General features: G+C 37.9%; 48 protein-coding genes, 4 long non-coding RNA genes and 1 other non-coding gene across 98 annotated transcripts in view; 26 read left to right on the top strand and 27 right to left on the bottom strand.

The window, feature by feature from the left end:
• The window catches only part of LOC118273627 (uncharacterized), a 3,396-nt gene extending 191 nt beyond the window's left edge, over positions 1-3,205 (top strand). Inside the window, exons 1-9 of the mRNA XM_050697548.1 lie at positions 1-593; positions 1,254-1,323; positions 1,442-1,554; positions 1,737-1,798; positions 1,912-1,983; positions 2,071-2,171; positions 2,266-2,456; positions 2,543-2,607; positions 2,832-3,205. The exon at positions 1-593 is cut by the window's left edge and continues 191 nt beyond it. Of these exons, the coding sequence (XP_050553505.1) occupies positions 405-593; positions 1,254-1,323; positions 1,442-1,554; positions 1,737-1,798; positions 1,912-1,983; positions 2,071-2,171; positions 2,266-2,456; positions 2,543-2,587 (843 nt within the window). The 5' untranslated portion in view covers positions 1-404 and the 3' untranslated portion in view covers positions 2,588-2,607; positions 2,832-3,205. The remainder of the gene's footprint in view (positions 594-1,253; positions 1,324-1,441; positions 1,555-1,736; positions 1,799-1,911; positions 1,984-2,070; positions 2,172-2,265; positions 2,457-2,542; positions 2,608-2,831) is intronic.
• The window catches only part of LOC118262880 (protein FAM102A), a 57,945-nt gene extending 25,028 nt beyond the window's left edge, over positions 1-32,917 (top strand). For 3 of the 4 annotated variants that reach the window (XM_035574530.2, XM_035574528.2, XM_035574529.2), the window contains 11 exons: positions 27,340-27,470; positions 27,851-28,031; positions 28,135-28,283; positions 28,401-28,502; positions 28,629-28,807; positions 29,027-29,124; positions 29,498-30,157; positions 31,018-31,138; positions 31,306-31,414; positions 31,500-31,617; positions 31,823-32,917. In XM_035574530.2, the coding sequence (XP_035430423.2) occupies positions 27,340-27,470; positions 27,851-28,031; positions 28,135-28,283; positions 28,401-28,502; positions 28,629-28,807; positions 29,027-29,124; positions 29,498-30,157; positions 31,018-31,138; positions 31,306-31,414; positions 31,500-31,617; positions 31,823-31,826 (1,852 nt within the window). In that variant the 3' untranslated portion in view covers positions 31,827-32,917. Of the gene's footprint in view, positions 1-27,339; positions 27,471-27,850; positions 28,032-28,134; positions 28,284-28,400; positions 28,503-28,628; positions 28,808-29,026; positions 29,125-29,497; positions 30,295-31,017; positions 31,139-31,305; positions 31,415-31,499; positions 31,618-31,822 lie in introns of those variants that run through there. The other variant, XM_050697541.1, reaches the window with a different exon arrangement.
• Positions 2,664-5,341, bottom strand: LOC118262949 (putative nuclease HARBI1). The gene is made up of 8 exons (XM_035574659.2): positions 4,746-5,341; positions 4,465-4,655; positions 4,243-4,375; positions 4,006-4,150; positions 3,631-3,778; positions 3,402-3,552; positions 2,801-2,930; positions 2,664-2,719 (listed from the first exon to the last, which is right to left on the bottom strand). Exons 1-7 carry the CDS (start codon positions 5,001-5,003, stop codon positions 2,814-2,816), a joined length of 1,143 nt encoding a protein of 380 aa, XP_035430552.1. The 5' UTR covers positions 5,004-5,341; the 3' UTR covers positions 2,664-2,719; positions 2,801-2,813.
• Positions 32,918-34,229: 1,312 nt separating the features above from the next.
• LOC118263147 (protein crumbs) lies at positions 34,230-70,782 on the bottom strand. The gene is given in 31 exon segments (XM_050697552.1): positions 34,230-36,216; positions 36,325-36,772; positions 36,857-36,956; positions 39,643-39,793; positions 39,860-40,175; positions 40,293-40,660; positions 41,101-41,629; positions 41,828-41,932; positions 42,011-42,414; positions 42,605-42,695; positions 43,067-43,080; positions 43,250-43,978; positions 44,063-44,305; positions 44,383-44,605; positions 44,798-44,977; positions 45,052-45,437; positions 46,268-46,416; positions 46,502-46,624; positions 46,709-46,816; positions 50,187-50,547; positions 51,061-51,170; positions 51,263-51,391; positions 51,729-51,800; positions 51,888-52,202; positions 52,272-52,394; positions 52,609-52,880; positions 53,250-53,346; positions 53,660-53,849; positions 54,489-54,700; positions 59,170-59,343; positions 70,502-70,782. Coding segments are annotated over 30 exon segments (6,744 nt in total). The 5' UTR covers positions 70,551-70,782; the 3' UTR covers positions 34,230-36,216; positions 36,325-36,351.
• LOC118262581 (nitric oxide-associated protein 1) lies at positions 47,384-49,982 on the top strand. The gene is made up of 3 exons (XM_035574082.2): positions 47,384-48,413; positions 48,533-48,650; positions 48,738-49,982. The coding sequence occupies exons 1-3, from the start codon at positions 47,560-47,562 to the stop codon at positions 49,920-49,922; spliced, it is 2,157 nt and encodes a 718-aa protein (XP_035429975.2). The 5' UTR covers positions 47,384-47,559; the 3' UTR covers positions 49,923-49,982.
• Positions 70,783-71,220: 438 nt separating the features above from the next.
• Positions 71,221-74,348, top strand: LOC118262561 (ubiquitin carboxyl-terminal hydrolase MINDY-3 homolog). The gene is made up of 2 exons (XM_035574038.2): positions 71,221-71,417; positions 71,562-74,348. The coding sequence occupies exon 2, from the start codon at positions 71,585-71,587 to the stop codon at positions 72,953-72,955; it is 1,371 nt and encodes a 456-aa protein (XP_035429931.1). The 5' UTR covers positions 71,221-71,417; positions 71,562-71,584; the 3' UTR covers positions 72,956-74,348.
• Positions 74,349-76,548: 2,200 nt separating this feature from the next.
• LOC118262891 (U11/U12 small nuclear ribonucleoprotein 35 kDa protein) lies at positions 76,549-78,313 on the top strand. Its single transcript, XM_035574544.2, has 3 exons — positions 76,549-76,960; positions 77,564-77,694; positions 77,953-78,313. The coding sequence occupies exons 1-3, from the start codon at positions 76,885-76,887 to the stop codon at positions 78,307-78,309; spliced, it is 564 nt and encodes a 187-aa protein (XP_035430437.1). The 5' UTR covers positions 76,549-76,884; the 3' UTR covers positions 78,310-78,313.
• A 178-nt stretch (positions 78,314-78,491) lies between these two features.
• LOC118262890 (factor V activator) lies at positions 78,492-81,765 on the top strand. Its single transcript, XM_035574543.2, has 2 exons — positions 78,492-79,332; positions 79,439-81,765. The coding sequence occupies exons 1-2, from the start codon at positions 78,494-78,496 to the stop codon at positions 79,779-79,781; spliced, it is 1,182 nt and encodes a 393-aa protein (XP_035430436.2). The 5' UTR covers positions 78,492-78,493; the 3' UTR covers positions 79,782-81,765.
• On the bottom strand, positions 81,723-108,403 carry LOC118262578 (uncharacterized). 11 transcript variants are annotated; one of them, XM_050697534.1, is made up of 26 exons: positions 108,006-108,402; positions 104,884-107,690; positions 104,550-104,809; positions 104,285-104,335; positions 103,410-103,526; positions 103,157-103,330; positions 102,981-103,074; positions 102,592-102,666; positions 102,220-102,319; positions 101,998-102,151; positions 101,712-101,845; positions 101,365-101,560; positions 101,026-101,121; positions 100,574-100,743; positions 100,123-100,228; positions 99,675-99,973; positions 99,301-99,588; positions 99,044-99,091; positions 98,461-98,820; positions 96,110-96,181; positions 95,857-96,039; positions 94,695-94,812; positions 94,138-94,218; positions 93,909-94,051; positions 93,320-93,351; positions 81,723-82,328 (listed from the first exon to the last, which is right to left on the bottom strand). In XM_050697534.1, exons 1-25 carry the CDS (start codon positions 108,087-108,089, stop codon positions 93,322-93,324), a joined length of 6,240 nt encoding a protein of 2,079 aa, XP_050553491.1. In that variant the 5' UTR covers positions 108,090-108,402; the 3' UTR covers positions 81,723-82,328; positions 93,320-93,321. The 11 variants fall into 11 exon arrangements, with proteins under 11 accessions (XP_050553491.1, XP_050553488.1, XP_050553487.1 ...); XM_050697531.1 differs by lacking the exon at positions 93,320-93,351 and having other exon boundaries at positions 108,012-108,402; XM_050697530.1 differs by lacking the exon at positions 93,320-93,351.
• LOC118263174 (uncharacterized) lies at positions 82,341-84,474 on the top strand. Its single transcript, XM_035575010.2, has 3 exons — positions 82,341-82,837; positions 83,047-83,243; positions 83,448-84,474. The coding sequence occupies exons 1-3, from the start codon at positions 82,707-82,709 to the stop codon at positions 84,422-84,424; spliced, it is 1,305 nt and encodes a 434-aa protein (XP_035430903.1). The 5' UTR covers positions 82,341-82,706; the 3' UTR covers positions 84,425-84,474.
• LOC118263173 (uncharacterized) lies at positions 84,464-86,441 on the bottom strand. The gene is made up of 2 exons (XM_035575009.2): positions 86,215-86,441; positions 84,464-86,038 (listed from the first exon to the last, which is right to left on the bottom strand). The coding sequence occupies exons 1-2, from the start codon at positions 86,275-86,277 to the stop codon at positions 84,476-84,478; spliced, it is 1,626 nt and encodes a 541-aa protein (XP_035430902.2). The 5' UTR covers positions 86,278-86,441; the 3' UTR covers positions 84,464-84,475.
• On the top strand, positions 86,598-91,393 carry LOC118263175 (uncharacterized). The gene is made up of 3 exons (XR_007705802.1): positions 86,598-87,069; positions 87,376-87,588; positions 89,254-91,393. It is a non-coding gene; the product is annotated as an uncharacterized LOC118263175 (long non-coding RNA).
• Positions 108,404-108,695: 292 nt separating the features above from the next.
• LOC118263110 (apoptosis regulatory protein Siva) lies at positions 108,696-110,028 on the top strand. Its single transcript, XM_035574900.2, has 4 exons — positions 108,696-108,976; positions 109,384-109,541; positions 109,628-109,776; positions 109,871-110,028. The coding sequence occupies exons 1-4, from the start codon at positions 108,868-108,870 to the stop codon at positions 109,908-109,910; spliced, it is 456 nt and encodes a 151-aa protein (XP_035430793.1). The 5' UTR covers positions 108,696-108,867; the 3' UTR covers positions 109,911-110,028.
• A 376-nt stretch (positions 110,029-110,404) lies between these two features.
• LOC118263112 (cytochrome b5) lies at positions 110,405-123,953 on the bottom strand. Its single transcript, XM_035574904.2, has 5 exons — positions 123,785-123,953; positions 123,390-123,565; positions 114,172-114,260; positions 113,942-114,052; positions 110,405-112,244 (listed from the first exon to the last, which is right to left on the bottom strand). Exons 2-5 carry the CDS (start codon positions 123,510-123,512, stop codon positions 112,169-112,171), a joined length of 399 nt encoding a protein of 132 aa, XP_035430797.1. The 5' UTR covers positions 123,513-123,565; positions 123,785-123,953; the 3' UTR covers positions 110,405-112,168.
• A 595-nt stretch (positions 123,954-124,548) lies between these two features.
• On the bottom strand, positions 124,549-125,388 carry LOC118263111 (CDGSH iron-sulfur domain-containing protein 3, mitochondrial). The gene is made up of 3 exons (XM_035574903.2): positions 125,200-125,388; positions 124,905-125,131; positions 124,549-124,821 (listed from the first exon to the last, which is right to left on the bottom strand). Exons 1-3 carry the CDS (start codon positions 125,248-125,250, stop codon positions 124,689-124,691), a joined length of 411 nt encoding a protein of 136 aa, XP_035430796.1. The 5' UTR covers positions 125,251-125,388; the 3' UTR covers positions 124,549-124,688.
• Positions 125,389-130,840: 5,452 nt separating this feature from the next.
• LOC118263109 (cell division cycle 7-related protein kinase) lies at positions 130,841-136,255 on the top strand. Its single transcript, XM_035574899.2, has 9 exons — positions 130,841-131,005; positions 131,214-131,388; positions 131,560-131,785; positions 132,186-132,279; positions 132,954-133,096; positions 133,625-133,742; positions 133,825-134,377; positions 134,455-134,594; positions 134,880-136,255. The coding sequence occupies exons 2-9, from the start codon at positions 131,268-131,270 to the stop codon at positions 135,024-135,026; spliced, it is 1,542 nt and encodes a 513-aa protein (XP_035430792.2). The 5' UTR covers positions 130,841-131,005; positions 131,214-131,267; the 3' UTR covers positions 135,027-136,255.
• Positions 136,256-136,536: 281 nt separating this feature from the next.
• LOC118262830 (protein OPI10 homolog) lies at positions 136,537-140,006 on the bottom strand. Its single transcript, XM_035574449.2, has 4 exons — positions 139,794-140,006; positions 139,471-139,723; positions 139,004-139,113; positions 136,537-138,293 (listed from the first exon to the last, which is right to left on the bottom strand). The coding sequence occupies exons 1-4, from the start codon at positions 139,830-139,832 to the stop codon at positions 138,093-138,095; spliced, it is 603 nt and encodes a 200-aa protein (XP_035430342.1). The 5' UTR covers positions 139,833-140,006; the 3' UTR covers positions 136,537-138,092.
• Positions 140,007-142,078: 2,072 nt separating this feature from the next.
• Positions 142,079-144,932, bottom strand: LOC118262586 (delta-1-pyrroline-5-carboxylate dehydrogenase, mitochondrial). The gene has a single exon (XM_035574092.2). The coding sequence runs from the start codon at positions 144,492-144,494 to the stop codon at positions 142,794-142,796; it is 1,701 nt and encodes a 566-aa protein (XP_035429985.2). The 5' UTR covers positions 144,495-144,932; the 3' UTR covers positions 142,079-142,793.
• A 1,001-nt stretch (positions 144,933-145,933) lies between these two features.
• On the top strand, positions 145,934-151,130 carry LOC118262584 (delta-1-pyrroline-5-carboxylate dehydrogenase, mitochondrial). Of its 2 annotated transcripts, none has more exons than XM_050697542.1 (4): positions 145,934-149,128; positions 149,203-149,457; positions 150,596-150,752; positions 150,913-151,130. In XM_050697542.1, exons 1-4 carry the CDS (start codon positions 147,878-147,880, stop codon positions 151,128-151,130), a joined length of 1,881 nt encoding a protein of 626 aa, XP_050553499.1. In that variant the 5' UTR covers positions 145,934-147,877. The 2 variants fall into 2 exon arrangements, with proteins under 2 accessions (XP_050553499.1, XP_035429982.2); XM_035574089.2 differs by having other exon boundaries at positions 145,937-149,128; positions 150,612-150,752; positions 150,913-151,105.
• On the bottom strand, positions 151,100-179,701 carry LOC118262579 (ras-associated and pleckstrin homology domains-containing protein 1). Of its 2 annotated transcripts, XM_035574079.2 has the most exons (8): positions 179,273-179,701; positions 177,876-177,944; positions 173,756-175,317; positions 155,441-155,632; positions 155,212-155,365; positions 153,473-153,553; positions 152,616-152,804; positions 151,100-152,516 (listed from the first exon to the last, which is right to left on the bottom strand). In XM_035574079.2, exons 2-7 carry the CDS (start codon positions 177,913-177,915, stop codon positions 152,632-152,634), a joined length of 2,202 nt encoding a protein of 733 aa, XP_035429972.2. In that variant the 5' UTR covers positions 177,916-177,944; positions 179,273-179,701; the 3' UTR covers positions 151,100-152,516; positions 152,616-152,631. The 2 variants fall into 2 exon arrangements, with proteins under 2 accessions (XP_035429972.2, XP_035429974.2); XM_035574081.2 differs by lacking the exon at positions 177,876-177,944.
• Positions 179,702-193,525: 13,824 nt separating this feature from the next.
• Positions 193,526-210,403, top strand: LOC118263139 (uncharacterized). Its single transcript, XM_035574951.2, has 3 exons — positions 193,526-193,637; positions 194,418-197,038; positions 210,170-210,403. Exons 1-3 carry the CDS (start codon positions 193,526-193,528, stop codon positions 210,401-210,403), a joined length of 2,967 nt encoding a protein of 988 aa, XP_035430844.2.
• A 1,838-nt stretch (positions 210,404-212,241) lies between these two features.
• LOC126911290 (uncharacterized) lies at positions 212,242-222,654 on the top strand. Its single transcript, XR_007705806.1, has 3 exons — positions 212,242-212,900; positions 213,381-213,509; positions 222,501-222,654. It is a non-coding gene; the product is annotated as an uncharacterized LOC126911290 (long non-coding RNA).
• A 2,427-nt stretch (positions 222,655-225,081) lies between these two features.
• On the bottom strand, positions 225,082-225,404 carry LOC126911289 (uncharacterized). The gene is made up of 2 exons (XR_007705805.1): positions 225,257-225,404; positions 225,082-225,114 (listed from the first exon to the last, which is right to left on the bottom strand). It is a non-coding gene; the product is annotated as an uncharacterized LOC126911289 (long non-coding RNA).
• A 15,061-nt stretch (positions 225,405-240,465) lies between these two features.
• Positions 240,466-262,954, top strand: LOC118262547 (FMRFamide receptor). 4 transcript variants are annotated; one of them, XR_007705803.1, is made up of 3 exons: positions 240,466-240,752; positions 257,110-257,145; positions 257,850-257,997. XR_007705803.1 is itself a non-coding variant. In XM_035574005.2 (3 exons), the coding sequence occupies exon 3, from the start codon at positions 261,475-261,477 to the stop codon at positions 262,702-262,704; it is 1,230 nt and encodes a 409-aa protein (XP_035429898.2). In that variant the 5' UTR covers positions 240,472-240,752; positions 257,110-257,145; positions 261,439-261,474; the 3' UTR covers positions 262,705-262,954. The 4 variants fall into 4 exon arrangements, 3 of the variants coding, with proteins under 3 accessions (XP_035429898.2, XP_050553525.1, XP_035429899.2); XM_035574005.2 differs by lacking the exon at positions 257,850-257,997 and adding an exon at positions 261,439-262,954 and having other exon boundaries at positions 240,472-240,752; XM_050697568.1 differs by lacking the exons at positions 257,110-257,145; positions 257,850-257,997 and adding an exon at positions 261,439-262,954 and having other exon boundaries at positions 240,472-240,752.
• On the bottom strand, positions 257,930-260,963 carry LOC118262549 (chymotrypsin-1). The gene is made up of 4 exons (XM_050697569.1): positions 259,802-260,963; positions 258,741-259,183; positions 258,499-258,673; positions 257,930-258,365 (listed from the first exon to the last, which is right to left on the bottom strand). The coding sequence occupies exons 1-4, from the start codon at positions 259,856-259,858 to the stop codon at positions 257,931-257,933; spliced, it is 1,110 nt and encodes a 369-aa protein (XP_050553526.1). The 5' UTR covers positions 259,859-260,963; the 3' UTR covers position 257,930.
• Positions 262,955-284,286: 21,332 nt separating the features above from the next.
• LOC118263056 (seminal metalloprotease 1-like) lies at positions 284,287-703,271 on the bottom strand. 6 transcript variants are annotated; one of them, XM_050697572.1, is made up of 7 exons: positions 703,103-703,271; positions 702,585-702,806; positions 701,279-701,388; positions 700,690-700,900; positions 699,852-699,988; positions 699,381-699,480; positions 284,287-284,296 (listed from the first exon to the last, which is right to left on the bottom strand). In XM_050697572.1, the coding sequence occupies exons 1-6, from the start codon at positions 703,218-703,220 to the stop codon at positions 699,385-699,387; spliced, it is 894 nt and encodes a 297-aa protein (XP_050553529.1). In that variant the 5' UTR covers positions 703,221-703,271; the 3' UTR covers positions 284,287-284,296; positions 699,381-699,384. The 6 variants fall into 6 exon arrangements, with proteins under 6 accessions (XP_050553529.1, XP_050553528.1, XP_050553530.1 ...); XM_050697571.1 differs by lacking the exon at positions 284,287-284,296 and adding an exon at positions 390,494-390,504; XM_050697573.1 differs by lacking the exon at positions 284,287-284,296 and adding an exon at positions 584,850-584,861.
• Positions 294,571-296,366, top strand: LOC118262478 (RNA-binding protein 45). The gene is made up of 2 exons (XM_035573876.2): positions 294,571-294,713; positions 294,805-296,366. The coding sequence occupies exon 2, from the start codon at positions 294,806-294,808 to the stop codon at positions 296,231-296,233; it is 1,428 nt and encodes a 475-aa protein (XP_035429769.1). The 5' UTR covers positions 294,571-294,713; position 294,805; the 3' UTR covers positions 296,234-296,366.
• Positions 296,490-309,998, bottom strand: LOC118262477 (uncharacterized). The gene is made up of 9 exons (XM_035573875.2): positions 309,524-309,998; positions 308,695-308,779; positions 304,694-304,853; positions 302,875-303,002; positions 300,641-300,817; positions 299,894-299,993; positions 298,927-299,256; positions 298,376-298,538; positions 296,490-297,861 (listed from the first exon to the last, which is right to left on the bottom strand). Exons 1-9 carry the CDS (start codon positions 309,649-309,651, stop codon positions 297,657-297,659), a joined length of 1,476 nt encoding a protein of 491 aa, XP_035429768.2. The 5' UTR covers positions 309,652-309,998; the 3' UTR covers positions 296,490-297,656.
• LOC118262630 (uncharacterized protein C1orf131) lies at positions 310,421-312,349 on the top strand. The gene is made up of 3 exons (XM_035574150.2): positions 310,421-310,799; positions 311,048-311,232; positions 312,249-312,349. The coding sequence occupies exons 1-3, from the start codon at positions 310,538-310,540 to the stop codon at positions 312,315-312,317; spliced, it is 516 nt and encodes a 171-aa protein (XP_035430043.2). The 5' UTR covers positions 310,421-310,537; the 3' UTR covers positions 312,318-312,349.
• On the bottom strand, positions 315,240-370,263 carry LOC118262381 (putative uncharacterized protein DDB_G0282133). 5 transcript variants are annotated; one of them, XM_035573665.2, is made up of 3 exons: positions 369,814-370,263; positions 348,420-348,798; positions 315,240-318,637 (listed from the first exon to the last, which is right to left on the bottom strand). In XM_035573665.2, exons 2-3 carry the CDS (start codon positions 348,537-348,539, stop codon positions 315,416-315,418), a joined length of 3,342 nt encoding a protein of 1,113 aa, XP_035429558.2. In that variant the 5' UTR covers positions 348,540-348,798; positions 369,814-370,263; the 3' UTR covers positions 315,240-315,415. The 5 variants fall into 5 exon arrangements, with proteins under 5 accessions (XP_035429558.2, XP_035429559.2, XP_050553518.1 ...); XM_035573666.2 differs by lacking the exon at positions 369,814-370,263 and adding an exon at positions 354,055-354,173; XM_050697561.1 differs by lacking the exons at positions 348,420-348,798; positions 369,814-370,263 and adding an exon at positions 343,356-343,402.
• On the top strand, positions 331,165-331,237 carry Trnak-cuu (transfer RNA lysine (anticodon CUU)). The gene has a single exon. It is a non-coding gene; the product is annotated as a tRNA-Lys (tRNA).
• Positions 371,054-387,900, top strand: LOC118262535 (UPF0605 protein CG18335). The gene is made up of 8 exons (XM_035573986.2): positions 371,054-371,249; positions 373,444-373,582; positions 374,680-374,776; positions 378,664-378,839; positions 379,075-379,237; positions 379,581-379,719; positions 386,998-387,096; positions 387,679-387,900. The coding sequence occupies exons 1-8, from the start codon at positions 371,203-371,205 to the stop codon at positions 387,746-387,748; spliced, it is 930 nt and encodes a 309-aa protein (XP_035429879.1). The 5' UTR covers positions 371,054-371,202; the 3' UTR covers positions 387,749-387,900.
• LOC118262533 (elongator complex protein 3) lies at positions 379,882-386,746 on the top strand. The gene is made up of 7 exons (XM_035573981.2): positions 379,882-380,534; positions 380,648-380,812; positions 381,115-381,229; positions 381,511-381,761; positions 382,035-382,200; positions 385,825-386,037; positions 386,333-386,746. Exons 1-7 carry the CDS (start codon positions 379,972-379,974, stop codon positions 386,525-386,527), a joined length of 1,668 nt encoding a protein of 555 aa, XP_035429874.1. The 5' UTR covers positions 379,882-379,971; the 3' UTR covers positions 386,528-386,746.
• Positions 388,033-396,785, bottom strand: LOC118262534 (kynurenine aminotransferase). 3 transcript variants are annotated; one of them, XM_035573983.2, is made up of 10 exons: positions 396,638-396,785; positions 396,046-396,201; positions 395,172-395,325; positions 394,699-394,825; positions 393,045-393,154; positions 391,792-392,035; positions 390,189-390,355; positions 389,510-389,696; positions 388,860-389,023; positions 388,033-388,200 (listed from the first exon to the last, which is right to left on the bottom strand). In XM_035573983.2, exons 1-10 carry the CDS (start codon positions 396,649-396,651, stop codon positions 388,135-388,137), a joined length of 1,389 nt encoding a protein of 462 aa, XP_035429876.2. In that variant the 5' UTR covers positions 396,652-396,785; the 3' UTR covers positions 388,033-388,134. The 3 variants fall into 3 exon arrangements, with proteins under 3 accessions (XP_035429876.2, XP_035429878.2, XP_035429877.2); XM_035573985.2 differs by lacking the exon at positions 396,638-396,785 and adding an exon at positions 396,472-396,487; XM_035573984.2 differs by lacking the exon at positions 396,638-396,785 and adding an exon at positions 396,326-396,473.
• LOC118262892 (protein obstructor-E) lies at positions 419,070-469,251 on the bottom strand. The gene is made up of 6 exons (XM_035574545.2): positions 469,083-469,251; positions 451,238-451,297; positions 434,665-434,901; positions 433,144-433,332; positions 424,245-424,465; positions 419,070-419,772 (listed from the first exon to the last, which is right to left on the bottom strand). Exons 2-6 carry the CDS (start codon positions 451,269-451,271, stop codon positions 419,701-419,703), a joined length of 753 nt encoding a protein of 250 aa, XP_035430438.2. The 5' UTR covers positions 451,272-451,297; positions 469,083-469,251; the 3' UTR covers positions 419,070-419,700.
• LOC118262805 (beta-arrestin-1) lies at positions 490,850-593,844 on the top strand. 4 transcript variants are annotated; one of them, XM_035574414.2, is made up of 12 exons: positions 490,850-491,298; positions 527,362-527,388; positions 556,512-556,562; positions 559,807-559,971; positions 568,847-568,967; positions 571,859-572,006; positions 575,495-575,648; positions 583,448-583,509; positions 584,932-584,995; positions 586,814-586,922; positions 590,923-591,061; positions 591,154-593,844. In XM_035574414.2, the coding sequence occupies exons 3-12, from the start codon at positions 556,531-556,533 to the stop codon at positions 591,678-591,680; spliced, it is 1,521 nt and encodes a 506-aa protein (XP_035430307.2). In that variant the 5' UTR covers positions 490,850-491,298; positions 527,362-527,388; positions 556,512-556,530; the 3' UTR covers positions 591,681-593,844. The 4 variants fall into 4 exon arrangements, with proteins under 4 accessions (XP_035430307.2, XP_050553522.1, XP_050553524.1 ...); XM_050697565.1 differs by having other exon boundaries at positions 490,865-491,288; positions 527,360-527,388; XM_050697567.1 differs by lacking the exons at positions 490,850-491,298; positions 527,362-527,388 and adding an exon at positions 555,492-555,510.
• Positions 639,776-653,578, top strand: LOC118263087 (chymotrypsin-2). Its single transcript, XM_035574870.2, has 5 exons — positions 639,776-639,894; positions 644,365-644,596; positions 647,359-647,605; positions 651,952-652,098; positions 653,321-653,578. The coding sequence occupies exons 1-5, from the start codon at positions 639,852-639,854 to the stop codon at positions 653,465-653,467; spliced, it is 816 nt and encodes a 271-aa protein (XP_035430763.2). The 5' UTR covers positions 639,776-639,851; the 3' UTR covers positions 653,468-653,578.
• Positions 677,764-679,633, top strand: LOC118262872 (deoxynucleotidyltransferase terminal-interacting protein 2). The gene is made up of 4 exons (XM_035574514.2): positions 677,764-677,971; positions 678,183-678,547; positions 678,764-678,928; positions 679,364-679,633. Exons 1-4 carry the CDS (start codon positions 677,884-677,886, stop codon positions 679,607-679,609), a joined length of 864 nt encoding a protein of 287 aa, XP_035430407.2. The 5' UTR covers positions 677,764-677,883; the 3' UTR covers positions 679,610-679,633.
• LOC118262873 (estradiol 17-beta-dehydrogenase 8) lies at positions 679,799-682,978 on the bottom strand. The gene is made up of 7 exons (XM_035574515.2): positions 682,810-682,978; positions 682,287-682,424; positions 681,844-682,034; positions 681,449-681,554; positions 681,275-681,359; positions 680,866-680,981; positions 679,799-680,538 (listed from the first exon to the last, which is right to left on the bottom strand). The coding sequence occupies exons 1-7, from the start codon at positions 682,850-682,852 to the stop codon at positions 680,453-680,455; spliced, it is 765 nt and encodes a 254-aa protein (XP_035430408.2). The 5' UTR covers positions 682,853-682,978; the 3' UTR covers positions 679,799-680,452.
• LOC118262866 (homeobox protein aristaless-like 4) lies at positions 683,529-689,719 on the bottom strand. Its single transcript, XM_035574506.2, has 3 exons — positions 689,466-689,719; positions 686,104-686,618; positions 683,529-685,694 (listed from the first exon to the last, which is right to left on the bottom strand). The coding sequence occupies exons 1-3, from the start codon at positions 689,479-689,481 to the stop codon at positions 685,221-685,223; spliced, it is 1,005 nt and encodes a 334-aa protein (XP_035430399.1). The 5' UTR covers positions 689,482-689,719; the 3' UTR covers positions 683,529-685,220.
• LOC118262867 (uncharacterized) lies at positions 684,202-684,831 on the bottom strand. The gene has a single exon (XM_035574507.2). The coding sequence runs from the start codon at positions 684,829-684,831 to the stop codon at positions 684,202-684,204; it is 630 nt and encodes a 209-aa protein (XP_035430400.1).
• Positions 703,272-705,324: 2,053 nt separating the features above from the next.
• LOC118262711 (seminal metalloprotease 1-like) lies at positions 705,325-710,580 on the bottom strand. The gene is made up of 6 exons (XM_035574271.2): positions 710,414-710,580; positions 709,154-709,375; positions 707,376-707,485; positions 706,444-706,654; positions 705,901-706,037; positions 705,325-705,513 (listed from the first exon to the last, which is right to left on the bottom strand). The coding sequence occupies exons 1-6, from the start codon at positions 710,529-710,531 to the stop codon at positions 705,418-705,420; spliced, it is 894 nt and encodes a 297-aa protein (XP_035430164.2). The 5' UTR covers positions 710,532-710,580; the 3' UTR covers positions 705,325-705,417.
• Positions 710,581-711,652: 1,072 nt separating this feature from the next.
• Positions 711,653-717,814, bottom strand: LOC118263019 (high choriolytic enzyme 2). Its single transcript, XM_035574752.2, is given in 7 exon segments — positions 711,653-711,852; positions 711,854-712,084; positions 712,595-712,731; positions 713,944-714,154; positions 715,483-715,592; positions 715,860-716,069; positions 717,653-717,814. Coding segments are annotated over 7 exon segments (1,086 nt in total). The 5' UTR covers positions 717,771-717,814; the 3' UTR covers positions 711,653-711,783.
• Positions 717,815-720,819: 3,005 nt separating this feature from the next.
• LOC118263099 (nuclear hormone receptor FTZ-F1 beta) lies at positions 720,820-768,118 on the bottom strand. 2 transcript variants are annotated; one of them, XM_050697563.1, is made up of 18 exons: positions 767,651-768,118; positions 746,032-746,530; positions 737,457-737,572; positions 736,155-736,290; positions 735,641-735,825; positions 735,006-735,174; positions 734,066-734,201; positions 733,313-733,451; positions 732,699-732,829; positions 731,886-732,097; positions 729,169-729,305; positions 728,611-728,691; positions 727,952-728,179; positions 727,189-727,325; positions 726,573-726,688; positions 725,915-726,069; positions 724,023-725,637; positions 720,820-723,863 (listed from the first exon to the last, which is right to left on the bottom strand). In XM_050697563.1, the coding sequence occupies exons 2-17, from the start codon at positions 746,135-746,137 to the stop codon at positions 725,530-725,532; spliced, it is 2,292 nt and encodes a 763-aa protein (XP_050553520.1). In that variant the 5' UTR covers positions 746,138-746,530; positions 767,651-768,118; the 3' UTR covers positions 720,820-723,863; positions 724,023-725,529. The 2 variants fall into 2 exon arrangements, with proteins under 2 accessions (XP_050553520.1, XP_050553519.1); XM_050697562.1 differs by lacking the exon at positions 767,651-768,118 and adding an exon at positions 746,616-746,830.
• Positions 768,119-768,783: 665 nt separating this feature from the next.
• On the top strand, positions 768,784-778,500 carry LOC118263098 (ras-related protein Rab-9B). The gene is made up of 4 exons (XM_035574887.2): positions 768,784-769,274; positions 773,072-773,272; positions 777,302-777,444; positions 778,132-778,500. Exons 1-4 carry the CDS (start codon positions 769,065-769,067, stop codon positions 778,262-778,264), a joined length of 687 nt encoding a protein of 228 aa, XP_035430780.1. The 5' UTR covers positions 768,784-769,064; the 3' UTR covers positions 778,265-778,500.
• A 5,117-nt stretch (positions 778,501-783,617) lies between these two features.
• On the bottom strand, positions 783,618-796,282 carry LOC118262993 (retinol dehydrogenase 14-like). The gene is made up of 5 exons (XM_050697570.1): positions 795,868-796,282; positions 793,860-794,095; positions 786,596-786,835; positions 786,233-786,305; positions 783,618-785,799 (listed from the first exon to the last, which is right to left on the bottom strand). The coding sequence occupies exons 1-5, from the start codon at positions 796,153-796,155 to the stop codon at positions 785,629-785,631; spliced, it is 1,008 nt and encodes a 335-aa protein (XP_050553527.1). The 5' UTR covers positions 796,156-796,282; the 3' UTR covers positions 783,618-785,628.
• An 831-nt stretch (positions 796,283-797,113) lies between these two features.
• Positions 797,114-921,238, bottom strand: LOC118263020 (serine/arginine repetitive matrix protein 2). Of its 6 annotated transcripts, XM_050697558.1 has the most exons (12): positions 921,096-921,200; positions 906,724-906,864; positions 861,064-861,207; positions 858,864-860,623; positions 809,670-809,767; positions 806,722-806,932; positions 805,301-805,452; positions 804,746-804,954; positions 804,092-804,196; positions 801,678-801,856; positions 801,342-801,465; positions 797,114-800,940 (listed from the first exon to the last, which is right to left on the bottom strand). In XM_050697558.1, the coding sequence occupies exons 2-12, from the start codon at positions 906,767-906,769 to the stop codon at positions 799,724-799,726; spliced, it is 4,245 nt and encodes a 1,414-aa protein (XP_050553515.1). In that variant the 5' UTR covers positions 906,770-906,864; positions 921,096-921,200; the 3' UTR covers positions 797,114-799,723. The 6 variants fall into 6 exon arrangements, with proteins under 6 accessions (XP_050553515.1, XP_035430651.1, XP_035430647.1 ...); XM_035574758.2 differs by lacking the exon at positions 906,724-906,864 and having other exon boundaries at positions 921,096-921,238; XM_035574754.2 differs by lacking the exon at positions 906,724-906,864 and having other exon boundaries at positions 858,864-860,620; positions 920,912-921,224.
• On the top strand, positions 887,181-891,924 carry LOC126911291 (uncharacterized). The gene is made up of 2 exons (XR_007705807.1): positions 887,181-887,228; positions 891,787-891,924. It is a non-coding gene; the product is annotated as an uncharacterized LOC126911291 (long non-coding RNA).
• A 40,262-nt stretch (positions 921,239-961,500) lies between the features above and the next one.
• On the bottom strand, positions 961,501-999,121 carry LOC118262448 (rab GTPase-activating protein 1-like). 8 transcript variants are annotated; one of them, XM_035573798.2, is made up of 26 exons: positions 998,966-999,121; positions 998,694-998,843; positions 997,400-997,612; positions 987,351-987,480; positions 985,362-985,548; positions 984,084-984,283; positions 976,317-976,498; positions 975,872-975,997; positions 975,484-975,582; positions 974,735-974,895; positions 974,162-974,264; positions 973,600-973,762; positions 972,990-973,080; positions 972,376-972,520; positions 971,815-972,003; positions 971,331-971,456; positions 970,885-970,995; positions 970,452-970,582; positions 967,935-968,056; positions 967,738-967,841; positions 967,352-967,462; positions 967,206-967,266; positions 966,798-966,928; positions 966,107-966,200; positions 965,602-965,637; positions 965,013-965,158 (listed from the first exon to the last, which is right to left on the bottom strand). In XM_035573798.2, the coding sequence occupies exons 2-25, from the start codon at positions 998,832-998,834 to the stop codon at positions 965,630-965,632; spliced, it is 3,129 nt and encodes a 1,042-aa protein (XP_035429691.2). In that variant the 5' UTR covers positions 998,835-998,843; positions 998,966-999,121; the 3' UTR covers positions 965,013-965,158; positions 965,602-965,629. The 8 variants fall into 8 exon arrangements, with proteins under 8 accessions (XP_035429690.2, XP_035429689.2, XP_035429688.2 ...); XM_035573797.2 differs by lacking the exon at positions 965,602-965,637 and having other exon boundaries at positions 961,501-965,158; positions 985,362-985,542; XM_035573796.2 differs by lacking the exon at positions 965,602-965,637 and having other exon boundaries at positions 961,501-965,158; positions 966,798-966,925.
• A 463-nt stretch (positions 999,122-999,584) lies between these two features.
• LOC118262449 (uncharacterized) lies at positions 999,585-1,001,099 on the top strand. Its single transcript, XM_035573803.2, has 4 exons — positions 999,585-999,816; positions 999,943-1,000,024; positions 1,000,119-1,000,202; positions 1,000,440-1,001,099. The coding sequence occupies exons 1-4, from the start codon at positions 999,720-999,722 to the stop codon at positions 1,000,708-1,000,710; spliced, it is 534 nt and encodes a 177-aa protein (XP_035429696.2). The 5' UTR covers positions 999,585-999,719; the 3' UTR covers positions 1,000,711-1,001,099.
• A 307-nt stretch (positions 1,001,100-1,001,406) lies between these two features.
• Positions 1,001,407-1,006,039, bottom strand: LOC118262819 (stress-activated map kinase-interacting protein 1). Its single transcript, XM_035574432.2, has 6 exons — positions 1,005,449-1,006,039; positions 1,004,665-1,005,051; positions 1,004,197-1,004,534; positions 1,003,901-1,004,082; positions 1,003,502-1,003,640; positions 1,001,407-1,003,397 (listed from the first exon to the last, which is right to left on the bottom strand). The coding sequence occupies exons 1-6, from the start codon at positions 1,005,784-1,005,786 to the stop codon at positions 1,003,198-1,003,200; spliced, it is 1,584 nt and encodes a 527-aa protein (XP_035430325.2). The 5' UTR covers positions 1,005,787-1,006,039; the 3' UTR covers positions 1,001,407-1,003,197.
• A 402-nt stretch (positions 1,006,040-1,006,441) lies between these two features.
• LOC118262829 (dynein light chain Tctex-type protein 2B-like) lies at positions 1,006,442-1,010,197 on the top strand. The gene is made up of 5 exons (XM_035574448.2): positions 1,006,442-1,006,588; positions 1,007,633-1,007,688; positions 1,007,963-1,008,083; positions 1,008,531-1,008,680; positions 1,009,103-1,010,197. The coding sequence occupies exons 2-5, from the start codon at positions 1,007,670-1,007,672 to the stop codon at positions 1,009,266-1,009,268; spliced, it is 456 nt and encodes a 151-aa protein (XP_035430341.1). The 5' UTR covers positions 1,006,442-1,006,588; positions 1,007,633-1,007,669; the 3' UTR covers positions 1,009,269-1,010,197.
• Positions 1,006,731-1,015,473, bottom strand: LOC118262828 (SET and MYND domain-containing protein 4). The gene is made up of 7 exons (XM_035574447.2): positions 1,015,030-1,015,473; positions 1,013,285-1,013,480; positions 1,012,661-1,013,020; positions 1,011,940-1,012,581; positions 1,011,611-1,011,826; positions 1,011,143-1,011,266; positions 1,006,731-1,007,268 (listed from the first exon to the last, which is right to left on the bottom strand). The coding sequence occupies exons 1-7, from the start codon at positions 1,015,349-1,015,351 to the stop codon at positions 1,007,077-1,007,079; spliced, it is 2,052 nt and encodes a 683-aa protein (XP_035430340.2). The 5' UTR covers positions 1,015,352-1,015,473; the 3' UTR covers positions 1,006,731-1,007,076.
• Positions 1,015,474-1,042,190: the final 26,717 nt, after the last annotated feature.

The following is a 1,042,190-nucleotide window of genomic DNA, read 5'->3' on the forward strand; positions in this document are numbered from 1 at the left end:
ATGGTCGATCATTGATCAGTCAATGGTCTCGTAATGGAATTGTAGTAGAATGACATTGTCGTATTGCCATTATATAAAACCAGTGTGGTAGAAATTATTTTCGAAAAACTACCACTATATTTGAAAATTTATTCATGCCAGATTTTACATATATTTAATTTTACATGTTATTTATTAGTGTTATAAGTAATCTGAAGTAGTAAAAAGTTTGAATATACCAAAAAACATTAAATATACATGTACATAAAAAGACTTAGTATTATTTTCTCTTTGTCAGCTTGGCTGACAAAGTCAAATGTGACATTTCCTATACCTACTTATTACTTACTCTTTGATGTGACATTATTTACAAACATTGTTAAATTTGTTAATAACAAGTAGTAATAACAACAAACTGAATCAAAATGGTGCTGGTTGAACAAATTTCGGCCCTTATGGATTTCTTGGAAAACCACCAAGACCTGGCGCTTGGCCACTGCAGCCGCACCAATGAAGGGCGAAGTCTTATGAGACGTTACTGGATGGAGTGTGCCCAAATTTTAAATGCGGTGTCGGTGGACTGCCCTAATAAAACGCCGGCAGAGTGGCGCTCAGTGAGTACCTAACGGTATAATTAGTGATGCATTATAAAGGTCGATTTACATCAAACGAACATAGAGCTAGAGCTAGAACAAGAGCATTCTTTCGTAATCTTTTAGTGTAAACGAAAGCTAGAGGTATCGATTTACATCAAACGAACATAGAGCTAGAGCTAGAACACTAGAACGCTTTGATGAGACCGCTCAGTGGCGCAAGCACGTCCGAACACGCTAGAACGCTCTAAGCAACTGTTCGCGCCAACGAATACTATACTCCTCTAAAGCCGGGTCCAGACGAGTGTAACGTGTAATGTAATCCACCGTGTAATGTAACACGAATTCTTCAGCGCGAGTGTTACATGTAATGCTCGTACTGCCGTCCACACGTAGAATTCGTTACATTACACGGTGGATTACATTACACGTTACACTCGTCTGGACCCGGCTTAAGGAGGTTCGCGCGCTCTTGCGCCGTTTACATCAAGCGAGCGAGCATTCTTAGAATATTCCATAGAATCTTTGCGAACGCACTAAGAACAACGAAGGAATGCTCTACGCCTGTTTACACTAGAAAAATTAGCTGTAGTGGGGATAGAATGAGCATTCTCTCGTTTGATGTAAATCGACCTTAAGATGATAATTGTACCATTATTATAATTTTTGTTTTTTTTTTAGTTCTACAACGAATACAAAAGCAAGCTTTTAAAAAAAATTAAATCACAGAAATGTGAATTGAGTGCCACAGGTAAGCTATTCTTTATTTAAATTCATTATACCCCAAGCGGTTACCGGGGTTCGCTCTGCTATTGCAATATTCTAGTGTGAAGCATATAATAGTAATCATTTTATAACTTTTATTTAAGGTGGTGGTCCTGCAAAAAAAATTATATTGACCCCGCTCCAAGAGCGTTTATATAATATTTTAGGGCGAGATGTAGGAGAGCCACTTCAAGGTGTCCGACATAACCCACTCAGTGTAAGCATTAACATTCATTTTTTTTGCACATTTGAAAGTTATTCTAACTTGTGTAACTAATATGTGACAGTTGTTTATTATGTTACAATGTTTTTATTTGCTTGCTTGTCTGTATTATTTTTTCACTATCACATATTGTTGACTCACTTGCATATTAACTGCATGTTTTTTTTGTTAATTAGCCAATTATCACAATTCCTTTGGTGGAAGCTAGTCCTAGCAACCATTTGAACAACTCCTGCTCGTAAGTTTTGCTAGCTTGGTACTCTGTGCTTAATTTGCTTAGCTTTTATACTTGAATAAAATAACCTTGTTTCTTTTTTAACTATTATGATAATATTGCATTTATTTTAACAGCCTATTAGAAAATTATGAACACGAGCTTGTGGAAACTGTGGAACTTGTGGAAACAGTACAACAAGAAATAAGGTATGCATACTACAACTTTTTACAGATGAGTTGAAATAATTAGGATAATTGAAAAACTAGTGTGATTGTAATTATTTTATTTTTCAGCTTGGATCAGGAAAAGGAAACTGTTGCTGAGCCTTCCACTAGCAACCAGCCTCCGAAGCGACGCAAACGCCAACAATCAACACGGCGTAACGCAGCAGAAGGTAAAGATCTTGCAATTGTTTGTTATGAGCATTAACTCCCTACTCTAGGGTAAAGTATATAGCTTGATGTAACAAAATATTATTCTTTTTATAGATACAGCAGACCATGCAGCTCTTGAAGCTGCTCAATCGAGGCTGGAGGCTATAGAAGCGAGGAACGCCGAAGCCACTTTAAAAACTGCGGAGGCACTCAACAATTTAGCTGCGGCCATCAACAGACAAAGCTCCACCACTGAAAAAGTGGTGGAACTTTTGGACCGCTTTGTGACGTCTGTGTCAAAAAAGGTTATTACTTACTGTTAATTTATAGGTAATTAAATTGTATGAAATGGTTTCACTCAAAATCTAAACTTTTACTTTTGTTTTCATAGAAACTCCGGAGGTTGTTAGCATCATCCGATTCTGAGTCAGACTAGTTTCCAGAACTATGCAAGAGGTAATTTGGTCAGATTATTAAGACTATTAAGATTGTAAAGATAAATGAAACAAGTGTTTATAAAAATAGTATTACTTAATTTATTTTTAACCTTTGTTTTGTTCCTGGGGATCTGTAACAAAGTTAAATCATTGTAATAATAATTAGAGCATTTTCATACTTCTTTAGAATATTGAGGTGGTGCATTACTTACATGCTAATTTAATTTATGCATCTCTCCACAGTCTGTCAACAAGAGCTTGCTGTAGTGCCCGACCTTCAAGAAGGTCCCGGTTCACCCTTCGATGATCTTGGTCATTTGGTGCTGCATAATTATTTTCCTCCTTAAATTAAAAGACTGATTTGTTAATTATTATGTTATCGGCTTACTCACGTATTGTTTTGACGAGGAACTCGACTAGTTTCAAGCCATGCTAGAGGCTCATATTCATGAGCAGCATTCCGCGACACACGACGCGGCGATTGTCGCGCTGCTACTGACAGCAGCAGCGACAATCGCCGCGTCGTGTAATAATTAATTTAGTATGTCTCACGAAAGTTACAATAAAACGACTGATTTGTTATTTTAATTATATTATTAAAAATGTTTGATTTGTTATATCTTTTTATACTCATTATTTTACATATATTTATTCAAAATCCCTACTAAGTACTGCCGTCTGCATCAGACCCTTGATCCATCCGCCCAACTACTTAAATGTTGATTTTTTAACATAGTAGTACTATTTATATTAACTAATACAATTCCAACTTCATTATACATTTTAGAAAATAATGGAATAGAAATCACATACTTGTTGCAAGCGAAGTACTTCTTCATAAACTTCATCAGAAGGCAATGGTTCTCTTGCTGTGTTTGCAATATTGTGTAATACGCAACATGCATTCACAATCTTGCCCGCAGTTATTGGGCTATAATGTAATGTACGTGCTACAAGCAAACACCTGCAAAAAAAATAATACTTTAACACAACCCCATTTAAATATACAAGTATGTAACCATTGCCTAGAAATGCTCCTTACCTGAAACGTGCTTTTAATACCCCGATGCAACGCTCCACTGTATTGCGTGCAGTCACATGTTTCACATAATAGTGATGTTGTGGTGTCCCTTCTATAGTATTGAGGATTGGGGTCATCATCGTTTTTCTTAGTGGATAGCCACTGTCACCTGAACATTATAATCATTTTTTAACCAACTCCAACATGTGAATATCATAAAAGTTTTTTACTTAATAAGGTCACGCCTTTAATTTAAAATTCACGCCAAATATACTTCACCCGACCCGGGAATCGAACCCAAGACCCCTTGCAGACGCACTTGCAACCACTCGGCCTATGAGACAGTCCGTATGATAAAAGTCTTAGGATATTATTCATCAAAAAATATTATAATACCTAATAAAAATACTTGTTCATTAGTATTTTCTGTAATTTGTTTTAGGTGTAGACTGAGTGGATGACTCTGCCATACAGTGGAATCATGAGCAGAGCCTGGGGTACTTGCATCCACACATAAAATATTTAAATCTGAATCGCAAATCTGTAAATGAATTAAATGTTTTTTTTTACATTTATAATTTAACAGTAAAAAGGGCAGTAAGTAGACATTTATACTTTCAACCTAATACTTACTATCATAACATTAAGGGAATGGAAGCCCTTCCTATTATAATACCGTTCCTCATGTATGTGCGGCCTCAGTATTGCTACATGGGTGCCATCAATACAACCCAGGATACCAGGAAATCCAAATTTTTGATAGAACCTAAAAAGTTTTAAATAATATCTAAATAATTCTGCTTAAGTACAACAAGCAATGCAAACTAAGCAATCAGGATATATTTCTCTTCTCACTTCGCCTTTATAATATTTCTTTCATCAGATTGTGTAGGCCATTTAACATATTTATGATAAATTTTATTGAGTGCCTCTGTTACTTCCTTTATAGATCTCGACACAGTTATTTGAGACACATTATGAAGGGCACTCTGTCCAATCAAATTTTGGTAGGACCCCGATGCGTAAAACGCAAGTGCTATTAGAATCTGCAACAAAACATATAACATGAATCGCCCTTTTGTGTTTAAATAATATAATAAACAATAATAAACCAATGTTAAATTCAGTTTTCTCACCTTCATTTCTGCCGATATGCTATCATTTCGACGCGGTTTAGTCATCAGAGGAGTGAGTTCGTCAATTAACCCCCTCACTGAGTCTTTTCCAAGGCGAAACGTTTTTACAAATTCCGCCTCAGGAACATCAGTGAAGGGGTTCATGTCGATTCTCATCAACCGACGGGCTAAACGGCGTTTTCTGGCTTCCCTGCGTCTTTTTTCACTAGCATCCACTGCGTTGGCTAGTATTAGAATATTTGTTCGCAGTGAATACATTCTTCGATGCACGATTTAAAACAAAGTTTTTAATTTCGATACAGAACAATAGCTAACTAGGCAATGTTTGCACAATGACGTTCCAATGGTAGGTCACTGATAAAAGGAACTGTCAAAATTTTAGCAGATTACCGCATAAGTCAGACTATCATCTGTCATTGTGTACGAGATTACCATTCTGTGCCACTTCTTTCAATGGAGTGTCAGTGGTTGACCATTGGAAAGTCATAATGACGCCATTATATTAGTAGACTACCAAACTTGTCAAAATCGACAATTTTGAAACCAATGATCGATCATTCTGCCACAATTGTAATAGCAGACTCAGGCCCCTGGTGTGCAAGTTATTGTTTGTTATGACTGGCCCGTGTTGTGATGTTCCACACTTTAATTCGCATCACTGCAGCGCACTTTCACTCGGATGATTTCATGATAACGTTATTACCGGCACTTGCTCGTTTTGCATCTATCTCGATACATCTCTCGCCTACGTTGTAAACTCACGTGTTCTATGTGCATTAGTGCTTTAATGCAAGCATTCCAAGTAATCCACCTCCTTTATATCCCAGATATCTTTCCTTGACAACATTATCATGAGTCTTCCTATCTTGGGCATAGGCATCTTCTAGTTTCCTCCAGGCTTTTCCTTATTGTCTTTCGCATCCAATCCTGTGTTCCGTTCCGTGTCGTCTGATCAGTCATCTTTTGGATGAATTAGAAAGTCAAAGTTACTTAATGTTAATTGTTGGAATGTGCAAATAAGTAATGGTCTTTTAATTTATTGCAAATATTAAATCCTTTGACTTGATTATTCATAATGTTTGTTTGTTTGACTTGCTGGTAGGAAGGACTCATTGAGTCTCGCTCACTTGTATTATCCGTGCCAATATTTCATTCATATACCTATTATACGCATGTATTTATGTATGTCTTGTACCTATAACAAACGTCTTACGCATTTTGTTCAGCTACAAAACATGCGGGCGGAATAAAGAAATATATGGGATTATTGAATTTATTCTTTACGGAAATACATTTACTTACTTTGAATACTGATAGCCTGCCATCCACGTAATAATATACCAGGTAAATAAGCCCGCATGCTTCATAGAGTGCGACACACCTCACCGACAAGAGTAAAAAAGAATACTTAATTTATTTGGTTTTTTGGACTTATGCGGTAATAAGCAATTTACGAATATGTATTTAAATGAACCATAAACAAAGAGATTGTGTACATTGGAGTGTCATTAACTAACGTCATGTGTGCAGGTAGCGGCGTGCGCGCACTCATTAGTGCTTATTAATTAATCATTAGCGCAGTTAAGTAACCGGCGACCGCTCGCCGCTCTCGTGAAAAGTGAAACTTTTCCCTCCCTCCACTACCATGCACCTCTACCTACCTTCTGACTGGATTCTATCAAAGAGTTCATCAATACACCTTTAAATAAACCCCTTATTTGTTATACACACTACTTAATTAAATTAAAATCTTATTAACTAGCAATAGAACGCAATCTTTTCCTTTCGTTACCACAGTCCACAAGTAATGCAGTAATGTAAAGTGTTGGTAAACAAACAAGTTTGCCGTAATATACCCTGCAGACTATTGATAACAGCGAGCACCATTCATTAATACAACTTGCTTGCTTATTGGTACGAACTGCGTACTTTATTATACTTATAGTATAGACATCAGATTCCTACCTGTTCGTCCTCTGAGATTAGTAACTATCTTGTTTATGTTGTGTGCTATGAGCTGTGTAATAGCTCGGTATTGTTATTACACTGGTTCCTTGTTTGTTTAGTATTGGTGTTTCTAATCGATCTCCACGAGTGGATCGATACTTCCGCGCCACCACGTATAGCGCGCACACATGCAGATGTGATGATCAGCCCACTGGATATCGCCCGCATTATAGCGGTATAAACCGACCTGTGAGACTACACTCCACCAATTTACATCCAGATCCGTCTAGCCGTTATGACGCGATTGAATAACAAACATCATCATCCAATCTTTCGCATTTATATATTAGAACAGATGAGTAATACTACTATTTTAAGAGAATCGTATGATTTACCGAATTGCAACCGTAACGAAACAATTCCATATTTGACCGCACGAACGCGGAAGAATAATTCAACAAATGTTATATTTTATGTTTAGTTTGTATTAGCTATTATGAAACTTATTTACTGCGAATCATTGGAGTGCATTATCCTGTTCATTTAGGTACTTACTACTTGGGCGTATCGAATGTTGTGGAATGTATTAATCATTGCAACTGAAATGCTAATAGAACACAGTGCGTGTAGTAATTCGGCATGAATATGCAAATGAGTAGAATTTCCCAAGTGCTGGCTGAAAGCTCGCGTTAGATAGTGTCGTCGGCAGTGTCTCGGCTTAGCATTATCTCCGCTCTCACTGGTGCAGCTCTTAGCAAAAAGCTCGCACGTTCCGCATGCCCGAGCCGCGGGCCGTGGGCCGCGTGCCATGCTGGCTCAGCGATTCGATACAATCTCACCTCACCACACGGGCAGGCTGTTTTCACTATCGCAACTGTGAAAAATCAGCTATGAATGCCATTTCTGTACCGACTACCAGGTAAACACATGTTTGTCGAGAAAATGCGTAGCTCACTACAACTATTTTTAGCTTAGTACTAACAGACACGTACATTGACACATGTTTTATCGCATAATTCTATTTATAATTAAACCTACGTTCATTAAAGTAATACAGTGTCGACCTACACATTTAGTCTGTAGAAGCGAAACAATGACAACTCCACAAAATCCTAAACCAACAAGGTAAAGCTGTTACGTCACGCGACGCCAAACATGGCTCCAACTAAAAACAATATAATGAGAAAACATTAATAATAACACGTGTGTGGGTGTGTGAGTGTGTGCCTGCAGGAAAACATCCCCCACACCACGACACGAGCGGCCGAGTTAAACAGGCAATAAAGTGGCCTTTCAGAGCGGAGCGCAAATGTGCTCCGACGTGAACATTGTTTACTTTACTAAAGAAAATTCTTGTAAGTACCTGCTCAACTAGGGCACACACCGAGCTTCGAGCTTTATTGGGTGCGAGCAATGAAATACTACATTACTTGTCTTGGGTTACAGTCAAACTGAAGTCCGGAGATAGGTGTTACATTTATGTACGGAGCACTAAACGCACTCAGTCGTCATGTAGAGCGTAGTCGCCTGTTGCCCACCGCCTCGCGAACTAGTTAAAACTGTTTAACGAACCTGTTTTTAATTAATGTTTTTCTCAACGCTGTATAATATGCACATAGATCGATGTAGGTATAAGAGTACTTATGCCCTCATAACGTTGCAGCAAATTGCCGGTGCTCTAGGCGGATTATGTTACTTGACCGAGCCTGTCATTAAAGACGCGTGTAAATCAGAGTGCAGTATTCGCGTGTGATGGACGGCGCGGCGCCTGGTGGAGCCACATTCCTATGTCAGGTCATTGTTGACCAAGCGTGAACATATCCACGCTCGCCCTAAATATTCACGTCTACGCTTTATAAACGTTCGTTGTACGAGCACATTACACAATTTGAATCTGAAATCTAACACTATTATGATCCTCAATGAAGGATTGTCAGCTTCTCAGATAGTAACGACAAGTAACTGACGCTAGATAAGCACTTAGTAAACTTAATTAACTCAATTCCGTTCAGACCGAGGTCTTATCAACTCCAGAGTTAACAGCGTTATTACAGTAACCCGGTGACCTTATCGAAACAGGTTGTCGTCTACTATTAGCCACAATAATGCAACACTTGCAGAAAGAATACGCACGTATACATACGATATGGTTCCAAGAGGTGATTAATCTTCAGTTTAAATGTTCCGCGATCTTTATTTTCCTTCAGCTGTGTAACAATAAGCAGAACGCGTCTGTTCGTGTGTTTGTTGAAAGTTCCCGGCGCTGCCCGCGCGCATCGCTCGTCAACACCGCGCTTTGAACTCGCAAAAAGCTCAAACACGTGCAGTGTTTAGTTGAACGTTAACACTTTTTATGTGGGATGAATACTTGTTAGTGTAATAGCAAAAACTGGTCTGCAGTAATACTCTAAAATATATACATTTAACAAGGACCGGATACCTTTACACATTTGCTATCAACAGTCGCTATCGCTTCTTGATTGTTTATGCTCGTGGCTTTTGTATCATTATCTTGATAAATTAAACTCATAGCTGCGTCGTAATTACTCATTGTTATGGAAATTGTTCTCTTAATTTGTTGAAATTATCGTCATAATATTTATGACGACTGTATCAAGCATCCGGTGGTATTCCGTTAAATCTTTGCCTCGGAGATATACTGCATTCGTACCTACTACGTGTATGTAGCAGCACAGCGACTTGGTTCCATTAGTCAGTGTGATAGATATGGATGGCGATGCTCGCCACGTGATCGCCAGTTGCATCGTGCACCAGTTCTCATGTCGCAACTGATGCCACCGTTTGGCAACTTCGTCATTGCCATCTTACTCAATTGCCGGCGAAACGTACTTCGGTATACTTTCGTAGAATAACTTCCCGCTTACTATTTACACGAAGCTCTTCTCATCTCTTTGATACTGATATTTACTTCGTTTAAACTTACGTAACATTAAGATTATAAAGAAAACGTTCCCGAAGCTGTGCCAGATTTATTGAACTCAAACAGGAAATTATGATTGAACTATTTTAGTCTCAGTTCCTTGTCTTTGATCAATATTCAAATGTCTTTTTACAATGGAACGTTCTACTTTTCTTAGCTTTTTGTGTGAAAGAAATACGAAATACATTTATTTACCATTGGCAACAAAGTTTGAATGCTCAGCAGTTACCGGGCCGCAGAGTTATTGCCAATAACTCCGGCAACGACCTTACAAAGCTATTACAGAATACGAAAAAATATATCGTCTGACGAGATCACACGATAACACTAATACATTTGCTGTGTAGTGTGCAGTACACAGTGGGAGCCAGGTGGGAAATTAGGAAGCACTTGTTCTGTTCAGCAATGGAATAAACCTTTGAAGTTGAACGAGTTTTATTACGATGTTAGCGATGGATTGTAAAGCTATTTTTTTACTCGGTAACAAATAGATTTGGTCAGTACGTCAGCAGTTACATATTGTAACAGGTTCAAATCTTCATTGCTGTTATAGTCTGAACTCCAGTCAGTGCAGAACAGCATTTTGACTGAGTAAGTTTATGTTTGGGTGAAGTTTACTCAACTATTATGTAGGTACGTGGTTGTGATGTCATTGTGGATGCGGGACGGCGGCGTCGCGTTCGAGTAGCCAAGTATTGCCGAACGGCCGGCAGCCGGCAGCCGGCACCGGTCCGACCGGATCTTTTTGTTGTTCTCTTTTTCTCCCGTACACGACGCCACTTTTATTATAGGGCAATGTCGGTATAACATATTTATGCGTAGTATAACCGCGCGACCAGACAGTCAAATAAAATAAAAAATGCTACATATGGGATATACTCTCTAATCTGTTCGGGTTTGCTTTCAAACATGCAGAATTTAATATTGTATAGATTGTATTCGGTATTTTATTCACATGCAATTTGCTATTTTACCGTACTGCATAATTGGTTGGAAACATTACGGTCTGTGTGTGAATGGATAAATGTGGAAACTAACTTAACGGGCTGTTCATGTATAGGTTTATGTTTCCGCTGCACAGCTTCTGTAATGAATATTGAACAGCCAGCGCCGAATGATTCGACGTTGTAAACCAAATTAAAAGTCACTTGCTATGCATTGCTTGCATATTCACCATTTTACCGTTTGATGTAGAAGTAACAGTTATGCACGAGATACGTTGCCTCGCTGTTAAAGTCTTTTTGTACTGTCGTCGTACTTTTAATTCACAGGCTTTCAAATACAAGATCTACATTTTTCTCTACAATCTTTGCACATATGTTAGTTAACTATTTAATTATTAGTTTCTTTCAATATCTCGGTATCGTCGAAATCTAGATTATCAAAGCACCCACGATACTAATGAACTTCGTGACGTTTCCTTGCCGAATAAATATACAACGTCACGCTAGTGTACAGACTGTGTATAGACAAACACTGCTCTACTACGAGGAGGCGAGGACAATACAGGCGTGACACGTGACGCCATTCATTATAGCAGCGTCACTCCCTATCAGCGTAAACAGTGAATGGGAGCTAGCGAGGTACCACCCTCTGTTGGTTTACTAACTGTCTTCTTGATACGTACTGAATGTATAAAACATCTATGTGTCTGTTTGTCGGTTTCCGATAAAATTGACAACAACTGATTCGATTTTTATGCGTGGATAAAGTGATTTTTAAGGAAGGCTTAGGTGTACAAATCGTTAATAGTCGAGTAGCACGCAAAAAGATACCTATTACAAAAATAAAAAGTCAGACAGTTATAATGCTGATAACAAAAAACCTAATTGTATATTATCAATCAAGCTGACCTCATGACAAATATAAATGTCGATAACTAGTTTTCCTATGAGCACGTATTACTTAATAGCACAACAAATAAACAAGACAAACAGGAAACGTGAAAGGTCGTCGACTCGGGGAGACCTGTGTGACCATTCCGACATGTTGCACCGTACTCGGGGAGGCAGCTCCATGCACTCCGCATAGCACGGGCACTGCCACGATATCAAGATCTGTGAAGCTGGAACCCAGCAGTCACAGGGAATTTGGAGGATTGATTGATAACAGCATAAGCAACAGCGAGTATGTTACCTCCTACCTACCTATTGTTGGTAATGATTGTATTATTAGAAAAAAAAACTCATCTGATTTATAAATAGTGGAGTGTTGTTTTGTATGTATTAATTTGTAATGTATGCATTCGTGTTATTAGAAGGTAGAGTGGAGATCAAAGCGTGTAGTTCAGCTCAGTCGCGAGCCGCACACCGGTCCGCATTCGTTAGCCGGCTATTTCGGACGACATCCGTTGTATCACGCACCTCGCCGGTTTTTCTACCAATGCATCTGATAGCGCTATAAATCTGGACAGAGGATGTGTCACTAATTAATGCGAGCCGTTCGTGACTGATACATTACGTCACGCGTCAGGTTATAGTAAACATACGCCCACTTACATTTACTTTTAGCCTAAATCGTTTGCAATATTTATTTTAAAATGAAATGTTTCTGCAGTTTTCCTGTGGTGTGGTTAGTAACATGAAAATGTAATCAATAGTCGGTTTTCCGGTTAATTCATTTATGAAGCAGTATAATTTTAATAAACTTGACGGATGTCGTTATCGGCGACATAATAATAAACTGATAAATCGAGTATCGACATAAAGGACGCGGACGGGGCGGTGTCCAGTAAAAATAAAAGTTAATTGGCGAACCGATACGAAAAGGAAATATGTAGGCAATGATGACTTTCCTAGTACACTGCACTTAGTATTGTAATTACTGTAAGCCCCATGGGACACGTGTGTGCTACATGCTGAGAACGAATGCGTGAGAAGGGTCTATGCGTACGCGCATAACGCACGGCTGTCGTGCTGTGATGAATGGACACCGGTGTTCTAAGCGCATTAACAGTCTATGCGACCTACTGTCAAAACATAGCGGTTCTACATTTGTAGTAGTAGTAGTCGTCACCAACGCAATGCATCTCTTGTATTAGTTATACAAAATATGCATAGAAACTGTAAATGTTTATGAAATATATCCGCACGTGACGCGGATCACGGCTCGCAGGCTGACGGCGTCTGTTTATATGTCCCAATTATGAGGTACGTGGGCTTTCCATGCAACACACCGCCGCAAGCATCTCGACAAACACACAAACAAAACGTCAATACTAACGTTTGCAAGCCTAATCTCTCCCCGCGGCCTAATCTCGTACTCTACAAGATCGTTTGACTCACCCGCCGCACAAACAACTTTGATCAACGTTCCATTGCACCAATTAACCCTAATTCGTGGCAAACAACGAATTGTTGTAGAAAGAAACGAGAATCCGTGCAAATTGAGATTTATAACTTCCTGTTGTAAGTTCGAGACAAAGGCAAGGCCCGCAATAGTTGATATGCCCAATTTGCATGTAGTGCCGGGGTCGACGGTCTCATCAACTTCATACCGACCGAAGTGGCCTGCCAACCAACCCGCCAGCCTGCCAGCCTGCCACCGTCTGACTGTTGAACCCAAGACGCGCCGCACCGCTCGTTAAAAGATGCTCTGTATTCATATTTGAAGCAGGTGCCGACGTTACATGTAAATGAAGCCAACAACTTAATCAAGGTTCTCTCGCGCTGAATACATAATTCTAAAACCTTGCAAATTCACAAATAGAACAGGCTTTTTGATGCGTTCAGGAACAATATTATGAAATGGAATGAAAGCAAAGTATCTAGTCTACGCTTAATGTGATTCGTTCTAGAAAGTGCCAGTGCTACAGTGTACCCATCAGATGAGTGGACACGTTGATAGCATCGAAGCTATAAAGCGATCAATTGTGCGCACAGCTCGTTCTATCAATTAAATGGCTAGGCTCGTGATCACTGCGCACTCCGCGGCCGTTGGGACGTCTGTCGTCAAGGAATACATTTACAAGCCTCGGATTCATAGACTAATGGAAATTGACCGCCATTCAGTGGAACAAAAGAATAATAATGTCGGGTATTAGTTGCGACCAAATTCAACACAGAAACCTTATTATCATTTAACAAACTTCATTTAATATTAAAAAATTGAAGCCCACAGAAACCGCTGGCAGGTTGATGGCTTGAATAATTAATTAAAATGACTCGTTGATCGCGGTGCGGCGGCTGACAGGGGTAAATATTTTGTGTCAACATGGACTATAATGATCAATTTGGACGAGAAGCGTCCTCTCTAGCCCAAGGCAGGGTAAATGATTGCATTAAAGACGCCGCCCTCCGGCCATTCACCCGTGTCTGGGTTCCGCACGTCCTACGCAAAACAGAACACTGTATAACACAATAATTACACACCACATAGACTGGCTATACATTATTTCATGGTCCTATAACTCTACACCGTTTAAATCATGTTTGTCGAGCTGGACAAAGGAAATACAACAAATATTATACATACGTACAACGTTTATACCATTATATCCGAGTTGACGCTTACAAATGATCGATTGGTGGTGCAGTCCTCGCGGGAACTCCCACGACGTTTATTCCATAGCTGTTGATCGATTTTCCCCTTACTTTTTCCGAAAGGTCCCCGAGCGCCCGTTTTATCCTTCCTACTCTTCCTAGTTAGTCTAGAGCCTACTTGAGTTCACTTAAGCGCAATACACACTGAGCCCGCCGGGCCGCCGACTAAGCCCGGCGACACAACCCGGCGGCCTGTATGAAAAGAATCATGTCGGCAACATGCATCTGCGCGTGTTACCCGCCGACATGTTGGCGGCTTGGTTACGCCTGTGCTCAGTTGTGACGCCGTCAACCTGTAGTGACGTGCTTGTGATTTTTTACGACATGGAGTGGGGACGACGAAAAATGTCTTACGTTAATTAATCTTTATCGCGAGAAGGAGGTATTGTGGAATCCAAAACACCCAAATCATAAAAATCGACCAAAGCGCTAATGTACTCTCATCTCAAGCCGCCAACATGCCGCCGACCAACTTTTCCGACTTGTAATAAGTGAAGTCGCCAACTATACCGCCGACAAAAAGTTGCCGACATATGTCGGCGGCCCGGCGGGCTCAATGTGTATTGCGCTTTAAATTGAGTTGAATAAACCCGGGTTAGATGCTAGATGTACAATCGAGTATCGTCGGTTTATGACATCACAAGTCTAGGCCGCTCTCATAAATTGTTGTCCAATAAATTTTACATAGACTATAAAGCTAGAGAGTGCTCCATAAAACCATTACAATACATACCTATTACGCCCGGTAATAAACCCAGGATTGTGTGTAGTTTCCCTGTGCCAGAATACTGGTCCTATTTCCATTCGTTCCTCATGATCAAGTGGCTTGTTATACACGATTTACTTAGTAATTAGCAGAATATTTCATTCAAGACTAATTAGTTTACATATTCATTGTTGTCTGGAAATGAGCCCACTTTATTATAATGAGTTATTTAATTACTTGGCTTCTGCAGCCCTTTGCTCGTAGTCGGTGGTCCGAGCCCGCTCCTCGCCGCCGCCGCCCATTCAACCGCACGCCGGCGTTCAAAGCAGGACGCAGCACTCATAATAAGCAGTTAATGTCCGCTTTGTATTAATAACACATCCACAATATTGAATGGATACCATTATTACAAGTTATTCAATACGTCTATTGGAAATTTGTAATGAGCGTACATAATGAAATAGCAACCTCAACGCGTACACCAGTGAATTATGTCACACGTTGACATTACTGGCATGTAAGTAGTGCATACGTTGAATAGTGGCGGCCTGGGCTACGTGTGACTAACGTGTGTGTGTTCATTAGATTAAAGTTTGTAATACTCGCGTGAGCCAAGCCTTTAGTTATCAAATAATCATGTAGTACAGACACCAATAACGAGGACCTTTCATTAACGTTAGTCCTCTCTAAGCTGTAATTACACCGGCATAATAGAGATCATGAAGTTTGCTTACAAGCAGTGGAACCCCTATTAAAATGGATCCCTAGGGAACTTTATCCCTAGGCTTAGTTCTGGCCGAGGGAAGCTTAAGCTAGGCCTCTCAGGATAACGTAGGTAGTATTACGTTTCCGAGATACTATCACTGGGAGTGCTGTGTTCGAGATAACGTTGAATAGTATAGAAATGTCTGAATAAAATAAAATATGAATGGATTGAATCCAGACACAATCCTCGGCGCAGCGGCGCGTAAAAACGTTTACAGCGAATGCCATTTCTGTGTGCTCGGCACTAATTGTGTTTACGCTAATCTGGATCGGCGGACTGTTATGGCGGCGGCGTGCGGTACACGCGTTTGTTTCCATCATCACCTAGTACCTTGCAGATAGTGACGCGATCCATCTGCGGCCAGCTGTTCCTCCACACCATTGTCTATTAACTCCTACAAATCATTACATTTTATGTTAATGTGTTCTCCGCACAAACGATGATAAATATTATTAGTGTTTAATGAACCAATGACCTGATTTTGTAAAATGGTTCTTGACGTGAAATTAATTTAAAGTTATACTCCTGTCCGCGTTACCATTTGAGGTCACGTCAGTCAGTCAGCGGGCATACACACAAATATTAGTCTGATTTCAATTTCCGTGGAGGCGACCTCATTATTTGTGGTAGACTAGATTTTTAGTGAGTTCACTAAACTTGGCGAGGAAACTATTCTGATTTCATTAGACCTGATGATAATAGATTTATTATCTAAACATTTAAATTTTATGAGAAAGTACAAATGATAATTGCACCACTTAGCGTAGAAAAATATCGTCGGTACATTTGTAAATCCCCTTGTTCTATATAATTAATATCTACGAATACCAAGCATTTCTGTCGAAAGAGGATTACGTTTGTTTACGCTCGCCGATGTGTTGTTTACTTGAATGAATTCTGTGAATCACTACATGGATGAAGCCACGGTATTGAGAAAAAATCGTTGTTAGCTTATCTGATTTGTAAGAAGCACCTCTTTTTCCTGGTTGAAATGTTACAGGAAAAAGTTGTTGTGATTACCGAGGTGTCATCATCTCATACATTGTGCAATTAAGATTGTTTTGACTTATATGTGTATAAGGAGCAGATATCCTTTAAATAAATAATGTGTAGTAATGATGTATGTTATTGGTGTCACGCGGTATTGTTGTCAACGACCGCTGCCGGTGGAAGGGTCAGGCGCTGACCTTGCGCGCGGCTGGACAATGACGCCGTGGGTGGACTCGCCCATCGGCACCGTATTCTCAATCCACTCGAACAGCCCTTCGAACTTCTGACGTACTTCACTTCCGTGACTTTCCAACGAAACAATCAACTAATAGATTGATTTGTTAGACGATAATTACTTCCTAACTTGAGATTTGTTTTACCTTCACACAGTTCGCATTAAAGGCAAAAATATTTTCATGTGACTTCTAAAGTGCTACGTTCTTACTTGTAGAGTTTGTATTCAATTATGTTATTATCAATAATAAAATAATAAAATGAAAGCCTTGAGCTATAATGATCGTAATATTACAAAGTGGACCTATTCCATTGTAAGGCGGAAGATAGAGAACAGAGATATAATTAGATTAAAGGGCCTGACATTGGCGCTGGACGTTACATTCAGCGTCACGTGCTACTACGAAACTCGGCCAGTAGCTGAACATAGCTTTGAGAGCAGGATGGGCAGATTGTACTTACAAGCTTATCGCGGTTACACAGAAGGCTGCAATTTTGGCACACTGCAATAATGAACTAAGCGGATATGTTGGAGACGGGTACACGCAACAAAAGTAACTGTACAATAACCGCCTTTGTTATATATTCATTATAAAATTTTTATTTATTTAGGTTGACCCTGAAGCGTATTATTAGTACTATCAAATCCCATATGTACGGAATTCAGCAGTAGTTAGTAGCGAGCTGTCAGTGTGTTGCCTGTTACTGCGTGACATGTAGGCAGCGCGTGGGCACGCCTGGGTAATTAATACATTGCCTCACTGATGAAGTGGATGAGCTAAGGACGAAGCTTTTGTACTCGTAGGGTTGTGCCCGCCCGCCTCGCCACTCCATTATTTACACGGCTTCCTCGCGTGTACATGATGTTATGCATCATCAGCAGTAATCCCTCGCACTTACTGCCCACGTAATACCGGCACACGTGGATGTTGTAACAAGTAACTATGGTGACAGTGTTATGTATGAGTTTCAAATAGAAATGCAATAAAATCAAATGCAAATTAAATCACAATAATGGATTTACCAGTATTATATCTGAGTCATCGGCCGTGGCCATAAGATCATCGATACCTACATTAATAATTTATCAGCAAATTTTCCTCATTAAACTATTGCAGTAATTTGGAAATACCACTGATGTGTTATATTTTCCTTCTCCGTCGCAGTATCACGGAATCCCAAAAATTTCATAAATGACAAACATAGCATGGCAGAACATTCCGCACTAACGGATGTCTGACATAAAGCTCACGGAATTACTTCTTAAAAATAGTCACCAGAAACCTAAAAACTACGATGATCAGAAATTAAAATGTACAAACACCACAAACAGAATTAGAACAATACTGAGTCGGTGTATAGCAAGTTCCTGTAACAAACAACAACACAAGATATGTGAGATGAAAGTGACAGGTGGGAACCCTGCCCGGACGTCCCACCGCCTCTCTATTAATAGACAATGACAAAGTCATCGCCAACAGATATTTTAGCCAAGCGTGGGATCCTCTGATTCATTTATAAATGTTTATCATTCGTGCTGCAATCCGAACTGTTGTTTGATAACACCACGGCCGGTGGTTCACACCGCCGCGTCGACCGACTTCGTTTCGAAAAATAATATCCTTTCTTTCTTATGAGTCGTTTTGTCGCCATTCAGTGTTCCTGTTATCACCTTAGTTAATAAATGGGCGACATACACAAATAAAGTCCCGGTACTTTGCTATGTGCTTGAGATGCATCATTCTGGTAATATTTAGTTGGCTGGCAGTACCAAGGTCGAACAAGGCCGCCTGCAAGCGTGCACAGTGCCTTGCCGCGAACGTTGTTGGTGAAAGGAGGACCGTCTTTTCCTCGAATACAGTATATTGTGGTTACGTGTGCAAATATTGCGTGTGTGAGCTTTTATTCTATATTAAGATATTACACGTTAATGACAATTAGTTTCGACTAAACCGTTAAATCATTTTGTGTAACTTGCTCTTGGTTACCGAGGCCGGTGGTGGACCCCTGTTGTAAATAGATTAGTGCAACGGTCGGTGTCGGTTGTCGTGACAAGGCCCAGTAACTTGTATACGTTTTAATCAGCTCGGTTCGGTTACACAGTTACTGCTTCAGGATCAAAGGTGAATGTAGAGTTTGTAAACATCGATATAAATAATTGTAGAAGTTTGTTTACGGTAATACTAGACATTCATGTGGCGATAAATTATCATCTTTGATTTATACGGCTCGTTTGTAAACTGTGCGGATTGTAGAAAATGTTGCCACATGGAATTAATCATTTTAGTGAGTTTGATGTTAACGATTTGCTATAATGGGATTATTAACCAGCATCTATGATTAGATATGTGTGTAGTAGAACAATCGGGAATCACCTCATTGACGTGATCGTTTGGCACAACGCCTCGATTCAGGCTTGAAGTTAATGTGCCGCTGCCGCCTGCCGTGCCGTGTCGGTGATATCACAGGCCAGTCATGTGTTTACCTAGCCGACGTCAGCGTCTGCCACAACTGCTGTTTATACATGTATCATTGTTCTGCTCATCTGTTTCAGCGATAACGAAGTTTATTGTGTTAGCGACTTAGCGTACATTAAGCCGATTCAATGTTAATTGCCTACGCTTTAAAAATTACCATGTTTCCATGTTTCCAATATGCAAAAACTTTGTGTAAATAGGATTATTTTCCAATAATCCCTAATGTAATGGTGACTGTTAATGCTTTTCATGAACTTGTTACATTTCGCTTTGTGAAACAGATTGCGTGTTTAGCGTGTGTTCTGTTTGTACTGTCATCGGACATTCATTGACACGGCGCGGGCCGTGCGGGCGCTGTGACACGTGATCGGAAGAGCAGTGTTGGCGCGCCGCCACATCCTCGCTGAGCTGACATCACTGCAGCACACGTCACACTACCTGTGCACACATGTCGGACATAGCGACGCATACTTACCTATATCCATTCAACAATGCTACACTTGACGGAGACTAGCGGTCACCCAGGCGATGAGCACTAATCGTGTTATAATGTTTGATATGATGTCTGCTTGTCAACGTGCTCCGATAAAGTTTATTGTCAAGATGTCGGTCGTGATTTGTGGCGTTTTTTACCGTTTCCAGCATCTTACAAATAGCTTTATCTAGCAACCACTAGCGACATCACATCCGCAGCGAGCGCAAGTTGGGATTAACTAGCAACGAGCTCGCCTGGAAAGTATTGCTTGAACCCATAAACCGAGCCGTTTCAGAGCCGGCAGTTAATCATGATTTACTTCACTATTACTCCAGTACGAAATACGATATAATTTGGAGCGGTAATAAGGAAACCAGCCTCTGTTGCAACAGACTTAAACAAGACGCCAAGTTTACAATAAACGTTGCGCTCTCTTGAAAAATAACCGAGTCTTTTGATCTGTCTTGTAATATTTTACGTCATATAAACTTAAAGAATATGCAGCTTAAGTTCTCCGAATGGTAGATATAATGTATTCTTCTATGCGATTCAGCAGGATTGCAAGCTCGAGACAAGTTGGCGCCGGAACTAACGGAGCGTTTAAAACGAACTGCGGTCTGAAAGTAGGGAACTAGAGAAATGCAGAATGCAGCGCTTTTCAAATGGAAATCGAAATATAGCGCGGCTTCAGCGAGTATCTTATGCAGTATTTGACTTGGTAAATAGAGCTGTTGTGTATTTCACTGGCTCACAGTGCGTATCCGCATATGTGCGCACCATCCGATGGTTAATAAAGCAACACAGTGCATCCTGTGCCTGCGCAACGTTTCCTCGGCCGGGCTTCGACCCCATTCCTATCCAATGTTCGCTAGTCTAGTTGTTTGTTGATCTTTGCTTAACTGCAGCTATCCTTGTAGTCGCGAACTCATTTGTTTGTTGATACACACAAATAACTTGTTGTTCGGGACTCGGCACCGACCGCTGCTTGTTTTCAATTGAAATTGCTTCGAGAATAGCATATTCTACGAAGGTTTATTTTTCTTCAGTTTAAACTGCTATAGTTAATACAATAGAAGCTGTGTGTATTCCATCTAATTTAATAAATTCGCAAATGCTGAGCATATATTTTAGTAAAAGTGTTTTCACGCCTTCGTGTAGTCACACGATCTAGTTTGCGCCGGGGCGTCGCGCGAAGCTTCAAACATTCCCCGAATTGATTGGCATTCAATTAAGTCGGCTGCGTGTGGGATGTGCGCGTGTCGAGTCTCGAGGGAAATGGAAACCGAAATGCAAACACTAATTAGTTAATTACTTATTATTAACTGATACCTATTTACCGACAGCCTTTGCATGCCGTATTACACTGTGTACTTGTGTTCATAGTTTTATAGGGTATACACCGATACACAGTAGATTGCCAACATAATTTGTATACTGGTCTGCTATTATATCTGATAGAATAGAACCACAAGCACATTTAATTTGAATATGTTTAATAGATTAGTGTTTATAATGTAATTTCTGAAATTTTATTCGTATAATTTTGATTCTGTTTTTTTTTTCTTTCGACAAGTGTTTCGTCTATTATCCGATTGGATCGTAAAGATACGAACAATATAAAGTTGTAGGTACACGAATCGTTGATTATGTCCACCTGCTCACGACCGTGTAAACATGTGCATGTTGCTAACCGCAGATAAAGCCACGGGCCGATACCTTTCAGACGTTGTTTTATTGTCACCTCAAAATTAAAGGAAGTAATGTGCATTCCAAATATAAGTTCTGTTGTCTGAAGATTTTAATAAGAGATAACATTTTGTGACAAGTCATAACAATCGTTTCATAATGCTATCCTCTTTCGCGCCTTCCCACTTTTATTTGAGATTACGTACATACAACTTTGTATCACTTTAGCACTATTGGTCTTTCCCTTACCTATTTGATTTTCTATCCTCGATTCACAAGGGTTCTGTGCATATGTGATGTACATATGTAGAATCTATTCTACCCACATTCATGATAATTATAGAGCCCAGTCGCCCTAAGCTTACAAAGAAGAAAGGATAACATCGGAAAAGCAATATAAAACGTAGTTTATTGCATGTCCTCTACAAAGGGTCGCGCCGAGCGGATTTTATTAGCAACTATACATATACATACCTATATCATTGTTTATATTTGTAACAATAGAACACATCGTGTGTAAAAATGAGTTTAAAATTTGAGAAATGGAGACAACGTCTTTCGATGTTTCATTCATCAAAGGACGTTGTCGTCATGTATTACAAGACCTAACTCGCCAGTGTCGCCATCTGACGTGTACAAAAACGACAACTCTCATATTACTGTCAAGTGGAAGTGTAATGAAGGTTGAAGTTAATGAATACCTTCACTCCTGCTGCCCTAACTGCCCGTGCTTAAACAAGGAATTAGTTATTTGAGACCCTCGTCCTTCAACGAGCATAAGCAGGGATTATGATGATCCTTTTAAAGTGATGTGCGGAGTGGCGTCACTCGCGGTATGTGAAATGGTTTTACCACACTACTGTATTAAATAATAGAATGTATTTGATTCGTTTACCATACTGTTGTGTTGGCGACATGCATCACAGTAGCGTGAGAACTGCACATCAATCAAGGAACACTTGTGAATGCAACACATACTTAATAGATTAATAAAAAAGTCCAAATCCCTACCTCAAAAATAAAGTAAGGTGAACAGCTGATGTACCTATTAAATATAAAAACTGAGCCATGACCTGTTACAACATGACATAGTCATTAGTCAACCATTCTGCTTATTGAATCAACAAACCACAAGTAGGTAACTAGGCCCTCTCCCTCCTATACATATTTGATCATTTGTTTTGTTTCTTTCTACATTCCTCGATCGTTGGATCACTACCCTTACAGTATTGATGTTCTTGCATTTTTTATAAATTAGTATAACTGACACACATTGTACAAATCAAAATGTGTGCGTGTAAGATTGTGCCTCAAAACTTTTAGAATGTATCTAATTGATCGAATTTTACTAGATTGTCTTTAAAAGTGAATTGTCTCCTAAAGTCTCGCTCTACAATTGGTTGTCCGTCAGTCTGTGAAGTAGTGTCGAGTGTCGCGGTGCGCGGTGGGCATCTGCCCGCCACCCGACACCGCGACATCTGCCGACCTTGCTCTCGTTACCCCGCCTCTAATGTGTGATTGTACATCTACCACAGGAGAAAGATATCAGCCGTGTCAAGTGGATATTCGACACACTATACTAGTCAAAATATAATATTTTATTAAATATCTTTGTACACACATTGTAGCTTTAAATTTCCGTCTCGCATCACATCATAAAGCACGGCTGCGCTCGCGCCGTCCGCGGCCCGCCTCGTAAACTGAAGGAATGAGGCCGTCTGTTGCAATTGCAACGTATACTGTACCATCTTCAGTACTCCTATACTCGTACACAGTGCCTTCCAGTTTCCAGTAATTTGTTGTCACGTTACTTGGTTTTAAATAGTTATTCAATTCACTATGATTGAAAGACGTGTTTATCATGGAATTAAAATAGCATAATTTGTCAGAAGGAACGAATGTAATTCATCTAGTCTAGCCAGACCTAGTAATTCATCTAGTCCACGAACTTGGACCCCACTGGAACCACAGAATATGAGCCAACTTTGTCAACGAACTGGTATCAACCGCTAGATGGTACACCCACTCTTTTCTGTAATCTTGTACTGGAAACATTTGAATATCTCGTCGGTCATGTTGCGCGATGTCTTGCTTCCTGAAAGCACTCAATACAGACCATTAACCCGGTAAAGTATTAAGTATTAACGCATGCGTAGTGGAGCGGCCGTCGTCCATCACGCAGCACTCCAGCGCGCACACTCTCACGCATGACGCTATTACAATGTCACCGCGCAATTTACTGTCAGTTTTATTTGCACTAATGCGCATGCGCGCTCGGATAATGTTCGCTTGATGGATTATTACAAAGTTTGATGTTTGCTCTGGCACAATGCGACGCGACTTCAGCTCCTGGACCGTGAAGTTTCACTAATTAACATTGTATTTGTATAATTAAAATCGCTCGCGGAGTTACATTAATTCCTTATTGTGTTTAACAACAACTGTGAACTGTTTGTATGAAAGTGAGATGCACAACAGCAGGGAATGTAGAGAAAGATATCGATCTAGATTTATTTATTTAACGCTGGATTTATACGCGTAGCTTGCAACAGTTAATAAGCTGTGTTTTTGGTCATATAGTACTAATCCTGATTAAATGCTTACTGTCTCCAATCATCTGGATAAAGTAGTACCAGTACAGTGTATCACGGTGCGGCCTCCTCCAACATCTGGAGACCGTAGCGAGTGAAATATGGCATCAACATGCTACACTCGCTATAATAAAAGTCTAACAAACAGACATATTTACGAAATCCATCATACATAATAACATTATTTATTCATTAATTTTCTTGTGAAATACACATTTCTCAACAACGATTGCTTACATGGTCGCATTCACTAAAGCTACAGAGCTTCGGAGTCATCATCGTGAACAATTTGTACCGATACAAATACTGTATGTAGTAATGTTAGCGATGTCGTGCCCACTGCGATCACTGATTGAAAGTACTATTCTGGTAATCAGTTAGACTTTCATGAATATGTGATTCGCGATGCAACGTTCACTTTCTAACAATCTTAAACTTGGTATAATTAAACAACTGCAGAGTGCCGTGGAATTAAACATTGGGTAAACAATACCGCACGGCACTACAACACACTCACAAAACAGCTGCTTTGATGTTTGTAGCGATTCAATTTGTTCCTCGAGCCAGGTTGTTCTGTCGGATCTTGTCACAGATAAATTGATAATTAATGAAGACATTCAAATATTATAGACCTTGGTACAATGATTTTAATTCCTTAATTCATCTATCGGTGTATGTTTTTACCACATAACTAACAAATGAACACAAAAGCCTTTCTGTGTATAATTTCAATACGTAGGTAGTGGTTCATAGTAGGTGCCGGTATTACTCAGGCTTATGTTACAAACGAGGTCGTTGCTCCTCCCTGGAGTTCCATAGAGCAAGCACCAGCTCGGCCGTAAATTATAACATAATATGATGTGTCGTTAATTCTAGTAGGGCACGATACTTGCCGCCGGGTTTAAGCTAAATAAAGGAATTAATTATATTAATGATTAATTACCGGTCAGGTGTGGCCGGCGGCGCACCGGCCGTGACGTTGGCCGCTCGTACAGTGTAAGGGCCAGCGCAGGCGTCTGGCCGTGAAGATATGCATCGCGGTACCTTGCCCCAACAGCATTGAGGAAAGTTATAACTCAAATATTGTAAAAAAATACAATGTACCAAAGTGCACTTGTGGACCCATTAGCGACTGGTGTATACTGTATACCAGTGTAGCGCGGCCCATCATCTAGAATAAAAAACTGTAAACAGTCCTGTACATTGTTTTTGTATCTGATGAAAGTATAATACAAGAGTCTCGTTGCTTCCTCCTCCGTCCTCCTCGTCCATAAACTAATTCTGACTAGAGGTTTCGAGAAGCTATGTAGTTAGTACTGTGGTTATGACTTAGATCACCAGCAATATTTACATGCCTCCACTAAATTCATAACCTTGAAACAAGTACCGAGAATGTTAATTATTCTAACTAAAACATAAACAATGGTGCAATCGCATTAATTGCTATACGTTGGTTAGTAGGAACCGACGGCGCCGGCCAATGTTCCCTCGTGTTCCCTCGCTGTTTAGATAGACGCTCGTTGTCCATTTAGCAGGAACTGTAATCTTGTTTCTCGATTAGAGCAGAAGGAGCACCTTCGACGCGAGCGTTGATTCGGAGAACTGAGTCGTAAACATGTCCAATCTGACAACTGTACGCAACTACACAGCTACAACCTGGTTGCTAAGAGGATAAATAAAGATTGGTCCGAATATAGCAATCTCTCAATAGAATACAAAGATTACGTTATTCAGGTAGACAATAATTAGAAGAACAAAGCGTTTTCGTACGTCCTTTCATAATTTCCCTTTGGCTAAACTCGATAAAATCTCGCTCTATGCACTTGAAGGGCAAAGCTCCCTAAAGGAAAGTTAACGAAATAAAATTCCCATTATCTTAAGCACGGCCTGTATTATCACAAGGGCCATTAGCGGGCGGAAGCGGCCCCCGTCCGGCACGCGAACATTCTCATTACCATTTAAGTACCATCGTGGACTGCTAGATTTGGGACGGCCGCGCCACTATTTGGGACACTGCTGCCATACGTATCTATTGTGGGTCACACAGAACTTGTAACTACATTATATACCTACTGTATTTAATAAATACCGTTACTTCATTAGCTCTTACGCATGTATACGTTATTAGGCCAACTCTGTGTTGGTAATTCGGTTTAAGACATAGCTTTTATTTTGATTCTTGCTTGCACTAATGTGTTCTGATAGGCTTGTCGTATCTTGTGTCGCGCGCACGTCGCGTAGCCTCCAGACTGTGCGGCTCAGTTTTATCGCAAGGTCCCGATATACGCCGGGACACGAGCACGAGTACCGTGATAAATTATACATTGTGACGTTAATATGTCTGAGCAAGTCGCTGCTTCCAATTCTTTCTTAGGCCTTTGCGCTTCGTAAGTGTACATACACTACCTGTATTGGTTTTAGATCGATATTTATTTAGGCTACAGCAACTTGCGTGTTTCATGTCAGTATACACACTATTATTATTCATCATGGACTCCCTAATAACTGAAAAATACGTATGTACATGTAGTGATACTTGATAGTTACTATATTTGTAAGTAGTTGAACTTAAAATAGTGAAATGTTCCGGTTCTATTTGTGATCTGTCATTCCATTTACACGGTACCGTTGCTGTAGCATTACGCTGTTCGTCTTAAGTGCAACCATCTTAGTTTAATGGCTAAATAGGGTAGGTACTTAGCTCACTCTACATTTTGTACATCGGCTTTGCTAGCAAAGTAGCGACGTTACAATTTGCTCGCTAAAATAATTTTAAGAATAATGACAAGGAAAGACCTAGTTTCTGCGATGCGTGTATGTGATGAACGATTAGTGTACTTTTTGGCATTATGAAAGTTGCAGCGATCTCATTCACAATACTGTCGCGTCCGTTATGATTCGGGCCGCTCATTCCTTTCCCGAAACATAATGTAATATGTATCCTCAATTGTCAATGGTTGCCGACGCGACGCGAGATAAGTCAGCGTATCTGCAATAATTTGGACTTAACCTAACGTTTACATTATTTTATCCGTCATTTGGAGTGTGTACTTGTCCGTAGACAGTAGGTCTACAACAGCCCATGCATGCGTTTTGGTCAGACGGTTAACGGGGCGGTGTCTCCGAAAGAGTTGCATTGTAGTGGTGATAAAATTTGAATCATTTTAGAACATGTTGCGTTTTATACTAAATTGTATAATTGATTGTGTTATTGATAGTTGTTGTTTGTGTTGTCCGCAGAGAAGAGGTGCGGAACCACGCGGTGCGGTGGAACGCGCAGTTCTCGTTCGTGTGCAAGATGTGTGCCAACGCCAGCACCGGCGTGCTGGAGCCCGCGCTCATGAGGGTCTCTGTGCGCAAGGAGTGCAAAGGTAAGTCCACAGTCATATATGCCACAAAACGTCCACTCCTGAACATAAGCCTCCTGCAAGATTCACTGAAACTGAAATCTTGCCTAAAGTAACTTTTCCAAAATCTTCTCTTTAGATTCTTTCAGAAACGGATAAGGAGCCTGGGACTGATTCTCTGTTTTATCTTATCTTGTTCTGAAGGCAAATGATACTTAATAATATATTAGCCCGTGATTACTATATCCCAGTACTGAGTACAGCAATAACCCCACAATCTAAAATTCCAACTTGTAAGCCATAAAGGTGAGATCTCGTTTCACTTTAATAATTCCTTGAAGTTTCATTTTAAAGTTGGTGTTTTATATACGCAAATATATTTATAGCGTAATCTCACGTTCCAGGCGGTAGGTCATACCAGAAGCTGGGCTTCTGCGACGTGAACCTGGCCGAGCTGGCGGGCGCGGGCGAGACGACGCGCCGCTGTCTGCTGGAGGGGTACGACCCGCGCCGGCGGCAGGACAACTCGGTGCTGCGCGTGCGCATCAAGATGAACATGATCTCCGGCGACCCACTCTTCAAAGTGTACGTTACATACTAATTAATGTACTATTCTACTCATTGTTGTGGTGATGGCTACGACGCTCTGACTTGCCGTGTACTGAATATGGCGCGGTGTACATTCCAGTCCAGAGCGCAAGCAGGAGGCCACGGACGGCATGGCGGGCGGCGACAGTGGCTCCGAGAGTGTCCCGGGCGGCACGCAACCTGACGACGACTGCGCCTCGTCCACCGCCTCCTCGGGCTTCGGCTCACTCACCAAAAAGAAGAATTACGGTATGTCTACCAAGCCGCGCCGGCGTCGTGTTGACTTGCAAAGTTACTGAACTTGTAAGTTTACTGTTGCATCTGGCTTTGTCTGTACTAACTGGTGTTGCTGCGCGCCTATTTCAGAGGGTAGCATACCCCAACCTCTGTCCCTGTTGCCTTCCTGCGAGCTGCCCACTCCTGACGGGGAAGACTCGCCACTGGCCACCTCCGCGCCCGACCACCCTGGTAAGTGATGTCCATCGAATAAGTGCTGTCGACATGTGTTGGAAGTTATTCGCTGCTATGTGCTGCTTCTAAACACAAGCTACGCCTCCTTGCACAGGTACTGATTGGCAATGTTTTGTATTTCAGGACTGACGATGGCGGCGGCGGTGAGCGGCGCCAGCGGGCCGGCGGCAGGGGGCCCGGCGGCGGGCGGCCCAGCGGCGGGGGGCCCAGCGGCGGCCGCGCCCTGCGCCGCCTGCATGCAGCAGCAGCAACACACGCACTCGCGGAACTCCTCCAACACCTCCGGGGACATGAGCAGCAAGGTGAGTCAGCTACGTGTCAATGTATTATATTTATGTTATGGTTTTTTTACCAGTGGTACATTATTTTTTCCTATAAATATTTACACTCGATTCCAAAAAAAAAACATCAATTATAATAATTACTTTCAAATTTTAACGAAAATCCCGTGTTGATTAGACTAGTAACAGTTCATGAGTCTGGTCTCGCTTGTCATGTAACGACTGGCACTTGTTCTGCAGGCGTCCGGCTACGGCAGCTCGTCAGCTGCGTCGGCGCATTCGCGGCAGAGCTCCGAGGGCGACTCGGCCGGGGACTCGGGCCGGCCGCACCACAACAGGTACATTGTGGCTTGGTGGACCGGTGGCGGACGCGGGGCACTACGTCTAACCACGGTGCAAGTTCATGCTCGTACTGCATCCATTGTATGCCGTGACTACGAGTCTTGTCATTGTCTGTGTAAAGTATGTGGTGTGGGATACTGGGAGTCGTACTCGTCGAAGACACAAGCGCGGGCTCCGGCGCCGCTCGGCACGCGCACTGCTCGCCTCACCCACTGTACAGTGTCCATTGTTACGCTTTATGTTCATTTCATTTACTTAACTTTGTGTTCCGCACGGTAACTAACTTTATTTATTTCTGTTGCACTCTTATTTTTTGCTTTTTATTAATTTATTTTTTATGTTTTCGTTTCCCCCGCCGCCCCCGCACAGCGTCCCCCCCTCGGTCAAGCAGGGCCGCACGCTCGCCCGCCTGGTCGTGCACAGCGCCGACAGCTCGGAGCTGTACCTCACGCCCAACTGCACGCTGACCGGCCCGCCCGACGTCATCCCGCGCCACGCGCTCGCCTCGCCCGCCTCGCCCGCCTCCGACCAGTATTGCACGCCCGACGCCACGCTCGTCAATGGACATGAAAACTCGTTCGCGATGCCCACGTACTTCGACAAGAAAAAGAAAGTGGCCGCCACTATCATCAGCGCCGCCGTCGAGCCGCTCACCAACTTCCAGATCTTCAAGCAGAAGTCGCTCAATACGATCCCCGCGCTGCTGGAGAAGAACAAGAAGAACGAGGAGCTGTTCAACAATTTCCCTTTCCTGACGCCGCTAGCGCACAGGAAGAACTCTCTGGTGTGCAACGCGAACCGACTCTCCGGCTGCATAGAGGACGAGTTCTATTGCATTCCCTCCGACCCCGAGGTAGACGTGGGCTCCTCGGAGTGCATCGACATCCGGTACCGGTTCAAGAGCCTGTCGAACCAGGCTCTGAACGAGGGCAAGGTACTGACGTCGACGCCCAAGAGCGAGGCGGCGGAGCCGTACAAGGCGCGGCGGCCCGAGGCGGGGCTCCGCCACAGCTACACGGACCACGTGAGGTGAGCGCTGCTTGCTGTCCGCAGTCCGCGTCCTGTCCCATAACCTGTGCTCTCTACTAAACGGTTGCGGGTGGTTTCGGCGGTGCTACTTCTTTTTGTTTCCCTCTGTTCTGTCTGTGTCTGTGAATGTGTCTTCTGTGTGATGCGGTCTTCCTCTGTCATAACGTGTGTCTAGTTAAGATAACGCGTGGGCTGAGCCAGTGTGTGTGCAGACGGACGGAGTGCGGCGTCTGCAGCGCGCTGCGGGAGGCGGGGGGCGCGCCGGGGGCGGCGGGGGCGCAGGGGGCGGGGTCGCTGCCGCGCCGGCCCAGCTCGGCACTGTACGTGCACCGTAGCGCCCTCTATGTAGATGTTGTTCGTAACGTGTCGTGTGCCCGGCCTTATGTGACGCTCTGTTCCTACTTCACTGATATGATTATAATTATTTGGGTTTATAATAAATTTGCTTTATATTATTTTGGTAGTATTTAATTAGAGGTTCATTAGAACATGAATTGTTACAGTATTACTGAGACATTGTATGTGGTATACTTATTATTACATTATTACGTGTAGTGTACGACTGGTCGATGTCGATGATTGGCTCACCCTTGTGATCTTATTGCAGATATGTCACACACGCGCGCTGCATGTCTATTTTCCGTCTGTTTCTGTCTATATTTTTATTCTACGCTTGATATGAACATGGCGCTGTACATGCATGTTGTGGGTCGCAATAACATCGAATGCTGCATGGTTTCGTATCGCATACTTATCAGATTCTAATACGCTTTGTAATGTATATTAATCGTACGATAAGCGATGCGCGTATGTCAACTACGTGTCCCTGCGCGTGTAATATAACGTGTGCGCGTGCGCAGGAACCCGTCGTCCGGCTCGCTGACGGCGTCCGCGTCCGACGGCGGCTCGCTGGAGCGGGCGCGCGCCGCGCTCGAACGACGCAAGCGCATCGCCGCGCAGCAGGACTGCGACGACGGACAGGTACCTACTACACTACGTCCCGCATACTTCCTTCTGCACATTATCTAATCTCAAATATTATGTCCAATTATGGAGCTCACAATCCAACCGCCGCCCGCTCGTCCCTCGAGCAAATGTTACACATGCTTCGGTACGAGTCATTCATTATGTTGACTTTGACTTTCCAGCACGTGGCATCGGGGCGCGTGGAGAACACGCGCGTCAACCCCGACTCCCTCATCGACGAGCTCCTCGCCAACACCAACCTCAAGCAGGCCGTGGAGGACTCCGCCGAGAGTGAGTAGCCCGCTAGTATACAACTATACACCATGTACAGTGTAGGAGTGGCAGACTGTGAGTGTGTATGTGTGTGTGGTTGCAGCGTCGGGGCTGCAGTTGTTCATCTCCCGCGACGGCACGGCCGAGCTCGGCAGCCGGCAGCGCCAGCAGCTCGCGCGCCGCGACTACCAACGGGTCGTCCTACATCCGCACGACAACAGGTACACTGCTACTCAACACTTGCTACTTTTCATATTGGCTCATAAATATTAGTATTTGTAATAAAACTTATTTATATTAGTCACAGTCTAGAGTCCAGTTACTAAACGAAAGTCAAACTGAAATCATTTATGTTTATTTCAATAATGTACTACCAATAAGGCAGTTTGAAAGCCCAATGTTTGTAACGCTGTATCATGTGTGCAGGTAGCCTACGGCGCGGAGACGGCGGCCACGGCCGGCGCGGCCCGGTGCAGGCCGGCCCGGTCCGGCGCGGTGCGGGCCGGCGCGGCGCGGCCCGGGCCGGCTCCTGCCGCGTCCGGCGGCCGTTGTTGTGGACAGTATTACATGAGATTCACACCGACCTGCTCCTACTGTGTATTAGCTTTTATATACGTCCCGCCGGGACCTCGAGCAATGCATATACATATATTTATTGTTTTATGTAATATAAATTATGCCATAATTGTTTTACGACTCGTAATTTAATGTTAATTATTATTATTCGGTAGCAGTTCTACAGAGAATGGTTGTGTTCGTGCAGTCCGACATGTTTTGTATGATTTACATTATTTTTATTTCTTTTTAATGTAAGTAGGAATCTTTTGAATTTAATGACGACCTACTCGACGACTGATTGTTCCTATATTCTCGTAGCGCCTGTGCTTCCTCCACTGTCTCCTGTAGACTCGTAGTCTCTTCCAGCCACTGTCTAGCCGACACAGGGGCGAGTGTAACGTGAAGTGCTCACAAGTGGTGCTACGTCGCGCGAGACTGCGATACGCGCGAACTTTTGTTATTAATATATCGATGTAATTATTATTGATTGTAAAATGTCACCCACTCAGTGAACCGTGTAATTGAACAGTACTTCCAAATCCCTCCGTGTATTTCATTGTGATTTTTGTATAAATTATTTAATGTGGTGCCAAACGAAGCAGGGCCCGCTCTAGGGGAGGGAACTAACAGATTATTTGATAATAGTGCGAGGAAGTAAATCTAAGTCATTCCGTTGCGTAGCTTGCACGCGTGGCTTGCCGCGATCCAACCGTCGGCCGCGGTCACTGCGAGGCTGTGATAGTCCAGTGGTACTGCATACATATTATGTCGCTACACGACGATGTGTTGATGTGGTTTGCCCAGCGTCCCAGTGGGCGCGGCCCGCGGCAGTCAGTAGCGACCCGCGAGGGTTGCGCCGCCCGACGCCGCGCGGGGCCCGCGGGTAGCGGCGTGCGTTGTTATTGTATCATATTCTATGAAGCCTGTACAGTATTTGAATAAAGGACGTGTCTAGAGCTACTATTCCTTGTTTTATTTTTATCTTTCTCCAATTACATTATAATGGTATAATGAATCTAGGTTTAGGTGTGAGAGCTCAAATCATAAGGATCACTTCCTGGTTCGGAAACAAAGAATTTTCGTTGGCAAGGCAAACATGTTTACTTCAACGAAAAGTTCAGCGAATATTACAAAACGCATATTTTAATAAACCACAAAAAGTTTTATTTTAATGTTATGCCTTATAAAGGGTTAAATATCTCTTTTGTATTACTTCAATTACTTCAAAAAAGCATGCCAATTTCTGAATGAAAACGCGTCAAATGTAAGAATTTCCTGGAATTGCTGCCTAAAATTTGTTATTTGTGATGTTTGTGAAGTAGTTAGTAAAAAGTACAATAGTGTGTAAAAATAGTTGTATTTTTAATTTCTGAGGAGAGGCAAATAGATATTTAAATTTTAAAGGTTTCGAAGACCTAAAAAGAGCCTAAATACGACGATGACTATTGTTGTCCTTTTTTTAACGTGTAGAAATCGTCAGGGATAATCCTCATGTATCTGATGCACCATCAAAGAGCAAGATTATTACGTAGCCCAGTTACTCAGCCTGTACCAACAGATGCTGACTACAAAATAGATGAAGGTAAGTCAAAAGACCTTCGTTATGTACCTGACGGCCTGCTAAAAGATTATTTGACCAAAACTACAAACTTCTGGACGTATTTGTCGAAAAAGGAAAACGTTGCCGCGTTGTTGATTGTAGTGATTTTTGAGTAAATCATTTTCTCAATTCTTATTGCTTGCCATAATGTACAGGTTGTTGGTATATAGTATAGTCACATTATGGACCCTGTTAAGATAATAAAATACCTAGTAGGAGAGAGGATCTACAAAATTAGTACTGGATTTTAGATTAGTCTAGAATTATAAATCTGATACTCATCTTATATTTCTGGAGCTCCCTGTCGCGCTGCGGACTTTACCTCATCTGGGACACGTCCTATGTCCTCGATTCAAGCAGGAGTAGGACAGGGTCTTAGTACGAGTTTTTTAGTTTCTCAAGATCGAAACTAGAGTTCGGACACTCCCGTTTACTTTGCCCAAGGCGGGAGAAGTCAATGTATCATTTTTTAAATAATTATGTAAAAAATATGTGATGTCAATAATTCAATATATGGGTACCACATCTCGCTGGAAGTAGTGCAGGCAAATAGTCGAGTTTATACAGCTTACTGCGGTTGGTAAGTGCAGCTTAGAATTGGCATTTGTTCGAATTGCGCTAGTGGCTGGTTCACTGGGGACTTAAAATGTAAAAAAATACAATAAAACAAGCATATAATTCAAGTAGTATATTCGTTTAATTGAGTAAGGCCAAAAGGCTAGGGTGCTATACACTAGGGTGCGCTGGCGCGTCGCGGCTGTGGACGGTAACGAGCAGCCTGCGCACGCGCATACTATATACATACGACTACTGTCAGTCACCGCAGTGTGCCGAGGGAATGTATCAGTTCCTTTATATACAACAGAGTGAATACAACTTGATAGTGAATATTAGTGACTACAGTACCAAGACAGCGAGCTCCTGATTAACTTGTTTATAGTAAAACGTACATTGTTATAATAGTAAACCTACGTGTTTCTTACTGTTACGGATAATTTATATATTCACTCTGAAGCTACAAATTACAAAAGTCGTTAGTGTACTTTGATTATTACAAAATGTAGATAAAATGGTAAAACACTTACTAATACTATACAAATACAATAAAATTGAATACTTTCAACGGACGGCCGAAATCTATAAATACTAATTTGGAACACTCGTCTATACTTAGAAGACAATTAACGTAAAACATAAACTGATACAACATAAAACAAAAAGTTATCACATAATACAATATTGAGTCACGTCGACACGTAAATACACAAGTGCTAGCACGCGGAGTGCTACGGAGCCCTACAGCTACGTTACACATGTACTTATCCTAGCAAGACGCGAGTATGCTGGCACTCGCCAGTGGCTACTGGGTACACTAGTGTAAAGAGTTCACAATATACAGACTTGTCGTTAAGGCACTGACGGCTCGCCGCAGCCCGCCGCACTCGGGCCGCGCCCGCTATACTATACTACTACTGTACATTACGATATACTTGATACATTAACCTAATATACATATACTGTGTGTTGCTGTCCGACAAAACAAGAGCTGCCATCCTCGAGGAGTTGCTCAAATAATAAGTAATGAGTGTCGATAGTCGACAGTCGCAGTCGATAGTCGATAGTGCTGATTGCTTGCCTGGGCGCAGCGTGCGGCGCGTCCGAGTGCGGGGCTCGTGTGGCGGACGAGTGACGTCTTCACTACATTGTAATTTAGAATCTTGCACGCTTCGATACCACTTAACATTACACTTACACTAAAATACTGCTAACGTACGCCCGCGGCGGGACGTACACGCGCTCTACTCTACAGACTACAGTTTCGACGTGCGGCACGTAGTTACAGTAACAGGCTGCAGGTACGAGGCCCGTACTCGGCAACACGGCCGTTACTCCACTACGCCGCGTCGCCTCGTCCACTACAATACACATCTCTGTACACGATACGACAAATACAATGTTTACCATCATTATATCTAAATTCATCAAAATTGGTTTCTTATAAAAATTCCAAATTCCTAAGTTGAGGCACTGCGTTACTCAGTAGATAATATTATGTATAGTATTTGACAAATATAATATAATATATATTTCATTACACAGTCCGACATTGCACTATATACCATTATATCAAAATAATCGAGCTCTTACTCTATACTAATATAATAATATTATTCGTAGATTTGTCATTCTTATAAAAAATGTTCACTTGCCGTGGGAAGTAGTGTTCCGCCGGGCACCACAGTCACTGGAGACCAACGTGTAACTGTATCATGTCTATAGCAAAACTTTATTCTTATAATAGAAACCCGTACAAAATGGAGCCAACAATAACTTTGATCTCCAGCGCCTGTACTTATAATTTCATTTACGATATAAAATACTAATATAATTCGTATAGTGTGGTAAAATAAGTACATTCTCACGGGAGGTATCACCGTTTACCTTAAAGCTAAGTATTAAGTTATTCACGCACACACACGCACTATAAAAACGTACAGGTACAAACTGAAACATGTGACACGCACACATACACACTGACACACGCACACATCCAGACACAAGTGATCATAAAACACATACAACTATGATTTGGTTGATATGCGATGAGTTTCATGTCTTCCTAATTTTGTAAAATTTTGTTCGATTCCATTTTATTCCGCATCTGAAATGAATAACATTTATAAATAGAAATTACTTGATTTGAACATTTATGTAAATAAAATAAAAATAACGATACACGATGTGGCCGGGACGATATCGGCTGCAGTACCTGGCGGAGCGCTAGAAGGGCGCGGCGCTAGATGAGGCGCTCCTCGGGCGGCGGCTTGAGGGCGTGCTGCATCATCTCTGCGCGCGGGTTGCAGTACTCCTGGCCCGACGGCGAGTACGTGCCGCGCGTGGCCCGCTTGCGGCGCGCCTGCGCCCCCAGCGCGCCCAGCGCCGCGCCCACCAGCGCCAGCCCCAGCAGCGCGGCGCCCACGCCTATGAGCACGGTGGACGAGGCCGGGCCCCCGCTGGCCGCGGCCGCCAGGGGCTGCGAGCAGTTGTGGCCCTCCCAGCCGTCCGTGCAGTGGCACACGTAGTCCGTGTGGGCCCCGCAGCGCTGCTCGCACCGCCCGCCGTGCAGGCACGGGCCCGTGCTGTTGCCTTCACCGTCGCCATAGCACGGGTCCTTCAGCGAGCACTCGTTGCCGCAGAAGCCGGCGGCGCACAGACACCTGCGGGACAGACGGCGGTCAGTGCCAGGCGGGGGAGTGATGGCAGGTGAGGGAGTGATGGCAGGCGAGGGCGGCGGTACTCACGTGTAGGAGCCGTTGAGGTTGAGACATTCCCCGAGCCCGCAGCTGACGAGGCCGGCGGCGCACTCGTCCACGTCCACCTCGCAGCGCGCGCCGGTCCAACCTGCCGCGCCATAATGCCACCGATTAATGTCAATTCAAAACATCATACCTTTGAACACGAAACGCTAAAATATTCTATACATTATTCTATTGAAGTATTTTATTGGAAATGACTATTCATTAGTTGACTTTATAGGTAAACTAAAGGTACTTTATAAGTACGACTGGCGAGCAAGAGTTGGCGTCTGTCGTGATGAACCTACGGCTACTCGTCACGTCGCGCGGAGGACCAAGGGCTGGCACTCAGGTGATCATTATCACGTTATAATCGGACCGCATCGCACTGATAACGTTATCGGTTAACATTGTACTCGCGTGATGAATTATATTGTGACGCACCGCATCACTACTCCGCGTAAACAATTTTACCGCGTTAAGGTAAAATGACAACCGATGATAAAAACAGTTTGGGCGACGATGTGGAAATACAACATTATACTTGTTGGTCGACTGACAACACTGAATGCGGTGGCAATGAGAGGACCAGGAAACCAGTGCGGCGGGGTCACTTTTTACACACTTGTACACTTTGTACGAAGGGAATGAACAAATTCTGGATGCCACACTGCACTGCATTGTAAACTAACTTCTTCCTATGGATCAACTTATGCTCAGTTTCAGTATGTATTTAGTACAGTTTGTAGTAGTAACTGAACCCTGATACATACGTACCTAGTGTTTGAAAAATGCCGCGTAGGTAACATAATCTAGCAAACTAGCAACATTACATGAACCATGGTAGTAGAAACAGAACACTGGTAAACGGAATAATAATGTTCATAAATAGTTTATTACATTGGCAGTATTGAGAGCTCGTGACGCGAGAGGAAAATTATAAGTAAACGTTACATAAAGCTGGGCTGCACAGTGTAGGGCATGGATTCCCCGGCAACCCAGTGTTCCCGGACGCGAGCGTATTGTATAGTGCCACTACTCCTGCGAGTTGCGTGAGGACACGATGACACACTCTGTTTATCTAGTCGGCGCCACTATCAGGGACGAGAAACAATGCTTATGATATCAGCAATTCCGTGCTGACATCAACAATAATCACAGTTAATGGCAAGTTGACAATGGCATATAATTAATATTTATAAATTTTATAATATATTCCTATAATAATGATTTTAGTTTGGAGCGGTGATTTCGTCACACTCGTGGAATTAGTATTGCAGACGGATATTTGATGCACAGTGTATGAATATGGTCGAGTTGTACGATACCTAGCAGCACAACTACCAGCAGTGTGAGCATGATGCGGCGCACATTGCACAGGTCCACAGGTCCCGTGTCCACTGCGACACAGGTGTACACTAGCACTGGTGGCCGGCCACTGGGTCCCGGCCGCAAGTACCGCGCGGCGCGTGGCCTCGCCCGCGACGTCGAGGAGGACACTGATTCACAAAGTGTGACGACGCCGCGATTTTCCTCCCGCGCTCGATACCGACCAATTAGTACTAAGAGGACACTATTCACTATTGTACTCGCGTTCATTACTGCGCGCTACCGCCGACTGCTTACTGCCTCCTACACACTCACATTGCGTGAGATGCGTCTGGGTCGATACATCACATGTTAATTTTTTTTTAAACGTGTCGTATATGTTTTATTTTGGTTATATGACATTACTTTACATCAATTTTATTTGTAATTCCGAGAACGAAATAACTAAGTAAAACTGAAAACAAAGACATGTGTTCGTACTTAAGTCACACCACGAAATATGATTCATCAACGTTTCTTTATTAGGAATTAGTTCGTATCGTTGGTATATACCTAAATAAGTGTAACATGTAGCACGCAGCGCCGGGAGGCAAGCAATGTGTATATAAAAGTTTGTGAGCCGCAGTCTATGTTATCGCTATCAGTAGATATCGCGGCCGAGGATCGCGAGCGGCTGATAACACACGCGTGTGTGTGTGTGTGTTTGAGTGTGTGCGTTTGAGTGTGTGTGTATGTGGGAACTGTGACAGTGGGACAACAGTGATAGTGACACAGGCGTGCGTCCTATATACAATCACTTGCGCTTACAAATATTTATTTACATTATAATAATAACCTCACGCCTTTTATCTCCGAAAGGGATGGCAGAGGTGCACATTACGCCACGTAATGCCGCTTTACAATAGCGGGTGAGCCTATTGCCATTTACTAGACACAACTCCAGACTCCGTGCTACTAGGGAGAAATTTTCGAAAATCCGAAAAAATAAAGTAATTCTTTGCCCGACCCGGGAATCGAACCCGAGACCCCTTGTTCGGTAATCGAACTTGCGACCACTCGACTAACGAGACAGTTTTATTAACATTACATTATTGAAATCCCTAGACATACAAGGTACATACATTTTATTTCTGACTAATGATGGTTAATAACTACTAGTAGAAAAGTCAATTAGTCCAGTCCATTAGAATATTCATTGTAAGTGGTAAATGTACAATTACATTGTCTCTTACATTTCCGGGACAAATAGAAGTGTAACAACAACAATACGTATGTATGTGGATATCCTTCCACCACATCATGTGGGTAACGGAGCGACACAGACGTCATCTTATTGGAATGAGTCATGCGTCCGACCACAGTGGTGATGTGGTCCGTCGGACTAACTTTCAATCAGTATGGAGATGACACACGCGTGAAGTGATGGAAGGTTAGTATAATGTTTGTAGTTAGTCGGTACGTACCGGTGTGGGTGCAGTCGCAGCTGTAGCCGGGCGTGGCGTCGAGGCAGCGCCCCCCGTGCAGGCAGGCCGCCGCGCCGCCCTCCGCGCACTCGTCGCGCTCCGTCTCGCAGCGCCGCCCGCTGTACCCCGCCGCGCATGCGCACCACGCCGACTGCGGGGGGGAGGACATTAGACTCAGCTCCACTCCACTACACGCAGTACACGGGCGTACACATACCTTGGTGTCGTTGAGGCAGGCGCCGTGCACGCAGGGCGTGACGTCACAGAAGGCGTGCTCGCAGTACACGCCCTCGAAGCCGTCGCTGCACAGGCACGTGAAGTTGTTCCCGGTGGCGGGGTCGGGCGCGCTGTCCACGCAGGCGCGCGCGCCCGCCGCGCACGGCGCGTGCGCACACGTGCGGTCGCGGGGCGTCGCGCACTGAGGCCCGTGCCACGCCGGGGCGCAGGCGCACGAGTACCCGCCCGCCGCGTCCGTGCACGTGCCGCCGTGCAGGCACGGATTCGACGCGCACTCGTCGATGTCATGCTCGCAACTGTACGACCGGGGAATTATGAGAACATATCTCCGCAATTTAGAGAAGGTGTCAAATGTACCGTTATAGTTACAGTTGTAACGATGTGGAACAATAATATGCTGGCGCGGTACTCACAACTCGCCGTCGAAGCCGTCGGGACAGATGCAGGTGTAGGAGGCCACGCCGTCGCGGCACGTGGCGCCGTGCTGGCACTGGTGCGCCGCGCACTCGTCCACGTCGACCTGGCAGAAGTCGCCGGCGTACCCGCGCGGGCAGGCGCAGGCGTAGGACGAGCGCACGTCGGCGCAGCGGCCGCCGTGCTGGCAGTCGCGCTCCAGGCACAGCACGCAGCCCAGGCCGGCGGCGGCGCCCCAGGCGCGGCCCGCCACCAGCGCGTAGTGGGGCTGCGCGGCCAGCAGCGCGGCCGTGGCGCCCACGAACAGCTCCTGCTCCGTGAAGTACGGCAGCAGCAGCCCGCCCACGTGCACGGCGCCCATGCAGCCCTGCACAGGACACGTGCTCACACTCTTACTTTTCAAAAATGTACCATAATGCTATTAAGAGAACTACTACACATTTTAGTAAAATTATTATCTTTGCTTATGAAACTTTCTACAAATATATTTTTTTTTATTTACAACTTGTTAGCTACAGCTTGTTGAGTTACGGTATGGACATATTTCAAAATAAGATGTAGATGTTGTACTGATTTATTGGGTATTATTGCGTACCTAGTAGATTAGGTAGTGATGAACGAATCAGTTGATTGCTGTTTTACAATACAAACGAAAAGAGATAGCAATTGTTTTCATTGACGAAGCGTCTCATCGTGCGTATTTGTAAACTACGTACGTTGTGCAGAATAGAGTCAATGTTTATGCAACTTCTTTATGTTCTCAAACTGAATTAACTGGTCCAGGGTACGAAATTTCTTCAGTATTACCTTGAAGTACTCCCCGGCCAGGTTGTCGGGCGCGGGGTCGTCTCCCTCTGCGTACTCCCAGACGGCGGCGTCCGTGGTGGTGGGCGGCGGCGTGGTGGGCGCGGCGGGCTGCGCCATGCCGCCCAGCTGCAGCGTGCCGGCCGCCAGCAGGCGCTGCAGCGCGCGCGTGGGCAGCGGCGCCGTCAGCGCCGGCTCCTCGTGGCCCGCCGCGTCCAGCACGGCGCCGCGCAGCGTGTCGCCGGCGAAGTAGAAGCGCAGCGTGGTCCAGGCGGGCGCGGCGGGCGCGCGCATGCGGCGCAGCGCGGGCAGGCCGCCCAGGCTCCACTGCACGGCCACCTGCTGGCGGAACACGGCCACGGTGAACCAGTGGCCGCCGTCGGCCGCGTGCAGCAGCGTGCCGCCCGCCTTGCTGCGGTACGTGATGCTCAGCGACTCGGGCGGCCGCGCCACGCGCCCGCGCGGCTCGCGCAGCTGGTACGTCAGCGTCGTGTTCACTCCGTCGAACGTGGCGTTGGACACGCACTCGTACCTGTGCACGTACTGCGTTAAGCCTTTCGTCCGTGGCTCGTTTTCTAGTACGTACGGAGTTTACCGTACAGTGAAAAGAGCGTGCCAGTGTATAGCACAGTTAATCTATCGGTCGAAACCATAACTAAATACGACTGAAAGACTGCTATACAACACTGACGACAATGACGGCAATCACAAGCCAAACTCGGCTACTCACCCGACGTCCAGGTTGCGGCAGTGGGAGTTGAGTGGACAGCCCTGCAGTTGGCAGAACTCCACCTCGGAGCACTGCTTGCCCTTGTAGCCGCGCGGACACTGGCACCTGTGACACACACTCGCTGTATAAACATCCGCCGCAGAAACAATGAGCAGTAACAGCGCGGCGGGGCGCGGTACGTACGTGTAGTCGTTCCAGGTGTTGGTGCAGGTGGCGTTGTGCAGACAGGGCCGCGCCGCGCACAGGTCGTCCGACACCACGCCGCGCAGCACGCCGGGCTCCAGCTGCACCTCGCCGAAGGGCGGCGGCAGCTGCAGCCCCGGCACCTGCAGCGGGAAGAACTCCACGATGCTGACGTTCACTCCGTTCGAGATCTGCACGTCCTGGATCACTCCCTTGAAGTACGCGCTGTCGTCCGGCTCTGGCGGCGCCGGCGCCGGGCTCGTCGTGGCTGGCGCCTCCGTGCCGGCCGCCGTGCTGGCGCCCGCCGCGATAGCGCCCGCAGTGCTGGCGCCCACCGTACTGGCACCCACCGCGCTGGGGGCGCTCGGCGGGAGGGGCGGCGGGGGCCCGCCCAGATACAGCACCTGTACGGGGTCATCATTATATTTACATTTTTTACTTTATACTTGGTGTGTTTGTTACAGAACAAAGAAAATTCTATTGGTTTTCCAGATAAGGTTGCCAAAGCCGCTACCTTCATACAATATGATAAAATAATAAAATGTTTTTACTGTATATAATTATTTTTAATTATTTCTGTCAGGAAACACTGACCTGTGCGTCGATCTGCTTGGCGGCGGAGATGGACTTGCGGAAGTACTCGGTGCCATAAAATGTTGTAATTAATTCTAGATCTTATAAATATCTACAAAAAAGTCCGGGACACACTATACCTATCTATGTCGAGTGAGGCACAACAACCACATTTTTATTTAAAAATCTTGAATTTTTTTTGGACTACATTTAAACGCGTTTATTTTACTCATGCTATTAATTCTTATCAAAATAAATTATTTCATCAATAAGTACAATTTAGCTTTAAATGATTAAAATTGGACGTTTGGTTTTGAAGTTATGGTGAAATTAAAATATTACGATTTCTGCTGCACGGCCCGTTGCGAAGTGGACGTCGCCAAGGCCAGGGGTGCGCGTGCGGTAGAGGGGTGTTTAGATCTATGTGTTACCCGCACGGCTCATATTTAATATTATAAATGCGAAAGTATCTGTTACGCTTACGAGTTCCGCACCACCTGCACACGGCAACAAATGATGTGTTGGACATATTACTTGACGTTTTACATTCAGTGCAAGTAAACACGATATACTGGGTGCAATGGAAATGTATTGCATCATACGTGTGATCACTACGATAAGCATTGTAGATACATATAACGTGTAATGAAATATACGCTGGCGTACCTCGATGAGGTGCAGGTACCCGTTGTCGAGGCGCGTGCCGCCGACGGGGTACTTCTCGGGCGTCTGGTTGAAGCGCAGGTGCAGCAGCAGCTCGCCGGCGGCCAGCGAGGCGCCCACCTGCGTGTCGTCGGCGTGGCCGGGCCGCGCCAGCGAGCCCAGGCAGAAGATGTGGCCCGTGGGCTTGCGCGTGCGGATGAACATGGAGATGTCGAGCGCGGCGCGCACGGCGCGGCGCGCGGGCTCGGCCGCCAGCACGCGCACGGTGGCGCGGCGCGGGCCCGCCTCGTGCCCGAACGTGGCGGCCGTGTAGGCGTGCTGGCAGCGCTCGCCCAGGTGCGGGCGCGCGCACGCGCAGCGGAACGACGACCACGCGTCCTCGCACGCGCCGCCCGCGCGGCACGGGTTGGGCGCGCACTGCGGCACGCGCGCGCACGTGGCCAGCACGCCGTGCAGCTGCGCGCGCGCCGCGCCGTCGTCCGCCCCCGCCTCGCCCGGCTCGGCGTCCTCGGGCAGCAGCCACTGGCCGTTGACCACGACGTCCTGGAAGCAGCCCACGAAGAAGTTGGGCCCGTGCGTCAGCGTGGCGTACGACGAGCCGTACGTGCCCAGCCGCGTCGACGGGAACGACGTCACCGACGAGTTGAAGGCCTCGTTCTGGCTGATGGGGTAGATGGTCTGCTCCTCGTTGGCCGCCAGCACCAGGTGCGTCGTGTTGATCGTCACGAACACCTGCCGACGTTACTCGGATACTGAGCTCGCTCTCCATCGCATGGACACTCGACGTACGGTGCGGTAATTGAGCTTCCACTGTACCTTTTGCCAATTGCTGTCGTTGAGGTTGGAGCCGATGAAGACTCCCTCCCACTTGTTGAGCAGGCTGGAGTGCAGGTTGAGCCTCCCGTTGGACAGCTCCAGGAAGAAGTAGGTGAGGCCGCGGCCCATGGCCAGCAGTCCGTTGCCCAGCGTGGTTTTGAAGCGGAAGGAGATGTCGTAGCCCTCCTCGCGCGTCGTGTTCACCTCCGCGTAGCTGCTCTTCTCCAGCGACATGGTCGTGATCTGCACCGAGAGCGCGCGTGTTACCACTGTTACAGTGTACCAATGCGAGTACGAGGCACTACGCAAGCACCGCATACCTTCTCGCAGGTGGTGCCGGTGTGGCCAGGGTTGCAGGTGCAGTTGAAGCGATGCTCGGTCTCGTCGTGCAGCCAGGGGTGGCAGGTGCCGTTGTTGCGGCAGGGCTGGTCGCGGCACCCCTCCAGCACCACGGAGCAGTTCTGCCCGCCCCAGCCCTTCGAGCACAGGCAGTAGTACGACGCGCGCCCGTCGAAGCATTTACCCTGAACGCACGGCGTGTACCTGATCCGATTAAGTATTAAAAATATAAAGTTAATTTCAGATCAAAGAATCCATAGAAAAATAAAAACCCTACGTTATTGTACAGATTTGTAAAAAATATTACATTCGAAAGTGAATATCGATTTGTATCGTGTTGTCATTCGAAATCAAACGAGGAACACTAATAACAGTGAATGTGTCCTGAGTCCTGACCTCTGGCACTCGTCGATCTCGAGCTCGCAGTGCTCCCCCTCGTACCCGGCGAAGCAGTCGCAGGTGTAGCCGCCGATGCCGTCGATGCACTTGCCGTTGTCGCAGGGCGACGACGCGCACTCGTCGATGTTGACCTCGCAGCGGGAGCCCGTCGTGCCCACCACGCACACGCACTCAAACCTGGGCACGCGCACGACAGACATATCAGACACGAGACACAGAGAGACACGGCACTTGTCGGGGCCAACACTCACCCGTGGGCGGCCTCCAGCGAGAAGGGCTGGTAGAAGACGGGCGGCAGCAACATCTGCGGCTGCGGGCCCACCTGCAGGCGCGGGGAGCCGGGCGCCACGTACAGCGACGCGTTGGAGCGCTGCAGGCACACGCCGCCGTACTTGCACGGCTCGCTCTCGCACTCGTCGATGTCCACCTCGCAGTTCTTGCCGGTGTAGGCGGGGTGGCAGTTGCAGTGGTAGTCGTTGACGTCGTCGAGGCAGGTGCCCCCGTTGCGGCAGGGCTGCGGCGCGCACTCGTCGATGTTGACGGAGCAGTCGTCCCCGGCGTACCCGGTGCCGGCGCACTCGCACGTGTAGCTGTTCAGCCCGTCCACGCAGCTGCCGCCGTGCTGGCACGGGCCCGACTGCGGGCCACGGATACTCGTCAGTACTTCATACAATGGTTGCATTCCCAGATTTGATCGATTTCACCAAATAATTCAATCATCTACATTTCACGATTTTCGTACGTTTGGTTGCCCACATCCAAAATCGATTTTCAATAATTGATCTGTCCAAACCACATCACGATATGGCCAATACACAGTCAAACAGTAAAGTAAAAATATTTATATTGACACAATACGAAATATAAAAATGCAACCATTCCATGAAATACACGATACGGCGGATGACCACGACATACTCAAGGTCGCACATTGATGTTCTACCCGTGACTATGTAACTTCTGATGGACTTATTAATGAATAAAACATCTTTATAAATGTACAAATACTAAGTTAGGTATAAGGCTTTAATAAAGTTGTCGTGACTATAAAGACGCGCTAACTACTCATGCGTGTAAATAGCGGCCGAGGTTGAGCAAGTAATTAGGTAGTCAGTAAGAATAGAACTGTAAAAGGTGTATGTCGCTACGTACGAAGCGAGTACCCTTTTTTGTAGTGTTTATGATTGTATTTTATTGGTATATGAATGATAATTATATTGTTATCAATGGTGAGATAAAAAATACACTAATTTATGGTTGATTACGAATTATATTAAATTCTACAAATTATTGGTTTAAATGGTTAAAACTAGAAGATGATTTGATTTGATTTGATTGGTATGAGTTGACCGCCGAATGCGAACTAACTAACTACACGTAAAATTGACGCATTTATAAAAATGCATACAAGTAAAAATGCTGAGCTGTTCGGTTGCGTTGCTCCGAACAAGAACCGTGTCAGCGTACCTCGCAGTCGTCGATGTCTATCTCACAGTTGGGCCCGGTGAGCCCGTCCTGGCACAGGCACGAGTAGCTGGCCACGCCGTCCACGCACGTGGAGCCCGCGGCGCACGGGTTCTTCTCGCACTCGTTAATGTTTATGGAGCAGTCCTTGCCTGCAAAGTTCGTTTACGATACTATAACTTAGGGAACGAATTATAGAATGCATACGTATACGTATTCAGATATTCCTCTAGTCACCTTCGAAGCCTTCCATGCAGGTACACTCGTAATTATTCTCTAGGTTCTGGCACGAGCCACCGTTCTTGCACGGCGACGACAGGCACTCGTCGATGTCTTGCTCGCAGCTGTCGCCCGTATAGCCTGCACGGCAACACACATACATTTACATATTCATTGGCTCGCATTGAGGACAGATTTACATATTTGTGATGTCCTGCTACTCACCGGGCCTGCAATAGCACTCGTATGATCCGGGCACGTTGACGCATACTCCGTGATTACATATTTTCGGCATTATTGCACATTCGTCTATATCCAGTTCACAAAAACGCCCTGAAAAAGAAGTGGTTATTAAATTTATTATGACCCTAATTACTTCAATATCTTCTTACCTTTAATAAACAAAAACAAGAGCCATGTTTCAAATAACATATTTCATTTAGATATTAACACTACACATAAATGAACTCTACATAGACACACAAGTCTCGAAAGTTGAATTAGTAACAAATTGAAATATATTTCGCACTCATTTTATGTTGTAAAATGAAGTGCATTGATCAACAGCAGTATTGTATCTGAATAATAACTAATCGAATACAATTATTATCACTACAACTCAGTCGTAAAGCTGCTATAGATGTGAAATAAGTATGCTTGCACATTTATGCCATAAAGAAAAAAAAATGAACAGTAATTACTTATTTTCATGATTATTTGTTTATTTTCGACATTTTAATAAATGCAAAATAAACGTGAACCTTTTAAAAAAAAAACTTACATCAATACCGAATGAACGAAACGTTCAATGAAACCGGTCCTAACAATGGCAACACTATACTACGTATGACTTTGACAGCAGACATGACATTTGTGCTGTCACATGTCAGTTGTCAGTCTTGATCGGTTATGTCAAACAAACCTACGATGGACGCTGTTATGTTATTGTTGTTCTTATAGTTTCGTGCTTTTGTGTACTAAAGTGCAAACTTTTTTATTAAATTAAGACGCTAACATTCTTTAAACAATGTATATTTATAAGTATTAATTAATGCGACAGATTATGAAGCCACACGATGCTCTATTCAATGCGATATGTTTTGAGGTTATGTCGGAGGCAAGTTGTTTTACAAAATAAGCATTTAACTCAAGTTCGAACTATAACAAATTTTGAAACAGAACAAAAATCAAACAAAAATAACGATACGAAAGATTATCCCGAGTTGTTGCAGAAATACAAGGATAAAATAATTTTCAACTCGTACTTGGAAAACGACAAACTGAGGTTAGGCTACTTTAAGTATCACAAGAAAGTTGTTAAAGAAGCTAAAGCCACGTTAAAGAAACAATTTCAGGAGAAGAGTTTACCTCCACTCCCGGTGGCATTACAGTACTATGTAGACAAAGACAAGTTACTTTCAGTTGAAAACCCACACAGCCCAGTCTTAGAACCTGACAAAGAGCTGCAGCTACCATTTGGGTCGTCTACGAAAATAGAATATGACGATAAGCCAGAGACTCCATCACAGCCAGTTGCCAATGCTAAGGAAGCAACAGCATCTGTACCACAGACAGAGCAGGAATTTGATAGATCAGACATAAATAAATGGATGACAAACTATGAGTACTTTGATGACACCAAAATATTATCTGAAGATTTGGAAGATGAAAGTAACTGGTCCAAGTACTATGGTACCCCTGATCCTACAGTCAGAGTGAGTAAGGTGGCGTGTGGGGGCTGCGGTGCTCTGCTTCACTGCAGCGACCCTGCCATCCCAGGGTACTTGCCTAGTGAGATCTACAAGGGCCGACAAGAAGACGAACTCAAGACTATGGAGTGCCAGAGATGTCATTTCCTCAAGGAGTACAACATTGCACTGGATGTTCGTGTTCAGCCAGAAGAGTATGAAAAATTATTGCAATCTATCAGGTAAACGGGACATCAATTTCTGAATGTAACTGACCATATTGTCAGTATCATTTTATAATAATTTATCAATAACAGAAGACAACTTAAAGCTTCTGTTAATGTATTCAAATTATTTTCAGAAAAGTAAAATCCCTAGTTCTACTAATGGTTGATTTGCTGGACTTTCCCTGCTCAATATGGCCGGGCATTGTGGACATCATAGGAAAAGACAGACCCATCATACTTGTTGCTAATAAGGTAAGGTAAACATATTACTTTAGTCAGTTGTCTTTCAAGTTACTGTTTTTCTTTGTTAATGCTTAGACCACACTTTATATGCTACAGGTGGACTTGCTGCCGGGTGACAGCATCGGATACTTGAAACGCATTAAAGAATCCCTTATGACACAAATAAAGAACTCGAAGCTACATGACGCAAACATTAAGCATGTCGCTCTGATATCAGCTAAAACAGGTTATGGAGTAGAAGAGCTCATCTCAGCCATGTTCAAATTGTGGCTGTACAAGGGCGATGTGTTCCTGGTTGGCTGCACCAATGTAGGCAAGAGCTCCTTGTTCAATGCCTTGCTGCAGTCTGACTACTGCAAAGTGCATGCTGTGGACATCATCAAACGTGCCACTGTCAGTCGCTGGCCAGGCACAACACTAAATCTACTCAAATTCCCTATCAACAGACCTTCAGGTTGGAAAATATACCAAAGAACACGAAGGTTGCAATCCGAAGCTAAGCTTTACAAAGTTGAGAAAGAAATCAGAAAAGCTCAGTTACATGGCAAAACGCCTACGGAAGCTCCCGCCCTGATTGGACATATAGGACGGTCATTCTCTGAACTCGATGACGTCGACAATATTGATTCAGATAAACAAAGAATGTCAGTTTTGAATGAAAGGAATGAAATATTCGCAAAGAGCAAATGGCTATACGACACGCCGGGAGTGATCCACCCTGATCAAGTTCTGTCTCTCCTTAGCACCGAGGAATTGCTTGTTACCATTCCAAAACAATTGATCAGGCCACAGACCTACTTCATATATGAAGGTTGCACGATATTTATCGGCGGTCTGGCTCGGGTAGACCTCGTCGACAGTGCGGACCCTTGTCGATTCACTATATTTTGTTCTGAGAGTTTACCAATAACTGTAACAAAGACTGAGGATGCTGACGACGTGTACGATAAGTTTGTGGGCACAGAGCTGTTCGCGGCGCCCAGTGGGGGGCAGGCGAGACTTAGCAGGTGGCCGGGGCTGCAGCATGCTGCGGACTTACTGGAGTTTAATGGGGAAGGACCCAAGTGGGTCTGCGGGGACATTGTTTTGTCTTCGGTGGCTTGGGTCGGAGTCACAGCTAAGAAGGGAATGAAGTGTAAAGTGCGCGCGTGGACACCGGAGGGAAGAGGAATCTATAGACGGGAACCTTCCGTTTTGCCATACTCTGTTAATTTAAAGGGCAAACGGTTGCGCGACACGCCGGCGTATTTAGTTGGAAAAGTGTTCTCTGACGAAGAATAGATTAGTATCATTAATGTACTGTTTTATGTAAGTATTAAAGTTTAACAAATAAGTTTACAATGTGTATTATTTTATTAGAAATAACAAAAGTGGCAAGTGTGGCAAGTGTGGCGACGGGATAAAATAAAATATTACGACTCTAGAACATTCACGTCAACGTCTAACGTCACAACACATTACCTTGTACAAAATTAACTTTGATTCATTATAATCGGAAAGTACTGAATTATCGAGAAGATACAAGTAAGCAAAGGTATGACTGACCGTTGTTGCCGGGCGGGCACTGGCAGCGGAACAGGCCGGAGTCCAGCGCCAGGCACGTGCCGTTGTGGCACGGCGACGACGCGCACGCCGAGTCCGGCGCCGCGGGGGCGCAGCGCCACGCGGGCGTGGCCTCCACGCACTCGTGGTGCGGCGCGCACGGCGCGGCGCGGCAGTCGGCCGGCACGTCGCAGGCGGCGCCGGCCCAGCCCGCGCGGCAGTCGCAGGCGCCCGAGTCGCGGCACACGCCGCCGTTGTCGCAGCCGCGCGTGGCGCAGCCCTCGTCGGCGGCGCCGGCCGCGGCCTCCGTGTCGCAGCGCGGCCCGGCCCAGCCCGGCTCACACTCGCACCGGAACCCGTTCGCCTGCCAAGCTCCACGTCAATACTGCTCGGTCTACTACAACACTGAGTGCACTGTGCACCGGTAACACGACCGTGTCCCTCGGACCCGATGTGTGCTCGAATTGAAAATTCTTTAATATAACTTAGTCGCCGCATCTGCGCACGTTGCTCATGATGAATAGTCCCTCTGTGACTCGAAACTAGTAGAGCTTTTCTCCATTAATTTACGTGAGTAGACCGTGATTTTTAGTTAATTTATTATGTCTTACGATAGTTATTGAAAACTCTCGTATTGAATGCCGTCTAGAATTGTACATAACGTGATACTTAATTAGATATATCTAAAATGTTCGAGATCATAGAAACCGTACATACTTAACTAAACACTAAATTACGAAAAAGGATAATATTCATATAATCCAATAGAATAAACAAACACATACAATTAGAACAACCAAAGCATATAGATGGGTTTATGAGAGTCATGCGCACGTTACCAAGTAAGACGACATAAGCGAACACTGCGGGTACTCACGAGGTCCAGACAGGCCTTGGCGTGCAGACAGGGCTGCGCGGCGCAGTGCTCGGCCGCCTTGAGGTCGGACAGCGCCTTGCCGGCGCCCGCGGCCTGCTCGCAGTACGCGCCTGCACAGCACGCACACACACATGCACAGTTGCACATACAGTAAGCCACGACACTATGGATGCAGTACAGTACAGTATGGTTCGGTACGTACCCTTGTATCCGGGCGCGCAGGAGCAGTTGAGATGGTCGGCCGTGACGGAGCAGGTGGCGCCGTTGAGGCACACGCCGGCGTCGCAGGCCGCCTCCAGGGCCGTGCAGTTGGGCGCCGCGCCCGGGGCGCCTGCGTGGGTTGGGGCTTACATTTATTATTTTACTACTACTTTTAATATACTTTTTCATCCCATTATCAGATGCTGTTATGTAATATCGACGTGCCAGCCTACATACATGCAGCGTAGGGATGATGACAATGTTTGTTTTGATATCTATCTTCTGTTTTCTTTTGCGGAATCAAATACTTTCTACGATTCACGTTCACTCAGATTCCACAATAATAATAATTAATCTATACGAGAAAGTAGTCACTATAACGCCAAACACAACTTTCAACGTGTCTAATGTGTTTAATAATCCAACTGACGCGAGTACATTGCATGGTTAGTGTTGGCGACACTCACCGTAGTATCCGATGTCGCAGACACAGGTGACCTGCTTGGCAATGACGCCCGTGATCATGACGTTGGGCACACCTGCGGGACAACAGCAGTGGGTACATGAGCGAGCGTGGCGAGGAGCCGGGCTATACACGGGGGAGGGTGGACAAGGGCTGTACGTACAGTGGGAGTGCGGCGGACACGCGACGTCCCCGCAGGCGGCGGCGGGCGGCGCGGGGTCGGGCGCGCAGTAGGGCGGCACGTACCCGCGCGCGCACACGCAGCGGAAGCCGGCGCCGCCCGCCTCCTCCACGCAGGCGCCGCCCGCGCCGCACGGGCCCGACGCGCACGCCGCGGGCTGCTGGCAGCGCGCGCCCTGGTAGCCGGGCAGGCAGGCGCACACGAACCCGCCGTACGTGTCGTAGCACACGCCGTGCCCGCACACGCGCGCGTCCGCGCACTCGTTCACGTTCACGGCGCAGCGCGCGCCCGTGTAGCCTGCGCACGACCATACAGTTACTCTATGTACACCGGGACGCCACGAGTCTCGCGGGGCGGGGCACGTACCGGTCCCGGTGCAGTCGCAGGTGTAGTTGTTGACGGCGTCCTGGCAGCGGCCCCCGTTGAGGCACGGCTCCACAGTGGTGGCGCACTCGTCGATGTCCGTCTCGCAGTTACGTCCCGTGTAGCCTGCAAGCATTGCAACGACAAATTATATCATCGCTGTAACCAGTCTGTTACACTACACTTGCCCGCTCCACTACACGAATGTAATATGAGCGAAAAAAATCAAGCGTAAGACTGATGACTTTAAGTTGAACAAGGAAAAGACCGCCAACAGGCCAGCGGTTGTAATTGAAACGAATGAGAAAGATGTAGCGTGGTAGAGAGAAGGTATAGTGACCGGGCGGGCAGGCGCAGACGTAGGTGTCGGCGCCGGGCGGCACGCTGCAGCTGGCGTTGTGCGCGCAGGGCCGCGCCACGCACTGCGGGTCCAGCGACTCCTCCAGCTCGCAGTACTGGCCGTGGTACCCGGCGGCGCACGCGCACGAGTACGAGCCGCGCGGCTCCTCCACGCAGCGCCCGCCGTGCTGGCAGGGGCCCGACGCGCACGGGTCGCCCGCGTCCACCTCGCAGTTGTTGCCCGTGTAGCGCGCCGTGCAGTGGCACTCGTACCTGCGGGGACACACTCTTTGTTGGGGAGCTCCGGAGTCGCTATTACACTCACACGTTTGGTGTGTAACTACTTATAACTATAAGTAAACAATTGAACGGCAAAACAATTTATGAAACATTGACCTCTAATATGTATGCATGTACATAATATACAGAAACGTGTGCAAACGTTGAGTCACGGCGGGCGCACCATATGTCGCACTCCCAGCTAGTCACAAAAGACCTGCCATTGAGTACTACCAAAATATATAAGTTAATTAACGAACCAAAATCTCACATCCAATACTTGACTTGAATATCATCATTCATTAGTTTCGTGCAACGAAGAGCGACTTCGTTGCTTTTATACCAAATTACAAATGTACTGACCGGTCGTGTCTCGAGATGCAGGTGCCGTGTCTCATGCAGGGCTCGTTGTAGCAGTGGTCCTTGGGCTGGATGCGGAGCACGTCCTTCCTGTCAATACCTGGAACCCGCCCACATCAGCTCACAACACCATTACACTCAGTAATCTCACCATGAGGAAACAATCGTGAATCGTGAACCAAACTACCTACTCCGATTTATCAAAACTAACTACCTACAAAACTTTATGATTTATAATAATTTTATTCACCACTTCCTGTTTTATTGTTATTTTATTTCTGCGTAAAGCAAAACATTTAATTTAAATAATCGTCCGACTATGATCGCCATTTCCGGAGCTAAAAGATTATAGTTTAATCAGTACCTAATTATGTATTTAATTGCACTAGAGTTATTGTTAGTTAATTACTCACATTCGTCCGTGGTGAGAGGGCAGTGTCCGAACACGACGTTCCTGATCTGCGAGGAGGCGGCGTGGAACTCGAGCTGCGGGCCCTCGAGGATGCAGCCGCTGAACACGTTGCCCACCAGCAGCACGGCGCCGCCCGCCTCCAGCGCGCCCGGCGACAGCAGCTCGGGGTTCCACGTCACGTTCGATATTATCTGCCCACACACACAAAGCAAAAGGATTCAATCTTAGCAAAACGCATCCAACTCCATATTCACTAACCTAACCAGCTAGTCTCTTTTATTATTATTTACTTTGTCATATTATCTACTAATCCATACTTCCTAGTTCCTATTTTGCAGAATGTGTTTTAGTAAAATTGTCTTTCTAAATTTAGCATTAAAGTGATTAGCAAACTTTACTATTTACAAGAATATAATATCGCAATGTAATATGACGTGAATGCCTCAGCATGGAGAAGCAATGTGTGCAAAAGTGGGCGGCAACGAGGTAAGTGACGCAGACGTGTGCCGTGTTCTGGAGGGCCGCGGTCGCCTGTCGCAGCTCGCACGCCTACTTCTAACACATTGTTTGTACTGTGATCGATAAAATCCTTGCAGACTACTACCCACGTACACTGACAATCAATAACCACATTCAAGTATTTAAGTAGTCGGCGATGCGCTCACTTCACGAACAAGTCATTAAGTAAGCAGCCAGCCACTAAAATAAGTGATCAGCTGTATCAATACTCGGAGGCGGAGAGATTTATTGATACAAGTGCATCGCGCGTGGATAATGAAAGTGAACCACATGGCGACGCCCACGGGCGGCTGATGTAGTGTCCTGCGTACCTGTGTGTCTCTGTCCACCTCCAGCAGCAGCGAGGGCGGGTCGGAGTTGTACCGCAGGCCCACCCAGTGCCACCGGTTGTCCAGCGTCTCCTTGGCGAGCCCCACCTCGCGGTGCGGCTGCGAGGGCCGCGCCCACGACACCACCACCTGCTCGAACAGTGCTGTCACGTGCAGCGTGTACCCCTCGAACCGCTGCGAGAACAGCTCGCCGCCTGCAATATAATTACATTCTCTTAATATCGATAGTGTGTAGTACGGTGTGGTCATCTACACTAATATTATAAAGAGGAAAACTTTGTTTGTTTGGTTGTAATGAATAGGCTCAAAAACTACTGGACCGATTTTAAAAAAGCTACATTATCCACGAGTAACATAGGCTATATTTTATTTTGGAAAAAAATAGGGTTCCGTAAGATATTTGGATTTTTCGGACACAAACTGAAAAAAATCAACCAAAGAAGTTACTTATTTTGCGTACGCTGCCTAAACTACAAAAGATAGAACCATAAAATGTTATAATTAATTGTAGATCTTATAAATATCTACAAAAAAGTCCGCGACACACTATACCTATCTATGTCGAGTGAGGCACAACAACCACATTTTTATTTAAAAATCTTGAACTTTTTTTGGACTACATTTAAACGCGTTTATTTTACTCATGCTATTAATCCTTATCAAAATTAATTATTTCATCAATAAGCACATTTTATGTTGATAATATTTGGTCTTTGAATGATTAAAATTGGACGTTTAGTTTTGAAGTTGTAGTGAAATTAAAATATTACGATTTCTGCTGCACCGTTGCGAAGTGGACGTCGCCAAGGCCAGGGGTGCGCGTGCGGGAGAGGGGTGTAAACCGAACATTTTGATGAAATTTGGTACAGAGATAGAATAGACCCTGAAGAACAACATAGACTACTTTTTATTGCAAAAAAATAGGGGAGAATGGGTAAAAATAAGGTATGAATGTTCATATGGAAATTCGTCATTTTTAAAGCTGTAACAGTGAAACTTTGTATTTAGACACTTAATGGGTAACGAAAGAACATAAGCTACTATTTATTGCAAAATATAGGGGAGAGTGGGTAAAAATAGGGGATGAATGATCATATGGAAATTCGTCATTTTTAAAGTTGTAACAGTGAAACTTTGTATTTAGACACTTAATGGGGAACGAAAGAACATAGGCTATTTTTAAGAAATAAAAAGGGTAGATGGCGTTTTAATTTTGTCCACCAACCACGCGGACGAAGTCGCGGGCAAAAGCCATCATGATGATATTTAAGTAAAATAATTGATAACCGCCTCCTTTTTGGAAAGTCGGTAAAAAGGAAGAGATATGACACATCTTTTTTCATCATTAATTTTTCACATACGCTATAATACACAGATATTATAGAATCTGTTAATAAAATACCGATAAATCTGTGTTTGACATGATGTCAAAAAGCATCAGGAAAATGTTATTAAAGTATACTATAAACAGCATCTCTTACAATGCAAGCTTTGAGCGTGGGAATCCGCTGCAGCAGCCGCGGCCCGCGACACAACAAACGGAACGCAGTGAGCAGTAAGGCTGCAGTGACCTTTTAACTTGCTGCTTATTATAGTCAAGGACATTTTTAGAAAAGTTTTACTTATTTATATTGTGATGAAGCAGCTATAAACAAATTTCTACTTTGGTGAATAGCAGTTAAGATAAATAATTCAGCAGATGCGGCCCGCACGTTCTGGATTTCCGTAAGAAATACTTAAAGTAGGTATAATGTAGGGGTGGGGGGAGGACTGCAATTTATGATGTCTTTCTCATTATATCTCGTTTGATACTTTAATAGCTACACCGAGCATTAACTGTGAATGATGTATTGTACTTATGTACCTAATGTGGGACACGACGAGTTCCATGCGTCTGTAGAATTAATGAAATTTATAAAACAAGGAATGTACGAATACTCGGTAACGAGGGCCACAGTTCCGTAACGAATATTATAAGAATGGACACAGCTACACAAATACCGTCAATCTACTCATACTTATATCTATCATCACATTCCCTCTCATTACACAACATAGATACACAGTAGGTAAAATGTACAGTCTGCACATTTTACCGATTCGGTAAGCAGGTAAATAAAGATTGGTTCAGTACAGACAGTAACCATTGTTTGGCTACTGAACCGACCGACAATAAAATTGCACAAGATATAGATTTATTAAAAACCATATAATTTAGTGTTCCAATATATTAAATGTATCTGTACTAATAATAAAATAATAAATAATAATAAAAGTTTATTGACATAAAAGTTTTACATAAATATGAATCCCCTGGTCCATAAACTAGTATTAACTGTATCATAGGGACCAGTGTCTTCGCCAGTTTTCATAGTTATACAGTATTATGTCAAAAAAAGATAAGGCTATGTAACAAAATACTTAGGTCTAAATTTACAATTAAACATTTTGTGGAGTGCGTGATGGTGTGTGTGTGTCTGTCTGTGTCTTAAATTGTGTTTCAGTGAAGTTATGCCTTAAATACTACTTATTTTTTTTTTTTGAAATTAGGTTTTCGATTTCGTCATAATTGTACTGATTTAGCCAGAGAGACTAAATAACTGTGCATACCGTACTCGCACTCTGTTTATTCCACCCTGGTGCAGGAGTCCACTAAGGTAACATTATATCGCCTCTCGCGTTAACGTGTGTACGGAAACGGTGAAGAGAATAAAATTGTCGTTGAAGACAGGACGGACGGCGTTATTATTGGTGTAAAGACTATCTCTAACCTAACCTGCCTGAGATACGCGGATGATACGACCTTGTTCGCAACTAGCGTAAGGCAGTAGACTTACTGTAGGTACAGGAAACATCTGCATAAAATGGAAACCACTAGCCTTCATTTTGGATTAAAGATAAATCGCTCGAAAACCACAACGATTGTTGACCGTGTTAATCTCACTAGAGGTTGCATAAATAGGAAATTGTAAAGTTGGTCAAATCTTACATTGCCTCACAGAAAACCGGCGTGAAACAAAGCTTGCGTTGTATTTAACCGTGTGAGTGAGGGTAGTGAAGGCCCAATTACCTCCCTCTCCTCTATCCTCAAAGCATTATATCCTTTATATCTTTAACCCCCAAATAGCCAGAATCGCATCAGCAACTTTAGTGTTTCGGGTGTCCATGGAAGGCACTGATTGCTTAAGTAGGTATGTGCAGGTAAAAGATGAAGACAGAACCCCGACGAGATTGATTGACCAAATCCCGGTTGTAACAAACTGAAGGATCCATGGCCATGAATACATATTAGGACCATTCAGTCAGAAAGACAGCAGTCCGACAAGAAGGGCGTCGTGTAATAGAACTTGTGTACTCAACATTTCCTGATTGAAGACCGGGACCACTTCGTCAAGAGTGAAACTGACGATGCTAAAACCAGAGTGATCTAGGGCACAAAAATATGTTTCTGAGAAAATTGAGGAAATGCGTTAAGTTCTACTTTGTAAACTGAACAAATTCTATAGTGAGATAATGTGATCCCTCAAGTAATAAAGTACTGGGAGGCACTTAGATCGGTGTGGTCTGAAAGAATTATGTTTTTTCTACCTCCTTGGGTAACAAACTCATTTTTGGTAAAAATGTCACTTAGATCACTCTGGTTTTAGCGTCGTCAACTATGTATAACTAATTATACATGGATCGCGCAGTGTATCAGATGATTGAACCACTGTAACCGTGGAAATTATGACAACGATGTAAATCACGACCGGTCTTATCGAGTAAATATGTGCTGGTGTGACGTAAGTGTATTATAATGGCAGTCGTCGCCGGTCGCCGGCGCACGGCCAGCGCCAAGCGCGCCGGCGTCGATCACAACAAACACATGTTTTATATCCAGCGTAATCAACACTCGGACATGGTGGCACAGCCGACAGCCGTACACCAAACCGTAATACACATTAACCTTGAATATTTAAATATGCAAATGCTACAAACGATTTGATTATCATCAGAAGTCTGTGTAAAGTTATTGCAAGTAAGGCTACTGATTTGGTGGTGATCTTTTGAAGTGTGTGCTGCACTAACAACATTAATATTGGAAACAAGCTCTTGCCGTATACAGACATGGTATGGGCTGACTTGAGTGATAGGATATTTTTTATCCCACTGGAACGCGGACGAAGCGTTTGGTAAAAGCCAGTGTTCGATAATTTGGAATTAGGTTAGACGAAGGATCAACAATTGAGAGAAATGATTTGATTTTTAATTGGAAAAAGTTAAATCCCCATAAAGACTAGTAAGTACGCCGGCAATCTTCGATCCCGAGAAAGAGGGCGCGTGTTCTGCAAAGCAATATAACACGCGCACGACGCATTATTACGCGAATAATCAGCAAAAACTCGTTGATGTAATGACGCTCTGCAGGACCGCTTTGATTGATGCTCGTGCCGTGGCGTGCGTGTGTCGCGCGGCGTGCGCACCACAGAATCATTGCGATGTACCGACAGCGATTTTTTTCTTCATAATTACATACTGCTCTGGGGGACATTGCCTCCCTTGAGTAATGATCGAAATTCAGTATAATATACAAGGCACAGCAATCGTACCTACCGTGGCGCGACAGGTGCATGTGAAAAGGACCTAATGTAGCAAATATCCATATTGCGACGTGACAACTTACCAACGCATGTTCGGAAACTGAGACCGACGAGTTGTTTGAGTGATATAGGCCTGGACAACCGGATGTAGGAGCTGCCGTTGAAGTATGCCTCAGGTCGGTCTGAAGGGCCAAGCGGGCCGGCGGCGTGGACCACTGCCAGTGTCGCAGCGCACGCCGCCAGCACTACCCAGCATGCTACAACAATAAAAATACGTATTAGTTTGAATTTAACATTGACTTCACATTTTCTCTAACCAAAGTACATGAAGAAAGTTCATTAATATTTTTAAGACAATGTTGTTTGTGTGAGCTAGTCTAAACAAATCTCTTTTATTTACAGTTGAACCTTATAGAAGACGACAACAGTGATCCGTCACGAACTACGTGGAGTGCAGTGACGCCATGACGTCAGTCGCAGAAAAGTTATTGATGTGGTATGGCGGTCGGCAGCGTGTGTGCGTTGTGCAAACAGTTCGATACGGGGGAATAAACGCTATATTGCATACAGGCGCACTAGGTACAGGCTCCGTGAAACCGGGTCACTGCAGGCGGCGCAAAGCTCACGAGCGAGCGGGTGCTACTCAGTAGAGTGCTGACACTCAGTGGCTATCTCTTAACAAATTGCAATTCTTGGTTCGAAATCGCCGATCCGTCTTGAGCATCCGTGTGGTGGTTAATGCTCAAACCTTCTCCGTGCAAGAAGATTGACAAACTTTCAGTATCTATGAATGAAATACATTACTAACCCACAACCAACAACAAAATGCCACTGACATAAAACTTGAGAATAGCCTCGAAGCTCGTTGTGTGAAAGGTTCATTTTCCGCTAAAGGCTTGCACGTAATGCAGCGAGAGCGCCCGACAATCTCCCGGGGCTCCGATAGACCGCTGGCCGCAGCTCCAATTTATTACCTATCGTACCTAGATAGCTCTAAACGTAGTTACTGTTACCGCACGCGCACTGGAGCTGGCCCGAAACTCAGTGACCACCAGTAAACGAACTGTGCCGTATTTCGCGATTGCATTGCCCCCAATACGCTACGCTTTAAAGCATTTATAATTTATTTTATAAGATATTTTACTTTGTCGTAACTGTTTAACTCGAGAAGTCTTTATTGTGGTAGATTGTCTTTATTGTAAAACGTATCCTCTTCTTTTAATAGAAATGAGAGTTGCCAGCTTCCATTGGTTTTTCTATTAGATTTTATTTTTTGGTCATAATTGGTACTACCTAGACTCTAGAGAGCATAAAAGCCGTAACGAGAAACCTTATGAATTATTATGAAGTAAAAGTTGTAGATAGTCCAATGTCAGCGCAGACTAGAGTTCTTTGACCGTTATTGTATATAGTCATGAATACATCAATCCAATTAGTGGCACTAGTGCGAGCACAACACGCGCTCTCCATATAATCGAGTTAGAATCGATTCGTCACAAGATCGGCTAATCGTTGGCCCACCAATCATGGGGATTTTAATAACAACCGAGCTACACAGTACACTTTATGGGAAAGTTTCGCGCTGCACAAAGTAGATTGCACACCTTAAGATACTTTCTTATGCTAATGGTCTCGCAGACCATGTAAGATTACCACACTGAGCGTATTCATCAAATTCCTCGTATAAGCATGGGTAATTCTAAGTAAACACGATCTAAGTTCCACATGGTCCTATAAATGTTGCCACTCACTATTTGTTGCTTCCCTTAAAGTAATAGCTACGGTTCAATCTACATCTACAAATTAACCAACAATAACTAAATTATCTGACCGACCCATCATCAAAAGTTTAAGGCACTTCTAGCAGACATAGACCATCAAAATTAAAGTTATTATCATATCAATATTGAAAATCATATACGTTTTAAATACTCGATCGATCGACTTGGCCATCGCATGAAAACGTTGGGGCGTTGGTGTTGGTATGAATGAATGCAATAACCTCGTGGTGGTTTCTTTGCGCAAGACAAGATATTTCAGCTGTTGATCAAGCACGTATTAATCCAGTCCCTGATCACGCACCGAAAGTGTTATAGTGAATTCGCGATCAATCCAATAATGCACATTTACAATTACATTACACAACGTGGCGTGCAAGGCAGCTCGGTCGCACGCGCAACGGATGCATGCTTCTGTTGGTTGGCGCGCACACCACCGCGCTAGCGCAATGCAGGCGCAGGCGGGCAGCTCTTTGGTATTGTATGTAAAAATTTAGTACACAACCTTGTACTAGAATTTATAAACAAAAAAAGGGAATTTTGTTTTAATTTCCAAAGCTTATCAGATTGAGCTAAATCGCTAGGAGTAAATCAACTTGTGACTCCTATAGCCAACATTGTACTCTTACTAACCATTTACCACAGAATGCATGATGCTGAAATGATTCTAAAGTATTGTTCCCGAACACCGCTCATCATGTGTAAGCTATGAGACCCATGCGCTAAAGTTACGTTAGGCTACGTAAGGATCGTATTCCATATTTAAGGACAACTGACCACAACCAAGCTTGCTTTCTTTCACCTTCTCTAATAATATCTTGCGGATTCCAAAAAAGTTTTAAGTTCCTAGTATGCTCCGATGTTTTAATGGTTGTACCTATTATAGATCCTGACTAACAGGAATTGCAGCGGTGGACGAACTGTAAACCACTGTTGAGATAATGTTTTATGTTGTGTTCCAATCAAAGTAAGACGAGAAGAACTTGCATCTTGCATGTAAAATATAAAGAGGTATCCAACTCAGTAAACTACAAAGCGAAATATAAAAGTAAACGTTGGAACTCTCTAATCTCATTGGTAGGCATGACGTATGACTGTAGTAATGCAACTGTATTAACGTTCCTTACAGAGCATAGACAATGCACGAATCTTGATCGGGATCAATCTTGCAAAATTATTATGTTGAGACCTTAATACAACGCATGAAAGTGCAATATTGTGAAGCAACGGACTGTATAAAACACAATAGGTCGTTACACGTGTGATTCCAACGGCCATCTGTAACTACGCAACCATAATTAGATAGAGCTTCGTATTTTTCAAAACGATATATGTACTAATAAATGATTTAAACAATAAAATTACATACTTAATTGATTTTTTTATCAATTGGAGATCGCAGATCTCATATGCTTATTTAGTTTGATATTCATTTCCTCAAATATTAATTAGGAAATACTTCCTGAACCGACTAATTAAATCATTAACTTCTATTAATTGGGAATGTTATCAATAAAAATACTTCTACCGCAGGAAAATATCCATACCTAATGATTGCAATAATTGCAGCAGTAATAATTGAGGAGTGAGTCAGAATGTGGCCAGTATACTCGCACTGGTTAGTTTACTTAGTTTAGAACAATGCTACATTCTTGTCATTTTGCGATAATACCGCAGAGAGAACGATCACAAATTCACAGCACCATAAACAAAGCGGGCACAGCGCACGCGCCGGAGCTCGGTAGATCAATGCGCATAGCGGCGCAGTGACGTCATCGCCACCAGGTATACAACTCATGACTCATAAGTCATAGTCCTTTGCTTTCCAGGAAGTAGTACACGTGAACTCAAGTTAAAAAAGACCAGATGACTCAAAATTGGTGAATCCGCTTTCATTCATACTTTTTAGGTTCGTACCTGCTTGGGCCTACCTGCTGTCAGAACTTATTGAAAGCAATCAATTCATATTTTGCAAACACAAACTTCCTAGGCAACATAATGGATGGATTTTGAATGATGATGTATGTTTATTAACGTTACTTTATAAAATGCAACCAAAAGGCTTAAAAAAAACTTGAAAAGAATAAGAAGCACCTCATAATTTAAGATACCTTTAGTATAGTATAGCCACACACGTATAAGCCAGAGTGGTCAGGAATTGTTTACAATGCACGTGACAAAATGTAGCAAACTGCAGACCATTACACATTCGTAACAGTTTCACAGACATTGTGTCCCAGGTGTAAGTACGAAACAAATAACTTTCTACTGGACATGGTAACTCTGTGTTAAACATTGGTTTTTTTATAACGAATTACAGAAACAATTGACGTAACGGCCTTCAGCCCCAAACTAAAATGGCGGCAAATCGCGCGTCCGTCTAAACCGATATCATGACGCTGTGACTAATACAATGGTGTTGGAAAGCCAGAGAAAATGGGACTTGACAACAATAAAAACTTGCATAATGGGAATATCATAACTGTGAAGATGTGAAACGGTAACTGATTGGCAGAAGTGACGACAGCACACACAAATCATATCGTTACCCGCGCTACGTTGCTCCACGCGATCTCATTGTTGTTTCTCTGGCAGAAATTAAAGAAAGGTTGGGAGAAAACAATATCTAGTGCATTTAGTTGATAAGTGTATTTAAGTAATAGTTACAATTATTCACAATAGCTAATGTCACGCAGATCGGCCCAATTTGATCAGGTATCCCCAGAAACGGAATGGCTCCAAGTAACGGTGTTGGGGCGTGGTGTGCTGCCGCCGGCGTGGTGGTGCCTACGCAGACAGTTTGTCACAGGCCACTGCCCATCTGTTACAACAGCACCGTGCTACAGATTTATCTTACTTTTTTCAGAAAAACAGCTAAGCACGTAGAACGATTTAACCAAGGGTTGCTGTAGGTTCATACGTCTCGATCAACGGAAAATGTGATTAAGATTGAAAAAAGAAAAACATATTTTAATCATCCAATATGTTCCATTCTTCATACCTTCTTGGGATAAAGTGTTGACAAACGCAGACGGACGGACGACGACAACAGCAAAGATTATCTGCATAGTAAGGCGCTTTGCACATGGAGCAACTATTGGAGCAACTGGCAACTGGCAACTAGCTGTTTACATATATTTCAATTGAACCGCGCACACATAGCAACTCGAGTTTCGAGTTCCGGTAATCGTCAACAGTTTTCAGTTGCTGTAATCGATGACTAAGATAGTTCCTAATTTGTCTTTGTTGGCGCCGTCGACGGCGACGACGTAATAAAATGAGAGCAAGTGCTGCTTCTTCGATATCCATTGTCACACTGAACGCTGATCGCTGCGTAGATTTAGCAACTCGGTTATGAAAGTTGCTCACAGATTGCCATAAAATTGCGGCAAACGTAAACGTTATAGCAACTATCAACTTTTTAAAGAAACTTTTAAAATGTTGATAGTTTCCTCAACTTAAGTTGCTCCATGTGCAAAGCGCCTAAATGGTATAACTAGGAGATGAGAACCTGAGATACTGGCACAGGGCATGGGTAGTATTGTTCCACTGAAGAAGATAGACAGATATATGCAGGGTATGCGTGCGAGCAACTGAGCACGCAGTAATACTTATCTTGTTAGATCTGTCCATAAGAGTGCGTCGCGTGACGACACGCTATATGTAACAGGTGAGTGAACGACACGAGCCTGGCAACTCTGGTGCTGTACCGATTTCAATCTCTGTGAGAGGAAAGTTCAGAACAAGTTATTGTTTGTGAACTTTCCTATGAAATACATTAGGCCTTTTATTTATACAGTTTTAATGGTGGTAAAGTGATATCAAGACTGAACTTGATTGTATTTTACTTGACTTTGAGAACTACCTTACTTGGTCGTGGCACTAGTCAATGCTTATTTTCGCGCAAATATCTAAAAAACTCAACAGTGGGTTCGCTACTACTTCCTGCTTCCTATTTACATGTGTATCATGTTTTATACATTTTTGTAGGAGTAGGTATCAGTAATTGAGTAACATAAAAATAAAAGATTTATATTACCTAGTACAAAACAATTATTCTGTAAAGTAACGTGTCGTTGTGTATATTATGAACCTAGAAAACCTTATGGCATGAGTCATCACAACATTGTTATCGCAGCTGATAACACCACTGTTTTACATATTGGAATGTCACAGTCAGTGCTGTCTGAGGCCTTTGTACCAGTTTGTTGTGTTTATGTTTAACGAGATCTCGAGGATAACGAGGCGCTCTGATTGGTTGGTTCATTCGCGCCGGCCAATCAAAGCGCCGATCGTGCTCTCGTTTCATATTCGTTCAACGTAAAACAAACTCGAACTAAGGATATAGGTATGTGGCGGTTAGTTTGCATTTTTTTAACGGGAAAATCATCCAATGACTTCTCTCGCCTTGGGCGAAGCGAAAGGGAGTGTCAGACTCTTACTGACTAAAACCAGCCCGTTCCTACTCCTGCTTTTCGAGCCGGAGCCGGTAAACCCGCTAGGTAGTCCGCAACTCCGGATCAGGAAGTTGGGTGCTCTATGACTTTCAAAGAATCAATAATAAACAGCACCCATCAATATCGACATCCGACTCAATATTGACACTGGCTAGTCAACCTGCGACATGCCATCTACTAAAGGTACTTAAAATACTTATATAATTTATCAATTTAACTGTTGAAACAACATCTTTTAGAAAATATGTACGTACAGCACTATGTGCTAAAAGTAAGTTCGATGAAGAAGGACTTGTACCACGGCCAGTACGGTACGGTATCTTTATTAGCATAATATTTTTGTAAATATGAAACTGTAGGTGTGTTGCCTGGCGGCGGAAACATAATACAAGTAAGGACGAGTAGAGAACATCGCAATATAAATGGCTGCTCTGTGAAAACAATCGTATTCTATGTCATCAAGTTGAAACAGAAACACGCACATGAAAGAAGCTAATTTGTGTGTATTTCCGCTAATTACGAATATATTCTAATCTGGTATTATTATAAAATTAGTATTGCATCAGCACACACTAATTAACTGAAACGTAATAACGTACCGTTAACAACAACACTAGTAATAAGCGTTTAATTGTCAAATTACTTGAATTATGGCAACTGCCAATATAGTGTTCATGTAGCCATGTAGATTTGATACCTAGGCGACCCTATCTTTATGTACCTACATGTATGCAGGTACATGTTGTTACTCCCACAGGGTACAATCAGGATGACGATAGCGTATGAAAATTAACTAATTAAAATCTATTTAATCAGTCAGTAAAGTAATGAAAAAATATTTGACACATAACTAGACGAATATATTAAATGAGTCAAGGTTTAGAAGTGGGAGGTAGCTACGTCACTTTTATCTAGATACGTTTTGTAGTTAAGAATGACTTAGCTAGCCCCCTCTCCTCATTTCTACGTCATTCTAAGTGGTCTCGTGAACCCACAATCATAAAATGCTTAGATTTGAAAGCATTTAACACGCTGACTACTAAATCATTGCAAGTTAGAACCTCTCACGACTCTTGAAACCAAATGGATAAGCCATACTCGTAAGAGTTCGAGGATAAACAGCACTATTACGGCTTCTCGGATTTAGTTATAAAAAATACAAGTTTTTACGTAGTGGGAATACTTTCCACGTGTGACACATGGAGTTAGCTGTTCCTTGTGCTTGCAACCCACTTGACAATGCAGACGTGACATCTGACATCACTTAAGAGCATCTTAACACTAATATATTATGAAAGCAAAATTTAAACTTTTTTAAAAATTTAACGTTGTTTATGTAAGAGGTATTTATGCAGATTGATAGATATCAATAATTCACAATACGGAAGTGAAAGGTAAACTCGCGGGACGACGCGACTTGAGTTCAGCGATTTAGCAAACAAACAATAATACATAAAATACGTTTTTTAACATAAATGTTACTAAGCTCTTATTGAAGTTACAATTTAAAAATAGTTAGTTATTTATTCATTTAGTTATTTAGTTATTAAAAATAAAGCTAAAGAGTTTGTTTGTTTAAACGCGCTAATTTTCGGAACTGCTGGTTCGATATAAATAATTATTTTTGTTTTGGATAGTGCATTTATCGAGGGAGGCTAAAGGCTTTGAAACATCCCATTATAACTAATAGAGGCCGAGCAGTGCGGGTGAAACTGCGCAGAAATAGCTAGTACATATTACGCGGACCCCGGCAGCTCCCCTATGTCCTAATCCTTGTTTACTTACTCCGACATGGCAAAAAAGCTTTGAATTTGATTTCTAAGTATCTGAGCCTTACATCTTTTTAGGTACAGTTACAGTTTGTGTCAGGTGCTTAACATAAAAATAATGGATGAGAAACCAGTGCCTCGGCAACACGAAATCCCACGTTGTACGACGAGAGATGGGTAACTTAGATGATAGCAAAACCAATAAGTAACCTGATGCTTGAGTAGGCAGAATATAGGTACGCCAGTTGCCATTCCTACAGATGTACAGATGTACAAGAAAGTTTACAAATGTTTACCTTCTTGTTATTGTTTGGTAAACATTTGACAAACAAAGGGGATGATTACAAAATACAAAATATGACTATGAATAAATTGGTGAGTGTAACGTTGCGGTTGCAACACAGCGGGTTCAACGCTCGTCGGAGACACCGTATCGAGTACTATTATAACAGGACTCCGGCATCTGCCAGGGTTCGCGTAACGCATACGTAATAATTATGAAATTATTTACGCTGGTATACACAAGTCCAGTGAAGGCTTTATAACATTGTGATATTCACGAGCAAAATATGATGAGATATCATCTACAAATGAGTATAAATTATATAAAAATGATGCGTTCTGTTCTTTATTGACTTGAGTACGGAGTTGAGCAGAGGGTAGCTAAGAAGTATTTTCTTTATATTTAGGTGTAGATGAGCATTAGGAGAGGTTTCCCCGAAATTCTTATGGTAATGAGTGCGAGGTGTATAAAACTGTCCTTCGAAATGACATAATTAACTAGAATAAGACGCAAACATGGCCGGTCCGCGAATATTGATTATTTAGTAATTAAACCCGAGAAACGTCAGCTGTCGGGTGGGAGTCACAGGTTGGGGCGCCACGCACCGGCGGCGACGCAGGCGGCGGCGGCACCTGCGCCCGAGCGCGACACACCTTTATTTAATCGAATATTGAATGTAGTTTGGTACCTCTCCCGGTAACTGGTAATTCATGAATGGGGTTTACTTTTAAGGCAGAATTTAACAGACAGCTCACCTGATAGCAAGCAATCGGAAATCTCGACACTAGGAGAGTTATAAGCGTTGCCGACCTTTTGCAGAGGCTAGGAATGAGGGATTCGTGTTGAAAGTAACACCGGAGCAGCCGGCGAGAGTAACTGCCTGCTTTTAAAAAGTTTCGAGGATGGATAGTTTCAAAAATTCCGTTATTTGTTCTTAAGATATGAAACAATGGTTGCATTGTCCGTCAACGGTATTATGGTACCGTTCCAGACAATATGACTTATGTCGGGCACGAGGTACTTTCGCAACTGTCGCGACTTCATGAATGAGAATACAATTATTTATTACTATAAAAACTAAAACTGTTTAACATCTTTAAAGTTTACAAGAATAGACGTAGTTAACTTGTTGATAATTTAGACGAATTAACAAAATTACCTGTACATACCTAACGGTTGGTTTACGAGATTGTATTAGTTACTTGGATACCCGTAGAGGTATCACCTTTACAAGTGCGGAGTGCGCAAGGGTCTCCTCAAGCAGAGCCTGCTTTAACGAACTTTAAGCAGAAAGCATGGGTAGGTATACAAAATACCCAGATACTGTACTCAATATCGCAAGCTATGTGTTCCCTGAGCAGCCACACCTTATTTGTCTAAAAAGTCGGTGTCAACAAGTCGGAAACAATAGGAAAGTGATACATGCGCACTTTCCACTTGCAAGTGAAGCATCAGCACATTACAGCGGCGTAGAGTACGACGTGAACAATGCGCATGTGAGCTGCTTTCATTGAGTGAGAGGCCGCCAAAACTGGCGCGTTTCTCTCGTCTTAACTGTTTTACTTTGTTGATTGCTAATAAGTAATGACTCACAAGCCATATTAGCTTCGAGACAAAACTCGTTTTTATTTAGGTTCTATCTAACTATATCATAATAATCGTGGATTTTCCACATTTCAAATCTCAATAAGGTAATTTTGTACACCATCACATTGCTAACTACCATTGGATTTTTTTCTTTGGAGTTCTTTGAAGAGTAGGAATTTCAGCCACATTTAGGCAAAAAGTAATTATGGAATATTTCAACAAAAGAGCATGTACATGTCAGCAAAGTTGTGGAGGCTATTTACCCGATATGTTATGTATTCCATACATAACCCTATACTGTATACTGTATCAATCAATAAAAAAATTACAATGTATAATTATAAACCTGTGTTTTCTATCAAAATTACTTCTTGCATGAATTTTGGGACAAATAACGGACGGGACAAATAATTGGACTGTATAAAAAACATGCATTTTATAAATACAAACACTTAAATTATTTTAATGCGAGCTTGTTTTGTGTATTTCCTTACAGTACACATACCCTATTGTACATAATTGTTGATCTCTCAGTATAAAACTGTGACTTTACTGATACAATAGACGTGGCTCTGTCACATAAATACACTCTTGGACTAGATAATAAATCCTCAGTACACAAACAGATGGCACAAGACTAAGTACTTGTTGGGTTAAACACAGGGACACAGGTGTATAGTGTTGTGAATTAACTTATACTACCTACCGTAAGATCGGATTTTCTTGACCCAAACTCTTAGACCAATACATAAGTAATATACCTTTGTTCTGGATTCCTATTCATTAAAAAAATTGCGTCAAACTTATGCCCTAGGGTCAATGAAACCCGATCTTACCGTTACTGTATCTGCATCTGAATAATTTTGAAATCTTTATAGAATATATTTTGAAAAAGATGGTTTGTATATTATTTCACTCAATGTCTATGGCTATGTTCACCAACAAACACAAATCTATCTCCTAATGTGTGGCAGCACCTAAACTTACCCCTTACCTTTACTATTTGGTGTCAGTTAAAGGTTGGAAAAAATTGTTAAAGTGTAACATGTCTCAGCTTAGCATTTCTTTACAAGTTAAGAGAGGTGGGTGACAATGGGCATTGGTCTCAATAATGGGAAGGATACCTACACATTTACATCCCATATTGTGATAAGACACAGATAGATAAACAATGTATTTGAATTAAAAGTCGATTATTGTACCAGCTAGCCAACCCCTTGCTTCCCTTCACTGTGGTGTATTGAAGGTTGTGTGTATCTGTGACTCAAAGAGTTTCACTCAAGTGTCTGCATTACCCAATTTTATTTAATTAATTAGTTAGGTACAGTTAGTCATTTTCTGGGTAATTACGATACAAACCTTATTCAAATATTGTAATTAAGAGATTTTTTATTGTATAATTTATACTAAATTCGATAGCGCATGAAACCACAGGTATAGATGCAGTCGCACTTTAATCTAATTTGGAAACAAATAAAAATCTTAGTTTATAGAAAGAAATAATTTTATAAAATAGCATAAGAAACTAAACGAGGACCAACCTGCTAGTTGGGTAGCGCCGCGTCGCCTCCAAACAAGGTCCACCTTCATTATGTTGAAATAACAAAACACAGTAACTTTTCATCTACATTCAATAAATCAATTTAATAAATTCATAGTGCACTTGTTTAAAACAACTCAATGTTGATTAACTTAAACAAAACGTTAAATGAAACAAAATAAAACTTTTGATGTCACGAAAATAAAAACTTAAAAAGAAACATCACCACCACAGAATAAAACTGAACAGACTGACACACACAGACAAAAACTAAAATCAAAATGAAATGACAATGACAGTATAGCGGGGAAGGGGCCGCGGGGCGCGGGGCGCTGCAACATTGAACATGGCAACGACAACGGTACGTTGTTAATGTGTGCGTGAATGAGTAGCATAGAGCTTCAAAAAACAATGGGTTAATCTATGTACCTATGTACTTTAAAAAACATTTAATAAATTTTATAAAAAATAAATATAATGATGATTATAGACAAAATATAATTATATCTGCGATGTGAATAACGTGACAACAGTTCGATTAAAAAAATCTAAATCTATTTTATTCAAATCAAAAGTATCACAATTTTTGTAACTATGATTCAAGCAGTAAAAATAACTAAGAATATTTTTATATAATTTGAAAAAAATATGGAATAAACTAACTAGAGGTAATTTTTGTCTCCATTATTTCCAATACGATTATTTTGACATAACAAAAAATGTTGCTATTTGCCAAATTCCATAAAAAAATGGCAGCCTTTATGTCGTAAGCTTTTCTTTTCTTTTCTACAAATGAAAAGTTTTTATTAATAATTTATGGATGATTTATAATGCCAGTTGAAGCAATCCAGATGGTTAATCGGATTTCTGAAGCAATTATTTAATTAATATCATTAGTCATGTACTTCGTAATGGCTGTAAGTACTACGTGGTTATGATTCTTTTGTATCGCTTTATAATATTTGCACGAAAAATTTAACATTTTCACTTTTCTTAGCCGCCACTAGAAATGTTGTAATGTATAATACCTACAGATTTTGTGTAAATTGTTTTTATTTTAGGTAGCGTAAACATCGGGCTACATATGCAAATGCTGAACGGATCGAACGATACAAATAGTTCTGATACAGCACCCAATAAAGATACCATGAGTGCCGGGAGTGCAACTTTGGACCGTGAGTTAGCGAGCACGCGCCGCTTGCTGTGGGGCGAGAATGTGAAGGAAGATGTGTTTCGGCGGTGGGCGCAGGGCTTCCAATTTAGTCCAGATGAGCCCAGTGCCTTAGTACAACTAGAAGGAGGTCCATGCGCAGCCATTGCGCCAGTTCAAGGCTTTTTGCTCAAAATACTTTTATCAGAGACACCTGGACACAGTTTTCAGGATTTGACATCGGAAAAGTGCAATTCTCTGCTTGTTAGGGCTGTGTGTACAATATTAAGCCAGTGTCTAGCTCCTAAGTACAATGTTGCTGTATGCCGGAAGAATGAATCAGATGCTGAGACTAGCGGAGGCAATAACCACAGTGTGGAAGAACAATCCAGTTCTGTGTATGATACCTTAGAACAATTCCATCGAAAAATTGAGGTGCATTCATTTCAGACATTATCTGAAGTGGAAGCTTTCTACACAAGGAACATTAGAATATTGAAGGACAAGTATGGTGTACTACTTCTTTTGTATAGTGTTATTCTCAGCAAGGGGGTAGCTGTTGTGGAAGCAGAGCTTGCAGAACTGTCTGACCCACTCATACACTCAACATACGGCTATGGCTCACAGGGACTAATTAACTTAATGCTCACAGGAAGAGCTGTAGCACACGTGTGGGACCATGACCAAGTTGTAGGGGGATTAAGGCTACGTGGTATTGAAAGACAAAATGATATTGGTTTCCTTACTATAATGGAACATATGCAGTATTGCACTGTTGGGTCATTTTACAAAAATCCTAAACATCCCGTGTGGGTGTTGGCCTCTGACACACATTTAACGGTGTTGTTTTCTCTGGAGCGGCGATTAGCTGCACCTGAAACTGTTGGCGAGTCAGCAGAGCGAATTTTTCGCTCATTCGATCCAGAGGGAAACAACTTTATTCCATCAGCAGCTCTCCAGGATGTACTATGTGCTGCTGACCTTGTGAGTGAACCTGAATATGTGGAGCTAATGAGACGGAAGTTAGATTCTGAGAATTTAGGCATTATATTATTAAGTGCATTCATGGATGAGTTCTTCCCTGGATGTGAGCGTGGAGCACCAGATACATTCACCTTGCACCATTACAATGGACTACTGCGCAGTAATCCAGGTGCTAGAGTTATATTCCGCACGGGCCGCGCGGCGCTACTGGAATGCCCTATGCGTGCAGCCAGCACTGATGCCATGTTGACGTGTCTACAGACCAAATGGCCTAGCATTGATGTGGTGTGGGATGATGGACCATCACCATCACTAAACTAGCACAGGACACTCTTCCGTTGATCCCTTGCTCTGAACTCGTACTGTGACACAGTGAGGAACACGTCGAAAGTACCTTTAAATATGTTAAAATAATGTCACTGAAAAATTCCATTACTTTATTGTATTGACTTATGTATAAAAATTGTATTGGATGGATTGCGTCGAGGCTCTGCATGGACGATTCTCGCACTGGTAAAGGCAGCTATTTTGCATAAATGTGGTGTCCTCTAAGCAGGACGAGGATATTGTGTCGACTACATCGCATTATGCAATGTGGTCGGCTTTCTATCCAAACATGAGACTTAGTAATATATATTATCTATACACTGTTGTGAGAATAGCTCCAAGCTACCTGTGTTATTGAGTGATCTGATAAATTAAGCAATAAGCTTTATGCATGAGGATAACATAAAATGTAAAATATGATTTTACAGTGTAACAGTGCTCCATTTTGAGTTGATAAAATTTGGCTATAACTTGGACTGAGTACTGAAATACGAATCTATTTTCATACTAAGTCTAGCTGTGACGTAATTTGCTCTAGGTCGTGATCCAATTAACTCGCATTTTGAGTGATGCCAAAGTGGCCAAGCAGACTCATATATTTCACTGTAGTGCTACTGCTGCTGCTGCTGTAATGCTTCCATTGCGCCAAGTGATACACGAACACTGCGACGGCAAACTTGTGCTTGTGCTGTGTATAAACAACAGTAATCAATGTTTCATGTTGGAATTTGAAGATTTCCAGAAAATTAGTTATTCACAAATGGCTGGTCCAATACCACTAAACTCACTCAGCATAAGTACAAATTTGTTCTGAATAAGCTACATTTAATTTGAAAGTAAGCATGTAGCGGCTTGATATAACATGACATTATTTATATTATTCCAATGTACATAACTTACTTAAAATACACCATACTTAGATATGTACTATGGATGCTAGCATAAGAAGGTTGTATGTATGTAACTGTACAGCCGACAATTGAGTGTATTATGTACTGATGTAACATTGGATGGTACTTCAACCATTGATTATTGACTCATTACAGACAATTTGTATAAATATTGTGACTTACATAGAAGGCACCGAAACATTTTGTAAGCAAAGAGAATAACAAATTAAAACTGTCATAATCATTTATTGTTTTGCTTGTCTAAAATTTCTCTGTGAATGTGAATACCATAATATTGACTACTTACTACTTGCTTTACACTCCAGAGAGTCCTTGTATAATTTTATTTCTTAATTCCTTATGTAGTGACTATTGTAATTTATATTTGGTCGGATTAATGTAAAATAGCTGTACACATTAGTGTCACATTATAAAGAATATATTGAAAGATATTTTCAGTTAGTCATAAATAGTGTAACATGCTTTTCTAATTACAATTTGTTGGTTTTATTTTAATTTTTATTACATATAGTCTGAAGGGTACATAAATTTTAAATCAGCATTTGAACAATAATCTGATGATCCTGTTTCGTGCCCTACCGCGTAATTGTAATATAATTATGTAGAACGAGAGAATCGTGTGAACATCAGAACTGTTACATACATTGAACTATAAAGTGGAATGGCTCTGGCACGTAATTGAAGGCGCTTGGGAAATATATTATATAGGGTAGTAGGTAGCATCGGTTTCTAAGTGTGCAATACAGAAAGCTAAAAGCTAAGCTAAAAATTATGATTGCAACATATACAGCATAACACTCACTATTTACCTATAGACCCATAGAAAAGGGGTTTTTGTATTTGTTTTGTTTTTTTAATAAAACCTTACATTAGGATTTTCTCCTGTGTCGTGGGTGCGTTTACAAACATACTATTTCACGTACACATGACACCCAGACCCAAAACAACAATTTGTGGATCGCACTAAGAGTTGCTCCGTGCCACAGTACTCAGTGCCGGCGTTAGGGGGGCGACATGGGCCGATGGCCCAGGGCGACTAAGTCTGGGGGGCGCCAATAAAATGAAAAACTACTACTAACACTTGATATTGCTTACCTCAAGTGGGCGCCACAATATTTTCGCCCGGGGTGCCAGTGGCCCCTACGCCGGCACTGACAGTACTTATATTCATCTATGCTCCGTGCGGGAATCGATCTACACGTTGCTACACGTTGCAAGTTGCAGTAACGTGGCAAGCCAGTTGCCCAGCCACCGCGCCAACGTACATTCAAAAGGTAAAAGGTAAGGCCATCTGCGTTTTTATTTAAAGAAAAAAACTTGCCGACTACAATCTTAGATAGGTATTGCGTGTATCAAACGTCAACTCTCCGGGCTGAAAAACAAGACATCACGATTTATAAAATAAAAAAGAAAATTTAGGTAGGTAGTAGGTAATTACAGACTAATGATGATAAAGATGGTTGGGCCACTGGGTGGACTTAGTATTGATTTCATTAATACGGATAATTAATTATGTAACACACACATGACATGTCATTACCGCAAATCGCACCAATATTATAAATTATAAAAAGAATAAGTTTGTTTGTTCGTCAAAGACGCTGACGAAATTTTGATATACAGACGGACAGGGTATAACTAGGTCATGGGAGACATTTATTTCCGCGGGACGCGGGTGAAGCTGTTGGTAGAAGCTAATAAGTAACATATCATACTACTACTCAGTTATCGAGCTGTAAATTGTAATAAAAACCGGCCAAGTGCGAGTCGGACTCGCTCATGAAGGGTTCCGTTACAGCAAGTAGATGACATAATATAAAAGTTGTAAAATAACTTGGTTTTACATAGTGTTTGTATGAACGACAAATTTATATTTGCAGTTTTTGAAAATGTTTTATTTCTTAAAAGCTAAAAATGATATCTCGTTCAAACCAATTTTCGTTGTTAGTTTTCATTGAAATCTACATTACTTATATATTTTTTTCAGTTTTTTCACTCTCTTATTTTAAAAGTTAGAGGGGCACTAATTTTTCCACTTTAGAAGCGTCTAACTTTCAAACGATTGATTTTGACGAAAAGTTGTTTTAGGAACCTCTATGTCTTTTTTAACCTACCTATCCATAGACACCAATCACGGATAGGTTCGCTGAAAAAAATGTTTTTTGAATTAGTTCCATGTATGGAGTACCTACCCCCCTTTCATTTTTATTAAAAATTCAAGTAGCTGTTACCGAAATACATCATCCTACAAAGTTTCAACTATATAGGAACAACAGTTTCGGAAATAAATGGCTGTGACATACGGACGGACGGACGGACGGACAGACAGACAGACAGACATGACGAATTTATAAGGGTTCCGTTTTTTGCCATTTGGCTACGGAACCCTAAAAACGACAGCAGTTTGGAATTTCTTACTGGTAACATATGGGTCAATAGTTGTTACTTTTACCTGTAAGAACATCTTTAATTTATATACATACAGACATTGTGGAAAGCAAATAAATGAATATGAACAATGACAGTTGTTCGGCGACGGAGGCCCGATCACGCCCGACCAGTATTATTAATAATAATTTAGTCGGGCCAACGGCTTTGCCCGACCAAATTGGGACGTGTATTACGGGCTTTATCTATGCCAGCGACATCCAGGATGTTATGTCAATGTCAATTCAAAATTTTGTACATAATAATCAAAGAGTATAATAAGTATAGCAAAAAATAATAATAATATAAGTACTAAGTAGTGGTCTGTGTCCTGTGATCTAAGTTGTGTAAAATATTGGTATTTATTTAATCATTAAACCTATTAAAACATTTTTACTTCGATGAAAGCTGTCGTCGGCGGTTTTTCTGAACCGATACGACCTTCAAACCTTCAAGAAAGGAGCGTATTCCTTTTTAAAAGGCCGCTAGCGCTAACCATCAGGTGAACCGTCCGCTCGTTTGCCCCCTATTCCATAAAAAATAACTATTGTATTGACTTAGTGAGTACCTATACTAGACTACACTATGCCGCGGGAACAAAATATGGATTACCAGAAATATGCATTTGAATACGATCCTATAAAAATAGCATCCATCGATGGTGAGTTCTCTTCTGACTATTTTCATAATTGTGTTGTTATCTAGATAGGTAGTTGTGAATTGTTAATGTGTCTTGAGGGGTTTCGGTAAGCGAGTATTCTTGTCTCCATTCCTCTCTTCAAATGAGTTGCTGATGCCCAGCTATGCAATTGAATGGCTGGATTATAATGGTGACTAACTAGTTCATGATTCTAATTGAAGCGTGATGGAGTCGTAAGTTTATACTTATGTATATAGTAGTCAATAGTAATAAACTGAATTGCTGCTAGAATGGTTGGTCTGGTTAGAGCTCCACCAGTGAACAAAATCTAATCACCATTCACTGCTACACATATATAAATTAGCTGCCAGTATGGTTAAAAACACCATTTAGTTAACAGACCTTAAAATAAATTAATACATACTTAATTCTCTAAAGCTTGTGGTTGATGAGGCTTATGGTGTTCACCACAATCCCCAAAATCTTTGGATCAATGTTTTTGACAGAAAATACAACACTAAAATGTCCTAAATTATTGGAATTTGTTATTAAAATTAGCAGTAAGTAATTTAAAAAATAATAAAATAAAATTTGTTGAACTAACTTGCATTCCTTTTGAACTAGGCACAGATACTGAGCCCCATGATCGAGCAATAGTACGGGCTATGCACTCTGAGTACTCTCCTAATAAGCTAGTGAAGGGGAATCCTAGCCATACATTGTTCATCGGCAGACTTAACCCAAGGACTACTGAAGTTAGTGTTACTCTTACTACAGATTTATACATTTGTAGATAATAAATAGTAATATATATATTTTTATTACCCAATATGATGTTTCCCATGTTTGAGACCAATTACATGTGTCATTTTATTATTATGAAAACACAATTATTTGTCTCATTAATGATTTTCTGTTACAAATAGATGTGATGTTTTGTTAATCAATTGAGTAATCTTCATCCATATAAAGATTCCAAGACTAACAGAACTGTATGTTTGATTTTATTTCAGGAAATACTCAAATCTGAGTTTAGTAAATTTGGTAGAATACTAAAGTGTCGTGTTGTGAGAGACATAGTTACTGGCAAGTCAAAGCAATATGCTTTCATTGAGTTTGAGAGTGTAGGGTGTGTAGAGAGGGCTCTCAAGGAGATGCAGAAGGAGTACCTTGATGGTTCAGAAATGATATTAGAACGTGAAGCAGAACGCAGACTACCTGGCTGGCGGCCACGGCGTTTAGGGGGTGGTTTCGGTGGGCGAAAGGAGTCAGGACAACTTAGGTTTGGATGCCAAGACAGACCCTTCAGAAAACCTATCACAATCATACAAAAGGTCAATAAAAAGCCAGACAGGAGGCAGCAACAATGAATGAATTAACATATAAAGTGCACACTGACTCAGTCTGTGGCCATGGCATCTACTTGATTGTAAATTGTGTTAAAAAATTACATGTACCTATTACATGAAAAAATATAAAGGTTAAGATCTAAGTGGTCATGGACATCACCTGCGTCAATCACAAATTCAACAAAATGAGAAGTTACTTTAAATAATGTGTTATGTGTGCTGTAAGGAGCTGAAGGGTTGGTGCAAGTCATTTACTCGGACTGAGGGACTCCTCACCATCCTAGAGGCTGTCCTCCTCATTGTGTTTATTGGGTTTTTTGTGTTTTTGGTTCTACACTTTGTGGCTTGCCAAATTCATTTTGAAGTTTTGAATACTGAATTTGGAGATGTCACAGTGCCCACTGTGACGACGACTGCCAGCCCTATCGTGACCAGCCCTATTGTAACCAGCACTCTGTCGCCAGACGTGGAGTGTACGTGGGAACCCTCTCAGAAAACGACTGCGCACACGCGACACTATGTCACTGACAGCTACACTGCGGATGTTGGCCACTACACCCGGCGCATAAGCACCACTCCATTTGACGAGACGCTGAAGCCGCTACATTACTATGACGATGACGAATTTTTAGAAAATTCTAACGGCGAGTCTGCCAGCGATATATATAAGAACCAGGTAGTAGCCCTGGTCAAATTTAAACCTCCCGGGGATGTAACTTTCGGCTGCATTTTAACAAAGATTACACAATTTTGGACATTGACTGCTGCTAGTTGTATCGCTTCCATCGAGGAAGTGGACTCGCTGGACTCGTTTATTATGATAGAACAGTTCGGCGAGGCGGAGCAGTCGCGGCCGCGCGGCGTGGCGGCCGTGCGCCTGCACCCGCGCTACCAGGGACACTCGCGCGCGCACGACCTGGCCGCGCTGCGCTCGGCGCGCGCACTGCGCGCACGTGCTCCTCTTCTAAGCCTGCCGCGCATGATCGACTACTTCCTCGTGGCTCTGGGGGAGAGGCTCCTCATTCTTGGTTACGGAGGATACAGGTACCTCGCTTGACAAAGTATTTAGCTAGGTCCAGCACAGAAATTATTGAAATGTAATTTAAGTATGTAATTAAACTGTTTCAAATATATTTTTTTTATATTACAGGACAGTGGATAAAACAGAAGTGCGACGATTGCGTCAAGTATCAGTGTTCGTGACGGCGACTGCAGCATGCGGGGGAGAGGGCGCGGCAGGCTGGGCGCAGCGCCACCTGACGCGCGGGGCCGCGGTGGCGGAGCGCGCGGCGTCCAACGCGGCGCCGTTGTGCGCGGGGGCGCTCTGGGCGCGGGGCGCGGCCTGCAACTACTGCGCGGGGGCGCCGCTAGTGCGCGGGGGCGCGCTGCTGGGCATCATGAGCGACAACAGCGACTGCGGCGTCACCTGCGAGCCCCAGCTCTACGTAAACCTCGCCGCACTGCGGGACTGGATCGATAACTTTGTCGACTAATTATTTAAAATAAATTTTTACATTAATTTTAAACGCCTTATTTGTAATTTAACCTTTTATTTGTAAATAAATGTTTAAAATAATATACCAACTAAATTATTAAATAAAGGCAAGTTGTTATCATTTGTTGACCACATAGCTGTTGCAGATTTGTTCCAAGTATTTATTGGTGTACATAATATAAGTGATACAACAAGACATACAGTAGACATATAGCTATCCCCCAAGACGCGGGGCCCTGAACATTTGCTGCCTCCTGCTACATGCACATGGCTAATCGGACACTGTCCACGTGTCGTTTTTACAAACATTAAAGATACAATAAATTTCTATGTTCCAGTTTTTTTATGCTTAATTGTCAGTTTGTAACATTTTATCCGGAATATTCAATTATCGTCGTCGTCAGGAAAGGAATAATTTTTTTACCCCTGTGTCTTGATAACATTGATATGGTAGTGTTATCATAATGTAATGCAAAGCCAGGAAATTATTAAATTAATGTAACTAGTACTAGTACTTAGTACTTACATGAGATGTGGATCTGTGAGTACCTAACGGAAATGTTTCCAGCTTACAAGGCATTCTTTTTATTTTACGGTTTTAACTCGATACTGAAAGAGACCAATGCATTTCCTTTAGTCGTGGCATGGAAACCATCCTAGTCTACTCGTTCTTTTAATTTCTTAACAACTACAAAAATTGAATTTCAGCTCTTGGCACCAATCTCGGCAGTTTCATTGATAAAACAAATATCATACATATCTTATCCCGCAATGATCGACATGTTGTAGAAACATTTTATGTTGCAAATCTCTTATCTCCGTGTTTCGTTTGATCCGTGACTTTTTGGCCACTTTATATATGTCAATAATAATCTTCCTATCATATAAATATATATTGCACCTGTGTCTCCTCTGGTGTTACGGGTGTTCATGGGCGGCGCTGATCGCTCACCATCAGGTGACTCGTTTGCTCGGTAAAAAGGTAGACCATCCGAATGTATTATTCGACGTAAGCGCGATTTAGAGCGAGGGCCCAATTGTCCGTTGCGCTGTGTTGGCCTCGGTGTCACCGCAACGGAACAGCTCATTGTACGCCCCACCAGGGCTGCCACGACGCACGACGTCACAGAGACAAACATGATGACAATGGACAAATGGTCAAACGGGGCCTCACTCTAAACGACATTGAACATTAGCATCTTTGGCTCAAACCCAAGGACGTTGAAATAATAAAACCTTTTTTTCAACGTCCTTGCTCGAACCCCGAATCCCGGATCGGGAAACACTGGCAAACAGCACGGAGCGCGGGCATAGACTAGCTGGCACCTCTGGAATGACACTTGAGTGACTTTTCCGTTCAGTTGGTTCAAGCGATGTTGTGTGTTCACAACGGTTCGTACGCGGCGATATCTGTCTCGAGTCTATAGTGTGTCCCAACAAGGGATTGTTGATCATATCCTTGATTATGGCGATATTCGTCGTGTGCACTCTCGGCACCGCCATCCTCCAGATAATAGGCGCTGCGGAGGGAAAAATGGAAAACGAATTCATAGATGAGCATCCTGAAGATGAAACAGAAGAAAATATCCCCGAGACGAGCGAGGCGCCCCCTACCAAGCAGACAGAAGTATCGCCGCGGCCCCCGAGCGCGCTCTCCATCCCCATCATCTCCCTGCTGGCAGGCCGGCCGCGCCCACGCCGGGGCCCCGCGGACCAGACACCGACACCTTGACGACATAACATAGTAACATATCTCATCCAAACCTCCTCGGTACCTATACGGTAAACCGGAATCAAAGCCTGCTTTTATGTGACGTGCACTTCATAATGTCCACTCGATACTCAACTGTATAAGGCCTTCGGCATACGGCGGTCGCACCGACTCCACACAGTGTTGGACGACATCACAAACATAAAGTAATTGAAATGAAACATTCCATAAGCATAACATAAACATTTTATTAAATATTTTCCATATGTTTTGAATTATTATAATTATAATACAATGTTAAGCAGACGCGTCCCCGCCTGTCCTCATTCCAATATACATATATAAGCCGAGACTATGCTTCTATACAAATGACGCGTATCTTTGTCTTACTAAGGCATTAATTGTTTTATACATGCAGCGCCCCCCCCCCACTACTCGCGCGCTATATCGCAGTGGACACATTGACCCACTCGCTACAGTACACGGTACCGACACCTAAACCTAGCTATGACTAAAAGAAAATAAATCGACAACATAGGGATGGAAATAATAAGAAAAGTGCATCTATACATAATAAATTTATAAAATATTGTGTCAAATCAAAATACCATCAGTTCATAACTCTAACATAATTTAAAATAAAAATATTTTCTTAACAATTGAGTATACAGAGCGAGAATCAGAAACAAGAAGAAAGTACTGGAGAAGGCCGGAGTGTCTGTAGGGCTGTACAGTTTGAGTTTGTGACGAACGAGTCCGGGCGGCGCGCTATATGCCGCTGTGCTCGTACGGGTCGCGCTCGCTCTCCACCATGGGCGCGTCGTACACGCCGCTCTGTAACACGCCGCAATAGGGAATATGCATAAAAAATAAAATGGCCTGATTTTTTTTCCCTAAGCTTTTAAGGTCGTAGTATTACACTCAATTCGTTATTTCCTGATTTAATATGCATTTAATTATTTAAAACATAAATCAAAAAGTGAAAAATTTACGCGCGTAATTCAAATTTGTAAAACGCCTCGTGACGTCATAGGGCACATTATCGTCCTGTCAGTCAGTCACGTGTACCAACTCAACTGTCTGTCAAAGTGTCAACTCATGGTAGAGGTACAGCTTGTGTTTGAGAACTTTGAGAGAAATTGGTTGTATTGCTATACTAGCTTAGTTTTCTAAAATATAAATATCAAGAAATATTAAGCGTCATCAATAGCAATGACGGACAACGGTTTTGTGAAAGCACAGTCGGATAATCTTCCAAAAATAGATGCATTTATGATGACCACATATTTTGCGTCAAACCCAGATTTTACATCTGCTGAGGTTAAAGGAGTAAAAGCTGCAAGGTAATTATTGTCAAACATGGCATTTTTAAGCTAGTAAATCTGTTTTTATGCATACGTGCACTTATTTCATTATTTCCCTAAATATAACCTCAAATGTTGTTTACATTCATTATACTTTATTAAAACACGTATGAATTAGATTATACGATCAATCGCATGTTTTTATGAGAGTAGGTAAGTAAGTAAACCTAGATTATTGTTTATTACAGATCTCAACGAGAATCATACGGCGATTCAGCTGTAGGATATGTACAAATTAAACGAGAGGGGAACTTATGTGTAGTGAAAGCTCGCATCACACCAGAGCACAATGTTCGTCAGAAGTCATACGCAGTACAAGCTGTATGTGATGAAGCTGAAGAAACTGTAATTTCTGTGGAATGTCTGGATTGCGCAGCACACTTAGGTACAATCTCTTTTACTTACTTTGTGTTTGTGGCTGATGATATACTTGTTATCTAAGTAAAACTCTTGACAGTCATAGGTCATGTGTAACCATAAAGATTGTCAAATTATTATGAAGTCAAGAACTTATAGCAGCATTAGGTTAACCATTACTACCAGAGTGATATTATTGTGTAAGAAAAATAATTTTATTCTTTTGTTTTAGGAGGATGTAAACATGCTATTGCATTTTTAGCATGGCTTCACCGACGTAGTGAAGATCCTCCAAGTACAAGCATTGAGTGTTATTGGAAAAAATCCAAGCTTTCTTCAGTTGGTACTAGCTTGAAGTTTATTAAAGCAAAAGATATTTGCAAAGCACCTAAAGTGAATCCCGCATCAAATTCCTCAAGCACTGGCAATTTTTTAACAGTGGTAAAAAATAATTGTGTGAGTGTTGGTGATACAAATAATCATCTGATGAAATTTTATCAATCTCCAAACAATGCAGAGAGACTGTCGATCCACCATTTAATTCTTGCAAGCAAGACTGCAAACCCTGTTGAGTTTCTTGAATATTGCAAACTGGTGATGAGTACAGAAGCATGCGAACAAGCCGAATTGATAACTAAAGATCAAAATGACTGTCCATTATGGCATGAACTAAGATATGGAAGAATCACAGCTTCTAAGGCATATGAGGCTGCACATTGTAAAGTTCTGGATGGTTCCTTAACGGAGAACATATTGGGAGCAACCAAACTGAAGGATACAGAAGCTATGAAAAGGGGGCGATTTTTAGAAAGTCAAGTATTAAAAGAAGTAGAGAAAATTAAACAAATAAAAATAAATAAGTGTGGCTTAAAATTAAATGCGGCTCATCCTATAATGGGGGCTTCTCCAGATGGGGAAAGTACTATGTACAGCATAGAAATTAAATGCCCATCATCAGAAAAAGCGTTGAGCCGTTATATTGACAGCAATAGTGAAGTGGCTCCAAAATATATGGCACAACTACAACTTCAGATGCATTTTGGAAATAAAAGTAAGGGTCTTTTTTGTGTTGCTGATAACAATTTTGAAACCTCTAAGAAAGTTAATATAATAGAGGTGGAATATAAAAAACAACTGTGTGAAACGATAATAGAAAAATGCACACTGTTTTGGCATCAAGCCATTTTCCCAAAAATAGGTAAATTTTAAAAACATGTACTTTTACTTTATCTGAAATAAAACAATTAATGCATTCTTAATTCATTTTTTTATTAAAACATCCTGAATATTTACCAAACCACATGCCAATGTTATTGCATCATCAATGACAGGTATTAAATTATAGTCTACACAAGCATGAGGCAGTAACATATGAAACTCTCTTAATCTATTTATTACACGTTCAACATGAATTCTCAAAGCTGCTATTCGTTTTGACTGCTTTACTTCATCTTTGGTGCTTGGGTTGGATTGTGAAACAGAAGGTGGCCGGACGAGAGTACAGTCTCTGGCTCCCAGTAAATGTGATAAGTCTTTGAACCCTCTGTCAGCCATAACTGCTTTTTTTGGAGGTAAACAGTCTAAGTAGCCACAGTCTTGCACTATCGTGACATCTGTAGCTCTTCCACCATATCCATCGGATATAAAATTAATCAACCCATCTGGTGTACATGAAATTAAATACTTTAATGTATTACATTTTTTGTACTGTGACCAAGTAAGTGATTGGTGGACTGGATCGGAAGGTTTTTCAATCTGGATTTCAAAGCAATCAATAATAGATATAACATTTGAATACCTCGCTCTGAATGATATAGGTAAATTTTTATATACCTCAGTTGGTGTTGGCCACACAATCAAGTCTTTCATTTTTGATGCGATTAAAGGTAAACTTTTATTGAATATTCTACTGATAGTGCTCTGTGAGTAGCCAAAATGTAAAGCAAGTATGCCAAATGATTCATTTAACTTCAATTTCTTAAGAGTTATTAATATGTCTACAGTTGGAAGTGGAATGTTTTCACTTAATAGTTTTATTAAATGATATGACTGTTTAGGTAATCCTAGTAACATTTTGGGTTCTCTATCTATGGCACTTAACATACTACTGCGCATTACATTTTTAAAATGTTTTTCATCATCTGAATCTGCTGATTCATCTTGCACACAATAACTTAAGTCAGATGAGCTACAGGGTTCATAATCATGAGATATCTGTGAAGAAATGGACGAAATAGATGTTGTATCCGACTTAGTAGGAAATAATTTTCTTTTTACCGCAGCTGTTGCAGGTTTTATTGGTGAAGTTCCAATATTTTGTGATGGAAGGGGAACAGGAGATAAAGCTACATTAGTCTTCTTTGTTGTTAAATTAACTTGAACACTTTTACTTCTGAAGTTTGGTCTCTTATTTATTTGCACACACTTGTCACTAAGTAAGTTTTCTGTATTAGTAGAGACTTCAACATGGGATGTACGGGGCTCTATTACAGACACATCCATAACAGAGGTACTAGGCCTCTCTGGATCATTTTCACAGCCTTGAATATAGGAAGTACTTGGTCCGGCATCACAATAACTTGTTTGTGAAGTTTCACGTTCTAAAACATTTTCACTGTTGACTTCAGGTTCGGGGAGAGATTCATTTATTAGTGATAATCTTTTCTTCTTAGAATCATACATTCTCTCCTGTGGTGCTGGAGCATTTCGTTTTTGGCATTGAAATTTATGAGGCATAACTCCTTTATTTAGGAATAATTTAACTTTTTCGCCTTGTTCCTTCATGAGCTTGTATTTAATATAATTTACTGTATCTTCTTTGATCTGAAATAAACACAACACTTGGTGAAGCATCTTAGGATAAGTAGAAATAGCTCAGATGAAGAATCTTCTAACATGTTATGACATTCGTAAATAAGGTTACGAACTTAAATAAAGTTCTGTAACCTATGGATTTCTAGAACACTACAAGATGTTATTTGGCCAAATATAATACTTACATTAAAATGATCTTCACAACAATGTAAACGCGATATTGAAGATACATTATATTCTCTTCGCATAACCTCACACCATTGTTTACGTATGTTTGGATCTCTCGGAACAGCAAAAAAACTTTATCTGGTGTACTTTTTATATTGTTAGGACACATTGGTACCATGCAATATCTATAAAATGGCTTTTTTTCTTCTTCCATGATTATTACGCGTGTTGTTATCTATCAAACTCTCGATGTAAACCAGGGGTGTGAAACTCCTATACAAATGACAGCTACAAAAATGTTCATAGAAACTTGCGCCATCTCGTGGTTAAGGGCAACAATACATTTTAGATTTTGCTTTTTTTTTCTCAATAGATGGCATTATTTCAAATATATTTACAGACTTATTACAAACATTGTAAAAAACAACACTATAATGTATTTGTTTATATAAATAATAAATAAAATATGATTTTAAAGTATCACGTCTAGTCATTTTAAAAACAAATTATTTTAATAGTTATAGTCACGGATATAGTTTATGTGCTGGAGTGTCTATGGTTGGGGATTTGAAGTGCCATTTTGTTTTCAAAACTTTCAAAACAATTTTCTTTGCTTTTCTGGACGTTTCGCTGGTGTTATAATTGTGCTTTTTTATTAATTTTTTTGACGACTTGGCTATCTTCCTACGGATTTTGATATTCTACCACACCTGATACTACTTGGCTTCGAATTTGGAATTTTGATAACTGCTTTCGCGATTTACCTTGGCAAGATATCCGGACTACTGGCTGCTCACGATTTTGGAGTTGTTACTTGATAACCATGCCTAATAAATCACGATTGAAGTGCTACTTTGGGTGCGCTAATGATGGTAAGTATTACAATAATAATTATCGTATATGAAATTAATGTACAACGAAAAGGTTTAGGTACATCCTATATATAGTTAAGTTGTGTAGTAATCGGTCACGCAAAAGCTACCGAATAGATTGTAATGAAACTTTGTAGATATATAGCTTAATACGTGAGAATAAATCATATGCTATAAATTATTATATATCTTCATATAAGTCGCCTACGGTGAACCCGCGGTCAAAAGATTGTATTAATTTATATGTTTTCGATGTTGGAATGAAAAATAGAAATTTAGGTACATAACTTCATTAATTACTTTCAGGCCCGCTGCATCATTTCCTTAACCCGAAAAGTATTAAACTAGAAGATATTGAGAAATTTTCTCGGTGGAAAGCTGTGTTAGATAAAATAACACAAGAAAAAGGGAATGTATACATATATAACCATATATTACTGTGCAATAAGCACTTTTTGGAGGGCTATCAGCTGCCAAGCCGTCGTCTGACTAAGAATGCTGTTCCCACTTTAAATCTAGGTAAGCAAAATTTTATATTTTATGAACATTTTCTTATTATAACTTTCAATCTCCAAAATTTTACATGCACACATAGATTGCGCCTGCCACAAGGCCTATGCATAATAAATGCTTGGCTTTAATAGAAATAGACATTAACACATACTATATGACAAGTAAATAAAATATGAAATACAAAATATCTATTTCAAATTGATTTGTTTATTGAAAACTTTATATACTAACAGTATATTAAAGCTTTAGGACTTAATGCCTTAAGTTAAGGTGTAGCCGTGTGAACAAAATACAAATAGTTGAAGGAAAATATTAATAAGAAAGTTTCAGATTGCAAATTAAATACCTATTAGTATATATACATACATTATAAATTATAATTAAAATATATTTGTAATATAATTTAATATTTATTTTAAATATTATAATAATAAATATTCCTGCATAATTTATACATAGTTGTCTGATTCCTAACTAGTCAGAGCCTGTACAGTATTCAAAAAGCTGATAAACATATGTACTTATACACGTCTAAATACATACACATTATAAATAAATAACATCCCGACACATAACATAATATTGTGCTCGTCCTGGGTAGGCACCCACAAACTCATGTGTCGGCTCATCACCCAATACTCCTCACAACCATGTCAATATAATATTTAAATCTGAAATACAGTATTTTAGTTACTTTAAGTTGAAATATAAAATACGAATTACAAAATAAGTAATCTAGACCACTACGAGCTGAAAAATAGCTTAAAACAAGATTAATTAATCAGTAAAACCAGACATTCCATTCATGAACATCAAATTTTTAAATGTACTGTCAGACTAACAGCGTCTTGTTAGAGAGTGAATAAAATTGCTAAAGAAGAAAGTTTTGGTGAGCAAAAAGTTGTGTCAAATTGTATAAACACATTTATTATATTTAGATAGCGCTCAAGAATTTAAAGCTCTTTTTTTCTATCATTTAGGAGGCTGACCAACTCAAACACCATTTTAGATACAATATATTTTAACTAACTTCAAATAAGAGGAGATTCAGGCTTTGGATTTCGTCCTTTTTTATGTATATATTATACATAAAAAATGTATATATAGTATGTAATGTTTATGTATATGAATATATATATATAATGTTTATGTATACATATATTATACAAAAAAATATCTATATACGATTACTCCGTGATTTCTGGTCCGATTGCCGCCGTTCTTATTTAGTTTGACACGGAATGCATGCCATTTGGTATCATAAAAACTTTATACAGTTCGGTTTTTATAAAATGCTGTGTTACTTGCGCGCTATTTAGATAATGTAATACTCGCTTCGGATTACAAACAATAGCATTTCGTGTGGATGATTTATAGTCCCAAATACGCATTTATATTTCAATTATCTATTTTAATTACAAGTCATTACAATACTGCCCAACCCTGCCTTTTAGGCCTGGCTGAAGAGGTAGGCAGAGATGCATTGCTACAACTACGTTTCGCCAGATTTATTTTAGTCCTACATAATAGGGGGTGAGCCTATTGTTGTACCGGGCACATTACTAGACTCCGTGCTGCTACTGAAATTTTCCTATTAGAAAAATGTAATAATACTAATAACCTATAATATTGCTCCTAAGATATTAAAATGTTTTCTTTTACTATTTTCAGGACGCCAAACTCCACCCATAATTGATGAAAGTATGCCATCTACATCAGGGCTGCAACTTTTAGAAGTACAACAAATTGACCAAAACATGCAACCATCAACATTAATTACTATGGCTATTCAAGTACCAAGAGGTTTGTAAAGTTAAAACAAAAATTATCCAACATACATACATTTTCCGAAGCTGCGGACTACCTAGTGGGTTTACCGGGTCTCCGGCTCGAAAAGCAGGAGTAGAAACGGGGTGGTTTTTAGTCAGTAAGAGTCTGACACTCCCTCTCGCCTCGCCCAAGGCGAGAGAAGTCATTGGATGATTTTCAACCCTCAAAAAAAAAAAACATACATTAATTTATCTGCTCAAGATGGTTTGTTGACGTCGCCAAAAGCGAAAAAAATTATACATGCCATAAGTTTCCAGTTTTATGAATAATATTGAAGAAAAATTGATTCATTTCGTTGTTCATAAAATCATGCAGCACCCCATTCACTTGGTTACTTGCATTCACTCTCTTAGCGAGACAGCACGTTTGTTACGTCTATTAACGTCCCTTCGTGTTTACTGATCTTTCGCACTAACGTGCATCATATTGGAAAATATTAGAACTTATGTGTTTGGTAAACAGGTGTGAGTCTATGTATGTATGTAAAATATGATTTGTGATTTATAAATAACTTATATTTTCCAGGACATCAGCAGCCGAGTGATGCAGAATCTGTCGCATTGCAGACTTCTACAATTTATAAACCTACAATGAGTAAGAAACAATCCATCATCATTTTAAAATATTCTCATTTCATTCTTAGTTTTGTCTTTCATGTCCGGGTCGGCTGTCTAGTCTATCCAGATTGGATCGAAGGCCGAATATCTATTTAATATGTGTTAGGCTTTTTGAGGGTACTGACTTCCCGTAACGATTATCATAACTGTTCTTATGACAACCCGGAACGACGGCCCTAACGTGCTGGCCGAGGCACGAGATAAGCGATAATTACGCACACAACTTCGAAAACATTGTTAAGCAATGTTAATACTGTGTGGTATCTAATGTAACCTCTATAATAATTATCTTTAATATAATTATAAATAAGTTATTCGATCGAGTCCACTATGTAGTTTAAACCAGACGCAACGAAATATACATTTTTCCACTGATCTCATAGATAAAGCATATTAGCTCTCTTCGTCATCTTCTGAGTGACTTTAAGTCGCCGGAATATTGTACTATAGACTCAATATTGTGTATTAATTTCTTCTCAAGGGTTATGTTTTTTGTTATGTTACTTGGCTTATTCTTTATATTGGCCTGAGTATTTTCTCACAACCCTATTGTGAAGCAAATAATTAGGAGTGGCCTATGTCCAGCCGTTGATATACAAATCCCAGTACCTACTGTAGTACTTTAGTGTACTGTGGTGAAAGGCTGTGATGATGAGCATTTTTACCCGACTGCGCCAGAAGGAGGGTGATGTTTTTCGAGTGTATGTATGTATGTATGTATGTATGTATGTATGTATAATTGTTTGGCACGCTCTGCAGCCTAAACGGCTTGATGGATTTTGACTTGAAAGGTGTCGTTAGATTCGTATTTACTGTGAGAGTGACACTGGATATATCAAAATAATAAAAAAACCAAAATGGCGAATTTTTGGCGCCAAATTCGAATATTTCTCACTCTCTAGCCTAAACGGCTTAATGGATTTTGACTTGAGAGGTGTCGTTAGATTCGTATTTACTGTGAGAGTGACACTGGATATATCAAAATAATAAAAAAACAAAATGGCGGATTTTTGGCGCCAAATTCGAATATTTCTCACTCTCTAGCCTGAACTGCTTGATGGATTTTGACTTGAGAGGTGTCGTTTGATTCGTATTTGCTGTGAGAGTGACACTAGATATATCAAAATACAAAAATAATAAAACTAAAAATAATTAAATAAAAAAAGGTAATTTAAAAAACTAAAAAACCCGACTGCGTTTCTTGAAAAAACCCTAAAACAAGAAAGTCATCGTAAAATTTAAGCAGTCGGGACCCATTCTAGAAAGCCAGCCGTATGTGCCCTCACAAAGTCTTCATATTTAGAATGGGTCCCGACTGCTTAAATTTTACGATGACTTTCTTGTTTTAGGGTTTTTTCAAGAAACGCAGTCGGGTTTTTTAGTTTTTTAAATTACCTTTTTTTATTAAATGCCTATTGTAATTGAGATTTGCATACTTTGTTTCAGAACACAACATTCTGCCAGACGAATGCCAAGGGACTGCAGATTTCCTCTTGGTCTTCGACAAGCTGTTTGACTCATTTAATGGCCATTCTTATGAAGGATCGTCTAAAAAATATAAGCAGTGCTTAAAATATAACTCACCCCATTTCCAACTGTGGAATGAAATGTTACCAATTTTAGAATCAATTTTTGAATCAGTAGTTAGAAGAAATGTTTCTGTATTGATTAAGCATGAGTCAAATGATAAATGATATTTATTTTGCAAATAGGTTATAAAATAACACTTTTACACGTCAATCTCTTAAATAACTAGATGAGGCCGGCTTCCTTCGATCAAAAATTGGATTCATAATATAAAAACTTTTAAGTAAATGTGGTTGCATGTGAATGTTGATTATAAAATAAAAAAATTACTTACTAGAAACTTTAATCAGGATCCTTTGGAAAACTTTTTTAGTGGTATTATAAGTAATGGTGTACGTAATATTAATCTCAATTGTAATCAATTTATAAATGTTTATAAAACATTGCTGATTAATAATTTTAATTCTGTTCATTCTGTTAGAGCCAATTGTGAGGATGATTTCGATAAATCATTTCAATCATTTTTTAATTTGATTGCTAATAAACCTGATTTGCCAGATAATAATGATTTTGCATGTGATATTGATGCACTATTAATAGTTATGAATGAAATTAAAATAAATGATTCATTGATTTATAATGAATCAAAAAGTATGTAGCGGGGTACATAATAAAAAAAATTAAAACTAACATTTTCAGGACGTGTAAGACTTGCATGCGTGATTTATGTAGATCAGAAGTTGATATGCAATCTTTCAATTATGAAATACAAAAAAAATCATTATTTCATCCCAGCGATAATTTTCACAATTTAATGGCAGATATTTATCATTTGATTGTAGCATGCTTACGTGATTGCCCAGAATCAAATGTATTATATAAGAAAATAAAGTTTATGATTAATTGTGCATGTGATTATAATATAATAACCTGTATAAAACACAAAGAGTTGTTGATTGAATTTATTAACAATCTTGCAATCAAGTTGATTATACACAGTTGGTGTACTGGGGTAAACAGAATTTTAAAGGGCAAAATAATGACATTCGATAAGAATGACCATGTCAAACAGCAAGCTTATGATTACTTTAAAAAGAAACCAATAAATAATTAAATCAATTACGTTGTTTTATTAAAAAATATTACCAGTATAATATAAAATTACTTGATAATACTACATTGATTGAAATAAATTATCTAACTCTAATTTATAGTTAGAATATAAATTCCAGTCAATGTAGTATTATTCAAGATTAAATAAATAAGTTAAAAAGCAACAAAAAGTAGTAGCCCTCTGGCGTATTTTATTGGTACTAAACGACAGCCACGCCACCTGGTGCTCAAGGTCTAGAAACTTATTTTTGAATCCTAGAGTTGCGTATCTATTCCCGTATAAGTGTATAATCTATGATGTAAACAATACAATGACAGGTGTGCCCTATGACGTCACGCCTCAAGCGCGCGAGAAATAGGAGCGTTTGAACTCGTCAAATTAAACCACTATTTTTAAAATTTTATAAAAAAGTAATTACTACTCTTACAGCTATGGTTTATTTTTTTTTACATCAAAATGAAGTGAAAATTGAATTTAAAAAATAAAAAAATTGTCTGCATATTCCCTATTATAAATTACGCCAGTCGCTAAAACTGTCTCGCATACTAGGAACAGAAACAACAGTTGTATCTCAAAATATTTCAGCACCATGCAGGACGCAGACATCTACGCTACTAGTACGCAATAAGGCGTTACACTACTGGCTTACGGTTAATGGCCGTTGGGCAGGGCTTCCGCTTCCTGGCAGCATGTGTGACAGGGACTTACATTAGTACGATATCATGACTACTTAATACTGTACCGGATACAGTACAGTAAGAGAATAATACAACTTTAACCACAAACAATACAATACATACAAAATAGAAAAATACAACTTGACGAATTCACACAATGTAGGTGCCATGTAGTAGTATGTACAGCGATGATAAGGACCCAATAATCTATTGCCTCGACTGTTTACAATAATGCATGTACCTCGTCTGGATCCACGTCGGGGATAGGGGACGGGGGAGGAGTCTCCGAGTATGATGGGGTGGGGGAGGGGGGGATCATCACTTGGACCGCTTCCGGACGTTCTACTTCTAGCTCCCATAGGTCGGTGTTAGGCTATGTTAAACGATTCCGCTGATAAATATCATACATTATTTGTAATACAACGAGGGTTTGTCGGACATGCATATTCTTCTATTGGACGCTACGCAAATAGTGATGTTATATTCGTTACCAATTAATTGAAAATATTGGCATATCGTGGCGCATACACGGAGCTCGTATATATGTCGAGTGAGCGGTACCTGCGGCAGTGGCGCGGGCACGAAGTAGCTGGGCGGCGGCTGCAGCGGCACGCTGGGGCCCAGCACGGCGGGGGCCGGCGCGGGGCCCGGCCCGGGGCCTGCGCCGCCGGGGTTCAGCACGTCCACGTACGACTTCTTGATGTCTGCACACGACCAAAGGCCCAACCATTATTCTATTGTAAAAACTATACAATAACATATTTCGTATAATATGGTAGAAAGTACTCACGTCTTCCTTTCTGCATTTTGAATATGTTAGAGACGGGCGCGGAGGGCGGAGCGCCGGCGGACGGCGGAGGAGGGGACGTGCTCCTGGAAAACGAGTTACCTCTTTATATGGTGGCTATACGTACAGGGCGTCCAGTAAATAGTACGACATTTTGCGAGGAGTGAAAGCAGGGATTAATGCCTACCTAACGTACTTGATCTACTGAATAGTAGAGTAATTATTTACGAATAATTTATAATACATACAAAAGCATTTTTCACAGAGATATGCCAAAAGATGTGTGTCGAGGTAGGTAGTGATTTGTCAATGTTTCCGAATATTAGTATAACTTTGAAAGCGTACAATTGACTGGACACGCTGTATAATGACGAGCTCACAGTTTCCTCACAAATGCTGCTGTGATACAAACTGGTGGTTGCAACCAGAGTCGCAGGAGCTGACAACGTGTGCTGTTATAGCTGCTGGTGGACTTTAATCTTTGAATTTGATATAGAACATATGATTATACGATTGTACAGCTACGTTCTGCATAAAAGACGTCGAGTATAAAAAGACGGTCGTGGGTACTGACTGCATGGCGGGCGGCAGGTCCCGCGGCGGCGGCGGCGGCGGCGCGCTGTCGGCGCTGTCCCCGTCCAGGTTGCGCCAGCGCTTGGTCTCCGCGTCCCACACGATCTGCCAACACGCACGTCTATGTACTCACATCTATGTACTAGGCATGTTTACATACACACTGTCACCACGAGTTGCGACTCACCGCTTGCCAGTCAATGATGGCGCACTGGAGCCCAGTGCCACATGAACCTGGCTCGACTCCTTTGTCTAACCGCTACATCCGTGTCATATAATAAACAACTCAGCGCGAGGAATAGCTTTATTGAATACATACATATAAATACATACAGTAGATGAGATAGACATACCTGCACAACCTACATGAATGAGAATAGAATACAACACGAGACGAGCAGTGTGGACGAATACATCGAGCGCGCAGTGGACACACTGCTCTACATACGGAACAATAAATATAAGCAATAGGTACCGATATATTATGCAAATAATTATATATATACGATTTAACTATAAATAACGGTTTACTCACCTAAATAATCCGAGAAGCTCCTAGTTTCGAGTCACGAGGGAATCTTCCTCATGAGCAGCGAGCGCGGACGCGGTGACGTCGCGCAGCGTACTGGTGGGTGCATGCGTTGGAGCGTTGCAGTGTTACAAGTGAGCCAGTGTTACAGTCCGCACACGCTGCTCATGAGGATGAGCCCCTCTGTGTCTCAAAACTAATAGAGCTTTTTTTGATATATTTACGTGAGTAAACCGTTATTTTTAGTTTACTTAGTTATTATAAAAATATACATATATACGACTCGATGACTCTCGACTCGACATGATCTCGACCGATGTTGTACGTGTTATAGAAATAAATAAAGGGAATTATAATAAAATACAATACATATTTACGTAGAAACTTCTACAAACAGTGCCGTTTTCATGTCAAAAATATTCAGCTAAAGGCACAATAATTACTATGTTTATACATACCGACAGTAACACAAGTATTTTGTATGATACATATTTCGACATCTACGCCTCAACTTTTATTACTATGTTTTTCTGAATGTGAACAAACTCGAAACGTGGACAAGTATCGATAGGCACGAGTCGGCGCTAGAGCAGGGTGGGCGCGGGGCGCGCGGCACTCACGGTGGGGTTCTTGTCGTCGGGCAGGATCATCTGGTTGGGCGGCCGCAGCGACAGCTTGGTGAGGATGCCGCCCAGCCAGCCGCCCTTGCTGGCCTTGCCGTCCTTGGCGCCCTCCGCCTTGGGCTTGTCCTCCTGCTTCTTGTTGCTCGGAGCCTTCGGAGGCTCCGCGTCGGGCTCCTCGTCCTGCCGGGGCGGGCACGTTAGCGGGGTACTTCGAGGGGAAGCATGTTTATGGAACAGGCGGTGTACTCACGTGCGCATGCGCGGGCGCGGCGAGCGAGTCGGCGCGGCGCGAGCCCGGCATCGAGATCTGCGGCGCCTCGCCCTGCCACACAACGCCACGTTATACACACGGACACACGGACAGTGAAAGTCGGACAATAGGTTACATCGTTGATACCTGTACAAATAGAGTTCTGAAGGCGACGAATGAACATCGTACGTCGTCCCTCGGCCTACGAACGTAGAGCTAGTAGATGTACCACTACCGTCAGACACAAGGTAGCCACGAGTGCACAGTCTTACATAAGCCGAGTACCGCCTCACGCGAGCCAGTCTATGCTCCTGCTGTACCTGGGGGGGGGGGGGGGGCGTGCTGTCAAACATGCCCACCGATCGTGCTCGAGTTGGGGATGGAAAACACAACATGTTCTTACTCAATATTTAATTGCTTGTAAACGTTGACTACAAATTGATTACATACAACACGTATCTTAATGGATTAATAACAATAACACGAGTTAAACTTAACAAAAATATAATATATAAAGCAATATAAAGTAAATAATAAATAAAATATACGTGAGACGGATCAAATAATACGTTTTAGTGAGTAACATAGGCGTTGTTAAAGGAACATCGCAGTTACATAGCATTCTAAGATCAACAAATATCACAGCATAGTGAGATTGCAGGTGTGGACATGGTGGCGGCGGCCTAGAGGTAGGGGACCGGCTCGTCTATATCGTAGGTCTTGGGCCCCGCCACGTAGTACTTGGCGTCCGGGTCGCGCGGCATGGCCTCGGGCGGCGGCTCGCCGGGCCCCATGGGCTCGTCTATGGCGAAGGTGTCGCGGCGCCGCGCCAGGATGGCTTCGAACCGGTCCAGGCTGCGCTCGATGGTCTCCCGCAGCCGGCGCCGGTGCGCCGCCCCCGCCGGGCCCGCGGGCCCCACGGGCCCCGGCAGCGCGGGGCGCGCCGCGGCGCGCGGGCCCGTGGGCTCGTCGATGGGGTACGTGCCGCCGAACACTAGCGGGCGGCTGCCAGCGTGGGGGCGCGGGGGCGCGGCGGGGCGCGGGGGCGCGGCGGGGCGCAGCGCGGTGCGCGGCGCGGGCGGCGCGGCGGGGGCGCGGCGCCGGCGCGGGCCGCGGCCAGGCTGCAGACCCGCGCCACAAAGTTAGTATGGCGGCCGGCCGGCGCCGCTCGGTACTCGGCTTATACTATCGACACGTGCGTCGACACTCCGCGACCTTGTGCTTCACTCGTAGCGATCATACCGACTCTACTTGTCTCTCGTGTTTAGTGATATTATCTCAATCTTAATTGTAATTGATTCAGTACTGAACTTGACAAATTACCAATTATACGTTTACTTGCCACGAGCTATTGTAAAGCATACAATATGTAACCTAAGGTCGCCCTTCATAGAGCTGACAACCAGTTGAACATTATTTTACTAATATATAGGGTGACTGGTAATTAGTGACGGATATTTAAACACGTGATTGTATTTATGATTATATAAATTAACGGCGATAAATTCTTTGGGATAATTGTTTGTAATTATAAGTACAATCACGTGTTCAAATATCCTTCACTAATTACCAGTCACCCTATATAAAGCTAAAGGGTTCCTTTGAACACCCTAATCTCCGGAACTACTGATTCGAATTCAATAATTCCTTTTGTATTGAATAGTCTATATGTATATCGAGGAAGGTTATAATTCTATAAAACATGCTACGATTAATAGGAACCGAGCAACGGTTGAAACTGCACGCGAGTAGCTAATACTTTATAAAATAACAAGCGGACCTGACAGACGTTGTCCTGTCTACACGTATTTATTTTGAAAAATTGTCGGATCCAATGTAAAGCATTCCAAAATGAACAACTACTAATAAATTAAAAATTTATTGAAAAAACATTGTCCAGCGGACAAAATTGTGAATCTAAACCATTCTCAGATCCCCTTGAACACACACAAAAAATTTCATCAAAATCGGTCCAGTCGTTTAAGAGAAGTTCAGTGACATACACACTTACAGAAGAATTATATATATAAAGATTATCTATTTCGAACCAGTAGTTTTTGAGAGTAGCACGTTCAAACAAATAAACTCTTCTAAAATGCTGTGATTGTGACCCAAACTGAATGGGAATTGCAATACCACATCATTTAGCCACCCGGATGAGATGTCGGTGATGGCCCTTTACAGTATTTATTTTATATGTATAGGTATATTTTATATTATATTATTTATTCCTACACAACACGCGCGTTGTCGTTCGAACCATTTCACCAGGTTATTCAATCGGTGAGGGGCGACCTTAGATGAGATCTCAGGTGAATGTCGGAGGTCGAGCGTAAAGTTCGGAGACTCACCTCTCCGTAGGAGTAGGAGTCGGGCTGCCAGTAGGGGTCGGCGTAGGGCCCGGGCTCGGCGTAGGGCCCCGGCTCGGCGGCGTGGCCCCAGTCCTCATACTGCGCGTACTGCGCCGGCTCCTCCACTGCCGGCTGCTGCTGCAGCGGCTCCTGCTGCAGCTCGAGCTGTTGTTGCTGGCCGGGCTGCTGTTGTTGTTGTTGTTGACCGAGCTGTTGTTGTTGCTGGCCGAGCTGTTGTTGCTGCTGGCCGAGCTGTTGCTGTTGGTCGAGGTGTTGTTGCTGCGCGTAGTATTGCGTCGCGTAGTCGGGAGTCTCCTCGGTCGGCACGGAGTACGGCGTCGGCTGCGGGTACTGCGTGCCCTGCCACCACAACGGAAGCGTACAGTATAACGAGACATACGGACAATTGTTTATCTCAACATTATATTATGTATTATTAAAAGAACGATGTCATCTATCATTATATAGTTTCTAACCTTGCATTACTTACGTACAATATGGAGCTCGATTACTTGTTACAATTACTGCGAGAAAGCAATTAAAAGTGTAAGTGTAGTATAGTAGTGCGTGTAGCTACACGTACCTGTGGCCAGGGGCCCGCGGCGGTCTGCGCCTGCGCCGCGCCCGCCCACTGCACACACACACAGCGTTACACACACACCGGGACATCTAATGTTACATCATGCCACGAAGCTCATGCTCGCTACGATCTAATATTTGTAGTGAATCAACAATTTTATTATGTGTCAAACTACAGCTCATTATTAGAAAAAAAAAAATGTAAGGAGCGTGTGCGAGAATATAAAGTGCAACGTAGGAAAATGTCGGAGCGGCCCTCACCGGCAGCGCTATGTCCGCGGCGTCGGCGGCCTGGCGCACGTCGTCCAGCCAGTGGCGCAGGTGGCGCGGGGACGCCTCCGCGCTGTCGCCGTCCTCGGGCGCCGGCTCCAGCAGCGCCGGGTCGTGGTGCTGCAGGCGCTCGGCCAGCGCCGCCAGCGCCCGCAGCAGCGCGCGGCTGTGCGGCGCCGGCGCCCGCTGCAGGCCGCGCGCCGCCGCCGCGCTGTAGGCCAGCGCGCGCTCGTACAGCCCCACGTCCGCCAGCCGCACGCCCAGCACCAGCTTGTACGCCTGCCGCACGGACCACACGTTACCATTTGAGTCGTCAGCACGTCGTGCCCGCCCGCCCCGTCCCGCGGACTGCGGCGAGCGCTCACCTGGAACTCGGCGAGGACGAAGTCGTCCTGGTTCAGCGACATGGCGTACTCGTAGATCTCGGTGGCGAACAGAGCCTTGTTGTGCGCGAACTGGGCCAGCGTGGGCGCGCGCGGCTCGCCCAGCAGCAGCGACAGGCGCGGCGGGGCGCCCGCGGGGCCGCCGGAGCCCGCCAGTGGGGCGCCCGCGGGGCCGCCGGGGCCCGCCAGCGGCGCCAGCGGGTGGCGCGCCAGCTGCTCGCCGGCCGCGAGGTAGCAGAACTGCGCCGAGTACAGCAGCCCGCGCGACGCCAGGCTGTCTCCTACACACGCACCGTCACCAATAAACGTACAGGCGAATCGAGAACTGCGACTCGAGAATCGATCACCAACAGTAAATCTTTTCAAACATGACACATTGTGAAAAGTAATTTTAATATGAAACGAGCAGAATGTTGAACAGGAGACGTACCGAACTGCAGCAGAGTGCGGCGGTCGTGGTCCGGGCGCGCGGACGGGTTGGCCAGCAAGATGGCGGCGTGCGGCCGCCAGTCGCCCCAGCGCGCCTCCGACACGCACTGCAACACAACCACACGCTGCTGGACTTTTGTGTATTATTTTACTTTGTCATATAAGGTTACATACGGTACTTGATGAAACTAAGTTAAGTTTAGGAGAGGTAGGTCGTTACGTCACGCAATCCTATCGTGTCGTAATCGTGACGTCACACGATATTTCAAAGCAATGTATCGTCGAAAGTATTGAATATTGTAAGAAAAGAAAAAATACGTGTGCAATGTTTTAAAATAATGTACCAGACGGACGTTACATAATAATTTAGGATACTATCATATTAGCTAATCTAGTTAGCTATGAATATGCGACAGGTTTAGTTGTGGTGTATGTGTAGTATGTGTAGTTACGGTGGCGGCGGGCACGGGCGCGACGTTGAGCGCGGCGTGCAGCGAGTGCAGCGGGTCGGCGGCGGGCAGCGCGGCCAGCCAGCGCGCCGCCACGAGCCCGCGCGCGCGCCGCCCCAGCACGCCGCCCAGCGCCAGCGCGTGCGCCCACTGCCCGCTGCGCATGGCCCACTCTGTCCACACCAAAATTAATTTAAATTAAATTAATTTTAGTCTTTTTCCAGCCAAATTTCTAGAAATAAATCTGCTATTTGACGTCATAATAGAGTATTTCATACAAAGTTCATAGAAAATATCGTTTTTCACGTTTCGAAAAAAGTATTGAATTTGACTAGTAGGAAACATGAGCATTATTACACACAGATTCAATAATACTAACAAAGATACTAAGGCACGTTGTCGGCCATTTTATGGATGTTTTAGTATGTATGAAAGTGTCCGTGTATCTGACGTACCGAGTGCCTCCTGCCGGTTCCCGTATATGAGCAGCTCCCGCAGCCGGTCCAGCGCGGCGCCCGCGTCCGCCGCGGCCCGGCCTGCAACACGCAGCGCTATACATCCACCGTACACTTATTTTGTGTGGATACTTATTATTATAATTAAACCAACACTTGTCAGTACCAAAATATTATTGTCTACTGATTACAAAGATTTAAGCTTATATAATACTAAAACATAAAGTTGCTACATATAGCACATTTTATACTTGACAGTTAAAAACATTTAGATATCATTAAAATGAGTCACAAATGTAATTTATTATTTGTACACTGCTGGAGGTGTCGGATACTCACTCAAGTCGTCAAGTGAGGGCGCGGGCTGGTCGGGCGCGTAGCTGTCCTCGTCGCGGGGCTCCGGTTGAGGCTCGCAGGGCTCGGGCCGAGGCTCGCGGGGCTCGGCCCCGGAGCCGCGCCTGCTGGCCGCCGCCGAGTCCGGGTACTCGCGGGTGTTATTCATCAGCAGCTCCGCTATGTCCGAGCCTACCACCACCTACGAACAGCGCGCTGTCAGTGCGGCCCCCACTGAGCTCGCGGCCCGCCAGACGGTCAGCAGATACCGCACTCGAAGCCGATTTATTTCAATGAATGTTTTAACAGGCGATTTGAAATGAATGCCAGTGTAGGCCGCCGGCCGCACTCACCCCGTTCTGGCGCAGCATCAGCGCCAGCAGCTCCCACAGCAGCACGTAGCCCGTGACGTCACGCGCACCCTCGTGGGCCGCGCTGCGCGCGCGCAACTTGCAGTACTCGATCACACTCTTCTTGTGCGTTGTGCCTGCGACGGCCAATATATTTGAAAATTCTTGACGGCTCGTTTACACTCGTCTGCCATAGTGTGGGCGTGGGATGAAGGTAAGGAGACCAGTCGGGGGCTGGGTTTAAGGTTGAAGGGACGGAAGAAGGGAGCGAACGAGCAAAATGTGTTACCTTTGACCAGCGGGCCGGGGTAGGCCGCCAGCTCGGCCGCGTCGGGCAGGCGCTGCAGCGCCGCCGCCAGCGACAGCACGCGCACGGGCCCCGGCGCGCCGTCCGCCGGGTACCCCGCCGCCACCACCACCACGTCGCGGGACGCCACGCTGCCCTGCACGCACGTTACACGTTACACATGTACCACCGCCCGCGCCGCGCGCCGCACTACTGCCTACTTACCTTGGTGTGCGCCGTGGAGTACCGGAACGGAGTCATCCTCTCGGAGCGCACGGTCGACTCCTCCAGGTGCAGGTTAAGCGACATGTCCGTGTTCAGGTCCCTGCGATACAATTCTGCTATAGCAATATACGTATCGATGTACATTCTATTACTGACTACTTATTATTACACAATACACAAAAATACAAGTCGCGTAACGAGCTCGTACGATGTCAGACCAACAAGATGTCAGGTGAGGTGCAAAATGTGAGTCGTCGCATCGAATCGATGGCGACATGTGGATGGAAGCAGTGCCTAGCGACAGAGTGAGACTATGTACTAGTGTACTGGCATACTAGAGTACTCAACTGGAGTACTGGAGGACTGGAGTACCTGTCGGAGAGGTCGGTGCGCAGCGAGGCGGCCCGCAGCGAGCCGGCGCCGCCCGCCGCCAGTCGGCCGTAGTACCTACGCGACACGCGACTGAGACACGGTGTTTGCGTGGAGGGGACCCTCCACACTAAAACTATAACTACCTTGCCACATATAGGTGGCGTAATGTATACTAATATTTTTTTAAAGCTAAGTTTAAACCTCGCCAATTTTAAGGAAGCGGCCCACGACCGATGCTCAACGAAATAAAAATGTACACCGCAAGTGCTGAAGCTGCAGCTGGATATGTGTACGTATCGTGCCACTATATAAGAATGCGGAGTGTCGTGGGACCCCGTACATGTAGTCTGTGGGCTGTATGGCAGTCCCAGAGGCGTGCGTGTACTCACGTGTCGTTCCCCTTGAGGCCGGTGGCGCTGGAGCGGCCGGAGTGCACGCTGCCGCGGTCCTCGCGCCGCTCCTCGTACGCCGCGCCGCCCAGCTCTGTGCGGACATCACACCCACCGTTAAATGACACGTACAGTCTACAGCACAATGCTAAACGATTCGGTAATACAATTCGTACCTGTGATCGGGGTGAAGTAGGGCGGCACGGGCGGCGCGTGGCCCGCCATGAGCTGCTTGTACACCTGCATGTAGGCGGCCGGGTTGGTGAGCCGCAGGTGCTCGTAGTACTGGTACTGCTGCCGCTGCACCAGGTACGGGTCCGCGTACCCGCCGCCCATACCGCTGCCGTACTCTGCGGTTTAGTTCACCTCATTAAAACTTGTCTCCGAGTGTGAAGCGCTAGGCGCGGAGTGACAGGAGCTGCAACGCACCGTCATAGAAGGGCTCGGCGGTGCGGCGCGCGCGGGCGCGGCGGCGCGCCTCGTGCGAGTCGTCGTCCGTGGCGGGCGCCTCGCGCGACTCCGGCCGCGACGTCGCCGACAGCTCGCCTGCAACACCATGCTGAGCTACTACCGGCCACGCTCCGCTCCCCACTACTCGATACTACGCTGTTACACCTCGTGTAATATGTCAAACACCTGTCTCACGTAGCTTGTGGCCAGGCTGCTAGTAAATATCCCAGCATCTTGGACGCATCAACATGCAAATGTTTCTTTATTTTTTCGTTAAAAGGACATGTAGGTGGAGACTGGTCTGGTAAGTGCGGTATCAAATCAAAGTTTATTCCGTATCGCTCGAGAGAGCGTACCTAGCGTATTAAAGAGATAAGATTCGGGTAGTGAGGTATGCGCGGAGATACGAACGTAACTGGTATCTGGCCCAGAGATAAACAGTGGCGCTGTATCTGTAGTGGAGCGGACATGTTCACTGTTTGTGTGCCGTGCAGTCTTTAATATTAATGAAGGGATAACAACGACGAGTCAATGTTCAAGCGTAAACGAAAACAAACTATAAGTACATGTTAATAAGCTTCACTCAATATACATAATATGTCACATGTATGTCCAGTTACCTAAAGTTAATTAACACTTATGTCTGTGGTAGTGAGTCGACCATAGAAACGAATCGCTGATATTAGCAAAATGAATCAGTGTAGTCAAGTATTAAAGCGGCCGAGATGTGTTATCGGTTCCATGAAACGTAAGACATGCATAGTGAGCTCGCGGCTGCGCACTGCGTGTGTATCCGACACCCCGGCAGTGTGCACCCTGCACAAGTCACTGTAACACGAGAGCCGTGTTTGTACCTTGTCCCAAACAACTATCTTTAGTTTTTGCATCGCTCGAGAATGTCACAACTGCAAAATAAATATAGTGTAACCGTCAGTCGGTTAGTTGAACATTGCAAGGATGATAAACACATATTTTATAATGATATAGATAAATAAATAACTTAAATATAAATATAAAATACATAGTTATATATATGACAATATTACTTCATACTATTTAAAAATACAGAAAGCGTAACGGACCCTACGTACTAGTGGACAAGTAAGGAGCGTGACTGACCTCTCCTGGCGTCCTCGTCGCGCTGCGCGCGCAGGTTGCCGTGCTTGCGCGAGGGGTCGATGTCGCGGTAGGCGCGCTCGTAGCGGTCGCGGTAGCGGTCGCCGCGCCGCCGCTCGCGCCTTTCGCGATCGTCGTCATATCGTCTGTCTCGTTCTATCGTGTGGTACCGTTTGTTGCGGTCTCGCTCCTCGACGTACCGCCGCTCCTTGTCTTCAGGACGGGGCGGTTTGGAAGAGGTGTACGAGCCCTCGCGATGGCGCCTGCAAACATAAATGAAACAGTTAGTCTGCAGCCGCGGACATGCTGTACCGCACACTAGTAGTTCGCTGCTGACCTTCGATCTCTCTCCCGGTCGCTGTAGTAGTCCGTGTCCTCGGTCTCGTAGCGCGGCGCGCGCGTGCGGCGGTGGCGGCGCGCGTCCGGGCTGTCGCGGTCACGGTCGCGTCGCTCGCGCGGGTAGGCGTCGCGCTCCCGACGCTCCTCCCTGCCAGATCTCCTCTCAGGCTCATACTTCCGGTCGCCGCGAGAGTACCTGCCGTCTTTGTCACGTTCTCGGTCTCGATCCCTCTCTCTCTCTCGATCGCGGTCTCTGTCCCGCTTCGAATCTCTATCTCTGGTCGACTTATGTTTGTCTCTGTCTCTTCTCGGCGAAGATTTGAATGCTCTATCTCTCTCGGAGTCTTCTCCCGAAGTGTTAACTCTATTTAGAGATTGGCGCCTAGAACTTGTGGTGGGGTGGTCTATAGAATCTGATAAATCAGTCTTTCTGTCAGTAGCGATATCTGCGAGTGTAATATCAGCGCCGTCCAACACCTGTTCTCGTGAGTACGTCAGTTCTGTTGAAGAAATTATGCTCAAATCTTGCAGGTTTTCGCCCTCCATCGTGACTTCCCGCTGATTATCATCCGGCGGCGCGCTGAAATCTGGAGAGGCGTCGTTACTGGACTCCCTGGCACCTATTATGTTTCTCGGCGGGTTCCTGGAACTCTGTTCGGTGTAATCAGAACCGTCGACATTTTGTTCTCTGACATCTGGGGGCCCAGCGTCAGTCGGCATAGAGAAGTCGTGGTCCAGACCCGTGACCACGCGCTGTTCGTTCGTGCCAGCATAGTTGGAAGTCGGATATTGCGGGTACTCATCATTGCTTGGTTCGCCTGGCACCATCCTATCCAGCCCAATAGGTCGCCTCTCTGCAGCCCTGGCAGGAGGCGCCTGTGTGTAACTGTCTGGCGTTTGTTGACCGTCAGCCTGGCGGTAAGGACGAGCGCTATTTTCAGTTGGCTGTCCGTCAATATGACGGTCTAAATAATTTTCTCCTGCCTGATTGTATGCATTTACAGACTCGGTCTGTTGACCTGGCACCATTCTAGCCAAGCCAGGTGGCGGTTCATCTCCGGAAATATTCAAATTTTGATTATATTCAGATTCTTGTTGACCTACTACCATCCGCCGTAACCCAGGAGGAGGTGGGCCTCTACTAAAGTCGGTATTTTCTCCATAGTCACTGCTTGACAAATGTGCTGTTTGTAGATATTCGTTTCTATCATTCTGTGGGGCTATCTCCATATTATCGGGTACCGGTTGCGAGACAGGCAATGGTCGAAACGCTGATATTTGGGGCTGGTCTGGTCGTTCTGAATTATCTGGTGTAGTTTCGAGGTTTGCTTCGAACCCCTGTGACACTCTGTTGTGCTGAGACACTTTGCTAACTACTGCAGGAGATGCCAGAGTCGCACTAGGTGCTGGGAATGCCGGTGCACTTGCAGCACTAGTCGACACTTTAGCTATCGTTTTGTGAGAGAATGGACCTGCATTCATTTTGAAGGGATTTTGACTTGAAGTAGGTGGTGGGAAATTTGGTGGAGGTATTGCTGAGGAAGAGGAAGCAGCTGGTAATGCAGCAGAGGAAGATGCACTTGAAGGTGTAGATGTAGATGAAACTGGTGGTGGGGGAGGCATGTTGGTAACCATAACAGGTGGAACCACATTGGATGCAACAGGACTTGGAAAACTAAGTGGAGACACAGCAGGGGGGGGTTGTGTTGTTGAACTAAAATCATGACTGCTTCTAGCGTCATCATGATGGCTCTGGTGTGATGTATCTGTTGATGGTTTTTTATGGTTGTTCAAATTTAGTTCTTGCAGAGACCCTGATAGATCATCGTGACTTTCCCGTCTGCTGTTACTTTGAACATGGTCAGTAGGTGGTTCATCTGTTGGTCTTGACCATTCATTGTTCTGAGGGAAACTTTCATCAAAACCAACTTGAGAATAATTAAAATTAGAGTTGTCTGTATTCAACCCTGGACTACTCTTACTCGAGTTCCTAGACTGATTATCACTCCTATAAGTTCCTTCAGAATGAGTGTGAGGTCCATCACTTGATTCTTGGGACATTTGGGATTCTATGGACCATTGCGGAGTTAAATTGTCTAAATGAAAGCGTTTACCTAAAGCCAGATTAGGCAGACGCTCCCTTACCACCTCCTTATCATTCAAGCTCCGAACTTCCTCAGTATGAGCGGGAGGCATGTTATTTACTGTTTCAGCCTCAGAGTTACTACTTGCTACAGGCTTTGAGGGAAGAGGGAGGGGTTCTTTATTTTCATTGTTGTGAGGTACAGACACAGGCTCCTTTGACTCTTTCTTTTCATCCATAGACCAATTCCAGCTATCAGTTGAAGCAAAACTCTCTTCTATAACATTAGCATTATTGAAGGCTGCCTGTTGAGGAGGCGCAAGTTGCTGGCCTGCATTCTGGTTTGCTTTCTGAGCTTGTTTTGCTGATTCCTCCCATCCCCAGTCCCAGTTGTCCTCCCAACTGTCAGCATTGGGCTTATTTTGTTGAAAGTTGTGTTGTGTGGCTCCTTCAGTGGGGTAATAATTTTGTTGGTAACTTTGGGTTTGAGCATTATTGAAACCCTGACTGGTGTAGTTCTGGTTGAACTGGTTTGGAGCTGGTTGCTGATAAAACTGGTTAGCATTGGTAGGATAGTCTTGTTGTTGGTACACTTGTCCAAACTGCTGACCATACTGGCCTTGTTGTTGGGGTGGCATCTGCCAGAACTGCTGTGGTTGAACATTGCCTGCACCTGTACCTGCTTGATAATTTGGGTACATGTTCTGTTGGTTCCCAAATGCCTGCAATGACATGGTTTTATGTTAATTAAATAAGTTAAAAGTAATCATATTTATATTGCTTACTTTCACATTGGCAAATGCCACAAACAAAATTGGCCAATCATATCAATTAGTGCTTAGCAAATTGACTACCTGACATTGTTTGTTGCATACATTTCAAATTATTTACTATAATAACATGATAAGGAAAGAAAAATTGATAATTTGTCGTAAAGTTGGATGTTTTTATATAAATCATATGACAATACGGACACATCGGCGCAGTTGGTCCACGTCATTGTTTACGTCTGGCGATTTATAACCTCGTCGGCTCACCTGTACCTGGGGTGCGGCGTAGGACTGTCGCTCGGGGCCCGGCGGCGGTGCCGTGCCACCCTGTGGCCGCTTCATCCAAGACATGCCGCGCGCTACCAGCGCTTACATAACATTCGCAAGAGCTCCGCTCACATATGCTACAGCTGTGTCCGACAGCCCCGTCACTATCATGGAAATGAATCAAACTATGCAATTCACTTTCACTATCGCTCCAGATGTTGTACACTTCACTGATGCACAATATTGTGACATGTACATAGACAGAGCTAAACTTGTCGTAGAGGAATGACTGCGTCTTATAAAGGATTTATTTAATAAATATTTTATAAAGGTTTTGTTGACAGCAGCCCATCGATCGAAGGTGCCCTGTTGGCAGTGTAGCCATTCTTTCCAGAATTAAAGTTTGACGTTTCTCAAAAGGTGTTGACAAGTAATATATTAATATCAAGGTTTGTCTGCAACTGTGCCTTAATAGAATATGTCATAATCGAGCAGGATCAAAATGATTAAGAGCTTTTCCACAACAATAAACAGTTGGTTTACACTATACAGTGAATAGATAACTAAAGTAATCAATAGATATATTGTACCACTCGACTCGATACTGGCAGTATATTCGACAACATTGTATTAGAAACTCGGATGATCGGACGTTAGGTCGGACGCCAGCGTTATTATTCTGTGGCCAGACACCATAAAAATAAATTGGTCTGTCACTGTCAATTTAAACTTTTAAAGTGTCAACTTGGTTTTTCTTCGTAAATCGGTTTGTTTTGTATAATACCTATAGTTTAATTTGTGTTTATCTGCTATTTAATTATTTATTACTGTGAATCAGATCCAGATAATTCATATTTAGGATATGGCAAAGCGAACAAATCCATTTGTCGAAGACTTTGTACCACAAAGTAAAGTTCATATAGGCATGAAGCAGTTCAATAATAATCACGATCGACTGAAACAAGTTTATGGTATGTACCCCCCATCTACTTATGTTCTCAATACGATTACGAAAATAAGAAACGAGGCATACTGGCATATAATATGACGAAGTCACTGTGCTTCATGTGAATATGTCGCATTTATTACACGCTATACTGTAGCTCGTCTTTAAAATATTTAAAATACGAATTTTTGGGGGTAGGTATGTTTGTTACTTAATCACGTCAAAACTACTGAAGAGATACGGATGAAATTTGGAACAGGAGTAGATCATGGTCTAGAATAACACCTAGGCTACTGTTATCCCATGGGAACGCAAGCAAAGCTAGTTTAAAAATAAAAGCCATTAATAAGTGTGTTGAAAACAAACTTCTGCTTTACTATATATTTCAATAAAATCCTGTCAGTCTATTTAAGTTAATTGTTCTTTCCTTAGAAAAAACCTTACTACTATTATTCAAGGGTGCCAAAAAATGTTGTCCTCAAGAAGTTACACATTCTGAGCACGCCGCTTTGACTACCACAGATAAACAAGACAAAATGAAACAATTGTTCATTGGCAAAGATGGCACTCTCCTACATTCCGGCAAAATGGTAAACTGACAATAATATATTCTTTATTGGAGGTCATGATGTTAATGTGACTGTTACTGATTGAAAGTACTTATTCATTATTGCAGGTAGACAATAAGTTACAATTAAAACAATGTGCCTGTGGTTGTACTGTGGAATCTCAGTGTGCGTACTGTGAGGTGAGCTTGTGTTGTGGCTGCCAGCATATCTGTGTGCACTGTGAGCGCTCTCATTGCGTACATTGCATCATGATTGGGTATGTATTGGGATCAATGGATCATGCCCCAAATTGTAACATAATTAAAAACATCTATGTGCAATATTAATATTATTATTTTGCACTTTTCCAGATTGGAGGGTGCCGAAATATGTGTGTCTTGTTACAGTTAGCCCGATATCAGTAAGCTGAATGTTATAATTAGATAATTTATTGTAAGCTAAGTATAATTGTAATAAGAAAAGTTTCCCTAATTTATAGAAGACAATAAAACAAGTTAATATTACAGAATGCTTCACTGATGTTTAGTATAACACCCCCATAACTTACAATTTCAATGTTCACTGTTGCACCACTGGTGTGGTTACCCTTACTAACATACCCTGTTAAAAGAAACCTACAGCAGGTGTGTCAATTTTTGATAGAAAGACTGAAAAAATAGGACTAAGGGGGACTGCTTTGGAATATGGTTTTTTTTATATCACGGTTCATGAGACTGATGACACACTGACAGACAGCACAGTCTTAGTAATAGGGTTACCCTTGTTTACCTATTGGGTACAGAAAATTGGCACTAAATACAAATATTTTCCATGCATAATCATGTAATTAACACATTAAATGTCATTAATTATGTATTTTTATTGTAATTAAATAAAACGCAACATTCCAGAGGGTGATTATATTACATAGATATATCACAAAAGGCCATACAATGTAAATAAGCCATGAGCCTCGATCATCCAGTGTAAATAATGCATATTTGTATACATACTTTTTGTTAAACTGCTTCAAAATGTTCAGGAGTTTGTGATATTGCCACCATGTATTCCTTTGTATTTATACAAATTTGTGCTAAACCAGGCCATCCGCAAGATGTGGATCAACTGCTAGTTGTATGTAAATAGATACAAACATTACATTGACACATGAGCAATCAGTAAATTCACTCTTGTATATAGTTATTTGTATCTTACTATGTGGAATTAAACTATAACTTCACAAATGTCATCAACAGTAGTTCACTCGAATACATACATATAAAGCTTAATCAAATAATCTAAGAAAATATTGTACTACTTTATGGGCTTAATATTAAAATATAATATTATTGTAAAATTATGTTCATACTGTGAAACAAGAAACACATAATTGCAATATTCATAAGACACATTATTGGTACTTGAGGTGTGTGCACATTCCATAACAAACTCACCATGGCCTATTATTGTATATTTTATTTTATTACATTTCCTTAGCATAAGAACTCACGAACTTTCAGAAGGCACACACATTGAGAAGTAAATTAAATAAATAGCAGTAATATACCTCATCCCAAATAAAAAAGTAAAAATACACATTCGCTTAATCATCTAGTCTTAACACCTCAATAAAAGTAGTAACTGCGTACTGGCACCATATATAGTTGAAACAAAGTGACCTTAGAGTAGAAAAACGGAATAAGCGCCGCGCCGCTACGAGTCGGTACATCCATCATCCATGCACGGCCGACGGCAGACTGTGGCAGTTTGTCAACTCGCCGACGCACAGCCACCTCCTCCATGTGACACACCTCTCCTACCGACTGCTATACACCGGCCACAACTCTCCGAGCTAAACTATGATGACGGGGCACTGTACCACAATATTCGTTGCTGCTACTCGTACCTACCTACCTAACATACACCACCCATTCTACAAGCACTTACAGCCCTCATTCGTAGTATGACGATGGTTCTCTTCAACTTAACTACAGGAATTTGTTACTGCTTATGTATGATGACAATAATCTGTATGAATTATGTATGTTCTGTTAAATGCCGATATTATCTTATTTTAGATAAACATCTATATTATAACAAGCAGAGCATTTACAGAACAAAACTGTTATCATTACTATTCACTAGTTCACTACATATGGCCTCAAATTCATGAAGAGATACTTAAGTGTGAAATATTACAGTTGAAGTGATATATACACGTACATAATTATGTGCCGCACTCTATTGACATTTTGGAATGAAGGTAGCATTCTTAATTATGCTTGTATGTTTATTTTTTATGTTAAAATTTGTATGTTATAAATTGGAGCACACAGAGCAGGATTCAAAGGAGGCGGGACATATGCCGCATTTAGAACCATTAATATGTCATATCACTTTTGGAGAATTGATAAATCTGATACTCATACATACATGCGGTGAGACATATTCTGATTGGTTTAATATGCCTACATTACATCTTATTTACTTAGGTAGGTATCGATTTAACATGATGATAATAATTACCACCTAATGCCACTAAACATTTCAAGTTATAAAGTTAGCAACCACATCGTCATGAGTGAGAGTTGTCTGACGATACTTGCCCAGTTTACTTAAATATAGCTTAGAGTAACGAGTCGTAGCAGCGTGGCGTGGCGGCGGCGGCACTACGCGAACAGGTAGCGGTACAGGATGGTGGCGGCCACGCCCAGCAGCAACGGAGTCAGCCACGACGTCCACGTGCTGCACACAGAACATACGACCTGTAGTGCCTGGACACTGCAGCCTGTAGTGCCTGGACACTGCAGCCTGTAGTGCCTGGACACTGCAGCCTGTAGTGCCTGGACACTGCAGCCTGTAGTGCCTGGACACTGCAGCCTGTAGTGCCTGGACACTGCAGCCTGTAGTGCCTGGACACTGCAGCCTGTAGCGCCTGGACAATGTGTCCAGGCACAATATACACATGTATAGCCCGTGCCACTAAAGTAACCTGCATCTTCTCATGTCACTAAGTAATTTACATGACAAAATATCAAGCTGTTATTGCTCATGTATATTAATATCCTGAGCTCGCAGATAACGAGAGTGCAAAGTCTGGTGTGCACAGTCCAAGGTGAACATATTATTATTATTAGATTGGCCTACACTTATACCCTGGAACAATTCTAAACAAATGAGAATAAGTGGTGACCTCTCGTCTGGGGTGAAATAGTTGAAATAGCATCAGCTTTATGCATGCGTGATAAACGGAAAATGGAGAAGTAGGGATATTATCTTAGGTCTAAAGTGATTCTCTTGTCAGTACTCGGAACATATTCCCTCTGAGGACGGTTACCGTTACATAACGCTTTATAGCGCGTGTGTCTAAACTACAGTGTCTTCTCGATTATGTTGAGAAAACACGCAATAAAAAAATATATGCACATGGGTCTGTGTAACCAAAAGCTAACAAGTCGGGTCGTAAAACTAAAAAAATACAAGGATAGTGAAATAATGAGGCGTGTGTAATATATGCACTTTATTGTTTACCAATAACTAATAATAATACAGTATAATAGCATTTCAATAATAATAAAAAAGCACCAAGTGACAAGGCCAGCAGCCTCTACATAAAACATTATTTCCTATTCTAACAAATTTTAACAAAATATATGCCGTGCATTTACTACTACAAGCAGATCTCTTACTCTAGCAGGGGCATGAGAGATCACGTTTTACTAACAATTATTATAATAAGCTACATGTTTGTGTTTTGGCTTACATACACTTACATAACAATGATTCATAATATATTATATTAGGTAAACTTTTACAGATCATTAACATCACAAATTGTTATTATAATAAGTACTAGGGATGAGTGGTGTACTGATGTTTACACAGAGCCATATGTAGGCGCGCCGCGCGCCCGAGTACATGTACCAGGAGACTCACAACCGACTACACAGGGCGGAGTGACGCCACGCGACGCCCGCAGGCGCTATTCGAGGTTGGTGATGCCATTACTTTATCATGTCAAACAGTGATCAATGAGATAAAAACTATACGTCTACCCAATCTAGCAATAAGTACGCACCGGATCGATGAACTACACATATAGTTAATGCGTATCGTGTTGTATAGTCGATAGCGATGACAAATGGAATGTATGATGAATTATGTACCATGATGGAATATATTAATATTACTGATTACTGACACCGCCATATTCATGCTTACCTAAAATTAACGTTCTGGTCGTTTTATGTGAAGGTATGAAATATTCTTTAATTATCTTTAGTACCATGTATACTGTACCATGGCTACATCGTGAAGACGGTTAAATGTTGCAAGATATGGCTGTACAGGTTAGTCAGGAAGTCAGAATTAGGCACAGGTGTATGTGTCGGTGTGTTAGCGTATGTGCGTGAATGGTACTGTGGTATTAGGCGACTACGCACTTGCCCTGCTCCTGCGCCTGGTCGTTGGTCCATTGAGGTGCGAAAGCGTTTTTACTCTGCACTCGGTCTGCCTCCACCAGCTCGCCGATCTTGTACTTCTTCATCAAAGATCTGTGAAAATGTTCGCATGTCAGTTATGTAAAATGTTGATCAAATCAGCTTCATTAAAGTCAGTTAAATGTGTGTGGTCAGTAGCCGATGTTACAGCTTGTGAATAACAATAAGTCTACCTGGCATCGGAGCTGTGGCTGACATCCTCGAATGGCTCGGTAGCGTCCTGGCCGCCCTTTTCCAGTAGCACCTCTTCACCACCGGGGTGCTGTGGACAACAAGCTCAAGTCATCAGACACCACGTCCAACACATTAAGTACCTACCGGCTGCCAGCTGGCCAACAAAAGTTATACTTGGCTGTATAGTAAGTACTTAAACTTTAAAGTAGGTAATATAACAACTGCTTATTTTATCTAGTCGCTAATATGTATACTGCCGACAGTGCTGACTGACCAGCTGAACACTAAATTGTGTTTTACTTCTAGTTTGTTACTTTAGTCATATACCATTCATCACTATCATTCGGCAATTCCCTAAAGAAATTATTTAGTCACAACACAAGTTATCAGGTTGACCAAAAACCGGAAAATTCCTATATTTTTTTCTAATCACTACAATGAAATTGATGTGTACAATACTGAGTTGAATGGCCTTAGCTGGTCTTTCTTAAATATGTATATAAGTCGACGTTTAACTCGTTAGAGTTCAATGCCCTGCCCTTTACTATGCACAAAGTACCTACACATCTATAGCGCTAGCGCCTTTTGTTATTCTTTGTATCGACAATATCAGTTTGTGAACTAGTGGCGCCATCTATAATGTAACATGTGAGCTATGTATATTTTATCTGTGCAATAAAAGTTTAGTTTCCCGCGTGTCGTTGAAGCGTTTCATTATAACAGGTTATGGGCCCAGTGAATTTTAAAGTTTTTCTCGCAAATTTTCGTGGAAATACCTTGTGAAAATAGACTTTGCAGATTGAGATAAACTGTGATAATGACGACGAACTATCTTATCAGTGTGCCCAAATTAAAGGGGCGTGAAAATTACAATGAGTGGGCCTTTGCGGCTGAGAATTTCCTAGTGTTGGAGGGAATGTCTGATTGCATCAAGTCGGAGACTGTACCAGCAGAAATAGGAGCAGCAGGTGACGCAAAAACCCGAGCCAAACTGATTCTGACAATAGATCCGTCGCTGTATGTTCACATCAAAAGTGTACAAACGACACATGAACTCTGGAAGAAATTAAAAAACCTATTTGATGACTCAGGATTCTCGAGGAGAATCAGTTTACTGAGGAGTTTGATTTCCATCAGACTAGAAAATAGCAGTTCAATGACTTCGTACGTGACACAAATCATTGAAACAAGCCAAAAATTGAGTGGAACGGGATTTAATATCAATGATGAGTGGGTTGCATCGCTTTTGTTAGCGGGATTAACAGAAAAATATGCCCCGATGATAATGGCGATCGAGCATTGTGGCATACCATTGACTGCAGACGCCATTAAAACCAAGTTGTTAGACATGGAAGAAAGCGGAAATGGCGGCGACAGTGGCGCTACTAGCGGCGCGTTTGCGAGTTTTAAGAAGAACCGGAAAGTTGGTAGCACTGAGACCAAAGACAACGGCCAAACGGCAAAGTCAAAACAAAAAGTTATAACGTGTTATAGGTGTAAACAACCAGGACATTATCGCACCCAGTGTACGTTTTCGAACAAAAATTCATCGAATACAAACAAAAATGAACGTGCAAGCAGTAATGCGTTTAGCGCCGTGTTCCTAAATGGTGAATTTTGTAAAAGCGATTGGTATATTGACTCCGGGGCCAGCGTTCATCTTACAGCAAACGAGGAATGGCTGTCAAATGTGTCGCGAGATCATAAGATCAAAGAAATTGTAGTGGCAAACAAAGATAAAGTACCTGTATTATGTACTGGAAATGTGCAGATTACTACAAAGACGCGTACCTGTGAATACAACATCACAGTAGAAGATGTGTTATGTGTACCAAAGTTGACTACAAATCTGTTGTCTGTTAGTCAACTTATATCAAAAGGGAACAGTGTTTCGTTTAAACATAATGGTTGTCAGATATACAACCAAGCAGGAGTGCTGGTGGCCACAGCGGATCTGTTGAATGGGGTATATAAATTGAACATGCCTGAAAGTTGTTCATCAGCTGCAGTGATGGTGTCCAGTGAAGTTTGGCATAGACGTCTAGGTCATGTCAACAGCCAGTATTTGAACAAAATGCAAGATGCTGTTCAGGGATTGTCACTTGACAGTAAGTCTGATACATCGAAGTCATCATGTATAGCATGCTGTGAGGGCAAACAGAGCCGCTTGCCTTTTCCCAAAGAAGGTAGCAGAAGTACAAAGTTATTACACATTGTGCACACAGATCTTTGTGGGCCAATGGAAACCCAGTCAATAGGTGGCTCTCGATACTTTATGTTATTCATAGACGATTTTAGTCGTTTAGCATATATATATTTTTTGAAAACAAAGGATGAGGCCCTGAAATGCTTTCAACAGTATAAAGCAGAGGTTGAGAATCAACTTAATCACAGCATAAAGATCTTGAGAAGTGACAATGGGACAGAATTCTGCAATAGCAAATTTGATGATTTTTTAATGTCACATGGGATTGTACATCATAAATCAAACCCATACACACCTGAGCAGAACGGTCTCTCAGAGAGATTTAACCGGACTATCATTGAGAAAGCAAAATGCCTACTGTTCGATGCAGGTCTCGAAAAGAAGTTTTGGGCAGAGGCAGCACATACGGCAGTGTATTTACATAACAGGACTGTTACCACATCATTAAACTATAAAACTCCTTATGAAGTATGGACCGGCAGAAAGCCAGATGTAAGTCACTTGCGTATTTTCGGTAGTACAGTTATGGTACATGTGCCGAAACCGAAGAGAGTTAAGTGGGACAAAAAGTCTGAAAAGTGTATACTTGTCGGCTATTCCACTGATGTCAAAGGATACAGGATTTACAACCCGAAGTCCAATGTTATCATTACCAGTCGAGATGTTGTAGTATTGGAGAAGAAAGAGACAGAGGATGTTCTAGAGGCACAAGAAAGCTGTTCAGATGAAGTAACGTTGGTTCCAGTGGGGGAAGAAGAAGTGACTCTCCAGGAAAATTCATTGGAACAATCAGAGAGCTTGAACACAAATGACAGTGGTGAACTGTATGTACCTTGTGAGAGTGAAACATCAGATAACTCTGAGTCTGTTATCACAGACAGCGAAGACTCCATCATACTGAATAATGTCAACATGACAAGTGGTTCTAGGCGTAGGCAGCAGCCAGACAGGTATGGCTTTGCAAGCGCTTATGTAGAAAATGATAACATATTGATGGGTGAGATATCATTGCAAGAAGCCTTGAAAGGTCCTGAGAGAGCACAGTGGTTGGCGGCCGTCCAGGATGAGTTACTGTCGTTCGAGAAAAATAGTGCGTGGGAACTCGTAGATGTTCCAAAAGGTGGTACTATAGTGCAGTGCAAGTGGGTTTTGCGGAAAAAATACGATAGTGAAAACAAAGTGCGGTTCCGTGCACGCCTAGTTGCAAAGGGTTACACTCAAAAATATGGTGTAGATTATACTGAAACATTTTCGCCTGTAGTGAGACATACAACTCTGAGACTTTTGTTTGCATTATCTATTAAGTTAGGTTTAGATGTTACTCATTTAGATGTCAAGACTGCGTTCTTGAATGGTGATTTGGAGGAAACCATTTATATGAAAATGCCTGATTGTTATAATAACAGTAGTTCAGATTGTAAAGTATTAAAGCTTAAAAAGGCCATTTATGGACTTAAGCAGGCTTCTAGAGCTTGGTATATAAAGGTTGATAATTGTTTAGTCAGTAATGGTTACAAAAGGTCAAAAATAGAGCCATGTATGTATATTAAGGATATCAACAAATGTAAAACTATTGTAACAGTTTATGTTGATGACTTCTTTATATTTTCTAATGATAAAATTGAGACTGAGAACTTAAAACAGTGTTTGTCAAACAAGTTTAGTATTAAGGACTTAGGTGAAGTCAAACAATGTCTTGGAATTAATGTAACTTTTAATAAAGAAAAAGGATATGTAACTTTGAGTCAGGAAACTTACATTGATCAACTATTAACTAAATTCCAATTAAGTGATTGTAAGACTGTAGATACTCCTATGGAGGTCAAATTAAATGTAAATAAAGGTCAAGTGGGTATAAATAGTCAAGTACCGTAGTATAATCAGCAATTAATTGGCAGTTTGATGTACCTGTCAGTCTTAACTAGGCCAGACATTAGTTATTCTGTAAGTTTTTTAAGTCAATTCAATAATTGTCACACAAAGGAACATTGGGAATATGCAAAAAGGGTGTTAAAATATCTAAAACACACTAAGTGTTATGGTATAAAATATTGTAAAGAAGGCAATTCAGAAATAACAGGCTATGTAGATGCTGATTGGGCCTCTGATTCTGTAGATAGGAGGTCATATACTGGTATGTGTTTTTTATTGTGTAATGGTGTTATCTCATGGGAATGTAGAAAACAAAAGTGTATAGCACTCTCTAGCACTGAATCAGAATATGTTGGTCTGTCAGAGGCATGTAGGGAAGTATTGTACTTGAGAAACCTACATTATGAGGTACCTAATAAAATGTACACGTTCAGTCTGTTTAATAATAACCAGGGTGCACAGAAGCTCTGTGCAAACCCAATCTTTCACAAGCGTACAAATATCATTTTTGTCGTGATCTTATAAAAGATAAAATTGTGAAAGTTCTGTATTTGCCAACAGCTGATATGCCAGCTGACATTTTAACTAAAAGTTTATGTTCAGCAAAACATTATAAATTTCTTTCAATGCTTGGTATAGTAGTTTGTGTAGAATAGATTTATTTAGAATTGTTTAGTGGATATTGCGATAAGTGGGGGTGTTATTCTTTGTATCGACAATATCAGTTTGTGAACTAGTGGCGCCATCTATAATGTAACATGTGAGCTATGTATATTTTATCTGTGCAATAAAAGTTTAGTTTCCCGCGTGTCGTTGAAGCGTTTCATTATAACAGGCACTGCCAAGAAGATTATTTGTAGATACAAATAACCACACCACACTGCACTGCACTGCCAAGAAGATTATTTGTAGATACAAATAACCAAGTAATCTCCGCATGCATGCAAATCGAGTATAAGTATTTAGTACAATCTTACTCTACACGAGGTGAATTAAGGCACCTTTATGTGTGTAGGTGTAATTTATGCTACGCTACAATGCTACTTAGTTAATAGATTCGTGACCCAAATGAGAACATCATTTGGGTAATTTTAATTGAATGCTTATGTTTCGTTCTAGATTGGTGTGTTTGTAATAAGTGTTATCTGGTACCCTATTATAGTCAGTGGGTACCTATGGTCTTGAGTGACCTGTGAGATGCGCGAGTATCTGAGAATTGGCTGTTGGTGTAAGCTAGCGGGTTTGTACATGTTCACTGCACACACTAGTACTAACCTATCATTAAAACTAGTTCTGGGATCTTGGACTAAAAGGAATCAAAAATCATTCGTGTGAACTTTCCCCATTAACCTTTTGACCGCCAGAGCATAAACGCTTCGCCGTGCCCTCCACGCCGAGACACAAATTCAACGAAATAACCTTGAAAATATTAGGGATTCCAAAATGTTATCGATAAACCAAAGTGAGTAATAATTTTCGTCTGAATTTTTTTTTTGAATAAACTGCTTATAACATAAAAAGAATATTTATTTAACCTAATCTCCCACTGTAATAAACTTAAGACCACATTAATAGCAACTATCAATGAAATATCAACCTTTTGAGACACAAAAATACATATAAAATTGCAGCAAGTTACAGCACTATTATCTATCAGTTACGCACCATTGGCATGTATACATGCCAATGGCGCGGGCAACTATCCATTTTTTTTTAATCTCTCGTTTATGATTAGGGATGTAGTTAGCTGAATAATGTAACTTATCGAGTTCATTTATGTATTAGGTAATCAAATTTGAAAACTGCTAAATAGGTATCTATAATATCTATATAGGTATATAAAAAATCTGTAGATTTTAGTGATATTATTTATACACTTTCATATTCTTAAAATAGTTGCCTTGTATTTGTAAAATGTCACATGAAACTTAAAAATATAAAAAATCAACAATCGTATTTATTTATTATGCTCATTAACAGCCTTGTAATTGAAAAAGGTTACGTGAAACTTAAAAATATATAAAAATCAACAATTGTACCTATAAAACATTATGCTCACTAACAGTCTTGGAATTGTAAAATTTAAAACTAAATTGTATATTATCTATAATTATTATCAATAACAAAAATTTCTGATGTTGATAGTAACTTACAAAAATATTTTATAATTATCTAGAATGCGCAATAGTTCTTCTGTACTATAAACCTCTTCACTCGCCATTTTTCGCAATTATAATGTAGGTACTAGATAAAATATTTTTTGCAACTTCCCCGCATTTAAAAACACGGCACGCGCTTACGACGTCACGAGTTTACCTTTTTTCTCAGAGACTAAGGTTATATATATACTTTTTAATAGTTATTACAAAAAAATAAGCGAGTCATTTAGCTGAAGTTTTAATATTACTTGAATTACACTACATCACTAGTAGGCATGTATACATGCCATTGGCGCGAGAGAACATGCTTTTTTAGCCGATATTTAAGTTGTTTTTATCAATCAAATATTAGAATAACTATATTGCAATTTTGTTCACTGTGTACAATTATGTAATAACTGGGTATTCAGTTCTTAAGATACATCAATAAAACACGTGAAAGTAATGATTTAATGTGTTTATTTTGTTTTTCTCTGTGATCTGTTTCTTGGCATCTATAGATGTCGGTGGCGCACAGGGCACGCTTGCGCATGACATCTATACATGCCATTGGCGTTCAAAAGGTTAAACACAAGTGAAACCATGAGGGAAGCTAGTTTATATTTTACTTTAGTTATGTAAGGAGATAAGAATCGAGTTTATTTCCATATCACTAAAGACGAGCACGATGAGATAACATTTGGAATACGTATCGCTATTTGTCGGTTTAATTCAAAAATAATTCGCGAGGAATATCTTCAGTCCCCATGTTGATAGTAATTGCACCCCTCGGCGGGCGCCGCGCCGCATTCATTGAGTCTGGGAATTTTGATATTCCGATCTACGGAATTACGTCGCGTTGGAATTTCTCATTTAGCTTCTGGAATGGAATTCTGAGATGGGGACTGAATGCTGTGCGAACGTGAGGCCGGTTCAGTTGACCTACATCCAGACCTCAAACCTGTTTCTTGTCAATAATCATGCACAAAGCAGGAATGTTATGTAATATACTGCGAGTGAACAAGGAATTGCCTATTGATCAAATTTAATGTACCTACCTACTCGGAAGCCGAGGGTGGCCGAGATTCTAATTGTACGACGTATTTTTATATAATATGATTGTGTGTGATTATCTTTGTGACAATATTGTAAGTGGACTCGACGAATGAAGTCTCCGTCGCGGACTAAGATAGGCACAAGTAGATAAAACTGTACACAAGCAACGTGCAACGCGTGACGAATGCAGTGACGTGGCTGTTGGTCAGCGCGAGCGTGCACAGCTTCAATACACCAAGCGCGTAGGTACCTAATGTTGGGGAATCTGATCAACAAGTACCTACACAAAAAGTAGAGGTCACTGGTAACGACACGGCGCACGTCGCGGCGAGTGTCGGGCGTAGACGATAAACGATTAGCTGACGACATTTTTGGTCGATAATGTATTTATAATTATCTAATTACATACAATATTTATTGCCGCTGAATATAAATAAAATAAATCAGTTTTTTATTAAGTCTAAATTATAAAGGAATATCGTCAATTCTATTCCAATTATTCTGATAAATTAAGTGCTGATTAATGTTTACTGTGAACTTTAGAACTTTCAATTAATAATCAAATTTTTCTTTTTACATGTAAATAAATAAAGAATAGACTACAAAATATGGTGTTGAAAAAATATTTAAAAACTATCCTTTCAGGTAGGTGTAGGTACCTACTTCACTATAATATTATAAAGCATCTAATTTCAGAGCTACTGGTTCCAATTGAATATTTTTTTTGTGTTGGATTGCCTATTTATCGAGGGATAGCCTATAATAGGCAATTATACAGCAATTGTAGCCAGACTGCGGGTCAAACCAGTATTATATATTTATTATTAGTATTAACACATTGACTGCCAACAAAAATCAGTAGAAGGCAAATCCTCCGCTAGCGCCGGTCACTTCTGCCCCCCATGGCGTTTAATGTGTTAATGTTAGTCATGGACAAGGGTATGTAGTTGTGTACATTGTATGAAACTGTGTTAATAATGAAAGTTGTAGACATATTAAATCTGCTTGTAAAAGGTAATATAGTACCTCACACATTAATTATTGTGGCTGTTACAATGTATGAAGAATTACAATGTATAATGAATATATTTAAAGTCACCAGTTGCGAAATGTTTTGCAGTACAATTAGAAATAGACAAACATTGTGCTGTGTAAGAGGAAACTAAATATAGTTCACAAGTTTGTCAAGCAATGTTCACTTAAATATTCTGCTGATAAACGTTTGGCAATCACATTACTCTATACTATTAGTAGTAGGATCATTATTCATACATTTTGTCTGAGAAATCTGTCAATTGTCATGATTGAAGCATTTAAATGGTTACAACTTTAAGGTCCTGCATTGACATTGTAGAAGTTACATATCAATGTATATTTTGACAGATTTTATATGGAAAATACATTGATCAGTTAGGCTAACAAAAAATTTATTGTATAGTTACAATTCTTATAAATGATATTTAACTCTTTTACACTTCAATCTCTTAAATACCTAGATGAGGCCAGCATTTCCTATCAGACTACTCTGAGAAGAAATGCCAAAACAAACTCAGAGGTCATAGTCTCTTTTTAAGTCCAGACAAAATCAATTAAAGATGTCGGAGAACCCTGCAAGTTGATTCTGTGGTGGTCTTTTGAGGAAAGAACCACAACAGTTTAGGCAGACCTGTTCAGATGCCAGCATGCATGTGTCAGTTTACAATTAGCTCAGCTGATCTATACTGTGTCCATGTACTAACAAAATATTATTATGACATACTGAAGTACATAACATATAAATACCTCACTCACTCCTGGTAGACATGCTAATTCCCTTGCCCATTATTAATTACATTTGAATGTAGGGGAAATAATCAATACAAAAACTATATACCTACCTAATTATAATGATGATAAGATATCACACTTGATATTGGTAAATACAAGTTATTAAATCTACACTGACCTCTGCTAGGAAGCTGGTGACGTCGTACACCTCATTATGAATTATTAACACGGCATCATTCCGCGTGCACCGTGACTTCAGCTCCTCCCGGGTGAATAACTTCGGTTTCGGTTGCTCTTCCATCGTACTTTACTGCCTGCTTCTCTGAACCTTAAACGCGGTTGAGATCGGTCTTTCTGTTGAATAATTCACGATTTAAAACACAATACAAGCAAGTTGGTGTATAGAGTTGGATACATTTTAATTAAGAATGGCATTCAATCAGCCACACAGACACATCAAAATTAAATAGAATTTTTATGCAGGTTAAAAGTTATTAGAAAAAGAATAAAATATATATTGCAAAACAAAAAATATCTTCAAATCAGAACATAATATCTCTCAACAGTACTTACACAAGTCCACAACTGAACTGAAGTCTCTGACTGTTCCTGACGATGTGACGTGCGAGAGTTGCGTGACTACCTATAATTTTGACTTTGACACTGACACTAATCTGACAGTTGATATCCATGAGGTCTGACAGTGACAACCGTACGCGTACATCATAGACTAACGCGAACATATATAGGTCTTTTGTCTATAGATACCTAGTTGGATGGGATGGGATGCTGGCCGTGGCCAGTAAAGAGTAAATGGCATTAACCATTTACTCTTTACACACCAGAGTGTGTGGTGGTAAAAACAATAAAAATGAAAATAAATACACCAGCTACATAATTTTTTTTTTTTTAAACATTGCCCCACACTAGGATTTTCTCCTATGTCGTGGGTGCGTTTACAAACATACAAGTTCACATACACATAAATATAAAACTACTTTAATTGAATTTGTGAACATGCCAGATTTCCTCAAGATGTTTTCCTTCGCCGTTACTCAGTGATGTCTAAATAATCTTAGAAAGTACCTACATTATAAATTGAAAAGACACATTGGTAGGTTGCCAACATGCACCGGGCTGCCTCCGGGCCACCATAACATTTTTTAGCAGACCCTAATAGTGTTTTACAATTGAAATTATGTGTTCACAATGTTGTGTAAAATCAGAAAAGACAGTTCTATGTGCATTTTGGAAACTATACCTATGTAAAATGTTATTAACAAACAGAAATAGTATAAACTACAAATAAATGGAATAGTATAAAATCAATGCAAGTGTCAGTTTGTTCAAAATCTTTGATTTATTACTTAAATTATTGGTTGAAAACAACTATTAGCTAAATAATTAGAATTTGTTAATCTAGCTAAAATCAACAAAGTCGACAATCATACTACTTATTTTGATTAAGCTTCATTGTTTACAGTCTGACTGTAGTGGCTTCCTGGACATCCTTTTGTTTGTGTGCTCCATCACAGAATGGTCGATTTTTTGTTTGTTTGCAGTTGCACAGCCAGTAATCTTTCGTTTTTTCGACAGTGAACCTGACAGGCCTAGAAAGATAATAATATTACAAGCATTGGTCTAACCTCGCTAGATACAAAGTATAAACCTGACTTCACAAAGAGGAACTTACCTCTGAGAGATCTTAAGATATACATCCTTGTGGGTGCCATCACACAATGGTTGAGATTTAGAGCGCCCACATAAGCACCAGTGGTATGTCTTGCCTGCCTCTAGAGCCAGCTTGAATGGTTTTTTATCATACACCACACCATTATCCTTCTGATTTGTAGCAGAATATACAGATCCTAATGGGTTCTTTGGAATTTCCGGCTTAGGACTTTTAGTTGCATAATTAATCTGTAAATATTATCGTCATAAAATATCAATTCTGATTTATTTTGATCTCAAATATAATGACAACTTACTGATCGTAGTGAACTTGCAAAGAATAGTTGATATGGTTTCCTAATAAACATATTGATTTGATTAACGAATTTTTCCCTTCTTCAATGTATTATATTGTACAAGATAATATATTTTTCACATAAACTATCTCTATCTGCTATAAAACGCATTCCATGAGATAATATCAGTCAGACACATTATCTGTCACTGTCACTATCAATACTTGTCAGTTTTGATACAGAGTTTTGCTGAGACGAATGCGTAGTTAGAGCATATACAGATAGGCGATTTTTCGGATAAATACTGGTACATATTTATCCACTTCTTTATTTTTGTGTTTTTATATATAATTAAAATTTTAAGTTGTAAATATTTTAGTCATAGTTCTTATTATTATTTAGTCTTTGATATATTTATTATATTTCAGTTTCATTATTACTTAGTTATGTCCAAAGAGTATGTATTGTAAGGAGAATGAAACCACCTCTACAACTTACTAAATAGTTTTAATATTACTAACACAAATACAATGCTTGATATTACCAATTTCTGGCTACAAAGGATAACAATAAAGAGATACGATTCAAAAGCGATATCATGCACCGGTCGCGGTGCGGTCTGGAGCGGAAGTGGGCGGAAGTGACGCTTGTCTTATCCTGTCAATTGAATTTGACAGTTCGACAAACGTCAAACCGACGACGTTCCCTTACACGGCCTCTCCTGACACACTGGCGTCCTCGACAGGCGTGGTTGCACCAACCTTCTTCACCGTCGAAGACTGGAGTGCTCAGTACCTCTGTCATCGGAAGGATCTGCACGAATAAAAACACATCCCAAGCTATATTAAGTGGCAAGCAAGTGTTGAAAAGAAATATTAAGATTTCCAGTCCTGTTAAAAAGAAATATTAAGATTTCCAGTCCTGTTGAAAAGAAATATTAAGATTTCCAGTCCTGTTGAAAAGAAATATTAAGATTTCCAGTCCTGTTGAGATAATAAATGATCTATTGCAATAATAATTAGTCATATACAAAGCAACATAAGGTCTAGGTCGCAAGCAAGGCTAGACATAACACACAAGGTCAAATTATTCAGCAAGGCATAATACACAAGGTCAAGTTATTCAACAAGACAACACACAAGGTCAAGTTATTCAACAAGGCATAATACACAAAGTCAAATTATTCAACAAGGCAAAATACACAAGGTCGAGTTATTCAACAAGGCATAACACACAAAGTCAAGTTATTTAACAAGACATAATACACAAGGTCAAGTTATTCAACAAGACAACACACAAGGTCAAGTTATTCAACAAGGCATAATACACAAAGTCAAATTATTTAGCAAGGCATAATACACAAGGTCAAGTTATTCAACAAGGCAAAATACACAAGGTCAAGTTATTCAACAAGTAACACACAATGTCAAGTTATTCAACAAGACATAACACACAAAGTCAAGTTATTTAACAAGACATAATACACAAGGTCGAGATATACAACAAGACATAACACATAAGGTCTAGACATCCAACTAGACATAATACACAAGGGCTAGTTATCCAACTAGACATAACACACAAGGGCTAGTTATCCAACTAGACATAATACACAAGGGCTAGTTATCCAACTAGACATAACACACAAGGGCTAGTTATCCAACTAGACATAACACACAAGGGCTAGTTATCCAACTAGACATATCACACAAGGGCTAGTTATCCAACTAGACATAACACATAAGGGCTAGTTATCCAACTAGACATAACACACAAGGGCTAGTTATCCAACTAGACATAATACATAAGGGCTAGTTATCCAACTAGACATAATACACAATGTCTAGACTTCAAGCAAGGTTAAACATGGCACACAAAGTCTAGTTATCCAACTAAACATAACACATAAAGTCTAGTAATTCAACAAAACCAGACACAACACAAGGTCTAGGTTTTAAGCAAGACTAGACATAACACAAGGCATACAAGGCAAGGCATACAAGGCATAACGCAAGGCATTTTGTTATTCAACAAAACTAGCTATTGTTAGCCATTCAGCAAGTACTCACATGCAAAGAAAGCAGCACACTCATCAGGAGTCCATTCGCCATTCCAGGGCACTATGAACTGCACCACAGCAAAGTTACCTTTCCATAAGCCCCAGCGACAAGTTTCAACTCATTTCAGTCATTCTTCAAGATTCTTGTGACCCTATAAGGTCCGTGCATTCCAGGATCTGGTTATGACAATAGCAAGGTCTTCCTTTTGGAAAACATGAGGTGCTCAGCATACTGTGTCACACTCCAATGCCAATCAAAAAGTTGAGTGGAGACGCTTGAGTAGTTTCCTGATTGGTGACATTTTGCAAATGCCACAGCTCTTCAGACCACTTATTCTTCCTGTTATAGGTCTCAACCCTTAACATATTGAAAAGAGTACAAACACCGCTCCACTTGACCATTGGCATGATACATCTCAAGAGTTATGTCGTGAATGGAGCATCCTAAATCATTACCCCATTTTGCTGATTCTAACATGCAACCACAATCAGCATCTATAAGATGCAGAGTACAATACAAGGAGATAGCATTTATAAATGCTTTCTGTAGCTCATAAGAATACTGTGTGTACAGTAGGTAAATAAGACAGCAATTACAAAAAGCATCAACCAGAACAAGAACATGCTTATAGCTATTATTCCAGTAGAGGACCCAGGACATTGGTATGAAGCAACTTAATTTAGGTATGAAAGCAACTTCTGGCTTTTGCCATGAAGTAATGGGTTGTAATGGTGCTTAAAGAATCCACTTACTAGCCATGCAAGCTAAACAATATGCCATATACTTTATCACAAAAGCATTAAGACATGGTTCCTTAACCAAGTGATTTGGGATCAATCCAATAGTTTTATATGCACCAATGTGACAATTTTAATTATGAAAGATTTTAAGTACCGTGACCATAACTACTAGCATCAGTATGTGCCTTCGTATGTATTTAAATCAGTTTCAAAGATAGCGATAATAGGTTAATCTTTAGGAAAAACATTTAAGTGTAGGATTTTGAGCAGGTCTGTATTAAGTAATGTAATTTTACAGCCTCTTTAGAGTGAACAGTCTCGATTTACGCGACCTTCATTTTTACTCCCGACTGGTTTTACAAAAGTAGAAAAATAATTAAGTAACTCACACGGTTTCAGATTTTTATTTGTAGCAGCAGCTTTTAAGTTAGGTTCATTGACCCCACGCATAACGATCGCGCTAATTAGTTCGTCACTTAACCCTTTAACAATTTGTAATCGTAATAATGATCGTCTTACGTACTCAGCATACGTAACAAAACTATCAGAATTGGTACTCATGACCTCGTATAAAATGTTCGCAAAGTCAATCTTTCTCGCATACAATGTTTTAAAATCTCGTTCGAAGTTACTCCAGGACCGATCCGTAGTAGGTAACTCACTCGTCTAACCAAGATTTCGCGTCGCCTTTAAGACAGTGACCGATACGTGACAAACATTCAGCATCATTCCACTTATTAAGAAATAAGAATTTGAGCTCGGTCTACCTCATCAAACCAGGCATCAACGTTGTGTATATTCGGGTCGTTGAGACGTAAAAATCACGTGTTCCGCCATATTTTAAAGAATGAATTGCCTCAACGACTTTTTCTGTCGAATCACAATTTGATGGTGGTACTTCGATATTAGACGACGTACCTAACGAAGATCTATCCTCTAACGCGTTTAGCCTCATAAGAATTGTTTGAAAGGAGTTACGTAGCACTGAATTACTCCGAGTTCGCGGGCTGCGCGCGAGACGGTTACGATGCCGACGCCGTTTTGAGTGTCGACTCCTCGAACACGGATCTCCACGGGATATGTGAGATCCACTGCGTGAACGATCACGTTTGCCCATTGTTACACGCAATTACACAGTAATCCGTCACTAGTTACGCCACGAATCAAGAAGCCAGAAATTGATAATTAAAGACTGCACGTGGATATGCAATAGGTAGGAATCCCACTTCTGATATAACCACTCTAACGTCCATGGATAGCACGGTAACCAAAAAAAGGAGCGTCATACGTCCATGGATACTATAGTATCCAAAGTGACGAGTTCTGTTTAACTCCCTCTAGTTTAAAATACGGTCTTGTTTGGTGAGTTTTGACTGATTATCTATACAGCTGAATAAATTGTTCGACGAAAAAATAAGACATGGCGTTGTAATATGCTTTGACAAACAAAATATAATTTTTTAAAGTTAGTTGACTCGTTTTTGAAGTGTTTTTGTGAGTTCCAACAATTATGTCGTAAATACTATAGTTTTGTTTAATTCATCTTGCAAGTGTTATACATCAAAATAAACTAGAAGATTTGTGCTTTACGATGATGTATAAATATCACAGTTTTAGCTGATAAATCTAGTCTAATTTTAACTTCAAACGATTGTTGTTTCGAAAAAAATGGCCGGTCTGGTGTTGGCCACTTTTAGTTTTGTTTATACATATTTTACATACTTTGCATTACAATAGTATATAAAATATCGAAATACATTTCGTAATAAGCAAAATAATACATTTTTCAAAGAGAAATATACTAAATTCATTGAAGATTCCATAATAATGTCAATGTGTTCCTCAGGTTTTTTGATGTGTAAAATTACGAGTAGTGTTTTCTTTCGATTTAATTACAATACTTAGAGTTAACCGAATATAATCATATATACATCAAAAGAAAGGGTAATGAGTCTAGTTTGTTCTAAAAATATTTTATTGATAAAATATGCAATAGTTGTGCCGTATATTCTAAAAAGGTAGAAAAAATTCTGTTTTTTTTTCTGTGTTTCATGTTTAACCCGTTTTATTGTATTTTAACAACTTCACTGTCCCTATACAATACAAATTACCACTACCCTACGACCATCGGCTATTCTTTTTTGACCTGATACCAAAGATACAAAAATTTGCGAAATTTTATTTTGTTATCATGTAGGTTAGGTTTTTTGCGATACGTTCACGTAATTATAATTATAATATTACTTCACGCTCATAACAAAAGTATGTGCCAAAGTTGTATAAAGAAATGAGTCACCTGTGACTCTTGAACTTATTCCAAAAGTTCTCCGTGAGTCATATGTGACTCATTGGACAGTTAAGTTGTTAAAGATTAACTAAAGATTTAAAAAAATCGTTAAGATTGATCAGTATTCTTCACTCTTTTTTTGGTATTCTTTTCTTTATTCTAGGCATTACGGTTCAGTAGCTATATAGGTTTTTTGTTACGACGAACTTGCGAGTCGCGCGCGGTTCGGATGCCGTGCGCGGCTGGACGTTAGAGAGATAAACGGTCGCGCGGGCCGGACGTTAGAGTGGTTAGGGAGAATGAAACCACCTCTACAACTTACTAAATAGTTTTAATATTACTAACACAAATACAATGCTTGATATTACCAATTTCTGGCTACAAAGGATAACAATAAAGAGATACGATTCAAAAGCGATATCATGCACCGGTCGCGGTGCGGTCTGGAGCGGAAGTGGGCGGAAGTGACGCTTGTCTTATCCTGTCAATTGAATTTGACAGTTCGACAAACGTCAAACCGACGACGTTCCCTTACAGTATTGTATTAAGCACAGTGGAAGTTTGTCACATTAAAATATCAATTACTTACCTATATACATACATAAAAGTTTATTCATCCGAAAACTAAATCATGGCATCACAAACTACTATATACTACTACTAGTCAGAGATTGGCACCTTTCATTCACATTTGCCCAAATGTACCTTCCAACTTGGTGAAAGAAGAATTTTTCTTTTAGGTAAAAAATACTATTTGAGTTTTCGAGAACTTTTTGACATCCCTCGATTCATCACACGCAAATAGACGTGCGAGACAATTTGACATTGACATTATGACTTGACGATGAAAAAAAAGTAGTAATAGTAGCACTATTATAGCCTCACTCACTACTTAAATAGTACAACGGGTTATGTTTCAGATTAATAATTCTTCTTTAATATTTACAGTCACTATCTAAATGGAGGTGTCTATTTAGTTATGTATTAATTACAAAGTAAATAATGTCGAGAATTAGAGGAATAGTTCAAAAAGATGCGTTGCAAGCACCAAAGTATAAACATAACGAAAGTCTCAAAAAGAAAAACGAGGATCAATCCGCAAATTCGAAAGATGAGATAGAAAGTAAGTAGTAGTAACAGTAGTATGTAACCACAAAACCAAAGTAAACTAGTAACAGTACCAGCCATATATTCTGAGGTAGTTAGTAGTGTACATGTCTACCATTTAGGTAAACATCACGTAAATATGCATGTGTGATAAAAATGTCTATGTTCGTGTTTTGGTTATTTTCAGAGCATCAAATAAATGAACTCCTACACAAATTGCCAAGATTGGATAAAATATTTGAGGTTCATCGCAAAATTGGTGAGGGTACATTTAGCTCAGTGTACCTCGGTTCTCTACGGCAGCACGCCTCCCTGTCCAATGAAGAGAAGCGATGGTTTGCTATCAAACACCTGGTACCCACTGCACATCCAGCTAGAATTGAACATGAATTGCGCTGTCTACAGGACATTGGGTTTGTATTGCAACTTGTCACTATGCTTGTGTGCTCACCTGAGTACAGAATACATTCCATAAACCAGAATATATCGTCTCTATCCACCCCTATGGGCAGGTTGTATAAGGACCTACTTTGCTTGTTATTATTTTGGTAGTCATAGTAAAAAGGCCTTCTCAGGTTACTCTTCTTTCCTAACATTACAAAATTGTAGTAAGGAATACTATGTTTAATTCCCTATTCTCATTAATTAGAATAAAATCACGAGTTCTCAAGACCAAAGGATATAGAGATCTCCCTTCATCTGTATCAGTGTCGCCATGTGTTGTAACCTAACATGGCGATGTAGTGGCTAATGAAACTTGAGTTAAATGAAATACCTATCCTGTAATCTACACCTACTCTTTGTTTGTTCCAGAGGCAAAGAGCATGTCATCGGAGTGGAGCTCTGTCTGCGGAATTTGGATACTATAGTTTTCATAATGCCTTATATACCTCATAGAAAATTTTCAGTAAGTCTTTTAAGGGTTAAATTTGACTAGAATTCATGATAGCATTCACTAAATTTATTAAAATGAAATGTAACAACTTCATTTACAGTTGTTTACTATAGTATTCCTCCATAACTGTCATTGTATATTACATCAACAATATACATAAATTTTTTTTTTTTATTATATGACTGAGACAGAACTATGTTAAGTTAGCTTCCGGCTTAGGTAAGGTTAGGTTCTACTCTGGTACACAGTTTGAGTTACCCATCAAACAAAATAGGCTGCAGTAGTTTCTGTTGCATTTATTGTTCGCTTTGTGCATCGCATTATGTACTAGCAATTTAAATACACTACATTTGGAAGTCCTGCTATGTTGCTAGTTTAACTCACTATATTCTCATTTAGTGGGCTTGTTACAGTACTAGATATGTCTTTAATTGATATAAACACTAGTTTGTATCTCTGTAAAATTTTTACTTCAATGTATATTGTCCAAATAAATCATTAGTGTCCAAATAAAAAATTCAAACCCTGTTATAGGACTAATACAATTAGTTCAAAACATAAAATACCAAGCAGTAACTTTGTGTAATGGTGGTTTTCAAAACAAGTTTGTCGCACTTGTTGTGATTAGTTTATAGTTGTTATTTATTTAATTCAACATTTTAATGTTGTCTTTTATTTTCAAACAGGAATATGTGGGGGAAATGGATGCAACAGAGTTACGGCAGTACATGCGAGCGCTGATGGTGGCCTTGCGACATGTGCATTCGTTCGGAGTCATCCACCGCGACGTCAAGCCCAGCAACTTCTTGTATGATCGGGATAACAAGCGGTATGCAATAAATATAACTTTACCTCTATACACCACTCATTTCTTACATTATAATATAATATTCATTGTATGCCTATATTATTATTACTACATAAAATATGGCCTGAAGTTATTTTGCTAAAAGTGATCTCCATTGAACTATAAACGTGAAAACCGTCAGTAGTACGAAACATATAAAACATAACATGTAGCTATTACAGCTGTCATTGAACAGGCCACTATGTACAATCTGCTACTTCGCCTTCTCCTCAGTGAGGCTGGAAGTCTCGACTAACAATGATAACATATCGGCCCCGCTCACAGGTTCCTCCTGCTACTGCCCCATGTGAGGATCAGATATACTGTCTGCTCATAATACGGCACGAGAGAATGGGGTGCAACAGTCTGATTGCCGCTTCATTAAAGTACACTGTTGTTTACTTTTTGTTTTATAAATATTGTATTGCTTATTAATTTTTAATTATCTGAGTCATAATAAAACAATTTTCTGTTATCAATAAGCATATAAATAACAACAATTATTTTCAGATATTTGCTAGTCGATTTCGGGCTCGCTCAGCGCCTTTGTCCTGCACCTGAAGGAACGCCTGTGGTCGGCCCGCCCCCAGCACACTCTAACGGCGTACGGAAACGAGTTCGTGATGAGGTATTTATTAAACGGAGTTGCATGTTGATATTACTTCCGTGCTCTGTGTGAAATATTTCAGTCTCTAACTACGCACTGTCAGGAGGACGGGCCAGCTGCTAAGCGGGTGGCGCTTGACCTGAGCATGGGTGCAACAGCGGCGACGGGGACTGCGACTGTTTCAGCGGCAGGACCTGAGGTCACGTCGGCGGAGCCCAAGCCGGAGGCAGCAGTGCCTAGGCCGGGGGCAGCGGGGTCCAGAGCGGGGATAGTGGGGCCCAGACCGGGGCCAACCGGGTCCAGGCCAGGGGTGTCAGCAGCCAGACCGGGTACAGCAGGCTCCAGGCCGGGGGCGGCGGGTCCCAGGCCGGGGCGCTGCGCGTGTGCAGGAGTGGCGGGCGTGTGCGACCTGTGCTCGGGCCGGGCCGCGCCCCGGGCGCCGCGGGCGGGGACCCAGGGCTTCCGGCCGCCCGAGGTGTTACTGAAGTACCCGCACCAGACCACGGCCGTGGACGTGTGGGCGGCGGGGGTGGTGTTGGCCAGCGCTCTGACGGCGCGGTATCCGTTCTTCCGCGCGGGCGACGACGTTGCCGCCCTGGCCGAGCTGGCCGACCTCGTGGGCACGGAGCCGCTGCAACGCGCCGCCGCGTCTCTGGGTGCGTCGTCTACCTGTAGTGCATGTAGTGCATGTAGGTAGCTAGTCGGGCGGCCGAGTGACGGAGTGTGTGCGCAGGGCGGCGCGTGGTGGTGTCGGTGTCGCGGCGCGGCGTGTGCCTGCGCGCGCTGGCGGCGCGGCTGCGCGGCGTGCCGCTGCGGCGCGCGCCCTGCGTCTGCCGCCGCGAGTACTGCCTCTGTCCAGATCGCATCAGAAAGGTCACTGGCGTTTCTTTACTGACGTACTAGCCGTATGCGACAACTTGAGAACTGTGTAGAATGATCAACAAACTAAAATGTTATACTGATACTAATAATGTCGACAATTAGTATAAATTGACAATTGGTTATATTACATATCAAAAATATTATCATTTAGTAATTATTCCACTGTAACATCTTCGCTCAGGCTCATCTTGTCGTGCACGGGTTATACATATTTCCAATTCAATGTCCAAAATAAAATAGTACGGGTTGTCCCCATTGAAACATGCACTGTCGCAGGCGGAGGAGTGGGACCCGCGGCGCAGCGTGGCGGGGTTCCCGGACAGTGCGTTCTCGCTGGCGGCGCGGCTGCTGGACCCGGACCCGCGCACGCGCATCTCTGCGCACGACGCGCTCGCGCACCCCTTCCTGGCCGACGGCGACTGACGCCCCCGTCTTATTGTTACGATGATGTTATATTTTTCAAGTTTAGTAGGTACCTAACGATCTCCTAGAATCGGCGGGTCCCGACCGGGGACTGTTTAGCTATAGTATTTATTCTTGTTTTTTAAGCATTATGGTTGTGAATTGACTTCATATCGATTAGTATGCTTGCTAAGAGATGTTATATGACGCAATACGAATTACTACTGTAGATCTTGTTAGCCATTTAACTGGAAGTAAAATGTTTGATGCCAATTGCGTGAACAATAAACTTGAAAATAATAAAAGTGGCATACAAAATGGATACAGTGCCTTCCACGAGCGTCCGTGACGCGTAGGTGTCTACGAGTGTCGCGGTCGCGTATGTTCGGCGAATAGATTTTATTGTTGATTAGTTGTAATGGGGATCTCAAAAGTAAACATAAGTTTCATATCGAGTACAAAGTAGTGATAAGAAGTGGCGTGCTATGGGCTATGACGCGACGCGGCGCGGCTACGGGGTTTATACAGATATCTGATAGTACAACGTAATAGTTATTTACAAATTTAGAATAACACTTTTATTTAAGAGTCATGTCATTTATACGCCGTTTTAGCCACGGAACACTAAATAAGTGAAGGTAGGTAGTAGGTATTTACTAAAGGGACTGCTCAATGGTTGACTTAACCTTGTACGAAACTAGAAAGTAACTGTGTAACGTGTTTAAATAAAAACCAAAATCAAAAGGTAAATTAAAAACGAATAAACAAAAGACCTATAACTTTTAAGTCATTACTCACAGATAGGTTAGAAGTCGGTGCCACAAGCCCATCCAAAACGTAACTTTATGGTCACAGGAATAATCTGTGATAAAATTGTAAGCAGCTTAATATATTAACATTTTATTGAATAATTTTGTTTAGAACTTATGACACTGACCTTATAAATGACGACTAATAATAAGTAGGTATTTTTGCTTTTTAGTCCTTATTTTACCTTTTGTTTTTTGAGCTTAAATTAGGGTAACAGAATAGTAATTTTAATGTTCTTTGAAGAAATTGAATATATATGTATTTATCCTAGTAGTGTAGGTATTTGATTTACGTTTGGTGATTCCACAGTATTCTGTGTTCCGTGGCTTTATTTATTGAACATGTTTACCATTACATGTGCCTTTAATGTGTTCAGAAGAATATTCGTTATGTTACCTCATTGTAAACAAACTATAATAAAGGATTACTGAAACAGTCAATATTGTTTCATTCATTTGTGTTTAATTCACTAACACTACTCTTGTACGCCAAATTCATAATTATCGATTTCAAATACAAAATTTAAAAAATAGCATTGCTCCGCGCGTGATCACGAGACGGTTGCCTGTCGCAGAACACTTTTGCATGAGGTCTGCTTAAAACGTTCGTTAATAACTACGTGTATTTTATCTGATTAAAAAATGGTATTGTTCCAAGCAGTGATACCATCAGGAGATTTCAATAAACAATTACAATTATGTATAAATAAATAGACAACCAGTGATTTCAAAATGTTTAATGTAAAATGTTAATCTTTAGCATTTTCAGCAGTCTTTCTCAATTACACAGACAGGATTTTTATTGCTGTTACTTTCAGGAACTTTGAGTCGTGAATGCAACTCATTACAAATGTGTATAAATAAAGAATACAGAAAGGTTACAGTTTCCATGGGAAACAAGCATTTGCAAACCAAACTCTTGTATTGCCAGAAGCATTATGTAGTAGATGGGTTATTTTTATTACAATAAGCTCATAAATGTCCATCATGCCCACAACTGAAGTCATGTAAATTATTGAATGTAATTATGATAACGAAAAATGAAACCTCAATAACGTGGCACTGCAGGTGCACGAGTGTGTAATGCACGAAATGTTCTGTTAACAACCACTAGTAACACCAGACGGATCTAGCCAAATATTATTAAATTATTAAGTATTACTCATGGGAGAAAATAATAATAAATAGGTATATTAAACTTCCTTTATAATTCCATAAATTATATAAATTATTTTAAAAATAATTGCTTGAAAAATGGAACGTCAAATGGGATATTTAAAAAATGGCGGGAAATTGTTAATAGAAAAATTGGTTGATGACTGAATATAAATATTGTATTTGCTGGAAAGTTTCGAATTTCATTTTATCTTGAACTAACAGTTCACTATTCCAATTTGCCACCGACAATAACGAGGTATTTTTCTAAATTGAAGTCGAATTAATGTTTGCTATTATACCCTCATTTTTAGGTTGCACTAACTCGAAACCGCGACAGTTATAAACGCGAATTTTGTGAAACAAACTGAATTTAACACGTTGACTGTCCGTGCATTACATGTAATGCATGATATGATCTGGCTGTGACGTCCGTGCATTATATATAATGCATTAGTCAGTGGCAACTGAACTGCTTTTACTGCACTGGGACGTGTGAGCTAGAACTTTGAATTTTCTAGGGACGTATGAACACAGACTTGAAAAAATAAGACTTAAATGTTCCATCGAAATTTTATACTTTTTTTATCAGTAGAATATTTTAATTCCATTGGACGTACCAACGAGATTATCCAAAATAGACGGGACAGTCAACGTGTTAAGCGACACGTGCTCTTGCCGGCCACGACTGATTTTAAAATCGTGAAGTGTCGCAAAATTGTATCGAAAATAAAACTGCCGCAAGTTGTAGTTCATAGAACAGGATGGTACACAACACACGCTATGTGGCAACCGCCGCAGGCGATTTCTACGGACTTCAAAATGAAGGAAGGACGATATTCGTGGTTTCATTTTTCATTATAACTCATCACACTTTGTGTTATTACTTTTATAGTTAAATGGCTATCTGCAAACAAATGTGAATATTTCAGAATAGATCACATATTCACATGTGGCATTTTGGATAATAAAGTATCATTATTAACGAATCAATATAATATTAATTTTCATTATTATGCTTCACGCATTGTAGCAATATCAAGTAGAATATTGTTGTACAACAATCAACAATAGTATGGCAACATTACATGACATGCCCTGGCAGAACATTACTGAGGTTGTTTCAATTTTTCCAGAAGTTAGGGTTTTGTTGCAGTCTTCTCTCGAAATTCTGGTACCATGTGTGAAGAGTATTTAAGGGGATGTATGACACGCCAGGAGTCGGCGTCATCTGATCCTGTGTCACAGAGAATGAAGCCACGAAGTTCACCAGGTGTTCCAGCATCTTTTGCGCAAATGTAATATAGTTATTCTGTTGTTGCGCCTGTAACAAGTTACTTGAATTAGAACATGTTTTTATTGCATGAAATAAGTTTCTATCCAAAGTCAGCATGTAACTCAATTCAACCATTAATTGTGGAATCTTTTGAAATTAACATCAACAAATTAATAATATGTCAGTCTGTCTAGCAGTGAAGTTAGATACTCTAGGTGCTATTATACAGACACTGCATTTTTATTAGGGAGGGAGGGATTCCCTATTTTATAAAACTTTCATTGAAGATGTAGCTAATGGTTTGAAACCAGTTCCAGAAACTTTTGTGTGAAAATATTACTAACATACATATACATAATGTAATTATGTATATACAAACACAAAATTCTTTATTACATTAATTTATAAATTATCTAAAATGTAAACTAGATTTTAGTTTTAGGTAATGTATTATATGTAACTTCACCTCCTGGCCCTTGTTAATCATTCTGTAATGTTTTGTGGCCTTCCTTGATAAATAGACTATCTAACAAAAAATAATTCTTCAATTGGAACCAGTAGTTATAAAGATTAGCATGTTTAAACTTTAGCTTCAGCATTATATATTACTATAGGAGTTTAGTATAGATTGCTATATTTCTGAATTGTTTATTTTTTATCTCATTTATTTATGCAATAACAATAATAATTTTGAGAACTAGTTATAACCACCGTGTGGATAAACTTTAACCAAAGAAATAAGTAGTGAAGGTACTTACTACAGAGGAAGCAAGTAGTTGCACATTGGATTCAGGTTCTATAGCTATTCCAATCTGTGCATTATGACATATCTGTTGCTGACCAAACGCACTTATAAATTTATTTTCACCTGTGGATGAGAACAAAATACAGAAGAAGTTGCAATTTTAAAACATATTAGTGTATGATGATACCTGATAAGGCATTACTATAATATTGTTGTACTTTCAGCACTATTCACAAATTCACGATACTTTAACCCAAATGGAAAAAAAGAATTCAAACAATTCACACAATTTGCTTCAATGTATCTATATATTATAATATTTTTGTAATTGATAATTATATTAAATATTTTTTTTAAATAATAAAAATCATAATAAGAATATTGAAGGCTTATAGTTGCCATTAAGTACATGAAACTCTGCCTAATCCTTCGGGGATATAGGGCGTGACTATATAAAAGCATAGTATTAAACAACCTTACTTGATAATTCATGTAGCTTTTTCAAGGTTCCTATTTTAAAGATAGCGGAGGGTTTTGTGTTTGAAATATGTCCTAGAAGTTGCCAGTTCGGGGGTGCAGCTGGGTCTGGCCAGCTCCAATACACCATGCCCACGGTACCGGCCGGTAGCGGTGAGACGCCCGTTAGGAAGACCACCGCATGGTTAATATTATCCGCTTCAGTGATTGTGATGAGAAACTGAGTCTCCGACAGTGGCGCAAAGTCTGTCTGCACCTACATTCAAAAAACACTTTTTAAATGGGTTCTGAGATCAAACACCGATGAACGCTGAAGTTCTACTTACGAGGCGTCCTGATACAATTAACCCAAATACATTAGACATGTTTTTTGTTTTTGTATTTATATAATAGTCACGATCACGATTATACTGCAATATGCTTAATAATATTTTACTTAATTCTAGATTTTCTAGATTCTAGAATATTATTCTATCAAATCAATGCTTCACACAAAAGCAACATTTTTAATCTATATTTTCTTATGTCAGTATTGTCATTTGTCAATCCAGTCTAGTGATGTACCAATTAAAGGATAATGCCAAAATTGTATGTAGAAAAAACACAGAATCGATTAAAATAATTTGTGAACATATATAATTATATAACATTCAATAATTGTTTTCGATTACCAAGTAATAAAAAAGTGATATCAGTTTATAATAGTCTTGTCTTGTGTGATTTTTACTGGTAATTCTCGTAAACATTAATGAGACATACTAAATTAATTATAATGATTTTCGGGCTATTCACGTACTATTTAACGAAAAACTATTTGACTGCCGCGTTGGTCGAGTGGTGGCAAGTGCGACTGGCGAACAAGGGGTCTCGGGTTCGACTCCTGGTAGTATTACTGGGCTTTTTCGGATTTTTGGTAGTAGCACGGAGTCTAGAATTGTGTCCAGGATATGGCAATAGGCTCACCCCCTATTACATGGGACTTATAACACAAATGGTGAAAAGTGGGTGTACTTTGTATAGCGACATTACATACCGTAAAGTGCACATCTGCCTACCCCTTTGGGGATAAAAATAAATTCGGCTATGTCGCGATGTGTCGCTATAAATATGAGCCACTAGCGTGGCCTGAAACTAGTCGAGTTCCTCGTTAAACAGTTAATGTACGTGATACGTGAGTAAGCCGGAGAATCATCTTTAACCTGTCAATTGTCCAGATAATGGACGATAAAGCATGTTTACCAATAGTACCTACATGGACCTTTTTAGGGGGTCGGAAATCGTCACTCCCTGGGTTGTCAGCTGTTTCTACTTCGTTCTACGTTCTAAGAGTAGAAACGTAAGTATAGCCGCAGTTTCGCCCATAACAGGGCAGGCATGATCTTATTGGGTGCTTTCTGTGGAGGTCTAATGGCTATCGTGGAGGTTCTGTTCGGGCGACGATCTGCCCTTCAGTAGTTATTATACGTAGGTATTTGTGGACAAAGACTACAACAGCATTGTAACTAGTAGTCTACTAGTCTAGTTACTTGCTAATATAATCGAAATCGATAGGGAATCATTATTTATTTAAGTTTTTAAATTTAGAGTAGCTGCGGACTACCAGCTCCGGATCAGGCATCAGTCCTACTGGGCCCTATCTGTGGATCTAAGAGGCGCGCGCGGAACGCGACACGCCGCACGCTCTGGTCTGGTTCTGGACGGGCGGCGAGCTGCGGCGAGCGGTGGATATCAAACCCACTCGCACGAAGCGCTTCGCTTCAAGCTTCCTTGTGCGAACTCCTAGGGAGTGGAACTCCTTGCCGGAGTCTGTGTTTCCCGATGGGTATAACCTGGGTGATGGGTGTCTTCAAAGCCCGAGTGAATAGGTTGCTTATGGGCAGACGTGCTCTATCGTAGGCCGCATCATCACTTACCATCTGGCGAGATAGCGGCCGAACGTCGGCCCATTTAACATAAAAAATAATAAAAAAAAAAATCCCTGACGCCCGGAGTGTCTCTCGCGACGGCTTGGGCGTGAGGAGGTTCATTCCTTCACGCGCCCTGCCTCCTCTTTAGCTAGCATGACTGCTTCGCAGAAGGAGGAGCCAGCGTCCCAGTTCCCCTCGGGTGTGTGTGAACACGGCGGTGTTCAGCCCATGCAGGCACACCGCCACCGTTTGTTCCACACTATCCCCCGGGCGGTCCTCGTGATGACACCCAGGCGTTTCTTCCCGCCCAATCAGAAACAGGAACTTACCGTAGCTCCCATGTCCGGTAAGCACCTGTGTCAGGTGGATGCCGAGGCGCCTCTCAAGCCACTTCTCAAAGAGTGGGTTTAACCGGATGGCCATGACCCTCTGGAAAGTGAGCATCGCCCGAGCTGGCCGCCGCAAGAGATCTTACACTTACGGTAAATCTCGAAGCTTTGTAAATTATAAATGGGAGAAATAAATACAATCATACTAATCATATAAAATAGGTGTAGGTGTAGCAAGTTAATCAGTCCACTCGACCTTGGTGTAACAGGAGGCTCCAGTCTCTATACTGTGCTCATATTTTAATATCGTTATATCACATTAGTAGTTGCAAAACTATTTCAAATGCCTAATTTATTTTAATTAAAACAACATAATAAATTATTATTCTTTTATTTTAATGAAGGGTCAAACATAGTCGAAAACTCTTAGTTACAAATAAACAGGAACTAGCACCTGAAATGACAAATAAATAACAAAACAAAGGTTTTATATAATACGAAACTTGAAAGAAGTTAAATGCATTCAATTGAATCAGAGAGCAGACAAAGCTGGAAGTGAAACAGATAAAATGTTAACTGTATAGTGATAACAAGTAAAGAGCAAATAATAGATAACACAGTTGCGACGCGATAGCAAGCTAGAAGAGACGCCACTAATAAAATTATTATAAATTAAACATTTATTATCACACAAATGATTGCATCATATCATCCTACCAACCAACTCTACCCTAGTGCTTCTATTTCAAATAACAGGTATAATATATTAGATTTTTTATATTGCAGCATAACATCAAGTACCTACCTTACACAAATTATTACATCTTTTGTTCTTGTTTACATAACTTACTCAGTAAATTGCTACTTTTAATATGCCTAATATTTATTAATAATCTTTAATTGTTTTAAAGAAAATAATACTTTAAAGTTACATCATGAGAATAACATTCTAATATCTAAGTAAGCCTAATTATTCAGCAACCTTACCTAAGTTATCATTATTATTGAATATGTATTTAGTTATTGTTATTGTACTGATATCAATTAGTGTTGTCTAATAATCTTCATTGAGGTTTCTTACTTCTTTACTTTAATCTCTCATGTAAGGATAGTCGATGTCCCGTAGAGGTACAAATGTCTCTTTGATGGACTGGGGTGTTGTCCAGCGCATGACATAGCCAGGCCCACCTGCTTTGTCATTCGTACCAGACATGCGGCCTCCACCAAATGGCTGCTGGCCTACCACTGATCCAGTTGACTTGTCATTGATGTAGAAATTGCCAGCAGTCATCTTGAGCTCATCCAGAGCCTTTTGTAGGAAGGCCTTGTCCATTGAGAACACAGCCCCAGTCAATGCAAACTTGGTAGATGATCCAATGAGCTTCATGGTCTTGTCCACTTCACTATCATCATACACATACATGGTTAATACAGGGCCAAAAATCTCTTCAGTCATAAGCTTGTCATGAGGATCAGTGGTCTCAATAATTGTGGGCTGGACAAAGTACCCTTTGCTGTCATCAAATTCACCTCCAGCAATGATTTTGTTCTTAGAGTTTTTCTTTGCATTTTTTATGTAGCCTGTGATTCTGTTAAAGGCCTTGTCATCAATCACTGCAGCAGCAAAAACTTTGAAATCTGATGGATCACCAATCTTTAACTTCGCTTGCTCCTGCACTAATCCATGCTTTATTGGCTCAGCAAGAGATTTGGGTACATAAATTCTTGAGCATGCCGAGCACTTTTGTCCACAATATTCAAATGCTGAGCGAATCGTAGCAGTAACCACAGTCTGGATATCTGCTGAAGGATGCACAAAGTGATAATTTTTGCCTCCACATTCACCAATCAGCCTAGGGTAATTTTTATAGTGGCTGAGATTTTTTCCAACTTCGTTCCACAGCCAGTTAAATGTAGGAACAGAGCCAGTGAAGTTAATACCTGCTAGATGAGGGGATGCAGTAATTGTGCGGCCAAATGTGGGGCCATCAGCAGGAACAAAGTTAACAACACCATCTGGAAGCCCTGCTTCTCGCATTATGTTAAATATGCGCCAATTTGACAAAAGTGCTGTATCAGATGGCTTCCATACAACACCATTACCCATGAGAGCAGGTGTGTAGGCCAAGTTGCCCCCAATAGCTGTGAAGTTAAAAGGGCTGATTGCTGCAATAAAGCCGTCAATGCCACGGAATCTAAGAGAATTTCTTGTCACTGATGGGTTTTCTGAAATAGGTTGATATTTGGCATTCTCTTTTAAAAAGTATACATTGAATCGGAAGAAATCAATGAGTTCAGCAGCTGAGTCTATCTCTGCTTGTATAACACTCTTAGACTGACCCAGCATAGTAGCAGCATTGAGTTTTTGCCTGTGGGAACCCGCCATCAGTTCTGCAGCATTTTGCCAGATACGAATACGCTCCTGCAGAGGTGTTCGATCCCATCGTGCTTGAGCATCTACCGATACTTTGATAGCTTTTTGTATGGTTTTCTCACTCGCATAATAGAATTTTGCAATTTTTTTGGAGTGGTTATGAGGCATCACCTGGTAACGTGGCTCGCCCTCTTTGATAGTTTCTCCGCCGATGACGATAGGCACCTCCTCAGTGACAGCAGCGGTTTGCTTCAGCTCCTCAGCAAGCGCAGTGCGCTCGCCACTCCCCTCGCGATATTCCAAGACCGGCTCATTTTGCACGCCGAAGTCCTGGAACTTAGGCAACTCCACAATGCTGGACAGTGAGCGCTCTAACGTGCGCCCGCTGCGTACGGTTCTTGTCCATACAGCCCACATCTTCACGAAGATTATTGTGATATATCCAAATGCAAAGTATTGTCAAGAGACCTTGTTACGTAAACCGTATCGTTCGCAAACACGACAAAATGTGTACGACGGTAGCTAACTGACGTCGATAATACTTTCCACAGAAGCTGTGACCTTCACCGTTCCATCACATTTTCAAACATAATGAAATGGCACCGAAATAAGATTTGGTAGATTAACAATTTGTATGTTTGTTTGATATATTTAGTAATCAAACAGATTCGTTCACTTTACTTTGGAATTATCGTACTGACATTTATTTATTAAAATGTTCGTTAATCAATTCTGTATTTGTGTGGATTTTAATCAGTTTTTGTTTTTTTACTACTCGGCTACACGGATTCAGAGCCTAGCAGCTGGCTGGCTGCTTTGGCTGACATTTGACTTGATTGCGAATACTGCAACGCGCATATTATCGACCTAAAGTCGAGTCGTACTGTGGGTTTGGTACTGTATTTGTCGAAATCTAGATGTCCCTTTCTCTCTTGTTATTTTCTTGCTCCAATTTAATGGGTTAGAGTGAGATAAAAGTAATAAGATCCTGTTTTCCTGATGAGAACCAGAGAGAGATAAAAAATGGTGTTTCTATGTTTCACAGATTGTCACAGGGAAAATTATTGTAGTCGACGTTATTATATAGTATTTCGATTTTATTGATTTCGTAATGTAATTTTATTTTAAGGAAAATCGTAGTCCAAGTTTAATAAATGTATTAATATTTTTTTTACTTATTTAAAATCTCGCTTGTAGTTAGTATGGGTGAATGGGTATGATAATTTGTCCATAGAAAGCGATTTCTAGTGCCAAATTATCCGCATTTCGGGGGATAAAAAGTAGCCTATGTTTTATTCCAGACCATAATCTACCCCTGCTCCAAATTTCATACCGACAGCCATTTTGACGTGATTGAGTAACAAACAAAGAAAAGTAGTCTTCTTCATTTGAGATGGACATACAAGAGATACTATCCCCCGTCTCTGGCGTGGTGGGACGAACTAGACAACTTCGAAACGACCAGTACCGTTTATCGGCCACAGAAAACTTTACGAGAGTGGAGTGAAAATGTGGAAGGAGAGACCTTTGCCCAGTAGTGCGACGACCATGTTTGTGTTCATGGTTGATAAAAAAAAAAACATAACTCTGTATATGTATATACTTCTTCTTAGCTGGTATGACTACTTCGCAGAAAGAGGAGACGGCATCCCAGTCCCTGTCGCCCCGCACCATGGTCTGAACCAATGTCAAAAGCCGGTGCTCAGCCCTTGCAGGGTACATCATTATTGTATGCTTCACCGTGTCTACCGTCAGTCTTCGCAGTGATGGCACCCGGACGTTTTCTCCCGTCGAATCAGAAACAGGAAACTACCGAAGCTCCCATATCCGGTAAGCACCTGCGTCAGGCAGCGGGTGAGGACGCCGTGGTGCCTCTCAAGCCACTCCTTAAATCCAAATCGTACGGCGGTAATCCGGCAAAGAGGTTCGCCGCCTTCACGAAGATAGTGCGATATCTACGGATCACCCGGAGAGTCATGACCCTCTGGGACGTGAGCAGCGCCCGAGGCCGCTGCATCAGGTTCGGGGCACACACAAGGGCGCCGTAGACAGCCGTAGATCGCACGATCCCCGCGTATAACTTCCTATCCCACATCCTTAGAGGTGGATTAAAACTAGAGAGCGCACTATTTTTTTTAATAGGCAAGCTTCTCATTATATCTATGCCTAAGTTTTATTGGCGTCCCGTAACTCTGACAGGGCAGACTGGCAGGGGTTCCCAACCTTTTCTCGATCAAGGACCACATTTTTAATAGATTAGGGAGTAATATTACTATTTTTTATCTTCTGGTCCCACATAAAATTTCCTCCAGTTGTGGGCTTCGTTTTCATAAAAAAAAAATAACTGATTATGAGTGAGTTTTATCACCGGTTAAATTAGGAACCAATACTCTAGGCAGTGGCAGGGCAGTGGGGTACGCACGTCTCAGGGCACCCCCCTGTATCCTGACTCCCCAGGCACTTGCCAGTTTGCCTTTATTTTTTCGAGGGAGAAAATCTACCAATTACTTCTTTCGCCTTAGGCGAGGCGAGAGGGAGTGTCAGCCTCTTACTAATTAAAAACCACCCTGTTCCTACTCCTGCTTCTCGAGCTGGATCCACGGTAAAGCCGCTAGGCAGTCCGCAGCTCCGGATCAGGCAATAACCCTCCTGCCAGTTTGCCTTAGGGATAATACGGCTCTGTACGTCCCACTGTTAATAAAAGGTGGCTACTCTGCAGACAAGAAAAGGGCAGTACCTATAATCACCCTACTACTCTATAGCTATTCCGGCGAAAGGCAAGCTTCGCTCTAGCAGCGTCGCGCCCGCCCCGCAGATTGGTCAGCTTTGATTCATTAGATATGTATCTGGATTCTCGACGACACAACCACGAACACTACTCTTTTTTTTATGAAACACGCCGGTAATTACCTGATGGTAAGCAATCGCCGCCGCCCATGGACACTTGAAACACCAGAGGCGTTACAACAAGTGCGTTGCCGGCTTTTTGGGAGTTAGGTATTTAAGGGTTGTTGTTCGGGAATCTGAGATGGGGAAGATTGGGAAGGGGGGAATTGGGCCTCCGGTAACCTCACTCACACAACAAAACACAACGCAAGCGTTGTTTTACGTCGGTTTTCTGTGAGGCCGTGGTATCACTCCGGTCGAGCCGGCCCATTCGTGCCGAAGCATGGCTCTCCCACACTCAGCAGTTATGTAAAAAAAACGCGAATTGCCGCTAGTTTCGAGAACGGGCCTCTTCTGCCCTTCACCAAAGGCAGGAGAAGTTATTGCATGATTTTCTGCTTAAAAAGGTAATCATCATAATATAGGTAGGTATTCACTAATTATATCATCTCATATTTTTAACCGAATTCCCAAAAAGGAGGAGGTTCTTAAGTCGTCTCTCTATTTTATTTATTATTAGGTAACTGATACGCTAGCTACTTCTGCGTGGTTTAACCGCTGCCCGGCTCCTGTTGCTCATAGCGTGATTTTTTAAAGCTACTTAGCCTCTGCTAGCCGCTTCGCCCGCATTCAAAGGGGATAAAAAGTAGCCAAGTGTTATTTCAGACCATAATTTACTGTTACAACTTTATCCCGATCCCTTCAGCCGTTTTGACGTGATTGAGTAACAAACACACACAATTTTTTGCAACTATAATAGTAACACAACGAAAAAGTTTGCAAGTACATGAAAATCCTTCCTAAAAACAGACCAAAGAGCAGACGCCTAGGTAAGAAGCAATCAAAATCTCAAAATGTAACAATGACAGGAAAACAGTCGAGTAGCAATATATTCAAAATTTTAGTATAGGTATATGATATTAACAAGGCGGCGAAGCATGCTCCGGTCGGCGTCCGTGGAGCTGCGAGTGGCATGCCGGCCGCGGGGCATGTCGCGCGCGGCGCGGTCGGCGCGGCCCGCGTCCGCGCTGCAGCCGCAGTGCGCCGTGTACCCGCGCGCCCCGCGCAACGAGCGCGTGCTGGAGCACTGTGTTGGTACCAAGGAGCGCGAATGCCTCGCACACGAACTCACCATGCTCACTCGCAACCCTGACACTATTCCCATTGTTTTAAGCCCAGACACACCGAGTTATGGTGATTGCTGTTCCCAGATGATGCCTTTTGATCATCAACTGGTCGCTGCGTATTTCCACCGTGCTTCGCCGGCTACTATAACGCAAGCTATTGAGCTGGCTACCGCTTGTCAACCTAGTTGGGAGCGCACCTCGGTCGATGAACGTTGCGGTGTGCTCGAGCGCGCTACTGACCTGCTCGCTGGGGTTTTTCGCCAGCGGGTGATCGCGGCCGCCATGATCGGCCAGGGCATGACTGCTATCCAGGCTGAACTTAACGTGTGTCAACTGATTGATTATTTGCGGTTCGGATGCTATTTTATGAGAGAACTAACGAGGAATAAAAGCCTGATCGACGGTGGTGATGATGCGATCAATCATAACCAATATCACGGGCTCGAAGGGTTTTGGGCCGCGATAACGCCTTACAATTCGCTTGCTTACGCTGCACAGCTGGCGATAATGCCGACGATCATAGGGAATTGTGTCGTGTGGAAACCTAGTGACCACTCGGTGCTCGCTTGCTATCGCGTGTTCGAGTGCCTGCAGTGCGCGGGCCTGCCTCCCGGCGTCATCAACTTTGTGCCAGCTGACGAGAAATGTTTCCTGGAAGCCGTGTGCTCTAACACAGATCTCGCGGGTATTTCGTTCGGCGGGACGACTCGCACTCTCGAGCACATTTGGCGCACAGTCGGCGCGCACATTGACAAGTACTTACGTTTCCCTCGGATCGTCGGTACCGGGAGCGGCAAGAACTTCCACGTGGTGCACTCGTCGGCGAACTTGGCGAACGCGGTGGCGTGCACAGCGCGAGCGGCTTTCGAGATGGCGGGGCAGAAATCGTCGTCGTGCTCCCGCGTGTTCGTGGCCCAGTCGGTGCTGGACCGGTTCACACAATGCCTCGCACAAGTGGCGCAGTCCCTCGTGGTCTGCCATCCTCTCGACTACCGATGTTTCATGTCTGCGCTCGCGTCGCAAGACGCTTATGACAAGGTTGTTACATTTTTCTGAGACGAAACTAGCCGTTCTCATTGTACCTTTTTAAATAAACAGCAGGTATGTCAAAGGTGTATGGGTTCCTGGAGAGAGCCTGCCGGGACAGCGCGGTCCGGCTGGTGTGCGGCGGGCGCACGGACCGCGGCGTGGGCTACTTCGTGGAGCCCACGGTGTACGTGGTGCCGGAGCCCACGCACGAGCTCATGTGCGAGGAGCTGCGCGGGCCCGTGCTCGCTGTGTGCGGCTTCCCGGACGATGACCGCGAGGCTCTCGTGTGGGCTGTCGCCCAGACACAATACGCCATTACTGGATCTATATTCGCACGAGTGAGTCCGCTTACATTATCGCTGTCTAGGAATGTACAAACACGTACGAACTTGTACTTACGTTGATGTGATGGAATGATACGGTGTGGTTTATTTTGTGTAATAGCGATGATGACAAGTCATAAAAATAAAAAATCTATTTATTAGTCCGTCAGTTAAATAATTAGGTATGATTTTAAATGAATTTTATTTGTATGTACTCATAATCAAAGCTTTCATCATCAGCTCATTGACTATAATGATGATCAGATGTACATGGTTAAACAACTTTATGAAATTGTCAGAATACCTAAACATAATAGACATATAAAGAACTTAATTATAATTTGAGGATCTCCCCGATTTCCCTGGGATCTCATCATCACAGAGATCAGGTGACAACAGGTTTGTAGGTACCTACAAGCCTGAAAGTATGTATAGCCTAAAATTAAGAGAAATCACGCAAATTTTTAAAAAGCTCGGCGTAATCGATGTGACACATACATAGAAAAATAAACATTGAGAAGCTGCTCCTTTTTGGAAGTCGGATAAAAATATTATACACGTATTTTTTTACTTTGTTGAAAATAATTAAATTAATGGAATTGGAAGTTTAGGAGTGACAGCTACATCATTCCTCGCTCGACCATATCCGGTCACCGGAAATGTGGGTGCTCACTGCCCGACCAGAACCAGACCCGTGAGTACACCGCGTCGCGTTCTGCGCGCATCTTAAAGAACCTTCGGAGCACCACTAGGGCTGATGCCGACCGGCATCTATCGGCTCCGGGTCGAAAAGCAGGCGTAGGAACGGGATGGCTTTTTGGTAAGAGTCTGACACTCCCTCCCGCCTCGCCCAAGGCGGGAGAAGTGGTTGGATCCCTAAGAAAAGCTACATCATTCCTAAGTATAAAGTATAAAATAATCCTAGAAGTGACATCACGTAATATTTTAAATAGATACCGAGACCTAACTATATTGTATCGTCGACAGTTTTTGTTCCCGTAATAAAATAAAAAAATACGTAAAATTTACCAAACAGTAGGTACTGTTCGTTATGGACACCATGAAAATAAAAAAGATGTGCGATGTAGTATTCTCCCGGTTGCCTAAGTATTTGATTAGACAATAGCATGATTTATTGTCATGTAATGTGCAGTCGAGTGGGTGTGCAGGACACGCGCTGGGCGCAGTGGGCGGCGGGCGCGCTGCGCGAGTACTCGGCCGCGCTCTACCTCAACGCGCGCTGCTCCGAGGACACGCCCGGCCAGCAGGCCGTCGGCGGCACGCGCAAGTCCGCCGCCGGCGGGGGCAAGGTACGGTACCGCGCTGTACGCCGCGTGCCGCGCTGTACGCCGCGTACCGCGCTGTACGCCGCGTGCCGCGCTGTACGCCGCGTACCGCGCTGTACGCCGCGTGCCGCGCTGTACGCCGCGTGCGTGCGTGCGGGCGGCGGTGTAGCGCAGTGTGTTGCAGGCGGGGTCCATGTCGTACCTGCTGCAGTTCGCGACGGAGCGCTCCATCCGCGAGGCGCTGCACGCGTGCACGGACGTCACGTACTCGTACATGGACGAGACGCCGCCCGTGGTCGTGCTCAAGTGACGCTAGGACATAGTTTGTGTTGTTCCGTGAAGTCACACGAAGGTAATAAAACTCTGGCCACAATGTTTTCTAAATATTTTATTGCAATTTAGGATCAATAATACATTACGGATAATATATAAAATACAATAAGGCAGCAGGCAGCGCAGTGACACCGGCCGCGACCTTTGTACGCGTCACGAGCTCATCACAATCTCACTAACAGCTAACGATGTCGACGGAGGGCGACTCGGAGGCTCCGCTCTCTAACCCTGCTTCAGCTTTACATCAATAATACATTATTTCTTTTGTACACGTTTGTTTACAAGTCGCCGTCGAAGTACCTCACCGACTCGCACCTCGGTCAACTTACAGAAATAAAATTGCAACATATTGCATTACTACACGTATCAGTTACAACTAATTGATAATAATGTACCACTAACTGTCATAATATGCATAAAGTACGATATAACTAGGCATTGGCAAGTGACACTATAATACCTATATATCTCTAGTCATGTATGAGTACCACTCTCATGGGGCCGCGTTCCGCAGCGCACTCAAACATTCTCTCCCGTCGTCTATCACTTTTCTAAATTCATAAAACAGGGCAGAAATATAGACTACGTCCAACTACAACATGTTTGCGAATAGCATACAGATACACATCTTTAGTTTTAAATAATTAGGAATAGAAAATAAAATGTGAAGAAGGAGAAACAAGTTGGTTTGCGTAAGCAACACAATAATACATTCAGAGTGCGCCGAGCGACATTACGTCACAGTGTGGACACAGTACGGCACGTCGCACCTGCTGGGTGCTTGTGTCATCTACTATTATATTGACACATTTTCTTTTCTAACATCTAAAGCTCAATTCTCTGGTGTGCTAACATGAGAGAATATCAAATCAAGTGCTTTGGAGTGTAGTTGCAAGTCAGCGGGAGGCAGTGCCCCGTCACACAATACACTTATATACCAATTACACGACTTTAGTTCATCGCCTCTCGTTCAATTCTTCCACGCACTACTTTACAAACCATTGACTTCGTCTACTATCGAATTACACTTGTATACTTGTAAATGTTTAAAAACGTCAGTACAATATTTTTACAAAACATAGGAATGCCATCAGGAATGAGTATAACGTGATCACACGCGGCTCGTGTCCGAGCCCGATTTGTCTATTTGTCTATGCTGTTCATAGACAAAGACCAATATATATGTACACCATTGTTTATATGTAAATGCTCCAAAATGGTTAAGGACGCTAAATTGGCGTCGTTTCATTATCAGCTAATCAGTCGCGCTTGGTCAGTAAGCGTTTGTTTGGTTCCGCGATATATCGCTAACTACAGATATGACTCGATGTACCTTAACCTATGCGCGGATATACAGTAGTTGAGCAGATTTGAACAGGAATGACAAGTACCGGCATCCCGCAGCGCTGTAGGCGGGGCGGGGGCGCGGGGGCGCGGGGGCGCGGCGTCTCCGACCTGTGCGCAACAACACAAAATATTATGTTATATACCCTACTATGTGAAGATAAGAGCAAAGCTGTGTGTTTGTGTGTGGCTGCCAGCACGGGCGAGTACCTGGCAGTGGCCGCGACTAGAACAGCAGGTCGGTGTGGTGTGTGCGCGCCTCGCTCCAGGAGCGCGCGAGGTCGGCGCCGCACGGCCGCGCGTCCCCCTCCCCCTCCCGGTCCCCGTCCCCCTCGCCCTCCGCCTCGCTGCGCGCCTCGCTACGCACCTCCGCCATCTCTGCTGCACCCGCCGCGCCCGCTGAGGAACCAATTTCATTTTATAAGTGCTTGTCCACGCTGCCTCGCAGACGCAGTCGCGAAATATCAAACATATGGCACAAAATCCTGCTACTTAATCGGCACCTGTGTTACACAGTACGGAGAGCATTCATATGATCTAAATGAAACTACAAGTAGTACTCGTCTACAGCAGCATAATTCAACGAAATATAAACGAAAACAGAATCAAGTATTAAATTGTGCGCGAACAGCTGTGTTGTAGGTTGTCTAGGAGCGTTACGGACATGTAGCGCGCCAGTTGCAATGCTATTTGTAAACAGTGTTCAAGATAGCTCAAAGAGATTATGCGCTTTTTGCCGTAACTACTGGACTATTTCCCATTTTTTTAATATATTGTCAGCCAAGATGATGGTGGTTTCAATTATGTCATAAGTGGTCTCCCCGGTATATTATGTTAACGTGGACCGCGCCCGCGAAATAGCGTGTACAAGCACTTGTTAATAATTTTCCAATATTATATTATAACAGAACCAACATACATATGTATTTAAGAAATTCATTTATTGATTGATAAGGTCTAAAAAGCGAATATCACACACATTAATTGTCCGGTAGTGTTCTCAGTAAAGTATAAAATATAGTCAAGATGAACAAACAGATAACATCGAGTAATGATACGGTACTGACCTGCGTCGGGCGGGGTGACGCCCAGCGTGAAGGCGGCGCCGCGCGTCTTGTGCGGCCGGTAGCGGGACAGCGCCGCCGACGCTGCGGGCACACACACTACGCTACTACGCTGCTACGGTGCTACGGCGCTACGCTACTACGCTGTTACGGCGCTACGCCGCTACGGCACTAGCTAGCAGCAGCACTCTGGCAGCGAGCTCACGTCAACTCACGTGGCATCCACACAAATACCAACGTGCATTGATATTGATACGTGTAGGTATCGACACATTTCATAGTTTTATATACACAGGTAATGGTGACGTTTAGTGCGGAGCGAGGTGTACGAGTAATAAAATATTGTAGTTGGCACGGAAATGCACTGACTCCTGAATAAATGGTACATCTTCGCCGGCGCAAACTATATCGGCTATAAACATGAAACTCGGACTGTGTATTCACCACTAAGGGGTTAAAATAGATGATGAATGATGATTATGATAATATTATGTATGAAATTCAGTAATTTTTTATTAAGTTAAATATACAAAGTTGGGCTATTTTGGTTCGTTCACGAATTTTGGAAATATTTAATAAGGGAAGAAATATTGGGTTTACAATAAGTAAGCAGTGGACCCGTAAGCCAATTTTGATTAGTAGATATAGGTAGGTACATAGACGTACTGAATTACTGATTAGAGAGTTACAGGAAAGCGATGCCGGTGTCATCGCTGGAACGTCTTCTTGGCAACGAACAACACATGGAAATGAATAAGTCTATGCTATGTTCAGGTAGACGACAAGTGTTGAGCGCGCGTTTTGATAACGCACGCTTACAACTACATGCATTTTGTTCAGCCTAAAGCCTAGTTGTAGCGTGTGACTCGTGTAACGCTCGCCGCGTGAACGTTGGCTCACAGTCCTTGTTGTCACGTTGTCACACGGTGAACACATGCCAGAGAGAAGTACACGTCCAAAGAACGTGTTGATGGGCGTGCCTTCACAAGTACAGTGCAGTCCGGTGCTTTTGGCTTTAAAAAACGACAAAACCTTAAAATACAGTAGCAACAGCAATTCAATACATATGCCAGAAGGTTAAGGATGGGTAACAAAGGGGTTGATTGGTTTGTAAACAATAAGAGAGTAGAGGATTCTATCTATTAAAAGGTATACATACTCGTATATTAAAAGGTGTAGTTTTGAATCGATTGTAAATGACTTTTTGTTTAATTAGTGTTTTCTTCCATAATTACGTGCATTGAACTTCATTTGACTGCAGGAACAGAATATGTTATACAGTGCTTGGCAGTCGTTGGAGCGTCTATAACAACGCTGAGTATGGAGGCTGACGGCCGGGTTGTAGGGGGGGGGAGCAGAAGGTAGCGTGCGTATTGAATAGTGCGGCTAGCGAGGTGTTCTAGGATCAACAATCTGTGTGGCATAAGACGCGGCGCTCCAGCGGCCCGCGCCAGTCACACGAACGTCTCGCGGCGCCGCCTCGCTCTACGCACTACTGCCACTTCTCCCAGCTGACTGGTGGCCGTGGCGACTTCGTATAAAGGAAATAATATTATAACATATTATAGTGGACCATGAACGTTGTGTTCGGACAAGTCTGTGCTACACATATCGTCTTGGGCAAGGAGTCGTTAGTCGAATTGTATTTTGATAAATTTACAACATTACGAGTTTCCTCGCGTGTAGCAGTAGAGCAGCGCCCGGCGAGGGGCAGGGTGCGGAGTAAAGTGTGGGACAGTTACTGATATGTGTGTTGGCGGCGAGCGGCGCGTGCAGCGGCGGCTCCGCCAGCTGCGGCGTGCCCGGCGCCGCCTCCGCCGCGCCCTCCTCGCTGAGCGACGTCTCCGAAGGGTACTCGAACGTGCGCGTCAGGGAGTCGTCAAACTGCAGTTTTAACTGAAAGCATAGGTACGCGACTATGAATATGAATACAAGACAGTAACACAGGAGTCGGAGTGTGTGGAGCCTTACCTTCGAGATGCGGTCTTTGTTCGGTCTTGTGGGCATGGAGGAGCGGCCGTTGATGAGCACGTTGTCGTTGACGAAGCGCACGCTGCAGGGCGAGGGCGGGCTGCCGTCCGCGCCGTCCGGCTCCGTGTCCGACTCGGAGTCGGAGCGCAGCAGCGCGTCGGGCCGCAGCACCACCACGCCCGGCTCGCCCGGCTGTAAGCACAACACGTTGCTCACTGTCTGCCGCCGCGGCGCTGTCACATTCTCCGCAGGAACACGGTCAAATAATAAATAATACGAGGCACATGATTACATGAAACGCCCACTGTAACACAATTACTGTGCCAGTGGGTACCCTGGTGCCGTCGTTATCGAGACCTTCCATACAAAATGAGGATCGCTGTTCCGGTCGCTAAACGTTGGATACAATTTTATTTATTTGATGATAAGCGTTTAAAATATTTGTTCTGAACTAGAAGAATAGCATTTGATTATGTGACCTTATTATGAGTAATACTCTAAATAATATGAAATTTGTATAACCACCGGAAATTACCATTGAAAATTGTTACATTTAACCAAACATATCTATAATTACTGAAAGTACTCGTACGTACTTACATAAAGTAACTGTGTGACAATGAATAAACATCGCGACTCGGAGGTATCCCGCCGTGATTCTCGACGACGAGGACGATCGCGTTCCCTATTTGCGTAGATATAGATGGTGTGCTCTAATCTTTACGTGCAGCTTCAGGTGGCTGCTGTACAATAGTAAGGCTTGAGGCTACACTACTATTTAATAGATTTTTTAATAATTGCCTGGAACCAGTAATTGTACAAGTAATTTATTTCCAACATGTATTACACGTGTGCGCATGCAAAACTTAATCTCTACGTTCGTATCCGATTACCCTCCTGTGTGATTAATTCATTGCGTCTTGTAAAACTACGCGATTTAAAATAATTGTCACACATAAATACTAACTACATTACAAGACGCCCTGTGTATCAATGGCTTCATTATTTTGGAAAAATAGCGTAACTGGACGATTGTACGTTACAGACACAAAATAAGTTCTCGTGTTGCGTGTCCTTGTTTCTAGTATTGCTATAAATTAGACGCGGCTTGCTTAAACTGATGGTATTCAATTAACGATATTACGCGTAGATTCTAGTTTCGTAAAATAAGGGATTGGCAATCGGGTTATATAATAATAAGTTTAGCTGGTCCGCGTGAAGCACTCGCAAGTCGAGCTCGTGAGCGACTCGGTGCGGAATGTAGCCGGCGTCCGGTGACCGTGGCGGGGAGTAACCGCGGGTTCAAGGGAAACGTGGCCGGACCGGTGGCCGGTCCACGGGCCACTGCTCGCCTTCACGAGACTTCACTATTTTAAAATAGGATGCATTACTTAGACGGCGGTAATCTCTGCGACATGATCAATTATCATTAGTTAATAGATGCACAGTCTGTTTCGTTACATTTATTCAAGTATAAATGCTCTCTTTGAGTTTACATTACAGCAGGCCGGGACTCTAAATGTGCAATTAGTCGAGCGTCGTCGAGGCCGGGGTGGCAGGTTAATGCCCAGTTCGCACTACTCTAGTATTGTAGCGAGTATTCAGTAGCTCTCTCTCGCTTCGATTTTGGGACAGAAGCGAGAGAGAGTAGTGCCAGTAGTGCGAACCAGATATAAGCGCAGCGCAATAATTTACTGCCGCCCGGTACATTATTGTGCCTGTATTCGACACAGGGGTTGTTTTTTATTAGTCAGTAAGAGTCAGTCAGTAAAAAGCACCCAATTGATTTTGTAGATTTGGAAATATAATGGAACGATGGCATTTCTTGCCACTAGTTCGAAATAACCAATCCGCCTCCTACCTACCTTTGCTCAGTAGGGGACACTTTTAGGTTGATTAATTAATGATATGAGATTCTCTCTCCAAATTCATTCTTTAAAATAAAACAATTTTCAGGTGGGTGAAATACGGTCGAAGTTGCCCTGGGAATAAAAGTTTGATTGAGGTTGTCGTTTTCTTTTTGTAATGTAACATCTCTTCTCGTGGAGGTATAAGTTAGACGTGCATGATGGTGCACGCGCACGGGGTGTGAGCAATAAAAGTTATAAGCATAACAAATAACAAAGTGGACCTGCCGACACCGCGCCGCCGCCGACAAGGCAAACAATTCATGAACCACGTTTACAAAACACCGCCGCCTGTGTGTTGTGTACCTACACACTGAGTGCCGTGTCGCTGCACTCGACGTGTTCCTTACCAGAACCATCCCTGGTTTGGAAGACTGGGCCTTCATCTCGTATCATGTCACGGAGGTTGCCCAACATCATACGTACAAATGTTAACAAATAACTAAGTAAATATATTTATGTACATGGTTTAGATAATGTGTACCTGCTTGTACCGATTGAATGAAAATATAAGATGATTAACCAAAGGCAAAGTTATAAAAGGTGACAAAGCAAAATGGTTAATTTCGAGGCTCGCAGGTTCGTACAGTCAGACTTAATGCAAGTATTGCCGCTCGCCGCAGCCGGTCCGAAAACTGTGCGTCGGTTCAGTTAGGAGTGTGGTGCCGCACTACGGGCCCCGGGGCCCCGGAGGCAGCCCATGCGATAGCGTATCTTAATCGAGGATAATACAGGTGATTACGAGCAACGCTTTATCGCATTCGCCTAACATATGTTTAATCTTTTTATAAGTAGGTACATCATAATCTTGCTTCAAAATAATTTTACGGAATTGATAAACCATCGTTTTTCCTAATATTTAAACATCAAGTACCTACCTAGGTAGTTCCTCACAAAAGGAGGCCGACACGATGTGACGCGGCGACGCGAGTCAAGCTGAATGCTCGTGTGTACTCGACTACTCGATCCCCGATGTACGAAGTACTTACTAAGTACTAAATTAGTATAAAACGCTGATTATGACATTGGATGTGAAGGTATCAAAGGTAGAAAATCTATTGCAACAGCACCGGAGCACAAGAAGCTAACGTGGATGGGCAAAGAAAGGTGTTGCGGACGCAGCCCGACGTTGGTCCCGTCACAATGGATACCATTATCCACAACGAGTCAAGGAGAAGGATACTTTGATGTTTTTACGTTGTGGCGTTGCGCTGTAGGAAATATTGTAAGCAATTATAGAAATGAATACTACCAGAAACTAGTCGGCAGTATTTTTGACAGATAGTTTAAATATCGAAAACAATGTCGATGGACTGTAAGTTCTTCAGACACTTCACTTTTACCCGACTGGAGGAAAGGTTAGTATTGTTATCTGTACATATCAAGTATCAGCAATATTCCCAACAACACATCTATATGGAAAACCTGGGTGCTCTAGTTTCATGCAAAACATTCAACAAGGCGTACATCACAATGCGTTTGAATTTACAAAAACAATTTTATTTCATTGTTCTTAATTTTTCTCTTCGAGCCGAAGCCCCGGTAACCCATTAATTCATCCGAGTTTCTGTATCGGGCCTCAGCCCTATAAGGCCCCATCAGTGGTGGTCCGATGGATCTATGAGGCGCGCGCGGAACGCGACGCGCCGTACTCACGGGTCTGTTTTGGGCGGGCGGTGAGCTACCTTTGCTCGTTGTCCGCAGACCCGGAAATCATTGCGCGATCCCTGACACCTCGGGAGTGTCTCCCGCGACGACTTGGGCTTGAGGAAGTTCGTTCTCTCACGCTCCCTACCTTCTCCTTAGCTAGCATGACCGCTTCACAGAAGGAGCAGCAGGGCACACCACCACCATATACTCCGGGCGGTTTTCGCAGTCATGACACCGAGGCGTTTCCGCCCCAACCGAAACAGGTACCCTCCTAAACTCTAGGTATGAGGTAATGAGGACGCCGTAGCAGCCCACTACTCTTGGAATAAAAATAAAAATATGTTATTCCTGACCATAATGACCATAACCCCTGTTCCAAATTTCATCCGGATCCCTTCAGCTGTTTAGACGTCATGGGAAAGCTAACAAACATATGTACACACAAATCATATCTTTAAATTGTCATAGAGAATGGCAGTTGCATAGAATATATCATGCTCACGTTCGGTAGCGGCAGTAAAAAGACGCGGCCGTGCCTACCGTCCTCCGACAGTGGCTAATGTTAACTTATCAGTGGCAAACAGATAAGGCCATTTTATTGATGTCTCTGCCAATAAAATATGCAATATTATTACACTTTAGCACTAAAATTAAATTATTACAGAAGTATGTATGTTTGGTGTGAGTCATGCTTTAGTGCATCGTAGTTACGTGGCTGCTGGCCGCCCCCTGGCTACCCCTCATCGATCCGACTCCGTCTGGCGCTCGCTAGCTGGCGGAGTGGCGGGCCGCGAGCCACGGTCGCTGCCTTCAGCCCAAATCCAAATCATATTCAGTCTACCCATTAGTGTATTAAGACTACAGTAAATTAATAAATCGCCACTGATAGCACTCCGGTGGTTGACACGAAAGTAGCGCGATACAGAATAATAAAGTGACGTCACGTCGACAAGCTTCGTGTGCAGTCTGCAGTCGCACTTACAACTTGTATCTTGTGCAGAAATCGCTGCTCGTCGATTATACTGATGTGTGACTCAGAGCAAGGGTCGCATTATACGACTCGCATAGCAGTGGCAGTGGCACGTAGCGCACGTGTTGTATGCAGTCTAGTCGACCGCTGCCCCGTACTAGCTTGCCTGACCACTGAAATATAATTATGCTCGCTAACTATTCTATTTTTGGATGAGGTTGTTAAATTATAGCCGGTGGCGGTCATGGTACGGCAGGTTGTGATGGACATCCCGCGGCGTGCCGGCCATTCTGTTGAAAGTCCAGACTTTGCCATGACAGGCTGTACAAGTTACAACGTTATTTCAACTACTCAGCAACCATTCCAGCTAATATATAGCAATTCATGAAAATAACATGAACTCTTACTTATACAAGTAAGATTTAAAATAACCTGATTACTGATAAAATCCTTACACGTAAGACACCACACCGTGAGGCGAGCTGCGGCTGTGTGGCCAGCATGGCGGGCTTCACGGACGCACAACGCAGGTGCGAGCGTTCCTTGGGTGAGGCGGGAGGGAGTGTCAGACTCTTACTGACTAAAAATCCACCCCGTTCCTACTCCTGCTTTGAGCCGGAGCCCCCGTAAACCGCAGAATGCGTTTCCCGCAGCCCCTCAAGGCGCTAACATGCTATTGTGTATCGAGTTTATAACAGGACATCGTGATGACAGTCCTTGATTGGGTACATCCGTAGACATATTATTATTGAAATGAAAATATTCGCAACTAGTTACTACCCTGGTTAACTTGTCCAACTAATCTTGGTTTAACACAACGAAATAACCTGCGTAGACCGTTCACTTATAAGGGGAAAAAATACAAAAGCTAAATGTCAGTAATATTTAGTACATAGTTAGATAATTGTATCGTATTAGAATAATTCAGTAAGCATTGATAACAATTAGGTGGTTACAACGATTTATACTATGTAATGGTAAGATGACAGTTGTGTTCGCCGTGGCCCGTGACCCGTGACCACGCGGGCTGCGGGCGCGGCGCTTCGCATCGGAAGGGAGGCAGTGCGGCACAATCATGCGCCTAATTACATTTTCCAAATGTTTTTACAATTTATAGATTGACACGGATAACGAAGTTATCGGTGGGAAATCCAATGAAGTACGGATTATTTTAGTAAGTTATTTTGGTTTTTTCTAGTACATTCATAAAATTGAAGTGGGAACTTATAAAACAAAAAAATAACGCAACTGAAAATAACAAATCTTCAATAACACTGATGGCCTGGCTGTACGCAAAGCCAGAGCAAAATGTGTATTGAAATTGAACAACTCGAGAACACTTGGCTCGAGGGCATTGAGTGAAGTTGAAAGTATATTGCGTGGGCAGATGTTGTAGAACGTGGAGTAGCCGCAGAGAGTGACACGGCACGCACGGCACGTAGAGAGCAGCGGCGGCGGCGCTGACACCGCCAACCAGAGCGGAACGTTGATAACCGCTCCGCTGTTTTTGTGCTATTATACCACTTCCGATACCGCACGCCGCACGCCGCGCGACGCCGCTTCACCTGCTGCTGGTGCGCGTCTCTCGGTCACATCGCGCTTGTGTCGTACTACCCTTTTATCATTTAGGAAATATGATGTCTCCAGCTAATATAAAAACGTAGATTACTTATTCCAACGATAATGACGTTTTGTTATGTCAGAAACGTTTTAATTTATTAATTAAGTCCTCTCATTATGGCTCATTAGCAAAAAATAAAAACTGACTTTAAAAACAATAAAAAATTAAATTAAAAATTTAAAAAACCCCCGACACAAAAACTTAATTTCCCTTTAAAAAGTAAAAAAATAATAAAAGAAACCTAATCTTAAAGTACCTACCTGGGGGTCCCCCAACGCGACGTTTTTTTTTTTAGAATTAATAGTACATTCTTAGGTACTTTAAGATTAGGTTTCTTTTATTATTTTTTTACTTTTTAAAGGGAAATTAAGTTTTTGTGTCGGGGGTTTTTTAAATTTTTAATTAAATTTTTTATTTCATACTTTTTATAGGTAGGTTAGGTTAAGTTAGGCTTAGTATATTACACTACCGTACATACTTACTATAATTTCAATTCTTGTTAAGGTAAAGATTACATTCAAGGTCAAGCTCTTGATTTTTTTCTTTGATTTTTTTTTTACTTTTTAATTACTAGTTTTTGTTTCTATAAGTAGGCTAAAGATAACATTGGTGCAGGTTTTATATTTTAATTTTTTTTTTAAATTTTTTTTTTTTAATTTTTAATTAAAGGAGATGGACAAAAATGTTTAGGACCTGTGCCCCAGAATGTACAGAGATGAAGTATATGTCGTTTAATAGGGCATATCTTCAATAATTAAGAATCGTAAGTTACATATAGCTATGCAGTCGTGGAATAAAGTTATAAAGAATTGAAACTCTTGATTTTTTCAATCAGTTTTCATCATGATTTTTACAATGTTGTGTGATAGCTGTCTGAATACTATATTATTATCTAATATTATATTTATTATAATTAGTGGAGCACTCGCATGGGGCTATACGACACCATAAAATAATAATACGAAGCAAACGAATACAGCGAACACAATATAAACAACGAGTACTTCGAGTGCATAAAATGTCATGTCAGTTTTGACGTTTGACGGATTCATTGAGTGTTGTTAGTAATAACTAATTCAAGTAAAACCTTTATGTAAATAAATTATTAAAATATAATATTGTCTGTGTACTTTCAGTTTTGATCTATAAAATCATTAAAATAAGGTTTGTTTGATGGATTACTTATCGTCAAAAATATATTTAAATAAATATATTGTAATTAATATTTTAATTGCTGTATTCGTTTAGTTATATTTCCTTTTAGCATTGATATTATTAAATGGCAACATTAAATATACTTTTTAAAGTGAAATTGAACGGATAAAATCGCTTAAAATTCTTTTATTTTTGTACTTTATTCAGAGACTGCTATGAAATATTATTAGATATCATCAATTCTTTATTTATAGCCGCAGAGAGTTTAATTTTATTAATTGTAATACTTTTAATTATGTACAGCTTGGGGCAAAATTTGTCCATCTCCTTTTTTATTTTTGTTAATACGAAAAAATGATATCTTTCAATATTTTCTTTCAGTGCGGTTTCATTTGAGACCCCATCCCAGTATATTTGCAGACCTCCGGTTAATCTCCCGCTTACGTTACTTTCACCGCCCATAACTTTAAAACGGCTCAACCGATTTTCATCAAACATGTCTAACAACACTCGCACATAAGTCCCCTTTAATACGAAAAAAACTAAATTGAAATCACTGCATCCGTTCGGGAGTTATGATGCCACAGACAGACAGACAGACAGACAGACAGACAGACAGACAGACAGACAGACACGTCAAACTTATAACACCCCTCTTTTTGCGTCGGGGGTTAAAAATACTAAAAATGAACCAACAAAGTAAAAAACTAAAAAGCAACAAATAACATTCTTATTATTCATAGTACCTATTCACTACCCACCCACCGACTGGTTGGAAGTCGGCGCCACAACATTAGCCAAATTTAACCTTCATAAGTATCTTATATTAAGCTGTTCAGAATTTTATTACAGATTATTTGTACAGGTCTATTAGCATTTACTTATATTTCGTTATGGCCATAACGATTGTTGCCGAGACGCAACTGGTGGCGGCTAGCGCTAGTAGCGCTGCCATTGTGCCAGTGTGCGTGCACTGTACCTGCGACTGTACACGGTACGCGACATGTGTACTTGTGACACTCAACCATGGATTGCAATGTTTTGCTCGAGTTTATCATCGATAGCGTCTATCAGATAGCTTTATCAGGTTGCTGACTAACCCACTAACTCTCGCAAGGACGCGTCATCGATTCTTAATACTTCGCATAGTTTGGATTTAATAAATACATAATTTATATTTATAACCAAGTGTAAGTAAGTGATAGGTAATAAATAGATTATACAGGCATTAGTACCATAGTAGTCATTTGTGAAGCTACGTCCGCGTCGGCAGTTTGTGTAGTCGTCTACAGACAGGTATAGGTCACGCTCGGGACTCGGGCTCGCTTGTACATATGTGTAGAAGGGACAACAATTGTAGTGTGCTCGGTTAGTGATCTCTGATCATCATCTCGGGTGTGTGTGGCACGGGCGCACGAGCCACGTGACACATTGCTTGCTCTATTGCCAGCGTGTAGGTGACGCAGGCGTGTAATCGACAATTTAAGAAATTTTAAGTTATTCAAATGCCAAGCAAGGTCATTTAGTTCTGCAGAGACAAATGTCAACAAGCAAGGACACCTCCAACTGGATATCTGTATTGGTGGCAACGTGATACAAACTAGCACGTGGCTCGCGTAGTGCCGTGATATTTATTCAATACTGGTATTTATAACAATCATGAGTGTTCGGGAGTCCCATGAATATAAAAACAAGTAAACAGTTTGAATGTTTTTAGCAAAGCACTAAGCAACTAGTTTCTAGTGTTCAGTAACGGTCGGGGTCGGGACCCACATAAGATAAGAAGGGACCTTTGCTTGAGGGGGTAAAATCCCGAGTTGGCTGTTACTGTCTACTATTCAGGCTGTTACTGACCAAACTATCCCGTTCCCGCCCTGCGTCGTCTAAAATCGTCCAAAGCCCCGGTTGGGCATCGGCCTTACTCATTTGTGGCCGCGGTTGGGTGTGAGCAGGTCGGTCCGCTTATTCTCGTGCTTCGCCTTCGCTTTTGCTAGAATGACTGCTCCACACCATGACCTGAACCAAAGCCAGATGGCGCCGATTACTTCCTGAGAACACGCGCGTGCATAGATAACAGAGAACACACCGCCAATGTATGCTCCACCGAGTCCTCCGGAAGGTCCACTAGGCGCTCCCGGGGGCGGTAACCACCTGCGTCAAGCGAAAGGTAAGGACGCCGCGCCACGACGTCTCTCAAGCCACTCCTCAAAGAGGTGACTTACTGTTGCGTTTTCAGTGAGCCCAGTCCTCGGTCAAGTTGCGACAGTCGTTGCTTCCTGTCCACCACGAGATTATGCACCAGATCCCATGGATATCGTGGATACCCACGATCATCCGTTTAGTCACAACCCTCTGGGACGTCACCAGAGCGCCAGCTGGCCACCGCTTCAGATATGAATGGGACCTGACAGTTACAAGTCGCCCTAATGTTGAACTAAACTTGTTTTGCACTTTTCAGTGTTTATTTAAAGTAATTATATAAATCTCCTGTCGTAAATAAATGTGTGAATAATCCGCAGTACGCACTACTAGCCGAGGTAACGGCGCGCGTGTGACGCGTCCGCGCTGACCTCTGATCTTTCGTCACAGTGCGCCATGCAGCATGCGCCAGCGCCACGTCATGTCATACCTACTCTCCGGTTTCACTTTTATCTAAAATAACAAAACTTTTTGTAATGTCGCGTTATATAAGAAAGGCAACCGCCAATGTCAAATGAAGTTCACTCGCCTAAATCTGCGAAAACTAAAAAATCAACGTAAAAAAGCGTGAAACAACGCTTGTGTTATGTTCCCCTTTTGTGTAATTACCGGAGGTCCAAACCCTCCCCTTCCCAAATCCCCTTTTTGTGGGGGCGGGGGGAAATCATTCAATAACTTTTGAGTTAGATCTTACTGACTAAAAACCACTCCGTTCCTACTCTTACCCTAGAAACGATCTGTTCTATAACCCCATACGAGAATTTGCTGGTACTTATTAATTTGGACATGTTGAGTTTGGCAGTTTGTTGGAAAGTTTTCACGGAATAATGTTACCTCGTAGCGTGTAATATTTATGTGTAACTTGTAACACTAGTTCACAAAAAACATTTCTTTTTATATAATATGTTAAAACTAGCTTTTTAGAAAACCGCTGCGGTTATGGTCGTAGGCGGCCGGAGCCGGAGCCTAAACTATTCTTACACTGCCCTATGATGTCTGGTTACGTCTTACAGCGCACTGTGAAACAGTACGATTTAGGCTTTTTGTCCACGACGCATCATTTGACGAATTCACGCAACCTATAAATGACAAATGTTTGCATCTTACTCAGAAACATAAAAGCTATCCACCAAGCGGCAATGTTAAATCCACCTGTACATAACGATGTACTCGTCAAACGAAGTGTCGTGGACAGCAGGCCCTAAAAGTTCATAATGTGATTTGTAAATCAATTTAACGGCAGTACATACATATTGCTCGTATTATTAGAAATGTGATTATACCGAATTGGTTTGAGTTGTCGATACGATTTTTTTTGAGGGGGACAATCATCCTTTGCCTTCGCCCGCCTTGGGCGCGGCGAGAGGGAGTGTCTGACTCTTACTGACTTATAACCACCCCGTTCCTATAACTACTTTTCGAGCCGGAGCCCCAGAAACCTGCTAGATAGTCGGCGACTCCTAACGGTTTACACGGTTCAGCATCAGACTTACTAGGCTCCAGCTGTGGTGGTCCGATTAGGTACTCACGGGTCTTTTTCTGGTCGGGCGGCGAACCACCCTCGCTCGCCGTCTACAGACACGCACTTACGGTGGCCGGAGTGGAATGTCTCCCGCGATGGCTGGGGCGTTGTCGATACGATGCACAGTAATTTACAAGTATATTCTTTGGATTGATGCTGCGCCGCGAGACGCATCCCAAGGTCGCGAGGCGTATCGTAAAGTCGTTGACAACACGAGGCCATGCACAGGTGGGTTACCGGGCAACTGGCTCGAAGCAGGAGTAGGCACGGTGTGGTTTTTAGTCAGTTAAAGTCCCTCTCGTCTCCCTCCCTTATTAAAAAAATCTTTCTGCGTTATTGTGTACAAATTAAAGTTATTTTTTGAGTCGCACATTTAAAGTGTGTGTGCAGCGTCGCGTTTCGGTGTGAGTCGAGTATAACACGCGCAGGAAAAGAGCGGCGCGTGGCGGTGTGGCGGTGTGGCGGCTCTCACACTCACAGCACTCTGCTCTGAGAATATACTTTTTTGACAGCCTACCTTCATTGTCGGAGAGCTGCTGATTAGTTTTTGTTACAGTTAGAAAGCAACGACACTGTTATATTATGAGACCTGTGTTATGGCATGGCGGTCGTGGCGGTCATACACGGGACGAGTTCGCACGGTACTTTAACTTTACATGCATAACTTAACATAACCGAATAGGGTATTAGACAGGGAGTGAACATTTAAAATTCAGTTATACCTTGTGCGCTGTAACATGGTGCGGCTGACAGATTCAGTAACGTTTCGTATCACTCTTGAAAGTTGCTGCGATTTAAAAATTATGCCTTAGTATTTTAACTGTATCACATTCGTATTATGTTAAATCATTCGGAAGCGTAGTTAATTAAATTAAAACCAACCGGAATGTTCTAGTCTTTAAATAAAATCTAATGAAATGAAAAATAAAGTAAAGTGTTATGCGTATAACGTAAAGCCATAGTCGTGTTTAGTGATGGGATGTACTGCTACGATGGATAGGTAGTCGATGTTTTTTTAGAATAAAAAAGGAAAATCGTGCGTCGTTCAATTATCACTCTTAAAAAACCTTTAATTATGTGGGTGAATCTACTGTAGACGCGGCTCTCTCTGCCCGAACCACAATGACTTTATCTGAGCACAAATATGCAGTAGACATTTCCGGCGCCTTTGATAATGCGTGGTGGTACTTAATCTGAAAGATCGTGGTTGCTTTAGTAACATATACAAACTAATATACACTTATATTTTTCACGGCTCTGTAAAACTAAAACTCTGAAACACCTCAGAGCTCGGTCATAAAATATTTATTTTGACAAGTATAAACACGTAGTTACACTGCACAACTAAATAACACACACATTTAATAAATAAATTGAAGAGAATTAAATGTATGCTGCGAGTATCGATAGCGATAAAAAAAGATTTTTCTAATGTCCATCCCTAAAGAGAGACGTCAACGTCATACTGGCATCTGTCAGCCGCACCATGTTACAGCGCACAAGGTATAGTACGTCAATTAGATAATTAAAAAATATTACACACGTATTATTTTATTTTGTCATATAAGGATAGATAAAGCGGAGTTAAGTTTAGGAGAGGTCGTTACGTCACGTAACCCTATAAAATGTAGTAAATCGTGACGACGTGACGTCACACGATATTTCAAATCAATGTATTGTCGAGAGTATTTAATTTTGACATTACACTATAATTTAGGATACTATGATATTGTATTGTACTGGCGATTGTACATTTTATAATACTACATGTAAATATGTATCAACAAATATAATGTCTTATTTCCTACATAGAATACCATGTGAAGCAAGACTGACTGCTTGGCACGTAGCTCGACATGGAGGTACTAGGTACTAGGTATGTATTGCTGCAGGAAAAGCTAATATTATTATGATGAGTAATGCGGCAGCGGATCACAAACAACGGTCTACTTAATAGAGGTCACGGCGGTGCGTGTGGCAGCGAATGAAAATATTAGCACGCGACTGATTGCCTCGGTCAATGTTTGCTCCACAAATACTTGCGCCACGCACTCTCTGCCTCCAGCCCGACACAACTACACACACGGGGCAATATATATAATATTAAATTTAAAAAAATGCGAAATTCATGGTTCAGAACTTAGTACTTCCTATGATTTGTTTTGATTGTAGCGGTCGCGGTGGTATTTGATGGTGTTACCACGCTTGGATCCAATTAAGCATTGATAATATATAAGATATTGAAACTTTGATGAACTGAATGAAAAAAAAAATGCGGCTACTGGTTTATTGTAATTTTTGTCCTGTAATTGGTCTAAAACTGGCGAAGTGCTATTCGTATTTGTCATATACAAAAGATGCAGTAAAAGTAGTTAGAAGGTCTTGTAAAGGGGACACCTGTCGTAGATTACAAGAAAGTGCATAAACATTAAAACAACAAGTAAGACAAGCTTAGGACCAACGCCAAATACGTGGATAACTTCATAAAAGTGCTCTCTTATTGGAATTGATGTTCATCGGGCCAGCAAATTACTGCAGCTCAAAATAAAGATTTCCATCAGAAAAATAACTGGAATTCGTATCCGCAAAAGAAATAACAAAATTGTCCGTACAATGTAAATAGCCTAATAAGTGAAGCACAAGCCAGGCCGCAGCGTTTGTTCACTACAGCCGGCATGGTGGTGCACAGCGCGGCTGCTGGCCGGCTGCAGGCTGCTGTTACCGGGCCCGGGCCCTACCTATATGCGACACAGCTAATAACGTGTTTATTCTATTTACACATTACACGTTTTATAGGGTTAAGTTTAGAAATACGTCACTATTCATTGAGGTAGACTAGTACCCCAATGACTAGTACCCCAATGATGACGGCTTGCCAATGCGTGACTGTGGTAGCGGTATAGGATTCCATTTTACTTCCTTCCCCTTCCCTAACTCACTCAACAACATGCCAAGGTCAAAAAAGAAAAGAGCAAAACAGCGGCTGCACTCCCTCTCACTTAAAGTGCACCTTAGTAACATACGAGGTCTGCACACAAATCTCGCAGCAGTCCACTTTCATCTTGAGACTGAAAAACCTTCTCTCTTTTTTATCTCAGAGACGCAAATTAAAAGTCCGTCAGACGTATCGTACCTATCATACCCAGGGTTTATCCTGGAGCACAATTTTAAACCGCACGCAGGTGTGTGTTTTTACGCTCGGGACGATATATGCTATCGGCGTCTCCGCGACCTTGAGGATTCCAGATTCTCAACGCTTTGGGCTCTAGTGGACACAGGCATGGATAAAATTATCTATGCATGTGTTTACCGTTCGCACAGTGGGGATCAGGAGACGACCAGGCTCACACAGTACCTCAGTGAGGCGGCAGATGCGGCTCAGCAGAGGTACCCTTCCGCTCAATTGGTGTTACTGGGGGATTTTAATGCCCACCATCAGGAGTGGCTCTTCCCATACCAGTTCACAGACCACGCTGGCCGAGAGATGCGAAAGCTTTCGCTTACGCTAAATCTTACCCAGCTGGTCCAGGGAGCTACGAGGGTGCCGGATGTTGAATCGCACACAGCCAATTGCTTGGACCTTCTGCTGACAACAGATCCAGATCGCTACTCAGTGTCGATATCATCACCGTTAGGTAGTTCCGACCACTGTCTGGTGAAATCAGTATCAGTCTACTCTCCGCCCGATCCCTGCCCTAGAGGCACCAGGCGGGTATGGCGATATAGGTCAGCAGACTGGGACGGCATGCGATCGTTCTTCGCTTGTTATCCTTGGCAGCCTACTTGCTTTTCTTCAAATGATCCATCGTCGTGCGCAGGTGCTGTGACGGATGTGCTGCGGCGGGGGATGGAGTACTATATCCCATTCTCTGACGTAGCAGTGTCTGACCAAGCTCGCCCTTGGTTTGGTCCGGAATGTGTTCGCGCTAACACGCTTATGCAAGCGGCATACCGGGCATGGGCCGACGCTCGTATGCACAAGGCGGGCGACGTGAGTCAAAAGAAGAGGGCTTTCAATAGTGCTGCCAAGTCCTGCAAAAAGGTGATGAGGAGGTCTCGGTTCGACCACATTAGCCACATCGGGAACAAACTAGCCTCATACCCTGCCGGTAGTAAGGCGTTTTGGACCCTGGCTAAGTCGGTTGAATCGAACTTCTGCCGTCCCTCACTACCGCCGCTGATTAAACCCGATGGGTCGCTGGCACATACTGCCGAAGAGAAGGCAAATTTGTTTGCTTCCCTCTTTGCAGAATCTTCGCGTCTAGATCCTGGTGACGCGCGACCCCCAGCCTGTCCTGATGGATGTGGGTCGAGTATGTTGGATATTCGCATCCATCAGAAGGACGTCCGTAGGGTGTTGCGTAACCTAGACGTGAACAAGGCGAGCGGTCCGGATGGGATACCAGCGATTGTTTTGCGGACATGTGCGCCTGAACTGTCTCCGATCCTGACACGCCTGTTTAGGCTATCTCTTGAGGCTGGTAAGGTGCCGAAGGTATGGAAGCTGGCTAACGTACAGCCCGTTCCCAAAAAGGGTAGTCGTGCTGACCCAGCCAACTATAGACCAATTTCAGTAACGTCCATTCTATGTAAGACAATGGAACGTGTACTGAATACTAAACTCCTGGCATACCTAGAAACTAACGACATCTTAAGTGACCGACAATACGGCTTTCGCCGAAACCGGTCAACTGGAGATCTTCTAGCGTATGCCACCTACATCTGGAGTGAGGCCATTGAGAGGCACGGGGAGGCGCTTGCCGTTTCCCTCGACATCTCGAAGGCTTTTGATAGGGTCTGGCATCATAGCCTTGTTGGTAAGCTTCCCTCCTTCGGCCTGCCTGCTGGTCTGTGTGCTTGGATAGCAGACTTCCTGAGCGACCGATCCATCCAAGTGGTCATCAATGGCTCCTCGTCTGATGAAATGGCTATCAATGCCGGAGTTCCTCAGGGGTCAGTGCTCTCGGCTACATTGTTCTTGTTGCACATAAATGATCTGCTTAAGCCCGGTACCTTTGGGTATGCAGACGACAGTACTGTTGCTGAGAGATACACGTCCAGCGCACGAGCTAGTGGGTCACAAATCCAGTCTCTTCGAGAGGCTATGGTGGGGCGCTTGAACTCTTCCTTGGAGGCGGTATCCGCATGGGGCAATGCCAATTTGGTTGAGTTCAATGCTGCTAAGACCCAGGCGTGTCTATTTTCCGCTAAAAGGAGCCAATTCAGCCCTGCTCCTACTTTCCGAGGTGCAGCCGTGCCAATAACCGACCGTCTGGATATTCTTGGTGTTACGCTAACGTCTACCCTCAACTTTGGGCCATTCATTGAAGCAAAAGCCCATCTTGCTGCAAAAAAACTGGGAATCCTCGCAAAGGTCAGACAATACTTCACGCAGGAACAGCTGCTCAAACTTTATCAGGCGCAAGTTCGATCATGCATGGAGTATTGCTCTCATCTTTGGGACGGATCAGCCCGATACCAGCTTGATGCACTCGAGGCAATCGAGAGACGAGCCAAGAGGATCATTGGCAATGACGCACTTGTCGAGTCGAAACTCCAAAGTCTAGAGCACCGACGCCGAGTGGCTAGCCTGTCGGTTTTCTATCGGCTGCATTTCGGGGAGTGTGCGTCGGAATTGCACAATTTAATTCCGCCTAGCCCGTTCCATCATCGGACAACCAGACGTACGGCAACGCGTCATCGTTACATGGTGGATATCCCATCTATACGCACAAAACGTTTTGGGAGTACATTCATTATACGTACAGCTAAGGAATGGAATTCCCTGCCGGAGTCTGTGTTTCCCGAGAGCTACAACCCTGGAATATTTAAATCAAGAGTGAATAGGTTCCTTCTAGGTAAGCGCGCTCCATCGTCGACCGCATCGTCGCTTCCCATCAGGTGAGATAGTGGTCAAGCGTGAACCTATAGTTAATAAAAAAAAAAAAAAAAAAAAAGGACATAGTCTACAAACGTAACATTTCACAGGTTTAATTTTCTTGCCCAGTCCAGAAGCAGAATTGGACAACCCGCCACGGTAGGCGGAAAGATTAGAAAGGTAAAGCTAGTAGCAGCACAGGGGGTCTCCGTGTATTACTGCGGGAGCGATATCCCACCTCCCAATTATTCCGTTCTCTCTATTTCATAGCAATTCCACAAGTGTGACATACCTCTACACTGTTAATGTATTTGAGTACAAAAGAAGTAATACCAAGATTAAGGTGATGCTGGAACCTCAACTCTAGTTTGGCGAAAGTATATTTGTATATCTTATCTTACATCATACTGCGATCCTCAAAAATGAAAGTTGACGATCGACGTCAGCGTTAGAACATTGGAAAGCAATAAAGTTTAGTAATGATTACGACAACCAGCGCTGGTCGCATCGTGGGCATGCGGTGAAAGCTGAGCCGACGCGGGTCAGCGCTCAGCACTCGTGTGCCCAGCTGTGTCAGCGCGCGACCGGCCCCGGGCGGGGCTTCGGAAGTTCACAGGCAAGCAAACGCAGTTCTACGCGTCGATGCGACTCGGGTCACTTTCGAACCGATGCCATCTTGATGAAATCGAGAGTGGCATTCGATTCGGGCATCGAACGAATGCGCGCCGCGGCCGCGGGCGCTGTTTTCACCTGTGAGACGAAACGTGCGCGCTCAAAGCTGACGCTCCCACATAGCATAAGATATTGCGTTATCACTTTCACCGTTTGTAGAAAATCATTTATATTTGCATACCGAACAGTTGCGTCATGGACGAACAGGTTAAGGTAACTGTTGTACAAGTGCGAGGTCACAGCACGAGCGCGCCGCGCGCCGCTCGGCCGTGCAAGTATCTACTGCAGCCCGCGTCACGCGGCGCGCCGCGCGCACCCGGCGGCGGCCACACTGCGAGGTACGAGCACATCTTGTGCGCCACCTTCTAGCGCCCGTCCAACCGACACGATTGTTGTCTAAATATGGACATGTTATTGGCGTACAATCTATCATAGATGGAGTCGACATTAACGTATTGCATGCACTACGAGTATAACACGGGTCTACTATGAACCGAGATAAGGCGGCATAAACATTCGAGCCCACAGCGTACTGCAACATAACGTGTCTGCTATACCAACGACTAGAAATACTTAATAAGTGGCTATTGTCATAAACCAGACAGCATCCGAGTCCTAAGAAAATTTAAGTTTGTTTAACCGTTCGTTATACCCGAGAATCTAATGTATCGGAAATATTAGGGACCGAAACAGCATGTTAACATGTTACGCCTGGTACATTTAGGAATAGAAATAACTAACCTTGATCCGGTTCCGCCTGTTGGCGCGCAGGATGATGCCGTCGTTCTCGATGTAGTCGGGTACTTCCTTGCGGTTGGAGAAGTTGAAGACCACCGAGGTGGAGGCGGGCGGCGGGCCGCGGCCGCGCCGCGCCTGCGCCGGGCTGCCGCGCGCCCACGCCGCGCCGCCGCCCGCCGCCGCCTTCTCGGGGCTCTTCTTGTCCGCCGACCCGCTCCAGGCGCGCTCGATGCCCGCTGCACCAATACGTGACGTAGTCACTTTATTTTCTGGCGCACCTTCGGCCTCCAAGTGTCCGTTTATTAGTTGCGGAGTGATTGTTTCAGGCAGCTTCGGTTTCGTTTCTGGGCTAGGACTGCGTTCAATGAAGGAGGGTGCGGGAGGCGTGGACGAGCGGAAGGACTCGGGGGGTGGTCGTGGAATTGGTTCCACTAGCGCTGCTGGTGGAGGTTCCCGTCTTTCGGTGCGGCCTGGCGGCTGTTCGCTGTCTGCAGGCGGCGGTGGGGAGGGTGACACCAATCTAGTAGTACGCTCGGTGCTCTTTTCGTCAATATCTTCGACTGATTCATCGGTAGCAGAGTCAGTAGCACGAGCTGGCATCGGGCGAATTACCCCTACACGACGTGCACGGCCCACGAGAACTTGATTAGTAGCAGCGAGCGGAGGCAAATGTGAGGCCGCTCGAGGTACTTCGAACGCATAACGGACGGTGGAGCCGGCGCGGGCGATGCCGTCGAGAGCAGCGCGGGATACAGGGCGGGAGCCCGAGGGTGGCAGCGCATTCTCTGTGTCTTCATTATTGGCGACCGGAACAGGCACAGGCGACATGGCTTCTGTCGCGGGCAGTGGACTAGGCGTTCGGGGGCTGAGTGGTGCATCTGATGATTCGCGAGGTTCGGGCGTAGAAGTCCGTGGCCCTTCGAGGCCACGCAGCACCGCAGAGATGCGGACAGCGGGCGGAGCTCGGCGCGTTGGCGCGCTTTCGAATTTCCGTAGGGTCGAGCGAACTACGTCGGGAGGAGGTCGTTCCGTCTCCCGTAACAATGGGGTAGGTCGTCGGGGAGGGCGCGCGGTGCGAGGCTGCGCAGGCGGCCGCGGCGCAAGAGGCGGCGGTGGTGAAGGCGATGGTGCTCGGGGCTCCTCTCGGGAATCTAGGCGACTCAATGCGTCTACAGAGCGCGCTCGTTTTACGGAGTCGCGACGCGTGGAAGGTATCAAGGGCGCTGGTGGTACTGCCATGGACGCCGGACGCGGAGGCCGTAAGTTGTTACGAGGCGCAGGCGCAGGCGGTGGTCGATCATCCAACAAATGCTCGAGGGAGGTAGCGCGTCGCAACACTGAAGGGCGGCGGCGCGGGGCGTCCCGCAGCGCTAAGCTCAGGTAGCGCGATTGAAGACGTTTTACAATGCCAGGTCCGTAGCGAAGTTCCTCGTCTTCCTCGTCGTGCGGCGGCGGCGGGGGCGGCGGCGGCGGCTGCGGCGGCGGCTGCGCTGGCCGGCTGCGGGCGGCCGCGCGCCGCTGCAGGAGCTCGCGCTTCCATTGCGGTAGTGCTCCGTTCGACATGCCTGCGTACACGGAGCCAGGTTAGACAAGTGCGTGTTAATCATATAACTAGCATAATAACTATGTCAAAAGTAGTCGAGTAGAGAAATATAAATCAGATCAGAATCAAAATGTGTGACCTTCGCAAGCGACAGCGCTACCGTGTGACGTCACATCGCTGTTAAGAGCTCATAATTATACGTAAGGTATGTACGTCCTAGATACATTACTATAGAATATCGTTTTTGATAACTTTCTTTTTTTTGTTTTCTTCTGTGTCATGAGTGCGTTTAGTTACAAACACAATTCCACATACACCTGACATCCAGGCCCGAAACAACAATTTGTGGATCACACAACAACTAGCTACTCCGTGCGGGAATCGAAACCGCTACCCGTTGCACGACAGGCCGGTTGCCCAGCTACCGCACCAATCGTGCAGTCAAATAAAGTGTTTAAATATGTGCAACTAAACAGGTTACCGGCCTATACAATAACCTATCTGGTTCACCACTTTTAGACTTTTAGACGGCCTCTCAGGCCGGCAACATATTTTACCTTTAATTAATTTGTATGTCGTATTATATATTTCATAACGTCAATACAAAAAAGTCGACGCTGGGTGGGCAGCGCACGTTCCTTTTAAGCGATGAGACGTCAAAACAAAAGCGCACATGTTTAAAGGTACGCGACCACAGGCCGGGACAGGCTCGCATCGTACGCAACGGATTTTAGTTTGTCTTGTATATAAACTCATACAGCTGCGTCCACTGCTCCCCATCGTACGGACCGCATCATCAGCAATGCCTACATGCGATGCGTACTGATACGTCATACGGAATGCGTACGATGCGGGCCTGTGGACGCTTACCTTAAAATTCACTTGAATTAGAAAAGTAATCAAACTAACATTAAATCCTCGGCAGATTTACATGAAAGAAAAACTGCTATTATTGTTATCGCGCATTGGACGCGTTCAATCGTAGTATTTCAAGTATTGTGAAAATGCAGTACATCACTTACAAGTACCCCATACAATTTTATAGACTCATAACAGAATTAGTATTTTTTTATGGAATAGGTGGCAAACGTAACGTGATGCTAAGCGATCAGCGCCGCCCATGGACACCCGCAACACCAGAGAAGTCACAGGTAAGTTGCCGGCTTTTTAAAAATGAGCAAATAGGAACTTAAATGAATTAAATAACTGTACCAGGAAGAGCAAACTTGGTTCTTGTCTACATATCCTTTGTGATGAATGATACAATGTTTCGACCATTAACTATGGAGAAAAAGAGTGAGCACAAGTTCAAATATTATCTAGTATTTAAAATATCTATGATGCCTTGTCTTGTTGGGAAAGACATTGATATAAAAGTAATCAACTTTGTATTTTAATGCACTGCACAATCTGTGTGCAACCTGCCAGTGACTACACTGGACAACATCCTTAACCTGATCAAGTCAAGTATAGAGAACTTGCAATATTTAAGTCTGCAGGAATGGAATTCTAGGTTAAATAAGATAGGTAGGTCAAAGATTCATAATGTAATAAAAATAGTAATTACCTATAGGTATGTATGAATCACATTAAAGTATAAGTTAGAAATACACCATCCCAGGTAATATTAGTTACAACAAACAAGACAGTAAGTTGTCACCTCTTCACTTGACCCTTGCAACTGGAGCTGCAAGAGCCGTAGCTTTTGCCGATGCTGGGTACAGCCAACGTCATAATGCTAGTTACTTAACTAATCTTCTTGAAACATCTTAGATATGAGGATGGAGGACATAGACTACCATTTCAACACAGGGAAATCTGCAGGTAAAAGCTACCATACACATTAACCTTGCAAGCATGCTAAATGAGGCTGTATAGCTGAGTTGTAGATATGTATACTGATAACTGTTCAGCTTTATTGCATACATGTTAGAGCATGCCTGTCAGCTACACATGCAAGGTCAGTACCATCATGCAAACCCTAACATGTATGGCTGCCATTACAGAGATGTACTTAATATGAACAAAACAGGTATCTGTTGTGATTGGCCAGTGGTGGAGCTGGCTCGTACGACCACTAAACTAACATCACTGTAATCACAATCAAAGCTCACAGGAAATACAAGTTCATTTATTGCCTACCACAGCTACTTATTATCATATTTGTTATTGTATGTTTTACATGTATACAATAGTAGGTATATAGCCATTTAACAATGCTTCCATGTCATTAACTTACTTCAAATTTTCCTTATTAAATGACCATATAACCTATTTATAACAAGTTATATCAATTTATACTATAGTTTCCCTATGAACTGCCCTACAGCTAGAGCAGACTCCATTTTACATTTATTTACACAAATAATATTGTACCTATGTCTTCAGTTACCTGTAAGTGTTTAATATAATAAATAAGCGGTTTGTCGAAGCTCCACAGAATGTGAACTGCCTTTGTGTAGTTATTGGGTCAAATAAGCAATTTAATTGTTATATTGCACAATATGAAGGCACAGCAGTAATGCTCAATCAGGCTGTTGTGTTAGAAAGTTACTGTTTCATGACGACTGTCACACTTACCAAAGTCCTGAGAGGACTCCAGGATGGTTTCCACCATCATCTTGAGGCAGCCGCACCAATTTTAAGCCACTGAATGCAAATGCAAAATAAAATGTTAAGCTTCATGAATAGCTTGATCAAAGACAATAAAACAATGTAGTTAAATAAAGGACAAGGGTTCTTTAGTAGGCTAACTTGTACAGTTAGAGGAGAACAAATTCTGGCACCAAATCATATCTCAATGAATACTTGTACACAGTGACAGACAGTGACACCCCCCTATAGCTGCATTTCCTGACTGATCATAGTTTCATTGACTTTATATCTTTTACAACAAAATCTAATTTGCTGTTCCACTAGTCAGATCACTCACAAAATAATTATTATGCTGTGTTCTTAATACTCCATGTTAGATTATTTATAACTAATACAACTGGCAAGCTCAAAAATATACCTGTCTTTTGTAAAAAATCAAAATGTATGCAGTATCAAGGTGGAGAAATTAATTTAATTTAAAATATACAGTTGTCCCTGTCTCATTCACTTAAAGTAGGGTACACATTTTATGCAGAATACATGGTCTATCAAAAAATTACATCCTTTTGTAATACTTAAGCAAAATTAAAGTTTTCTAGCAATAAGACTGGCACAGGGTGTACTCTTTCATGGATAACACACAGGTCACCATAATTGGAAAAGGGTAAGACTTTGATTTTTGTAATATTTTTCTGATAACTCTTGGAACCTTGCTGAGTACCTGGTGCAATTTGACATCAATTTCAAGGACACCTGTATACTTAATATTTAGATTTGGGTAATGTTAGTGAGTAACATAGATGATGGAGAGGGCAATGCAAGCCATTACATATATAAAGCACTACACAAACTTCTAGTTGACACTAAATGAACAAAATTCATTCATATTGGAATGTCACAGTGTAACTTTGTAGGTAAAGTACAACATGTCAGTAGTTTTTTTCAGTCAGTAATAATGTTAAGTACTGCTTGGCATAACTTGGTAAAACTGGAGCTTGCCACTCCCTGGACCAAGGAGACTATTTCACTCACTTTACTGTTTATACAATAATTATAAACCGAATACATATTGATTGTTTAGTCACAGCCAACTACTGTAAGACTGCAGAAATACGAGCTGCAAGTACTACAGAACACAGCTGTGGCGGCGTGCACTGCTCGTCGGCGGCGTCGATGACCCCGCGATCTAACTAGCGTCTGTCTAACTGTAGTTGCCACTGCTTGGCGGGTGTACTCCGCGCACCAGCCGACGTGTTGCAGCAAACATTAAGCTGGTGTGAGCTTCACACCATTACTAGCATCAAGTATCATACGGGCATCATAAATCCACTACCGGTGTATTGCTTTATTTCATGCTTTGTATACTCAATAAAAGATCTTACCTGTTAAAAATCCATCGACGGCGGCATATCCAATAATATTGTTCTAGGAGTAACTTTATCAACTGTTCAGAGCGGTACCATTATGTGAAATAAATGGATATGCTATGACGATCAACGTTCCATGTATAAGATCACCCACGACGACAAATCGAGAATCACTTGAACAGAATTATCACAAACACATTTTATATGTACTTTGTACTTTAAAATATCACACAAACTCACTTAAACGATCTAGGCAAGTAAAGGAATTCCTTATACAATTTGATAAAAAAATATTGGTCTTTCATCGGACATACTACAATCTACAATGTAAAGTTGATTCACTGAATTGATCACAGAACACACAAACGCGACACATTATTAAATTCCTGATTCCTGAACGGAACTGACCGACTCAGACCCAACCAGTCACCGAGTTTACTGACATCAGTGACATCTGACATGATGACAATTGAGACTGAGACGCCATAGACTATACTGTGTTCATGGTGTGTCTGTGGCCTATCATATAGCGGCCTTAGATTAAATAAATCGATGATATTACAATACAAAACGTTATATATTATCTTAGTAAAATGTCTTTGATATAAATCTGAATAAGAATCTGACGTGATGACAGCTCATTGACTTATGTTATATAGATTTGAAATGATTGTCTGTGGTCAGTATGTATGTTAGGTGACTCGGTTGCCATCAAGAAAAAAAAACATCTGCCATTTTTCGGTTTGACGTTTGACTTAGGGTAACGGGGTAAACAAAACTAGATGGCGCCAGCATAGATGAGTTAACACGTCTGGCAGTCATTATATATTTTATGACCTAAAAACCGTGTTTTAGCTGTGAATATCTATAGATAAACTATAACTATAAACTTTACTTTAGCTTTATGTATTCCAACTAGCGAATCGCAGAACTGAAAGACTAACTGAAAAAATGTGATGATACTTTATGTCGACAGCTTGTTAAAAGGAAATTTGTTTTCTTTAATTTTTCGCCTATTCTACCTGTTCAGTCTTTATATTCGTTACACAATAATTTAATCTACAGGTGACTTGTTATTCGACGTTTCCTCTTGGGAGGTGATAATACAACTAATTTCCTACCAAATCAGCCCAGACTTCCCAAGTGCGGAAGTGGCTAGTAAAACATAAATAAAAAACTACTGTTTTTATTTATGTTTTGTTTTAGTTTTTATCAGTTGCCAATATATCAATAATAATTCATTGATACTAATACTGAATTTATTGATTTTTAGGGTTCCGTAGCCAAATGGGAAATAATGGAACCCTTATAGATTCGTCATGTCTGTCTGTCCGTCCGTCCGTATGTCACATTTATTTCCGAAACCGAAGGGCCTACATAGTAGAAACTTCGTAGGTTGATGTATTCTGGTAACCGCTATTGGAATTTTGATTAGAAAAATTAAAAAAACAATTAAAGGGGCGCTCCATACATGGAACTGATTCAAACTTTTTTTTTCAGCTGACTTATCCGATAGAGACTAACCTTAAACAATATATATGCTGTAGAATTTAACGAAAATTTTCAACAAAAATTGGTTTGAACCATTACTAGTTTTTAACAAATAATATATGTACTATCAAAAAACGCAAATATAACTTGTCGTTCACCACCTATTACATGGTACATACTACATACTTGTGAAAAGTGGGTGTACACAGTGGCATTACGTGTCATAATGTGCACCTCTGCCTACCCCTTCGGGGATTAAAGGCGTGACGATATGTATGTATGTATGTAACTTGTCGTTCGTACAAACACTATGTAAATCTCGACTCGCCCGTGAAGGCTTTCGTAGCAGCAAGTAGATGACATAAAATAACTTGGTTTTACATAGTGTTTGTATGAACGACAAAGTTATATTTGCGGTTTTTGAAAATGTTTTATTTCTTAAAAACTAATAATGATATCTTGTTCAAACTAATTTTCGTTGAAAGTTTTCATTAAAATCTACAGCATATATATATTTTTTTGTATTCTCACTCTCTTATTTTAAAAGTTAGAGGGGCACTCATTTTTCCATTTTGGAAGCGTCTAACTTTCAAACGATTGATTTTAACGAAAAATGGTTTTAGGAACCTCAATGTATTTTTTAATGACCTATACATAGACACCCATCACGGATATGTTAGCTGAAAAAAATCACTCCGGTCGAGCCGGCCCATTCGTGCCGAAAAGCATGGCTCTCCCACACTCTACCTACAAAGTTTCAACTATTTAGGCCCAACAGTTTTGGAAATAAATGGCTGTGACATGCGGACGGACGGACGGACGGACAGACAGACAGACAGAAATGACGAATCTATAAGGGTTCCGTTTTTTGCCATTTGGCTACGGAATCCTAAAAATGTTGAATACCTCAGAAACTATCCACCTTCGGACCTTTCGGAATTTTGCCAGAAATTAGTAGTATTATCACCTCCCTAAGAGAATACGCCGAATTACAAGTCGCGCTGTAGGTATATGATATTATTATCATTTTTGCAGGAATCCTTTATTATAACATACAATTAGTTATATATTGTATGACCAAAACTTTACTTTTGATTGTCCTGGACGCCGTACTGATTATCATTCAACGATGTAATTACCACGAAAAGTATTTGGGTTGATGTCCCATTCCTCCCCTAGAACAATTAATGATTTGAATACTACTTTGTTTCAATTAATTACTTAATATTAGGGATGGTATATAAGTGTAATGAGATGGTATATTATTCAAGAATAATGATGACGAGCAGCTTAGCTGTATAATAACTGGTTATTCATAGTGAAGTTTCAAGAAATCAGGTGAACCATCAGGTGGTCCGTCTGCTCGTTTACCGGCTTATCCCATGATAAAATATAAAACTGTGTTTAAAAAAACCGATTTCATAAACTAAAAAGCAACAATTAACTATGTATTACAACTTTATTATAAGTCATATGTACACTTAATATAATTATAAAATTATAAACCTACAGGTTAAGGTCACCCACCCACTGTTAGAACAGACGTCGTCGGTGCCACTAGTTTTAAACAATTTGATTCATTAAAACCTTCAAAGATACCTTTATATTAAGCTATTTAAAATTATATTATTTATGTTATGTGCTTGTGGCCACGACTTCTATCCAGGATTGCCAGTTTCAGACTGATCATATTCTGGACATTTCTAGGGCCACGAACGGAATTTGAGTTTTGGTGTCCCATCGGAAACTAAATTGTAAAAGTAGGAATTAAGTAGGTAGGTTCTGTACCAAGAACTCACCCTTCTCGCCCCTCAACTCATGCAGCGCGACCTGCGAGCACTTTACCACGTTCGACTTTTGCACCCATAGTAATGTAATTTGTGAAAAAAATATTAGTATTTTTTCATTCTGGGACAGCAAAGTAAAATTACTGGACACGGCATAGCATACTACATTCCGGGACAATCCCGGAAATCCCGGCCATCTGGCAATCCTACTTCTATGCTATCAGTGGGTGGGTGACCTTCTTCTTTTATCAGTACATAATATATGACTTAATAGTTATTTTTATCTTTTGTGTTTAGATTTAGATTTTTGAAGTCGGTTTTTTTAAATGTAGTTTTATATTTTTACTTTTTAGTTTAGGATAAGGCTAGAGTATACATCCCCGGTAACTGACGTAGGTGCAAAGTTCTCATCAGTTCCAATTATTGATATCAAAACACCAGGTAGCTATTGTTAACCAGAGAGAAGTTTCCTTAGCTATCATACTACGTCATCATCAAGAGTAAGCGCCCTGAACCTAATAATTTCTATTTACTCATTGTAAGAATTTGTAATCGCCAATCCACGTTGAGCAAGCGTGTTGATTAATGCTTATTCATCTCGGTGGAAGAAGAGGCATTTTCCCAGCAGAGACACAGTCACAGTTAGATAATGTTCACTAAACATAGTCTAGACCTAAGTGACAACAATGAATGGCAGGTAACACAACTTTTACCGAAATATTGGCAAACCCAAATGATGAGAGGACACGGAGGACTGGAATAGTTGCGGACCACACACACACGGCTAGTGATGGGATTGAAATATCTGATAAATGTAGACTGTTGAAATATCGCATTAAAGTCTCATCACGCTAACGTTTTAATTAGTTTTGCCTTGTTTTACCGCTGCGCTGGTGACAAGTGAAAATAATGTGGGCACAACTGGGAATACGGTCGTTCGATAAAGTTGTGCAGTTGTTTCTGATCTACGCAATTATTTGATATTTATTCGTGTTTTATTGTAGTTAATGCCGCCCCTGAGCGGAGTTGGAAACGACTCGTAAAATTTTACACTCGGGTCGATATCGGAACGGTTAACCGTTTTTGTTGTTTAATGGACGTTTATTGATATTTATGTTAGTTATTCGCTTCGCGTTCGATATTCCCGATAGAAAGTGATATAATTAAAACTCGCTCAATCGTTATTGAGTGCTTCTCCTCTAGATTCGATTAAAGTATTTACAAACACTGAGAACGTTCCAACTTAATTTGCATGTAAGCTGTAAATATTGTGTGATGTACAAAGTTTGCACGGCGACTGTACACTGTCTGGTTCCCGCGCCTCGTGGACTGAGTAATGGCGATACGATGACTTAATGTGTACTTAATGACGGAATGATAAATACCGCCAGTTAGGAACATGTCTATACATTACTTTCGTCTTTCCTTCATTCACTGTCGATGTCGTCTCAGAGCAACGCAGTCATAGGTAGACACTTAGACGGGCTAGTACAGGGGCTAGAGGTGGATATGAAGCAGGTTCAAGTCCGATTTACTCACTTGATACAATTCTTGAGGTAGTTCATGAAATGGTCCGTTCCTAGATTCAATGTAATTTGCAATAAAGGGCAGCTCAATGTCAAGGTGTGTAACTACGATCAAACCTAAAAAACAAAAAATGTAGCACCAATTAGAAGTTGGTGCCAAAAGACATAACAAAATATAAGTGTGTGGTCGCAATCATCTGTAATAAAATTGTAAACAGCAGCATGTTTACAAAGGCCAGAGGAATCGCGTAACAAGGTGAATTGTAAACTTCTCTTTCTGGAAAGTCGGTTATAGTTATGCAAATTTTACACCAAACATTTATAAAAAAATATTATTATTATTTATTTTTGTTCAGCAGTGGACGTCTCTCGGCTGATGATGATGATTTATAAAAATATCTTGACAAGTTTATAGTATCGAGTTAAGTTGCCTAGATCCACGGACAAGCATTGATCTACTCCAGAGGTTTCCAACCTTTTCTTAGTCTGGGACCACTTTTATATCATTCTTGTTAGGTTAAGGACCGCTACTACGTATTACGTCGTGAGATTACTTGAGGTTCGTTCTCATGCGAATGAGTAGTGACTTGGATCAATGAAATCAGTTGCTCCTCTCAGTGGCCTCCTTTAACTAAAGTTTAATTTGAGCTTTCCTTAATCGTGGCGTTTATCGGACAGTGGTGTTGTCTTGTGTATCAATTTTCGTTTCGCGGACCATATTTTGTTTCCTTCGGGCCACTGGCGGTCCACAGACCACCGGTTGGGAACCACTGATCTACCCAAAGGACATCATGGTGTGGCCAATAGATACACAGTCAACCATTCCTTGAAATATTCAAACATTTCATGAAGTGAGCCACGACTTGCGCGCTCATTTACATATTTCATTTTTATGTCATAATTTGTTTTCAGATGTTCAGTCTTATTTATTCATAGACAAGGTTGCTTTTATTTACACGCTCTGTTGTGCATGAAAGAAATACATAGGGAGTGTCTGTTCACTTTGGCCCGTCATTTGTAACCGACAGGAGAGGGACGCGGACAGTTTGTCATGTGTCGTGTCAGCCGAGATTGTAGCGCGGCGCGGCGCGGTGCGGCGCGGCGGTGGCGGTGGCGGTGGCAGGCCACACTGCGACCTTTGTTGTTTGGATCAAACGTTACAGCATGGTGCGGCGGCCGCGGTGTGGCGCCCGCACCCGCCAGCCTGCCGCCGCCGGTTTGACATTTTCTACAAACACGTTCACAGCGTTATCACGACTTTCGTTAGCTTCAGAATGGAGTTAATATAATTATATCCGATGGAGAACTACCGTGCGCCGCTAGTGCGCTGGGGGCTCGAAACAAGCCGATTGACTTGTTTTGGTTTATTTATTTTATTTATTTATTTATATATCGGAAAACAAACGGTCACACGGTTTTCATCTTATAAATAATCATCTTATAAATAAATTAACATAAACAGACCTATGGTTTGCTCAAAGTAACAATATATATTTATAGCATGAACAGCTTAGAATAATAACAACAACGAGAAAAAATTATACAAGTATTGGAGAAGATGTTCATAACACGGTTAAAGTGATTAATTACAATTATCTGTCAAAAGCTTATTTAATGGAATTGAATGTACGACGTACGTACGTTACCATTGTAAAGTTTTTACAGTGGGATGTTTTACATTTGGGGATACAAAATATGTGTTACAAAAATAAGTACAAAATAAGTGTGTGGGTGACGACTGTTGGCAGTTTCTAGGACATTGTTGTCTTCTTCGTTTCCTACATTCTGCTTAGAGTGATTACATAATTGTCTGTAGCTAAATTAAAAATTACATAAGTATATCGATGGTTACCATTCAATTTCACTTTTTATTGTCATATTTTTTACCCTCTTTGTACCCTGTGACCGCAGGCCGCGAGTAGGTGTGTTGTCACACCAGCCTCTCCCAATATATTTATATTATATGTACTTTACAACAGTTAGGTAGGTACCTACACCTCATTGTCCAATAGCACCTGTTCCAGAAAAATAAGATATTTTTTATACTTGACAGAAGTATATCTCGTACGTATCGTACTATCGTAATCCTAACACTTGGCCTGTCAAGTTATACATATAAAACTCTTCCTTTACTGACTGACTGACAGACAACGCACAGTCAAGCCTACTGGACCTAGGAAGCTGAAACTAGGCATGTATGTTCTTCAGGGAGCGCAGGGGAGCACTAAGAGAGCATTTCCCAAAATTCCTACCGTTATGTGCTGAATGTAAATGTTGCACAAGCAACAACATATTGTAACACTACGCAAATATAGCAAGTATATAGTTATACACACGAGTATACATACACGCTCAGATATCAGAAGAAGTTAAAACTTTGATTCTAGTAGAGGCAATCTGGTTTTTTAGGGCATCGAACATTTCTTTCTTATTGTTGTTTTACACGACTGTAGGAAGATATAATTGTTTTGTTTCTAATATTTTTGGATTTTCTTTATACTATATACAATTGTCATGTTCATGTCAGTATGCGTAAGGGGACACCGCGTTAGAGACGATAAGGTATTTTAAAATGAAATGTTCGGGAATTGATCCCTCGGTGACTAGGTCCCACCAGTTGTGTAGCGCGGCACGTTGTCACTGCGTTGTTCTCGCATATTCGATTATAGGTACATGTCGCAGGGGATGTAAACATATCTGTTTTTATAAATTGTTTCTTGTTCGTTCTTCTTCATTCGAATCTAGGGTACACTTTGGAATAAGCACCTCGCTTCACTGACGAACAGACTGACAAACATTTCTGTATTTTTTTATGTTTTTAAAGTGCCTGTGTAGGTTTGTGCTATTTAGTTGAAAGAAATGCTTTTTGACTTTAAACATACGGGGAGCGTGCTGAGGTGCGCCGGCAGAACTCACTCAACGCTAAATTACAGCTCGCCGACCGCGCGGCCGCGGTGTCCCGAAACAAAGAGTTTCAATTGAATAAGGACAAACAAACGGATAGACTACACTACGGGAGTAACAACTCGACAAGTGGTCACAACTGTCGAGCGAGGGGATTTGGGTTCGGTAACCAAGTCAGGTATGAGTAATGTAGAGTTTTTGATTTGCAGGATTTTAACCTAGCGCTGTCCATTTATTTGGGTTGTCGTTCAAATGACAAATGTTCTGGCACATAAAGGGCTCGCCTGTGTCGACTGAGTGTGCGAGTGAAAACATAAAATCCCGTAATCAGCTCGCCGCACTGCCGCTCCGTAATGGATAAACCAAAAAAATAATAAATGTAATTGAATACAAATTGTTGCTGACTTTCTCAGATTTGTTTTCAAATGTATGAATGTGGAAATGAGCGGTAACGCGGCGCGGAGCGGCAGTGACGAGATTACGGTGCGGCTGCGTTGCGACAGCGGTGCGGCTGCGGTGCGGCTGCGGTGCGACCACAGAATAGAGAAGAAGAGATAGAAATAGTATACCGCTTGTGTTGGTATCAGAACCAGCGTAGCAAGCAAGTTGCGACCGCGGTGCAACTGAGCCTGGTGGTCTCGGTGTGGCGTGCCGTCTGACGGAGACCGGTCCGTTGTAAATTTATACGATGCGATGGCAAAGTTTCAGCGAGGCTTCGCTCGACCGGACTCCAAATTTAATAAAACTTAACGGCTACAAGTAAAACTTTAGCGACTTCCTTGATCCCTTCACATCAAATATTAAAGCGTGTCTCAAATGCTGTAAATTATTAGTGAGCGAAATATACAGGAATACGCCAAACGGACATCCTCAACAGTATTGTAAGTAAAAGCAGATAAATAATATAATAAAGTCTTTATATCGCAACTTTTTCCACCATATCTCAAGACGCGGAGTCGGTGAACGTAAGAATTACACGACACCGGACTAATTTATATCCAACGCGTCCCCGCGGGCCGCCGGGGCCGGCGCCATGATTAATGTTCCCGGAGCCGGTCGTATCGCTTTATATCGGAGCTCCATACGGGCAAGTTCACAAGTAGCACGCCGCCACATCGGACACCAGCCGTGACGCCGCGCCGCCTGCCAACTTTCTGCTTCACTAAACTAATACAAATTAAAGTGTGCAATGCTCTATCTTTTTTCTTACGCGACAGAAATCCTCAAGGACTTGTCTCATCGTGGGGGCGACGGGTGCCGTGCCGGACTCTTACCGGCCAAAACCACCGCAGTGTTCCTCCTCTGCCTGTGGCCGTGACCTGAGACCCTCTTACGGATTCACCACAGCCGGCAGGCGTCGACCCTCCGCTGTATTTGCGGCAGGTCCCGCCACGTTAGTTCCCTTCCTCGAGTGACATGGGTGGAACATTATACTAACGTTTACTCCCGCCCATACAGGGAACTACTGACTCCCCTCGTCAGTCGTCGGCAGGCCTCTACTATGCAGGTCGCAGATCAGCTACCGCCGCCCCTCTGCGGCGTGGACGACCGGCGTATCTACAGTGGGAGGGGAGAGAACTGGACGCTTCCCTCTCGTTCACCTCTTCTGCTAACATAATATGTTCGCAGAAGGAAGCAACTCCATCCCACGCACACTGCCGACCATCACTCCCGGCAAGTACTGCAATGTTCACGGTGCGGCATTCTGCATGGCCAGTACACATCTGGAGCGTACGCCGCGCCACCCGTCCTGCACCCAGACCGTCCCACAGCGATGCCACGCCGACGTCTGCCCCCGGAGTGTACGACGCTACATCTCCCGGCAACTTCGGCCACTTTGCGCTCTGCTGCTGGTCCACATCTCCATGAACAGTGCCCTTACTATAAAGGTACACCATGACCCATGGTACAGCGTACATGTGTATGAATTCATTATATTTTTTTATAAAATGTGTGTATTTTCTTCTTTCGGACATTATCGGTCCTAAGGTTGCCTGGCGGTAGAGATCGCTCAAAGTGATAAGGCTGCCCATTGTACTACCCATGCCTATTGTGTAACCTGTATACATGGCCATAAAGAATGAACCTTAACTACGGTTCTACATGGATGTACACACGGATGCTTGTAAAACATTATTGATTCGTAGATTTTTATAGATTTCTGGTAACAAAATGTACAAAAATCAATTTCATTTGTTACATTTGTATTATGGCGTGCCACAGAATAGATCACGTCGACGACGGCGGAAGTCCGGAGGCGAGCGCGCGGCGGCCAGGAGCGGCCAGGAGCGGCCAGGAGCGGCCAGGAGTGGCGCCAGTGGCCAGGGCGACGTGGCATTCACGTTTCCTTACTGAGGATTCGGAAGTAGACTAGTGTAACATGTACCATGTGTAGTTGTATTGTAATATGTATGTTTTTCTTTTTAATATGGTAGTATTTTTTTAAAAAACGTAGTAAAAAGTGTAGAGATGTGGTTCCTTGATAATTTGTCTCCACTCATATATCCACGCTGGAGATCGATATCCATCTTTTGGATATATTTGTCGGTTTGAAATCAATGAGATTAAATCTAAACCTAATTAAAAACCAACGTCAAAAATCAAACTTTTCTTACTACGTAATCCAGCAGTCCGTAATATATAGTAAGTATTCAGTAAGTAAATCGGCCACTCAATACTATCAAAATCGGACAAGCCATTTCAGAGATTAGCCAGAACAAACTGTAAGACAAAAGTTTTAAAAATGTGATTTGGGTGTACATATATCCATATACTTGTCTATAATATCCATATGCATGTAGTAAAAAGCGGTAAGTTCAATACGACAAACAGACACTCCCAATTTTTAGTATAGATGTTACCGTTGCATTCAATGTGTGATGTGTTGATGTGGTTTTCTTAAAACACCACAGAAGGAGAAGATTTTCATTGAAATACGATGAAACATTGTTTGAGCTGCGTGATTGAAGGAATCAGTGGAGAAGTGCACTTTAATTGCAGATAGTTCGGGTCCGCGGCCGCCGGCGAGTCTGATTGTATCAACTCAATCAGTGGCAACGTATGTATGGGAGCAACGTATTGCATTATTAGTGGGTGGTTCCTCCCATGGTCGCGCGCCCGTTCAGGTTGTGTCAACAACGCAGGTACACAACCACCGCGACCGTACTCTATATATATAAAGTTTTTTATATATTTAATGGGTTTACGTTGGGCCGCTATCTCGCCTGATGGTAAGTGATGATGCGGCCTACGATGGAGCACGTCTGCCCATAAGCAACCTATTAACTCGGGCTTTGAAGACATCCAGCTTATACCCATCAGGAAACACAGACTCCGGCAAGGAGTTCCACTCCGTAGCAGTTCACAATCTTAAATAATCTTAAAAAAATACAAAGTTCACTAAATTCAAAACGTTAATGTTTAGCGAATTGTGTAAAGTACGTACACCTACCTACTGGAATAATTGTCTCCGGCTGGTAAATAATTTCAGTTAACTTTGAAGCGTGAGAATGGCTGAACATTAAGTGAGTAATTCCAGAGCGTGCACAAGACAAGGGCGCGCCGCTGGCCGAGGAATGTCATTACTGACGTTAATAGCAGCAGCCGCGGCGAGCACAACTAATGACGCGCGATTAGCCGCCGACGTCGCGGCGCGGCGCGGCGACAGCCAGCCAGCTAGTACTGTAACTCCTGGTTCTGTTTGCACACTTTTCACCGCTTTGTAGGCAAATAAGTTCGTGCGGATATTGAAATAGACATGTGTTGACTTATTTGTCAATAGAGGATTACAAAAAAATCCATTTCATCCCGATTCGCTTAGTGTAGCGTGTTGACGTGGAGGATACACTGGTGGCTGCCACCCGAGGGCGCGCCGAGCCGCTGTACACCTGTGTGGGTAGGCACGACATTATTTATATTTCCAATAAGCCGCGCCCCCGCGCGCGCCCCGCGCCCCGCGCGGACACACGTCGCGCTGACACCTGACATTGCCTACATCTGTCATCTATTGAAAGTTTTCTTACAGAAGGTACATTCAATAGTAATATTACTTAAAGAAAGGGGAGACTATAACTTTGTTATGTGTATACACTCGTGAGTTTAATTTGAAACAGCTTTGAAATTATTCAGTTTATTTTGCTTACATATGTTGTGCAGTTGTCGGTTTACTTATATCCAGAGTGCCTGGTAACTTGACAAACTCGCATAGCTTAATGCATTGCTGAGATATTGCGAATTTGGTGGATTGGTCATTGATACTGATGATACATGTGTCGTAAAAGACTTGTTACAACATGTTACTTTACTGATGTGTACATACTATTATGCAATAACAAAACAAAAAGCTATGGCTAAAAATATTTTCCATTGATAAATCAAAAGGTTTTACTCGAGTTAGATGTTGTTGATTAGATCTAGTGTAACACTCGTCCGTCACGCTGCCATTCCGCAGTAAGTCCGTAGTAAGTGTTAATAAATAAAACATTACTTAAAATGTTTTAACATGTTAGATATATTTTTTGATGTATTTTCCCTTAGAATTAGTTGAAATGTAGTAACAATCATTTGAGGTGTCTGAGGTTTTGCGCATTGAACATGACGCGTTGTATAGCTACTGCTAATGGCTGTCGTTAGAACTTCAACCTCGGTGAGTGTGTTGCCGAGCGACGCGCGACGTCCTGTCCTCCAGGACACACTCATAATGTAGTTAGTATGTAATGTAGCCATGGACTGACAGTTGCGTCTCCGCCATCCGAACTCAGAAATTAATATGTACAATGTAAATATTACAAGCTTCCGAAGCGGCTTTGGTCGGAGTCCCATTTCCGGATTAATGTAGAGACGAACATTGAATAATGTTGTCATGTCCCGGCGTGCGCACGATTTTTGTGACTTTTGTGATGCGACGCATTTTACATTCGACGAATGAACTGGACTTAATAATATTTTGACTGGTCATCATATTTTTTATGTGTTGGCCGCTAAACGAGCATTCGGATCACCTGGTGGTCGTGGTCGAAACATCAGAGGCATTACAAGTTAGGAATTTGAGGATTTGGAGAAGGGGGTAATTAGGCCTCCGGTAACCTCAGTCACACAACGCAAACGTTTCACGTCGGTTTCATGCTCAGCCGTGGTATCACTCCGGTCGAGCCGGCCCGTTCGTCCCGAAGCACTGCTCTCCCACAAAAAATGACTATATATAGTATACTAGCAGCCCTTCCCGGCTTCGCACGGGCATAATAATATAATAAAAGAAAATTCACAATGTTTTACAGTGAGTTTCTAAAGAATAAACATTAATTGTAAAACTAAGATACTAATTTTATTGTTTTTGTGAATATTTCTTAAACTTTTTTAACACTTTAAACGCCACGGGGGTCACCGGTGTTCAAGATCATACTTATTGTTTAGGTCAAAAAATATTATTGTTGCAAAAGTTGTCTCATAGCTCGATAGATGGCGTTGCCGCAATTAAAAGCGAGCTATGGTTTCGTTACCGGTAAGACTATAAGGTAAAATTGATTTGTAAGACCAAAAATATACCAGCTTAGAACAGTACACAGAGGCGGTTTTATTTAATTTCACCCCATCTTGTGTATTAGTAGGTCAGCAGATCACCTAGTAGCTTAGCTAGGAAACATTGGTCCTACGACCCGGATCGTTTGGACAGTTTTTTTGAGTTCAAAACGGCCACCGCGTTGGCCGCTTTTCCGCGTACTTGTAGTGGATCGCTACAGAAAGGTACGCGAGTCCTCCGCACTAGCGGCGACAGCTTCACACAGCATAGGCGGTGAGCTGAGCCAGCTTTGGCGGATTAGTTCAACGAGTGGCCACCAGAGGGCGCCACACAGATCATCACCACTAGAAGACAGCAAGGTGACGCAGGAATTGCCGGCACGTGACGTCACAGGGGACGTACGCATAGTTCCACTGGCAGCCACAGAGGGCGCCACTTGCAGGACCATAGAGTGTTAGTGTGAAGTGCAACTGTGAGTACTCTTTTCATTGTTATATTTCAAAAAAGTTTCAAGCAACTTTGAAGTCTATTCTAAAGAAATTTCGGACTTAGAATATTTATCGGATTGTGATCTATGAAGAAAAGACTTAGTTTATTTTAACGTAATTTTATCTTAGAGTAATTTGTGCATTTTAGACTTAGAATAGTTTTATAAAAAACGAGGGAACGGGGAGTCTATGCCGGATTCCCGTCCCAGTAAATTAAGTTCAAACACTTGTAAAATTTTTAGTAAATTTTTACACTTAGACTAATTTCTTAGTTGGTCACTTAGAAAAATTCATTAAAGTATTGTTTTTGTTAAGTTTAATTAAATTTTATTAGAGTTGTTATTTTGGTCAATAAAATGGAAGGGTTAGTTAATCTTTTAAAGGAACTTCAAAATGTTATTCATCGTGGCTTGACTAATTTGAAAAAGTCGCCTAAAGAAAGATTGTCTGTTGATTATATTCAAACTAGAAGAGAGTTATTAGAACGGGACTGGAATTTGTTTGTTACTAATTACACTAAATTGCATGAACAATATGAAACGCAAGGGATTAAAATGTTATCGGAATTATATGATAATACAGAAGACACATACATCACATACACATGTCTGATTAAGTCTATGCTTGCTAAATATGATGTTCCTAAGGCTACTATTCCTGAACCTGGTACTTCTAGTAACTCAAATAAATCAAGTACAAACTCTTTTGTAAAATTACCAAAAATATCAATTCCAAATTTTAGTGGCAAATACTCTGAGTGGACAACTTTTAGAGACCTATTTGTATCTCTCGTGCATAACAATAGTAGTTTAGACAATGTTCAGAAAATGCACTACTTAAAGAGTCATCTTAGCGGTGAGGCTGAACAGCTTGTGAGACAAACACCGGTTTCCGAAGCAAATTATAGTCAGTGTTGGGCACAATTAGAGAAAAGATACAGCAATAAAAAGTATTTAGTTAACTGCATTTTGAAACGTCTTTTCGGGTTAAAACGTATGCATGTTGAGTCAGCGATTTCTTTAAAAGAGTTGTTAGACACAACAAATGACTGTCTTAACGGTTTGAAAAATCTAAAGGTAGATGTGACAACTTGGGATGTTATTATCATCCACATAGTTACTTTTAAGCTCGACTCAGAAACGCGGAAACAATGGGAATTAAGTCTTAGTAATCACGATTCCAATGAATTGCCTACTTATGATGAATTTGCTACGTTTTTAGAGAACCGATTCCGCGCTCTTGAATTTATAGAACCAAAAAGAAATCTTCAAAATCAGAATAATCATTCGCATGTTGCTAAATCAATGGTAGTGAGTTCAAGTAGCATACGTTGTGAGTATTGTAACGAGTCTCATAAACTGTGCTTTTGTAAAAGATTTGCAAAGGAACCCTTGGAGGAAAGACGTAATTTTGTAGCGCAACACAACATTTGTTTTAATTGTTTAGGAGGCAATCACACGGTAATAAACTGTAAGAAGCCAACAACTTGCAAACTTTGCCATAAGCGTCATCATTCCTTGCTGCACCCAAATCTGGACGGTACTAACAAAAGAGATACTGCATCAAAACCTGCTGTCGTTGAAGCTAGTCCTTCGACTAGTTCTGCTCCAGTAGTCTCTTGCATATCTACCAACACGGTTCCTGTTCCTGGACAAGTTTTACTAGCTACTGCTCTAGTAAAAGCGGAGTCCAAGACGGGTAACTATCAGGTAGTAAGAGCTCTGTTGGACCAAGGTTCACAGGCTTGTTTTGTGACCGAGGACACAGTGCAGTTCTTAAGGCTTAAGAAAATTCCCATACATGGAATGGTGTCAGGATTAGGTCAGAAGTCAACTATAGCGAAATATATGGTGAATATAACTATTCAATCCAGGGTAGATTCAGGTTTTAAATTAAATTTCAACGCTTACGTCATTAGTAAAATTACTTCATATTTACCGGATCAAGCCTTAAATAAAAATACTTTTAACTGGCTCGATATCACCAACTTACAGTTGGCCGACCCACAGTTCAATCAACCTAGTAAAATTGATATTTTACTAAGTGCAGATGTTTATGGTTGCATAATAAAAACAGGCATAATCAAAAGTCCAACTGCTACTTTAATTGCTCAGAACACCACATTAGGATGGATTCTATCTGGTGTAGTACATAGGTCAAACATTAACAATAGTTCAAGTTATACACAACCATGCGTTAGTGTAGCTCACGCTCAGTTCAATTTAGATCAAATTCTTAAACAGTTTTGGGAAATTCAAGATCAGACTAGTACAAAAAAGGTTCTTTCGCCAGAAGAACAACAATGTGAAGACTTTTACAAGGCCACAACTAAAAGAAGAGCAGACGGTAGATATGAAGTCCGGTTACCATTCCGAGTTGAGGATCCGCAGTGCACAGCAGGTGATTCTCGCGCTATAGCTGAAAACAGATTAAAATCATTAGAGAAAAGGTTGGCAAAGAACACTGAGCTAAAGGAAAAGTACACGGATGTAATTGAAGAATACTTACGTTTAGGGCACCTGCGACCTGTGAAACAAGATGACGGTAAAAAAGAAATAGCTGTGTATTTACCCCATCACGCCGTCGTAAGAGAAGACAAAACCACTACTAAGGTTCGAGTTGTGTTCAATGCATCCCAAAAGAACAATAGAGGAGTGTCTTTAAATGATACTTTGATGGTTGGACCAACACTACAAGCGGAGTTGAGGCACACAATTATGAGATGGAGAACTCACTCTATTGGACTGGTAGGAGATATAATTAAGATGTATCGTCAAATTAGAGTGGCTGATGAGGATGCTATGTTTCAAAGGATACTCTGGCGGAGCAGTCCTAACGAGTCGATCAAAGACTATGAACTCGTAACAGTTACTTTTGGAACAGCGTCGGCACCTTACCTGGCAGTCAGAACTCTCCATCAAATTGCTTACGACGAAGGCGACGAATATCCTCTCGTGTCTGAAAAGGTACTAAGTTGCTACTATATGGATGATTTACTGACTGGATGCGATGACGTAACTACCGGCATCCAAATCTACAAGCAAATGAAAGAACTTTTAGCCAAAGGAGGATTCGAACTTCAAAAGTGGAGCACTAACAATAAAGAGTTATTAGATCAAATTAATACAATAGAATATAAAGTAGAGAGCAACGAAGAAAATGAGAGTAAAGCTAAAGATAGAGATCAAAAGGAATTAGAAATGAAATTAGATAATACTATGAAGATCTTGGGACTTACCTGGGATCGTAATGATGACTCCTTCCGGTACACCGTCCATCTTCCGCCGCTTCAGAATACACCTGCAACAAAAAGAACTGTAATCTCTGATATAGCTAGATTATTCGACCCATTGGGTTGGTTAGCGCCCACAATAGTTGTAGCTAAAATCTTTATACAAAAATTATGGCTCGCGGGTCTCGGTTGGGATGAACCACTTACTAAAAATTTAACTGAAGAATGGCGTACTTATCGGGAAGAGCTAACATTACTTACAGAAGTTCATATACCTCGTTGGCTGGGGACAACCATAGAAACCGACGTAGAGCTCCATGGATTTTGTGACGCGTCGAAGGTAGCATATTCCGCTGTAGTATACATGCGACTAACTAAAGACGTAGGAGAGGTCAAGGTGTCATTGTTGGCTGCAAAGACTCGCGTGGCACCAATAAAACAAGTAAGCATTCCTCGCCTAGAGCTGTGTGGGGCAGTTCTCCTGTCACAACTATTGATGGAAACTGCTGAGGTGTTGAATATACCCAAGGATAAGGTTAAAGCGTGGACAGACTCTACTGTGGTGTTAGCCTGGATCAACAGCCACCCCAGTAAATGGAAAACCTTTGTCGCCAATAGGACATCCGAAATCTTAACCACAATGACGGCTTCGCAGTGGTTCCACGTGTCGACTAAAGATAATCCAGCGGATGTTGCCTCGCGAGGGTTGTCACCAGGGTTGTTTACGCAAAATACAATGTGGTTTTCAGGACCACAGTTTCTGAAAGAAAAGGAAATTATTTATATCAGACCAAAAGATTTAGAGATCAATTTAGAACAGTCGATTAAGACTCATGTAGGAGTTATTATATCAGATGATTTTGACTTACTTGAGAGATTTTCTTCTTTGTCAAAGTTATTAAGGGTTGTTGCATATTGTCGTCGGTTCCTAAACAGAGATACCAGAAGCAAACATTACCTGCAAAAGAAAGAGATACATGAAGCATTAGAATGTTGTATAAAGATAGTACAAAAGAAAGAGTTTTCAACAGAGTACAAAAAATTATATGATAAATCAGACTTACCTTTGAAAAATAGCACACTCAAATCCTTATGTCCTTACCTTGATGACAAAGGCATTATGAAAGTTCAAGGACGAATAGATAAGGCTCCATTGGATGAACTAATAAAGCACCCCATAATCTTGCCCAAGAAGTCACATTTTACCCTACTCTTAATTGCGGACGCTCATAGTAAAACTCTACATGGAGGTCCACAATTAATGATTAATTATTTGCGAACCGCTTATTGGATCATTGGTGTAAGAGAACTGGTGAAGCTATACGTTCGCAAGTGCATCATTTGTGCGAAACAAAGAGCAACTATTCGCAATCAAATGATGGGTTCGCTTCCATCTATTCGCTGCTCTCCGGCAAGGCCGTTCCTGCACAGTGGTGTTGATTACGCCGGTCCAATAAATATTAGAACCACTAAAGGTAGGGGACACAAATCGTACAAGGGCTACATATGTTTGTTTGTGTGTATGTCTACACGCGCTCTTCATCTCGAAGTAGTCAGTGACATGACCACACAGGCATTCTTGGCTGCCTTTAGACGATTTGTGTCTCGACGAGGCCACTGTTCAAAGTTGTGGAGCGACAATGGTACCACGTTTGTTGGTGCTTCTAAGGAACTTCAGCAAATTTCAACTTTGCAATCATCCATTGCAGAAAATTTAGAAGCAAATGGCACTGAATGGCACTTCATTCCCCCTCATGCACCCAATTTTGGCGGTCTATGGGAAGCGGGGGTGAAGTCCACAAAATACCATATTAAGCGCGTAATAGGCGAGTCTACTCTCACATATGAAGAGCTCAGTACATTCCTTACTCAGGTCGAGGCTTGCTTGAATTCACGGCCTATTAGTGTTATTCATTTAGACGATCCAGGAGAATCTATGCCTTTAACTCCGGGACATTTTTTAATCGGTGAACCGTTTGTTTCCGTACCGGATTACAATTACGAGAATGTTTCAGTAGGTTCTCTAACAAGGTGGCAATTCGTGCAGCGAATGCTGCAATCCTTTTGGAAGCGATGGTCCAGTGAATATCTTACGAATCTAATGAACAGATATAAATGGTCTTTCATTGTTCCTGAACCAAACGTTGGAGACGTTGTTCTAATTAAGGAGGACGATCTACCTCCAAGTCGTTGGATATTAGGACGTGTAGTCGAAAAGCATCCAGGGGATGATAAAGTCACTCGTGTTGTCACATTAAAAACCAAAACAAGCATTATTAAGAGGCCAACTAACAAACTGTGTATTTTGCCAGTAGCAGATAAATAGTATTTTAATAACTACATGCTTTGTATCATCTCAACTTGTTATGCATGATGAACATTTTTGTTTAGTTGTAAGTTTATTTTAAATAGTTTGTGTTAAAGATTTTACTTACTTTGTTTACAAGTTTTGTTTAAGTTTACTATTAAGTTTTCAAAGTTTATTTAATGTTAAGAAAAACAGTTGTAATTTTACCCGTTAATGAATTGTCTTTTTGTTAAACCTGTGCAAAATTTCTTCTATGCAAAAACCTATTTTTATATTAGTTACTTTTATTATTAGTTTAAGGACAAATGTTAAGAAGGACATTCCGCCACTAAATGTCCTTGGTGGGCGGTATGTTCAAGATCATACTTATTGTTTAGGTCAAAAAATATTATTGTTGCAAAAGTTGTCTCATAGCTCGATAGATGGCGTTGCCGCAATTAAAAGCGAGCTATGGTTTCGTTACCTGTAATACTATAAGGTAAAATTGATTTGTAAGACCAAAAATATACCAGCTTAGAACAGTACACAGAGGCGGTTTTATTTATCCTCACCCCATCTTGTGTATTAGTAGGTCAGCAGATCACCTAGTAGCTTAGCTAGGAAACAACCGGTGACTGACGTTAGCGGAGGAATTGCCTTCAACAGTTTTCTATTGGCAGTCAAAGACATAAGTAAGTAACTATTTCACACGTGGGTACAAACTAATGAATACAAGTTTAAATAAGTAATAATCTGGACCTATTGGTTCACATCTGACCTATTGGTTCAGGTGAGCTTTCCAAAAATCCCTAGATGTCTGTACTTGGCCATATAATGGGTGTTTTATGTGGCTTTAAATATTATGGAATAGACGCGAGCCACAAATGTTATGGTTCCCAATGGAGACGACAGTAATGCGATGCCCGGCTACTGAGCCGCTAGTGAGCCGCTAGTGAGCCGCTAGTGAGCCGCTAGTGAGCCGCTAGTGAGCCGCTAGTGAGCCGCTAGTGAGCCGCTAGTGAGCCGCTAGTGAGCCGCTAGTAACACGTAGAGGCGGTCGTAAAAGGTGCTGTGTGCCTACCGCTGTGTGTACACAGACTGCAGCTAAGTACTTGGTTCAAAGTAAATGTTCAATCATTGTTATTTTACACGTTTTAGATAACTCTCATTAATGTGATAAAAGTAAGATTCTTCGACAGTTTAATTAAATTACTTGGAGAAATAAGAAAAGAATGTGTGGGCGGTGTGGCGGGTGACGGGCGACGGGCGATGGGGAGCGGGCGCGCGCTCGCTGATTGATGGCGCCGCGCCGCGCCGCGCCCGCTCCGCTCGCGGGCCGCCGCTCGCCGCTCGCCGCTCGCCGCTCGCCGCTCGTTACTCCCACTTAATGCTGGAAAGTTTACGATTGCCGCGGTAGGGGCGCGTGTTGCCCGCGCCGACCGGCCACGCTTGTTTGTTACTCCTCGTCGGACTTGTCTGTGAGTTTATGCAAATGTCCGGAGTTTGTTGCTCAATATTCTAGTAACAAGCCGACAGGTCAATATTAGCATTTTGAATGTTACTTTAATAATGTTCAAACTAACAACACAGTGGTTGTTGCGACCCTGACATCTGTAGCGTAATGCTGCGGCGTACGACAAGTTTACTGGTCGGATGTCCCGCGGTGGCCGTCAGCCCCGCCCGGCGAGCCTCGAGTGGGCTCTTTGCTAACTGCGCTCCTGGAGCACAACATTTTACATTAGCGTACACGTACTACGTACTTACTACAGGTAGCTCTTCCAAGGACACTTTTACGCCTAGGAAGGTTGAATCTAAAAAATAAACGGTTTTGGTATGTACGACGCAGGCAGGGATCACTCAGCACTGAGCCCTCTGGAGCAGGAGGAGGGACGTGACGGACGCGCTCCGATTGTTCTGGCGGTGCAGTGCAGACATAACGATGTCGACTAAATGGTCGCCGAGAGTGCCTTGTTGTGTTCAGCGCGCGGCCGGGCCACTGCTCAATATTCCGGCCGTGGCTTGGATTCAATCGTTCCGCGTCCGGCGGCAGCACGCAGCCTGCCTCGTCTACTCGGCTACTAAACGAACCAAGCGTGAATATGAAATAATCACTACTCGATGGCGAGGACCGAGCCAAGTGTGGGACACTTTACGTGTGGCCAGCGGGAGAGCCACGCTTCGACTGGGATGGGCCGGCTCGATCGGAGTGATACGCAGTCACAGCTTCACAGAAAGCCGGCGTGAAACAACGCTTGCGTTGTTTTGTTGTGTGAGTGAGGGCAGTGGAGGCCCATTCCTACCCTCTACAATCTCTCTAATCCTCAAACTCCTATACCCAAAAGGCGGCAACGCACTTGTAACTCCTTTGGTGTTTTGGGTGTCCATGGGCGGCGCTGATCGCTTATTGCCTAATTAAATGACCAATCTGTTCTTTTACCTTTTTTATTAAATTACCGTAGACGTAGTTATTGAAGTTTTTTTTTTGAGCAATATTAAGTCAGCAGTTAAGTTAAACTGCAAATAATATAATTATGAAATTATTACTATCTTAACATATGAATGATATTGTCCTAATTCGTGTTACCTTGATGCTGAAGAAAACATTATTTCAAAAACAATGTTTCCTAATATTTTGTAAGTAGATTAAGTACTTTTGCGGTGCCTAGAATGAAAGGGCCTGTAGTTGGGACATATTATTGTAATAAAATTATTTATAAACTAAAAAATATATACAATGTGATAGGGGTGAGACTTCTAACCCGTTAAGGCTGAGTACTACATCTAATCGTATAGACAAAAAAAATATGGGGGGTTGAAACCCCTCCCCCTAAAAATTATGGCTATTTTAATATTTTTTGTACTTTATGTGATATCAAAGGTTGTATGCGTCGTAGCAAAAAAAAAAAAACGACAAACGGTAGCTAATAACCTTGGCTAACTAAATCATTACTCTTTTCATATGTTTGATAATGTTTTGGTAAGAAAAAAAAAATATTATTGAATTATTTTTATCGAAAAAATCGCTATTTTTCAATATTTTCATTGGGGTTTCAACCCCCCATATTATTTTTTTTGTTGATAAAATTAGATGTAGTACTCAGCCTTAACGGGTTAGAAGTCCCACCCCTATCACACTGTGCACTATAGATGCATTATAGTGAATTAATTTAATTTGTCGGCCTATTCTATGCAAAAAGAAAATGCTGTATGTACAATACATGAATGAACCGGCTAAACAAGTATTTTTCCTTTTTATAAAAGGAAACGACCGTGTTACCATACCCCAGGTCACCAGCCGACAGTGGAAGTAGTTGGACAAACACAGATTCAAGGAACACACAATTATATTTCGTAGATTTACTTTGCCGAATGTGCTCCTGTAGCAGTACCAATTAACACAACAAAGACAATGTACCAAACGAGGGACACGATCGCCACAACAACATGTATGCATACACGTATGCACGGTCACTGACGTGCATGTACAATTGTACACGCCTGCTACGTAACTCTGTTTCTACGTTGTAGCCCGTAGCTCGTAGCTCGTAGCGTCGTAGCAAATGGTGCATTGCTACGGGAGTGCTACGGCAGGCTCGCTTGCTACATAAATGTGCGAGCTATCGTTGCGAGCTACGGTTTCATTTGCGCGCTACGGTGATTGTCCGCTTCGGTGTAGCATCGGCCAAGTATAGGCATTGGTTAAATTTTTCGTGGTGAGGGTAAGTTTACACATTGTGTACCTATATTTACCGACTTAGAAAACCGAAAAGGATATTTGCTTGTTTTTGTTTATTTAGCGATTCCTCCGCCAATTGTGTGTGTGTGTGCCCCAACAATAACAAAGATATATCTCGCTCACATTTGGTCGCGTTGTGGTGGCTCAATGGCTGAGCAACTGTTGTTACAGCGAGATGTGCCCCGAGCGACCTGTACCGCCCGTACCGCCTGTGTTCCCTGTGGTAGCCGTACCAGCTTTCTCCTAGAACACACACAACGTCACGCCTTTTATCCCCGAAGGGGTAGGCAGAGGAGCACATTAAGACACGTAGTACCACTATACAATGTACACCCACTTTTCACCATTTGTGTTACAAGTCCTAAGTAATAGGGGGTGAGCCTTTCTTCTAGAATCAATCAATTTATACAAAAGTAACGTAGCAAATAGTATGTCGCTGGCTTCTACGGTATTTATTGGTTTAACGTATAGTTGTAGAAACATATACATAGTTTCTGCATAGATGGTGAATATATTTGTTCGCATACAACGGCCAAAGTGCCGACATAAGCGACGCGTGCGTGGAAACACTGGCGACGGAGCACTCGGCGTTCCATTGTCTCTGCCTACCCCCATGGGAGACACGAGTGAGGTTATGTATGTATGTCACATGAAATTAAGAGATTTCGACAAAATAACTTCTTCAGGCATTTGACTATTTTTATTAGGGTTCCGTAGCCAAATGGCAAAAAAAACGGAACCCTTATAGATTCGTCATGTCTGTCTGTCTGTCCGTTCGTCCGTATGTCACAGCCATTTATTTCCGAAATTGTTGGGCCTATATGTATAGTTGAAACTTTGTAGGCTGATAACTTTTATATTATGTCATCTACTTGTTACTACGGAACCCGTCATAGGTGAGTCCGACTCGCACTTGGCCGGTTTTATGTAGATATTCTGATAAATACCTGGCAAGCTGTAGCCGGGAGACGCGTGCGGGCCAGGCACTGGCTGTGTAGCGCTGTGTAGCGGGGCGCGCGCTGTGTAGCGGGGCGCGCGCTGTGTAGCGGGGCGCGCGCTGCTGCGGCTGGCGGGCGGGCGGCGCCGCGCCGTGATTTACTGCCCGCGGAGCTCCACTCGAGGCTCGCTCAGCTTGCTGTAATTGTGCGACTGAGCGCGCTGATTTAAATAACTCTCTCCCTAAAATGGTTCAACATTTATTTTTCAGAGTTAATATTTATCATTTATTATATTAACAGCTACAGCGCGCTCACTACATTCCGTATAGGATTACAGCCCCGCGCGTCACAAGGATCGAGTGTCCCACGCACACACACGCACACACACGCACACACTCGCACACACACACGCACAATAAACGCAAAGTACACGAACAAAGTGTTCGTTCGGTGTCATGTCGCCACTTGGCATCTGACATTTCGCCTCCAGAGCTGGATCCTTCCTAATATAAACGTCAGGTTCAAGTCTCCGGTTATAATGTCACGGAACCGGAGATGGCCGGGGTACGTATTGGGTATATATCGTGTGCATATATAGGACGCGGTGTCGCCTGCGAGTACCTACACTAGACTTTAAGGCGGAGCTGAGGAAGCTGCACAGTATCGGCCAGAGTGGCCGCTGCTGATGTGGAGTGGAAGCGAGCCGTGCTAGTGGCACACAATGATATTTACAGGGTCGGGGACAGGAGGCGCGGAGGGGGGGGCTTTCCGCCACCGTAATATAATATGCGGACGTGGCGCGACTTACAACCGACTCAGATAAAAACACAAGTGATGCCCGCAACCGCCTCACTGTCTTGTAATGATTACAGTTTGCAATAGCCGCCATGGACCGGGTACATTCCACCGTGTCCGCCTGCTGCCGCCACACCGCCGGTCTGTTACTGATGGCCCTCAGCTCGGCGACTGTAACGTAATGTTATAACATGTTCACACAGCATCACTACACAGTAGCGTAGTTACACACTCACACATGCCAGGTACTTGCACACACTCTCACATCAGGCTTTGCTCCTGTATCGAACCCTAACTATAATATTAGATTACATAATAATCTATTTTAATAGATATTACACAAATTGCTGTTCCCGCAACGCACTGCGCAGCAGCCGGCATGTAGCGTACGTAGTGCGTACGTCACGTCGTACGTTATACTAATATAGATTTTATCAATCTGATGTGGCGGGGTGTGTCTGTACCATGATGTAACACATCTGTAGCACGCTAGTGGTGCTCTAGTGAGACATTTTTAGAACACATTATTTATGCATATTGCTTGCAATCGGATTGTAATCAATCACGCGAGTACGAGATGTGATTGATGTCGGAGGGCCGTCGAGGTGGTAGATGTGCGATGGCTGCTCGCCTCGAAGTAACTGAAGTAATGAAGTAAACTAACGCGCGACACAAAGGCAGCCGCGGTGTACATAGCACCGCTAGCACCGCCGCCGCCGGCCGAGCCCAACGGAATAATTAAATTATATTGAGTGGCCTTTGTTTTGAGACGCTAAGATTACCTTCGTCCGTGATTCCGCGGTGATTTGTACGAAATCATAATCATGAATCGTTCTGGAGGCTGTTGCTGGGAGTAAGGATCGAACGGAACCTGTGTTTAAGTAACGTGTAGGAATTGAATTTAGTGTCCGGTGGTGTACCGTCGCCGGAGTCACCGCGCTGCTGGTACTGCCTCGCTCAAGGTGGCTAGTAATGGCACGCGCGGGATGTGCCTGGGGAGGGCTTCCAAATTGGCAATTTGACGCGGCTCGAGGCGCGCGGCGCGAGGTGTCGCGCGCGGATCATCGCTCTTGTTTCATTAGCGCACGTGGAACGACATTTAAGGCCTTTGTGGTGAATTCTTTTGATCTATAAATCGATCACATTCTTATTTATGCAGTAATTTCCTCGCCCTGGATATGCGGGCGTGTGGGTGACTGTGTGTGTGAATATGAACATTATTGTATGTAAGATGAGCATTTTATAACCGACTTCCCAAAACGGAGGAGGATATTTCTATGTATGTGATTAATTTTTGTTTGGTATACTTTGATTGTCGTACCGTTATCAACTGGTCAGCATCTGACGATGAGTCTCCAAACAAATCGAAGGTAACTGACAATTTTATAAATCTGTTCTTCCATATGTGTCTGACGATCATCATTTCATGTCGATGGACTGATGATGGAAGGTTACAATTCCTCAACAATACGACTAGAAACTTAAAAAAAAATCTTACAAAATTATATTCACACAATGAATTGTCTTGACGAAAAGTTTGTCTTTCAATGATAACCAGGTTCTGATGATGGAAGGTGGTCATAAGAACAAGGAAGCACCATAGCTCACTTCTCTTTTCAATGGAATTATTAAACGTAAACATCGTAGTCCAGTAGTAGTAGTAGTAGTAGAGAGACACCAAGGAGCTTGGGAGTGGCTAGTACAGCTAGACAGGTAGGCAGCTAGCTAGTACTAAACATAATAAATAAACGTAAGAAAAAAATTAACAAGCTTTGAAAACGTGCAAAATTTTTCTTTTTCTTGCATTTATTGATGAATTGTGACAGTCCTGTTTTTTTATGTTTTAGTTTTTTGACTGCACGGTTGGCGCGGTGGCTGGGCAATTGGCTGCCGTGCAACGTGTCGCGGGTTCGATTCCCGCACGGAACAACTCTTTGTGTGATCCACAGATTGTTGTTCCGGGTCTGGGTGTGATGTGTATGTAAACTTGTATGTTTGTAAACGCACCCACGACACAGGAGAAAATCCTAATGTGGGGCAACGTTAAAAAAAAAATTGGCAAACGAGCAAACCAGTCACCTGATGGTAAGCGATCCCCGTCGCCCATGGACACCCGCAACACCAGAGGAGTAACAGATGCGTTGCCGGCCTTTTAAAAAGGAGTATGCTCTTTTTTGAAGGTTTGAAGGTCGTATCGGTTCGGAAATACCGCCGACCACAGCTTATTCTACAAATTTACTGTGCGAGGCAGAAAGTTTCGCGAGTAGCGCACAGTTGTGGCCTGCCAACCATCTATATGATGGGGATGGAAATGCTGTCGTGTGGGTCGATGGCGAAAAGAAGCGGCAGGTATAAGATCAAACAATTCCTCAGAGCACTCCCCGTGGTATAGGCGATAGAAAATGCACAACGAAGCTACATCTCTACGCATTGACCGCGACTCCAACAACCTTGTTATTAATGTGTACAAACGCTGCCGACTCCACCGCCAGCTCCACACCGTAACGAGCTCCGGAGCTCGGTATTCAATGTCCTAGTTAGACATCGGTGCCACAACTCCGAACCGAACTTATTTATTTCTTTACACATCATTCTGTGCGCATTAAGTTACATTTTGTTATGCGCTCATGGCCCCAACTTGTAACCGACCAGTGGGTGGGTAGTGCTTATGAATAATAAGTTATTATTTGCTTTTGTCTGTTTTAGTTCTGTTCGACTAAGTTGATTTTTCACATTTTAGTTTAGTGCGAGGCTGTCCGAGACGTGCCCGTTATGCAACTTGTGATCCACAGAGACTCACACCAATATAAATTAATCAAACCCAACTCAAGGGAGCTACTGTCAACCGTCGAGGAGTTCCCTAAGCTATCGCACTACTTCATCATCAGATCCTTAATAACAACAACACCCAATTTAGTTGTAAAGTCCTCATCACATCACACATTAACCTTTCAACCTTAACCTATCACTCCTCACACGGAGCAGGTTTGAGCATTAATCACCACACTTCAATGCGGGCGGCGATTTCAAATTACTAATTATAAGTTCAGGTTTCCTCACGATATTATCCTTCACTATTTGTCAGCGGGGTCTAAGAAATCTTAGAAAGGTAGTACATGTAACTCGGAATAAGTCGCATTATCCGTTGGCAGGTTTTGTTTAGTTCTATTTATATTAGTTGTCCGCGGGCTCGTGGTCCGCCTGGTCCTACATATTACTTTACAAAACGTCTAATTAACATAGTGCCTATGTTACTCGCTGCAGTTAACCACAAACATAAAGTATATTATGTAGTATACGGCCGTATTAAGATACCTCCGCCTTATTTTAAACTGTTACTGTACTAAGAGCTATCTATAATTGTCACTAAAGTTAAGAAGTCGGTGACACAATGCCATAACAATTATAAGAATTGTATTGTAATATAAAAAATATCATATTATTATACCCACAAGGTATAAAATGCTACGAAGTTTTAAAAAATCCTTTTAACTTCCTAGTTCATGGAGCTCCTGTACGTTTCCACAATAATCCAACCAATTACGGTCCTACATACCGCCGTAAGATAAATGGCATCGTCATCAGAAATACACAGCGACCAGAAGTGTGCGTACAGCGATCTCATCTATGAAGCAGGCGGTAATTGAATGCCTCATGGAACCAGTTGGCTGTGGCTTCTACATTATGACCAAGGCCAGCGCCTTGTGTACACTCGGCGAGAGCTCCCTTACGAGGATAAACCGTTTTTCCTATTGGAAACTTGAACATAGTGCTGAGAGGGCCCATTATCATGTCAGTAGTTTCGTAATTTTCGTGTTGGGCAAAGATGTAAACAAGTGAAACTGCCACTCCGGCCGCCGACACGGTGACACCCGCTGACATGGAGCCCGACGTCAGCAGTCAAAGGCAATGAGTCGCTGACAAACGTACTATTGACGTACTTCATTACCCAACGTTGTGTGTGTGGTGCTACGTGCCATTATGTTACTGCACTCCCATTATGCACCTCTGCCTACCCTTCAGGCATATAAGGTGCGCCGGCACTGTCCTACGAGTGTGCACGGCTACATACTTATCTATCCATACTTAAAACTGAAGAGTTTTTTTTTAACCGACTTCCCAAAAAGGAGGCGGTTGTGTTGTTTTTTTTTCTATGTATGTACATCGATAACGCCGAGGTTTATGGACCGATTTGCGTGATTCTTTTTGTCTTTGACGCGGAAATTCTCGGAAATTCATGCAAATCGATGTTGATCATCTACGAACTATCGTAAAAAATGACGACATGTACTCATTTTAATGCTAAAAAAATAAAAACTACTGAGCCAATCTGAATCAAATTTGAAATGGGACTTGGCTTGCCAAGTAACGTGAATTATTCGTAAGTTTTACAAGTAAAACTACGTGTCTAGTACTCGTGGCACCGACTTCTAAACTAGCGGTGGGTACACACAGGTACTACAATGATACATATTTTTTGCATTTTAGTTTGAGGTTTTTTGTTTAGGGTTTTAAATTTTTTGCAATGACGTATTTGTAAAGAGTGTTCAAATCAAAAAAGTGCATTTTTCACTTTGATAGTTCAAAGAGAAAAGTGCACTTTTTGGCTTACCTACTGGGCTTATGTCGCTCATTTTCGTATTTTCGTATATTGTCAGCCAAGATGATAACAATTTATGTTTCCCTATACGGTTTGTAAGAATCAGAGACGACATTGAGCCTGGGCTGGCAACAAGGCGCTCCCGATATTTTATTTTCCTTATTTTAATTTGTTGTTGCTTCGCGTCGGTCGTGACCTCGGGACTGCTCGCGGTACCGCGATGCTATACACACATGTATCGGACTGTTTACTAAACTACAGCTACCTGAGGATCCGTTGCCAGGTATACTTGTAGCACGCGAGTAAGGACGGGTACATTATTCCTCAACAAGGTAAATTTGCGTTTGATCAAAATCCGGGTGTATCCATTTTGTGAGGAAATCGGTTGAAAAAATCCTTTTGTAATACATCGTCCCCGAATAGCGTGTAGGGGACGCTTACGGATAAGTAAGTGTGGTGACGGAGCCGCGAGGGGAGGGTGGCTGGAGGCCTAGGGGGGGGGGGGGGCTTGGCGACACGATTAGCCGCCACAATTGAATAAGGCAGGAATGGGCGCTCAGCCTAAGAATTCGACCCAATGCGAATGCTTGTCGTTCTCAAAGGAGCGGAAATAAGTAAATTAGACGACATTGTCGCTTCGTGTCTCCGACAGCTGCGTGCTCGCTGCCGTGCACTCCGTGCCCGCCGCCAGTAGGCGGGCTCTCGCGTTACGTATTGTCCTATATCGACATCAACTAAAACTTTAAGTGTGGGAGAGCCATGCTTCGGCACGAATGGGCCGGCTCGACTGGAGTGATACCACGGCCTCACCGAAAACCGACGTGAAACAACGCTTGTGTTTTGTGAGTGAGGTTACCGGTCTTCCCAATTCCCGTTTCCCCAACAACCCTTAAATTCCTAACCCCCAAAAGGCTGGCAACGCACTTATAACGCCTCTGGTGTTTCAAGTGTCCATGGGCGGCGGCGATTGCTTACTATCAGGTGATACGTCAGCTCGTGTACACGGCGTGTTCTATAAAAAAAAAACTGGCCCGTTGCTGACTGACTGACTGACAATGTACAGCCGAAACTACTGATAGGAGAGAGCTGAAATTTGACATGTGTGATTGTTGGGGGTGTAGGGTACCATTAAGAGAGGGATTTTGACTAAAAATGGGAGAAAAGCGAAGAAACCACTACTGCACCGATCTATATCTGTTAAAATCCCGGGACTCTCTTTCTCTTACGTCATTGAACTTTTTGAGTGAAATTCCATTCTAGGATAGTTTGAGAGTCAGGAAAGGACGTGTCATAGTTACGGTGGAGCTCGCCTACCCATAAGCAACCTATTCACTCGAGACTTGAACAGATGCAGGTTGTACTCTCAAGAAACAGTTCGCTGGCTAACTTACTATCAGATTCGAACTTACTAGAACTTACCCCACTTTTACTACTGCTTCGAGCCGAAGCCTCAGTAGGTTGTGCGCAGCTCCGGGATGGGCATCAGCCCTACTGGGCCCCATTCGTGGTGTTCTGATGGCTCTTTGAAGCGCGCGTTGGACGCACGGTTCTGGTTCTGTTCGAAAGATCGTTTCTTTTCGCACTCCGCCTTATTCTTAGCTCCTCTTTAGCCAGTCCCCTTCTGCACCAGGACCTGGTTTAGGTCCTGGTTGACCATACTATGGATGGTTTACCATAGCCAGAAGCGAGAGGTCACTGTCACTGATCACATGCCTAAGGATGCGGCGGTGCTTAGCCCATATAGAGCACACTGCAACCGAATGCTCCACCGTGTCCTACGGGTGCTCTTCGCAGTGAAGGCCGGTCGCGTCGTGGACATGGACCTTGTAGAACGTACCATGTAACCAGCTCGCGGCGCCACTGCGGACATCAATCATAATTACGGAGGCAAAAGCGTCGCTCTCGAAGTCTCGGCCACGCTCGACCGCACTCCTCCTTGCTCACTAACGGACATTCCATCCATTACTGTCGCCTTTTAGCAAGTCATTTGGTGCTCAACTACACGGCGCTATCTTACGAAGCTTGGCTACTTCCACTCTGAGCCTTTTCTTCTTGTGAATTAATACATAAATAATCGATTATTATTTATTTACATTATAATAAAACTGTACAAGTGGTAATTCTCTATATTTAAAATAAAAAAAAATGTGTTATTTAGGTACACACCAAACCCAAAAATGTGAGTAGAAAAATGTTGTCTGTCTGTTTGTTCACGTATCACGTAAAAACTACCGATCCAATTACGATGGTACTTGTATAAATACTTTGATATTCTGGGTAAAAGTATATACACTAAAAACAAACTGAATAGTGCGGCTCGACGCAAATATAAGTTTGTCGAACGTTAGCTTACCCGCAGCGGAGTTTACGCTGTAACTGTAGGGCCGATGGTCTAAATTAGCTTGAACCGCTCGCAGTACACGTCATTGGCGTCGTCTTCAAGGTTGGTAAAACCTTGAAGATGAATTTGTATGAATTTAATTAAAGTACTTATATGGTATGATTAGTTTCCATCATACATAGTTTTATGTAGGTGAGTGTTGTTGCATAGGTAACGTAGGTATTAATTCAACTTTCGTAAGAGAGGAGCTTGTGGAACACAAAATAGGTTTTTAGCCCAGAATTCCCGCGGGATCGAGATTTGCGCGGGAAAACGTTAGTACGCGTATGAAGTCGCTACTCGCGAATTCTTCTTCTTCAGAATAATGTTCTTAATAACACGAATTGTTTAAATTTTAGTGTTGACATTAAATGTATTTTTATTTTTTTGATTGTGTTTGTTTTTGTTAACATTAGCTCCCAAACTAGGATAATCGTGTATCAATAGTATTCTCTCACCTAGTGTAATTGCTCCGGATTTGTATATTTAAGATACATAGTCTGTGTGTCATGCTATGTAGTCCCGAGAATTTGTGTAATTTAATTGTATGTTACGTTTGCATAGTCGCTAGTCGGTCGCTCCAAGTCCGGCCGGTGTGATTGCTGAGCATGTCTATGGTAATCTGTGACCGCGGCGCGAGTGCTGTGTTTGTTACATCTATTACTTTACTGTTTCATTCGTGTTTAATGCGCTGTTGTTTGCTGTCCTTTATAAAATAAAAATAATCGCAAATTGTAATATAAAAATGTTTCGGAATCGAGTTACGATTTTCCTGCCTAATTCTGGAATCGGATAATGACAATAATTTGTATTAGGTACGTTAGGTATTATATTCTGTTTTCATTTTAAAATGATAGAACAGGGTTTTTTATAGAATTACATACACAAGTATATATGATATATGTAAGTAAATGCAAACGTTCATAACATTATCGTTCTATACACAGTGATAATGTAATATCGAATGAAAAGGTCCGAAATTACGTAAAAATCTAAATCTCCCAGTTCCAGTGCCCAGTCCGTGAACAATTAATGACATTTTGCTACAGTTAGTAAAACCTAGTTCCGACTAGAGAAAACGCTTTCTATCTAAATACTGGTTTTACTGTAACTTCCAGGGTAGGTGGTATGTACGCGTAGAACAAAGGGAAGGTAGGTGCGGGCGCCCACCGCTGGGTGGCCGCTGGGTGGCCGCTGGGCGCCCGCTGGGTGGCCGCCGGTTGCCCGCCGGTTGCCCGCCGGGTGCCCGGTTGGCCCGGTGTCGGATATCACAGCGGTTGGCAAGTTTGATGTTACTGAAATGCGTACAGCAGAAAATTAAAAGTTTTAATGATGTTTTGTATTTCCAAGCAATAACTTTAAATAATGAATGTTTGGCAATGGCCGCGCCCGCGGAATGGTGACGACACCTAACTGACGAGCCGATATAAAAGGTACATTAAACCTTTCATATCGGCTCGTTCACGACTTCGGTCTTATTGGCGGCAAGCGGCGCGGCGTGGACTAGCGGTGCATGTACACAGCAAAATTTAAAAATAAATTGTTTTTATGTTGGTGTCTATATTGAAATGAATAGTTTCAAGTAGACTTGGTATAGAATAAGTTGCCGGCAGGCTGCGTTACGCCTGGATACTACTTATTTATTTACCACAAATGCAAACATTGGGCATTACCACGGTGTATCTATAGAGTACACAGAGAAGCCGGAACAAATCAATTCCAACCAGTACAGTATTGTGATGGAGAATTAATTTAGTCAACATATTGGAACACGTCCAATTACACAGTGAACCAATTAACTGCGGCGCGCTGTCAAACAAATACATAATGCGCGCATACACGCGCCGCGTACGTACGCGTACACACGATGAGTATCGAGCCATTATGTGGCGCGCGTGTGATCGAGCGAGCTCCATTTAACGTGATTAACGCACAACTTAGGCTGATTACAAAGCTCAACGGTAATTAAATAAAACCACACAGTGGTTACTACACAGGCGCCTAATGTCGCGACAATACTGTATTGATGAGCGCTGTGGCGGCGGTACTTGGCTTGGAACCCGGCGAGGAAATTGCTCATCATGTGTTCGGTTGGTGAGGATCCAACACCTCGAACACGGGTCAACAGTGGCCTAGTGTTCTTGTTCCATTTCCCCAGTCCTCTCCATTACCGCACTATACAGACTGCGAGCCGCTCCGCAGCAGTTCGATACATTACATTACATTCTACTAAATGTTTACTTAAAGTTTTCTTCTGAGGATCATTAAGGAACACAGTTCCTTAGGTACTTGTATCCGGAAGTATCTCTCGCGTCGACCGCACTACGCTGCACATATTCGTAGCGGTTCGAAAGCATTTTCTGCGGCATCTGGCGTTTCCTGGGGGTAGGTATAGCTAAGAAATATGTTTTTATAATAATAGACATTTCAAATTTCCCTAGAGCAGCGCCGACGTCTAAGAACCGGCGCTCACTGTCGGAATGGCACGCCGCGCCATTCTGCTGAAAGCCCAGCCACTGTGACGTGGCCGCGAACTGACGACGTGGAATGAAACGGCACGCCGGCATCGGGTATAGAAATATAATAACATTAACTCTAAATTCATTGGCATTAGATTCAAAATAACTTGATTAGTTTTCTCAGAGTAGTCAGATAGATTCAAAATAACGTGTAAAAGTGTTATTTTATGATTAGTTTTGCCATTGCCATGCAACTCCCTCAATGGCGCGACGTTTGTGTGCTAAAGTTAATACTGAGCGCCTTCCACTTGACGCGCACCTTCGACAATTGTTCTTACACGAGATTTTGCAAGCTGGATAATCGTTGTACAAACGTTACCTTTTTCTGGCATCTAGTTACACTTGCCAGAAGCAACGTTGGACACTCGAAAGTAGGTATGATAAGAGATATAGCCGCGAGTGTGATTGGTGAAAGTAAGGATGTTCTAAAACAGTGGAATAAATAATTTGAGAATTTATTTGAAAGGGATGATTGGAGAGATGTTTCGATGATAATGAATGTGTTAGTGTGGGAGTAATAAATATGGATGAAATTATGAGTGCCATTCAGTGTTTGAAGGTAGGTAAAGCAGCGGGATATGATAGGATAACTACTGAAATGCTAATAGGAGGCGGAGGTGTAATTGCAAGCCTGCTGTACCTACTTTTTAATAAGTGTTGGCGATCCGGTTGTGTGCCTGGAGACTGGGCCAAGGCCGTAATTGTGCCACTTTATAAAGGAAAGGGATCACAGCAGGAGTGCAAAAATTATCGCGGTATAAGCCTCCTAAGCGTTAGTAGGAAAGTTGTATGCCAAATTATTGATCGAAAGAGTGATCTGTGTGTCTGAGAAGAAAATTTTAGATGTGCAAGCTGGATTTCGAAAGGGAATAGGATGTACGGATCAAGTCTTGTTCGCTAAGGTGCATTGCAGAGAAAGCGCTATCGAAACACCGAAAGTTACTTTATGCCTTTATTGACGTCGAAAAGGCTTACCATAGAGTGGTGAGGGATGATTTGTGGTCGTCTATGGCCATGTATGGGGTGGATAGTGACCTGAATCGGGCACTTAAATCCTTATGTAAGGACTCGAGTGCCTGTGTCGGGATGGACGATGTAGTGACAAGGATTGAAAAGGGAATGTTACGATGGTTTGGACATGTAGAAAGAATGGATGAAAGCGAATATGAATGGGACCGTCGGTAGACGCCCTAGACGGACATATAGCGACCAGATTGGCGATATATTAAAGAAGGGCAAAATTAAAAGTACCTTTAATTAACCGACGAGCATGTATGAAAATACTGATGACTACTGATGAAACGAAAGAGGTAAGTGAGTGTAAGTGTCGTAGCAATTGGCGGTCCATTGTCTCTGTCTACCCCCATGGGAGACGGGCGTGAAATTATGTATGTATGTACGTATGTTAACTCTCTACAAAATTAACTAAAGACCAGTATTTATAAATTATCTTCTCGGTTTTAATTGGACATTCAAGAAGCCAAGTTTTCAATTATAATTTTGGATGAATACCAGGATAATAATCTAATGAGAGCAGACCATCTAATGAAAATGTTGATGCGGGGGCACGGGAGGCTTCCTGTCGCCCCCGTGCTTACGAATAGTCGTCTTTCTTCTTGTTTTAATTTCGATCGCGAGTTCGCAAACACACAGCTTGTTATAAACTTGAATTAGTTGGCGACCGCGGCGGAGTGGTGCACTTCGTGCGTGCGACGCACGTGTCGCTCGTGTCGCTCGTGTCATTGATCGACCAACGAGGCAGTCACTGAACTGCTACATTCGTCTGCAACATTAATCATTATCAATATTTTTTCAAATGAGTGAAATGACGTCTGTCACGATTTGTCGCTTCATTTCTGTAAATATTTATAGTTACAAGTTCTTGTCAAATAAGTATCGTGAACTCCATCCTCCTCGGAACTTCTGTTGGTCAGTTTTTAGTGGATACGAGTATTTGATTAGTGATAATGCGAAGTTTAGGGTAGTCTCCGTAACCCACACCAACTCCAAACAGGATGTGGATGACTTTGAGGTTATGTAAAAAATAATGCCTTTTAATAAGCACTTAATAAAATAAAACACGATTCGTTATATGATTGTCATCACCCACACACTATAACGTTAGCAACGCTATTCCCGCACAAAACCAAAGAAAGAAGGTTTCAGTATTTGCTATTTTCTTAGAAATTACATCGATACATCGCAATCAGGGTTCGTAACAGGTATATTGCCTACTATGTGTCGTATATGTTTGAAATGTTATATGCTGGAATAGTGGCCGGGTCCACTGATTGACATGTAATTCAGTTATACGACTTACTTTGTGAGAGTATAAAAACAAAATGCATATTTATCATAACGTACATGGATGTCTTTTTTACGTTTTATTATAATAATTATTGCTTACTAGCTGTTGCCCGCGGTTCCGCCTGCGTGTTGGTCGCTTTTCGTATAACCATATACTTAGACTGGCCATAAATACTGTTACCACATGTTTTACACTAAAAAAAAAAATACATAATTTGAATTTCGAATCTGTCATTTTTATACGATTGTTAATTGTGATTTCTCATTTTGGCGCCAATACATTGTAAAATATTTTGCGATATAAAAATGGAGTGGGGAGATAAAGAGAACCGAATCGCTGTGATTGCATTACACACAGTAGGTATGGAGCCAAATGTAATTTTTAAAACTCTCCACACACTTGGTATTAGTAAAATGTTTGTGTACCGGGCTATTAAAAGGTACAATGAGACTTCCTCTGTTTGTGACAGAAAAAGATGTGGCCGTCCACGTAGTGTTCGTACGAAAAAGGTGGTCAAAGCAGTAAGGGAAACAATTTGAAGAAATCCTGTCCGAAAACAAAAGATTTTATCTCGGGAAATGAAGATAGCACCTAGAACCATGTCGCTATATATGATGACTTAGGGCTTGCAGCCTATAAGAGAGGCACTGGTCATTTCTTAATTGGTAATTTAAAGAAGAATAGGGTGGTAAAATCGAAACAACTGTTGAAGCGGTACGCAAAGGGAGGTCACAGAAAAATTTTGTTTACGGATGAGATTTATTTTGATGAGATTTTAACAAACAAATGACCGTATTTATGCTCAAAGCTCTAAGGAAGCTTCCCAATTAATCGCCAGAGTGCAACGTGGACATTATCCGACTTCAGTGATGGTTTGGTGGGGTGTTAGCTATGAAGGAGTGACTGAGCCATATTTTTGGAGACCACTTCGAATAAGCTTTTTATATTTTTAATTGTTGTATATTTATATGTATATTACTCTCGAAAAACATAACCCTCCTTCTGGCGCAGTCGGGTAAAAATAGTACCAAATACTTGGTATCGCATAGTTCTTGACTTCAAATCATACAAACGTGTCACGACACTACAGGGATCACTCGCTAATATTACGAAACATTTCTTCTGTACATCTGATCGCCTAGTACCCGTCTACCTAATTTTGCGCGGCGGCGGCGCGTGTGTAGGTATTGGAAAAATTCATAACGTACATGAGGTAACATGAGTTTAAAAAAATTTAAAAAACCCCCGACAAAAAACTTAATTTCCCTTTAAAAAGTAAAAAATAATAAAAGAAACTTAATCTTAAAGTACCTAAGAATGTACTAATAATTCTAAAAAAAAATACGTCGCGTTGGTGGACCGCTCCTAATTATTTCTTACTTAGGTGTGCAGTCCGTATTCATGCGGTCCCCCAACGAGACGTATTTCTTTTTAGAATTATTAGTACATTCTTAGGTACTTTAAGTTTCTTTTATTATTTTTTACTTTTTAAAGGGAAATTAAGTTTTTTGTCGGGGGTTTTTTAAATTTTTAATTTAATTTTTATTTTATACTTTTTATAGGTAGGTTAGGTTAAGTTAGGCTTAGTATATTACATATACTTACTATAATTTCGGTCAAGCTTGTTCGCTTTAATTTTTTTTTTTTTACTTATTAATTACTAGTTTTTATTTCTATAAGTAGGATTACATTGGTGCTAGATTTTTTGTTTATAATAAAACGTTAAATTACAAAATTTTATCGCTTAACGTTTTGGTAGGTAGTAGAAAATTAAACTTAATCGCCACTGTAACGTTAGTGGTTACAGTGGGTAGATAGAAAATAAAAATAAAAAATATTTTAGTTAGAATTTTTATATTCAGGTAGGTAGGTAGGTAGATGTCGGTTGAGCCGGGAGTGAGTCCGAATATCGAGCGTAACGAATTCTAGTTCGCCGGTAGAAACACCACTATCCTGTCAGTAGCCGGTAGAGAGGGTAGGTCGCTCGCAGCTCCGCAGTAGTCCAGCCGTCGGTGATGCAGGGTAGGCCCGCTGACGTTGGCGTGAAGGTCACGGAGGTCACGAGGTCCAGCAGACTCGGATAGTAGCGAAGTAGAAGTGGAAGATGGAAGGTAGTCGGTCGAATGGTAGATGTAGGTAGATGATGAACCGTAGATTGTAGGTAGGTGCTGAGAACCGGTAGGTAGATGCTAGAAGGTAGCTGCTGGAAACCGGAGCTTGTAGGTAGGTGTTAAAAGGTAGCTGCTGGAAGGTAGCTGATGGAAGGTAGGTGTTGAAAGGTAGCTGCTGGAAGGTAGCTGATGGAAACCGGAGATTGTAGGTAGGTGATGGAACCCTGGAATTCGGTAATTGTCCGTCTTAGAAGGTGTCCGAATCCTTGCCTTGACTGCAACATCCCGATCCCACTAACACGGTCTACCAAAGGGAAGCAGCGTTCTAGCATTAAGCAGCTATCGAGATGAGGCAGTCCAGGCAGCGTGGTACAATAGCAAAAGAAGTTACTTTGATGATTTGCAGAATTAATTAAAGTTAACAAAAATTAAAAGTATTAAAATAATTAAAACATGTAGGTAGATTACTACGGGTAGAATTAAAATTATTAGAACAAAGAGAATGTATGACCTAAGTCAACCGTCAATTTAGATTAACGGGATATTTAGATATTTAGATGACAATATAGCATTTAGGTACTATATTAGCCCTTTAAACACATAACAACACAAAACATTACTAAATTACTTTTAAACATAAACTACTGGTATAAAACATTATGATACACTATTACGGACAAAGAACAATGGAAAATAGCAAATCATGCAGCGATTAGGTAGCTAATAAGCAGTAAGGATTTGTTTTGCAACACTCACCCGATCTGGGGTTAACACTGAATTTAATAGTAATAAGCACTTGGTAGAAATTGAGGTACGGATAATTGTTTGATTTTATAAATTAAATTAATTAAAATAATTGTAATTCGCGACACTGTTGCGGTAGGTGACTTTCTTCTGTCGCGGTTGCGTGGTAGTTCGGGATGATTCTAGTCGGTTGCCTAATATAGCTTCTCGCCGGCGCCAGGGAATACTAAGTACTAGCGCGGCGAGTCGCAGTCTAGGTGGAGGGGATCGTGCCGAACCGGCTACCGTGGCGCGGTAAGTAGCTATCGCAGCGCGCGGCGCGCGGGTATTCAGGTATTTTTTGTAATGATTAGTTTTTTTCTCTCTGTTTAGGTAGGGTAGGTGTGATATTTATTATTTCTTTGTTCACGAAATATTCAAAATAACGTGCAACGTTACAGTACCCCCCTTTTTAGCGTAGGATTTTCCCTAGAGAAAATCCGCTGCGTTCGCTCTTGCTAACAACTGACCTGAGTTACTCTTTCATTCATCTTCATTCATAATCCAATCATCCCTCACTTTTCATTATTCCTAACATTAACTAGCCGACATCACATTTGACATCTGTGCGTCAGCGTCCTTTCGACCTGAGTATTCTGCTTGTAGTGCACAGAACACTCACTCAGTTCAGTTATGGCTGATAGAAGAAGAAGATTAAGCTGAATTAGAGCGATTACTAGCTACACATGACTACTAATTGATAGATTGAAGATTAGAAAGGATAAATAAATAAGTTATGTTTGTGATTAAGGCTTATTTATAGAGTAATCAACCGCTCTTGCAAAGGCTTATTTAAGGAGTTGCACCGCTCCGTAGAATACCAAAGGTGTAGGGCCTTTAGCATACATAACCGTAGGGATCTATGGGGTAGAACCATGATCAAGTTTTATTTATGACCATCGGTGTAGGGCCGATAGTCATAGTATATTTAATATGATAGTATACAATGAATGGGGTAGGCCATCATCATATAATCTATTGGGGTAGACCAATAGATGTAGAATAGAAAAGGAATAGCCATGTGTAGTAGTAGTGAGTGGGTATAGAATTTAGTGTATATGTAGGTAGTTTTAGTTAACTTTAAAATTTAATTTAAAAATGTGTATATTTAGCTATAATCCACGTAGTTTTAGTTATAAACATTTTAGTATTTAGTAGCTATTTTTAATAGTTTAAAAAGATTTCAATAGTTTAAAAGTATTTAGTTGATAGTTTAAAATATTTAGTTTACTTTAGTCAATAGTTTAAAATATTTAGTCTGTTTTTTATTTACATAGCTGTAGTTACTTCTAATAAAATGATGATAAAAATTTAATTTAGTTATAAGAAGGTAAAGTAGAAGATAGTCTGTTTCCGAAGTTCGATAACCGAACTACCAGCAGTACCACCACGAACAGTAACTTTATAGTCGTCTTCAGCATTTTGTAGCGATAAAAATTTAATAGGGTAAGACATGATAAAAATTTTTATAAAAAACCGCAGCGAAATGTGTGTTGCAAAACGAAAAAGAAAATCTAAAAGGCACAATATAAATAGGTAACACAATTTAAAACACAAAAAATTAGCAAAATCAGCAGAAAATCAGTCTACCAATATGTGAAATAAAAAATTATTACAATAAAAAAATTTGAAGGTAGGTGTAGAAAAATTCACAATTGGTATCCTGTGATTGAGAAATAATCTTAACACTACTGTTAGAAAGCCAACACCACAAAAACCACAAAATGAATAGCTTACCAAAACTCTATACGGCTCGATATTCTACCTATTTGGGCGCCATTGTAACGCTTTAACGTTAGGTTTGGTAGTAGAAAATAAACTTAAATCGCCACTGTAACGTTAGTGGTTACAGTGGGTAGATAGAAATATAAAATGAAAAATAATTTTAGTTAGAATTTTTATATTCAGGTAGGTAGGTAGTTGTCGGTTGAGCCGGGAGTGAGTCCGAATATCGAGCGTAACGAATTCTAGTTCGCCGGTAGAAACACCACTATCCTGTCAGTAGCCGGTAGAGAGGGTAGGTCGCTCGCAGCTCCGCAGTAGTCCAGCCGTCGGTGATGCAGGGTAGGCCCGCTGTCCTCGACGTGAAGGTCGCGAAGGTCACGAGGTCCAGCAGACTCGGATAGTAGCGAAGTAGAAGTGGAAGATGGAAGGTAGTCGGTCGAATGGTAGATGTAGGTAGATGATGAACCGTAGATTGTAGGTAGGTGCTGAGAACCGGTAGGTAGATACTGGAAGGTAGCTGCTGGAAGGTAGCTGCTGGAAGGTAGCTGATGGAAGGTAGCTGATGGAACCCTGGAATTCGGTAATTGTCCGTCTTAGAAGGTGTCCGAATCCATGCCTTGACTGCAACATCCCGATCCCACTAACACGGTCTACTAAAGGGAAGCAGCGTTCTAGCATTAAGCAGCTATCGAGATGAGGCAGTCCAGGCAGCGTGGTACAATAGCAAAAGAAGTTACTTTGATGATTTGCAGAATTAATTAAATTGAAGTTAACAAAAATTAAAAGTATTAAAATAATTAAAACATGTAGGTAGATTACTACGGGTAGAATTAAAATTATTAGAACAAAGAGAATGTATGACCTAAGTCAACCGTCAATTTAGATTAACGGGATATTTAGATATTTAGATGACAATATAGCAATTAGGTACTATATTAGCCCTTCAAACACATAACACAACACAAAACATTACTAAATTACTTTTAAACATAAACTACTGGTATAAAACATTATGAGACACATTTATGAACAAAGAACAATGGAAAATAGCAAATCATGCAGCGATTAGGTAGCTAATAAGCAGTAAGGATTTGTTTTGCAACACTCACCCGATCTGGGGTTAACACTGAATTTAATAGTAATAAGCACTTGGTAGAAATTGAGGTACGGATAATTGTTTGATTTTATAAATTAAATTAATTAAAATAATTGTAATTCGCGACACTGTTGCGGTAGGTGACTTTCTTCTGTCGCGGTTGCGTGGTAGTTCGGGATGATTCTAGTCGGTTGCCTAATATAGCTTCTCGCCGGCGCCAGGGAATACTAAGTACTAGCGCGGCGAGTCGCAGTCTAGGTGGAGGGGATCGTGCCGAACCGGCTACCGTGGCGCGGTAGGTAGCTATCGCAGCGCGCGGCGCGCGGGTATTCAGGTAGGTAGTTTTTTTCTTTTTTGTAATGATTAGTATTTTTTCTCTTTTTGTTACAGGCTGTTTAGGTAGGGTAGGTGTGAGTAAATTTACTCTTATTTCTTTGTTCACCGAGACAATGCAAACTGACTCGCATTTGTCTTTCAAAATAACGTGCAACGCATTATTCCAGAATAGCTAAAACGACAAATTAGACCGTTCTCTCCTAGGCACGACACGACCATATGTCGGTAAAAAAGGTTTTTTGGTTTCTGTGAGTCTTCTTAAGTTGTTTCCTAAGTATCAGTTTTATCGAAAAATATTGTAATGTACAGACATTCGATTTTTACTGTCTTATTATCTGAATTCATTGTTTGAGACTGATTAAATTTAAATTTAGTTTATGGGAATATAGCCAAAGTCAAAGCATTTTATTGATGGACTCACCGGTAAACGAGCAGACGTATCACCTGATGGTAAGCAATCGCCGCCGCCCATGGACACTTGACTACGGTACTCAGGTCATGTAATTGTTATTTAACCCAGTCCTTAGCGATTGTTACTAAGGAACAGTTTATGTAATCATTAAATGTCTCTGAGTACGGCAGTAACTGCATTAGTCGAGTGTAGGTGGCAGTAAAGACGTCGCTTTAAAAATGTACACGAATGGAAATAATATTGGCGTAAGCCATGATTTATTTGGTTTCAGGACGACACCGACAAAGTCACAAAGTAGGCACTTGTACACTGCGGACAGATTTATGCGAAGTCGGTATCGACGCGCCTCCACTTCTGGTTCTTCCTCTTGGGGGCGCCGGCGCCGGCCGCGCCGGGCGACGTGCGCGCGCGCTGCTTGCCGTCGCGCAGCACGCGCTGCTGGCCGCTGCGCAGCACGCGGTTCATGCGCTCGTGCATCATGGCCTTTGTTTCTTTCTTTAGCGTATCTTCTTTTATAATACTGAGCATAGTGTCTACCATACTGGCTTTTAGGACCAGACTTTGTAAATTCGTGAGGTACTGCAGAACGAGAATAAAAAAATATAAAAAATCCCGACTGGGAATAAAAAACCGACTTCAAAAACTAAAACTAAACAACTTAGAAGTCAGTGCCATAGGATCTATTGTAAATTATTCAATAAAACGTTAATATATTATGCATATGTGTTAGCGCCTGATGAATTTATGTCCGCATCATGAGCTCCAGCGAAATCCATGATTTTATGTTATTGCGGGTGAAGTGTTTTTTCTGATTTTTAATATTATATAGAATCCGACTTCTCACAGCGATTACGAGCATTCGACACCCTTTTTTAGACATTTTTAGTTTTCTACATAGTTTATACACATTTTTGTAAATAGAACGTACCGTGATTAAATTTAGTATTGTTATACGTAATTCAGTGCGTTTTATTGAGCATCAAGCTCCAGTATCTCGATAATAGACAATATGTATATAGATTATTCCTGTGACCGTTATGTTACATTTTGTTATAGGCTTGTGGCACCGACTTCTAACCTTTTTCTTTTTTAAGGGGGGAAAATCATCCAACGACGAGCTCGCCGCCCGATCAGAACTAGACCCTACGAGCGTACGTCGCGTGTCGTGCGCGCTCCGAACATACCGACACCCGAACCGGATCTGTGCACAACCTGTACAGTTACTGAGGCTTCGGCTCAAAGCAGGAGTAACAAAACAAAGGCGGGAGAACAAATTAGATGATTTTCTCATTTAAAAAAAATACGTACAATGCTCCAATTATAACTGGTGACGTACAGCTCGTCGGTTAGCTGGTACACTTTAGTCATTTTCATGAAGGTGCTGCGCATGTAGTGCATCATGGCGCCCATCTGGAAGATCTCCGCGCGCCCGTACTCGCGCCGGTAGCTCTGGATGGCGTCGACCTTCTGGCACGCGTCCAGCACCAGCTCGCGAGTCATGGAGATCATCTTCGCCCTTAGTTTTGATACAGTATATGAAATCGTAGCGTACTGAGCATAGCTTACATTCCATAATACTGAAAATAAAAAATAAATAAAATATAATTATTTTATTTTGGACATTGGGCCCACATCATTCATTCACGACTCCACGCCACTAGCTACATTGATATTACAATAAAATATAAAACACGAACACAAGACACAAACACATTGTATTGCGTAGTTCCCGTATTGGCCGATTCCGATACCGATTCTTTTTTGTTTTATAGAACACGCCGGTTATCAAGCAGACGTATCACCTGATAAACATCAAAGGCGTTACAAGTGCGTTGCCGGCCTTTTGGGGTATAGGATTTTTTTTTTATAAAATGATCCCAAAAACCCAAAAACGAACCCACACTAGGATTTTCTCCTGTTGTATGTAATTTAAGGGTTGTTGGGGAATCGGGGATTGGGAAGACTGGGAGGGGAGAATTGGGCCTCACTCACACAACGAAACACAACACAAGCGTTTCACGTTGGTTTTCGGTGGGGCCGTGGTAGCACTCCACAGCGAAAACAATGATTAAACGTAGAAGTGACCAAATATAATAGCATGGGAAGTGACACTAAGTGTTTCCTTCCTCCTTCAATTTTTGTACTACTTTACTTGTGTTCTTCTTCTCAATTAAACACCAAAATTGTATTTGACAGTTGAAAAAGATTATGACATTACTTACCGACATTACAGAATATGAAAGTAAGCCAAAGCCGCGGAAGTATCGGCATCTCGCGTGTCGCCTGCAACAGTTTATCAAATAATGAACATTCGCCGGCCGGTGTAATTACATTCCCACCACACTCCATTGACCGCTAATGAGCAACAGACGTTGTAAAATAAAAAATATAAAAAATGTAATTTAAAAAACTAAAAAACTCGACTGCGTTTCTTTATAATATTAAAATGAAAAAACCCTAAAACAAGAAAGTAATCGTAAAATTTAAGCAGTCGGGACCCATTCTAAATATAAAGACTTTGTGAGGGCACATTCGGCTTGCTTTCTAGAATGGGTCCCGACTGCTTGAATTTTACGATTACTTTCTTGTTTTAGGTTTTTTCATTTTAATATTATAAAGAAACGCAGTCGGGTTTTTTAGTTTTTTAAATTACATTTTTTTATTTATTTATTTTTAGTTTTATTATTTTTTCATTTTAATATATCTAGTGTCACTCAGACAGTAAATACGAATCAAACGACCCCTATAAAGGGGAAATCCATCGAGTCGTTCAGGCTAGAGAGTGAGCAATATTCGAATTTGGCGCCAAAAATCCGCCATTTTGTTTTTTTATTATTTTTATATATCCAGTGTCACTCTCACAGTAAATACGAATCTAACGACACCTCTCAAGTCAAAATCCGTCAAGCCGTTTAGGCTAGAGAGTGAGAAATATTCGAATTTGGCGCCAAAAATCCGCCATTTTGTTTTTTTTAAATTTTGATATATCCAGTGTCACTCTCACAGTAAATACGAATCTTACGACACCTCTCAAGTCAAAATCCATCAAGCCGTTTAGGCTGCAGAGCGTGCCAAACAATTATACATACATACATACATACATACATACATACATACATATATACATACATACACTCGAAAAACATAACCCTCCTTCTGGCGCAGTCGGGTAATAAATAAAATATAGTCACTGCCAATGGGACACGGTTTAACTCAACAACTCAACCTTTGTTCCTCAAACGAAGTAGTTATACTTAGAGCCACGTTACCTCGTAACACAGATGAAAGGGAGCAAAATGTTTACAAATTATATGTATACACAATAAAATAATACTTAAAGATCTCGCATTTTAAATAACAGCAATTGTTATAACAGTATCCAATAAAACAGGAATAGAGTTTTATACAAGTTCATAGTGTTATTCTGTTCCTATAAATACATATTTGGATTTTGTACAGAGCTTGGCACTCATTTAGGTCTCCATTCTTTTTGCAGCGAAACCCACAGCCGAGCTTATGTTCTGTATTGAAGTTGGCTTTCCATTGTTACATTAATGTTTTGGTGGGATAAAATGATGAGATAAGAATATTAATCTAATCTGCACATATAATAAAATAAAATGTGAATATTAGATTATAACACATGTGAGTAGCCGCAGGCAGCGTCGCAATTGTGTACTCGTCATTAATTGCTACTTATAGTCATAATAATAAAAACCAATAAACCGAGTTTCGCCGCGGCTCGGCCGGCTGCCCGCCGCGCCCGCCGCGCCCGCCGGAACATTAATTATAGCAGCTTGTTAATCCCGCTCCGGTAGACACATATTAATTACAAAATTGTCAACAACAAACAAAAAGTGCAATTAATTAAAACATTTCGTCCACTTTGTTTTCATTACCCGCGAGCCGCGAGGAGAGCCTCCGCCCTCCGCCCTCCGCCGCCGGCCGGCGAGGAGGGCCTCAGCCGCTGCTTGCTTGTTCAATCTTCAATAGCTTTGTAAGCCTCCTCTTATCAAACATTACGATTTGTTTTCAACTTTTGCAAGTTGTTTGATGCGGACTGAATCCCTGGTGTGTGGGCCGCTGCTGCCGCCGCCAGTCACGTAATGTCACAGGTACATACACTTCAATAACAAAACTAATTAATAAAATGTAAATAACTTCAAAGCTTTAAACAGAGAGGAATGGAAGGAGGGCAGGGAGGCCTTTGCCCTGCAGCTGGACGATCATGGCTGAACTCTAATTCTAAATAGCATAATACTTAGGTAAAATGATAAAATATAATCTATACTTATAGTAAATCTGTACCGGGGTCAATTCTGTACACGAAATAGGTATATTTAAATATTAACTATCAGCGGGTGACTAGTGATGGATACTGATGCCAAAAATGGAATCAGTAAAGTTTTTGTCTGTCTGTCTGACTGTATGTTCTTTATAAAAACTACTCGACGGATTTCAACGAAACTTGGTACAATTATTCTTCATACTCTATTACTGGGTTAGTTAAAGTATACTTTTCATCACGCTACAATTAATGGGAGCAGAGCAGTGAAGGGAAATGTTGAGAAAAAGGGAAAAGTATTCCATTTTTAAGCTTCCGTCGCGTGTGTAGACTTTATGGTTAAAGCTACACAGAAATCATGTATCACGGAAATGTTCTCGTTCAATTATTCCATGACAGCATATTATATCTATCTTTGATGGTTGACTCACAATAACGCTTGTTGCTCCCGATAGCCTAGCAGTTCCGAGCTTTTTGATTTTGTTTGTCTACTCTTACGTTTTCAACATTCTCACTCATTTCTTATTAAAAAAAGTTAACGTGATTGTCAATGCAATAAAAAGAGAATCTAATAAATGGGCAAAGAAACACCAAAGCTATACATGAAATACGGCAACAAGCCATGGCGCGTGATTATGTTGTACCGGACGGAGTCGCGGCCAGCTTCTATACTTCTCTGCCAGAGAGTCACTGTCCCACGCGGGGGGACTCGCGGCCAAAAGCTATAATAAAAATCAATGGCTGTTCGTTAGTCTCGCTAAAAGTCGAGAACGACTGGATCCATTTGACAAATTTAGCTCTTTAATTATTTGTGAGAGTCCAGGGAAGGTTTAAAAGGTGAGACAAATACATTTGAGGAGGTACGAAGTTTGCTGGGAGGGCTAGTATTTAATGTAGGTAACAGAGACAAATGTATAAATTCCAAAAACGAATACAAGTAAATAAATATTCAAATGATATATGGATAGTCATTTAAATAATGTTATGTTGGCGCGCGGTTCACGACGCACCGGTCCTTGCTCGCCTTACGCAGAAAGCGGAGACGTTATCCTAGATACTGCTTCAGTACACACACACACACACACACACACACACAACGTCACGCCTTTTATCCCCGAAGGGGTAGGCAGAGGTGCACATTACGGCACGTAATGCCGCTATACAATGTACACCCACTTTTCACCATTTGTGTTATAAGTCCCATGTAATAGGGGGTGAGCATATTGCCATATCTTGGACACAATTCCAGACTCGGTGCTACTACCGAGAAATTTTCGAATATCCGAAAAAAGCCCAGCAATACTTTGCCGACCCGGGAATCGAACCCGAGACCCCTTGTTCGGCAGTCGCACTTGCGACCACTCGACCAACGAGGCAGTCAGTGCTTCAGTACTATGGAATAAAACATTTTCAGAGAAGAATTTAGTATTTTTAATAGTATTTTCATCTAACATTAAGTGACTGTACTGAAAAAAACTGTACTGCGCTGGTAGTGGCAAATTTCACCACCACCACTTTGCACATTATTTCGTAAATTCGGCGCAAAAAATATTTGTCAACGAAACTTTGTTTCGACCTCTGTCTTTGAATTTATCATTTTGATATTATTGAAGCACTATTCAAGATAACGTAAGCAGAATACAGACGAACAAATAAAGATTTGTAGCAACAAGAGTCAAAGACTGGCCCAGGATGTACTTTTTCGTAAATAACACAAAAGCCTCTGTAATTTAAAAACTATCATTTGAAAGAGAATGGTCTGTACTTTGTTTCGTAGTGTGGCAACATTTAGCTGGCTCGCTGGGGAACGCAGATGAAACCCCACAAACATGTACAACAGCTTGTAATAAATTAATATACAGCGGGGACTCCTCGAGGGTCTGCAGCAATGGCTGCGTGTCTCAGCTTGCATTGTTTCATCATCATCATCATCATCAGCCGAGAGACGTACACTGCTGAACAAAGGCCTCTCCCTTAGTCCTCCACGTAGAACGACAAGCCGCCACAGAATTGTTTGTATTCATGAAATTACTTCCAAGTGTAGACTGGTCGAAGTGGTTCGCCTTTTCAGATATACTTTTAAAATTAGCTAATATTATATTAACACAATATTTTAATGACTGGCTCTGAGTAGTAACGTTGGTATTTATAAATATCTGCTGAATTGAAAGCACCTTCCCCCAATGTGGTACAGTCCTTACATAGCACGTGGTAACAATTGAGGATGGGGCAGTGGGGCACGCTGCTTGAGGACTAATTGTTATTGTTAATAATAAATATTGTTGTTTTAGTACCTTTAGCTACATACTTATTCCCAAGACTTATTTTTATTTAAATAAACCATTATTTTTAATTATTATAATAACACATATTGCATAAATACATATGTTCATAACATAGGTATGTATGTATCAATTGTAAGTAGTTTATGAATTATTATAATTTAGAATGAGCTTTGACTTTCTAATATATAATTATTAATTTACTTATTTTCATTAATTACACATCTAAATGCTGGGATAATTTTAATAATGGTCACCCTGGTACGAAAGAGAGGTCCGACAACTATGAGCGAGATTTAAATATGTATGTAGGTTGGTTTCAAGAAGGTTTCCGAAGAACATTTACATTTCGTTTTTAAATAATTTGAAAAAATATTGTTGAGCATCTATCGACTTGATATTGCTTAGGCTGCTTTATACCATGTACCATGAATATAGGGATTTATCGTGGTTAAATTAGTTTTTAGTGTGCTTTTATTTAAAATAAATAATAAAAAATTATAAACGATTTTATTACTATAAAAGTGATGTAGGTTACGTAGTGAAAGACAACGTTATTTATCTATACATATAATAAATCTGTAGAGAGGTCAATTCTGTACATGAAATATCTCCAAAATAACTATCAGCGGGCGACAGTGATCGACACTAACGCCAAAAATGCGATCAGATTTTTTTGTGAAAACTAACGGTTCGATTTCGATGAAACTTGGTATAATTATACATAATTATCCTGGCAATAAAATATCTATCTTTTTATCCTGGAAAAATACGTGGAAAAAGCTCAATAGAGGGATCTTATGTTGTAATTATTATGGGCCTAGTCGTATTTGGGTCCAATAGATATTTATAAGATGTCATTGTCAGAGTTACTCAAAATGGAGAAATAAAACAACCACGCGAAGACCGACATCCGCGCGGACGGAGTCGCGGGCGGAAGCTAGTTTTAAATAAACAAAATGAAACCAAACTGACAACGCCAATACAAAGTCCGTAGGTTAGACTATGGCTTGAAGGAGTCCTAGAGTTTACATTTCTGCAGTTTCTTATTATTTGTATCACCCATTCTTCAATATATCATCGGAAAAAGGAAATCTATCAAATATTGAATAATAATGTATACCTATACTAAACGGTATGTACGTATACTACACAAACAAATATTTCCCAAGTTCTGTGTAAATGAGAACGAATGTAACTAAAGTTATGTTATATATCTATACTATAATATTATAAAGCTGAAGAGTTTGTTTGATTGTTTGTTTGTTTGAACGCGCTAATCTCCGGAACTACTGGTCCGATTTGAATAATTCTTTTTGTGTTGGATAGTCCATTTATCGAGGAAGGCTATAGGCTATAAAACATCACGCTATAACTATTAAGAGCGAAGAAATAAAGGAAAATGTGGACAAAACGGGGGAAATTATTAATTCTTGAGGGCTTCCGTTGCGTGCGCTGCGAAAATGGTTCAAGATACGAAAATTATATGTATGAAAGAATTATTCCTCTTAAAATGATCTAAAAAAAGTCCGCGACAGTATATGTCTATCTTTTAGGATTAACTTACTAGAATCGTTTTATGGTAATCAAATTGGGTCGAAATTAATGCATTATTTGTTAAGAGTCGTATTAACTAAAAAATATTAATCTTTATCTAAATAAATGTGTTGTTGATTAAGAGTATTTAATTTGTGAATTAAATTGTCTTTGACATCACTTAATTACAATGAACATTTTATAAGATATTACAATTTTAAAATAACACCGATATAAAATTCACTCGCGCCACATGATGTGCGAAACACGACAGGAGGAGAGGCATTGTTTGCGATCGACGCGGAGCCTGGTGTAACTATACTCAAAAAAATTATAGACTTACTAACATTTTTTTAATAATTAACCATCGAAAGCGTTTGTTTACAGCGTAGAATGGCAAGTAGAAAAAAAAATGGCGTAGAAAAGCGGTTTACCAGACAGTCTAACAAAGTACAACCAGATTCTATGTATAGTGCAATAATATCGGCTGAAACTTTTGACAAACAAAAAAATCCAATTCTTCAATTCATTGTCATAAAAATATGATAGGGTATAAAAATATGGTCCTTAAGGATTTCATAACCTTGCGTCACCATGTATGAATGAAAGAAAACATTTGTTCTAGAAAGTACTCTTTTTTTTGAGGGGGAAAATATCCGTTGGCTACTCCTGCCTTGGGTGAAGCGAGAAGGTGTGTAAAAATCGCCCCGATTTAATTTGAGTGTATTTAAACGCCGTGACGCCTCTCAAGCCACTCTTCAAAGAGGGGACTTACCACTGCTATAACGCGTATGTAACGAGCCCATCTAAAAAGTACCCTAGGAATTTTATTTCTGAAACACAAACCGGGGTGGCGGTTACCCAACCTATAGGCGCAGGTTTCCGGAAAACAGTGGAAACACATATAGTATAGAAATGAGTGTGGATTGTTCCTTATAATCATAATCCAGTGCTATCACGAATTTTCAATGCACAAATTAAGCTATAATTTATGAAGCTGAGAAAGTTGTTTGCAAAAATAAATATAATGCCTAAAATAACTATTCTACGCGGACGAAGTCGCGGGCACAGCTAGTATAGTATATGTTTAACAAAATCTAAGTAAAGATCATGTATTGTTATATGTGGAAATCAATGTTTATGAAAATAGTCTGAATTAATTAAAAAAGAAGTTGTGCGCACTACTAGACCAGTGGGTGTGTATGTCGCAGCGATATGATAAAAACAGGGATTTGGCCAAATCTCTAGAGATTTGATCAAACCACGGAGGATGACAAAATAACAACACGATTTTATCATTTCCCTAAACAAAACTAGTGACTTGACAAATTCCTAAATTGATTCAGTGAAATGATAATGCTAGTGAAGTGTCAGAACCGAATCGCTGCAAAAACCGGCTGCACGTAGTCTTGTCTGCCCCTAGAGTGTAATTTAAAATCGCGTAGGTGCGCGTAGGGCGAGGCGGCCCGCGGGCTGAGGAGCAGGCGGGTACGAGCGAGCCGCCGTAGCTGAGGTTGGCCGGCCAACAAGACGAAGCTTCGGAGGTAAGCGAGAGCCGTCTGCGACGAATAGCGCGCATGAGACCGCTGGACCCCCGCAGCACCGGAGCCGTGGCAGAAACCATGCCTGCTGCATGTTGCATGCTTGCTTGAAAAAACCTTTAAAATACCACAGAAAAGTTAATTTATTCATTTCCCTGAACCAAGTTTAGGATTTGTTCATTTCACTAGATTTCTTTAGAGGGATTTGTCAAATCACCAGATTTGTTTAGGGAAATGATAAAATCATGTTGTTATTTAGACATCCTCCGTGGCTTGATCAAATCCCTTAGAGATTTGACCAAATCCCTGTTTTTATCATATCCCTGCGACATGTACACTGTACAGATAAGAGACCGCGATCTCTCCCCCACCAGCGCTGGACTGCGTGGCCGTGGATGACCGCGCGGTACACACGCTGCGCTCCGTCTGTTGGAATCTCAAGACAGACACAAAGGTCTAGTAACTCATAAGGCTCTTAGGTGAAAATGATCGATTCTCAAGTTACAATTGATGTCCCTTTCTATATAATAATTTGCTATTTACATTTTTAAGTGAACCAAGAAATAGGTTGTTTGCAGGTGATACATCTTTAATTTTCAAAATAGTTTGAACAAATCTCACATCTCACTTGAGTGTGGGCGGCCTGAAGGCTCGCCATCTGTCATGCAACCCTCTGTCGCCGGCGTGTCGGGGCGGGGCGCGCGGTGCGGGGCGCGGGGCGCGCGGTGCGGGCCGCGGGGCGCGGGGCGCGGGGCGGGGGCGCATCGCTACAATAATAACGCCGTCACAGGCCGCCGACTAATTACTTTAATTATTCTGGCCGTAACTACTTGGCCGAGCGGCCGCTTCAACGCAGATAATATCGTTATATCCTTAAGGTAAATAGTGTCGCCGACCCTGGTCGAGCTCACTCAATCACTTTCTCAAAATAAACAGTAAGTCTTGTATCGGCCGGCGGAGTGGTAGCCGTGGCCCAGTGCCGAGCCACAGTCCGGATCTGTGGATGGTGTCCAATCAAACACATAATAAATTATGCAGACATAATTAATCAATATATGTTTAACGTCGTACTCTCGTAACTGTTTAACGAGTAGCTCGACTAGTTTCAAGCCACGCTGGGATCATACATTGATGAGCAGCATTCCGCGAATGTCATGCAGCTGACTCCTCGAGCTTGTTGCAAGATGCAGTGATCTGCAAATGGTTCGACAAAAAGGGGATGTCTCCGATTGCAAATCTTTGTTTCCGATTTCATTGCTTTCCATTGCCGGTAAAACCTTGCCCACATCATGAACATGCGCCTCGGTAAACTTGCTGAAGAATACCTGCCTGCCGGGCAGAGGTTGGTACTATTGATGCCATATCCGTCGTAGGCAAAGCCAGGAGAAAAGTTTAGAACATCAGCGGGAGAGCCGCAGCTACCCGGTTAGGTGCTACGTGGTTACGCGGCTACGCGATTAGGTGCAACGGGGCTACGCGGCCCATGCAGAGAGCTACGCGGTTAGATGCTACGTCGCTACGCGGCCCCGCAGTTACGCGGTTAGGTGCTACGAGGCCCCGCAGCTACGCGGTTATGTGCTACGCGGCCCCGCAACTACGCGGTTAGGTGCTACGTGGCTACGCGGTTAGGCGCTACGTGGCTACGCGGTTACGCGGCCCCGCAGCAACGCGGTTAGGTGCTACGTGGCTACGCGGCACCGCAGCTACGCGGTTAGTTGCTACGTGGCTACGCGGCACCGGTGCTACGCGGTTAGGTGCTACGTGGCTACGCGGCACCGCAGTTACGCGGTTTGGTGCTACGTGGCTACGCGGCTACGCGGCCCCGCAGCTACGCGGTTAGTTGCTACGTGGCTACGCGGCATCGGTGCTACGCGGTTAGGCGCTACGTGGCTACGCGGTTACGCGGCCCCGCAGCAACGCGGTTAGGTGCTACGTGGCTACGCAGCACGGTGTTACAAAAAGGGGGTATATATATCAAGTGCACGGTTTCTAGATAACATAACAAACGATACGGGAAGGGTTTTCTAAACTCATGTTTTCATGGAACGTAGTTATGAATTTTTCCAATAACATAAAATTCCAGAATCCAAACATCAAAACTAGGTAGATACTGGTACTAGGCGATCAGATTTACATAAGAAATGTTTCGTAATATTAGCGAGTGACCCCTGTAGTGTTGTGATACGTTTGTATGATTTAAAATCAAGAACCATGCGACACCAAGTATTTGGTACCAATTTTTTTTATACGTATTTTGAGCTGAAACTTTGTGTAGAGATTCTATTCAACCTGTATTCTTCAGTGTTTCTTGATGTATATGGGAATTTTGTTTCTTACTCTGCTCTGTTTAGTGTCTCTTTAAACGATATTGACAAGTTTAATTGTATGGAAAGTACCATAGAAGATAATACTCCCGCGTTGTTTATCGCTCACTAGCTGTTGCTCGCCACTTCGTCTATGTGGAATGAATTTTGGGAGAATGTGAGTTTTAATTAGTTTTTTCCAAAGTATATTTTACGACTTGTAACGAATGTCACTACTTAAGTTATTATGAAATAATAAAAAAAGGAAAAAAACACGTAACGGATAGCAACGAAATAATTATCCTCATCCTTGTGGTTTGTGATTTGTGCAGCTCGCACTCGCCACTCGCCACTCGCCACCCGCCACCCGCCACTCGCCGCTGAACTATTTAAAGTTAGTTTAAAAGTTTATAATAAAATGTCGAGGAGTGCATCGCCACCGCAATAACTTTTTAATTGGAAAATGCCATTACACAGATAAGGGCCGCGCTCGCCACGCTCGGCCGGCGCCGCATTGTACACACGCGCGCTGATTGCCTGCTTGCTGAGCAGCGCGGGGAACATATTGTGCCGCTCCATTGTTTCCGCCATATCTAAAGGGCGGCAAACAATTAAACGGATCATCTGGAGGTGAGCAACCGGCGCCGCCGTGGACACGCACAACACCACCACTCGCTCCTCTAGCGATCATATTGCCGACGAATGCTGCGAGCGAAGTCATGATCACACTATGATGACAAATCAGGTGCAAAGTCTTGTCTAGTGGATAGGTTATAAGGTATGCTTTGGGTGTACTACATGAAATGTTAGCAAATTGATCGAAACGGAGTTTCTTTGAGAAGTATTTTTTTTGTGCCAAATTTAGGAAATAACGTGCAAAGTGGTATACAATTTTAGAATCTATATTAAATGCGCCAACTTTGGTCGGTATCACAAGCTCTAAACAAAGTTATATTAAAACCTGAGTAGATACCTACTAGTATGTACAATGTAGATGTAGGTAGTAGAGGCAAGTTATACTTTGTTATGGGCTGGTGGCACCGACTTGTAAACTATCGGTGGGTACACTCAGGCAGTACAATGAATAATACTTATTTTTTGGTTTTTACTTTTTTGGAAGTCGGTTTTTTTAAACGTAGTTTTATTTGTATTTTTTATGCTTTTTATTTCAATATGTTTATCTAAAGGTATAACGGAAAGGAATGTAAATTAGCCACATCTACATATTTCAACCTCAATTTTTTGTCTGTCTGTTTGTTCACGTATCACGTAAAAACTACCGGTCCGATTACGATGGTACTTGTATAATTATAATATGTATATGAATTTATATATGAATTTAATTAAAGTAGTTATATGGTAAGATTAGTTTTCATCATACATAGTTTTATGTAGGTGAGTGTTTTTATTTACTTACATTTAATTTGTTTAATCAAATTTGGCATAGGTAACGTAGGTATTAATTCAACTTTCGTAAAAGAGAACGTTGTGGAGTGCATAATAGGATTTTAGCCCAAAATTCCCGGGAAGTCGTTACTACGCGCCGCGGCTCGCGAGCAGCTGGTGAACAAACAAATGTATGCTCGTCCTCAGCGCGCGGGCATTTTGTTATACTTAACCATTATTGCGGTTAGAGAAGTTATGCTTTAAACAATTTGCGCCCGTGGTTAGTTGGGTTCCCAACGAGATATTGTGTCTGTTACTGATTCCATAAATATTGACGGCTTTTTCGTGGGGAGGTAATCACGGCGGGCACCGGTAGTTGCGCGGCCCTGCCACGAGGGCGCCACGATGCATATATTAACTGCACTACATTCTGTAGGGTCGTGCAATACTTCTCCACAGAGCTGCGTGTTTTGGAACAAAATAATTTACATAATATGTACATGTGCTCATATAATAAGGAATGTTTTGAAACAAAATAAGCCTCAGTTAGCTATATGTACTTATGTATAGCTAACAGAACAAGACTATTTCTGTCGCTACCAATTCTTTATAAAATGACAGAGATAGCACGATATTTAAGTACAACTTAAAATTGAGTAGCATTTCAGTATTCGGGCATTAGTCAATCATTTCTTAAAAACAGGATTCAATACTAATTGTATATAGCGAAAGTTGCGAAATGTATATACATATATACATCCTCGCAAACTACATACATACGTACACGTATGTACATCATACATATTGTAACAAAACATTATACATACTCGTACGTACATACGTATGTATGTATGTACGTACGAGTATGTATGATGTTTTGTTACTCTTTTACGGAAAAACTACTAGACAGATTTGGATGAAGCATGTTACAGAGATAGATTAGAACACATGAGGTAAATATTATCTCTGGAACACAGGCGAAGTCTCTCGCTGGCAGAAACTAGTAATGAAATAACAAGGTGACGGTTACATCTGGCCCGGCTGGCACGCGCTCACAGCCCGCAGCCGCTCGTCTCAAATCACATGGAGATAAGGAAATATAGGAGAACACTTCGGAAGCATCCGTTGGAAATATATATCGCGCCGTGTGGGTGTCGATGTGGGGAGGGAGCGGGAGCACGCGCTCGATATTCGCTCACTTAAATAAGGATTGAAAAAGTGCGGCCATATGTCTGGCGATACGCCGCAAGATGAAGCCGTCTCATTCAAGCCGATACTAGCCGGGCCCGCGCTCGGGGCCCGCGCTCCCGCTGACTCTTGGAGCCATGTGCACAGCCGTGCCTCTATCAAGCAGGGCACGAGCTCGGCATGCAGTGCCTGACCGATCAGTAATGCGATGGTCAACCCTTGTATAGTGGAGTCGGGCAACAATGATACGAAATATTGAGTCCGTTGTTAATAGTGCGGCTGCAGTACTTGCGGCCGCTCCAGATGGGAGCGAGCGGCCGCCGACTGATGGCCGCCATCAATAAACCCATTACAGCCGCTCCAATTTACACCGGGGGCAGGGGGCGCGGGGCGGGGGGGGGGGAGGGGGCGTCTGTATATTTGTATACCTGAGATGACCACACAAAGAATTTGCGCTGAGCTGTGGCGAATTAACATCAGTTATATACTGCGACGTCGCCTGTAGCTGCCGCGGCGTCGCGGGCCGCTGAGCGCTGTTGCTTAACTTTTGCTATCATTGTTATAGTCTAAACATTACAAATGCACTTCTTTAGGAGAAATAAACGAAATGAACTCCCAGTTTCTGAAAGGCTTGTCAAATTACAACTAATACATTTCCTATGTAGGACGGGTACCCTCTCGTCAATCGAGAGGGTGCCCATGCTCAGCAGTCCTCACTCGAGCAACGAGGCAGCAGTGCTCGGTCGTTAATAATATTTAAGTACTATTCATGAAGAAGCATGGCTATCCCACAGTTAAGCACCCATTGTCACATTGTTAAAAATAAGTCAAAAATAATCCGCGCCGCAGTCAGTTGTTGACAATGAAGGTGTATTATGTTACTGTAATTGCCCGAACTATGGCAAATCTAACAATGTGCCGAGATGTCTCGGTAAATGTACAAATGGGACGATTGGTTGGTGGAATTGGCCATTCCAATTCAGTAAATGCTATCCAACATGGCATACACATCCAGCTAGCAGCACCATGTCGGGTTGCCTTATGTTGCGATAGCGAACCGAGGCGTGAATAAGTAACCCGACGTATTTGCAAGTAAACCCTAAAGTCTACCAAGTGGATGGCGGATGGAGGCACAAGTTGGAATGGCGAACTCATTGACCAACTCAGTAGTTCGCGGTTTTACAATAACATAAACTTGCTCATTTGAATAATTCTAGTATTACTAGTTAGAGATGAAACGGATATCCGGAAATTATCTGGTACCCGACATATCCGACATCTACCACTCGGCCGGGGAGGCATCCGACCGAAATGTAAAACTATCTGATGGAACAATATTGATGAGCAATGGTTGGTTCGTCAACTAACTGCTAGTGCCCCGTGACACACGTACACAATACTGAATGTACCTGATGGAAAATGAAATTATATGCACTCAGGGCACATTAAGGTGGATCCACTCATTTGTCTGCATTGAGTTGCGAGGTAGGGAGCGGTCTCCCTCCTCTTTATAAGTACCTAAGGCCAGCTTTAGAAAATACACACACACACACACACACACACACACACACACACACACACACACACACTGGTGCACAGCGCAAGACTTTGCCTCAGTAAACAAATGACTGAACAGGTTCACAGTGCAACACTTCGTGGGGTTATCCTGGATGAACAGCTCACACGGAGAAACCACATAGATAGTGTTTGTAATAAGATTAATAGGTTTGTTTTTGCTTTAAGAAAAGTTAAGGAAATTACATCCACGCATACATTTCTCCTTGTTTACCACGCTTATGTCTGTTCAATCATTCGATACGGAATTATTGTTTGGGGAAACTCCATGTAATTTCAAGAGTTTTAATTAATAGCCCAAAAAAGTGTAGCCGTGCAATATTTAACTTGAACTGGTCTGAATCTGGGAGACCTATATTTAATTCTAATAAGCTGTTGACGGTAACTTGTATTTATATCTATGAGATTGCAATATTTTTACCGACTTCACAAAAAGGAGGAGGTACTATGTTCGGCTGTTTGTATGTTTTTTTTTTTTTTGTATGTTTGTTCATCGAATACTCCGTCAATTGTCGACGGATTTTCAAAATTCTTTTTTGTTCGAAAGTAGATAGTTCTGAGGTGGTCCCATTGTCACCAAGTTAGGATCTGATGATGGGATCTTAGAGAAATCGAGGGAACTCCTCAAATATTATAGGGAACTATATAGTGATTTTGGTATCTTCATCTAGAATTGAAGCATTTACAGTCAAAAAGTATACTTTGAAGAGGTGGAACTGATGAAGAAGACCAGAAATGGCCAATGGAACTTCATACTCACATAGAAATCTCAATAAAGTTAATTAAGTGACTGTGACAATACAAATAAATAAAGTAGTTATTGAGATAGAGAATTTTAACCGACTTTTTTAGTTGCGATACTGACTGAACTAAAAAGTGTGAAATAAAATACTTTTTACAAAAAAATAAGATCTAATCTCTCACTCTTTGAAGCCAAAGACGACAGAAATAAAAGAAAAGTAACATGGAGGCATCCCGAGATGCCTGCACCTAAACTGGAACTATTCAGGCGTAGTTGTGTCTATATGGCTCCCCTCATATACAACACGTTACCTAAGTCTATAACTGAACTCTCCTATAAAAAATTCTGTACTGTTCTGAAGAAATAAATGAAAATTATAATTCCATGATGATTTTTTAGTGGAAAATATGTGTAAGTAAGTCCTTTGGGTACAAAATAAAAATATGTAATTATGGTTTAATCTTTATTGTAACCGCATGCATATTGATGTTCTACTTTATTGTGTTCATTGTCAAATCTCCATTGTGTGGGGCGGGCGCCAACTCAAGGTTTAATAATATTGTAACTTCTGCAACTGCTTTCAAATGTGCATGCCGCTGATGGTTAATGTGCTGACCTTACTACCGACATATATTTAACACCTGTATTATGTACACGTTTACAAATAAAGTTTTAATTATTTATTTATTTAAAAACTTAGTTCTTGTGTGTGGGCCACGAGTGCGATCCATTCGCACCGACTGGGGGAAACATCCAGCTCACAGGTTATATTATGCTTCAGTCCAGTTCTTTATTTATTCCATTTAATCTATTGATTGGTTATATATTACATAAATACATATTACTTTACGATTCGTTAACTTTTGATTGTTTTATTTCCTTTAGTAACTGACACTGTAAACTAATTATTATAATTGATACTCTTACTGATAGCGTATTGTATTGTTCATTCCCGACTTTAATGGACTCTGGGATTGTTTGGGCATTCTCCTTTGTTACAAATATATGGTCTGCGACTCGAGGAAACACATAAACTTCTAGTTTTTATCCCGGAACTCCCACAGGGACGGGAACGGTGCGTTGAAATCCCGTTATTTGTTGCCCACAGCTTTATTACCGAATACTGAACGATTGTGGTCAGTAGCGGTTTATATGAACATAAGTGATTGTAACATTCGAACATACGCCTGCATGTTTGTCACGCGGTTAATTAGCAAGAAGTTGAATGTAGTTTTATTTGTGATACGAGCACGTCGCGGAGTGGGCGGAGTGAGACTCCTGCGTCCCCTGAGCCGCCTTCAGCTGCTTCTACAGCTTGCCGTGCTGGAGGGCGCGGGGCGCGGGGCGGGGGCGCGGGGCGCGGGGCGCGGGCGCGGGGCGCGACTCGCGGGCGCTCTCGCGGTCAGCATCACTGTGGCTCGCACCGCCGCGGCGCTCCCACCGCTCTCCCGCCGGCGTCGGGACGTCGAGTCGCCGCCGCGACCCGCCGGCTGCTACACAATGCTCGCACGATGCGCGCTACCCAAGTGAAGTGCCTGTTGTAGTGTGGTGTTCTCTCTGGGATCTGTTCAGTGACTAAATCTCGACTTCAAAAGAAAGTTTTGAAGTTGCGCGGGAAAAGTTTCACCTGGCAGCACTAGCGCCAAGACCGGGTCGGCAGGCAGCCGGCGCTGCACACTGCACAGGTAGCGTAGTAGAATACACTAGTAGTATACACTAGTAGTATACAGCAGTAGTATACAGTAGTAGTATACAGTAGTAGTATACGGTAGTAGTAGTCGCCAGCTCCGTCCGCAGTCGAACCTCGTCGTCTGCTTATTGGAGTCACTGCAGGAGTAGGGTCTTCCCAAGTCTTCTGGTCCAGCTTTGTCATTTCATCACGATCCCAATGTCGTTTTATTGCTTCAAATTCGGAGTTCGGAGTGATACCACGGCCGACCAGTAAACCGGCGTGAAACAACAATTTACCAATTCTCATCAAAATGTCTCTCCATTTTTTTCTCAATAGGTATCCCTAAACATTACACAACAATTATTTTTAACGATCAAAAAAGGAGGTTCAGTTTGACATGTTCGAATCTTTGTCCGCAATGATCCGCAATTGGCTGAATCGATTTTGATGTGGTTTTACGGAAAGTGTTCGTTACACTTAGGAGCAGGTTTAAGAATATAAACGGAATATTGTGTTATTATTAACTGACTGAAAAAAATAAAGAAGCTTGAAGTCGGTTCACCGTGATCCATAGTTAGTTTAAGTTAGTTCGCATCACAATGGGACTCAGTACCACCTCAGTTGGTGCAATCTGTTGCTGACGCTGCTCCTGGTGGTGGTAGTATAGAAGCCACAGCTCCACCGACGCAGCGTCAGAGTGTAGTGCTGCAGGACAGCACACAGCATATTTTGTAATGTTTTAATTTGGAACATGGACGCTCACGTCTAGGGCTATTTTGTAAGTTACCTACTAACAATTTTAATATTAAAAAAGTAGTAAAAAAGTAGTATCTATCAAAAATATCGTAATGAAACGTAATACATATTTTTGCAAATGGTGAATCATAATAACTGCGCGCGGCTGGCAGTGTGCTACCTCAACAACTAGAAGTACACCAGTGCGGCAAGTCATTTATGAACAAAACGTCTACACATTCTGTACACTTTAACAAATGCGGGGACGATTCAATGTTGGTGCAGTTTAGCTTCTTTGACTTTTTACACTCACTTGTTATCGTGGCCATATTCCGATTCCACAGAAATATAACTTTCTTTATGCTTCTTAAAAAATTATGTGGTCTTGGAAGATGATTTGTTACATATTAATCATGTATGTAGGGGTCGCCACCGGTCACAACCACAAAATGCAGCCACTGGCATGTGTTCTGCAGTATTTCACACATTTAGTAATAACTTGCCTTGTTCTGAGCTGAGTGTATACACGTACACATAGCTACCAGTTGTTGGCTCACATTAAGCCCTTCGTTTGTCAGGGACACCAGACTGTAATTGTACAGAACCATGATCGACCGTCTTCCATCATCGGAACACCGACATCCAGGCGGAGCGGTATTCTCATTATCTCTATGACTCCGATATCGCAAGTCTCGAAAAGTAAAACAAATACGAAGATGTGCCTTTTAATTTAGTTATTTTATGCACTTCAATAATAAAACTGTTTTTTAAATCATCAGCCAATATTCGTGAAACGAAGGATCCTAAGAATTACTCGTGCGACCATTGAGTGACTGTCGGCAGGCCTCGAGGCGCTCCTGTCTGACCTCCCACTGGGTGCAGAGCCGTACCTAAGGCGAACCAGGGAAGTGCCGGGCGTTAGGTTATAGAGCAGTGCCGCGAAGCCGAGAGAAAAAAAAATAGGCGCTCACATAGGGGGCGGGGAGTCCGGGGGTAACCCATCACTACATATGACTAATAATAATAGTTACGTTTTGTTTCTTAGTTGTACCTTTAATTTGTGTTTGGTTTTTGAAGTCGGTTTATACTTTTTAGTCTAGTACAAATCTATAGATCCGTGATACTGCTTATAGCCCATACGGTGCAAGGTCGTCATCTATTGTACCCATGAGCCAAGCGCCGACACCTGGTGGCTTCTGTTAACCGTCGAGGAGTCCAAGTCAAAGCGTTCATTGCAAGTAAGGGAACAGACGCTGATAGTGCTTGTCTCCTCAACTACCGCACTGCTTCATCATCAGACCCCGAACCACAGCCGCACTCCTTCGAACTGTAAAGTTGTCATCAATAATTCATAAAATTAATTAAAGTCCAAACACAGAATCATTGCTGCAACCCTCGAGTCCCCTCGAATGACCCTCGGCGCCATCATAAGCTCGACTACAGATCTTTATCAAACTGAAGTGGTTTAATATGTTTAACAGGAGCGCGCACTAGTGTGTCTTTCAAAATAGAAACAACTTGCTTTTCAACAAAAAAGGAATCATTTATTTATTTATCACAATGCCAGAGCAATCGCAAAAAACAACTATTATTCATTGTACCGCCTGAGTGTACCCACCGATGCTTTGTTTACAAGTCCTAAGTAAAATTATATTACAGCCTGACGTACGTACTAGGGTAGTTCTTCGAAATTCGATTCTTCGACTGATTCATATGGCCAAAATTTAATTCCACTTTAAGATCTGTAACACGTGTTCATATGAAAATAGGTATACCAAATAACGTATATTCGAATGAGAGTCGTTTTAAAAAATAGTTTTCGAGATATCGACGTTCGAATATTTTCTGCCCAGATGAATCAGAAATTGTTACAGATGAATCTGTTGAACAATTGAAAATTGTATGTAAATGAGCTCTGTATTTATTTTAATTTCAGGTTCTTTTAATTTCTTTTTAGCATACCATTTTCGAGTACTTTCGCACAAAGAAGTCACGAGCATTCATCATCACGCTTGCTCAAGGCGGATTAGCAATTTCAGACTCATATTAATTACATTCCTCAAAAAAAAGTTTTTAAATTATAGCTATAACCTTTATAGCTAAGTTAATTTAAAAATAAGACTAGTAAAAAAATTTACAGTAGAATTAATAATTTACTTTATGATTCATATGCGGTTTTGACCATACGAATCAGGCACAGATGTATCAGGATTTTGCTTACAATCATGCATAACTCATCGTATATACAGACTTCATTCTTGTCATTTTTCTACACGAATGTATAACCAAAAAGCTTCACACGAAACATAGATTGAAGTTTTAAAACTGTAAAGTAAATTTTATAAAATAGGCATTGTAATCAGGATGCCATGTAAACCAAACACAGATGAATCAGATATTTACCTTCGTAACACCTGGATCTAAGCCAACCAGCCGCACGTCCGCCTCCTAGCTTGTCCGTTGCACGCCTGGTTTCCCTTCGCACAGGAAGCCAGACTCTCATTATTAATACCCGACCAAGTATGGTCATTCGCAGCTTACGCCATATTAATCAGTATTATACGCCGGACACTTCTTATTTATTTATTTATAATCATACTAACATCGTTATAACGAATGCATATTTTTTTTTGAAGAGGACAACTCATCTCCTTTCTATGTAATTATAATTTATATTGAAGTATCAAAGGGAAAATGCGAAATCGACTACTTTGTTCCGGAAAATGGCAAACGGACACGCCATATGAATCAGAAGAACAAGCTTTAAAAAAAAAAAATTTGTACCTAGACTGCAATTATTTAAAAAATATTATTTGTCCTAGTAACTGATATAGCTAAACTATACTAAAAAAAATATTACATGCGTTTTTGTTAGTTGGTTTCAAAAATATTCCCATAGACATCGAAAATGTTGTCTCTGAAGAACTACCCACTACATACATGGAGCTGTTTATCATATGTACGGGTGTGTAGTCAGTGTCGTGTACCACGCCACTGTGAACTATCCGATATTGAAGTCGGTTTTTTAATGTAGTTGATGTTTATTTTTTGGTTTTTACTCTAATAGGCAAATAGAGAAGAGATAACGCAAATATTTAAATGAAATTTGACCGCAACTATATAAACCTAAACCTAAACTTATAACATTTGTCTTCTACAATTATATCTAGTTCCCTGATAGCCTTAAACAATCGTATTCTCGATCCATTTGTAAGTTAATTTTAAATCCATCATCAACTCACCACCATGATATGATGGTTATCAGACGCAAATGGTTGGATAGCTTTATGAAATTGTCGACACATAAACATAAAAGTGCTCATAATTAAAGGGTTCTCCTCGATTTCCCTGGGATCTCATCATCAGATGTTCACCAGGTGGCAACAGTACCAACGACAAGAGGAGAAATGTTTACGACGTATCGGGAAAATGTCAATATTTAAGTAAGTTCATAAAATAAAAACTACGGACAAAATCTGAAACAATTTTTATGGAAACACATTTCAGCTTCGTGACTAGTGGCTTTGTAGGTTATACATCAGCGTCACACAAGTTAACGCGAGGAATCTGTCACGAGGGCTCGGCGGCTCCTGGAGCATAGACGATGGAGATAACGAAGTTATCAGCAACAGTGTTGGTGCACTCGAGTTGACTTCACATTTGTGAGCAAGCACTGGGCGACCAGCTGTAATAGACTCGATCAAACAACTTCTGAACAATGAAATAACTGACTTAGAAACGTGTCAGACAATAAAAATTAAATAATTGTAAAGTGCCGTTACACGCGTTGCATCATTTGAATAGCGCTCGCCCACTGCTCACCCTCGGAAGCGTCGTTCGTTTCCCTGTGAATGTGGACAGCACAAGACTTGGGATAGTTGATACAACACCACTCGATACAATCCAGGTGTTTGCGGTACAAGAGCTGCAATGCAAGTGGTTGCTGTGTCCATGCGAAGCCGAAAGTTGTTCACTTGGGGCTGCGTCGGCATGTGTGTGTGTGTGTGTAGTATACACGACGTGTGCGTCGTTGTATGTGTTTGTATATGTTGAGCGAAATTGTACGTATTGTGGCTGGCTGAGTAACTGTGTAGCTACAGACTAATGATGTTGCCTCCGTACAATACACAAGGCAAGAACAACAACAACAAACACTTGTTAGTTTAGATGTAATTGTGTGAGACAAGAGTCGCGGCATGTTTACAGAACCATCTGACTGACAGCAGCTGCTCCACTGTACCCCAGTGGGAGCCTCGTGCACCACGCGCTGCGGCGAGGGTAGTGTCTCCGGCAGCCAGTGGCCAGCTAGTGGCCAGCGCGTGACGTCACTGCCGCTGTGCTCACACGCCGATGACGATGACACGTTTCTTATCATAGTAACATATGGTGACAGCTGCGCAGGCGCGTAAATATAGCGCGGGACACGCTCCACTCTCTAAATATACCGCGTCACTGTGTCACTGAGTGCCGCCGGCCACGTGACGCGCGCGGCCCTCGCCGGCACTCTGTGTGACCTACCGGAGGACCATGGAGCCCTCACTTTTGTTTCGCCCAGCATTGGAAGAAGTGACCCGCGACACCTCTTTACTTAGACCAGTACCAATGGTTGACCCAAACACCCTTTACTAACTTTATTCGTAAAATAAAGTTAAATGAATCCCTTCGGAGTTGGGAGAATATATTAGCATGACATTACGGAGCCCATCCCGTTAGCATAACGCGAGAGTTGAACGATCAGCGCATCGCTCACTGGTTGAAACGAGAACGGTCGGAGCATGCACGGGCGTGTGTCGCGGCGCTGCTAATGTCCGGCCGCCGCCCGCCGGGAGTGGAGGGAGACACTCGACATAAATCACTGCATTTGTTGAAGGAGGATTGGCGATCACGGGTTTATTTACTTGTCAGAAACTAGCTGTTGTAATGACTTCTGGAACCATTTGGGATTTTGACTTATTGCCTTCTTTAAGGTCTGGAGCAAACATCGGAATCGATTCAGGATGTGCTCAAGTTTTCTGTATCGTGAGATCGAAACAGACATACCCGTATTCTACCAGCGGCTTCGCCCGTGGTCCCTTGGGATAAAATACCCCTCTGTAATCTACCCCTGTTCCAAATTCCATCCCGACCCCTTCAGCCATTTTCACTTGATCGAGTAATAAACATACAAACAAACAATCTCACAAACATTCGCATTTATAATGTTAGTAGGACTAACTCGTGTGTCGAGTGGTCACAAGGGCTGAGCAAGGGGCTTCGGGTTCGAGCCACGGGACGGACAAAGTATTATTAAAGATTTTTTGGGTTTTCGAATTCAGTAGTAGTAGCAGTTTGGAATCGTACCCGGTATATGGCAATATGCGCACCTCCAGCCCTCAGCTTATACCCTAACAGAACGCTGACTTCCGCGGACGTCGCAGCAGCCAATAACAACAATCAACTTGTGTAACAAGTTCTGTATCATGTAACGTATTGTCGTATGTCGTAAGCATGGGCCGCCCATTGAATTAATTTCGTCACAAGTAGTGGTTGCCGACAGACTCGTGCCACAACCAGTGTGTATGTGAACTTGTATGTTTGTAAACGCACCCACGACACAGGAGAAAATCCTAGTGTGGGGCAACGTTTAAAAAAAAAAAACTATCCATGTGAGGACCATAGACAACAACACTTTTCTGGGTATTCAAATGGTGCGCAACACAAACTTCCCTCTCTCTATAAGTTTTATAATATGATTCGGACCCCCCCCCTTATATGCGCCCCTGCTTACTTCTAATACATAAGACAAAAGAAAAAGAATCCATGCAACCAGCAGCGGCCCGTAGTAGCCCGCAGTAGCCAGCAGTAGCCAGCAGTAGCCAGCAGTAGCCAGCAGTAGCCAGCAGTAGCCAGCAGTAGCCAGCAGTAGCCAGCAGTAGCCAGCAGTAGCCCGCAGTAGCCAGCAGTAGCCAGCAGTAGCCAGCAGTAGCCAGCAGTAGCCAGCAGTAGCCAGCAGTAGCCCGCAGTAGCCAGCAGTAGCCAGCAGTAGGGAGCAGTAGCCAGCAGTAGCCAGCAGTAGCCAGCAGCCCGCAGTAGCCAGCAGTAGCAGTAGCCAGCAGTAGCCAGCAGTAGCCAGCAGTAGCCCGCAGTAGCCAGCAGTAGCCAGCAGTAGCCCGCAGTAGCCAGCAGTAGCCAGCAGTAGCCCGCAGTAGCCAGCAGTAGCCAGCAGTAGCCAGCAGTAGCCAGCAGTAGCCAGCAGTAGCCAGCAGTAGCCAGCAGTAGCCCGCAGTAGCCAGCAGTAGCCAGCAGTAGCCAGCAGTAGCCAGCAGTAGCCAGCAGTAGCCAGCAGTAGCCAGCAGTAGCCAGCAGTAGCCAGCAGTAGCCAGCAGTAGCCAGCAGTAGCCAGCAGTAGCCAGCAGTAGCCAGCAGTAGCCAGCAGTAGCCAGCAGCATTCGGTAGTCGTGTTATATTGCGCGGATGCTTGGCCCATAACCAGAGTTATTTGTATTCGTGTCCGTTTGCCAAAGTGTATCACGTGTGTCGTCACGCAGTCACAGAGTCACACAGTCACACAGTCACACAGTCACACAGTCACACAGTCACGCAGGCACTCTGTCACCGTGTGTGTCGCGGTGGGGTCGCGGCTGAGACCACGGGACCACCACTCGATGTGACGATCAACGACTGGCAGTAGTGACACTGCCACTTACTTGGATTGGTCACTAATGGCCATATGGCCAATAAGTGCGAATCACTGTCAAATCTATAAAATACCATATCAGTCAGCTAGACGTTCCGATGTACGGCCGGACGGCGGGCGGCGGGCGGCGGGCGCGGCCGCAATCTAAGTTTACGACTGCACGGACGCGGCGGCACGACCCGCGGCCCGAGTGCTGACAAGTAGTTCGCACTCGTTGACTCTATTACATGACAATGGCTAGCGTCCGCGGCCGTGCGCGTCACACGGCGACCAATAAACCTCTTATAGCACATTGTTACCTCTCTGCAGATGGCACGCAATGGCCGACCGCGCCGTATTGGACACAAGGTAACATTGTGGCTGGTAGCGGCACGTACAGGGTCTGACTACTGCGATGAATGTCACTTAATTATTAACTTCATATTTTCCGGCACGACATCAGTAACCGTAATATAAAATTACGAACTTCTGTTGCCCCAAGTGTACTACTCGAGCTCTACCGATGGACGTGTTTAACGCGACCAAACTTTGCCGACACTCATCGTGGTTCGATTCTATGCAAGCTGTGCGGCAGCGCGACACACTCGCTCGAGTTTTGTCGCATAAATGTTATTGCTCGACTTGGCGGATGTGCACATTACACTGCCGAGGTTCGGGATTGTGGACCGGGGCGACGCTCACGATGGACCAGAATCTGTACTAAAGATTGTGATGTCCTGGTTATCAGTAAATAGCTCGATAGCTGACATTGAAAATATTTGGTGAGACAAATAGACATCAATGTACTGGTCTTCCACAACAAGTCCAATATATTTGGCTATTCAATACATATCTCCGTGGAACACACACATCAACGGTTTGACTGCTAGTAAGGAGTAAGGAACTGAATGAATATTTTTAAATCTCCGCACACACACACATACACAAAACTATGAATGACATCACTATTGATAATGTTATTGTATTGTCTGTCAGTGTACACGTGAACGCAAAGTGTACCATGTTCGTGGAGAGAACATTGGAGCTGCACGGCGCGGGGCTCGGGGACACGTAGACACCATTAGCGCGACATTAGTTGGTGTTGGGGACTTGGTGGCTTTGTATGGTGCCACATTATAGTCTCGCTGGTGTACAGATGGCGGCGCGGCATCTCAAGGCGCCGGCGCCGGGCACATCGCAAGCTGACTACTTTATTGATTGGACCTCACCACAACACATGTGCTCATCCCTTAAGCTACATAATCCCGCGAGCGCGCGCCCGCCGCCCAGCGCGCCGCGACACATTGCTACTTCACTTTCTTTATCCTGAGCAAACCATGCTCTTTGTTATCATATGATATCGTACTCTCCCATGTCTCGGCTGCTTTTACAACACACGTTGTGGCAGATAAATATACCCGGAACCAGAAAATATACTTTACGGATCATAGAGTCAAGAATTGTTCTGCGAACGACGACTAGTCGCCCGCACGATGTGTGGAGCGGGCGGGGCGCCAGGCCCTGCCGGACTCATTAAAAGCTTGCTTTCACATTATACACGAAACGACTATTAGTGTTACTAAGGTGCCGACTGGGTAACTGCTGCGACCCTGCCTTAATTACGACTCAATTTGGGCTAATAAATAACTGAGAGACAAGAATTAATCCGGCGAGTGTCCCGCAGGGCACGCGCGTCTCACGCGCGTCCCACGCTGCGCCGCCGCCGCTGCCCCGTCCTGTCTCCCTAATGTATTATTTATCATTACCATGTAAAGTTGTCATTGCCTAGTCCCGCGTGCCTCCACTCGCCCAACTCGCTGCTCGGTTCCTATAGATTGCAGCGTGAGGTACATAAGATAGCTTTCCTTTCTTTTGAGGCCGCCTTGAGTGACGCGAGACAGATGTCAGACTCTCGCTGACTGAAAACCATCCTGTTCCTACTCCCGCCCGTCGAGCCGGAGCCCCGCTGACCCGACAAGTCTACCGCGGAAGTGAACTAGACTCTCACTACATAAAGATAATTTTCAAATTCGAATAACTAGTTTCACATTCCAGTCGTTTAGCGTTCAAACAAACTCTTCAGTTTTAGGTATATTGTTTGGTTTAAACGTTGCCCCTCACTAGCAATTTCTCCTGTGTCGTGGGTGCGTTTACAAACATACAAGTTCACATAAACATGACACCCAGACCCGAAACAATCATTTGTAGATGACACAAAGAGTTGCGCCGTGGTGGAACCCGCTACCCATTGCACGGCAGCTGGTTGCCCAGTCACCGCGCCAACCATACAGTGGCTATTTAGCTCGCACGCTGCTCGGCTCCTATTGATCGCAGTGTTATGTTTCGGTTATAGCCTAGATAAATAGATTGCCATCCAAAACTAGAGAATTATTCAATTTGAACCAGTAGTTCTGGAGATTGGCGCGTTCGAAGAAACAAACTCTTCATATGATTATTATTATTATACTAGCTTCCGCCCGCGACTCCGTCCGCGCGGATGTCGGTCTTCGCGTGGAAGTTTTATTTCTTCATTTTGATTAACTCTGACAATGACATCTTATAAATATCTATTGGACCCAAATACGGCGAGGCCCATAATAATTAAGGAGATCCCTCTATTGAGCTACTGCTGTTGAGCTCGCGTTCTGTAGAATAAAACTGAAAAACAAAGATTTTTTCTACGTATTTTTCCAGGTTTATCCAAGTATCCTATTTTATGGATAGTAAGGATAATAAGGTATAATTATACCAAGTTTCATCGAAATTGAACCGTTACTTTTCACGTGATGCCTGAACGTACAGATAGACAGACAAAAAAAAATTAATCACATATTTGGGTTTGGTATCGATCGAGTAACACCGCCTACTATTTATTCTTTCAATATTTTCAATGTACAGAATTGACCCTTCTACAGATTTATTATAATATGAATGAATGAATGAGAGTGTTATAAACGTAAGAATAGACAAATATAATCAGAAAGCTCCGAACTGCTAAGCTATCGGGAGTTATGCGTGTTATTGTGAGTCAACCATAAGAGATAGACATTTGCTGTCGTGGAATATTTTTTAAACAATTTTAAGGAAAACATTTCCGTCATACATTATTTCTGTGTAGCTTTAACCATTAAGGCTGCACACGCGACGGAAGCTTAAATAATGGAGTAAGTTCTCCTGTTTTTCCAACATTTCCCTTCACTGCTCTGCTCCTATTGATCGTAGCGTGATGAAAAGTATACTATAACCTGCCCAGGAGTATGAAGAACAATTGTACCAAGTTTCGTTGAAATCTGTCGAGTGGTTTTTATTTCTATAAAGAACATACAGACAGACAGACAGACAAAAATTTTTCTGATTGCATTTTTGGAGTCAGTATCGATCACTAATCACCCGCTGATAGTTATTTTGGAAATATATTTCATGTACAGAATTGACCTCTCTACAGATTTATTATAAGTATAGATAGATATAGATAAGTATATTATAATAAAATATTATGTAATGTAGTATAAGTATCATTGTGTATTAGTATAGAGCACGTGCTGCTGTTGTTTACAAGTGGACACTGGACAGCGGCGGGCTGCGGATGTCTTTCTTTTTAGTTTGGGCCATTTCGCAAGTTGCAGGTATGGAGCAATCACTGTGACGGTGACTAATGAAACAAGTACTACTCGTGTATCTACCTATATAAATAACAATATTTTTATGCTAGACGGCCTGCCTTAATGAACTAATTTTACCAATCGAGCTGTTTCTCTTATCTCCGCAATGGAGTCAGCTGTAAGTAATCGGAGCAGGCTCAGTAAAACCGTTTGAAGATCGGCCATTCTTTGCTTTTGGAAATGTGTCTAAAAGAGCGCGAGTGAAGTCGAGGGCAAAGGATGTATTAGTTTTAGAACACGGTTTGTATATAACAAAGCTAGTTTCTTATTTTCATCCGATTGACAGAGCCTACATGACAGGTTGGTGTTCGTGTGCGGTGGATAGTTTTACTTGGGACGGAGGTAGCTATACTTATGAATGTGGTTCAAACGTGGCGACGCGACGCACATAATGCGAGCCGATGTTGACGCGGTTCCATTACAACACAACAGTAATCAAGTTGTAATCGCAGCCCAAATCTGGAGGAAGAGCCCATTGTTCTGGCGGCGCGAGGCGCGAGGCGCGAGGCGGCGCGAGGCGGCGGCCGCGACACGGCGGCGGCTATTTATATCGGAAGCTGCTGCGTGCTGCGTCTGTTTGTACACGACATCTATTCATAGGCGGCGAAAGCAAAAGCGAAAATAATTACTTCCATGCCAATGTCGTCGCCACGAACAATGTCCACACACACCCACACACACACACACACACACACACGCGCGCGTGCTGTGTGACTGTGTGATGTTAGCTCCGAGCTCGGGAACTCTTCTGCCAACAACACGTTTCTACCTTCCCATTTATTTGGCGGCAACTGAACGAAACATTGTATATCGCGGGGCTCGCCAGATGGCGCTCGCTGCGCAACCAAGACGTTGCAGAGTGTAGCTCCGAAACCTGGTCAGCACCAGATTCACTATTTTTGTAAAGGCTATCTTTAATAGTTCGGTTGGGTTCTAGTGTCTTCGAATCAGGGTCACCAGGTACTCCAGATCTTCGATTATCCTAGTTTTTAAAGGTTTCACCTTTATGTGGCTTTAAACCGTAACACCGTACCAGAGTTCAACTCTCCGAGTGTATGGGAAGTACAGTAAGTTACCCAAATAAGGCCTATGCCCCAATAAAGCCTATTTTGAAAATTTCCCTCTTCCCGATTTCAAATGGTCGCCAAAGTTTGTAGAAGTGTGCATGCACATTACTTAACTAATTTGAGCACAGCAAGCAACCCGTGCCGCGATTATGTTGGAACCTACAGTCGAAAACAATCACGACGTGGAGCGCACTTTAGTTTTTATAAAATTCGAGTAGAGTAAACTGTTAGTATTTTTATATTTATCAGTATACGACGTGCCGTGTTGTATGACAAATAATACCGAGAAACACCGACTTCCGAAATTAAAGTTATTTTTATCTTTTTTATATAAAATTCGAGTAGAGTAAACTGTTAGTATTTTTATATTTATCAGTATACGACGTGCCGTGTTGTATGACAATTATATATTTAGCCATCTCCTCACATAAATGAAATAGCTATAATATCGGTGTATTTCATATAATCGTTGTTTTGTTTACCTATGTGCCATGCCCTAATAAAGCCTACAAAAAAAACGTGTAGGCCTTATTACGGCATAGTTGTTTTTCAGTAATTTCATAGAAAACGGATCACCAGCTTCTGTCAAAAAGAAAGCCAATGGATTTTGCAAAAGATGGAAAACGCTGTTAAAATGGTAGAAAGGGGTAAACGGGGTGAATAGATACAGAAAAGGGGTGAATGGATATCGGCGAAAGCTAGGTCGGTCGCTAAATTGGCTACAGAACAAGAAGTTATTCTCATTCGTTTGACTGATGCTGGGGTGCCGATGACTTCAAATATGTTACTTGGGTATTACATGATGAGAAATTCGTTTAGCCTGAAGTATAATGACCAAAATTAATTAATAAGATCTCATTACATTTATTATAAGCATTGACAAAGTTTTATTATAATTAAGAAGTTGAATACTTACTAGTTTTTATTGAGGCCTTATTAAGACATAGGGTTCCCAATAAGGCCAAAGTGACACTTTAGTTATTTGTGTTTACAAAATTGTAATTTTTGTTTCTAAAGCCATTTTGATTCCATTATTACAAAGTTTAATAAATAAATATAAGATTTTGAAATTATCAGCCCATTGTCATTTTAAACCTACGAGCCAGGCGGTAATAAAAATAAGGTAGGCCTTATTTGGTTAGCTTACCTTACTAGTAGTACTCGGATGATCACGAGCGGAACTTTGCTTCGCTTAACTTCGGAACTAAATGGCCGACACACTTGAAATTTTGGAGTTGAAGTATCTATGTGATTATAGCTTACTCGATGACAGAAAGTTCTGCGTTCTGGTCTTATCCACGAGTGCTCAAATAGGGGCCTGAACATGGAACTGCGGAACTAGTAGAGGACGGCGCGGCAGCGCCAGCAGCACTCGAGTGCAGGCCGTGCCCCGGACTGTATGTCGGTAGACGCACCGAAGTCAGTGTTTGTTTCAATGAATCGTTAATTGATCTCCTTTGAAACGTCACACCCGACGGCTGGGAGAACGTTCGTGTGTAGAGCGAGCACGTCCGTGTTTTTAATATTTACTTGCAACAGAGGCAGGTTATGGTGTAGAGTAGCAGTCCCGGGCACGCGGGCGAAGCCGCTAGCAGAAGCTAGTATTGAAATAAAACTGTATATAATGATGTACTTGTATATGTAGATATCGATGGAGGTACATGTGTTGGTTCGTCGCTGATTAAACGTGGGCCCACAAGTTAAAGGGCCGGGACACAGGAAGTAACTGGGCAAGTGGGCAATAAGTGCGTCCGCGCTGTTAACCGCCGAGGGTTTATTATTTACGAGCGCACATCGATATTATTACGGTGTTAACGGCTTGTTATTTACGAGCCAGGCGGCGGTCGCCGTGTCGCGACTCGCGTGTCGCGTGTCGCATGTCGCTCAGTGAACAAACAGCCGAGCAGACCCGTTGCGTATCCGTAACGTGGGTGAAGCATAATGTTTGCTATTGATTGATGCCTTTATAGATACAGTTCAACCGTCGGCGGGAAACTATCGCCCAGCTAGGTACATGCCGCGGGTGCAGGCGCTGCACTCCGCCATGGCGGCGCATACATTCCGGCAAGTACGCAGTACTTTGTTCTCGTGTGGCGCGCTCGCTTTCATTAGCTAAGTAGTAGCGACAAAAACTGGCGCTGAGCACAAGGCGAGGTCGGGTCGAGACGAGCCTGAACAAAGGGGGGGGGGGGGCGTAGAGCACGATGTGGGTAGTTGCTGACTTTACTTGTGGCGCACACCGACACTGCGACGTACACTTGTGAACATTTATTTGGTCATTTAGTCGTAGTGTGAGCGATACCAGTAGCTTACAATTGTTTTGCGGATTCGCAGTTTTTAAGGTAGAAAGCTAAATATTAGCAAAATATTATATACAAATATATCTAAAAAAAACTGTGTTAAAAAACCGCCTTCAAAAATACAAAAAACAAAAAGTAAAAACTAAAGAGCAAAAAGTAACTATTATTAGAAGTGATAGGTTACAGGTTCCGCAGCCGCCAACAACGGCTCGCGGCTCGGGAACTGACTTACAATAGTTTATCCCTGACACCCTACGGACGGCCACTCTACGGATAAACCGCGTGCCATTGCTTATTTCACAACTAAATAAATATGACTTAGATACTGAAACGATTCTGACGACATTTGTTATAGCCAACCTTGGAAAAGAATTAAAAACCCAAATTCTGCCAGAAGTCATTATTGTCCGCGGTCGAAGCCGCAGTAACTGCAGCCGGCAGTACACCGGACCGAGCCGACGCCGCGAGTCCGCGCGTACTCGCCGGCGCCCGTCAATTGCCACTCATTGCCAAATCTATTCAACCGGCGCGCGGCCACACACCAATCAAAGCTGGCGTGTTGTACACTCGGGGTGGCTCACTCACTCACTCACTCACTCACTCACTCACTCACTCACGGGATCGTGGTCTCACGAGCACAGCTGCGGCTAGCGGCGCGGCGACGTTCAGGAAGTCATCCATCTCGGTCAGCGGAAGCGGTCAACTAACAGCGCCGCTATCTATCAACCGCGCGCTAATGGCACAGTTCGTTTCCACTTTATGGACCCTCACTGTAGACGCCTCACTAGAACCTCCTCGGTGTGCACCGCGACCCGGCTCCTCGCTGAGTACCACGTGGCACGGCATAACGGCACCTGGCTGGCGGGAGTGGCGGGGACACCGACGTAAAGTAAACAATGATCTGCTACTTGTACGCGTTATATTTCCTTACCCGTCCTTATAATGCTTATTTTAAAGGGGAAATCTTCCAATGACTTCGCCCACCATAGGTGAAGTAAGAGGGAGTGTCAGATTCTGATGGACTAAAAACCACCCCGTTCCTACTCCTGATTTTTGAGCCGGAGCCCCGGTAACCTGCTAGGCAATTCGCAGCTCCGGATCCTTATAACGCCTGCCTGATTGATTTCGATGACCGTGGCCAGTCTGTCTGGTAGACCAACCATAGCACGGTGCAGTAGGTGTGGCGCACACGGGTATGCATCGCAAACACTGGCGCACTCTCTGTTCCCTGTCACTCACATTTTATCGAGTGAAGCAGGAATGCTTCCACCTCCAATAGTTGTACACGAGCACTACTAGTCTTTCATTGCCGGGCCAAGCAACAATCTGGTGGGTGTCCACTATTCGCGACCCATCTGTACCCACGTACAACACCGCACTGTTTCTGTTCTACTCGTAATTATTGAGGAGTTGTACTTTCCGTCACTGAGCTATTACTCAACGCATTCAATAGATTTAATCTAATTAATTACTGGTAAATTGTATATGTTGTGGTGGCCGGAACGCTAAGGTTGTGACGCACGAGGGTGCTGGTTCGAAACCTGGCAGGTACCAATGTGACGTTTACCGTTTTATAGCTATATAGTACTTTCTAAGATTATCGAAGGCTGGCGCTCTCTGCCGCCACGCGTACCGCGCCGTACCGCGCCGTACCGCGCCGTACCGCGCCGTACCGTGCCGTACCGTGCCGTACCGTGCCGTGCCGTACCGTGCCGTACCGTGCCGTACCGTGCCGTACCGCGCCGTACAGCAGTTAGTACGGCTCTGCCAGAACCAGACTCGAGCGCACGGTGCGACGCGCTTACACACACAGATCTGGATTCAACGAGGGTTCCATCATGTATAATATAGCGTTAAGACAATAGTTTGTAAACAATGTGACATCCGTCGGTCGAGTGGAGGGACCACTAGCTGGGCCACTATAGTCAACGTCTGCCTTTCCTTGTTTCAGAGAGCGATGCCAGCGCGCCGCCACTACTCCACTCCAGTAAGTGCGCAGCCCCGGGCCCGGGGGACATACCAACAGATTGTCCAACGTCCACTCGACGTATCTTCATTTAGCATGTTATTATCATATGGCTATGGCATAATGAAGTTTTCATACAGGGTGACTGGTAATTACTAAGGATATTTGAAAACATTAGGTCTTATGAATATCAAATTAGGCTTTTCAAATTATGCCATGTAAAAAATATATCAAGCGAAATTAGCGTTTGTTATTATGTCTAAGGGCCTATGCACACCACGTTTCCAAAACGCGCGTCGCCGGCGCATTTTTCTCCTGCAGAGCAGTTTGTGGTCGTTTGTATCGATACAAACGCGCGTCTTTATCGCTAAACACGCGCGTTTGCATCGCGCCTGTATCGCTACAAAGTACAAACGCGCGTCGATGGCGCGTTTAAAAAACGTGGTGTGCATAGGCCCTAACATTACACACCCACTCTGTACACACGTACACAATGACAAGTTGCGGCAGTTGGTATGTGTGTGTGTGAGAGAGAGAGCGGGACAGAGGAAAAAATAGAGAGACAGAATGATAGAGAAAAAGAGAGAGAGAGTTTGTATGTGATTTGCGAGAAGAGGGAGTTTTTGTGTGTAACACTCTTCGCGACTGACGACACCTACTTCGTCGAAGAGTGGGATATGACAATAACGCTACATTCAAATCATAAACTTATTGTAACTTAACAGGCAACCCAGGTTACGAAACTGAGCGAGGGAGCAGGCCGCGGACGGCGTCAGTGACTCAGGATACAGTCAAAAGTTAAATATTTATCTCAAAATATGGTTTATTACACGAACAGAAGTGAGCGTGCCCAGCACAAACGGCGCAGTGGCGCGACTCGCGCTGCTGTCGATCTTGCGCATGCGCAGCGTCGAATCTGTGTCGTGGATGGTGGCGTTGACCAGGTCCGCATAATTGTAGAGCGCGGTGAAGACGCTAGTGGCGCCCTCCGCCGGGTCCGCGCGGCCCGTGGCGCACTCGAGCGGCCCCATGGACGTGACGCCCACCTGCGCGCCGCGGTACAGCACGGGCCCGCCCGAGTCGCCCGAGCACACGCCGCGCGCGCCGTCGCCCGAGCGCGCCGCGCCCACGCCGCACACGCAGTGGAACCACGCGCCGCGCTCGCACAGCACCAGCCGCAGCCGCACCTCGAACAGCTCCTCGCCCAGCAGCGACTTCTCCGTGCGCCCGTAGCCCAGCACCTGCCTCGTTCAACTCTTTACACTCACCTAGGTACTACAACATTCTACTGCTACGCGACTGCAGCACCAGAGTGACTGCGTCACAGCTGCACTGCACGCGCTATATCATTAACAAGTGCACACTAGATGTCACCTGCACTTCCTCGTTCTTCAGATCCATCGGGTTATAGAGACGCATGGCGTGTATGGGGTCGAGCTTGGGGTTAGTGGCCAGCGTCATGTCGTTGCGCGTGCGCACCAGGCCGACGTCGTGGTGCAGCAGCGTCACGTCGACGCCGCGGCCCTCGTCCTCCTGCACCACCTTGTAGCTGCGGACACACGCTAGGACAGAGCGGGCCGGGCGCCGCGCCCCGCGGTAGGTACGGGCGTACCTACCCGGGGTGCCGGTACAGGTAGTGCACGGGCGCCAGCCCGCCCTCCTTGGCCGCGGGCCGCCGCGCGTTGTACTTCACGTAGGCGATGTGCGGCGACACGCAGTGCGCGGCGGTCAACGCCCAGCGCGGCGCCACCACGGCCGCCGAGCAGCGCGCCGTCCAGTAGCGGTCCAGCAGCACGCACGCCGCCGGGTACGTGCTCAGCGACGTCGCCTCGCCGCCGAACACGCGCCGCGAGTGGCCCGCCGGCGCCGCACCCCCGTCGGCCCAGTGCTGCTCCGCCAGCATGGAGCGGTAGAACCCGTACCGCGAGCTGCGCGCGCCCGCCGCGCCCGCCGCGCCCGCCAGCAGCGCACACGCTAACACCACCGCCGCCCGCATGCTCACCCTGCGCCCGACATTCCGTGCTCTGTCACCGCGACACCGCCTGACGTCTGTCACGCTCTATGGTACAACCACCCAATGAGATCGGAATCATAGCGCACAGCGATAGTTCTCAGTTCGAGATTCAAGGCGCGTCCGACGTCACTTATATTCTCGATCGTAAAATGAAAATGAATCTCCAGCATATATGTACCTTAAAGCTACGAGTACGTGCCCATGCTTACCAAGGCTCGGCATCCACAAGCACCAGCGTGTGTAGAGGGCGCTTGTGTTGGCTCGTGTGAGCTCGCGGACGCTTGCACAGTCTCCCATCTAGTGTCGGTTGGTAGTGTTGTCCTACAGAGGCACTGCCACAGTCGCCAGCGGTCACTTCCAAGATGCCAAGCGAGATTTGTTGACGCTCGAGTCTTGTGTATGCTTGTCAAACTTTGTCAAGCATGGATCCGTACCTTAATTGGTACACTTTGTTGTCCGTCCGTCCGTCTGTCGAAATTATTTTTCTCGGGAATGCGTGGAGGTATTAAGCTGACGTATATTACAAAAATACGCAGACTCCGGTTTAAATATTGTGCCAAATAAAACTGAAAATATCTAAATTCTAATAAGATACAGACATTACTGCGATTCGTATATTCCGATAAGAATTACAATAATTCGAAGAGAAATTTCATGACCTACCTCGAGCATTCCATGAAAATGTGAGTTCGTCGTCGGGCCGCGACAGCCGCTGAACATTAATGGGGAACGATGGCAGCACGCACTGACTACGTCGTGGTTTGTAAGGCCAGGCGTTACACACGTACTCTGTGCCTGCCCTCGCACGCGGCACACACACTGCTCGGCGCACGGACCGACACACGACCTATCAGTGGGTCGATAACATATTATCAGGGCCTTTGATTATTGATTGACTTGTAATTCGACGCATTCCTCTCGGGAGGTGATATTACAAGTCATTTCCTACAAATTGGCCTTGAGGTCTCTGGTCCGAAAGTGGCTAGTTTCTGAGATAATCAACATTTTTGGTTTGGTCAAAAAGTCCCGAGCTTACCTACTACAAAAACATAAATAAATAAAAACTACTGGTTTGTTACCAATTGTGACCAATACATCAATAACCATTAGTTAATACGAATACTGTAAGAAATATCATTCGATTTAAAATAGCAAGTAAATTATTATAAATTTTTTTTGAGACACTAATTTGGTCAACTGCGTACAAACTATTAGAAAATGTTCCTTGGCTTATTAGCTATCCAAGCATGTAAAATTATTTGTAAAATTCCCCAACATTAATTAATGACTTGATGATAAGTAAAGTGTAGGTACTGAGAAAAGGGTAATTTCCAAATTTTCCTTTATTTACAAAATTTGGTTGAAAGTGACCTCCCCTGCGACGAATACACACCCTCGCTTCCTTACCTCCGTGACGGTCACTGTGCGTGCACGGACTAAATGTGCGACTTACTTCTACAGCTACTTGAAGATGACTGAATATAGTGGCCGTCTAGTTTCTACCTTATTCAAGCTCTTAGTTCTTGGTTTTTGAAGTCGGCTTTTTCAAATAAATGGTTCCATTGATGTGTGTTGTTCCTGTAAAATACGGCCATATATAGGTACAAAAATTTACTTCTGTTCGTTAGTCTCGCTAAAACAGCTGGACCGAATTGGCTAATTTTGATTTTGAATTATTTGTGGAAGTCCAGGGAAGATTTAAAAAGTGTGAAAAGAATTTTTTGAGGCTGTACGAAGTTTGCTGGGTCAGCTAGTAATGAATATTTCGGTCAGTGGTAGCCTTAGGGGCGGATTTATACCATCCTGTTAGAAAAGGCATTAACTAAAGAACTTTTTAAAATAAAACTAAGTTTAAAATGGCTTTTAGTATTTTTTATAATTTAGGAGATGAAATATTTCACACGTGTAAATAAAAAAATAACTTTGGAAGCTTGTAAGGACCATTTTTGTTTGGTACCATTTATATCAAACAAAGATGTATTTAGATTTTATCCACTTTTAGAATACAACAAAGTTTATTTTGGACCTCTACTGCTTCTACACCCGCAGACATAGAAGGTATTTTGAGTTTTGGTTGCAATATTTCGGGTATATTCTTCCTTAAACAAATATATGTAACCAACCATGACGTTTGGGGCGATGGGTTTATGGGTATTGGCTAGCTGATGTCCTCCGAATACCTGACAAAATTGTCTCGGTACATGCGCCAAACACCTGCTTATTGCTCCTGTATATTACCTATTGTAAGAACATATCCTCACTCGTAGATAGCACATTGACGTGAGTCTGTTTGTCGGCAGGGCGAGCGCGCGGCCTGAACGCAGGATGCGGGCGACATGAGCCGCAACGGGTCGGCCGAGGGCTGCGACTCCGACGTGGGCGTGGAGCCCGGCGACCAGCTGTTCCGCTTCGTGGTGCATGGCGTGCTGCTCAACGGCATCGGCGCCGCCGGCCTGCTGGGCAACGCGCTGTCCGTGCTCGTGCTGTCGCGCCCGCAGATGCGGTCCTCCGTCAACTGCCTGCTGGTGGGGCTGGCGGCCTGCGACACCGTGCTCATCCTCACCTCCGTGCTGCTGTTCGGGCTCACCGCCGTGTTCCCGTACACGGGCCACATGCGCTACTACTACTACCACGTGTGCCCGCACATCACGCCCTACGCGTACCCCATCGCCAACGCCGCGCAGACCATGTCGGTGTACCTCACGCTGATCGTGACCATCGAGCGGTGGGTGGCGGTGTGTCACCCGTTCCGAGCCAAAGCGCTGTGCACATCGTCGCGCGCGCGCTGGTACGTCTTGGGTACGGCCGCTTTCGCACTCGCCTACAACGCTCCCAAGTTCTTCGAAGCAGAGGTAATCCAGCGCTCCGTGGACGGCGAGCTGGTGTACTGCGTCACGGCAGACCTGGAGTTCCGCACGGAGTCCTACATCGTGGTCTACATCCACTCCCTGTACATGATCGTGATGTACATCGTGCCGTTCTCGGCGCTGGCGGCGCTCAACGCCTGCATCGTGCGGCAGGTGCGGCGCGCGCAGGCTGAGCGCGCGCGACTCTCGCGGGTGCAGCGCCGCGAGCTGGGCCTGGCGACCATGCTGCTGGTGGTCGTACTAGTGTTTTTCCTCTGTAACCTTCTGCCGCTCGTCACCAACTCGTTCGAGGTGTTTATGGGCGACCAGTTCGACAAGCTGGACCCGCTCGTCAAGACCAGTAACCTGCTGGTCACCATCAACAGCAGCGTCAACTTCGTCATCTACGTCATATTCGGCGAGAAGTTCAAGCGCGTGTTCCTCAAGATGTTCTGCGCGGGCGGGCTGCGGCGGCGGGCCGGCACGCGCGACTCGCCCGAGCACACGCGCGACGACTCGTTCGCGTCGTGCGGCGAGCGCGTGTCGCTGCGGCTGGCGCGCAACGGCACGCTGCGGCGCTCGGAGCGCAGCTCGCGGGGCGCGGGCCGCGCGCGCCGGGCGCCCTCGCCGGCGCCCACCGTGTACTACCCGGCGCCCGTCACGGAGCTGTCCAGCGCCTCGGACGCGCGCTGGAGCGGCTCCGGCCGCGCGCACTTCTAACACCGCCGCCCGGCGCCTGTCCTAGTGGCTAGTGGTCTCACGGTGTTATGCGTGTTTCTAAAGAAATTGTACATTCGTGTAAATATACCAGACACCCTAGTTGTACAATGTGAATGATAATTAAGGTTTGTAAATATTTAGTGACTATTGTTATCGAATACTTAGTACGAGGTAGGGATGCGACTGTCCTAGGTCCGCTGGGGGCAGCTCCTGCACCCGCCACTGTGTAAATAAAAGGTCATTTGATGTCGTTATGTGTTTCATATTTCTTACCCGACTACAAAACAAGGAGGTTACAGTTTGACCCGTAGAACATGTAAGTATGTATACTTGTGTGCAATGATCTCGCGTTCAGCTGAACTGATTTTGATGCGGTTTTCAGCATAGTCTTTTTTAGGTTAGGAGAAGGATTTAGGGATATTACATGACTTAAAAATATGGGGGGAGGGAGGTGGTAAAGGAATTTCAAAGTGGTATTTTATTTTTAAAGTTATTCTCTCCTAAGTACATAGTTAACATGTTCACTGCCATGCCGGGAACGGCGACCGGTGCGAGGTCTATCCAAATACGAAAATGTATAGTTATCGTCAGTTTCGAGGTCAATGTGATAAAGTAAACACATGTTTGGTTCAACGCCGGTATTGTTTTATTGTTTCATACCGTGACCGTTGACGTCGACTCGTTGCAATGGGGCCACGGGGCGCTGTGTCGCTGTGTCGCTGTGTCGCTGTGTCGCTGTGTCGCTGTGTCGCCCACCGCGGCGGGGCGCGCTCCATGTTCTCCTGGCACTGTAAGGCCAAGGAGGATGCTGTCCAGTTATCAGACCCAATGGCAGCACCAGCACGTGAACTCGTGAGAGAATCGATCAAATGCTATAAGGAAGTCGCTTTGGAACGTGGTCATTATGACGAGACCAGCTCGATGGTACCATCATATAGGGATGACACTTTGCTTAGTTTCTTTATGCCACAACAATTACAAATGCATGTAATTCATATTTCTAGATTACATGGGTTTTTTACAGATCGACAAAATAAAAACGTAACGCCCCTCCCCCCATACCCATACCTAAGTAATATTTGTGCAAAAGTTTTGTAAAGTTCATCTATACATGAACTGTATTTATTTGTGTAAGTATAATAAAACTGTACAAGTGTTCATTCTGTACATTGAAAATATTAAAAAATAAATAGTAATGAATAGTAGACTGCGTCGTTGGTCGAGTGGTCGCAAATGCGACTGCCGGCCAAGGGGTCTCGGGTTCGATTCCCAAGTCGGGTTCCGAAGTTCCACGTAGCACAGAGTCTGGAATTGTGTCCAGTATATGGCAATAGGCTCACCCCTTTTTACATGGGACCTGTAACACAAATGGTGAAAAGTGGGTGTTCATTGTATAGCGGCATTACGTGACGTAATGTGCACCTCTGCCTACCCCTTCGGGGATAAAAAGGCGTGGCGTTGTTATTGTAAATAGTAAGGGGTGTTACTAGGCAGTAGTTATGTAACGAATGTCATATTTAAGACATTCACGAACGCGAATGTGAATGCGAATATTGACCTAAGAATTTAGACCAAGTTTTGTACGGCTTCATTTGGACAGTTCACTTGACGCGCGCTTGTAATTGTTCGCGCCGACTTGTAGCCAGGGCAAGGTAAACACCAATACAGCAGCCACACACACACACAACCATCATCAACAATACTTGGAATTTGAACCAGTTCGAGTATACTAGCGGCGACGGAGTCTGTGCGGCCTGCTGACTGCTGACTGCCCGCTCTGTTCCTGGTGGGGACCTGAGGAAACCGCTGATATCTGTTCCGACCTCCGAGACTGGTAAAGTATGACAGAAGGTGGCAGATCCTGAGCCGCTAATTTTACAATCATCAAAATATTGCAAAACTACAATATATCTACTATGAAACAATGTTTACACACTAAGTCCTCACTTATTACACCTACATCTTTTCAATTTGAATGTACACTCTATGATGTATAACCACACTTTTGGCAATTTTCTCTGAAAACAATCGTCTATCGGCGAAACAAATGACAAAGTATGTGAATATACCTAAAACTGCACGTATGTGCACTGCACGGGACAGTGATATGATATACGTTTGTGATAAGTATTTGAAATAAATTATTTTGACTTTGAATTTAAAAACTGTAGGACTTAGATTTTTTTGTATTTTTCTGAGAACAGTTGGAACCTTGTCGATCACCTGGTGCCATTTGGACGTCGACTTACGGGACACCCTGTATAATTACGTAATTATGTTAAGACTGCAACAGTTTGGTTATTTTAATTCTATAAGTTCACTGGTTTCTGTGATAAATACAATTTTACTCGGTGTGCTGTTGTACAAATAATTTAAATAGGTAATGGCCTATCCTTACATGAATGTTTTGTAAATTATCACCAGCTCATTAAACTGACAGTTATTGGCTTCAGATATTTTACAATAAAAATAACAGGGAATAAATGGCACACACTTCAATGTGAGGTTTGGATAAAACACCAACTGGGAACCAGTCGATACGAGCTCTCAGATTACACAGGTGCCGAGAATGTGACCACTTCCAGCGATGGATTACGTTTATACATATTTCAATTAAAGTGATTCGTATACATGTCGTGTTTCATTACTGACCTGTGTGCACACTGCACACTGCATGATGTAGACGAGGATTGTAAAACCCCGCCATTGTCACATTGCGGCTAGTCGGTTAGAAACCGGCTGTTTTGTAATGTACCCAGCTGTTGGACAACTAGCCGCATTGAATACGGATGCGGCGAAATTCACAGATGTACATACTTTTCGAAGCTATGCGTTATTTTAAATATTTTTTAAGACTTGGCTCGAGCGGCCGTTTGGTTTCCTCTCCTTCCGCCTGGTGCAGGTGATGACAGGCCATGGCTGTTTTCGCTCATACATGCACCGCATCGGGCGGGAGGAGAGCCCGTCGTGCAATCACTGTGGCGCGATAGCGAAAGAGGAATCGGCAGGAGAAGGCGACTATACAACTGTCTCCTCCCTCCCGGGGGTGAGTAGCGGGTGCTAGGCGCGGGGGCACCTACACTTGCTTTGCACTATTCAGGTTTAGGTTAGGTCAGGTTAGGTCAGGTTAGGTCAGGTTAGGTCAGGTTAGGTCAGGTTAGGTCAGGTTAGGTCAGGTTAGGTCAGGTTAGGTCAGGTTAGGTCAGGTTAGGTCAGGTTAGGTCAGGTTAGGTCAGGTTAGGTCAGGTTAGGTCAGGTTAGGTCAGGTTAGGTCAGGTTAGGTCAGGTTAGGTCAGGTTAGGTCAGGTTAGGTCAGGTTAGGTCAGGTTAGGTCAGGTTAGGTCAGGTTAGGTCAGGTTAGGTCAGGTTAGGTCAGGTTAGGTCAGGTTAGGTCAGGTTAGGTCAGGTTAGGTCAGGTTAGGTCAGGTTAGGTCAGGTTAGGTCAGGTTAGGTCAGGTTAGGTCAGGTTAGGTCAGGTTAGGTCAGGTTAGGTCAGGTTAGGTCAGGTTAGGTCAGGTTAGGTCAGGTTAGGTCAGGTTTGGTCAGGTTAGGTCAGGTTAGGTCAGGTTAGGTCAGGTTAGGTCAGGTTAGGTCAGGTTAGGTCAGGTTAGGTCAGGTTAGGTCAGGTTAGGTCAGGTTAGGTCAGGTTAGGTCAGGTTAGGTCAGGTTAGGTCAGGTTAGGTCAGGTTAGGTCAGGTTAGGTCAGGTTAGGTCAGGTTAGGTCAGGTTAGGTCAGGTTAGGTCAGGTTAGGTCAGGTTAGGTCAGGTTAGGTCAGGTTAGGTCAGGTTAGGTCAGGTTAGGTCAGGTTAGGTCAGGTTAGGTCAGGTTAGGTCAGGTTAGGTCAGGTTAGGTTAGGTTAGGTTAGGTTAGGTTAGGTTAGGTTAGGTTAGGTTAGGTTAGGTTGTGCCCCAAAGGGCTATCGCTCAGCGGGTGGCGCGGGCCTACCGCACAGTGGGCTTCGCGGCGGCATGCGCACTGGCGGGCACACCTCCGTGGGAGCTGGAGGCGTGGGTGCTCGCCAGAGTTTATGATTGGACAGCAGAGCGGAGGGCGCGGGGAGAGCACCCGGCTCATGAGGTGAGGGAGGCCGTGCGACAGGAGGCCAAGGAGGCAATCGTCGTCCACTGGGCGGACGACCTTACCGCTGCTGCCTTTGGCAGACGAACGCTGGACGCCATCGGGCCAGTCCTCCAGGCTTGGCTCGAGAGGCCGTTTGGTTTCCTCTCCTTCCGCCTGGTGCAGGTGATGACAGGCCATGGCTGCTTTGGCTCATACCTGCACCGCATCGGGCGGGAGGAGAGCCCGTCGTGCCACCACTGTGGCGCAACAGCGGACACGGTGCGGCATACTCTGGAGGAGTGCCCATCGTGGTCCGAGCCGCGGCAGAATTTGGTTGCGGCGGTCGGAGCAGACCTCTCGCTCCCTTCCATTGTTCGCGCTATGCTGGGGAGTGAGGAGGCATGGGCGGCGGTCGCCTCTTTCTGCGAGTGCGTAATATCGCAGAAGGAGGTGGCGGAGCGTGAGCGAGAGGAAGACGCTCTTGCTCCAGCGCTCCGACGAAGAAGAGTCGGCAGGAGAAGACGATAATACGACCGTCTTCTCCCTCCCGGGGGTGAGTAGCGGGTGCTAGGCGCGGGGGCGCCTACATCTGCTTTGCACTACTCACCTCTCGCGGGACGGGAGCGGTTGGCACACGACCGTTCCCGATGCCCCTTTCCCATGCTGGGGAGGGGCTTGTAATGGCCTGCCACCACAGGTGGGCTCCGCCGAGGGGGTTCTGGTAGTAAAGGTTCAGCCGGTCTCCCAGACCCCCTAACTGGCGATGCGGGTGTGCTCCTGGGTTTTTTAGTGGGTATGCCGGCTTCTACCGGAGAGTCCCACATATCCCTCCCGTCCCCCGACGGGAGGACGATACATAAAGTATTTTTCCCAGGGTCAAAAAAAAAAAAAAAAAAAAAAAAAAAAAAAAGGTTAGGTTAGGTTAGGTTAGGTTAGGTTAGGTTAGGTTAGGTTAGGTTAGGTTTTTTTTTTTTTTTTTTTTTTTTTTTTATACAGCAGGAGGGGAAATCCTCATGGAGACTCACACCTCCCCACGAGTAGAGAGGTGTGAGTACTGCCGGACTCTTACCGGCTAAAACCCCTCCTGCTGTGCCGAGTGTCTCCTCTGACGTGATCAGAGATCTATATATCCTGCGTTTGTAATTCAGTGCCATTCGAATGTTTAACTGTCAATGTTATATGTAGGTTAATAAATATATATATAAACTGTTTATAAATAGATAATTATGTAGTCGTACCAACGCTACTGTCATATATTATCACTTAAATATATATACTAAGCGTCGTCCCGCATATCAGCTCTTTACCGGGGTACTGCCATTTGTGATGTGTTCTGTGTTCTTCTAAACGCCCTGCCATGAGTATCATGGCATGGGTCGTTTCGGCGTGTTCAGCGGTCTTCTAGATTTTGCTGGTTTGAACTCCTATCACTGCGCTGCGCCCGGCGAAGAGCTTCGTTTCTTCCGTCCCTGGCACTATTTCTTGCATTGGCGAACCTCACCACCATCGTTAAGAAGTTGATGAAGTCCGTCCTACACTTCTTGTCTCTGATCAGGTTGGGTAGTTCATCCCGCAGCACCTTCTGATCCATTTTTATTTCCAGCGCGTTTCGTGCCCGCTCATGTTGTGGACACTCTAGTAGCAGGTGAGGGAGGGATTCTTGGACGTCATCGTCGCAAACGCACGATGGGCTCTCCTTGCACTTAAAGCGCGCTAGATATTCTGAGAACCCACCGTGACCCGTCAACGCCTGCGTCAGCTCCTTGGACATGGTGAGCCCTCTTATAGTTTTATACGCGTCCACAGCGTCGGGGAAGAACAGTTTTGTGGTCGATGCCGTGGTACCGGTCCTGTACCTGTGATTCCATTCGCCGAGAGACTCCAGTCGAATCATTTTTTTGGCGAATGACATCGGGCACCGATCATAGTCCGGCTTTCTCTTCGACCTCAGTGCAGCCTCCTTTGCGAGCACATCCGCTCTTTCATTGCCCTCCAGTCCAGCATGGGCCTTTATCCAAAATAGAGAGACGCACTTACCCCGGTCCGCGCAGCGGCGCAAGGCGTCCCTCGTCGCCACGGCCAGGGGGTGGAGGGCACCGTGATTCGCAACTGTTTGCAGCGCCGCCATGGAGTCGCTGTAGATGGCATGAGCAGTATTCTTCCCCTTGAGGACCTCCTCCACCGCCTCTTTTAAGGCTAGGAGTTCGGCCTGGTAGACGGTGCAATATGACGGTAGGGTCAATTTCCGGGCTTTGGTCTCTCTGTCCTGGTTCCATACTGAGTATGCCGCTCCGACCTTTCCCTCGATTTTGCTACCGTCGGTGAAAATGCGCACAGCGTAGTCGCTGTGGCTTTGGTACTGTTCTTCGTCTACCAGGCGTCCCAACTCCAGCTCATATTGCTCACTGGGGTGAGGGCTCTCAATTGCCGGCGCCATGCGTTCCATCTCCCGGTCCCCAAGTACAGACAGGTGTACCCCCCTCTTGGCCTTGTATAAGGTCGAGGCCTCTCTGATACGAATGTCCAGGGGTAGCACACCAGCCAGGACCAGGGCAGAGTTCAGGGAGACCGTTCGGTACGCCCGACAGAGCTTTTGTGCAAAGCTTCGTTGAACCGTATTAAACTGCTTCTGGACTCCCCGCTTGTCGGCCGCGGGGGCCCATGCTGCTGCTGCATAGAGGAGTATAGGCTCCACCGCTGCAGTATATATGCTCCTGATGACGTCGGGATGGAGACCCCAGCTGACCTTAGCTGCTCTGGCCAGCTGCTTGTACACGCCGACAGCTTTGACACATACGTTTTTAACGTGGGTGTTAAAAGTCAATTTGCTGTCGATTGTGAGACCAAGCAGCTTGATTTCTTGAGACATTTTAATGTCGGTGCCGCCCATCTTCAAGCGTGGTGTGTCGTACTTCAGCTTGCGCGTCACGGTCATTGCCGTGGTTTTGTGCGGTGCAAATCTGAGTTTATTTCTGACACCCCACGCCCGAACATGCTCGAGGGCGTCGTTGGCTTGCCGCTCGATTTGGGTGGCTGTGTCTCCATCGAATATAATTACGACGTCATCAGCAAACGCCTGGCACCTATACTCCCGCTGCTCCATGCTTTTTAGCAGAGGATCCAGAAGCAGATTCCACAGAATGGGTCCGCCGATGGAACCCTGCACGCAGCCTTTTTCGGTCTTCCGTCTATGCTCCACGCCCAAGTACCTCACCGCCACACTCCTCTCGCTCAGGTAACTGTCCATAACTCTCCTCAAGTTCACCGGACACTTTTCTTCAGCCAGTCTTAGCCTTATGGCAGGCCACCATGCGCTATCGAAGGCTCCCTCTATGTCCAGAGACACGATCACGATCAGCTTCTTCTCATCCAGCTTTGATCGGATGTGCTGGATCAAGTCGTAGAGGGAGTCCTCGGTGCTCCTTTGTGGCATGAAACCGTACTGGCGAGTACTCATCCTGGGCAGTATGTGAAACTTGAGTCGGGCCACCAACATCTTCTCGTACACCTTCCCCAGCACTGGCAAAAGCCCAATCGGCCTGTACGACTTTGGGGCGGTGTATGAATCCTTCCCTGGTTTTCGTAGGATTACCACCGTGGCCTCCTTCCATGCGCGAGGAAAGTAGTGGCAGGCAAGACACCTGTTTAGCAGCCCCAGAAACAAGGCGGAGTTATTACTGACGGCCTGCGCACAGATGTCCGCTGTCAGGCCGTCGGGGCCAGGGGCCTTCTTGGGGTTAAAAGATCTAAGCGCCCGCGTTAATTCATCGGGTTGAAATGGCGGGTCACTAGGTTCCTGATCTCCGCCATTGACCGCTTCCGCCATCCGACGCCCGAGCTTCTGCTCCTCGCTGTCCTCCGACCCCCGGTCCCGCGGGTAGAAAGTCTCAGCCAACAGCTCGGCTGATCCCACGGCGTCCAAAATCCTCCCCTCCTTTTCCAGGGGCAGGTCCTCCTCCCTTCTGGTTGTCCTACCCATGACCCTGTATATTCCCTCCCACAGGCCTTCGGTGGTTTGCTTCTCACAGAAGTGCTTCCAGCTCTCGACCTGAGCTTTTGCCACTTCCTGCTCATATGTTTTCTTCTGTTTCAGGTACTCCTCGACGACTGCGGTTCTACGGACGGGTGCTGCACAACGGATCCTCCTCTTTTTGGTGGCGACGTCTTTCTTCAGTTTGGCTAGCTCCTCGGACCACCACGGCATTGTGAGTTTTTGCTTTGTGCGCTTTTTTGGTATGCTATTGTTTGCTGATTCTACTATTGCTTGTGTGTATGTGCTTATAACTTGTTCTAATTTACTGGTGCAATTTATTATTTCAATTTCTTCTAATTTTAACCTATTTGTTAGGAATTGGGACAGTTTCTCATGAAACTGCCTCCAATTGGCTTTTTTGGTATTGAAGATTCTAGTTGTTCTTTTAATGTTTTGCCCTTTCTGCTTCTCTATTCTGAGTTTGAACTCAATGCCGTTGTGATCCGACCCCGTCAGATCTTCGAGAACCCGCCAGTCGTCTACCACCGCTAACATATCCGCCGCGCAAGCAGTGACATCGACGCAACTAGTGTAGCGCCGGTGCCCCCTCACCACGTCAAAAGTCGGAGTTTCCCCTCGATTGAGGATTTGTAGTCCCAGCTGATCGAAAGCTCCAAGCACCTCCTCTCCTCTGTCGTCTGTCCTACTGCTTCCCCACCAGATGTTCCAGGCGTTTACATCGCCCGCCACGATGAGCCCTCCGGGACCCAGCTCGTTTTCTATGCCACGGAGGCGCTCCAGGTATGGCCCTAGGGGAGTTTCGGGTTCAAAATAGAGAGAGACCAGCGTTATCTTCCAGGCGTGGGTTTGGATTCCCACCACGACGATGTTCTGTGTGGTGAGTTGCGGGTACTGCGTGACATTTATATCTGCGTCGAAGACGGCTATTGCCGCTTTTACAGTCCCTCCTCCTGCATCAGCGCTCTGGAAGATCCTTACGCCTTGGTATCCTCGCATTCTCCTCTCTCGACCGACATAGGGCTCCTGAAGCAGAGCCACGGCACACCCGCGTTTGCTAGCCTCTATGAGGAGCTCACCTGTGGCCAGCTTGCTTCGCTGCAGGTTTGCCTGCAGCACTTTATATCCATTGGGAGCAGCAGAGATCACCTTAGCAATACGCCACCGAGGCCCGTGCCAATGCATCCCACTTTAGGCGGACTGGGCATTCTCCACTGAAGACGCTATGGTCCGTCTTTGTGTGTTTTGCCAAGTGGCAGTTACGGCATGTGACTGTTTTGCCCTCTGCATGGGCAGGGCAGTCCGCTTTCATGTGTGGTCCGCCACAGTGGTTGCACAAATCTACCGATTCCATGCAGTTTTTGCGTCCATGGCCGTAGGACAGACATCTGCTACATTGGACTAGCGGAGACTGGTCCGTCACTCTAACGTGCTGCAGGTCAATATAAAGCCTGCCGGCCGCCGTCAGCCGTTCCCACATCTTTGGTGAGACCTGAAGGATGACGTGGTTCTCGAGTGGGTTTCGCGCCCTCCTTCGGTATTTGATGACCACGGCCGATTCCTCGGGCGATAAACCCTCCAGCAGTCGCGCATTTTGGGTCTTTAGAGCAGCCTTTATATCCTCGTCTGTATTATAGGCCAGAAGGTCACGGACAATTACGAGCGGATTTCGGTGTCGTGCGCTTTCCACTCGCAACTGTCCGTCGGCTCTGAGTTGCGCTGCAGTCCTCTCCAGCTCTTCCTTGCTGCTGCAACTCAGGACTACCCGCTGGTCCTTGACTTTTCGGACCCGGTCTAATTTAAAGCCGCTCTTTTTCGCGTCCAGCGCCTGGCGGATTCGGCCCACTACGTCACCACTGGTATGCGATGTGTCACCGGAGGACACGATCACCGAGTGTTTTATATTCGCGATCCTTCTTTTGGGCTTCGACAGGACCTCTGCATACGAAGGCACTTCTGCTCTCAAGTCGGAGACCCGTCTTCCGATCTCCTGGGTTGTGGATTTGAGCTCCTGCATCTCTGCGAGAAGCTCCTGCCTACCGAGTCCCTCGACGACAGGCGCCGTAGCTGTGCTCCGTTGGTCAATTAATATTTCCCTCAGTTCTCCCATTTGTACGGTGGCTGCTTTTAGCAGCTCACCGTGCTCCGCCATTTTAGTGAGGAGGTCGTCTTCCGTGCCGATCATTTTGGGAGCAGCAGTTTCTAAGTTCACAATCCCTCCGCCCTCAGAGAGACTTTGGTGTTCTGACTCCTTCACTATCTGGTAGAGGCGCTCGATGGCCGATGCCACCTGGGTCCTGATCTCCGTTTTTAGGTTTCTTGCAAGGCCCAGTTGACGTTTGGCTTGTTTTAGCCAGTGTCGCGCCTCCACCGTGCGGTTCTCGAAGATTCGAGTAGGCGTAGGGGACTTCGGCGAGGGTGCGAGCTCAGGAGACTCGTAGTCTCGAGCTTCCGAGCTCTGTAGCATGCCTGTCGGAACCACACTGCGCTGTATTTTCGCAGGTGTAGTGGTGGTCTCGTAGACCAGCTTTCGGGTGGCGTGTTTGGAAGTCGCCAACGTTGCAGGACTGTGAAACATGTTGGAGAAATAGGGATTCTAATTTCAAAGAAATAGGAGCACCCGGTTTATAATAAATTGAACTGTATCCCTGTAAAAGGGGGATACAGGTGTCAATATTTTTTCCCTGTAAAGAGGGGACTGTCTACTTATACTAAGAATAGATAATAAGGATAACTCCCTGTAAAGGGGGTAAACGTCAATAAATAAATAAATAAAAAGTTCAATTCCCAGATCCAGATCTGGTGTCAGGAAGTATGCAGGTCTAAGTCTGTCGAAAATATTCAGTATTGCGTCGAGACAATAAACTTTCACGCACTCACTTTTACTAAACAAATCAAATATCACTTAAAATTAATAATCACTAATAATAACCAAATAAAACATGAAAACAATCCAGGTCTGGTGTCAGGACGCCTGCAGGACTCTAAGGTTGTCAAAATGTTAAAATGTTTAGTATTGCATCGAGACAGGCCAGGCCAGGCCAGGCCAGGCCAGGCCAGGCCAGGCCAGGCCAGGCCAGGCCAGGCCAGGCCAGGCCAGGCCAGGCCAGGCCAGGCCAGGCCAGGCCAGGCCAGGCCAGGCCAGGCCAGGCCAGGCCAGGCCAGGCCAGGCCAGGCCAGGCCAGGCCAGGCCAGGCCAGGCCAGGCCAGGCCAGGCCAGGCCAGGCCAGGCCAGGCCAGGCCAGGCCAGGCCAGGCCAGGCCAGGCCAGGCCAGGCCAGGCCAGGCCAGGCCAGGCCAGGCCAGGCCAGGCCAGGCCAGGCCAGGCCAGGCCAGGCCAGGCCAGGCCAGGCCAGGCCAGGCCAGGCCAGGCCAGGCCAGGCCAGGCCAGGCCAGGCCAGGCCAGGCCAGGCCAGGCCAGGCCAGGCCAGGCCAGGCCAGGCCAGGCCAGGCCAGGCCAGGCCAGGCCAGGCCAGGCCAGGCCAGGCCAGGCCAGGCCAGGCCAGGCCAGGCCAGGCCAGGCCAGGCCAGGCCAGGCCAGGCCAGGCCAGGCCAGGCCAGGCCAGGCCAGGCCAGGCCAGGCCAGGCCAGGCCAGGCCAGGCCAGGCCAGGCCAGGCCAGGCCAGGCCAGGCCAGGCCAGGCCAGGCCAGGCCAGGCCAGGCCAGGCCAGGCCAGGCCAGGCCAGGCCAGGCCAGGCCAGGCCAGGCCAGGCCAGGCCAGGCCAGGCCAGGCCAGGCCAGGCCAGGCCAGGCCAGGCCAGGCCAGGCCAGGCCAGGCCAGGCCAGGCCAGGCCAGGCCAGGCCAGGCCAGGCCAGGCCAGGCCAGGCCAGGCCAGGCCAGGCCAGGCCAGGCCAGGCCAGGCCAGGCCAGGCCAGGCCAGGCCAGGCCAGGCCAGGCCAGGCCAGGCCAGGCCAGGCCAGGCCAGGCCAGGCCAGGCCAGGCCAGGCCAGGCCAGGCCAGGCCAGGCCAGGCCAGGCCAGGCCAGGCCAGGCCAGGCCAGGCCAGGCCAGGCCAGGCCAGGCCAGGCCAGGCCAGGCCAGGCCAGGCCAGGCCAGGCCAGGCCAGGCCAGGCCAGGCCAGGCCAGGCCAGGCCAGGCCAGGCCAGGCCAGGCCAGGCCAGGCCAGGCCAGGCCAGGCCAGGCCAGGCCAGGCCAGGCCAGGCCAGGCCAGGCCAGGCCAGGCCAGGCCAGGCCAGGCCAGGCCAGGCCAGGCCAGGCCAGGCCAGGCCAGGCCAGGCCAGGCCAGGCCAGGCCAGGCCAGGCCAGGCCAGGCCAGGCCAGGCCAGGCCAGGCCAGGCCAGGCCAGGCCAGGCCAGGCCAGGCCAGGCCAGGCCAGGCCAGGCCAGGCCAGGCCAGGCCAGGCCAGGCCAGGCCAGGCCAGGCCAGGCCAGGCCAGGCCAGGCCAGGCCAGGCCAGGCCAGGCCAGGCCAGGCCAGGCCAGGCCAGGCCAGGCCAGGCCAGGCCAGGCCAGGCCAGGCCAGGCCAGGCCAGGCCAGGCCAGGCCAGGCCAGGCCAGGCCAGGCCAGGCCAGGCCAGGCCAGGCCAGGCCAGGCCAGGCCAGGCCAGGCCAGGCCAGGCCAGGCCAGGCCAGGCCAGGCCAGGCCAGGCCAGGCCAGGCCAGGCCAGGCCAGGCCAGGCCAGGCCAGGCCAGGCCAGGCCAGGCCAGGCCAGGCCAGGCCAGGCCAGGCCAGGCCAGGCCAGGCCAGGCCAGGCCAGGCCAGGCCAGGCCAGGCCAGGCCAGGCCAGGCCAGGCCAGGCCAGGCCAGGCCAGGCCAGGCCAGGCCAGGCCAGGCCAGGCCAGGCCAGGCCAGGCCAGGCCAGGCCAGGCCAGGCCAGGCCAGGCCAGGCCAGGCCAGGCCAGGCCAGGCCAGGCCAGGCCAGGCCAGGCCAGGCCAGGCCAGGCCAGGCCAGGCCAGGCCAGGCCAGGCCAGGCCAGGCCAGGCCAGGCCAGGCCAGGCCAGGCCAGGCCAGGCCAGGCCAGGCCAGGCCAGGCCAGGCCAGGCCAGGCCAGGCCAGGCCAGGCCAGGCCAGGCCAGGCCAGGCCAGGCCAGGCCAGGCCAGGCCAGGCCAGGCCAGGCCAGGCCAGGCCAGGCCAGGCCAGGCCAGGCCAGGCCAGGCCAGGCCAGGCCAGGCCAGGCCAGGCCAGGCCAGGCCAGGCCAGGCCAGGCCAGGCCAGGCCAGGCCAGGCCAGGCCAGGCCAGGCCAGGCCAGGCCAGGCCAGGCCAGGCCAGGCCAGGCCAGGCCAGGCCAGGCCAGGCCAGGCCAGGCCAGGCCAGGCCAGGCCAGGCCAGGCCAGGCCAGGCCAGGCCAGGCCAGGCCAGGCCAGGCCAGGCCAGGCCAGGCCAGGCCAGGCCAGGCCAGGCCAGGCCAGGCCAGGCCAGGCCAGGCCAGGCCAGGCCAGGCCAGGCCAGGCCAGGCCAGGCCAGGCCAGGCCAGGCCAGGCCAGGCCAGGCCAGGCCAGGCCAGGCCAGGCCAGGCCAGGCCAGGCCAGGCCAGGCCAGGCCAGGCCAGGCCAGGCCAGGCCAGGCCAGGCCAGGCCAGGCCAGGCCAGGCCAGGCCAGGCCAGGCCAGGCCAGGCCAGGCCAGGCCAGGCCAGGCCAGGCCAGGCCAGGCCAGGCCAGGCCAGGCCAGGCCAGGCCAGGCCAGGCCAGGCCAGGCCAGGCCAGGCCAGGCCAGGCCAGGCCAGGCCAGGCCAGGCCAGGCCAGGCCAGGCCAGGCCAGGCCAGGCCAGGCCAGGCCAGGCCAGGCCAGGCCAGGCCAGGCCAGGCCAGGCCAGGCCAGGCCAGGCCAGGCCAGGCCAGGCCAGGCCAGGCCAGGCCAGGCCAGGCCAGGCCAGGCCAGGCCAGGCCAGGCCAGGCCAGGCCAGGCCAGGCCAGGCCAGGCCAGGCCAGGCCAGGCCAGGCCAGGCCAGGCCAGGCCAGGCCAGGCCAGGCCAGGCCAGGCCAGGCCAGGCCAGGCCAGGCCAGGCCAGGCCAGGCCAGGCCAGGCCAGGCCAGGCCAGGCCAGGCCAGGCCAGGCCAGGCCAGGCCAGGCCAGGCCAGGCCAGGCCAGGCCAGGCCAGGCCAGGCCAGGCCAGGCCAGGCCAGGCCAGGCCAGGCCAGGCCAGGCCAGGCCAGGCCAGGCCAGGCCAGGCCAGGCCAGGCCAGGCCAGGCCAGGCCAGGCCAGGCCAGGCCAGGCCAGGCCAGGCCAGGCCAGGCCAGGCCAGGCCAGGCCAGGCCAGGCCAGGCCAGGCCAGGCCAGGCCAGGCCAGGCCAGGCCAGGCCAGGCCAGGCCAGGCCAGGCCAGGCCAGGCCAGGCCAGGCCAGGCCAGGCCAGGCCAGGCCAGGCCAGGCCAGGCCAGGCCAGGCCAGGCCAGGCCAGGCCAGGCCAGGCCAGGCCAGGCCAGGCCAGGCCAGGCCAGGCCAGGCCAGGCCAGGCCAGGCCAGGCCAGGCCAGGCCAGGCCAGGCCAGGCCAGGCCAGGCCAGGCCAGGCCAGGCCAGGCCAGGCCAGGCCAGGCCAGGCCAGGCCAGGCCAGGCCAGGCCAGGCCAGGCCAGGCCAGGCCAGGCCAGGCCAGGCCAGGCCAGGCCAGGCCAGGCCAGGCCAGGCCAGGCCAGGCCAGGCCAGGCCAGGCCAGGCCAGGCCAGGCCAGGCCAGGCCAGGCCAGGCCAGGCCAGGCCAGGCCAGGCCAGGCCAGGCCAGGCCAGGCCAGGCCAGGCCAGGCCAGGCCAGGCCAGGCCAGGCCAGGCCAGGCCAGGCCAGGCCAGGCCAGGCCAGGCCAGGCCAGGCCAGGCCAGGCCAGGCCAGGCCAGGCCAGGCCAGGCCAGGCCAGGCCAGGCCAGGCCAGGCCAGGCCAGGCCAGGCCAGGCCAGGCCAGGCCAGGCCAGGCCAGGCCAGGCCAGGCCAGGCCAGGCCAGGCCAGGCCAGGCCAGGCCAGGCCAGGCCAGGCCAGGCCAGGCCAGGCCAGGCCAGGCCAGGCCAGGCCAGGCCAGGCCAGGCCAGGCCAGGCCAGGCCAGGCCAGGCCAGGCCAGGCCAGGCCAGGCCAGGCATTATGATTCACAAAATACAAATACAATGCACTTGACGACAATGATTCATGGTGATCCCAAGAACCACTAAATAACCACAATTAACGCCTTCGGATTAGACAAGTTTTAAAAATACATAATTTTTGAATGTTTTTAGATATCAACTGCATAATATTACCATAAATTCTTACATTGGCAATATTATGAAATTTTATATCGAAAGTAAATTAAATAAAAAAGTGTATAAACTATATATTTAACATTTTATTGACAAATTATAACATATCGAATTAATAAAATTGATTTTGATGTCGATGTAAGTATTAGGTAGTGCATTTACGATATGGTATTATGACACAATGTCTGCGATGCGTCTAGTTTTTTTTTATTGTCTGTCTGTTTTATTCAGTCTGCATTTAAATGATGGAATTAAAATTCTAACTTTATAGAAGGGCATTGACGTGTGAAGAACATTGCGAAGCGTGGTCGCTGCACTTCCCAAATAACAAACGCACATCGGAAGCACGTCCCCAAATTGCATTTGAATGGTGAAGTAATGAATAAAAACATTATTGTTCCCGTGTGGCTAAATCACGCGCGGGTTCACTCACACCTCTTCCTTCCTGGGGCACCTCCATACAAGGTGGAAGACGTTATACATGCAACTATATTTGGTTAGCTACGTGACAGACCATCGGCACAGACATAATTAATTCGGAACATCGCCAAATTCGTCAACATCCGTCCAGGACGCGAATCCGTGCTGAATTATTAAAGGTATAGAGTCTATTTTTCCGAGGTGAGAATCAACTAATTGTCTAAGCGTAACAGTCTTTTGCAAGGCCTCCACCTACGTGGTGTCTGCCCACATCCAATTGCCCTGGACACGGAGTACGGACACAAATTGGCCCCAATTTCTGGTCGTAACCACGACTCAATAGAATTGTTCTAGTAAATATTATCTTCAATTATTTTGTACACAATATGTGATAACAACAATTGTGCGGTGCATCGGTTAATTTACGAAAGAACCAAATAAGTAAAAGTAATAAAAGTATCCATAGAATGGAAGAAAGTGGAGTTGGCTCACCATGTTGCCTCACCATGATAATGCTTATCAATATACCCTGAAAGTGTGTCATACAGTCCAGAATGTGTGTTATCTGGACTCAGTAGCAGGTTGAAAAAAAACCTGATACAAAAAACGTCGTACAATGTTAACTTATCTAGGTATGCGACAGTGGGCTCCGGCGCGCCTACACTTGAGTCAGATTTGTAGAAATTGAAATAGCTAAATAGGCGACGTCAATAATATGTACTAATAGATTAGGCAAACATTACATACCTATGATAACTTTACATTTCATGAAAGAGTAACATTTAAATAGAATTTCTTATCTGCACATAATGTTAACACATTTTACACAGATTTCACATTGATCAAAACAACCAGTATTTTGTCTTTTATGTTAACAAGCGCGGTTGTTGACAGTGAAGCGTCGGGTTGAATGACAGTTCTTAGTACCGTGTGTAATGGTTTAATTACCACTGGACTAATATCTAACAACTAGGTAAAAGTGAAGTCACCTTTAACCTTCAACTAATAACCGTGTGCCGGAACGCGGATCCAAGCGAGACACAATCTGTTTTATATTGTTATCTTTCCTCTTTTCTTCTTTTAAAGAAGAAATTTTTGTGTTATATACGGCATACGAGAAGTTAAGAGGTACAACAAGTACAACATTACAAATTCCACGTGGTGTCCAACAACCTCATTTTGCTACAAGCACACCAGTTACAAGAGATACAAACCATTGCCGGTACAAACTCCCAACACAAACATATTTGGTTAACAAATGATCAAGATTCGTTCCACCTTCATCTATAGGCCGTGACTAAACACTAATTACAGCAGGAGCGTTACTGTCGGCAAGTAGCAGGTGCAGCACTACAAGTCGATAACATGGCCTAGATTCAACGATAACTGATAGCATACGGGCCTAGCCAACTACCTAGTTACATTGTGAAGGCCAGTGAATTAGAAGGGAAAGCCAATTAATGGCTGCGGTGCAAACACGTACAATATTAATAGAAATTATTATACGTGTAGAGCAACAAATAAAGCATTGAATCGGAATGAAAAAGCATCGCATGATTCATTTGAACAGAAGTATAAAAGGCTGCTTGGTGTTCTGACAGCTCGAAGAATAACTGCTGGCACACAAGTTTTTAATCCTTCGACATAAAAGGCACGTGCTTTGTAAACATGTTAACATCGTTTAGTAAATTAGCTATATATTTAAAAGAAAAAGTGCCAACGAATGAATAAAAACCTTAATCCATGATGGAAGTGAAGGAAAAAACCGCATCGCACGTTTCCTATGAATAATGTTCAAGTGTTTACGTCATTGTGAGAACATTGTGTAATAAGTAATTCCAACAGTCATACCTACTTACTTCTTGAAATAGGTAAATAAATGGAAACGTTTATAGTTTAGTCAAATGCGAATAACCCAGAAATGGTTGGCTACAAACGTGTTTCTAGTGGAACAATAAATGGGTTATATATCTTATTTCATAGAAAGCGACTGTTTTGCAAGTGCAACAGGCCCTGGCTTGGGAACGCTGCTGTATCTTGGGAGAATTCTAGGCTCGTAGCGCATATAAGCAAGTACTTGCGTCTAGTACCTAGTAGAGTCAGGTCAATAACGGGATCCAACGCAGCGAGCGCATCGTAAGCAGTTCTAATGCATCTGCGCCCGCGCCGCTGCGCTTTCACAACCAGAGACAAGTTCCTTAACCTTAGAAACTTTATCAGCTAATAGGGCCACAAACAACGCAGTTGTATTGAAAATTTATCGTACAGTAGCGGTGTTGTACTTTCATAATGCACCGGTTATCGGCTCTTTCTACTTTATCGGGTGACCCGGCCAACAATTGTTTTACTATACTATGCCAGACGCACTAAATGCCATTAAATATTCTAAGAAGGTTGACTCGTTAATGTTGTTTTAATATATTGCCGTTAATAGATGATGTTTAGTAATGTAGACAGCAAGAGTGTAAAGAGATAGGTTCCAGGATCTCAAGATGAATTGCGAATTGATTTGACGGATGACATCAATTAGCAACTATTCGCTTTTTCAAGCCTCTCACATAGTAGGTATGTGGTTTACAATTTAATTTGCATTTCAACGCGTGTCATACTTAGGTAATTTTGCGAGCCCAACAAATGACTTCATAGAATAAAATATCGGAGATTTCCTTAAACTAAATACAAGTTACGACTTGTGCAGAGAATCGGTGCCGACGACCGTGCTCACACAACTATATCCGTGAAGTTCAGTCGATTTGTTCTCAGTAGCGGCACCTGACGCAAGAACATTGGAAAACGGAAAATTAGTTGTGAACCCAAATGCGGTGCGTTGAACTGCACGCAATTGTCTGCCCTAGCCAATGAAATGACTCAGATATTGTAGAGAAGCACCCACCCACGTGTACTGTTCAAATCGTATGTGGGATACATGATACAACATATTAATAAATAGGACCCTGCATTCATAATGCATTATGTTGTAACCATAAAATTACAGAGCCAATCATGCCTAGATAGTTATTTAGTCCACTGAATCGTGCACACGATGCAAATAATGAGTTTAAATACAAATGAATTGATAATTCATGGCATTTTATATTCAGTAAAATAAAGATTCGTGAGTGCATTGAACCAAAAACGTGGTTCATTACTTAACACATAGCTGGGATCGTGAGCGATTCTGCTTTTTGCATGCAAAATATTTTTTGTTCAATTTTTACCTAATACCAATAGAATATGATGACGTTTTTGCTAAGCATTTCATTACTAACAACGATTATAATGATCTCGAAAAATCAATATTTTTAGCAGGCAAAAAATACACGACCGCATTGGCAGGAATTAAATTCATCTTCTTATAATCTAGACATGTTCGAGCTCAAACATGTCAAACATCATCAGACTATAGCTTTGGATGATGATGTCAGACAAACAAATCTTGAAGACGTCAATTGATCACCAGGCATTGTACCACCGGCCTAAATTCAACACTTTGACAACTGATTTATGCTCCAACTCAGGTGTCAAGAATGGAGACAATACAAAAAACTGTAGCAATTACATACATAGAAACAACAATGCATGCTAATGTCTAGGACATTAATCATCCAGTTCTAAGCTTTAAATAATGCCAAGTGACAATGTTAGAAAATAGATGGACATCCAACTGGATCTAATACAATTGCCTAGGTACGGACGTGCCTGGAATCTCGCAATAATAATACAACAACAGCAGCGAATAAAAAGCAGAAAAAAAGACTGCTGACAATATTTGTACAGAGCATCATTAGTTATTAGTTGCCATGTGTCATTGGAAACCACGGCCGATTATCCAGTCATCACACCTCAAATTTAATGTTGCCCACTTATAAGAGCTTCTGTTCAATAAGTTTTTTGTAGCACGGTGTATAATTTCTTGGCGCAATGTAAGCACGACTGGTAGCAGGCACCTCAATGAGGCCATAACTATTGGCATAAGTGGGCAAACAAAGTAACAAGCAGTGTTTACTTTTGTTACTGCTCACAGACGGTGGAATAGCGAGGGATTTAGAATGTCGTCAGGAACCGAGCCTTCATTTGAGTACCGCTAAACTAAACACGGTGCACATTCATGCACTCACTGTTTCTGTGTCTGTGTATGTATGTGGCTCGTTAGTGAAATTGTCGTCGGTTACAAAACGTGCTGTTACAGAAGTTGGCTGTATGCACGCTTCAGTGCTTTTCCTAAGCGGCTTCATTTCTCCAACCTACTTTCAAATTGTAAGTACTTGTTAGGTGTCAGAAACCTCCTAATGAACAGTTACTCAGTTGACGCCGTTGAACAATCCAAAACTATTATGAAAACCTAGTATAATTATTATAACATTTAATATGTCTGTTGCTATGCCAAACGTCATCACAAAAATCATTAGATCACTAAACGACTATAGTCGATTATTTATTGAGTAAAATCCTAATATGAGCAATTATCTTGCATAAATTAAGAATACATTGACAGAAGAAATCAAAACATGCATCAATCAACATTTTATTGAATCATCGTCTAAAAACTTGCATCTAATTCCGTGATAGGGTTAGGCACCGCCGAGCAAGTCTATAAAAATATTGGCCCAAAAAAACTCGACTAAATCCTCGTATTGATGACGTGAATGATGAATGTTGAACAATGTGTATGTGTCGTCTTAGTAGATAGTTAGATACCTAAAGCAGCACCACAGCTGATGTCTGACAGCGGGGTGGGCACTCAACATGTCTAGACTTGTCCGAGTGTACAAAAAGGATATTTTTAATATTGTCGTCAATACATGAAATCAGAGAACATCTATTCAACGAGAAGTGCAAACAGATGATATCATTTGGCACGAAATCAATAAAAGAGATGCACGATCGCAGATCGCACTGACGACAAGTTATTTATTGATACAGAGGAAATAAAATTTGTATTTGGGAAAATAAAAAACCATTTAACAAATGTCCATTTAGTCCTTCCTATACGTGATTCCAACGCAAAATATTGGACAGTTTGGCAACTTTGTCGCCATAATATTGTCCTTAACATGTAAAGGTAAAAATAAAAGGCAAGTTGACTCAGCTGATCGGTACAATGAACTTCTGAGAACAACTAATACGATTGGAATACTGAAAGTCCAACTATGGCGTACGACCACGAATTCTGAATCACAGTCAGCTGATACGCATTTGTAGCAAGAAAAATATGTGGAGTATTTTTGTGTCCAAATATAAATTTATAACCAAATCAAAACAACGATTGTAGTAAAATCGCGACAGATTGCGAAATTTATGCAACAAAACAAATATTAAATAATAGCAAATTGTGATGATATCATCGATTCAGCTGATCGTAAGTTGAAGGCTGGTCAATACTAATTTATTGATATAGGTGCACAGAATGTTGCGCATGTCATGCACCTTGCTTGTCTAAAATGTCAATCTCCTATTAAAGCGGACATAAAAATAAAGTCCGCAGTCACAATATTAGAAAAAGATCGAATTATTATGCCGACTTACCTACACGACAATGCAATAAAAATGACATTTCATTAGTCTGAATTCGTCCATAAATCATTACTAAACATTAAAGATAAGCTAAAAGCATAGCAATATCCAAACACGAAATGATGAATCAAGATTTATATAGGTGTACATCTCAATGCAGGCGACAAAGATTTACGATAAAATAAATATGGATCTGTAATGTTACTTGATGTGGCCGAAAGTGTTAATTCGTTGGTTAAAAATTTGCAAATATGCATTCGCCCACCCAAAAGTGACGGGCTCGTGTAAAGTTTACACAGGTGCAAGAATGATCTTCATCACGTCATGTGCAATTATTTGCTATCAACTTTTTTGGATCTGGCGCTTGATTAAAGCTGTGCGAAAACTTTTAGTGGAATTTGATTATCTCGATTAGATTTTAACATTTCTTAGACGGCACCTCCTTTTGAAGAAAGGACATATTTTCTGAATGACAGTAAGCCTTTTATACCTATTGGTACATGTAACAATGAAGTGTTTAGCATACTGCTGGCCAGGGAATTTGAATAATCCGTATAAAATTTTCTTGTGTGATTCATCACTCTGTTTAGGAACCTAAAACTTTGGTGGAAGACGACAGGGACTAATTAGAGAGGTTAACATTTTTTAAATAAGTTACACGAACTTGCTGGAGTCACTCAGGATAATCAAGATAAGAGTGCAATGATTAATTAGTATAATTAGGCAAATAGCAAGAAAGTCGATAATGCTAAAAATATAATCCAACTTTAAGAGCTGATACGCAATTTCATGCACATAGCAATGGCTTTAAGATAAGGAGTCGTTATCAAAAGTCAAGCAATTTGTTGCCGATGTTAGTGGGACAATATAAGTTTTATTAGGAGGTGCATACATGTGCGATTTCCGCCGTGCGATATTATTTTAAGCTTATATTATTTCCTGGGTAAATACAAAAACGTGTAAAAGTCGAAGACCTTTCGTTTCTTTTTTCAACTTGGCACTTGAATGTAATTTTTCAAAAGACATTTTTCGGTTAGTTACCTTTCTTTACAAACAATAAGGTACACTTGTAGAATTTTCTTCATTCTTAAATTTCCGTTTTTAACACACTTACGTTCGGTAATAACTTCTGTACTTTGTCTATCTATGGGAAAACTTTGAACAACAGCTCACGACATTTCAAAGAGACCGTCGTACACAGGGCACATGTGTGTGCATTTAAAGTAGTTTACGAAGTATTTATCACAAGTACAGGTTGCAGAAGCTATCGCTGTATGCATTTATTACAGTTCAGAACCTGATAAAAAATTCGCGATAATTTCGGGAATATTATCACACTTTTAATGCGTAAACATACTTACTAGAGGTCACGCATAATATTTTGTTTCTGTGTTATCATTTGTGCAATGAGTGCAAATTGATTAAATAGTAATTAAAAAGTTAATAATATTGCATTCACCTTGAAATACGTAAACATTAAAATATAATCAGCAAATACTTTATCTCCTCTTAGAAACTGCAGGAAAGCGACTCATAAAGTCTGAGAAAGCTTGGCTGAGAAACGGTGGACAAAAACGAACCTTACAGCAAAGTAACTAGACTCTAAATTAGAAAACAAACCGACCATGAAGTGAGTAGAAACTAAATGTTCTTTGAGAACAAAGACAAAGGGCAAGTCCATAGAAAATACGTCAAATGAAATTTTAAAACTTCAAATCAAGCAACTCATAGCTGCTGGCGACGAAAATTAACTACCTATAATTGACTCAAGGGACCTCTGACCCAAGATTCCTGTGATCAGTATAATGTACCCTTAATTACCATTGTTAATGGCGGGATATAGTCGCTACATCCGCCTGGCTAAAAAGCAAAAACAAACTTTAATGACGTTTTAGAAACCAGTGTTCACCTGCGCTGTGACAAATGGTTTTAGATTAAAAATAAAACAAATGACTTAATTAGTTACATATGTTAAAGACCAAATATGTAAATAACCTGCAAAAATTCAACATCTATATTGCCAAAATAGAAACGCATTCCACGCATTGTAACTCATCATTAAACTGTTCTGCCGTACAAGGCAAGCAATTTCAATCAAATCAAAACTAAGCTATCCAATGATACACTATCATGAGATTATACACGAAGCGTGACGAGCCTGGCGCTGATTAAAAGCGATCAAATGACCCAAACGAAGCCTTCGACACGGTTGAGACCTCACGCTATTCGCAACAGTAGGCAAAAATAAACGTGCCGACATAATCCGTTCTGGATGAGAAGTCATCGGGAACTAGCCTCATTTGTAGATAAGGGCATCGTCCTTTATCATAGGTCTTGGTGCTTCATGCCTCAGCGATGCCAAGGAAAAAATCTGTGCGAAATCATTCATGCGAATGTTGTGGATGAACTTTAGGGGCATTATTACCGAGGTTTTCATGCTAATTATGAATACATTAGAATTTATAAATATTACACTTCCAACGTGTAACCTCATACACGAAAGGGTCAAAATACTTATTATCATTAACGAGTCGGACACAAAAATTTCAAGTGCTCCAAGAAATGACTCCAAAAAATTTTCTCAGTTGTTAATCTCGGCTAAGGTGGGCATGAAAATATTGCGTAATGGTCGTGGCCGAGTGATTTTAATGCCCTAACTAATGCATGTTAATGAACTATCATACGCCTGAGTGTGAACGCCCTGCAACTCTCGTTGCTCTGGCACGCGATAGGTTTAGGGCTGCTAACTTTAGCTTTTTTATAAATTAAAAGACCCCATATCGTTCATAAGTGCGACAAAGAGGCGTCTATCCAATCAATTATACCAAGTGGATACAAAACAATATCTATAAATATCACAACCGACACGATTATTTGAAGTGCGCCGGAAAAGCTAATGTATTATTGCAAGCTTTCCGCCCATATATTTAAAATTATTATAATATCCCAGTAACAAGACGTGCATGATCTAAGTAAAATATTAAATATGCGTGGGCATTTAAGCTAGACACATAAATCTATGTAAATTTTGAGTTTAAAGACCGCTAAAGTGCACGAAGTGAGTCATCAATGACTAGTACAGCACATCTCTGTCCCCTCAAAAGGCTGTAGCATTATGGCTAAGTACCACACCTTTTTGGGACCTTCCGAACAAATAGGAAACCATTGGAGATAGTGCCCTAAATGGGAAATGAAAAGACATGGTTTCGAACGAAGAATAACAAACACGATGTCTTATCTGATTCTGAAGTCATTTTTGAGTCACACTAGAAAGAATTTTGCATTTGCTAAAGGAGTGCAATGTTTTGAGACACACCTCATTGGCAGCCTTGGTCGCCATCAAGGCTGTGTAGACAATTACGCAATCTCTCACAACATAACGATGATTTGATCTCTTAGCAACCTAATCAATAGGTAACAAAAGGTTTATTGTACGGCAATATGAAAACCCCCTAGTAACTAGTTTTTTTTAGAATGGGATGGTCGAATAGACCCAGACAAAATTATTACTTTAATGTCGCTGGTGTTTTTTCGTAAAGGTAGACAACCCTTTGTAGGGACCCCTGAGGCAGCCCTAAGTAGGACCAGTCTTCACACGTAAACTTCACGCTCCACGTACCAAACCCTAGACTCATTTATTCCATAATCATATCATATAGCACATTGAATGTTGGAAAAGCAAAAAGTTTTAATTAGGAAGATATGAAAACGACGTTACAAGAACAGAAGTAACTGCCTTTGCTTTTTTGCTCTGGACATGGCATTAATAAACTCGACTTAATTAACTTTACTTTTGAGCAGAGTACATTTATTTTTAACTAAAGGGTTATAAAAAACTAAACTTAAACTGAATGTAATGTGTAGAAAAAAGTTAATAGTTTTTATACAAAAGTAGATCAATTTTCGGTAGCCATTAATCAACGAAGTTAGAAACTCAACTCAAGAACAACAACTCAGCATTATAAAACCACAATAATAGAACAATATGTAATCTAATACAATTAACCCACGTGCATTGAGTCTTTATGTTCCGTACGCAACTAGCACGTGCAGGATGCGCATGAGTGACCAAACTCGTCCTTAGGAAGGACGAACCAAAGGAATTCCACACTCGTATCGATATTACACGATGATAAACACGTGTCAAGCAGGGGGTAACAACGCGTGCTCCCCATTAGAGAGAGAGGCCTATACTTCATTCTACACATGAAAATGATTGCTCTAAATTACACGCTAATTAAAGACTCGTAATTTACGTTTGTCTAGGTAAGTCAAACAATGACTTGTAAACTTTCTCTCGTTCATACATTTACAATAGCGTCCAGGCAGCCAACCGCGAACCATGAATTATAAATAAACCACCATTGTTCATGGCATGATTTAGTCGCATTTTTAATTTTGCTAGGAAACAAAAAGAGTTTTAATTACGTGAGAAGTAACGAAGGGCCGTTAACCCTGCTAGCTAATTAGTACACAGGAAAGCTGATAATTAGCCGGTGGAGTAGCGAGGTATTAGATAAATAATAAAGTTTATCTTAGAAGCGATGTTCCTTCTAAGGCTTACGTGGAAATTGCTTTATAACTAAGTAAAATAAACAATTATTAGACGCAGTATAACAATTTGCTTCAACGCCAGGATGTTAGGTAAGATCTCAATTTTGGTAGTTTTAGAGAAAACGGATATGGCCTAATAGATCCAAAGTGATTACAGTCTAGACTAAAACCTGTGTAACTAAGGTATAGTGGTATCTCTTTCGTTTATTACCGCATTTATTAGGTGCGAGTTAGACAGCGAAGATTTTATCGCTTCCATAGGTATTCTAACAGGCTTAATTGAATTGCAAAAAGTTTGCCTTATTATCAGCACTGAGCTAAACTCATTTGGCGGACTTCGCAAGTCTTTGAAATTTTACTCTCACAACATGAGAAGAATGAGTTGCTCCAGTTATGCGTAAAATCAGTTCAGAAAATTATATAATGGCACCGTTAGGCCCAGTTTCAATTACTTCTGGTCGGAAGAAAATAACAAAATAAAACGTATGTGTCAGAACAGACAACCTATCATTACGGTTAGATATGAAATTTTGACCGAATCATTGTCATTACAGTCTATTAGGCGGTAGCCAACAAAAAGACAATAAGTTTAAGGTATTGACTTTTGATTGGTACAGCACTTAATAGCTATTTTTTGTTGATCTGAACATTTATTATTAGTACACTTAAGGCTTGAGAAGCAAAAATAAGTGTTGCGAAAGAAAACTTCAGACGATGCTACCTACTTTTTGTTACTTACCGAAAACAAGAAGACAATAGGTACTTAAGTCATTATTGTAACCGAATAGCTCGGCGTTAAATACTTGAAGATGCATAGACAAGCATCTTGTGGGTACAATGGCGTACATTCCAAACGTACTTAATTAGCTAAGGTAATTACGATCCTCAGCGTCCCTGATCCAACTAATACGGAAGAAAATTACCTAACGACTATCATAAATTGTCATGGAAGCACTCGTAATCTACTCACTAAATTGCAGGTTAGAATCTTCGTTGCGTAATAAGGGAACCTTTTTCCACGAAGCAAATGAAAATGTAATTTTGTAGAATTATCTTAGAGTAGCACTTTGCCTAGATAGAATTTAAATGAAATCTGCAAGTCAACGGCAAAAAATTGCACATTTTATGGCATTTTGTCGTGGTTTCCTATTACGTTTTCAAATTACAGCTCTCTTTGATCCGACAAGTGCTTCTGTCAGACATAAACACACTGTAAAAACTTGATAACTTGCGGTAAAGCATCAATATTTTAACCAACAGTGAGAATTGTTTAGTCCAATTTGGCGTATCGTGTAACCGCAAACATTTCATAACTTTATTATCTCATAATTTGCTACGAAATGTGTTCCTTGTAAAAAGGTAACATTGGAATAAATTGTGGACAATATGATGTCACTTAGTAATTATTTATAACATTAGGACTTGTGCTTGATGTAGACGGGCTGCCATGCGGTCGTAACCTTATATGTCTGTCGGTGTAGTGTTCCAGCCACCCACACCTTTACCGTATTCCGTAAGCCATATGCTTCTCGAAGTCGTGATCTAGGTCCCTATTAAAATAGAGCCAGGAAGAGAAGAAGCCAAACAGTTGGTATTTTTGTATAAATTGGGTTATTTTATAATTTGGCCGACGTTTTTGGTGGTTTTAGCCACTAACTTCTATAATTTCGAAATTATCAATATTCGACAAATAACAAACGGGATAAATAGAACGGGATTTACTAGTAAAATCCAAAACTTCAAACTTTCGATCGTCTCGTAGTCTGAAAATGAAAATAACCTATCACTGAAACCATGCTTTGCATGTCGTAATACTCGCGAAAACGTAACCTTGACAAACCTGTGAGGTTTGTTCACATCACCGATCCCTGAAGCGTGACCAAATTGAGCTACGATCAGTTTTTTGCCTAGACCAAAAGTAATAGGCATTGTTATTACTGGCTAGATATAAGAAGACAGCCATAGTTAATCAAAATTATTACGTTATTCAGTGCGCTACTACTGGGAACTGTATTTCGATTTAACATTAACAAATAGAAATATCCATTGCTTGTTTTTTGAATACCGTCAATAACCCTTTTTGTATGGTGAGTACCGAAAATTTGCCGTCAAATTACTATGTCGCACTATCACACGCACCGCTGATGAGTAATCCTAGTGGCAAAATTGATGAAAAAAATCTTGTAGCCTCCAAGCCAAGCCAAGTTGAGAAGCCAAATAACTAGGAGAAATTGAGTAAGAATACTTTGGAGCTTTTTGTAATGGGAAGGCGGCGTTCTCTCATCTGATGGTAAGCAACGATGCGACCTACGACGCATGGAGATAGACATAGTAGAGAAAATATATTTTCTGCAAAATGTATATTAAAAATTGTTCATGAGACGTAATTTCCACCTGGTGTGTTTAATGCACTAATAGACTCGACAAGTTACGTCAATTATTTATTATTTTAATTTATGTAAATCACTATACCTACATCTTTTGATATTTCCAAGCTATGTAAAAAATATAGAATTAATTTGACAATAAGTACCTAACACCGCATAAGTAGGTATTTTAATAAGGTCACTGACCTGCTCAGTGCAGTTTTTACATCATTGTCAACATTTTCCTAGTAAATCCGCTTTTCTTATTTATTTGTTTTAAAAACTAATAAATAATTGTATGTCATCTTTCTTAGATTAGTAAGATAAGAACACTATTTACATAAATGTATATTTATTATGAAGTATTTTTGGTAACTATGTATGTAAAAAAAGGAAGTTTAGCAGCTACCCAGTTAAAAATAAATTAAAATTAGTAATCTGTGAAATTTATTTTAAAAAGCTAGGTAAATAAAGGCTTGTAAGAACGAAAATAAATGTCTCAATTATTGAAATTTTGTGCTCAACTAATTCACATAATATTGTTGATTGCAAATAGATAAAAGCAAAAATTTTTTTTAACATCATTTCAGTTCCTACTTCAATACCATTTTATTAGAAAAAAATTGAACAAATAATTGTTGTTATGTTTAATAATAAAAAAATTGCATAGATAGTGTATAAAGTATGCAAATGTATATGTGCATATACATATGTATAGAATATGCAGGTATAACTATTTATATTGCATTTGGAACACCTATGTCTTTTTTTTAAGGGATAGGGGGCAAACGAGCATACATATCACCTGATATAAGCGATCACCGCCGCACACGGACATTGACACACAATGAGCAACTTAATTTTATTTTACTCTTGTTGCAATGAATATTAGGGAATATGTAGCGTAAAGCGTTGCGGCTGTGCTTTACCTAACTTATGCACAAATGTACAATTGACCTTCCTCAATTTTATTATTGTCTCTTATCATTACTTATAGTCTCTCATCATCATCTCTTATCAGTATAACTTATGCACAAATGTACAAAACACCAAAATTTTAATATTGTCACGTCATTAATTATTGGGTATTTTACAGGAAATCAAATTACCTATTTTGTTTCATATTAGTACTACCAATTTTTCAATGACTGCAAAGCTATGAAGCTTTCTATCATAATTAAAATCAAATTATGCTACAATTTTTAAGTATAGCGGAGCGAATAGGTTAACGATGTTACAGCACATAGATAAAATGTCTATTCTTTTAAAGTTAAAATTGACATAAATGCAATAGCCAATGGATGTTTGCAAAATCACAGATGGTGCTTATGTCTTAACTAGAAATTTTCATGACTCAGCAAAAAATTTATACTTGTAAAAATTTATACCTGTGTGTGTTGCAGGGAATAAAGTATCAGTGTTATTTTAATTAATAATACCATGTTACATACCTACTTTTATGTCATAATTAAAACAGATAGTTATTTAAACATTTCTATGTCAGTAAAAGTAATATTTAAGTATCACATGACCTGAATTAGCTTCTAAACATCAACAACCAATTTGTAATAATCTAAAATGATGGAAATATTTGTGACAAAAATATGGTTTTATAATTATCCTTATTTCTAAAATTATAGATAAATAATATTTTTACCCACATTAACAAAATCACAGTCTATGCAGGAAAAAAATATCATAATTGTTGCAAACATTTTAGGCCTACAATTATGGAAAATAACTCATTCTAATTAGTTAGTTGAAAATTGTATTTACAAATATAATATACAAACTAATAAGTAGCTATGTGAAGATTTCAAATATCTAATAACAAATTGTATTGATAACAAATAGTTAATAATAATTTCCCAATCATAGTAAATCAATAAAGTGTAGCATTCAAGATAACAAAATTAAAGTTCTTCATATTTACTCAACATCTTATCTTGTTGTCCTAAATCATTACCGCTTCTTGTGTAACTAATTTTAAATATGGAATCCAATAACAAACTATTGTAACCTTAACCTTAGACATGTTCCAAATATGAAATTGTGCTCGCTTGATTTAATAATCTAATTGTTACCCAATATACTACTGGTCTATGGCCTATAAATCTATTATTTACCTTGGAATGCCGTCTGCCAGTTGTTCCCAGCTCGACAAGGCGTAAATCTGTCTCCATTTGTGTGTTCTGCTGGGAATCTGATGCATTGCTTCTTGCTCAAGGGGCTGCACTGCTGCAGCAGCCTTGTCTCATAGTGCTTGCTGAACATTTTTCACGTTAATAGTCCGAGTCCGTCACACAATAACTGAACAATCCTTGAATAGTCTTATAACACAAAACTTGAGGGTATATGGAAGAATGAAGACTAGAATATTAAATAAGACAGAAGTGTTCTCAATCGAACATCGTCTATCGATGATATGTCCTGACTACAATGTTTACTTCAATGTCCGGAGTCAAAACAAACAACATCGGACGCAGGAGCGCTCTCACTGACTGCTCTGAACCATTTGACTACATTCGACATGCTCCAAAGCACAACTGAACACATCGTCCACGGTATTGAAAGATAACGCACATAACGAGATAGTCCCACAAAATGTTGTGTGATGATGTTGTATACTACAGACAAGCACAATTTAAGGATTTTGGTTGATATTTAACGTTGTAAATTGTAACAATTCCTTTAAAAAATGATAAAATATTTCTTTCGCGGAATGTCACACAGCATAAATAAAAAAAATGTTGCAAGACTAAAAAAAAAATAATCTTTGAATGCAACGGTTCTTTGAAATGTCTTTGAATTGCTACATTCCAATAAAAACAATGGCGCTAGTGTGTTAATATTTATTTATAGATTCTATTACATATTTCTATTATTCTATTTATTTCGTTTGTAAAATTCAAAACTATTTTTCCAGTAAAATAATATTTTGATTTTTTAAATCAAATTAAATAATTTAATATGTCTCACGAAAGTTATAAGAAATACGTGAAGCATAATACAATAGGTATTTTTACATGAATGTTGTAATCCCAAATTAGATCAAAATTAAGTTTAACCAGGTAAACTAAGTCATCGGTAAAATGTTTAAGGGTCAATTTCACCAAAGTCGAATAACGTTGTTATTTACTTTCGGGTAGCCATATTTTTCCAACGACTACTAGTCGTTAATGAGTCGTGTAGTTTGAAACTTTCATTGAAAGAATGAGAAGAAAAAAAATAATATTTAATTTGTATGTATAATATACGTTCCTTTAGTCAAATCCTTTATAAAATCATTCCAAAGTAGTCTTTTAACTAGTCTTGAGTTAGCTTAACCGCTGTGTAACATGGGGAAATGTAAAATAAGGTAATCGAAGAGTAAATGGAGCTAATAATTTACTCTTATTATACGACTTATTTATTTTAGTTTACGTACTTTTAAATACTTTTATTACAATATTGTGGTTATTTTATTGTATTTTATTATTTTTAGACGCATAATTTATCGTGTCGCGTGTGATTAATTCTATAATTCATAACACCATCATTTTAACGCGTCTTTGTCCACTGCTTGTTGCTGACCCATCCATGTGTATACCAAATATATTTCGTATTTAAGTTACTCTTGATTAAAAAAAAATGTCTACGACAAATATCACACCAAAATACCAGATGATTGTTCAATCGTCAGGAAGGGGGTATTACTAATTTTTGACCCTAACAAACTGGAGAAGCTAAATGAAACCGTTTAGAAATGTCGCTGGTCATTTATATAGATTTTTCTATAAAATTAAATGTTTATGGCTTTAAATTGACAATACTAACAAACTTGACACTTGACACTCACATGACATGGGCATACTGTCAAGTGTCGCTATTGCGTCGTTGTCAATATTATATTTTGGAATTGAAAGTTCCGAGACGAAAGGTAAACTATTTATTGACGACTTGATGAGCTAATGGTATTTTACCATTAATTTCCAATTAAAGTTGAATTAATCTTTTGATTTGTTTCCAAGTATGAGTACCAGCAAACCAAGGCGAAATGAGGACGGCGGATCGGAAGATTCACCTCCATACTCCAGGTTGTTTATTGTTTGCGAACGCCGCTTAACTGAGGAAGATTTCAGGGAAGCTTTCTCAAAATTTGGGTCAATCGAGGACATACGGATACCACGCAATCATGCAACAGGGCAGTCGAAAGGAGTTGTGTACATAAAGTTTTCTAAAACTAGTGAAGCGGCGCATGCTTTGGAAGCGATGGATAAAAAATCGATTAAAGGCTACGGTCGCACGTTAAAGGTGATGGTAGCTTCTAGTCGGTCCGATATCCACACGGAAGATAACAATGAGAACAAATATAAAAGGCTGTTCATAACGGTACCTCAGATAACCACTGAAAAGGAGATAGAGGAGACATTCAGTCAGTACGGTAATGTAGTGTCTGTCGTCATTCAAAGAGATCGTGTAACTGGTAATCCTAAAGGTTTTGCTTATGTCTCATATAGCAAATTCTCTGAAGCAGCCACTGCTTTTGAAGAGTGTGACAGGAAATACCGTGCTATATTTGCTATGCCTAAAGAGAACTATGTGAGACGTTCTGAATCTATGTTTGATTCAAATATCAATGAGTTAATCAACATCCCTTCGTGCAGTAATGCTACTCTTGTGTCCATGATGAACACTCCTGCTAAGGGTTACACCAGAGTAACCTTCATGTGTTGTCCAAATTTAACTAGAATTAATGTTGAAAACTTATTTGACCTTATTCCCGGTCTTATAGATTTGCAATATTTTATTGATGTAAATCGTCGCTGCGGCACAGGTCTTGCTTCTTATTCTAATCCGGTCTCTGCTGCGTATGCAGTTGACAAGTTGAATGAATTTGAGTATCCACCTGGTTTGAAAATATTTGTGAAGCCTGAGATATCTAGGTTTGATATGCATAATCAAAATTTCAATAAATTGTCAGATGCTGCATTTAATTTGAAGAAAGCTATTAGTTCTGCTCAGTCCCCTAATCCTGACTTAGCTCAGTTAACTGAAGCTATTGGTGAAGCTTCCAGGCTGCTTAAGCTGGCCACGACAGGAGCTACAGATGATGTTGCCTATGACACGAATGACTTGAGCTACTGTAGTGTGAAGTTGCCTCCTCCGCAGCCACTGGCTGACATTGACAGTGTTGTTGCTAAGAGATGTTTCTTGGTGTGCCAGCCTCAACCTCCTCCTTTGACAGTTTTACGTGACATATTCTGTAGGTTCGGGAACCTTATTAATGTTTATACATTACCCAATAAGACTGTTGGCTATGCTCGGTATGCCTGTTCAAAATCTGCCGATACTGCAATGCAGGTGTTACACGGAGCAGAAGTTTGTGGTGTCCGAATAAAAGTTTTAGAAGCAGACGATGAAAGAGCTCCAAGAAAGAGGAGAATGATAGAACAATGAACAAAATGACAGACAGACAGTGGACAATGCCTCTCACAATAAAGGACAACTTACTTTACTACTGACTAGCATAATAATTATATGACAATGTAGCTTTGACATAATAAACGAAGTGTGAATTCAAAAACAAGAATTAATTTCAATCTGGAGCAGAGATTATGAAATAATCTTTGCCGGAGGTCCTTCCTATGAATATGTTTCACCTTATAGGTATCAATTAAATATTAAAAGTCCATACTTTTATAAAACTACAATAGTGACTTGATTTCTTTATTAATAAAAGCATCTAAATATGACAACTTAACCCAATTTATTGCACACACAGCCTTGTGACTTATAAAATAATTGACAATTATCATTATGTAAGGTCACTTTACTATACAATCTGACAATATTAACTAATTTTGTACTGGAAACATAAGATTATACATTTTGACAATCGTTCCCATCTTGACCATGTATGCTAAAGTAAAGATCTAATTACACCATGACATAATAATATTAGAACACGACTATAGTAAGTATTTAAAAAGGTAGGTATCATAGTATACATACATAATTATTGCAACATGTTTTTATGTCCCTGCAATGGTTATTTCTGTTGGAGAAGAGACCTTTCTTGCATACCTGGTTCCCTATGTGTATTTTTCCTTATAACTCTTAAAAGACTTACAAGACACTAAAATTAGTGGCAAAAATTGATTATTACTATTTGTAAATTGCTATTCTCTTAGTTAATTACTTCATACAGAATAATTTTGTAATATAAAGACTTATGGCATGGTATACGTTGTCGATATTGCTTTGTTTTGCTTACACCTAAATAGCATCAAAAAGATTTTTTTTTATTCTAAGAACCACAAAGACTGCGAGACATTTACACATATTCAGTTACCCTATTACTTCATTGTCTTTATTCAGTTAGGTGAGCAGAGGGCTTAGTACGAGTATGTTTTAACGAGAGCGCGTTCAGCACTCTGATTGGTTGGTTTATTCGAGCCGGCCAATCAGAGCGATTTCGTTCAACGTAAAGCAAACTCGTACTAAGGCTACTGACCTGACTTACGGTCTTTTGCACGAACCACTTCTAAACTACCTCTCAACTAAGAGTTACTTAGCTTGAGGAAGCTCTTAAACTAACCTCTTACTTTTACCTTTAGCTGTTACTAATAGGATCATTAAATGTCACTTGGCTTAGAAGTTCCTTCAAATTTAAGGGACTTTGGGTGAAAATAGGCATTAATGTCCTATGCAACACCTAATTAGCGCAGAAGACATCCATAGAAGTCCTTCATCACCATCAAGATGTACCAGTGGACTACATCCATTTAAATTTGTATTAGAACATTGCTTATTAGTTATTATCTTTCACAATCATCACGTTAAACACTAAAAAGACCTAGACAGGCACTGCATCATAATTTCAAGACTCCATTATTGCTTGTTGCAGTAAGGGCAGTAATTGTTCTTTGTAAAGAGGATGCCTATCGCCATGTGTCATTTTTATTATTTTCTCAGCAGATTTCAACTGGGCTAAGGCTTTCTCTATTTCCATTTTGAACAGTAATATCTTTCCGTACTTCAGGTGTAGCAAGCCAAGCAGTGGGTTTCTGTCGCCGTAATAGAATCTGTAAAAAAAACAAATAATTTATTTCTGCTTTTGGTATATACGGTATTAAGGATGCTTTTCTCGCAGAGATGTGCTATGTAGTTATGCTACGAAGATGTAATAGCTAAGCTGTGAAACTATGTAACCGTTTCCACTGATACTAAGCTTTATAGCTGTGCGAGGAAGATGCGCAGCTCGACGATGCGATGTATCAATAGTAGGGAAGCCATCCATAGCTAGCCCCCATATCTTTCCATATAAAAACATAGCTTAGCTGAGTACTATGTGTACCAATGAACACGATGGGATGGGAAGAAACGAACGCATCCACAGTAACATAGCATAGCACTTCTCTGGTGAAAACGTATTTTAAATAGAAATCCTATATTTTACAGGTCTTACAGCCACTGATTAACAGGGGCAGTGATGGTAATAAAAAATGAAATCAATTGTGCGCAATTCTGCCGAACCCTTTGATAACTCATGTGTGGCGTTATGTTTTATAATGAGGATTATATTTAAAATCTACTTACTTAAAACAAGGAATGAGTTTCTCAGCGTACACACAAGCTTTCTCCCACAGCTGCACCTGTATGAGTGCGTCGAAGGCATGGTCCAGGGTCTGAGCGTGCATCACGTTGAGTGGGTGTAGCACACCCTCCTGTCTGTCCAGGCAGTACTGACATACATCCACATCTGGAGAGTGGAGCTTAGGAATTTATTGATATTGAACAATAAAATTGAGGATATATTATGAATGCAGAATTATGATGCGCTAAACGTACAGTATGGCTGCATTAGCTGATCAAACAACAGAAAGATTTAAAAAAATTGATAACTTTTAAATTGATGTCATTAAAAATGTTTCCAATGTGATTAACTATACTTGTATGATATTCCACAGAGATTAGCTCGTTCTTCTCCATAGGAATCTACACTTTGGAACAAGCAAATAGCTTTACTAGAGGACTGACCGACAGACAGATATTGTTAATATTATTATTATATTTACTTTGACGTTCAAAAGTGCTTTTCTGGTCTATTTGAAATAAATAATTTTGACTTTTGATTATAAAAAGGATACAAGCAACGGACGCCCTCTCCATATTCTGTAAATGCACATGTGTGAACTCCATGGTCTTCACGAAGACATCGACATGTTTCTCAGTATACTTCGTTCCGCATTCCTTACAGTGCAGCGTATCTTTTTCATCTACACCATTTTCTTCTATTTTATCCAAATCTGTGGAATTTTCTTCTATCTTCTCCGGTCTACTATTTGACGGTTCATTGACCTCGGTCTTTTCCGGTCTTCTGGCGAGTAGACAGTCTTCTTTCCAAGGTATTGAGACCGGTTCATTGCATTGTTTGTTCAGACAAATGGCGCCATGCACGTGTTTTATTTGATTTTCATCTGCAAACAATTTATTCTTGAGTAAATAATGGGAAGATAGTAAAAATAATGTAGCATGCTTCGCAATGCAGAAGAGAAGAGAAGAAAAGAAGGAACAGTATTCAAAAATAAATAAGTTCTATGAGGACAAAATCATAAATAATGGTGGGTTTTGTTAACACAAATCGATGATTTGTGAGAATATTTTGTATTGTTTTCGCATAAGCAACGAAGCTAAGACTACCAAACAGCATGGAAGACTGCTGTATGCTAATATCGATGGAAGTCACCAGGGTTGCGATTCAGTTACAAAGTATTATTAGCCCACTATAAAAAATGAGGAGGTATCTTCGATCCGTGTGAGAATTTACACAATTGACAGACTACAAACATCGTGATTAATGTATCTAGCATCCGACAGTAGTTTCGACTATCAAAAAGTGACAACATTGATCGTTGAAAGACCAAATTCTTCCGTTAAAAGACCATACCAAGTTTGGAACACAAGAAGTATCGTTTTTGGTATTCCTTTCTGCGGTATATCGGTAATATTATACAGTAAAACCTATTTGGCTACCCTGGCAACTTCCACCAAAGAAGTAGGGGGAACAGAGAGCATGCTAGAGTATAAATTAGTAGGCACATCTAAAGCATTTACCAATGCACCTGTCACACTGGCACAAGAAGTAGTAGTTTTGCAGCAGCTCCGTCTGTCTGTCGTATGGCGTCTTCATCAGGTCTATGTATGATATTCGCATCTGAAAAGCAACCAAATTAAGATATTTTACTATACATCTTTAAAATACAATCTTCTTCCTGACCATGGTTTACTAACAGACGGTGCAATGTTTTAATTTTCCATTTCCCTACTTTTTTAATGGGACAAGCCCGCCACAACCTCCCATACCGCTGCAACTCCTGTAAGCCAGGATCTACAGTAGATACAACCATGAAAACACCGGAACACTGAAGTCCGGCGCGTCTTCACCTACTACTAAGTCTTAAAACAACAGTAGCGTTGTGGTTCGCCGTGTGAGTGAGGTTACCGGAGGACTAATTTCTCCCCTCCACAAGATCCCAATCCTTACTCAATAGCAACGCATTTGTAACTCCTCGTCGCATATTGCTTTGAAAATGACACTTTTGGAATAGGCTGGTTAACAAGCACCTAAGTAATCACCACCGCTCATGGACACCCGCAACTCCGGAGGAATTATAAGTGGGCTGGTAGTCTTCTGGAAGATGGGGAATAGGGTATCCAATAACTTAAGTGAAGTTACTGGGGGAAACAGTGCTTGATAGCACTGTCTCACTTACGTCTCTGCTTATTACACGTTCATTATTTTGTATTGGAGCTTGGTATAGACCGAGCAAATTGAGTAAAAAAATCTATAAAAATTCTTACCTGATTCCAATCCAAGCAAGGCATGTCCTTGATAGCCCTGATGTTGATAGTCTTGCCGTCGAAGATAGCCACCGCGTTCGGATCGCAGCTGTGGTCCAGTATAGAGGAGGCCAAGTAAATGCCCGTACCGATGGAGTTCATGTCGATGTCCAAAATCATAAAGCTGTTTATTACCATCTGGAACATTTTAGGAAATATATTTTTAAAGTTTGTCTTTGATGCTTCAAAATGTTTTCGGTGGTAAAGGTAAGCGTTCACACGCTCGCATCGTACGCATCGCATGTAGGCATTGCTGATGATGCGTACGTAGTGGACGCAGTTGTACAGCCTTGGCCAAAAGTATTGAGCACCTAACAAATTTCGCTCGATCACGGTAAGTATGGCAGAAAACTAAATCTACTGTTGAAGTATTTGTTTGTCGGCTATCTACAAAGATTTAAAAACAATGGTTTATGCCGTAGCGTGTAATAAAATGAGATTTTTGCAATGTTTGTATTTATTTATCAGTTCGCTACCATCGCTCGTTTTGACAACATCCCGTGATCTAGGTGCGTTTTTGGTATTTTATCTCAAAGTTATAAGTATTATCGTTGTAATATGCCAAAACGAAACGAACTTTCTTCAGAAAATCGAGTGGAGGTACAGCTTCTGCATGAGCAAGGGAAATCACAAGTAGAGATTTCCAAAACTGTGAAATGTTCGCGCCGATCCTTGCAATTTGTTATTCAGCGATTCTATGCTATCCGATCACATCAAAATATACCAAAAACAGGGCGCAAACGCATCACCACAGACCGTCAGGATCATCAGTTACCGAGAGAGTCGTTAAAAAATAGGAAAAAATGATCTTCAGAGCTCGCTGCTGAGTTGTCAGAACAAAATAAGGAATCAATTTCTGCTCGAACTACTTGTAAAAGACTTTAGGAAGCTGATCCAAAAGGTTGTGACGCTAGGAAGAAACCATGGCTCCCGACAAAAACAAAAAAACTCGGTATAAATGGGCCTTACAACATCGAACTTTCACCAATTCAGAGTGGTCAAATTTTGTGTGGTCAGACGAATCTAACTTAGAGGTAAGTAACTATATTTAATGCCCTAATAAAATAATATAAAATGGTTTAAAATCCAAACGCATAGATGAAGTTCTTTTGTTTTCTGGAACTCAATATTTGTCTCTTTATAGCAGATTTTTGGTACCCCCGTTGTGACCTCCGTACGTCGCCGGGTGGGCGAAGATTTTAATCCAGAGTGTGTGGTACCAACCGTAAAACATGGTGGCGGTAGCATAATGGTCTGGGGTTGCATGACCGATTCTGGAGTTGGCGAATTGTTCGTGTGAGAGGGCCGAATGGACTCTTCTAAGTACATAATTTTACTAGAAACTGCGTTCCTGCCTTCATTCACGAAACTTTTCGGCGACAGGAACATGGATATTGGTAAATTCCAGCAGGATAACGCACCTTGCCATAAATCTGCCCGCACTATGGCATGATTCCGGGAAAATAACGTAGAGCTTCTTGACTGGCCTGCCTAGGCGCCAGATCTAAACCCCATAGAATATTTATGGGTTTTAGTAAAGCGCAGAGGTAGGCGCCACCCTATTATCAACAGAGAAGATTTAAAATGCCACCTATGCCTAGAATAGAACGCGATTACTGCTAAAGACTGTAAAAATCTTGTTAGCTCTATACCAAAAAAAATTCTGCCGTAATTAAGGCAAAGGGTGGACTTACAAAGTATTCAATTTCAATTAATAAATAGTAAAATAAACATATAAAAAACATTTTGTTTTGTTTCTATTTGATATTTCGCATAAAACTTAAAGATTTCATGGGTGCTCAATACTTTTGGCCAAGGCTGTATGAGTTTCTATACAAGACAAGCTAAAATCCGTAGCGTGCGATGCGTACCTTAAAGGGGATCGCACATGTGATTGACGAGTGTATAATCTCGGTTCTGATTACTCTGTATTGAAAATTGTGGAATTACATTTCATTAGTACTCATCTACCTAGCATTTTGAGAAATAAGTCGCGATATCTATACAACATATTTTCCAATATTTATTTAGGTTTCACGCAGTCCTATTTCTTACTAAACTTACAAATTACTTTGAAATTCCCACTCCAAGCAGAGTTCATCATCATCATCATCATCAGCCGAGAGACGTCCAAGCAGAGTTCACATTTCTGCAAAATTATCTAGAATACAAAATAAATGCCAGTTGCCACTCACCCTCCCATATAATCCCATAAGTTCCACAGTGTTTGGCAGTGATATGTCTTTTAGGAACTCGTACAACACCACGCAGAGCGTCGTGAAGTGATCCATCCTCTTCGTGTCCGCTTTCAAGTCTGAATAATCTGTAATCGGGGTAAAAACGTACGTTTTAAACTTCATGAACGATCACGATGGAAGTCTTCTGTACATCATTTACTAAGATACCGATGTCAATAACCGACCTTTAACCTCTCATATGCCGTATATAAGACAACAATAGAAAACACATTGTGTCTCGTGTGGATCCACGTTCCAAACATACGAAGGGTTAATCCAAAATCTTTAGATTAAGATTGATTTTTGACATTACTTCTAAAGACATTTTGTCATAAATGAAAATAGATCCAACGATGCTGCATTAATTCGGTTATTGAAATTGGCAGTTAGGAGATGGATACAGGTAATCATGAAGGTTAGCGGAGCAGGCCATTAGAGGACTTGGTGCGCCCTATATGTGATGATCGTGGTCACCGGGGTAGTTTTGGTGAGGTAAGAATCTCACACTCCTTAGATTTATTCTCCCTAAAACAGCGCCTAGCTGTTTAATGCCCTTCGAAGTTTAATCCCGACATCAAAAAAAAAAAAAGAAATATAACAAGGTCAATCAAATCAAGTAAACTTGTAAAAAGGATTTGGAGCTTTAATACTCATTAATAAGGTTTAATAAGACTTAATTTTGGCAGTGGTTTCGATGTGAAGAGCTGAAGATAGCTCAGTTGCGTTATTAAAATCGGAAAGGCCAATGACCACTATGACTAGTGGCCGAAAATTGGCTAATGATGAGGATCTTAGCAGTTGATTTAACAACACCTTTATATCTCTCCATAGATGCTCCAAACAAACGGAAATATAGAAACTCTACAAACCAAAATAGATCCACAACCGCATGGAAACAATCAAGACCGTAATAGCACAAATATATCATAATAAATACTATCTGTATGTTTGTTTGTTATTCCGACTAATGACGCAGAACCAGGTGAACGCAATAACACCTATGTATATCCGTCTTGGCGCAGGCTACAGAAACTAAATCATTTATAATTTATACCTACATCAAAACGATGAATTGTTTTACATCTAGGCGCGTGATTTAAGCCGTCATTGAAGTCTGAATAATCTGTAATCGAAGCTTGAAATAGGGAAATCGTAGGCACTTAAAAAGTTCACTGCATGTACTGTAACTGCTACCGATAAATAATCTGTAGCGGAAACGCAGAAACCACAAGAAAGTAGTTTTTTAATAGTTGAAGTATGTACTACTTAGTATTTAAACGTTTTGGCTAATTGCTTTCTAATTAGCGAGGATATTTTCAGCTGCTAATAGCGTTCAAAAATGTGAGAAGAACTAATGTGTGTAGGAAAACTCGATGTTGGTAGGCCAACTATTCTTCTATTTCGATATTTTCAGCATGTAATAAGAAATCACGCACAAACAAATAGGACATAATACAACAACATTTTTTTTTATGTTAAACGATTTTAATATGCTTATATTGCACGGTCATCGAGATTAATACTTTAAACGCCACGGGGGTCACCGGTGACCGACGTTAGCGGAGGATTTGCCTGCAACAGTTTTCTATTGGCAGTCAAAGACTTAAGAGTGTGTACTAAATATCAAATCAAGCGGACGTCAAGAAGGGAGTTAAATTCTAATATTTAAATTTGACCCAAACAAACTCACAGGTCAAGCTAAACTGTTTTTTTTTAACTACAATAAGTAGCATAATTTGCAAAACCACCATTTAAAAATCTTTAATAAGAAACTCACGTGACATCAGATCCTTCCACATCCTGAAGGAGGTGCCGGAGTAGAAGGACCGGAATGAGTGGCCATCACCCCGGTACAGCCGGTTGATGATCTTCGCCAGCATGCGGGCGCCGTCCGGCAGGACCTTCGGAGCCACGCGCTTGAAGTTCGCACATTCCCACTGAAAATCAAATTGGGACTTGGATTATTTATGTTATTTTCAGTTTGATTTTTCGTCTGCCTCTTTGTTCGGGTGGTCGCAAGTGCCGGACAAGAAGGGGTCTCAGGTCCGATCCCCGGGTCGGGCAAAGTATTGCTGGGTTTTTTCCGTTTTCCGTTTTTCAGTAGTAGCACGGAGTCTAGAATTGTGCCCAGTATATGACAATAGGCTCACTCCCTAATACATGGGACTTATAACACAAATGGTGAAAAGTGGGTGGGTGATTCTTCAAAAAAAGTCACAAAAAGTTAACGGCGTCATTATCCTCACCCAAAAGTTAACAATTCTGGCGATTGAAACACAAAATTTGGTTTCAATAAATTAAGCTGTGACACTGCTCTCAACTAATCAAATATAAATAAGGATGACAATAAGCTACCATGATGCTTAATAACGCGGGAGAATAATGATTTGTTAAATAAAAGTTAAAGTTTTTTGAAGAATCACCCGGGTGTACATTGTATAGCGGCATTACGTGCCGTAATGTGCATCTCTGCCTACCCCTTCGGGGATAAAGGCGTGACGTGAAGTTAAAAATACTATCCATTTTTCACCTTTCCTAATAACATTGTCCAGTAGTATTTGCAGTTTTATTTTACAGAACTACGTGATTTGTAAGTTTGAACAAGGATATCTAGACACACGGCAGTGTGTCCGCCAAGTTCGAGCAAAAAAACCGACACACCGGCCGTGGGTTATATTACACGAACCATTTCGGGCCAAGTTCGACCCACCTATAACTCAAAATCTATTTTATCTACGCATATGAAATTTCTAGTATCTGTGAGATCTACTTCCTTATCTAAAATACAAAATTTCATTAATGTACCTAGTAGGTCTTGAGATATTGACGTCAGAAAATCGCTATTTTTACTATACACTCACTGACTGACTGACTCACTCACTCATCAAAAACCTAGACCACTTCCAATGGTCGTATTGACTTGAAATTTGGCATGGAGGTAGGTCTTTAGGTCAAGGTAAAGGAAAAAATCTGAAAATGGCCAAGTGTGAGTCGGTTTTGGTGGTGGTTGGTTCAAGGTGTAGTACCCCTAAGGAACTAAAACAAAAAATTTATCTATATCTTCCAATGGTCGTACCGACCTAAAATTCGTTACGAAGGTTTGTATTTAGTCAAAGTAAAGTAAAATAAGAAAAAAGAAAATAAACCTTACAAAAATAAATGAAATCCCACCCAAAACATAAATGTGAAAGGCTGCCAAGTTCGATAATATTGGAATGCTTCGCCTATAAAAGAAGTGAGATCTAAATAAGTACCAAGTTCCATACACAGACCTCAGTTAAAAATGATATAACTTGGCAAGTTTTAATAGAAAATTATATACTTGACTCATTGCGTTTAGTAGGTTTATAAAAAAGTGTGTGAAAACTTGCCAACTTGTTATATCATTTTTAACTGAGGTCTGTGTATGGAACTTGGTACTTATTTAGATCTCACTTCTTTTATAGGCGAAGCATTCCAATATTATCGAACTTGGCAGCCTTTCACATTTATGTTTTGGGTGGGATACATAATCCACAGCTACAAACTCATAAAAATAGCATGTACAGAAACTAATTTTAATTCAAACCCATTAAGATTGATGTGCATAAAACACGTCAACAACACAGAGGAAATGAATCACTATACATTCAACGCACTCTTTTATTTATTTATACTTGTGAATTACGATCCATTTGTTTTGTAGAAACAATATTAGTTTGGCTTAGAATAAATCTTTCGCGGGTTTAAAAGCTTCAACTTGTATTTATAATTACGAGTGGATATGTGAGTAGTAGGATTTTTGGTGATTACATTTACCTATTTTTTTATTGTATCGTCGACGCTTCAGCAGTTTCTAGATGGATCGACTTGGATCATTTTCTTTATGGAATAGAGGGCAAACCAGCAGACTGGTCACCTGATGGTAAGCGATCAGCACTGCCCATGGACACCCGCAATACCAGAGAAGTCACAGGTACGTTGCCGGTCTTTTAAAAGGAACACGCTCTTTTCTGGATTACAGATTACAGTCCCAAAATACGATGTGCCTTTTTATTGAATCAATTAAATACGCCTACACTGCTGAGTTTAAGCGTGTAAACAATACAAACAATAGCGGATTTATTCGTCACTTTGTCAGGGACATAATCCAAATTTAGTACAACAGGCACGAATTGAGTCACCATACATTTTTTATCTTTTTAAATGCTCGTATTCCGCTAATATATTGCACAAGTAAGCGTGTAACGACTTGAGAATATAAATAGAGGTTTTAAGAGTAGGAATAAAAAGAGAATGTAATGTCTCGGTAGCGGTAGGATGGCAGGCAGCCATGAAATGTCTGGATCGTATCACAGGCGAGATTGAACGGGACCTTTGACTCGGGAACATTGGCCGTAAAATCGTATTGAGATTTCAATTTATATTTATAGGTAAGACTCGTGTAATTACGATTCGTGGGTGGATTAGATAGATGTGTGTGGGAGAGCCATGCTTCGGAACGAATGGGCCGGCTCGACCGGAGTGATACCACGGCCTCACAGAAAACCGACGTGAAGCAACGCTTGCGTTGTGTTTCGTTGTGTGAGTGAGGTTACCAGAAGCCTAACTACCCCCTTCCCTTTAAGAAAGTCTGTGACCGTAACTTTGAGCATTCGATCATAAATTACTTCAGTTTACAGAATAGTATCTACAATGAAAAGAAGTTTCAAGTAATAGATTCGGTGTGTGCCCGTTTCCATGGCAACGACTCCTCTTAATTCCTGCATAACCGCAATTAGCGGCCCGCTGACTCCTGTCCCACTTGGCAATACCAACACGGTACGTGACTTGGGCCAAATATACCAGAAACAAGATTAATTTCTAACAGATTATTTCAGTAACATCTGCGAATACCTATACTAATCATACATTAAAAAAACAAGTGTTACACAACGCCCTATTACGTCAATCGTCATTTTGACCGTTTGACGTGCGTCGGCCGGTTATTCCGGATATCTCCGGGCTGTTTGTATCATGTCGACATTTATCGGACATTTAGGTGGAGAAAATAAAATACGAAACATTACGCAGGGTTGAGGAGAAGATGAAGAATCTGGATTACGTGTGAACCATGTCATAATGTTTGTTAATGTGCGGTGTAACGAGCCGCGTTAAATAAATATTTATTCAACGGATTTTCGTTTTATAAATAAATACGTTTCCCGTTCGATGATAAAGTTGCAACATTTGGCTGTCACGGTCGGATCTCTTTTCGTATCATTTATTTTAAAACTTAATTTCTTTTCACGCCCACGATTTATGCGTTTTCCCGCGCTATCGTTACGGAATATATCAAAGTCTGGCAGTAGCAGTTATAGAACGAACTGTTGACACATTTTAACAGCTATTCATTAAATTTTGATAGGCCATAACTTTTCACATTATTAATTAACTATACGTTTTTATTAAATTGTATTTATTAGGGTTTAATACCCGAAAGTGCGTTTGCAGCTAGACTCCTGGGTTAGGCATAGTATTATAGTATGATTGATTTTAAAAATTATGTATCAATAAATAATAGTAGAATTGGGAATGCCAAAAGTAGGTGTTTATAGTGCAACATAGGTATGCACTATAAACACCTACCGACTCAGAAAATAAAAGACAACATTTTATTTTTTAAAGTAAATATTGCTGTTATGAATGCCTATGGCATTAAGCCCACCCTTGTACAACAAATATGTTACAAAGAATGAAAGCATTATTAAAAAACCACCTTCAAAACAGCGAGTAAGTGAAAGTCACACACACACATACCTTGTGATCACCCCACGCATCTCTCTGGCACGATCGGCCGCAGTAGTAGACAAACTGGCATCCTGAACATTTCAGCACTTTGCCCCTGAAATGCAACGACACGGTCACCATGTCACAATGCAATACAACTGATGCATGTTTAAAAATACTAGTTTGCCATCTGTGTGCAGTGATTTGTGTTTTCAATGTCAATTAAATCAATGTACTAAAAATATAATGATAAATATAGTATTCTTTTTTGTGTGAGAAGAGGTCTTTGCCCAGTTAGGACAGGCTGAGAAAAAATTGTTAAGACTAAAATGTGACATAATAATTATATTAAATCTTAAAGTGAAAAAGTAGGCAGAGTATTCACTTGGAGCTCAAGACACTATTTTGGAAATATCAATAGTAGCTTAAACAAATTATAAATGTACACTATCTAACTATCTAAAGGAGTAAAATTAATAAGTAAAATATATTTGGTGTCATAACTTATTACTTATTTATACATTATTTTTAAGGAATAATGTATTTACAGGTCTTCAACTCGAGAATTATGTGAGATATAAGAATAAATAAGGATAGTATTTGTAAACAAATAAATACAAATTCCAGTTACATAAACATAAAAGTTTAGAAAACATTAATCATACCTATATGAGTTTAAAAACAAGAACAAGATGGCATAAAATAAACAAAAAGTTTTGTACAACTTATTTATATTTTAGTCCATTACAAAAAGAAAATAATTTAGTATTCAGTAAGATTTTAAGTCACAAGTGTGTACCTAGTTACTGTAAATAATATTACAGATTTTTTAAGTTGGAGTTAAGTGAACTTTACTTACTTTTCCAGGCAATTATCGCACCGGCTTCCTTGCTCTTTAGACGATAAAACAAAAGCAAAAGGTTGCTCTGTCAGGATCAAATCCCCAGCCTTAATAGAGGAATCCGTGTTTCTATACTTATTTCTCATATTTTTATTTAATGTTATTCAAGTTACACCTAAGAACTAAACCGTACGTATCCGAATGAGAATGTATTAGGAATGTCAACGTTCTGTGTTCGACGAGTTACGAGGCGAGGTGTTCTTGCGTATGCCGAAAATATGATTTGGCCCCGCTACCTGCCGGTCCAAATTTAACACTACTCAATACCGGTTACATTATTTTTAGTGAAGACGCGACCACAGCCGGCATATTAAAACGAAAAACAAACAAAAAGTGGGACTATTATTAGATCAGCATTTCGTCATGAAAAGTAAAATGAGGAAGGGAAAACAAGCAATCTAGCGAAGTGCAGACAGAAGCAGAATAAAAACATAACCGTTCCACGAGCCTTTGTTTACCTTTTTTTGACAACAGGATAGAAACATTTCTGTTGCTTTGTGTCAAAAAGAGAAAGATGTAAACTTGAAACAAAATTTGTTTCGTGTAACAGAGTGATTTATGAGACATTTAGCACATTTTGACACTTCCTGTCAGCTTGTCATCCAGTTTACTGAAATTCTAGTATAACTAAATGACATAATCAAATGAGACACGGTCATGGTTTTTGATATTTTTTTGTAAAAGCTACAGCTGTATCACATTTTCCTATAATTATAAAGTGAAATACAGTGTCAATTTTCTACTTTATCTTGGGTAAACAACGAAAACTTAATTATTATTCATGAAGGTCGTGCTAAAATACTAGGACTTAAAAATTAAAAAAAGGATTGAATTGTCAAAATAACACTGACAGTTGACAGTAATAATAAATACCACACGAGAACTCGAGAGGACGATCGAAAAATAAAAACAAGGCAACGTGTTGTATTTCTGTGGTTATAAAATAGTTATTTACGATATAATAAAAGAAAAATGTCGCTAATAATGACTAAAGCTGCGCTAGCAATGAAAAATCCTGAGGTTAACTTTAAATTTGTAAAGTTTGAAGCTCACAAGCCTAAAAAGAAGACTGCTGCTGATAATAGTGATAACAGTGAAATAAAACCTGGAAGTCAGCAGACTAGCAAAGATTTAGATCTTAAGAAGATTCGCCATGAAGTTGTCAAGTTTGGAATGTCGGGTTTTGACCCTACGAAGAAAGAAGAAGCGAGGATAGCGCTCGCAGTTAGTTTAGGTTAGTTCCTATTTAATATACGAGTTTGTTCTACTAGAAATATATTTTTTTAAAGGTATCTTTTCATAAGTATGCTTTCTCTGTTCTTTAATTATGTCTCTATTTATACATTACTCAAATCTAAGGCAACCCACTGACCGGAACTAGTATTCCTGCACTGAGCTAGAATTTTTGGAGGCCTATGTTGAGTTCAGCAGAGGTCTTGTAGGTGATTATAATTAACTATATTTTGTGTATATTTATTTCAGGTGCAAAACCTCCTAAAAAGGAATATGTAAACTATAAAGAGCTTATGGAAAAGAGAAAACAAGAGAAGAAAAAAGAATTAGAAGACAAACAGCAGATGAGGTCTAAGAGTATATTACAGACTGGAGGCAAGAAGAAAAAGAAGACCAACAATGATGTCGGACACTTACTTAGCAGTTATGGAAAGGTAAAACCTAATTTCTTTTTAATGACTTACTTAAATTACTTAAATTCATATTGTCCCTTAGCTAACAACACTGCTCAAGTTGAAAATTGCTGATTTTTACATTGTAATGCCTTTGGATGAAGCTGCATATTGCATGTCGAACCTTTGGCCTCATGATATAGATTTCAGCTAATCAGAAGCCGTAATTAAAATAATTATTACAGAAGTATTCCATTGTGATCAGTCTTGAGCTTTACACTTTACCTCGCAGCAATTGCTTATTTTAATAACTTAACCCATGGTTCACACAACCTTTCTTCCATCAAATATTTAAAACACAATGCAAGCATTGTTTCAGGTCAGTTTTCTGTGAGGCTGTGGTATCACTCTGGTCAGGTCAGCCCATTCATGTTGAAACATAGCTCTCCCACACTTAAAGACTCGTCTTTATGACAAAATCTCGAAAATCCTCAGTTAGATATATTATATACTCCTTTGCAGAGTCCAAGTGATGAAATAAATAGCAGTCTCATGATGATGATATTATTTGGAGCTTTATTCACTGTTGTGACTGGCTACTGGTCTATGTCTATCCTCTATGACTGTTTCATGTGAAGTTAATAACATTTTTGTTTTAATTTTAGTTGTAATAAATAATAGTTTACTTAGAAGTATTAGATTTTTAAAAAACACTAGGATTTTCTCCTGTGTCATGGGTGTGTTTACAAACATACAAGTTCACATACACATCACACCCAGACCTAAAACAACAATTTGTGGATCACATAAAGAGTTGCTCTGTGTGGGAATCGAACCCGTTACATGTTGCGTGGTAGCTTGCTGCTTAGCCAATGCAGTAACTGTGCAGTCAATAGTGATTAAAAGTATTGTAGCATTTAAATATAATTAATATTTATTGGCTATGATTACTATGAGTATGTATTCCTAGATTATTATTAACTTGATTGTAGTGTTTTTGTTTCTAGATAGATATAAGTATTGTTGATAAAACATTTATAATTTTGTTATTATTTCAGGTAAAGAAGAATGATTTAAAGAAAGATGATAAAGGACCGAAAAAGAAGAAGAAAAGTAAAATTATTTGAATAATAAATAATAAATTATTAGAAATACAAAACGATTTTTATTGTCAAATTGATAGAAAGAGAAATTGTTAACCCATAAAAAAGAATAAATATTTTTTAAGATTACTCCTGCTGTTCCTATCATAGCAATGCGTTGTAAACTTATGTTATAACACTTTCATAAGGCGCGTACTGATGGCCTGATTATGAAATGTTGAAATTATACTTAATAAAGAATCTATGAAAATATTAAACAAATACATATAAAGAATAACAAAAAAATATAAAATAAACACACTCATGACAAGAGGTGAGTTAATTACTATTATAATTAGTTTAACTTCATTAACTAGTTCAGAGATGGCGAACCATTGGCACGCGTGCCATTGATGGCACGCAGCACAATATTTCGGGCACGTCTTTGATCTGAAAATCTGTTTATGCATGTCATTATTTTCAGATATGTTACACATTAAAGATTCAGTTACACAAATAAGTCCTATTCAGGAGAAATTCTGCTTAACGAACTTTCAAAAATATTAATCATTGTTTTTATGGCACATATAGCACCTCAAACAACATTTCTTTGGAAAAATGGCACGTTTACCTATATGAAAAGGTTCGCCGTCTCTGAACTAGTTAGTTTTGTATGCTTTCAAAAGCAAAACATAGCATGATCTCTTCATGTATAGCAGCATATCCTACAACCCTATGTTTTCCAAATACTTTGACTTTGACGTTAGAAATAGGTAATTACTACCATAAAATAACGAGTTTTATCTTTATATAGGTAATACCTAGCTGGGTATTTATATACACGATTTCACGATAACTTATTTTACTAAGAAGCACGTGCGATAATATAAGTAGATTTAAATTGGAAACTAAAAATGTAATTGGCTTTATCTCGCCATCGATATCAAAATTAAACTTGTCGTTGTCGCCAGTAAAATAAAAAAATAATATTTTAGGTGAGCATAAAGACCTCAATGGAAACAAAAACAATTGATAGGTACATAAAAATATTTATTTATGCTAAATAAATGGTTTTAATGTTTAATGCCATCAAGAATAAGAGTGTGTACCAAAAATCAGATTGATCTGCCGTCAGGAAGGGATAGGAATACTAATTAGGTATCTACTAAAGTCCTAAAGACCCAAATAAACAAACAAACAAACAGGTGAAACTAAATAAAACTGTTTAATATGAAGATACCTATATAATTAATTTGTTTACCAATGCATTTTTGCGGCCAAAGGTATTAACTTAATGTAGGGTAGGTAATTAATAGATTACAAGTTTAATAAGCATCTCATTAGCAACAAACTTTTTCAAAAGAAATGATTAAGTATCCTTAAATTACAACCTTAATGACACTAATTTAATACTCCAGTGGGGGTAGAAAGCGTTTACTATAAAACAGGTATCATTTATCAAAATATCAACAGTAAACCGTCATCTGACCGTCGAGATACGTCATATCTTCAAGACATTTATCACAATGGAACTACACATGCATTTGTCAGTTGCATTCCGTGCTTTAGATCGTAAATGGGGCACGCCAGTGGACTTGGACACTTCAGAAGATTTAACCACATCTTTACCTGCTGTGGTAGACTTACCAACGACCACATTTTCTTCAGAAGAATTTTTACGGGCAAGAAGAATACAGAAGTCATATTTGAGAGAAGAGGAGCAGAGATTGGAGAGTGCAGACGATACGTTTGCGGATATATCTAGTGCAAGAATACCATCAGTGTCTAATGAATCCTGTGTAGAAGAATTCAGTGGATGTTCAGAAGAATCCAGTGGTTGTCCAGAAGAATCCAGTGGTTGCTCATATTTATCTAGTGGTTGTACAGAAGAATCCAGTTATTATCCAGAAGAATCCACTACTTACACAGAAGAAAGCAGTAGTTCTTTAGTATCAGAATTTGATACTGAACTTATAAGGAGTGTTGAAGTACATTTCCAGAAGTGCGAAGCAGATTGCACTGCCATTCTGGAATCTGGATTGGAAAGAGATACATGGTGGAATGTGTTTCGTTTGTTTAAGGATAGAGCTAAGTTTTTCTTTGATAAGTGTAAGAAAAATAGTGAACGTTTTAGTCGAGGATAGTATTGTGAAGATACATTAAGTGTGTAAAAGTGATAGAAGTTATGGTTTTATAATGTAGTGTAGGTGTGTTACCTATATAAATATTTAATTTATTATCGTGCTACCATAGTGAGGGTATCTACATAATGTGTAAGAATCTAATTTAGAGTTATTTATTTTTAATGTAATTTTATGTAAAACTGTAATTTTTAGTTGAGTGTTTTTACAAGCGTGACTGCCGAACTAGGTAACTATCACGATATCTCTCAGGTAGGTAGCTCAGGTAGGTAGGTAATCAATCAATCAATCAATTCCAATAATAGTGGTAATAGCTTTATAACTGGTACATTCAATGCCTTATCCTTTGAGGAATAAAAGCATGATATTAAAGGTTAGTTACTAATTAATATAATTATTTTAAATGAAATTTTAGTGTAAAATATCTGTCTTTTCTTTTTCTATCATACTGTCTCCCTATAGAAGCTAAGCTGCTAAATAATATACTTCTAACTTGTTGTCTCCCGTCTAGTTGAATACTCCCTTGTATCGATACTTTGAATATCTGTCTCCCTGATTTACGGTTTACCTTTATTTCTTTGGGACAACATAACATTCCTATTTTGTTCTTTGAAGGCACATTTTGCGATTATTTCTTACTGTAATTGATATCTGTATCTTTAATATGAGTTTGCTTTACGTTAAAGTAATCGAAACGAGAGTGCGTTTGGCGCTCTGACTGGTTTGTTCGGGATTTGAACCCGATACCAATTAGCTCGTCAGTCACACTTGCGACCACTCCACTATTGAGATATTATATTTTTTGTGTCACAATAAAACAACAAAATAAATGTTAAATATTTTATAATTGAAAAATAACTAGGTATTATAATAACCATAATATTTACAATAACATAAATACATTAGTACATCGTATTACGCCGGCAAGTTCATTTTTTTACAATAAATAGTTTTAAGCATTTCATTAAAAATAAAATACAACGTATCTAACTAACAATTAATTTACACATAGGGCTCGAAATATTTTATAGCAGTCGTCATAGGTTTTTCGTTGATTTTGTTCGTTGTTAAAGTATTCTTTACGCGCATCTTTATATCCCTAGGCTTCAACACATTCTTGTGGTTGGCGCACGGAGGCCTCACACACACGTATTGCTTGCTGGGCGTGAATATAGACTTAGAACTAAGACCAGACGTCTCTAGGAAGAAGTCGAAGGTTCCCTTGGTTTTGGGCGCATTCAGCTCTGGGTTGTTGTTCAACACCATCCTGGGCTCCAGCTTGACAGTGTTGTAGGAGCCGCTGTTGCTCCCGGACGAATTACTAGACTCAATATCTGAGTTCCTTACAGATTCAGTCTCTAAATTCTCTATATTTGAAAGGAGATCAGGCTTATTAGACAACTTGGCGTTTTTAGACAAACCCTTATTCAAGGCATTCTCGTTACTATCAAGAAAATTATCAGCTGTTTCATTGTCTTCCTTATTATTAGTATTATGCTGTTTATCTTTATCAGGTACATTGGTAAGATGCTCGGTCACAACATCGGACATGGAACCGTCGCTGCTACCGGAGCTGATGCGGTATTCCTCTGCAACGATGCTGCCGAGTTCATCGTCTATTTTAAATTCCTCAAAGTTCTGTGACAAATCGAATTTGTCAATGTCATCGAAGTATTCAGCTTTGTGCATTTCTGCGTTATTGCATTGATTCTTCTCGGGTCCATGGTTGAACTGATTGTCCAGTTCTGTCAGATTAATCTGCTTGTTACCTCCCTTGCCACCTTTGTTAATCTCAGATAGTATAGAAGACACTGTGTTACCCATTTGTATGGAAGCACGAGGGTCCAGTTTTGGTTGCAGAGGATGCATAGCAAAGTTAGTCAAGTAACTGTCAGCAGTTTGCTGGAAGGAGCGGCTCTGTTCATCATTCGACTTATCATCTTCATCCGGAATGATGATCTCAGTGACGTGAGGAAGTTTGGGAATGTCTTTGTCACTGATCTTGTTCTGGATCCTGGGCAGAGACACCACCTTGGCCACGCTGTTTCTCGGGCTGATGGCGTGCACGGGGTACTGCTCGTTGTGGATCTCGACCGTTGGCTGTGTGAGTAGCAACTCCCTCTTGCCATTGCTGACTACTGGAACATTTATCTCTGAAATGGAGCAGTAGTCAGGCTCTATATTGTTGACAGTTGCTACTTGTCCCACTTTTCTCGTCTTAACATCTGCAACCCGTTGGTTAGCCGCAACGGCTTCAGAGTCTAACTGCTCTGTCATTTGTTTGACAGTGTTTTCGGCTTTCCATTTAGCCGAAAGGTTCTTTGGCTTAGGTGGCAGGGCGGGAGGAGTTCTTGGCACCTTACGCTTGTTGAATATTTTCATAGACCCGAGCTCGTTATCAAGTTTTCTTTCAACAACATTATTTACATTGCGATTTTCTATGTTAGCAGCGATGTTTTTCACTATAGAACCTCTTATTTTTGGAACTGCAGGCTTCTCAATGGCTTGTACGGTGCGCGGTATTGGCGCTGGTTTAGCATCAGTGCCTTTGGTTATAATCGGTTCGTATTCATTGCTGTACAAGCTTTGTATCTCATAATGGAAGCCCTGAGCTGTGTTCGGTACCTCATAACTGTGTTCAGATGCTGTTTCCAAGCTGAATTTAACAATTTTATTAGCTCTCTTGTCTGGTCGAGGTAGCGTGTTACTGGTGTTATTTGGTCTTACTTTCTCATCGTAAGAGATGCTGTTCAGGGTGGAGAATTGTACACGCTTTGTTGATGCTTTAGGACTGGGCGCTTCACTAGATTTAGAATTGTCATTGCTGCTGTCATCCAATGAATTCTGAAGCAAGATTTGGTTGACACACTCCAGCACCGGATTGTTTTTATAAATCTCATTGGTAGGATTTTCATCAGCATCACTAGTACTTGCGTACCAGTTTTCGTTGCCATCAGTATTAGTCACTTGCTTTGATTCCACATTATTATTCTTGTCATCAAATCTTGTGCTGAATATTTCATTGTTGTTCATTATATTATTGCACAATATTTCATTTTTAGCTGATACTACTTCAGTATGAATGCCATTGTTGTAACCAACACCCAGCATATCTTCTGAGGACTTTGATTTATTCATTATTGGCCTCTGATCCATGCAGTCTCCTTCTTGTTCGGGATCACTAACATTACAATACCATGGTTTCTCATTGCCTTCTTCGCTGAGAACGTTATTAAGGAAGAGTTGTCTGTTTGCCTTTATTTCATCTGATCCTTGTCTCTTGATTCCGTGTAATCTTTCTACTTTTGTAGAATAGGTTTTCTCGGATTCGCTGCCTGTATTTTCTATTTCCTTTTTGGCAGCTTCACCGATAAGCTGGTCAATTTTCATTGAAGCTCTTCTGATATCATTAGCGATTTGATTCGCTGTGATCTCGTCATCATGGTTTACTTGGTAGCTCATGCCGATGCATTCCTCAGCACTGCTGCTGTTTGCTTGGTTGTTGTTGTTGTTGTAACCTTTCTGCATGTTGTCACCATATTTGTTATTGTTCTTTCTTCCTGAGTATTTTCTTGATCTTCTGAAGACGTCTCGTCGTACGAAAGCTTGTTTGTTTTTGATGAAGGTACCCTTACTGCCGACGCTGGCATTATTGCCTTCTTCACTGGAACTTGTGTTGCCGTAAACTATCTCACTCTTCGGCAACTGGTACTGGAAGCTCTTACTTAACCTAGTATTTTTTTGGAATACCGGTGGAGAATTTCTTTCACGATAACTACAGCTCCTGACGAACGTGTTCTGGAACCTGGAGTCAGTGCTTTCTAAGCTCTGGAATTCAGGATCTGTTTCGATGTTGGTCTGTTCGCTGGTGAACCCGAGCAGTTGCTGGCAATTGCTGCAGTACGACTTGCGAGCCTTCAGTTTTGCAATCTCTTCTTGTTGTGATTTGATGATTTTTTCTTTTTGGTGGAGTGCGACGTGAATCTGTTTCTGTTCTCTGGTTAGGCGGGATTCCAGCAGGACTAACGATCGTAGTACCAATGCCAGCTGGTCTTGTCGGAGCCGTCTCTCCTGCGCCGCCTTCTTGTCGCGCGCGGCGAGGGCGTGGCCAGCCTCCACCAGCTGGTGCCTCTGCTTCAGGACGGACTCGGACTGCTGCTGCAGCGCGTTGCGCACCGCGTCCAGCTCCCGCCTCAACTCCATCGCCTCTGAGCTGCTATCCATCTGGAAAGAGAAACAAGAAATCGTCAATAAACAGTTGTCGGTAACTGTTATTGCAGTAATAGCAATAACAACGACATTTAACTTTATAAAAGGTTCGTACAGTCTATTAAGAGATCGATTCGATAACGGTGAAATGTCAAGTACGATTGATACACGATTCCTTATACGTCGGGAAGAAATTAATGTCATCTAATGACGGTGCGTCTTTGATCGTAGTAAAAACACTAGTAATGATGGTTATCTTGCAGTGAAGCGATGCAACCGCCGGTCAAAGTCCACCGCGCAATACTACAAGTTAACGAGGTCACTGGCCAAGAAACCGTCTTCTGTATGAACTTAATCAAAAGCGGAATATTTTAAAATAATTTAATTAACACAGTATTTGTTGGAGTGCATAACATTTTCATCTTTGTTACGTGACAATAAGGTTTTAATTGCACAGCGGTTATTCAGTATGTTTGATAACAAGAAAATCAGAGCGTATCTGCGCTTATCGCAGGCGCGGGCACAGATAAGACGTTCAAACGCGGGAGAATTGTGTTTTTTCATAGCGTTATCATAACTGTAATCTGTTACGACTTCCTTATTTTTATAGAGATTGACAATATGTGCTGAATTAGGCCAGAAGTCATGACTCACGATAAATCTGGGTTGAACATTATCTCATTAATAAATTAGAGGAATACTTGAATTTACTCGTTGATTCGTGAAAAAATAATAGATAGGTTAACCTACGTATATCGTCAATTTTTAAAGTATTTCTACCAATGAATATAATTAGTGGAAGTCATTAGTACACAGCAATAGCATAATTTCTGGTGGACAAGCAATAGTCTGCATAATTATAGACTCGGTTACCTAAGTAGCAGCGAATAAAACAACATTAGCATACAACACTATAATTATCGCACAATTAATAATCCTGAACAAAAAGTAAACTGAGTAGGTAATTTTAATCCTTACATGCATGTTTCAGGACTGTTTTTAATGCAGTTTCTAGTTATCCAAACACCAAAGAAAGTATTGTCCATTAACCATTCGTGTGGCGAACGCGGATCCACATAAGACACAATGTCTTTTCTATGCGAGTCTTAAATCACAACGTTCAAAGTATAAATAACTTATATCTATCAAGTATATATCACTTATTAATAGGTATTCAATTTACTATTTCCCACTTTATCACTGGACTAACATTCTCGTATGAAAATCGCGAGTAAACTAGGCAATCCCCGACCTGCGTGTGAGTTGACAGTAAGTAAACAGTTACCTAATAATATTGAATTTCACCTATAAATCAAAGGTCGATTATTTCCAATACATTGGACTTTGATCGCGGTCTTGTTGTTATTATTTGTCTAATAAACAATTAATTTGTTGCACTATAATCTTGTGTCAGCGGAAAATCTTCCTTATGTGAATAAACTTTAGGTCTAAGCATTATATTCAGTTGTGTTTACATGTGACTTGCAGTAAATGGCGCCTTATTAATTGTAATAAACTAGCTTCCGCTTTTGATTTTGTCTGGCTGGAATTAAGAAGATTATCCCTCGCTGTTTTTCTTTTGCAATATCGGGATAAAGTTAAAGCTTTGAAATGGTGAAACAAATGTTCAAATAGGTCGATTGCCTTCACTATTTTACATTGGAGTACACTAAGGTTACGTTTAAATAAATGGTCGTGGTTTAATTTTAAAAGTTAAGTAAGTAAAGGTAAATATTAACTTCCTATCATAAATAGATTTACAATCGTAATTTGAATAAATAACAAATGTTCCCAATTCACACAAAACAGTGAATGAAATTGTCACTAAACTAACAAATGCGAAAGTTTTCATTAATGAAAACGTATTTTGTCGTAAAACTAAGTATATAACACAAACTATATAACAAATACAGTCAAGGTTAGAAGTTAATTACATAATAACACCTACTCGTTGGTAATTAATTTAAATTAATTCTCTGAAACTAACACTGAAGTTTGTTTGATGAGCTATTTATATGCGCTTGCTCTAATTATTGTAGGAATAAATGGCGAGAATAACTGTCCGGAAGAAAATCATTCCATAAAGTCTATAGGGAATAAGGACCCTCAGTAAAAAGGAATAAGATGCGAGGGGGGGAAATGTAGTAAGCGTAACATCACGACCTGTTCTCTTAAAAGATAAGTATGGAGTATGTATGTAGGTACAAGTTATAGTTACAGACACCAAAGTTTCAGGTCGCTATAAAATTATGTTTACTATATAAGGCGGTAAACGAGCAGACAGAGGCACCTGATGGTGGATGGGCTGTTTATGTATGTGATTAACTCTAACCTAAGTAATTTTATACGGAGGCATGGATGAACTGATACTGATGTTCATCCGTGATCATGAGGTGTAGTGCCGAAATATCGGAAATCATAGACTTAAATAACATATGGTAATCCCGTCACAAGATTCTAATGAAAGTGTTGGTGACCATGTACAGTTTAAAAACTTGTATCATAATCGCAATTATGTGTATGAAACAATAACAAATGTGATGAATCAGTGGGAAATATAGCAAGAATGAAATATAATCCCTATATGCCTAAGGTCGTTTTGTAGGTCTTCTTACTATGTAGAAGTTTGCTGAATAAGAGATTTGTATTACCGATAATTTTTGCTGCATTGCGTCCGATGTTCAGAGCCAAAGTCAAACAAACAGTTGCTATTAAATATCTTTCTATCACTTCAAATCTTGATCCGGAGTTGTGGACTACTTAGCGGGTTTACCGGGGCTCCAGCTAAAAAGCAGGAGTAGGAACGGCAGTCAGTAAGAGTTAGATACTCGCCTCACCGAAGGCGAGAAAAGACACTGGATGATTTCCCTCTCTTAAAAAAATCACTTCAAATCTTCAAAAACTTTCAACATACACTTCTATTCACCCTTTAAGTAGATAATAAACGTGAGTTAAGTAATTCGATACCACAAACAAGTAATACCAATGTAACTAAACACTGCATCCGCTAACATAACCACAATTGTATCCACCGCGTGTCAGAGGGAAGTCGCTCGTTACTCGTATGCGCCGGCGCAGGCCACTACTGCCACTCTAACTAATGGGTTATTGCCACGGGAAATTCTGAAGATATCAGCGCATAACGGTATCTTAATAGCTTTATACATTTTATTATATTTAATTCACGGTAGACATTGCTGAAAGTTACGGCGCGAAAAGATGAAGATTGGAGAAACAGAAGGATTTTTTCCTGAGAAATACAACCCGGGTCTTTTCAAGGACAGAGTAAATAGGTACTTTCTTAATCTGTGCTCCATCTTCGGCCACATCGTCGCTTCGCCGTTCTGGCAGAAAACGGATTGGTGGCCAAACGTAGACTTATCAATGCAAAAAAAAGATTTTACTGTCCATTTTTTTGAAGTTTTTTGTACATTGCATAGCGGCATTACGATCCATAATGTGCACCTCCGCCTACCCCTTCGGGGTTAAAAGGCGTATCGTTCTTAGAGGTTGTTAAATTCGGTATTTCTGTTTGCTCCTCCGAGGATTTTAAAGTCTTTCGTTATTTTATTTAGTTAAGAAAAAGGCCGGAAGAGAAAACACAATTAAACATCAATTCACATTATCTCTTTATCAGCAAACTATCAATGATTCACGACCAACATGAAATATAACTGGTTTGATCTTCAAATATATGTATAGAGGACAAATACTCGGTATTGTCTATTATGGTGTAAGGTCGAATTGTCGGTTTTATCACCTCATTGTTATGTTAAATGGTGCATACGGGTCTTAATTAGACAAAGGTTGGAAGCGGTGATTCAGACTGAGTAAAGTAAGCTTTAGTTCTACTGTTTGTTAATGAAAATGTTGCTGTGGTTTTTCCAATGTAAGTATTTTTCTTAACTGTTCATTGAAGGATTCTCTTTCATTTTAAGTAGGTATCTGCTGTGTTTTTTAGTGTTTTCCTTAAGCCAAAGAGATCGGTGAAATCGTAACAACAATTTAGTTATGACAACGTATAATTTAACTGTAGTATTACACAACTTTTCCCTAACTAAATTATTTCTTCATTACAATCAGTAATTAGTAAGTAAATACTTAAACTAATGATTCTGGTTTTCGCCTCTTAACAATACCACAACCGAATTACAACATATTTTTTTTTATTAAAGGTTGCCCTTCTCTTGGATTGTCTCAGTATTGTTGAAATCGAACCGCGGCATGTTGCTCCTGCGAGCATTGGCGTGATGACTGCACAACTGCTCATCGGCAATACAGTGCAGTCAGTTAATCATCATTAATCAAAAACGAAAATTAATTTATGCATAAATAAAATAATTAAACGACAACGAAAACACATCAATTATCTCTTATCAAATCGCATACAGATTGCACAACAATGTAGATAAATAATAAAACAAGAGACGTACGGTATTAGCATCAAGGAGTCCGTTGTGGCGTCGGATCTTTGCATATAGACACAAAAATACTTGGGAACACATACGAGTAATTATTATATAGTTATTTACTCAATATGGTCTATTATCGAAGTGTTTGCTAACCTGGCAATGTTTGGATACAGTTGACACACGTGCCAATGATAACAGCAGTGCCTACCCCGACACCTCCTTGTTGACTGAGTATCGATAAGACTGTTCTATTCGATATAAACACTCGTCTTCTTTATCGAGTAGCTGGTAAGCAAATAATGTATGTCTGAAGTGAACTGATACTAGTGCTGTTACGTGGTAAATGATTAGATTTTTCGATAGATAAAATTTAATTGTCTTACTGTTAGAGAGTGTTGTACCGATCTGAGACATATGGGTCTTCTCTTCTGTCATGTTAGCGATATCTTAGGTATAATGATACAAACAACAAGAGCCTATCAATGGTCACTGCTGACCAAAGCCTCTTCTCACACGGAGAAGGTTTGAACATTAATCACCAAGCTTGCTCAATGCGGGTTGGTGATTTCAAACTTATAATAAGAAATTATAAGCCCAGGTTTCCTCACGATGTTGTCCTTCACCGTTTGTCAGTGGTGTCTGAATAATCTTAGAAAGTACGTATAACTCGGAAAAAGTTACATTGGTACTTGCCGTTGGTAGGTTTCGAAGATCATCCATCATACCTCCGGGCCACCAAGACAATATAATGTTTTTAAGGTATAATGGTTATCTATGCAAATATTGATAAGAGGATTGAATAGTTATGCAAATTATTTACTGATAGAAGTACTTTTTGATAAAGATTCCCTTTCCCCACTTATAAATATCACGTCATTTGTTTTTATACTTCAGTGTCGCTTTTGTTTCAAACACCAATGTACATGCGTATTGCCTGTAGGTAGATACGCGATTTTTCTTTACCATATTTTGCATTTTGTTTTACGTTTTGATCAAATTACACCGTTCATAATCTGATGTAAACATGTAAGAAAAATTGTAATCCCCATATATCTACATGAATTTCGAAAATTGTAACAAATATTTCTCTTAAATGACCTAAATTCTTCACATAACTTCGACCATATGTGCTCCCATTTTCCAAGGTATATTGAGACAAATTTCACGGCATACCATATAGAATCTAACGTGCTTGCTACTGTATTATACAACCATAGTGAATGATTGCTAATTACTAATTTATTATGTACTAACAATCGCCTTGAATGTCGGAGGAAGTAAGGGCCATTGACTCCTGATAAATACGGCTACATTCGCAGTTAGATGGAACTTGGAACTAAGCGTCTCGTACTGCGTTTTATAATTTGTTAAGTGTTAGTCGGAATTATGTTTGTTGGTACGTCTGGTTGAGCTGTGAGCTTAAACTGATGTGTCAATTTCGATGGATAGGTATCTTACTTTTGAGGATTAACAAAATTTAATTCGTTATTTACATATTGTCGTGTTTAGCTGAGAAACGTTTCTAGTTTCTACACTTACGTCTTAGTTTTTTAAGTTCCTATATTTTATAGCTACAGTAACTTTCTTCAGTGTTACAATGGGAAGTGCGTGTTCGATTCCCGTACACGATTTCCCCAATGTAACAATATATATAACATATAAACAATAAGACATTTATTAGACCCGGAACAAAGAATTCCCATAAATGATTTACGGTTTAAAGAGAAGCGATAAGAAATATTTCTCTTTTATTTAATAAATTAAACTACGTAAGTAATTGGTAGTTTGAGACAGTTTATGTAACAAAAAAATAACGAGAAATTGATTATTTCCTTGCATACATAACATTGGTCGATTACATATTTCCTTTACCTAATAATGTGGAAGCAAATGTAATAAGCAGAACTATTATAGATAAATATCTCACGAGAACTATCTAGCCAATCAAATGTAGGACATACTTAATCACCAATCAAGCCTATGTATAATAAAAAAACTGTTCAACGCTTCAATAGATTTCTAACTTTAGTGCAAGACAATACGGTTGGAAATCAATAAAAAATTAGACAGATTAGGGCATCTCGATGTTCGTCTGAACCTAGAAATCTGCCAATAACCAATAGAAGTTAGTGGGTGAATGTGAAGAAAACTGTATGACTAGAACTACTTACTCCATAAAAGACAAAACAAAGAAAGAAGAAGTATCTTAAAAGAAGAGGAACACCAGGAGAGCAGCATAGGACAGTAATGGACTAAGTAAATAATAATATCTAAGTCACTGGCATAATACCAACCTCAAACAAAAAAAAATTATAAGTCACAATGAGTCTGTTTAAATCGTAAACCTAACTGTCAAATTTACAACCGCCAATCAAGAAGCATTCGAAATACAAATTACATGCGCCCACGCATTGTATTGTAACGTAAAACTATGGGAAATCGAAAGTGAGTGAGGTGCCATTGTCTTTTGATAAGTTCAAAATTTACTAGCTACGGGTAAAAACGGGTTCTGCTAGTAGTAGCTACTTAGTTGGTACAACTTACCTACTAAAGTATGGTAATTTTCTTGTGAGTAGGTAAACTGGTATGGGAATTAGGGTTTTTTGAGGTCTTTGGAGAAAATCTTGGTTAATTTTGTAGGTGTTAGCGTGATAGATGATCGTGAGGTAGTGGTCTCAATTCCAGACGATTTGGGTGTAGGAAAAATTAGGAATGGAAAATTTCAATGAGAGTTGAAATCATTTAAGACGACTTTAAATGAATAGCCCTATTAATTAATCGGTACATGGCACAGATAGCTTGCAACATTCTATTTTATACCTTTGTTTATAGACTATAGACCTAAATCCAGGTGAAACTGTCGATAAACCTAGAACTGAGTAAAAGTCTAGATTTTTTTTATGAATTACATTAAGAAATACAGTTCCGCGTTCACTCGTGGCTTTGTGGTACAAGACAGTAGGTTTGTATCATATCGAATAACGGACTTAGGGCTTATATGACACACAATAAATATCTCATAAACCTTTACAACCTAAATACAACCTTAAAATACCAGTATAGGATTGATTTTAAAGTAATCAGTTTAATATTACAAACTTTTTTTAGGTGCATTTGAAAATTTGTCTTCTCACCTCAAAGCCAAGGTTGGTATTTCATTAACGGCAAAGACGGTCATTAAGATTTTACGTGTTTTCACACGATACAAGTTTGAGTGACCGAGTTTTTAAGTAAAAAGGGTTAAAATATCAGTTAAACTGTGCTTTGTGTTCGTTTGAGTCACGTAGGTTACCGTTGTAAGGGTTAAATGTTAACTACTACTGTGTACTGTGACAACACGAACAATTACGTGGTTCTGTAGTAATGTGATGTGGAGAAATGAATCACGAATGCACGAATGGCTTAATTGTTACCTCATTCTTTCAGACACACTTAAGATAGGTTATTTTATCTATACTTCTATGCTTAATTTGTAGTTCTGTACCTAATGTATAAAGCTGAAGAGATTGTGTCTTTGTTTTAACGCGCTAGTCTCCGAAACTACTGGTTCGATTTGAATAATTCTTTCTGTGTTGGATAGTGCATTTATTAAGGAACGTTAAAAGCTATAAACCATTACGTTGCGATTAAAAAGAGCAGAGCAGAGTAGGTGGAACCGCGCGGACATAGATAGTAGTGTATATTCTATACTTACATATATAAGAAGTTTTGATATTACCGAATTTAAATGCTTATACTATTCTAATTCAATACTTGTAGAATTTCGCAAATGATAAAAGTTCGATAATTACTCTTGTGAGTAGTCAGTCATACTGCCGTGAAATCGAATAATGTATCCGCCTTCCTCATTATGCTATGTACACCTATAGGTTTTACATAGGTATAGTATCTTACTACCTAGGTCTCAAGGATATCTGCGGTTCGGTGTCCCTTTACAAGTCATTCTATATTTCATTTAAGTAAATGGAAAATTAGTAAATCGTTTTCTTTTAATTAAAGATAAGAATTACTTCTGTTAAGTACGAAATAATTTAAATATTTCACCATCTTGTGCAAGATTGCTGACACGCTGACATCACGCGTGCCTTGTTAAAATCTTACTTCATTTGTTTGCAAAAATCTTATGAAATAATTAGTAGTAAGTAACTTTTAACAGAAATGGTGAAACGTGGGTGTACATTGTATAGCGGCATTACGTGTCGTAATGTGTACCTCTGTCTACCCCTTCGGGGATAAAACACGCGACGTTTCGGACGGATTAGGACAGCAGAGTATTATTGGAAAGAAGCACATCGATACTGCTACTCATTCCAAATCAATCTTTAGCAGCATTTGTCCTTCCAATTAACGAATCATACATACGTTTACTGCGTTGCACAATACGAACACGGATTTACAAATTTAACAGCATTTTTGATAAGGGAAAGAGATAAAAGAGAAATTAAATAACTTTTCGAATGTTAAATGTTAATGACGACAATTAACTGGGAAGCAGATTACGACAGAAACCTAATGAGAGTCCGGATCTTAACCAGCTAAGTGGGACCTGACATTTAGCCAGCGGCAGCGGCCCAGTGAATGTTACTCCGAAGACGCATAAAACTTAGCACTTTCTACAGTAAAACCTTTAAGATCTAAATGAAGACACTGCTCGTTGGTTGTAGGTATCTGCATACATAGGTAAATATTATATATCATATTGTATAGTCATCAGTTTTTAAACTGACTAGCCGCCGCACTCAGAGTCATTTAATAATTACTTAACCTAGTCCTTAGCAATTGTTTTTCGAACAAAATCGTTTCGAAGGAATAGTTTGAGTAATCCTTAAATGTCTCTGAGTACAACAAATAGTCACTAACACTATCCTTAGAACTTTAGACGGGATATTTACCATGTTTGTTTAGTTTCCAGATGAACTTTCATCTGTGATTATCGCAACAACAGTGCCGATATATCGGATATTTACCCATCTTAAGTTCTAATCATACATGTATCTTATTAAATACATAAAATCTATTTTCTTCCTTGCAGAGACAGTCTGCTAATTCGTATTTATTTATGTTAAGCTCGCGAACCGGTTCGCGCCAATTTCTAAATGTCTAGTCAGCGTCGCTGTCAAAAGTTCATTCACCGTCTCACATTAACTTTGACACATTCGGCGACGCAAAAATACCCGTTGACAATCCAATTAAAAAAGATGCAGAATTATCTATGATGTGATGAAATTAAACGTCAAAATCAATTTTAACAGGTAAATTATTAATATTGATGGTTCCAGCTAATCTAGATGCAATTAAAAATAATTTTATTAGATTACATCCGCGTTTTTTTTTATTGGCGTCAATATTGTCAATTTTAATTAGTGTGGGGGCCATTCTCTTTTGTTTTGTTATGCCTACTTTAATATTTATTGTGGTTTCTATTCACATTGTTAGCAACTGTTGGGAATTTCGGTGGAATTTACACACATGTGTTCTTTTGTTGTGAATTTCTTTCGCTACTTAAGTTAATTGGGTCATCTTAGTGATTATGTTTGATGGTACAATTACTGTACTTAGGGCAAAGTTTTTGTTGAACTGATTACACTTTGCTGAATCGTAGGTAAATTAGATTATAGCGAAAGTGTGTTTAGTGGCAATTTCCAATGCAAAACAAATACTTAAAGAAATAAATAGTATTAGAAACCTACTCTTTAAAACATACCCAGCTACCAGTTTCCATATTTTAATCCCAATCTGTCATACAATAAAAAATAATTAAAATCAATGAAAGCTCGGTCCATAAATAAGCAACACGCATCGAAAAGGGCCAGGTAGTACTGAAACAGTTGCCAAGGTGAACCAGTTGGTAGAACAATACGACTAACAATAAAATGGCTGACAACTCCTGATATGAAGTGTTATGACGTCACTCTGTTCTTTGTGTACCATTTCTTTAGTTGTAAAGGAGCCCAGCGTGCTTTGAGGTGGACGGTATGAATTCATACTTTGTATCGCAAAGCGTTGATGATTTTTTATACCAATTTTTTTGGCATGGCGGTCGAAAGTCTTGTGTTTGGTACACAGTGGATGATAATGGAAAATTGTACTTAATAATATCGTTGAGACATAAAAGGTATTAGTTACAGGCATAACCAAAATTCGAGAAACTAACAAACACCTTATAGTAGATCTATGTGCCGTTGTGACGGAATCGAAATGAAGAAATTCTTCAAAAAGAAAATTGTTTTAATGGCAATAATAGCCCACACTACACAAGTACCTACTCACTTTCCTTTTCCCGCGTAACTAATAAAGTTAATCTCTAACGGTTTTGACTGGTCATAGCTCGGAATGAGCTTAATTGGCTCAAGCGAACTGCGCGCATCAATAAAGGGCTATTGTGTAAACCGACGCAGGGCCGACGTTTGTGGGTCGCATAGAAAGCAGAGGACAGACGGACAGACAATCATGTGTTCAGATAACATTCAACGGGAAATGTTACGACTTTCCAATTGAGAAAAATTTAAGAAGTCACGATTTTTATTAAAGGTCTCGTGTTCAGAGTAATATAATCATGCTCGTTTGTTTGTTTGTTTGGGGAAGTACAATCACTTAACCAACATTTGCAATTGAACAACCCTTTTCTGTAAGAACCTAACTTACTAATTAATAAAATTTTGAACGACTGAATCAGCGATCAAAATCTCATTGAAATGTCACTACAGTAATAAATGACCCCTTGCTGCAAAAATTCTACCACCTCCTAAAAATGTAAAACTACAGACTATTCAACAATAAAAGGTAATTTATCTAATGAAAGTCTTCCACTAATCGTTGTTGTTATAATTACAGATTATAAAACATTAAAAACAAAAGCGTTAAGCGTCGTGACATCTGACCATCGCATTGTTTTCACTGACCGACTAAATTAATAGTTACAAAACTTTCACTATGCCTAACTCTGAGACTGTCTTCGTTCCCGCCAATTTTTTTCGGCGCCATCTTATTCTTATGTCATAACGGTCGCCATTTTGACAATAATTAATTGCTAACGTTTTATTTTTTTGTTATGTGTTTTTAAAGCAGTTTACTTTTATTACGACTTAAAGTTAAGTAATAGACATTTATTTGTCATTGTTTCTGTTTGTTTTTAAAACACAAATATTTTTTTAGTTTTTGTTTTGACTAATGTCTTCCGCATTTTTGTAAAATTATGTAGGTAAATGGGCATCATACACAGAATAATAATAATTGCTGATGAGATCACAGAAATAAATTACGAATAGCACCTATTGATAGATTTTAGTTCCTATTTAGATATTTTTTATAAGACTTACATTCTATTTTTAATGAAGTCCACGACCAATCATATTGGCACTAGGAAGTATTAACATCATCAGCATCCAAAGGCTGACGACATCATAGTCCGGACGAGGGTCCTAAGCACCTTATCTCCTCTGTGTAAGAGCTATTTTCGTGCAGCTCTCACCCGGGGTGCGGCTGACCATACGTCGTTGAGTCATCACCGTTGAAACCTGGTCAGGGTCACTGCCGAACTGTCAACACGTCATCATTCGTGCACTTGATTTATTGAAGGTTACCGATTCGATATCTCGCAGGAAGTTTACTAGTTTTTGATAAGGAAAATATGCCTTTTTAGGATAGTAGGAAGTTTAACTCGGCCTAGGTAGACAGAAACGTTTATTTTTTATCAATGAGTGTGGATCTCAATAACTCTATGAAGGATATGGGTATTTTTATGGCTTGTTTGTCTGAATTCAATTTCAATGTCTCATTGTCTATTTTACTGTTTTGAGAAAAACAAATAGGTTAGAAGCACGTGTGCTTACTACGGAACCATTTATATTCAAGTCCAGCTCACATATAAGCAGGTTTATAAAGTTAAATCTCGATCGTAGTATATTTTTATACCTACCTATACATTATTATTATTGGAAATAAAGAAAGCTCCGAACAACCTTGAACATAGCTTTCGCAACTCCCACTGGAAGACCGGTTCAAATAAGGAACTTAAAAATCGGCAGCGCGTGCGCCGACCGTACTGGCAACATTCCATTACTAAAGCAATCATAAAGTAAATAAAACTATTCCGGAAAGTGATTCGTTATTTCGACCGTCTCAACACAAGCCCGGCTAGCTCAGTCGGTAGAGCATGAGACTCTTAATCTCAGGGTCGTGGGTTCGAGCCCCACGTTGGGCGATTCTTTTTGCGATATTCTTCGTTTTTTCTTGAACACGTGACAATGTTTATACAAACCGCAGAAGTGTGGACTTGAAATAAGATATGTCAGACACATTGTACGGTATCTTTCGCACGTACTGTCGATCTTTAGTTTCTATCTTGCAAATGGCGATAAGATAGCAATAAAAACACATTTTATTTAAATAAATAAACGTAGTTTATTGACGTAGTAAGGCTATAATTAGACAATTTCGTCGCCAAAAGCTAGCATTGGCCTAGTTTTGTGGTACAAGAACTTTCTTTCACGAAAGAGCATTATCATAAAATGTATAGCAATTTTTATTAATGAATCACGAATCAAATAGTGATGGAAAGTGCTCGATAATCGGCTAATGACATCGACCTGGTTCCGCCTTCTATTAATAAGATTACAATATCAAATGACAGATACAATTTATCGAATTTGCGCAGCGAGTTTTTCGGTAATTCGTTGAATTATGTACTTTCTTTTTGGCTTGTTGAAAATAATTCATGTAAAAATACATATAGATAAGTTTTTTTTTATAAAGTTGCTTTGCTCTATGATTTTCTTCTGTGTCGTAGGTACGTTTACAAACATACCAATTCACATGCATATGACATCCAGACGCGAAACAACAATTTGTGGATCGAACCAGCTACACGTTGTACGGCAGCCAGTTGCCCAGCCACCGGACCAACCGCCAACCGTGCAGTCAAGATTACTTCGCTTATCTAAGGTAAGGTATTGAAGCAAAAAGGTCAATAGGTAATCGAAATTTCCGATAAATAAAACTTGCTATTATAGTCTTCAATGGTAAGCAGGTACAACAAAAGTTATAAAATATCAATTTCATAACGATGTAATAACTGATACAGTTGACATTTCGTATTATAAGTAGGTACCACAGCGGGGAGCAAACCGATGCACTACTTACAATAATGAAAGAATTGTAAAGTGTAGTGTAGACACCAGCACATTAGCTATCCCATCATGTCGAATTTCTCCAATAGATTCTCGACTATATTGCAAAATAACTAAAGTTGACAATTCAAAAAAAAAATTTGACAATTTGACAGTTCTAATTCGGCCATTTTGAATTTTACGTAACAATCCGTGATCCAGAGATCTTTTGTTCATAGATAATGCTGCCATTTTTCATTATTTAAGTCAAGCCTTTTCTTGTTTATTAGATAATGGAATAGACAAAACAGATGATGAATGGTGCTAAATATCTTCAATTGTCTTTTGAGGCGCCATTTTGGCGTATTGCTCCCAATCGGTGAATTATTTAGTTTGGATATTGGTAGTTATTCCTCCAACAAGAACAAAACGTCTATCTTTTTAAAAAGCATATTTAGATAGACTTTTTGTTCGTGCTAAGTAGGTACATGTTTATCAGAATCTCAAATGGTTAATTAAAATTTTCACTTGAAAGTAGATATTTAAACACTCAGACATGTTTTATTTTTTAGTAATTGTTAGAACGGACATTTACGAGGGTTTATTTTATACATATAATAAGACGTTTTTACCATTTTTTAAAGTAAATAATTACAGGGAGCATGCAACATACGTATAATTAGCGTGATTAAATGCTGCATGCAATTTATAATAAGTTATTTCAGTCTATGAATCACAGGCTTTACGAAAACATCTGGAAAATGTTCAACCATCAAGTATCAGATTGGAAAAAAGTCTCATCAAAATCTAATCTAACAACCTGGACCAGTGATTACCGCCATCTTGTTTGTGAGCGCGGGAAACGTTATTAGAAAATGGCGGCTTCAAGTTCTTGCGATGGCGATGTATAGACCTTCAACATCGCTGCAGTATTCCGTTTGGCGCCGTTGGAGCATCGGAATGTTAATTAATTCTACCAGAGCTGCACCGATATAAAAAATAAAAGGTCTCGGCACGCGCAACGAACACACGTCAAAGGGTTGCGTTTTTTACAACCAAAGACAGTTGCAACTAGTATTACAGATTAAGTTGAATAATCGTTGCATTTTTTGTTGCAGCCGTTTCTAGCTAGCAACTGGGTGTTCGCGACCGTGACCGATTAGCCGTTGAGGTGGCGGGAAATGCTGTTTATAATGTTTGTCGAAGTTACTGGTCGCTCAACCCTAAAATCGAATTAAATAGAACTTTTTAAAGATCTTTATTTCTTAGAATTTGGTCTCCGAAAGACTACTGGCATTATGAAGTTGATTACACGCTGAGTTAATCAGGTTTTTACTGAATATCTCTCAACTATTTACCAGAGACCAAAGAAGTAAAATGTGACTGCAACTTCAACATAGGTACTCGAATCTAAGAAATGCTCAAGCGTTATAAACTTTGAATTTAAGACATGAACTGCCTGTTGTATGTACCTACTATATTTAAACAATAGTTAAATAATAACCTCAAAAGTCATAATAAGTCACAAATAAAATTAATGAATATTCTGAAGATGTCATTTGTGAAGATTTGCATACTTACATTGTTAAAGTTAAGTTAGTTTTACATCATTTATTTAATGAATGTCATTTGAAACAGTGGCTGGAACCACCTAATGTCATTATCAGACAACATTTACAATTCATGTATTTTAAAAAACATAAGCAATAACGTGCCTGTTGCTAATTGATTAGGAAGAAGTTCAAAATATTGTTCTAACTTTGATATTGTTATTAAATTTTATCTGAGAAGCCAGCTCGTTTGCAGGTATGGCACTGGTAGAATTTCAGACTGCCTAGCGGGTTACTGGAGCTGCGGCCCGAAAAGCAGGAATTGGAACGGGGTGGTTTTAGTCAGTATGAGTTTGACACTCGCTCTTGCTTCACCCAAGACGGGAGAAGTCAGTCATCTTAAAAAAATTAAATAACCTCATAAACAACGAAGCAAGTACCTTTCGATTTTCTTTCTTTTATATGTTTTTTTAAAAACGCAAACAAAATAAATGCCATATCATCATCGTCTGAGGCATCAAAATACTATAAGTAACTTTAAGGAGAAAGAGAAAGTGTTTCTCTCCCATTATAGACTTATAGTCAATTCATTAAATACCCCATCGATATTACAAATACAGCCATCAAACCATTGACAATGACACCTCATTTACCAAATACGGTCACGGTCAAGTGGTTCGTTTAGTTAAATATGTAAATCGATTGACCGATGGTCGGAATCTGATACTCTTTGATACCATGTCGTTTTCGCTTTCAAAATTCATATTTAGACATTGTATTTTACACCTATTTGTTATTTTGCCTAGAATTACTTTAGAAGGCTTTTATTTTGGTAAAATATGTTATTAAAGAGAAATTGTGAAGTCTATGTTACTTTCTTATTTCAATGTTTTTGGAAACGCCTCTTTCGGTCGCATTGCAGAGATATTTAATGATTAGGTACATAAACTATTCCTTAGTTAACGATTTTGTTCCGAAAACAATTGCTAAGGACTGGGTTACTTAATCATAAAATTATTCTGAGTACGGCGGTTTAATAGGATTATAGGATGTTGATGTTTGTTCTTTGATTAGTTGCAGGTTTAAAAAAATCGTGCATTTCACCCATTTGCCTTTATAACCTGATTACCATTTTATCTTTGCTTTCCCCTAAGCAATTAATTTAGACCCTAATAAGGTAGCGTGATAGTTGCCATGTGACGGATCTCACAACAAGACTTACGACACGGGTGCATGCATGTTGTGTAGGTATTATGCGCTACAGTACAGTAGGTACTGTGAACTTCTATTGATTATTTTTATAATAAGATTTGGTTGGGGGTTGGGGGCAAACGAGAATATGAATCACCTGATCATCACCGTATGAGTTGGACACCCGTAACACCAGAGAAGTTTGCGACTTTTCTGTGTACGAATATAGTTGGTCGTTTCGTAATTACTGATCAAATACAAATTAAATTTAGCCTTTCAAAATACCAGGTTATAAAGCGAAATGAACTAAAAACATTAATAGAATTGTAAAAATTGGATCGCTAGTATCAGCATAGTTTTTTAACTTGTGTCGTCATGGTTTTGACCTAAGTGAATGGGTAGGAATATACTAAATCACATCAGTTACCTTTGTTACTAGTCGATAAAGGGTGAATAAGGTTTAATTTAGCATTTGAAAATCTTTGTTATTGCACCGTGGATTGTAATTATTATGTTATGGCTACCGTGAGGTCCATGAGTCATAGTGCCTTTGTACGGTGCATTATTATTGCTTATACTTGCTTTCCTTTCTATAAAATACTTATGTGTAGCTATAACAACAAGTAGTATTTCAGTTCTTTGAGACTTTACACGACGTGTGTGACATGTTTAAAGGTTGCAGTATAAGTTTATATGAAGATTTATTAATTTATATTGGCCATAAACATTCCATAATTAGCTTAATCAACAGTGTCTCCCCACCAATTATATAATATGTTTTATTTTAATCCACAGGACAACACCGCAAAACCACCACTTTATCTCAAGTAACACAAAACAAAACAGCAAGTTAACTTACAAGTGTAAAGATAACCAAGATTTATCCAGTCCGGTTAAGTTAATCTTTAACCACAAACCATTTAACTTAGATTGCAGTACAAAACAGGAACTTAAAGTTGATACATATCGTTCTTACACCATAGAGAAGGCGTGCAATATTTACGGTGTTGAACACGGTACGTTTACGCAAACGGACAGACAGATATACGTTGCAGGAAATTGTAAAGACAACACGCGAACGAAATGATAATTAAGTGAATTGATTTTAATGGAAATGGAAACTTTGAATGGTTGGTAGTGGACAATGAATTTGTTGATGTTAAAGAAGAAATGAGAGAAATGCTTGTTGCTTGATATAATTTAGAAGATGATGTGAGATGAATAGGTTAACGATGAAGTGACAATGATGACTTTATGAGTATCAAAGAAAATCTTGTGAGCCAAAGTCAAAAATCATTGATTCCAATTAAACCATAGATATTTTTGAAACGTCAACAAATAAAGAAATAAATAATAGTTTGTTAGTCTGTCCGTCAGTGAAGCTAGATGATTTTCCCAAAAAGTGTACTGAATGGTGAATGTCTTGTAAAAAATAAAGATCCACTAAATATTTAGATTTTATTACGAAGACTTTGTCCAATTAAGAACGTTAATAAATAGGTCTCTAGTAAAACAATATGTGAACCCGTTTCCTACGATAACACATTGGACGACTGCTCCACATTAATAGGTCTGTCTATCAATCAAACACGTCACTTCTCTAGCAGACAGTGTAGATGCAGACAAAGAAATTCCAATAATTAGTAAACATCTAAACAATAACATAGGACCTATGACAGTCAATGACGCACAGACTAAGTTTACTCATATCACAACGTCTATAAATCAAATGTTATCATTGGTCTTACCAATACGAAGTCATAGTTATGTCGATCTTATCTTGTATTGTCACATTTGTGATGAAGCAACAATGGAAAATGTGTTGCCTAGTTAAAGGAAATCTTAATTTTAATGATAGTTGTGACACGTGTGTTATTTGTGAATTCTGTCAATTAATTGGAAGGAACTGTGGACTTATTTTGTAATGATTCGCCTCATATTGGTTGAAATTGAGAGCAGACCAAAAGACAGATTGATAAAGCAATGCATTTTAAAATTTTGGAGTCTAGCTGTAGTCCCAGAAATTACGTGTTTGTCACCTTTATTCTATTTATTATTTAACAACATTATTCAAGTCTTTCATTCATAGTCACATCTTTGATATATGCCCATTAATTTAAGCAGTCATCTAATTTTGATTTCACTGTTGATTTAAGCATGAATTTAATTAAACTGCCACCGGTTTGATTAATTACTAATTTCAATATTAGATCACCTAAGTTGACAGATCGTGGTGATTTATGAGGAAAAGGTGCAAAAAAATACATGAGTTTTGTAAATTATTTAACACATTATGCAACGTGATGAAAGAGATGTTGATTTTATTCATAATTAAAATACTTGATTAGTAATTAACAACCTAAATGTTAATCACGATCACGAAGACGACAGTTGTGATGAATTTATTACAAACGTGAATGAGGAAGAAACGCTTGACGTCCAATGAATAGATAAGGTGACATTTGGAAATATTCGTAGCTCTTACATTACAGAATTTAAATTAAATTCAGGCACTGATAAAGCAGCAAGGCTAAACAAAGAAGTCAATTTCCTTGAACTCTCTAATTACGAAGCAGCAGTGATATTTGATAAAAGTATTTTTAAAAGTGATAGTTCAAATATTATGAAAGGTTATCGAACACCACGAAAACGTACAGCTAATGTAATGGGCATAATATTAATTAAAAATACGTAACATTTGCATGAATCCATAACAAACATGACAAAATATACGTAAGCAATTAACGAAATCTAGTCTAGAGATAGTTCTGAGAGAAATTTTCGAAATTTGGATCAATAAATCTTTAGAAGCCGGTGCAATATTGATGATTTTATAACGAAAGAAGACTTTTATGGTTTCGATAATAATGATCTGATTATGTCACGAACTTGAGATGCTAATATCGAAGAAATTATGAAAGCAGATGAAGTTATTTAAACTAGTTATGAAATATTCATGGAAACAAATGCTTCGGTTTTAGGACCTGTTACGTGTCAACAGTTATCTATAAAGGATCTTAAAACCAGTAGAGAGATTACTACACGTGTTTTGAAGTGGTTCCACCCATGTTTGGCTCCTGGGATCGCTGTGAGTGTTTTTGAAAAGAAAAAAACTAGTATTTTTTGAGAAGCAGAAAAAATATTCCTTTTAAAGCATGAAAGTAATACTGCCGCAGTCATAATCAAAATCAAATAAGGATTTGTATGTAGCCGTCTGAACGTCTACCGTCTGTAATTCTATAGACGAGAGATCCACTGCTCTGTCTAATATCGTAAACATGAAATATTGGTCACGACATTGAACCAACGAAATCGCTACCAACACAACAATGATTTAGAAAAACGCTCACAATATTGCCCTACATATTTATATGGAGAAAATTCTATAGATAGGTACATTATTGTTCCGATTCTCCGCGACTATAAAAGCCAGACTTTCTCGAAATTAAGTATGTTAACAAGAAGATGGAAGGTGGGACATGTATCTTGTCACCAAGGCCGCTCGGTTATGGGTGAATCTTCAGAGTTAATTATGAAGCTATCCACATTGATAAAGTATTGTGAGAGTGATAATTATTTATGTTTTATTGCCGGATCAGTACCGCTGGCCTTCATTTTCAATAGGTCTGAGTATCTGAGCCCGTTTTCTCTCGAGGCTGTGCGGACATTGTATATATTAATCCTACTATTCCCATTTTATTATTACCCAAGGTCTGTTGGGTAAAAAGTAGGATAGAAGTTGGTTAGTGTGTTCGTTTGGAATGTCTCCGATAGTCGCAGTCTTACGTTTATCTGTTCCTGTATGTGTGTCCCAATTTTGTGAATCTTTCTCTGTTTGCATTTTCGATACTGCATCTTTCTTACATTGAGTTTTAATTTTAAAAACTATGACTAGTACTAAAGCTAGTTAGACTGTCGCGTGTAACAAAGCTAATTAAAATTGCATCGCAGTTAAAATATTAATCTTGTTACTTCTGTCCTTGGCGTCGTTAGCATAAAAAAGAGCAGTACCTGAGTCTTCTACTGTATTAATGTTGAATTATTCACCCATTTTGAATGTTCTTTTTTTTAGTTTTTACTATTATTCTAATTCAAGGTCTTATTCACCAGACTATTCGCATTAGGTCGATATAGTTTTCATTTAAAACGTAAAAAGCTTATGCGACATGTAAGTAGAACTGCCCACTTGCTCACTTGCATGGCTTCACTGAGAGGATCCGTTTATATCTATCGATCTATTATTTTATGTACTTTGTCCATCTTTTATACTTTCTTCGCTCTTTAATGCGTTTTGTTTAATTCAATTTATTTGAGTGTGTATTTCAACTTTTGCACACCTATTTGTACATTTTTTATCAGTAGACCAAGTCAGCGTTGGATTAAAAAGTTTACGCTTTTTCAAGCTAACAATTAGGTACCTATGTTTAATTTAACTGCTGCAAAAACTTCTTACATACGTTTAGTCTTGTGCTGTTAAACACTGACCGAAAAATTTAAATTTGTAATTGCCGCCGCCGCCGCCATTTGTAATTCTAATTTATATGGCAATCGTTTTGTTGTACCATGCATGTTCTCGCCGTGGGACACAGAGTACTGAGTAACTGGAGCACGAACTGCGAAATGGGTTTTAACAATCGCCAATTAAAACCACACACGTTTAAAGTGTTCGTAGGTTTACGACACCCTTGTACTACAAACTATAATTTTGAGATAAAATTTACTACCATTTCATGATTATTTGGTTTAGTTCTCGCAAGTGCGAGTGAGTAGGTATAATGTAGCTAGTATAGGTTAAGTATTGAACTTGTCGCTTTCTAATTCGCATTAAAACTTTAAGTTTGTTATGTTCTTCGAAGTATTATTGACTGTGTTTGGAAAGCAGTTCTCAGTGTCTAGGGCTCTTAAAATGAAACAGTTCGTGTTGCTAAATGAAATACTAACACACAATCTCGAGGAGTCGCAGTTTTCGCCCACACACGATAAATGCGTACGAGAAACGCACTGCATTTGCAACCATCTTAAGTACATATATGCAAGTTTCTCGCGCGGAAAATTAGATGGGCATAGAAACGATACAATTTATTTTATTAGGTCACATAGCGATCTGTGCGTACGTATGCAAATCTCCGTGAAATTGCATTGAATTAAGAACGTATGTTCAACTGGTATTATCGAGAAATGCGCTGTCATTTCTTGTGGATTCGTCCTACATTTTGTGTAGGATGTGTTGATGGTTTGGACTCCATTAATGTGTTTAATCTGTGTTCTGTATGCGAGGTTATTAAGGAACATCCTGTAGATATGTGTGCCTGTGTGTAGTATTGGGTGTATTCAGTATTGTAAGACTAGTATGTCGGTACCTACTTTGCTGATTATGTCTACTAGCATTCTTAATTTATCCGGTGCTGCGGACTACTTAGCGGGTTACCGGGGCTCCGGTTCGAAAAGCAGGAGTAGGAATGGGGTGGTTTTTAGTCAGTAAGAGTCTGACACTCGTGAGTGTCATTGGATGACTTTCTCAACTTAAAAAAAAACCTCCTTAATTTGATGGTAGTATTGTTCTTCAGATAACATTTTTAAATACTTCTTAAGAGAATCCATTCAATTTTCACAAAGAGTCCATCATTCAAACCACGTTTAATCTGAAGTCATCTATTTCTTAACCTAACCATAGTGAATTACACAGTGCAGTGGGTTGTGAAACGCCAGAGTAATGTTGAAAGATCTGCCCACCGCCTCTAGAGGCAGCTGCGTGAAGATGCCTGATATTATCTCAGATGCACTGATTTAAGTGAAGCGTGTGTTGCACTGATTCATTCAAGAGATATTGAAAATGAAATTTGTTGTTTTGTGGTATATTATTCTTTACTAAGCTGTTGGTTGTTTTGTTTTGTAGCTTAAGTTAATACTTGTTTTTTAAATGCAATTCATGTTCCTTAAATTAATACAGTATTATATTAATCCTAGCAACTTAACATCAAGTCTGTTATTTTTCGAAGAAGACGATGTTATATAAATAGAACCACTTTTTCGAAAAAAAAAATAAATAAATTTGGTATTTGGTTTTATTTATTTGAGGGGAATGTCATTCAATGGTTTCTGCCGCCTCAGGTAAGGCGAGACTGAGTCTCAGACTCTTATTGACTAAAAACCATCCCGTCCCTACTCCTGTTTTGAGCGTCATGCTCGATAACCGCAGCTCCAGATTATTCCGCAGCTACGGTTACAGTTGGTTTAGCTACCCCTGTTATTCTTAGTGAAACTAAAAAAACCCAAAGATTCTTGCGTGCCCGACGCAGCACGTGCTGCCTGGCCTGCCCTGTAGGCTCGTGTGTATCTGTCACGTTTACAACCATCGCACTACCTTCACGTACAAGATAATCGTAGAAACAATAACATTCACCTACACAAACAATAACAAATATTTCGCAAACATCGCGAAATGGTTTTAGAAGCAAAACAAACAACAATCATCAACAACATTATGTCAGCGGAATTGATCGTAGATTGTAAACAATAGATACCGAATTAGGTAGCTATTACTACCTATACAAGGTAGATATGATACGGCATTAATTTTTGTTATTAGTAAATATACCTAGGTCTAGGTAGTTTGGTAGATATACCTATTTCTGGATAGATATGGAGCCGTGGAAGACTTAACGGGTTATCAGGACTCCGGCTCGAAGAGCAGGAGTAGGAACGGGGTGGTTTTTTAGTCAGTAAGATTCTGACACTGCCTCTTTCTCTCTTTTGGGTGAGCCCAAGGCTATATTCGATGATTTCCCTAATAATAAAGGTTTAGTAAGTAGCTAATCACATTGTTTGCACTCAGCAAAAAAATGTATTGATCAAGATTATTAAAATTATAATAAAAATATTTATTTAAATCGTAATAAAAAGGAAACGAAATTTGAAACCGTGCTATTTGCGAACTTCTGTTTTTTTTGCTATTGTTAGCTCAATCAACAATTTATTTAATTAATTAAAAACAATAGATACGTAATACATAGTAAGTATCGATGTATCGACCTACGTTTAACAACGAAGTAAATCGAATTTAAACCGTTGAACTTAAAACAATAGTTCAATTAAATGAAAAAGAAACCTACCATTACCTACATGTTTTGTCTAGACCCACATAACATGCACACAAATACAAAAAGTAAAACAAGCAACATTACCAAATACAATAGTTGAATACTATCCAAATACATTTCCTGAACATTTGCATGTACCGGAAAGACCCACATTTGTATATGAATGTCTTACAATAGGGGCAGAGTGTAACGTAACACTGTAACGTAATGTACCGTGCAGTGTAACGTGTGATTCTGTAGATAAGAAGACAAGAAGATGGGTTTTATTGCTTTTGAACAAAGTAATTTGTGTCGAAGGGTTACTTTTTGTATTGTAAAGAAAAGATGTTATGCAAATTAAATTGTGTTTTGGTCTACATCTGGTGGACTAGTCGTAAAAGTTTAATGTAAGGCATTTTTTGTACAGTTGAGATATGTTTCATACTACCCCAACGACTCTCAAATTCCTAACCCCCAAAAGGTGGTAACGCTATTGTAATTGTAACGCCACAGGTGTTTTAGGTGTCCATAGGCGACGGCGATTACTTACCTACAATCAGGTAATCTATCAGCTCGTTTACCACTAAAACTATTCTGGCTGTGAGTTTATGCTGGTTTATTAATATGACAGACCCAACAATCGAATTTCTAACGGATTTCAAATATAAGTTGAAGTCTCTATTTATATAAAAATCCGCGCTCGAGACGCCATAAATAAAATCCAGACACAGCATGTCAAACAAGATAATCCGCCATTTGTACGAGTTCTACAATGTACAACATTCGTGTAAAAGTTAGAAATCATAGATGTGGCTCTATTTTTTTCCTTACTGCAACACTGACAACTGCGTATAATACCTGTTTTCTTTTTTTAAATTTCTAAAAGAAGATCTTACTAGATATTCATTTGTTTGTCGTCAACGCTCGGCTCGTTTTTCTATAATTGTGAAATCGTCTAGGTTATCTATAATCTAGATACATTGTCTAGAGTAGGGCAACTTGTTAATAAATTATTGTAAACTTTTCCAAGCAGTTTCATTACCATTTTCTATTCGTAGCTAAACGGTGTTAAAACGTAATGCAATACTAGCTAATATAAAAACACTTCAAGCAAAATTTCTCTCGCATACCGTTTATTTATTAAGTTTATAAATAAAATAAACATCATGTTAATAAATCTAGTTCGTTAGCGGCGATCGTGAAATTACTATTAGGATTTATTTTAGCATTTTATTATTGTTAATAGTCACGATTTTACTATCATCAAATGAGTTGCTAATCGTTACATGAATAGCAAGGACTACTGAATAAAAAACCTTCAATGCAAAATAAAATGGGACTATGGATGGATGAAGCTCTTGGTCTACGAACATTTGTGCAATTGTTCAACGTACGTAAATGTTTGAGGTCACGCACCAAGGCACCTCGTTTTGTTACGGGCAGACCTTCAGTTCTTCCTGCAAAGAAGATATATGTAAACGACATAGATTTCTTTATTAATAACTGTTAATTTAATTCAAATCAGTAATAAAAACTACTAATGGAAAAAACCCGAACAACAAAATACGTCGTAGACCAAAATAATGCATCAGGACATGCATCTAATCAAATAGAAAGAATTTCTTTTTCAGAGAAAGCATGTATAAATGTAAATGTCGACGACATACAACATATCGTGCTAAGATAAAGTCATAACATGTGCGATGAACAACAGAACAAGACAAACATTATAATGAGCTCGAGAGGTCACATCAGATGAAAGTATCGATAGGGAAGTTTAACAAGCCGTGAAAATAGTAAACACGGGTATCACAATAGACACTGAACACACCGGTATTGTTGCACAGGACAATCGTGATCCTACTGAACTTGTTGACGCTATCTCAGAATTTGGAACACAACAAAAAAGTGCTAAACAGATTACTGGAATCAGAGTACGAAGAAAAGAAACCATACCTTTTTAACCATATTACGTTTCCCACGTGAGACAATGACAGTAGAATCTTTAACCAGATGAATTTCTCAGTATTTCCAATACGCTATGGTAACGATCTCACAAGCTGATGTAAGTAGCGAGTGTTAGAAAAAGAATCGTGCAATTGTGCACGCTTCACTCAAGGACGCTCACGCGACGCCACGCCACTGTTATTACAGCACTGAAAAGCTTATTAAAATAATGGCCCGATAGCTATGGAATTAGAGATTACAATGAGGAATGCGAACATTCCTGTTCTTGTTGCCAGGTGCGAGCGGATTCCGATGCGAATGGGAGTCGATCGTTTAAGGAAATTATGTGCTCCTGTGAGAGAAAAATGTCCGGTTATCCTCACGCTATGCCCGCAGGAATCTCAAGTAATATTTCATTTGATGGATTACAAAGGAATGCTCAGAATGTGAATGCACTTTATAGAAACTAAAACATGAACAAAACATTTTTGTGTTATCGGTTGTAATCACAAAGGCTGATAAGAAAAGCGATATCGATGAATCGATAGGTATTGTGTGGCTGCGCTTAGGACGAGTACAGACAATAGTGGAGTGCGTGCACAATGAAGTAGGCCCTACCGCGGCAAACGAATTCGTATCAGATTACTATAAAATAAAAGGAGCGTAAATATACAGTCCGATAAACAAGCAGAACGGAGTTAAGGTCGCAAGATGAAAGCTGTTGGAAATACTTGTGAATTGGGGTTTTCGTTGCAAGTAACGACAAGTTAAGTCAGTTAATTTCACAGTTGCTTTCCTTCGAAGAATGAGTAGAATTCCAAGTACTTTAATTAACATGTCTAATAAAGGGACGAAGCGAAGAGTGGGAGATATGATGAGGAAAAAGAGCATTGAAGGGAAGGCCTGAATAGTGTTAAGGAGTATGTATCAACATCCTTATCAATAGGATAAGGACGAATGCAGTGATAAAGACGTCGCTTTGTGTTAAATTACGTGAGAAAAAGCAAATGCTTCAGTGAATACTGATATCATTGTATTCGGAGTTACGTTTAACATATTTAAAGAGATACCGAGTAAAAAATTAATAGGCATTTATACAAAGAAGCTGAGAGTGTACGTGGATGTCGTCACTGCTAACGTGCAGCATAACGTCTTGGGTTCAATGAACACGATAGTGTAATGACAGGTTGCTAGGCTCACGTCTACCAGTACAATAATAGAGGCAACTTTATAATAGTTGTTGAGAAACGACGCCTTGAAATGTGCACTGGAATATTTTTGATTCATACACTTAGGCTATGTTATTGAAGAGTGTTGAAACTTGTAAAATCAGTTGGGTATCCCGTAAGGAAAACTTGGATTTAAAAGAAAAATGTTTCCTTACTCAAGGTGTGATTAAGATGACTTTAACAGCCCATAACTTAAGCATATACAAAAGATTTTCAATACCAAGCCAATCATTTATATTTTCGTGTATTACTAGTTGCTATTTAAAGATATTTGTTCATAAGGTGGCTGACCGCAGGACCAGTTCTCGTCCAGTCACAATGTACTGACGTCACTACCTTAGGTTCGGTAGAGTTAGGTATAGTGACGTGTCACATGACCCACAGCTGTTATTGCAATTCGCTACGCGATATGTTTAATGCACCAATCTGATTCGAAGGCTGAGATAAGGCTACATTAAACAAGCCAAGGCTTTTCCAGACGATGAGACAAGTGAACAACAAATATTAGAGCAGGTGTGCTTCAGATTTTCTTTATTTAACACTTATTGTTTCAAACAATAGGATTCGAATAAATAAATATAAGGAAAAATGTATAGAATAAGGATGTTGCAAATTCTATTAATAATTAATCAATCAGAAACCATTATAAAGATGATCATAAATAATTGCGTAACGTTTTTTTATTCCATGATTTATTGAGGAACGTAATGGCTATGGAATTCTCTGGGCGATTTCACTAACGCGACAACATAGAAGCATGCAACGAAGCAATAAACAACACAACCGAACACATCATCAATAAACATCAACCCGATGACAATGATAACGTCCATTACAAGCGATCACTTCTCTAAACTCACTCATTAAAAGATACTTTCTTTTCATATGGTAAAAGTTCATTAGCCGCTGAGAGAACAATAGACGATTAATAAATACCAGATAATAGTTCTGATCCGATGATTGAACGCCCACGCGCAGGCGGCGAAAGTGATGGCTGGGTGTCGTATGAGGTAATTGAAATCTCGACCACTGTATTACGTACTATAACACTTACATAGCATAATAGAAAAGAAAAAATGCAGCGTAAGATTAGTTTGTTAAGCGCTATTATCGCCGTAACAGATGGATATGATATAGAAGTTACAGTTGATACTATTAAAGATTAGTTAGACGTAAAAGCCGTTTCAAATAATAATTTCGAAAGTTGATCGAACGACTATTTCTATGCACGAGCACACTCTGACGATTGTTAAGTAAATCGAGCAGACAGAGGCGGGGAAATAGTGTAGTAACGTTTCGTATGTGGTATTTAAGACAATAGGGACCTTGAGACGCTGCCATGAATATGTTTCGATCGTCCGGACGCGAATAACGAAATAAGCAACAACAATAACAAGATATTAGCCAATATACATCCATTTACAGATGAACCAGCCATTAATCCGGCGTCATGGGGTTGGGTCTGTGCGACCCACCACATTTTATTTCGCTTGTAGTTCGGTTACTATGCGTGTGACGTTGCTGCTCTTCTCAATAGCTGAAGCTGTTGAGTTGTCCTACGCGTCGCAAGCTACACATAAGTCGTGGCACGGCCGCAGTGGGAGATACAGGTGCACAAAGTTAAAAAAGGTACGTGAGACCCATCCCCGCAGTCGGTGTAACAATTTCGCGCCATTTTGTATACATATTGTTTAACTTATAATCTGTGTTTTTATCATTTTTATTTTTGATTTTTATTGTTATTTACAATTGTAGCTGGTTATATATAGTTCTATGTATTTTATTTGTATTTTTTGTAGGTACTTAGTAAAAATGGACCGTGAAGAGGCTGAACGACAGCGTATTCTGGCAATTTTACAAGAGTCTGACTCTGATACTGAGTTGTCAGACCAGGATGTGTGTGACGAAGAAGATCACTTGAGTGAGCGTAGTATTTCAATTGACACAGAACAGGATATCTCAGAGTCTGATAATGATGATATTCCACTGTCTATTCGATTGCAATATATCTGCGTAGAACATATAGTACCTTTCTGTGCTGACTGTACCAAAGATAATGATTCCAAATGATTAATTGTTATATTTATTTAGTTACCTACAAAAAAGTGCTATTAAATGTTAATTAATAATAATATAATTACATTTATGTAGAAGAGAAAATGTTTGTTGATAATTTTAGTATTTTTTTTAGTTTTATTATATATAATTAAAACATAATATAACATAATATTTGTGTTTTATTTAATCACAAAAATACCCAAAAATATAAACATGCATAAAATAGTCTTTGTTATTTATAAATTTATTGAAATAATTTCGACATTATGAACGGGTCGGTGAGACCCACCCCAACGTCCGTGTAACACCTTTCCACCCCCATGACGCCGGGTTAATCAAAGGTTTATTGTAAATCTCTTTAATGTCAAATTTCAAGATCATGATTCAGAGAGTTTTTGTGATTTGGAAGGTGAATCATCTCGGAATCGAAGATGGAACGATTCAAGGTTAGAAATGAATACGTAATAATGTAAACAAATAATTCATAGGTAAATCTCGGTAGCACGATTGTCGCGTAAGCAATGTTACATGTGCACACGTAATTATTGCATTGTGCGATGTACTTGTACGTATACTGCCGAACTCGTAATACATAGAACCTGCATAACTTATGCTTATGGAACTGAATAAAATATAATTACAAGAAGCACAAATCAAGTTTACTAATTATGTAGTAAAAGCGACAAGGCCAGTGTTTTTTGCAATTTAAATGAGAATATTATTGATGCACATCCATAAATGAAGTGAAGCACCTTGTAGGGCAGGACAATGAGAAAAAATAAATATTCAAGGTGTTGCAAAATTACGTTGGAGTCGGTGGCCAGGTGGCTCACGAGTCGCCTCGGTGCCAGAGATGACATGCTACTTTCTCTCGACTGGACCAAACGCACCGAACTCTCCAACCCGGACGCGCGGCTTTTTGTATTGTTTTTGTTAATGCGATATTATTATTATCGGTGTCCGAAACTGAAAGTTTTAATGTACTATACTTGGTTGTGGAAAATCGAAAGCAAATTGCCAGATACTTGGATCTCCCATAACATTAAGGTTACATTACCTTTATGGCCGAACACGAACACTTTCATTTTTGGGCCTGATGGCCGATTACATCTACAATTTAAGAGCCTAGTACTGGAAATGGCATTATTTTACGACTCAACACTAAATGTTCTGGGGAACAATAAAACGTTTTCTAGTCGTGTGGTTATGATATTGTGAACGTACCCTTTCGGAAGGCGGCGGCATTGTGGGAGCATCGACTTCGGTGTAGATGCATAGAGTGGACTTCCTCGACAGCGAATCGCTGGCAAGACTGCTCGAGCTGGAGCCAGTTGAGAACTTCATGGTTCGGCCGCATCCAGGGGTGGTGGGGAATCAGGTGACGTCTACCTGCACATCAATGTGATGTTGCCGGCACATCACACAGGTGCGCGCCACCTAGTTCACTGTCCTCGTCAGTTCTCGGTGCTGGCTCAACTTTCGTATCGGGTCGTAGGTGAACCGCTTGCGCAAGTGACAGCGCGGTGCTCTGCGTTCAAAGTCAGCTGGGTTTACCAAGGTCTCTCCGTTGCCAATGCGGACGGAATTCACGACGACTATAAGCCTGCAACAATGGAAAATAATATGAATCACTTTGCGTATTTAGGTAGCTTTGCTTATTACCTCATCTCAGAGGTTATTCCCAAAATCGATAAAATATGCAAGATGTTTGGTCACAGTAGGTAAAATGTTAAAACCATTTGCAATGGCTATTAAAGATTTTCTATTGACATTAACCACGATAATAGAGGGCGATATAAAAACGATAATGGCGGCGAGGATAGCAGTATCGATCACGATATCGATTTATAAATCGATACGCAAATTGTTGTAATATTATTGATCTAATGTTTAGAAACTATTAAGTTGCACAAGTTTGTAAGTGAGTACGGTGTTTTTGTACCAGTTGATTCTCATAGTCTTTTTGCATTGCTCCACTTTTTAATGATGTTTTGAAACTGTACAAGGACTCGGGTAATTTAGATAAGCTGGATCGATACATCGATGGATGGATCGAATCAATTAAGTGGAGATCTTGCGATCGATATGAGAGGCATTGTGTGCAATTGTTGCAGCGGTCGTAAAGGTGAACTATGTTGATGATTTCATTGTGTTCTGTATTTTAATATAGATTGATCGAGCCGTGATAAATTTTATTACTAAAGCCGACCATTCTATTAATGAAATGTCCTTGGTTGAGCCTATTAAAATTTGTTCAGTAAATAATGAAAGCCTCTTATTGAAATATTGTGATGTTAGGAAATTATTTGCGTTAAAATTTTAATCTGATCTTCACTGACTGACCTAATCTGATCAGATGTCAGCTCCAGTAGTTGCGAAATACTATGAAAATTCCACATACAAGTTAATCTTATCACATCAATAAGTCAGGAATTTGGAGTACTATTGAAATGATAAGAACTCGAGATTCTTCTGGTGTTATCAGCAAAATTTCGCTTTCATCATAGTAACATGATTGGGTACTCATTCTCATCGAATTTTGTTATGTTTATAGGGTTTATATTATAAAGGTGGGTATCATTACTTTTGACGCAAAAATTACTTCAAAGAATTTGGTGTAGATGAAGAGAATGCTTTGTCTGAAACGGGTCAAACGATTTTCAACTCAGACCAAAAAATTATAAGTCACATTTCTCTTTGTTAACCATTTCCTTCAAAACATTAAAAACGTTTTAACTGTTACATATATTATGTTCACAATAAACAAATACACATGGTCAATATATTTAACCAGGTCGCTATAGAAATATGAGAATTTCTAGTTTAAGCGAAAATTGACTCCAAACAAATATTATTAGAGCATTTATTTGCTTGTTCATTTCCTGGATATGTTTTTATATTGGAAGCCTAGTTTTCTAATTTTAATTGTGGTTAATGACCGCTTTCATTTCCCAAAGACAAAAGCATGTCTTGATTGCACGGTTGGTGCTGTGGCTGGGCAACCGGCTGTCGTGCAACGTGTAGTGGGTTCAATTTCTGCAAGGAGCAACTCTTTTGTGATCCCCAAATTGTTGTGTTGGGTCTGGGTGTCATGTGATGTGAACTTATATGTTTGTAAAAAGAGTGAGGTAATGTTTTTGTTTGAAAGAAAAAAGTGTTAAGAATAAACATTTTTTTAGCAAATGTTTATTTTTATTTTCGATCCCGAAGGAATTAGCGGAAATCCGAAACCATCTAGAAAGTTCTAAACAAAAAGTATTGAATTAGACTAGCCAAAATGACCCCTAAAAAATTGCCCAAAATTGGCCTTAATACAAATTGCAAAACGTCAAAAATCCAATGAGAATATTGAAAGAAAGACATTTGTACAAACTGAGAGATATTTCTCAGATCTCAGGCGCCATATTTGGAAAGCTTAGCTCCCAAAGTGGAGCATGGTAGACATATTTTCTGTATGTCATTGTGTGAAATCATCGAGTTGAACTATTGCACAGTTAGCCTCTAAGTTCCCAGGCCGCAATTGAGTCATTTACTTAGAAATTGTTGTCTGTCTATATTTGGTACCTAGGATAAATTCTAGTGCGACTTCTTAAGAAGGTTGATTTGTCATTATGAGTCTTAATTTGTTTGGATTTAGGTTTATGTTTAATTGTTATTGAAAATTGGAAGATGTGGTTGATTTGTCATTATGAGTCTTAATTTGTTTGGATTTAGGTTTAAATTTAATTGTTACTGAAAAGTGATCTTTTCCCAATAGAGTTGTTTCTTCCATCAAATCTCTGTTGACGTATTTAAGGACGTAATAAAATAGTTTATGACCAATTTATAGATGACTAATTTTTATTTTAATCTGGTAGATTATTTTAAAACATTAGACACAAAAAAGAAACAAATATGTGTAATGTTTTATACAAATAAATAATAATAAAAGAAGTGCAAGCAAATACGTCATTACTACATATGAATAAGTTACCACTCCTAAAATTTTGCCATTGTAAAAGGTTATTTATTATTATTTCAATAAGTATTAATTTTAGCTGGCATACAGAGTATTCTATCGAAGATGTATTGATGGTTATGAGATGCAACTAATGCAACAAAGAATCTTCGGTAAAGTAAAATACTACAGTAAAGAATAAAGCCTATAGAAATAAATACACAGGTAACAAGGTATGCGCCAGCGCACGACCGCCATATAAAACAGTCTTTACCGTAAATACGCCAGTTTCGAACTTCGAACGGTTTAAGGAATTTTAAATAGTACTTACCGAATGGCATGATTCACATTTTGAATCAGAAATCAGAATTAAGGGATTTTGAACCTTATTCGTAAGTTATTAAGGCTATGTGTATTGTCGTGGTTGTGATTACGATTGTGAACAGTTACGTACTTATGTAATAGGGTTTATTTTGAAGCTGATGAAGCAGAGCTACCGGTCAATGACCACAGATCATTACTTAATGAAAATGAAAATAAAAGGCGTTGACTACTACACCAATGTAGTAGCCAAGATGACTGGACAATGTATGTTTTCAGATGTTAAGTAACATCACTATATACGTTTCCAAACTCTTAATGCATTCAATGAAACTCATTGTTATGATGAGAATTCATTAGCTAGTTACTATCACTGAACGAAACACGTTGTAATTCTTAATACGTATTCCTTTCTAATTCTCTGATTGCTTTCCTTTAGACTACCAGCAGCATATTTGCATAACAATCTTATCTCCACTTGCATTTAAAATAACTTTTCTAACGTCGAGGAAATTGAAAGAAAACCTACGCAAGATGCTAATCTAAAATGAGTCGTAATGTCCAATGAATGGAACGATATACGAACTAAATTGGTATGACAGATTTGTGACTTATTACCTTATTAAAATAGATTGCAGTGTGCAGTAATAAAATATTCGAAAAATATTTTGAGGCTATAAAAGATACTAACGGTGCTCCTAATTAGGTTATAGGTACCGTTGACAATAAATATGACAGTGGTTATGAAATAGAGTCTTCACCGAATGGTGTTAACTATCCGTCTAATAATGAGTTTAAGTGTCTATAATAATATAATACAACTGTTTGGCAATAAAATTAGAACTTAAGACGAGATATTTACCATGTTTATTAATGTCTATGAGTTTCCGATATTTTGAAAACAGATGAACTGATCAGTTCATCCGTTCATCCACATCAACATCAATAGCAACATCCATATCAACACCAGTTCATTCGTGATCATGGCGCTTGCAACAGTGCCGAAATATCGAAAACTCATAGACATTAATAAACATGGTAAATATCCCGTCTCAAGTTCTAATGATGGTGTTAGTGACCATGTCAGTTTAAAAACTTATAACAGTTATAACAGTGGCAACATTGGCAACCGATAAACGAAAACAGACAGTTCAGGGTAACATACACTTCAGGGTATGAGGTGAAACCGTCTTCTAGAACATGAATGGCCCATCTATATCTATGCAAAAAAAACACTGGACACATTAGCAGGACCATCTTCACTAAAGAATCGAAACGTGTTTTTGTTAGTCTTATTGAAATAAATGGTCTGACTTTGACTAAGAATCTGACAATGAAGTTCCAAAATAATAACAATAAAGTAAAAAAAGATAATGAATTAGTAATAACTAAACTAACAGAAATCGAAAACGTTAATAACGTTTCAAATGTAAACACAAGCACTAAAGTCTTAGAAGAAACAGTATACAGTACAAAAGTAGTAAAAAACGAGAATTGAACTGCAGTTGCTAAGTTACCCGTCCTTCACACACTGCGTAGAACAATGCCTTACGTATTGTATGAGAACGTTGCGCGTGCGGCGGCTGGCAATTAAACGAACCATATTGACGGTATATTGTGCTGCGTGGGATTTGTAGGCAAATGGGTCACCGTGGTCACTTGTGGGGATTATGAAATTGTGGTTTGAAGCTGGTGAAATAGTTTAAAAAGACCTTACCATGTTTGAAAAGGCAATTTTTCATTATGCATTTATTTTATTAAAATTTAAGTACGCCCGAATACTGTAATGTTACTCGATTTTAAGGTAGGTACTTAATTTAGGTATTGTTCTATCTCTGTCTTTAACACATTAAATGCCATGTCGGACAATGTTGTCCGATACTAGTAAAGGAATAGCCTTTAACAGTTTTTTGTTCACAATGAAAGGCTTAATAAAGAATTTGTAGTGATAGAACTATTACTGAGAGCGTCTTAAAATTGCATGACGTTTCATTATTTGACCATTAATTTACCTTAATCAACAAACGAGCTATTTTGGTCCAATAAAACCCTTTTTAGTTTAGTAAACAATGTTCTCTCAAACCAAACAATACAAAGAAATGTTTCAAAACGTTTACAAACACTTATTACAAGGCCAGTTAATACATTGCTCTCTATAACTCGATCGATAGTTTATCGCACTATACAACTGTAAGTAACACATACCTCTTGTTAGTACCGTTTGAACGGATTATACAATATGGTAAAAAATATTTAACAAAATACAGAAAACCATGCAACAACCGGTAGTGGCATTACACTGAATATCACAAAATGTTGTCTTAAATGACGGAATTTAACGACTAGATCAATCAGGAAAATACATTGAAATGAGATCAAAAACAACATGAATATGCAGATGGTAAAAGAAATAGAGAAGAAATATGAAAGATAGAAGAAGAATACAACACAGAATATGATAATTTTGAGACAGCTTCGCCCAAAGTGCAAGGCATACCCAAACACTACCTACAGACACATTTTTATGGCACTACGTGACTAAAGAAACACTGAAACTATGGCTATGATATAACATGTTCCATAAAATATGGCGACAAGTACCTGTAATATTTTCAATAAGATTGAAGAGTTAAATAAATACTATTCAACACAAACACTTCCGAATTATTCAATATCCACATTTCCTTTTGTTACCGGATACTGCACTGATACGGTCACGAAATGAACTGAGTCCCGGCCACTGGGCACTTTATATAAATATGATAATGTCCCACTTTTTCAGGAAACTGAAGCGTGCACGCAAACCCGTAAAATGCATATTGATTCAATGATTAGTGATTAGCAAGCCGAAGCGACAGGAAATGTACGCAGTCGCAATTTCTTCACTATTCTGTCGCTCGACTGTCGATTACCATCTCAACGCAGGAAATGAAAAGAAATTATCCACATTTATGATGATAAAGATAAGAAATATTTAACCAAATTGCAACTCAAATATTTAAAAACGGTTATTCGTATTCAATGTTTCTGAGAAACGTAAAAAAATTAAACAATGTTTAAAAAGTAAGAACAAATACTCGTAAAAGACTTGTAAAACCACACAGTAGCCAATTCGGTAGCAAATTAACTGACAAAAGAAAGTCCAAACAGCCTGAATACCGACGCGTCTACCGTAAACATTAACTGGATATGCAGATGAGCATAGGTATTTCCTTCTGAAGCTGCAGGTCCACTGGGGCCGAGCGAGCGGCGAGCGCAACCAATCGGCTGGAACTGCACGCAACGACAACAAATTAATGCTAGCACAACACGCAATGCACGCAACAAAATCAAAATTTGTAGCTTAACGGTGTCTCAGTCTCAGCACTTACACCATCTCGAGTAATCGCCTTCGACATAAAGTCGAAACTCTCAACGCTTTTAAGGATAAACCGTTCGATTCGTAAATCGATATCACCAAGACCATTAAACAAATTCACCATCTCGAATCGTGAAGATTTTAGAAAGATTATTAACGAAGTCTTCGTGTCTTTAAGCGACAAACATTAGCGAGCTGAGAACTAAAAATAAAACCACGTCAGTGCTGATAAGCCAGTACCGCTTATTTTGAAAACGCCATAAAGTCTGAGTTATATAAAGAGAGAAATGAATGATTATGACTGCGTGCTTGAAAAAAACTGCATTGGAAGCGGCTGACCAACATTTGATAATGCCCTTTAACAAGATGGCATCTGGACACGCAACACTGCAGTAGATCGGGAGCAATTTTCTGGTTAGCTTATTTCTTTCTGAAATGATGCAAAGTGATTGACTGCTCATTTTCTTTGAGACCACGCGGCGACGCGTGACGTAGCGCCGTTCGGTCTACGTGATATTTTCGTCAAGCCTTACTTAAGCTTCAAGTTCAATGACCACGGAGGTCAGGTGCGAGATAAAAAAAATATCCAGCAGTTTCCGCAATGTCTAATTTTCGGTCGTAAACATTAATTGAGCTTATTAAAGTGCTCGTGTTCGCTTCGTTCGCGGACTGGACGGAGTGCTTATGATATTTTCCAATTTACCGGCCGGAATTTATGTGACGGTTGAAATTAAAAGGAATCGGGTCGCATTCCTTATGTAATGTTACATGTACTCGTTCACTTTATCTGATTATCTGTTTCGGATGTGAGTTTTGACTTGTCAACACAGTATCTCATTATCGTTGCTCTCATAACTCTGTTACATCTAGTTCCGCAATGAGATCCGTCTCGACGGACAACTTGGCGGCATAACTTGACGGCAAAAAACGTCGCCCACGCATTTTGATCCGCATGAATAGCTTCAGTACTGTCAAAGGGACTGCATTCCTCCTCTGTTGTGTTACAAATTTTACACCCACATTCATTTTCGCAAGGTCCACTGGTAGCCGCACCCGTGCTGTTATCATAAGGTACACTCTTATCATACCCGTATAGCTTACAGTTGGACTAAGCTACAATACTATGACCCGTATCTTTATATGGATACGGGAACCATAGTGCATAATAATATACCTGTTCATGCGTCGTGTGCGGTCTACTGATCAATGTAGATTAGGATCTGGCAAAAAAACTTTGACATAAAAGATAGTCTACATTTCACGGGTGATTTATGTTGTCTGAAACAGAAAGTTGGTCTGGAGACAGATACATTTGACCTGTCTGATCAACTAGATGGCATTCGAGGCTGCATTAGTTGCGATTGAAAAGCAAATGCCTAGGTCACGATCGGCACGTCTAAAAGGAACTTTGCTGCATATGTGTAGTTACCCTTGAAGACTTTTAAGTAGGTACAGGACGGTTGTCAAAAACTTTGTATTGTCCATTTGATTTTGTTCAAACACCTTGAACGCAAATAGGCCGGTCACGACTTTTGCCTTATTAAGATTTATCGAGCATTTGTTACTTGATTTGTTGTTTTATTGTAGTAACGACCGTATACGCTTAATCTGAATTCGGTTCAAATTGAACTGCACGGACTTTGATTTGGAACCGTTTGTTTTTGACAAGTAACTTGTTGCAACAGATTTAATTAAAGGATGTAGATTAGGTAATGTAGTGTCTAAAGTTTTAATTGGAAACGGTGGCAGCTATCTAAACTGTCATTTTGTTATGTAAATTCATTCCAAAAGTAAACCTCCCACACATAAACTAAGTATATATAACCCAATATATACTAGCTAAATTACTCCTTACTGTGAAAAACAACATAATCTTGACAATAACTGAACAATAGATGCCTTGGAAACAATAGATGCAACAGAACATAAAATGTGCTAAAAGGGACACCACTTATAAACCCACATATCACCCAAGTGACATCTACAGCTCTTAATCACGTTGACAAATTTCACCCCTAATTAAAAGGGCAAGACAGCTATTAATATAGTCACCATAACTTTAATAGCAGTTTAAATAATAAATTAGAAGGGCCGTCAACAAAAAAAGGTTTAAAGCAAAACCTGTTTTATGGGCGATGGTCTTCCCGAGTACCTGTGCCATGGGCCATGAGTTGGGCATTCCATACATATTTCCGATGCCCCTTTGTAAAATTTGGGAATAGTTGTACATTGCACTGTGGCTCGCCAAATTTTAAGTAAAAAGTGAGGTAAAAAGATCGGTTTGAGTTCTGAATAGGATGTACAAATATTGCTACCTGTAAAAACCGATTGATCTTTTACATGGTGGACATTTATTAAAGACGTCATGGGGAGCAGTTTTTGCTCGCAAAAAATTACAAGCAAGTTTGTTTTGATAATGCGAAGTCTCCAAGTCATTGTTGATAGTGTCGTTGGACGTAACAGTGGTTTTTGTATAATTATATCAGATTTCTATTCGAGCTAAATGTTTCAATAATACTTCGTGAAGAGAAAACGAGTTAATGTTATGGTTCCCAACACGAGACGTCGGACAGACGATCGCGTTGTCACTCGAGCTGTTAAAATGACTAAAGTCAACAATTAACTAGAACTTTTTCTCATAGATACGATAGTGTGGCGTGTTTACAATAACATTTAACTTAATTCACACCGTAGTGTGGATACACCAGGCGAGATGCATTTCAATCGGATATTTTTTTCTTGAGGAAATAGAGAAATGTTGAAGAAATCTAGGTTTTGTAAAGGCAACAAAAAGGCAGAGAATTTTGGAATCAATAAACTTGCTAACTGAAACTGGAACAGTCATTCTAACAAAAAGTACAAAAGAGAATCGTTGACAATCCATGCAATAGAGCAAGTAGTCCAAGAAGGCATCGTTTTGAAAATAATGACGGAAATGATATCGCAACAAAAAATAAGAAGACCTAGGTTTCCTTTCGTGAATCTATTATAAGAGAAATAACAGTGAATCGAGATAAACAGCTGCCTAAACACACACCTGCGGCACTAAAGCAAAACAACAATAAAAACTTGACAGTTCTAACAAGTTTTTGACTTAAGAACTATTGTAAAACTTCGCCATAGGATTTGTTATTATAATCAGTTCACAGTTACTTTTGAACATGTAAATTTTGTGGTAGAATTGGAAATGAAGTTGACACATTTTAGTAATTTTGGAAAATATTAAGTTTTGTCTTTTAACACACACCTGAGCAGGTAATTTTGGATTGATGTCAATGACATTTATTTAAGAAATCGTTTATTATATGGCCTTTATAAATAAAAACTTGACACCTAAGCAAATATGTTTTCCTGACAATTACATAAGTAATGCAATAAAATTAGCTAATTCTAGTATCTGGTGTCACTTGAGACGTTGCAAAATATTATGCATGTGTCCTATGTCATGTTATGAAATCGAAAAATTCGATAACAATAAAGTAAAATATTGACAAGTCGTCGAAACTATTGAGTTTAGCCATCGCTCTTGTTACCGTTAAGTGAAAGAAGGCAAACAAATCAATTTACGTCCACAATTTGCACAGATTTGTTTAAAAATAAAATCGTATCTTTAAATGGATTGAAATAAAACAAAAGAAAGATTAGGTTACCGTTGTGATTGAAAACAAAGTGATTTTTAAAACTGTTTATTTATGCCAGTCTAACTGTTACTGATTAGAATTTAAAGAAACAAGTTTCCTAATATCTACTGCCGTGGGCTGATAAAAATCTCGAATGCGTTTTCAACAGGTTATAAAACACATAATGGCGATTTAATTATGTTTCTTTCTTATCTCCTTTCATCTGAACTTGTTCCTAACTGGACTCTTCAAACTGAGATACTGGGACCAGGTGTAGTAATTCGGTTTGTTGACAGAGCGGTTTTTTTAATACCACGACGGTGGTAGACAAGCATACGCCCCACTTGATGGTTTTTTTTTAATGTGAGGGAAATCATCCTATGACTTTTCTAAGGCGACAGGGAGTGTCAGATTCTTACTAACTAAAAACCACCACGTTTCTAGTCTTGCCCCTTGAGCCAGAGTCCCAGTAAATCCGAAAAGTACTCTGCAGCTCCGGGACCCACCTGATGGTAAGTGGTAATGTGAAAATGTTGAGGATATTTTTGGTTCTTTGGGGAATCATGGAATGATTAGTCAATCCACAGATTCACGTAACAATTAGTATTTGATTTCTGAACGGCTGGAATGTTTGTATCCACGCGTTCGTTCATAGCTCCGTCCCCTAATGATTTATTTCTTCATAAAATATGTTTTCTAAAGTATTTCCTTCGATAAAGACTACAATGTTTTGCGATAACTTACTTCTGTTCCAGCGAACATACATATTGTTAGTCGTAAAAACAGTCGTTCTAGTTTGTTAGGCAATAAAATCGAACAAATCATAGTTCGTTTTACTAGTGTAAGAACTTAGAAACTGAACTAAACTAGAGAAAAATAAAGTGCATTGTGTAAAGCCAACATCTCTCTCTCTTTCTAATCCTTTCTGAGTTTTAAGTAGGAATGATCCATCATGTTATGTTAAAACATAACTGGAAAACAAATCTCGTTAAGACCCTTTAGTTTCTATTTAACATTTAAACAAGCAGAGAACAGTTATTCGTGACAAATTGCAGCGTCCATTTTGTTGTTACGTGATCTTTTTTCTCTTTGAAGATCATTGTCTCGTTACAAAAGAATGCGTTCAATACTCCTTTCCTATTTATCATTAAAATGCACCCATTATTCTTGGCCATAAGCTAGCCGGATATCCATACATGTTGAAACGGGTCATGCGTTGCTGCCTTTATGGCGGGCTTCGCTGACATTCCGACTCTCGAACACCATTACGGATTCAACGAGCATTGAACATCGCCTAGTTTCCAAAGTACGATTACCTAGCTGTACTTCTACGATCGAAAAAGGGCTGCGACCATCTCTCTTTAGGTATTAGTATCGATAAAGCACTCGAGTAATGTTAATTTCAAATACGTAATTTAATCGTTTCGTCGTATTCCAGTTTTTTTCGCTTCTTCTGCACATCGTTGTGTGTAATTATTATTGTAGGTGTACAACACTTTATTTTCTTTGTGCTATATGTTAATTGTAATGCGCACGACGCCATGAAATGAGAATCAGTTTTGAGGTTTTATTGCGAAATCAGGTTTTTTCGACAAGACAAAAACAGGAATACTAACAAAGACATTAAAGTGTGTCTTAAAATGTAATACACCTACATTAAGGCCTTCATGCAGTTGGTCGTGTCTGCGCAAAAGAACAGTTTGCACAGCTGCGATGACGTCACGGACCAGAAAAATGGACTGGCCTCTATGATTTGAAGCATTATAATGGCTTGCATAAATAAACGTTCTATACAACGACGTGCGTTTAAGGGTGACGCAAATATAATGGGGCGATTAGGCAAATATTGTGTTACGTCACTCAATGGTATCATCTGAACGTTTCATTTGAATAATGCCTGACATCGTGGTCACGACACTCCAATTATCCAAATATCTTAATTCTGTTTGCGTAAACAACGCTTTTTTTTTTGTTATTGTATACAATTTCAAAATTCGAACAATGCATTTACAAAGCTTCGCGGGGCGTACGCAAATCAGATTTGTGTTCCAGTTACTGCGACAGTCCAAGGCCTGCGCTATACCTACTATGCTTATTTTGTAAGCTGAAGCCAACAAAGATGGAAAGTGGCCTTTTTACGACAATATTATACCTTGGACAAAAGAATAGGCGATTCTGTTTTATCCATATTAGGCAGATTATGAATTAATGAAATGTTTCTTTGTTTAGGACCTCCGTGCCTTGGAAACCAAGAGAAGTCTTATGACTGTTCATGATTAATCAGATGTAGTCTATACGTCAGTTTGTAACCGCAGATAATTATTTGGAAGATAGTGTTTGGCATTGATTAATGCTAGATGGTGCAATTTAAATGATAGAAGAAGAAAATCTACTAACGTTGATACCATCCTTATTCTCTCTTTTAAGTATAATGTAATGTAATTCCTGGAAAACGATATAACAAATCTTAATCTGCCTCTTTTAGCACTATCTTAATTACAAGTCGATTAATATATCGTATAAACAATTCCAATCTGGTTGCTTTAAATTGCGGCAGTCTTGTTAGCGTGAAACCCAGTTAGTATTTTATTTATTAGTTAGAAAATTGGTGTAACAAGAGACTGGGCGATTGCGATCAACATATAGAAACGGCTGTAATATTTAGTAATCTTTATTCGATTGATATTAACTTGTGTTCGGTAACAATCATCATTAAAATAAAACATTACGTGTCACAATTTAAGTAGTTAATTTGTAGGAAAAAAGAAACTGCATTCCTGTTCGTAATACCCATCGCCATTTAAAATTTGTGAAGAATGTTAATATAGAGTTTATCACATTATCCGTAGCAGTAATGGAACTATAAATAATTTCGTATTAAGCTCACAGGTGTAGGCAGATGGTGGTTCGATAATGACTGACATAATTACACGGTCGCATCTCAAGACTCCCGTGGGAAATTCTACTAACTATAATAATATTTTAACTTTCGCAGAATTGCCCAGAGCTAGAGGTATTAGGGCTGCGTTTTGGACTCTGCCCCAATTTTCTCATACAACAATAGTGACGCAAATTATTATGAACAAAACCAAGATTATAAAGTATACCAGGAAAATAATGACTTCGAAAATTCTTAGAAACATTTTATGACCAGTTCGTGTCTGTGTTTGTGTCTGCGGTGATGGACAAAGGCCCTGATGCACAAACAAAAGCAGCTTTATCATAATGAAGAGATCGAAATCAATCTAATTTTGATGTCTTCATAATCTATGATGGTGATTGAACAATCAGAGGAGCTTGTTTGATTGGAGATAGGTCTAATGGGAGAAACAATTAAGATGTTGGTACAGATGATAATAGACAACAGACAGTAATAATGTGCAACAAATCAATCGAAGTTTAACTGTTTAGTCTGTACTGACCTCATTACGAGTGACTAATCAAGTTCAGTACAAATGGCTATTTTAGATACAGTTACTTTAATTACAGACGTTGAAGTCATAATAATAGCGATTGAACTGTTCTTTGCTGTGCTAGTATCAGGCAATGCATTCGACTCTGTCATGCTATTGTGAACGGACAATGAATGTGGATATTTGTTATCGAAAACTACGCGATAGATTTGAATGCAATTTGGCATACCGTCACTGCATGATACGTTAACAAACATTGGCATGATGTATTACGATTCTGGTTTATTTTCTTAGTGCCGTCTCTTAGAAATTCTTGTTCATTTTACAGTAAGACCTAACATTGTAATGTCAGTCAGTGAATGAATGAAACCAAGAATTTTATTCAAGTACCATTATGCTTTATTACGAGCAAATGACAGCAAAATGCAGTGACTCTGCAATGTTATGACAATAAGCTTGGCATGCTAACAATTTTCGTTACAATGTAAGAAAATGCTCTTGTATGCCTGTCTGTCTGTCTGTTTTTATTGCTTACATGGAGATTATGAGGCCCACATTGTGTGCAGTGAAGAGATAAGATGTTTTGATAACTCTATTTAAATTATAATTAGCTTGGAATTCCTGTTGCAATATGTCTGTAAAATCATTGTTAGTAAGACGTCTTGTTATTATAATTACTGCAACACTGTGTTGATTGGTTATGTTTGCTTCTTGACTGTTAATTATTTAATGATAGTGTGAGATTGTTGGGTAAGGTCTGGAGTTCGTGTAATGTGATTAGCTTTAAGATTCTCTACTTTACCAACAAAAGATGAAAAGTGAACGATAATGAGACCTATATTTGGTGTCTTAAGAATACAGACGGTTCATCCAAACCTGTTTAGATGTCCTGAAGTTATGGCGGAATACATATACCTTCTCACAAACAAACATGAATCCTCAAAACATTACACTTCTCTTGAGCATTCTTAATTACTTCTAGAATACCAATCCAAATTCTTCCATCACCACAACCAATTCTTCAAATGGTTCCAAATCAACTGTATACAAGTTTTGACAGACAAGAATGCCAAAGCTATATGTCTTGTTAATACCAAACGCGTAAGTACAACTCATGGTCTGATCGATCACGATCAGGCTTGTGAAACCGACCACAGTCATGTACCTACCACGACTACCACGCATTGTACGTGTCAGGTCTCTCAATCCTTATAATTACACCATTCACACTTGATTTTAGTATTTAATAATGAACGATTGTGATCTAGATTTAATCAGTGTTTAATGGCAATAGTTTCAGAATTAGTCATGATAAGATTATCATTTAAATGATTTCGCACGTGCGTATATCGTTCACGACCTGCTAAATGACTGGAGGGATTTTGATGAAATTTATTAAGGTCCTTGAACTGTTTAGATCCGCAATTAAATCCGTTAGGAGTGGCTGTAATGGGGCAAGGTTATCTTGTCAGGTAATGAAGGCGTATGTCTGTTTCAAATCCGTTTTGAAAACTCTTTTCAAAATATCCTGCTCAGCAGAAGGATGGAATTTCGATGAAGAATGTGTTTCTCGGATTATTAATTCCAATTGTAATCCTTTAATCCAGTTTAAAGGCAATAAAAATACTGTAATACGTCATAGTCAGAGTTATAAAGAGCCATTATATTAAAAAGTTAATCATGGACCTTTATCTTGTTATCATTATGGAAACAAAACAGAAGATAAAAATAGATAAGAATAATCTTTTAATTGAATCTATGAGTAGATGGAATCATTTTTATTTGGGACGAGGTATTGCACGTGTTATTAATTGAAGTGTACTTGTTTTAGGGGAAGAACTTAACGTCAAACGATTCTAAACTCTAGATGGAAGAGAGAGAATTTCAAATCAATAAAATATGGTGATCTTTGGTCCGGTATTTTCCGATCACCTAATGACTTCTCCCGCCTTGGGCGAGGCGAGAGGGAGTGTTAGTCACTTACTGACTAAAACCACCCCGTTCCTTCTCCTGCATTGAGCCGGAGCCTCGGTAATCTGTTACGTAGTCCACAGCTCCGGATTCTTTGATCAGCCTAAGATTTAAATTATTAGAAGTCGTATTTGTGACTTGTGACTAGTAAAAGGAGATAGGTAGTAGAAATTTGAGCCGAAAATTAAACTTATGTTCAAGAATGTAACAACCAAAGCGATAAGTTAGAAATTCCAAATTTTATTGTATTTTAACGACCCAACTAGAGTGTCGGTTACATTGTAATATTTATTTGTATTGTGTAACACTTTTATAGGTGAAGCAATCATTTTTAGGGAGGTTTATTTCTTTTACTTTTATGTTAGACTCGATCATATCAAATGTCCTATCCTATACCTATCATGTTTGCCTCATAATATATGGCTCATGGCGTCCCTACTATCGATAGTTATATCCGATATCGATATACCAATACATCTACTTTGCGGAGGCGCATCTTAATAGCACATCTTACTCGCACGGTTACATAGTTAGCTTAGTATAAGTCGAAACCGCCACTTAGTTCCACAACTTAGCTATTACATCTTCGTAACATAGTAACATAGCACATCAATGGTGGAAAATCAACCTTACTCTTTGAAAAGACAGAATACAGAAGTGAGCCTTCGCATCTGAACACTCTTTGAACACATTCCAATGTAACAACGAACGGACGGAATAGCTTTTGTTTTGTTATTATTGATACAGTATGTTGCCAGTTGCACAATACGTGTTATATACAGGGTGCTGTGATTAGAGCCGTGTCTACAACCGTGACGTGGTATGCGTAGGAGTGCGTAGTTGTACAACTATCTGTCTATGCGTGCGTTTATTGAAAACAACTTTGTGTTTTTTTTTTAATGAGGAATTTCTAACGCATTATTTTTAATTGTAGTTATGAAGCTGTTGTTTTGTTTGATATGAAATTAAAACATCAACCTAGTGTTTCATCCCTGCATGTATAAAGTTATAAATACAGTTTTTCAATTTTCAGTCAGATGTTTGGTTTTATTTTTAAAACCTATTTTGTTCTATGTGTGCGTTTACAAACAAACAAGTTCACATACACATCACACCCAGACCGCAAACAACAATTTCTGGATCACACAAAGAATGCTCCATACGAGAATCGAACCCGTTACACGATGCATGGCAGCCGGTTGCCCAAACAACGCACCAACAGTGCAGTCTTATTTTTGTGCTAAAGCACTAAACAACAATTTAATCCCATAGGCGTGATGTTAGTTATGTCGTAACACGTTTAATAGTTTCAAGGGCAATAAAACTAAAATTTCTAAACATCAACATCAATTATAATAATTTAACTAGTAAGTATATAGTATATAATAGTACATATATGCTATATAAACTGCCATAATGTGCCATACCCTTGCCTCACTGTCTACTCCCTAATTGCAACACCGTAATTATATAGCCTACCTCGACACACAGTAAATGAAGTACTTTTAAAACATTGCTTCATATTTGTACTGGATATGCGCACGCGCATCTAAGAATGAAATTGTAACGAAGAGTGAATCAGCTTTTTGCAATATGGAAGTCAAGAAAGAAATTACCGAGTTTTGTGGTAATCGGGGTTATATAAGATCTGTTACTAAAATGGATAAGAATTTTAAGTGTGAGGAAGAAGTTTGCAAAGTTAGTTTAGTATAGGTCAGTGTAGGTAAATAAATAATTTATGTCTGGTATTTTTCTATGTACGATTCTATGCAAACCTATCTATGATTAACTATGATAAATGTTTTGACTGAAAAAGTCTGGAATGGGCAAAATAATCAATTTAATGAGTCATCTTTATTTAACATTAGAAAGACAGATTAAAACAACCCACCCAGGTACTTATTTTTTTTTTGCAATTCGAACATAGGTAACCACAACAAGCGGACGTATTTAAGGATATCCCGACTCCACAAAAATACCCATTATCACATAAAGATAAGACGGTGTCAAATATTACACGAGTGATCGAAGGCCTTTGTGAAATCCCAACTATTGTTAGAACACAGATAACGCACCTATTGTGATCATGGCTCTTTTTACCCCGGTTAAAAATAAGATGCAATGTTTTGAAAAACACAATAGTGTTTCCCGTATCTTCAGGTTAATGAGAACTTCCATTGATAAGGTCTTGTTAAGAGAACAGATGTTTAATACTCAAGTCAGTGGAATTCACTCTTCTCGAAACGATTGCATTTGTTTTGACTTCCATATTGTTTGGTTACCGACAGGTCTTTGCTTGTTTCTGCATTGATTGGTGTGTTTATGAAGTGTGGCAGATGAACTCTTAAGCCTCGTATTCATGGTAAACATTTTGCTTAGCAACAGTTGATCAACGTTGTTGATGAATAGCGAGAATGCTGCTGGAAACTTTGTTTAAACTAATATAATAATGTTTTCGCTCGCCGGGCGTCAACTCTGCAGCATGGCGCGATCAACTCCGCAACACAAGTGTTGCCCGCAACATGTTTATGCAACCATGTTGCTAAACAAAATGTTTACCATGAATACAAGGCTTTAATCTTGATCTCTTTTAATTTTCTGCTAATTAGTTGAAGAAACTATCCTCTGATTCTGTAGAATCGCTTCTAGACTAATAATCCCAGTTTTACAGCAAAAAAGGTAACCAAGGAATTGAATTTACAACGTCGTGATTCCGGGTGCGCGACTAACTAATAGAAACCCAACTAGGCAGTCGACAGGAGATAAAGTAACGAGCAGAACACTCGTAAAATACATATTCCAGTTACACATGGTTAGCCAATTGTCGGAACATGTTACTGAACTTTTTAAAATGATAATGAACACACATGAAAGACATGAGCCGTGACTGAGGAAAATCTGCATTATAATAATATGAGTCACAGCAACAAACTTTACTCAGCTAAGCAATCCATCTGATATTCAGGTATCCACTACAAATCGAGCGCTGAGGTAACCGTTATTGTTTTTTGAAATTCCACAACTAGTAATATTTCTTTAGTTATTTCCCAAAGTGATGTCAGAGACTCGTCACCATGTCGATATAATTGTTTGTTAACGAGTCGTGGCGAATTTAAATAACGATTTCTATTGGAATCTTTATAATTGATTGCCCAAATCGCTTTATGAATACCTCATCGGTTTCGAGTTACGAGCGTTCGTGTTAGCGCACAGTTTTACAAACGAAAGTATGATCGAGTGGTTACGTAGACAATTGTTCCTCGCTCGCTGGACTAGTTTTTGTACGATTCTCATCATTAACGTACCATCTAATAATCGCAGGATGTCTATAAACGCAAGGCAACACGTGTTTCATTTTGCACTAATGGTGTTGCTTTCCTGTGTAGTGGAATGCAGGAATCTTACGTAGACTTTAGGGGTTAATGATATTTTAAAAATGTCATCTTTGAATACGTACGACGCGACGTCTGTGGTCTAGAATGTTGTTCCCAAAACCTACATTTAACAAGACATATACTGTCTCTTTTATTTCAGACACACATTGACACCGCCCGGCGACTCGTTCGGTGTCAACATTGTTTCTAAATATCGCTACAGTGCAACTTTTAAGAAGGTAATTAATAGCAATTTTCCTTTTGGATTTCTTGCGCCCCTGTTCTTGGGTGAAAGTGTAACTTTAGCGAATCATTAAATGATTCGCAAATCATAAAATTCGCATGTTTATCATTGGTCTGTGCACCTGCAGACGGTGTTCAGTGAAATGTCTGGCGGGGCGCGTCACGCACGGGAGAAAGTGTACTACAAAAGCGTACCTGCGACTGGTCCCCAATTGGGTTGCGACCTCGAATATCAGCCGACACGGGTCTTCTTTTTAGAGTTCCGTACTCGTTATCGACTGTTTTGACCGGTATATCTTAGCAATAAGAAGAATCGTTAATGAAGATGGTCCAATATTGACCAACATTATCGTTTTAACGCCAACTCGTTTTCTGCACTATACGTGCTTGAATTATCGTTGGTCACGTTTTCGTTGAGGATGCAAAGCCCCTAAAAGGCACAAATTCAAACTTAGCCAGTTTTTTTAACCTCGCAAACCGCCGCTCGGAGACTTCCTCTAAACCGGTCTGCTCCAAAACTTGCTGGGACGCGGAAAACTATTTGTGAACGATTATGTGCTCTATGCTTATGAAAAAAGACCTATGTCTATGTTACACGACTATCAACAGCAACGCTAATTGAGTTTCGTTATTAACAGTCAATTTGAATTAAACGACGCGACGTCGAATACTTTCCGTTTTTAATCTTAAAGCAATCTATTTCGAAGATAAAAGATGAAGCTGACTTTTTAAATGATCGCGGTTGATAGCTGGAAAGTGGTTTGGACAACTGTTCAATAAGTATTTGCAGCATATAGAAATCTAATAACAAAAACAAAGAAGCGTCTAGTCTCTAGAATGCGATTTGCGGGAATGTGAGTTGGTTAGACCCATGTTGTACTTTATTGAGAAGGCGGTGAGGTTCAAATATGCTTGTTGGTGATTGTCACCCATGTTTGTAAGGACGTCGCCACGATGCCGTCCCGGGGTTTTGTTTCTCCCGGCTACGAAACTGGATTCCTTTGAAACGTTTTACTTAAAGACTGAATGGGAGCCAGTTTCATTGTTTGGTAACGCGTTGTCTCCTTTTGGTGGGGTAACGGCGATTTGATGTTAAGGTCTAACAATTTTCACCTTTTATATCGAACGAATCGGTTATTCTAAAGAGCGGCCTTTCTTCAGGCTGTTCACTTATATTCTTTATTACTTCCTGGGTATCTAAAATGGCTAAGTGAGTAATAAAAAAATGATAATTGGCAGAACGTTGTTGACGAAATCAATTAATTTTGCAGTTACATCGATCGTTAGTTTGATTTATTGGTTGGATACAAGTATTTAGCTCAATGTCGCGTTATTCGTCGCACCATTTTGTAATTTCTAAGTAAACTAGCGAGATGCGAAACTGGGACAGAAACGAAACGAGATAGAATTCACGAAAATATTTGCTGTTTTTGTGTGTTTCAAATTGAATATTTATGCCGATATGTTGCCAATAACTCGCATCTGATTTGTACATCGTCTTTTGTGACGAAACTGATAGGCAATAGATAACCTAGATATTATCTAAAAAAGAGTGCCTTACAAGACTGTATCAACTTCGCAATGTTCCACAATCGTAACGTTTATGATTACGTCTTCATTTCGTATTTTGTAAATAATCGAAATCCAGTCCAACAGTTTAACATTTCATACATTTCAACCGAATTGTATACTCCTTTGAGAAACAGACTCAAATATCGTTTTCTGGTGTTTTGGATATCGTAACTGTTAATAAACATAGCTCGATATTTCTTCAATAAGGCATACATATACATACATGTTACCTATATCTCTTGCGTATTTTGTAAATACCCTCCTCACCTTACCTACCTCATTAGACTCAGGTGATACCTACTTTAAACATAACTATAAATAGGTGATTAGCAATTAATCCCCTTTTGAATCATACTGCAGATTTTTTCCTCGTATGTTTTCATATAACTGATTGCAATCAGACTGATTTGAATAAAAATTGAGGTTCTAAGGTGACCGGCTTAAACAGGTAGTGATTTATAGAAAACTTTTATAGCTGTAACGTTTTCTATATTAAAATAATTTGAACAGATAACTGGGTGTATTGATTGATCATCAGTAGGTGTGTCTACTGGTCTTAGCTCAAGTGACTGGGTAAGTAAACACTCATGAGAAGTGAAAATTTCAAGTAAAGTGGGTCACGGTTCAGTCTAGCAGTCTCTTGGATTGTGAATTAAATTAATTAGACGGATAATTTGAATTTTTGCGGTCGTTGACGGTTTCGTCTGTTACGATGTTTGAAGCGTTTGTTGTTTCGGAGGTAGTCGTTGGCTCCTCACATCTACAATGTTTATGTTTGTTAGTAAATACGGAACTACAATTATCTTTACCTTGAGTGTTTCGGCAATCACTAATCTGCTAACTGCTAACTTTGATAACACAGTCTAATCAACACATAACACTGTAGATATGTAATTTATATGTGATCTAATGTCTAAATATACAAAACCATAGTTCACGGTGAATGACAGTAAAAAAAATCTTGATAAGAATCAAAATGTACACTGAACGAAAAAAAAATATATAAAAGTTCAACAGTCTCGATGGAATGCATGCATTTCAAGTCGCTGGATCAGTTATAAATAACGAAACTTCATTGTGTGTAGGTAAATATGTAAGAACACTTCACAGTTCATTGGAATTATTATGTTGAATTGAACACTTTGTAAACACAAAAGTTTTTGAAAGTTATGATTTCATCGTTTCCCGTCTGTCACTGTGCGGAGCGCCACCAAACACGCCCGACCGCGGCGGCGGTTACATTCAATATGGCGCCCGACCGACTGAACGAACGAATGACGGCTGAGCGAATGGTTGCGAAAGAACACGAACGATGACCGGTGAAGTCCGAACTCCGAAGGCTTCGTGCGATGATTGGCTTGCGCTCGAGCAGGCACCGAATCAACAATTTTATTTTGTTTTGAACTTTTTGAAGTATAATACGTAAATGTATTTTTTCTATAATATGGTGTTTTTTTTAATATTTAACTTCCTACATACAAAATTAATTCAATAAACACATTTCCTTGTAATGATAACTCACTGTCTATTGTTTTGCAATGAAAATAATTCTTCCATTGCATTGTTTCCTAATCTGATTTCATTACGGTAAACAGATTGTGTGAATTGTATAACGCTTAAATGTTAAATCTAAGTAGATGTAATCTGCAGTGTAACACGTAATACTCATCACACCTGAAGCATTTTAAACCAAGAAAGATGTTTCTTTATGCAGATTTTTAGTGGCTTCTGTTCGTTAGTGATAACGCGGTAGCAATACGCCAATCCCCGATTCCCCAATAACCCTTAAATTCTTAACCCCCGGAAGGCCGGCAACGCACTTGTAACGCCTCTGGTGTTTCAAATGTCCATGGGCGGCAGCGATTGCTTACCATCAGGTGATCCGTCTGCTTGTTTACTGGCTTATACCTACCATGAAAAGCCTCCACTATTGATCGTTTAACGACTAGCATTGAGAACGTTTAACTTTAAAAAGGTTGCATTACAAGCGACTAAAAACTTTGAAAAGTAACACGAACGCACCGTTGACTTTAGCCATTAATTCAATTAAAACAACAAAATCAGTCACGTCAAAGTTTCTCGTCAAAATCAACAAATGTGTGGTGTTCAATAAATTCAAGAGTTTAATAATAATTTACCGGTTTTTGTATGCAAATTATGAGTTGATCCTTTTCCGGCTATCCAAGAAGTAACCTGAAATGGCGCTGGATTTAGTCAGCATTGCCCAACCCCACTACATACCTGGGTTAGTTCAGTGTCTAGATATTATACAACTATACTTTTATACCTTACCCAGAAATTCCCAGTAGTAGCAAGTACTCAGTAATAAAGCCTGATGTGTATAGTAATAGACCTTTATTAAGGAAAAGCGTGATGGAGTGATTCATCTGGGAAAGATGAATGTGCCTCTCAATGTCACACTAAATAAAACTCACTTCGTGGTCCCATTTACATACCTACTTACTAGAGATATATGGGAAAATAATTATTGGATATGGGAATTATTAAAATTATTTGTTGGAAAGTAGGTCTTGTACTTAATAAGTATTTCTCTAGGTGAATAATGTTAAGTTAAACAGTAAACGATTAATTAATTTAAAAATAATCTGAACCTTTTATAATTACTTCAAACCTCGTAAATTCAAGTTCTACACAGCTTTAGCGACCAAGCAACAAGAATTCAATGTCTCATGACCATATACAAACATTATAATTTACGGTTGCACTTAGTAACATTTATTATTAAGATTAAGAGCCAAAAAAGGGCTCATGTCGCCAGGAACAGACCACGGTGCATTTGCATGTCGAAATTAAAACTCCAGCGCCATTCTGTCATCATTGAAAATTGCAAAATTGGCGCCAATTACATAATGGTTGTTACTTTTGATGCCACATAATTCACAATGTCAGGAGAGCGTTACAAATGTATTTTATTGATGGACTCTGAGTTCGTTTGTTCGAATTTACTTATAAGGACTCTTATGTAATGTCTGTTGTGTTATACGCCTGTTGACAATGTATTTAGGGCATTGCGTCGGCTCGCGTGTCCGAATATGATAAATGATTTCATTTATTATGTATTTCCAACGCGTGAAGTTTTCGTAAACGATCGTTTTCGACATTTCTATATGTAGGGCCTGGCAAGGGAATGTTACGTGCTGTCTATTAGTTTGTGAGGTTTTGTGTGCTGTGAAATTGATTATAGAAACCTATAAACCCAGTTAGGATTGAATTACTGAGGCCTTACTTACCGTACTCTATATATTTTTTTAAACGTTGCCTCGTTATTTTTTTTTAAACGTTACCCCACATTAGGATTTTCTCCTGTGTCGTGGGTGCGTTTACAAACATCTAGACACACGGCAGTGTGTCCGCCAAGTTCGAGCAAAAAAACCGACACACCGGCCGTGGGTTATATTACACGAACCATTTCGGGCCAAGTTCGACCCACCTATAACTCAAAATCTATTTTATCTACGCATATGAAATTTCTAGTATCTGTCGAGATCTACTTACTTATCTAAAATACAAAATTTCATTAATGTACCTATTGTAGGTCTTGAGATATTGACGTCAGAAAATCGCTATTTTTACTATACACTCACTGACTGACTGACTGACTGACTGACTCACTCACTCATCAAAAACCTAGACTACTTCCAATGGTCCTATTGACTTGAAATTTGGCATGGAGGTAGGTCTTTAGGTCAAGGTAAAGGAAAAAATCTGAAAATGGCCAAGTGTGAGTCGGTTTTAAAAATAATGAAGGTGTAAATTCATACCCCTAAGGAACTAAAACAAAAAATGTATCTATATCTTCCAATGGTCGTACCGACCTAAAATTCGTTACGAAGGTTTGTATTTAGTCAAAGTAAAGTAAAATAAGAAAAAAAGAAAATAAACCTTACAAAAATAAATGAAATCCCACCCAAAACATAAATGTGAAAGGCTGCCAAGTTCGATAATATTGGAATGCTTCGCCTATAAAAGAAGTGAGATCTAAATAAGTACCAAGTTCCATACACAGACCTCAGTTAAAAATGATATAACTTGGCAAGTTTTAATAGAAAATTATATACTTGACTTGTTTTAATAGAAAATTATATACAGGTCTGTGTATGGAACTTGGTACTTATTTAGATCTCACTTCTTTTATAGGCGAAGCATTCCAATATTATCGAACTTGGCAGCCTTTCACATTTATGTTTTGGGTGGGATACAAGTTCACATACACATGACACCCACACCCGAAACAACAATTTGTGGATCACACAAAGAGTTGCTCCGTGCGGGAATCGAACCCGCTACACGTTGCGCGGCAGCCAGCTGCCCAGCCACTGCATCAACCGTGCAGTATTTAACACTCCTTAACCGAATTAAAGGCAGTCGAATTCTTCTCACCATTTCTTTAAACTAAACTCTTCTTCTCTAATCCACAGGTACACAGGCCACTGTCCCGAGTACAAGTACCGCATAGGCAACACCTATGGGTCCACCACTCACAAGATCCTCCTGGACCCCAGCGTGCAGCACTCCGAGAGGCTGGTACTGTCTGACAGAACTGCTGATGACTTCCAGGTTGGTATTCAACTGGTAACCTAGTCATCACCATCATCATCATCATCAATAGCCTGTTAATGGCCGTTGCTGACCAAAGTTTCTTCTAGGTAACCTAGTAAGACAATATAATTGGTAACGTTGATCTGATTGGGTCTCCTGTGTCGTGGGTGCGTTTATAAACATACAAGTTCACATACACATGACACCCAGACTCGAAACAACAATTTGTGGATCGCTCAAAGAGTTGCTCCGTGGGGGAATGGAATCTGCTACATGACGCTCAGCAGCCGCTTGTCCAGGCACCGCACTAACTTTGCAGTCGTTGTGTTATTATTTTTCTGAATCAAACTCTCACTCCCTCACTCTCACTCTCACCCACTTAAACAAAATCAAACTCTTTAATAGTCACGATTCTGAAATGAGGAACTCGTGTTGTACAGAAGATAAGCAAAAATCTATTGATCAGATAAATAGTTCAACACACGTGCAGTCAACGTGACTTTTTCAATTAACCCTACTTAATCCGTTATCATTATTCACCACAGCTTGTTAGTGTGGGAGTATCTAATCTGTATAGGTACATTTTGTTCACTCCATGTAAAGGCCATATTATTATCGTATGGGCTTTTTCATTTAGCAAATCGATAAACAGAAAGATAGGTAAATGTCAGTTACTACCAGATTTTCACTCAGTTTTTGTTGTTCGACCTATTTAACTACATTTTAGACAGTCCCTTTTTTGAGTGGGAAAAATTATCCAATGGGTTCTCCCACCTTGGGCGAGACGAGGGGGAGTGTCAGAGTCTTAGTGACTACCACCACCCTGTTCCTACTCCTGCTCGAGCCGGAGCCCCAGTAAACCCGCTAAGTAGTTCGCAGCTCTGGATTTTAGACAATCCCTATGTGTCGAATATCCACCTGTCCATGTTCCTAGTATGCTTTAAGACAACAATAAAATATATCAAGAGCAGATCAATTGCAGTTGGTCCTAACCAAGCACACTTTTCAACTTTTTCTTCTGAAACTGAGATAGCAATATACATATCCTATGCGTCACCAGATAGAAAACAGTCAACCGTTGCAGATGATTTACCTAAATGATTTCATTCGTGCAGATCTACCGACCACCACAAACAGACATCGATGTGGTTAACGCAAGGTTTCGCAATGGGGATCCAGTATACAAGCATCCTATGATACCAGGATATGAAGGTATGTATACTTAGCTATCTAAAGGATAACAGAACAAACAAGTATCAGACAAAAAGTTGTGAGGAGGAAAGAACAACGTGTTTTATATTTTCTTCAATAAAGGCGTTGTACCTATCACACGAAAATTTTCCTCTATATCAAGGGCGTACTAAAAAATCTCTATATCTTATTTTTAATGTTTTTATATAAGACTCGCTTAGTGTCTGTAGCTAGAACTGATGATCTCAAAGCTTTTACATCGCCAATGTCACCAGTCAAAATAAAAATAATGTTCTACTTAAATAATTTCATCTCTAAAAACAGTTTACCGAGCCAATGGAATTTGAAACATTTCATATCAAAAAACTTGCTATTAAAATGGAAATAAATAAAGTGAAAACTTGTAAGAATTTGTCGAGGATTAAGTTGATCTCGATGAGTCAGGAGTGCGCGTGAGTCATTGGCGACCGGTCCGAGACTGCGAGGCATGCCTACGTTTCCTGAGACCCTCGGGCCTGCAGATGTTTACATTTACAAATTACTGTTAGAATTGCGCACAATTTCACCGAGCTGTTTATTGTACACAGTACCTTGGTAGCTTTAAGTGCCTTGGTTCGCGTTAGCCTTTACGGCTTTGACCAACTTTCCTATGTTCAACTTGAGCTGTTAAGCTGCACTTGTCGTGGTTCATCTATGGATGTTGTAGCTATTCTCTACTGTTTATATTACTTCGTGCTTTTGACAGTAAAGTGTTCGATGCCTCTTACTATCATCATCAGCCGAGAGACGTCCACTGCTGAACAAAGGCCTCCCTCTTACTAAGCTAACATAAATTCTGCTTGATCATATCATTTTTTTCTACATTTTACTATGGCTTTCCCTAGGCACATATTGGGGCCAGTTTGTTTATGATTTTGTTCAATTCCTATACAAACCGTTTTAATAAAGAGGCCAAGAGAGAGAATCACTTAAGTTACAGTTTCAGAACTTTTGATAGAAGCACGTGTTAGAACGCTATAAAAACTTCGTTAAAGAAAATTGATGGGAAATCTATCAATGTGGAAAATAGCTGCTGTTTGTTGTAACAGCAAAAAATATACTCAGGTGTAACAATGATACCGTTGATCTGAATTTGTAATCATTGTGGTGAGTGTTTTAAGTAAAGGACTGCCTCGTTGGTCGAGTGGCCGCAAGTGCGACTGCCGGGCAAGGAGTCTCGGGTTCGATTCCCAGGTCGGGCGAAGAATTAATGGGCATTTTTCTGATTTTCGAAAATTTCTCAATTGTAGCACGGAGTCTGGAATTGTGCCCGGTATATGGCAATAGGCTCACCACCTGGGGCACCACTTACCTTCAGCATATATTGTGAAAAGTAGGTGTACATTGTACAGTGGCATTACGTGCCATAATGTGCACCTCTATATATGTTGTAAGTAAACTTGGTTTGTTTAAATTTATTCCTTGTTATTGTTGATAAAGAGTGTAATTTCCGTCCTAATTGGTTTTATTTATTTTATTATGATCCTTTGTTCCATTTATTTGTCTCATACACAATACACGCCTATACCTATTTCTTGTTCTACCTTTCCTTCTATTCTCACTTTCCAAATAAAGAAATTGAGTTCCCTATGGTGTAAACAGAGCCGCGGGGGTGTTCTAGCTAAGGTTCGTTTATGGTCATATCCTAGTAACATTTAGCATGACTTGACCGCTGTTACGTAGGTGTGAGTAATTGTTTAAGGGCAATACTCTAAGGCGGTGTCGAGCGGTTTATCTGAGCACTGATATGGAGTAAAATGGGTTTGGAGTCTAGAGAATTCTGTCGTTAAACTATCAGTATTAAGTATTCATTTGGAAGTAGGGTATCTTCTAAGAACAATGACATGGTTTTGGTCTCAAGAGGAAAAATGTTCTTGGCGGATGAATCTATTGCACTGGTTAGACGTAGGTGTCATTTCTAGCCAGTGCGTTTTTACAATGGAATGTTGATGTCTTCTAAATCAAGGTCAATCATACTAACACCGTAGTGTAGATTAGATGACAAGCCAAACTCCACACCTACATAATATGCATATTTATAAAGCTACTGTTTCCATGTGAATATTTGGTCATAAGTAATAAGGTATAGGACAGGCACGCTTTTCAATCAATCACTTCTGTTAATAACAGATTTTTATACACCTACATACATACAATAACCTCACGCCTGTCTCAAGGGGGTAGGCAGAGAATATGGAACACCAATTGCTACTATTCTGACCTCTTTTGCTCCATAAACAGCCATCAGTATTTTCATAGTGTCGTCTGTAGAGGGTGCTCTAAACGGACATATAGCGACCAGATTTGCAATGTATTAAAGAAGGACCAAATTACAATACCTTTAACCGATGAGCATGCAGGTTTTTATTTTCCTAATAAATCTGTTGTCTCCAAGTATTGGCTCTGTTCTTCGATACATTCTTGATTCTGCTGGTGTAAAACATTGGTCATTAAAATAAAGGGTCTCAGTTCTAGTTCTCGCACCGTTCGGCGTTGTTAGTGCACCTTAAACCCTACAGTTGAATGCTTGCACTATTCACGTAGGCAGTTTGTGGTGGCTATTAATTTACACAGAATTTGCATATACATTGTCAGACCGATAGTATTTATGGCTGATTCGGCTGTTAGATTGTTTGTGCGTTGATTAGGTACCGAGGTGTAGTGTGGAGTAATACTTAGAGTAAATATGCGTGGGTGTTATTGCTATCATTTATTGTCCATTTCTTTTTAAACTGGCTTTATGGCTAAAATGACCGACGCTAGCGGAGGATTTGCCTTCCACAGATTTTTGTTGGCAGTGAAAGTATTAGCCATGCCAAGAACGTTAAACAAAGCCCAAATTTATAAAAACGCATGTTAACAATCGGCGTCAGTCATGCATGTGGTCGGCGTCACCCATCTCTGACTCTGAAAGATTACTTATTTCGACAGGTATGATAGTCCAACATAATAGGAATGTAAACAGATTGGCTCTAAATCATTCAATGCTGATCTAGATTTGTATGATAAAATATAAACGAAGGAACATAAAAAGTGATCGTTTCATATTTCCTGCGAGACAACTGCCTTATTGATCGAGATGAATGTTCTAAACAGATGTCCATTGGCCTCAAATCTCGCGCGATATTTCAGAGCAAAGACTAGATCATATTATTGACTGGATACGGCGTCCTATAGATAGCCTAGACATTTTTTAATCGACCTTTATTAAGGGTCGAGGTGATCACGTGTGTGAGCGAATTTAACGCACACATTTATAATGAGTTCTTACGAGAAAAGTGCACGCAGACTTACAATAAAGTCGCACACATGGAAGCGATGACCGTAGAATATAAAAGGGCATGATCAACGATTTTTCTTGAAACGGAAAACGTTTGTCTCCAGTGTGTCGTGTTATAAAATCTAAGGTTTACAAAATATGTGCATAATCTTCGAATGAAACGGTACCTGCTCGTTCTTTATCAATCGTTGTTCTAGTTATGTCACGGTATCAGATGGCGAGCGGGCACTTGTTTTGTGACCACTATTCGCGAAACTAACGGACTGTGTTTTATTTAGTATTTTGTTGTGCGTCGATAGGACAGCGGAGTGATCTTTATGGATTTATCTTCAAATAGATAGCAGCTATAGAAAATAGGTGCAGAAATATTAGTGGAGATTTCTTTTGATATTTTGTTTGCAACGTCAATTCAGTGGTTTCCTGAGAAGAATTGTGTTTGTTTATTTATTTATCCAGGAACCAATAGTGCAATTTATTTTTTGAACCCTCCAAATCTGACAGAAAGGGTCTTTAAACTCTTACATTGATCCATTCAATTTTGTGGACTAATGGATAATGTTAAATTCTAATAAAAATTGGAATGATATAGGGTTCCTACCACGATTGAATAACCACTTTGGACAGCGGTACACAGTAGCTGCGACAGAAGCGCTGTCAGAATTTCAAAGGGTCCAACTCAACCAGAGAGCAGCTAGGAATCAGTTGGAAAGAGTGGTGGACTTGCAAGCCGGGAAAGGACAACCTTGGGACCTGGTTGATAGATTCGTAAGTTTCATGCAGTATTTTGCAAATGGAGCGGATTTCTTTTACAATTTTTTTTTGGAAAAGCAAAGTGAGAAGCTGTTTATAGATAAGATAGAAATCATATTGAATTAAGAAAAGATTCAGTAAGGACAAACGTGAATGGAGATGAATGAAGAAAGAAGAATGAAAGGAGACGCAAGAGGAGTTTCCATTTGGAATAGATTGTTTACTAGTTAAATGTTTTTGAAATCCACAGTCCGCAACAGCCGAATTCAAGCTTCCACTAGTCACTGTGCGACCGGAATGTGCAGGAATATTACGTGACGTACCAATGGACGAACCAAAACTGTCACCAGCATCACATTCTGTTAGTCCATACTTCATGGAGAACGGACATCCTGAGAAATATATCAAGAAAGGTGAGAGTAGCGATAAAACGATGATACTTCTTACTGGAAAACTCTTTGTAAAAACTTTTTTAAATATTTTTTGTAACTATGACAACGTTTGTTTATGTGTCAATTCGTGGAGGTGTTTTTTGAAATTTTGTTATGAAAGCCACATTTTTAAATATTTTCGATATAAATGTCCTACGCAAAACTACACAGTTCTTTTGTGCGAAATCAAATATGGGGGTTTAATCCCTCGCAATCAGTGCGTGAGTTCTTAACGCATGTTATATTAAAACTAATAGAAGTAGATAAACATCTACTTCGGTTCTGTTTGTGGCACAATAAATAAGTTTATTTCGTTTGTTTATAGGATTTTCGGGTCACGTTCCGTACGGTTTCCAAAGATTTGGTGAGTCGTCGAAGAAACTCACAAACTCTGCACTTTGTGACTTTTCGTCTAACTACAGGCGAAGACAAAGTACTGAATGGGCACCAGTGAATGTAGTCAAGTAAGTTTATAATCATAAATCAAGTGGATTATTTTTATGTATGTAAGCAATCTCATTGATATTCTAAGCGATAATAAAATAATATTTTATGAAAATGTTGCATCGTTATTTCTTTTTATAAATTCCGAACGAATTTTGCACAATAATGACAAAGTTGTCAATGTCAAAAAACTGTCAAAGTCAAATTGTGTAAGCAAAATAGGTTACACGCGCATATTATTTATTTTCTAAAAAGTCTATAAAAATATCAAAATGGCAAAAAAGAAACTTATGCCCAATCTTTCTAAAGAAGAGAAGATGGTGATGGTGATATCTGAGATAATACAAGAGTTGTTAGTGGCACATCGTCAGGGCAAAGATGTTAACCTCAACAAGATGAAAACGAGGATCTCTTCGAAGTATGGCTTGGGTACGTCGCCGAGGTTGGTGGATATAATCGCCGCAGTACCGGCTGAATCTAAGAAGATCCTACTACCGAAGTTGAAGGCGAAACCAATTCGTACTGCGTCAGGTATCGCCGTGGTCGCAGTGATGTGTAAACCACACAGATGTCCACACATAAACTTCACCGGTAACATTTGTGTATACTGTCCCGGAGGTCCAGACTCCGACTTTGAGTACTCTACACAAAGTTACACAGGATACGAGCCTACTTCCATGAGGGCGATCAGAGCCAGGTATAATCCGTACTTGCAGACGCGCCACAGAGTAGAACAGTTGAAACAACTCGGTCACAGTGTAGATAAAGTTGAGTTTATTGTGATGGGAGGCACTTTTATGAGTCTCCCTGAAGATTACAGAGACTATTTTATCAGGTAAGTTAACTATAATTACCTTAAAAGTATCTTATTACTCATTGTAACTTTCAAACAAGAATTATAAAGTTTATAGTCTGTATTCACATTATTAATTTATTTCACTGTTCTAGGAATCTCCATGATGCTCTATCAGGCCACACATCTACTTGTGTAGCTGAAGCAGTGAAGTACTCGGAGAAAGCTAAAACCAAGTGCATTGGTATCACTATAGAGACCAGGCCAGACTACTGTCTGCAGAGACACATGAGTGATATGCTCAATTATGGCTGTACCAGGTTAGTAACATTGATAATTAGAGCTCTTAAATCATTTATTTATTTATTTATAGCCTTTTTATTTGGACATGACAAAATCTATCTTATGCTCTTAGTGCGTTTTTACTCCACTTCTTCTTCCCGCCACTTGTCTGATATTGTTGTCCCACTTTTTTGTGGTCTGCCTCTCTTTCTCTACTCTAAATAGATAGCAATTAAAACATGAACCTCACTCTATAAGTTCTAATGCATATTAAAATACACTCCTAGTCTAATAGAACTGGTAACTAAATGAGGATAATTTGAATATTAAACCTTTTCAGGTTGGAAATTGGTGTGCAGTCAGTGTATGAGGACATTGCCAGAGACACAAACAGAGGACACACAGTTAAAGCTGTTTGTGAAAACTTCAACCTTGCTAAGGATGCTGGATACAAGGTATTGCAGGATTTAAGCTTTGACTTGATTTACTGAAGCTTTAGCAAGCCCATTATAAAAATATAAAGTAATAACATAATAATATGTGTAAGGTAGTGCCGACATACTCTCATTTCAATTGTTTTTAAAGTTAAGCAAACTCGTACTAATGGTACTGATAGTGTAGCAAATACAAGCCAATGAAAATTAAATTAAATGTGATTTTTTCTTTCACTTATTTATTTTTTCTTCAGTAGTTAATTTTGTATAAATTCTCCAAAATATGATAATTTTACTTCCAGATTGTAGCACACATGATGCCAGACTTACCAAATGTGGACTTTGAGAGAGATGTGGAACAGTTTATTGAGTTCTTTGAGAACCCAGCGTTCAGAGCTGATGGCCTCAAGATATACCCCACACTGGTGATCCGAGGAACTGGTCTATATGAGCTGTGGAAGACTGGACGGTATAGGAGTTACCCTCCTTCCACTCTTGTGGATCTGATCGCTAAGATATTGGCTCTGATTCCACCGTGGACTAGGGTTTACAGGTGAATATTATGTTCTATGTAAATCCATAGTCAACAACATAGTCCATACCCTTTGGTATAATAGTATGTGGCGGTGCACCTAATACATGATCAGTTCCCTTAATGAGTTTGTTTTACATTTAACGAGATTGAAACTAAAAGCGCTTTCGGCACTCTGGTTGGTTCATTCGCGACGGATAATCAAAGCGTTCGGTGCTTTGATTATCCGTCGCGTGTTCTCGTTTCGTTTAACGTAAAGCAAACTCGTACTAAAGGTCTAATAAACATTTCCAGAGTACAAAGAGACATTCCTATGCCCCTGGTGACATCTGGTGTAGAACATGGTAACTTGAGGGAGCTGGCTCTCGCTCGCATGGCAGATCTGGGGACAGACTGCAGGGATGTCAGGACCAGGGAGGTCGGCATCCAGGAGATTCATAACCGAGTCAGGCCTTATGAGGTTAGTTGCAAATTATTTTACATTATTAAAAGATATCTAGATAGATTGATTTTTAAAACAAGGTCCATAATGTCGAATTTTCTATATCTGAGGGTGAATCAGCCAATGTTTGGATTTACATGGAATATATATCGATGGCTCCTACGTATATGGGCCAAAATGCAAAATTGCAACTTTACAGGAGAGGCTTCCAAAGTTTAAATTTGCTATAACTTCGGATTAATAAAACCGATCTTTACGAATATTTGCATGTTTGCTAAGACAACTATCCTCCTCATTTATACTATAGTATTATATATATACATATATAGGTTTTTTTTTAACGTCACATTGGCCCTTCTACGTTAATTTTTGTTTAAATATTTTTTCTTTAAAAACACCCTAAAAGGGCCAATGTGTCATATTGGCCATTATACGCGTATTACGCTAATTAGCATAAAGTATATATTTTTAACATTTTTTACCCATAAAATCAAGTAATAATTGAAGTAGTTGATAATTAAATAACAAGAATATAAGCTATTTAGATATTTAGTTATTTATGTCACATTGACACTTATACGTTTTAAAATCTGGTAGCCTACGAACCGAGTTCTCAGTTAGATCATTTAATTAATAAAAAAACACGCAATAGTTTTATATATTTATCGAAATAAATATTGAATTAGCCTTAAAACTTCACTCATGGACCCAGTTTTTTGGTATTTTCATAATAAAAAATCAACAAAAAATCAGTAAGAAGAAAACTGTTACTGGAGATCTTAGTTTGATTAACAAAATAATGTACTTCACATTATTATTTTCTTAATAAGGTTACAAAAAATAACAAACTTATAAACCTATTATAATCTGTATACAAAGTATAAAAATCACCGTATAATCAAGTAACAAAATTACCAAAATCAACATTGGGTACTAGAAATTCTTAATAATCTTCACTAATTTTCTTAATTATCGCTTTCATTAATTGCCACAATGTCATTCGGTGTTACTAAATTTACATAATAACTGTGGTATAAAAATTCAAAAACCACAAAATTATTTATTTCAATTAGACCAGGAAGGCACTTTTGAACGTCAAAGCAAATATAATATTATTAGTGACGTCTGTCTGTCGATCAGTCCTCTAGTGAAGCTATTTGCTCGTTCCAAAGTGTAGATTGGAGAAAAACGCTCTTTTCCAATCAGATTCAATACAATTCTTGGTTACATTGTTTCAATTGCTTCAACTATGTGAGAACAATGTAAAACTAATATTCAGTCAAAGTGATAGAAAAAGAAAATAACCTTGAGGACAACAAACTCAATGCAGTCTGGAGCTGACCAGTCCCAGTTGACAGCGCCCGTTCACGAACATGACACGTACACCAGCACCGCCCAACTCAACCATGTTGCAGGGAATCGAGCGATCCAATGCCCGTGCCACCGCCAATGAGACCTTTGAGAATTTTCTAATGTATCATTTTGTTTTTCTTGTTGAAGTGAATCATTTTCAAATATATCATTGAGCAGAGTTAAGCTGCAGTTTGTGAATATCTCACTGGCTCCAAATGGCAAAGGAGCTGCAGACAAAATAAATCAATCTAAGATAAGACCGTAATATTGTAAATAAAATAATAATAATAATAAGTCCGCAAGGCAGCTTGTGGCGAGCTGTTGGGCAGTGGCGACCCCACGGACCTGACTCCCGGGAGAGGCCCTACTTTTTAACTCCGGTTGGTACTCGTGACTATCCGGAGTGGCCTCTCCTACCTCACTCTTGCCTTAATCGGCTGGTTTGAGTAGAGATTCGCAAGAGTGCAGTTGCCTTCAGCTCCACTTGGGGGAAGGATGTATCCCAGTAAGATGCTGGTAGAGGTCTTGACCGTACTTCCGGGATTGCTCTGATAGCCGTGGGATGCCTCTCCTTCCTCAAGCAGCTCAACGTATGTTGCTCCCCTTGTCGCTAAATGCTAGCGGCCGTTTCAGGGGGCCCATTATTGAGTTTGCGAGTCACCCCTGCCTGTTTATCCGAATTTTTCAATATTGGTCAGAGGCAGGAGCCATAGTTACCATATTTACCAGTCCATTAGCCACCCACACCCATAACCCAATCATTTTCCTCCATATTGCACTATAGTCCTGCATCAGCCGGGGATTGTCCTTTGGTGTACTTCCATAGTGCATACAGGGATAATCGCCGGCTGATGTCCCGTTACATTTAGATTAAAATTGTTCAACGGGCCTCTGCGAGTTGGCTTCGGCCCCTCGTACGCCTTCCAAAGGTCCGGGACCCTGTGTTGAGTCTTGACCATATTTACCAGTCCATTAGCCATTCACATCCAAAACCCAATCATTTTTCTTCCATATTGCACGATAGTCCTGCATCAGCCGGGGATTGTCCTTTGGTGTACTTCCATAGTGCATTTAGATTAGAATTGTTCAACGGGCCTCTGCAAGTTGGCTTCGGATCCTCGTACGCCTTCCAAGACCCTGTGGTCCCGTGAATGGAAACGTAACTAATAATAATAGTAGTTCCAATAATATTTCAACCCGTGCACACATTAACAGGCCAAAAATAAAACAAATACTGTAAGGTGTAAGTGTATTTTTTTTTTAATAAAACACGTAAAACGGCCAATATGCCACATTGGCCGTTCATCCTAAAAACTCGTGTTATTTCAGTTAATTTATTTATAAAACAATAGTTAATCAAAGTTTAAAAATTGACTTGTCTGTAAAAAACATTATATGAAGTACTTATAGAGGTTATCATCGTTATTTTCTATAAAATCGTCGTTTTCATAACTTTAATAATTGCTCTGTGCACTGTTATTTTCATATCCCAGTGTCAAATTCACTAAATTCCGACTTCTAAATAACTTAGCACGATACTTGAATGCCATCTTTTACTTATAAACAAGTAGTAACACAAAAACACAGCAATTACAATTTTTGTATTCATCATATTGCGGCCGTTGCTCCGTTCAACGAATAAGTGTCAAATTGGCCGATTGGTCCAAACTACGACACAAACGCACGGGAACTCCCCACGTATAAGTCTCGAACTACTCTTAGGACCTTGTACGTTTAAATCCATGTTACATATGCCGTTATACTGTAATAAAAAATCATGTTTCTATGCAGAAATCTTTATTTTTTAATAGCTCACATAATTAAATACATCTTTAAGATGCGTTTACCATTAAAAACTCAAAATGGCTAAATTGTTAGTTTGGCCCATATACGTAGGAGCCATCGATATGTTAGAAAAAGCTAAAATTTTATTTTATTTGTTAAAATAATTTAATGTTTATTTTAGCTTTTTCTAACATATCGTCACGCCTTTAATCCCCGAAGGGGTAGTCAGAGGCGCACATTATTATGGCATGTAATGCCAATGTACACTTTTTACAATTTATGTTGTAAGTCCCATGTAATAGGTGGTGAGCCTATTGCCATATACCGGGCACATTTCCAGACTCCGTGCTACTACCGAGAAATTTTTGAAAATCCGAAAAAAGCCCAGCAGTATTTTGCCCGCCCCGGGATGCGAACCCGAGACCCCTTGTTCGGCAGTCGCACTTGCGACCCCTCGACCAACGAGGTAGTTAGACTTTTTCTAATATTTATCACCAATTTCAGGTTGAACTAATAAGACGCGACTACACAGCGAATGGAGGGTGGGAGACATTCCTAGCATATGAGGATCCAGATCAGGACATATTGGTTGGTCTGCTGAGGCTCAGGAAGTGTGCCTCGGACACATACAGGCCGGAACTGAAGCCCGGACCTGATGCTAACTTTAAACAGTGCAGTATTGTTAGAGAGCTGCATGTTTATGGATCTGTAGTGCCAGTAAGTTGAAGTTTTGAGTTTTTATGTCACCACATAGTCACATTTCATTAATTGATTTGCTGATATATGAATTTCTCTAGATATATTTTAAGATTAGCTAATTACATTACCTATCTCTGGCATTTGACGCAAAAATATTATGATATCATACCTTGCAATCTCATCACATGATTCGTAGAAAAGTATCGTTTTTGACATGTCGATATAAGCATTGAACCTCACTAGTTAGAAGTTATCCTATCACAAGTATATTTTGAATTTTAGTCCTCGCCAATAAAGTTTAACACAATTCCAGGTGAATGCAAGAGATCCAACGAAGTTTCAGCATCAAGGTTTTGGCATGTTGCTCATGGAGGAAGCAGAAAGGATAGCCAAGGAGGAACATGGCTCGGACAAGATAGCCGTGATCTCTGGAGTCGGTACCAGAAACTATTACGCGAAGATTGGATACCATCTCGAAGGACCTTACATGGTCAAAATGCTTCTGTGATAGTAAATAAACAGAGGCCTTAGTACGAGTTTGTTTTACGTAAAACGTGCGCTCTGATTGGTTGTTTCATTAGAGCCGGCCAATCAGAGCGCCGCATGCGCTCTTGTTTCGTTCAACGTAAAGTAGATTCGTACTAGGGGTACAGATATACTATAAGTATATGATGTAATAATAAGAATGTACTTTACATAATACATAATTATATGATGAAGTTATAAATACTTTTGTTTTATTTTTGATATTGTTTGACCTCTTTTAGGAGTATGGAGATGTGTTGGGTAAGTAAGAAATGCATAGCAAGAGAGATAAACTGTTTAAAAAGTCGGGAAGGGGAAAACTCAATAATATGATTTATTAGTGCAAGCCCTATCTAAATACCTTTTTGCTAATCCACTTACTATTTCTTATTCAACACCTCTAAAGATATTATAGTCGCGCACAGCCCACCCATCCTTTCCGTAACCTTGCAGGCCGGACCCGCCGCTATCAATTAACCCGACGGAGATCTACCACAAGCACGTCGGTATGCTGCCAAACTACGCCGGACACGTTCCTGGATGCATGTTCAGGTACATTCATGGGAACATGCTTTTATATTTATTTAGCTAATTGGTTTAATTTTATATTTTCATTGAATTAGACATTACTCGGCCCATAATTGTGAGCAATACGAACAGCAACCGACATGAAAAATGTCGCTGTAATATAAAAATCCTTATTATATCGTTTTAATATCGAAAGTCAGCTTTAGGTATAGCGTTTAGGTTGATATTGATTTTTTTAACATAACTACATAACCTCACGCCTGTCTTCCATACCTCTTTCGTTTCATCAAAAGTCATCAGTCTTTTCATGCATGCTCGTTGGTTAGGATTTTTTTATTACCTATACTAAAATCATAGAACATCTAACGTCTATACAAGTTCAGTAGCCATTTTTATTTGTAGGTGTAATCTGTATCAGGTTAAACGCGTCAAAATCGTACCGCTCGTGAAGGTACGCATATTTTTTTATTAGAAAACATGTTATACTTACCAATTTTCAATGACATAAAGTCAAACCCATCTTAACCTATTTTCCAGCATATTAGCGATCCATATTATTATTGCAGGCAAATATCTGTATTAACTGCTGTTTATTCTTGTTTCCAGGTTTGGGAAAACCTACGGGAATGACACAAGAGACGCCAAACGGTGGCTTCGTGGAGATTTTACATCGTAAACCATCTTTTACAGTAACGTGTGATCAACAATCAATAATGAAGCTTATTGCGCTAGCAATACGGTCCAAATCAAAAGTTATACTATTTTGAAACGATCAAATTACGTTGTTTTAATTTGGTATCGACTTTGGAATAAAACAATCAATTTTAACGCTTCGTTTCCTTTTTTTTAATAATAAACAATAACTTAGAAAGTAATAAAACTTGAAATTGAGCCTTTTTACAGACAAATTCTTGTTGATTTAGCTTAATTTATATAGTTAAACAAAATAAATAAATCATATAAAAACAGAGAAAAAGGTATATTTGAGATGGCGTTAACAATGTATAAAATTACATAGCTATACATAATATATCACAATTTACAATATTCGTACAAAATTGCCTACTTTCTCTTCTTGATGTTCCATTGCGACATAAGTTGGCCGGCCAGGCTTAAGTTTTCGTCTTTCTGCAAAAAATATTTACACATTTTGAGTAAATCTCTCATCAGAGTTCATTTGGTTTAATGTGCAAAGTGGTAGGTAGTATTAAAATATATTATTCTTTACTCAGTGAGTTTCATAGAGGTTTCATACTCAGTTACATCGAACTAGTCAAAACTACAATAATTCAAAAACTTTCAAGTGTGGGAGAGCCTTGCTTCGGCATGAATGGACCGGCTCGAACATAGTGATACTACGGCATCACAGAAAACCGACGTGAAACAACGAATGAGTGAGGTTACCGGAGGCCCAATTACTCCCTTTTTCAATATTTCTAATCCCCGATTATCCAACAGCCCTTAAATTCCTAACCCCCAACGGCTCTGGCATTTCGGGTGGCGGCGGCGATTGCTTATCATCAGGCGATCCCTCGACACCGACTTATGCCATAAAACATGCGGTAAAATAGGGTGAATAGAAACATTTTTTTTAGGAGGATTATTAGTTGTTTTCATAATTTTGGTTTAAATAAAGCATTTTTGGCTTTAAAATTAATAAAAAATATTGAAATGGCGTAAACAGTTTTAAATTACGTGAAAACACATGTTGTTCCTATCCACCCTCGATTTGTTTCTATTCACCCCGTTTTACGGTAACACAATAAGAACATATTATTATTATTTACCTTGATAAAGCAGAATCTGACGTAGTCCTCTCCTAGATGCTTGTGTTCGGCCGAGTAGAACGCCGTCGGCGGTATGGCGAGCACGCCGCACTCTTTGGCGAACTTCTTCGTGAACTTGTAATCCTTGTACTTGTCCGGCTCTTGTGAAAGATCTATTTTGGTTGCTGTGGAAAAAATATGTATTTGAAGGATAAGCAAGCAAGAACATAAGATATATGTTTAATGGCGATTTTGCTTGTTGTCCTAAGTCGATCGTGTCATGCAGGGATTGCAGGGTAAATTCTATTTGATTATTATGAACTACAGCAGTTGCTAGGCTATTCTCTGTAATTGTCAATTTGAAACATTCGAAGTGAGCTCGCCATGCCATTTGGTTCACGCTCGGTTGTGAGAATAATCGCGACCAATGACGGACGAGAATGCGATCGAGCTCACTTCGAATGTTTTACAGAATAGCCTAGGTTTCTTTCTCATGGTCTAACCTCTATTCTGTATAGTTTGTACCGACTCGAATTCGATTCTGTGGTTGTTGGTACAACCATGAACCGCAAAGTGTGAAGTTTTTTGACTTTTGTGAATCAAACAATTACATATATCATTTAAAAGCTATCAATATCTTGTATCTTCCTACTAGACATAATGAATCTTACCCAGTTTGCTCCAATCAGCGACGATGAAGTACCCGGACTCTGGTATGGTGGGGTTGAAGCCGTTCTCCTTGAGTGCGTCCACCAGCATGTCCCGTTTGGGCATCAGCTCCCGGGCCAGCGCCTTGAAGTAGCACTCGGGGGAGTCGCGGCGGGCGAGCTCATACTCCATGGAACGGGCTATTGCTTCCTATAATAATTATGGAGATACTCAGATAGAGATTCATGTAACTTTTTAACTAACGTCACGAGAGAGTAAAATACATTTGTTATAGTCTTTTCTTCCCGCTGTAAGAACTTAACATAAAGACAAACAAAATATGTAACGTTGAATTCAAACAAAATACAGAGCAAAATAACGTACGAAAAAGTAAAGATTTGTAGCAACAGCGGTTAAAGACAAAGCTTAATTCAGTTTAACAGCATGCAGACACTTTTGAAACATCTAAAAGTATTGTTCAGTTTGTACCCTCTATTTGCTTTTAGGAGCTAGATGGACTAATGGCACACATAGCCTCGCAATAGCTATGTTGCCGAGGCCACAACTCGAAGTAAGGATTGGGTGATTTTTAGTCAGTAACAGTCTGACACTCACATTCTCACCCAGCTCCACAGTAAAGGAGTTAATTGATGAATAACTCCCTTACAAAAAACAACAGAGAGCAAACAATATCACACTCACCTGTACAGGCGTGCAGCAGGTGTAGACGCAGTTCTGGTGCACGACCTGCAAGTTCTTCATGAGCGCGGCCGGCCCGTACGCCCAGCCGGTCTTCCAGCCCGTCACCGAGAACGCCTTGCCCGCAGACCCCACCGTGATCGTACGCTCCCACATGCCCGGCAGTGAAGCTGTGAGGGAAATAGTTAGCAATTAGGTACTTTAACATTCAAATATAGCCCTTATTTATTAAATATTTACATTGAATTATAGTCCTTATTGACTAGAGCTAAAGTTTCATTTAGTGATCGTCTATTTAGATAAATAATCTAGATTTTAAGTAAAGACTAACGGCCTTACTTATAAAAATCCACTAATCAACAGCTAAGCAACTAATTAACTAATAACTCATTAACTCCTTAATTATCAATTAACTATTTCTTACTTATAAACACTGTTTACATGTCACTTAACTAAGCAATGGTTAATTAACGTTTTTATTTTAATATGGGTGCAATCTATTGCACCGGTAATATGGGGAAACCCACAAATAGTTTCAAATTTCCGAATAGTTTCAGTCTCTTCTCTTAAATTTGAAGGCATTTTAATATAAATGGAACTTTTCGAAGCCAATGCAATAGCAACTCTTTTAGCAGTTCTTGATAAAGTCTGTTGGCTCATGCTCATGCAGTATCTTATAGCTGCCATTACTTGCAACTCCACAGGTACACTGCCGCCCCGGCTATCCATGGACAAGTCGTTTCTTAAGATATTTATAATTTTTACCATATTTCCTTTACTGAATCTGTAGCGATGCTTGAAGCCGCTTCCACTCAATTCCTCCATTGGGTTCGATCTTGAATTATATATTTTTACTCTCCTTCTTGAACCAATATTCCTGAAATTTCTTATTTCTTCTATCTCGTCACGGTATGTGCGTAATTCATTATCGTCGTCAAATATATCCATTTTTTTATATTTATCCACTTCACTTTCCTAAGTAGCGGAACAAAGCCCAGCAAACAAAACTCAATTCAATGCGAAGTTTGCATGTGGTGTTATTGTTGAGATATACCACAGCTGTGACTTTTACGAATTTCGGACGCCATTTTGGAAATTAAATTCTTTAAACAATGGTCCGATACTGATTAAGTTGACAGCTATTTAAGCAGTCGCTAAGACATTAGTTAGCGTTAATCATCGTTTATGAGTTAAAATATTTTTTAAAAGGTAGTTTAACTGTGTCTTAACTTTAGTGATCGTTTATAAGTAAGGCCGTAATAAGTAGATACTACTTTAAACTTTAAAGACAGCAACATATGGTCTCTCTTTATTTGTGTCCTTTTTTTCAGATTTTCTTATAAATGTGAAAGAGATATTGACAGTTTGTTTCTAGCTGTGAAATAGAGATGATATTAGGAAAACACCTTTTTTATGCTATAAGCCGGCAAACGAGCAGACGGATCACCTGATGGTAAGCAATCGCCGCCACCCACGGACACCCGAAACACCAGAGGCGTTACAAGTGCGTTGCCGGCCTTTTGGGGGTTAGGAATTTAAGGTTTGTTGGGAAATCAGGTATTGGGAAGATTGGGGGTAATTTCTAAGTAATCCATCTCAGACTTACCAATCCTGATATGCTGAGCGGGTTCATAGGCCATCCATTCGTAGACCTCATCGGACAAGCACAGGACATTGTGCTTCTTGCACAGGTCGGAGATCAGCTGCAGCTCCTGCTTGGTGAACACCTTGCCGATGGGGTTGTGGGGGGTGTTCAGGATGATCATCTTGGTACGCTCGTTGAACAGGCTGGTCAGTTCCCTTTCATCCAGCACCCAGTCCGCTGACGTTATTGTGCCTTCTGTCTTTTTCTGGAGACGATATTGGAAGGAGTTTCATTATTTTATTGTAACTTTCGAGAGACATACTAAATTAATTGACTAACTAAACTAGTCGAGTTCCTCGTCAAACCGTTACGTGAGTAAGCCTTATTATCTCTTATTATACCTATGTTATCAGGTATAATAAGAGTTTCATTATTGTTATTTAATTCGAAGAAATATTTTTAAAATCTGTTAGTAGCTCTTTGTGACCTAATAAGGGTTTTAGTAAGATATATGTACTTGTAAGGAACCGCCACAGTCTAGTATGGTTACTATGTTAAGTTTTTTAGAAAAGTTGTTGACTTTTCTTTTTTTTTTTCAAATGACTTGAAAGTTACGCAAGCAGCTACATAGGTGGTAATTAATTGAAAAGATTTAGGCGTAAAATAATTTCAGTATAAACAAGGGCTATAATTGAATGTTAAAATGATTTCATTTAATTTAAAATCAGGGACACATTGCTCATCAAATACACAAAAAATAAATTAATTCACAGACGGCTAAAATATCGTGCCTTGAAACATCTATCCAAGTTACCTAGCGTGCAGTTTAAAGTTTATAAAAACGTTAGATTAGTAGTAAGAAAATTAATTATCACTAGTTTATTCATTATTGTGTATCTAGCACAAGTTAACTATTAAATACTAAGAAATAGTACCTAATCACTAGACTACAAATTAAACGATATGACTAAGCAGGTTAAATGTAAATAATAAATACTTTAACAAATTAATAAATATAAATAACCTTATCTAATTACTGCCGTACTCGTACTGAGACATTTAATGATTACTTAGTAAAGATTTGGCTCCGGCCATAACTGCTAAAGAATGGGTTAAGTAGTCATTAAAAGAAGAACGGGCGTAACTACTTATAAAAAAAAATAATGCTATCCCAACCTGAGAATCTACATCAAATAGAAATAATCAAATCGAGATCACCTTTCATAGTAAGGTACCTAAAGTTACCCAATAGTTAAAGGTAAAGTTATACTTACGGGAGCGAGCGCTATGAACCTGGGCTCGCCTCCCGCAGCTTTGATCATGAAGTCATAGCAGTCGAAGAAAGGCTCTATCACTATCACTTCATCGCATTCGTCCACATGACCTGAAAGTACATATTTATTTAATTGAATAGGTACAAACCAATTACACTACTCAATACCTTATAAAAATTAAAATAGAGAAAATAAAAATATATAAAATTTTGACAATTAATATTAATATTCATTCATCCATTTCTTTGGCAAAACTTCAAACATTCCGACAAAAATAATCTTCTTTCACTCGAAAACACGTCACACTCTGGTTTTAAATCCAGGAATCGGTTTAAAAGTTTCATAGTACGCGGTAACGGAGAGTTAGCTCTACTGACTGTTCTGCAAGATGGTATAGCAAATAGTTACATTTCACATAGTAATAGTTTTAACGTTAGTAGGTATTAGGTAGATAGTGCTCCCCTAGGGATGTACCGTAAGAGGCGTTGCACCTTGGGGGTTCCCGAGTAGGTCTACTTAGAGGACACGCGGGTGCCCCTTACAGATGCGGAGGGTGGCCACCGGTGTGGCTTTACTGAGGTACGAAACCCACACTCCTCGTCTTTTATCCCCAAAAAGCTAGGCGCATTTTGAAGGTAACTCAATGACAATAATAAAATTTGTTTTATCTAGGTACAAATAAAAAAATAACAAATACAGTACAAACGTGAATGATGACGTAAACTATGATTATTTTAATGATAATTTTGACCTACTATGGTGAGTTTTATCAGTCACCTATCTCCGTGTCAAGGGGCATGGTACACATAAGATTACAACCTATGATTTTCACTGAATCATGGTGAAGTGATGGGTCAAATGACAGATATGATGAAATTACTCAATCACGTCAAAATGGCTGAAGGGATCTGGATGAAATTTGGAACAGGGGTAGGTTGTAGTCTGGAATAGCACATAGGACACTTTATCCCACGGGAAAGCGGGTGGAACCGCTGGCAGAAGTTAGTATTGTATATGCGAAAGTAATTGTCTGTATTTTCTTTCACAATGCGACACTTATTCTACAGTACCTATGTATAATTTTTTACTAGTGTTTTACTACATAAACAAAATTTATTTTACTACAAATATATTTATTATTTTCTATAACACTATGTCATAAACTTGTTATCTTTTACATATATAAGTGGCAGAAGAGTTTAAGGTCTCTGATAAGGCACCAAGTGAATTGCCTAATAAAATGTAAATATTTAATTTTGGATCAGTTTTAATTCTACTTTAAATGTAGTGACGAGTTTTATCTGATAACTATTTGTATAGGGAGTTCATAACATATTTTTGTGCGTGTCGTGAATATACAAGAGATAAATGATGATAGTATGTAGTAGGTACAGTCATTGACTGATTTCATTACTCTCTATGTATACTTGGCTACGCATCTAGGTAAACAAAACCAGTTTATCATGGTTTTATTTTGTATGATCTTTTCACACATTTGACTGTGAAGCTGCATGTACAAAGAAAAATTTCTTCAGACTAGTCTAATTATACTCATTCTTACACTGGAATTTTCAAATTTAAACTCAATTCCTTACAGATAAGGTATGATTTTCTCTGTATAAATAAAATTACTACTAACATGGAGTTCACTCACCTAAAATGGCAGCATATAGAGCTTCATAAGCACCGTATGTGACTAGGATCTCATTCATCGGGTCGATTTTCTGACCTACAAGCGGAGAGTACAACTTCGTTAAACTCTGCACAAGTCGAGGGAGGCCCTGGAAATCAAAACAGACAAAAGTTGTAGAAATAAGAATCTTATAATAGATAGTAATAAACAAGTACTTTAAAATCCATATAAATGTGAGAGAGCCAAGCTTCGGCAAGAATAGGCCGGCTGGATTATTATCATGGTCTCTCAGAAAACCTACGTGTAACAATGCTTGTAAACCGGACCTCTTCTCAATCCCCGATTCTAATAACCATCAAAAGGCAGGCAATGCGCGTGGTAATTGGTTACAATCAGATGACCTATTCATTTACTGGTTTTAACCATAAAAAAGGTAATTTTGAAGAACAGTTTCTAAAAAAAACTTCTATTATAATTTTATGTTATAAACTTACAAATCCCCTGGTGTATTGGTTTAACAATGGATTTTCACTGAGTGCAATTTCACTCAAAGCCTTTAGGACATGGTGTGGTGCATGGTAGTCGGGGAAACCTTGGCCCAAGTTCACTTTAGGCTTGTATTCAGCTGCCAACTGGATGTACTCAACCCTGAAACCTTCATATAATTAGTACTTGTAACATTGTACACACTGGTGGCCGATAGTGGCCTTCTCCACCACATTATATCCACAACTGAAAAAACTACATAATTAGACCATTTCAGTCCATTGTCGAAAGGAATAAATTAAAAAGAAAATAATCTATTTTGGAAATAATGTTTGGCAGATGAATCTAAATACACATGAACTAATAATTCAGACAATTACTGCCACACAGAGAGGCATTCAATAATAATTATTTAACTCCTTAGTAACGATTTTGTATTAAAAATAATTGCTAAGGACTGGGTTAAGTAACCATTAAATTACTCTCAAGTACGGTGGTTAACCATTATTATTGTTGTTCAGATAATATTAATGTATTTACTAAGTACTTTTATAATATTTTATGTGCTCAATGTTCAACCGTTTAGATAATAAGTCTCATTTAAATACTTAATTATTAAATCCTATAATGTATGATAACAGAAGTAGTGTAATTGTCTATATAGTGTCAGTACATGGAAGAACAATTAAGCTACAAGTATCTATCATGTAGAATCATAAATTATGGTCTAGTGCAAACAGAACTACATGCTACGCTAATTACACCAATCTAATGCGGCTTACATAACAAAACCCACTCATACAAAGTGTGATAACAAAATGCTAGAATTCCCAACATATTCCCAAGGTAAAATAATAATAATATTGCGTAAATTCAACTCACCAAACACTTTTTTCACCCGCCCCATACCTCGCAGGTAATTTGAATTTATCGTCCATTTTACTACTAGCACGGCTTGTATTTTTAAATGCTTGATTTAAATGCTTCAGCTCGACACCGCACTGACTCCGCGCAGCTGTGCACAACGATTGCCCCAACCTAAACATTATAACATTAAATGATAGCAGCGATAAACGAGAAACAGTAAACTTAGGCTAATATGACATGACAGTATAATGCAAGGGATCGTCAAGTCAGAAGTCACACTGATAACGAAACTCACGATATTTTAATTGGTTCAAAACTTGAATATAATTCGATAATCAGTAATCATCAATCTTCCATGTAGTATCAGCTGATGTTTGATTACGCGACTTATTTTGACAACACACAAAAAAGTTGCTCAAAAGTTAGCAACTACCTACCTACCTAAATGGATCGCTATACCATTTCTCGCGGGGAACGGAACGCTTTTCATTTCATTATCGAGTTGTTTTGCCTTTCTACTTCGGTAATAATAATCGAATCAACACAGACCATGCTAATCGTGTCTTTTATTTCGAACTGATACTAAAAAAATAAAATAAATGCTTACTTATTTAAATTCATGTTTTTAAACTTAATAAACGATATTTATTATAAATTGTATTTATTATTGCATTTTATAGTTACACTAGTTTTGATTAAAATTTTAAACATCGAGGAAAATAAATGGAAGTAAAATAATAACAACACAACAGTATGAAGTATGACAATAACAACTTCTGTCAGTGTCAGTTATATTGACAAAGTCAAAATACTGCGTGAAACCAAACGTTTCAGTTGAGGAAATGTTGTTTTTTTTTTGATAATGATTATACTTTTAGGAATATTGTTATTTGTTACTTAGATTTTTAAATTCCTTGTCTAAATGAATATGGTTTTAATTTAAAAATCATGAATGACAATGTGGACAATCGACAATATTATGTAGTCTTTGATCAGAGGATGTTACCCGCTTGGAATGATGAGAATGAATGGGTTCGATAATTAATCGATTTTCGGGATCACAATATCAAAGAAAAATAGGTGTCAGAAAAAATGTGCTAAATAAAGGTTTCGTAAAGGTCAACCATTTGCTAAAAAATAAATGAGTGAATTTTGCTGAAATGTGTCATTCGCGATCAAAAGCTTTACAAAGGAAGCCGGGATATGAAGATTTATGGATCACAATTAATTCAACTCACGGAGCCTGTATGAGAAGTATTGAGCGAAACGAGCTCGGACGCTCGTAATGGTCTAAATTTTTATCGTAAATTTTAATTTATGATACTTAGGTACCGAGACCTACCTAGGTACCGTTATTACTGGCGTAAATAAGTAAAAACTACCTACCTACGTGACTAAGTATTTGTTTGATAAGAAGTGAGAATTAAAATTTTGAACTTTTTAAAAAAATATATTTTTTATCTTACAAATTAAAGTTTGTGTGTATGTTTGGTACGCCATCACGTTGAAACGGCTGAAGGGATCGGCATGCAATTTGGAACAGGGGTAGATGTAGTGGTAGTGGTAGGCTCACATAGGACTTTATTACACAAATTGTGAAAAGTGGGTGTACATTGTTAAGCGGCATTACGTGTCGTAATGTCCTACCACTGCCTACCCCTTCGGGGATAAAATGCGTGACGATGACCACCATAATCCGACAGTCAACTGTTGTTGATTACCTAGGTATGATGCGAGCTGTTATGAATGTTATTCGTAGTAAATGGTTTATTGTTTCCTGAAATTACCTGGGTACATTTCTCGTGGGAGTATTGTATGGATATCCAATTTTGGCTGCAGCTAACCGCACGACGTGCAATGTTGCGCTATTTATAGAAGCTTTGTGGTTGTTCATTCATTTTAAGTTAAACTTTTGTTTATTTTTGTATAAGGATTATGAATGTCACTGTTGGTATGTAATGAAGGAGTACCCCTCGGTGCGAGCTCGCTTTAGGTTGAAAGAAAATGAAACGAGATCGCGTTTGGCGTTTTGATTGGTCGGCTGAAATGAATCAACCAACTCTTACGAAGGGTACAAAATGCCAGCGTTTTTCGAAATTCGTTAGCTTCTCGAAAGTGGACGCACCTTAAATCACCAATGTTGACCATTAGCTCTTAACATCCTACATAATATAACAACACCTGCGTTTCCGTGGGATAAAAAGGTATAAAGGGTATCAAGATATGTAAGGATATATCTTAAGCTAACCTTACATACTTTGCCTGTACACCAAATTTCATCAAAATCCATTCCATAGTTTCAGCGTGATTGACGGACTAACATCTAAACAAACGACCTTTCATATTTGTAATATTAATGTGATTTACAATACACACATACGAGATAGAGGTACCTAGTAACCTCACATAGAGAACATTACATACGTTACATAGAGTTACATAGTAAAGACACATGCGCTATCTTCACCCACACCTTAGTAGAAGGTCGTAGGTCAGTCAATCTAAATCTGCATGAATACTTGCCAGTCACATCAAGCTATACAAAACCAGTATAAACTGACCCTCGAATGTGCGAAAAGATCATACGAAGCTAGACTAAGATAAACTGGTTTGTATAGCTCGATCTGTACCCATAATTTTGTTCAGTACATCGGGCACTGCAATTTCCGATCCGCTTCTATTCCTGTTTCGCTTCGACGGGCCACGTGGAACGTTCTGGATATAAATAGATGTCAGGTTGTTAATGATTTTCTAAGGAAGCTACCAGTCTTGGTTCTAAGAAGTTACTTGGTATAAAGTGTAAAGTTTCCATTAAGGAAGTTAAATTAATGTGGCACTTGTAAGTAAGTATGCGTTATAGGTTAGTTTATCAAATACTACTAGTTACTTCAGCACGGTTTCACTCTGCTCTGCTCGGCTCTTTTCTATCGTAGCGTGATGTTACGTAGCCTATAATCTTCCTAAACAAATAGACTATCCAAGTACCTATCCAAAACGAAAGGAATTATTCCAATCGCTTCGGTTTCGTTTTTGTATGATTTTTCACCCACTTCTCAGTTCCTATTAGCCTTAGCGTGAGGTTTGTTTATAGCATATAACCTCCCTCGATATACTATCCAACATAGAAATAATTATTCAAATCGGATTCAGTAGTTCCGGAGTTTACCGCGTTCAAACAAATAAAGTCTTCGTCTGTATTAGTTTTAAAGAATGAAACAAGTCAGTTTATCAAGTCATTCTATTCTTTAGTAATCAGAGCTGTATTTTGAAAATAGATGAAAGGAACTTTAGGTACCTACTACAATCTTGACAAACGAACACACTTTCGCATTTACCTACATTAGATAATTTTGTGAACGAATACTCATACATAGTACTTAGGTACAAGAATAGATGACATGACTTTTCATACATTACATACCTTTATAACATGTGTAAAATGAAATGTTAAAAAGAAAATTCTAGTAGTAGTCTATGTAGTACTTACATATTGCGAAGTCGCCGCGTCTATTCGAAGCACGTTTTCCATTTCCGTTTAATATCTTCCTTTTACGCTCCTGTAGTGTTTTATTTTTAATAAAAAAACCTATCAAATGTGTGTCCCATGTCAGGTGACAGTATTATAAAATGTTGGGACCTGTGGCTTTATATGTGTTAAGTTAGAAGGCACGGACATATTTTGTTTTGTAGGTAAATACTACGCTTATAGCTTCTTTTAGCTAGATTTGTATTAGTTCAAAATTGATTTAGGGAATGAAATTGGCGCCAACAAGGTGCATTATGAATGAAAGCCCAACTAACACTTAAGAGTTAAAATAAGCTATATAGAACCTGTATAGAGACTATAGCCGAAGTTAATAGTGTTAATGCAGTCCTGTAGTAGTGAGTTACAGCATTCTCTAACACACTTGTAACCTCAAAAGAGGCCCACGATTTTACAGGCAAGAGTAATATAAAGTGTATAGAATGGTGTTATACTAGCAGCAGTGTGCCTGCAATTAAGAGTCCAATATAGTCAATAACATACATAAGAGTGTTATTATGGTTATTTAAAACAGTTAGTTGACACCTTGGGTTATAAAAAGTTTTTATAATGCTTTCAGATAAAGCTGACACTGCTTTATTGATACTTTGTTAACTCCAGTGTATAGTTTTTAGTGTACGACACAAAGAAGAACGTTAAATTTTAATAGGTTAAATACTTATCCACGTAAAGTTTAGATATCGAAATATTATGGTGTCCATTTTATTAAGTATACCTAAATATAAATTTTATTTAAAATTACGTCTGCGTCTTTTGTGTATTGTGAATTATTCCTGCCCTTGTGAATTTACGGTAAGTGTATACCATATTTCTCATCTCATTTTTCACGCGCCTGGGATTTATCAACTATTTTAAAGAAATGTGACAAAGAATAATAAAAAAAGCTTTAAATTTTTTAACCGAACATGATAAAGTATGTGAGATTCGTAAGTATTGAAATGTATTATGAGAGTATCATTCATTTTACCACCTTTAAAATATATATTATTTAGTATTTGGATGATAAATTTTGTATATACCTATTTGTTTGTAATGTTATGTTTACAAAAAAAAATGGCGAGCCCGCTTTAATGTTAAAATACTCTATTAACTCATTTATAGCACTCGTTGCGACACAATATCTGTAGTCAAGAATATTGTGCAGGCTTTGGTAGATATACCAGTGTAACAATACTCTTAGTCAATGAGATTTATTAGAATTAAGACATTATTAGTAGCTATAACGTACAAACCACATTAGGGTTCTTTGACAAATTATTGAAAACCATTTAAATATAAAATGAATAAGCAGTTTCCAGCTTTACTATGTAGATTGTTATTTATTTAGTAGTTTAATATTTAACTAAGAAATTATGATCGAAAATGCTATGTTGCAAAACATTACTAAACAATCACTCCAACCTTTGACAAGGTCAATTACACACTATCAAATTTTTCTTCTAGTGTCTTCTCTTTTACATCCATTGAAAACAGCTTGAGTTTGTTTGTTGCTGATGCAATTAAGAATCTATGTATCGTATTACCGATTTACGAGTATTATTATTCATTTGATGAAATTTTTATTTCAGAATGCCATTTAAAATAATTCAAACGATTGAAGGGAATAAAAAGAAATTATTTACTGTTCCATCGGGATGGGAGATCGATAATATTCTAAGATACCCTAACAAGGCTCCATCGAAGTACATTAAAGATGAAAATACAAAACCTACGCCTGAGTGGGAGATTATGAAATGTACAGTAAAACGGATAAATATTTCAAGCTACGAGGCGGGTGATAAACAAATTTCTGAAATGATGAAATACAGCGATACGGATGAAACCGATGATGATAATCGACTACAGCCACGTCGTCCACATTTCAGTTTCCTCAATATGTTGCTCAACGGAACCCTGTTGTGTGCAGCTCACTCTTTCTTGAGCAAACCATGTAAAATTATTCATTATATCTTGATTATGTGACAAATCATGTGTATTTTTTATGAAATCATCGGTATTTCTACCAACAGAACCCTGTCGAATATAGCTTATAGTGTTCATAACGCCCTACAACAGTTTTTAATAAAACTGGTATGACACCATAACCCTTAAGCAAGGCTAAAAAGAGTTATTAGATACTTTAAATATTTCGTGTTACTACATTCTCCAATAACTCTACCATAGAACCAATTGCTGCACTTATAGTCGATATAGAACCTATACACGTACAAGACACTTCTTTGTGATAAATAAATAACAATAGAAGTTAATAGGTGTCAGTAAACACCGTTGTAAAACTTGAAGTGCTACCGACAGAGTAAAGCTTTAATATTTTAAGAATATTAGTTTCCAATACCACTATTCGGAGTTTTAAAGTTGTTCTGCATCGTTTACTGAAGTTATAGTATCACTGTTGGTGTTTAATTTATTTCTTATCTCTTCTATTAGATTAAAATCTACTACTGAAAGCCTTCTAAGCCTGTAATACCTCTTGAAGTTACTTAATTACCTGTAACCAACGCTTAAATGTTAGTTGGGAGGTATATGTTACGGTTGAGACGGTTATGCTACTTATTTTTAAAGATTTAAAAAAAATCGAACTTTTTAGTAGGTTCTAATCAAAAAATATGTGCACGTAAAAATATTATAATAAATAGATATTAAAATTTTTATTGGCACAAAGAAAATCTAAACGATAAAGAATCATGTCATAATAATTTAATAGTAGCAGCGCGATTGTCGCCTCTTCTTTTTTCGTTACAAAGCCTGGAACCAGTTGAGTTCCTTCGTCAAATAGTTACGTGAGTAAGCGGAAAAATATAATAATTAATTTAGTATATTTCACGAAAGTTACATATAATATAATTTGAAATCTCGTAGCAGATTTGAAACTCGCTACGTTCGCGTAGCAGCGGCAGCGTAGTCGCCCGTCGTAGGCCCATATTAAAGACTTGTGGAATAAGACGGAGAGCAATTTAATACGCTGATTTTTATTTCGGCCGGTCTGGAAGTCATTGGTTCAGCAGTGAACTTCTTGTGGCTGGTATCAAGATCGTGGTAATCGTCGATATTGTTAAATATTGAGAAACTATTAGTGCATTTCTTAAACTTTATGTTTGATTGCTATAATTTGATAATGCTTACTCACACCAAAACTAACGAGAAAATGATTTTACAGATGGTTTTCTACACTCAGCAAATAATTACTATCTAAATCTCAATCAAAAAATTACTTTTAGTTTATGTACACCACTTATTGGTAAAACACCCTTAAAAAATATTTGATTTATTTGATAGCAAAATAAACCAAATATCTTTTGACGTAAATGTGGTAAGGAAGAAAGGTACGTTTATTCTCCTGAGGACGAGGATATCACGTAGGTAGTGTTGGGGCAACATAGGGCTGTAATGGATAAAACTACTTTATGCCGAGTTCCCTTTTGTGAAGGTAGGTACTATCAGTATCTATGTATGATGTAACTAAGAATAAATAAATATACAGTATGGAGATTACACATAGGACTTAAATGAAACTACAAGTACCTATTACTAGTGTACAGAAGCATAATACACTAAATATTTCAATGTAAACTGAAGATTAAAAAATATATTTTTCTATCAAAATAAATAATTTAATTTAATGAAGTATTAAATTCTGTATGAACAGCTCCATGTTCCTTGATCACAGAAGAGCTGTAATGTTGTAGGTTGCCTAGGAATGTTACGGACATGTGGCACATCAGTGGTAAAAGTAAAGTGTTCAAATTAGTTCAAAAAGAAAAATGCACGTTTTGGCTTACCTATTGGGCCTATTTCGCTTATTTTTCGCATATTGTCATCCAAGATGATAACAAATATGTGTTTTAAATTAAATCATAAGAGCTTTCCCATACGATATAACCACTTAAAAACGTAAATTTTTGTGTTGTTTGCTATGAATATAAGACTTAATTAACCAAAGAGTTTAATTAAAAACCATGGACAAAAATAGCACAGTCTATGGTATTTTCCCGCCATTTCCCCAAACGTTGTCGTGTCAAAAAGTTAACATCGCATGATCGTGAAATTAGATTTTTGCTCACGAAACTGTTAACGAAGCTAAATGGAAACTAACTACTAATTTATCGAGACTGATTGCGTGTTTTATACATTACGACCACGATACGACATCGACTAATATTTTATTATTTGAAAAGTTGTTTTTTAAGTGTCAGTTTAATCTTCTTGGTACAAAAACTAGCTTATTTTAGAATTTTAGATGACATAAAATATTACGACTTTAAACTAAAAGATTGGTTGATTAATATAGGTAGGTACCTTATAACTTAGATCTAAGTTTGAGTAATAAAAGTGACTCTGTTCAGTGATTTTTTTTTATATTTAAATTTATCCCAATATTTTTTAAAAAATCTTTACAATTTTCTCCAACCAGACCCGAAACAACAATTTAATTAATTTTAAAACCTCAATCAATCAAATTAATTAAAATTAACTAATTTAATTATCAATAAATGATTACCATACAATCCGAAACGCTAGTTAAGTATTAAAGGTAAACCTAAATCCTGTGCCAACAGAATACTGAGAAACCTGGCCGTCCAGTCTACAATAAAGAGTCCTCTCACGCTGAGTGACGTCCCACGGGCCCTCTTTCAACCGGAGGGCATATTCCCTCAGCAGTCCGTTATGTAATTAATATTCATGTAAACGAAATCAAGAATTTTCAACCCTTTTTACTTCATTAAGCTGCTACTAAAAAATGGGAGGCTTTAAGGTACGCGTCCACAGGCCCGCATCGTACGCATCGCACGCAACGGATTTTAGTTTGTCTTGTATAGACTCACACACTCATACATCTGCGTCCACTGATCAGCATCGTACGGACCGCATCATCAGCAATGCCTACATGCGATGCGTACTGATGACGTCATACGGAATGCGTACGATGCGTGCGATGCGTACGATGCGGGCCTGTGGACGCTTACCTTAACTTGTAAATCAAGTCAGCGTTGATAAAAACAATTCGCGTACTAACTTGACTCTTAATTCGCCGATGTTTAATTCTGTGAAGTTTTGTCAAGATCTTTGTTAAGAATTCATCTTGTACTTCTGTTGAAGTGCTTCTTTTTTTTCTTTTCTAATAACGACGACGGCGTTGACAAATAGTAGGTATTTAATAAAAAACGACGAATTAGTTTTTCCGAAAGAATTATTATATTTTAAAGTTTACTAGCAGACCATGCTATAGATATAGTTTTATTTATAGTATATATTTTTTTAGGAAAGTAAGTATGCAATAAATAAATGATCAACAAACAATATACGAGAGATTTTTTTTCCTACGTTGTAATAACGCGACATCAACCTCCTTTTTATGAAGTCGATTGATACATACTACCTGCTCCTAAGTGTAACAAACACTTTTCTGAAAACCGCATCAAAATTGCTTTGGTCAATCGTCAGATAATCACGTACAAACATACATACATACAGGTCAAACAGAGAAACTTATTCTATTTTGAAATCGATTAAACATTACTAAGCTTTACATTTAAAGATGCTTTCAACAGAAAAAAACTTTGTTTTAAATTCCATGCTTTGTTCAACCCTGCAATCTCACTAAGCACTTTGTGTTCATCAATCGTATTAGATCAACGATGATTTAAATAATATTTTGCATTGTAAATTTATATGTAAGTATTAAGTTTACGTGGGACGACAGTCAGCTCGAATCATTTCGGTCTGTGAAGCAAATAACACGACTCAGTGATTTGCTATCGTTCTAATAGTTTAGTATATTAATGTAAGAAGATAAATTAATTGAAATATTATAAGGATTAGTGTTTCTTAAGTTAAATAATTGTTAGATTCCATAAATATATCTTTCCATACTAAAATGTATAACTGTCTCGTCAGTCGAGAGGCTTTTTCAGATCATCCAATGACTTCTTCCGCTTTGGGTGAGAGAGCGTCAGACTCTTATTGACTAAAAACCACCTCGTTCCTACTCCTGCTCTGAGCTAGAGCTCAGGTAACCTATTAGTTATTACGTTGTCCGCAGTTGATTAAGCGTTTCGGATTTGATTGACGGATCAAGTCATTTATTATTTGGTATTTTTGTTTATTTTACCCTGAAATGGTTATTATTTTAAGATAGTGCGCAGTCTACTTTATTCCAAGACAAGAAATTAATTTCGGTTTTCGTAGAAATTAATTTTCGGTAGAAAATAATGAATTTCTCAAAATCAGTTGTCGAGTTATTATAATATTGTGAATATTGACCATAAAGCAAGTACAAAGAGGAGATGTCATAATGTGATTGTGCACCGTGACAAAACACATTAAAATGTGCAGAATAGGCAACGTTTTTGTAGTATGCGACTGTATGAAATAAAATAGAGAAGAGCGTGGATTGTAACGTCTCGCGCTTCTCGTAAAGTATCACGTATTACATTAAAAGTGATATCAGTAGTCGTAGCAGCGCGAAAATCGCCGCATCGTGGATCGTAGATAACTGCTCATGAACATAATCCTCTAGCATGGCTTGAAACTAGTCGAGTTCCTCGTCAAACAATTACGTGAGTAAGTCGATAACATAATAATTAATTTAGTATGTCTCACGAAACTTATAATAAAATTATGATATCTCCTCTTTGTATTTAATTTTGCTTGATAATATTGACTTACCTACTTTACCATTATAAATAGAGACGGCTTTATTTCTGAAAACAATAACCTCAGTGGGCCGTTATTATTTTAATACCGTTGTTACATAATTTGGTAGTTTATTTATAGTAAATAATAATATTGTTCGCCTGAGGGCAATGAACTGCGGAGAATTTGGTCCCAGACTCAGATCATAGTCATTCAATTAATTTTGTTTGGAACTTAATCCTGACAATAATGGAAATAAATATTGTAATAATGGAAATATTTTGGCATTAAAACGTAAAAAAATATACTTGCTAGAAAGATGAGGTACTATATACTTACTTATCAGATTTCGATCTTATCCTATCATCAGTCTATAAGTGGTCACTGCTGATCAAAGGCCTTATCTCACATGGAGTTGAACATTAATCACCACGTTTGCTCAATGCCGGTTGTCGATTTCAAACTTATAATTAGAAATTATAAGCCCAGGTTTCCTCACGATGTTTTCGTTCACCGTTTGTCAGTGGTGTCTAAATAATCTTAGAAAATACATATAACTCGGAAAAAGCCACATTTGTACTTGCCGTTGGTAGGTTTTGAACCCGCACTCTCATGCACGAGAAGCCGGCGTTTTAAACCTCCGGGCCACCACGATCAATTGTATTGTAACACAATATTCTTAATTATTATTATTAAGTTACATTAAATTCCTCTGCTCTCAACTAGATGTCGCTGTTCTGCCCTTAGTCCGATCTAAAAATATCACAAGGGAACATTAGCTCGTGTGTTTGACGGCTGGAAAATAAGAAAATATGGTTGTTTTGAGACATTTCTCCTCGGATCGAGTATAAAATATCTCTGTGTTTGAATTGACAATGGAAACGTCCGGACCAGTTTTTCCTTCCATGTTTTTAGGTCATGTTCTTTTAACTTTAGGAGTTCTTGTTCTTAGGAGCTCTAGTGAAGTACCTAAAGTGTTCTGTTAAGGGTTGTCTAATTTGCCTACAAAGATTATAAAATTTGGCACTTATAAACTATAGGAGGAGACTTTGTTTACTGGTGTAATCATACTGGAACATGAGTTTAATAATACTAAATATCAGAATGATTGTGTCATCTACAGAATAGAAGATAGACATTTATGCGTATGTCAATGTGCTTGTCTTTGATTTATTTATATTTTTATCATCAGTATAATTAATTTACCACTTTTTTATGAGAGTGTTGAATTTTTTCTGCCGCCTTGAGTCAGGTGACAGGGAGTGTCAGACTCTTACGGATTAAAAACCACCTTGTTTCTACTTCTGCTTTGAGCCGGAGTCCCTGTAATTCCTTAGGTTATCCGCAGTTTTTTCAGTTCAGTTCACATACTGTGAACTTATATGTTTGTCAACGCACTCACGACACAGGAGCAAATCCTAATGTGGAACATTTAACACGTTAACCGCCAGGAGGGGAAAAATGACCGGCGCTAGCGGAGGATTTGCTATTAACAGATTTTTCTTGGTTATTAAAAAAATCGTGATATAATTCATTTATTCCTGACGACACGCATTGTGATAATGTATCATGTAGGTAAGTCTTAGGTATATACAGCAAATTACGTTTATTTACTTGTTATGTAGATGCATATAACTGGTTTCACATTTCGCTATGTTCTTGCACTGTTTATTAACCGCGTGGGCTCAATATATTAACACTGCTCCTAATTATTCATGAAACTTGCAGGTTCAATGTGCTGCTCATGAATATTTATGTCAAATTCTTAATAAACAGTCTCGTTTATAATGGAAGTTTAATAAATAAGGACCGGTATCGCTTGCGGTGGCTTTCCCCTGTTTAGCGTATTTCATTCGTTCGCGAATGTGTTGTGGTGAATTATGAGATAGGTTGATTAGGGAATTTGGGCTTTATGGCATATTCACATATTGTATTGTAATTATGCTATTATTAGTATCAGTGGAAACGGTCACAAACTTTCACAGCTTAGCTACTACCTCTTCCTAGCATAGCTACATACCACATCTCTTGTGGAAAAGCACCCAACATCACATTCCGTTCTAATTTTTGAATCCATCCATAAACTCCTTGGCTCGCTGTTACAACCTATTTGCTTATGATTCTTCCAAGGTGACACTACTTATGAGTCGCTATCACAACCTCTTTGCTTATGACTCTTTTGACTGATAAGTGACGAGTACTATAGCGGCACCGTCAATCATTATGTCAAGACGTCATAGTATGGTGTGACAGTGACGTCACACCATTCGTACAGATTCCATGGAAATGCTTTGTTTACCCTTGGGAACATTATTCGCTCAATATTCCATGAAAGGTAAATATTCGTAAAAGCTCACTCACGCCACACTTACGTCAATAGGCTATTTTCTCATTGGTTATGGGTTTAATAGGTCATAATTACTCGTATAGCTACGAAAACAAACTATTCTAGTCTCATAAGGCGCATTGAGTGTATTAGTGACAAATGTTTGAAAATTGGTTCAGTAATTTTTAAATCCTTCACGTTTAAACATATGCACATCAGCAATTTTTGATTTGATAATCTTTTAAAGGACACCTATCCTATATTAGCTTTTGCCTGTGATTTCAATCACGTTACTAAAAGCAAAATGAGCAAGAACGCAGGCCTTTTTTTGGTATAAGCCGGCAAACGGGCAGACTAATCACCTGATGGTAAGCAATCACCGCCCATGGACACCCGAAACACCAGAGGCATTACAAGTGCATTGCTGGCCAATTGGTGGTTAGGAATCTAAAGGTTGTTGGGAAATCGGGGATTGGCAACTGAGCCTGCGGTACATACACAATGAAACACAACGCAAGCGTTGTTTCACGCCGGTGAGGCTGTGTTATCACTTCGGTCGAGCTGGCCCATTCGTGCCGAAGTATGACCCATGAGCATGTGAGAGGTGAAGTGTGGGAACACTTCACCTCACACACACACCACACTGAGTGGTAAGTGATAACATCCATATCGCCGAACTTTGAAGTAACTAAGTAACTTATTAAGTACATTTGATCAATTAAAATAATATAACTACCAATACATACTAAAAATAACTATTTTAATGAACACACAAGTTAAACAAAGAAGTTAAGAAGACTAGCAGAAACTTAGTAATTGATATAAACTCAGTACCTATTCGCGTCTAATGTCAACGCGTTCTTTAATTGATGCGACGCGATTCAACTTGCGTGGGAGTAGTTTACGTTCATTGGTTAATTAATACGACGCTGACGTCTGCGTTTTCATTAACAGCTATTTCTAGATTTTACAGATTATTTTAAACCAAGGTGTTACTAAAACTATCAGATAAAATGTAAACATAAAAGAAAACTAAATATTATTGACTATTTACAAAGCAATTGTTTGATACTACTTAGTACCGTATTACTTGTCTTGTTTGTTATGTCTAACCAATTGTAGGGAAAGACAGGAGTCTATGGTGGCTACCTATCTAAGTACTTGATTATCCTAATCCCCTTTTTTTTTTGAGGGGGAAAGTCATCTGACTTTTCCCGCCTTGGATGAGGTGAGAGGGAGTGTTAGACTCTTACTGACTAAAAACCAACCCGTTCATTCTCCTGCTTTGAGCCGGACTCCCGGTAACCTATAACGTTGTTCGCAGCTCCGGAATCATCCTAACCCCTAGGATGATCAAGTAACCCCTTACGGGGCTCCACCTCACAGCAGCAGTAAGAACGGGGGGTTTTTGTCAGTAAGAGTTTGGTATACCCTCTTGCCCCCCTCAAAAAAGTACTTGATCATCATCATACGCCGAAAATTAATGACCACTGCTGACCAAACGCTTCCCTCTTTAGGTTCTACGATAATCCACATGCTAACGTCTGTGAATGTATTCTCAAGCAAAAAGAAACTGGTTCATATAACAATTTCCCATTTCTGAACTTATTCACGAGTTGCGAACTAGACAGTAGACAGGTTAGACGGCAGACAATTGAATAAAAGTTTCCAGTTTCCATCTTTATTTGCAGACCACTCGTGTAGGTACGTTGAGATGCAAAATTTTCTTAGAAATGTCAAGACTGTTCTTAGTTCTCATAGATTTCTAAGAACTTTCTGTAAGTACTTATATTGTTGCAAATATGAATACGATTTGATATTTGTAATGCTATTGATATCCCCGTTTTTGTGTTTGTTTGTTTAAATATTAAATACGTTTATTTTGTAAGTTACAAAAAGTAACATTATTTATTCTGTAATAATCCACAGCTGGACTATGAGCCTCAAATGTAAAGCCTACTTATCTTTATTTTTTTTTAACTTTGCCCAACTGTATGATTTCCTCTTGTGTCGTGGGTGTGGTTACAAACAGACAAGTTCACATATACATGACACCCAGACCCGAAACAACAATTTGTGGATCACACAAAGATTTGCTCCGTGACCGAATCGGAGGAATCGAAACCGCTACACGTTACACGACAGCCGGTTGTCCACTCACCGCGCCTACGGTGCAGTCCTTTAAATGTAAAGTCCTTGAGATGGCTCTTACAATACTCACGTGACAAAATATATTCTACTCAACCACACTCGGCTCCTCGTGTCCTCGGCCTCAAAAAGTACCAAACTATAATCTCCTTGAAGCAGCATTATCTACATGTGTATAGGCAGTGTGCGACACGCGCCTACATCTTAGAGACGACGTCTCGACAAGGGAGCACTCGACTCACGGCCAAATTAAATTCCTTCATCTTGTTCCTCCATTAGTCCGCAGCATATTCCGCAGGTTAATAACGTCGGAGGTATTTTTAGGAATAGGTGCAGGAAAGTTATTTATTGGGTGAATGTAGACTTCCTACTACTCTCATTAGGGTAGATGATTAGTTTTATTTTAATGTCCGTCTTGTAGATTATTTTACAAGTACTTATTATAATGCTAATAAAATAAAAACTACTGAACCAATCTGAATGTAATGGGACTTAAGTTGAGATAATCCGCGTCGAACAAAAAAAGAATCACGCAAATCGGTCCATAAACCTCGGCGTAATCGGTGTACATACATAGAAAAAGAGAAACATACCGGCTGAATTGAGAACCTCCTCCTTTTTGGAAAGTCGATCAAAAAAATTAGACACTTATTTTTTATTTTTTCACGAAAACAAATACTTTCGAAGATATTTTGTTTTGAAATATCGCGTGACGTTACTTCTAAGTACGTTTTATACGTAGAAATAACGTATGTATTTCCTTCTACTTCTACACTTTGATTCGTTTTATCTAAGTATTGTAATCTTATGACACAATAAAAAAATACGTGTCTTATATTTTTTCATTACTAAACTGACGGACTAAATAGATTTTTAATTTTCATACCCTGTCATCATTCCTATTCTCTTGTCCCTCATCTCATACAGTTATGTACAACTGCGTAGGTACCTACATATGTACGTTTCATGTAATCAAATCATAAAGTTTTAAAACCCCACCTAATTATGAAGCGACCTCCATTTTGGCGCGGAGTGCGTCACTGGCCCAACTTTTAATTACTTATTTCGCATCTGTGGTTAATACTGCCATGTCAGAAATAGAGCCGAGTGGGTGTCACATGGGAATTCACGGCGACATGAACTTTACTCCTTCAAATACCCGCAGGCATTAATGTTAAGAATCCCGCATTGTAGTTGCGTGGGCACGCGTGTTATTGTAGTTTCCTTCGTCTATTCGCACAAAGGAATATGACAGTTTGTGTGTGTTGTGTATTTTTGGAAAAGTGTCTCTAATACGTATTAAACTCCCACTTGAATGTGTTTTAAAGTGTTTCAGTACAAGAATGTTGTTGTTGAACTTATATTTTTGAGACTAGGAAATCTTGTTTCTGTTTTGAACAAGACATTTTCATTATCTAATGACAATCCTACGCCTAATGCCAATCTTTCTTAGCAAAATAGAGAGTATTGGCTTCCCGACTACTTATGGAGGAATTTATGTATATACAATTTTTCAAGCTTATGCAATGGCTCCCTAACATACACATCACATCACATCAACAGCCTATAAGTCACCACTGCAGTGCTGACCTGAAATACTTTCACGACCTGAAGGTCTTTTTTCGCACGAAGAAGGTTTGAACATTAATAACCACGATTGCTCAATACAGGTTAGCGATTTCAAACCTATAATTAGGTATTATAACTAATGCCTGGTTTCCTCACGATATTTTTCTTCAACATTTGTCAGCGGCGTATAAGTAATCAGCTCATTGATACTTGCCATTGCGTTGGTAGGTTTCGAATCCGTGCTCTCATACATGAAAAGCGGGCGTCTATAACCTTCGGGTCACCACAACTATAGCTTCTGGGTCACCACGACTATAATACCTACATTTTCTTGACATTAAAACATCTAACTACCCAACTAGCACTTAAGAGTTAAAATAAGCTATATAGAACCTGCATAGAGACTATAGCCGAAGTTAATAGTGTTAATGCAGTCCTGTAGTAGTGAGTTACAGCATTCTCTAACACACTTGTAACCTCAAAAGAGGCCCACGATTTTACAGGCAAGAGTAATATAAAGTGTATAGAATGGTGTTATACTAGCAGCAGTGTGCCTGCAATTAAGAGTCGAATATAGTCAATAACATACATAAGAGTGTTATTATGGTTATTTAAAACAGTTAGTTGACACCTTGGGTTATAAAAAGGATTTATAATGCTTTCAGATAAAGCTGTCACTGCTTTATTGATACTTTGTTAACTCCAGTGTATAGTTTTTAGTGTACGACACAAAGAAAAACGTTAAATTTTAATAGGTTAAATACTTATCCACGTAAAGTTTAGATATCGACATATTATGGTGTCCATTTTATTAAGTATACCTAAATATAAATTTTATTAAAATTACGTCTGCGTCTTTTGTGTATTGTGAATTATTCCTGCCCTTGTGAATTTACGGTAAGTGTATACCATATTTCTCATCTCATTTTTCACGCGCCTGGGATTTATCAACTATTTTAAAGAAATGTGACAAAGAATAATAAAAATTGCTTTAAATTTTTTAACCGAACATGATAAAGTATGTGAGATTCGTAAGTATTGAAATGTATTATGAGAGTATCATTCATTTTACCACCTTTAAAATATATATTATTTAGTATTTGGATGATAAATTTTGTATATACCTATTTGTTTGTAATGTTATGTTTACAAAAAAAATGGCGAGCCTGCTTTAATGTTAAAATACTCTATTAACTCATTTATAGCACTCGTTGCGACACAATATCTGTAGTCAAGAATATTGTGCAGGCTTTGGTAGATATACCAGTGTAACAATACTCTTAGTCAATGAGATTTATTAGAATTAAGACATTATTAGTAGCTATAACGTACAAACCACATTAGGGTTCTTTGACAAATTATTGAAAACCATTTAAATATAAAATGAATAAGCAGTTTCCAGCTTTACTATGTAGATTGTTATTTATTTAGTAGTTTAATATTTAACTAAGAAATTATGATCGAAAATGCTATGTTGCAAAACATTACTAAACAATCACTCCAACCTTTGACAAGGTCAATATTACACACTATCAATTTATTTCTTCTAGTGTCTTCTCTTTTACATCCATTGAAAACAGCTTGAGTTTGTTTGTTGCTGATGCAATTAAGAATCTATGTATCGTATTACCGATTTACGAGTATTATTATTCATTTGATGAAATTTTTATTTCAGGATTTCATTTAAAATAATTCAAACGATTGAAGGGAATAAAAAGAAATTATTTACTGTTCCATCGGGATGGGAGATCGATAATATTCTAAGATACCCTAACAAGGCTCCATCGAAGTACATTAAAGATGAAAATTCAAAACCTACGCCTGAGTGGGAGATTATGAAATGTACAGTAAAACGGATAAATATTTCAAGCTACGAGACGGGTGATAAACAAATTTCTGAAATGATGAAATACAGCGATACGGATGAAACCGATGATGATAATCGACTACAGCCACGACGTCCACATTTTAGTTTCCTCAATATGTTGCTCAACGGAACCCTGTTGTGTACAGCTCACTCTTTCTTGAGCAAACCATGTAAAAGTATTAATTATAGCTTGATTATGTGACAAATCATGTGTATTTTTTATAAATCATCGGTATTTGTACCAACAGAACCCTGTCGAATATAGCTTATAGAGTTCATAACGCCCTACTACAGTTTTTAATAAAACTGGTATGACACCATAACTCTTAAGCAAGGCTAAAAAGAGTTATTAGATACTTTAAATATTTCGTGTTACTACATTCTCCAATAACTCTACCATAGAACCAATTGCTGCACTTATAGTCGATATAGAACCTATACACGTACAAGACACTTCTTTGTGATAAATAAATAACAATAGAAGTTAATAGGTGTCAGTGAACACCGTTGTAAAACTTGAAGTGCTACCGACAGAGTAAAGCTTTAATATTTTAAGAATATTAGTTTCCAATACCACTATTTGGAGTGTTAAAGTTGTTTTGCATCGTTTACTGAAGTTATAGTATCACTGTTGGTGTTTAATTTATTTCTTATCTCTTCTAATAGATTAAAATCTACTACTGAAAGCCTTCTAAGCCTGTAATACCTCTTGAAGTTACTTAATTACCTGTAACCAACGCTTAAATGTTAGTTGGGTATATCTTTAGTTAAGCTTCAAATAATACAGGAACCGTAGTCTTGAGCTCCCATCACGGATACGTGGCATAAATCACTTTATTTTGAACCACAACCTTTCACGCAAGAATAGTATCCCCCCTCCCAGTAAACGATAGATTTCCATAATTGAACGTGTAGGTGGACGGTCCAATGTGTACTCAGGATCTAGGACAATATAAATAGGAAGTCTGACGGTCAACAAATATTAAAAAACTATTGCAAATATAATGGTAGGAGAACCCGTGAAGGGATATTGGCAGTACTCGAGCGTGGGTAACATATCGGGAATCCGGACAGAAAATCGAAACCTAGGGTCATGTTGAACATTTTTTTTTAAACATTGCCCCACACTAGTATTTTTTCCTGTATCGTGGGTGCGTTTACAAACATACAAGTTGACATGCACATGACACCCAGACCCGAAACAACAATTTGTGGAGCACACAAAGAGTTGCTCCGTGCGGGAATCGAACCCGCTACACGTTGCGCGGCAGCCAGTTGCCCAGCCACCGCGCCAACCATGCAGTCAAAATTCAACCCCACCATGCATAGAAGTTGACTTTAACTTTGATTACAGACATTATTTACTTATGACTATAATTACTGATAGTCCAGTCAAATAAGGCAAAATTAGGTAAGAATCTCAGAATGCGAGATACCCAGCTGTAATTTTGTATATACTTGTATATTGACCCCCAAAAACTTGTCTCAAAACCTACATATGGTAGGGTGTAAGCAACCCTTAAAATTCAGGGTCAAAGGGCCCAAAAATCGTTTTTTTGCGGTTTTTTCGAAATATCTCATTTCCTATGGGTTTTTGGTAGTTGTATTCAATAGCAATATTGTGAAATACAAAATTTTCTACAACTTTTGTCTAAACTTTTTTTTTATACGGTGAACCGTTTTCGAGATAGAGGGCGGAGAGCGCGCGGTCACTGCATCTCTTCAAAAAATTTTTTTTTCGTCTAACCTATCCGTGATGGTTGTCTATGGATAGGACATTAAAAAATACGTCATGGTTCCTAAACCATTTTTCGTCAAAATCAATCGTTCGAAAGATAGACGCTTCCAAAGTGGAAAAATGAGGTCTATAGAATGTGTCCTGCCTTGATTAAAAGAATTGAGAAAGTGGAAAATTAAGTGTGTTTTTTTAAATGTATCAATTCTTAAAAACTAATTATGATATCTCATTCAAACCAATTTTCGTTGAAAGTTTCCATTAAAATCTACAGCATATATTTTTTTTTAGTTTTCTTACTCACTTATTTTAAAAGTTAGAAATGAGATATTTCCAAAAAAGCGCAAAAAAACGATTTTTGGGACCTTTGGACCTTAAAATTTAATAGTTGCTTACACCCTACCACATGTAGGTTTTGAGACAAGTTTTAGGGTGTCAATATACAAGTATATACAAAATTACAGCTGGGTATCTCGAATTCCGAGGTGAATTCCTAAATTGACTGGACTATGATTTATTTATTCTAAAGACTCTGTAGTCACAAGCCTCACAAATAAATCACTAAACCAATCGATATATTGAACCTACTCACTAGACCACCACCCTTGCATGCAGCCTTAATAACCTTTGGCAAAGAAATTGTGTCCTGATTCTTGAAAATCCAGAACCACTTCATTCCGACTCCAATCCCTTTACATTTAATTAATTGGCAGGTACGTATAGCAATCACAAAAGGGGTTCAATCTCTTGGGAATTGCCTAATACCTTTATCTTACAAGGTAAGTAGAAAGAATTTTAGGCCATGTTTTGTCCCCAGGGTTCTGTTGATTTAATGGCTTTCATTAGGATACTTTAAGACATTGGACCTTAGGGATCTACTTACCCTAATTTGTGTTAAAGGGTCACCTAGTTTTTCACGGAAACTCGCGTGGGTAATTTTGCATGGAATATTGGTATAGCGTGATAGGTGACTGAGTAAATATGGCTTATTGAATTGTTGGAGCCACGCATGTCATATCAATTTAGTGGGTTGATTTTTCCAGGGATTGCTTTGGAGTAAACCTTGGCCTTTCTAAACTAAGTGATACGAATATCTTATTTACGTGAATGTCTCTATCGTAAAATACAATATTTAAGAGGTTAAATACTTGTTAAATAAACACTGTTCCGTTTGCAAAGGATAATTAACAAAAATAAAAACAAAATACTAGTTTTAAATGACGGTAAATATAAAATTACAGCACTATTTTCCGTTCGTTGAATTCGAAACCTCGTTAGAGGGTTTTCCTATAATGTTACAAAGCAGATAGCAATGAGATTTTCATCCGTTTATTTGTTCAGAGGAGTGCGGAGACTGCACAAAGCGAACTTGTAATTCCTACTGTGTCTTATAGAGGGAGAAAAAGAATTAATTTTGTAAATGTTGTTGTAGTATCTTACAACTGTTATTGCCTTGAAGAAAAGAGAGATAACAACAGACTTGTTTAATGCTTGTGTTTTATTTTATTCTGTTCGTGCCTTTTTTTTTAACAAGTAACTAACGGTTGTAAATGTCTATTGCCGTTGTTATCAGGGATGACCCAATAATACTAGTATTATCCTACTAGTCAAATTCAATACTTTTATCGAAATGTCAAAAACGTTACTTTTCTATGAATTTTGTATGACATTGCAAATTATGACGTCATAATTTTTTTTGCGTCAAATAGCATACTTATTACGCAAAAAATAGCAAGAAAAATTAAATAAATAAGTATATCGTCAAATGAATGAATGAAAATACGATTATTTTGGGATATTTTATTATATTGAAATATCAAAATAATTTATTTTTGACCTAGGAAACTACCCAATTTTAGACTCCATCGTATTACTTTTAGAACAAGTGAACAAACAACTTAGAATTTCAGATTACCTATTTCTCTTTGCCCAACGAAGTTATTCAACAGGTCAACATGAAAACAAATTAAACAAAGTTGAGACCAGCGTCTTTGAAACAAGACCTCCTTTGATCGAATTACAGGTTGAGAGTTGGTAGTTAATTGATGGGCAGCTAGCTAATCAGGTCTTTACATTCGACACCGCCGACGGTGGTGATCAGATCTCACGAAGAACTTTCACAAGATTACTTTATGAAGAAGTTTGCAAACGCCGCCGGTTGCCGTGTGGTAAGTGGTAACGATGATGGAACATATAATAGTTGTCACCAGTCTGATGTAAACAGCGATCTCGCCTGTAAAATAGCTTGCCTCCCAAATGTGGAGATTATGGTAGTCTTATTTTTTGAAGGGGAGGCCCATAGTGTTACTGGTGGATTTTCTCGAGCTGTTTTGCTTGCTGTTTTGTAGGCCGAGGTGCATATTACAACACGTAATGCCGCTATTCAATGTACATCCACTTCTCACCATTTGTGTTATAAGTCCCATGTAATAGGGGGTGAGCTTCTTAATTTTTTCGAGCTGTTTGGTTGTATAATCCACCGTATTACATTACGGCTAGACATTTAGAAAAGCAGGGATAGTTTGGGATAGAGCGGCTACTTTTAATCAAAAGTAAAGTAGGCAGTAGGTTAAAAAGCGTAATAATGCTAATACGCTTGAAATAAGTTTCATGTCATATCAAGAAGTTATAAGTAACTTAAGTTACCTGCACTTAGAGGTGGGATGTGCGTCATCAGTTATACTTAGGGGTACTCAGTCTGAAAACTTTTTAACCACCCTTTTAGGTAGGCCACTACGATTACTCTGGGAATAAATAGTTTTTGTGTAATGTGGGTAACATTTATAACTTACTAGCTTTTGTTCGCGACTTAAATTCGCTTTAAATTCTAAATCTACCTCTCTATTTATTGAAATCTTTGCACCATTTGTGTTATAAATCCCATGTAATAGGGGGTGAGCCTATTGACATACACTGAGCACAATTCCAGACTCCGTGCTTTTACTGAGAAATTTTCGAAAAGCTGAAAATAAGCCCAGTAATGCTTTGACTAACCCGGGAATCGAACCCGAAACACCTTGCCCGGCAGTCACACTTACGACCACTCGAACAATGTGGCAGTTCATTTGATTTGTTTAAATTAAAAGTAGCAAATTCACAACATTCGAAAATTATTACGTTTTAATTTGTATATTGTTTGATGTTGAAGTTGCAAGAATCTGGGACGTTTCATTTCAGACATTCGGGACATTTCAGCGAGTAAGAACAAACAGAAAAATAAGTAAATAATATTTTTATTGACTATTATTAAGAACAATATGAACTTACGAGTATAAATATTGACTAAGAATAAGAATTTAATACAGTCGGGTTCGACCATCGTGGCTCGAAGCTTAACGATAAAACATATACATACGAGTATAATAGCTATGATATCGATGATAGTATTCGATTTATTTGATATATTTTTACATGTATATTATGATAAGATAGAAAATAAAACGGAAAATATGATGGTGCATTCTTCAGTCAACTTTACAGATGATTTGCTAAAGAAAGGAGAAGCGATTAATTTAATTAATTGTCATTGATGAAATATGTATAGCGTATACTATAATGAAATGCTGGAAAACTTCCATTGTCATTTATTAAAAGATTCAGAGCCACGACAATATAATCCGATTTGAAGGCGTCATTGGAATTTCTTCCTGAGTATTTGTTACATTCGTTCCAAGGCAGTATTTCAATCTTAAATCTAGGTTTCTAAATTAATTACGTGACTAATTACAAAAACGATGAAGTATAAATTACTTCTAATGGAGAAGAGGATGGTGGGAAAGACTTTCGAGGTGAAAGAGGAAGAGTTTGGAATGAGAAAGGTTTTCTAGAAGATTCTAGAGGATGGTGACTTAATTTCTAGATTGTTGTCTGGGGCGGTTCTGCTCCTGGTACTCTCCGTTTGGTCTCTTGTGCTGCTGGCCCTGGAAGTAAAGAAAGAAGGATGTTAATACATATATTATAATATATTTTTTTGACGGGAAGGATAGAGTATGCATTGTAGGTCTCTGGAGAAAAGAATCTCTTTAGAGATTTATTGTTGTACTTAGAGGTATTTAATCGTTACTTAACCCAGTCCATAGCTATTGGTTTTGGAATAAAATCGTTACTAAGGAATAGTTTAAATAATCATTAGTCATTAATTACTTTAAAAAGCAGTAAGATACAAAATTTTTGGCCTTGGGCGAGGCGAGAGGGAATGTCAGACTCTTACTGACTGAAAACCGTTTCCAGTCGAGCCGAAGCCCCGGTAACTCGCTAGGCAGTCCGCAGTTCCGGTTAGTAAGATACAGTTATTGATGGTAAGATTTACATAAATCACTTGAATATTTTTTTTATCAGTTTCCTTATGTAATGATATGTAATATAGCAATCAAAGAATCTTCAAAAGCAAATATTTTCTTTACTTCATCAAGTTGTAGACTTCCATTTATGTGCGATTGGCTCAATATATTGAATCAATCGAGTAAAACGGACATAAAGTAGGTTAGTTGAGAAGGCCAACTCTGAACATTTTTATGATAAAGTTAATTTCATGAGTGAATATTGTGAACTTGAAAAGGAAATTAAATAATAGATACAACATTTACCTAAGTATAAGCATAGCAAATTGAAAGATGTTTTGAACGCTCATCAGATTGACGCGTACTTAGTCAATAAGCTACATATATCTACATAAAAGCAAATTATTCCAAAGTATTTCGTAGAAGCTTTTTGTTTAAAAGCATTTTTAAGATTTTTCCATACTTTTATTATGTTATTTATACACGTAGAACTTAACGACTGAGAGTATATGATCATATTAATATTATACATGTGAAAGTTTGTTTATTTGGATGTTTGTTCGTCAATCACGCTGAAACTACTGAACGAATTTTGATGAGATTTGGTATACAAACGACAGACAGCCGATTTAGGCGATAGGATTTTTATCCCACAGAAACGCAGGCATACGACAGACAGGGTATGAGCTGAATTGGGTGATAGGACACTTTTTATCTCACAGAAATGCGGGCGAAGCCACTGGCAGAAGTTAGTGCCAATATAATCTTAGATCAACAAACTAGATAAAGTAATAAGAAATTATAATTTCATCATGAATTTAATAAACCTTCTGTCTTTTCTTTACATGTGACGCAGACTGTACAAAAGTCATGAAGTTAGGGCGCCAATCAATAGGCATCGATTTGCCCGTCCATTTAATTACAATCTCTGCTTACCTACTGTTCTAGATCTCACAGCCTCAAGGTTTCTATAATTTGGTTTCGAATGTTCCTTTACTTTAATTATTGTAATTGTTGTCCTAACGACGTCTTTACCGCAGCCATTTGATAGGTTCAAGGAATTTTGTGTAGGTACTAAGCTTTGTATTGTAATGTGTTTAAGTTTTAGCACTTACAACACTTAACAGTTACATGTGCACATTACTGTTTATTGTTAAGAATGTTATTAACATACTACTTAGTTGTATAGGGTGTAGTTATGTAATCATTATTCTGGTCATTTAGGCTTTCATAGTTATAGTTAGATTGGAAAATGTTATTGCATTCTTCTATGTCTTGTACAATGGTGGTCACATGCGCTTGACCACTGCTAAGTCAATGTTTGCTTGCACATGATGAGCCCGCTTTCTAGCCCCGCCCCATGCCCTTGAATTAACGAATGAAACGTAGTATGTTCATGTAGCCTTGAATTGACGAATGAAGCGGGGTGCCGAACAACATCATACGCACCACTGACTTACACGTGTTGTGTCACTAAGCTGCGACGTTATCGCTTTTTTATTAGATGAGACATTTATGGGGTATAGCTTAATGTTTTTGCTGGGTTCAAGCAATAAAATTTTAAAATGATCAGGCGGATCTGTCCTCACTGTAACTATCTATTAGTACGGTACTAAGGATTGTGCTTAGTAATAGTTCGTCACACTGTAATGGGACTAACGAAATAATTGTTGAAAAATATCATTTCTATTAACAGTACACTGCCTTTTCTTTTCAGGATTCAACTATTCTAATGATATGTTAAGTAAAGCAAAATGTACCTTAGGACTTTTTGCAATAAGTTCCACAATTCCATTTCAAATTTTGTCACCAACCAGAACCCTAATCTGTTTAGAAACGTGAGCTCCTGTTGGACAGTTACTCCCTGATTCAAACTGACGGCTTCACAGTTGCAATCGGTTTAGGCAAATGACAGTTACACGTCTATCCACGACGAGTGACGTCACGTGTCTAAATCCGATTGGATTTTGTCATCCATTTTAATTTGGATAGAGTTGTAAAGCTGACGGATATCTGGACAATGAAATCCTATTAAGTAGTGGAATAGTCTGTTCTATCTACATGATTGCCATTTACGGCCAATCAATGCTAAGCGATGGCAAACACGGCATCCTATTATGGGTTGATTTTAATAATACAGTGAAACCTCGATAAGAGAGACAGCCAAGGGACCTTCAAATTGGTATCACTTATAGAGGTATTCCACTAATCCAGTGTCTCAGATAACCAGGTATAAATGAATATTTGTCTCATTTACAGAGGGTTCCATTAATGGAGGTGAACATAAGGGTTATTTCACATAAAGAGGTGTGATGCTTAAATAAAACAATGTGTTATGTGCACATTATAAATGAATAAGAATAAGTAAATCAACAAACAAAACGATGTTGTCTCAGTTATTGAGGTTTATGCATTAAAATTCACTTGCTGTCTCAGTTATAGAGGTAGCTAAGATGATAAATCGAAAGAACGAATCCCAGATATAGAGGGTTCTTTGTCCCACTAATAGAGGTAATTTAGTGCCAATGGGTAGGGACTTTAGTATGAGTTCCATTTGTGGAGGTTTCTCACTTATTCAGGTCCCACTTAACCAAGTTTCACTGTATATACTAGATAGCACATAGTGAAAATCGGTTTTAACTTATTTGGGGGCTGGCATGGGTTGAAGAGGGGAGCTTCCAAACTGGGTAGTAATTCAGACTTATATGTGGCTATTCTGAGGTGAGACCGAACTACGCAGTAACCCCAGGATCAGGACATAAATACCTGATGTAGGTACTGCTACAAATAAAATATTTAAATACTATTATAGCTATACTGCACAAGTGTGAACTTTGACGTCATCGCCACCAAAATGAGATAGTGTTGGAGACAACGGTATTCCCACTACACTCCCACTCGTTAACACCTTCGGAATATTAATTGGGACATTTTATTATAAACGTCGGGAACCGTGACGCTATTTTTGGTGATATATTTATGTTTAGAGACCCCTCGCGTCTCTAGAGGACTTATTCGGAGTAACAACTATGTATTTACAGATATTTAGATCAAAAGTACTAATGACATTTGGCTCAATCCAATATGTACTTAAATCTATCCAAGACAGTCATTCATTTCCCTGGGACGCGTCGGACTTTCAGTGTTCCGATGTTTTCATGTTTTGTATCTACTGTAGATCATGGCTTACAGGTTTTGCAGCGGTATGGGAGGCGGTGGCGGGCTTGTCCCATATAAAAAATGTACTTCAATCTTGTGCTAAGGCAATATTTACTCGACAAAAGTACCCATTTCATCAATAAACTTTTAAGAAATGCATAAAGAAAATCTTATATTTTCTACGATAGACACAAAGAATATAATTTGCATATTTATTCGCGTAAAATAACAGTGCACGAATACATTTTAAAATAAAAACAAGACAGAAACGTAAGCTAATGAAAAATAAACCTGTTCATTGAATCTGTATGGAAAAATAGAAAATATTGCTACTAGTTGCTCTTATTTGTTTAAGCAAAGAAATCATGAAAGCTGCGCTCTGTTTCGGCGAATTGAATTTTACTTTTTACCACGAGGTTGTTGAAAATGAATAGTAAACAGTAAAGCGTAGCTTTTAGTTAATATGTAGTAGAATGTTGCAGAAAATATGAAATGATTTAAGTCTGTCTGATTTGGTATAATAGTTTTATACAATGCTTTGTGCAATTTTACAATTAGCTTTGTCTTTACACTTTCTTTTTTTATTATAAGTACCCTAAACTACTGACTTTCGTTTGTTTTTTTTCTAATCCCTTCATCGTCAGCTCGCGATAGACCATCGCCTTATTTTTTTTTTTTTTTTTTTTTTTTTAAAAAAAAACGTTGCCCCACATTAGGATTTTCTCCTGTGTCGTGGGTGCGTTTACAAACATACAAGTTCACATACACATGACACCCAGACCCGAAACAACAATTTGTGGATCACACAAAGAATTGCTCCGTGCGGGAATCGAACCCGCTACACGTTGCGTGGCAGCCGGTTGCCCAGCCACCGCACCAACCGTGCAGTCAAATTATTCATCACGTACTTTCATTACGTATAGGCCTTTTATTCATCACGTTTGATATCCTACCTGTCTCAAATCCTGCTGGCTCTCTTCTTCTGGTGGGGGTGCGGTTGTGGTGGGCACGTCACACTCCTCAGTGGGAGGCACCACACACCTCAGGGACCGTCTGTCGAAGACCAGCATGGCGGGGCACCTCTGGAGACGAGGGTATCCTCCTTGGCACTGCCAGTAGCGGTTGCAGGACTTGCCTAGGGGCACGTTGCCGTTGGGGTCGTCGTTGCAGAGAGCTGGAACAAAGATATTGATTTTATTACAGGATTCATCAAGGAATAAAGTATGGTTGCTAGAAGACACTAGAGGAGGTGTTGACATTTTGAGCGTTATAGCGTTTCTAGATGAATCGCTATAAAGCTCAAAATTTCAATTCGATCTAGATGATTCCGTTAGTTTCATTTCGTCTACAAAAAGGGTAACGGATAGAGAGAATAGTATGAAATAAAATACCTAGAAAAAATATCTCGAACCCGGTTACATTTTGTACTTTATACTATGGCAAAACACACTGTAATACGTACGTAATATGTATTAAAGTAATCGCAAATGGACGTAGAACAGTAACCGTTGTATGAGTTGGCTTTACGTGCATTCGGCGCTCTGATTGGTTGGTTTATCGAGGCGGCCAATCAGAGCCGCACTCTCATTTCGATTACTTTAAACGTAAAGTCAACTCATACTAAGGGAACAAATGGATCAAACAGAATGATGTCAAGATCCAACAACAAAAATAGATAGCGATCTAATGAAATTAGCAGCCAATGATTATGAGCAGATTCGACATCAAATAATTAAGTTAAGACTTCTTCCTCCAAGTTAGTTGGTGCATAACTAAAGAGATTGGTTTCCAAAGAAACTTCGCTTATCGCATTACTACAGCTCTTTGTCTCAGTAATAAGGACTGATATAAGTCCAACCGAGTCTCTCTCTATTTATTTATTAATTCTCACAAAAGGTTTTATATTTTATTTATTTATCGTCACGATTTTTATCCCCGAAGGGGTAGGCAGAGGAGCACATTTCGGCACGTAATACAACTATACAATGTAAGTACTCCCAACTTTTCATAACTTGTGTTATAAGTCACATGTGAAAGAGGGTGAGCCTATTGTCACACGTGCACATTTCCAGACTCCATGCTTCTACTGAAAAATTTTTGAAAAACCCAAAGAATGCCCAGTTTTACTATGCGCGACCCGGGAATCGAACTGAAGACCACTCGACCAACGAGGCAGTCTCTCACAAAAGAAGGAACAATAAAACGAAAAGATAAGTTTCATTCTGATTTCCGGAATTTTAACTTTTACTTTATAATCTTTGGTTGGAATTAAAATTTAATACAGCTTTAAGCGGCTTGAAACATTGTAAACGAAGTTTGTTTCTTTAGTTCAATATAATTTTTTTGGAGAATTTGTTTGACTTGTGTTTTAAAAAAGTGATAATAAAAAATGTCTGTGTTAAAATATGAGAAGATAAGAACCATATCAAAAGATTCTTAACGGATATTGAAAACAAATCCAGGACATCACACACCTGTAGCTGCGTAGTTATTGCCGATTAAAACACGCTAAAAATAAACCTCTAGGAAGTAATCACAATTCATATATCGAGGTTACGATTCCACATCATAATAATAAAACAAAAGACAGAGGTCATTGCTTCCCTCAATACTTAGCAATAACAATATATTGCAAAGCGGCCATAGGGAAAAACGGCCATAAAATACAAAAATAAAAGATCAAAAAGCTCGTCTATTCGATACCGAGAATCGAGGACAATGTTCGAGTCCAGCTATGGCCATAGAATCGATACTTTGTATTGAATTACTTAAACATTAAGATATCGCTGCTCGAATCGGATCGTGATCGGCAAACGTGAAATGTTTTATTTAATAACCTTTTAGTACTTCGTTTTCTTTTATTGTGAGTACTTTGTAAAACGAGATTGTCGTACATTGTAGGTACAGTAGGATTGTTTTGTTTAACAAGTTACATTACAAGTTTTGATTGTTTTATTGTGAATACGACTGCATTACCTTCGCTTTGGTTTGGCTTCTGTGATTCTGTTTCTTTCTAACTCCATATTTTGAATGCAATTGTTTTTTTTATGGAATAGGTGGCAAATCAGCAAACGAGTTACCGCAACACCAGAGGAGTCACTAATAAATATCTGATTAATAAATTTATTGATCAGATCACATTAAACGTTTTGCTTCAAGTTCCCATATGCAAACCGCTATGGAATGGAACTCCTTGCCAGAGTCTGTATTTCCTGAAAATTATAAGTGAACAGGTTGCTCATAGGTAGGCGTACTCCATCGTCGGCCACATCATCGCTTACTACCAGGCGAGATGGTGGCCAAACGCCATCCTATTAATTAAAAATAAAAGGGGCATCGCAAGTCATCACGCCACGCGATGAATCCTCAAAACTTCTAACATTTTTACAACAGACACCCAAACCTGAATGAAAAATACGCCAAAATATTTTTGTATCATAATATTTTTCAATAAACAAACTTCCATAGAATATTTCTCAAAAGCTTTCCGATCTTTTAAGCTTCTTACTGACCTTAATTTTTTCAAAGCGAGGAAGCTTAATGAAAGCGTACCTTTTTTATTCAGTACACAATTGATACCGCTTTCATACGGTGACCTTGTTATAATATTCACGGTTTTTTTTTATTTTAGTACCTATCTATAGGTCAATTTGTGGGTATTTTATTTTTGTTTACTCAACACCTTTTATTTAAAGTGCTCATGCTCTTTTCGCTGTGTATGTTTTGAATACCGTACCGAAAGTACGTAGAGAATTTTCTAAACTTGAATATTCAGAAGTTTTCTATGATACCTTTTCCAATGAAACTACCTTTTTTTAAGGGTCATGTAAAGGGTCAAAATCATTCAATGACGTTGCTCGCCATAGGTGAGGTGAGAGGGAGTATCAGACTCTTACTGACTAAAAAATACCCCGTTCCTACTCCTTCGAGCCGGAGCCCCAGTAAACCTGCTTGGTAGTCCGTAGCTCCAGATTAGGCATCAGCCGTTCTGGACCCCATCTGTGGTGGTCTGATGACTCTTTGAACGCGTCGCGCCGCACGCACGGGTTTGGTTCTGGTCGGGCGGCGAGCTACCCTTTCTCGCTGTCCGCAGACCCGCACTGGCGGTTCATTTCTTATTTCATTCTTTCTTTGCTATTTACATTATCATCATCATAATACCAAACTATGAATAGTTTGAGTGGAGTGAGTGGCCTCTTACAGAAAAAATCCAGAAATCCTTTTTTGACTATACAATGACTTTCTAATGATTCTGAAAAAAATATTCCTCTCTTTTTCTTTTTATAAGAATACTTTGTCCCACGCCTTCATGTCTGATTCAGTAGTCGTGAAGTGTACGGGTGTATGATAGTTCTAATTATCAGATAGGCTGAGAACACAACGGTTTATAGGCCACGTCTGTCCCACGGCTAAGTTCACGACTCAGCCAATGTCAGCCGGGTATTATTGTGTCATATTCTCACAGAACAGGTGAGAAATAAGTTCTGGTTTTGTTTACATAATAATGTTTAAGCGTTTTATTCCTAGGTGGGGTTGATAGAGGTGCATTTGTTTAATGTATTGAGTTTTGGGATATTTTGTAACTATGTATCTGGAATGCTTGGTTTTTATAAATTGTGTCATTTAATAGGGCAATGCATAAGCAGGCGGACTACCAAGCGTGTTTACGGGGGCTCCGGCTCGAAAAGCAGGAGAAGGAACGGGGTGGTTTTTAATCAGTAAGAGTCTGACTACTCAAGGCGGGAGAAGTTATTGGGTAATTTTCCCCCTAAAAAAGGTACCTAAAGATGTTTTTTTTTTATTTCTCTGTAACTAATGTATGAGAAGAGATGAAAATCATAGTCAAAATTAGGTAGGAATAATGTACATACATTACCAATAAGCGGTACTAAAGACGTGAAATAATGTATCTATGATTTATCAACGTATTGTGTTTAAATTCAATTGACAATCATAGCTGGTTATAACGGTTTCCCATACCACTCACCTACAAGGTTCCTTGAATATATTTTCTTAGAAATAACAAACATAGACTATTCATAAATATTAAAAGATACACTTAATTTCTTAGTTGTCATGTGACTGACTGCACGATTGACGTGGTGGCTGGGCAACTGGCTGCCGTGCAACGGGTATCAGTTTCGTTTTCCGCACAGTGTATTCCACAAATTGTTGTTCTATGCGGAAATCGCATCCACAAATTGTTGTTTGGTGGTCTGGGTGTCATGTGTATGTATGTGAAATTGTATGTTGCTAGTGAAAACTCTAGCGTTGTTTTTTTCAAAAAAAAAAAATCTTCCAATCCTTTTGAATTTTCTTATTTTAGTAAGGATTTTGGAAAAAGGTTTTTTATTAGCTTAAGTATAAGAATGTTATTTGCACAAACTATGGTAGGTACTCGTAATTAATAGTGACAATTTACTCCATTATAATCTCTTTTCACCCCCTATTACATGGGACTTATAACACAAATGGTGAAAAGTGGGTGTACATTGTATAGCGGCATTATGTGCCGTAATGTGTACCTCTGCCTACCCCTTCGGGGATAAAAGGCGTGATGTTGACAATAATCTCTAAGAAACCTTCATTTACTAATGTGTGTTGTAACACTCATACTACATTAAAAGATATATGAACACTCAACATCTATAAATCGTTCCCTGACATGAGAATCGCACTTTCGCAATCACACACAATACATAAGATCATTAAAACTGTGCCTACGGTAGTTTCTTTCATCACAAATCACCACAATGCCTTTGTTGTCGCTCCGAATCGAACCTATGACCGCAAATTACTCCTTGTCATTTCCATAGACCATCAGTCAATGTGTACTTTCGATTCCAACCGTGTCGATGACCCGATAACTGTCATTAATGTCAAACCAACAATTACTAAGATTACATAAGGAAGCCGACGCACCTATTATGCTATTATACGCTTTATTAAACGAAGCAATTAGTGTGAAAGTTGCGTGATTGATCGGTGAAACGGATCGCAGTTCATTCACTAGTGTTTGAGCAAGCTATGTACTTGTACGGTTCGTTTGTAGTTTTTAATTAGTGATTTTCGTGAAAAATTGTTATTTTAGTTGGAGTTGTATTGTATTATTTTTATAATAACTATCGCGACCCTTGCTAAATTGAATAAAAGTCACAGTTTACTCATGTAAAATAACTCACGTAAATAATCTGCGCACGCTGCTCATGATGAAGAGTCCCTCTGTGACTTCGAAACTAGTAGAGCTTTTCTCCATTAATGTACGTGAGTAAACCGTGAATCGTATAATGTTTATGTCCAAAATAGGTATGAAAGATGATTTTAAAATCATTACAAATGATTGAATGATCGCTTCGATTGCAGTAATTTCTATAAGTTAATAAAAGTTCTTAATAATTTTTAATTTACAGTGTTGTGTTTGGTTGAACAATAGGGTCGACCCTACACCCACACATAACAGTAGCCAGTAGTAAATATCATGCTCAATTACCTTCGTAAATGAATGCTTTACAACTTAATGTAATTAATTAATTCACGACACATTTTTTTTCTGATGTTGGTACAGGCTGTTCTTTCAATATTTAAAAGGCAACAATCGTTTAATGACTTTGTAGTAATATGTTTTTTCAATTTTTAAAAGGCGAAAGTCGTTTAATGACTTTAACTTCTTTGTCCAAAAATAAACAATACAGTTACGACTGTTTGAATGCCCAGTGGGCCCTTCCATGTCTAAATTTACTTGGGTCTAAAAATATACGTCACAATTTCAGTAAGTTTTCCTCAAAAGTAATGAAACGTCACTTCACAGACCTCGTTCAAAGGGAAATGTAATAAAATAGAAACACGCTGTACCTTGTCAAGATGGAAATATTTACATTATATTTTTTTATTATAATTTGGGAGTTTTTTAAATGTAACATGAAAAGGAATATTCAGAAACACAATTTTATGAAATGTTTAATTCGTGTTAATAGAGTAAAAATTATTACTTTTTTGAAGTAAATTACAAATGATGAAATGTCTTAGTTCTTTTGAATTACGCGATTTTCTTTTGATAAGACTGTACGCGTATATAATGTGTACGTCACGCCTTTGTATCCCCGGAGGGGTAGACAGAGATGCACATTATGACACGTAATGCCACTGTACAATGTAAAGTTGGTGTAACTTTTCACCGTTTATGTTGTACGTCCCATGTTATAGGGGTGAGCCTATTGCCATATACTGGGCAAATTTCTAGAATCTGGGCTACCACTGAGAAATTTTCAATAACCGAATAAATTCAATTTTTGTCCGACCCGGGAATCGAACCCGAGACCCCTTGCTTGGCAGTCGCACTAGCAACCTCTCGGCCAACGAGCCAAGCCGTGTACGCTTAGACTAATAAAAAAAACTTTTGGTTTCAACTACCTCTCTACTCACCATGGAATCTAGAAAGTGATTAGTCAATGGAAAATAGACTGATTCCTTGGTTCAGTAGCCGCCAGCGTATCTAATTAATGAGGTTCGAACCCCATCATCAAAGTACAATTGCTTTTCTTTTTCGATTACGAAATTAACAGTCGTAACATAACATAGTTTCTGGGATTTTATTAATTGATGTTTGGGAAGAGTTAAGTACACCTTGCGTATCTCGAAAGGGTAGACAGTACGGAGTAATGTACCATGACACACTTGTCTTCTGAATATTTAAGTTATCTAAAAACTGAAATAATTCGCTTGCTCGAAACAGGAATTAAACCCTTTGCTCGTTGATGTGGCGATTTATTGATCGGTATTTATTACAGGAATAGTCCTGTAATAAATCCCATAACTGTAATATTTTTATTTTATTTTTAAATCGTTGCCTCGCACTAGGATTTTCTCCTTTGTCGTAGATGCGTTTACACGTTACACTAAGACACGGAATAACAATTTGTGGATCACACAAAGAGTTGTTCCATGCAGCAATAAAAACCGCGAAACGCTGCGCGGCAGATATTTGCTCAGCCACCGCACCAACCATGCAGTCAATCGTACATAATAGTACCTAACTTTAGAACACATCTGCTGACCTCTTCGAGAGAGCACAACCATGATATTACATAAACATTACAACATTACATGGCGTATTATATGAATGGCGAACATTATTTATATGGGCTTTTCACGTCACCACTAAGTCTCGTTATTACACATTACTGTATGTGCCACAATATGAGCCGTGACAAATTGTTTCTCTACTCTGTACAGTCAGCACCGCTATTTACTATGCAATACCTCACTTAATGAGAACTGGCTTTTAATGTGACATCAGGTACAGCATATCAAGCTTCACATTTGTTTGATCAATTTTCAACTTTACACGATTATAATAAGGTTAAAAATTACAGAAAAGTGTAGCTGTTTGGTTGATTTATTCAAGCCGACCAATCAGAGCGCCGAACGTTTCGTTTTCGATTATTAAACATAAAGCAAACTCGTACTAAGGTTACAGGTAAGAAAATAAAGATTCACTAAATACAGAGACAGTAAACATTGGTTGGCTACTGAACCGACTAATCTTTATTTTCTAACCTGCATGATAAATACCTGTGCTGACTGTACCTGTTATGTATTAAGAGAAAATCTGCTAAATGTGTAAATACCTAATCTTTAGTTTATACTTAAGGAGATATACTATAGTTCAGTCGAAGTTGTAAGAAGTACAGTTAACTCGGAAGGTGTATAGAGCAAACAGTTGAACTGTACAGTTGTAACTGAATCAAATCAAGAATAGAAAAACTGTACAGTTAAAACTGCACAGTATGTAGGCTGTATGGACCAATTCGATTTAAATACTAATCACAGTCGGACTGTACAGTTTAATCGTAAGATGTGAAAGGCTGTTAGGTGTGCATCTTGCTTAAAATTCATTTCAAAAGCAAATTCTAACAAAATTCCAACAAGCATGCGTTGTAAATCCACTGCAATTACTGTAAGACGAACAATTACATTCCACCTTACACTAATTTCAATCCTCTCTCAAGGATATAAGATTGCATTTCGTGTAATAGGTGTAACTTTGACATGTAATTCCCTGCCTTTGACTAATCAGGGCGGGAGATGTGTGAATGTGTTACAGACGGAGTCAAATTAATTACTTCCCTGGTTTATTGTACAAAGACCTGCACATCAAGCTACACTATTCTGTAATTTCTCCAACCTTATTACCATCGTGTAAAGTTGAAAATTGATTAAAGAAGTTTTCACAGAAATGGGTAGCTTGACATGCTGTACCTGATGTCACATTTGGAAGCCAGTTCTCATTAAGTGAGGTAGGTAGCTATTGTTCAAGGAAAACGGAGCGAAAATTCTTTGAAGAGAAGACGTTGACCTCATTTCCACCATGTCACCTGGATTGTATAGGAATTCCATTGAAACAGGGTGTTTAAACCATGTAATTTAACCATTTGAGGTACATAGATATGTGATTTATTGCTATGAAGCTATGAGAGAACTATTCATCATAACTTTGCTGATATCCAAACCACTACAGTATTCCTGTTAATAAAAAATATTTAATTATGTTTGTTTACATATGCCTAAGTATGTATTTTCCCATATTTATTTATCTACTGTTTATAGTGTATTACGTATATTGTAATATTTATAATTGAATTAATTAATTTATGGTAAAACATTTCAACAAAAGCTCAAACTTTTACACTGAATGTACATAAAGTGTAAAATAATAATAATAGTATTCTTGCAACATTCCTGTTCTCTTAGCTATTACTTCAAAACGTTAGACGAAGAAAAACAAAACTCCAATCTTCATAGCACCTACCTAATCACCCAAAAAACAAATGACTTAAAAAAAAAAGTACTCACGATGTTTCTGGCAGCCATCTACATTTTCAGGCCAGTCGCAGGAGTGGGCGTTCTCATTGTACAGCAGACCTCCGATGCAGAGCTGTTCCGTGGCGGTTCCATTCCAGCATGTCCAGTACCTGGTGCAGGAGGTCTCGTGCCCGAAGATGCCGTACAGCCAGTCGCAGTGCTCTGTCCCGATGGGAGGATCTGAGGGGAGAAAGAGAAGTTAGTATGCGGTTTTAGGTATTTTAGGTAGGTGATGGAGGATATCTGCAAAGAAGTTGGCAGTACTTAATGGATATGAGGAGTTGAGTATCGAGCTAAGTGGTGTGGTTGTACACGGAGCTGCGGACTGCCTAGCGGGTTACCAGGGCTCGAAAAGCTGGAGTAGGAACGGGGTGGTTTTTAGTCAGTAAGAGACTGTCATTCCCTTTCGTCTCGAGGCGGGACAAGCCATTGGATAATAATTATCCGTCCTCAAAAAAGGGTTGTGGTACTGAAGACGTCTGATTCTGGCTGTGGAATCTAACTGGATAACTATGGCGAACATAAAGTTCATACTATCAGGACTTTGGCACCTCAGTCGTCTAAATTCTATAGATTTTCCAGTGTTACAATATATAAAAAAACATATCATCATCATCATCAGTCTGTTCTGATCCATTGCTGGACATAGGCCTCTCCAATAAAAAATACACATTTGTTATATTTTATGTACCTAGTAAGTACTTGTAAGTAAGTAGAAAGTATTATAATATGTTTGCTACTATTGTAGTTTGTTATCATTGTGACTCCTAAAAAGGGAAGATTTTTCTCGAAGAATGATCGATGTTCTGTACATATGGTACGTTCTGGTATTTATTGAAGGTCACTGTGTTACACCTACATTAAATTTCTAATGTTTTCTTAAATGTTACCTCCCACATACAAAGGCTAATGTTTACACAATTTGCTACACTTCATGTGAAATCAGGTTCCTTTCTTTTGGACTAATGAAATATTCATTGAATTTGATAGAAATTGTCGAGTCAAGCGAAAGTAACGAGAAAATTCGAAGATACCAGGGATCTATTGTTTTTAGTGGGACCCAAGACTTTGCTAGTGTCGTAGGTGTGTTTGCAAATATACTCGTAAATGTCAGAGACAACACATTCCCAGACGGACAATATTTATGTTGATCATACAAATATTTGATTAACGCAGCAAAAGATACAACTGTACCTATAATTGGTATGAATTCTATTTTGTCACCAATACGTAATATTGAACTGATCTATTTTTACCCGACTTTTTTTTAAGAAACATTGTCCCGCAATTGCATTTTCTCCTGTGTCTAGATCAACAACTTGTGGATCATACAAAGTGCTGCTCCATGTGAGAATCGAACCCGCTACACATTGCACGGCAGCTAATTCAACACTGTCAAAAAACTGTAGGAAGAGTATTGTTTACACAAGACCATTAGAGTTTTTAGACACACCTATGTAAGTACTGACTTAATTTTCGCAAAAATATGTAACTATTGAATTATCTACTTACTGATCTGAACCTTAGGGTACTCGCAGTAGTTGGACCTCCACGGGTAGTCGCATCCCTCCGTCACTCCTCGGTGCTTGCCAGCGAAGACCAGGCCGTTAGGACAGTCGTACTGGATAGACTGTCCATTGTCACACTCCCAGTATTTATCGCAGTACTTGTCATCAGCCACTACTCTTGACTTCGTTTTGCAGGGGTCTTCCACTTGGGCGCATGATGCGAAGGTAGCTGCTAGCAGAACTGCAAAGAAATAAGAGGCTGTTAGGATGGCTTATTGATTCTTGATTTGTAATAATATTAGGTTTAGAGGAGTTGTTGGGTTTTTAGTATGAGAAGAAGATAGTTCACATAGAATTTAGAAATATGAATTCAGAGATCTGAATAACAAAGATTAACACTTGTATAAATTACAATTCATCAGAATTTCTTTGTTTAGTTTATTCGTATTATTGAAATCTTGAGAGAGGGTAAAAGGATGAACAAAATGGATGAAGTAGACACAAAATTATTAATTTTTGAGAAGCTAAAATCATTTTATATCTTTTCCCGTCCTGGACATAGCTAGAGAGAAGTCTCTTACTGACTAACAACCATCCCGTTACTCCTTCTGCTTTGAGCCAAAGCCCCGGTAGCCCCAGAGACAAAATACCTAATACTACACATTATAAAGTAACCAAATGAAATCTCAATTCATCCTTATCCAACTTTCTGCTATCCACAACGAACTGCAAAGGTCGACCCTGAACTTTTTGAAGATTTTTTACACTTTTGAACTCCGGTCCATCGAGTGGAAAGTCAACGAGACTTGAGAGGGACCTTTTTCGCAGTTTCGACACAATTTCAGTACCTCAGGAAGTCTTTGTGTACAGTAACGATTCATACTGCCTTATTATATCTATGTTTCTCAGTGCTAACCTCAATCACGATGGTATAAAGTTCAAATTAGCTTAGCAATAGGGTTACAATGTTCTAAAGAGATTCAGTGGGGTTATACGCATATTTGTAAGTAAGAATATTTCATTCCGAAGGCTATTTTATTATCTTGTTGGTATTTTTAATGCTTTTATGATATGTTATGGGATTTTTTCCATGTTTTAAGCCAAAGGCTGCTCTTTGATGGATGATTTTGATTACTATAATCAAAGGCTTGTGGTCAGATAGTATTAGAAGAGGAAAATACGTATGGTATCTTTTCCTTAAAGCAAAATTCTTCGAGATTTTTATGTGTCTTGTTTAATATTTTATGTCCATAGCTTCCTACTACACCTATTATCATACAACAAGCAATATTTTCCCCAGTAATTAAAAGATTCAAGTCTTTAAAGGTCAAATTAGGCTAACGAGATACTGATGACATTTTGAGCGATCTTCATACATTTTTATTGCTTTTGCAAATAATATAAAAAAATATGTTAATTAATGTGACATTATGTCTGCTAGGCTATTCTGTAATTGTCCATTCAAATCATTTGAAGCGAGCTGGTTGTGAGAATAATCTCGACCAATTTTCAGGCGACAATGTGATCGAGCTTACTTCAAATGTTTCACTACAATATGCTAGCAGTTCTTTCTGTAATTGTAATATTAATGGAGTCAATGGTTAAAGAAGCCTAGAGATTCCTACAAGCCTACCCTATACAGCAATCGCATTTCTAAACACTTCAAGTAGGTTGACAACTCGCCGTAGGGCTGAAGCCCAACCCGGAACTGCGAATTACTTAGCCGGTTTGCCGGGGCTCCGGCTCAAAAAGCAGGATTAGGGCCGGGGTGGTTTTTAGTCAGTAAGAATCTCGCCTCGCCCAGGGCGAGAGAAATGATTGGATGATATTCCACCATAAAAAAAGCAGTTTGACAAGAACCAAGATGTGTATAATACTGATACTTAATTACGCGTATCTATGTCATAAGATAAACCTAATAAAATGGAAATATAAGGTTCAGCAATAGTGTAAAGGTTTCATTTAAATAGTTATTTTGTTCTCAGACCTATTTGGAGTGGTTATTGCTATGAAAGCAGGAATAATTATGATGCTGCACGTACCAAACCACAATCGACGTTATTATCATGACAGCGCATAATTCAGTGTTTTATGTCGTTACCTCATTTGGTAATAACAAATACTGTGTCGGTGGTCTATCTGGATATGGTGATCACAGGTCCGCAGCCACACGAAAAAGATGTTTGTGAAGATTCTTATAAGATTCTACTTTTTGGCTACATAAGCCACACAGTAACATACACAAGTTAAACAGTTTAAAAAGTTCTGTCAAACTGTTAGGTGATCTCGGATTTCCTAAATTCAGCTTAGTTGGAAAGGACATCACGAGTGCGTTGCCAACAACTTATTTACATTGACTAGAAATCCAGAATATTTTGAAAAACTAAAAACCATAATTATTAGGAAGGCTAGACAGCATACTTAAATCCATAGCTACAAACTACCTAGCGGGTTACCGGGGCTTCGCTCGAAGAGAAGGAGTACTCCTTCTCGTCTGACCCTAGACGAGAGAAGTCATTGGCTGATTTCCATCCCTCAAAAGAGGAAAGAGGAATGACAATTATTTAATAGTACATAAACTAAAACAATTCCAATGTCACACATCAAAGTATCTTCGCTACTCTTGCGCAAGTAGCACTTTCTCTGCGCAGGCGCACTGCACAAGTACACACACTGACGTAAGTGACGTAACTCGTGTAACATCGGCTAACTTCGGGAAACAGTATAACACGGTCACCCGGCTTTGTTTGTTCATTTAATACGATTTACTAATACGTGTTGGGTCATTTGTATTTACATACGTTTTATGTTTTTTGTGTATTTTGCTAAATAGCTGTGTCGGGTGATAGAAATGGTTCGTCTGTGTGTATGAGTGCGTGAAGTTTTGTTGTGTAATGAATTGTGTGAGTAATGTTTGTGTTTGTTTATTTGTATGTTACGTTCCGTGCTTGAGTCAAATAAGATGAAATGTATGAAGATAGTTTTAAAATTAATTGGGTGCCTTCTCTTGAAAAAGGAGAATTCTTATTTGAATATTTCGCCTGGTTTCTGTACTGTATATCTTACTAATATTATAAATGCGAAAGTTTGTTTGTTTGTTACTCTTTCACCTCAAAACAGCAGAAGAGATGAAATTTGGAACAAGAGTAGATTACGGCCTGTAATACTACATAGGTTACTTTTTATCCCATGGAAAGCCAGGCAAAGTCGCTGGCAGAAGTTAAAGTTCTTAATATAATTGACCTACTAAGCAGTAGTTCACTGACACCAAAAAATACAGTTCGGAATATTAATTTGTCTAAAAGGACATGTGACGATTACTATAATTATATTATAACAGGACCCAAATATATCATTATCATTAAAGATAGCATAGTTCGCATAAAATATTCAGAATATTATGTTCAATTTAATCAAATCGACTTCTATTAATTAAGTTGATGACGGAAACGAACATCAAATAGTGTCTTTGACCTTTGATCTTGATTCGTGACATTTCGACTGGCGAGGATACGAGTCGTGCAATATTAAATTATTTATCAATCATAATCGATTTGATTTCGATGATATGATATGCATTGGAATCTTAAATATCTTTGTTTTTATGAGGAAAATTAATTTTTATACACAAACTGGAAATTATGTTTTGATTTGAATTAGTTTTTTTTAAATCTATGTGGTTTTTGGATTTTATGTGGTTATAAATAGTTTATCAGAGATGTATCTCTGTTATAATTTTATTTATCATCGAGATTGACTTTTTTGGCCCATAGACACAATATACTTTGATTGGATCGTTAAATAAATCCAGATTTCGAAAATAGTTGTATTTTTAAGTACTGTACAGTATTTTTCATAAAGTAACTGAAAAACTTTTAGAGAAAAACAGATGGTAATATTTTAAACATAATTAATTTGACTAATAATTCTACTTTAGCACTTCATGACCCTTTTTTATAATAAAAACACGTTTTAACTTGTAGAACATAATTTAATGTTGCTTTTTGCTTTTAAAATAGTCTTCGCATGATGAACAGAAGAGACTAAAAAACTAAAATTATCTTTTAAATGAAAGAGAATTTTACTAAAACGGTTCGTTTACTGCTGACCTTTAAAAGTTCATTTAGCGTGAATAATATTTGATACTTTTTAATTCAAGAGACTTGTTAAGAATAATTATTTAACACGAGGTACCTAGGTATAAAATATAAGAAAAATATTTTTTCTTTCTAAATGAATAAGGTAAAAGGTAGACAAAATTATGATAGGTACTACCTACGTGTGGGGGCTCCGGAGTTGGTCTATCAGAGGACCCGGTGCCTCTTACAGGTGCTGAGGGTGGCCACCGGGGTAGTTTTAGTGAGGTAAAAATCTCACACTTCCTAGTCTTTTATCCCCAGAAAGCTAGGCGCCATTTGGTTTCTCCCCGTTATCAAAAAAGGTACTACCTACGTGCGTATAAAAAGAGATTTATAGCTTGTAGTGAAAATAAATAATCTTTTGGAAGATCCTACGTCACGCATACTGACAGACAACTCGCCTCCTTTTCCGCAGCGGGATAGACAGATTTGCATCGTACAGCCACGTTTCTGAAGTATTATCTTTAGTCAGTAATCTGACATGTGTTGTTTATTTATATAAAAAAAGATTTTGGAACCAACTGAATAGTGCATCTTAATAAAAAAAAATATATACAATTAGGTATAACTAAAATTTCAGTTTACTGAAATAATATATACACGCAAAATACCTAGATAGGGATTCGAAATCCAACTTCTGTGTGCTCAGTAACTTACTCCAAAAATACGGCAACTAGTACCAAAGAAATTAGAACGAATCGCAGGAAATAATCATATAGTAATTTTATTACCAACGATGTTATAAAAACAGAAGTTAATAACAAAACTGCACTCATTATTAACATAATAATAGTGAATTAATAATTATCCATAATTGTGCAGTTTGTATAAATTAAAAATTTACTTTCTAAAAGCAATTTGTTACAATGTTTTTATTGTATACTTTGTGTTACAATTATGTTCATAATTACATTAATTTATACAACATTATTACATACGGAAGTTTTTACTCTGAAAAACTGAAAATAAGGTGTGTTTATTTTTGCAATTTACTAAACAAACATTCGTTGCATTAATTGGCTTAATTGCAAAAATTATTGTGTGAGTTTTACTTGTTATTTTTTGGCTGTTAATGGTTTTACTCGTCCATTTATTTGTTTTGACTGTGCAGTCGTTTAATATGTTACGTAATGATTACGCTACAGTTTCTTCAAAAGGAAGTGAATAGGATGGTTTTGAAAAGATGTACATAAACAGAATGTTTGTATACACAATTATCGTAAGCTTTTTCATTTCACTTTTATCATTATCACTTAATATCATGTGTCTTCTACATGGGGTAGAGGGTGGTCACAGAAGTTCTCCATGTCAACCAGTATTAAGCTTCACGTTTCACCTCCCTCAACGTCATACTGATACCTGCCGCTTCTGCCAGTGGAACTCCAGGCTTACCGAGGACGGTCATGGTTTCTTTTCCTTTGGGAGTTCCAGTCCAAAGCTTGCTTAGGTATGTGATAAAAATTTTGTTACCCTACCTTTTTCAATCATCCAATCATCATTCAAAAATCATCTAACGACTTTTCTTGCCATTTCTCTCAAGCGTCAACTTACCGATGCTAAATAAATGATAACAGCTAACCCATGTTTAGGGGCTCTTACGACCCCGTATAATAAATAAGCCAGGTATGGAGCTAGCTACGCCCTTGTACTAACTTTTCAGTCCGTTATCATAAGATTATATCTAAATCGTACAAGATATGTGATAAAGAAGTATAGAGGTACAAGATCCCGTACCAAAATCATAACGCAAAACAACAGCGATCTAATTTCACACTCACTACTAACCACGAATACAAAGTAGACAGGACTGAATACTAATCTACCTAGAGGTGCAATTATAGGCTATTCCTTAAAGGTTAAATGGTCATTAGATCTGTTACAGGTGTTTGTAACCACAGGCAGTTAGTCATGCTGGTCAGTGACCGTATTGAGAAATTTGTAAGATGCTGTTTCTACATGGTCCACATGAGTACCTAGGGTCGGTATGTGGGTTAGGCGGATATCGGTAATTAGGGACTGATATATGCGATAAGCGAATGTGATTAAATGTGCCATTTAAAAGTTACTAGCTTCTGCCCGCAATAACGTGCTTTTCCACCAAAGATGTGCTATGTAGCTTTTCTACGAAGATGTAATAGCTAAGCTGTGAAACTATGTGACCGTTTCCACTGATACTTAGCTATGTAGCTAGCGAGTAAGATGTGCTACGGAAATGCGCGTCTCGAGTATGGGATGTATCGATAGTAGGAAAGCCATCTATAGCACGCATCTTTTCATATCAAAACAAAGCTTATCTGAGTCCGTTTTCACTAGTGTTAAGCTATGTGTACCAATGAATATGATTGGTGAAATCTAAATGGATTTATAGCAATATAGCATAGCACATCTCTGGTGGAAAAGCACTGGTTACTGGCTTAAAAATATCTCTGTATTCTATCCCACTCTCCTAATAGCTAGCCTATTACCACTAACGGGTTTTATTCCAGACTCTGCAAATTGAATCTCTAATTCCGTTGGTCGAATCGAATCGTTAGTAATTATGGAGGTACGACTAGGAATCGGTGTGTGATTTCGGTAAGTTTTAGTGGGTTTTTGATGGGAATCCTTAGTAATAGGAACGAACCTGGATTGTTCTTATAAAGAGCCTTTTTTCGAGAGGGAAAATCATCTAATGACCTCTCCTGCCTAGCGTGAGGCGAGAGTGTCAGATCCTTACTGATTTAAAACCACCCCGTTCCTAAGAGTAGGCTCTTCGAGCCGCACCCCGGTAACCTGCTAGGTTGTCCGCAGCTCTGGTCATCAAGAGCTTGTATCAATCATCAAAGTCCGTTCAGTAGTTTCAGCGTGATTAACGGAGAAACATCCAAACAAACAAACTTTCACATTTATAATATTAGTGTGATACTGTTACCATCCGACTGATGTAGAAAGTGCATAGCTAACATGCATATTTACTTATACAAATTATCATTAAGATATTCTTGATTATGTAAATTTATGAGTTAAGACAGGATGCTTATAAAGTGCATAAGAGATCAGTAATGCAGTGTAGCAGGATGCGTTCACTGACATTTTTATGTTAATACCATTACGCATGCGCTAGATGTGCAGTGATCTAATCAGCTAAGTCTTGTCGCGTCTGGTTGTCGTGAGAAAAAAGTCTTTGAATCGAGTGTTGCGTGTGGATTTTACCCGCTTTGAGTGATATATTGCGTATAAATAGAAACCGCATGTATGGTACTGTGTATGTATACATTCAGGTAATCCTAATGTTTAACAGTTTTGATGAACGCTAGCATAAACCAAATGCAGATTTGATTGATTTTTTTAATTAGCCAGTGTTAACTTCAAATGCTATAAGCACTACGATCAACTTAAATTTTAAGTGAGAATAAGATCAAATTAAATAACAAACATGCCCAAAATAAGTATCGTAACTCCGATTTTTTCCCGAAGGGGTAGGCAGAGGCACATTATGGCACGTAATACCACAGTATAATGTACAACCACTTTTCACCATTTATGAGTTCATATGTCAATAAGTCCCATGTAATAGAGGGTGAGCCATATATCGGGCATATACATTTGCAGACTTCATGGTAGTACTGAGAAATTGTCGAAAAACCCAAAATAAGTACATAATAAGTATCTAAATCCGCCCATTCAAGTAAACTCAAACGTAGGTAATTTCCAAACCAATAAACAAACAAACAAACGATCACAAAACAAACACGAAACTTAAAACTCACATAATTCAGAGTCCTTTCCAAAATGCTAATATAACAGGGTCAACGACTTTAAGGTACATAAACACAAAATGTGTCACCTAAAGAAATGCTGAATCGAGTATTAAGCAAAGACCCTAAGTTAACATGTTTAAGCAGGGCCGCATTACATATGGGCCCCGTAGCCAATTCTGTTGAGGGACCTCTCAATCTGTTAAAGTTAAAAGTTCTTCAGTATTTACTCATCAATATTTTTTATGTGATCATCATTGTTAGTATCACAAAGAATATTTTAACTGCTAAACAAAAGCTAACTCTATCTTAAGATGGATTTGTCATAATCTACACATTTTGTTCCAGTTATAAACTGAATTTATTGGAAAGCTACTAACCGTATATACATAATGTAACGTTTCTTGGTAGTTTTTGTACTAGTTTTTGTAGTAGTATTAGTTAGGAGGCAAACTAAAGAAACATGGCTCTCCATTGTGCGGGGCCCATAGCAAATGCTGTTCTTGCTACGCAGTTAGTCCGGCCCTGGTATTAGGACCACACGCAAACGTTGACTTGTGGTCTCTTTGTAGGGTGTAAAGGACATTAATTTGCTTTGATGACTGACTTGTACTTGTAATATGCTTGACTGATCAGTGTTTTAGTTTAATTTTGAAGTAAAAGATAAATAACAATGCTTTTGATGTCAGTCATAAGGCTGTTGTACATCCTTATTTTCGTTAGTACAACAATTCCTAAAAAAGACAATCTAATCACTATTATATCCCATTCGTAAACAAAGTATCATGAAAATCGGTCAAGCCCTTTCGGAGAAAATCATGAAACACGAAATGCCGAATTTCGTAAATATATTTTCAAAGGTTGACAACAAATCCTATGTAAGAATTAAAAAATACGTTTAAGAAATCGTGGATAACTCCTTTTCGTGTAAATTAAAAAGCAAGGGCCAGTTTATGATACCCGGAGGTTTTAGCCCGAATATAAAGTTTACTGTAGCGTATAAATCAAGTTACTTTTTGTATTTTTTACTTGACACATTAATTTTTTTATTTGCGAATCTTTTCTTGTAAATTGAGACGAAGATGCTAATGTAAAGGTATTGTTGTGTGAAATATTGGCCTGATTTTTGTTTCATTTTTGGTTGTTTGTAGTTTGTATTGTCCAGAGGTCGACTGACAGAAAAAGGCTAAGGTTTTAAATTCGCCTTTGTAATCGTTTGACACCTTTAGTAAATAAAGTGATATTGATATGTTAAATGACATTGTATCTTTGTTGTAACCTTAATGGAACCTGGCAAATAAATCGGACCTGACTGAATTCTTGATTAGATAAGCAGACTGAGTCAGAAAAAACTTGTAAACACACAACCACGAATATATATACATATAATAAAAACTGGCTCCTACAAGCGACTTCGCTCGCGTTCCCGTAAAGAAAAAATGTAGCCTACGTGTAATTCCAGAGTCTATCCCTGTTCAGAATTTCATACCGATCCTTTCAGTCCCTTTGACGTGATTGAGTAACAAACATGCACACAATAACATAAACTCACAAACTTTCGCATTTATACTCGTAATATTAGTACGATAACAATTTAATTCATAACCTTTCCTCAACCCAACCTAACACCGAGACCACATAACAGCCTCTAACAAAAAAAAACCAAGATGGGTAACCAACAAACAATATGGCGGCTAGTACATAAAAAGGTAATAATTTATTGCGCACTGCAATAATTAAGGTCGTTATCATCTGTGATGTAAGCAGAGCTCTGATGTTCGGCGGTGTTGCAATGGCCGCAGGGAGATGTTGTAACTTGAGGTCTGTCAATGGAATTATGGAAAGTTCGATGGGCTTCGTGAGGTTACCATCTTGAACGAAGAAGATCACTTAGTAAGCTACTGTTTCATTTACCATCTTAGTTTATTTATCAGCCATAAGACGTCCACCGCTGAACATATACCTTATTACATTAAACTCAGGTAATGTTTGTTGGTAACTAATAAAGTTGGGGCCCAGTAGGGCTGAAGCCGACCCGTAGCTACGGACTGCCTAGGTGGTAACGAGGATCCGGCTAGTAAAGCAAGATTAAGAGTAGGAACGGGGTGGTTTATACTGACACTTTCTTTCGCCTTGCCTAAGGCGGGAGAAGGAATTGGGTGATTCCTCCCAAAAAAGTCTTTTAGTTTAAATTTCCTCATATCTATTAATAATACTGACTGTGTTTTGTCCTTTTTTTGGTAGAAGGTTTTTTCGATGTAGTTTTCCTAATACCTAATGGTAAAACCCCGGGTATCTACTAACGGGAAAAAGTGGCTTAAAATGACTAGATTTCGACTACAGTAGCCAGTGGTCTCAACTAGATCAGCCCATTACACAATTCTATATATCGAAATTAAAACCTATAGCCCCATTCACCCAAATAAATACAATATTTACTAAATTAAAAAAAAACAACAAATAGTAACAACCTCAAAATATTTGTACAACAAATATTACAACATCACAATAATGACACCTCAGAGTGCTAATCATATACGAATCAAGGTTGCAAGCAGATGCGGTACTCTTGACCTCTCTGTCTGCAACCTGACACTGCGTACGCGCAGCCTCAGCATTGATCCTCGCCTTGAGACACACAATACTAGAAAATTGATAGTTGCAGCTGAAACAATCATTCATTGTTTGGCAAACTTTATAATAGTTCTCCTTGTCTAGAATAATGGGGTAGTTCTTATCAGTTGTGTAGATTTATGAAACTCTTCGTGTGTTCTTATCAGTTGTGTAGATTTATGAAACTTTTTCGTGTGTTCGAAAATGTCGGTAAATAACGTCTGGTTTTGATAAATAGTATTTGTTGATATATTTGGTTAATAAAGATAGGATTAAAATATAGACTTGGCGTAAAATAGATACAAAGCTTCCTTTCTTTCTGTCTAACTAAACTAGCCCACTACGTAGAAGATATTATACTCTATAAACTCGATGGGACGAATCAAAGGTCAGGCGCAGGACCAATGTGCTTTACGTGCTTTCCGAGATGCGGCCGAAGTTCTACGACAAAAAACTTGACTTCGTTTTATATTTCGTACGTAATGATATGAAGCTATATTAAAAACTATATTTCTAGTAGTTTCGGTTTTTCGAAAATATCTCAGTAGTAGCACGGAGTCGGGAAACGTGCCCGGTGTATGGCAATAGGTTCACCTATTACATGGGACTTACAACATATATGGTGAAAAGTGGGTGTAGGTACTATGGCATTACGTGTCATAATGTGCACCTTTGCCTACCCCTTCGGGGATTAAAGGCGTGACGATAAATAGAAAATAATATATTTCTAGTAGTCATTCATTCATTTCTAGTAATCCATTTTATTGTAACTGAGTATATCAGGCAAAAACGTTTGACTTCTGTATCTGTACACTGATCAATCATGACTGCGAAAGTACCAGGATATAAGATAACAATGGAACTTCACGATCCAAGCCCACGCTTTCCACTTTCTTATGATAGCTATCACACAGTCGTGAGATAGTATCACATTGTGATCATCACGGTCGGTCTGATATGGCAGATCATCACGACTGTGGATTACTTAAGCATTGAAATTTGATCTTATGGTATAATACGTATATTTGACAGCACGGTTGGTGCTGTGGCTGGGCAACCGGCTGCCGTGCAACGTATAACGGGTTCGATTCTTGCTCGAAACATTTCTTTGTGTTATCCACAAATGGTTTCCATTCCCGCACAGGACAACTCTTTGTGTGATTCACAAATTGTTGTGTCTCGTCTAGGTGTCATGTGTATGTGAACTCGTATGTTTGTAAACGCACCCACAACACAGGGGGAAATCCTAGCGTGGGCCAATGTTAAAAATAATGGATAGATTTATGTTATAATGGAATGACAACTAAGATTCCTAAGCTCTGTGACCACTCGTTTTATGTTATTATGTTGGTTCGTTTTGCATTATAAGGCGGTTCAAACATTGGCAGGCTTAGTTCTCCCAAGATACTGCTGTATCGTATAAAGTTTAGGCAAGACACCACAAATACACGTTGCGAGGCTTCTGTTTAGAATTGTTCTGTTAAGTTTATATTACTAAGGGAATAATTTAATTTTATAGTCAAGCTTCACCGAGTTGCTTGATTTAATACCAGGAGTCTTTAAGAATATAAAACAGTCGTGTTTGTTGCCTTTATCATTGGCTTTAGCAATGAGGAAATACATAAAATGCTCGTAACATTATTCCTACCTGAACCGGAGCTGTGGACTACCTGGCGGGATTATTGGGGCTCTAGCTCAAAAAAGCAGAAATAGAAACAGGATGGGTTTTAGTCAGTAAGAGTCTGACATTCCCTCTCGCCTCGTCCAAGGTGGCAGAAGTCATTGGATTATTCTCCCCTCTCAAAAAAGGCCCTTAGTTAAAGTGTTCAAGACATTTCAATTCGCAATGAGTTGCTTCTAAGTTTCCCCCCTTAAAAAATATATTATCCTTGTATAGTTACCGAAGTAAATCGCGTACCTAACAACGTTTTTGCTACAATTTTAATAAAAGATCAGTCTAAAAACACCCTACTACAACAATAGCCAGAAATCAAAACATACTCCAGCTAATAAATAACAAACAAGCACACATGTTCACAGGCAAAAAGACAATACAAGCCAAAGAGAGCACTCATTGACACGGCATCTACGGGCGCAGCATTTCCCCATTATTTCACGGATCTCTAAAAACCCACCCATTGTCTTGTGGATGCCAGTTCAGCTTTTGTTAATTTTCCCCCCCTTTTCACTTCTCTACCAGTATTCATTTTTCTTTCTTTTCCCATTTTCTTTGCACTGCGAGTTGTGATTCTAGGAACGAGTTGATGAAAGTTTCGGAAAAACATTTCAATTGGAAAAATGTTTTTCTTTTTTGTTGTTCGTTGTTGTTTTGAAGAGGAAAAGTTTCGATGGCAGTTTATTGTTGTTTAATCGAGCTGTTTATTGCTATTATATAGATTTGTTTTAAATATTTTGTTGTAAGAGGTAGACCGTTAACAAAAATCGGAAGTAGGTACCGTAAGATCGGGTTTTTTGACTAGTTGCCGGGTAACTTTGACAAAATCTTTTGGGCCAATGAAAAACTAATAGACGCTTTGTTCTGGATTCCTATGGGTTATAGAATGTGTGTTAAAGTCATCTACCAGGGTCAAAAAAACCCGATCTTAGCGATATCTAATTCTATCCTTAGTAGTCAAAATTTAAATGTGACAACCATAAGTAGATTACACAATAATGTATTTTTCTTAATCAACCAGGGTTTAAAAATTATAACCAAAAGATACCTTAATGTTTGCACACAAGGTTGTATTTGTTTCTCCATTTCGTTTCCTATTCTGTACGTGTAGTAATTAAAGTGACGACCATTCATTCTCTTTGTACGAATATCTTTGTTAGTTGTCCTAAGATTAAGATGTTGCCCGAAAAAAGGCAAAAAGGTTCCCCAACAAAATTGCTGCTATTTAATGTAGAACCCAGGTAAATAAGAGTACTTATATAAATACACAAACTTTGGTAAATTGATCTATTTGATGTGTAAAGGATTCAATTTTGCTAGTACTTTCTATATTTGTTTATTAATTTACTTGTAGTAAGTAGGTAGGTATTTGGCATTCTGGAGATTAGATTAAGGTTATTTTCTAAGCTCGGCCTGCTGATGTCTGGTCAATAGGTACATTTATACCTATCCTTCCTTGTTTCATTTTTATGTCACGGGATGAGTAAGAATGGTGGCCAATATATTTAACCAATTTTAATTGTGGGAGAGCCATGCTTCTGCAGAAAATGGGCCGGCTCGACCGGAGTGATACCACGCCCTCACAGAAAACCGACGTGAAACAACGTTTGTCTTCTGTTTCGTTGTGTGAGGGAGGTTGCTGGGGGTTCAATTAAACCCCTTACCAATTCCCAATTCCCCAACAATCCTTAAATTTCTATCTCCTAAAAGGCCGGCAACGCACTTGTAATCCCTTTAGTGTTTCGTATGTCCATGGGCGGTCGCGATTGCTTACCATCTGGTGATCCATAAAAAATACTAAAATATCAAAAACACAAATGCTACGAGATCACCAGCACCTGTTCTAAAAAAATGAAATCAAAACTAGAGCAAATATGTCCTCAGCTATAATGATATGTTGACAGACACGACATGTCACTGACATACAAGTAGTAGCCTACTTATTCTTGCAAGGCGCAGAGTTCGCATACGATGTGTATATTAATAGATATGTATTAATTAAGCATTCACTACGCTCAAGGTTGTGGGAATGCAACGGTATAGGTACTGCCTACACTTGTAGCTGGGTTATAGCGATATTTTAGGTTATTTATTTAACTTTAGTCTTTAAATTTACTGTTAATAATTTGGTGACAGACACCAAATGAAGTAATATGAATTGTTTTTTTTTTTTATGAAACGAATTTATTTAGCACATAAGCCATAAAAGGGCACTCTTACACGTCAAAATTATTGTTAAAAAAATATAGATAAGGATGGTATTTCCTAACGGACTACTCTGAGAAGAAAAGCCGAAACAAACTCAGAGATCCATTGTCTCTTTCATATAGCATGGAACTTAATATGTACCGTACCATAAAACAGTACGCCCATACCATAAAACAAAACAGAACGAGTTTGCTTTGTAAACTACTAAGGTTGCTGATAATCAATTCACAATTTTAAGCTATACACTAGCATAGACATCGCTCTACCTATCTAGCAGTGTTCACAAGCCTTACAAGTTAACACCCACAGCACATTGTTGGACAAACAATGGTGAGCTTCTGTCGGATCCGACAAGATTACAAGATTGCGCGCTGTGAGGCAACGCCAGCATCCTACGCGTTGCATTGTCGGCTAGATTAGCTAAATGGCTCGAAGATTCATTACTTATTTGTTAATTGTTTTATTGCCTTGTTGCTTGGGAGGTTGTTCTGTCTATTAGATAGGTCGTGGGGAACTAATACTGTTAGGTTAGGTTAGTTCTATGATTATTTTTAGCAATATCTAGCGGTCTGAATGAAGACGTTAATAACGTTAATTTAATATATCTTTACTGAGATTAGGATGTGATTAAATTACAGGGATATGTGTCAGGAGTCTGTGCAAATGCTGTTTTAAGCTGATTGTAGCTAAACACAGTACCTATTGATTTTTGTGATTATATTTTGTTACGTTGACCCATATCAGTATTTTCTCTTGTATCGTGGTACGTTTAAAAACATAATATGTATAAATTCACGTACACATGATAGTAGACCTAGACTCGAATTCACAATTTCTGGATCACACAAAGAGTTACTCCGTGCGGGGATTTAACCCGCTACTCGTTGCTCAGCAGCTAGTCACTCGGCCACCGCGCCAACCGTGCAGTCGTGCAACTTAGTTAAAATATAGTACTTATGTGTACCTAGCCTTACCTAAAACGTTTACCAACAAAAACTAATTACATATGTGTATGTACCAGACACTAGACAGGCATCGTCTGCGAAGTTTTCAGCCAAAGAATTCCCAACTATTTAGTCTGTGACGTGCGTTACATTTGTTCTAAACTATAGGTCGCACATCAAAGTATACTTTATTACTTTAATAGATTTTCAGTTTTATTAATTTGGTGTTAAAGTCGAAAGTTGATTTGGGAGGTTTTGTCTGACCATATACATACTTAGGGTTTAATTGTTACCTAAGTTTGGTATTTGTAGGTTTTGTTTCAATAATCACTTATGTATAGTGAACGGGTTTGTTCTATATTATTATAGTATTGTAAAATTTACATAGTTTTTGACGTGTCTTGAACTTTTGATAAATGGTAGTATGCGAAATGGTATAGTGGTTACTTATCAAGAAGTATCGTTAATGGACCATATAAGAGACGTTCGATCAAGTGCCAGTTTTTCACGTCACCAAAAAGTAATACGACCTAAATTCATTACCTATCATATTATCATATAAAATTATTATAATATGTTAAACTATATGACTGGACGAATTTTGAAGGGGCTTTTTCTGATAGGTACCTTATAAAATGCTTTATAAAAGGCTTATATAATAAAACACAAAGATCATGAAAATTGATCCAAAATTCTAGAATAACAACTTCTGTAACTAACCCAACTTTGTTTAAATTCGCAATAAGGATAAGATTTAACAAAAACAATGAATTTTCTTATCTGGCAAAACAATACAACTAAATAACAAATAATTTGCATATTTTCGTACAAAATGAAAATTGAAAATCAGTTTTCCTTGTACAAGTTAAAGAAAACTGTAGTTTCTCAACCAAACTGTCAGTTAAAATGTAAAGTTATTAAGTTAAAACTGAGAGTTTGTTTAACTTCGGGAACATTTCGATCAAAAGTTTTCCTCAGGGAACCTTTCCTTTAGATTTGTTTATGATAAGAAAGTAATTAAGAAAATTTGTTTTTCTTAAAATATCGATATTTTTCTGGGTTTAAAAAAATAAAAATAAAATTATATTTTTATTTCTGACATTGGGCCCATATCAATTATTGTTGTTTTTACTTTAAACAAATGTTTGTTAATTTAGTAATTAATTCATTCATTTGTAATTCATTCACGACTTCACGTAACATGAAATTAAATGCAGCTATAATAATGCAGCAGTAAAAGTCAAACGGATAATAAACTTACCAACGAGTCCCGTCCAATGATGCCTGGATAACATATTGATAGATATATCTTCAACGAATTCTGTAACAAAACATACGATACATTAGACACAGAAACATCAGTTAAATCAAATCATTATAAGATGTAGTTATCAGTAATTTGTCAAATAATTAAAGCAGTAAACTAAGGCTTAATAGTTACTTAGGAAAAAGCAAACAAGACAATTTAGTAGATAATAATATTATTATAATTGAATTTAAGACACCAAATATCAACCTCGTCTTTAGAAAACGAAAGATAAATTAAAATCATTATCGCCATGCCTTTCAACCCCGAAAGAATAGGTAGAGGTGTATATTATGTAATGCTACTGAACAATGTACACTCACTTTTAAGCTATTTATTTTATAAGTCCCATCTAAAAAAACCAACAATACTTTGCCCAACCGAATCGAACCTGAGACCACCTTGCGACCACTCGACCAACGAGGCAGTCAGATAATTCTTTCACCATTTTCTTTTATTCTCACAGAGAGATTGTAAACAAAGTATTTTAGTAATGAAACACTCAGCACAATGGGTTAGGGAAGTAAATTAATTCAAGTAATCAACTGAAACAGCTTTTGTTGAAGTGATTCAATGATCTTGTGATGAAACAAGGTCGTTTGTTGCGCGAACACAAATTATTGTTGGAATCACGCATTTTTGAAACTAAACAATACTTTTTGAATGATGGGAGACAAGATAAAGGTCTAATTTTGAAATTAGGTGCAATTTGAATAGGTATTTTCTCCAACCACCCCCAAATTATCTCCTAAGTAAGGGTTATTTAGCTTGGTCTCTTCTAAACTAACCCCTTACTTGTACTCATCAGTGCCATTTAAAGATAGATGAAAACCAAAAGGCCGAAGCATGAAGCCGAAGCATTTTTCCACAAAATAAACAAGTAATCTGTATTTAGTCAATTAACCAAACCGTAGTAAAACTTTTCAAGTTCAAATGGGAGTAAGGTTCTATTATTTTATGGTTACACGTGTGCATGTGTAAGGGGGGGAATGTTATGAAGAAACCCTTGCAATGAGCTCCTGCAAACTGCGCTAGTTGAATAACTTGCACCTGTATGTTGTGTTTGTACTGTAGGGTACATTCATTTAGTTTGCTAGATGTGTCATTGTATTGGAGTTTGAGCGTACTTGTATCTAGTGTAATATAGTGTTGATTGGATTACTTTACCTAAAGAAAATGTATGTAAGAAATGATTTTGTTGAAATGTCTTTTTTAAGGGAGAAAATGATTCAATGACTTCTAACGCCTTGGGTGGGACGACAGGTAGTGTCAGACTCTTGCTGACTACAAACCACCCCGTTCCTACTCCTGCTTTTCGAGCCACAGCCCTGGTAGCCAGCTGGGTAGTCCGCAGCTCCGGGTCGATGTGTTAAGGGTTAAACGCTGAATGGTTTAACATTAATAAGATTATATTTTATCATTACACGATCTTCTTTACTGAAGTGGTGTTAAAGTATACAAAAACTAATGACCAATTAATTAAAACATTTTCGTGTATGACGCAAAAAATATAACATAAGTAGGTACATATTATGTAGGAACCAATTTGACCAATATGTAGCAAAAATTATTATGCAGATATATTTTCAATTATAACATTTTCGTGTATGACGCAAAAAATATGCGCATGTAATAAAAATTAGGTATATAGGAACCAATTTGACCAATATCTAACAAAAATAATTTTACAGAAATATTTTCCTCATTATTATAGGTAACCTTGAGCGCATTCAGAAATCTTTACATCCTTGTTATAACGCCGAACATTTAGAACCAATTAATCATATCGAATAACTTCAACAGTTTACGGGGAATTATGCAAGACCGTATTTTGGATCTCGGATCTCAACAGTATTGGATATTGGATCCCAATTACGGGTAATCAGCAAATTACTTCAGTACGTATAGGTAATAAACTAGCTTTGCCCACGGCTTGGTTCGCGCTATTAAGCAATTGGAGACAGAACTACAAGAAAAAAAATGTAAGTTACAAATAGTCCGCATATCATTTTGTATCTTTCTAACTTGAAAATAACGAAATTCTCTATACAACCTTCCATCCCCCATTTTAAAAAAGTGGGGGCTTAAAAAATAAAATGGTAGTCTATGTCACTCTCTATCCCTTCAACTATCTCCACTTCAAAAATCACGTCAATCCATCGCTCAGTTTTGCCGTGAAAGATGCACAAACAGATAGACACACACACATTCACATTAAACATATTTGTATGGCTGTGTTGGTAATGTTCCTACGCGAAGAACTCATTTGATTAAGGTTTATTTTTGGAAATCTGTTTTCCGGATCTTAATTGGAATTTACCTACGTAAGGGGAATATTCTTCAATTTGTTTTGTATAAGGATGGTCTTAAAGGAATGGGTAAGGAGTTGAGAGTTTCGCTTATTAGTAAAAAGTTTTATTAATTGCTTTGTTGGTGTAGGTGCACTCTGTTTGTAATAAATCCATTGGCATACCTCAGTTTCTATTAGAGTAGTTATTCTTTTTGTATTAATCCAACTTAGCTGCACTAGAACGTCTTGGGTCGTTCGCTATGCACCACACAGTACCCTTAGCACGAGTTTGCTTTACGGTTAATATAATCAAAACGAGTTATTGATTGGCCGGCTCGAATAAACTAATCAATCAGAGCTCTCTGATTGACCTGCTCGAATAAACCAACCAATCAGAGCGCCAAATGCGCTATCGTTTCGATTAAACGTAAACCAAGCTCATAAAGTACTGCTCATGGTTATGAGTCCTGATGCAGTTTGAAACTAGTCGAGCGTCTTCGAACAGTTACAAAACATATACGATGATCCTTATTTTTCCATAATTATATTTATAGGGGCTCACAAAATACGAGCACATTGTATAATATTACGTACGTGTTAATAACAGAATTACTTTCTCCATGTTTGTTGCAACAAACTCAACATTTCAAACAAAATTAATTGTTTAAATCTCAACATTAAATATGAGCCAGACTAGCATGTAACAGGTAATATAATAAAATAGAAAGTAGTGTTTAGTCTGGTCTAGAATGTGTCTAGCAAACCGTGCCTGCTTACCTCATTAATTACACTGTGAGAGTACATTTCTCGAGTTTCTACTTAATTTGAAAGATTGTGTGAAACGTTTTGTAATTGTATGCGTCATCCTTTGGAGAATGTTTCCTGTATGTTAGTTGTATTTCATGTATCGTCACGCCGTTTTATCCCTGAAGGGGTGGGCAGAGGTACACATTACAGCAATTCCTGCTTTGTTGGTTGCAAGTACGACTGCCGGGCAAGGGGTTTCGGGTTCGATTCAGTTCGGCAAAGCACTGCTGGGCTTTTTTCGGCTTATCGTAAATTTCTCAATAGTAGCGCACATTCTGGAATTGTGCCCAGTTTATGGCAATAGGCTCACCCCCTATTATATGGAACTTATAACACAAATGATAAAAAGTGGGTTTGTATTTCCTACTAAATTTAAAGAATGGATTTGTCCTTGTTTCCTTAAACAAATTTAAGATGTCGTGTGTTTCCTCGTTAGTCGAGTAGCTTTAACTACAAATGTCATGAGCTTGGGCATTACCAGAATAGCACGTTAAAGTTTGTAGTCCTTAATGTTTATTATATTATTTGGACTACTAAAAATTTATACACAATTCATGTATATTTACTAAGATAGTGGACCCATAAATCATATGTATTTTATAACTATCCAAATTGCTTGCGCACTACAATTACCTATCATTAAGTGTAATCATAACTCATAACTTCATTGTTAAAAGAAAAATTTTAGGTACTTTACTATGTAAGTACTTTATGTATATTCTAAACAACCGTCAAATCACCATTAAATATTGCGTTACCCACATAAACGCCACTAAACCATATAAAATTACCCATTCATCACACGTTACAATAAAAATACACTAAGATTACGTCACACGGATCGGTTCACATTGTCGTAACGCTGTCGCACATGCGATTCGTAGCCGTTCGCACGCGATCGTTGCGTCAGTTGATATTCCTCCGACCTCGACAAAAAATGACGCGACTGGCGCAAGATTCGCAGGTTCGCAGGTGAAAGCGCACAATTAGTGCGTATTACGCAAACGTACGCGGCGCAGTCTCCGAATTTGGCGACTTGTCGTATGGTATGTGGCCGGACTTATTCCGAGAAAATGTTTAGATTCCTGCCTTCTGATTGGTCGTTTACGTTTGGAAACGGTGAACTATTGGGTTACCGGAATTTTCCAGTTTAAAAGCGTTTGCATAGTTTTAGGCTGATGACTTTGCGGTGCTAATATCAACTGGATTCCTGTGTTGGTGAACGTACGAATTAATTGCAGCACTGACCTGTCTCAACGAAATTATTGGTTACAGTAATAAAGAGAGATCTTGGGATCTTCAACCATAGTCTGTTTTGACTCTGCTAAAAATTGTAAGTGGAAGGTATTTTATGGGCACCGAAAAAAAAACTTTTTACGGGTCTGTAAATACTGGGAAGGACGCATCGAACACAGTAAAGAGAAATACTTTTGGCGAGTCTATACTAGGAACAACGCAAAGGGTCTTTAATTTAAATTCTTAACATTTCATTATTGGAAATGTTAATATAATGATGTTATTTTCTAAGGATAAGGATGATAACAAGTCCCGAGACTACACAATACATATTTTATTATAATATGTACCAGTATTTTCAGGACAGGTGCCTATATAATTTGGTCGTAATCGCCTGGGCGTGTTCCAATGCATAATGCATTAAATTAAATTATCATACATTCTTGTCTAGGTTATAATCCGGCCTTAGAATCTGGACAAACTAGTTTGTCTGTTACAATTGTTTATTTATGCAGTTTCTCTATGTATACATAATAAGTATGTACGTACCTATACATCTATGTGCTTGTTATGTATTGTATAACGAAATTAATATTGAGTTGCAGTTGTTATTGCATCTGTTTTTGTTTCGGACAAAAAAGACATTGTAATTATGACAAAAAGTATATAAAAAAACATGTAGGGTTTCTTTAAAGGACTAGACAAAGTCGTTCTTATCTACATGCATTCTACGTACATTTATGTTCTTGCGTAAGGCAATAATAAGATTCATCATCATCATCATCATATTAGCCATAAGAAGTCCACTGCTGAACATAGGCCTCCCCCAATGACTTCCAGATAGGCCGGTTGGAAGCGAACTGCATCCAGCATAAGATGCAAGCTGAAGTGGTATTGGGTAGGGTACATAGCGCAGAGAACCGATGGCCGCTGGTGCAGAAAGGTTCTCGAGTAGAAATAATAAGAGTGCCGTAGAATAATTAATGAATTAATTATAATTACTCTTTGTTAAACTAAGCTCCAACATTTGATTAACTCTGCGATCCTTAACTATTAATTATTTATTTTATTAGCCAAAAGGTAAAGTTTTAATCAAACGGTTTACAAGATTAGTTTCAGTCAATTATTTGATCTAAATCGTATTTTAAATATTCATTCGGGTACCTTGGACTGCTCATTTCAATTACGTAGATCGTGTGACGTAGGTTCAGATGCGTACAGATTTTGAGATTTTTTTACTGGATCTACGAATAAAGAATTTCTCTCACCGTCATCATTTTATCACCCGAAGAAAGTTTGAGCATTAATCACCACGCTTGCTCAATGCGGGTTGGCGATTTCAAACTGTTAGCCCAGGTTTCCTTACAAAGTTGTCCTTCACTGTTTATCCATGGTGTCTAAATAATCTTAGAAAGTACATATAATTCGGAAAAAGTCACATTGGTACTTGCCGTTGGTAGGTTTCGAAGACGCGTTCTCATGCATGAGAAGCGGACGCCTTAAACCTTCAGGCCACCACGACTATACAAATATACAATAATATACATAAATAAAATTAATCATAATATAATTAATGAGCTGTCCAATTTTAAGCCCATTAACCAATCACAAAGCTTGAAATTGATGGCTATTTAATTATTCGCTAGATGACTGCTATGTAAACATAATAAATAGATGAGGTCGTTTGGGGTAAATATTCAATATTCAATATTCATCAATGCATATAACTCAATAGCGAGAAATGATTGACATAAATAACTGAATGTTATTTGGATTCAATTTGATGGTTGGTATTGTGTTTAATTTCGTCATGTTTTATTATATTCCAATATTAATTTTTCAGTTATCGGCTTACTCACGTAACTGTTTGACGTTTGAACTCGACTAGTTTCAAGCCATGCTAGAGGCTCATATAGCTACATTCCCCCTCACACGACGCGGCGATTGTCGTGCCACTACTGATGGGATAATTAACTTAGTATATCTTACGAAAGTTATAATAAAATTATATTCCAATATATCCACATTTTTACCTGTCTCCGGTGTTTAACGGTTATTCTCAGTAAAAAACAAAAACAGAAAATGATATCGTAATGAAACACTTTGTAACATGTTTTGTAATGCACTTGCAAAGTCTCTGGTATTAGGTATTTATTTTACGATGACCTTCGGGTGGGTCGTACATTTTATAGCTACCGATACCAGTGTAAAAAAGTTATTTTTAATTACGATATCTCGTGGTTTTCAATTAGACTTGCTAATATTGGACCAGAGACTATAATAATAACTTGTAAAAACTACATATTATTGTAAGAATATAAGAGTAATAAACACAATACTTTCCAATTAACCACTTTGTCGGCTATTAAATAGAAATAATGTTTACTTTAATGCATCTTTGTCCTTTAGTTATTAACTACTATCGCAATATGAGCAGACTGGCTTATTTGATCTAAAAATAACGCGTCTGGCTGCTCTTAGTGTTGTACCTAAGTGATACCGATACTTTGTTAGTGAATAATACAATTTGCAAGTATTAACCCATCAAAAACATCCTGTAAAAAACCCAAGTCTCGCAGCTCAGTCTTTCTACCGTCAAAAGTTGTGAGATCCATGTAATACCAAGTCGGTTAATCTATTTAGTGTCTACTTGAAGGACCTTCTGTCTTAAGTTATTACATAAGTTATTATCATGCCAATATTAAAAATATTTAACGTTTTAAACAAATAGATCGACTTGGACATCGCTTGATTTGATTATTAGTATGTATCACACTACACAGCACGACGGGCCAGCGACCAACAGGAACGAGAGTTTCAATCGCGTGAGGCGCGAGAGACTAAAGAATCTAATATAATATTGTAATATTCATTTTGTTTTCATGCGATGTCCAAGTCGATCTATTTGTTTAAAACGTTAAATATTTTTAATATTGGCATGATAATAACTTATGTAATAACTTAAGACAGAAGGTCCTTCAAGTAGACACTAAATAGATTAACCGACTTGGTATTACATGGATCTCACAACTTTTGACGGTAGAAAGACTGAGCTGCGAGACTTGGGTTTTTTACAGGATGTTTTTGATGGGATCCCACTTCTTTTTGTAGAGCCTTTCTTTTTGATACCATCTACTTCTAACGAATTTTGTTAAAGGTCTTATGATATTTTCTTATTTTTATATGTAGTCTTCCTCTTTTTCTTTTCCGGTACTACTTCTTGAGCTTCAGCCACAGTTTTTCTCAAAGCCCACTCCCTGTCTCTATGGGCTTTTCTCGGAGGCTTTGATGTCTCAATTTTTGACAAGTCTGGACGGTAAATACTTCTTAATCTGTTGTATTCACAAATTGATGATTCCTGCGCTTTAATACTTCCAAAGTCGACATTAATGAGATGTAAACCGCCCAGACTTGTAACTCTCGAAAGTGCCACGTAAGCTTGACCGGATGTGAACACTGCAGAACCTATATCCATCAGCGCATTACTTAAGCTTAGGCCCTGACTTTCATGTATAGTTATAGCATAGGCTATACATACGGGAAATTGTTCGCGATGAACATAAGCTCTATTAATAATTTCAAATTTAGTTTTGACCGGACCAAGCTCGTATGCATAAATAACTTTGTAATCCCATATATTTATATGGGATTACAAAGTTATTGATGCAGTTGGTGTATTTGGAAAACTGGACCGAAATTACAAAATATTTAAGTTTTCCCATGATTAAGACACTAAACTCTATATGTATTCCAAATATGAAGCTTCTAAGTCTGCTAGAAGTGCCTTGGACTTTTGATGATCGGTGAGTCAGTGAGTGACAAAATTTAGAAACTTTAACAAGTTGTCATTCTTAAACTACTGGTTCAAATTGACTGAAATTTTAAATATTCCGTGTTTATACAATGCCGGATTAGTTACTGAAGATTCAGGTTTCTTGCTTTATCCACAACCGAATTATAGGGGGTCGAAAAAGGCCCGAATTGCTTCGAGAAAAGGATGGTACGGCCGTGCCGCTTTTTTGCTGGACTTGGCGGGGGCACTGCCGTGCCCCCAGATACTATTTTATGTAACATACTTAGTTTCATTTTGTATTTTACCAAATTATTAAAATGCAATAACTTTAAAAACAAACCTAAAAAAATTGCTAGCTTATTTAACGTGCCAGCAAAATACAAATTATTATGCTTTTTTAGAATTATTCGGACTCAACCATAAAATAAATATTCGAAGTTTTCAAAGTAGTTCTAACGTTTGTATGTAAGTTTTGCTTCGCAATTGCAAACCCATTTATTAGACGACTTATCTATTGTACTAAAGCTATCGATTCGAAAGTCAAGTCGCCACTTTAGCGATAATACGTCTCGGCACTTTTCCCATCCCTGGCACTTTTATATAAGTAAAGGAAATTTCGCGAGCTTACTCAAAGGTCTTTGTGCAGTAACTTGCCAGCTTGTCGGCTTGTCCAAGCAATAACTTGAAGGGCGCTCTATGTCAATAAAATGCTATTTTAAAACTTCAATTTCATAGTTTTCAAAGTGACTTTGACTTGATTGGAGTTCGTTTAGGGTTATATTTGGCATCGTTTTCTGAGAACTAATTGACGGGTCTAGCAATCTAGCAATAAGTAGAATCTGTTGGTTTGGACTAATGTTTTCTGATTTATTTGGTGATTAGGCATAGGCGCATTATCGAATGCTTATATTCATGGATACTTTTTATGGTGTAAACCGGTAAACAAGCAGACGGATCACTTCATGGTAAGCAATCGCCCCACCCGAAACGCCAGAGGCATTACAAGTGCGTTACTAGCCTTTTGGGGGTTAGGAATTTAAGGGTTGTTGGGGAATCGGTGATTGGGAAAATTGGGAAGGTATTTGGGCCTCCGGTAATCTGCCTTACACTTCGAAACACAACGCAAGCGTTGTTCACGTCGGTTTTCTGAGAGGCCGTTATATCACTCCGGTCGAGCCGACCCATTCGTGCCGAAGCATGGCTCTCACACACTTGGCCATTGCTTCACACTTGGATTTTTTTAAAGTCTCGTTCAGCTATAACTGGCAATTTCTGGACTACCTAAAGAACTGAACCATGTGAGAATCTTTCCATTCACTACGCACGCGCCGTGCGGTGGTCATCATATCATGTATATTACGATTTATATAGCTTTAAAGATAGATGGACTGTCAGAAGCAGACTGACAGATATTATTAATTTCATTAGAAATCGCAGACCACGCGATGACCGCCAATTAACAGTTTCTAATGCATCACGAAACATAAATATATCTAGTTTATTACTGCACAGTGTGTTGATGATACCTGTAATTATTTAATACTAACTGCTAACCGTTTCCAGGATAAGTTTATTTTTATTTTCGTGGTTAAAAAGTAAAATTTATGGATAGAGGATACTATAACGGCCTTCTTTTTTTGATTTGTGGATTCTATTTTTAACGCTCTCAGTAATAAATCGGAATTTGAAGGGAAAGTTTCATCTCTTATTACCAATGGGATTGAGAACTTAATAAACCTAACCGTTGCGAGAGACACTCCGGGTGTTGGGGATCGCGAGACGATCTCCGGCCACCGTAAGTGCGGGTCTGCGGACGGCGAGTAAGGGTAGCTCGCCGCCCGACCAGAACCAGGTATAAATAAAGGAATACATGATATGTTTACATACAATGAACTACTTAGGTATTTATGTGTTAAGCTGACTGCCGAAAAACTACTCTAATATTCTTCAACTTAGAGTTCAAAATCTAATACGTTGAAAGTTGGTTATACAATTTCTTCGACACACTTTAATGTCTATTGTCGATATTAGTTGATGACATTATTTCGGTAACGCATTCATCATTTCCGTCATGCACTAACCTGTTATGTTGACCTCTATTCCAAATACAGTAAAGTCGAGTTTCGCATACAAATGTACCTATTTGTGTAATTGATTTTCTACATGGGTAGTTTTGCATGCATGGAAGTACAATCGAGCAATTATTTAGTATGCACCTTAGTGTTAGTATTATGAATGAAGGTTTTACTTAGATGTGTGAGTACTGTTAATTGTGGCTAAATGTCTTAATTTCCATTTTTACTGTCAGTTGATTACAGTAACGGAATTTCTATAGTCTATTACCTAATCAAGATAATTTTTCAGTTCGTCGATAGTACCTTAGTATAGAGACATCAATCTGTATGCATCTATACGTGGCTACATCTACAATGTACACGCATACTATAATACTATAGTATTGCTATAATCGTGACAGTGTGTTTGTTGATTTTTTGAAACCGACAATTCAAATGGCTTTACATTATGTAAATTACTTGGCGTTCCATAGTCTCTCCTCCTACCCCATCGGAGACAGGCGTGATTTTATGTAGATTATGTGAATTACTCTTTTAAATTAAAAAATATGTCTTACTTAGGAAAACAACTGTAATAGCTACAATCTATAACGACCATGACGTAGGCGTAGTTCTTCTACTGTCAACAGATTGCATAGATGGCGCTCCTGTATTTTTAAAGGACGTTATCCTTTTATTCTCCAACATTCTTAGTTGTTTTTTACTGTAGGTGAAGTCGTGAAACATAACTAGTAGTGCACATATCCACATAACGCTGGCTAATAAATAATGCATAGTGAAACGAATGAAAGAGTTGATAGAATTATTTCACGGTTGATATCAAAACGCGGTCTCGCTGCATTTTTGTTGGATTATGAACAGTTTTGCATGCTTTGTATTCGTTTTGTAGTAGTTAATGCTCTTTTGGTATTTGTATATTTTATAAAGATTAGGGGTTTGCTATTTTTTTTATTCTTAGCAGCTGGGTTCAATGTTCAAGTTTATCAGAAAGTGAGAGAGGGCCAATTACCCCTTCTCAATCTTCCCAATCCCCGATTCCCCAACAACCCATAAATTCGTAACCCCAAAATGGTCGACAATACAGTTGTGGTCAGGTGTATGCTCGTTTGCCGGCTTATACAATAAAAAAAAGAGAGCGGTGATGTTCGATCTTTGTCAAAATGAGTAACCATACTTGTCTGGTTTTTCGACGTTCGTAGTCACTGACAAATTAAATCGACTCTGCCTTTATTTCTAACATTACCATGCAAAATTTTCATTTAGGTTCGGTAATGAAATTCTATTCTGGGGAAGGGTCTACTTCGGAGATATGTTTGGGTACTATGGTTTTGATTTTCTCAGTAGTGACAAGGATTCGGTCTAGATCTCCAGACTGATCGGATTTGTGGTAAGCTTTCCTCCGTATTAATAGAATTGTTGGTGATATCGTGCGTTAACCCTTACACGATATTATTTTTGTGGTTATTATGGATCGATATCTAATATATAAAATTCTCGTGTTACAGTTTTCGTTGCCATACTCCTCCGAAACGGCTTGACCGATTTTGATGATTTTTTTGTGCTTATCCGGTATCTATGAGAATCGGCCAACATCTATTTTTTATCCCCCTAAATGTTAGGGGTAGTACAACCCAATTTTTTTTAATTTTCCGTGGACGAAGTCGCGGGCAGAAGCTAGTATTTATTAAAAAGGGCCAAATTTAAAGTACCATTAACCAACGAGCATGCATGAAAAGACGAAAGCGAAAGAGGCATGTAAGATTCATAGCAATTGGCGTTCTATTATCTCTGCCTACCCCCATGGGAGACGGGCGTCTTTAAGATTATGTATGTATGTATGGATATTTTGGAATTATTAATATTCTAAAGATTCTCTTTACCTAGAAAAACCAACTTAAATAATAACATTAATTACGGTTTATCAAACAAACAAAATAAAAATTACAACAATTACAATTAGTTCTCCATAGAAATACCATCTTCATTATAAAACAAGCCATTTCTAAACCAACAAGCCGATTATCTTAGATAATTCTCAACTCGATCACGATCAAAAATCCGCACCATTCATTCAAAACGACCTCTTACATAATAGGGCAACCACTGACCAACTTACGACTTTATCGCCACCATCAATTATTCATTCACCATCGACGGTTTTGTAGGGCAGAGCTAAACGAGCCGTTTAATGTAAACAGCAATGTACATCGTTCATCGTTTAAAGTACACGTTATGTAATTATTACGTTGTATTATGTGCTTTGTAAATACGGTGAGAACTGATCGACCTTGATAAGCTGGTTTGAAATGTGCCAAATCGTTTTGAATGTTATTTAAATAAGATTGAGGTCTTTTTTGGCTTCGCGATAGCGATTCACAGTTTGACCCCTGCTTGTATTGTTTGATTTTTATTTTGACCTATCATTTTTTTTTATTTTGTACCGAGTTTTTCTGTTTTTTAATGGAATTTCAAATTATTGAATTTTATTGATTAACTTTGAATGATCTCTAATTCTTCTTCCACATACTTATTGGAAATATCATAACAATGATACTTTAAACGAAAGTTTTTAGACAAACATGTGACAGAAAGCTTTACGAAGAGATGAGTGGAAGGAGGATAGGGAGGCCTTTGCCCTGCATTTAGACAACCATGGCCGATAAAAAAAAGTGACTACCGACTCAATACAGTTAATCATTGATGATAATTTAACAGACCGCATAGACATTTATCGAAAGCAAATCAAACACAAACATTGCATCTACACGAAATACCTATAAATACTAAACGCAATAACCAAATAAAAATGTTAACAAATTTTAAGTACCCATCACGAATCATTACATAACCTATACGTTAAAACAACAGTTATTCGTTATTACAGTAACTGTTGCACAATAAAACACTGGCTATTAACACGCAAAACGCATAATATTTGTATTTAGAATAGTTTTTATTGTCTGTGCTGTCCAAACGTCAAAACTATTGACATTTAGTAGCCATTTACCCGCGCTTTTTCACTTTCGCTTTTTTTTATTATTGGTGTAATTATTAGTGCTGTCGTTTTATTACCTTTGATGATACAATTTAAGTACATTATTCCGATTTTTTATTTATTAAATAATATAATGCATTTCTTTGGTTTCTTTCTTTTAAGAATCTAATGGTTTGAAAATATCTGACATTTAAAATTTTATTAATACGAAATGCCCACTATTCTTGTTGGTTAACGATTATTACCTAAGGGTGTTTTAGAAAAAAAAAAAATCATTTTTTAAACAGAACATTTTAATTTATTCAATAAAGTAATTTATTAACTGATCTCTAGAATATTACTTACGAACAAAAAAATAATAAACTTTAGCAAACCTTCATCTCTTAACAAAATCACTTCAAATAATTTAATTCAAATAAAGAATATGAAAATGAAAATGAAAACAAAACATTCGTAGTAAACGAAGCCATATTTGCAAAATGGCGTCTATATTTAAATTGAGAACGAAAACAATTCTTTTTTTAAAACATGCATAAAATGGAAATAGATTTTGCTGTGCAAGACATATTCAGGGTCACCAACCGAGCCCTGAGACGACCTTTGATCGTTTATTGAAGTGCCTGCTCAAGATTGTCAACAATCTGTTCAGGATTTATACGTAGACAGAAAATGTATAAAGTTAACAAGTCTATTTCTGTATTATTTCAACGACAACCGATAACACATGGATGGATCGTTGATGTACAAAACGATAGTGCATTTTCAAAAAGATTGATTTTATTTTTTTAACACAGACAATTATTAATATGAATGTCATGGGGATGACTTAATAGGGTAGATGACTAATTTTTATATTAATATCCGTCTTGCACATTATTTTACATTTAGATAGGAAACAAATACTTTCGATCTAAGTATTGTTAGCTCATATAATAAAATAAAAAAAAATGTGTATAATATTTTTTCATTACCTAACTGACGAACTAAATAGATTTTTAATTTTCGTACCCCGTCATCATCCTTATTACCATACACCGTGCATAATTCCACGATTTTCTGACTCCGTATCATTACTGATATAGTTTTCAAGAAAACTTCAATTAAACTTAGCTTTACCCGGGAATAAAAAAATGAGACTAATGTTTTCTTTAAATTAATATAAAAGGGGTTATTAACCGGTTTCAAAACATGCACTTATGTTGATTAATTTGTAGAAACGGATTCTAGAAACTGTTTGCAATGTTAATAATTATTTTCTAAAGCTACATTTTGGCTGCACCCACGCTTAAATCAAATTTTCTTAGATTTTTGAATAGTCTAGATGGAAAGTTCACTTATTTTAAAATAAAGTTAAAATTTGCTGTTTTAAAAGCATTAAAGTAATAGTTTTTCTTTTATAAGTATGAAGAAGATAGGATTAATTTTCGTATGTTTGTTTAGGTATTACCTAAAGCAAAGAACTGGAAATATTAGAAATGAATAAATTAAATAAAATAATAAACGAAAAATAAATATGTTTAATACCGTCTATTGGGAGAAAAAATGTATTTAAGTTCCCAAAAATACTTTTAGACATCTCGTCAAAAGTAACTTATATTTATGTTTTAAAGAAATAGAAAATTATAGTGTCAAAAAGGGTTTTCAAAGAGGTTTTTAGTAAAATTCTCATTACCGGTCACTTTACGTACAAGACTTTTTTCTCAAAGTATTTTATTCAGATTTCATGAAAACGTTGTTTTCTAGAAATCTTGTTTCATGATTGACATGGTAATTAACGTAGTTGTATTATCTAAGAGTAAAAATAATAGTTAAAATATTGTTCAAAAAATATAGAAATTAACATTAATTTTATTTATTTTTTTCAGCCTTCAGTTTTATATAATTTTGGCCGCAATTACAGTAGCATTAGCTTTATTTTCTACAATACATAATATAAATAAAAGATAGAAACTCACGAAAACCTTAACTAAATACGAAAATAATTATATTATTATAAGTACGGTATTTGTATATTCACTTAACAATTTATTAAACTTAAGGATAAACCTGCACATGCACCTCATAATAATCTTAGCATCTTTGCAAATGAACACCAAAAACACACTTTTTCTGAGTCCTAAGTAAACAAGAATATTCTAGAATTATTAATGAACATACGCAACTGAGTACATATATGAGTTTCCCTTAGGCGATTGCAGTGAAGTAGACATTACTTAATACGACGGTCTTGGCTAAATATTGCCGGGTGCGACCGGTCCACGGTTACCTCACACATGATGTTGGAACACCCATGTAACTGAGAGGACTGATCTTGAGTAGGTACAGTGCTACTGGGTTCTATAAGAGATGAGGAGAATAGCAACATAATATGAAATTGGGAATTTATGTCGAAGTGTTACCAAAATGTAGAATTTATGAGATACCGGGGTGTATAAGAAATAGTAAAATATTTGTAAAATGTCAGTTTATGTAAAAATATTATTAAAATATAAAATGTAAGACGTCTAGCGGAAAGCCTAAGTCTGTAACTAAACCCTACAGTAAACTTCATGGTTAATTTCGTCAAATTGTCTTTTTATAAGCATAATTACCTTTAGTACTCAAGGAATAACTTTCGATAAGTAAATCCTACTAAAATAAAATGGACTAATTTGAAAAGGGGAAGAAGTGCATTATGCGATGCAGAGAGTGTGCGTTACTCTTCCCGACAGGAGAAGCCAAGTGAGATACCTATCAATGAGGTTGGCATGATTTAATAATCATGTCAACCTAAATATAGTCGTAAGATTCAACTGTTATTATACCTATGGCATACATCATCATTACCATCAGCTCGTGACAATATTCTGCTGGGTTATAGGATCCTCTACATAAGATTGTATTTCACATAAGAACACAGTTTATAAAGGTTCAGATTTGTCAGAAAGCTCAGTTAGTGCTGATCTTTCGGCCACATAAGTAACTAATGATAAAATGATGTTAATGTAGGTATATTGAAATTATTATAATTGAACACATAATGCTTACAAATGACAGGTAATTTCTCCAAGTCTAGACGGAATGTACATAAGTTATAAAGAAAAGTAGAAAGCTGTTATAATGTGAAACAGTTCATTCTATAAACTTTAGTTTCCTGTTCAAGTTGTGAAGTCAACGAACGTATAACTTGAGCATAACTTAGAAATGTACGTGTCAACTTGAAACCTGTCGCTAATACAAAATAGTTTATTTATGATATGATTTTACATCGAAATTAATGTTAATATTTGGAAGAAATTCTGTCAAACTGTATTTTTGCTTTGCCGTTATTGGAATATTTAATGAAGAATTTATAATATCATGTGTCTATATATTCATATTTAGAGCTGCGGACAATATAAGATGTTACCGGACCTCCGGCTCAAAGCAGGAGAAGGAACGGGGTGGTTTTTAGTCAGTAAGAGTCTAACATTCCCTCTCGCCTCACTCAAGGCGGGAGAAAAAGGTGGATGATAGTACCCCCTCAAAAAAAAAAAAAATGCATCTACACATATTGTTGCACAAAATATACATGTTTTTACCTCCCAAAACATTATTTAAATATCCAAATATTTTTGCTGTTATTTACAGCAAAAAAATAAACCTTTTACCACTTTTTCCATATACCTTCAACACAAAAAAAATCTTGCAACAATCCCATAACAGCATAATAACTAATAACAATTAAGACTTTAAAACTTAAACACTTTAAAAATATCATTACCCTCTTATAAATACCTCGTAACATAACATAACATAAGTTCATAACACGTTAGATAATATGAACAACACATAAATGAACGTGAGTGTTGTAAAAGTAATAAGGAAACGGTTCCCTCAATATCTTCGGTCAGTTTCCTCTCATCTGCAGACCACGGAGGAGCCACTTTCACTGAGCTAAGTTCTATAGATGACATAACTTGACTAGTAATATAACCTTTTTACACTCATACATGAGGTTTTGTTACATATCATAAGTCTATTACGAGTTTGTCAATGTGTGGGTAGATGCAGAAGATATTTTTTTTTAAATATAGACTTTTAATATTTAGTATACTGCGTTACCGGGTTTAGAAAAATAAAATTTAATTATGTTCGAGAGATTTAAAAAAATATATTTATTTATAGTTTAGTTTTTTACATAATCAAAATTTTTATCGCACATTGACGCACGCAGTCGTTTTTCTTTTCTTGAATCTTGATTATGCTAATGCATATTATTGTCGTGGTTTTTATTTGACGATACATTCCATGCATTAAGCTTGCAGTAAAAATTTACTTTATTAATTTTATATCTCAATATGAAGGTACCTAAGTAATAATTCCATAAACCGGCCGTACTGCTAGAATTTTCTATAAATAGAATAACTAATCGATAACGTGTTTTACCAGAATTTAATTATTTCATATTTATATGTAATTAATTTTATTAATTATGGCAGATCTCGTTACAGTTAAATCGTAATCGAAGTCGCAAAAAATAAAATAGAAAAAGTTTTCTTAATTTTTTTAGAAAACTTAAAACAACGAATCAATTAATTTAACCAGTAATCAGTAACAAAAATAATAAAAAAAGAAAAACTTACGCGTAAAAAGATCCGTCACCGTTGACAACACACACTTTAAGAAAAAAAAAATGTTCGAATTATAAAAAAAAACCGTTTCAAATATGGCGTCTGTTACGGGCGCGTTCGCGAGATACAACTGCGGAATCGTCGCCGGCGCAGGTGAATGTGCACGTCACACCACCACTCTTGTTTCGCAGCCTATTAACCGATTATGGATGCACCCTCTTTTCATTAAAAACTCAAGTTTTAAATGCCCTTTTTAATTTACCAGGATAATACCACTTGTTATGTATGTACATTGAACTTTACCTATTTGAATGGACGATTGTTTCTCGCGATGCGTCTTCCATTTTTATTAAGCTTACTTTATGCGTTCGTAAGTTTTGTCGTTTATTGTTACTAACCGTGTGTCTTTGGGATAAAGCCCTTGAGTAAAATAATATGAGAACAGAACTTTTAAAAGTAAAAAATATTTTATAATCCATCCATAAAATCTATTGTGAACTATTAAGGGAATATGATTTTAGACAGTCTAATCTTGAATCTATGAGCGGTTTATAAAATTGAATTTTTGGACAAAAATATTTTTCTATTTTTTAACAATAAACTGTGTATTTCAAATAAAATTCGTTTATATAAAAATAGTAGGTACCCTGCTGGTACATAATGTCAATGTTATCTTTTATAGACCCTATTTCTTCAAGTATCGAAAAAGCTTATCACTTGCTAAGTATATTTATTTTATCAAAGAAACTTTTTAATACGGCCAGCTGATCCATCAAACTCGTAGACAAATTATTTTAGAAAATGAAAGTACATACGTACGAGTAAAGTTTACTGTTCTTAATGTTGGCATTTCGCAAAAACTTCACGGTTTATGAACAGGATGATAAATGACATTCATAGTACAGGCAGCATATCAACATACACCACACTGTAATATTTTACAAGGGATTTCCAACTTAAACCTTTTGTGATAAAGTTGAAAATTGGTTAAAAATATTTGTTTGATGAGTATAGCTTGATGTGCGTGGCTATGAGAACTGCACTATGTTTAATTGTATGTTATTATTCAAGCTACCCTTCTATTTCATTGCTCAATGATAGAAGTTGTTCGTTCGCATTGTACGCGAACTTTCTTTCTTTTGATTTATGACTTTCTAGAGGACTTTGGTTTTCGATTGTGATTTATTGTTGCCATTTGTTAATTACTTCATTGTTAATGGAAGTGGTTTATCTTATCAGCTATTTTACAATATTAATTGTAATCCGGAGTTGCGGATTACCTATCGGGTTTACCGGGGCCCTGGCTCTAAACGCAGGAGTAGAAACGGAGTGGTTTTTAGTCTGACACTCCCTCTCGCCTTGTCCAAGGCGGGAGAAGTCATTGAATGATTAATTTATATTTATTACTAGCTGACCCGGCACACTTCGTATCGCCTCAAACATATTTTTGTCACTTAGACTATTAAATATATTTCTACCTTGGATTTCTACAAATAATTTAAGACCAAAATTAGCCAAATTGGTCCAGCCGTTCTCGAGTTTTAGCGAGACTAACGAACAGCAATTTATTTTTGTATATAGAGCAGATTGAATGATGTATATAACTGAATATCGCAAAAAATGTCTCTTAGATTAATTAGCCTCTCAACCGTCGATACCTACCTACATAAAATATTCTTAAGAAATGACCATAACACAGCCACTTAACGCAGATGCAACCTGCAGACAGATCTTGTCAAGTAAACAGGATAAAAGTCACCCGATGTCCCTTTTCAAAAACCTGTATCACTAGTCTTTTTTCACAAAACGTCTACATGACGGAAATAAATAAATATGTTAATGAACATTTCAACTTGTAGCAACCTGTTCGGTGCCTTTGAATCATCAGACATGTCAGGAATGTCGATTACCCTTCAGGGGAACTGGAGACAATGGGAGAAGTGGTGTCATTCACCGACCTTCGCTGCGGATCCTCAAGGTTGTGGCAACAATTAGTACCATACAATAACTGTACATATTATATTTAAAGAATTCGTAATGTTTACTTTTAAGTTGTTAAAAAATATATATTACTTAACTTGCGTATGTTTTCGTACTATCTTCGTTAGTTTATCATCATCATTATCAGCCCATGAGTAGCCACTATTGACCAAATGCAAGAGACCTCTCACGAAGAAAAATGGAGCAGATCTTTTCCTTCACCCTTTATCAGTGGTGTCTAAATAAACATAGAGAGTACATCCAACTCGGAAAAAGTCACATCATGGTACTTGCCGTTGGTAGGTTTCAAACCCGCGTCCTCAAGAATGGGTGTCTTAAACCCCCAAGGCATCACGACATATTCTTTTGTTAGTCTTTGGATTGAATCGATCTCCTAACTTTTTTGTCTATTTAGTACTACCTAAACCTAAGGTTCAAATTAATGTAACATTTCTCTAAGCATGATTTCCCTAAAGGAAAGGTAAACAAATGTGTTATTTATTTATATGAATGTACAATGTAATAAACTTTTCCTTGTTATCTCATTAGTCCCTTGTAGAAAACACGTTTCTAGTTTGCGCACTATTATGATAACTTAATCCCAGTAGAATTATTTATCTTAATTTTTAAGTAGTCAACAAACCCTGGTGCTATTTTAAACTGGAAAGTTTGTGCGAGTTAATATGAATGTGTAATTAACAGCTTTAGAAAGACGTCATCGCTGGTGCATTGTTCGCCCTGCACCCTTAGGGCATTTTAAAATAAAACAACATTTTAGTTACCTTAAAACCTTGTAGGATATAACCTTTTTAAAAAGCTGACAATGCACCTGTGACTCCTCTGGTGTTGCGTGTGTCCATGGGCGGCGCTGATCGCTTACCATCAGGTGACCCGTCTGCACGTTTGCCACCTATTCCATAAAAAATAAGATATGTTACAGTGAGTGAAAGAATGTGTAAAATAGTAAAAGTTACAAGTAAAACTCAGCTAAAGTTCTAAGAAAAATTACATAATTGTTACGAAGTAATTATTTCTTCTTTTAATAACATTGTCGTCACCCAAGAATATCAATTGACTGATATTTTTATTATGGCAGTGTGAACAAAGAGAGCTTGTGAAAAATATTATTTGCACAGATTTGTTCGCGACTTTCTTCAGGAAGAACCACTATATAAGGTGTTCTAAATGTATCTGCCACGGCTTTAGTGGGAGGTAGTGTTGTGTTTGAAGATTACAATAGTAAATATAAATTATTGATTATGAGTATTTTTTTATTACGATTGAAGTCAATGTTTATTTAACTCCTTTATGTTCTCAAATTGAATTAACTAGTCCGGGGTACGAAATTTCTTCACTATTGTAATCGTCGAACACGACACTATCTCTCATTAAAGCCGTGGCAGATACTTTTGGAACGCCCTATGTATTTTTACACACAGAAAGCTAGAAAAAATAACTGAATTTAAGGTAGACTAACATTTCGCCTGACGAAGTGATATATTTACATGATTATAAATTAGGTTCATGCCTTTATTAAATAAAACGGTGCCCTGAAATAAATCTGTTTGTGTGGATGTGTGTCATTCCAAATGGAATGAAGCTAATTCTATTTGGACACGCGTATGAATAATGTGATGGGAATGAGTTACATGGATTCATTTTGATGAATATAATATTTAGCTAGATTTAGAAGTCTTGTAATGCGTAGTTAGGTTTTGAATTAAGTGCGTTATTTTTTTTGTGATAAGTTTAAAGTTTTTATATTAACCTTTACTTTGTGCGCGCTTTAAAACCCATATAACTTGTTGAATTTTTATTAAATTATTCTTTACATACTTATATGTGATAAGTATTTCAGTAATTTCGACTGAATTTTATGTGTCAATCATTGAGAGGATTTTCCACAAAATATGACAACGAGTAAATGCAACGTGGTAGACAACAGTCAGATAGATACGTATAAATATAATATACCCCACATGTACATCCAAAGTCCACTACATACACCTATCATTCATGGAAAAGTACTAAATGACTATGAACCAAAAACCATTAAAACAGAACTTGTTTTGTACACTACACCTATGCTATTAATAGTCAGTTTGCAACAACAACACTTGATAGTACTACGGTGCAGTTTCGACACAGAGCTAAATCAAGCATCGCCCAGTTTAGCAGTTACAAAAGACAAAGCATGAATGTACTACGAATTGATTTTATTTACATACGTACTTAGGTACAGTCAGGTGCATTAGTATGTTGCCGATTTAAGTTTTCTTATATTTTTATTATACAGGTAGGTTGTTTAGTAAGATTTGTTTCGGTACTGTTTATTTTGGTGATTTTAGCTAGAATTGTAAATATTTATACTATGTAGATGAAGATCATGAACTAGATAAATATGGTAAATACTCTGCACTAAAGAACTAAACTTAGTTCTAAAATATCTACTATTGTTCCTATATTTATTTATTTATTTATTTATTTATTAAGTGTCACCAACATAAATACAGCAATATTGCACAATAAAAATAACAGTTACATACAAACTAACTTAGGCTTATCTGTTATATTTGATTGAGATTATTGTGGTTGTTCATTATATTTAAGGGTTCAAGTAAAAATTATATGGATAGGAAGATCTATAGAAAACATTAAAACTTAAAGACATATGATTTATAGGCATAAGAAAACAGTCGCAAAATAAAAGAAAGTCGAGTAACAATTTTGCCGCGGACTGTACTTGAAACACATCTGATGCAACACATAGACACCAATGATTTAACAGTCCGTGCAAAAATGTTCTAAATGAAAAATGGACGTGAATTTTAACACCTGAGTTATTTGAAGATTTTGTAACATACGTAAATTGCTTGAAGTATTTCGAGATGGAATTATAAAAACAAATACACATACGCATGTAAAAATAAAAACAAATAAACTCTAGGTGTGGGAGAGCCATGCTTCGGCACGAAAGGGCCGGCTCGACCGGAGTGATACTACGGCCTCACAGAAAAGCGACGTGAAACAACGCTTGCGTTGTGTTTCGTTGTGTGAGTGAGGTTACCGGTAGCCCAATTACCCCCCTTCCCAATCTTCCCAATCTCCGATTTCCGCAACTACCCTTAAATTCCTAACCCCCAAAAGGCCGACAACGCACTTGTAACGCCTCTGGTGTTTCAAGTGGCCATAGACGGCGGCGATTGCTTACCATCAGGTGATCCGTCTGCTCGTTTACCGGCTTATTCCATAAAAAAAAACTCATAGACTCGCGGCTCCCAATCGTGTGACCAAAAAATATGTTAATGAACACCAAAAATAATTAAAAGGTACCACTAATGATTTTGACTTTTAAAATCTATCTTCGTCACTATTAATGAAACGCCAAAATAATATAATAAAATCAGATCTCCCATTTCAAATGAATATTCATTAAAATGGAAAATGGAAAATTTCAATTCAATACAGACAGTTTTGAGGAAAATTTTCCTTTTGTATTTTCTAATGAAATGTATACAAAATAAACAAGGATGGTATTTCATTAAGTTTCTAAAGTTATTTTGTTTTACTGTCGTGGATGATTAAATGCGGTGAGGGCTCCTCACTCAAAGCATCCCACACTAATCAGCCTTAATGGGGGACCTGCATAAAGGGACTAAAATATCACAAATATTAAATACTTTAGTGAAATTAAATTTTATATCGTGCTCTTTTCTCTTCCAAGATGTTGGTAGTGGGTGTAGATATGTTCCTTTCATCTTTTCTTAATGCATATGATTAATATACGAAAGTTTTATTAGATCATTTTTATTTTGCGAAAGTATATATGACAGAGCTGTTGTATTGACTTCGTCGGAGATTCATTGACAAGGAGTTAGTCACTCTAGATTATATAATTTGTCGTAGTATTAATATAATTTGTCGAATGCTAGTGTCCATTCCATTCTATATACATACAGGTTTATATCTAGTGGTTTATATTAACTAGACCGACTAGTGTTTAAACGCCATTTGTCTAGAAATACAGAAACGGAGTTTTGTGGATACTAGCTAGACTACACCTCCGCTCGTGTGGATTTTGTGACTTTATTTTCTAAAATAAAAGTAGCCTAAGTTACTTAGTACCTTCGTGCATCAGCTACCTGCGAATAAAAGTCCCGTCAAAATCGGTCCACCCATTTCAGAGATTAGCCGGAACATTGACAGACAGATAAATAAAAAATGGTATTTTGGTATATGTATCGTAGGTATGTATGTATATTCATATGCATGTAGTAAAAAGCGGTTATATCAATATTACAAACAGACACTCCAATTTATTTATTAGTCTAGATGTAGACTAAAATAATGTTCTATTGGAACATGTGATCAGTATAAGAAAGAAAAGTTGTTAAACAACTATATAATTAAATTAGAAAATAATATTTAAAGACACATAACGACTACTTCGTATAAAGACACATATATTATCTGCCTACCCAAAGGTCAGTAAACTAGCAAAATGATCAAAGGAGTATATCGTAAGTGACCCGGTTGTGGCCACTTTAAGAATTTTGTCGACTTTGAGGCTTTCTTAACTTATAGTTTTAGTTATCACGAACATATTTCTTGTAAAAAGTCATTTAACATGTATTAACCTTGCCTAAGAAAACCCTTTTTTTAAAGAACGTCTAATAGAAAAATTACTGTATAAGAAAGAAAAAAAAAAAAGGGAGTTTGTGCCATTTTTGGCCAGATTCGTGCCATTTGTGGCCACGGTCGTGTGCCAGTTCTGGCCATCAAAAAATACAATAAAAGTAATCAAAATTTATTTATTAAATTGGACATTTTACAAACAATGGTTTTTATTTAGTTTGGAAAATATGAAATATTATTACTTCACTTGAATTTAACTTACAAATAAGGAGATCAACATTTATATGACGTTGGTAAAAGCTGCAAAGTAAACTGACCTCCCCTTTGTGTGAAGGCAATTTATTGCATCTCTGAAAATGAAAAATATGTATTTGTTGATATGTAAAGCCAAGGAAAAAAAGCCACGATAAAATAAAGGGGAAGAAGTCGGGTGTCTATGTACATTAGTTTTGGCCAGCCATGTGGCCAAAGATGGAGAAATTCATAATTTTGTCTCCATTAGTGGCCACCTTCTAAAAACCTCACTTCAGAAACATATGGCGACAAAATAACTTTAGTTCCACTTAGACAATATATTCTTCATGTAGTATTAACATAAACATCCAAACAATAAGCAAAGATTTAAAAAATAAAAACCAAATCCTCACCCGCTCGCCTTAGCCTTTTTGTTAAGATCTTAACAATTTCACCCTCAACTAAAAAGAATGACTTGTTGCATCGAAGTGAAGTTTGACACATCAAAGCTGCCAACGGTATTAGTGTCTCCAATATTCAATATTTTAAATACTGTACATAACAGAGTAATTTATTTGTCCATGCCTTAGTTATAAATATTTGAAGGTCCAAATGGCCACAAAGGGGTCGATGGCCACAACCGGGTCACTTGCCCTATTCAGAGAAACGGCTACAGAATGGAAAGGTCAAGTCGGTACCTAAGATAGCACTATATGAGATAGTAAAGTACACTATAACTACAGCCTACCCCATAATTTGTAGACATGAGCTATCATAATTTACGGATCAGGGGAGAAAAAATGGGCGCTGATATAAAAATCACGCTCGTTTATAGCGTAGCGTGGGAATGAGAAAAAATCTTAGTAATATTGCGATTTTAGCCTGTTTATCTGTTTCCTATTGCCTTAAAAACTTTTATAGCTTCTTTTGGGTATTAGACCTATTAATTTAATTTAATAGAAAAACAAACATACATTAGTCAAAACAAATACAAGTCAAGAGTCATTAAATAACCCGCCCCTGATCGTTCCCGGCGCAAAAGTGCCCATAACACTCGCCGCATTGCCTCGCTGAATTGCGATGGCCATCCTTTGCACCAAGAACGACCTGGACCGGGAGTCACCAGTGGCCTCCTCGAGCCTACGACCCAAATCCCCCACAAAACTCTTTGCCTCCGCACTCCAACAGCCCAGAGTCTCCACAGCAACCGGCACAAAATGGTAAAGCTGACCCAAGAGAGCGTACTTAAGCCTTTTTTTAGAACAGGCTTCTTCAGCAGCGGCAGAGGCAGTGTGCATGGTGCGACTCAGGTGACTGGCGGCGACCTATTAATTAAATACCTACTCACATAGAACTTACCATAAGCAGACCTAAATATATCTCCTTCGCAGAAAAACAGTAGAAGGTACTTTATATATTTATACCACACTTTTCCTCAAGATAAACAAAAACAAAATAAGATAAGATAAGGCCGTAACAAACAAACCAGTTTTATATGAACTTGGCAATCCTAACCGAGTCTCAACTGGACCTTGATGCGAGCAATTCTGATCCAATTTTTTTTGCTTAAACAAAATAATTGGTACTCGATAAATGAAGTAATGATCGAACCTAGTCAACTTTCGAAATGCCCTCAATTCGGAAACGGACCAGTCAAAACAAGGTCCATCGATTCCTTCCTTTCTAAATACGTGATAGTCCCATCCCAAGGTCGTCTGATATGTCCACTCAGAATTGTGATGGTGGAACAAGTCATGATGATGGAGCGATTTGGAGTTGTCTGGAGTTTAAGCTTTTATTCTCGGATCAGAATGTGATAGTAATGTAGTTTTAAATGATAAGGTTTTCTTTAAATCACGTTTTCATGCATTGTAGAAAGCAGGAATGTCTTTGAAATGTTTCGTAAATTCAACTTATGCCGAATTTTAAATTCTCAGAGTCAGTATTGTTTAGAAATTTTATGTTAGACTTTATGTATGGGGGACATGACACAATCAAACTGTCTTTTATCTACAACTGTCCGTTTACATGATTTTGTTTATGGGAATGGGAATCAAACAAGCCAACGGACATTATAGCAACACCAGAGGATTAAATTAACTAAAGTTTACATTTTCCACCGCGTATCGTTCACACTTTGAACCAACCAAAAACCATCAAAGTGCTCGCAGAAACTTATAACCGCACCGCTTGGGAGTTTCTCACCATTGTGGCTACAAACGAGCCATTGTGTGCACACCTTGGCCGAAATCTGGCCAGCATGATGATAACCATTATGATCACCAGCTATTCCACATCGCCATGGTCTCAGGAAGTCGGATTCTTTATTAATTAATGGATTCTTGTACTTCAAGAGAGGATAAACATCGTCTCGACGGTGAAGTGTTATGTAAGAATACACAATTCTTACATAAAGCTCATTTGTGTTGTTATAATGTATTTTAAGAGAATGTCACGTTTACTTTTCTTATGAGGTATTAGCAGTTGCAGAGGTACAGTATATAAGTGGATGTTTTGACGCAGTTATGCGAAATGATCCCATTCATACAATGGAGTACTGCGATTTTATTTGCCGTTTTCGACGCTTAAAAATTAGAACAACTCATGTAAAAATAGTTTTACTAATAAAGAAGAAAAGTCTACGCCATTAAATAAAAGACATGGCAAGATAGGACTTGTTATAAAGAGCACATAAAATTACCACTCAAGTCTAACCTTTCAAGTAAACAAGGCTCATATTTGCTTACATAACCGCCTTACTCTCTAACTTAGAAGCTATTATGTCCTACAGGAACATGCCCTTGAACTGCCACGCGAATGTACACCTTAAGAATCTAGATACGCGTTTAACGACTATTTTAAGTGCATCTGTACTACCTGAGCCATTTAGTGGAAAATGTAGACTTTCTTGGAAGTAAATATGTGTAGAAGTTTGATTTTTCCTTTACAGTAAATATTCTATTATGTCCTGGTCGCCCGGAGCACAGCCCGGAGTGCTGGTTCGAAACCTACCAACGGCAAGTTAACTAACTAACGTAACTCACATACCAATGTGACTTTTTCCGAGTTATATACAGTACTTTCTAAGATTATTTAGATACCACTGACAAACGGTGAAGGAAAACATCGTGAGGAAACCTGGGCTTATAATTTCTAATTATAAGTTTTAAATCGCCAACTCGCATTGAGCAAGCGTGGTGATTAATGCTCAAACCTTCTTCTTGCGAGAAGAGGCATTTGGTCAGCAGTAGCCACTTATAGGCTGATGTGAAATATTCCATTGTATAGTTTTTTTAATAATCATTATTTGTTTGAATGCCCAAAGGTGTTTAAAAGTGCACCTCTCCAACATCCGAGGCTTGCACTCAAATCTCATTGCGGTCCATCACCATCTGGAGACCGAGAACCCAACGCTCTTGTTTCTCTCGGAGACCCAGATCAGATGTCCGTCGGACGTATCATACCTGAACTACCCAGGCTTTTCTCTGGAGCACAACTTCGTTCCCCGTGCAGGCGTATGCCTATACGTCCAAGACGGCGTCTGTTACCGGCGTCTCCGAAACTTTGAGGACCCCAGTTTTTCAACCTTGTGGATACTGGTGGACACAGGCATAGAGAAAATCCTCTATGCCTGTGTCTACCGGTCGCACAGCGGAGATTTGGAGACGACCAGATTAGCTCAACACCTTGTGGAGACGGCGGATGCGGCTCGGCAGAGGTACCCTTCGGCCCAGTTGGTGTTACTGGGGGACTTTAACGCTCATCACCAGGAGTGGCTGTTCCCATACCAGTGCACTGACCATGCTGGGAGGGAAATGCGTAAGCTTGCGCTAACGCTTGGCCTGACCCAGCTGGTCCAGGAGGCCACAAGGGTGCCCGATGTCGACTCGCACACTGCCAACTGCCTAGACCTTCTGCTGACAACTGATCCAGACAGCTACTCGGTGTCAGTATCTTCACCCTTGGGTAGCTCTGACCACTGTCTGGTGAAATCCGTATCCACGTACTCCCCACCGGATCCTTGTCCCAGAGGATCTCGGCGGATGTGGCGGTACAAGTCAGCAGATTGGGATGGGATGCGATCCTTTTTTGCATCCTATCCTTGGCGGCCTGTCTGCTTCTCTACTGAAGGCCCGTCAGCTTGTGCGGATGCCATAACAGGGGTGTTGCGTCAGGGCATGGAATACTACATTCCATTCTCTGACGCGACATCTTTCGGTGGGACTCGTCCATGGTTCGATGCCGACTGCAGACGTGCTGAAGCGCGAAAGCATGCGGCATACTTGGCATGGGCGGATGCCAGGCGTCGTAAGGCTGACGACACTCTTCAGAGGAAGAGAGCCTATAACAGGGCTGCCAAGTCATGCAAAAAGGCATTACGGATGGCCCGGTTCAACCGCATTGGCCGAATAGGGAACAAACTGGCTTCTTACCCAGCGGGTAGTAAAGCATTCTGGTCCCTGGCCAAGGCGGTTGAATCGAACTTCTGCCGCCCTTCACTCCCACCTCTCCTGGGGCCTAACGGGACGCTGGCACACACCGCGGTAGAGAAGGCAAACCTGTTTGCTTCTCTATTTGCGGAATCTTCACGTCTTGATACTGGTGGCGCTATACCTCCTTCTCTAAATAACGTATGCGAGACGAAAATGTCGAAAATTCGCATCCGACAGAAGGAGGTGTATAAGACGTTGCGTAATCTCGACGTGAACAAGGCCAGTGGCCCCGACGGAATCCCGGCCGTGGTTTTAAAAACCTGTGCGCCTGAGTTGTCTCCAATCCTGACACGCCTGTTTCGACTTTCCTTGGAGACTGGTCAAGTGCCGGTTGCATGGAAGCTGGCCAACGTGCAGCCTGTGCCCAAAAAAGGTAGTCGTGCCGACCCTAACAATTACCGACCAATCTCGGTCACGTCCATACTCTGTAAGAGTATGGAACGTGTACTCAACAACAGGCTCCTGGCATACCTTGAAGGTAACGACCTCCTCAGCGATCAGCAGTATGGGTTTCGCCGCAACCGATCCACTGGGGACCTTCTTGCGTATGCCACCCACATTTGGAGCGAGGCCATCGAGAAGCACGGGGAGGCAATAGCGGTCTCTCTCGATATATCGAAGGCCTTTGACAGGGTTTGGCACGACAGCCTTATCGGCAAGCTTCCTGCATATGGACTTCCCGCTGATCTGTGCAGATGGATTGCAGACTTCCTGAGGGATCGGTCAATTCGAGTAGTCATCGATGGCTGCTCGTCTGACCAATTTGGTATCAACGCCGGAGTCCCTCAGGGGTCAGTACTTTCAGCAACGCTCTTTTTGCTGCACATCAACGACCTGCTTAAGCCCGGTATCTTTGGGTATGCAGATGACAGCACAGTTGTTGAAAGGTATGTGTCCGATGCGCGGACTAGCGGAACACAGATCCAGTCTCTAAGAGAATCCATGGTCGAACGGTTGAACTCGTCCTTGAAGGCGGTCTCCGATTGGGGTGACGCCAACTTGGTCAAGTTCAACGCTACCAAAACCCAGGCGTGTCTATTCTCTGCCAAACGGAGTCAATTTCCGCTGGCTCCTACTTTCCGAAATGTATCCGTTCCAATATCGGATCATCTAGAGCTTCTTGGCGTAACTCTATCGCCAACGCTAAACTTCGGCTCTTATATAGAGTCGAAGGCGCATCTGGCTGGTAGGAAGTTGGGTATCCTCTCGAAGGTGAGACGGTACTTCACACCGAAACAACTGCTGAGCCTGTACCAAGCGCAGGTTCGGTCATGTATGGAGTACTGTTCTCACCTTTGGGACGGCTCGGCTAAATGCCAGCTAGATGCGCTCGAACACATTGAAAGGCGTGCCAAGAAGCTCATCAACGATGATGCGCTTGTGGAGGCCCGGCTTCAAAGCCTTGAACACAGGCGCAAGGTCGCAAGCCTTTCCGTTTTTTACCGGATACATTTCGGAGAGTGTGCGGGGGAATTGCACAACTTGATTCCCCCTAGTCCTTTTCATCATCGAACCACAAGACAATCGGCGAGGCGTCACCGCTTCATGGTAGATATCCCACCAACTCGCACGAAGCGCTTCGCTTCAAGCTTCCTTGTGCGAACTGCTAGGGAGTGGAACTTCTTGCCGGAGTCTGTGTTTCCTGATGGGTATAACCTGGGTGTCTTCAAGGCCCGAGTGAATAGGTTGCTTATGGGCAGACGTGCTCCACCGTAGGCCGCATCATCACTTACCATCAGGTGAGATAGCGGTCAAACGTCGACCCATTAAATGTAAAAAAAAAGGTCAAAGTGCTTAGGATCAATCAAATTGTAAAAAGTGAATAGCTTATAGATATTCAAATTCCTGGTAGGACCTTTTATGAAGTCAGGATTTGTATTCCGTGAATAGTTCTCCCAATTAGTTTGTTCCTAGAGAAGAGCGTCTAATCGGTTTTTACTGTTAGATATTGATCCTGGCTTACATTGGAATTAGTCACAGTACTCGGGAATTTATAGAAGGTCCATTTATACAAGAAATGGACTGATAGTATGTAAAATTTAATTTTACGACTGCCGGAAAGGGGTCTCGGGTTCGATTCCCGGGTCGGGCAAAGTATTACTAGGTTTTTTTTCGGCATTTCGGAAATTTCTCAGTAGTAGTTCGCAGCCTGAAATTGTAACCAGTACTTATATGGCAATAGGCTTACATAGGACTTTGACACTTTAACACAAAATGGTGAAAAGTGTGTGTATATTGTAAAGCTGCATTACGTGCCATAATGTGCATATCTGCCTACCCCTTCGGGGATAAAAGGCGTGACGTTGCGTATATAAAATTTTAATACATATAAAGAGTACCCCATTTTGTTTCCAATTAAAACAAATAAAATTGTAATGCCATTAAGTTATACTATTACAAACAGCTTTCCATTAGCTTTTATCAATATACATATTTTTAGGAATAAAGTTAACCCATCATAGTTTTAGTTTTATTTTAGCGTTGTAGGTTAAAAACATTAGCACGGAATTTCCATGATGTTTCATGTTTTCATTTATAAAGCGGAAGAGTTAGTTTGTTTGAACGAAATAATTGTGTTTTTGAAATTGTAGGTATGTTTGGAAACGCACCCACGACACAGGAGAAAATCGCTCGTCATTGGTCGAGATTATTATTTGACAATTACAGCATAGTCTAGTTGAATAGAAAATCTTACCACTACTTAAGAAATCGATGATAAATCCACTAATACTTACTTTGCTCAACTCAGAAATTGAATTCTGATTATAACCCCAAGACTAACAAGCTAATCTTGGGACACATATCTACATAAACATCTATTATAATTTAAACTAGACACAGGTGTGTTCCTGACATTATAATCTACCCCAAAAGTTTTACATTTGCCAAGTTCTCAATGAAAATGCCACCTTCTGCTATGGAGACAGAATTGAATTTGCAGTGGAAAGCGGATGTAATTTGTTGAGAGAATAAGGTTGGAGATCTGACAGCCCTTTGAGTAGGTATGTTATGAGGGTCACATGAGTTACTTCTGTATTATCTTGCTACGTTTTACTACAGGGTTGTAGAAAAGTCGAAGTGGTTTGAAGGGAATTGGTACAAGAAGGTTTAGGTTTAGACTTCCTGGTTGTAATATATTAAAAAAATAAATAAACTGCTTACACAATTTTGTACAGTGAATCTTATTATAAAAAGAACGTTGCCTCACTCTACGGTTTTCTCCTGTGTAGTGGGTGCATTTACAAACATACAAGTTTACATACTAAGTAAACATACAAGTTCACGCAGACCTGAAACAATATTTGTGGATCACACAAAGATTTGCTTAGACCCGTTTCACACTGCACGGCGGTTTGTTACCCAGCTAGTGCGCAAAAACCATGCAGTCGTTGTAAAAAGTGTAATATTTTCGAATTTGAATATTAAGTTTTCAAGTTGCTTGAATTTTTATTTGATCGCAGGACTTGGAAGGTCTCCCGTGAAACTCAGTTTATGATAAAAACGTGTACCTATCTATTTCATTAGTAAGTAACTAATTTACAATGAGCAAACGTACACCCCCGTGACTAATAATATATTTATATGATGAATTTCACGAAAAATTGAGACTGAGTCACCAATTTTACATGTAACTAATAATATTTGCTTTAACCCACTCTTTTAGTGAATAAGTATTAGTTTACTGAATAGCCTCCATTTAGTTTTTCACTTTAGGGAATACCAAACATGATACTGTTTGTTTAGTCATTTCAGTCATACTAAAAATTAGTCACATGAGTTAATAACCCACCTTTAAAAGGGGTAGGCATTACGACACGTAATGCCGCTATACAATGTACACCCACTTTTCATCGTTTTTGTTATAAGTCACATGTAATCCCCATGTCAGCCTATTGCCATATACTGGACACAATTCTAGATTCCGTGCTACTACTGAGAAACGAAAAACCGAAAAAAGCCCAGTAATACTTTGCCCGACCCGGAAATCGAACCCGAGACCTCTCGGCAGTCGCACTTGCGACCACTTGACAAACGAGGCAATCAATCCTTAAAATCAATATAACTATGATATGGATCAAAGATACCGGTCAATTTAAACCCTATATTACAATAGTTGAGTGATTCAGTTTACAAATTTTGCACAACTTGGTTGGACCGAGCTCGGGTCCCTGGGGCACACCATTCAGTTTCATGTAAATCTAGAGATGTATATACTTGGTAACGTAATCCTATTAGTTTACGAATATTGATAAGTTGATTACGTGTTTGAAATTATAATCCCTATTTAATTCTGTGTTTCAGTAGACAGTATCAGTAGAATCAGTATTCGTATAGGCAAGTATAAGGAGTTAAAAGCTTAGTCTATAATTTTATTTATAAAGAGATGTTTGGCACTGGATCTTACTGGATTTTTGGCAAACGAAATGATGAAATCATCTGTGTATTAAACGTTAAACACCACGTAAGTCGCTAGTGAATGGAGTTAGAGGAGGATTTGCTTCCAACAGTTTTCTGATGGTAGTCAAGGGCTTAATACGAATCGGAAATTTTTGTTTAGTTATGTCGATAATAAAGAGAGTAAATATATAAACATTGTACTAGCTCAATAATGTGAGTTGAGTGATTACTGAACCTCTAACCAAATGCTACTTTTGCACTTGTCTACCGAGAGAGTATAAAACTCAATGTATAGGGATGATACTGACGAGTGTCATTTACGTCAATCAAATAGAATTTAGTTTTCTAGTCTACTAGTAGATAAGCGCTAAATGGCTTGAGGCTAGAGCTTCTGATTACGTATATAATTATCAAAGAGTCCGAATATTAGGAAGACTTATAACACAAATGATTAAAATTGGGTGTAGGACATTGTATAGCGGCATTACGTGCCGTAATGTGCACCTCTGCCTACCCCTTCGGGTATTCTGATTATCATCAACAACTCGTAATTACAGGTAACACAAACACGTACACTAATTCATAAAGACTAAGTTTTCTTTTTCTTCTCACATGTCTCTAATAAACTTATCGTCACGTAACTGTTTCAGTCCATTAAGCAGATTATGAGCTGCGATTACTAAGTTTATTACCAATGAATCAGTAATATTTCTACACGTAACGTCGAGACTTTCTGATAGAACTATATTTTTTTTCTTAAAGATGCCTTGGCTAGTCCCATTTTCAGACTTAGGTTTTAGTCAATAAAGTTTAAAATTGAATTTTGTATATTAAAATCCTAAATTCTATTTGTCATGTGGCAAAGCTCTAGGATTTGATAAAACTGTTTTTGATGGCTCGTGACTTTTATTAAGATTTATTAACAGTTTTTGTTTATTTCGCCGCTAGTCACCGGGGCCTTTTAGATCACTTTAGAAATATATTTTGCATACTAATAGAGAGATGTGACTATCTAATTTAGATAAATTAGACGCAAATCTTTTTCTAGATTTCCAATATCAAAAGAAACAGGGTATCTATACTTCGTTAGTCATCGTCAACCAGAATACGTTCACTGCTAAATAAAGTCCCTTGAAAGGAAATTTGCTATAATTATGCTGCTCAAACCTCCATGGCTAGTTTTAGGACATACTTAGGATAAAGCTATACCGAGCATAGCAACTGTAATTAGCAATTTAATTAATACCACACTAATGTTCGTGTGAAAGTTTGTTTCTTTGGATGTTTGTCTGTCAATCACGCTGAAACTACTTAACGGATTTTGATGAAATTTGGTATACTGACAGTGTATGAACATAAAAAAATAAAAATGTAATTTTTATAGCACGGTAACGCGAGTGAAGCCGTTAACAGAAGCTAGTATTACAGTAAAATGACGTGCATATGGAAGCTTCGCTGTATAAATAGCGTCAGCTTTTACTACCAATCAGGTGTAATGAATCTATTTGTGTTATTCATTGCTTTCCCTACTCAAGTAAAAAGGATTCATTAAGTAAATGCGTTTTATAAAAAAAGTTGTCATTCAGTAAATAGACGCACTGTGGCTTCGTTTATTTACTTTCATTGTCCCTGGTTGTGACAATGGGGTAGGTTGACATCATGGGTGCGGTAGGAAAACGAGTAGACGATTGTGATCTTTTTAGTAATACTTTATTAATGCATTGTTGTATAACTTTAAAATTGAACTCTACTTTTAAAGGATTTATGTATGTAGTAAGCAAATTGTTATTACCTTCCCACACTTCTGCCTACTCATAGCTCAGTTATTGTATTTACTAGAGGTGTATACCTCTACCGAGAAAGCAATTCTACATTGAAAGCTTGTATCTACGTAGGGTCCCTAGACAAATTATTGATGTCGTCTTCAGTATAAAATATATTGACAATCTCCATTACCAATAACATCAAAATATATATTTTTTTCAATGTTCACAGGTCAAATAAGCACTGTGGAGTCGGAGAAGTATCCTCATACGGTGCATCTCAAGAAAATAGTTTTAAAAGCTAATCATTTTCTGATATTAACCCGCAATAAATTGAAAACTCGAACAGCATCCATGTTGCGTTATTAACAAAGTTCAAGCAACTATCAGTACCTCAGTATCAAGTTACGCGGGAACATAAAGAGTGAATACTTTGTGGCCAAGACCCGCACATAAAGCGATCGCAAACTTCTACATTATAAACATGGACTAAAGATTTATATTTAAACTCTGTTAAGCAAAGAATTTTATCTTAATGAAAAGGTTGAACAGAATTTTATGAACTATAAAAGAAAGTGAATAAAGACATTTTGCGTGGGTATCTATGTAATAAATAAAGTTACTCATATTCAAAGTATGCTCAACAATAATTCAACTAAAGCTTAGATAATACCAAACAACAAGAAATATGACACAGCACAGGGTTCCGGCGAAACATTATCACCTTTTTTTCGCGTGTAAAAATGCTAAACCACGTAAGCGCCTGCATGCAAGATGAAGGCAATTTTTCACTCGCTGCCGTTATTGCGTTTTGCAATTTTTATCCGGCAGGCACTTCGCCGTTCTGAATAAAAAGGGTGAAAACAATGTAAATATTTCGGGATAATACACAACTCAGTGGTTTTCAGGCTTAAGTTGCGTGCTGAGTTGTAAATTCTAAGTTAGGAGCGAAGCTGTTTGAAACATTCCGTCGTAAACATTAGCTTATCACGCAACTTTGGACAAAGGAATGGGCGAAAGTATTTAGTGGATAAATCTTTTGCGATGTAGTGCTTTTTTGAATAACATTTTGTCGCCCTTTGTACCTTTGTGTCTGTTTGGGTAGGTTGAAGGACATTCGCCAATAGTTATTGATTTGATGGCAACAATACGTAATAACCTAGGGTTTGGCGCTCAGCTTTGAATTCCATCGCTCCGTTCCATAATAACCTTTTGTGCTGCTCGTTTATTATTTGAAAAATTGAAGCTTTTGATGTTCATACAATGGCCAGATTTGTAAGCGTCATGTTTTTATGCTGGATTTTTAAATACCTATAGGTACAAAGCAAGAGGTATTGATGGAACTCAATTTTGCAATAATTTATCCATAAACTCATTTTCTTTGTTTATATAAGATTTTCCAAATATTTTATTAGATACCTAAGTCAATGGAGACTTTAATTTGATATTATTTTTTGTATGTATGATTATAAGCCAGTAAACGAGCAGACGGATTACCTGATGGTAAGCAATCACCTACGCCCGAATCACCAGAGGCGTTACAAGTGCATTGCCGGCCTTTTGAGTGTTAGGAATTTAAGGGTTGTTGGGGAATCGGGGACTAGGAACATTGGGAAGGGACGTAATTGGCCTCCGGTAACATCACTAATACAACGAAACACAACACAAGCGTTGTTTCACGTCGATTTTGTGTAAGGCCGTGGTATCATTATTTTTTCTTTCTTTGTTTTTCTTTTTTGAAAAACTTTACCCCACACTAGGATTTTCTCCAGTGTCGTGGGTGCGTTTACAAACATACAAGTTCACATACACATGACACCCAGACCCGAAACAACAATTTGTGGATCACACAAAGAGTTGCTCCGTGCAGGAATCGAACCAGCTACACGTTACGCAGCAGCCGGTTGCCCAGCCACCGCACCAACCGTGCAGTCAAATCATTGCCATCGAGCCGGCACATTTGTGTCGAAGCATGGCTCTCCCACAATTAAAATGTACCTAAAAAAACTCTCATAATTTTTACTTCTAAACAACTGACCCAATTGTAACAAGAGATGGATTGTAAGCCTGACCCTCCATATGGTGTCCTCGGGTATTTTATACCACTCATAAATAATAACAACGGGTCACTGCAGTAATACATCCGTCCACTTGGACCCCGGGGTCGTTTGGACCATGACGCTCAAAGTGATGGCGTTCGTCTTATGGCTATATTTTACGTGTAATTCACGGGTTGCTTTTAAACAGATTATTTTTTAATGGTCGGATTTATTTGTTATAGAAGAATTAATTAAAAGTAGACCTCGAAATAAGGACTGACCAAAATTATTGTTTTAATTTTTACAATTTCACTTAGTAAAATAATAGACAAAGGCATGTAGAATATTATTTATGTTCTATCTATTAACGTGGATCTGTATAAAAGGTTTCCTAAAGTAAGTACATAGGAGCTGAATTTTAAACATAATAAGTATTCTGCCTTTGACCAGACCTGTCAATAAAAAAATAGTAGAAAGTAAAAGTGCGAACATTTTCTGCGGAGCATATCCCCTTTAATAACTTAATACGAGTGACTATTAGTTGAATATCCTAGCTATTGAAATATCTGTCTAGACTCTTACTGTATACCACATGGCGACACTAGGTGTCATACGAAATTGTATTTTATTAACTGTATGCTTGATATTAAAGTTGCTGGTTGCACTGTTATCGTTGAATTTTCAATGAAAATTGAATTGTAATTTGATGGAGGATAAGCAAAAGGTTTAGTGAAATCCATTCACAAATAATATGGAAACAGATAATAATGCAGTGGGAATAAAGCAGTGATATCTAATATTACTAATAGGACAAGTCTTTTATCAGTATGTTGGAGAGTCCATGCAGTTTACAAGAATATATTGAAACGGAAAGGTACAATAGAATTTACCGCGGTGGCTGGGCACACGGTTGCCCAGCCACCGCGCCAATCAAGCAGCCGATCATCCAATGACTTCATGGAGTATCAGACTCTAACTGACTAAAAACGACCCCATTCCTACCCCCGCTTCGAACTGCAACCGACCTAGACATCGAGATCAATATAGCCAGAACACTAACTACACAAAATACCAGAAAAAATTTCACAGAAAATTAATATTCACCATTCGAAATATAAGAAAAGGCGTCTTAAAACAATTGTCCCCGCCACCATTCCATTTGGACGAATGAAAGAAATAAATAAAGAGTATAAATCCGTCTGATTAGTTTTTGTAGAGCCAAGGTCAAGAATCTTAGAGATGGTGACGTCACACTTTCCTCTTGAGGAAAAATTCTCATGTTTACTATATAAGTAAACGCTTTGAGCTTAAAGATGTGTCAAATAAAAGCGTTTATTTGTTGTAATAAAGATCGATAGTTTGATCAAAATGTAATGTATTGTTTTGCTGTAGGAGGAAAATGTAGACGTCATGACAAAACAGTGTTTTTGAAGAAATGGAAACAGTCAGAGAAAGTTCCTTGAAATTAGTCTCTCTGAAATGTCCAGGTGTCTATCTATTATTTTGCTATGCCATAGATTAAGTAATCACGCCACTAGAACCACATAATTTCTTTCCCAAAACGCTGCAAACAGCAAAACATGGCACACAGCAAGGACACGTTATTTACGAACAGACCATTAATTGGTCTTGAACAGAATTTTTGAAGAAATGAAAACAGTCAGTGAAAATTCCTTGATATTTGTCTCTCTAAAATGTCCAGATACCTATTATTTTACTATGCTATAGAATAAGTAATTACGCCACTAGAACCACACAATTTCTTTCTCAAACGCTACAAACAGCAAATTATCGTAGCAAGGACATGCCATTTACGAAAAGACCATTAATTAATTGGTGTTGATGATAGATTAATAGTCCTGCCTCCTCTACAAAAAAGGGATTTGCCATAATCTTCACACATTTTGGGAAGCGCAGATTATCCTCACAACAACCCCAAATTAATTTATATTAACATTTCTATTTCTGTTTGACATAAATTCAGCATAATTTCTGTCATATTTGACTTCCACAAACGCATTTAAAACCAAACTAGGAACTAATTGCATACAAATTCAACAAGAACTCTGCCAGGATTTGGTAGAATATTAAACCACTGAAACATTTTAAGCAAATTATGAAATGTAGTGCAAAAACAGGGTAAAGTCGAGCTTAGTGAAGCCCACATAGCGTTATCATATAAGTATATGTACTTGTTGCATGTACAAAGTTTCAGTTTGCTCCGTTTCAGTACATTCAGTCGTGTTTGGAAGTCCGAAGCGCACGGACGCGTCGTGTCGTCCGTCGGTCCCCGGTTCGGGAATACGGCTATATTTTATCTATGCTCGCTATTTGAATGAGCGACCAAAAAAAAGTTGGTGTCTATAAAAGTTTTCTTTTTTGACAGTTTGATTGACAGTGATTTTTTTTTCGTGTTTTTTAAATTTAGAACTTGGTTTTTTGAAACTGTGTAATCTGTGTGTTAAAACTTTTTTGCAATTTCATAAATTAGTTTTTGATTAATTTAACTTGGTATATTGATTTAAAAAAATATAAATCTTGTAAATTAAATGTGTATATTATGTGTAAAATATTAAATAAGTTTAGTATAAAAATGGAAACTGTGTAATTTTAACTTTTTAAATATACGTATGAAGTGATTGAGTGACACTTCAGAGGAATCCTGAAAATTATTGAAGATTAACGGGTAAATACTTGATATAATTTGATATTTAAGATATAACTTGGATTGTCTCATTTTTATGTAAGAACAATTTTTGTGCGTAATCAGTCAGATCAAAAGTTAATACTTTTGACTACTATTTGACAATTTGAATATTTCTTGATTCCAAATAATTTTGGATTATATTTTGACTTTTAAACTTTATACCTTTTAGTCTAGTGCCTTTAGTGCCAAGCTAGGGCAGATCTAGCTTACTGTGGATTCAAGTTCCACTCGTGTCATTTGATTATTCCAAAACGAATCTACCTGTTTCTTATTTATTATTGAGTTAAACTGCTTAAAATGGAGTCCCTTTTTTTTGGATTTTTTACCCATAACGTTTGTCTGTAAGGTGTCTTATACCCTGAAATGCCCTCTGGGGTACTCCGACACTATTTTGGTGTGAACCTTGAACAATGCTAAAATCTTTATAAATATCTTACGCCTTAAAATCGGATTGCACTATTATCCAGATTTTATACCTATGTTTCGAAATTATTAATAGTCTCATTTGTCGATTTGTCACTAGTGTGACTACGGAGTAAATGGTCTCGGATTCAACTTCTATGTTGGACAAAGTATCATCGTGGTATTTTGTGGTTATCGAAAATTTATTAATTTTCAGCCTCACTGCATGGGACTTATAACATACATGACTGGTAAAAATGGTAACCCCTTGTACCGCTTCCCCTGTCTACCCCTGTGGGAATTAAAAAATATGGGTTATACTGTGTCAAATATTTATTTAATATTCAGTAAAAAAACGTAGTAATTTTATACAAACACGGATATATAATGATAATGTTTGCCTTATCGTTATAATTTAATACTTCTTACAGATAACCAAATCCCTCCTAGGGTATTTTAGGCTATCGATCGTATTCTGTATATCCTATTTTTAAGGTAATTATTATTATTTCATCATTGCTTTTTTTGAGGGGGAAAATCATCCATTGACTTGAGTGAAGCGAGAGGGAGTGTCAAACTCTCGCTGACTAAAAACCACTCTGTTCCTCTCACTCCGGCTTTTCGAGGAGGAGCCGGAGTCCCGGTATACCCAGTAGTCCACGGCTCTGGACTCTTTTATTATGGTATTTTCTTGTGTTCTTAGTCTGTAAAGAGGAGGCGAATTTTTTTATAAATGAGTCTTATGCTTACCCAAAACGGAAAATGCTGAACAGATCTTGATTTTATGAATTTAATTTAAATAACTAGTTTTAAGTACTTCTTGGGTGTTTTCAACACTGGTACTATTAAATACTATATTATGGAATTTTGAATTGCATTTTGTTCAGTATTCCTATAGAGATTTCCGATGTTATAAATATGTGTTCAAACCACTGCCTTTTCTTTGGAAAACATACAGAAAAACCCACATTATTTGGTTTTTTAAGGCAAAAAATGTGTGGTATCAATAAAGAAAACAAACTACCAAGCAAGCCAACGTCGGTTCAAAATTAACGACCCAATTAAAAACCACGTATTTTTTGCAGAAGTCTGCTAAAACATCGGTTCCATTGTTTTTCCTTCATATTGTCGAGGGTGCTTCGTCCAAGGTCACTTTGAGGACTAATTCCGAGGAGATTCTTAGCCAAGGTCATTAATTTTTATTGTCTTACGAAGGACTGGAGATCAGCAGTTTCCATTTGAGGTCACATATTTTTGACCTTAGAGAGCTTCGACCCTAAATATTGAATGGAACTAAATTGATTGCTGACTTTGTATTGAATTTAATGGACTATAAAAAGGTAGAATGTAGTGAAAAGATTTCATTTTTTTTTCAGTAATAATGTTAGAATGTAGGTGAAAGATTGTGGGCATTTTTTAATAGATTTAGGTGGGCTAAAAATAAAGTGGGAGGTTATTGCTAGTGTTCTTAATTGCGTGGGAGTTTATTAATGGACGTTGATTTATAGTTCTAGGTGACCTTATAATTTTTATACGTGACTAGCTGACTTGATACTTCGTTCCGCCTCAAACATTTTTTCCTGGACTTACACAAATAACTGAAGATCAAAATTTGCAAAATCGGTCGAGCTGTTCTCGAGTTTTAGCTGGACTAACGAACAGCAATTGATTTTTATATACAGAGATTTTAATCTAGTATAGAGTTATTAAAATCCAGGACCGTATTCAAGTGTTATCGTTAGAATCCTTTATACTTAAAAAACAGCAGTTATGGAAAATAGGGATGATGTCGGGGTATGAAAATTAAAAATGTATTTATTCCGTCAGTTTGGTAATGAAAAAATATTAGACACGTACTTTTTATTTTGTCATATAAGATAACAATACTTAGTTAAAACGAATCAAAGTTTAGGAGGGGGAGCACATACGTAATTTCTCCGTATAATTGAAAATTAAATCTTTGACTTTAGTTTTAAAAGCTTGATGAGAATGATGAACCTAGTAAGCACGATCTAATTAAACATTTTGGCGTAACGAAATCAGTAGATACTAAGTACGTAGATTGACTTTGAGATTGATTGTCAGTATAATTTAGTCTTTCATTTAATATTTAATAAAATTATCCATAATTTTCATTAAGTATGGAAAAATTCAAAGGGCCTTAATCTAAATGTTTTATTCACAAGTACGTTTTATCATAAAATCGCCATTAATATTTATCAGTTTTTGCTTTACAGTGGAACATATTCATAAATATCTAAACTGTTTGTTATGATTCTGATTTGGATATTGATTAATTGTAATCTGCTGCTTTTTATGGTATTGTGTTATTTTTGGTACTGACTAAATTATATCTAAGCTAATGTACATAGCGTTCAGTGTGTTAATATTGCAGTATTTATAAAATTGTAGCCTTCATTACACAATCGATGTTCGTCAACACATTTTTATTGAAACCTACTTAGAGCCAAAGGCAATCTCTAGAATTTCGTCGCATTTTATAGGTACACTATTTTTGTAGAGAACAATTGAAAATACTACTACTAAAAGTATTTAGTAGTAAAAGAAAAAGTAGTAACTTTTTCAGGGGGGAAATTACTTTTCTAGCTTAGGGTGAAGCGAGAGGGAGGGTCAGAGTCACTGTCTAAAATTCACCCCGTTCCTATTATCCTGCTCATCAAACCGGAGCCCCGGTAACCCGCTAGGCAGTTCGCAGCTTAGGAATCAAATCAACTGATACTATTCATCTCATTAAACACAGAACTGCAAATAAGTAATTACCGTTTAACAGAAAACAGATAAGTCATTCACTCGAATATTTCCGAATCGGTCCGGTTACAAGACAATAGGTGCTCTGTGTAATCAAATATCTACCGTCGGAAACGGTCCGTTGGGGATCGGATCCGATTTCAGGCACCGGCCGTTCCACGTGGGAGTAAGTTAAAACATTGATTTTGTGGGTAGTTTGAGTTCTATACTCAATTCAGATAAGACTATTTAGTACACAATGGCCTCTTGGGCCTGTACCTGCTATTGTGCTTCTGGACATTGTTTGTCTAGTTAAATATGTATAGATGGAATATGTTAAGACCTTATTAGAGTGTACTAGGGTTTCTTCGCAGGTTTGTCTGTCTGAAATATTATGGAGAGATTCTGAACAGTTTTTTCATTCAACGGTTTTTTGCTTAACAACAATCATGGATTACCGTATGTGTTTGCAACTTAAATTACCACTTCATGGCATCTATTTTCTTTAGAAGACTTGAAGGAAAATTAGTTGCAGGAATTGAATTCAATTTTGGAAAAAAAGTTAAAAAAAAGATGACGATAGAATTACGCATTGGTAGAAGTGTATCATATTCCGGAAGAAACATACTTTGAAGGTGATAAAATAAATTTTGGTGAATAACAAAGATTTTGCAGATGTTTTATCGATATTTTTTCCTGTACGTTTTTGACAGAGTAGTATTTGTATTATATCCATTTGATTGATTATCATTTTACTGATAATAATCTTTCTGATTATCATTTCACTGATTGTGTGTCTTCTCCACACACAGGACCTAAAATACGGAATAACTAAAAGTATCTTACAATAGAAATTGCTGTTGTAGGGAATATAGGGTAAAGTTACCTAAGATTAGTGGGATCCTGCGACCAGGTGAGGTGATCGTGGCTGGAGGGCTTTCCGCTCAACAGTTGTTCGTTGGGATATATTATTCATGTTTATTCGCATGTAAACTGCACATGTGCGATGTTGCTTTTGTGTCGTTGATCCTCTACGCGCGTTCATCAGACTTCTGTCATTTGTCATGTGTCGTTAAAACTTCAATGTGTGTAGTAAAAAATAATGCATCTACTTATCTACTTCTTAATCTTCAAAAATGTACTGAAACTATTACGTAGTAGTTACATAATAAGCTGGTAATGGAATAGTACAGGAGTTTGCATGTGCTCATTAAAACCATGTCACTACTGCACAAGTAAAGTAAAATATTGTTCTTGCATACATTAGGCACACGCCTTGTTTTCTAGTTCAGGAGTCGATGTGGGGAAATTCCAATGCATTGAATGAGCTTTAATAAGATACGTTTATTTTTTTTCTTTTGTATATATTTGCATCTGAAGATAATAATATCTTGAAAGCGTTGCTTCATGTTTGTTATTGTCTTGAGTCCAAAGTTTATTAATTTCATTGTACGTTTTAATTTATACACTACAAATCCAAACATTTATTATGACCTTGCTTATGCCCGTGGCTTCGCTCGCGTTTCAGACCACAATCTATACCTGTTTCAAATTTCATTCCGATCCTTTCAGCCGTTTTGACGTGATTGAGTAACAAACATACACACAATTTCACAAACTTTCGTATTTATAATATTAGTAAGATTACAACTAGTCAGAATCTTTCAAAACCTTATTGAATCCAATTTAAATCATCCGGATTCGTAGCAATTGACGTTCCATTGTCTCTTCCTACACATGGAAGACAGGCGTTAGGTTATATACGTACGTATGTAAATCACCAAAAACCCAGTTCCACAGCAAACAAAACCCACTTATTACAACACTAAACCCCGAAACTTCAATTATCCATAAACCTACAATTCCAATTACACCCAGTCACACTGGGTTTGTAATTATGCCGAATGTGTGTCACCCCTGCCTACCCATTACGTCCATAGTGCTGATACACATCTTTACGATGGGGGTAAAAAATGACTCCCAACCTGTTAATTGCTGTGCTCTACTTAGTTAGCTTTGGATTCCGAGCTTACCTTTGTTACAAAGGGGTTTATAATGTACCTGGTAACACTATAAGGGTGCTTTTCCAACAGTGATGTGCTATGCTACGTTGCTGTGGATGCGTTTGGCTTTTACCAATTTTCATTGGTACACTAAGCTATGTTCTTATATGGAAAGATGCGTGCGTGATGGCTTTACTACTATCAATACATCGCATAGTCGACCTGCGCATCTTACTAAGATAATAATTTTGACTTTCACTTTAACTGTCTATCGAATCTTCAAAAATATAATCAGGCTTATCAAATTATTCGTTATTTGTTAATTTTGAAATGGAAAGATATCTAATATATAAAGTAGTAATAATATAGTCAGTCTTTGTTTATACATGGCACTGTTTTATACGTAACTCAAAATTTTTGGGGCAGATTTATTATTTGCTATTATATTTTTACAAAAGGTTATTAACCCTTTAACAAGTCAAGTAATACAATATACGTACTGAAAACATTGAAACATTTTCTCTTTTAAATTAATTATTATATTTTGCGGTACACGTAACGTAACTACATGACAAGACATTCAACTAATTTCAAGCCATGCTAGAGACTCATATTTATGATCAGCATTCCGCGATGCAGACACGCGACTGTCGCGGGGTGACTGTCGCGTTATATGAATATGAGCCTCTAGCATGGCTTGAAACTAGTCGAGTTCCTCGTCAAACAGTTACGTGAGTAAGCAGATAATATAATAATTAATTTAGTATGTCTCACGAAAGTTATAATATAACTAGCAAACCCGGCAAACTCCGTTTCGCCACCGATGATTTTCCCTGAATCTTCTTTGTTATAAACCTCACGGAGCCCGAGACCTTTCCAACGAATGCATAACCGAGGAAATCGGTACTTGCGTTCTGGAGTTATAGCTTCAGGAAGGAAAACCTGACTTATTTTTATATTATAGATTATTTTCCCTTCTATTTATAAAAGTATTGTACTATAGGTACTTGAAGGGATTATCATAGCAACAGGCAATCTTGCCAGTAAACATGTTTTAATACCGGAAACTTGAGATTTATCGTTACCATCTGCCGAGTTTCAATTGTTGACCGACTTTGTTTCGGAAAGGTGATGTCATCTATTTTCTTATCTATAAACTATATCGTTCAATATTTTCTCACCCTCTATTACATACTCTTTAAGCTTAAAAATAATTTTGTGACCATCATATACGTATGTACTCTTATTGGCAATAAATGTTTTGACTTTGACTACATGGGACTTTGTATTGCACAGTGGCATTACATGTCGTAATGTGCACTTCTGCCTACTCCTTCGGGGATAAAAAGGCGTGACGGTACGTTCAATATTTTTTATTTATTTTTTCTAAACAAGTGACACTCGCAGTACAATTTATGAGTTCTTTAATGCTACACAATCAGGTCTTAACAACGCAATATTTCGAAAGATTATTATACAAATATTCTGCTTTCATCATTTAATTTTGGAACTTTAATTATACAAAGAGCCATGATTGAATCTATTCTAAGTTTTAACACAATTTATTTATGTGTAGATACGAAAATATTTTTTCTTAGTTAAATTGATTTTTGTCACGTTTTACGATGTATAGCATTTATGATAGATAACAATAGATAAATGTCGTAAAATCTATCTGGTTAATGAGTTTTGTTAGCGTAGACAAAATGAATGTTTTATTATTATTTTCAGTACAATTTTGCGCCACGAGCTTTATTGGTATTTCCCAAACATCTGGGGGCACGGCAGTGCCCCCGCCAAGTCGAGCAAAAAAAAAGCGGCACGGCCGTACCATCCTTTTCTCGAAGCAATTCGGGCCTTTTTCGACCCCCTATAATTCGGTTGTGGATAAAGCAAGAAACCTGAATCTTCAGTAACTAACCCGGCATTGTATAAACACGGAATATTTAAAATTTCAGTCAATTTGAACCAGTAGTTTAAGAATGACAACTTGTTAAAGTTTCTAAATTTTGTCACTCACTGACTCACCGATCATCAAAAGTCCAAGGCACTTCTAGCAGACTTAGAAGCTTCATATTTGGAATACATATTATAGAGTTTAGTGTCTTAATCATGGGAAAACTTAAATATTTTGTAATTTCGGTCCAGTTTTCCAAATACACCAACTGCATCAATAACTTTGTAATCCCATATAAATATATGGGATTACAAAGTTATTTATGCAGTTGGTGGTTGGTGGTGGTTATAAATTTAATAGGTGTAGATAGGTACCTACCATATGAGGCAAAGCTTACGTGACACTTTCGAGAGTTACAAGTCTGGGCGGTTTACATCTCATTAATGTCGACTTTGGAAGTATTAAAGCGCAGGAATCATCAATTTGTGAATACAACAGATTAAGAAGTATTATACTTGGACATCGCATGAAAACAAAATTAATATTACAATATTATATTAGATTCTTTAGTCTCTCGCGCCTCACGCGATTGAAACTCTCGTTCCTGTTGGTCGCTGGCCCGTCGTGCTGTGTAGTGTGATACATACTAATAATCAAATCAAGCGATGTCCAAGTCGATCTATTTGTTTAAAACGTTAAATATTTTTAATATTGGCATGATAATAACTTATGTAATAACTTAAGACAGAAGGTCCTTCAAGTAGACACTAAATAGATTAACCGACTTGGTATTACATGGATCTCACAACTTTTTACGGTAGAAAGACTGAGCTGCGAGACTTGGGTTTTTTACAGGATGTTTTTGATGGGATTTGTTTTCTCAAAGTTTATTTTGGTCTCAAATGAAGAAAAGTAATAATTTCCTTATACACCGCGCTTTTCCAAGAAACAATGCACTGCTTGCCAGTGCTTGACGACTGGGCTTCTCCCAGTTATGCAGTGCATGTGCCTTTAGACTTAAGTCATTCTGTCTCCTGCATTAAATTCACTGAGAGAAGTAGAAACTAACGTTTTCTTTTTCTTCTCCTCTAATAATATCTTCTGATTAATTTCGTTGCGGGATCCAAGACAGTCATTCATGTCCCTGGGATGCGCCGGACTTCAGTGTTCCGGTGTTTTCATGGTTGTGTCTACTGTAGATCCTGGCTTACAGGAGTTGCAGCAGTGTGGGTGGATGTGGAGGGCTTGTCCCTAAAAAAAAGAGACCGTACACAAAACAATACATACATTTAAAGAAAATTAACCAATGAACTTGTATTATTACTAATCGCCTTGTAATCTTAGGTTTATTTATTTATATCACAAAATCTATCAGTTTTATCAGATAGCAATATAACACATAAGCCAGGCAATTCTTTATATCGCATTACCTAATCGCTTTGGCACGTCAATGTAATATATACATGATTGCACATGAAGCTATACATTACCAGTATAAACTGACTGTCAAATGTGTGGAAACGTCATCCAAAGCGAGGTCATGATAAACTGGTTAGTATCTTATAATTATTAAACAATACTAATGCCCGTCTGTCTGTCATTGGCGTATCTTTGACTGAGATTAATTCGTTTTCAGTTTTTCTTTTGTCTTAACCTTATATTTAGAATTCTAAGAATTTTAGACATTCTATGTCTGAAAGTAAATGTTTGTGTAGATAGGTATTTCCAATTCTATGTGCATTTTGGTCTTATTTCTTTTGATTTTTTACTAGATTCACAATAAAAAATAAAATGACCTATCTTGAGGGCTGTAGTAATGGTCGACTTAATTGTTACTTTGATCGTTAACCTTTATCTTAAGTATTGTTTTGTTGCTAAGTAAAACATAGGTAAAGGTCACTTCACTAGATACACATTAAAATGATATATTACTGGGCGAATCCGGAACAAGTAATATCTATCTACCATGTTTGAATAGTTTTGTAAGTTCCTTAAATTGGCGAGATAAGCACCATTTTGAAAATAAAATGCTGGTTTTGATTTAATGTGTTGTGGCAACTTTATAAAATCTATATAAGTTTTTAAACTGAATTGACCATGTTTATTCATGTCTATGAATTTCCGATATATCGGCAATGTTGCAAGTTCATATCAACTCAACTCATAGACATAAATAAACATGGTACATATCCCGTCTCAAGTTCTAATGATATTATTAAATCTTACTTATTTTTTTTTTTAGATAATCTTAAACTAAATCTGCAAGAGATATCATCAACATTATGAAACTAGGTAAAATATTCATTACAAATGAACACAGTTTTCAATAAAAACATTAACACTAAAAATATTACGGCAACACTGCAGTGGTACAGTCATCGCTCAAAGAATGCAAATGAACTAAAAATAAAAACACAACGCACATTCTTATTTACGAACATTATGAAATTATGTTTGTTTACAGATTCTTTATTGAGAGAGTATTTAAACTATTTACCTATAAATAGTACACTTTGTTTATACTTGTTTAACGTATGATGTAAATAATATAGTAACTGGTATCTCACCTTACGTAAGTATAGTAATTAACGTTGATTTATATTTGTTTGTGGTATAAGCCGGTAAACGAGCAGACGGATCACCTGTTGTTAAGCAATCGCCGTCGCCCATGGACACCCGAAACACCAGAGGCGTTACAAGTGCGTTACCGGCCTTTTGGGGGTTAGATATTTAAGGGTTGTTGGGGAATCGGATTGGGAAGATTGGAAAGGGGGGTAATTGGGCCTCCGGTAACCTCACTCACATAACGCAGGCGTTGTTTCACGTCGGTATTCTGTGAGGCCGTGGTATCACTCCGGTCTAGCCATTCGTGCCAAATCATGGCTTTCCCACACTTACTTCTCTCACTTTACAATCTTTAAATTACGTACAGTTAGAAACGTTAGGAAATAAATTTTCTTTTTACATGTTGATAGAGTACGTCCGTCTATAAATCGTACGGTAATGTTTTGTTTGTAAATCATAGTCAGGGTTGTATGGTAAGACTTGTAGTGATTTCGTTTTACTTTTTATACTGATGAACATTAGACCTTGTCGATCTCGTTTTAAAATACTTTTGAGTTTGACATTGAAAATTCTGCTTCTGATCCAAGGATCGAATGATATTTTAGTTCGTGATCTCCTTTTATTTTGAAATAACACTGGTATTGTAATGTGATTGCACGGTTGGCGTGGTGACTGGGCAACCGACTGCCGCGCAACGTGTAGCGGGTTCGATTCCCGCACGGAGTACTCTTTGTGTGATACACAAATTGTTTTTTCGGTTCTAGATATCATGTGCATGTGAAATCGTATGTTTGTAAACGAACCCACGAGACAGGAGAAAATCCTACTGTGTGGCAAAGTTTAAAAAACATTTCAGATACATACCAATGTGTATCTGAATCATAACCTATTTTTGGTTAAGTATACTAGTATATTACTTTTTAACTACACTGACTGTACCTAGTTTCCCAGACGCCCATTAAATGAGTCAGCCAGTTTACCTAGTGGATCATAAACGGTTAGATCTGTTTGATATCTCTCAACACTGCTAGCGACTCGACCATGACTAACTACAACTGAAATAGATTACCAGATATCTGTAAATCTCATTTAGAAATTCTAGATCTCCTATTTATTAACTTTGAAGGCCACTTCGGCGTTTAGTATGAGCTTAAGTAAAAACGGCTTTTGAATAGAGTAGATGACTAATTTTTATTGTATGTTCGTCTTGCATATTATTTGAAAATATTAGACACGTAGGTATTTTTTTATTTTCTTTTACAAAAACAAAATATACTTTCGATTTGAAATATTGTGTGAAGTCACTTCTAAGCAAATTTACTAATTTTATACGGAAACATTACATATTTGCTCTCACTCCTAAACTGTGATTCGTTTTATCTAAGTATTGTTATCTTATATGACGAAATAAAAAAACATACGTTTGTAATATTTTTTATTAATAGATTTTTAACTTTCATTCGTCATTATCATCCTTATTGTGATACGACCTTTAACAGGCCGTGCCATATAAAAAATAAAACAAAAAACACGTGTGTAGGTAAAAGGGCATAAGTATAACAAATTCAAATAATCTGTCATCGGATACGGTACAGGAGGTATTTACTTGTCATTCAATCATGCCGCGATACATCAATCTCCCTCCGCTGTAAGCCTATTCATTCAGGAGATATATGTGTAAGCCTTCCTTACATATACAAACATTACGGTTTTATTAAATAAACCCGTTGAAACATTACATTACGTTACGTTTGGTTGTGTTTTCTCCTTTCTTCTGTTGTGGGTTTTTTGTTTACAAACTGCATTCAAATTACTACTATGTGCAAGGAAAATACTAGATTTACTTACAAAATGCATTTTTGAGGGGGAAAATCATCCAATGACCGGCCGTCCGATCTAAGGCCGGCAACGCGCTTGTGACTCCTCTGGTGTTGCGGGTGTCCATGGGCGGCGCTGAACGCTTACCATCAGGTGACCCATCTAATTGTTTGCACCCTATTCCATAAAAAATACTTCTACCGCCTGCCTCCTTTCAGACTGTCATCCAGTGACTGAAAACTACTCTGTTTCTACTCCTGCTTTGAGCTGGAGCCCCGGTAACCAGTTAAGTTGTCTACTGTAGATAATAAAATTTTTGTTCAAGCCTACACTGCTTACTTAGTGCAAGTACCTACCATTTGTAAAACATACTGTACTATAATACTTTTTGACAATAAACTGATTTCTTATTGTTTATTTATTGTGGCAGGAAATTGAAGACGGCCAGGCAAGGCCTCTAACCTATAAAAACATGACACTTGTGTTGCAGGAATTCTCTATTTGTTGTGTAACAATTTCGATGAAAGATTTATTTTGAATAAATAATATGATGTATTTTTTGTATTCTGAATATTGCTTTTCATTTTATTTGGAAAATTGAGTCACAGCTTTTACTCTGGATGACATGGACATTTGTCATTCAATAAAAGAAAATTAATGTCGTTGAAAAATACAGACGAAATACATCCGCAATAAAAAACAATTTACAATTTATTTGACTAACTGTATTTTATTTTAACAAATAAAAACTACAAGCTTCTCGCATATGAACTGAAAAATAGAGAATAGGCTAGATTCCTACTAGTCAAATTCAAAACTTTTTTCGAAAGGTCAAAAACGATATTTTCTATGAACTTTGTATAAAATATTCTATTATGACGTCATCAGATTTTAACGTCAAATAGCAGACTTATTTCTAGAAATTTAACTAGAAAAAATCAAAAATAAATAGTTCATCTTTATGAACGAGAGTGTGATTATTTTTGAATATTTTATTTTATTGAAAAATTGTGTTTTGTATAGGTACAACTTCTGCAACTATCAGTTGTATCTACAACCTTTGACAACCAAAAAGTCAAAAGACCTTGAACAACACTATATACTATCTCAACTCACCTCCAAAACCAAATTAATCACCAAATACTACAGACAACGAGCACAACCCAACCTCTCCCCAGGGAAATATGACGTCATATAATTCAGCCCTGTATCCCCGCAGATACAGCGACATCTGTACGAACGAGCCTCTAGCGTGACATCGCAATGACACGTCTGACACGCTGTAATTATTCAGTGTCGTATGATGTCTCAATCGTGACTGACCCCGTTCGTAACAGCACTGACGTCACGTGACGCGGCGGTTGGAAATTTGGCGGCCATTTTGAAAACTGGGGTTTTGGTTTTATGTTCATTTAATGGGTTTTGAGTTGATGATTTGAGATTATGCTAAGGGTAGATTAGGTGTTTTCACGTTTGTGATTGTTTTATTCAGAGCCATTTACTCGTATCTACAGATACACAATGAAAAGCTGAAAATTGAGCACAATGACGCGCTTTCAGAGGCTTTCGTCCAGCAATGGACTAAAACCCGGAGCTGTCGACTGCCTAGGGTTACCTGGGCTCCGGCTCGAAAAGCAGGAGTAGTAACGGGGTGGTTTTTAGTCAGTAAGAGTCTGACACTCCCTCTCGCCTCGACCAAGGCGGGAGAAGTTATTGAATGATTTTCCCGGCTCAAAAAAAAAAAAATGCGAACTAAAAGGCTGGCTGAAATGATGATAAATGATTAGGTATGAATTCATAATAACGTTGTGTTTACGACGACGCAGTATGGTAACAAGGACTATTATTATTCCTATTGAGATGCATAGAATATGATCCTGGAAGCGAGTATTGTATGTAGATACTATATACCTAATTAGTAAGTGTTTCATTAGTATTAATACCTACTGTAAGCGGATTAGTGTGGCGGTATTCATTATATTATACATACATTAATCATATCGAGATCAAATATCTATTCGATCACGATATGATCACCAAAGATGTGCTATGTAGCTATGCTACGAAGATATAATAGCTAAGCTGTGAAACTATGTGACCGTTTCCACTGATACTAAGCTATGTAGCTATGCGAAGAAGACCCGCATCTCGAGTATGTGAAGTATCAAAAGTAGTGAAGCACATCACATCGCATCTTTCCATATAAAAAACATAGCTTAACTGAGTTCGTTTCCACCAGTGCTAAGCTATGTGTACCAATAAATATGATTAGTGGAAACTAAACGCTTTCACAGCAACATAGCATAATACATTTCTGGTGAAAAAGCACACTTAGAGAGGCATGTCAAGATAGAATAGCGATGCTTTTACAAAACACGAAGCAAGAGACAGTCTTAACTACATGTTAAAATCATTTTAATATAACCAGAGAGAGATTTGTTATTTAATTGATGGGAAGCCTCAAACAAGCCCTCCTGTTACTTCGACTTCGCATAATTTACATTTAATGTAAAATAAACATAACAAACAATAATACTGTATATAACGATAAATAATACATTCATAAATATTCACAGCGTCTGAGAGACAGTGAATGGAATTCAGTCAATTGATAAACACGCTGACATCGGTGAAAACAAAGGAGTGTTTATGAAAGGGGTTGTATTTATAAAGGCTTTACTACACTGCCTGAATAACAAAACTTTATTTCTTTCTCTTTCTTTCTTTGAACAATTTTGGAATTTCTTTTGATTGTGCACATACAAAATAGTTTTCTTGGTAAGACATAGTGAGAAAACTCGGGCTTATAATTTCTAATTATAAGTTTGAAATCGCCAACCCCCATTCAGCAAGCGTGGCGATTAATGCTCAAACCTTCTCGTTGTTAGAAGCTGCCTTTAGCCATCGCCGTTAATCACTTATAGGCTGTTGATGTTCATGATGATGTGGAAAATCAATTGCAAATACGAAACAAACTTGCTTAAAGTAGGTGTAGAATGTATATACATTTCTCATCCTTCGAAGAAGCGACCCACAGACTCCCAATGAAATGGTATCAAAACAATATGGCCATTACCTGCCCTATATGTATAGGTATATAACTCTTTACTTAACTACACGATATACAATAAGAGGCTCGAATTCTCAGTATTTGTAAACGCCATCTTGTTTTTCTTTCCAACTATATTCCTGGCCGTCTTTAGGGTTTGTTTTTTCAGTAAAAACACTTTGATTAAATATTCGATCTGTTGTTTACTTGCCCCGTTAGATAGAACTTAATGTACAGAATATTCGAGAAGTATTTATTGTATTGTGTGAGATAGATGTTTCTGTTGTGTTTGTAGATTTGCGTTACCTAACTTTTTATGAGTAAGCAGAAGTAAGCAAGAGAAAATACTGAAATTTATTATATGCGAAAGAGGTTGATATTTTTGCTATAATGCATACATGGAAAACAGTTGCATTTATACATTAAACAGTTATCCTCCATACAGAAAATTTCAAAAATGGAAAACAGCGAAGTTTAATTCGATCTAAAAATCTAATCCTATGACAGCTACATACCTTTCTATTTAACTATGCAGTTTTAAATGTACAGTCGAAGTGTACAGTTTAAAATTGCCTACCCGCATTGAGCAAGCGTGGTGATTAATGCTCAAACGTTCTCTGTGTGAGAAGAGGCCTTTGGTCAGCAGTGGCCACTTATAGGCTGTAATTTTAACTGAATTGAATCAAGAATGGACAAAACTGTACAGTTAAAACTGCACAGTTAAATAAGACCACTTGCCACTGGAAGAGTCACGCTCACAATAGTAACGATCTAAAAATCAGGTCAAAAGTATCCTAACTATGATAAAAGCTACAAGTCATTAATAAAAAATACGAAACACTATCTTTGTTTTAAAGTGCTTTCTTTGACGACGCGACGTGACGAGAACTGAAAAACAAACTCAATCACAAAACTTGTAAAGAAATACATTATTTATATTCACACTGTCTAAAAAGTAGAGTAACTCTAAAATCTAATAGTAAAAGTTTTTAAGCTTCTTGTTATTTTTTTTTATAACGTCACGCCTTTTATCCCCGAAGAGGTAGGCAGAGGTGCACATAATGCCAATGTACACCCACATTTCACAATTATTGCCATATACCGGGTACATTTTCAGACTCCGTGCTACTACTGAGAAATTTTCGAAAAACCGAAAAAAGCCCAGTGATGCTTCGCCCGACCCGGGAATCGAATCCGAGACCCCTTGCCTGGCAGTCGCACTTGCAACCACTCGGCCAACGAGGCAGCTTCTTGTTATTTATTAAATAAACATTGTATAATGTTAATAAGAGAAATATTCTTCATAAAATTCGCTCGCATCTTTCCGCGATTTTGTCAGTATGGACATTTTTATAAATCCAGCTACCGCCACAGGAATTTAATATTTTCTCGTAATAAAAGTACTAGTAGTGGCTCCACTAAAATTATTTTAAAGAGGAATTTTCTTACTTTCCTTCCTTAAACATTATTTATCAAAGTCAAGTCATCAAAATTATTTATTTCAAATAGACCGGGACTTTTGAACGTCAAAGCAAATATTACAATATTAAAAAAAAACAAAGTGTCTGTCTGTCGGTCAGTCCTCTAGTGAAGCTATTTGTTCGTTCCAAAGTGTAAATTCCTATGGAGAAGAACGAGCAAGAAACTCTATAGGTTACTCTTTTTCAATCAGGTTCACAATATTTCTCAATATGATTTAAATAATTTTATTTTTAGAATCTTCAATCCAAATATTGTCGGTATATTCATAGCAAAAACAGGTATCTTTACTCCAAAAAGCTCCTTAAAAATTACGGTAGCAAAAATTACGTAAATATTAAAAACAATATTACACCCCAGTGGTATATTTCGCAGATTTTTGCTCGACTAACAAGCGCTCGGGTCCATATTGAAGGTAAAATTTTCGGAGCAAGCGGCCATGTTTTAACTGGACCAGTCGTTTATTATTTATTAAGTTTCCGAGGTCAACGGTGAGAATATCACGCCACAGAGGTCCGTCAGTAGCCCATTATATTGCTGAGAACAGAGGCGTATTGTATTATGTAAAAAATGAATTGAAAAAGGTGAGTAGGATTTTGGTAAATAGGGTTTTTTAATGAAGATTTATAAGGTGTTTAACCTAACCAAAAAGGTTTGGTTTAAGACACCTGCTATTCATGAGAGTGTGGGTACGAAACCTACCAACGGCAATTACCAATGTGAATTTTTCCGAGTTATATGTACTTTCTAAGATTATTTATACACCACTGACAAACGGTGAAGGAAAACATCGTAAGGAAACCTGGGCTTATAATTTCTGAATATAAAACTGAAATCGCCAACCCGTATTGAGCAAGCGTGGTGATTAATGCTCATCTCCGTGTGAGAAGAGGCTTTGGTCAACAGTGGCCATTAATAGGATGTTGATGATTATGAAGATTTTTCCCGGTGGTTGGTTTAATCATCTCCCTAAAACGTTCATGTTGAGAATGGATCAATAAAGTATGCTAAATCACGGTGATGGGAAAACATGGCATTATTAGTTGAATGCACTGTGACTGACAAACATGTTTTTCCAAGCGAAGCGGGATGAATAACAGCGGCGCATAAGATCTCGGATGAAAATCTGTGGCCTGGTAGTATCAGTGATCTGGTACCAATTCCGAAAGGTTTAAAATTAGTTGACCCGTTTCTAGGGTTTGGTTTACTCAAACAAAGACCACATTTGAGTAAAAGTGAGTATAGGGTTACATTACTTATAGGATAGTAAAATGAGCATTTACAGAAAATCATTACAATACGTAGATTCCATCTAGTCAAATTCAATAGGTACTTTTATCGAAATGTCAAAAACGGAGATATTTTATAGGAGATCAGCCACTTATGACTTCATAATTTTTTGCGTCAAATAGCATACTTATTTCTCAAAAATTAGATAGATAAATTCAGAAAATAAGTACAATATCGTCAAATTAATGAATGAAAGTACGATTATTTAAGGATATTTTATTGTAAGATTCGTAGCAATAATTGGCCGTCCATTGTCTCTTTCTACCGTCATGGGAGACAGGCGTAAAGCTATGGAGGTCCTGTATGTACATATATATTTTAATGTATTGAAACACGAACATAATTTATTTTCGACCTTGGAAACTACCCAATTCCAGAAACATCTATAACCTTGATATCTCAATATTCCTATACGAATACAAAACTGCCTATTCTCAATACAATACAATACATAATATAACCTACATTAATTCCCAATAAATACATTTGAAACGAAGTCTCTCATAAATATAAGTAACAAAAATAACTTGAAACCCGATTCCCATTCTAGGGATGTTCCTAAAGATTGTTACCGGGTAATCGATTACCCTGAGGGATGTAACCAATATTATTGGTATCGATAACTTATTAATATTCGGTTACTGTGCCGGTATTAATAGTTGCTTCGTCGGGTTGTAGTGGATCTTGAACGTGATGAATCGAAAATAATTAGTGGTATCAGGTTTTCTGAGTGTTCTTGTTTGTTTGTTATTATGAATGTAGATTAGTTAGTTTTTGTATCGAATTAGGATATATTAACATGAGTTTTGACTGTCTCGTTGGTCAAGTGGTCGCAAGTGCGATTGCCGATTGTAAAGTACTACTAGGTTTTTTTTCGATTTTGCGAAAATGGAACAAATCAGTAATAGCACAGAGCCTGGATATGTGCGCAGTATATGGCAATAGGTTCACCCCCTATTACATGGGACTTATAACACAAATGGTGAAAAGTGGGTGTACATTTTGTAGCGGCATTACGTGCCGTAATGTGCCTACCCCTTCGGGGATAAAAGGCGTGACGTTATTTATTATTTATTTACACGAGTTGTGACTTACGAGTTTTTGACTTATCGCCGTATTCAGAGTAATTTAATGGTTACTTAACTACTGGGTTAAGTAATCATTACATTACTCCGAGTAACTGCTCAGGACTGCCTTAGCAATAAGGTAGATGACTAATTTTTATTTTAATGTCCGTCTGTTAGATTATTTTCAAACATTGAGGTGTATTTTTATTTTCTTACGAAAACTAATATTTTCTTATAACATATATTTTCTGTTTTCCATCTATATTTTAGTATAGGTATTTCAGAATACCAGAAATGAAAGGTAGATAGCACCTTACACCTTAAAGATGAGCATTAGTATTCTAGATAGAAACACGGGAATTTGTTACATAGTCAGTGGGTATAGAATTCATTTTCGAGTTTTATGAAGGTTCCGTATCTAGGGTAGCTAATAAATTCAAGATATTATTTAGGAAGGTTTGTTCGATTTATGGTCGAGTATTATGAAGTATTTCTATTATGATTGCTGTTTTATTTTTTCTACTAAGCGAAAAGATTATAAGAGCTATCAGACCACCACAGATGGGGTCCAGTCAGTTAGACACTGTGAGTGAGGTTAGAGGAAGTCTGACACTTCTTTTCGCTTCACTTAAGGCGGGAGAAGTGTGTGGATGATATTTCCCCCTCAATAAAAGCGTGAAAATTTTTATATGTAATCCCTAAAACTATCACTGTGTAGTTGACTATAATGATCTATATTATGTATCATTTATTTCAATGTGTTAAACTCTAAAATTCTCTAAAGTATATAGTAAGATGTACAAAAAGGCCAAAACATCATACCACCATTACTTATTGTAAACAATTCCTTGATTCCCATGTAAACTACGCTGTTACTGTATTAATAAGTTTCAGAATCTAAAACTGTTACATAAAAATCACGTGACTTTAACATATTGAAATGTGATCTGTGTTGTATCAAAATAAGAAGTTTTGTGAGACAGGAGCCTCTTCAATAAAACATAGTTCTGTGTCGACATTTTGAGAAATGAGTTTTATATTATGTATTACGTACCTACGTGGTCCACACGTAAGAATTTTAAAAACTTCATTTGAACACGTGGCTTTATCCGCGTGGAATCTCTAAAATCTGGTCCCGTAAGAATACTGGGATAAATAGTAGCTTGCTTTATTCCCTAATAAAGGTCCTCAATGGAGAAATGATTTTTCAGTTCAGTCCAATTTTAAATTCGTTAAAAACTATATAAGTTTACTCAGTCAAAAATAAATTATTTTGGCTTTTGAATACTATACAAAGAATTTTTCTAGTTAGTTTTCTAAAAATAAGTGCTATTTGACGTAAAAATCTGATGACATCGCATATCGCAGTATTTCATACAAAATTAATAGAAATTATCGTTTATTAAATTTCGATAAATAATGGGAACTAGTCTATTCTTCTCTTTGTTTTTTCATGAGTGGACAACAAATACAATGTTTTTTCCAAATACTTTGACATTAAACAACATCAAGAAATAGTTAACACAACCATTTCTTCAACTCGAGAATTGAACTAAGGCCCTTCCATAACTCTCTAACTAAAACTACTAGGTATGACAGTGTGTCCACAAAATAAAATTAAAATAATGATGTCCTTTACATGTACCATAATGACTTTACAAATGAGAAAAGTAGAGTATCAAGTTAAATAGGATTTCAAAACATAATTTAACTTTTAATGACATAACCTTCAGCGTTATAAATATAATTACGTTCATATAAACATGCTCGGTCTATGATGTACCTACTCTGCTTATAAAATGGAATAGGGTAGATGATACATTTTTACTTGAATATATGACTTATAGATTATTTTACAACAGTACACACGTATTTTCTTTACAGAAACTTTCGAAGATATAATTTGGATTTGAAATATCGGGTGTCGTCACTTCTAGGTATGTTTTATATGTACGTGGAAATGACGTATTTGCTCCCACTTCTAAACTTTGATTCGTTTTACCTTATCTAAGTATCGTTACCATGATGATAATATAAAAAAATATGTGTCTAATTTTCTTTTCATTAGCCAATTGACTGAATTTAATTAGATTTTTTAATTTTCACTCGCCGTCATCATTCCTATTAAGCTCTTGATATATTCAGTCTAAACACTGCTACACCAAAAAACCTCCCTTTTAGAAGGGGTGGGCAGGATCACATCAGACTCAGGATTGCAGTTAGGCCACAGGCAATTTTGAATACTTTTGGTTGCTATTTGAAGCTCTCAACATAAACAAAAAACACTGATTTTTATTTATGTAATCACCACATCTGTTATGTATTCTGGAGCCAGCCAGTACCTAGTCATTTATCAGGATCTTATTTACATTATATTTTGAGCTATCGATGGATACTGCTAGTTAGATCCGGATTGATCATGAAAATCGGTTCGTGCGTTCTGGAGTTATAGCGTCAGGAAAGAAAACCTGACTTATTTTTATATAATAGAAGAAAAAGATAAGAGAATTTATGTAGAGACGAGTAGAAGAAGGTCGACTACGCACTTGTAACGCCTCTGGTGTTTCGGGTGTCCATGCGCGATTGCTTACCATCAGGTGATCCGTTTGTTCGTTTATCTGCTTATATAATAAAGGTACAAATGTTTACCAGGAATACAAGGCTTTATCCTGTTCGGATTAATCTAAGAGCTTCTAACAAAGGGAAATGGGTAAAATTAGTTTGGTTTCATGTGACGTGTCCTTATGTGGCTGCCGTAATGTCACAGGAAACACGACCGAGGTCAGGATTAACTGGAAACACACGTTTTCCTTGGTTTTCCTTTATATAGACGACTTTGTTAAGACCCTGGGAGCCTGACCGATGGTTGCGGACACCTTGTGTTTTGTTGCACGTTTTTTTTAGATGGAAAATGTGTTTTTATGTGTGTGTTTTGGTGATTGGTTTGTTGTGATGGTGTTGAGTAAAGTGTGATTAGGGTTTTTTACATATAGTTAACTTAGCAAGCGATGACGATGAAATCGCTGCGTCTTGTATGTAGTAGATCGCACTAGTTCATGAGCCTCGAATTACGATTTAACTTAAAAATAACGTTGCCTCAATCTAGGATTTTCTTCTGTGTAGTGAGTGCATTTACAAACATACAAGTCCACGTACACATCACACTCAAACAATAATTTGTAGATCATACAAAGAGTTGTTCCGTGCGGACAACAAACGCTACAACTGTCGCGGTAGCCGTGCAGTCTTTTCTTTGAGAAATTCTTATTTTAATTATAGTTTATGATCATTGTAGACCAATACTTACTTGCTAAATGATCTAAGTGAATTATTACTAAATACTTGGACTTATAGAAAGGAGAAAAAGATTTGTTAAGTCTTGCAATTAATTTGAGATGAAACGAAGCGTAATATAAGGACTTCATTCTAAGTAAGAACTGAATAACTGAAAAGGAAAATTCACGGTCGAATGAGCCTGAAAATTATATGAATAGTTCTCAGTGGTGCAGTGCTGTAGAAGTATTTTAAAACTAAGCATAGTAACGCCAGCTTTGTGAGTCAATATTAAATTATCTGTCATATTATGAGAGGTATAGAGTCTATTTTCACGTGAAACTTGCATAATATAGTTATTGGACATTTAAACTTTTAATGCAGCACGCTTTTTATTACAATAAAAGTCTCACTTTTTGGAACTCTTTTTGTGTATCTAAAACTAGCGACCCGCCTCAGCTTCACATGGGTGTAATGGTGATATATTATGCATGTATTACATATAAAAGTTCCTCTAGAATCACTCTTTATATTAAAAAAAAAACTCATCAAAATCCGTTGCGTACTTTTAAAGATTTAAGCATACAAAGGGACATAGGGACAGTGAAAACGACTTTGTTTTATACTATGCAGTGATGTACGCATGTGTTTACATATATTTACGTAGTTTGTAAAAAACCAAAAAGAGGATATTTTACTAAAACTATTTCATAGTACGAGTAGTTGTAGCGTCAGTTTAAAACTTTTTTACACGGAAAAATATTCTACAAATATCGTACATTGTTGTGTACGAATATCTAGATCGACAGGCGGTTCAAACTACTCGCGCTACAAACAAAATTGAACAAAAAAATATGCATCAAATCTGCTTTCACTCAACACAGATTTCCGACGCTAGTTTAAACAAGATCCAACAAAGATTTTTTGATGGAATGGCGGGGCTTGAAATAGAAGTCTGGCTATAAACAGATAAAATTGAGTTAAACTCACTGAAGGTCAAGCTATGTTGACCTATTGAGTTTCTTGCTCGTTCTTCTCTATTCAAAGCTACAATTTGGAACGAGCACCTAGCTTTAGTAACAGACAGACTGATGGACAATTCAATTTAAGTTTTTAAACTGACATGGTCACTAATACTAACATTAGAACTTAAGACGGGATATTTACCATGTTTATTTATGTTTTCCGATATTTCGGCACTATTACAAGCGCCATGATCACGGATGAACTCATCCGTGATCATGAACTGATCATGCGCTTGCAACGTTGCTACGTTGTTGTGGATGCGTTTGGCTTCCACCAAACATATTCATTGGTACACATAGCTTAGAATTGGTGGAAACTCAGTTAAGCTATGTTTTTATATGGAAAGATGCGTACTATCGATACATCGCATACTCGAGCTGCGCATTTTCCTCGCACAGCTACTTTGTGACGGCGCATCTTCGTAGCACAGCTACATAGCTTAGTATCAGTGGAAACGGTCACATAGTTTCACAGCTTAGCTATTACATATTCTTAGCATAGCTACATAGCACATCTCTGGTGGAAAAACATCCTTAGAGGGTTATGATATGACAAATGTAATCCACTCTGCCTTTATAATACGGTTTACATAGTTGATCATAGCTTTTAATTCGATAATCAATTGCATTGCCCATGTAATCTACATGTTTTCAGCAAAACAATCAACGCGATCCCAATAAAATCCAGTTTACATGTCCGATCTTATCTAAACTTCGCCCGCACGGTAACAGCAACAGCGCGGTGAAAATTGTAAACACAACGTTCATGGAAACCTGCTTATTTACTTGGTAATAAGAGCTATTTTCCTAAATCAAAACCTGGCTTATATATTAGATAATAAGAGCGAATTTCCTAAATCAAAACCTGGCTTATATGCTAGATAATAAGAGTGATTTTCGTAAATCAATCTGGCGGTGAGATTAGTATGCAAAACGGGTTCGTACTGGTTACAGGTGAATCGTGTTCGGTTTCAACCCTCCGGCAATTTGTTGGTATTGTCCAGTGTGTATAGTGGTAGTTAGTGGTAGAATTGTACCCCTTTGTTCTACTATGTGAGGAGAAGTGTGATTAGTACGTGATTCTGTATAGTTGTTGCCATTATCTTAGTCATTATGTTTGTTGTTATTTAGTCTGTTGAGATTGGGAGCTAGGTTTATTGACTGCCTCGTTGGTCGAATTATCACATGTGCGACTGCCGGGCAAGGGTCTGGAGTTCGACTCCAGACCCTTGCCCGGCAGGAGAGAGAGAGAAATAATAGTTTCGTGTTATTTATAATCGTTGCATGTTATAAAATAGTCTCCTGCCGTCTCTGCCTGCTTGTTAACGGTAACTCACAATTTATGAAATGTAAATAACCACTAACTAGATGCCTATTAGTTAAAAAAAAGACCGAGAAGCAAACAACTATAATACAAACATCTACTACAAACGTCCAATGTCAAGGTTTCCAAATTTGGCAACATTTTTTCACTTTTCTGGCAACACTAAACACTTGCAACACGCTTGGGCTACCATAGACACATAGAAAGCTAAGTAATAAATCACAATTCTATCTTCGACCGTAAATTACCACTTTGGCAACGAAAACTGTGCCAAAAATTCACTTTAAATGGTGCCAACAATTTTCTTTCATGGAATATTCTGGAAATAAATGCATCTACATGTATTCATATTGTTGGTTTAAGTATTTTGGAAATCCGGGCGTCGGGGATCGCGCGACGATCTTCGGTCACCGTAAGTGCGGGTCTGCGGAGGACGAGCAAGGCTAGCTCGCCGTCCAACCAGAACCAGACCCGTGCCTGCCTTAAATAGCCATCAGACCACCACAGATGGGGCCCAGTAGGGCTGACGCCTGATCCGGAGCTGCGGACTATCTAGCGGGTTTACCGGGGCTCCAGCTAGAAAAGCAGGTGTAGGAACGGGGTGGTTTTTAGTCAGTAAGAGTCTACCACTCCCTCTCGCCTCGCTCGAGGCGGTCATTAAATGATTGTCCCCACTTAAAAAAAAGTATTTTGGAAATGGAAAATGAATTTCTGAGTTTTGTTATAAAATATTTGACGTTTATACTTTGTTTTGGTACGTAAAGATAATTAATTGGCAATTTATGGAACGTTTAAGAGATTTTCAAATCAAATTTATTGCATGTTATGGCAATGTGATGTCGTTATTTAAGAGGTGAATGAACAGAAACAAGATTTCGTTGTGTAAATATTTAGGAAGTTATTTATGTACTTCTTATGCTGGCTACTATTTATTAAAAATGCGAAAATGCCCCAAAGTCAAAGCATTTATTTCAATTAATCCTAAATAAGGCACTTTTGAAACGTCAAATTGAATTGTCCGTCAGTCTGTCTGTCAGTGAAGCTAGGCGCTCGTTCCAAAGTGTAGCTTCGAATGGAGAAGAACGAGCAAGAAACTCCATCGTTACTCTTTTTAAAAAAAGTTTTTTACAATATCTCTGAGACCCCATATTATTGATACGGCACATACGGGGTAGCTCACAGTTGATTATGTCTGTATGTTTTGTATCTATTCAGTACTTTATAAAACTGTAAGTGATCTATGTTACATTTCTATTTTAACCATGCGGGAAAATCGCGTAAAGAAAGTTAAATGGTTTTTTATTTTGGTTTTATCTAATAAGTCAACGTTATACTATTTTTCGGTAAAGTAAAATCAATTATTTGTGCAATGTTCGATTAGCCTTGTTGTGGCCTAGTTTCGAGAAGTCGCAGACACGCTTGGCAGCTCGAGGTCCCAGGTGCAAACCCCGAGTTGAAAAAGTTTTATTGGGTTATAAAATACGTCTCTAATTTCAAAAGGGGCTATTAATGTAATAGTAAAAATTGTTGCGTCGTTGGTCGAGTGGTCGCAAGGGCGACTCGGTAAGGGGTCTCAGGAAACCCGGGTTAAAAATTTTTTTCAGTAGTAGCACGGAATTTGGAATTGTGTTCGGTATAATATGGCGATACGCTCATTTATTCAACAAATGGTAAAAAGTGGAAGTACATTGTACAAGTGGCATCACGTACTGTAATTAATCTATTTACACCAACGACTTGTTCACTAAAATTCACACATTACATTTTTCACCAATTTGCTGTGAATTTGCACAGGTGTATACAACACTCGCAGTTCATATTATTTAACATTGTTAATTGTAGTGTAATGAAAAGTGTGACGATACGTGCGTATAAAAAAAAAGATTGACCGGTCTGTGTGTAACATTTCAGAGAAAGCTATTAAAAAAAATCCATTCGTAGAATCAGACGCATTAATGCTGTTTGTTTTGTTAACTAAAGATATTATAATCAAACACTGACAGCGAAGCGTCACTCGTTTTATTTCGTAGAAAGCTCGGTGTTGTTTACAATCACGGATCGATGAAATAAATCGTTGGAGAAACGTCTGAGAACTCGTCGCCCAGTTCCAGTGAATCAATTTTCGTAGAATTTGCATTTCATTTCATCGATGCTCTCTCGATGTTGTCTGTTTACGTTGCTACAATTTCGACCCATTAGTCGGGTAAAAATGCCCAAGGATTTTTTCAACTAAAATAGAGATGATACAGAGGATTTTTAGAGGGAAACGAGCAGATGACCCATCTGCTCGTTTCCCCTCTAAAAATCCTGATGGTAAGCTATCAGCACCGTCTATCTTGCAAAAAACAGAAGAGCCACAGGTGCGTTACCGGCCTTTTAATAAAGAATATGCAATTTTACGAGCAGATGACCCATCTGCTCGTTTCCCCTCTAAAAAATCCTGATGGTAAGCTATCAGCACCGTCTATCTTGCAAAAAACAGAAGAGCCACAGGTGCGTTACCGGCCTTTTAATAAAGAATATGCAATTTTCTTGAAGGTCTACTGGTATCTCGAAAAGAAAGAGTGTAATAGAGAGTGCATAGTAGATATGTATGTATTCGTAGACTATTCTATACTATGATATCTCCTGTGTAAAAGTAGTATAAATATTAAGGTAGTGTGAGTGATTGACCACCGTGATCGAAATCGAAGCATATCAATTATTTCTTCTTCACAACTACGCATTTTAAATTCCTACGAAAAACAATATACATACAGCCGAAACACTAGTAGTTTCTAAAGTATAAATAATTGTTACAAACCGTGAAATGTGTTACAATAGACTTTTTGTGTTACATATTGTAATTGTTTCTATGAATGAGTTGGCATTCATCTCGAAACGTGGACAGACGTCACAAATGAATAGTGCGGTGTTATAAATAATATTTTTGTTACAGACTAGTTACGGCATGTGAATTTCTATGTGTTTGTGAGTAAAAATAGTCTATAAATTATCAAGGGTAATCGGACTGTGAATAGGTTAGTAGTGGACAATAGTGTAGATGACTAATTTTTATTTTAATGTCCGTCTTGTAGATTATTTTAAAACATTATACTATACCATTGTCTACACCTTGATCACACACCACAACCCTCTAAAATTAGATACGTATTTTTATTTTCCTTCGAAATCAAATACTTTCTTGTACCTACTTCGAAATATCGCATGACGTCACTTCTAAGTACATTTTGTACCTAGAAATGACGAATTTGCTCCAACTCCTTGACTTTGATTCGTTTTATCCAAGTGTTGTTCTTATTTGACAATTTATTACCTAGCTGACGGTCTAAATAGATTTTCAATTTTCATACCCCATCATCGTCCCTATTAGCAAAAATAAACAAACAATAATTCTAAAACATCTACAGCTACACTGGTGGTGACACAGTAAACAGTTTCCTGAACAGATCTGTCTTAAAGTATTCAGACCAGACACACCCAGACACAACACTGGATGTATTGCCAAGTATCTTTCAAATCTATTTACATTGCAAAGTGTGCTTTGTAATTACAGGCACACGATATTTCTGTATTTACAGATGTCTCTGGTATAATCATTTGTCATGCAAAATGCATAGTAGGTATGTTGGCAGTTAACACACAGTTAAAAACTATACACAGCTGTGAGAGGAAGATGCGTAGTACGAGTATACGATGTATCGATAGGTAGTCCATAGCACGCGTCCATAACACGCACACATAGCGCGCATCTTTTCATGTAAAAAACATAACTTAGTTGAGTCTGTTTTCACCGGTGATAAGCAATAAATATGATTGGTGGAATCTAAACGCATCCACAGCGACGTAGTATAGCACATCTCTAGTGGAAAATCTAAAATTTAAAACATGGCACAAACACTAGATACTATGCAAAATTTGGAACTAAAATAAAAACATAACATAATGTGTTCATAAAATTCATGTATATAGTCCTGTCATATGCATGCTCTGCTTACTATGTTTCTTTTTTGAACTGTATAGCTAATTTATCCCTTACACCACATTTACTAAAGTAAAAAGTCTACAGCCTACGTGTTGATAGTAAATCTTTTCCCCAAACACGAAAAAGCCGTATTTTAGCCAAAGTAATAGAAAGCAATTGACAAGAACACCTTTAGGATTTGTCTTGTCACTGATGTAAAGATGGATGAGATTGCTCTGCACAAACTTGAGCCCGTCTCCTTATGTTCGATTAGTTTTTGAAGAAAGAAAGGCTTTAGGATTTACGGGATTATGGTCCTTGTGTACGGAGTGTAGTTTAAGTGTATACTTATGTATTACATAAATAAATCTCAGATTTTTGTTTTATTTGGATAGGCGTAAATGATATAGGGAGTGATCGTATTACATTCCACTGGGCACAATTCCGAACTCAATAATTCTTTGACCGATTCGTGCTTTCATTAATTCGATGAGGTATAAAGGCTATATATACCATGTCTATTATTTATAGCACCAATGAGGGTGGAAAGGCTCCTAATTTATGTCAATTAAAGCCAATACTGCTCTCTACAAGTCTACATACACAAATCCATATAGTTCTTAAACCACATTAATGAAATGAAGCCTGTATGTATGTATAGGCTTGTAATCAGTCAACGTCACCTTTAAGAACATTACAGCTGATTACACATTTAATCCCCACACGATTACGAGATAAACACCATCTTAGACCTCCGTAATTATTTTAATTTGGTAGGTTTTTGGTTAATTGTTTTTATGTTGGTAAAGGAGAGTATGTTTCCTTGTTCTTTGGCGAAAATTGTTATGAATATACGAACACGTGGAAGAGTCAACATGAATAGAGCAGCTCAACTCGAGTGATACCACGGATTCTGATTCTGTATATGTTTGCCTTTAGTTATCTTTCGTGTGACATACCTACTAAATTAATTCTTATGTTATTGGCTTACTCACATAACAGTTTGACGAGGAACTCGCACCGGTAGACATAGCTCGAGGAGATAGCAGCGACAATAGCCGCGTCGTGTGTCGCGTAATGCTGTTCATAAATATATGCCTCTAGCATGGCTTGAAACTATTTAAGTTCCTCGTCAAACAGATACGTGAGTAAGCCGATAACATAATAATTAATCTCTTCCTTGAAACCAAAATATTAACTATACCACTATTAAGTATTAAATCACTCTAAAAGTATTATTGAACTAACAAGCTAGATTGCCAGTCCTTGAAAATTTATCTCGTCTCTAATTTCTGGCAGACTTTACTCTAACAAACCCTAAGTATCAGATTCAGATAATAATTTCTAAATCTGTGGCAAGATTTTCACTTCATTCAAATAATTATCGTTTTAATTTATTACCTAAGAACAAATTATACAATATTTATTGCCACTTTGGATTACTTTCAAAGAATTTTAAACTTAAATAGAATTTATTTGCTATTAATTTAGAAATTTTGTTCGACTGCTTACAAAGCTGCTTGATGAGGAAACTCGATTAGTTTCAAGCTACGCTGGGGGCTCATATTTATTAGCAGTATTGCGTGACACACGATGCGGTAAACATCGCGCAGATAGCGTCCAATCGTCGACCCAACAAATATAAAAAAATACAAGTTTTGGCTTAAGTAGTAGGGTTGTAGATAAAAAAATAATATTTTCTTGTAAGCCCCACATGGAAGGGTCAACCCTAAATCCATGGATCGATCACAAATCTAAGCCCACACTACCACTGAATATTCCATAACAAAATAAATAGAAAAACAATATATTTTTCCTCCTAACCATTTCCTATTACAATTTGCATTATTATTTTGTTTTGAAAACACGTCCGCCTGGTGAATGAAGAAGACCAGATGTTTTAAGAATGGCTTCTGTATTAAATAAATGTTTATTAGTTTAATAGATTTCCTTGTCTAGCTGTTTCAAGGTCGAATCTGATACGTAATGTGTTGGATTCAAGTCTTACGTTAGGTTTCCAGAGCTGCGGAAAACGTAACAGGTTACCGGGGCTCCGGCTCAAAGCAGGAGAAGGAACGGGTGGTTTTTAGTCAGTAAGAGTCTGACACTCCCTCTTACCTCACCCAAAGCGGGAGAAGTCAAGGGATGACTTTCCGTCCTCGAAAAAAAAAATAAGATATTTGGTTTATTCAAATACCTCTCAACTAGTTTCAAGCTTCATCCGGGGCCAATAAACTGCGAGTGCAAAGCTTCAGTTTACATTTTTCTATAGCCCTGGACTCCACACTAGGATTCTGTGTGTCGTGAGGCCCAATTTCTTTTAGTCAGTACAAAAACCGAGATGAAAATATTTCAAGAAATAAAAAAGTTAAAGTTTTCTTCTTTATGGTAATTATAAAAGTGTATAAAGTATATAGTGTTGTGTGTATGTATGTGGTGTGTAGTGTGTGGTGAATGTGTATATGTATTTCATAATTCACATTCACCACCTTGAAGTAAATACAGCAGTATTTAAAACCAAAATCTCAGCCTCATTTCCATTTTTATTAAGAGAACAATATCACAGAACATCAGCGGGTGTAATTACGCTTTATTCATTTGATTGATGACCAAAGTCATTATGCTAATTACGAATTTAATCGACCAGACAGTTCCAACTTTGGAACCGCTTTACTTTACCAAATCAATTACAAACTCTTTCCTCTTGATCTTTTCCTGGTAAATTGAGCTTGATGGTTGTCAGGGGATTAGGTAATTGATAATTATAATGGCTGCCATCTGCCCTGTTGTAAATAACTTTGGTAAAATGTTATTGAAAAAATCAGAGTTTGAAAAATAGTGTGTGTATATTTTGGAATGTAAATAACCTTTTTTTCAAGAGAGAACCATCATCAGTTTTCTTTTCTGCCTCTTTTTAAGTAAGGTACATAGTAGTATCCCTAAAATCTTCTCTGAATAAATACTATGCTGAAAACAGATCAAATCAAGAACATCCTTTTTTGAAGTCGGTTAAAATATCAAAAAAATAATAATTATTATGTTACTTCAGGTCATCTATGTCTTGACATTCATAGAATATTTTTAATATTTTCTTTTATTCAATCATAAATATTTGTTATTTTATAAGAAAGAAGCATACTGCACTTAAAATTGTTGATTTTGCCTCTAACTCCAAACTGACAACAGATATTCGCTTCAAGGAATTCTCGATATCTTAACACTCACTGAAATGTAAACTCTATTTACAAATACATACAGTTTGGATTGGATTACCAACATACATATTGGTTAGGAAGGAATACTTTAAGGCGTACCTAAGTACTGCCATTCCCACGCCTGCAACTTGACATTTTGAAAGGCTCGTTAAAATATGGAAGTTATTTACTATAAAGTTTTGTAGAAAGCTTTTAAAATTACTTACGAAGTGTATATTAGTAATTTTAACTTTGTTAACTAGACTGTCTAGCGTGTATGTTAATTAAAATGTTGAGGTACTAATGCTACCAGCAATAAAATGGACTGAGAAGCTTAACCTACTATTTTATTTTATGTAATTAGTCGACTCGACACTATGAAAGAAAAATACTGTTATTTTCAAATGTGTACACTTTTTCTGTTTAATATTTTTTCTATAAATCCAGTTAAAGAATTATATCAACAGCCACGCATAAGAGGTTTGAGCATTAATCACCACGCTTGCTCAATGCGGGTTGACGATTTCAAACTTATAATTATAAATTACAAGTCCAGGATTCCTCACGTTAAAGAATTATTTATTCAGAATACGAATTTCCCGACAAACCCAACGAACTCCGGAAAACCCGACTTATTTTTATATTATAGATAACGAATTCAGAATACGAATTTCCCGAGAAACCCACTACCATGAAACTGACATTATACCTACATAAATAGGTAACTATTGACAGCTATTGTGTGGGTACCCAGTGCAAGAGCAGCCATGTTGTTATCTTAATTGGCTCATGGTGGACCGAGCTCGACGATAGAAGCTATTTTATTTTAAAAGCATCTTGTCTAAGGCGTTTTATTATAAAAATCTTAAAATTGCAATGAAAATATATTTTCCTGGGCATCAGAGATCATAGTTAATCCATTTTTAAATGCATTTTAGTGCTTCAGTATCGTTGCTATCTCAAAATTAAAATCGAGAAGCAATTCTAGGTTAAAGTAAATATACAGGTTTTAAATTCTTATCAAAATTTGCATGTTGCCATTAGTTTTTTTATGTACACTTCTGTATATAAGATTCATAGAATGGCGGATTTAGTGGTCGGGTGGCATTCTCTAACAGTCAACCATTGGGTGATGCAATACAAGAAACCAAATGGGTTTTCTAGTCTTTTTATAACGCCTAAACATAACTACAGTGACAATTTGACTGCACTTTAATGACACGGTGGCTGCACAACCTACTGCCACGCAACATGTAGTGGGTTCGATTCCCGCACGGAGCAACTCTTTGTGTGATTCTCAAATTGTCGAGAAAATCCTTGTATGGAGCAACGGCAAAAAAGAAGAAAAGCAGATAACTAGCGAAGTCAACAACCTTAGCATAACCTACAAGACAGCAATAATAAGCATGTCATTACGTAACGCAATAAAAACTTTCCGTTGAGACAATTCGCTTCATTAGGAACACTAATATACCTGAGTACAGTCTAGTTCTAGAAGAAAATACCCACAGACCGTGCTATCCGAAACACCTGGCATCTCGCCGCTTGATTAACTCATAAAACCCACCATCCACAACCCAACCTAGTATATGAACATATTTATTGCACACAACCCTATTTAAGCAAGAAAACGGTCAACCGCATCACTCCTGTCCGAAAATCAACCTTAACACAAAGTAATAAAGATGCCTTCAAGGTCACATGTTCAGGGTTGTCCTGACAGAAGGAAAACACGAAAGGGTCTTTAGTAATTACTTTAGGCGATAAGTTAGAGTTTGATCGATTTTTACGATGTTTTCTAATTTGTTACTACTAGTAATGTTAGTTACATGCGTGTTTCGGGTTTCTTTGGAAGATACCGTTAATTATCTCTTACTGCACGTACACAGAGAGAGACATTTGATGTTTACTTAAACTATTCCTTGGTAGAAAACAATTGTTAAGGACTCGGTTAAGTAACCATTAAATGACTCTGAGTACGGCGGTAAGTGACTTCCGAAAAAACAATTTAAAAACTTCGTTACATACGATAGTTAAATATTATACATTCGATACATTTGAGTATACATATTAGGGTTTTCACATCTGCGGACTGCCGCGTAAGCGAGTTACCCGTGGGCTCCGGCTTGAAAAACAGGAGTAGGAACGGGGTGGTTTTTAGTCAGTAAGAGTCTGACATTTCCTCTTGCCTTGCCTAAGACGGGAGAAGACATTAGATAATTTTCCACCTTTAAAAAGGCTTTTTATATTTATTTCGTAAAGATTGAAGCACGTTCCCAATTACGTGGTTGAGCGTAGAAAATATTTTCAATAAAAATTAAGCAAATTTTTTCAGAACCAAACAAGACTTAACTTGCCTTGATTTTAATTTATATATAAGACTTCTAATACAATTCCCACAACACAATACAAGCCAAAACGGGTGTTTACAAGACGATCTGAATATAAATCACTAGTTCATTACTGAATAATGTAATGCTAACTAGTGCCAAAGTTATCTTCAAGCCGTTTGATTAACTATCACAGCTGGTACGCCAACAGATATGCGTGAACATAATTTATTCATTATTTATGTAAATTGTTATTCCTATGCTGAAATGTGCTGGAAGGAATGAGAACTATAGAATTAGTTTATTATGGCACTCTTAATAGGAGTTTTATGATTTTCCTGTTAGTTTTACGTTTACAAATCTCTCTACTTTTTTGTTAAATTTATAATAACTATCTGCTAGTACAGTTTAAGTATGGGAGAGCCATGCTTCTGTACGAATAGGCCAGCTCGACCTAGAGTAAAACCACGGACTCACAGAAAAGAAACAATGCTTGCGTTGTGTTTCGTTGTGTGAGTGAGGTTAACGCAGGCCCAATTACCCCTTCCCAATCTTCCCAATACCCGATTCCCCAACAATGCCCAAATTCCTAACCGTCAAAAGGCCGCCAACGCACGTGTTCCGTCTGCTCGTTTATCGGCTACAATATTTTTGGGCAATGATAATATATTATTGGGAAATTATTAATCTATGATGACTGTATTAATACTCTTTCTTAAGGGTTTCACGGCGAAAGGATTGTGATACTGACTCTCTTGAGTCGAGAAGAAAGACATAAAAGGTGAAATTATGAAAAACTTCAATATTAAATACCCATCTTCAGGCAGCTTTGAAACATGGGTAAAGGTATCTGTATAAGACATGTTAAGGTTTCCAGAGGAGCTTTTAATAAATACCTGCCATGTGCACTACTTTGTTAAGAAGTAGATATATATAATATACACACATAGTTATAATTATGTCTTATACGAGCACATTAGAGCTGCACAATAGGGACGATGACGGGGTATGAAAATTAAAGGCCGTCAGTTAAGTAATGAAAATATATTAGAAACGTGTTTTTTTTTACGGACATAACAATAATAAAAATAGTCACATTTTATATTATAGGTAACATAAACTTTTCTTTCGGGCTTCTACAATTTTAGAGACATGTAAAAGTTTCATACATAGTCCATACATAGATATATAGTTTTGTTGGACTGTACACTAGCTTATAAGTTTTAATAAAAAAATCCGTTTAATAGTATCCCAGACATTTCTGGCGGTACCTTTACGCTTAAACCATGATGCTATACCCAAAATATATATTTAAAACCCCTCCATAACCCTTACAAACCGCGTTCACCAGTGGAAAACATCGTTGTCAATTTTGTCATGCGAGCGCGAGCAATCGGAGCGAATAATTTGCGCCGCGAGCGACGTCATAATCCGGCCTTTTGAATGTATCCTGTACCCCAAAATTGTAGGCTAATAGCGCAATTTCAACCTCAAAGAGACTTGCCTATGTTTCATACTGGGACTTTGGCCATCTATCGGCTTGGATGTTCAGTGAGTAGACGTTAAACTGCTTATTAATTTAATTGGGATATTAATTCTAATTTGGTTAGTCTTCTTCTTCACCTTGTATCACTCGTTTTAATAGTTGGGTATCTAAATATATTTTTTAATAATGTAGTTACAAAATAAAATGATATGATTGAATGAGTAAAAAAGTTAGCCAAGGTTGAAGTAATCTGACACTTTCTCTCGCCTCGTATGTAATAAATAAGTCAATTGTAATAGGAGGTGTGCATATTACCATATACTGGACACAATTTCAGACTTCATGCTACTACTCTTTTTTTCGAAAAACTAAAATAGGACCAGTTATCCTTTGCCCGACTTGAAAATCTAACCTGAACCCTTGCCAGGCACGACAACTCGACCAATGAAGCAGCATTATTATATTCCCAATATTATATATACCTCCTGCTTTTATTTTCCTTGTAAAAACTGACTCATTTCAAGTTCACGAAACTGTAATGAGGTTAAGTTATAAATATGAACAGATTACATCGCTATCCGAGGAAAATATCTTAATTGTCCGATCTCTTTAAGATTAATCCGCAGATTATCTCGGCTTGGAATATAACATTTTGGATGGGAATTCAAGTATAACTAATTAGTTTCATGTTTTATTATTTTGTTTTCATAAAACCTTACACATATTATGGATACTACATTAAAGAAAATGGGTTTTATTATTAGAACTACCGATGGAGCAAACACATATGTGTTAATTTAAACCACACATTTTTATCGTATTTTAATGCTCGAAAAATGAGCGAAACAGGCCCAGTAGTTGAGCTAAATCATACTCGGCTCTCTGATTGGTCGGTTCGAATAAACCAACCAATAACACAACCGAACGCGCTCTCGTTTCGATTACTTTAAACATAAAGCAAACTCGTACTAAGGGTACAGGTTTTATATACAAATCTTATATAGCAAATGAACTGTTAGTAATATCAACAAAATTAAGCATACAATTTAACATAGCATTATTTATTAACGCAATTTTATCACCATGAAAATGATGAAACAAAATTAAATGAATTTACTCTCTTTTCAGATTTACACGGCGATCTGTTTGACGCGGGTGAGTAAAACATTTCATGTCTGAAATTTAATCATACGCCTGAAATGCCTTCACTGAAAGGGTTTCCGTGAAACCACCATTGATTTTACATTTGTAGGCTGAACTGATTTAGGGTCCTTTTTGCCAGAGATGTGCTATGTTAGATGCTGCGAGGATTTAATAGCTAAGCTGTGAAACTATGTGACCGTTTCCACTGATACTAAGCTAAGTAGCGGTGCGAGTAAGATGTGCCGCCGCAAAGTAGCTGCACGAGGAATATGCGCAGCTCGAGAATGTAATATACCGATAATAGGGAAACAATTCATAGAAGATATTCATTGCACGCATCCATAGCACACATCCACAGCAAAATCAAATCTAATTACCTATTAAAACCTTTTTGCTCTCTATCACAGGGTTAAGAAGATTATTTTAATACAATGTACTATACAGCCTTCTAACGCAGAACGAGGCTACAGAGGCTCTATTAATAAATAGTCGATAGATAGTCTAGTTACATACAAAGTGAAATTCACTTTAGCATAAGCCTTTGATAACTTATTAATTACACACACTTTATAGTGCTTTTCCACCAGAGATGTGCTATGGTACGTTGCTGTGGATGCGTTTAGCTTCCACCAATCTTATTCATTCGTACACATATCATTTTTATATGGAAAATGCGTGCTATGGATGTGTGCTAAAATTATGTTGTATGTTGTATGAAACTATGTTGTGCCTTTAGGCTTATATCTGTTATTTCAGATTAGAATCTGCGTCTGCCTTATTCAGATTAATTTAAGAAGCATACAGTTACTTAACGAACTCCATTCAACGAATCGTCACTGAATTCCTCCCTAAGCGAATTCTTTCTTAGTTTTTCTTATCCAGTCGAAACAGTTCTAAGACGATCCTATTTATAGAAACGTTTCGGCGAACGCAGTAATCGTGGGCGCTGAAATATATGACAGCACGTAGCTAATAATGAGAGGCCTATTTCTTGCTAATTACAAGATGAAGGCAAAAACCAATTAACTTTTTAAAGCACGTTAATTAAAATGTATAGCAGTAAACCCGACTGATTGATTGGATACTGGAAACATGTCTTACGCAGAAATGGAAAGGAATTTTAACAATTTCTCAGAGATTTATTTTTACAAAATATGGCTTACGTCATAGTAGCAATCCTTCGCGGTGACTCGTGACAGCTTGTCGATAAACAACTTTATAAATACAATGATAAAGTTTATTTTACACAGAAAGTAATAAATGATCTTAAATGGCTATAATTTAATTCGTGGTCTTAAAATTTTGCTGGCAGACTGACAGTAAAAGTGACGCAAACTCGTAATCCTGTCTTATTTTATCAAGATCAAAGATAAGGAAGGAAATGAGAATCGGTATTACGGATTTTGTAAATATTTTGAGTCAATGAGCTTTGCGTAAGGAAAGTTGGATATTATTTTGATAACAATAAATCTTTTTTTTATGGTATAAGCCGGTAAACGAGTAGTCGTATCTGCTGATAGCAAACAATCGCCGCCGCTCATGGACAACTGAAATACCAGTGGCGTTACAAGTGCGTTACCGTCCTTTTGGAGGTTAGGAATTTAGTTTATTGGGGAATCGGGGATTGGGAAGATTGGAAAGGAGAGTAATTGGGCCTCCGATAACCTCACTCACATAACGCAACTTGCGTTGTTTCACGTCAGTTTTTTGTGAGGCTGTGGTATCACTCAGGTCGAGCCGGCTCTTCCACACTATGTATAATGTCAAAAATTACAATATCTTCTCCAGAACTAATTTAACTATAGACATTGTATGAAAATATGTTGAGTCATTTCAGTGGAAGTTCCCCCAATTTACGTTTAGATACAGGGATTTACTTTACTATCCTATCGTGGCTTTTTATCTATGATAGTTACATTAGATAGTTCAGTTGCCAATTTGGAAAACTATTTTTCCCTAATAAAGTATAAAACTGTACGTTTGACTGCCTCGTTGGCCGAGTGGTCGTAATTGCGACTACCGGGCAAGGGGTCTCGGGTCCTATTCCCGGGTCGGGCAAATTACTACTTTACTATTTTCGAAAATTTCTCAGTAGTAGCAACGGAGTCTGGAATTGTGTCCAGGATATAGCAATAGACTCACCCCCTATAACTTGGGACTTACAGCATCAATTGCGAAAAGTGGGTGTATATTGTACAGTGCCATAATGTACACCTCTGCCTACCTCTTCGGGGATAAAAGGCATGACTATATATAAAAATATAACACAATTTGTACGTTTACATAATAATTACTGAGATTTTCGTCACAAGCAAACATTTTTTATGCTCATTTATTTTATATAGGTACTTCTAAAGACTTTAAGCTTCATCACCAATTAACTTTGAATAGCCTAATTTTACAAGACATCGTATGAGAGCTAACAACATCATTCAATAAACGTGCCTGAATTATATTAGATCTATCTTGTTACCCAGCCTGACTTTTCTCAAAAACAATTTGAGTGATATTCTGTTTCTTTACATAAAACATGTCAGGTAAAGTTTTCGATAAAAGCGTATAGTAAAAGCCGACAATTCGGAAACCGTCATGAACAATTTGTATCAGAAAAATGAAAGTGAATCGGGCCAAAGTTTATTGTAATACGAACAAAAGCTTTTAAGCTGTCCATTCTTATAACAAATAAATGGAAAAAATCAATACTTTGTCCTCTATTGAACTTCATATCAACATCAAATCCAATTTAGTTTCATTGATCTCGACAAAACAGCAACAATTTATTTAACCTAAAAAGAGATCGTAAATCAACATTTTAAAGTTGGCAACTCTATGCATTAAACGGTAGTACGTTGATTTGCCAGTACCCTTAGTACGAGTTTGCTTTACGTTGAATGAAAACGAAACTAGAGCACGTTCGGCGCTCTGATTGGTTGGTTCATTTGCGCCGGCCAATCAGAGCGCCGAACGCGCTCTCGTTTCGTTCACTTTAAACGTAAAACAAACTTATACTAAGGGTACAGATAAAGAAAATAGCCCATAAAACGGCTAAAGTGTACCGAAGTTCTCGTAGCCCGCCAAAATAAACAGTTTCGTTCTTTTTCGGTTCGATTTTCAAAACAACTTCATTTTAACGAGCCAGTTACATTTTCCTTAAACCTTGATCGGCATTCGATCGAGGTTGGTATAGTACTATAACTAGACGAAAGCAAGCACACGAAGCTACTCTATCTGTCACTTTTCACAATACATTTTCGACTTTATTGCAAAACGATAAGATTGTAATCATTTTTGAAATATCAGGGTAGCTTGACATGCCTGTGTAACGTGGATAATGTTAAGATTTACGAAGCTTTGAATGTTCTGTGGTTATGTTAGTAAGCTCCTATTAATTTTGAGAAGTTTTTTGAACAAAAAGGTTCCGTGTGACATACTTTCGTTGTCTGTTTTACTTTGTATAAAAAGAAGCCATATTTCGGTAATCCTGTTAATAAATCCTTTGAAAATTTTCCTGTGAATGCTTATTATAACTTTAAAGGAGATTACACCTTGACATTACAAAGGAAATGTTTCATTGCATGACAGCAATGGACATAACTTTTTCCATCCGTTATTGGCGTGTAATACGAGTACAAATATTTGATGTTTTATCAAATCGCCGTGAATAATAAGATTTCAGCATCATAAGTCAGAAAAGCTCGACCGGAGTGATACCACAGCCTCACAGAAAACCGACGTGAAACAACGCTTGCGTTGTGTTTTGTTGTGTGAGCGAGGTTACCGGAGGCCCAATTAGCCCTCTTCCCAATCTTTCTAATCCCAGATTTCCCAATAACGCTTAATTTCCTAACCCTGAATAGGCTGGCAACACACTTGTAACGCCTCTGGTGTTTCTGGTGGGCGGCAGCGATTGCTTACCATCAAGCGATCCGTCTACTCGTTTGCGTATTCCATAAAAAAAGCTTAAACATTTTAACTACGACTGCAACTATGATATCTATAACCAGCAGTAAATTGCAGACAGAAGAGTATAATTTGTTGGCATAAAATAATTACAATTGAATAAAGTTATCATTTTGGAAAATAATGCCACGAGTAACACACGGTTCAGTAGACAATTTAATTACGATACTGAAATTTTAATTGGTATTTACATTGTATAAGGTGTTAATTTTTCTGACATTTTAATTATAATGCAATCTATATGGTGTGATATTGTTAATTATTATTTATTGTGACATTATCAATTTAACAATTTATTTACGGGCGTGGAGCGAGCTGCTGTTGTTGTACTTTTATGGAACAGCGTGGCAGCAGCAAGCTGATAAACCTTAGGTACTTTTTAAACTGCGCTCTCTAAATGTGGAGATTTATGGCTGGGGAGGTTTCTGGTCTTTCAATATCCATTGCAGGATCATGAACTTGTCACTACCTGTTTGATTTTTTTACTTTGAGGGGAAAATCATCCAATTACTTCTTCCGCCTTGGGCAAAGCGAGAGAGACCGACTGACTAAAAACCACCCCGTAGCTACTTTGCCGGAACCCCAGTAAACCCGATAGGTAGTTCGCAGCTCCGGATCTGGCATCAGCCCTACTGGGTATGGATATGATGGTCTGATGGCACTTTGGGGCGCGCGCGGAACGCGACGCACCTTACGCACGGTTCTGGTTTTTGTCGAGCGGCGAGCTACCCTTAGAGTTCACGCGCTCTCCTTAGCTAGCATGACTACTTAGCAGAGGAACCTCATTAATAGATGAAGATTATCATTAACAGAGGAACACGACATTAACAGATGAAGATTATCAACTTAATGATTTGGGTACAGAATAGAGCACAAGGAGAGACTCGATTTACTGCGCAATTATTGGCGAAAATTGCAAATTGACGTGACTAAAATTTTCCAAGTGCTTATATGTGACTAATAAACCAATACCTGGTAGACTTTGCACTAAGCCCTTTTACGGTGAAATCTAACACTGATTTAGGGCAACAAAGCTCTTTTACCAGTTAACCGAACATTGACAGATAAAATTCGTAAAACAATGGAAATCCCGCAATGGATTAGCGTCAATGCATTTATTAATATTGCATTATCTAGATTAATATAAACCTCGATTGCAATCACACTGCAAAATCAACTTTATGAGCTTTGCAATAAGGATCTTTAATTTATTGCCATTGTTCGATGTAATGAATATTTGGAGGAGAACTTTTTAATTAACGGCGATTAATTTCGATTAAATCAATCCCAGACTGTTCGTCATTTGACCTACATAGGTTGTTTCATAGTAATTTCAGTGGAACAAGTGCATAGATATACAAATATTATCAATGTCTAGATGCCACAGGTGACAAAGAGTCCATTCCCAACAAACATTTAAGACGTCGAGTAGACGTTTTGGTAACAACTTACTGTTATTTAGTCTAGTCGTATAAACGTCATAAGGACGTTTACTCGACGGCATTTGGGCCCATTTTATATAACTTAAGGCGCTAAGAGTTTCGTATAACAGTCATATAAAACACCTAATTAGTCGCATAGTAGTCATATACGCGTCGGCGATTTGACTACCTGTCGTGTAGTGGTAGCTGGTGCGACGTGTACGACTTATGCCCGGTTTCTGAAGGTATCAGTTATACTGTCACTAACTATCGATTCAATAAAGTTATGGAAAAGATAAACCTCGGTTACCTATTCTTGCGTTTCTGAATGCGCGAAGAGCCGTTCTATAACTATGAAACCGATAGTTAGTTCCTTATTACGCCACTAGGTGGGTCTCATAAAAAAGTATCGACTAAAATTAATTTTATCAATTAAATTAGTTGTAAATTATTATGAAATATTTTATAATAATTTAATTATTATTAGATGTGTGGCCACAAATAGTTTTCTTTATTATTTACAATAATTATATATACAGCGGCTGCATGAACAACATCATTGACAGTTCTTTAAAAAATATACTATCAAACTCATTAGGAGTTAGAGCAATGAGGTTTTACCAATTATCTATACATATAATAAATCTGTAGAAGGGTCAATTCTGTACATTGAAAATATTGAAAAAATAAATAGCAGGGGTGTTACTGGATCGATACCAAACCCAAATATTCAGGCATCACGTGAAAACTAATGGTTCGATTTCGATGAAACTTGGTATACCTATCTATATCATATACCTTACTATCCTGGGCCTAAAATAGGATACTTTTTATCCTTGAAAAATACGTAGAAAAAAATCTTTATTTTTCAGTTTCATTCTACAGAACGCGAGCTCAACAGCAGTACCTCTAATAGAGGGATCTCCTTAATTATTATGGGTCTCGCAGTATTTGGGTCCAATCGATAGATAGTTATAAGATGTCATTGTCAGAGTTACTCAAAATGGAGAAATAAAACTTCCACGCGAGACCGACATTCGCGCGGACGGAGTCGCGGGCGGAAGCTAGTATATAATATCATTGAGTTAGAGTTAGAGCAGGGCTGATGATTTCACTGAGGTGTATTACAGTGTTCTTCTCAAAACGGTATCTCAATTTAAATTCTTCATAAGAAAATATGTATTTCGAAAGGATTTCTCCTACTTCGTAAGTTTCGGGATACTGATATATTCGAAATTAACTCCAGTACTTCCACGTCAGACTCTGATGAACTGCTGGTATTAATTATGCTAATATAATATAAAATATTTAGTTTTCACTGATAATAGTTTTAAATAATACATATAAACATAAAAGTTTATGAAGCTTATGTCACAGAGTGAAACGTCAAATAAAGTTATGGAACCGATAAACGGCGAGCATTGGTCAGTTAAGTTAATCGAAGTTTATTCGGAGTTTAACTGACATTACGTTGTTCAGAAACGCACATTCGTAGGTTATCAAATCAATAGTGCAAACGAATAGATAAACTGTCGATAAAAGTAACTCAGAAACTGGGCATTAATGTCACAAATATGATTTTTATATGATGTAATCGGTATGTAATGGTCGTTTAAAGATTATATTAAGAACGAATATTATAAAATATTATTTTAATGGAGTAGTGTTTTTGACAGCGGTATTTATTTTGTTTTTTTTTCTTGTTATTTGAGGTGATAAAACCATTCCATCAGTTGTAAACCATTGGGCAATCAAGTTTACTGATTAATGTGAAGTTAGTTTTTAACAAATTTTTAATGCGCCTTCAAAATTTTAATGTTATCACATATTTTTATGAATAATTTACTATGTGACTGCGTTATATGACAACTATATAACTTCCCGACCAATAAGCTGCGAGTTCATTGTAAATAAATATTATAAATTTGATTTAAAAATGGTGGAAGTGGTATACAAGGTGATTATAAACCTTTAACATGACTATTAATTATATAGCAGTCGTATTATCATGTTTGTGATACTTTAGGACGTATAGAGGTCGTTCTTAAGACTAATATTCGACTTATATGTGATGGTTACTAATACTACGTTTAAACAACAATTGTCCGTATAGCAGTCGTGTAAAAGGTAATTATATGACAAAATTGTCAGTATTACGACGTTTATACTACGAAAACGTTTACACGACGAAACAGTTGTGTATGTAAGTTATAAAGATGTCGTCGTAGACACTATTATACGATGATTGTATAAAAAAGTCGTAATAACGTCTATATGACATTATAATACGACCAAAAATGTATATGACTATTCGGTCAGATAAGGTACCAGTACACGACGAAGAGTTATAAAAACTACTGTAAAATAACTTTAATACGACTCAAAGTTATATAAATGTTTGATTATATGACAAAAATGTTTGCTGGGTTGACTTGTCTGTGTCATAGAAAAATGTCTAAAAGAGTCATATTTTGAAAACTTTGTATAGACAATCTTTATTGTTATGTCTGATAAAAGTCAACGTTTTTTTCGGGTGGCAAATCATCCAATGACTTCTCCCGCCTACAGTGAGGTGAGAAGCAGTTTCAAACTCTTACTGACTAAACACCACCAGGTTCCTACTACTGCTCTTCGAGCCAGAACCTCAGTAACCCGCTAGGCAGTCCGCAGCTTCGGGATCAGTAACTCTGATCGTAGAAGTTGGCAACGTAATTTAATAACTTTTTTCATTAAAAAAATTAAATAGTTTTTACATTATGCAAAAATTAAGTTTATTAAATTAATCCTCTTGACAAAAGTCAACAAATTAAAAAAGCTATCCTTACTCGCTAAGCATTCAAGAATCAACTACATCAATCTTTAAGACGAACATACAACATACAACTATGTAACTTGAAAAATATACTACATTCAGTAACTACGTACTCGCCAGATCTTATACCCTCGACCCATATGAGTTCTAAAAGTTAGCAACATGAATGGGACAGATCGATTTCTATTAGAAACGTAGCAACACTTTGAATAGAAAAACGTGGATTTAATCTTTGTAGAAAAGGTTTGGAGACGTTTTCCTTTAGCTTTGCTATTTGGGAATATTGATCTTTAAGTAAATATGTAATAGGTACAATACATACGTTTGCTTTTTTTGTAAGAAGGGTTCTTATTTATGTTTAACGTTTTCTTCTTAATTCCTTATCCCCCAAAAGGCCGGCAACGCACTTGTAACGCCTCTAGTGTTTCGGGTGTCCATGGGCGATGACGATTGCTTACTATCAGGTGATCCGTCTGCTCGTTCATAAACCATAGAAAAAAGATTTTCGCTAATAAGGTCACAGTCATAGTCGCTAATAAGGTAACAGAGAACAATCACAGTATTCTATACCTTCATTTGAGGCTTAAGGTTATTTTCCACCAGAGATGTATTATGCTACGTTGCTGTGGACGCATTTGGCTTTCACCAATCATATTCATAGGTAGACATAACTTAACATTGGTGGAAACTGAGACTAAGCTATATTATATGATTAGATGAAATTTATATGAAAAGATGCGTACTATGGATGTGTGTAATACCGATACGTTGCATGCTCAAGCATCTTCCTCGCACAACCACATAGCTAAGTGTCTATGGAAACGGTCATATAGTTTCACAGCTTAGCTATTACATCTTCGTAGCATAGCTATATATCACATATCTGGCCGAAAAGCACCCTCATAGACAGACATATGAAAATATAAAACTCTTCGTTCAAAAGAGAACAAAAATACTCTAGGCACGTGACTAATTAAAATTAATAACTTTATTATCCAAAGTACAAAATACACCTCATTTAAAATAATAATCTTATTTGACATTAAAAAACGATACAATCACGTTAATTTAATTTTGAAAACGGAAACAATAATTAATGAGTTGTTAAATGTCATTCGAGTTATTTGGATGATTTGGCTGAAATGGCCAAGTGCCAAACTTCGGTCAAGGTATACGAGACAGATACATATACAGACAGATATATTATTATATACTTAATAAACAGTAAAATATATGTAAATTGAATCTTATTAACAACTGTTTAAAATAATTACTTTAACATTTTAATGCTTGTTGTGTTTTTTGTAGCAGATTTATTATCGATCAGTATCATGGTTACATTTGGTGCCTGTACCTTACCGTACCTTAGTACGAGTTTGCTTTACATTGAACGAAAACGAAACGAGAGCGCGTTCGGCGCTGTCATTGGCCGGCGCGAATGAATCAACCAATCAGAGCGCCAAACGCGCTCTCATTTCGATCTCGTTGAACGTAAAACAAACTTGTACTAAGGCCTCTGATATATGATTCGGTTTCGTAAGCTTTCAATTGAGTGACCGATAAATATTGTATTTTTGGTGCTCGGCTGTTTATTTTAAGGTCCTTTCTTAGGGACTTTATGTTAATTATGTTTACAATTGATTGATGAATTGCTATTTTTAAATTATGCTGTGTTAATTGGGTTCGGTAAAAGTTGATTTGAGTTGGCTAGTTGGCTGGATTCTCGCACGAAACAACTCTTGGTCTCAAATTTTAGTGTGGGGCAACGTTGTTATTTTTTTTTTAAATATGTTTTAAAACAAATGTTCAACCATTGATTCAAACAGATTGAAACTGGTTATCTCAATTTTTCAGTTCTTATAAACATATTATGCTATACCATTACTTCTCAACATACCTATAATTATATATGTACGTACTTTTTACCCAAGCTTCAACCGCTACCTATTTCCCCCTTTGAACTTAAACTTTGATATACAAACTCTAATCCCAAAGCCAACCAATTTACTGCTGAAAACTCGTTGAAATGTCTCTTAAATGGCATTAGATTAATAAACTTTGTTACCTACCTCCCCAGCGCTATTAAAAAGAAAGAAATTAAGTTTGATTAAAAAGATTTTACGAGCAGTCTCCCGCTAAAAGTGACCGTTGAGTTTTTAATTGTGAAGTTTCTACGCCGGCGAACGTTAGGACGCGTTCAGAAGTTACCTAAAAGAAAAATACGAGGGAAAAGTTCAACGCAAATATTTTTAAAATGCGTGCCAAAACAAAAAAGTCTTTGATTGCTCACGAAAGATTAATTTTAGCAGGTAACACTGTTAATCATGATGAAAGGGAAGTTTGTTCGCTCATAACTTTTGTTTTTTAATTCGAAATTATTTGTTTTTAATGCTTGAATGCACACTGGATCTCTGTTGTTAAACAAAAAGCTAGTTAAATTCTCTTTTAGCAACAAAACAAATGAACATTTTTATGAATGAATGTTTCGTGAATATTTTTTTTTTTATGTTCAAGCTATGATAGTTACATCATACTAATATAATAAATGCGAAAGGTTGTAAGTTTGTGGGTTTTTATGTATGTTTGTTACTCAATCACGTTAAAATTGCTGAAGGAATCGAGATGAAATTTGTAACAGACAGAGATTATGGTCTGGAATAATAAATAACATTTTACCCCACGGAACCGTGGGCGAACCGCTGGCAGAAGCTAGTATACTAGTAACATTTTCCATTACCCCTACCAATATATTTTTATCAACAATGTCAGTTTTCCTGTTAAATAACCGGTAACAAATATAAAACGTGTGACAAGATCTGTGACGTAACAGGATATTGTGAACATACCACAGATAATATCACTTGATGAAGTTCTTTCGCGCGCTTTCGAAACGTCAATGTCACCCGTAATGTCAAATAGAAAAAAAGATAATCCGCCCACGATGTTGAGGCTTCAATGAAAATATTTTACGTCGAGGAAAATGTTTTTTTATCATGATGTATGTATATTATGATAAGATTGTGTTTTTGATATGAAGAACTGTACAAGACATGACTTAGAATATTTAAGTGTGAAGATACAAAATACCCGATACATTTTATCAATCTTAGAAATGCAGTTATATGAACTGAACTAAAATATTCAATACTTAAATAAATTTCATGTCGTAATGTACACCTCTGCCTATCCCTTTGTGGATAAAAGGCGTGACGATGTACAGCGAGCAGGTTACACTGAGGCAGACATTTACTGAGAAACAGGTGTTTTATATTATCAGCTTACTGTTTGACGAGGAACTCGACTAGTTTCAAGCCATGCTAGATAGAGGCTCATAATTATTGAGCAGCATTCCGCGACACACGACGCGGCGATTGTCGCTCTGCTATTTGTCAGTAGCATCAGTAGCAGCGCGACAATCGTGCTAGACGTCATGTGTTACTAGTAAACAGTTACGTGAGTAAGCCGATAACATAATAATTAATTTAGTATGTCTCACAAAAATTAAAACAAAAAAAAGAACAGGCGTGTCAAAATGTTCTTTGCTAACAAAAAAAAAAGCAAAAAATACTAGTTAGCTACAATAATTAAAAAATAATAAAACGTAAATTGAAAGCCAAATTGCTTTTTGCCACGAACTTAATACATAATTAATTTGAAAATAGGTCTTAAATTAAGTAGTTTGCTACCTAGGTAATTAGAAATTATTTCCTTAAACTAAGGTCAGACCACTTCACTAATAAAATGAACTTAGTAACTATAATTCCGTCGTATTAATTGTGAAAACAAAGGAAATGTGTTTACTTTTGACAAAATATCGGTTGACTATTTGATACCTATAAAACCTTCAAACTTTGATATCATTTGTCTAGTACCAACAAGTCTATTCTGTAACTGTCAATTTGAACATTCAAAGTGAGTTCGATTGCACTCGCACCCGTCTTTGGTCGAGATTATTCTCACAACCAATGACATGGCGGCTCGCGATCTTGTTCACGTCGATCTTTCGAATTGAAAGTTACAGAATAGATAGCCTGACTGTGTTTCTTTTTCATCTCATCTAATAATATCTTCTGATTTATTTCGTTGCGGGATCCAAGACAGTCATTCGTGTTTTCATTGTTGGATCTACTGTAAATCCTGGCTTCAAGAGTTGCAGCGGTATGGAAGGCTGTGGCGGGCTTGCCCTGTAACAAACCTAACTATATACTTATATTCTAAACTCTAAAAATTTAATAGACACTGAAGATGTTTTCTAATACTATACAAAATACCAAATGTGTTAAGATGTTAACAACGTACTGAGAATACTGTTTTACGAGTTTATATCAAAACCAGACAATACTTTAATCCGAATTTAGGGTATGCTCACTTGTTTACAGACAGCTACAAATAAGACTATAACCTAGATCTAGAATACTTTCCTAACAATTATGATTTACAACGACCAGTTAATGCTGTTGTTTGTGAAGATAACTTATAATAAAGCTTTACTCTGATACCATCATTGAGTACAGTACAAAAGTTCTCATTGCTGGCCCATATTTATCGACAAAATAGAACAAAAACAAATAAAGATTTACATTATCGTAATCGGCCCTCTAACATTTATAGTGCGATAGCCTACTAGCCTATATTAATCCCTATCAATCTAATCGCTTATAGCATAAGAGCCTTAATCCCATATTTACTTATTTTGTTGTTTTGGTCGAATTGTGTTATGCTATTTTGCACCTAATTGTTGTTTTGTTAAAATGCCGTTTAGTATTTTTATCGTTTAATTAGCTTTACTAAGAGAAATAGAGGATTAGTTACTTTAGATTACAATTTTAAAGTCTTATACTTATTGTATAAAACTGAAGAGTTTGTTTGTTTTAACAGGGTAATCTCTGGAACTACTGGTCCGTTTTCAAAAAATGGCTCCAGCTCGAAAAGCAGGAGTAGAAACGGGGTGGTTTTTAGTCAGTAAGAATCTCAAACTCTCTCTCACCTCGCCCAAGGCGAGAAAACTAATTGGATGATATTCCCTTCAGAAAAAGTGACTGTAAACCACATAGTTAAGTATCTAGTTATTATGATCATGATTTAAACTTTCAGACTTTTTATGAGATTCGTAGATATTTGTTATAAATAGAATCACAAAAATCACGTCTCAAAATTTTGCCAAACACAACCTTGAAGATCAGGATTCAAGCTGTTTACTGAACCACAAACCGAAAATACTTTCACAAGACTATTATATCACTCCGGTACACCTTGTAGTGACAGACTATTCAGAACTTTGTACATAAGTCTCCCACGTAGGTGACATATCCACCTTCTCAAGACAGTATAATTCAAAGGATAAAACGATGCCAAGAAAGCACAGAAATAATAAAAACTATAATATCTAGATAGATACTTAGCTGCGTAACGCTCGTCGTGCCGTTTATAATCACGGGCCCCTACCGTGGTTTAGTTTAGTCAATGCTATTACTTTTGCGGTTCTTAGTACCTGAAAAATTATACACCTGACGAAACTACTAATACTTTTCTCATATACGTATAATTACAAGGATATAGCAACACATACCTACTACCGACAACACAACACATACCGACATCTTTAATTGATTTTGTCTGGACTTTAAAAGAGACTATGACCTCTGAGTTTGTTTCGGAATTTCTTCTCAGAGTAGTCCGATAGGAAATGCTGGCATTATCTAGTTTAAGAGATTGACGTGTAAAAGTGTTATATTGTAACCTATTTGCTAGAATAAATATAATTTATCATTTACTATTATATGTATATTTATAGTAAACATCCTATACATACTTGTATGTGCGTAACTTAGTCAAGTACTGGAAGAGCCGACTTGTTTGTCACAACTTGAGCTCAGCGATGTAATGTTTGTTGTTTTAGTAACAGCAGTTCTGTACTGATGACGCCATTTGTCAAACTCTCAGGGATCAGGGTCCTTCTAGTTCGGTCATAATTTTATGGCTGCCTATCTATTATAGTATCCGAAAGTTATGTCTGTGTAGGTAAGTTGAATTAGGATTATGTTATTTATACCTTTAAAGTCAATTTTTTTTTATAAACCAACCGACGTATCACCTGATGGTAAGCAATCGCCGCCGCCCATGGACACTTGAAACACCATAGGCATTACAAGTGCGTTGCCGGCTTTTGGGGGTTAGGAATTTAAGGGTTGTTGTTCAGGAATCGGGGATTGGGAAGATTGGGAAGGGGGAAATTGAAATAATTATGACATGTCGTAAGCGACTTATGACCTTTTTTTAACTGTTTGGCACCATTCCTCTCTACCAATTGGTGTCATGAGATGTAGTAGGACTACAGCTACATTAAATATAGCCCAGGCAGTTTTCTGATAAACCTGAACCTTGGCTCTACCTGGTCTGCCAAGTGTGAAATAGTAGCAAAACGTCTTATGTAGAAGAGATCCAGCAGTGGACTGTCATGGGCAGTCTATAGTCATGGTCGCTCTGTTATTATTTGCATACAGGTTAATGAACCACTTTTTATGTTTTGTTTTGCAAACATACGTGCCTATCATGAAATATGAAACTATTTGATGAAAGCACTCAAATTTTTTTGAGTGATGGAAAATATCCTCTCAAGAAACAAACATATTTCACGTTTTTTTTTTCACTACGTGAAATATTTTCTATACATACCTACCTAAATATAGAAATGCGGTGTTTTTGATAAAAACCGTTCACAACTTTGAAGTTAAACATTATGACGGATTGTCAAAACAAATAATCCGGATCTTACGAATAATAAATTCTCATGAAACAAAGTTTCAAAAGCGAATCTGTAGGATTGTGTTTCTTGTTAAATTAAAGTTTTTCCAGGTGTTATTTTTCTGCTCGAAGTATTTTGTTAAGTAGAGTTTAAAAGGTATTCTAATTTTAGTTTAGATTTGAAGTTATTGTCTAGTGATTATAATAGGAACACAAAAAAAAATACGGAGATGCGGACTACCTCCGGAACTGCGGCTTAAATGGTGTAAGCACAAAAAATAACCATTTTTAGGATACAACTTCCTACTGTGACGTGGGTGCGTTTACAAACATACAACTTCACATGCACATGACACTCAGACCCGAAACAACAATTTGAGGATCACACAAAGAATTGCTCCGTGCGGGAATCGACGAACCCGCTACACGTTGCACGGCAGCCAGTTGCCCATCCAACGCGCCAACCGTACACTCAACTAACACTTAAAGACGAAAGTCCAAGTAGTTTCACAGATTTACTCCATCAATCTATTTATAATCCAACAACAATCAACATCCATCACCGTAGCGACACAATTAATCATTGTTATAATGTAAATTAATAAGATCTAAATAATCTCAAGGCCGTCCCTAACACATAATGTAAATAACATAACCCCATTACACAGGGAACATAAAATATATGAACAACAGAGTAATAAACCTTTATTTTTTAATGTATGGACGTAAGTAAACAACGTTTTTATAATTAAAATGCCATTTGATGGGCTCGGACCATCCTTAATGGCAGGTCGTCCGCCAGATTAGTAAGGAAATGGTAATAAACCCTTTTTTCTGGTTTACTGGTAAAATTTCTGGTAATTTTTTGAACTAGAACCATGTATGTTTTTAATTTATCTGACCCACAACGCGCAGTCTAGCCAATGGTCGTATTGTATGACAGAGTCTTTTTATTATAACTTTCGTGAGATTATTATTATGTTATCGTCTTAAAAACTCGACTAGTTTCGAGTCATGCTAGAGCAGCGTCGATAGCAGCGTCGTGTGTCGCGAAATGCTGCTCATGATTATGACAAACAGTTACGTATAAGTAAGGCGATAGTCATTTGATATTTTTGTAAAAATAAACCAGGCTGTATGTATCACCAACCGAAAAGTTGATGCCTAAGCTACCCCACATTTTGAAATAAGGCTGTTTTCTTCTGAAACAAAAATCTGAAAAATGTAGACATGTTAGTCTGATTTTAAATATGGTTCTTCATGTTAATGTGCTAGAGAAATCAAGTAGGTGTACAGTACACGATTCAAAGAATGAACTATTTACTTAACTGCCTATTTCGCTGAACATACCTCCATACCTGACCTTCATCAAATCTATGGATTAAAGTAAACATTCACTATTTCTATTATTACTAACATTCGTAGCTCACGCAACTTCCCTCATAGAACCTATCGATTTCTAACCTTTGAGTGTAGAAACTTCCACTACTGAAATGGAGTATTTTTCACGACTTTTTTTACTATGTATATGGGAAGGTAGATAACCTATATTTTTTGTTTATGTATCTACGTACTCGTTTTTATGTTTCCTGAAACTACTAGTACATTACTACTTTATTAGAATATAAAGTCCTGCCATATTTATTGCCGTATAAAGCTGACTGTACTTTTACAAACTCAATATATCTTGATAGTGTGAGTTGACATTTTAGTTTTTATAGTGTATGGTACTTTGTCAACTGTTTTAGTTCTTAACCTTTCTTTTTGTTGAGGAGTAAAAGAAAGTACTGTCAACCGAATTAATATATGTAATCGGCTTACTTACGTAACTGTTTGACGACGAGTTCGATCGGTTTCAAGCCAAGCTTTTTTTAAGGGGTGAAAATCATCCAATGTCTTCCCTCGCCTTGGGTGAGGCGAGAGGGAGTGTCAGATTCCTACTGACTAAAAACTAACCCTTTTCTACGTCTGCCCTTCGAGCCAGAAGGCCGGTAAATCCTTTAAGTAGTCCGCAGAGGCAAGCCTTTTGTGTCGCGCTGCTACTCAAGAATTAACATTATCGACAATGGACCTTCTCTAATATTAAGAAGGTTTCCCAATATCTCGCCTGGCAGTCGGATTGAAGATCACAGTATTGTTACATCATCTATTCAAAATATTTACAAAGTGTACTGAGAATATTGTTTACGTATTGTTTGTCAAATGTTTGCCAAATAAATAAACATTCTGCCTTTGACATGGATTCGTATATAGACCCGTATTGGACCCGCATAATTTTAGGAACTAAACTTTCAAAGGACGGTATTGAGATTTGGACATTTTCTAACACATTTCAATTTTATTTCAATTTGTAGTAAAGATAAATAGTTTTTGTTTTTATGTTTTTGTTGTAAATGTTGTCATTTGTTTGAAGCAATTTTAAAACGAGGGTAAGCAATTACCCCCTGACACCCGAAACACCAGAGGCGTTACAAGAACGTTGCCGACGTTCTGAGGGATAGGAATTTAAGGATTGGGAAGATTGAGAAGAACTTCACTTATACAACAAAACACAACGCAAGCGTTGTTTCACGTCGGTTTTCTGTGAGGCTGTGGTAACACTCCGGTCGAGCTGGCCCATTCATGCCGAAACTTGGCTCTCTCACACTTTATCTTAAACTTAACTACATAACATTTTTAAACAGCTCTATGTAATATATTTCTACGTTCACATTTCCCACAATCACAAACAGAGTTATTCTATAGAAATAGTAATAAACTTCATGATGTAGTGCTCTAGTTTAGCATACAGACCTAATTGAGCATGCAAGCTCGATGCCCGCCCTACAGCAGTTGTTTATTATGTAAACTACGATGGTGTTCTACTGACCGCTACATATATACGTCAAAAGTTTACTGTATACAGCTCAAAATAGTTCATACAATTTTTATACGTAACTTTAAAATGATATATTTTTCTTATAATATATTGTTTGTTGATGTAGTAGTATGGTAGGTATATAATATTAACGTGTTGTGAAGAGTAAAAAGACTAGTAAAAAAAATATCGATCACAAATGCCGATTTCATGCCATTGTTTTTGGAATTTATTTCTTTTTAATAGAAATTTAGTCTTTGTTAACAAGTAGATCTAAGATATTTTTTAAATATATGTATACGTTACTTATCATAAACATATACTTAAAGCTGAAGAGTTGTTTGAACGCGCTAATTTCCAGAACCACTGGTCTTATTTAAATAATTATTTTTGTGTTAGATATTGATCAAAAGAAGCTGAGCATGGTGAAACTGCGCGGAATTAGCTAGTCTCAAAATAAGCTTCTTAAAACTTCAAAGACTGGTGTTTAGTAAATAGATAAACGTAGATAATAAGAATACCTACAAGAGTATTTGCTTGCATAATGAATGCAAGATAACAATTCAGACATAGATAGTTCTACGACTGAAGATAAGCTAACAATACTTGAAACTAAACTAGTTCGCAATGCGAAACACACTGTATATCACTGCTTCAATCTATGGGAGGTAATTTCCCTTGCATTGTTTACTACTACGAAAAATCTCTATTGAAAACTAAATCTTAAACAAAAATAAACTTTAAAATCAAACAGTATAAGATTCAAAATCAATAACTCTCTACCTAAGTAAGAGATTCTCAACATTTTTGTTATTGTTTACTTAGGATTCTGTATCTTATACTTCTTCCAAAAAGTTACTACTTTCCAGTATATCAATCATATTATCTCTTATGGCTCTGTAAATAAGGTCTGTAATTGATTGATGATATTAGATTTAAGTACCTACGGCCTAAAACTAATGGCTTTCAAACACTTATTGCTCCTAACATTGCTTTATAAATCAATCTGGTGAAAAGTAACAAACAAATAACTTTTTCATTAAAGGAAAAATCCAGTCAGAGTTATAAGTCTGCTGTTCCACCAAAAATATGCTATGTTCTGTTGCTATGGATGCCTTTGGCTTTAACCTATCATTGGTTATCACTGGTGGAAACACTCTTAGCTTAACCATGTCTTTTATATGGAAACATGCGTGCTATGAATGCGTGCTATGGATGACTCCCCACTATCGATACATCACTTATTCGAACTGCGTATCTTACACGGCTACATTACGGCGGCGCACTTTCATAGCACATCTTACTTGCACAGCTACAAAGCTTAGTATCAGTGGAAACGGTCACATAGTTTCACAGCTTAGCTATCACCTTTTCGTAGCATTGCTATATATATAACACATTTCTGGTGTGGAAAAGCACCCTGATACGATATACGAAATATAATAAATTAAAAATAACGAATAAGAAAATCCTACCCAAAGTAAGTAGTAGTAAAATTGATAAAGTTTTATGACGAAGCCATTAAATATATCTGCCTTATTAAACTTGGTTAGTTCAGGTACAATATCAGGTGATATTGGCGACGTTTTAATTAACCAATTAGTAAATTATGGTCAATTAGTTTTCAGTTAATGTGGTAAAGCTAACATTTGCCAATTTAGAACTTGTGTTCGCGGTCTGTTATATTGTTTGTCGAGCGTTGGAATTGTTTCCACTATTCTGTTTTATGTGCTTGTATTCATTATATTTTGACTAGCTTCTGCCAGCGGCTTCGTTCGTATTTCTGTGGGATAAAAAGTCCATCACCCATCATCATCCTATCACTGTATGTATACCAAATTTCATCAAAATCCGTTCAGTATTTTCAGCGTGATTGACGGACAAACATCCAAACAAACAAACTTACACATTTATAATATTAAGTGTGATATGTTTTGAAGGATAGTGTTCAATGCTTCTAAATCACATTCCTGGCCTAGCAGCCGTCAGTCCTTCGAGCAACGTGGCCTGACCATTGCCACCTCAGCCTGCAAATTTTGAGGGCTATGTCTGTAACTCTTGTCCTAAGACGAATTTTCATCAATCCCAACAAGACCCTTGAAACATTAAATAAATTCAATCCTTTCATGCCATACATATATAAACAAGAAATACACAGTTTCTTTCACTACCAACTTTAAAACTCTCCTCAGTTCTAATTACATTACAATTATCTTCCAATTCACTTGGCAACAAAAGGAATGTCTTCACGTTTTATTAATTCAGAATTATTTTCTCACACACCGTCCTACACGTCACGTTTTCTAATTAACCCAAGACGTGGCCTGAATTTAATTAAATCTCTCTTATTTCTTCAACTGCCTTCTCAAATTTATTTTAACATGCTTAAGTATGTGTATGTACCTACACATACATTGTAGAAGTGACTACTTAAATGACAGTCTTGTGTACTAATGAAAGCTTCGCTTCAAGCTTTCTTGTGCGAACTGCTAAGGAGTGGATTTCTTTGCCGGATTCTGGTCTTTAAAGCCCGAGTGTATAAGGTTGCTTATTGGCAGACGTACCTTCATAGGCCGCATCATCACCTGGCGAGATAGCGGCCAAACGTCGACCTATCAAATATATAAAATGAAAGGAATCTTTGCTAGACGCAAAGAGTAGAGTCTACCTGTAGGCTTAGTTTTAACATTGAATAATTATTAAGATTTTATTGGATTGAAGTTGAACCGTTGAACGCTTTCGATCCGCCGATCTGGAAGTCATTGGGAGAGGCCTTTGTTCGTCTTGTGGCTGACTGAATAAAGACCACCTTCTATTTCAAAGGGCTCGAAGCATAACTTTGAAAAACGGTTACTACAGTATTAATAAAATCTCTTAATTCTTGACTAATTTTGACTAAAAGCTTAGTTACCTATATTATTACATGATATGTGTCTTGAGTTATTGGTTAGACAGCCATTGAACCTCAATATCTGTTCATACACAACGAGGAACAGGCGATACGGTGTCGATATAGATATCTTTAATGTAGGAAGACATTTCTGAATGGACCATCGTAAAATTATTAATGAGGATTTTAGTACGCCATGTTCGATTTGAAAGGAAATATAAAATTCGTCGTAAACGTTTAATATCATGTAGTGACGTGGATATCAACGTCATTACAATATTGCAGTAACTAATAGGGATAAGAAATAGTCCCAGGATTTTCTCCTGTGTCTTGGGTGCGTTTACAAACTTGTCTACTCATATGCACATCACACACAGAGTTCCTCCGTACGGAAATCAAACATTATGTTGCGCTGCCGCCAGTTACTCAGCCACCGCGCCAACCTATCATCCGGAGCTGCGGACTACCCAGCGGGTTACCGTGGCTCCGGTTGGAAAAGCAGGAGTAGAACAGGGTGGCTTTTAATCAGTAAGAGTCTGACAATCCCTCTGGCCTCACCCAAGGCGGGAGATGTAATTAGGATATATATCCCCTCAAAAAAAGTACAACTAACTTATTTAAAACAAAGTTTCTTTTCATTAAAAAACACGTTATACAAATCTACAATTGATTACATTGAACCAGGTGTAAAAACTTTGAACATAGGTAAAGGTAAAATCCAACTTAATCGGTCAGATAAAATAGTTTGGCAAACAAACTGGAATCTAAAACCTTCAGTTGTGGGCTGTAACCGCACTGAACAAGAACTACTCGCTGCTGAAATTATTGTTCACATTTAGGTACTGAAACTGTGGACTATTTCAGCTAGTTTTGTATAGTTTATAACTTTCTAGTACTTAAGTGATAAGATTCAAAAACTTGTTTCAATATCCATAGATTTGATATTTTCATGTTAAGAAATAAAAACTTAAATAAGTAATAAATTAATATGTGCAACTTACTGTAATAGGAAAGATGAATAATTTTTATTTTAACCCATCTTGTAGAGTATTTTAAAATATTAGACATGGAGTTTTATTTTCTTACGGAAACAAATACTTTCGAAGATAAATCGATTTGAAATATTGCGTGACGTCACTTCTAGGTACATTTTATACATAGAAATGACGTATTTACTCCCACTTTCACGCGTTTTATCTTTTATGTTTTCTTATATGACAAAATAAAAAAAAAAGCCGGATATAAACATAAAAATTAGTCATCTCATCTACCCTATTGAAATCCGATAAACATATAATCTAATTAAACTTTTACATACATATTACACGAAACTTAATTAAAATCAAAACTCCCAGTGAACTAGTTACAGAGCTGTCAGTACCTCAATCAAAGGCCAGCCCGGCAACATGGCGGACTTATCAGCACCTAATAACATTTAGATCCTCCCTACTTCCCTCATATAGATAAGCTATTATTTATCATTATGATAGCTTAATAATGGACTGATTTTGTTGATATACATAGTACATACAACATATATATGTTGCTGTATAGTTTCCTGGTGATAGTGATAGTGGGTGTACATGTTTCCGGGTGTCGTATGAGGTGACTAATTATATGTAGGCATATATTTTTATCACATCACGCCATATCACTACATAGTATAAAACAAAGTCGCTTTCTCTGTCTCTATGTCCCTTTGTATGCTTAAATCTTTAAAACTACGCGACGGATTTTGATGCGGTTTTTGTAGTTGATAGAGTGATTTAAGAGGAAGGTTTATATGTATAATACATGCACAATATATCACCATTGCACCCATGCGGACCTGGGGCGGGTCGCTAGTAATATTGTAAATGTGAAAGTTTGTTTGGATGTTTGTCCACCAGTCACGCTGATACTACTGAACGATTTTGTTGAAATTTGGTATACAGTCTAGTATGAACTGACTTGAATGATAGGATACTTTTTATCCCATGGGAACGCGGGCAAACCCGCTAGCAGATACTAGTTAGTTCATAAGTTTGAACCGTTACTCAAATTGGGAGTGGGTCGAAATGTTGTCTATTTAAAAATGATCAATAAATAACAATAAGCAATTTTAATAGACCCTTAGACCAACAATAACTACACCCAACTCAACGAACCCTTAAAAGACAAATATCAGAATAATAACGTCGCAATAAAAAAAGAAAGTTTCAAGTAAAGGAGGTTTCGATACAAACGTAAGTTGCAAGTCGTTTGATCAAGTTCCAGCGCTCCAAAGGTCAAGTGGAGTCGGGCGACATTAACGAGTGTCTTCAACTATCCCCACTCTGTATTGAGAGTGACAGCTTCTTGTTAGAGCAATGAAATGAGATGGGGATTCGGTTTTATTATTAGTTTTGTTATAGAGATGCATTATACCGGTTAATATATTGATTGGGATTAGAGTTTTTTAATGGTAGGTATAAGCCGGTGAACGAGTGGACGGATCACCTGATAAGCAATGGCATGGTCACCCGACACACCAGAGGCGTTACAAGTGCGTTTTTGGCCTATTGAGGGTTAGGAATTTAGGGTTGTTGGGGAATCGAGGATTGGGATGATTGGGAAGGGGGTAATTGGGCCTCCAGTAATCACACTCACATAACGAAACATAACAAGCGTTGTTTCACGTCGGTTTCCACTCCGGTCGAGCCGGCTCATTCGTGCCGAAGCATGGCTCTCCTACAGTCTAGAATAGTAGATTGACATTATCTAGGGTAGAGTAATACGAATGTTGAATTTAAAAGTTCATACAATTTTATATCAAAAATATCTTTTAAGTATGACATTAATTGCTACCACATATATTTATGTACTAGCTTTTGCCCGCGACTTCGTTCGCGTGGAATAGTGACTTCCGGCAAATTTTTGGTTTTAACCACATAGTTCCACAGATGAGATGTGGAAGATATTCCAGGGAACTCTTCAAAAATCAACATAATGAACTCTGCGTTTGAATTTAATAGATGTATACTCACTTAGGGCATTGAAAAAATAGTTTAAAAACGGACTTAAACTAACTTAAAACTAAAGAAAGCTACGAATTACGAATTTATAACAATTAAAAAAGAAACTATATTACAACCTATCCTCTATGCTATTATAACCAAGCTTAAACTAAATAATTTAAAAGAAACGACTTAAATCTCACACACACACACAACGTCACGCCTTTTATCCCCGAATAGGCAGAGGTGCACATTACGGCACGTAATGCCGCTATACAATGTACACCCACTTTTCACCATTTTGTGTTAAAGTTAACGACTTAAATCTAATCTAATTAATTTATAAATTAGACTTACAATTTTATTAAAAAAACTAACTACAGTAACTACTAATAATCGATATCAAACTAAACCTACGTTAAATAGTTTAACCAAAAAACCAGGAAAACCCAACAAATAAACTTATTAATTGACAAATACAACGAAACCAATTTAGAATATACGAAACAGCAGGACCACTACAGACAAATAATCATACGACTGATAATACACTTTTTCTACGATAGTACCGAAGCGCTCGGCCGATACCCAACCAAATGAATGTAACGAAACCATAGCGCGATCTATTTCGATCCCAACGCCATCTATCGAGGATAAAGACAACTTGGATTATTTATTTATACTCCGTTCGTTCATTTTCTTTGTACTAAAAGTTTAATTATATTGATATTATTTTTTTCATACCTTTTTACTATTTATTTACTTTTTTTCGATGAATTAAAACAATAACATGAACCGAAGTCGTGTAACGATCGACATAGAATTATCTATACTCCGTTAGAGCATTTTCTTTGTACTAAATGTTTTATTATATTGATATTATTTTTTTCATACCTTTTTACTATTTATTTACTTTTTTTCGATGAATTAAAACAATAACATGAACCGAAGTCGTGTAACGATCGACATAGAATTATTTATAAATAATTTATTTCTTATTTTTATTTTTTGATTTCGATGAATTAAAACAATAACATGAACCGAAGTCGTGTAACGATCGACATAGAATTATTTATAAATAATTTATTTCTTATTTTTATTTTTTGGTTTTTGAAATAAAAATATATCTATGTCCTTTCTAAGGTTCTAAACTATATCTGTACCAAATTTCAACCAAATCCGTCAAATAGTTGCGGAGATTAATGGTATAAGCATAGAATGTTCGACGTGATTCTTTAATTTGACATAACTTTTTTATTTATGAACCGATTGACATGAAACAAACACTAAATGTAAATTTAAGCATCCCACAATATATTCGTGAAAACCGCATCCAACTCGGATCAGCCGTTTCTGAGATTAGCGCGCACAGACGAACAGACAAACAGACAAACAGACAAACAGACAAAAAAAAAGTTAATTACATTTTTGGGTTCGACATCGACATAACAATAACCCCTGCTATTTTTTTTATTTTTATTTTCAATGTACAGACAGCACTTTTCTACGATTTTATTATATGTATATAGATATAGATATGTGTGGTACTCGCGCACTTCAAAACGACCACACGAAATAATTCAACATCACAGTAATTAAAAAACTACTCGGAATTCTGCCGAAAAAAACCTTTTCGACTGCTAGAAAACTCATCAGAAAAACCGAATTATAAACCTAGTTTTCAAACCATATTTTTCGTGAATGTGGTTCTTTTAATCATAGTAGCTGGAAAACGTGGATGGTATGGACATCAAAGGATTTTCAAACATCCGTTTTCCTTGTTATTTACTGACCAATGTTTTTTACTGACTGAGTACCTACCGAGCGTGATCTCATAAACTAACCTCAAAGCAAACAATTGATGTTCAAAATTAAGAATGTTAATACTCAAATGTATAGATTTATTACATACATACATAACCTCACGCCTGTCTACCATGGGGGTAGGTAGAGACAATGGAACGCCAATTGTTACGAATCTTACATACCTTTTTCGCTTCATCAACAGTCATCAGTCTTTTCTTGCATGCTCGTCGGTTAAAGGTACTTTTAATTTGGCTCTCTATATGTCCGTCTAAAGAGCCATCTACAGACCGCCCCATTAATATCCACCTTATATACTTCTTTCGTAAATCTGCTTTCATATCCATATCTTATCATTCCATCCTTTCTACTTATACGTATTTATTAGAGTTATATATTCTTATAACTTGCACCCAGGCTATAGGCTGTGGCTATGGCCACGGGATTTTAATGTGTATAAAAGCCTCTCATAGTACTCCTAACTATTAAGATTAGCAATAGATGTAGAATGGTAATAAAAAAACAAATATACTTTGGATTTATAAAAAAATATGCATTAAAGTCTTAAATATACGTATCTACATAATACCAAAACATCATAAACATCTCCTTAAAAGATGGCCGAAACGCTTCCGCAATATTTCCTTTGATGCGAAATAATTAAAAAGAAGGAAAGATGCTTTTTAACTTTTGAAATAAGTAACTTGAAATACGGCTACCACTTACTAAGACTTGGCCATGAAAATGTATAATGCAAACTGATAAGCAGTTTGTGGGTCAAGGTTACTCAAGGGTACGGGGCTGTTAAGAGCCAGAGAAAGTAGCAAGTGAAGGACGGTAGCATTCATAAATATTAAACATTTTACTAAACTAGCTGTTGGGGAGAAGTTACTGCTTGCATTTGTATCTGTAGATAGTACTTAATAGTATTTATTTATGTGGTTATTTTAATGAAATATAAGCAAGGAGGTCGAGAGACTGTAGATGCCATAAAGTATTTATTTCTTAATTTTTCTTCGGTTATTTTAATGGCAAAATAAGCAAGGAGGTCTAATTTATATAATAATGGTGATTGGCCACTACATACTAGATTGCAGATGCCATAAAGTAATTTTTTTTATTTTTCTTCTTTATTTTATTTTAAGGCTATTGGTAATATTTTTTCGTAAGAAATTGCCAGTACCTATAAATGACAAATACAGATTATAATTAAAACTTTTTGCATAGATATCGGTTACAAATCACTGGCCACTAATACTCGAAAAAAATTAAATGCCATTAGATATTTATTTTTAATTTATTTTTTCTTTTTATTTTATAGCTGCTAAAATATTTTTTCATTAAAAGTTGGCAGTTATAGAGAAAAATATAATATATTTAATAAAAACTTTTTAGAAATTATTTATTCGAAATATTGTTTTAAAAATCTCTAAAATTATTTTTCTTTTTGTAATTGTGTCCTACCAATTGCTTGTCGCTTCGGTCATATCAAGCTAGTTCAAAATGTTTTTTTTTTATTATAATTATTCAACATAATTCAGTCCATCCAAGTTGAATCTATCTCCTTTATGCAAATAGACATTTTCTCTGTACGTAGTCAATTTCCTACCAACTATGATGCGTTTTAAGCATCACTGCTCCAAACACCAATGCAACAATGACACCAAAGACCACAATAATTGTTTGTCAAACAATTCACCAACAAGTCGGTGTTCAAAATAATCGAGTTATTTCAATGCAACAACGTTTCAACGTATTGTCTCATCCGTCGAAATTCAATCGCTAATTGTGCGTCACATACCATGAATACCGAATTACAATTTACTCTAACACATCACACTGGAATTCACACCTTACTTCTAACAATATAAAGGTTAAATTCAATTGCGTGAGTCCTATAATTGATTGAACATGAGCAATCAAATATTTTGTGCAAATATGTCGCCCGAAATCGCCAATTTAATCGATTAGAATACAACATAGATTAAATAAAGGCCGTCGGCGTTTGGTTGTCTTTGAAACAATGTCAGTATTGTTGTGATGTAGTTACTAGTTAGTTCTATGTTGAGCAGAATTCTTGGAGCTAGTGATTAATTTAATTTACGAGATTGCTGTCTGAGATAAAGTGTAACGTTGCTCTAATAAATTATGATTATTCATAGCACAGTGAATATGAATCAATGCAACCGGTAGTGTGGAGTTCAAGTGTATCTTGTTTAACTATAAATAGGCATTATTTGTTTACAATAGCTTACTTATAGAAGTGAAAACTTATGTACTTATTGTTGACATAAAAATAAAAGTAAGCAGTGAAAGTGATACCTATGCCTATTAGCAAAAAAAAAGTTTACACGAAAGAGTTTTTAAATCATATTCTATAAAAAATCCTGGCAGCACGAGAAAAAAGTAACGTTCTTAATTCAAATAAAAATTGGAGCGAAAGAAAATTCAGATGGTAGAAAAATTTACTAGTCGCAAATATTTCGAGTGATTTTTTACGATAAATAAAATAAAAACAACTGATACAAAAGTTAAAGTGCTTTCTGTAAATAAATCAATCTTAATTTTCGAAATGTAAGTACGAACATTACTCTCTATTCACCAAGAAAGTCAGTGAATCAGCACTTGAACAAAACCGAGTCAAAACACTAGTCTTATAACACAAAAACAAAGTAAGTTCATTGATATTTCACGTACTTATTTAATGAAAATTTATAAGCTCTGCGTCACACGTCACCGTTATCTAATTTAATATCCATTAAGCCCTGATATTACTTACAAATATCAATAAAATAATATTATACTCGTAGACAATTGAAACTCAATCAGTTCCATGCTAGTTGTCTCCGTTCGTGATCGTGTTTCGTTTATTTATTTGTTTGTATTTTATAGTTGTTTACCTTTATAAATAGCATACACGATCGATTACTTCCTTAGTTTAAAAGTAAGTGCCTTAAAAATATGTGTATTTGTGTCGTTCTACCTCTTATCATTTTATAGGCATTCAATTATTTAATTATTATGGTTCGATAACCGTATCGATTACTCAGAAATCGGCTTACTCACGTAATTGTTGATGAGTAACTCGATTGCAACTGCGCGACTGCTGCCGGGAACAGCGCGACTGCAGTCGACCTGGTGCGGCAGTGTCGCGGAATGCTGCTAATAAAACATAAAATCCTGGCATTCATCATCATCAGCATTAGATTCTGCTCTCTCATTTTCGGCCGTTCCAACATGTGCTCTCAACCAGTAAAATCGAACCTCTCTCCCCTGCTCCCTGATGTTTACAAAACACTGTTTTGTCTGTGGCCATCTGATGGCTCACCTTGGGGTTTTTTAAGACATTGAGTGAGGATCTAGAGTCACTCATAATGTTTACTCTACTCTTTCTACTGATTTGAACACTGTTGCAAGTGCCATGATCACGGATGAATGAGTTGACCATGTCAATTTAAAAAAAGTATCTTAGTATCATATAATTATTTATATTGCTGATATTTACACCGAGTGGAAAGGTTTTCTCCTTTCCAATCCACAAAACAATACAAAAAACTTCGGAATACACGTAAACAATACCTGAAATACCTTTTAAATCATCAGATATTTACTTGTACACAATAAATAACATTCGATTTGTACCAACAATAACAAGGAATTCTTTTTGCTACAGGTCACAACACAAGCTGAAGATGACGACGGACAACGCACTCAATTCCCAACGGTAAGTCGTAGGAACAGAGTACATTTTTACTTGTATAGTGAAGGACAATATAGAGAATGGTAGTACGGGTTCAATAAATGTGTTTGCTCTAAACTGGATAGTAGATGTGACAAGAATCCTGAGGTGGACTTTATAGAATTAGATTGTGATACTGCGAATCGATTAGGTAAGTGCTTTTTGCTTAGGAGTCAGGATATCAGGGTCGATGATGGATGAAATAGTAATTGGTGAGCACGAGATTTCAGATTTCATCTTCAGAGTTTAATATAACAGACTAGGTACTAAAATAAAGTAGTTGACTAATTTTTATTGTAAATTTGTAATGTCCATCTTGTAGATTATTTAAAAGTATTAGACACGTATTTTTTATTTGCTTAAATATTTTAAAAAATTAACGATTTGAAATATCGCGTGACTTCACTTGTAGGTACATTTTATAAATGACGTAGTATTTACTCTCCCACTCCTGAACTTTGATTCGTTTTATCTAAGTATCTCATGTGACCAAATAAAAAAGTGTCTAATATTGTTTCTATACCTAACTGACGGACAAAATAGATTTTTAATTTGGATACCCCGTTCGTCATCCCTATTAAAACTTATATTCGTTTAACAAGATGAAGATACAGTCCCTAATTTCCAGGAAGAACAAAACAATATTGAATACCTACTATTAAATATTGTTCTATTGTTTAAATATAATTATGTATTTAGATATTCAATAGTTCCATGATTCGCATTCCATTCAAGAGAATACCTGGAATTAAGTGTGACAGAGCCATGTTTCGGCATGAATGGGCCGGCTCGACCGGAGTGATACCACGGACTCACAGAAAACCGACGAAACAATGCTTGCGTTGTGTTTCGTTGTGTGAGTGAGGTTAACCGTGGTCCAATTACGCCCCTTTTCAATCTTCACAATCCCCGATTCCCCAACAACCTCTTAATTCCTAACCCCCAAAAGGCCGGCAAAGCACTTGTAACGCCTCTGGTGTTTCAAATGTCCATGGGCGGCGGCGATTGCTTACCATCAAGTGATTCGTCTGCGCGTTTACGGCTTAATACATAAAAAATAATGGTAAAATATAGGGATTTTAATACGTGATCCTGTCCCTTTGGAAAACTATTAAGGGTATATTTCTTACTAGTATCTGTTGTGCTGTTCCATGGTCTGTACACTCTACACTCGCGTGGCTACTTCAAACTTTGATTGATCGTTTCAAATTACAAAACATATCTGTCAGGTCATAACCAAATACGTCCTGAGGACTAAATGAGTCGAGTTAGTGTTGATGGGGTCAATTGGCAGGCCAATTGTTAGCAATCGAGACTCCGGACCGCAACCAGAGTCAGTTGTGTTAGTAAATTAGCAGATACATCAACCAATATGTCAGGTCATGTTTGGCATTACGTCAGAGATAGGTGCATGTGTGATGTTAAGATGTCTATGTATGATTCCAATCGGTTAGGTGATCGTATGCTGACTTTGAGATCAATGTAACTGTTATACTCTTGAACATGCTTATCGGCATACTCAGAGTCATTTTATGGTTACATAACCCAGTACTTAGCAAAAGTTTTCGGAACAAAATCGTTATTAAGAATTAAATGTCTCCGAGTACGGCTGTAATAGTTAAATCTGGTTGAGACTTTTTTAGTAAAACAAAACAAAACAACTAAGTGGTAAAGGGAAGGTTAAATACCGTAGTACTAGTTTTACTTCATTTATTTTCAACTAGCTTTTGCCCGCGACTTCGTTCGCGTGGAATAGTGACTTCCGGCAAATTTTTGGTTTTAACCACATAGTTCCCGATCTCGCGGGATCTCTTCAAAAATGAGATGTGGAAGATATTCCAGGGAACTCTTCAAAAATCAACATAATGAGCTCTGCGTTTGAATTTAATAGATGTATACTCACTTAGGGCATTGAAAAAATAGTTTAAAAACGGACTTAAACTAACTTAAAACTAAAGAAAGCTACGAATTACGAATTTATAACAATTAAAAAAGAAACTATATTACAACCTATCCTCTATGCTATAATAACCAAGCTTAAACTAAATAATTTAAAAGAAACGACTTAAATCTAATCTAATTAATTTATAAATTAGACTTACAATTTTATTAAAAAAACTAACTACAGTAACTACTAATAATCGATATCAAACTAAACCTACGTTAAATAGTTTAACCAAAAAACCAGGAAAACCCAACAAATAAACTTATTAATTGACAAATACAACGAAACCAATTTAGAATATACGAAACAGCAGGACCACTACAGACAAATAAATAATCATACGACTGATAATACACTTTTTCTACGATAGTACCGAAGCGCTCGGCCGATACCCAACCAAATGAATGTAACGAAACCATAGCGCGATCTATTTCGATCCCAACGCCATCTATCGAGGATAAAGACAACTTGGATTATTTATTTATACTCCGTTCGGGCATTTTCTTTGTACTAAAAGTTTAATTATATTGATATTATTTTTTTCATACCTTTTTACTATTTATTTACTTTTTTCGATGAATTAAAACAATAACATGAACCGAAGTCGTGTAACGATCGACATAGAATTATCTATACTCCGTTAGAGCATTTTCTTTGTACTAAATGTTTTATTATATTGATATTATTTTTTTCATACCTTTTTACTATTTATTTACTTTTTTTCGATGAATTAAAACAATAACATGAACCGAAGTCGTGTAACGATCGACATAGAATTATTTATAAATAATTTATTTCTTATTTTTATTTTTTGATTTTTGAAATATATATGTCCTTTCTAAGGTTCTAAACTATATCTGTACCAAATTTCAACCAAATCCGTCAAATAGTTGCGGAGATTAATGGTATAAGCATAGAATGTTCGACGTGATTCTTTAATTTGACATAACTTTTTTATTTATGAACCGATTGACATGAAACAAACACTAAATGTAAATTTAAGCATCCCACAATATATTCGTGAAAACCGCATCCAACTCGGATCAGCCGTTTCTGAGATTAGCGCGCACAGACGAACAGACAAACAGACAAACAGACAAACAGACAAACAGACAAAAAAAAGTTAATTACATTTTTGGGTTCGACATCGACATAACAATAACCCCTGCTATTTTTTTTATTTTTATTTTCAATGTACAGACAGCACTTTTCTACGATTTTATTATATGTATAGATAATTCCATTTAACGCAGACTTAACCAACATTTCTTTAAACATCCACAGGGTGTTCAAGAAATCCTCACCAAACAGCAAACTGACGCTGTACCTGGCGTCTCGCGACCTGGTGGTGGAAAATGGGGCCATCGACAGGATCCAAGGGGTTCTCCACGTGGAACCTGAATACTTGGAGAACAAGAAACTGTACGGACAAGTCACACTGACTTTCAGGTGAGATTTAAAATTAAAAGTAATACGTATCGAAGTATGTAATTATTTTTGAAATTCTATTTTAATGTTCTTCGTGTAATCTAAACGGAAATATAAAGAAGATAATTATGAAACGGTCATCTATAGTGGCTTTATGTTGTAATTACGGGTGGATCCAATGGACAGAAAGAATTACTTACCTACTACCTGCTTAAGATCAAAAAGGGGCAGAAAAGTAGAACCCAATGTGTAGTGTTTCTAGGTTAATAGGTTAATTGCAATTTATATTTCATTATTCTCTCTTTGTATCACATGTACAATAAATTATTACAAATGCCAATTATATCTTATCACAATAAACATGAAAGTTTGGTTGTTTGGATGTTTTCCCATCAATCACGCTGATATTACTGAACGAATTTTAATGAAATTTAATCATTGAATTTTGTTGAGCTGACTTGGGTGATATAGGATACTTTTTATCCCACAGAAACGCGGGCAAAGTAGTAAGCAGAAGCTACTACTACTTACCATCAGGTGGGATTGTAGTCAAGCATTAGTTTTTGTCGAATAAAAAAAAAGCTAGTAAACGAATATTTTTATTACTAGCGTTCTCCCCCTCAATCATCAATGACCATTTATAAAAACTTATCACTAACTCTGATGATTAGTTTGCGCCAACTTGAGACCATCAATGTGTATAAATGGGCCGAACATATAAGTTGTAGTTGTGAAACATCCCTGAGCTGCTTCTGCAAACTTGATGCTTCGCTGTATTGAACTTTCGTAGTCGCTAAGAAGATTTAGCAAGTGAAGTTACAAGGGAACTTATAAATGGACTCTGTTAGCTTTGAACTGTTTAAGTAGCTATTCAACAAGCTTGGCAGTGTGCCTCGTATTATGGAGATGTTATACTTTCATGTACATTATCCTGAGAGTGCTTTTTCCACCAGAGATGTGCTATGCTACGTTGTTGTGGATGCGTTTGGCATCCACTAATCATATTCATTGGTACACAGCTTAGCACTAGTGGAAATGGACTCAGCTAAGCTATGTTTTTTTATATGGAAAGATGCGTGTTATGGATGGCTCCCCTATAATAGACACATCGCATACTCGAGCTGCACATCTTTCTGGCACAAGTATATAGCTTAATATCGGTGGAAACGGTCACATGAGTTCACAGCTTAGCTTTAAATCTTCGTAGCACAGCTACATAGCTCATCTCTTGTGAAAAAGCAGGCTGAGACAGTTGTCGTTATATGTGTTACAGTTTTATGATATTTTTGGATACGAAAAGTACGGTACGTACGTAGGTACTTCTTACGCTTCGTTATAATAACAAAATTCCTTAGTATACCAATGTGATATTGTGAGGAATTTCGCTGGAAGATAATAATTTAATCAATATTTGTTATTAACCCAATTATAACTCTTAGGTAACACACAATGTGCGGTAAACTTACGCACAGTAAATATTTAGATAAATTGAATCAGCTATATTACGTAGCTACTGTAAATCATCGGCGTCGTCGTATCGTCACGCCTTTTAGCCCCGAAGGGGTAAGCAGAAGTGCGCATTACCACACTTAATACCACTGTGCAATTTACACCCACTTTCCATCATTTATGGTGAGTCTATTGCCACAATGCCAAACTCCGTGATAATATTAAGATTTTGTTGAATAACTGAAAAATACTCAGTAATACTTTACCCGACCTGGTAATCGAACCTGAGATCCCTTGCAATCGCACTTGCGACCAGTCGACCAACAAGTCAACTGAAAATTATATACAAAGTATAGATATTCCACCTGTAAATCATATCCCATCAAAAACATCCTGTAAAAAACCCAAGTCTCGCAGCTCAGTCTTTCTACCGTCAAAAGTTGTGAGATCCATGTAATACCAAGTCGGTTAATCTATTTAGTGTCTACTTGAAGGACCTTCTGTCTTAAGTTATTACATAAGTTATTATCATGCCAATATTAAAAATATTTAACGTTTTAAACAAATAGATCGACTTGGACATCGCTTGATTTGATTATTAGTATGTATCACACTACACAGCACGACGGGCCAGCGACCAACAGGAACGAGAGTTTCAATCGCGTGAGGCGCGAGAGACTAAAGAATCTAATATAATATTGTAATATTCATTTTGTTTTCATGCGATGTCCAAGTCGATCTATTTGTTTAAAACGTTAAATATTTTTAATATTGGCATTATAATAACTTATGTAATAACTTAAGACAGAAGGTCCTTCAAGTAGACACTAAATAGATTAACCGACTTGGTATTACATGGATCTCACAACTTTTGACGGTAGAAAGACTGAGCTGCGAGACTTGGGTTTTTTACAGGATGTTTTTGATGGGATCTCACTTCTTTTTGTTGTTGTTCAGTTTCATGGGCTAAACACACCCTTACCCACCCTATACCCCCTCCCTTGCCTCATATGGTAGGTACCTATCTACACCTATTAAATTTATAACCACCACATTGATGCAGTTGGTGTATTTGGAAAACTGGACCGAAATTACAAAATATTTAAGTTTTCCCATGATTAAGACACTAAACTCTATATGTATTCCAAATATGAAGCTTCTAAGTCTGCTAGAAGTGCCTTGGACTTTTGATGATCGGTGAGTCAGTGAGTGACAAAATTTAGAAACTTTAACAAGTTGTCATTCTTAAACTACTGGTTCAAATTGACTGAAATTTTAAATATTCCGTGTTTATACAATGCCGGATTAGTTACTGAAGATTCAGGTTTCTTGCTTTATCCACAACCGAATTATAGGGGGTCGAAAAAGGCCCGAATTGCTTCGAGAAAAGGATGGTACGGCCGTGCCGCTTATTTTTTGCTCGACTTGGCGAGGGCACTGCCGTGCCCCCAGATACTACAGATGTTAGAAAAACATACATATGTTATACTCGTACGTAGATAAGTTGTCGAAAAGACTCAGCTCTGCAGCATATGCCGTTAAAAAAATTAGAAATTTGACCGATGTAAATACAGCGCGATTAGTATACTTTAGTTATTTTCATAGTATCATGTCATATGGTATCCTCCTGTGGGGAAATGCTGCTGACATTCAGTCTGTCTTTGTGCTGCAGAAAAGAGCCATTCGATCAATTTATAATCTTAGTCCGAGGCACTCTCTTAGGGAATTATTTAAAGAAATTAATATATTGACTGTTCCTTCTCAATACATTTATGAAAATGTAGTGTATGCTCACAAAAACATTAATTTATTCAAAAAGTATTGTGATATACATAATATAAACACTAGAAATAAAAACAAATATATTGTTCCCACTACTAGACTTAAGAAAATAAGTGGTTCGTTCAGATGTCAATGCATACGCTTTTACAATAAAATTCCCAGCGATATTCAAAGTTTGAGCCTGAATAAATTTAAAAATGTTATTAAAGAAAAACTGTATAGTAAAGCTTTTTATAAAATTAAAGACTACTTAGATGATAGTCAGGCTTGGGAGTGAGCCGCTATAATGTCCACACAGGTCATGTTGACATGTTTGTAACACAAGTTACATTTTTATACAATTTGACATGATATACATTAATATCATTCGATATTTTTTGTTTTCACATATTATTTTTGAAATTGTTAGTTTGAGGACCGTGCGAAAGTTTGCCTAGTCATTTCACTTTTAGTTAATTATATTCTGACAGTGTGAGCATTTGTGTGGCCTACCCAAATGTTCTTTTGGTAGGTATTGTTCGTCGGATCATTCAGCAACAGCCGTCAGCTGAGCTCATTGTAAACTGACACATGCGTGCTGCCATCTGAACAGGTCCGCTCAAACTGCTGTGGTTCTTTCCTCAAAAGACCACTACAGAATAAACTTGCACGGTTCTCCGACATCTTTAATTGATTTTGTCTGGACTTTAAAAGAGACTATGACCTCTGAGTTTGTTTCGGCATTTCTTCTCAGAGTAGTCGGATAGGAAATGCCGGCCTCATCTAGCTATTTGAAATATTGACGTGTAAAAGTGTTATTTTATAATCTATTTACAGAAATAAATATCATTTATCATCATTTATTTATCTCGTACAGTACCTAAGTATTAGTACGCGTACCTAGTGAGTTTACTTGGTTAAAATTTGTGTAGTTACTTACTTAATTATAATCGGTTACAATATTGAATTAACGATGTATAAACTAATATTGTTTTACTTCAGTAATAGTGTTAGGCACTAATGGATTTAGTTGCCTCGTCTACATGAATCGAATTTGTTTAAGGCTTTTGTGGTTTCAGAACTATGTTATCGAAATTATTGTTTTCCATAACGCGTTGGAGTTTGGAGATTAGTTCTGTATGTTGTAACTTTAAACTCAGATAAATAATATAATTTACCTAAATAAAGTTTTGTATTTAAGCTATTTCATGTTGTAAGTGTACCTACTTTTTAAAAAGTTCATAAATGAGATTGTGATAATGAGAAACACGTGTAATAAAAATATTCGTTCATAAGATAAAGGTACTACCTACTCCTACGCAGTTCCACCCCCTCTGCTCGGCTCCTATACGCTGAAGCGTAATATTTTATAGCCTTTGATAAATGGACTATCCAACGCAAAAATAATTATTCAATTCGGACCAGTAGTCCGGATATTAATGCGATCAAACAAACAGACTTCCGTTTTATGTCTTAGTGTAGATTTGTAATGATTTATTATAATGTAAAAAGAAAAAAATAAATAATGAATGATTAAATTTAACGAATGAATTCGTAGCAGTTGAGTTTGTAGTTGAAAAAAGAAATTAAACAATTTACTTAAAAAAATAAATGCAAAATAACGATGTGATCCTACACACACACATGTATATATGTTTAAACTGAAAACTTTTTACGTTGGAATACAAATGTGGTTACTCTATTTTTCTTTATAAAATATAAAACTGTCAAGTACAGAAATTACTGCAAAATTTCAAAAGTTTTCCATTCAGCAAAAATATAAAATGAAAAGGTTTCTAAAACCTTTGCTGAGTAAAAGATTTTAGCGTGAACGCACGTAACCTTTTTTGCAGGGGCGCAGTACGTTTTATCGATACTTATCGGTTCAAAGGAAAATGGCAACATGTAAAAGCTTATATCCGGCTCCATAAATACCCGAGGGTGTATTAACGCGATAATAGTTAGTTTGAAGTTGATAAAAAGAATAAAAAGCGCCATATTTGCCGCTCAGTGAAGCATGATACCCTTCTCAAAGAGGACGTTTTACAGAGATAATTTACATGGAATAATCCCTCTAATTTTATGACCGACAGATAAAACGTCGTACTATAAAAAATATACTTTTCGCCTAAAAACGAATGCGATATGTCTGGCCGGTTTACAGCGGTTCGTATTCTGTCCTTTTATGGAGTAATTCCATAAAAAGATATAGCACAAAAATTCCATTATTATTTGTTTCTATCTTTAAGTATTTTTGTTTTCGTTTCAGGTTACTTCTGGTTCATTTCACAAATTTAATGAATCAGATTCGCAATGTATTTGATATCTTGAATTAATTTAACCACATTTCAACCGTGTATACTTACAAAATACTTTCGTTCTAATATGTCTTTTGTTGCTTAATTTAATCAGCTTAAATTGTCCCTAGAGTTCCTAATACCGGGGCCTAAAATTCTTTTTGCTTTTCTTTTTCATTACGTTACACAATCCCATGAGAATTCCACGCAAATTTCTGTTCGCACAAGGAAGAGCAATTTGGCAATTTCAGGAAATTCATATTTAATGAAAAAATATTAAATTCCAATTCACCTTTGTGATATTACTGCAGTGAGTTCAGTTTTATCTTTAAATAAAATTATTGAATTTCAATTACTTGTAGAATTTATTCCTTCATATCACAATCAAACTCACGTCGGATTGTTAGCTTAATCAACCTTTCTTGTTTTATTTAACAAATCTAAAATGTAAAGAAAACCTCTCACCAGCAAACTGTATGAAAACAAAACAACACAACACTACAAAAGCCTTGATGTATGAAGCGATATACGAGTATAAAGCAATTTCCGAGCGAATACGTTATTTGGAATACAGTATCAAAGTCACAACATCACACGTATCTACCAATCGAATCGTAAACCGTTCTTTTATGAATATTTCCAAGACTCGTTCACAGCCTGTTCAGGGAATCGATAAGAATCTTCAAGCACCAGATCGATGGAGAACTTTTTAAAAGAGGGCTTAGGAGTCTTAGAATTTCTTAAAGATCTGTACAGATATGTCGCCAAGAAAGTAACCTTTGAAAGTGGGCGACCACCTTTAATGTCATAAAGAAGCAAGTTATATAAGTACTAAGATAATTTATGTTTTATAGGCGTATGTAAGCTGTTAAGTTAACAATGTAAAGATTATAGCCACCATTATTCTAAGCCTTTGCAAACCTTTCATGTCGGTGACCTTCCAAAAATAATTGTGAAGGTCTATTTATTTCTGACTTTAATTGCTATCCTCACCTATAAAGTTCAAGATAAATTACTTTTCCACTAGGTTTTCTGTCTGCATCGTATTTTAAGAACTTTAGTAACCTTGCAATTATGTGAAAGAATGTATTTTTATCTCTTTACTATACAATACATAATTACATTCTTTGATGTTTATTCTTTTATTAAAAGTCCTCTAAAGTCCACGTAAAATCTAGTTATTATAAAAATAAACACAAAACCATAAGCGAAACTATCAAAAATAAACACAATAGTAAAAAACAAACCAAAGCTAATCCAAAACATTTCCTTAGATTGAACAATAGTACGCAGATACGTTCATTAGTGGAGTTTGGTATTGTTGAATAGCAATGTTTTCTGCGCGTGCAAGCTCTTTGAATGGGGCATGTCGGGCTAAATTTAACCCTCGCGCCGGCTGTGAACCGCGCTTTGTAGCGACACGTTACCTAAGGCAACAATTTGTTCGATACTCACTTTGATGTTCATGTAAACGTACGAATTGAAAGGGTTGTTAGTTTCGCCTTGTTTCCCACGAAGGTCGTGTTCTGGCAATCGTGTGGTTAAATCTATTTTGTTGTTTGGAATAAATGAGACATGTGCTATTAATTGTTGTTTCTGAATACACAACACAAAGTATATAAAGTACAAATTACATTCAACTCACTACATTCAAATGATGTTTCTGACTTCAAAATTGTTATAGGATAAGGATTGATAAACATGTGTGTGTAAACTGACTTCTATATTCGTCCTTTCGGAGAAAACAGATTATTATTAGATTTAATTAAACGAGTTTTCAATTGCTAGAAATTGAACCATGAATGAATGAATGTGAAACCTTTTATGTCGGAACCGTTGAATATCACCTGTAATGTAATATTTCTCTCAGTATTTTATGGCAGACATTTTCCTTATCCGTATGCACGCGGCTATAGAGTTACAAGAGGGGGCAAAGAAAAGTATAATTGAAGGGCTCGCTCTTGTTAGTACGAAACCTAATACTATAATAACAAATGGCGCGAACGAGTGTTTTCTTTCGTAGAATTTTTTTTAGAGATGGCCTATACAAAACCACTAGGTTTGGTGTGAATATCTACGTGTATGAATTTATATCAATTTTATTATGAATATGCTTACGTTGAGTTAGAGCAAAATATATTATTCAATTTTATTCTATCTGACGCGTATGAGAAAATTTCGTTACATAATATAATTCGCGCTCCAAATTATATTTTATAACATAACTGGCGCAAAGCGGGTTTACTATACACGCCTAAATAAACCTTTAAGGAAAAATGTTGTGACATATATTAATACACGTCTTCATATTACACGAACACACGAGGCGTGAATTACGTAAATCGGTACAAATTGCCCGTATCCAAGGCAAATGAAAATAATACCTTCGAAGCACTAAATTAAATAAAAACACCAGTAATTTGACCGTTCGCTCCTAAAACTCAGGAAGTCTACTCCCATTTCAACCTTGGCCCTTTAATTAAAGCACGCTGTTCGGACCATTTATTATAATTTTGTGGTACAAAACGGTTTTGCGGTGCCCGATGGAGGGTATTTTAATGTACTTAATCTTATGAAAATGTTTTTGTGAATCAAACGTATGTAAATCAAGATCGGGTTTTTAATTAGGGACTCCAATCCATCAATGTTATAGTCAGTCTATTCAGACTAAAAGGTTTGATTAAGTATTTAGGGGATTGGCGTACGATTTCGGAGAAAGGAAATATTTGGGACTCTTTTACGTATTCACATTTTATCAAAATCCAGACTACCTATATTGATTTTATTGTAAAGAAAATAAATGAACTCGTATGTAAAACAAACATGGCCGTATCCCATATTTGTAATGAGTTATGATAACTTCAAGTACACATAGTACATCACTTTGACCACAACATGCAGTTCAATGGAAAAATCCATTTTTAGCCATCAATCCACAGTTTTAACAGCCGCAATGCAAAGATCAATGCGCCAACCCACCTAGAGGGTAGGTAGGGCGTTCAGCAATATATTTGCCATCCATAACGATTAGTTGGAAAATTGATAGCTCAGTAAAATGTGTAAATTATTGCTGCTCTACTTTTATTAGCACTTTCTAGGTTTTATAAATCTACTTTAATGTTTGAGAAAATGGTATTGGATAGTTAACATGATTACCTACATGATACCTACAATGTAACTATAATATGGATCAAACTATCAAACTATTACTTAGATAAAAGTACCTTCTATAAGCAAATTTGGAACTTTTCCATTACATATTATATATAAGACACTGTGAAAAGTATAACATTTTCTAAAAATTTTAATACGAGCTACCTTTTAACACACGACATCTGCACGAAACTTTTGATCGAGAAAATGTATACTAAATGTTATTTTATTTCCAGATATGGTCGGGAAGACGAAGAAGTCATGGGCCTCAAGTTCTGTAATGAGGCCATCATGAGCTTGGCACAAATATGGCCGGTGCACTGCAACCACGACAGAGAACCTAACAGTCCGCTCCAGGTGAGAAAACTCAATTTATTATACCTGTCGATTTCCTAGCGTTCAGAACGCTGGGAAATTGAGTTTTATTCTCAGTGAACATGCAATCCTGTACCGACTTTCTAAAATATTCATGGAAAAACTTCTAGCCACGATCTCGTAATCGCTTTCATTGTTCTGAATCTTTTATACGGACACTGACAGAAAATTAAAGCTATCTAAACTCGACAGTAGTTTCGAAACTAGCAACAAGCAATAAAGTTCAAAGAGCAATTTAACAGATTTGAGATTCCACAAGCCCGTTCCTAACAGAGTTCAAGCCCAAAATTGATAAGTTCTCGCGTGTAATAAATTTATTTACGGAATCTCATTACCTACAAAGCTAAAATAACAATTTTCTTAAGCTCAGTCGTGCACCCTCATAGGGTAATGAACAGCTCAAACATTCCTTGTTTGCCTTTACGACTAATTCTAGATCATTCTACGAAGGCTTTACGAAGCGAACAGTGCAAATAGAAATTTTATTAAAGTTAATAAAAAGCTGTAGTATTGCTTGCATATGTATAGACAAAACATTTAATCTGGATCAACACATTTTACAGTTTCATAAAAAGAGGATTATTGGATCACAGTCTGATTGTCACTGTCTGTATTGTTCTCCTAAATGAGTTCAATCGCACTGATATTTTCGCTGGATAAAGTATTTTTTACTATACATGAGAGTTGTATAGACTAAGTAATGTGTTTTAATCTTCTTTCTCTATTATTTATCTATCTTATACACAGTTTCACACCTAACGAATCTCAACAGTTTATCTGCTAAAATCCTATTATTGATTACACCTATTTTCGGTACGATTCCTCGTCGTGCTCATAAATCTTCGTTCGTAATAGCATTGCAGCTGTTATAGAGGTCATTCTAAGCGATTTTCAATGCTCGCCCAAAGGCCTGGGAGCGTAACAGGTGAGAGCGCTAGTAAATCCATATCAAAGCCTTTTATGAATCAACTTTGTAAAGAGTCTGTAGGTAACCTGTTAAAATTAATGGTCTTATAACTGCTGCTGTTAGGTAATAATCGGATTTTGTGAATTCAAAAGGTCCTTAAATCTTCCGTGGGTATGGCGCGTCGTTTTCTGCGCGTGTCTCAAAGAGCCATAAGACCATCACAGATGGGCTGATTGGCGAGGAACGTTGTGGTTTTTAGACAGTAAGGGTTTGAAACGCCATCTCGCGTCGCCCAAAGCTCAAAAAGTCACTGGAGAATTTTCCCTCCTTAAAATAATTAAAAATGACACAAAAAAATGCCTTTTAATTTCTCATATCATCCTCTGTCTTTGTGAAACTTTCATTGCAATTCTTTGTAACAAATATTTTCAATTAGACACTAACAATAGAAGCAAATATCAAATCAAATCAACATCGGGTGGAACTTGAATAAACTTAGTTCGCTAAAGTTCTTTGAAACTGCTATCATTATTGTTACTGGTTACCGAGGAGGTTGTAAAACGAGATGGAACCATCTTGATACTGAACTTGTTACTGACTAAACTTCCCCTGTTGGTCTCCAGTATCGCATCTCGATTTACGCAAATTGAACTGGTACTCGAAATCTCCAAGTTATATACCCAACACTTGTGTTTATTTGAAACAAGAGTTACCTACAAAATAAAGGTAAACCATTTTATTTCTACCGTAAAGGTACCGTAATAAATTCCGCTTTCTCAATTGAAATACTAAATGAAACGTGTTAAAATTTAATATCGTTCGGCAGATATGAAAGCAATAAAGAGAAAATAATAATTAAATTTTCCGAAATTATTTGTACATTCTGCCAGTTTTAATAAAAGTCACTGTTTTGTTTTCACTTATATGAACATTTTCCTCGTTTTTCTCCCACGTATTTGCTTCTTTATTTTCGCCTTTTGCTTGTAATATGAGCTGAAACAATTAAGTATAATTATTAAATTTTTATTACTGTGTTTATTTAGTTTTATTTATATAACATACGATGGCGGTATTAATGTCTCTGTTAATAATATTGTCGACGAGAGGTACTTTTAATTTATTTCTGTATTAATAATGATTAATGTAGAAAATGACTCGACAAAAACACCGTGTCGTTGTTTTTGTCGAGGACATAAAAATACATCTTGAATTTTCAATAATTAAAAAAGCTTTTCAACCTAGATTTGTAAATGTTTTGGTCCTGTAGAATTTAGTAAGACGTAAGTAGCTATCTACCCTACTTTGATAGACATTGTCATAAATTCTTAGTAGATTTGATGACAAAAAATGTACATTTGACCAATATCTCATAAAAGACATTAAGCCTCCGAACCTTTTTGTCTTACGAGGCTCGTTAGAGGCATTTTGCTGACAACATCTGTCAGTGGACGCCATATTTAACTCGCTTCTTCAACAATACCGCGAAACCGAAAGAACTGTTGATCGAAATGTTAAACAAACTTGATTCTTAGTAAACATTACGCATGTGTTGTTAAACTCAAGATGAATACCATATTTGTTTAGGATATACATACGTATTGTAATCTCCCAGGGTTTCCTAGAAAGTTTCCTTCATAGTTGTATGTTTTCTTGAAACTTATGCCAAAGCAGGAAAAGGAGATTGCTTTAATTAATTAACTTTGCCACTCATTTACTCACTTCCTGTAATGTTAATAAGCTTATTCTTATACTTTGATTAAATACAAGCACGTGTTTAAGTTTTCTAAAGGAAACAAGATATGAATAGAAAAAAGACTCATAATAAATAATTAGACCTTGGCCTACGAAAGTGGAGTCTAGACTAGATAATAGGACTGTTTGTAGTAGCGATGATAGCTAACAATATTCTGACATCTGTTTCTTTTTGCAAGCTCCTAATAGTTAATTTTCTTTTTTTTTGTCACAGGACGCGTTAATAAAACGTTTGGGTGCAAATGCATACCCATTTCACCTGGAGCTGACGCCTCTAGCGCCACCTAGCGTGCAGCTGGTACCCGCGAAGCAGTACCACGGAGCACCCATAGGAACTTCATATGATGTGAGAGCTTATATCGGTAAGTTATACTCTGTAATTACAAAGTGAGCTAAGTTAATTTGGTAGGAAAATAATGAAGAATTTAGTACAGAAACAGTGATCCCTGATTACTGAACCGACCAATTTAATAGTTTGTAAAATATGTCTGCCTTAAAAACATAATATTTTAGTGTAACAGTAGCTACTGCCTCTGAACTCAATCAATCTTTATTTTCTTACAAACCTACGAAAAAACATGGCCGTAATACAATCTATTCTAAATCCCTTAACCACGATAATTTCTTTAAGATATTTTACGTAACTCGCAAACAAAGAAACCTTTCACAAATAAGCTCAAAGTTCTACCTTTAATTTCGCAGACTTTAATTTGAGAAAATTCTATCTCTGCTCCTAAACCGAGTTCACTAACTCCTTTCAGAAACTTATTACAAACACAGATAACACGTGGCGTAGTACAAACATCCTTTGAATACAACTTTAATAAAATATTCTTCACTGACAAGCGCAGACAGTTTGAGACCATTTCGGAACAACAACTGAAACAAATCACTAACAATTGTCCTACTGTTTCGCACTTAATTAACACAATTAAAGCTTTGTGATGTCCCAAATACTTTTGTCTACATTGTATAAAGCGTCGGATAAGATTCGTGGGCCCTCAAGGCATTCCTTAATTTCAAATTAAACAAAGGTAATCTTTTATTATCTTGTAGTCGAATTATCTTGTATTTGTTCGTTTGTTCTTACTACGTACCTAAGAGCACAGTTGAGGTGTATGTCACAAATAAAGTTATCGCAAAATAACTATTATTGATTACTAGTAACTCCTGCGTGGGTTCGCCCACTCTGCTCGACTCCTATTGATTGTAGCGTGATGTTTTATAACTTACTAGCTTCCGCCCGCGGCTTCGCCCGCGTGAAATTAGTTTTTGTCAATCCTGGTCCTTTATGTCTAAGAGACTCTTACAGGGGCCAGCCTCACGTTGTGTACAAAAATATTTTTAAATGACCTAATTTAAAACATTTTTGTACACAACGTTTGCTGTTTTGTTATCATTTGTTAAAATGTGGAGATTGTTTGGACTCGACACTCGCGAGCAGGCCACGTACAGTTGGCCATGCGAAAAACAGTTTTTCTCTAAATGGACACCTGCTACTTTAAGTGTTTGCCCTTGCTTTTTGTTAATGGTCATTGCGAAGGCTGGTTTGAGGGGAAACTGGATTCTTTTAAACTGAAACGGTAAATCTGTAGGGATCATGGGTATGCGTGGAATCAAAACTTCTTCATCTTTAGCTATACCTGTCATTATAATTGCTCCAATAATATTGCGTCCTAGCTGCGTAATTTGCAATCGAGTCCCGTTGCATAGTCTCGGCGCTTCGAGATTTCTCATTAATAAAACTGGAACCCCAACTTTCAGTCTCAGCTTATGAGACGGCACTCCTGACAGCTCTAAAGAGTTTAGAAACTCGGTAGGATAAGACGTCACCTGTTCACTGTCCATGACAATATCTACTGACAAATATTCGACAACATCGCCTTGCACATGTGACATCATTCTTTCATTGATCTTTCCCACGATTTCATTGGTCGGTGCTAATATTGCCCTTTCACACAGCCATTCTCTATTCCTCATGTTATATTCTAAACCGGGATAGACGTTGTTTTTAAGATCTTTCAAGTTTTGGACAGCATCACAAAATTCTTGATTTAATGTAATCATGCCGTTAGCGTCCGTAGTCATTCGACCTTCACCAATTTTCAATAGAGCAGCTGCATATTGCCCCGATTGCGTATCATTATGTAGTTGTACTCGCATGTTTTTAGTGAGACAAAATTTTTTTACATGCACCCATAATGTAGACGCTTTCAAACATGCATTTATCTCATCTGCTGGAGTGCCTCTAGTAATGACAGGTAGTGTCTGTCGAAAAAAGTTTGGCTTTGTAGTTCCGGAATTCCGTTTGTAGAAAAATTCTGCACATCCTTTGAGACCTACGTACCAAGATTCATGGTCTTATCTTCAATTCAACCCCTATTTCACCCCCAAACTGGTAAAAATTTCAAAATGCTAGAACAAACGATTTTTTGTTTCTTATGACGTGATATTTGACGAACTTGCATACTAACTTTCAACCCTTATTTCACCCCTTAGCTGGTCGAAATTTCAAAAATGCTAGAACAAATGTTTAATGATTTCTTATCAAGTGCTTAAATATAAAGTTTCATGGTTTTATCTTTTAAAATTAAGAAATCCCATACAAACTTTCAACCTCTATTTCAACCCCTTCATCCCGTGCGGGTTCAGCCGCTTTGCTCGGCTCTTATTGGTACCAAATTTGTAGCGTGATGTTTTATAACAGACAGACAGCCTTTCTCGTTATAATTTAATATACTATCCAAAACACAAAAATAATTATTCAAAATGGACCAGTAGTTCCGAAGATTAACGTGTCCAACCAAATAAACAAACTCTCTCTTTGGATTCGTAGATTTATTAGGTACTTAGTTGTAATATCTAATACCGAGCAATATTATTAACACCAAAGTCCTTAACGGCTTAGACGTCTGAGCTAAACACTTTAGTATCTGAATCAATGTGTTTGTAATAGGGGTAAGAGACGCTGTTAGATGTCAAAATAAAGTCGTTACAATATATCTGTCTGTGTTTGGTCATCCAAGTCAGAAAGTTGGTGGAAAATTTAATACAATTTCATTACATTCTGTTTTGTTTCGAACCCTATTCTCAACAAAGGACAAAATTGGAATTCATTTCGTACTTGGGTGTCGATTATCAAGTTATTGGATCAGTTCATTTAGAGCCATTCATTTATATCACGATGGCGGAATCGGAAATCAAGGACAATACCACAATAATAAATGTATTGATCCAGATGCCGACACGACACTAGTGATTTTATCACGCGCCATTTTGTGATAAATTTACATGATAATACACAGATTTTCTCTAGAAAAATCTTATATATTGAGGAAATTGTTGTAATAAAAGTCTATTCAGCAATTGGTCAGGATGTAGTGAAAAAGTTAACGAGAGCTGTAGCCAGCTGTTGCGTGAAAATCCGATCAACTTTTTGGTGTGTCCGGGGCGTCGCCGTCCATACGCAAATTGGAGTATTGTCAGTTTCGTTTGATAACTTAATTGTTTAAATTGTTGCGTATTTATTATTGATACCCGGTTTAAATGATTGGAATGCTTCGGACTCGTGCAACAGATTTTGCAAGTAATAAAATTATAAAATGTAGCAGTAAATTAAAACTAAAATTTATTTTTATCAATAGTTTGACTTACTTTGTAGTTTAGTGGTTTGTTAGTTGTCTATTACACTGATCTTATATTTTGCCAACCTTCAATCACTTCTCTCCCCTAAATAAACACGGTAGTTATAACTTCGGAGTTTCAGGTGACCATAAGTGGCGCCAATTGCTTACCATTAGAAGAACCATATGCTCGTCTAACTTTAACTAATGAGTTGCATCTCGTACAGCTGAACGTCCAGACGAGAAGGTGTCGCGTCGCAACACGGTGCGCATGGGCATACGAGTGCTGCAAGGCCCGGGTCGGGGAGTTCCACCGCCAGTTCTGCCGCCACCATCCCCGCACCACACACTCAGTGCGCTCGCGCAGTACAACATGCTCAGGTAAGAGAGTTCTATTTACTTTTACATAACATAACTAACCTTTATTGTGTTTTATTCTCTGAAGGCGTGAGCATGCATTGAAATGTAATGCTCATTTTTCTCCGGTTTAATATTAGTTCCGTGTAAGGCGATCCCATATACAAAGTGGACCAAGTGTTAAAACTTTAATCATATAATTGTCCGACATGGGAATGGAAATTTTAGCTCTGAGCTCAGCAGTCAGTAAAAATATCTTTGAAATAGTAATAAAACCGTAAATTTAAGGTCTTCAATAGTAATTTTAAGAAACCACAGTTTGTTAGTTAATTATTTAGTTTACCTACTTAATTAAGTCTATCCTAGTAATTAAATTATGATTATTTAGGTACAGGTACATTGTTTCCACTAAGTACTACACGCGATTCAGTCATTAAAAAGTTTTTAGTGATTTAAATTAATGTTATCTTTGTTTGACTGCTTTCATTGTATTGACATGACATGACGTCCAATTAACTATTCAGGGACAGTTTGTATGTTACTCATTATTGTCAAATAAAAAAGTTTTAAAGAATAAATTAACATCATTCTTGTTAACATTTTCCGAAGGAATAACTAATTATGTGTAAATACACATAATTATATTTGCCTGTTTAGTCAGATAAATTGAAGAAAACCTGTTTTTTAAACTAATAAGTGTTGTTCATAAACCTTACATTGAGGTAACTTATAAACGTAGGTATACAGTATGCCTCATAATATTATTTCCCAATTTCGTTATAGCATTTTCATTCAACATTCCAATTACCTAAATAATTATTTTGACAGATTTCTAAAGTTGATTATTCTCAATTAAAACATGTGCGAAATTAAATCCCGAACGCATAATTAACTTTTGAAACTTTGTTGGCAAGCGGACCGATTTTCGTGATCAATTTGACCCTTTTAGAGGTTCTGGAAACCAACATCGGGTACCTAAGTACATTAAATTGACGCGACAGGAAATGTTTACCTGAGCATACATAATTCACATCAGCCTACTCCAGTGAGTAGCTCGGATGCCGCATAAATATTGCGCCAAACGTGGCTCTTTTCCATTCAAATGTTTGAAGTTTTTTGTAGAAAGCCATGGGTATTTCTCGAACCGTTTAACTCACATCTGTTTACGAGACACGGGTACATATGACATATTTCCTTTTATTACTCAAAAGGGTACGTAAAGACGTGGGTACCTGAGATACTCCTCTTTTTTTTTCTTTTTGTTTTTTAGTGAGATATGAAAGAAATCTCTTTATATGCTCCACAGTTGCAAGACAAAAACATTGATCTTATTTAAAAGTATCTGAAGCCCGCAGCCTCGTCCGCGTGGATTACAGACTTTGTGATTAATAAAAGTAGCCTAAGTACATCAGCTGCCTGTCAATAAAATTTCCGTCAAAATCTGTCCAGCCATCTCAGAGATTAGCCAAAACAAACGGACATAACAACATATATAATATAGCCAAAACAAAATATTATATAAATCGGTTATTTCAGTATTATAAACAAACACTCCAATTTTATTTATTAGTCTAGACTAGACTAAGTTATTTAATCACATCACTGTAATATCTAAGTGATAGAGCTTCTATAAATGCATAAATAAACTATTCCATTTAATCAATTAAATCATCAAGTCATTAACTTAATCTTTAATTAGGTCTTCATTAGCAATACTTACTAGTAAAAAGCCTGAGTAATTTGTACTGATGTATTGAACTAGATTAAGATGAAGACTAAAGCCTAGGCGTTAGTAGGCTAGACAAGATAATCTTCATTCCCTAAGGAGTGGATAGTAAATTGAGACGGGATTGACATCATTAAGAGACGCGTCGCACGTGTAAGATCTAGCTAGATAAATGTTAGAACAGGGATATTGGATACGGTGCTTACCCATTTAGGTAATGTAAGTTTACACTATAAGGCATTGTTTTAGACGTCAACAAACATTTACCTGAACATTATATGTTACAACATTTTCATCTCCTTTGTAGGTTTAGGAAGGAATACATCACACTGTTATATTATAAACGTGAAAGGCTGTTTGTTTTCATGTTCCTCATATTGGCATGGCTATACTACACGAAAAGGTTGCGTAGTAACGTAGATGCCACTATGAAGATATACTAATGTTAATAACCAAAATATTTTCAAACAATTTGTTAAAAACAAAAAAGCCAGCCTGCCTGCGGTCCTGGCTTCGAAACATAAATACTTTATACTAATATTATGGTCTCTTTTAGTAAATGGAAAAGCTATTGTTTAATACGTAAAAATATTGCCCCAAAACTAATAACCCACTGAATATTACACTCAATCGATACAGAAATAGTCATTTTGTAGCGGCAAGCTACCATTAACCAATTTCTACGTTAAAATAATAATAGTTGGCTTTCAACCAACATGACGAAACGAAACATGAAATGAAATTATACGATGACACGCTTACATCGCAGATACGTTTATTTTTCATGTATAATGTGACACTGTACTCATTATTTTTCACATAACAATTAACAAGCACGCGACTCTCTCGTTTGTTTTCATTTTATTGTATTTTTATGTACATATTATATTGTTAGTGGGCTATTATTAGTATTCTGTTTTAAGTGTTATACATTACTGTAAGTAATTATTTAAGTGCATTAAGTTGGTCCTAGAAAATACTTAACTATATTTGAGCTGTATGTAATTATTCTTCAATTTGAACTTTCTGACAGTTTAATGCTAAATCTAAAGTAAAAATTAGTAAAATCATATTAGAGTATTTACGTACGTCAACGTTTCAATCACATTGTAAATTAACGAAAAGAAAAACAAGTTTTTACTTTTATTTCTCTCTGTAGTTTATTTTCATTTGTTGTCAACATGAATAACGTCTGCAAAAATAAAATTAACTGAAATATAATATTGTTTGCTGTATCATCTTAAAATAATAAAAAATAAGATATTTTATTTTTTTCAACATCAACATATATGAGATAAATTCTTCAGTATCCTTAAAATAGCTGTACCAAAATACCTTGAATAACCTTTTAGGCCAAAGATATTTATGCTTTATAATCTCTAGCAACCGAACCGATTCAAGTTTATTGGGTAGAAAATGTTTAACGATGCCTAAACAATTAAAATTGTTGCCAAAACCGAGGTTCTAAAATACGAAAATTAGTCTATTCAGACTAAATATGATTCATATAATATTTACACATTCGTTGACCACAAAATTGAGGTTCGTTGGGATCACAATCGACTTAACTTTTTGCTCGAACTTTGAGCTTTATTTGTGTAGTTGAAACAAACATTTGTACTGACGAATGCTGTGAATATATGAATATTACTTTCTGTTTATCGAAAGTTCAGTTTTATATCAATTCATTGTGTGTGTGGATTGAGTACCTACATAAAGAAAGAATTCTCTATAATAAATATATTGTAAATTGTAAACATAATTATTTATTCTTTTAAAGAGTAACGACTGGAGTTTGTTGCTTGTTCTGTAACGAGCACCTAGCTTCACTGACGGACAAACTGACAGACTATTATTTGTTGACATTTCAAAAGTACCTATTTATGGTTTGATCAAAACCTATAAAAATATTGAATTCAGAAGAAGCTTATAGAAACTTAAGTACTGGCAGATATCTTAATGGGAAGCCCATAAAGTGCTAAACTACAATAACAAATTCATGTACCTAACCAAAACAAATAATATACCAGAATCACAATATCTCAACATCCACCTTTTACATTTACGATTACCTACTAACACCGCTCCGAAATCAATATTCAATTTTGTTTCTATTCCACCTTCGTATCTTTTTCATTCATCCGTTTTACGCACAACCGAGATTAAAAACAGAACATGAAACGTGGAATATTTACGTTACAACTTATCGTAACTTCTCTTTTATATGACAGCATTCAACTTGTTTATTTGTTCAACTCTTACTAATTTACCACCTTGTGAGTGATTTGAGTAAGGATAACATCATGAAGTATAGAACAATCTTTCATTCAAAAATATTTAGAACCATTTCCTTCAATTCTTATTACAAAAGAGCCAATGCTTTGTTCTTTATAAACAGAAATGTTGTTTGTTTATTTATACGTTTGTCTTTCTGAAATCAACTTTAGCATAGCACATAACATTGATATTATGTTTTCGACGTATTGTAACGTCCGATTTCCGAAAAGCGTAGCCAATATAAGCATCTCCAAGGATAAGAAAGGTTTGCCGAGGGTCGCGAATCAATATAATACCTATAATAAGAATAACATTATCTTAGAATGCCCCTCAAAATGTAAACATAACACGACGCTTGTTTATCATTCAAGTTTGACACAAACAACCGAAATACGTTACAGAAATAGAATCAAAATCACACGCAAAATGTCAAAGTTTGATACCTGAAAATAGAACGTTGTTTACAAGTTCTTTTTACAAAACAATATGAATTATGGTTTTATGGTGCAGGCTGGCTGACTATGTCGGCGGCATGTCACCGAACTCCAGTTTGCATTTCACAGGAAATGTTATTTCCCGTAGTCGAGCTGCGGTTAACGGGACTTGTAGCTACGTAAACAACCATTGTAATGCGCTTTGAAATCATTGTAACTTCCTACCTTCATCCCATTACTTTTGTTGCTTATAAAATCCGCTGAGCTGTGTTGATTAGTATAAAATGTATACGAGTTACATTTTGAGATGTACCTAATGAGTTATTTTTATATACCTTCATTAATTTTATTGTTTAATTGGGTACATAATTATATTTATAATATTTATATCATGGAAAATATTATTTAGAGAACCACGCTAAAATCGAAAAATAAATACCCAAATTTCATACTTTTCAAGTTGAACTGTCTACTTAAAAAGACCATCGTCAAAACTGGTGATTTCCCGAGCGTACAACGCGTCGCTTTCCTTAAAAGAGCCATCAGACCACAGACCTCAGATAGAGCCCAGTAGGTCTAATGTCGGCCCGGAGCTGCGGACTATCTAGCGGGTTTCCGAGACTCCTGTTCGAAGAGCAGGAGTAGAAACGGGGTGGGTTTTTAATCAATAAAAGTCTGGCATTCCCTCTCGCCTTACTCAAGACGAAAGAAGTCATTGGATCATTTATTAAAAAGAAACCTGTGATTTATTGAACCGTAAAATAAAGGTTAAAATATAAAACGAGTTAAAACGTAATACGATAGGATTAAATCTTTACGAAATGGATTACCAATGTAGTGTGTACATAGTTTTAAATATTCAAAGCCAAATTGGCCTAAACTAACAACGTTATTGAGATCATTTTACCAATCGCGAATTGATATTTAAATATTTATGATCGAGTTAAAAGCGATTTACGGGTGAATGACTGATTGGCACATGCTATATTCCAATACCATTTTTGAGAACAACTGAAAATTGTGATATTAACTACAATATACATAATTAGTATATTATACTAAGCTTTTTAATCCGCATAGGGTTAGGCAGACATGCACAAAGCCACAACTTTCCACATTTCGCCAATTCGATTTTGAATCCTATGTGCTTATTACCGTACACCATGCAATGGGCCCAATAGATATCATAGAAATAATTTTCTACACATTAAAATAAGATATAAATAAAACTTATATTGACAAATACTTCTTTATGCACTATGTCTTAAAATATCACACATATAAGGAATCTAAAATAAAACTACTCCAAGAAAGCAGCTTATGATAAGCGGGGAATAAATTCTAAATAAAAACCATCTAATCCTGACTATTTTGAAATAAATATGAAGAAAGATTGCTTACCAACTCGTATACCAAGTTGTTCAACAGTTTGAAGAAAAATTATAGCGCATATATTAGTATTTTCAAATATCTTGTAAAGTATTTTCGACCACCTAAAAAAATATGTCTTTTCAAACTGCAAAGCAGATTTAGTTACATTGTAAAGTAAATACCCTGATTTTAGATTATCAACGATTTTTATTTTTATATTTAATTTCTTCTATATATAAATATTTTGAAGATTTCTTTTTAAATCTTTGGCTGAAAACTTTAGAAGGTAAATCTTCGCCTATCACTTTAAAGAGCTTATGATTTTTTTATAATTACAGACGTAACATTGTCTGTAATACAAGTAATATATGCCGTACTACCATAATTATCGTTCTTCGAATCTTTATACCACATCAAACCTCACAATAACTTTAAAACAGCAATATAATAAAGTAAGAACGTCAAACTACGTAATAAAATGTAGATATGTCCGAGACGTCTCGCTGGCCATACAGTTTTCTAATAAAGGTCTCGTCTCACCCAATATTATTCATACGGAACCCTTTTAGAGCTATACCTCGGTTCATTGCCTCTGAGATTGCTCTTTCAGACCGTTCATATGGGATTTGTATTCCTTTCAAAGCTATTGAGGACATTCTTTTGCAAATTACATGCATTTATAGTGAGGCGTTTATGTTTTGGTTGCTTTAGAAGTTTAATTAAATTGTTTTCTGCTTTAAGAAGACGTTAGGTCTCCATTTTCTTGTAAACTGAATCAAAATCTTATGAAGACTTGCGAACGAAGTCTTAAGAATATAGATAGCGTCTAATTGCTTTCTCAACATTAATAGAAACACAGCCTTAATACTTTGAATCAATGTTTGGGTACGAACACATGTAGGCACACATTAGAATATGGTTATACTAAGTATTCTATACCGAACTGACAATATTGGAAACTGTAGCTTTGGCCAAATATTACCAATGCATGCACGTAGGACACACGTGGCGACATGCTGTGTGTATCGAAGCTTGTTGATGCATAAACTGAGGCTGTACGTCTAAGGGTGCTTTTCCATCAGAGATGTGCTATGCTACGTTGCTGTAGATGCGTTTGGCTTCCACCAATCATATTCATTGGTACACATAGCTGGTAGAAACTGAATCAGCTAAGCTATTTTTTCATTTAGAAAGATGTGTGCTTTGGATTCATGCTATGTACGCGTTCTATGGATGTGTGCTATGAATGACTTTCATACTATCGATACATTGCATACTTCAGCTGCGCATCTTCCAAGCACAGCTACATAGCTTAGTATTGGTAGAAACGATCGCATCGTTGCACAGCTTAGTTATTACACCTTCGTAACATAGCTACATAGCAGATGTTTGGTGGAAAAGCACTCTTACACGGGCGACTACTAGATCTATAGAACGTCCCTCAATATCCATAAATTCAATGCATAAACAAATACTCTTTTCTGCCTGACGTTTTGACAACAACTGACAGATGAATCACTGACAAAATGTTGACAGGTGACAGAATTTGCCGTTTTATAACATTATGCCGATTTATTAGAATGTGTTTTTTTAATACAATAACCATGGGGAAATTATTATTGTAATTATCTAGTTATTTAACATTATTTCTATAACAACATTTTTTATCTTATTTTGGAGTTGTATTCATGAAAGGTTCAAACTTCATTTAGATTAAAGCCAAAATTTTAGCATTCGACAAGTGGTTAAGTTCTAGTCCCTTACTCCCTAAATACCCACGTTACTGTGTATTTCTAGAACTATAAAAGTCAAACACACCCAACGGGGACAAAGTCTTGACTCAGTACCTATCACATAAAAGATTCAAATCCGATCCAATCCGAATTGGCTATTGCTTAATGATTCAAAGGGAAAACTTTGGTAAACTCAATCAATCAACCAATTAAAGTAAACTCTTCGAATATTAGTTAGTTCAATTAAAAAAATACTCATGTTAATAAAAACTTTGTTCGCAGGTTGAAAAGTAAAACGAAAATGGAGTCAGATGAGAATTGCCGACCGAAACCTGAAGAAATTGGTAAGTTTTTAATGAAGTTAGCTCCGTGAAATAATTCGACACTAAGTAAGCGCGTCTACTATGCAAAATATTTTAATTGGTGAAACAGAACTTTATTCAATTAAGTTTTATAGTTTTAAATTACACTTTTACGAGTTTTGTGTACTTTAATGTTTGTCGTAATTATTTTAATTGCTGTTTATTTTGTTTGAAACTTGTTTTTGTTAGATTTCACTATGACTCGCAAAAGCTACACAATAATAATAACTGATTATTAAAGAATTAATTTCAACTGGCTATAAAAAAATAACTTTTATCAGGATTACTGTTTATCTTTCCAATCAAATAGCAGTGACTAAACGCAATCAATTCATGAGTGCTTGCACATGCTCATAAACTTTAAGCCCCCAAATACATAATCCCTCTTAACTGCTGACAAGATTGCAAAATTAATTCCAACCCACTTTGGAAGCTTAGTACCTGGCACATAGCACATTATGTAGCTGCATATGTAGTATGTAGGTACGGGTAGCAATCTAAATTCAGCATTAAGTAGAAGCTAACAAGGGAACAAGGGAGAGCCAACAAGATAATAATATTAGCAAGTTGTCGCTCATTTCATCCGGTTATGAACTTGGGATTAACCTGAATATGACATAAAGGATTTGAAGTTGTATGGCGAGTTGGATGGAGTTTATACGTAGAGGTCGGTTAGTGATTTATATATTGTATCGGAAAACTAACAGCGATATATTAAGGTAACAAAAATAACAATCAACACTAAAGGAAGGCTAATAGACATAGGTTATAATAATAGGTTAAGGTTTTAAGTGTGGTAGAGCCATGCTTCGGCACGAATAGGCCTGCTCGATCGGTGTGATACCACGGCCTCACAGAAAACCGACGTGAAACAACGCTTGCGTTGTGTGAGTGAGGTTACTGGAAGCCCAATTAATTACCCCCCTTCCCAATCTTTCTAATCCCCAATTCCCCAACCACTCTTAAATTCCTTACTCCCAAAAGGCCGGCAACGCACTTGTAACGCCTCTGGTGTTTCAATTGTCCATGGGCGGCGGCGATTGCTTACCATCAGATGATCCGTCTGCTCGTTTACCAGCTTATTCCATAAAAAACCCAGATAGTTCTAAAGTATATAGTTCGGTTACAGAACAGACTAAATATTATTAATAGTGCAAATAGCAAATGTTGTTTTGAGTGGATTGCTGTTGCTATTTATTTGTCTACCTACTGATATTATTTACTTAATACCTATCATTGGTATTATAAATGTATGCTGTAATAGGTTTATATTTTGGAATTATGTCAATAAATAGTAACGTAACTAATTGATGTTATAGTGTTAAAGATTTTAAGGTAAAGGGCACTTAAACATGATTTTCAGGTGCCAAAACATGAAATTTTACTTAGTTTGTATTGTTTCAGAAAATTCTGAGGTTCAGCCGCCGCGGGCGACTGTCGAGAAACCTTTTCTGCTATCCGATGGAAGGTGAGGTTTTACATTGTAAAGGAATGTTTTAGTTTGGTTATATTTTTGGTAGTTTATACCTAGTACCTATCTAAAATAAAATCATTTTTGTTAGACTACTTTAATTTAATTTAGTTTCTGTCACAAACAGTACAATTTGAATTGTACATCTATTGTGATTTCAAATGAAATAGTAATTATTTATAATAGTAACTTTAATTAACTTTGTTTTCATATATTGTTTATTTAACTCAATGCATTATTCGATATTAACATTTCCAAAATAATTAAATATAGTTCAGCTGGTCATTGATATATATTTTATTTATCTTGAATTAATGGATTCTCGTAATCGAAATTAATGATAAGTGAATTTATTTCATTGAGCCATCATATTGCATATTAATATGAAATAAGTTTCGTTTAAACGTATTTATCCTGAAAATGAAATTTTATTACATAAGTGAAGCAAGTAATTATTATTATTTGCTCATGCTTCTCAAAGTAATACTTGTATAGAAAGAATAATGATGTTATATGATTGTGTTAAACGAAACCAAGCATTGCAACTGCCGAAAGAAAACTGTTGAAGTCAAATCTAAGCGTCTGTCACTAGCGAGCGACGTGGCGGTTACCGTGTTAAAAATAGCATTCTTCTCTTCAATCAGAACTATAACAAAAAAATATATGAAAATTCTCATTTTCGCCGACTCGCAAGTTAAAGTTAACACCGTCCTTTAAACCGTATAATCGTCACTCTCACTCGTACAATTATGCTAATGGAACCTTTTTGTAGACAGCACTGGTAGAATAGTCGTGAACCCAGTAATTTATTCAACGCTTGCCTGGAAATATGGCATTCGTTAAGTTCCACAATTCATGAGAATATTCAACCTAAAGGCTTCTCTTGTAATATAAATGTTAAACCGTGGAATCCCTGGCACCGCAGTGTTCTTAGCACAGGATAACTCATTAATGTATTCCATCGATTTTGATAAGTAGATTAAAATTATGTTGATTCTGTTCTCGTCTGAATTTCGTGATTAAAAGCTTTTCATACATATATAGTGTCCCATAATTGTCTTTATTTAAATAGTAATCGAAAATAATAACCATTTTATATAATTTTATTTTTATAACACAAAACGAATCTTTTATTAAATTCATTATATTATGAAAGAAAGACACTGTCTTCTACTTTACATAATAATGTAACAAAAAAGAAAGTAAAACAATTGTTTACCTAAATATTACTTATCTCTGTTTTCATTATGTGCCATTCGTGAAAAGTTTGGCAGAGGCACCTGAAAAGTAAATTAAGTACGGTACTTCAGACCCAGTAAAGTGGCCATGTAAAATTCAGGCTACGCACGCAGCTATCTCATAATTTCTAAACAAAAAGCAAAACTTGTGAAATATAGGACAAAACGGTAAATTCAAAGTAACATCGGGGCTTAGCAATAATGTATGCTAATACTCGGGCTTGCTGGCTATAACGATAAAATGCTAGAAGAAAACTTTATGTTCGGGAGAGATTCTACGTAGCTTATAGGCAGGAAAATACTTATTGAGTACCTACTTACTTATAACTTTGGAAATAATCTTTTTGTAACAACTATCCATTATAAACTATAATAGTTATATTTAATATTTAGTTGCTACACCTAACGGTGAAACGGGGTGAAAAGAATTCAAAGGTCCAGGAATGGGGTGAATAGATGTTATTTTCCAAACATTTATTCACCCCTCTTCTGTATCTATTCACCCCATTTTACGGTACTTCCAAAAATATATATTAATTTAGAATTAAAATAATAATGCTAACTTAATTTCTAACAGAGTGGAGCTGGAAGCATGGCTGGACAAACCAACATACTCACACGGGGAATCCATTAGAGTCGGAGTGGTCGTCGCTAATCACTCGTCGAAAACTGTGCGACGGATCAAGGTATGTTTATAATCAACATTATACCTAATAATATTGTAAAATATACCATACAAATAGTTCAAAAGCGTATGGTATAGCAAAGATGGACAGCACTGTCTTTTTAATTATCTATTTATTTATTTAATCTTCTTCACATTTAAATACAAGTGAATAGCAGACTTAATGTCTTAAGGCATTCTCTGGTAGTGTAGAGAATGTATTTCATTCTATTGATTTAAGACTACAAATCTCAAGTCGCTTTTCATAATCATCATCATCAGTACCCCATAGCCACTCTAACGTCCGGCCCGCGCGACCGTTTATCTCTCTAACGTCCAGCCGCGCACGGCATCCGAACCGCGCGCGACTCGCAAGTTCGTCGTAACAAAAAACCTATATAGCTACTGAACCGTAATGCCTAGAATAAAGAAAAGAATACCAAAAAAAGATAGAAGAATACTGCTCAATCTTAACGATTTTTTTAAATCTTTAGTTAATCTTTAAAATACAATAAAACGAGTTAAACATGAAACACAGAAAAAAAAAACAGAATTATTTCTACCTTTTTAGAATATACGGCACAACTATTGCATATTTTATCAATAAAATATTTTTACAACAAACTAGACTCATTACCCTTTCTTTTGATGTATATATGATTATATTCGGTTAACTCTAAGTATTGTAATTAAATCGAAAGAAAACACTACTCGTAATTTTACACATCAAAAAAACCTGAGGAACACATTGACATTATTATGGAATCTTCAATGAATTTAGTATATTTCTCTTTGAAAAATGTATTATTTTGCTTATTACGAAATGTATTTCGATATTTTATATATTATTGTAATGCAAAGTATGTAAAATATGTATAAACAAAACTAAAAGTGGCCAACACCATACGACCGGCCATTTTTTTCGAAACAATCGTTTGAAGTTAAAATTAGACTAGATTTATCAGCTAAAACTGTGATATTTATACATCATCGTATAGCACAAATCTTCTAGTTTATTTTGATTCTAGTTTACTTGCAAGATAAATTAATAAACAAAACTGTACTATTTACGACATAATTGTTGGAACTCACAAAAACACTTCACAACACGGGCGTAAAACGAGTCAACTAACTTTAAAAAATTATATTTTGTTTGTCAAAGCATATTACAACGCCATGTCTTATTTTTTCGTCGAACAATTTATTCAGCTGTATAGATAATCAGTCAAAACTCACCAAACAAGACCGTATTTTAAACTAGAGGGAGTTAAACAGAACTCGTCGCTTTGGATACTATAGTATCCATGGACGTATGACGCTCCTTTTTTTTTGTATACCGTGCTATCCATGGACGTTAGAGTGGATAGTAGCCCCTACTCGTCTAAAACATATAGGTGCCATTTGACCTCACTAAATTACCTAAAAACAAAGCACAACAGAAACCTCAATATAAAATTTGTTAACAAAACACTCACTTAGTTAACAAAAAGAAGCCATAAAGCTAAAATACCCAAAAAACTAGTTACGAAGAAGACATCAGCTTCACGTAGAATATTAATTAAATTATTATGTTTCGTGAGCTCACGTTCACAACTTACAACAAAGGCACTCTAGTGGCGAAAAGTTGTTGCCTCGAAACGTGTATATAATCGTTACACTTTGTAAACTTACCACTCGTAGTATTACGTAAACCACTGAGTAATATTTGCGTTTAAACTCTCTAGAGTAATTTTGAAACTAATGCATGTATTGTTTTTAATAAGAGAGAAACGTGTTTTGAGTAGCGTTTCCAGCTAGTTTCAGAAATTACGCGTGTCCGTGCATTTAACGCCTAATTCCAATACATATGTAATGATTATGTAGATGTTTATAAAACAAATTATAACCAAGGGATCTCTGACATTTGTTAAACACTCGAAAGACACTATTTCTTCCTCAATGTAACTTAGAATACACACATCTCAATGTCACGCCTTTTTATCCCCGAGGGGTAGGCAGAGGTGCACATTACGGCACGTAATGCCACTATACAATGTTCACCCACTTTTCACCTTTTGTGTTATAAGTCCCATGTAATAGGAGGTGAGCCTATAACCATATACTGGGCACAGTTCCAGACAGTGTGTTACCACTGAGAAACCGGAAAACCGAAAAAAGTTCAGTAATACTTTGCCCGACCCGGGAATCGAACCCGAGACCTTGCAGCATTCGCGCTTGTGACCACTCGACCAACAAGGCAGGCTTAGCATTCATGAGCTTTTATGCAATCTTTCAGAGACTCCTCTAATTCATTTTAATCTGATTAGCCTTCGTCACGTTTTACTTCTAAAGAAATGTTCCTACTTTTCCGGAGAACACATAAATGAAAATTATATAAATGTTATTTTTCCTTTCACAATGCACACTGTTCTTTGCTTTGTAGTTTTAATAAATACTTCATATTTTTCTTTCACATTGGCCATTAACACGCGGGTTAAATTATACAGTAAAATGTGTGCTGAATAAATATTCATTGAACAAGCGTTTTTATGCTTAATAAAACTCTGAAAGAGTTAGCTGAAATAAATGTAGTGCCTACAGTTTTACCTGGAAATAGGTACGCTGCTGTGAAACCGACGAATACCCTGAAAAAGAGTAAAATTGCATTAAAATCAAAGAATTCTATGAATACGGGCTCAATTATAATCCAGGGTTTATAATCCCCGATACGACCGTGATACCTTTACTTGTATATTAACCTCTGTGGCAAGGGTTTGGATTTATGGCAAAACAATGGCCCGTCACGGATCTACAAATCAACCCGCAGCCAAACCTCCAGGGAACACCAGACCGATGTTTTGTTAATGTTTAAATGCCAAATCAAACCCTTGTAACGATCCGTAGACTCAATTAATCCATTAATCACTTACCTTAATCAAAACGTAAACAATCCCAACAGATGTTATGTACCTAGATAGCAAACTATTCGTGGTCAAATGTTGCGTGCATAATTAATGACAATCATAAGCTTCCTGCGACAGCCTCCCAATCCCATTATAAACTTGCTAGAGCTGATTACCAAGAGGTTTGGTTCACTTTATTAAAGTTATTAAATCGGTTTGTTTGTGTTTGCATCAGTTTAATGCAAATTAATTACAATTTACAAAGTCTTTCATTCATCTCTCAAATAACATTTATAGGTATAGTTTATATTATATAGGTATTTAAAGTAAACATCATCCTACTTACCAACCTTTCAAATTAAATTAAAAGTAGAAGATATTCTATAAAACTTTTAATAATAAACAAATTAAGCCAGTTCGTATAAAACGATACATGGGCGGGAGCGCGCGTCTCACTAATCAAATCATATTTTATCGCGTCTTAGCGCGTCTCCTACCTTACGAGTCGCGACAAATTAGACTTTATCGCGCGTCACCGCACCGAGCAACATTTGACAAAATATATTATAAAAGATTCACGAAATATATCCTCGTACGGAAGCCACTGGGAGGAGTGATTTGTTATACTTATTTATTTATTTTTATCGCCTTGGTACTGCGAGGCAACATTCTGATCATTTATCCAAGTTACTTAGCGAATGTTCTATTAAGATAGGACCGCGACCTACTTTTTACATTTCCAAGTGATTTTCAGTCCTATGTTTACACAAATCAAACAAAATGTTTGTTTAGTTCTTTCATTTTGTCTAAAAAGTTTGGCATCATCCTTGAATATCAGTAATAGGTATCACGTAGCAACAGTTTATCGTTCCCTCACCGCTGCGAACTTAGTAACAACAGATACAGTAACTAAGCACGCTTTGTATGTTAAATTGGTCCACGCATTAGTTCCGCTTGTCGTGTCAAACCGCGGCGCCCTTAATGTGAAGCGACGTTTAATTATGGCGTCGTTTCATACTTAATGTACAATTTCCATTCAAGCTAGCACCAGGAAATTTCATTCATTTTCTTAAACGCTCTAATTATGAACTTAATCCTTAAGAACAGTTTAAAAATTATAAATGGTTTCTTCTTTCCTAGGCCTTGGTGGTTCAGCACGTTGACGTCTGCATGTTCTCCAACGGAAAATTCAAGAATGTGGTTGCTCTCGTCAAAGGCAACGATGTAGTGTTGCCGGGACAGACATTTACCGACACGTTCACGCTTACACCACACAGAGGTAAGTTTTACTTTGTTTATTGTGTTTAGGACTAACCACAAGGCGCTTCAAGACAGTTTTCTCTACACCCTCGTCAATTTGTTTGTTGTCAGGTATCACCAAAAATTGGATAGCACTCGAAGATTCCTACTCAAAAACAGGCGCCAGTCTCGCCTCTACAGTGCTCAGCAACAACACGCCAGAGGACAGAAATGTGTTTGCGATATACGTGTCATATTACGTCAAAGTAAAGCTGACATTCAGTGCGATGGGTGGAGATCTCTCATTGAAATTACCCTTCACACTCACACATTCTTGTATCAACGAAGCGCCTACAGACAGCGTGACAGAAGAAGCTACTCATAAAATGATTCTAGAAGGCAAAGAGAATAGTGAAGATGAGGACAGCAAAGCTGAAATAGAAAGGGACAAGCAAAACAATAACGGGGAAGAAGCACCTGGAGATGATGCTGAAGTAAAGTCTCCGGACGACCACCGATGTGTGGCTGATGTCCTGGTCAACATCGAGAACAAAATGGATCGACCGAAGAAATTCGAGGGACAAACAGAAGTGCGGACTGTGAAGCCGAGCGATGAAGAGCTGGATCTTATCGTCAAGTACCCAGGTTCGGACACGTGATCCGACGAGGAACTAGACAATACAGGCCAGGGTGAAAAGACTGACACTAAAGTGATCACACCAGCAATTGTCAAATGCAAGCGAGAGGTCCAAATTCATAAGAGTGGTTTTGCAGAAAATCTTAAAAGAGCCGTGTGTTGTATAGACAGAAGACGACAGTCATAGCTTAGGGTGAATTTGTTCGTAATAGTTGTTTTAAAAGTATGAAATAAATAAATAAAACCAATGTTGACACTTATTTCTAGTATTTGCAAAGCGCGAGAGCAAATAATAATGTGTGTCTTGTAAACAAACCCGAGAAATACCTACTTCAATTCCGTATACAAATACGTTTAAGGCACACTTTTCCTGGAAAATAACGTGAAATGATTTTTTCCAAGTCGTTTGCTTTCGCGGTTTACAAACATTAAATTATTTTGATTAGGTTTCGAAAGGCGTTAGAAGACTAATTAAAACGACGTCAATCGAGAATCGTCTGAAGTTAACGAATTGCATCTAGTCATTAAATTGAAGGTAATTTGAAGTGTATTTTACTATTTTAGGGTTTTTCTTAGATTAAGACTAGTCGGTTCGCCGGCACATGAAGCCTGAATGGATATTACGCTTACTAAATTGTAGTCAGTGTTAGTCGTGTTAGGGTTAAATTATAGGAATAACAATTTGTAAAGGTTTTTCAATGTAATTTTTAGCGTTGTTTACAATGCAATATTATAATATTAAAACTGCATCTTCTCATGTATAACCATCCATTCTATGTATAGAATCTACCGTCGATTTGGACAAGATATATTTTGTCCTTGAGTAAATGTAAATGTAGTCCATAACGATCGCTGTATTAAACGTTTAATTAATTTGATACGTCTGGAAAATTTTATTCAATCAATTTGAAATCGAATGTTATTGCACTCTCAACTGACAAACTGTTGGAAATCCCATCTTTTTCTATACCTACGTAGGTATAATAGATTTAAGAAATGTAGAATTTATCCAATCAGTTTCAGAATAATTTTCAATCTTTACGCAAGATATTAATTAGCTTTTCATCGTTCATCGCACTAAAACAAAGTTATCTAAAGAGGCCCGCAGATGTTTTGAATTACATTCCACTTTGATGAAGTTTCAGATAATTTTAGATCTGCCAATCAGCTACTTTTATTACTATATTCGATCATAAATCATTTTACTGGATGTCTACCAATCTAAGTTTTTAGTATCTTTCATTAATTTATTTCTAAAGGTTTATTTAATTAATACGTGCCTTTACTTTCAACGTCGTATTGATTAGTTTGATTCTAATCAAAATGAACGGTTTTTCTATTTAAAGAGTCATTAATTATTTTATGCAACGCCTTAAAACTTCAATCTCACACGCCTTATTTTTGTGTTCAGTTGAACTCGTAGCTCCAGTCAGTTTGCCTGTTTTAATAATTGTTTTATGGCAATCAATGCCTTGTGATATCAACACCATTGATCTTCCTCACCATATCGTAAGAAATATCTTTGTTTTTGAACTAAAAGCAAAGGCGCCAAACAAATTGGTACTCTCTTTTATATCGCAGACAAACGTTTGATTCTTTGGATTTTTATTTCATATTTCAGCTATTATAACATTCAGAGATATTTGGAAATAAATAAAAGGTATAAGAAAACTTTGATAGGTAGAGAAACTTATAAATTCGCTGCAGTTTAAGTATTAAAGAAATGATAATTCAAAACATCTAATTACAATTACAGCACCATTGAAGTAGCATTATAATTAATTGCAATGAAATATCCTTACTAGTAATGCATAAATTAATTAGTTACTTTGAATAAAATGTATCTAGGAAAGTTGAAAGTTGATGAGTTTAATTTGTGATTACAAATTAGTATGATTGGTAAACTCCATTAAAACATGAAAAATTTGTTGTATTTTGTATAAAGCACTAGTTTAAGCTCATATAGTTTGTTATTAATTGCATAAATACATTTATTATAAGCACATCTCATTAAGTAGTTATGAATATCCTGTACAAGGAAACCTTTGTATGTTTTTAGATATTCATTAGAAATACTAGTTATTTGAATATTTTAATATATAATGCGTATTGAACATTGTAGATGAAAATGTAACTTGGAATATTTTTCAGTGTTTGTATATATTGTAAATATACTTCGAAGTTTTCTCATTGTTTCATTTTTATATGTTCCTTTTGTGTTCGTTAGTACTCGTATACGGAGAATATAATGTACGGGGGTAAATGAATATTCAAATGAAAACTTTTAATTGCACATATTTCATAATGATAATCGTCTTTATAAATCTCCAAAACATAGATACTGCAATATTCCGGAGCTGCAGCCTACCTAGCGGGTTTACCGGGGCTCCGGCTCAAAGACCAGGAGAAGAAACGAGGTGAGTTTTTTTCACCCAAGGTGGGAGAAATGGTACTGCATTATAGGTACCTAACAAGAGAAAAATATACTGGGTAAGTATCTACAATTTGTAAGTTGTAATTTAATATTAAAGACTTCGCCATCGTTAATTTACTTTTCCAGTCACAGAGCCAATTTAATACGATGCCAATTTCTGGAGCTATAATATATAAATAATTCTAGATATTTTTTGAGAAAAAACATGTTATTGGGGATTATTGGCAAAATACGAATATGATGCCGCAATACCTACTATAATTAGATTAACAAGTCGATATATTTGGATATTTCCACGAACTACACAAGTTCTTAGGTCTACGAATAAACATCTCACATTCAGCCAAAAATATAGAATCTTAGTTACAAGTATTATAAACAAAACTATTGTTATATTTATAGAAACTATTCAACCTGTAAAATAATGTAATTTTACAGCGAAATTGTTCAGTATTATGTCAAAACTACCTGTAATAGTAAACAAGTCAAACTTAAATAAAGTTATCAAAGTTTCGTCTGACTTGATTAATAACGCTTTGATTCCCCAAAATCGAATTTGAATCGGGAATGGGACAACGTAGTATGAGGTTTCGTGTTCCAAATACGTCAGTTGCAGCCAGTCTGGCGGTTGGGCGATAACATTAATCCTCATGCTTGGACGTGTGCCGTTTCTATAGAAATCGATTTAGCGCTTCAGAAGAAGATTCTCTCTTACAATTAAATATTCTGTCAAAATTTTTATACTTCGTAACTTATTTTTGAATCTAAAACAAACTAAAAAGAGTTAGTCTGTCACTCAGTCCTTTAGTCAATTTAGTCATTCCAAAGTGTATTCTATGGAGAACGAAGAGAAAGAAACTCCATAGTTATTCTTGTTCAATCATTTTCAAAATTCTTGGTAACATAGTTAAGTAGATTAATTTCACCATCATGCTACTTACTGTCACTTTTCCTAAAATTCATTCAGGTCATTGATAAATGCGATTATTCGTTACCCCTCTAATCGCTTGAACGAGCAGGAATTCCTGGGAAAATGGAAACGCTATCTCAATTTGATGGCAGATATTTTTCACTGGACAATTTGAATGCTTTCTAAAATTAAACTTCTGTGTCTAATCTTCCATTTCCTTGAGTAACCATTTTGTGGTTATGGAAATGCTTTCAACCTAAAATAAAATATGCTTAGTTCGCTCGACTACGTAGATACGAAGTGTGAGGACTCAGGTGATATTTTAAGGGTAACTGTTAGTAAATTGTATGATCTGCACCAAATAACGTAGAAAAACTTATATACCAACAATACAATAGATTTTTAGTTTTAATTCCGCGTATTTTTAGCATGCAGTATGCTCGCAATTAAATGCTCTTGTAGCAGAGGTGAGCTCGAATTCGAACTGCGGGAGCCGCCGAGTCAACACCTGAAGATGCTCCATGGAGGAGCGAAACATAATATGTCGAGTGGTATATTGCAAGTCGTGTGTGTTTTTATGTTACACCTCTGCTGCATTAAAAATTGCAAGCGGTAGGGCGGAGCTGCACACCGCATGCTAAAAACTACATCTATAAGCGGAATTAAAACTATAAATCTTTTGTCTTCTTAGCAGCAGCATGGATTTAAACCAAAGTATCACATCAGGTGATACTTTGGTTTATTCTATTCTATATATTGAAAAACTTATTTTGTAAAAAAACAAACTTTTTCTCTGTACACGGAACTAGCACCTTGGTTTCTTGACTTCTCGACGCCTGCGCTCTGCGTGGCGTCAGTATACAATACAAACAGGTACCTACCGCGATATAATACCTATACACCATTCTCGGAAGTTCATTATAGAAGTTTAAGGTTCATAAAATATAAGAAATGCTCGTTATTTTCATTTCCAACGTGCCTTTTCATGTTCGCCATTGAAATGAGAATATTAAAAGATAACAAATAACAACGTTAGCGCCAAATTTTGCGCAGCGAATATTTTGTTGCTCTCCGAAGAAATATTGAATGAATATCATTGACCCAAATATGTAATGATGTCATTTTGATCCAGGATTCAATTTGATTGTTAGAATCAAGTTTGATCAATCGTAATTACTGATTCTATTGTACAACAATACATTTTTGTTGTTCTTATGCTTCAAAAATTGAAAAAATAGGAACACCAGTTTAGTTTGATTTTTCAAACTGACTGACTGCATGGTTGACATAGTGGCTGGGTAACGTGGCCATGCAACGTGTAGCGAGTTCGATTCCCGCACGCAAAAAAGTAATATAAAACTCAGCTCGTCTGTTATAAGTATATGAAATAGTTAATAACAGAAATTGACAATATTATTAGATACCTAAGTTTTCATCAATTTTCCAGCGAGCACTAATTTTAAAATCTAATTATATCTTTCATACATCTTATTATCTTGAATAACAATAATAATTGGCTATGTTTTTATAATTAGTTGTTAGATAATGTCTGTTTGTTTCCCAAATAAAATAAAATTAAAATTAACATAATAGAATTTGTAATCAAAGGAAACAAGCCCATTAGTGAATATTGGAAAGAGAAAAGTACCTAGCTAATAGATAAAGTTCGCGTGACCCCAACAATAAACGAAAATATCAGCTCTCATTTATTTCCCGCACAACGTAATAATAACGACAACGGGAGATGGGGACTTTAATAAATTGAATTTACACGGCACCGAGCAAATATTGAAATTGTCGAAAAACTTTCCAATTAAATTATAACTTGGACAACGTTATTATATTTTGGTGTACCTAGCTGCAAAAGTGAAAGGAGCTCGCTGCTGTACATTAATATCTATTATAAAACCAACTACTGTTATATTACAATATAAATAAGGTGTATCAAATGATCAGCCCCAGCTTTAATGAGAGGTAGTGTTGTGTTCGAAGGTTACAATAGAGATTTTTTTAAAGAAATACACAAGATGCATCAATGATACCAATTGCTATCACATGTTTTCATTGACGAAGCGACAGTGACAGTGAAAAAGACAGCTCGTTCGTAACAAACTGACACGTTGATTCTTTTGAATGAAAAAACAAATTACATGACTGCTTCGCAGAAGGAGGAGACGGCATCCCAGTCCCCCTCGCTCCACACCATGGCTTGAACCAAAGCCGGACGCGAGAGGTATATTATTCGACGCTAGAAATATTTATAATTACTAGGTAAAGGCAGTAAGCCTTCCTAATGCTACAATCTTAGGTCAAACAGTCAATCTATATAAATAACAACAGAATACTAAGATGCCATTACGCCTAGCTATTTAATTTTAAGTAGGAACCTAACTGTTAAGTCTCTTATTGTCTGTAGAGATTGTAGCGAAGGAAACACTTTGTAGGGCTACTAGAATTTAGCATGAAACTGATTTATTTAGGTATTCAAACACTAACTGAAATGATACCGTATTTAATATATATTGTGCTGTGTAAATTTTGGTATTTTAAATTAATAACCTTAGTCCCTCTAAAGCCATTAGTTAAACTTAGAGCCGACCCGGAGCTGCGGACTGCTTAGCGGGTTACCGGCTCCGGCTCGAAAAGCAGGAGTAGGAACGGGGTGGTTTTTAGTCAGTACGAATCTGACATTCTCTCTCGCTTCACCCTAAGCAGGAGAAGTCATTGGATGATTTGCTCCCTCAAAACTAAAATCTAGGCTCAGAATATTTTTTCCAGATTTTTCTTCTAGATACTAATATATTTGATTATTTGACTACACTCATCTTTATTACAAACAAAGCATCCTAAATTCACACAAGAAACCATAACAATACTAATAAATTAAAGACTTTCTATTTAGTCTAGTCCAGGCTTATAAATAAAATTGGAGTCTCTGTTTGTAATATTGAAATAACCGATTTTTTACTAAATACATGCAAACATGCGACACATATACCAAATTCATATATTTTTAAATTTTTTGTCTGTCTGTCTGTTTGTCTGTTTATGGTGGCTAATCTCTGAAATTACTGGACCGATTTTGACCGGAATTATATTGACAGTTAGATGATGAACTAAGGAGTAACTTAAGCTACTTTTATTAGTCACAAAGTCCGTAATCGACGCGAAAGAAGCTGCGAGCATCAGCTAGTTCAAAATACTGCAATTTTCGTTTTGGAAATGTACATTTCAAAATAATGGATATAAAGTAAATAAACAACGTTTACAGCCCGATTGTTTGGAAACGAATGGATATTGCAACGAAAACGATGCCAAAACTATATTTCATTTTCTTATTTATGATCCTTGAAACAATAAGCATGGAAGTGAATATTTTAATCAACAGTGAAATCACTAATTTGAATTTACAACTCCACATATAGTAAAAGTAGTTAAATAAAAACCAAATAGGTAATTTGTGTAAAATTAAAAAGAACGAAATCTGATCAAACCGCTTGAAGACTTTTACTGCCGCAGTCAAAGACATTTAATGATTACATAAACCATTCCTAAGTAACGATTTAGTAACAAAAACAATTGCTAAGGACTGGGTTAAGCAACCGTTAAATGAGTCCGTACGGCGGTTAGTAAAGGCATGTTAAGTATTCGTCTAGACTACTTAAGAACAAAATTATCTAGACACAAAGTCAGCACATTTTAGTAGGCTAGAGACGGATCATTTAACATTATTACCCGTTATCGTATAAACTAGCAGACTGAAGGAAATTAGACCAGCCCGTGTTGTCCTAATAACCCATTAACAGCCTCCATGAAGCCACTAAAGTGGAACATTAAATATTTTAATACAACCAACAAACGAGTGTCTACAAACTTGACTATTAAACAAGCAGCTTGGGTTTTGATCCAAGGATCAGTACCCTTAGTATGAGTTTGCTTTACATTGAACGAAACGAAACCAGAGCGCGTTAAGCACTCTGATTGGCTGTCGTAAATAAACCGACCAATCAGAGCAGAGCAGCAGAAAGCTTGTGTTAAACTTATTTATTTATTACACCTAAAAGTGGTTCCTGTCCTAAAAATAATGAATAAAAGTAGCATTTGACCAAGAAAAGTCACCAATCATCACACTTAGTTATTACAACATCTCTGTACTTTCAATTTTACAAGTGTACACGTATTCAGTGCATTATCGTATTTTATTACGTAGAATAAATTAGTTCTATTGCGTCGTTGGCCAAGTGGTTGCAGTGCGACTGCCGGGCAAGGGGTCTCGGGTTCAATTCCCGGGTCGGGCGAATTATTACTACGCTTTTTTTCGGTTTTTCGAAAATTTCTCAGTAGTAGCACGGACTCTGGAAATGTGCCCGGTATATGGCAATAGGCTCACCACCTATGGGACATGGGACTTACAACATAAATTGTGAAAAGTGGGTGTACACAGTGGCATTACGTGTCATAATGTGCACCTCTGCCTACCCCTTTGGGGATTAAAGGCGTGACGATATGTATGTATGTATGTAAATTTGTTTTAAAGCGTATATTAAATTGAATAAGCGTTGTAATTAAGCAATTACTCTTTATCCTACATAATTCATTACATTTATATATGTACTGCTTACATACTCAATCGTTAACGATACTCGTATTGACTTAATTGATTAATTCGTGGAACCATCAGTTAAGTGTGTTTTAACGTTAAACGTCCCAATATATTATGTGCGCATTCGTTTACTTATTTCATGGAACCAACGTGGATCATTCAGCGATTTCGCAGAATGTTTTATATTGAAATGGTTTTATTGCAATTTATTGCTAAAAACCAGAATGAGATAGCTCTTTGCTATAAGTATATATAACTCACCCCCTTGGGACTTATAACACAAATGGTGAAAAGTGGGTGTACATTGTACAGCGGCATTACGTGCCGTAATTTGCACCTCTGCCTACTAAGTACTATTATATTCTATACAAAGAAGAAAACGCAATCATCTATCTCGCCAAAACAAAATCTAACCATCAAACGTTATAGTTTGGCGAACAATTTGTATTTGAAGACCATACCTTTGTAGTTTTGACTGAATTTTATTGGAAAAAAAGAACTTGTTATAAACCATCCGCCCATGGGTGACGCTGCTTGTTACCATCACCACGGTTACCTTTTATTCCATAAAAAAAATAAGAAACCAATAGAATACCTGAAATAGGCTCAGCCTTATCAGGTCCCTGTTATAATGTAAACTACAATTCAGTGATTAAACGTTACTTAATCATATCGTTAATGTACAATTCTAGTCATTGATAAGGCAGATTGGTGATTGACAGGATGACACGTGCTTAAGTGTTAGATAGCATTTAAAACTAATTGTATGTGATATCTGTTTATGTTTTATGGGGAGGAGGCACAATGAGTATATATAATATGATAATTATACTTAATATGCCACTTGTAGTAATTGAACAGTTAAAAATAGGGCGGAACTCAATGAAATGAATGACTGCCTCGTTGGTGGAGTGGTCACAGTTGCGACTGTTGGACAAGGGGTCTCGAGTTCGATTCCAAGGTCGGATAAAGTATTACTGAGCTTTTATCGGTTTTTCGAAAATTTCTTAGTAGCATGGAGCACTTTAGTAGCACGGAGTCTGGAAATGAGCCCGATATATGGCAATAGGCTCACCCACTCTTGCATGGGACTTATAACACAAATGGTGAAAAGTGGGTGTACATTGTAATGTGCATCTGTGCCTACCCCTTCGGGATAACAGGCGTGACGTTGCATATCAATGAAATGAAAACTATGCACTCAACTAAAACCATGGAGCTACAGAAAGGAGATGTCATAGCATGTATTTACCTTTAACATAATGCGTGGCATTTTACGGGGAGCGCAGGACGCGTGGCGGTATAAATCACGCCCCTCTCTATTGTCTCTCTAGCGATCCCATACTACAAAAACGTTGCCAATTGTCCACGCTTATAACCTATCTATCATTGGGCAGGGCCGTGTTTTTGTGTCACATTCATCATGTGTGCAGTCACATTATGACATCTCCTCTTTGTACTTACTTCATGATGAAAACCGTGAAACTAGCTTTTAACCTTTTAGGTACTGCCATTAATCTAAACAAATATATCTACACTAAATAAGGAGGAGCAATCGTGTGACGAAAAAAACATGCATTTTCTCTGTCGCAGCAATACGACACGAGCGGTAGGGATACGGAAATATACACACAGGCGGTTAAAGGGTTAATGGCAAAAAATAATATAAACATAAACATAGATAGGTAATAATTATATCTAATAGTATGCTTTTTATTTTCCCATGGTTAAACTGATGATACTCTTCCCTATTATGTTGGCAACAGATGATGCGAAGCGAGTAATCACATTATTGGTAAAATTACCCCGCCGTAGGTTGCCTAACCTGGTTTCATGGAAGCCCTTTGTAACTGTAGTTAGGTATCTGAACGTCTACCTTATTATGTTGTTAAAAACGTTGTTTTTTATTTGCCTGTAATTTGTATGACTTTTTTCTCATGAGATAATACTGTTTTGTGTATTTTTCAAAAATAGTACAGAATTTGGAATTAATACAGAAATTTTTGAAAACTTATGGTATCTTGTTTATTAATATCTTTTGTATGATGTAGTTATTGTACGATGTGGTTGGGTGACCGGCTACTGTGCAACGTGTCGCCAATTACATTCCCCGGCCAAAAAGTGATAATGGCATTTTCTGAGTAAAATGACCATTATTAGCCAGGATTCAGGAAGTTCGGCGGTATTTCACCCCCGTAACTCGGAAAGCACGTAAAGCCGTTGGTCCTACGCCTGACCACTCATCGGGTTGAGAGTGAGGGAACAGAGAGTGCACCTGTGTTTGCGCTCACACTTGTTCACTATAATCCTGGATAGTGGGCTGGTCTAGGTAAACAGGCTGGCCACCGAGATCGAAATGGGTCAGGAAATTTATTATTACTATGTATATACAATTACATTTAGATAAACACATAAGTAATTATATCCACATCACTTCCTATTTCTCAGAAGCATTTAATCACTATGCGTATTAATTGCTCAAATCAAACTAAGGTACGAGCAATCAATGTTGTAAACAGTGAGCCATGTTTAACCAAATACAACCGTACTAGCAAATTAACACAATATCATGTTATTTGCTTGCTATTAACCATAACACATACACGCACAAACTCGTATTTTGTATGTGTACTGTTTATCTACAATTTTACATTTCTACATCTTAATGTAGACCCAGTTTAATCCAGCGCTGCGGACTACCTAGAAAGTTTACTGGGGCTCAGGTTCAAAGAACAGGAGAAGGAACGGGGTTGTTTTTAGTCAGTAAGGTCTGACACACCTTCTTGCCTCACACCAGGCGGGAGAACAGAAGACATTGGATGATTTCCAGATTGGGCTAGTTATGTTCTGATTCTGTGCAATAGGGGAAAGTTTTTAGGGATAAATCGGCCACTATTCAAATACCCCTTAGACTAGAGTGTACTTCGGTCTTAAGAAGATATCACACTTTAACGGGACCGCTCCAACCCAGCAATAAACTTGTCATTTTATTCATTAAACGTATAATATATTTTGTAATGTTAGCCCGCCGTCCGCACGCAGGCAGCGAGCTAACAACCTTATTGTCTTGTTTTCAAAGCAAAAACGCTGTGCCACAGCCGTGCAGCGCCGTATCCGTACCATCTATGTGGTGATGACCCTGAAAAGGCCGAAAACTGTTTGTGTCTAATCTGGAGCTGCGAAAATCTATGTGCAGCGTTGATTGATTACCAGGTCAATGATATCAAAATATTCGCCAGCTCATATGTTCCCTGTACCATACAAAATTCACAATGGAAATCATCTACACCACCATAGCAGTACCGTACTTAAATATACTACAGCTACACAGTACGATTCAGAAAATACTCCATTGTATGATTGTATTGTTGCACTCTACGCTCAAAGTGGAAAGCTGTTTCATGTTCCTACACTAAATGATCGAAATATTCTACAAAATGTGTTAGTTCTAACTGGGTTACTGTGTGAAAGGGTCCATTTATTAACTAACTCCTTTTATATTCGTACTGATAGTTATTAGGTACTTATTTTATTTCATAAATTGAACGTTTAATTGTGTTTTGTTTGAAGACCAATTGTTTAGTCCGCTGGTCTTGGTCTTCCACTGAGAAAACCGTTATTAGGTGTCTTAAATAAAGCAAATAAATCGAGGTATCAATAAACCCTCTACAAAGGATTTGTAGTAAGTAAATGTTTCATCCTGAATTTTTATATTTATCATCATCATCATATCAGCCGTTAGACGTCCACTATTGAAGCAAAGTCAAAGCATTTATTTTAATTAATCCTAAATTAAGCACTTTTGAAACGTCAAATTGAATTGTCCACCAATTATCTGTCAGTAAAGCTAGGTACACATAGCGTGTGTATAGGCCTCTCTTAATAACTTCCAGATAGGCTGGTTGGAAGCGCCCTGCATTTTCATAATAACGGTGTATAATATGAACAACACCTACTAAAAAAACACCAATATAATCCTTCACAGCATACTCCTAACCACAGCCAGACATTTTACAACCAATTTTACAGCCTTGTAAACGCAAACGCTTTTAAAACATGTTTTACTATCAAGAGTATCAAGTCAGTAGAGGGCAGCACCTATGGAAATTGCTACCAACGGTGTTAACCTGAAGGGTAGATGGGCAGTTAAAATAAGCTATTTGAACCAAACCAAGTTAACAATATAAAGTTATAGTTCGATTTAACTCGATGTTTTACGACTATGTTACAATTCTATCGCGGGGTGGCGGTTTTGTTAAAAATGTCGTAAATACTTAGGCTGACACATAAAATTGTGATACTTTTTTGCAGTTCAAGCAATAAAAAATAATAAGAAAATAGGCAACTTTTTTGATAGTTCCTTAATATTTTTTAAATGTATTTTCCTTAATTCCTTAAAATTATTGGTAATATTTACACAGCCAAGAAAATAAGCTTAGTATCAATGGAAACGGTCACATAGTTTCACAGCTTAGCTATTGCATCTTCGTAGCATAACTACATAGCTCATCTCAGGTGGAAAAACACCCTAACACAATCATGAAAGCACATATTCTTTTGAAAACAAACAAAGACAAAAAACAATTTTCCTCTCACTCTCTCGTACACAACCAGCAACAAAAAGCTCAAATACCGAATGATCCCACATATGAGTCAGCAGACGGCTGACAGTAAGTGTTACGAAACTTTATTATTTATCGTGTGGCCAATGTTTCGTTATCATTTATGTGGTAATTTATTATCTAAATCCTCGTGTAACGGTGTGACGCAGGTGACGTTTGTTACGTTTCTAACCGATTACTCATGTACACACGGGTTCTCATGAAGCTATACAAAACCAGTATAACTTGGCCTTTAAATGTGCGAAAAGATTGTATAAATCGAGACCATGATAAACTGGATTGTATAGCTTGATAATCTTGGTTTGTTATACTCCAATATGGCATCAAAAAGGTTGCGGGGATGTGGGTTAGTAGGTAATTATTTTTTTAAACAAGTAAGCTAGGTATTGTTTGTTTAAGGTGTACCTTTGTAATGACCCTTTATAATGCGTCTACTTAATCTGGAACAACCTATAATAGTAAAAAGCTTTTAGACAATTTTTATTTTGATAAATATTCCACTTGTTCAATGACAAAGGTGGATCATCTCTTTATTCAAGCGGGTTTGAAACACACTTTACGTTAACTGTATTTTCGAAGGTAGTATTGGCGAGAAATGCCACGAAAGGTATAGTATCGGAGACTAAGATCTACTTTGGAACTCTAAGCCAACGGAATAATGAAATATGTATACCATACTTTACCAAACAAAAGAACTCGTAACTCGAACGTAATCGCACCGAAAAACAGGATATCGTTACCAAGCCTTGCTTAAAGCTACACTCCAATTATTTACCGCAGCTCCACAAAACAAAACGTCGAACACACTGACACACATTTAATTGGTTTACACACACACACACACACACAAAACATAGAGACTACACAACATCCACGTTTCCCGACTATTTTAAAAGGAAAAGCAAAAATGTGTGTAATACTTTTTTGTCTTTTTTCGCACAGAAGCGAAGCGGCCGAAGTGAATTGAATGGCCAAATACGTTTACTTAAACCATTTTTTGGTAACTTTTATACCAAAGGACTGGTAGATATTAATTTATGATACGTTTTCTATATTATAACAATGGTGAGGTAAAATATACTCTCCTAAGCTAGGTTACATTAAGTTTAGGTGTAGCACCTAAGTGACTTTTAGTTAGCTGTGGACTGCCTAACGTGTTTACCGGGGCTCTGGCTCGAAAAGCAGGAGTAGGAACGGGGTGGTTTTTAGTGAGTAAGAGAAGGAGATGGCGGGACGAACTTGACACCTACGATAAGGATTGGTCGCAAAAAGCTCTGCACAGAGAGGAGTGGAAGGAGAGTAGGGAGGCCTTTGCCCTGAAGTGCGACGACCACCACTACAAAAAAAAAATAAGAGTCTGACACTCCTCAAGGCGAGAGATGTCATTGGATGACTTTCCCCCCTTAAAAAAACAAGTGACTTTTAGTCCATTATTTACTTAAACAGATATTAAAACTAGCTGACCCGCGCAACTTCGTTTGCGTGTATCCCGCTACTTCGACAAATACAGTCAACGCACCAACACATATTGGAATAATAACAAAAATGTCGTTCGTAATACAACATCGTAATACCCTAAACAAAACAACGAATTACGAAAGCCTAGTAAAAAAACACATCGTCTAATCCAAATACCCAAAACAACATGTAATTATATTCTTGACAGAGACATGTTAACATTTATGGCAACCACTCACGACGTCAACATAACATGGACGTCAGTGTTTAGACGTCGACGTCTTTTTTATTAACTTCCTTACAAAATTGTTGACGTGACGTGACGTGACACCCTTCTCATAAAACGGGGTAACGCCACAGAAACGTTGACGTGAAAGCCCTTGGATACGTTATTTTCTATTCTCTTTGTATGAAAGAAAGTTGGAATCCCAACTATTCACATCATGTTAGAAGAAACTAGATTAAAATGATGGAACTTAGTCTATGTTAGTAACAACTTGTTTACATAATGTTACTTATCTTTTAGTTAAAGATCAATAACTAATTTTTATTTTAATGTCCGTCTTGTACATTATTTTAAATCATTTAAACGTAGTTTTTGTGACTTTCTTATAAACCAAATACTTTGGATATAATGATTTGAAATCGCGGACGTCACTTCTAGGTACTACGTAAAGAAATTACGTATTTTCCCATTCCTAAACTTTGACTCGTTTTATCTTGTATTCCAATGTCATATAAGAAAATAAAAAAATACGGCGTCTAAATTTTTTCAATATTTTTTCTTACTTGACTTAAATAAAGTTCGCTATTTTTCAACCACATATTTGTTATCATCTTAGCTGAAAATATATACGAAAAATTAGCGATATAGGTCGTAATTAATCCTAAAAGAATTATATCTTTCTAATTTGTCCATTACATTCCTAGACAACCTCAACATTCAGTTCTTATTTGTCAAAAAACGTGAGGCTAATCCCACACAACTTAATACTTTATTAAATGTTTGCGAATTTGTTTTATGCTCTGTGGACGAGTACCACTTGTAGTTTTATTTAAAACTTATGAATGATTTCCATACTGTATATTATTATTCACTTTTGATATTCCAATTCACAGTATTACTCTTTGGCCATTAAACCTATAATAAGCGCATTCATTAACACATTCTCCAAAGCCCAATTCAAAACCCAAACTACAAACTGCAACATTAACTCAAAATATTAAATTTTGGAAGTAACATTAATGGAAATCCACAAGGATTGCTCGTTATACCGTCTGCTGTGTGGAGAACCAATGAAATCGATCGTGTATTTGCATGAAAATGTCCACAAGCAATGTGTACATACGGTTGCTTTTGTAGCGAAAATTGCGTCCGAACCAATATTATATGGAAATATGTGGCTTGAATGCGGTTCGTATTGAAATTCATTGTCCGTTCTGGATCTTGGCTTTATTTATGCAACATTGGTGTTTCAATGTGGTTATGATTGTAAAAATACTTTCTGTCGACACGGTTCTAATGGATACACGGATCTAATAGAGAGCGTTAACTAAAAATCACGGTTACTCACGTACAACCTCTCGTCTGCCGGTATATAAGATACAATAGAAAACACATTAGATTTCTCGCTTAACACCAGGGGAATGAAGATACATAATACATGGAGAAGAAACTACTAGTTTCGAACACTACTGAGTAAACCGTGTGATTTTAATTAATTTTGTGTGTCTTACAATAGTTATTATAAAAATAATATAGAATGTATAGCAAAGTGTTAGGTCCTTCAAGAGAAATTGTGCCCAGCTGAATGATCCAATAACTTCTCTCGCCAGGACGAGGCGAGAGAGAATGTCAGATTCTTACTGACTAAAAACAACCTCGTTCCAACTCCTGCTTTTCGAGCTTAGGACCCGGTAAACTCGCTAGGTAGTCCGCAGTCTCAGACGGAGATTAATTTACAGTTGCTCTCTGTAAAATACTATTTTTAACGACAATCTGATTAAGACTCCGTACTGAGCTCAATATAGTAAATAAAAACCAAGGACATAAATACTAAGCCGGCATTAAAACCCGGCAAATGTGTTTTGGCAAGCAAAATTTCTTGCTGACCATCAGTTCACCAACATTATTATGTTTACCGACCGAAAAATATTTCTCAGCTGAAAATGTCAGGATCACAAATCCAAGCAATTTTTAGCTGACCGAAGTCATGCTGACCGAATATTTACTTTGTGAACGATTCATATATTATTTAACTTAGGTCGATTATTGCATGATGTTGAACGTGAGCCCTGAATCGTAAGAGGGTAAATAAAACATTGTTTTTAAGAGTGATTTCACATACTGGTGGGGCGGCTGGGAAACTGGCTATTATTCAACGTGTAGCGGGTTAGATACCCGCACGCAGCAATGATCTACAAATTATTGTTTCGGGTTTGGGTGTCATGTGTATGTGAACATTGTAATGTTTGTAAACGCATTCACGACACAGGATAAAATCCTAGTGTGGGGTTCAATTTAAAAAAAAGTCAAAGCAAAGAAAATATTCTCTGATTGGAAGTAACATTAATCATTCAACTCGGGATTCCCCAAACCGATAGCCATGAGTGGTGATTATGGTAAAGCCCCTGTGAAGAGGAAAGTTTATGTTGCATCATATCCTAATATTTATTTTACAATAGCTTCTGCTTTTGACTAGTCCGCGAAAATTGTCGGTCTTCGAACGTGGAAGTTTTATTTCTCCATATTGAGCTTGAAAATGACATCGTATAAATTCTATTGGACCCAAATACGGCTTGGCTTAATAATTTAAGGCAGATCCCTCTATTGAGCTACTGCTGTGGTTAGCAGAATAAAACTGAAAAATAAACTTTTTTTCACGTATTCTTCCAGGATAAAGAGTAACCTATTTTATGTCCAGGGAATAAGACTATAATTATACCAAGTTTCTCGAAATCAAACCGTTATTCGTCTTCACGTGTATGCCTGAACATATATAGATACATACAAAACAAATTAATCACATGTTTGGGTTTGGTATCGATCCAGGTAACACCCTGTCTATTTATTTTTTCTAATTTTCAATGAACAGAATTGACCCTTCTACAGATTTAGTTATAGCCCGCGACTTCGTTCGTGTGGAATAGTGAACCGGTGATTTTGGTTTTTAACCACACAGTTCCCGATCTTCGCAATAGGATCTCTTCAAAAATAATGTAGAAGATATTCCAGGGAAGGTCTTCAAAAATCAACATAATGAGCTCTGCGTTTGAATTTAATAGATGTATACTCACTTAGGGCATTGAAAAAATAGTTCAAATTCGGACTTAAACTAAAGAAATATTATAATCTTTCCGAACTTAAGATGGGACTAACGGTAAAACTAAAGAATTCCGAAAGCTACGAATTACGAATTTATAACAATTAAAAAAGAAATTATATGTACAACCTATCTTATTATAATATTAAGCCAAACCAAGCTGAACTAAATAATTTAAAAGAAACGAGCTTAAATATAATTAAATAAAATAGACTTACAATTTTATTAACAAACTAACTACAGTAACTTAATAACGATATCAAACAAATACGTTAAATAATTTAACCAGGAAAACCCAAGCAAAATTTCTTAATAGACAAATACAACTCACAATTTATGAATATACGAAACAAGGACCACTGCAGACAAATGTCAATCATAAACTTATAGCACACTTTTCCACAACAGTACCGAAGCGCTCATGCCGATACCCAACATAATACTAATAATAAAAACGATAGAAAACAAATAAAACTATTATGTCCTAACTTAGGTCGATTATTGCATGATGTTAAATGTGAGCCCTCAAATCAGTAAGCGGGTTAATTAAAGCATAGTTTTTACACGTGTTTTTGTTTGGTCTATAGCATACTCAGTGTCACGGAAGCGAGTTGACATGGCGGCTTGTCGTTCTACGTGGATAAATTTAGAGCTTTGTTCAATAATGGACGTGAAAGCCGATCCATGATGGATATAGCATCCTCTTTCGATTTGCGATCGCCAGACGGTAGCAAACATGACAAAGTGACAAACAGACAAAAGCCCCTTGTAAAGGGGAAGTTTTAGTTCATCGACATAACAATACGGACTATTTTTATAATGTACAGACAGCACTTTAATATTTATTTTACAATTAAATAACAAGAATGAAACACTTAGTACTATTGTATAGTACTTTATCTATTGTACTAGAAACATAAATAGAAAACACAAACAAAGAGTGTCTATTGACCTTTAAAATTCCGTATTATAAGCACATTACGTAATAATTATGTCATTGTTAATTCTGTAGTAATTGTACCCTCATTCCAGATGAAAGGGTCCCATCCATGTCCACACAGGGTTAAACCCTAAGAGCCTGTATGGAATACTAATGGGGCCACACGTGAAAGGTCAAGCTTTCAGCCTTTCAGTACTGGAGATTGACAGTTTTATTTTGATAAAACCTAATATTATATTGCGAGACGCTCCTTGATAAAAATTTGAATTTTTGGGTTCATTGTCATGTATTTTTATTGGGTAGCCACGTGCTGACGACAATTTAGGTTTTTCTAGCTGCATGGTACATTAAAGGTACAATTCTGAGACGGGCCGCAGACTGCAACCGCACGCGACACTGTGGCTACCGGCTGCGGTTACCGCAATGCTGCCTGCGGTCGCTGTTCCAACTGCGGTTGCATGCCGTCGCTGCACAATGCACTGAACCGGGCCTCAATTATTCCAGTAGCTTCATGCGAGGCAGAACGACTGACAGACTTGCGCTGCAGTCTACGGTCGCTGCGCACCACGGCCGCATGTTACGCGTTGCGTCTGCAGGCAGCAGTGTTGCCGCGCTTGGAATCAATTTCATAGATGTTCATAGAAATAAGTGTTGTCGCTTGCAGTTTGCGGTTGCAGTTTGTAGTCTGCAGCCCGTCTGGGAATTGTACCTTTAGTTGCGTAATTTTAAATTAAGTATTACTTGATTTGATCTCCAATTGAAATTACTAAATAACAATACCCTGTTCTTAAGTCGAAATAGACACCGCGTGATATTGGTTTTGCTATCCACACAGTTCGAACTAAGTCGACCGCAGTTCCAAGCTCCCCGCTAGGAACTAAGATAATCTGGGTACATATATCACTGGCGTGGTTTGGAAAAGCACATTATGACGCTATCTACGTACAATCTACATACTCTCTTTGGTAGATTGTTATTTTGATTGAGACATGTTTGAATAGTTTTGTTTTAAACCATAACTCGCTTGTTTTGAACTAGTATTTTCCCTTTCGAAATGTTCGGTGTCTGTGTTGGATTACGATTTGTATTCAATGTTTGTTAAGTTCTCCCTCGAATAGTCATAGTGGAGCATACAAGGTGTAAACAGAACGCTCGCAAAATCCGCAAATAAGTAATGGTACTAAAAGCTCATTAAAAAAAGAATTCAGTGTTTATCTTGTACTTATAATAGTTGGCAATCAAATGCTTAAGGCTGATGTCACAGTACGCAGTCACTAAAAATGAAAACGATGCATCCGTTCGATTAGAATAAACAAACAAAAATTGCAGCGTTTTTGTTGAGAGCGTGATTCTTTTACATAACTGAAGAATACAATGAGAATACTTAATTTAGACAAGAACGTTTTTACTTCTCTTAGAATACAAATCACAAACACTTAACATAAAAACATCCCATGCAAACTATTCCCCTGAGGAATTCAACTAAATTTTACACCCGCCATTCCACCCCCACAAGATTGCCATATGCAAATATAAGTAAACAAACATTCCGCAGCGGCGTAATGGCGCGTGTCAGTATTGCCAACATAAAGGACTATTTTTATATTATTCCCTTTTGGTTTAAGAAAATACAACATGCCTGCTTCACATAAAGTAAATAACATAAAACATTTTATTATAACTTTAGTGAGACATACTAAATTAATTAGTCGCGCTGCTACTTAGTACGACAGTCGCCGTATCGTGTCGCGGAACTCTGCTCATGAATATGAGCCTCTAGCATAGATTGTAAGCTACGGACTACCTAATTAGATTTACCGGGGCTCCGGCTCGAAAAGCAGGGAGTTTCAACGGCGTGGTTTTTAGTCAGTAAGAGTCTGACACTCCCTCTCGCCTCGCCCAAGGCGGGAGAAGACAATGGATGATTTTCCCCCTTAAAAAAAAAGCATGGCTTGAAACTACTAGTCGAGTTCCTCATCAAACAGTTACGTGAGTAAGCCGATAACATAATAATTAATATAAAACATATCATAAACTCCTTTAAATCCATAAGCAGAGGTGTAATATCGATGTCAATCGATCGGAATTAGATTCAAGAGTAAGCCCCCTGATAGGAGTACTGCAAAGTGATAACTAGACAATTTCTTCGTTTGTTTATACGTCTGTCTGTTGATACCTCCTCACAATAAACTGTCCGTGGCGTGGCGACATCCGCGCTCCGCATCCGATGCACACTTGACCCAGATACTGGTGTTCAATGGGCCGTGACACTTTAAGGAAATGCACTGTCTTCCAGCCAGGAAATCAACAATCTTTGTGACTTGTGACATAGTGACATGTTTCTATATTCATTTACTAGCTGGCCCGGCGGTTTCGAACGCAAACTGATATACCTAAATAATAATAATTTACCCGCCTGCCAAGCGCGGAGATTATGGCAAACCTTCTGGTACAGAGGATAACCATAGTCCACCAGTGAACACTCATGGGTTGTTGATGATAATATCTAACCTTCTTGTCTACATCTATTTAGTCTCGAATTTCATCATCTATGATACAACGTCACGCCTTTTATCCCTGATAAATGCCCAGTAATACTTCGCCCAACCCGGGAATCGAACATGAAACCCCTTGCCCGGCAGTCGCACTTGCAACCACTCGGCTAGCGAGGCAGATCATCTTCTAACAAGCAAGAAAATCGTTTTGCTGAGAAAACAACATATTAAATGACAGATATAATTTAAATAAAGCATATTTACATAACATGAAACAAATATGTACGTTTAATTTTAATCTGAGCATATCTGTCTCCCGCCATATGAGATTTGAAGAAATATTTACTCGGTGACTGACAAACAAAGATTATATTTTGTATTAAATCTTGGATTCATTTCTCAAGATTAATTGATTTTTATATTCAAGTAAATGAGACGGTTTATCCTATTCTTATTAGTAACAGAGGGTTTGTGTTCAAATTATTTAACTCATTATACGCTTTAATATGATAGAAAATTGTGTAGTCAGTAGCAGAAAATTACCGTTTTAATTCCTTGATTTCAAAATGTTACTAGAGAAAATTTAATTATTGTTTGTTTGTTTTTAATATCCCTTGCCCCATATTAATATGGAGCAAGGGAGAAAATCCTAAGATTTTCTCCTGTATCGTGGGTGCGTTTACAAACATGCAAAGTTCATATACAGCAATATGTGGATCATACAGAGTTGCTCCGTGCGGGATTCGGACCCGCTACACGTTGCATGGCAGCCCATTGCCCAGCCACCGCCAGTGTGCAGTCAAAATATACATTTAATAAAAGTGTAGAAGTGTTAATTGAAAATTATAAAAAAAATAGTATGGGTTGTTACTAGAAAGATCGCAACGTATATCGAACCCGCTATACATTGCATGGCAGCCGATTGCCCAGCCACCACACCAACTGTGCAGTCAAAACTTACTTGTACTCATATTGTTTTGCAAAACGTACGTATGCAAAATATGACAAAGCCTTACAAAAAGTTCATAAGCATGCAGCGAAGTATTTCATGCCATGCTGCATGGAAATTAGCACTTTAAGGACTTATTCAAATGAGAAGGAAATGCCTCGATTTTTGCATTTTAAAGTCAAAAATCCGTTTGGCAGGTAAATGCTAGTGTTGCCTACAAAGCGGCATCGCTTAAATAGTTTCATGCAAAGCTTGTTTAGTGAAATATTAAGGCTTTGCTGTGCTGTAGTGAATTTTGTTAGTGATTAGATTGGTACCTATTAGTATGGTAGGTATTTACTTACAGTTTTATTAACACTAGAAGGGCCATGGCCGTCAATTTGACGGCAAAATAATTTTCATGGCTAATAACTTTTTGTCTGTATTTCAGTTTGTATTCATATTTAATGACTTTTCATAACTTATGATTGTATGAGTTTTAACTTAATAAATATAAATAAATAATGATTGATATGCGGGGTATGCTTACTCATACCTAATAAGACCGGACGCCGTCAATTTGACGGCACTTGAATACTTTGAAGTGTTATAAACAAAAGTTTTGTTTCTACCTTCTTATCTTACCTATATATTTATATGTTGTGTTTATTGACATGACTTACAGTTTCAACTGATTATTTGAAGAGAATTGTCGTGTGTTTATTTTATAATGAATTCCAATCGGCGTTCCAAACAGCTCTCGAGTTTAGAAATAGAACGAGAGTTATCGCAACTTTGTAATATTGAAGAAGATGACTCAGGTGATGAAAGTGGCAATGAATTATCAGTAACGCATTGTGATAACGAAGATGAAGACTTTCAGCTAGACCAAGAAAGTTCTACATCTGAGGATTCAGAAGCCGACATCCCAACTGAAAGTCATTTCGACAGTGAAACGCAGGACAGTAATTTACACAGCGAACGTGGTATACGTAGAAGTCGTGGCAGAAGACCTGGATCCAGCGGAAGAGCAGTGCATTCGGGAAGTATAACACGTGGTGGGAGGCAAGTCAGAACGTCATCATTACCCGAAATAGGTATGAGACAAGTGGCTAGTGATGGCACTGAATGGACGTGTATTCCTAGTTTTAGTGGTGGAACGACGGGCCGTCGAAGTCGGCAAAATGTACTGAGAGAAAACCCAGGTCCCACTCCATATGCAAAGCGGTATGTAGAATCCAAAAAAGTTATTACTTCTTGGCGTCTTTTATTCAAGAATTTATATTACGACGCATAAAGTTGTGCACTGAAACTGAAGCACGTATCAAATGTCAAGATGAATCGTGGGAAATTTCTTTAGATGAATTAGATGCTTTCATTGGACTGATTTATGCACGTGGAGCTTACAACATGAGCCATTTAGACCTAGACATTTTATGGTCCTTAGAATGGGGTCCGCCAGTTTTCAAAAATACTATGAGTAAAAATAGATTCAAAGAAATAATAAAATATTTACGATTTGATTTGAGAAGCACGCGTAATACACTGTAAGAGCTGGAACACGAAGATGGCCAGTCCACGTCTTCTATAATATTCTAGATTTGGCCGCCATAAATTCATGGATTATTTATCGCCAAGTTACAGGTGAAAACATTTCTCGTCATAATTATATTCTACAACTTGTAAGTGAACTTCGCGCAGAGTACGTGAATAAAAAACAAAGTGCATCAGCTTTTCAACGTTTGGATAACATAACTATTGAAGAAGAACAGCCTTCTACATCACAAAAAAGACGACAATGTCAAATTAATTCAAAATGTAAAAAGAACCGCACTTGTGACTTATGTACTATTTGCCAGAAAGCTGTTTGTGGTCAATGTGTAAAAAAAGTATTTAAAAAAATTATTTGTAATAAATGTTTTATGTAACTAATCAAAGTATTTAATTAAAAGCATTAATTAAAATTCGTAATTTTGTTTTTATGACACACATAGGTACATATTTCAATCATATTTTCTCCGTAATTATCATATACCGTCAATTTGACGGTCGCGGTCTTTGAAGGTATGCAATTTCCCCGACCCTTCTAGTGTTAAACTATAATTCCTTTTTTTCTGAAGGGAGAAAATCATCCAATGACTTATCCTGCCTAGGGCGAGGCGAGAGGAAATGTTCGACTCTTACTGACTTAACATCACCCCGTTCCTACTCCTGTTCTTCGAGCCGGAGCTCCGGTAACCTGAGTCTTCCGCGGCAACCTATCGAGTATCACCCCACCTGTGTTGGTCTAATGGCTCTATGAGGCGCGCGCGGAACGCGACGCTCGAGTCTAGTTCTGGTTGTGTGAACTACCCTTGCTCCTCGTCTGCAGGCCCATACTATAATACCTTTTTTTTTTTGAAGTGGATCATCATCCAACGTCTTCTCGTAACAAACATGATGTTCCTATAAAAGCGACGGTACATAAGCTAATGATTTATTCACGTCCAAAGTCAAAGAGAATTCTAATGTGAAGAGGAAGCAACTAATCTAAAGAAAACGGAAAACCATTTAACTTTAACATACAGACGCAATTAAGATGTTAAAATAAATCCTAATTAAAATCTTACGCGTTCTGGGGTAAGGGGTACTTCAAAGTAGGGGTAAGGGGGATGGGGTAACAGGGTCAGTCCCTCTCTATAGAAACGTTTACGGAGTTTGTTTTACCGTGCGGTCCCGGTGGACTGCCGCTGGGTTTCAAAAGACTATGTTATAAGCTATCAGAGGGTAATATTGGATATTTCTTTGCTCAAATGGTTGCAAAAGGGAATACCGAGTTGCTAAGCAACGTTTGATTCGAGTTCAAGGTCTGAATAAAGAAATGTTATTAGATTTTTTGGTATTTGAATCTTATTTATTGGTAAAGAGTTTGGTATAGATTTGCGAAATAGGTAAAAGTAAGTAATTGGAGGTTTTGAAGTCAAAATATAAATTATACTTTAGTTTAATCATTTTAGTTTTAAATTTTAGTAAGTTGTACACATTTATTTGTTAGTTTTATATTTCTTCTCAGAGTAGTCCGATAGGAAATGCCGGCCTCATCTAGTTATTTAAGAGATTTGACGTGTAAAAGAGTTACATTGTTACCTATTTTCAAAAATAAATATCATTTGTCATTTATCATTATAGTAATAGTTGTTTAATGAATATTTTGTTAACTAATAAATAAAAAAAATACACTTTCCTTCTACAAATTAAATTGAACACTATATACCTACCTTCCAATAGTCTTTATCACGAGAATACAAGGAAGTCTTCTCAGTCAGCAGCAACAATGAAAATCTCGTAACTTAGACCACACCAGCGAAATACATTCGTAGTTGGAGAATAGTTTTAAAACAATATTTAAGTTAAACTGCTTGGTATCCAGTAGTGAGGAAGTAATACGCGGTATATTACGGCAACTAACGCGTTTGTGCATCTGATAGCTACGAGTTTTATAAGCGTTCTGCTTGCATTCGTTTCTATTTCTTTATAGATTTCTCACCCTCTATTACATGGGACTTATAACACAATTGGTGAAAACGGGATGTACATTGTATAGCGGTATTATGTGCCGTAATGTGCACCTCTGGCTACCCCTCTAGGGATTAAAGGCGTGACGTTGCACGTTGTGAGATTATTAATAACTGTAAACCTTCCAATTCACATTTGCAACAGAACAAATTCCAACAATAACGACAAAATAAAGAACAAGAAACACAAGGTAAAATATAAACAATAACAGCAGTCGTATTTATTTATCATTTAACACTTGGTGTACCGGAACGCAGATGCACGCAAGACACAATCTGTTTTCTATTGCTTCTTATGTACCGGCTACGAAAGGTTAATCACCTTCAGGAAAAGTATGACCAAATCCACTCAACGATCGGATAGCCAAACTACTCAAAAACAATTTTCTAAATCACCACCAAAAAAAAACTAACTGGGGCATCTCTATACTTAAACTTCATCATACTATCAACATAACTATCGTATAGGGTGTTAAGTGCTTAGCACAATCTTAGCCTAACCTAACAAGAAACTACAAACAAGATATAACCTACATTGCCTTAACATAACCTGCCCAAACTAGGTCTAGTACCAACATTACCAATATAATAGCGCAAAGCTTTTAAAACTTAGACACATGGTGTAACAACCCTTGCTCATAACAACTAACACACTCTCACAACCCATGCTTTTACCATAGAACCACAAAACATACTCCAGAGAGGAAGTTCCAGAGTATCTGGTTATGTTATGACCTTGAAAAGTTTGCTTCGCTAATTATGAAGCTGTGACTTCCGTACTAATTAGCAATTACCGCGCCTGCGTGAGAAGGACAGAGGTAGCGTTTCAAAGGAGGTCGTTTAAATGATAATGTTAGCGTCTGGCACTGGTTTAATGAGGCCTGACTGAAATAATAGGATTTAATTATTGTGGATTCTGTTATTGTGATTGGTTATTTGGTTTGAAATTAAAAATGTTTAGAGATAATTATTGTAGTTGCAGATCAGATATATCACTACTACCACCTATAGTCATAGTCAAAGTCAAAATTATGTTTATCAAATAGACCAGGAATGCACTTTTGAACGTCAAATAATGTCATCATAATCATCTTGTACGGTTTTACAGGAAGTTTATCTTTCGTTTAAAATAATTTGGTAACAAAACGAATTTTAGTGATTTTTAAAACGCTCCAAGCTAATTTTTTAATGCAGAAATAATTAAAATCCTGACTATTTGTATGTATTTTCAACCTTTTTATCAAGTTATACTATGTAGAATATCAAAGTATACGAATCCAACATATTTCGTGTCTATTTTTAAAACTATCTAGTTATCAAAAATATTTCCAATTCAATCTGTACTTGATCGACGTTCAATTTTTGAACAGCATCGCCAATATTGATGAACGGTGCGGCGCCCTGCAGAGAGTTTCCAACAAAATTTACTCATCTAAAGTCTAGACTCTGAATTTAATGACCTAAAATAAATAGCATCGACTCCCGCTGCACAAAATTTACAGAACTGACTTCGACAGTTTAATTTAGTTTTGATATTTACTTTAAAATGGTGGAAAATGAACTTTCATTTTCAATATTTAATGTAGCCTGCGGAATTATGCAGTTTCATTTCATCAAGTCAAATACAAATTTTGTTGGAAATAACTGACTGCTTTTTCATCTGGTGATTGTTTTGATTGTCCACTTGACTTTGGTTCAACGCATTGTTAATGCAAAGTAGAAGATACTAATGTGTCTTCTGTACCACATCACTTCTTCGTAGGTACTGATGACTGTTGATGAAGCAAAAAAGGTGTGCAAGAATCGAAGCAATTGGCGTTACATAGTCTCTATCAACCCCATGGAAGGACAAGCGTGAGGTTATGTAAAATGTACTACGAAAGCAATATATTGTCTAACAAAATACCTTATGGGAATTAGGAATTTAAGGGTTGTTCGGTTATCAGGGATTGGAAAGGAGGGTAATAAGGCTTCCGGTAACCTCACTCACACAACAAAACACAGCGCAACCGTTGTTTCACGTCGGTTTTTTCTGTGTGGCCGTAGTATCACTACGGTCGAGCCAACCAATTAATGTCGAAGCATGGCTATCCCACACTTACCACCTTCACTAACAATATCGGGCATTCCACACGTAGGTACATTAGATATAGCATTTTGACATAAGCTCCATACAAACTCCATACAAATTATGTCAAAATTATATCTACGTTATTGAAACTGACCGTAAAACAAATAAGTGTGTTCTAATTTCACCCACTTTCCAGCATTGACACCATAATAACACAACACCTACTAATACCAACATAACAATAAATCAATATGACTTTGTAATCACCAACAAACATTAAGTAAGGACTTTAATGGGTCAAAGTTCAGTCTTCCGACAGCCTGACGTCTGACCTTAAATCCATAAACTTGACATTACATCTGGTCGTCAGTGTCAGAAGTTTGGATGAAGGGCCTACTGAGCCCTGTAAAGTAATTACAAATCAAAACTTGGTTATTATTAACATTAATAAGTAATTTGGTGTGTTTAGCTTTCAGTCAACTTTGAGGTCATGTGGGTGGTTAAAAGGGTAATGGGCTATGTGAGTTACAAAAATTCAATAATTGTTTTTTTTTTAAACATTGCCTCAAACTAGGATTTGTCTCCTGTGTCGTGGGTGTGATTACAAACGTATTCACATACACATCACACTCAGACCCACAACAATCTGTGGATCACATAAACAGCTCCGTACGAGAATCGAACCCGCTACACGTTGCGCAGCAACAGGCTGCCCAGCCACCGCGCCAACCGTGCAGTTACTAAAGAGACAATCATTATACAAAATACGATAATCATGTTCTTGAAATTAACTCGCAGTTTTCATCCCAATCCAAAAGCCAAAGGACTAAACAATTGTCTGAAAAGAAAATTAAACAAAACCTCTACATTCACCTTGAACATTTTAATAAAGTTTATGACTGAGGTTTTCAGTTTATCGGACATTGTCAGTCAATTATGACATTAAAGTCCTGAAGACTTGTTTCATCCATTGATTTCTGTACCCCTAGTACGAGTTTGAACGAAAACGAAACGAGAGCGCGTTCGGCGCTTTGTTTGGCCGGCTCGAATGAACCAACCAATAACAGCGCCGATCACGCTCTCGTTTCGATCTCGTTGAACGTAAAATAAACTCATACTAAGGGTACTGAACGTTAATAAACTTCTCTAATTCACTCTTCAAAGAAAACTTTCGAGTCTTCAGAATCCCTTGGGAACTACCTTCGACTTTTTATCTTAGCTGATCGTAAACTCGCAGCACCTTTATTTTAACATAACAAGGAAAGACTACAGCTTCGTTCAGTTTCTTTTCCACATCAACAGCGTATAAGTGGCCGCTGCTGACCAAAGGCCTCTTCCTACACGGAGAAAGTTTAAATAAACATCCCACCTTAACAAAAGTGTACCACATGCTTAATTATATCCCAAAAAAAACAACACTTTACTGGTTCTGCACTCTATCTTCCCTCTTCATTTTCAAGGAAAATGTCTTAATTTCTTTATCCGACTGTTCCTACGAACCCTTGGAAACATTTTAGTTTCGTCCGCTAATCCTTTTCTTTTCCTTAACAAATGACTGTGTAATGAATGTAATGAATCAGATTAAACGTCGCCTCTTTGTTTTTCGTATTCTAGTTAGAATAAAATGGCGTCCAGGTTTCAGGTATTTAATTTAATTTATCATTTATTATATTTTCGGTAATGTAATGATCATTACAAAAGGATTTGAAACATGGTTAATAAATTTTATTATAACTTTCGTGAGACATACTAAATTAATTATTATGTTATCAGCTTACGCGACTATCGCGCTGCTACAATCGCCGCGCTGTGTTGCGGAATGCTGCTGCTAATGAATGTGAGCCTCTAGTATGGCTTGAACCTAATAATATCTCATTTTGACTCTATAGTTAAGAAAATTAAGTGACTACATGATCTGCACGCTTTCTTGAACGATACCGTGGCACACTCTAAAATGTAAGGTAATACCGTCATGATATGGCGTTTACACTTCATGGAAAGTTTACAGGCAGGCAGTATTTATTCTTGCATGAAATTTTGAAACTCGATGAAATATGCTACGAGAGTGTTGACCTGTCATTAGTAATTAATGCTTAGCCCAGTTTGGTCTATATTTAGGTGATCATATTTCAGTCGTTTAGGCAGCTATGGTGTGACCTGTGCCTAGGTAATACCTAACAAGTTTACATTTTGACAGTATTTTGCTAGAATCTCAATCGAATGTTAGATTATGTGTGTAGAATTATATTAAAGACTCTAACCGAAAAATTTACTCCAGCTCTTACTATAATTTCTTAAAATAATCAGAAACTTAAAATACAGACAAAGATTTTAATAAAAGCTCAAACTTTTACACCTACTGTTGTCTTTTTGCATCACCCTAAGGTAGACTGTTTCAACGTACATAAAGTATAAAATAAATAAATAATAAGTTCGTCAACTGCAAAAACTCCAACTGAATCCTTAAAAATGAACTAAACTGGCAATAAACAAACAGCTCATTCATTACTTTTCCCCGTTCATCAATTCATTCGTAACCTTGACTTTCTTCGCAAGGCCATAACAATTTCCAAAGGAAATATTTTTTCCTTTCCGCCAAGTACTTGGCAAGTGCTAAGCACTCGATATCTCTTTCACTCCTCTAAATAACCCTTGGCAGTCAGCTAAGGTATCATCTGTAATAAAATATGGCGGCATAAACAAAAAGAAATGGATACTCTTTGTAAGTAAGTATTAGTGTTTCGGGAAATGTATAGAGTAGTTATTGCGACTGCCATACAAGGGGTCTCGGGTTCAGTTCCCGTGTCGGGCAATGTACTACTGGGTTTTTTTCGGTTGTTCGAAAATTTCGCAGAAGGAGCACGGAGTCTGGAATTCTGCCCGGTATATGGCAATAGGTTCACCCCTAATGCATGAGACTTATAACACTAATGGTGAGAAGTGAGTGTACATTATACAGTGGCATTACGCGCCGAAATATGCACCTCTTCCTACCCCTTCGAGGATAAAAGGCATGACGTTGCGCTCTATGGAGTAGTCTTTTGTTTTATGTGTAGGGATATATTGTGGTGTTGAGGTCACCATGGTAACGAGTAATAACACTACTCAACAAATTTTCAACTTTTAATTTTATCTGAGTTTTCATTATGTGATTATTATTCCTTGCCACTGATATTATAAAAATATATAAAGAAGCACTTTCCATCACATCTCAATTTCCAGATATACAGCTATGTCCGAAACTACAAAGTTATCATGATTATATTCTTGTTTTAATTTAAATGGTGTGGTTTTTTTGGAGTGACTGGCTGTCCTCTTGTACTCAGATGCTGGGGTATCTCTAAGAAGGCTCCAGCAGTAATCTGCGAGCATAGCAGGCTCCCATCGACCTTGAAAACGTTTCTCAAATGCAGAAACATCTTGATGAAAGCGTTCTCGGTGTTCGTCACTGACTGACCCCATATTGTCAGGGAAAAAATCTAAATTTGAATGAAGAAAATGCAGTTTTAATAACATATTGCATCCCATTTTATGGTAGTAGTCCAACAAAATATCTATTTTATCGCGAAAACCTTGTTACCAAGGAAATTTTTCGTAACATCGACAAAATCTTGAATTAGTTTATTTATGTCTGGACCTACGAAAACACCCTCTTTGATTTCCGCGTCACTAAATTTAGGAAACTTTTGCTTGAGAAACTGGAATACAGAACCGTCTTCGCTTAATGTTTTAACAAAATTTTTTATAAGTCCCAATTTGATGTGCAATGCCGGTAAAATGATTTTATCTGGCTCAACCAAAGGATCAAATTTAATGTTTTTTTGTCCCACAACTATAGAGTGACGTGATGGCCAATCTTTTTTTATAAAATGTAGTGATCACGCACGTCTTGGCGTACCAAATGGCATTTTTTTCGTAGTTCCCTTAAACCAACCATTCAGATTCGTATAACATCTTAAACAGCATACTTTAACCACCCACAGCTTGTCTTGATTTCTTCCGTCACGGTTAAAATAAGCTCGATAGGCCTGTTTAATTAAGTCAGACAGAGGCTTTTTTTTCGATTTTGGCGTAAATTCTCTACAAACATAGCAAAATAAATCAGGACTATAAACACACACTCGTGATATTTTAGAAAACAGTTATTAAACTAACGAATGCACTAAGTTCCATCCGCAATAGTTATAAATTTCATGACTAGCCGTAATTTAACTATTGAAGGTCGGTAAAAAAATAAAAAGTCCTATATCTCCACTTCTAGATGTGATATCAAAATAAAATGCCTATAGTTATTTATCATAAGGCAACCCTATTATGAAATAATACAAACTGGGTCAGATATTTTTTTTGTGTTGAATAGTGTAACAGTCGTGATTATTGTATAGGTTGATAAAATTTCGCAATTAAATTTCTTAAGTGTAATTTTCTTAAATTTCTAAAGCCTTGCTTCAGCCGAATGGCCCGACTCACCGAAGTGATACCACGGCCTCACAGTAAAGGAACGTGAAACAACGCTTGCTTTGTGTGAGTGAGGTCCAATTACCCTCATTCCCAATCTTCCCAATCCCGACTTCCCTTAAATTCCTAGCCCCCAAAAGGCCGGCAACGCACTTGTAAAGCCTGGGCGGCGGCGATAGCTTACCAGCTCTGCTCGTTTACCGGCTTATACCATAAAAAATGCACTTTGCTTTTGCAATGCTTTTTTCATCTTGATTCTTTTGAGACAAAGATGTCTTATCTAGGTCGGTATGTCAATAATATTCTCCTCTTCCAAGTAATGAAGCTCTTCATATTCAATAAAAACATTTAGCTCAATCGACCATGCATCAATAAGAACCATTTCATTTGACTCCAATAGCGTCTTTATTTCTTGAGCAATAAAAATCATTTTCACAAATCAAAAGCTGTGTAAATCATAGAAATATTATCCTGAAATCATACTACATGTCATGAATACGGTATGTCCAAAATGATGTGTTGTGTCTATATTTCCCTTCTAATTTCTGAGCACGTACTACGTTTGGGCTCAAATCTTTGCGAAGAAAACAAAATTTGATAAATAATGGTTCCCTAGACGCGATAGTCACGTTTTGCAGTAAAAAGAAAACATTATACTTACTTATTTCCTTTTTTATATTGTACGGGAGAAGTTTTGTGAGAATTGTTATGTAGTTTTGTTTTTATTTTTGCATTTGAATTTAGTCAAAAGTATTATTTTGTTCGGTAGATGTTAAGTACCTTCTGCAACCTGCTATGAAAGAAGGGCACAAAAAAATATGACATAATTTATTTTTAAAAGTTTTGAAAAGGAAACTATTTGATTGATTTCAAAACTATAAGTGTGTAACGAACGATAAATTTCCAAACTTAATCAGCTATCATTTTCTGAGAAGAACTCTGCAAGAGTTAAATTGATACTTGCCGTTGGTAATTTTCGAACCCACACCACCATGCATGAGAATCGGGCGTCTTAAACCTCTGAGCCACCAAAAATTTCTACGAAAGAAAGGCACAAAAAAATTAAGATTATATTTTAAAACGTCGGCAAAAGAAACATTTTGACTGGTTTAAAAACTACAAGTACATAACGAAAACAAGTAAAGCAATAAATATTCTCTCCACTTAATCCCCAGCAAGGAAAATCTAAACCCAACTCCTGCATTTTAAAGACGTTGCTAAGTAACCGTACCTATATGTCACGCGGTGGCCAGGCACACAACTAATGTTCTAGCTCGGTTACATCGCACCAACCTTGCACATAACTAATGAACCTGGATTAACTGGCTTCCTTAACTACTGGGTGCAATTAAATCTTGAAATATTTAGTCTTAGAAACCTTCTATTTTAAAGGATTATTGTTTTGGATAAGCATATTTAGACAGCACTGAGTAACCGTGAAAGAAAACATTGTAATGGGCCTATAATTTCTAATTATAAGTCCGAAATCACCAACCCGCATTGAGCAAGCGTGGTGATTAAGGGTTCCCTCTATCTGGCAGAATTTTAATGCTCCGAAATTTGTTTGGCATAACACACCTGGCAGAATCTTCTTTAAACAAATATACATATGGCATAAAAATCATTTAATATTATTATTGTTTTGCCGAATGTTTATATGTCCGAATTTACAAAGGCATACTTTTAAGATGGTAGAATTTTATTTGGCACTAGCTTTTGCCCGCGACTTCGTTCGCGTGGAATAGTGACTTCCGGCAAATTTTTGGTTTTAACCACATAGTTCCCGATCTCGCGGGATCTCTTCAAAAATGAGATGTGGAAGATATTCCAGGGAACTCTTCAAAAATCAACATAATGAGCTCTGCGTTTGAATTTAATAGATGTATACTCACTTAGGGCATTGAAAAAATAGTTTAAAAACGGACTTAAACTAACTTAAAACTAAAGAAAGCTACGAATTACGAATTTATAACAATTAAAAAAGAAACTATATTACAACCTATCCTCTATGCTATAATAACCAAGCTTAAACTAAATAATTTAAAAGAAACGACTTAAATCTAATCTAATTAATTTATAAATTAGACTTACAATTTTATTAAAAAAACTAACTACAGTAACTACTAATAATCGATATCAAACTAAACCTACGTTAAATAGTTTAACCAAAAAACCAGGAAAACCCAACAAATAAACTTATTAATTGACAAATACAACGAAACCAATTTAGAATATACGAAACAGCAGGACCACTACAGACAAATAATCATACGACTGATAATACACTTTTTCTACGATAGTACCGAAGCGCTCGGCCGATACCCAACCAAATGAATGTAACGAAACCATAGCGCGATCTATTTCGATCCCAACGCCATCTATCGAGGATAAAGACAACTTGGATTATTTATTTATACTCCGTTCGGGCATTTTCTTTGTACTAAAAGTTTAATTATATTGATATTATTTTTTTCATACCTTTTTACTATTTATTTACTTTTTTCGATGAATTAAAACAATAACATGAACCGAAGTCGTGTAACGATCGACATAGAATTATCTATACTCCGTTAGAGCATTTTCTTTGTACTAAATGTTTTATTATATTGATATTATTTTTTTCATACCTTTTTACTATTTATTTACTTTTTTTCGATAAATTAAAACAATAACATGAACCGAAGTCGTGTAACGATCGACATAGAATTATTTATAAATAATTTATTTCTTATTTTTATTTTTTGATTTTTGAAATAAAAATATATCTATGTCCTTTCTAAGGTTCTAAACTATATCTGTACCAAATTTCAACCAAATCCGTCAAATAGTTGCGGAGATTAATGGTATAAGCATAGAATGTTCGACGTGATTCTTTAATTTGACATAACTTTTTTATTTATGAACCGATTGACATGAAACAAACACTAAATGTAAATTTAAGCATCCCACAATATATTCGTGAAAACCGCATCCAACTCGGATCAGCCGTTTCTGAGATTAGCGCGCACAGACGAACAGACAAACAGACAAACAGACAAACAGACAAACAGACAAAAAAAAAGTTAATTACATTTTTGGGTTCGACATCGACATAACAATAACCCCTGCTATTTTTTTTATTTTTATTTTCAATGTACAGACAGCACTTTTCTACGATTTTATTATATGTATAGATAATTACGTTTAGCAAAGCTTAATTTTGCATAATTTTGTTTCACATAACGTTTATTTAGAGCGACGATTGTTTGGCGTAATTTCACTTGGCATATTAAGAAGATGGTAGAATAAAAGTTAGTAAAGTGACAGAACCGAATCGCTGCAGAACCGACTGCACGTAGTCTTGTCTGCCCTACCCCTAGAGTGCAATTTAAAATCGCGTAGGCGCGGAGGGGCGAGGCGGCCCGCGGGCTGAGGAGCAGGCGGCTATGAGCGAGCCGCCGCGGCTGAGGCTGGCCGGCGAAGCCGGCCAACAAGCCGAAGCTGCGGTGGTGAGCGAAAGCCGTCTGCGACGATTAGCGCGCGTGGGGCCGCCGGAGCCCCGCAGCGCCGGAGCCGTGACGGAAACCATGCTTGCTTGCATGCTGTTTGCTTGCTGCATGCTTGCATGCTTGCTTGCATGCTGCATGGTTGCTTGCATGCTGCATGCTGCATGGTTGCTTGCATGCTGCATGCTTGCTTGCATGCTGCATGGTTGCTTGCATGCTGCATGCTTGTTTGCTTGCTTGTTGCAAGCCTGCTTGTATGATGCATGCTTGCGTGATAGATGAGTCTTTCAATTATTATGTCATGCTTGCTTGCTTGCTTGCATGCATGCTACATGCTTGCTTGTTGCAAGCCTGCTTGCATGATGCATGCTTGCGTGATAGATGAGTCTTTCAATTATTATGGATATTAAAAGTATGCCAAAAGACGATTCTAACTGTGAACATTCTGAGATATGATGGTTCTACTTTTTAATTATTATGGTTATGAAATTTATGCCAAAAGACGATTCTGACAGTGAACATTCTGCAATACGATGGTTCTACCTTTCAATTATTATGCGTATCAATTTATGCCTAAAGATGATTCTGACTTACAAAATTATGCGTATTTAATGTATTGCAAATGATGGTATACCAAATGATTTTCTGCGAAATGAAGTTTCTGCCATGCGTTGTTATGCAAAATAAAATTATGACCAAAAAAATTCTACTAATAAAGGTAGACCCGGTGATTAATGCTCAAACCCTCTCCAAGCGAGAAGCGGACTTTGATCAACAGTGGCCACATTTAGACATAAAATGTGGGTATGTTACAGGTTATGTATCTGGCCAAGTAGATGCGCAAACAAAAACAAAACTAACCACGCATACACAAAAAAATATCTAAAAATCGAATATTATTTTGTTTTACTCGAAAATTATTCTAGTACGAGTTTGCTTTTCGTTGGACGAAAACGCGTTCGGCGCTCTGATTGACCAGTTTGAATAAACCAACCAATCAGAGCGCCGAACGCGCTTTCATTTCGATTACTTTAAACGTAAAGCAAACTCGTACTAAGGGTACAGTTCCTTCTTCTATATCTCACTTTTGAAGTGTCCAAATTAATAATACTAGTAATACCTTTGTCTATCTGTTACAAGTTTTGACATTTACTCCTGTCTTTAAATTTTGAGACAGCCGAACAGACAGCGCGAAATCTTAATAGTATCATTGAACCCTTTCAGAACTGAACCTTAAAACGAATAAAAAAATATTTAACATAACATAAACATTACGTGAATATTTCTTTTACGAAACAGAGACGGATTCGACACACAGGGGAATGATTTATTTCTAAAAATGTGCTCCATTTTTCCAAACTAAAATTTTTTCATGTTTGAGCTGGTGAACCAAGGATAAAGGAAACTGGACGTAATTACTCCATGACTTATATTTTAACAACGCACTCCTTTTTAAAAGGCCAGCAACGCACCTGTGACTCCTCTGGTGTTGCGGGTGTCCATGGGCGACGCTGACCGCTTACCATCAAGAGACCCGTCTGCTTGTTTGCCCCGTATTCCATAAAAAAATAGTACAAAAAGTGGAAATAGCATCGTATTATTTATGGGGCAAATTCATAGAAAATATTAAAAGGGTGGATACAGTATGTAGTTGCCCCTTTGCGGAAAAACATGGATAATATTATATCATTATGTTTATGCAGTACCTCTTTCACGCTTCATTGGGCTAAGTGCTCACTCAATGTTTCCTTATTAAGATGTAGATACACATATGTGTGTAATTTATTATGTTCCTGCACATTACCATCAGAATTTCAGTCATGAAGAAGTAAAATGTCTATAAAATCGAATATTCTATTTCCAAAACGAACATTGAATTGAAAATTTTCAATTCAATCCCGAAGATCAACTTACTACAAACATTTTATTAGATTTTTTTCGGAATATTTGTAAAGTTCTAACTTTTACTTGATTAAATAAGGCACTTACTTAAGTAAATAAATAAATACCCTTTTCTTTATATTAAATTCTTGAACAAACGTGAGTTAAATAACTTTATAAATGAAACCTAAAAGGCTAAGTTTAATTTAGTAATTCTTATATAAATATATGTTTGACTCTGACATTTAGAATAATATTTATTTAACGCTTTGTTACGTTTTGCTTATACAAGATGTAAACGGAAGGCTCCCAAACGCCACCAACAGGAGAATTTAGATTATTAAAGTACGGAATCCAATGTTTTTTTATGTAATAGTATAGTGGTAATCAACTGTTTAAGGCTGATGTTGCATGAATAACACGAAATCAAAAACGATTAAAATTATTAAACCAATAAAATTTTGTAGCGTATTTCGGGAGCATTCCGTTTACACTCTGTATATTACATACATTTCTTTAATTTATTTATACATTTTATATGTAAGACCACACATAGCTCCAAACAAGTCGTTAAACCGATAACAAATAAAACTTCCTCACTCTTTACTCCAACCCTCATAAAACATCAACTTTAAGAAAATCGTTATCTACAAAGGTCCTTAGCTTCTCTCTTTGAACTTAAGCCATTGACACACTTTACACCATAGAACACGGTCGTTTGCCTTCCGTTACCCATGCACCCTTACCTACACACACTGACTTACGTAATCTCGATACTTGATATTCTGATCGCTCATCAAAATCTATGCATCTCCCTCCCTCCCTGTGTTAGCTGCAGGCGTCCCACAGGGAGCGATATTGGGGCCACTACATTACTCCCGATGAAACCCTCGTTACAAGGATTCGCACTCAGACTATTACAATTCTATGACGTGTTATGATATTGTTGTGTCGAATCGGTCAATGACCTGTCCTCTTTCAGTGTTTTCAGTAAGTGATAGTTCGTGTTTGTTTTGAGGTTAGGTATTAACTTCGCAATACGTTGTGTGACATGAGTTGCCAAAGTGATAGGTCTAGTTATTAGTTTTTTTTCTTGTTAAAGAAAAGTAAATGTTAATGTTAGTGTGTTGTTAAGAGCTAGAATTTCAGCAACATTGTACCACGGAATAAATCTATTGAAAACTTTTATTAGTTATAGAATATTTTGGCATCCTACTAGAAGCATAAAACTTTAGTAGTGACATGTCATGTTGTTTAACTTTAAATATACAGTACAAATAGATAATTCGTAAATTATTTCAACTTTTATAAAAGCTAGAAATATATGTTTTTTCTTGTGCTTTCCAAAGCCGTCATAAGAAGGCCTATCACTAAAGGGTTCAATTATATCGTTGAGTTTTGGTACTATAAATGTATAAATCACCCTGTATAAATCAGCATTATACAAAAACTAATAAATATTTTTTTCTTCATTCGTCTTGTATTCACAAGTACAACCGCAAAGCATGCACAATTCTTCTACCTTCATCTTTAATCTTTAACTAAAACATTAACACGTCCATTATTTTATATTTTTATTAACAAAAAATAATAATTGTAGTTTATGAGCCATTATTTTCATTAAAACGTGTAATGGCTGCACAACACCCATTAGTTGGGAACATTAGTTACTGAGACTGCGGCAAAGGAAGCTTTTTAAAGTAATTTACTAACTTTGCTGACACATAGCTTAAAACTATAATAGGGATGATGACAAACACAAACAATTCAAACAACAGTTTAACTTCTGTACAGCATTAAGAAAACAAAACTTTTTTCCTTGAACCATTCAACAAATTGTCTACAAACTGTCCAACGTTTAACAGAGGACCGATTTGTCGAAACAACTTTGGACAAAAAACGTAATGGAAGGCGTAAACCGAATGTCGTTGTGACGAAACCCTAATATGTGGGGGGATTGACTGAGCTTAGACTGAAAATTGTGAACGCCATGTGATAAATGGCGTGATCCAGGAAATAGTAATATGGGTTCCTTCATTCCATACAATCTGGAGAAACAAGATTATTAACTGATGGTAAGCAATCGCTAACGCCTATGGACACAAAAACACCAGAGGCGTTACAAGTGCGTTGCTGGCCTTTTGGGGGTTAGGAATTTAAAGGTTGTTGGGGAATTGGGAATTGGGAAAATTGGGGAGGGGGTAATTGGGTCTCCGGTAACCTCACTCACACAACGCAAGCTTTGTTTCACGTCGGATTTCTGTGAGGCCGTGGTATCACTCTGGTCAAGCCAAGCTAAGTCAAGCCACTATGGCCAAGTCAAGCTTCGGCACTAATGTGCGAAGCGAAGCTTGACTCTCTCACACTTAAAATAAAAAATTAATACCTTTCAATCACACTTTTCACTGTAAATTTTTATAAATAGTTATGCTAATTGAGTCTCGTTACATTAGCGTAAGCCTATTACCATATACCGGGCAAAACCTAAATTCCGGGATATTACTGAGAAAACTCCATAACTCTTTAACCGACCCGGAAACACAAGCTAGCGACCAACAAGTCGATTTACTATCAGATACCTACCAACTCGATAAAATAGATAACCTACCAAACTACTACGATATAACATTTTTGATATCCATTACTGGTAGTAAACTATTTTATTTGATGGCGAAAAGCAATCATTGTAAAAATCCGCCCTAGATCCAATCAACCGGCACCCAGCCGTGACAATTTTGTAAATAGGAAACGTGTTTATGTACGAATATTAAATTTAGGATATCGCTCGTATAAGCAGAGTGAAAAATATTTATAACTTCACACTTATTTGGTACCAAGCAGACAAATGTACATTACACCCACCAAAGACAAAGCAATTAAAATGTCCAAACATATACCTTTCGCCACTACCACATCAAGCAACTTTAAAAGAATTTCAACTTAATGATTTTCAAAATAAAGTTGAAATCCGCTTTTTACATCTTCTTTCGAACATTCAATTCAAACGCTGACAGTTTTGACACCACAGCCGAGCATAGACAATGTTCGTAATTCAAAACCCCGCAGCATTTCAAAACTCGAACGCTTAGCTCGCGTATTGAAACATTCCCGCACGGCGGAAACTGTCGCTGTCAAGATAAATGCAACTTTACTGCCTTTTTATAGAGCACGTTCTAGTTTGTGTCGCTGTGATTGTGGATTAAGTGGGAGATTACCGAAGGTTGGTTTTGGGTACACCTTGTTTCGTGGAACAGATAATTTTCGGAGGTAAATCTGTATTTGCTCTATTGATGTAGCAACAGATATTTAGTTGTTAGTATTAGTCATGCCTATATTTTATCATACTAGCTCCGAAGTGAAATGCAATATACTTTGGGCAGCAATGTGTTTTTTTATGGTAAAAGACGGTAAACGAACAAACGGATTACTTGATGGTAAGTAAGCTATCGCCGCCGCCCATGAACACCCGAAACACCAGAGGGGTTACAAGTGCGTTGCCGGCCTTTTGGAGGTTAAGAATTTAAGAGTTGTTGGGGAATCGGGGATTGGGAAGGTGGGTAATTTATAGTTTGTACACGCTTTCATCGTCTAGTAATATCCTTCAAAGTTATCATGAGGAATCCAGAACTTAAAAAATATAGCTGAAAAATTGCCAATCTGTTTTTGTTTCTTTATAATGTTACTAAATTGCTTCTATATATGATAGGAAATCTTTACTAAGTAATGAAACTATCTACTGGTTTAATTATCTTTTCATTCGTATAAACATTCCTTTGGTATTTATTTGTATACATAAATAAAAACAGGGCAATATATTATTGTACGCGGAAGGGAGCAGCGATGGACCGGAAAAATACCGTACGCAGTGGAAAACCGCGACATGGGAAACCATCAAAGGGAAACCGGAGTATGTAATGACCGCGGTATTGAAACGGGGGCGATCCCATAGTGGATTCCTTTGCAGCATTCTTTTTTGTCAAAGGCATAGTAAAAATATTGATTGGTGGTGTACAGGTAACAACAATGAAATGAAAGGTATGAAATTTAAAACTAGTAAGTAATAAGTATATAAAAAGTGTAATAGTTCTTTGGTAAAAATACAGTAGGTACGGTAACAGAAAAATCTATACTTATAATAAATCTGTAGAGAGGTCAATTCTGTACATGAAATATATTTCCAAAATAACTATCAGCGGGTGATTAGTGATCGATACTGACGCCAAAAATGCAATCAGAAAATTTTTTGTCTGTCTGTCTGTCTGTCTGTCTGTCTGTATGTATGTTCTTTATAGAAACAAAAACCACTAGACAGATTTCAACGAAACTTGGTACGATTGTTCTTTATACTCCTGGGCAGGTTATAGTATACTTTTCATCACGCTACGATCAATAGGAGCAGAGCAGTGAAGGGATATGTTGGGAAAACAGGGGAACTTACTCCATTTTTTAAGCTTCCGTCGCGTGTACAGCCTTAATGGTTAAAGCTACACAGAAATCATGTATCACGGAAATGTTCTCCTTAAAATTGTTTAAAAAATATTCCACGACAGCAAATGTCTATCTTTTATGGTTGACCTTGAATAACACCTATAACTCCCGATAGCTTAGCATTTCGGAGCTTTCTGATTATATTTGTCTACTCTTACGTTTATAACACTCTCATTCATCCCTAATTTAAAATGTTAATATATTACCTACCTATTTAATAAAAAAAAAAACATAGAAATCGGTACAGAAACACCAAAGATATACATGAATTACGCTAATAAGCCATCGTGCGTGAATACTGAATCATGCAATAAGGATTACTTTTGTGTAAAGGCGGCGGATCCAAATGCGAACTTCATACAATATTTGGCTGTTGATGCGAGTAGACGTTAGAAATAAAACATCCACGCGAAGACCGACATCCGCGCGGACGGAGTCGCGGGCGAAAGCTAGTAATAAAATAAAAATGGCACGAAATCTTGCATGTAATTTTTTTTTTTTTTTGATAATGTAAAATTTTCTAAAAAGCTGTTATTACAAGAATATGAATAAAATTAGATCTCACAAAAGAAATTACTAGATACTGATTCCTTTATACCTATGCTAGACTAACTATTTTTCTCTTTCGATAAATTAATACATTCCTCAGAGTAACCTGACGGGTTGCCGGAGCAGCATTAGGAACGGAGCGGTTTTCAGTCAGTAAGAGTCTGACACTCCCTCCCGCCTCGCCCAAGGCGAGAGAAAGTCATTAGATGATTTTACCCCCCAAATTTTACAAAAAATCACATCAAAAAAACTGGTCACCATCAAAAACCGAGTACATCTTTCACCATCATGACGACAACAAGCCGCCCCGTGACCATTTTACCCTCGCAACGCTTTCATCGCGCCATTGTTTCACGCAAACCCCTGAAACTTTGATGATCGAGCCTCGTACGTGGTCTGCTCCATGAAAAATTCACACACACCACTCCGCCGATACGAAAATAAAATTCGTATCGAGCGGACAAAAAATGAGTTAGCAGCTACGTCATGGTGGATATTATTCAGACTGAACTACACTAAGTTATTATAGTATGTATTATGATGTTTTATGTAACTCACTGGCTGCACTCTGAGACATTTAATGATTAATTACACTATTCCTTAGTAATGATTTTGTTCCGAAAACAATTGCTGAGGATTTGGTTAAGTAACCATTAAATGACTCTGAGTACGGTAGTTAGTAAGGATTGTATTCCAAAAATATACAAGTGCGTTGTCGGTCTTTTGGGGGTTATGGGTTATAAATTGTAGGGTTGTTGTGGAATTGGGGATTGGGAAGGGGCTAATTGCTAAGGACTGGCCTATACAACCATTAGACAAAGGACTCTAAGTATGGCAGTTAGGTATTGAACTTATGAAAAACTCAAAAGCTACCGTAATCTCGAGCTTCGTATGTTTATTGAGGCGAAAAATTATGGTAGCGAGTATGAGGCATGCCGGTAATCGGGCTGACGTATTACCTGATGGTAAGCAATCGCCGCCGCCCCATGGACACTTGAAACACCAGAGGCCTTACAAGTGCGTTACCGGCTTTTTGGGAGTTAGGAATTTAAGGGTTGTTGTTCGGGAATGGGGATGGGGAAGATTGGGAAGGGGGAATTGGGCCTGTGTGTTGGGAGTGTGTTGACTGTCTCGGTGAATCTTCAATTTGTTTCTATACAATGTATTGTGCTCAATTAAACCAAGACCAAAATAACACCAGTTTGGTGTAGCCATTCAAGAGTTCTGCGCGTATAAACGTACATTCACGTTTCGGCATTTCATTTTTATTTATGTAGCTTTTGTTTTGATATAGTTTATGTTGTGATAAAACTTATATAACCACAGATAGAGTAGTAGTTGCGTTACTACATCGCACCGCGATAGTACACATGATTTGATATTGAAGCGTGTTTTCCTACGCAATAACGGAGGTTACATACGAAATTATATTTTATGATATTCGTCTCACGGTTTATTTCCAATTGCTTTTCCATGTAACTATTTTTTATTAGATAGCTTTCGTGATATGAAGGTCGTACATGATATATAAACTGAGATTACGTTGTAAAAAATATGTAGTCTAATATGTTCTACATTTTTGTGGGCTAGAAAGCATTTCATTTTGTTTCTTATATGAGTAGTTGTAAACTGAAACATCGTAATACATATAATAAATAACGTTTGTTATCCTAAAGAGGAACACGGAGATTTAAACATTACCTTTTTTTTTATGATCGGGAGAAATCATTCAATGGCTTCTCTCAGGCGAGGCGAGACTGACTAAAAACCATCCCGTTCCTACTCCTGCTATTCGAGCCAGAGCCCCGGTAACCCGCTAGGTAGTCCGCAGCTATTCCTAGACTAACGCAATTATATCATCAAGCGTAGTTTCCGATCAGACTCAGTAAGTTATTATAGCAGCTTATATTTTACCGTAGACAGCTAAACGCTCAAAAACAGAAATAAAAAAAAACAGACTTATTTATACACAGTACAAAGTCTTTTTGAAAATGTCTCTTATTCTTTGTTAAAAGAAAAATACCTCGGAATTTTGTTATAAAATTGCAATTTGCATACATTTCCATATAAAAATAAGACATGACTTGCTTGCTCTGCAATCATTAACGGATGATTTAATATTGCTTCTGCTTTTACAGTTCCATGTTTAAAATATTTTTAAGGGGGGAAAATCATCCAATGACTTCTCCGCCCTGGGCGAAACGAGAGGGAGTGTCAGACTCTTACTCACTTAAAACTACCCCGTTCCTACTCCTGCTTTTCGAGCCAGAGTCCCGGTAAACCCGCTAGGTTGTCCGCAGCTCCGCATAACACCATTTTTCTTATGGAGTCTTGCTTTGACGTACCTCAACATATGGTTTGCGATACTAGCTTTTACCAGAGGCTTCGCCCGCTTTCCCGTGGAATAAGAAGTCACCCACCCAATTCAGCTCATACCCTGACTGTGTACCAAATCTCATCAAAATCCTTTCTGTAGTTTTAGCGTGATTGATAGGCAAACATCCAAAACAAACCTCACATTTATAATATCAGTATAATAGCATCATAAACAGAAAAAAAAAACGTTAATTAAGATAAGTGTAACTTGATCAATTGATTTGGAACCCTTTATTAGAAGGGCTAAAATCTTAACTCAATTCTAGTTATTTTCAAGAACATTGTGTAACGCTTCAAGTGCTTCTGAAGTCTTGATTTAAGTACTTCTATGAAAAATGATGACGTGAATCGAAATCTGATGGCCAAGACTCACCAACCTCAACCCAGTTGAGGAAAGGCCAAAGAACTAGCCTCCAAAAGAACACCACCTTGTCATTGGAAAACAACTTTAAATAGCTCTTTATTACGATTTAAAATTAGTTGGCAATAAAATCATTGCCAAAGGTTTTCCTCATTAAAATTATCTCGAGTAGGTACTATTTATCAGAATTGAGTCGTTGATAATATTGCTAATTAGTTTCCATGGACATTATTAGGAGATTCATCATTGTTGAGTGAAGAGCACTGATTAAGTGATTACTGACTCAAATGGTATAAGGAAAAAGTCAATAGGTCACTTGAAAACTTCATACCATGGAAAGTCATGGAAAAATTGACTCATCAGACCATAAATTGTAGCAATTATGTACATTTCATGACTAGCTGCGCGGTTTCACACGCTCTGCTCGGCTCCTATTGGTAATAGCGTGATGTTGTATAACCTATACTTACGCGTCCTCGACAAATGCAGTAACCAAAACAAAAATAATAACCAAAACAAAAATAATTATTCAAATTGGACTTGTAGTTCCAGAGATTAGCGCATTGAAACTAACAACAAACAAACAAACTCACACAAAGCTTTATAATTATATGCTTCGACATGAATGAGCTGGCTCGACTGGAGTGATACCACGGCCTCGCAGAAAACATACGCGACTACCCATTCCCCGATTCCTCCAACAACCATTAACTTCAAAAGGCCCGCAACGCACTTGTAACGCCTCTGGTATTTCAGGTATCCGTGATCCGTCAGCTCGTTTATCAGCTTATAACAACATAAAAAAATGCCCTCCCATCTCACACACAATAAATGAGTTTAATCGACGTCAAGATCGAAAACTTATCAATTTAAAAACGGATTATTTTAAATCCCGACTTATCTTTAACCTTCTCTGAATAAATTTATATATAGCATTACAAAAACTTTACAATCTTGTCTGAAAATATAAAATCGTTTACAAATTTTCACAAAATCTTTTACTAACTTTGTCGCACAATGTACCTTACCGACGTATTTTAAACGAAATTCATCAAAATATCTAAATTGACGAGAAACTTTCCTTGTTAATAGTTTTCTCGTAAAAAATAACTTTTTCATATAAACTATAATCAGTCTCAGGCGAGTATTTTGCGGTGATTTTGTCTAGACGTTCAAAATTATATTAACTTATTTATTTTTTACTGTATACCTATCCTTTTGAAAGACAGTATTTTGGGACCCTCAATACTTTGCTAAGTCGTTAAGTCATTGGCGTTTAGTTTTTGTTGTTTAATGTTTCAGTTATTTTAATATAAATATTTATTTACCTTTTATAAAAAAAAATCATAACACTTTATTTTTTTACAATACATGGCAGGAATATCTTCTACCTATACATATTGACTGCACGGTTGTCGCAGTGGCTGGGCAACCGGCTGCCGCATAACGTGTAGCGGTTTTGATTCCCGCACAGAGCAACTCTTTCTCGCTTCGCAATAGGCGGGAGAAGAAACTGAATGATTTTCTCTCTCTCAAAAAAAAGGATATGTATGTATGTAGTGTATGTACATGTATATGGACCTTGTAAATAACTTGGATAGTTCTGTAACAGATAGAGGGACTTCATCACTGACTTTCAAAAATCCGAAAAAACCTTAATAACACTTTGCCTGTCCTGGAAATCAAACCCCCGAATCGAAGGTTGGGAATCGAGTCCCCTTATTTGGCAAAAACACTTCCTAACTACAAACGTGCGCAAACTGTCACGTCAAAAGAATATGACTATCCCGCACAACTTGCATAAGTGTGAGCGAGAGGTCCGATAAAAATGACTTATGACAGTGCGCACGTTTGCAACGACCTAACTATAACTATAGGTAATAACTTTATCACTATTTTTATGAATGAAACGCGACAATCTGCTAATAATGCAGGTCTGACGTCATAACTGACATTCTTTTATGCCAGGTATTTTGATTTAGTAATGTAGGTATTGTTAATGATGTACTAGTACTAATTTTTATCTAGATCTAGGTATTTGTGTCAAGTTCAGCACTCTAGTCTCTAGGCTGCTTCTGTATTGAATTGTTATTACCTCGGTGTGAGAGATTTATATGAGCGTCACATAGCCTTACTCTGATAATAATATATGCTAATAAAAATTGATCGGTTATTTCCTGTTTTGTTTTTTTTAAACCTTGTCTGTGGTATGATTTTTTCATAATATGTGTTCATTTACAAAAACAAAATTTCATTGCAATAGACATCACACTCAAACCCGGAAAATGTATATGGATTAATCAGATATTAAAAATCGTATGAAAATTCTGCAAATCCCTAAAAGAAAACATATAGACAGCCTTTAAGATGTATAGGTTAATGTCTGTCATATCTTAGGCACAAGTCGCTTTTACCACATTTTTTATTACAAGACGTCTGTCTTGAAGATTATTTTGTAATATTAGACACATATTTTTTTAGTTTCTTTCAGAAACTACTTTCAAAGAGTTATCGGTTTAAAATACCGCGTGACGTCACTTCTAGGTACGTTTTGTACGTAGAATCATTTCTGAATGACATATTTGCTCCCATTCCTAAACTTTGATTCGTTTTATCTAAGTATTTGTGTTATATGACAAAAAAAAAGTGTCAAATATTTTTCATTACCTAACTGACGGACTAAATAGATTTTTAAATTTCATACCCCGTCATCATCCCTATTCTACATATTAATGGACATTCCAAAACAACAATACCTAAAAGCCCGGCAACACACTAGTAACTCCTCTAGAGTTGCGAGCGTGTCCATGGACGACTGATTGCTTACCATCAGGTGATACGTCTACTCGTTTTCTACCCTATACTACAAAAAAAATCTGCAATTAAAAACCGACATCCCTTATTCATCAAAAACAGTTTCAACCCTCAGACCAACAATGATGTCACTATTAAACTAACTCAAAACAGTCCATTGTCTTTAACATCGTATTTTTTCTCTAGAACACGTGCTACGTACCTTAAAGGACAAAAATAACACAACATAAGTGTCCTAAGGACATTAGCAAATAATTTCGAGTGTCGGAAAAACAAAGTTCCTTACTCCCTACAATTGTTCCACGAGTGTTTTCTCTTCGACAATAAATAAATAAATACATGCTACGCTTATCTATTACCTATGTTACATATATATAAGGACGATAATTAGGTGCTGTGCGCACATAGGCTCTGGTTCTAACTTTAATTGGACGTCTGGGAAAATGTTTGCTGTTATTTTTGCTTGTCTCTTTCTGGGAGCTTATGGTGAGTATTTTTTTATATATATATAGTTGACTCTCGATAATTTGGACCTTATGGTAATTCGAAGTTAACACGAGGTCCCTAGATTTTTTTTATATTTCGAACTAAATCTATACACTTTAAGCACTCGGTCTTTCGAAAAAAAAACGTCATTACTAAGTAAAAAAATTACTCGTTAATTGAGTAGTTTTCTAGGACAAAAATAAATTATTTTGACATTTCAATATATAATTTATTTTACGATATACTTATTTACTAGCTTTTGCCCGCGATCGTTCGCGTTAATAGTGACTTCCGGCAAATTTTTGGTTTTAACCACATTTTCCCATAGCTATAGGCTTTATGATGATGAGTAGTTCCCGATCTATTTTTCAAAAATGAGATGTAGAAGATATTCCGAACTCTCAAAAATCAACATAAGAGCTCTGCGTTTGATTTTAATATTGTATACTACTTTTGAAAAAATATTTAAAAACGGACTTTAACTAAGGAAATAATAATCTTTCCGAGAGTTAAGTGATAAACTAACTTAAAACTAAAGAAAGCTTCGAATTACGAATTTGTAACAATTAAAAAAGAAATTATTTAGAACCTATCCTTTATGCTATAATTCAAGCTTAAACTTGCGATTCGACTTATCTAAGTATTAATCTATAAATTAGACTTACAATTTTATTAAAAAAATACGTACAGTAACTATTAATTATCGATACCAAACTAAACCTACGTTTTAGTTTTTAAATTTCAGGAAAACCCAACAAATAAACTTATTCATTGACAAATACAACGATCTTTAATTTAGAATATACGAAAAGCAGGACCACTACAGACAAATAATATCATACGACTGATAATAACATTTTCTACAATTATAGTGAAGCGATCGGCCGATACCCAACCAAATAATTGTAACAAAACCATAGCGCAATCTATCGATCCTTACCAATCGAGGATAAAGACAACTTGGATTATTTATTTATACTCCTCGGGCATTTTCTTTGTACTAAAAGTTTAAGTTATATTATAATTTTTTTCATACCTTTTTACTATTTGTTCCTTTTTTTATCATTAAAATTTAACTGAACCGAAGTCGTGACTAAAATGTATTATGTTATACATTGCTTTTTACTGCAAACTGTAAAAACATTTCCAATGAATTAAAACAATAACATAACTGAACAATTCTAGATTACACCATTGCAACGATACGCCATTAACGGATTGCAAGGAACAGCACGACATAATTGTACTATAAGTACGAAATTGAACAATAGATGGCGCTGTGTCCGGAATAAATTTAGTTTTTTATTTTATTTATTTTTAGTTTTATTCTATTTCAGATTTTTATTTTTATAAATTTTAATTTTTATAAATTTTTACATTTTAAGAACTTATTTTTATTTTATTATTTTATTGTTATTTTATTTTTATTTTATTTTTATTTTTATTTTTATTTTTATTTTTATTTTTATTTTTATTTTTATTTTTGTTTTTACATATTTTTATTTTTATTTTTATTTTTATTTTTATTTTTAATTTTATTTTATTGGGATTTTAAATTTTTATTTTGCTCCGTTATTTTTATTTTATTTTTATTTTATTTTTATTTTATTTTTATTTTATTTTTAATTTATTTTTTGATTTTTGAAATAAAAATATATCTATGTCCTTTCTAAGGTTCTAAACTATATCTGTACCAAATTTCAACCAACTTCCGTCAAATATTCATTAATGGTATAAGCATAGAATGTTCGAGGATTCTTTAACCTGACATAACTTTTTTATTTATGAACCGATTGACATGAAACAAACACTAAATGTAATTTTAAGCATCCCACAATATATTCGTGAAAACTCCATCTCAACTCGATCAAGCCGGGAAAAGATTAGCGCGCACAGATAACAGACAAACAGACAAACAGAAAAAGACAAACAGACAAACAGACAAACAGACAAACAGACAAATAAAAAGTTAATTAATTTTTGGGTTCGACATCGACATAACAATAACCCCTGTATTTTTTTTATTTTTATTTTCAATGTACAGACAGCACTTTTCTACGATTCTTATTTATGTTAGATTAAATTTTTCTGGCTAATTTTAGAGAAGTAAATATGCTTTTTGACGCACAAAAATAAGACGTCATAAGTTGCGATCTCCTACATAATAAAGAAAAGTATAGTTTTTGACATTTCGATAAAAGTATTGAATTTGACTAGTTGGAAACTATCGTATTCTAAAACATAGGGAGAAATAGACAGAAAGACCTCAAAGTTTGCAAAGGTGAGGCAACCTGAGGCAAGCTCAAATGGACCATTGGATGATTGGGACATTCGTTAATTCGAAATATTTTAAAAGTCCCTCGAATTTTGAATTAATGAGAGTCGACTGTATTTCCATTAATACATTACATACTTACTTCTCATAACATAGGTAGCGAAAACTGCAATTATTTTTCACCAAAATACACCTACATTTTACTTTTCATCATAATTATTTCTCATTTTCCTGAAATCAATTTCAGCTCTTTCCTTCACGTTAAAATAAATTATTTCTTTAATACTTCACCGGGAATTCGCGCGAAAAATGTAAAGCTGCAAAGAGATTTTCGTGAAACTGATTAATAACATTTTTTAAATTATGAAACTTCATTTTCTTTGTGAAATTCGAATGAGTTACATGGGTCTTCTTACGAAGAATAGTTAGAAAGCTATCTATCTGGTAGCATTATATGGGATTCGTAACATAACAGAAAATAAAATATACTGCATTTTACAAGTCCCACTTCTGTCTATCCTTTAAAGGATATTAAATGCGCGATGTTATATGATATATAATTAACACAGTCCCGTCCATTACACGTGCAAACTGCATCCCACACTCGTTGGTTCCGTGAAATAATGATTAATTCTGACCTTTCAACCTTTCAACGGGATATTTTTAACTGGATTGCAGGCACGAAATACGGAACATATAAGTATATGTATTTAAAAGAGATAGTTTAAGTTACACGTGCACAATTTGGCGTTGTTCAGTTGCTTTATTCTCAAAAGTTTCATTTCAGACAGATACTGTTATAGAAACATAATTATGAAGTCTCCCCGTTTATGAAAAACATTTTAAAAATAACTTTGTGCTGAAAAAGTAAACATTAAATAAAAATATCAATGTTAAAGAGTAACAAGTTTTATTGTCATTTGTTTTAAACGTAAAACGTTGCCATTCATACTAGGAGACTGGGTCTTGGGTGCGTTTACAAACAACAAGACACCCAGACCCGAAACCACAATTTGTGGATCACACAAATAGACGCTCCGTGCGGGTAACGAACTCGCTACACATTGCGCGGCATAATAGCCCAGCCACCGCACCAATCGTGCAGTCATAACCGCACCATCCATATAATACTACTTACATCATCAATTACTACATAGGTATAATAAGAGCTTCGGACTACCTAACAGGTTACCGAGTTTCCGGCTCGAAAAGCAGGAGTAGGAACGGGGTGATTTTTAGCCAGTAAGAGTCTGACACTCCCTCTCACCGCGCCCAAGGCGGGAGAAGTTATTGCATGATCTTCCTCCCTAAAAAAAGAGCCTTAAAAATACAAACTACATTAAAAGCACAAAATATGTATTCATTTCATACCATCTACATTGTTATAGTTTCTATTGTGCGACATCTCGTCCCGCGATCCCGCCGTCTCGTCCCGCCATCTCACAATCCCGCCATTTCACGTCGTCTCCCTGTTTTTTGCCAGTCTCTTTCACCAACAACTAAGAACAATACTAATGAGCTTCGCTATTTGTCCCCATACAGTTCGTCATTCTAAATAAGTAGATTATGACGTAGTTTTTGCGCCTCCATACTTACGATGCAGTTTGTTGTTTTTGCGTGAAAGAAAAACAAATATTATCTTTGTTTGTTATTCCATACATCGTCATTAACTTTTACGTTTTGTAGTGTTAGCAGAATGGACTAGTTAAATCACTGCTATACTACTACTTCTATTTACTTAATAATTGAATCGTATATTATATTTTTAGTCAGAAAACTCAATCATTACTGAATTTAATATGGAACAGCAACCTCTCTATATACATACGTGTATAAAAAATCAATTGCTGTTAATTTAGTATCGCTAAAACTAAAAATCTGCTGGACCGATTTGGCTAGTTTTGATCTTTAATTATTAAGTAAGTTCAGGAAAGTTTAAGTGAGATTTTCAACATCTTTGAACGGCGGATCAAAACTGCTGGAACAGCTAGTTAGATTTACTAATATTTATTGTTTATTATTTCATTTGTCACTTTTGTACATTTACAGTGTTTGATTTCTGTAGTTATAGGTTCTATATTCTAAGATGAATGTTTTTTGCTGAACCATAAAGCCATTTTAAACTCTTTTCAACTATATTTAAAGTACCTTTTCTATTACAACGTCCAGAGTATTATACAAAAACCTTTTTACAGGTGCCGTGCTTCACGCGCCAATTGTCCCACCACCTCTACAGCAGGGCGGAGTATCATATGAGCTGCCATGGCCCTTCATCATGCCAGGAAGCAGGATAGTGGGTGGAACAGCAGCTCCTGAAGGTCGAGTCCCGTACCAGGCGTCCTTGAGGAGTATACTGAACGCTCACTTCTGTGGTGGATCTATTCTGAATGAGAGGTGGATTCTGACGGCTGCTCATTGTACTGTTGGGTAAGGATATTTTTATTTTGAAGAACAAGCCCTTTATGCAATAGGTTGCTTATGGGCAGACGTGCTCCATTGTAGGCCGCATCATCACTTACCATCAGCTAAACGAGATAGCGGCCAAACGTCAGCCCATTTTAACATCGAAAAAAGTAAAAACATAGTTGTTAGTATTGTCTGCCATGATCGTCCCTTTACGGGGCAATCGTTTAGCTTTGGCAACAGAGATGTCCTATGCTACGTCGTTGGCACAATTGCAAACTGAAATAATATAATTGATTTTATTGACTACGGGGCAATGATCTGAGATGCGAAATCTTGACAGATTCGGGCTATCAAGTTAGACGCAGAACTATTATTTTAATGAATTTTAAGTAATTTACTACCGTACTTCTAATTTTACTTAATATGATTTTATAATAAAGTTATTGTACTCGTACAAAGGTCATGCAAAAGGGGTTAGGAAACAAACATGCCCAAAAGGAGTTTAGTTGTATTTGTCAAATAGGAAGTCTTAGCCGGAAAAATATTATAATGTAAAGATGATCATCATTTAAGGTTTGACAATATCCTGACGCAAGGCATATTAGGCCCTAAACCAATTTATTATAGGTGATAATCGTCAATCATGCTATTATTGGACGAAGACCCTATGTGAACAGATTTACAATAAGGTATCACCCATTTAAGTCGTTTGGCTTAGGTTCAAAATAATATCAGTTATGTCTTAGTAGGAATTTGCTTTATGTTGAACGAAAACGTAAGGAGAGGTTGTCCGACGATATAGATTTTTTATTTCGAATGAAAAAACGAATCAGAGCACCGGACATAATTTTAAGTCTCGTTTCGATCTCGTTAAACCTAAAACAAACTCATACTAAGGGTACTGATATCAATAGAATACTGGCCTAAGTGAGTATAGCTATTCGTGACTACATATTTAAACAGAGAACGTGAAACAGCAAGGTCCTCTGATGGACAAAAATCTTTTACATCTCATTTGATTTCTCGTCCGACCTCGGCGAAAAAAGTCTTTAACACTACAAGAATTCCTCTGTAGTAACCTTTCAAAATGATTAAATCTCAATAACTTTTCTCGAAATGAGTAGCTCACCAATATTCTCAGTTAAACTCTTAATAGGTTTAATGAAATTCATTGTTTGTGTAGAATTTTGTAATAAAACTGCGCACCTCTTTAAATTTATTAGGAAATCGGTCCACGGTTCAGTTAAGTGATTACATTAAAATTTTAATAAGTTGTTTGTGCTTTTGTATAGGTGGCCATTCTGAGATATTTCGGCCTCTCATTTCATTTGGTAAACTGATATCCTTTGTTGAGTTTTGTTGGTATCTAATAGAACAATGATTATTTGTAACCAAAAATAGCATTTCGTAGCTTAACGATTTTGACCTCTACTATAAATTGGTTTAGCAGCAGAAGGTTTTGCCTAAAGTGGAGTGGAAGGAGTGTAGTTGGGTCTTAAACGTCAAAATAATCTGACTATAATGCACAACGTTACATTAGCGTGCGAGAGATTTTGTAAACAGGACTTATGACATAAGCGCACGTTGATAATGCCCAATAAAGGGCTATGCCTGCAAAGTCAAATGTAATAGCTAAGCTATGAAACTATGTAACCGATTTAACCGATACTAAGCAAATGTAGCTCATTAAAAAAGACGCCTCTGCCTGTCTCCAACTTCGCCCGCGTAATTGTAGAGAGAATTCTTTTGTTCCAATTTTTGCGAAAATATCGCGAAAATAAATCGTTTATCTTATATAACATTCTTTTTTTCCTAATTTATTCAAATATATATTTGAAAAAAAAAACGAAACTGCCAATCTCACGAGATCCAGAAATCGCCCAAATCTCGCAAGATTTGCATTGCCTAGTTAAGACAATATGAAGAAGTCATTGCCCCGTAGTGCCACAATTGTAGATGATAATTATGTAAAGAATCTAATCAATAACTTGCATCCCACACATCATCATAACACTATCAATTAAAATAACGAATGATACATTAATGTCGGCAATGCGTGGGATATTGTCAGGTGTAATAAACTTCAGCTGAAGGCTACAGGAAAATATTGGCCAAATATATAACATATCTGTACTAGAACCGGGCTAAAGGTTCCTGTAATTGCCAATCTATTACTTTTCTATATATATAATGGTATTTCTATGTAACTTTATGTTTTCACACGTGTTTTCCAAGTACACATATATTGTAAGAGTATTTATTATATTTACTTTGCTTTTGTATGGGATAAGGCAGTAAATGAGCAGACCGATCTCCTGATGGTATGAAATCGGCACCGCCAACACGAAACACCAGAGGCGCTACATTTGCGTTAATAGCCTTTTCGGGGTTAGGAATTTGAGGATTGTTGGGGATTCAAGGATTGGGGAGATTGGAGAGCCCCCTTAATTGGGGATCATTTTTAATGTAAAGTAACTTGATTGGCTTGTTGTTCTAGGATTTTGTTAGACATGATGTATTTACAGTATAATACTGGATCAAAAATGACGTTACTATAATTTAATCTGCCTAATAGGCACCTATAGACTGCTAGCCCAACAGAATGCTTTTGCCACCACCCCTACTCATCATGAAGGCGTCAAAAGATCAATTATAGGACCACAGATTCGACGGAGACCAAGCAACAGCGGTCTCTAATAAACCTCAACCTTCTAACTGCTATCTCCAAACTGCTTCCAATTTCAAAGAAAACAACAATACTACATAACTTATTTTCCTTACAGCCAATCAAAATACTCGATGCTAGTAGTAGTGGGCACTACGAACCGGCTGATTGGAGGAGACACCTACTCAGTAGACAGTATCCTCATCCATGAGAAGTATGACAGTTCTGAGATCAAGAATGACGTCAGCGTCATCAAGGTCAGCAGAGAGATCAAGTTCAGTGACGTGGTGAAGCCGATTGAACTGCCAACTGAAGATACTGGCGCTGGAGTAGACCTGTTCCTTAGTGGCTGGGGACGGCTTTCTGTGAGTATTCTTCTTTTTACTTCTTTTTATTCAGAAGAGTTTTTAGTTGTGACTTGTGAAGAATGGTGTCAATTATGAATCAAAATTTTAGACATCAATTTATTACTAAACTAGCTTTCACCCGATTTACTCGGCTCCTTATGATCGTAGCGTGATGTTTTATGGCCTATAACCTTCTTCAATAAATGGACTAATCAACACATAAAAAATATTTTAAATATGAGCAGTAGCTCCGGAGATAAACGCGTTCAAACAAAGACACAAACAAGCTTTTCAGCTATACTTAAATAATAAAAAAAAATATTACTCAATACTTATTTCGTAAAGACCCATGTGTGTCATAAAGTGCAATAAAATTCAAATAAGTATGTAGGGGCTTGACACCACTTGACCTGTAAAGAAGGCAAAAAATCAAATAAACGCACATTCAAATCACGAGAGGTACTTACATACTCCTTGCTTTGTCACTTGAGTCCTAAGAATTGTCACAACACAATATAAACGCCTTTAAAGGTAAGCGTCCACAGACCCGCATCGTACGCATCGGACGGATCGCATTAAACGGATTAATTTTTCAGACTGCGTCCACTGTATTGAGCAATCGGATTGCCGATACCACTTTCACTCGGATTTTTGGCATCGGCATTCCGTATGACATCATCGGTACGCATCGCAAGTAGACATTGCTGACGGGCGGTCTGTACTGTGCGGATCAGTGGACGCTTTTGTATGAGCCTCTATACAAGACAAACTAAAATCCGATGCGTGCGATGCGTACGATGCGGGCCTGTGGACGCTTACCTTAAGAGGGTGACAAGAAAAGGGAAATGCAAACATCTCGTGAAAAGATTTTCAATTTCGAAGTTCCAAAGTCAAATAGGAAATGAAACGTTTCCCGTTTATTTCCCCTTTAAAATTACCGTCGAAGATTTATTTATGTTCTAACCATACACAACAATTACTTTTGTCGCGGAATTCAAAGAATTGTTGATTCAGTTGCCGTATGTGAAAGAAACCTAGGAAGGTATGATGTCTAGATTGAGTAGAGTGTTGAGTTATAGATTTTTGAAGAAGATTCATATACGGGCTATAGTCAGAATTAGCATACGAATTGTGGGCTCTTTATATGTATGGTATGTGGTCTATTTCTTGTGTGGTATGTGGTATTGTGTTTAACTTGGGGAGATAAAGCTAAATATTTTTCGAAATGATTCTACTTTTTGAAATAAATTGCTGCTGCATATGAAGTACTGATATTCTACCGGGTCTTAATTATTTCGTGCTGAATCCAACAAGAGTTTATTTTACTTTCGTCATTCTGTTGAAGTATTTCCCCCAAAACATTACACTGATAAAAACTATATCTACAACAGACGTTTGACAAAATGACCTCTTTTTACCTACCTGAAAAAATACAAACATATTCTTTTTTTCAAAAAACAGTTGCGTAGATACAGGGTGGCATGAAAGTTGACCCTCTGCACTATTATTATTCCCGGCACATTTGTAGGGCTGCCTAATTGTGTCATTAGTGCTTCGTAGAAACCCTTATTTCGGGCAGGGCTGCTAGGTAGTAGACAGTTAAGTGGTTGATATTTAGTTTTAACGTAGTTGGTTAATATTTTTTTCTATAGTCATAGTGATATTTGGTGACAATGTAGTAGGACATTTTTTCATAGTGTACATTTAGTAAGTTATTCTATAGGGTATGAGATATTAACGGGAAATCTGAATTTGAGTCCAATTAATGTTAATACAACTAACTATGTATTTAATCAGATTTACAATACAAATCTTGTTTACATTGTTATAAAACATACACATAAATAACTTATATCTACAACTTCACTTAATATCATCTTTCTAACTAAAAGAAACACTCATACAGACTAATAAACACGAAAAACTTTCCGTACATAAAATATTAGTAGAGTAAAAGTAAACATGATAAGTTTCATCGTTCGACAACCCTGTGCACCTCAACAAGTTACAACATTTGCCGGGGCCCGTACCATTACATTACGCCGGCACTTCAGTTTATGTGTTTTGTTACTTCATCGAGCGCTAGATTGTACCTAAGTGTACCTAGGGCATACAGATGTCTTTCAAGGTCATTTATATCAACAGTTTCAGTTTTATTTACTTTTCTTAAATATCTTTGTAATGTTAATGTTTTGAGCTAGACTAGCTAGAAAGCTAGCTTTTCTTGGAAAAGAAAAAGTTCTCTATTAAACAGTTAATCAGTTTTTAAAGTACAGGATCAATCAAGTACAGAATCAGACCAAATTCTTTTGAATACAGAAGAATTGTAACTTCATTTAGTTGTTTTTTTATCATATAAGCTGGTAAACGAGCAGACAAATTACCTGCTGGTAAGCAATCGCCACCGCCCATAGACGCCCGAAACACCAGAAAGGTTACAAGTGCGTTGCCGGCCTTTTGGGGGTTAGGAATTTAAGGGTTGTTGAAGAATAAGGGATGAGGCACTCCGCTTATATCGCTTACACACGCAAACGTTGTTTCACGTCGGTTATCTGTGAGGCTGTGGTATCACTTCGGTTGAGCTGGCCCATTCGTGTCAAAGCATGGCTCTCCCACACTATGGGAAGTTTTCCATAGAATTTTAATGAGCAAAAGCCTCCTCGTGAGCAGACGAGTTGCTAATATCCCTAGAGACAGACAGGTAGACAGCCGGCTTAGGAACTGCAGTTTGATCACTAACACTAAGGCACTGTAGTCTCATCATCATCACCATCATTAACAGCCTATAAGTGGCCACTGCTGACCAAAGACCTCTTATCACACGGAGAAGGTTTGAGCATTAATCACCACGCTTATTCAATGCGGGTTGGCAAAGTCTTTGTAGTCTATAGCGCATTAATCTTGGTATCCAATTATTTTTATGGAACTCGGCGTCACCTGATGGTAAGCAATCGCCGCCGCCAATAAACACTTGAAACACCAGGAATCGGGGATTTGGAAGGGGAGAGTTGGACCTCCGGTAACCTCAGTCACAAAATTTTAAATCTCATCATATACCTACCTATATAAATAGCCATTTAGCTATATCCTAAGTCTAGACATTCTGAGTACGGCTTCATAATCGCAGTTTATTACCTAATTTAATATGCTGAAGTGAAGAAATTGGGATGTAGATCGTAGGCTATAAACTCACGCCTACTTTATAAAGATAAATAAGTTATAATCTTGTTGTAGGAGCTAATTTGTCTTTATTACACTGAATTTTGTGTATTACATTAAAGATTTTATTTAAGTTAATTTTAAAATAATATCATGCTGAAAATAGAAAAATTCTATATTTTTTTCCTTTAACTAACATATTTTAAATAACTCCTGACATTTTTGACATTTATCTATTGATATCGTATATGAGTTAATACTTAATTCATGGTAAAACATCTGATTGATCGAGTAGTCGCATCGGTCTCGGGTTTCGGGTTCGATTCCCGGGTATGGCAAAGTATTACTTTTTTCGGTTTGCCGAAAATTTCTCCCTATTAAATAAGCCATACTAAATACAGCCCCTTAATAAATAATAACTAAATACGACTCTGGGCACCATGATATAATTTTCCCGGAACGAATACCAGCATATGTACGTGCCTTCGAAGTTCGTAGGCGTTCTTCCTCGAAAAATTGACTGCACGGTTGGTGCGGTGGCTGGGCAACCGGCTGCCACGCAAGGTGTAACGGGTTCGATTCCCGCACGGAGCAATTCTTTGTGTGATCCACAAATTGTTGTTTCGGGTCTGGGTGTCATGTGTATGTGAACATGTATGTTTGTAAACGCACCCACGACACAGGAGAAAATCCTAGTGTGGGGCAACGTTTAAAAAAAAAAAAAAAAATGCTGATTACAGTGTTGATTCACACTAACTGTATCAAAGTAAGTTAACGTTGTGCGCGAAATTATATCCTCTTTTAACGTATGTAGTACATAGTTGCACTTTAATTATGCGATTGAATATCGGTAGGTAAGTAGTAAGGCTGCAGGAATCAAGTATTAGAGGACGCCTTACTATGTCTTTGATGTTTGCTAAGTAGCTTAATTAAACTGCTTGACTCATGAAGATGTGTTTACTTGCGACATCATGTTGTTGCACATAAATGGACCTTACACTTGTTTTCACCAACCTCAAAGAATAAGAAACTAATTTTTTGAAAAAAGATTGGGAAGGAGTTAATTCGGCCTCCGGTATAACCCGGCCTCACTCATACAACGAAACACGACACAAGCGTTGTTTCACGTCGGTTTTCTGTGAGCACATTTCTGCCGAAGCATGGCTCTCCCAACTCTTAAATATTAAAGCCTCTTTACATTCCAGTATCCTGGCTCGCTGCCTGTTCAGCTGCAGATGATCAACCTGACCTCCGTGAGCGTGGAGCAATGCCAGGCCGTCTACCAGAGCATCAACCCAGTCTTCAGCTCACAGATCTGTTCCCTCACCAAGTCTGGAGAAGGAGCTTGTCATGTAAGTACCAATTACAATATTTACTTTAGATTTAAAACCGAAATATTAGTTACTCTAGAATGTCTAAAGTAATAGTGCCGCCAGACCTCCTTATAGTTTGTTGGAGTATAATAAACGTATACCTTACCTTACCCGCTAGCTTACACCGACACGAATTCGATGCGGTGCGTAAACATTCTACTTAAGTACCTATAGTCTTTTTTTTTTTTGAGGGAGGAAAGTCATCCAATGTCTTCTCCCGTCTAGGGAGAGGGAGTGTCAGACTCTTACTGAAAAAAAAATACAACTAAAAATCATTCCTACTCGTACTCTTCGACCGGAGTTCCGGTAACTTATAGTCTGAGGTTTGATTTTGATGAGAAATAGCATGTTCCAAAATCGCCATCGCCAGGAGTTCATCAAAACATATTTCAATTCAAAACAAACATATCTCCTCACCGTAGCTGTAGATTGGTCGGAATTTGATCAAAATACAACATGACATACCAATATTAACGCATCTGAGGGCCTAGTACAAGTTCATTTTACGTTTAACACGATCGATACGTTTATGACGTTCGGCGCTCTGATTGGCCCGTTCCAATTAGCGAACCAATCAGAGAGCCAGACGCTGTAACGTTTCGACGTAAAACGAATTCGGACTAGGTAATTTCGGTTCGCAAATGTTATTATGGGGTGTTATCTCAAATATGATTTATGGTGGGTTCCGCCCCGCCTCGCATGTTAACGTTGTTTTGAAATACGTCCTTATTGAGCATGTTTTGATTTATTGTAAATTGTTATTTAATTTATTCTGTGACAAATGTATTGTTGAGTCCTCAATGCATTTTGTAGCAAAATTTTATTAAGCACCTTCTGTTGTGCTAAAAAATTTACACATCACTCATCAACAGTCTGTAAGTGGCCACTGCTGCCAAAACAAAGGCCTCTTCTCACACGGAAAAGGTTTGAGTATTAATCACCACCCTTGCGTATAATGTGGGTTGGCGACTTCAAACTTATATTTAGAAATTATAAACCCAAATTTCCTCCAGAAAGTACATATAACTAGGAAAAAGACACATTGATACTTATCATTGGTAGGTTTCGAGTCTCCATGCTTATGCGTGAGAAGCGATTTCTTCGGTCCACCTAGTAGGAGGTATTTTGAGAGCTATGTGTATAGAATAAAACAAAGATTTTTTAAAGAATTTGGTCATGTATTACTTTCTCCATCTTCCAGGGTGACTCCGGAGGCCCATTGGTAGCTGATGGCAAGGTGGTTGGCATCGTATCCTGGGGCATGCCCTGCGCCCGCGGCTACCCAGACGTCTACACCAGAGTCTATTCATTCCTGGACTGGATTCAACCCAAGATTACCTTGGAATAATCATTCCAGTCCGAGGTGCAAGGTGAAAAGGACTTAAATGTAATTATCTTTAGGTCCTTTTTAAGTATGTATTATCTGATTCTTGTTATGATATTATGAAAAGTAATGTTTTTATACTCGAATGTATTATGGATTGATAATAAACATTATTAATTGTTACGGTGTTCATATTATTATCCTATTATCTACCTACAAATTAACTTGGTGCTTTTGGTATGTCTTAAAATAAATCCTTTGCCAACCCAAGTGATTTCATAACAAACCTATTTCGGTATAGAAACTATGAACTTTGTTTCTTTCTCTACAACAGGACACAAGTCATAACTTTCAACTCGTACAAATGCTGTAAACTTCCACGTGTTCGCTTCCCTGGTAGAGCAACAAGCAATAACATTAATTTGCTACAATAATACTTAGTATACTATCTTACATAAACATGCCACGTGGAACATACGCGTGCACTGACAGAGTAATGAGTAACTTAATTAACTAATTGATTAATATATAGATGCTACCCATACCTGCCTACCTGCGTAGGTGTATAGACACATATTTCTGTAAATAACTTCATTATAATATGACGCTTTTCATTAAATAACTGCTATTACCAATGCTTTTACTTCCGTAACCAAAACCTCATGACCAATCACGTATGTCATGGTTGCCATAATTGCAAACGTCAGGCCTAAGAAGGGGCAAGCGGTGATACACATTGCATATACATATACAGTGTTATGTATATCATCTTCTTTTCTAACCCTATCAATAAAGCAGCTATAAAAACAAACAAAAAACAAATCGATTATCCAAACATCTACAACTTATTAATAAGGTCAAAACACACATAACAAGCACGGCTCCGGATCGGCTCCGGCACGTCGTTGCTTCGAATTGTGGCTACAGCTAGCTGTCAGCGTGCTTACGGCGCGCCGACTGCGAGCTGCAAGCGCGCGATGCGACGATGTTTCACTTGCACCAGGCGACTCGCTATTGGCAAATAGTAAAGCACAGCATACGGTCCGCTCGTCAACTCACACGACTCAACAGGACCGCGCGCTGGCCACCGTCGCCTTTTTTTGTTGACGTTACGTAATAATATATGTATTTATTTATTATTTATTTAACTTTTTGCAACATAATGTACAATGGTGGGCTTAATGCCATAGGCATTCTTGCTAGCCAACCTTTAGGTGATGCAGTGAGAATGTGGGGTGTATATATTATACGATACATGATTTAAAGTTCAAATTTAAGTGACAAGTTAATAATATAATCCATTGTACACTAAATATTCACAGTCCTTCAAAAGCCAGACCAACTTAAGTTAAAATATAATTAATTTAACTTTATAATAAAGTAAAGTATCCATTACCTGCCCTAAAACAATAGTAACTCGTCCCTTCCAACCTTGGACAAGTTTCAAGGGTTTGTGTATAGTCAGCAGTGTAAATCGGTGTAGCTACAAACAATATTTACCCTTAAAGTTATATACAAATAAAGTAGCAAGTGCCGTGTTTGCTTAGTCAGGTTTCGTATATATGGAGGTTTTGAATTATGAGATTGGTACGGGAAATTAGAATATGGTCATTTTTATTGAGAGAAGAGGGCTTTGGTCATTAGTGGGACAGTTATAGGCTGGTGATGATGATGATTCTGATTCATGGTTTTATACATCAGTCATCGGCATTCGGACCGTCATGTCATTGGTTGTGAGAATAATCTTGACCAATGATGGGCGAGAATGCTCTCACCCCAGCCCGGCTGGGAGCTTTCTCTGGAATCCAATTCCGGTCGATAAATATAGATATTATGAAATCTCTATTGAGTTGCAACACTAGCGCCCATTGCATCCGTATTAAGTGAATGAATTAAATATAATAATTATTGAATGAATTAAATGGTATTTAGTTTGACTTTATATTCCGTACTCTGAAAGCTGTTTTAACATCTACAATTGAAGTTGTACAATTTTAAAATTAAATAATTATTGTCATTTTATTAATTGAAATTGCATTGACATTGACATTGGTTTCAAGAGTAAGCGCCCTGAACTATTCTACTTCAACGATATTTTACCGTTATGGATAAATAAAGTTTTCACTTTGGCCGGGGAACCTGGCACCTACGTTTCAATATTAAATTTAGTTTTCGCCGAAAGTTACCCGTAGCCCGCTATAGCGAATTTCCTAGAAATTAATATGAAAATATGTAGTTTTAGAATTGGGAACTTTTACAGATACATACTTTTAAAAATATTCTCGTTACACAAACATCACCGAATGGGTGTGAAATACAAAATAATATTAACAAAATCGATCTTTTTTATGGTATAAGCCAGTTCACGAGCTGACGGTTCATCTAATGGTAAGCAATCGCCATCGCCCATTGACACCCAAAACTCCAAAGGCATTACAAGTGCCTTTTGGGAGTTAGAAATTTAAGGGTTGTTGGGGAATCGGGGATTGGGAATATTAGGAAGAGGGGTAATTAAGCCGGTAACCTCTCTCATACAACGAAATATAACGCAAGCGTTGTTTCACGTCGGTTTTCTGTGAGGCCGTGGTATCACTTCAGTCGAGCCAACCCATTCGTGTCGAAGCATGGCTCTTCCACTTACCATTAATCCTATTAAAAAAAAACGAAGAATTTGTGCCGAAGCATGGCTCTCCCACACTTACCTTTAAACCTATTCAAAAAACGAAGACAATCAAAAACAAATTTTAAAAAGTAAACAGTATTCAGAAATCTCAGTTGTCTATGATTGATCGCAGCACAGAGGTCCGTTTGATCTATCATAAGTGTGTTTACAACAATCTATCATCTGTGGCAAATATAGAGTCCAGTTGTTTATGGAAGGTGGCGATAGATCGCAGTGTTACGGGAAACTGATGCTTATAAGTAGGAAATAGGTGTAAATATAGTAAATACTAGCTTCCGCCCGCGACTCCGTCCGCGCGGATGTCGGTCTTCGCGTGGATGTTTTATTTCTCAATTTTGAGTAACTCTGACAATGACATCTTATAAATATCTATTGGACCCAAATACGGCTAGGCCTTTTTTATAGTATTTTATAGTGGCCTTTTTGTATTTTTCCAGGATAAAAAGTTATAATTATACCAAGTTTCATCGAAATCGAACCGTTAGTTTTCACGTGATGCTTGAACATACAGACAGATAGACAATTTTTTTTTTATCACATATTTGGGTTTGGTATCGACCCAGTAACACCCCCTGCTATTTATTTTTTCAATATTTTCGATGTACAGAATTGACCCTTCTACAGATTTATTATATGTATAGATTACCTGTTAATGTCTAAAGGAATTGTTGATCAACAAGTTTTGTGTTACATCATTCATCATGTCTTGGCAAACATCTTCATAAACTTAGATATTATTTATGGCCTTTGTTTGTAGCGTCGATCATTGATGAAGTATTGTTTTGTGTTGCTCCGAGGAATAGTAGGAGTGTGTTCTGTTACCATGTTTTCTGGACTCGATTTTGATTTTAGTATTTTCTTTAATGATTTTAAAGATGTTTACTCAGACTGATGTCTAATCTGTAAACATACATACTTATAAAGTACTTGCGTATTAAATCGAGATGGATTAACACTGCCTTGTTTGTCAAGTGGTCGCAATTGCGACTGCCGGACAAGGGGTCTCGGGTTTGATTCCCGTGTCGAACAAAGAACTATTGGGCTATTTCGGTTTTTCGAAATTTTCTTAGTCAGCACAGAGTCTATAATTGTGCCCAGTATATGGCAATAGGCTCACCCCCTATTACATGGGATTTATTATTTTCTTTATTGATTTTAAAGATGTTTACTTAGACTGATGTGTAATTTGTAAACATATACTTATAACGTTCTTACATATTAAATCGAGAAGGATTAACCCTGCCTTGTTGGTCAAGTGGTCGCAAGTACGACTGTCGAACAAGGGGTCTCGGGCTTGATTCCCGGGTCGAGCAAAGCATTACTGGACTTTTTTCGGTTGTTAGAAAATTTCTTAGTAGTAGCACGTTGTCTGAAATTGTACCCAGGATATGGCAATAGGCTCACCCACTATTACATGGGATTTATGATTGTATAGCGGCATTACGTGCCGTTATGTGCACGTCTGCCTACCCCTTCGGGGATTAAAAGGCGTGACGTTGTCTATGGATTAATACGCCTAATAGAGAAAATCATGGCCGATTTCTCAGTTATTTATTTCAAACTCGAAAATCTTTTTATAAAGATGCACTTAAACATGTCCATAAACAATGCTCAAAATAGAATTCGCGCCAACAAGATGAAAAAACAAAATGGCGACGAGGAACATCGTGCATCGTTTTAAAACTTAGGTACAAGCGTAGAGGCGGAGGTAGAGGCATTCATCTTCATAATTCCAAGAAGTCACAACTGTCAGCTCTCAGTTCGAGAACTTTCTCTACTTTTCTTTTTACATATATATATGTATTATGTATGTACGCTCAGTTTTGTGAACAAGCGAACTGTGAAAATACGACGAAATGCCCGAAAATAATGATGCTGCCATATACGGGATTGTTTTCTAGACGACGAAGTTTTGTTTTTGAAAAATGTCGTGCAGTTATTTTTCTAGAAGAAACTCGTATTATGCACTGACATGACTTTCTGCTACATGACATAAGTCTTTGCTGACATAAATGTCTCCTTATTCGTGAAATTTGAAAAAACTAAAAGATTATAACTTTCGTGAGACATACTAAATTAAGTACATATTATGTTTGTCGGCTTACTCACGTTATTATTATAGAGTCGAATCGGGCGTGCAACTCGAATCGCCGGTAGCAGCGCGTCAGTCGACCGCGTATGTCGCGGATTGCTGCTCATGAACATGAGCCTCTAGCATGGCTTGAAACTAGTCGAGTTGCTCGTTAAATAATTACGTAAATAAAAGATAATAATGTCATGCAATGAGATAATAGAGGATCAAGTATCTATTAAAATGTGAATTTTCATGTTACAATATCTTGCCACGCAATGAGATTACTTAATTAAATTAGTAAACAAATGCAAAGATTACATTCAACACAATACCATTAAATACTGTCAGAACTTTCCAGAAAATATTAGTATTGCGGTCAATATCACGGAATTATTGGGTAAACAGTTAGGCAGGTACTTAGTTGATGAGTTCGCAAGCACTACGAACCAACATTTGAAGTACTTGTCTAATTGGTGCCTAGCCTAGTTAGTGATCTCAATCCTGTTCTAACTATACAATAATATTGACTGAGAATTTACTGGCAAGGACCAATTTTGTTGTACAGGTGGTCACATAGCACTAAATGAGATTTGACTAAAAATCGCGATTTACTCGCGTAAATTAATGGAGAAAAGCTCTACAAGTTTCGAGTTACAGAGGGACTCTTCATTATGAGCAGCGTGTGCAGGCCCAGCGACGTTGCCATTAATTTATGTGAGTAAACCGTATTTTTAGTTTATTTAGCAACCTTCGTTATATAAAATCGTTTTTAATAAAAATGCTGCTATATGCTACTATAGATACATAGTATTTTGTGGCCTCAAAATCATTTTATATCGAAAATGTAAACCTTTGCATCGATTGTGTTTCGTCAACTTTGTAATAAAATTCACGGTTCGTAAAATGTGAGTCATAAAATTTTCTACTCAACTTCGTCCGTACGATGTATTGAAATATGCAAAATTTGCAGTTCACCCAATTTCATTGACACTGCATTCACTAGATACGAACGCTGAATGTTGTGAAATTTCAGTTCTATTTTAATGAAATTTACTTGCGACGAACGAACGTGCTGTGATATGGAGCAAATTCTGCTATAAAATCTTGTTATAGCTGGAAGCTTAGTTTAGAATGCTGATAAAATAAATAAAACGTAACATACATTTCTATCTAAACGCCTATTATTCTCCGAAGTAGTCTAACAGTCGCACTTGCGAGCGCTCGACCAACGAGGCAGTCGAATATTAAAAGGCGTATCATTAGGTTTTTATGACCACCAGTGAGAATAGATTAGAATCTAGATTATACATAATATATAAAAGAAAGTTAGGTATATCTCAAGAACAGCTAAATTTATTTGGCTGAAAATTGGTAGGAATGTACCAGGAGATGAATATGGAATAAATACTTTTTATACAAGAAAGTCATGTAAAAAAGCTAGTATTTCATATTCTGTAAATTCGTGTCTCCCGAGTCTTAAGTATAAGATACTTTAGATAGTAAGTGAGACTCCATAACGTTTTAGTAGGTCCTTGCCCTAGAGTACTAGAATATAATGCGCACTTAGCTTACCAGTTTACCCAACTGCTCGCAGTCTTTGAGAGTTCACTGGATTCTATCCGACCTTGGAGTTTTGTTCCATTTTCTTGGAACACTTTGGAAATGTGGTCTTCGACAATTGTTCGGCAAAGTGACAAAACAACATCGATTTAAAAAGCTTTTCTACGAAATTGTACAAATCTGTTTTTCCGCAGTCTTACTCTGAACCATTAACAAAGCCTTTTGCCATTCAGATCTTTAGTTAAACCTTTTAATAATATATTTTTTTGACTTTAAACCATTATCAAATACTTTTTGAATCCATTAAAATTGTTAATTAAATCTAGCTATCATACTAATATCATAAATATGAAAGATTTATGGTTTCACGATCAAACTACTGAACGGATCTTGATGAAAATTGGTATACACACAGGGTATAAGCTGACTTGGTTGATAGGATTTTTATCACAGAGAAACGCGGGCGAAACCGCTGTCAAAAGCTAGTATAATTATATTATATAGTATTATTATATTATAATCTTTTAAGTGTCCATAACCACTACCAAGCAATATCTCCAAATTAAGGTAACAAACAAAGTTACAAACCCATTCCTCAGCCATTTACATCTCACTTTAAAATTCAACCACCATTTCTAAAACAGTAACTACATAAGATCTACATACATAGAGTTGGGAAACTGCATCAAAATTTATTCGTCTCCGGGGGTCAGTGAATCGCTTGCAACGTTCAACTTACAACTCCTGGCCGTCTCGAGTAAGTGCCCGGGTAATTTGTAGTTAGTAACTCTAGCCGACTTTAAAACCACTTTGTGGAAGATCGGTGTCTTTAGCAAACTGTGTTTTTAACTTGAAAAGTTCGTTAATTCAGCGGTTATGTTAGAATACGTTAGAGTGAGGTGTATAGTATATAGTTACTTAGTTACTCTGTACAAAGGAAAAAAAGATGTGTTATAGGTACATACATATACATCACATATGTCTCCCGTGGGGGTAGGCAGAGGAAATAGAACGCCAATTGCTATGAATCTTACATACCTCATTCGCTACAATTTATTAAAGGTGCTTTTAATTTGGCCTTCTTTAATATATCGCCAATTTAGTCACTATAAAAAGTATTGAATATAAAATCACATAAAGATATAGCCATTTATCACAACTAGCGCGACACATACACACAAAACTTCAATAAAACTCGACAATAATAGATTTCGTAGAAACCCAGCTATCCTTCACAATGATCCCAGAGTACATTGACCTCGATTAGATGTAAAATATAAACGACACACAATTCCACGTGCTCGTCTCCCAGACGACTCACAAGGTAATTGAAATGTAAACACATTCAGATCGAAAGGTACAGTTTCTTCGAGACACAAATCTTTCATGAAAGAGAATAAAGTGTTAAATCAATATACTTAGCCTATGTGCTTGTAATTTTGAAACAAATGTAGATAGAAATTGCTCTAAAATAATTTGTTAAGGTAAGCGTCGCAAGCATCGTACGCATTCCGTATGACGTCATCAGTACGCATCGCATGTAGGCATTGCCGATGAGCGGTCCGTACGATGCGGATCAGTGGACGCAGTTGTATGAGTTTCTATACAAGACAAACTAAAATCCGTTGCGTGCGATGCGTATGATGCGGGCCTGTGGACGATTATGGTACCTTAAAAGAATCTTAATGATAATGGTCTATGCCATAGCCATATACTGGACACGATTCCAGACACCGTATTACTACTGAGAAATATTCGATAAGCTGTAAAATTGCATTTGCGACCACTCGACCAACGAGGCAGTCTTCAACAAGGTGAATCGGCTTATGGTACATAATATGTAGATTTATATTAAGCCTAGTAACACAACAAAAGGTTCATTTAATATTCTATCCAAATAATGTCATTATTATTGAATATTTACTGTAATGATTAACTTGGACTATAACACAGGCATTGCTAGTACAGGCTCCAGTCTTTAATGTATTTTTCACTGTGTGTGGAGAACATAAACGTTTTTATTATTTCCAAACAAAGAACAAACACGCCATTTACCGAGGTGTTATAATTTTATCATTTTTAATACCACATTGATCTAAAACATACATAAAAACAATTACATTTTCAAACACAATAGATACAAGGGAAGATACAAACAAATATAATCCGATTTTCATTTGTGCCAAATAAATAATGTAAATGGAGTATCGGGATGACCAAACGCGCCACTTTTTGGTGTTCACAACCAACGATTTAAATGCTTGCATTTAACTTATACAATAATTCATCTGAAAGCTACATTTTCAACAATCTAACTGGCAAGGTTTTTAATACAGTAACTAGACGTTTTCTATACATATAATAAAATCGTAGAAAAGTGCTGTCTGTACATTGAAAATAAAAATAAAAAAAATAGCAGGGGTTATTGTTATGTCGATGTCGAACCCAAAAATGTAATTAACTTTTTTTTTGTCTGTTTGTCTGTTTGTCTGTTTGTCTGTTTGTCTGTTCGTCTGTGCGCGCTAATCTCAGAAACGGCTGATCCGAATCCGAATCCGTTTTCACGAATATATTGTGGGATGCTTAAATTTACATTTAGTGTTTGTTTCATGTCAATCGGTTTATAAATAAAAAAGTTATGTCAAATTAAAGAATCACGTCGAACATTCTATGCTTATACCATTAATCTCCGCAACTATTTGACGGATTTGGTTGAAATTTGGTACAGATATAGTTTAGAACCTTAGAAAGGACATAGATATATTTTTATTTCAAAAATCAAAAAATAAAAATAAGAAATAAATTATCTATACATATAATAAAATCGTAGAAAAGTGCTGTCTGTACATTGAAAATAAAAATAAAAAAAAGTAATTTAAAAAACTAAAAAACCCGACTGCGTTTCTTTATAATATTAAAATGAAAAAACCCTGAAACAAGAAAGTCATCGTAAAATTTAAGCAGTCGGGACCCATTCTAAATATAAAGACTTTGTGAGGGCACATACGGCTTGCTTTCTAGAATGGGTCCCGACTGCTTAAATTTTACGATTACTTTCTTGTTTCAGGGTTTTTTCATTTTAATATTATAAAGAAACGCAGTCGGGTTTTTTAGTTTTTTAAATTACTTTTTTTATTTATTTATTTTTAGTTTTATTATTTTTTCATTTTTATATATCTAGTGTCACTCTGACAGTAAATACGAATCAAACGACCCCTATAAAGCGGAAATCCATCGAGTCGTTCAGGCTAGAGAGTGAGCAATATTCGAATTTGGCGCCAAAAATCCGCCATTTTGTTTTTTTATTATTCTTATATATCCAGTGTCACTCTCACAGTAAATACGAATCTAACAACACCTCTCAAGTCAAAATCCGTCAAGCCGTTTAGGCTAGAGAGTGAGAAATATTCGAATTTGGCGCCAAAAATCCGCCATTTTGTTATTTTTTTAATTTTGATATATCCAGTGTCACTCTCACAGTAAATACGAATCTAACGACACCTCTCAAGTCAAAATCCATCAAGCCGTTTAGGCTGCAGAGCGTGCCAAACAATTATACATACATACATACATACATACATACATACATACATACATACATACATACACTCGAAAAACATAACCCTCCTTCTGGCGCAGTCGGGTAAAAATAGCCGGGGTTATTGTTATGTCGATGTCGAACCCAAAAATGTAATTAACTTTTTTTTTGTCTGTTTGTCTGTTTGTCTGTTTGTCTGTGCGCGCTAATCTCAGAAACGGCTGATCCGAATTGAATGCGGTTTTCACGAATATATTGTGGGATGCTTAAATTTACATTTAGTGTTTGTTTCATGTCAATCGGTTTATAAATAAAAAAGTTATGTCAAATTAAAGAATCACGTCGAACATTCTATGCTTATACCATTAATCTCCGCAACTATTTGACGGATTTGGTTGAAATTTGGTACAGATATAGTTTAGAACCTTAGAAAGGACATATATATATTTTTATTTCAAAAATCAAAAAATAAAAATAAGAAATAAATTATTTATAAATAATTCTATGTCGATCGTTACACGACTTCGGTTCATGTTATTGTTTTAATTCATCGAAAAAAAGTAAATAAATAGTAAAAAGGTATGAAAAAAATAATATCAATATAATTAAACTTTTAGTACAAAGAAAATGCCCGAACGGAGTATAAATAAATAATCCAAGTTGTCTTTATCCTCGATAGATGGCGTTGGGATCGAAATAGATCGCGCTATGGTTTCGTTACATTCATTTGGTTGGGTATCGGCCGAGCGCTTCGGTACTATCGTAGAAAAAGTGTATTATCAGTCGTATGATTATTTGTCTGTAGTGGTCCTGCTGTTTCGTATATTCTAAATTGGTTTCGTTGTATTTGTCAATTAATAAGTTTATTTGTTGGGTTTTCCTGGTTTTTTGGTTAAACTATTTAACGTAGGTTTAGTTTGATATCGATTATTAGTAGTTACTGTAGTTAGTTTTTTTAATAAAATTGTAAGTCTAATTTATAAATTAATTAGATTAGATTTAAGTCGTTTCTTTTAAATTATTTAGTTTAAGCTTGGTTATTATAGCATAGAGGATAGGTTGTAATATAGTTTCTTTTTTAATTGTTATAAATTCGTAATTCGTAGCTTTCTTTAGTTTTAAGTTAGTTTAAGTCCGTTTTTAAACTATTTTTTCAATGCCCTAAGTGAGTATACATCTATTAAATTCAAACGCAGAGCTTATTATGTTGATTTTTGAAGAGTTCCCTGGAATATCTTCCACATCTCATTTTTGAAGAGATCTCGCGAGATCGGGAACTATGTGGTTAAAACCAAAAATTTGCCGGAAGTCACTATTCCACGCGAACGAAGTCGCGGGCAAAAGCTAGTTTTAAATAAAATTCCCGACCAAACTATTGGTGAGTAATGGTAAAATTTAGCTTCGTATTCAATGATATTATACGAGGTTGTTATTTAATTAAAACATGGATAAAACGACATTTTCTGAAAATGAAACCTAGCTAGATCAATTTTATTTAACACCCCCGGAACAGCCTAAATACAAAATTTCAAGAAACGGCTTCAATAAGCCGTTTCCGAGATCGTTGATATACAGATATATACCAGAATTGCTGGTTTAAAGGTATTAGATAACAATTTATTGGTTTTCCTTATCACCCATGCACGAATAGGGTGTCACTGTCTCTCAAATTATAATAACAGTGAACACGAGGCAATCATATCGATGCGTCGCTACAAAAGTCGCCTCAGCAGTTACCCGTCTGGTTGAAACTTTAGAGGGTGTTAGAAAAACCAATCCAATACGAGGATTACAGAGAAATAAGCTTTGTAATGTAACTCGACATATCTACACGAACGGTTTTCCTCAATAAATACTCAAATAAAGGTCAGTTACAAGTATTCGATTAATTGAATCTCGTTTAACATTATTGTAATACAAAATTAAATAATTTATAATGTGTGTACCTACATACAGTTTGTGCTCAAAACTGCACGAATATAGAACATTATATTACTTACAGAAAACTATCTACAATATATAAAAATCAATTGCTGTGCGTTAGTCTCGCTAAAACTCGAGAACGGCTGGACCGGTTTAGTAAATTTTGTCCAGTGCAGGGAAGGTTTAAAAATGTAGGAAGTTTGCCAGACCATCTAGTTTACAATCATTTTAAGTTTCAATAAAATTCAAGGTTACTCCGCTACGTGGCTGCGGCTACAAACAACATCAGTCGTAGCGCTGTGCTACGCCGTAGCAATGCTACGCGCTACAACGACAACGTCAAAAATACAAGTCATGTTGGAATAGCGAAACTGCTGTATTACTTTACATGGATTAAAATTGTACTTAAGAACAAGAGTACAATAATAATATCACGCCAGCTTAACTGTAAAGGGGTAGTCAACATAGAAACAAACCAAAAATAACCCCACACAAATCACAACCAATTTCTCCTATTTGTCGACTCTCTATGTATTCTCAATGTAAAACATGGCGTCTAAACATATATAATGCATCGTAAAACAGGAAGAGTAAGTACGCTACTATTAGGTACTCCATTTTTTATGTTGCTCTCCTGGGATGTGACGTCATGCTCCGATGAAGAAGTAATCCCTTTGTGAACCCAATCATCGATGAATTATTTAACACCCCTGAAAATGTATCGGGTACACTTTTTATGATTTACTCGTATTGTTTGATTAGCGATTTTCAACTTTAAAGCAAAGGTGTAGCATGCTTTATTGACTGTTTTAGTGATGATGGTTTGTGTCCTTATTATGATTTTGGTTGATCGATGTGTTTTGTTTTTATGTAGTTTTTGTGCGTAATATTGCTTTAATATTGTATCTGGTGTGGGAGAGCTATCCTCCGGTACGAATGGACTGGTTCGACCGGAGTAATACCACCGTCTCACAGAAAACCGACGTGAAACAACGCTTGCGTTGTGCGAGGGAGGTTACTGGAGGCCCGATGACCTCTCATCCCAATCCCTGATTCCTAACAACTTTAATTCCTAATCCCAAAAAGGCCGGCAACACATTTTGTAACGCCCATAGTGTTTCAGGTGACCATTAGCGGCACTGTAATAATCAAAACTGGTATAGAAATCGGTGCTGAAATTCAATATTCAATGTATTTTTGTATCGATAGTCGACATTAAAAGCCAACTATAATTATCTTGCTTATAACAAACAAAATCAAATCATATTATAAACTCATAAACAAAACGTAAGGATTAACAAAACAACTCCTGAATAATCCTTCAAGAAAAGGTTCGTACAAATTAAAATAAGTATAAGAAGTTCCTCGAAGTTATATGAAAATAATTTCAAAGAAGGAAAATTGCCGGCGCCCGGGCCCTGACGCTCGAGTTTCGCCAGAGGATCCAAACAACTGACGGATAACAGCACAAACTTTATACCTTTAGAGTTATGTGCCTTCAGTAAGAGGTGTGAACTTATATTTTTAGTTGTTAGTTAGTAGGGACTAAGTGTGGGAGGCCATGCTTCGGCACGAATGGGCCGGCTCGACCGGAGTGATACCACGGCTTTACCGAATACCGACGTGAAACAACGCTGTGTTTCGTTGTGTGAGTGAGGTTACCGGAGGCCGAATTAACCCCTTCCCAGTCTCCCCAATCGTGGCGTGCCAATGAAGAGGCCTATGTCCAGCAGTGGACGAAAAAACTGTGATGATGATGATTAATAATAACTAATACTAATAACAACGTCATTAGTATAAATTTTATTGACGATTGAATATTACAAACATATTTTCAATATTCAATTTTTTAACTATGTATATTGACTGTCAAACATTTTAAAATTAAATTCAGATGCATCAAGGCTTTCAAACAAATACTACAACAAAGCAATTGTAAAATTCCCAGAAATTTAAAACACAGCACGCATTCAACAGGCTACGCTAAAAATTCAAATATCGAACTTTTAATTGAAGTTTACATCCAATGACACGGATACCACTGGCACACTATAAATTATTTTTTATTGTCAATTGCCGGTTCGCTATTAATACAAGAATCAATTCCTATTTTTCCGTTACAAGCACCATTTTGCAAACATAGCCGCGCATAACGATTTGGCCGCCTTTGACATTTTCGAACTCCATTTTTGAATTTGAATTTTTATGGCATGAGAACAGTTTTATTTACATTTTTTAAATTGAGTCGATACTTTTTAAAGTACGTTTTTTGTAATGGCAATAAGCAAGCTGAATTTTAGTATGTTTATTATTTTTCTTAATGTTAATAAAAGCTAACGTTCTTATTAATCGACTACAGTCTAGCCTAAACAGTCTAATAAGCAATTTAACTCTAACCTAGTTTTATAATGTAAAATGTTTTGCCTAAGACTATTGCCTATAATTCACTTTTATGTAATACAGTTCAGTAGCACTTTCTTAGAGTCTGATATATTTTTTATGTGATGATATTTCATCATACGTTTAATCCATAAGCCATGACACTCATGTTTCATTATCATTATTAGTCACAATTCACAAAACGTCCATTGCGTAAACGAGTAGGACATCTTTTCCGAGTTCTCCAAAATGATAGTTAATATTCTTAACTTAAAATCTAGTTCAAAAGTAAAAGATTATAACAATTCTTTTACAAGATTTGAAAAGCCTCAAGTTATCCTATTTTTTAACAAAGAAAGGCAGTAATTAGCGGTAAAATAGCGAAGTTGTCGCGCTATCAGCTTTAATAGATAACAAAAGGGAACTATAAATAACTTTGAAAGAAGTAATTGCGTTGTGCGGAGTCTCATCGAGAGTTATGATAGGGGTATCAAAACTTTTGCTTTCTTTCTTCAGAGTAAAAATAAAAGTAAGCTTCATTTCTGTACTTGAAAAAGGTAAGTAGTGTCCCTTACAGTGGCGTAGCGTGTCTTGGCGGGGCCCTGTATAAAAAGTTGTTTATTCTTCTTACTTTATTCCCTTCTTTCTTTTTTGAGGGAGGAAAATCCAATGACTATTCCCGCCCGGTCTCTCAAGCCTCAAAGAAAAAACTTACATTACGGTCATGTTTGGGGGCCCTTACGACGACGTTATTTTCCTAAAGTTGCTGCCAACTTTTGAAAGCATGCTTTACGCAAAATAAGAAGGAATTAATTATTTGGACTTTTGTAATTTCTGAAACGAAGTAAAAAATTGGGAAGTTTTTATGCGCTAGCTACGCCCTTGGTCCATTTTATTTTCATCAACGTGCAACATAATATAACACCTTTTAATCCACGAGCAGTAGCCATACATTGTACAGTAATACAATATTACATCCAAAAAAACACTTAGAATTGTATCCGAGAACACGACAGTCGCCTTTGCTACCTCTTGACCAACGATGAACCAGCTAATACACTTAGATATTTATTACTTAACTAAAAAATGTTACAAGACATTATTACCCAACAAAAAATAGCTTATCATAAAACAATCTATAAATAGAACAACTTATTATACTCCGAATATCGCGAACGTTCTTAAAATATAAATTTATAAGGACGAAAATATAACATAAAATGTCTTTGAACCCGCGCTATTTCTGGGTGATTTTAAGAGCACCATAGAGTATAAAGGAGCCAGGGCCGGATTAACCGTAAGGCAGAGTAGGTAACTGCCTAGGGGCCCAGCATCGACAGGGGCCCACTGCAGACCGCAAAAAAGTTTTAAGGCTCGAACGATAATGATAATCATCTTTTTTTCAACACATGTAACACTTTATAAAGCATATGGAACCATTTAGTATCTAATACCAGAACTAATATTATAATCTTGTTGGATGATATCAGGCAGTGGCGTTTTACGACAGTGAATTGAAAAAACACTATGTGCTTTGTGTGTGTTTAAACTCTGAATAGAAATAGACTAGACTGTTGAGTATTAGTTCTTTTTTAATGGAATAGGTGGCAAACGAGCAAACGAGTCACCTGATGGTAAGCGATCAGGGCCACCCATGGACACCACCATTCTTTTTATGAAAAACTTAAAGAGAGTAACATGATTCATGTGATTATACATATAATAGTCAGTCAAAATAAGTAAACAAAAGGGGCCCAAAAATTGTATTGCCTACAGGCCCATGGTACGGTTAATCCGGCTCTGGAAGGAGCACTCGACCTTGGCCAACTGGATTGTAAATAAAGATGGTGGGTCCAAAATCCCACTTACGGCGGCGAGAGGGTTCCACAATCGGCGTTGTACTCACGTCATTTGTGAAATGGGTCGCGTCGCGTGTTATAATAGTCTTTAGTTGGTTATATAAAAAGCGAAGTGATGTGTTCGCTGGTGATGTATGGCGGTAATGCTATTATAATGTCAACGTTAAGATTGTCGCGTTTTTGTTTAGTAAAAGGGAAATAAGGTATTTTTTGGGGAATATCGCCCAATAATTTCTCCCGTCTTAGGGTAGGCTAGAGGGAGTGTCAGATTCTTACTGACTAAAAACCACCCCGTTCCTACTCCTGTTTTTCAAGCCGGAACCCCGTTAAACCCGCCAGGTAGTCCGTAGCTCCGGATCAGGCATCTGCCCTACTGGGCCCCATCTGTGGTGGGCTGATGGCTCTTTGAACCGCGCGCGGAACTCGACGTGCCACACTCACGGGTCTGGTTTTGGTCGGGCGGCAAGCTACCCTTGCTTCCGCAGACCCGCAAGAAATAAAGTATTAAGATTAAGAAACGTATTATTAAGCATTTCAATTATAAGAATTGGGGTACGTAGAATAATTTATAGTCAACAACATATATAATAATAATCGTGGTAAGTAACGCGAATAATATGATGAGATCATATTATGTTTGTCCTACTCATACCTCAGACCCATAAATCTGTCTGAAGTCGACTCGGTTATAATAAAAATAAGTGTCTGTGTGTGAGACAAATGCCTAGTATTAAGACAAAGCTGAGACAACAGAACATTTGTCTGTCTGACCTTAGCTACGAAATTGTTAAATCGATTGTAATGGAATTTGGAAGTAAGGAAACATTTAGGTGTTATTAGGGTAGATCCGTTTGAGGAACTGCAACAGCACCAATAAGCAAAAAGTTTTTTTAGGAAATTTATCCAATGACTTCTCCTACTTCGGGCGAGGCGAGAGGGAATGTCAGACTCTTACTAACTAAAAACCACCCCGCTCCTAATCCTGCTTTCCGAGTCGGAGATCCGGTAAACTCGCTAGGTAGTCATCAGCTCAGGAAATACGCAAATAGTTAGATTTACAATCTAGTACTCACATACACACACTTTACACAATTTCCTTGATTTTAGAGGAGAAATAAAATAATATATTGATACACAAACTTTTTGGCATCTTCAAAGTGGTATATTAAAAAAAAATACAATGCACTCAAACAATTTCATTTCACTGAACTCCCCAAACACAACCACTCAAGGTCACGAACACATATAAAATCAAACGAAATACGACCTTGTAACACCCTACACTAAAGTCTATTATGCTGTTTGACATATAATATCTAAAACAATCGAGTAACCAAAGACTCGATCACACTGTTTACCTGTACCCTCTTTGTATCGAGATACGTCACGTTCTGTACACATGCAGGCGAAACTGGGTCATTGTCGCGGTCGATACGGTCCAAGGGTACGTCCCTGTGTTGGCCATAGGACCAGAATGGGTGTACTTTGAGGAGCATCTTAAGAAGACCCCTGATGACAGCAATAAAGGTAATGGGGTGAAATTTATTGTTAAGGGGATTATATAGAGACATTTCTGGTTAACCTCCATTGTACATCTTTGTATACCAAAGCTAGATAGGTACCGTACCATTAATTACATGCATGGTATCAAAGTGTTATTTAGCTCTTCATACACATAAACGTGTACAATATGGGCTTAATTCCATAAGCATTTTCTATCCTACAGCTGCGGATTGCCTGGCAGGTTACCGGGCCTCGAGCTCGAAAAGCAGGAGTAGCAACGGGGTGGTTTTTCGTCAGTAAGAGTCTGACACTCCCTCCGGCTCGCCCAGGGCGAAAGAAGTCATTGAATAATTTTCAACCCTCAAAAAAAGGCATTTTCTACCAGCCAAACCTTTAGATGATACAGAAATAAACCAGATGAGCACGAACCAAGCAAATCCAGAAAAGATAAAAGTAGCAAAAATGCAGTGTACTTATCTACTACTTACACAAATATATACCAATATATATTTAAATAATATAGAAACGTAATAAACGTACATAATAACATTACATATACTATTTACATATTACCTATTTGTAGCCATGATCATGGAGACTGACAATCTATTCAAAAGAAGCTCCCGGACTTTCCGCTTGAACGACAAACGACCAGACAGCATCCTCCCACATCCTGACATCGGTGGGGAGCGTTCCACAGCAAGATTGATTGAACAAAAAAAGAAGAATGAAGAAAATTTTTGTCATGTGTAGGACATTTTGGGTGTAATGAAAAACAATCATCAAATATTTTAATGTCTTTTGTATTTATCTTATTATATACTAGCGGCCCGCCCCAGCTTCGCATGGGTGCAATGGTGATATATTATGCATGTTTTATACATGTAAATCTTTCTTTTGAATCAGTTTATCTATTAAAAAAACCTCATCAAAATCCGTTGCGTAGTTTTAAAGATTTAAGCATACAAAGGGACATAAGGACAGAGAAAGCGACTTTGTTTTATACTATGTTGTGATTTTTTTCATCATATTTTTTTCCACGTTACTTTGCCAATAACTTCTTTAAATGGAATCCTCATAGTGTATCTACATACCACCAGACTAGGCACAAAGCAACCACTTTGAGTTCGAGTTGCATGTTTGCAGTATGCGGTCAAATCTTACTAACAAGCCTACAACACAAATAGTGGTCGTTTCACATATGCCTTTGACATGAAACCACTCGGTACTCTCGTCAAAGACTGTTCCCATAAACTTATTGTATACTCTTTGACTGTTTGACTGACTATCTATCGAAAGCACCAAATACCTGAAAAACTACTGGAGCACACACTATTTTGAATCTGTACCAAAACCACAGAGTAACTGTGACACACACAAGATCACGCCTTTTATCCCCAAGGGGTTTTTTTTTTTTTTTTGGGTGGAAAATCATCCAATGACTTCTCCCGCCTTGGGCGAGGCGAGAGGGAGTGTCAGACTCTTACTGACTAAAAACCACGCCGTTCCTACTCCTGCCCGTCGAGCCGGAGCCCCGGTAAACCCGCTAGGTTGTCCGCAGCTCCGGATTAGGCATCAGCCCTACTGGGCCCCATCTGTGGTGGTCTGATGGCTCTTTGAGGCGCGCGCAGAACGCGACGCGCCGCACGCACGGGTCTGGTTCTGGTCGGGCGGCGAGCTACCCTTGCTCGTCGTCCGCAGACCCGCACTTACGGTGGCCGGAGATCGTCGCGCGATCCCCGACGCCCGGAGTGTCTCCGGCGACGGCCGGGACGTGAGGAGGTTTGCCTCACGCGCCCCGCCTCCTCCTTAGCTAGCATGACTGCTTCGCAATCCCCAAGGGGTAGGCAGGATCTACATTACGGCACTTAATGCCGCTATACAATGTACATCCACTTTGCACCATTTGTGTTATAAGTCCCATGTAATAGGGGGGTAAGCCTATTGCTATATACAGGCCACAATTCCAGAGTCCGTGCTACTACTATTGACAAATTTTCGAAAATCTGAAAAAGTAATACTTTGCCCGACCGGGAAATAGAACCCGAGACCCCTTGTCTCGTTAACTTCGACTGACATCTTAATCTGGATAAGCAAAGGTAACAAATAGCCATTCAGCCTATACATAAAGCTCGCCATTCATTGGACAAAGCGGACACGTTCTGAATTGCATCAATACGCAAACAAATTGAATGGGAATATCAGGCGCAATCATGTCCATTTTAATCGCTTAATTTATTGAATTCGTGCGTTTTTGCGGTGATCGGTGACTTTTATTATTTTTGTATCGACGGATTACCAGTGTCAATACAGCCAATGGGCATCACCAGAAGAATTACACATATTTCTCTTATAACTATATTGATGCGTGAATTGGGACAAGCCAATTAAGCAGACCGAAAGCGAAGACGCAGATAATAATATCTTGCATTAAAAATAAAAAGATATTCTTCATTTTAATTTTAATATTTATTCCAAAGAACATAAAGTCCAACTTCAAATGACTGAGACGTGTTCAACAATTTCATTTTACCGGGTATTTTTCTGTCTTCCTGTCTGCCGTGTAATTTATTAAATGTAGCCTTTCATCACGCCTATGGGAAATGAGTAAGTCTTAATAAGTAGTTGGAACCCTAGGGCTATCAAACTCACTCTTTTCATTCATTTATTTTCGTACCTATGTCCTTCAGTGTAGAGCAAAAGATGCCTTATAAGGTTCTTAATTACGCTTAGATATTTATTGCTTAAAAGTTTCAAGTTCGTTTTTAAATAGAAAAAAATGTTCTAAGTGCTTATGTCATAAATTACATATCTACGGTTGAAAGGCTAATAAATTGTATTGATCTAAGCAAATTTTTTTGCCACATTAATTTATACTATACATATTCGGAATCACAGATTTTTTCTCCATCGAACGATGTAGGTATATAACTAATACACAACAAACATATAACTAATACGGATTTAAATACCTGTTGCTCCTAGTAGGTGACCACGCGACGTCACCTCGTTGACCACGCGTTGTCCGCCCGTTGACACCGAGCGGCGAAGCGTTGCTGGTCGGCACCCTGTATGCCAACTTAAATGGTTATGGTTAAACTCGTAGATCGTTACCTAACGATCTACGAGTTTTAAAAGCTTAAAAGTATGAAATAAGAAATTTCTATAATAACTATCGTGAGACATACTACATTAATAATTAAAACCGGCCATGTGCGGGTCGGACTCGCCCATGAAGGGTTCCGTAACAGCAAGTAGATGACATAATATAAAAGTTATAAAATAACTTGGTTTTACATAGTGTTTGTATGAACGACAAAGTTATATTTGCGGTTTTTGAAAATGTTTTATTTCTTAAAAACTAATAATGATATCTGGTTCAAACCAATTTTCGTTGTTAGTTTCTATTGAAATCTACAGCATATATTTCTTTTAGTTTTCTCACTCTCTTATTTTAAAAGTTAGAGGTTCCCCCCTCTCATTTTTCCACTTTGGAAGCGTCTAACTTTCAAACGGTTGATTTTGACGAAAAATGGTTTTAGGAACATTAGTGTCTTTTTTAAAGACCTATCCATAGACACCCATCACGACTATGTTATTAATTTTTATTCAAAATTCGAATAGCGGTTATCGAAATACATCAACCTACTAAGTTTCAACTATATAGGCCCAACAGTTTCGGAAATAAATGGCTGTGACATACGGACGGACGGACGGACGGACAGACAGACAGACATGACGAATCTATAAGGGTTCCGTTTTTTGCCATTTGGCTACGGAACCCTAAAAACGCAGGTTTACTCACGTGAAATACTGAGAAAAGTAGGCTGCGTGACATTGTCGCGGCCGCGCTCATGATGAAGAGTCCCTCTGTGACTCGAAACTAGTAGTTCTCAGTAGTTATTTCATAAACAGCGGTTTTCTCACCGCTGTTATTTAATTAAAATAAGAGATCTGACTTATTACTTATGCTTTGTTGGCCGAGTGGTTGTAAGTGTGACTGCCGGGCAAGGGGTCTCGGGTTCGATTCCCGAATCGGGCAAAGGTATTACTGGGCATTTTTCGGCTTTTCGAGAATTTCTCAAAAGTAGCACGGAGTCTGGAAGCGTGCCCCGTATATGGCAATAGGCTCACCACCTATTACATGGTACTCACAACATAAATTGTAGTGATATGAGTGACATGCCATAATGTACACCTCTGCCTACCCCTTCGGGGATAAAACGCGTGACAATATGTATGATGTATGTATGTACTTACTACTTACGTCTAAATAAATTACAGCATTTAAAAGACTGCTCTGAAGAAAATAAACAAGAACGTAGGTACCTATACCTATTTACTAACGTGCTGCAAAAAGCGGAGCGCCTCAAAATGTCCTTGTCCCCTATTTTTGGAGCACAACCTTGTCGGGCACAGTCTGTAGCTGTCACAATAACGGGAAGAAATCGATACTCACTCAGACAAACACAAAGTGCACGTGATTCTGCTTGTTAGGCCTTTGTCGCTTTGTTATTGGGAATTCGGGGAACCAAGATAGTGATGTTTATGGAGAGGTATCTTACTATACATTTCTGTTGGCGAAGTAGTTAAGTATTTCGACTCTTGCTATACGCGTACAAAAGTGGGTATTTGGTTGCTTTATTTGTTTCTTTTACTGCCGTACTCAAAGATATTTAATGATTACTTAAACTATTCCTAAGTCACGATTTTGTTCTAAAAACAATTGCTAAGGACTGGTTTAAGAAATCATTAAACGACTCCGAGTACTTAATTACTGAGTAATTTAAATGTGAAAAGCTACAATTATTATGTATACCCGTAAACTGTAGGAGTTTACTAAACTTTGTATTAAAGAGATAAAACAGCGACAATAAATACTTAACTAATAAGCATATAAATAAGTAGGTAATTTAATTTTATGTTCAATGTTACACATAATTCGCAACCGCCATACTCATAAATGGGTCGTTAGGGCCTCATAAGGGAACATTTATAAAACATAATACACGAACTAACTATTATTATGTGAGCGAGTTAAATATTACACTTCATGATGATAGAGGTACGGTCACTGAAAATGAATGGACAGAGACCAAACTCAATCACTAACCGTTTTTTTATTTAGGTTAGTTTAGTTTCCTATAGTGATTTACCTAAATAAAAAAAACTTACTACCTAATATTATAAATGCGAAAGTTTGTGAGTTTGTGTGTATGTTTGTTAATCAACCACGTCACAACGGTTGACGGGATCCGGATGTAGAACAGAGGTTATGGACTGGAATAAAACATAGGCCTCTTTATATCCCACGGAAACGCGGGCGAACCCGCTGGCAGAAGCTAGTAATAGACAATAGCGTTTTGTTGCGAAAAATTTCTTGCGAAAAGTAGGTAGGTACATAGCGCTACAAACAATCCAAAGGTAGGTAAACTATTATACATATTAAATCAGATTGCTGTTCTAAGAAAGTGCTCTTTTACTTTGTACCCGAGAAAAAAAACTACAACACAGAAATAATAGTCATTAATTCGGATCAAATATTCAGAAGCCAAGATAACACTCTGGCGTTATACTTACTCGTGTTTATTAACTGTTGTATGTTTGAACCTGCTAATGGACTAGATTTATACAACGTTACGTTTCCTCATAAACCAAATGTTCCGTATAGAGTCCTCCCTATCATTACCCGGGGAGGTATTAATATAATTCTCTAAACTTTGATACAAGCAACTTGAAAGCAAGTTGTTGATTCCCAATTGTGGTTGCTCTGTTCCTAGGTTAGAGGGTGTTCTCAGACAAATTGGGTAGTGGGTATGTAGTGTGGGACGATGATGTTATTTAGAAAGTTACAGAAGGTCAGTGTTCGTATTCATGATTGATTTATTGACTTGGTACCTTCGTTATTATAAATTAGATTTTGTGTCAGATAAATGTATGGTATATTTATTTGGGTGAGGAAAAATAATTTAAAATGTAGTTTTAAATATTATGTATCAAAACACCACGTTACTAAACTTTTTAATGTAAAAATCAACCATCTTCTTTTCATGGAAGGAAGGAAAAATAAAAAAGGTTTCTATTTTAAAGGTGGGTACAGTCCTTAGAAAAAAGGGTTTTTTTTGCTAAACCACAGATAGCATATTATTGCCCACGTGGAAATTCCACGAAGTCTGTAAGCTTTGACAGAAATATGTACCTCCATTTGAGGGTCCTCCAAGTCCGCTTCCGCGACAATAACGACCCTCGAACACACCCTTAACGAAGACCCTTGAAAGTAGACCTTGAATAATTAATTCCCTGGAGAGAAAACCACAAATGTTGTCTGAAAAAAATCTTATTCTGTGATATAAATAGCTCATGTTCCACTCGTGTAACATTTATTTATAGATTTGTGTTTTTAGATGACAATTTGCAATTGATTACCATTTATTCTATTTACATTCGTGCTACTGGAGAAAACTGAGACTCCAAAAAGGCCTATTTCTAGCACTGAACGGAACCGAACTGATGATGATTAAACACATTTTTAAGCAGTTTAGTCATTATAACCAGCATCAATATAAAAAACCGAAGATGTAGATAACTTAAAGAAAGTCTTTTTCTTATATAATTGTTTATGGGTTAAAAATCGTCAAAGCACTCCTCACACACCCCCGTGAGCTAGTAAAAGGAAGTGTCTATGTTCAAAATATTATGAAATGAAATACACTTCTATTTTTAAAATAATTTCCGAACGAAACACAATTGACAGTATTATTTATTTACAGTTGCAACACTGATAAGCTGGCATTGGCATATTATGGCAACATCAGTATAAACGTCAACGTCAAAAGCACGCGTGAATCTGTTTACAAAACGTGTGAATATTTTTCAGAAGTTTCAATGATTTAAATCAAGGAAAGCTTTATATTAAACAAAATGGATTTTATTATCGATACTGTCGGAGATGATGATCTCCAAGTGCGAACGGAATTAGTGGATGATGCAGAGAAACCATATTATAGAGGTTAGTTTTATTAAATATCTTAACAATCGTAATTTGTGTAAACTAAATCGGTAATTCTCAGTTAAAGCTAGTAATTTTAAGTTTCTATCTAGTCCGTTTTATTGTTGGTTAGCAGTTGGGCTAACCACTAAACTCATGATATAAATATTTTAGTAAACACAACATGCAATTTGAAGAAACAAATTCCTTACTGTAACTTACTTTTCCACAGATCAAGAAGAAAGGCAGGCAGCAATTCTATCACTATTCGACACAAAGAAGCAAGAATTAGACACAAAACATGCGGCAGAAGAAGAAATAAATTTAAAATTAAAAAGTATGAAGATTGACAACCTTTGTGATGAATTCTTCCAAGAGATGGGATGGTCACAGTCAATCATTATTAAAAAAGAGAAAAAGAAAAGGTTATTCCACTTTGACCAGCTAGATTTGGAGACTGGGAAACTGAAGTCCAACCTCGGTGGTGTCGATGTTGAGAAGGAGATGAAGAGTAGTGTTCTGAAGCCAGGGTTTGAAAAAGACCATGAGATGCCCAGCTATGACGTCAGTAAGAACAGACTGAAGGCTCTTAGAAGGGTATGTTTTATTGAAATTGTTAATACAATGCATAACTAAGTTCTATATCATCATAATCAAATAAGGCGAGTTTAGAGCTTTATTTCACACATATTTTGTGCTGTTAGGAATATTTTCATTGACCTTTATAGTCTATCATGCTCGTCAATCCAATGTTTCTTAATGTTTATGTAAATTTTATTGAACATACTAAATATTTTCTATAAATAATTACAGAAAGAACGAGAGAAGACCAAGGGACCTGGCTGGTTCAACCTGCCAGCACCAGAGGTCACTGAGGAGCTGAAGAATGACCTCCAAGTCCTGAAGATGAGATCAGCTCTAGATCCCAAGCACTTCTACAAGAAGAATGATATGGAAGTGCTGCCTAAGTACTTCCAGGTAAGTTAATAGTGATCTTTCTAACATATTATTATGATATTACTTATTGACATTATATTCTATGAGGATGGAGAAATGTATTAATTGAAATCCTTTAAATTAGAATCATTATTCTCCATATTTATATTTAAATAACAGGAGCCTGTTACCATACACTGGGCTGCATTAACCAGTGATATGCTGGAATACAGATCCACACGAGATGCAATTTGTTTTCTACTGTGTCTTATATACAAGCATATGAGAGGTTATAGACAGTAATATACAAAGTTACTAATGATGTGTTGCAGCTCATTTTCATCTGAAAGCATAGCAGATTAATCACATTATTATATTTAATAGGATTCTGTTTCATATCTGAGAGACTTAAACTCGACAATAGAACTTGCCAACAGCCCACCATCTCACCCATTAATAATGTGAATTTATTTCCAGGTGGGTCGCATCATGGATTCTGCACTAGACCATGTCAATGAGAGATTGACCAAAAAACAGAGGAAGAGGACTATGGTCGATGAACTTCTAGCAGATGCTGAATTCCAGAAGTACAACAAGAAGAAATACAAAGAAATAGTTGATGAAAAGAGAAGGACAGAGTACAGAACTTTCATGAGAGATAAGAGGCAGAAGAATAAAGCTGAATTAAAGAAGACTAAGTTAAAAACTAAGAAGAAAGCATAGATAATAAATTATTAATTTAATTTAGTCATGACTTTTTATTTTTGTTTTTTATCCATTATGCCAAAATAATTATGTATTATAGTGGCAACCCAGCCTAAAGAAAGGCGCGGGAAATAATCCGTAATCAATACAAGCTGTTTCGGTACCTATTTCACAAGATAAATATTAAAATAAATAAAATATCACAAGTAACAACATTCAACCCTTTATTTAAACTAAATGGTTTCAGTATAACAATGTAAAATTCGAAGTACATGGAAAATATCACAGGTGTTGAAGACACATTTGTTGTATTGGCACTATTACAATAAAATATACTATGCATATTATCAAACTTCAAGAATATATCTGATAAGTACAAATGTTATATAATTTTGGGCTATATTATTTGAGCTAAAGACTAGAATTACATTATTAAGCATCTATAACAATATATGAATGAATTCTATCAATAACAATTATTTATAAATTGGTTCAAAAATATACATATAAAAATATAGGCAATTGTGGTAAAGAATGTTAATCAATTGTACACTTGCATATTCATTTCATTTCATTTTTATCATGCCAATTTAAGTAGAATCATATTGTTGTGGAATTCATTGAATAAATGGAATTGCCTTTTGTTCTGTTGCTATATATTATCATAAAAATAAGAATGAGGTACATGAAATTATGGCAGATACATGATACACACCAATTCAACTTCTAACGAAGAACTCTTACCCAAAATAAACCCTCACAAATATCTTAACTAAAATATTTTAAGTATCTAGTGTTTTGTTGAAAACTATGGAAGTCCACTGGCCGCACCCGAGCTGACGGAGTCTTATTGTTGGCCATCTAGTATCCACCGGTGACGTCGATTGATGCTCCCGTCATGAATGAGCTCTTGTCTGAACTCAAGAAGGCGATCACTTCCGCTAGTTCTGGAAATAAAAACACCATATTATGTTTACTATTTTGATTAATTATAATAAGGATGGTTACATTAAAAATTAAGTTTTATCTTTAGCAAGTCTGCAGTATAGGTAAATAAAAACCATTACCATAAATAAAAACCAAAAGTAAACTCTATGAAATAACATACTTATCTCTCAGGTTCAATACCAAAGTCAATCAGTTTAAGAAGACTTTAGGAAAAAATATTGGGTGGGCCTCATGGGTGATGTTTTTTCATCACATCAACCGCAAGACACCTACTTCTGAATGTTATATTTCAAGTAGGACTGTCTAATAATATGTTATACACTCACCAGTAGGAGACCCGAGTCGTCCCAAAGGCACCATCTTCATTATTCCTTGAACAACCTTCTCAGGCACAGTCTTTACCATTGGAGTTTCTATGAAGCCTGGTAATATCGCGTTTACTCTGAAATTAATGTATTAGCAACTTAGTGGATAGTATCCTGCACAGTTGACGCGGTGACGGGGCAACTGGCTGCCATGTAACGGGTAGCGGGATCAATTCCCTCATGGAGCAATTGTTCGTGTGATCCACAAATTGCTTAGTTTAAAAAAAAGTACAAGAAATTCATTCTAAATAAATATTCAACAATTACATGGCAATGGTTGCTGTTCGTGAATGATTTACTTTCAATAGTATTCTAGCCGCTGTTGAAGACTTAAAATTAGGTAAGTAATTATATACTTGTTTAAACTTACCTAATATTGAATTTTCCTAGTTCCTGAGCTGCTGATTGTGTCATGCCGACTACACCGGCTTTACTAGCCGCGTAATTGGTTTGACCTGAAAGAAAATAAACAATTAACTATTTAGTTTTATCAAATTAAATGAAAATACCTTAATTATTTGCAAATAAATGTAGGGGTACGAACCCATATTTCCATATTTGCCTACGATACTTGAAAGGTTTACAATCGAGCCAGGTAGTCCCGCTTCCGACATCGCCTTTGAAAATGTTTGCATAACTAGAAAAGTGCCCTGAAAAAGAAAATAAGGTATTTATTTCACTGAAAATTAAAGTAGATCTCTTAATTATCTAGGATCCCTTATTGTGGTGAGATCTTAATTATCTAGGATCCCTTATTGTGGTGAGATCTTAATTATCTAGCATCCCTTATTATGGTGAGATCTTAATCATTATGTGAAATTAATAAATAAGTACCTATATTCAAAGTTTAAAAAGTATAATAATATCTAACTAGAATTTTATTCTAGTGAAGTACAGAAACAGAACATTGGTAAAAAAAAATACATTAATTTTTTATACCTTTAAATTAGTATTTAGCACACTATCATAATCCTCCTCGGACAGTTTGAGCAGCCAGTTGTCTCTGGTGATACCAGCAGAGTTCACCACTATGGTCGGAGGTGCCTTGTACTGCTGCATTATTGTCGTTAGTAAGTTCCTCACTGCTGTTGAATTGGACACATCCAGTTCCACTGCCATGTGGTCTGCATCTGTAATAGTTTTAACGGAGCATGATATACCAAGTATATTCCAACCTTTCGCTAAGGCTCACCCATGTCGCAGGGTCTCCTCTATCACATAGGACTTATATGACATCACCCTGTGACATATATTACCCCATAGAAGGCAATGGGTAAGTAATACATAGAAGTGGAACTCAACAGAATCACATTGAAGTGGATATTGCATTATATCTGTGTAGATCTGTTCAATTAATTAAGTATGATAAAATAATTGCCTACCATTTTTGCCAGAAGCTAAAGCTGTATGGGTCTTAATAGTTTCCATAGCTGCATCATAGTTCTTGTCAGCGGCCACAACTATGGCACCTTCTCTGGACAGTACCTGGCATGCTGCACGACCAATGCCAGATCCAGCACCTGTTGAAAACAAAATTTCAATCTAGTAGGTAATTGGGAAAAAGGAGGTTTAATATCATCTTATCAGTTTTAATTTATATTCTGTGGTCGTAATAAATACCGTTATAAAACTTATGACCGCTATCTTTAGAACATTCAAGGTATTGGAGGTCGTGTTTATTATTATTAGGTAATTGATAAGACAACTAACAAAATACCCTACTAAAGTATCAAGCAACTAAGTATATGTTTTACAACTTTAGTTGTGTACTTGCTTCTTTAGGTTTCTGTCATGAAAATAGGTTGTAATCTGCCATAACATTTACCCTATGAATGTACCTATTTATTACCTCAGTGCCTGTCTTTACTGGGATATATTATAAGAGTGAAAATAAAATAATCTTACCAGTAACTAGAGCCAATCTTCCAGCCACTATTCCTGACACCATTTTTATTGATTTTAAATAAAATAATATAAACTTAAAGTAAGAGGAATAGAAGAACCTGTCTTGTGTTTAGAAAGTTTGACTTTGAACTTTCCCTACTGCTGGCTTATCAACTTTATCAAACAACTGTTATCAAAATGACGTCTAGTTATTCGTTCGAAAACTAGATGTAAGAACGTAACGAACTAAAGTTCAGAAATTAGTAATAATGAAAAACATGAAAATCGGCTTGAATTATTAACGTAACATCATGCTTCTTTATCCCTAGGGTAGGAAGTTGTGTGTGTGTTTCAAGTAGGAAAGCCATGCTTCGGGACGAATAAACCGGTTTGACTAGAATGAAACCACGGCCTCACAGTAAGGGGAAACGAGTATGAATTAATAATCGAAATAATGATTTCTTGTGTTTCGTCGTGTGAGTCGGTATGAGTGAGGTTACCGAAGGTCTAATCATCTCCCCCCCCCCTCCCATCGCCTATTCTCAAAAGGCCAGTCTGGTTTAGTGGGTATCCAGAACTTATCATTAGTCTGCTTGTTTGCTACCCTTTCTAGTATTAGGACTCCCTTGCTTGATAGAGACACCTGACCAACAAAACAGCCCCCCTTTTATTAATAATTAACTACAAGAAATATTGCAACAGACAATATTGAGACTGGGTATGAATAAAAAATATGTAGGTAGCTAAATAAACATTTATTCTTATTCTAAATAATACAGGTACAATAAAAATGAATTAAAATCCAAAACTCAGTAGGTAACCAATTTATAGAGCATTCAACTCTGTTTTTATAAAACTTTAATTTTGAAAAACTTTTTTTCAATCCCTACTAAAATCAAAAAGTAAAACTTACACATAAATTTAAAATAATATCAATGTTTTTTCAAACCACAAAATTAAAACTAAACTTAAAAAATATGAATGAAGGTTGCGTCACAGACTTTGTCCCTTCAGCTCCAAATAAAAAATTAAAATAAAAAAATAGAAAATGTTTAACTTAAAATTACTTATTGTTACAAAAAAGATCTTATTGCCTACAACATGAGACTACCATTGGAGTACCATGTTTAATACTAAAAAAAGAATGACATGGCAAAACAGTTTGACTGTTTGTTGTACAATACAAAAATGGAAAACAGCACTCTTTCTTTTTTCATTGCTTTCACACAGACTAATTTTTTAATCAAGTCAACCAATAAACTCAGACATAATGAAAAGTTTATTTTTAAAGTTGAACTTTTCACAATTTCTAAGTTGATCCGTTAAAAACTTCTTAAATCGATGCTTCAGTATTAATCTCAAATAAAAAAGTTTTTTGCTTTACAAAAATAACTAGATTGTCACTAACTAGTTTTAGTCAACTATAGGTTTAAACAGAATCCATAGTCTTTCAAACTCCATTTGAAATTGTTCTACTAATTTTTTTTGTGAAGTCACTAAGCAGTCTTCATAGTTCCCCCACAATGCTTGGTTAGTCCAGTTTAGTGAGCCTGACATGACAAACGGAGTTGTATTTGGATCTTCACTCAGTGTGTCTATGACACAGAACTTGTGGTGCATCAAATTGGTTGATTTCATCCATCGCACTGGTATGTTTTTCTTTTCCAACTTCCTTATATTGGATCCAGGCGCAAACGCCATGTCAGCGTCAACAATCACACGTATCTTTACACCTCGAAAGTGCAACTTCATTATTATATTAGTTATATCTTGATTTGACCAAACGTACATGCAAATATCCAGGCTATATTTAGGTTTACTCAAGTAATGCAATATTCTGTCCATACTTTTAGATATCTTGCAACGAGAGTGTGGGCTCGTCCTAAGTTCCTCTGCGCCATACGAAAACATAATAACCTCATTAATGTCTTCTTTTTCGGTCTCTTCTTTTTTCTTCTTTACCAAGTATTTATATGTAGCATGCGCAAAGAACGCAAAAGATAGCACCATAAATAAAGTTTGGCTGTATGTTTTCAAAGACATGGTGTTATTTTGTAGAAATCGAAATTAGGGGTTAGGAACTTCGGTTTTCTTCTTCAACGACTTTAATTATGAATGTATTTAGTCGTTCATTTATTTTAAATGTATTTAGACTGTGACATTTTATTTTCAGCTGCCAAACTATCACAAGAAATACAGCTCACGATTTACAATTTTGCGGTTACTATTTTGCGGTTTGCAGTTTTGCAAAATTTTGACATTTGACGTCATTGTCAAACTTCCCGCGGAATCGCTGGAATAAAAAGACATCTGAAATCTGGGCTTTTGAACTTTATACAAATTATTTCAAATGGTTTTTAAAATGAAAGACAATTTTTTTTTCAGGTTTAATTCATAAGTCACTTTAATTTACAATACATTTAAGAATATTTTCATAAGGTTATATTATTTAAGCTAAAGTCGTGTGGTCTTAACCGTAAATTCAAATTATATGAGCTATGATGAGCCGGCTGTAAAGATCCGCTGTAGCCACCAATTAAACTGCAAGAACTGTAGCCATTATCCGTGGTGCTTCCATAGCCGACCACACTTTGTCCTATAAGACTATTGGTATTTTGCACGTACTGCCTATTGCTTACATTCTGCATCATGAGAGAATAATCATTCTGATACAGTCCTGTATTGGTAATAGGAAGTCCAAGGTTTAAGTTAAGATTGTTTGCTTGAAAATGATGGAGCCAAGGTTCTTTAGAGTTGCGCGCAAAGTCTTGTCTCGGATCTTGGTGGGGTATTCCGATTGGCACAGCAATGGGCTCCGGTGAATTTTGGCTTGTTGAACTTCTGTGAGTTGACAAAGCGGATCTCTCGTTTCTTCTGAACTTCGCTCGACGGTTTTGGAACCATACCTGGAGAAGATTTAATTACATTACATAAATAATTATAAAATGTTGCAAAATTAACTTGCGATTGCCGGACGGTCGGGCAAAGTACTGCTGGGCGTTTTTTCGGTTTTTCGAGTCAGTAAAAATTTTTCAGCAGTAAGTAGCATGTAGTCTGGTATTGTGCCTAGTATATGGCAATAGGCTCCCTCCCCCCTCCCTATTACACGGGACTTTATAACATAAATGGTAAAAAATGGGTGTACAACTGTACATTGTACAGTGGCATTAAGTGCAAATTACATTAAGTGCTCCTTTATCTACCTCTTCGGTTATATAAGGTGTGACGTTACTGACGTTATAAAATTAATTTCACGATTTTATTCCCCGACGGCACAATCAGATTTTTGGAAGATCAATCAAAAGTATTTCTCACCTGTACTCTGGCTTCAGTCAGGTTGACCCTCGCAGCGAGATCTTCCCTAACAAACGCATCCGGATAATGAGTCTTTTCAAACACCTTCTCAAGAGCAGCGAGCTGCTGACTTGTGAACGTAGTCCTGTTCCTTCTAGGCTTCTTCCGATCATCAGACTTTACATCTCTTTCTTCCTCAGACTCTTTTTGATTCTCTCTCTCTTTCCCACCCTTGTCTTCGTACTTTCTTCTCATGTCTTCGTATGCGAGGTAGTCTACAGGTTTGATGTAAGGTCTTTGGAGGTCTTTTGGATACCATGTAATGTCATTCTGGTAACTTGTGTCGTAACTACCGTTGATCTGACGGCCTGCTGTTAAATGATGCAGCCTCAAAAGACTGTCTTCATGACATTTTATCATTTGAAAGAGATTGTGGTTGGTTTCTGGGTAATTTCCTGGGCTCATATTGTAATTGGCAGCGTTCTGGGATTTCGGATCGTAGTTCTTCGTGATAGGTTGTCGGGTGTTCGTAATGTCTGTAAAGAAAGATATGATTAAATTAAAATTTTATAAGATACTAGGGACCCGCCCCAGCTTCGCATGGGGGCAACGGTGATATGTTATGCATGTAGGTATTATACATATAAACGTTCCTCTTGAATCGCTCTATCTATTCAAAAAACCAACGTCAATCATCAAAATCCGTTGCGTAGGTAGTTTTAAAGATTTAAACATACAAAGGAACAAACAGGACAAAGAAAGCGACTTCGTTTGATACTATGTAGTGACTATAAGAAATACCTATTAGGGCCTTAGACCTATTACATTCTTCATAATATCTTTATTGACGAAAAGACGATTTTATATGAGAAAGGCGGAGCACCCCAATACATGTTATGGAAAACGAGTTATGTCTACCACCACTTCATATTCGTCGTAGATACCTAGCCAGCAAATTCATTTTAAAATCAAAATCTCTTGTTAACAATAAAACCTTACAATCGCTAGAAAATCTTTCACTATTCACAGGTTCCAACTATTGGCAACACAAAAAGTTGCCGTTACTTATTGACATTCTTTCACAGTATAACTCTACTCCTATACACTCTAGTACTCAACTTGGAATGTTTTCCCTCGATAAGTGGATTAGTAGCATAGATTTGTCCCATATAATCAGTGATAAAATTCCTAGTATATCTAAAGCTAAACGTCATTACAGTATTATACAGCTAAAACAATTATGTACTTCATATATACAAGAACAGTATCCAGATTATCATACAATTTTTACTGACGGTTCCAAAGATAAAGATTTGGGAGGCGCAGCCTTTTTGGATCCGATTCTAATAAATCATATGAAGATTAAGATTGATTCAGATATTTCTATTATGCATATTGAACTGATTGCTATATTGGAAGCCTTATCCTATATTCTATCAGTCAGCGGTGATAAATTTGTGATTCTGACAGACTCCAAAAGTTCGCTGCAACATTTGGCTCGAAACACTTCTCACGTGCGAGGTATTCCGACAGCCTACGCCATATATGAATTAATCTTAAAACTTCAATCTAATTCCAAAATGGTACGTCTCCAATGGATTCCGTCACATGTTCAATATGAAGAAAATGATGTGGTAGATATGCTCGCCAAACAAGCGTGTGTTGATGGTGTTCCCATGAATATTACCCCACTGTTTTCGGACTATTTTGGAAGAGCAAAAAATAAGTGTTTCGATCTTTGGCAGGAGTATTTTGATGAAAGATCAAAAGAAAAGGGGATCTGGTATCGAACTATACAGCCAGAGATTTCTCGGGTTCCGTGGATTGACTGCGACCTTAATAAAAATTTAATGACTATCGCCTTAAGACTCCGTTCCGGACATATTCCATCAAATAAGTTTAATTATTTAATGAAAAAAGTTCCGTCACCATGCTGTGATTCATGTGGAGTGGTTGATGATGTCCTTCATATTTTGATGGAATGTGCCCGGAATGAAAATACTAGGGTTAGTATTTTTGGTCCGCAAAGAGTGAATGACATTGGCCTTTGTAACTCCATGCTTGCTTTTCCAGTGTCCGATAAAGCACAACACTTGTACAAATTAGTGATAAGTAGATCGTAAGTTAGTAATAAGTAACCAAACTTTGTTTTTCCTGCACTGGGCGATATGGTCGCCAAGCGACAAGGCCCTTTAAATAATTAAAAAAAAAAAAAAAAAATATGAGAAAGGCATTTTTACCTTCCCCTTGGGGAACAAAAGTTGTTACATTATACAACATAGAATGCTAAGTTAAAGCAAAATACTAATTTCATATCAATAAATTCGCATCAAAATAATACTAAAACAAAGGGTATTAGACACAAAAGCCCACTTGTTCTGCAGATCGCACACGCACCGGCGGCTAACGTCTGTAGAGCGTTGTTTGTTCGGCGTACGCGCAACCCTATCGGTTACTTTAGAAATCCGCAATGCTTGCACGTGGAAACTGTTGCTTATGCTCCTTTGAACTTACGAAGGCTGAGTAGGTACGGTACCTAAGTATCTAAGACTAAGTACTACATACATACAGTAGGTGTTAGGTACCCATTTGTGTTCTTGATTCTGTTTGGTGGCTATCAGAAAAAAACTTTTTAAAATATTATTATAAGTAACCCGCGAATACTGTGATACACTCAGAATGAATGAAATGAAAGAGAATAGTGCTCGAGTATGAATTTCCCATTACGTAGTTATAGAACAGAATTCGTTAGGTAAATATAGGAATATGGTAACTAGCATTCTATCAAAGATGTGCTTCTATGCGCCTACAATACGCATTAATAGATATGTATTCTCCGTTACGGGCTAGATTCTAATACCCATTTTTTTATCGATAATTAAATCTGATCAGAATTTTGTACGCAATAAAAAATAATAAAATAAAAAAATGCATTTTACTCTGGCAGTAAAAACAGGTCATCTTGTCTTTAGCTGAAACTATCTTTACATGTAAAGGCTTCTCAATTCTTTCAGAATCAGCCACCTACATAATTGTTTATATCTACATCTAAGAAAAATATTACCTATGTATTAGATCTCTATTTATTTTATTTCATTATAAATTAAACTACAGTTAGTTAAAGGGGAAATAGCTCTTAAGTTACAGCACTTTAGTACCTGCCTACCTACATTTTCGCTTAATTTACTGTTATGTTGCGTTTTAAAAAAACTCTAGATAGGTACACTCCTTTGATTATTTCAATAATCAAGATAACGGAAAAAGTATTGGGTACCTTATTTTACAGAAAATAATTTGAATTAGGTACTATCTAAGTAACTTAAATAAAATAGCTACGCGCAAAAAAATAACAAGAATGAAATTGAATTATTTTGGAAACTTACCTTTATTTTGCTCCATTACAGCAGTTTTGACACGAAACGATATAAAAATCGAATTTACTCAAATATTTCGTAAACACTGTCACATTTGTTTAGTATCAAATCCCCGCGCGTCCACTCCGGCGCAGATCGAACACGGCCAAACCGAATAATTGTTATTAATTCGCCCTCTTATTGAATTACTTTATTTAATTAAATAATTCGACTAACTCATACTAATGTGCGAACTAATGGAGTCTGTGCCGCGATCTGGCTGCTTTGCTACTTCATCTCAAAAACAACATGTGTGTTGGCGCAAAAAATACTCTGAAAACGTCCCCTGACTAAACACACCCATCCACTGAAAAGAAACGGAATTTTCGCCTCTATGTCCATGTGCATAGATTCCATATTTTAAATCTGTTGCATGTGAGTTTGGTATTGGAAATTAACACTCTATAACAACAGCTTGAAGATTAGTTTTGTATTGGTGTCTGAAAGTGGGAGTTCCACTTGGTTCTAAATTTGAATTTGTTTCAAAGGCCGCGAGGCGTGGTTTGTCTTGGCCCGCCTGACTCCTGTGCGTAAAAAAAAGTAAAATATTTTGAGCGGGAAGCGATTCAGGCAATAATTGACACGTCAACGTAATTATTTATAGCGTTTGAGAGAAAATGAATACAAAGTTTTTAAGTAATTGGTTGTGATAAGTTTATGTTGTTAGAATCTTGCGGTGCGGATGTGAAATTGTATTTTTATTGTTGGCTGAAAATTTAAGTCGCGAGTGAAAGCTAACGTAAGCGTGTGAGGTACGCCCTGGAATACAACAAGAATACAGACCAGGTAATTTTCCTTTATACTTATGTTAGTACCGAACTAAATAGATTTAGGTGATAAAATAACTATAATATTACCTAAATATGTGTTGATAGTACTATTATTTATTATTAACTAGCTTCTGCCAGCGGCTTCGCCCGTGGTTTTATACCACCTATAATCCATGTATCCTATCACCCAAATCAGCTCATACTCTGTCTCAATGTCTGTATAGCAAATTTCATCAAATTCCGTTGAGTAGTTTCAGCGTAATTGACGGACAAACATTGTGATTTGCAATTCCATAAGTATTGCACCCGGATCCGTAGGTTAATTTTAAGATTTTACGTACCCAGATTTTCTCGTTTGCACAGACCTTTAGTAAATAATTTATTTTAAAATACACAAAAGTGTATTGGGGAGGCCTATGTTCAGCAGTGGACATTTTATTGCTGATACGATGATGCAAATTTAACTGGAGTAAGTACTGGATGCACAGAACATATAAAGAGAGTAGAAATGAAATAGTTCCTGATTTGTATCAGAACGCGTGTCGCCGTTTCTCCCACCCTTTAATTTCACTACAAGCAAGAGACCAATGTCTGAGCGGATTACCCCCACAAATAAATAACACACATTTAAATCTCGAATTTGCTATTGGTTGTCACACAAACGCAATGACTGCATTTGACGTACACTCTAACACGCATAAAAACTCATGTATGCTAGGGCGAGACAAAGGTCGATTGTTGATATCGATAAAATTTAAGTAATCTTGTTTTTGTTTTACAAGTATTGTTGAATATTGTGAAATTGTATTCATGCGAAATAGAAACCAAGTAATAAAAGTAAAATAAATAAAAAATACATAACTGAATTTTAAAACCAATTTTATTACTCAATAAGTTAAAAATCAGTAAAAAATAAATAAATCATAGGCACTTTTGAACGTCAAAGCAAATATAATAATATTAATAACGTCTGTCTGTCGGTCAGCCCTCTAGTGAAGCTATTTGCTCGTTCCAAAGTGTAGATTCCTATGGAGAAGATCGAAGATCTGTTCGTTCGATCTTTTTCAATTAGATTCACAATACAATTCTTGATAACATTGCTTTTCTTTGCATCGATTGCTTGAACTATGTGAGAACAATGTAAAACTAATATTCAGTCAAAGCGATAGAAAAAAAACCTTAAGAACAACAAAATTAATACAGTCTGGAGTTGACCAGTCCCAGTTGACAGCGCTCGTTCACCAACATGACACGTACACCAGCACCGTCCAACTCAACCATGTTGCAGGGAATCGAACGATCCAATGCCCGTGCCACCGCCAGTGAGACCTTTGAGTGAGCATGACAACTCTAAGCTGACACAAATGCATTCTACTAGTCTAATTTAGCTAATTACAGGGCTCTCACATTTACAATAACCTGTATAAAGTACAGAACAAATTGAAATAACATGGTTATATTATTTCATTTTTTAAATTTACGAAAGATGATATTTTAAATATCGCCATTTTTAGACAAAAAAACTGATTTAAAGAGACTAATTTAAAATTTTCTAAAATAAAATCAGTTTACTTACTGAATTACACATTGCGATATTGTGCGGATAAACGCCTAATTTTAAGTTTCTTTTCCCTGACTTTGTTATTATGTAATTATCAACATCGAAATGTTGCGAACGAAATATGCTACATTTAGTAGGAATCCAGGAGCCCATAGTACAGGTTTTCCTAGTTTGGGTTCCTGAATCCCACCACTTGTCATTTCAATTGTTTTAAACCTGGTCGTGTAACTTGCTACATAATTTATTATACTATTAATTATTATATAAGCTTAGTTTTTAAGACCAATGTCTGTATAAATATGGTGGAGATAAAAATATACGCAGTTTCTAATCTGTGTGGTGGAACTTGAAAAAAAAAAAAATTATTCTACCAGTTGTGTCAATCCACAATTTTGTTACACCTGGATCTGTTGGAAACCTAAAACATAATATTAAAATAAATCATATGTCACATTCTATAAAAAAATAAAAACATAAAACTCACTCAAAATCTATATTACTAATTAGTCGTAATAAATAATACTTATTATTTAAATTATAAAGTGTGCTATTGATTATAATAGACTGTATCATAGTAACAATCGACATCGATTACAAATTTGCCCAACACTATCGATGTCATAGATTTTGTGGAAATGAGCTTTTGTTTCGGTACTCGGGACTCTCGCAATGGACGTCATACATTGCGCGATTGCTCACGTAGTGCAAGATTGTACTCATCTATCGCAAGCAATGTATTACTATTAGTCTGCTTGCGATTATATCGTTTTTGTCTATAAATTTCATAATACTAATGTTATAATTACAAATATCACACGTATTTTTATGTTTTTGGACTTACCGGTGAAAAGAAATTCCTTCTCGTGCTATGCTACACACCTGGTTTCTTTTCCGACACGTTATAATAGCGCAAGACGGCATAATATAATATTTTTGCGGAGATACGTACGCTGTCAAAACATGACAGCGATTGCTAGCCGGTAAGTATGGACATTTGAGCGTTATGACAGCGCGCAGTACGCCGGCTCGCACCCTCGGCACGCGTGGCCCGCCCACAAGGCCAATCCAGTCTCTTTCTTTTATCCATGACTGGATGCATACCTATAACATAAATCTATTGCTTACCTTTTCGCTGTTACCTAAATACATGCTTTCAGGAGACAGAAAATAAAGTTAAGATATATTGTATAATATATCCCAACCAGAATTAATTTGACTCCAGATTTTCTGTCAACTTACTGAACTATCTTTCTGAACATATAGCTGTCTCCACGTGCCATCATAACTTGGTCTGCCAAGCTCATCATCGTATCACCACGATTGGAGCAGACAGCCTCTTGGCTGGCTCGATATTGGCATCAATTTGAATATGTCTGTTTGTCGTCAGACAATACATTGGACATGACAATCATAATAGACATAATGGCGATGTTTAGTTATAAATGTCCATTTTGAAATGGCTCCACACTATTTTATTTTTTTGTTTTAACGTTGCCCTACATTAGGATTTTCTCCTGAGTCGTGGGTGCGTTTACAGACATACAAGTGCAATTACACGACACCCAGTCCCGAAACAATAATTTGTGAATCACACAAAGAGTTGTTCCGCGCAGGAATTCAACCCGCTACATGTTGCACGACAGCCGATCGCCCAGCCAATCGTGCACTACATTTTTTTGTTTTAACGTTTTTCTTCTGTGTATTGGATGCGTCTTCCAACATACATGGTCCCATACACATTATACCCTGACCCAGAACAATAATTTGTGGTTCACACAAAGAGTTGTTCTGTGCCGGTAACCAAACCACGATGTAATTTTTAGTGTTTTGTAGACTGAGTAGGTAGACAAACGCTATTGTTGAGTAACTAGTATCCAGGATCGAACAAAGTAGGTAGTTATGAGATTTTAATTTTATTAGGACCTAAATATGTAATAATACCTAAATGCGTTTAGAGTTGAAGAGGTGCCGCGTTATAATGCTTTTTAGTCTAGGTGTTACATAAGATTCCTAACATAGAGATACAACAATTATATAATTTTCCTTACAAAATATTAATATTATGATTTATAAGGTACGCCCCTATTTTTTTTTTTATTAGGTCTCAACGCACTCTTGGTCCGTGCCCTTGTTATATATATTTTTTTACAATAAGTAGTCAATATTTATGGTTACACACTACAATTTAGTTGTAGTACGTCTCTATTGTAGATTGTTTGGTTGTATACATATCCATAGAATCTCAGATTGTGTAAAATATCCTCAAATTGTTGCATTGTGTGCTCTATTCCTAAGTGTGGTAGTGTAATGTTAAAATTGACGATAATGAGTTTAATAACATCGCGAAAAGTAATAAACCTATCATTTCACAGAATACTATAAAATAATAAATTTTATTTAATTATAAATTATTTATATTTCTTCATCGTACTACTTTCGTGCGTAATTTCGTAGTCGTGCCGGCGTACCTTCCCGTCTGCCCGGAATAGAACCGGCGACCCGTCGCATCGAATTAGTGTGAAATGTTGAAAAACGCCTGAAGCGTACCGTAACGCGCCGCAGACGTTGCCAGATGCCACAGAGTATATTCTATTTAGTTGCAGAGAAGGGAAGTTGGAGTACCGACTGATTATTTCAATAAAAAAAAAACAAAGCTTTAGGGTGCTTTTCCACCAGAGATTTGCTATGCTACGTTGCTTTAGGGTCACATAGCTTAGCACTTAGTGGAAACGGACTCAGCTTCATATGGAAAGACGTGTGTTATGGATGCGTGCTATGGATGTGTGCTATGGAGGTAAATAATTACAGAAAAATTACCTATAGGAAACAGCTTTTACTCCTATCACAATCTATGTAGATCTATATAGATAATAAAACTTAAGTGGTTTACTTATTGTTGACTTTTCGACTCTTCTTGGTTTAGATATGTAAATGCGACAGTTGTGTAAGATCGTCTACAAAATTCATATGTTTATTCTCATAGAAAACACAAGATCACAATAAAATATTATATTCATAGTTTTCTTGGTCATACGCATAATTCGAAACAGCAGTGTTTTATGAATTTATTACGAAAATAGGTAATAAAATTAATAATTTCATGACGATAGTTTAACATTTCTTTGAACCTGTTGAAATATTTACAATTCGAAGACGTATTTAATTGATTATTTACAAGGAATACACATTTTGAAATCAAAAACGATGTATAAAAACTTGGGATTCCTTTGAAGCAAACGTTCTATATTCAAATGCAAACGCGCCAAGGTGTCATGGCGGCCATAATTGGGGATGACAGTTGTCGGCGGGAGCGTGCGCGACTCCGGCGCAAGACAGCTCGTTTGCGCCTGAGCATAACGAGACCGTACTAATCTTGTCTTGTTCTTCACTCTACAGTAATAATATAACTGATCAACATTAAAGAGAAATGTAATTTAATTTAAGATTTTAATGTCACCAATATTATTGTTGTGTTTCTGCTAGATTTCTTGGCTCGAGTGGTGGACGTAGTTTTGTTGAAGGTTTGTTTCAATGATTCATTTTAACGTTATTTGTGAAAAAAATACAGCAGCTGATAACGTCTAACAAGGAATTCAGAATTTTGTTACACTATATTTGTTTCATCTAATGAAGCAAACAGAATTCAAGACTTTTGACTGCACAGTTGGCGCAGCGGCTGGACAACTGGCTGCTGTGCACCGTGTAGCGGGTTCGATTCCCGAACGGAACAACTCTTTGTGTGATCCACAAATTGTTGTTCCGGGTCTGGGTGGCATGTGTATGTGAAATTGTGTTTGTAAACGCACCCACAACACAGAAGAAAATCAAAATGTACGTCAACGTTTATTAAAAAAAAAGAGCATCATTGGATGACTTTTGTCAATCGGAGCGCAAAAACCTGGTATCGTGAAGGAAATTTTGCTTTTTATAGCTTAGACTATAGGTACTTAAAACAAAACCTGATATATATCTTCATTCTTACATCTTTCACAACCACTCTTTGAGGTTTGCACTTCAACAAAAGCTCGTGGTAGGTACATTTTTAAAACAGAGCACTAATGTTCAATATTCAGTTTCGCGTTCAATTAAATAAAATTTCAAAACTGAAACATACTTTTTCAACAAAACTAATAAATCATATTCAGCGTTAATTTGTGGAAGCGAGAGTTGAAAATGCAATAATAATTAATTTTGCCACGGTGTGGTCTAACGTGACGTGTTCATTCTGAGGGGATAGCGGCTCAATAACCCGTGAACATAGTCATTTGTCACCACATCATCCGGTGTGGTGGCCATGGATGCATGTGTTTCGGGGATTCATACAAATGTTGGGACCTCCCTATACGATATTTCTAAAGACTTGTTGCTTTTGTCATTGCTGTGGTTAAGTTTTGCAGTTACGTTTATCTAGAGCCTCGATTAAAAAAAATAACTTTATTTTAATATAAATAGTAAAAATGTGTTATCATGTGTTTATTAAGGTACAAATAAAAATATCTAAAACAATATTTTATTTAAGTGCATTCCATTTCAACATTAAACAAAGCAAATCCAGATCAGCATCCCTTAAAATCCCTAAAAGTACGGCGAGTGGCATGCGCGCACGCATGACAATTACGTCAAATCAGTGAAGCCATTACTCACGTCGCTTCCACGCAACACTTGGTCCCAACGATTAATTAAAGATATAATTTTAGCATGTACAAGAAAAATACTAACAATTAAACGTTGCACGCTAAGGAACAGCGCCGGCGCACCTAACGTAATTGATGATGGATTGCTATTTAAACTTTGCTAAAAAAAGCTTTGTGTTTTGAGTTCACTTTATTTTGTTTTCATTCCTTAGACGGTGTTCATTTTAAATAGAGTTTATTAAAATAAACTTAGTAACTTTCTATACAACTACTGCGAATTAAAGGACTTGACCAAGAAAAGAGTTTACGCAGTGGGCATGCTATAAAATTTAGATGATGCATAGATACTGGTACCTATTTGTAATACCTACTGTAGAACTTAAACGGGCACAAAAAGCACAATAAACGTTTAAAAAATATTTTGCACAAAAATAATTTATCACCGAAACTTTAATTATTGGTTGCGGCCCATCGCCCTCCACTCTTGTGTTGACGTGTTCGCTAAATTAATGGGATTCTGTGCTAACGAGTCGTACGATTTGCGGCGCAAGCGCATCCGGAAGGATGCCATCACGGAGGTAGGCGCCGTGTGGTAAAAAATAAGCTCTAATTTTATGCGTGTTGCCATGTATATTAAATGTGTTTTGTGTATAAAAAAAAGGATCCGTTTACCGTTAGCCGGTAGTTAAAAGTAAAAAAAAAGTATCCAACCACAGTCAGTCTTTTGTGGATATCGTCACTGTACTTATGTATAAGTTGGCAACATTTTGTGTATATAAGCATCTCTATTGTTGGTGAAATATTTATTTTTTATAAAATCTTCAATAATGTCAAGTTTCAACATGTACATTGTGAACGGTACCACAGAATAACGGTACATATAGACTAAAGATATAATTTAAACATTCAAAACTAACGAAAAGAAGATGTATATAGGTAAAGGTGATGAATCACAGTTCAGGTATAAACCTAGATATAACAAACTGCAAATAAACTCGGTAATAATAATTACTAAACGTCATATCCAACGTCATATTTTTTTTATGACAATCCCACACTTCAAAAAATAATAGATAATCAGATATTTCCTCAGGAAATTTGTAATTTGTGCTAGTTACTGTAATCTTAATTAGAAACATTCGTACGAAAATAGTTGTTTGTTCTTTTGACGGCTTTTAACTTTTTTTTTTACCTCGATGATGTCGTTAAACTTTGACACTTTTTTAGATGCACTTTTATCGCGTTTTTTTACTGCTTAAGTGGCTGTCAGTGTCTTTACAGTAGTTTTTGGCTTACCCACTCGTTTGTAAGACGCCGAATCAACTCCCTTAGGGTTTTAAGTCATTTTCTTAATTGACATGCCCTTACCGTTGACATTTTTTGGCAACTCCTGTTAAGCGTTTTTGTTGTGGCTAGATAAGAATCTGTTAATGTGGTTAAAAATATTTGGGAGTTTTCAAAAATGTATTTCCAGTACATTTTTTATTAACGTTCCCTAACTAAAGAAACTTGGACACAAAGCTTATTACTCAAAATTCGAGTAAGCCCTGATCAGTCTTTAAACATCTGATTCTTGCAGAGTCAAAAATTATTTCCTTTAAGGCTTAAAAATCCCTCTTAGAAGCAAAAAGCTAGGCAATAGGCTCATGAAAAAGAGCACTACATCCTAGTAACATAATACCTTCGGCATGTTCCGTCGAATTTCCGCGAATCCTCATAAATAGCCGACCACCGACCGCCGCGTCTGCGCAGTAGCGGTATCGCGGGGTATCGGTTTCATACTCTTGCGCATCACTGTCGCCGTTACAGCTGTCAGCGGTCGCGTCACCAGACCATGACCTGTCAAGGCTTAGTGATCGGTTTCATTTCTGAATGTCAATATACTATCTTTACTTAGTAGATACTTTTAACTTTACTAACTTTCTACTTAAAATACTGCACTGGGTTATACTTTACCAAAAAATCGGTCTTTCTAATGGAATTGAGTTAGAACTTATTACTTACTCAAAAACAATAAAGATACTGTATTAAAGTTTGCTTATTTTCTTGAAAGTGTACCGCAGTAACTACATTCTAAAGCAATTAACTTAACCATCAAAACACGAACATTATTACAAACTACAGCACTCATTCATTCTTGTAGTTAAAACCTAATAAATCTGATTAAATCAGCGCCCGTTGCGTTTAAATCTCAACAATTTCAAAGAGTCGAAATTTGTCCTGACAAAATTTACTGCGACAGTGTACGCGCGGCGCGGGCGCATGATTCGTCGAGATCAAAGCTTAGACGCACCGTCATGTGTTCCCGACAACATGTAGGTCGCCGTAGCCCCTCGGGAGCACTTACAAAAAGTCAGCTTGTATGTTTTGTAAATAATATCTTATTGGCCTCTTGGTTTCTTTTGCGTGCGCGGACGCCGGCACCGACATTTTTGTGTGCTTTTTATTCAGACGCTCGTAACTTAATAAGCTCAATTGAGTCAACCGCTGCGTCTGCAGAAATGTGGACAAAACTTTGTTGTATTAACTGTTTTTTTCTTTGCCCTTGAGCATATACTTATAGGATTACAAAACAATTGGGTAGTTTCCTCAGTCATAAATAAATTATTTCGACTTTTTAATACAATAAAATATTACAAAATAATCACACTTTTATTCATAGATTTGATGATCTACTTAATTTTCGAAATATGTCTGCTATTTGACGTAAAAATCTGATGACGTCATAACATAACGCACTATTTCATACAAAATTCATAGAAAATATCGTTTTTGACGTTTCGAAAAAAGTATTGAATTTGACTAGTAGGAAACTAGGATATTAAAATAAAATCAGATATGATAGCAGGTGTAAATATAAGCAATTAAACATATATTAAATTTGATATCGATTATAGTATTGATATGAAAGATTTGAATTGTTTTTAATCCCATGCGCCTGGGCAGTTGTAATGTCTGTTGATACGAAGCCAGTCTTTGTCCGTCACGTATACACGTTGTCCCATTTGGCCTTCGTGTTCCTGTAAACGAAAACAGTGAAAAAATAAATTTAAAATTTAATTGAGCTAAGGACAGACTTTTATTAAGAGTTGGACTTAATATTTAGAAAAGTGTAGTATATTTGTATCTATATTACAGTTTTTTTATTCATTTAATGTTTTTGGTACAAAAGTTTCGGTGTAATATTTTGTTTTCGTGTCTACTATATAAAAAAATACAGTCGAATTGAGAACCTCCTCCTTTTTTTGAAGTCGGTTAATAATAAAATGTAGTTTCCTCCTTGCTCCCGCTACTGGTCCGCTCCTATATTTATGTTTTTAAATATTTTTATCATTTTCTGAAGTACCTAGTATTTCAAAATAATCATATAATGATTAACGTATACACTTACCTGCAGTGGCTCAATTGTCGGCTCCCCGTTGACAGAGAAGGCGAAAGGACTGTAGTGCAGACAGCTCACATAGTCGTATTCGATTCCCAAGTTGTCCACTCTTGTTTCATCGTGCTTGTTGAAATTGTTTTCAGTGCCTGAAAATTTAAAACTTTGGTTTGTATTTTTTTCAACTTTTTGTAATTTACAAGGTTGATGCTAAAAAAATTTAATCCCACCACAAACATAAATGTACAAAAGGAAAACCAAGTTCAATACAAAACCTATGCTTGGTTGTCGGCTTCACCGCGAAAAGAATGGAGATCTCAATAAGTGGCAAGTTCTGTACAAAATCCTAATATAATTATATTTATAAGAACAAAATAACATCATGAAGAAGTATAAAACTCTATTTTTATGATATGTAGATAGTATATGTATTGTTATTATGTAGGTTTATTATGTTTCTATATTATTTAAATATATTTTGGTATATGTTTGTGTTAGAAAGTATATTGTATTTTTTTTCTCTCCTTGAGCTTTTCTTAATTTGCTTGGTCCATGCACCTACCACTGGTTCTTCATTGCATCACCTGTAGGTTTGGCTGGTAGAGAATGCCTACGGCATTAAGCCCACCTAGTGTACACACTCATGTGCATGAAGAAATAAATAAATAAATAAATAAATATTTCTATGTTTTATTGGATACCTATAACAATTGCTGTTATTTAAAATGTGAGATCTTAAAGTAGGTAAGATTTGACTTGGCCAGTTTTCATTACCTCAGTCATTCTATAAAGTTATTCAAAATTTTTTTAATCCTGATAAAAACGAGTAATAATATAAGTCCATACATACCTGGTCTGATATTTTCTTCATGAATCTTGACGTAATGGTCGCGGTCGTGTGTGGAATGCATGTGACGGAATCCGAGGATATGCATGAACTCGTGCACTATGGTAGCATGTCTGAAGCATCCGACTCCAATGTCGTTGCGAGCCAAGTTCATTGTGTGCGCTCCTCGGTCTGGCCTGTAACCTATGTGAGCAGAGCAACCCGTTGGTCTTCCCTGGAATTTTACATAAGAATGTGTAACTAACCGCTTTGTATTATAGAACATTATCTAGATACCTATATCGGATATAGGTGCCTACATAATGTTCGGAGTCTGGATATAGTATATGCAGACTCAATAAGCGAGGGTATCTTAGGTAAGTACTTAGGTACCGGAGCTGCGGACTTCCTAGCGGGTTACCGGAGCTCCGGCTCGAAAAGCAGGAGTAGGAACGGGGTGGTTTTTAGTTTAAGAGTCTGACACTCTTAAATTCCTCTCGCCTCGCCCAAAGCGGGAGAAGTCAATAGATGATTTTCCGGACTCAACAAAAAAAGGTATAACCAAAATTTCTATTGTTGTTATTAAGAATTGTAGTATTTTTCCTATACTTACAGTAAGATTCACAAACACATTATCAAATTCGGTCCTATATCTGAATTTGACACATGTGTGAGCCTCGATGTCTCTTGCGCCTTCCCAAATAGCTTCCTTTTGTGCATCGTCTGCAAATGTAGATATTTAAATTATTTTTCAACGTGGGAATTTTCCTGCTTTGGCCTGCAATTGACTCGACTAGAGTCTAAAGTGATATCACAGCCTCACAGTAAAATCAGCATAAAACAAAACTATCTTTTGCCGTGTGTGAGTGAACTCATTGGAGGTCCCTTCCCTCTCAATGATAGGCAAAGTATTTGTAATTCTGAGACTATTCATGGGTGATGCTGATTGCTTAATGTCTTATGGTGATCCGTCTGCTTGTTTTTGACTACACTAACTTTATCAATAGCTAGAGCCACCTATCGTTTTTCTTTTTTTTTTCAACTTAAACAAAAACATGTTTTCTTTTGTAATAATGAGTAGATATGATGGTTCTGTCATTGATATGACTCCAGATAAAAATCTCGATCCGGTTAGATTCGATATGTTAATCGATTTAAGTTCATTATAACAATCAGTGCACTAGGTGTTTTTGAGAACGTATAAGATAATTATGTGTGATAACAAATTAATGATAAATTAGTAGCAATCTGTTAATTGTGTCAATTGCTGTATCTTTATTCTAATCTATAACTAACATTATCATGAAATTAATAAATCACAACTTGCATAAAACATGGAAATTCCATTATTTTTTCATTATCTATGAATCGTATTAATATTATCTTACTTATTATTATAAATGCGAATGTTTCTGAGTTTGTTTGTTTGTTTATGTGTTTGTTTGTACGTATATGTTTGTTACTCAATCACGTCAAAATGAAGGCATGTGATGGGTATGAAATTTGGAACAGGAGTAGGTTATAGTCTGCAATAACACATAGGATACTTTATGTCACTCTGATTCGCGGACGAAGCCGCTGGCAGAAGCAAGTCTAAAATACTTTTTTAAGACATGCAGGCAGGGTCATGCTGTAGGGATTCTAGGTAACAGAGCTGATTTTCATGGAAATGCAACGTGTCCCTGAATTTATATCCGAAAAGAGTTTTCACAGCAGCTATATATAAAATTAATTCTAATATGTTTAATGTGTTTAATGTGTAGTTTCAGTACTTATTATAATAATTAAAAAAATAAGTTTTTAGTGAAAAATATCGTTATACTGGGTAATTTTTCATTGAACTTTAGAATAGTTTAGATAGTAAAAAAGCATTTAAATAAATTATTCTTCAAATATAAAACGCCTCAAAATCCACTTACCGAATTCTCCTTCTCCAAATTGGAAGATAACGGTGTCGTCGGGCCATCTGGAAATAGTGGGCGAGGTGTACGCGTTGCGACCATGAGCATAATCTTCCACCATCCTCTCATAATCTTCTTTGTCCAGAACTATGTCACCCTGGTACAAGCCACTCAGCTCCTCAACATTCGCGAGAGGGAATGCAGCCCTCTTCGCTTCGAATTCTGCTTCGTTTTCATTGCCTGGGTAAAAAAGTAAATTAAGATTAAGCGCCTGTTTCACCACCTTCATATAAGTAAGTACCCAATTAACTTATGTTACAAATACTTCATTAAAATTACGTATTTAATTCAAATTTATCTGGGACATAGCGACTATCCAGACATTGAGAAACCAGACCCTAATTGTCATAAACATTAAAAATGAAATACTCAATCACCCATCAGTAATCATGTCAATTAAAACAAAAGGTACTTTTTTAATAAATTCGTCTAAAGCTGAATGTAAAACCAAAAAATATATCTCAAATTCCACATACCTCTACGGACGTCTTCTAGAAACTGTTTGAAAGCTTCAATTTCTTCCCTGCTCCTTGTTACAGCAGGACTGGCTACCGCCAAGCTGAACACAGCAGACAATATAATTAGTCGCAACATGTTGTATCCTGGGATCCTGCCACAATACACCGACTTATCTCTCACCTTAGTTTTATATTAAATCAAATTATCTTTATCTATCTAGATAATCAATAGGTATAATCGATCGATTCTATGAATGTCCAACTGAAATAATTGGAGGATTACATTTGCTACTTTGCTACACACGAATCAGTAGTTTCGAAAATCGTTCAAAATTCCGGCTAACTTCGTACCGTCTCAAAAAAAATTTTCTCTCACATTTTAAACCTTCCCTGGACTTCTACAAATAATTCAAGACCAAATTTTGCCAAATCGGTCCAGCCGTTCTCGATTTATTTTTTTATTTATAGATGTGATGGGATCCAGGATGTCAAAATAAATAATATTATTGGTGGTATAAATATTATCATTGTTCTATGGTGTTTCTCAGGGTTCATTCTTAGGACCTACCTTGTATTTTTTATATTGATAATTCATGCAAAATGTATTTAAGCAATATTTTAAGTTTTATTAAAAATATGATCATTGTTATGCTAGCATTATACCCAAAGATCTCCGTTTATGACGTACTTTAAAAACAAATTATTTATTGATAAAAGTGTTTGTATCATTGATATTTAATTACTGTCCTTGGCACCGCAATAAGGTTTTCGAATTACTTAATTAGCATGACAAACTATATTTAAAATCTTTGGGTTTTTTATTTGAATGCGTTGTTTGTGATGTGTCGGCCAGTTTTTAGTGGAGTATTTTTATTAGAAAATTATACAAAAACAAACTTTTTATACGAAAGCCGAATGAAAAGGAAAAGTTTAGAGTCATACATTAAAAAAAAATTAAATTGCAATGCCATTTTCTCAGTTACCTATCGAAACATGACGTGCCTGACTTTGGGATAAAAAAAAAAAAAAATACCTAAAAGGTATTAATTGAGCACTTACAAGTTACAGACACAGACAAAAATAAAACATGTATGGTATCGTATTTATGTTCGCAGTTATTTTAATATTACAAATAGAGACTCCAATTTTATTTATTAGTCCAGAGTCTAGTCTAGATAAATATTTCTTAATAATAGCATAACATGATCAACGACAAGACCACCAACACGACCTACGTCAACACATTAAATTTATGTCCTCGCCCAGTAAAAATGTATAAAAAGTAGTTGCTAACGATCTTTATATTACCCTATAAAATGTTATAAATCGTGACATCACACGATATACGACTAATTAATGTATCGTCGAAAGTATTTATTTTTTAAGAAAAGTATACTGGGTGTAAGGAAAACGCTCTCGAAGCCAAAAGACTTTTGCTTTATTATACGCCACCAAATGGTTAATGTATTAGTGATTTAGTATTTTTAGCGTACAGAATTTAAGGTAAACGACATCGCACGCGCGCGCAATTACCGTGCCCGCACGATCCAGCGGCGCGGTAGATTTGCAAAGCAAAAACAAGTACTGCAAGTCTGTAATCTGCTCTTACGACTTTTTTAGGCGTTCAAATAATTCAAGAATTCATTTTAAGGATAACTGCATATACTGTTTTTTACTGTGGCCCTTATAGTTTCGAGACCGGCGTTTCGTTTGGGCGATCAATGCTGCTACTCAGTTACTGCACTTTCACAGTCGAAGCATTATGGAGACCAGAAGAAGAATAGTGGTTATAAAAGAAGAAAGAAGTCTTTTGAGAATACTAAGTATGGAGGATATGCGTGGAAGTTAGTGAATATGCCAACTGTTAGGCAAAGCTGTTGTGTAAAGTGGGTGACGCATATAATAGTGGATTGTGATATTTACTTTTAAGCGCGTCTAGTGATCAAATTAAAGGTTATATTGTGTAGAACACACGTATTTTCGATTTTGTTATATTTTAATCTTAATAATACCTACTTAGATAACACGGTCTTATGTTTAGGTCCCTACGTCACGGTACCCTATAAAATGTTATAAATCGTGACATCACACGATATAGGTACGACTAATTAATGTATCGTCGAAAGTATTTATTTTTTAAGAAAAGTATATAAATACATGTCTAATGTTTTAAATTAATCTACTAGACGGACATTAAAATGAAATTGGATTAGGATTCAAATTGAAAAAAAAAACAGAAATGGTAAGTACTTATAAAATTATGTATTTAAATAATATTAATTACTAAAATATAATATTCGTATTCATCTTAAATCTAATTAATACTAATCAGTTTAATTCCATGCGCCTGGGCAGTCGTAGTATCTGTTGATGCGAAGCCAGTCTTTGTCCGTAACGTATTCACGTTGTCCCATCTCGCCTGTGAATCTCTGTAAAAATAAACACGGAATAAATTACGTACCTGTTCAAATGCGGATTGATTATTTAATAAATTTATTTTTTCTATAATAGCCCATTGTATCTTCATACTTCTTAATAATATATAACTTGAGGGAATTGGATGCGTTTTACAGTAGGTTTTTGGGATTTTTTTATATAAAAACATTGTCCCGCTCTAGGATTTTCTTAGAGTGGGACAATGTTTTAATAACCCACAAATTCACATACACAAGAAACCCAGACCTGAAGCTACAATTTGTGTATCAAACAAAGAGATGCTCCGTGCGGGAATCCAATCCACTACACGTTGTACGGCAACCATTTGCCTGTCAACCGTGCAGTTATTAAGATGAAATGATGGTTGTAATGTTACGTACCTGCAGTGCCTCAATAGTCGGTCGTCCGTTAGCTGTGAATGCGTAAGGGCCATAGTGCAGACAGCTAACATAGTCGTAGCCCACTCCCAAATTGTCCACTCTTGACTCTTTGTATATGTCAAAATTGTGTTCACTGCCTGCAAATTAAATTAAAGAAACATTAAAATAGACTCTAACTGCCGCACTCAGAGTAATTTAATAATTACTTAAACTATTCCTTAATAACGATTTTGTATGGAAAAAGAACTGGGTTAAGTGACCATTAAATGACTCTGAGTACGGCGGTAAGCTAATTTAAGGAATAGTTCTGTAAATAAATAACTTAGTCTCAATTCCTGTTCGTTACTCTCGCTAAAACTCGAGAACACCTGGACTGATTTGGCAAATTTTGGTGTAGGTAAATTATATGTGGAAGTCTAAGGAAGGTTTAAAAAGTGAGAAGTGCTCCTATTTCTATTACGTACAAGACGAAGAAAGAAAAACTAAAAAATAATGCTCCACAAGGGAAATTTAAAAATGTAAAACTATTTTTTTAACACAGACCTGGCACGACATTATTTTCAAGAATCTTGACGAAATTATCCCGGTTGTGCGTAGACTGCATGTGCACGAAGCCGAGGATATGCATGAACTCGTGCACTATGGTGGCATGTCTGAAGCACCCTGAACCAACGGCGTTTCGAGCCAAGTTCATTGTGTGGGCCCCACGAGACTCCCTGTAACCCACGTTAGCGTAGCAACCGTCTGCCAATCCCTGAAAATTAAAGTGAATTTTATTATTTAAGCAATCACTTTCTAGTTTAAGATGATGATAATGACATGGTAATAAAACATTTAAGTTTAATTATGTCGAGTTAGGACTTGATTGCTTAAAAAATATCTGTTTCAATTAAAAATATTATTTTTAATGTTTATTATAACAAATCCCAAAGTATAATTTTGTTATAACTTTTATGAGACACACTAAATTATTTATTACCGTATGTTATTGGCTTACTCAAGTAACTGTTTGACGAGGAACTCGACTAGATTCAAGCACTAGAGGCTCAAATTCATGAGAAACTTTCCACGATACACGAAACAAGTCGAGTTCCTCGTCAAACAGTTAAGTAAGCAAACTGATAACATAATAAATTAAACCCAAAGTATTTGTTTTGATTACATTTACAACATGAATGGGCCTACTGGGCTAATATAAGTGTCTCCCTAATCTTCCCAAAACCTAATTACCCTTCAATTCCACAGAAGAAGATTAGAGGTAGAGGTTAATGTATGAATAGATACTTAAGGCACATAATTATTATGTGATTTTTATTGGTAGGATTGTCCTAAATCCATCAGCATAATGATTAACTCATATAATTCAATACATTAAGCTGGCATATCTCACTTAGGATTAAACTAGCTTGCCCGGATTGTGTTGCTTTGTTTTAATATCTATTTTATCTGTTTTAAATATGTTTTTAAATACTTACAGTAAGTTTCACATAAACAGGGTCAGATGCTGTCCTATATCTGAATTTGACGCATGTGTGTGCCTCGATGTCTCTTGCAGCATTCCAAATAGCTGTCTTCTGTGCATCATCTGTAATCAAATAAAATAAAGTATTTAATAAATAAATAAAGTAAATAATAATAAAATACATATTTAGAGACACGACAGAGCCCCTTGCCAACTCAAGAAAAAACGGAGCTGTCGTATCTATCACTCTTTTTATTTTTGAAACCCTATCACTTTATTGCTTAAAACTAGTAACCTGAAAATCTAAATTTATTTTAATTAATCGGTATTTAATCAAGTCGAGGAAAATAATTTCTAGAAATAAATAGTAAGCCATCTTGATAACTAAATTCAATTTGAATCGATATACATCTCCGATTAATTGTTTATTTATAAATAAACACTGCAGTTATTGAGAACACATTTCGTTCAAACATCTCGATTATAATCGGTTATCGATACCGATTGTTATCGATATTTAAGTTCATGTTTATTTGCAATATTGTAAAGATAATGTGACAATGATCTTGATCGTATATGATAATGCATTTACATTGAACAAGTGAATCAGTCTAGTGACACATTTATTGTGTTACAGATACCTAATCTAGTCTTTCATCTGTATTTATGGCTGCATTTTATTATGGTAGGTACTTTTTTATTGAGGGGGAAATCATCCAATGACTTCTTTCACCTTGGGCGAGGCTCTTGCCTCGCTCAGGGAGTGTCAGACTCTTACTGACTAAGAACCACCCCGTTCCTACTTCTGCCCTTCGAACCGGAACCCCGGTTAGACCGGATGAGGCTTCAGTCCTACTGGGCGCCATCTCTGGTGGTCTGATGGCTCTATGAGGCGCGCGCCGAACACGACACGCCGTACGTATTAAGATGTGAAACGGAAATGGCGGCGACGTACTTTTTTTCTAATTTCAACATATTTTTCTTTAGTAAGATTGTTGAATACTAATATTTACCAATGTATTGAGATTTGCAACAAAATTATCGTTAGTTATTTCGTCACCCTTATCTATCTATTAGTAGGTTGGTGACATTTTATTAGGTTTACAGTCTTAGTAATAAAATAATACAATTCTAAGTGAGTAATAAAATGATTTGAATTAGTGGAATAAATCCATTTCCGTGATTAGTCGGCATTTCAAAGTATTAGGTACAAAATGTGAAGTAATCATGACGAAATATCATACGTCATTTGATGACTTTTAATCGTGTACAAATACTGAAATGCTTTCTCCAATTAAAAACCAACTAATATTATAAATGTAAAAGTTTGTTTGTTTGGGATTTTGATAAAATTTGGTATACAAACAGATTATGACTGTTCCTGTGGGTTAAAAATAACCTATCTGGATGATAGGGGAACACGGGCGAAGCCGCATGCAGAAACTAGTATTTTATAAATGCAATAGTTTCGCTGGCAGAAAGTAGTACTGTACTTTATAAATGCGAAAGTTTGATGTTTGTTTATTACTCTTTCACGTTGTTAAAACAGCTAAAGGGTTCGGGATGGAATTTGGAACAGGGTAGATTATGGTCTGGAATAACACATAGGCTTTACTTTTTATCCCATGAGAACGGGGCCGCAGCTGGTGGTAGAAGTCAGTAAACTATAGAGAAATAATAGTCGATAATGTGTCCTCTAAGCCGTGATTGACAAAAGCAACCGAATTTTTTAAGATCCCATCCCAAAGTTGTTACTAAAAGGGGAAAATTTAAAATACTTGATCCACTTACTGAATTCTCCATCTCCAAATTCGAAGATAACAGTGTTGTATGGCCAGGTGGTGATGGTGGTCGTGGAGTAGGCATTGCGGCCTACCGCATACTCCTGCAGCATCACCTCATAATCCTCGTCATCCAGGACTATGTCGCCCTGGTACTTGCCGCTCAGCTCCTCAACATTCGCGAAGGGGAATGAAATCCTCTTTGCTTGGAATTGTACTGTATTTTCATTGCCTGGGAAAAGTTAGTACAAATTATATTAAAATAGCAGATTTCATAGCACGGAGCCTGGAACTGTGCCTAGTATATAGTAATAGGCTGACCACCTATTACATGGGACTTACAACATAAATTGTGAAAAGTGTGTGTACATTGTACAGTGGCATTACCTACGTGTCATAATGTGCACCTCTGCCTACACCTTCAGGGATAAAAGGCGTGACGATACAAGCTAATTTCATTTATAATTATACAAAACCATCGAAATATATGTAAGCCCTTTGCTCCCGAACTGCTGGATCACATGGGATAATTATTTTTTGTCGGCTATTAGGTATGTGTTCCTTAGAGCAAAATTTCAGGAAATGAGCGCATTACTTGGTTTCTCTTAAAATCTATGAACGACAAAGGCTATGTAGATATTAATCACTATTTAGTGAAAGAATAAAGATAGGACAAAAGGGAATTTATAAAATTAGAATTTTCTTATTCATCATATCTCTCAATCTGAGATTGAGATACTCAGATTGATTTTGTTTACAGACAATGTCTAGGCCATTGTTGCATCTAAATGCATTGTGAGTTTTATCTTAAGGACATTTACAATGCCATTTGCAAAAACAAACAAAAAGTTGAGAAAAAATAATCAAAAAGAGAGTCATTGGCCGGATGCTGCAATGCTTTGTGATTGGATATAGAATTTAAATAATAAACCTATTTTACGAAACTGGTCATCCCAAATTATGGGTCTACGTTTATTATTCAATTATGAACCAAAACAGTTTGATAAAATTAAAACGCAACGTCAAGCCTTTTATCCCCGAAGGTGTAGGCAGAGGTATACATTACGGCACTTAATGCCACTATACAATGTCAAGGCCTATATAATAGGAGGTAAGCCTATTGCCATCTACTGGACACAATTCCATCCTACTAAGAAATTTTTCGATATTACCAATATTGAGATAAAATTAAAATCTAGAAAATTAAAAAAATCTTGTATTTCTTCGAATATTTTTTTTAAACATTTAAAACACTAAAAATTCCACATACCTTTACGGATTCCATCTAAAAACTGTTTGAAGGCTTCAATGTCTTGCCTGCTCCTCGTTACAGCAGGGCTGGCTACCGCCAAGCTGAATACAGCAGACAATATAATTACTCTCAACATGTTGTATCCTGGGATCCTGTCACAATACACGGACTTGCCCACGATCCCAGCTTTATATTGAAACAAATTATCTGCATCTATATAGATAACCGATCGATTTTATCAATTTACAACCCAAACTATTGTTTATTATTATTGTTTTTTTTTTAGGTATTCAGGTTTACTAGCAGATTTTGGTTATTGATAATGAAAATGGCGTGGTTGATACGCTAATTACTAGGCCATTCGCTTTGTAGTAATGCAATTTATTTGGGTGTTTGACTAAGTAGTTGTAGATGTGTTTCTCAGTGGTTACTGCTGATTTAAGTCATAAAGTGACGGCGGCACGAAAAAAAAATAAGGGCGTAAAGTGCTTACTTTGGGCGCTCTCTAGATTTAAACCACCACTGAAGGGGTAGGCAGAGGTGCACATTTTGGCACATAATGCCACTGTGCAATGTATACCGACTTTCCACCGTTTAAGTTATAACTTACAAGTAGGGAGTGAGCCTGTTGCCACATACTGGGCAAAAATATAGACGCCTTGCTACTACTGAGAAGCGAAAAAAGCCCAGCAATACTTTACCCTACTTAGGAATCGAACTCGAAACCCCTTGTCCTGCAAGTCGCACTTGACCACTCGGTCAACAACGCTGTATGGAAGAATTTCAGGGAACTTCAATAAACAAATACAAAGTTATGGCTAAATTGTTTTTGTCTTGTTTTTGTTTTTGTAGGTCGTCATCATATTTGTCAGTAAATCATTCTATTTATGTGAGTGACTGCATTTTGTTTGTGTTACTTTCATAGATATAATCAAAAACAATTTTAATCAGCAATTAATCATGTCTATTTTGTACTTTCACTTTGTATTTTATGGTACGCTTCGTCTGAAATCATGAAACTGGATATCAGTCGGCTCGAGGTCGGTTGATAGAAGTTCAGTGCAATAGTTTCTTTTGGTTAGTAGGTTTTTAAAATGCCAAATCACATTCAAGTCACTATGTTCGGAACGTGGATCCACGCGGGACACAATGTGTTTTCTATTGTTGTCTTATATACGGCATACGAGAAGTTAAGCTACTTTTATGATATATTTAACTCGTATGGTCTGATTATATTTAAAAAAAAAACAAAACATATAAAAATCAATCATCATTTTTTATTTCAAAAACAACATCGTAAAAGTAAATTTTGATGAAAACAGTACAAAATATAAATAGCCAAATAAATAAAATGGTCATACAGTGATTATATTTTTTTACAGATCAGTCTAGGGTATAGGTCGGTAGGTGTATTTTGAAGGGTCATTGACGAAAGAGACTTTAGAACATAGCAGCTTATTGCTCGGGTGCGTCTTCGATAACCTCCTCTTCTGGGGCGATTTCCTTAATAATTTCATCCACGGGCATATATTCAATTAGTTCATAATTAGGCTCAAATCTGTAGTCACTCTTGGTAACGTCAGGGTTGACAATGTCATTCCAGGCTCCGGGGCAGTTGTAATGCCTGTTGGCCCTCTGCCAGTCCCATGCGCTGACGAACTGAGTCTGTCCCATTAAACCGTTGTCATTCTGCAACAATATTGGAATATTTTGAATGCAATTTCTGTTATAAATTATATCAGCAATTAAGTTATAAATTATTTTATAGGTACTACTTAAATAGTACCAGCTTTTGATAGCCAGCGTTTTTGTGAGATAAAAAGTGGTCTATGTTTTTTATTCCAGATCATAATCTACCCCTGTTCCAATTTCATTTCGATCCCTTCAGCCGGTTTGACGTGAAGGAGTAAGAAACAAACAAACATACAAACTTTCACATTTGTAATATTAGTAAGATACTGATACTATTATTCAAAGTTTATTTTTAGAGAAATTAAAAATAAGTAGAATTTAAGCAGTTCTAGGTTTCAACTCTCCGCTCCTTTAAAGACCATGACACATTTGATTAGAGGCTTACATTAAAAGTAATCACATCACATCATCAGCTTACAAGTGGCCACTGCTGACCAAAGGCCTCTTCTCACACGGAGAAGAGTAAATGTAATGCTAACTAATAAAAAAATAATGTTATATACTTACGAAGATAGGCAACATGGTAGCTTGGCCGTTGATGCTGAAGCCGAATCTGCCGTAGTGCATGTTGCTGGCGTATTCGTAAGGCAGACCCATGTTGTGCACTATGTTGGTTCCGTACTTCTCGAAGTTGTGTTCCATGCCTAACAAACAAAATTTTCAAATTTTAGATCAGTTAGTACCTACTATGTTATTAAAAAGGCCAATCGTCATACGCAGTAAGAAGAAAAACAACAAACAAGGGGACGAATGCTCTACAAGATGCACGGATCCGCGACATGTCAAGCAAAATGTCTGCTGACATAAATGGCGATAATGCGGGACTCAAGTCCGTAGCGATGTCGCGCTACTTCACCCAACGTCTCTGGCGATACGTGTCGCAGGACCTTGGGCCCCTAGTGTATCCTTGGCTTAATAAGGTCTACTATAGGTAATCAAGAAAGGAAATGACATGCGAATCTAGTGGACTATCCTAAAACAATAGGTATAGATTAACTACTTATATTATTCAATAACTCAGCAATAAGAAGTATTATAATTTATGATCTGCAATATACGAATAACATAATTCTTTAAACCTTTGTTGTCTGCGGCTTTCATTCACCTTTTGATGTTTTACTATTTGGTACATATTTATCGAAGAGAAAAATCAAGTGAGTTTTATCTTTATCTTTATAAACCTTTGGTACCTATATTTATTGTAGCTTATTTGCTAATTCGTCACTTGTCATAAACATTGTAGAAATAAAATTGATTCATAAAAATGTAGTTAGGTACTAATAGATCCATTTCCTCAATATTTCTTTTGATAAACTAAATATAGAATTAGAACAGAATTGAATTTAATCAAAGAGCTCAAAGTACTAAACTTATTAGACATCTTGAGCAAAAAATCTATTAAAATGATTATATTCTTTTGTTTTCCTTTTAATGGATTATGAATAGGTACAATATTTTATTCAATAGTGTATTCAGTTACGATTATACCCTGGCAATCGCACTGTTTAAAGCTTATACCGCAAGTTCGCAACCATACTTCCTAAATACCGTAGTTGCTGTAATTGTAGGGCCACACTAACGTTAACGTCAATGCCCATTATCACGGCAATGGCATTTCCCGTTAGTGTGGCCCTAGCATAAGACTATTTTTAATGACTTTTTTTTTTAATGTTCAATGGGCCAACGTTTGGCCACTATCTCGCCTGATGGTAAGTGATGATGCGGCCTAGGGTGGAGCACGTCTGCCTATAAGCAACCTATTCACTCGGGCTTTGAAGACACCCAGGTTATACCCATCAGGAAACACAGACTCCGGCAAGGAGTTCCACTCCCTAGCAGTGTTTATTGGTGTTTACCTGGCCAGATGTTCTGCCACATGATGCGGACGTAGGTGTCTCTGTTGTGGGTGGACTGCATGTGCATGAAGCCGACGACGTGGAGCCACTCGTGGATGATGGTGGTGTGGGTGAAGCAGCCGCGGCCAGGGGTGTCACGGGCCAAGTTGAAGGTGTGGACGCCCATGCTGGCCCAGTATCCTACGTTAGCGTAGCAACCGTCGGCACGGCCCTGGATAAAGAAGGAGAAAGTTTAAGAACTGACTGAAATTGCCTCGTTGGTCGCAAGAGGTCTCGAGTTCAATTCCCGGATCAAGCAACGAATTGCTTGGATTTTTCGGGTTTTTTGATAAATTTCTTAGCAGTAAGCACGGAGTCTGGAATTGTGCCGAGTATATGGCAATAGGTTTACCCTCTATTACATGAGACTTATAACACAAATGGTGAAAAGTGGGTGTACATTGTATAGCAGCATTACGTGCCGCCTACTCATCACCAAAAAATGTTTAAGAAAGCGATGTAGAAAGTTTTATTATTTGGTTCCGATTTCCTATTATTAATAGATATGAAAAAGACAAAGAACGTTAGAATAACAGGATTTACCTCATTAAAATCAAGAAGAGCATTCTAGACCAATAACACAGATTAAAAAACAAAACTATCGCTACGTAGGCGCTCTGATTCGAGGAACTATTCCATAGATACGACTGGTATTTATAACATATGTTTATAGCATTAGATTAATGTATATGGTACAGTTAATGACATCGGGCAATGTAATAAAATTGGTTTGGCTAAATAAATTACGCACACACGTACGTATCTAATCATAATCTGCGAAGTTTATAATGTCTATAAAATTAGAAACTGATTAATTCAATTTAGGATATACGGTTAAAATGTGCAGGTAATGTTGAATTCTAAGATCTAGACTGGGTCATCTGAATGATAATTTATTTGTGTCACCGTCGGCTATTAGACAGTAATAAAATAAACATTGCTTTATTTATTGATCAAAACAATGAGTCTAATGATACCGATACCTGCTCGTACCAAATAATTTTATTATTTTGTTGGTTAAAACTTTATCAGTGCTACGTATCTGTTGTAAATATAAATTGGATGGGTATGATAAAAGATATAATCGTGTTCTATAAATACGATAAAATGCAAGTACTTTGTATAAAATAAAATGAATAAAATGGGCACCATGCAATGTGATTATCACTTGAATCATTCTACCACTATTCTGAGGATTTACTCTTGAATCCAATTTTATTATTGTGAAATTTTGTAGGTACTCTTGACTAGCAACACTAGCGCCAATTGCATAGATATTGAATGAACTAAATGATATTGAGTTTGGCTTTATATTCCATACAGCAAATGTTATTTTAACAGCTACGATTGGAGTTGTATAGTTTACACAACCAATATTATTGAAATTGCTTTGATATTGGGATTGGTTTCAAGAGTAAGCGACCTGATGCACATAAGAACATTGGGACTAATCGTAATGATCCACCAAAAGTTTGATTAAGGAAACTATTGAGAACTTACGGTGATCCTGACGAAGTTGAAGTCTCTGGCTTCACGGCGACGGAACCTGACGCAGGTCCTCGCGGAGATCTCCCTCATGGCGGCATAGATGGCGTTGACTTGGGCGGTGGCTGGAATGGTAATAAGTAGATAGTAGGTAAAGTATAAATCAGTAGAAATGAATGGATAATTTTAACGTTTGTACTTAATATTTATGAAATTGAAGATGATGGACTTATAAAAAAGATAGTTGTTGATGACAAAAGAAATTGTTTCAGGTACATATTATGTAAAAATTTTGGGCATATTAAAAAACCTTGACTATTTGCAGGCATTCTTTCTAAATCTACTTTAAGAGAAAGGTATTGATATTATGTCTATACAAACAGAATACTTACTGAACTCATTGTTGAACTCGTAAACAATGGTGTTGGAAGGCCATTTGGTGTTGGGCCAGATGTACGCGTTCCTGCCCTGAGCGTACTCCTGCAGCATGAGCTCGGCCTGCTCATCATTCAGCAAGATGTCGCCCTCGAACTTGCCACTGTTCTCCCACACTGAAGCCTGGGGGTTCAGGAGCATGCGGGATTCTAGACGGATGCCATCGTCTGTGGAGAAAGCAAGATGGAAATTAATCATTACAGGGTCCTCAAAATCGTCATGAGAGAGTTGAGCTTCATCATCATCAGCCGAGAGACGTTAACTGCTGAACAAAGGCCTTCCTCTTCTTGAAAAAGAAATTGAGCTTGCATTCTACATATGTATATTCTAAGCTTCAAAAGTGACTAGGACGAAAGTATGAGGGTTAATCACCACGGTTGCTCGATGCGGGTTGGCGATTTCAGATTTACAATTAGAAATTATAAAGCCCAGGTTTTCTTACTATGTTTTCCTTCACCGTTTATCAGTGGTGTTTAAATAATCTTAGAAAGTATATATAACTTGGAAAAAGTCACATTGGTACTTGTCGTTGGTAAGTTTCGAAACTCATGCATTAGAAGCCTCCTTTTTAAACCTCCGGGCCACCACGACATCTCATTTCGATCCTATATGAATACGTAAAGAAACCTTGGCTTAAATTTTAAGTAGCTTGTCAGTTTCGACTTTAGAGTATCTACTATCTAAATTAATAGTAATAATTATCATCAACCCTGGAACACAATGCATTGTCTAGCAATCACAGTTCTTTAATCCCATTATCAAGTGTTTATGACATTTTAATTGAAATGATTAATACATAATTTATCATTTATTTGAACAAATCTGACGGGGATTAGCGCTGTTATCTAAGAAGTAATTTGGTATCAAAGTTATTATTATGTTTGCAACACATGTGAGGATGCATATTGGACGTATAAGTGTCCTTATTTGGGAGGGGAAAATTATCCAACAACCACTTTATGGTACGTGACGGCACAGAACTTTCGTTCGTTTTGTGAGGCGAGAGGGAGTATCAGACTCTTACTGACTAAAAACCACCCCGATCCTACTCCTGCTTTAAGTCGGAGGCCCAGTATACCACCAGGTCGTCTGCGGCATCGGATGACAATTAACTATTATTAAAAATGGTTATAATAAGTCCTATAATAAGTCTCCATAGAACACGAATTTGAAATTAAGCAACGTCGGTTGAAGACAAAATCACAAAAATGCTAAACTAACCGTATAGGACACATAATCTCAAGACGCGAAAATGACTCCACAGAACGTTTCCTCGTCTGAGTAGAGTGGAGGAAAGAAGACTAGCGAGAGCCAATGTGATGATGGGCTGATCAAGTGAAGATCACTTTGGGTCTTTGGTTATGCCTTTGCATGAGTACACAAAAATATTGGCTAGTTAGGTAGATGGAGGAATATAGTGAAGCGTGTACAAGAAAGGATTCAGACAATTATTGAGCTCGTATAAGACCACTCCGTCAAAAGGGATATAGGTTCTAGTAAGACAAAGTTTTTTTTTTATTATTTTTGCCGGCTTTTTGGGGATTAAGAATTTAAGGGTTGGGGATTGGAAAGATTGAGATGGGGTGTTATTGGGTTTCCGATAACCACACTCACACAACGAAACACAACGCAACCGTTGTTTTACGTCGGTTTTCTGTGAGGCCGTGGTATCACTCCGGTCGAGCCGGCCTATTCGTGCCGAAACATAGCTCTTCTACACTTATAAATATAGATAGAAAAGTCAACATACCTGTCCTGCTCTTCTCCAGGAAGGCCCTGAACGACTCAATGTCGCTCCTGGACCTGGTCACAGGAGGGACGGCCACCGCACACCCTACCAGGACGAAGAACACTAAACCAGACAACATCTTTGTAGGATTAATTAAAAAAACGAATCATCCACCTTATATACGAAACTTATTATCTCAATAATGACTTAATTACATAAAGATACTGTTACAAAATCTAATTAGACTATTAAAACTTAGATAATACAATCATTTATTTTGGATTTTCATTAATAATGTGTTGATATTATTATATACTGATAAGTGTTTGTTTTGTAAGTTTGTACACAAATAGTATTGGTATCTTGCGGTTTAATTGATTAAATGCTTGAGTAGCGAGTGGAACCGTGGGAAGAAGTTGTTTCACTATGTCAAGGACGTATCTGAAACTGCTGATGAAGAGCTTTTAAAGGTAAGATTTCTTTTAAAGTTTCAGTCAACTCTGACCGCGTCGGCAGTGTGTTAAGTATTCTTTAACTTTACCGACACATTTACTGCCGAATTCAATAACCTATTGATATCAAAAATCTTTACATTTAGGTTGCTTATGCTATGTTCCTGTAGATGCGTTTGACTTCCACCAATCATAATCATTGGCACAGACTACAGACTCAGTTAAGCTAAGCTGGTCTTAAAAATCAGTGGTGTTTAAATAAACGTCGTGCTTTGGAGGGCAGGTAACATGCTAACATATCGCCTAACTGTGTAGCTCATAGTAGCCTTACCGACCATGTTGGAAACAGTTTAGTGCGCCAATTATTTGATAGAGTGTCATTATCATCATCAGTCTGTAAAGGTTGAGCCATAGCTCCTAAATGTGCTAATATTATGCAACTTCAACAGGCGCCGTCTTGACTAGAAAAATACCCCTTCTCTTAGAATACCAATGTGAAATTTTCATGTATTGTTGTCTAGTTGTGTTAAGTGAAAGTTCCGGATATAAAGAGGCTTTTTTTCAGGCGGGAAAATCTTCCAATGACTTTTATCGATTTGGGCTAGGCGAGTGGCAGTACGCTTACTGATTAAAAGCCACCCCGTTCCTACTTCTGCTTTTCGAGTCGGAACCCCGGTAAACCCACTAGGTAGTCCGTAGCTCCTACTCCTTCAAATCGGCAAATAGATTCATCCAGGGTTTCAGATCAATCAATTTTACATGTATTTAGGTAATACCTGTTTTATATTAATTTCGTAAATTCCAAAACTTACTATCTAATAACAAATTAGAGATTAAATATCGGAATTTTCACATCGCCTCTTTTCATTAATTAATATGAAACAAATTGATGCGGGGGCAAAACCCAAATTGAATTACAATTTCAATTTACTTAGTTGGCAAAAAATCTTTGGTTTTTTAACGGATTAAATAGATAATGAATTATTATAAGACCTGATACGAGGTGTTTTTCAATTTGGCATGTGGCTAATCAATCATTCGTTTGCACTCCGTACTATCGCTGCTGATACAATTTGGGAAACAAAGACTGGGGGTATTTCAATTGTCATTTGATATCAGTCTGCAATGCAGTAGTCCCCAGTGCCGTGCATTGAGCATGAGCACATAAAACTTCAACGAAATTTCCGAACCGATACGACCTTCAAACTTTCAAGAAAAGAGCAGAATCCTTTTTAAAAGGAAGACATCACACCTGTAACTCCTTTGGTGTTGCAGGTGTCCATGGGCAGCGCTGATCGCTTACCATTAAGTGACCCAACTGCACGTTTGCCCCCTGTTCCAAAAAAAAAAATAGTTTCTCCCACCTGTATTGCAATATTTTATAAATATCTAAACGAACTTTCTTACTTTTAAACGACTTATTATTTTATTAATTGAAACCTACCTAAAGTTTACTTTCCACCACGATGTAAATAACTTAAAAAATATCGTAAAAATATATGCTTGCATTGTTTCTAACTGTGATTTATATCTCGACACCGATTATGATTCTAAGAGATCCTGAGCCGCACTAATGGCCTATTTTTGTCTCCTCTCTACTCCCACTCCATTATATCCATGAAGCAAATACAAAGAGGACATGACATAACTGGATTTTCCTTTAACATATTACAAACAAACATCTTTATTTCCATGTTTATTTTTCATCTAGCGGTCCCATACAACAAAAATGTTGCCAATTGTCCACATTTTAATGTCCCACTTCCAATGCCCATTTTGTGAATAATTTTCATATGAAAACGTATTAAAAAGCTAAATAAGTATAAAAATAATAAATATAAGAATGCTTTTACTTATAGGTACATAATATGTATTTCATCACTGTCAATACCTAGACATAATTAGATGGACTTAGTTTGATAATTCTGATAAGGAGACAAAATGTTGTTCTATGCGATGCATAACTTTGATAACAAATTACATTATGGACGGAATAGCAGCCGCACCCAAGATTATGGAGGTGCTCTATCTATTGATATTTCCTGATTTGTAGATAAGTGTTATAGTAGGAGCTAATCTCGATAATTGCGCACGTTCCGAAGAGGTCATTCGATAATACTAGAACTATCTATGAGTTTCCGATATTTCGGCACTATTGCAAGCGCAATGCTGAACCTACATAGCTCCATCCCTCTTACACTGCTCAGTGATCGACCATTGTGACACAATTGTAATAGCAGACTAAGGCCCCAGTTCATCCGTGATAATGGCGCTTGCAACAGTGCCAACAGATAAACATGGTAAATATCCCGTCTCAAGTTCTAATATTAGTGTTAGTGACCATGTCAGTTTAAAAACTTAGGTCAATCGATGGTTGCAACTGACATCAAGTTTCAGGCCGATGGTGTGTCTCAGGCCACAACTGTGCACTTCTCACGAAACTTTCTGCCTTGCACAGCAAAACTGTGGAATGAGTTGTCGTCGGCGGTATTTCCGAACCGATAGAACCTTCAAATTTTCAAGAAAAGAGAGAGATGCGTATCCTTTTTAAAAGTCCAGTATTTTTAGGAGTCACAGGTGACTCCTCTGGTGTTACGAGTGTCCATGAGCGGCGATATCGGGTGACACGTGTGTGTGTCCCTTATTTGCCCAGTGTTCCATAAAATAATGTAGAAGTTTTATTTAGGTTCTTCAAAAAACAAACGCTATATAAAATAGGATAAAAGAAAAGCCATATTAAATCAAAATCATATTTATTCGTTTTGCGCTATATATAAAAAAAATCTTTATAATTCTAGAAAATAAAGAAGAATACAATATCACTATAATACTTAGGTATAAAATAATAACAGAACATGGACGCCATACCACACTTGCGTTCCTTGTAATTTTTAATATAAAAATTATTCGGACCTCACATACACACCGTCTTGCCGCACTTACATCTGCTACTTTACTGAATATAAAAATATAATCTAACGCACTAACACCTTAAAGTTATCAGTTCAGTAAAGAATCTACAAAACTATAAATAGAAACCACTGTTCAATAGTTTCTAAAACGTCATTATTGGCAAAAGAAAAAAACCTTCAAGAAAAATACAAAAATCACATAAAAATCTCAATGAAAAATTAATAAAAATAATTACAATTTTTCGTGTGGCACATATTTTTTTGATATTATCGTTATATAAAAAACATTATCTAAATTATTTATGAGCTCTGTTATATTAGCTATATACTATAACTGAAGTACTTGTGCCCGTTTGGGAGTTTGCAATGAGCTTTGATGGTTACATCGTCAAAAAAGTGAATATCTCAAAATAGTGAAGATAGATGGCGTTGTATAAATTTTCTAAAATTTTAGACTATACGTGAACCACATAAGCTCAGAAACTCCCTGATATTGATACCTACAAACTATGTATCTTATCTTTGTTTACGTCTTTCATTTATACGAGTAAAGTAAAAGTCATTGCACACATAAACGGCACGTACACGGCTTTAAAAAGGCTGTAAGCGCGTTGCCCGCGAGCGGACCGCGTGCTTACAGCTCTTTTGTATTAACGTTATGAAATATATCATACGACATAAGATTTAAAGTTCAAATTTAAATGACAAGTTAATTGCTGGGTTGGAGCTGTGCCGTTTATATGTGATATGTTCTTATAGGAGCGTGTTCTGTCCAATTATATCAAATAAGATGGTTGACTGTACATTGATGCTAAGCCAAATAAATCGTACGTACAATGTTGGTATTGAACACACTCCCACTATTAAAAACAAGTGTTTATTATGACGACGACTTATTATCAATTGAAAAGTAGATCCAAAAAGGATTTTTTCTAAGTTCTTTACAAAATTATTGTTATCTTTTTCTAAAAAAGTACAAAAGCTACAATGATATGAAAATAACTGCCAAGCGTTTCACCCAAACAATTTAACTACATATTTAAAATTGTTTTTAAAGTGTAATAGCTACTTACATTGAATATTTTTGATTAAATATGCGAGTACATAATATTTTTGAAACTCTTTATCTTTTCGATACAAGGCGATCTTTATTATGCAAAACTTGTGTTCTTTTTTAATCTTTAGCTGCTACTTCATCTGCCATTACTCTTTAGTATAAGTTTGATTTCCGTTTAAAGTAATCGAAACGAGAACGCGTTCGGCGCTCTGATTGGTCGGCTCGAATAAAACAACCAATCAGTGCCCTTAGTATGAGTTTGCTTTACGTTTAACGAAATCGAAACGGGAGCATTCGGCACGCCGATTGATTGGTACATTCGCAACGACCAAGCAGAGCGCCTAACACGATCTCGTTTCGTTTTCATTCAACGGGCATAGAACGCCGAACGCGCTCTTTTTTCGATTACCGTACTTTAAACGTAAAACAAGCTAAATACTATCGGAACAAGATAATAATAGTATCGACATAGAATTGGATTAGCTCAGCACAATGTGACTGTATTTTTAAAACGCCATGATTTGATTAACGTAAACTTGATTTACAAAACTCGACTTTACAGTTTACAATATAAAGACGCGATTTGTGAGCAACCGATGGCTATAGATTTAGATTTAGGCTGCCTAGATTTTACTACGAACTTAAATCCAATTCAATTATAAATGTTCATAACTTCTGTATGGAATGTTGCAATGACAAGTATTTAAGCGATCGTAGCGCCCTCTAGGCAGTGTGTATCATAATTAAACCTACGATGTTTTTTGATTTAGAAAATTACTAAAGGTTTCATGTAATAGTTTTAAGGCATTTCTAAGATTTATTTATATATAAAAACTACAAACTACAATTTTAATACTAACTCTATAAACTACTTATTGAGAATATTTTCTTTTAAAATTAATAAGTATTGCGATAAAGAGAGTTTGCTCATAGCAATGTCTTATTTTACAAATCGGCAGTGAATGACTGGTTTGACAAAGCTGTGTTGCCAGCTTTGTTAGAAAACGGCGAAGACATAGCATAAAGGTACAGGAATTTAAAAATTAAAATTTTAACGGAAAAATGCACACATTGACACTTTATGCTAAGTATTGCACCAACACCTTATTTAAAAAAAGCAAAGTAATAAATCCAACGTATTGTATAATACGAAATTTTCAAAACAAACGAATTTATAACTTAAAAATGAGTTTTTTATAAAAACTTTAATATTACCTCGATCCCCTGAAGGTTTCACCCTCAGAAAATAGAAAATGTCTAAGTTTATATCTAAGCTGCACATATTAACAACTCTACACTATTAATTAAGTAACTTATTCAAAATGGCAATGATTATAAAGACATCCCTTAAAAATGAGTTATTTTCATAATAAATACATAATTATGAAACTAAATGTTTCATTAAACAGTCCTCTTGTCAAAATCTTGTTAGCGCACACATAATATACCATAATAGGTAAAAATCGTTGTATTTTTGTCATATTTCTAATATCCACTTGGCTCTCGACACACAAATAAGGTAAGCGTCCACAGCCCCGCATCGTACGCATCGCACGCAACGGATTTTAGTTTGTCTTGTATAGAAACTCATACAACTGCTTCCACGGCCGCACCATCAGCAATGCCTACATACGATGCGTACTGATGACGTCATACAGCGTGCGATGCGTACGATACGGGCCTGTGGACGCTTACCTTAAAATCACCTAAATTCATCATCTAGAAAAATTGTTATAAAAATGCAGAGGCAAGACTCAGTTCTTGTTTTACTCGCTAGTTTGAAGGCCCCAAACTCGTTTAAACATTAGTACCTTTAGTACGAGTTTGCTTTACGTTGAACGAAAATGAAACGATAGCGCGTTCAGCGCTCTGATTGGTTGGTTAATTAGCGCTGGCCAATCAGAGCGCCGAACGCGCTCTCGCTTCGTTTTAGTTGAATGTAAAACAAACTCGTACTAAGGGTATAGTACAAAATAATAGTACTAGAATGTACTAACTTGTGGCTTTTATTTCGTTGAATTTTTATATTTAAGAATATTTTTTTATTTTATTAGGACCAGCCTTTTAGAAATCTTTAATATTGTTGACAAACACATCAAGTGTTTGTTATAAATAGGTATTTAGTTCATGTAAAATCTATCTAACCATTGATCCCTTGGCCTTACATTTAATAAAATATTAAACACACATATAAAAGCAATTGGCAGTGTATGTTTTTTTTTTATTACAATGTCATGTCGTTGGAAAGCGTTATTTTTATATCACGGGCAACACTGTGGAAGGACTTTTTCAAATGTTATAAAGTGTTGCCCTATGTAAAATAAAAAATAGATGTAGAAAAGTTTGAGGAGAGCTTACCAGACGGACATACAGATTAAATGCAATATTATTAGCTAGATTGGCACTTATTTGATAATAAATGTTTTTAGTTATGAACGAATGATAAGTGAGAACATCTGATTTTTTATCAAATTAATGAATTGATTAATTATTAAATAACACGAGGATTAAATAAGCTCCTTAGCATCCTTGCTAATTGAAAATAACATTTTGTTTTAATCTGATTAAAAATGTAATGTACAGTCAGCAGTACAGTACCCTTAGTATGAGTTGCTTTACGTTTTATGTTATCGAAACGAGAGCGCGTTCGGGGTTCTTATTGGCCAAGCCAAATAAACCGTCCAATCTGAGCGCCAACAAACGTAAATACGTTTAAAGTAATCGAAACGACAGCGCGTACTAAGGTTACAGTAGTCAAAAGAGATAATATTGAAATAGATTTTTGTCAAAAGAGGTATGTGGAATCCATTCGCAGATTCTGAAATTAATGCAAAAATAAGATAAGTTTGGATACACATAATATGTATTTCAATTTTATACCCGCATTTGCATTTCACTGCTGTTTCTAACTAACATAACATTGTTTATGGTCAAATACTCAAAGGTGAATCAATTTTAAGACACTCTCAAGAATTTCTAATTCTGTCATCATAAATTCTTACTAAATGACAGAGATAGCATGATATTTAAGAACAATATAGAGTAGCATTTCAGTATGCAGGCGACTTTTACTGCTAACTGTACATAGAAAAACAAAAACGATGATGAATTTATCAAATGCAGTCTTTTCACGTGCGAAGGCCAAACAAGTAATGATTAATCGATTTTTAAGTATGTTAATGATTGATTCGATGATGATCGCCGTAGAAACACACAAGCATAACCGAGTATATTTTTCCAAAATATTTTTTAAGGCTTGTTAAGGCAATCCTATGAAGGAGAGCAGACTAGTTTTTTTTTTTTAATTCATTGATGATCCTTGTCGTTATAGAGAGGATTCACTTATTTTATTCTTGAGCAATGTATGGATTTGACCTTGAGTCGTCGTGTGATGACCGAGGTTGTCGTGTGATGACCTTGAGGTCGTCGTGTGATGACCTTGAGGTCGGTATGAGGTGAGCTTGAGTCGAGGAGAGGTCAGTGGTCGCCGCGCAGCAGTTCCATGAGCAAGTTGAAGCTTGGTCCATCACCGTCTTTGCTTTTGTTGGCCGGATTCAACATTTCTTTGCCGACTTGCATGAAGAACTGTAGAAAATGAATGATTATTATTATTACTTATTTAACGTACTATTAAGATAAGGCAAAGTATCTGTAATGCTTTACGTGTCTAAATTAAAAATCACTAAATTGAAATCTCCCTGACATTTCATACAGAGTGGATTTAAACTTACAAGCGTTTTTGATATTAAAATTATTAAAAAGAAAATGTTCTATTTAACCACTAAACAACAATTTATCTAATCATTATTTTACACACAATCTAATTCAAACTTTATCTCCTTAAAACAGAGCTAGTTTTTACCTGGCAAGTCCTCTGCAGTTCAGGTATGCGCAGCAGTAGCTCTCCGAACTTGGCGGGCGTGCCGGGCGAGTGGGTCGCGATGTACGCTTGTAGGGCGGCCAGCGCCTTCTCTTGCGACGCTCTCACTTTCTCCACTTCACGCAAATCTGGAGCGTCTGTGTTGGAAATGATTGTTTTTATATTAGTCTCTATAAATCGAATACAAAAGAAAGACTTTTCATAATATAATTCCATTTTGGGTATGAGTAGCTGGTGCAGATAGTGTACGGATTTTCATCAGTAAATTCTCACTATACATGATGTTTGGAATCTTGTCCGTTATGCTTTACAATCCTTTGAACAACTATATTTTTAGGAGTAACATGGTAAGGTAACATGCAACATGGTAAGCATAGCGTCATTGAGAAAATATTTTATGTTGTGATCCGTAAAAATCACGGTTTATTCACATATGGGGTAAAGATCTACTAGTTTCGAGTCACATAGGGACTTTTCATCATGAGCAGCGTGCGCAGACGCAGCGACGTTGCGCAGCCTACCTCTTTGACTCAAAACTAGTAGAGCTTTTCTCAATTAATGTACGTGAGTAAACCGTGATTTTTAGTTAATTTAGTATGTATCACGATAGTTTATTCTATATAAGTGTTGTAATTCTTACCTGAAGTGAGTAGTACGATGACTTTGAGCGCCACGTACTCGTAGCGGTCCACTCGCAGCCGCCTCAGGTGGTCGGTGAAACTCAGCATGCGCTCGATGCACGGCGTTAGACCCAACCTGATTTAATACACAAACAATTGTTACTTTGCTTTCTCTACTACTTACATACTTAGCAAGGAGGCTGGGTATGGTTAAATGTATATGTTGTGTCCGAAACAGATAAAGGGAACACTGACAACGGTTTTGGGTCTCCGGGAACCTCGTTAAGGCGATAAAACATAACACAAGCGTTGTTTCACGTCGGTTTTCTGAGAGGATGTGGTATCACTCCTGTCAAGCCAACCAATCCGAGCCGGGAATATGGTTTTTCTACGTGAGCAGCTATACAACATAGCTTTAGCTTTTTGTGAATAAATGTTTTTTATTCTTTCTTCTTTGTTTAAATTCTAAGTCTGTCTGAGTAATTAATTCCCGAGATTCCCGTACGGAGAAACTAATTGTTGTTTCGGGTCTGGGGTATCATGTGTATGTAAAACATGTATGTTTCGCAACCACGACACAGCAGAAAATCTTAGAGTGGTCAACGTTTTTTTAACAAAACAAACAGTTTAACTTACTTAGCGCTCTGATGCAGCGTGATGCCCCGTCCGCCGCCCACCCGCACCTCCCCGGGCGTGCTGACGCCGCGGTAACAACACGACAGTACCAGCAACTCGCACCAACTGTTTATCAGCAGGCAGATCTGGTCGTCGATCTGGAAACAAATAAATACATTATACATTGTTGTAATGTGAGAGAGACGTGATATAAGTCATGAACCAATCCGGCCTCATCTAGTAACTTAAAGATTGACATGTAAAAGTGTTATTTTGTGCCCTATTTACCGGCCACTATATAGGATTATGGACCGCCTCTACATAAATGGGGATTTGTCATAATCTCCACGTTCGTCAGGCTAAAAAGCTAAAAAGAATATGAGATTTATCATTGTGAGCAGTTGCTTCACGACCTCGGGTTTTGTTTGAGATCGGCTTATTACGACATGTGCACTGGGACAAAACAAATGGACCCTGCCCAATGATATTATAATTATACGTAAAAAGTTGTAGATAAGTTATAAGCGATAATGGCACATGAAAATGTGGACTGTTGGTAACTTTTTTGCAGTATGGGACCTCTAGATGGAAAATAAAGAAGGGTGTGGTTCGTAACGTCCACGCTCCTAGTAAACTGTCTCATTCATCATCTCATACCCAATCTGTATACCGAATTTTATCAAAATCCGTTTAGTAGATTTAGCGTGATTGACGGACAAACTTCCAAACAAACTGTCCCATTTATAATATTAGCTTAAGCTTAATACACCTCAAAAAAACTCACCGAAATATTCTTAAAGAGCGGTAAACTCTTGCACCACTTGACGATCTTGTAGAGGCGATGGTCGGCGATGTTGCAGAGGTCGGCGAGGAAGTCGGGGCTCGAGTTGTGCGCCGTGATCCCGCTCGCTGCCAGTAGGGGGTTGGCCGACGGACTGCCCCCCGTCGACTTGCCCAGTCTACTTAGCTCAGACTCGTTGTATTGCCATAGATGTTCCACGTCCATTATTTCCTGGGGGTGAGAAAAGAGATGAGTATATAGGTGTATAATTCTCTTGGTTAAAAAAGCAAAGCAACGTGACGCCTTTTATCCCTGAAGGGGTAGGCAGAGCAGATTACGGCACGTAATGCCGCTATACAATGTGCACCCACTTTTAACCTTTTGTGTTATAAATCCGATGTAAAAGGGGGTGAGACTATTGCCAAATACTCGGCACAATTCTAGACTCCGTGAGTACTTTTTTTGTTTTAGTTTTCAATTAAATTACTTAATTAAGTTTTTATGTCATGCAGATTTATTTAATGTCACATTAAAAAAATAGCAAGAGAGACCAGCGTTCGATCAACTTGAACCGCGTTTAGGTATAGTAAAAGGGAAAAGGTTGTCGGAGTCTTACAAGCAATTCCAGACTCTAAGTTTTAAATGAGAAAGTATATAATTACCTGCAATAACGGCGGTATATCTGGCGTAACTTGGCTGTTACTGGACTCGCCTCGGCTGCTGTATGAGCCGGGGCCGTTAACCTGCAACAATACATAATAACTTACAATTTCTGGCCTATTGAGTGTAGTTTGTATCTAGCTATGAAGGGGTACATAGAGATGGACATGGTATATCAGTATGTTGCCGGAATCGGTACTTTTAAAATGAAGTCCTGTGTCGTGAGTACGTTTACAAACGTACAAGTTCACATACAATATATGACACTCAGACTCAAAATAACAATTTGTGGAACATACAGAGTTGCTCTGTCCTACACGTTATGCGGCAGCCGGTTAGCCCAGCCACCGCGACAAACGTGCAGTCATAATTAAACTCCTTTGGGGTCATTAAATTACACTCCATACAAGACAATTATATCTTGATATATTATTTTTTTACTGTGAGTATTATCCAGTTTTCAAATTGCAGAGCGACCTTAAAGCTTGCTTTTGCTGGTTCATTTAAGACTGTTGAATACTTGAAGTATAGTTTATAATAGAACGTGTGTATATACGTACGCTAGTGAGACTGGAGGCGTGCCGCAGCGTGGTGGGCGCGTGCGCGGACAGGAGCGAGCCCGTGCTGGCCGCGCCCGACAGCGAGTACGAGCACTGGTACGTCGAGCGCCCGCCGCGGGTGCGGTCCTCGCGGATTGCTGGAATAATAACAATGGTTTAGTTACAGTCTGATACTCCCTCTTGCCTCATCCAAGGCAGGAGAAGTCACTTGATGATTTTCACCCCCTCAAAAAAAAAAGTTAAGATATATATTAAATTAAATTTAAATTACTAAAGTAATTTAAATTATGGGTATGCCTTTTTATAACGTTTAAAAGTAATGTTGACAGTAATTTGAACATGTACTTTTTTACGTGAAATATTCGAGAAATGCTCTACTGTTTTCAAATCGAACCAGGAAAGTTATCCTTAAGCAGCGTGGACGTTGCATTGTGATTCCCGGTGTTACATGACACTAGTAGAGCTATCCTCTAATAGTTTACATGAATAAACCGTATTTCTAAATTAATTAAGGGTGTTCCACGATAGTTATTACACAAAAGAAGTACTTATAAACCTTAACATCATTATTCTCACACACAATTCTGATCTTTATTCCCAATCCAAATTAGATTCAAAATTAACCAAACACCATCTTACCAGTGGCGTAGCGTAGTGGGGGCGGCAGGGGCGGCCCGCCCCGGGCGGCACTTTTTAGGGGGCGGCAAATTTTAAACAATAAATAATAAAAATATTTTGTAAATATTTCAACCATTTTATATTTTTTTCGCAACTAGAGATCGGAGAACCTTTAACGAGTGGTCCTGCCCCGAGAGGGAACCTTTAGATAGAGTCGACTGTACAAATTTGGACCGAATAAAATGAGCTTACTCTTTAGGCGTAGTCCCGAAATCATGGAAGACGGCCTTGGTCCATCCGATCCCTAAACAAAAACCGGCCAAGTGCGAGTCGGACTCGCCCATGAAGGATTCCGTAACAGCAAGTAGATGACATAATATAAAAGTTGTAAAATAACAATATATATAAAATTATATTTGCGGTTTTTGAAAATGTTTTATTTCTTAAAAACTAATAATGATATCTGGTTCAAACCAATTTTCGTTGTTAGTTTCTATTTAAATCTACAGCATATATTTATTTTTGTTTTCTCCTTCTCTTATTTTAAAAGTTAGAGTCCCCCCCGGACACTCATTTTTCCACTTTAGAAGCGTCTAACTTTCAAACGGTTAATTTTGACGAAAAATGGTTTTAAGAACCTTAATGTCTTTTTTAAAGACCTATCCATAGACACCCATTATGGATATGTTAGCTGAAATTTTTTTTTGAATCAGTTCCATGTATGGAGTGCCCCCTTTTAATTTTTAAATTTATTAATTTTTATTCAAAATTCGAATAGCGGTTACCGAAATACATCAAACCTCAAAGTTTCAAATATGTAGGCCCAACGACATACGGACGGACGGACGGACAGACAGACAGACATGACGAATCTATAAGGGTTCCGTTTTTTGCCATTTGGCTACGGAACCCTAAAAAGGCGATAGAACAAGTCCGTCGAACTACAGACCGATAGCCATAACTTCCCTCTTCTCGAAAATAATGGAATCCATTATTAACTGCCCGCTCTTGCGGTACCTAGAGGATCACCAGCTACTCAGTGACCAGCAATACGGTTTTCGTAAAGGTCGATGGGCTGGGGATCTTCTGGTTTACCTGACACACCGTTGGGCACAGGCGATCGAATCTAAGGGGGAAGCGTTGGTAGTTAGCTTGGATGTGGCGAAAGCCTTCGACCGGGTTTGGCATAAAGCGCTTCTTTCGAAGCTTTCTTCCTATGGGCTTCCCGAGAAATTGTGCGAATGGGTCTACTGCTTCCTTGCAGACAGAAGCATTAAGGTCGTTGTCGACGGGGAATGCTCCGACTCTCTGTCTGTAAACGCAGGTGTCCCTCAAGGCTGCGTGCTACCTTGTTCCTCCTCCATATCAATGATATGTTGCAAATCAGCAGCATTCATTGTTATGCGGATGACAGTACAGGTGATGCCTATTATACCGGCCGCGCTAACATTTCTCGGGAAAACGTCATTGCGAACCGAAACAGACTCGTGTCTGAAATCGAGACTTCTTTGCGGAGAATCTCAGATTGGGGTGAACTTAATTTGTTCCAGTTTAACCCTACTAAGAAACAGGTCGGCGTGTTTAGCTCGGTATTAGAATTGGGATACTTGGCATCAACATTTCGAGCGACGTCCATATCCGTGGCCATCTAGAGGATAAGGCTAAATTATCCTCGAAAAGCTTGGTGTGCTCAACAGATCAAGGCAGTATTTCACTCCAGCCCATCGCCTGCTTCTATATAAGGCGCAGGTTCGGCCCCATATGGAATACTAGTCTCATCTTTGGGCGGGGGCACCCCAGTACCAGGTTCATCCTCTGGACCGCGTTCGGCGGCGTGCGAATCGAATTGTTGAGTGGCAGGAAATTTAAAACCTAATACCTACATTTTGGCAATGCGTAGAGATGTAGCTTCGTTGTGCATTTTCTATCGCATATACCACGGCGAGTGCTCTGATTCATGACTGTTCTCGCCGAAAAGTTCTCTATTATGAATGTATGTAATGTGTAGTATACATTAAATTAAAATACCTAAATAAGGGGCGGCAAAATTGTCTTCCGCCCCGGGCGGCCGACACTCACGCTACGCCACTGCATCTTACCTTCAAGTTTCATGCCACATCCTAGACACTTGTCAAATCTGCAAGCTGGACACTTCTTGCGAGTAGTGACGGTGACCGGACAGTTCCCCCCTCGGAGACACATGTAGTTCTTGCGGTTCTGCACCGTTCGCTTGAAGAAACCCTTGCACGACTCACACGAGAATATGCCGTAGTGGAAGCCGCTGATCTTGTCTCCGCAGATTGGGCATGGACTGGTGGAAAGAGAAGAGTTAAGTTATGTAAAAAGGGTGTAAGATATATACATCATAGACATGAATAAACATGGTAAGTATCTCGTCTTAAGTTCTAATGTCAGTGTTAGTGAGTGATCATGTCAGTTTAAAAACGTATAAAGTGTGTAAGGTTGAGTATTCTAAGTTACAAGTTTAAGCAACAATGATGATCATCATCATACATTTAATTTACGTGAGAGACCATGCTTTATAAGAAACCTGAAACCTGAAAAAAGTTTCGACGTATGAGTGAGGCTACCGGAACCCTCTCCTCATCCCCAATCCCTAGATCTCCCGAAGGCCCAATCCTCTCCTCATACCCAATACCTAAATCCATAAAAAGCCACTAACACACTTGTAACTCCTCTGGTGGTGCGGGTATCTAAGGGTGACGCAGATTATATGTCATGATTAGATCTGTACTTCTAGCCTACGATCCTATAACCTTGAAATAATGATAGGCATTATCGCGCCTAATTGGAAGACCTTCCCTCTTCCGAAATTAAAGAACATCACCCAGTTGCTTTTTCCCGGTTTCTTGAACAAGGCTTAAATGTCCTAAATCAGTAAGATTTATTACCTATTGATAAGCTGTTGTCTGCTGATACCCTGGTGATGATGCAGCCTGTCCTCAGGAGCATCGGGCTCATCCTCGTGAGTGCCGTCGTATGCAGCTGCCGCTTCTCGGTACATTACGTGTGGGTGGCGACCCTGGGGGATGAAAATAAGTGTTAAATATGTGACGTTTAGTGCGGGAGAACCATGCTTCGGCACGAATGGGTCAGATGTTAGCGGAGATCTTCCATCCCAAATCTCCAAATCGAATATATCTAACCCCTAAACCACCGCAATTTTTTCTCCTTTTATCCCTCACTAGGATTTTGTCCTGTGTCGTGGGCGCGTTAACAAACATACAAGTTTACATACCTACACATGACACCCAGACCGGAAACAACAATGTTTGGATCACAAAGAGTTGTTCCGTGCGGGAATCGAACATGCTACACGTTACGTGGTAGCAGGTTACCTAGCCACCGCGCCAATCGTGTATTCGTGTGCAATTAATTGTGTCCATGGGCGGCAGCGCTTGCTTACTAGAATGTTTTCAGTCTGCCCGTTTGTCTCTATCCTGTTTAAAGACAAGCTTTCTTCCTTATTTTTATTTTTTATAATAGATCATAATAATAATATTACCTGCACCGGCGAGTGTGTGGGCGAGAACTCGGAGCTGTAGGAGTAGCAGGAGGAGTGGGAGGCGTCGCTGTTGTTGCGCGACAGGGAGGGCGTGTAGTGCCGGGACGCGCGCGGACTCGCCGACGGACTGCTGTATACGCTGCGGACGATAAATAGGAGTAAAATTAAAAACAAGGAAATAAAACAGTACAACTCTATGCCTCTTAGGTCAAATCACAACTACGTCTAGATAATAAGGGGTTTTTATATTCCCCAAATAATTCAGGGATTTATTTTTAAATATTGCCCTACACTAGGTTTTTTTATATGTCGTGGGTTGCGTTGATGTGAAATTGTAAGTTTGTAATTTAAAATTTCACATACATATGACACCCAGACCCGGAACAACAATCTGTGGATCACACAAAGAGTTGCTCCATGCGGGAGTCGGACCCACTAAACAAGTCCGTTGCACGGCAGTCAGTTGCCCACCCACCACGCCAACCGTGCAATAAACCAATTAGGGAGCGACTAGCCATTCTCTTGTCTAATAGCGGGAACTCTAAATACTCTGACCGATAAGTGTAGTACTACAAACAATTATCGAAAGACCTGATATTTTGACCAACCAAGCAATAAATACTATCAATCTAAACTATAAAATAAAAACAAAGAAAAATTAAGTGTTCAGTTTAATATGGATATTACTTACTTGGACGTCAAAAAGAAACTATTTATAATATATGCGTTATTATTTTAGTACACAACAAATACCTGTGCGTATACATGGAGTGCACGGCGGAGTCGGTGCTGGCGCTGGACTGGACGCGCGGCAGGCGGCCCAGCAGCGGCGAGCCGTGCAGCGCGCCTATCAGCTTGTCCATGCCCACCCCCTGCTCGCATTTTAGTTCTGTCGAGAAACAAACACGTTTTAGTACTACAGTAGTTAAGTTATACTGTGTTGTGATATCCGGAGCTGCGGACTACCTAGCGGGTTTACCGGGGCTCCGACTCGACAAGCAGGAGTAGGAACTGGGTGGTTTTTAGTCAGTAAGAGTCTGACACTCCCTTTCGCCTCGCCCAGGGCGGGAGAAGTCATTGAAGTTGTACTTAAATATCATGCTATCTCTTCCATTTAATAAAGAATTGATAGTGACAGAACTACATTTGAGAGCGTCTTAAAATTGAGTAGCGTTTGAGTATTCGGGTATTATGTTGTGTTGTGATAACAGTTACCATCTCTGTAAGTGCTGTAAAAACCGATTAAAGGATTACCGGTAAACTATTTGTCAGAGACTGCTTTGTTGGATGATTGGTCGCAAGTGCGAGTCGAATCTGGCAAAGAATTACTGAGGTTTAAAATTTTACAGTATTAGTACGGAGTTTGTAATTGTGCCCAGTATTGCAAATTGCAATAGGCTCACCCCTAATATATGGGATTTATATAACACAAATAATGGTGAAAAGTGGGTGTAGGTGTACATTGTACATTGGCATTGTGCGCCGTAATGTGCAAATGTAATAAAAGGCGTGACGATGAAATATATGCAAATATATTTGGCAGAAACTAAGCAACAACTCTTTCTGACAAATCTGTCCTTTTTAAACTCTCGCAAACCCTTTTATGTCGAGGATCGAGCATATTGAGGATAAGTCCAGGGGTAGACTGCCACAGTAAATGAGAGAGATTCTCCAAACAATAAGAAGATTTTACCTGATAGCTGCGTTTCCTTCTTGATGGTCAGGTTCTGTACTTGATCGAGTCCCGTATGTGGCATATGTGTTGATCCCTGGTCACTCAATGCGAGGGATTTGGCACTACTGGTCGGAGAGGAGGGCCGTCTTGCAAGAGAGAGGGAGGTACCGTCTGTGAGCACTGATATCTGAAATGAAGATAGATAATTTAGTAAAGATGTGTCCTTGTTGAGAACGGTACAGTCATTTCGAATATTTGGTTGCTACGGAGTGTGAACCAGGTTGAGTTGAATGGCAGCCCAACATAACTACTAGCCTCTATCGATCTTACTCTAAAGCACGGGTAGATATGTTAATCATCAGCTTTTTCTAATCTCTTTATTACGAGACCAGCAAGTAGGGACAAGCCCGCCACACCCTCTAAAGCCGCTGCAACTCCTGTAAGCCAGGATCTACAATCCGGCGCGTCACAAGGAAATGCATAACTGTCTTGGAACCCGCAACGAAATTAATCAGATATTATTACTACAGGAGAAAAAAAAACCCTATTTTAAATAAGTAGTGTCTTAAAATAAAATCATCATCATCATCAGCCGAGAGACGTCCACTGCTGAACAAAGGCCTCCCCCTTCGAATAAAATAAAATCGTCTTACCCTATTCATACTAAGACTCCGCTGGTGTGGCTGCAGCGGGGCGCTGTACTTCAGGTCCAGGACCCGCTGGTCATCCACACCTTGGAAGCCCTCAGTCTTGACAGGTTCCGTCTTGATGCTCACGTTGCGAAGCGTGTCGATTGAATCCCTCGACGATTGGAGGTCTAGGGAACTGCTGTTTTCGTCTGTGGAATGGATAATAGTCGGATTTTATTTTTATAATTATGTAATTATAAAATCCAATCTTGATATTAATATCTTGATGTGTTCATTCCATGCTAAAGCTTCGCTATTTGTCATCGGTTGTTCTTAAATAATATTTTTTTTTATGAGAAAAGTATTAGCTAACTGACATTATTCACATATTAAATTAATTACTATCTGCTTTACTCATATACCTGTGCTACTCATAATTATGGGCCCCTAAAGTAGCCCGAAACTAGTCGAGTAACTCTCGTGAAACAGTTACATGTGTCAGCTTAATTGTGAAATTAATAAGTTAAGCAATACTAACCATTATTGCCACCGGTGTCTATGACCATCTCGGAGTCGGATAGCTCTCCTTCCCAGGACATGGGTCGCTCCCGTTCATTGCTGGACACTTCGGGCGCACCGCTCAATGAACGTTTCTTCTTGTTGCGCATATTCACCTGGAAAATATGGTGTTTATGACTTAAACATAGATATGATAAAGGGAGAATTATTAGGGTTGGCAACGCGATAACAAAACTCGTGGTATCGCAAATATCCTTAAAATTAGACACACCAATAGCGTAAGTAACTAATTTACCTTAGCTTAGTCATATTTATTTACAAGGAATGAGGAAGGATGCAGAAGAATTATTTACAATTATATGTAGATGTCGCGGACAAGTTTTCGCCGGAAAATTCAATGATTATACCTACCCAATCTTCCCTTTTCCCGATTCCCTGACAACCCTTAAATTCCTAACCCCCAAAAGGCTGACAAAGCACTTGTAACGCCTTTGGTGTTTCAGGTGTCCACGGGCGGCGGCGATTGCTTACCATCAGGTGATCCGTAAACTCGTATACTCATATACCAATTAAAACCACTTCACAATATTTAAAATTAGGAAGTCGTTTATAACTTAATCTTCTTCTTGAGACATTACTATCGAGTACAAGAGCCCGCATTGTGCAAAGATCAGTGACTTGAGAACAATCCGATGACTGATTACATCCGCCAGTCACGAAGTTCAAGGAGTCACTGGGTGGTCAATCAGCAACTGTTATGATGGTCAGTTATCATTGCTGTGTCGAAATTTTAACGCTTGCACTTGACCTTTTTAAATTGAATCAATTCTGCCAAATGTCTTTGATGGATTTGGACTTTCTTTTTTTCAAATGTGAACTTTAATGTGATTCTCTTAGCTTTCAAAATAGTTTGATTGAGAAGATAAAGCTTTTGAAGGGTTGCAGGTGTATATTCGATAACTGACTCAGAATCACATACGTTTTGAACTTTCACTGAATTAAGATACAAAGGCAGAAGCCTATGTATTTTGTATGCGGAAATTAAAGGAACATTTCTTTAAATGTATTATGAAATTTAACAAAGTTAAACTTATCAGGGCGCTTACTCTTGAAACCAATCCAAATATCTACAACCCCAATGGAAGCCGGTAAAATAGCATTCAGAGTACGAAATTTCACAATATCAATATCGATAAATCGGAATTGGATTCAGGAGTAATAACAATCTGTAATCTGTACTCTATGACGTTGACAATAAAAGTTACTTTTAAACGACTACTACCCAGGTAAGGAGTAATAAAAGTAATAAATGTGTAGTTACCTCGTACTGATGTTGTGTGAAGTCGATCTTGGAGATCTCAGCATCAGTGGAGTCTTCATCATGAGGCACTGAAGAGACACTGATGCGCACCCCGCTCGAGCTGTACGAGAATTGACCTGGAACATAACATCATCAGGATCATTCACTTGCACTTACTGTGAATCATACGAATCGTGGAACTAATGCCATCAATCAGTAAGGTCTTGGACCTCGTGTAGGATATGTTAACAATTAGTCATTTTTTAATGTAATTGCTTGGGCGCATTGTGCACATTAGGATCCATGATTGCCAAGGAGTATTTAATGGAACTAATTAACGCTGACGAAATAGTTGATCTCGTGCAGAAGTGCGTCTCCTGTGTCAACCTTCTAATGATCTTGGGAACACTACGCGACTTAGTAGTTAGATCACAAAAATTCTAAATTTTATTTACCATTTTTTTGAAAGGAAAAAATCATCCAATGACTTCTTCTGCCTTGAGCGAGGCGAGAAGTGTCAGACTTTTCTGACTAAAAACCACCCCGTTTTTAATCTAGGTTTTCGAACCGGAGTACGGTAAACCGGCTAGATAGTCCGCAGCTCCAGAACATAGTTTTTTTAGCTAAAATCGTATCGATCGTAACAGGTACAACTTGTCCTGATTTACAATAATTATATTTAAATTGAACATGTGCAACCATATTTCGATCCGGTATCAGCTACTAATAATATGCACGATGCCAAATTACCAGGAAATTTATTCAAAGCTGAAACGTGCAGCCATTTTTAAGTAGTTAGGTACTTACTCAAGTACTAATATGCAAGTGACAGTCACTGGAATTCTTAGAATGCATTTTTCAAGTGCTTTAACAACTGTTAAAGATTTCCGGCTTTAGAAATGCAGAAAGGATAATTCATTATGCACTGAGCAGTCCTGTTTGCAGATTTGTCCCTTATGCGAAATGTTACCGGAGCTCTGGCTCGAAGCAGGAGTAGGAACGGCGTGGTTTTTAGTCAATAAGAGTCTTACAATCCCTCTTGCCTCAGCCAAGGCGGGATAAATTGAATGATTTTCTTCAAAAAAGTACCGTATAATAACTATCGTGCTAACTTATCTAATAATCAAGGTTTTCAATGAACATTAATGGCAAAGCTCTACCAGTTTCGAGTTACAAGGGAGTCATCTTGCTACGCGTACGATCAGTCATTTTTAGTTAAATTTCTAGTTATACAATAATGGTTTTGAACTTTTCCTTCCGCGATTTCAATGCAAGCTTTGTTCAAGTATTGTAACATTAAGTTACCTAGATATCTTTCTATGAGCTTTCCAGTAATTAGCATGTTCAAACAAAGACTCTTCAGTTTTAGTAAATAGCACTTTACTTAAGTTTCCTTCTGGGAAAATAACGCTTTTGACTTTTCTGACTATGAGTTTTTTTTTTTTTTTTTTTTTAAAAAAACATTTGTTCTCCACACACTCTTTCCGTGCCCTTGTCATACAATTTGTTTTTCTTTTTACAATAAATTTTATCAATATGGTTCTACCTTACACATACACGCATTACCGCAACTATTCAGATTATAACTACAAAAATACTTACGATTCTTGATCCACTACAATTAAAGTTACCGCGGCTCTGCCAAGTCAGTCCACCGGCGCGCTGGGGAGCCGATGCCCCAGCAGAAGGCACTCGTTCACGAGTATGACGTGTGTGTCAGCAATTGGTCCAGTCAACCATTTTGTTGGGACCCAACACACAGCGCCACCGACTGTAGGACATTTATGTGTGCATGACGCCTCAAACCCTGTCGGGTGGGCTGACTTCAACAGAGCTTACGAAGTCAAAGAGTTAACAATTATATAATTATCTATATAGCAGTATGTACTTATTTACGCTTTCCGCATACACATTATCCCCCGCTATATAAATTTTTATTTCCAAGGAACTCACCCAAAAGCGCCCCCACAATAGTATCTGTGTTTATGGCCACAGGTTGTAGTCCATAATCCTATGGTCGCTCTCTTCAGCAGCCCTTCTGATCAATTTACTTATTCATCACAGTTGTCCGTGTAGTAGATGCAACTATGTGTGTACGCGAATTGAACTACTGCATACGCTATCATGAATTTCTGCCTCTTTGTTGATGTGTTCACAATACCACATTCGCGGACGAAAGTCCCTGAGCCTCGTGTATAGTGAGGATGCGTGATCCATCGCCCGACCCGTATGTTCTTAAGGGTTTCCTTTTCTGCCTGGGTGTTACCAGGTATAAGGTGTCGGGGAGTGATTGGGATCATTCCCAGAATCTTTTGCTCGAATCTCACGCCCGACCTGGACGAGTATATGCCACTGTAAACTGTGTTGAGAGCATAGGCCACGTTGGATTCCTGTGGGTACACAGCAACTTGACTTATGGGTGTATATGTGTAGGGCGGCCGTATGAAGAGGTTGTCACGACAATCAGCTGATTTATGTCACCAATTAGCAATGGCTAAAGTTATTTCAACGGCTCCTTTCATAAGAGCCTCGTCTAATTAGTCGATTCTCTCGCCCCTTCAAGCGTTTAGAAGATGCAGCCATTGTTCGAACCCTAGATTTCTAGTTCCCCAAATCGGCAAGATAGTTTGCCTCTGAGGTCATTTGCTCCTGTTGTGGTGCAATTAAATCTTTGTACAAACTGATCCACTATCCAAGTCGTTTTACCGCATCCAGGGACCCCGTTCGTCCAGGAAATCTCGGAGTGCACCAGCTCTCAAAGGTTATGCCGTCCGGTCCGGATTCCGATATGGATTTTGCCATTTCTAATATCCCATCGTAGCATAATCCTGGTACACTTGGCAACCACCACTAGGGTCGTTGGGGGAGTTTTAAACTTCACACTCCGCATCGATTTGATTCCTTCTCGTCCAGAGCACAAATCCTGCAGTGGCGTAAGGCCATACTACGACTTATAGAGGTTCCTTCAGCACTCTCGATGTATTATTGTTATTGACTGCTTCTGCTGCTTCATATCGTCCAGTATCAGCTCGTTACCTTGCAGATAAGTCTGCAGGATGGCTTCGCAATTCCGCAAGTTAATTTGCTTCTATTAACAAACTCGAGAAAAGCGTTTATGAGAGAGTACTTGTCGAAGCTTCGGTGGACAAACGTGGCCCATAGCTTCTGACCTAGAATGAGCATTATTTGAGTGGAACAGCTCTTAGATTTGAGTGGACTTGGAGCATTTTTCCTGAAAGGTGACGCATGAGTCCGGTTACTGAGCATATGGCTGTTGTTATTGCCCACATTCTGCCTCGGGACTGTATTTTTATTTTCCCTTTCGGTGGCCCGATGTTGTTGTTGCAGAGCGCTCGTGAGTAAATCTGAGCCGCTTGGAGAATCCACCCCTGGCTAAATTGAGGAAGCTTAAATCTTCCCCCTGTCCTCGTACACGATGACCTATATGTTCCAATAATACAGCCCATAAGGTCTGCCGTTTTCCCTTTCTCATAAGCCACCACTGCAGCGTCTACGCTAATTATTTGGAGTGTATACGTCTCCCCACTCACCCACACCTGAGCACCTCACATGCTTTGCAAAACAAGTTAAAGTCGACGCTGGAAAACATTGCGATTGTTTTATTGCGTGTTCGCAACAATCGACAGCTTCGACCCAACAGTTTCATGTCTGGTAGTGCGTCATAGACTTTACGTCGCATGCTTGTTCTGGATGTTGCCATTGATCAGGGAGGCTAGGCCCGGTGAAATAAAGACTTCAGTTTTAGTAAATAGCACTTTACTTAAGTTTCCTTCTGGGAAAATAACGGGATTGACTTTTCTTTTGTGAAATTAGCAAATGTCTTCAACGTGTTTTACCTATCACGAAAAGGTTGGAATAATATGGTAATTAGGTACTTAAAAGCATAAACTGCACAAATTTGTCTTTTAGACATTAGAAAGAAGATATTTATTTGAAGCCTAACCAAGTGTGAAAAGCTTGGGAGATTGTGTTTGTGTGTTTCTATGTATGTTTGTTACTTAATCACGTCAAAATTGCTGAAGGGATCGGGATTAAATATGAAACAGGGATTCATTGTGGTCTGGAATTACACATAGGCTAAGGCGGAAACGCGAACGAAGCCGCGGGCAGAAGCTTATTAGTTTTATAACGTAGAAGGATTTTCAAAGTTAAAGAAACATGACATCTTTCCTTAAAGCTAGTATTTGCAATTCCATTCGAGGCAGAAGAGGAATGAATGTTATGGAATGTAGTTATAGGAAAGAAGATTGCAAGCAAATAAAAAAGAATTTCGTAGCTCTCCGTACCATGAACGAAAATCGAGTCTTATGAATTCGTGATGCATTTTCGGCGAAGTGTTTAGTCATCAAAAATAGGAAGGTAACTAGGTAGTTATTTATGTAAGTTTTAAATTCCTATAATATGAGTCTACTTTAAGACTCCTAATGGGTTAATAGGTTATTTTATACTATTTTGGGGCTAACCACAAATGTATTTTTCTCAGAAGAGGTATTTAGTAGAGAAAGAAGTATATTCATAAAAATGTTATAGAAATAAAAGGTGTCAGATTTATATATACTCTAATATAATAATGCACTTCGTGTGTGGCTGTGATAGGCTGTGATCTACGATTTAACTATACAATAGGTCATAGCCTAAACTCCTTAAAATGTGTAGCGTACCTAAGTAACTACCTAACTATTACATAGATGACACCATATTATACCTAGGTAAAACATGACACTTTAATCAAAGATACAGTTGGGAAGAATTTTAATATTTTTAAACGAGTTTGCAGTGGATCATTGGCAGAACATTGTATTGGTTTTTGTTCTCACTTCTCAGAAAACAAAAATCTCTCGTGTTGTGTCTGTGTGTTACAAAATACAAATATACCGATCAGAAATTATAAACCTACGTTTCCTCACAATGTTTTCCTTCACCGTTTGTCTGTGGTGTCTAAATAATCTTCAAAAGTGCCTACATATAACTCAGAAACCGTCATGTTGGTGGGTTTCGAACCCACATTCTCATGCATGGCAAGAGTAGTAAAGACACTGGCTAAATAAGAGGATAGCTAGTCTATTTAGGACTTTAGGAGTTTGCGATAAGCAATAAGCTTGGCCAGCGATTTTTTTAAAAGGGAGAACAGCTTCTCTCGCCATGCGTGAGGCGAGAGAGGCCCTACTGACTAAAACCACCCAGTTCCTACTCCTGCTCGTTGAACCGGAGTCCCGGTAAACCCGCTAGGTAGTCCGCAGATCCAAGTCGTTGTCAAGCGACTTAGGATCGCAGTTAGTCTCTATCTAAATAATTATGTTTTTGAATATAAATAGATCTAAATAAACAATGCTTTCTTCTTTTTGTTCTAGAAACAATTATCAACACTTTCACTGACAGATCTTTTTATTTTATCATTCATTATCTAAAGTATTTAATTAGTAAATTCACTGATAGGTTTCGTAGATATCCCAATTATGATAAAACATGATTTAAATAGAGTTATTTGTTAGCTTCGAATAAAATAAATTATCGTGCCATTCATACGCAATTCGATCATCGATGAGTATTCACAACGGAATTTCGAAACCAAAATAGGTAATAGATAATCGGGATTTCGATTATTTATTTTAAACAGAATCTGACATAAATCATACTTTTTATCAATGGTTAATCCAATCGGTGCCATACCATGGAACAATGTTATGAAACTTTAGATAGATTTATTCATCTCCAAAATGTGTTCATTGAAGAATGATATTTTTCTCCGCGTGGGAAAGCAACACCGGGAAACATGATCAATTCATAGTAAAATGGCCGCTCAAAAATACGAATACGATACGAAGGTTGGGTTTTATGAAAAAACTTCTTTTATGAATTTACTACAAATAAAGTTAATTAAACTCATTAGTAATCGAACTTTGTCGGTACAGTTTTTGTTTTGGAGATTTTACATTTGTTTTGTTATTAATTTGCACCCAAAGTTGCGCTGAAATTACCAAGAAAACGAATACTTATAACTTTTTAGTGGTTTATTATTTTAAAATTTTAAAACGGTATCGACAAAGTTAAGTAAATGTTGATCAGACAATACGATATCATGTTTAATTTTGGATGTATGATGCCAAACAATGGTGGAAAACCCCTCCGATACATGAATTTATATGGGAAAAAGAATGACTAGAGTCATCTTAAGTACAACATCTTTAGTGTTTTCCTTTTATTTTTGTATTTGTTTTATGGTATGAGCTAAGCCGGTAAACTAGCAGACGGATCACCTGATGGTGAGCAATCACCGCCGCCCATGAACACCCGAAACACCAGAGGCGTGACAAGTGCGTTGCCGGCCTTTTGGGGCTTAGGAATTTAAGGGTTTTGGGGAATCGAGGATTGGAAAGATTGGTAAGGGGGATAATTGGGCCTCCGGTAACCTCACTCACATAACGCAAGCGTTGTTTCACGTTGGTTTTCTGTATATCACTCCGGTCGAGCCAGCCCATTCAGCATGGCTCTTCCACTCTTGAAATTTATTTACTACCTAATTTATAAAGTATTTTTAAATTTATTAAGCATGGATCCGATATTTGTTATTATAATAAAACTATAATTAGTTGTAGTAAGATTGAGATAACCGTATTTACGCAAGACACGTTCCGTTTATCACTATGAGGTAAGCATTACACGTGACGACTTAGAAATAAAATCATCTTATTGTGACCTACTATTGACAATAATAATCATAATTTAATGGAGTTATTCATTATAATTTATATAAAAAAGAGGAAACATTAATAGTGTCCCCCTTCCTCTTATGAGAGCAGCAGTTTAAATGTTTAATAGACATTTATAAATCTAAAGTTGATGCTATAAAAATATGTGTAACAGAGAAATAAGAAAATATTTTGTTTAATGGTAATCGTTTAAAATTTTCTATACCATAAATAAATGGGGGCCATTTGTGAAGTCAGGTATTATCTTATAGTCCGGTCAATTTAGACCTGAAAACAGTAATGAAAGAACAAAAATTCCGACAGAGCTGCAAAAAAAACATTTTTTTGAATCAGTTCCATGTATGTAGTACCCCCTTTACTTTTTAAATTTATAAATTTTTATTCAAAATTCGAATAGCGGTTACCGAAATACACCATCTTACAAAGTTTCAACTATGTAGGCCCAACAGTTTCGGAAATAAATGTCTGTCTGTCCGTCTGTCCGTCCGTCCCTCCGTCCGTCCGTCCGTCCGTATGTCACAGCCTGTTGGGCCACGAAACTGTTGGGCCTACATAGTTGAAACTTTGTAAGATGGTGTATTTCGGTAACCGCTATTCGAATTTTGTATAACTAGATATATGATAGAGGAAACCACTATAAATATAGGTACTAGGTACTAAACATAAATAAATAAAGAGCAACGAATTTAATACCTAATAAGTACGTTAATAGTAAATAAAGAATAAAAAAATATTTTTTACAAGGATAGATGGATTTTTTCCTTATCCATGAAAGAAAAATGTTGATTAGAATTCGGACTTTACAAATAACTTGACGTCACTTTAGCGACTGATAACGAAGTAGGTACATACTTAGGTTTAATTGTGATATTATCATTGCAAGCACGGAATGCAAATACTAGATTGCAAGGATGTCAATGTCATTTGTCTATCATCGAAATACCTATATCAAATGAAGTTAAGCAACATGTGCATGCCTATGTTTTATAGAACCTCTGAATGACTCATTTACAATTATTGTTTCCTCCGATGGACATTGCCATAAGTTCCATTAATTAACATTTCTAATTTAAAGTTATCAATAGGGATGATGACAGGATATGAAAATTAAAATGAAAGTTTAGGAGTGGGAGCAAAAACGTACCTAGAAGTGACATCACTATATCGTCAAAAGTATTTACTTTCCGTAAGAAAATAAAAAATACGTGTCTAATATTTTAAAACAATCTACAAGACGGACATTAAAATAAAAATTAGTCATCTATCCTAATATTTAAAACCACAACTAGTTTGCTTCGACAGAAGATTTTAATAACAATCTACATACTTAGTTAATTACTTACAGAATTCATACACAGTAAAACCCTTTACATTTTCAATTTAATCCGTATTTATATAAAAACGCATAAATTCCAACTTTATCAGCATATCACTTAAGACCTTTTAATTTGCAGACATAGATACTAGAATTAAAAATTGCAATTATTTTAAACTAAGCCCCCGCCATGATAAAATTAACAAGTCCAAAGTACGAAAATGTGATAAACAATTGCATTTTAAAACAGGTGAATACCAGATACTTATCGGTATCGTATATCAATCAGATAAATACACAAAAACTAATGGAAACTTTTTAAAAATTGTGTAAGCAGAAAGTTCATCGGCTCCAATCGGAAAGTTTCGCAAGTGTCGAGTAAATAAACAAACTAAACGTGAAGATAAAATGACAGAAGTACCGCGTATATCGATAATGATGGGTTTAACAAAACATTTTTTTATTATTGAACTCTCATAAATAGACAAAACATATAATTATAAAGGTATAATGTCAGCTAAAAGTACTTATAAGTGGTAAGAATGCTCACCGTTGCTAGTCTCAGGACCCGACATGCTGATAGTGGTGACAGACACGTGTCCCCCCTCCACCTTCACCGCGTCGCCCTCACTGCTCATCGCGGTACTCATCACCATCCAGTCCTCACACCATCACCACTCTCACTCACTAAACTATCGATATTGCTGTCCTTATCGATATGATCGATGTCACTACACTACACTATTAGCACCACACACAAGTACGTCTATGATAAATTCATAGAAAAATACTGCTCAAAAATTTTTCAAAAACTATTTTGCTTTTTCCGCATAATGTTTTTATTCGTATAAAAATATGTGTGAACGTTTCATCATCTTGCGTCGCCGCTCATTTTTAAGGCAACTTTTGGATTCAGTCTTGCAGTGTCCGTGTTCCTTTTACATATTTTCTTCACTGAATGCTGTTCGTATAAAGGCCAAGTTCTTTCGAATGTTAAGCAAGGATGTAGAGGATTACAGCCAGATGATAAAACCAGCATCTTGGGTAACCTGAAACAAAAATAGACGAATGTTTATTTATTGTTATTTTAACTTAATAGAAAATAATAAAAAAAACCTGTGCTGATAAACCTACATGAACTTGTAAAAGGGAGTTATCCATGAAATAATGAAAACATGCAGATTGCTTATGAAATTAAAAAAAAAATCGAGGCCAGAACGACGAAGCTCGATCCGCGCGTGGCTCTGTTCGAATTTGGAATAAAGTGTCGGACGTTTTGAAACAGTGTGTTTGTGTACACGCACGAGACGTGGACGCGTCGCGCGGCCTTGCGAGCGCACCCAGTGCTGCGCGATACCGTGCGGTATTATTATCGATACGCCTCTCGACCCCTCGTGTCATTGGCATTCTGTTTACGAGGGCGAAGCTCGGTCGCGATAGCGACGGAACGCGTCATACCCACTTACTGAATGAATTGTCGTTTTGACAATATAACTTTGTTATAATTAAATCACCTTCACATTATTCTGAATATAACTTCTAATACATTAACAATTTACTAATGGAAACAGCATTCACCGGTGACTTATCGTAGATATCATTAGCAAATGAAAGAAAACATACATTTATCAGTATCGAATACCTGCTCCTATTGTTCGGATTACACGGTAAGTTATCGATAAAACCAGTCACTAGCACAATCAAAGAAGGGAGTGGGGGAGGGGCGTTGTGCGGCCTTCACGGAGCCGGTTGTAGCGACCGGCCGGCCGCGAGCATTTCGCCTTTCGCGCGCAGGACTGGTCCGCCGCTCCCAATACCGAGCCACGGCAGCACACTCGATAATGTGTGAGATGAGTGTATTATGTACAAAGTTGAGTAATTAAATACGAAACTTATTGCGATACAGACAAAACATGAGTCACAATTTACCGTTCGAATTAAAGTCAACTCAATACTGCTGTGTACACTGTCCATTCAACTTCATAAATCATTCTCGCAGAATGTCGAAACGTTTAGTACATATGTATAGTGCAGGGTAGGTATCAGTTACTACCGTCTGGCGGGCCAATTAGCGTCCAATAAAGTCCCTTGCCCCCAGACATTTCTCAGTTATCGCTATCAGACACTGAGACAGGCTGCAGTGCAGTCGCCTTGGCAACGCAATTAACCACTACTTACACAACTTATAGCTTGTCTAGGTTGCACCATTACCGTAGTGTTTAGAAACAGTTATTCTCGTACCCCTTTATTATTCAAACCTGTTTGCTATTTACCTAATATATGGTCATTTCCACAAAAAGCTGCAATCAGTAGCTTAATTTAGTCGCGCAACTACTGAACGAGACAAAGAAAACAAGAGCTTTAAAAAAACGTAATGTCTTTATTCTAATCTATTCTGCTTGACGTGTATCTTGTTCTATTATTAAATTTAGTTACGATTGAAAACGTCCATCTCTTTCATTTGGATAGTGAAATAGTATTTCAGAGCGAGACGAATATAAATTCGGTGTCCTAATAAAAGGAGTTCATCAGCACGCAAGATGGCGTCACCGTGGCCTAGACAAGGCCGAGCGGTCATTTGTACGATACGCCAGACGAGCTGCTTTGTTTGCCTCCTATTTATGGATTATCTTTTAAACACAACGAGGCGGATTTCAAGAATCTCAGTCAATATTTGTCTAACAATATTACCGGAAATGTTCAACACTACGTTTGTTAACCAACTGTTATGAATAATATGAATTGATAAGAAAGATAAGAAAAAATAAAAATGTCTGATTTACAATAACAGTTTTCCGCGTTCTCAAATCAGTTCAAAATATTCCGTAGAACATTCATATAGAACCAGTTTCCTAAAATTGCATAAGTAACTTAAGATAATGATCATGTATGTACCAAACCGAGATAATGATAATTCTTTGACAGAAATATGCAGGCATTTATTGCGGCTGCATAAGCTGACTGCAGTTGCCCAACTGGAAGCAGCTAGCGGTTACTTAAATACTCAAATAAAGAGGAAAAAGTGTTTCTCATCAAATTACTTGGTATGGTATTTATGGGCTCGGCAAGTGATGTCCTTGCTTTGTTGTAGTCAGTTATCGATAAGGCTACGTGAGACGAGGCGTCGACCGATAATTATCTTAAGGTCACAGCACTATCTGTGACGTAAACAGAGTGCCATGCATTGTGATAGTGATGGATGGGCCAAACCGAACACTGGTGCAGGTAAACATTTTTATAATTCAATCATTTATTATTTGCAAAAGAAAGCGGCTTTCGTAAACGATTTAAACAAATGTTGAGTTTATTTTCATTTAACAAAATACACACTGATTTCCAAAAAGTCTTTCTTTCATACTGCTCTGAATCCAAAGTCCAAACAAAACAGTTTTTAACAGCTGCATGCACGAGCGAATCGTGACAAAGCAATACAAGTGATGGTAGGAATACCGTTGAGGAAAATTGTGAACGTTAATTTCCTACATCCTTGACCCCGATGGAGTGAGGTCGTCTTCGAGGGCGACGCACCCTATCGCCCACGACGACTGAAATAGAAGAGGTTAATACCCCCTAGCACGCCACTATTGCGAACAAAGAACTATGGGGTGGATAGTAGCGGTACCCTGTTTATACATCCATTACAAACAGTTCACTGTGTATACTGACAAAATTTTGCCATAAAAATCCACATATTTCGCTTCATTTGCAAAATAAATATGATAAAAATTGCACGTGCACAATTTTAGGAAGTAATTTCATGTGATTGCACAATGACGATGAATCAGTTCGCTTTTGTGAATATGAATAACCAAAAGTCGATTAAATAAAAAAGCGAACTCTAACTAGAACTCATTGCTCCTAACAATGCAATGTACAGCCTTAAAAAGACAAGTTTAAAACAATTATGCTGAGACGGGGTAAATACAAATGTCTAGACTATTAACCGTGGTTTGGTTAGTCATAGAAGAAAGTAACGGAGGTGAATGTCTGATCTTGCAGTCATGTGTCAACGGCCGTCCCTGGTGCCATGCCAACAGGTGTTTTCCGTAGTAATCACTCAGAAATAGTATTACTACGTAATTTTTATCGAATGACTGACACAGGACGTTTCCTCATTAAAACCGTCTTAAGTCGAGTAACCTCGAGAATAATATTCGTATGATGGCATGACTGCTCAATGACAATTGATTTGTCAAAGTGACAATTTATCGTAATCATATGCAATTATTAATAAATTGATATTGTGTTTTTTTTTCGATATCGATAATTGAAATAAAATAATGGCTCATCACTAAACTTGCAAGGGTTGGTATTTTTATGTGATTTAAGATTATTATTTATTCTTGTTTCTGTTTCATTATCTTTTTTATTTATTACGAAATAATAGTATTTTTTTATTAAGGACTTATTTTAATTGAGCTTATGTTTATCATAATTATATCATATCCAATGCAATGCAATATGCTAATAAAGCTGTTCATAACATCATACCACAAGGATTTTTATTAGGAATTATATATTTAATGATGTGATTAAGAAATGAAATGACGTTAGTTCTAGGTAAATAGACTGTAGTTCTAAGACCTTTGCCGATGCCAACGACCCTTCTGGTGGTGTGCCAACATATGGACATGTTCTAACCAGTTAATTACATGAAATATGATGTTATGTACATTTTGGCACTTATCTAAAGTGACAATGATGGTTTTTACATAGGATAATAAGTTCATAGACCGTTTGGGAGCGATGAGTGTCTCGTCTAGGTACTTATTAGGTACGGTTTTCATAGAGGACTTAATTTATTTGTTTTTAACCACTGTTGTTTTGGTGATTTCGTAGATTAGACATAATTTGAGATCTTATAGGTGTAAATTCTTTTCTCATACTCTCATATATTCTGATAATTTGATCCTACAGACCATGAATGTTATTTTTTTATAATTTGAACAAGGAAAACTGTTGCATTCGTTCCGAGATCAAGTAACACATTAGTCATAAGATATCCAAAAATCGTTAATAAATCTGTATGTAACAATGTCCTTAATTCATTTTCTTATGGTACCTGGTATCTGCAGTTCTTGATATGAAAAATATTTGTATTATTTATTATATTAGCTATTTAGTCACTATTTGTCTCTAAGTTTGAATATTATAAGTAGAATAATTTGAATCTATAAGTTTTAAGTTCAATGTTACTATCTTTTCTGTTGAATTTGTATTAAATACGTTTACAAATACAACATTAGAATCTCCACACACACACACATAATATCGACATACATAATAACATACTGCAAAGCATTCAAACTATCCACTTTTCATGTCTGCATTTAAGAGGCGACGGGAAAATGGGCCCCTATTCAAGTAGAAACCGATTTATTAATACGACCGTAGTACAAGTCGAGACGTCTGTCTGTCTGTCCGCAATAAATATGAATACTGGCTGGGTTTATTGATTGGGCCAGAGTTCATGCCCTCGTCTGCCAACAGGTAGCTTCGTCCCCGACAAATTGATATTAGATTGTGGAGGCACTTTGTGAACATTTCCGTCTGCCTGTCTGTGTTGTCGGCTTTTTTAAATACAGTTAAGGAAAATTTAATTTAGTCATTTACTAAATGTTTTTATGTTGTTCATAACAAGTCATTTAGAAAATGTTTTCCAACAAGAAAACGTTCAGAAAAGTGGTTAATTGTAACGACTATTTTTATAATTATTATTATGTCTATAGTTGCAAACTTTAGGTTTACAATATGCACTTATAACCTTACACACACACACACATATAACTTATATTAAAAACATATTTTTTTAATGTCTAAGAAAAATTTAGTTTAGTCCGTAGATAGATGTATTCAAGTCAGTCGCATTTTATTTAAAGGTATCTAAATCATCCGATTGTTTTAAAACCGTTACATAGAGCTTCGTAATTAGGTAGACACTAGTGTGATTAATGTCTGCTGTATGACTAATAGTAATAACTCACTCAGCCATATCTAACTTTCGAACTCATAAGTCATAAATTTTAAAAAAAACGTTGCCCCATACTAGAATTTCTCTTGTGTTGTGGCTGCGTTTACAAACATTTCACATGGTCATGACACCCAGACTCGAAACAATAATTTATGGATCACACAAAGAGTTGCTCCGTGCGGGAATCTAACCCACTACACGTTGCGCGGCAGCCAGTTGCCTAGCCACCGCGCCAACCGTGCAATCTATACTATATTTGTTTCTTTACCCTTTTGAGGAGTAGAAAGCACACATTATAAGTAATAGTATAGGTAGATGTGCAAAGGGCAGGTTGAGGTCAACTCCACGTAACATCTTATTAGCCCAGCTAGGAAGTAAGGATGAAAGATCTGTTTGAACGCCGCACTCGCAGCGAAATGTTAATGTGTGGGAGGTTAAACCAATTTGTTGAAACCTCAACGGAGTAGAGGATAGAATACAATGCAATGCAATTTCTTTAATAAAGCTGAAGAAGGAAACGCGTGACTTGTTTAAAGGAGATAAGATAAAAGAAGAAATTCGGAGTGACAATGCTTTAATAATTTATCATCATACAAACTAGATCGATGGTCCAGTGGGTTTACGGGAGCTCGAAAACAGAGGTTATAAATCTACTTCTGGTCCAAGGCGGGAGAAGTCACTGACTGATGACATAAGTCATACAAACTACAAAATTAACATTTTGATTAATTTATTATCACAGCACACATACATTCTATATCAAGCTATTTCTAACAAGAAATCTACTATCTCCATATTTCTCTACCTACAAAACGCGGGCAGTATCTAAAACAATATAAAACCTCCTTAGAACAAAAAAGAAAGAGAAAAGAATACAAAAAATAAAAAAGCAATGTTGCCAACAACGAAAACGTTAAATCACTCATGAAATGGTAGTGTTGCACACAATTAAACAGTAAATCTAGAATTACCGCCGGCCAGACAAGTTGCTGCATAATGAGGAGCTTGGCACATAAATTATTTGGTGGCGGACAACCTATCTATTGTTTCTCGTTAGCTAACGAACCGGTGACATGCTTGTTTATTGCGAGATTTATTTCGATAGCCGATGTTTTGGTGGGTGCAAGTGCCACTGCTATGCGTGAGGCTTTCAGTTCAAATCGCGATTTAAACTTAATTTCGGAATTTTCAGTAATAAAACTGAATTGTGTTCAATGTTTGGTAGTAGGTGCTTCCCCTGATTACTATGGATGACTGATCTACCTAGCAAAAAAGCTGATAAGTAGTTGTACTTCTCTATTTATTGGAAAGTCAACAACTATTCAACTATTCTCAGTAGTAGAATAGAGTCTGAATTATGTCCAGTATATGGCAATAGCCTCACCCCCTATTACATGGGACTTTTAACACAAATGGTGAAAAGTGGGTGTACATTGTATAGCGGCATTACGTGCCGTAATGTGCACCTATCCCTTCGGGGTTAAAAAGGCGTGACGTTGCATCAGCAACTATTGTATATTCTAACTATACCTATACCAACCTATCTCTTCTCCACCATCACAATTTCCCTCACCACGATGTCAAAGTACCCAAGAATCTAAGATCAGAATAACAGCGAAGCAATCTTAGATTAGGCCCACACGATACGACAAATACGCGCGGTCCAAGCGTAGCAGTAACTTGCACAAAACTAGATAAAATCTAGCACAATCTTAACTGTAAATACCTTAGAAATATTTAGATCCTAGACAATTTTCCGTGGAGCAACGTTGGCTAAGTAATGGGATAATAATGTTGGCGGCTCGCCGGCGCGCGCAAGTAAACGTTGTACACCTTGATACCAACTAGTTGTGTTATTGCGGTCGCATAGATTTGTTGCTGGCTAGTGTTGATTGTATTTGCTAAATACATTTCTGAATTAAAAGCTAACTTTGAAACTGAAAGTGATTGCTTCGTTCGTTGCTAAAAGGGTTAATAGAAAAAACATAATTTTACTCCAAGGCATTTTGAAAACTGAAATATATTTTTTTATCATTAAATTCAACGAGTCCATTTAAAAATACAGAACGTGACACGTGTAAAATGCAATCGAATTTAATTTTAAATTTCGAAGAACATTGATTTCTTTTTCACAGACAAAGAAGGTCGCATCCTAGTTCCAATTTTAAAAGTCATCATTTCACGCGACAGTTCCAATAAGGCCAAGGTCTTAGTCTAGCCGAACGCAAATATCTGGAGCCAGCGACCTCGGTCTATGATGTGGCTGCATAAATATTATTGTTTATACATTATACATAATATATCAATCACAATTTTGCAATGTTATTAGTAGGCTGGACTTTGTTTCACAATCACAAACCTATTCAAAGACCAACCAACAATTTTCTATTGCACATAAAAAGTATTATTATAAATCGAAGTACTACTATTTGGTATAGAAAAGTTTAAAATGTTATCCATTCAACAGGAAATTGTCCATTTCGAAGCTTTGTTGCTAAGCCCCAACACGACAGGTGTTATGTTAAGGCCTGACCATGAGTCTACATTTAGATTGTCCAAATCATAGATACGTGCGTGACGTAGCAAAACTTTTTTTCTGTACATTTAAGCTTCGCGCCAATTCCGTGAGCCATGGCTGTTGAGCCGTAAACACTGTTACTCATAGCAGTTAGGCACTCTGTAACTATGTGAAACTTAAGTTTGTTTACTTTATTATTACGTTAAACTAGCAAACCCGGCGAACTCCGTTTCGCCACCAATGATTTTCCCTGTTTCCCTGCTTTTCTCTTGAATTTTCTTTGCTATAAACCTCACGGAGCCCGAGACCTTTCCAACGAATGCAAAACCGTGGAAATCGGTCCGTGCGTTCTGGAGTTTTCGCGTCAGCAAGGAAAACCCGACTTATTTTAATATTATAGACTAACGTTTAGTGATTAATAATTATGTATTTCATTGATTTTACTACAATTTCTTTAATAGTTACTTTATTTATACATTCTTTTCTCACGTTCACAAAGGTCATTGTAAAGTAAAGGGGTAAATAACTTGAGAAATAATAACAATTATTGCTAATTGCTATGACATAATGACAGTTATTTTACCGCCGCAGTAAAGTAAGGATACTGTTTGTATGTAATTGTTAATTTGATTTTAATGCAATAAAACATAAACTTATTTTTACCGACATCAAATAAATAGGAAGTAGTACTATTTTGGGATGAACCCATTACTCCGCCAAATGTGAACCGAATTTGATTTTTTTTTGTTCGAAAGACTATAGGTACTCCGTCTAAGGTCTCATTTTCACCAGGTCAGGATCTGATGATAAGTTCAGATCTCAGAACCTATCCGTGGGTGGGTAACCTATCAGTCCATGTGGTTTTTAGTTTCTTTCATGAAAGCAACTAGGAACTGAAACAATGTTAGTTGTCTCATATTCGTAATTTTTTTACTGTGACACACAGGTATTGAAATAAAGAGAATCACGACATTACAGATCTAGATAAAAATCTAAAAACCGACCTGTCAAAATATTGTATTAATAAAATTAATTTGTTACTTTATAAAACCCGTTGACAACCTAACCTTGTCGATACGCACAGATTATACAAGATACAATTTATAAATGATGGAGAATGGAAATTCTTTGCATACCTAGTTCCTGATTCCGTTACTTGGAGCGATTTAAAAAAATAAATACTTGTTTATGCCACATTCTTTATACAGCCTGTGTGGAATTGAATAAGCTGGTGTTTACAGTCAGCCAAGGTATGCAGGTAAGAAAATAAAGGTTTATTCTGTATAGAGACTGAACAGTGCTTGGTTACTGAATCGACTGATTGCAGTAACTATTGCTGATAATATATAGCTACCGACTAACACCGAACCAACCAATAGGTTACAAATATGGCTTCGTTATTTAAAAGCTCCTGTACTGAAACTATTGGGTAGTTTTGTAGATCAAAAATCAATTATTTTATCATTTCAATACTTTCATTCATTAATAAGACAATAATATTAAACTTATTTTTTCTTTCAAATTTTTGACAAATAAGTATGCTATATTTGACGCGAAAATTTTATGACGTCTTAAGCATAGAAAAGTCGTTTTTGACATTTCGATAAAAGTATTGAATTTTACTAGTTGGAAACTAGCGTATTCTTATTTTCTTACTTGGATACCAAATGGCTGACTGTACATACTTAATTATTATTATTATAACTGTTTTATAACATACGATTTCAATAAAAACTATAATTCCTTAGTGCAATTGATAAAGAATAACAAACAAAGCATCATTCATTACATAATTTGATTGAAACATGGTATTGGAATTTCCTTTAATCCTTTGCCAACTGCATGCTAAGATTTCGTAAACCCAGTGACAAACAAGTTTTGTAATACAACCTTCAATGTGCAAATATACACTAATTCGTGACTGACACATCATCTCCGAAGTATTAATTAATTCGCATTCGGTATTTTGCATGTAAACGCGTAGTTGATTACGTAAAAACTTATTTATTTTAACCGCAGATACCTCTGGTTTTCTTTGCAATTCTAAAAGGGTTATACAAATCGTCCCTATGTGTATATAACCTCTTATTTCTTGTGTGTAAAATTAACCCCTTAATTTTCATCAAAGCATCTTGAGAACGAGCATTTTCGCGCGTAAAACAAATGACTGTCGTGCAATTTTCCTTTTGGCGCTTAATATAAGTTAAGAAATAAAAAGTTGCCTGTAGAAACAATTCCCCGTACATCTTTGGTTATCCACAAAGAAATAAAATACTGGCGAAAAATCAATTAAACACCTCTCAGTCCTAACTTCTAAGACAGGCGAGCGATTGGTAATCACGATGTGCGAAATGATCACGGAATCTCTTGATTGCGTTTAGACCTAAAGGATGCGTGATGAATCGGACGCAGGCTTAACTAATCCGAGATTAATCAGTTGATTACAACCATCTGCAATTAGTGTTCGACGCATGAGAATTTTATTTCCATTGCTATTATTATATTTTGAGCTTGTTAGGTTCAGAAGAATAGTGTTCATATAGCACACACATCGGGTGTGTTGTGGTATGATTAAGTTAAAAATTCTGGTGCCTAAAGGAATGAGAATCAGAGAGGACAAATCTAATTGAATGTAAGTTTTTGCTGGATCGAACAAAAAGCCTCCTCGACAGAGAGAGCCAGTATCAAGAGTACCAACACAACTACGTGAGCAGATTCCGATTGGCCATGTAACCGAACAGCATCACTTCCAGTAACTCACATCGTCAGCTAGTTTACAACAGCTTCAAAGCAAAACTTACTGCACACGAGAGTTTCGCAACGCGGAATCAACGCATCGAGGGCACGCAGGACCGGTACCCACCCACCACCGGTCGGGGAGGCGAGGGTTGGAGGGGGGGTAAATGGGTCGCCGCAGCCGCATTCCGTGCCGGTTGACATTTCACAGGAAAGCAGAGCTCAGCGATGGTGTGTTTGTGGGAAACAGCGGGTGAACTTATCACATTGAAATAACGGTTACGCCACATCATAAGGATCAGACACAACAGAATTTTAATACGAAACGTACTTGGAATCAAAAACGAAAATAGATGACCATGTAAAGACAAGGGCGTCACTAAAAATAGGTTTATCAATATGAATAAATAGTTTGTTCCTGTCCCACTTACAAAGTTGCATATCAATGACATTCGAAGGTTGAGCGCAGTAGGTGTTGCTTAACGACATCCGAAGCCAGAATAAAGTTCAACCATAAACGTCAGATACACGGAGGAGAGGAATAAAAATGTCGACGAATAAGGCTATAAAGCCGCAAGCTGGATTCACGGTTGGATTAGTCACGTAACAGCCTCACGTAACAAAGTTCACCTGTTTTACAACTGCCTTTCAGTACCGAGCGCAGAACAGTCGCCAGCCAAAGAAGGCCAAATATACTTTTGAATGTAAAAAATATCCTTCGCACCAAATGCGTCTAGTCGGACCGGTTCAACCGTCACTCGCAGTTTTCCTGTGCCGAAATTAAAGCGACTTAATTGGCGCTCGATGCTATGATGAAAAAAACCCATTCCGGAAATTACTATGCGATAACTCATGCACATAGAACATTTGTCTGAAGACGTATCCATTGACGCCTTAGTATGATGAACTTGAACAAGTACACCCGTTCCGCAAGTATTGTAACAGCAATGCAGAATGTTACCGTTGCTCATGACCGATTCCGAATCTCTCCCTGCCTCAAAATTTAAATTTGCGAACAAGTTATCAACAAAAACAGTCGGCCAATGAGTCAAAGCTACCTAAGCCGGGTATGGCGGCTTAAGACCCGTTCCAGACGAAACCCTGCGCTGAGTCACGAAGTAATGGTTTCTTCGAATCATTCTGTATCGAAGCGAGTTGCGAAACTTACAAGGATGTCTCATGGTTTCGGCGCGCAATCACTTACGTGGGAACTGAGGTGCACTGGAGAAAGTCGAGGCTAAAACCACGTTGAAAATAATTGACTGTAATGACCCTGTCTTTGTTTGAACAGTCAATTGGACCGGCACGAAAGAAATTTAAGCGAAGGAGCTGTATAGGACACAAGTGTAAGAAGCACTGTAGATTGAACACCATATTTTGAGAAGGGCCTCACGCTAAGCAGGACCCTTAGGCACCTATAACATCTAAAAGTAAGGGTTTAATTTCCGTAAGCGGACCATTATTAGCTGCATAGTTATGTAAGGTCTCCAACTTGGATAAGCATGCGGTTTACAACTATTATTCATCATACTACTCGTATTTAGCAGGCTTCCGTTGCTAACACGAGGCATTTTACAACGTTGGACTATAAATAGCAGTCATGTCAAGACTCAAGATACAAACTTGTAGCTTACGGTAAAACAGGAATTCGGAACTTGTAACTCTACCCGACGTCACATGGGAATAAATCAGTTACCAATTATATGCGTCATTCTCACTACTGCCTTTTAGATTTTTTAAATGGTAATTTCTGTAAACATTTGCAAGGGTTATTTGTAATCCTGCAGTTTACTTCCTCATTTTCTAATGATGATATTTAAGTTTTGCGTCACTAAAGAAGCTTTATTAATGACCCTCTTTCATAAAGAATGACAGACCAAAATTAATGATTTCATACATCATATATTTTCGTAGAAAATTATAGTTGGTTGGTACACTCACACTACACGTACCTTATTATTATTAAGCTTGGTAATCTTTTTGAAATAGGTAAGTCTAACAGAAAAAAGATGAGAAGAAATAGTCTATGAATTCGTGAGTCACTATGATGACGAATAGATCTTGGCGCCTACCTCACTGCTATTATTTCTTTATACGGACATTTACTAATCACATACAATAATGTAATGCTTATTTATGTCTAATAGGTTGTCTAAGAATTGCCATTTTAAGACAAGGAAAAAACTTGGATTTATTTCTAGATTTCGCATGCCTTCTTTATGATGATATGACTATGACGCCTTTAATTTATTAATTATTAGCGACCCGCACCAGCTTCGCATAGGTGCAATGGTAAACCCATATAAACCTTACTCTTGAATCACTCTATCTATAAAAAAACGCATCAAAATCCGTTGCGTAGTTTTAAAGATTTAAGCATACAAAGGGACATAGGGACAGAGAAAACGACTTTGTTTTATACTATGTAGTGATAGTGATTAGATTAGTTACTGTCATTCTTTCTTTATCCATCTAAAAGCATTGTAATTAAAATAACATATTTAAGTATACTATCTATCGTTCAAAAACCAAATAAAGAGTGCGTACCGCGTAAAATGTCTCAGGTAAGCAAGTATAAGTTTGAGCAGTATGCACACTGCACAACAATTTCAAAAGTGTGTGCCGTATTCACCGTTCTCCGGGCGGCCATGCATCCCAAGCCTTTTACTTTTGTTGCAACACACGCGTCCCGGGGTCAGATCGCTGTGAGCGGTTCAAATTCAAATGTTACGAACTTACGAATCACCTGCGCCGTTGCTTTTGAAATTTTATTTAAAATACACAACTTTTTGATTGTGCTTTACTAACGGTTGGATGGTTTTGGGCATTTCTGGAATTTGGAATCGTTAAAATTGTTGATATTTAGGTTTTTTGGTGTTTTTGAAAAATCAGTAGTTACTTCAGTTGTTGACCGATAGCTGGGTTTATTGATATTGGTATACTAATCTAAATTCAAAAATTTAAATAGGTACCGTATGAAAACTCATGTCCCGCCGAGTTTAACCCATGCACACTTTAGCTGCCTGATCCGGAGCGGATCCGGAGCTGCGGACTACCTAGCGGGTTTACCGGGGCTCCGGCTTGAAAAGCAGGAGTAGGAACGGGGTGGTTATTAATCAGTAAGAGTCTGACACTCCCTCTCGTCTCGCCTAAGGCGAGAAGAGAAGTCATTGGATGATTTTCCCCCCTTAAAAAAACTACTTCAATCAAAATATGTTGTTCACAGTCTCTCGCCAATAGTCCACTTACAGCATTTATAACACTTGTAACAATTTATCAAGATAACACATTGCTATTGGAAGGGTAACCTTGGCGGGGCACTGAATCGCAATCTTGTGATGTCACGAATTCAATCCCGAATGCTACAGGCTACAGGTAGATCACGGTCAACACCTGTTATTTGCATTTGCAGCTATGTACTTTTTAATGCCATGTCAAACATAATAATCCTAATATAGAAAGGCATATACTAGTGCTACTAGAATTAATAAACATGTTATATTTTTATTGTGACTTTCGTGAGACATACTAAATTAATTGTTATGTTATCGGCTTACTCACGTAACTGTTTGACGAGAACCTAGATTAGTTTCAAGCCATGCTGGAGGCTTATATTGATGAGCAGTATTCCGCCACACACGATTGTCGCACTGCTACTGATGAATATAAGCCTCTAGAATGGCTTGAACGTATTCGAGTTCTTCGTCAAACAGTTACTGTAATAATTGCTTCTGTTGGAAAGATTGGAAGTCTGTCAAATCTAAAAACTTCATTTATTGCAATAAGAAACTTTTTAATGGTGTTTGAACTGTAGGCAATGCACTTTCAAATCTCTAAAACCGTGAAGAAATAGAATTTATGCGTTCATCAAAGTTGTTTGTCTAGGAATGAGATTGACGCCAGATAATTCATTAGTCTTCAGTTTTTTGCAAGTCATTCTTACTAGACGGACATTGATAGCAATAGGGAAATTCCAGATTAGATAAAAATAGTGACCAAATCTAACTGGATTCTGCCTGGTGCATTGCTTATCAAAATGTTGCTTGACAGAGTGTTTCTTAGAATGAACACCTTCCAAGTTCTTCTACATATATATTTTTATTAACCTAATAGTTTACTTTACTTAGCATTTATCTAAAACAAATTCTTCATTTATCTAAAAGAAATTTGGTATGCAATGCAGGTAAGAATATAAGGACTGATTCAGTACACAGACAAAGATTAGCTGGCTACTACATCGACCAAAGATTTGAACATATGATTTCATTTAGTAATCTCTTTTTGTACTTGATTTGAAGGAGGAAAAATCATCCAATGACTTTTCCTGCCTTGAATGAGGTGAGAGGAAGTGTCAGACTCTTACTGACTAAAAATCACCCCGTTCCTTCTACTGCTTTCAGTTGGAGCCTCGGTAACCTGTTACGTTGAAAGCAGTTGCGGATACTCTCTTTGTCCTTTGTCAGTCTTTATTTTCTGAACTGTATACTTAGACATAAAATTTTTTTAGCTGACTACACAAGAAAGCATTGCTATATTTTTCGTTAACTTTTTTTTAACAGGATCTTTTAAATGCAGATGGTATTATTAAAAAAAAATGTTTAATTGCTATTCCACGGATTAAAAGCGTTCAAACATAATTTTCATCTTCATTAGCGTGGTATTAAGACTATTAAGTATAGATTATACCAAGAATCTCGGTGACCACGACATTCTTACACTCGTTGTCATATTCGACAAACTTGGCCAATGTTGCAAAATTACGCGCCAACCGTGGGAATGATCTGTTTATATTAGATCGAATATTTCATTGAGGTGAAGATTCATCTTATAATTATAGTAAGATTTAATTGTATAAACCCGGTAATGAGGTATGACGGATCATCTGATGATAAGCAATCGCTGTCGCTCATTGACGCCAGAAACATCAGAGGTGTTTACAAATGCGTTGTCGGCCTTTTGGGGGTTAGAATTTTAAGGTTTGTTTGGGAATTGGTGATGGGAAATTGGGAAATTTTTTTTTTTTGAGGGTTGAAAATCATCCATTGACTTCTCCCGCCTTGGGCGAGGTGAGAGGGAGTGTCAGACTCTTACTGACTAAAAACCACCAAATTCCTATTCCTATACAATGCCCGTCGAGCCAGCCTTGCTTTATCCAACCCGCTAGGTCGAAAAAGTCCGCAGCTCCGGATTAGGCATCAGCCCTACTGGGCCCCATCTGTGGTGGTCTATGGCTCTTTATTTTTTTAACAGCGCAAACGCGACGCGCTATTTCACGCACGGGTCTGGTAAGACTGGTCGGGCGGCGATTCTTATACTCTTGCTCACCGTATTGCATTACCCGATGGGAAGATTGGGTAGGGGGTAATTGGGTCTCGGTTAACCTCACTTAAACACAACGCAAATGTTGTTTCATGTCGGTTTTCTGTGAGGCCTCCGTAATTATCACTCAGCATTGTTTCATTTGTGCCGGAGCATATATCTCCCACACTTGCACCGAAGCATGATTACCTAATTTATAATTTCAGAAATATATCATAATTAAAAAGTTGTTTACCTACATTTGAGCAAAAATAAGTCTTTAGTCTACAGAACAGAACATAGATAAGATATCAAGAATATCGCGTAACGGTTAGGGAAGCGAAATATCGTATGATCTTAGCCTACCTATGTATTATCTATGCCGTGTCGTGTACGGGAACTGTGTCACAACACTACCGCTAGGGTCATAGTGATGTGCTCCATTACGCTTGAGTTGTTGCTCATCATTTGGATGGATTAAACATGAGATGCATATAAATATTTTTGGAAGGTTATTATGAACTGAATTTGTGAATTTGTTACTTTTTAGTTGTCTAGGGAGATTTAAAATAAAATGATTATCTTATAGCATCTTATAGGTTTGAAAAGTGAATCAATTTCAATAATAAGATTTGTATAGTAGTAATTAATATAAACTTGAGTCAAGTCAGGTTTAAGAAATCGCCAACCCGCTTTGAGCAAGCTCTATGTGAGAATAGACCTTTGTTCAGCAGTGGCCACTAATAGTCTATTGATGATGATTGATGATAATTTTAATTCTGCGCAGGAGTAGACAGTAGACAAGTCAAACAATACAATAAAGAATTAGTCTTCTTCCCCGAAACAGAAAAAATCCGCGAAACTATAAGTAGATAGAGATTTGTTTCAAACTCAATAGGTACCTATCCCATTAATTACTACCTATTTAACATAACAAAGCCTTGCTTTTAAGTTGCAAATCTATACAGCCTTATCTCGTAGCAACAAGAGCTATTTTCGCGTGCTAACATAATTTTGTACGCACATAAAGTAGCGAGGTTATTTAAATAACTTAATTTCCATATACACGTCATGGTTGGTACTTATCAAGGCTACAGGCACGTACAATAGGAATATTGTACTGACACCAGTACTTCAAGCTACCCCAAACTGTCTTTCTTTAATCGATTTTCAACCTTATTCTCTCGCCTTAAAGGTTGAATAAAAGAATCCTCATTTCGGTGTAGCTTTAAGTATTGGCGTGCACTGGAAGAATTTAGCTCATGAAGCATTGTTGTGGTCAAGTTGTCTGGATGACGTCATCAAACAAAATGGTTGGCAATAAGGAATAAGGAAATTTGAATTTGGAGCTCAGGATTCTTTTTTTTTTTCTTTTTGTTGTGTGGCCAGTGTTGAGCTTTTGAGCTTCCATTTTAGTCGTAAAGAGTTAAGTTTCTGAGAATGGATTAATTTCTAGAACTGACTCTTTAATTTAGAAATGGTTTAAAGCATTTGATAGTTTTTGAGTTAGATTAAGATGGAACTTAAGAAGCTCGAAGGTAAACTGTCAAAATCAATGTCAGAACTTACTATATTACACATGTCTGTAACTACTTCATTAATTTCAGTCAAAACATAAGTTCTACAATCTTATTAGAGCAACCATAAGAGAAACAGTCCGATAAAACAACGCATTCCCTCCGAAAAATACGAACAAAGAGAGCCTCTTTTTGTAGGTTAAGCACAGCGTACACAATGGAACATGCGCTTGCTACACGACGCTCATATGTATTTACAATAACTTAAAAATTAAGTAGCAACACTGCATTACCTTCTCGCTTTGATAACATTTTGTCAAAGGGTTGAAATAAAACCTGTTTTGACTTAGTTAGTGTTGTAACATGCAAAAATAAAAAGGACAATCTATCCGTATTCGATTCGACCTCGATGATTCCATAAAGAATAATAGCTTCCAACTTCAAAAATTTGAACAAAGGCAAGGGGGGCCGAAAAAAAAAACTGGTCGGCTTGGTACTCAATGGAGGTTGGTAGTATAGACGTTACGCGAAGGTCTCTGCTCCCTCGGCAGACGCGCGCTGACTCACGCGGCCGCGCGCTTCCGCCTGATAGCAAGGTCACCGGCCGAGACGCACACCACCAACGACACTCACACAGACACACGTGAAAGTAGTGAGAGTACACTCGCAACCAAACGCCTTTTATTTATTTTTTTCATTTATTTTCTTCACTGCACAGACAGACCTAATGAATGACGCCTGCAACCTTTGACATTAGCGATAACAAATCATAACAAGGTAGTGAACGAATTGATACTAAATTCATATTATTACTAAACAGAATTTTATTCACATTCTGTAAAAATCATTAAAGTATCAGATGCGTCACACGTCTTATTACGAGCAACGGATTCCAGATAAAATTCATGGTATTTTTATTGCTCAGAGCTCGCGATAAACTCATGATTGGAACAATCATGCTGATACCCCCGTGGGTTTGAACTCGCATCCTCTTTTTTATGTTGTAGGTTAATGAATGACAAGAATAATATCCTTGTTATTAAAAATAGATTTCAGAAATCAGTAATAGCGCTTGACTATATAACTCGATCTGCAACTGAAATAGTCACAGATTACACAGCCTGTACGTTAGAAAGCTAGTTACACGTGTTACAGCATCTCATACCGTGATATGCAGTTATTTATTTATGTAAATCTATTCATGAATATAAAGTTTCCGGACTACAAATGTATTTTAAACACGCCGAGCTGATTTTTCTATATTTAAAAGTTGTTGGTCTGGTCGGTACAGCTGTGGGTCGGTAAAAAGTCAATAACATTAGGAATAACTCGGCCTGACCGCTAACTGTAAAGTTAATAGTTAATTACTGCAGTAGTTCAGCGATTAATCAATTCCATCCGGCTTAATACAAACAATGAGCCAGCTAAGATCCTATTTCAACATTCATTTTGCAATTAAACAGGCAGTGTTGTCGGAGAACGGTCCGTAGATGCAGACACGATAACAATAACTGTTGCCAAACAGCCAGGACCACAATTTATGAACATTACCATAATAATAACATCGTCCGTAATGAATTATAATGTTTTACATTATTCATAACTATTACCCGGCTCTGGTCTACGGTATATGTACCGACCTACCCATTTCGTAAATATTTATGTCAATTTTCCAATAGGTTATAATCTAAAATCTAATAAAATTGTCAAATATACATCATCTAGTAAAAAATGTAAAAATATAAAAGTAAAAAGCAAATTAAAATTCCCATTTAAATCGATACAAAAGCTCACTTTTAGAGTCAAATTGTAATTTTCATTAATAAAATCGACTCGAAGCGAATGCAATGCCAATAAGTAATGACTAATTTATATGCAGACAGTTGCTTAACGTTCAGCCGTGTACCGTAATACCGCTGTTTTAATTAATTTAAATCTAACAGTATATAATATTTACCTAATACGATACCGATCTCCAATACAATAAATAGCCACCCACAGACGTAGTCTGGCTGTGACGAAATCATTAGTGAACGAAGGTGTGTCTGGCTGAAATAATACCTGTACTCCGTCAAGGTAATGCAAATTCATATGACAAAACTGACTTCGGTATGATAATTGGTGTAGGTTTCGTTTCAGAATAAATTTCGCTGTTTATAAACTGTATTACAATGGTATCAAGGTTTTTGTTTTACGTATTGTACCTACGTTAACGCATTCACTTCGGTTTAATTGAGGTTATTTAGGTACTTACATAATAAATACATACTTTACAAAAAGATTATAGTAAAAATGCTTGTTTAGTTTGACTAAAGGAACCTCTGTTCAAAATTCAAGAACTCACCCAATCGCACCCCTAAATCACGATTGGAGGGTAGTTTGAAAAAACTTATAATGTCAAACATATTTACTTGAGTTTATAAACCCAAGGAATAAGATTTTTCATAGAAACGTTTTTACCCCTTTTCCCCCCTTGGGGGTTGAATTTCCAAAAATCCTTTCTTAGTGCTCCCCTACATATCCCAAGGAACCTACATTCCAAATTTCAGTTTTAATTCCGCTTATTGATGTATTTTTAACATGTCTATTATTTAAGATTCACAAACTTCTAGATTCTAATTAGGTATCAGAATTAAAGGTCTGGTATCGGATTAATAATACCTATCTACTTATAAAGCTGTAGCTACATTAATATGCAACTTTTTGTCGGGCGCTCGTCGCCAGGTCGTGCTAGCAGTAGAGTCGTGTAGCCTGACTTTACTGGCATTCTTTGATCACGATTAGCGAGGCCAGATTGTTACAGAATTACGGTTGCTTTATAAAAAGATGCAGTTGTGTATATTTTCGTATCAAGATACATGTGCTGATCATTTGTCAAGGCTATCTCAACTTTGTAACTTCGATCAGTAGACGAAACAACGATAAAATGATTTTGAAACGAAAAAAATGCATTCTAAAACTCTTGGAATGCGCCATAAAATTAGTCATTTCGGACTTTTTATGCGATACAGACGGAAAATAATGTGTGCGTTGCGTTTATAAATGTTCCAGGAAATTCGGGAGTCTTGAGGAAGCTGAACATAATTTTTGAAAGCTTGGAAAAAGTTTGGAAGTAAATTAAAACGGAATCATTTGGGTAAACAGTTATTCTAACACTAATCACATACGTTCTGACCCGACTATTATAACCTTTGACAAGGTTATAATATTTTATTGTTATCTGCTATAATAAGCCCCGAAAAGTAAAGTGTTAAATACATAAACAACTTTGCGCAACGTACACAATTCCTCGAATATCACATTCGCTGCCTTGGTTAGTACATTTATTTCGTGTTATCCATCAGCAGTGTCTACAACGTCACAGATAAATCTGTGATAAAAGGTCCGCTAGCATACCTACCTAAATACCTACTTATCTTTATCAATATCGCGTTACAATTGATACAAATGCACGTTTATTTCTGCACACACAGAAATCTGAAACTGCAAACGTGTCCAACGTTAAAGTTTGTTTATAAATCGAGTGCCAGATATATTTCACCATTATTAAACACCTATTATTTATGGCACACCGAATCGCAGGTTCATCACATAATAATAGACGCCAAGCTTCGTTTTATAACCCGTTAGTTGAATGCATGCATTACCGAGGCATGAGACAATGCGAATTTAAAAATAGAGGCAAGCGCCTACCTTTCCTATTTGTCATTTAGCTAGCACGTCCGTTATCTATGGGCTTACGGGTTTTTTTTTATAATTGGATTAGAATCTAATAGGAAGTTAGAAAAAGAAGTAAAATTCTTGTTTACAAAATGTGATAATACAGAGTTGTTACACCATTTCTAATACGGTTTACAGCATATTAGAAACTTGACAATTAAGCTTGACCTGGCTACATTTGAATGAGCTAACACTTGTGCACGCGACTGTCAACATAAACACACGGTAGGGGCGGCCGGCGCGAGGGGCGGGGGTGAGCACCCTTCGCGTCACGTGACGAGCGACCTTCAGGCGGCGCACCGACCTTGAGCGGCGCTCGCCCCGCGCGCGGGTCAGAGGTGAATGCACGCGGTCGCACGCCCCGCGTCCCGAGCCCGCTGCTCCACCGAAATTCACAAAACGTACTCACCTCGATCCTGTCTACGACTCCATGGCTCTCACAAGCCAACTGCATTTAACTTGTAGTCACTATCCCGGCCTCGAGCACCCACCCGCCGAGAACAGGTACCAGCGCGACGCGGCACACCTTTCCCATAAAATACAACCGACAAGTTTATTGACATCAAGTCTCACCAACTATTGCGCAAATGTACTGATCTTTCGTTTACTCGAACACATGCACAGTCTTCGTTCGAATGTATAAACACTTTTTCTACAAACTTATTATGTCTATTCACTCAATAAATTCTTTTTAATAAGAAAAACATTGAACACAACGCACAAATTCGAGCGACAGCTACACCATGTCCTCTCACCTCCGCAAAACAAAGCGGAATAAAGTTGTATCGCGCGGCCGAGTGAGCGTGACATCTCGCGACTACTCGCGAGTCGAGGTCGTCAAAACAAAAGGTAAATATTATCGACACCTGGCGGTTACTGAACACAATGGTTGTTTCACTTTATTTAATCCTTTATTTCATAAATATTTATTGTAGATGTCGCTATAAAGTTAAGGCAAACAAATATTTCTTTAAAATATAACGTAAAATGTAACCTAATCTTTGTCTAGGACATTATTCTATGGATTTATTATTATCCCACTTTTGAATCAAGTGCATAAAATGCGCAGTTTATTACATTTTGGTAATTATTACAATTAAGTATTTAGAACCTCTCAAAGTTACTGAAGTAGATAATAGATGGCAGTGGTTCGGTAATTTTGTTGGTATGATAAGAGATGGCACCACCAGTAAATTAATATAATATTTTTTAAGTTATTATCATGAAACTAAATATTTTTTATTTAAATTGTAAATATTTTAGTTATTTCATTCAAAAATCATACATTTTTTTAGTCGAGTTTATGAAGTTATAGTCGATTACAAACTAGTTTTCCACAGTTTTTAAACGTAAACATTTGTTTATTATATTTGTAACAAAGCATAAATTCTAATTGGATTTTACTAGAAAATCACAATTATGCAGTTATCCTTAAATAAATAATCAAATAAATTAATAGAATTCAAAATGACAGATAATCGACTAAAACAAATGTTTGTTTAGTTTTATTTACGAAGCACTGATTTGTGCCTCAGTGACAACTTGATTGACATTTGCTAAATAAATTCGTTGGAACAGCTGTGAAGCATCGTCGTGCGAGAATATTTACAAATAAAAATATTTCCTCGAATCTGGAAACGTCTTAGTCAGTTTTTGTATTCCTAACTAACATCGTTAGTTAATTGCTAGTGATATTGTTAGTAACGGTATAGGAAATCAGATTGAATGAGTCATTAATTAAACAGTAGTTTTGCGCTCCTATTTAACTCAAGGCTGTGGTAATAAAGAAACGTTTTAGTGAATATAATGTGTGGTTCGACATAATGGTGGAAGATAGTGATCGCGGTTACGGAAGGACCGCTAACAAGAGCACGTTGCTGAAGATCGTGATACTGGGAGAAGGCGGAGTAGGAAAGTCATGTTTGATGAGCAGGTTTATATCGAACCACTTCGATGACCACAGTTTCCACACCATTGGAGTCGAGTTTATGAACAAAACAATAGAAGTCAATGGAAAACCGTACACATTACAGGTAATTTCTTTCAATAATTGTATTAATAAGTTTACTTATTTCATTTTGATAATAAAAATTCGTTAAAGACATTGTTCAAGGTTGAAAATCGTGACTTCGTTTGTTATATTATCACCAGCATGATTTTATTGATAAGTTGGTAATTTTCCTTGGACACTAACTTGCTCACCTTGAATAAATGCATCATAAAAAATGCTTGGCAACCTGGCATACCTAATAAAGTACCTATTTTTATTGTTTAATGTTCTAACAAATTAAATATAATAGGTATTTAAAATTGACCGTGGAATTTCTAAGTTGCCAGTGACTTTTAATGATAACTTCTTTTGTTTTATTTTTAATATTAGGTATATGTCTTTTGAGTATTTTATTTAAATTTTCCTTTTACATTGATATTGTTGTGGCATATCTTAAAAGTAGGGTCTGACCACTGTCACCATCCTGTTTTACTCATTACTAAAAAATCTGGTCATCATTTTCCTCCAATAAGTAGGTACCTACTGGTCTTCTTTCTACAATTTAGTTTTTGTCAGAGTTTTGCTTTATAAGTTTATACATATATTTTCCTCCTAAATTGACATTGCTCACAAAATGTTAGATCAAAATCTATATGCATATCTGCATGTGTGGGTTGATCTCAACAGTGTATTGAGGTCAGATTTAAACTTTGAATAACTGTTGAATCAATTTGACCTTAGATATTATCTTATTGTGGCCAAATTGTTGTTTCTTTACAAAACTAATCTACATGTGGACTTGCATAAAGTTGTATTAATTTACTAGCTTCTGCCAGTAGTTTTGCTTGCATTTCTGTGGAATAAAAGTATCCTAAGTGGTATTTTAGACCATTATCTTCCTCTGTTCCAAATTTTATCCTGATCCCTTCAGCTGTTTTGACGTTATTTAGTAACAAACATACACACAATCTCACAAACATTTGCATTTATAATATTAGTGAGATAAAATCATTTTTAAAGACAATTCTAGAATTCATCAATCTTTTAAGAATGAAAAGCAACAGTAAACATTTATAATGAGATGTTTCATCTCTTAAATAATCATTTCAATATTAGTTACATAGATACACTATTAAATAAATAATCTTTAACTATTCATATTTTTATAATAGGTAGTACTAGTTAATATACCTAGGTAACTAAAACTAAATCAAATATATCTCTCATGGCAAGATAAACTATAACAATAGCAAATAAAAAACTATGTAGTGTACATTATTGTTTATTCAACTTCACATTTATTTACAAAAAGTGGCACCTTCAAACTCAAGGTTTTTTATTATCTGCATCAAGGTAAATAAGTTAGTGTCAGCCTGACTTACTAAGCACATAGTTTTATGCACTGACAGGATAGAAATGCAGTCTGCGTTTTATAGGGAAAATTTATGTTTCCTTTTTATACCATGACAGTGTCAAAAAAAAACATATGTCCCAGCTGATGGTAAGTGGTTACCGTGGATTATGAATGCTTGCAAGACTTGTGACATTACATGGGCTCTACGGACCCTTAAAAATCTATTTACTTCTTTCCTTAAGAACCCCATAGCCTACAGGGAAAAATATTGTCACTTTTTTAATAATTTTAATGCCATGATTTTCGTGTCTAAATATGAGATGGCGAATAGAATCCTGGCGGACGAAATACTTACCTACCTAGGAATACCTACAGGCGAAAACCTAGAAGTTAATTGAATATATACCTACTTAATAAAAATATTCACAAAGACAGTTAAATTATGAGTCACTAACTAGTTAGTTATTATTAAATAATTTGTATAGAACTGTTTTCATTGTCCATGAATACTTTTGAACAAATCAGTAGTTGTATAATATTTATTGTGCATGTACCTAATTAGATAGTTAACATTAGAAAGGTAGAATTTATGATGTAGGAAGTAACAAAGTACAACAATTAAATATAAATCAGTGTGTTAACAACATAAAGCATTGTAAAATGCTAATAAAGTAACTAATTAACTCAGATAACAATCGTTTGCTAAGGTCAATTGATATTTGCTTTCTACAAGAATGTAATTAGATAAAGCCTACATATATTAAATAACTCAATGCCTGTCGCTCATGGAGGTAGGGAAAGATATTGTAGTTAATGCCAAATGGTACGAATCTTACATACCTCTTTCGCTTCATTAACAGTCATCAGTCTTTTCATGCATGCTCATTGGTTAAGGATTAATTAGATAAAGAATATAGTTATGTACATTAATAAAAATTTTAGTAACTAGATTTGTTAAATGTAATTTTAGATTGATAGGTACACTATTACACATTCATATTTTTACATAAATACTTTCCTATGTAGGTATAATTTACAGTCTATTTAGCTCCCTAAAAAGGGTGACAGCTAATCATTTAGAACATTGTCCTACTTTGCTTATGACAAAACATAAAACAATTAGTAACTAACTAGGTCCCAAAGGCGTAGGTAGCGCCGTATCAATTATACATCGGTCCCCAGGCTTGAGGGACAGTGTGGGAAAAGTCATTAGATGATTTTCCCCCCTCAAAAAGAAAAAAAATAAAGTGTTCCCCAAACAATTTTTTATACGCGGCATAGGCACGCTACGTCTCTGCTAGGTACAGTGTGTGTATAGTTAAATTCTCCATAAACGAAATCCAATGTTTAGTTTAAGACATAAAGTTTCCTTCCATTAAGGAAATATACAGATATGCTCGATGTACTCAATAATAAACGTAATGATTCCTATGCAAAACACCATACATACTTACATAGTTACATACATACATACAAACACATGTCTGGCAATCACAGCATGAGTAATTGCGAACATCCTAAGTCTATCGTAATTACGACTCAAACTGTCGTAAGCTTTACGTTGACCGAAAACGAAACGAGAGCGCGTTCGGTGCTCTGATTGGCCGGCTAGAATGAACCAACCGATCACAGAGCCTAACGCGCTCTTGTTTCGATCTCGTTAATTGTAAAACTAAGTCATACTAAGCCCTCTGTACTGTACCTCGTTTCGATCTCGTTTAACGTATTACTAACTCATACTAAGCTTGTACTACACTTGGGTTAAAAACTTAAATGTGTCATTTTTTTTTTTATAGTAACTATAGGTAACTGCAATTTATTCATAGACAGGTACAATTGAGTAATCATGGCGTTTTTTTGTATAAGTAGTTAATAATGGTTACCTTGAAAATTGATAACATAAGGTAACTAAAGGCTCTTGATTTATTATCCATGGTACAAAATACTCGGATGTTAGCACAGGTTTAACGAAACTTTGTTTAGTTTTAGCCATAATCTCCTTGTAAGATTAAGAAGTACTTCCTAAATGGAAAAACGCGATAAAGAGTTACCTCGTAACAACACTGAGTTGCTAACGGATTTGTTAAGAATGTAAATATTTACGTTTGAAAACTCTAGGATTTATCCTTCTTAGTATAAAACTTTGCCCTACCATAGGATTTTCTCCTGTATCGTGGGTGCCTTTACAAACATACAAGTTCACATACACATGACACCCAGACCCGAAACAACAATTTGTGGAACACACAAAGAGTTGCTCCGTGCGGGAATCGCACCCGCTAAACTTTGCGCGGCAGCCACCCCACTAACCGTGCAGTCAAACACTATCCTAATTGATCTCCAAACCTTAACTCCAATCAAGTTGGAGATTATGTCAAACCCATTAGACTTAAAGCAAGGGCACATTGACAAGAAGCATTATAACTATTATCACAGGCTATTGAAGATGATGATGACGTTTGATTAAGGTGCAATTACTCTTCCAGGTATGGGACACAGCAGGACAAGAACGCTTCAAATCTCTTCGGACCCCTTTCTACAGAGGCTCCGATATATGCATCCTGGCTTACGCCATAGACGACCGAAGCTCCTTCAATAACATTAAGATGTGGCTGAATGAGTTTCTACACTACGCTGGCGTGAAGAATGGCATTGATAGATACCCATTTATGGTGGTCGGCAACAAGGTACGTAGCTGTATACATAGTAATGATAAACAAAAAATGTATTGCTTAGCGTACGTGACATCGCGTAGGTTTAGCTGCGTGCATAGTCAGACATCATCATGCGTTGTGGCAAATTCCGTTGAAACCAAAAAAGTGATTTTTGTAATGGAAATGTTGGTCGTTTAAGATTGCTGGGAAAAATTTAATTTAATAGACGTAGGTGGGGTTTCATTTAGTGACTGAGAATTAATTTATAGGGTCCGCTGATGAAGGGCAGTTTTACTAAATCAAAGTTTGATTACCAAAGTCCCTGTTAAAGCCCCAGTAAGGTAAAATGGTACATTTTATAATCGTCAATAAAACATTCATGTCGATGTCGACAATGGCCCCAAATGCCAATTATTGTGGTTTGTACATGTACAATGATCGAAATGTCACGGGCGCGAATCTGATACACGATGAACCTTCGCGGTCACGTGCACTGTATTCCTATACACATATAATACATTAGGTATAATAATTTGTACGACTGCCGGGCAAGGGGTCTCGGGTAGCACGGAGTCTGGAAATTTGCCCGGCATATGGCAATAGGCTCACCACCTATTACATGGGACTTAAAACATAAATTGTGAAAAGTGGGTGTACACAGTGGCATTACGTGCCATAATGTGCACCTCTGCCTACTCCTTCGGGGATTAAAGGCGTGACGATATGTATGTATGTAATAATTTAAATAGGGCATTTTAAGAGTTCATTAAAACATAAAGCTAGTTGCGTGATTTACGGTGATTTCGTGCGTGCGACTGGACATCAAAGAACCCCTCCATACCGGGGGTCATACACGATATGAAACTCCGAAAAGTTTATTTAGAACGTTATAACAACATTTTCGTGGAATTGATTAAAGATTTACGAGAGAAACTTGGGACCCTGGAGCTATATTGCGAATAAACCGCGTTCCTGTAACTGGGTTTGGTCAAAAGGATTGGTGAAATTCAGTGGAGAACGCCATTGAGGTTTCTTATTCCATTCTAATTTTTTTTATATAAAATCCATAGCGCATCGCATCGCAACCTTTATAATTCAAATTATTTATAACAAAACCAAATTATATCAATTTTAATTAATTGTAATTTAATATGTATACCCAAAGGGAAACCGCATTAATTAATTCTACCGAGTCGAGCCTGAAATAAATAATTGTTGTAAACAAAGTTCTCGGGGAATGTTGATTCACAAAATATCGAGTTCAGTGCGGTTTTTGATACGAATGACGTGTAGTGACGGGACGGGGATTTTGTTCAATAAAAACATTTCTAAGACTTAGGTATTATGAACCTAGATTGTGCATCGTCATAGTAGGTAAATCATATTCTTTTACATCTATCATAAGCCTATGTTTTTTAGTATTGTGTATTTAGATTAAATCATGAAGCAAGAACAAAGATTAGACATCTAATCTTTGTTCTTAATTCACGATTTAATCTAAATACATTAAATAATAATATGATTGTGCACTGTGACACAAAAAAAACGCTTCTGCCATTGGGCAGGAATGGTCAAGGTGTAGATAGGTTATAAGCGCTCAAAGTAGCACATTTAAATATGGGCAATTGCAAACGTGTAGTATGGGACCACTAGATGGAAAATAGAGAGAGGCGTGGTTTGTAACGTTCCGCGCTCTCCGTAAAGTGTCAAGCAATATGTTAAAGGGAAATCCAGTTATGACATCTCTTTATATTTGCTTCATGTATTAAATCGTCATGCAAATGGAATAACATAGGATTGCAGTCTTTTTATTTTATCGTACAAATGCATGCGTTGCACGGTTGTTATTCTATTTATATTTAACTGTTTAAACGGAGGCAGTAAAAAATATGACTAGGTAGATAAGATAGATATTATGATAAAGTGAGGAGAAATCTAGACAGTTATGTACCCTGAAGTATTCATTGAAAAAAGTACTAGCTTTCTAGCTAAAAAAGAGAAACTAACTCCAGTCTAGAAAAGTATCTTTTAACTATAATAGTGACTATTTTATTGGACATTTGCAAGTACTTTCTATTTCTTTTTTGCACGCAATTTTTTCAGCGGTCGACTGAGGGAAGTCCCATGGTCGGTCGATATGAGAGAACCACGACGTAACTATAAGTACTATAAACATGCAATCGGTTACGAAATAATGTTGACTGGTCGATTATCATTATGACGTGACTCCGTTGCCTAATGGCGCGCGTCAGTTTTATGCTGCGAATTTGAATGTGAAGTTTGTATCTACTATGTTGGAAAGAAAAGATACATCTTGTACTTACACACTTATCAAACTAATTAACTGAAAAGGTTCAAGAAGGGTTTTAGCCCCTAATATCCTAAGTCAAGACTTCGTCCCCGCAATATGGGCTTTTATCTTCCGGATTTGATCTGATCCGGAGCTGTGGACTACCTAGCGGGTTTACCGGGGCTCTGGCTCGAAAAGCAGGAATAGGAACGGGGTGGTTTTTATTCAGTAAGAGTCTGACATTCCCTCTCGCCTCGCCCAAGGCGGGAGAAATCTTTGGATGAAGTTCCCCCCCTCAAAAAAAGGGGTGACCCCATTGTATTAAATCCTCTGTTCAGAATTTAGACTAGATTAACATGTTACGTTATTTATTTATTGAATCAATACAAGATATTCGACGTCGGCAATGTTACGCAAGTTAGAAGTAGGTATGTAGGTAGTAGGTACCTTTGAAGCCGCGATAGGCGTTAGTAGATTAGGTGAAGTCATTAGTTAAATACAGATTACGCAACGTAAAGAATAGCTAAACTAATTAAGGGATATTAAAGCTAATCACTGACACGTTGTAGTAAATCATTTTGTACGGTGTAATTAAAGTGGTCATTGTGACAATGTGATTCTGACTCATTGGTCAACTGGTGTAAAGCTGATTTTGCTTCCACTGTAGTAAGTAGAGTATGTTTCTACCAATCTTATTGTACCGTGTAATGATGGTAGAGTAGGCTTTCACAGATGGGGCCCAGTAGGGCAGATGCCTGATCCGGTGCTGCGGACTACCTAGCGGGTGTACCGGGGCATCGGCTCGAAATGCAGGAGTAGTAACGGAATGGTTTTTAGTCAGTAAGAGTCTGACACTCCCTCCCGCCTCGCCCAAGACGGGAGAAATCATTGGATGATTTTCCCCCCTAAAAAAAAAGTGTAGAAGGCTTTAGCACTCTAGAGTGGGAGTATACTCCCACTCTTCACAAACAATTTTATTAGGTAGTTAGTTACTGAGTTTTTAATTAGTTACTAACTACAATGGAAGTGATTAAGTTAAAACTTGGTGACGAAGTCTATACCTAGTATTATTACCTAGTCAAAGATCGATGTTTGTAAACATACCATAACCATCATGTTTGTAGTCATACACGTAGAACTACGTGTTGTCTATTTCGCCGTAACAGGTGTTCTACTCCTGTTCTCGAATTTGAAGTTTCGTTTAATCTTCGGCCGTAGGTTACATTGATTTAGGTACTAATAGAATTAGAAACTTAAAATAACGTTTTATTTTTTATATCTTTTCAAAACCTATTTATTTATCTTCATTTAATTCGTTCATTTTTGTTCACGAAATTTTGCAGTAAATAGAATTGTAGTACCTATGCAATCATCGAAGTTTTTTCGTTCGTTCGTTGAATTAGAGTAGGCCCCCAGTTCTGTACACTTAGTACGAATTTGCTTTACGTTTAAAGTAATCGAAACAAGAGCACCGGTGCAAATGAACCGACTAATAAATAAACAAAATACTAAGAGCTCTGAGTAACAAATATAGTAGAATACTTACATATGAGAAACACAGCGTTATAGGTATCCTTAATTTTGTGAGTTAACCTAAAATAGTACCTATCCTGGAAAAGGGAAGCTTGTCGAGAATATCCGAGTTCATTCTCTTGAAACAAGATTTATGATCAAAAGCCGCATGCAATTTTTGCCAAAAGGTTTATTTTATTTAATAAACCACGTTTTATGTTCGACCTTTACCTAATATGATTTTGTTTATCAATTTCCAGTCAGACGTATCATCAAAAGACAGGGAGGTGACATACGACCAGCTGAAACAGTGGTGCGAGGAGAACAAGATCGCGACTTACATTGAGACGTCCGCGAAGAATGATAATAATGTTGTTGAAGCGTTTTCCATGGCTGTGCAGAGGTTGGTTTAATGTTTATAGTAATAAGGATATAAAAAATTTAATTCTAATTAGTCCGTAAAAACGAATCAAAGTTTAGAAATAGGAGAAAATACGTTTCTACGTATAGAACGTATTTACAAGTGTGTCGCGATATTTCAAATGCATATATCTTCGAAAGCATCAGGCAACGCACTTGTAATGGCGGGCAAGGCTCGGAACCGGTTTAAAAAATACCGGTTAATACCGGTTTATATCGGTTTTCCTCCGAACTTTTCTTAAGAACGTGAACATTAAAGAACTTTATTTTAACCTAAATTAACCGGTTTATTCGACGAGGGGCATGTCGGTACACGCGTTGAAATATTATTATTGAAATAAGCTGAACAGCGCGCGGCGTTTCTTTGATGTGCGTCGTATTAACCGGTTTTTATTGCTCTAAACCGGTTAATCCGAAAAAACCTTTATGAAAATACTGTTCCAAATACCGGTTTAAAAAAACCGGTTTCGCGAACGAAACCCAATGTAAAGGTTTTGCGTACAAGTACATAATAACGGTTTGAAAATTTAACCGGTATCCGAGCCTTGATGGCGGGGATTGCTCACCATCAAATGATCTGTTCGTTTAACAGCTTATACCATCAAAAAGTCAATTCCTAATTCACTTAGTTTCTTTAATCAGAAGTACATTTACACTATTTCACTTTCAGATGGGTGGACCTAGAGCAGAGAGCAGAAAAAGAGTTGGGTATGCTCCACCACCCTGACACGGTGACCCTCCACGGGTCCAGTACAGCGTCAAATATCAGAGCCACCTGCTGCTCCCGATTCAGCGAGGCATGAACCATCGGTGCTACACACAGGTTCAATAATAACCCTATGTGGCTGAGGTATGTTGAAAATGGACATTGGTAGATATTTATTTACTTAAAGTATTTTTAATTATCTATTCTATTTCATAGTTTTTGTTATGCGTTTAATTTTTTATTTGTATTTTTTTAATCTATGGCACTTTTGACAGCTGTCATTGTACGTTTATAAATGTCAGACCACAGATAAAGATATGCGTAAAATATAAAGATTGTTTTATTATTTTTTATTATTATATCAGCTCAGAATCTCATATGACTTATTGCTTTGTCCAGTCCATTATTAACATACATCAGTTTAAGTTTTTAAACTGACATGGTCACTATTAATATCATTAGAACTTAAAACGGGATATTTACCATGTTGCATGCAACAGTGCTGAAATATCGGAAACTCATAAAAACTAATAAACATGGTAAATATCCCGTTTTAAGTTCTAATGATATACGTCAGTTTTTAAATAACTACGGTACTATTCGATATCTACGTAATTTTTTACTCTGTCATAGATAGTGATGTGATAAAATCTCTAAATCTAATGATTTTTGAGAATATTATTGTGGATTTTTAATAGAAAACTGATTGAAACAATCGCACCATTGTTTAAGCGTAGTATAGTTTGCACAGAAAGTTATTTTTAGGCACATGTTAAAATACTTAAAAAAAGGTTTGACGCTAAACGTTAAAAACATCCCTATGCTTGTTTATCTAACCGCCGTACTCAGAGTCATTACTTAACCCAGTCCTTAGCACCGTAACAAAATCGTGACTAAAGAATTGATTAAGTAATTATTAAATGTCTCTGAGTACGGCAGTAAGTCTGGATTTGCGAGACAATTTCACTTAATATATTTACTTACGAATAATGTAGCTGTAATTACATATTAGACGCGTCTTTAAATATACTATACTATATGAGCAGTATACGTAAAATAAACAGAATAGTATTTGTATTTTGGTTGTGGGGATTTTTGAAAGAATCGGACATCACAGACATTACTCATATTGGTGTCACATTCCAATATTATAATTAAGTTACAAGATATCTACTTATATGTATAGCTAAGCAGATGCTATGAGTCCATCATAAATATTCTCAGTAGAAACTCTGGCTAGCATTCTGTCTCTTTCTAGTTTATAGTGTAAAGTATTGGGTGACAGAGATAGATATACGGCTTAGCCAAAGCTAAACATGATTTTTATACCCTTTACACATTATTTGATTGAATTTTGCATTTTAATCTTTTATACTAATCAATTTTTTTTTAAACCAAAGATCTTGAAAATGAGCTAATATTGATTTTGCAGTACTTTAAAATACTAACTTAATTTTGAAGTTTGGTGTATTAGATGTAATAAAACTCGGCCTAAACTCTTGTACATAGTGTTATATAATAATATCACTGATAAATAACTAAAAATAACACTTTACTCACGTAAATATATTGAGAAAAGCTCTATTAGTTTAGTAGGCTGCACACGCTGCTCATAATGAAGAGTCCCTCTATGACTCGAAACTAGTAGAGCTTTTCTCGAATATATTTACGTGAATAAACCGTAATTTTTAATTAATTTAGTATATCTCACGATAGTTATTATTAAAATCACTGAAAATATTAAAAGACAGCATTATGGCATGATTTAAAATTTAATTAAAAGTCTATATAACCGAACATCAAATATCTAGGTATATAGGTGGAACTCTTAAACCTTAATGGATATTATTTTTATCACCCATCCATCCTTTTAACAAAGGTTTTCACTTTTAGCCTAGTGCTACATAGTAAAACATTTTGTTTTGGTTCGTGAGTAATGTAATGACTCTATTATTGAGGCAGCTGCCAACTTAATTGGTATAGTTTTTGGTAGTGAGTTTACATGAAATAAAGCTACGAAATTGTAGTCAAAGGTTACGCGGTCGATGACCCTGCGATCAGTGCCCTTAATACCAGTTTGAAACAAACGAAACGAAAGCCCTTAGTACAAGTTTGGTTTACGTTTAAAGTAATATAATCGAAACGAGAGTGCGTTCGGCATTTTGATTGCTTTATACAAGCAGTCCAATAAGAGCACCGAATGCGTTCTCGTTTCGATAACCTAAAACGTAAAGCAAACTAAGGATACTGATTGGTTGGTTTATTCGCGCCGACCAATCGGAGCGCCGAATGCGCTTATGTTTCATTTTTGTTCAACGTAAAGCTAACTCGTACTAAGGGTACTGATTGATTATAGTAACTTTGTAAAATATGTGCGTAATGTAGATATTTATTTGAAAATTCTTAAAAATATTCAAAGTTACGCCTTTAAGTATCGTTGGTGTAGTTTAACTGTTTTAAAATCCTCTTTATTTTGTTTGAACTCTTTGATTGCCGATGTATTATAAGTGACGAAGGCAAATCTACCGCTTACGATACACTAGAAACCGTGCATTAGATTCTCGAAGAGATAAATGTTTAATCTTACCTTTGTGTTAAAAATCCAAGTAGTTGCCGTCCCCTAGTGTTGTGTGATATATACCTAATATACCTATGTATATGTATATCTTTATATACTGTGCTGATTTTAGATGAATTTCTTAAAAGTTCTTCGATTATACTAAATCTGGTATCAAGTCATTCAATTCAGTCTTTAATCATATTATAGTGAAATCCTAACTTCAAGTCTAAAGAACTTAACAATTCTTGAGAATATTGACTGCTAATGTAAATGATATTGCTATTTAAATATTCTCTTGTAATTCTTGTAAATAGATGGACACATTAAAATCTTTAGATAGCACTCACATTTCCGCTTATTGGAAGAAAATTTTAAGCATTAAGTTAGTCTTGTACCCTTAGTATGACTTTGCTTAATGTTTAAAGTACATAATCGAAACGAGAACGCGTTCGGCGCTGTGATTGGTTCGTTCATTCGCGCTGGCCAATCAGAGCGCTTCGATTACTTTAAACGTAAACCAAACTCATACTAAGGGTACTGTAATTAAAACCTACATACATATCGCAGTCAGGAATTTTTGCGACATTTTTCTTTTAACAATATCTGTGCCTGATATCACGGCTATTGAGTGGTTTTATCATAGAAATGTGTTTCTATATTTTGTGACAGTTTTAATGGTTGTATTGTAATATAGCGTGTATTCCACTCATGTGTTGATTTTACTTAGATATTGTAGTTAAAGATATCGTTGACCAAGGTGTAACCCTGCTTGCTGTATTTGATACTTTTTGTATGACTATAAAGTTGCCCTATGCCACAGAACTATTCTAAAGAAACAACGCTTGTGTTATGTGAGTGAGGTTACTAGAAATTACCCTCTTCCCAATCCTCGATTCCGAAACAACACTTAAATTCCTAACCAGCAATACACTTGTAAATGCCTCTGGTGTTTCGAGCTGGTGTGGTGTTGTTTACCATCAGGTGATCCGTCTGATCGTTTACCGGCTTATACCATAAAAAAATCAATACTAAACTTGATTAAATGCGAATAAACAGTGAAATATTTGGATGTAGATACACAAAACAGTATCAAATATAACATTGTAGTTTCCATTCTAGTATGAATTGTATTTAACTATTTATATTAGAAGTAATTATCATAGTATTACATTATTGTGTAGATGTAATGCTGATTCTCACTAAGTGCCTAGCTTACTGGTTACCATATTGTTAAGCCGTAAAGTTACTACTATTGTCTTGATCCGATATTATACTGTATGTAAGGTATGTTGGGTAACCTTTATTATTTAGCAGATAAGCATGAGTTTTGCATTATGAGTAATGACTGATGATTATATAAACATATGTACACGGCAATTTGAACTCTGTCTACATACATATATGGTACCTTTCAGTATGAATACATAAACGTATTTGATTTAAGAATGTAATGCTCATGCTTTCTGGGATAAAAGTATCGACAGTTAATACGAGAAACTTCGATCGTTAAGTCAGATTAATAGATTTGTAACCTTATTACAAAAGGATAGGGTTAGAAATCTATTAACCTTTAAAGAAATTTGGGACTTTGCGATTGAATGTTGTCGTTATCAATGTAAGGAATACTGGTACAGTGTCTTGAACATGTCTGTTTGTAAGGGTGCTTGCAGTCGCTACTACAATAGATAATTTAAAATAAATACATAATGTAATAGAAGCTAGAGTATATATTTAATATCGTTGCACGTTTTGTATTGATAGATAGTTATTAATATTATATATTTTTATGTACTTGGTAGATTAATTGGCGTAAGTAATACCTGGTTGATATTTTGCCGTCTTGAGTGTCTACCTCAATGAGTGTTGTTGACGTGATATTTGTGTATAGCTAAGTCCTTACATTTTTAAATTAATGGCTCCCTGTTCAGTTCATTATTAAATTCGTAGCAAAAAAATGACACCGCTTTCCGTTTTTATGAAATTAGTTAAAAAACAAGTTTTTCATATTGACATACATAGCTCAGTACCCTTACTACAAGTTTATTTTACGTTTAAAGTAATCGAAACGAGAGCGTGTTCGGCGCTCTGATTGGTTGGTTTATTCGAGCCAGCCAATCAGAGCACCGAACGCGCTCTCATTTCTATTACTTTAAACGTAAAGCAAACTTGTACTAAGGGTACAGATCGTTGCTAGCATATTAGCCTGAAGAAATGTAAGTACTTTTTTAATTCTATTATTCCATAGTACTTTTTCCTGGCCCTTGTAAAATTGCTAGAGTTAGAAAAATGCTTAATTTAAGTAAGTTAATTAATTATATTTAGAAGCGTGACTCTTGTTTGTTTGTATTGTTAAATGAAATTTAAATTTTAGATAGATTGTTAAAGGGAGCTTCGTTTAACCATTTTATTGCACATAGAATTGGGTGATTTGTACCTAAACATTGAGATTTGTTCACAAAACGTAAATGTTGATTGAAAGCTTGATATTTTACAGTCATGGTACCTATTAAATAAAGGGTTTGAAAATATACAAATGGTTTATTATGGTTCCTTATCCAATCCAACTATTTAATGAAAATAAAAATATCGTCACGCCTTTTATCCCCGAAGGGGTAGGTAGAGGATTTACGGCACTTAAATAAGAAATGATAATAACAAAATAATTCACTATAGAGAATCCAGTATTGTGCCAATGCGGAAAATGGATTTTCTTACATAAATATGTAACCTCACGCCTGTCTCCTATGGGAGTGGGCAGAGACTATTGGCGTGCCGTGCACGCCAATTGCTACGAATCTGACATACCTCTTTCGCTTTATGAAATTTCTTATACTTCAATAAGAAGAAATATATAAATGACTATAACACAAAATAAATAAAACAACAAAAACCCATTTTAAAATATATTATAATAAATATATTACATCTATCCACATTTTCTAGAAAGTTTCTAACCTACAGAAGAAATATATCTAACATATAGTTTAAACAACGACAATATCCAACTAAGTGAGATTATATAAACCTAGATATTATGCTTTACAGTACCAACAACCTATATAACAAACGCTGCCATTTCCAACGTAACATAGGCGTAACAGGGGTCTAGATACACTGGTCTATCTATCCTAGAACATTAATGGCACATGGGCATTAAAATATCTATAAATTAATCTCTATTGCTTATCTCGTATTACTTCTAGAAAGTTCTAGTTGATTGTACTCACTGATATGAAAGGTTTTGATTGAAATTTTATAATCTATCTACACTAATATGTAAAGCTGAAGATTTTGTTCATTTGTTTGAACGAGTTAGTCTCCGGATATACTGGTCCGATTTGAATAATTATTTTTGAGTTAGATAGGGCATTTATCGAGGTAGGCTATGAGCTATAAAACATCGCGCTATGACCAATAGGAGCCGAGTAGCGGGAGTAGCTAATAAAAGGTAAGTAAAGTTTGAAAATTTTGTTTTCAGGATGATTTTAGTTACGCCTATGCATATGACAGACTATAATAATCTAAAACATATTTAAGTAACTCATAAAACCATATTTAATGGAAGTAGGTGTACATACGTAAAAGTTTATTTATTATGATATGATAACAACAAATAATAATTTGGCAAAATGAAACCGGCGTTTTGTTTCTGTTCTTAACATAAACGATACAATAAGTCTTTAAGCGATTGTATGGTAATATTACCAATTTATAGTATAATTTTGGTATTGAAAATAATCAAGTAATGTGAAGAGACGTTCGTTCAAAGTCATCACAGTATACCAAGTACGAAAGGTCAATGACTTATAATATCGTTTAATTTTTACAAGACAATAATTATTCGATTTTTTTTCTTTACATGGAACATGAACAAAACGCAGATTTGCATAAAATATTAAGGTGCTGTTACACGACGCGTGATAGCGTTTTTTTTTTTATTTTGGCTCAGATCGTTCGGACTAGACAGTCTTCTATTTGGCATCCACGCTCCGTGACGTAAGGCTGAATTTATACTGGCGTGGATCGGAACAGACGCATTTTTGTACAAAATGGTCAAAGTCAAAGTGAAAATTATTTATTTCAAATAGACCAGTAAGGCAGTTTTGAACGCCAAAGCAAATATTACAATATAAAGAAAACAAAATGTCTATCTGTCGGTCAGTCCTCTAGTGAAGCTATTTACTCGTTCCAAAGTGTAGATTTCTATAGAGAAGAACGAGCAAGAAACTCCATAGGTTAAGAATATAATGATTGTGATAAACTCCTGTAAGACTACCGTCATTATAATTGGGTTTGGATATCGCATAATTAAATTAGTTATTATCCTCGGTAATGTTTTGTGTCTTCCGAGTTTTAAAACTATAATCTCAAGTAAGAAAATATGCAATACCATTATTCCAAACCACATGTTTCGAGTTAATTTAGTCACAGAGAGAGAGCGTGATACCACCATTTATATAACGCGTCGTATAACTGCATATTAACATTACTGTACTCTATTCGCGTTAACATTAGACATTTAAAACCTTTTTTACAGCCTGTACAATCGATTTCATGGCATTATAGAACGTAATTACAAAACCAACTATATACCGCAGCCATTTGTCATTTTCCAAACGCAATAAAGGTTAAAATCGGACGGCAAAAAGGTGAAATTCGGTTGAACGGATGGTAAAGAAGGTTTTCTTATGTCTAAACAGTGCCGGCGTTAGGGGGGGTCGTGATGGGCCGATGACCCAGGGCGACAAATTCTGAGGGGCATACATTGATATTGCTTCCCTCAAGTGGGCGCCACAATATTTTCGCCCGGGGTATCAGTGGCCCTTACGCCGGCACTGTGTCTAAAGTTATTTTGAACGGAGTACAGACAACTAAACAACTAAGCCTTCCTCATATTACGTTCATAGAGGTTTCCTAGCCTTCACCAACTCCTCGCTGACGTTCCATAACTTGGTCTCTACGTCCTTGTCGAAGTTGTACTTAGAATTGTACTCAGCACAGTCGCGGTAGAACTTACCCGTTTTACCTTCGATGCTGTGGTCTGTGGCGCAGAAGACTACTGTTTCTGAACCCTGGAAGAATAAAATAACATTGATTTTATTCATACACACAACGTATAAACCACGCTTTTGTTAAAGGGGGAACATCATCGAATGACTCCTCGCGTTTTGGGTTAGGCGCGAGCAAGTGTCAGACTCTTACTGGCTAAAAAATCACCCCGTTTCTACTCCTGCTTCGAGCCGGAACTCGGCAACCTGTTAAGTCTTCTGTGGCACCGTATCCAGCATCAGTTCTATTGGGACCCATCCGTGGTGGTCTGATGGCTCTTTGACCTCGGGCCATAAATTATGCTTAATTAAATAGTATTTTTTGTACGAAATAGATCCTTTTTAACCCCCGACGCAAAAGAGGGGTGTTATAAGTTTTTCTACAGAAAACGTGTTGGCATCTAGCTAATGGAATATGCGATGTATTAATAAGTTATTTTACTTAAAGAATACTTACTTGTTTAGCAGTCTTCATGAAAGCAATCAATATAGGCGCCATAAATATGTAGTGGTACCACTTTATTGAATACCTGAAAAATGTAAAAGTAAGTATTTATGAACAATGTATTAAGTTTTGGTGCTATTTCAATATTATGGAAAGCAGTATAATTTCTGCATAACATTATCACTGCATTATTTTCGAACAAATACGGATTTACAAACAAAACTTATGATAATTAGATTTAGATTTCAGCCATGATTGTCCCACTGCAGGGCAAAGGCCTCCCTACCCTCCTTCCTCTCCTCTCTGTTTAAAGCTTTTTGATAATGATAATTAAAATTTTCCAAATTATGAGAAGTGTATCGTTTCAAAGCTTACCTAAACAGATTGGTAGCGCAGAATCCAGGGCAGACCAGGTTGACATCAATGCCAGTGTTCCTCAAGTTGCACGCCAGCGCCCTCGCGAAGTAAGCGTTCATCAACTTGGAGTTGCTGTAGCCAGGGTTGTGGCGAGAACTGCCTCCCTTCTTCTTTGCTTGTTCAATTTCCTTCCTTATGTTGAGGTCGTCAAAGTTGATATTTCCGCGCTCATGCAGCGTCGAAGACACGACTACTATTCTGTAATGGATATAAATAATCGTATACACTAAACCTATTATTATTATACCTGACGTCCTCGTTGGTCGAGTGGCCGCAAGGGCGATTGCCGGACAAGGGGCCACTGGTTCGATTCCCGGGTCGGGCAAAGTATTATGAGATTTTTCGAAAAAAATTGTGCTACTAGCACGAAGTCTGGAATTGTTGCCAGCATATGGCAAAACGCTCACCCTACTGGATTGCTTACTGGAAAAATGTAAACCGGCACTGGAATGAACTGAATCCAGTAAGCATTCCAGTCCAGTAACTGGATTCGCGGTCTACTTTTCGGTCCAGTGCGATCAATCCAGTGCAACTGGAATAATGTAGACGACCAATCCAGTGCCAATCCAGTGCCATTCCAGTGCTGACGAAGTACACACGTGTTGGTTGTTTTTGCGGACTTTTTTGCGAAGAAAAAGGATTTAACAATGGTGAAGAAGTTATCAGAAGTTTTGGCAATCGAAACATACGACTGAGGCTTCTGTAACTATCTCCAGTAGTTAAAAAAGAAAGAGTGACTTCTAATTTTATTTTTGCGGGTATAGCATCTCTGAACAACGTATTCTTACGCTGGATATTAATAGATACTAATGATAACAGTTCTTTAAAGTTTTCTGCTATCATTCTCAGTGCCAGTCTATATTCATTGGGATCTTCTACCTTCAGTTGTTGCAAAAGCATTACTGACCCTCCTTTTTGATCTTTTTCGCTGATCCAATTTCTCACCCAAATCCGTTCCTTTTTTTTAGTTAGAGTGATTGAGCACGTTTAAAACATTTTCGAAACTGATCTCTTCTTGAAATCATTGTCACTGTAGTGGTCTCACTTCAACGGCTTCTAAATAACTGGAATAATGTAGACGAAAGATATCCAGTCCAGTAAGCAATCCAGTACTGGACTGGATCGCTGGACTGGAATAATGTAAACCGGGCATAACTGGCATTACGCACCGTACTGGCACCTCTGCCTACCACTTCGGGGATAAAAGACGTGACGTTGCATATACCTACCTATATAAATTATTCTGTTGTTGGGCGAAACAGTATATAAACATTATATGTACACGCAAGGTGGACGGCATTGATAAGATTATACTCAGAAGGTCAAGTTCATAATTAGTTAGCAAAACATTATCTATATACATTTTCGATTTAATGACATAGCGACATAGGTAATTAAAATATTTGTAAAACATATTTGTAATCGTACGATTTCCTTATGATCTTTTAAAAATAAAAAAGTTCTACCTAATGCAATGTAAATTCAGTCTAACATGATTTACTTTTAATGTGGCCTCGTTTAGTAAACTAATATGTTTTAGTTTTAGTGGGGCATAGATAGAGGTAAAGACAGAATGGGGCTGAATAGAGAATATTTTTAACCGACTTCAAAAAAGGAGGTTCTTCGTTTGACATGTATGTATGTATGTTTGTGCCCGATTATCTCGCGTTTGGCTGAACCGATTTTCATACGGTTTTCTGCATAGTATTTTTTTCAGACTTAGGAGAAGGTTTTAGGTATATTATACCTTATGCGCTCTAACAAGGTGCGGCTGACAGATTCAGTAACGTTTCGTATCACTCTTGAAAGTTGCTGCGATTTAAAAATTACGCCTTAATATTTTAGCTGTATCACATTCGTATTATGTTAAATCATTCGGAAGCGTAGTTAATTAAATTAAAACCAACCGGAATGTTCTAGTATTTAATTAAAATCTAATGAAATGAAAAATAAAGTAAAGTGTTATGCGTATAACGTAAAGCCATAGTCGTGTTTAGTGATGGGATGTACGGCTACGATGGATAGGTAGTCGATGTTTTTTTAGAATAAAAAACGAAAATCGTGCGTCGTTCAATTATCATTCTTAAAAAACCTTTAATTATGTGGGTAATCGGTAGGTAGACGCGGCTCTCTCTGCCCAAACCACAGTGACATTATCTGAGCAGAAATATGTAGTAGGCATTTTTCTAGACATTTCCGGCGCCATTGATAATGCGTGGTGGTACTTACTCTAACATATACAAACTAATATATCCTTGTTTTCTTTACGGTTCTGTAAAACTGAAACTCTGAAACACATCAGGGCTCGGTCATAAAATATTTATTTTGACAAGTATATACACGTAGTTAGACTGCACAACTAAATAACACACACATTTAATAAAAAAATTAAAGAGAATTAAATGTATGCTGCGAGTATCGATAGCGATAAAGAAAGATTTTTCTAATGTCCATCCCTAAATAGAGACGTCAACGTCATACTGGCATCTGTCAGCCGCACCTTGTTACAGCGTATAAGGTATAGTAAGGCATAGATTTTATAAGTCACCTGACTTATAAAATGGAGAGAGAGAGAATATATAAAACGGATAAGAAAATAGGAAGGCGGATCCCTTTTTAAAAAATATGTTTTATTTAAGTTTTTTTTTATGTTACACAATTTACACGTTCAGGTATCAAGTACTTAAATATTCAAATTATGAACATTAAAATGATATAATTCTTTAATTACGACTTTAACAACGAATTTACATGTCATGGTTAGGTAAATGTATGTAATTTAAATATAAACATAAACGTAACTCGTTTAGTAACTTAAAAAAGGAAGTTGATCATAAGTAGATAATATATTTGAATAATTATTATTTACATAGGTACATGTTAACTATTAGATAGCTAATAGTTATCAAAATATATCAAACAACCCTTCTTCTGGCGCAGTTGAGTAAAAAATTATTTAGATACAAATTAGGACTAAAACAGACGGATTTCATTTACGTAAAGAGCTTGTAACTGACGCAGTAGTTCATTGACTTCAGTCACAGTTATTTATTTTATTTATGTATTCCCGAGCAGCTACTATGAAAGTTTTAAAGATATAAACTCATGCGCATCTGTTGGGCTGTTGTTTATACCTATACTGGGGCCACCCAACTACTGTCTGAAAGTAGTTGAATCAGAAGGACAAGTAGTCAATCCGAATTTGTATTTCGGAGGGCTTAGTACGAGTATGTTTTACGTTTAACGAGACCGCGTTCGGCGCTCTGATTGGTTGGTTCATTCGCGCCGGCTAATCATAACAATTAACGCGCTCTCGATTCGTTTTCGTTCAAAACACAAAAAAGAACAGTTTCATATCTACAGTACTACAGGGGCCTTAGTCTGCTATTACAATTGTGTCAGAATGGTCAACCATTTTTTGGTGCGGGAGGGACGGAGCTATGTAGGTTGTATAGCTCCTTCCCTCTTGCATTGCTCAATGATCGACCATTCTGACACAATTGTAATAGCAGATTAAAGCCCCTGGTATCTAGGTACAAATTATCACAATAAAAAAATACGTAATTACAATAAAATTTATGTAATTTAATAGATATGAAAATGTTTTTTTTTTTGTGTTACCTATCTATTTAATTTCAATTAATTGTAATTACGTATGAATTTTTTATTATGATAATTTTCACGTAGAAACATGAAACAACAGTGATGATGATAAGATTATCTACCCGGTCTTATCAAACGTATGTTTACTGACATTTTGACCTCTGCTCCCATTTGTTTAGGCAATATGTTATATACCGTAAGTCAGCAAGATTTTCAAGACCAATTCCTCTCAATTGAATAGTGAATGAGAAAGGTGTATTAGACGTAAGAGCCTTGTGAGTCGAAGGCTCCATGATACGATTATCTTAATCAAAAGGTACCTATACAAGTTCTCAACTGAGTCAAAGGTAGTGCCAAAAATCATTGTTACCTGGCTTACGGTCTATTAGTCATGCAGGTAATAATAAATTAGTAGGCAAGTAGACTTATTCTGAATCCTATATTTATATTTACATTGCCAAATTGTAATAAACGCTTTTCTCAGCAGTTGAATGATTCTTAGACTGAATATCAAGTTGGACTTCTGAACAAAATATTTTATTATAACCCTGACCAGACGAGAGTACGTGTTTGTTTATTTATTATCAAAACCGAGTATTGTGGGCTATCTAGAGGGCTTCTGGTGCCTCTGTCGTTTATACGTTGATTGATAAAATACAACACGTATAGGTATAGGGCTGCCTCTCCACTGGAGCGGAGAAACTGAGAAATATTAACCAATAAGATTGCCCAAAATCTGACCACGAAAGAGGAGACTTTTTAAAATCCTATTAGTTATTTTTTTCCGTTTCACCGCTTCGTTGGACTGGCAGATTAATATCATATTAAACCTGTATTATTCATAAGAAGAACAACAAAGCTTAAATTTTCCGGATCGATTCACATTCACAAAGATAATTGCCTAGGTACCTACCTATTCTAACATAGACTTGTCTAGATACTATTATAATATACCTACGATGTTAATATGACGCCAGTGCAGTAAATACATTTAAATTAAACATAATGACGTTCAAAGTGCATCAATCCACACTAATGCAAATTAAATGCACGCGTGTTCGACTTATAATCAATAATTAATTCATTGATTATAATTATTTATAGAATAATACGGATACAGATTGAATATACAACAAAATTATTAAATAACTTATAGTTTACTAGCGACCCGCCTCAGCTTCGCATGGGTGCAATGGTGATATATTATGCATGTATACATATAAACCTTCCTCTTGAATCACTCTATCGCATCGAAATCGGTTGCGAAGTTTTAAAGATTTTAAGCATACAAAGGGACATAGGGACAGAGAAAGCGACTTTGTTTTATTACTATGTAGTGATAACCTTTATTGCTTTGGACAAAGCATAAATGCATCATAAATATATCACATTGCATTTATATATTTATTACACAATATTTATTTATTTATTACATAGTATTATGTTTATTTCTCATATTATTATAGTAGGTACATTTAAATGTACTTTGTAAATTTTATTGTCAGTTGAATTTCTTTTTTTTCTCTCTCTCTTATAGTGTTTATATTTTCCCCCTTTTGCATTATGGTACACACGCTACCCATTCCAAGTTCATTTAAAAAAAAAAAATCCATCCAAAGGTTGTCTGGAAGAAATTGCCGTGTGTGATAAGACTGCCCATTGTTCTCAAATTACTATTAATTACAATGTAAACGTATTTTATGTATGTGTGCAATAAAGTATAAAATAAATAAATACAGCTTATGTTCTAACTATTACCTAACTCCTATTAGTCGATTAGGGTTACGCATTCAAATGTAAACGAGTCAATAGAGCAGCTACACGTTACACGTGCGTTTCATAACTATCCCTGACCTAATTACGATTATGGCAGCTAAATCCAAGGAGAACCGCCAAATACGCAGGAGATATTGTAGCGGAAAGCGTCAATAAACATGTGAAAGCACTTGTGTTTAAAATCATGAACTGAATTATATTGTAGCGCAAACAAAATAGGAAACTGTTTTAATTTTATCTTTTTTATGGTATAAGCCGGTTAACGAACAGACAGGTCACCTGATGGTATTGATGATAAGAAATCGCCCCCACCCATGGACACCCGAAACACCAGGGGCGTTACAAGTGTGTTGTCTTTTGGGGGTTAGGAATTTAAGGGTTGTTGGGAAATCGGGGATTGGGAAGATTAGGAAGAAGGTAATTGGGGGAAAAATCGATGCTCATTCAGTTGTTATCGCGAAAAGAGTTCTAACTTCCGTACTCAGAATCATGTAATAGTTACCTTACCTAGTCCTTAGCAATTGTTTTCGGACCAAATCGTTACTAAGAAATAGTTTAAGTAAGCATTAAATGGCTCTGAGTGCCAGTAAATGTATTGGAAGAGTGAGATAATAAACAATTCTAATCTTATTCCATTTCATGTTAAAAGAACGTTGCTATATACTAGTCAGGTAATTGATAGTAACTATTAATAATCTTATTAGGTGTATATTGAAAGTAATGACTGTCACTATGATTGATATAGTTGTTATCATATAGTTTTCAAAAGTTATATTTTAGTGATTACTATAATTATGTGTAAAACTATGTAGATAATAAACAGATTTATTATCTAATAAAACTGTTATAGGAATTCATAGATTAGGGAGCTAATTAGGTGATTATTTTTTAGAACTAAATAGTTGTTATTTATATAATCAATGTACTATATCACTAACAGATTACACAACATGAAAACTAGAAGCTACCTACTTCAACAATGGGCTCGCTGTCATTGCAACGGTAAGTCCCCTCTTTGAGGAGTGGCTAGAGAGGCGCCACGGCGTCCTCACCTACCGCCTGACGCAGGTGCTTACCGGACATGGAAGCTTCGGTAAGTTCCTGTTTCTGATTGGGCGGGAGGAATACGCCCGGGTGTCATCACTGCGAAGACCGCCCGGAGGACACGGTGGAACATACGCTTGCGGTCTGCCCTGCGTGGGCTAAGCACCGCCGTGTCCTCAGGGATGTGGTCGTCGACGGCGCCTTCTCGCGTCCGGCACTGATACAAGCTATGGTGCGGAGCGAGGGGGACTGGGATGCCGTCTCCTCCTTCTGCGAAGCAGTCATGCTAGCTAAGGAGGAGGCGGGGCGCGTTAGAGAACGAACCTCCTCACGCCCCAGCCGTCGCGAGAGACACTCCGGGCGTCGGGGATCGCGCGACGATCTCCGGCCACCGTAAGTGCGGGTCTGCGGACGGTGAGCAAGGGTAGCTCGCCGCCCGACCAGAACCAGACCCGTGCGTGCGGCGCGTCGCGTTCTGCGCGCGCCTCAAAGAGCCATCAGACCACCACAGATGGGGCCCAGTAGGGCTGATGCCTAATCCGGAGCTGCGGACTACCTAGCGGGTTTACCGGGGCTCCGGCTCGACGGGCAGGAGTAGGAACGGGGTGGTTTTTAGTCAGTAAGAGTCTGACACTCCCTCTCGCCTCGCCCAAGGCGGGAGAAGTCATTGGATGATTTTCCACCCTCAAAAAAAAAAAAAAAAAAAACCTACTTCAACAAGAGAATTATTTGAACAAATAGAAAAGGGAAAGGTGTTAAAAAGAACAGCCTAGTTTATATTAATGAGGTTGCAACATACCTGCTTGGTGTAGCTCTCTTTAAAAGGTCCATTAATAAGTTGGTAAGATAGAAGTGGCCCAGATGATTCACACCAAAGTGTATTTCGAATCCCTCCTTAGTTTTAAGGTCCTGGTTCAAAGGTACTACAACGCCAGCATTGTTGATAAGTACATCAATCTTGTGGAACCCTGCCTTTACAATTTCTACAAACTTTTCTATGGACTCAAATGATGATAGGTCTAGCTGCATGGGAATCTGAAAAAGAAATATAATTTATAACTATAATATGAAAGAAAGAAAGGAAAACAGTTTATTTGCACCATTGTGTCTGAAATATTACAGGCAAAACAAGAAAATAAATAAAGTAATAGATAATTAACACGAAAAAGGCCAGTACATATGTATTATATTATATGTTTTGTAGTTATGAATTTATAAAACTAATTAACATTTAGATTAGACAAAGATTTAAACACATATAGGTACATTATCTTTTTATCAAAAACTAACATTAAATAATATTACGTCATCTTATATATTTGTTCACCCACTGTTCTGCTCCTACTGATCATAACGTGATGTTTTATGGCTTATAGCCTTCCTCAATAAATGCACTATTCAATACAAAAATAATTATTCAAATCGGACCAGTAATTCCAGAGATTAGCACATTTAAACAAAAAAACAACCTCTTCTGTTTTGAATATTAGTATAAATAAATAAGTGCAGTGTATTTTTAAATTGTTGTTATTTATTACTATAATTATATCTTTAATATTAATGAAACATTATAACTAAACTATTAGGTAGCAATGGTTTATTTTTATTAGTAACTAGTTGGCCTTCTTAATGCCTACAAACAGAATTTTATTACCAAGTCTTTCAATTACTAACCAGGTTTTATCATACATATACAAAAACACATAACACCTTATAAAATACATGTTTACTGTGCAATTCTTTGACGTAATAGTTACATTCAAATGCAATTATAACAGGCAAAATTATTAACCTATCTTGATCAAGATCAAAATCTCTACAATACAATACAATTCAAGGTCAAAAATCAATCTTAATGTTTAGATTTTGGGTTGAGATTGGTTTAAAAAATTATTTCAGCCCAGTCCTGATACAGAACCAACACAACAACATAAACTGAGAAGTTAAGTAATGTTTACTATTGTATGAATCAAATAATATCATCTTATTAATTGACAAGTTTATAATAAACAAGTATTGATAACCTGTTGGAATGCCAACAACTTAATACATTGCCTCTCTACAATTTAGGTACCACTCATATAAATAATTATAGCAGATAGTTGAGATAAGTACTTGTTAGTTTAAAAACCTATTTTAGTGAGTTATTTTACCAAATTATTGTTATTATTATTTTTTTTGGTTTTTGGAATTAGTGACTTCATTTTCTTATCACATTAACTTATTCTTAATGACAAAATAAATTTTCATCAATATTTACAACAATAACTCAGATGAAAAATTGTACTAATGAATATTGAATTATATTCTGTACATTTAATTACATAAGGTGCATTTTGGGATGTAGAGCACTCAGTTTGAGTGGCTTGAAGAATTTGTAGGACACGGGAGAGGTCTATGTCTGCCTCACCTTATAAAATAATATTAAGCATATTTCTAGGTATGTATTTTATATTCATTTCTACACACAAAACTACTACTACATAGCAACTTTACCACAAACAACATTTTCATTGAAATCTTATCATTTTGAATGATGCAACAAGTTATCAACAAACATTTCATCTGCACACTTGATCATCTAATCTCAAGAGATTACAAACAAGTGCTTGGAAAAATTATTGTATAACAATAAAAAAATATTGTATAAATAACAATAATTTACACATTCATGATTTATATCACTAGTCGCGGAACTTTTTGCAGCACTATTTTAAAATGATGTCAGCTAATAAAAATAGAATACAGATTCAATTTGAATCAAAGGAGAAAATAATATAAAAAAATATGTTATTTCTTTCACTCACCATTTCCCCGCCAAGTGGTTGTTCTTTGCGAATAAGAGCGATGGCCTCCTTGGCTTTAGCAATGTCCCTGCACGCGAATATCACTCGCCCCTTCCTCCTAACCAAGGACTTGGCAGTTTCATACCCTATGCCACTGTTTGCTCCCGTTATAAGGAAGGTTTTCCCTCTCAAACATGTATTGCTCACACAGCTAGCCCATTTCCTGGACCTCCACTTGCGAAGCAAACCCAGCGCCACAATAACTGAGATTGGCACCGCCGCAACGTAAACAACAGTTGACGGCACCATGCTTACGAATAATTAACAACAAAAAAACACAACTGATTCCCGATAATTCACTTGGAAGCGTTACAAAATTACAGCACAACTTTTTAGCCGTCCGTATCCGTATTTTGCACGAATTCAAATGTCAGTTAATGTCATAATAATGTCACTCGGTCAAAGGTCAAAAACTTTATTCGTTCAGAAATGTGAACAACGACGCAATGATATTCTCGATAGCATGACCGATGTGTAAATAAGTAAACAATATTTATTTACGTTTTAAAATAATTAAGACGTAATTTAAACTTACAGAAGGTGATTAGAAGTACATAAAGACAATATATAAAACAAATTAATTAAATAATAGTGGGATAACTTGCATTTAGATAACTTAGTTAGAATGTCGAGAATTTCATGCCACATTAATTATCTATTGAAGTGGCGCCAATCGAAGCGCGCCAAATTTAAATCATTCTAAAATTAGGATTTTTAAAATAAATTATTTTAATAGTTTTGTTTATTTAGATTGAATCATTGAATGATTTGAAAGTGTATTAATTGTGAAACATATGAAATATGTATCCGTAAACTTTTATGGAATATAATTTTCATTATTAGGTATGTTTTAACTTAATGTTAAAAAGAATTCTTACATTGAAATTCTAGTAGAAAGTAAATAGATAAGTAACTAAATATGACCATATTTAGATTCATAGGTATGTAGAGTTCGTAATTGGAATAGCTTGTATGTGATCTTCTCTCATATTATGGGACCCGTGTCATGGGAACTACATATCTATACAGATCCTTATGTTACAACTTGCTAATAAGTTGTGATATGAATATTCACAAAATATGGTATCGGGTACCAAATTCTATGTTTGTGCCCTGTTACGTGCTTGTTTAGGAAGGCTTTTAGATATTATTAATGTTGGGAGAGACAGTTCGTTACTTCAGTATAATATAAATGAAATAAAACAACTTTTAATAGCTGGGCCGTTTATTTGAAATACATAAGGGACAACTAGATAAAACATCTGGATTCCAGACTATGAAAAACAATTGATATGGCAACATTATGAATATAATAATGTATGAAAATCTTTATAGGCGTTTACAAGTAGGTAGTATAGTAGATAAGTTTTAAAATTGTCTAAATTATAATTTAAATATAGAATTATAGAAAAACGTTAATGAGCGTTAGTTTACATACATAGGTAGGTCAAGACATTAATTTTTTAATCGCATCATCGTGGGCCTTTTTTTAGATTTAGTATAGTAATAAAATATGTTTTTTTCAACACATAAGTAGTCTTAGGTATTGATGATATAAAAAATACATATTTATGTTGCCCGAATTTTGAAGGAACCACGGAAAGGTACCCTAGGTATATACTGATTATTGGAAAGGTTGATACACCTACTGATTTTCATCAACTGCGAGAAACGCGTACAAGAACTACTTAAATATAAAAGGGATGATGGATGAGGCATTTATATATCGACAGTTTGGGTTTAGATGCAGACAACACAACATTTATAGGTTTTTATTACTAAGGGTTGCCTCGTTTTGCGATCAAACTTAATCTCGAAGTTTACTGAGACCGATGACAGTCTTACTGCCGATCTCAATCCAAATTCTTTAGATTAAGATCGATTTTAGTTCATTGAGATCAGTTATTGAAACTGGTAGTTAGTAAATTAGGATTGATGTTATGTCCATTTGTCCAGTAACTTAACGATTTTTTCAGCCGTAGTTTAAAGTTTGCGTTTTTTTCAGGAGAAAATCTATTTGATCGCAAAATGAGACAGAATCGATAAACATTAAACACATCTTGTCTTTTTTTATCACATAACAACAATATTAAATAATTACACATTATTACAGCTTAGTCACCACAGAGAATGCCCGTTTTGGAAGTTTATTTGTTACCAGCGCCGCATCTGAGGGAAATTCAGTCGTTTTTCATTACGAATAAGATACATTTTTATTTATTCATGATTTTATGTAAAAACATGATTTACATTCTTTGCAATATTGAAACGTATTGCGTTATGTGATTAGGTGTATTTTCCTTTACCAAAAACAACGGAATTTCTCTCAGGTCCTCCATACTTTATCAGAAATACTCACTTCTTTAGCTTCTTTTTATATTTGGAAGTACATATATTGAGATGTTTAACACTTAAAAGTTATATTTTTACTGTTCAAGCATGTTTTCTCGTTTTATATTGGCACCATATTTCTTTTTAAATTACAATATTATTTATATTTGTGCCTTTGAATGGTTTAATGGAATGTAAAGGGTTAGCAATATTTGACACTTGCATATCCACACTGTCCGCTCTCGTTCCAGTCGATGAGTAAAACTCTACTTGTGATGTGACGTAGACAATACACACTTGGTACTTTTGTTCTATTGAAGATACTAGGTATGTAAGAAAGAGATAGATGAACTGTTGTATAATCTCTTCCAATAAATACGTCACATCACTTTAAAAGTGTGAGCCATTTTGTTATTCAAAACAATTAGACTCGTACACAACAAAAATATTTTGCTAAAAATACCTAAACGTGTAAATTTTCCATTAAAAAAATCTTAATTGAATCATCTATCTAAAGACAAAATACTAGAATTGTTTTATTTTATTTGTTATTAATTCTCACTAGTCGCTCGCATGCATTATAAGCTTACGTTTTGTATAAAAAACACTTTTTTTCTGAATAATAAAAAGCATACTCCATCTCTTTTTAAAAAAATCTTAAATACACCCCTCTGTGCCAATAAAGGCTTTGCAATAAATATAATTTTATAATTTAAACTATTGTCAAAATTGTAGAAACAATCTCTAAATCCTTAGAATAAAAATGTACTTTTATAACACACGTCACAACGTCTTATATTTTTCTTAAATTAATATTTATCTAACATAAGTGCACATTTAGTAACGGGAAAGTAACAAGAGGTAAATATGGAATAATATAATATGTATAATTAATATAAGCACTGCTCGGGACATGCCATATTTGTTATATTTGGGGATATAGTTTCAACTAACTTTGTTCAAAAAATCCATAGTTACCTACTCCTACAAAATTTTCTGATACCATTTTCTACAAGCCAGCAGATACATTACTCTTTTAAATCTCTTAATATTTTGTACAAAGTTAGTAAAACTTTATTTTACACGCGTCTTAAATAGCTTTTTTTGCTTCTGACTTGTAAGACATATTTCAACATCTTGCCACAATTAATTCAAGTACTTACTTAGGTATTTATTTATATTGAAAAACCATGCGCAGTTTTAAGACGCGTTATTTATAAATTAGCACGTAGCATCATATATTTATCTAAAATAATAATCATAATACAATTTTAAGGGCACATTAACATTACTTTCATTTCACACACGAGATTCATATTCGGAGATTAAAATTTAAATAATATTTAAGAAGAACTGGTACTGGGAAATACATCATCACCAATAACCATAATGTCTTTTTCATTGCTACCATTGTCGGTAGATACCAGGTATGTTACCTGCCTTTAATAGCGGCATATTGTAACGACCTACGTTTTATACGACACTCTCACATGGGAGTAGACAGCTGGTGTCGTGACCGGTCTACGCCTACGTCTACTGTTGTTACTTTACCATCTACAGGTGTTACGCTCTCTACTTCACTGTCCGGCATGATCACACACATGAATGACTTCCCGCTTGTCACATCTTTCGGATAAATGGTCATCGGTATAAACCTATCACTCGTACCGTCCACGTACGCCCCTAATCTCGAGTAGACCTCAGGAAAATGCTTTTTCAAATTCACTCCTCTACTTTCGAGCTCTTTCGATATGTTTTGGAAACATATTTGTCTAAACTTGTGCGCTGTTGCTGCATTTTTCTCCCCCGCGTTACTTAATTTAGAAGTCAGTATGAGGGTTTCTCTATCTTCTGGCGTGGACTTGCTGTCTCTTCTATGTCGCCTTCTATTTTGTTCTTGTATGGCGGCGGTAACCGTTTTACTGAGACGTAATTTGGCACATCTCGAAACCATCTGCCTTTCCCATTTGACGGCACCTTTTGTCGGCACTTCACTGATAATACACACAGCCACATATAAAATTACTCTCGTCTCAGGATTGTAAGCTTTACAAAGTTTGACTACTTCAGTGTATAATTCTACACCCATTTCATTCGGCTGAAGAGACGTCCACTTCATAAATTCTGGTTCACTTAGATACTGGAAGCCGTGCGTGGTGAACTTTTCCGCTGCTTCTGGACTTGTAAAGAATACTTTAACAACACCTCTTCCGAGGGCTAGGTAGCCTTTGTGAGCTATGGTGCTAATTTGATGCAAAGCGTCGGCGTCTTCCTTGGCTGCTGATATAATTTGTCTGCACAGAGTGCTCGCACGAGTATGTAAACAAACTTTTCTATGTTTTTCCCAATGTGCCCTGCGGCATTCCTTTGAGCAATACATCGTGGTGCAATTATGGCAAGTCTTGTAATGTCGTTTGGCATCGGGGTATGGGGCGCGAGATGGACATTTTGGATATTTACACTTGACGAAAGCTTCGTCAGTACTATTTTCAGTCTGCAAAGAAGCCAGGGAAGCTCTGGAATCATGGTGAGTTAAGTGAGCATCGGTAGGGCGTAAGGCTGCGGCATCGAGGCTGGTACGCCGGTCGAGAGACACACTGGTTTGGGCAAAGGGCTCACTTCTCCTTCGAGAGTGCTCACCTTGCACCGAACGCGGCCGTCTCGTCTCTTGCATGGTGCCAAGATTATCAACTGTATCCTTGCCTGAAATTGTAAAACACATCAACTTTATTTTTATTCAATTTGAAGCCATCTTCCTTATGCTAGTGGTTTAACATCGAGATATCTAGTAAGACTCAGAACCAACGTGTAAATAACACCGGAAAATCAAAATAACAACCATGCCGCGGAGGACATATCATGCTGCCTAGTCATTAAACAACAAGGTGAGATGGAAAGATAACCATTTACACAATACGCCTAGACACTAGACTGGATACCTGGTAAATCCGGCAGATAGCGTAACAGATAGATATTTATAATAATGAGCATAAACAGTTGAGTACTTGTGCTTAGTGTGAAACTAATATGGACCTAGTATTTTGTGAAGGAGTGATAATGTAATAGAAAAATTGGAACGGCTCAGACTTACATATCGTTCCTACCTGGTCGGTCGTGTTCGGGGCTGTCCGTGATAGAGCTGTGCCCTTCGCTGGGGGTGCCCAGGAACCGCGAGGCGGGGGAGGCGCTGCTATGCCCGCTACTGGCCAGTTGTTCGTACCGAGGACTCTGAGGACGGTTATTTAGGACTGGTAGGACTATTTTGGGTATTCTACCAGTGTCAATTTTCTCAAAGGAATTTTAATATCGCGTTTTATTTGTACAAGTCCATTCATCATTAATATAGACAATGTATTTAATTTTGCGTCTACCAGTAAAATGTAGTGTGTATCTTTGAATTAATCCTGATTTATTAGTAATCAGTAAAAAAGTGCATATACCTTGCCACCCATCAAATAATAGGGACTTGAAGCCTTCCTAGGGCTGGGCTGAGGCGTTGGTATCCTCGCCGGCTGTGACGGCAACCCCAAGAGTGAGTCCAACACGTCTTCAAGAGTAGTGGAGCCAGGAGACGGCCGTGTGATACCTAAGTTCAGGGAACGTTGGGAATCTTGCCAGTCTGGAAGTCGGTATCAATGATTTATTAGAATGGACGAAGGACAGGCACCTATTTCGCGAAGACAATTTTGCACATTCATTGCTTTTGTAACATTTACCTATTTGTGGCGGGGTTGAAGCGTTGAACTTACCTTGTACTATGATTACTATGACTTATATTTCTGTTGAAGAATACCAGGAGAATCAAGCGAATTGAGTTTTGATCTTTTTGTAGCCTGATTCGAGATATTCTCTTTCATTTTGTCCGAAACGTATTAAAATAAATAATAAGTACATAAATGTGCTGTAATAGTTAATTACGAAAAGCTGTGAATAATGCCAATAATGTTGCTTGACTTCCTTAAAAAGCAATAATAAATGATAACATAAATTAAAGTCACGTACACAGAAATAAAAATAAAACAAAACACATAAAATAAAAATGAATATATTCAATAATCATTATGATTAAAACGTAACTAAAAGTACAATATTGAAATGATAATGAAGACAATATTGTGTCTCCGTCATTAACATGAATAAGGTACCGAGATTCTAACATACAAATATTATACCCTATAACTACGTATTGAAATTACATTTTCTTTTAGGTACTTTTATATTTGGAATTTAAGGAATTGTAGAGAGCTGCAGTAAAAGCTAGTATGACATTTGCCGCCATTTTAATGTTATAAAATCTAGGCGGCCATTATAAAATAGTCATAGACATTTTATTTTTTTTATTTTATAACATCCTTAATGTCGCCTATAGTTCGTGACGCTTTCGTAGTTCGGCGGTGCGAATTTTGAACGCAAAAATTATCTTGTATTTTCTAACCTAATCAGAACCTGTATAATTTACTTAGGAGCTTTGCCCCAACATAAATTACGAGGTGATTTAAGTAGAAGGAACTTGAAATTTACTAGATTTCAGACTTATACCGTCACTTCTCACCACCACATCACATTATGGTTCTGATAACTGTTGGTAATATTTAAAAATATATTTATAAAATATTATGTGAACAACATATATTTTCACGTTATTCAAATATTTTGTGACATTTATTAAAGCCTGTGTTTACGAATTTAGAACTGAAATATAGATTTGGAAGCAGATAAAAATTGTTTTAGCACCTAAAATAAAACATAGCAACATAATATTTTATTTACAAAACTATTTATATTAACTAGCCATTAAACTAATTACTAGAGATTTGCATTAAAATAAACACACAAACAAAAATAATTTAATCTGTACATCGGACGAAATTATTACTAAAAGATATTACTGGTTCGTGTCAGATTACTATGGAAATTATAATTATGGCAATATCTAAAACAAAAATAAAATCTTAACTATGACTATTTCATTTATAATCATATATTTCATTTAGGTACCAGAATTTATTAATGGAAACTGTATTTCCGTAACAATTATAATAAAATTATAAAGAAAATCTTCTAAAAGAAATGCATCAATAATAAACATTGCATTATATTAATGTACCTTTCATAATTTTTATGTTCACGGTATAATAATAATGAACTAGGCGGCTGTCATATACCATACATAATAATATCGGTAAGCTGCAACATTGCTTTAAACTCGTAGGTCAATTCACCGCCATAATGACATAAATTATAAAGCTGCGTGTGACAAACACATAAATTAAAAAGTAAGCGTCTACAAGCGAGTGCTCTTTTACAACGCAAAAATTAAAAACAATTTTAAACAATAAATTGATAACGGGAGTCCAAAAATAGTGCATAAATTGACACAAATAATAATTAATAATATAATAGGTATAATAATGGTCCTGAGTCTTACACACAGTCTATAAAGCTCTATTACAAATAGGTCTTCACAAAATGAATTCGTTCACTTCTCTAGAACTGAACCAGTTCATTTCACAAATAACTAAATACACAGAACAGCACAAAAATTAACGCACAGAGTATTAACGTAACATAAAAATTAACAAAGTGTTGACACTGCAGGTTCGTTATCTTAAAACATAAATGCAAATTTCATGATTTTTCGCAACTATCAAATTCTGTATCGAAAGAACTTGGAAGTTCAAAAACATTGGGTTGGTTTGTCCCAATGGTATGTGAAAACCACGGGTTGCGTTCGTCGTGTCGAATAGTTTCGATGCTAGCATATGAAATGCTGCTTAGACGGGAATGTGTCGTTTGTAGTGTAGTGGAACCTGCAGTGTATTTGGTGGAGTGGTGAGTGGTCACGCTCGCTCACCCGGCGCGGCGCGGTGGTCGAGGCGCAGGGACGACGGCGGCCGCGGCTGCGTTACGGTCTCCGACACCACCAGCGGCGTCTGCGGCGATTCCAGCGGTTTCGTACCTGAAACGTACACACGTACGATTTAATTTACCAGTAGAAAATTTAAAGAAATTGAAAATGAGTCATTCGCCATTACGTCTAACGACAAGAGAATCAATATACTTTTCTGACAAGAGTTAAAGGTATCTAATAATAAACGGATATTAGAATGGTATTTTCCAATAACCATTTCGGTTGACATAAAATAACTGCATCGGTTACTTTGTTCGAAATCGTGATCGTGACAGCAAAGCTTATTGTCAGCATTGTTGAAGAATAGTTAACATTACAGTAAAGCTGAAGGTTGTAATGTTTCACGAAACAGGTCAAATAGAAATATTGTTACTGTATAACCGAGTACTCACGAAACTCTAACAAATTAGGTAGATTTTTATCAACACGTAAAGTTGAATGGAGGTTATGAGCTCAAAATTTTAAGTTGGTAAAACTAGACGATTTATAATAGCTTCTGTCAGAATTTTCTAACTAATTTCCTTTCATCACACTACCACTGTATTCCGTTCATGTACAACTTTATAAAGAATTCTTATTACATAAAATTTTGCTTACCAACAAAGGAGCTCTCGAGCCAATATAACTTCTGACTGGACCTTGGAGACGGTTGCCTGTCGATGTCACCATTGGCCGGTTCCAACCCTGACACGTAGTGTACTATCGCTGATGTCACTTCCTTGATCGAAGTCTGGATCTCTTCTGATGCTTTCGACGCCTCAGACGCCTCTGATTTCGGTGTGGACTGGAGTAACGAAGATGCTAGCCTGGAAAATTGATGAAAATATGTGAATGTTTTGCTAATAGACCCTTGTAAAAACTTGACAAGATTTCTAATTGCAGTTTCTCACATTTAGGTGGATATTGAAGGGTCCCAGTAGGGCTGATGCCTGATCCGGAGCTGCGGACTACCTAGCGGGTTCACCGGGGCTCCGGTTTGAAAAGCAGGAGTAGGAACGGGGTGGTTTTTAGTCAGTAAGAGTCTGACACTCCCTCTCTCCTCGCCCAAGGCGAGAAAAGTCATTGGATGATTTTTCCCCCTCAAAAAAAAAGGTGGATATTGAAACCTTTTTTTTATTTTATACAGCTTTAGGGTTATTCAGATGTTCTTACCTCTCATGTGGTGTTCGCGGTGTGCTGTTGAGCCGCTCCTGACTTCTCCAGCCGAGGTAGGGCTGTCGCGCGCTGAATGAAGAACGCGCTGAGGGCGAGCACAGAGGACTAGTGCCCCTGATGCTGCTTCGTGTTGACGAGCACGGGGATGTCTGCACAAAGAAAAAAAGTTTAGTACTTTTGTTACAGATTTTGAAAATGTAACTCTAGTAACATGTTACAGTTGCTAGAGATATGAAAATGGAGATATAATTTCCTATTCTTTATATAATTCTTTCATGTGACAATCATCTGAAGAAGAAACTTGAAGCTTAAAAGCACTCTTTGTATGACTACCTAGAATATGTCAGATCAATATATCAGATAAGGGAACACTTAAATTGCTAATAAGTATTTCCATGCATGTAGTGAAACTAGATACTACAGGTAATCACTGTTTGATTACTGATAACGTAAAAACGTACCTAGTAACGGGTTACAAACATTATTAAAGCTTTATATGACAAACAGGATCCATTAAACGATAGGATTATCTGATTATTTGGATATGGAGCTTTAAAGTTACCGAAATGGGTCATCAAATAGAAATTAGCTGATACCCATCGATCTAATATACGTGTACTAGTCTAATTGCACTATTTAAATAGGAAACCCGTTCAGGAAATCTGTTTTACTTTTTACAATGCCCTAAAAACCCGTCTTCTTAACAGTTTTTTTTTTGTCACGACCAAAATTAAGTAATTGTTCCCGCCATTAAGATTCATTGTCTCAGCAAGGAAGCGTAGTCACGCACGATTAGTATTAGAACCATTTTTTTAACATTTAACTACTGGTCATTTTACGGACGATTGGCTGATCGCCATTAAAATTCTAACAACACAATCAAGTATTAGTACGTACAATAGACTCGTTTACATAACAAGAATAAATCGGTGAATGAACCGTTACGAAGAAATGACGAGAGAAGCCGTATGAAGGTGACGAGCTTCGAAGAATGCAATGTCTTAGACGTATGCAATGGAACAGTCCTAGGCTTAATTGAGGTTAATGCACTAGGAGATAAAGTAAAGTAAGTATCTAATATTTCATGTGAGAAAACCACAATAAAGTATTTAAATATTGGCTATTGAATCTATTGAATAGAAAAATGCACATATAATAACTCATCAGGCTATCCCGATCTTTAAAGTCTGTCAAAATCTATCTATAATATATAAATAAGACGGATTTTCCTTCCTGACGCTATAACTCCAGAACGCACGAGCCGTTTTCCACGGTTTCAAATTCTTTGGAAAGGTCTCGGGCTCCGTGATATAAATAGCAAAGAGCTTATAAAAAGAAAATTCAGGAAAAATCTGGAAAATCATTGGTGGCGAAACGGAGTTCGTCGGGTTTGCTAGTCTGTTGTGGAATAAACTTACTTGGTTAGAATTAAGCCGGCTAGTAGACCATCTGCCGAAGCTGGTGGTGTGCGGTGACAGCTGGGGTGGGGGTGGTTGCTGGGTCCCTCCGAGGCTGCCCAGCGATGTAGTCTTCGAGTTGAGTCCGCTCCAGCGCGCCGCCGAAGCGGACGCGTCAGACAGACGTTTGCGGAGAAGGAAGCCCTCTCGGGGCGCTGGTGCGTTTTTGTACCTGAAAAATACCAAAAAGATACATTATTAAGTTGGTCCTGTATACACTAGTTACTTAAATCTAATATATAAAATTCTCGTGTCACAGTTTTCATTGCCATACTCCTCCGAAACGGCTTGACAGATTTTAATGATATTTTTTGTGCTTATCCGGTATCTATGAGAATCGGCCAACATCTATTTTTCATCCCCCTAAATGTTAGGGGTAGTACAACCCTAATTTTTTTAATTTTCCACGGACGAAGTCGCGGGCAGAAGCTAGTAATCATATAATATTGATAATAGTCGACATGATCCATTTTTCTAGCAATAACGTTAACAGGGATACCTATATGTAATTGAAATACTCGGTACATACTTTTAGTTTCACACAGTGGTGATTAAAACCCGTATGCTAGCTATAAAGTCACTCATATAAATTGACTACACCACATCAGAACGGTACTTACACATGAAATAATCAAGTAAATGGAATAGAATTTAATTTTGTACTAGTATGATATGTATCGCAATAAACTCGGGATACATATGTATCGTTCAATATATTAGCAATTAAAACTACGCAAATACGATACGATAACTCTGAGTGTTCTAAAATAAACTCATTATGAACAATGAGCTAAATACGTCTAAATCACTTAAATATTTGAGGATTTTACTATGTAAACATAAGTTGCAACGTCAAATAGTTATCTGCAAACGAAAACATCCTAAATATCCAATTAAAAGTCTTAAATAAAGGAATGGAGTCAATAGGTTAATTACTGGTTAATTAATTGACATAAACCGGCTAGATTATGCGATAATGGTAACGGTTTAGCCACGCAAACAGGAATTAAAGAGTTGTCAACGTATTCAAGTTTTATAAAGTCGTAAAAATTATAACATAAATACGACTTGCACTTATGTAATATCAAGATATGAAGTTCCGTTACGATTAATAGAAAAGTATTTACGATCATTCACATCATAATGATATTAGATAATTAAATAACTAGTAATATAAAAGTTATAGAGATGCAGGAGATATTCCCACTATTGATAATTCTGCAGTAAAGTTTTTACTACGGTTAAAAAATTGCTTCTTTCAGTTTCAGTTGAGACATCAAGAGGGCAATCACCCGAGACGTCGCGACGGTAGAGAAAATATGTACTTTTTTGTAATTTGTAAGAAGCCTACACCACGAGCATACGGGAGCCTTGCATCAGGTGTATAATCTGCAGAAGATAGATATGTGCATTTTCGAAAATGAATAGGTCTGCAGAAATTCTACTGTCAAGTTTATGATTACAAGTTGAAATTAGAATTTGTAGCAAAATACTAAAGTTATTCGAAATCTTCAATTTCGAAATAATGCAGTCTAGAATTGTGACTAATGTTTGGTAATATTTCCACTTGGATCGCAATGAGACTAACAGCATAAATGGGTGTTGAGTGGGTGTACTGCAAGTACACATCCTGCCTAAGTGTTCCTTAAGGATATAGTACTATATTGTATAACTAGCGACCCGCCCCAGCTTCGCATGGATGCAATGGTGATATATTATGCATGTATTATACATAAAAAACCTTCCTCTTGAATCACTCTATCTATTAAAAAACCCGCATTAAAATCCGTTGCGTAGTTTTAAAGATTTAAGCATACAAATGGACATAGGGACAGAGAAAGCGACTTTGTTTTATACTATGTAATGATATTATGAATGTGTAGTGACGAATACAAGTAAACCTTCTAGTAGCAGCCATTATCATAAACAAGCTTCCACATAAAAGGTTAGCTTAGGTCACGTGTAATTCAGCTAGACGAGATGCAATTAGGGTATCGTTAATTACAATAAAGACCGACTAGAGGTTCATTATCGTGAGCCCGGGAGACAGTTATGAGGATTAAGCATGAAACTTGGCCATTATCGTGTATGAACCAACACCTTTTAGGTAACCAGAGTTGTGCCGTCGTAATATGAAATGTGTTATTTACACTGGCTACTACGATTCTTTGTAAACAGTTACGATAAGTTTACTGTTTCTAAAATTAAACACATAATGAATACTAGTTAGTAATTTTGTAATATAATATAATTTAAAATAAATCAATTATACATGTTAACAAAAACGTGTTTGTTATAATAATTTTCAGGTTTTTGTGCAGTATTGTAAAAAAATTGGTCCTAAAATAGAACCTTGCAGCATAACAAATTAGAATTAGATATAAGTATAACTATTACGTTTTTTCAAATGTTTCAATCTGACTAGGAAATATTCTAAAGATACCTAATAAAGCTTAAAATAAATCAGTCATAATACGACAGAGATTTTAAAAGTAGTTCGGATAAAGTCGTGCTACAATTCATCGAACGCCTTTCTTAAAGCCTTGACATGATTAGTAGCGGAGCGAAACGTGCCTATAGGTTTAATGCTCATATTGATAGCTGATATCTAGAAAAATATTGGCTTATTTGCTTTATGGAATTAGTTGTGGAGGGAATAAATTGTTAGTTGCTTGACTAGACGTAATAAAATTTAATAATATACGCAAGTCATAATACGGAATTCATTATACGTAGAAATTAGTTGGAAAGCCGTGACTAATCTAGTATAACATCAAAGTGCAGGTTATATCTGTCATTACCCTACATAGCCCGGCTAGATGTTGATTGCCCTTTCGATAACCTATAGTGGTCTGGCCTATATGTTAGAAGATATGGTTTATAATGACTAGAATGAATTTCTCACTCACCATTCCGGCACATTGAGCTTCTGCAACGATCTCTGGACTCGCAATTCGTGCTCAGAAAGCACGCGGTCTGAATTCTTCTGCAGTTCGTTCTCTGGAGGCTGTAACAATTGAAATGACATTAGGATCCAGTCAACTGTCTTAAACTATGTACATTTTAATCAGTATGAACAAAGACACAAATACGATTAAGTAAGTACCTACATATTTGTTCTAAAAGCAATCACAAAGGCAGAGGAGTACCTACTTTAATTAGCGTTTTTAGACATAAAATATTTAAAACATGTTTAAAATGCGTAAGAAAGCAAAAGTTGAATAACGGAAGAAAACTATTGTCATGGTAATTTATATCGATTTATTAATTTATAATATTTAATCTACAATTCTACATAGTTTAATATAGTGTATAAAATGAATTAAAACATTTGTTTTCACCTACTTCACGGCGTCATAAATCTTCCTGACTATCGTCAAAAGAATTATGAGCTAGACGATATACCGTTTCAAAAAATTCAGGATCTTTCTCTGATTCCTTAACTAAATTACATTCATAGTTGCTTAAATCTACCATCGATGACGAATCAAGCATGCGACCTTGTATTGTCATAGTTTGGTGTATTTTATAAATAGCAAATCTTGCATATTCAGTTTCTTCGTCGATGGAATCGTCTAATTCGAGAACCTTTGCATCAATATGAGAGCGACTTATTAGCTCTTCACTTGTCAGTGAAGATTTGCTTCGTATATTACTATGATTTACTTTGCACTCCATTAATATTTCAGACCAAGATGGATAATAATCTTGATCGTCAAGATTTTCATCTGCGTCCGCAGTTATATTTTCTACCGAAGTCGACATCATTATACCAGATATTCCATAGATAGAATCATACCACGATTCATTACTTTCAAATTCAGTCTTTGAAGTGTTAAGATTAAAGCTGACTCTTCGTTGAGCTTTCTTAAGAGTAGAAGTAGTCGGTAATAAGCCGTGTTCGTTCTCGGTTTGTAGTATTTTATCCCTTTCAAAATCTGCATATCCGGGAATTTCGAGATCATTCAGCTCCGAATGATATTTTGCAGACTCGGTGATAGAACAGGAAATAATATCTGGTATTGAATCTTTTTCTGTTTCTAGTGGAGGCGGTGGTACACTTTCTAATAAACGTTTGAAAAAATCTCTCACCCTTTCATCATTACTTTTCGAAGGTTTTTCATTTTCAATACTCATGCAACTGTTTGTGGATAGTGAAGGATTGCTACACCTATTTTCTATTAAAGAAATAGCTCTTCTTGGTTCATTATTAAGCGAACTATTGCTTGTAGATTTAATTCCGTTCCAACTTAAACGAGAATGTCTATTACGTCGTTGCGCACAAAATCTTCTCACGCTGATCTTTGATTTCCACTCTTCGTGTTTACTTTGGAATCCGATTAAACTTAAAGAATTGTCGTCATCCGATTCACTTCTGGGTATGTCTGGGTATCTTATATAGTAATAATCTCTTGATAGAGGTTTTTTAAATATATGTTCATCTTTAACTTCTTCAAAGGGCTCCAGTTCTTCAGTAAACCAGAGTTTATCCAAGCAGTGCCAAAAAACATTTCTCTGGAGTACCTCCTCCGTAGTCAAGAGCAGTATGGACACCATTTCACTGAACACTTCACAACACTCAAGTCCAAATAATACTAAGTGACTGCACCAAGTAACCGTTTAAGAAACACTCGATATTTGTTTTGCTAATTAGTTATTCACAGTGTCATTAGTATATGAATGAGAAGTTTCTAATGACATTTCTTATTTGTTTTATTTATCGTAGCACATCTTAAACAAACTTTTGTAAAAAAAATTAAGTAGAAAATTACGTATATGAAAAAGTTTATGAAGTAATGCTAGGAAAAATTTACGTTTATTTTTATTTTGGATAAATAAATAACTATTAAGTAACGGAAGTAGAACATTTGGTGACAATGATTTCCTTGGGGTACGAACTCACCCTGACATCTGAGGAGGCAAGTAGCGCACAAGGCCCCAGCAGTCCTACACTCTCCCAGCAAGTCATGTCCACTAACTGTTCCACTCACGTCCAGTGTCCGCTCTATCCTACACTCGTGTGCCGATCTTACAATCGCATCGTGATGCACCAGTGGCTCCGTTATACTAAGTTACGTAAGTAATCATATCACATTCGATATGAAACAAATGTTTCGACTCGATACAACTAAAGCGGCTACACTTAAAGCTACGAGAGCCTCCCGAAGAAGTGAAAGAAGCAAGCTGCAATATCGAAGCGGAAAGCGTTCGCCAATCAAATCAGAATAACGTTGCTTATCGAACGACAAAATCCAATTACAAGACTGAATCGGAGCGACCGCGGGGCTTCCGAGCTTAAGGTCGCTCTGCGGGCCGGTGCCGGGTCTCGAGCTGGGTCTGGCATGCGGTGTTCGGGTCGGACTTACGCGTCGGCCACTGCGGCACTCCGCATCGTGGGACATGGAGGTAGTGTCCGAGAGGGCAGGCGGCCGCGGCGCTGCCTCCCGCCAGACTGAGGCGCGGCGCGTGTCCTTGGATAGCGCGCATGCTCCGTTCACACACCCTTACTATCAGATTCTAGTGGTTTCAACAATTATTGTGATACAATGACACATTTCTTCTTTGCTCTATTCAAGTTTCGCTTATTCAGATGAAAATGTCTATTGTAAGCATGACTTTCAAGAAAATCGTATCGTATCTTGAATAGTTTGAATACATTGCTGGTATTACAGGTGTAGCGTTAAATTTATTGGAATTCAAAGGAGCGATGGATGTGGGCCGTTCCGATAGGCTCAAGGAGGGTGAACAGCTGATGTGCACTTGTTCGTAGTTCGAGAAGTGGAGCATTTGTTTGGATGTGGGTGTGGCATTGCGTGGCATGTTGGGCCTGGTTGACAACTACCTGTGTCAATACTGTAACACGAGTAATGTTAATTAACCCTTGTTGTCGTTAAATGTTAATTGACATGAAAAATAAAAACTTCGATGCAATTTTCGATAAAAAATTGTTATGCGAGACATTCAACAATTTTCTTAGCCATATGTTTGACTCAGGGGTGTAGTTGAACCATATTACTTTAATGGTATCATTACGTAAAGATATGGAATATACATTACATTACTTTCACATAAATAAATGATGAAACAATCGATTCTTCGAGCTTTCATCATAATTACAGTCACGCATGTTTTAGTAGGTATAACATTACAAAACTTTTTGTGCGCAATCATTGTACTCATAAAACACATACCAAAATTTGCAAAAGTTTAATATCGCCCATAAAAACGTGGGGAGGACGAGTTTGACCTGAATTCAGGACATGTTACGTCCTCACGTATATACGGGAGCAATGGGACCGTATTCCGTATCTCTGAAGGGTTATGACAAATATAAAGTGTACACATGTAACTAAGTAAGCATATATGACAGCAATTGAGGTTTTGAAGGATATTTCCGTCGCGGTGGATGGATGTGGCCCATTAGACCTTTATAGTGTCAGGAATGTCTTATCTACGGAGGAAGGCAGCGGTAAACGGTTTCCTTCAGTTAATGCACCTGATGTGCAGGATGATTGCATTCAATCAAACTCTATTTTTAAATGACATTGGACCTCTTTCGGTGGACCTTGTTGTTAAAGGCGACTAGACCTACATTGAAGCATGCAGCCATTTGAATTCTGTGATAAGAAATAGTTAAACGTGTTGTATTGGATTTTATAACAATACTAGGACTATAATGTACTGTTTAGTTTCCGGATGGCCTTCTTGATAGTATGTTATAAACGACAGCTTAACGCAAAGGCCGAACTTAACAAATAAATATTAATAATTATATCCGGCGTGACATGCTATTTACACATTAATGCCCAAAACTCTCGTGGGTAGTTTTAATTTTGTAATATTTTGTTCATTCCGGTATTAGGTCATTGGGTTAGTAGTTTTGTAATTATTAGAGTAACACTTTATAATGTACTACAATGAAGAAATACTCACGAAAACAATATAATTAATTAAACGTATAATATTCCTTAGATATAGTAGACTTACTTAGATCATCATCATAATTTTAAAACCTTATAAATACTTATGACGGATGTCACATTGCAATCTGCAATTCAAAAACATTTTCATCATCATCATTTTTAATAGTTTTGATGGATGTCACATTGCAAGCTGCAATTCAAAAACAATTACCAAGATTCGCAAGCAATGCCAGTCTCTTTAAGCAGAGCCAGTAACTCAGTATAATCATTTATCGCCCAGCAAATGTGTGATAATGACAGTACATTTACGTCTTCCTCACGCTAATAGTCACACCGTGGCTCCTAATTACCACTTGCTTACCTCGTCAGTCTCGTTACATTAGCGTCACCGTATGAAGAGGGGATTTAGGTCAGGTACAGATAGATATCGGATTAGTGTGGAAATTGCTTCGGGAATCGGGATCCGTCTTTGATTCTCTTGGGCACCATTGCTAATCACTGAGCGACGGCCCATGTCGGTGCTATCAAGATAAATAAGCGTTGTCGAAAAAGAATTTCGTTTGCGTGCTCTCTTTTTTTTCGGGAAATTGGTTTAGGTATGTATAAACTTAGGAAAATTAAAGATAGATGTGATATCGTGACTGATTTTTATCATATCTTCCAGTGGTTATTATGGTTTAAAGAGTGTACGTATCGACTTGAGAGGAAAATTGGAATATATAATTACATGGTGGGGACACTCGTTATTTAAAGTTTTGTAACCTTGGCTGTCATTGAATTATGAATAAATTAAAGCAATAAATGTATAAAAATTATGAATCTTCAAACTTGTATAGCTTCTAAGAGTATAGAGCCGTAATGATTTCCTTAAGACAATCTATCAAAGGTATGTTGAGCACTTCTTGAAACAAATCTGTGAAGAATCCCTTTTTAAAGCGTTCGAAAGAGATCTTATAGATTTTTTACTTATTCACGTCCACTTACCCAGATCTTCAACTAACGGAAAGTGCTGAATAAACAAAGAGTGTCTGGGAAAACAAGCTTAGTTCAAGCTGTAGATGACGTCACAAGCTGCCGGGACTTATCTCAAAATGCTCTACAGAATCGCTGCACATTTTAAATTGAGTTTTGAAATAAATTGAACGTGAAAGATGGAGAGCTTTGTAGATTATATCTGATAAAGCGAAAGTGGTGATTAAGGATTTGATGGTTGAGTGATGTACATAGGTATTAATTACGGGTTATTTACGAGTAGGTACCTACATGTAATAGTTAAATTAATATCATTATTTTAGATTATTTGCACATAAACAGTAAACAAAGTTTTTTATGGAATACGTGGCAAACGAGCAGACGAGTCACCTGATGGTAAGCGATTAGCGCCGCTCCACCAGAGAAGCCACAGGTGCGTTGCCGGCTTTTTAAAAGGGTGCGTTCTTTTCTTGAAAGTTTGAAGGTCGTAACGGATAAAATGAACTTTCCATAAAATATAATGAATCATTTGGAATTTGAATACATTAAATTAGCCAGTTTAATAAATATTTTAGCACAATAAACACATTAAAATATTGCATTACAATCCCTTTCTGGTTCACAATAGTAAGAACAAATTATACCCTAATTGGGTAGCCAGTAACATTCCATATTCCAGCGAAGACACATCAAAGAGCTTTGCAAATGGAAATTCTATCTAAAAGCACTTAATTGCAACCGTACTCCGCAAATGTAGGAATATGCGATTCTCGGAGATGCGGAGATGCAGGGCCTTTGTGCAGTACAAATTAGCATTATAAAATAGCATTGTTATGTTAATAAGTTTAACGGTATATATTCAAGTACTTGGGTGAATTTTTTTGCAGTATGAATGTGTATTTTAAGTCTGACAAACATGTAAAGAAGATAAAAAAATTGGTCACGTGTTGTACATTACAGAGGCGCTAGTGTCGGAAATAGCTAGTTTTTTTATGAAATAGGGCGCAAACGAGAAGACGGATCACTTGATAGTAAGCCATCAGCGCCGCCCATGGACACTCGCAACACCAGAGGAGTCACAGGTACGTTGCCTTTTAAAAAGGAATATGCTCTTTTCTTGAAGGTTTGAAGGTCGTATCGGTTCGGAAATACCGGCGACGACAGCTTATTCCACAATTTTGCTGTATGAGGCAGAAAGTTTGACACACACTTTCTCACTATCTTGTACAATGCCTCTAGTTTACTATCTCTATTGATATGACATATTAGACAAAAATATAGTAAGTTTTTATATTGCTCTTATTACGTAATCGTCCCAAATACAGTTTGAACAAAATTAGAATTATTTATTTGGTTGATTAACGACCGTCCACGTGCCAGAATAGGTGTAATTATATTAATGTCTGATAACATACTCGTACGATATGTCATATGTGTCATTATGATATACGTCTGTAGTATCCCATGTGAATTTACTATTTCGTTACTGTCATACATTATTGATTGAGCTATTCTCATTAGTTAAGTTGATATGAAATGAATATACATAATTATACTAGATGGTTTATTGATCCGTTATCATCATTATTGTTTGCGTTGAAATATCTTATACTTGCTACTTCTGGGCAGTTGGCTCCTATTGATCATAGCGTAATGTTTTACAGCTAAAGCCTTCCTCTATAAATGGACTATCCAATACCGAAAGAATTTATTAGATCGAATCAATATAGTCCCAGATATTAGCGCATTCAAACAAACTTTTCAGCTTTATATATTAGCGTAGATGTAGATAAGATATCTACGTAACTATGTTAAGTACCTAAGTTTTCGGAAACTATTTATTTAAAGTAAGTGTAAGTAGTTAGTTATACTAAAATAGCTTTTTAAAGTGTTTAAATGAACCGATGGACCTCTTTTAGTAGGAGTACCAAAATATCATGATGTTATTATTATTTTATAGTTATACTTATGTATACACAAACGAAATAATGTTACTTAAACAAACTGTACTAACTCCCGTCATAGCCACCAAAAATTATGACAAATGTACTCGTAATACCAATCGATCATTAATTCCAAAACGACAAATTTTACAACAATGTTTGAAGTTTATAAATAAAACACCCTTTTACGGCGCGACATTCTCATGTCTTAATGAAACCTTTGACCTTATTGGTAAAAGTATAACGTGAGAGTAAAAAGGGTTATTGAGAGTTAAGGTCGAGTGCTATTAGGGTGCGGGTAAGGGGTAAGGGGGAAGGGGTAAGGGGTAAGAAATGCGAATATCGTACTTGACCTTTCCCTTTGTCGGTTACTTTTATCGGTTGGAGAGTTCTTCACCGCTCAATCAGTTTCTGATTAAAATTCTGATACATTCGGTTACTGTTACGTAGGTAGGTACTTATACTATTTATAGTAAACATCTGTAATTCTGTACGTATGTGTTGTAAGTCAGTTTAGTTTCGATTTTCAGTCGATTGAGTGTGTTTGTTTTTTATTTAGCTATAGTAGTATCATTAGATCAATGGTAATCTTTTTTTTCATTCATAATTTTTATAAATGTGCATATGTATTTAAATCGTAATGTTGTTCTTTTCCATAGGAATCTACACTTTGGAGCGAGCAAATAGTTTCACTAAACGACTGACAAACAGAGAGATATTAAAAAAAATATTGTACTTATTTACTTTAACGTTCAAAAGTCCCTTCTCCCGCTCTATTTAAAATAAATAATGTGGACTGTTTGTTGTAAATGTACGATACGGTAATTAGCTACAAAAATAAATAGGATCCTGTATAAATAATTAGTAATTATGTTAAAACAACAAGAAAATAATCTGAAAAGTTATTTCCCAAAAACATTAATCCCATTAAACTGGGAACGAGATTTTCCTAAAAGTTTGGACGTGTTATGTATTAGTGTCAGGTTGTGGGCAACCGCAGCGGTTTAGTGTGGCAACACTGCTATATGAAGCGGTTTAGTGTGGCAACACTGCTATACAAACCGGCCTAACTTTGTGAGATTTGTGTCAAACATACGTTCATATTGTTTGTTTAGTAATGTGATTTGTACAAATGGAATAATTTGATTATTGGATATTTTTGTAGAGTGAACATAACAATTGCTTACCCTATATAAGAAACCTAAATTTAAAATTAGACGGCAGCTATTTTTTTTAATGGAATAAGCCGGTAAGCGTAATGACCGATCACCTGATGGTAAGCAATCGCCGCCGCCCATGGACACTTGAAACATCAGAGGCGTTACAAGTGCGTTGCTGGCCTTTTGGGGGTTAGGAAATTAAGGGTTGTTGGGGAATCGGGAATTGGGAAGAGGGGTAATTGGGCCTCCGGTAATCTCACGTGGCATCACTCCAGTCGAGCCGGCCCATTCGTGTCGAAGCATGGCTCTCCCACTCTTAAATTATTACACACTTAAATATTTACTTCATATAATTAAAATCTACAGTTATATCTAACGTAGTAGCTCTTTTGTATAATATATGTAGGTAGGTAGGAACGTAACTGCGTTTGATCTCAAACTATAATTACATTAAAAAAGTAATACAAGTTTTTATTAAAACTAAACTGAAATTAAGAATAGCGTTTTAATTAAAGCTCGCAACTACTAATAACTTACAAACAAATGGAATGGCAAGCACATTCATTTTATTCTTAACTCGCTCTGGGCATAAACCGCTTTGTTTATTACCCGTTAACGTTGCCCTGTGTTCATACTAGATGGCGTTAGTGTGCTGAATTTTAATAACTTTCCATATAAAAACAATAAATGTAAATAACAAGTAATGGTTTTAACAAAAGATGTATTTATAAAGAAAAGAGTAAAATAAAAGGTTATTCAGTTAGTTTTAGCTTTAAATTCACAGAAAATCTAAATAAAAGTTTTCCGCGCTGACTGACAGGCATTTTGAATTTTCGGAAATAAATAATTTGTATGCAAGGATAAATTAACGAAGCAAGTTCCTGACATAAAATGTAAATTTTACAACATGGTGACATGCTTATTTGTTTACCAATCGAACTGTCAACTAGCAAAGCTTGGCTAGTTGTATGTAAACAACAAATATTTATTTTTATCTAGCCCTACTTCGTAACGGTAATTTTCATATTCATTCGAATGCGCTGGCATACGGCCAGTATTATTCGTGCATTTTTCTTTATTTATATTTATTCATACCGACGGCTTGTCTAACCGTGGAAGATTAATGCCGGTTTTTTAGCTACGGTTAGTCAATTCTATTTTTAAATTTTCATTTATTTTATGATTCATTTTTTTTTTTTTTTTCGTCTGTGTTGCTAGCTTTTATTTCATAACTAGTAAATTTTGCATATATTTTATCTATTTTACGCTGCAGTATTTTATAACTTTTTTTGTAGTTTTCAGTTTTCACTACATATTTATGGGTAGAAAGTAAAAGCAACTGAGAAAAGACTTGAGAGCTGCGGACTACCTAGTAAGTTTCCTGGGGGTCCGGCTCGAAAAGCAGGAGCAGGAACTGGGTTAGTTTTTAGTTAGTAAGAGTCTGACACTCCGTGTTGCCTTGCCCAAGGCGAAGTCATTGGATGGTTTTTCCCACTCAAAATAAGCACGTATATTGTAAACTAGATTACACACATAAAAACTATTATAAATACTCATGAATAGTAACAAGACAGAACACTGTAACAACGTTTACACGTACCAATGATACCAAATAGACCGATATAGAAATGTTATTTATTAAAAAACCTAAACATAAGTGAACAATGAATAATTCACCTTTATCTACATCGCATATTTGTTCCACAGTGAACTTCAACTGGCGTGTTACGTTTCAGCTTATCACACGCTATCCATTGAGCCACAAAACTAAACGACAATTAAATTAAATGTAAACCCGGCTATTGTTCAATTAAAGAGTTCAATGGCCATTTTATATTATATCAGTTAATTCAATGCAGGTCGTTCACCTGAGAAATTGTATCTAGTACTTAGACGTAATAATACCTCATTTCTTTGACGTTTGAATTACATAGAAAGTGTAATAAATGAAAATGTAATAAATTCAAACGTAATAAAGTGTCGGATATATGCTTTGGCATGAATGGGCCGGCTCGACCGATATTATACCACGGCCTCACAGAAAACCAACGTGAAACAACGCTTTCGTTTCACCCCCTTTCCCAATCTCCGAATCCCCTTAAATTACTAAACCCAAAAAAAAAACATACACAAATAAGGTTCTTAAAACATAGAAGCTATGTAAATCAACATGGCGGATAAAAAATATGAATTCGATAAAAATATAGTGCTACGCTTTTCGTAGCAACTTGCTACACCTTCGTAGGCCGTGCTGTTTTCGTAGTTAATCTATGTATTAAGCCTGAACTATGTATGTGTGTATGTATTATGTAATCACGTCATTACATCACCACGCAACGCTGTTGGTAAGCAGTATTGATCTTACGGGAATTTCCAATCCCTCAGGAATGCTTTTACTGCAGGGTTGCGTAATTTTCATTAAAAACTTTTTCGTCTGAGAGGACACACATGTACTTTTAAGGCACAGATGATTATATAACATTTGATAAAAAACTACAACAGTAGATACACCTTTATAAGAATAAGAATTAGTTACAGTACACTAATAGTGATAATACGCAGAAATCTCCGTCGATAAAAGAATAATACGCATATGCAAAGATTTGTCTATGCGTATTATTAATTTGGGAGTACAGTATATGGATTTCATTTAGGTAGTCCGCAGCTCCGGATACTGTATATGGTATGTAACTTTACAATATTATTACGTAACTCAATAGGGGTGGAAAAACCACATTAAGGCGCATTTGTTACGTTCTTTTCTAATTTTCTTGTGCCACGATTTGTTTACAGACATATTATTATACACAAAGCTACGTAGGAGCAGTGTTTATGTTAGACAAATATTTACCGAGATTGCAGTTTGCGATCCGACAAGTCATTCAAGATGCTTGCTACTGCGCAAATTAAGCCGTTGACACTACCACTTGATTAAGGAGTGAGATTGTTTGCCGTTTTTATTCACTAAGTACATTGAAAGAAAGAAAAAAAGAAAGAAAAATCATTTATTCGGCACCGGGCACGATGCACCAAAACAAAACACAAAATAGAAAATAAAAAAATAAAAAAAATGTTACAATTAATTAAAACATTAAAAAAAAAAAAACATTAAAAAAAACTATTTAAATTTATAAAAGTAAAAAAAAAAAAAATTATAATACAACACAAACAGGTAAAAACGCGGTGGCAACGTGCCCAAGCCAAAAGGGCTGCCACCTCAGTATGAGCTGGGCACCGAAGTACCCAGCACTGATTTTCAGTTGGCACCCTTTGCAGTGACCCACGGACGGAGACAACGCACAAAACAAAACACAAAAGTAATACAATAAAGTAAAAATAAACAGAATAAATAAACATAAAAAGGAGAATATTAAAATAAACATACATACATATATTTTAAAATACATCTATAAATAAATAAAAATAAATGGTAACAATTAAAAAGAACACGGTAAAAGAAAAACATAATATTGTGGGTAGGTGTGTGATCGTAGGGTCACCCCGCAGCACGACACTCATTTGACTCCTACCTGTAAAAGTAGTCGCTTTGTCGGCATTACCCCATGGAAAATAATAAATTATCTAGACTAAGTACATGTCTAGATAACAGTGCGCGGAAGAGCGAGCGTGGAAGGTATAAGAAAATTAAGGGTGGCACAGGACGGCAATCCACCAACAACTACCGCAGACAACATGGGACTCGAAGGTAAGTTTACCAGACTTATTGTATCCCGCATTGCTGCTACATGCACTCATACTTTAGATTTTAATTGTATTTAGATTTTAATAATAAGTAAATGTCAGTAAATGTCAGATTATAAATATAATAAGATAAAAAAAAATATGTCATACACATGTGAACCTACAAAAACTAAATAAATAAAATAAAATAAAAGTCAATTTAAATAAAGGACAGATCAATATTTATTGATTCACTGTCGATTTGTGAGCTTCTTAAAAAGTCCTTTAGCTTTCTTCTAAAACTATAAATGCTTTGCAGGTTCCTAATTGGCGGAGGAATGTTGTATCACGCTCTTTATTTTCTGATGGGAGTATACAGGGATACATTTACTATAGAGATATTTTCAGCAGTTACGTAATATTTTCAGTAGTTTAAGTATAAACCTAATTCTATCTCTCATTGTGTCTATTTTACTTAAAAGGTATGTTATTTCATTTAGTATAGTATACATTGTATGTTATCTACAAAAAATACCTCTTCGTTATGCTCTTCGTAATAAAAAAAGTTTTAAACTACGATAAGACCGTCGAAGAATCGTTTATTCAGATGAAAATGATGTCGCGGAATTGTACAAATTCGTATAAATTGAATAACTGGACCTTATTAAATACAATGTAACATTTCTATCTATCCATTCGTAATGTAATGATAAGTTTAAACGTTAAACCGACAAAAACTACATACATATTTATATATAGTTCTAAAAAGAGTTCACAAATAACTCAGGCCATAGACACACAATAAACCATAGACACCTAACGCGCCTAATGCACACACATCCTGCCATCTGTCGGCACCAATCGGCCGTAAGTGGTGGCCGCGATCATCGCATAAATTGGATAAAATTGACCGCTCGCTATACAATGAACAATTTGTTAACTAAATCTTCGGGGCTAACGATGAGTGATGGCGATTGTGCTGGTATATCAGGGGAATCGAATAGATTCACTCTTGAATACGTATATATAGAGCTGTATTATACCTACGGCAAAGGCCTAGGGCGCTAGGTTCAGACCCGGAGCTGCGGACTGCCTAGCGGGTTACCGGTGCTCCGGCTCGAAAATCAGGAGTAGGAACGGGGTGGCTTTTAGTCAGTAAGAGTCTGACACTCCCTGTCGCCTCGCCCAAGGCTAAAAATTGGGTGATTTTCTCCCCACAAAAGCGTTAGGTTGCTGAAAGGTGTTCCAACTACCCAACATCTACAGAGTGGCGGCATTGCCCAAAATTAGGTGCGCCTATGAGAGGCTTGCCCAGAGCACCCTCTATGTTTTTAATCCGCCTCTGTATCAGAGAATAGATGAATAGATTCTCTCGTAAATATATCTCTAGAGTATGCTGTTCGCTTTCATCTGCGGGTAGGTTAAGGTTAGCTTATTGGTTTATTGACAAATATTCTGCCAACCCAAAATATGTAGAGGTCATCCCGACCGCGGCCCGTTTTGTACGTGACTAATATGAAAACGCGATTGTTAATAAAATATTTGGATGGTGGAATTTTGGTATAATAAGTGTGAAAATTGGGAATTTCTTTTATGATTTCAATAATAGAATTTGATAGAACCGTCATTATACCAAACGTCTACCGAGTAAAAATTGTGCATGAAATGCATTTCTCAAAAAAAAACATTCACCATAAATAAATAATTTAAAAACAACTGCTATACTCCATCCAAAATACCTACAATATGATTGTAACTAACTTCACTATTTACAGTGGACATTCTTTTAGGATAAACAAAAAACAAAATGAAACAGATTTTGTTTTTTAAACTCTCTTAACATACTCCTCTGTAATCGTAAAGGCATCTATCTCACTTGAGTTATTAAGTTGTATCTTGCTGTACTTAATTGTAAACACGATAACGCGATGAAGTGTAGCTTAATTATAGTGGAGGAAAGACAAGACGTCACTTTTGAATGTGGTAACATCTACAACTTGGTATTGGAAGTGTGTTACTGAATTATAAAAATGTATTTCTTTTTATTAGAGTTGAATACATATAATCATGGAATATAGGAGTAAATGAACTATAATTTTCTATTTGGTAAAAAATACCTACGGTTGGAACATTGGGAAACAAAATGTGTCCATTAATATGCATGGTTTCAAGCCTACAAACAACGCGATATTGGAAACTTTTTCATAAAGTGTTCATGCAGTGTTCCAGCTATTTTGGCATGTAAAAAACGTCGAACAAAAATACTTTTAAGCGCATTCCTTTTAAAATTTAAAATGGCTGCTCGTATCTATAAAGTGTAAAGTGCAAACATTTTTATTGCACTTTCTGTTTGCTATCGTACCTAAATAACTACGTAAGTATAATAAAGAAGGAGCTGCGGACTACCTAGCAGGTTTACCGGCTCGAAAGGCAGGAGTAGGAACGGGGTGGCTTTTAGTCAGTAAGAGTCTGACACTCCTCTCGCCTTGCCCAAGGCGGGAGAAGTCATTTGATGAAATCCCCGCTCAAAAAAAATACCTTACTACCTGCCTTCTTATATTTTACTGTTAAGAGCTCTAAGGCTACAGCAGTCAAACACAAATTTCATAGAAAAGCAATATTTAATTTTATTAGATACTTTAACTTTTGCTATCATAGAACCGTCCTTTGTGATCCTCAATTTCCGCAAGTCACACGCTAAGCACTTTTAACTGTCAGTAAAAAGGCGAAAAGCGGATTAACTGACAACAATAACTATTATGTGGTTCGCTAGGAAGGCAGGCTTCCCATATGAGGTCCTTTATCCCTCATATACGGTGGATTGAAAAGCGTATCCTTTCAATGCAGCCTGCCTTTGCTCGAGCAATGAAAGAGCGATGAAATGAACGCTCCTGAATGGCTAATGCTTCTCTCAGCTGAATGAGAAACGCATAGGGTTGCTATTTTTTAAAAAGCGAAGGAAATAAATGATTTTAATAATGTATGTGCATTTTCTGTTCCATATTATTTTGTAGCGATTGATTGCGTGCGTACATTGTGCGTAGGTACAATAAGGTTAGATTACCCAACTACATCAAGTTCGCATCTTTATTCAGTTCACAGTAGGTAGTCTCTAAACAATGGAAATTAAGCCTATATTGGAGGTGGATGAGAGAGGACACCGCTGTCTTCTCAGCTGTTTACAAGTTAACCAAAGTTGTAGATTATGGATTTTTTTAAGAAAATAAAGAATTAACTGCAATAATCTACTTATTGTTTTGTAGGTCTTTTAAGTACCTACCTAAGTGTGGTTTATCCATAAAATATAGGATTTTTTTGCCATTTTCTAAGAGCTATCCAAAACGTCACGTGAACCCTACATGCGTTTCAAGACAGGGATATCATCAGAGCGAAGCGTGGCTGACCTCTTTTTCGCTTCAAATATAACTCAACGTGATAATTTTGCGGATTTGTGCGCCCAAGAAAATTGCAGCAAACGATTGCACAATCCGTTGCACGTGGGTGAAAAGCTTGAGTGTTCCGACCTCATTTTAAAGTTCGAAATAAATCTATGAGACGCAAAATACGTTGTTTTCAACGTAAACCTGTCAGTTGCCTCAAACTCAAAAGTAAGATAACTTTTTAATTAAATGTTTAGTCTGCTGTCTCTCTGTTGTTTTAATTTTCGTACGAGTATAGTAAGTATGATTGAATCAAAAGAATAGAGATAGTTGCCAATATCAATGTTGATGTCATTTTCTAAGCCCCCTTAGATAAACCATAACCTCCCTATTCCTCGTTATTAGATTTCCCTCCCGACTAAACTAAAATCGAATAATGGATAAATATGTCGTTTTGATAAGATACATCAACACATCAATCTATCTGTATCATCAAATTATTCAAATATATTTCGCATCAACAGCCTATTAAGTGGCCACTGCTGACCAAAGACCTCTTCTCGCGCGAAGAAGGTTTGAGCATTAATCACCACGCTTGCTCAATGTGGGTTGGCAATTTCAAACTTATAATTAGAGATTATAAGCCCAGTTTTCCTTACGATGTTTTCCTGCATCGTTTGTTAATGGTATCTAAATAATCTTAGAAAGTACGTATAACTCGGAAAATGTCACATTGGTACTTGCCATTGGTAGGTTTCGAACTCACACTCTCATGCACGAGAAGCGGGCGTCTTAAGCCTGTGGACCACCACGACTTCCTTCAAATATATTAAGTTGTAAAAAACAGTTTTTAAAAAGAGTAACGATGGAGTTTCTTGCTCGTTCTTCTCCATTCGAAGCTACACTTTGGAACGAGCGCTTAGCTTCACTGACAGACAGACTGACGGACGATTTGACGTTTCAAAAGTGCCTTATTTAGGATTAATTGAAATAAATGCTTTGACTTTAAGGTACGACTTAAATTGTAAAAGAATAAAGTTTAATGTCACATGCTTGACAAGTTGCATTAGCTTGATATGCCTGTAGCCTGTTCCTATTTAATAATACCTGTTTTCTATACGCTATGTGCGTACTTAATCGAATTAAAGAGTGCTCAATAATGAGCTAATTCAATTAGTCCCATGCTCCGACGCTGTGACTGGTGAATTAGAAAAAAATTAAACCTCGTGTGATGTGTGGCGTTAATTGAAGATTGTTTACCTGAAACAAATAGAAATGGTTCATTAGATTTTATGTATTTCAAACATGGTTTGGAAAAAAAGGAAATCAATTTGAAGATATAAAGCTGAATATTTTGTTTGAACGCGCTAATCTCTGGAACTACTGATCCGATTTGAATAATTTCGTTTGTGTAGGATAGTGCATTTATCTAGGAAGGTGATCTACCACAAAATTCATAGAAAATTATCGTTTTTGACATTTCGATAAAAGTATTGACTTTGACTGGGTACTTGAAAACTACCGTATACTTCATTTTCTTACATTAATAAATACACTACCGTCCAAAAGTTTGGAATCACTAGGGTAATTTTAATTAAAACGACTATAATATGTGTAAAGTGTACTTTATTACACTTAAATCTTAATCAAATCATAGATTAGCATTCAGTTAAATATACTTAGCACAATTAAGACCAAAAGTTAACACTCTTCGTTAAATTTTAGCTTCGTCAAAATGGCCACCCTTATTCTTTATCACTTGTTCACAAATTTTACTCATTCTATTGATTAATTTACTGAAGTATTCGGAGTCCAGTGACTTCCATTCGCTTTGTAAATATTCCCACAACTGTGCTGAGCTCGATGGACACCGGTTCTTCACTTTTCTATCAAGTTCATCCCATACTAATTCAATCAGAGACAAATCTGACGATTGTGACGGCCACTTCATAATTTTCAAAACTTTTTCACATCGTTTTTGCTTTGGTTCATTTGGATGAATGCTTTGGTTCATTATCTTGTTGAAAAACAAAATTACGACCGATCACATTAATTCCAGAGGGAATGGCATTGTCTTCAAGTATTTTCAGATAGCCTTCTTGATTCAGTTTCCCGGTGATTTTGATCAGATGGCCGGGTTTATTATTGCCAAAGCATCCCCAAACCATCACATTACCACCGCTGTGCTTATCAGACTGCACAGTACACGTTTCTAAAGCCCGCTCCTCCTTTGATCGCCGCACAAAAACTCGTCTATTATATCCAAAAATTAGAAATTTACACTCATCCTTCCAAAGATTTTTTTTCAGTCTTCTTCTGTCCAGTTTTTATGTTTTTTAGCCCATTCCAGTCTTCCTCTTTTATGAACATTAGTCAATCTGAGTTTTTTCGCTGGTACGCATCCTCTTAGACCAGCAGATAGCAAACGTCTTTTTACAGTTGTTATTGAAACTGACTTTTCTCTGGTTCATTTAAAGTAGCGGCAATTTGAGGTGCAGTTAAACGTCGATTTCGGTTTGATAATGTCACAACGAAGTTTTCTTCCTGCTTAGTTGTAGATTTGGGACGTCCAGATCTCTTCCAGTCTTGATTTCCTCCAGTAGCTCTTTTTCGTACAAGAGTATAATGTACGAAACACCGACCTTTTCTGCAATTTGGCGTTGAATAGCCTTCTTCGCTCAAAATACAGTTAGCACTCCGCTGTTCAAGCGAAATTTGTTTCCTTTTTTCCATTTTATGAGCTTGCAAACGTTTGTAACTATCACATGAACGTCACGGACACTCTCACCTTTCACACTGAACTATAAACTGATAATTTTAGAAATAATACCCAATATTACAAAGATTATACATTACTTATTACTACAACAATGCTTAAAACCGCCTAGGGACTCTAACAAATTTTCAAAGGGCGGTGCCGCAACTTGAATGTTCATGAAATACGTGTGTTGGTCTTTTTTGAAAACAATGGATAGTTGATAAGAAATTAGTGTTTTTGTTAAATATTGTTGTTATTACGGTCGTAAAAATACTAATCTCTAATAACAATATGCTTTTTGATGGATTTATTGCGGTATAGTTTTTCTGTCGACGAAAATTGGGGTGATTCCAAACTTTTGAACGGTAGTGTATATCATATCAGATAAAGTGTGTTGAACACCAGCTTGCCAACTTGTCCCATTAGCCATTTTTCAACTGAGGTCTGTTTATGGAACTTGGTACTATATTTGAGAATTACTCATATTCTATTTAATAGGCGAAGCACCGGTATCATAAAAGGGCATCAAAGCATAAGGTTTTGGGTGGATTCAAATGGAGCGTCGAATAAACTCGATCGAGCAAGCTCTGACGCTATGAAAGTAATTCAATACTTCCTTTCTTGACGCATCAATTTCTATAGCTAATGACTAATGATGTTCACAGCTAGATACATAGTTTGTGCTTATTGTAAATGTTTTAATATTTATTGGACTAAAACTAATATCTCTTTAAAATTAGATAATGATTTCGAAAGATAGATGAGTAGTAAAATTGATTGATTTTGCGGCAATTGTAATGTATTTTTACAAATGAAAAGTTTTTATTACAACTTCCATGGGACATACTAAATTAATTATCATGTTTTTTTACGCTGCTACTGACTGCAGCAACGCGACTGTTGCCGCGTCGTGTGTCGCGCAATGCTGAAACTAGTCAAGTTCCTTGTCAAATAGTTATGTGAGTAAGCCGAAAAACATAATAATTATGAAGGAAACATTTAGGGAAATCTCTCTAAATTATTCTACTCATCAAAATAGTAACTTTGTAACCAACATCCATTCACAATGTTGTATTCAAATAATAGAATCCTAGACAGAACTGTTTCTAGTTAACACCTTATACTTATTTCAAAAACAAGTGAGCGAAGTCCATCAAACCAGGTCCGGAGCAAGTTTGATCGAGTACGTACTTTGATATCCAGTTTCCATACAACATTTCTAACTATTTCCAACTTTGAGATAAGTTGGCTATCCACCGCAGCTATCTACAATAGAAAATAAATGGAATAATCACAATCGTTATCCACAATGATCCATCTATTTAGTTTCGTCTTATACAATGGAATGAGCGTAGTTTATCGAATGGATTTTGATATGTTGCATTGAATGATGTGCGGTAGCTATCTTTTATGAGCCATTAAAGAGATACGCTGCTCTTAGCAACACAGTCCCGTGTTTTATTGCCGAGATTCGCATTAAAACTGAATGGTTTTATTATAAAGGAATTCTGTAAACTGATCTTTTGCATTGTACAATTTAAATCACTAGAAAAATCAATCAAATACAAATAAAATAAAAGTAGTCAATTCCAATGCTGTTTGCGACGGATTAAATAGAAAATCCGTAGAGAAAGTCTATTGGAAATCATTAGGCCGTATTTCCAATCGGAAACGTTGTCCCCGTCAATTATCACATAGACGCTCTTACGCCCGTATACTGAAATGTTACTCAATTTTAAGTTGTACTTAAATATCATGCTATCCTTGTGATTTTATAAAGAACTTGCTACTTCCGCGCGGTTTCACCCGCTCTGCTTAGCTCCTATTGGTCATAGCCTATGGCCTTCTTCGATAAATGCACTATTCAACACAAAAATAATTATTCAAATCGGACCAGTAGTACTGGAGATTAGCGCGTTCAAACAAACAAACAAACAAACTCTTCAGCTTTATAATATTAGTATAGAAGTATAGATTGATAGGGACTAGTTTTGAGAGCGTCTTAAAATTGAGTAGCGTTTGAGTATTCAGACAATATGCTCGTACTAAAGCTGTGGACGGATGAGTGTTGTAGAAAGGCCTAATAATCCTAATTAATTCATTACACTATGTACTCATGTCTGTCCGTCCATTTGTGTCAGCTGCAACTACGTAAAGACATGTACTTTACGAGCTCAGTGTCGGCCGGTCCGCTAAATAATGGAACTGATGTTAAAAGCGTTTATTTACAGCATCTATTTAATTTAATCGAGGTGTAAACATGTTGGACTTTACAGGAATAGTTTCAGACTAAATGGAATGTTGCCATAACTTTGATCAAAGGAATTATCAACGTAGATACCTATATAAAATATGCATTAAATTGTAGATTTAATCATTTCTTGTGCAGTAACATTGATATAGCCACTTCTGACTTCTATATAAGTATGTTGCATCCATTATTTGATATCCACCTATTTGACCACGCGTAAATTAATAGTTATTAATCCTTTACACACTATAATCATTGTCTGATACAAACAGGATAAAATATAAAATGCCGCATGCATAAGTTTCATCAAAGCCATAATAGTTAGCAGTAAATTTTTACTACGCTCAAGTTTTTAGGACGCATCTGCATAATAAACGTACCTAATTCGGAGATGCGGCGCCCGGTAATAACATCTGCCGGAATCAAGAAGCAATAAAATAGATAGAGGATTTATCTCAAACAATATTTCACAGTAATATGCATGTTTCCTACTAGTCAAATTCAATACATCGAAACGTCAAAAACGATATTTTTTATGAACTTTGCATGAAATACTCTATTCTGACGTCATAAGTTTTTGTTTGACGTCAAATAGCAGACTTATTTCTAGAAATTTAGCTAAAAAAATAAAAAATTAAGTAGTTCATCAAATTTATGAATGAGAGTGTAATTATGTTTGAATATTTTATTGTATTGAAAACTTGTAATCAATTTATTTTTGACCCAGTCATTATTCCTATTCTATGTGCATAGTTACTGGTTCTAATGGTTCTAGTACGCACCATATGGTAGGCTTGCGAAATAGTGAGACAGCCATGCAAGCAAGCGACGCGACACCGACGTGGGAAGACACGCCTATGAATGAAAGAATACCGTATTGCCGCCAAATGTAGCTTGCGTTCCTTTTTCGAAATCTATTGTTTAGTTGAAAATAACTGTTATTGTTGTTGTTGCCTTTGACAGATCTTTTTTTTTTCAAATAAAGAATTGTCTATGGATTTTTATTTATGGAGAACGGGTTTTTTCGTTAATGCCCGAATACTCAAACACTACTCAATTTTAAGACGCTCTCAAATGTAGTTCTGTCACTATCAGTTCTTTATAAAATGACAGAGATAGCACGATATTTAAGTACAACTTAAAATTTAGTAGCATTTGAGTATTCGGGCGTAACTTTGAAAAATGTTAAGATTTTCGAAAATAAATCGTAAAATGGTACGAAAATATAACACTACGCATTCTCTTAGCAATCAAAAGCCAACTTTTTGATCATTTTACGATGACACGTGGTAATTATACCCAAATGGTTTATGGGGAATGCTACTGCCAACCGCAATGACGCAGATGGTCACGGCCACATTTGATGGCAGTTCAATCAGTGGGAAATGGCTAATGTTACGGGTTGGGCTATAGACTTTGAGGTAAACAACTATTAGTCGATTGCAAATCGATTGTTACCACAAACGAATGCAATGTTTATCATTTCTGTAATCGATTTACATTGGATAGAATAAGAAAATCGATGTGTGATCAAGTATTTTCCTTAAGTATCTATATAGAAGACTAGGTTTTATTATAACTTTCGTGGAATATACTAAATTAATTATTATGTTATCGGCTTAATCACGTAACCGTTTGACGAGGAACTCGACTAGTTTCAAGTCATGCTAGAGGTTTATATTCATGAGCAGCATTCCGCGACGCGGTGATTGCCGTGGAATGCTGCTTATGAAAGGCTCGGTTTCTTTCATTATCAACAACAATAGTTTCATTGCGTCAAATACACGTTTTACTTCACAGCTACACCTTTTTTTTTGAGGGTGGAAAATCATCTAATGACTTCTCCCGCCTTGGGCGAGGCGGGAGAGAGTGTCATACTCTTACTGACTAAAAACCACCCCGTTCCTACTCCTGCTTTTCGAGCCGGAGCCCCGGTAAACCCGCTAGGTATACCGCAATATATGTAATTCTATAAACTATAGAAGCTAGCTGTCGATTCGACGTTCGAACATGACAATTACATCCTACACTTGTAGCTAACTCCAACTCATTATGCGGCGGTAGCGCCTACAAGCGAGATTTACGACTCCCATTTACAACTATACACAGCAGGTTAACCTACACCAACCTGACAATTTAATTCATTGGATTTTCTACTTTATCTCAATACTATAGAGTTCAAAATGTAATGTAGACGATTTGATAGAATAGTATAGGTTGATTTGCTTGTGTCTGTACATGCAAATACATTGATATTATCGGGCGTAGATAAATTGTTTTGCTATTAGGTTACAGCCATGCTAACTGGTGAAATACAATACTTTATCAATCAATCAGTTTGTTTGTTTGGAGTTTCAAGTAAATTGGGGATCTGTTTGTGTTTGGATTAATAAATAATGGAAGGTATTCGTTTCAAGGTTCTAAAGTTAATATAAAGATCGACGATAAGACGGATGAAATTGGGATGAATTGTGGGATCTTTTTAAGACGTGTAGAGCTAACTCTAAGTAAAAAAGAGATCTATCTGAATCAGTATGAAAGTAAAAGCTTTTGAGGTTATTATCCTTCCATTTATATGCTACATGAAATCGTTTAATAAGTCTATATAGATAAAAATGACTTATAGTGATCTATAAGTCGTTCTCATCCCTTAAATATGTATAACAACCGTTGATCCAGGTACCTATATACAAATTCTGCGGTAGAATTTCGTTTCCCGCACCGTCGTACTAACATGTGACACAGTACACCTGGGTGGGGTTTAGTCAGTAAGGGTCTGACAGTCCCTTTTGTCCTCTCCAGGCGAGTGGGAGCTTGGGGTCAGAAAAAAGTTACCTAAAAAGCACAATTAACTTTGTATTTACGTACTATTTATTTAATACAAAGTTCCATATTGCATAAGTAAGTATTCCAATAATATAACTAGGTAGGTTACACGCTTTCTTTTCATTACAAAATACTTAATTAAAATAAACATGTTGTCGATGTCCTTGAAAACTATTTCTATGTACATACATCGTGCAACGTTGTCTTTTATTTGCAATAAACAATAGAATCTTATTACGATGCTAATAACTCAGTAACAATTGATCAGAATGTCAGTCAGGCGGTAATTATGACAGTGACATTTAAAGCTATAGACTATAGAGCATAGCGTTCTCTTTTTAATTATCATGGCGATTCGATTAGGTTGCATGTGTGCTTTATATTGTTTATGGTAAAACTTTTTATCGTTATGTTTATTGAATATTTGTATTTTATTTCTGTTACTGAGCGCCTCAGTGTAATTTCTTGAGATTTTTTATACATTTCATAGATTTATGCGTTATAATATTAGTTCAGAAGCCTAATAACCAGCAAATACTTTTAAAAGAAAGGCTTTCAACTGTAATTTTCTTGTAGGTTGCGAAGCGGCTACCGATTTTTCTCAAAGCTTAATTTAAGTGAGTGAATATTGATTGACCTTTCAGCAAAGCCTGGTTGACGCAGTACGATATTTCTAGCCTGACCTACGGACAGGTTTTGACCTATTTTACTATATTATAGTCCGTGATAAATTCGCAAGCAGCCATTCTGTTCAAAAGCTATGAAGGTAAGTTTACGCGTTTGATGCTTGGATTTAGTTCCTATTGAGTACCTTTTCTACCTTATTATAAACTCTAATCTCATTGTTGATAGAGTTAACATTATATTCAGTGTTAAGTAAATAAGAACAAAATCTTTTTTAGGTATAAGCCGGTAAACGAGCCGGCACACCTGATATTAAGCAATCGTCACCGCCCATCTACACCCAAAACACCAGAGGCGTTACAAGTGCATTGCTGGATTAGGAATTTAAGAGTTGTTGAGGAATCGGAGATTATGAAGACAGGTAATTGGGCGTCCTAACTAACCGCAGTTTCAGAACACTTTTATCCTTGACTATCTAACCAAGCGCAATATGTGATTGAACTCTATTGTATTATCTTAAGACCAACTGTAAGTCATTTTTATGTAATTTTAGTTCTACATGGCACATTCCCTTCTATTTCACTCACTCTAATCATAAACAAACTCCAGAATAATCCAAGTATTACCGTAACACACTCAATTACTTTTACTAAGCACTTAATCCTGTTATTTATCTTGGGACTCCAGACCTCCCATGCTTATCAAGGCATTCCTTTGGATTAGATTCCTTGTACAGTCTATCTCATTATAATGGCATAGTGTATTTGCACCTTATGTTGTTTTATAAGGGTAGATTTTCCAGTGCAGGTGACATGTTTGTGTGGTGGACTGTACGATTCTGACGTAATCGGAATGACTAGGTTTGCAGTGTGCTTTATCTGTAACTGTGAAATGATAGTTGTAACTAATTATATGGTTTGTTGCATTAGATCTTTAAAATATTCTAAGGTTGACATGAATATTTGAGTTTTCTATTTTACAGACTTAAATGACGTATTCACTATTAAAGATAATCCAATATGACACAATAGGGTAGAGGACTAGTTTTAAATGTAATTCCTGTCTTGTAGATTATTTTAAAATATGAAACACGTATTTTTTATTTCCTTCTTACAGAAACTTTAAATACCATCGAAGACATATCCATTTAGATACATTTTATAATTTTTTACGTAGAAATGGCGTAGGTATTTGCTCGCACTCCTTAATAGTCTGTGTGTGTACATAAATAAATAAGTAAAATAAATATACACCGACTTATTTACTTTACAGAATGACGTACGCAATTTAACGTGACATTAAAGGATGTTTCTCAATTGACAACCTTTCAGCGTCCTTTCCCCGAGTTTGACATTGTATCCGGTCCTTCAGGGAACACCCTTATACCATGTCCTTTTTGTCAAGAGGAAATTGCTTACAAATCTATTATGAGTTAAGCGACCTTTACATTTCAATAGACTTGGATAAAGAATGAACACATGTGACACGTTTGTGATGAAATGTATTAACTTTAGGACTGTTTTTCAGAGCAAATTTAGGTGATATTTTAGAATTAGAAACGTGTTAATTGTTCATAATTGTTGAGATAAAGATTTCAATTGATAAAATATATAAGTTGTTCCACGTCTGACGGCACCCACTACACAGGAGAAAATCATAAATGTCATGTTTGAAAAAATATAAAACAGCTGCTAATGTACCAAGGTTAAAAATAACAGTAATTTAAAACCTACATTTCTAAAAAAGTCTCAGTTTGAAGTAAAAAACATCTAGCTGGTACAGGTAATCTATCATCTACAGAAACATGAGATGTGATGGTCTACAAAACAAAACACAATCATCAACAGCACAATTCGCAGAAAAATCCATTAAAAAACAAACTTTTCAAACGCGCTGTCCGTCTATTGCGAACCTACGCGTAGTTTTCAATAGGACGTATATTTTTAATCAAAGTTTCTATCCATGCCGGGCGCTTCTAACAACGTACAAACAACTAGACAGCGCAAACAATAGCCTGTGTCCTAAATCCAGACTAGGTTACATGAAAAAGGGAATTTTCAGTTTTTATGGAGCAAAAACTGGCTTTTATAACGTACCAATTACTGTTTGTTCGCAGTGACTGACAATATTGAAGCTGGTATCATGTTTTAGCTAGATTTTTACAGTTTGCTGAAATGGCTACTCGTATATGGTTTGATTAAAGATTTATAAAAGATTAATCTAACTGTAATAATGACATCTTTACCGGGCACTGTTGAAAATAATTTAGCTGTCATAGGCCAAAACGAAGATGGAAACGGTTACTTTAGATAACTCAAAAAGGACACAACTTGGAGCCCCTTTTATATTTTTAACCGACTTCTAAAAAAAGAAGGAGGTTCACATTTTTTTTAATCAAATGGACTGGTTCTGGTTTCCTATAGAAACATGTATGACATAACATGAGACCTACATCTGTAACTCGTTACCTACTCATAGGATTATTGTTAAAACCTAAGCCTAGCAAGACAGAACACTGAACACATAAACATCAAACAAGTGAGAGAAAATTAGTCTGTTCATAAATGAAGCCAAAAGACCATAAATCTTGCTACTGAACATTTAGTTTCTGGACGGAAACCACTGATCATCAGTGGCGCCGGTTTAATTAATACCTAGGTACACCGTACATACGCCTATACAAAACCAGTTTACCATGGTCTCGCTTTACACCATCTTTCTACGTATTCGACGGTCAGTTTACACTGGTTTTGCATAGGTTGATGTGGAGTGTGTTCAGTACACGTGTGATCTCCGATATAGGTCAAGTCATAACACTTCGTAGTGCTAAACTGATATATTCCTAAATATTGTTTCTTTAGAATCGATTTTTCCTTGAACGGAATCTTTATCTGCCTTTGATCTGGGAACAATTCGAGGAAAGCTTGGGTGGTGTAAGTAAGTGAGTATCTGATGGTGTCTTACTGATGTTCTTAATGTTGGAGAAGTGTTTAATTATTTAGAAATCTGTGCCAGAATATTTAAATAAATAGGTAGTAAGTACTAGCTGATGCCTGCGGCTTCGCAAGCGTGGATTGCGGACTCTGTGATTAATAAAAGTAGCCTAAGTTATTGCTTAGTACATTAGCTACGGGTCACTGAAAGTCCCGTCAAAATCAGTCCAGCTTTTTTAGAGATTAGCCAGAACAAACAGACAAATAGACAGACAAAAATTGTAAAAAATATTAGTTATGGTATGTATCGTATGTATATATATTTATATGCATGTAGTAAGGATATTCTAATATTACAAACAGAAACTCTAATTTTATTAATTAGTCTAGACCTAAATTAGGTAATAATTTCAATGCTTAATTAGCTTCAATGCAGGCAGACTTAGTCCTTATGCAATACGGAGCATAATTACCTACAACAAAATTCTTAATGGTGCAATACTGAAACATTATACTCTTGGTGATTAAAATTAATTAAAAATTGTGAGGAATATAATCCTCATTGTTATTGAAGGTCATATTATACACGTGAGCAAAAACAATCAATTATTATGGAAGCACCTATTCATGGTTTATGACACCTATTGCATTCAGTTACTATGACGTTTACTTGGAAACATAAACTTTAGTATAAACTATTATTACCTCCATAGTGTAGATAATTATTTTCGTTATTTTATTTTACCTAGTATACACACAATATATGATATTTATGTATCTAATACTTAATGATTAGATCTTGGCTTATAGATTTTATGACACCTTTTAATCTTAACATACATAAACAAAACTATAGTTGGGTTATATTACAAACGTGCGAACTGTCATAAGTCATTTTTATCTGATCTCTCGCTCACACTTATGCAAGTTGAGCAGGATAGTCATATTCTTTTGACAGTTGTAGTAGCCCAAATAGTTTAGAGTTGAAGTATCCATACTTCATGGTATTCATATAAAGGTAGGGCTAAAGGTAATAAAAAAAATGTTCTAAAAATAAATTATTATGAATCACTAGGCCAACATATGGTTAAATATTTATTATGCTAATACTCAAGATATCGAGAACGCCGCACCCGAATTTTTATTCGATGTTACATTCAACCAGAAATCGATTTGTAATTATTAATCGATTATGACTTACGACTAAATTGTTGCCACACGACACGTAACACACAGACAAATGCATAATTTTATTTTAATCGATGGGCAGCCTTAACCTTTGTTACTTGAAGGAATAACAAGAATGCATCGGTATTAAAATTACATAAAGTCAACTTAAGCATTAATATTCTCTTTCATCTACATAACTTCCATTAAAAAGGATTAAAATTCAATTATTTCATAAAAAGTTTGATTAAAAGCGACTTTATTCGACGACGAACAAGCGAAAGATTTTAATTAAAAATGCTTTTACAAAAAGGAAATTGACGTGAGTTAAGGCTGAGGAAATAACGCAGCTTTTATGGTTGTGAAGTTTCCATTTTATGTTTAAAAAAATAAAAAGCTGAGGTTTAGAAGTGGGTACACTAACTACTAGATAGATACTTCAGGGTGCCGATGGTAAAATAAGTGTACCTTACGAGAAAAATATGACAGTAATCATTGAGTTAAACCAAGGTCTATCTCAATGACAGTAATGGTTAAATTTTCCTTTAAGCACCAATATCTATGAACATTCTCTACTTTTCAGCGTCCTAAACAACAAGATGAAATCGATCGAGATGCCTTAAAAACATTATTACAATTAAGTATTGTAAAGCAGTCATCATATCATTTAAATAAATAAAGAAACACAACAACAGTGTAACCAAAAACTTACATATCAAACCGCACCTGTCCATAAATAAGCGATTTCGAATTCCAATAGCAGAATCGATTGGATTGAATGCTATTCGATCATTAATCGAGAGAGAGCGTGCCGGCCGCAAATAGATGAACTCTCGATCAAGGTGGCCATCGAATGAAGGCCGAAACTTTGGCAAACACTATATCAACATATAGGCTGAATGGGTATGACTGTTGTATTGCATTCGAATTTAGAACTTGGTCGATTAAAGAGAAAGAGCTCTTTGAAGTTGCGTATGACGGATCGTACGATCCATTTTTGATTAGTTGATTAAAAACTCCTTTGTGAAGTAATGGTTTGTTTTTAATATCTTTTTTTTTAAGAAATAAGGCGGCGAACGAGCAGATGTATCACCTGATGGTAAGCAATGACCGCCACTCATGGATACTTGAAACACCAGAGGTAACAAGTTCCTAACCCCTTTTGGGGTTAGGAATTTAAGCATTGTTCTGGAATCAGGAATTGAGAAGATTGTGAAGGGGATAATTGGGCCTTCGGTTACCTCATTCACACAACGAAAGCGTTGCTTCACGTTGATTTTCTTGAGGCCGTGATATCATTCCGGTCGAGCTGAACCATTCATGATGAAGCAAGCCTCTCCCACACTTTTTTGTGTTTACATGATTAAAGGAGTATTATGAAGGTGACGTCCATCAAGCGACAATGTAAGTGCTAGGTAGATACGTAAGAATTTTCAAACACATTGTACAAAGTCTTTCAGAATTATTTAATTTTACAAGTCATTGTATGGTAATTTAGTTTTTAATAGGTACCTATAGCGTGCTATGTAATATGCCGATGTAATATTCATTCGCATTTTCGAATGAAACAATGAGAAAATTCCGACGGAGTTTTCCGAAGTTTGAAGGTAATTTGGCAGCTGTTCTAAAAACAATATTGTTGTTAGTTGTACCGGAGTGGTCAAGTCAACACCCAACAATCACAATTTATCGAAAGCCAGTCGTAAAATAAACTTGGTTAACTCACTGAGATGCCTTGGAGTATATCCATGAGAATAAAAGATAGACGCCCGCATCAATCACTCTTAGTCTAATTGTTTAGATTACGTTGAAATACTTCTTAAATAGCTCTACTTTGGTGTTTAAATTATACATACAAGCTTTGGTAAACCGATCTGAGGAATTACTATTTGATATTTGGCAAGTGGGTATGAGAATTTTTAGGTGCCCAAAGAGTGCACATGTTTACAAATGAAACAGGTATCGACCTATTTCATTTGTAAAAATATTATATTACTGAGCTTCTATTTGTAGATTTTCATGAAATAAAAGATATTTATAAACGGAAAGCAAAACCAATTAATACTTCAACAGAACCACAGACAAATAAAATTCGACAGCCGCCGTGTAATGAAAGCGTTCGTGGTTTCAATCTGAAGAGCGTGTTTGTCTATGACTAAGCACCGTAAAAGCTGCGTTCAAAAGAAGTAGCCAGCATAAATATTGTGGCTTTCTCTGTAAATAAAGAAGCAACTACTAAGTTAGACTACGTTCAGGTTAGGAACTCCTTAGTATTTATTCGATTGATAAGAAATCGTTCACAAAAATTTATTTAATTTACGTTATTTTAAGAGTTAGTTGTACTTTAGCAGGATAGTATCTACGTACTAAGATATTTATAAGATATTTCTATGCCAAAATCATGAAAACCACATCAAAAGCGAAAAAGATACTTAAATATAGGTTTCCTAAAATATATGTATTGAATTTAATTTTCTCTTTTACACAAATATTTGTTTCTAAGCTTTGTAAACACCATCAAAATTCCTGCTTAAGTAAGCTTTTCCTTTCGATCAATGTTAAATTCAAAACCTTTAGATAAATAAATTACTTCTCTTTCAACAGAAATTACAATATTCATAATCTTATACCCCAGCCGTACATTTCAAGCTGTTTCAATTTACGCAAATCAATAACATTGCAATTGACGTGAATAATTAATTCTGTATTCCATATTCAATTCAACATTTCAATAAGTAACTGAGAAGGCAGCCATTTTATAACAACGCGGCAATAATTTGAAATTGGAATGTCGGAATGTCATTCGTCTGTGGTTTTTGTTGAAATATTCGAGTACATATTTGAACGTCGAAATGGAAATTAATTGAACGGTAAAATGTTTCGAATTACAAAATGTTAATGTTTTGAATGCATGTGACGATGTCGTAATTTAGAAATTTTGTAATACCTACACCTACATAGTATTTGATTTAGATTCTCGAATTGAAATTGAAACCGGCATTATGAGAGCATAAGTACGTAGTACATAGGTTAATGGTATCTAAGTAAGTAGGTACATAGACTTGACACCTATCAGAGTAGGTACACACTAAGTAGGTTGGTAGCACATTCTTTCCGAGAAGGTGCGGTTGTTTCTGCATTTTGACAATCACGACACGGACAGTTCTAGCTACCGATGACATGACTAGAGCGTCTATTATTACTCTAGCACCATTCTGCATTACAAGCCTTGAAGCAACAAGCTTGTTAACCTTCTAAGTGCACTTCCACTGCACTGTAACCCTTTCTTTGCTCATCGGTCCTACATCAAAAGGGTTCACGCATGTGCGGGCAATTCTACCGGATGGCCGACAAGCCCAGCGGAGTGGACGCTTAACGAAAGCCATTAGCTTTTCTTCTTATATCCCGTAAATAGCCGACTCTTTCTGATCCACTGACTTTTTGGACTCGATCGTTAAAGACTATTTTTGGATGACCAATATACTATTATGGTAAAGGTTTTCAAACTGTTGAATATAAACCTCTTTTACAATGCAAATGTTTACTCCTATTATCATAAGTTACCAGAGATGGGGCCCAGTAGGGTTGATGCCTGATCCAGAGCTGTGGACTACTTAGCGGGTTTACCGGGGCTCCGACTCGAAAAGCAGGAATAGAGACGGGATGACTTTAAGTCAGTAAGAGTCTGACACTCCTTCTCGCCTCGCCCATAGCGGGAGAAATCAATGAATGATTTTCCCCTCTTAAAAAAAACATAAATTCCGAACATTATGTTTCTAAAAATAACGAACCAGGAAGCATTTACAAATGATCTGTTAACACGTCTAATTGCTACAAACGTTTACCTTAATTAGTTAAGTAATACGAGAAAGTGTTTGCCAAATTGCAACACAAAAACGTACATTCATTCACTTACATAAACGCGCGGTGCATCTAACACCTTACATTCGGAAATGCCTATGTTAATATGGCGGGCAAACAGTCGGCCGGTGCTGGAATGCGAACGATCCAACGTTTAAACTATTTTAGGACGAACACGGAACTCGTGTTTGGCGTTTGAAATCTATATGGCAGTACCGAGGAATTGTTGTGTCGAATTTATCACGGTTTTATAGCATTTTTGGGAATCTCGGTCGTATTGTCTGGCGTTGTATTAGCTGTTAGCTTTTAACATCCATTTTGTTATGTGATCAGAAGGAATGCATAGATATACAGTATGTTAAATTATTAATAGATTAAAATAAAAATATCAGCATAGAAAAATAAGCAATAAATTGCAACGTTGCCTTCCTTCAACTATGCGTGCACAGTGTTTCTTTTACGTATCGGTTTAAAATTTTTGGTGAATATTTGAATGTAATATAAAATGTTTTGTTTTTGAATGATAATATATTTTTTAGCTTGTATGGATGCTATAACTATTGCGGGTTAACATACTGTATGTATACAACCAAGAAGACGTATTCACAATGAATGTACGAGTAATTATTGGAATAATACCTTTTTTTAGCATCCAAAGATGTTTCATGCAATGTAATATTTTTAACATTTCAATATTTTCTTTTTTGTAGCACAAAACAAATTCACTTTACGATTCAACAATAAAGTTCTAAATAGTTCGTGAAACATGGCTTACTGTAATATGTGAGGCAGTAAAAAGTACAATCACGAAGCTGAGCAAAAGTAGGATTAGTTGTTAAGCCCAACATTTTTATTCGTCTAGGAAACGCGTGATGTTTTAACTTTTAATGTTTGCTTCCCTTTTATGTGTGTTCCATCAAACTGTGACAAACGACTCCTGTGGTAACTGTTCACAATGGATACTGGCTTCATAAACCCACCCTCCGCTTGACAACGAGACAGGAAAATTTTGATTAAAACCTTTTTCCATGTACCCTTTCCAAATTTGAAATTATTTGAACCGACAACTTTTTCATAACAGCTGATTGTTGCTCGTTGCCAACCTAAAAATCAGTAGCGGCATAAAACAAGCAAAAAGGTCGAGATCCACAATGGAGCTCATTAAAACGTACAACTCAAGTTTATGAAAGCTTCATGTAGTACAAGTACAATGGCGGGTTGTTCGTTAGCCGATATATTATTAATTCGAACTGGAAGCCCGCCAGGTACAACATGGCATGCTCATAATTAAATGATTGATTGCTATCTTTGAAGCCGTATTTGATTAACTACTTTCATTTTCTCGTGTATTTTGACAGCAGTTTGAAATCGTTCGGCGGATATGTCAATTTATTGCGTGAATTCTGTATTCGAGTATTGAAGCTAGAGATAAAAAAAATCGAACGTGATATTTGAACGAAAGTATAAATACAATGATTTTTTTTAAGTAGTAATTTTCACTACATAGTATAAAACAAAGTCGCTTTCTCTGTCCCTATGTCCCTTTGTATGCTTAAATCTTTAAAACTACGCAACGGATTTTGATGCAGTTTCCTTAATAGACAGATTGATTCAAGAGAAGGTTTATATGTATAATACATGCATCCATTGCAGCCACGGGATGCTGGGGCGGTTCGCTAGTATTTAAAAAAAGCAAGAGATACAAAAATTGGAACGTGATATTCAAACAAAAGTATAAACACAATGTTTTTTTTTCAGTAGCCATTTTGAGAAATAAATACATACCAGATGATGTTCGCTATTCCGAGTTCATCCGGATATCCTACTCCCCTTTGGAATGGGTGTCAATAATAAGAAAAAATAAATGTCCCGTTTGACTCAGTGCCCGAGCCCGCATTCCTCCCTCCGCTCGTTTGCTACGTCATTACGTAAGCACTTCTCGATGAAAGGGGCGTTAAATTCAAGGGGTTAAGGTGAGAAAGGGGTGAATATTTGGATCAAGGGCTGATTTGAGTTCAAAATATTTTTCTGTGTGAAGATTTTTAAAGCTTTTTTTAAGGGTGGAAAATCATCTAACGGCTTTGTCCGCTTTGGACGAGGCGAGAGGGAGTGTCAATAAGAGTACTGACTAAAAACCACCCCGTTCTTACTCCTGCTTTTCGAACCGGAGCCCCGGTAAACCCGCTAGGTAGTACACAGTTCCGGTTAAGATTTTTAAAGCTTAGAGTGTGAATTGGTCATTATCTATATTTGCTTTTTACCAAGCATCTGTCTACGATCCTCTTTTCAAATAGGTTATTAAGAATTATATTTAGATATTCGGAAATCAAAATTCCATTCGCATCACTACGGATGGACGCCATGATTGTTTTTCCAAATGATGTACGATAGGTATCGATATCATAACTGACATCCTTACACTGAAGTGCTTGCAGCATTTTAATTAATACGTCGAGTTACGCAACGAGACACACGAGTTGAAATGCCTATATTGTTGAATTGGTGGCGGCCTTTCAATATTTGCTATGCTCTTTGTATGTCAAACAAGCTAATGTTTCATTGCTACTGTATGTAAATACTAGAATAAATATTAAAATAACGTAAAATGTGCATGCTGCCATGTAGTGTACAATATAATACAATTAAATTCATTTTTTTACATTTACGTACGTACGTATTTCTAAATAGATGTTCTGTTTCCTAAAACTCCCTAAAACTGTTTCGTCGTTCGTTAAAAATAACCGCGCGTCGGTAATATTTTTTTTAATTAAAAATATACCGGCTCATCCCTTATTCAGCCTGTTACATCCTTAGTACAACCTCTGCCATAAAATTGTATAAATTTTGCTCATTACTCGCGGTCGAGCTGACGTAATTGCTTAGTGTACCGGCGATGTGCTTAGACGTGGAAAATTGGGAGGGAGGGTCCAAAAGTGCATTGGAGAGCACTCGCTGTTGAATCCAAATTTCCTATTTGGAATATTGCCAAAATTCTGTGGAGCACTGCTGCTTGAACACTTAACAGCCTTCGTTTCGTGACTAAGCTCTTTTCGATTTGCGATTTATTTTCTCAAAAAAATGCATGTAATTTGTTAACAAATCTAAAGTTTAAAGCGGCTTTTCAAATGTTAATCAACCATCATTTCAATCAGGATAACTGTCCATCGTGTTAGAAGTGTTAGAACTACATATCTATTGAATTGACAGAGTGTTTACGTAAGAAATCAGTTGTAAAACAAATAAATCTTCAACTCGACAACATTCCGTAAAACTCTCGCAATCAACCTCTTCAACAGACAACAAACAGAGAGCCACAGATTAAAAAAATACTCGCTCTATTTTTCTCCAGCCGCGTTCCATTTCACGAAGCACGTTAAACTTTTATCTACACTTTATGGAATACGTTTTAGCTCAGCAAGTGAACGTAGATAGGGAACAAGGTGACCTAAAAACAAACACGAACTGATATGGTAGGGTGGGTCGTGTGACGCGGGCTTTAATGAAATCATTTTTGCTCATATATTTTCGGAAAATTCAATATGCCTCCGGCTTTGATCCGTGTATCCTTTATCAAAGGATGTAGGTTACAGAAGGAATGGAAATATAGAGAAAAAACATTTCATGTTACTATAGATATAACTCCGTTAATTTCAAGCAAACTCCGTGATAAACTAAATAACCATTTCTCAAATAAATTCGCCAACTTCCGAGTCCGACGTCCCGTTTATAAATTAGCAGAATTGGAGCCCCGACTGTAAGCAGATTACAGAGATTTAAGACTTCGCTTATGAATATCTCGCTTTCCATCTTAAATCTAGGAAGTCTTATCGCTTTATTTACAACTTCTGTTTACTTGAGTATAAACCTCCTTTTGACAAGGGCTAACCTTTTTAAAAATCCACCACAGAAGCTGCGGACTACCTAGCGGGTTTACCGGGGCTCTGGCTTCGAAAAGCAGGAGTAGTAACAGGGTGGTTTTTAGTCAGTAAGAGTCTGATAGTCCCTCTCGCCTCGCCCAAGGTAAGAAAAGTCATTGGATTCCCCCTTAAAAATGACGACTAAAGACACTTCCTCAACTGACAATATCTGCTAAAATGACGCATATTTTTTTCTTAAAATGTTTACCAACTACTTATAAGTGGAGTTGAAGCTTTAACAGCAGTTTTATGACGTCAGAGGAATAATCTTCGTCATTAAATACTGTACAGTGATGAGTGGTCGTTACTCTTTTTATCGCTGCGTGAAACAGCTGACTCGAGAATTGCACAGATTATAAAGATTACGAGTCAGCGCTGTTGGCTGTATGCAATATTTTTTAGTCTGTGGCTGCGCAAGATAGATAGGTATACTGCCTATAAACGTCAATCACAAGAAGGTCGGATGCAAAATTAAATGGCGTTGAAAGCTTTTTAGGTAACTTCGTTAATGGTGCGCGCGTACTGAACGTGATACATTTATTATTTAGTTGAATTATTTTATATTGAGTTAGTACATACATATTAGATTTATATTAGTGTACTTAGGAGTCAATATTGACATAATTCAGGACAAAATTGATTAATATTTCGCGTATAAAATTCTGAGTAAACATAAGTAACAATGTTTGACTTGTACTTCAAATTGCTTATAAAAAACATATATATCTGCCGTATTGACATATTGCTGCCGTTACTATCTGACCTTGAGCTACTTAGCGACAACAGTGTTAAAATGAAAACGTCATCAAAAACATCTTTTAGAGCTATTAAGCGACATTAACACCTTACGTAAACAACATCTAACCAAACCAAAATAATCATAAAACCAACCAACGCGAAAGTTGTTACATCAAAAAAAACATCTTGTTGTATTGCATTTTTTGAATCGGGCAACTCATTAGACATCATCTAAACCTCGTTAGAGTAAAATCTTTTTGCTCAACGTCTGGCGAACTAAGTACCTACATTATAGCGCTTCCTTATTAACATGACGATGACTTTCGCAATGGAACAGCTTTAAATGAAATTACAGTTCGTTCCAACAGGATTAATTCCATCTTTTAAAGTGTAACTGGACGCTCAAGTCCAGTGCCGGCGTAAGGGCCACTGATACCCCGGGCGAAAATATTGTGGCGCCCACTAGACTCAAGTGGGCGCCAGTATTGCACCAATCGTAAGCGTAAGCACGAATCGTAAGCGTAAGCACCGCTTTACCGGGGCTCCGGCTCGAAAAGCAGGAGAAGGAACGGGGTGGTTCTTAGTGAGTAAGAGTCTGACACTCCCTCTCGCATCGCCCAAGGCGGGAGAAGTCATTGGATGATTTCCACCCTCAAAAAAAAAGCACCGCTCCTCGACCACAAACCCTCAAAAAATCCATCTAAAAAAATATGCATATGCACAGAGCGTAGAGCACAGTTCTGAGGGTTTGCACCAGGAGAGGCAAGAGACTCCAACTTTAAACCTTGGCGCCCTGGGCCATCGCCCCACCACGCCCCTCCCTAACGCCGACACTGCTCAAGTCATCCCACAGTCGGTACGGAATAATACGGACCACGACTATTGTTAATGCAATTTGTAATGGCCGACGAATAAATTGAAAAATGGCTTCCTACTGCTTCGTAGCGTTTGGAGATAGTAAACACGAATGAAAGTGTCGTCGTAGTTATTATTAATATTACTTTATACTTTAATCTTGTTTAAATTTTAGATGGGGGATTTAGTTTTAATGGTGTAGTGTTTACCGTAGTAAAATAAGTAATACCATTATTTACGAGCCATCTATAATTAATAGAAAAAGGAAAGTTATTGATCGAAAATTGAAAATAAATAATTAAAAATTTTAGTTTTGTGATTTTATAGAGCTATGAGATTCTAGAAGTGACGTTCACGTTACAACTAGTGTAGGAGCACTATCTACTGATCCAGAGCTGCGGACTACCTAGCGGTTTTACCGGGGCTCCGGCTCGAAAAGCAGGAGTAGGAACGGGTGGTTTTTAGTCAGTAACTGCCGCACTCAGAGTCATTTAATGGTTACTTAACCCAGTCCTTAGTAATTGTTTTCTATACAAAATCGTTACTAAGGAATAAGTACTTTAAGTATTCATTAAATGTCTCTGAGTGTGGCAGTAAGAGTCTGACACTCCCTCTCACCTCGCCCAAGGCAAGTTTCCCCCCTTAATAATGAGCACTAGCTAAGTATACATACTAACTATAATATTATCTACGTACAAATTCCAATGAAATTCTCGTAATACCTAAACATTAAATCCTTTCGCACTACTGGCCATACGAAGAACATCATTCATCGGGAACGTTCCAAATTCAAATGGGATAGTTGTGGAATTAGCATTCGAGGATCGTCTGCGTGGCATACGATGTTATTCCAAATTTAAACCGCGCTTCCGCCAACGTTACTGAATATGGCTGGCAACATTCCGCTAGTGAAGTAACCCATATTTCTATTGACGAAAGTACTGTTTGTAAATCGATATAAAATAGAAAAATATATTATTGTTTTTTATTATTAAAATAAATTATTTCTTTAAGTATTTTTGTCTGAGCAACCGGATTGTTTTATACAAATGAATAGCATTATTTTTACCGATTTCAAAAAAGGAGGAGGTACTATGTTCGGATGTTTGTTTTTTTTAATAAAATAACTGTTTATAAATCAATATAAAAAAAAAATAATAGATTGTTGTTTATTATTAAAATAAATTCTTTCTTTAAGAATTTTTATTTGAGCAACCGGATTTTTTTAAGCAAATAGCTTTACTTTTTTAAATAAAATAGTTATACGAAATGTATAAATGTCTCTGTATGTTGTAATCGGAACTTTCTCTAAACAAACTCTATACAATGTACTCGAGCAAGCTGTCCACTGCGATTCGGAACGGTCTTCTAAGTTTAAATTGAAAATGGCATGCAGACACACGTAGGTACCAGCAACAATATTTAGCAACAATTAGGTAAAATAGATTTTATTTCCAAGTACACAAGAATGATAATGCAATGTTTCCAATACTCACTACATATCTTGTTAAACATTTTCACATAATAATTAATAGTGAGAATAAATTCTAATTTAATTTGAAGTTTATCGAAGTAAGAGTGGTTGGGAAATGGAGAATAAATTATTTCGATAATTAACGTAACTCAACTGACAGTTTACATCTATTCTCGTAATTCACAAACTAGCCATTTTAACTGAATAAGTTATTTTATTATGTTAATTAATAATAAATCATAAATTCTACAGTTTCTACTCGCGTTTATGTTAATTTTAAATGTTCTTAAAGTCACATTTTATTACGAATAAGTCATCATGAATGACTAAGCAATATTCCAGGATTCGTTAAATGAATAAATGGACCATTTTATCTCCATTTACTACTTCTTAAACACAGGAAAACCAAGAGGAAAATGAAACAGCAACATCAAAGACAAATGTGAAGCAAATTACCAATTATATTGTTCCTAATACAGATCGAAAAACTGAACAGGAAATTAACTCAATTGGCGGCAAATTGACAGGTGACGATCTGCTTCCCGCCATTCTTATGAACTGTCAAACGACATGTCACGAAATAGCGCGTAATCGTCGACAAACGGAAAACCGTTTACGCCTGTGATAGTAACACAAAACATTCAATAATAAACATTTACTTAACCGTCATAGGGTTCAATTTACAATAGCAAGGTGAATGTACCTCATTCTTACTTCAAATTCTGTATAAAATACATGAATTGAAGTACGTCAATAGATGTGGAAGTAACGCGTAAAGCATGTCCCTATCGACATTTTATGGCGTAATATTTACTTCTCCGGTTTTGAATTACAATGAAGCAAAGGCAATTGAGCTTTCAAAAGACTTCCCACGCTCCTTTGAACTGATATTTATGAGCTAAACAAGAATGCCTACGAATATCCTAAAGACTCGACAGTTTAGGAGGATAACGTGGGTGTCCCCTTATTTAGGTGACTGTTGCAATTTTAGAACGATGCTTGACTGCCTCATTGGTCGGGCAAAGTATTACTGGGTTTTTGCGGTTTTTCGAAAATTTCTCAGTAGAAGCACGGAGTCTGGAATTGTGCCCAGCATATGGCACTAGGCTCACTCCCTATTACATGGGACTTATAACACAAAAGGTGGAAAGTGTGTGTACATTTTATAGCGGCATTACATGCCATAATGTGTACCTCTGCCTAACCCGTTGGGGATAAAAAGGCGTGACGTTGTGTATGTTTAAAATATACACGAAAAATAAAGAATTTCGCGATTCTACGAAAACTTGCGTTAGTAGAAACATGCTAATCAAATAAAACATACTTTGGAATTCAAGGATATAAAGAGTATGCGAACTGGAAATGTTTACATGTGCGTGCTCAAAAATAGAAATTCTTTAGAAGTTTGATTCGCTGAGGTTGTATATACAATTACACACTATATAAAAGTACGCACAAGCTTTCCATTACGAGAGAACGATCATATCCAGTTATATCACATCAGTGTAATACTCAGACGTATTTCTTTGAAGAGCTTAAACTGATTACTGTTTTCATCGCAATACGATGTTTTTCTTAATTTAAATGTATGAGGAATAATCCCTCAGCTTAAGATTTGTGGCCATAAATATAGAAGTACTTATTTATGGCGTTATTTCAAATTAGTGAATAAACATTCTTTTGTTTTCCTTAAATGTCACATTGACTTGATTGATGGCGTTAGGGATCAATTGGTAAATAAGTCCATCTTTTTTCTTTGTACAATAATAAAATTACTCTGTAAAACTTAGTTTGACATAAATTGTTGTGTAATGAATGGGAGAAGGCGCTTATTCCTGACTAACAGGTTTAGGTTTCAGAGGCTTCATATGGTTTTGTAATCTCATATTATTAAAGATTATTTATAAATAATTTATTATTAATATTAAAGATGCATAACTGCTTGTACCTAATGAAAAATTGGCGTAATTTGATGTCTACCCGCGATATGAAACGTCAAGTTATTGCATTCAATCAAGTAGGTATACTTATTGCGAATTATGACCAACCTAACCCATTTCCCTCTTCCTTCGATACCCCACTTCTATGATACAAATGCAAACGGCTGACCTTTTCAATATCAGCTACAGATTGATATAACCAGGTAACTGGGTCTGGCTAATCAACTGAATGGCCCCGGATAAGCGCTCCCGCCACCAGACCTCGTTCACTCCTATTGTGTCCATTTTCATTAAATATTATCTAATGGACGCCATAATTGGATGGCTTTTTAATTAAACCCCGTTGTTGCGATTCAACGTTTTAAATTAAGATAAAGGTCAGGTCAGAGGTAGCCATTAACTGGGGACCCGTTTTGTAGGATTTGTAGGATTTGTTTCGTTGAATTTTTAATTTTAATCCCGTTAAACTGCTAGAAATTAGTGAGTGGGACGTTAGCTTTGTTTCGTACTGTTTCCTGGTTATTGTACTTCGTTGGTATAACCTAAGAATTACATCAGCTACATAAATGACCAATAAACATAATAGGAATGATAGGGATACAAATTTAAAATCTATTTAGACCCTCAGTTAGGATATGAAAAAATATTAGACACGTATTTTTTATTTTAGTCATATAAGGTAATAATACTTCAATGACACGAATCGAAGTTTAGAAGTGCGAGCAAATATATCATTTCTATGTATAAATCATACCTAGAAGTGAGTGAAAAATTAGTCATCTACCCTATTTTCTGCTTTTATGGTATGTATGATAGGGTTATTGTTAAAAATGCCCTTAATTGGGTATTTTCACCACAAATAACAATGAAACTGTAGCTCCATGCCTATTTATGCAATTTACTCAGACAAACATAATATGAGTGAATTCCCTTAACGGCCATAATTGACGTAATGAAACTCTATTGTAAATACATATAGGGAAATAATAAATAGATGGCCAGTATTAATTACATAGAACACCATAAACAGTAGTTTTTAAAAATGGAATGACTAATTTGACGTTTATGCCATTCGGGATGATGTGGCCAGTGTGTATTGCAGAGATAGCAAACCTTTACGTGACAACGTGACAATTTTTTAAATAAATCTTTTTTGATACCTAAGCTATAATATGGTCCATCATAAATTTGAAAAAATTTTTTTTCGTTAACCAAAGTTCATTCTAAACTGCTAGCCTATACTGTAATAGTCAATTCGAGTGCATTCTCGCCCGCCATTTTATTACACATATTACAGATTATTCTGAAGCTTTTTTCATTTGTGTTAATCACAATTTCATATCTGAAAATAAAGACAGGCAAAAGGCAGTTTTTGTGTGCAAAGACGTGCCCAAAATATTGTGCTGCGTGCCAATGGTTCGCCATCCCTGGTGCAGTGAGTCAGAGAGTCCCGATTGTAATGTCATCCGAACATGTGGTCGACTGCTCTTGTTTTTGTTATTATGATGATGAATGTACGAACAACGTGTGCATTGTATAACACTTGGAGCTGTAAGTATTTTAATAAAAGTATTAGAAGTACAATGTGAAGAAATATCATTATTTCATGTTGAGAAAACATGGCATCGTATCTATATCTTTATACGAGAGCATTTTAGTTTTAAGAGCCATCAGACCACCACAGATGAGGCCCAGTAGGTCTGATGCCTGATCCGGAGCTGCGGACTACCTAACGGGCTTACCGAGGCTCCAGCTCGAAAAGCAGGAGAAGGAACGGGGTGGTTTTTAGTCAGTAAGAGTCTGACACTGCCTCTCGCCTCGCCCAAGGCAACAGAAGTACGACAAAAAAAAACTATTTCTTTTTGGACATTAAACTACATAGTTTTTAAAAATACATATTTCCTAATACGATGTTTAAAATAACAAACACGGTATGAATAAGTTTAAGCCATATATGTACCTATTTGCTATTTGTCCTTTCAAATAGTATGAGTATATCCGTTTTCCTCCAAACAAGTCCAATGAACTCGAGTTCCGACCAAATTCGTTTCAATAAAATCTGATAGTAAGTAATATTTCCTCCTTGCTATGATATTTTGTGTCTACATATACAGGGTGTAACAAAAAGGGGGTATACATATCAAGTGCACGGTTTCTAGATAACATAAACGATACGGAAAGGGTTTTTAAACTCATGTTTTCATGGAACGAAGTTATGAATTTTTCCAATACATAAAATTCCAGAAACCGAACATCAAAATTACGTAAATACAGGTACTAGGCGATCAGATTTATTGCCATAAATGTTTCGTGATTAGCGAGTGACCCCTGTAATGTTGTGATACGTTTGTATGATGATTTAAAATCAAGAACCATGCGACACCAAGTGTTTGGTACCAATTTTTTAAACGTATTTTAAGCTGAAACTTTGTATAGAGATTCTATTCAACCTGTATTCTTCAGTGCTTCTTGATGTATATGGGTATTTTGTTACACTCTGTATAGTTACATATATTATCTGTGCACGCCACTGCAGGACGGATGCAGGGAATTCAATTTAACCGCCACCGTCCGGGCAGGTACACGGATATCCGGACAACGCTCGGACATCACTATTTGCCATGAATATGTTACGTAAAATTTGATTTATGGGGCAACATTGAAAGTTTGAATTAGGTTTGTTGGTTTTGAAATTGAAACTGTTTTTAATCAAATTGGATAATGCTCTACAGGCGCTAGACGATAACAGAATAGAGAAGAATTACAAAATTACGCCAGATGAGTATTATGACATTTTCAGGATGGGTATTTTGACCATTTTTAAAGTATGATTGTTGAAATGACTTAACCAGATACCTTATACCATAATGACCTAACCAGACCAATAACTTTCAGAATAACACAGCAATTCTCTATTGGCTGTTCTTTTGGAGAAAAGAGAAGCAAAGAAATACCATAATGAGAGCTTATTTATGTGTACAAAGCTAATGGTAAGGTCTAAAAAGGCTGTTGTTTATCTTACAACAAAAGAAAGTCATTGCGTTGTCGTTTAAAAGAACACGTGTCAGTCAACATGGCAGAGAAACAGCACGTGTGAAAAGAAAGTGATCTATCGCCATAATTGCATAAATGCTATGACATTACAATGACAGCAACAAATATTCACACGAGAACATGAATATAAAATTGTGCCTTTTCACGAAAGGGGTAGTAAACTCTGTTTTACAGACTTTTACGCATATATGTTAATGATTGATTGAAGATATTTTGTCAAATAGGCATTATGGCTTGCATGCAGAAGATTTTAAATCTTTAGTTTTTCAGACTCGGGATCCAATCTATCGTAACGTAACCGACACTACATTCTTTCAACAGTGCGAAATAGGGAAATTATGAAATAAAAACAAAATTAAAGCCTGGAATCCATAAATCTAAAAGAGTAATCATTCAAACTAGACATAATTTTGCAAAAGATAAACACTCAAAACTAGCTAAGTATATTTTTGCAACGGCTAACAATAACAGAACGCGATATTTTCGATTTTTCATCTCAATCCCGTTGCTAGCAAACAATCAATCTCTTTTCTCGTATATGCGATGGATATTTCGAAAAAACTGGGTCAAATCAATACTTGGAAACTTGCATACCACGTGGTATAACCGGAACATCATACAAATATGATATTTCTATGATTTATTCGACGAACCTGTTCTTGTTTCCATTAGTTATTTGTCTACACTAATATTAAATCTTTGACTGACAATAGAAAACTGTTGATGGCAAATCCTCCGCTAACGTCGGTCACCGGTGACCACCACGGCGTTTAATGTGTTAAAAAGACATTATAACTAATACTTCTTTGGATTTTTCACATTAGATAGATTCTGAAATTTATCATCATATAAGACGTCCACAGCAGAACATAGCCCTCCCTAATGAATTCCAGACAGGCTGGTTGAAAGCGACTGATTGCGACCATATTCCGAAATTACTAAACAGATTTGAAAAATTTTTCACTATTATAAAACTTGCATTTCAGGCAGTAACACAGACATTTACCTCTGATACTTCTACAAGAGCTGCTGAAGATAAATCTTTTAAGTTTTTCGCAGCTGAAGCCGCAGACGGTAAACTCAGAGACGAACAAAATTGGTAATAAACGAAACAATGCTTATTCATAGGTCTCGTTATTTTAATAACTTGTACAGGGCAACACCTCAAGTGTAACAAGTAACAGGTTCTTATTGCGAGCCATGAATCTATTGAGTATTGAGGTTTACGGCCTTTTTACGAGCCAAACGCCATTGTTTCACCGATATTTTGTATGTTACGGCATTACAAAACATTTTTTCACTTGCTTATGAGAAATTGATTCATTTATATTGCTTACTGATTGATTTGTCTTTGTTAGGAAATAGGTTGAGGATACTACAGTCAGGATACTATATCGTACCTATATACGACAGATAGGATACTACAGAGTATATTACAGTCTGCTTAAGTATTATCGGATTTTTTCGCCATAGTAGTAAATAGATGGGTGGTCTGAATTACTCATTTACGTAGTAGGAGGACCAATCTATTCCTCTTGTAACTTAAGGGAGTGTTTGGCCAGATTCTGGACTCTTGTTAAATAAAATTCATAATAATTGTAGAATATGGATGCACCAACAAAATTTAGGTACTGGAATTCTAGTTCTTATGGCTTGCTGTGGACGTGACATTATTTTTTTTACCGTTTTAGAACCCGTGGTTATTTTATAGAGATGTTTCACATAACTTTAATTCAAATTCTAAGCGTGCCCGAACAACATATTTTAATCATCTTTAACCAGTATTAATTAAAAGTATAATTTAATCATTAAATTCTATCCCCAAAAATAAAGCAGTAGGAGCAAAAACGTGGCATTTTCGGCCCCCCACGCGTGCTTACAATACTTTCGCTAACAAAGTGGTACACAAAGTACGAAGTCTTTAATTAGCTGCCCAGCTGGGTGTTCTCATAGCTTCACGCATTCACGCACGACGCCGCGGCCCAACGTTAGTATTCCGTTCATTTTGTATGACTAACATACATACATAATCACTCAGTGTTCTGTGAGGAATGACGACTCAGTTGACCTCTGAGCCTCTGACGGGTCGAGCAATTTTTTGTTCAACGTCTTTTTTTTTGGCTGTGGCTTTACAGTTTCTGCAGTGTGTAATTGAGATGATGTTTATGTATTTAGTAGTTAACCGATCGTAGATTTTTGTAGTTAACTAGGAACTAGAAATATTCAAGTATTTGACTAGTGGCTTTAATTCAGAATGTTATTGCTTAAGACATCCTGTTCGTATCTGCTATCCTTTCAATTTTATCAATATCATAAAAGACCTAAATAAGTTTAACATTTACGATTAAACCATTTAAAAAGCGATACAATAGAATACTTAATATCTATTAATGCACAATCGGTAACCAACAATCAGTGCGCTAATCTAGAATCGAAATGTTACCTAATAACCACGTAATGTAGGCAGGGTTGGAAAAAAAACATGTTTTTTTTATAAAGAAAAAAACATCATGTTTTAATTGAAAAACAAAAAAAACATGTTTTTTTTTAATGCTTCACTGCTGTTTTAATTGACTTGTTTTAAACATGTTTTAATCTTGTTTTAAACACGTAAATATGTATAAAATGAATAAAAAAGCTGGAATTTCTATAAAGTTCCGCCAAAGCGGGTCTTTCTTCCGCCCTGTTATCATATTTTTTTCCCAAATAATACAGCACACATACACGCACTGTAATAGTTAATTAATAACGCCGAACAAAATTACGTAAAAAAAGCATATAATATACGGTCAAATTGAGAAACCTCCTCCTTTTTTTGAAGTCGGTTGAAAAAATACGTGTCCACCAAAAGCGAACCGGGAAATCCCCGCGTTTTATGAACATTCATTCACCGCATTACCGCTTGTCAGTCAGGGGAATCCTATCTAGTAATATCCATGTTGCCAACTCTTTAGTAAAAAAATATACCATTAGGTTTTTAATTTCTTGAGTGTAAAAGTATAAAGAGTTTTTTTTATGTGTTTTCAACATGTTTAAAACAAATTAGTATTAATCATGTTTTAAACATGATACATACTTTTGTAGTGTTTTAATCAGTGTTTTAAACGTGTGTTTAAAACAAATGTTTTAAACATTGCCAACCCTGAATGTAGGTAACCTATTGTTTCTAAACCTAACAGAGGCAACGATTGCAACAGCTGATATTTATCTGGTAAAAATCTCACGACTCGTGCAACTGCAAGGTCGAAGTAAATGTTGATGTGATATAACCGGTTGTAATGCATCGTCCTGTTCCATGCAGCGTGTTGACACGGCTTGCAAATAAATCACTCGGGTGCATTCTAAGAATACTTGCTCCCTCTTGGCGCAGGAGAATTACGGGACTCCCTTTTGTCTGATTTTTGTAAGGGAATTGGCTCTTTGTGGTATTTCTTTTTACCACGTGTTGCAGATGTGCATTGCATTGTGTTATTAACAAAAAGTCGATCGGTATCAACGTTCGTTTTATGCGTAAATTGTGTTTAAATTCCTACATCTACGTTGTTTAAGAAAAGCGAAATCCTAATTAATCTGTCGCACTCGGGCGCCACAAACTCAAGCCCTTGTCACCTGTCTGTCAGTTGTTGAGCTTACTTAAGTTATCATAAAAACAGCGACTAAATTTCGCAATTAAATAACCTTTTATTAATTTGAAGGTCTAACAGTAGCTTATTATTGTAACACAAATAAATATTGACACCGCCATTCATCTCGACGCCGCGAGGCCGGGTTTGGTCAAGTCGGACAAGGCTAATAGAAATTTGTTTGAAATTCTCATGAATGGCCAACAATGTCAATGGCCTGCCTGGCACATTATTTCCATTATGGTGTTTTGTGGCTGAAACAATGGCAACTTTCGTTTTTGGCCGTGTGACTTATTCCGACATAATTGGAGTAGCAGTTTTTTGTACGAATTGTGTAATTCTTGTTTTTATTTGCGTGTTAATTTATCAAACCGTTTGACATATTGTATTGTAAACATTGCCTACATTTAAACCTGATTTGAACAAAACAAACATGACACATCAGATAGGAATCCCATCATCATCAATAAAATTGCGTAGTTAGACGCGACACACCCCACCTGCTTCTAACATCGTGAACCGAACGGCTCTTGAATTAATAGCATAAACAAGAATGAGACATAATACGAACCTCACGTCTCTAGAGGCATTTGTATAACCTTAAGGAAATAAAGTGTAATAATCAAGAGGAATTATTCACGACGACAAACACTGACATCATACACAACGCGATTAGTGTGTCATGGGCAGAAATTACCTAAGTGTACCGGGACCCGTCACTGAATAGATAACAGAATGCAACGGTGCACACTGCGCCCCCGTTTTCCAGCAAGCGACACCGTGTCACCTCTTTCAGATATGTTAAACTCGTGACGGGCTTATGTCATGCGTGTATTAAGTGCCACCAAATTACCGTTGATTGCCGTGAGAAGCATGTGGAATTGTTTTTGTTGAATCTAGTATTCTTTGATGCGGTAGTCACGATACGATTCTAAGAATAGGAAGACGTACATAGTAGTGCAGGCTGCGACTGAATTACAATAGGCTCCTGTTTCTTATTACGAGTTATTAGGGACTACTTACTTCGGAAGCCGCATAAAACGCTTGTGTCAGAGTAATTCAATGCGTACTGATAGCCGAGACCGTATTTTACTTGAGCCATGTGTACTAAATAGGGAGGTGTATTATAAAACATGAATTGAACGTTAATTTATTTGATCTCCGATCGTTGTTTGAATAGCTGGTTACGCAATGAACTCTACCCTTTGAGCTTGACTTGCGTCGAGGCGCTACTTAAACTAATTCCAGAAGCCGATGTTACCCGCTCCCTTTGTTCCTTTTGTTATCTTATCTGAGCCAGCTAAGCTCGGAAGCTTTATATATCTACTTGGAGTCATTATCTCGACGGAAAGCGTGATGGATTGCGGAAGGAAACATGTCGACGAGAAGTTATTGACGGACGAAAATCGATTAGTGAACGCCGTGCTGCGGGCATTTGTCGGCAGCGGGTGATACAGATACAGTCTGATAGAGTTACATGTGAGCACGGCCACCGCTGGTATTGCGGCGGATACGGAGTGCGCACATAATGCCCGGCGACAGCGTGCAGATGTGTGCACTTTCACCTCCGCCCTGTTCAAATGTATCGCGTGTGATACGACCCGCATAGTGTCGTAATGTCCCTCCGGGGATAGCGGCCGCTGGTAATTTATTACGCAGCTAACGGAGCTGATGCATTGTGCTTATTAACTCGCTTAGACGAGTACTGCGGCCTTTTTGTGAGCGACGTTGAATGCACGTCTAAGGACGGTTTCTAAGCTCGCCGCGGCCTACATCGCTGCGGTTTCAGCAGCACGTACTGACATGGCTGGTGGACGTGACACTATCTACGCTTTCCCTGTCACTGTCTCACGTTTACTTAGCAGTTTGCGTTAAATAGTTGACAATATATTAAGATGTCATGGGTGTGACGCCGGTGGGGCGGCGTCGCCGGTCGTCGCCCGGCATCGATCGCGCTGTTTGTAAACATTGCAGCTCGAGACACGCAAGGCAAGTCGAGGGGTATCGAGTATAGCGGACTCACCTGTACAGTTTGCACGTTGTCCTTGTCGAGCAGGAACTCCATGGACTTGTGAGGGCGAGGAGTGCGCTGGTCGGGAGGCGCGAGCGCGAGCAGCGAGCGCGCGTGCAGCACGGTGCGCTGCGTGTCCACGTCGGTCTCCAGCACGCCGGCCGGCGGCGCGGGCGGCGGGCGCGGCCGAGGCGGCTTGTGCGCCACGCCGCCCGCCACCGGGGGTGCCGCCGCCCGCGACACACCCTCCTCCTTCAGCGGGATGCGCACATACTGCGGCCCGGCGGCCGGCCCGCGCGGTCCCTGCCCCGCATCTGCCGCTGTCGCCGGACCGTTCGTAGAGGGTCGTATGTTCGCGCCTGCGCCCCGTGTCTTTTTCTCTTTGCGCCCCGAGAATCTGAAGTTCGCGAATCGCGAGAGGAAGCCGGCGATGCGGCTGCGCGGCGCGCGCGCGCCCGCTTCCGTCATGGCGGCAGCGCGCTCTGCGGCCGGCGCGCGCGACTCCTCGCCTTCCCCCTCCACCACTACCACCTCGGCGTCGTCCGCGTCGTCGCTCGCGGTCGTTTCGCTCTCAGTGGTGCTTGTACTTGTTTCGCGCCAGCTGACTTCTGCCACTACGGGCGAGAACGTCACTCCCTTGGAGCCGGCAGACACAGAGCGCACGGGTGGCGCCGCGTCTGGTGGGGGTGGCGCTACTAATTGTAAGGACGCACGGAGTTCTTCTGGCGTTTCTCTATGTGGGGTTGCTCGCGAGCGCAGCTCAGGGGTTGATCTTACTCTAGCATCACACGATGACCTTAGTGGGGTTGAAGTGAACGCTGGTTCTCTGATAGGGTCTGGGGATGGCGTCCGTGGTGGGGAGGGGGAGGGAGACGGCCCGTCTATGCGCCGTCGGAGTTCGTCTAACACGTCATCCCAGGCGCCCCACGAGTCGTGCAGTCGTCTCGCTGTCATCACCGACAGCTCGCGGTCGTAGTTTTCGCTTTCAGCGAGCGCTCGCCGCGCTGTCTCGTCCAGCCGGCGCGCCGTCGCCTCCATTTCTCTCGCGAAAGCTCGTTCCGACTCGGTGGTGGAGTCGCTGCTGGCGCTGGGTTCCCGCGCCGGCGACTCGGCAGGCTGGCGGACAACCTTTTCGACTGGAGGTGGTGGAGGTGGTACATTTCTGTTCATCCGAGGGGGTGGCGGTGGGGGCGGCAGTCGCGGGCGACGCGGGCCGCCCCTGTAGTCGAGGGCGGTGAGGTCTGCCACGCTGACGGTCAGACTATCGGATACTTCGAAGGTTTGTCGGAAGCGCGCGCGATGCGCGGCGTGACGTCGCGGCTCGGCGCACACGTCGAGCTCGGCGGGGAGCGAGAGAGCGCGCGCGGCGCGGGGCGGGCGGCGCTCAGCACTGGGCGACGCGACGAGGCAGGGCGCGCTGCCGGCGGCCGCGCGGTGCGCTATTTCGGGCGGGCGGCACACTGCAGGCGGGGGCGGCCGCCGCGACCGCTCGCTGTAGCCGCTGTCTTCGCTGAGGTTCTCGGCAGACAGATGGGTGCGAGGTGCTGGAACACGTGTTGGCGGTGGGGAAGGCGGAGGTGACTCCAGGGAGTCGGGCGAGAGGCTTGGTGAGGCGGGCGCTGCGCAAGATCTCTCCAGGGATTCGAACTGCGCGAGGCTGGAGGAACGCGATAGCGAGCCCGAGCTGGCGGGCGAGGTGGCGCGCTCGCGCCGCCTGCGCTTCGCCGGGCACGCCCACTCGCGCTCCGACTCGCTGTCGCACTCCGACCCTGCTGGAAGAGAACACTCCGTCAGGAACTGAACACGTTATTCTGAAGATTTACTGAGACGCGGCACGTCGCCACGTCCGGACGGCGACAATGACAATGACATCGTATTGAAATCTGTATTCTTTCTACTAGTTGGACTGGTTCCAAGAGATATGTAGGATAACATTCAATGTACTTGCCAAAGCCGGTCTAGACACAATGAAGGACTCGAGTCTAACATTTATGTTGACAAAGTCTAATGTAGAATTACCTTAATACTTGCAGTTTAGTTTAGCGCCATCTATGTTCAATGTTAAGAACTATTTATGACGTACCTTATAGCGGTTCGTCACAGTACTTCTATTACACGACAGATGGCGTTTTATACAGTAAAATTCAGTTACTATTATTGATATATTTTTTTAGTATGTATTCCCTTACAAATATTAACTGTCTATAATTACCTTGAGTCCCTCGCACATGAATAACAGAATCTGCATCTGAATCTGAGAGCCATGTTGCGGCAGAGGAACGTTCAGAGCGCAAATCATCACTCGTTTCCTCGACTATGGTTTCGAGGTATAAAGCGTGAGTGCTGCCATTGTCACCTGCAAACAAAACAATAATATAAATAAATGGAAAAAGGAGTAAATTTTATTTATTAACTAAAATGATTGAAACCCTAAACTTTTACTAATATTCCATGATTAGTTTAGTTTTTCTACTCAATACTAGGTGGCGCTGTAAGTCGAGTTAAAATTAAGTTTGATTGTAGATTGAATATTTATTATAATGGCTGAATAATTCAACCTATTTTAATTTGCTGTACCGGAGGATAACAATATTTATACCTGATTTGCAATATTATGTATTTATCGAAAACTTAAATACGTATGCAAAATTTTCAGTCATTATTAGCTTTTGATTTTGAAAAATCCTTTATAGTTGAAAAACAAAAGATTAGACTGATAGTAAAAATAAAAGATTAGAAAATCAAAACAATACAATGTTATGGTGAAATCTTCATTGTGATGTTAGTTAGGTACTTTTAAATAGGAATGCTGAGTATTTTCATGCTCCAATTCTGTTCTGCTCAACTTAAACAGTAAAACCGTTGTAAAACATAAGTTATCGTAGTAAGTACACAATAGATGAGCGCTATAGTTTTAAACTATTGCAGTTTCATTACGGTACAGTTAATCATTTGTAGAGTTACGACCTTATTTTGGTCGAAAGGTCGCACGTGTTAAGTCAAATGTTAAATTTCCAGGTCCTGCAAAATTACCTATTAGGGTTCTAATAATATCGTTATATCAACAATAGGTACTATGCCACCATGAGTTTGAAGCAATAGTATTTGTCGATAGTCGCTAGCGGCGACGTAAATTTTTTGTATGGCAAATTTTAGTTCACATCCGACCGGTAGAGGTGTTGTAAAATTTGACATACAAAAAATGTACGTCGTCCTTGGCGATTATCGACAAATACTTAGGTACTATTGCCTTAACTCATGGTCAGATATGACTATATACTCACTCATTACCTATAGCCAAAAATATCAAATTAGGCACTTAGTCTACTTAGGGTTCAATATTAATAACACATTCGTGTCTCCTAATAGAAAAAGAGGCGTAATGTGTATGTGTATGGTAAGTTACAATGTGTTGCACTACAATGGAACTTTCTCTCGTTGCCTCATTGAGTGATGTAACTATTTTGATACAATCTGCTATTCTACATAAGCACTACGTATTAAATATTGTTATGTACAGATGTGTTAGTAAACTAAGCTTCCTATTGCTGTAGTTTGTTACAACAAACAAAACTTAATTGGGGCCTAGTAGGACTGATGCCTAATCCAGAGCTGCGGTCTACCTAGCGGGTTTAACGGGGGTTCCGGCTCGAAAGGCAGGAGTAGGAACGGGGTGGCTTTTAGTCAGTAATAGTCTGACACTCCCTCTTGCCTAACCCTGGCGAGAGAAGTCATTAGATAATTTTCCCCTCTTGAAAAAGGTACTAATATAATTATTATGTAGGTACTACTTGGCATAAGCCCAGTCAACCAACTTATTAGATCTTTAGAGAAATCAATTTTGAAGTTTTTTTTTACTTTAATCTTTTTTCCGAGTCTAGACTAGACAATAGTCTAAAAACTAGATGGAGTTTAGCGAATCAGATTTGTGATTAAAATACTTCATTGTAACAGTTAATAGCGCTCTATAATTGAACCATTACCGGTGGTAAGCTGTTTCAATTAAAAATAATTTAAGATCAAACGTTTTACTCTTCGGATGAGGTTTTTTACCTACTCTATTTATTTTGGTGAGCTAAAATGTACCTAGCTATAGACAGAAGTGGTCATATAAGGTAGATGAACTTTAGTTAAAGTGCAAACCTTTTGTTACATGGCGACCTTAAAAAGTATGTAGTAGTACTATTTATTATAGGAAATGAAAATCTTTGTATTATAGATCTGAAAATGAAATTTTTTTTTTTTTAGGGAGGCAAGCATCATCCAATGGTGTCTCCCGCTTTGGGTGAGGCGAGAGGGTGTCAAACTCTTACTGACTAAAAACCACACCGTTCCTACTCCTGCACTTCGAGCTGGGGCCACGATAACACGCTGGGTAGTCTGCCCTAAGACCAATGTGTGGTGGTCTGTCTCTTTGAAGCACGGGTCTGAACTAAAAGGCTTGGTATTCTATATTTTATAAATACATTTTATAATTATAGTCCCAAATAAAAATATTTAGTTGGTAAATTCTCTTTTAACATAAAACCATCGCATAATTTGTATTGATAAAAGTATTAGCTATCGTATTTTGACCTGAATAACTTGAACTCTAGATTTGATACCTAGAAAGCTAATCTGTAGGTCAAGTGCGCAAATTGGGCGATGTTTAATCACACATTAATGATTATTGTAGTTTATGTAATACATAAGTATTACAAGTTCAATGATAAACAGTATCAGAGTGTAAATAGTGGTATGTTTTAATTTGAGTACAACTTATAAGTACGGTACTTAGTAAGTTCATACGTACTTGGTACACTTTACTGTATTGAGGTTTTTATCACTAAACACACAACTGTCCTGTATTTCTGTACTTCATTAAATTTGCAACATAACGCCTTTTATCCCCATAAGGGTAGGCAGAGAGCTATACAATGTACAATGTGTTATAAGTCGCATGTAGTAGGTGTGAGCCTATTGCCATATATCGGGCACAATTCCAGACTCCATGCTACTACTGAGAAAATCTTCGAAAAACTCAACAATTTTGTACTTTGCCCGACCCGGGTATCGAACTCGAGACCTCTTGTCCGGCAGTCGCACTTGCGATCACTCGACGAACGAGGCAGATACTTCATTAAATAAAACCTAATAAATCTTCCTAGCCTATAAGTCAAGTATTAAAATTCAAATGTATGAGCCTGTGAAGCCTCTTCACTAAGCCACATGTCAGGTCGGGGTCATTGACCGGCAGGTGGTCAGCTGAGCGCTGTCAGTCGACTACGGAACCACGCATGCGCAGTCACCATGTTGTTACTCGTATTAACACAATATAAACAGATTTTTGGTGTGGACTTAGCAGTTTTGTGAAAAGTTTAGTTATAATTTCGTTTGTAATTGATGTAAAATGCAGCTTTATTTGCAATTTAATTCCTATACTTTGTTTATTTTTTTAAAAGGAAGGTTCCCCTACGCATCATTTTCTCCTGTGTCGTGGGTGCGTTTACAAGCATACAAGTTCACATACACACACCCAGGCCCGAAACAACGATTTATGGATCATATAAAGAGTTGGTCCGTGTGGGAATCGAACTCGCTACACGCTGCGTAGCCCAGCCATCCCACCAATCGTACAGTCAAATGTTTAAATGATATTAAGACTGCAATTGGTACAATGAAGAATTGAACGATTTTAGTGCAAAATGAAAAATTCTATCTAATTAGGTTTTCCTTCAGGCAGATGCAACAAAATTCAGAGGTCAGACATGAGATTAAATAAAACTTCAAAGAATTACGATTATAGTTTCATATTTCGCCTTAATGCAAAGCATTGGTGAAATGTACTTCATATTCATATGCCCTGACAATTTAAGCACTACTAAGAAAACATCCTGGAGCTGTGGACAGCCTAGCGAGTTACCGGGGCTCCGGCTCGAAAAGCAGAAGCAGGAACGGTGTTTAGTCAGTAAGAGTCTGTCAGTCTCTTGCTTTGTCCAAGGCGGGAGATGACATTGGGATGATTCTCCCCTCAAAAAAGGAAGGTCATCAGTTAGTCAGGCCATTGCCCCAAGTCTAGTTCTGATGCACTAACAAGATAGTGAAATTCACGACTATATGACATCATTCAGTTTAATGTTATCAGCACACTGGCTGCCAAATTACCTGTTTAAATATGACGTCATCAGGTCTCCAGATAATCTGGTACATGACAGAAGAAAAAATGCTTGCTATTTCAAAAAGATACCGTCGTACTCAGAGACATTTAATGATTACGTAAACTATTCCTTAGTAACGATTTTGTTCCGAAAACAATTGGGTAGATGACTGATTTTTATTTTAATGTCCGTCTTGTGTAAGTTATTTGAAAATATTAGCCACGTATTTTTTATTTTAATAAGTAAACAAATACTTTCGAAGATATATCTATGTGAAATATCATATGACATCACTTTATACGTAGAAGCATACATTTTATTCGTAGAAATGACGTATTTGACGTATAGGTACTCCTAAACTTTGATTTGTTTTATCTAAGTATTATGCCAAAATGAAAAAAAAACTTGTTTAATATTTTTTCATTACCTAATTAACGGACTAAAGAGATTATTAATTTTCATACAGTATTTTTGTATCACGCGATAATTCGAAAGGATTTGTTTCCCTAACAAAATAAAAAATACGAGTCCAATATTTTAAAGCATCTACAAGACAGACACCAAAACAAAAATTAGTCATCTACCCTATTCAGTAAACTACTAGTTCACTAAAGTACCAGTTCACATAACCTAAGGTCGCATAATTGTGGGTCAGGCGTGTTCCGTCGCCGGCCACCTGACGGACATATGTACCACACGGTCTAACGGTCGGCCCTGTAGGCCCGGCGCACACGCACGGCATCCGTAATGCCGGGCCGGCAGCCTGACAGACGTAACCCGGCCGTAACCGTAATATCACTACTGATAGTGCTAGTTTATTTTCATGTTGATGTACCTATTTGGGTTTGGTGTATCGGTGTAGTGTTGTTTATTAGATAGGGCATAAATATGTGTATGTCTCAGTACTATATCTCTCAAATGGTTTATTCGCTTTATAGTATACATATACTACATATAGGTCTCTCATAGTGCTTGTAAACTTTATGGGACAATTTCGTGAGCTTACAAGCTAAAAATGTACATGCATCGTCAAAGTTTTGCTTAGAAAGAAAACTCAATTAATATAACTTTTTTTTTAATAAAAGTTAGTAAATCTTCTTTTTTAAAGGGAACCGCTTCTAATTTTTATGCCGCCTCGTTTTTTAAGTCAGGTAGTATCCCTGAAACCTTCTCCTAAGTCTGAAAAGCAAAGTCTGTTCAGCCAAACCCAAGAACCTCCTTCATTTGAATTCGGTTAAAAATAATAAACCTATGCAACTGTACTTTTGTCAGATCTTGCCACAGTTGCAATCAATCGCCATTTTTTTAAATTAAATAAGGAAGTAAATAATTAACACCGACTTACTCAAGTAGGAGTGCAATACAGAAACTATTTCAATCACCTCCAATCTAACAAATTACAAGCGACTTAACCGCGGATCAAATACAAATTTAAGATTAATAAACCGTAGTTTATTATAACTAGATTCGAGCCAAACAAGACTGGAACGGATAAGACCTACTTACGACAAATTAAATCGGTAATATAATGAACCGGTTCTCGATTATGTCCGCTTTTTAGGGTTCCGTAGCCAAATGGCAAGAAACGGAACCCTTATAGATTCGTCATGTCTGTCTGTCAGAAATAATACATTTTCTAAAAACGCAAATATAACTTTGTCGTTCAAACATAGTGTTTACTATGTAAAACCAAGTTATTTTATAACATCATCATCATATATTATGTCATCTACTTGCTGCTACGGAACCCTTCATGGGCGAGTCCGACCCGCACTTGGCCAGTTTTTTTTTGTTTATTGTATTGATTTGTTATTAGTCCGGGCTTTAGTTGTAGTTCGTCGACTTTTAATGTCGATCAGAGTCGTGTGTGATGTGATGAAGCAGGCAATAGGGATCTCAGATCTGTTACCTGCAAATCTTATTGATAGTCTTAAGCTTTACGTATGCAACCATTTGTTGTGTGTTGAGAGAACACGTACGACTCTTGAACAAGAAACATCTAGCTCCGCGTAAAAATTGCTATAAACAGTATATTTTTGAGCTATTCGCGTGTGATCGTTAGAAAGTGAAAGTTAAATACTCAACGCATCAGCGACCGTGTGGGCAAATCTGGAACTCAACAGGATCAGGAATAAAGAGCCAGACTCCTGGTACTCAGCAATAAAACCCAGAAAGGTCAGTGTAATCACCTCGTTCCGGCGAAACTGAACATTGGTATAGCCGCATCACAACCTGCAGGCACTACTAAGGGCAAAGAGACTCTCTGTCCCTAAACAAACATCAAAACAAATAATACCATATGTTTCGGTAATAATATCAACAATTATTACAAATCGCCGCATCACCAAACGCACGAACGTGACCTTCATTCAGGCACGCGCCGTCAGCACGTTCGTATATATCAACATATTAATCAAAGGCGATAACAACTGACTACTGCAAAACTGCTGACACATCAAATTCCATTGCACACAAGAATTGCGGCGCTAAGGGCTAAATATCCGACCCATTGACATAGACCGTAAAAACTGGTCGTCAACAATTGGGAAAGGCAACATCTGTTTGGCCCCGCGCGAGGAGGAGCGGACTTCACAATCGACGAACGGAACATCAGGACCAATCACACCAGTGGTTCTACACACGTCGGGCCGTGCGCGCTACATCACCACACCCCGACCACTGCAGGACATCAGCGGACCAGTCGGATACTTCATAGATTAACAATACCAACAATAATCCCTAGAAAATAAACTAACATAATCTATAAAATACTAACAAACAACATTGTAACAAAACAAACATTCTGTTAGACTAGACTGCATACACATTTCCCCCTCTTTTTTATATTTTACACAAAGACTAAAAATGTCTACCACTAGCAGCACACGCGGTAAGCGCTCAGCCGCCATCACAATCACATCACCATCTCCTGTAAAAAACAGTGACGAGCATTCCGCGGTCCGGGTGTGCGTCACTGACGCGTACGCCAAACCATTTGATGGCCATGGCAGGGACGTCATCCATGAACGACGGATCTACGACTCGCTCAACTTCCAGCCAAGCTGCAGAAGCAATAAAAAAGGTAGAAATCTGGGAACAGGCAGACATCCTATCAGACGACGAAGCATGGGAAATCGGATCTCAGGATGCGTCAGACTTGCAAGGAAGAAAGAGCATGCTAACCACAGACAGACAACGCTCGGGCATTACCATGGACCTGGCTAACAAATATGCCAACGAACAGCTGCAGCGGGGCAAAACAGCGCTGGAATCTGCCGGGAACATGAAGCGAGAATTTAAAGTAACGGCAATAGAGTGTCTTCAGTCCCTTTACGAAACTTGTCTCGCTCTTTCAGATTCCAGGTCACGACATATGCTAAACCTGGAGAAGGAAAGGTCTCGTCATGCACGGGAAATTATTGCAATCGAGAGGGCCCACAAATAAAAAGAACTGACCTCAGAAATAGCATTGGCCCGAAACGATTTAACAGTGAGCCTCAAAGAAATAAAGGGTATCCGTGCTTGGCTGGGCTATGAGACAATGGAACCGTACAAGAGGATAGAAGACATCGAAAGAACAACAAAAGAGATTAATGCAACTGTGACGAAACTAAACCTAAGTCACAAATCCCCACAGAAATCTCAAACAGACCTCAAATCTCTTGAAGAAAAACAGGCTAAGTTGCTCACGACAGTACAAACATTGTCACAGCAACTAGACGAACTGCGCAGATGGCAACACAAGGCCATAGAAAATACCACCACCCTCCAGATAGTAAGCCAAGAGATTAATGATAAGTTAGGTTCTCGTGAGCAAAATGTTCCAGCAGAAATAACAAACCAAAGCCAGCAAAAAATTGAGGACGACATAGTCGAACTTAAAAAAACTATGAACATCATAGCGGATCACATCAGAGACGCCTCCACACTATCGGCACAAGCTCCTCAATTAGAACAGAATCTTCAGCCTATCACCGAGCGCCTGGATGCAGTATCGTCAGAACTGCGGACAATGAGGCAGCTCAAAGAGCGAACGCCTCCCCCACCTGCACACAGCGTGTGTACGGAAATGGCATTGGCAGACATTGTCAAACAAATCCGTCAACCTACGTATGCGCAAGTGGCATCCAAACCACCTGTCCACAAACCAAACCACACCCTTATAATCAGTTCAACCGACCCCAAAAACACAGGGGACAATGTAATTGAAAAAATAAGGGTTGCTCTGGACTGTAAAAAAACCGGAGCAAAAGTGGAAAAGGTGAGAAAGGCTAAGAACCAAAAGATAGTTATCAGCTGTAGCACCAAAGAAGACATGAAGTTGGTCCAAAGCCAGGTCCAAAAGAAGGACGACCTCAAAGTGGAAGTTGCCAAAGCAAGTAACCCACTGCTCAGAATAGCGGATGTGCTGTCCTACCATACTGACGCAGAGCTAGTAGAACTCATACTTGCCCAAAACAAACATCTTCTGGGTGACGTCAGTATGCAAGACAACATCATAAGGGTGAAGTACAGAAAAAAGGCACGAAACCCACATGAGTGTCACCCAGTATTGGAATTGTCACCGGGTACCCACAAGCGATTCCTGGAGGCCGGTAAAATCTATGTGGGATTGCAGAGGAGACCAGTGTTCGACCAATCCCCACTGGTACAATGCAACAAATGTCTGGAATACGGTCACACAAAAGCCGTTTGTCAGGCTAAAGAACATGTCTGTAGCCACTGTGGAGACCCACACACTTGGGAGAAATGCCCAAATAGGCTTTCGAACAAACCGCCGACGTGCAGGAATTGCTTGAGGGCGCAGGGAGTTGGGCCGGAGACAACGCATAATGCCTTCAGCGAAGTCTGTCGAGAACGTCAAAAATGGGATGCTATAGCACGCTCCCGCATATCATATTGCTAAAGTTGACCAGGCGAATCAGGACGCAACCCCCTCAAAGGTGAACAACGGCAGAATGCGTATCATCCAAGCAAACCTGCATCGCTCCAGGCTAGCCACTATAGAATTGCTACAAGTTGCGGAGAAAAAAGGTATATCTGTAGCACTGGTTCAGGAACCTTACGTAGGGAACACTGGTGAAATGCAAGAATACCCTGGCACAAGAATAATTCAGTGTACTATGAATCGACAAAAGCCAGTAAAAGCGGCCGTAATCGTTTTCTCAGACCAGCTGAGGACTATACATGATCCTCAGCTTGTAACAGAAACTGAAGTAGCAATACTGTTGGTCTCAGGTAGCCTGCGGCTTGGAGTGATATCGGTTTACCTTGAGGGGGACCAAGACATACATCTAAATTTAACCCGCTTAAAGGAGTCCATATCTAAACTGACCACAAAAAATATCATCGTAGCTGGAGACGTGAACGCCTGGAGCCCGTGGTGGGGCAGCGCCTCGGAGAACCAGAGGGGAGCAGATTATAATTCGTTCCTAAACGAAATGGACCTCCACATTCTCAACACAGGGGATACACCAACTTTCGAAGCACTCAGAGGGGACCGACTTTTCACAAGCATAGTGGACGTTACAGCCTGCAGTACATCTTTGCTAGCAAAAGTTCAGAACTGGATGGTAGATAGAGGCCTTACAACCTCTGACCACAATGCCATAACGTTTGACTTGCAGCTGGAAAAGGCATTGGAACCCCCAAAGCCCATAACAACGAGAGTCTACAACACCAAAAACGCAAACTGGACAAAATTTAGATCACATCTGCGAGATTCTCTAGAGAAGAAACAAATAACTCCAGAAAGTATCATGAGTGTTCAGTCACCTGAAGAGCTGGAAACCGTGATTACGACCTACATAAATGCTATCACGGAGGTATGCGATGCCACCCTACCCAAAAATAAGCCGAGGAAAGGGAAATCAAAACCCCCGTGGTGGACGAGCTCTTTAGAGGATCTCAAAACTGACGTGCTTCGAAGAAAAAGGAGGATAAGGAACGCAGCTCCCTCTCGCAAACAGTTCGTCATTGAGGAATACTTGCGGGCAAAAGAAACATACACGTCAAAAGCCGATGAAGAACAAACGAAGAGTTGGAAGGAGTTCTGCTCGACTCAAAAGAGGGAAAGCATGTGGGACGGGATATACAGGGTCATCAGGAAAACAACAAAATGTAGAGAAAACACCCTGCTTAGAAATTCTGAGGGTCAAACACTGAACCCGGACAAGTCAGCGGAATTGTTGGCTAAAACTTTTTACCCTGATGACACTACCTCCACGGATGATCCCGGCCATGCTGACCTTCGTGCACTAACGGATGGAAGATGTCTAGGTGGGATGGAGGAGCTGTCGGAAAGCGACCCTCACTTTACACAGGCAGAACTGGATTTGATTCTCAACGAGATCAATCCTAAAAAAGCCCCCGGCGCCGACGGTCTGACAGCTGATATCTGCGCAGAAGCTATTTATTGTCGACGGGAGGTGTTTCTTGCCATAGCGAACTCATGCTTAGAGCGGGCATACTTCCCAAAGCAATGGAAATCTGCGCATGTTATAATTCTCCGAAAACCAGGCAAAGATGATTACACTAATCCAAAGTCCTACAGACCAATTGGACTTCTGTCTGTGTTTGGAAAAATAGTTGAGAAACTGATGATAGGCAGAATCCAGTGGCACATCCTTCCAACTCTTCACAAAAACCAGTATGGATTTCTGCCTCAACGCGGAACGGAAGACGCACTGTATGATCTGGTCAACCGCATAAAAACTGAGATGGATGAAAAAAAGATAGTCGTTCTGGTGTCACTAGACATAGAGGGCGCCTTTGACAACGCCTGGTGGCCGGCCCTGAAACATCAACTGATAGCCAGGAAGTGTCCGAAAAACCTGTATGCCATGGTAAACTCCTACCTCAGCGAACGGAGAGTCAAAGTCAACTTCGCCGGAGCCAGCAGCGAAAAGGGAACAAATAAGGGCTGTGTACAAGGGTCCGTAGGTGGACCCACTTTTTGGAACCTAATCCTCGATTCGTTGCTACACAGACTAACAGGTGAAGGAGTTTATTGCCAGGCATTTGCGGACGACGTCGTTCTCTTATTCTCGAACCATAGGGTGAGCGCACTGGAGCAATCGGTAAATAGTGCCTTGGAAATAGTTGCAGCATGGGGAGTCAGCAACAAGCTTAGGTTCGGAGCAAGCAAAACCAACGCTATGCTGCTGACAAAAAGGCTTGTTTTTGAACCCCCAGAACTGTTCATGACAGGCACCAGAATAAACCTTGTAGATGAGGTAAAGCTCTTGGGCCTCACCATAGACAGAAAACTCACCTTCAGGTCACACATATCCGCAACGTGTAAAAAAGCTGCGGATATTTACAAACAGCTGGCACGCGCAGCAAAAGTGACATGGGGTCTTAATGGCGAGATAACGAGAACAATCTACGTAGCGGTCATTGAGCCGATTGTACTTTACGCCGCAAACGTGTGGGCCCCAGTGACGGAGCTACAGTTGATTAAAAAACAATTAAATGCTCTTCAAAGGGGATTTGCACAAAAAATCTGCAGAGCGTATCGTACAGTGTCGCTCACATCAGCAACAGTCTTGTCGGGTACTCTCCCACTCGACTTGAGAGTCCAGGAGTGTGCCAGTTTGTATCTAACTAAAAGAGGATTATCTCTAGACTATTTACCACCTCATAAGGAGCTAGAAAGGCAGGTTAACTACCTAGATCAGCCACATCCCTCAAAATTAATATCTATCAACTATGAGCTTCTGGAGAGCGATGACTCTGGAACACCTCTCGTCCGAGGAATTACCGGCCCTCAGATATACACAGATGGAAGCAGAATTGAGGGAGGCGTCGGTTCTGCCTTGACCTGGTGGGAGGAGGGTCGTGAGTCGGTGTTCTCCACTTTTAGCCTGGACCCTACCTGCACGGTTTTCCAATCTGAACTATACGCTTTGAACAGAGCTGCCAAAATGGTTCTTGACAGCAGAGCAACTAGAGTAAACATCATGAGTGACTCTAGGTCATCACTCGACATCTTAAAGAACCCCAAAGTTACCCATCGTTTGGCCAAAGAAATAAAGCAGTGTGTGGAGACCGTGGAGGAACAGGGAAGAGAAATCCGGTTCTACTGGCTGAGGGCCCATGTCGGAACGGCCGGGAATGAGAGGGCAGACGAATTAGCTAAAATTGCTGCCAAAAAGAAAAATAACACCACGGCAGACTACTGTATGGTACCCATGTCCTACGTCAAAAAGAAAATCAGAGACGAAACCATCCGAAAGTGGCAGGACAGGTATACCACCTCCACTACTGGGCAGGTCACTAAGACGTTTCTCCCGGATGTCAATGAGGCATATCGTTTAGTGAGATCGACAAAGTTGACACCTGCCCAAGTACAAGCGTTGACTGGACATGGAGGGATCGCTGAGTACCTGCATCGATTCAAATTAAAAGAAAATGCAGGTTGCGAATGCGACTTAACCATCAGTGAGTCAGTATGGCACATTATTCTCGACTGTCCCCGTTTTCTGGCCGCCAGATCCAGCTTAGAGGCTCAAATAGATACAAATCTGGATACCTCCAATCTGAGTGCCATTCTAGCTGATAAAGTCAAAAGACCGCACTTCCTGAGCTACATAGACACTATCTTTAGCAGGGCAGCTGAAAGAAACAGCACATTAAATAATAGACACCAAATAGCCACCTTGGAGAATCAATTAACAACTGCCACGGCAGTACCCGAGACCCCTCGTACTAATGAGCCGCTCATAATCAATGAGAAGCAAATACTCCTACATGGAGAACGCGGCACCAAAGGAATACGGTTGCGAGGTGTGGCCCTATTCATGAACACCAGCAGCGAAAGACTAGGGATAGCCTTCTGCGAAAAAAGGAATAGCAAATGGCTCACTATTTCACCGGGCCTAGCCTCCCTGATCAATGGCAGCACATCCAGAACAAGCATGCGACGCAAAGTCTATGACGCACTACCAGACATGAAACTGTTGGGTCGAAGCTGTCGATTGTTGCGAACACGCAATAAAACAATCGCAATGTTTTCCAGCGTCGACTCTATAACTTGTTTTGCACAAGCATGTGGGGTGCTGTCAGGCGTGGGTGAGTGGGGAGACGTAGAAGGCATACATTCCAGAATAATTAGCGTAGACGCTGCAGTGGTGGCTTATGAAAAAGGGAAAACGGCAGACCTTATGGGCTGTATTAGGGCCTCAGAACATCATGAGGTCATCGTGTACGAGGACAGGGGGGAAGATTTGAGCTTCCTCAAGAGGTCAGTTCAGCGCCAGCTAAGGGTGGATTCTCCAAGCGGCTCAGAGCGTTTACAGCAACAATATTTGCAACAGAGCGCTCTGCAACAACAACAGCGGGCCACCGAAAGGGAAAATAAAAAACTACAGTCCCGAGGCAGAATGTGGGCAATAACAACATCCATATGCTCAGTAACCGGACTCATTGCGTCACCTTTCAGGAAAAATGCATCCAAGTCCACTCATAGATCGGAGAGCTGTCCCGCTCAAATACAGTCTGCTCATTCTAGGTCATCCCCAACAAGAGCAGCTATGGGCCACGTTTGTCCACCGAAGCTTCGACAAGCCACCACTCCCAGAGACCATCTCATAAACGCTTTTCTCGAGTTTGTCGCAGTAATAGAAGCAACTAAACAGGTTAACTTGCGGAATTGCGAAGCCATCCTGCAGACTTATCTGCAGGGTAACGAGCTGATACTGGACGATAGACTCGAAGCAGCAGAAGCAGTCATATACGACAATAATACATCGAGAGTGCTGAGAGGAACCTCTATAAGTCGTAGTATGGCAGCTTACAACGCCACTGCAGGATTTGTGTCTCTCGACGAGAAGGAATCAAATCGATGCGGAGTAGTGAAGTTTAAAACTCCCCCCAACGATTCCCTAGTGGTGGTTGCCAAGTGTACCAGGATTATGCTAGACGATGGGATATTAGAAATGGCAAAATCCATATCGGAATCCGGACCGGACGGCATAACCTTTGAGAGCTGGTGCACTCCGAGGTTTCACTGGACGAACGGGGTCCCTGGATGCGGTAAAACGACTTGGATAGTGGATCAATTTGATGCGGACAAAGATTTAATTGTCACCACAACAACTGAAGCAGCAAATGACCTCAGAGGCAAACTATCTTGCCGATTTGGGGGACTACTAGTCAAATCTAGGGTTCGAACAATGGCGTCCATCTTAGTAAACGGCTTGAAGGGGCGAGAGAGCTGCACTCGACTAATGGTAGACGAGGCTCTTATGAACCACTTTGGAGCGGTGGTGATGGCTGCCCGAATAACTTTAGCCAAGGAGGTCCTGCTAATTGGTGACATTAATCAGCTCCCGTTCATTGATCGTGACAACCTCTTCCCTCTCCACTACGGCCGCCCTACACATATCACACCCATAAGTCAGGAGTTGCTGTGTACCCACAGGAATCCAATGGACGTGGCCTATGCCCTCAACACAGTTTACAGTGGCATATACTCGTCCAGGTCGGGCGTGAGATCCCTGGAGACAAAAAGATTCTCGGGAGCGATGATCCCAAAATCACTCCCCGACACCTTATACCTGGTACACACCCAGGCAGAAAAGGAATCCCTTAAGAACCAGGGATACGGGTCGGGCGAGGGATCACGCATTCTCACTATACACGAGGCTCAGGGGCTTTCGTCCGCGAAGGTGGTAGTTGTGAACACAGCAACAAAGAGGCAGAAAATTCATGACAGCGTACCACATGCAGTAGTTGCAATATCGCGTCACACACATAGTTGCATCTACTACACGGACAACTGTGATGACGCGATAAGCAAATTGATCAGAAGGGCTGCTGAAGAGAGCGACCATAGGATAATGGACTACAACCTGAAAATGGCCATCAAACACAGAGACGCGGCAGTTCTGGGGGCGCTTTTGGGTGAGAAATGTTCCTTGGACTAAAATAAAAATTTATATAGTGGGAGGTAATGTGTATGCGGAAATCGTAAATAAGTACATAACTGCTATATACATAATTATATAATTGTAAACTCTTTGACTTCTGTAAGCTCTGTTGAAGTCAGCCCACCCGACAGGGGTTGAGGCGTCATGCACACATAAATGTCCTACAGTCGGTGGCGCTGTGTGTTGGGTTGTTCCGTTCCCAACAAAATGGTTGACCGGATCAATTGCTGACACACACGTCATACCCGTGAACGAGTGCCTTCTGCTGGGGCAGGTCGGCTCTCCCAGCGCGCCGGTGGACTGACTTGGCAGAGCCGCCGGTAAATTTAATTTAGTGGATAAAAAAAAAAAACAAATATGTTAATCATAAGTATTTTTGTAGTTATAATCTAATAGTTGTGTTTAATTGTAGTGCGTAAGGTAGATACCATATTGATAAAATTTATTGTAAAAAGAAACACAAATTGTATGACAAGGGCACGGACCAAGAGTCCGTGGAGAACAAATGTAAATAAACATATAAAAAATAAGATATTTAGGTTAGCTTATTACTCCTGCTAAATGTACTGTAGTCACTTAGCCTCTTTTTTTTTAAGGGCGAAAATCATCCAATGACTTCTCTCGCCTTAGGCGAAGCGAGAGGGAGTGTCAGACTTTTACTGACTAAAAACCACCCCGTTCCTACTCCTGCTTTTCAAGCTGGAGCCCCGGTAAACCTGCTAGGCAGTTCGTGGCTCCGGTCCTTTAACCCCTGAGGGGTAGGGAGAGGCACCAATTTTTCACCATACATGTTTTGAGTTCCATTAAAAGAGGGGGTGAGCCTACTACTACTAGCATGGCTTGAAATTAGTCGAGTTCCTCAACAAACAGTTAGGTGAGTAAGCCGATAACACAATAATTAATTTGAAGCTATTACTGATATAAAATGATAAACTACATATAGGTAGCAACTATTACATATTAGGTAGCAACCGTGTTTACAAATAACATATTTATACATATATCTATTTTGTTAAACGGTGATAATCAGTGCAAGATTATTAATTTGTATAATATGAGGATAAGATAATTATAGATAGGTACATATAACAATATCAGGGATAAGATATAATTATATATTATTTAATTATGTATATGTAGGTATTTATATTACTAATAGTTATTTTTGTTCAATTCATGGATTTTTCCGAGTTAGGTACTAGGTATTCATAAATTTTGCATAAACCATTGGTAAAGATACCTGTATCAATAATTTTTAGTGTTACGGCTTATGTGACGTCAATGTTTATCTGCATAATATATATATTGTATCATATTATTATCACGATCTTGATGCATTGCAAATTTAATAAAAAATACACCGTTTCGTGGAAATGCATATACATATAAGTATTTAAACCTTTACTACATTTTTATCAGTAGTATAAAGAAAAGTCCGTAAATCCGAATTAATTCAATTTTATACAGCAAATAATTATAATTAATATGTAATAATATTCAGGTATTGTGGTTTTGCTATTGCTGTGGTTAAAGGAAAATAGGGAGCAAGTATATTTTATGTATAGAAGTACCTAATATAACATAACATTACATTACAATATAATACAACAAAATATGTGTAATATATAATAAAATATACAATGTGATAGGGGTGAGACTTCTAACCCGTTAAGGCTGAGTTCTACATCTAATTTTATCAACAAAAGTCGGGGGTCGAAGGGGTCGAATCCCCCTAAAAATTATGGCTATTTTAATATTTTTTTACTTTTTTTGATATCAAAGGTTGTATGCGTCGTAGAAACAAAAAAAAACGACAAACGGTAGCTAACAACCTTGGCTAACTAATTCATTACTTTTTTCATATGTTTGATAATGTTTTGGTGAGAAAAAAAACATTTCTGAATTATTTTTACCGAAAAAATCTCTATGTTTCAATATTTTTTATTGGGGGTTAAACCCCCCATATTATCTTTTTTGTCCATAAAATTAGATGTAGTACTCAGCCTTAACGGGTTAGAAGTCTCGCCCCTATCACATTGTATAGTTTAGATATTGCATTATATTTATTTGTATGTATTTACATGCATAGGTAAATTATTTTTACTTTATTACAATATACGAATATGTATGTTGTGGCGTCCATTTTTAGCGAGATTAATCTCGGTAGAAAAATTGACGAGATCTCGCGAGATTTGTATTCCCTACTGCTTCCGCTAACACTAATCATTTCACTTATATTCGTGACTATATGATTATGTATATAAAATCATGACCTCTATCAATTGCATATGATATACTAAATTCATTAATCACTTTAACAAGAATTGATTGCAACGTCAGGATTGGCCAGATAATAACAAAATTGCATTCAAATACGAATACAAATCTGTGTAATAAAGTAATAAAAAAACAAGGAAGTACATGGGTAAATATGTAAAATCGCATGTTTATTTATCAATGACATGTATGACACAATACAATCAATAAATTCTTAGAAATGCCGAAAACGCGATAATTTATTGGCAACAATTAATGTGACGGGCTTTTGTCTTACCATTACTCAACTTTACATTAGAGATATAACATTTTTATGGTATAAGCCAGTAAACGAGCAGACGCATCACCTGATGGTAAGTAATCGTTGCCGCCCATGGATACCCGAAACACTAGAGGCGTTACAAACATGTGCATTGCCGGCTTTTGGGGGTTAGGAATTTAGGGGTTGTTAGGGCCTGATAGTTGCCTGATTGGCATTGGGAAGATTGGGAAGGATGTAATTGGGGCTTCGGTAACCTCACTGACACAACGTAACACAACGCAAGCATTATTTCACGTCGGTTTTCTGTAAGGCCTGGGTATTACTTCGGCCGAGCCAACCCATTCGTGCCGAAGCATGGCTCTCTCACTCTTTAAAACAGAGATGCATTTCTGTTATATTTCTTACACTGTATGTTTCGTAACAGGTTTGGTTCCGGTTGAAGTAACCCGCGGCGATTAGCAGGCGACCGAAACAGGATGCATTACATACATTGATCACCCGACATGAGTTAATTATATTCACAGCGGACAACGTAAAAGGTTACCGGGGCTCCGGCTCAAAGCAGGAGAAGGAACGGGGTGGTTTTTAGTCAGTAAGAGTCTGACACTCCCTCCCGCCTCACCCAAGGCGGGAGAAGTCATTGGATGATTTTCCCCCTCAAAAAAAAAAAAAAAAAAAAAAAAAAAAAAAAAAAAAAAAAAAACAGGTACATAAGCAGTAGTGTTGCGCTTGTATATGATAATCGTCACGCTTGGTGACTTTTTGAAGGGACTTTTTGAATCTGCGATATTTTAAGTGCGTTGTGAGTGAAAAGGGTGCGGTTATTGAACGTTATTCTTGTAATAATTACATTGCTTTTGTATTTGTTTTCTGGCCTTCAATAAGATGCAGTGAGAAGATGTCATTGCTCAGCAGTGGGCACTTATAGGTTGTAATGTTTTAATGATGTTAGATAGATGAGAGCTAGATTTATCTTCTACTATAGTTTCGATGGACTGAGGGACTCTACATCATAAGCAGCGTGCGCAGCCTACTGACGTCGCCGCGTTTGCGCACTTAGTGGAGCTAACTAGTAGAGCTTTTCTCCATTAATTAACGTAAGTAAACCGTGATATTTTGTTAATTCAAAAAAAACATTTATGAGATACAACAATCCTTGGCACATAGTATTGGTAGGTCCAGTTTATTAGCAAGGCCTTATTAGTTATTTATCAATCAAAACGGGACTTTAAACTACGAGTAAATTGGGGCGAATTTTGATGAAAACGAATCTGCTTTTCGCTGAAAAGTGCGTTACAAACTAAAGGAATGTGTTTCAGTGTCGTGTTGATTGCTCTCTAATAAACTAATAAGTTCAATGAGCACTCTCTCACGTGTGACGAATTACCTCTAATGTAATAAATACCTCAATAATTTGTTACAAGTAACTATTAAATGTTACAACTTTACGACGTCGATGTGACAATATAGCTGAAATATTGTGGGGAAATTTATAATTTAATTTTATCGATTCAATTAGAAATTAGTTATTGCAATTGTATTGTTAGACACAGACAGATATTTTAAATTGATTCTTTAACTTTAAGATAGAAATGTTGAAGTCTATATTGATTTTTATTATGGTATAGGCCGGTAAACGAGCAAACGGATCATTTGATGATAAGCAATTAAAGCCCATGGATAGCCGAAACGCCAGAGGCGTTACAATTTCTTTTTTCTGGGGTTAGGAATTTAAGAGTTGTCGGGGAATTGCGAATTGGGAAGATTAAGGAAGTGGGTGATTGGGCCTCCGATAACTTCACTCACACGACTCAAGCGTTGTTTCACGTCGGTTTTTCTGTGAGGCCGTAGTACAATTTCACATCAACTCAACATGGCTCTCCCACACTTAAAATAGGTATCCTAGGTAATCTAGTTTTTATATTATGTCTAGTAATAATTTCAGTTTTTTTCAAGACAGTAACGTACTTTAGTAGTTTACCGTGAGAACAGTTAATACAAAAACGCTACCGAAGATATACTTAATAGTTTAATAGTTGATCTAAAAAGTCTAAACTGAGTATAAAATTACAACATTAATATTATAATATTAGCATTCGACAACCATATTCTTAAAGTTTTATAGCCCATTCTTAGAATATAGAGCGCGGGTAAATCTCCGTCAAAACCGAATAAAAAAGTTACTATAAAATACTTATATTCTAGCCTATACAAACGAAAAAAAATATGGATTACGATGTCAAAGAATTTCACAGTAAATGAACGTGTTAAGTGGTTCAAATGTGAAAATAGTTAATTTATCGCCACGTTATTAGAATTGTAGCAATTTGCAGTTGTAATGTACACTGATACTGAGGATTGTGTTCAGTTCGTACTGTGGTACAGTGGCGTAGCGTGGCTTGGCGGGGCCCCGTATAAAAATTAATTTGGGCCCCATTTTATTTTTTAGTGGGGAGAAAATCATTCAATGACTTTTCCCGCCTCTTGGATGAGACTAGAGAGAGACTCAGACTCTTACTGTGTGGTAAGCACCTGTGTCAAGAAGTGGGCAAGGTCTCTCAAGCCAGCCAGCAGCCTCATGTTTCGGGGCCCCATCGCCCTGGGGCCCCGTATGATTGATACAGCAGATACGGCGCTAGCTACGCCCCTGCTGTGGTACTTAATAACTCATTGACACGACTGTTACATTACAATCATAACTCAATGAAAAGCTGACCACGAGAGCGTAAAATGACTTCTCTGGTTTTTCTCTCAGGAACTAAAGGTAGGTACAATGTATGGTTTAAGAATTATGGAGGTCGATGCTATTTTCTAGACGTATACTCAATGTTACGTGCATTCATATAAGAATATCGATACATTATATCAACATTAGCTGACATTAAAATGAAAACTCTAACCGAACTAAAGCTGTTGGCCACCATAGAGGAATCCCAAAGTCACCTCTCAAGCGAGGGTATTATCGCTTGGTGCTACATACATACATAACCTCATGCATGTCACCCATGGAGCAGAGACAATAGAACGCCAATTGCTACGAATCTTATATACTTCTTTCGCTTCATCAACAGTCAGTCTTTTTATGCATGCTCGTCGGTTAAAGGTACGTTTAATTCGGCCCTTCTTTAATAGTAGTAGTATTTTATAAGTGATGAAACATTTACAAAACTTTACTTGTTATTAATTGTAAAGGAATTTCAAAGCAACAAATGCTACCTCTAAGTACTACCTATACAATAAAATTTGCTACAGCAATTACTAACGACCTTTAAATGCGGCGCCTTTTTGAACAATGACCCAGTTATTGTACTTGCAAGTATCACTGTATTGTTGACGAATACAACACAATACAATACAATACGTAATTACTAATGCAACTGTTACAGTTGGATTGCACGTTGCAACTTATATTGTTTTTTAAAACCACATTTTTAACGTGAAGAAATTGGTATAGGAAACAAAAGGTACAGTTATTATTCTACAAAAATTGCTCAACCTATCCACGATGCACTTTTTAATGGAATAAGCTGGTAAACGAGCAGATGGATCAGCCGGTGGTAAGCAATCGCCGCCACCCATGAGTGTCAGTGAGGTTACCGGAGGCCCAATTGCCCCCTTCCCAACCCCCGATTCCCAACAACCCTTAAATTTTTAACCCCTAGACCCAGAAGGCCGGCAACCCAATTGTAGCGCTGGTGTTTTGAGGTGTCCATGAGCGGTGGCGATTGCTTATCATCAGGCGATCCGTCTGATTGTTTATCGGCTTAAACCATAAAAAAGGAATTGTTTTGTTTTAAAACAGCTGCACTTGTAAATGCGTAGGTACTTGCTAACATATTGTTAGTTATTTACTTGTATTGTATATTGTGTTGTATTTACCTTGTTACAACAAAACAAAGGCGTTGAATGCCAACGCGCACTGTGTTTAGCTGAATCAATTGAGCCCGTGTCGGGTGCCAACAGATTTATATAGGTACATAGGTAACTGTTTAGTGGGGAAATACAGCTAGATTGTAGTGATATTATTTACATGGTTTTAGTTCTACTACAAAGAGGGATCAGCAGAGGTTTACGTGGGTATAGAACTAAATAATTTTTGAATTTATTACACGGATGTTTATTTAGCTTGATCTGTTTGTTTATTTGGACGGAATAGAGGGCAAACGAGTAAATGGGTCACTTGATAGTAAGCGAGCAGTGCCGCCCATTGACACCCGCAACACCAGAGGAGTAACAGGTGCATTGCCGGCCTTTTAAATGGAATACGCTCTTTTCTTGAAGGTTTGAAGGAAAGAGAATTGGCACCCCTTTTCCTGAGCTTTGATCGATCTGATATTTGGTACACACTCTTAACCTTGTTGTTCATTAAATAAACTTAAGCCCATTAAAACCTAAAAATAAGATTTTATGCATTGTAACAAATTTAAAATGTGTTCTTACACAATGTAAAATCGTGATTCTCCAAGTCTCCTATACCGATTTTACACGGAAGATGTGTTGTGTTATGTTATGTTAAATATAATATATAACAACAACACAACACGTGTAATGTTTTGCTGGCTATCCGTATGTCGATCAACCGACGGATGTCCGGGTGTTGCATCGATTGCATAAGTTGCATAGCCGATGGAAATTGAGAAATATATTATGTGTAATAAATTATTAAAAGGTAAGTGCAATATTATTCACAGTAGCTAATGGAGCGAGGTGTTGCGGAATTTTGGTTACGTATAGTATAGAACAATATGTTTACTTTTTATAAGTTTTTAAACTGACATGGTCACTAACACTATTATTAGAACTTATAACGGGATATTTACCATGTTTATTCATTTTATCGAGTTTCCGATATTTCGGCACTGTTGCAAGCGCCATGTTCACGGATTAACTGTTAATCCGTGAACATGGCGCTTGGGTGTTGTGGACCACTGGATTGAGTTACATAACCCACAAGTTATCTCGACAGAACGCCACTATATACCTAGACTGGTAAGAGAAGCGATTGAGATAACCAAGTACAAAAACTTCAACCGGGAGGATGGGTTTCAACCGTCGAGGGCTTGGAATCCAGTGGTCCAACTATGTAAAACCCGCAAAACCGCCAAGAAAGAAGAAAGTTCGCGAGCGGACACAGTGAGTTTTGTGTGTCGAGAGTTAAGCCGAGTTACAAGTGACAATGGTAGTGGTATTACCGGTGTCAGCAAAAAACGAACAAGAAAGCGGGTAGACCGATTTGTCTGCTCGTAAACACCCACCCGCATTTACTCCAGTTAATCCGTGAACATGGCGCTTGCAACAGTGCCGAAATATCGGAAACTCGATAAAATGAATAAACATGGTAAATATCCCGTTATAAGTTCTAATAATAATGTTTACTTTTCTTCTAGATTGTTTATTTTTCATAGAGGTATTTAGGTGCTACTCTGTGGTGTTACTAGACATTTCTTAGTGAAATAATTGACTAATCGATTTAGAATAGGCTCATAGGCGATTATAAGTTCAGTTATAGGCTCATTCAGTTATCGCAAGCCCTTTTTTAAAACAGGAATATCATCCAATGACTTCTCCCGCCTTGGGTGAGGCCTCCCAGTTTTCTCATGCTTTTCCAGCCGGAGCCCCGGTAAATCTGCTAGGTAGTCCTCAGTTCCGAAACCCTAATATTACTTTACTCTAGCAGAAAACTTAATATTGAACCTCATTGCTCGATATTTACCTCATCATCATATTTAGTTAAATACTATTTCTTTCAACACTAAAAACAAACAAACAGCAATTTGGCTCAAAACACATTATTATAAGAGGAAGTATAAATAAATACGTTAGGAGTTAGTCTATCACCACAGTGTGGCTGTGCCTACAAGGAAACGGGGGGAAACATTGGCAGCTGACCAAGGATTAATATAGCTGTCCACTTCCTAAACTGGAATACAAAATAGTATACAAAATCTATATCTTATATCTTAATAGTAGTGAAGTGTATAAAACTGCCCTGTTAGTAGAGTGGTCGCGAATGTAAGTCCGGGTAAGGGGTTTCGGAGTCGATTCCCGGCTAGGGCAAAGGCTTATTGGGATTTTTTCTCAGTGTGTGTTTGTATTTTCAAAGTATTTTTTTGGAGTAGCACGTAGTCTGTAATTGTGCCCATTATATGTATAGCAATAGGCTATTATATGGGACTTATAACACAAATGGTGAAAATAAGGTGTAGGTACTTAGGTACATTGAACAGTGGCATTACGTCCCGTAATGTGCACCTCTGCCTATAAGATCTTAAATTATATAGACAATCATTTTTTTTAGCTAAATGAGCATTTTGGTTATGTGCAATTTGAGTTTTGTATTTTTTAAGTGTTTATTCTCGAAACTATTACAGCTCCTCCTCCTCCTGATAAATTAACTGTGACTATGTAACTATGAATAATAATTGTAATCAAGAAGAGTGTTACAAACTAGTAACACTTTTATTTACTCACGATGAACAACAGAATTTCGTGCATGACGAGACAAAACCGGAGCAATTTACACTTGATAACATCTCTACTAACGTTAGCATTTAACGAATATTAAGACAATTTATTAATACATATGTACCCATTAAGCATGCCAAAATAGACATAACAATATAATAAATTGTAAAAAGACCGGCCAAGTGTGAGTCGTACTCGTACGTTAAGGCTTTCGTAGGTACCTTTTATGAAAACTATAAAAAAATCAGAATTTTAGAGATCCCGTAGATAAGTATTTTATTAAGTTCGTTACTACAATTATTGTTACAGAATTTTCTCAACATTATCTATGATTATTATATGACACCTATACATAGGTGTCATAGTTTGTCAGATAGGTAGGTACAGTCGGGTGGTAGACGTGGTACAAAACCCTAAAAATATTAATTCCAATTGCAATTTGTATTACTCAAAATTTCTTTAAAACCTTATGTATAAAGATACGTAAGATAAACGTTATATGTACCTATTTAAATTATGGTTATAGTTTTAAGTAAAAGTTTTGTCAGATTATAAAATAAATATAATTTATGGCAAGTAATAGTTAGAGCAGAGATAGTATATGTTTATTTGTGAAGGTGATTTACTTCATAATTACCTAATTAATTAATTTTATTAAATTTTAATTGTATTATCAACATGTTGCCTTTATGTTTTATTTTATTTAAGGTAAATTATTGAAAATTGAATACAATATTGAATATTGAACACTTTTTCCTTGTGTTTATGAAATGTTGCTAACTGAATTTATTATAATTATTTATAGCGACACTATGTCAAAGTCAAAGTCAAAGTCAAAATCATTTATTTCAAATAGACCAGGAAGGCACTTTTAAACGTCAAAGCAAATATAATAATATTAATAGCGTCTGTCTGTCGGTCAGTCCTCTAGTGATGTGCTATTTGCTCGTTCCAAAGTGTAGATTCCTATAGAGAAGAACGAGCAAGAAACTCCATAGGTTACTCTTTTTCAATCAGATTTACAATACAATTCTTGGTTACATTGTTTCGATTACTTCAGCTATGTGAGAACAATGTAAAACTTATATACAGTCAAAGTGACAGAAAAAGAAAATAACCTAGAGGACAATAAAAATTAATGCAGTCCGGAGCTGACCAGTCCCAGTTGACAGCGCCCGTTCACGAACATGACACGTACACCAGCACCGCCCAACTCAACCATGTTGCAGGGAATCGAGCGATCCAATGCCCGTGCCACCGCCAATGAGACCTTTGAGTGAGCATGACAACTCCAAGCTGACATAAATGCATTCTACTAGTCTAATTTGATTTCAGTTAATTACAGGGCTCTCACATTTACAATAATTGTATAAAGTACAGAATACATCGAAATAACATGGTTATATTACTACATTTTTTTCGTTATCCTGTGGAGCCGGACCAGCTTGCCTCCAAGCATTTTTATCTTCTATATAATCATTTAGTTTGTAGTATGCTTGTCTACATAACGTTTTTTTAATACATAGTTTAAATTTTGATTCATTCAGATTCTGTATTTACATTGGAACTCTATTATAACATTTAACACAGAATCCCATAAATGACTTACTTATTTTTGACAATCTAAAAAATGGTTGACTTAATCTATCCTTATGTCTAGTTTGATAGTTGTGTCTGTCAGATACTTTCGCAAACAAATGTAGGTTTTTTCTAACATACATAATATTTTCATAAATAAATTGACATGGAACGGTCATAATATTGATCTCCTTAAACTTTTCTCTAAGAGATTCCCGACGACCTAGGTTATAAATAGCTCTGACGGCGCGCTTTTGTAGGATAAAGATAGACTCAACATCAGCAGCTTGTCCCCACAGCAAAATGCCATACGACATGATGCTATGGAAGTAACTGAAATACACTAGTCTTGCCGTGCCTATGTCGGTTAGCTGTCTGATCTTCCAGACAGCGTAAGCTGCAGAGCTCAATCGTCCCGCTAGCGATGTAATGTGGGGACCCCATTGCAATTTGTCATCTACAGTGATTCCTAGGAAAGTAGTCTCTTTTACAAATTCTACATCGCATTGGTTAGTCTTAACATTTGGCAAAACAAATCTAATACATTTTGTCTTTTTATCATTTAATACTAAGTTATTTGACGTAAACCAATTTTGAACCTTCATTAGAGCATTATTTACGTCGTCATAATTATTTTTTCGTCTATTTATTTTAAAAACTAATGATGTGTCATCAGCATATAATACTGTAGCGGCATAGCGTATAAGTACTACTTAAGGCGTGTCAAGTTGCAACGTAAACAAAGTTACAGTTTATATTTCGGATGTAATAAATTATAGGTATTGTTTATTTATTTCATTGTTCATTATGTGAACACGCGCACTGTGTATCCGTCTTATTAAGGAACAATATACTTTCAGTCGTCATCGGTCTTTCATTTGGTCTACACCTCAGATCACACACTACCACCCTCTAAATTGGTGTACCCGACGTGATCATTTTTCCGTAGTTGTGATAGTGTAAACAGTGCGCAAAATGGCTAAAAGTACAGTAGAGTCATCAGTGGATCTCGCAGCAATTACACTTACATCGAAGATCCCCGAATTTTGGGTCGACTCGCCCCGCGTTTGGTTTTACCGAATAGAGGCCATGCTGGCACCGCAAAAATTATCAGACGACTCGCGTTTCGACATTGTCGTGTCGAAATTAACCAAGGAGGCCATCCAGCAAGTCACAGACCTTCTAATGGATCCACCCGAAGGTAAAAAGTTTCAATCGCTAAAGACACGACTTCTCTCTATTTACGAGGAATCTAAAAACAGACAACTACAAAAGTTGATAAGCGAGATGGACCTGGGAGACCAAAAACCTTCGCAACTTTTGCGTCGCATGCGAGAGTTGGCGAAAGAAAAGATTCCCGACGACACCTTAAGAATGCTGTGGCAAGGTCATCTACCTTCTCCGTTACGTGCAGTCTTAGCGGCCACGGAATTAAAAGATCTAGATAGCTTGGCCGTCCTTGCAGACAATGTATTTGAGACTACGCGCGCAACACACGTAAGCGAAGTGAGCCAACAGCAGCCAAGCACGTCCAAGGAAACAGACCTCATCATGGCTGAAATAGCCAAACTTACGATGAAGGTGGAGCAACTAGAAAGATCAAACGCAAGATCGAGACCGCAGCAACGGAATTGGAATCGTTCGAGATCAGCATCCAGAACCGGTAGCCGAGCACGATCTGCGTCACGAAAAACTCCTGAGAGCCCTGACTGGTTGTGTTTCTATCATTATCGGTTCAGAACAAAGGCAAAGAAATGCAATGAGCCTTGTTCCTGGAAATCGTCCCCGGAAAACTAGCTCAGGTACCAACTGCGGCGGAGGTTTGTACCATCATACCCAGTCACCGCCTCCGAGTCACGGATCGCAACAGTGGCTTATGTTTTTTAGTGGACACCGGTGCTGACATTTCAGTGCTACCTAGTAAGTTAGTGTTAAAAAACAATAAAAATAGTGAGTGTCAAGACTATTACCTATTTGCCGCCAACGGAACTAAAATAAAGACTTATGGTGTCAAAAGTTTAGTGTTAGATTTAGGTTTACGTCGCGCATTACGGTGGACATTTGTGATAGCCGAAGTGAATGCGCCTATATTAGGTGCCGATTTTTTAGCGAACTTTAAGCTTTTAGTGGATATAAGTGCCCGTAGATTAATTGACGAAGTCACAAACTTAAAAGTTTTAGCTTCCATTGTAAGTAGTAATGAGTCGTCGATCAAAACCGTCGATGCAAGTCACCCGTATCATGATCTGCTCGCTGAATTTCCCGATATAACTAAACCTGTTTCGTTTAAAGAGCCACCGAAACATTCTGTATTGTATTACATAGAAATCAGCGGCCCGCCGGTATACGCACGATGCAGACCGCTGCCGCCTCATCGCTACGCTAAGGTAAGAGAAGAATTTAGAATAATGCAGAAATTGGGAATTTGCAGACCGTCGAAAAGTGCATGGGCAAGTCCTTTACATATTGTTAGTAAGAAAAATGGTCAGTTACGTCCTTGTGGTGACTATAGAGCGCTTAACGCAATTACAAAGGCCGATCGCTATCCTATCCCGCGAATACATGATTTTACATACTTGCTAGCTAACGCAAAAATATTTTCACGTGTTGATATTTGTCGTGCATATCATTTTATATCGGTTAATCCTGCCGATGTGGAAAAGACGGCAATTATCACACCTTTCGGTTTATTTGAGTTTCCCCGCATGACATTCGGACTTAAGAACGCAGCGCAAACTTTCCAGCGGTTTATGAACCACACAGTCCTATCTGGTTTAAATTCCGTTTACTGTTATATTGATGACGTCGCAATATTTAGAAAAAGTAAGATTCAACATGAGTAGCATTTACGAGAAGTTTTTAATCGTTTAAGTAAATTTGGCTTAACTATTAATTTAGAAAAATGTGAATTTGGTAAAACAAAGATCGAGTTTTTAGGATACGAAGTTTCCACGGAAGGCATTCGACCTCTACAGGAGAAAATGGATGCTATAAATAATTTTCCTAAACCAGTAATTGTGGAACAGCTCAGACGATTTTTAGGAATGGTAAATTTCTATCGTTTACATTTACCTCATGCGGTAGAATATCAAAGTCATTTAAACCAATATCTAGTAAAATCAAAGAAAAAAGATAAAACAAAAATAGAATGGACAGAGAGCGCAAACGAGGCATTCTTACGGTGTAAAGCTGCGCTACAAAGCGCGGTGACGTTATCGTATCCACAACCTGATACTCCTTTAGCACTCATGACTGACGCGTCGAACACTTACGTAGGAGCCGTTCTTCAACAATTTATAAACAATAAATGGATACCTTTAGGCTATTTTTCAAAGAAAATGTCGACTCCGCAAACTAAATATAGTACTTTCGATAGAGAACTTTTAGCAATTTATTTAGCCATAAAATATTTTCAGAACATGGTAGAAGGAAGACATTTGATTATTTATACGGACCATAAACCATTAACGTTTATGTTCAAAAAATCCAATTCTGATAATGAATTACCGCGTCGCATTAGACAAATTCTCTATATAAGCGAATTTTCTACCGACATAAGACATATAGATGGCGACAAAAACGTCGTAGCCGACACATTATCACGAGTTGAAACAATAACATGCGCTACAGTATTAGATTACGCCGCGATTGCCCAAGCTCAAGTAGACGATACGAACTTAAAGTTATTGCGTAATCAATGTAACGATAACAAACGTAATTTAATTTTCAAAGACATAGCGATACCGACAAGCCACCTTCCGGTAACGTGTGAAACGTCAACAAATAAGATTCGCCCGTATATACCGCTAAACTTTAGGAAACAAGCGTTCGAATCAGTACATAACTTGAGTCACCCAGGAATCCGTACTTCGCGAAAATTAATCAAGGAAAGATTTTTCTGGGAAGGAATGAATAGTGACATAGGCAAATGGACAAAAAGTTGCATTAAATGTCAGCGTGCAAAAGTATCCAGACATGTAAAAACTGAATTAGGACATTTTTCACTAGCAGAGCGATTTTCTCATATCCATGTCGATATAGTAGGCCCTTTACCTACCTCCATACAAGATTATAGATATTTAGTCACAATAATAGATCGCCAAACAGGTTGGCCCGAAGCTTATCCCACAAAGGATATCACAGCAGAGACTGTAGCCAAAGTAATATTCGAAGGATGGATTGCACGTTTTGGATGCCCTGTTAAGCTGACAAGCGACCAGGGTAGACAATTCGAAAGCAGTGTTTTTAAAGAACTTATGCGATATTTAGGCATCGATAAGAAAAGAACAACGCCTTACCATCCTCAGTCGAACGGGATGATCGAGCGTTGGCACCGTTCTTTAAAAGCAGCTCTAATGGCGAGGCTAAATTCAACGACTTGGGTAGACGAGCTACCAATAGTTTTGTTAGGTTTACGTGCCGCCAATCGCGATGATACAGGTGTTAGTGCTGCAGAGTTAACTTACGCAACACCTTTACGTTTACCTGGCGATTTCTATAACGATACAGACACTAAAATTTTAGATAATTGCCAATATGTACAGAAATTACAAAATATCATTAAAAACTTAAAACCGAAGCCGATGCGACATAAGGACGCCCGCACATTATTTGTATACCCGGATTTAGACAAGTGCACGCATGTGTTTGTACGATCTGACAGAGTAAGGAGACCTCTAGAACCTCCTTACGATGGTCCCTTTAGAGTGATAGGTAGAAAAGATAAGACTTATTTAATAGATTTCTCTGGCCGTACGGCATACATATCCATTGATCGACTCAAACCTGCTTACATGTGTAAAGAATCGACAAGTAACATAGTTAGTAATAAAAATAAGTTAGATAATAAGAATATAGATATAAGTACAGGTCCGGCAACAGCGATTAGCGATAATCGTTCCGCGCTCGCTAATGAATCTGCGCCTTTGCTTACAACGCGCAGCGGCCGAGTCAGTAAAAAACCTGTACGTTTTAATTTTTAAGTAAACATATTATAGTAATAAGTTAATGTTATTTGTATTTCCTGTCTAATTTAGAGTTAAGATTTATTAGTGATTTAAGTGTATTTGTATAAACCTATTAAATTTCGAACCATTGTTAATTGTTAAACTAGAGTGTACTTGATAATAAATATACTTATTGTTAGTTTGTTAGTTTTAGCTATAATATTGTTTTAAGTGATTGTTAAATCAATACCCCGCTTTGTTTTGTTAAAGTGTTTCTTTTAAAAAGGGGGGGAGTAGTGTAGCGGCATAGCGTATAAGTACTACTTAAGGCGTGTCAAGTTGCAACGTAAACAAAGTTACAGTTTATATTTCGGATGTAATAAATTATAGGTATTGTTTATTTATTTCATTGTTCATTATGTGAACACGCGCACTGTGTATCCGTCTTATTAAGGAACAATATACTTTCAGTCGTCATCGGTCTTTCATTTGGTCTACACCTCAGATCACACACTACCACCCTCTAAAATACCATCTGAGGTTCATTCTGAAATAAATGGGGCAAGTCGTTTATATATGCCAAAAATAGGAATGGGCCTAGTATTGAGCCCTGCGGTACTCCCATAGACATGCTAGCACCCGGTGAGTTTATTTTATTAACTTGTACTTTAAGTATGTAAATTGGAAATGGCTTCATAATTTCAATTTATTAGTATAGGTAATTGTTTTTAAGTCCGTATATGTATAGGTTCTATAAAACAATACCACATCAAATAGCCAGTTAAATAATTAAAATGTTAGGTAACATAGGTGCAAAAGACCAACGGTATTTTTCCAAGTGCCTATTTTGACTGACGCAAAAGACAAAAACTGCTCACGATTGTCACATTTTTATCCAACCCAACAATTTAAAACTGCATCTCTTTTAAAAAGACAAGTAAAACTGAAACTTATACTACTGAAAACAAAGATGGTTTTCCAAAAAAGCTTCTAAAACATCTGCCCAGAATACTATTACCAAATATCTCTTAACCCACATCTGCCACATTTAAGTTTATTAATTCCGTATTTAAAAAAGTTTTTTATAGTTTCCCTTCTCTAAATTTACGACCTTTTGTTGTGAAAATGCCGAATTTGAGTGCATTCCTCGTACAAATCTATTTTAAGAATTGAGTCAGCGATTTGAATTAGGAATTTTAAAGGAATGTAGGAAGAGCGTCGCCGCATTTTGAGAAACAACCATTTGTAATTGAGATGTTCTTTTGTTTTTTCTTTTTGTTTTGCTGCCAAACCAGCTGGATTGTTTTAGTGGACATCGGATACTGGATGGATTACCTACAGACCGGTTTCCAAGAGACAAGTGTCCAAGAAAACTATTTAAAATGTTTGGTTCGGTAAAAGATTATTTTAAACTCTACCAGGAACGAATTTTTTTCCCAAACAAACCTCTTCTAAGTTATCGATATCTTAAGAATATAATTTTATTATAACTTTCATGAGACATATTAAAATAATTATTATGTTATCAGCTTACTCAGTCGTGCGATTGTCGTTGCAGCGCGATAATCGCCACGTCGTGTGTCGCGGAATGCTGCTCATGAATATGAGCCTCTAGTATGGCTTGAAACGAGTCGAGTTCCTCGTCAAACAGTTACGTGAGCCGTAAGCCGATGACACAATAATTATCTTAATGATAATTACTGATAAATCAATATAACAGCCGCCATATTTCATAACATAGCTCCTCAATTCTAAAAGACTTTGAAACAATGACTGTTTACATAACGGTTTGACCAGCCAATCACCAGTAGGTGTTGGTCAATTTGAAAATCGAAAGCGAACAATAAACCAGAGATAATTGTGGTATAGACAAGGAAACGGTTATAGAACGCAGCCGTTACGGGACTTATTGTAATGTAACCTTTTTGCTTTGAAAAATATTATTAACTAGCGATTCGCCTCAGCTTCGCATGGGTGCAATGGTGATATAATATTATGCATGTATTATACATATAAACCTTCCTCTTGAATCACTCTATCTATTAAAAAAACTACATTAAAATCCGTTGCGTAGTTTAAAAGATTTAAGCTTACAAAGGGACTTAGGGCCAGAGAAACTGACTTTGTTTTATAATACTATGTAATGGTAAATATTATTAATGCTTTTTTGCTTGCATTTGCATATGGACTCGTGCATGTATACTGATAAAACAAAACCGAAACACGTGTATCAGTACGAGTAACGGAAAAAAATAAAATAATTTTAAATGAAGACATAAAAATTCCGTGCACGTTGTGTGTACTTTAGAATTGAATTGACGCGCGTGTTAACACTGAATGATTGAATAAATTGATGCTTATTAAAGTTCATTCTGTATTTCTTTCCTGCATCAAATATGTCTGGAACAATCTACAGGCTGCCTCGTTGGTCGAGTGGTCGCAATTGCGACTGCCGGGCAAGGGGTCTCGGGTTCGATTCCCGTGTCAGGCAAAATGTTACTGGTTTTTTTTTGGCACCGAGTCTGGAATTGTGCCCAGTAAATGGCAATAGGCTCACCACATCGGACTTATTGCATAAAATTATTATTATTTATTTCATTTCCACACTAGTAACATTATTATAGACTAAGCCCTACAAAACCGTTGTAATGGTTTGACTGTGGGATCGCTAAATCTCTAGTTTCTAAATAAATATAGGTATTTATGTACAACATTTTAGATAATAAATAATAGTGAAACGTGCGTATAAATTGTATAGCGGCATTACGTGCCGTAATGTGCACCTCTGCCTACCCCTTCGAGGATAAAAGGCGTGACGTTGCTATATATACAATCTACAGGATGATATAACACAATCGAAGCTTGAAGCACGAGTTGTTAGATTTTTTACCGGTCTAAACGACCGACCGCTATACGGTCACGGTTGGGAGCGGTGAAGCGGTCTTACGGTTTGCGGTAACGTCAACCCTGGCGACGCCGCGATGCTGCGAATGAGCGCAAAAGGTTACGGTTTTTTACCTACGACAACCAGCTGCATTCGCCGGGTTAACGAGCCTAGATCTAGAAAGTTCGCACATGTTTGTTATGAAGTTTATAATCGTTGACTAAGAAGGCGACGAAAGTAGGATATTTTTTTTTCTTGGTGAGTATAATGAGTCTGTAATTATGTATTGTGCAAATCTGTGGTGCTGTGCGGTCTCGACCGTGAAGTGACCGCCTAGTTTGTAATGGAAGTGTGAAAATGAAACGGAATGCGACAAAATACCTATCATTCTTTTGTAAAGTATAATACCCAAAGTGCCAAATACAAAGATTACATTTGGATTTGCTTCGTTAGCCGAGTGGTAGTTGCGACTGCCGGGCAAGGGGCCTCGGGTTTCATTCCAGAGGCTTTTTTCGGTTTTTCGAAAATTCAGTAGTAGCACGGAGTCTGGAAATGTGCCCGGTATACATGTTCCGGTGTTTTATATGGTAAAAGTGGGTGTACATTGTAGGTACAGTGGCATTACGTGTCATAATGTGCACCTCTGTCTACCCCTTCGGGGATAAAAGGCGTGTCGATATACAATAAATGATTTGGGTTTCTAATTCTATATTATAGTATTCTATTTGCCAAATATTTCCATCCAACAGACGTCAATACATTCAGCTCAAATCACGCGGATCCATTCGAATTGTATTTACCTTGAATCGATCAGTTAGTCAATCGGGTGCGCGGGCGCATAGCTTCCTGTGAAATACGTCAAACATTTAATTGTCGATGAGTTCGAAATGCGAATTGTTTTTATTAATGGTTGTTCTATCAATTAAATGTCGAACTAGTGATCGTGATGCCAATATGATGTTTCCTGCACATTTTGTATTGACGTGTGTATATTTCCTAGTTTTCAATCCTAGGACACATTAAAAGCAAAGTGACCTAATTCGGTAACCATGGAAATGGATATAACCTAAAAACCTTCCGTTCTAGACCACTTCTTTTCTTTTATTGAGACTCATTGACTTCTCCCGCATTGGGCAAGGCCAAAGGGAGTGTCAGACTCTTACTGACCAAAAACCACCCCGTTTCTCCTCCTGCTATTCGAGCCGGAGTTCCGGTGAACTCACCGGGTAGTTCACACCTCCGTAACTATAGATATGTTAAAATAGTTTTGCCCGTACCATGCCTTTACAATTCTTATGTAAGTCATATAAAGAGAGACGACATTGTATTGTAAACAACATCTAAATCAAAACAGCAATGAAACAATTTGCAATAAATAATAGGCAATCATTTATAAATGAAGATTGATTAAAGTAAAATGTGACGTAAGTTCGTAGATAGTAGCAATATATTGCAATGCAATTTTAATATGTAAAAGATATACATAAAGGTAAGTGAGAGTGAAAAAATATGTAAGTACCCTTAGTACGAGTTTGCTTTATGTTGAAGTAATCGTAACGAGAGCGCGTTCGGCGTTCTTATTGGCCGGCACGAAAATATTAACCAATCGCAGCGCTGAATGCGCTCTAGTTATGATATTACTTTAAGTTTAAATGTAAAGCAAACTCGTACTAAGGGTACAGAGTTATTTCAAGGTTCACGAAAAAAAGAAATAATTGAAATAAAATGTGTAATTTATTAAGTACTTAGAACACATTGGTATACTTACAAAGAATCAAAACGTGTAATTATTATATATTTAGTGATATACAAACATTTATAAAAGACTAGTAAACATCGTTTACAAGAGAGCTAACTTTTTACCGTCTAGTTCGAACAGATTATGACATTTTATAATTAGAACATGACTTTACTTCAAACGTCTATGACGCGCCAAATAGACAGTGAATTACCACTCCATTAACTTTTTTTTTCATTGGCTGCTACTTTTCAACATGTCGGCGCAATTAGGGTTACGCTGTCAAACTGACATTTGTTTGAAAATGGCGTCGCGTTGCATTTGCGCGCCAAATTGATATTACACAAGATTTCAGCACGCTTGTGATTATTAAGGATGCTTGTTTTTGTTTTTGTTGACTTTATGCATGTACCTGTGCATTCTAGTTTCTTAGAATGAATTATATGTTACCCATTATAGTGTTTATTGACAACGAAAAATAATATCTTTGTCTTAAAATTACCTGGAATTGAAGACCTATCAGAGCTAGACATCCAAATCATACCCAAAACTGGTACCAATCATCTCATCAGCTATAACCCTAACCTGCCGGTTGCACCACAAGGAAATGCGGAGTTGCGTGCGCGATCCGACCCCGAGATAACCCTACAGTCTCGCAATATTTCAATAATAGTTCTAATCATTGCCGTCTGCAGTTCAAGTTGCCTACTTCTAATAAGGAACTTTGTTGCACCAAGAATGTTTTCGTCTCTCATACTCCTGTTTCTCGTTCAAGGAGAAGCGGGTTTTTATCCAATTGTTAGATGTTTTGCTGTCTATCTTGTTTTTACCACCAAAATAAGTACAATCGAAAGCAAAACTTACTATTACTTATTTTTTAGTAAAGAAAATAACTTCTTTCAGCAACGAACGAGTTTCTTGCTGGTTCTTCTCTATTCGAAGCTACATTTTGGAACGAGCATCTAGCTTCACTGACGGACAGACTGACAGACTTTTATTTATTTCTTTACTATTTGACCAAATGTTTTTTTTACTTTGAGTTTTACTTCTTCCGACAAAAATGCATTTTCCTAAACAATCTTGAATAATAAAACACATTCAAGTAAGTTCCTCAATAAAATTAACTTGATAACCGAAAGTAATTATAGAAGTCAATGTCGGCCAATAAATCTACAGTAAGCCTCGCACTTACAGTGTAAATGGAAGTAATTAAGCGCTATGTGAGTGCTGGGTGCCTGATAGGTTCCCATCGTTCTTTACAATTCGCTATGGTTAATACATGGTGCTTAATGGCATAGGAAGAGCTGATGAGCTTCTTTATACACTGTTTCTTAGGAATATATTATGTGGGGGCTTAGGTTGGATGTTGGAGTTTAATTAACAGATAGAGACAGTAGGAACACTGTACCTATATACCTATAAATCACCATTTATTTTGTTTTTTATCATCTAGTTTTTTAAGGGGGAAAATCATCCAATTAGGGTTTTATTCCTCACAGTTTCAGTATTGCACCATTAATAATTTTTGTGTAGGTAATTATGCTCCGTATTGTATAAGCACTAAGTCTTTTTTAAAGAGGAAAATCATCCAATGACTTATCTCGCCTTGGGCGAGGCAAGAGCGAGTGATAGACTTGTACTGACTAAAGATCACCTATTTCCTATTCCTGCTTTTTGATCCAGAGTAAACCGTAAACTGGTAAACCGCTAAGTAGTCCGCAACTCTAGTTTAGGACATACATATTCGTGTCTAAAGAGAACATTTTTTTATTACTTAGAATAAAGAAGAAGAAGGAGGCCTACACCAAGTTGGTTGAAATGGTGATGGTAAGATGAATTAACTTTTTATTCTTCACTCGTAATAGTAACAAAGATTGTTAATAAGCAGTTTGATGTTAGATGTGTTTGTAAATAGTCATAGTATTCTATGTTGAATTTAAATTTTAATTGAACTATTATCATAATAGTTTTTCAAGCTTTATACTTTCATTAAATGTAATGGTGGGCTTTCAGCTTTTACTAAATTTTATAGAAAACTTTATTAATTTTCAAGGAAAGTGTTGAAATGTTAATTAATATAATACAGATAGGTAAAACCTGGATGTTTTCATAAATTTTGATGAGTGCGAACTTAAAACTTTTTTTTGTCAAGGATTGCAATACCGTTTTTAAACACAATCATAATCAAGCATGTTTCGTCAGTCAAATCAGCGAATATTGTCTACAGCTGACGAAGAAATATTTCATAATTGGTCACGTTGATTGTAAGATCATATTTCGTTAACTAAATTGTCGGTTAACAAAGAAGGGTGTTGTGTTCACATCCGCGTTGTGTCCACATCAGGAAGTATGTTCTCGATACCAATAATATAATCAATCGTGAGTTCGTGACATCTGTCAAATTTGATCGTGTGTGTGTAGCTTTATTTTTATTTTATTCATCTGTGGCTATGTTTTTTTTCAATCAGCCGATGAGTATATGGATCACCTGATGGTAAGCAATCACCGCAACCTATGGACATTTGAAACACCAGAGGCGTTACAGGTGTGTTGAAGGCTTTTTGGGGGTTAGGAATTTAGGAAGATTGAGAAGGCCTCCGGTCACCTCACTCACACAACGAAACACAACGCAAGCGTTGTTTCACGTCGGTTTTTTGCGAGCCGGCCCATTCCTGCCAAAGCATAGCTCTCCCACACTTGCTTGAAATATGTTGGTTTTATTTTAATCTTTTTACATCTAAATGTCACAATAATCCGTTTCTTTTCAACGTATATACTTCTGTCTTTAGTAAAACGTCTTAACTACGTTCCCCAAGTTATAGATAAAATATCGTCTTGTCACCATCGACTCCGTCTAGACCAATCGCAGCGACAACCGATATAATTAATCTCTAATCAACTGCAATTAAAGTACATGGAACTCTCTAACAGCCATGACAAAAAAGGCGGTACGATTTGAAAATCGAACGCTAGCCGCAACCAATCAAGGATGACGGTTGCAGCTGCGTTCAGGAATTCGTTGAGAAATCGCCGCGGTTTGAATAATTTATCATTAGAACGTCAACGCGTCTAACTCCGTCAAGCTGGGTTCAATGAGCATTTATTATGACTATTGCTTATGAATATTAAGCTGTTACTTATAGCCAACGACCAGTGTATAGCAACCCGTTCGGCGCCTACATAAATTATAAGCTAATTTTATTTTCAACAACCATATTTATGGACTATTTCTAAGTATTTCCGTATAAACACCTACAACTCATGATACAAGCATTTTAAGTACCTACAAATATGATCAAATACCGGAACAAATTGTGAAAGAAACAAACTGCTTTTCTTTTATTATGATTAAGTATCTGTTATAGTACAAATTTATGTGTAGAAACTGCATTCATTTATGCAAGCGACTTTTTTGTTTGGTCGAATATCCAACGACCGATTATGGCGGCCAATCGTGGAGTTGGACACGAAGATCCTGTGTTTACTGCGTCACCAAATTTGGCAGAGTGACCTTAATGGAATAATCTTGCAGCCGGTTCCTCGACTTGTAAGGTAAACATAAAATTATCGAAATCCTGTGTCCGACGCGTGGCGTGCAATACTGCGAACGTGAAACTTTAAAATGGTCCGATTTCAAAATTATAAATTTGGAATACTTTTTTATTCTTATTTGTATATGGCCATTCGATTTTTCGAATTCTGAGTTTGAATTTAGCATAAATATAACTTCATTTTGCTTTAAAATTGGCCAGTGTTATTTTGCCTAGACTATTTGCGTCTGTTTCACTACTTTCATATAAGGCCCGATAAACTTATGCGACAGATAGTGCATACAAATTACGTTCTTAATTCAAAGTTATCTGATAAATAGCGGCTATCCAGACATTGTGAAACAAGTGTTTTAAAGTTAAAACTTATTCACAATTAATTTAAATTTTTAAGATGTTTAACTTAACAAATGTCCTATATAACACTTCAATGTTAAAGCTAATTGTCACTTTACCATATTATTACCATCAGATGACCATCGTCACCGTGTACTGACAGCGAACGTGATCAACATAAAAGCCGACTCTGGTGTAAAGGCATGCGAGGTCACAGGATTATTTCCCTTCAAAATAAATGTTTGTAAAGTCTCTGATTGTTTAAAATTTGTATAGGTACCTACCTACAATGTGTACAATGACGCACAATACTACGTTTTCTTTATTTGTTTCTGAATGAAGATTCCAAATTAGTTTTGGTTAATTTGTTAGTGTAAATTTGGTATTTCAATGTGGACAAAGCTTACTATAATAACTATTGTGTTTAAACGTTAACTAAAATCAGGCTTACTCACGTAAATTAATGGAGACAAACTCTACTAGTTTCGAATCACAAACGGACTCTTCATCATAAACTGCGTGAAACTAGTAGAGCTTTTCTCCATTAATTTACGTGAGTAAATCGTGATTTTTATTTAATTTAGTATGTCTCACGATAGTGTTAAATGTTTTGTTCATGCTGACTTGTCAAATAAATCTAAATAAATCTAAATAAATCCAGATAATTTGATATAGGTTCTACGAAAAGCAGACAAACAGCAATAAGATCAATCAGAACTCTAAGATTTCTTAATGTGTACAGTATGAGTAGCATCTAACCACACCTAGCTTACCTAATTCACTTCCTAACCAGCCATTGCAGTTGCACTAAAACCTAACCAGTTTTCGTTGATAGTCAGTATTCGGAGTCATCTGACCTTCACAAAAAGATCTGTTTGGTGCGACATTCCTTAAATTGTTCGATAAATTAAATAGTAATTAATGCTAAAAAATGTTAATGTTAATACTTTAAAAAGACTCGATGCAATTCGAACTATATCTTTGACATTACTAAACAAACGTCAAAATGTTCCCGCCAATATTTTTTACTCTATGCCGTTGCCGAAGCACAGTTGATCGAAATCAACAACAATAGAATTTATGTTGAATAAAAAAAATATATATAAAAAAAAAGTGCTTTCACAAACCGGCAAAAGTATTCCGTACAAAACATACAAACAAAGACTCGGCCTCAAAGGATGTGGAACCGGTTCCTTGTATGTAATGGCAACTGATTCGTGATACCGCTCGGCATCCGAAGAATGCCGACGGCCAATGCTGGCCGCTTTTATGATTAGAACGGATAATAACAACACGACTGCATTTTAAGATAACAATTTTGTTCCTTTTTTTTAAATCAATCGATAAGAATTTAGGTAGCTATTCGATTTTTAATCGAGTTGTAGATTTTAAGATTAAGATTATGTTGCGCGCGCTTTAGGTTTTTTTTTGTGTACAACCAAGTCTTTTAAGCCGGAAGTATTTAGAACTTTAAACATGTTGGGTGTGTTCTGTAGTTAATTCAAGGCTTTATTATCCTTATGAGTAAAGTTTAAGTATTGGTCTGTAATATAATTGTATAGGCTTTAATAATATAGCAATGTAAACAACACAAACAACTTAGATAAAATAAATTATCAACTGGGCTGCAGACAAATAACAATGAACAGGTTCCAATAGCTATTCAACAAACAAATGGCACAGCACCGTACTGTCACGTACAGTACAGGCACACAACGCTTCCTTTATCTACCAGACAACAACTATATTGACGAGAATACATTTATTTAAATTAAATAAAAATAATCAGCTACAATGTACAACTTGCCTAATCTTCGCCGGCCCGACATTTATACACAACAAGCACTTCACATCACTAGAACCCGCGAAAAACTTAACCGCGTTCGATTTTCGAATTCATTTTTCGAATTCAAATTATGAATTGGAGACAAAAGACGAGCGTTCCTAGTCATACCTCGCGTCCGACTCATAAAGTTGAACTAAAGTGATGTGAATTGTGAATCACTTAGTCTATTAATATGCGTAACGAGTGACCGAGTGTCAAGAGCAAGGCTCGACTGTTTGTGTTCGTACTAGAGATTCGACGGCCATCACTAATGGTCTGTTATGTAAATCTTTTTGTGGGAGTCGAATGTGTTATACATACGGCGGGTTATGTAATGTGTTATTTATTATTGAATATGCAGCCGACACGTGCTAGTTTAGCACTTTTGATTTTGTTTTGTGTAGGTAATGCTAATGTAGGTAGATGTGTTACATGAACAGTCAGTGTCAGTTATAGGTTACTTTTAACTTGCATAATTACCTACTATGCTTAACCCGAAATAAATAGAGATTGTTCCAAGGAGTTTAGTAGACCTATAGTGACAGTACAATACTGATAACACAAAAATCTTTATAATAACTATCGTGAGACATACTAAATTAACTAACATAGAAAAAAAACATACCGGTCGAATTGAGAACCTCCTCCTTTTTGGGAAGTCGGTTAAAAATCACGGTAAATTATTCAGCTCTCCATAAATTTATGTGAGTAAACAGTGATTTTTAGGTAAACACCAATTTTATTTTATGAAAATTTATGCAACTAAACATTTTTTTTCGACTACTATTGATAAAAATAAATATATTCTTAACTGTTTTTTTTTTCACACCCATAACACTCGCATAAAATCTTACACCTTCAGCCAAAACCATCCTCATTTCTATTTGAGTTCCTTGGCTCAACAATAAAAAAGAAATAAAAAAATTAAAACAGTTATGTGGTTGTCTCTGGCGCGTAACTGTAAGACTGCTATCGCTTGCAAAATAACCGCAGCATCGGATCACGTAGTAATCGTTATTAGCTATATAGTTATATTATATACAACTCGTTATTTTGTTATTCCTATAATTTTTACTGGCAATCACTACTTGTAATAAGACGCTGCTACTGATCACGTATACTTATTATAAGATAAACAAATAAATACGCACGGTAATCTTGTTCTTCAATCTTGCTAATTTTAATTCTGATTTAGTTTGTGGAAAAGTTGTTAAAAATGTAACTAAAAATGTAGGATTAAAACTAAACCTAATTGTAAAAATAAAAATCTTTTTTTTTATTTGATGGCAACCGAAAAAGATTAAAAGTAAATCAAATTCCAATTTCAAAAACAACTGTCAAATAATGACAGCCGAGTACAGTACGTCTCTATTCTTTACAACTTTTTAAATCTGTTTCGGCGAGACGAAGGAAAACAAACATTTCATTCACTATGAATGAAAAATGGACGATGACTCATACTGTGTAGTAAGTTAGCTTTCAAATAGTATCTAAATACTAGATATTGTAACATAAACAACGTAACATCTTCAACTTACGTGCAACCTCAATCATTATGAGTGTAATGTCAATCGTTCATTGAACTCACTTTCTCTCGGGGCCATACAAACTTTCTGAATTACATTAATGTAGCATTAAACATTATATTTTGTACTCAATTCTTGTGTTTTAACACAAAATAAGAGTTCAATTAACAACAGAAACAGAAACTTGCCGTTTTTGGAAAGGCGAGCGATAAGTAATGAATTTAAAATTCGATCGCATTGAGGACGTTACCTAACTGCCGTACTCAGAGTCATTTAATGGTTAATTAACCCAGTCCTTAGCAAATGTTTTAGATACCTAATTGGGCACAATTAAGTACGGTACCTAAGTAATACCTATCTAACATAAACCTAAGGAGTATAGTTAAAAAAAATGTTCAGGGATCCAGATTTTATGTTATGAGTCCCATGTAGAGTCCCACTAGAGATATAATAGATGTCACATGCCACATCATTATACATGTGTACCCCTGCCTTACCTTTTGAGGATTAAACGACAACATTGTGATATATTACTTCTTATAATCCACAATCAACTCTTTAGCAACATTACACTCCACAAAAAAAAAACACATTTTTTACGAAAATGTAAATGCTAATGTGTGAAGTAATTTGCAATGCATTCACGAATGAGTGAACGCTTCATTACCCATGTTTCCTAACTATATAAGTATGTATTGGTCGATACATCGTCGATATACGATCCATTTTAGACGTTGAACAACAAGAATTTTAATTGATTACACATTTTTTATTAAAATTCTTTATTGAAGGAAAAGTTTACGTAATGTTTCGGTTGAAATTCTGCAAAGGTAAAAAGGATTGGAGCATATTTTCTGTACTTACTTAGAGCCAGGTAAAGGTAAGTACTTATAAGCATTTCGTAAGGATTTTCCATACTAGAATAAATAAAAAAAACTTTTTACCAACCACCTACATAGAAAAATAAGGAGTCTTATAACGAAATAACATTATGTTACAGTTTTTGTGTAGATAAAAAAAATATAACGCTATGAATTGATTAATTTGATTAATATGAATCACTAATGTAATTTCTGAATTTAGTCTTACTAATGAAATCATCTTGATAGGTATTGGTTTAAAATAAATTGGAGAAATCCGAAATATTTTTCTAACCACTTAACCACAACATTCCTAATCTTAATATATCTACAGCTAAGAATAACTAACATACTATGTAAGAGATATATTTTTATCACACTAATATTACAAATGTGAAAGTTTGTTTGTAAATCTGTTCGTCAATCACGCTGAAACTACTGAACGGATTTTGATGAAATTTGGCATACAGACACCCTGTCTGTATACCAAATTTCTAAAAATGAGCTGATTTTAGTGATAAGCTGTTACGAGAACGTGGACAAAGCCGCTGACAGAAGCTAGCGTTTTTATTAACCTTTTCAATAAATTGCACAGACCACAAAACCGCATACTTCTTTTCCTATTACAGAGAAGATACTAAACAATATTTTAATCAATTCCCCTTAGTATTCAAGTAAGTTAGACATTTTTTTATGGAATCGCAACTTCGCAAGCGACTCGCCCGCCCACGTTTAGGACATAAATGGCAAAACTACACATACTACTCGCCACAGCTCTGTAATCCGCGGCATGGCGACCGGAATGTATAAATAACATTAATTTAATTCTTGTATCTGGTTTTATTACTGCGCGTATACTATAAACTACTTTCATTCATATTTTTTATGATTTTATTTACGAGTTAGTGAATTTATTTGGTTAAACAGTGGGTTAATTTTCAAGAAGCTGTGGTTTATAATTGACTATTGTTTTTTTGAGGGGTGAAAGTCATCCAATGACTTTTCCTGCCTTGGGCGAGGCGAGAGAGAGTGTCAGACTCTTACTGACTAAAAACCCACCCCGTTCTTACTACTGCTTTTCGAGCCGGAGCCCCAGTAAACCTGCTAGGTACTCCATAACTTCGGAAAAATTAAATCCATAGATTTTCTATAGCTTTACTTTCCAAAACTATGACAGAAGGAAAGTAACTGTCTCACATGTCTACAGGACGTTGTGAAACCAAGAAAAATATGTTAACTAAACTAGCACGATACAACGGACATGAGCGAAAGCCAGATAGATCTTAAAATAGCACACATACGCTCACGTCTTTCCAAACGATTACAGCTCATTGATATGTCCGTTTGCATTCATTAATTAGTTTAAATCTAGTACAAAAACTCGATTATGTAGTCAATGAAAGGGAGACAGAAATCCTGTTCAATAAAAATAGCAAAACGTTTCTTAGATAGAGCTATGCTTCGTTTAGACCTTTTATTTCATCCAATGACTTCTCTCGCCTTGGACCAGGCGAAAGGGAGTGTCAGACTAACTAAAAACCACCCTATTCCTACTCCTGCTTTTCGAGCCGGAGCCCCGGTAACCCGCTAAGATGCTTCGTTTAGACTGTGAGTACTAACTAGTAGCAAGTAGCAATTATACATTAATTTATTTAAATTACACAGAGTAAGTAATAACTTGCCCAGTTCGAAAGTTGCAAATTCAACTAGAGGAAAGAGTTAAATCAATTTATTGATATATATTTATAGTCATCATGTCACCATGTACGTAATTGCGTCGAATAATTTGAAACGCTACACCTATGCTGTCGCTGCGCCGGCGCACCTGCCACACTTACGCAAGGTAAAAGTGCATTTAACACGAAATTTAATTGTCTATTTCTTGCATAACTGGGAAGATTTATTAATAGATGTATCTTAGATCTAGAAGTCACCATGGGAACGGTGAACAGTCACGCTAACTTGCACACAATGCTCTCTGGGAACATCTCACAAACTGTATCTGATCACGAGAATATGGCGCACGCGCATCCTATAATAATAAAGTTTTTCTTCGACGATGTGATTGGCCTTTTTATAGGAAATGTGAATCGAACATTCGCGTGCTTGTGTTATTGTTTTGGAAACCGTTATTTTATGTCTATCTAGACGAAGTTTGAACTTTTTGACTTTGGGAATCTCTCGACACTAATAGTTGTTGGAAGTAATCTATATATCGCATCTAGATCAGCATATTTTGATATAAGACGTTGTACAATATTAACAAATAAACAAATCTATTTATTGAAAAAAGTGCCTTTATTAAAGCTATGTAAAATCCTTATTTACAGTCTAATTTAAAATAGAATGCAATTTATACATAGACAATTCTAGAAATTAGGAACCTAATTTACAAACGATATTAAAAGTTTGGTGGGTTTATGTATGTATTATTTAAAAAAAAAATAAAGGATAATATTATAAAAAAAAATGTAGCTTTTGTTATTAGAGGTGATTCAAAAACATTTGGTTTCCAACAAACAATTATGTGGGTTTTTGAGGAAATATTTACAAACTTACCGTTTTTATGTGGTTTGGCTAAAACCAATGCTGACTGAACTTCCATATTGTCAGAATTTACGATTCAAGACATTCATTTCACTGTTTCAGTCCTTTGTTTTTTAATTACACATATTTTAATGTCTCAATGGAGTCGGTAAACTGGTAAGGGACAAAAAGCCAAAATAAGTTCTATTAATGTTGACAAAAGTGTTATTTAAACTAATATTTTATCAGAAATGGACTAACGATCATAAAGCCACTAAGAACATTTGTCGAGCGACATGTGTCCCAAGAGACATCGGGCAACATTGTTGACTGTGCAATAAGGAACAGTTTCAACAATGTCGCGGCGACGACATCGCCCGATGTCTCTGGAGACACATGTCGCTCGACAAATGTTCCTAGTGGGGACGAGGCTTAAGAAAACAAGATTATATTATGTATGGCAACTTAGGCCATCGTAAAATGATAGCAATTAGGTTCATTGTTCCATCTCAATACATCTTGCAATGTCAAAACAGTTCAATTTCATTTACCCATTGAAAAAAGAACTTTAGAAACCCCCTTTTGTATATTCCACTTTCATCAACGTTAATAGAACTCTATTATCAAGGCTTTAGGGCACACATTCGCACGGTACTAGCTCAACAAAACATTTTAGCATCTACTAATTGTTAGTACAAATAACAAACTTCTCATGCTCAAGCTTTTTCTGTGCAATTTGTTCAAGGTGTCAATAATGTGCATTGTTTCATTATCACATACAATTTATAGCAGTTTTATTTAATATTTTATAAGAAAAACACACAAAACATTCCAGTTTCTAAAGATAAATGGGTGCAGTCAGTCTAACTAACGACCAATTTCAATAACATAGGTTATATACAGATAAATAGATATCTGTACACATTTTGTTTGGAGCTTTTTAAGCCTCATCCTTCTAACCGCTGCAACTCCTGTAAGCCAGGATCTAAAATAGATACAACCATGAAAACACCGGAACACTGAAGTCCGGCGCGTCCCAGGGACATGAATAACTGTCTTGGATCCCGCAACGAAATAAATCAGAAGAAATAATTAGACGAGAAGATAAGAAATAAGTCTGGCTTATACCAAATTTGTATCTCTAGTAAGCAAATCTACAGATAGATAGGTTATTGAAATTGGCCGTAAGAAAATCAACGCTAAATAAAATCTGATATAGGTACTGTGGCGACATCTCTGGAATAGCGGAAGAAACATGTCGTAGTCGTAGTGCGGATGACACTGATGACAGATGATAGATAACGCAAAGCGTGCAACACATCCTACGAATACATCAGACTTTATCTACTTGCTACTTCGACTGGCTAGGCTAACTGGCTGTCGTGCAACGTGTAGCCGGTTCGATTCCCGCACGGAGCAACTCTTTGTGTGATCCACAAATTGTTGTATCGGGTCTGTGGATGTGCATGTGAACTTATATGTTTGTAAACGCACCCACGATACAGGAGAAAATACTAGTGACAACGGTTTATTTAAAAAATAAATAAAAAAACTACTTGGATATAAGAACATTTCGCTTTCTCTATCTAAAAACGGATTAACTAAAAATAACACTATTAATCCTCTTCTCCGAATAAGGCAATAATATATCTACCAAATGGTAGAACAGGATAATAAAATTGCAATAAAAATGTAAAAAGAAAAAAAAGAAATTAAGACTCTCCGCCCACTGCAGTGTAACATGACTGTCATGATAGTGTTCGCAGTTCGCACGTGCAAAAATATCGCGTAGATTTATTACTACCGCCTACGAACATATTAATGGTATCTTTGGCCTTTCCATGTCGAACGGATATAAAATAAAATCAATGCGCGATCAAAGGCATTAGGAATTCGAATAATATGAAGCTGGTAAACGAGCAGACGGATCACCTGATGGTAAGCAATCACCGCCGCTTTTGGACATCCGAAACACTGGAGGCGTAAGTGAGTTGCAGGTCTTTTAGGGTTAGAAATTTAAGGGCTGTTGAGGAATCGGGATTGGAAAAGAAAGGAGGTAATTGGACCTCTGGTAACCACACTGACACAGCGAAACACAACACAAGCGTTGTTTTACGTCAGTTTTCCGTGAGGCCGTAGTATCACTCCGGTCGAGTCCATTCATGCCGAAGCAGGGCTCTCCCCATTTTAGAAATTAGATTAGAAATGATTTAGAAGCTTATTTGTAATGAAAGATATCATATTTATTGTCAGTGCATTGTTACAATATTACGAATCTGTCAATACATTGAAAAGTATGAAGATTTTTGTCTTCGAGCTGAACGCATTAAGATAGATTACATAATAAACCACCCCACTTATGTCTAAGCCCCCATATAAGTAACAGAGAATAGCATTTTGTAGAAACATTACCTAAGAAGTAGGTAACATACGCCTTTGTCCAGTCTTGCGTAAGTTTATAAACTATAAATCTTACACAGAATATAATTAACTATGATACATCAGACACGTCAGGTATTAAAGAGATCTTCGATATCTTCTGTCTAGATAACTAGGGACATTGTACACACTTAAGTAATGCAGCTGGTAAGTATATGAATAGAGCTGCGGACTTCCTAGCGGATCTAGCGGGGCTCCGGCTCGAAAAACAGAAGTAGGAAGTAAAAGGTTACCGGGGCCCAAATCAGGAGAAGGAACGGGGTGGTTTTTAGTCAGTAAGAGTCTAGCACCTCTCTCCTCGCCCAAGGCGGGAGAAGTTACTGGATGATTCCCCCGTCCCCCACAAAAGAGTATATGAATAGAATAACCATAGAAAGAATCACAATGGCTATGTATGTCAACTGCAACCACAAATGAAAATACTTCTTTCTAGGTTAGGTTTCCTCAATCGTAATTTTCCGCCATAATTCTAGCGGAAGGCATTTCCAAGCCCTCCATTGTCTTCGATACAGCCCACACGTGTGAACGTTACTTTCCACAACGCTATGCTAATTCGCTAATTCCAACAATTTCGCGTTTATAGGTCGTGCCGATCTCGAGTGATTTCGAACAAAGACTCACTCACCCACGTGTGTGTATCTAGCTTCGTAATTAGACGAAAGTGGGCCGTCAGAATAAGAACCCCGCACCCTAAGTTCACGCTCAGTTGCCAGTTGCCACTCATCGTAAACTTAAAAAGTAATTCGTTTATTTGAGTCGTAAAACTGTCCAGTGTGTGATGTGGTTTATGCAGTAAAAGTGGCGTTGCGCGGGAGTCCAACCAAAGCTGATGTGGTTTTGATGTTGATTGCCTTTGTTGTTTCCGTCTTGTGAAATAACTATGATATCAGATGTACTGGTTTGTGTATATACGCAAATGTATTGTTGTGAGATGAACTTGAGTTGGTAACAGGAAACACTAAAACGGTTGCTTTAAATACAATGTCTGAATTGACGTTCGTTGTTCGTGGCATTGTAAACTGGCCAATGAAATCATCGGTTTCCGAGATTTTGTAGAAAGTTTTTTTAGGGAATCACATAAATACACACACACGCGTAGATAAGAAGATGTTTCTCGACTTACGTGTGTATTCATTACACACATGACACCGACGACAGTCAGACAGTACTTGAAAAGAACAGTTAGAATAATATGCGTCTAACCAGCCTCCGACGTGAACAATTTTGCGAACGTTCCAACATGATGGCCGTACACTGCGTGAGCGCAAAATATCCGTGAAATTAATTGTTACAGCCACAATTGTTTTTGAGTTGGTTAGTCGTTGCCGTATTGTTCAGTCATTGAGCGGATTCTAACTGTTCTCAATTATATTTCAAATGTTTCTATATGTCTGTTGTCAAGTTGTTAGGCCGGCAACGTACATGTGACTCCTCTAGTGTTGGGGGTGTCCATGGGAGGCACTGATCCCTTACCATCAGGTGATCGTACGCGACCTATCCCATAAAAAGTAGCAAACAACAATAGTAGTATCATGTAACGACTTACTGTAGGACTATGTTTACTTAGATTTCAATTTCTAGTGGAGAGATTTTTAACTACCGACCATTTGAATATTTCCGTTCTTTAAAAAGTTTACTCTTTCATTTCCTAGAAATCATTACTTACTTACTTATGATATGGTAAAAATTTCAATATAATAACTGTAATTCTTATTAAGTACCTATTCGATTGGACCACATAGTATGGTGCCAAATAAACAAATAAATGATCTTTCTTTCTTTCACTTTTACTTCTCTTTGAGCAGATTTTTAGTGTCCTCTACTAATACAGCCTGTATAAAGTTTTCATATGCATTGTCTTCCATATAAGTGTCTGATTCATCACAGACCCATACGCTTTCTTTCCATTCATCCATTTCCATTTGTCTGTCTTTTATAAAGATTCGTATTGCTCAATTAATTTGTTAGCTACGCTTTCATGTTGACTCGTGATGTGAGTATTCCGTCTTGTATTCGTTTCAGGACAATTGAATCTTTCGATTTCTTTTCATTCGCTTACATCATTTGGGTAGATTACATTTGCAACGCTTTTTTCTCATGTTTTTCTAATACCTACATTCTTGTATTACATCTATAGATAGTTCTGTTTCTCTCTCTGTTTCTTCTTCTTCTTTGAATGTAGAATCGTAAGAGAGTGCAATATTACTGATAATTAAATGACTTTTAATTAGAGTTTTTTTTTTCATTAAGAATCATTAAATGTACATTGTATGAGATAGGCTAACGAGCAGACGGCTACCTGATGGTAAGCAATCAGCGCCGACCATGGACACTATGGTTGCCGGCCTTTGAAACAGAATACGCTCTATTCTTTAAGGTTTGGAGGTCGTATCGGTTCGGAAATACCGTCGACGACAGCTTATTCAACAGTTTTGCTGTGCGAGGCAGAAAGTTTCGATAGAAACGCACAGTTGTGGCTTGTCAACCATGACAATTTTCTTTAGAAATTTCATGAAAATGTACAAAATAATCTCTGATATAGAGCCTATTTACAATAATTTCGTTCAGCGTAATTGGTATGTCTCCTATGCACGGTCCGACGTTTTGACAGGATACCCAACAAGTTCCCAGTGCAATCTGATAATGAAGAAAATATCTTATTTCCTGCAATTTTCTGGGTAACTAGTTTATGAGCAATTACGTTAATTACTGCTATCTGATGGTACCCTTCGTGTTTACTGCTCTATTCTTAATTATTATATGCGATAATTTGTTATTTTTACCCATGTACGCTGTGCTACTGGAATTTGCTTAATTTAAAATTTGCCAGTGATTACTATCCCGTAGGGGATTAGAGATATGAAGTTCTCTGTGGATAGTAGAGAGGATATTGTGATATTGATCTATAGGTTCTCACATGTTATTATTGTACTTATCTATTTACCTACTAATTTTGGTGTGTTCACTACAACGACTACCGTCCTCTTTAAACGGATATTTGTATGCAATATATGATTCCATTTTGCATATTAAACTTTTACTTTTCTAGGAAAATCATCTTAAACCTCATCTAGGAATTTCCGCCATTCAAACTACAGCTTCTGTGAATCAATCCACAGATCCGGTAATAACAAAAACAGTTTCTCATACATATTTATTGGCTTGTAAGCGATTTTCAAGTCACTGGAGCCTTGAGTTGTCTTAAAGGCTTGTGCAGTCGTTCACATACTTCGATCTTGTCACGACTACCACTTGTAATCTATTGTACACTGGGTTTCACATCGAGCTATACAGTCCAGTTTATCATGGTCTTGCTTTGTACAATCTTTCTCCATAAGCGACGGTCAGTTTATATTGGTTTGTGTAGTTTCATGTGGAGCCGTGTGTACAATTGTTGCTACACCTTTGTCTTGTCTTTTGAGACCCTGAGAAGGACGAACGAGTAAGGTATTTGTTTTAATATATTATTTTACTTCAAGTTTGTTATATTACGAAGTTGAAGACGCTGTTTAATCCTCTTACATGCAAATAGTTGTGTTGCTATGAGTACGATGTCTAAGAAATCTTTTGGGCGCGCTTATATGACTGAAGTAATACACTGTGTGTCAAATAATGTCCGATTTTTTATTCAGATTGGTATAATGGGAATTTATGATTTACACTATTGCGATTGAAATAAAAGATTTCTCAGTTTTTGAAACCTAGCTATAGGTATTGTCAGAAGAAATTTTTGGATGATTTATCTAACGCAAAAAAAGCTATATGGGTTGTATCTGTTGGAAACGACGACCATTAAGCTGTAAGCAATCACTGTTCAATAAATGTGTTATCTATTGCAAATGATTATTAGTCTTACGCCAAACGTACAAGGACGGTTTCCACAAGATTCCTCGCCAATTTAATCAAATGTAAACTCTGTTACATTAACGTTAAAGTTTAGGTTAGCTTTCTGACCATGAGAAATGTTTTCGCTAACGTTATTAATGTGTAACCATTTTTCCACGTTAATTTAGATTTTTTTCAGTTTAATATTATCGCTGTTCTAGGAATTTTCAATGGAATTTACGAATATTTAAACAATGAAGGTTATAATAACAAATCTTTGCGATATCACTATATTTTATGGAAACTCCATGCCTATATTAACAGCTTTTCCTACTTAGTCATCATCGATTTTGAAACCAAGTATATTTTTAACAAAACGACTCAACACGAAACAGAGGAACATTAAATTTTCCCTGCACCCTTAGATCTCCATATAAATTCAAACAAACAATTATGGCTCACATTGCCACTGCTGTCTTCAGACATAAAGATAAAAATCAGTTGCATGTTCACGACACTGTAATCTGCAAATCGGCACAAGTTTATTTTTCCCTCGTCTGCTTAGAGATTGTAAGGCTTCTGCGTGATGTCATAAGGTGCTTGCCCTTCATTGTCACGGATTATGTGAACACTAAAAGATTGGTCCTAAGTGGTTCTAGCTGTTACATTAATCTGCTTTTTGGCTTTAACCTTGAGACACTTTCTAGTACCGTAGTCTTGTTAGTACTCATAACTATAACTAGCTTAGGACTGCTCAGTAATAAACAGCTAGGTTTTTATATAAGAGAGAAATAAAGGTAATTTAGTAATAAGACTTTTGAAACGTGCACAATAATTGCGGATGCACGAGGCAATGCATCGTGATTTCAAAACTGTGACGGTTCATAAAGATGTTCTGATAACTAATTCAAAGGATTTTTACAATGAGGGTTTAGTAACATACGCTAAAGACGTTGAAAAAAATAAAAATATTCAGTTGGAAAAAGTCAATACAAATAAACAACTAATTAAGGTTTGACATTCACAAAGTCGTGTGACGTAGAAAACAGAATTAAAATAATTATCAACAACTCAACTGAAACCAATAGTCCTATAATTAGAGCAATACAGAATGAAACAGACAACAATGAATAACAAATAAATACTAAAAACTTCAATGTCATTAAAATCAACAAAACAGATAGACATGTTCTATTTCATAGTCCTACTATTTGAATAGATAATGATATGTTTTGATATCAATAAGAAGTAAAAAATAGTCATTTAAATGATGACACATTATCACAAAAAACTTCTATTACGTAAGCGAGTCAATGAACCTTATCTTGCCTATGAGTAAGACATACGATTTACATTAGAATTCTGTAGTACTCGTTAATATGGAGTTGTATTTTGTAATACTACTAACTATATAAACACATTATCGACTAACTGACCCGGCAAACTTCGTACCGCCTCAAACAATATTTTCTCACCTTTTAGACCTGCCCTGGACTTCCACAAATAATTTAAGACCAGAATTAGCCAAATCGGTCCAGCCCTTCTCGAGTTTTAGCGAGACTAACGAACAGCAATTGATTTTTATATATAGAGATTGAAAATCTTTAGCTCGTCTCAAATCTTGAATTAGCATCTGAAATTCTTTACTTATCCAGAGTCAAACACACAGCTGATATTGCTTAAAACATTCGTCACAATGCACCTAACCTACTGAATGTTATATCGATTCAGTTCATTGGAACGTCATTCAATAACTACTGCTTGGTTACTTCACCACCTGACGCTGACTAGTCCTTCACCTGTCTGCTATTAATGAGAATTGTTGTCAGTTCTCGCATTCTCAGAACCAAGTACTACCGTATGCCTGTTGTCTGATTCATAAGTTGCGGTATTCCGTATTTTGCATTCAGATGTTGTGCTTTGTGACATCCTTTCTCTTGTAATATATAACATTAGAGCAGAATATGTCTTATCTCATTTTGAAAGCGAGGCTTTAGATGAATTTTAAAATGTTGATGCCTTTTTCAATTTTGAGGTTGATAACAATTTGAATACTGATATCAAACTAGACAAAGAAGAATGGACGTAAAATGAAATCATACATCTCGTAACATTATAAAAACTATATTAAGTTGAGCATTGTAAAATAATAAAAACTTAAACATTAAGTTGAGCGTATGATAGGAAAAGACAAGAAGTATCAATAACATAAATAAAAACACCTCAAGTTGCCATGTGCTTGATTGATAGCATATCGTTTTTTCAAGGCAGAGTCGATTGTGTCGACTCCAGTTTTAATGAACCAATAAAAGAACTCATCCACTTCTCACAACAATTAATTGGCAATCAAGATCATGGTTATAATGTTCTGCCTGAATCAGCGCTAACCGCATTTATTTTTAAAATTTCCTGTGTTGTCATTTACGTCATAGATAATTTTATCATTAACAATATCAAGGTTACGTTACTCAGTTTGGAAGGTAATATGGCAACCGATGATAACAATAGGCTAATGACTTTTATTAAGTCACTTCATCATAATGTTTGTCCTGCTTCTAACAATTGAGCGGTTGATCAGACATCTTTCCGTCCGTATTTTCTTTTAGCCTTCCGTATCTTACCAATGCATTTCATTATTCTGTAGCAAATCTTTCGTTATCCTTATCTTTTCCAAACCTATTCAGATTATCGATTTTATCTTTGGAACTACTCGTGCGGTATCTTTGCTCTTTCATCTAATCTTTTACCTGTATCTGCAATTTGTGCTCAATGATTTCATCAGTACATTAGCCACTGGGTGAAGCAATACCGTCTACTGTTTAATTTTTATTTGTTTAATTGCTACTTTAGGAAGCATTCAAGATGTTCACGGAGACTTCTCACAATGTATTCATTTGATTTGTTGCAATTGAATTTTACGGATCTTATCAAATGTCAAGGCTTTTAAACAAATTCTTATTTCATTATTAAATATGAATAGCTTCATTTTATCTGCAGTGTTTTCTCTTAAATCTTAATTGCAAATGTAAATGTAAAGAGATCTTATTTTGCTATTATTATTTTCTGTCTGACGTTCCGAAATCATGTGATCTTTCTGCAACATTTTTCAAATATGTAGTTTCTTTTAAGATTTCGCACATGCCAGCACTCGAGGATTTATGCACTGATAAGGAATGACGTGGCTACTTACTAGCATAGATAAGGCGAGAATCAGATAATATTCCATTGTTTTGTCCGGAATGACCGTCCTATGTTAGTTTAACAAGTACTTTAGAATAAAGATTATAAGCACATAAGGTCATTTAGTTTGCTCTCCTAGCATTATCTTATATTAGCTCCTATTTATAAAACTTAGTCTACACGCATTGAGCATTGTTGTTTTGCATGACTATTCCTACAATATTCTAGAATTAAACTGAAAGTACGTTGGACATTCGTTCGCATTTCATCGAAACATTAATTAAGTATTAGAACTTTAATTACATACTGTGAACTGGACTAAAACCATTTTCTTCGCAACGATTTAACTTTAGTGCGTGGCGCATTATTCGTGATTGATGTAATTTTGCTGGCCTAAATATTTACAATATTGTCACGATAGGTGATTTCTTCACGCAAAAATATACCTTTTGTTTCCATTCGATACGGGTAAGTGAATCGATTCTGCAATCGTTAACATTTTGCTTTCGAGTTTTTGGAATCGATTTGCGTCAATCGTATGGTTTATAGGTGTTAGTCAAGGGTAGCTAAAATCGTGTTTTCTATTGTGCATAATAAAATAATTATGGAATTAGAGAGTATGTCAAGGGCTATAGCGATATATGAGCATGGGTATTAGCCATAAGGTCAAACTTCATAATTGCTGGCACGCTCAACTTACATTCGAATATTACTTTTCATCTAAATTGTTAGATTATTTAGGTCGGTACATAAAATCTATTTTCAAACATAACATAGTTTAGTTATACACCCACGACATTTATTTTGTAGTTTTTCTATGTCACCCATAACTTTTGTGACCTTTTCAAAGAAATTGTGGTATAGTTCCTACAAGCCAAATATGTTTAAAATTAACCTTTCCATTGATCTGACAACAGTACACTTAGGTACCAATGTTTTTCCAAAGTGTAACGACCGAGGTCAGTGGAAACCAAACAAAAGAAAAACAGATTTTCGAACTATCATAAGCGTTTGAATAACAACACGCATAAACAAATACTAAACAGATACTAGTATTTTAATGAATATACGTACAATATTTATTGGTAATAAAACAGCTTCTAGCGCATTCACCTAGCCGCAAAAACATTAACCGACCAAAATGGTGGAGTATGCTTTTGAGAATTAAAATCTCCCAAAAAATTGCTTTCAAATTTAGCTGGGTTATCCCAAATTATCTCGCTTACGTTTTATCTCAAAGTGAGAGACAACTCAAGGCCTACAATAATCTTGGCAAAGTTAAACCGAGCGTTAAAAGTATTCGACAATTGCAAATATCAAAATAATCAACACAATCTAGTCTTTGATATTGTTGAGTATTTACACAAATGCTTTACGCACACGGCTTTTGTTAGGAACGTAACCTTCACATTGAAGAACTACACAGAAAACTGAAATATTTAACTGAAAGAAAATTATGAACATTCTTTCGCATTTTTAAAGACCGTTTCTTCAATTGATAGTATCAATCTGCGGTCAATATCAAAGTAATAAACCTTTATGAGAATAATGCGAGGCAACCACACACATAGGAATTGGCAAGAACGAATTAATGCTTTTAATAGCTACTCTACTACCGAGTTTATGGACCGATTTTCTCACGTGACCTTCTATTTGCGAACTAAAATACGTCATTGTGATTATTTTCGGCCATACAGAGATTTAAATTTACATAATAACAATACAATTGATTGTGATTTCATAACTTATGTCACAAATACAAAATTCTGTTAGGTCCAAGAACGCATCCCTGTGGTATCCCATAATTTCTTAGAAGTGACTCGGCGCTGTCCCAAGCCTGCGATTCGCCTACGGATAAGAAATGACCTTTAGGGCGGGGGACTGGTCTGACCGCATGCTTCTGCACTTGGTCCCATGTGGAATTTATAACGCGACGCCGAAGCCGGCTCGCCGTCATAAAAATTCAACGTTAAAATGTTTCTTTATGTTTTAATTGAAATTCTCTTTGTTGCAAGTGTGTTTCAAATTGTTTTGACAACTTATTATTTCTTTTATTTTTTATTTTTAGTTATTTTTGGAATGCACATTCCGTCCTTCGGTTAAGTAGCATGCCACGTATTTGTAAAGATATTTGTGGCATCAAGCATGACGTTTCAATTTTAAGACGTAAACTTTATTGTGTGTTAAAGTATCAAATGCTTGAATTAAGTCATGCAAAACACAGACGTAATACCTAAACAATTAGGTATTTTTTGTGATCCTGATATGAACATGCCTTGCGTTTAAAGCTTGTACCTTATTGAAATAATTGCTTTATTCCGAATGTTTTCTAATAACTGCAATTATCGTACTGGCACTGTTAGAATTAGAATCAATCTTTATAATCATAAATCTTCTAAATTACTTAAGTCAGTACTAAAGTTGTGATTCATTTTAAGGTATTTGTGGTACAGTGAAGGGTATTTTAAGTTCGTAAGCAAGTTTACTTAGAACAACTTTAGTCGGAATAAGTTCTAACGACGTGGGTATACATTATGGTCTCGTTAACTTGCAAGGACTTCCAACTAGATTGCAAGGTTCGGCTCCGTAATTATTATTATGATATGGTTTAAATTGTAGCGTTTTAGGCTTTATAAGTTCATATTTATTATTATTTCTGGTATAAGTAATGCTATAATATGAGCATGATTATTTTTACAAGTTTTAGGCAAATATTAGAGATTGGATCCTTTTTCTTAGTATTTGGATATTCGCTTTTGATATTTTTGTATCCAAAAAAATATGTTTTTTAGAAAAAAGTCTTCGTAAAATCAAGTGTAGTAAAAGAAAGCCAGCATTGTCGTCAAATTACAAATGAACACAATAATAAAACCGATAAATTAAATACACAGCAATCTCTTGTTGTACATGAAACTGCTATAAAACTGTCTTAATAACATGTTAGCTATGAATACCATGAATAATTCGCGTGGAAAGTTGAGCAGTGACGTCAGCCTGATCGTATATGTGTGATGTATGAATATTTTAGAGGGACATTGAGCTTGGGATGAATACGTTTTTTGTTTTGATACAAGGTGAGATACATATATTTGTAAATATAGAGACGAAAAACCACATGGCGAATATTTTTAGTAACTAGTTTTGCGATATATATTTAAAAGTCTTTAGAAGCAGTTTTAGGGGAAATCAAGCCAAAAATGGCGATTGCAACATCATTTCTTAGAATGCATTGGATGAATAAAACGAGAGAAACGAAAGCCATAACGATAATGCCACAAACGACTAATAAAGACATTCTATACAAGACTATCTGCATTGAACGTCTCTTATGAAACATTGAAAGTAATAAGAAAGTCGATATCCCTGTATGTAATTATAGATGCATCTAAATCCAATGATTTGTAATAAAACTTCATACGTCTAACGTTACTAATTACTCACTTTCACCGCTTTTCACTGCCAAGAGATTGGAACAAAAATGCAATCTGCTATTAAAATGAATAATCGCTGCTGTTTCCTTCAGAATAGTGATTGCTCTCTTTAATAAGGATTTAGCTTGCTATAGTACTTGTATTATCGTTAAATGTTTTCTCATTATGTTCTTAAAATATTTCTATTTTGTGTATTATAAGACAATTTCACAATTGCCAGTTCTAATATACACTTCGATATTCACAATATAATTTTGTATTCTGGCCTTTTCCCAACTAGGTTAGGGTTAGCATTGACTTGATCACGTTTTCTTGCCGAGTACTAAAAAATGCGAAGTAAATTACAAGTGTTGTCGTAAACAGAAAGTTTGAAGTTTGATTTATCGATCGCAGGTTCGATACATCAAGTTAGGAACGTCTAATTTGTAGTTGTGTACTAATTAGAAGCATTTTCATTCTAATTTTATTCTCACATGAATATTTATTTATACAAATGTTTGCTTTATGCGACAACTTTCGATCCGATCCAGTTTATTGATCTCTCTTTGTTTTTGTGTGGGAAACACAAAATATTCACATAATTAGTTTACTTTTAAGTTGAATCAAGCGTAGCCCATTGTGTTTTAAATGCATTAATATAATTATAAGATTCGTGAACGCCATTTAAATCTGTGATAAACCAACAATGAGTTACTTAACACCGTGTGTTCATGTGTGTATTGTTTTTGCGCAACAAAGAGTCGTTTAATTGGACTTTTTGCCCTCTTTTAGTCACAAAATAGTCGTGTAATTCTACGTTCGACAACAATATTTGCTTGACAGTAACAGTGTAACACGGACGTCAACAGAAAGTTAACACTTCCTTGCTATCGACAGTGACGGACAGTTAATGTGTTAGTTAGGAAGAACAAATTTGACATTGGACTTGCTGCATAATGCAAGTGAGTCAACATGACTACAAAAACAGTTCGTACAAACGAAGTCATTTTTTTACAAGACAACTGTCAGTTACCACTCCAGCAGTCAGTTAATTGAGTTAACCAACACTGTTTTGGTTACGATTGAATCAACGTCAGATCTGATAGCGATCCAATTAAATTGAGGGAAACGAGTTACGAAACTTGCATACACGTAAATGTATGTTCTCAAAGTGGTTCTGGTCAGTTAATGATTGAAATGACTTCGTCTGTACAAAAGTTACAAACAAAGCAATCTGCCAAGCAGTTTAGCAAATCAAACAGCCTGTTTCATCACATCAAGTCACGACTGTGCAGAACTTAATGACACGACGTCGTTCAGTTTCAAACTTTGAATGCACCAAAAGGTCTAGGCTACGCGGCACTCACCGTTGGTGCCAAAATAGTCATCCTTATCCATTAAGTCATGCTGGAAACCATAAGCAGGGAGCCATGCATGGGAGCCCGGGGGCTCGGGCCAATCCGAAATCCGGACCTCCTCCATTTGGACATCAACACTACACTGCACTCCACCAGCTAGTTCACACTGTTAGCACAATCATGCATGGACTACCTCTTCGTTCGTCCATTAGTTGGTCATTTAGGGCGATAACGGTTGGTTGTGCGGCTGTGCACGGGCAGGTGTACTTGTCCTTTCACCGAGACGCGCGCGCGCGGCGGGGAACGGCGGCTGACTGGCGCGCGGCCGCCTTGGCGCGCGCGCTGCGATCTCTCCAACCGATATCTATTGCTGTAAAAAAACGCCAGACGCCATCGCGCCGCGCCTCAGCTGTGCTTTTGCCTGCTGCCCCTTGAACGGAAACTGAATCGACAAACGCGAAACTAGATTTACGGGCTGGGAACCAGTTGTAAGCGTGCTTTGGCTCATTTGGTAACAATTAAGAGGACATTCTTGCGTCCAAACGGGCAACTTTGGAACCTGTTACGACAGATGCTCTCAGACTTACCTGTTCTTGTTTTTAGACGTTTCTGGTGCATACTAACTTTGACTGGATCCTGCGATACTGCAGTCTGCAAGTTTTCTAATGACTTGACCATGTCGCTTGCGTTTTTATCCTACTGGATCCTAATTATTTCTAGGTTCAGACCTGTCTCATAATGGTACTTGTTTTTGAGTTTATTAAATATATCCTAGACAAGATAATTTTCTTTGATGATCATAAAGTTCATAATTATGCCCTATATTTTATTTATAGAACTCTACACTACTGTGACTGGTAGCGCTTTTTACTAGGTACCATAAATCTTCAAATCTCATTTGGTAGCTTAGGAACTAGCACGACAAGAATTCCATCAACCAAATGAAGTTTATTAACACCTTGCTTCGTTACCGGTTGGCAACGATAGAGTGAATTGATAGCCTTTACTGTTTAATATAATAAATCTCCATGAATAACATGGTTGTATGGTTACATCAGCATGTAATAACATCAAAGCAGCGACCTTTGACCGTTATTCAGACAGCGTACAGTTACTCCCAAACATTCTCTCCGTTAACTGTATAAACTGTCGAATTAATCGTCATACGGATCACGATTACCTTACTTACGTTGCATTACCGCACGCCATAGTAAATACGGAGAAAGTATGGCGGGACGCAGAAACTGGTGCGTGAGTCTATGCCCAAATTTGAAATTAGAACATTATGGAAAAAAACCAAGTCGCAGATCACGTAGGAACGCTTTTACTTATAATAAGAATTTCATACTTTTCATTCTGCGATTTAGATTGAGAGATAGGTATTAAGAGATAAATTCTATCGAATGGAGACATTTTTAACATTGATAGAAATGTCATTTCAATTGATTCATTCAGAAATAGAATCAAAACTCTCTCTGTCACATACAACTTTCAATCATTGAAAGTTTGTAAAACGAAAACAAAAAGTTGCGAATACTATTCATTCTTCGATAAACTACGCTATGGAACATTTCTTTTATGCCGTTTAGAAATTCATTCACATACATTACAATTCTCGATTGGACGCATCGTCATTAGACGGACCACAGAATAGAGAAGAAGAGATAGAAATAGTGTACCGCTTGTGTTTGTATCAGAACCAGCGTGGCATTTTTTCTGAAGCCACGCCCAAATTAACACATCTCCAGGATAATCATAATATGTCACACTAGGAAAATCTTTCTGTGACTGGTCCGTGTTAAATAGCCTTTAAATCTGCCGTCACCACTTTGAAAAAAACACATTAATTACATATTAATAGAGTTCACTCTTGTCTACTAATTTTAAAATAAAGAATCTTCTTTTTCAATGCAACATAATTTCACTAACAAATTCTGCTACTCGACGCTAGATGTCACTATCATAAATGCATTCGATTACGCTGTATTGCTATCATGTTAAGGTTGGCATTTGTTTAACGAGCTACTTTATCGCTTGTATTTTCTTTAGTGATGTTCAACACATTTTAATACTCGTATACATTATAATATTTTATCAGATTTCTATAGGAATAAACATCTTTCCTTGTAAAACTCTAAATATATATTTTTTCTTTTCTAAACTATAATTTTGAAGAGATAATAATTGAAGGATTTAGATTTGTTAGTACACAGAATAATAAAGTAGGTATATATGTATTGGAAGTAAGCAGCGTCCTCTGATGAACTAATGTAGAGAAAGTGTACTAGTTTCAAGTCACATCGGGCGCAGTAAACTGAAACTGGACTGAAAAAGAAGTAGTATCTATCTATCATCATCATCATGAATAGCCTATAAGTGGCCACTGCTGACCAAAGGCCTCTTCACGCACGGAGAAACTTTGAGCATTGATCACCACGCTTGCCCAATGCGAGTTGTCGATTTCAAACTTATAATAGGTAATTAGAAAATAATAAGCCCAGGTTTCCTCACGATGTTTTCCTTCACCATTTGTCAGTGGTGTCTTAATGATCTTAGTTAAGTACATATAACTCGGAAAGAGTCACATGCCGTTCGTAGTATTCTAACAAAATTTGTATTGCAAAAATAAAAAATCACACTTTATATATAAAGTATTTTTTTATTATGGTCGTATGTTACAAAAAATAGAAAATAAAACTGAACATAACTAAATAAAGTTACTTCCCTTCAGTTGGTGACCAATATTACATAACGTGATTAGGTATTTCTACCTGCACAATCTGGAAATTTAACTGAGACTTATTTATAGTAAAAAATTGCGTATTTTTTTCGGTTATACTCATAATATAATATCTTGTTGTACAACATGGTCCAAACAAATTGTACTATAGTTAGTGGTAGGAAACCAATTTTGTCTTCCAGTCATCTCGATCCATTTTCCTTTTATTTGTGGATCCTTCGGAAATCTAAAACAACTAATTAATGTTTAATAGTTACTTATTATCCATTTTTTTTTGTATTTGTCTATATTCGTAATAAAAAGTTTTAATTATATCGACAGCTTGTTATCGATAATGTCAATCCCTAAACGAGTAGCAAAATTTTAGATGTCACCAATGAAATCTTCTAGAACAGCAGGTTTGCGTTTGAAAGAAAGTAGACCCTATCATCTTAGACATAAACTTATATTTAGTTTGTAGATTTCAAAAAATATATTTCACTAGTTTCAAGCCAAATATAAATTAAAATAAAATAAAATAGCACTTACCGGTGATACGATATACCACTCCTAGGCACATTTTTGTTATGGCTTTCGTCTTTTCACTATAAAATGGCATATTTCATCATTTTTATATTTTTTTACGATTTTCGACGATTTTTTACATGTCTAGTTGACGTAATTACAGTCAAACGAAGACTGATATGCGTACAAACACCTAAAAGACAGACATAAGCATATCCGTACTTATCAGGGGCTACGCGTGCCCCGCCTACATACTACTTCTACTTTCTTTTCTCTGTTCTGTGAGACGGACATTAAATGATTCTACAATCAACTTGTGCGATTATAAAAAAAAGCATTTCCATTGTAGGAGTTAATGTAAAAATAATGCGCTCTGCAGGTTTCTTGGCTTCATTTTCTTTTGTTAGTCGTAACGGCTCTTGTGCGATAAACTTACTGCTTTTGACCTTTCGTAAAAGTTCATGGTCCTAATTTTTTCCATTTGTTATCTAGAATTCTTGGTTGGCACTATTTACTTCTATGAAATTGTGCCTAATCTGTAGGTTACATAGAGGTGGTCACGCTATTCTTGACTATTAGTACCTGTAAAATAAATACCTACGTTTGGAATGAATTCAGGCTAATTGTGGTTTTAAATCCATCCAGTAAATTGTGGGGGTCATGCTTTGGCATGAATGAGCCGGCTCGACCAGAGTGATACCACGGCCTCACAGAAATCCGACGTGAAACAACGTGTGTGCGACGCAACGTCAAATGAGGTTACCAGAGGTCCTCTTCCCAAATCCCAATTCCCCAATAACTCTTAAATTCCTAATCCCCAAAAGGTTCCCAACGCATTTGTAACGCCTTTGATGTTTAAGGTGTCCAATTACCCATGGGCAGCGCTGATTACTTACCATCAGGTGATTCGTCAGCTCGTTTACCGCCTTATAACATCAAAAACCACCAGCCAAACTTAGTCTACCTTAACATAGTCTGAGTAATAATAATAATGTTCATAAGTCATTGTAACTTATAGTTTAATTACACACTTCCATATAACTACAAATCACGCGAACACGCAGACGTAATATTTATGTATACGAAAGACCTTTGTTTAAATAACTTTTAATATTATAGAGAGTGAAATGAAACAATCATCGATGTGAGATAAAAACATAATATAAATCATTATCACAATGAAGATGGATGGAGTATACAGCATACATACGTATATAACCTCACGCCTCTCTCCCATGGGAGTAGGCAGAGACAATCGAACGCCAATTGCTACGATTCTTACATACCTCTTTCGCTTCATCAACAGTCATCGGTCTTTTCATGCATGTTCGTTGGTTAAAGGTACTTTCAATTTGGCCCTTCTTTAATACCTATATCACCGATCTTGTCGCCATATGTAGGTACGTCTAGGGCGTCTCGTCCCGCGGCCCCATTCATATGTGCCTTGTATATTTTTTTCGTAAATCTGCTTTCATCCATCCTTTCTACATGTCCAAAGTAATTTAACATTCCCTTTTCAATCCTTGTCACCACATCGTTCAGCACAAAGGTGCAAATGATCAAAAGACTATAAGAAATAACGTCACGAGCCAAGCGATGAGCGTGTTGGCTTCAAACAGTTGTATTAAAGGTTACTGGAACGCGAATGACGAAGTTAATAATTTGTGCAGAGTGTATTACGGTATAATGTCAAATTAAAGTGAAGAAAATATAGTGAACGTGGCGTGTAAGGGCGTTAATAAACCTAATTTTGCAGTAGCTACGGTACATGCATCTAATTCAGTAGATAGAGTGTAATACTTGATAGTAGAACTTGCTATTATAAGACCAACACACATCACATCAACAGCCTATTAACATTAAGTGGTCATTGTTGACCAAATGCCTTCTCGCACGAAGAAGGTCTGATCATTAAACACCACGCTTGCTCAATGCTGGTAGGCGATTTCAAACTCATAATTAGAAATTATGAGCCCAGGTTTCCCCACGATGTTTTCTTTCAACGTTTGTCAGTGGTGTCTGAACCATCTTAGCAAGTACGTATAACTCAGAAAAAGTCACATTGGCCCTTTCCATTGGTACGTTTGGAACCCGCACTCTGATGCACGAGAAGCGTTCGGGCCACTACGATATTTTTAAACCAACAGTATCTAATAAATACTACTAATTTAAAAACAACACTACAATCTGCGTTCAAAGGAAACAATCAAAAGTTATTTTTCAACTTGTATAATAATAACTTGTTATTTTTCAACTTTATTGGTATAATTAGTCGCTCAGCTATGCACTCAGAATTCGAGTCTATTCTTCAAAAGGCCCATTACAATATGTTACAAAACACGGAACTCGGTCATTCCCATCTTACGTAACGTTTATAGCTCCTTATATTCCCTTTGCGTAAAAATTTAAGAATATAAACAGCTTTTTGGCGGACAGCCAACCTTATAATTTACTAGCTTAGACTCATTTTAGCTCCTCATCATAAATATTAGCCACAACATTGGTTTTTTGTTTTAACGTTTCTGCAATTTGTTAATCAGATTCTGTGTCTTTATTACGAGTTTGCTTTACGTTTAAAGTAATCGAAACGAGAGCGCGTTCGGCGCTCTGATTGGCCGGCTCGAATAAACCAACCAATACTGTTTTACGAATTTTCTTTCTTAGCACTCAATCATCGCTTTTCTATCTTTTGTGTGATATATCTTTTGTTTCCACAGAATGTTTGTTTTGAATCAGAACTGACCAAAATAGACTGTCAGTGTGTGATTGATCACCGCGAAACGTTTGCACGAAACTATGTTTTATTTGCTGCAATCTTTCTCCACTGACGTTGGAATTGTACGTCACACACGTCTTCTGCTTTAAGATTTATTTCGTGTTGTTTATACACAAGATTATTTACACAAAAGAAGTATTATGTGCCGTAATGTGCAAGCGCACCTCTGCCTACCCCTTCAGGGATAAAAGTCGTGACGTTACTATTACTATACACAAAATAGATAGTTAAACTTTTTATGGAACAAATAAATATCTATTAAATTGTTCTAAAGATAATAACATACAAAGAACTACGACTTGAAGAGAGCAAAGATGGAAACGCTTAATGAAAGTTAAGCACGACTAAGTTGTTATTGTGTAGTATTCTACTATATCATTCCCAGATGTAGATCAGAAGCAAAAAAACATGAATCAAAGAAAATAAACACTTATATTACATAACAATAAGATAGAAATTACCAAATGTTTTGATGATGAGTGCGGCCTGATACTAGATACAATGAAGCGTATGTTCCCACAATGTTTGGCGCTAAGCCAGAGATAGCGAGTCTTTGGCGGTTTGTTTTGAACCAATCTTCATTCTATTCAATAAACTGTTGTTGTACCTACATAGTGTACATGTTGAATACTACATGAATACATAGTCCAGTAAACGGTACTTCCATTCATAGTAGGTACTTTGTTCTACAAAGAAGAACGGTGTTTATTTTTATTAACTTCACTCGTTTTTTTTTTTGAGATAAATCTTCCAATTGCTTCTCCCACCTTGGGCGAGGAGAGAGGGAGTGTGAGTTTTACTGACTAAAAACCACCCCGTTCCTACTCCTGCTTTTTGAGCCAGAGCCCCGGTAACCCGCTAGGTAGTCCGCAGCTTCAGAACCTCACTAGTATACCACAATGACTTGCTACGAAAACGAAAGAGTTCTAATTAGGCATTATTTTTTTATATTGAAATGAGTCACTCCTATTTAGTATCTTACCTTATCTTTCGAAGAAAACACTACACAAAAATATTCCCTCAACCTCCTCTTTCAAGTTTTAGACACCGGCTTAAAAGGTCATAAGTCTGCATAAGTCAACACAAGTTAGGTTGCCATGGGAACAAGCAACCAGCTTAACCTCACTTGACAGCGCGGGATGCAACAGGCAACAGCCTCATAAATATGTAGCAACACAATGTTCCTTTTATTTGTTGTCATCTTGACTACATTATTGCTGCAAGCACAAACGTTTTCTCACAAGAATCTAGTAAATTGCAATCTCAGAGTATAACGCAGGCTTTGTCGAATAAATCGTACTTATAAGATTATGTTGTGGTGTTGTACCTAAGTAGGTATTTGTTGGTAGGAGAATAATTTTATGTTAATATGCTTAGGAAATTTTGCAGTATCGTTTGGTATTCAAGAGTTAAGAAGATACGCAATGTCAAGCTACGCAGCTACGATTCGCGATGTCCAGCTACGCACCTACGATACGCCATGTCAAGCTACGCAGCTACGCTCATACACATTCATACTTGTAATAATTTATTTGAAAATTGTGAACTATTCGGTAAATACCATAGAAACTCATTTAATCAATCCATGTCCGTTCGATAGGTGGTAGGTACGTTTTCTGGTTAATACAAAATACTATTTTTCTATAACAATTTTTTTCTTCTTATAATTAGTTGCTGGAGTCTCCTTTTAAGCATGTAAATATGCCTGTGTCAGGAGGCTCCGCTCTTCCTTAACGTATTAACAGCTTACCAAGTGGCATGTAAACATAAGTTTTGTATTTTAATTTAATATTTTAGTAGTACAGTAGGTTAATAGTACAATAATATCTCTAATGGTTTTAAGCAGGCATTGTTCTGTGGCAGATCACGTAAACCCGCAAATGTGCAGCATTAGAGCTAAGCCTAGAAACGCTGCGGTTGCAAATCACGCGGGAAAGTCAAACGCACCTATTCTGAATTAGAATGTATCATAACAATAATGCGGTATCTTCTAAACTCTGGTATAACTGCACTGTATTGGAAAATGCTTCTATGAAATATTTAGAGAGAAAAAATGGTAATTATAACGCACTGTATGAAGAGAACGCTTTTCTACATCCACGTTTGGCGCGATGGCTGAAGAAGCGGCTACCGCGCAAAGTATAGCGTATTCGATTCTCGCACAGAGAGAGCAATCCTTTGTGTGATCTACAAATTGTTGTTTCTGGTCTGGGTGTCATGTGTATGTGAAATTGTATGTCTGTAAACGCACTCACGACACAGGAGAAAATTCTAGTGTGGGGCCTCAGCTCTGTAAGTACCTCTGTAGGTGCCTAAAAGCCGGCAACGCACCTTTGACTCCTCTGGTGTTGCGGGTGTCCATAGGCGGCGCTGATCGCTTACCATAAGGTGACCAGCCTGCTCGTTTGCCCCCTATTCCATAAAAAAACCTATCCTAATAAACAATGCTAATAAAACAAAACACAAACCCAAAACTCGATCAAGCGTAAATCCAATTAGAAAAGATTGGTAACAAACACTAAATAGAGTACTAATTTGTACATCATATCACCTTACAAATCTCTAATTCTCTTCACACATTTCCCCTAATCCGTGAGCAAATGGTTACGGTATCACTTATCGAGTCCGTGTGGAATGTAACACTCACTTGTTCGGAATAAGTACGTCACAACACGCACTCTATGAGATGTCGTAAGGTTTCCGACTGTGGAAAAACTGGTGAAGTACGGTAGCGAGAAAAATGAGGAAATCAAATCCACTTTCGTTGCGAAATCTAAAATTATAGGGAACAGATTGAGAATTGCTTTTAGTTAGTTAATCTGTTAATTAAAGACATGCGTAGTTATCTTTCTTCTATACTAACATATAAGTACATATATGTAATGCTGTGCAGTTTGTTTATTTGTTTGAATGTGCTAATCTTTGTAACAATTTGTTCGGATTGCTATAGGATTGCCAAAGGAACGCTATAAGTTATAAATAACCGCTCGGGAGTAACTGGTAATTTTTATTTAATGTATAAAACTGAAGAGTTTATTAGTTTGAACAAGCTATCTCCGGAACTACTGATTCAAATTTAATTTACCTTTTTGTGTTGGATAGTACATCATCATCAAAGCATCATGCTACAATCAATAGGAACCGAATAGCGGGTGAAACCGCGCGACAGTAGCTAGTGTTCTATATAAGTATATGGACCATAAAACGGGCATGGGAACGTGTTGAAACGTTAACAATTTTTACAGCATGCTACTGTTCTAGCAGCTCGTAAATTGGTGCACGCGACGATGTTGAAATGGGGTTTTCATCGTAAACACTTAATTGAGATATAGGTGGCATAAAAGGCTATAATGGCAAATGAGCTCGAGTCTAGACGAGCTGTATATAGTATATTAAATCCAACAACGTTCCCGTAAAACGTAAGGAATCGGTTTGCTATCTTGGTCTAGTTTAAGAAAAAATCTTTTTGTTTATTAAGCTTAGCTGCTTAGCTGTTACGCGATTTCAAAGGGCATCTCAGGTCTCTTACGCTCACGATCATATACGGAGCAATCTACTTAGGATACGTGTGCTACAGGGCTGATAGGGCCACAATAGGTGCGGAACGGCGGAAGCTTCTTCAAACCCAGCGTCCAGCCCTGATCTTTCTGCGTAATCTCTAACTCTCTCACGTAACTCTGTATTTTATAAGTGAGGACTTGTTATTCCAACTTTCTGTTCCTAATATGTTTCTTTTAGCTGTAAGTCCTCCATGTTCCTTAAATAAATAAATAAATAAGTAAGGCCTACAAGACGGCTTGCACGGAGGCCCTGCATATGCTCGCGGGACTACTTCCAGCACATCTTGAGTTGTTGATGTTGCACTTATAAGATCTTCTTTAAGTATCCAAAAAGAATTTTAAATAACTGAAGATTGTATGTACACTGGAAACTAAAATAAACAAAAAGATATGAAACTGATTCATAGTGTTTTGAACTAGTTTCCAAAATAAAACTACCAGGACATCAGATGATTTGTATCTCAATAAATATCTGGAGATCGTAGTCGAAATATTACGTGTCAAAATAAAAGGTATCGTTAATCTTCATGTTGACAGAGACGAGGCACTTTCTCAAAGATAAGTCGCTTTGAAATTCAAGTGTTTAAACATTTTGACAGTTAAACAGTGACGTCGAGACAATAGAATAAGAATTTCACTTTTATTTTGTTAATTTATGTATGTAGATTGTAGGTAAGTACTTATGTCGGCTTGAGAATCATTGTTATAAAGTTAATTAGATTTAGTTCGCGTCGCGTTGTTTTCGTGTCATGTCGGTCAACATATTCATGACATTAGTTATCTATTGGCGTAGTTTTGGTTATTTCATTTTCCAAATTCACAGTCTCTATTAAAGAAAGAAAAACATTGTAGTATTTCATACGCTAAATAATGAAGTGTGACATGTATAGTTTCACAAATAAACAGTAACTATAACAGTAGTGTAGTAAGTCGTCTGGAATAAGTACATGCCTACAAAACCACTAACAAACCATTGGTGAACCTAGTCTCAAGACTCATTGGATTAGCTGTAGCTGTAGTGTATAAATTCCGAATCCAATAAAAAAGAGGTTCTCAGTTTGACCTGTATATACGTATGTTTGTGTGCGATCATCTTGCGTTTGACCGAATCAATTTTGATGCAGCTTTCAGCATGTATTTTTCAAAATTAGGGAAAGGTTTTAGGAATATTAGGTAATGGCTTAAAAATATGGAGGCGGCAAAGAAATATGAAGGCGGTTCCACTTTTTTTAAAGCTATTAAAACCTTAAGAAAGTTTGCGTATTCTGAATGCTTACTCTAAGTAATGCTAAGTATAGCAACTTAGTGTGCAATTTACACTACGCATGTCCGTAATATAATAAAGAGAACCAATCATTGCGATCAGGAAGCCATTACGGCGTACTTACAGCAATATCTCTTAGAATTACTATCCATATGTAGTGAAATCGATTGCATTTGTTGTGCGAATAATTCGCATTAGATATACATACTTACATACTTATGTGGTTACGTATGTATGTATAGTATACATTTTCACTTGTTCCACGAAAGTGATAGAAGTATTTGAAATTGGTTAGTGTCTTTCTACCAAGTTTGAGGGTCAAATGACTTGAAACTCCTGTGGTGTTGCGGGTAATGTGGGTCTGAGGTGGACGCTGATCGCTTACCATCAGCGGGTGCGTCTGCTCGTTTGACTCCTTTAACATTAAAGGATAATTTATTTATTTACTTTTTATTGCACATTAAGTGCATTGATAACTAAGACATTTTGTAATAGGTACTAAGTCAGCCATAGAGGTATTGCGGACGGCCTCCCGGAGTTGCGGACTGCCTAGCGGGTTACCGGGGCTCCGGTTTAAAGTGCTGGGAAGTAAGAGCAGGACGATGTTAAGCCAGTAAGAGTCTCGCCTAAGAAGTCATTGGATGGTTTTACCGGCCCCTCAAAAAAAATAGGTTTAGTCAGCTTCACCCAAGTCGGGAGAAGTCATTGGATGATTACCCCCCTCAAAAAAAATAGGTGCTGCAGAAAAATTACCTCACAAGTTTTACTATAAACAACTCTCTAACAGTAGCAAAAATAATAACAAAACCAAATAGAAAGTACCTAATACATAATACCGAAGAGTAAAAAAAGACAATTATCTTTTTTTTCTGTATGACACAATCGTAGAAACTGGAGCCCGATTAATCCTATCATCGTGACATGTTAAAAGAGAAAGGTTGAGTTGAAATAACTCGTTGTAACTCCCTTATTATCCGTCGGTGACAGCTGCCTTCAGATAGCTGGGAAACAATGCATGGCTCGAAAATATCGCGTTATCTAGATTCGGAGATAATGTGAACTGAGTACTGGGTTCCGCGTGTGTAAAAAGTGCTTTATTACGTTTGGGCAGCTGGCACGATCTTTTGCGAAAATTTGGCTTATAATATACAAAATTGTTTAAGATAATGACTAAGATCTAATTTGCTTCTTGTTAATTAGGTACTTAGTAATTAGGTATATAATAAATCTACAAAAAACACAGTTTACTTAGGTAAATTAATAGAGAAAAACTCTACTAGTTTCGAGACATGCGTCATCGTGCGTAGACGCGGCAAGCCTACTGCAGTAGGTTGCGGTTTTATAGTTAATTTAGTATGTCTCCCGATAGTTGTTATTATAAAAAAGTAACTTAGTAGGTAAAAAAATAATATTTACTGACGTTACTAACGTCGGCTGTACGACGTCGTCGCGTCTGCGTACACTGCTCATAATGAAGAATCCCTCTGTGACTCGAAACTAGTCGAGCTTTTCTCCATTATGGCTTAATATTGTAGAAGATGATGGTGAGAGTGCCATAAGAAATTACAAGTAAGTAATGGACCATATCGATCACTTGCATAATCCAAAGAGAAGGGCTTTTAGTTTTTTATTGATTAATAATAGCAATGCATAAAAACAGCCCTTCAACGAAACAGACAGTGATTGTTAGGAAGTAATTCACAGCATGTAACTATCGAAACAGCTTTCACTATATTATAACCAACACGGAATTCTAAAGAAATTGAGTATTATGTTTTCTAACACGAAAGTTCTGATCCAATTTGATTATAATAAATTATAAGGAAGTTTCATAATAAGATTAACGTAATAACTTTCAGTGAAAGTACGAATAAGTACTCTTTTGTTTGAATTACTTTAATAAAATCATCTTAATAGTCATTTAGATGTATGAATGAATAATGATCAGCGGAATTTACCAAGAGTAATGACTCCACAGTCATAGTGAATATTATCACTATTATCAGTGAGATTCTTGAGCAATGATTACTTAGTCAGCAATATAAAAGTCAGTGAGAATTTGAAACCTATTCATCTTTTAAATCTTTTCAAAAGATAGTACTAATAGTCATCAAGAGTTTACATTGATGATAATTTCTTTGATGTATTATTTGTTAGTAACATTCGTTAGAGAAAACGTTTGACGATAAATATAACCCTTTTCTGTTTAAGACATAACAGTATAAGTGCAGATTAAACCTAGGACCAAACACTTGGAAAATGACAGACACTTAAATAAATAAGACCAATCACTTAAGTCTTTGACTGCTTATAGAAAACTGTTGAAGGCAAATCCTCCGCTAACGTCGGTCACCGGTGACCACCACAGCGTTCAATGTGTTAATAATCTAACGAAAATGCCTTCAATGCTTTCTTTACTATCATAACAAAAACAAAATCACACGCTGGAAAATTACCGAAATCGATAAAAAATATCTAGGCAATAAATCTAACGTGTCAGGGCAAAATCCTCCTACAGGATAATGCTAATCATATCCTCAATATTATTTGCATTGTATCCATGTAAAATTGGCGATTTTTAAACACTTTTCTTATCACGATCACGTTGTCAGCTCACGTTGATATGTGCATGGTCGATATATGCGCTTATAAATACGTCACAGTTTACATGACAGATCGGATCAGTTAAGCAAGGAGCTATTTGTGATGCAACTGAATCTGTATTTAGTATTTATGGAGTAATAGAAGAAGTGCTAAAAATATTCTTCATCAATGTCAACTGTACCAATGATAAACTGGTACACGTGAGTATTGTATGCTTAAAGATGATGGAGTGTCAGACTTTTACTGACTTCAAACCACCCCGTACACCTGTCCTTCGAGCCAGAGCCCCAGTAAACCCGCTAGGTAGAAGCGTCAGGCCTACTAGACCCCAGGGCCCCAAGCCCCAGGCCTCGCGAGTGGTTGCAATTGCATTCGGGTTGAATTAAGTGGTATACCAATTTCCTTATAAACTTTCCAATTTTCAAAATTCTTAATAGATACACCTCGTATTACAGTTCGCAACCAATGCGTAAAGTTAACCGTTAATACATTATCTGAAGACAAAATATACCTTTATCACAAGATAACTACACTTCAAAACACTGCAACTCAACCTCCAAAGTCCCGTACATTTGGAATTGGATGAAACAATTCGATTGATCCACTTGAGCGTCCTTAAAACATAAATCCAATATCTTATCGCGGGCTCAGTTCTCGTGATGTCGTGACGGACGCCAGTTTTGTTGTACATTTCAATCATCTACTGTTTTATCGATGATCTCATTCCAACAGGTGCCTTATGGCTATCAGATGCAATTAGATGGTCGATTTCTTTCCGTGAATGCTTGCTTGTTCTGTGAGCTGCTTTTGGTCAATGTATTTTGTCTACATCTTCATAGGTAGGTCGTAAATGAGTTGGAGGTTGTGTTTACAATAAGTAGGTGCGAAATATTTTAATTTCAGTACTGATTCTTCCATTTTGAAATATTCTAGCGAGAATAAATGAATGCAATAAACCTATTGCAAACCGCAATGGAGTTTCCATAAAGTGATTCCATAGGTATAGTCAAGATACAATAAGTATGTACACCTGTGTCATTTGTGCCTATTATGTGTCTGTCAGAAACTCTATAGAAGTAATGTCAAAAATCGATCTTAATACAAAGATTTTAGATTGAGATTAGCAGTTAATTGATGAATATAATATCAATATCTTCTTAATGGCATATAACCATTTCACAGTTACTTAACCCACAACTTAATACTCATCCCTTACAACTGCAACATAATGTTATACATGTTTATAATATATTATGTTTTATAGTTTGCTCTGTTCACTTTTTCTAGAAGAAAAACGCGATTAGTTGGCAAGAAAAACGTTGAGAAATCTTTGCACCACTCTCGCTAGTGTCGCCACAACATCCTGAGATGTGGTGGCGACAGCTAATGCCACTATAATGGGTTTAGATATTAAATTTATGAATAATGCGCTTCTAGATTCTAGATCAGACCGCGCTGCAATATACTGCAATCCATCACAATATTATGAAGTTACTAATGCAGTTTCCTACTAATAAAGAGTGGGTCTTATGGTAATATGATTTTGGGTGATTTTACCGTTTATTCTTTGTTTTAAGTACCCTTATTTTTCATGAGAACTCTTTTAAATATTGTCACTGTAGGGACACGTTATACCACTCTATACGGGCACATGCACACTAGTGCAATAATATACTTATATGTAAAGGGTGACTGGTCAATGTTATTTTAAAAATAAAACTAATGAGTATATACAAAAAAAGTTTCTTTGGGAAAGTTGTTTGTAATCATGATCGTGTTTATAAATCCTTCATTAATTACGAGTCACCCTATATATGGCCCCTCGCTAAAGCCGTCAGTCACTAATATACGGAGCAACCGATTTCATGCCTATTTATTTACCTCCGACACAATAATTAACTTCGAGCACTAAGGTTCCTAATATCGCAGCACGCTAATCTAGGGTTTTTATTAATTCTTAAGATATTTTATTCACTGATCACGTGTCATTCGTGATGTTCCTACTCTATTAATCGCATTGTCAAATCCTTATCTTACCAAGACCCACTATTAACAGCTGAAAATCTTTCCACAACCCAATTGCATCATGGAAGATGTAAACCAACTTTATGTGATCTCAGAATATTCAGGGTATCTTAATGCCTCTATAAACTGAAGTTGCAACATCCGACGAACGGGGACAATTTGTCACCTACTTGCGCAAACGCAACCAAGATGGTGTTCTAATTAACTAAGTGGATCGTTGGGAAACCGATTTTTGGAATGGCATTTTAATTATTTGTTTTACTATAACTATTAGGATTAAATTGATCATAAATTGGAGTCTGGATTTGGAATCTCGTTTAGTACGTACTGTATTAAATGGGTTAGTGGAATAAATAAATATGTAATAATATTTATTTATTTCTCTCTCCAGACTAAGTACAATTAGAACACTCGTAATGTGTACCTGGATACCTAAAGGAAGGAGATAGAATCCTCCTTACCTCAAATAAATTATGACACTGCTCAAATGTATAGCTACAATCTCTGAAATAAATAAACGGATATTTACTGCTACGACTGATTTTACGTAAAAATCTCAGTTTCGTTAGCAGGATCTTTGTCTTATCCAGTCTGGAGTCTTTGGAGTCTATTGGTAATTATGGAGTTCACATCTACCATCTACCACGTACTCAGCCAATAACACGATGATGGCGTGATGTGACAAAAGTATCACACTAACACATGATATTTGGCAACCTCCTTTCAAAATGTAACCAGGTCGTAATGATGGACGCATCTTCAGGTCAGCTAACTGACTGGTGCGGCACACGCAACGTGCCAGGATTCGTCACACGTCATGCGCACACACATACTCCATGTTAACGGCAACGATTGACTATCGTTTTGGGATCATGATACCACATAAAATATGTCTGTCTTTTTTTGAGGGACGATAATCATCCAATGTCTTCTTCCACCTTGGGCGAGGCGAGAGCCCGGAGTGTCAGACTCGTACTGGCTAAAAACCACCCCGTTAGGAACGGGCCTTCGAGCCGGAGCCCCGGTAAATACGCTAGGTAGTCCGCAGCTCCGGGTAGGTATATGTCTGTCTTGGTGGTATATTTTTTATTAAGAAGGGTTTGTTCATAATCACGAACATGCCAACCCTTAGAAGAAACACTTAAACACTTGTCTAGGTGTGATTGTGATAGCATGTATATAATATGTGTTCGAAACTCTTGATGGATGGATGAATGCCACCAAAGTTTTAGTTTGTTTTTTTATCATCAGTATCAAGAGCTCGATACGTGACAGTCTCCCCTGTCTAACAAAAGAAGGTTTGCCATAACCTACATGGCACATGTGATGGAGATTGAATTTTAAAAGATTCAGGCAGGATTATCAGAGAAACGGCAATCCAGCAGTCTCATAGTTATTTGTTGTTTAAATACTATTGAGTGAGCCATTAGTACTGAGGCAGACACTTTGTCATACACATGTAAATAAATATTAAGATAAGTTTTTCTAGATAAATAGAGATTATGCTGATACATTTTGTTATGAAGTGTTCGGTCTATCTGCTTGTTCTTTTATCTGATATCGAACGACTGAAGTTCAGCGCATTTATCATGATAATGATAAGCAGTAGTGCATGAATAATGTAATCCTTGTTTTAGGTACTACAATGATGTTCATTGATGAAGATGTTAAATCTGGGGGTACGATAGTGCCCCCGCCAAGACGAGAACCATCACCAGACGAAAACACTGCCGTACTATCCTTAACTGGATCCATTTTGCCGCATTTTCAGGCCCCTATTTGAGAACCTATGGATAAGACCAGAACGCAGAAATATAAGACAAAAGAAAGTTTAAGTTGTGTGACTTGGCCGTTGAGCCGTTATGTATGTTCGACGGCCAGTCATATACAATTAACTAGAGTAATAAAGACGATATTGGCACGACATTGTCTAGATTTCATTGCTTTTTAGAGATAAACAAACAGCTCCATCGAGACTTGGCTAGATTTTTGCAGAATGTTTTTGGTGGGATAGGGAATACCAATGGCTTTAAACAACATTTAGTTGATATTTAGGTATATAATTAAATGTTTGTAAAAGAACTTTAAAACTTTAAGTGCCTTACTTAATCCACTCCTTAGCAATTGTTTTCAGAAAAAAATCGTTACTAAGTAATAGTTTAAGTAACCATTTAATGTACCTATAAGTATAACCAAAATGTGAATTGTCACAACAATGTTTTTCTATATACCTACATAATTGCAGCGATAGTGTTTTGTTTAAACCCGTATTAAAAATATGTTATTACTGTTTCCTTACTCACGTTTATAAATATTGGTTTTGTAGGTACTATAATATCTGCTATTAATGTGAAAGTTTTAGCAATAAATAACGTCGAAGTAATAAAAAACAATATTTTATCAATATAATTGTTGTTATTGCGTACTTGTAGAAATCGAGATTTTAATAACAGATTCTGTAGTCACGTATTAAAATAAACGTAGGTTAGTTTTATTTATTTTCCTCCGGTGTTGCGGGTTCAGGGCGGCGCTGCTCGCTTTCCATCAGGTGATCCGTCTGCGCGTTTGCAACCTAATCCTTAAAAAAAAAACAAATTACGATATTTATTTCCTACTTGCTGCTTATAATTTACTAGCGACCCGCCCCAGCTTCGCATGTGTGCAATGGTGATATATTATGCATGTATTATACATATAAACCTTACCCTTGAATCACTCTGTTAAAAAACCGCATCAAAATCCGTTGCGTAGTTTTAAAGATTGATGAGAAGAAGCATACAAAGGGAGAAACAGGGACAGAAAAAACGACTTTGTTTTTATACTATGTAGTGACTATGGTCTATGAGTCCTTTTTTGCAAACACAGTTAAAAGGATAGGAAAATCGGTCCAGATTTCACTGAAATTAGTCTTCTTCACACTTCCACACATTCAATTTTCAATCTAATGCCAAATACACACAAGTTTTATAATCCCATCACAAGTTTCCATCGCGGGTCCGTTCCAATTGCGTCAGCGCGATCAGGAAGCGATCGCAACTCGGTCGCCGTTGATTGTACGTTACGACTGCGACTGGTTGCTCGTCACAGGTCATTGAGCACTAACAATGAATGGGGCAAAAGTTATGGCGCCTACATCGCGCACTGGGCCAAGTTACTGGGACAACGTAATACAACGTTTCCATTTTAAATAGGTTGGGTAACGTGAATTTTATGGAGCGCTTTCTGTAATTCAGTTTGGCATTTGGTGTATTTGAAATTAGTCACATGTAACACATCACATGAACAGCCTATAAGTGACCAATGCTGAGAAGGCTTGAACATTAATCTCCATGCTTGCTCGATGCAGGTTGGTGATTTCAAACTTATTTTTATTAGAAATTATAAGTTCAGGTTTCCTCACGTTGTTTTCCTTCATCGTTTGTCAGTTGGTGTTTAAATAATCTTAGAAAGTAAGTACATTATAACTCGGAATTGTCACATTGGTACTCGCCGTTTGAAGACTCGAACTCGCGCCTTCATGCATGAAAAGAGATCGTCTTAAACCGACCACCGCCACCACGACTTTAAATTAGTCACAATTATTCTTTGAAATCAGTCACAATTAAGTAGTCATGATTTAGGTTAAAGGTAACCTCTAGCTTCTTACTATTCTATAAGATGAGACTCAGTAAAGTATGGTATCTAAATATGGGAAAGGCGCCAAGTACCAACTTACCTAACTTGTTAAGCATTTAAGTATCTAAACGAAGGTACACAAAACCCATTAAGTACGAAAAGAAAGCGTCAGCAACCTTTAAATATCTCACTACTCAAGTATAATGACGTGAAAAGGGTCATTAATACCGGAGAGATCAGACAAGTGTACTTCATGTGTGGACCATTAGGTCCAAAAAATTAAGGCCAACATCATCTTAATAACTCTAGAAAGTAAAGAGATGTCACGAAGTACAAAAATACCTTTATTGAGTTCAAAACAAGAGAAAGAATACTCGTAGAGGTAAACTTTCTTTTGGAAATTACTAGGAGCGCAGCACAATGCAGCGGTTAAATATAGCAATTAGTGTGTGAAAGACCGCTGATGTCACTTGAGTGCATGCTATGCATTGTTGGAACATACTGTAGTTACTGTACACTTCTTATTATCGTATGATTGCCTGGTAACACAACTGCAGTTTAACAGTAAGGATTGATTTTATGAGCTAGTAGTTCAGCTGTTTATCGGTTACTGGTCGGTCGGTTGGCTACGACTAAGAGCTAGGAAGGAATTAAGTTTTTATTAAAACTTCTCAATATCAAAATCAATGCCTCAATATATTAGAAAATAAATAGAGATAATCTCATGAAGTTCTCAAACCATTCAAAATTTCAGAAAGATTTGATTCTGTATCATTTATTCTAAAAATAAACAGTTAGACGACTCAGGCGATAAAATAGAACTAAGTAAGTTAGTATAGGTATTCATTTAACCTTAAGACACTTATAACAATAACATCAATCATTACTTATGCGATGACTTGTCAACAATTCAGATAGCACTGTGTACAGGTTTGAACAAAAATATTTACAATTTAAGTCAAAACTTGTCTTCATTATCAGAGGTCACCACAGCACTGTTACTACCTACAGGGACAGAAGCCACGCGCATGTGTCGTGTATAAGAGTGCAGTAGCTCGTAATTACCGGTGAAATGGTAACATGGACGGTACAATGGGCATTGTTCCCGCGTCACACAGTCGCAGGAAGAGCTTGCAACCGCTGCCCATTGTCTGGGCGCCTGGTACCTCGCCGAGGTATCCACCGTTGTAATCCACTGTTATCTAATTGATGATTAAGAAATGTTATGAAACTTTTCCTTTAAATTAAAACGGTTTTACTTTCGTTAATCGTAAATATTAGTAGTCTGACTATTTTAAGTACTTAAGATAAAACTGAACCGAATGGGTTTATCAGTTTACCACATGACGAAGATGTTTATAAAACGTGGAGGCTTTATCTAAAGGTTTGCTAAATAGATTTTATCTACTATAGTACACATTGTATGCGAAATATGACACGATTAATACCAAATAAGTAAGACCTTGATCCACACCAAAATCGGAAAGTTCACCAAGTTCATGTTTAATATCTTATTTCCTACCATTAGATTGCTAATGATGTCATCTACCTACACAATAAGCGACCCGTATCAAGTGTAGGTGTAACAACTATCCAGTCCAATCGATACTAGAATAAACATCGGCTTTTCATTACATCTCTAAATCTGAACAAAAAATATCGATATCAAAGATTCCCAGAACAGATTTGTCAACGTAATCGATTTAACACGTGTCAGCCGAAGAATCGATACATTAGCTGCAACTCGATATAAATCGAATGCCCTATTGAAGGAACATTGCACTCGAGTGACACGAGACATCGGATTGTTTGTAACATCGATACGTCTATCGTGGATAGCTGTAGAATGTTTTGCTAAAATGTTTGTGGTATGATTCACGGAGAGTTGCCAAGTCCGTCAGTCTGTCAGTACGTAGAGTAGAAAGCCTGCAACCATGGATTGCGTGCCAACTTCTGTAGTACATCGACTCATGTTGGAAAAGTGTTTGGTAAACAAATGTAGCCACCGAGACCGTTAGTCGCCGGAACTTTTTGCGTGTTTCTTTTTAGGTATCGGTGAAATGTTTCCTATGTTTTAAGACTTTTTAGTGGTAGAAGTTTCTCGAAAATACTTCGAAAATTGTACGCTCTTCATTTCGATGTGGATTTACACTGCTTTTCTATTATGCTAATTAAAATGTGGTGTACTTATTAGAAAGAAATACGGTTTTGACTGGTATTATTTTTATTTATTTGTTAAAAGGTACATGTTAAAAAACTTATAAACTAGTGTACAGTCCGACAAAACTATATATCTAGTTTGTCTGTCGGATCACTGGTACTTTTTACTGGTAATTTTTTATGTTTTCCTAACAACTATACTATAATTTTTACTATCTTTAATACATCTTGTTTCAAGCTTAGAAGTCTTCATACACACATCTAAACACCATGCTAAACTTAGACCATTCATACTAAACTTCGCTGTTTTTAGCCATAGAACAATGACTCAACAGTGTACCTCCTAACTTTTCCTTTTGGAGTGTAAACTCCTCAGTTAGTCACACCTCTAACATGTTTACATTCACACCGTCTACTACTCTACATACGATAGAAGTTCACACGGTGAAAATGTTATATTTAAGTGTTAGTACTGCGCTTGTCGCTTGTCATCGCCACTAGACGTCGCCCAAGGTGGGTGTTCTGTGCCATAATTAGGAATTTAGCTATAAACATCCGTCGGACGCTATTAATGTGCTATAGGGCTGGTAGTTTGTTCATAGTACCTTAAAACTTAGAAGTTTTTATTAGCATTGATCATGTTTTCGACTTCAATTAATAGTTAAGTGCTGTTGCAATAATGCTTGTCTTGTATTGAATGCTCGGATGCTAATTCAAAATTCTGTCGCATTCTAATAGCAATTTTACTTTCTAGGATTTAAGATTCCAACTCTTCGATTCTATATGTCAAAAATCTCAAACAAGTGAAATATTTGGGACTCTACTCAATTCTTACTAGTAAAAATGGACCTTTGAAAAACTAAGAATATGTCTGTATACTTAGTTAATTCACTAACTGCTAGCTTCTGCCAGCGGCTTCGCCCGCGTTCCAGTGGGATAAAAAGTATGTATCCCAAATTTCATCAAAATCCGTTCAGTCTTTTCAACGTGAATTATGGAGAAACATTCAAACGTCCAAACAAATAATATTAGTGTGACTCATAAGTATAAGACGCTGTTCATAACATTTACAACTTGACCAAATACTTTAGCACCATCACACCACTAAGCCCGATTTAACTTACAAATCATGCACAACACATATTCGCATAATGTCCATTGTTTGACAGCCCTGCGCGGCATCAGGTTGGCCCATAACCACACAACACTCGCTACCCGTTATTTCAACATGATACCTATCTTATTAACATTACACGTACTGAATATAATGCCATTTTGATTCGACGGCGGAGTACGATGCGGGCCTGTGGACACGTACCTCAACTAATACTGCCTAATTGTAAAAATTTACTAATGTATTAACCCAAGGAATTAAACCCTTTTTTTTCAATTTGTGTAAGGCCTTTTGTCAGTTACAAAGTATTGGTACTTCGTTGTCAGATTAATGACTGATGTGATCTTACAGCCAATGGATGCAAGTGACGAGTTGTCATTTGGCATGAAGGACAAAGGTGGATCTCGCCTCGCCCAAGGCGGGATAAGTCATTGCATGATTTTCTCCCCCCCAAAAAATGGCCAACTTGAATTGATGGTAAAGACAGCCTAATGGTAAGCGATTGCTGTAGCCTATATGTACAGCTGTAGTACCAGCCAGAGAAAATGCAGCAACATTACGTCATTACTTCACATGTTCTTCAACTTCAACACATTGAACGCCGTGGTGGTCACCGGTGACCGACGTTATCTAGCATTTGCCTTCAACAGTGTTCTATTGACAATCAAAGACTTAATCTTAATCCCTTAACCCGTCGTGAGAACAAGTATCTGTTTGTATGTCATATAAATCTAATATTACCTTTCACAATCTTCTGTAAAAGATATTAAGCTTTCTTCACGACAAGGATGAACAAGGATCAATTTAAAATTTATGTTTATTTTCTATCTTCTATCTATTTCAGTCACCCGACAGCCCGTTATTCTATTAGCATATTGGAACCATATCTGAAATATAATAATATACAGATGCATTTCAAAGACGTGTCCGTAGTCGACGCACGCGCATAGCTAATCGCTGATTGATAGATCAAAGGCGGTAACAGTGTCCTTATTTAAACTGTATGCCGTCGACACGATGTTGATGTACTTAGGGTATTTTTAAACTTGCTATGAACGATACTATTTTGTTGAAACCGTTAGGAAACAGCAATATGTTATGATTTTTTTATGCTTGCTATAACTGTAGCATTCTCTTATGGCCGATTCAATCTAAAATTTTTAGATTAAGATCGATTTTTAACTTTAGTTTTAAGGAGTTTCTGTCAATAATGAATATCAAACTCGAAGGTTTTTAGATTATTGAAATTAGCAGTTAACGGTGATCACTGAAACGTTTGCCAAAGTCAAAGTCAACATTATTTATTTCAATTAGCAAGTATAATAATATTAAAAATGTCTGTCTGTCGGCCAGTCCTCTAATAAAGCTATTTGCTCATTCCAAAGTGTAGATTCCTATGGAGAAGAACGAGCAAGAAACTCCATAGGTTGAGACATCCTCCTTCAAAGATCTTTATTGTTCAGCAACAGTAGACGTATCACCATCAATCGTCTTTGTCAGATGGGTGCGCCTGCACCAACTGCACCCAATGCTAGCAGGCAGTGACATTAATGACAGATGCGTTTTGTTTCCCCACGTCAATGACATATGCGTTTTGTTTCTCCACGTCAATGACATATGATTGTATTTTTTTAATCACTCGTGACAAGGCGTGGCGAGAAAGGAATCGTTATTGCGGAGAACGTTACTGTTATTGAATGTCTTCATTAATTTTATGTGCTGTATTAATATATGTCAAAATGAATTAATTGTTTATAATTACTCGTGTGTTGTGTGCACGTTGATGTTGAATTAATTCTTTGTGTCGCGTTCTATTTCTTGGGATACGAAATAAAAACGGTAATCTGTCAAATAAAATAATACAAAAAAGACAGTATGTTCATATTCCACTAACTAAAAAATCGTGGTTAAGTCACGTACATTAATGGAGATAAGCTCTACTAGTTTCGAGTCACAGAGGGACTCTTTATCATGGGCAGCGTGCGCAGACGCGTCTACGTCGCGCTGCCTACTGGCTAGGCTACTGCGCGCGCTGCTCATCGTGCTGATAATTTAGTATGTATAGTTTATATGTTGTACGTTAGTATATAGTTATTATAAAAATATGTTCATTTTCCATGTTAAACTGCACAGTAACAACTTGTTGTAAACAATAATCATGTCTTCTATGTATAATTGCTATAATTATATCCAAAGCAATAAAGGAACGCATACATAAACAATCAGTTCACGAGAAACACAAACACTCTCACACGCTATCATCAACTTATTCAAACTTTTACATTATGCTAATGTCAAGTGTTCTTCAGATACACTCCACAATGTATTTTGAAGCTTATTTACTTAGTGCTATGGTTCATGTTTGTTGTAATGGTTTTTTTTTCAATGGTGCCTGATTCCTATGACGGCCATCGTGAACACGATGAGTTGAAGATGTTATAGTAAATGTGGGATGCAGTATGTCAACAGCTTTACATATTACAAACAACAAAGTTATGTCATCACCTAAATACCTATAATCTTACGTCTTATATTATCAGATGCATACCTTTACAAACTTTTTTACTAACTTTTTTATTAGATACATACCTTTACAAACATTTTGCACATTAGCGTCAGACCCAGACCACAATGTAATTCAACAAAGGATTATTCCATCCTTGAATCGAGTCAACGACGACCAAAATTTGCTGTAGTATTGCATATTTTGCTAGTTTTTACTAGTAATTTTAGGACCCTAATGTGTAGAACCACTGGCGCACTTAGGGTTCGAAATAAAATTTTCTAATCACCAGTCGTACTCGCACCAGTGACTATGCGACCAAAGAAGATTTACTGCAGTGTATTCCCGACTGTTTTAAAATAATTAAGATTTTAACAGATTGCTCTCTGCAACTGTTATGTAGAGAAACGCATAGAACACATAGAAGACACTGTGAAAAAGAAGCCATTATATCAATCCGAGTCTTTCTCTCAGATTAACATCGTTTATTAAATATTTTGACCGTAAACAAACTTGACACTCTGCATGTTATGTCACTGTGTCATGTTTTGTCGTGTTCGTGAAATGTCTCACGCAGTGTGATGGTGTCTCGATAGTGCGTCTTGTGAGACGGATGGAGTATGGCCCGAATAAGAAGGCCATGTGCGAAATATTTGTCACTGACGCCAGCTATTTTAATTTCTGCAATACATTTTCGACTTTATATCAAGAAGGTATGGTTGAAAATGTTTTAACGGCGTTTGGGGTAGCTTGACGTGCTGGCTTCGATGGCACTAAGCATTGAGAGAGTAATGATATAAAACTTCTTTCTCCCAAGTCTTTTCACGACTCAATTACGATCTTGTGATGTCTTCTGCTGGATTTTATTAGATTCTGTGAATAATATAATCAAATTTAGGCTTCCTTTCCATCTAGAATATGGAGTGAGAAAATTCAATACAATCATTAAATGAGCGAGAACTGTTACATACCTTGGTACTTAATGCTTTCTCGCATTTTTTTAGGGGATAACCCGGTGAACTTGTAGACGCATCACCTGATGGAAAGCAATCGCTACCTGAAACACCAGAGGCGTTACAAGTGCTTTGCCGGTCTTCTGGCGGTTAAGAATTTAAGTATTGTTGGGAGATTCGGGAATTGAATTGGGTCTCCGGTAACTTTACTACCCGATTAAATAACACAAGCGTTATTTCATGTCGTTTTTCTGTGAGGCCGTGGAATCTCTCCCACACTCAAAAGTGAGTACTTACAATCAATAAAACTAAGTCGGCAAACTTTAAAGCATCGTAATCTAGCTCCAATAGTGGACCAAATTGCTTCATACTTCACAGCGCCAATTAAATAGTGGAATTGACAGTTGACCTCACATCAATCACTTACGCATTTCCCGTAGTTACCGCGTTAAAGACAAAACACAGGTAAATGAACACATCCGATAGTTTCCTTAAACTAAGAGATAGATTATGAAGTCATTGAAGAATTGGGTCAAACGTTTTTTTTTTTAACGAGTAGACGGATCACCTGATGGTAAGCAATCGCCGCCGTCCATGGACATTTGAAACACAAGAAGTGTTACAAGTGCTTTGTCGGCCTTTTGGGGATTTAGAATTTAAATGTTGTTGGGGAAGCGGGGTATTTTTTTTAAACGTTGCCCCAAACGTTGGGTGCGTTTACAAACATACAGTTTCACATAATATCATGACACCCAGACCCGAAATCCCAATTTGCAAATCACACAAAGAGTTGCTCCGTGCGGGAATCGAACCCACTACACGTTGCGCGGCAGCCAGTTGTCCAGCCACCGCACCAACCGTACAGTCAATTGGGATTATGGCAACCTCACACAACGAAATACAACACAAGCGTTGTTTCACGTCGGTTTTCTGTGAGGCCGCGGTATCACTCCGGTCGAGCCGGCCCATTCGTGCCGAAGCATGGCTCACCCACACTTAGTAAAGATTCCAAGACTGTGAATATCCTAGTAGGTACATTACGTTTGTTTGATAGCCTTGGTGATCTTAGTAAGTTTAAAAGCAAATGCTAAAGAACAATCAACAATTCAATTGTTTTTGGCAAAGGTTTCCTTTTAAGTATATAATTAGTGAGATCTAGGTCAGAGTTAAAATAATTAGTTCGAGTTCACTTAGTCGGAACTCTTAATACTTGAGTTATAATTGAGTTATAATAAACAGATTAAGCAATAACAGTGATGTTTCTCTGTCCTTTCCTTTTTGAATAACAAATATATCAACTGCAATTACACAGCCTTTAAGTGGCCACTGCTGACCAAAGGCCTCTTCTCACACGAAGGTTTGAGCATTAATCACCACGCTTGCTCAATACGGATTGGCAATTTCAAACTTATAATTAGAAACTATAAGCCCAGGTTTCCTCACAATGTTTTCCTTCGCCGTTTGTCAGTGATGGCTAAATAAGCTTATGAAGGACATATATCTCAAAAATAATCACTTTGGTAGGTTTCGAGCTCGCACACTCATGTATGAGAGGCGGACGTCTTAATGGTCCAGGACGCATGGACAGCTGTTAATTTTGATAACTGTATAATTTTGAATTAACCCTATATATAATTCAAATCGAGAATCTCAAATTCAACACGCAAAGATTTGAAATTTGAAACACAGACGTACTAAACACCCATTTCTCGATCTCTAGCTATCATAAACCCTTTCAAAGCCTTTATCTTGTCCATTCTCGCCAGTTTCCCTGAGAAAGGCCATTCTCGTATAATCTGTTATTGCCACTTAGTGCTATCAGGGATCGTCTACGTGGATCAACTTTCAGTCGATTGTATAAGACACGAGTATTATATATAAATAATAGTTCTCTGTCGGATTAGAACGGTGAACCATTCTCTAGATGGATATCTCGGTGTAAGTGTAACAAACAGTTTAGTTAGAGATTGCTCTGGTATCGCAAACATAACACGGGTCTTATAAAGTTCGGTTGGTACTTGATCCGATCTATTGTTTCGTTAGTTTGGGAAAAAATGTTTGGTAATATCTGTTTGAGAAGAGTTTGCAAATTGAATAACAGTATTTTAAAGTAGATCTATTTAATTTGCCAACCCGCATTGAGCAAGCGACTTATTGACATTGGCAGAGGACTAAGGGAAGGCCTTTGTTCAACAGTGAACGTCTTCCGACTTATGATGGTGATAATGATGATTGAGCAAGCGTGGTGATTAATGCTCAAATCTCCATGCTAGAAGAGGCCTGTGCTCAGCAGTGGCCACTCATAGGCCGTTGATGTGTGATTTACTATTTAATAACATCAGAAAATCGTTAAATTCCTAAAATAGCACCATTTCTTCATTAAACTAAGGAGAAAAGTCATATATTTCCAATCTCGCGAACATTTAGGTCGACATGAAAACAAAGCACTTGGTTTTAATGGGAAACTGTTATCGCTTCCATCTTGTATAAGAAATGGGGCAGATCGGAGTGGACCAACCGTTTCCTAGAACAATCGTATAAAGCGTTTGGTTCTCATTAGTTACTGCGTACATATACTTATTATGAAAATATCTCGCGTTAGTCTGCCTTTCTGGAAGTGACTATTTCAAAAGGTATTAAACTCATTTTACCTATATAGTATATACTAAAGGATAAATCTTTTTATATTATTATACTTAAATGTAGAAGGCGGCCTAGACGGACATATATGAACAGATTGGCGATATATTAAAGAAGGGTCAAATTAAAAGTACCCTTAACTGACGAGCATGCATTAAAAAACCGTTGATGAAGGGAAAGAGGTGTGTAGGATTCGAAGCAATGGGCGTTCCTTTGTCTTTGCCACCCCCATGGTAGACAGGCGTAAGATTTTATATGTATTATAATACTTTTCCTCTATGTAATGGTACAATCAGTAAATGATTTAATGGTTACTTAACCTACTCCTTCGCAATTGTTATCGATACAAAATCTTTACTAAGGAATAGTTTCAGTAATCATTAAATGTTTCTAAGAGTTCCGTAAGTAGTGTAACATCAACAGATTTTTTTTCTATAAACAATAACTCAGGGTCTCTAGTTAGTTTACTATGAAGTACTAGTCGGCTACGATAACCGGCGTTCCGTTCCCAATTCATTGTTCTAGCGTAGACGTGGTCTAATTAACGGTATAATGAAAGCTATCGCCTTGCTTTTTATACTATCTGCGAGTTTAATTAGCCAGTCGTGACTTCCTCGTGTCATTTGTGGTTTAAGACCATGTACAGATGATGAAAGAAAAGAATAAGGCGTATTATCCACAATATTATCCGCAAATGACGATAGATATAGATAGGATATGCATGGCGAGTGAATGACACAACATTGCCGCTCCGTGGACAGTTGTCATTGTATCTTAGCAAGATTTGCATTTGTAGGTTTCATGCATTCGTCAAAGGACACGTCGCGTTCCTAAACGCAAATATGTAAATGAAAATATGTTTAATACGTAGCCTTAATATGAAAATATGTACTAGAAATTATATTGGATTAAAAAAGATGTCATTTCAAAAGTGGTTGTATTCGTAACAATCCTGAAGTTGTTACTTTTCTTCAATTTACCATATTTTATTACCAATTATTTATTTTATTATAGTTTGCCATCAGGCGAGATAATATAATAAAAAAGTGTGTCCCATAAAAACGCCTGATTCTACGTAGAACATTTCGGACTTCTGTGCTGCGACTGAAGATGTTTTAATGGAAATTCTCAATAACTTATTTTAATGTGAGGATTAAACACGAATGGGTCGGCCGGTGATACCACGGCCTCACAGAACAGACAAGAAACAACGCTTGCGTTGAGTTTTGTTTTGTGGGTGAGGTTACCGGTCCGGAGGCCCAATTATCAGATTTCAATTTAAACATCGGATCCTGATCTACCTAAGAGTATCCACAGGTAGAAATGCTATACTAGATATAGAATACGGAGTGACAAGTGAACACATAAATTACTCCTTGCAGTCCTAAGTTTATCAAAACATTTGAGTCATACACTTGCATTCATTTCACTCCTCACACCTTAGGTAAGTATCGGAGAGTGTTAATAAATATGCTCTGGTACTCTGTACCCTTAGTATGAGTTAGCTTTACGTTAAAGTAATCGAAACGAGAGCGCGTTCGGCGCTCTGATTGGTGTGTTTATTCGAGCCTGCCAATCATAGCGCCGAACGCTCTCTCATTTTGTAAAGCTAACTCGTAGTAAGGGTACTGGTCGATAGAACTGTCGCCCCCTGTAGAGAATTATAAATCAAACCACACAATCTAGCATTCCTTCCTCCTATTACGAAATCGGAACAAGTGCAATTTGTTTCTATACTATTACAATTCCGATTATGTACCGCGAATCGATTTCTCGAGATATCGATTGACTTTATCACCGATTGACTATCGATCATCGTTACTTTTTCTTATGTAAAGTTCCTATTTTTAGTAGTACCTTCTCTATGACTTTTTTAAATCTTTATATATGTAATTCTTCTGTAAGTGTGTATGTCACTGAACTAAACGATCCCGTTCCGATCCGATGGAAAAATCCCGATTTTGATGAAATTTTTTGTGTGTTCAAGGGGATCTGAGAATGGTTTAGATTCACAATTTTGTCCACTGGACAATGTTTTTAAAAAAAATTAATTCCATATATTTATTTAAAACACTCTAAAATTATATTTTTAAACATTACTTATAAAAATAAAAAACAAAATAACATTTAAAAATATAAAAATAGGAGCCGACCAGTAGCGGGAGCATGGTCCAAGCTACCGGTGGTTAGGGCTCCAAAGACAGAAACCTCCTCACAATACGTGCCGTTTCGAGGAGTACTGCCTTCTGCATCAGGCCCTTGATCCATCCGCCCAACCCCAGCCTCCTAAGGTGGTTGTCGAGGCTGTTGGGTATTAATCCGTTGGCCGACACGACTATCGGCACAACGATAGCCGAATCCACATTCCACATGTCGACAACCTCGTGAGCCAAGTCAAGATATTTTATTTGTTTATCTTTGTCAGCTTTCACGAGGTTCTCATCATTAGGGATGGTGATATCGATTATTATCGTGCGACGAGCTTGTCAGTCTATCACCACTACATCAGGTTTATTTGGCTACAATAGTCCTGTCAGTGATGATAGATCGATCCCAGTACAACGTGATATGGCCGTTTTCGAGAACTGGATCAGGCGCATACTTGTAGTATGGAACCTCAAACTCAACAAGTTTATCACCGATTGACTATCGATCATCGTTACTTTTTCTTATGTAAAGTTCCTATTTTTAGTAGTACCTTCTCTATTATTTTTTTAAATGTGTGTTTTACCGGTTTGTGACTGGTAGTCTGCCATTTTGCAGTATTTTGGCAATTATTAGATTATATTTATTTGTTCGCGGAACGGTTTGCACCCGTACGTAACTTCCTATCTCCAATTACATGGATGTTTAGTTAGAAATGATGCGTGAGTGCGGATCATGGTTACTTCATGATCATATAACAATAGATCTGATGTTGTTTGGTTACTTTCTTATCGTCATATACTATGTCTATCTAATTATCTATGGATTTTGAAAATACCTGACTTGTATATTGTTGGTGTTTATTTCTTTTGTTTATGGTATAAGCCGGTAAACGATCAGACGGATCACCTGATGGTAAGCAATCGTCGCCGCTCATGGATACCCGAAACACCAGAGGCATTACAAGTGCGTTGCTGGCCTTTTGGGATTTAGGAATTTAAGGGTTGTTGAGGAATTTAAGGGGAAATCGGGGATTAGAGTGGGATAATTGCGACCTTTGTTTCACATCGGTTTGTTTCACAAGAGTTGCTTCGTACGGGAATCGAAGCTGCTATACGCTGTGCGGCAGTCGGTCAAAGTCAAAAAGTTGCTTAAAAATAGACTTTAAAACCAAAACAACAAATTCTATAATTCTAAAACAGTAGCTTTAATTCATATACAAATTATGAAACACAGTATTGATATTGAAATGTAAGACATTGATATCGGGTAGATATGATTGCAGGACTATTTGCATGCTAAAATGTAGCACGGTCGGTAGGTAGGTGCTACAGGCTGTTTGGCATGGCAAACACCTTGCTATCATTGGTAATGTGGGAGGGGTGGGGAACATTTGGTACATAATATGAAGAAGGAAGTGAATTGTAACATTGGCAATTGTTTCCAGAAGTTTGGGCTAAAATATTTCGATAACATGCATTTTTTGTGCACCATGCTTCAGCTCTCTAAGATCCAAAGGAACCTTGTTGTACTTAAGTCCTCTAGTCGTAATCAAACGAAGTTATAATTTCCTTGTTCAATTTTATAATCAATAACTTAAAACAGATGCCATGCCATGTATTTCTCATTTTAAGTACCTACATAATTATAAGAATACAAACCTTTAACCTGTTTAATCTAACTTCGAGCCTAATTAGGCATTTTGAAGGCAGGTTAATTAGGCTAATTAGACTAATTAACAGCCGCTAGGGTTAAAGTTCCACGCTAGTCCTTAAATGCCAGATCATCGCGTGCTGTGAACAAACAGACAAACATGGCGCCCGACCTAACCAAATGTTTTCGACCCATGACCTACGGAATGCGTGGCTGACAGTATAAGTGCCGATTGCGAACACAACCAATTTGCATATACATCTATCTCTTTTCAACCTATAGTAAATATGGCTAAAGGAAAAAGACAGAGATATCAAAGTTGGTCAAAGCCGTACAGTGCATTAAGGGTAATGCCGATCATATCCGCCCAATCGGTGTGAAGTTCTAGGTACGACACAATTGTAGTTTTTGGTACCGTACTACGATATTCTATTTCTCATGCTTTCTAAGTAGAAGGATGTAATAAACATTTGATGAGATTGTGAACCACAATGTGTGCTTAATTCGCAAGCAGTAACATTATTCTCATTGTCTTAATCATTATAGTAAGTAGCTCTAGTCATAGATTGTATTAATGTAGTAAATTCTACATTCAACCGAGTATAAATAATTTTGGACAATTTGGTTTACAGAAATTAATTGGAAAAAAGTATTTCCTCCAAACTTCCTGTCGTGGATCATCCTTACATAACGCCCTTATTGCGAGTAATGTTATTTACAATAGAAGTGAACTTATTGCCATTAACCACTAGAACACTACTACATACACCAGGTATAGAGGATACGTTGTATCTAGCACGAGTTAACCGTTTATTAAATAATTCCTTACCCAGATAATTATAACTTCAAATTAAATATTTAGAAAACGTCAAAGTATAAACCGAATTTTCCGATTAATCGGTAGTATTTTCCATGATTAGTAAGTTATATAAGTTATACCTAATATGGAGGATCTTCGCTATACATACGTAATATCACAGTTCCTTACCACGTGCTAAGTGTTAGTCAACAGTTAATTATCCATTAAGCATTGATGAATTACTTCCCGTGGGTAATCAATCTCATCATTATTCATCGTGTTTGTTTCGCGAATATTTTTTTACTTAGGCAAAAACTTAGTGTTGGACTTCTCTTATAAAGTGATATAAACATACTTATGGTCCAATACTCAAACGCCAACGCAATAGTTATCTAACTTCTGACACGCAACGTGTAGTGGGTGGGTTCGATTCCCGTTCGGCAACAGGGCAGGTTAGGTTAGTAATAAAAAATAATCTAAGATCACAGCAATAAAGAGTCTCATCAACCATATTGCATCATCATGATCAAAACAAATAAAAAAGGCAATTTATTTAGTTCTTACTTAGTCTTTAATTTAAGTTTTAATTACTTTTATGTCTGACTAGTTTTCCGTTTGCAGTTTCGCCTGACGGAGTTAACAATAAAACTTCCTTCAATTAGGCCCAAATTCTATAAAAATATTGGATTAAAAAGTAGATAATGTTACCAGGGTTCCGACTCAAAAAGCAGGAGTAAGAACGGAGTGGTTTTTGTCAGTAAGAGCCTGACACTTCCTTTCGCCTCGCCCAAGGCGAGAGACGTCATTGGATGATTTTGCTCCCTAAAAAAAGCCATTGTTCTTCCCTGAAAAATAAGCTTTCCAATGGTGAAAGAATAATTCAAACCAGTCCAGTAGTTTCGTAACCTACTTATGTAATACAATCAAACAAACAACTTCCTTTCTACATTATAATATTAGATTCATTAAACATTGTTAATCTTGAAAGACATTTAGCAAGCGTTAACCCCGTCGCCGACACCGACCAGACGAACAGATTTAGGAAACTCATCGCAAATAAAGCAATGTCCGTCTGTCTGTCTGTCTGGCTATAAACAGACTTAATAAGCGAGATCAAAACGATTTGCTTTGGCGCCCTCAGTCTTAGTCTTTGGCTTGTCTTATACCTACTTACTTAAATTAAGTTTATTTCATTATCTTTTATTATCTTAGTATGTTATTATCTAAGCCTGTAGCCAAATGCCATTTAGCGCTTGTCTACTTGTAGAGTAAAAAACTAAATTGTATAGGATTGATGTAAATTTTTACACTTGACTTATTGTGGGAAAGCCATACTTCGGTACGAATGGGCCGGCTTTCAGAAAACCGACGTGAAACAACGCTTGCGTTGTGTGAGTGAGGTAGTAACCTCACTGGGAAGGGAGTACCCTTACCAGTGTTCCCAATTCCCGATTCCACTATAAACGTTAAATTCTTACCCCCAAAAAGCCCGCAACGCACTTGAATTGTAACGCCCCTTGTGTTTCAGGTGTCCATATGCGCCGGCGATTGCTTACTATCAGGTGATCCGTCTGTTCGTTTACAGGCTTAATACCATTAAAAAATTGTCTGTCATCCCCATACATTGCTAAAGTTGCATTTGGCTAGAGGCTTAGATTATTTAATATTAAAACGTCTAGTACATAGATAGATACTTATTATGTACAAAGCTAGATACCGTATACCTATAAAAGGAAGAAAAAGAAGATAATAAATCCGATACAGCCATTAACGTGTTTAAATTGTAATAATCTAAAATCACCCATTGTCTCCACATTCCGCTACAATACTTAAACGATCAAATTAATCTGATTGCATCTGTCAAAAGGTTCTCACTGGTTCACGAATAAGTGTAGTCTTCATTTCACTAACAGGTGTTAATACGCGAACGTGAGAGTTACCCACAATTATACAACCAGTGACAACGGTTTCACTCGTGCGAACGGCTGGAGAAATTAGTCAACAACCAACGTAACTTGCTACGCGGTTAAACTCAGAACTAAAGAAAATGTACGAAGTTTAGCCCCCCGTAGCAACGAGCTACGCCGCTACGAAGTGTCTAAGTAAACTGGCCACTCAGTTCCAGAAGGTCCATCTGTATTATTATGTGAGGTTGCTAATTTGCTTTACATAGCAAGCGAGGCGAAGACAGGCCTGATAAAGAAACTCAGTCACGTCAACCGTGCTACTGAACAACTGTATTTAAGAAGCCCACGTTTTGTTACCCATGAATTAAACAACTTTTTTTTTTTCAAAACACCGCCGCCGCTTCGTCAGTGTCAAGTATGTTTACAAACACAAGCGATACACGTGATGCCCACATGTGAGATCGAAGTTATTGGAAGTATTACCAATCGCCAATAATGGCCGCCCGATCGGAAAGTACCAGGGCGACATGAACGGCAGGTAGTGTACCGAACCGATCAATACTCCAATATCCCTTGTCTGTGTAGCGATAGGGACGACACACATGCAGCTGACGCGGTGCATGTGTGCGTGAGCTGAAACGATTCTCTTCTCTTTCACGAACAGAATCGGTTCCGATATCTACATGTTCGGGAGTGTTCGGTCCTACTCTGTCTCACGACACACGAAACGCATCACTTCATAATAATATAGATATAGCTGTTATCTCCAAAAAATGTAGTACAGTAACTTTAAAGCTTTAATTACGAAATTTTATTTCTATTTGTCAATGAAACCTTATTTTACAATAAACTGCAACTAACTGGCCGCTTGAGGTCGACAAACCGCAAGATGCCATTATTGTTTTCTTTTTATTGTTTATTTTTTCTCGGTTAATGGCTTCAAACTTATTTTTTAAGACAATGTCAGCCAGTGATTTTTCATAATGCTTCAATTCAACCTTTTTAGTAACATAATAATATTAAAAAGCAAAAAGTAAGTTACTTATATTATAAAACCTTCTTTTGTCTCCAGTAAAATAAACACTAGAGATTTATTTATCTGTGCAATGTGTAACAGCTATAGTCATAGGTACATAGGCCTACTTAAATTTTGTATTTGTTACAAAAAGTTATCATTTATGACAAAAATTGCCTGCTTTATAAGCTTCGTTTAGTTTCTACTTAATTTCAAAAGACGATGATGCGAGAATCGACATATGTGTACGTTATACTTACTTATCCAATAAACCCGTTCTCTATTAGATCATAAAAAGTTACAGCACTTTGCTTCACTTTTTATTTTTTGAAATTACTATAAATCAGTTTAGAGCGATTGCGTAATACAATTATTAGGTGCAATTTGTTTTATTGGAAATGCTTACTCAACTGGATAATACTTAGTTTTCTCTTTTTATTTTAAAAATATGTAGTACGTGTTACCTACCCAGTTTTTCTTTTTTTATGAGACATGCCGGCAATCGAGCAGACGTATTACCTGATGGTAAGCAATCGCCGCCGCCCATGGACACTTGAAACACCAGAGGCTTTACAAGTGCGTTACCGGCTTTTTGGGAGTTAGGAATTTAAGGTTTGTTGTTCGGGAATGGGGATGGGGAAGATTGGGAAGGGGGAATCGGGCCTCCGGTAACCTCACTCACACAACGAAACACAACGCAAGCGTTGTTTCACGTCGGTTTTCTGTGAGGCCGTGGTATCACTCCGGTCGAGCCGACCCATTCGTGCCGAAGCATGGCTCTCCCACACTTAAAGTGGCCATAGTAGCTAATTACCTTGCGCAGTACCTAATTTGTTGCTGTAGACTACCTAGCGGGTTACCGGGGCTCCGGCCCGAAAAGCAGGAGTAGTAACGGGGTCATTTTTTCAGTAAGAGTCTGACACTCCCTCTCGCCTCGCCCAAGGCCGGATAAGTCATTGGATGATTTTTCACACTCAAAAAACCTAGTAATTAGTTATTTAAAGAAGTGAAGGTCATGTGCACTCGTTGTCAAAAACAATCTAGCTTAGACTACACAATGCGACGACCTGTCGGTCAAGTGTCTCGTGACTTCTGACTGGCTGGCAACACCTCATAATACGGATAAGCAAGGCAGTTCATTTTAAGGCTTAAATTAACTGGAGTTAAGAGGTTGTAATAGGGCCTCAGATTCCTACTTTAAAATAAAAAGTAGTAAACATATCAAGAAGAAGTAATGTTTAGGTGCTGAATATATGAATTTTATAAGACAACAATAGATAATACATTGTGTCTCGTGTAGATCTGCATTCCGGCACACGACGCGACGGGTTAAGCCCCCAATGAATAAAATCACAAGAGTTTGGTTTTGCCAAAGAGTGCTAGTTTTACGGTTATGTTCTAAAATTTGTTTAGGTGCTAATCACTTTACCTAAGTTCACGTTGACTGTGAATTAACTGATCAACAAACAAATAGAAAGAATAAAAGAATAGATAAACATATTATAAGTTAAGTATCTAACAAATAATGCTACTCCATAAAATTCTATGATCTCGATCGGGTGATGTGATGAATTGAGAACGTTATTTTTGTTCACTAATAAAAAAGCACGCGTTTTTGTTTTTGTTAGCGTTATATTACACATCATTGAAAGTGCACTTTAAACGTAGAATTGAAACAAAATAAATAAATGATCTCATGATTATGGCATTGTAAGATAATACCTAATGTATTGAAGATTGAGGAAGGAAAGTTGTTGACGTAATTTGATTTAAGACATATTTATTTCGTGGTTGTTTTATTTTTCATGATAACTTGATTACATGTTCAGGTACATATAAGTAGGTTCTGATAAAACACAACTTTAACAGTTCGCATGTGTGGAAGAGCCATGTTTCGGCACGAATGGGACTGCTCGATCGGAGTGATACCACGGCCTCACAGAAAACTAACGTGGAACAACGCTTGCGTTGTGTGACTGAGGTTACCGGAGTTAGCCCAATTACCCCTCTCCAGTCCCGATTCCCCAACAACCCCTAAATTCCTAACCCCCAAAAGACGCACGCAACGCTCTTGTAATGCCTTTGGTGTTTCGGGTGTCCATGAGCAGCAGCGATTACTTACCATCAGGTCATCCGTCTGCTCGTTTACCGGCTTATACCATTAAAAAGTAGTTTAGTTAATTTAAAATGCTTTTTGCATGATCATTTACCATTTGCTAAGTGTTCAATGTAATCGGATCGCCTCTACAAAACAATAAGCTCGGACAGACAGACAGCAGACGAAATTGTTATGGCTAATGTTCTTGTAGCATGCAAATTACCGTTTTTGGCTCGTTCTGTAGAAATAAAACAGAACTAAATAATAAAATACGAACATAACTGTGGTCAAATGCCTTGCAGACGTTTAAGAATTTACTTGCCTTTGTTAAGTTTTTTTTTTCTGGAACACGTCGTAAACGAGCAGACGTATCACCTGATGGTAAGCAATCGCCGCCGCCCTGAAATACCAGAGGCGTTACAAGTGCGTTGCCGGCCTTTTGGGGGTTAGGAATTTAAGGGTTGTTGGGGAATCGGTGATTGGGAAGGGGGGTAATTAGGCCTCCGGTAACCTCACTCACACAACGAAACACAACGCAAGCGTTGTTTCACGTCCCTTGTAATATGTTTGACAATACATTTGGTTTTTCTGCCAACAAAGCAAAAATTGCATGCGCACGTGTTTTCTTTTACTATTCTTTATATGTTTTAAAATCAGTAGGTGGTCTATAAATAAGTTCTCCGTTCTCGTCGAGTAACTAAGCAACACCCTAGTAAATTCTTTACACGTATGCAGTATGCCACCCGGAACGATTTCCGTTCACACGACCAAAGCAAAGGGAATGCATCTGCTGAGCCGCGACACACCTGCCCTTAAGTTAGCTTAGTTTGCGTAAACAAGCAAAAACACGCTTCTATTCACGTTTCCCACGTAAATAAAGGTCAAATACTTGGACAAATTAAAGGCTGTGTGTGTTATTATTTTAATTATACGCGTCTGTACGTATTTTGGTGTTTATTGTGTCTGCTCGATGATTACAATGGTTTTATAGGCCGTGAGCTTACCAAGTATCTGTTTCGTTATCTCGTGGTACATCACTGAGATTTTTATGTTGTCATGTTGTTTTGCAATTACTTATGTCCTTAGATTTTTAGTGTCTTGTATCTTGTCTTACTAATATTATAAATGCGAATGTTTGTGAGTTTGTCACGTCAAAATGGCTATAGGGATCGGAATGAAATTTGAAATAGGGGTAAAATATGGTCTGGAATAACACATCAGCCACTTTTTATCCAACCGGACCACGAATGAAGCCGTTGGCAGAAGCTAGTTGATTTATAAAACTGTTATCCATTGCTTTAGTAGAGATTATAGGTAAATATAAGATAAATAGGTGCGTCTCGTTTTTATATATTTAAGCCCCTTATTTTCTAGCTTACTGCACGTTATGATGGTAGGTAACTACAGTTACAGTTTACATTTTAATTTACCACCAATTTATACTACCTAAACCAAAGTTTATACCACCATAATTTGCACGTAGCATACACAAAACCTGTTCATATTTTATTCGTACTACACAACACTACTCACATCTCAGATCTAAGATTAGGTATAATAAAAACGTGTGCATCGTCAATAAAAAATTATGAAGCTTTATTACATTGAGCGTTCAAACAAACGCTCAAAGCTGAACTCCTCTAAAAATATACTGCTCTCGGCGGTTAATCAAAAGTGTCTCGATTTGAGCGTTGTCTGAAAATAAGAGTGTGTTTATTATCTAGAGATTTGCGTCAGACACGCTGGCTGCCCCGACGTGCGAACCCGGTTTACGATACTCACACTTCTTACTTACTAATTGTGTATTTTTAAAAGCATTCCGGTTGTTCTTTGCTAGGTATTGGTATTCAAAATAAATTTGAACGGCCTAGCGGTTTTTTTACTTACCTAATCAAACGAAATTTTCATAACCCCTCTGAAGTACGTACAGTACCTACGTAAGTACCGTTATTGATGGAGTTGATATCACTTATTGATGAAGAACTTAGGTCTGGTCTGAGACAGTGACTCCTCTGGTGTTGTGGGTTTACATGGACGGCGCTGATTGCTTACCATCAGGTGAGCCGTCTGCTCGTTTGCCATAAAAAAACCCCAAAATGTAATTATGAATATCCTAAAAACGGCTGATTCTAATCTTGTTTCAACTTATAAAATAAGCACTTCTTCAGTATAGCCCGATAACAATTAATTAGTTTTTGTAGATATTCAACTAGTGACATCTATTCTCACAACATTAAAATTATACTTTTACTACTCAACACTAGGTGGCGCGATAAAGTCCAATCTCGTCAAGAAACTACATAGTTTGACAGTACATGTATCGCCAACGCCATCTATGTTATAAAGACGTAAACCATACTTTGCTATTCGTCAAAAGATGTCACTAGAACGCATAAAGTTCAGAAAGGTGAAAATATTATGCCTGTATTTTTCTGAGGCAAATAATAAAGCCTCTGTTCAGCAACGATTGTAGGCTTTTCCATTAATATAATCCATAGTAAAAAATATAAATAAAACAGAGAATCTTTGTAAAATGTTTATTTCCATAAATGACAGACTAAAACAACATTTGTCAGCGATTACAATTCACTCTAAACTTTGCATCACTATCTAATGATATTGGCGATATTTATAAAGCTGTTAGTTATTACTACATCTCTAATAGAACATAATCTTCTACAACAATGCTAAGCAGCTGTTTATACGTACAGATTAATTATGGCGATAGAAGCCGACAACAAACGTTCTTTTTTAATATTTTCTTACTTTTACACGTTTATTGTCGACTCGATTAAATTATCACAAAATAGTTTGACTAAGTAATTGTAGTTATAGATAAAATTCATAGGGTGTTGTAACAAAGCCGTGTCAAATATATAAACAAGTCTTCTTCAATAATAAGCAATTAAATATATATTAATTGAATATTATACGATTAGTTATATAATAATAATAATTAAAATAGAGATCAAAGTAATTCTGTACAATAAGACGTGGATGAGGCAACTCTATATTATATAATAATGTTGGAACGGGATTATATGGCATGGAGGTTCAACTTTAACATTCAGACTATTAACACATGTTCACATAAGCCTTGAAAATAACCTTTATATACCAGGCATGAGCCACGAATCGCCCAACAAATAGTCTGCACAATATACGTCATTTAACTATTCTAATCCTTTATAAAACAGAGAATTTGTTAGAGTTTTGATCCTTCCAATTAGTCTACAAATCAGACAAGTTCTAACAAACAAATATTCATAATATTATTTACATATCTAAATACTTTATTCACAAAATGCGATGTCAAAGAAACATAAGAATTACTTCTATACCAATCATAAGTTTAGATCACATGCGCCAACACTTTACATAGAAAAACAGCAAAATATCAACATAAATACATACATATTAGTGACATCGAAACATTATTGTCAATCAAAGTGATATTTGTATGTTGGTAATATCTTTGAAAAGCCTTACGAGCTAGCATTAAAATTATAAGTAAAATAATACATTTTTCATAAGATACAGGTACGGTTTAGGAAAATAACATATAAGAGACATTATTAATATTTTAAAGAGGGATTTCTATATTCCCTTATTTTTTGTTAGTATACACTACACAGACATGTCACATAGCCAGGGAGCAATATATTGTTACCGCATAAATGATTTAAATTCTAACAAAGATTCACATTAGCTCCGTCCAAAATATTACTTCACATTTTATTCATATCAAAAAGCAGTGTAATAATTTCCTTTCATTACACTATCGTTTTTTTAAATAAACATTTATTTACAGATAAAAACGACGTAAAGATGAACATGATGTAATGAGAATGCGTTTAATACTTCGAAGGCCCGCCTTCAATTAAATGAAAATAAATACAATAAAAAAATTCAAAGTCACACATTGCCTTTTTATGGGTTTTAAATTGATTACAGACAGTCAGTATACCCTTAGTACGAGTTTGTTTTAGGTTTCACGAAATTGAAACGAGAACGCGTTAGCTCTGATTCGCTAGCTACAGTACCAACCAATCAGAGCGCGTAATGCACTCTCGATTTCGTAAAACGTAAAGCAAAACTCGTACTAAGTATTTTTAGCTCGTCTACAAGCACATAGTCGTCAAAAATAATTCAAAGGCAATATTTTTTTTCTCAACATTTATACAATTATTCTATGGCAGTTACGTGTCATCGTGATACACAATTTGTATACTTATGTCCGAAATACAAGGTTTATAAGATTAGTCAATCAATTAGTTTCATCTAATATACTAAGAAATCAAGAACCAAATTCCGGCATTCATTAGGCAGTTCAAAAATTATTCAAGCTATATTAATTTCCTATAAGAGGAAATCTTACAAAGCCTTTAACAATGGTTATTATATGTTTCAGTAAAATAGATTATACTCTTTCACTTACAGGTATTCATTTAATAATTATTATACCTTTGTTTTCAATATAATTTCTATTTAAACACGTCAGTTAATCTACGATATCAAATAATAATTTAAAACAAATAATCATCATTTATAATAAATGTTTAAATTAAATTAAATATCCATAAGAATTCAATAAAGGACAACCAAATAATAATAATATCGATCACTTCTTTGGGTCCCTCAAATGCTTTCTAAACCCCATGTTTATGTATTTCTCCTTAGTCTTTTGTTAAACCACACCATTTCATTTTTATCACAGCATTCGACAAGTGTAGCTCAGAAAAGCATATCAAGCTCCTCTTATTTGAAGTCGGCAGTGAGTTGAGATTACAATGCGTGGCATAAAGTGGCTTCAAACAATATTATAAAGACACAATGGTGCAATCGTAATTGGGAATTTAAAACACTTTATTTAGCGCATGTTTTACCACCTTCATATAAGTGCCCGATAAACTTATGTGACAGATAGTGCATACAAATTACGTTCTTAATTTAAAATTATCTGATACATAGCGGCTATCCAGACATTGTGAAACAAGTCCTTAGTATATAAAAACAAATCAGTGAAGATAAATACATATTGGAACTGATTGCTTTAGTTGAGGGCTTAGAAGGAACCTCAAATATGTCTATATTTAGACACTATGCAATCTTTAAAACTCAATGAAATACTATTTATGTGGCCAATTGCTGATATCTTTAAACAAACGCTTTCTTGCAAATATTATATCAGTACTTAAATTTGTATGAGATATTTTATACTTTTGTTCTCGCCACACTAATTACTATTCAATGATTTTACTGATGTTTCTTTGTATTGCTTTCCTTCTGATATGTCGCATTAAATATGTAGTGCACGTAATGAACGAAATACTGAAAGATATCAATAATAAATATGATGCCTAAATATCACTTAACCTAAACCGGAAGGCACTCAATATAGCGTGAGCATTAAAGCGCAGAAAATCATTAGAATTTAACAATATGTAATACAATTAATATCATGATACTATAATTGGGGCATACAATAAATATCAAAATGTCAAGATGGCTGATAATGTCTTTAAGAGATTCATTCATATACAATAAATTTACTTAGTGGAATGGTAGTGCAAACAGCGTCATTTATAGAGTACACACTGGTAAGGTAACCAATACATCTAGAATACTATCGAATCGGTAAACGATAACGTGCTCGATTATATTACATTATGACTAGTTATGTTATGTGCACATTCACACGCCGCGTATACATGTTGCAGTGCATTATCCGATATAACTTGCGTCGCAAACTGTACACTTGTAGCTCAGCGCGTCATACAACAAACGTTTCCTTGAATACAACCTCTCACACCGAAATAATACGAAACATAGTATAATGATAATATCGTACTAACCGGGGTCTGTGAGCGTTAGTGTCAACCCATTGAGAGGTTTTTCACGATGGTGACGTCATGGCTCCGCCGATTGATCTCTTTGGTGTCTTTAGAGAGGTTGGACTCGACGAGTAGGGAGTGTCGTTTCGATGCGTTAAGGTCTTTCTTCCTCCGCACGACGTCGGGGCTGTAAGGTTCTGAGACGCGGCGGTCGAGGTTTCCATGGCTGTGAGACTGTCCGGTCGAGAAGGAGCCTTGTCTGTGCAGCGGCGTCGAAGGCTGTTCTGATGTGTTCGGGAGATAAGTCTGGAACGACGGCCGAGTTTGCGCCGCTTCCATGATGGAATCTATAAAAGACAAAACATTTTATAAAGTTAATTAAATCTGTGATACGTTTTAGCGTAATTTCCAACTTTATCTACAATAAAATAGCGCAATGACATCCTGGCGAAACATAGAATAATAACGAGATATAGGTAACACAGGAGGGTTAATTTAACTACACATATAGAGCATGAAATAATGTTAAACACCAGAGGTACCCATTTCTACGGAGCTCATTCCTTACAGTATTAGCCTAATAAAGATACCCATGCACCCATACCAACCATAGATATAAAAATATAAAAGAAATAAATAATATCAAGTCTTAGGAACTCTTGTAATTGTAGATTGATATTGATTATCATAATCACATGTCTAATTTCTAGCTCTTCATTCGCTACGACAAGATATACGAACATAAAGCGGTGTGGACAAGCACATTGAATATTAAAGAGAACGCAATCACCTCCACGCTGCTAACTTGCTATGTCTGGTTAATGACCTACAATGGGGCAAAACAGACAACAATTTAACATATCCTTGGACATTTCATTTCAGAGATGTTTACATAAAAATATTTATGAAATGTGACAAATTAAATTTGTTTAACATCTCTTCAACAAAATAGTCCAATAAAGCAACTCAAAGTTATGTGACAGTGTATATAACATGTGCAATAAAAACAGAATCATGACAAACGTAGGTACAAAATAAAGATAGATTAAATGAATAATGGGAAAATTAGATGGCCCTATTTTTGTCTTAGTTGTGAAGCGCAAGTAAGAAAACAATATTATGACAATGACGTGTAGCGCAACTATTGCGCAATCAGTTGCGCAAACTGCGCAAAAAGAGAATTCTTATGAAAGCGCATACCTATACAAAAATTTGCTAATAAATGGTATAAACAATGATCTGTATGTGTGACAAAATAAGTGTGTGTTAGTTTAAAATAATGTAAGATTACTTACTGAGTGTGCGCACTAGCCATGGTGCGACTGTCTGTTTCTGGTTGACGGCTGACTGCACTTCGTTCAGAGCGACTGTCAGTTGGTGACTTAGTTCCTAAAACACAAAAAGAGCAGTTTGAGGAAGAACTCCAATGCTTATGAAATGTATTTCATTATTAACTAGATGGATGGTATGGTAGCAAAGATGTTTGGATGACTAGCTTAATTTACCTAACTTTCTTTTAAGCAACATAACGTAAGACCGTTACCAAAAGGGTATGCAGAGGTCCGTATATTAATCTAACATTAACATTCAATGTTCTTCAATTACAAGGCCCATTTAATAGTACCCTGACTTGATCTCCTAGAAAGACGCTCAGCGCGCGATGAGCTATGCTCGGGGTTTCTTTGCGCGAAAAAATCCGAAATGTGGAAAATCGCCAAAGAACAAGAGTTTACCGACATAGCTCACCAGGCTGAAGTGGCAATGGGCAGGCCACGTGTGGAGACCACGAACGGGAAGACGGAGCGAGGTGAGGCCTCCGGCTAAGTGGACCGACGACGTCGGAGTTGCAGGGAACCAACCGGTGCGGGGGGCGAGCTGTCGTTCGACGGGGATGGTAATGATGATGATGATGGTGACAAGGATGATGGTGATGATTTAATAGTGAATGTGAAAACAAAATGTGTATGTAATGAAAACTATACTTACTTGATTACTGCACTGCGCCTGGACGTGCGCGAGTTTCACTTGCGCTAGTTCCAGCTCGAGGTCGCGGACACGTTGTCTAAGGCGCGCCTCTGTCTCGCTTGAACCTTCCTTGTCGTCGCCTTTTTGTTCTTCTGCGAGAAATTTTACTTTTAAAATATATTACTAGGGAAAATCTATTCATAATAGAACTCTTCCATGTGAAACTACTGGAACTAGGAAGCTACAACCTGGCATGTATGTTCCTTCAGGAAGGTTAACGGAGCCCTTTAGAGGATTTTCCTAAATTGCCACACCTTTTGTGTTTTTAAGATTTGTGCGCACGAAATTGCTGTACAAACAGTATGGATAAGTGTAAAAAAAAAGAAAAAGTAATTAATAAATGTTATGTAAGTTTTAAATTATTATTACCTTCCTTATTATCTTTTTGCGCAAGTTTGACGCTGCAACTGACACAGTCCTTCACGTAGTCCTGCAAAGGAAAATAGGATCAATTCGTTGGTAGATTAAGTGCAAAATCGTATGCACGTTGAGATATTTTGCAGTTGTTTACTGACCTGCATGGTGTGTAACTGTTTGTCGAGCCTGGCGCATATCTCGCGGTAATCCCGCGCTACTGCTGAGAAATGGGCCGCTTCCTTCTGACTTTCTTCTGAATTTGTACGGGCCTATAAACACGTAAGAATTATTTAATAAACATATTAATATACCCTTGAGAAACGGAGATTTTCATTTAAAGTGACGTTTTCGTTATCACTCGTGGAAGTTTGTTTGAAGCTAGTTGGTAGGTACATGCAATTAAAAGACGTTTTTCACATATAATTTTTTTGGGCTAGGCGAGAGATATACTTAAGACTCTTACAAACTAAAAACCACCCCATTCCTACTCTTGCTTTTCGCGCCGGATTCCCGATAAACCCTCTAGGTGTTTTCAAATACGTACCTCAGTTAACTGTGCTTCTAATAATTCTTTCTCCTGTAGTAACTGTGTGTTGATAACCTTTAACCTCTCGAGTTCAACGTTTATTTTCTCTTTTTCAGCAGATTCTGAAAAGAAGAATACAATTTTAGTCACAAGTATAACTACAATTTCTTTACTAGCACTAAACCATGTCTATTTAGAATTTATACGATACTAACCTTTAATAAATTTCTCATACTCCTGTTGGTATTTGGGCAATCGTTTCACTTTAATACTGCACGCCAGCTTCACAATTTGGCGAGACGATTCTTCCGCCCGACACTTCTTTGGCAATGTTACTCTGTAACAAATATAAATACAATAATGGTTTGAATGTTCTAATTAATATACAGGCTATGTCTTAACTTCCAACTAGTGGTCGCCTAGTGGTCGAAATTCGACCATATACGATTTAATTTACAATACCACTTAACATACCTTCAAGGATAATTTTTATTCAACTCAAACTCAAACAAACTCTTTTATAAAACTCTATTCATATGAGACGTCAGAATATCATCGCAATGTCTATTGATTTTGACGTTTTGTCAAATACGATCAGATACTATGCATGTGTGTGTAATGTTTTATTTATTGATTTAATGTAATTTATAAGCATTATTTTTGAAAAATATTAGCGTTCTGCACTTCTCCTACACATAAACTACAAGTGTACCTACCAAATCCTACGTTCGCGCAATTTTCGTAAAAAGGGGTCCAAAAGTTTTTGCATCACGTATTAATATATAGATTTTAATTCTAATGGCGTCTTCATTAGTGAAAATAAACCATGGATAATCAAACCAGGAATACACTATTCTCTATCAATTTAAATATCAATGGCAATTATTTCCTTATAAATGACATTAACCTTAAGACACATTTAGTTTTATATGTTTTCGTTAACTTTGAAGCTTAGAATATTGTGTTATTGATACGCAGACACATATTTGAATAATACTGTGGCGACACTGACAAGTGACAGTTGACAGATGACAGATGTCGCACATAGACTATCGACGAGCAAATCAACGGATGACGTCACAAATATCCTGCATCGCACATATGAAGTTTACATGCGAATTAACACGGATAGAAAATCCCAACGAACAACAGTAGGGCAGAAAGCCCGCCAGGCTGATCACCTCGCCTGGTCGGAGGATCCTCCTTTTCTTAGGGAACTTTACTCGCTGTTCCCTAAAGTGGTGACCCCGACGTGATTGAAACCAACCTTCACGGAGCAGATCAGCACCGTCATCCTTATCGCCATCTCCCTCACCCATCACTTCTCCGCTGAGCGGTAATCAAGTCGCAGCCAACCAGCATCCTCGGCCTCATCAGGGACCACCACACGCTACATCGAAGATATGCAGCCTGGTTCTTCCCTACGGCCTCATCAGCGTCTAGGCACAGCACTCTGCACACGGTCTGAGGACGTCTTCCTCCCGTCAACGCAGACGCCAGCCACTACGCACCTACCCTCGCAGCATCTATTCCCCGACTCACCGTGGGACACTGCGAGCTTCACTACTCCGACTCACTGGAGTATCACCCTGCACCGCTCACCCGAGTCACTGGGCATTCAGTGGCACAGTTCCGACTCACTGGAACTAAGGGACATTCTACACTGGCTCTGGCACCGCTCATCTCAAGCATCGACAGCCGTCTCAACAGGATCGACCTCCGGTCTTGGGGGGGAGTGATGTGGCGACACTGACAAGTGACAGTTGACAGATGACAGATGTCGCACATAGACTATCGACGAGCAAATCAACGGATGACGTCACAAATATCCTGCATCGCACATATGAAGTTTACATGCGAATTAACACGGATAGAAAATCCCAACGAACAACAGTAGGGCAGAAAGCCCGCCAGGCTGATCACCTCGCCTGGTCGGAGGATCCTCCTTTTCTTAGGGAACTTTACTCTCTGTTCCCTAAAAGTGGTGACCCCGACGTGATTGAAACCAACCTTCACGGAGCAGATCAGCACCGTCATCCTTATCGCCATCTCCCTCACCCATCACTTCTCCGCTGAGCGGTAATCAAGTCGCAGCCAACCAGCATCCTCGGCCTCATCAGGGACCACCACACGCTACATCGAAGATATGCAGCCTGGTTCTTCCCTACGGCCTCATCAGCGTCTAGGCACAGCACTCTGCACACGGTCTGAGGACGTCTTCCTCCCGTCAACGCAGACGCCAGCCACTACGCACCTACCCTCGCAGCATCTATTCCCCGACTCACCGTGGGACACTGCGAGCTTCACTACTCCGACTCACTGGAGTATCACCCTGCACCGCTCACCCGAGTCACTGGGCATTCAGTGGCACAGTTCCGACTCACTGGAACTAAGGGACATTCTACACTGGCTCTGGCACCGCTCATCTCAAGCATCGACAGCCGTCTCAACAGGATCGACCTCCGGTCTTGGGGGGGAGTGATGTGGCGACACTGACAAGTGACAGTTGACAGATGACAGATGTCGCACATAGACTATCGACGAGCAAATCAACGGATGACGTCACAAATATCCTGCATCGCACATATGAAGTTTACATGCGAATTAACACGGATAGAAAATCCCAACGAACAACAGTAGGGCAGAAAGCCCGCCAGGCTGATCACCTCGCCTGGTCGGAGGATCCTCCTTTTCTTAGGGAACTTTACTCGCTGTTCCCTAAAATACCATACCTAAAGTACTTGAGTACCCCTTCGAAGTCGTGCTGCAACAGATCCTTGCGCGAGCGGGACAGTAGCGCCAGCGCCACTTGGAACAGGGTGTCGATGCCTTGCAGCAGGAACACGTCCAGGATGTGGTATACCTAGAAATGTAACATACCATGACGAAATCTCTTTTTGGTGTAAGGAAGCTGATATAAGGTAAGCGTCCACAGACCGTACGTATCATACGCATCGCACGCATTCTTTATGACGTCATCGCTCGCATCGTAAGGAGACATTGTGATGATGCGTTCCGTACGGTACGGATCAGTGGACAAACAGAGACTATGTCAAAAGATATACTATGTAATTTACATTACATACTAATACATTGACCAAAAATTCTATTCGAACTAGAACTTTGAGTAGTATGTCTATATCTTAGTATTAAATATCAACTTACCAAGGGCAGAGGGAAACGCGCAGTGAACACGGTAAGGAACCACTGCGACGCGAACATGTGTGGCTCGACGCCCAGCTCTTGGAAGTGAGCGCGCAAGTCCGTTAGTTGCTCCTAAAATACAAACAAAATAATATATTTATTCTCTTGAAAATAAGGCTCATTTTTAAGTGTAGTTTTTAAGAGACTACAAACTTGTTTTTGGACAGTATTTTATTCTATTCTTAATCGTATTGTCAATATGATAAGGTTGATTGTTACTTGAAGAAAAGTATAAACTTCACTATTTCACTCTCTTCTAAGATCAGCAATTTTTAAGAGACTAAAATCTTTTTAACAGTATTTTATTCTATTTTTAATCGTATTGTCAACATAATAAGGTTGGTTGTTACTTGAAGAAAAATATAAACTGCTATTTCACTCTCTTCTAAAATCAGCAAGACACTCACCTCCATTAACCTGTCGAGTTGATGCAGCCTCATGTAGAGAGCTTCGAACCCGTCCTTGTACAGTTCACGTAGACCGTATCCGTACATAAGCCGGACTAGTAGACAGAACGCTTGCTCTTCTGGCATCTACAAATAAAGTAAAGAAATCCATTAGCAGACAGTAATTAATCGTAATAAAAACATTGTTTATAGCGAGAACAAACTGAAATGTGTATATTCTATATTTAGATTGCTTAATAATTCACTTAAATTTTTGACATCCTACTTAAATATTCTCTCACAATATGTCTTCATTCAGCTCAAAATTACGGAACCACATTATCCAATATGATAGGACACCTTTCAGTTAAGGATCCCCCCACTGCTAAATGTGAGGGTGATCTATACCCTATATTTTTTGACACACGTCTCAAATAACACATTTATTTTTATTAATTAATCAGCAGAGTTGCAATTATATTCCTTTTACATTCTAAATACTCACATGTAAAAGCAAGGTAGCAGCCAAGAAGCTGAGTCCCTGGCAGTATCCGACCTCGTGGTCATACACGGCGTATGCCCGCGCCATCCGCAGCAGTGAGTCCTGGCCCAGGCCGCCCGCCTCGCGGAAGAAGTCGTGTGCGGGGAACGTACGCGCTATGTCGCGCTGGATCACTGCCTCGAAGGGACAGTCCTGGGAAGATGAGCGGTATGTTTAGTTAATGTTTAAACATACGTAAGAAGTGAAAGACAGTAGTAACACAAGATTTCAGTAGGTACCAAAAAAACTGTATTTACGGAACTTACTGTGTTGTACGGAATTTTGTTTATTATGAGGGTACTCGCTATTGGGCTAAGGCCCTCTATTCTTGAATAGAAATGATGAGTATTAATTACATACTACAACATAACTCGATTATGGTGGAGTGGCCATATCAAACTTATAATTTAGTTAGAAGACTAAACATGCTCAAAGTTTTATTTCCATTATTATGCCAGTCCCGTAATGATGCCTAATTATTGCTAGTTAACTTTCTAAGAGTTAACTAATAAATGTATTACCTACCTTGCTAATAAGCGTCCTATAAGTCTCCATGAGCTTGTCGTTCTGGTCGACTCCAGCCAAACGGAGCCATACCTCGCCGCGTAGAGCTTCAGGTACTCCGACACGTACTAAGTGATTTAATGCGCGTGGTCGAGGGCCTGTCCAGCTGTGAACCAACAATATAATAAGTTTATTATGTTCATGAAAGTGTAGGAATTGACTATATTTAATGCAACAGTTGACTGTTTAGGAGCTATTCATTGTGATCGTTTAACTGTCAGGTAACTCTAATGCGACGTCTTGCATGAGCGATCTGGAAGCGAACGCGAAACGTTGTACTGCAGCGCGAAAAGAACAAACTGTCGAAATCTATTGACGTGGTCTACGTGATCAGCTGCACGTGGGATGCGGTAAGCGATCAATTGGTTTAGTCACACCGCATCGCGTTGATTTGCGTGGCACCACACCGCGTCGCGTTCGCTTCTAGATCGCTCACACAAGACGTCGCGTAAGTTGGATTGTCTCTTGTGTCTACTACATACAATAACTGTGTACTACATACAAAAATGCTCAGGGTAAGGATAACACCCATCTCAGTGGAGTACAGTGACAAAGGAAGTAGTCGTAGCTCTTACCTCCTCAGTACTTGAGCCCAATTGACGAGCACATCTTCGCCGCAGTCTTTGGACACTTCACCCGTCCCACTCAGAAGTGGTTCGTCGCCATCTGTAAATATCATACATAACATTTACATTACAATCACATTTAATTGTTTTAATTCTTCTGTAAATTCTATTTACTTAATTATTATTAGATTTCAAAGTCAAAGTCAAAATTATTTATTTCAATTAGACCAGGAAGGCACTTTTGAACGTCAAAATTCAAATTTTTTCGATTCATGTTTTTTCATGTAAATGATTGGCAGAAGTGTCAGGGTCCTGTATAATTGAATAGTTTCTAAGATAACATTTCCATACAATAATACCCTCTATCTATCAGTCTATTTATAATTCATTAATTTGAGGATTATATATAATTATTTAAACTTTCTAGCAAAATTTTGAGAAACAAGTACAATATTTGACTCAAGAATTTGATGACTACGATCTTAAACGATCTACAAAAGTTCATATAAAAGTATCGTTTTTGACATTTCGATAACAGTATTGAATAAAATAGTTAGAAAGTCTAGTTATCTAATCACCTGTAATTAATAATTTCGTTTGTATATTTTAAAGCACTTACCAGAATCAGGCTCAGACGGCGAGGGCGGTGCGGGCGCACTGGACAGCGGTGACGGCAAGAGACTTGACAGAGACAGTGGCAGGTTCAAGCGAGACCTGTCCAACTCGTCTGACGTCTCGATACTGGCCACCTCGTACTGGAGCTGGCCCAGTGTGTCTACAGACTGAAACGATATATGTAGTTTTAATTATAGTAATATTATATTAGGAATAGTAATAGTGGAGGCTTGTAATTAGCTATCTATTGTTAGTATAATATTTTAATATTACTTTTTATTTGTTAGTCTGTAAGCCTTCTGTAAAATGAAATAAATAAATATTATGATATCCTATAATGTAAAGCTAAAGGGTTTGTTTGAACGCGCTAATCTCCGGGACTACTGATCCGAATTAAATAATTCTTTGTGTTGGATAGTGCATTTATCCAAGGAAGGTTTAAAGGCACCAAAAATCACGTTACGACCAATAGGAGTCGAGCAGAGCCGGCAATACCATGCGGAAATAGCCAGTTAATATTAGAAGTAGAAAAGATTTGTTTGTTTAGATTGACTAGTGGATCTTACCTCTTTCAGATTAATATAAAACTGTTGAACGAGTGGCCTCTTCGAGTAATACCAGAACCGTTCAGTAGGCGGGAATATCTTGACTGGAGTCTCGATTACTAGTCTGTGAATAGAATAACAAATGAGACATGAGGAAAAAGTTTAGCTATAAAAAATCTCAATACATAATAATACGTATCTACTATTTATTCTTTGAGATTTAAAAGGCAAAGTGACGTTATGTTGAACAATTGCAACCCTAACAATAGCTACATGGGTATACTGTATAAGGTATGCAGCAAATTAATTATATAACTAACTGTTAATCGAATATTTGATTACTTCCCAATATTCCTATTCCCTCGATTACCTAACAAAACCCTTAAATTCCTTTCCCCAAACAGGCCGATAGCGCACTTGTAACGCCTCTAGTGTTTCGGGTGTCCATTGCTTACCATCAGGTGATCCGTGCCTAGTGTTTCGGGTGTCCATGGGCGGCGATGATTGCTTACCAACAAGTGATCCGTCTGCACGTTTACCGGCTTATACCATAAAAAAAATATCTAAAGCTAACATTTAAACTAAGAAACCCACCTCAAAGGGTCAGGTATCCCCCTGATGACCAGATCCAATGCGAGTGACATGTACGCGGGCGCGCCGTCCCCGCTGGCTACGTTGAACGCGGCCAAGGCAGACTCCCCGGCGTTCCACAGCGCGCATACTGAACAACCAGACCCGCCTGACGATCCACTGACCTATAAACGTCATGAAATATTGAACCATTTTTTTTAACGTTGTCCCACACTAGTATTTTCTTCTCTGTCGTAGGTGTGTTTACAAACATACAAGTTCACATACACATGACACCCACACCCGAAACAACAATTTGTGGATCACACAAAGTGTTGCTCCGTGCGGGAATCGAATCGGCTACCCGTTGCGCAGCAGCCAGTTGCCCAGCCACCACACCAACCGTGCACTTCTATTTCGTTACTATAGAAGTGGATAGTAACGAAATAATTTTTTTGAACACTCAGATTGAAGTTTTAACTTTTGCATTCCATAGTCTAGTTTTAAAGAAATATTAGCGTAAGTTTCAAAACATGTAACATGTATTATGAAATCGTATGTTTGTAAAGGCACCCAAAACACAGGAGAAAACGTGTACCTAGTGTACGGAAAACATTTCTAAAAAAAAAGGTAAGTAAGATACAACATTTAAATAAAATCTGTTTAAACTTTGTGAACACAGACGTTTGTTCCAAAGGTCTTTTGTTATGATTGTTACACTCTATTTCTTAGTAATATGGGTAAAAAAATATGTGGATATAAATGACACTTACCATCTCCAGCAACCTCATGTCTGAATGCTTCACGCTCCTACCTGGAGCAAGGAGAATACCGAAGCAGCGTTCGATGTACAATCCACCGGTGTAGGTTGACTGGAAAATAAAGATTACATATAAATAAAAAAAGTCTATATCCCATATCGCCAGGTAATAAGAAAAAAAAAATACAGGACTAGTTTGAAATTGTTCAAAAGATTTAAAATCACATTCCAATACTTATTGTTGACATATATGGTTTTGGTACTGTTTACATGGTGTAGGTACTACTAGTGAAAAGTGTTTTATTTTTTTGGAAAATTAAATACATGATATTAAGTACTTCGACAGTAGTGAGTTGTAAAACTTACTAATACAAATTTAGTCAATAATAATAAAATCTAACCTGTGGGTCATCAGACTCTGGCTGTATGTTGTTGGTGACCTGTTTCACATTGATGGTCACTTGTTTGTCTATGCCACCGCGCAGCTTGAAGCCGAGACGCTCTTTCGGCACATGGCTGAATGTACCCTGGAAAAAGGAAACACATTTTTTTAACATAATGATATTTGAATAATAACCCACAGAATAAAGATAATATCGCACCTTCGGTAAGACAAGGGCCGAAGTGCTAAAATTTCCGAAAATGAATTAAATATGCCAAAGTGCCTATAAAATCTATTAAAATCTTAAAACGTCCGTCCTGAAAAATATTAATATTAGCACTTGCGCTTGTTTTACCGAAGATGCGATATGTTTATTCATTTACATCCTCATATCTAAGCATAAAACATTGCCGGTGAAAAGTCGACGGTCAATATAATAAGAAAGTACCTAAATCAAATTTTACCTTCGCGTCAGTCTCTTTGATATCCACGGTACATTCAAGTACGTGCATCAGTTGCATCGGTGGTACTGCGGGTCCGGTGCCTTCAGTGAGCGAGCCGGTCATTGAGGGCGCAGCGCTCAGGTCACCCACCAGGGATGACGCCATCGAGCGGGGGATACGCTCAAATGCTTTGGCGAAACAACCTGGAAAAAAGAAAGAATTATTTTATTACATAAATTTTCTTCATCTCCTAAATTATATCCATTATATGGATGTGATCTTAACGTTCAGAGGCTAAGAATAAGGCACAATATGTCATAATTATCAGAGTCTAAGTTACATATCGGTCAAAATGAACTATGTAAGAAGACTGAAAATACTTGCAACCACAAAAATACAGAGTAGTAACATAAGTAGGCATTCAACCTCTTTAGAGTTAAAAAAGATGAATGTTTTTTTTTTTTGTAAGGGGGAACGTGATCTTATGGCATCTCCCGCCTTGGGTGAGGCGAGAGGGAGTGTCAGATTCTTACTGACTAAAAACCACCCCGTTCCATTTCCTGCTTTGAGCCGGAGCCCCGGTAACCTGTTACGTTGTCCACAGCTTCGTATCGGGCAAGTGGAATATTACTATACGAATTCATTTCACAACAGTTCCAACAATGAAGAACATACACCAATATAAACAAATGAATATGAACGTCATAAAACTTCAGTCTTATTAGAATAAATTGAAAAGTGTTCCTAATTGACGTAAAACCTCCTCAATATATGAGGTCGCATCATTTGACCTCGGTTGGGTAAACAATAACAATGTTATCGCGAGCTCTGCTTGACCGTTAGGGAAATATATTACACAACTCGATGATAGTGTAGAGGTTGTAATGTGAGCAAGAGCATAATCTGACTTTGGTCAGAGGTCAGGAGGAGTCAGCTGATAGGTAAAAGAGAGATAGGTATTGTAAATTTAAATTTTTAGTACGGAAAAATAATATTTGGTGTGTTAAAATGCAACCAGATGAGACAATATGAATTATTCCTTTATTTATGGAATTGGAGGCAAACGAGCAGACTGTTCACCTGATGGTAAGCGATCAGCTCCACACCCATGGACACCCGCAATACCAGAGGAGACACAGGTGCGTTGCCGGCTTTTAAAAAGGAGTAGGCTCTTTTCTTGAAGGTTTGAAGGTCGTATCGGTTCGGAAATACCTAAATTCCTTTACCTAATTAATCAAATTACGATATAATGGCGCATGAATGAGAGGAGAGACTGACTGAAACGTTCCAATATGCTATTTAATCAATATATTTTGTACTGCATTAAGATTACAAGCTACTTCTCTTTTATAAGACCTTTTTATACAGAATTTCACGATACCTAATAAATAACCGAATGATTGAGCTCACTCATCGCCTGACTGGAAATGTAATAACTTGCTAAGTAGATCGCTAACACTGTTACTCAAGTTTTATTACTATGCAGACGCCGTATCACTCGAGCTATGAGCTCATAATGCAGACCCAAATACTAAGTCATAATGTTATCCTTATAATAAAATTTGTAACGTCACTATAAATTCTGCATGTTGTTTCACTTGTGCTATCAGAGTTGCTTATGTGTTATTTGGGTCTATAACCTACATCTGTGTTACATTTCATCCAAATCCGTTCAGTAGTTTTGCGTGTAAGAGGACAAACGCACATACAGCAATGCATTTTCAATATTAGTAGGAGAAGGACATAAACAAACAAGACTATTTACTATGTGTTACACATTTGTGCTGCTGTGGAAAATGTATCTACAGAGAATAGTGACATATAGAGAAATATTAAATCATAATTACATGTTAAAAAGTGTGACCTAAAATGGTTGATAAATATAACACTGACTAAACTGTCCTTGTACAGAAGGGCGACCCATACAATGAGAGATGATTAATACCATGTGTTAGTATTTACTGTATTTAGTAACTATTATCGACGCGTATCGAGTGAGTGGGCGGAAACCAGATAGAGGCTAGACTATGGCTAACTAAAATATTTTACTAGAACCAACGTACCTATCAAGGTTAATTAATTAGGTGACTAATTGGACAAATCAATTTTTGTTTGCCTACAATTTATGGAAACTTCATTAAAATTAAGGTTTTAGACATTAAGCTGTATTAAACATTATTTATCTAAGTTAATAAATTATTTGTACCTTTAAGTACTCAAACAATAATACGAAGAGATACACTCAAAATTCACAACACAAACACTGTATGAAGTACTCCCAAAAAGCACAATAATAGTTTAAGATACTAAGCTGTCATAAACACTATATATCCTAGTAACTAGAATTAATTTGTACCTGAATTTATTCAAACAACACACAAAGAGATGTGCTCAAAATACACAACACAAACAAACACCCACTATAATGTACCTACTCACTAAAAATCACAATAAAAACAATCCTTATAAAGCAAATTCCTACCAAATTAGTCTCACAATAAGGTATATTTTAATTTACAATTAAAAAAACAACAGAATACAAGCGTTTTCCACTGAAACAAGAGAGTAAATGAACAACAGAAACCCGCGAACGTACCAATCGAGTTGATAACGAACAAATCAGACGGCAATCATATTCTGAGTCATAACCTGCGATGTAGGCACGACATTGTCAAACAATTTAGTGCATCGATTTCTGTGAACTTTAGCCCACATTTTTCAGTTTTAATATTAATGTATATGGGGTTTTATTTTATTCTGTAATATGTACAGGCTGGATGGGCAAAGAAGGAATATGAATACGTTGTGTTTTCATATTTTTGTTTATGAAAAGTAAAAGATTTAAGAAAAGGGACTTATAACACAAACGGTGAAAAGTGGGTGTAGGTATACGGACATTACGTGTCGTAATGAGCACCTCTGCCTACCCCTTCGGGGATAAAAAGGCGTGACGTTGCAGAAAAGTAAAAGATTTTATATGGGTAGGTACACAAATAACTATATTTATTATACATCATTAAGCTACATCATCTACACGAGCCCTGCAAAAACCAACTCTTTCATATCATATTTTGACGGTTACGGTGGCTTCTTATACAGACGGTGTAATGAATCGTCGTCGCCGAGTGAACTAATAACAAAAATATAAGTGAAGGCCCTAGCCTCGCGTCCGGTGGCGCGTCAACCGGGTCATCGGGCAGCCTTGAGGGGACAGACGTTCAAGTCCACCGACTTTAATGACGTCACACGATCGATATTACGGAAATATCGGTAAAATTTTGACCGAAAACTAATCTGGGGTTAATTCGTGTTTTATTAAGTGGTGAGATGTCTATTGCAATTTGTCTTAGAAAATGCAATAAGTTGAGGACATTCTGAACTGATTTTATGGACTTTTTAAGGGGGGAAAATATCCAATGACTTCTCCCGCCTTTAGCGAGGCGAGAGGGAGTGTGAGGACTCTACTGACTAAAAACCACCCCGTTCCTATTGTTGCTTTTTGAACCGTAGCCCCGGTAAAACCGCTAGGTAGTCCGCAGCTCCGGATCAGGGATTTTTCGAACTTAGGATAAATTTATTTAAACCCTTGTTGTTAGTCTCGACTGATTATAATTAGACATAACAAAAAAACTATTTACATACATATAAAAGAGAAATGTATCAGAATAAGCCACTAGTAATATAATACGTGAGCCGTTATCTGGATACAATTCTACCGATGACTGAACAGACATTTGAGTCAAAAATATATTTGATGTTGTTCTATCTTCTGTAAAATGTAAAATGTTCGATCTTTTCCAAGGAGAGCTGTAATTCACTATTTCTAGTGAATTAAGTGACTTTCCGTCTTATCAGTATGAGATAAAGGATATTGTAAAAATATCTTCTATGATGCATTGTTTTTTACACGATAATATGGACAAGTAAAAGGTCACATTCTCTTGTATATATATATATTTTTATGGAATAGGAGGCAAACGAGCAAACGAGTCACCTGATGGTAAGCGATCAGCGCCGCCCATGGACACCCGCAACACCAGAGGAGTCACAGGTGCGTTGCCGGCCTTTTTTTTAAAAAGGTGTATGCTCTTTTCTTGAAGGTTTGAAGGTCGTATCAGTTCGGAAATACCGCCGACGACAGCTCATATGTTAGTAATATATACTTTTAGTCAAGTTTTTATAAAACGACTAGCAAACCCGGCGAACTCCGTTTAGCCACCAATGATTTTCCTTGTTTACCTGCTTTTCTCTTGATTTTTTCCTAAATTTTCTTTATAAATCTCACGGAGCCCGAGACCTTTCCAACGAATGCAAAACCATGGAAATCGGTTCGTGCGTTCTGGAGTTAAAACCCGACTTATTTTTATATTATAGAGAAGATTTGTCAATTACAAAAATAATTAATTAAACTTATAATAAATTAGTTTAAGCTAATCTGCATTTAGTAGTGCTATATGCAACAGATCTATTACCAGTTAAGGTTTCACAAAAAAATATAGTATTTAAAAAAAACAAGTAGTCACAAAACATAATGTTTTTTTAGGTTATCGCATACTTATCAATAGTAAACATGTAAACAATGTCAGTAGGTATTCAGGAAAGGAATGCCTGCATTGCATGTTGAATAAATTATTTAATAAACAATAAATGTGCAATATTGTTTTATGTGTTATATTAAATTGTATGTTGAAAATGGATAACTGTTTTCCTCATAAGGACAGAAATAGTTCGAATTAGAATTAATTATTACTAAATAAACTGTATTTTTCAATTTGAAAATATAACAAATGCTACAGTTTCCTAAATAAAAACTTTATACTTATTTGAATTTATAGTCATGCAAACTAGAAATGAAATTAAATTTCAGCTCAATCGGTTGAAGATATTTGCTTCAAAATTTTGTTGCAAGATTCCTTTTCACACACATACAAATTGAATTCGTTTTTAATAATATACACACCTAAATTATTTAATAAATATCCCGAACACAACACGCTCTTTTTTGTCTCTGGTGTTCTAAACTTTTAACTTCTGAAACACTAATTATATTTTAAAAAAATACTTAAACACCGCACATTTGGCTATCCAACGTCAGACTAACTCATATAAGCAAGCAATTAATTACTCTACTTCTATAATTATCATTTGTTTATTTTGTAGAGCACACTTCGCGTCGTATCTGCTTTATCAATCAACAGGACGGTGCTCTCGTAATGTGTGTAAATAAACAGCCGAAATTATAACACTACCCTTTAAGAGTTTGCTTTACGTTAAACAAGAGCGTGTTCTGCACTCTGATTGGTTGGTTTATACGAGCCGGCCAATCAGAGCGCTGAACGCGCTCTCGTTTCGATTACTTTAAATGTAAAACAAACTCGTACTAAGGGTACAGTTCAGTATTTTTCTTCAACGTTTTTGACAATATCCAACTTAATTTGGTTAGTTCCACAATGCTTCGATTTTCACTAACTAAAAGATATGTAGCTCAAAACATATAACATATATAATAAACAAAAAAAATATCAGTTAAATATACCGCGAATTTATGGGAGAGCACTGATACTGAACCTTAATTTTTTAAACTTTATACTTCACTTTTGTGATAAATTACTAAACAGATTTTGATGAAATTTCTATGGAGAGAGGTATAGAATTTCTAATTAACCGAGAATTTATGGGAGAGAACTGATACTGGTATTTAATCCTTTAAATTTCACTTTCACCATTAAAATTTTGATACTCTTTCACAGATATAGATAGAGAATTGTCACTAGAATTAAACGTTTTCACATTTCCACGAGAATAAAATCGCCAGCAAAACTATTTCAATAAATAATCACAAATATACGGTAGAAATGTCACCACTACCTCGAGTTTACTTAAACAACTATGAAAAACAGACTGGTAGGCGGAGACGTGATCTGCCAGTTAGACATCGTGCACCCACGCTTTGCTTAACAAACATGGAAATACAAGATACAAGTGTGATTGTTTCCCAGTCAGTAGGTGAACCACTTTTGTTAATAAATCTTTTGTATATAAATGAATAAGTTTTGTCTTAACAATGTAGGGGGAAATACATCGAATATAGAATATTTATGTGGATGAATTTGTGATGGCTATTGTGCCCGTGCGTATACAGGACAATGTATCGTAATACATTGCCATATATTGGATTCCGGTTGCAGTTGTAAGTAATGATGACAACGTCATAATATCCTTGAGTTAATAGTTCGCTTACGTCGCTGAAGGGGCGTAGTTGAGATGATGTGTCGTGGATATGGTGCGACGGCCTCAGGATAACGAAAAAATAAATCATGTATTTTGTTTTATTAAAAAAGTTAATTGATTAAGATTTTACTGGTTTATTGGTTTATTAATGAGATACCTAAAAAGGTTATAATCGCCCAAACGATACAAATTATTTTCTCATATGGCTAGCAGTTTTCATATACCAATACGTATGGCACAGTCACATAACACTAAACTTTAAACGATACAAATTATTTTCACCATTCAATTCTGCCTTAATAAATCAATGTATTGGCAAACACACAACACTGCTGAGGTCTTATTAAGTTCACTTTACGTTGAAAGAGATAAATCGCTTTGATTGGTTGGTTCATTGGAGCCGTCCAATCTCGTTTCGATCTCATTAAACGTAGAATAGACTCGTACTAAGCCCTCAAACCTCAATCTCTATTTGATTGAACTAAGAATAATAAGTTTTAAAACACATACAGAAGATCACGTATAACTTAATATCACCAAAACTACACACTGAACAAATATTTCGTGTACAACGCTACTCATGCGATGTGCGACGAGTACTGTGCCCAATTATTTCCTCTACACACACACACGCACACAATAATAACGTATCGTCACGACATTAGGCACACTCGTAATGGCAATAAAGTATCACAACAAATCCTAACAAATAGACAGAGACACGTGAGTTATACAACAGTTTGAATTAAATTCGTGTGCTGCTTTTGATATTATGCGGTTTTATTTGTTGTGAGGATTATATACAGATATAGTATTTGCAGTGCATATTTTATAGTACATATTTTGAGTGAATCACAGTTTAGACATTTTGAGTTTGAATAGCCATTTCCGGCTATCATCATCATCAGTCTATAAGTGGCCACTGCTGACCAAATGCCTCTTCTCACAAGGAGAAGGTTTGAGCATTAATCACCCTTGTTTAATACGGGTTGGAGATTTAAACTTATATTTAAATATCATAAACCCTTAAGATATTTCCTTCAGTCGGAAAAAGTCATATTGGTAATTGGCATTTGGTAGGTTTCGAACCCGCACTCTTATGCATGAGAAGCGCGCGGCTTAAACCACCACGACATTTTCGGTTATATTTATGTTATATTCCGGAACTGCAGAAACCAGTATATAACATAATAATTATTTACTTAAGCTAAACGTTCGACAGTCGAAATGATAATAAACATTTCATACCGTACGTACGCTTCGTCTGCAAACTTTTTTGAACTAGTATATGCTTGCTTTACTCATCAATTCATCATAAGCGCATATTATGAATACTTACTGGACTTAAGATGTAATAGTTTCTTCTAATGTGAGACACATACAATTACACTTACACATGTAACTATTTGACGAGGTAACTCGATTAGTTTCAAGTCTCACCAAGGGCTTATAGTCACGTAGCATTGTAACGTTCGCTTCCTCGATTTTCGCACTTTGAGCACCTGGTAAGGCTTGCAACTAGGCCTTTTATACATTAAAATATAATTATTAACTTACTTGAAACCTGATTGACGGCCTCAGCGATGTGACACCTGAAGACATGGCACCTATACACCGCGGACTCCTTGGTCTCGCCATGGGACCATGTGAAGGCGAAGCAGGAGGCGACCGGCGAGCCCGCGGCGCCGCGAGCGTAGAACGAGATACGATTCACCGCGTACCGTGTCATCACATTGTTTGAGTCTGCTTGGTAGAGCCTGAGGAGAATGGTTGGGAGTTAGATAATCATCATATTAACTATGTATGTACAAGACCACAGATGGAGCCCAGTAGGGGTGATGCCGACCCGGAGCTGCGGCCTGCCTAGCGGTATACCGGGGCTCCGGCTCGAAAAGCAGCAGTAGGAATGGGGTGGTTTTTGTCAGTAAGAGTCTGACATTCCCTCTCGCTTCGCCAAATGCGGGAGAAGACAATGGTTGATTCCCCCCCCCCCTCCTCAAAAAACTATATACATGACTTTCGTGAGACATACTAAATTAATTATTATGTTTTTCGAGTTCCTCGCGTAACTATTTGACCAGGAACTCGACTAGTTTCAAGCCATTTATAAGTTAACAATAAAACTATTATGGCTTGTGAACTTATTATGCAAACTATCCTATGTTTTAAACGTTAAAACCTAACGATACTTCGCAAAATACCTTGAATATCTACCCAACCTAAATACACACCATCAAGATAAGCATTAGGTATTTTTTTATTGATTGTTAGGTACATATATGACCTAATACTCAAAATAGGCACTCCCCTTAGGTTCTTCCCGTTATCATTTTTTTTTTCACTTAGATAAGCTGTTTCCAGCACCTCATGGACACATTGATGTGATTAGTTGATAAATATTAAAGATAGGCTGACCCCCTATTACATGGGACTTGTAATACAAATGGTGAAAAGTGGATGAACATTGTATAGCGGCATTACGTGCCGTAATCTGCACCTCTGCCTATATCTTTAGGGATAAAAGACGTGACGTTGAACGTTGAATTGTAATGATCCAATAGCTGTTCCTAATACTGCTAGATTTATTTGTTATTTAAGCAGCTGTTGCGCAACGAATTTCGGGATTCAATTTCTGGCTCGAACATAAGGTACACAAAAGAATTTTTAGTAGCCTCCTATTTGTCTGAAATAGTGCACAATGATAACGCAATAGATTCAACCCATCCCATAGAACACAAAATAATCAGCAAAAATAGATACTCCTAACTAGTAACACTACAACACCTACCTACTAAGAATGACAATCGATAAATTAAAAACCAAAATCATACTTACACCACTAGTCCTTGAGAGCATACTGGTATCGATATCGATACCGCGATCCCATCTCTACTTTCTGGCATAGAGCTGAGCTCCTTCATGATGCGTTGGATGTCACTCTCTGATTTGGGGTCCGATATATTCTGCGCGCCGAGGTAACTGACACCGCTGAACCTCGTGCACTCTTGGTCTACGTCTGAAACTGGTCAAATTCCAATAAAGACTGGGAATATTTTCTTAAATGGACTATGTCACCCCTAGTATCATCGAAATCAGAGTCGACTGCTAGACTATGGATCTCCTACATATCTTGTAAGTAACGCATGGAAATAGCAGCTTAAAAGATTCGTGTTTATAAGAGCTGCTAATTTCCAAATGGAATTATTCATTCCATTTGTCATGAATTTTTGAAAAACATACAACATTTTTATTTTAATAAGCATAATCAAGTCTATCTTTTTTTAAGACGTTTTGTTAAAATTTCATCTATTCGTTTACTTCCAAACCTATGTATCACGATTGTAATCTTCGTACATACGAGTCGTTATGAAATCGATTATTGTTAACTCGTCAAAGCTCATAAATCACAGTTACACTAATGTCAAATAAGTCGACAGGCTGACAGCTGTCTGACCTTAGACTGCCTCCAAATATACAGAAATAACAGAACAGTATTTACTAAAAATATTCAAGTTTAGTTCACTGAAGTTTGATTCAAATAAAGAAAATATTGAGTAATCATAATAGCCAACACATTAGTTCGATAACATCATAAACTCGCGCCTTTGTGTACAAGGGGTAGGCGGGAACCTACACAGCGCCATCTAGTACGATCCTTACACACTTTTTTAGCCTCCATCACATGCATGCATCTGGTCGTACGCTCAGCTGTTATAAAAAGCCAGCTGCGTGGTAAACTTAACTTAAACGCGCCGAATAATACCCGGCACCTGGCCTTTTTGTTATTAAACAAAAAAAAATCGTTGCCCCACACTACCATTTTCTCCTACGTCATGGGTTCGTTTACAAATACAAATTTCGCAAACACAGTGAATACATCCAGCATTTTTCTATAATCTATTGTTTAAACATTACTCCGGAGTCTAATCCCGAATAATAATTTGTACATCACAAAAAGGATTGATCCGTGCAGGAATCGAAGCCGTGTTACATTACGTAGCAGCGTAGAGTCCAGTCAATATGCCAATTATGAAGTAGCTTTTACAAGCTTTTATTTAACTTGCAAAGTTGCAATATACGTATGTATGAATACATGTGTGTGAACTGGAATCTTGCAACTGAATTTTGAAGCAAGTATCTTCAACCGATTGAGCTCAATTTTATTTGCTATGGGTAAATGCTTAACTGTTCAATTAATAAATAGAAGCTTATCCCAAGATAATTAAGCATCTCGTAAAATAATTTATAACATTGTTAGGTGGTCTATTGTACAAATTGTGGCATCAAGAATGTTTCCGCATCTCTCAGTCGGCTTCGTTTAAAAATAATACTTTAACATCAAGTATAGAAAGTTAGCCTGCACCCTATTGTTCTCGGAAGGGGTGGGCAAAAAAGTGTTTTACCTGAACCAAAAAGGACCCCATGTTTGGCAGTCACAATTTGCGAAAATTCGACCTAAAATAACTTAGTTGACGATTTTTTGTGGCAGACTGCCAATGACCATGCTTATCTTTTGACTTTAACCGAACAAACTATTTCTAAAATTCGGTTTAGTATTGAGTATACTTAGTGCCTTCATGGGCGAAATTTATAGTAATTAATCATTATTAACCGTTGCAGATTATATTTTGGATTAAAATCGTTTATTAATGTGAAGATTTGTCAAAAATGTAGGCCCGGGCGAAATTTATAGTAATTAATCATCATTAACGAATGCAAATTATATTTCGGATTAAATTCGTTTATTAATTTGTCAAAAAGTGAGGCCATCACACATTTTAACTATCAGCAAATTGATATATAATCGTAATACAAGACAATCACCTTCATCATCGCTCTCCGTGGGTTTCATGTGGTCGTGTTTCTCAGTGGGGGAGGGAGTAGACACGTCCGCAGACGTAGCACTGTCCATCATTTCGTAGAACTTGGAACCGCCGACCAGCCGGCAGGAATCCTGGAAAATAGAAGAAATAATACATTATAATATTATTTTATAATAGAGATTCCAGCGAGATTTCACCCGTTCTGCTCGGTTCCTATTGATCGTAGAGTGATGTTTTAGCCTATAACATTCCTCGATAAATGGACTATCTAATACAAAATATTTAATTAATTCGGGCCAGTAGTTCCGAAGATTAGCGCGTCCAAACAAACAAACAAATAAATTCTTCAGCTTTAAATAATAGTAATAAGATTATTGCCACAGCGAAAAGATGAAAAAAATAATGTTGTGTTTTTTATGGAAAAGGATAGTTCATCTGATGATAAGCAATCGGCGCCCCCCATGAACACTCCTCATACCAAAGGATTTACAAGTAACCGGCTCTTCAGAGATTTTTGAAGTGTTTTATAAAAAATATGTTTATACTTAAACATAATTATTATTTCTATGTACATAATAATATGCTATTACTATAACTATGTATGTATTTAATGAACTGAAATCAGTTTTCTTTTAACTACAAATCAAACTAAGTTTCTAAATGTCCCTCAAAAATGAATATAATAGCGTACCCTTTATACACTATATACAAACGCTGGAACGGACTGCCCCAACACAAATACCGAACAATGTAGGTAACTAGGTACATAATAAACAATGGGATAAGGGTTGCGTTAAAGGTCAACGTATTAAGGTCATTACCTTTTGCCATTATTTTAGCAATCAAAACCACTTTAGTATCATGAATAAAGGATTCATTAAATTGTTTAACACTAGCTGTCCCGGCATCCGGAGCTACGGACTACCTAGCGAGTTTACCGGGGCTCTGGCTTGAAAAGCAGGAGCATGGAACGGGGTGATTTTTAGTCATAAGAGTCTGTCACTCCTTCCCGCTTCACTCAAGGCGAGAGAAGTGATTGGATGATTTTCCCCCGCAAAAAAATTAGAAAAGTTAACTTGTTTAACACTGCTACCTGTCCCGGCAAACTTCGTACCGCCTCAAATATTTTTTCGCACCTTTTTAAACCTTGCCTGGACTTCCTAAGTAATTCAAGACCAAAATTTGCTAAACCGGTCCAGCCGTTCTCAAGTTTTAGCGAGATTAACGAACAGCAATTGATTCAAATTTGTTATGAACTATATAAGAAGTAAGACTGATTGTTACTACACAGTTGGTGATCAGCTGCTGTTTCGGGTTCGATTCCTGTACGCAACAATCCTTTGTGTGTTTCACAAATGGCTGTTGCGGGTCTGGGTATTTTGGGTATTGTATATGAAATTATATGTTGGTGGGCAAAACAACAAAATAATAATTCCCATATTGTAAGGACTTATACAGGAATAACGAATGTTTACTTCACTGACTCACGATTAAATTTATTAATAAATGAATGAATAATTATCACAGTTTTGTTGACGACAATTACATTATGAAACTGAAATATTATTTGATGAGCCGTTTAGCTCTATAGTCGTACTAGTTATCTCGATATCAAACATCCTATATTAATCCAGGTCATGGCGTATCTTTTTGTTGAATTTCATCTAAACCCGTTCAGCAGTTGTGTATTAAATGGGTCGTATACAATTATACATACAAAATACATTTTCACAATGACATATACTATCTACAATAGTATTACAGACTGGTAAAAAAGTGCTAAGAATTTGCATTTCATTTCAGCTAAAGTTCAGTTTCTAAATGTCAATTTGTATTGGTAGAAATGTGTACATTTTGTTCAGTATTTCGGCAAATGTCAGCTAAAAAGACAATGCCCATATATATACCTTTTTCCTTATATTTCTATAAATAGGGACTGTGGTGCATATTTAAGGTACTTTACTGTGCCTACTTTAAAGTGATTTTTAATTTTTCACCCAACTGTAGGAATTGTGTATCTTATTATTGTACTTGTACAAAAAAATAACTTAACCTGTCTTCTACGGGGGTAGGCAGAGACATAACTAATCTTACATACCTCCTACTTACCTTTTTAACACTACTCTTTTCAGTATATAAATAGGTAGACGAAATATATAAAGCTATTCTTTAGATATTTGTCAACCTATTCGTAGTTCTATAGAATAAAACTGAAGCCACATAAAACACTAGATTTTATAGCTAAAAGGACCTTAGTAAAGGAAAACCTGTTATGCATTTTCTCGCAACAAAGAAATTATTGCACAAAACGATATCTTATTATAATCCTTAATTACAAAAACATAAGAAACGTAATAGCATGAAGATTATTATAATAATTATTTTAATTTTTATGTAACTTTTTTATGTAACTTATATGCATAGAATTCGTTACACACTTTCCTTGTTTATAAAGAAATATATAATTAAAAATTACCTTTCTTATTATTTGCGAGAATCTGTTAGTCCACGTCATATTTAGTTGTTTCACTCACTAATTCACGAACTAATATAAATATTTTAATGTTAATTAATCACAATATTATAAAACCAAGTCCGAATGTAAGTGTAAATAATTTTTCACTACATTTGATACGTCTGCCTGCCATGGATTGAATACTAAACTGTTTATATTCCTTCCTATGAATCATATCGGCAACCGCAACTTTATACACCCATACATACAACAGGGCTATACATACAGTTTTAAAATACATAATATAGTATATCTTTACTGTAGAAATGGTATACTACTGAAATATACTGTATAATCATTGAGGCGGGTGATAACAGCTCGATAAAAAGCATTCATTGATTTCGAGTTATCTAGACAGTTTAGTTTCTTATATTAAATAACAATTAATCTGTATTAAGCAATAACTGGCGAGCTGGATCATGAGGAAAACGACAATACCTTGCTTCAATCAGAGTGGAAACGGCCATTTAAAATGTATGAACATCGTACTATTTCGGTAAGCAGACTTTAATAATATAAGGAATCGATTGTTACCTTCCCATTCACAATGATAGTCGCCATGTCCTTCGCCTTATTAGTAAACAAAACCCAACCTTATTCACTTAATTACATCGTCAAAAGGTCGTTAGCACAACACTAAGTTCCATAAAGTTCTTTTTTTAAACACAAGATACCAGGTATTTTCTGGCCGGTATTTTTATGATGTAATAAGAGGCACTGTCCAAGCGTATGTAGAGGTGACCGTCCCGGCGCTGGTAACAAGCTTAATGGGCACACAATGACTGGAAACCAAAACAACCCGGCGACAATTATCGTACGCGAGCGCCAATTGTAACACATAGAACACACTGACTGAAAAATACTACATAAAGTGCTATTTCTTAATGAATATGCTAATACTTCCAATATAACAAAGCAATTAATTTTAGTTACACTTCTATATCAGAATAAAAAATATTTCGCGATAAATGTTTCAGATAAGACGTCAGCACAACACGTGGGAGCAACTTAATCTGCATGCGTTTTTATTTACAATACAATGCTGGCATTAAGGTTTATAATCGTTTGACCTCTAAACGGATTAGATGTTCATTCCTAATAATAGAACTGTCATAAAATGAGGATATCTGTTATATTATTTAAAGGGAAATTGAGTTCAGTAATTAGGAACATGATTAATTTTTTAATTGATTTCCTAATTGCTGATTAGGTAGTAACATGAGTCTTCATCCTCGAACATATCACAGCATCTATAGTATTATAATTGCAGCTATCTAAGCAACTAAATCTCCGAAATGACTACACCGAATTGGGTGAGATAGACAGATGTATCATCAGAAATATTTCCGAACCTTTATCCGACTTGAATTTGACGCAAACGTAGCTTCCGTAGCACTTATCTAATAACGTTTGTTACGAATATAGTATGTCAGCGGCACAGTTGAATCATCATTATCAACTGTGACCATCTACAGCTTCATACATAACTACTAATACAATGACGAAGGCATCGTGAGAATGCCAGTGAGATGTTTAGCTTAGTTTAGTTTAGACATTGATGTTCGTCGCGTATTGTTTTAACACTCAAGAATGCTAGCAAGTACCCATCTTCTTTGCTCAGTAATGTTGTGCAACAATGTGTCAACGATAAGAACGGGTGTGGCCTATTATTTGCAAATTTGAATCACCAGGAGACACAGACAGCGGTCAGTGACTCGAAAATAACACAATTGAGGTAATTTTTCGAGACTTCCCGAAAAAAAGGTCGTGCGAAAACTTGGTCTGTTTTTTCTGACACACCAAAATATCGACACCTATTTCGATGTTTTTTTTAACAAAATGCAGGTAGAGTTGCATAGAGATGTTCTACTGGACTTTTATAAATTACATTTTATATTTTATACGTAGGTATAGTCACGAGTCCAGATGTTATGTAAATTATTAAACAAAATTAATCTAATTTGAATTTTATATTTACCACATCTCTACATTATTCTTTTTTTAATCCGAGCCAATGCAAAGGTAACTGACCGGACAGCCTTGTACTTAGATAAAATATCAACGTTTACTTCGAATGAGGTTTAATATCAAGGACTCGAATATTCCGGTGTGAATATTTGCAGACGTTGTATTCTCGGCCTATTTTGAAGTTCACAGATAACAGAACGCTAACAGGCACTTAGTCCACATTTTAACTGACCCATGATTAGAACATTACGCAAGTTTACGATCTCGTATAACATTTGATGGATAATGAAACTGTATTATGTATGGCCGATAAACCAATTAGGTTTAACGGCTCTGAAGCCGATTACGTAGATTCAGGAAGTAACGTAGTGTATAAACCTACACCTCACATTATGGGAATAATTGGCATTAGTTCATGAAAATGGCATTTTCGATAAGGCTGCAACATTTTATTACTGGTTTGTAAATCGTTCTATTTCAAAACAATTGCAACTGTTGTAACTGTATCGATTCCTAAGCCCCTCACTACTGATAAATCCAGAATGAAGCAAATATTTTTCCAGCTGTCATAATATGCAATATTTTAATATAACAATATTTACACTGGAGGGAACCAACGCGATTTGTATTAAAGGTGTGTCGTTTATAAAGTGCAGTGATACTTTACTGTTTAGCTTTAGTAAGAAATGGCGCTAGTGTCGTTTTTAAGGGACTACGTGCTTCTGATACTTTTTATCTGCACTGAGCAAGCGTGGTGATTAGTGCTCAAACCTTCTCCGTGTGAAAAGAGACCTTTGATCAGCAATGGCCATTTATAGGCTGATGATGTGATTCAGATTTCATATTGTTTTAAAGTAATGGTATCAATCTCTAATAAACCCGTAAGTATTTTATTTCAAACCCGCATTAATCTTCATTATTACTGCATCACAAAGGAATTCGACCATTCCAAATATTTTTACAGAAGGATTCAGATCAACCTTTTCAAAGCAACCTCTGTCGTTGGTCCACGTGGTTAGAACATAACACTGAATTATTTCATTAACCCGTAATACGGGGCGCAGATATACGCCAGACACAATGATTTTTCTATTGTGTCTAGTTAATAGCACCGATTTCGCGTTGAGTTTATTAGTACTAATTATGACGACCGGCAGTAATATTGTAAGTTGGTAATAGTGTATTGTTTGTTTGTATTGTACATATTTACCTTGGAAACACCTATGTATGAAGTAGAATGTTATCATTTATTGTACTACAAATACCACAACATTGTTTGTTATACTGCGATTTTTCTTAGTAACTTGTAAGTTATAGTCTTTGTACAATCAAAGTAGAGACTATGTTTAATAAAGATATTTATGCTGCGAGGATGATAGATGATATGATGATAGGCTAAGCAATGAAACTATGTGACCGTTTACCCTGATACTAAGCTATGTATCGGTGCAAGGAAGATGTACTATGAAGGTGTGCTGCCGGAAAGTAGCTGTGCGAGAAAGATACGCAGTTCCAGTATGAGATGTATCGAGAGTAGGGAAACTATCCATAGCACGCATCCATAGGACATATCTGTCCATATAAAATAATAGATCTTAGTTGAACCCGTTTCCAACAGTACTAAGTCGTGTGTACCAATAATGATGACTGGTGAAAGCCAAACGTATTCACAGCAACGTAGCATAGCACCCTAAGAATCTGCCGGTGGAAAATTTCGTATTGCCAAAACTTGCAAGGACCACTTTAATCAATACGTTTAACTCAATAGTACTGGATAGGTCACCGTGATGAGTTCACAAAAGGTCGTGAACCCTTGCCACGAGGTGAACAAGCTACACAGTACCTACTCTATTCAAAGACACAAAATCTAGCTGAAATCACTGAACTCACCAGCATGATCCCAGTACGTATTTAATTCACAGTGCACATAACTACGTACAAAACGAACATGTATCTATATGAAGTGTGCAGGGAACAATAAAGTTGATCAGCTCGCCGCGCTAAACCAATTTACCGCGGGAATTGGTGTCCCACTTGCAAGTTTTATGGTCAAATAAACTCAAATAGTACGTAATATACCATAGTCGCACTATCGCTACGTTCGTTACAGTTATATTGCATTTTAACAATCCGTTTATCCCGCGTACACACGTAACACTATGTACGTAAGAAAAGCATATCAATGCGTTTTATTTCGATGTGGAAATTATGTACGTACGTACGTATACCCGTCTACGCGTTTAAGCGGCATTTTACGATCATCTGCGTAGGATTTGTCATTGAAGTTTCATCTTAATTCTGTGTGTAATTAGGTGCATAGGTACTACGGCTTACTGCTGTTGCATTTATGCATGTTTTAATAAGGTAACATTCAATTGACACCCACACAAGTGCTAGTAATCTCAAGTAGGTACCGTAAAATTGGGAGTAATAAACTCTGAAAGGAATCCTAATGTTGAATAAACGTGGGCTGGAAAGGACTTAATATTATTTTTTCTCTTATAGTTCTGGCTTTTTCTTAATTAACTTAATATTATTCCAGTTATTTGGCTATTTCTGTGTTTTATTCATCTAGAGTTTATCTACGAAGACAGCAGATACCTTCTGTCCTTCACAACTCTTGATTAAATCAATTGCCGACAAGTTTTGCATGACAGTCGCATAACCGTGGTAACGTTGAACGTTTCAAACATGGAGGGGACTACAGATGTTATGAAGAGGCAAACTAGACCTACAGACAGGCCACGGTAAGCGGGACTTAACCTTATAAACGACGGGTCAACGGTTGGTAACAAAGAGAGAGAGAATAAATCTAAGTATGTTATAAAGCTGAAGAGTTCGTTTGTTTGATCGCGCTAATGTCCACAACTACTGGATCGATTTGAAAAAATATTTCTGTTTTTGATAGTTTAAGTACCGCGGAATATTATAAAACATCATACTACAAATGAACTGAAATGACTAGTTATAAATAAAATAACTAAGTGCATTCAGTTTTTCTTAGTAACGCTATAAACTCAATACGATAACACACTTTCTTTGATATCCTTGTCTTATCTCAAGATAATAAATCTGAGGTAACTACTTAGTCATTGCTTAGGTCTACAAGCTAACACTAAAAGTTATTCCAAGGCAAATAATGTTTAAGGAACTGGTATTTGCTGTATAAGTGCGAAATACTCTTGACTGGTTTTAGTTATAAGAAACAGTAACGATTAGATTACTGCCTGTGCCTAGTGATTAGATTTTAGAGCGAAACCATAGTCACAAATTACTAAATACCTAGGAAGTAAGTAAGTATTAGGCATGCGATGAACTCCCAAGTTGTGATTTGCAAATTAAACTACATAAGTAGGTACCATTAGTTTTGAAATAGGTTTCTTCAGTTTTACTATTGCAAGTAGACTGGCGTCTAAATATCTAGAACACTACGTCGATAAACCGATTGATGGCATGACAAATAAATATTTCAAACAACAATGTTCAGTTTTCAAGTTATAACAAAATAACAGACAAAGGAAATAAAGTAAGAAATCGCATAAAAGAAAGCATTGTTACTTTTTTATTATTTGATAGCTTTTAAGTAAACTAAACAGCTAACAATCATATAACCTTGACACAGTTGTAAAACATCCTTGAATCAGGTTTAACCTTGGGGGGACTGACAGAGGTGTACTTAACCTACGTTACGTGTCTGTGTAGTATTTAGTAGGTAGATAAGTAGTACTAGTGCAATATTTTTTACGGTATAAGGGAAATATCGAGCAGCCATGTCACTTGGTAGAAAATGATGAGTGCAAGCCATGGGCACAAACACCAGGGGGCTTATAAGTATGTTGTCGGCCTTTTAAACACAACAAGGTCATCGAAGGTCGTAGTTGTATTAAAACGGGATACTTTCCATGTTTATTGGATACGGATCCATGATCAATGATCATGGCGCTTGCAACAATGCCGAAATATCGGAAACTCACAGAAATTAATAAGCATGGTAAATATCCCGTTTTAAGTTCTAATAATATTACTAGTGACCATGTCAGTTTAAAAACTTATAGGTTATTGAGACCTATGTATTGTTACAGGGCGTAAATCGAGAATTTATGAGAATGGAGCCATACTTTCATACTCAGTGATCACGGTAGAGAATACTAGACCAATGATAGTAGAATTGCATAATAAAATAAATACTTCAAGTCAGTTCAGCCCAGTCTACAAGGAAGGATTATAAATACATAATACGTACGTAGCTACGTCTTACGTAACGAGTGCGCCCGAGTGCAGTGTAATGCGATTTATCAAAACGATGCAATAGGTGGTCTGTTGGGGAACTATAATAATACAATAGATCGACCTTGCGGAGCCATTTTCTCTAGCATTGTTACAAATTGTACTACGATGCGATATTTTACGCAAAACTAGAGAAAAATGCGTTTATTTTTCGTTGTAGGAAATAAAACGTATTATACTTGAATGCAATGCCTGAATGAAACATTATTCCCACTTACAACAATTATTATTTTAATATCCATCTCGTTATAATACAGAAACTAGACGAACCTAGAATCGAAACTGTAGCTACGATTCTATTGAGAAATTCGAGACCGAAAACCATCAAATATATTTATAGAGATCAAGTAAAAATACAAATGTATATTGTGAATTGAAAATTAAATCAATTTGCATAATTAGGTACTTAAATTTGGATATTTTATCCTTCCCTGTAGCCATTATAATACTAGGTAATGCAATAATTATTACCTACACACTAGGTATGTACTAGCAGGGCAAGGTTTACATTCACATGTCATGTCAAAGTGCTCCAGTTTTTTGTTATGAATGTAGGTAAGGTAGTATGTATAGGTATTCATACAACAGACAATAGGGGCCAGATAGCACAGTAATTGCATATTGCACACATTATAGCTAGAGCACTGCAATAACTACTGTTTAAAAAATATAACCATTTTGGTAAGGAATCATTCAGTGCAATATTCAAATGCTTTATAGTTAACTTCTATAAGTGATTCTATTATATTATTCCTTTCCTGTGACAACATTAAATAAATAAATGCCTTACTTATTGTGAACCATTTACTTAATTGCATAACTAGATAAATATTATACATAATATAATATGTATTCTTACACTATAATATATAAGAAGGAAACAAAACAACAACATAGTTGCACTTTCTGATTTATCAACTAACTAGTTTTTGTTAATTGTATTGATTAATTTTATCAGGCCATAATGTAATACAAATTATAAAGGTCATTAGACCTTTCCACTAAAGTGTTAAGATAATAAAGTTATTATAATATTTACAAATTTCACTGATAAGTTTACCTTTGCACTGATTGAGTTCCTATTTGAGTTACATACATTTAAAGTATATAAAGTTTTGTTTGTGAATATTTAAATTAATTTACCTGCATTAGTAAAACAAATAACTATTTTGCTGACTAGATTGGAAAAACACTAGAAAAAGACCAGAAATTTAGCTGCTGCCAATTTCCCATTAGACAAAAGTTTTAAATTATGTATGAAAATGCTAAATAAAACATACCTGATCAGTCAATGAGTTGTTCTGTACTGTGGCGCCCTCAACGTCACTCATCCTCCCCTCCGTGTCACTCTCTACCTCGAAGATAACCTTATACAGGTCTAAGCCCTCAGGTACGTTAGCTTCGATATTGGCCTCTGGTCTGATTGTCAGCTCTTGGTTAATCAGCTGACTGCGGCTCACACGGAGAGAGCTCTGTAATGTCTCTGTTATTGCCTAAAATAAAAGACAATTTCAAAGTCTTTGTTGTATAATATAGGTCTGTATTAATTCAAGATAAAGAAACAATAATTTTCATTGAACCATGTTTAAATTAATGTATAGATAACTATTACAAATGCACAGTATATAAAAACATCAACTGCACACACATGCATAACAAATGAGATCTGTTATCATAAAAAAAATAACAGACCTTTAGCTACACAACATTTTTTTTTTATTCTGCATTTAAATTTCAAACTCTCATGCAGTATAAAAAAAATGGACAAAGCATTCTACAGCTGTTGCAAGTCTATGGTTTGTGTAATAATAATACCAGCCACAACAATTGAACAAATAACAATTATGTTATTTGCCTAACACAGAGAATGTATGATTACTTTCAAAGATAACTTTTAGGTAATTTATTATAAGAATTTAACTAATTATTGATTAAATCACTAAATGAATAACCTATTAATAAAAAAATAACCACATTCCATTATTTTCATGTTTTATATATAAACTATTACCAAGACTTTTTATTTTCTCAGTACAGGACAAGAGCACAATTCAAGGTCAAGTTATTAAAAAGTTTATTTAATCTATGGGAAAGGATCAAGTTCATGGTTCAGGGTTGTAATCAAACCTTTATTTGTTTTAATTAACTATCATAGAAGTTCCTAGTTAAAGATAACAAAGTTTATGTTTATATTCAATTAATAGTGTGGTTACAAAGATACTTGAATAATTGATTGACATATTAGTCATTTACAATCAATTATAATTATTCCTGGACCATAAATGTGTATAATTTTAAATTTAGAAACACAGGTTTTCCTCTTCATAGCTACACAAACACATGTAACTTAATATTCCCGACAGGTTAAGAGAGCAAACAAAAAACTCGTTTATATGCAGTTATATTATGTATGTAAATAATACACAATGCCAGGCTCACTTACCTGACGACTGTAATACTGTTCAACAAACAGCCCTCAGATTGAAGTATCCCCAGTCTCATTTACATTTTAAAGTGCATTCTTACATGCGAAATGATGAAAAACCGAGTGAAAAACTAACATTGTGCACTTACGTCGCTCAAGATGTCCTCCAGGTCGCAACAAATATTTGTGTTGAAAACGGGTGTTGGACTCGGCGAGCGTGATCGATCACAGTAATAATCTATATCTACCGGGTCCAATACCTCTTTTGTTCTATATTCATTGAACTCCATTACTGCATGCTGTTGAGAAACATTCACAAAAACTATATATTTCACAAACACTGCTACATTATGCGATACAGGTCGAGCACAAAAACATTGTTATAACATAAATATCACATCGCAACACAATACAAGCTTACCCATTGAATTTTAGGTTCTCTCGCGAGAACAAAACATTATAACAAACGACCCTTTTTTTCAACTTAGCAAAATTAATAAAAAAAACTGCGGTAGGTAGGTATTTACCGATAAATGAGATGAATTGATTGAAGAAAACAAAACGTCAAATTAAAAATGTCAGCTAAAAAACTCCGTTCCACGCAAAAAATACTGAAAGCATGGCAATATGATTATATTATTTTTCAGAAAAAATAATATTATTTCAACCAAATTACTCTTCTAATCTTTTAACCCAAATTATAATAAGATAATGGCCATCTATCAGTATTTTTACTCAATTTAACTGTTCTTTTCTATTATCACATTTCCCTTTGTCCTACATTATGTGGAATACCTTACCGTAAATTTCCATAAAATATTAAAAAAATATCCCAAAATGAACGACACAGGCACACTTCCTTACAGCTGAGCGGACAAATAAAAACTAATGTTTTGCAAAATGTGTGCCTCATAAACTGTCCAAAAAAATCACCATAGATTTCAAGTTCAAGATCGCATAATGAATGGCCGGCATGGCAAAGCGAAATATTTTGAATATCCGAATGACCTACAAATATTTTCTCTATGGTCTATGGATGCTCTATGTCTATGGTAATATGTCAAAGACGGCGTCCGTTTGTAACGTCATGTCGTGTTTGTAATTTTGAAAATATTTACTTGCGTTTCATTAAAAAGTTGATGAAATCAGTTTGAAAATTGGTGAAAGTGATAATAATGGATAATTCGATTAATGAAACAGAGGCACATCAATCTTTCCGATCTCCACCTCGGCGAAGACGTTCAACATTCTTCGAAAGAAGGGATTCGATAGGTGCGCGGTAATTTGTGCATTGTATTTGAAATTGTGAACTTATAAGACTGTTTATTTATGAAAAATCTACTTGCCGTGGTCATATATTATGTTAAAGCATTATTTAACTGGTATATTTGCTTTCAGTGCCACACGCAATGACTGAAAACTTAAACCCAAATAAGAAAGAGGCTGGAGCAAATGAAAGGCACTCTGAGGATCTCACAAGGTATAGAAGAGCTTGCTAGGTTACCAACAAACAATATACAGGTATCTGCTATGTGACATAACGGAAAGTTAACTGTTTACTTGATTGTTTATAGATATTATGAGAAACTTCTAGCTGAGAAAGAAATGTGGAAGAAGGAAGTAAACGAGAGGAGAAACAAGTACCATGACTTGAGACAGTGAGTGTTAATCTTATTTGTTTTTATTGTTGATATTTTTTCTATTTATTTTGTTTATTTACTAAGTTAAACCTAGTGCAATAAGTAAATAAAAATAATCCATTAAGTTTTTAAGTTATTCATACTTCTACACTGTATAAACATGCACTTCAGGAACATGCATCAATTGCATACTTACAATCAAATTATGTATCCATGTCATTGATTATGTTTCTAAATACTTTTCTTTTTTCACAGACAATACCAGATGGCTGTAAAAGCATCCAGTCGATCAAGAATGTCTTATGCTGCACTATCTAATGAAGACATCGAATTTATCAAAGGAAAACCAAACATATCCAAACTTGTTGACAGTCAACAGAAACTTCACAAATCTGTGCTGGAGACCCGAGCATTATATCGAAGGGCAAACGAACTTGATAACATAATATTGACACAGAGTGAAAATATTGTCAGTATGGTCACAGATTACATATTAGAAAACAGTACTGTTGGGCCAACAGAATGACCGTGACACAACCTCCTTGGTGTTTATAAATAGAATAAAAAAAATATCTCTTGCAACTGGCTCAAAAGAATAAGTGCAATCTCAGAAATAAGGATGCATTACAAATGCATTGTCTGTTAACAGTAAAAGTACATTATGTAAATAATAGTAATAAAATCTGAAATGTCAAAAAATATCCTTGTACAAATATTGTGCCATAAGTGTAAGAGATATTATTGTAACTCTATAAATATTAGTTGCATAGTTGCCAAGTTGTCTGGTGGCAATATTTAATCTGTAGGTTAGTGTAGCAACAATCTGTTCTATATCAGCAGATATTAGTTGTAAATATTATAGTGTAATCATTAATTAATTGTGTAAATATTTTTATAATAAAAAGACTAACATGATTTCAATTTGTTTTCTTGCTTATTTAATTATGTAGTTTTGTGGTAGTAATGTTTTAAGGAAAACACTAAAAAGGCATGCCCAAGTCATTGCACTTTTTAGGAAAAATGCTATAGATAGGTATACTATATAGGTAGACTTATTTATTATCCACTCATTATTTTCTGTTGTATGGTGATATTAATGTCAATTTTAGTAGATATTCAACCTTATTTCAATAAAGTTGCCAATGAATCATTACAACTAAACAACAAATTTTTGTAGTTATCAATGTAAGAGGCAGATACATATAAAACGTAAAACGACAAATTATGTAATGAATAACAATTTTATTTCATTATAACTTTACATTTCATTCATCATACATGATACATATAAATTCGATTCATAAAGAAATCAACATAGAGAATCACAACATAAATTATTTCATTATAGAATACTAGAATTAATATTGTACATTTGAATTTACGAAGCAATCCATTGTATACAAAATGTTAAGAGAAAAATTAAGTAGTATATATGTCTTATACATTAACTGGTTAAAATAGGCTAAAATATTCATTTTCCATACTTTGAATCATACATCTTTCAATCTGAACATACACAAATACATATTTTATTTATTATTAAGTAGTAAGGCACACAATGGATCACTTCTGATAAAAATTGAGCTGAATCGGGCAGTGAAGTATTGTTCATATGAGCGACAGTACAGTAAACTGGATTATTGCATTTCATTGAAAAATATCATCATTTTATTAATAATTGGCATTTTATATTGAAGTTCAGTTGAATTATAAAATCTATTACACTACATAAATCAATAAAAACTGAACTTACAAGTTTCGTTAAAGATTACTTAAAATAATATAGACATCACAGTCAAAACTATGTGAGACATTCAACATAATATTGCATTGAAATATATTTGTATGAATCCCACAGGGTTTCTGTACGACATAAACCATTTCAATAAATTCTAACGTAACTTAAATATGGACGAAAATAAGTTATTACAACTTAAACGATAAAAATAATAACTCAATATTCATTTACACTGAATACACATCACATTCAAGATGTTACAAATGTCTTAGTTTCTAGATACAAAATTACTAAAATGTTAATTTTGCGTCAATTCATACTGTAGCTTCCATTACATTCACTTATATTCATTTTAAAATATCGTTTTATTACAGTTTTTATGTGCTTTTTTACTTAATTCACCTTGCATTTCAACACTACAGTATGAATCAATTCATATAGTTGTAATTTTATTCTCTTTAAATTTTAATTTGAAAGGTTCTTCTAAATGGGCTATATTTCAACTCCAATGTGGTTGATATTGTATTTGATGTAGGTTAAGCCTGGTTATCAAGAAATAGGATTCAGCCATTAGCATCTCATTCATGTTAGAGGCATATTAACCAACTGATACTTTCAAATAAATGATAATTTAGTACTGGCCAGCCAGATAATACCATAATAATTTGTTTAGTCCAGTCTATGGTCCAACAATCAACAATTTGCTCATGCCACAGATGTACAAGATTCTTATGTAAATTACCATTACTACACCCTGTAATCTTGCATTTATTGATGTGGCTACCTACTCTTGCAACCATTCTACTACCACAAAAACAGCCCATTTAGAATCACCTCAATAATGGTGGCTGGAAGCCTCTATCAATCGATGCCTTGCATTCAATAAGCCATTCAAGCATACACTATACCAGTAATTACACATTCTCTTGAAACAACGCCGATTTCCACTGAGAACACACTCATTATAACATTGAGGATAAATATGTCATTTGAAATTATTCAGGGCAGGAAAGGACTAGATTATAACATAATTTTCCTGGTTCATTAAACCTAAATAATTCCAAACAGTTGAGATATGTTCTAACAAAACTTTTTCTCAATTCCAGCTTTTTAAATACTAGATGCGGTTGACGATGGCCTCTATAAGGGACGCTACGGTTTACCTAGCACTTTAGACCTTCGAGACAAACTAATGTATACAGTTTCACTTGTGTTTTATGTACTAAAGGAACTTTAACTGGAGTATATTACACTGTACAAGAGTATCTACGAGACTCAACTCATGTGTTTCGTGTGAAAACTTCGTCTAGTCTGTAGTTTCTTTTCTTTGGCAGTCTTGTATTCGCGGCGGCACGGACTGTTCCTAAGGTCTAGTATTGTGTTTACCTTCTCTACGATTTCTTTAGCTGTGTCGTGTTCGCATTCGAAGTCGTGGAGCTTGTATGTTGTGTTTGGCTGGAATATTGTGGAGTTACCTAGAAACAGAGAAATATTTTGATATTAGTTACATTTCTGAAACATACATATCTGCAAAAATTCAAAAATACATCTTATTCCACCAACTACGTCAGAATCTTACCTGTATTACTCCTATCGGCGTAAGTAACATTGTGACTAGGAGAGTAGACTATCCTGAAGGTGGTCCTATTGCCCCGTGTCTCCAGAATCTGGCACCAAGCGACCGAGTCTATGCTGTGTAGGAAGTACTTCGATCTCGACTGTACATGGAAAGACAAAACGTCAAATGATATTCATTAAAACCAATACACAACACAATAGACTATAGCATGGAAATGACTTCAAACATAATACATTCTGCTACATGCAGAACAAAATAAATCAGGTACCATGTAATTCCTTCTCTCCTCTCTGTAGCAATTAACTTATACTAATAAACAGTAATTACTTATTGGGTTTAGGGTTTGACCAAAATATTTTTTTTTTAATATTATTGTGTAAATGTGTAAAGATTACTAACCCAAAACGCGTGTTTATGTGTGACTAGTGGCTCCACTTCTATCCTGTCGAGCGAGATGCCGAGTTGAACTGACGTGTTTGTCCTCACTTTCCGTAATAACTGAACTTTGTATGCCTTGTACTGCGGCGCCTCGGTAGCCATTATATGTGACTGCATCTTGCCTAAGTCTGTGTCTGCACCACCTAAATTATATGCGAAAATTATTATTAAAGATAAAGTCAATAACTATATTAATAAATAAATAGAAGAAAAGATTCCTTTTTCAAGGGAAAAGTATTATTTAATCTATTTATTACCTTCATTTAAAGCTTTCAAAGCAATAAGAACAGCTTCTGATGTAGAACTGCCTCCTGTATTGTGCCTGGATGGATTCTGATGACTCTGACCCGAATCCGTAACTTTTGAGAACACATGGAAGGCTCCACTCATACCATCCTCTGGTATTGATGAAGGAGGTAGGGTCATGGCGTTTTTACTTTTCAATTCTACAAGCCCTAGGCATGTGAACCCGAATTTAGAGCAGGGCTCATTAGCATCAAGGCAGGGGAATGCCCAGTCAACCTCTCCATCATCCTCTGCTATACAAAGTCCGTAATCATGCACAGAACCAAGTGTTATGTCTGGATGTTCGATGCTGGAAACAATGGATAAAATGGTTTAAAAATTGTGTTACATTGTGGTCATTGTGCATTTAAATAAGTAATTTATTTACAGGAAGGTAAACCACTATTAAATGTTTTATCTAAAATAAACACAAATGTTACCTGTATTTATAGCATGTGAAACCAATTAAATCCTTGATCTTAGCACTGGCTATGACACACACAACTAGGGGATAATTCTGATACTTCTCTGGAAGCATTGTCATGAAGATCTTGAATGACTTTGTAGGGAGCCCCAGTTGTGCTGTCCCATCAAACTTTGCATACTCCAAATATTGACGGTGAGGTAAGTTGGGGCAATTCTGAAGCTGTTCAGCCAACAAAGATTTCTTTTTCTCTGGTCTTTTTACTTCAAATTTAGCAAATGCCTCAGCTAATTGGTCTGTTGTGAGTGGTGTTGAATCTTCCCATTTTATAACTTTTATTTTAGCTGCCTTTTTTAATGCCTGCTCCTTCTTGTCTAGCCATTGAGCGGTGTTGGATCTTGGCCTAAAAATACAAAGGAGGTTAAAATAAATTATTGACTTTTCAACTTTAAAGTGATTATTTTTGTATTCCGGATGTAATCTGAATTGAAATGATGTCATAACCGGTTGTATGTGTGTGACATAATTGGCCCAGTATTGTATTTTACCTAATCTAAAAAAGTGGGTCAGTAGGTAAGCATTCATGTCATTGAGAACATGAATAAAAGAATAACTTTTGCCAAGTTTACACAATTGATGTTGTTATTGTTATCTAATGTATTTTCTCAAGAATTTAAACTTGGTTTAGTTCATTTAATTCTGTTTGCATTAGTACAACATAGGCCATAATTTTATTATGTAGCATTGTTTATATTGCAGTAGGAACAATTTTATGACTAAAAGAGATAATTTAAGCGTACCTGTGTCCTCCAAACTCTTCGTAGCGCACGTAGCTGCCACACAACGGGTCATCATCCTCGCTATCATCCATATCAGGGTAAGGATCAAACTGTGTCACAATCTCCCTTCCAACCTCCTCTTCAGATATGTCCCCCATTCCATCTTTACCTTTGCTAGGTCCAGGCTGAGTCAACCTCATCTCTCTGATCCTCTTTTTCTCTTCAATAGCTTTATTTTGAAACACTTTCGAAAAATCCTCTCCAGCCATAACGATCTCACATAAACCGGTGTCGTCAGTCGCAATGAATGCATCTCGTATGTTTTTTAACAACCAAATCTTATTATCGTATGTAGCCATCTTATTAATTACATTAATTAGTTCAATTTTAATCTTATTTCTTGTTTTCGATCACTAAAATTGAAACACATGTCAAAGTTGCAGTTCCCAAACAAAATGCTTTTCGCGTGATACAAGATTCGAATTTTTTGAAATGTCGTTTCTTTAACATAATTACTTCACTAGACAGAGGCAAACTACAACGTTCTCCATGCAAATTGTCTCAGAGATAATGCTAAAACTCCACAATCCTATCACAACGTAACGTGAAACGCTTTTTGACATTTAGCTTGTTGTTCTACTAGAGGGCATAGAGTATAGAGTTGTGATATAGGTGCATTTGCCTACAAAAAATATCTTCTTGAATAAACCGTGAAACATCGATGCATTGTTGTTATCTATCCATCTATTTGTTAATGAATAATGTAATCACAACCTATATTTTAGTGTGGCTGACAAACAAATAAATTTTTTATCTTTTTGTAGGACCTAGGAGCAGTAGTCTATATTACTTGTTTATCATTTTGTTTGGATTTTACAACTTTTTTATTGTAAATGTTTTAGTCTTATTACTAAAACAGGCTTTAGTTTTAAAACAAACTAATTTTCCAAATTGATAGACACGAAACAGATTATATCGGTGTCGTGAAATATTTCGGACGTGGAACAGAGGGATATTTCGTTGTGCAAAGACATTTGACATTTGTTATAGTCTATTGTCAAAAAAATCATTGTTTTGGTTGTCATAGCAACGCTCAACAGCAAAAATCAAAATAATTGATTTTATTAGAAAAAAGTACTTATACTGTAGCGTACTGTTATGGTAAGCAGCAATAGCAAACAATAAATTACTGTTTAAAGTGTTCCTTTCAATAACACAATTCAATGTTTATGCAAATTTTTAGGTTGGAATCTTTCCGACTCCAAGTTAAAAATAAAGTTTTTTAAGCAAAAAAAGAAAAAACCACTAATGCAAATAATTTATTTAATGTAAATTTAATTTTATGACCATTTAATGTAAATAATTTACCTTAAAATTAGTAAAATACTTCTTAGTTTTGGTCAGTGACATTCAAACAAGAAATAAATATTGAATAAAATTAGACACTACTTGGCAACAATTAATTTGTATGAAGTAGTAAGTACACCAATATTCGGAAAAAATATTAACAATACTATGTTACTACAATTACAAACATCAATACCTAAAAAAAATTAAAAACACAGAAACAATAATCAAAAACACAGCTACACACATATTTAAAACATATTTTATAATCAGAATAATTTATATTGAAGAAGTTATAATGTCTAAACAATACTATAATTGCCCAAAGATAACATGCTGCGCCTCAGATCCTGAACACAATCATAATAAGAACGATAGGGTGGGGACAAAGTTTCATCATAAAGTTTCAGAACCCCTACAAACTTCTTAATGGCTTCCCCATACTGGCCACTTTCCATAGCTGCACGGCCAAGACGGTACATCATTTCCGTGTCCTGAGAAAAAAGAAATAGAATTTATCTTTAATATGGTAGTGCAAATATTCCATGCTATACTAGTATTTTCTCATGCAGGTTTATATAAACATAATTATAAATACACCCCGCATGAAAAATTGCTCTGTACCCTTACTATGAGTTTGCTTTACGTTTAAAGTATTTGAAACAAGAGTGTATTGGGCTCTAGTTGGTTGGTTTATTCAAGCCATTCATTCTCGTTTCAATTTCTTTAAATGTAAACCAAATTTATACTAAGAGTACTGTACAGGAACTCTTGGCTATCTATTGCTATACAACAGAACAATAGATCTCCCATCCAATCATACTGTAACTGTACTTATATTTTAACGTCTCCTTTCAGATAATTTAGTCCCTGTAATAAAACTGAATAACACACCATGGCAGATGATGAAGATGGTAAGGAACTTTTTATTACTAATCAACTACATATATTTTCATACTACTAAAAATAAACTGAAATGTTTTTACTAAGTATAATTAAATTGTACATTTCCACATTTAAATTTGTTGTTCTCTTAGTGTCCTTTAATAAATAATCAATTCACACTTTGAGAGCTTGCCACTAAAAATAAAGTAAATTATTTTCATGATCTAATAAAGTATACATTACATGACATTTTTGATGTTCTCAAAGACTACATACCCACAATACTAAAACGTTTCATTTCAGATATTGAGGAGGAGACTGAAATCCGCGCAGTGTCCGAAGAGGTACAAGAGACAATAAGTCCAACTATAGAAAAAGCTTTAGCGCCGCCTAAATATGAAGTACGACCAGGTCTTGGGGAAAAGTAAGTTATACATGTATGTAGTTATACATATAACAATAATATAACATATGTACCTACTGTAAATAGTGATTAGAATTATTGTAAAAAATTATTGAATGACAAAAGCACGGACCAAGAGTCCGTGGAAAGCTAAATTTTTTAAATGCGATCTCCATCTCGCTTTTCAAGCATACTGCATAGTACGACTTTGTTTTACGTTTAACGAGATCGAAGCGAGACCGCTTTCTGCCCTCTGATTGCTTGATTCATTGGAGCCGGCCAATCAGAGCGCCGAACGCGGTCTCGACTAAGCCCTCTGATCGTGAGTTTCCTCTTGTATTGACTGTATTGTTATAATGGAATGTATGACAAGGGCACGGACTACGAGTCCGTGGAGAATTAAAGTAAATAGAAATAAAAAAATTAGTGGACTGTATTTATATTAACACTGTATATTTTGTGTTCCAGATTCCAAGCGGCCAACGTGAAGGAAATAATACTGAATACAATGCAGGAACAACTGATGGGTCGTCAATACAGGTCGGACCAGGCCGCGAGATGGGCCAAGTTCATAGCCAATGGCATACGACAGAGAGTACAAGAACTCGATATGAAGAGGTAAGAGGATTTTCCTATTGCCTCTATGAGGCAGTTTACTCTTGTAGTAGGCATTTTGTTATTATTAGCATAAGCCATAATGTTATTCCTTTATCTGGAACTAGCGACCAGCCCCAGCTTCGCATGGGATATATTATACATGTATTATACATACAAACCCTCTTGAATCATGCTATCTATAAAAAACCGCATCGAAATCCGTTGCTTAGTTTTATAATTAACCATACATAGGGATATAGGGACAAAGAAACTGACTTTGTTTTATATTACGTAAGTAGAAGATACTGTTGGACCAGTGGGACCACTGTATTTATATATATACCCAAATTCTAAAAGGTCGATATTACGATTATTACGATTATCGATAAACATTATTACATACTAATGTCCCTCTTTTTTATAATATTCTACCTTTATTTCAGATACAAGATCGTGGTACAATCGACAATAATAGAAATGAAGGGAGCCGGTGTGAAGTGTGGCCAGAGATGTATTTGGGACCCCGAGACCGACGACTACACGGACGCCACTTACAGGAACGAGACCATATTCTGTTACACTACTGTCTATGGTATTTATATGTACTGAAATGTATTTGTAAAGGTTTTGGAGTGGTATTGAAATGGGGCAGGGGTTAATTAGTTTTTTAAATAGCACATTGCACTATACTTTTCTAGAAGAAAGACGAACGTGTTTGAAGTTAATTTAGGTAATGTTACTGCGTTTCGTCTGTATCCTTAGTACAAGTTTGCTGTAATCGAAACGAGAGTGCGTTCGCCGCTCTGATTGGCCGGATCAAATAAGCCAATCAATCAAAGCGCCGAATGCGTAATTGTTTCGATTATTTTAAGCGTGAAGCTAACGGTACTGGCAAGTGATAGGTTCCTGATGCCGCATAATTTTTCTAGTACAATTTTACTAGCGTCGTTTTAATATAATCTTAAAGTAATGTCGTAAAGGAGAGTTTGGACAGTATATAAAGGGAAAATTTTGCTGTCCCAGTTCAAATTATATTTAGCAAAATTTTCTCACTGAGTAGTCTTGTTTTTAACTAGTTTTTTAATTTAGGTACAATCGGTAAAGTTGGCGGTCAACCATGACATTACACATTAGACGATATTTGAACGCACTCGGTGCGAGCGACCACAGGGAAAGCGCCCGGTGGATAGCGAGTTTGCCACGGAATAATGTTTAAAATATGTAATGGCATAAATTTTGCCGATAGTACGCGGGACCTCATAGTCTTTTAACTAACTGAACTTACTATAATCTATATGTGCACTTTCACTGCCTACACTCTTCTGAGCAATATGAGGCATAATTCTTATTTTATTTGATATTAGGTCGTTGTTACTTAGTACCTATTTAGCTTTGTTTTAGTAATTACTTATCTACCTACTATTAATATTTAACCGAGCAGTGCCTTTAAGTAAATGGAATGAATTGTAGCTCAATATGTTTATTTATGTAAGAGGTTTGCACTTTACATAATGAATTAACTGTTTTTTATAAACTAACATGTATTTTTTTTTTACTTGTGACTTTGATCCATTAGAGAAGACGCTTATTTGTAGGTTGTAAGAAAATGAAATCTTAACCCGTCGTATGCTGAAGCACTGATCAGTGTGAGACACAATGTGTATTCTATTGTTGTCTCATATACCCGCAGACGGAAGGTTAGTCTACGCAAAATCTATTAAAATAGATACTACCATGTAGTAAGTTTCTGTCTATCGACACACTCAAAATGAATAATTTTGTTCTAGCCTGCACGCGCTGAAAAACTACTAACATACTATTAATATTTAGTACCTAACTTTGTTATAAAGTTATATATTACAGTCCAACAATGATAACATCGTCACGGAATTTTCATAACATTTTCATGTTTACACAAGTAATTTTCAGTTCAGTATATATCCATAAATTTACAGCGACTAATAATTTTGGACTAGGGTAGACCAAATCTATTTATTGTATAATTTTCATGAGCATACTAATTCGCTTCGTGTTTTCAATGCGGATACTTATATATAGGTACCTACTACGTTCTATAGAAATATTTTTGATGTGAGTACTAAGTAATTTGGTTAGTCAGTTTACTTTAATAATGTGCTTTGTTTATATAAATACTTATGACTTTTCTCGAAATATTCGAACAGGAAGAAGATATATATAGGTAGTCATAGAATCATTCTAGAAAAAAGATGTGCTATGTAGCTATGCTACGAGGATGTAATAATTAAGGTGTGACACTATGTGACCGTTTTTACTGATCTCTACTGGAAAAGCACTAAGGAATACCTCATAATACATGGCACTTATAACAGCTGAAAAATGGATATGTGAAACATTGCATATGTGTGCTTACCTCTTGAGGTATTAAAAGGTGTGACGTTGTATTTTAAGACTAAAATAAGTACACGTTTAAAACATGTTCTTAGTGTTCAAATTCAACTTACTTGTAAGGATTTCAATCCCTTCAGTATGTTGGTATACTGCTGACAAAGGCCACACTGCACCATGAACTCTTGGCTGTCGTAAGGCACTGCTACCACGTTCGGGCAGGGATTGTCCGAGTCGCACCTACAGAAATAAGTGAGTAGGTATAAGAACATAGTAGTACTTAAAAACAGTAGTAAAATAGTTAAACGTAATCAATATTTACAAAATACAGGCTATTTTTTTATAATCTTCTAATAACTCAATAATAAATGTGTAAAAAATATCAAATAGTAGAATCTTGTTGTTAAATTACAATCCATCCTTGTAAAATTGATTTTTCATATTTAAGTTTAAGCTATTCGATAAGAGATGGCGCTAACATTCACATTTGGAAGGACTTGCCAAAAAATTAACGTTTTAATCAGAAAATCTCCTCATATAAATTAACAAGCATGAATTATGTCTACAACAATACAATAACTCACTTGAATCTCATGTAATTCTCAGTCATTTCTTCGTACATGGGCCATTTGTGTTCGCACGGTGTGCAGTGGCAGTCGAACCAGTATTGTTCCTTCAGCTCTGCCTGCCTCTTTTCTTTCGGAACAGTCGTGAAGATGGGGCCATAGTTTTCGGAGACTTCTTCGCCCTTCTTAATATTTTTAACTGCGCGCACGACAACATTGTTACCGCAAAAATATCTGAAAGAGGATATTATTATCAGGCGATATATTCTTCTAAGTATCACACCTATCTTTAGATGAATAAACAACTGACAGAAAATAATAAGATAATACAATAGCTAAGACCTCACCTCACAACACCAGGGTCACAAGAGTGATTGAAAAGCGCAAGAGTCGGGAACACTGCCCCTGCCAAGAACACCGACTTTCCTTCATGCTTGATCACATTCTTATCCACTTTAGGCTTGGGGCATTGCAGCTCAAACACCTCATGAGCATTGAACTTCAGTATCTGCAGATTCTTCAGAATGAGACCTCCAATTAGGGCTACATCATCCTTATATTTCTCATCTACAGCCATTGTCTTAAGCTCGTCCACTTCCACGGGCTTATTCCGTGGTTTCCCATCGAAGTAGCCGCTGACTTCAAGGAGTTTGACGAAAAAGGCTGTCATCTGAGTCCTGTGTAGGAAGTCTAGCTTAGTTCTTTTGTCCTCATGCGACACTAAATGGTAGATATTTCTGTAGTCCTCAGTTTTGTATGGCCCAGGTGGTTTGGCATCCAATTCTTGGCTAAGCTTCGTGAAATATTCCTTATTGTGCTGGGTGATCATCCTCAAGGCTATGTGGCAAGTGATGGAGCATCCTGACTTCCAGATAAGTGGCAGAATGTGACATTCATATCCGTGGTACGACTTTTGTGCTGCTTCCAAGCATTTGTCGCTGCAGAATACTACGTTGGGACATTTTGGACATGGTAGAGGAATTGGACATCTGTAAAACATTAAAGAAGTAGATATAAGAATTCACAAAGAACTGAGACAAATATACACTTTGTTAAAGAAATACATACTTCATGAAACAGTGCTGACAGTGTGTACTGGAGTACTCTGCCAAAAGCACTCCACTATGAGGCTTTTCTACTAGCAGGATCTCTCCAGGTTCTATATCTTTCGTAGCTGTTGCGAATCTTCCTCTTACTTCATCAGAGTCAATCTGAATTGCTTCGGAAGCCGCGGGGTACTGAGAGTTGTGCTTTCCTGGGAGCTTCGGTTTAGGTGGAGTTTTCTTCAAAGGCTCCGGGTCTTTTGGGTTCCCAGCTAAGACGAGCCCTTTGTTCAATATTTCCAGCATAAGTTTAGAGTCCGTGCGCATCTTCTGTCTTTTCTCCTTGTCCAGTTTGATCGCTTCATCCAGTGAGCTGATTGTGTCCCTGAAAGGAGGAAACATCATCGTCCTCAAGGTCATCTGAAGGATATCGTTACCTTTTCAAAGTACAAATAAACTAGGTACCTATAATCTTTGTTAATATTCTTAGACACGATTGAAATATATTATTTTAGGAAAAACAAGAAGGCGATTTACTTACGTGACAAAATTAGATACCTACCTAATAATAATACCTACATTAATTTTCACTGTAGTTACTCTTTATAATTATACGATTAAGCAAAAATAAACTCTGGAAGAAACTTACTGGAACGCGCCAATAGCTTCCTTGTTCCTCTTCAGCACGAGGAGACACCTGGCCCTCCTCTCGTAAACCTTGTAGCGGAGGTGACGAGGGTATCCCAGATTGAGGCACCTCTTTATATCTGCCAGCGTGTCTTCATATTGTTCCAGGTGATTCAGGGCTGCTGAGCGGTTCGCTAACACGATTGATAGTTCTTCAGCTGTAACAAATTAATAAAACGTTTTTATATAGCTGTTATGGTTTCCGAAAGTGAAAAGTTTATATTGAGGACATTAAAATTTGATTACAAATTGTGCTCTTTTACGCATTAGTCAAAATTTAATAGAAACTAAACTTTGATAAATGCAATAAGCTCTCTGTATCTGTATATTTATACGTAACATCACGCCTTTTATTCCCGAAGGGGTAGCCAGAGGTGCATTTCCATATTACATCACTGTACAATGTACACCCACATTTTTACCATTTGTGTTATAAGTCCTATGTAATAGGTGGTGAGCCTATTGCCGTATACTGGACACTATTCCAGAATCTGTGCTACTACAGAGAAAATTCATGAGTTCGTGAGTGAAATTTTCCAAATCAAATAAAGAATTTCATTTCATCCACCCAACCTTATTATGACAAAGTTGTCGCATCGCAGCAGTACACCGAGTACAAACTAGTAGGTAAAACTTGCCTAGTATAATGTTATACCTATTACTCATTAATTTTAATTAAATGAAACGTAAAAAGATATTATCAGTACTTTAGTGGACTCTGCGGTTACCCATTTAGGGACGTTTAAAACGCTAATAAAGCAGAAACAAGCAACACAAAATATAATAATAATAAAGACATATATTAAAGCGACAATCATTAATTTTCAGTTACTGGGAACTGTTGAGGAAAATCCTACATTAAAATGTAAGATAATATGTATTCTGTATTGTAAGCTTCGTCTGAATATGTGTCCTAGAATAAATACCGGGAATTTAAAGCATTCAGTGATATTAGCAGGAAAATCGTGTAACGAAATAAAATTAATTGTAACTGTAATAGAAAATCTTTGTTATGGTTAAAATACATAGTTTCTGTCAAATGTCCGTCCATAAAATATGTAGTTTCCGTCTCTAAACATAACAGTTACCTATCAAAGTATGAATTTATTTTTCAGTTTAATTGTGCCACCATTAAAACCACTACGTTACTGAACCAAGTTATTTGGTCGGCAGGTAACAAAATGATGGGCATCTAGCGAGTAGGGACCTACCACATATGTAAATTATATTAAACTAGTTTTTGTTAAAAAAACGTTGCCCCACACTAGGAATTTCTCAAGTGTCATGCGTGCGTTTACAAACACACAAGTTCACATGCACATGACACCCAGACCCGAAACAACAATATGTGGATCACACACTCTGTGCGGAAATCGAAACCGCTATCCGTTACACGACAGCCAGTTGCCCAGCCATCGCCTCAACCAGTCAATTCAGCAGTCAGCTTTCGTTCGAAGCTTTCTGAATTGATTCCTTCTACAATTATTATTATTTACTTAATGTAAAGTAGGAAAGGGTACTAGAAATATCTTAAACATTCATCACGATCATTTACCTAAATCACAACTAAGGTTAAAAAGCATATAAGTACCTAGTTTACTTCGCACCAACCATTAAAGCTTAATTTCCAGTAACAAACTGTTTGTTTACATTATATCACGTGAACATTTGACGTAAAGCTGAGTTCAATACTCCACGAACACTTACTTTCTTTCTCGGGCATGTGAACCATGCTTTGGCTGTACAACTGCATCGCCTTCGCCCAGTCACCTTTCTGCACGGCCTTATTTCCCCCATCCTTCAACTGCCGAGCTTTTTCCAAGTCTTTTTTCACTGGAAACTCGCCGCCCGTCTGACATTTCAGCAAATCGTCGATTAAATTGTAATTCCTGACGGTCGGTAGACTGCACAAGTAGGAGACTCGTTTCGTGTTCGTTTCTAAATTGGCGAAATTGTTCCTCGTCACGTCATCCAGCGAACTGTTTATAGTTTCGTGGAACTTAGTAAAGAAGCCCTCGTCTTGAGACATTTCTGCTAATCCCCTGTGATGCACATGTAATGAATGGGTATTGTAATTTATAATTTTAGGTTAGATGTAGAAAGCCGGTGTAAAAGCGCGCGGACTACTGTTTCGTCGGTGTTTCTATTTTTAAATTTGGAACGTTCATCTGTTCTTCACTTCAGACGGATTCGGCTCTAGAAGCGTTTAGTGTTTTCGATGCATTTGCGTTTGTGACGTAGTGTGTTGATGGCAAGTTCCATTTGTGGGGAAATATAGGTCAACATGGGCTACGGGATATCATATCACATGTACAATTGAATTGAACCATCTAAGAAAAATAATCCACGCGTTGTATGCGATGCGGATAATGTTTGCTGAGACATGAGTATAAATAGTTATTTATTTCTTCTAGTAAAGTTAGTGTCCCCGAAAGAAGAAAGTAGACTCTTACTTACTTTTTTAATATCCAAAGTATCATTGAATCTACAAGCTTTGCATTGCTAAGTGGTTGATATAATCACATATAATAAAGGTACCTAATATACAATTATGAAGTAACACATCTATACTCTATGAATAATACTTCACATAAAACATGCGTCATTCATCTAACTCCTAGAAAATAAATCAATTAAAAAGTTATTCGAGACAAAGCGTCTTTGCTGCACAATTTTCCGTTACAAACAAAAGCGAGTTGTATTTCATGGAACTGTCGTTAGATGCTTGCACAGTACCTATGTACCTAGATATTCTAGGAACACAGAAGAGACCTATGGATGCCAGTTTATGATGAATTAGTTCATACATAACATCATGTCTGATGCCTGAAGTACTGCGAGGCAAACTTATGAATGCTGTTAATTCCTGTTTAGTTATGTTTTAATTATGTATGTAAGTTGCTTTAATTGGTTGTCTACCGTTGTAACTTTTGAATTAAATAAATAAATGTCACTAGGTTAGGTATGTTTAGGTGACTGCCTCGTTGGCCAAGTGGTTGCAAGACTGCCGGGCAAGGGGTCTCGGGTTCGATTCCCGGGTCGGGCGAAGTATTGCTGCGCTTTTTTTTTGATTTTCGAAAATTTAAGTAATAGCGCAGAGTCTGAAAATTTGCCCGGTATATGGCAATAGGCCCACCACCTATATTACATAGGACTTATAACATAAATTGTGAAAAGTGGGTGTATATTGTACAGTGGCATTACGTGCCATAATGTGCACCTCTGGATGGTGCATGGTGCACCTTCGAGAATGAAAGACGTGACAATATAAAAAAATAGGTTTAGATTTAGGTTAGGTTTTAGATTGAGAGTAGAAAAGGTACCTACCTAATAATATCTACAGTATCTATACTATCAGATGGGTGCGAATGAACTTAACACAAAATCATAAATCTAATGACCATATCGATGTACCGACTTTGAACCTTTAGATAAATGTCTATACAACATATAATAGGTATAATCCAAATTATTTACTTAATCAGAAACAAAGTTCGATATTTTTCACAAAACTGCCGATTCATGCGATAACAGCAGGGACTTATTAGATAAAGATGAAGATAAATTGAAATTACCTATTGTTTTTTATTCTATTTATTGCTGTCTTCAAAGAATTTTGTAGGCACTCATCAACAAAATTGATTTGTATCATTTACCGATTAACTAATAAAAAATCGTAAGTAGAAGGTGCCTAATAACTTACCTACGTAAGTAAATCTTTTCTATCAATATTGTAGTAGATTTTAAAATATCGTGACTGTTACACATTCCCTTGAAGGTCATCATCACTAACAGCCTATAAATGGCCACTGCTGACCAAATACCTCTTCTCACACGGAAAAGGATTGAGCATTGATCACTACGCTTACGCAATAGGCGATTTCAAACTTATAATTAGAAGTTATAAGCTCACGTTTCCTCATGATGTTTTCCTTCACCGTTTATCAGTGGTGTATACCTAAATAATTTTAGAAATTACATAAAACACGGAAAATGTCACATTGGTAATTGCTGTTGGTAGGTTTCAAAGCCGCACTCTCATTTATGTGAAGCTAGACGACTAGTTGTGGGTAGGTAGAGGTATCAAACATTCTATACTTACTTACTTTTCGTCAGTTAGGTTCCACATACTACACTGTTGAATATTTCAGTTAGCATTATTTACAAATGTCATACTTATACTATGTAAACCGAATTCCTTGTGGTCAGTAAATCTGTGGCTACCTAACCAATAAAGCTGGACGAAACACTCATCTTGTTTGTTATATTTCTTATTAAAACAATATCATTTCATATACATTATTCTAGGTATTTCCTATGTATACATAGGCGCCAACATAACCACTTATTAGTGTTTCAGGGAACTAAGCAAGCTTTGCACTGTAGGTAACAATTACGTGTCTTTCAAACAAAGACTTATATACAATATACATATTATTGTTACATATTTTATATAAATATTAAATTTATTGTTTTAATACAATTGTTCTGTTTCATGTTTCCTCGTAATTGTTTTTGCATTGTCATGTAGGTGATCATGTTGTACCTAAGTAGGTATTAGGTATTAAAAGAGATGAGGTATTTGTTTGTTAATATTTATTATGACTTATGTCTATATATTTATGTACTTAGATAGATTGTAGGGGGCACTTATATGTAGATATTTTAACGTGAGAAATTCCCTTGTCTGTGTCTCTCTGCTCCAGGCTTATAAAAATAACAAAGAACAAGGATTAGTGTTTTGTGATTTAGGTACCGTAATATAAAAACTTTATAAATTTTCTCCGCATTCAGTTCTGCAGTTGTAATTCTTTCTCAGTTCAGCTCAGTAATAATTCTGCTAAAAAATCGTCCAATTGTAGTAGTAGTGATAGTAGTAGCAGTTTAAATTGATATTGGTAAAAGCTTCCGACCTTAAAACATAGATAAAGAGGAGCCAATGATCGGATACAGTAATTTTTATATAGAAATCCAGATTTGGGTCGCCGAGAGTAAAAGCTCAGATAAAATATATCAAGTGCTCTAGAAAACCTAGATAGTTAATAGCGAACGGTCGGATGAATACAATTTTAAGCTCAATATATTATATTAATACGGTTCAATGACCTAGCTGTCTCTCTGTAAGCAGTCTGATTGACTATTAGAATCAGAATTTTGAGATAAGGTTCATACGTAATGTGTGAAAGTGATAGAATCTTTGCTAGAGACAGCTATTTTTTTATGGGATAGGCCGGTAAATGAACAGACGGGTCACTTGATGATAAGCGATCTGTTTCGCTCATGGACAACCGAAACACCAGAACAGGCTTTTGCGTTTTGGGAATTTCAGGATTGTTGGGGATTGAGGAAATTGCGGAATTCCCCCTATTTTCTCCATTGCCGAATCTAAGGACCAATTATACCGGATAATAAGGCCTTAGATTTGGGTCGAAAGCCATTGAATCATAAAAAGTAAACAACTTAACTTTCACAATAACATAATAAAATCTCAACAACATAGTTAGGATACCTAACCATTTACGTAAGTTCTAGGCCTATGACTCCACGGAAACGGCCATGACCAACAAAATAAGGAACAGATTTACCTCAAGATACTCAACATGTCTATGAAAGTCATATTGTAATGTGATGACCTTATTAACAAAGTGCACTGTGAGTAAACAAACGCATTGTTTAAACATAAAACTTTAATAACTTCGTATAATCTTAACCTTACCTTATAGTAATATATTTCTCACGGGCTTATGTAGATGTAAACTATATAAATCTGGATTTAATAGTAGACTTTGCATGTTTTATTTTTATTTCAATATTATTCACCTTCTTTAACTTAATTGAATATTATTACTTTGTAATTTATAAAAATAAATATCAAATAATTCTAGAAACAAAGCAAAAGCTCAAAGCTTCGAAATTTTGAAGGTAGATTGGGTGACAGAATACTAATTGGGTACTAAATAATGTCTACCTAATTTATTAATTATTCTAATCAAATTATTTTATATAGTTATTGTATTCCTATGGCTACGGTTACTAATTTAACCTCCATATGTTTTGGATAAAAGCCCGTTTCAATAGGAACCCATTTTCAAACTGATAGAGAAAGCAACAACCAGTCCAATTTACCTAAATTGAACAACCTAGGTTATCTTAAACCAAACAAGACCTAACAGCACATACTACCTGGAAGTATAACCTAGATAGACTGAGGCTGATCAGTTAGAACCTGGAAATGTAACTGGAGCTGTGATAGCATCGGGACATGTTCACACATTATGTGTAATGAGTTGCGCGCGCGCATTGCGTAACGCCCACCTGTACCTTGATGTGTTTGTAGAGTTACACTTGAGTGATACGGAAATATTGTTTTCTGTATCTGGTTATTCGTGACATGACGTTAATGAAATAGTCGAAGGGATGATGTTGCGGTGTTGCCCAAATAATAAAATTAATATGGTTTGAGGTCGTAAAATTGGTCCTGTCCTGCCTCGTTGGTTGAGGTGTTGCAAGTGCGACTGCCGGACGAGGGGTCTCAGGTTCGATTCCCGAGGGCAAAGGATTACTGGGCTTTTTCGGGTTTTTCAGTACTATCACGGAATCTGGAATTGTGTCCAGTATATGGCAATAGGCTCACCTCCTATTACATGGGACTTATAACATAAATGGTTAAAAAAATGGTGTACATTGTTAATGCGGACCACATTATCTTGATGGTGTGGATCCCTTTGGGGATAAAGGGCGTGACGATACAATGTATCGCATAGCTCATTTTTTGAATCGATTTTGCGCTTTTCACCATTAAAGTAGGTACTTACCATTTATGTGGAGTTCCACCCATTGTTTTTTTAGACTTCAAAATAGCAAATCTTGACATGAAGTCTAAAATTATAAATTATTTTATATCGTAAGAAAACACTTCTGTTAAATAAAAACTTCTAATAAAGTAATGAAAATTAATTTTCATTGGTAGCCTTTAGATGATAGTTATTTGCCTAAACAGACTAGATACAAATGTGCTATTCCTACAGCACGTTTACCACACCTGCAACACTTATGTAACATTGACTATTAAATAGATATTCATCTGTTTGATTTTATAACGAGTTGCAATCTGACATTTTCACATAGAATATGAGTACATGGGTGTGGTACACATCTATGTATGTAAATACTGGTATGAAATGGTGGATATTTTTTCTAAAGTGGTAAACTACATAGAAGTTATTATTATAGTACCACCCCGTTTCTTCACCTGCTTTGAGCCGGAGCCCCGGTAACCTTCTACGTTGTCTGCAATTCCGGTACCTAAGCATGCCTTGGAATGGAATCCTCAAGGCTTAAGAAAACGTGGGGCTCACGCCAGACCTGACGTAACAACATATTGGCAGAAGCGGCGGGCATTGGAATGACGTGAAGCGAGGTGAAGCATGAAGCTCAAGACAGGTCATTATGATAATTTCTGTTATGTCCTCCTCTAATAATATCTTCTGATTTATTTCATTGCGTGATCCAAGACTTATTCATGTCTCTGGAACGCGCTGGACTTCAGTGTTCCGGTGTTTTTATGATTGTATCGATTTTGGAAGGACTTGGCGGGCTTGTTACATAGAAATACTCTCTTATGTCTTAAAATACATATTTATACATAAGAGAGTGTGTACATAATTAGCTGCAAGTACATAGTGTAATGGACATTACACCTTTTGACATTGGATTATTACAGAGAACCAGTCCTAACACTTCTCTAAGTTAGAATGACTTTACTACTAAATCAATGAAACAAACATCCATGCAAATAAACTAAGACACTAATTGAAATGCCACGTGGGGACTCCACATACATCATGGATTCGTCATTATCTTCGATCTAAGTAAAATGCACTTAATTGCATATACATAAGGTGCAGAATTTTCCGAGTCGTGACAAAGGGGTTTCTTAGTAGTTATGTGACTAATGAGAGTGTGTGAGTGACAGATAGTATTTATTTTATGTCATTAAAAGTAGTCGGTGTCGTGAGGGAGTTAATTGAAATATTAGAACGTGGTATGATATTGTGTCTAGATAATAGTAACGATCGGAAAATTACTTGAACATCATTTTTAATGAATGATGGTATAGGTAAGTTAGGAGGGAAAGGTTTTATATAAGACTTTTTGGTCAATTCGTCAATTTTGTAGAAGAAAGCGGATTGGTACCGTAGTTATTATGACTGGATGGCGTCGCTGGAGCATACAGTTAGGATCGTCTGTATTGTAAAGTTAATGTATGAAAAATTTGTTGGGACATATTAAAAGTGACAATGACCTCTGGGTTTGTTATTTCTTCTCAAAGTAGTCCGTTAGGAAGTGCTGACCTCATCTAGATATTTTAATAAGAATTATAATAATTTTGACATGAGAAAGTGCTCTTTTATAGCCTATTTACAAAATAAAACAATTTCATTTTATTTCATGGCAGATTCAAAATTTTCTAAAGTTGGTATAAGTTAAGTAGTAAGACTTCGCTATAAGTATGAGTACAATAGTATTTTGCACGATGCGTAGTTATTAAAATATGTTATTAAAACAACAGGATGTTATATTTTATGAGTTTTATATAAAAATCTAGTTAAATGCGTTTACGTGACTTGCATTTACATTATGAGTTTGTGAACAAGATGTGTAGGGCAAGTGACCCGGTTGTGGCCATCGACCCCTTTGTGGCCACTTGGGCCTTCAAATATTTATAACTAAGGCATGGACAAATAAATTACTCTGTTATGTACAGTATTTAAAATATTGAATATTGGAGACACTGATACCGTTGGCAGCTTTGATGTGTCAAACTTCACTTCGATGCAACAACCCATTCTTTTTAGTTGAGGGTGAAATTGTTAAGATCTTAACAAAAAGGCTAAGGCGAGCGGGTGAGGATTTGGTTTTTATTTTTTTAATCTTTGCTTATTGTTTGGATGTTTATGTTAATACTACATGAAGAATATATTGTCTAAGGGGAACTAAAGTTATTTTGTCGCCATATGTTTCTGAAGTGGGATTATTAGAAGGTGGCCACTAATGGAGACAAAATTATGAATTTCTCCATCTTTGGCCACACGGCTGGCCAAAACTTTTGTACATAAACGCCCCACTTCTAGTCATTTATCGTAATTTATTTATTATTTTTCCTTGGCTTTACATATCAACAAACACATATTTTTCATTTTCAGAGATGCAATAAATTGCCTTCACACAAAGGGAGGTCAGTTTACTTTGCAGCTTTTACCAACGTCATATAAATGTTGATCTCTTTATTTGTAAGTTAAATTCAAGTGAAGTAATAATATTTCATATTTTCCAGACTAAATTAAACCATTGTTTCTAAAATGTCAAATTTAATTAATAAATTTTGATTACTTTTATAGTATTTTTTGATGGCCAGAACTGGCACACGACCGTGGCCAGAAATGGCACGAATCTGGCCAAAAATGGCACAAACTCCCTTTTTTTTTTCTTTTTTATACAGTTATTTTTTTACTGGATGTTCTTTAAAAAAAGGGTTTTCTTAGGCAAGATTAATACATGTTAAATGACTTTTTACAAGAAATATGGTCGTGATAACAAACACTATAAGTTAAGAAAGCCTCAAAGTAGACAAAATTCTTAAAGTGGCCACAACCGGGTCACTCACGATACTTGTGTAGTTAGGTATTTCTTTTGTAAAGGAAACTATTTAATTATACTGCTTCATTGTTATTGTTTACTCGACTGGTTTAAAACTAACATTTTAATTAAAATCATTAATCTATGAAAAATGCCTTTGCCTTTACTGCTTTTTGTCCAATCGATCAAAAAGTAAATGTGAAGAAGGGAAGCCATCCATGGCACACATCCATAGCACGCTCTTTCTATATCTTTCTATATAAAAAAATATTCTTGGTTGAGTCAATTTACACCAGTCCTAAGCTATGTGTACCAATGAATATAATTCGTGGATACCAAACGTATCCACAGCAACGTGCCATAGCACATCTCTGGTGGAAAAGCAAAGGACTTGCAAACGTTTAAATGTCACCAGACTAACTAGCTTAAATACTGGAAAAGTACCTGAGATACGTATCTAAATTCTGACTGTAAGTCTGTACAGTCATCTTAGACGTAATGTTATTTTTATCGAGTTTTAAAACAATAGTAGTTTAAACAGAGATAATCTAAAGTACGTCATAATCTTAACTATAGCAATAAAATATAATTTGCGAAGAAGGAGTTACCGTGGGTTCTTGCATTCTTTTAAAGCGTCAGCGAATTTTGATGAGAAAATAAATGGTAGTGAAGTATTCTTTAAACCCTTTATTCTTCTGAAAGAACAAAACTGCACTTAGGTGTTAGGTTTAAATCATTTTAACACGAGGTAGGTACTCTTTCAACCCCAAGATACACGCTTTGCGTCGGGGATCGCGCGACTATCTCCGGCCTGTAGTCAATTGTACATTATGTTGACATATCAAGTTCAAGAATAAGCTTAAGTGAACGTCAAAGATGCGTAAGCGTAACCAGCGGCCACGGTCAAAGACACAGGTCATGCGAAATTGTGTACTTCCTTTGATCATAATGATGGGTGTTTTTAACCTAGAAATATGATGGATAAATGTACCTATGTACATTTTTAGGCAGTACTCCTTCCGCAAAGAACAGGAAATTTAATATATTGAACAGAATTTACACATAAATATTCTCTGGAAAAAAATACTTCCTTTTGCCTCACCTTACCTTGACCTACACTAGGATTTTCTCCTGTGTCATGGGTGCGTTTACAAACATACACATGACATCCAGAAACAACAATTTGTGGATCACTCCGGGTTGTTCCATAGTTGCATGGTTGCGCCAACTGTGCAAAAAAAGTGCAGTCATATTAAATGCCCACAACGCTCTTTTAACTCCTTTGGTGTTCCGGATGTCCATGGATCAGGTGATCCGCCTACTTATTTGCCTCTAAACCCATAAAAAATTACATGGCACCACTCAGCAATAAATAAATGGATTGTTTGTCTCCTTCTGAACGCCCCTTTCACCTTAGTGTTGATAAACACACATTTTATTGAGGTGTCTGAGAAAACATTCCGTACTAATCTTAATGCGATAATACCTTCGAGAATTCATACAAGCATGTACACGTAAATAGTTGATTAAATTGTTTTTCTTTTTATCTACTGATTTGCTGCATCCGTTAATTATTTTTTGGAATTAATATAATTAAAATCTTATCATATTTTTCTCAGAATCGTAGTGTGATAGTTTTTTCTGTATCTGTCGAATTAAAGGAAAATTGTTTTTTTATTGTACTGCCTGAAGTGCGACTGCCGGATAAGGGGTCTCGGGATCGATTTCTGGACTTTTTCGGCTTCTTCGAAAATTTCTCAGTAGTAGCACGGAGTCTGGAAATGTGCCTAGTATATCCCACCGCCTTGCTTTGGACATTTTTGAATGTTTCAACAAACGATTTATGATTTTCAGCAACACTTTGTTATACAGAAAACAAATTACAGATAGATGTAAAAGTCAAAGTACAATCATTAAGAATAATCCTTATTCTAGGAAAAGTAGGCAACCACATTACTTATATACCTACTATATTTTACAAACAAACAAACAAGTTTACAAACCGCCATCCATACCTCGTCCGCTTGCCAAGAGGATGTTATGCGCTTTATGTGTACCTGTTTAACTTTCCAAAGCGATCTCATCTTCCGTATGCGACCTCCAAATTACTTGTAGGTCACATCCAGAGACATCCAACATGCACAACAAATGGCTATGTGCCATGAAGAACCAATATAAACTGACCTTTGAATGAGTGGAAAGTTCATACATAGGAAGACTATGATATACTGGTTTTTGTATGACTTGATACGTAGCTATGTGTACTTAGGTACTTATCTCTTCTTCCGTTTGTAGATAAGGTAACTAACGATTTTCCTTTATATTATTATCTAATTATAATATTAAGATAGTCTTATGATTGTTTGGAACGATTTCCTGTGTATAGTTTGTCGGTTGATTTTAATCTGGTAATCTAATATAGATTAATATTCTTAGGTAAATAAGTATTTTTAGTTTTTAATTGAAACCCGATTTAGAATCAGTGATTATTCGTCACATCCTTATTTTGTTTTGATAGGATCAAATTGGATTATACAGTAAATACCTGATTCCTAGAAACTGAATACCTGAAAATATTAACTAGATTTTACTAGTAGTTTCTCTCACTCCAAAAAGCCAAAATAAAACCTATCCTAGTATCTGCATGAAACTTTCGCATTTTCAATAGGTATCGTTCATATCAAAATTAATGTTCAAAGGTGATTTATGGATTAGATTTATGCAAGCAATTTACATTTGTAGTTAAGGCATCCACTAGAGATTTAAGCCAGCCACTAAAGTTACTAAAGTTCAAGATGTAGCAGCTATACAAGTTTGAGAAAAAGACCAAAATGTGAGAAAATATATGGATCCCTAATGTCTTTTAATGTAACAAAAAATACTTCAGTCGCCTATCTGTAGGTATAATAAAGTAGATTAATTATCATTTCAATATAATACATATGTCCCTATACCATGTTATTGGCATCACACACTAACACCCATCTTCCTCATAAACAAGAAAGGTGCCTATGTCATGTTCTTCCTTGTTCCTCTCCCAAATAAGCGTCTAGGTCGTGGTCTAAGTACTGACATGCATAACTACTAACACCTTCTTCCGATTTATTAAATACCTCATTGTTATTCGTTGGGCAAACGTTATTACTGTACAATGTGATGAATATGTATTTAATTGACACTTAACTATATTGGCTTTACCTTCCTGTGTGGTGTTTAAGAGTTGTGTTGTGTTTTTAAACGGTTTTGTTTAGCTTGATCTGTCTGTTTGTTTGGGTAAAGTTTTGTGATTGGCATTTAATTTTAACCCCCGTTTCAGACGTCCGACCGATTTGATATTTGGTACACACTCTAAATTTTGATGACTATAAAATATTTTATGTATTGCTTGTTATGTGTTTGGTATTCCGGTTGCTAACCGACTTCAAAAAACCTTTTTTTATAAGTCTTATTTTGTTGTATTATGTGGTTTATCACGTTATTTAGATCATGAAAACCAAATAAAAAAGTAGTTAATTGATTTTAATTATCAGCAAGAAACAATTAGCTAAACGAATCTTTTATGTATATGCGTTTAAAAGTATAGGTGTTGCTGTTGCTGTTTATTAACATTAAATGAACGCATTAAATATAAGTAGATAGGTGCCTAGGTACTTTTATAAATGTCTCTCTTACTTTCTAAACATATCGGTAACATAACAATAAGCAAGCATATCGCATTCTATATACATTTTTCACACAATTACAGTCCCCGTATAACTACTAACTACTGATAATTTTATTTCGAACACAATAAAGTTATCTCACACATCATCCGCAGACAGAGTCAGATTAATGACGTCACAGAAAAATGTAGGTTTCATGTAACTTTCCGTTATTGGATCAGTTTAGTCATGTTTTTCAAATGATAACGAAAAATGTCTAGAATGACATTCTCAGTTTGCATAATACATTATGCACATAATTCACACATTACTCGTACTACATAGAGATGACAAAGTCCATTTCAAATTCTTATATTGATTTATATTTACTGAACCTGATATGGGTAGAGATCACGATGAACGACGATAATTGTGGGACCCTTGCTTGCTGCCTCGAAGAAAGAGTAGGAACGGGGTGGTTTTTAAATCAGTAAAAGTCTGGTGTCTGGAGTCCTTAGAAGATTTTTACATACAAACATAACTTCACGTCTGTCTCCTATGGGGGTACGCAGAGACAATGGACCGTCAATTGCTACGATTATTACACACCTCTTTCGCTTCATCAACAGTCATCAGTCTTTTCATGCATGCTTGTCGGTTAAGGATATTTTTTTCGCTCAAAAAAAAAGCCGTCATTATGAATAAAATTATCTTCTTCTACGACCTCTGAAGAAAGCGAGTTCCTATTTCTAAGTCTATTACTTTTCAATAATAATTGGCGCCATATCGTCCTCAATAATAATAGTGCATTCGATATGTATGTAGGTACAAGTATGTGACATATATTTCATGTCCGATATCAACTAATCCTTTCTATTATCTGCACTTACGTACATGATAAGTATACTGGTTTATTGAATGGATCATTTATGATTTGTAGTATCTATCTTTGTACATATTTTTTTGTGGTATTTACACATTTTCGGGGGCGTTATAAGATCGCCTTTAAATACAGTAAGAAGCTCAAATAACCATGGTTGTTGTGAAGAAGGTGGACCTTTTGTATCATAAGAGACCGTAGCTGCGGACTAGTAGACTAAGAGGATTACCAGGGTTCCGGTACGAAAAAGAGGAGCCGCAACAGGGTGGTTTTTAATCAGCAAGAGTCTGATACTCTCTCTGGCCATCATCCTATGCGGGAGAAGTCATTTGATGATATTCCCCCTTCTTAAAAAAAGTTTCACGAAGTCGGTGCCTGGACCATGGAACCAACTGTGAAGTAAAAACAAACAAAATATAATTATCCAAACCGATTCAGGCGTTTACGAATAATCGGTGAACATCCTCCTTTTTTGAATAAATAATTGAAATAGTTGGTCATTTACGATCAATTACAAATACCTACGCACGACTAACATAGGATGTTCAGTTACTATACTATGTACAAGGAAATTTTTATCCCTATAGTTACTTACTTGTTTGTATGTCCAATATACCTATTTTAATATAGGGTGACAGGACATATTATGACATATTTACCTGTTTATGGCGTTGAAATTAATAATAATAGTTCTATATAATAGTTAGCTTCCGTACAATGAGATATGTGTTATTTAGAATTTAGTTTTATTGAGAACATAACTGACAAGTTTAAGGAAAATGTAGACAATAACATAATGCTAATTCCCTTCCTTTAATTCTCTGAAGAGGTAAGCAGAAGTTTACATGCACAATGTAACACCATCATCATACATTTTTAAGTGTGGGAGAGCCATGCTCCGGCTGGAATGAGCCGGCCCGACCGGAGTGATACTACGGTCATGCAGAAAATCGACGTGAAACAACGCTTGCGTTGTGTTTCTTTGTGCGAGTGAGGTTACTGGGGGTTTAATTAATTCAATCCCATCTCAATCTTCCTAATCCCCGATTTCCCAACGATCCCTAAATTCCTAACTCCCCAAAAGGCCAGCAACGTATTTGTAACGCCACTGGTGTTTCAGGTGCCCATGGGCTGCTACGATTGCTTACTCAGGTGATCCGTCTTCTCGTTTACCGGTTTATAACATAAAAAAAAATATCATTTTGATGGTCGGTGAAGAGATATCCTTTTTATCTATAAGAAGTCGTTACTAATTACTACTGTCTACAATGCAATAGGTCGTTGCTCAGTATGTATACTAGTTCCCCATAAAATCACATTACATGGTACATGCTTCCGCGTATAAAACTGAGCTGTTTGTCAAACACTTACTAAGTTTTGTTTTACGTTCCGCCTGATTACATCGCCTTGCGAATTCCAATGGCGACCTTGGTTTAAGAAAATATTAGTGTTAAACAGTGTAAGATAAAATAATAGTGCCGCTGTCTTATCACTAGTCGGTGTATGCTTGTTCAGTAAATATTACGTCACCACAGCAGCTGTTATCTGTTATCACTTTCACCCCACGGAGAAGATGATGATTATGTTGTAATTTTGATGATGAGATGATAAAGTTTTTGATTACTCTTAATTTGGGGTTCTTACCTTAGTCATTAACTGGAGGTTGATACATTTTGATATTTAGGATAGATGACTTTTTCATTTCTCAATTTCATTAGATCACCGACCTTCTAAAAGCACGTATAGAAAAGACGTTCGTATTTTTTTAAAGGTAGAAAATCCAATTATCTTTGGGTGAGATGAGAAGGAGTGTCAGACTCTTACTTACTAAAAACCACCCCGTTTCTACTCCTGCTTCGGGCTGGTGTCTTCTGCAGCTCCGTATCGGGCATCAGCCAAACTGATTGTTCTTTGAGGCGCGCGCAGCGACGCTTGTACCTAAGCGTAATTGAATATTTACCTACATAGTACATATCATAATTAAATGGTGAGTAGAAGAACATATAACAACTTTATATGACATATTATAATGTAGGTACGTACATAAATCTTAAGTAGGAAGTATGGTATATAGGTGACGTTGACAAATCAATCAAAATATAAAGCAACAAAAACACTAAATTAGCTGTATCCTATGTCGTTTTATTCTACATAATGAAGACAACATCACAAGAACGCTTCCGTTGCACAGATTGCATTATAATTGCTGCTTGCGCCTGCGCACCGCCGGGAAACTTCTACAATGGGAGGCAACTTATTCTATTACACTTTAGGTTTTATGTTATTAAATTGTTTCCATTGTCGTAAGGATTTTGTATAATGTTATATTTTTATCGCACGACATCCATGGATGAAGTGGACAGACCTGAATTGACCTAATAAAGGTTACAAGAAGATGTTGGATGTAGGTCGTTGCTGGAACTTCTACTTCTTCAATCTGGAAGTCACTGGGGGATAGATTTGGTAGAGGATGTCTTGTGGCTGATAATTATGATCATGATGATGATGATGATGAAATATTGTCTTGTCTATCGTTAATATAGCTATGGATCTCAGACCATTTCCTTCCTTAGTTTTTTACAAATTAGTTACCTACGTCTTGGCAAGTTATTTAAGAAGAGTTAAATAAAATTATAACATGAGACACAGTGTGTAATAAAAGAAGTGAAAACATCATACAATGTGAATTATTCAAAATTACTTTTTAAGTTTATTTACATATCATTGACACAAGGATCATATCCTTATCTGCTCCGTAACTGACGTGTCGATTGGAACAAATAGTGAATAAACCTCAACTTGTATCACAAATATCAGTCTGAAATTATCAATCAGCTTCGAGAGTATAGATCAATGCACATCATTGCACATGCGTATCAATCTTATCATGTGATAAGTTATTTATAAAGAGTATCTAGTTCATTGTGTCTTCATACTTAACATAATTTTTATATCGGAGAAAATACTTACTAGAGCAGAAAAACAGGGTAGTCCTTTTGAAAAAAAAAAGAATTACAATTTTCTTAGTTGTAATCATGAACATAATAAAATTTATCTAGATTTCTTACAAAAATATATTTGTTAAACTTAGCATTAATACCATGAAATCCCTGAATTAATACCTAATCCATGCACGAACACAACTTCGGCTACTGTCAAATTAAACCTTATCATTAATTAAACATAAAAAAAAAACAAAAGGCTGCCGACACGAAGCCCACTGGCATATCTATGTCATCTCGTTAGATAATGGACTTGCTATAAACTTGGCACGTCGTCGTGATGAACAGAACTACTAGCATGATAATGATATTAAGCTATTGTTGTATAACTTTGTACTGGCGCCTACGTCGGCGCTAGATCTCATTCTTACTTAACTATATGTATAAATTACTTTATTAGTTTCATTTGAAATCAATTTAACAGTGAACAGAGCGCTTAATTAATTCTAGATCTCTAAGTATTTATATGCTGAAGGGGCTAAATACACCTGTACCTGAAAGGTATTATTCTCATATAATGAGAAAATTTACCAGCAGTAGCAACACAGTCTGAAATTGAGCCCGGTATGTACTTTTAGGTGACTATCTCACATTCCGAGGTGTAACTCTAACTTCCTCCGGTTATAGATACCAATATGGCAATAGTTTTACCTCCCTATTAATTACCTTATTCATAGGACTCTTATTCATTTTCATAAATTCAGATATTGTATAAATATGGGCGACTCTGCCTTCAGCCTGCTCCTTCGGAGACTAGAAGGCGTGACGATATAGAATTAACTTTGTATATACCTAATGGCGCCATAGTGCAATAGTTAAGATCTTATTCTCATTCTTAGCTAACAATAAATAAAATTACTTTAATGGCTTTACAAGAAATCAATTTACAAGTGATTCAACAGACGAGTCGGAATGATGGAAAATGTTGTCGATTCCAATCGGTATGTGATGAGGAATTGATATGAATAGTAATTATTTTGCTACGTTAGAATCTGTAGTAGTTGCACTTGTACCTATATGTATAAATATGTAGGGTAGGAATATACCACTTTTTTTGAAGGAGAGGCGAGAGGGAGTGTCAGACTCTTACTGACTAAAAACCACCCTGTTCCTACTCCTACTTTTCGAGCCGTAGCCCTGTTAAACCCGCAGCATCGAAGATAGGATAAGATGGTGAAAGATTGGTAGTTTAGAAGAAAGTAGGTACCTTGTAGTAACTAAGACAAGTCCAAACGACGCCTGGAGAAGGAGCTACACAATCGTATTCACGTAACCTACGATACAGGAGAAAATAGATAATCGTATTCTTATTTCTCTTTAAAAAAAACACATAGTATCCATCAATAATTATCCTCACCGTAAGTTCTTGATGTAATCTAATGTAGTAATGTGTATTGTAATTTGATTCCCGTGTTTGCATATTTAAACAACCTTAGATTTATGCAAACCGTTTATCTATAAAATGTACGTTACTAGTAAACGCGGCTAGACTTACAATGCCTGCATTATTTACTACTGCTAACTACCTGAAAACAATTATTTCCGCGTACACAACTTTAAATTGAGTTTTTTTTTTTAATAAAAATGCGTCAGTCATTGGCTTTTTGATACGTGATTCTAATCCTGTTAGTAATAGACACGTAATGATCGTAATGGTTACTAAGATTTGGTATAACAGAATATCAATTTAAGAAATGGTTTGTTATCGTAATTTTTCTATATAAATGATATTTATTTTTGCAAATTTGTTACAAAATAATATTTACATGTGAATCTCTAAAATTGAGACTATTAATATCTCCCATAACAAGCCACTGAGTTCAATCTCAAATTATTTGTATCATCAAACACTGTCAGCCGCATGTTAGCCGAATCTTCGCCGACATCGACACAGATGAGTACTCATCTTTAAGAAAAGAGAATTTAAACTAATGATTGCAACTAGGTAAGTAATTCAGTTGGTTTTTCACATCTTAAAAAGTTTGATTACACACAACTAAGTACCTTTAGGTATCTGCTAACATAAAATGTCAAGTCGTAATATTTATGTTAGTAAAATCTATACATATAATAAAATCGTAGAAAAGTGCTGTCTGTACATTGAAAATAAAAAAATAAAAAATAGCAGGGGTTATTGTTATGTCGATGTCGAACCCAAAAATGTAATTAACTTTTTTTTTGTCTGTTTGTCTGTTTGTCTGTTTGTCTGTTTGTCTGTTCGTCTGTGCGCGTTAATCTCAGAAACGGCTGATCCGAGTTGGATGCGGTTTTCACGAATATATTGTGGGATGCTTAAATTTACATTTAGTGTTTGTTTCATGTCAATCGGTTCATAAATAAAAAAGTTATGTCAAATTAAAGAATCACGTCGAACATTCTATGCTTATACCATTAATCTCCGCAACTATTTGACGGATTTGGTTGAAATTTGGTACAGATATAGTTTAGAACCTTAGAAAGGACATAGATATATTTTTATTTCAAAAATCAAAAAATAAAAATAAGAAATAAATTATTTATAAATAATTCTATGTCGATCGTTACACGACTTCGGTTCATGTTATTGTTTTAATTTATCGAAAAAAGTAAATAAATAGTAAAAAGGTATGAAAAAAATAATATCAATATAATAAAACATTTAGTACAAAGAAAATGCTCTAACGGAGTATAGATAATTCTATGTCGATCGTTACACGACTTCGGTTCATGTTATTGTTTTAATTCATCGAAAAAAAGTAAATAAATGGTAAAAAGGTATGAAAAAAATTATATCAATATAATTAAACTTTTAGTACAAAGAAAATGCCCGAACGTAGTATAAATAAATAATCCAAGTTGTCTTTATCCTCTATAGATGGCGTTGAGATCGAAATAGATCGCGCTATGGTTTCGTTACATTCATTTGGTTGGGTATCGGCCGAGCGCTTCGGTACTATCGTGGAAAAAGTGTATTATCAGTCATATGATTATTTGTCTGTAGTGGTCCTGCTGTTTCGTATATTCTAAATTGGTATCGTTGTATTTGTCAATTAATAAGTTTATTTGTTTGGTTTTCCTGGTTTTCTGGTTAAACTATTTAACGTAGGTTTAGTTTGATATCGATTATTAGTAGTTACTGTAGTTAGTTTTTTTAATAAAATTGTAAGTCTAATTTATAAATTAATTAGATTAGATTTAAGTCGTTTCTTTTAAATTATTTAGTTTAAGCTTGGTTATTATAGCATAGAGGATAGGTTGTAATATAGTTTCTTTTTTAATTGTTATAAATTCGTAATTCGTAGCTTTCTTTAGTTTTAAGTTAGTTTAAGTCCGTTTTTAAACTATTTTTTCAATGCCCTAAGTGAGTATACATCTATTAAATTCAAACGCAGAGCTCATTATGTTGATTTTTGAAGAGTTCCCTGGAATATCTTCCACATCTCATTTTTGAAGAGATCCCGCGAGATCGGGAACTATGTGGTTAAAACCAAAAATTTGCCGGAAGTCACTATTCCACGCGAACGAAGTCGCGGGCAAAAGCTAGTACTCAATAAGGTTACAGGAAAACAAACAAAGAATAAAACGAAAACAAACACTAACCTGAACTAATAAAAGGTGATGTAAGTGAGTGATGATCAAATCCACGTTGTACGTGAAAAGGTAGTTTTTCTTCAGCCTCATTCCATTATACTTAGTTACGTCACAGGGTTCGCAACAGTACATCCAGCGTAAGGATGTCAGTAAAGCAGCCGGTGTTATAGCCATTTCCTTCAAATAGACGTAATTCGTCGTGGGTCGTACAGTCCACTTTTGAAGGAATCCACATTATATTACTAGTTTTTCTGAAACATCTATAACAATATATGATAGACAAATAACCGGTGATGTAGACTTAACGACGGTCAATCTAGAAGTCATTGGTGGGTCTTATATTCAGCAGCCGTGTTGGCCTAATGTGTCTTTTTCCAAGTTATGTTCTTTCTATGAATACTTAGATACTTTAGCCTTTGGCCAGCAGTGGCCACTTACAGGCTGTTCATGAATGTAATGTCATGTATATTCAGCAATAGACATATTTTGGTTGATATGATGATATTTGTTGATCAGGTAAGTTATCTAACTGATTTCCTTCAGGTAATCTGTAAGCATATTTCCTATGTCTAGGCTAGTAACACAAAAATTAATAATAAATAATAATAATTATTATTTAGGTCACCTTTAACAGTAAAGGGCTAACAGGCAGCCCTATAAATGAGGAAGGTAGAGTCCTATGACAAAAGTCTTAGTCAAATGGTAAAGGGATTTTCGCGTTTTGATGACAATATTGGTCACCACACTTAGATTATTCAGAAATGATGAGAAACTGTTTACCATTGCATTCTGTAGAGGTTGTTGAACTCTACTGATAGTACTAACCTGTTTTGATGTTCTGAATGTTACTTGAATTAATTATTTACCTGAAGATAAGGTGCATATAACTAAGTTTTAAGCCCGATGCCGACACCATGAAAATTACTATTTAGCTTATGTTAAAATCTTAATAATAATTTTTGTAATGTCATTACGCCTTCAAAATTATAGTCCTGATTGATGAATTGAGAAAACTAATCCGTGATGTAAGCATGTGTCTACTTCTTATTACTTTGACATCCCCACAAATTGTTTACAATTGGATAATATCTAGGGATATTGTGTAATATTAAAATGGTTTCTATTAATATAATTTTTATGTTCAAAAGGATTTTAAAACTAAACAAAGCTCACGGCCCTTCTGGTTTGCAAGCGATCATTGTAGCTTAACCCACGTGAAACAACGCTTGTATTTCGTTATGTGAGTGAGGTTACCGGAGGTCCAATTACCCCCTTCCCAATCTTTTCAATCCCCGATTCCCGAAGCTTGCTACACCTGCAGCACTATAAACATCACGACTGCATAGCGGGTTGTGTTATGCAGGAAAGTTTAACTACACCAGCATTTCGTAGATAGATATCTCATATAGTAGGTATACCTTAAGGTTTTGTAGTATCTCACCAATTCGGTCCTTATATCCATTTTTCTGGTCAAAACAATTACCCCCCATCCCAATCTCCCCAATTCCCGATTCCCCAACAAGCCTTAAATTTCTTACCCCGAAAATGGCCGGCGACGCGCTTATAACGCCTCTGATGTTTCAAGTGTCCATGGGCGGCGGCGATTGATTATCATCAGGTGATCCGGCTGCTCGTTTACCAGCTTATTCCATAAAAATATAGGTACTAGTGTTCTTTAAAACAATAAGAAATAGTTTCCTATAATCTTAGTCAGTGAGCATGCGACCATGGTGCCCGATAACATTATAATGTTAAGCTGCAGTTCTGCCACAGTCCAACCCGATTACAATGTTAAACATATCTTTATAGTGAAACGCTACTTTTAGAATATTTGCAAGAGCGTGTCGTATTTTGCATGGCGTTAAAAGTTAATGGTACAGTGAACTTGGTTTGGTATTTTTATGTTGAAGTGGGGTATAGGGTTGTTTCAACTAGCGTAAACAAAGTATCTCTAGTTGAAGGTTTTTTCGTAGTTAAGAGAATATTGGAAAGTAGCTGACCTGGCAAACATACATTTTCTCGCCTTTTAAACCTTTCCTGGATTTCCAGAAATAATTCAAGACCATTTGCCAAATCGATACAGCCGTTCTCGGGTTTAGCAGGACTAACGAACTAATTGATTTTTATATAAATAGATAGAAGATTTCATCATAACAGAAGATTCGTATTCCACTGAAAATAATTTCAGTTTTCTGCTTACCTGCCTATATATCTACACTAATATATGTAGTGGAAGGTTTTAATGGAATTTAACTACGTAGTTAAGTGTAGATAGTAGGTATAAGACATCGTTATATCATTCACAAGCTATGAGGATAAACCCTACCATATCAAAAACATTGCGTCTTGGTTTGCTGATACAAAATTTTGACCCAAACAAAAAAAAGAAAAACATAACATTAATCATCAATCAGAATGCAGAATAGAATTAGAAACAGAGTTTCCAACTCAATAAAGCCAGGAAAATAATAAATTCTTGATTAGTATTCTGCACAACACTTGATGACATGACTAATAGTAGATACATGCTTGTAATTACAGCTTCCGCCCTTTATTTTGTTTTGCGATATCACCTTCGCCGTAAAGATTTTTTGCAGCGTAAAAACTAAACAAAAAAATGCATGGAACACTTTTCTAGATTGGAATTACCCCTACCAAAATCCACTGAGTCACATTTATTAAACGTGAGAATGGAACAAGTTTTTGTTTATATCTGCGTAATAAAAGTAGGTAGTATTGGGGACTGGTACTGTAGAGGTCATAGGCATCTGCATTATCTGGGGGCACGGTAGTGCCCCCGCCAAGACGAGCCAAGCGAAGCGCAAGCGCAAGGGCACTACCTACCTTTTCTCGAAGCGCTTCGTCGTATTTTTGAACCTTCATAACTTGAGTTTGGGTTATACCAGATAAACAAAATTTTCAGGATATAATGTCAGTGGTAGACTTAATAAACCTCTAAAGTTTCAATTGCATAGCTCTTATACTTTAGATTTTATTATTGATATCTAAAATACCCCGATTTCGTCACTCACTCACTGATGATCAACAAAATTCTTAAGGTACTTCCTGAAGTCCTAGAAAACTGAAATTTGGTATGTAAGCTAGTATTAGTACCCAAACAACAAAAAAATCCTAAAACTTGGAACTTTTACCCCCAACCCCTTAAACTAGGGGGTGAAAGTTTGTTCGAGACTTCCGCAACTTTTGACGCTAGAGGTCTGAATGCGGCCGCGGAGGGGTAAAAATCTGAAATAGGGAAACTTAATTCCCTATTTCCTGCTTGAGATCTGAAAATTATACACAAGTACATAGAACACAAACTTTTCATCAAATCAAAACATTATCCTACCCATAAGTACTTAGATATGAATAATATTACTACACTTCACTTCGGTAAGTGTTTATTAATCAACCTATACTTTTGAACATAAGCATCGTAAGTATAGTATGCGCCAACGCCCGCCGCCTGCCCCCTCGTCCCCGCGCAGTAGCTAAAAATAATCGGCCCGTCAGCGAGCGCGGCACCCGAACGCGGGCAGACGCGCGAGGGCAGACGTCGTTGACGGTTGTCTCGTTGAATGAAAAGTTTTCGGAATATTTCGGTGATTTAAAAGTTTGCTATCGCGGAGAAAAAAACCATTTGCCTAATATTTAATTGTTAGTAGTTTAGTAGGTAAAGGTTTAGATACTAGTGTTTTAATTTTCATTGATAAAAAGTATTAGGATTACGTTTGCAATTTTCTTATAAATTTAGTAGTTTAGTAGGTGAATTTGTCGCTCATTTTATCTTTCTATCATAAGCAACCTACAAAAAGAAATGAAATCCCACAAAAACATTTCATGTTAAATGTTGCCAAGACGAGACCATATAGCTCGCACTGTCAAAAAGTAATCAGATCCCGTGTAGAGCCAAGTTTCTAACCCTATACTTTTGAACTGGCGAGTTGGCCGCACGGAAAGAGTTTAGAAGATTGAATAGATTTTTAAGCTCAAGCCCATATGACGAATAGCAAAAAGTCCGTGCGGCCGACTCGCCAGTTCAAAAGTATAGGGTTAGAAACTTGGCTCTACACGGGATCTGATTACTTTTTGACAGTGCGAGCTATATGGTCTCGTCTTGGCAACATTTAACATGAAATGTTTTTGTGGGATTTTGAATTTCGGAATGATTGTCAAATCAGATTTTGCTCTACTTTTCTGTCATATTGGAGAGGTTGTTGGATCAGCAATGTAACCAACTGAGGTTCTATAGATCTGTACTATAGACCTTATGAGATTCTAGGGTTTGATGAACTGCCCTGTTCCGGAGCTGCGGACTACCCAGCGGGGTCACCGGGGCTCACTCAAAAAAGATAATAAGTGTCTGAAATGTGGAATCAATTTCTGGTAATAGAAAAAAAAATATACCCAAAAAATACGGATGATGACTGTTATAATATTATATCTTTAAAAAATAATAACAATACATGTTCATTGATACGAACGATCTATTTCTTGTTAATAACTTGTTACGAGGCTTTGTTTGGGCTATTTTTGGACCTAAATGACCTTGATGAATGAAATAACAAACAGATTATATTGCATTCTTTGAAATAAGACTAGTTAAATGACCTAATTTCACAGTTGAATGGCAGTAGTATTCATTATGGTTAGTTAAGTAATTTATTCAGAGGTTTTAATGGTGTACTATTTATTATTAATATAGCACTTGTAGTCCATTCCGATTTTATTTAGGTGCTATTCGACGATCTTTTCGGTGAATATTTCTTTTTTTTATTCATGTTAAACTTCATCACGGATTTCAGCTAGTATGATTATTTAAAGGAGGATTTATTCAGCTATTGTAATTTAATGGTGGTTTTACAAAAATGAGGTCTATAATGATAGTGAAGTAATTATTATTATTAAAAAAGAAGACCGCTCTTTAATATCAATTTTTTGGGTAAAAAGTATATTTACCTAGTATGCCTTTACTTTACTAGTTATGATATCGTTTCATTCGGTCAGGTTAAAAAAAATCATATGGTCATATGTCGATCATTTTACTATTGGAATAACATCGTAGCGATCGCCGCAAAAAGCGGTACCATCCTCGTAGAAATGATTCGAAATCTTATTGCGTAGTAGGGGCGAAGGGTAATCGACCTGACAATTCGTAAATAGAATGGGAAGCCCGCATCAACGAAATATGTATGTTGTAAAAAATGTCCACGTTTTTTCCCCTCTACACAAAGGTATCTTGATTCTCATACTTTTTGTTTCTCCAAAGCAAAAATGGATGAAGTTTTCCAGAAATTACTAAAAACTTTATACTTCAATGTCCTTGGCTTACTGTTATGTTGTTTTATTTTGGTCTCGTTTATTCAAAGATGTTTTGCAACTGAGTAACTAAAATTTTAAGATTTTTAGGCTCTATTGGCGTACCTAAACTCAATAAGTAGCTATTGTTAGAAGAAAAATTTCAAACGAGGATTAGTGCCACAGATCTAACGTCTATAAAAACTGGCTGGCAACACTCATGGTTATTCAAATTCAAAAATAGGAACACCGAGAGTGAGGTTAGACTCGTGACTATTAAATCTTGAACTCTCTACCACTGACCACCATAAAGTGTAATGCTCCTTAAGCAAATCTCGTCGTGTAGAATAGAAAAACCAATGTAATCTGAGATAATGTGATGATCACCAAATTATAATAAACTTATGTCAATTGCAGCGTATCTGCCTTGACTTTCCTATTTTATTCAACTAGCGATTATGACAATTCATTAGAGAGATTTTTTTAAATAAATTATTATATTTCTAAGGTCACCTACCAGCTACGTTTACTGAATGCAAAGAAGTTCTTGAAGAGGCCTGTATGAATACAGTAGCTGACGGATATGGGCTTATAATAAAAATCTCATAAAATAACACTTTGGAAACAACTGCATTTTAAATCCAACAATAATAATACGTACGTCTTTTAATTGTATTTTTCTCTACAATGTCATTTGTACATCAATAACAACTGAGAATGTCAATCATGTAATCTTATCTCAGTACAAAATCTAAACGTACGAGTATCACCCGTTTTGGTCCGATATATCATTTTGTTACTAATTAAGTAGATATACATATATCAGATCAGGTAGATAATGCATGAATGACATATTTGCCTCACGAAAAATATGGGACGGGGAGGTAACGAGCATAGGGTCACCTAATGGTAGGTAAGTGATCAGGGCCCCCCATACACAACCATAATACGTTGCCAGCATTTGAGAATTTTCTAGATTCTACAAAAGGTTTTTTTTTAATACGACGTTACCCCACACTAGGATCTTCTCCTGTGTCGGGGATGCATTTACCAACATACAAGTTCACATACACAATGTTATTTAATTGACTGTCATCAACTGACATACGTCTACTGCTTTCCATAGCTTTACTGCCTAGTAGTCCGTTACACCGATCGGAATTTTTCGATATGATTCGATTTTTTGTCATAAAATCATTAAGAAGAATTTTCATGTTAATATCACTTCGGCTTTGTAGCAAATATCACAAGCGAAGAATAAATACATTTCATATGAATAATCATATTAAGTACTAGCTTTTGCCCGCGACTTCGTTCGCGTGGAATAGTGACTTCCGCCAAATTTTTGGTTTTAACCACATAGTTCCCGATCTCGCGGGATCTCTTCAAAAATGAGATGTGGAAGATATTCCAGGGAACTCTTCAAAAATCAACATAATGAGCTCTGCGTTTGAATTTAATAGATGTATACTCACTTAGGGCATTGAAAAAATAGTTTAAAAACGGACTTAAACTAACTTAAAACTAAAGAAAGCTACGAATTACGAATTTATAACAATTAAAAAAGAAACTATATTACAACCTATCCTCTATGCTATAATAACCAAGCTTAAACTAAATAATTTAAAAGAAACGACTTAAATCTAATCTAATTAAAAATAAAAAATAGACTTACAATTTTATTAAAAAAACTAACTACAGTAACTACTAATAATCGATATCAAACTAAACCTACGTTAAATAGTTTAACCAAAAAACCAGGAAAACCCAACAAATAAACTTATTAATTGACTAATACAACGAAACCAATTTAGAATATACGAAACAGCAGGACCACTACAGACAAATAATCATACGACTGATAATACACTTTTTCTACGATAGTACCGAAGCGCTCGGCCGATACCCAACCAAATGAATGTAACGAAACCATAGCGCGATCTATTTCGATCTATCGAGGATAAAGACAACTTGGATTATTTATTTATACTCCGTTCGGGCATTTTCTTTGTACTAAAAGTTTAATTATATTGATATTATTTTTTTCATACCTTTTTACTATTTATTTACTTTTTTTCGATGAATTAAAACAATAACATGAACCGAAGTCGTGTAACGATCGACATAGAATTATCTATACTCCGTTAGAGCATTTTCTTTGTACTAAATGTTTTATTATATTGATATTATTTTTTTCATACCTTTTTACTATTTATTTACTTTTTTTCGATAAATTAAAACAATAACATGAACCGAAGTCGTGTAACGATCGACATAGAATTATTTATTTCTTATTTTTATTTTTTGATTTTTGAAATAAAAATATATCTATGTCCTTTCTAAGGTTCTAAACTATATCTGTACCAAATTTCAACCAAATCCGTCAAATAGTTGCGGAGATTAATGGTATAAGCATAGAATGTTCGACGTGATTCTTTAATTTGACATAACTTTTTTATTTATGAACCGATTGACATGAAACTAACACTAAATGTAAATTTAAGCATCCCACAATATATTCGTGAAAACCGCATCCAACTGGGATCAGCCGTTTCTGAGATTAGCGCGCACAGACGAACAGACAAACAGACAAACAGACAAACAGACAAAAAAAAAGTTAATTACATTTTTGGGTTCGACATCGACATAACAATAACCCCTGCTATTTTTTTTATTTTTATTTTCAATGTACAGACAGCACTTTTCTACGATTTTATTATATGTATAGATTTGTAATTATATCTTGTTCAAAGGTATCTGATATCAAACAATAGATAGTTGGGTTTTTCAAATTGAGGTGTGAAACAGATTAAGTACCTATGTACCTACGTGTATTAT

The sequence above is a fragment of the Spodoptera frugiperda genome, chromosome 12 (genome assembly GCF_023101765.2).
Source record: "Spodoptera frugiperda isolate SF20-4 chromosome 12, AGI-APGP_CSIRO_Sfru_2.0, whole genome shotgun sequence".
Taxonomy (NCBI): Eukaryota; Metazoa; Arthropoda; class Insecta; order Lepidoptera; family Noctuidae; genus Spodoptera; species Spodoptera frugiperda.

Bases quoted from the DNA above. Each gene is read 5' to 3' on its own strand.
- LOC118262534 (XM_035573983.2), bottom strand. The intron at 395,326-396,045 runs GTGAGTTGAATT...TGAAGGTTTCAG, and splicing joins GCGGGTGAAAAAAGTGTTTG to GGTTGAGTACATCCAGTTGG. The intron at 393,155-394,698 runs GTGAGTGAACTC...ATGTACTTTCAG, and splicing joins TCTATATGCTGCCATTTTAG to GTCATGTGGACGAATGCGAT.
- LOC118262830 (XM_035574449.2), bottom strand. From the start codon at position 139,832: ATGTCTAATGTATTTGGGTTAATTGTATCAGGACGCCTC. The intron at 139,114-139,470 runs GTAAGGTTGTTT...TCTCATCCACAG, and splicing joins AAAGCTACATGAATTATCAA to GTGAAAATAAATTTATAAGT. The intron at 138,294-139,003 runs GTAAGTACCTTC...AACTTGTTACAG, and splicing joins AACTACTTGCTTCCTCTGTA to GCGCAACAACAGAATAACTA.
- LOC118262549 (XM_050697569.1), bottom strand. From the start codon at position 259,858: ATGTTCAGCGGCTGTCGCGGCCCGACGACGAACTCACATTTTCATGGA. The intron at 259,184-259,801 runs GTAGGTCATGAA...GTTGTACCATAG, and splicing joins ATTTTCATGGAATGCTCGAG to AGCGTGACAGACGTCAGGCG. The intron at 258,366-258,498 runs GTGACATCTAGT...TGAACGAGGCAG, and splicing joins TGAAGAACGAGGAAGTGCAG to GTGCTGGGCTACGGGCGCAC.
- LOC118262872 (XM_035574514.2), top strand. From the start codon at position 677,884: ATGGATTTTATTATCGATACTGTCGGAGATGATGATCTCCAAGTGCGA. The intron at 677,972-678,182 runs GTTAGTTTTATT...ACTTTTCCACAG, and splicing joins AGAGAAACCATATTATAGAG to ATCAAGAAGAAAGGCAGGCA. The intron at 678,548-678,763 runs GTATGTTTTATT...AAATAATTACAG, and splicing joins GACTGAAGGCTCTTAGAAGG to AAAGAACGAGAGAAGACCAA.
- LOC118262535 (XM_035573986.2), top strand. From the start codon at position 371,203: ATGGCGCTGGATTTAGTCAGCATTGCCCAACCCCACTACATACCTGG. The intron at 379,720-386,997 runs GTAAGTTTATAA...GTAACCTTGCAG, and splicing joins GCACCAGTGAATGTAGTCAA to GCCGGACCCGCCGCTATCAA. The intron at 387,097-387,678 runs GTACATTCATGG...TCTTGTTTCCAG, and splicing joins GTTCCTGGATGCATGTTCAG to GTTTGGGAAAACCTACGGGA.
- LOC118262949 (XM_035574659.2), bottom strand. From the start codon at position 5,003: ATGTATTCACTGCGAACAAATATTCTAATACTAGCCAACGCAGTGGAT. The intron at 4,656-4,745 runs GTGAGAAAACTG...GTTTTGTTGCAG, and splicing joins GCATATCGGCAGAAATGAAG to ATTCTAATAGCACTTGCGTT. The intron at 3,553-3,630 runs GTAAGGAGCATT...TTTTTTTTGCAG, and splicing joins GTATTAAAAGCACGTTTCAG to GTGTTTGCTTGTAGCACGTA.
- LOC118262547 (XM_035574005.2), top strand. From the start codon at position 261,475: ATGAGCCGCAACGGGTCGGCCGAGGGCTGCGACTCCGACGTGGGCGTG.
- LOC118263098 (XM_035574887.2), top strand. From the start codon at position 769,065: ATGGTGGAAGATAGTGATCGCGGTTACGGAAGGACCGCTAACAAGAGC. The intron at 773,273-777,301 runs GTACGTAGCTGT...ATCAATTTCCAG, and splicing joins TTATGGTGGTCGGCAACAAG to TCAGACGTATCATCAAAAGA. The intron at 777,445-778,131 runs GTTGGTTTAATG...TTTCACTTTCAG, and splicing joins TTTTCCATGGCTGTGCAGAG to ATGGGTGGACCTAGAGCAGA.
- LOC118262581 (XM_035574082.2), top strand. From the start codon at position 47,560: ATGCTCTATTCAATGCGATATGTTTTGAGGTTATGTCGGAGGCAAGTT. The intron at 48,414-48,532 runs GTAAACGGGACA...AATTATTTTCAG, and splicing joins AAATTATTGCAATCTATCAG to AAAAGTAAAATCCCTAGTTC. The intron at 48,651-48,737 runs GTAAGGTAAACA...TATATGCTACAG, and splicing joins TCATACTTGTTGCTAATAAG to GTGGACTTGCTGCCGGGTGA.
- LOC118262381 (XM_035573665.2), bottom strand. From the start codon at position 348,539: ATGAAGTTCTCAACTGGCTCCAGCTCGAGCAGTCTTGCCAGCGATTCG. The intron at 318,638-348,419 runs GTACGTTCACAA...TTCTCTTTCCAG, and splicing joins TGCCGCCGCCTTCCGAAAGG to ATGGATAGCAGCTCAGAGGC.
- LOC118263112 (XM_035574904.2), bottom strand. From the start codon at position 123,512: ATGGAAGAGCAACCGAAACCGAAGTTATTCACCCGGGAGGAGCTGAAG. The intron at 114,053-114,171 runs GTAGACTTATTG...ACATTTTCACAG, and splicing joins AGCCACAGCTCCGATGCCAG to ATCTTTGATGAAGAAGTACA. The intron at 112,245-113,941 runs GTGCGTAGTCGC...TTCTGTGTGCAG, and splicing joins CAGGCGCAGGAGCAGGGCAA to CACGTGGACGTCGTGGCTGA.
- LOC118262993 (XM_050697570.1), bottom strand. From the start codon at position 796,155: ATGGTGCCGTCAACTGTTGTTTACGTTGCGGCGGTGCCAATCTCAGTT. The intron at 786,836-793,859 runs GTATGTTGCAAC...TATCCATTACAG, and splicing joins AAGAGAGCTACACCAAGCAG to AATAGTAGTCGTGTCTTCGA. The intron at 785,800-786,232 runs GTAAGTATTCTT...TTATTCTTCCAG, and splicing joins TCATGAAGACTGCTAAACAA to GGTTCAGAAACAGTAGTCTT.
- LOC118262891 (XM_035574544.2), top strand. From the start codon at position 76,885: ATGCCGCGGGAACAAAATATGGATTACCAGAAATATGCATTTGAATAC. The intron at 76,961-77,563 runs GTGAGTTCTCTT...CTTTTGAACTAG, and splicing joins AAAAATAGCATCCATCGATG to GCACAGATACTGAGCCCCAT. The intron at 77,695-77,952 runs GTTAGTGTTACT...ATTTTATTTCAG, and splicing joins TTAACCCAAGGACTACTGAA to GAAATACTCAAATCTGAGTT.
- LOC118262478 (XM_035573876.2), top strand. From the start codon at position 294,806: ATGAGTACCAGCAAACCAAGGCGAAATGAGGACGGCGGATCGGAAGAT.
- LOC118262448 (XM_035573795.2), bottom strand. From the start codon at position 998,834: ATGGAGTTCAATGAATATAGAACAAAAGAGGTATTGGACCCGGTAGAT. The intron at 972,521-972,989 runs GTAAGAGCTACG...GTTGGTTCACAG, and splicing joins TGGGCTCAAGTACTGAGGAG to CTGGACAGGCCCTCGACCAC. The intron at 971,457-971,814 runs GTGAGTATTTAG...CTTTATTTGTAG, and splicing joins CTGCTACCTTGCTTTTACAT to ATGCCAGAAGAGCAAGCGTT.
- LOC118262586 (XM_035574092.2), bottom strand. From the start codon at position 144,494: ATGTGGGCTGTATGGACAAGAACCGTACGCAGCGGGCGCACGTTAGAG.
- LOC118263174 (XM_035575010.2), top strand. From the start codon at position 82,707: ATGACGGACAACGGTTTTGTGAAAGCACAGTCGGATAATCTTCCAAAA. The intron at 82,838-83,046 runs GTAATTATTGTC...TGTTTATTACAG, and splicing joins AAAGGAGTAAAAGCTGCAAG to ATCTCAACGAGAATCATACG. The intron at 83,244-83,447 runs GTACAATCTCTT...CTTTTGTTTTAG, and splicing joins GGATTGCGCAGCACACTTAG to GAGGATGTAAACATGCTATT.
- LOC118263087 (XM_035574870.2), top strand. From the start codon at position 639,852: ATGTTTGCTGTTATTTTTGCTTGTCTCTTTCTGGGAGCTTATG. The intron at 639,895-644,364 runs GTGAGTATTTTT...ACCTTTTTACAG, and splicing joins TCTCTTTCTGGGAGCTTATG to GTGCCGTGCTTCACGCGCCA. The intron at 647,606-651,951 runs GTGAGTATTCTT...TTTACATTCCAG, and splicing joins GTGGCTGGGGACGGCTTTCT to TATCCTGGCTCGCTGCCTGT.
- LOC118262561 (XM_035574038.2), top strand. From the start codon at position 71,585: ATGCAAATGCTGAACGGATCGAACGATACAAATAGTTCTGATACAGCA.
- LOC118262578 (XM_050697530.1), bottom strand. From the start codon at position 108,089: ATGTCTTGGATGAAGCGGCCACAGGGTGGCACGGCACCGCCGCCGGGC. The intron at 100,744-101,025 runs GTACGTCAGATA...TGGTGTGGACAG, and splicing joins GAACCGGCAGGAGGCACTCG to AGTGGGCCATGCGCAGCGGG. The intron at 98,821-99,043 runs GTACGTGTAGCT...TTGTGGTGGCAG, and splicing joins CCGCGGGCCCCTGGCCACAG to GGCACGCAGTACCCGCAGCC.
- LOC118262892 (XM_035574545.2), bottom strand. From the start codon at position 451,271: ATGTTATCCAGGCATCATTGGACGGGACTCGTTG. The intron at 434,902-451,237 runs GTAAGTTTATTA...ATTTCTTTGCAG, and splicing joins TCATTGGACGGGACTCGTTG to TTCTGCTAGCAGCTACCTTC. The intron at 433,333-434,664 runs GTAAGTAGATAA...TTCTCCCCTCAG, and splicing joins GTACCCTAAGGTTCAGATCA to ATCCTCCCATCGGGACAGAG.
- LOC118262477 (XM_035573875.2), bottom strand. From the start codon at position 309,651: ATGAGAAATAAGTATAGAAACACGGATTCCTCTATTAAGGCTGGGGAT. The intron at 298,539-298,926 runs GTATCCTTTTTA...TCCACTCTCCAG, and splicing joins GGAGAGGGCGTCCGTTGCTT to ATGTGGATGTATGTCAGTAC. The intron at 297,862-298,375 runs GTAAGTAGATTT...TTTTTTTTACAG, and splicing joins AAACTCATTCCTTGTTTTAA to ATTCTATTACGGCGACAGAA.
- LOC118263110 (XM_035574900.2), top strand. From the start codon at position 108,868: ATGGCAAAGCGAACAAATCCATTTGTCGAAGACTTTGTACCACAAAGT. The intron at 108,977-109,383 runs GTATGTACCCCC...TTCTTTCCTTAG, and splicing joins TCGACTGAAACAAGTTTATG to AAAAAACCTTACTACTATTA. The intron at 109,542-109,627 runs GTAAACTGACAA...TCATTATTGCAG, and splicing joins TCCTACATTCCGGCAAAATG to GTAGACAATAAGTTACAATT.
- LOC118262533 (XM_035573981.2), top strand. From the start codon at position 379,972: ATGGCAAAAAAGAAACTTATGCCCAATCTTTCTAAAGAAGAGAAGATG. The intron at 381,230-381,510 runs GTATTGCAGGAT...TTTTACTTCCAG, and splicing joins CTAAGGATGCTGGATACAAG to ATTGTAGCACACATGATGCC. The intron at 386,038-386,332 runs GTAAGTTGAAGT...ACACAATTCCAG, and splicing joins TTTATGGATCTGTAGTGCCA to GTGAATGCAAGAGATCCAAC.
- LOC118263020 (XM_035574753.2), bottom strand. From the start codon at position 921,026: ATGGAGGAGGTCCGGATTTCGGATTGGCCCGAGCCCCCGGGCTCCCAT. The intron at 804,955-805,300 runs GTAAGAACATCT...TCAATTTTCCAG, and splicing joins CCGCGAACACCACATGAGAG to GCTAGCATCTTCGTTACTCC. The intron at 804,197-804,745 runs GTAAGCAAAATT...TGTACGTTTCAG, and splicing joins GCTCGAGAGCTCCTTTGTTG to GTACGAAACCGCTGGAATCG.
- LOC118262890 (XM_035574543.2), top strand. From the start codon at position 78,494: ATGTGTTATGTGTGCTGTAAGGAGCTGAAGGGTTGGTGCAAGTCATTT. The intron at 79,333-79,438 runs GTACCTCGCTTG...TTTATATTACAG, and splicing joins CTTGGTTACGGAGGATACAG to GACAGTGGATAAAACAGAAG.
- LOC118262829 (XM_035574448.2), top strand. The intron at 1,008,084-1,008,530 runs GTAAGTTATACA...TTTGTGTTCCAG, and splicing joins CGACCAGGTCTTGGGGAAAA to ATTCCAAGCGGCCAACGTGA. The intron at 1,008,681-1,009,102 runs GTAAGAGGATTT...CCTTTATTTCAG, and splicing joins CAAGAACTCGATATGAAGAG to ATACAAGATCGTGGTACAAT.
- LOC118262711 (XM_035574271.2), bottom strand. From the start codon at position 710,531: ATGTTGAGAGTAATTATATTGTCTGCTGTATTCAGCTTGGCGGTAGCC. The intron at 706,038-706,443 runs GTCTGTGTTAAA...TTTAATTTGCAG, and splicing joins TGAAAATAATGTCGTGCCAG to GCAGTGAACACAATTTTGAC. The intron at 705,514-705,900 runs GTACGTAACATT...TTATTTTTACAG, and splicing joins CGACTATTGAGGCACTGCAG to AGATTCACAGGCGAGATGGG.
- LOC118263109 (XM_035574899.2), top strand. From the start codon at position 131,268: ATGTCGAGAATTAGAGGAATAGTTCAAAAAGATGCGTTGCAAGCACCA. The intron at 133,743-133,824 runs GTATTTATTAAA...ACGCACTGTCAG, and splicing joins GGAAACGAGTTCGTGATGAG to GAGGACGGGCCAGCTGCTAA. The intron at 134,595-134,879 runs GTCACTGGCGTT...GCACTGTCGCAG, and splicing joins GTCCAGATCGCATCAGAAAG to GCGGAGGAGTGGGACCCGCG.
- LOC118262828 (XM_035574447.2), bottom strand. From the start codon at position 1,015,351: ATGTCTCAAGACGAGGGCTTCTTTACTAAGTTCCACGAAACTATAAAC. The intron at 1,012,582-1,012,660 runs GTATGTATTTCT...AATGTTTTACAG, and splicing joins TGTCAGCACTGTTTCATGAA to ATGTCCAATTCCTCTACCAT. The intron at 1,007,269-1,011,142 runs GTAAGTTGAATT...CTTTTTTCTCAG, and splicing joins AGGGATTGAAATCCTTACAA to GACACGGAAATGATGTACCG.
- LOC118263139 (XM_035574951.2), top strand. From the start codon at position 193,526: ATGTTATCGGAATTATATGATAATACAGAAGACACATACATCACATAC. The intron at 193,638-194,417 runs GTACTTCTAGTA...TTAATTGTTTAG, and splicing joins GGCTACTATTCCTGAACCTG to GAGGCAATCACACGGTAATA. The intron at 197,039-210,169 runs GTAGGAGTTATT...GCTCCTCTTTAG, and splicing joins AACAGTCGATTAAGACTCAT to CCAGTCCCCTTCTGCACCAG.
- LOC118262449 (XM_035573803.2), top strand. From the start codon at position 999,720: ATGGATAATTCGATTAATGAAACAGAGGCACATCAATCTTTCCGATCT. The intron at 999,817-999,942 runs GTGCGCGGTAAT...ATTTGCTTTCAG, and splicing joins CGAAAGAAGGGATTCGATAG to TGCCACACGCAATGACTGAA. The intron at 1,000,025-1,000,118 runs GTATAGAAGAGC...GATTGTTTATAG, and splicing joins CACTCTGAGGATCTCACAAG to ATATTATGAGAAACTTCTAG.
- LOC118263111 (XM_035574903.2), bottom strand. From the start codon at position 125,250: ATGTTTATTAGGAAACCATATCAACTATTCTTTGCAAGTTCACTACGA. The intron at 125,132-125,199 runs GTAAGTTGTCAT...TAATATTTACAG, and splicing joins TTGCAAGTTCACTACGATCA to ATTAATTATGCAACTAAAAG. The intron at 124,822-124,904 runs GTAAGTTCCTCT...TTATCTTTCTAG, and splicing joins TATCTTAAGATCTCTCAGAG to GCCTGTCAGGTTCACTGTCG.
- LOC118263173 (XM_035575009.2), bottom strand. From the start codon at position 86,277: ATGCGAAGAGAATATAATGTATCTTCAATATCGCGTTTACATTGTTGT. The intron at 86,039-86,214 runs GTAAGTATTATA...TGTTTATTTCAG, and splicing joins GTTGTGAAGATCATTTTAAT to ATCAAAGAAGATACAGTAAA.
- LOC118262819 (XM_035574432.2), bottom strand. From the start codon at position 1,005,786: ATGGCTACATACGATAATAAGATTTGGTTGTTAAAAAACATACGAGAT. The intron at 1,003,641-1,003,900 runs GTTAGTAATCTT...TTCCATGTACAG, and splicing joins CACATAAACACGCGTTTTGG to TCGAGATCGAAGTACTTCCT. The intron at 1,003,398-1,003,501 runs GTAAGATTCTGA...CTCTGTTTCTAG, and splicing joins CGCCGATAGGAGTAATACAG to GTAACTCCACAATATTCCAG.
- LOC118263056 (XM_050697572.1), bottom strand. From the start codon at position 703,220: ATGTTGCGACTAATTATATTGTCTGCTGTGTTCAGCTTGGCGGTAGCC. The intron at 700,901-701,278 runs GTAAGTATAGGA...GTAAAATTCCAG, and splicing joins ATGTGTTTGTGAATCTTACT to GGAAGACCAACGGGTTGCTC. The intron at 699,481-699,851 runs GTAAGTGTATAC...TTTCGTTTACAG, and splicing joins CGACAATTGAGCCACTGCAG to GAACACGAAGGCCAAATGGG.
- LOC118262873 (XM_035574515.2), bottom strand. From the start codon at position 682,852: ATGGTGTCAGGAATAGTGGCTGGAAGATTGGCTCTAGTTACTG. The intron at 682,425-682,809 runs GTAAGATTATTT...TGTTTTCAACAG, and splicing joins AAGATTGGCTCTAGTTACTG to GTGCTGGATCTGGCATTGGT. The intron at 681,555-681,843 runs GTATAAAAAATT...TTTCTTTTTCAG, and splicing joins TGCTAAATACTAATTTAAAG to GGCACTTTTCTAGTTATGCA.
- LOC118262866 (XM_035574506.2), bottom strand. The intron at 685,695-686,103 runs GTGAGAAATACT...AATCTTCTCCAG, and splicing joins TGACTGAAGCCAGAGTACAG to GTATGGTTCCAAAACCGTCG.
- LOC118262630 (XM_035574150.2), top strand. From the start codon at position 310,538: ATGTCGCTAATAATGACTAAAGCTGCGCTAGCAATGAAAAATCCTGAG. The intron at 310,800-311,047 runs GTTAGTTCCTAT...TATTTATTTCAG, and splicing joins AGCGCTCGCAGTTAGTTTAG to GTGCAAAACCTCCTAAAAAG. The intron at 311,233-312,248 runs GTAAAACCTAAT...TTATTATTTCAG, and splicing joins TACTTAGCAGTTATGGAAAG to GTAAAGAAGAATGATTTAAA.
- LOC118262579 (XM_035574079.2), bottom strand. From the start codon at position 177,915: ATGATGGTGGAAACCATCCTGGAGTCCTCTCAGGACTTTG. The intron at 153,554-155,211 runs GTAACTGTCCCA...GTGTGCCCGCAG, and splicing joins CGCCGCCAACACACATATCA to CGTCGGCGGCGCTGTCCCGC. The intron at 152,805-153,472 runs GTCAGTACCGTA...TTGGTTCCTCAG, and splicing joins CGTCACCCCGCCCGACGCAG to CGGGCGCGGCGGGTGCAGCA.
- LOC118262867 (XM_035574507.2), bottom strand. From the start codon at position 684,831: ATGTCTTTGAAAACATACAGCCAAACTTTATTTATGGTGCTATCTTTT.
- LOC118263099 (XM_050697563.1), bottom strand. From the start codon at position 746,137: ATGGTGATGAGTACCGCGATGAGCAGTGAGGGCGACGCGGTGAAGGTG. The intron at 726,070-726,572 runs GTAAGAATTACA...TTTCCAACACAG, and splicing joins CATCGTACTACTCACTTCAG to ACGCTCCAGATTTGCGTGAA. The intron at 725,638-725,914 runs GTAAAAACTAGC...CATTTTCTACAG, and splicing joins AACTGCAGAGGACTTGCCAG to TTCTTCATGCAAGTCGGCAA.
- LOC118262584 (XM_050697542.1), top strand. From the start codon at position 147,878: ATGATATTAACAAGGCGGCGAAGCATGCTCCGGTCGGCGTCCGTGGAG. The intron at 149,129-149,202 runs GTTGTTACATTT...GGTATGTCAAAG, and splicing joins CGCAAGACGCTTATGACAAG to GTGTATGGGTTCCTGGAGAG. The intron at 150,753-150,912 runs GTACGGTACCGC...AGTGTGTTGCAG, and splicing joins CCGCCGCCGGCGGGGGCAAG to GCGGGGTCCATGTCGTACCT.
- LOC118262805 (XM_035574414.2), top strand. From the start codon at position 556,531: ATGACGACGGACAACGCACTCAATTCCCAACG. The intron at 556,563-559,806 runs GTAAGTCGTAGG...AAACATCCACAG, and splicing joins AACGCACTCAATTCCCAACG to GGTGTTCAAGAAATCCTCAC. The intron at 584,996-586,813 runs GTGAGGTTTTAC...AATTTCTAACAG, and splicing joins TTTCTGCTATCCGATGGAAG to AGTGGAGCTGGAAGCATGGC.